General features: G+C 45.3%; 18 protein-coding genes, 5 long non-coding RNA genes, 1 other non-coding gene and 1 pseudogene across 92 annotated transcripts; 11 read left to right on the forward strand and 14 right to left on the reverse strand.

The window, feature by feature from the left end:
* Nucleotides 1-43,520: 43,520 nt before the first annotated feature.
* LOC137233179 (small nucleolar RNA SNORA70) lies at nt 43,521-43,633 on the reverse strand (annotated as a pseudogene).
* Nucleotides 43,634-61,255: 17,622 nt separating this feature from the next.
* ABHD5 (abhydrolase domain containing 5, lysophosphatidic acid acyltransferase) lies at nt 61,256-107,180 on the reverse strand. Of its 4 annotated transcripts, XM_067753879.1 has the most exons (7): nt 106,999-107,180; nt 81,219-81,304; nt 77,816-78,188; nt 70,438-70,592; nt 67,600-67,711; nt 63,199-63,385; nt 62,255-62,607 (listed from the first exon to the last, which is right to left on the reverse strand). In XM_067753879.1, exons 1-7 carry the CDS (start codon nt 107,163-107,165, stop codon nt 62,518-62,520), a joined length of 1,170 nt encoding a protein of 389 aa, XP_067609980.1. In that variant the 5' UTR covers nt 107,166-107,180; the 3' UTR covers nt 62,255-62,517. The 4 variants fall into 4 exon arrangements, with proteins under 4 accessions (XP_067609981.1, XP_067609980.1, XP_067609983.1 ...); XM_067753880.1 differs by lacking the exon at nt 63,199-63,385 and having other exon boundaries at nt 61,256-62,607; XM_067753882.1 differs by lacking the exon at nt 81,219-81,304 and having other exon boundaries at nt 106,999-107,142.
* A 38,075-nt stretch (nt 107,181-145,255) lies between these two features.
* Nucleotides 145,256-369,211, forward strand: ANO10 (anoctamin 10). 3 transcript variants are annotated; one of them, XM_067753884.1, is made up of 13 exons: nt 145,256-145,414; nt 154,253-154,405; nt 161,128-161,325; nt 162,468-162,602; nt 173,827-173,946; nt 176,102-176,671; nt 178,070-178,125; nt 180,488-180,562; nt 183,412-183,594; nt 194,550-194,741; nt 202,206-202,334; nt 312,404-312,520; nt 368,852-369,211. In XM_067753884.1, the coding sequence occupies exons 2-13, from the start codon at nt 154,267-154,269 to the stop codon at nt 368,918-368,920; spliced, it is 1,983 nt and encodes a 660-aa protein (XP_067609985.1). In that variant the 5' UTR covers nt 145,256-145,414; nt 154,253-154,266; the 3' UTR covers nt 368,921-369,211. The 3 variants fall into 3 exon arrangements, with proteins under 3 accessions (XP_067609985.1, XP_067609986.1, XP_067609987.1); XM_067753885.1 differs by having other exon boundaries at nt 368,855-369,211; XM_067753886.1 differs by lacking the exon at nt 183,412-183,594.
* SNRK (SNF related kinase) lies at nt 356,547-546,259 on the reverse strand. The gene is made up of 27 exons (XM_067753883.1): nt 545,312-546,259; nt 544,477-545,156; nt 539,425-539,562; nt 532,530-533,123; nt 531,524-531,753; nt 525,292-525,444; nt 524,166-524,256; nt 523,125-523,268; nt 521,558-521,610; nt 515,153-515,272; nt 513,518-513,631; nt 438,481-438,530; nt 437,820-437,911; nt 427,675-427,736; nt 424,164-424,283; nt 423,595-424,068; nt 393,877-394,018; nt 389,793-390,005; nt 387,279-387,413; nt 378,851-382,845; nt 370,924-374,752; nt 368,050-370,648; nt 367,357-367,522; nt 365,892-367,018; nt 365,699-365,797; nt 365,261-365,373; nt 356,547-363,911 (listed from the first exon to the last, which is right to left on the reverse strand). The coding sequence occupies exons 11-20, from the start codon at nt 513,615-513,617 to the stop codon at nt 381,621-381,623; spliced, it is 2,613 nt and encodes an 870-aa protein (XP_067609984.1). The 5' UTR covers nt 513,618-513,631; nt 515,153-515,272; nt 521,558-521,610; nt 523,125-523,268; nt 524,166-524,256; nt 525,292-525,444; nt 531,524-531,753; nt 532,530-533,123; nt 539,425-539,562; nt 544,477-545,156; nt 545,312-546,259; the 3' UTR covers nt 356,547-363,911; nt 365,261-365,373; nt 365,699-365,797; nt 365,892-367,018; nt 367,357-367,522; nt 368,050-370,648; nt 370,924-374,752; nt 378,851-381,620.
* LOC137232272 (uncharacterized) lies at nt 474,007-482,000 on the forward strand. Its single transcript, XR_010946936.1, has 3 exons — nt 474,007-474,282; nt 479,224-479,775; nt 481,772-482,000. It is a non-coding gene; the product is annotated as an uncharacterized lncRNA (long non-coding RNA).
* Nucleotides 542,952-546,047, forward strand: LOC137232277 (uncharacterized). The gene is made up of 2 exons (XR_010946944.1): nt 542,952-543,357; nt 543,509-546,047. It is a non-coding gene; the product is annotated as an uncharacterized lncRNA (long non-coding RNA).
* Nucleotides 546,260-547,083: 824 nt separating the features above from the next.
* Nucleotides 547,084-598,906, reverse strand: POMGNT2 (protein O-linked mannose N-acetylglucosaminyltransferase 2 (beta 1,4-)). Of its 8 annotated transcripts, none has more exons than XR_010946943.1 (6): nt 598,368-598,906; nt 557,731-568,781; nt 556,927-557,014; nt 555,523-555,628; nt 551,841-551,987; nt 548,703-550,430 (listed from the first exon to the last, which is right to left on the reverse strand). XR_010946943.1 is itself a non-coding variant. In XM_067753887.1 (2 exons), the coding sequence occupies exon 2, from the start codon at nt 581,604-581,606 to the stop codon at nt 579,864-579,866; it is 1,743 nt and encodes a 580-aa protein (XP_067609988.1). In that variant the 5' UTR covers nt 581,607-581,711; nt 598,368-598,668; the 3' UTR covers nt 579,411-579,863. The 8 variants fall into 8 exon arrangements, 1 of the variants encoding a protein (XP_067609988.1); XR_010946942.1 differs by having other exon boundaries at nt 555,523-555,918; XR_010946938.1 differs by having other exon boundaries at nt 555,523-557,014.
* A 22,113-nt stretch (nt 598,907-621,019) lies between these two features.
* On the reverse strand, nt 621,020-712,713 carry GASK1A (golgi associated kinase 1A). Of its 8 annotated transcripts, XM_067753895.1 has the most exons (11): nt 698,356-700,428; nt 695,230-695,401; nt 691,782-691,864; nt 690,375-690,529; nt 688,984-689,097; nt 681,255-681,384; nt 642,425-642,611; nt 639,306-640,601; nt 624,282-624,404; nt 622,154-622,257; nt 621,020-621,535 (listed from the first exon to the last, which is right to left on the reverse strand). In XM_067753895.1, the coding sequence occupies exons 8-11, from the start codon at nt 640,536-640,538 to the stop codon at nt 621,325-621,327; spliced, it is 1,671 nt and encodes a 556-aa protein (XP_067609996.1). In that variant the 5' UTR covers nt 640,539-640,601; nt 642,425-642,611; nt 681,255-681,384; nt 688,984-689,097; nt 690,375-690,529; nt 691,782-691,864; nt 695,230-695,401; nt 698,356-700,428; the 3' UTR covers nt 621,020-621,324. The 8 variants fall into 8 exon arrangements, with proteins under 8 accessions (XP_067609996.1, XP_067609992.1, XP_067609991.1 ...); XM_067753891.1 differs by lacking the exon at nt 690,375-690,529 and having other exon boundaries at nt 695,230-695,313; XM_067753890.1 differs by lacking the exon at nt 690,375-690,529.
* ZNF662 (zinc finger protein 662) lies at nt 700,435-718,079 on the reverse strand. Its single transcript, XM_067753898.1, is given in 5 exon segments — nt 700,435-706,361; nt 707,396-707,497; nt 709,942-710,049; nt 710,704-710,830; nt 717,995-718,079. Coding segments are annotated over 4 exon segments (1,272 nt in total). The 5' UTR covers nt 710,738-710,830; nt 717,995-718,079; the 3' UTR covers nt 700,435-705,333.
* Nucleotides 718,080-721,060: 2,981 nt separating this feature from the next.
* On the forward strand, nt 721,061-730,881 carry CYP8B1 (cytochrome P450 family 8 subfamily B member 1). 2 transcript variants are annotated; one of them, XM_067753912.1, is made up of 2 exons: nt 721,061-722,667; nt 730,708-730,881. In XM_067753912.1, exons 1-2 carry the CDS (start codon nt 721,198-721,200, stop codon nt 730,726-730,728), a joined length of 1,491 nt encoding a protein of 496 aa, XP_067610013.1. In that variant the 5' UTR covers nt 721,061-721,197; the 3' UTR covers nt 730,729-730,881. The 2 variants fall into 2 exon arrangements, with proteins under 2 accessions (XP_067610013.1, XP_067610012.1); XM_067753911.1 differs by lacking the exon at nt 730,708-730,881 and having other exon boundaries at nt 721,061-723,670.
* ACKR2 (atypical chemokine receptor 2) lies at nt 727,491-778,955 on the reverse strand. 5 transcript variants are annotated; one of them, XM_067753913.1, is made up of 7 exons: nt 778,850-778,955; nt 774,380-774,509; nt 746,057-746,159; nt 745,680-745,861; nt 744,701-744,983; nt 733,887-734,014; nt 727,491-729,874 (listed from the first exon to the last, which is right to left on the reverse strand). In XM_067753913.1, the coding sequence occupies exon 7, from the start codon at nt 729,858-729,860 to the stop codon at nt 728,685-728,687; it is 1,176 nt and encodes a 391-aa protein (XP_067610014.1). In that variant the 5' UTR covers nt 729,861-729,874; nt 733,887-734,014; nt 744,701-744,983; nt 745,680-745,861; nt 746,057-746,159; nt 774,380-774,509; nt 778,850-778,955; the 3' UTR covers nt 727,491-728,684. The 5 variants fall into 5 exon arrangements, with proteins under 5 accessions (XP_067610014.1, XP_067610015.1, XP_067610017.1 ...); XM_067753914.1 differs by lacking the exons at nt 744,701-744,983; nt 745,680-745,861; nt 746,057-746,159; nt 774,380-774,509; nt 778,850-778,955 and adding an exon at nt 735,783-736,033; XM_067753916.1 differs by lacking the exons at nt 733,887-734,014; nt 744,701-744,983; nt 745,680-745,861; ... (1 more) ...; nt 774,380-774,509; nt 778,850-778,955 and adding an exon at nt 740,130-742,166.
* Nucleotides 778,956-779,048: 93 nt separating this feature from the next.
* Nucleotides 779,049-786,220, forward strand: HIGD1A (HIG1 hypoxia inducible domain family member 1A). The gene is made up of 4 exons (XM_067753919.1): nt 779,049-779,185; nt 783,637-783,751; nt 784,390-784,524; nt 785,209-786,220. The coding sequence occupies exons 2-4, from the start codon at nt 783,655-783,657 to the stop codon at nt 785,256-785,258; spliced, it is 282 nt and encodes a 93-aa protein (XP_067610020.1). The 5' UTR covers nt 779,049-779,185; nt 783,637-783,654; the 3' UTR covers nt 785,259-786,220.
* Nucleotides 786,221-807,297: 21,077 nt separating this feature from the next.
* On the forward strand, nt 807,298-836,277 carry CCDC13 (coiled-coil domain containing 13). The gene is made up of 15 exons (XM_067753907.1): nt 807,298-807,518; nt 809,632-809,780; nt 811,727-811,869; nt 813,456-813,545; nt 817,818-817,934; nt 819,176-819,280; nt 821,398-821,559; nt 822,174-822,350; nt 824,162-824,368; nt 825,923-826,062; nt 826,549-826,632; nt 828,849-828,971; nt 833,045-833,199; nt 835,438-835,552; nt 836,103-836,277. Exons 1-15 carry the CDS (start codon nt 807,298-807,300, stop codon nt 836,260-836,262), a joined length of 2,148 nt encoding a protein of 715 aa, XP_067610008.1. The 3' UTR covers nt 836,263-836,277.
* On the reverse strand, nt 814,292-814,364 carry TRNAE-CUC (transfer RNA glutamic acid (anticodon CUC)). The gene has a single exon. It is a non-coding gene; the product is annotated as a tRNA-Glu (tRNA).
* LOC137232287 (uncharacterized) lies at nt 817,853-833,935 on the reverse strand. Of its 4 annotated transcripts, none has more exons than XR_010946947.1 (5): nt 833,383-833,935; nt 831,117-831,290; nt 829,314-829,400; nt 819,891-821,529; nt 817,853-818,086 (listed from the first exon to the last, which is right to left on the reverse strand). It is a non-coding gene; the product is annotated as an uncharacterized lncRNA (long non-coding RNA). The 4 variants fall into 4 exon arrangements; XR_010946948.1 differs by lacking the exon at nt 817,853-818,086 and having other exon boundaries at nt 819,511-820,218; nt 821,377-821,529; XR_010946946.1 differs by lacking the exon at nt 817,853-818,086 and adding an exon at nt 825,330-828,571 and having other exon boundaries at nt 819,511-821,529.
* Nucleotides 836,278-841,296: 5,019 nt separating the features above from the next.
* HHATL (hedgehog acyltransferase like) lies at nt 841,297-850,607 on the forward strand. Of its 7 annotated transcripts, XM_067753903.1 has the most exons (13): nt 841,639-841,748; nt 842,993-843,102; nt 843,387-843,505; nt 843,892-843,959; nt 844,190-844,621; nt 844,748-844,942; nt 845,310-845,519; nt 845,750-845,921; nt 846,429-846,573; nt 846,690-846,725; nt 849,468-849,669; nt 850,071-850,215; nt 850,402-850,607. In XM_067753903.1, the coding sequence occupies exons 3-13, from the start codon at nt 843,400-843,402 to the stop codon at nt 850,524-850,526; spliced, it is 1,836 nt and encodes a 611-aa protein (XP_067610004.1). In that variant the 5' UTR covers nt 841,639-841,748; nt 842,993-843,102; nt 843,387-843,399; the 3' UTR covers nt 850,527-850,607. The 7 variants fall into 7 exon arrangements, with proteins under 7 accessions (XP_067610006.1, XP_067610000.1, XP_067610001.1 ...); XM_067753899.1 differs by lacking the exon at nt 842,993-843,102 and having other exon boundaries at nt 841,478-841,748; XM_067753900.1 differs by lacking the exon at nt 842,993-843,102 and having other exon boundaries at nt 841,488-841,748; nt 850,074-850,215.
* KLHL40 (kelch like family member 40) lies at nt 848,254-858,338 on the reverse strand. Of its 3 annotated transcripts, none has more exons than XM_067753909.1 (6): nt 856,976-858,304; nt 855,318-855,478; nt 854,948-855,055; nt 854,568-854,749; nt 852,243-852,389; nt 848,254-851,381 (listed from the first exon to the last, which is right to left on the reverse strand). In XM_067753909.1, exons 1-6 carry the CDS (start codon nt 858,131-858,133, stop codon nt 851,281-851,283), a joined length of 1,857 nt encoding a protein of 618 aa, XP_067610010.1. In that variant the 5' UTR covers nt 858,134-858,304; the 3' UTR covers nt 848,254-851,280. The 3 variants fall into 3 exon arrangements, with proteins under 3 accessions (XP_067610010.1, XP_067610009.1, XP_067610011.1); XM_067753908.1 differs by having other exon boundaries at nt 854,564-854,749; nt 856,976-858,290; XM_067753910.1 differs by lacking the exon at nt 852,243-852,389 and having other exon boundaries at nt 856,976-858,338.
* A 4,344-nt stretch (nt 858,339-862,682) lies between these two features.
* Nucleotides 862,683-876,426, reverse strand: ZBTB47 (zinc finger and BTB domain containing 47). 7 transcript variants are annotated; one of them, XM_067753932.1, is made up of 7 exons: nt 875,409-875,618; nt 870,364-871,941; nt 868,589-868,736; nt 867,140-867,184; nt 866,599-866,654; nt 866,345-866,489; nt 862,683-866,095 (listed from the first exon to the last, which is right to left on the reverse strand). In XM_067753932.1, the coding sequence occupies exons 1-7, from the start codon at nt 875,409-875,411 to the stop codon at nt 865,758-865,760; spliced, it is 2,313 nt and encodes a 770-aa protein (XP_067610033.1). In that variant the 5' UTR covers nt 875,412-875,618; the 3' UTR covers nt 862,683-865,757. The 7 variants fall into 7 exon arrangements, 5 of the variants coding, with proteins under 5 accessions (XP_067610033.1, XP_067610034.1, XP_067610035.1 ...); XR_010946953.1 differs by lacking the exon at nt 866,599-866,654 and adding an exon at nt 867,377-867,503 and having other exon boundaries at nt 865,958-866,095; nt 875,409-875,620; XR_010946952.1 differs by having other exon boundaries at nt 865,958-866,095; nt 867,140-867,255; nt 875,409-875,616.
* Nucleotides 875,040-880,746, forward strand: LOC137232291 (uncharacterized). The gene is made up of 2 exons (XR_010946954.1): nt 875,040-875,301; nt 880,454-880,746. It is a non-coding gene; the product is annotated as an uncharacterized lncRNA (long non-coding RNA).
* Nucleotides 880,747-880,759: 13 nt separating this feature from the next.
* Nucleotides 880,760-929,873, reverse strand: NKTR (natural killer cell triggering receptor). 14 transcript variants are annotated; one of them, XM_067753925.1, is made up of 19 exons: nt 929,745-929,873; nt 929,491-929,571; nt 915,139-915,213; nt 914,460-914,567; nt 913,923-913,967; nt 912,077-912,164; nt 903,093-903,122; nt 902,425-902,570; nt 900,980-901,202; nt 900,400-900,555; nt 894,144-894,231; nt 893,516-893,661; nt 890,080-892,124; nt 889,233-889,998; nt 886,753-886,848; nt 885,951-886,007; nt 885,635-885,667; nt 885,357-885,461; nt 880,760-883,840 (listed from the first exon to the last, which is right to left on the reverse strand). In XM_067753925.1, exons 2-19 carry the CDS (start codon nt 929,546-929,548, stop codon nt 883,753-883,755), a joined length of 4,353 nt encoding a protein of 1,450 aa, XP_067610026.1. In that variant the 5' UTR covers nt 929,549-929,571; nt 929,745-929,873; the 3' UTR covers nt 880,760-883,752. The 14 variants fall into 14 exon arrangements, 11 of the variants coding, with proteins under 11 accessions (XP_067610026.1, XP_067610022.1, XP_067610029.1 ...); XM_067753921.1 differs by having other exon boundaries at nt 885,357-885,458; nt 889,233-892,124; XM_067753928.1 differs by having other exon boundaries at nt 889,233-892,124; nt 929,745-929,829.
* Nucleotides 929,874-933,535: 3,662 nt separating this feature from the next.
* SS18L2 (SS18 like 2) lies at nt 933,536-936,504 on the reverse strand. Its single transcript, XM_067753952.1, has 3 exons — nt 936,279-936,504; nt 935,965-936,041; nt 933,536-934,071 (listed from the first exon to the last, which is right to left on the reverse strand). Exons 1-3 carry the CDS (start codon nt 936,345-936,347, stop codon nt 933,984-933,986), a joined length of 234 nt encoding a protein of 77 aa, XP_067610053.1. The 5' UTR covers nt 936,348-936,504; the 3' UTR covers nt 933,536-933,983.
* A 3,805-nt stretch (nt 936,505-940,309) lies between these two features.
* On the forward strand, nt 940,310-961,926 carry SEC22C (SEC22 homolog C, vesicle trafficking protein). 13 transcript variants are annotated; one of them, XM_067753939.1, is made up of 7 exons: nt 940,310-940,568; nt 947,052-947,260; nt 949,091-949,254; nt 951,192-951,371; nt 953,592-953,710; nt 954,945-955,010; nt 957,215-961,926. In XM_067753939.1, exons 2-7 carry the CDS (start codon nt 947,079-947,081, stop codon nt 957,413-957,415), a joined length of 912 nt encoding a protein of 303 aa, XP_067610040.1. In that variant the 5' UTR covers nt 940,310-940,568; nt 947,052-947,078; the 3' UTR covers nt 957,416-961,926. The 13 variants fall into 13 exon arrangements, with proteins under 13 accessions (XP_067610040.1, XP_067610049.1, XP_067610052.1 ...); XM_067753944.1 differs by having other exon boundaries at nt 940,412-940,432; XM_067753943.1 differs by lacking the exon at nt 940,310-940,568 and adding an exon at nt 940,645-940,665.
* A 9,834-nt stretch (nt 961,927-971,760) lies between these two features.
* On the reverse strand, nt 971,761-1,004,807 carry VIPR1 (vasoactive intestinal peptide receptor 1). Of its 3 annotated transcripts, none has more exons than XM_067753954.1 (13): nt 1,004,589-1,004,807; nt 993,347-993,455; nt 989,279-989,386; nt 983,208-983,314; nt 981,720-981,823; nt 981,161-981,293; nt 978,439-978,592; nt 977,845-977,905; nt 977,576-977,642; nt 977,113-977,204; nt 974,114-974,243; nt 973,841-973,882; nt 971,761-973,183 (listed from the first exon to the last, which is right to left on the reverse strand). In XM_067753954.1, exons 1-13 carry the CDS (start codon nt 1,004,664-1,004,666, stop codon nt 972,992-972,994), a joined length of 1,377 nt encoding a protein of 458 aa, XP_067610055.1. In that variant the 5' UTR covers nt 1,004,667-1,004,807; the 3' UTR covers nt 971,761-972,991. The 3 variants fall into 3 exon arrangements, with proteins under 3 accessions (XP_067610055.1, XP_067610054.1, XP_067610057.1); XM_067753953.1 differs by having other exon boundaries at nt 981,720-981,826; XM_067753956.1 differs by lacking the exon at nt 974,114-974,243 and having other exon boundaries at nt 981,720-981,826.
* A 120-nt stretch (nt 1,004,808-1,004,927) lies between these two features.
* LOC137232295 (uncharacterized) lies at nt 1,004,928-1,010,850 on the forward strand. Its single transcript, XR_010946955.1, has 4 exons — nt 1,004,928-1,005,067; nt 1,007,269-1,007,393; nt 1,009,202-1,009,468; nt 1,010,774-1,010,850. It is a non-coding gene; the product is annotated as an uncharacterized lncRNA (long non-coding RNA).
* A 129,546-nt stretch (nt 1,010,851-1,140,396) lies between these two features.
* Nucleotides 1,140,397-1,145,905, forward strand: LYZL4 (lysozyme like 4). Its single transcript, XM_067755761.1, has 4 exons — nt 1,140,397-1,140,725; nt 1,140,830-1,140,979; nt 1,144,227-1,144,305; nt 1,145,836-1,145,905. Exons 1-4 carry the CDS (start codon nt 1,140,587-1,140,589, stop codon nt 1,145,903-1,145,905), a joined length of 438 nt encoding a protein of 145 aa, XP_067611862.1. The 5' UTR covers nt 1,140,397-1,140,586.
* Nucleotides 1,145,906-1,153,433: the final 7,528 nt, after the last annotated feature.

Below are 1,153,433 nucleotides of genomic sequence, written 5' to 3' on the forward strand. Positions count from 1 at the left end.
CCTCTGGTTGAACCAAAGACCCCTGGGCTGTCGGGGAGCTGCCTTTGGGAGTCAGGCGTGAAGTGATGGCGAGAAAGAGGACTTCAGTGCTCTCAGGACTAGGAGAAGGAGGATGGGAAGGAGGCAGAGGACGGCGGAAGATGACACATGCTGCTACCAAGTGGGACAAAGTACCTGGTGAGCAACTGATGGTTAAGGGCAGGACACCTGATACGTGATTTTAGCTTGTGTGAGAGCAGAGTTTGACAAGACTCTTCACAATCCACAAATCGTTAATAAAGATTCTGTTACAAGCGACTGCCTTGTGCTTGCGGTTGCTTAAGGAGCAGAACCAAGAAACAAGTGTGCTCCATAATGGATAAAAATAAAAGTGAAGGTAGTGGAAGAGTTGCAGAGACAGAACAGAGGAGACGGAGAAGAAGAAATCCCAGGAATCTTGAACCAGGCTTCAGGGGGTGGCCTTGCTGTGGGCAGAGCTGGGCGACCTCAGCCGACATCGGGGTTTATCCAAGCACTGGCAGGTAAAGGCAGGCCTGCCTCCCCCTCACGCTCTGAATATCTGTCTAACTCTGTCCCCACCTCCTCGGGGCAGTAGACAGAGCCAGGGCAGAAGCTGTAGAGACAGACCCACTGCCTGCCTCTGTGAGTTATTCCCTCTGAATCAGGCTCCGTCTAAGATGTAGAAAAATGCTTTCTTCCCAGCACTGTCGTGCCCATCAAATGAGATGGTGGATGATTGCTAGTCACTGTGTCAGTTAGCTACTGTTGTGTGACAACCCACCCCAAAACACGGTTGCTTCAACAATCATCTTTTTCTCAGGTTCTGCACTGTGAGTGGGGCTCAGCTGGGCGGTTCACCCGTTGGTCATTCCCACGGTCACTCACGAAGCGTTACCCATCTGAGCCTCAGCTGGGCCTGGGGAGTCCACGGTGCCTTCGCTCACGCACCTCGCACCTGTCAAGCTGCCTGCTAGGGCGCCAGGCTCTCCTCCCCAGGGTCTCCCCAGCTGTGCAGGCCAGTGTTCTCCAGAGGCTGTGGTTCCCAGAGGGGTGGCCTTCACGCCCAAGTGCTTATCAAGGCTCTGCTTGCACCACGTTTGCTGATGTCCATTAGCCAAAGCAAGTTCCACGGCCAAGCCCACGGTGCGTGTGGGAGGCGATTACACAAGGGGGTGGGCGACAGGAGGTGTGCTTCACTGGGGCCATGATTGCAGCCATCCACCACCATCGCTTGGCACTGTGCTTGGTTCACAGAAAACGCTCAAGAAATGTTCATGCTACAGTTATTTCTTTTTGCATGCGGCAGCACCCTCACTCCTGCACAGCTTGGAGGAGGAGTCTGGGAGTAGTGGGAGCTATGTCCATGCATGGCCTCACTCAGCACAGCCCAGTCTGGCCCCAAGGACCCAGCCTGGTAGAGAGCCCAATGGTGATTCACGTCAATGGCCCTCAGGGCTATACACTCAGAGCCCCCAGCCCCCAGCTCCCTTAGAGAAGGACAGAGCCCAGGCTTCAGCGCAGAGCCATCTGTCTGCTCCTCTGGAGGGCAGGGGAATTGACACAGGGACTCCTCATTCCCGTGTACATGATGCCACCCTGGGGCCTGGCCTCCATGCCAGGGGAAGCGTCTCTGCTGGCACCGGTGCCATTGTGTTGGGGCTGGCCTGGGTATAGACCAGGCCCATAAGAGTGGGGCTAGGCTGGGACACTGTCACACCTACCCCTCCCACACCCTCGCACTGCTCCTATCGGTCCCAACTCCACCCGTACCGGTCTCTGGGGCTTTCTCCCACCTCCCAAGCTTGGGGCTTCACCTTGGGGCTTTCACGCCTAATCCTCCCTCTCCCCCAACAGCCTCTGCCTTCCCTCGGCCAACTTCTCTTCCTCTAGGTCTGAGCACAAATGTCCCATCCTCCGAGAGTTCTTCCCTGTCACCCGTCCCTCCGAGCTGAAACTGACCACCTGGCATCCTCTCGTGAAGCACCCTGGGCTTTTCCTCTGTGGCGGGGATCTCAGCCTGCCATCACGTGTGTATGTGTGTGAGTGTTTGCCAAGCCTGTTTCCACATCTCGCTCCCAATTCCCTCGGGGAGAGTGGGTACTGCCTCTGCCTTGTTCCTTGCTCTACCCGAGCATTTAGAGGGTGCGGGGAATCCAGCTGGCGCTTAATAAATGTTTCATGAGTCAACTGATTAACAGATACACACGGAGCTTGATAATGGATCAAACTGCCGTTCATACCCTTGCTGACAGCCTGGGAAGCGGTAAGGAGAGAATGGGATAAGATGAGGGTCAGGGTGGCTGGCGGGTAGGGGTGGGGCAGAGACTGAGACTTGCCCAGTCGCCCTGAGCCCTGCCCAGCACTGGGGTGGGGAGTGAGGGGCGCGGGGGTCCTCAGCTTTCAGTCACCAGCCTCTAGCTGCAGCCCAGCTTCATTTTACCTCGTGTTCTATTCTGGGTGACAGACCAGACACGTGCCCAGGTGCAGAGTGGATCTGATTCTTCAGCAAGACCTGAAATCGACTGTGAAGTCTTACTGGTCTAGAGGACCTGAGTGGCCAAATCACCCCGCAAGCAGTGAGGAAGGGGGGTTATTGCCATCCCTATCTGCTCAGCCTGTAGGCTGAGGGCTCCTGTGGAGAGTTCATGCATAAAGAAAGGCATCATGTTCCATGGTGGTACTTTGTGACGCACACGGTGCCCACCTTTCTGGAGGATCTGCTGGGACCCATCTACCCCAGTGATCTGTGGCTCTTGCTGTTCAACATCGGCTCTAATTTGTTGGGCAACATGAGGTGAGTTGCTTGGCCTCTCTGGGCCACAGTTCCTCATTTGAGTAGCAAGAAGAAAAAAGGTTGTTGTAATATGTTGGCTACATTTGAGCTAAAAGAATATTTCTCTCAGAGGAATTTCTTCTCTTCTGGGACGAAAAACTCATAAAAGGACCCCCTTGTCTGGACAACTATCCAAGCAAAAGAAAACAATTAGAAGTCCATCTCCAACATGAAATTAATCCTCTAGAGCATGAAATTAATCACCCTTCACCACTGTCATTTTGATGCTCAGAAAATTTCTGGGACTTCCAAGAGCTGTTGTATTCATCCCAGATTCCCCACCAGGGGCCCCAGTCACATCTGCCACATCCCCTCTCTCCAAAACCTTGGCCCAGGTCTGATTCTCCTGCCAGTGACCAAGCTTGACTTGCACTTCCGAGTATGTGTTCCTGGGCTCCTAAAATCTCACCTCCTGCCCTGTCTCCTCCTCCAGGAAGTCCCCTAGATCATCACCATCACTTCAACCAGACCAGAGCTCTCTTTCCTCTGATGCCTTTGTCTGCACTCCCATACAGCCTAGGAAGGAAGCTACCCCTCTGTGGGGCTCCCTTCCTCAACACTGCTGCCCCTCCTGCAGAGACCAGCACAGGGCCTCCCCCACCTTCACAGTGTTCCTCACACTTTCTACTAAAATATCTTTAACGGCAGAGGACGATGTTGAAGTCCCCCGAGTCCTCTAGGGAAGCAGCCCCAAGGGGCCTCGACACCCCCTTCTTTGCTTTTAACATTAAAATTCATGAACTTCTGGGCTTCCCTGGTGGTGCAGTGGTTGAGAGTCCGCCTGCCGATGCAGGGGACGCGGGTTCGTGCCCCGGTCTGGGAATGTCCCACATGCCGCGGAGAGGCTGGGCCCGTGAGCCATGGCTGCTGGGCCTGCGCGTCCGGAGCCTTTGCTCTGCAACGGGAGAGGCCGCAACAGTGAGAGGCCCGCGTACCGCAAAAAAAAAAAAAAAAAATTATGAACTTCTGCATTCCACACAATCATCATGTAGAAGTATCTGTTTTAATATAAAAATCACGATTCCCCCCATCCCAATCTTCTAGCCCTCTCGATACTCTGAGAAGGTGTACAACTTCCTGTTACCCCCGCACGAGAAGGCTACGGCTAAGATGCCAGTTGTTGAGGACATGAAAATAGGACTGGACACACAGTGCCCAGAGAAGGCTGCCTCCCTACCCGGACGGCTGAGCTGCGGATGACTGTGAAGAAGGATGTGGGTTTTAAGCGTGTACTTCATTCTTTGGCAAAGCCCTGGACAGCCTGTACTTCATTCTTTGGCAAAGCCCTGGACAACCTCCACGACGGGAATGCCATCACATTTGAGGTCACAACGAGATGGAAGGGCAGGGAGGGCAGGAGTTCGTAGCCCCATTTGACAGAGAGGCTCTGGGCTACCTGAAGCCCAGCAACCAGAAAAGGGTACAGGCAGAGCTAAAACAAAACAAAACAAACCCTTTCTTATTCTTCTAGCATATGGAGCTTCCTGTTATCAGGACAGCTGGTTAACAAGTACTACCTGAAGCAAGAATTCTACACTTCACTGAGGACACATGGAGGTCACTTGGAGCCCTACCGAGGGCGGACTTACCCCTCAACCCAAAACACACACACACATACACGCCACCCCTTAGGCTCGCAAACTTATGCTTCAAGATCAAAGTCTTGGGAATTCCCCGGCCCTCCAGTGGTGAGGACTCCGCGTCTTCACTGCCGAGGGTGCGAGTTCAATCTCTTTCCCCACTTGGAGTTGTTAAAAACAAAGGATCAAAGTCTTCAGGGGCCCCTCTGCGACACCCTTCCAAAGGTGTCATCCGCGCCAACTCAGAGCCTCTGCACACACCCGGAGCTGCAGGGCCTGCCTTCAGGCCGTGGGACCCTAAGGACAGCTCTGAATAGGCTGGAAAGGAAGTTAGAGAAAGAAAGAAGCTTTTTCTAACAGTCCTTCGCGCTCCTCCATCTATTCTCTCTTCCTGGCTCACTTTCCACTTCCTGTCCTCCAGAGGGAGTGGCTCCTGAATGATGGCCTTGAACTGGAAGTGAGGGTGAGTATAACTGACTCTGCCTCCAGCCGAGTCCCCATCCAGTGCTGAGTGCTCTGAACGTGGAAGCCAAGCAGGGCCTGGGCTGACTGGGCCACTGGCCCCCAGGTTGCGGGGCAGCCACGGGCATGTGAACCTTCTGGAAGGGGGCTCTGGGCGCCGGGTGTGCCTGTGCTATGCAGAGGATCAGTGCCCCAGGGTCCATCCCCCTGCCGCTCCACCACCAGAGTTGCTGTGGTCATCCCCGCAGGGGACAGTGCTCCAGAGGGAGGCTATGCCTGAAGGATCTTCCCGTGCTCGTGTGAGCTGTGTCACCCTGGGAAACCGCTCTGAGACCTGGTTTCTTCATCTTCAAAACGAGAGATATCACTGGATCCACTCAGCCTTCCTTGGGTCACGGACGAGGGGAATCACATCTCAGTATTTGTCTCCAAAGGAAATTAAATCCTCTGAGCCCGGGCAAGAGGAAGGACATATAAACGAATGCCCATAAATGGCTGCAATCCTTGTGGCATAAACAGATCATTTCAATACAGGGTGGGAAGGAGAACGCCAGGCTCACCTCTGCAGATGCAACGTGAGAGCTCACTAAGTCAGTGGACCTGGAGAGCCAGGCAAATACATGGGGTTGCAAAAGGGGAGAGGTAGGGACCGTGGCCCCCGGAGATGACACACTCTCTCCATGACCACGCAGGGGCTTAACCCAGCGTCCCCAGAGCTTTCAAGAGAAGCAGGAAGACTGGGCTTATATGTGAAATTTCCGAATTTTTAGAGCTTTGGCAACTAGTTCCATTAAAATAGTGAAATTATCTAGCTAGCGCTTCATGGACCCAACCAAATGCATCTTCCCTAAGTGCGTGTGACTGCAGGTAAGTGGACCCTCTGGGTGTGGACAGAATGCCTGTGCATGTGATGGAGAGGGAAAGTCAGCTGGTGGATCAGACTGTGCTGAAACCTTGCAGGGACTTCTAGGTGAAAACAAAAACATGTGAGCTCCCTTCCCCCACCCCCCTGCAGCCCTGCAGCTCTGCGCAGGATGACTTGCAGGTTTTGCTGGCAAAGCATCCTCCCTCCTGCTTGGGGCAGAGAGCAGCTTCTCCAGCTGCTGCCCACCTTGCCAAGGCTGCCGGACCTAGGGCAGGACTGTGAGGCAGGGGTGGCATCCGCTGCCCCCCTCCCCCGGCCCTCCACGACCCCGTCTGCAAAGCCCAGTGTGGCCCAGCCAGTCCAGATCTCCCAGTCTTTGGATTCATCTTCCCTCCCCTGCCAGATGGATCTCTTTACAGGCTCTGCTTCCCCAGCCATTCCCAGACAGAGACAGGGTCCATCCTAGTCAGTGGATATTGGCTAATTGATTGAGGTTTTGTCGTTTCTGCTCCAAAGGCAGTCGGGAAAGTCCCCAGACATCTCTTTGAAGGGAAAAGATGACTAAGGTGGAATTGTTTCTAATTGTCCTAAATCATGCTCTCGTGGAACCAGAAGGGACTTTCTAATGCATCCCCCAACCCGTTTTCCCATGAAAACAGAGAAGTGGAAATCCACCCAGGTTCCCCTCGGGAGAAAGGCCCCCTCTCTGTTCCCCTCCTCTAAGGCGAGGGCCAGAGCATCCTAAGGGGGTCTCTGCCCTTGCACACAATGAAGACAACTCCCCACTCCCTTCACTTAACTGAACAGAAATGTTTTCCTCTCTCTGAAAAGTGGATTAAAAAAGCTATTTCACAGCTAAAAAAACAGACTTGCAAACAGAGGATCAGTCTGCTCTTAAGAAGGCTTTGTTGATTCTCCAAAATATTCCAAAGTGTTGATGTAAATAACGACTGCTAAATTACATGTTGCAAAAATAAACGATTCAAGTACACGTTCCTTCCTGGAGCCTTTCTGAATTTGCAAACTTTAGACTTCACCGTGAAGTTTACCCTGTAAGTTTTTAACAAATTCTCCTTAAGATACTTCAACAGAACTCTCATCCCCCAAATAAAGAGTTTTATACCAGAAGAGTGCATGGCTTACAGCGCCCAATTTCCTTCTCATATAACTACTTGTTGTAATAAAGTTAATAAGATAAAAGCATTGCTGTTTTCCATTAAGTTGTATTGCTCTCAAAAGAAATCAAAATCAAAACTTTAATTATAAAAATCCATTCCAAAACATGGACGTTAAGAGACCTAGGCTGGAATACTGCTCCCAGGGCTCAATACATAAGGAGACCTAACCTCTCTAAGCTCCGCTCCAGTTTTCTTTAGGCAAAATGTGGTTAAAATAATAGTCCTTATGACGATTCAGAGGGCTGTGCACTTACAAGATGCACAGTTTTCTGTTTGTATGTTATACTTGAAAAAAGCATTTCATATGTATATGTAAACCAGTCCTTGTTCATACCTATCTCTCAGGAATAGTGGGAGAATCAAAGAGGGTGATGTACATGGCAATGACCAGGGACCTCCAGACCACCAAGGAGGACAACCGTTATCACAGAGCAGGTGGCCTTGCACATGGGACCGTGGGCAGAGAGAGACTTGGAGGAAGACAGGTTCCACTCGCACCAGCTGTGCGGCTTCAGCAACTATAGAACTTCTTCATCCCAAGTTTATCTGGCTGTAAAATGGACACAGTGACCCTTGTTTCACAGGATAAATGCCAACAGCGGGTGCTAACTTTGCAAATACCATGGCCCACACTTCTCCTCGCCCCCACCGGCCCCGTTGCCTGTCCACGTAACTGGAGCCCCGCCCCTTTGCCTGTCCACGTAACCGGAGCCCCGCCCCCCACCCCAGTGATTTCCTTCCTTGTACTCTCAGGGGCCGCTACAGTCAGTCCAGCCCCCCGACACACCTCCTGCTTGCTTATCCCGCATGGGGGCGCGTTGGAATCCAGATGCCTGAGCAGGATGACACGGACCAGGCACAGCAGAGCCAGCCCTAAGGGGCCACCCTGGTGTCTCGATTCCAGGCCTTCTCAGGCTTCCATCTCCCCTTCTCTGTTCACCAGTCACCCTCTTGCCCTCTTCGTGAAGGGGCTTCACCTCCCCTAAGCCTCGGTATCCTTGTGTGGAAAACACAAATAAAAGAAATAGAAGATTTAAGACAACAGATTCTGATTCAATTAACAGATTCAGGCAGCCAGGCCAGAGGCGAGAACCTTCACTGTTTGGAGGATTTTTTTTTTTTTTTTTTTTTTTGCGGTACGCGGGCCTCTTACTGTTGTGGCCTCTCCGGTTGCGGAGCACAGGCTCCGGACACACAGGCTCAGTGGCCATGGCTCACAGGCCCAGCCGCTCCACGGCATGTGGGACCTTCCCGGACCGGGGCACGAAACGGTGTCCCCTGCATCGGCAGGCGGACTCTCAACCACTGCGCCACCAGGGAAGCCCTGGAGCATTTTTTTCTGGCTCCCAGTGGTGAGGCGATGCACCCAGGGTCACAAAGACAGAAAGTGGCAGCCAAGATTTGAGCAGGATGGGGGCAGCCTGCTGCCCAGCTCTTATCCCACTCACGGAGCAGCTGAAGGTGGCCTGTGTTGCAGGGCCTCGACCCCCATCATCCCTATCTTCCCCCAACATCCAATCTAAGGACAAGCAGAGGGCTTGCTATGACCCAGCTGAGGCCACCAAACCTGCTTCCTTCCCGCCGCTCGGACGCGGAGACAGGAGCTGCCCTGCCAGGGAGGGTGTGGAGGGCGGAGCTGACGCCCGTCTCTCGGGACCTGCTTCCCCGGGTCCCAGTATACGCAGCTCACCCTTCACATCCCTGGAGTGATGACTCACCGCTCTCCTCTGCCACAGTCCGATAAAGAACTCAAGCCATTAAGAAATGGAACAAAGTACGAAATGGGAGGCACAGGAGAAGCCGGGATTCAATCAGCTCATTATTCGTAAATCAGAAACGACTCTCCCTCTCACCGGTTCTGGTGTCTGTCTGTCTGTTGGACTTGAAACTGCAAGAGCTTCTGACAGGCAGGAGGGCTGGGGCTCAGGAAACCCCGGTCCTCCTGAGTAGGGACCCCACCCAGGGGAGGCAGCCACCTTCCAGCTGGGGCACCAGAGCTGGGCTGGCCCAGGCCGCTGTTATTGGCTGGCTGTCGGCTGCTGTCTGGGCTGCAATCTCGCAACCGAGGAGCCGGGCTTATAGGGTGGGCACTGTGGGGCCTGCTGTGCCATTGGCGTGTTTCTGATGCCGAAGTGTCTGGGTAGGGCTGAGCTCAAATGGGTATGTCACCTCTGTGGGGTGAGAGGTGTGTCACCTCTTCAGAGCGTATTACGTCTTCAGGGTGTGTGTCATCCCTGGTCCGTGACACACCTTCTGACTGCTGTCTCATCTCTGATGGGGATGTCTCATGACTGAGAGTCCCTTGATGCCTTCCTGTCCCAGCTGGAGACAGGACCAGCCTGGGTCTCTCCCGGGGACTGTCCTGCTTGGAATGGAGCCAGGAAAGAGAGAGACCAGCCAATCCAGTGCCAAGGATGCCACGGCATCTGTTCCCCAGCCTGGGAGGAGCTCCCCGCCCTGCAGTCTACCAACCACAGAAGGAAGCAGCCAGGGCCCTGTCTCAGGAGGGCTGGGAGGCGGGAGGCAGAGACTGGGAGGAGTGTGGAAATGGACACGAGAGAGGTGCCGCCCCCTGCTGGCCACAACTGGGAAAGGCATGGCAATACACAGGGCCAAGGACAAGGTGTCAGGGAGGAGAAACTTGCCAGTGTTTTTTTTTTTTTTTTTTTTTTTTTGCGGTATGCAGGCCTCTCACTGTTGTGGCCTCTCCCGTTGCGGAGCTCAGGCTCCGGACGCACAGACTCAGCGGCCATGGCTCACGGGCCCAGCCGCTCTGCGGCACGTGGGATCTTCCCGGACCGGGGCACGAACCCGTGTCCCCTGCATCGGCAGGTGGACTCTCAACCACTGCGCCACCAGGGAAGCCCTTGCCAGTGGTTTGTGCAGACATCTGCTTGTTGCTTTCAGTATCACCCCACCTGGAACACTATTTTGATAATGCCTGACTCCTAGGCTACGGGTCAGGGGTTCCCAAATAAACAGCAGTATTCTGGAACTATTCGTGTGAGGGTGTCTTCCCCTCACCAGAGCTTACTGGGATTGCGCAAACGGTTAGAACTACTCCCCACATCATCCTGACATCTTTTCTGCCTCTAAAGGGCCGGCTGTGTTTTAATGGTGAGTGGAGGGGCAGGGAGGTGAAAGGGCGGGGGGAGGGGGGGGATCAAACACTCAGCAGTGCACTGGGTCCCTGCCAACAAGAAGTGAGTACGAGTTCTTACCTAACAGCAGTGAGGGTCATTTGCTGCAGGCTGGCCAGGTGCCAGCTGCACCTGTGCTCCCTGGATCCAGCAGTGACCCCGTGCTCATTTCACAGATGGAGATACTGAGGACCAGTTAGTGACTTGTCTAAGCAAGGGGCTGAGCCAGGATTTTAACCCAGGTCTGAAGAGCTTCCAAGCGCCTGCTTTTCTCACGTTACCACGCGACCTCTGAATCTGGGCCCATTAGGGAGACCAACGTGCTCTTATTCTACGGCAGCCAAAGCAGGCACTGGCACAGCCCCGTTGGTCTTGCCACACTGTCCTGGCTGTGCTGACATTCTAATTGGGTGGAAGGTGAGATTTTTCCATTTTCTCAGTATCCCAATTCATCTCGTCCACTGTGATTCTCGGATTTGCTCACTTCCCACCCTGCGTCCCTCTTGCTTAACTGTTCCCGGGGTGAAATTCCTGTCTTAGCCAAAAGGGCACTGTTCCTACCGAAGCCAGAAGTCGGGACCTCCTCCCTGCGGCCTCCCTCAGCTCCTTTGCAGCCGACATCTCAGAATCCACCTGCCTCTGACATGCGGAGACAGGGCCCTGGCCTGTCACTGAACCTCACTGGGACCCCGCAAGCCATCTGACTTGACACTGATTTTTTTACAGCTTTGCAAATAGTTGCCTTAGTTCCCGTTCTCTGAATGCATTAGAAAGTTAGAGAAAAAGAAGTCTTTTAAAAATTCCCCAGCTATCTTAATTAACATGCAGAATGCTTTTCTGGCAGTGCACAGGCTGTGTTAAAACGGGAAGCTTCTTCACACAACATATATTTAATCTGTGGCATTCGCGTCCACATGAAATTCAATCAGACATTTTAAGGGAGTTAACGAGGGCTCTCATCGAACTGTGAATAAACGCAGGTGTGATAAGCACACTCCAGCTCCTGGGATGTTTGATCAAGTGATAAAGGTGTGGAGTAGAGTGGGGTTGAAGGACAAACCTTAATTCTAATTCTGTACATTGTCAAAGGGGGTAAGAGAATTTATTGGACAACGCTGGCGCAATCTAATGACCCATTGCCTCTGAAAAATCAATTGCACTTGCTCATTTGTTCTGTTGCTGAGAACTCTAATTCGGGCCTGTTATGTGTCAGGCACGGGGGAGGCAGTGACTGGTGAATGATGTGGTTCCTGTCTCCGCCTGCCTGGAACTCACATTGTAAGAGGGCGAGACAGACAGTAAGTACGTAAGCAAGTGCAAGCAGTAATTTCCAGTTGGGTTAAATAGCAGAGCAGATGAGATGGTATTCAGGTAAGGCATCTGCGAGGCATATTTGAGGTAAGGCCTAAAGCATGAGGAAGGGCCCTTCATGCAAAGAGGGAACAGCTCATGCCAAGAAGGACCAGCATTTGGTTGGAGAGGTAAGCCTTTCAGCTTCTCCTGTCTTCTTTCCAAGTAAAGGTTACATCTGCTACAGATCAGTGGGGAAAGGATGGATGATTTGGTTGCTGGTGTGAGGTCAGTAGCTCACCCACAGGGAGAAAGATAAAGCTGCATCCCACATCACACACAAAAGGAAACACCTGACAGGTCCAAGGCTTCACTCGGTGTGAAAGCTTACAGAAATAAGGAGTTATTAGGAAAGAAAGGAGCAGAATATCTTTGTGTTGTTGGAATGAGGAGGACAGATCTCCTAACATAATCTAAAAAGCACAACCTTCAGATGAAAATTGGATGCATCTGACTACATCAAAAGTAAGGATTTTGTTCAAAAAAAAAAAGAAACTTTAGACAGAGCTAACAGCTGGGTGAAGACTTGGAGAAGATTTTGCTTTGTCTAAAATGAAGGGATTAATCAGGGAAATGCAAATCAGAACCACAATGAGATATTCCCTTACACCTGTTACAATGGATATTCTCAAAAAGACACTAACAAGTGTTGGTGAGGGTGTGGAGAAAACGGGATCCTTGTGCACTGTTGGTAGGAATGTAAGTTGGTGCAGCCAGTGTGGAAAACAGTATGGAGGTTCCTAAAAAAAAATTAAAGCAGAACTACCATATAATCCAGCAATTCCACTTCTGGGTATTTATCCAAAGAAAATGAAAACGCTAATTCAAAAACATATATGCACCCCTATGCTCACTGCAGTATTATTTGCAGTAGCCAAGACATGGAAGCAACCTAAGTGTCCCTCGATAGATGAATGGATAAAGAAGATGTAGTATATATATACAACGGAATATTACTCGACTATAAAAAAGAATGAAATCTTGCCATTTGCAAAACTCAGATAGACCTAGAAGGTATTATGCTAAGCAAATACGTCAGACAGAAAAAGACAAATACTGCATGTTTTATATGCGGAATCTTGAAAACAAAACAAGTGAACAAACGAAACAAAACAGAAGCGGACTCACAGATACAGAGAACAAACTGCTGGTTGCCAGAGGGGATGGATGTGGGAGTTGGGTGAAACAGGTGAAGGAGATGAAGAAGTACAAACATCCAAAATGGCTTAAAGACTTAAATATAAGACATGACACCATAAAACTCCTAGAAGAGAACAGAGGCGAAACATTCTCGGACATAAATGATACCAGTGTTTTCTTAGGTCAGTCTCCCAAGGCAATAGACATAAAAGCAAAAAGAAACAAATGGGATCTAGTCAAACTTACAAGGTTTTGCACAGCAAAGGAGACCATAAACAAAATGAAAACACAACCTATGGACTGGGAGAAAATATTTGCAAATGATGTGACTGTCAAGGGATTAGTCTCCAAAATTTACAAACAGCTCATGTGGCTTAATATCATCAAAGCAAACAACCCAATCAAAAAATGGGCAGAAGACCTAAATAGACATTTCTCCAAAGAAAACACACAGATGGCAAATAGGAACATGAAAAGATGCTCAACACTGCTAATTATTAGAGAAATGCCAATCAAAACTACAATGAGTTACCAATTCACACCAGTCAGAATGGCCATCATCAAAAAGTCTACAAATAACAAATGCTGGAGAGGGTGCGGAGAAAAGGGAACCCTCCTACACTGTTAGTGGGAATGTAAATTGGTACAGCCACTATGGAGAACGGCATGGAGGTTCCTTAAAAAACTAAAAATAGAGCTACCATATGATCCTGCAATCCCACTGCTGGGCATATACCCTGAGAAAACCATAATTTGAAAAGATACATGCACCCCAATTTTCATTGCAGCACTATTTACAATAGCCAGGACATGGAAGCAACTGAAATGTCCATCAACAGATGAATGGCTAAAGAAGATATGGTATATATACACTATGGAGTACTATTCAGCCATAAAAAAGAATGAAATAATGCCATTTGCAGCAACATGGATGTACCTAGAGATTATCATACCAAGTGAAGTTAAGTCAGAGAAAGACAAATATCATATGATATCACTTATATGTGGAATCTAAAATATGACACAAATGAACTTATTTATGAAACAGAAACAGACTCACAGACATAGAAAACAAACTCATGGTTACCAAAGGGGAAAGGGAGTGTGGAAGGGATAAATTAGGAGTTTGGGATTAATGGATACAAACTACTATATATAAAATAGATAAACAACAAGGTCCTGCTGTAGAGCACAGGGAACTATAGTCAATATCCTGTAATAAGCCATAATGGAAAAGAATATGAAAAAGAATATGTATAACCAAAATCACTTTGCTGTACAGAAACTAACACAAAGTTGTAAAGACCACTATACTTAAATAAAAAATAAAGAGGTACAAACGTCCAGTTATAAAATAAATAAGATGGGGATGTAACATAGTTACATGAATATAGTTGATAATATCGTAGTAACTTCGTATGGTGGCGGATGGTTACTAGACTTATTGTGGCAATCAATTCATAGTGTATATAAATGTCAAACCACTATTCTGTACACATAAAACTAACAATGTTGTAGGTCAAGTATACTTCAATTTTAAAAAGTAAAATAAAATGAAGGGATTCATATTTATGTAGAATAAGAGTTGGCAAATTACAACCCACAGGGCCAAGTCCAGCAGGTTGCCTGTTTTTGTAAATAAGGTGTTACTGAAACACAGCTATGCCTGTCCAGTTATGAATTGTCTGTAGCTGCTCTGTGCTATATCAGCAGAGTTGAGAAGTTGTGACAGACCGTGCAGCCTACAAAGCCTGACATATTTAATATCTAGCCCCTTACAGAAAAAGTCTGTTGACCCTGATCTAGAATATGGAGGGAATGGGCAAAACATACACCAGGAAAATTTGCAAAGTCTATAAATAGGTAATTCATTGGAGAAGAAATGAACTGGCTGACTATCGATGATAAAATGAGCATTCTGTCTGGAATTCAAAACAGTGCAGATTAAAGCAATAATGAGATTAGAAAGGGAGGTAACACCAGGTGCTGGTGAAGATGTCAAAAAGTAAGAACCCTTGAGCCATCTGGTTAGAACGTAAAGTCGTGTGACCTTTCACAGAGCATCTGTGTTTGGTTGAGCAACATAAAGTTGCTGATACTGAACTTGAGGAGTTCCTAGGAAAGCCTCCTGAGCCCTGTGCCCACCCCAGCCAACTGGACAACAATGTCGTGTGTGAACATTATTGTCTGTCCACCCTGCATGAAGCTTCCCCGAGCCCACTTCTAGAAGCACCCTGATGTGCTCTTCGTGTATTCTCCCTAGGGAGGCAGACCCCATCCCCAGCTCCAGGGTTGGGCTAGATGGGTTCAGAAATGGGCACATGGCCAAATTCAGGCCACTGAGATTCAAAGCAAGGTTTGTCAGCAGATTTGGGGGAAGTTTTCCTTACTCTGCTGAAAAGGTTTCCTGAATCAGTTCTGTATTACTCTCTTCCCTCGAATGTGAGCTGTAGATGGGCTGCCTGGAGCATTCTGGGCATTACCTCTTCTTAAACAGAAGATGATGCCAATACCTGGAAGAGGCTGAAGCAGAAAGAACCCCAGGAATCAGAGCTGGGACTCAGACTAAGTTAACCTCTAAAGCCCACCCATCCCCTGGGTTTCTAGATGTGTGATCCCGAAATTATTTAAGCTGGTTTGTGTTAGGTTTTCTTACTTGTAGCTCAAGACATCCTAACTAATAGAAATTATTTGGGAGCTGTAGGGATTTGAGAGGCAAGGGAGTGGTTAGAGCTTCTTGGGGATGCTAATGAATAACTGGTGACTAGGGGACCCTAGAGAGCTCCAGGATGGGGGTTGGTGGCCAGAAAGACCAGCCGTGATTAGAGGGCTGGAGCTTTCAGCCCCACCCCCTAACCTCCAGGAAGGAGAAAAGAGCTGGAGATTAAGTTCAATCACCAGGGAATTCCACGCTTTCACTGCGAGGGCCCGGATTCGATCCCTGATTGGAAAACTAAGATCCTGCAAGGTGCGCGACGCAGCCAAAAAAAAAAAAAGTTCAATCGCCAATGACCAATGATTGAATCCCTCGTGCCCATGTAATGAGACTTCCACAAAAACCCCTAAAGGATGTGGTGGAGAGCTTCCAGGGGGGCGAACACGGTGAGGTCCTGAGAGCGTGCTGGCCCAGAGAGGGTCTGGAGCCCCTGAACCTCCTTCTCCCCCATTCCTTGCCCTGCTCATCTTTTCCATTTGGCTATTCCTGAGTTGCAGCCTTTATAATAAACCAGTAAGAGTAAGTAGAGCACTCTCCTGTGCCTCATTCTAGCGAACTGTCAACCTGAGGGGGGTCATGGCATCCTCTACATTTGTAGTAGGCCAGGCAGAAGTGTGAGTGGCCTGGACACCCCATTTGAAGTGGGCGTCTGAAGTAAGGGCAGTCTTGTGGAACTGAACCCTTAAGCCTGGAGTCTGGCTCTGGGGAGTCAGCATCAGAATTGAATGAATTGTTGGACACCCAGCTGGTGTTGGAGAATTGTAGAATCGGTGTTGGAAAAAATACAGTGCATTTGGTTTCAGGAAAAAGGCCATCACACCACCTTCAAGCAAGGGGAAGGGTTGGTACACTCATCCATCAGTCATGGCTGTGGGCTGCCCTGAGGAGGAAGACCTAACTGTCCCCTCCCCAGGTGAGGTGTTTCCCATCAGCCGGGGACAATTCTGGAGGAGGGCAGCTGTGAATTCTTAGCTTCCAGTGCTCAAGCACCTGGGGGATGAATGCACTGGCCCAGAGAAAGTGTTCTGGATGGGACACTGAAACCGAGCAGGGTACTGTGGGGCTCCTGGGCATGGAAGTCTTTCTGTGTCCCCTGTTTCTTGTTTGTAGGGAACAGCCTCCAGCCTCCATGACCTTCCCTGAGTTCCAAAGGGCAGATTTGAACAGTTGCTAATCAGGGAAGGGCGGGGGATGCAGAGACAAAGACGGAGCAGCTAAGAAACAATAGTGCCGGCTTGGGGTAGGGTCTTGGTTCCACCTCGAGGGATACACATAACAATATCTTTGAGCTCTTTACAGAACTAAAACCCCCACAAATGGAAGATGTCAGCATTCTTCATTCCAGAGAAGACCACCTGATGCCAGATGAAAGGAACCAGAGAAGCTCGTAAAGAGGCTACCTGAAGCCAGATTAAAGGAGTACAGGCCCTGCACACACCCTGATCCTTATCAGCAACCCCACCCTCGAACCATTGTTATAAAACTCTTCACCAAATCCTCCCGGGTTGGGACACACCGTTTTTGAGGCAGAAGCCCTCTGTGCGCCCCTTTGCCTGGCAAAGCAACAAAGCCACTCTTTTCTACTTCACCCAAAACTCCGTCTTTGAGGTTTGATTTGGCACCAGCGCACAGAGGCCAAGTTTTCAGCATCTGCGCCAACAGCATCCACTATAGTCAGTATAGCCAATTATCCCTCTGAGAAGCTACTGAAGGAAGTGACAAGAGGAACCAGTGGCAAAGCCTGTGGCCAAAACAAGGAGAACACAGCAGTAGATCAGGAGACAGGACTGCTGGCCGTGGAGGGACAAGGATGCCATGGCAGCTGTCAGTGTGGCAGAATGTCAACATGCATTGTCACATCTGGAGCTTGTCATCCAGGGATGCCGGAGTGGACACATGACAATCAGAACCAGATGCCACCCTTACCGCCATCAAGGCCTGGACACCGTCACCCCAGCACTCTCCCTGGGGGCAAGGGGGAAGAGAAAAAGCCCTGAATTGACTAAAATTTTTTCACCACCTGGATGGGACTCCAGGGTAGAAACCAGAAATAATTAAAGAAAGTTACATTGGTTTGCCCACTGGCTGATCTGCAGTCACCACATGTGCTCCTAGCTAAAACATGAAAGAATGTCATTAACAGGACAACACTATTAGCTAGTTCATTAATCATGGTCATTTTCACACTTCCATTGTCAACTACAATCCTGGTCGTTTGAACTGAAGCCTCTCTACTTAATTACAGTGTTTATCAATTAGCAGTTCATCCCCCATCCTGGGCCTACCCTGGCTTTCAGTAAAAGATAAAGTGCTTGGATTTCACAACTGTTCTTTGTAGGGGTCCCCCTCCTTTTGGGCAAACAGCCATGTCTAGTGTTACCAGGGCAATCATGTGTTGCTGAGTGAACAGGACCATTTTCAATGATGTTGCTAATGGCTTGGCCTTGTCTATGAACCCAAGGTGATTTCGAGCATCGGGGATTTCCAGGTGCCTCACAGGGCAGCTGGGAGGCGGTTAACCTCAGTTTTCTTATCTGTACAATGGGCATAATAATAGAAACTTCCTCAAAAACTGAAATGACAAAATGCACGTAAAGTGGCTAGGAAAGGGCTTGGCATGGAGCTAGCACTCAATTAATGCTAGGTATTAATATATTGTATGTTAAATATTTTTTCTTTTAGAGATATAGTTGATGTACAATATTATATAAGTTACAGGCATACAACATAGTGATTCACAATTTTTAAAGGTTATACTCCATTTATAGTTATTATAAAATATTGGCTATATTGCCTGTGTTGTACAATATATTCTTGTAGCTTATTTATTTTATACATAATAGTTTGTACCTCTTAATCCCCTACACCCCTCTTCCCTCTCTCCATAGGTAACTACTAGTTTGTTCTCTATATCTGTGAGTCTGTTTCCTTTTTGTTATATTCACTCGTTTGTTGTATTTTTTAGATTCCACATGTAATTGGTATCATACAGTATTTCTTTCTCTGTCTGACTTAGTTCACTTAGCATAATGCCCTCCCAAGTCCATATGTTAAATATTTTAAAAACTTTTATTGATGCGCCCTTACAGAAAAGCACACATATCATAAATGTATGACTTGATGAATTTCCCCAAACAGGAAACACCAGACAACTGAGGAAACATTGCCAGGGCCCCAGAAGCCCCTTCCCACATCACTCATGTTAGTACACCACCAGGATGGTAACACTGTCCTGACTTCTCGTAACGTAGACTGGGTTTTGCCAGGTTTTGTATTTATATAAACAGACTCACATTGGGTGTGCTGTCTTCTTTCACTCCACACCACGTGCCATTCATTCACGTTGTGTATAATTGTACTTCGTTCATTTTCATTGTATTATACTGTGCCACTGTGTCAATATACCACAATCTGGTTACACTTTCTTTGGTGTTATGGGCTTTGAGGTTGAAGGTGACTATGAATAAAGCTGCTACGGATATTCTTGCCAGAGTCTTGTTTTTTTGTTAACTTTTTGAGATCATTGTACATCCACATGCAGTTGTAAGAAATTATACAGAGAGACCTGGTGTGCCTTTTACCCAGGTTCCCTTGGTGAGAACATCTTGCAAAACTACAGTACAATATCATAACCAAGATATTGGCATTGATATAATCCACTGTGCACCTGGTTCAGGCTTCTCCAGTTTTATTTGTACTCATTTGTAAGTTGAGTTCTACACACTTTTTGTAATTTTTATTTTATTTTATTTTTATAAATTTATTTATTTTTGGCTGCATTGGGTCTTCGTTGCTGTGCGCAGGCTTTCTCTAGTTGTGGCGAGCAGGGGCTTCTCTTGTTGCAGTGCATGGGCTCTAGGCGCAGGGGCTTCAGTAGTTGTGGCACACAGGCTCAGTCGTTGTGGCTCGCGGGCTCTACAGCACAGGCTCAGTAGTTGTGGCGCACAGGCTTAGTTGCTCCACGGCATGTGGAATCTTCCCAGACCAGGGCTCGAACCTGTGTCCCCTGCATTGGCACGCGGATTCTTAACCACCATGCCACCAGGGAAGTCCCAACACTTTTTAAATTTTTGTCCACACCGTGTGACTTGCAGGATCTTAGTTCCCCAACCAGGGACTGAACCTGGGGCCATGGCAGTGAAAGCACTGAATTCTAACCACTGGACCACCAGGGAATTCTGGTGTTCTACACACTTTTTATCACTCATGTAGGTGTACTTGCCACCAGTCAAGACACTGAACATTTCTGTCACCAACAGCCCATGAGGAACACATGAGCAAACTTGACAGTGAATCACATGTTGACAGCAATTTTTTTTTAATTTTTTTATTTTTTATTTTTTTTGGTGGTAAGCGGGCCTCTCACTGCTGTGGCCTCTCCCATTGCGGAGCACAGACTCCGGACGCGCAGGCTCAGCGGCCATGGCTCACGGGCCCAGCCGCTCCGCGGCATGTGGGATCTTCCCGGACCGGGGCACGAACCCGTGTCCCCTGCAGACAGCAATTTTTTTGAGAGACCCAGAGCCACCCCGCCAGGCCACCCTGGATTCCTAATTCTCAGAAACTGTGGGAGATAATGTTTTGTGGTTTTAAGCTAAGTATTGAGGTAATTTGTTTTACAGAAATAGATAACGAATACAAACACCTACATCAGACCCTCGTTAAAAATGTAGATCTCTGAGCCTCACCTCAGGCGTAGAACCTGCCTTGTATAAACTCCTCCAGGCAATTCAATCACTATTCTGCCACTAACTTCACTCCATTTATTTCACCCTTTGTCCCAGCCTAAAAAGTGGGTACAATCATGCCTACCTATGAGTGTTTCTGTTTTTGCTTTGTTTGATGTTTGGGTTAGGGATGATGTACATACAGCAGGGTAGCAGGCCCCCGCTGGTGCCCTGTCCATATCTCCTCACCATTTCAGAGCACACCTGGCGGGTGGTGGGAGACTGCAAGTCCCTGCACTGCTTTGTGGGAAACCTTCCTCTTGCCTAGAGCTCATTTTGCTGCCTCAGGAGCAAGCTTGAAGTGCTGGGGATTTGACATCCTCCCTGCCCCCCCAGCCAACGACTGACGGCAACTGGTGTATAAACATCCCGGCTCCCTTACCTCTCTGGTAGGATGGCTCTGAGTCCCACAAGTCTCCAGCAGAATTAAGTCACCCTCACGTAGAGTGGTAACTTGCTGGATAATACACCGTTTATTGGCTGCCTCCCCTTACCCGGATCACACCCTATAAGCATTGTCTTCATGGCCCAAATAAACTACTCCCCCCCATGTCTTTGTCTCAGGGTCCGCTCCAGGGAGAGAGAAACTAAGACAAGTACCTCACAGAGCGTCGCCACATTGTATGTGCTCAGTTAATGCTTTTGACTATATTTAAACAACTGCATGTCTGGTTGGTTAAAAGGACCTGGGAGAAAATTTCCACACTAATGACAAACTGAGGTATTTGCAGTGTCGAAAATCCAAAGATATCTATCCAGACTCTCAAATATACAGTCGGTTACAAATCAACAACTATAACACCACCACCAATTTTAAGAGGAAACAAAGTGGTAATCAAGCAATACACAGGAGGGGAGACCAAAAAGCCAACAAGTATGTGAAGAGCGGTTCCAGGTCAGCAGTGATCAGAGGAATTCAAATTGAAACAAGAGGTCCTCTCACACCCAGCAGACAGGCTAAGTTAGAAATGTGAGGAGGTGGGAACCCTGCACTGCTGAGAGGGGAAAGCCGCAATCACCTCTCTGGACAGCTTGCAGGCAGCATTTAGCAAAATGCAGAATCCATTGTCTGCAACACCCAGCAATCCCACTCCTGGGCATGTAAGTCCCAGGGAAATTCTCACATAGTACCAGGTGGTCTATCACGGTGTTTGATGTTGGGGATTTGGAGGCAGGCTGGTAAACTGTGACCTGGGGAAATGGATAAGTAACTAGGTCCCCACCGCTAATGGGACACGGACCCCAGAGCTCCCAGGGGAACAGAGCCAACTGGGAGCCTTCCCTCCGTGGGATGTTGTTTGATGCCGCACATTGCACCCCTGCCCAGCTCCTTCCCTGCCGGGTCCCACTTCCCTGGCCTCTCCTGGGTTTTCCTGGGAGCATTTCCCAGTGACACACTGCATGCAAAGGCTCTGCTTTTGAAGAACCAGACCTGGGACATCCCTTGGCTGTAAGTGCCAGAGCCTGAGTTCAAATTCAGGTTCAACTATTCACTGCATAAACTGCCTCAAACAGAGCACCACCCCAGCAGAAACAATGACAACAATATAACAGCAAACCCCCATACAGACGGAAGACCTAAACTACAACCCTTGCCAATGCCTAGAACTCTCGCCAATGCTGGCTGTGAGAGTCCCCATCCACAGGCCACCTGGAGCTTTAACACCGTTCCGGGAGTCCTGCAGACAGACAGATGCTGGTGTGTCCTCCTCTGACAACATGCCCGGCAAAATTATGGTAGAGAAAGTTGCTAGAGTTTTGGAAGCTAGGGAGGCTTTCCTTAGCCTAGTGATTATTTTTTTCTTTCAAACCTCTCTTGCGAAGAGGGTAAGTTAATTCATCAGCCTAAAGTTCTGTGCTAGATTCCGTTGCTCCCTCTCCTGCAGCCAAAGGAAAGTGTGCATCGTTTTTAAAACTTATTTACTTATTTTTAACATCTTTATGGGAGTAGAGTGTGCGTCTGTGATGTGCGTGAGTTAACATCTTCTACAGTTCCTCCCACTCACCAACAGAAGGAAAATGATACCCACGAGGGACTTGCTGTTCATACCTTCTTGCACCAAAGCGGTGCTGAAGCAAAGGCCAGAGCAGACAGAGCTTTTTCACCATTTTGGGGCAATTATCCCAGAATAGGGAAAACAAAATAGCACCCTTATTAGAACCTTACGTGGAAAAGAAAGGAATGTGTCCGGTGACTGTCACCATGGACCTGAAAATCCACCTACCCAGTCTTCCTTAGAAATGCTGGATCCACGAATTTGAGGAACAGCGCTCACTTAACCCTGCCCCTGCCCTCCAACTCTCCCCCAGCCACACCCCTCCCCCACCGCGCTCTCCACGCACAGCCAGAGAACTTTCGTGGAAAGGCTTTGAAGGTGGCTCCTGAGGAAGATGATGTAGGGATTATGTGAGGGAAGGGGACCTCAGAGATTGGCTGAAGTAAAGAGAAGAGTTTAGAACATTCTTTATTTTACTTGGGGGGAAATTCTACTGTGCAAAGCTAAAGCCATATTCTAGGTTCCTCCTTCCTCCGGCTGACTCAGAAGCAAGCACCTTTCAGAGGGACGGGGCCTTCTTCAAGAGCAGTTACCATCACAGATTTGCTTCACTGGTGGAGGTTTGCATCAAGAACAAACTTTAACCAGACAGACCCCTGATCTGGCCTTGCTTACACACGTTGAGTACTTTGTTTGCTTCCCAAATACTTCTTGTTCTCATCCCTCCGTGAACATGATGGGACTGCACTCCTGGGCCCCTCTGGTTGTTTGAGGACACGTGACCAATTCTAGCCAATAAGTTGCAAGGGAAAGTGACATTTAATTGCCAGTGCAAGGTCCTCCAGAGCCCTCTTTTCCCCCTGGTGTGATGACTAGTGATGTTCAAGATGGCGGTGCTTCCTTTAGACTTTGATTCCTGAATGACCACTATGAGCAGAGTCTTCCCATATCTGTAATGACCCACAGTGGACATGTGAGTAAGAAATTAATCTTTTTTTTTAACATCTTTATTGGAGTGTAATTGCTTTACAATGGTGTGTTAGTTTCTGCTTTATAACAAAGTGAATCAGCTATACATATACATATATCCCCATATCCCCTCCCTCTTGCATCTCCTCCCCCCCCGCCCTCCCTATCCCACCCCTCTAGGTGGTCACAAAGCACCGAGCTGATCTCCCTGTGCTATGCGGCTGCTTCCCACTAACTATCTACCTTACATTTGGTAGTGTATATATGTCAATGCTACTCTCTCACTTGGTCCCAGCTTACCCTTCCCCCTCCCCATGTCCTCAAGCCCATTCTCTACCTCTGCATCTTTATTCCTGTTCTGCCCCTAGGTTCATCAGAACCTTTTTTTTTTTTTAGATTCCATATATATGTGTTAGCATATGGTATTTGTTTTTCTGACTTACTTCATTCTGTATGACAGACTCTAGGTCCATCCACCTCACTACAAATAACTCAATTTTGTTTCTTTTTATGGCTGAGTAATACTCCATTTTAAGTCACTGGGTTTTTGGGGTTCTTTGTTACTGTGGCTTAACCAAGCCTGTCCTGACTGATACACCCTGTAATCTGTAGTTTAGATAACTAAATTCAATGCTAGTTGATGTTGTATTTCCTAAAGAATGTAGATAAATTATAACTAAATATGTAATAATAGGGAGATATCCTTAGGAAAAATGTCTATCAACAAATGGGAGGGCATTCCCTGGAGATCCAATGGTTAGGACTCTGTGCCCTCACTGCCAAGGATCCAGGTTCGATCCCTGGTCAGGGAAATAAGATCCCACATGACATATGGCATGGCCAAAAAATTTTTTTTTTAATTTTAAGAATGAGAAAAAAAAAAAAAGAAGGGTAAAAACTGATGTCAGATTATATTAAAAGATAAAAGCAGGCAACTTGAAGGGACAGAATTTGCCATGTGGATGAATTTTACCAGGGATCTGGCTGGCTCCAGAGGTGTCTCTATTGGGAGGAGGATTTGGGCAATAAAAACACCAACACAGGTTATATTGCCCAAATGTTGAAGACCCAGAGAAGGAAGGAACAGTGTAAAATTGCTACCAACAGAGCTACGGCACCTCCTTTGCTGTTACCAGCAGGAGTCAACCAGTCAACGTCACTCAGAAAATTAGCACAGTGAGAAAGACACAATTATATGATACTCATTTTCCCTTTGTTAGTTATTAATGAAATCCTAGTTTTGTCCTGATTAGCAATGGTTTCTATTTAAAAACATTCCTTTTTCCAGACTCCCTTGCAGCTAGGGATGGTCAGGAGACCAATTCTAGCCAATAGGATGTAAGGTAAAGTGTACCAGGTGGAATTTCCAGGAAAGCTATCATTTCCCTAAGGGGACAGACCCAGGTAGCTCATGCTTTCTCATTTTGCCCTTCCTCCTAGCAGAAACAAGAAGTGATGCCCGGAAATGCTGCATCCTGTAAACATAAGGATAAAAGTCACAGACGCAAAAGAGTGGGGCAGAAAGATGAAGCAAGCCTGGGTCTCTGGCAGCAGCACTGTGGAGCTGCCACATCATCCCAGTACTTCCTCCTGAGGAGGAAGGAACAGTGTAGAGAGAAAGTCGATTCCTGCATGCTTATGCTACCCAGGCAGGTATCTGTTACACACAGCTGAACTCACTCCTGACCAGTATGCCTGGGAACCCCCAATTCACAGCTAGGAGCTGACCCACAAATGTGTCTTGTTTGACCAGCACAGTGTTTGAAGCAATGGTATTTAAAAAGTGGAACCTAGGGGCAGGACAGGAATAAAGATGCAGACGTAGAGAATGGACTTGAGGACTCAGGGAGGGGGAAGGGTAAGCTGGGATGAAGTGAGAGCGTGGCATGGACACATATACACTACCAAATATAAAATAGATAGCTAGTGGGAAGCAGCCACATAGCACAGGGAGATCAGCTCGGTGCTTTGTGACCACCTAGAGGGGTGGGAGGGAAGACACAAGAAGGAGGGGATATGGGGATATATGTATGCATATAGCTGACTCACTTTGTTGTACAGCAGAAATTAACACAACATTGTAAAGCAATTATACTCCAATAAAGATTTTTTTTTAAAAAAATAATAATAAAAATTAAAAGTGGAGACCTGCATTCAAAATCCAGATTTCTGGGGCTTCCCTGGTGGCGCAGTGGTTGAGAGTCCGCCTGCCGATGCAGGGGACACGGGTTCGTGCCCCAGTCTGGGACGATCCCACATGCCGCGGAGCGGCTGGGCCCGTGAGCCATGGCCGCTGAGCCTGCGCGTCCGGAGCCTGTGCTCTGCAACGGGAGAGGCCACAACAGTGAGAGGCCCGCGTACCGCGTACTGAAAACCTGAAGAGTATGGAAATTTGGGGCTTATATTCCTCCACAGCTGAGCAGTCCTCCTGCCCCTATGACCCCTTCTAATTTAGGGGAGGCACCATATCGTCACCCCTGAGCTGATTTTCTCACAAATCCCCCAGACCTGCTTCCTCTACTGTGTTATGTGTGTGCTCCCAGCAGCCACAGGAGCTGGTGAGCCTTGGGTAGCAAAGAACCCGGGTTAGCTGTCCATCTTGGTTTGGACCCCTGATCTCCGGCAGTTATTCAACATCTGAGCCTCTGTTTCCTAACAGATATAACAATACCTACCAGAAGGGATGGTGTGGGGTTAAAGGAGAAAATGTGAAAGCATTTCGCATGTTATCTGCTATTTTAAATAAATCACATCACAGCTCCTCAATAATATGAGTTCCTGTCCCCTCCTCTGCAGGTTTTAGACACCAATCTTCCCACGAGGGAGTAACTCAAGGATGTGACTGCTCAGGGATTAAACACACCAGATGTCCCTTTTGGGGGTGACACGCCTAATTTGGTGACTACAGTCAGCCTCAAATTTCTGACTTACAGGAGGGCTCCCTGGCAGAAGCTGCCTCAAAAACATCAGAGTTGGAGTCTGAAAACTTCAGTTCAGTGAACATGGGCCTAATGTGACCCAAGGGTCCTCCTTCTGGCCCCCCCCTTCCACCCTGGGACATTTGTCTGTGTCCCTTGTCCATCATGGTCTCCTAGGGTTGAACGGTTTTTGCTAATCCAGGGCTGCACCCCTTTCTCTGCCCTTCCTAAGCCAGATGAGGCTGGGGGTTGGAGTTAAGTTGAGGTGGGAGAGAAGGGGGAGAGGAGATGGGGTACAAACAGACAATGGCTGACCGAGGGGCACAGTCACGGCATCAGGCGGGAGGTTCCGAGGGGCCCTAACTCTCGTCCCCACCTCCCCGACTCCCACCGCTGCATCTGTGACACACCGTGTCCTCACAGCCTCCAGTCCAGTTCCCGGTGTAAAGCCACCCCTATCCTCCCCGCCTCTCCTGACTCAGAGAACCCCGGTATGGCTCCCGGGCCAGGCGCCTTCAGGAGTTCACTATCCTCCATCCTGACTAGATCCTACTTCTCCCTTGTTGGGTGGGTTACCCTCAAGCTACCAGTGCCCAGGCCCACACGTGTGCCTCCTAAATCATATTTTTCTCCACAGAAACCTCCCTACAGCCGCAGAGACATATTCGCACTTGAATAGCACCATGTGGGAAAGCTTTCACACCAGCAGGACCAGACAGTGACGTTTATGGTTGGACTCGGGAACCACACGACTCCACTGAGGGCCCCCTGACCCCCTAGCGGTGACTGCCCAGAGGGGTGAGGGGGCCTCAGAGGCTGCCTCTGACCCTGGTACCAATGTGACCAAAAAATCAGGATCTCAGGCCTGTCCACCAGTCCCGCTCCTGGAAGTGGAGGGGCAGGTGGCATTGGGAAGTGGGGAGAAACGATTCCCCCCACACACACACATCCAGCTGGCAGAACGGGGGCTCATTCCTCTGAATCCCAGGGTGGAGGCAGTCAGCAGCTGTGATTTCTCACAAGCACCAGAGCTGCAGGCACAGCCTTCCTTACCCGGGCTCCAGCCCTGTGGAGAACTGGGAAATCTATAGCCCTCACTGAAGGTTTTTGGTAAGAGATTTAGGCCAGTTACTAATTAGCCATAAATCCTAAGAAATCCCATGATCTGTAATATCGAAGTTTCCCTGGAGACCCTCTGTATTGCCTTTTGCCACAGCCAGGAATGATGAGGTTTCTTTGTGAAACCCCACCTATGTAAGATAGACAGATAAAATTGAAAATAAACATGCTGACCGCCATTTACTGAATTTTTCTGTGTGTGTTAAATATTTACACGATTTCCTCACACATAACTTGAAACTTCTTCACACTTCTCATAACTTCTCCCAGCAGGAAGGGCTGGCCGCTCCCATCCACACCCCAACGCCAGTGCCCAGGGTGACCCCTGCTACCTCTATGTGTGCGAGGCAGCCACGTGCACCCATTCACTCTTTCACTTGTTCACTGCACACTTCTTACTCTGTGCTACTTTCCAGATGTTGGAGGAAAACGCTATGAACAAGACCAACAGAAAAACTAGCCCCAGGGATCTTCTACTCCATGGGTAGAGAGAAAAAATGACGACCTTCGAAGAGTGATGAGGGCTATAAGGGAAACAAGCAGGTACAGGAGGAACTGTGGGCAGAGTGGGGAGGGAGAGTCTCTCTGACCTTGAAGCATGTCTCTTCAAGGTGACCTTTCCTTCCTTCACTCCTTGAAGCAAGAAAGATTTACTGAGCATGTACTCTCTGCTGGGCATTTGGCCCTGGGGATACAGGATGAAGAAAAGAGGCCAGAACACCTGCCCTTGTGGTGCTTGCATTCTGGTAGGAGAGACAGAAAAATGAGTAAGATAGAAACTTGGTCAGATCGGATGAGTGTGGTGAAGGACCACAGAGGAAGGAACAGGAGGGGATGCGCTGGACATGGCCAGAGAGACTCACCAGGTAGCAAAATGTCCATCGATGGATGAATGGATAAAGAAAATGCAGTGCATATATACAATGGAATATTCTATTATTCAGTATTATTAAAAAGAAGGAAATCCTGCCAGTTGCAACAACACGATGCATTTAGCAGATATTATGCTAAGTCAATTAAGCCAGACAGAGAAAGGCAAATACTGCCTGCTACTACTTACATGAGGAATGTAAAAAAAAAGAAAGGCGAACTCATAGAAACTGAGAGTAGAAAGGTGGTTGCCAGTGGCTGGCGGTGGGGGAAATAGGGAGAGGTTGGTGAAAGTAAAAGGGTATAAATTTTCAGCTATGAGATGAGTAAGGTCTGAGGATCTGATGTAAAACGTGGTGACTCTAGTTAATAGCACTGTATAGTATAATTGAAATCTACTAAGAGTAGAGCTTAAATGTTCTCCCACACACAGAAAAGGTAAATATGTGAGGTGATGGATATGGTAATTAACTCACTGGGGGAATCATTCCACAATGTATACGTATATCAGATCAGCATGTATGCTTTAAATATCTTACGATTTTATTTGTCAAGTAGACCTCCGTAAGGCTGAAGTGGAAAAAAAGAACAGACAAACGGGAGGGAGCCACAGGTGAGTGGGGGCGCAGCCTTCCAGGCAGAGTCCAAAGGTGCTCTACGTAGAGGCGTAGAGGGTTTTGAGATAAGACCTAAGAGAGAACGCGTCAGCCATGCAAAGAGCCAGAGCAGAGAGCCCTGGGCAGAGGGAACAGCGTGAGGTGTGTTCAAGGAACAGAGAGGGTCCAACCAGGAAAGCAGAGTTGGCAGCTCTTAGTGGAGATCTTCCTCTGCCCTCTCCCCTTGGGCGGAAAGACTCACTCCCTCTTCAGAGTGTACTCACTGACGGAGCTCCAGCCACATTAAGTAACAGTTAGTCTAGTAAGAAAGCCAGTATTTTAATATCCTCAGCAACCGCTCAGTGCCTGGAGCTTAGTAGGTGTTTGTAAGATGAATGTTTGTTGACTGACTGACGGACTGACTGGGAGACGACAGGCTACTTCTATCTGACTTTACTCTTTGCTCTTGATATTTTCCCTTGTGAGACCCTATTCCCCTGAGGCAGAAAGCAGCCAAGACACCAGCATATTCCTCCCTTTGAGCGTCCTGCCCGTGGCCGGGGAAAGGCAGCAGGTGTACGCACTGCTGTGTGTAGTTTCTCTCCTGCCCAAAGCGCCAGTCACGACCCCACCTCAGTCCTGACTTTGTTCCAGGGTTTTCTGCCTTTTCTGGTCCTACCATCCCTCAAACCGCCAGCTCCTGGCCCTTCCCTGCCTCCTACTGCCTTTTACTGCACAGAGGAGGCAGAAGCCATTGGAGGGAAGCCCACAGCCCCTCTCCCGCCCCATCCTCTGCGCTCTGCCTCAGTCCCCTCTCCCTCTGGTACTGGAGAGGGACCTTCGGCCCGAGTCCCCATCTCCTCTCAGCGCTTCACACACCAGTAACTCTCCCCTCTCCACTGCAACCTTTCACCGCCACACAAACATGGTCTTATTTCTTCTCTTTAAAAAACAACGACCCTCTCCTAGCCCCACTTCCCTCCCAGGTGTTACTCCATTTCTCCTCCCCTTCGCAGCCCAGTCCTTGAAAAGCTGCGTGTAATTCTGTGAGGGAACGAAACCGCCCACCCGCCTCGGCCCCGCACGAGGATAACCACTTGCCTGAGGTGTCTCACAACAGGAGGTCCCGACAAGGAACACGGCGCTGCAGCGGAAAACTAACCAGCAAGAGTTGGGAGGGGCCAGAAGAGGGCGGAGACGACCAACCTCCCAGAGTCCTTTGCACCGGAATCCATCTTGGCTGAGAGACGCGCGCGCCACCTGGAAGGACCCTGTGTCAGACTACAGGGTCAAGCAAGAGGATGGGCCGGAAACCAAGCCCATTACCGTGAAGCCCGAGACTGCGAGGCACATGGCAGAGCATTTCTCCTGCATTCCCTAACCCAGCTGCTCTCCGCCCAGGCGCTCCTTCCCAATAAAGTCTCTTGCTGTGTCAGCACGTGTGTCTCCTCGGACAGTTAATTTCCGAGCTTTAGATAAGAGCCCCGGAAGGGGTCCGCCTTCCTGCAACAATTCCTTTCTCCAGCTCGCCTCCTGCGCATCTGCTGTGAGCTAGTGCCAATCAGCCTCTCACCCCACCCATCACAGGTCACCAGAACACCCGCGCCCTTGCTGGTGCCAGGACAACTCTGGGTCAAGCCTGACAGATTGGCCCCTCTTTCTTGCCCGATACACTTGCCTTCCAGGATCCCACATTCTCTTGGCTTCCCCTGCCTCCCCAGGTACCCCTCATCCCTCTAACATCTACACACTGAGGAAGCCCCAGGGCTCAGTCTTTGGACTTCTTTTCTTTTCTATTTATACTCACTGCCTTGGTGACCTCATCTAATCCCAGAGATTTCAGTGCCACCTACATGGAGCCCAGTACTCTTTTTTTATATTATGCAGCTACCTACCCAGCCTCTTCACTTGGAGGTTTATCAGTCAGGATAAACTAGATTACAATGCAGATGAAACAACTCCAACGTCTCGGCGGCTTAAAACCACAGAGGGTTATTTCTTGCTTGTGCTTCCTGTCCACCACATGTCAGCTGGGACTTCTATTCTTATCCGTCAGGGACCCCGGGGCTGATGGAGGCTCTACTCTCATGAACGGCCATCATAACACAAAGCCTCCGAGCGTGGCCCAGCAGGGAAGAGAGCATGAAGAATCGTGCATTTTCTTAGCCCCCAACTTCTGGCATGTCTAGCTAGTGTCCTCTCTGCTGTTACCTTAAGCAAGGGTTATAGGTACTTACATGCACAAATAAATGTCTGCTTCGTAATCTTTATACACAACAATCCACGCTCTCCAGCAATGGAGTTAACATTACCACAACCTGCTACACCTAAGAGGGGGTTATAATAAAGTCTTGTAGGCAGTAAAGGATTGTACCTCCAGCAAGGGATGGCTTTCACCAGTGAGGTGCTACTCGTTCAACAGCCAGCTCTCCAAGAAACCGAAAAGCCCTGATTTGTACTGTTTGCCAATTACCATAGTGTAAATACCCGCACCATGGCTGATTTGAGGTCACCAAGATTCTAACAGCCAGCTCACAAATTCACTGAATACTTAATCAGTGGCTTGTGTGAGATGAAGCAGTGGCTCTTGTGAGCCAGCTCTCTCACACCACTGGTTTTACCCCAAACTGCTTCATCACACCCCTTGACCTACTCTCTCGAAAAAGAATGAGTAGTGGGGGGACACGCATACCGTCACTGGGACGACATTTTGTATGCAGTATTTAATTTCAGACTGGTATTAGTTGGTATATTGGTTCTACTTCTTTCACAAAAAGACCTCAAATAACTTGTACACCAATGTTCACAGCAGCATTATTCACTATAGCTAAAAGGTGGAAACATCTAAATGTCTATCAACAGATGAATGGATAAATGAAATATAGTATATATCTACAATGAAATACTGCTCAGCCTTAAAAAGGAACAAAATTCTGATACATGCTACAACATGGATGGACCTTGAGAACATTATGCTAAGTGAAATAAATCAGACAGAAAAGGCCAGCTGTTGTCTGATTCTACTTATATGAGGCAAGTAGATGAGAGGTTACCTGGGGGTGAAGGGAGAGAGAAATGGGGAGTTATTGTTTAAGAGGTCAGAGTTTCTGTTTGGGATGATGAAAAAGTTATGGAAACGACAGTCATGATGGTTGCACAACACTGTGAATGTCCTTAATGCCATTGAGTCATACACTTAAAATGATAAATTTTATGTTATTTATATTTTATGGCAATAAAAAAAGTTTTAAAGAGAACTCAAAATAATAGAGGCTTAAATACCATTCCTGTCACTCATAAAAGGCTAAACAGGTGGCCCAGGGCTGGTAAGGTGACCCCACAATTGCCAGGTGACCCAAGGCTCCTTCTATCTGAGTACTCTGCCACTCTTGACATGTGGCCTCCCCCTATGGTCTGGATGGCTGCTTCTGCCCCCACCATCACATCAGCATTCCAGCCAGCAAGAAGCCAGAACATGGGAAAGGGAGGTATGCTCCTTCCCTTTAGGAGTATGGCCTGGATATTGCACACACCACTTCCACCTTTATCCCATCAATCAGAACGTATTTATCTAGCAGCAATAGAGGCTGGGAAATGTAATCTTTCATCCAGACAGGTATGTGTCTGGCTAAAAATTCTAAATCTATGTTAAATGGGAGAATGGGGTATAGTTAGTAATCCCTGTCAAAAACCATAATAACCCTATGAGGTACTCACTATTACCCCCATTTTAGAGAAAAAAAGACTGAGGCTCAGAGTGTTAACTACCTCACCCAAAGTCACTCCACAGTGAGTGGCAGAACTGAAAAATCCTGCTGTTTCTGACTCCAAAGCCTGTGCTCTTTCCACTACATTATGCTCTTTCCCTCCAAGAAGTGAAGTTCATCCGATGTTACCTCCAGATACTGCAAAGGAGAGCACAGGCTGAGTGTGGGGGGAAAAGGGGCCACACAGATCATCTGTTATTGTATCTGAACCCACAGACTCAACCCTAGTGGCATTTGGGATGGTGGCTATGAAGTGACATGGAGTTGCTAAATGGCCATACATGTGGCACCGTGCTGGAGCCGGCTCTTCCCTGCCCCATGAGAACTGCTTATTAAATGTTCAGGAATTTCATGAGCCGGTTGTTAAACACATCCATTATAAAATTAGATTATATACATTTACAATTAAATGATATTAAAAACAAAGGTAATAAATTCATCACTCCCTAATTATTTCACTACGTTTTTCTGTTCTCTGTGCTTTGAGGTTATTTATGTTTATTGTATCGGAGTGGTGGATATATTATAAAACAGTGAGCTGCTGCCCATCTCTTGTGTTCAGTAATGTCACCTTAGGAGCTTGATATCAGCCATGGGGGGAATGTTTATAACACGGAAATCGGCAAAGGCTACAAATCAGAGCTTTCAACCACTTACTAGCACACCAGTACACGCATGTGCAAAGGTGATACTACTGGGGTAACGGGAAACTGCTTGGATTGCATTAGAGAAGACACACACTGCTTTCTGTCTCTCCTCTGGTATTCTGACCTCTCGTTAAAAAGACATGCATAAGAAAGTTTCCTGATGGTATTTTTATTATTAACACTTTAAGTTTTAGGCTCACTTGCAGTTCTATTAGTTTTTTTTAATTTAATTTATTTTTTTATACAGCAGGTTCTTATTAGTTATCCATTTTATACATATTAGTGTATATATGTCATTCGCAATCTCCCAATTCATCACACAGTTCTATTAGTTTTTTTTTGTGTGTGTGGTACGCGGGCCTCTCACTATTGTGGCCTCTCCCGTTGCGGAGCACAGGCTCCGGATCCGCGGCATGTGGGATCTTCCCGGACCGGGGCACGAACCCGTGTCCCCTGCATCAGCAGGCGGACTCTCAACCACTGCGCCACCAGGGAAGCCCTCTATTAGTTTTTGATGCTCTGTTATTAGGTACATACACATTAAGGATTGTTACTCTTCCTGGATAATTGACCCCTTTGTCATTATGAAACGCCCTTCTTTATTCCTGATAACTTCCCTTGCTTTGAATTCTGTCTGCTCTGTCTGAAATTAATGCAACTACTCCTGCTCTCTCTTGATTCGTGTTAGCATGGTAAATTTTTCTTCATCCATTTACTCTTAATCTATATGTATCTCTAAAATGGGCTTCTTGGGACTTCACTGGCGGTCCTCTGAGCGACCACTGCAGGGCGCACGGGTTCCATCCCCAGTCAGGGAACTAAGATCCCACATGCTGCGCAGCAGGGCCAACAAAATAATAAAATAAAGTGGGTTTCTTGTAGACAACAATATAGCTGGGTCTTGTTTTTTGATCCATTCTGATATTCTCTGTCTTTTAATCGTTACACTTAGACCATCAATCTTCAAAGTGATTTTTTATCTGGTTGGGTTAATATCTGCCATGTTCTTCACTGTTTTCTAATTGTCGCCCTTGTTCTTTATTCTTGTCTTCCACTTTTTCTGCCTTTCGCAGTTTTAATTGAGCATTTTACATGATTCCATTTTCTCTCCTTTCTTAGAATACCAGTTATATACTTCCTTTCTTACTTTTAGTTGTTGTCTTAGAGTTTACAATACATGTTTACAGCTAATCCAAGTCCACTTTCAAATATTATTAGTATACCACTTCATGGGAAGTATGAGTACCTTATAAAAACAATCATCCTCTCACCAAAATAGGTATACAAGGAACGTATCTCAACATGATAAAAGCCATTTACAACAAATCCACAGCCAACATAGTACTCAACAGTGAAAAGCTAAAAGCCTTCTCACTAAATTCAGGAACAAGACAAGAATGCCCACTCTCACCACTTCTATTCAACATAGAATTGCAAGTCCTAACCACAACAATCAGACAAGAAAAAGAAATAAAAGGGATCCAAATTGGAAGGAAAGAGGTAAAACTGTCACTACTTGCAGATGACATGATACTCTATGACATAGAACTTTATAAAGTCTCCACACCAAAACTATTAGAACTAATAAATGAATTCAGCAAGGTAGCAGGATACAAGATTAATATACAAAAATCTGTAGCATTTCTTTACACTAATAAAATCATTCTATTTCCTCCCTCCCATTCCTTGTTTCATTGCTGTCACTCATTGCATTTATATATTGATATAAGCATATATATGTACATAAGACAATTATACATCAGCAAATACATTTTTGCTATTATTTAAATTTATCTGTTAGATCAATTAAGAATAAGAAAAATAAAAGTTTTTATTTTACCTTTATTCTTTCTTTGATGCTCTTCCTTACTTTAGGTAGATCTGAGTTTCTGACCTATATTATTTTCCTTCTTAGAGAGGAAAAATGTCTTTTAGCATTTTCTTGCAAGGCAGATCTACTGGCAACAAATACCCTCAATTTTTGTCTATCTGAGAAAGTCTTTATTCATTCATGTTCAAAAAATAACTTCACAACGTACAGAATTCCAGGTTGGTGGTTTCTTTCTCTCAACACTTTAAATATTTCACTTCACTCTCTCCTTGTTGCATGGTTTCCGAGAAGTTGGGTGTAATTCTAACTTTTGTTCTTCCATAGGTAAAGTGCTTTTTTTCCCTTGTCTTCTTTCACGATTTTTTTCTTTATCTTTGATTTTCTGTACTTTGAAAATGATATGCCTAGGTATAGTTTGGTGGTGTTTTTTTGGGGGGGGGTGGAATTTATCCTTGTTATTCTCTAAGCTTCTTGGATCTGTGGTTTGATGTCTGAGATTATTTTGGAAAATTCCCAGCCATCATTTCTTCAAATATTTTTTTCTGTTCTTTGCTCTTCTCCCCCTGGTATTCCCATTACACGTTATACTTTTGTAGATGTTTCACAGTCCTTGGATACTCTGTTCTGTTTTTGTTCTTTTCGCTTTTTGGTTATTGAGACATCCTCAAGTTCAGAGATTCTTACCTCAGTCATGTCCGCTCTACAAAAAGCCCATCAAAGACATTCTTTATTTCTGTTAGTATTTTTTAGTCTAGTGCTTCTTTTACGGTTCTTTCTTAGGATTTCTCTCTCTGCTTCCATTGCTCATCTGCTCTTGTGTGCTATTTTACCTGTTAGAGCCCTTACTATATTAATCCTAGTTGTTTTAAACTTTAACATCACTGCCATGTCTGATTCTGATGCTTATTCTTTCTTTGCAAACTGTTGTCTTTTGGTATGCCTTGTAGTTTTACTTCATAACCAGACATGATGTACTGGGTAAAAGGAACTGCTATATTCAGTTAAAAAAAAAAAAAAAGGAACTGCTATAAATAGGCCTTTAGCAATATAGTGGGGAGGGGCAGTGTTCTATAGTCCTGTGATTAGGTCTCAGTCTTCAGTGAGCCTGTGCTCCTGGTCTGTGAACTTCACAAGAGTTTTTTTCTTTTCCTCTTAGGTGGGACAGGATGGCTTGAGTGGGCTGGAGTTGGGTATTTCTCTTTCCCCGGGTTACTCAGGCTCTGATAACACCCCAGCAGGCAGGTTAGGCTCTGGTTAACTAGTTTCTCCTGGGGGCAGCCTTGTTAAGGCATATTGCAGAGTGGTATTTTCCCCTCCACCTGCCAGCCTCCTGAGTAGGTTTTTCTCAGATATTTATTGTGGGAATACTGGTAGAACTCCTAGAGGTAAATCTCACAGTGTCATGGAGTCTTTTACCCCTAGACTTTTGGGGTTCCCCTGGAGTTTTTTAACTGAGTTGTCCACAATGAGCTCCAATGATTCATCAATTACCTTGAGATTTTCCTACCCAGGCACTGGTTCCCACACTGGTTTCCACTCATGAGTCTCTGCTCAGCTAAGCCAGCACTCCCTGTATTCACCTGTCTGCCGCTGCCATCTTGGGGGGCAGTGGCTTGACGGTGTCCTGCTCTCTTATGGATCCAGGAGGAGTTATTAAGTCTATTCAGCTTTTTATGTATTGTTAGAACAGAACGGTGACTTCCAAGCTCCTTACATGTGAAGCTGAAACACTAAAATCTCTGCATACATAGAGAGAGAATTTCTGAAAAACAAAGTGTTCAGGGATTGACATAGAAAAGTGATTTGGGCTGGTATCCACATCCCTATTGTTACGTGGTCCTTGTAGCTTTCTGAGGCTTCACTCATGGCTGCTTGAGCCCTGTTCCACCCCTTCCATTGTCACCAGAAGCTACTGTGCTGATGTGGATAAAGTGTCCTGTTTTTTCCCAGACGTCGGAGGCAGGAGCCAGGAGGAAGTTGTGATGAGTGGGGACAAATGGCTCCCCCTGCCCTTTGAATGGGTAAGGTCAGCTTCCCTCTCAGACTGTGAATCAGGTGATAATATGGTGCCCCTGCCCAGCGCTGAATTCATTCTGTTGCCTGCAAGCAGCTGGGGGCAGGAAGATGAGATGTATAGCCAGGCAGAGGCATGAGTATGACTTGGCCAGGGCAGGAGGATGCTAGTTCCCCAGGAATCCACCGTCCAAGAGCTCTGCTTCTCCCTTATCAAGACACATGTGCAAGCACCCACTCCTCACCTTCAAAAGAAAGAACAAAAACCAAAACAAGCATTAAAGATGGGGAGGCCCCTGACTCATTTTTCTGTGCTGAAAACAAAAGCAGCCTGGAGTAAAATGCTACCTAGAATGCAAAGCTGGGCTCCCTCAGCCCCTAGTTGCAGCATTTCTGTCTCCAAGGTCTGTCTTTGCCGTCCAAAGACTTGTTCTGGTCTTGCAAAGGGCTCTGCAGCAAGGATCGCCTGGCAGCATCCATATTTGACCCACATGGCCAGGCTTTTATGCCCCTGGCTGGCTCAGGTGCCACATGTGCTGGCGTCCCACCTTGGGTGAAGCAGATGTGAAGATGCTCACGGCTTGCGTCCTGCAGCTGGACAAGTTCTTCCCCAACGGGACTCTGGACCGCTCAGTTCCACGGGTGCTGCACAAACCTGTAACATGCTGACGCCATGTGTGGGGCTGCAGCTCTCAGCAGGGCTTTACCTTCCCAAACTGACAAGGGTTTGGTTATTCCCTTCACCACTTCCAGCTGTGCGGCCTGAGCACAATTACCCATGAGCGAATACATTGTCGGTATTATGTTGAGCAAATGTTATCTTTTTGATCCATTTATAAGAAAACTAAAAGTTTTTTACTTTACCTTTACTTATTCCTTCTTTGATGCTCTTCCTTACTCTATGTTGACCTGAGTTTCTGACCTATATTATTTTCCTTCTTAGAGAAAAATGTCTTTTAGCATTTTCTTGCAAGGCAGATCTACTGGCAACAAATACCCTCCACTTTCGTTTGTCTGAGAAAGCCTTGATTTCTCTTTCACTTTTGAAAAATAGTTTCACAAAGCACAGAATTCTAGATTGGTGGTTTCTTTCAACACTTTAAATACTTCACTCCACGCTCTTCTTGCTTGCATGGTTTCTGAGAAGTTGGATGTAATTCTTAACTTTGTTCATTCCTAGGTAAAGTGCTTTATCCCTCACTCTAAGCCTCTGATTCCTTTTTCATAAAATGAAGTGTCCAGCTCCCCAGATCCCAGGATCAAGGCCTTTTAAGAGAAAAATCCATCAAGTCCCCTCCCTCGGCGATTCCCTGTTCCCCGACTTAGGCCTCAATGGTGTCCCGGAACCTCCAGGGGTGTTAGCTTCCTATTGCTGCTGTGCAGATGACTACAACGTTAGTGGCTTCAAACAACACACAAATTCACTGTCTTCTAGTTTTGGAGTTCAGAAGTCCAAAATGGATCTCTCTGGACCAAGATCAAGATGTCCATAAGGTTATGCTCCTTCCCAGAGGCTCAAGGGGAGGATTCATTTCCTCGCCTTTCCAGCTTCTGGAGGCTGCTGTTTTCCTTGGCTGGAAGCCCTGTCCTCTGCCTTCAAAGCCAGCGGTAGCTAGTTGAGTCTTCTTTACATCACTGTGATGCTGACTCACCTGCCTCCCTCTTCCACAATTTAAAGACCTCAGTGATTACATAGGGCCCACCTGGGTCATGCAGGCCACTCTCCCTATTCTAAGGTCAGCTGATTAGCAACTTAATTCCATCTGCCACTCAATTCCCCCTGACCATGTAACAGTACATCCACAGGTTTCAGGGATTAAGACATTTTTTTAATGATTTTTTAAAATTTATTTTATTGAAGTATAATTGATTTACAATGTTGTGTTAATTTCTGCTGTATAGCAAAGTGATTCAGTTATACATATACATACATTCTTTTTTTTAAACTTTTTATTTTATATTGGAGTATAGTTGATTAAAAATGTGTTAGTTTCAGGTGTACAGCAAAGTGATTCAGTTATACATATGTAAGTGTCTATTCTTTTTCAAATTCTTTTCCCATTTAGGTTGTTACATAACATTGAGTAGAGTTTCCTGTGCTATACAGTAGGTCCTTGTTGGTTATCCATTTTAAATATAGTAGTGTGTACATGTCAATCCCAAACTCCCTATCCCTCCCCCCGACCCTTCCCCCAGTAAACCGTAAGTTCGTTCTCTAAGTCCGGAAGTCTGTTTCTGTTTTGTAAATAAGTTCATTTGTGTCCGTTTTTTAGATTCTGCATATAAACGATACCATGTGATATTTGTCTTTCTCTAAGACATGACTATCTTTGGGGGAGCCCTTATTCTCCATCACACAGGGTAAGGTCAGAATACCCTCCCCAGGGTCATCTCCATACAATACAGCCAGAGGGGACTTAGTCAAAAATAAGTCAGTCAGTCATCCCCTGTTTACACATCTCCACTGATAGTAAGAAAAATATCTTTTAACCAAATCCCTAGGCCTGGACTGTCTGGCCCCGGCCTCCCCCTTTGACCTCATCTCAGGCCACTCTCTCCTCCTCTCTATCCTCCTGACCTATCAGGCTTCAGACAGTTCATCACCCCCGCAGCCCCCGCCCCAGCCTCATCCTCCTGCCTGGCCTCTGCAGGGGCTGTTCCCTCTGCAAATGTTCAATATAGCTCAGCCTCCCAGTCTTGGCGTAAGTGTCGCTTCCTTGGGGAGGGCTCTGACCTCCCTGCTGAGGCTCTCCACCTCTCCTCCCTCTGCATTTGCTATGACTTAACAACTAATCACAAGTGAAAACTGCCACGGGGACACTGTCGTAGGTAGATTGATCCCCCCACTTCAAGCTGTCCACATCTAAATTCCAGGACCTGTGAATATGTTACCTTAGTGGCAAAGGGGCTTTGCATGTGTGATCAAGTTAAGGCTCTTGAGATGGGGCGATTAGCCCGGATTATCGGTGGCAGGGTGGGGGGCAATGTAATCCCAAGGCTCCTCATAAAAGAGAGGCAGGAGAGTCCGAGATCAGAAAAAGGAGATGGGAAGACAGATCAGAGGTTGGAGTAACGGGTTACACTTTGAAGATGGAGGATGGGGCCACAAGCCAAGGAACGCGGGTGGCCTCTAGAAGATGGAAAAGGCTAATAACAGATTCTCCCCTGAGGCCTTGAGAAGGAACCAGCCCTGCCCACACCTTGATTTTAGACTTCTCACCTTCAGAATCATAAGGCAGTACGTTTGTGTTGTTTTAAACCACAAGTTTGCAGTAATTTATTACAGCAGGAAGAGGCAGCTCATCAAGACAGAAGCTGAGTCTGTGTCTGCCCAAGCCTGGGACAGTGCTTCCTATAGAGCAGGGGCTCAATAAATCTTTGATGAGTGAACCCGGCAGCTGCTAGTGAATAAAGCACCCTGCGGACAGACGATAACAGCCCCCAGCTCTTCACTGCCCTCCACGTGTCCGCTTCCTCCACCATCGCAGTTCCCAAAGGATGAAATGTGGGTAACACTTCTCAGAGTCAGCATAGGAAAGACAAAAAAGGAAGGCTAGAAAAACAGGCTGCGATGTGGGGAGGGACCCAGAGATGCTGCCTAGCTTCCTACTCTCGAGCCTGAAGGGACCACAAATCACAGCCCGGATGCCTCTGGTACCAAGGAAGAGGCTGTCTTACAGTGAAGACTTTCTCAGGTCACACAGCCCATGGGGCTGAGCAGGGAGAGTGTCCAGGGCCTCTGACTGGGAGGGGGGTGCCCTTTGAGGGACATGGTCACAGGCTCACAGCAGGGAGTCACCTGGCCAGGTTATGGTGGGGGAAACCTCTGCTGTACTGGATGCACAAATAAATGAAGTTCACGGCTACAATTTTGACAACTGCTTCTCTCATAGGATAGGAAAGCAGCAAATCAACAGCTGTGAGTGTGACAAGAGGTGGGTGGGATGGAGAGAATGAACTGGAGGGGGCAGGGTTTTCAGGAGGGAATTCAAATGTATCCACAACGTTTATTTCCTTAAAAATAAAAGAATCTGGGGACTTCCCTGGTGGCGCAGTGGTTAAGAATCCACCTGCCAATGCAGGGGACACGGGTGCGAGTCCTGGTCCAGGAAGATCCCACATGCCGCAGAGCAACTAAGCCTGTGAGCCACAACTACTGAGCCCGTGCTCTAGAGCCCACGAGCCACAATTACTGAAGCCCGTGCGCCTAGAACCCGTGCTCTGCAACAAGACAAGCCACCGGAACGAGAAGTCCGTGCACCGCAACGAAGAGTAGCCCCCGTTTGCCGCAACTAGAGAAAGCCTGTGCACAGCAACGAAGACCCAACGCAGCCATAAATAAATATATTAAAAATAAATTAAAAAAATAAAAGAATCTGAACGTAGCAAAATGCTAACGTGTTGAATCTAGGAGTGGGTTATATTATTCTGTCCTTTCTGTGTTTAAAATATTTTTAAAGGGATAGAAAAATGGAGAAAGAACTGCTCTCCGATGTGATTTCATAAATGAATCACACAAACCCTCCATCACACACACACTGGTTTTGACAGAGGCTCATGGTCCATCCCCCTCTTCCTTTCCTCCTATCACTAAAATAATTTTCTCTGTTATGTACAATTTATATAATCACAGTAGTCAGGGCTTTTAGAAAATTCCATGAGTTTTCTTATCAATTTAATTATTTCAGCACATTGTTCGTTAATTAACTTTCATTGAGTTGATGTACTTTTATAGTCCAAAAAAGGTTTTTAAGCTCAACAAAAAAGATTTGTAGAAGTCTTGAACATAAAATTGCTTGTTTATATTGAAATTCTAGTTTTAAGAATATTTATCTCTATTTTCCAATCTCCCTGCCAGCTCTCACCCAGACATAAACTCTTTTAATATTTTGTATGTTTCCTTTCGACTGCTTTTTTTTAAGTGCAGGTGAAAATATGTGATTTATACAAATTTGTATTCTTCGTTCCCCTTTAGACAGCACCATAAGCATTTTATCCTATCATCAGGAACGTTTTCTAAGTGTAATTTTAGTGGATTCTCCACATTCATTTTAATAGATACCATGGTTTACACACCCGCTCCTTGCCAGCATTTTGCATATTCCGGCATTTCCTTATCACTGTAGTGTGAGGCAAACATGTCTGGGTGTCAGCCTTTGACCCCAACTGTTTTTCTCATGGCAGTTTCCTAGAATTGGAGTTCCTAGGCAAAAGGGTACATAGTGTTTTAAGGTTCTTGACATCAGCTGCTAAACTGCCTTCCAGAAAGGATGTAACAGTGTGATATGGCCACCAGAGAGAGTCTTTGCTCCAGCCAGCTTGGAGAGAATTTAGGAAACCTATCTCAGGGGTTTAATTTGCTTTTCTTTCATCGTTAGTGAACTTGAACTTATTCCCACAACTGTTTTGAGCACTTTTATTCTCCTCTTGCCTATCCATAGTCTTTGCTCACTTTCTCTCTGGGGTCTGCATGTTCTCCCCATCACGGGTGTCAGCCCTTTATCTGCTGAAGACAGTATCCTTTTGTCTATTCTATCTTTGAAGACCATTTGCCCCAGTTCACCATTTGCTTCTGCCCCAGGTAAACAGATCTTGGCTGTGATTCTCTGGATTTGCCTGTCTCTCCAGGTTCTGAAGTGGCTGTTTGCCCTGTGACCTCAGTTCTGTGATGGGTCCAAGAAAAGTCACTGACTTTCAGTTTTTTAAAGCTTTTTCTTCAGGATGGGAGTAATGACTTCCAGATTCTTTACATGTCAGAGCTGAAACCAGAAGAGATTTATTTTTTCAGGAAATTTTAAACTCTGAATTCAATTTCTCTAATGGTTAGAGGACCATTCAACCATTAAAGAAGTTGAATTTGTAACCACAAAGCTCCCCACAAAGATCTCCAGGCCTCTGCATTTCACTGGAGGAGTCTACCAAACACTGAAGAGTCTGATAACCTTGATTTGCTTAAAAAAAATGCTGTCTGGATGATTTTCTAGATCTTAATCCTCTTTCCATTAGCACAAATTTTCATTTTAACGTAAAATGTGTTTCTAGTTTGTGTGTCTCGTTATGTATTTGCATCTTCAGTACTGACCACTAGAATATGGGCACAGTTATTCTGACTTTGCGTCCTTAATCACCATATTCATTCTGCGTATTTTAGCGTATTTTCTTATTCTTCTGTTAGAAGCTTTAATTCCCTTTCCTTTCTCTTTTCTATATGCTTTACGACTTTGCTGATGGAATTTTAAACATGTGCAGATAGAAGTGAATGATCCCTTGTACCAACTGCCTTTGAGAGTGGCCTGACATGGCTCCTTTGGATTTTCACCAACATGAACGAAAAACGAAACAAACACCACCACCACCAAAACAGCAAGACGACTCTTCTTTTTAATGTTTTGACAGGAAAGTAGGATTTATTGGTGGGCACGAGTAAGGAGGGGACAGCACCAAGGCTCTCGCGAGCGCAGGGCCCGCCATCTGTCCAGAGGGCCACGATTAGGGATGTATATGACCCCACAGCCATCCGGGATGAGCCGCTTTTCTGCCACCATGTTTTCAAATTCACCTGCATTAAACTTAGTAAATCCCCACTTCTTGGAGATCTTCTGGCCACCAGGGAACTTGACCTTGGCCCTGTGGAGGGCCTCAATCACATGCTCCTTGTTCTGCAGCTTGGTGAGGATGGACTTTATGACTTGGCCAATGTGGACTCTGGCCACTGTGCCCTGGGGCTTTCCAAAGGCACCTCGCATACCCGTCTGGAGCCTAGATTGGGGACAGCGTGCCAGTCATGACGTCCACTGGAAAGGGCTGTCTCCAAGGCCCCTTAGGGCAACAGGCTGAATACACTATTGAGGAGGCTGCTGTTTGCAGCCATTGCACACTGGGAAGACAACTCTTAATCACTTTCCTGCTTTGCCGTAGTTACTCCATTCAAGGGCTGGATTCCCTAACTTTGTATCTGCCTGGGGAGGGGCACGTAGCTGGTGCCATGATTTAAACATTGCACTGGGGGCTTCTGGAGGCAGGTCCTAACCAAGCGCTCCTGGTTTCCCTCTTCTGGACTGTAGCACAGTCAGGCACACGGGACAGGAGCAGCGGGGCAGCGTAGGCAGCTTGGGGCAGTCATTGCAGCTCTGCTCTGGGGACAGCAATGATCTCTGGAGGTCCCCTATGCTTGGATTTCCAAACCAGCCTGTATGTTTAAAGCACCCAGGAAACTTGTCGGATCCAGATTTTTGGCCTCCCTGCCAAGAGAATCCGATTCCGTAGTCTGGGCCTCAGAACTTTTAACAAGACCCTGAGGTCGTTCTGCTACATTACCAGTTTCAAGAACCCTCAATCCAGTGCATTCATTGATCGCCAGGAAGCAACCCACCTATACAGGTCTCAGAACCTGTTAGTGGTCTTCTTTCTCTGGAGATCTATTTTTAGAAAGCTACTTCTGGTTACTCATCCTGGTGTTATTCAATCCATAAACTTTCCTGAGCAACTCATTCAACCCCTGAGTACACAGCCAGCTCCGGAGCAGGACACCCATGGGGACTTGAGTCAAAGCAAGAGCTGAGAAGTTTGAGTTGATTTTCTGGATGAGCCGTGTGAATGCTATTGTCGCATAATGGATCCTCAGCTCCACAGCCAAGATCAGGATTTTAAAAGCAGCTGGTGGAGATGCTGCTGTTTTCACCAGAGCCAGGCCTGTGTTTTTCCTTTGTTAGGTGATGCCCATGGTCCTGCCAAGCAGGCCAGACCCTGGCAAAGCAGTGGCCTTCCCCATCTCCCACCAGGACCTCCCTTGCTCTAACACCTCCTTTTCTGGCTCCAAGTCCATTTCTCCAGCCTTGCCTCATTTATCCCCTGACTCCTGAGCACAGCTCCCCCGTCCCAGCATTTGCTGGGCAAACTCCCCTGTCCAGAGCAGAACTTCTCATGATGGTCTTTGCCAACAGCCTGGAACTTGTCAGACGAATGAGTTTTCCATCTTTCTTACCCAGTCTTAGTCAAACCCGCTGAAAGCAGCAACCACTTTAATCTCTCTCCTGTACTTTGTCCTGCTCCTGACCTGCTGGAGCAGATGCTATCAGGAGTGGCCAAAGTTTACCTTGGCTTTACTGCACAACTGTGTGTCCAACTGGCCCAGGAGCCCAGGAACGGAGTTCCAGGAAAGTGAGAATGATGACCTTCTTAGTCCTTTCTGAGATGCATGATTCTGCCTCACGAGGGTTTTCCTTCTGTACTGCTGACCCTGCTTCCATGGTGGAGCAGAGCTGGACAGGCCCTACAAAGCAGGGAGGCCAAATTCCATGAGACCAGGTCACCGGGTGGGTCTGCCTTCGTCATCCTCTGGGAAGTAATACATTGCATGATCCTGACAACTGCTGAGAACCTGATATTCTTGGAAGTGCATTACCTTTCAGCAAGTGAGTGGCCCCACCCCACCCCTACTTTCCTTTTCCAAGGCCCTTTCACAATCTGTCATTCCCACCCCACCAAGGAACAGGGTGCTGTCTAGGGCCTTAGCACTTAGCCATTCCTAGGGTAGGACAGTCTAGATTGGAAGGTTTGTTTTCTTTTAATCTTACCCTCAGGACTATCATGTACGGTTGTAGAGTCTGTGCACTGCACAACTCCGTGGGATGCCATTTACACAGTCTGAGGTGAATGAGGCAATGCCCTGCTAACCCTAATCCTTCACACTTCCTGTCTCACCCTGACCCCTCCTGATTCACCTATGTCATATGACTCTAAATCAGGGGTTGGCAAACTATGGCCCACAGAGGACTTAGAAGTTTTACTGGGAGGATATTTTGGTGTTTTGTCCTGTTTATTTCCTTTTTTTTCTTGGCTACGCCACGTGGCTTACAGGATCTTGGCTCCCCAACCAGGGACTGAATCCGGGGCCATGGCAGTTGAAAGCACCAAGTTCTAACCACTGGACCGCCAGGGGATTCCCCCCTCACCTTTTTTTTTTTAAATTAATTTTTCTTTTTTCCAGAAAGAGCTCGCAGGTGGTAAGCTTTCTAGGTCCAGGGGATTGTCATGGTCACATGAACCTGGGTAGTTGCCTGGGGCCCTGCATTCAGAAGAGCCTCACACTTGGTTTAATGTTCTGATATTGTCATCTTAAAATTCTTAACATTTTTAAACAAGGGGACCCAAATTTTCATTTTGCACTGTGTCCCACAAACAGTCCAGTCTGGCATTTTGCACGTTCAAGGACATTGTTATTTTGTTCTCACACTTAATGATAGTAAACTGGGCACAGAATTCTAGGCTCAGAATCATTTTCCTTCCGAATTTTGTAGATAGCTCCCACTTTGAGGATGGGCAATCAGATGCCAGTCTATTTGCTGAAACTTCACGTGTATGTCTCCCTCTGGAAACTTGTAGGATTTTCTCTTTATCCTTAGCCAAGGATCTTTGGCGTCTTTAAGAGGTTGAAACTTCACTGGGTGATGTCTGTGTGTGACTTTTTCCCCCGTTATTGCTTCTCACAACCTGGGGGCACCTCAAAGCAATTCCCTTAAACAAAACAAAACAAAACAAACAAAAAACCCCACTATTTTCTATTCCTTATTAAAATAAAAAAATTTTAAAGTCTCTCTTTCTGGAATGTTTATTAGATGGAAGATAGATCCGGGAACTCCAATATTCATACCTCTCATCAGCTTGTTTTTTTCCTATTTCTTATCTCTGTCAGATTCCCTTGACTTTGCCTTCCAGATTACATCTCCAGGCAAGGCTTCTTCTGTCAGCCACCAGCAGTCCTTAATAGTAAGGTCAGGGTGAACCAGCTGACAGCCATGCCAGTAGAAGCTGACTCACCAAAAGCCACATGGGCACTGGCATCGGTAGCATCTGCTCTAACAAGGTACATCTGTGAAATAACAGTACATTTCCCCAGAGTTAAATAAAACAATGTTATCAGGCTTAAATAAAACAATGCTGCAAAGCTTCGAGCACACTATTAGTGTTCCATAAACGTTAGCTCTTATGAAAGATGAATAGTATTTAAACACTGGCTTCTTAACACCAGCTTCTTATGCCACCTCCCTTTTCCAGTTTTCTGATCCCCCCAGGCCAGATGCAATCCCTCTCCCTTTGCAACAATGCAATGTGTTTATCTTACAGTAAGTTAACAAAAGTACACAGAAGAATGATAAGCAGAAATAGAAGGAGCTTATGACCCAGTAGGAGAGGGTGTACACCTTACTCATTGTCCTGAATGTGGCCTGTACTGTTATAACGTTTGTTTGGGCACCTTCTATCATAGAGAAGTGTGTAATCATTCTGAAAATACCTACGTGCTTCTGCGTCACTCGGGTGCTGGCAGTTTTGTGAGATCTAGATCAAAACACAGCTCATCAAATGACCTTTGTCCTGTCTTTAGTTTTCTGTAAAGGTCTTGCCCACTCGAACACAGGGCAGGGCAAACCTGCACATTATTGATCATATTTGGCAACATTATGCAGAAGGAAGTCCAAATGAAAAAACTCTAAAGGGAATGAGACTATTTTGGTTCCAACGTCCTGGCTGACCACTCTTTAGCTGTATGACTTTGGGCAAGTCATTTAACCTCTCTGAGTTTCATTTTCCTCCTTGTAAAAATGGAAATACCTTTCAAATGTACCCGGTTCCATCCTCCACCTTCCCCATATACTTCCACATCTATATATTGTCCTTAGAATGAAATCCAAAATCTTAGGCGGTACCCAGAACAGATAGTTAGGATGAGGTAAGGTACTTGTGGCACCTTTATAAAAGTGCTGTGCTTTCCCCATTCTCATCCACAGGACCCCATATTCCTCCACTCCTCTGAGATGACCATCTTTCCATTCCTCAAAATCACCAGGTTCCCAATTGTATATTCTCTGCCAAGCTCATCATGATGTCACCACCACTGAACATTCTTTTAACTCCTCATTTACAGGGAGGGGACCTACTGCTTTTCCAAGAGAGTGGATCTCTTGGGAGCTCCATCCAAGGCCATGATGGTTAGAGCTGCCATGAAAACATAAAAAGCCTGTATTTTAAAATGAACCAACTTATTCTTTGCTGTTCAGACCCTCTCCCAGAAAACAGGCTAGGAAACAGGAAATCCTTGCTTTTATGTGGATTAAAGCCACACATCAGATTAAAAAAGAGCCATTTGGAAGTGTGGTGAGAATGCCAGCTGCTTGAATGCTGAGGGAGGGTCTCTGCATCTTCGGACATCCAGGGCTTTATGTGCAAGTCTTGGTGGTGTCCATTTTGAGCCCTCAGGCCTGATTCCTCTTCCTTGGCTCTCAGCTGTGTCTCTGATAGTGGAGGCTGCTCAATAGGTATGTGTGTGACAGCTGCCTTAATGGCTGGCTGGCTCCTGTCCCCACAAGCCAAAGATGAATGAAGGATGAGCTGGATGTCAGAGCTCCAATTCACAGGTCACAGGACTGTGATTCACAGAACTCCATATTATATTAGTACATAAATTCCATTATTTTAGTAAACAAACCCCTTAGTAGAGCCAGCTTATTATTTCCAGATTCCTCCTTTACCAGGATCAAGAAGTGGAGATATGGAGGGAATGTGTCAGGAGCATTACTTCTTAGGGTTGTTACGGGTTAGTTTAGGGAATTATGAATCGTTTCCATCAGCAATGCGTAAGTTTAAAAGCATTCATCCCTCAAGATTTTTGCTGACTTCCAGACTAAAAAGATTTCACTAATCTCATTCTACAGCTGATGCCATGGGGTTCTGGGCAATGCAGAATACTGGGGTACTTTACTATCTGAAGTTGTCGGAACCTTCCTGATTTATGAGAATTTGGCATTTCTTACGAATTTAAGCACTTTGGTTTGGTTGGCTTAGTAGAAACGTACAGCACTATGGCTATTAGACGACAGTGAACCAGCATGGCTCCAACCACACGTATGAGAAATATAATTCTAGAGAGGGCAAAGGACTCAGAAATAATGCGCCAACAAAACACTGCAAGCTCTGGAGCCACTGGTGGGCATGGTAAGCAAGGCCTATGAGGCCAGCAAAAGCTAAAGATAGAAAGGTTTAAAACGAAGCTGCTTTAGGGAGATGAGGGAGAAATGGCAGTTTCCAGACGGGATACTGACTGCAAACTATATTTGGTTTTCATCTCAGCTAGTTTTGGGCCAAACTCTCTAAAAGCAGTACAAATACCACACCACATTTCCTGCTTTGGCTAATCCTTGTTGACATTTCTACAGTAAAGTGAACTCTCCACATATTGCTAAGTACAGAAATAAGATGCAATTTTGTCTTTCAGTGATACAAGCCTCTTCCTAGCCAGGTCTCAAGCCTGTACAAGAGAAACACTAGACAACGGTGATCTCAACGTCTGATCCAAGAGTTCCACTTCCAGAAGAGCTGGGGAAGATCCTACTGGGGACCAATAAACCCACCTATAACAACTATAAACTGGACAAGACCAAGAAATAATACTCTGAAAGCACTCGAGAATGATCAAAGGCAAGCAGAGTAAGGAAGGAACTTGATACTTTGAATAGAGAACGGCATTTTCACAGCTCTTAGCCTGAGGGAATGTCACAACCCAGGACCCAGAACTCTGGGAGACAACCAGCAGTCTTTCTGGCTTCAAGAACCAGAGAGTTCAGGGCAAGCAAGGTCACTGCAAAATGACGGGGAGTCCTGGAAGGGGGAGAAGGGAACCTCAGAGAAGGGAACCTCAAAGTCTGGATATAATCTCCGCCCAAAGTCTGGATATAATCTCTGCCCAAATTTCCAGCTGGCTGTAAGGGCCAGACTGCAGCTAAGGATACAGTGACTGAACTGAGATTTCAGCTGCCACCAAGAGACAGCGTTTGTAGCAGTTTGAGTCCAATCAAATGAACTGCCTGATAAACCAAACAAAAACCCAACACTACTCTGTCAGATGTATTGGGGGTGGGGGTGAGGATGTCAAAGTGTAAATTCCCAGGCCACACCCACAGATCTGCTGCATCAGCATCCCCTGGGGGTAAGGCCTCAACTCTGCACTGTCAAAAGTGACAAAGTAAGAGAGCCGCACGGACATATATACACTACCAAACGTAAAATAGATAGCTAGTCGGAAGCAGCCGCATAGCACAGGGAGATCAGCTCGGTGCTTTGTGACCACCTAGAGGGGTGGGATAGGGAGGGTGGGAGGGACGGAGATGCAAGAGGGAAGAGATATGGGAACATATGTATATGTATAACTGAGTCACTTCGTTATAAAGCAGAAACTAACACACCATTGTAAAGCAATTATACTCCAATAAAGATGTAAAAAAGAAAAAAAAAAAAAAACAGGAGCTTCAATGACTCGAGCAGAGTTGGAGCCTCGCTGCTGAGAGCTGATGTAGTCCACACCGCATGCTCAGATGTCAGCTGAAACAGGCTGCACTTGAAGAGACGGTGTCTGTCTGCCAAGGAAGATGTGTCAGCTGCCCACATCTTTGATGCTGGCCACGGGAAGCTGAGAAGTCACTTGGAGACACAGAGGAGATACTTCCCTTCTTAAGATCATCACTGAAAACTTTTAGAATATGTCCCGTCACACAGAGACAGGACACCGGTCCCTCGGTAGTCTCCTGCACGTCAGCACAAGGCCTCCCTCTGCCATCTTTTCCTCTCCATATCTCCCGAAGCCCGCCGCCCCACCCCATGGAAAGCAGCATTTTCAAGACTTGAATAGATGTAGGTTAAAGATCTGTTGGAGTTTTTGCAAAGCTGCAGAAATATGGCAAGCTGGTTGGCACAGGAAGGTGAAATACCAATCATTCGTGTCTGGCATCTTAGTCTCAACATTGTTTCCATTGCTGTAACTTCCAATTATAAAAACACTCACAGGTAAAAACTAGGAAATAGCTCATACTGAACACAACAAACATAGCAGTAATGTCTGTAATGCACTTAATCCCCCCACCCTGGTCACTGTGACCAATACGTCTAATTTTACCAAGGAGGACATGGGCCCAGTCATTTAGCTTTTCATACCTGTCTTCGTAACAAGTGTCCCAAGTCATACAGTGTGACAAACCCGATTTATAACTCTCAGCCCTCACATCTGTTGGCTAAGTCACCCTTCTCCCAAAATGGATTCAATGTTTAATGAGGAAAAAGGCTTGGGTTATTCTAAATTTTCAAACAATTAATAATGGCCACTTCATGGAAACACTCTAAGCCTTAAGTGAGTATACAGAAATTTTTTTAAGGATTAAACTATATGGTTGAATAAAATTCCTACCCATTTATTTAGTAAACTACTTGATAAGAGTGTTTTTCAATTTTAAATCTGGGAGCTAATCTAATTAAGTAATCCTAAAAGCCAGACTACAGAAAAAAAAGATATTCTAGTTCTAATTTAGTATAATGTTACAAAATTTTTTCTAAAGATTGGTTTTAGAGGAAATAGCAAGAGAAATACAGGAGTGCATATGAGATGGGGAGAGACAGAAATAGAGGTAGAGCTTCATAGATACGGAGATATTCTTTTTTTTTTTTTTAAATCTCATATTGGTATCTTTTAATAAAAAAAAATTAAAAATCAAAGAAAAATATCTGGCCAGGGCTGGGATGAGACAAACAGGAACACTTCAGAATCCAAGGCAAAGGGAAGGTTGTTTGCCCCTTTAGAGAACTGTAGGGGTGTGAAAAGGGAGAGACAGCTCATGCACAAAAGTACTTATAAATTACACACCCAACTCCCACCCCCTCAATACAAAAGAGAAGAAAAAGCCCCATCACTTAACACCAAATAGCAACATTATCAATAAACCCTTTCTCTGCTGCCCATCAGGACTTATTTGAAAGAGGAGGCCTGTGAGGAAAGGTGAAAAGAGTAAGGGTTAGAGGGAAGACCTGCACTTAAGTCTGGTTTCCAGCTGGGAGATAGATATTCTAATTCAGGTCACCCTCTCAACAAGTTTAAGCAAAAGAGAGCAAATGAAGAGGGCAGTTTCAAGTTGGGACTGTGTTTCTATTTTAGGTCAAACAAAGACCAGTTATAGCTTTATAGCTCGATTTTCAACAATATAAATTACTGAGACTTACAGCCTTCCATACACTGAACACCTGTCCCTCTCCCCCCAGTCTGGGTCTACACATCCACACAGAACACTGAGCCAGTAAGCCCCTTCAGTTATTTTCTTACCTATTTCATAGGTAAACAAGATTTTTTCTATATTTTATAGGGATTTTATTAAAATATAAAGAATGTGCAAGGATCCAAACTTTATAAAAGCATATACAACAGAACTCTCCTCTTCAAAGCTAATCACTATTAACAAACTCATGTACATGTTTACCCTCCTCAAAATGTCTATATATATGAGTACACGGTAAGTGTATTCTGTATACATATATTTATATGTCTGTGTATGTATACATATATATATATATGAAATACTATTCTGAATTTTGGGGGGGTTTCCCCTTTGTTTTTTTCCATTAAAGATATTCTGGAAAATTTCCATATTGTCACTTATAGATAGACCTATCTCATACATTCCATTTATTGCAATCTTATTGACATATAACATGAGTAAGTTTAAAGTGTACAACATGATGATTTGATACATGTATATATTGAGATCCACCTCATTTTTAAGGCTGCATAATATTCCAGTGTGGAATTTAATCAGTCATATATCAGGTTCCAGATTTTTAATCTTACAGTGCTGCAGTGAACAGCTTGTAGCTGTCTTGGCACACTGGTGCTGGGGTATTTGTGGGACTGAATACTGGAAATGAAAGTGCCGTGTCAAGTAGTATGGGGCACATATAGCTTTACAACATATTGTAAATTATTTTTCAAAGTGGTGATTACCTATTTACAGTCCCACCAGCAGCGTGTGGGAGTTCCTAGTTGCCCTTAGCCTTGCTAATACATCACCGCAACCATTCTCTCCTGCACGATCATTTTCCCCCTCTCTGCCAAGTTAATCATAAGGTTCCCCTTCTAGCTATTACATACTTTTCTGCTCTTTCTTTACTCCTAAAAAAAAAAAAAGAAAGTTGTCTATACTGGCAACTTCCAATCTCCCCCATTCTCCCATTCTCTTTTATTCTTTAAATTTCTATCATGGAAATTGTCAAGCATGCATAAAAGTAAAGGAAATAGAATAATAAACTCCTGTGTATCTGTCACTCAGCTTCAACATAACATTCTGCTCATTTTCTCTATTTCCTGTCCTCTGCCTTTTTCTTCTTGGAATATTTTCAAGTAAATCCCAGTCATAATTTTAACCACAAATACTTAGTATGTAACTCTAACAAATGAGAGCTTTAAAAAAAACAACACATAGTCACTATACCATTATTTCACCTAGTGAAATTAATAATTCCTTAATATCATCTGATACCCAATCCATCTTAAATTCTCCTCTAATTGTTCCCCAAAATGTCTTTTTAGGTTGGTTTTGTTCAAATCGCGATCCAAACAAGTCCTTTAAGTTTCTCCAATCTTTATTTAAGTCCCACCACCACCTTTGTTTTACACATTCAATTTGTTGAATAAAGTGGATTACTTGTCCTGTGGACTTTCCCACATTCTGGATTAAGCCTGTTGTTTAACGTGTTCCTCAGTATCCCGTGCTTTCACAAATTGATCGTTGGATGTAAAAGGCTTGCTTAGATTCCGGTTCTATTTTGTTTGTTTTGGGTAACAATTCATCATGGCTGGTGTTGGGTTCCTGCTATTGCAAAACGTCAGAGGCATGTAACTTCTGGTTGTTCCTTTTTTAGTAATGCTAAGGTTGATCACTGGGTTCAGATGTTATCAACCTGAGTCATCCAATAAAACATTTCCCATACATTTTTAAAAATTTTATTTATTTTATTTATTTTAGGCTGCGTTGGGTCTTTGTTGCTGCGCACGGGCTTTCTCTAGTTTTCTCTAGTTGCGGCGAGTGGGGGCCGCTCTTCGTTGCGGTGCATGAGCTTCTCACTGCGGTGGCTTCTCTTGCTGTGCAGCACGGGCTCTAGGTCGCAGGCTCAGCAGTTGTGGCGCATGGGCTTAATTGCTCCGCAGCATGTGGGATCTTCCCGGACCAGGGCTCAATCCGGTGTCCCCTGCATTGGCAGGCAGATTCCCAACCACTGTGCCACCAGAGAAGCCCCTCCCATAAATTTTTTACCTAATACTTTCAGCAGCCTAGACCCATTATTTCACTACAGGTGACAAAAGGGTGATTTCCTAATCCTATCAATTCTCTGGCATTTAGTTATGATTCTTTTTTTAAAATTATTTAGTTTTTTGAATTTTATTTTACTTATTACACAGCAGGTTTTTATTAGTTATCCATTTTATATATCTTAGTGTATATGTGTCAATCCCCATCTCCCAATTCATCCCACCGCCGCCACCCCCTCCCCACATTTTTCCCCCTTGGTGTCCATACGTTTGTTCTCTACATCTGTGTCTCTATTTCTGCCTTGCAAACAGTTCATCTGTACCATTTTTCTAGATTCCACATATATGCGTTAATATACAGTATTTGTTTTTCTCTTTCTGACTTACTTCACTCTGTATGACAGTCTCTAGGTCCAACCACGTCTCCACAAATGACCCAATTTCGTTCCTTTTTATGGCTATTTACCATTGTATATATGTGCCACATCTTCTCTATCCATTCGTCTGTTGATGAGCATTTAGGTTGCTTCCATGACCTGGCTATTGTAAATAGTGCTGCAATGAACATTGGGGTGCACGTGTCTTTTTGAATTATGGTTTTCTCTGAGTATATGCCCAGTAGTGGGATTGCTGGATCATATGGTAATTCTATTTTTAGTTTTTTAAGGAACCTCCATACTGTTCTCCATAGTGGCTGTATCAATTTACATTCCCACCAACAGTGCAAGAGGGTTCCCTTTTCTCCACACCCTCTCCAGCATTTGTTGTTTGTAGATTTTCTGATGATGCCCATTCTAACTGGTGTGAGGTGACACCTCATTGTAGTGTTGATTTGCATTTCTCTAATAATTGGTGATGTTGAGCAGATTTTCATATGCCTGTTGGCCATCTGTATGTCTTCTTTGGAAAAATGTCTATTAAATGGTCTTCTGCCCATTTTTTGATTGGGTTGTTTTTTCAATATTGAGCTGCATGAATTGTTTATATATTTTGGAGATTAATCCTTTGTCTGTTGATTCGTTTGCAAATATTTTCTCCCACTCTGAGGGTTGTCTTTTCGTCTTGTTTATAGTTTCCTTTGCTGTGCAAAAGCTTTTAAGTTTCATTAGGTCCCATTTGTTTATTTTTGTTTTTATTTCCATTACTCTAGGCGGTGGGTCAAAAAAGATCTTACTCCTATGTTTTCCTCTAAGAGTTTTATAGTGTCCAGTCTTACATTTAGGTCTTTAATCCATTTTGAGTGTATCTTTGTGTATGGTGTTAGGGAGTGTTTGAATTTCATTCTTTTACATATAGTTGTACAGTTTTCCCAGCACCCCTTTTTTTTTAAATCTTTATTGGAGTATAATTGCTTTACAATGTTGTGTTAGTTTCTGCAGTATAACAAAGTGAATCAGCTATATGTATACATGTATCCCCATATCCCCTCCCTCTTGCGTCTCCCTCCCACCCTCCCTATCCCAACCCGTAGATGGACACAAAGCACCGAGCTGATGTCCCTGTGCTATGCGGCTGCTTCTCACTAGCTATCTATTTTACATTTGGTAGTGTATATATGTCCATGCCACTCTCTCACTTTGTCCCAGCTTACCCTTCCCCCTCCCCGTGTCCTCAAGCCCATTCTCTACGTCTGCGTCTTTATTCCTGTCCTGCCCCTAGGTTCTTCAGAACTTTTTTTTTTTTTTAGATTCCATATATATGTTACGGTATTTGATTTTCCCTTTCTGACTTACTTCACTCTGTATGACAGACTCTAGGTCCATCCACCTCACTACCAATAACTCAATTTCATTTCTTCTTATGGCTGAGTAATATTCCATTGTATATATTAGCACCACTTATTGAAGAGACTGTCTTTTCTCCATTGTATAGCCTTCCCTCCTTTGTCACAGATTAGTTGACCATAGGTGCGTCAGTTTATCTCTGGGCTTTCTATCCTGTTCCATTGATCTATGTTTCTGTTTTTGTGCCAGTACCATGTTGTCTTGATTACTGTAGCTTTGTAGTATAGTCTGAAGTCAGGGAGTCTGATTCCTCCAGCTCTGTTTTTTTTTCCCTCAACATTGCTTTGGCTATTCGGGGTCTTTTGTGTCTCCAAATAAGTTTTAAGATTTTTTTGTTCTAGTTCTGTACAAAATGCCATTGCTGATTTGATAGGGATTGCACTGAATCTGTAGATTATTTTGGGTAGTATAGTCATTTTCACAATGTTGATTCCTTCAATCCAAGAACATGGTATATCTCTCCATCTGTTTGTGTCATCCTTGATTTCTTTCATCAGTGTCTTATAGTTTTCTAAGTACAGGTCTTTTACCCCCTTAGGTAGGTTTATTCTTAGGTACTTTATTTTTTTTGTTACAGTGGTGAATGGGATTGTTTCCTTAATTTCTCTTCCTGATCTTTTGTTGTTAGTGTATAGGAATGCCAGAGATTTCTGTGCATTAAGTTTGTATCCTGCAACTTTACCAAATTCATTGATTAGCTCTAGTAGTTTTCTGGTGGCATTTTTAGGATTCTCTATGTATAGTATCATGTCATCTGCAAACAGTGACAGTTTTACTTCTTTTCCAATTTGTATTCCTTTTATTTCTTTTTCTTCTCTGATTGCCATGGCTAGGACTTCCAAAACGATGTTGAATAATACTGGTGAGAGTGGACATCCTTGCCTTGTTCCTGATCTTAGAGGAAATGGTTTCAGTTTTTCACCATTGAGAATGATGTTTGCTGAGGTCTGTTGTATATGGCCTTTATTATGCTGAGGTAGGTTCCTCTATGCCCACTTTCTGGAGAGTTTTTATCATAAATGGGTGTTGAATTTTGTCAAAAGCTTTTTCTGCATCTATTGAGATGATCATATGGTTTTTATTCTTCAATTTGTTAATATGGTGTATCGCATTGATTGATTTGCATATATTGAAGAATCCTTGCGTCCCTGGGATAAATCCCACTTGATCATGGTGCATGATCCTTTTAATGTGTTGTTGGAGTTGTTGGATTCTGTTTGCTAGCATTTTATTGAGGATTTTTGCATCTATGTTCATCAGTGTTATTGGCCTGTTGTTTTCTTTTTTTGTGACATCTTTGTCTGGATTTGGTATCACGGTGATGATGGCCTCCGTAGAATGAGTTTGGGAGTGTTCCTTCCTCTGCAATGTTTTGGAAGAGTTTGAGAAGGATGGGTGTTAGCTCTTCTCTAAATGTTTGACAGAGTTCATCTGTGAAGCCATCTGGTCCTGTACTTTTGTTTGTTAGAAGATTTTTAATCACAGTTTCGATTTCATTACTTGTAACTGGTCTGTTCATATTTTCTATTTCTTCCTGGTTCAGTCTTGGAAGGTTATACCTTTCTAAGAACTTGTCTGCTTCTTCCAGGTTGTTCATTTTATTGGCATAGGGTTGCTTGTAGTAGTCCCTCATGATGCTTCGTGTATCTGCGGTGTCTGTTGTAACTTCTCCTTTTTCATTTCTAATTTTATTGAGTCCTCTCCCTCTTTTTCTTGATGAGTTTGGCTAAAGGTTTATCAATTTTGTTTATCTTCTCAAAGAACCATCTTCTAGTTTTATTGATTTTTGCTATTGTTTTGTTTCTATTTCATTTATTTCTGCTCTGATCTTTATGATTTTTTCTACGTACTTCGGGATTTGTTTGTTCTTTCGCTAGTTCCTTTAGGTGTAAGGTTAGATCGCTTGAGATTTTTCTTGTTTCTTGAGGTAGGACTATACTGCTACAAACTTCCCTTTAGAACTGCTTTTGCTGCATCCCACAGGTTTTGGATCATCGTATTTTTGTTGTAATTTGTCTCTAGGTATTTTTTGATTTCCTCTTTGATTTCTTCAGTGATCTCTTGGTTATTTAGTAATGTATTGTTACTAAATAGGGTGGTTTCCTAATCCTATCAATTCTCTGGCATTTAGTTATGATTCTTAAGTGAAAAACGTTCTCTTATCAGGTTAACCTGGTACACAAAGGAATCAGGATAAATACTTCATTTTTCCAGTTAATTTTCAAAATAGTAAGTTGGTGCCTAATAATCTCCAAAGATGACTAATAGATTTTTTTTAAACTATCATTATGACCTCATAGATTTTTATATATTTCATGTCAATTGTTATTCTTTTTGATGTTCAAATTGTTCCATCTTTGGCCAATGGAAGCCCCCTCTAGTTGACTCCTGGGTCCTTTTGACATGACCTTACTCTGATTGCTTTCTTGCTTTCAGACACAAGATGGTCTAGCCTCATCTTGTCCCTTCCCTGCCCCCTCTAATGGGACAGTCTTGGTGCTAGGGTATGCCTTGCCACTGACTTCTGATTGCTTCTAGGCCTTTTCAGTGGATAAAGCTATGCAACATGTATTTTTTAGGAAAAATAAATCACTGTATTTTGCTGGTACTTCCAACTGAAATATACAATTACAGGGTTTTTACTTAATTTTATTCTTGTATCTCTTCTTTCTTGTACTAAAAATCTTGGCTCTTACTTCCTTTGACAATATTTGCTTTATCATATGTAAATACATAGAGTTTCAAAAGGATAACACCAATATCATTGTTAAAAATAAAAATACTAAATGCAGTTTAAGTTTTCATTGTAGTTCACAGGATATATTCCATTAGGAAAGTGCAGACAAATGCTGGGCTTTAAAGTCGCTTGAAGTAATTGTTCTGTGAGTGGTTACACCACCAATTTGATGGATAGTTAAGTTTTAAGAGTTGATTTTTTAATTATAGAAAACACTGACAGGGTCCCAAAGTAAAAAGTATAAAAGAAGATACAGATCTAGGTGCCATCTCTGGCCAGCTCCCTACCACCACCCCTAAGGGAACTGATTTATTAGTTATTGATGTAATTAAACCTTCCATTTTTCTTTTTTTTTTTTAACATAAGTAAATGCATGCTTGTTTTTTCATTTGTCCCCTCCTTTCTTACACAATCAGGTAGCACAACAAACCTGCTCTTCACTTTCACTTCCTATACTCTGAAGAGGACTCCAGGACAGCATTTTTTTTGGGGGGTGCGGGGGGGAAGGGGCAGGAGTTCAAGATTGTTTTTATTTTCAGAGCCTGCAACAGTTGGTTAGCAATGCCAGCTAAGCTGGTACAATCCGAAGGCCATCCCACCTCCCTTTTCAGGCATTCAACTGGCAGAATCCTCACAAATAAGATTAGAGACCAACTGAGATGTGTCTCCATGTGTGTGTGGTTCTGCAGCCTTCATCCTCTTCCCTCCTGGAGATGCTCCCTCATTTTTTTTTTTAACAGCTGTGCAGTATTCCACTATATGTATGTGCCAGGTTTCTTCCATCAATCCCCTCTAGATGGAGATTTGGGTGGCTTCCACTCTTTGGCTGCTATAAATAGCACTGTAATGAAGATCTTTGTGCATACACCATCACATATTTTTACCAGTACACCTCAGATAGATTTTTAGAAGGGAGCCTGTTGGTTGAGGGATAAACTCATATTTAATTTTGATAGTTATTAACAAATTCCATCCACAGGAATCTGTACTTTCTGGACAGCTTGTTTCCCCACTGTCTCACTAACAGAGTGCACTGTGTAACTTGGACTTTTCACAATCCAACAGGCAAGAAATGGTATCTCAGTAGTTTTAATTTGCATTTCTCTTTATTATGTGTATCCTCATATGTTTAAGAGCTATTTATTTGCAATTTATTTTCTATGAACTGTCTATATCTTATTTATTTGGTTGTACTGGGTCTTAGTTGCAACAGGCGGGCTCCCTTGTTGCGGCTTGCTGGCTACTTAATTGTGGCATGCGAACTCTCAGCTGTGGCACGCATATGGGATCTAGTTCCCTGACCAGGGATTGAACCCGGGCCCCCCGCATTGGGAGCGCGGAGTCTTACCCACTGCGTCAGCAGGGAAGTCCCTGTTTGTATCTTTTTGCCCGTTCTTTCTGGTTCTTTTCAAAGTTTAGAAATTCTTCACATATTAGGGCTATATTATATTAGCCCTTTGTGATAAATGTTGCAAATATTTTTGCCAGTTTATTATTTACTTTTTAACTTTGCTTTTTTTGACCATCCAAATCTCTTTCTTTCAGTTAGATATAAACTCCTCCTTTTATTGCTTCTGGATATTCGGTCATAGGAATGTTTTCCCCACTCTCAGATCATAAAGGAATTCACCTATGTTTTCTTCCAGTTATTTAGAAGGTTTCATTTTTACAGTTGGGTCTCTAATCCATTTGGATTTTATCCTTCTGTACAGTGTGAGAAATGGATTCAATTTTACTGTCTTCCAGGTGTTTAACCACATTTGTCTCCACACCGTTTTTTAAGTCTTTTTCTCCACCAGTAAGATGATTCCTTTATCATATACTAAATTCCTGGACTTTTTCTCAATTTTTTATAGTATGTTATAGTATCTAGTAGTGTTATCCCTCCTTCCTTTATTTTCTGTAAAATAAAGTACATTGTACATAATGTACTGTTGTGGCCTCTCCCACTGCGGAGCACAGGCTCCGGACGCGCAGGCTCAGCAGCCATGGCTCACGGGCCTAGCCACTCCGCGGCATGTGGGATCTTCCTGGACCGGGGCATGAACCCGTGTCCCCTGCATCGGCAGGCAGACTCTCAACCACTGCGCCACCAGGGAAGCCCAGATTTTTTTTTTTAAAGAAAACATTTAGGACCCACTCTATTTTCAGGAATTCAAGGATTGGAACTTTCTGTGTTAGCTCAGTCTTCACAAAATTACATATACAATAGCCCAAGGTAAAATTCACTTTTTAAAAAGAATTATGGCAATATTTTTCAAAGAAACCAAAATTAGTTGTTAGGAAAATAAGTTCCACTTGACACCTGGGTACATCTTTTCCCTGAATCACTTGGCACATCTATGGCTAGAAGCCCCATCTAAGTGAAACTAGTAACCATCTAAGTGAAACTAGTAACTTCCCCCATCTAAGTGAAACTAGTAACTTCCCTCTAAGTTCTGAGACCACGTTTCCTGTGCAGAAACCCTCCTGTACGACTAAAAACTGTCATTCACCCAGCAAAGGAAAATTAAGAGAGACTGGAGAGTGTGTCAAATAAAAACACCAAAAATGACCCAAATTATCTGCACCACTTATAGGTTTGAATCTGGCCATCCAAGATACAAACTAAAAAAGTAAAGCCTACTTTTATTCTCAAGGTAGAGAAATCTGACTTGGCTCTCCTGTTACCTTCTGCACTAACCTAGTCCATCCCACAACTGAGACAAATTGCTCACTGGGAAGCTACTTGTCATGCTTCAGTGAAATGTGCCTATTTTTGGGGCAGGGGAGATATTGTTGAAAACAGAACATTCGTCTTCCTCACAGTTAATCAACAGTGATACAACCTTACATTTCCTAACAACTAAAGATTTCCTAATCATTTTTTAAATGCAACAATCAAAACTATGAAGTCATTATTTGCTCTAGTTCACTGTTTTTATTTACATAACCACCTTTCTCCTAGACAAGCAACATTAAGCAAAACATAAGGCAAAGATGACTTGCTGGTGACCATCCTATTCAACTTTCTTTTGTGGAGGGTCTTCTCAGTAGTAGCCAGTTACCACATGGAGCTTTTTCTCAGTTTCAGAGAAATTTTCCTTGTATTAAAAACAGCAAGAAAGTGCTACACTTGATGGTAGTTACTGTCAAATAGTTCAATCAACCTTACAGAATTTTTGTAATAAAGTATGTAAGTTATTTAATCAACACAAAACTCTTAAAAAAACAAAACAAAAAAACCCCCAAGTACTAGCTAACTTCTGGTGCCATGAGATATAACAGCACCACTGATTTTTATATTTTAGTGGTAAAAATGTAATCCAGTTTTAGCACCCATCTACAAGAATTAGATGAAAATATATGATTTGGCTTACTGGAAGGTAACAGTCTTAATGACCCCTCAGTGAGGAAATCTGTTCCTTCTGCTGCATGCAGGCTCAAAGAAAAGAATAACAGTATTAATGGGGGAAAATAGGATAGACTTTTAGTTAAGGCTTTTCCGTACTTGAAATACTTAAGGATGGATCACATTTAAAACGGTGAACATGGCTTTGCAGCCTTAAATAGAAAACAAAGGAAAATCAGAAAAATCAATGCTAGAAGTCAACTCCCATCTTTTTAACCAAAACCCTGTCTCAACACTCCATTTCAAAAATGAAGTGAAGCATTCTAAGAAAGTGACAAATTTTTACATAAAAACACACCAAATTTTGTTTAACTCTATCAGTTATTAGACATGGTATATATAAGCAAGGAAAATAAGGTGCACCTTTACATTATATAAAATAATGAAGCCAGAAATCACTTTTTAAAATTGGCAGTACAGACTGCAATATAAAAAATACTTGATATAGCAAAGTTAGATAGAAATAAAAATTTCAGTTGAAAAATTACAATATTTCAGTACAGCAGAGGGACAAATAACCTTTTATTAAAGCTACCAGATTTGGAGACTCTTGTACATGTTGATTTTGGAGAAAGGAAAGTCATTCTTCTAGAAGGCACTACCTGGTTTAAATGTGCTAGCAGCTTCATAAAGAAAACATGGGGAAAGTACAGTCAAGAAGACTGCCTGGTTCTCATGTGAGATTCCTTACTCTCTGCATCGCAGACTGCAAATTATTGCTGAGGAACTGTATTACCCATGTGCATTTCCACGTCATCTGCAGTGTGCTCAGTCCACAGTGTCACAGATCTCCTTCACTTTCTGGTTAAAGTCTTCTGGTTGATCTGCATACACATAATGCCCTGCTCCGAGAATGGCCTAGGAAAGGAAAAGCAGTCAGATGGTCAGTGAGTAAAAGCATTTAATAAAACACAATGACACATACAAAGACACTTAGCAATGAAAGTGAGAACAGCTATATATAAAACATAAAAGAAAAAGCAATACTGATCTGCAGTAACTATTATATACTTCATTAAATAAAGGATCTGAGAATAAAGAAAAAATCCAGTGAACCTTACTAAAATTTTCATATGCAAAAATAACATTCTAAATTGACCTCTAACAATAGGGCCAACAGAAACACTGAACAAAGTAAGCATGTGCTGCCTTGGGAGGTGGTCGCAGTGCTATTGGACCTGTCTGTCCCTCTTTCAGTCTCTCCCACTGCGGAGATGCTGTGACTCTAGGACAGACAAGGGCCTAAGAATGGGGATTCGCTGTCTGGACATGAAGATTTGTATGGGTCAAACCCCTGCCCCCGTCACAAGTGACAGCAGGTCTCTGACCAAAGCTGCAGGTATAGCTTAGATGTGAAAGCACAGGGATGACCTGAAATCTCACTGAAAGCAAAGATAATAGAACAGACTTCACCTACAACTATAAGCCAAAAATAAACCACACACTTACTATAGTCTTCACATACGAATGTGGTCGTAATGACTGGATGCTGGTGCCAGAATTGCCATCTATGCAGGATCGGGCGCCATAGATGACCGAGACTGGAATGTCAGGGTGCATTTTACCAATTCGCTGCAGCATTGGTCTCTTTGCCCATCCATAAGGGACAGTCATATTTCTGAACGCAGTCTCACCACTGCGTTCAGAGGGAGAAAGGGAGAAAATCATATGTATGATTCTGGGGGATAAGTATGTATCACACTCCCACCTCTACCGAAACAGACTCATATTTAGCTTCTCCTCCTTTTAAGAAAAACCGCAGCTTACATAGAAAATAATTTACTAGGAAATGTAAGGAAGAAACCCCACAGAAGTTATATGCTTTTGTTAGATAAACAAGGATGCTTTAAACTCTAAAAAAACTCTTAAAAAAAATGATCATCTTCCGAATCAAAACATGCAACCCTAAGTCCCTATCATAAAATCATCAAATTTCCTGTGGGGATAGCTGAAATACGTTTTTTCACTCTAACTTATTTACAAGGGAGCTTTTCCACATGTTCATCGCACCAGCATTTTACCTACAATGGCAAAACCAATACCAAGATAAGAACACATTCAGCTTAAGTATTCTTTGTGTATTGTTTATATTTAAAATTTTCTGCCTGTTATGATGTTTGCCATCTTTAAAAACCTTTCCGGCTGGGGAGAGACAGCCTCCTGGAGCTAGCCAATTCGTAGAGACAGCAAAGGACTCAACTGGGACTGCCTTTATATGCAACTAACCAATCCAGAGCTGCACCTCTTCTGTCTGGCTTGCACATCCCCGGAGGCAATGTTCCTCTGCCTTAATCAGCCCAGGGCCAGGTGCCAGACAACTAGAAACCACCCCTATATCTTAGTGCCCACTGAAATTATTCAACTAGCGAATCCTACACTGCCTACCCTGCGCTGCCTTGCCTCTCCTGCAGAACCCAGTAAAGGCTCCTGCCTGGACTTTCCCTCACTCCTGTCTTCTGCCACCTGACCAAAATCTGGTGCATCCCCCCGACCCTTCAAAGCATTCAGTGACCCCCTCTCTAGGACCTGTGAGTATACTAAACTTTGTTTTCTTGAGCCTGTCCTATGTCTTCTCTCATGGCCACAGCTGACTGACCGTCACATAAAATACAGAACATTTGGCAAACTCCTAGGACAGATCCATTCTGCCGTCATTTCTCTTCTTTCCTTGTACTAGGTGTGCTTCTGAACGGCCGTTTATGAATTCAAGTTCCACCACAAGAAAGGCAACAAACTAGGATTACACAGGCACACGTAATCATGGAATGTGAGTAGGTGAAGAACAAACCACTAAGACCATGCAGGAAAACAGATGATGTCCCTGGAACAGGCCACTAAAAATTGCTGAAACAAGTCAATGAAGTGTGTAGACCTAAACCATCAGACCCAACTGCCTGGTGAGTCACAAAACATCAAACCCTTGGGGGACCCCCAAACCTCTCCAGCCTCCCTCACCTTTGGCAGAGAACCTCTAACCTACTTTATTAAAAAGACTGAGGCTACAGCTATACCTCAAGTGCTCTCAAGGCCTCAATTTTTTTAATAAAGTAGGTGTACATATTCTCTGACAGAAGTGAGACAGGAACAACAACAAAAAAAAAGTGAAGGAGGCTGTCTCTGCATCTCACCTCTCAGCCTTTCACCCAAGTTTCAGTCTTAGCAAGGATGAGGTACCACTTTTATATTTTAAAGTATGGTCTATGGCTAGAATCATCTGAAGCATTTGTTAAAGATGCAGCCCAGAACTGCTGAATTAGTCTTAGAGACAGAGTTCAGGTACCACTTTCTTTTTTTTTTTTAATATTCAATGGTCTTCACTACAATTATTATTTTTTTTACATCTTTATTGGAGTATAATTGCTTTACAATGTTGTGTTAATTTCTGCTGTACAACAAAGTGAATCAGCTATACGCATACATATATCCCCATATCCCCTCCTTCTTGTGTCTCCCTCCCACCCTCCCTATCCCACCCCTCTAGGTGGTCACAAAGCACGAGCTGATCTCCCTGTGCTATGTGGCTGCTTCCCACTAGCTATCTATTTTACATTGGGTAGTGTATATAAGTCAATGCTACTCTCTCACTTCGTCCCAGCTTACCCCTCCCCCTCCCCGTGTCCTCAAGTCCATTCTCTATGTCTGTGTCTTTATTCCTGTCCTGCTCCTAGGTTCATCAGAACCATTTTTTTTAGATTCCATATATATGTGTTAGCATACGGTATTTGTTTTCCTCTTTCTGACTTACTTCACTCTGTATGACAGACTCTAGGTCCATCCACCTCACTACAAATAACTCAATTTCATTTCTTTTTAAGGCTGAGTAATATTCCATTGTATATATGTGCCACATCTTCTTTATCCATTCATCTGTCGATGGATACTTAGGTTGCTTCCATGTCTTGGCTATTATAAATAGTGCTGCAGTGAACATTGTGGTACATGACTCTTTTTGAATTATGGTTTTCTCAGGGTTATATGTCCAGTAGTGAGATTGCTGGGTCATATGGTAGTTCTATTTTTGGTTTTTTAAGGAACCTCCATACTGTTCTCCAAAGTGGCTGTACCAATTCACATTCCCACCAACAGTGCGAGAGGGTTCCCTTTTCTCCACACCCTCTCCAGCATTTATTGTTTGTAGATTTTTTGATGATGGCCATTCTGACTGGTGTGAGGTGATACCCTCAGTGTAGTTTTGATTTGCATTTCTCTAATGATTAGTGATGTTGAGCATCCTTTCATGTGTTTGTGGGCAACCTGTGTATCTTCTTTGGAGAAATGTCTATTTAGGTCTTCCGCCCAGTTTTGGATTGGGTTGTTTTTTTGATATTGAGCTGCATGAGCTTCTTGTATATTTTGGAGATTAATCCTGTGTCCATTGATTCGTTTGCAAATATTTTCTCCCATTCCGAGGGTTGCCTTTTCATCTTGTTTATGGTTTCCTTTGCTGAGGCACCACATTTTTGACAAACGCCTCCAATAATTCTGGTACAGAACCCAGCACAAGAACTGGAGCTCTCATCGTTATACTCCATTCTTGATCCTCTCCCTAATGACTGTAGGCTCTGTCTTCCAGGATCCTCCCAGCTCGTCAAGACTTTCAGGCTCTGTTTTCTCTACCAGTGCCTTGTACACAACATCCACAAGTAATTTAAAAAAAAAAGAAAAAGAAATACCTTTGCTTGGCCCTCTTGCTCCCTCTACTATGCTCTCTCTCATAATCACTGTCAAAATTCACGCAGACTCCCCTTCCCCTCGACCCTCACTTACTCCTCACCGCTGCAGCAGTGTTTCTCATGCTGACACACAGACTTGAAGAAGTGCTGAGTAAAAGAAGGGTGCAATCAGCAAATGAACTTGAAAATGCTGCCTAGTATCTCCCACGCACCTGGGAGATTCAAAACCCTTCGGCTTGGGCTTTCCTGGTAGCACAGTGGTTAAGAATCCGCCTGCCAATGCAGGGGACACAGGTTCTAGCCCTGGTCTGGGAAGATCCCACATGCCGCGGAGCAACTAAGCCTGTGTGCCACAACTACTGAGCCTGCACTCTAGAGCCCACAAGCTACAACTACTGAAGCCCGCGAGCCTAGAGCCCGTGCTCCACAACAAGAGAGGCTGCCGCAATGAGAGGCCCATGCACCACAACGAGGAGTAGCCCCCGCTCGCAACTAGAGAAAGCCCGCATGCAGCAATGAAGACCCAACACAACTGAAAATAAAAAACAAACCAACAACAACAAAAAACCTTTGGCTTAAAAAAGGGTTCTAAGAAGATCCATGGTACAGAAAACCATTCTTGTTTAACCCAGAACTCCTTTTTTGTAGAACATTCATACTCATTTGGGAATGCTGCTTTATTTGAAATTCTTCTTTCTCTCTCAACTCTGACCACCTTAACAAGATGCCCAAGGCCAAGACTTCCCTCAACTATCCACAGGCACCTTAGGGGAAGAAAGTTTGTCTGGCTTTTGTTTTTGTTTTTGTTTTGCGGTACACGGGCCTCTCACTGTTGTGGCCTCTCCCGTTGCGGAGCACAGGCTCCGGACACGCAGGCTCCGTGGCATGTGGGATCTTCCCCAACCGGGGCACGAACCCGTGTTCCCTGCATCGGCAGGCAGATTCTCAACCACTGTGCCCTGTCTGGCTTCTTAATCTCTCATCAGAATCCAGTACAATGTTTTACATAGTAGGTGCTCCATGAATAGATGAGTAAATTAAGAAGTGTTAGTCATTTAACTACTTGTCCTTTTAAATTTAGTCATTTACATACTGATAAAAATCTCCTGGACTCTTCATATATTTTCAAAAAATAAAAGTCTAAAACACAAACACAGTAAATTTAGATAAACCTTACCTCGGAGTCTGGACATTACAGTGGTAAATGTATTCTGTCACAGTATCATCTGCAAACATTGAAGAATACTTCCGTTTGAAATCAGGCCTTAAACGCTGTACTAGACTTAAACCTATTTAATAGAAAACAAACATTTTAAATTATATGTATGTTTTAAATTATAATTTAATTTATATACAAATATAGAAGAGTTTAGTGTTTGCTTCTATAATGAGCACTACATGCTACATTACACATGTATTCAAATATGTATTTTAAGTGGAAAAAAGCACATATCCTAGAAACTGCTCTCCTCAAGTTCCCTAAGGAAAGATTAAAATAAGAATAAAAGTCTGTCATATGCTGACTTACTAATATGCTTTAGGAGCTCAAAAACAGTTGCCTAAGACTTGTTTTTGTAGGAAAATAAATTGTATTAAACAAGGGAGGTGAATAGGACAGCTCATACATAAAATTAACTTAATAATTTGTATTTCTTCCACAATTACAACACATTAGCATCTATATGAAGTGAATTGGTATATAAATATTTCTTGGGAAAATTAATTCAGAGTTTCTGCTTGGGACACTAGCAGAAGTCCCCGCTAAGTCCATCCACAGTGGCTCTCACGGTCCCACCCCTGAGGTGAGAGGCAGGGGCAAGGCCCCCAAAGCAAAGAGGATGAAGAGCAGGAACTTTTGTCTGGTTACTGTTTTCCCTCGGGGACCCAGGGACTGGCCGGTTTCCCTCTCTGCTATCACTGCCCAATACTCTAGCAAGATCTTACTTCTTCACTGGCCCTGCCTTCCCATCTCTGAAGGAATTACTCAGCTCCACCAAGAATTCTCATGATGCAGTGGACATTCTGCATCACCCTCACCACCATGTGCAGACAACAATGGGAGGCAGAGGACATGGCTTTAAAGGGCCCCTCCTAGGCTTCCTCCCTCCCCCATCATTATCTCCTAACTTCTTTTTATGCTTTACTTTTCCCATAATTGCTACCTGTGTAACTGTGATCAAGCAAAATCCACTTACATGTCAGGACTATAAAGCTCTTAAGCAGCTCATCAAAGGAGGACCAGGCACCTAAGAAGGCGTGGCTCTATGGGGGCGGCGGTGAAAAGAGGCTACCTACAGGAGTACTGAGGGCATGTAGTGTGGTCACCAATTCAGCCCCTGTGCCCTCTTCTCATTGCTGCAGTCCCGCTGCTCTCCCAAAGGGATGGCACTCAGGCAAGGGCAGGGCAGGCCTGGACAGGGGGCAGCAGAATCTAGTCACCTATGCAGCAGGTATTGCCTCACCCTCACCCACCCGCCACACCGCTATTCTTTTCTTGCTAAGAGAACCTGACTTTTGTGTATCATTTAGGCAGCAACGTTCCCAGGAAAGCAGGCCCCTCGCTCCAGCCCCTGGGAACAAATGATGATTGATCAGTCATAGAAATTTCTTCTTCTTTGCTAATGGAAGAACTAGGGGTGGGCAGAGACATAAGGGGAAGTCTGCTGGGGCTCCCAGGGAAGACGTCCTTCCCTGACAAAGAGCATCATGCTTTCCTTTCTTCTTGTTCGGAGAGCCTGTGAGATCATGCTTCCTGTCCTAGCAACCACTGAGGTAAAAGGTCAAGAGAATCACATACACAGACCCAAACCCTAACATCGAGGAGCTAGCTTTGGGAACAAATGCTAAAACCACCTGCTTCCAGACTGCTTGTTAAGGAAATAATAAAAGGCCTTCTGGTTTAAACCGCTGAGGTCTTCAGTCCCTTTCAGCCAAAAGCCCTCTTAACTGACACAAGCTGTAAGAGGGAAAGGCAGAGGTCCAGACCATCACCATCTGTGACAACGAGGGAAGGAAATTCCCTTGGCTGTGAGGCTGAGACAGAAGAGCTGAGGGTCAAATAACTTAAATCAGAGACTAAACTCAAAATATGACCAGAAACACAGATCAGGAGTCCCCCAAATCTCTGTGAGAAAGGATGACTTTTATCTTCTTAACACTCTGACATTACAGGGCAAGAAAGGAATCTGAGTAATGATACCTGTTATCCCACGTTTATCGGTCAGGTCAGGCTTTGCGACCTGTCAGCTGGACATCACTAACTGGCCAAAGGCTCCTCAACAGGTCACTGGGGCTAGCAGATAAACTCCCATGCCTGGGGCTAGCAGGTAAACTTCCCCAAGACACTACTTGCTTGGCTTTTTTCAGAATGTTCAAGGTCACCTAACCTCATCCTTAGCATTTCCCACCTCTTCTGCTTGCTAATTATCTGTAATGTTTACAATATAAAGACCCTTTTAAAAAAAATAAATTTATTTATTTTATTTTTGGCTGCGTTGGGTCTTCATTGCTGCGCACGGGCTTTTCTCTAGTTGCGGTGAGTGGGGGTTACTCTTCGTTGCCGTGTGCGGGCTTCTCACTGTGGCGGCTTCTCTTGTTGCGGAGCACGGGCTCTAGGCGCACAGGCTTCAGTAGTTGTGGCACGCAGGTTCAGCAGTTGTGGCTCATGGGCTCTGGAGCGCAGCCTCCATAGTTGTGGAGCACAGGCTCAGTTGCTGTGGCATGTGGGATCTTTCTGGACCAGGGCTTGAACCTGTGTGCCCTGCATTGGCAGGCATATTCTTAACCACTGTGCCACCAGGGAAGCCCTGAAGACTCCTTTTTAAGGAGAGGAGCCTGGTTTCATTCACCTTTATGCATGGACTGGTACTTTTTAGAGGAGGAGGAGAAAAAGTAAGGTTCAGTTTTTTTGTTTGTTTTTAAGATTTTAACTAACAATGGTGATCAGCAAATACTCCTCTATTGCTATGTATAAACATTTTGCTTTCCTAGGATACAGATACAAGCAAGCACTCACCAAAGGGTCCTGCAATCCTGAGGCTGGCTAAAGGGTTAAAGGGAGTCAATGCTGCTCCCAAGGCTCTGATCCAAATTGGAATTGGTCTCTCTTCATCAGCAAGGTGTGGTCGCTCAGGAAAACCCCAAGGCTCCACTAAAATGAGATGACTAACCCTGCATGGGAAAGAACAGACTTCAGATCATTTGGCAAATTCACCCTAGGACTATAAAGAAATTACACGATTTATAAAGTAAAAATAGAATGAACTTCCTTCGAAAACCTTGCGTTAAAGAAAAAACTAATGACTGAACAGGTTACATCATGCTCTTATTATGCATAAATCGATGAGATTTGGTAGGATTTGAGAGTTGTTATGGTAGAAAGAGGGCTTCATTTTTAATCTTTCTAAATGTGGAAAGTAACGGATGTGTGAAAGGGTATATGATAACTGTGGTTATTCTTGAGAAACAAGAAAAGACAGCATTTGTTGTTGTTTAAGCTACACTCTGGCAGGTGATATAGATCACTGACCATTCAGAAAAATCCAATGGTTCCACGTATCTCATGGCTGACACTGCAGAAATGACTGGAGATTAATATTACACTCATAAAATGGCTTCGGACACCAACAATAGTTATCTCCTATGAACCAAATCTTTCTAAAAATTTATGAGGCATTAGCACTTTAGGTGGATTCAAAAGGACTTCGAATGAACGTTTGACAAACATGAAGATAATGTAACAATATGGGCTGAAATTATACCCTTAGTTTGGGATTTCAGTTTGGTGAACAGGAACACATTTACCCTATGCATAACATCATGATATACTGGCATTAGATTCTGTTCCTAATCCTTTCCTAATTTTCTTCTTTACTTCAAAGAGACAGAAAAGCTTCATTCCAAACTCATATAAAAATTGTTTCATGTCACTAACAGTTTTAATTTTTCCATCTTAGGAAGCATCTTTCTGATGAGGGAAAACCAGAACCATGTCCTTGTGATTGTATCACGGTATAACACATCATAAAGATCTTCAACAAAACATAAATGTCCTGACACAAAACGATATTCAACTGTAGCCAAAACAGTCAACAAATGGCAGCAAAAATCTCCCAAGGGTGAACCGACACTGATTCCGTGTCGGTCATAATCGAAATAGAAAGGTAAAAAAAACAGAACATGGGAACAGACAGCTATTATTTTCCCAATATAAGAAGTTTTCTTATTTTTGTCAGTACAGATAAGGATGAGTTAGTAATGAATCCTTTGCTCTGACTGCATTTTCTCAAACAGAAAGCTTCAGAGCACAGACCCAGAGCACAGAGCTCCAAGGACCCTTGGAGAATACTCAGCCCAATCTTTCATCTCATCAGATGAGAAGAAAGCTGAGATGTACTATGTGACTCACTCCAGAACCTAAAGCTAGTCAATGCAGAACTAGGGCTATGACCCTTATTTCCCAACCCCAGTGTACTAACAGATGCCAACAAGCCATCGGGCAGAAGGCTCTCTTTCCTAAGAATAGGCCAAGCAACATAAGCTAAACAGATTAGTAAAGGTAGGGCTTAACTCTTATCAACTCTAGGCCAGTCCTAACACTATACTCTAAATCTCATAGCATCCAGAAGATCTGTAGAATGTAACTATGAATCTGTGTGAAGGTATGTCAAATGTGAGATTTCCATATACTTAGAGTGACATCACTGCTTAAAAGTTTTATGAGACTATTTTCTAATAGTGTATGGAAATGGAGGTGAAAGTGAATTTTTTTAAAAAAAGTTATCTCTCATATTCTGACTGCCTCCTAAATTCCTATGACAGCCCACAGTGAGATTTGAGGGTTGGGGAGGGGGACACATGCCAGAGGTCTGAGTGGAATTAATGAAACAGCCACCTAGTTGAAAGCAGCAAAGATTCATTTCGGGGAAATAGCTGGTATTATTCACTACTGACTTACCTAAAGAGAAAAACGAACTCTTTATTAAAACATACTCTACAGGAAAAGATGATTAAATTTTCTTACAAACTTGTTATGGGATTTTGCCCAGTCTGCTCTGAGCTCTTACTGACCTGCTAACCCAAGAAGGGGCAGGACAAAGGAAACTTGAGGGAGGAAAGTCTCACCTATCTCTAGTTAACTGATGGTATTGTTTTTGCCTTAGTTTTGGCTTGCCTTGTTTAGTATGGATCTATGAGATTTTAACAGGTTACACAGAGTATATATACAGGAGCAGATAACATTTTTTTTCTTTTTGAAATGGAGTAAATTGCCCCAACTCTTGTTTGATCCTATGCCTTCAGCCTAGCACATGGTAGATGCTCAGTAAACATTTGGAATATTGTGCTTTTCCAGTTTCCTTTTGATCCTTATCTATAATGATGTACAAATTTTATAAAGTATAACCAGAGTAAGCATAGGAGTTAGTCCAGTCTGAATTTTTCTGGTCCCCTGGATGACATTAGAACACCACTCTTATTTCTCATATTAATCTTGCAGGTCATTACTCATTAGTGGGTAGTAAAATCCACTTACAGAGTCAGAGCCAGTCTGTTTTTTAATAAAATTGTATAATTTGGAATAGAAAAATGTATCATATAACAAAACTTTTGTTTCAGACACACATATAATCATTACTGAGGGTTGTAGTCAAAAAAGTTGGAAAACAATTTTTTAAAAGCTCTGCAACAACGTCTAAACTGTAGTTATATATCATCTGCCTCCACTTGCAAAAAACCTCAGAAATTAACTGTTGCTTATTTTTGGTTGTAAGGATTTTAAATGCAAGACCATGCAAAGCACTTAGGCTGGCGGCTCTCAAATAACAAATACCCAGTAAATGCTAGCTAGTTATAGTAGCAAATACAGGAAGATTACTAGAGAATAATTCATTCTAGAAGCATGGGAAGACAGTGGCTGGGACCATGTAAGGAATGAGTAATTTAACTTTTTTTATTCTTCAGAAAAGCTTTATCACAGGCTTTGGCTCACACTCCTTATAATCCTGCACCAGACCAAGTTCCCAGGCTATCTTCTCACCTGCTTCTCTAGTAAGAAGATTATCTCCTCATTTGCTAGGCGCTATTTAGTTTTAATGTATATCCAAACTCATATACTAATCCAGACTCGACCCTCTAATATCCCATAGAGGATAGCCTGATGGGATTGTTAGTTCACATCTAGGCTTAAGGAACGGGTCTAGCCAGACAGCATGTGAGTCATCCTATCAGACATCTTTATCAAGAATCAGAGGCTAGGGACCTCCCTGGTGATGCAGTGGTTAAGAATCCACCTGCCAATGCAGGGGACACAGGTTCAAGCCCTGGAAGCCCGGGAAGATTCCACATGCCACGGAGCAACTGAGCCTGTGCACCACAACTACTGAGTCTGCACTCTAGAGCCCGCGAGCCCCAACTACTGAGACCTCATGCCACAACTACTGAAGCCCAAGTGCCTAGAGCCCGTGCTCCACAACAAGAGAAGCCACTGCAATGAGAAGCCCACGCACCACAATGAAGAGTAGCCCCCACTCTCCACAACTAGAGAAAGCCTGCGCACAGCAATGAAGACCCCCTCCCCTAAAAAAAAGAAAGAGAAAAAAATAAAGAATCAGAGGCTAATGCAAACTACAGGAAAAACAAAGAACCAGCAAAGCAGGAACACAAGAAGAGCTCATCAGTATAGAAACATAATGAAGCATTCTTCTCCAGGTTAGTCATTACAGTAGGTCTTGAGTTTGAAGATGGTGAGCAGATTACAGCCTACAGGGCAAAGAGGTAGGTTAACACCTGCTCCAACATTCTGGGACAGCTGAGTCTAAATGCTAACAAGTCTATGGAAACCTGACTTTCACAAGACTTAAAGTCAGCTACCAGCCAGAAATAATACAACAGGAATGACCAGACCCAGAACCAAAATGTACAAAGGAGTTTACAGGACCTACTAAGGAACAAGGAAAAGGACCAGAAAGAACTCGAGTCAGTGCACAAATGAGGCATTCTCAAAAAGAAGTTAGCCCCAGATAGTTCCCATTGGTTCCAAGCCACTGAGGGGAGGATGGGGCACAGAACAATAAACTTAAATACCTCTAACTTCGAGTCAAGTAGAACAGTCTTTCTTCTCAAGACAGGCTGATAAGAAATACTCAGCCCAGCTCCACATAGTCTGGAGACAGGAGACAGAGCCAGGCAAGGTCAAAAGCAAGATGATTTGAAAACCTTTTAGTGGAGAAGACCAGTTGTAACCTATACTCTTGTGACTTGGAATGGATCTCTTTGCTAAACACTTTCTAAGTTAATAAAAGTTTTCATAGTGTCCTTTTCCTTAGTTTATAACAAATACCTATAAAATACAGATAGTCTCTGTATGGGATCCTGAACAGCAGGGGCCAGAATGAAAAGGAAAATGAAAAGGAAACACTGAGTACACAGATGAAAGAAAGGAGACGGTATCTTTGGCTATTGTTGCTGGTTTCCTCTATTCCCTTTGTTCCCCCCTTAAGGTGATCAGACACTGCTTGATGAAGAAGATTTTACAGAGTGGCAGCCCAAGACACCTCACACAGTGGTCCTGTTTAATTAATGCAGCACATTAATCTACAAGTAAAATTACAGAAAACATCTCTAATTATCACACATCACGGTAAGAGAACGGGGATGAACTAAGGTCATTTTAGCGGAAGGAACGTGAGGTTTGTGCCTCCATTTGGAGTTATCCATTCATCAGTTCATAACTTCTCTGCCCACCAACCACACAGCCTTTCCAGAATGGCCCAGATGTCCCCCTAGAACAGGGCCTTTGCAATTTTTGTCCCTACTACCTAGAATGCTCTCCTGCTACATCCCTTTGAGACCTCCGCCTCAGCTCGAATTACACTTCTTTAGGATACCATAATGGACCTGAGACTGGGTCAGATATTCATCAAGATTTCTCACAGCTGTCATGCTACTCATGTGGTTATTTGTGTCTTTTCCCCCAATGCACTGTAAGCCTTACAAGCACACAAAGTCACTCAACATTATTTTAACAGAACCAACCTGTTTATTTCAATGAAGGACTCATCCAGGTACTTTTACATAAAGAATCACAATTGCTGAATACTCAGTTTTTAATCAATATCAAGAATCTGGGGAAAATATGGGATCACTGCCACAAGTTAGGCTATAGAACAACTTTTATGGACAGAGGCACTCTGCTGCTCATAGAGATGAAGCACACAGGTTGACCTAATGTACCAAAAATTGGAAAAAATTAGTTTTTATTTATTTTCTATTATTAGAATCATTCCTAAACAAGTACATTAAACTAGGCATTTTCACACTTCTCCTCAAACTGTCCTATAAAAATAAACAAAGAATGAAAGAATGGGGCTGCCCATAAAAGATTAAGGGCAGAAATAGGTATGGATTGGGACATAAGTCCCAACAAGTAAAAAAAAGTGTTGTCTTTGTGGTTTTTTCCTCCATGCATAGGAACAATAGAAATTAAAGAGCTGTGGTTTTACTTAGGAGAAAAAAAAAGTACAGATTATATCTATCATACCTGAGGAGGCAAAGAAAAAAGTCATATTCTCAAAGTCCACTTGAGAAAAAAGAGAGAAAGAGAGATAAGAAAAGAAGCATAGTGAGTGAAGGAAATTAACTGAACCTCATCTGGTCTCTATTAGACCATTTTTTCCCCTCCTCTCACCCCACCCCACCAAAATCTTTCTGAAACTCAAAGATTTAATCTCATGACAGCATAATAAAAATGGTCCTTGTAGGGGAGGCTATGCATGTGTAGGAACAAGGATTACATGGGAAATCTCTGTACCTCCCTCTCAAACAGCTCTAAAAAAAGTTTTTTAAAAAGGTACCTGGATCAAGTTAAAGTTGGATAAGTGACATTTAGAGTAGGTAGTTACTTACAGTATACAACAGACCACTCCGCTGCACCAGAGAAAATATGTGTATGCCACCAAGCAGCTTTTCTGGCTCAGGTAAAACCTCTCAGATCACACAGATGGCGACCCTGACAACCACCCAACTGCTTAGTAGGAGTGCAACTTGAAGAAACAGCTAATGCTAAATCTCACTCACTATGAGGCTTGCTATAATTATGAACACTTACACTGGTAACAGTCAATTGTGTTTAACTACATTTGGATCTGTGAGTCTGCTGAACTGTTCTATTAACCATAACATCTGATCTTCTATGGAAATCTAGATGAATTTGCTTAGTCAGGATCAAGCAGAAAAAGTTTCTGTAAGGTAAGAAATTAACACAAATGGGGACCATTACGGAGCAGTGAGGACGTCTGCAGCAAAGGAAATGATGTCTCTATAAGAACAGAGACATTCTTATTTATTGATCTCTTTCTTCTCCGGTAAAAGAGAAGTGCTCCAAGGAAAGCCATCCCGAAAAGCAACATAGGAAAAAAGCTAGGGGGAAGGAGAACCCTAGAGGTTAACTGCCACCTTCCTATACTGTGTGCTACACTGTGGTATCATCTGGTCTATACTTACTAATCATACAAAATATGATTTTGTGACCTCCCCCCAGATTAGCAACATAAATAATAGGAAATAGCATAAGAAAATAAGGTAAAGAAAGGAAGAGAGGGCTTCCCTGGTGGCGCAGTGGTTGAGAGTCCGCCTGCCGAAGCAGAGGACACGGGTTCGTGCCCCGGTCTGGGAAGATCCCACATGCCGCGGAGCGGCTGGGCCCGTGAGCCATGGCCGCTGAGCCTGCGCGTCCGGAGCCTGTGCCACAGCAGTGAGAGGCCCGCATACCGCAAAAAAAAAAAAAAAAGAAAGAAAGGAAGGAAGAGATGTTACAAAGATTCTGAAGTAAACACTCATTAATTCAATGACTCAGAAAAAAATTCTATGGCAATAAAGGTTAGGGCACAGTATAATAATAAAAAAAAGCCAGAAGATATTCTATGCAGGTGTATTTTCTGTAGCTTAGAGATGTGGAAACTAAAATTTAGAGATTAAGTGATTTGCTCTAAGCCATAAAGATAGCACTAGCACCTACGTCTTCTAATTTCTAACCTCTGGTTTTCTATTGCAGCTTACTAAAACCTGGAAAAGGTTAGGAAAAGCCTGCTGGATCCATAGGCCTAATGATAATAATAACTGTAAACAATAACAACAGTTTTTACTCGTGGCTTAAATTGTGTACATTCTAACAAATAGAAAGTCCTTTCACAAGCCTCCTACCAATGTGTAGCATATGTAACAGGAAAACCTGGCAACACTATTTCTGCTACTAAATTGGCCATCAGTTGTGGCTATTTAGTCTACAGGGTCCTTTAAGACAATGTCTGTCTTATAAGGTTCAGACACCAACAACCACCAAAGAGGGGAACTGGAAACCAGTGCTTGGGTGCCTCTCTTTTGTCACCATCACTTACCTTGATGGGTACTTCAGTGAGTAGGCAGCACCCAGGAACCCACCCAGGTTGTGTCCAAGCAAAATCATTTTGTCCAATCCTAATGCACATCTCCACTCTTCAATGGATTCCACAAACTGATTCTCTACTTCTTCTGCATCACTGTCAAATCTGGGTCTGCTACTTCGTCCAAAGCCCAGCAGGTCAAAAGCATAGACAGGTCTATTGGTGCAAAGATCTCCAAAATTCAGTGCCCAGAGTCCAAGACCTCCTCCAAAACCATGGAGGAGGACAAGTGGAGTCTTATTTGAAATATTATGAGAAAGCTTCAGTGTCCATATTTTATTTCCATTAGATATACGAACAGGTCCTTTTTTGTATGTGCAGGGGACACCTAATGGAAACATAAAAGAGAAATTCTGCTTAGTGTCACTACTTCTGAGAAGGGGAGTATTCTCAGAGCAATCAGAAATTAATAATCTAGAAACCATCTGGTATTCATTTATATAAGTTTAGCCTTTATTATATCAGCCCTAAAAAAAAAAGTGCACATTTTATTGAAGCAATTCTTTTTTTCATTTTATTTATTTGTTTGTTTGTTTACTTCTTCATTGTGGTGCACAGGCTTCTGATTGCAGTGGCTTCTCTTGCTGCAGAGCACGGGCTCTAGGTGAGCGGGCTTCAGTAGTTGTGGCATGCAGGCTCAGTAGTTGCGGCTCGCAGGCTCTAGGGTGCAGGCTCAGTAGTTGTGGTGCACACACTGAGTTGCTCCACAGCACGTGGGAGCTTCCCGGACCAGGACTCAAACCCATGTCCCCTGCACTGGCAGGCGGATTCTTAACCACTGCACCACCAGGGAAGTCCCAAAGCAAGTATTTCTTAATTACCATATTTTACATCTTGGTGGTAAGATCTATCTCAGACAAGTCTCAAGCAACTGTGGCCTAGGTTTTCTGGCAAGTCATGTCAGCTCTTTGGACTTCTTTCCATATCTATCAGTTGAGGGTACTGGAGTGGAACTTAGTGGCTGCTGAATCCATTATTTTAAAGTCTCTAGCTTTACAGACAATAGAATACTACCTTGTATGTGTAGAACACTTGAAGATTAAGCATTGAACATTGAACTCAGACTCAAAAGAAACATTTTTCCCTAAAACATCATCATGAATTTAGGGAAGAATTAACATGTATTAAACACATAACTGAAATCTTAAGTCATCATAATGTTTAGTAGAAAAAGATGGCAGGAACTCCTCAGCATGAGGTGCCAGGTAGTCTGAGTTCGTATCCAACAATCTCTCTAGAGAAAGCAAATAATCACAGTTTTGTAGATAAAAAATCTTTCTTGCCCTCAATGCTACAGGACTAAATACTTTAAATCTCCCCCAAAACTGACTAAAGATGAAACTTATTTGAAATTCTTTTACATTAAATTATCAACTGAATAGCTACACTTAAGATATATCTTAATTATTTGTGCATAAACATCTGCAGTGGACAAACACGGAGAACCGGGAGTTTCTGCCCTTTAACCAAATAATCTCCAGTTTTGTACCCACATAGTGGTAGAGGGAAAACCCAGCATTTGCTCAGAATATTAACAGAGCCCAGAGTGAGTGGAAATGACACCAGTTTAGAAAAGGAGGTGATCCGGTACTAGTGCCAAGCCAAACCACATTCTGAACATAGATGTCTGCACATTCCCATAAAAACGATCTGTGACCTCTATGAGAGAGCTCACCCCACTGTATTAGCTGCTTGCTTCTATGTCTGATATTAAAGCAGGGGCCAATTCTCACTCCTATTTGCATCCCTAGAACCCAGCAGTAGGAAATCAGTATGTCTGTTAAACACATGAATTGAGTATCTAGCACCCTTTTTTTTTATCTCTTGACAAGAATTTTTTCTTTTAGTAAATCACAATGACAACTTTGCCAGCTTTGTAGAGAACAAGATTACCCAACCATACAGAGCAGAAATCCATTTGCATGTTAAAAATCCATATAAGATGGCTAATTGTCCCCTTCTTTGGATATATCCAGTTATGGTCACTTACTCCTGAATCATTCAAATGCACAAACAAAATTCATTTGTGGCAGAGAGTATGAAAAACAGGTGTGGACAAGTATATGCACAAATATACATAATAATCATGTATGTGCACTGCACCACTTAAGCTCTTCCTCTAAACAAAATTTCACAGTAAACACCTTTACTTGAAAGTATACCCACAGATATCTGGGAACACTCTGACAGTGCAAGTGTGGGTAAATTTCAATGCTCACAAGAAACAAAAAAGATAAAGGTTTCCACACTACTATAAATGTAGACATAAAGAATCCTAGAATACTAGACTAAGGATCACCCCGCCCACTCCTCTTATGGGCAAAAACTAGGAAGGTGAGAGAAGGAACTTGCCCAAGACGCTGTAACCCCTGGACTGCAGCCCTGGCCCTAGAACAGGTTACCTGGATGTAGTCGTATGTGTTCTACTAGACAAGGCTACTTGCTCTGCGATACCTACAGCCTGCTCTCAGAGCAGTCTGCGGACCTCTGGTGAGCCACAGATCCTTTCAGGAGGTCTCACGAGGTCAAAACTATTTTCATAACAATCTAAGACTTTATTTGCCTTTTTCACTCTCATTCTCTGATGGGTATACAGTGGAGTTTTCCAGAGGTCACACGATAAGTGACTACCAACAGTCTGAATGCAGAAGCAGATATGAGAATCCAGCTGCCTTACATTAAGCCAGATATTAAAGAGGTGTAAACTTGTAAACAATGTTACTCTTTTCACTACATTTGTTTAGAAAGCAGTTATTTTTAGAAAACATGTTATTTATTTTAACCTGCAATGGGTTTATTACTATTGTTTTAAAATAAATTAATAAGTTGACATATTTTGAATTATTCAGCTTTAATTTTTTTTTTTTTTTTTTTTTGGCAGTATGCGGGCCTCTCACTGCTGCGGCCGCTCCTGTTGCGGAGCACAGGCTCCGGACGCGCAGGCCCAGCAGCCATGGCTCACAGGCCCAGCCGCTCCGCGGCATATGGGATCCTCCCTGACCGGGGCACAAACCTGTGTCCCCTGCATCAGTAGGCGGACTCCCAACCACTGCGCCACCAGGGAAGCCCTCAGTTTTAATTTTTAATACAGTAAATATTGATAGCTATAACCTCTAAACAAAGTTCCTTGGGGTACTTCCTAATTTAAGAGTATAAAAGGGACTCAAGACCAAAAAGTTTGAGAACCCTTGACTTCTTCACACATTTACGTACTTACTGATGACATGAAAAAGGAAAAAAAAGTTCTTTTGCCAACAACTAACACACAACAGAATCTGATCTTCAGTTTCAAGGCAACGCTTTATATTGGACCTATTTTAGTAAATGGCTCAGTTAACTTATAAGAAGAAAACCTTACATTTTAAAATTTTCTCTTCAGCTTCTTTAAGGTGTGATGTTGACGAAGGACACCATGTGGGAAGCCAACCAGTTAGCCATCCTGACCTGGAGCATCAAAAACAAAATACAAATAAGTGAGTTAATGCTCTTCTCAACTCCCAACTGTTACATAGGGAGAAGAAAAGCAGAATAGAAAGTATACTGTCCGTGTGATGAGGAAGCTATCTGTATGTGACAAATTCACCTAATAGGTACAAAGCATTGTGATAAAGTACTGGGATACAGATACCTTCAACCTGAGAACCTACAAGTAGATCTCCAAGTCCATCTTACCTTCATGGATAGTCAGATTCCACATAATCAAGCAGAGACTAAAAATGGGCAGAACAAGAAAAGACAAAAAAGGCATTCCACCACCCCACTGCAAGACAGTTTCTTATCAGGGTGGAAGTACAAAAAAGTTAAAGACCATGAGTACGATCATTTCAATGGCAGGTTCACAGCAAGTACAAAATATACCTACTGTGAGGGCTGAGAGAAGAGACATCTTATTAAAATATGAGATTTTTTTTTAAGTTTCAAATCTCATGGTTAAGTGTAGAACACACCCCTAATACAAATGCAGAGGATGGGCCCATGTCCAATCTACCTAGCATGAACGGTTAACTTTTAAAAGCTTTGGATTCCAGCAAACAGTAGATGATAAGAAGGCCCCAGGCATCTGGCAGAAGACAGCGGAAACAAAGAGAACAAGGAAGCAGGCCTTGCGCAAGAGGAGACAAAAGGCATGGGGAGGCTGGAACTGACACACTTTCCTCTTAGCCAACCAAGGAGAGGGTGAGCCTTCAACTCCTGGTCTAGCAGCAGACCCCAGGCATATCCTAACAATCTGAGATAATGCAGGGCATTAGCAGTCATCTGACAGTTAGCAAGCGCTCAGCATATGGCCAGTATCACTTAAAGTGAGAACTTTCTCATCAAAGAGAAAATGAATTAAAGAAGAGAAGCCAACTACTGCAGAGTCCAGATGAGAGGTAAGAGCCAGAACGAAGGCTTTGGCAACAGGAATGGAGACAAGAAGATGAGGAATATTTAAAATTAAACAGGGGGCTTCCCTGGTGGCATAGTGGTTGAGAGTCCGCCTGCCGATGCAGGGGACACAGGTTCGTGCCCCAGTCCGGGAAGATCCCACATGCCGCGGAGTGGCTGGGCCCGTGAGCCATGGCCGCTGAGCCTGCGCGTCCAGAGCCTGTGCTCCGCAACGGGAGAGGCCACAGCAGTGAGAGGCCCGCGTACCACAAAAAAAAAAAAGAATAGCTGTGAAAAGAGAAATGTGCTAAGTTCTAAATGCGCTGATACAGCATCTACCTTTTCTAAGCTTTGTAGGCTCATCCTACTGCATTTCCCTTCCCTGTAAAATTCCTCTGGGCGTTATGTATAACAGGCGCTCAATAAATAATGTTTGCTGAATGATTAAGTCACTCACAAACCAAGGTACTCTCCGTCCAAGCTACACCCATTTCACAGATGTGAACACTGAGGCTCAGAAATGCAGGCCCAAGAGTATTCAGCTAGTAAGTGACATAAGCAGAGATGTGACCTGAATTCTGAGTGACTTCAAAACACTTTTTATCTCAGGTGACTACCTTCCTTAAAATGTCTGAGGAGTTGTCAGAATAAAATCACATTCCTTAAATCTGCACAGAAGATGCTTTACAATCCATCCACAGGTTACTTCGCCCCATCTTGTCTTTTCACATTGTACTTTTTTTTTTTTGCGGTATGCGGGCCTCTCACTGTTGTGGCCTCTCCCGTTGCGGAGCACAGGCTCTGGACGCGCAGGCTCAGCGGCCATGGCTCACGGGCCCAGCCACTCCGCGGCATGTGGGATCTTCCCGGACCGGGGCATGAACCCGCGTCCCCTGCATCGGCAGGCGGACTCCCAACCACTGCGCCACCAGGAAAGCCCCACATTGTACTTTTTCAATACCTCATAACTCCCAAAATTTCATGTTATTTTATGCCTCTATGGCTTTTCCCTCTGCCCAGAATACCTTGCCTTTTCTGAGATACTGTCCCTGATCCTGATGCCAAGAGCACAGGTGATTAGTCAGTCCTCTGGCCCTTGTTACAGGTATAGTTACTATTGCTGTGGTTACTTGTCTATTTATCTGCCCTACTGCACTCTGAGCACAATGAATACTAAACCCACGTTAAAAGTCATTCGTATATTGCCAGTGCCAAACACACTAACCAGCTTGTGGCCACGTGAGTGCCTGGTAACTGTGTGTGTGAAATGAAGGCCTTGGTCAAATGAAATACAAGAAGCGGATGGAGGAAGGCAAATGAGGTTCATTTCTATAGGCAGAGAGCACTTACAGTTCCACTAGTTCTTTATCAGGTGACAGGATATGGGCAAGATGTGGGCCTGAAACCCCCCCAAAACAAAACAAACAAATGTCAACGCAAAAAGATCAGTCAAGAAAAGGGTAATCAATAGAATGAACAATTTAGGAAGGTGATGAAAAGCACTGTAACTCACATTTTTTCTCATATATATATATTTTTCCTTTTTATCTGCTAGTCAACTTTCTTCTTGTCTCTTTAACTTCAGATGTAAAAACTTCCTAGTAAGGTCCGTAAGTAAGCATGTATATATGTATGTATGTATGCATGTACACACAAACACAGGATTAAAGGACAGGACTATAAGCAGATGTATTTGGTCAGGTTTTCATGGCATGTGGGTTATACTATGGAGATATTATGTGAATAAAAGAATGTCAGGGTTCCAGTTCAAGATGGAAGATCCTGATCTCACCTCCTCCACACGCACACTGAAATCTACAGCTACACATTCAACAACTTCCTCTGACAATAACCTAAAAACTGGCAGAGCAAGGCCCTCCACATCACCCAAACCAGAGAGAAACCACATCGAAGCAGGTGGGAAAGGCTGAGACACAATCTCACAATAAACCCCACCCTGGTGCAGCGACCCACAGTCGGGAGGGAACTCAAAACCCAGAGCTTCTCCCTGAGGAGCAAAGGGCTCATAACCCACATTGGGCACCCCAATTTTTAAGACTGGCAGCTGAAAGATGAGCCCCCAAAATGTCTGGCTTTGAAGACCAATGGGGCTCAAGCCCATGAAACACATGGGGTGTGGCAAATCGAGGAATGGCTCTGAAAGTGCTTGTGTGCAGACTCACCTGCACCAGGGCCCAGCACAGAAGCAGCCTTTTGAAATCACCCAGGCTTTACGTGAAAGAGACTAATTTCCTAATTTTAAAGCAATGGCCGAAGCAGCAGGGGCCTGCTGGGATGCTCTCCAGGGATGGAGACTGGTGGACACCATCTTCCTGCTCCCCCTCTGCCATTTTATGTTTGGTGACCCAGTTTTTATGTTTGCTACCCAGAGGACACCCCTTGATCACCTGGCTCTGGCAGTCAGAGGGGCTTGTGTTCCTGGGTCCCATGGGACTGTAACAATCAGAGAGACAGTTCTTGGCAGACTGCCACTCTCAGGACACCACACAGACAGTTGACAGAAACACTTCCCTAGTCTCTCTGAGAAAGTGGCCTATTTGTTTGTCCAGGAGTTTTGGCCTTAGAAGCAGGTTTCTGGTTTGGCACACATTAACGACTACAGAGGTGCTTTCATGGAACAGAGGCTGGGAGATGCCATTTTGCACTCACCCTCTGCCTTGCTATAGCTCACCAATATCTCCCAGAAAGGAGCTTGTGTACTCCTCTGGAGCCCTGATTTGTGCGACTGCTACCCAAGTGACGCATCCAAACCTGGAGGCCAGCAAGGCTTACGGTTGTGGTCCCACAGCAATATATATATATACATATTTGCATTATTTAAAAACTGATACCTAAGGTTTTGGCTTCCATTCAGCCTGAATCTAGGTGCTGACTGAGATACTCCCCTTTGGGACACTGGCTTTGGCACATCCTCAACTACTGGGAACCAGTAAAAATAAAATAAGCTTCTTGGACAATCACAAAGGTTTGAAAGACACGAAGAGCTAGGGCAGGGTTAAACAATAAGGTTTGTCTCCTATGGTCAACCCTTTAAGACTGGGAAAAGTGGTTGTTTTTCATCTATTGCACAGAAACCAACAGAGAATCAAGCAAAATGAAGAAACAGAGGAATGTGTTCCAAACAAAAGAACATGATAAAACCCCAGGAAAAAAGAAAAAAAATGCTAATGAAACAAAGATAAGTAATTTACCTGATAAAGAGTTCAAAGTAATGGTCGTAAAGATGCTCACTGAACTTGGGAGAATAAACATGGTGAGAATTTTGACACAGAGACAGAAAATACAAGAGAGTTCCACACAGAAATCACAGAACTGAAAAATATGAACTAAAAAATACACTAGATGTGGGAATTCCCTGGCAGTTCAGTGGTTAGGACTTGGCACTCTCACTGCAGGAGCCCGGGTTCAATCCCTGTGCAGGGAACTAAGATCCCAAAAGCCACACAGTGTAGCCAAACAAACAAACAAAACAAAACACTAGGTGAGTTCAACATCAGACTAGATAAAGCAGAAAAAAAAGGATCAATGAACCCAAGACAGGGCAGAAGAAATCACCCAAACAGAGCAGGAAAAAGAAAAAAGAATGATAAAAAAAAAAATAAAGATACCATAAGGGACTTGTAAGAAAACATCAAGCTGAGTAATATTCACACTTTAGGGGTCCCAGAAAAAGAAGAGAGAGAGAAAAGGGCAGAAAACTTATTTTAAGAAGTAAGGGCTGAAAACTTGCCTAACCTGGGAAAAGAAAAAGACATCCAGATCCAGGAAGCCCAGAGAGTTCCAAATAAGATGAACCTAAAGAGACCCACACAAAGCACATTATAATTAAAATGCCAGAAGTTAAAAACAAGGAGAGAATCTTAAAAGCAGAAAAAGAAAAATAATTTTTTATACATAAGGTACCTCATAAGTCTCTCGGTTGATTTTTCAGCAGAAACTGCAGGACAGAAGGGAGTGGCATGATATATTCAAAGTCATGAAAGAAAAAAAATTTCGAACCAATAACACTTTAACCAGCAAAGTTATTCAGAACTAAATAAGAGGTAGAGTTTTCCATACAAGCAAAAGCTAAAGGAGTTATCACTACTAAACCAGCCTTACAAGAAATGTTAAAGGGATTTCTTTAAGCTGAAAAAAAACAGCACTAATTACTAAGCAGAAAACATATCAAAGTATAAATCTCACTGGTAAAGGTAAATATACACAAAGGTAGTGCACTAACCACTACTGAAACTAGTATGAAGATTAAAACACAAGGGACTTCCCTGGTGGGACAGTGGTTAAGAATCCACCTGCCAATGCAGGGAACACGGGTTCGAGCCCTGATCCAGGAAGATCCCAAATGCCGCAGAGCAAATAAGCCCGTGCGCCACATCTACTGAGCGTGCACTCTATAACCCGCAAGCCACAACTACTGAGACCATGTGCCACAGCTACTGTAGCCCGCACACCTACAGCCCCATGCTCCACAAGAGAAGCCACCGCAATGAGACGCCCATGCACCGCAATGAAAAGCCCACGCACCGCAACGAAGAGTATCCCCCACTCACCGCAACTAGAGGAAGCCCGCATGCAGCAACGAAGGCTCAACAGAGCCAAAAATAAGTTTTAAAAAAAAACAACAAATAAATTTATTTTAAAAAAAAAGATTAAAAGGCAAAAGTAGCTAAATCAAGTAAACAACCTAACTTTATACCTCAAGAAAAATCTCGAGTAAACAACATAACTGTATACCTCAAGGAACTAGAAAAGGAAGAAACAAGGCCCAAAGTTAGCAGAAGGAAGGAAATAACAAAGAGAAAAAATAAGTGAAACAGAGACTAAAACGACAATAGAAAAGATGAGTGAAACCAAGATTTGGTTCTTTGAAAAGATAAAACTGACAAACCTTTAGCTAGACTCACTCAAAATCAAAAATGAAAAAGGAAGCATTAAAACTGACAGTACAGAAATACAAAGAATAATAAGCTACTATGAAAAATTATATGCCAACAAATTGGACAACTGAGAAGAAATGGATAAATTCCTAGAAACATACAACCTTCCAAGACTGAATCATGAAGAAACAGAAAATTTAAACAGAATGATGACTAGTAAAGAGATTGAACCAGTAGTTTTAAAACTCCCTACAAAGAAAAGTAAGAGACCAGACAACTTCACTGGTGAATTCTACCAAACATTCAAAGAAGAATTAATACCAATCCCTCTCAAACTATGCCAAATAACAGAAAAGGAGCAACACTTCCAAACTCATTTTACAAGGCCAGCATTTCTCAATACCAAAATAGACAAGGACACCACACAAAAAAGAAAATTACAGATCAATATCACTGATGAACATAGATGTAAAAATCCTCAACAAAATGTAAGCCAACTGGATTCAACAATACGTATATTAAAAGGATCACATACCACGATCAAGTGGAGTTTATTCCAAAGATACAAGAATGGTTCAACAATCGCAAATCAATGTGATATACCACATGAATAAAATGAAGGATAAAAATCATATGATCAAGAGAGACCTTCAAGAAGGTGGAGGAGGAAGACATGGAGATCACCTTCCTCCCCACAAATACATCAAAGATACACCTACATGTGGAACAACTCCTACAGAACACCTACTGAGCGCTGGCAGAAGACTTCAGACTTCCCAAAAGGCAAGAAAATCCCCATTTACATGAGTAGTGCAAAAGAAAAAAGAAAAAACAGAGACAAAAGAATAGGGACGGACCTGCACCTCTGGGAAGGAGCTGTGAAGGAGGAAAAGTTTCCACACACTAGGAAGCCCCTTCACTGGCAGAGATGGGGGGTGGGTGGGGGGGAAGCTTCGGAGTCACAGAGGAGAGTGCAGCAACAGGGGTGCAGAGGGCAAAGCGGAAAGATTCCCACAGAGAGGATCAGTGCCAACCAGCACTCGCCAACCTGAGACGCTTGTCTGCTTACCCTCCAGGGCAAGTGGGGGCTGGGAGCTGAGGCTTGGGCTTTGGAGGTCAGATCCCAGGGAGAGGACTGGTGTTGGCTGCGTGAACACAGCCTGAAGGGGGCTAGGGTGCCACAGCTAGACAGGAGAGAGTCTGGGGAAAAGTCTGGACCTGCCAAGGAGGGAAGAGACCACTGTTTTGGGGGTGTGCGAGGAGAGGGGATTCCTTCCCCGTGTGCCCACAGAAGGCAGAGTACCGCCTAAATGAGCTCCTGAGATGGGCGCCAGCCACAGCTATCTGCTTATATCCCAGATACAGGCATGAAACGCTAATGCTACTGCTGCCACCAAAAATCCTGTGTGCCAGTGCAGGTCACTACTCACACACCCCCGGGAGCCTGTGCAGCACATCACTGCCAGGGTCCCGTGATCCAGGGACAACTTCCCCAGGAGAACACACGGTGCACCTCAGGCTGTTGCAATGTCATGCTAGCCTCTGCCGCCACAGGCTCGCCCCACATTCCAATTATGACTACCGTACCCCTCCCTCTCCCTGATCTGAGTGAGCAAGAGAGCCCTAATCAGCCGCTACTTTAACCCCCTCCAGTCTGGGCAGGGAACAGATGCCTGAGGGCGACCTACACACAGAGGCAGGGTGAAAACCAAAGCCGACCCCAGAAGCTGAGCAAAAAAGAAGAGAAAGGGTAACTTCTCCGTGCAGCCTCAGGGTTAGCAGATAAAACCCCACAATCAACTTGATGAACCCTGCAGCTGTGGAATACCTGAATGGACAACGAATATTCCTAAAACAGAGGTGGTGGACTTTGGGAGCAACTGTAGACTTGGGGTTTGCTTTCTGCAACTGATTTGTTTCTGATTTTTATGTTTATCTTGGTTTAAGTTTTAGTGCTTGTTATCATTGGTGGATTTGTTTATTGGTTTGGTTGCTGTCTCTTATTTTTTTATTTTACTGTTTATTTTCTTTCTTTTTTCTTTTTTTTCTTCCTTTCCTTCTGAGCTGTGTGGCTGGCAGGGTCTTGGTGCTTCACCCGGATGTCAGGCATGAGCCTCCAAGGTGGGAGAGCTGAGTCCAGAAGACCACCAGAGATCTCCCGGCCCCACATAATATCAATCGGCGAGAGCTCTCCCAGAGACTCTGTCTCAACGCTAAGACCCAGCTCCACCCAACGGCCGGCAATCTCCAGTGCTGGACACCCCATGCCAAACAACTAGCAAAACAGGAACACAACACCACACATCAGCAGAGAGACTGCCTAAAGTCATACTAAGTTTGCAGACACCCCAAAACACACCACCAGACATGGCCTCGCCCACCAGAAAGACAAGATCCAGCCCCAATCACCAAAACACAGGCACCAGTCCCCTCCCCCAGGAAGCCTACACAAGCCACTGAACCAACCTCACCCACTGTGGACACACACCAAAAACAATGGGAACTACGAACCTGTAGGCCGTGAAAAGGAGACCCCAAACACAGTAAGTTAAACAAAATGAGAAGAAAGAGAAATATGCAGCAGATGAAGGAGCAAGGCAAAAACTCACCAGACCAAACAAATGAAGAGGAAATAGGCAGTCTACCTGAAAAAGAATTCAGAGTAAGGACAGTAAAGATGATCCAACATCTTGGAAAGAAAATGGAGCAAATACAAGAAACGTTTAACAAGCACCTAGGAGAACTAAACAGCAAACAAACAATGATGAACAACACAATAAATGAAATTAAAAATTCTCTAGAAGGAATTAATAGCAGAATAACTGAGGCAGAAAACAGAGAAGTGACCTGGAAGATAAAACAGTGGAAATAACTGCTGCAGAGCAGAATAAAGGAAAAAGAATGAAAAGAATTGAGGACAGTCATAGAGATCTCTAGGACAACATTAAACACACCAACATTCAAATTAGAGGGGTTGCAGAAGAAGAAGAGAAAAAGAAAGGGCTTGAGAAAATATTTGATGAGATTACAGTTGAAAACTTCCCTAACATGGGAAAGGAAATGGTCAATCAAGTCCAGGAAGCATAGAGAGTCCCATACAGGATAAATCCAAGGAGAAACACACCAAGACACATATTAACCAAACTATCAAAAATTAAACACAAAGAAAAAATATTAAAAGCAGTAAGGGAAAAGCAACAAATAACATACAAGGGAATCCCCATAAGGTTAACAGCTGATCTTTCAGCAGAAACTCTGCAAGCCAGAAGGGACTGGCAGGACATATTTAAAGTGATGAAAGGGAAAAACCTACAACCCAGATTACTCTACCCAGCACAGATCTCATTCAGATTCGATGGAGAAATCAAAACCTTTACAGACAAGCAAAAGTTAAGGTAATTCAGCACCACCAAACCAGCTTTACAACAAATGCTAAAGGAACTTCTCTAGGCAGGAAACACAAGAAGGAAAAGACCTACAAAAACAAGCCCAAAACAATTAAGAAAATGGTAACAGGAACATACATATTGATAATGACCTTAAATGTAAATGGACTAAGTGCTCCAACCAAAAGACACAGACTGGCTGAATGGATGCAAAAACAAGACCCATATATATGCTGTCTAAGAGAGACCCACTTCAGACCTAGGGACACATACAGACTGAAAGTGAGGGGATGGAGAAAGATACTCCATGCAAATGGAAACCAAAAGAAAGCTGGAGTAGCAATTCTCATATCAGACAAAATAGACTTTAAAATAAAGACTATTACAAGAGACAAAGAAGAACACTATGTAATGATCAAGGGGTCAATCCAAGAAGAAGATATAACAATTGTAAATATTTATGCACCCAAGATACGAGCACCTCAAGACGTATGGCAAATGCTAACAGCCATAAAAGGGGAAATCAACAGTAACACAACCACAGTAACACAATAACAGCCATAAAAGGGGATATCGACTTTAACACCCCCACTTCCACCAATGGACAAATCATCCAAAATGAAAATAGACAAACACAAGCATCAAATGACACATTAGACCAGATGGACTTAATTGGTATTTATAGGACATTCCACCCCAAAACAATAAAATACACTTTCTACTCAAGTGCTCATGGAACATTCTCCAGGATAGATCATATGTTGGGTCACAAATCAAGTAATTTTAAGAAAACTTGGTAAATTTAAGAAAACTGAAATCATATCAAGTATATTTTCTGACCACAATGCTATGAGACTAGATATTATGAGAAAAAAACTGTAAAAAGTAAAAACACATGGAGGTTAAACAATATGCCACTAAATAACCAAGAGGTCACAGAAGAAATCAGAGGAAATCAAAAAATACCTGGAAACAAATGACAACAAAAACATGACGACCCAAAACCTATGGGATGTAGCAAAAGCAGTTCTACGAGGAAAGATTATGCAATACAATCCTACCTCAAGAAACAAGAAAAATCTCAAATAAACAACCTAACCTTAAACCTAAAGCAATCAGAGAAGGAAGAACAAAAAAACCCCAAAGTTAACAGAAGGAAGGAAATCATAAAGATCAGATCAGAAATAAATGAAAAAGACATGAAGAAAACAATAGCAAAGATCAATAAAACTAAAAGCTGGTTCTTTGAGAAGATAAACAAAATTGATAAACCATTAGCCAGACTCATCGAGAAAAAAACGGAAAGACTCAAATCAGCAGAATTAGTAATGAAAAAGGAGAAGTAACAATTGACACCGCAGAAATAAAGGAACATGAGAGATTACTACAAGCAACTATATGCCAATAAAATGGACAACCTAGAAAAAATGGACACATTCTTAAAAAAGCACAAACTTCCGAGACTAAACCAGGAAGAAATAGAAAATATGAACAGACCAATCACAAGCACTGAAATTGAAACTGTGATTAAAAACCTTCCAACAAACCAAAGCCCAGGAGCAGATGGCTTCACAGGTGAATTCTACCAAACATTTAGAGAAGAGCTAACACCCATCCTTCTCAAACTCTTCCAAAATATAGCAGAGGGAGGAACACTCCCAAACTCATTCTACGAGGCCACCATCACCCTGATACCAAAACCAGACAAGGATGTCACAAAAAAAGAAAACTACAGGCCAATAAGACTGATGAAATTAGATGCAAAAATCCTCAACAAAATACTAGCAAACAGAATCCAAGAGCACATTAAAAGGATGATACACCATGATCAAGTGGCATTTATCCCAGGAATGCAAGGACTCTTCAATATATGCAAATCAATCAATGAAATACACCATATTAACAAACTGAAGGATAAAAACCATATGATCATCTCAATAGATGCAGAAAAAGCTTTCAACAAAATCCAACACCCATGTATGATAAAAACTCTCCAGAAAGTAGGCACAGACGGAACTTACCTCAACATAATAAAGCCCATATATGACAACCAACATCATTCTCAATGGTGAAAAACTGAAACCATTTCCTCTAAGATCAGGAATAAGACAAGGTTGCCCACTCTCACCACTATTATTCAACATAGTTTTCAAAGTTTTAACCACAGCAATCAGAGAAGAAAAAGAAATAAAAGAAATCCAAATTGGAAAAGAAGAAGCAAAACTGTCACTGTTTGCAGATGACATGATACTATACATAGTAAATCCTAAAGATGCCACTAGAAAACTACTAGAGCTAATCAATGAATTTGGTAAAGCTTCAGGATACAAAGTTAATGCACAGAAATCCCTGGCATTCCTATACACTAACAACGAAAGATCAGAAAGAGAAATTAAGGAAACTATCCCATTCACCAATGTAACAAAAAGAACAAAACACCCAGGAATAAACCTACCTAAGGAGGTAAAAGGCCTGTATGCAGAAAACTATAAAACACTGATGAAAGAAATTAAACATGATACAAACAGATAGAGAGATATACCGTGGCCTTGGACTGGAAGAATCAACATCGTGAAAATGACTCTACTACCCAAAGCAATCTACAGATTCAATGCAATCTCTATCAAACTACCAATGGCATTTTTCACAGAACTAGAACAAAAAATTTTACAATTTGTATGGAAATACAAAAGACCCTGAATAGCCAAAGCAATATTGAGAAAGAAAAACGGAGCTGGAGGAATCAGACTCCCTGACTTCAGACTATACTACTAAGCTACAGTAATCAAGACAGTATAGTACTGGCACAAAAACAAAAATACAGATCAATGGAACAGGATAGAAAGCCCAGAGATAAACCCACACACATACGGTCACCTTATCTTTGATAAAGGTGGCAAGAATATACAATGGAGAAAAGACAGCCTCTTCAATAAGTGGTGCTGGGAAAACTGGACAGCTACATGTAAAAGAATGAAATTAGACACTTCCTAACACCATACACAAAAATAAACTCAAAATGGATTAAAGACCTAAATGTAAGGCCAGATACTATAAAACTCTTAGAGGAAAACATAGGAAGAACACTTTATGACATATATCACAGCACGATCCTTTTTGACCCACCTCCTAGAGAAATGGAAATAAAAACAAAAATAAATAAATGGGACCTAATGAAACTTAAAAGCTTCTACACAGCAAGGGAAACCATAAACAAGACAAAAAGTCAACCCTCAGAATGGGAGAAAATATTCGCAAACGAAGCAACTGACAAAGGATTAATCCAAAATATACAAGCAGCTCATGCACCTCAATATTAAAAAAACAAACAACCCAATCCAAAAATGGGCAGAAGACCTAAACAGACATTTCCCCAAAAAAGATATACAGATTGCCAACAAACACATGAAAGGATGCTCAACATCACTAATCATTAGAGAAATGCAAATCAAAACCTTAGTGAGGTATCACCTCACCCTAGTCAGAATAGCTATCATCAAAAAATCTACAAACAATAAATGCTGGAGAGGGTGTGGAGAAAAGGGAACCCTCTTGCACTGTTGGTGCACATGTAAATTGATACAGCCACTATGGAGAACAGTATGGAGGTTCCTTAAAAAACTAAAACTAGAACTACCATATGACCCAGCAATCTCACTATTGGGCATATACCCTGAGAAAACCATAATTCAAAAAGAGACATATACCACAGTGTTCACTGCAGCACTATTTACAATAGCCAGGACATGGAAGCAACCTAAGTATCCACTGGCAGATGAATGGATAAAGAAGATGTGTCACATATATACAGTGGAATATTACTCAGCCATAAGAAGAAACGAAATTGAGTTATTTGTAGTGAGGTGGATGGACCTAGAGTCTGTCATACAGAATGAAGTAAGTCAGAAAGAGAAAAACAAATACCGTATGCTAACACATATATATGGAATCTAAAAAAAAGGTTCTGAAGAACCTAGGGGCAGGACAGGAATAAAGACACAGACGTAGACAATGGACTTGAGGACACGGGGAGGGGGAAGGGTAAGCTGGCACAAAGTGAGAGAGTGGTATGGACATATACAGACTACCAAATGTAAAATAGATAGCTAAGTGGGAAGCAGTTGCATAGTACAGGGAGATCAGCTCGGTGCTTTGTGACCACCTAGAGGGGTGGGATGGGGAGGGTGGGAGGGAGACGCAAGAGGGAGGGCATACATGTATATATGTATACATATAGCTGATTCACTTTGTTATACAACAGAAACTAACACAACATTTTAAAGTAATTATACTCCAATAAAGATGTTTTAAAAAATCATAGGATCACCTCAATAGATACAGAAAAGGCATCTGACAAAATTCATCATCCATTTATGATTAAAAAAAAAGTCTCAACTAAGTTGGTACAGAGGGAACATACCTCAACATAACAAAGACCATATATGACAAGCCCACAGCCAACATCACAGTTAATGGAGAAAACCTGAAAGCATTTCCTCTAAGATTAGGAGGAAGGCAAGGATGCCCACTATTGCCACTTCTATTCAACATAGTATTAGAAGTCCTAGCCAGGACAATTAGGCAAAAAAAGAAATAAAAGGCATCCAAATTGGAAAAGAAGAACTGCCACTATTTGCAGATGACATGGTGTAATATATAGGAAACAATAAAGACTTCACCAAAAAACAAAAAACTGTTAGAACTAATAAACAAATTCAGCAAAGTTGCAGGATACAAAAATCAATATACAGAAATCTGTTACATTTCTATACACTAATAATGTAGTATCAGAAAGAGAAATTAAGAAAACAATCCCATTTACAAGTGCATCAATAAGAATAAAATAACTAGGAATAAAGTTAACTAAGGAGGTTAAAAGTCCTGTACACTGAAAACTGTAAGACACTGATGAAAGAAATGGAAGAAGGCACAAAGAAATGGTAAGATATTTCATGCTCATGGATTGTTAGAATATTGTGAAAATGTCCATATTAACCAAAGCAATCTACAGATTCAATGCAATCCCTATCAAAATTCCAATGCCATTTTTTCACAGGAATAGAACAAACAATTCTAAAATTTGTATGGTACCACAGAAGACTCCAAATAGCCAAAGCAGTCTTAAGGAAGAAGAACAAACCTGGAGGATTAACACTCCCTGATTTCAAACTATATTGCAAAGCTATAGCAATTGAAATAGTAATGGTGCTGGCATAAAAACACAAACACAGATCAATGCAACAGAACAAAGAGCTCAGAAATAAACTCACACATATATAAATTAACTTATAACAAAGGAGCCAGGACTATTCAATGGGGGAAAGGATGGTCTCTTTCATCAATGGTGTTGGGAAAAGTGGAGAGCAACATGAAAAAGAATGAAACTCAACCACTATTTTATATCATACACTCAAGATGGATTATAGACTTGAATCTAAGACCTGAAAGCATAAAACTCCTAGAAGAAAACAGTAAGCTACTTGACAATGGTCTTGAGGATATTTTGAATCTGACACCAAATGCAAAGACAACAAAAGCAAAAATAAATAAGTGGGACTACATCAAATTAAAAAGCTTCTAGGGCTTCCCTGGTGGCGCGGTGGTTGGGAGTCCACCTGGCGATGCAGGGGACGCGGGTTCGTGCCCTGGTCCGGGAAGATCCCACATGCCGCGGAGTGGCTGGGCCCGTGAGCCATGGCCGCTGAGCCTGCGCGTCCGGAGCCCGTGCTCCGCAGCGGGAGAGGCCACGGCAGTGAGAGGCCCGCGTACCGCAAAAAAAAAAAGCTTCTACACAGCAAAGGAAACCATCAACAAAATGAAAAGGCAACCTACTGAATGGGAGGAAATATTTGCAAATCATAAATTTGATGAGAGGTTAATATCCAAAATATATGGGCTTCCCTGGTGGCGCAATGGTTAAGAATCTGCCTGCCAATGCAGGGGACATGGGTTCGAGCCCTGCTGTGAGAAGATCCCACATGCTGCACAGCAACTAAGCCCGTGTGCCACAACTACTGAGCCTGCGCTCTAGAGCCCGTGGGCCACAACTACTGAAGCCCGCGCACCTAGACCCTGTGATCTGCAACAAGAGAAGCCACAGCAATGAGAAGCCCGCACACCGCAACAAAGAGTAGTCCCCGCTCGCCACAACTAGAGAAAGCCAGCGTGCAGCAACGAAGACCCAACGCAACCAAAAATAAATTAATTAAAAAAATATATATATATATGTAAAGAATTCATACAACTCAATAGCAAAAAACAGTCCAATTAAAAAATGGGCAGAGGATTTGAATAGACTTTTTGCCAAAGACGACATACAGATGGCCAACAGACATGAAAAGATGCTCAACATCGGTAACATCAGGGAAATGTAAATTAAAACCACAATGAGATATTCCCTTACACTGGTTAGAATGGCTATTACCAAAAAGATAAGAAATAACAAGCGATAGAGAGGATATGGAGAAAAGGGAACCCTTGCACACTGTTGCTGCTGGAAATGTATAATGGTGCAGTCATTATAGAAAACGGTATGAAGGTGCCTCAAAAAATAAAACTACCATAGGATCCAGCGATTCCACTTCTGGGTATTTAACTGAAGAAAACAAAAAAAGTAACTTGAAAAGATATATGCACCCCCCATGTTCACTGAAGCATTATTTACAATGGCCAAGATATGGGGAAAAAAACCTAAGTGTCCATCAACAAATAAATGGATAAAGAAAATGTGTATAATACACAAAATATATACATAATGGAACAGTATTCAACCATAAAAAAAGAATGAAATATTACCATTTGCACAGCATGGATGAACCTAGAGGGTATTATGCTAAGTGAAATAAGCAGAGAAAGACAAATTCGTATGATCTCACTTATATGTGGAATCTTTCAACAACAATAAACTCAGAGATAAAACAAACTGGTGGTTGCCAGAGGTGGAAAATGGGTAAAATGGGTGAAGGGGGTCAAAAAGTAAGAGCTTCCAGTTACAAATAAAGTAAGTTATGGGGATGTAATGTACAGCATGGTGACTATAGTTGATACTGTACTGCATATCTGAAAGTTGCTAAGAGAATAAATCTGAAAAGTTCTCATCACAAGAAAAAAATTCTGTAACTATGCATGGTTAACTAGACTTACTGGGATGATCATTTTGCAATATATAAAAATATCAAATCATTATATTATACCCCTGAAACAAATATATGGTATATGTCAATTATGTCTCAATAATAAAAAAAAGAATGATAGAACAGAAGATCCATAATAGCCTACATTATAACAAGGCTCTAGTCTAATGTTCTCTGCTGCCAGTTTCAAATCTTCTGAATTAACAGGAGATAAGACCTCTAGGCATCTCTGACAAATGCTACCTGTAACTTATTATCAAGGTATCAAGATAATAGAAAACATTACTACTATTAGTTTATTGTAAATATATAAACTATTTACAAATTATCAAGGAAAAACAACTCAAGCCTTCAGCAACGAAATTTTCAATTTATTCAACAATCTTTTCAATTGTTGAAAACAGCAGTTTAACAGGCAACTAAAAGGAAAGAATCTCATGATCTTTGGAGCTTAAAATAAAAAAAGTCCTTGACAACATGGTCATCAATGTCTATGTTCGGCCACAAATATATGAACTAGTACCTACAGGAAGTTACTTACAACTCAATCTCATCAATTTTTTTCAACAAATATCCCTCAAATAATAGCACAGTTCTTGGCCAAAGAGAATCAGAGATCAGTACAACAACAAATAAAAGTGAAATGAACTATAACCTACTACTGTTCCCACTTACATCATAGACATGTTGGGGCAGAGAAAACACAAATGCAATCTTTGTTTCAGTCTTCAAAAAAAATAATATTAAAAAAAAACTCAGTCTCTGAATACCTACTATGCACAAGGCACTAGAGTTTAAAATGTGATATATCAGCCGGTAATACAAGACTCATGCCTACCTCTACCTATTTACCACTCATCACAAAACCAACTTTCAAAGGATAGGATTGTCTTGTCTAAGCATTTTTCCTCTTAGTGACTGGCTTAACTCAAAGAGAAGGGGCAGAACAATGCTTTTATGTTTGCAAGGCTACTGTATTACATTAAAAATTAGGGCTCTTCAACCACAAGAGGCACCAATACTCTCCAAGTTTTTACAGCAGCTTTTTCATCAAAGTAGATAATTTTTTTTTAAGTGGAGCTTTTCTAAAGTATATTTAAACTGAAAAATCTATATTTAACAAAACATAGTAAAATATTTTATTTTCACTGTTAACGGAACTGTAAAGATACCTCTCCCCTAAGCCACGATAATGTTTCTATCTAATCGGTTTTTGCCTTAACCAGATGACAATGTTTTATATAAACTGCCTTTACTTCTTTCTTAGAGTTATTATTCTACAGGACTGAGTGTTAGCACATAGTAGGTTCAAAGGAACATTTTTAAAGAGTGAAAAGCAAGGGTCTATCTTTTCCACCCTTTAGGTTATCACCCTTTGTTCACTGAGTTCCCACACCTTAGCTTGCAACCTCTATTGCTTCAACCCTCTGAAACAGCAGTCCCCAACCTTTTTGGCACCAGGGACCAGTTTCGTGGAAGACAATTTTTCCATGGACCGGGTGGTGGGGGGGCTGTTCAGGCGGTAATGTGAGCAATGAGGAGCGGCAGATGAAACTTCGCTCACTGGTCCACCGCTCACCTCCTGCTGTGCGGTACCGGTCCACAGCCTGGGTGTTGGGGACCCCTGCTCTAAAACACCCATCCAACCTCACTTCCTGCCTTTGGGGTAAATTGACCTCATCTTCAAAGAAACCCTCTGCCTCTTCCACAAAATCTCCTATGCCATTCAGTGTTGTTCTGCATTTCTAGGCTTAGTGTGTGGAAGACTGGAACTAAGGACATGAGATTGGAAATAAGGACACAGACTGAAGTTTGTCAGATATCCAGCCATACTTCTGAGGTCACAAAAACCAAAGTAAAAATTAAATTTACCAAGGCCATAATACAGTGAACAAGATACAGGGCTGCCTCCTTAGAACTTTGGAAAATACACAGAAAAGCAAAAATTAACTTCTCTAATTTATTTAAGCAGATCAATAAACACCATCATACATTGCTGAGGCCCTAACTTCAGAAGAGAAGAAAAGTGTCAATCGCAATGTAAAGATAAGCCATTCACTGAAGGAACTATATCTATCTATGGCATCAGGAAGGCTTACCAATGTGCACCAAAAGGTTTTCTACACTGTCCATTTGTTGAGAACTGACCTCATTAGGAAGGCTGACGATCTAAGCCCTAAAGCATCTTATCAAAAAACTAAATAATCTTGCTTTATAACCTATAACAGATAGAAGGAATCTTTTTAGTGAGCAGACTTCTGAGTAAGAAAAGCTTTAAAACACTACACTAACGGTGGCAACTGTAAGGAAGCCAAACAGGATGTGCTTAGCATACTAACAGAGTTTATTAACTTAAGAATGTGATTTTAAGTATCCCGAGTTTGAGAGATAAAACTGAATATTTTTTCCCTTAACTTTTTTTTAAAATTAATTTATTTTTGGCTGTGCTGGGTCTTTGTTGCTGCACGCAGGCTTTCTCTAGTTGCAGCGAGCAGGGGCTACTCTTTGTTGCGATGCACTGGCTTCCCATTGCGGTGGCTTCTCTTGTTGCGGAGCACGGGCTGTAGGCGCACGGGCTTCAGCAGTTATGGCTCTAGGCGCACGGGCTTCAGCAGTTGTGGCTCGCGGGCTCTAGAGCGCGGGCTCAGTAGTTGTGGTGCACGGGCTTAGCTGCTCCATGGCATGTGGGATCTTCCCGGACCAGGGATCGAACCCATGTCCCCTGCATTGGCAGGCGGATTCTTAAACACTATGCCACCAGGGAAGTCCTCTCTTAACTCTCTATGTAATCTTTTGTTAAAAAAAAATATCTTTAACATTGCACTTGTATCCTAGGACATCAACATGTAAATTGGCTAGTAATTCCTGTTTTGTTCTCTAAGGCATCTGACTATCTATAGTATTACTAAATCTGATTTGCACAATCTGTAAATATTGTGAAACAGTGAAAGAGGTTTCAAAGTATTCTGAAGAAAATATACAGAAGTCTGGTCAATTTCCACACACTCTTGGCCACTTAAATAACATTTCTAATTAGGTTATAAGTAAAGAGGATTTCATTATATTACAATTTTGTTTTAAATGGCCTCCCTCCCTATACTGGTACTGTCAAGAGAGAAAAACTATGTTTATTACTGCTCTCTATATAAGCTATTCTAAGCACTCTATGCACAGTAGTCTATCTCATTTAGAGAAACTATGAGGTTTTGATTTTATTATAAATATCCAAATTTATTAGACATATGAATATACACATTCCTCTGAAATAATTCCTCAACCAATGAATGACTGAAAACTTCCAAGCTGAAAATGATAACACACTTGGGCAAATAAAGACCTTCTTTCCTGGGAAATGACTTCTTAAATCCTATCCTGGAAAAGAGGAAGAAAAAAAAAATAGAGTATGTCTCACACAATCATAATTTAAGTGACTAATATGCCATTTTATTTTAAATAAATAATGCTAGTGATTCAAATTATCACAACCATTAGACCAATGACAACACAGGCCCTCTAGTATATTTTAACACGTTAATTAGCATTCTTTTAACTATTTTTCATTTCTAACCTGTAACTTTTACTTTTTTTACTATTATTTTTTTCTATTTTTTAAGAAACTTTTATACAATTTTTAAACATTACTGTCCTAACCTGTGACTTTTAAAGACCTAGAGTTGGAGAATTGGTGTTTTAGACATAGTCATGTGCTGGTAATATTTTCCCCCATTTGTTTCCTACCTTCTCACACACAGTAAACAAGCCATTCTAGAATCAGACACATCATCATCCAACATACATAATTAAAGAAACTACATGTGTACTTTTAGATTTACATTGTTTAATAAATCCAAGTGACATTTTGTGTTAATTCCAAAATAAGTTCATCCACTAGATAAAGAAAATAAAAACTAAAAATCCTAAGTCTCAAACTGAATAATAAGTTTTAATAAAATCATCTTTCTATACAATTTTTTTTTATGATTCACGATCAGGAGTGAGAGATTATAGAACTGTGGAATCAGACTAAATATCTAACTATACAATGTTTCTGAATGGCTATTATAAACAATACAGACTTTAAGGACTCATTCAGAGACACATTTGATTCTGAAATGTATTATTCAGTGTTGTTTTTATTAAGTGTACCATCCATGGGACTTTTTTTTTTGCGGTACACGGGCCCCTCACTGTTGTGGCTTCTCCTGTTGGGGAGCACAGGCTCTAGACGCGCAGGCTCAGCGGCCATGGCTCACGGGCCCTGCTGCTCCGCGGCATGTGGGATCTTCCCGGACCAGGGCACGAACCCGTGTCACCTGCATCGGCAGGCAGACTCTCAACCACTGCGCCACCAGGGAAGCCCCTACAATCTTTTGTTAAGTTCTTTGTCATAGGATGAAATCTGCATTTGCTGGTCTGTAATTGGCATTTTGGAGAACAGGCAAAACAGTGAAGCATGGTTCCCTGTTGGTTCATCCAAGGTCAAGGAAAAGAATCATATTCCCAACCCCTCCAATATAATTTAAGTTCATGATCCTAATGGCTCAAACTCATCCTAGTCAAGTTCAAACTTTGAATTTCTTATGAATACATCTATTGATGTCCTTTGGATATTTTAGGATTAAAAAATTTAAATCACAAACTGCAAAATGAATAATCAAGTACTAGGTTTTTGATCTTAATATTTGTTTCAGCCTAAGTTTACAACAGTTGAAGTGTTTGATTCTTAAAAATGTATTGAAGCTTTCTATTTGTAAAGCCTCTTTAGGTTCTATCAGACATTTGAATAAGACAAAAGCTTTGTCCTCAATGAGCTGACAAAACAAATATAGAAAACTCTACTACAAGACATGGTGGAGATGCCATGAAGAACGTTTTGGAAAATACCATGGACCTTTAGAGAAGGAAGATCACAATCTGTTTTGGGTCAGAGAAAACAACTTGAACCAAGTCATGTGGAAAAGGGAAGTGAGCAAGAAACATGTTCAGGAAACAATGAAAGACACAGCTTGGCCAGAGCCCAGTGCACAGGGAGGAAATAAGATTCCAAAGACAAGAGCCATGCTGCCTGTAAAGGGCTCTGAAGTCAGGCTGAGGACATATAATAAAGTCACTGTGTGTGGCTGTGCTACAAGCAAGACTGTGCCTCTTGGGGGTGTGAAAGTAACGAATAAATTACACTGAAAGCATAGGGACAGAACATATTACTAAAGCCTGCAATAAATCAGAAAAGGGAGTAACGGGGATCTGAACCAGGTGGCCCCCAGATGACAGTGGGAATGGAAAGGTGATGTTGCACTTAAAATCTACTGCACGTGGTAAAGGAGTTGGTATTTGGAGCAATGAAGGCAGGGGAGGGCGAGTGGGAAGCCGGTGCCACAGTTCTTAATCTGGATGACCAGAAGAAACTAAATACCTAAGTGCCCTAACAAAAATAGGAAGTCAAGGGGAAGAACTGAGATTTTTGTATTGTTAGTTCAGGGGAAGGCGGTGCAAATGAGATTCTGGTCTGGACTTGTTACATTTGAGGAATCAGTTGCAAACATTTGGCACACAGAAACATCACTGAGTACTGAAGAAGGCTCCATCCTGAGGAGATTTCAGCCCTCTCCACAAACAGGATAGTTAAAAGAAGTGTGAGTAAACAAGGCAAAAATGAAAACATAGATGGAGGCAGATTGGAGAATGACTCCATTTAGAGAATGGGGGGGGCAAATAAAACTAACTACTGATCTCAGGTAAGACAAGAAGCAAAATGTCGGAAGATGGCTCTTATCAGACATTCGCTAGAATGTCTGGTAAGAGTCTCAAAAGGGAGTAGCTATCTTTAGTGTCAAACACTAAAAAGGACCCAAGAAATATAAGTATTGAGAAAAATAAAAGTCCACTGGGATGTGGCACTGAGAAGTTCTGTGATGTTTAATAAGTCAGGAGGTAACGACTTGGAAAGGGGAGATGGTAACAGAGAGGAGTCACTTATCTTAGAAGTCTTTTAAAAGATAGGAGAGTGGACTTCTGTCTCTTATTTCCAAGGCAAAGAAATACAGTAAAACTCTAATGAAATCCTGTAGTGCAAACCCACTGGAGGGGAAAAAAAATCCCTTATTTATTACTATTTGATGATTTCCATGGTGTAAGTACTACCACCATGGCTGATTTCAAGATGCCAATGGTTGGCAAAATTCCTGAAAATTTAGTAATAACTCTGGACCACCACTGCAAACTGCTACTCTGTGGTCTACTCTGCAACTCAGCAATTCCGTGACAGCCTTCCTCTAAACTCACCTGATACTTAATTATTCTCTGGGACAACCTTGCAGCAATTCACAGAAATCTACCCAGCTCTTGTTACATATTGCTTTCTCAACTGTATTACAACTGAAAAGGGTTAGATGTTGAAAGCCAAATGGCTCCCAGGCATGCCTGTCTTCACTAAGAAGGAAACAACAAGAATTACATACTCCAAAAAGCCTTCAGGTGACCTTTTTTATAATTGTTTCCTTTGTTAATGTCATTGTCCCTTATAAATCTGAGATGTCTTGAGAATAGGGAACTTGATTCAAAGACTTCAGTTTTCCCACAATCCACTTGGCTCTTGGGATAGTTCTATTGTTGATCAACCAATTAAAAAAAGTTTTAAAGTAAGCTCTGTATCAATGAAGGAATAAGTAACGAAGTATCAGTGGAATAAGCAAAAGAAACATGAACCAAACATCCTAGTAGGCCCAATCGTGGTGAGAGGCAGCAGAGATATGTGACAGCTCCTTAGACTAAATCCAGATACCTAGGGGGCTCCAATCCATCCCTGCTACTTGCTGGTGGGATGCTAGCAGCAGTCCCAGTTGCAGTTCCACCTGAAAAATGGGAACAGTAGTACCTAGCACACAGGGTCGACCTTAAGGTTTAATATGAACACATTAGGGAACACCCAGCAGGAACAGGTACTTACTTGTTACAGTTCACAATGCCATACCAGTTTGTACACTGGACACTGATCAAGTGTATCACCAAGAGCACCAAGGAGGCCCACCTCTAACAAGGAACTGCGGCTGGTTAGCTGCTAAGGATAGTTTATAGTCTGTCCCCAGTGACCTCCTGCTATCACCCAAAACCACAAATTCCTTTCATGGCTGTGCCCTGGACTCCCAAGTCCCACAACAACATGGAGGCCAAAGAGTCCTCCTAAAAGCAATCTGAGAGCCAAAAATGTTGTGACAAAGAAGAGGGTAACAAGCTAACAGGTTCTGACTTGTATTCACACAGCCTGCAGCATCTCACCTCAACAAGGAAGTTCATCAACAAACCAAAATAATGGACCTATTCATCATATAAACAAAACTCAAGAGAAGAACCTAGTTTCTAATATTTCACAACTCTTCCCCTCTGTCATCTTTCCAAATACCTCTGTCTGTCATGATACTTTATATTCCCTTCTGTCATTTAGTTTTTCATATGCTAATTTCTCCCGACATCTGAAATAGAATTGTTGTCAAAATATTAAACATATATGGGGGGTAGCACAGAAGTTTATTTACTTTCCAATCTGAATGACTGGCCTTGAGAAATAGGGCAATAATGTTCATAGCAATTTAATTTTTCCACTAATTAACTGCTATTCATCTACTGCCAAGTGCATGAAGTTACAGGTAGAAAAGAATAATACAAACAGTATATTCGTATATCAAAAAGTTTCCCATTAGAACCCTCCTAAACTGTTGACGGGAACGTAAATTGGTGCAGCCACTATGGAAAATAGTACGGAGATTCCTTAAAAAGCTAAAAATAGAGCTACCATATGACCCAGCAATCCCACTCCTGGGCATATGTCCAGAAAAGATGAAAACTCGAATTTGAAATGATACATGCACCCCGATGTTCACAGCAGCACTATTTACAAGTGCTGGAAGACATGGAAGCAACCTAAGCGTCCATCAACAGATGAATGGATAAAGAAAATGTGGTATATATATACATTGTGTGTGTGTGTATATATACACACACACACAATGGAATATTAGCCATAAAAACTAATGAAATACGACCGTTTGCAGCAACATGGATGGACCTAGAGATTATCATACTAAGTGAACTAAATCAGAGGAAAACAACTATCACATGATACCACTTACACGTGGAATCTAAAAGAAAATGATACAGATGAACTTATTTACAAAACAGAAGCAGATTCAGACATAGAAGACAAACTTATTACCAAAAGGGAAGGGGGGAGGGATAAATTAGGAGTTTAGGATTACCAGCTACACACCACTATATATAAAATAGATAAACAGGACCTACTGTATGGCACAAGGAACTGTATTCAATATCTTGTAATAACCTATAATGGAAAAAAACCTGAAAAGAATATGTGAATATATATATATAGATATACATATATACACACTGAATCACTTTGCTATACACCTGAAACTAACACTACATAGTAAATCAACTGCACTTCAATAAAATAAAAATTTTTTAAAAAGCTTCCCGTTAGACATCTGTCCCACCACTTCCATAAAGTTTCCTACACATAGTGTGTCTTCTGAGAAGCAAACGCACACATCTCTCCAGTAACGCCAGAACACTTGGAAGCAAAGGAAGATCTCCATTTGAGAGATTACTGACTCTGAATTTGCTACCCATATCGTGTTAATTTTCTTTCTATACAGCATCTGTAAATTAAACGTCCTCTGAAAGCTCAAGCCACAGACTCACTCCCCCAGCCCCTTTCCCCCATTCTGGGCTCCTCCTTCCCCCGACACTCCCTTCCCTCCCGCGGCTTCTGGGGTGAACGTGGGCTCGCCATCCAACACTGTCCCGAAGAAGCGCCGCCCCTTCCTCAGGCTCCCGAGACGCTCGGCCGGGTGGCACTTTCGTTCTCGCCCCGGGATGGACCGAGCACAGCGCGAACCTGAGGTCCGAAGCCGCGCTCGGAAGTGGACAGAGTGACTCAGCCGTTTCCCATAACTCGAGTCAGGTGCAGGGACGCCGGTCAGCACTCGCGGGCCGCGCTGGGGGCAGGGCTGGGTCCGCAGCCGTCTCTGCCCGGAAGGAGACCTCAGCGGACGACCAGCCCGGACTGAGTGCCGGGTCACCCCCGCCGCCCGCCCCGCCGAGCCGCTGACACGACCCCGCGGCGGCCCCTCCGCGCGGGGGTCAAGCGGCCTCCCGGCGCCGCCTGGGTCACACTCAGACCCGAAGGGCGCCCGCCGGGGGCAGAGCGAGGCCAGGGCTTCTCCTCCCGGCGCCGCGCGGATTCGCGCCGGGGCCGGACGACAGAGCCGCCGGGCGAGTTAAAGAGTCCTCGGCGCTGCCCGCGTGCCCGAACCTGACGTAGCCCTCGCCACACTTACTTCTCATTAGCGTCCACAGAGTCCACCTCCACCTCCTCAGCCGCCATGGCCGCCGTCGCCGCGCGAGCTTCCGGCTGTACTTCCACGCCGGCTGACAGGCCGACTGGGAGGCCGGTACCCGCCGCCGCCCTTAAGGCCGCCGCCAGCGTAGGAGTCGGCCGCCCCATCGCGTGACCGGGCGGTGCGGCCGCGCGCCTGCGCGTGCCTGCGCGTTCCGGGCCATCCTGACCCCCCCTTCGTCCACCAGTCACGCATGCGTCCTCCCGTCCGACGCGCTCGGGTGTGGGCGCTAGGCGGGGCAGTCAACTTGGGGGAAACGAGAGTGGCCCGGCAGAGTTAGGTGGTAACTAACTTCAATCATAACCGTATTAATGCATCATCCGCTGATATTGATTGTCAGGTGCTGGGCACTGGACAGACACCTAGCAGTTCCCTGGGGAATGAGGCGCGACCTTGCCCTGAAAGAGCCCATCTAGTATTCGATAGATGCTGCAATAGCGAATGGAAATGCTGTAATGGAGGAGCTGTGTGGCCTGCCGCCGGCCCTTCCTCGCAGGTGGGTGGCCTAGGGGAGAGGGCGACCTTGAGTCAGTTGATATTCACTGATGTGCGGGACACTACTCCAGACCCTGGAGTTACTGTAGTGACCAAAACCAGCAACTCCTGTCCACCCCGCGCTGTGTACACACGGGAGGAATGTAAAGAGTCGGCGTTTAGGTACTTATGAGTTCTTGAGAGTACACCACTAATGTAAATATCAACACTTCTTGACCTGTTTTCAAGGCTTTTAACCGTCAGATACTACCTGCTTTTGTATTTATATCACTTCCTGCCATTCATTCATTTGTATTTACCGTTTGCCTACTATATCCCCACTCTGTTCTAGGCGCTTAGAAACAATGGATTGAAGTAGGGCTCACTTCTTTACGGAGCCTACGCTAATATATTACCCTTTATTTTATTTTATTTTTTTTGCGGTACGCGGGCCTCTCACTGTTGCGGCCTCTCCCGTTGCGGAGCACAGGCTCCGGACGCGCAGGCTCAGCGGCCATGGCTCACGGGCCCAGCCGCTCCGCGGCATGTGGGATCTTCCCAGACCGGGGCACGAACCCGTGTCCCCTGCATCGGCAGGCGGACTCCCAACCACTGCGCCACCAGGAAAGCCCTACCCTTTATTTTAGACGCAGTTCATCCCTCTCCTTCCCTAACTCTCCTCCCTGTCTGCAGCCTCTTTTTCTCTCCTCTGAGTCCCCCTAAACCAGACAGTTTCTATCACTCATCTGACACTCAGATTCTCAGCCTTGACTACTTGTTGTGGCTTTTTAATGGACATTAATCAGTATTCTTCCAACTACACTGGAAGTTCCTTGAGGGTAGGGATGGTGTCTTCCGTGATTCAGGGGGGAAAAAAGCAACTCATAATCCCTTGGGCATAGCAATAACTAATAAATATTCTTATTGTATTTGATCCAATTCGTAAGTATGTTAGGGAAGACTAGGACATATGAAAACACCGTTCCAGGAATTCATGGTGTTGCCAGAGACTTGCAGTGTGTCTGCAGAAACTGACTCTCGACTATCTCCACCTATCAGACCATATCCATACTGGGGACACCTCTTTCTATATGGGCCAGACAGGTAATTGAGGACTCTGCTGCATGGAGTACAGTCCCAGCCCTGTGGTACTGAGTCCAGTATCAAAACCTAAGAATATGGCAGCAACTCCTGCAGCACCTTCAGAAACTTGGACTGGCAAGTATGCGCCCTCAAGACTTTGTGGACCTGGAGCCCACTCTCATAGATGCCTATGGCTGCTGCACAGTTTAAAAAAAAAAAATCATTGATCCAATGCTGGAGTTTATCCAGAAACTGACAGAGCAGTGCATAGGGCTATGGGATTTCATGATCTTCCCCAACTCTGGGGATGTCTCTGCCCAGGCTTCACTTTGCTGCTGGTGGAGGAGCTGTCCTTGACTATGACGAGAAGAAGTCCAAGCTGGTATCACCCAGCCCCTGGGTGCTGCCAGCAGTGGAGGAACCCCTGCTGCTCCATTGTGACTGCCACACCACCCTGGAGTTCCTGGACTGTGTCTTCTTGGGAGACAGTGAGACCAACATCTTTTGATGCAACCTGTACCTGGACAGCTCCTCCTATACCACCCTCAGTCACTGCTTGGCCAGACCTCCATCACTGCCTCCCTGTACTTTGGTGGTGCCCTGAGAGCACACCTCCCAGAGTTCCAGGCCAACCTGGTGCCCTCTTTCCAAATCCACTTCTTTTTGAGGACATACTAACCAGTTACTTTGATTCAGCAGTACTTATGTTGGGGGATCACTTGCGCCTACTTTGAACTCTCTCTCTCATCAGATGGTCAGATGTGACACTCATCAAGGCAAATTCATAGCCTGCTCTGCCTGCGCTACCCCAGGGCTGTGGCGTCCAAAGAACTAATGCTGCAGTTATACCACCAAGACCATTATACCACCATTATACCAGCGTACCATAGAAGGTGATGACTGGTGCCCCACTGGTGTCAAGATTGGCTTTAATTTCTAGCCCCTCAACAGTGATTCTCCAGGAGAAATGCTGAACACCACCACGGCCGTCAGAGAGGGCTGGGCCTTTATCACAAGTCTGCCAGGCTAGCACTTGCAAACCAGAATGAGGATAAGGGCATGAAGGGTTTTCTGAGGACTTCGATGGCCTTGCTGCCCTGTAAATGTTGATAAAGTGCTGTGATTAAACGGAGTAAGAAAGCAAGTGTGGCAGGGAAATTAATAAGGACGTGGGATAGTAAGGGAAAATGATAGCTGGATCCAGGGAAGGGCTGGATACCAGTCAGCTGTATGACCTGGGGAGGTTTGGAATCACATGATTAGGGCTTCTCAGACGCTAACCTGCATCCACACTTCCTGTGGATCTTGTTAAATGGCAAATTCAGCCTCTGTAGGTCTGGGGTGGCGCCTGAGATTCTGTGTTTCTAACCGGCTCCCAGTGATGCCTGTGTTCCGGCTGCTAGTCAGCAGACCACCCTTTAAATAACAAAGCTCTTGAGCAGCCCTGTCCACTAGAACTTTCTGCAATCATGGGAATGTTCTAAATCCCCACTTTCCAGTATAGTAGCCATGAGTCACATGGATCTACAGAGTATTTGAAATGTGGCTAGTGTGACCAAATTTTTCTTTTTAATTAATTTAACTTTCAAGCCACATGTGGCTAATGCTACCATGTTGGACAGCAAGATGTAGATTTTTGAAAATGAGAGTTTGAGACCAGACAGTTCCCACGGTCCCATCTGATGTCCTGTGGTTCCAAGATGTTGTTTTCAAAGTGTGTGTGGAGGGTGAGGATAGGAGTTTGATGAGGGGACGGATGTTAAAGTCTGGAGTAAAGCATGAAGGGTTGGCAGTTCCACCAAATGGAAAATAGTCTGAGAGTTACCTGTTTAAAATGTAGAATATTTTGTCTTTTTGTACCTAAGTTGTCAAATGTATTGGCATAGGCTCTTTGTAATGTTGCCTAATTATCTTCCTAATGTTGTTAGGCTCTGTAGTGATAGCCTCTCTTCAAACCTGATATTGTTCACTTGCACTTTCTTTTTTACTCCTGGTCAGTTAGCTAAGAATTTATCAATTTTATTAGTCTCAAAGAACCAACTTTTGGTAATTTCATGGATTTTGCTTTTTCTACATATGCTCAGGAGAGCTTTCCATATTAGTGCATATAGATTTACCTCATTTTTCTTAATTTCTACCACGGTATTTCATATTATGGGGATTTATTTAATCATAGGCATTCTCATTCATTTTTCTTTTCTTTTTTTTCTATTAGAATACTGAAGGGAACCTCCTTTTACACGCCTCTATATGCACGTGAGAAAGGCCAGGAGCTTCCCCTCCCCCGCAGTTATATAAATGGAATCATACAATGTATAACCTTTTGAGATTGACTCTTTTCCTCTCAGCATAATTCCCTGGAGATTCATTAAAGTTGTCAAGTGAACGAATAGAATAGTTCATTCCTTTTTAGAGCTGAGTAGTTTTCCACAGTTAGTTTAATCAGTCACCTGTTGAAGGCCATCTGGGTTGTTTCCAATATTTTTGGATATTACAAATAAAACTGGCATAGACGTTTGTGCACAGGTTTTTGTGTAAACCTAAGTTTTTCATTTCTCTGGGATAACTGCCCAGGACTGTAATTGCCGGTCACATGATAGTTACATATTTAGATTTTTTAAAGAAACCACCAAATTATCTTCCAGAATGGCTGTACCATTTTCTGTTCCCAACAGCAAAATATAATTGATCTAATTTCTCTATATCCTCACCAACATTTGGTGTTGTCTCTATTTTTTATTTTAGCCATCTTGATAGACCAGTAGTAATGTCCCATTGTGGTTTTAATTTGCATTTCCCTGATGACTAGTGATGCTGAGCGTTATTTTACATGCTTATTTGCCGTATGTATGTTTTTTTCAATGAAATGTCTGTTCATGTATGTCTTTTGCCCATTTTCTAACTATTAAGTTTTGAGAATTTTTAATATTCTCCAGTGACTAATCCTTTGTCAGAAACGTGGTTTGCAAATATTTTCTCGCATATGCAGCTTGTCTTCTTATCCTCTTCACATGGGCTTTTGCAGAGAAAACATATTTTAATTGAATGAAATCCAATGTATTGATTTGTTTTATGGCCTATGCTTTTGATGTTGTCTAAGAATTATTTGCCTAACCTGAGGTCTTGAAGATTTCCTCCTTTGTCTTTTTCCAAAAGTTGTATGGTTTAACATGTTACATTTAAACATTTAAGTCCATGATCCATTTTGAGTTAATATTTGTATAAGGTGAGAGGTTTAGGTCAAGGGTTTTTGTTATTTGCCTATGGATATCCAATTGTTCCAACACCATTTGTTGAAATCACCAATGGTTTTTTTTAGTTTTTAAAAAATATTTATCTATTTTATTTTTGGCTGTGCCGGGTCTTAGTTGCGGCATGCAGGATTTTCATTGCTGCGCACGGGCTCTTTGTTGCGGCGCATGGGTTTAGTTGCCCTGCGGCATGTGGGATCTTAGTTCCCCGACCAGGGATCAAAACCTTGTGCCCTGCATTGGAAAGCAGATTCTTAACCACTGGACTACCAGGGAAGTCCTGAAATCACCAATGGTTTTCAATGTATTACTAGGTAGCCTCTTTTTTCTTTCTCCTATTTTTTTCTTTTTTTAAAAATTGAAGTATAATTGATTTACAGTGTTATATTAATTTCTGGTGAACAGAATATATATTCTTTTTCATATGGTTTATTCTAAGATATTGAATATAGTTCCCTGTGCTCTACAGTAGGACTTTTTTGTTTATCTATTTTGTATAGAGTAGTTTGTATCTGCTAATCCCAATCTCCTCATTTATCTGCCCCCCCTTTTCCCTTGGTAACCATAAATTTGTTTTCTGTCTGTGAGTCTGTTTCTGTTTCGTAAGTAAATTCATTTGTATCATTTATATTCCACATATAAGTGAACTACTTATACTAGGTAACCTCTTATGCTCTTATAAAGGATGTCTGAATGATGATAGGTGTTTTTCTGGGTTAGGAGATTTGTAGTGGTGCACATGGAGGTGGGGTGCTCAAACCCCTCTTCAAGGAAGGACTTATTACCCCAGCTGCTGTGAGAGTTTCAGTAGAAAAGCTCCCAGCTTACAGTCCTTTCAGGGAGCACATCACCTACAGAGAGCCACCTCACCAAGGTCATGCCCTCTGAGGAAGGCTCACAACTAATGAAGGATGGAGGTAGAGATACTAAAGGACCAACCACTTCCACCCAAAGTGAGATGATTCTGATGAGCCATTTCTGCTCCAGAACCCCCTGTGGCTGAGGCTGTCTAGCCTACATCACGGCTCAAACTTCTCCCTCTGTCGGATCCCACTTTTCCCCCTCCTTTCCACAGGTGTGATCTTGAGGGCACTCCCTGAACATTATCTCAGAGACTGCTTCCTCCAGATTCCAAACTGTGATACTCGTTTTCATTTTTCTTTAATGATAAGCATGACATTTGGCTTAGGTACTGAGAATGGTGAAAAGGTTATAACTTGATGGTCTTTACACCAGTATTATAGGAATCAGTAACAACAGGAAAACTTTCATCAGAAACTCTACTCTCAAAACACACCACTGCAAAAAAGAAGTGAGCTGAATGGTAGGGAAAGGATAGGTGTGAGAGGTAAGATTAGCACAGGCACGCATGTGAGACAGATCACAAGCGAGATAGAGTAAGAGTTGCATGATGCTGTCCCCTCCTCTGTCACCATGGTTTATAGAGGTTCCAACACTAGAAAGGTAGATGTGTGGGTGAGTATCCAGACGTACAGCAGACCAAATCTCCCCAGCAACGTGATCAAAAATCAGGTGGGCATAACCCTTGAAATAATTTCCATGCTTATACCGGTTCCCATTCTAATGTGTTTCTGATACTTTTCATAACTTCTTAGGAAACCCAAATGTGGATAGAGAGGGAAGTCATAGACGTGATTGTCCAATTTCAATGTCAAATGCCATTGGAGTTGGAGGCAGGAAAGAGAGAGAGGAAAAGAAGCCAGAGGGGCTAGCATTCAATTTGCAGTCATGTCCCCTGGCCCCAGGAAATTTGAAGTCATGATGATCTGGGGAGAGAATTTTAATGGTGTCCCTTTTCTCCACTTTCCACTTCATTTGATTACAATTGAAGAGTCCTAGATTTTTATTTTCAGTAGAATCAGTGTTTTTAAAAAGGATTTTTCTCACACTATTTCACATCTTTTAACTTTTATTCTAGTTGTTTTTTTCTGATCAGTCCATGCTGAACTAATAGGCATTATCATAAACCAGGAAAAATGTTGCCCTCCAAACTGTTGACACTGCAAATGTCAGTGGCCTTTCTGTGTTTCAACTTCCAAGAGCAAAACTCATCTATGTAGTTATTATGCCGCTGAACATTTTTAGCAGGGGCCGGTTTATACAGTAGTAGAAAGAAGGTGTTCATACCCATAATTCCCTCTGACATTTATGTTGCCTGTTTATTTATCCCCTCCCCATTTTGAAAATGCATCCTTCAGTGTAAAACAGTTTACTGAATATCCATTCCGTTTAGTCTGCACTTAGGGCAGAAAACAAACAGCAATGGGTGTCTTGGCTCTATTACATTTTCTGACAAGTGGGAAATATCTGTTTGTAATGCAATAAATTCTTGGTTCTAAGTAATTCAGCAAACTGGCTTATTTAGCTTTAACTCTGAAGGGATGCACAGAGGGAACAATTTTCACCCATCATTGATTCCACACTGAAATATGATTGTATGTCCGCAGCTGGGGGGAGCTTTGTGGTGGTATGAGTGAATAAGCAGTTAATGAAAACGCTGTTCGGAGTCAGTGCAAAACTAGCAAAGACCTTACTGCTTACCTGGATGGCTGGAGCTGGCTCTTGTCAGTTCATGAGCGTCTACTGTTAAATATTCAAGAGTTCTGTGGACTTCCCTGGTGGCGCAGTGGTTGGGAATCTGACTGCCAGTGCACGGGACATGGGTTTGAGCCCTGGTCCGGGAGGATCCCACATGCTGTGGAGCAGCTGGGCCCGCGAGCCACAACTACTGATCCTGTGCTCTAGAGCCCACAGGCCACAACTACTGAGCCCGCATGCCACGGATGCTGAGGGCTGCGCGCCTAGAGCCCGTGCTCCGCAACGGGAGAGGCCACCGCAGTGAGAAGCCTGTGCGTCACGGCGAGGAGTGGCCCCCGCTTGCTGCTGCTAGAGAGGGCCTGCACACAGCAATGGGGACCCAAATCAGCCAAAACTAAATAAATAAATAAAAATTTTTAAAAAGTAAATAATTGTTATGGATACTGTTTCTAAAAAAAAAAAGTTCTGTGAGCTGGATGTTAAACCTTGCGGGACTTTGATATTGGGAGTATTTACACCCCAGAAATTGGCAATCACTTCAAATCAGGGCTCTTTTTTTTGCTTTTGAGAGCTGGTTTACCAACACACCATTGCGTACTCTATCTCAGTGTAGGAGAATTATCAATACAAAGCAGATGGCAGGCCAAGAAATTAAGTTTTCACAGGGAAGGGGGAATAAACACAAGTCAACTAAAAATACACAAAGCAATGGATGACAAAGGTATAACAACCTTCTGTAAAGGTACACGGGTATAGATTAGCACATTTAAGCACTGGAAAGACAGAGACCTGGTTATTAGATCAAGCAAGTGTGGTAATGATTTATAAAAGTGAGTCTCATAAGGCTTGTTTTGTTTTAGGTTGAAATATACAGCACAGATCATAATGCTTATCACAAAGTGATAACACGCCCACATAAACACAATCCAGATTATTAAGCAAATTTTCTAGGAGAAAAGGGGACTCTCCGATACAGATTAATGGAGTGGGCAATCCAGGAAGGCTTGCACCAGAAGAGATGGCTTGCAGCTTCACAACACATATCGAGCTTCAAGAATGTCACCTAGGCAATATAACCTACTCTGGATTTTTATTTTATTTTAATAGATGCTGCAAATCAGTTTATGAAGATTTTTTTTTGCTGTGCTGATGAATATACGTTTAATAGCTAAATGTAGGGCTTTTCTCCTTTGAAATTTGAATGTGTTGCTTAGCTACCCTCCTCTGTTTTTTGTGTAGTCTCTGATTTACTATAATTTCTTCAGCTGCAGGTGAGGAAAATGGGCTGTTATTAAATATCTTCCGAGTTCAGTAGCACATGCAATGTGTATATTGCTCTCTGATACTTTCGTGTTATTAATGAATTAGTCTCCCAAAACTAGACATTTAAACTATCATTTATGTACATATGTGCATTATTTTCTTGGGGAGAAGTTGTATGTAAACAAAAGGGATAAGTTTAGTGATGACACATATCTATATGAGAGTTAATCTATCATTTATTGTAATAAAAATTTGTTTTTTCAGTACAAACCTTTCAAACAAAAATTACACAGTAACATGAGATTATGCTAAAATGATTTACCAAAATAATTAAACTCTCAAAAGTGAACCCATCTTACATGCCCAGTTTTCCTTCCTTGAGTCCAGTAGACCTTCCTGTTCATCACATCTGAATCTGGTCACAGAGCATTGGAGGAACATCAGAGTCCTAGTCAGTGGCTGCAATTGGTTATATTTTCATTAGTTTGCTTACCAGCTTACACTGGGGTTGGTCCTATCTCACCTGAAGTATAATAATTCCTTGAGAATAGAAATGTGTCTTATACTTCCTTTACAAGTCCCAGAAGTACTTAGAACTTTATTGTAATCTATATACTGTGGTGACCAAATAAACCCTTTTAGTTGACTGAGTTACAAGCAGATTTAAATAACACATGCAAGGAATTAAAAATGCTACCTGATTAAGCCAACTGATCTTTCCATCGCTCTCAACAGCTCATACAATTTCCATCATACAAAAGAGAAATCAGGGATTAGAGAGGTTCCATTGCTTACCAACAATTATACAGAGAGAACGAAGAGGACTTTTCTCTGTCTGTTTGTGTCATGTGTCCTAGCATGATGGTGGCTGTCCCGTGAAGTGACTGAGTTGATAAAAGGCTATCCCACCACACCCCCACTGCTAAGGCACTCTCCTGGAATTGTGTTTCTAACAGTGGTAGCAGATTTGCATCTATTGCAGTGCAGTTGAAAGGAGCTAGCAATTACGGCTTTATCTATGAACCTGACAAGACTAGTTTTGTTGGCCTTCTTAGTGGGAAGCAATAACCACTGGTCTACCAGCTAAAGATACACTTTAGAGCCATAATGCAACTGTCACCAGCCAGAGACTCTGTTCCCATTGCCAGTCAGCCTATGCAAGTAATGCTGTAACTAGTAAATTAGAAAAACTGAGACCTCAGGTATCCATTACATTTGTAAATCAGTTATACACTTGGGCCATTTAATTATAAGAATGCTGAATCCTCTGTTTTTGCCCAGTTTCACTTCTGAGGATTGGAGCAGATGGATTATTTTTCACCCTAATTGGAAACTTGGAAATCAAGTTGGTGGAGTCATATAAACATTATGTAAAAATATCACCAAAATCTGCTAAATAAAAATGTAGGCTCTTAACCATAAATCTCCCAACCTGTTAGAAAATTAGGAATGATCTCCAGATTTAGGCCATAGAATTTCATTTAAAAATAAACTAAAAATTTGCTTTGATTATGATAGATGATAGATTAATATCTACAATAAAGATGTATGTAGATATAGCCACTGTTTTTTTCTCCTCATGAGTATCTTGTCAGCATAACATTATCTTTTTTTTGGTTGAAAATGAAAGAAAGGAAAAGAAAGCAATTATCTCTAGACAAAATATATAGAATCCTGGTTGAATTCCAAAGCAAGAGAGAATTTAGGTCTCTCATATTAATTTTTAACCATTTTAACAACTTACAGAAAAAGTAATTGCCAAGCTAACAATTCAATCCCCCAAATCCAGGATGAGATGTTTCATTCTCCTTTTAACTGTGATTCTTAGTCTTTTCTTAATTTTTGAATTATCACTGCAGTTTAGCCTTTATTCAAGTGGAAGACTTTTTTTTCTCTTGCGAGAAAGAAAACAAAGAGACGTTAAGTACTTTTGTTTTTTTGGCTGTGTTGCATCTTCATTGCTGTGCACGGGCTTTCTCTAGTTGTGGGGAGAGGGGGCTACGCTTCTTTGAGGTGCGCGGGCTTCTCATTGCAATGGCTTCTCGTTGCAGAGCACAGGCTCTAGGCGCTTGGGCTTCAGTAGTTGTGACACATGGTCTCAGTAGTTGTGGTGCACGGGCTTGGTTGCTCCGCGGCATGTGGGATCTTCCTGGCCCAGGACTTGAACCTGTGACCCCTGCATTGGCAGGCAGATTCTTAACAACTGCGCCACCAGGGAAGCCCAAGTACTTCTTTTTGAAGTACTCAAAATACAGGTTTAATTCCCAGACCAATGTTTGCACTTTGAAGAGCGTACAAATCAGGATTTGAATTTAAAAACCCTGAACCTATGACAGAAAGATAGTATTGTTCTTTAACATGTAAATAAACTACATTAATTTTTTTTTGTCATCTATGCATGCTCTTGCTTCTTTGGAGTTATTAGATTAAAAATGTACTCAAAACAAAAAACCCGGTAAGTAACACTGAAAGCACATGCTAGAAACTCTTTATCATTATATCATTAAACATCCCCAGGTTGGGAAATATAAAAGTAAGCTTTCAGAGAGCAGTCATCTCCCCATGTTGGTTACAGTGAGTGCATTACCCAACTTTACTCACAATGATTTGAAAATATAATCACCCTTAAACTAGTTGGTTGAATTCTCAGTTGGAGCTATGGCCAAACAGTAAATCCTGAGAATTTTGCTGGTGCCTCATACTCTATCCTTGAGCAGAAGCAATATGTTTTTAGAGAGGTGTTGATAAAGAGATTGGAAAGTAAATGAAAAGGGTGACAGAACAGTTAATAAAGAGAAATTTATTGAGTTTTTGGTAATAAGCTGCCTTAAGAATCACAGTACTAGAAAGCCAAGATTTTTTCTTTAAAACCAAAAAATATATATTATTTTAAAAGATACTACCGGGCTTCCCTGTTGGCACAGTGGTTGAGAGTCCGCCTGCCGATGTAGGGGACACGGGTTTGTGCCCTGGTCCGGGAAGATCCCACATGCCGCGGAGCGGCTGGGCCCGTGAGCCATGGCCACTGAGCCTGCGTGTCTGGAGCCTGTGCTCCGCAACGGGAGAGGCCACAACAGTGAGAGGCCCGCGTACCGAAAAAAAAAAAAAAAGTAAAAGATACTACCTTTTTTCCCTCATTTAAAATTTTTTCTGCTGAAATACATATGCAGAAAAGTGCACAAAACAATTATCCAGACCAATGCTTTATCATAAAGCAAACTCTCATGAAACCACCACCCAGGTCAAGAAATGGAACATGCCAAACATCCCTAATACCTCCCCCATAGGCCACTCAGTCATTACCCCTCTTCTCTAAAGGTAACTCCTCTCTTAACTTATAATACCACAGTTTAGTTTTGCCTGGTCTTGATCTTTACATCAGAATACGAGCTTTGGTGTCTGACTCTTTTCACACAGCATTCCTTCATGTGACTACAGTTCCTATAGATGTTCCTATCCATGGTACAAAGACACCACAATGTATTGATCCAAGCAACTGCTCTTTCTTCAATGACTTGCTTTGTGACTTTAGATCTAATAGGTTCTTTTTAATATTAGCTTAGGATCCTTCCTGTGCCTTGATGAACTGTCCATTCCCATGGAGTTTAAAAAATACACCTTAAGATATATTCATCTTGATTTTTCAAATTCTCTAGAGGCAATTTTAAAGCTAGCTATTTCCAATATAACTTGTACTATTATGATAGTTCATATTGTTTCCAAGGACTATTTAAATAGCAGCGGTTGTGTGCTCTTATGGTGGGTTTTACCTAGGTGGAAGTGGGACCAGCAGGCAAAAGAGAAAGAAGAAAAATCAAAATATGAATATAAATACAAAATACTTATGTTTAACCCTGGGAAGAAACAGCAAAATGTCCAGATTGAATACACATCTTATAGGAAAGAATTAAGGGCTGTGTAATTTGTTTAGATCTTCAAATTTTCCCACACAATAAATAAAAACATAGCTCTTTCAAAGTTGAAATTTGTGAGGCACTGACACTCTCTGTACCAGTTCAGTTCTTTGGCTTCAATCATAGCAACTCCCTCGGGCCATCGTAAGCAAGAAGAAAGGTACCTGAAGGATACCAGGGGCTATAGAATAGATGGGAGGCTGGATAATGGGGTTAGAATAAAGGCTGTCCTAGATTCCAGAAAGATCCGCAGTAGCCATTTGATAGCAAGAAGAATATGGGCAAGTGCTACGAGTCAGATGGAATTAAATTAGTTTTCAGTCTCTATTCCTCAGCTCAAGATTCACATTCCAAGGCGGGAACAATGAATTGCTTTGACTTGGGTCAAATACCTTCCCTTTAGCTGGGCAGAGGGGGTAGTGGGAGGAGGAGAACTTCAGTGACAGCCCCACAAAACCCTATGCACTAAATATATACCTAAGAGAAATGAAAAGTTATGTCTGAAAACAAAAAAAAACCCCTATGCAGTAATTGAAGGCTAATCCTAATAAAGGAAACTGAGGGGCAGATAGGAAAGGGAAATGGATGCAAGGAAGCCCCAACTCCGTTTTCTTCTGGTAACTCATTTAAATTCTTTTAAACTAGTTTTATTGAGATTTAATTCACAAACCATATAATTCACCCGTTTAAAGTGTGATGTCCAGTGGTTTTTAATATATTCATGGGATTGTAAAACATCACCATTATCTACGTTTAGAATATTTTCATAGCCCCCCAAATGATTTGAATATGTGATTCATTTGGAGTTAATTTTTTACATGGTGTTAGGTAAGGGTCCAACTTCATTCTTTTGCTTGTGAATATCCAGTTGTCTGAGCACCAATTTTTGAAACAACTATTCCTTCCCCATTGAATTTTCTTGGCATTCCTGTTGAAAATCAACTCACTGTAAGAGTAATGGTTTATACGTGCACTCTCAATTCTATTCCATTGATCTATATGTCTATCTTTATGTCCGTACCACCCTCTCTTGATTACTGCAGGAAGTTTGGAAATCAGGAAGTGTGAACCCTCCAACTTTATTCTTCTTTTTCAAGATAGTTGGCTATTCTGAATCCCTTGCCTTTCCATATGAATATTAGGACCAGCTTATCAGTTTGTGCCAAAAAAAAAAAAAAACAAAAACAAAGGGCAGCTGAGATTCTCATAGAGATTACATTGACTGTATAGATCAATGTGGGGATATTGCCATCTTAAGAATTTTAAATCTTCTGACCTAAGAATGTGAGATGTTTTTCCATTAATTTAAATCTTCTTTAAAAAAGAAGGCTGGGGCTTCCCTGGTGGCACAGTGGTTGAGAGTCTGCCTGCCGATGCAGGGTACACGGGTTCGTGCCCCAGTCCGGGAAGATCCCACATGCTGCGGAGCAGCTGGGCCCGTGAGCCATGGCCGCTGAGCCTGCGTGTCTGGAGCCTGTGCTCCGCAACGGGAGAGGCCACAACAGTGAGAGGCCCGTGTACCGGAAAAAAAAAAAAAAAAAAAAAAAAGAAGGCTGTTTTGTAAGAAACACTGCCTTATTTATAGTCCTGGCCCCCTTTCAACTCTGGAGGAGTAGAACTAAAGAGAGATAGAAGCAGTCCTGCAACAGCCAGCTCTAGGCTGTGCTGTAGGAAGGAGGGAGATAGAATCTGCTTCTGATGGGTCAGGCCAGGAAGATTCAACCATAGAAAGGTTGAAGCCTGATTGGAAAAAATAAAAATATTCTTCACATTTATAACTCAATGGGTTAAGGCTTCAGTAAACCTGTTCGCACAAAGCTGAATAGGAGAAAAGCTCTGCTCTCAAGAAATTCATCGGGCTTCCCTGGTGGCGCAGTGGTTGAGAGTCTACCTGTCGATGCAGGGGACGTGGGTTCGTGCCCCGGTCTGGGAGGATCCCGCATGCCGCGGAGCAGCTAGGCCCGTGACCCATGGCCGCTGAGCCTGCGCATCCGGAGCCTGTGCTCCGCAACGGGAGGGGCCGCAGCAGTGAGAGATCCGCGTACCGCAAAAAAAAAAAAAAAAAAAAAAAAAAAGAAATTCATCATCTTGCCTGCTCCAAGTGACTTTGCTAAGGCTGCCTCTAGCCCCTGTGACATCTCTGTGCTAGTTTAGAAGAAAAGCCCCATAGTTTCTCAAGACACTTTGCTTCCATCTTCAAAAAAATGTTGTAATAAATTACAAACCTACAACATCTACCATATGAACGGTGCCCCTTCCACTGTGATATAGAACGTGCAATGCACAATTGAACACGTGGCTGTTCTTAGAGGAGGAATTTCATAAAGTTTTACAGCATGTCTTTATGACATAAGCTTGTTACCGTTTTAGCTGGCTTTTTAAGTCATCTTGTGTAGGTTTTTCTTCTGTGCAAGATTATAAATTCTGTGAAAGTGAGGACAGTGTAGGACACATAGTAGATATTTATTATTTGTAGACTTGGGTTGGATAGAACTGAATAAAGTCTTTTGAAAGACGTTATGACTTTTATCCTAAACTTCGTCCAAATTTCACATCCATTATTTCACCTAATTTTATTGACTTTCAAAAATATCACATTTAGTGCCAAACACCTTTTGTGCAAGAAGCAGAATATTAATTGAACACAGACTTGCTGACATATCAGAGGGACAAGGAATAAGTGATGGGATGAGCACTTATTATTCATTTTATCAAAACGTGCTGCCTGAAGGAGAACGCTGTTGTGTTTCTTGTCAAGGAAATTAACACAGGGGTTTGTTATTATAAATACAACTTCCACGAGTGATTTGGAGGCTGTTGACTTCTTTCAGAGATAGGAAATTGCTCATTTATTACATTTTAATGTATACAACTTAATGCACACTATTTATCAGACAGGAAATAAAAGAAGCTGAATTAACACAAAGTCAGAACACAGCTGCCTTAAGATTATTTAGGGCTATGGGGAAATGCTCAAAACAGCCTAAAACCTAGAAAATAATGATCCAGTACTTTAATTCTTGCATGTGTACTTTCCTTAAGCCCTACTCTAATCCCTACCCAGAAACCCTTTGATGACAGCCTTGCCTTTTACTGAAGCTATTTTTTTAACTTCCACAAAAGAATTTCTGATTGCATTTTTCCTGTAATTCTTTATGATTTACCCCCCAAAAGTTCAAGTTACTGCAGCTTGTCTCTTTTAAGTTTGATTTCCTGTTGCTTCTTTTTCTAATCACCCAAAAAGGCCACCAGACGATATCCTTGATGATTTTGCTCTGTAAATCAATGGTTTTCCTCAATTTTCAAAACAGTTTCCTTTCCATTACTTGTTATTTTTCTTATCTTGCACCCACCATGTCATTTTACTTACGTAGGACGTTCCAAACACCTCTGTCTCCAACCCAGACAGTACAACCCTGTTGTACTTGGTGAATTCTGCGTTCTCACTGCTCAGCTCCACTACTTGTGAAATCCTCTCTCCTCATGTGGCGGTGTGTGTGTCAGTCACAGGATGATATGTATGTATATGGGTAAGAAGGACTTTGTCAGGTTATGTATGTGTACAGCCATAACAGGAGTCATGACTAACTCAAAGTGGAGTGGACAAGGGACTAGTCTTATAGGCAGACATCAGTACTGGATACTTTAACATAGGGTATGCATTCTTCTTTTTCTTCCCTAACAGATTTATTGACATATAATCTACATGCCATAAAGTTCACCCTTTGCAAGTGTCCAGTTCAGTGGTGTCGGGGATATTCACTGTGTTACAGGCCTATCACTAGTATTTAATTTCAAAACATTTTCATCTGAACATTTGCATGTTCAAAAGAAAACATTAGCATCTCTCCTTCCCACAGCCGTAGATGACCACTGATTTATTTTCTGTCTCTACAGATGTGTCTATTCTGGATATTTCATACAAATGTTACCGCACAACATTTGGCCTTTTGTAAATGACTTCCTTAACTTGGCATTTGCCCATGTTATATAACGCATCAATACTTAATTCCTTTTTATGGCCAAATAATATTCCATTGTATGAACATATCACATAGTATTTACCAGTTGATGGACATTTGATTTGTTTCTGTTTTTTAGTTACTATAAATAATGCTAATAAGAACCTGCTGTATAAAAGAATAAATAAAATTAAATTAAAAATTAAAAATAAATAAATAAATAATGCTGCTATGAACATTCACGTACACATTTTTATGTAGACACACGGTTTCAGTTCTCTTGGGTATATACCTAGGAGTAGAATTTCTGGGTTGTATAGTAACTCTATGTTGAGCACTTTGAAGAATAGCAAAAATATCTTCCAAAGCAAGCACAGCATTTTACATTCCCACCAGCAATGCAGGAGGGTTCCAGTTTCTCCACATCCTCAGAAACACTTGTTATTGTCCTTCTTTTTGATTAAAACCACCCTACTAGATGTGAAATAATATCTCATCATGGTATTGATTAGCTTTTCCCTAAGTGCTAATGATTTTGAGCATCTTTTCTTGTGCTTGTTAGCTCTTTCTATATCTTCTGTGAAGAAATATCTGTGCAAATCCTTTCTCTTTTTTTTTTTTTTGCGGTACGCGGGCCTCTCACTGTTGTGTCCTTTCCCGTTGCGGAGCACAGGCTCCGGACGCGCAGGCCCAGCGGCCATGGCTCACGGGCCCAGCCGCTCCGCGGCATGTGGGATCTTCCCGGACTGGGGCACAAGCCCGTGTCCCCTGCATCGGTAGGCGGACTCTCAACCACTGTGCCACCAGGGAAGCCCTGTTTTTAAATTATTTGTCTTTTTTATGTTGAGTTGCAAGAGTTCTTTATAAATTCTGGATATGTCTCTTATCAGATAAATATCCTGCAAATACTTTCTCCCATTCTGAGTGAGAGCTTTATTGATGGTATCATTTGTCACAAAAAAGTTTTAAATTCTTATGAATACCAGTTTATTTATTTTTTTCTTTGATTGCTTGTGCTTTTGTTGTCATATCTAAGAAACCATTACCTAACCCAAGGTCATGAAGTTTTAATCCTATGTTTCTTCCTAAGAGTTTTATCGTTTTAGCCCTTACGTTCATGTCTTTGATCCATTTTTAGTTCATTTTTTTATATATGGCATGAGCTAGGGGTCCAGCTTCATTCTTTTGTATGTAGGTATCCAGTGGTCTTTGCATCATTTGTTGAAAAAGCTATTTTTCTCCATTAGCTCCCTTGCCAAAAATCAATTGACCATAAATGTAGGGGTATATTCCTAGACTCTCAATCCTATTCCATAGATTTGTCTATCCTTATGCCCATACCACAATGTCTTGATTACTGTAGCTTTTTATAAATTTGAAATCTAGATGTATAAATAAAAGAACTTTGTTCTTTTTCAAGTTAGTTTTGACTCTTCAGGGTTCATTGCATTTCCATATGAATTTTGGGATCACTTGTCGAATATTGTGAAAAAAGGCAGCTAGAATTTTGATAGGAATTGTTTGAATCTATAATCATTTTAGGGAGTAAAATGTGAAATGAGATGTACTTCCATTTATTTAGGACTTCTTTAATTTCTTTCAATGATATTTTTTAATTTTTAGCATCCAAGTATTCAACTTCTTTTGTTAAATTAATTCCTAAGTATTTTATTTTTTTGAAAAAGTTGCATATGAAATTGTTTTTTAATTTCCTTTTCAGATTGTTCGTTGCTAGCATACAGATATACAATTGATTTTTGTATATTGATCTTGTATCCTGCAACCTTGTGTCCTCCTAACTAGTATAAGTCTTGTATTAATTCTAATGGTTTTATTGTGAATTCTTTAAGATTTTCAATATACAAGGCCATGTCATCCTGTGAATACTTCTTCCATTTCAAAGTTGTTGTCTTTTATTTCTTTTTCTTGCTTAATATCCCTGGTTAGAAATTCTAATACAGTAAACCTGTTAATAATGAGCCCATCACTAATATCCAGTGTAAACTTTAATACGGTTTGACAGTAAATAAATGTGAATTTTTTCAAGTTAAAAAAAAAAAGAAGAAATTCTAATCCAATATTGAGTAGAAGTGGGAAGGTGGACTTCCGTGTCTTGTTCCTGATCTATGGATGAAATCATCCAGTGTTTCACCATCAGTGTGATATTCGCTGTGAATGTTTCTTAGCTGTCCTTTATCAGGTTAAGGAAATCCCTTTGTATGTCTAGTTTGGGGAGTGTTTTTATTTGTAAAGGCTTTTGCCAAATGCTTTTTCTGCTTCCCCTGAGATTATCATGTGGGTTTTCCTTTTAATCTATTAATAATGGGTGTGTGTGTGTGTGTGTGTGTGTGTGTGTGTGTGTGTATTGGGTGGGCCAAAAGGTTCGTTCGTTTTTTGCATAAGATGGCTCTGGTAGCACTTAGTTGTCCTTTTTTAAATTATTAGTTATTTATTAATTTTTGGCTGCATTGGGTCTTTGTTGCTGCATGCGGGCTTTCTCTAGTTGTGATGAACAGGGGGTTTCTCTTCGTCGTGGTGCGCGGGCGTGTCATTGCCGTGGCTTCTCTTGTTGCCGCACAGGCTCTGGCACACGGGCTCAGTAGTTGTGGCTTGCAGGTTCTAGAGCACAGGCTCAGTAGCTGTGGCGCATGCGTTTAGTTGCTCTGCAGCATGTGGGATCTTCCCAGACCAGGGCTAGAACCCGTGTCCCTTGCATTGGCAGGCGGATTCTTAACCACTGCACCACCAGGGAAGCCCTGAAAAATGTGTCTTCTATTTTTACTTAAAAAACCAAAGGCACTTTTGGGCCCACCCAATATATATATATTATATATTATGTAATACATAATATATACATTATATATTATATAATGTATATACACACTTTATGTATGTATGTATATTTTACAGATTAAACTACCTTTACATCCCTGGGGTAGATCACAATTCCTCATAGTGCATATTCCTTTTATATGTTGCTGCATTTGGCTTATACTATTTTGTAGAGGATTTTTATCCATCTACATTCATAAGGGATGTAGGTCCAGTTTTCTTTGTTTTGTGATGTCTTTGTCTGGTTCTCTTATCATGGTAATATTGGTCTCATATATTTAGTTGAGAATTGTTCTTCCTCATATTTTTGAAGGAATGTGTAAAGGCGTGGTGCCAAAACTTCTTTAAAGGTTTGGTAGAATTCACCAGGGAAGCTATCTGGACATGGGAAATTTTTTAAATTACTAATTCAATCTCTTTACTTCTTATTGATACAGATGTTAAATATTTTCTTGAGTTAGTTTTTGTCTTTCTAGTAATTTGTACATTTCATCTAGGTTATCTAATTTGTTGTCATACAATTGTTCATAGTATTCCAATATTCTTTTTTATTTCTTTTCTTTTTGTAAATTAATTGTTTTTTTGGGGGGGCTGCGTTGGGTCTTCGTTGCTGTGCGCGGGCTTTCTCTAGTTGTGTGAGCAGGGGCTACTCTTCGTTGCGCAGCGCGGGCTTCTCATTGCCGTGGCTTCTCTTGCTGAAGAGCACGGGCTCTAGGCACGCGGGCTTCAGTAGTTGTAGCACACGGACTTAGTTGCTCTGCGGCATGTGGGATCTTCCCGGACCAGGGCTCAAACCTGTGTCCCCTCCGTTGGCAGGTGGATTCTTAACCACTGCACCACCAGGGAATTCCCAATATTCTTTTTTATTTCCGAAAGGCTAGTAGTGATGACCCCTCTTTCATTCTTGATATTAATAATTTGCATCTTCTCTCTTTTTTTCTTGTAAAGTCTAGGTAATGGTTTGTCAATTTAGCTGATCTTTTCAAAGAGCCGATTTTTGGTTTCTTTGATATTCTCTGTTGTTTTTCATTTATCTATTCATTTATTTCCACTTTAATATTTATTACTTTTTTCCTTCCAGTTGATTTTTGTTTAGTTTGCTCTTACTTTTTTTTAAATTTCTTAATGTGGAAAGTTAGGTTATTGATAGGAAATCTTTCTTCTTTTTTAATACAGTTAGTTACGACTATAAATTTCAGTCAAAGCATTAGCTTTATTCCATAAGTTGTGCTATTTCATGTTTTCATTTGCATTCACGTCAAGTTATTTTCTAATTTCCCTTGTGAGTTTTTCTTTTACGTATAGTTATTTAAGAGTGTATTGCTTAATTTCCACATATTTGAGAATTTACCAAATTTTCTTTTTTATTGTTGATTTCTATTTTTATTACGTTGTTGTCAGAGAATATTCTTTGTATGTTTTACATTATTTAAAATGTATTGAGTCTCGTTTTATGACCTAGCATACAGTAAATCTTGGAGAATGTTATACGTGCCCTTGAGAATAATGTGTGTTCTGTTATTGCTGGGTGGAGTATTCTGTAGTTTCTGTTAGGTCTCATTGGTTTGTAGTGCTATTCAAGTCTTCTATTTCCCTGTTTATCTTCTCTCTAGTTATTCTATCCATTATTGAAAGTGGGATATTGAAGTCTCTAACTATTATTGTTGATTTTCTCCCTTTGATTCTGCGTTTTGTGGCTCTCTTGTTAACTACATGTATGTTTGTATGTGTTAAGTCTTCCAAAGGGATTGAACCCTTTATCATTGTCAAATGTCCTTCTTTTGCACTAGTAACAACTTTGGGCTTAACAATCTGTTTTTTTCTGATATTAGTATAGCTATTTCAGCTCTCTTTTTGGTATTGTTGACCTGCTATGTGTTTTTCCATCCTTTTACCTTCCATTTATTTATGTCTTTCAATCTAGTTGAATCCTGTTTTTGTACCACTTTTTGCCTTTTGATTGGGATATGTATTTCATTTGCATCCCATACTATAACTGATAAGGTAGGATTTGCATCCGCCACTTTTTCTTCTGCACGTCTGATGTCTTTTTTGTTCCTGTGTTCCTCTATTACTGCCTTCTTTTCTGTTAAATATTTTATAATGTATCGTTTTAATTCCCTTATTTCTTTTACTGTATTTTGGGGCTATTTTTCTCAGAGTTTGCCTTGGAATTACAATTAACATCGTAACTTAAAACTATCTAGTTTGGGGCTTCCCTGGTGGCGCAGTGGTTGAGAGTCCGCCTGCCGATGCAGGGGACACGGGTTCGTGCCCCAGTCCGGGAAGATCCCACATGCCGCGGAGCGGCTGGGCCCGTGAGCCATGGCCACTGAGCCTGCGCGTCCGGAGCCTGTGCTCCGCAACGGGAGAGGCCACAACAGTGAGAGGCCCGCGTACCGCAAAAAAAAAAAACAAACAAAAAAAAACTATCTAGTTTGGATTAATACCAACTTGATTTTAATAGTATACAAAATTCCAACATGGCTCCAATTAAATGTTGAACAAAACTCCAGCATAGCTCCATTCTCTCCCCCTTCCTTTGTCTATTATTGTTAGGCAAATTACATCTTTACACATTATAAACACATCGACACAGTCTTATAATTATTGCTTCACGAGTTGTCTTTTCAATCTGAAGAAAAGTACATTTATACTGTCTTTTATGTTTACATATGTATTTACCTTTACTGGTGATCTTTATTGCTTCATGGGAATCTGAGTTCCTGTCTAGTGTCCTTTCATTTCAGCCTGAGGACTCCCTTTAGCATTCTTCTATGGTAGGTCTGCTAGTGATTAATTCTCTCAGTTTTTGTTTATCTGGGAGAGTCTCAATTTCTGCTTCCTTATTACAGGTTAGTTTTGCTGTATATAGAATTAGTTGACAGTCCTTTTTTTTTAACATCTTTATTGGAGTATAATTGCTTTACAATGGTGTGTTAGTTTCTGCTGTATAACAAAGTGAATCAGGTATACATATACATATATCCCCATATATCCTCCCTCTTGTGTCTCCCTCTCACTCTTCCTATCCTACCCCTCTAGGTGGTCACAAAACACCGAGCTGATCTCCCTGTGCTATGTGGTTTCTTCCCACTAGTTATTTGGTAGTGTATATATGTCCATGCCACTCTCTCACTTTGTCCCATCTTACCCTTCCCCATCCCCGTGTCCTCAAGTTCATTCTCTATGTCTGCTTTTTTATTCCTGTCCTGCCCCTAGGTTCTTCAGAACTACTTTTTTTCTTTTTCTAGATTCCATATATATGTGTTAGCATATGGTATTTGTTTTTCTCTTTCTGACTTAACTTCACTCTGTATGACAGACTCTAGGTCCATCCACCTCACTATAAACAACTCAATTTTGTTTCTTTTATGGCTGAGTAATATTCCACTGTATATATGTGCCACATCTTCTTTATCCATTCATCTGTCAATGGACAGTTAGGTTGCTTCCATGTCCTGGCTATTGTAAATAGAGCTGCAATGAACATTGTGGTACATGACTCTTTGAATTATGGTTTTCTCGGGGTATATGCCCAGTAGTGGGATTGCTGGGTCATATGGTAGTTCTATTTGTAGTTTTTTAAGGAACCTCCATACTGTTCTCCATAATGGCTGTATCAATTTACATTCCCACCAACAGTGCAAGAGGGTTCCCTTTTCTCCACACCCTCTCCAGCATTCATTGTTTGTAGATTTTTTGATGATGGCCATTCTGACTGGTGTGAGATGATATCTCATTGTACTTTTGATTTGCATTTCTCTAATTAGTTAGTCTGTTTTTCAGTACTTTGACTCTATCATTACACTGCCTTTTGATTTCCATGGTTTCTGATGAGAAGTCAGCTGCTAATCTTGTTGAGGGTCTTTTGCACATGAGTTTCTTCTCTCTTGCTGCTTTCAAGATTTTCTCTTCCGCTTTTGATAGTTTAACTCTAATGTGTCTAGTTGTAAACCTCTTTGAGTTTGTTATAACTGGAACTGGTTGAGTTGCTTTGATGTGCAGATTAATGTTTTCATCAAATTTGTGACATTTGGACCATATTTTCAAAAAATATTCTTTCTTTCCTCCTTTTTTCTCTATGCTCACCTTCTGGGACTTCAATTATGTGTATTTTGTCCCTTTTATAATCATGGGAAATAGAACTCCTGGAACCTTCTGTTTTTACATTATATAATAGTGAGACTCTTATGATTTATTCCCAAGGTCAGTAGTCACTGAAACAAACGTAAGTCATAACTTTGAACATGACTCAGCAGTAGAATAATAAACCTCCCGTGCAAGTTTCCCACTGGTCAACTAAGCAACTTATAACTGGCAGAGCTATTTGAAAACCTTTGCTAGAGCCTTTTAAAAGCTAAGTACAGAAATATCAGGGTAAAGAACTATACTCAGGAAATAGCATTTGGGGCTTGGCTGTAAGTGATGGGACTAGGGGTTTTGTTTTTTAAGCAAAGATACCAGAGCCTGTACTTGCTCCTGTCTGACTTCAAAGCAATCGCCCCAGAGAAAATACCAGCACAGAGCATTTTAGGAATGCTTTTTAGTGGAACTGTCTTCAGAGTCAGAGAACACTATCTTTAGTGTCCTAGGAGGAGTTCAACCTTAAGCCTTTGAAGATGGACTTGATTTGTGAAACCAATCACTAATTAGACCAGAGCCTTGTATAGCAAATTAAGAAGATAATCAAGACAAATAATACCACAGTGGATTTCTAAATGAGGTGTGACCTAATTGAGTGTTTTTCAGCTTTACTCTGTAACATTTCTAATTTGGGGATGGTGGAATGGAACCATACTGCCTACCTTTTTGCTGATAGGTCGGTGTGTATTTGTGATGCCGTTGGTATATCAGGCTCTGACAGGACACAGACTGCATGCTCAAAAGGCAGAGAGGCATAAGTGAAAATGGTTTAGGAGGACCTTTTTACAGTGGTGTGGGCGGGACTGAGACAGCAACTGGGCAGGACAGAGCATGGATCTGGAACGGCTAGTGGAGGACCACGCATGTCTACCCTTGTAAGCATTGTTCCTCTCCATTCCAAATAGCGAAGGAGCGGTTCTATTCCACACTAGAGTTAAAATGTCTATTTGTGGATCTCATTTCTCCCCAATGTTTGTTCCTTAGTCTCTGTGTGCTGCATTATATCAAGTTAATGTCCAAAAATAAGGCAAGTTATTCTATCTGAGGAAAATATGGGCTTTTTAATAAATGATGTTGGGACAGAGAGAAAGCCATCTGGAAAAGGATGAAAGTGAATCTAAATCTCACACTGAAATAAACTCCAAATGAATCAGAGACCCAAATGTAAAACATGAAACCAGAGACCTATGAATTACAGGTGAATTATTTTATAACCTGGAAGTGAGGAAAGCGTCTCAAAATCTAACAGTAATACAGGGAAAAGACTGATAAACTTTACTACCTAAAAACAAACAAGCAAAATGAAACACCATAAGCAAAATCAAAAGACAAATGATAAACTGGGAGAGAATATTTGCAAGTTATTTCACAAATGAAGGCAAGTACACAAAGAGCTCTTAAAAATGGAGAAGTCCCATATATCTGGAAAAGACAAAAGCTCTTAATTCAAAAAGATACATGCTGTATAGCACAAGGAACTGTGCTCAATTTTTTGTAATAAGCTGTAAGGTAAAAAATTCTGAATCTAAAACTGAATCACTTTGCTGTATACCTGAAACTAACAAAACACTGTAAATCAACTATACTTCAATAAGAAAAAAAAAGATACATGTACCCCAATATTCATAGCAGCACTATTTACAATAGCCAAGACATGGAAACAGCCCAAGTGCCCATCAACAGATGAATGGATAAAGAAGATGTGTTATCTATCTATCTATCTATACACACAATGTAATATTATTCAGCCATAAAAAAGCATGAAATAATGCCATTTGCAGCAACATGATGGACCTAGAGATGATCATACTAAGTGATGTAAGTCAGATAGAGAAAGACAAATATTATGTGATATCACTTATGGGTGGAATCTAAAAAAATGGTACAAATGAACTTATTTACAAAACAGACTCACAGACATAGAAAACAAATATATGGTTAGTAAAGGGAAAAGAGGGGGAGGGATAAATTAGGAGCTCGGGATTAACAGATACACACTACTATATATAAAATAGGTAAACAACAAGGACCTACTGTATAGCACAGGGAACTATGTTTAAAATCTTGTAATAACCTATAATGGAAAAGAATCTGAAAAAGAATATAAATTTAAAAATATATATATATATATATAAACTGAATCACTCTGTTGTACACCTGAAACTAACACAACATTGAAATCAACTATACTTCAATTTTAAAAAATAGAGAAGCCCCAAAATTGTATAGAAATATGGACAAGAGTCATGAACAGAGAGGAATGTGGTAACAGAGAAAAATAAATGTGAACAGCGAGGAATATGGTAACAGAGAAAAATAAATGTAAGTCACTCCTTACACATATGAAATGATGCTCACTTTCCCTTATAATAAAAGAAACACAAATTTGAATTCTCCTGAATCTAAAAGTTTGATAACATACTCTGTTGAGAGTGGAAGTGCAAAATGGAACAAACCCTACAGAAGGGGATTTGGCAAATTTTAACAAAATTACATATGATTAACCTTTGACACAGCAATCCCACTTTTAGGCCCCTACCCTGAAATTTCCATAAATTTGCACAAGGTTATGCAACATTGTTTGTAGTACCAAAAGATTAGAAGCAACCTAAATGTTCACCAGCAGGAGAGTGGGCAAATAAACTATAGTTCATAAATGAGTTGGAGACCAGGCAGTCATAAAAAGACAGGGAAATGTGAACTGAAATAATCTCCAGAACATACTTTTAGATGAAAAAAGTTAGCAAACCTCAGTCTATAGATAATGCTATATTTTGTGTTTAGGAAAAAAAGGAGGACAAGAATATATTTAGATATTTGCTTATATTTTCAAAAAGAAGCAATAAAAATGGTTACCTAGAGGAGATGGGAGGAATGGAGTGAAGAGAGAGTTGGAATTGATACTTCTGTGAGTTTGGTTACCTTCTCACACAGTTTTTCTCCTTTTTATTGATATACTTTTTATTATATAAGTTTCAAGTATACAGAATTATAATTTGACATCTGTATATACTACAAAGTGATTACCACCACAAGTCTAGTTACAATCCATCATCATATAGCTGACCCCCTCTTCCCGTTTCCCCCAATCCCCTTTCCCTCTGATAATCACTGATCTCTGTATATATGAGTTTGGTTTTGTTTTATTTCGCTTGTTTTGTGTTTGTCAGATTCCACATATGAGTGAAATCATTTGGTGTCTTTCTCTGGGTGACTTATCTCACTTAGCATAATACATTCAAGGTCCATCTATGTTTTCACCAATGGCAGGATTTGATTATTTTTTATGGCTAATATTCCACTATATATATATAAAGAATATAAATAGAATGTAATATATAATATAATATAGAATATTCCTTATCCATTCATCCTTATCCGCATCTTTGTCATCCGTTCATCCATTGATGGACACTTAGGTTGTTTCCATATCTTGGCTATTGTAAATAATGCTGCAATGAACGTAGGGGTGCATATATCTTTTCAAATTAGTGTTTTCATGTTCTTTGGATAAATACTCAGAAGTGTAATATCTGGGTCATATGGTAGTTCTATTCTTAATTTTTTGAAGAATCTCCATACTGTCTTCGATATTGGCTGCATCAATTTACAGTCCCACAAACAGTGTGCAAGGGTTCCCTTTTCTCCACATCTTCTCCAACATTTGTTATTTCTTGCCTTTTCAATTGTCATTCTAACAGGTGTCAGCTGACATCTCATTGTGCTTTTTTGTTTTGTTTTGTTTTGTTTTTTTGCAGTACGCGGGCCTCTCACTGTTGTGGCCTCTCCCGTTGTGGAGCACAGGCTCCGGACACGCAGGCTCAGCGACCATGGCTCACGGGCCCAGCTGCTCCACGGCATGTGGGATCTTCCCGGACCGGGGCACGAACCCGTGTCCCTGCATCGGCAGGCGGACGCTCAACCACTGCGCCACCAGGGAAGCCCCTCATTGTGCTTTTGATTGCGTTTCCCTAATAATTAGCAATGTCAAACATCTTTTCATGTGCCTGTTGGCCATCTGTATGGCTTCTTTGGAAAAATTACTATTCAGGTCCTCTGCCCATTTTTTTTTTTTTTTTGTGGTACGCGGGCCTCTCACTGTTGTGGCCTCTCCCGTTGCGGAGTACAGGCTCCGGACGTGCAGGCTCAGTGGCCATGGCTCACGGGCCTAGCCGCTCCGCGACATGGGAGATCCTCCCAGACCAGGGCACGAACCTATGTCCCCTGCATCGGCAGGCGGACTCTCAACCACTGCGCCACCAGGGAAGCCTCTCTGCCCATTTTTAGATCAGGTTGTTTGGTTTTATTTGTTATTGAGTTGTATGAGTTGTTTATATATTTTGCATGTTAACCCCTTACTAGATATATGACTTGCAGATATCTTCTCCCATTCAGTAGGCTGCTTTTTCGTTTTGATGTTGATTTCCTTTGCTATTCAGCTTTTTAGTTTGATGTAGTTCCATTTCTTTATTTCTCCTTTTGTTTCCCTTGCCTTTAGAGTCAGATCCACAAAGATATTGCTAAGACCAGTGTCAGTGAGGTTACTGCCAATTTTTTTTTCTAGGCATTTTATGGTTGCAGTTCTTACATTCAAGTCTTTAATCCATTTTGAGTTAAATTTTTGTGTATAGTGTGAGATAACGGTCTAATTTCATTCTTTTGCATGTCATTGTCCAGTTTTACCAATGCCATTTATTGAAATGACTTTCCTCTCTCCATTGTATGTTCTTTGCTCCTCTGTCATAAATTAATTGTCTATATATGTGCGGGTTTATTTCTGTCCTTTCAGTTCTGGTCCATTGATCTGTATGTCTATTTTTTGTGCTAGTACCATACAGTTTTGATTACTATAGCTTTGTGATATAGTGTGAAATTGAGGAGCATGAAACCTTAAACTTTGTTCTTCTTTCTCAAGATTGTTTTGGCTATCTGGGATCTTTTGTGGTTCCATAAAATTTTAGAATTGTTTCTTCTAGTTCTATGAAATATGCCATTGGAACTTTGATAGGGATTGCAATGAATATATAGATTGTTTTGGGTAGTATAGACATTTTAACTATATTAATTCTTCTAATTCATGAGCACAGAATATCTTTCTATTTATTTGTGTCTTCTTCAATTTCTTTTATTAGTGTAATAGTTTTCAGTGTACAAGTCTTTCATCTCCTTGGTTAAATTATTTATAGGTATTTTATTCTTTCTGATGCAATTGTAAATGGAATTGTTTTCTTAATTTCTCTTTTTGATAGTTTGTTATTAGTATATAGAAAGGCCACAGATTTCTGTATATTGATTTTCTATTCTGTGACTTTACTGAATTAATTTATTAGTTCTAACAGTGTTCTTTTTTTACATCAATCCTGTGTCAAGTTCTTTAAACATGTTAGTATGGATAAGGGCAACAAATGGTTCCCTTCACTCAGTATGACAATCACTATGTCCATCCATGTCACTGCAAATGACATTATTTCATTCTTTTTTATGGCTGAGTTAATATTTCATTGTATATATGTACCACATCTTCTTTATCCAGTTCTCCATTGGTGGACATTTAGGTTGCTTCTGTGTCCTGGCTATTGTAAATAGTGCTGCAATGATCCTAGTTCAGAATTATAACACTGTAATAAGCCCCCTACATATGAATGAGTTCCATTCTGAGAGTGTGTTCGTAAGTCCAATTTGTTTGTAAGTCCAACAAAGTTAGTCTAGGTACCCAACTAACACAATCAGCCATATAAATAGTACTATACTGTAATAGGTTCACAATACTTTTCCCACCAATAATACATAAAATACAAACAGGGGCTTCCCTGGTGGCGCAGTGGTTGAGAGTCCGCCTGCCGATGCAGGGGACACGGGTTCGTGCCCTGGTCCGGGAAGATCCCACATGCCACGGAGTGGCTGGGCCCGTGAGCCATGACCGCAGAGCCTGCGCATAAGGAACCTGTGCTCCACAATGGGAGAGGCCACAACAGTGAGAGGCCCGCGTACCGCAAAAAAAAAAAAAAAAAACCACAAGAAATAATGAAAACATTTTTAATCTTACAGTACAGTACCTCGAAAAGTACAGTAGTACAGTACAACAGCTGGCATACAGGAGCTGGCATCGAGTGAGCAGGCAAGAAGAGTTACTGACTGGAGGAGGGAGAGGAGGTAGGAGATGGTAGAGCTGAAGGACCGTCAGCAATAGGAGACGGAGGGCAGGTTGCAATTTCACTCATGCCTTACATGATTGGACATGCGACACACGTTTGCATCTTTGAAAGTTTGTAACTTGAAGGTTCACATGTAGGAGACTTACTGTATTAACAATACATTTCTGAGTGAAGTTTGAGATTTCATTCTATTCATTTATCCATAGATCATATCCCACAAAGGGTGGATAATCAGAGTACTGAAATAATTCTGTTCTCTGTGTAGCTATGTTGCCACATTTCAAATAAAGTTAGGCTCATTTGTCGCAAATTGTTTTCCACTTTAGGGGTTTATTTTTATCTTTTTAAAAAATCTTTTGAATATGTAAGATATTTACATGATTCCAAAGTAAAATCTGTGTGAAAAGATGTCCTAGCTACAGTAATGAAGCAAGAAAAACAACAAAAAAAAATGTTATCCAAATAAGAAAGGAAGGAGAAAAACTGTCACTATTTACAGATGATAAATAATATATACAGAGAACCCTGAAGACTCCTAACTTCTCCGTGATTCTCTTGTTTTTAATTGACACCTTTCCAATGGAGAAAGAGGCTCAGGTTTTGTTTTTTTGTTTTTGTTTTTTTGGTGTGTTCGTTTCTGCTTTATAACAAAATGAATCAGCTTTACATATACATATATCTCCATATCTGCTCAGGTTTTTAAAAAGTTTTTGAGGCTCCCATTATATTAAACAATAAACAAAAAGTCAAAGCAGGATTATAAAATGTTTAAATTGTTAATTAAATACTTTAAATATCCACATTTAATGCAGTGCATCCTTTAACACAAAAGTACAAGACAATATAATTATACTAATTACAAGATAATGAAAAATATTAAATTCATCGTATATAACCATTACTATTGTGGTCTGTTAAAGGGACACAAACTAAAAGTTACTTGATAGGCGTGTTCTTTCAATCCTGTGTGTACATCTCTATAACTACTTCTGTACCCTTAGAGATGATGTTTTGCTTAAATCTGGAGACTTTTGTGAATGTAGATTATGCACCAAAGGACTCCCTAGGCCCTGTTAATGACACCTGTAGCAGGTGCAGGCATAACCCACCTATGTTCCCTCAGGGCTGTCCAATGACCAGCACTGCATCTGGTAGCCTGAGGGTGCCTCTGGTGCTCCCAACAGAAACTTTAGCCAAAATACCAGAGAAGAAACCTCTTCTAGCCAGCAGTCCTCAGCCAGTTCCCTCATCCATCAGGCAGGAAACTGCGGTGTGTTCTCCACTGGCTCCCAGAATTGCCCGGGAGTTTCAGCCCCTTCTACCCACAGAGCCACCTGCTTGACCACACCCCCTGCATTCCCCATCTCTCTCCTTCACTCCCCCACCTGTACTCCCTGGCTTTCCTCCCAAATAAACTGCTTGCTGTGAATCCTTGTCTCAGGCTCTGCTTCTGGGGAAATCCACACGAAAACAACACTGATTTGGGTTTATGTTTTTTGCTTATTTGTTTGTTAAGCATTCACCACATGAAAATATTTACCTGTCACACACTGGGCTCCTCAAAAAGAAGGTGTCAGAGCTTCCAAATTATAGGAACAAAATAAACCCAAACTATAAGTCACGTCAAGTCAAAGACCTTCCAAACATTCCCTTTTTCTATTTCATCTATTTCATATCCCGTTCTATTTCTATAGGTTAAAGGACTATATTTACTTTATAAAAGTCAGAATTCATTTTCGTCTATGGACTTAGGTGTACTGGACAATACTTAAATAGAGAGTAATATCTGTAGCATATATTGGAAGACGTCAGATGAAAGGATTTTAAATTACGTCCGGTATACATGAAAGAAGACAGAGAGATGGGTAGGGCTTTCCAGGCTTCAGCGCACCAACGTTTGACGTGAGTGATGAGCAACAGTGGGGGCTCAAGTTAGCCTTAGGCTCAGAAACTTTTGCTTGCCATGAAGGAAGTAGATGTCAGCGACAAGGTGTCCTAAATGATGCGTGAGTTGTTACACGTGGGTTCAGGACCCTTGTCTTGTGGTGGGACCAAAGTGATAATTTTTGCCGTACTCATGCCCAGGAAGACCATGATTGGCAGCAGCATCATGTCTGAGCCCTCACCATGAATGACTCCTCCTTCCATCCCTTAATTCCTCACTTACCTTCTGCCCAGCTCCATGGACTGCTCCTTGTTTCCCTATTGCATGATTTGCTTTCCTGCCTCGGTACCTTTGCTCATGTCTTCCTTCCTCCTAAATGCCTGTCTACTCCTCCACTCCCCACCCCCTGCCCAACTCACGCATGTCGCCATCTCCTTTCATTGAAGCCGCCTTGGGTGTCACACCTGCCATCAATCCTCCCAGCAGTCCTTCCAACTCTGAGTAATTCATCCCTCCTCTGATCTCCTATAGTACATTTCTTTTTCCTGCTCTACCTGCAGTTGACACTTGAACAATACAGGTTTGAACTTCACAGGTCCACTTACACGCAATTTTTTCCCAATAAATATGTACTACAATACTACACTATCTGGTTGGTTGAATCTGAAGATACCAAACCACGGATACAGAGGGCCCACTGTAAAGCTGTTCACAGATTTTTGACTGCTGGTGGCCGTTGACCCCTAACCCCAGCGTCGTTCAAGGGTCAACTGCATTCTTTATATTATAATTGTGTGTGTAGGTGCCTTGCTCCCCTACACGTGTAAGCTCAGTGAGTGGTCACCAGTGGGGAATGCATGAGTAAGGGAATGCAGGAATTTTGAAAGTCACTGGATGGAACTGGAGTGTTTGGGGTTTTAGATTTTTTGGTCTGTCTTAATTTTTACTGTTTTTGGTGAGTGGGGATGTGTGAAGAAGGAAACAAGATTCTAGGTAAAGGAAACTTTTTTTTTTTAACTAAAAGACATGTAAAGAAGAAATCCAGTAATCTTTTGTCCTCTTATAAAGTGTGTGTAACTCTGAGGTTTGGCTATATGTGCAGGATGTAGGATATACTTCCATTGGGAAAACTCATGAGTTGGGCTGGTAGCAAGGCTACTCCTAATTGTTGGGAGATAATTCTACAGGGGTGTGTGTCTGCCTATCTTCTGAGTAAAGGCGCTGACATGTTTGTTCCAAACTATCTTTTTGAAGGATGTTTGCATAGCAAACGGCCTTGAGATTGAGCTGGTTTCTCCCTGTGGAGCAGAGGGAAGACCTGTTTTCTGTCTAGGATAATAAATATAATGTCTCCCTCAGGGGTCAAGGTTGAGCAGGCTTGCTACCAGCCCCTTAGAAGTCCACGATTACCTAAACTCAGAGTTTCTTAGCTATGATGCAAACCTGATGAGTGTGTAGAATCCTCTTGGGCTGCTCCGTATTGCTCCCATGGGACTTGGGGACAAGGGGAGCTGACACAAACGTGGAGCTCAGACACATGTGCAATGAGTAACAAAGTCCTCTGTCTCTGACCCAGGAGTCTCCTGTCTTCTGTTGGCATCTATGAAACTGATGAGTTAACTTACTAGCTCACAAGTATGGTAAGATGTCATAGCATTTGTAGTTCTTGACACTAATGATATAGATTTTGATAGTTGAAGATACTCATCGTCATCAAAATCTAATATTTAGGATGATCAGTTCTCCTCAGGTGAGCAATTTCATAGAGGAATTCTGTTACTTCAATGGCTTTATTCCAGGAGTGTGTTAGATACACAGAAGACACAGAAAAGACCCATGAGCCATTTAGCCTGCTCTCTGCTAAGACAAGAAATTGAAATAATTGTGTCCTTGGTTACTAGGCAGATGTCAAATGGTGATTTCTCTATGTTATAGGTTTCCAGTAAAAATAGAGTGGAAATAAAACAACACTTTCCCCAGAATATTCAAAATACTTATATGATCCTTCATCTACTCTAGAAAATAGGTGCTTGTATTCAACACTTACAGGAAGGATGGAAACAGTTTATATATTTCTTTCTAGGAGGAGGAGATAAGTCTTTCAATATGTGAAAGTAAATTTCTGTTTTTCATTTTTAGATATCAAAATGGAAAACATCAAAAAAATGTTTTGTTTAAGTCACCAGTCTGTGATTTTTTGTTTGTTTGTTTTATAGCAGCCAGAACTGACTAAAACACTCATCTTTGACAAAACAAGGAGACACTGAAGCTCCAAACCATACAAAAATGATGGCAGTGGTCCCCAGGGCAGTGAGGATAAGTAGGGACACTGGCAGAAGTGGAGAGAGCACACCCATGTCATGAGAGCAGATCTCAGATGGGGCTGGTGGATACTCCAAGATAAAGGGCTCAGGGTAGACGGTGCACAAAGCCAAATCCCAGCTAGAGGAGTGGCATGCAGAGAATAAAGGTCGAAGCAAAGAGGGCAGGGCTCAGTGAGGACACAGGCAGAAAAAACATATATTTGCAGGAAGCAGCCTGCCAACGAAGAGGGAGAGGGGAGGACCGCACTCTGAGCAGCCCTCCAAGCCCTCCAGCTGTCTATTTTTTCACTGACGAGAAGTAAAGGCTGAATCAATTCACTCACCTAATACTAAGCTATAAGAAAAACTCCTTCCAGCCAGGAACCTGGCCCCTACCAATATCTACATCCTGCAAGTAGCTCACGTGAGAGAAGGTGAGACAGAAAATAAAACATGAACAGGTAGCACTTCAAAAAGAAGTGAAAGGAAAAAAAAAAGGCATCAAAGAATTGAAGGAAAACTGGAAGAAGTCCATGAAAGAACAGACACTAAAGAAAACCCAGCAAGGGCCATGGAGAGCAGGAATGAAAATAGCAAAATAGAGTTTAAAAGGATTAGAGAGAGTAGGTTACACTTAAATAGGGAGATCAGAGTAGGACTCATTGAGGAAATGACATTTTGAACAAAGTCTTAGAGGAGTGAAGGAGTGAGCTGTTCCCTAGGAAAGAGTGAGCACCTTAATGTGAGATATAAGACAAGAAGGAAGGAAGGAAAATTATAATGGTTTTCAGATTATGGGACTGTAAAATTGGAGATCCTAATGGAATAAACCACTTATAAACTGCAAAAGATTTTATTCAGGGTATAAAATTAATATGCATAAATTAATATTCATATAACAGGCAACAACCAAATAGAAGCTATAATGGAAGAAAAAATCTCATTTACACTAGCAATGAGAAAGGTAAATTACCTAGGAATAAACTTCATAAGAAATGGGCAAGATTTATATGAAGAGGTGCTGGGTATAGGTGTTGGAAGCCTAAAAATAGCGGCAGTTTCCCTTGTTAGATGCACTCACTTGAGATCAGGTAGGTGGGAGTTAGGAAACCATCCTGCTGTGGCTCTTGGCCTTGCTACTGGAGAAGTAGGGTGTGGTTTCTTTGCAGCTAGTTCCCGTCTTTATTCTCAAGCTTCCTGGGTGTCAAGAAGCAGCAGTGATTGTGGCAGCTTCCTGATCTAACTCTGAGATCGTAGGATCACAGGATAAGGTGTCCATTCTCCACATTCAGCTAGTGGCTGTGGCTCCAGCCCTGGCATGGACCAAGTAGCCTCAAAAGTTGCAGCTCCCAGTTCAGCAATGTTGCTCCCTCCAAGATATACGTCTACAGGTGCTTTTCCAGCACTTCCTGATGATTCGATAAGGACTTAATTCTCTTTATTAAATCTCTTCCTGTGTAAAATACATAGAGTGATTTCTGTTTTCTGTACTGAAATTGGTCTGACATATTTGATATTGGAAGTGGTTGCAGAAATCAGGCCCTCAAGATGGGAATCTGGGATTGGATCTGACCCGGCTAGGTTTGAAGATAATGGTGAACTTGCCACCAGGGGAAAATGGGATACTGCAAATCTAGGGCATGCAGTGGAAAAAGTTCTGTAATCACCTGTGGTTGCCTGGAATGAACAGTTTACTGAAGGCAAGGAGGCTTCAGTGGCTGCCCTACCAGATAGCTATGATGGGAATGAGGGATTCAAGAACTTTTGGGATGGGTTGGTCTTTTCTGACTGTATTGGAGAGTTTAAAGAAAGAAAATGATATATTGTGAAAGTCCAAAAATACAGAAGTAAATTTAATTATGATAACAGTGGTATTTAAAATCAGTTGGGGAAAGACGGATTATTTAGTAATTGAGGTTGGGCAGATGTGTAGATATCAAAGTTGGATCCACTGTACTTAACTCACATCAAAACAAATTCCTGAAGGGTCAGATTTCTAAAGGAAAAAAGCAAAATCATGAAACATTAAGAAGAAACCATGGAAGGATTTTCAAAGTAATCTAAGAGAGGTGAAGTCCTTTCTAAGTCTAATATACCCAAAAGTAGTAAATAGTAAAACAAAAGCTTGATAAAAGTTGACCAACTAGAAATGAAAAAGGTCTGCATGGCCAAAAAAGCAAAACAAACAACACAACCAACCCAACAAACAAAAAATAAGCAAGTAAAACAGTGTAAGAAAAGTCAAAAGACATGACAAACTGAGAAAAAGTTTTGACATTCATTTCTAAGGAAAGGACCATTCTTACTATTATATAAAGTGTTTCTATAAAGTGGACAAAATACATAAATAGATAATTCATGGCAAATGAAATACAAATGTGCTTTATCACTCATAATAAGAGAAATACAAATAAAAACATTTTTTCATTTATTAAATTGATCAGTTCCAGTTCTGGCTGAAATGGACTATGTCCACTGCAGCCTATGTCCACCACAGATGACTATTAAAACCTCTGGACAAAATATGAAAAAAAGGCTACCACAAGCTGGAGAGAGGGGTGAAAACTCCTGATTGCTTTTTCTTCTCCCCACTCTGTCCTGAGGCCACTCCCAGTCACAGAGCTTCCCTGCTATAGTATAGTGATGTGGATAACTAGACCCTGATAGAAAACCTGTCCCTCTGGTCAGAGGAAATGGGAAAAAGGACACATTGTGCAGAGTATGGGGAGAATCCCTGTCGTTTTTTCTCTCTTTCCCCTCAACATTGTCCTGAGGGCAGCCGCAGTTGCACAGAGCAGCACAACAGATATAAAGTATGGCAGACTCCAGGAGAACCCTATCTCTCTGGCCAGCAGAACTGGAAAAAGGGGGTTCTGGGTGTCACAGATTATAAAGGAAATGCCCAAACGGAGAGTGATGCAAAAGGGAATCCTTAATTCTGTGTAGTGGTTTGTTACACAGCAATAGCTAACTGATACAGGAATCCATGTCATTAACTGAAGTCTGCCCTTTGTGTTGTCCAACAGCTAATTTGTCATACTTAACACAAAGTTTTAATGTGCTAATTGTGGAGATGAAAGGAGACCATCTGTGTGAAACGCATTTTTAACATTTCCATTCAATCTTTTTTCCAATCCTTCCAGTCATATAAATATCAGAAGATGACATTATATGGAGGGATGGCCATAAATTCAAGGAATGAGAAGTTAGGAAGAGTGCAATTAAAAAACAAAAATGTACTGAGTAATCAATGTCTAAACCTGTTGAAGCGCATAAACAATTTGTCCAGATCTTCAAAAGAGAAAGAACTTCTGGCCACACCCATGATGGCCACAGGGGAACTGGCCAATAACGTTGTGAGCTGCTATGACAGGCATCTAGAAAGATCAACAAAGGGCCCCTCGCAAGTAATTAGGCTTCTGTGCCTTGCCCCTGGTCTCCCTGTCTCCTGTCTTGAGTCTGGAAGACACAGAGAAGGGGCAGAGGATGGAAAAGCAGACACGGCTTTTCTGGCGTTGAAGGACCTCGAGGCATCTGTCTAGACTGAACAGCGTGTACGGAAGGAGAAAGGGTTCATACATTGTTTTCTTTCATTCCTTTGAGTTACTGCATGCCTACTGTGACTCTAACGCTGTTCTAGGCACTGGGGATGTATCAGTGGATAAAACAGACAAAAATCCCTGCCCTTGTGAAGCTTACATTCTAGGGAAAGACTGACAATAAATATAATAATATAAAACGTTAGAAGGTGATGAGTGCTGTGGAAAAAAGAAATATGCTAAGGTAAGATAGTGGGGTAGGGAGGAGAGCAGGTATTAAATAGGATGGTCAGAAAGGGCCTCAGTGAGAAGGTGAGATTCGGTTCCCGCTTCCCGTGAGGGAAGGAAGGAAATAAATCATCTCCTTAATTAACGAAGAGCTTGCAAGGCACTGGGAACACATTCCCAGGGCACAGATCCCGAGGTGGGCGGGGGGATAATATATTGGAACTGGGTTTTTCACTGCCTGAAAGTGAATTACAACTAAAATGAGGCTTGTTCTTATATTTGAAAGTGACAAGGAAGTTGGACTCTGGACCTTAAGAGACGGAAAAGAGGAAAATGTGAATGGACATATTTCTTTGCAGGTCGCCCCTCCATACTCTCGGAGTGACAGCCCAGCCCCGCGAGGCCCCGCCTCTCCACCGTGGTGCCGCCCCCACGCGGAGTGACAGCCCATAAGGCACGCCTCTTCCTTAGCAGTCTCAGCTCTCACTCCCGGCGACAGCCAGACTAGGCCAGTCTAGTGTTTCTCTGGAGCAGCCTGGTCTCTGCCGGGAGTGACTCAGCCCTAAGCCCCGCCTCCCCCACCTCGGCCCCGCCCCCGCCTGCGTGCGAGCGCGTCTCGGCCCCGCCCTGCACGCCCGGCGCTAGGTGGTACCCGCCCGGCAGGCCGCGGTTCGCCTCCCGCGGCGAGAGTCGGTTTCCCGGCCTGGGGGACTAGCAGGCTCTCGGGCCCGCCCCCGAAGACGTGGAGTGCTGTGGCGGCCGGTGAGTGGGGGAGGGGACCTCGGACCCCCTCGCTTTCGGCAGCGCAGAGCCTGGGTCAGTGCAGGTGATTGAGTCCGGGCTGTCGGGCAGCGGCGCGACGCTTCCAGTGACTCCTCCCGGCCGCCGCCCTTCCTTTCCGGGGTAGCTCCCGGGGTTGGCAATCCCGGGAATGGGAAAGTAGGACGGGGAGGGACGCCGAGGTTGGGTGACGTTCGGGTGGGAGTGGCAGTCGCAGGTGGAAGCTGCAGAGGGCCGAGGTTGGTCTGAGGGTGGAGGGTTGATAGAAGAAAAGTGGTGAAGCTGAAATCTGGTGGCTGGTGGAGTCAGGATGCGAGGGCTTGGGGGGCTCCAGAGCAACGGGGAATGAGATGAGTGGGGGTGGAGGAGTCGACGAAGCCTAGTGAAGGGCGTTTGAGAGAAGGACCAGCTCACGGGGGCCCATGATTCACGCTTCCCCGACTGTCCGGAGAGCCTGGAGCTTCGGGTATCTCGGCACGGGCGTGACGCTAGTGAGCTTGCGGGGTTGTGCTCTCACATCGGGGTGATCGGGTTTCCAGGCTTTCGACTGGGACACACAGTACAGCTGAAGTATTAGATGAAAGTCAGGGGCAATGCCTGGGACACCTGAGAAACGTGGCTGGAAGGGGTGCTTCTCCTATGGAATGCTTCTAATTTCCCTGGAGCCTTGGCGGCGCCAGCGTTGGTGCGGCGCTGTCTTCTGTGAAACCCTATTCTGGCAGCCCAGACGGTGTATGGAGGTCCCGCACAAAGTTCAGAGTTGAGGTTTTTATTCAGACTCAAAAGCAGTCGTATCACGTTCCCTTAAATCCTGCGGAGTTTTAATTTTAAAAATATCTAATCCTGTGGGGTTTTTAAAAAAAAATTTAAATCTTTCTTATCTGGCTACTTTGAATTTTAAAGTCACACCGAGCTAGAGAACTAGATGTTTTCTAAGAGCCCATTCTGTGAGTATGATAAACAATTTAAAATTAGCTGTGGAAAGTAGATCGTATCTGTTCTGACCAGTTATTGCTGAAAGAATTGTAGAATTGCAGATGAAGAATGAAATTGAAAAGATTTAAACTAATGGAAAGGGATAGAAAAGTCCTGGTAAATTGGAGACTGTGTGTGCTTAAAAAACAAACTCAGTGAAACTTTTTTTCACTGTAAGAGAACTTGGAAGATAGAGAAAAGTATAAGAATGAAAATGAAAACTCCATGTAATTTCACCAACCCTAACATTTTTGTGCAATTCTTCTTAATTCTTTTTGTATTTTTTTGTGTCTCTAAATGTACGTATTACATAGTTGGGGTCATATTGTTGTATTACTTTGTATTTTGCTTTTTTTCCCTTTGTATTTTTAGCATTTTCCTGGATCATTAAAAATTCTCCCTAAACATCTTTTTAAATGGTGGTATGTTCATCCCGTGAATTCATTCTTTTATCACATGTTAGCATTTCAGCTGTGTGCCAGGTCCTGTGCTTGGGGAGGAGATTCATTGTTGCTCTAGGTTTTCAGACATTATTCCAGCTCAAATAAGCAAAATCTTGGCAGTGTCTGGGGTACCAAGTGTAGAAAGAGAGTATGAGTGCAGCATCTAATTAGGCCTGGACCTGGGCTGTTGTGGCGAGGCTGTCTTCATTGTGTCGTGTCTCATCTCTCCTACACCTTCCTGTGGAGGCCTGAGGCCACGAGAGGTTCCTAGGTATGTTCCTCAGGGAATGGGCCTCACCAACTCCCCTACATTGTGGGTGTCACTGAGAAACTCTTTAGTGAGGGTGCATGTGTGCAGGGCTGATGTTTCATTCTCAAATCTGCCCTCATCTTAGGTGACTCTGAGAGACGGCTGCCCTAGGTCTCAAGGAGGACGGTCCCACAATTGCTCTCATAATTAACTGCCTCTAAGTTGTCTTACACCTTAGAGGGGGCCTCCGGAGGGGTCCTGTCCCTTCTAGCACTTGCCATTAAAATTGCAAGTTTTCTCCTAGGAAATCCCGCTCATCTTCCTCCTTGATCAGTGTGGCCCTTCATTTTGCTCTCACTGTTGTGTTCCTATTCTGCCTTACGACTGAGAGTAATTTTGTCATTTTGGATTGTGTTTCTCCTTGAGCCTGAAATAAGGTGATTCCTAAACACAGCCTTATGCACTTACTTATTAGTCTTTGAATTTATGATAATTCCATTGATGTTTTTTCTTTACCCAAACTCAGGAAGAGAATAAAGGGTCCCTTATTCTTTTTTTGAACCGTGATAAAATAATGTGAACCACCCCCCTCCATGCTTGAACTCCCAGTGAGTTTCTTTTCATATGTGCATTTCAACCACCAAGGTCAGGATTTAACCCTTACTATAGGCAGGTGATTCCAATAGCTAATGTAAGAGCCACAGGGATCCAGTTCCTTTGTAGGTCTCCTTTAGCCCTGGGTGCAGTTCAATGCGTGATTAAGAAGAGCAGAGTTTGAGATGGCTATCTACTGGTCCTGTGCGCGGAGCATATGGAACGTAGCTGCTCTGTGCTTTACAGTTATTGCTGGCTGCTGGCCTGGCTGACAGTCTGGATAAAAGGGGGAAATTGGCTGTGGAAGCAGAAATCATTCTACCCTCCAGTGCCCAGGAAGTCTGTGTGTTGAATCATTGCTTGTTTTCAGATCAGCCCCAACAGGAACCGTGAGGCCCTCTGCTGTGTCCACGCTTCAAGTCCTCATGCCCCCCCAGGTGGTATTTTGGTCCCATGTACTAGTCTAGTGTGCATGGTAATGGTGCAGCCAGCCTCTGTTAAGACCCTCCAGTGAAAGTGGATTGCAGAACTCAGGTTAGCCCACGCTGCCACGAGGCTTCTTATTTTCCCCGCCTTACACTTGGTATTCACGCTGTTGGGCTAGCCAACGTGAAGAGGTGGGATTGGAGCAGGCCTGGATCGCGCTGGTCGGTGAACTGCAAGAGTGATGTTGCGTGCAGAACACAGAGGGGGCAGGAATCCCCCAAGGAGAGGGCGTCCCCAGAGGTGTTACTGTATAGTGATGGAAATTCCCTGAGCAGAGGACACAAGAAGGAGGAGGGCACAGAGTTTCAGGGACGGGAACACGGGCAGTGTAAGAGAGGTTCCTGCCACTTAGGTCACCCAGCCTGTAAGTACCCTGTGGCCCAGTGGATGGCACAAGTGTGAAGCAGCTGAAAACAAGCAGTGTTGAAACTTCCAAGAGCATCTTATATACTGGAGCCTTGAAGGGGTTGAGGCTTACCAGGCTCCACTGAACTGCTCAGTGCTGGCACTGGGGTTAGTCTGTGAGACTCTAACAAGTGAAAGCACACAGCTCCACAGCTGTGGCGAGGCCAGCGTTACTTTTGATGGTGAGACTTTAAATTGGCTAAGTTCAAAAAAACGGGGAAAAAAGGTCTTTTGCATACGGTATGGTGTCATTCAAAGAGCATTGGATTTCAGTCTTATCTCTGTCACACTGGTTGTGTGACTTTGGTTTTATTAACATGAAATAGTGTGGTCTTGGGACTAATGGACCCCTAAGGCTCCTTCTGCCCTAAAATTCTCTCCTAGTCCAACTTCTGCGCTGCTTTTGCCAGTCTCATGGATAGGACGTGCCTAGGTCCCGAGTCCTTTCATTCTATATGCCGTTAACTTTTACCCCAAACTAAACAATCTTTGAAGCTAGGCGACTTCTTGTATACAAAGTTAGTATGTTTTTAATCTGAAGAATAAAGCAAAATATTATCTTGTATTAGGTAATTTTAAAAGTATCATTTGGTCTCTACTACAGTGTATATTTTACACTTATGTTGAAAATGTGAGCCTTCTATTTTACGAACATAGAAGCCATTTTTTTCCACTCATAAGAAATACCTGCTCACTAAAATTCAAATCAAAAAGAAAAATGTAAAGAAGAAAATAAAACTCATCGTAAATCCTACTACCTAGAAATGGGGATGGAGAAATATATCTGACTAATCACTGATGGAATTTTTATTAGACACACATACCTACACCGTGACTAACACAAGTGTGTGTAATACACTCATACCACATGTGATGAATACATATGTATACACAAATGTGGTTAAGGATGTGAGCTCTGGCATCAGGCTGCCTGGTTTTGAAGCCCAGCTTCCCTGCTTGAGACTGCATGATGTGGACAGGCTACTTTTTACTTCTTTCACCTCAGTTTTCTCATCTGTAAGATGGAAACGTTAAAGTTCCTTCTTCATGGCGTTGCTGTGAGAAATGACTGAGGTAATTCACACAAAAATGTGTAGCCGTGCTTTGATGCAGTAAATCCTCAGCAAATGTTAGCTAGTGTTGTCATTTTGATATTACTGTGGATGATATATATTCAGAAATGGGGTCATACTTTGCATTTTTACCTTATAATGTGTTATGAAACATTCTCCATGTTAATTTAGTTGGATCTGTATCCTAGTATTAACGGTTCTGTTGTATAGTTATACTTTATTTAGCCAGTATCCTGTTGTTTGACTTTATAGGAAAGAGAGGAAAGACAGAAAAAAAGAAAGCTGTAATGAACATTTATGTACATTTTTGACTTTATTATATGTTTGGTATAAATTCCTAGAACTAGCATTGTTCTGTTGAATGGTATGAGTATTTAATGTTGTTTTTCAGATTGCTACTCTGCTTTCTGGGAAGGTGGTATCAAATCACAACATCTGGCAGCAATGTGTGAAAATGCCCAGTTTTCTACTCCCATGCCAGACCTGGGTTCTGTCCATCTTTCAACAAATCTGAAAAGGGAAAAATAACTCATTGTTACTTTGCGTTTCTTTCTTAGTAACTTTAAACATCTTTTCAAGTGTATATTTCTTCTTTGTGACTTTAGTTTTTTGTATTTTTTGTTATTGATTTATAAGAACTCCTCGTATATCAGAGATTGTGACATTTTTGTCTGTAATATATTGGAAGTCTTGGTAAGGTCGTGCTTTGAGTAATGAAAGGCATACAGTATCTCAAATAAGAATAAATCAATGAGCAAGTATTTACTGTGAGCTTCTACATAATGCTCGTATACGTGTTGAGAACTGAAACCTACCTTACTTTCTCAGAAAGATTGTTTCATGACCTGGTAATTGTGAATAATCGTCACTCACATTAGGCAATGCATAAAGGCTAAAAAACTTTGACCTTTGATGCCTGTGCACATATGCCCTGCTGAGCCCTGTATTGTCCCCTTAACCTCACCATTCCTTCCATCTTTGCTATTTGCTAACTCACAGCCATTCTTCCCATGTCCCAGGTTAGAAACCTTGGAATCATCTGGGTATCTTTTCTAAATTGCAGCCTGTCCCATTCTCAGCCTCCCTTCTCAGGCTGCCCCAAGCCCTCGGGTTACTGCAGTTGTACTGTTATACTTAGCCCTGTGTTAGAATGATTTGATGCACGCCTGCTTCTCAAAAGTAAGATGTAGACCTTATTTACTTTTGTATCTTCAGACTCCGTCATGGCCTGGCTCATAATAAGCACATGATTAATGTTTGTTGTATTTGGTATTTCCATGCGAAAGATGATGATGGTAAGCCTCTGTAGTCTACTGGTAGATTAACATTTTTCCCCAACTTTTTTTTAAAAATTAATTTATTAAATTAATTTATTTTTGGCTGCGTTGGGTCTTTGCTGCTGCGCGCGGGCTTTCTCTAGATGCAGCGAGCGGGGGCTACTCTTCGTTGCGTTGTGCAGGCTTCTCATTGCGGTGGCTTCTCTTGTCGCGGAGCACGGGCTTTAGGTATGCGGGCTTCAGTAGTTGTAGTGTGCAGGCTCAGTAGTTGTGGCACACGGGCTCAGTTTCTTCACGGCATGTGAGATCGTCCCAGACCAGGGCTCGAACCCGTGTCCCCTGCATTGGCAGGCGGATCCTTAACCACTGCACCACCAGGGAAGCCTCCCCCCAACTTTTTGTTATGAAAAATTTCAGAAGTTCAGGGGAGTTGAAAGAATACCATGAAGAACACCCCCTAAACGTACCTGTTGAGATTTCTGTCACTCTGACACATAGCCAATCCTCTGCTCAGAAACCCCCAGTGACTCCTTACTGGCTGTCAGGTTAGATGTAAACAGCAGCATACTTTCTCAAATGGTGGTAGCTTACAAACATGTTACCACTCTGCTCTGGTCGGGCCTTTACTCTCAAGCTTCATTGATAACTTTTGCACATGAAGTGTTCTGAGTTCCCATAGCTTTAATGGCTATCTGTTACCATTCTTTCCTTCTTTATAATTCCTGATTATATCATTAGCTATTTGGAGTTGAGAACTCAGTCCTATTTTTTTTTAACATCTTTATTGGAGTATAATTGCTTTACAATGTTGTTAGTTTCTGCTGCATAACAAAGTGAATCAGCCATATACATACATATATCCCCATATCCCCTCCCTCTTGCACCTCTCTCGCACCCTCCCCATCCCACCCCTCTACGCAGTCACAAAGCACCAAGCTGATCTCCCTGTGCCATGCAGCTGCTTCCCACTAGCTATCTATTTTACATTTGATAGTGTATATATGTCCATGCCACTCTCTCACTTTGTCCCAGCTTCCCCTCCCCCCTCCCCGTGTCCTCAAGTCCATTCTCTAAGTCTGCGTCTTTATTCCTGCCCTACCCCTAGGTTCATCAGAACCTTTTTTTTTTTTTTAGATTCCATATATATGTGTTAGCGTACGGTATTTGTTTTTCTCTTTCTGACTTACTTCACTCTGTATGACAGACTCTAGGTCCATCCACCTCACTACAAATAACTCAATTTCTTTTTTTTATGGCTGAGTAATATTCCATTGTATATATGTGTCACATCTTCTTTATCCATTCATCTGTCGATGGACACTTAGGTTGCTTCCACGTCCTGACTATTGTACATAGTGCGGCAATGAACATTGTGGTACATGGCTCTTTTTTTTTTTAATTCTTTATTGGAGTATAATTGCTTTACAATGGTGTGTTAGTTTCTGCTTTATAACAAAGTGAATCAGTTATACATATACAAATGTTCCCGTATCTCTTTCCTCTTGTGTCTCCCTCCCTCCCACCCTCCCTATCCCACCCCTCTAGGTGGTCACAAAGCACCGAGCTGATCTCCCTGTGCTATGCGGCTGCTTCCCACTAGCTATCTGTTTTACGTTTGGTAGTGTATATATGTCCATTACACGTGACTCTTTTTGATTTATGGTTTTCTCAGGTGTATGCACGGTAGTGGGATTGCTGGGTCATATGGTAGTTCTATTTTTAGTTTTTTAAGGAACCTCCCTACTGTTCTCCACAGTGGCTGTATCAATTTACATTCCCACCAGCAGTGCAAGAGGGTTCCCTTTTCTCCACATCCTCTCCAGCATTTATTGTTTGTAGATTTTTTGATGATGGCCATTTTGACCAGTGTGAGGTGATACCTCATTGTAGTTGGTCCTGTTTTGACCTGGCTTCCCTCGTAGATCCTAGCCTGGGGAGTTTGATTGGGCTGATACCTTGAAATAGCATTCCTGATGTATTTGTAGTTATTATTTGAATCCAGCATTGATTTATAACACCAGTATTGCCCCAAACAAAACTTGTACTCTGTTAGAGAAAAACAAGGCTCATCAGTCCAGGCCAGACAAGCTGGATCTGTTTGATCAGCTTGCTGAAAGACTGTGATTTCCCCCAGAGAAAGGAAAGATGTTCTGTGTTGTTGGTCATTCCTTTTGTGATTGTTCCCAAGAATTGCTTTGCACTTCGACTTTGGAGTCATTAAAACTTACATTAAGCACAAAGTTAGAGTAAATGAGTCTAAAGTCTGAAAATTGCCCCTGTTGAGAATCATGGAGTTAGAGAGGTCCACATGAGAAACATTTTTGAGGGAGGCCATCAGGCCTTAGTGACCGATGCCATTTGTGGGTTTCCAGGTTGACTCCATTATCTTCCCAGCTTGGTGACAGAGATAAAGATGACATCCCTGAGAAAGTTAGGGACACTGGGAAGGGAAGCTGATGCTGGGGACATCAACTCCATACAAAAACATGAAATTGGGCTGTGTCAATTCCCTGCCCATAATGAATTGGTGATTCCCATTGTTTGCTGGACAAGGCCCAGTTAATTTGTAATAATCTGGGGCCTTCATTAGATACCAGCTCCCATCCTCCCTTCCTCTAACTCATAGTTAACACTCCAGCTGTACCTACTCACTTGTATTTCTCTGAGTCTCTCGGCTATTTTTTTTTTTTTTTTTTTTGGTATGCGGGCCTCTCACTGTTGCGGCCTCTCCCATTGCGGAGCACAGGCTCCAGACAGCAGGCTCAGCGACCATGGCTCACGGGCCCAGCTGCTCCGCGGCATGTGGGATCTTCCCAGACCGGGGCACGAACCCGTGTCCCCTACATCAGCAGGCGGACTCTCAACCACTGTGCCACCTGGGAAGCCCCATCTTGGCTATTTTTCATCATTGTTTTGTAGGGGAACACTATTTCCTCTGCCTAGAATGCCATCCATTGTCGATCTGGCAAACTCCTATTCATTCTTCTAAATCCTGTTCAGGTCACATCCTTTGTAAATACTTTCTTAGTCCTCTTGTGTGAACACATTTTACACTGTTATCCTTCACTTACCTGAATGTACCCTCTGCCTTATTCTGAGCTGCTTACGGATACGAGTAGTGTTTCCCTCGTTTTTGTATAGGGCCTGGCTCGCACAGGTGCTGTGAGCCATTTGGTGAGCCTGTCATGTAACCCATCTGGCTCGTGAGAAATTTTCTTCTGTCCAGGAAGCCAGAATTAGGTTTAATTAAGAGAAAATACAAATACAGTCTATATTTATTTTTCCCATTATAGCCCATCTTTGCTTTTTATTTTCAGCAAGTTTGTCAAAGATGAAAGTGACCTTGTCAGCTCTGGATACTCATGAGAGCTCTTTCACGCCTCTGGTTGTCATAGAACTTGCTCAGGATGTCAAGGAAGAAACCAAAGAATGGCTGAAGAACAGAATTATCAGTAGAAAGAAAGATGGAGGTGAGTAAAATAAATATCACTCAGATTTAGTCATGCCAGTGAGTAAAACTGTATTTTCAAATGTGTTTCACAGTTTTTTAATTGATATATTTTTAAAATTAATGTTCATTTCTTTGCTCTTTATTATTTATCTAGGACTTGAAAGGAGGTCTTAAATCAACATTAGATTGTAAGTCTCTCTTAGACCGTAAGCAACGTGAGTGGTTTTGTTCACAGCTATAAACTCTGTGCCTATGTACAGTGCCTGGTGCATAGTAGGTGCTTAATAAATATTTGTCAAATGAATGAATATCTTTGAGTATTATTTCTGTGTTGGTTATGGTGCTAAGGGAGAGAGAAACACTTCTGCCGGCAAGGATGTTACTGTCAGGGTAAAGAGACTGAACGCTAGTTCCAGGAAATTGAGGGAACAGGAAGAAAGGCTAAGGAAAAAGCTCTTACAAAATACTGCATGATACTTAAAAAAAATCATTATGTATACTTGCTGTGAAAGTAAAGGGGGTCTTCCCTGGTGGTCCAGTGTTTGAGAATCCACCTTCCAATGCAGGGGACGCGGGTTCGATCTCTGGTCGGGGAACTAAGATCCCACGTGCTGCAGGGCAGCTAAGCCTGTGCGCTGCAACTACTGAGCCCACATGCCACAACAAGTGAGCCCGCATGCTGCAACTAGAGAGCCCACATACTCTGGAGGCCATGCGCAACAACTACAGAGCCCACGTGCTCTGGAGCCCGTGCGCTACAACTTGAGAGCCCATGCGCTCTGGAGCCTGTGTGCCACAACTAGAGAGCCTGTGTGCTGCAACTACCAAGCCTGCATGCCACAGCTAGAGAGAAGCCCGCGTGCTGCAACAAAAGATCCCATGTGCTGCAGCTAAGACCCAACACAGCCAAAAATAAATAAATATTTTTTTTAAAAAAAGAGAGAAGATGATAATTACCAATAGGAAGAATGAGGTATGTAACATTACTACAGTTTCTACAGATATTAAGAGGAAAATAAGGGTGTATAATTTTAAAAAAAAGAAAGTAAAGGGAAGGAAGAAGTGACACTTGGTGATGCTTTTCGGGGTGGTAAGGGATGACTTTATAGAAGAAGCCGAAGGTTAGCCCTCTCCTGTAGGGCACAGAAAGGGGGCTAGATCTGGGTAAGAGGGTGGAGGGAGTTTTACATGAGCAGACACTTCGTAAAACTACACAAAACAACCCCTAAAACTTCACTAAGTCTCGAAACACTGGACAAAATGTAAATAAGACTCTTAAAAAACGATTTTGACTGTAAATGGAAATGCCTTCTTAAAAATAAAACTTTGTGTCAAAGTGGAATTTTTAATTTTTTTCAAACAATTGAACCAAAAAAAAAAAAACCTTTAAAAAGAAGAATACTTGCTGAAGTCTGAGGTATTTCACTGGACTGGAGTCTCTTCTTTAAAATCCCTGTGGTTGGACTTCCCTGGTGGCGCAGTGGTTAAGAATCTGCCTGCCAATGCAGGGGACATGGGTTCAAGCCCTGGTCTGGGAAGATGCCACATGCCTTGGAGCAACTAAGCCTGTGTGCCACAACTACTAAGCCTGCACTCTAGAGCCCTCAAGCCACAACTACTGAGCCCGCGCACCTAGAGCCCATGCTCCGCGACAAGAGAAGCCATCACAATGAGAAGCCCACGCACCACAACGAAGAGTAGCCCCGACTCGCTGCAACTAGAGAAAGCCCGCACGCAGCAACGAAGACCCAACGCAGCCAAAAATAAATAAATTTAAAAAATAAATAAAAAATAAAATCCCTGTGGTGTAAGAACATTTGTAGTGTCTTAGAGTGAGAGAGCCCAGTGTATTCCTAGTCGTCTTCTCTGCTCTTTGTGTGGCTTTAGCAAGGACACATGAGGATGGGGACGGGATGGCATCCTCCTACAATGCTGGGGCAGTCATAAAAGAACATTCCAAAAAAGTACTCTGGATCTTTCAGGTAAAGGTATTGGATTTAACACTCATATTTACTTTTATTCTCTTACAAACTCCTATTAAAATGACAATAAAAGGATCTTTTAAAAAAGACCTAAGTCCACATTGACAAGAAAGGAGAAGATATAACAGCAGCACCATTCTAGAAGCTAGTAAACAGGTGATGAGTAGTGAGTAACTTCTCAGAGTTGAGAAATCCAGAGCTCGAGCTGGCAGGGGAGAAAACTGAGATGCAGTTTGGTTTACACTGCAAAATATTCCTAAAGACTCAGGAATTAGAGACATTAGGGGCCTATAGAGGTAGAAATAAAAATGGTACCAAGAAAAAAAAAAAAAGAATTGTTTGAGATCTGTTTAAGAAATAATCTGATCCCTAGGTCCCTTCTGTATTCTAGCACCCCAGCAGAAGTCTCTGTTATTCTCTGGAGAGGGTCAGATGCATGGATTTTGGCATGGGGCCTTTATGTACAGTTGGTAACAGATTCTGTACTGAAAAAGGGATAATTAATTGAATCTCGTTACCCCTGTCCTCCATCCCACCAGTCTCATACCTAATTAAGTTTCCACAATGTAATCATCTCGGAAGGAGATTTGAATAATGTTTCCTTGAGGAATCTGAGCAACTCAAGACGAAGGTGCAGAAATCAAGAGTTGCCCATGGAAAGTAACCCGGCCAGACTACCTTGCATTAAGGGCCATTTTTAAAAATAAATTTATTTATTTTATTTTTTTATTTTTGGCTGCGTTGGGTCTTCATTGCTGGGCGTGCGGGCTTTCTCTAGTTGCGGAGAGCGGGGGCCACCCCTCGTTGAGGTGCACACGGGCTTCAGTAGATGTGCCCGCGGGCTCTAGAGCGCAGGCGCACGGGCTTAGTTGCTCCGCGGCATGTGGGATTCTCCCGGACCAGGGCTATGACCCCGTGTGCCCTGCATTGGCAGGCGGATTCCCAACCACTGCGCCACCAGGGAAGCCCCAGAGGCCATCTTTGATGAGTTCCATCTAAACCTTCAGAACTTCTGTTCCACTTCTTAGAACTGCTTTCTTAAACATGAGCTTATAACAAAAGATCACCAAACATCTGAGGAAAATCCCTAACGTGAAAGAGAAAGCTAAAAAAATAAAAGAAAACCATGTAGGAGAAAACGAAAAGAGAATTAAAAACTCAATTCTCAGCGTTATGAGAAGACAAACCACCTACACATCAAGAGTAGGATATTGTAAAATAATCATTTAGGAAAAAAAGCAGCTCATAAAATGAAAGTATGAGAGCAAAATTTAAAAACTCAGTAAAAGGGTTAGAAGACAATTTTGACAGAACCTCCCAGAAAGTAGAGCAAAAAGGTAAAGAATTGGAAAATCTAAGAGAAAAAAAACAGGGAAATTAGAGGACTAGTCCAGAAGGTATACCTCTGAATAAAAGTTCTAAAAAGGGAAGAGAGAAAAAGGAGAGGAATAAATCATCAAAGAGAAACTCAGGGCTGATGTGTGCTTTTTCAGACTGAAAGGGCCCATGCAATGCCCAGCACTGTGGCTGAAAATGGCATATCACTGGAAGGTTTCAGAACCCTGAGGACAGGGAAGATACTACATACTTCCAGAAAAAATAAAGTAGGTTAGAAACACTGGAAGCTAGAAGGCAGTGGTATAATATCTTCATTTCTGAAGGAAAATGATTTCAGTCCAGAATTCTGAACCCACCCAGCTGTCAACAAGGTGTGAAGGCGGAGTGAAGAGAGATTTCTCTAAGAAGATAATGTTAACAGCCTATCTCTCTTGGCAGTGTATTGAGGGAAGACTTAATTGGCAGAGCTTGGGGGATTGAATTAGCAGTAAGTGCATAATAAACCAAGCATATGATAAGATACCAATTTTGGGGAAAACGGTAAGTTGTAGGGAAGGAAAATCATAGCGTGTTGTAAGGCGCAACTGTAACGTATGTAGTCATAATAATGAAAATACTGTTGATGGGATGAGAAGGATGATATGACGATATTGTGAGAATGGGGTGATGGAAAGGGTGGGTGGAAATGGTGAAGGTGGGTTGGAAAGAGAGCTAAATCTCTTTAGCTAAAGTATGTTGTTTGGCGACAAAAGAAATCACAAAGGAATCACCTGAACAAGTTGAAAGTCATTGCCTTGGTGGGCGGGGTGCCGGTGGGGGGGATGGGGACTATTCTTCAGAACAAGGTGTTGACAAATGTTTCTCTGTGAAGGTTATACCCTTTGATACTCCCCTAGTGATGTCTCAGAGTGCCTTTCCCCTCTCCGTGTCAGTTTGCGTCGTCCAAGCAAGAGATGCCAAACGGGATTATTTTATTAAAAAAATTTTTAAAAATTTTATTTATTTATTTTTGGCTGTGTTGGGTCTTCGTTGCTGCACGCAGGCTTTCTCTAGTTGCGGCGAGCGTGGGCTACTCTTCGTTGCGGTGCGCGGGCTTCTCATTGCGGTGGCTTCTCTTGTTGCGGAGCACAGCCTCCAGGCGCTGGGGCATCAGTAGTTGTGGCTCGAGGGCTCTAGAGCACAGGCTCAGTAGTTGTGGCGCACAGGCTTAGTTGCTCCGCGGCATGTGGGATCTTCCCAGACCAGGGATTGAACCTGTGTTCCCTGCATTGGCAGGCGGATTCTTATCCACTGCACCACGAGGGAAGCCCACCAAATGGGATTTAATGCACAGGAGGTTTGTTGAGGGGAACATCTGTAGAAAGATAAAGGGAGAAGCAACAGGCTTAGACATTGAGAGCCTTCAGACTTTCTTGTAGGTCTAACACTTCAGAAAGGAGAGAGGGAAGAAGGAGGCTTGGATAGGAAGAGCCTCCGACTACAGCACGGTTCTGGGAACGTATGCGCCAGGCCCAACATTGCCCTTTAAAGGAAACGCATGTTGAGCAGAAATGGCCTCATTCCAGTGTCCCCTGCGTGTTCAACCTGTGGCTGGGAGCAGCTAGGGGAGCATGGTCTAGGTGTGAGGGTGCTGTGGCCAAAGGGGGGCAGCAGGAGGCTGCAGTCAACTCTGCTTCTCACAGCAGATTCTTTTGATGGGAGATCTGGGTGGAGCAGGGCACTTCCATGGCTACCATACCCACCACCCTAGTTTTTAACCCTACTTTTGATTTTTGCAGTGTGAGAAGTGAAAAGTAGCATATTGGTGTTGGGGTTTTTTTTTGTTTTTTAATTAAACAGAGCACCCAAATGGATTTATTCAGCTGACTTTTGTTTTCTAGCAACATTTTCTGAAGAGGTGACTCATGGACAGTGACACTTAAAGAAATTCTGTTACGGGAACAAAGGACAGATTTCTTAGGTCAAAAAGACTGCACATAATGCCCTACTCTTGGAGACTTAAAATGCAAATAAACATAAAATATGTTTTGAGTAATTTCACAGTAAAGAAATCTGTTCAACTTTGTTTAACCCAATTTTTTGATGGTATTTAATCACAGATCCCCTTTTCCCATGCAGCATCTAGCATGGGTCATCGAATATGCTTTGGGCAACACTACTGAGGTAGCATTTAAGAAGAGTGGAACTTTAGAAGGGAAAGTAGAAAACATACATACAAATCAATGTGATAACTTACAGATAGGTTTGCAATTCGTATATAAAATGCAACCAAAGTCCAAAGCACTAGCCCTTAATAGCAGCCAAATTAGCAGGACTCACTTTCAGAGAACATGGAGTTAAAATTCTTAACCGTGTGCATTTCCAAAATGCTGCTTCTCAAGAACACTAGGCTAATGCCCTATCCATGGAAGAGAAGAATCATACAAGTGTTTTTCCCTCTCCTTAAACACACACATTGCATTTATCTTAATATGAATGACATTAAGGATTTTATATTTAAGAGACATTTGTGTCTTCTTTAAATTGAATATATCATATATATATATCTTTTATTGTATTTTATTTATATCTTTTATTGATTTTTTTATTAAAGTCTTTAGTTCCTCTGTTGTAAATTACCTAAATAATAGTGCCATAGTACGTTAATCTGTTAATCCTTTGGGTAAGTGAAATATAAATTCTGCTATTATCCTGTTACCATCTGAGTAGTAGTTTATAATTCCTGTCAATCCTCTAGAGAGGACAAATAGTAAAGAAATAAATGTACCTTACAAAGTTTGATGTAGGTAGAAATTAAAAATAAGGAAAAAAATTCCTTTTTCTCCATAATATTTTAAGTGAAATAATTCCATATACAGTATCAAATCACAATATCTACTCTTAACATTTTGTGAATCTGTTTAAGAAAAATACCTTGAAACGTAATTGCATGTACTTATGGGAAAAATCATTGAGAAATTATTTTGCTCTTTATTATTTAGTATTTAACGTTCACAAAATCTGTTGTAGTCCGATGTAATTGTGTTACGTTTGCACCATTTTTATTAGAATATTTTATTTCAAATTAATTTTCTTAAATTTTGGTATTTTATTTTTATACTAAACTGTATCCTTTTGCTCCATATTTTTACTGAGAGCTAATAAATATTCGATTCTTGTCTCATATTCTAATTTGAGTAACTGGCAAGCCACTTATTATTCCATTTTCCAATTTTTGGCGTTTATTTCCAAAAGCTATAAAGAACTACCATCCCCAGCTTACTTACATTTCTTATTTATTTGGAAGATGGATTTAAATTGTTAACATAATTTATTTGCCTTCTACCAAACTAGGAACATAATATTTATTTAGAAGGCTTTCATTTTTGAAACTTTCATGTTTATCTCTGTCTAAGATTGTGCTTATTTTTTGTTTCTGAAGGTGCTCAGCTGTTGTTTAGACCGTTGTTAAATAAATATGAGAAAGAAACACTAGAAAATCAGAACTTATATCTTGTCGGTGCCTCCAGGATTAGATTGTTACTGGGGGCAGAAGCAGTGGGATTGGTGAAAGAGTGCAGTGATAACACCATGAGAGCCTTCATGTATGGAACCCGACACAACTTCAAAGGTTTTGATGGTGAGTTCCAAGATTGCTTCTACCAGAATCAATTTATCAAAAAGAAGTTTTTGATGAATAGGTCAGGGGTCAGCAAACTTTTTCAGTAAACGGCCTGATAGTAAATATTTTAGGCTGTGTGTACGATACGATCTGTCGCAGTTATTCAGCACTGCCATTGCAGAGCAAAAGCAGCCTTCAACCATAAGAAGTGAATGGGTAAGGCTGTGTTCCAGTAGAATTTTATTTATCAAAGCAGTTGGGGTAAGATTTGGGGTTTCAGATTTACTTTGTAACCCCTAGAATAGTTGAACATAAACTAGGATGACACATGTACCTTATATTATTCTACTTCATAGAAGGTGAATGTTCACTGGATTGATACAAATAAGAAACAGAGTAGTATTCCAGTGTCCTATGATCCCCTATTCTGATTCTGTTCTGGCTTCAAAGGAGGTTCCAGAATAGAATGGTTTCTGGAAAGAACTGAGAAGGCCAGGGTGGCTATGTTATCAGAGTGGGAGTGTGCTTTCAGAACCAAACCGGTCCCTTTCAGGGCTTTCAGAGTTAGAAGATGTGATTTCGACTTCTTCAGACTCACTCACTCTGGATTTTTATATATTAGTAAATAAATGATCAAGGTGAAATTCGCCTCATTTGAGAGGATTCAACTGTCAAGAAACAACACTATTTTCTTATCAGACTTTCTTCTCCCTCATTTATGGGAGGGATGTTAAACTGCAGAAGGGAATGGCCTGGGCTTGAGAGTTTGAAGGAGGAGAATTTGCCATGTAGGCAAACTTCAGTTGCATCTCTAGTTAAAAATACTGTTAGAATTAAAGAATGTATTGCCTTCAGCTCATTGGTATTAAATGAGATCAAGCAAGTGTCTGCCATTTGGATGTTTGTACCACATTATAGAATGATTAGTATAATAATTAAAGAATTATATATTATATGAAGGCATTACAGAATATTTTTATTCTTATAAAATATCTAAGGGGCTTTATGTTCTATTTAATTTGTCAGTTTTATACTTTGCTTACTTATGTTTATTATTCATTGTCTATATCATTATTTCATAATCCCAGGTTATTTGAATATTATTAATTTTATTTTGGCTATTACTGAGAAAATAACTGTTAATCTTTATTTTATTTTAGATGATAATGATGATTTCCTCACCATGGCAGAACGTCAATTCATTATCAAACATGAACTTGAAAGTCTTAGAGCCAGAGATGAAAAAATGATCCCTGGTTACCCCCAGGCAAAGTTGTACCCAGGAAAATCATTATGTAAGTCATTGTATCAACCGGCTTCATGAATATACATTCTAATGCAATTATTTTTGCTTAGTAGACATAAATAACAAATTACAGAGGCTTTTTTCCCTTCTTACTGAAGAGCTTACGCAACTTTACAGTAACTTATTTTTCATAGTCGTATCTTTTGCCTTTAGACCTTAATTGTATTGCATCTTTAGATCAATTTATTTGTTCTTTATGGTTCTCTGCTTCTTATTTACAAGGTCTCACAGCATTCAGTAAGCTTAAAATTCAGCGTGAACATATTTGCATATTACTCAGTTAAAATTAGCAAAGCTTACCTTATACCCAAACCTTGTAGTATAATGAAAATCTGTGGAGGAATAAAAAACAGAGACACGGTCTTTTCCTGAAGCTCTCTTCCCATCTCCTCTCATCCCACTGGGTATGAACACGTACAAACATAGAAAGGCTTAAGAAGATTCGCAGTGTGACATAATAGCTGAATGCAAATTAGCAGTTTGTAACTTTCTGATTTTGTGTAATTCCATTTGAATTTGCAGACTGAAAGTATTTACTACAATGTGTAATTCCAAATTTGCCTCAAACCCGGATAATGGCAAGGCCCAGAGCATTTTTGCTGCCTAAAATATTCTTTAAACATAGAGGTTTCTGTGTCCCCTAGTCTGGTTTCCTTCCAATAGTCAGTGTCATCCAGGAGGACGGATGTCCAAGAGTCAGCCCATATTCAAAATTTCTCACTTGTCACCAAATATATTTTAGATCTGGTTTGTTGAAACCAAGATCCAATCATACATCACCCATTTGGTTTGGTTATTATATCTCTTAAGTCTCTCTTTTTTTCTATTGTGATGAAATACATATAACATGTTATATATGATTTTTTAAAATAAATTTATTTATTTATTTTTGGCTGTGTTGGGTCTTCGTTGCTGCACGCGGGCTTTCTCTAGTTGTGGTGAGCGGGGGCTACTCTTCATTGCGGTGGCTTCTCTTGTTGCAGAGCACGGGCTCTAGGCACGTGGGCTTCAGTAGTTGTGGCACACGGGCTCAGTAGTTGTGGCTCATGGGCTTTAGAGTGCAGGCTCAGTAGTTGTGGTGCACAGGCTTAGCTGCTCCGTGGCATGTGGGATCTTCCCGGACCAGGGCTCAAACCCGTGTCCCCTGCATTGGCAGGCAGATTCTTAACCACTGCGCCACCAGGGAAGTCCCTATATATGATTTTTAAGTGTACAGTTCAGTGGTATTAAATACATTCATAAAGTTTTACAACCATCATCACCATCCATCTCCATAGCTCTTTCCATCTTGTAAAACTGAAACTCTGTACCCATTAAACAATCACTGTCCCTTCTCGCCTAAGTTTTGATATCAGGAAGTTTTGTGTTTCTTTTTCGAGATTGTTTTGGCTATTTGAGGTTCCATGAAATTCCATATGAATTTTAGGATGGGTTTTTCTATTTTTGCAGAAGACATCATTGGGATTTTAATAGGGATTGCATTGAATCTGTAGATTGCTTTGGATAGTATTGACATCTTAACAAGATTAAGTCCTGAGTATGTGGGATGTGTTTCAATTACTTTATGTTTTCTTTAGTTTCTTTTAGCATTGTTTTATAGTTTTTATTGTACAAGTCTTTTACCTCCATAGTTAATTCCTAAGTATTTTATTCTTTATGATGCTATTAGAAATGGAATTTTTTTCATAATTACCTTTCCAGATAGTTCATTGTTAGTGTATAGAGATGCAACTGATTTTTCTGTGTTGACTTTGTATCCTGCTACTTTGCTGACTTCATTTATTAGCTTTGACAGTATTTCTGTGGAAATTTTAGCATTTTCTACCTATAAGATGATATCATCTGTGAACAGGGATAATTTTACTTCTTCCTTTCCAGTTTGGATGCTTTTTGTTTCTTTTTCTTGCCTAATTGCTCAGGCTAGAACTTCCAATAGTATGTTAAATAGAAGAGATGACAGTGGGCGTCTCTGTCTTATTTCTGATCTTAGAGAAAAAGCTTTCATTCTTCCACCATTCAATATGATGTTTGCTGTGGGCTTTTCATAGATGGATTTTATTATGTTGAGGTAGTTACACTCTATACCTCATTTATTGAGTGTTTTTTTTTTTTTATCATGAAAGAGTGTTGGATTTTGTTAGATGCTTTTTCTGCCTCTTGAAATGATCATGTGGGTTTTCCCCCCCTTCATTCTGTTAATGTAGTATATTACACAGATTGTTTTTAGTATGTTGAACCATCCTTGCATTCTAGAAATAAATTGCACTTGTCATGGTGTATAATTCTTTTAACATGCTGCTGAATTGAACTTGCTAGCGTTGAGTATTTTTCCATCAGTGTTCATGAGGGATATTGGTCTGTAGTTTTCCCTTCTTGTAGTGTTTTTGTCTGACTTTGTATCAGGGTAATGCTGGCCTCATAGAGTGAGTTAATAGTTTTCCTTCCTCTTAAATTTTTGGGGAAAGTTTGAGAAGAATTGGTATTAGTTTTCCTTTAAATATTGGTAAAATTCACCAGCGAGGGTATCAGGTTCAGGGTTTCTCTTTGTCAGGAGATTTTTAGTTACTGATTCAGTCTCCTTAATACTTATAGGTCTGTTCTATTCACATTTTCTCTCCCTTCCTGTTTTAGTCTTGGTAGGTTTTGTGTTTCTAGGAATTTGTCCATTTCATCTAGGCTATCCAGTTTGTTGGTAAACAAGTGTTCATAGTACACACTTACAATCCTTTTTATTTCTTTAGAATCAGTAGTAATGTCCCCATTTTCATTTCTGATCATAGTAATTTATGTCTTCTATCTTTTTTTCTCAGTTCATCTAGTTAAAGATTTGTCAATTTTTTTTTTTTGGCTGTGTTGGGTCTTTGTTGCTGTGTGTGGGCTTTCTCTAGTTGCCGTGAGCGTGGGCTACTCCCCGCTGTGGTGTGCGGAACTATCATTGTCACGGCCTCTCCTGCTGCAGAGCTCGGGCTCCAGGCACATGGGCTTTAGCAGTTGTGCGCGGGCTCAGCAGCTGTGGTTCGCGGGCTCCAGAGCGCAGGCTCAGTAGTTGTGGCGCACGGACCCAGCTACTCCACAGCATGTGGGACCTTCCCGGGCCAGGGATTGAACCCGTGTCCTCTGCATTGGCAGGTGGATTCTTAACCACTGTGCCACCAAGGAAGCCCCCAGATTTGTCAATTTTGTTGATCTTTTCAAAGAACCAACTTTAGTTTTCTTTAATTTTCTCTATTATCTTTATATTCTCTATTTTGTTTATATCTGCTCCAATCTTTTTTATTTTCTTCCTTCTGCTAGTTTTGGGTTTAGATTGTTATTCTTTTTCGAGTTCCTTAATAGTAAAGTTAGGTTGTTCTTTGAGGTCTTTCTCGTTTTTAAATATAAGCATGTATAGCTATCAATTCCCCCCTTAACCTTGCTTTCTCTGTGTCCCATAAGTTCTGGTATGCTGTGTTTTGTTTTCATTCATTTCTAAGTATTTTCTAACTTCCCCTGTGGTTTCTTCCTTGACCCACTGGTTGTTTAAGAATGTGTTGTTTAATTTCCACACATCTGTGAATTCCCCAGTTTTCCTTCTGTTACTGATTTCTAACTTCATCCCGTTGTGGTCAGAGGATACTTTTTATGATTTATATCTTTTTAAACCTGTGAGGCTTAATTTATGACCTAACATACGGTCTGTCTTGGAAAATGTCCCACATACACTCGGGAACTAAGAGTGTGTTGGTTCTTTACTGCCTGACTTACATGTAGACTGCATTTTGTAGTCTGCCCTGTCTCTGAGTTCTACTGTAGACATGTATTAAGGATGCTTTTGCTTGCTTTCCTTGTTGACCTGTATGGCTTTTAGGAGGTGTCTGGAAATCTGAGTGCAGGTACTCATCATTCCTGTTTGTCTGCATTTCCAGTTATCTGCATATGTCTTGATATTAATTATTCTGTAGCAGGTTGTTTTTGGACATACGTTCTTTCAATTTGTGGATTAAAGATTACCATGATTTCAGAAACATTTTCTTCAGTTACCTTTGAAGATTCCTTTGGCTGTATTTTCTCTCTTCTTGTCTTTAGGTATGCCAATTATATATATGTGAATCTTACATATTCTCTGAAATATTTTAAAGTTTTTATGTAATTTTCTTAGTCTTCTTCACCATTTTCTGGCTTTATTTGTTCAGTTTTTCCTTTTTCAGTAGCTTTTATAGACTTTGTATCTGTAGTAGTTTTATTTTTCTCTTACTTCACTTTTCTAAGCTCCCACCTTCAGCTCTGGTAGGTCTTCCTCTAGTTTTAATTTCAGAGATGTGACTTGCTTTAATTTATTTAATTCCTTGAAGCATTCCATAATTTTTCATCGCTTTATGCTTTAAATTTTTGCTATGTTTCTTCTCTGCCTTTTTTTTTAATGGTCTTCCTTTTTTCCCTTGTATTCTTGCATAGTTCTATGCCAGTTTCTTTGTGGTGTTTACTTATTTTTTAATGAGTCCCTATTTTTTTCAGACCAGCTATTTTGGGAGGAATTGTGTGTGTTGGGGAGAGGGGATGTTGGGGGCCTCCATTCGGGAACTGTGGTGGTCAGGAGGTTGGCTTTTGCCTGGCAGTGTGCTCTCCTTGAGTCATCTTAGAGCCTCCGTGGAGCCCTGTTTCTTATCAGGAGTTTTTGCTGGGTTTGGCCTTTAGGTCTGTCTTTGGCCAACAAAGACCCACAGCTCCTGAGCTGCTCACCTCCATCCCTGGGTTCCAGCGGGCAGCTCTTTCCCAAGACGGCAGACCCACGCTTTCCTTCCTCCAGCCTCGTGTCTCTTGTCTGGCTGTGGTGCCCGGCAGGGAGCAGACACACGTCAGGGGTCTGCCAGGCGTCCCCTTTGCCTTCATTCTGGGCAAGGGGACAGTGGTTTCCTACCCCTCAGTGTCCAGGAGAACCCTGCCCTCTGCCTGCTGGCCCTGGTTTGCAGGGGCGTGGGTGCTCTTAGCTTACCCTGGGCTGACTTTTAAGGCCACTTTTCAAAGTTTGTGATTTCAGTTTATAGTTTGTTTTGTTTTCTTTTGTTCTACTTTCATCAAAGGTAGGGTTTCCTTTTATGTTTCTTGTTTACTTTGTTGTTTTGAATTTGGCGTCATGAACAAGAACAGGGTAGGGGTGGCTTTCTGCCACCATTTGTTACCAGGAGTTACACATTCTGTTTTTAGGCCATTGTTTGGTGCCATTCCCAAATTTCAAATCTTTTTTTAATCTCTTAGTGGGAGGGCATGTTTTCAGACACAGCTGTGCCCTGTATCAGTTAAAAGGCTAAGCCAACTAAGGCACTGTCCTAATTGTTAATGTGAGCATCTCGTTTCTTCTTGTTCATCAGGTTAATCAGACCATCACGTGGAAATCACTGCTTCCACCTGTTAAAGAGTGAGTGTATGCTTTCATCAGATGCGACTCAGGAGCAGCAGTTTCCCAAATGCTCCCAGTTGCTTCAAAGACATTTTCACTGAACGAAAACCTTGCCGAAAATATGTAAATGGATTTCTCTTGGGTGTGTAGGTAGCCAGTCTGGCGTCCTGAAGCCGTAATAGAAATAACTTTCTTGTGGGCAGGATGAGGCTTTTGTAATCAAGGATCCCTCCTCCCTCCCTTCCTTCTTCTCTCTTTCTTTTTTGCAGTAAGTATGAAAACAATAAAATCATCTCCATCGGGATCGTTTGAAATTTTGTATGCCATCTAAGAATCAAATTAAAGTTGTAGAAGTCTGGATTTTGAAATTCTGCATTATTCTCTTCCTCTGTGTCTTTGAAAGTGTGATCATAATATTTGGTTGAAGAAGGAATGGTATATGCATGAAGTGTGAACTATTTTCAGAGTGCAAATTTTCGAATGAATGAAACTTAGAGTAATTTAAAATCCTAGATTTTCATGAAGTTAATCCATAGAAATGGAGCTGGCCAGGGCTTTCATGAGAGACACTCTCCTTTATCTTAGGTTTAAGTTAATTTTACACGCAATGATTATTATTTTATTTGTCATAATGTTGTGTTTTGATGGAAAGCTTTCATTAAGCAGAGAGCAGCTTGCATGGTTGTAAACACCAGCTAGAAGCAGTTGACGGTGCTGTGAGCGCTGCGTTTCAGGGCTCCCCTCTTCCATCAAACAGCAAACACGTGGAGAACTAGGAATTGGTAATACGTGTGTCTTAGTCATCAGCGGTCATCTTGAGGGGCATCTTCTTTCCAGTTTTCTGTGTGAGCTGTGATCTCTTCATAACCTCAGACTGCCTTTGCCTGTTGATTCCTAATAGTTAATAGTCACACAAATACCCTAACGAAAGATTTTCTTTAGAAAGAGGAGTTGAGGGAGCAGAGAATTTCTTATGTATTAAATTTATCCTAAGGGATATTATTTAGCTTAGGTAAAAGCTCTGTCTCAAAGTGTCTATCAGATGATTCTGGTGTTTTGATTGATGGGATATGGCAATCTCATGGTAGGTCTTTAATATTATATTGTTACTCTTTTAGAACATTACAGTAACTACTTCTGAATATCTTCTATATACAAATGGTTAGATTTTTAGAGTGATCAGATATAATCTGTCTTCTAAAATTTTATTGACCATATGAGAATAATAGAGTGGATGTCAAGTAAATATCATGTAGCAGCCTTGTGTATAAGACAGTGAAACCATCGATGTATGTGTGTGTGTATGTGTCTAGTGCCGGGTACAGCACCATATATCTATATATCTATATCTGTGTATCTCCACACACACTGTGTTTTGCCACGTACATACTTGCGGTTTTTATGTTAAGCAGGGATGAAAACAATGCAGGAATATGAAAATGTATTTTGAAAACACAGGTATCCCTGCGTAGCAGTTTTTTCCTCTTTAAGACAAGATTGGTCTGTTCACAGCTGAGAGCTAGATGCAGGCGGGCTCTGGGGCGGGGTGCTGGGCACGGCAGCGGCTGCAGGGGCAGAGGGACTCTGTCTTCACTGTGTGGCCTCCACTCCCAGTCGGAGCTGATCACCCCTCTGCTGGATTGGAGGCAGCATGACCCGCCCCTCCCTGCTGCACAGAAACGCCGGAAGGAGTTGTGGGAGGGATTTATGCTTTTACTTTTTTTTTTTTTTTTTGTGGTACGCGGGCCTCTCACTGTTGTAGCGTCTCCCGTTGCGGAGCACAGGCTCCGGAAGCGCAGGCTCAGCGGCCATGACTCACGGACCCAGCCGCTGTGCGGCATGTGGGATCCTCCCGGACCGGGGCACGAACCCGTGTCCCCTGCATCGGCAGGCGGACTCTCAACCACTGCGCCACAAGGGAAGCCCTGTGCTTTTACTTCTACGTCATGTTAAACAGACTGTGTTAGTATTGTTATTGCATTATTTAATTTAGAAGGTCCTACACACAGCCAGGCAACTCTCCCTTAAATTAGATTTTGGTTAGTTTTGCTAAGTATTAAATGGCTGTAATAGTTATAACCCTAGTCCTTGACAGCAGACCATTCAGCATTCTTAAAGGAAGGAATCTTGGTTTGAATTGTTCCTTTCTTTAAATAGGCCTGCACAGCATCATATTTTCCTTTGAAGGTAAGGCTCAGTTTAATTACATGCTTCACTGACATGAGAAAGTCGAGGGATTGGAAAAAAAAAAAACCCCTCTATTTTTAGAAGCTGAAACCAGAACCATGCTTTTGGCATTGATGGTGAAGAGAAGCCCAGTAGTTTAGGACTTGTGTTTTATATTCGTTCTGAGTCCCTCAGTTTGCAGCCTTATTTTTAGAGGTATACAGGTGGCTTTTTATGCTTGTCTGGAAAGTTTTCTATAGCAGAATGGAGTCATTTCTTTAAAAAGAGCTTAGAAATAGTAAAATAATAATTTAGATGTTATCAGTCAGTTCAAAGTTCAGAAACTTGATACAGTAGTTGAAAAGGATAGTAATAGAAGGAAGAATAAGGTACAGCTCTGCATCCCTAAATAAGAGCTAAGAATCAGAACCGGTGTGGGTGATTGACTTTCACTCATGTTAGCTGCAAAAAAACCCACTGAAACACTTTAGAATAAGTCACGTACCACAGTGTTCATTGCAGCACTATTTACAATAGCCAGGACACGGAAGCAACCTAAGTGTCCATTGACAGATGAATGGATAAAGAAGATGTGGCACATATATACAATGGAATATTACTCAGCCATAAAAAGAAAAGAAACTGAGTTATTTGTAGTGAGGTGGATGGACCTAGAGTCTGTCATACAGAGTGAAGTAAGTCAGAAAGAGAAAAACAAATACTGTATGCTAACACATATATGGAATCTAAAAAAAAAATGGTTTTGATGAACCTAGGGGCAGGACAGGAATAAAGACACAGACACACACAATGGACTTGAGGACACAGGGAGGGGGAAGGGTAAGCTGGGATGAAGTGAGAGAGTGGCATGGACATATATATACTACCAAGTGTAAAATAGCACAGGGATGTCAGCTCGGTGCTTTGTGACCACCTTAGAGGGGTGGGATAGGGAGGGTGGGAGGGAGATGCAAGAGGGAGGGGATATGGGGATATATGTATGCGTATAGCTGATTCACTTTGTTATACAGCAGAAACTAACACAACATTGTAAAGCAATTATACTCCAATAAAGATGTTAAAAAATATATTAAAAATGGACTTGACAGCACCAGAGGCTGATATAACTTAAACCATACACCTTTTTACCCTAGTTGTTGATATTTTGAGTATATACCTTTTTCAGTTATTGAGAAGGGGGATTTTATCACAACCCTAGATTTTTTTTTTTTTCTTATTTTTTGCGGTAAGCGGGCCTCTCACTGTTGTCGCCTCTCCCATTGCGGAGCACAGGCTCCGGATGTGCAGGCTCAGTGGCCACGGCTCACAGGACCAGCCGCTCCGCGGCATGCGGGATCCTCCCGGACCGGGGCACAAACCCGTGTCCCCTGCATCGGCAGGCGGACTCTCAACCACTGCGCCACCAGGGAAGCCCAACCCTAGCTTTTTAAGACTTTTTTCCTCTGTATAACTTATGCATGAGATATAGTTGTAAGAAGATCCATCTATTAAGAATCCTTTTTTTTTTGAGATCCATACTTTTTCCCGAGTATTTTCAAAATCAATTTTATCTTTTCTAATCTGATAAGGACTACATTCACAAACAGCAGATATCAAAATCAGAAAAAAAAACTTCCTGCTTTCAGCAATCGTTTGGTATGATTTTAACACTTGTGCACATATCTGAGAGAGACGAACACATTTAACAAAAGACAATATCCCCTAGTGATAACATTGATAATTTTTCCTACTGTTAGTATCAGATATCTCCTCTTTATTATCCTTTTTTTCATTTCTAAGAAGTTAGGTTTTCTTTTAAATTACTCTGAAGATTTTATAATAGGGCATCTGTCCTGAGAATACCATCTCTCTTTGTTATATGCAGTATTTGTACATCAGATACTTAAATCATGTTTCTCTTCCACGCTGCGGATATTTATTTGCCATCCTCATTGAAGGGCCTACTGCCTGATATGCTCATCACTTGTCTTTGGGAACAGGTAGATAGGAGATAAGGAAGGCAGCCCTCAGAAGAGATGAGCTGATTAAAACAGCTGCTAGGAACTTGCGTGGAAAGTGCTCCGTCTCCCGCAATGTGGCACAGGGCATGCATTTGAGTTCTCCATGAACTGAACACATTTCCTCTTAAAGACCTGAAGACCTGTCTACCCAGTGAGTCATTCTGAATAATTATGGATGAGAGAATGCCCAGTTTTCATTTATTATCATTAGGGGACATTGTCTTTGGTTAAGTTTGTTTGTCTCTCTGTAACCAACCTGGGTTCTTGGACCCTTCAGTCAATAGAAATTGTGAAGAGGCCAGATGAAATTCAGGGAAGGCTTTATTGGGACTCATGCTGCAGCTCAAGGGAACGAAAACAAGTAACAGGTGCCCTTGCTTGTTCCTGGGGGGTGGGGGTGGGGGGAGGTACAAGGTGGTCCCTTAAATAGGGTGAGGCTGGGGGTGGATTGGTGGGTCAGGCTGGAGGCGTGGCTTAGGTTGTCTGCCCAGCCGCTTCGTGGTGCTGTGTGCAGGGGGCATGTGCAGTACTCTGCTTTTGCTCCCGGCTCCTCAGAAGTGGCAGTTGGTTTGTGGCCTTTTTGAATCTTATTTTTCATAATTTGCCCCAACTGCTCTTGACCTGCATAAGGTAGTTTTTAGTCCCTTATAATTTCTTCCTATTCTGTTGCTGGAGGAGACATTTGTCCAGGTGCAAACACTCCTGTAAAGGGTCCCAGGTCCCAGCTTGTCTCATCTCCCAGGTATGTGCACAAGTGTTAAAATCATACCAAACGATTGCTGAAAGCTGGAAGTCTTTTTAAATTTTGATATTTGCTGTTTGTGAATGTAAGCCTTTGTTAGCAGATTAGAAAAGGTAAAAATGATTTTGAAAGTACTCAGGATCAGTAACAATGAAAGGAACTGAACATTCTCTTACCTTCACTGTAGTGAGAGGACAGATTGGTAAAATTTTTTCTAGAGGCTGTTTTGTAATATGTGTCCAAGTTTAAGATACATATGCTCTGCTCTTGGAGCTAGCAATTCTACTTCTAAGTGTATGTACCAAGGAAATAGTTGACAGGTGGGGAAAGTTATATGTATAAGAATTTTAACATTATTTATAATAGTGAAAAAAGGAAACAAGTATTTTTCAATAGAGGATTAGTTAAATTATAGCACTTCGTACAAGGGAATATTATGATGCCGTGGAAAAGGTCATTCATGTTCTATTTATATTGTCATTGAAAAATATTCATCATATACTACTACTACATGAGAAGATTACAGAATGATGTGTAGAGAATGATCCCTTTTGTTTCTAAAATAAATATTTATGGATGTATATTTTGAAGTCTGCTTACACACTAAATTGCTATTTACAGTGGTTATGTTTTTGTGGAAGGGAGAGAATAAACAAGGGCCTCTCTAAATTCTATCCTGTGCCTTTCTGTAAGGTTTCAAATTTTACATCGACTTGTATTGCTTTCGTAGCCAAAGGAAATAGTAAAGATATTTACATTCTGAAGAACAGAAGAATACACACCTTGGGAGCAGGCAGGATAGCGTTGATCTCTGTGTAGACCTCCTCTCTTCCTGGAGAGTTTGGGTAGCATTTGATGAAGCGTATCCTGAGCAATCTCAAACCCGTCTTGCCTGTTCCTTCCACAGTGAGGAGGCTGCTCACATCTGGCATCGTGATTCAGGTGTTTCCACTGCATGACAACGAAGCCCTGAAGAAGCTGGAGGACACCTGGTATACTCGATTTACCTTAAAGTATCAGCCCATAGGTATGTGTCAGCGCCTGCTCTCTTAGAGAAGAGGAAGATGCAGCAGTGGTGGTATCCCTCTTGGGTAGATACTTAACGCTGTGCTGGGCAGGGCTCACCAGCTGCATGTCGGCAAAAAATTGGTGAGGGGGATAGAGGGGTTACATGACCTATTTGTTTATTTTATTTCTGATACCATTTTAGATGAACTGAATTACAGGCTGTTATTAAATTTCACCAACGATACAGGCAATCCAGAGTGGCCTTCATGACTACGTGTCAGATTTGTTGTAGAACATACTTTATAAGAATCTAGTTTGACCGTGATTATTTTGTGTTTGAAAATTTCTGTTTCTTTAGCACTAATCAGTGGGCCAAGCTGCGTTCATTCTTAGTGGCAGACTAGCAGGCCTAAATGTCTTTTGAGGTAGTTTATAAGGATCTTGGTGTGCATTACTGGAACTGTGCATTTTCTCTGAAGACACTTAGAAGAATAACCGTTAATTTATTCGGTGTGTGTTGAACATTACTCTGTGTAAACTTCTGTCAATATGGATGTTCGAGTTTTTTTGGTTCAGTTACGTCTTTTAAGCAAAAGGATTATATTTAAGATGGTAGTTTTCACCGTAAGCATTACTATCAGTTTTTCTTTAAAGGACATTGCCTTTTTCACTTTGTTTAAAGGAATTCCTCTCAAATTTTCTTTCTAATTGCCATTTCTGAAAACAATTATTATAATATTGTAACAGTGAACATAAATCATTTTTAAGGTCAAATTTCGAAATTGCATTTTGAATTTTTTCTTGTATTCTTTGAAAGGAAAAATGTTTGTTTTTGGTAGTTCCAGGTGACGTAATAGTCATTTTATGTTACACTTAGGACATTTTTTCACCTTGTTTAGCATTTAGGTGGCAGTAAATTTAAATATTGCCTCTAGGTCTTGTGAGTGGCTGTATCCAGGAGCTACTACTTAGAAAGTGAGGGGGAAAAAGTGAGTTGGTGGTGAAGGCTGAGCATGGGTGTGGTAGTGGTTTACAGGCCTCTGGGAGTGCTGGGACTGAAGATAGTAGCTGGGGCTCAGGAAAATTTTGAACTTCCCCCTGAGATCAAAAGAGAGAGATGGTCTGATATGGCGCCCAGGACCATGAGTGGCTTTTTTTGTTTTGTTTTGTTTATCTTTTAACCTGATTCTGATTTGAAGTTACCTCATCATACCCACTGTTTGCACATGCTCCTGAGTTAGTAGAAGAATTAAGGATAGGGGAAAATAGGATCCCTGTAAACCATCCACATAGACTGATCTGACACATTATCTTAAAAAAAAAAGAAAAAAACACAATGTTGTAACTTCATGTAATTAACCAAGAAATACTAACTCTAACTCTTATGCCTCCCTCACCCCCTGCATCCCACCTTGGTCCCAGTGCAAGATGCTTTTATAGTCTAGGCAGTCACCCATGTAGGTGTGGCCGGCAAAGGACACGGTGTTCATGACCTCTTTTGGGTTAGCTAGCTGATGTCGCTTGGCCCTTCTTCTGCCCAGTGCATTTATCTGTAGGAAAGTATAGATAAATGTATTCCATGTATTCTAAAAGTTAACGTGTAGAATATTGTTTCGTGCTTTTGAATAATTTTTCTTCAGTGTATTGAAAAGTTTGCCGTGACATATTGATGAAAGTTTACAGCTTTGAGTAGTGGGGGCAGGTTACTATGGGTGAGGGGTCTTCTTTGAAAATAAGCTCTATAACTCTAGTATTAAAGTGAGAGAAAAGTGAGGAGCATAAAGTAAACCCCCAAATGAAGCTGGTTCATTGGCCACGGCTGAATTTAAACTAGGACCTTGGAGATTGAGGATGAGCCTGAGGTGAGTTTTTCATTGTGAAGAAGGCATCCACCAGATGAGAAGGTGAAGAGAAGCAGCCCCAAAGCAGCCCCAGCAGCTGTGGCCTGAGCCCTGAGCTGGGGAAGTGTCAGGCTTATTGCTATAGAGACAAGCGAGGTCTTTGTACTTCATGGAGGATGGACTTACCATCACACACCGATTGGGAAATAAGGGTTTTAAATGATCCCCACTTAAGTAAAAAAGTGAATAAGCTTACTTGAAGTGATTTTTTTTAAAACAAATCAAGTCTTTGCCAGTTGGGACTTAAGGTCCTTTTTTTTCCTTTCGTTGCAGATAGTATTCGTGGCTACTTTGGAGAAACGATCGCTCTTTACTTTGGATTTTTGGAATATTTCACTTTTGCCTTAGTCCCTGTGGCAGTCCTTGGGCTACCTTACTACCTGTTTGTGTGGGAAAACTATGACAAGTATGTGGTCTTCGCCTCCTTCAACCTGATCTGGTCCACAGTGATCCTGGAAGTGTGGAAGCGCGGCTGTGCCAGTATGACCTACAGGTGGGGGACCCTGGTCATGAAGAGACAGTTCGAGGAGCCCCGGCCAGGATATCACGGGGTCCTGGGCATCAATGCCGTCACCGGCAGGGAGGAACCGCTGTACCCCAGCTACAAGAGACAGCTGCGCATTTACCTGGTCTCCCTGCCGTTCGTGTGCCTCTGTCTCTATTTCTCTCTGTTTGTCATGATGATTTACTTCGACATGGAGACCTGGGCCTTGGATCTACACGAAAACAGCGGGTCCGAGTGGACCAGTATCTTGTTGTATGTGCCCAGCATCATCTACGCCATCGTGATTGAGGTCATGAACCGCCTCTATCGATGTGCTGCCGAGTTTTTAACTTCATGGGGTAAGACTCAGTGCTTTGAATTTATGTCTCATTTGCCTATAAGAAATATTGCTTCGATCATACGATTCATGTAACCGCTACCTTGCAAAGAAGATAGATGTTGCTCTGGGCTCATTCTAGAGACATAAGGAAAAGTCATCGGCTCTGGGAGCTCTGATGATCTCTAGGTCGTGGTTCTCACAGCTCTCATTTATTGTTAGTTACTATGTTCTAGGTGCCCTGCTAAGCACTTTATCCATAGTTCCTCATTTTCACCTGCTCAGGACACCATGAAATAGAAGTTATTTCACAGTTTTATGGCTAAAGATACTGAGAATTAACAAAGTTTAGACAACAAATGGTAGAGCCAGGCTAGTCCAACCTGTGCCCCTAATACTATATCGTGTTTTATGCTAAGGATAAAATCAGTTGAATTATCTCCACAATACTCTGGCTGAAAGAACTATGTCTGGGATCTGAAAACCAGTTGTGTAGTTGTGTGGGGCCTGCCACTGAACTCAGTGAAGGCAGGTGTTCTTGTCTGTCTCTGTAGTAAAAGAGGAACCTGGTTATAGTTTTAAAAAGGTCTTGATGGGCCATTCACTCATTAATTTATTTATTCAAGCAAATAAATAGGCTATATTAGGCCCTAGGAAGAAGTCTAGGCCTTAACTTCATGGACCAGAAAGGTATTTTAAATTCTTTTTATTAGTCATATAACAACAGCTACCATTTATTTAGTGCTTTCCTTGAGCTGATGCTGGGGTTTGGTAGTATTTGTAATCCTGACGGTGACCCTGGGAGGAGGGTGGTGGCAGCCCTGTTTTGTAGGCAAGGAGGCTGAGTGTCAGGAGGTTAAGTGACTTGCCCAAGGTCAGATAGTGGCTGAGTTGAGGTTCAAATCCAGGTCAGCCTAACATTGCCTCTCTGTGCAAGGTGATACTTCTGTTCAGAATCTTCCTTTTTTGTCCTTTTGCCCTGCTGTCTTGGGACCTGCACAGTGTCTCCTTTTCTTAGGGTGGAAATTTGAGTTTCCTTTGAAGTTAATCCTTATAAACTTTATTTATTGCCCTACTCTTTAGAGATGGTTCTCAGTTTTACTATTACCGCGGATACAGGGTCTTTTTCTGGTATCTGTGGGATCATTTGCCAACACTTACTGCATTTCTTTATTGCAGTAATATTTAAAAAATAATTTCGGACCACGGTGCCATGGCAGTATCTTGAAAAATGTGTCTTAAATTTAGTTTCTTTTTTGTTTGATGTTCTTGGCGGTAAGCAGTAGCCTGGCACGTTTACTGACTGAGGCTCTGTTTTTGAACATCTCTGCCCTCAGCACAGTCTCACTTTACTTCATGACAATGCTCCCGTTCTGCTTTCTTACCTGAGAGACATTACCTCTCCTTTTTCATGTTTTAGAGAATCACAGATTGGAATCTGCCTACCAGAATCACCTAATTCTGAAAGTGTTAGTGGTAAGTAGATCTTTTATATACAAGTCCATTGTACTTTTGAAACTAACACATAGTACTTAATATTTAGGAGTGTAAATACGAAGACTTGATTCTGATTTAAGGTATCAGGTAGTTAATATACTTTGTCCAAGTAGGCAAGGATTGACTAATGTGTGTTTACATGAACGTTCAGCAGCCTTATTACAAATGTGCACATGGTATAAGACTTTAAATGTAGAAATTAGTATTATAGCCAATTTCCAATTATTTAAAAAAACTACTTTATAGACATGTTTCTGTTATTTTCCTTTTGGTGACTTGGGTTTGAATGTTTCATTATTCAACAATCCTTCCAGTTACCCACCTTCTGTTTAGTGATGGAGCATTAAATTACTATTTTTTTAAAATTTTGTCTGAGAAATTTCCAGAGTCCAAGAGGTTCCCAGCATGTTTTGAAGAGTAGGAGGAAAGGGATGGAGGAAAGGCGCTGTGTAACCTGCTTGCTGTTTGTTTAAAGCGCACACGTTATGCCTCTTCCCACCATTATGAGAAATAACAAAGAGGTACCAGCCTGAAATCACCTTGTTTATCTGGAGATTACCTGAGTCGTCTGTAACATAGCTGAGAATCAAGAAAGAGTGCATAAGGAGTCCTCTGACCTATCCACTGGAATTGATTTAACCCAGTCCATGTACTTTTCTCCCAGGCCCTCGCTTAGAAAGAGCCTTTGTTCCAGCTGTAGGAGTCATTCTGAGAAGCTTGTTTATCTCGTTTTTCCATCCTTAAAGGATGAAAAACCACCATTAGGAAGGTGATTAGGTTTCTGGAAGTAGGTAAATTTATAGAGGCAAGAGCCCGGAAGGAAATGGAAAACTCTCATAAATAGGTAATGAGAATTCAACAATTTCAGCAATTTGGACATGAGAAAAGGGGCAAGCGGCCATCCATATCTAAAAAGGCTCCGAAGGCCTCACTCTAGCCGTGTAAAATAATTTATATTCAAAATGTTGGTGCTGAGTCAGCAGGGATGCTCCGTTCCGGGTTCTCTGTGTGAGAAAACAAGCAGGGGAATGTGTAATGCGTTAAAAGCTTCATTCAGAAAGATCCCAATGTGGAGCTTTTGCCCTTAGAGGTAAAACACTCCATTTGTCTTAAAGAATTTAGTTATTTGTTAGACTTGATTATTCTCTGATGGTGCCAGATACAATGTCAGGTGACTGTCTTGTAAAGAGTCTGTTCATCCTCCACTGTGTGTGCTAGGTCTCTCCCTTCCTTTTCAATCTTGTGCGGAGAGCGTTTCTCAGCCTTCCGAGCTTTTGCTTTTCAACTTCTACTCTAACTCAGCACCCCCATCCCTACGCCTACCTCCCCCTACCCTGTGGCCACATTGTGTTACTGCTCATTCTCTCCAGTGACTCCCCCTTCCCTCACTAATGAAGTGCTCATACTGTGCACAGAGCAGTCTTTTGTCTCGGAAAGTGATGCTGCACAGGAGGGGGTAGCCAGCGTGCGGCTGGGGGACAGGAAGGAAACCCATCAGTCCTGGGGGCGATTGCAGGCTCTTGAGCAGGGAAACTACTTGGAGAAATGGCACCTGTTGTGGTGGGATCTCCACCCCACTCCCTGCACCCCTACCCCTGAACCATGTGTCTGGGCAGGGCAGTCTCAGGCCCATGGTGGCAAAGATGCTGCCCGGGCCAGGCTGGTTGTTCTGGCTGATCTCTCTTGCTAGTGCCCCTCGGCTAGCTAGGTGTCTCTCTAGGGGGCGGGGGGATCTCAGGTCCCTTGGCACAGAGAGACTTCCGGGGCTGGACTGCTTGTTGGGGCAGGGCCCTCCTTTCTGGTGCTGCCTGGCCACCCCACCCGGCATCTCTCCGTGGGGCAGGGGAGTGGCAGGGCGGAAGGGAAGGAGAGCACATCCCCTCACAGCTTATTGTTAGTGGGGGTCCTCGTCAGTCTCCCTGTTAGTGCTGCTGGGCTTGCCTGTTGTCAGGACTCCTATTCTGAGCGGGGTGGGCAGGAATGTGTCTCCCTGCTGCCTGGGTTACTAGGTTGGGGGTGGGAGATGCTGGGCCTTGGACACTCTCTTTTGTAAGAAAGTAGTAGGGATGTAAGATGCGCTGGTGCTGTGTTGTTCCTTCAGCCCTGGGGTCCCAAACCTGATCTTTTTCCTCTTAGCACCTTTCAGAGCTCTCCTTTGGTTGCCTCTCGCGATATTTCAAGTTCATAGATGTGCTTAGCGAGGGGGAGTAGGAGAAACACGTCCAAGCCACCTTCTCTGGACCGGAAGTCCCTCATTACGTTTCTTAAATGCGATTTTTATAGTTGTAATGAAGTACTGTGATGCAGTATTAAATATTGCTATCTTTTTTTGTTTTTGCAGTTCAACTTTTTAAATTGCTTTGCCTCACTCTTCTACATTGCCTTTGTCCTGAGGGATATGAAGCTTTTGCGTCAGGTGAGTGTGAAAAACAGAAAGGTATCCATTTTTTAGGTTTTAGAGGTGGTTTCCTATATTCAGGTAATGTAATTGTCTTCCCATTGCTATCTTTATAAATAAAATTATTAAATTTTGTGTACTTCTAAGCCCAGTTCTAAATAAACAACCATTAGCAATTGCACCGTGTATTATACTCAACTGGAAAGAAATTTGTTGAAGCTAACCAGCTTACAAAATAAATCACGTAGAGCACAAAATCAAATATAGAGCTCATATCAAAACTTGTAAAAGCAATTTTAACAGCAAAATGGATTCATTAATTGAACTTCTGTGTGTGTCTCAGGTAATGGTATAACCTTAAATAGTTCTTTCACATTTCTTTTTTTTTTAAATTTAATTTAATTTTATTATTTTTGGCTGCATTGGGTCTTCATTGCTACGTGCGGGCTTTCTCTCGTTGTGGTGAGTGGGGGCTACCCTTCGTTGCAGCACGCGGGCTTCTCATCGCGGTGGCCTCTCGTCGCAGAGCACAGGCTCTAGGTGTGTGGGCTTCAGTAGTTGTAGCACGTGGGCTCAGTAGTTGCGACACTTGGACCCTAGAGTGTGTGGGTTTCAGTAGTTGTGGTGCACGGGCTCAGTAGTTGTGTCTCTCTGGCTCTAGAGCGCAAGCTCAGTAGTTGTGGCGCACGGGCTTAGTTGCTCTGCGGCATGTGGGATCTTCCCAGCCCAGGGATCAAACCTATGCCCCCTGCATTGGCAGGTGGATTCTTTTTTTTGTTTTTTAATAGACTTATTTATTTTATTTATTTATTTTTAGCTGTGTTGGGTCTTCGTTGCCACGCACGGGCTTTCTCTAGTTGCGGCGAGCGGGGGCTACTCTTCGTTGCATTGCATGGGCTTCTCATTGCAGTGGCTTCTCTTGTTGTGGAGCATGGGCTCTAGGCGTGTGGGCTTCAGTAGTTGTGGCACATGGGCTTAGTTGCTCTGTGGCATGTGGGATCTTCCTGGACCAGGGGAGATGGGGTCAAATGGGATCCGTGTCCCCTGCATTGGTAGGCGGATTCTTAACCACTGTGCCACCAGGGAACTCCCACACATTTCATTTTTAAATTAATAAGTTGTTAAACTTTAGAGACCAGCAGATCCTATGCACTGCTGTATTGTTTCTGAAATGTTTAAGAAAGATGACATATTTTGCTGTGTTACCATTTCTGGATCACATGATATTAGTGAATAATAAATTAAATTATTGCCTTCTAATTTCTCTTTTTTATACTTGAGCCAACTACCAGTAAGGGCTCTTCTTTCCTGGTTTTAATATACTGTGATTGTTAGTGAGCAGAATCTCAAAGCCTAGGCTTCTTAATCTTTATATGAGAGCTTGGGATCATTTTTCAAGGAATTTAAAAATTTGTATAACAGAGAAAGTTAAAAGATTTTGTAGTTACGGTTCTAAGAGCTTGCATAAAAGTAAAATTAAATATTGTGTTCTTAGTATTTAAAAAATTCTTTTTGAAAATACTACATTTGAAATCGATAGGTTAGATGTACATACCTTTTCCAATCCCACCATTATTGTATTAGTGGGGTATGACTCCTCATTTCTTATACTTTAGAGAGTCTCCTTTATTTAACAGGGGACAGGGGGTTGGGGGAAGTCCCTTTAAAACATAGAATTTTTTTTTTTTTTTTTAAAACATAGAATTTTAATATCAGCTAAGGTGGTTTGTGATGAAAACACTGATGCCTATCTGGGGAAAGTGGAAATTGACACAGTACCTCTGGAAACTACTTGGGCAACTTTGCCAAGAACGTTAATCCGTCCCTAGTAAATCATCAGAGGTGGGGCGAAGATTCATGTACGTAGGTAAGGGGCAGCATTTATGATAGTCAGGGTTGGGAATAATACTTACATTCAACAACAGTGCATGAGCTAAGTAAAAAAGAATTATTCATGACATGGGAAAGTGCTCACAGTATAGTAAGTGAGAAAAGAAATCTACAAAGCTGTTTATATATAGGATGATTCTACTTTTATTTTTACATATGATTATAAAGAAATATTTAGGGGACTTCCCTGGTGGTGCAGTGGTCAGGAATCCGCCTGCCAATGCAGGGGACACGGGTTCGATCCCCAGTCCGGGAGGATCCCACATGCCACGGAGCAGCTAAGCCCGTGCACCACAACAACTGAGCCTGCGCTCCAGAGCCCGCGAGCCACAACTACTGAAGCCCGCGCGCCTAGAGCCCGTGCTCCGCAGCAAGAGAAGCCACTGCAGCCAGAAGCCCGTGTACTGCAACGAAAAGTAGCCCCCCACTCGCCTGAACTAGAGAGAGCCTGCGCACAGCAACAAAGACCCAGTGCAGACAAAAAATAAATAAATTAATTAAAAAAATATATTTAGAATGTTAGTAGTGGTTCTGACATGGTTGTGGAATTAAGGGTGACTGTTTTTCTATCTTTTAAGTTTTTCTACAGTGAGGGAGGATATATTAATTTTATAATAATAAGTTGTGGCTAAACTTTATTCAAAGTTGGTGACATCATTTAGACTCACATGTTGCAGCCAGGATGAGATAATAAAAAACACAATTTCAAGTTAATTTGTTCTCCTACCGACTCATAACCAGTTTTTTATTATAATCTTATTTGTATTATAATATTTTTGTATTTTAGTCTGTCTTTCCTGTGAAAGAAAACAATAAATTAGAAACATCATTCTAACACCTAGCTTTTCCAATACTAGTTTTTATAACATAATAGTATACTATTTGTTGAAGATTCTTTTTTTTAACTGCATAATTATACACATGCTTTGGTTTTGTTAAGCCACGTCTCCAAGTATCACTTATGTGCTTCTCTTTAGAGCTTGGCTACTCTCCTGATTACCTCCCAGATCTTTAACCAAATTGTAGAATCTCTTCTTCCTTACTGGCTCCAAAAGAAGCAGCATGTGAAGGTAAAGAAGAAGGTGCAGGCTTTAAAGGCAGACATCGATGCTACGTTATATGAACAGGTGGTTCTGGAAAAGGAAATGGGAACTTACTTGGTAAGTTTGAATATTGCGGAGTTAAACATTGATTGAAAGTGAGTAACAGTCATGTCCAGACTGTATACAACAGATAAGTAACCACTCATTGTCTCAGGTGTGACTATTTTGTAAGTGCTTTCCAGCCAGTTTCCTTACCATGAACTACTTTAAAGTTAAAAAGATGGAACTGTGTATCAAAATGCTGCTATCTTGAACCGGAAGTTATGCCTAACATCCAAAGGGTGAGTCCAGTGAATTTCGAGACTACTCTGCTGAGGGTGGTGGGAATGTTTCATAGACGGCAGAGCAAGGGAGAGGTGAGGTGGCTGTGGAGCCATTGTTTGCTCTGGACACTTTAAACTCAAAGAAAAAAATTGAAGCCCATCGTTAAAAATGGAATGCCAATCTGAAGATTAATTTATAATATAGTTTAAATTACTTAGTGCTGTAGTAAATATAAAATAGTTCTTTTAAGACAGAGAATTTCCGAATTATTTTTAGGAACTCCAAGTAGGTCATTGGAGGTTCTTAAACCTAAACATGTATTCAGCAAATGTTTACTGAGCTCTGCCTACATTCAGTATATCTCTTTTGAGGGGGTCAGGTGTTGGGGTCATGTTTGCTTTAGGTCATTGTTTCTTATATCCTGTCCCTTCCTTCTGGGTGTGCTATTCTTCTTAGTGAAATAGATCCTTTAGTGAGGGTCCATTATTGTTAAACTTTACTAGTCTTGGTTTTCATCACAAATGAATGAGTCTCCTGATGACTGAATTTCTTGGCTGACTTTCATAGTTTTTCTTGTATGCCTAAGAATTTTAGTTTGTATGTTTATCTTGAGCAGTTTATTCTCTCTCTCTCTCTCCCTGCTTGCTTCTCTGTCTTATTTTTGCAGTCCCCCCTGCCCCACCCCCTAGTTCAGAACCAGGAGTTTGTAGCCCAGAGCTGGCATCCCATCTTGTGGTGATGGTGGAGATTCTGCAGAGCCAGCAGGTAGCATGCTGTTGACCCAAGCTGTAGTTCCAGGGCAGCAGCTGTGGCTTTTTTCAGGCCCCTTCAAGGGTAGGGGCCACTGTTCTCACCCGTGGTTTTGCTCAAACAACCTGCTTCCAGATACACGCTAGAGGAGTGGTGTGCCTTTGGTTCCCCTGCCTGAAGGATTCAGATCCTGGCCACCGTGCCCAGCCTGTGGACGGAAGCCTGGCCAGGCTTCTGATTACTGTCTTGCACTTTGTTCCGTTTCTCGCTTGGGCGGCTGATTTTTTTGTTTTTGAGTGATGATATTCTTTTGATTAAAATAAACATATATGCACTAGCATTTTCTATTATTGCTGTGTTTGGGGGAGAAGATGATTCAGGGTATAAACTTACAGCATATCTCGACCAGCAGCACTGTTTATACATGAAGTATCAGAGAAACACACACGCAGGCAGTTAAGAGTTAAAGAAAACAGCACTTGGGCGCAACGTGCAGCCGCCTTGCCTGCGTTGGTCGAGTGCTGGCCTACTGTGGGTTACAAGTCAGTCTAATTCACATAGTGTCAGAAGCCTTTCCTCCCAAAATAAGTATTTTGGGCCATATTTATTTTTTCCCTTCATTTTCTCACAGAAACTAAACCACCATTCTTTCCCCCGAGTTCTTTATTCCATCCCCTCTCTCATTGCCCCAGGCCCACCTGGAGCTCCCGGGTTTCCTGATTCCCCCTTCTCCCCTTCCTGTTTCAAAGCAAGCAAACCTCTCACGTCCTCTGCTATTTTTGTCCTGTCTCTTTCCTGCCCCTGCCAATTTCTTGAAATAATTCTTCTCCATATTGTCATCTCTACATCCCTCTTCTCTACCCGCTCTCAACTCTTCTTTATCTCTGAATCGTTTGGGCAGACAGCATCGTCCCCTAAAGTGACCAGAGCCAAGCTCGCAGTCTTCTCCAGACCAGTTCCTCCCCCTTTCCTCAGGCTCAGCGAATGGTACACAGTAATACAGACAATATGCCCTTCACAAAGCTGTTTTAATTCATCTAAGAACTGTATGCTGACAAAATCTTACATCTTACCTTTTTGATATTTCATGATATCCGATAATACGTTTATAAAGGAAGGTAAGGCAGGCACTGCTTTTCTCACGTTAATAATAGGCAGTTGAAGCTCTGTGTTATTTTCTTTAATTTATTAATTTTATTTATTTATATTTTGCTGTGTTGGGTCTTCATTGCTGTGCACGGGCTTTCTCTAGTTGCGGTGAGCAGGGCCTACTGTTCGTTGTGGTACGCGGGCTTCTCATTGCGGTGGCTTCTCTTGTTGTGGAGCACGGGCTCTAGGTGTGCGGGCTCAGCAGTTGTGGCTCGCGGGCTCTAGAGCACAGGCTCAGTAGTTGTGGCTCACAGGCTTAGTCGCTCCATGGCATGTGGGATCTTCCCGGACCAGGGCTCGAACCCGTGTCCCCTGCGTTGGCAGGCGTGTTCTTAACTACTACGCCACCAGGGAAGTCCAAAGCTCTGTGTTATTAATCACCTGGTGACTAAATCAGAAACAAGATTCAAGACTTTGCTTTTCTCTTCAGTCTATTATTCAGCATGGGCTCTCTGATATGAAGTTAAGGAAATAGTATATTAATTTCTCTCACAGGCCCTGGGTCTGTGTGTGAATGCTGGGGTTAACAGTGAGTGTCTCTCCTTAGTAACTTAACTTGCTTGCGGGGCCCCGCGTTATCTGACTGTTTTTCCCTCCTCATCTCCTACAAGTTCCTCCTTTACTCTCTTCGTGGAAATGACATCAGGTATGTTCTATTTCAACTCTCCCCATATATTTGGAAAGGGGGAGATGCTTTGGGGGCACATTTGTTCTAGATCATTGTTTGCTATGCACTCATCCTTCCCTCCGGGTATATTTTTCTCCTCACTGAAGCTAATGAGCTTAAAATTGTATTTTCTGTAATCTCATCCTGAGTGCTATATATGAATCTAAAACAATGTTGCCAAGCTTTGGGGAAAAGCAGTTTGAGACTTAAAAACCTTGATTCTAAAAAGTCATACTTGCTTACTTACTGTAGAAAACTTGGAAAACGTAGAACAGAGTATAAAGAAAAAGACATTCTCCATAATGTCTCCACCAGGGGTGATCCACTGGGGTCTCCCGACCCTGTTTCTCCAGCCACAGGGCCAGGGCTGTATAGCCCCTCTGATCTCACTGTGCGCTGCTGTTCCGTTCCTGGGAACAGTTCATGTGCAACTGCATAGCTGTGTGAGGCTGAATTTTCATGATCAGTATTCCAACTAGAGCAGCATGTTGCCACACAGCAAATGAGCTGACCTCTAGTGAGCTAGACATTGACGAGGTTTGCCAAAAACGTAATTGAGCGCCACTCACCGCACTAGACGTTTTTTGTTTTGGAAAACATAATGATTTTTCAAACAATATTTTATTAATGTTAATATGCTTTTTATTATTGAAATGAATCAATGAGACATATTTTTTAAGTTCTGAGTTTTAATTTCTAACACAGTAAATAACACTAGGTATAATAACTCCCATGAACAAAAAGTCTTCGGTGCCCTCAGTGATTTTAAAGAGTTCAGGGCTTTGGAGACCTGAAAGTTTGCAGATCTAGAATAATTCCCACTCGTTTTTGTTTTTCAGAGCATTAGCTTCCGTGAAGTGGATTTGTCCCATTTGTTACTCCCTGAGATTCAAGTTCAGCAGTTTTGGAGGTATACCTCCATTGTACCCCATCAGGACGCATTGATGGCAGGTTGACCCTTGTGTGGGGCTGCCTTGTTAGATCAAGTGATTGACTGGGTGGCAGTTTGCAAAGGTTCTTTTTCACTTTGTGTTGAATAGGTTATCTGTGGTAGATTCTTTGAGACTATCCTATTCCGTATAAATGGTAGCTCTTTATAAATAGTTTCTAATCGTTTGTTGCTGGCATATAGGAATGTTGTTGGTTTTTGTATTTTTTATCCAGAAACTGCTGAATTCTCCTATTTTTTTGGATTTTATTAGGTTTTCTATGTAGACAGTTATTTCACCTACAAATGAATAATGGCTAGGGATTTCCCTGGTGGTCCAGTGGTTAAGACTCTGTGCTTCCACTGCACGGATTCAATCCCTGGTCGGAGAACTAAGATCTTGCATGCTGCGTGATGTGGCCAAAAAAGGCTATTTTTTTTTTTTTTTTGCAGTATGCGGGCCTCTCACTGTTGTGGCCTCTCCCGTTGTGGAGCACAGCCTCCGGACGCACAGGCTCAGCGGCCATGGCTCACGGGCCCAGCCACTCTGCGGCATGTGGGATCCTCCCGGACCGGGGCACAAACCCGTGTCCCCTGCAACGGCAGGCGGACTCTCAACCACTGAGCCACCAGGGAAGCCCCAAAAAAGGCTATTTTTTAATTTTTATTTTATTGAAGTATAGTTGATCTATAATGTTGTGTTAATTTCTGCTGTATAGCAAAGTGATTCAGTTATATATATATATTTTTTCATATTCTTTTCCATTATGGTTTATCACAGGGTATTGAATATAGTTCCCTATGCCACACAGTAAGACCTTCTTTATCCATCCTATATGTAATAGTTTGCGTCTGCTAATCCCAAACTCTCAGTCCTTCCCTTCCCCACCCACCTCACTAATGGCCATTTTGTTCCTTCCTGCAGTCCTTATACTTTTTATTATTTATTTATTTGGCTCACTAATATGTTCAGTACAATTTGGACAGAAGTAGTTATAACAGGAATCTTTATCTTGTTCCTGATTTTTTTTTTTCTAACCGTTGAGTATTATGTTTGTTCCGTGTTTTTGGTAGGTGACTTTTTATCAGTTTAAGAATGTTTTTTTTCCTCTTCCTTATTTGGGAAGAGTTTTTATTGTGGATGACGTTGAATTTTATCAAAAATTATTGTTTTTTGCTTCTGTTGCGATCATCATTTTATCTCCTTTAATATTTTCATTTATATTTGTAAGTTTCCTAATGGAACACCATGTTTGCATTTAAATGATTAACTTCACTTGTTCAGTATTTTTTATCTACATTGTTATGTTGAATATGCTAATATTTTGTTTAGGGTTTGTGCCATTTGCTAGTAATTTTCCTTTCTCAGTCACTGGGATAGGGTCCCTGTGTTATTTATCGTGCAAAACTCTGTTGCTAATGCAGAGCCTGGCATTCAGCGGGTGCTCAGTGTAATGCTGCATAAAGAACAGTTTTAGGAAAAGAGCAGCCCAGCCCCTGCTGTCTGTGTGCTGCATGTTGCCCTCTTCCTGTACTTTATCCTCCTCACATACTCATCATGCGGAACTCTGAGACGTGATGTTTCTCCAGGGATGGTGCGAGGGGCCAGTGGGATGGATCCCCTGGAGCCTGAAACTTTGTGTTCGTACATTCTTAGAATCATCTTAGTAAGTTGGTGTTTTCTAACTTGCAGCTATTGGGGTAGATTGTCTTGTTTAATGTGTTTTTTAGTATGTGATTGTTTACTTTGTTAAAATTGCATTTTTTTTTCCTTCTTGCTGTTGGATTACGTCCCTGGTTTGCTGAATTGACTGACCCCAAAGTGCTCAGAAGTGTGAAAGTACTGATAGAATTACCATGTAAATTCTACACTCTGAACCCGCTTGTGAGATGGGAACACAGAATGGGGGGGAGGGGCTCCCTGGGTGCTGGATGCTAAAAAGGCCAGGAAGACCTTTGCGTGGCTTCTGGAGGCTGCACCTGCTACATCTGAGAGAAACTGTCTACACATCTCTGCAGAGGCTCACCCTTTTATTTCATGAGCTGAAACAACACAATTTTGAAAGCTGAGCATAGGCTATCAGGATTTCTTAAGATCGAATTGGGGTAAAAATGGCTTGATTGCTAAGAGTTTCACTGTTGATTTCTTCACTCTTCAGAGAAGTAAATCGATGCCATATTGCTGGGCATATTTAAAAATCACATCCGTATGCTGCAGCACACATAAGGACATTCTTTCTGGAGCCAAATGCAACCAAAGAGTTGTTTAGAAACTGCTCACCACTGAACCCCCAGCTGAGCGTCAACCTGCCAGCTCCCAAAGCACATGTGTTTGGCATTGCTCTTTGGCAGGCCTTGCAAACAGCCAGTGAAGCTCACTCAAAACCCCTGGGTTCACACTTCATCCAAATACCCAGAGCATCTGGAAGAAGCACTTCCTGCCATCCCCAGTACTCTGTAATTATGTTTGAGTGTTTTCTATTTTAGTAAAATATAAAATAAAAAAGGAAACCAACTAGAAGTAGAATCTGACTTAAACTAAAGCTCTCAGCTACTGAGCCTAATATGCCTATCTCGGTGCAAGACTGACTCTGAGATGCAGTAATGCTAATTATAATTATTAATTTAAAATATTCATGTTGCTTTAAAATATGATGATGAATAGTCTTCTTAAACTGAAACTGTTGTTGCATGTGCACTGGCTGATCATGAGAGCGCCTGAGGATGCTGGAAGTGGGTGCCTGTGGCTCCCTCACCCAATCACTGCACCACATAGAGTGCTGCCCAGCCCCTCTTGGATCAGGATGTGAGCAGCAGGCCGTTGGGTCCAGTCAAGGAGTTACTCAGGTGACAAGTCACAGTCACCAATGACCAGGCATCCCATTTCAATGCAGGCGCCTTTTTCCAGTTATTAAAGATCACGAAGGAACTCACCTCTTACCGTTTATATCTCTTACCTACAAATCAAGGGTATGTAATGACTTTTGCTCCTTTCTTCCTTTGGACTAAACCTTTTAAAGCACATCAGAAAGGTTTTTAAATATAGTTTCAGAGGGATTTCGTCATGCTTTCCTGGTTTCCCCCTTTTCTTCCGTGGACTCCTTTTTCTTTTTTGCCTCTTTGATGTGTCTGCTACTTCCACTAGGGCTATTCTGGGGAGCTTCCTTGTTACTAACAGCTTTTTTTTTTTAACTTCTTTAAAAAGTTGAGGTAATAATTCACATACCATAAAATTAACCATTTAAAAATGTACAATTTAGAGGTTTTTAGTAAATTCACAAGGTGGTACAATCATCACCACTATCTAATTCCAGAACATTTTCATCATCGACCCCCAAACTCCCCATACCCATTAGCAGTAACATCTTCCCCTAGTCTGGCAATCACTAATCTACATTCTGTGGATTTACCTGTTCTCTGCATTTCATATAAATGAAATCATATAATAGGTGGCCTTTTGTGTCCGGCTTCTTTCTCTAAGCATAATGCTTTTAACGTTCATTCACGCTGTACCATGTGCCAGTACCCCATTCCTTTTTTTGTGGTTGAATAATATTCCATTGTATGGATACACTACGTATTGTGTATCCATTAATCAGCTGGTAGACATTTGGATTGTTTCCACTTTTTGGCTATTATGAATAATGCTATTGTGAACATTTTTGTACAAATTTTTGTATGAACACATGTTGCCATATGCTAGGTCGTATGTTAACTCAACGTTTAACTTTAAGGAACTGCCAGACTATTTTCAAAAGTGGTGGTGATTCTATATTCCAACTAGCCACGAGTGGGGTCCCATTTTTTCCCACAGCCTCACTTTTTTTTTTTTTTAAATGATAGCTATCCTAGTAGGTGTAAAGTAGTATTTCATTGTGGGTTTACTTTGGATTTTCCTAATGCCTAAATATATTGTTCATCTTTTCATGTGACTTTTGGCCATTTGTATCTCTTCTTTGGGGAAATATATATTCACATTCTTTGCCCATTTTTAAATTGGGTCATCTGCCCTTTTGTTATTGAGTTGCAAGAGTTCTTCATGTGTTCTGAATATAAATTTCTTATCAGATGTATGATTTGCAAATATTTCTTCCCATTCTGTTGTTTATCTTTTTACTTTCTTAATGGTGTCCTTTGATCCACAAAAGTTTTAAATTTTGGTGACGTCCAATTTCTCTCTTTTTTGTAACTTGTGCCTTTGGTGTCGTGTCTGAGAAACCATTGCTTAATCCAAGGTCAGGAAGATTTACTACTCTATGATTTGTTGAGTGCTTTTATCATGAAAGGGTGTTGTACTTTGTTTTTCCTGTGTCTATTGAGATGATTAAATATATTTATACATGCATACAAGTATACCAATAAAACTGTTAATGTGGTGTATCACATTGACTAATATTTATATGTTGAACCAATCTTACAATCCTGGGGTAAATCCCACTTGATCACAGTGTAAAATCCTTTTACTCTGCTGCTGGGTCCACCTTGCTAGTATTTTGTTGAGGATTTTTATATCTTTATTCAGGGATGTTGGTCTGTATTTTTCTTGTGAAGTCTTTGGTTTTGCTATTGAGGTTGTACTGGCTACACAGAATGAGTTGGGAAGTGTTTCTTCCTCTTGTTCTTTTTGGAAGACTTTGAAGAATTAGTATTAATTCTTCTTCTAGTGTTTGAGAGAATTCACAGGTGGACTGTCTGGGCCTGGGTTTTTCTTTGTGCAAAGTTTTTGATTGCTAACTCAATCTTTTTACTTGTTTTAGGTCTGTTTAGATGTTCTGTTTCTTCTCGAGTCACTTTTGATAGTTTGTGTCATTCTAAGAATTTACCCATTTCATCAAGGTTATTTAATGTTATTTTTGGCATATAATTGTTGTCATGTCCCAGGTCTCGAGTGAGTCCCTGGGGCAGGCTGCCAAGTAAGGGTCCTTGGCTTCACACAGGAAAGAATTCAAGAGGGAGCCATAGTAAACTGAAAGCAGGTTTATTTAGAGAGATATACACGCCATAGACAGGAGTGTAGGCTGTCTCAGAAGGCAAGAGCAGCCCTGAGTTGTGGTGATGGTTAGTTTTCATGGGCTGGGAAGTTTCATGGGCTAATGAGTGGGAGGAATGTTGTAGCTATCTTGGAGAAGCAGCAGGGATTTCCAGGAGTTGGGGCACTGCCCACTTTTTGGCCTTTTATGGGCGGCCTTGGAACTGTCATGGCACCTGTGGGCGTGTTGTTTAGCATATGCTAATGCATTACAGTGAGTGTATAATGAGGCTCAAGGTCTACGGAAGTTGACTTTTCCACCATCTTGGGCCTAGTAGGTTCTAACCAGTTTTTGTCGTATCCTGCTCTTAATGGTTGTATCAGTCTTTTAATGGTTTCACCCTGCCCCTTCCTTTCTGTCTCAAATTGTTCATAATTCTTCTTACTTATAATTCTTCCCCTTCCCCTTACTGACTTAAAGGTCAATAGTAATGTCCCTTCTTTCATTCCTGATTTTAGTAATTTGAGTCTTTCTTTGTTTCTTGCACAGTTTAGGTAACGGTTTGTCATTTTTCGTTGATCTCAATCATTTCAAAAAACCGAATTCTGGTTTTATTGCTCTTCTTTGTTTTTCTATTCTCTATTTTATTTATTTCACTCTAATCTTTATTATTTATTTCCTTCTGCTTGCTTTAGGTTTAGATTACTCTTCTTTTTCCGGTTTCTTAAGATGAAAATTTCAGTTTTTTTAAGATCTTTCTTCTTTTTTAACAAAGGCATTTACAGCCATAAATTTCCCTGTGAGCACTGCTTTCACTGTATCTTATTAAGTTTTGGTATGTTTCATTCACCTCAAAGTATTTACTAATTTTTCTTGTGATTTCTTCTTTAACTCATTGTTTTTTTTAGGAGTGTGTTGCTCAATTTTCACATAGTATGTGAATTTCTGAAATTTCCTTCGTTAATTGATTTCCAGTTTTATTCCATTGTGGTCAGAGAAGATACTTTGTATGATTTTTAAGCCTTTTAAATTTGTTGAGAAGTGTTTTATGGCCTAACATGTTATCTATCCTGGAAAATGTTCCATGTACACTTGAGAAGAATGAGTGTTCTGCTCTTGGATTGAGTGTTTTATACATGTCTTTTAGGTCTTTGTTATTGTGTTAGGGCATGCCTTCAATACTAAGCCAGGAAGTTTAAAATTCTGCCCTAGCGTTCACTTTCTGCTTTTGCAGAGCTTCAGGGTTAGTCAGAGGTGAGATCTTAGACCTTTCTCAGATCTTTCCTAAGCTTATGTGTGATCTTCTGCATGTGCCTCATCTTCTCAATTCCCAGTAAAATGTGGGAGCTTTGCAAACCCCCTGTGGATATCTCATTCTTCAGCCTTTTCTTTTGGGCTCCCTGGCTAGTCTGTTGTTTGCCCCAGCTGCTACCCTTTACCTCAAGCAGACTGATGTTAAAGCATTCAATTAACATCCCTGGGGGAGGAGCCTTTAGCGCTGGGAAGACTCTGTGCAGTTAAATAGAGACAAGCCTTTTGAGTGGGGTCTTCTAGAGCCAGGTCAGATAATGATGTCCCTTTGGGAATGAGGCTTTCAAAGATCTGTGTCCCCACTCTCCTCGCTCTGGCACAGGAACGCATGCTATTATTTTTCGAGGCTGCTGCAGAACTCGGGAGCAGGATATGAAACTAGAGTAAGTTAAAATGCCACAAGGTTGAGCTGTTATTCTTGACTAAATTCTGCCCCGAATGCTGCAAGCCTTTAGTTAATTTCCAGAGTACTGAAAAAGTTGCTTTTGACAAATTTTGTCATTTGTTGTTTGCTTTTATGGAGATGTAAACTTCTGGAGGTTCTTACTCTGCCAGTTTCGCTGGCATCACCACCATCAGTTTTTTAATGGAGGGTCAGGGGCTGAGATGCTGGGGTACCCATGATGTGAAGGGACCATCATGTAAGATTTCTAATGATCCTGGATCATTTTACTTGGTCAAGAGCAAACTTCTTTAGCTTTGCTGTTATTTACCTTAGGGGGAGAAAGGTAATAATCCAGTGATTCGACATGATATGAGCAGCTAAATCATTTTTTTATTCTGCATTTCAGAGACTTTAATATAAAATTGTCTTTGAATTTAAGTAAATTCTGTTGTTGAGAAGAAGGAATTGGGAGAAACTCTGAGTTTTTTTTTTTGGTTAGATGCTCATGCCTTGCATAGTATTGCAAAAGACTGTTCTTATTAAGTGATATTAAAACAATGCCTGTTTTCTTCTTTTTTACATTTTCAGGGCACCTTTGATGATTACTTGGAGTTATTCCTGCAGTTTGGTTATGTGAGCCTTTTCTCCTGTGTTTACCCACTGGCAGCTGCCTTCGCCGTGCTAAATAATCTCACTGAAGTTAATTCAGACGCCTTAAAAATGTGCAGGGTCTTCAAACGCCCATTCTCAGAACCTTCAGCCAGTATTGGTGTATGGCAGGTAATTATCTGATAAAAAATTATTTCTTTAAAAACAAAATGAGGTATTGTGATTAAAAGAAAAAAGCTCTATGGAGAGATTTGGGAAAACTGGATTTTATCCTTGCCATGCCACAAACTAGCTGTGTAACTTCAGGTGGTCATTAACTTTCTCCGGGCCATGCTTTTCTTGTTTTTAAAGTTGGGGGCGGGGCTGAGCTACAATCTCCATGACTCCTTTCAGCTGTGAAACTTTGACAGTTTTCTTGGAGAGTAGTCAGCTGGGCCTCAGCCACTGGTACTAATGAGGCCCTCCCCACTGCAGTGTCAGTAGAAATCACTGACACTGGACTTCTACTGGGGAGCCTGGACTTCCACTCCTACCTGGCAGTAATGAGATTCCCTTTCAGATCCCTGCTAGGGTGGTCTCAGAGGAAGCCCAGTGGAGAGTCAAGACTTTTAATACCATCCAAGAGGCCACATGAGTGCACAAAGGAGGGACTTGTACCCCTCCATCAAAGGAGGTATTAGTGGTAGTCTAGTGGGAAGCCAGAACTCTTGCCCCTCTCCAGCAATAATGACCCCACTCCCCACCTTGGGTGTCAGTGGTGTCCAGGTGGAGAACCTGGACTTCTGCCTCTACCTGCTAGTGACAAGATATTGTCCCCTGCTGGAGTGGTATCAGAGGAACCAACTAAAACAAAAGGTTATACAAAATCTGGAGTCTTATAACACCTAAAGTATCAAGGTTTTTATTAAAAAATCACTCATTATACCAAGAACCAGGATGATACCAAACTGAATGAAAAAAATGGCAATCAGCAGATGCCACCACCAGGATGACACACACGTGTTGGAAATACTGGACAAAGATCTTAAAGCAGTCACGATAAGAATGCTTCAACAAGCAATTACAAACACACCTACGACAGATGAAAAAATAGAATTAGAACGTCTCAGCAAAGAAATAGACACAAAGGAGAATCAAATGGACATTTTAGAAGTTGAAAATATAATAAACAAAAAGCTCAGTGAATGGGTGCAATAGCAGAATGGAAGGGATAGAGGAAAGAAGCAGGAGCTGGAAAATAGAAAAATAGAAATTACCTGATCTGAACGACAGAGAGAAAATAGACTGAAGAAGTAAATATAGCCTCAGAGACCTGTGTGACTATAACAACAACAACAAAATCTAACATTCCTGTTATTGGAGTCCAAGAAGGAAAGGAGAAAGAAGGAAGGGCTGAAAAGGCACTTGAAGTAATAATGGCCAAAACTTTTCAAACTTGGCAAGAGACCTAAAACTATAGGTTCAAGAAGCCAAGTGAACCCCAAACAAAGAAGTTCATGCCGAAACACATCATAATTAAACATCTGAAAACTAAAGACAAGGAAAAATATTCTTGAAAGCACTGAGAGAAATGACCTCTTACCTATAGGGGAAAAACAATTAGAATGACAGCCAGTTTCTCATCAGAAAGCATGAAGGCCAGAAGAAAGTGGCACAGTATTTTCCAAGGCTAAAAAATACTGTCAATACAGAATCCTATATTCAGAGAAAATATCCTTTGGGAAGGAAGGGGAAATCAAGACACTCTCAAATGAAGGAAAAGTAAGAGAATTTTTTGCTAGCAGACCTATCCTAAAAGAATGACTAAAAGTTCTGTAAACTGAGGAAATGATAAAGGGACAATGTCAGGAAGCAAAAACATGGTAAACAAAAACACAAGTAAAAACAATATATTTTCCTTTTACTCCTGAGTCTTTAGAGTTATGTTTGACAGTTGAAACCAAAAAATACAGCACTATTTAATGGTTCTAAGTATATGTAGGAAAAATATTATGACAATTATATTATAAATGGGGAGTGGTAAAGGAAGGTAAGATTTCTGTATTTTACTCAAACTAAATGATACAAGTAGACTGAATGTATACATATATATACACACACATATAAAATATAGTATATATATTTGTGTGTGTATGTCTATATATAGAACAACCTCTAAAAAGCTATATTGTTTAAAAGATACACTCAAAAACATAGTTAAATCAAAATGTAGTAAAAAAAAATTGAGGTAACCTACAGTAAGACAAGGAGAAGAAAACAGAGAAATGAAAACACAGAAAATGAAGAAATGGCAGACTTAAGTCGATATTTTGATTAACTGTAGAGGGTCTAAAGACATGAGTTAAAGACAAAGATTGACATAATGGATTAAAATGCATAACTCAACTATATGCCATCTACAAGAAACCCAATTTAAACATGATTAAGCAGGTTGAAAGTAAAAGGATAGAAAAAATATATGTGGAAAAATTAATTGTAAGGAAGCAGGAGTGGCTATATTAATATCATATAGAGTAGACTTCTGAGCAAAGAAACTTACCAGAAAGGAACATTCTTTGATGATAAAAGGGTCAAATTATCAAGACGATGTAGAAATCTTATATATTCAGCAAACAACAAGGTTGTAAAATATGTGAACTAAAAACATAGAACTAAAAGGAGAAATAGATAAATCCACAATTACAGTTAGAGACTTCAACATCCGTTTCTCAACAATTGACAGAATGCTGGATAAAAAATCATCAAGGTTATTGATGAACTCAACAACACCATCAAATTATGAATCTAATCCATATTATAGAACATTCTACTCAACAGTAGAATATACTGTCACCTTCAACTTGATAAGGAGCATCTATTTAAAAAAACTTAAAGCTAACGCCATACTTATTAGTGAAAGATTGAATGCTTTCTTTCTAAGATTAAGAACAATGCAAGAATGTCCACCGGCACTACTTTTACTGAATATAGTACTAGAAATTCTAACTAGCATAGTAAGGCCAATGATATCTCCAATTTACCCACTAGCTGACCACAGGTACATGAGCAAGCCCAGTCAAGGTCAGCTAGACCAGAAAAATTGCATAGGTGAGCACAGCCTAAATTGTCTACCTGCAGAATCATGAGCTAAGTAAATGGTTGTTGTTTTAAGCCAGAGAGTTTGGGATGGTTTGTTACACAGCAATAGCTAACTAATGTAGGAAGACTCAGTATTCTAAATATATCAGTTCTCCATTAATTTACAAATTAATTAATCTACAAATGAGCTTATAAATGTAGCACTATCCTAATGGAAGTTTTTCTTTTAACTAGGGAAACTTATTGTCAAGTTCACAGGGAAAAATAAATGAAATAGAATAGCAAGAAAACTCTAAAGAATAAGGGCAGGGACACTCCTTCCTACATATTAAAGCTTGTTATATAACCTCAGTTGTTAAAGTAGTGTAGTGCTGGTGCATCATTAGACAATCAAACCAATGGAGCAGGATTAAAAGTTCAGAAATTCAGTATATGATATAGGTGAAATGTCAGTTCAGTGGAGAAAATTATTGACCGTCCACCAATAGTTTTGGGATAATTAAGTCTCCAAAGTGTGTGTGTCAAGCGGTAGTTTGCTCTTCAGAAGTTAAGAGGAAAAACGGCAAGACACAGAATGGGAGAAAATGTTGACAATACATTTGTCTGCCAAAGAATTTGTATTCAGATTATATGAAGGACTCACCAACTCAATAATAATGCAATTAAATGAAAACATGGACAAAATATTTGAAGAAATGCTTCACTAAAGAATATATACAAATGGCCAATGAGCTCATGAAAATATTTAGAATTAGCTACCAGGGAAATGCACATGAAAACCACAATGCAATAGCACTGTATACCTGTTTTAAAATTAAGAAGAGATGATGCCAAGTGTTGGCAGTGAGGTATATAATAACTGGAACTCTCATACATTGCTGATAAGGATGTACTATAATGGTCACAAAACTAGAATGCAGTTTGTAAAAAAAGTTCAACATATAGCTACCATGCCACCCAGCACTTCTGCTCTTAGAAATCCAGGGGAAATGAAAGAATATGTCCATACAAAGACTGCACAGGAGTGTCCATAGTAACTTTATTCACAGTAGTCCAAAACTGGAAACAACCCAGCTTGCTGTCAATAGGTAAATGGGTAAAAAAAATAATTATGGTATATTCATAAAATGGAGCACTACTCGGCAGTAAAAAAGGAATAAATTACTGATAACATACAACGTTAAAATCTGTATGCTGCTAAACCAAGATGGTGGAGGAGTAGGAGAACTTGGAGTTCATCTCTTTTCACAAATGCATCACAAATACATCTACAGATGGAAGGATTCTCACAGAACACTGGCTGAACACTAGCAGAAGACCTTGGACACTAGAAAGGACAAGAAAGATCCCCACATAACTGGGTAGGACAAAAGAAAGAAGGGAAAAAGAAGAGGAGAGGAAGCAGGATGGGATCTGCGCACTTGGGGAGGAGCTGAAGCAGAGGAGAGGTTCCTGTATCTGGAGAAGCCCCCTCACCGACGAGGAAATTAGTTGGGACAGAAGGGGATCATCTGAGGCTCTCAGAGGAGCATGAAACGGCTGGTCTGTGGCAGGCAGAACAGAGTAAGATCTACACAGATTGTCCGTGCCACAGCCCTGTGCATCCCAGACTGGGACGTGAGTCCACCAGTGCACACGGGGGCTGAGAGCTGGAACGTGGGGATTGGAGAACAAACCCAGGGGGAGGACTGCTGTTGGCTGCGAGGAGACAGCCAGAGGGGATGGGAGAGAGGTAATCCACAACTGGGAATGCTTGTGGAGGAAACCCAGACTGCCATAGAAGCAAGGCGCCACTGTTAAGTGACGCGCAGGGGGTGGAACCACCATTGAAGCCTCTCTCTCCCCATGCGCTGGCCCCCTGCCCCGCCAAGTGCTAGGAAAAGCCCCCACCAGAGCGGACCTTCTCATGCCTGCTGCCAGGTGCTAGGAAAAGACCCCACCAGGGCTGACCTTCTTGAACCAGCTGCCAGGTGCTAGGAAAGGCTCCCACTAGGGCCAGATCTCTCACACCCATGGCTGCCAGCTTTCCCATACACTTGTCGCCGGCAGGGCCCCTGCAAACCAGGCAGCTGTGCCACCTCCACGTCCTGTCCTCACCGGGGCAGACATGAGTGCTCCAGGGCGGTCTCAGGAGCAGACCCCTGTGGATGGCCCATGTGCAGAGGTGGGGCTAAAACCACAGATGAGCCCCAGGGGCGGGGCGACTAAGGAAGAGGAACAAAAACCTTTCCATGCAGCTGCACAAACCGCAGATTAAATCCCTGCAATTGGCTTGGTAAACCCTGTGTCTGGAATATCTGAATGGACGAGTGTTCCCATAACTGAAATCAGTCTAGCTCTAGTTGCTGTGGACTTTGGGGACTAGTACGCATGGGAGTTGGGCCAGGTCAGAGTCTGAGCTGCCCCCACAGTGCCCACAGAGGGACCAGAGACTGACTTAGGGGTTTTGGAGGGCCTCCTGGGGAGGTGAAGGTTGGCTGTGACTCACGGTGGGGAGAAGGACACTGACAGCTGAGACCCCAGGAAAATATAATTATTACTCTTTTTTTATGTTTTGTTCCTTTCTTCTGTTTTTTAAATTTGTTTTTACTTTTTATTTAGTGTAAAAATTTTTAAATATATTTTTAATTCTTTTATATTTCTATTTCTGTGTTACTTTTTTGCTGTTCTGTTTTTTCCTTGTTTTTTTTCTTTCCTTTGTTCTATTTGTTCTTATCTTTTTTATAATTTTTTTTCTCATTTTTGTGTCCTGTTTTCTTTGCTTTTTCCTTCAGTTTGCATTCTGCTTTTTGTCACTAATATATAGTGACAAAAAAACAGATCAGTGTTTGCTTGGGGCCAGGTATAAAGTGAGGGGTGGTTTGCTTGGGGCCAGGAATCTTCTGGCGAAAATGGAAATATCCTATTTGTGATGGTGGTTTCACTGGTAAATACACTTATCAAAAGTTAATGAAGTGTATACCATAAATGAGTACAATTTATTTTATGTAAATCGTAACTCAGTATAGGTGATATTTAAAAACCCAAAAGCTTAGTTAGAAATGTATTAAAAATGCAGGAAGCCAGACACTGTCATGTGCTGCCAATGGGAAAGTGAACTGGTCAACCCTGGGGAGTTCAGCTTGGTCTTATCTATCAAAATTATGAACACAGTGGCACCTTTGACTCAACTAGTCCACTTTCAGGAACTTATCCCGCTTCCACACTTCTTAAATGACATGTTTGCAAGTTTACTAGTTGTAGCATTATTTGTAATAGCAAGCAATAAGGAAATGGTTAAATTAACCTTGGTACATTGATGCAATGAAATACTTAAGCAGTTGTGACTTCAGTCTTTCGTTGCGACTTAAGAATGAGGGAGATCTTTGAGTACTGACACGGAATATCCTCCAAGACATTTTAAGTGACAAAAGCAAGGGGCTTGACAATGTGTATTATGCTGAGAAAAGAGTAAGAAAGTATATGTTCAGGTTTGCTTATGTTTACTTGCATACAGTGTCTGGAAAGATACATAAGAAATTAATAATAGTGATTATCTTATGGGGAGAACAGGAGGTGACGAGGGGGAGAAAGGGGACAAGGAGACTCTTCCCTATACACTGATAACATTTTATTTTTGAACTAATTTATAATAAATCAATAAATAGAAATTTAAAGCTATTTTAAGGTAAAGTCCTGAGTAGATTTTTTGTAAAGAAAACTGGAAAAATAAGATTACACAAAGGATTTCTAAAATATTATAAGATGGTAGATATTCTTCCTGGGACAAGATTTTATTAAGTTTGGATCCAATCGTGTTTTGTTTTGCTTCTATATTTCTAATAGTTAATTGTATTTCTTAGAATTAGACATTGTTATTAAGTAGTGATCACCAAGTGCTGTACATAAAAAGAAAGAAAGAAAGAGACAAAGAGGGAAAGAAAAGAAAGAACGATGGTCACAATGTTTCCATAGTCCATACTCAGTAATACACACCAGTTTCCTTCATGGGACCCTGGTTCAATCTACTTAGTAGGTCTCAGTGGGGCCTGGCATCTGTATTTTTCTGAAGTCCTACAGGTGATTCGGTAAATGCCGCTAGGAAGGGATCATTATCGCTGGTGCCTTGGGTATGGCTGAACCAGATGTGGTATGTGGTCTGTCAAAGTAGAAGGACAGTTTCACGAAATGAATTCTATTTGAAATCATACCTAACTGTTTTTGAATGTGAAACATTCTCTCTGGCGGCCCTAGTTTAGATTCCCTTTAGCTATGCATAGAGTCAAGTAACTTTAATAGTGTATTTTTCTTGGATGTGTTCCCAATTCAGGTCCCTGGCCACCTCCATTTGGGAAGATAGAACATACTGTTTGGGATATTCAACCCAAAAGTAACTGAAATACCTCTAACAGTATGGCTTTTTTGAGCTAACGAAAATCATGGCATTATAGAGAAAAAGTTGTACATGTCCTTGGAATGTTTAGAACTAAGGAAAGACTTTAGATAATACGAAAAAGGATGAGGAAATATGGAAGCAGTCCTTATGGTCTTTAATTTCACATTTTCTTTTTCTTTCAGTTGGCTTTTGAAACAATGAGTGTTATATCTGTGGTCACTAACTGTGCTCTGATTGGAATGTCACCACAAGTGAATGCACTCTTTCCAGAGTCAAAAGCCGACCTCATTTTGATCGTAGTAGCAGTGGAGGTAAGTGAACATTTAGACCTGTTTTAAATAGTCTCTACATCAGATGCCTGTGTTATTCTAAGGCAGTGATGTCCCTGGCTGTCAGTGATGGGCAGTTTAGCGACATGCATTTACTGGTAAGAAAGCAAAGTGGCTCAGGTAATAGGAACACATGAGGATCCAGGCTGTCCATTCCTGGTTATTGACTACTACAAAAAAGTCACCGTGGTGCTAACAGGACTGATTTTTCCAGCCTTTGTGCTGTCCTGTCTAGCGTTGGGGACATAAATCCTATTTGAAATAGAATTCTATAGATTTAATGGGGTTTTTTTCAGTCTGTTTGAGGGTGAGGGAATCTGTCACTTCCACTTTCTAAAGCAGATAAATCCTAAGAAATGCTTTTTGATCATGACTTAAGTCTTATTTGCAATAGGTGTGGGATTCATTGCAAAACACTCTGAAACTCCAAAATGTAACGTGTAGGAAGACTCATAATTTCACGTACCAAGTACAAGTAGGCTGTCTGTGTACTTTTTAGATATTTGTCTTGTTTATCATGTTTCTGAATACAGATTACCGTAACATCTTGAAAATTAAGCACTAACCAGTTTGCAAATGGAAGAATTTGCAGGAATTTTTTGTTGCTAGTGATTATAGTTGTCAGGAATATTGTGATCTTTCATTTTTAGATACTAAAAAAATAGAGCAGTAGTGGAGATTTATCAAAGTAGAATTTAGTAGGATCATAGAGCAGTGATTCTGGACTTAGGGCTGACCGTAAGAAATGGAATTGTGAACTTGTACATTTCTAATGGTGGCTAAAGAAATATATTCTCCTTTGCTCTGTTTGCTCTTTTAGTGTATTTGATAGGAATCTGTGTTCATGATAGAAGCTGTACGTAGAGTATGCAGTTTGGAGAATGATTTTAGACAGCAGCAACTAGGAAGGGAAAGAATGGCTTTGCAGATAAAAGTAGGTCTGTTTTGAATTTTGTGAGTTGAACAGGATTTTGGAGAGCGATTTGCAAGCCAATTTATTACCTGTGGCAGTAAGAGAACAAAACAGAGGTACCTTAGACAGGGGATGGCCAGCTGGCCAGGCTCACAGTGCATCTTCTTGATTTATTAAGATATGGCCCTTAACTTCGCAGATCTTGGAAGTTGTCTTTGCCAGCACATCCAGAGCTAATAAGGCTTTGTGGCTGACTTACACTTAATCATGAGACTCACAGGGGACTGACCAGAATACCAGGTAGTTAATCTACCATAAGGAGACTTTTCCAGTGCTTATAACCGTAGGTGTTAAAGTAGAAGTGGAGGGTTTCCTTGGTGGTGCAGTGGTTAAGAATCCGCCTGCCAGTGCAGGGGACACCGGTTTGAGCCCTGGTCCGGGAAGATCCCACATGCCGTGGAGCAGCTAAGCCTGTGCGCCACAACTACTGAGCCTGTGCTTTAGAGCCCGCAAGCCACAATTACTGAGCCTGTGCTTTAGAGCCTGCACGCCACAGCTACTGAAGCCCATGCGCCTAGAGCCTGTGCTCCGCAACAAGAGAAGCCATCGCAATGAGAAGCCCACACACTGCAACGAAGAGTAGCCCCCGCTCACTGCAACTGGAGAAAGCCTGGGCTCAGCAGCGAAGACGCAATGCAGCCAAAAATAAATAAATTAAATAAATAAATTTAAAAAAATAAAAAAGTAGAAGTGGAATTGGTTGTTAGAAGATTTCTTGGTAAATTTAGAAGCAGAGCAGGAGGAGTGTAATAGTCTTGAGGAGACGCAGGATACCTGAAAACCATTCCTTCCTTCAAACAGAGCAGAGCGCTTTCATGAGCCGGATCTTGGTGTCCATCGCCAACTTCTGAGCAATGCTGGATGATTTCAGTACTGCCCACTTCTTGATTTTGTCTTCACTTTCTCTAGACTTTTGGCTGGCCCAGTCTTCCTGAATATTCCCATTAATTAGACCACTGTCTTCTTTTGTATTGGTGATCTCTTAATCAGATAGCCACACCCTGCTTCTTAATTAATGTGGGAGATTTCCTGGCCCATAAGACTGTCCTGTAAATGGCTAACCTCAAGTGTTGCAGACTGATTTTGCTGGTCTAATCCTCATGTATTCACTTAGTCTGCAAGTTTTAACGTGTACTTTGTTGTTCCCCTGAGCTAACCCTTATGCCTCCTCTTACATTTTTAGTCTCTTCATGTAGTATTAAAGTAACTGTTTTACTGTCATTATCTAAACTGGTTCCTTAGAGTACAACAGAAATAAGCCTCTATTTAAAAATCTTGTGAGGAGAAACCTTAGGGTTTTTTTTTTTTAATTTTATTTATTTTTTTGGTTGCCTTGGGTCTTCGTTGCTGCGTGCAGGCTTTCTCTAGCTGCGATGAGTGGGGTCTACTCTTTGTTGCAGAGCGCAGGCTTCTCATTGTGGTGGCTTCTCTTGTTGTGGAGCACAGGCTCTAGGCGTGTGGGTTTCAGTAGTTGTGGCACGTGGGTTCAGTAGTTGTGGCACGCGGGCTCAGTAGTTGTGGCTCACGGGCTCTAGAGCGCAGGCTTAGTAGTTGTGGCACACGGGCTTAGTTGCTCCACGGCATGTGGGATCTTCCCTGACCAGGGCTCAAACCCCTGTCCCCTGCATTGGCAGGCAGATTCTTAACCACTGTGCCACCAGGGAAGTCCCAGGATTTTTTTTAATTAAAAAGAAAATTTTAGATTTTTTTTAAAAGCTTGATTGAGTATGCAATGTAAAATTGAATAAAAGACAAAACGATCATTATTTTATGTTGGTAACTCAGTGTCATGTTACAACTTTTGTGTATTTACTGCCATCTAGTGTTTCCTTTAAAAACTCATGAGACTTAAACACTACTTTTATTTGTATAATAGTTGCAGAAATTTATTACAGACTGACCAAGAGAATAGCCTACCAGTATGTGAAACCATATGATAGAATCATATGAAATGCCATTTTCTGGGTTAAAAATAGTCAAATATTGGGAATTTCATAAAATTCAGCCCACAACATTAAGTCAGTATCTAAATAATTTCTCTTAAATAATCATCATTATCTTCACTTCTGAGACAAATTTAGCTCACTTCTTTGATGTAATTTCAAGGAAAGGATCACTATGTTAAATGCAGAATTACACAAAGATCTCCATTTCCTAAAAGATAGAAATGGCCTAAGATCCTCTAAATATCAAATGTTTGATAATCTTTCATTTTAGCGTTAAATGCATTCACAGTTTTCTTCTAATTTTACACTTGGCAAGATGCAGCAAACATATTGAATGCTAACAATTCACCTACTAAATGCTGTTCTTTTTCTAGGGTGAAAATGAATTAACTCACCTAGCAGTTGCACTGCATTTCTGATGGTTAGGTTCTGGTGACCAGCAAGCCAGTCTGCACCATGCATGTTTAATTGGTAGTTTTAAAAATATCACTGAATTGCAGTTTATTTTACAAAAGAACGTAAGTTAGGTAATTTTCTGTCTAGTGCTGCTCAGAAACAGTTGATTCTCATCTCTTAGTAATGACTAAAGGTGTCTTCTGAGAGTGGACTGAACCTTTAGGGTTCTTTTGTGCCCCGACTCACAGGCTTTATTTTCCTATTTAAAAAAAATTTGTTTCATACTTAAAGAAAAGTTGCAAGCATAATACAGATAATCCCTATATATCCCTTTATTAGGAGTCACTAATTTTGAACATTCTGCCGTATATGTGCTTGCTCTCTGTCTCTTGATTGATTTACCTCTGTATTTGTATGTACATATAGATATTTCAAACTATCGAGATTCTATTTCTGTACTGCCTCTTAATGCACTGTGGCCCTGGGCCAGTCACCTTGTCTTGTAAGCTCGTCTCCTTGACTGCGTATTGAGCCCAGTGCAGCATCCTTTCCAGGGATGCTCTGAGGAGTGTAGTAGAAATGACACACGTGTAACCCTAATCACAAGTGTCTGGCATGGAGCAGGTGCTGAACAAATTGCAGGTCTTGTTATCACTCTTACAAGGCAAGATACTGTACATGTAAAATGCCAAACACAGAGCTGGGCACTTGGTCAAGGTGCAGTGGATGTGAGCAGCAGTTCTAACCATCTCTGCAATGGCAGAATGAAGCTTTTGTTATCTTTATTATCATTCTATCATCATTTGTTAAGCAGGCAGTATAGCAGCATGGTAGTAGCTTGGGGTGTCAGAGTCAGGAGGTAGATGAATTAGAATTTCAGCTCTTCCCCTTAATCTCTGCACACCCTGGTTTCCTTAGATGTAAAATGAGAGCATTGGTATTGTACACAAGAAGTGATGTAACCAGGTCTGACACAGAGGAGGTGAAAAAGTGATGACTTCACAGTACCACCACCATTGTTAATGAGTTAATCCTTTAGCAGTTGGTTCATGTCTCCATCAGCTCATTCATGCATTTCCATGGGCTTGGTTCTTCATAATAACACTGAATTGGTTTTGTTTGTGCTGAAGTTTCTTACTTAAGTATTAATTGCCTTCTCTTAGGTGCCTGTTTCCATCCCGTGATATGATTCCATTTTTCTTCTCTCTTCCTGGTCTTGTTCCCACATCTGAATTCAGCCCTCCCTCCCACCCATCCATCACGCATCAAGTCTTGCTGATTCTGACTTCTGAATATCTGTTGAGTTTCTCTTCCCTGTTACCATTGGCATGGTTTGAGTTTAGGCTCTCACCATTTCTCATCTAGACTTATTTTTTAACAGCTTTTGGAGCTATAAGTCACATAACCATACAGTTCACTCATTTCAGATATGCATTCCACGCCTCTTACCTGGACTTTTACAGCAGATCCTCACCAGCCATCTGGTTTTCACGCTTTCCCTCCCCTGCCTCGTGCTCTCTACTTCTGGAGTGGTTATTCTAAAATGAAATTCTGATCACATTTCTCCTCTGCTCACAGAAGAAATGCCCAAGTTAAATATCAGGTTCTTTATAACCTCCTTTTCCCCTTCACCTCCCCTGCTGCCCCATCTCACCCTTGGACATGCCGGAGCCCTTCCTACAAGTTGCTATTAGCATTTACTAAAACTGTACGGCAATCATGTATGTCTTCCACCAGACTGAGCTTCCTGAGAGCAGGGGCAAGGACAAGCACGTAATAATACTCAATAACTGAGAAGTGGCCATTGAATTACTTTAACTCTTTGTTTTCAAGTGATTAAGCAATCGCTTGTTAAATGTTAATGAATGAATGAGTCACATATAGTTGTTTTTTTTCTTCAGTGAACATACAGTTAGTGTTAGCTATTTGAGAATTAACTTCAACTTTTTAAATAAAGATTCTGCTCTACCTTTGGGAAGTACGCTAACAAAACCCCTATGGCAAAATATGAAAATTATGTTATTTATAAGAAAAGGTGAACTGAATTAGGCAGTATGGTAACGTGATTAAGAACATGGGCACTGGATTCAAATCCTGATTCCAGTTTGACAGGCTATGTGTCTTTGAACGATGTTGAACAATTCAGTACAATTGGTATGCAGATACTGAATAAGTGCACGTGGTATGCTTACCACAGTGCTTGGCAACATGAAGTATTCAGTATTTGTTAGTAATTGTTGTTGTCTCAGAAAAAAAGATCTGTTCTCATAAAAGTCTCTTCACCTGGTTGAAAGGTCTGATTAAATTCAGAGATTTCAATTTAAAAACTTGCCTAGGAAGGAACCCACAACCAACTCTTCACCTTCTCCACTTCCCAGTGTGGGACCATGTGTTGGGTTCCTAAGAAGGTAAATAAGGTTTTTGACCTTTGGATTAGGGTACTTGGGATGGAATTATTGAACTGGGTATTTTCCTTCTTCCTTTTGCTTCATCAGTTCCTGTGATAATCTTGGTAATTTTCTCATAATTAAAGACAGTCAAGGTAAATTCTTTCATTGGATATGTATTCATTGGGTGCTTACAATATGCCGGGCATTACCAAGAGACAGCCCTGGCTTTAGAAGTGCTCACAGAGAGAATCCTCTGAGAGATAAATCACAGTGCAGTAGAAGGCCTCTTTCCTAACCTTCCCCAGCTCTCTCCATCCCCTCCTGACAGAGTTCTGACTGGCATAGACTCTCCCAGCTTGCTGGGTGGGAGCCATGGGCAAGATGTCCACTCGCTGAGTTAAGTGCTTACCAAGAAGCACTTTGTTCCCAAATCTGTTTATGTGTGGTATTCTCGTTACTGTGATTGGCATAATTTAATTAAATGGAATGAAAACTGATGAAATGTGTGTGCTAAAATAGAGAAAGCCGTCATTTCCGTGAAAACCTTTGGAAAGACTCCATAAAGACAAATTACTATCAGATGGATACAGATGAGTCAATTATAAAAGATTAGGGAAAATCATAAAAAATATGGGCAGCTTCCAGATTCTGTTTTTATATTGCTTCACAAGTGTCTTTAAATTTTCACTCTTTGTTAAAGAAAACAAACCTGGGAATCTTTGACATTGTATCATGGGTGTTATTTATGCCTAGAAGACAGTGAGAAGCTCCATCACTGGATCCTACTCAAAGGAAAGGCCTTGGCTCCACATTAAAAGATTTGCAAATAAATGTATACATTTAAATGTTTGTTAAAATAAAATATTAAAGATAGGCATTTTTTTTTTTTAAATTTGACCTTGGTGTGAAATACACTTTTTTCTTTTTTTTTTTAAATTAAGGGTACTTTAATTTATTTATTTATTTATTTATTTTTGGCTGTGTTGGGTCTTCGTTTCTGTGCGAGGGCTTTCTCTAGTTGTGGCAAGCGGGGGCCACTCTTCATCGCGGTGCGCGGGTCTCTCACTATCGCGGCCTCTCGTTGCGGAGCACAGGCTCCAGATGCGCAGGCTCAGTAGTCGTGGCTCACGGGCCTAGTCGCTCCGCGGCATGTGGGATCTTCCCAGACCAGGTCTCGAACCCATGTCCCCTGCATTAGTAGGCAGATTCTCACCCACTGCGCCACCAGGGAAGCCCTAGGCATTTTTTTTTAATGGGTCCTCATTTTAGCTAACTTTTTTGGTTAACTGAGGAATTACTGACCCAGGTGAGCTGCCTAAAGGAGCTTCTGTCCTCGGGGAATAGGGGATTAGGGGCCTGGCTTTTTTTATTTTTATTTTTTTTTTGCGGTACGCAGGCCTCTCACTGTTGGGGCCCCTCCCGTTGCGGAGCACAGGCTCCGGACGCGCAGGCTCAGCGGCCATGGCTCACGGGCCCAGCCGCTCCGCGGCACGTGAGATCTTCCCGGACCAGGGCATAAATCCGTGTCCCCTGCATCGGCAGGCGGACTCTCAACCACTGCGCCACCAGGGAAGCCCAGGGGCCTGGCTTTTAAGTTTGTCAATTAACGGGAAATATTGGTTTGTTGAAGGACCCAGTGCCCTTCAAAGTGATGATTAGTATATAATCTGTTTAAATGTGACTTTGTTGATATCTGAGTTTTGCAAATTACTCTACATTCTTTTTTTTTTTTTTTTCTTACTCTGCATTCTTTTAAGGTGATAACAGTGGTTATAACCTGTTTCTTATCCTGGAAAGTTTAGGAAAAGGCAGGTCTCTGAAAGAGATCAGTTTATACTCGGAATGAAGTTGTTTTCAGATAAGAATTTTGGAAGCATTAAGAATTAGAAAGCTTGACAGTTTCTCTACACTCTTAAGTTATAATTTCTACCTTATTTAAAGTAAAATTGCAGAACATCCTGTATATCCATATTCAAACGTAAATACACCAGATATCCACAAAGAAAATGACTTGGGTTATTCGTCTTTGAGGACTGTCACTCAGGTCTCCTCCCAGTTGGCGCTTTCAAAGCCTCCTGTCAAGTACCTGCTCCCTCTGATATCTCCTATTACATCCTAGCCTGGGCCCCGCCTTCAGCCACAGACCTGCTAAGTGCACTGGCTTCCACTCGAACTTACCTGCTGACTGCCTCTTTGCATGACATTGAACTTCCCTTTCTGATACATAAACCAGTTCACAGTCAAACTTGCCTCCTTTCTCTGCTTTTCTCTTTTATTCCTTTGGAGAATGGGAGATAAGAAAGCATTTTGGTTTCATTTTTTTTTCCTAAGATGGAAAGCAAGTTGTGCTTCAGAAAATTGAGAGTAGACTTTAAGAACATAAGAAATCTCCACTCTTTATAGTATTGGATGGGATGTTGAGAAGTACCAATCCAAGGGGAATACATTTGGGGAGGCCTTGTATGGCAGGGGACCTCTTTTGAAGGAAGAGTGGGACATTGGGGCAGCTCCAGAGGGAGGAGTGACTTGGGAATGGTGTGGTCACAGGCCATGTGGGTTTGCTTAGGGAGAGTGAAGAGCATGAATTGGGGTATAGGGGTAATGGGTGGAGGGCTCAGAGCTCATGAGGAAAACTTTACATTGCATGTACATTTCATTGTAAAGTGGTCCCTTTCAACATGCTCAGAGGCAGGACTGCAATACTCATTTCCCCTCATTAATGTCAACTCTACTTGGCTATTCCCAGTGATACATGAAAATGAATAGCTTGAAGATTGAATCTACCGTATCTCCCCTCCTTTCCTTACTAGGGAGTAGGTGCCGCATGTGGGTATGAGGAGGTTGAAGTGGGTTTATGCCTGAGGAGGCTGACCCTGCGGGTGTAGACAGCATTGGCTGTCCTCTGCCCTGGGCCACACCTGCGCCCTCCTGTGTCTCAGTGGTCCCAGTAGCCGCCAGGTTTCTCTGCTCTTTCCACAAGGGTCCAAAAGCTGGAGTCTGCCACGACCTCTTTTCCATTGTCCTCCAATCCACCTTGTCTTTTTGGTTCCTGCAGTCCTGTTGGTTAGGTCCCAGTTCTTTATGCCTGCCAATCCTTATAGTTTATTTCTTCTGCCAGAAATACAAAACTGTCAGAATAGTTGTTCTTAAGGACCTGTTCTTTCAGCTTTCCATCTGTGCTTTCATATAACTTGTTTTATTTCCGTTTAACATGCTGTTTCTGGGTTGCTGGTCTACACTGGAAAGACAAAGAAGAAAAATTACACTCTTGCCCTCTAAGGAGACCTCAACTCACAGGCAGAGCATTTCAGTAGTCATTTTTGATGCCTATCTTCTTGCTTTTCCCCTCAATTAAAACAGTGCCTTTAAATCCATGTTTCTCAGCATCTGGACCCTGCTTAATCACCCCTCTCCTTTAGGAAAGTTCTCCCGCATTAGCAGTACCCAAATCCAAAATGTTGTGTTTGTCCTCTAGGTTGAATCTCACTTCAAGAAACCCTTCACTGTTTTTTTTACACTGTAATTCTGTATCAAAGATTGAACCAGGTTTGAATATCATTTTTTAGTGCCATAGATTTTGATGTATTAATTGGATTTGGTGAAATGGTATCAATTTGACCAGTTAACGATTTTTCTAGTTATTTTTATATGTCATAATTACTCTTTTATTTTGTCGTTATTTCTGTTTTCCTTCTTCCACGCCCCTCCCACTTTAGTCTGTAGCCTAAAAGGTTCAAAGGGGCTTTAGTGTCTTTTGTAGTCCCCCAAGGGGCTGTGTTCTAAAGACCGTTAAACTAGAAATCGCGTGAGAGTGTTTTTGCAGACTCCAAGGTGCTTATAAATGTAAGATGTTAATATTACTACTGTAATTTCTTCCTAGGTCATAAAATGTGTTCCCAATCCCATTATGTTATAAATGTTACTAAAAGTGGACTATTTTCAAAGATGTTAAGAATCATGAAAGAAAGGGAGAGAAAGATTTTAAATGTTGATTACTTTGTAAGAAAACGTCTTTTTATCGTACATATTTTAGTTGAAAGCCCTTCTCTTCCAATTGAAAGAATGTAAATGCCATGTTTTACACACACATTCATACATACATATATATAGATATATACATATATGTGTGTGTGTGTATTTTTTTAATAAGATATGCCTGTTCTGAGCCTGAAGATCAAGTTTCTCCTCTGGCAGCTTGAGCACAAGGTGGAGGATGAGCTGCAGAAAACGTAAAGACATGATTATCCCCATGCTTCTGTCAGTGGGCCCCAGCTGGGACCATTTCTGCATGTGCACTAAGATTGTAGTGCTTCCATTATCCTTTCTAGTTCAGCACTTCACGGGAAAACTAATTGGCACCATCTGTGCTAATAATTAAATCTGTGATGTGGTCACTGGTGCACAAGGAATTCAGGTTGAGGGAGTGTTTCACAGCAGAAAGGTGGTGGGATTGGAGCAGAAAAAGAATATAATTTATTAATAGTCTTTCATGATGAGTTGTAGAAAAGGAACCACAAGGAAAAAGAGCAGCTGTCTTTTGGGTCAGTGATACCCTTCCACTGAGGTTTTAGGAAGGATGGAGGAGCAGGACTATGGAGAGAGCTCATTGCAGTGTCTTCTCTTTGCTCTTACATCTGTCCTGTAGATTTTTGTCATCTGCATCCAGTCTAAATTCAAGCACTGCAGTTTACTGAGGGTGGTTGTCAGGGAGTTAGCAGTAAGGTGAATGACTACGAAGGTACAGCACAAGGGCATTTTTTGGAGTGACAGAATTGTTCTTTATCCTGATTACGGTGATAGTTCCACAGCTAAGTGCATTTGGTAAAACTTAAAGAGCTGTACACCAAAAGGAGTGATTTTTACTCCATGTAAATGAAAAAGTAAAATTTTAAAAGTATAAAAATTTATTGAAAAACATGCTTTGGAAAATCTTTTGTCTCTGCCTCAGAATATGTTCACGATGAAAGAAGTATTTTTTCCCCAAAAGTAATAAAGAAACAACCTAATACCAATTAATCTAAAATTTGATTTTACATAGCAAGTGGCTGTTTTCAAACTCCAAATAAGATTTCATAATTGAATTTTTAGAGATAGTGCTAAAAGGATTAAGAGAAGTAGGCTTCTTTGGCTTTTCCTTTTTGAGCCCTCATAACTTTGTCTCAACATAAAAGGAGCTGCTCATCTTGAGTATATTTTTTGCTGATGAGAGGAAATTAATGAGGTGAGCCACAGTTCTCAGACATTGGAGAATTCACTGGTCATGCTAAGAACAAAAAGCATCAGCTGTTTTTATATTTTATTGTATTCAGACTGTTTTCTGAATGTGGGTCATGCAAAAAAAATGCAAACAATTATGTGGAAAGTAATATGCACTGCTCTTAAGCCTTTTAAAGGCACAAGGTATTCTTCCTGTGCTTCTAGAATCAGCAGGATTGGAGGACAAATAGGAAGCAGCACAGTAGGAACAAGTAAATGAGGGATGAAGATTGATGTCAGTTAGTGGAATCATTAAAAACCATAAAGTTTGTACTTGGTAATTTTTTTTCTCTGCCATCTATTTTATTTTCTTTTCTATTCTATACATAGTATCAGTAGTGTATATATGTCAATCCTACCTCCCAGGTCATCGCACACCCCCTTTCCCCCTCTGTTTCCATACGTTTGTTCTCCACATCTGTGACTATTTCTGCTTTGTAAGTAAGATCGTCTACAACAATTTTTTCAGATTCCACATATATGTATTAATATATGATATTTATTTTTCTGACTTACTTCACTCTGTATGACAGTCTCTAGGTCTGTCCACGTCTCTACAAATGACCCAATTTCGTTCCTTTGTATGGCTGAGTAATATTCCATTGTATATATGTACCACATGTTCTTTATCCATTCCTCTGTTGATGGACATTTAGGTTGTTTCCATGTCCTGGCTATTGTAAACAGTGCTGCAGTGAACATTGGGGTGCATGTGTCTTTTTCAGTTATGGTTTTCTTTGGATATATGCCCAGTAGTGGGATTGCTGGGTCACATGTAAGTTCTATTTTTAGTTTTTAAGGAACCACCATACTATTCATAGTGGCAGTATCAATTTACATTCCCACCAAAAGTACAAGAGGTTTCACTTTTCTCCACACCAGCATTTATTGTTTGTAGATTTTGTGATGCTGGCCATTCTGACTGGTGTGAGGTGATACGTCATTGTAGTTTTGATGTGCATTCCTCTCATAATTAGTGATGTTGAGCATCTTTTCATGTGTTTGTTGGCCATCTGCATGCCTTCTTTAGAGAAATGTCTGTTTAGGTCTTCCACCCATTTTTTGATTGGGTTGTTTGTTTTTTTGATATTAAGCTGCATGAGCTGTATATTTTGCAGATTAATCTTCTGTCACTTGCTTCGTTTGCAAATATTTTCTCCCATTCTCAGTTTTATAGTGTCTGGCCTTAGGTCTTGAATCCATTTTGAGTTTATTTTTGTGTACGGTGTTAGGCAGTATTCTAATTTCATTCTTTTGCATGTAGCTGTCCAGTTTTCCCAGCACCATTTATTGAAGAGGCTGTCTTTGCTCCATTGTATATTCTGGAGTCCTTTGTCATAGATAAGGTGACCGTAGTGTGCGTGGGTTTATCTATGGGCTTTCTATCCTGTTCCATTCATCTATATTCCTGTTTTTGTGCCAATACCATACTCTCTTGATTACTGTAGCCCTGTAGTAGAGTCTGAAGTCAGGGAGCCTGATTCCTCCAGCTCTGTTTTTTTTTTTCCTCAAGATTGCTTTTACTATTTGAGGTCTTTTGTGTTTCCATACAAATTGTAAAATTTTTTGTTCTAGTTCTGTGAATAATGCCATTGGTAATTTGATAGGGATTGCATTGAATCTGTAGATTGCTTTGGGTAGTATAATCATTTTCACAATATTGATTCTTCCAATCCAAGAACACGGTATATCTGTCCATCTGTTTGTGTCCTCTTTGATTTCTTTCATCAGTATCTTATAGCTTTCTGCGTACAGGTCTTTTGCCTCCTTAGGTAGGTTTATTCCTAGGTATTTTATTCTTTTTCTTGCAATGGTAAATGGGATTGTTTCCTTAATTTCTCTTTCTGATCTTTCATCGTTAGTGTATAGGAATGCAAGAGATTTCTGTGTATTAATTTTGTACCCTGCTACTTTACCAAATTCATTGATTTGCTCTAGTAGTTTTCTGGTGGCATCTTTAGGACTTTCTATGTACAGTATCACATCATCTGCAAACAGTGACAGTTTTACTTCTTCTTTGCCATTTTGGACTCCTTTTATTTCTTTTTCTTTGATTGCCAGAGCTAGGACTTCCAAAACTATGTTGAATAATAGTGGTGAGAGTAGGCACTCTCGTCTTGTTCCTGACTTTAGAGGAAATGCTTTCACTTTTTCACCATTGAGAATAATGTTTCCTGTGGGTTTGTCATATATGGCCTTTATTATGTTGAGGTAGGTTGCCTCTGTGCCCACTTTCTGGAGAGTTTTTATCATAAATGGGTGTTGAATTTTGTCAAAAGCTTTTTCTGCATCTATTGAGATGATCATATGGTTTTGTTTTTTTTTTTTTTTGTGGTATGTGGGCCTCTCACTGTTGTGGCCTCTCCCATTGTGGAGCACAGGCTCCGGACGCGCAGGCTCAGCGGCCATCGTTCACGGGCCCAGTCACTCCGCGGCATGTGGGATCTTCCCGGACCGGGGCACGAACCCGTGTCCTCTGCATCGGCAGGCGGACTCTCAACCTCTGCGCCACCAGGGAAGCCCGATCATATGGTTTTTATTCTTCAGTTTGTTAATATGGTATATCACATTGATTGATTTGCATATATTGAAGAATCCTTGCATCCCTGGGGTAAATCCCACTTGATCGTGGTGTATGATCCTTTTAGTGTGTTGTTGGATTCGGTTTACTGGTATTTTGTTGAGGATTTTTGTGTCTATGTTCATCAGTGATATTGGCCTGTTATTTTCTTTTTTTGTGATATCTTTGTCTGGTTTTGGTATCAGGGTGATGGTGGCCTCATAGAGTGATTTTGGGAGTGTTCCTCCCTCTGCTGTGTTTTGGAAGAGTTTGAGAAGGATAGGTGTTAGCTCTTTTCTGTTTGATAGAATATGCCTGTGAAGCTATCTGGTCCTGGAGTTCTGTTTGTTGGAAGATTTTTAATCTTCCAGTTTCAATTTCATTACTTGTCATTGGTGTGTTCATATTTTCTAGTTCTTCCTGGTTCAGTCATGGAAGGTTTACACCTTTCTAAGAATTTGTTCATTTCTTCCAGGCTGTCCATTTTATTGGCATATAGTTGCTTGTAGTAGTCTCTTATGATCCTTTGTATTCCTGCAGTGTGAGTTGTAATTTCTCCTTTTTCATTTCTAATTTTATTGATTTGAGTCCTCTCCCTTTTTCTCTTGATTGAATCCGGCTAAATGTTTATCAATTTTGTTTATCTTCTCAAAGAACCAGACTTTAGCTTTATTGATCTTTGCTATTGTTTTTTTTCATTTCTATTTCATTTCTTTCTGTTCTAATCTTTATGATTTCTTTCTTTCTACTAACTTTGGATTTTGTTTGTTCTTCTTTCTCTAGTTCCTTTAGGTGTAAGATTAGATTGTTTATTTGAGATTTTTCTTGTTTCTTAAGGTAGGATTGTATAGCTATAAACTGCCCTCTTAGAACTACTTTTGCTGCATCCCATAGGTTTTGGGTCATCATGTTTTCGTTGTCATTTGTTTCTAGGTATTTTTTCATTTTCTCTTTGATTTCTTCAGTGATCTCTTGCTTATTTAGTAGTGTATTGTTTAGCCTCCATGTGTTTGTGTTTTTTACATTTTTTTCTTCCCCTGTAATTGCTTTCTAATCTCATAGTGTTGTGGTTGGAAAAGATGCTTGATACGATTTCAGTTTTCTTAACTTTACCGAGGCTTGATTTGTGACCCTAGATGTGATCTATCCTGGAGAATGCTCCGTGTGCACTTGAGAAGAAAGTGTATTCTGCTTTCGGATGGAATGTCCTATAAATATCAACTGAATCTATCTGGTCTAATGTGTCATTTAAGCCTTGTGTTTCCTTATTAATTTTCTGTCTGGATGATCTGTCCATTGGTGTAAGTGGAGTGTTAAAGTCCCCCAGTATTATTGTGTTACTTTCGGTTTCCCCTTTTATGGCTGTTAGCATTTGCCTTATGTATTGAGGTGCTCCTATGTTGGGTGTATAAATATTTACAATTGTTATGTCTTCTTATTGGATTGATCCCTTGATCATTACGTAGTGTCCTTCCTTGTCTCTTGTGACGGTCTTTATTTTGAAGTTTATTTTGTCTGATATGAGTATTACTACTCCAGCTTTCTTTTGTTTTCCATTTGCATGGAGTATCTTTTTCCATTTCCTCACTTTCAGTCTGTATATGTCCCTAGGTCTAAAGTGGGTCTCTTGTAGACAACATATATACGGGTCTTGTTTTTGTATCCATTTAGCCAGTCTGTGTCTTCTCATTGGAGCATTTAATCCATTTACATTTAAGGTAATTATCAGTATGTATGTTCCTATTACCATTTTCTTAACGTTTGTGGGTTTGTTTTTGTAAGTCGTTTTCTTCTCTTGTGTTTCCTGCCTAGAGAAGTTCTTTTAGCATTTGTTGCAAAGCTGGTCTGGTGGTGCTGAATTCTCTTAGCTTTTGCTTGTCTGCAAAGTTTTTGATTTCTCTGTCAAATCTGAATGAGAGCCTTGCTGGGTAGAGTAATCTTGATTGTAGGTTTTCCCCTTTCATCACTTTAAATATATGCTGCCACTCCCTTCTGGCCTACCGTGTTTCTGTTAAAGATCAGCTGATAACCTTTTGGGAATTCCCTTGTATGTTATTTGTTGCTTTTCCCTTGCTGCTTTTAATATTTTTTTCTTTGTATTTTATTTTTGTTAGTTTGATTAATATGTGTCTTGGTGTGTTTCTCCTAAGGTTTATCCTGTATGGGACTCTCTGTGCTTCCTGGACTTCAGTGGCTATTTCCTTTCCCATGTTAGGGATTTTTTCGACTTTAATCTCTTCAAATATTTTCTCAGACTTTCTCTTTCTCTTCTTCTTCTGGGGCCCCTATAATTCAAATGTTGGTGTGTTTAATGTTGTCCCAGAGTCTCTGAGACTGTCCTCAGTTCTTTTCATTCTCTTTTCTTTATTCTGCTCTGTGGCAGTTACTTCCACCATTCTATCTTCCAGCTCACTTATCCGTTCTTCTGCCTCAGTTATTCTGCTGTTGATTCCCTCTAGTTTTAATTTCAGTTATTGTGTTGTTCATCACTCTTTGCTCTTTAGTTTTCCTAGGTCCTTGTTAAACGTTTCTTGTATTTTCTCCATTCTATTTCTGAGATTCTGGATCATCTTTACTATCATCACTCTGAATTCTTTTTCAGGTAGACGGCCTATTTCCTCTTTATTCATTTGGTCTTGTGGGTTTTTACCTTGCTCCTTCATCTGCAGCATATTTCTCTGTCTTCTCATTTTGACTAACTTACTGTGTTTGAGATCTTCTTTCTGCAGGCTGCTGGTTCGTAGTTCCTCTTGCTTCTGGTGTCTCCCCTCGGTGAGTGAGGTTGGTCCAGTGGCTTGTGTAGGCTTCCTGCTGGGAGGGACCAGTGCTTGCATTTTGGTGGGTGGAGCTGGATCTTTTCCCTCTGACCGGAAGTGTCACGTCTGGTGGTGTGTTTTGGGGTGTCTGTAGGCTTAGTACGACTTTAGGCTGTCTGTCTGCTGATGGGTGGGTTTGTGTTCCTGTCTTGCTTGTTGTTTGGTGTGGGGAGTTCAGCACTGGAGCCTGCAGGTAGTTGGGTGGAGCCAGGTCCTGGAGTTGAGATGGAGACCTCCAGGAGAACTCTCGCTGATTAATATTGCCTGGGGCTGGGAATTCTCTGGTGTTCCAGCATCCTGGACTTGGCACTCCCATCCCAGAGGCTCAGGCCCAGCCCCCAGCCTGGGAACCAAGACTCCACAAGCTACACAGCTTGGCAAAAAAGGGGAAAAATAAGAAAGGAAAAAGGGTGGGAAGAAAACAAATGAAGACAAACAGGCAAACAAAACCTAAGACAAATTGTAAAAGCTAAACCAAACAAAGAAGCCAAGAAAATAACCAAATACATAGACGCACAAAATAAGAAAGAAAAACAGGGAAAGCAAAAAACAAAAGAACACCCAGACAAACAAAAGAATCCCCAAACAAAATCAAACAATTATAAACAGAACTAACAAACACAAAAAATAAAAAACAAAAGAAAAGCAGAATGCAAACTGAAGGAAAAAACAAAGAGAACAAAAGAAACACACAAAAACAATAAAGATAAGAGCAAATAGAACAAAGGAAAAAAAAGATAAAAACAAAGCAGAACAAAGGAAAGAAGAAAAAAACACACAGAATGACCAAGGAGTAATGTAGAAAAAATATATATATTAAAAAATTTTTAAACTAAATAAAAATAAAAACAAATAATAATTTAAAAAACAACAAAACAAAACATAAAAAAAACAGTGGTAATTATTTTTTCCTGGGGTCCCAGCTGTCAGTGTCCTTGCCCGCACCATGAGTCACAGCCAACCTTCACCTCCCCAGGAGGCCCTCCACAACCTCTAGGTAAGTCTCTGGTCCCTCTGTGGGCACTGTGGGGGCAGCTCAGACTCTGACCTGGCACCACTCCTTTGTGTACTAGTCCCCAAAGCCCACAGCTGCTAGAGCTAGACTGGTTTCAGTTGTGGGAACACTCGTCCATTCAGATATTCCATAGATGCAGGGTTTACCAAGCCGATCGCGGGGATTTAATCTGTAGAGTGTGTGGCTGCAAAGAAAGATATTTTCTCCTCTTCCTTAGTCGCCCTGCTCCTGGGGCTCATCTCTGGTTTTAGCCCCACCTCTTCGTGTGGGCCACCCACAGGAGTCTGCTCCTGAGGTTGCCCTGGAACACTCGGGTGTGCCCCAGTGAAGACAGGGCATGGAGGTGACACAACTGCCTGGGTCACAGTGGCTCCAGCAGCAACAGGTGCATGGGAAAGCTGGCGGCCACGGGCACAAGAGATCCGGCCCTAGTGGGAGCCTTTCCTAGTGCCTCGCAGCTAGCATGAGAAGGCCAGCCATGATGGGCTTTTATAGCGCCTGGCGGGGCAGGGGGCCGGTGCGTGGGGGGAGAGAGGCTTCAATGGAGGCTCCACCCCCTGTGCATCTCTCAACAGTGGCGCCTTGCTTCTATGGCAGTCTGGGTTTCCTCCACAAGCATTTTCAGTTGCAGATTTCCTCCCTCCCGTCCCCTCAGGCTGTCTTCTTACAGCAAACAGTAGTCTTCTCCCTGGGTTTGCTCCAATCCCCACGTTCCAATTCTCAGCCCTTGTGTGCACTGGCAGACTCATGTCCCAGTCTGGGGCACTCAGGGCTGGGGCACGGACCATCTGTGTAGGTCTCACTCTGTCCTATTTGCCACAGACCAGCCGTTTCACCCTCCTCTGACAGCCTCAGATGCTCTCCTTCTTTCCCAGCTGATTTGTGTGTTGGTGAGGGGGCTTCCCCAGATGTGGAACCGCTACTCTGCTTCAGCTCCTCCTCCAGATCCTGTCCCGCTTCCTCTCCTCCTCTTTTTCCCTTCATTCTTTCGTCCTGCCTGGTTATGCAGGGATCTTTCTTGTCCCTTCTGGTGTCCATTGTCTTCTGTTAGCGTTCAGCTGGTGTTCTGTGAGAATTGTTCCATCTGTAGATGTATTCGTGATGCATTTGTGGAGAGATGAACTCCATGTCCTCCTACTCCTCCAACCTGTTGGTTCCGTATTTGGTAATTTTTAAACAAGTAATTTCAAATTAAAAACATTTTAAACAACTTGGAATATTAAACTTACTCCTGAGTTTAAATTCTATGAGGACTGTTTAAATAGTCTATAAAATATCCTAAGCCAAGAAGCTATTTAAAGGGTTAACCTGAAGAATAGTTTTTAAAATATAAAAGACTGGGGACTTCCCTGGTGGTCTAGTGGTAAAGAATCCACCTTCCAATGCAGGGGACACGGGTTCAATCCCTGCTTCGGGAACTAAGATCCCACATGCCGTGTGGCAACAAAGCCCACGTGCCACTACTACTGAGCTTGCGCGCCTCAACTAGAGAACCCACGTGCCACAACCTCTGGAGCGTACACGCTCTTGAGCACATGCCACAACTACAGAAGAGAAAACCCACACGCCTCAACAAAGACCCGATGCGGCCAAATAAATAAATGAATATTAAAAAAAAAAAGACTAAATAATATGTGATTGGGATCCAGTTGAAAGCTTATTTAGGGACTTCCCTGGTGGTGCAGTGGTTAAGAATCCACCTGCCAGTGCAGGGGACACGGGTTCAATCCCTGGTCTGGGAAGATCCCACATGCCCCTGAGCCTGCGCTCTAGAGCCTGCAAACCACAACTACAGAAGCCCATGCGTCTAGAGCCCATGCTCCTCAACAAGAGAAGCCACTGCAATGGGAAGCTCGCGCACCGCAACAAAGAGTAGCCCCCACTCACCGCAACTAGAGAAAGCCTGTGTGCAGCAATGAAGACCCAATGCAGCCAAAAATAAATAAATTTATTTTTAAAAAGCAAGCTGATTTATCAGTTGGGTATCATATATTTTCTGAGTACTTATCTTGTAGCTTTTATGCTTTAAAATAAGGGTCAGTGACTTTTTACAACTAGGGTGCCAAGCCCTACTTATTTATTCTTTTGGGAGAAAGAAGGTTTATAATCTGAAGTCTTTGGGAAGGGGTTTATCTCAAGCCCTTATCAACTGATATCATAGCTATTAATTCACACATTAGCTGAGATTACTGGTATTTGGATTTTCTGGATTTTCCTCCCTGTTCTTTTGGTCCACATATCACTAAAACTTACTGTCATTTGTACTCATCATAATTTACAGTGATACTCCAAGTGGTCCACACACTGGGCTGGGCTGGGAACTGTTGGTTAGTAGTTTGCAGAAAGATAAGGAGCTCATACCAAAATGTAAATGAACAGGCTGCTTCCTTCCTTGAAAATGTCTAGGTATGGAAAAAACTGTCAGTTGAGCTGTAAGTGTGCTTATTGACAGTTGATTTGCCTTCTGGCGCAAGTCCTTCTTTCCTTGTGGACTGGAAGCAGTGCGCTGACCTGCTCTGGTTTGTATCATGGCAGATGAATACTTCTTTCTCTCCTTTCTAAGCGTGTCATTGGGTTTGGATAACATTCATGCTTCTGAGCAGGAACAGTGCCTGTTTTGTTGCTCCCATCTTGACTCTGAAACTATGGTGTTCCATTGTCCTACTCTGTGGCTGTCCATTTCCAGGTGGACCATGAGACAGTGCGTAGGGGTGGAGGACTGTCCTGCAGAGAGGTCACCTCTACCGTTTGGCTCTGCAGGTTGGAATTGTCCGGAGAGTTGTCTGGGTCAAGGAAATGTACTCTTTAGAGACTGTGCTGCTTATGACCTCAGCTGTTACCTCAGCTGCATTGTTCTCTTGCGCACACACACACACACACACACACACACGAGTGAACAGAATTTTGAAAACAGCAGCAGATATTCAGTTGGGCATTGCAACCATTGAGAGAAAGAACCAGCTCCAAGCATTCCTTCTAGGCGCTTTTTGTTTTATTTGTATAACTTTTATTCAAGATTTTGGAGAAGCTGTTCTCTCCCATATACATCTTTTGTTTGGATGGTGGTACTTGGCCTCATCTTCCATGTGGCTTGATATATAACAGTATCTTTTTTTTTTTTTTTTTTTTGCGGTACGCGGGCCTCTCTCTCACTGTTGTGGCCTCTGCCGTTGCGGAGCACAGACTCCAGACGTGCAGGCTCAGCGGCCATGGCTCACGGGCCCAGCCACTCCGCAGCATGTGGGATCTTCCCGGATTGGGGCACGAACCCGTGTCCCCTGCATCGGCAGGCGGACTCTCAACCACTGCGCCACCAGGGAAGCCCTATAACAGTATCTTTTGATATGGTTTCACTTCTGTTGTTAGCTGGCATCATGGAAACTACAAAGCTGTTTTCTTACAGAAGTAATGATCTTCTTTATTTAAATTTTTTGGTGTTTATTCTTTGAATAGTAATGCATTTATATGATTTAGAACTTGAAAGGTCAAAAACACAGTGAAAAAAATCCCTCTACCTTTTGCTCCCAGTCAAACAAATTCTCTATCACGCAGCCAATGTGATAAGTTTCTTATATATGCTTCCAGGAATATTTAATGTGCTGATAAATACATATGTAAGAATAAGGATTCATGAGCAGAAATTAGTGAATTTGTTTTACACCTGGCTGTTTAGTACAAATAAGAGTGCTATTGGTAATTCAAAAAATATTTATGTAAAGGAATGCATATGTGAGGACATCCGACGTTACTGAACTTTACAGTTTATGACTTGAATGGTGTTTTTGACCTTTTCAGGACAGTAGAAGTCCTTGCATCATGAGGAAATGACAGGTTGAAGGATAATGACTGGTGTGCTTGTTATTTCAGGTTTGGGTCAGTTTCACCTACAGTTTAGGAAGAGCAAAAGCTGCTTATTAATAACAAATATTTTGTCCTGCTTTTTGCCAAGGATAGTACCAGGATTGGATTGGGGCCAAAGCAAAGGAGCAGTCTATGTAGTTTGTGCGTTTTTAATAATTTTTTTAATAAGAATGAATTTCAAATAGATCACCGTGCAACTATGGGAAAAGAATCAGTTGCAGCAGTCTAATTCAACAAAAATGAATTGGATTAGGGAGTTTTCAAGGGTTTTTCCTTTATTAAATAAGCTTCATAAATTTTAAACAAATGTGAAATAGGTATAGTCTTTTTTTTTTTTACTTCTTTATTGGAGTATAATTACTTTACAATGGTGTGTTAGTTTCTGCTTTATAACAAAGTGAATCAGTTATACATATACATATGTTCCCATATCTCTTCCCTCTTGCGTCTCCCTCCCTCCCACCCTCCCTATCCCAACCCTCCAGGTGGTCACAAAGCACCGAGCTGATCTCCCTGTGCTATGTGGCTGCTTCCCACTAATAATCTACCTTACATTTGATAGTGTATATATGTCCATGCCTCTCTCTTGCTTTGTCACAGCTTACCCTTCCCGCTCCCCATATCCTCAAGTCCATTCTCTAGTAGGTCTGTGTCTTTATTCCTGTCTTACCCCTAGGTTCTTCATGACACTTTTTTTTCCCTTAAATTCCATATATATGTGTTAGCATACGGTATTTGTCTTTCTTTTTCTGACTTACTTCACTCTGTATGACAGACTCTAGGTCTATCCACCTCATTACAAATAGCTCAGTTTCGTTTCTTTTTATGGCTGAGTAATATTCCATTGTATATATGTGCCACATCTTCTTTATCCATTCATCCGATGATGGGCACTTAGGTTGTTTCCATCTCCGGGCTATTGTAAATAGAGCTGCAATGAACATTGTGGTACATGACTCTTTTTGAATTATGGTTTTCTCAGCATATATGCCCAGTAGTGGGATTGCTGGGTCATATGGTAGTTCTATTTGTAGTTTTTAAAGGAACCTCCATACTGTTCTCCATAGCGGCTGTACCAATTCACATTCCCACCAGCAGTGCAAGAGTGTTCCCTTTTCTCCACACCCTCTCCAGCATTTATTGTTTCTAGATTTTTTGATGATGGCCATTTTTTGATGATGGCCATTTCTAGATTTTTTGATGATGGCCATTCTGACTGGTGTGAGATAATATCTCATTGTAGTTTTGATTTGCATTTCTCTAATGATTAATGATGTTGAGTATTCTTTCATGTGTTTGTTGGCAGTCTGTATATCGTTTTTGGAGAAATGTCTGTTTAGGTCTTCTGCCCATTTTTGGATTGGGTTGTTGGTTTTTTTTGTTATTGAGCTGCATGAGATGCGTATAAATTTTGGAGATTAATCCTTTGTCAGTTACTTCATTTGCAAATACTTTCTCCCATTCTGAGGGTTGTCTTTTGGTCTTGTTTATGGTTTCCTTTGCTGTGCAAAAGCTTTGAAGTTTCATTAGGTCCCATTTGTTTTTTTTTAGTTTTTATTTCCATTTCTCTAGGAAGTGGATCAAAAAGGATCTTGCTGTGATTTGTGTCATAGAGTGTTCTGCCTATGTTTTCCTCTAAGAGTTTGATAGTTTCTGGCCTTACATTTAGGTCTTTAATCCATTTTGAGCTTATTTTTGTGTATGGTGTTAGGGAGTGATCTAATCTTATACTATTACATGTACCTGTCCAGTTTTCCCAGCACCACTTATTGAAGAGGCTGTCCTTTCTCCACTATGCATTCTTCCTCCTTTATCAAAGATAAGGTGACCATATGTGTGGGGTTTATCTCAGGGCTTTCTATCCTGTTCCATTGAGCTATCTTTCTGTTTTTGTGCCAGTACCATACTGTCTTGATTACTGTAGCTTTGTAGTATAGTCTGAAGTCAGGGAGCCTGATTCCTCCAGCTCCGTTTTTCATTCTCAAGATTGCTTTGGCTATTCAGGGTCTTTTGTGTTTCCATACAGATTGTGAAATTTTTTGTTCTAGTTCTGTGAAAAATGCCAGTGTTAGTTTGATAGGGATTGCTTTGAATCTGTAGATTGCTTTGGGTAGGTGAAATAGGTATAGTCTTTGACCTAGAAATTCTACTTTAAATAATTTATCCTCAGGAGAGAGAGCTTGAGGGTGGGGTCGCTTAGCTTCAGTGATACAGTTCTTTGGATGAACTTGCTTTAACTGTCCAGTTTTTCAACCCCCTTTTCACTCTCATTTTCTACTGTCATCCCTCTTTCTCCCTTACCTCTACTATCCCTCGTTTCTTCTACCTTTCACTTCTTATTTCCATCCTCTGAAATGTATTGCCACCTCTTTTCTGCTGACAACCCCCTATTTTAGGCCTCCTTGTTCAGCTCTTCTCCAGCTGTTTCACTGAGGTCTTAAGCCATGTCTTGGGCTGGGAGCAAGCAGAGGTATATTAAGTCCTTCCTGGATTGGGGCTCTGGGTTTGGCCAGAGGCCATAAACACAGAACAGAGAACATCTGGCTGTTGTGGAACAGGAACCACTAGATTCCTAATCAGAGAGCAGTGCCTTTAGAGCAGGGCACATACTTTGTGTGAATTCTTCTTTTCCTGAGGACTGACAAAAGGAACTGAGCACAAAAAACTGTGTTTTTTGAATCCCTGGGTCAGTGATTCCCAGATGTTTGGAGGGATTGTTTTGGTTTACTCTTTGTTTTACTCTTTTGTGGGAAAAAGCATTAAAATAATGTAAATTAAATTAATTTTGCTTTGAATGACTATAAAGATGTAACGAGGGATTTTTGAAGGTGATGGAACTGATCTGTACCCTGATTATGGTGATGGCTACATGAATCTATGCAAGTTAAAATTCATGAAACCCTATCCTAAAAAGGTCAATTTTCTTATATAATATAAAAATAAAATTTAAAAACAAAATAACTTTGTTTAAATAATTTTATGTATTCCTGCAAATAGCGATATAACTTGTGTGTCATTAATTAAGGAATCACTATTATACTGGATGAACTGTCGCATGGCCCTGTCATAAATATTGGGATTACCCCTCCTTCCACAGACACACCAGCATGTATTTTCGTATTTAGTATAAAATCAGTTCCAAATTGAATGAAAATAGCAAGTCAGTGATGATGGCCCTTGGAATTTTTCCCCTAAATGCTTAGGAAGAATTTTGAGCCATTTTTAACTTAGCATAAATTTTGAGAATTTATATGCAAAGTTTAAGTGAAGGAAAAGCATTTGCAGTCATCGAAGCGTCAGTTACTATCGCCTGTTTATTTAGAGAGACTGAGTCCTTGTCCCTTTGACTATTAGATCTTTACTCTCCTCTTTGCATTATTAGTATCTCTGGGAGTATTTGAGACTTTAATCATGGCTGTTTGTGATTCTGCTCTTCTTCTTGTTGGCAAGATACAGTTGATGTCACACATGGGGTTGCCAAATGAATCAGTAAGTTACTAGTTGGGGACATCTTCATGGTGTCTGTCAGTAACGAGGATTTCTGTTTATTGGGCAAAACATCACTGGACTTGTGACAGTGCTGTCAGCTGTTTAATTAATATGTTTTTAATTACCTACAGTAAACGATAGAATTGTGAGACCACACATTTTATTTTTATTTTTGAGACCTGCTATATGTATTTTTATAGTAGTTACAAAGCAGAAATATAAAATGTTAACTTTTCATATTTTAAAATGTTAATGCAAGAAAAAACTCTGCCGTAGACATCAAAAGATAGAGATTTTTTATCTGAGTCATGAGAGGCCCTTATTTTACTTTCCTTCTCATAAAACAATTTGGAAAATCTGGAATAATTTACAAATCTAAGATTAAAATGAAGTAGACCTTGGTGAATTTTTTGGATAAGGATTAAGCCAGGATTTGTAACTTTAAAGAATGTTAAAATTTTTTTCCAAAGTAAAATGGAGTTTGCTTTAAAAATACATGTTGGTTCTTGGGAGTCTGTCATTTTGTTTTGTCTTCAGAATAGTTGAATATTAGTTAAACAGCATGTGGCTGAAGTCAAAAGTTAGAACGCCCATACTTGTGACTATAGACTTATTTTTTAAATTTTTTGCCCAGAGTTTATTAATAATGTGGCACATTTAGGTTTTAGTTAAAATTATATTCAGATTTTGTCTTTTAGATACATACATGCCACTTGAGTTTGAGACTTTTTTGTGACCTAACATAGGACCATGATTTTGAATGTTTCATGTGTGCTTGAGAAGATATATTCCCTGTTAATTAGCATGTAATGTTATCAATATCTATATCTATTTCTCCATAAGCTCCACCCTATTAAACATATTGTTTAGGTCTCCTAAATTATTACTTACTCTTTGTCCACTTGTCTTGGTTTAAGAGTGGTGTTAAAGTCTCCTGTTAAATAGTATGTTCCTGTTACAAAGCATCTACTGTTGTTTCTGGTTTATGAATGTGGTGCTGTGTTATTTGGTGCATAGAGATTCATAACTGCTGTGTTTTCATTTTGAATTGTGACTTTTAACATTATAAATATATTTCTTTGTCATTTTTGGTGCTTTTTGACCTAGATTTTACTTTGTGTGATATTTAAATTGTATTCCCTGCTTTCTTAATATTTCCTTTTTTTTCTAGAGTACCTTTATTTTTAGCCTTCCTGAATCCCTTTGATTTAGGTGTGTCTCTTATATACAGCCTAGAATTGGGTTTTCTTTTGTAAGAAAATTTGAACTATTTTGCTTTTAATTGGTGTGTTCAGTCCATTTGCATTAATTGAGATTCATGATGTGTTGGTCTCAACATTGTCATGTTATTTTACTTATATATACTATGGTATTATGTTATATTTACTGTGTTTCTTTCTCTATATGATCTGTTTCTTTACTCTCATTTTTCATGGGAAGTATTTAGGAAGGTTTCTCTTATACCTTTATAGTTTTACCTTCTATAATGTCCTTAATTCCCTTTGCCTTTACTTAGATTTCTACTATTTAGTTTGTCAATTTTAAATAACATCCTTTGATTATGTATTATCTTTTTGACAATTAATGTGTTCTCCTTTATCCTCTCATTATTTCAGTTATATTGTTCCTACTTTGTCAGAATATTCAGCATTTACATATATCTTTTTTCAGTCCATGGTAAGCAGTTAAACCCCTTCAGTGCTTCCCATCAGTTAACTATCTTGCCAAAGTTTCCCTATTCACCTCTTTTTCTATGAAACTTGTTCTCTAGTAAAGTGCTTCTCAAACAATAATGGGCATGTTAATCATTTGGACCTCTTGGGAGGGGCCTAGATTCTTATTCTTTACAAAGTCCCAGATAATGTCAATGCTATGGGCCATGAATCCTACTTTGAGTAGCCAAAGATTCCTCAAGAAGAGTATTTAAGTTCTGAAATGTTTAAGACTGGTCTGTTATAGCATTTATGTTTGAAAGACAACTGGCTGGATTAAAAAAATTTTTGGTTAAGTTTTCTTAAAGTTTCTTGAAAATGCTACTGCATTATTGCTTTGGTTTATTGTTGTTTATAAACCTTATGTCAGTCTGATTTTTCTCCTTTTGTGTGTGACTTAGTCATTTTGCTTTGAGGCCCGGGGGTTTAGTATTACTTTTTAAATTTATCTTTAAAATCTAATCATTTTATAGGTATATTTCTCAGAGTTGATGGGTCCAGATCACAGGTACATGGTGGTCCTTTCAATGCAGTTTCAGGTTTCCTTTTATTTCAGGAACATTTTCTTTCTTTATAGTTTTCACTATTAATTGTGTTCTGTTGTTTCCTTTGTCTTCAGGGTCTCCGGTTATATTTATGTTAGATCTTCTATGCCTGTCTTTTATATCAATCACTTTCTTTCATCCTGACATCTCTTTATTTTATTTTTGTCCTCTAGGCTTTTTAAGCCTTTCTTCAATGTTCCTTACTATATCTTCATTTCCATCCATTCTCCCTTGGCCGCTTTGTAATTGAGTTATCATTTCTAAGATGAGTTTGTCTTTTTATTTAATTCTTCACTGGGTTTTCACTCTCACTTTATAAATTCCTGTTTGTTCATTTGATATTTCTGTTCTGAATTTTAAAATTTCTTACTTAAAGGTTTTCTTTCACATTTATATGTGCTTATTTAAGATTATTTCATTTAGATTCAGATATTGAGTTGTAATTTTCATCTAGTTCATGTTTTGTTTATTTGATTGACTTTGGTTTATTTTTTATTTTGGGGGGAACAAAATGAAAAATGGAAATATCTTGACTCTGAGTGTTTTATTCTTGTAGTAATTTTGTATAGGTTTTATCTGCTGTTTATTTGTTCATTTTAAAATGAATAATTTTCCTGGACTAGCAATAGTACTAGTTGGCAAGGTTAAGAGGTTTGAGTGGTTAGTCAGTTCCTTAGTTCGAGAGTGCTTCCTTTTCTTGGTAGGGTAAAATGCCATTTTTAAAATGAGTACCTTCTTTGTGGTGAAAAGTGTGAGTATTGCTCTGGAGTATTTCTGCAGGACCATAATTTCTACCTTTTACTTTCTCCTTTCCCATAATTACCAGCTTCCCTGGGTGCCTGATCCTTCATGTAATCTTTCTCCCAGAAATAGTGCCTGGTTCTGGTTCTGTTCATTTTCAAGCCCCATCCTTTTGATTCTTCAGAAAACCTCTGATCAGATCTGTTCTCAGTGGTTCCTCACTCACAGTAGAAATTTCTCTTTCTGGGGGTGATTTTATATGTGATCCAACACCATTAGAACTCTATTTCTCTCTACCTTTTTTTTTTCGAAGTCCCTGACTTGACTTCCCACATAGCTGTGAGCTCTGGAGCTGGTCTTAACTAGATTTGGGTTTTTCCCTATTTCCATGTATCATGAAGTTCATAGCATTCCCCATCTTCTAGTTATGTTGCAGGCGTGAATAATGGATGGTTTCATTTGTTCTCTCCTCACTGATCTGTTTTATTTTTTTGAGGATGTATGGAGAGATTTGGAGTTAGGTGGCCCCATTATCCTGTGAGAACCCAGAATTCTGTAATAATACTTTATATCTGAAAAAACTCATATTTATTTTGGTAATTTTGGACAGTTTTAATATATGATAATTCATTTATGAACTAAAGAGTATTTCATTTCCTGTTTAGTTTACAGCATATTTTATATTATTTGGATTATCACTATACTTATCACTCTACTCATTTATACCTAGTTTGCTACAAAGTCTATTCTTGTTAATATAACATATCTAATATAGCATAATATGATGTATCTAATATGTCATCTATAAGAAGCATGCTAGGCATGTTGTAATGGTTTAATTGGATAAGGGGCATTTTTAAATTGAATTTTATAAATATATAGCCATTGAACAAGATGTGAAAAAAATTTCCAGAAATTCATTACACTTATGAGTCTGTGAATTTGTGAATTAAATCCTTTGTATCTTTGCCCCAAGCCATTAAAGAACAGCAGTGTGTGTGTGTGTGTGTGTGTGTGTGTGTGTGTATGTATTATGTCCATTGTATGTATGTATTTTATAAACATACACTGTTTTTCCACACTTGTTGGAATCAAAAAGCAAGTTAGAAATTATTTTAAACCCTAAGAGAATTTAAGGGACCTCTACTAAAAACACACTGATAGAAGACTGTAGATGCTACACTCTATAATATTTGTAGGATATTTTTAAAATATAAATTTATTTATTTATTTACGGCTTTGTTGCTGCACGCGGGCTTTCTCTAGTTGTGGCGAGCGGGGGCTATTCTTTGTGGCGGTACATGGGCTTCTCATTGCGGTGGCTTCTCTTGTTGTGGAGAACTGACTCTAGGCATGCGAGCTTCAGTAGTTGTAACACGCAGGCTCAGTAGTTGTGGCACATGGGCTTAGTTCCTCCGTGGCATGTGAGATATTCCCGGACCAGGGATGGAGCCCGTGTCCCCTGCATTGGCAGGTGGATTCTTAACCACTGCACCACCAGGGAAGTCCCAATATTTGTAGGATATTTTAAGTCAATGTTCATAATATTTTAGAGAGCTTTTTATTAAAATGTAACATACATATAGTTACTGGTTATGAGTGTCGAGCTCCATGGAGTTTCCAGAAGTGAACATACTCCTAAGACATAGAAGATTTTCCCAGAAGCCCCTTCGTGCCCTTTCTATTACTCACCACCACCCAAAAGCACCCACTTCCCTGACTTCTGCTGTCATTTAGTTTTGTCTCTTTTAAAATTTTATGTGAATTACATCATACAGTATGTTCTATCAGTATGGTTTTCCAGTTGTCTCAGTCTGTTGAAATTGTTTCCCAACGATGCTGCTTTTTAGCAGTTTTTCCCTCCAACTTGTTAATTAATCATCTAGAATCACCGTGTTGGTGTGCACTGTGACACTCTACATGGCTGGCAGTGAGCTGCAGTGCCCCACAGATGCACCATTTCTAGCATTATAAAAATAATCATAAACATTGCATCTGTAAATCCGGGGAAGAAATTGTCAAAATGATGGCTAATTAGAGAGATTAATAAAATATGAAGATATTTAAAGATTCAGTGACAGAACAAGGCAATTAGTACGTTGCTAATTCTGAAAGTGAGTCTAAAATGGAAGAGATAATGTTCCATTCCATATGTTAGTCATCTCCCTGACTGAAGAGATGTTGGCAGTCTTTTTAAAGCTTCATCGTTTTCATCATTCGATTGGTTTTATTTCCCTAAGTGTGCTGATTTCAGTGACTTTTTTAACTTAATGCTTTCTAAGTATTTTATGCAACTATGCTAGAGTATATTGAATGTTGTCATTTGAAGATAGAAGTGATAGCTCTGTTGCAAAACAAACAAAATAAATAAATCCAAAGTGCAGAGATGATGTTGGCACATTATAGTGGCAGCAGATCCTTGGATTTGAAAGGAATGGTTTCCAGACAGCCTGAGGTTTATATTGACCAGTCTCCATTCAGTTCCTCATAAATTGCTGGCATTTTGATGTTGAAGCAGAAGAAGAAAAGTTTGTAATGGTGAGGAGCAAATTTGAAAACTGGGCCCCTGTTCTTCCTAAATGCATCAGCTCCTGTCCTCTGCCATTTACAGTTTTATTTTAGGAACTTGGAAAGAGGAGAGGAGACAAAACATCTTTTCCTACTTAATAACTCTACTCCCTTTGCATTGCTACCTCCTCACCAGATGTGGTTAAAGTGCTTTGTGGTATCGGAGAGGGCAAGGTCATTGGCCTCTGACCGTGGGGTTGACAGTGTCCCGCGAAGGATGTTTACCCAGCGGATCTGGGGGATTGCACACCTTGTGCCAGGCCCTGAGCAGAGGCAGGCTTGGTCCTTGGCCTCTTGGATCCCTAACTAGTGTGGATACAAAGCACCAGATGGTCACACAGATAGATGCAAAATGGCTGAGGTGCAGAGTGGAGGATGGTTCTCACTCATGCTCAGATGGAGGATGTTTCTGGGGGTCAAGAGTGAAAATGAATTATGCAGTAACTGCAGGGTGCGGGGGACAGATCCTGGTAGCTTGGACCAGGGCGGGCAGTGGCTTTTCTGGAGCGACACATGTGGGAAGCAGTATTCAGAGGCCTCGGTGACGTGTTGGGTGTGGAGTGTGTTAGGGGAGAGGGGATGTCACAAGTGACCACAGGTGTCCAGCTTGGGTATCAGATGGAGAGCCAGTCACTGAGACAGAGGATGCTAAAAGAGGACTGTGTTTTGGCAGAAGATCCTGAATTTGCTTCTGGTCTCACAGTCTCAAGTATTTGTGAGACAGGCAGGAGGAGGCCAGTGGGCAGTCTGATGAGCCAGAAACCCATGTCTGTGAATTGCCTGCATGGGGAATCCATGCTCCCTTTTCCCTCCTCCTTGCTCTCCTGGCCCAACTGATGCACATGGGCCATGCACAGAGCACTTGGAGAAGAAAAGATGTATCTTGGGGAGACCTTCCTGGTCTCTGGGGCTCCAGGAAAACTGCAGCCAGAGTAGATAAGTGGTGTGTGGTGGACTACAGGTGCTAGAATTACCACTTTGAAGTCATGTCTCAGACCCTACGTGGAAAAGGGTCGGGTTAAGGGAGTTGGAGCACTGACTTAGAAACTTGACAAAACTGCTTCCTGAAATTTGCTTTGGATTTTTCCCCCGCCAAGAACCCAGGTCTTCAAAACTAGGTAGAAAATATACTCTTAATTAGAAACGTACTCACACAGCCATTACAGAAACTTGAAGTTTTATCATTATCTGTGTGGAGAACTGCTTAAAGCCTGGGAGGATGACTAAACATGATCCATGCACAGCGCTTGTTTGAGGTGAATGACTCAATTCATCCTTTGCTCTGAGAGATTGGTCTCCTGGTTTTCTTCCCCCCTCTCTGACCTGTGCCTTCTCCACCTTCTTCCAGGATTTCTCCTCCTGAGGACTCATCCCATTCCTCCTCTCCTGTCCCTCCTCACTCCCTGAGTGTCCCCTGCCCTGGTTTGCAGTCTTCCCTGTGACTTCCGCTTTGCTGCAGTACCCCCTGTTGATCACCCATCTGGGCATCTGCACCCAGACTGCCTCTACCTGAGTGTTACCCGGTGCTCTCAGTCAGCCAGTCCAAAACCGCGTTCATCTGTCACATCCACCTGGTCTCAACCAGAAGTTGGAGGTGAATCACCCTCACTCCCCAGTCCAGCAGTCGTTTCATCTGGACTAAAGTCTTCTCCACTCACTGCCCCGTGTGTAGCCTTAGAGCAGGCCCTTGCCGTTTCTTGCCTGAGTTACAGCAAGTTCTTAACTGGCATCCTGGCCGGGGGCTCTCCTATCCATTCTGCTGCTAAATGGTTGTTCTAAAACACAAATCTGATCTCATTCTCTCGTTAAAAGCCTTCACTGGCTCTCCAGCATCTTCAGGATTCAAGTTCAGATTGAGTTTTGCAGGCCCCGGATGGAAGCTTGCAGCCCTCCCCAGCTGCTCTCCTCCCCATGCTTTATCATATTCAGCTCCTTCTGGCTCCTCCAAAGGATTGAGCTGAGCTCTTGCTTGCTTGGTGCTCTAGGTGGTGCTTCTTCCTCTAATGAGAACTCATTTCAGGCATATTTTGCTTGAAATGTTAATTTTGCACATTGGTTGGCCTGAAGACATGGTGCAGTGAACATGTCATTTTCTTTGGTCATTGAGTCTCTAAGCCCCCTTCCTGTGTCCAGAGAACCTCTGACCTTATGAGGCAGAGGCCCCTTCCCATTCTAGAAGCAGACGGTGCCAGATGCTCCCTTCGCGGCCTCCTCTGCTTCCAGGGCATGGACATGGCACATGATACGTATTCAGCTGGTTTTAACCTTGCCACTCCAGACTTTGCACTGGAAGCCAGTGACCCCAGGAAGCAGGTACCATGCAGGATCCACTATGGGGAGGAAGGCTGCGGTGGTGTCTGTTGTTGGGGGTGTTCCGTCTATGCCCAGCAGCTGGGGCCCTGGCATCCTTACTGGATAAGCTCTGGGCGTGATTGTGGACATTGCTTCTGGCTGTGTGACAGCCACACCTGGAGTTGTAGACCTTTTGGAGGGTATGTGAGCGCCTGGTACCCTTTTTTTTTTTTTTTTTTTTTTGCGGTACGCGGGCCTTTCACCGTTGTGGCCTCTCCCGTTGTGGAGCACAGGCTCTGGACGCGCAGGCTCAGGGCCATGGCTCACGGGCCCAGCCGCTCCACGGCATGTGGGATCTTCCCGGACCGGGGCATGAACCCGTGACTCCTGCATCGGCAGGCGGACTATCAGCCACTGTGCCACCAGGGAAGCCCTGCCTGATACCCTTTTAACACATACTTTCTTTGCTCAAGTAAAGCAGAATTGGTGCTTGTGGCTTGCAGATAAGAACCCTGCTTGACTCAGGTAGATCTCCAGCATCAGTACCTGCAAGGACAGAGGGCAGAATGCCATTATCTGTATAACTGCAGTGACACATCCCCACATTGCTACGGTACTAGAGATGGTTGACGCGTGTGTGTACTAATAGCTGTGGACCTAGTTTTAAAATATATATGTGTATATATTTTATTGTGGTGAAGCATATATACCAAAATTTGCCATTTTAAGTGTACAACTTCGTGACATTAATTACATTCACAGTGTTATGCAACCATCACCACTATAAATTTCCAAAAATTTTTTAGTCACCCCAAGCAGAAACTCTGTATCCATTAAGCAATAACCCCCCAGTCCCCTGTCGCCCAGTCCCTTCTAACCCCACCTTTACTTTCTATCTCTATGAGGGTGTCTATTCTAGACATTTCATAAAAGTGAATTTGTATAATTATTTGTCCCTTTTTGTCTGGCTTATTTTATTTAGCATAATTGTAATAATGCTTCAGTGGACATCCGCATACAAGTATCTGGGTCCCTGCTTTCAGTTCTTCTTTTGAGTATACGTCTAGGAATGGAATTGCTGGATCATATGGTAACTCTATGTTTAATGTTTTGAGGGAACTACCAAACTGTTTTCCACAGCTGCTGTACGATTTTACATTCCTACCAGGAGTGCACAGGGATTCCGGTTTCTCCATATCCTCATCAACACTTATTTTCTGTTTTTTGAAATTACAGCCATCCTAGCGGTGTGAAGTGGCATCTCATTGTGCTTTGGATTTTTACTTCCGTGATGACTAATGATGTTCAGCATTTTTTCATGGGTGTGGAGTGTCTTGACTGTCTCAGTTGTGTCAGGATCATCTTGCTCAGCTAATCCATTTCTGTAACTGGCATTCTTCCTAGAAGTAAGCATATGGGTTCTCTACCATATATCATTTTATGGCCAGGCCCAGCTCTCAAACATAAAGGTCCCCTATAAATACTAGTAAAGGCTCGACAGTGAGTAGCATTTACAAAATTATCCCTTTTCTTCAAGCTGAAAAAGGGCTGCTATGCAAAACTTACAGCTAACATCCTACCTAATGGTGAAAGACTGTCTGCAGTTGACATAATCTAGTAAATAGAAATTCCTAAGGAATCTACTTAAAAAACTATTAGAACTACTAAATGAATTCAACAAGATTACAGAATACAAAAACAGTATAATTGTATTTCTATACAGTAGCAATGAACAAACCAAAAATGAATTAAGAACACAATGCCATTTACAATAGTATAAAAAAGAATAAAATAGAGGACTTAATACTGTTAAGATGGCACTATTCCCCAAACTGATCTACAGATTCAACACAATCCATAATAATATCCCAGCAAATTTATTTGCAGAAATTGATCCTAAAATTCATATGAAAATGCAAGGGACCCAAAACAATCTTGAAAAAGAAGAACAAAGCAGGAGGACTCAAACTTCCCAATTTCAAAACTTACTATAAAGCTACAGTAATCAAGGCTGTGTGCTGACGTAAGAAAGGACATATAGACGAATGGAATAGAATTGAGAGTCAAGAAATAGCCCTCACATTTATGGTCTGTTGGTTTTGTTTTTTTTTTTTTACAAAAGTGCCAAGATAATTCAATGGGGGAAAGAACAGTCTTTTCAAAGAATAGTGCTGGGACAACTGGATATCCACATACAAAAGACTGACTCCCACCTAACACCATGTACAAAAATCATCCCAAAATGGATCAATGACCTAAATGTAAGAGCTGGGGAAGAGGGACCTGCAGGATGGCAAGAGAGAGGATTCTTCCAGGCAAGAGAGGCCTGGAAGGAGCACGTTATCACTTCTACTCACAGTTTACCGGCTGTGAAAAATAGCCACGGCTGTTAGGAAACAATGTGGTCACTGGGAGGCTGGGAAATGTGGTCCAGCTGTGTGCCCAGAAGAAAGAGGAGATGGTTTAGGTGCACGGCTAGCCTTCTCTGTTACAAGGAGGTTGCCATTGATTAATCTCTGGGGTGTTTACAGTTTTGAATTTCTGTTCTGTATTGGCTCTCCCTCTTTGAGTCCTACACTTATAAGAACTGAAAAGAAGTAAGAACAGTTAACACTCAATTCCCTTTCCCTTGGATATGAAAAAAAGACTCAAGTTCAGCCAGCAAAGTTTTACACAGCAGTCCTGTTTGCAAAAAATAAATTCTGTGATCTTGTGCATCTGCGGCATGGTGCAAGCTTGAGACCATGATCATCTCTCTTGATCTCTGGCCTGTTTCCATGTGAACGGAAAGGATGAATGTGGTGCTCATTTATGGTATAGAAGCTATCTGAAGCTTTGGAAGATGAGCAAACAATACCTTATAGGAAAAGCAAACACACTAATAATGATTCATAATGAAAACCAAGTGTATGAATTAGATTTCATTGAAGATCCTCTGGAATGGCCATCAGAAAGTTAGACATGTCTGCATTGGGACCAGAGGGTCCTCACCTCATCGTCAGGATCATGGGAGTTAATTTTCTCATCTGTCTAAGTCAGAGTCTCTTGAGGGCAACTGTTTTGTGAGTTTGTGTATATATATATATATATATATATATATATATATATATATATATAGTCAGTTGAAGAAGAAGTAATCCTCCAGCTATGAGTTTGTAACCAAGTTGTAATGTGCTTTGTAGATATGATTACAGAGACTGATGGAAGAGCTAAAGAGAAACAGAATTCCAGGGGCATCATAAACAAGGCCCAGTGTTGTTCATTTTTAGGAACCTGCACTCTGCAGTGTCTTGAGGAATCTTGCCTGCATATGATGTGATGGAATCCTGAGCTTCTCTGTTACTCCCCTCACCCCAAGCATACATCTGGTTTCTAACGTGTTTAAAATGTATGCCTTTATTTCTAGTTCTATGTTTAAGCCAAGTGTTGCATTTTAAAAAAATCGTAGAAAGACTATAAACCAGTGCTGGCTGAATGAAGCATGGTCTGCAGACTGGTGTTACTCCACAGAATGTTCATTGCTGGTCCGCAGTGAGATAAGCACAGAAACAGAGGGTAAGCATTTAGAAACTTCTAAGGCAGTTTGACATTGCGGCTGCATTTAAGTGTACGATCAGTGGCCTCATCTTGCTGAATGAGGTATAAACCAGTTAGAGAAGTGTTCAACTCGCGTGGAACTCGCGTGGTGAGCTGTGTGCTGTGCAAGCTCATTTGGTCATAGGCAGTGTGGATTCGTCTCCTCTGGCTGCATAGCCCAGTGCCACAGACTGGGCGGCCTAAACAACAGAAATTTATTTCTCACCATTCTTGAGGCCGGGAAGTCCAAGCTCAAGGTGTCAGCAAGGTAGAATTTAATCTGAGACCACTTCTTTTGGGCTTGTGGGTGACTGCCATCTGGCTGTGTGCTCACATGCCCTCTTCTTTGAGTGCATTCAGAGGAAGGGAGAGAGAGAGAGAGAGGACCTCCCCCGCTTCCCAGCCACCTCCCGCACTCTTTGGTGTCAAGAGGCTAGTTCTGTTTATCAGGGCCCTACCCTTCTGGCCTCATTTAACCCAGATCACCTCCTTGTAAGCCCTGTCTATCTCCAAATATAGTCACACTGAGTGGGGGAGGGGGTTTGGGGGCTAGTTAGGGACTCACCATATGAATTTGGGTGGGACACGGTTCAGTCCAAGCGCATAGGACTGTAGTAGATAGGTCCATAATGGACTGGGAATTTTAAAAATTAGTCCTTCATCAGGTGTTTGTGAAGCTCTGCAAGAGACATACATGGGGCTAATTAACCTAACCGCAAGCAAATATTGCTAATATAGAGTCAGGAAACAATTTGCTTTAGCTTAAAAATGTTCGAATATCTATGAAATTTATGTATCTTGACGTTCAGTAAAATCGTTTTGTGTGAAATGTCGAATCTTTAGAAGAGATTAGATTAAAAACTGGGAAAGATGTATTGCGTCGTTAATTCCTGCAGAGGCCTGGGCTTGATGTCATTATAGCGCGGTAGCTGCTCTTGTAGCATAGCCGTCCTGTCTGTGAAGCCGACTCATAAATCTGTGCCCCCGTTTGTGGGCTCTGGCCTCTGGCTGTCTGAGGACACTTCCTCAGGGCCGGTCTGCCCACACCGCCATCTCAGCCGTTCAGAAGGGAGCACAGCATCCTCCCTGGGAGCCCCTGTCCCTCGTGCTTGTGCTTTCTTCTTTCTTGGGGTTTTAGATCTCAACAAACAGCATCGTATCTTCATGATGACTCACTTTGAAACCAGGGGACATTTTTTACTTTTCCTCTTTCCCTTTGGAGATTTCTTTTGTCTACTACCTGCAGATTCTGCTTCCGGAATGACCCCTCCATTGGTCTCCTCCTTTCTAAGGTGCTGGCCACCTCGCACCAGGCCACTGTTGTCATGCCTTGGTGGGGTCGTTCAGTGAACCCCTAACTGCTGTCCTTGACTTCAGTTTCTTCCTCTGCAGTCTCACGTTTGTAAAGCACAGTCCTGACTCTATCGCTTAGAATCTGAAAAGATTTTGCTTGTTTCCCTTTCTTAAAAAATAAAGTCCAGGGGCTTCCCTGGGGCCTCAGTGGTTAAGAATCCGCCTGCCAATGCAGGGGACATGGGTTCGAGCCCTGGTCCGGGAAGATCCTACATGCTGCAGAGCAACTAAGCCCGTGCGCCACAACTACTGAGCCTGCGCTCTAGAGTCCGCGAGCCACAACTACTGAGGCCCACGTGCCACAAATACCGAAGCCTGCGCCCCTAGGGCCCGTGCTCTGCAGCAAGAGAAGCCACCCAATGGGAAGCCCGCGCCCCGCAACAAAGAGTAGCCCCCGCTCGCCGCAACTAGAGAAAGCCCACGTGCAACAACGAAGACCCAACCCAGCCATAAATAAATAATTAATTAAAATAAAATAAAAGTCCAGCCTCATTAGCAAGGGGTTTCAGGTCCTCTGTAATCTGCCTCTTAGGTACTGTCCTTCCTCCCCGCTGTGCCATCACCCCAGCCTTTCAACATGCACACCACATGCATAGTTTGGTATTTTCCTGCCTCTGTGTGTTTCCCTGAATTTCCTTTGTCCTGGATTTTTCTCCCACCCAGCTTCTGCTTGTCACAGGACCCCTGGTCCTTCAAGGACCAGTTCAGAAATGACCTTTCCCACAGTTTCCCATGGTCTCCCCATTTAGGATTAAGGATTAATTGATGTGCTCCCATAACATGTTGTGGTCTCATGCAGTGTTCCACTGATTCCAGGATGGGACTACAGCTTCAGCTGCAGCCCTTCAGCTATGTGCTTCAACTTTTCCCCATCTCCAGGATGTGCCTTTCTTATTTCTGAGATTGGTGATTTGTATCTTCTCTTTTTCCTCATCAGTCTGGCTAGAAATGTATCAATTTTATTGATCTTCTAAAAGATCAAAAAACTTTAGTTTTCATTGATTTTCTGTATGTTTTACTGTTTTCTGTTTCTTTGATTTCTGCTCTGTTCTTTATTTTTTCTTCTATTTACATTGGGTTTAATTTGTTCTCTTTTTTTCCCCAGCCTTTTAAAAAAATTTTATTTTATTTATTTACTTTTTATACAGCAGGTTCTTATTAGTTACCTATTTTTACATATTAGTGTATATATGTCAATCCCAGTCTCCCAATTCATCCCACCACCTCCCCCCTCCCCCCTTTCCCCCCAAAGGTGTCCATACCTTTGTTCTCTATATCTGTGTCTCTGCTTCTGCCTTGCAAACTAGTTCATCTGTACCGTTTTTCTAGATTCCACATATATGCGGTAATATACGATATTTGTTTTTCTCTTTCTGACTTACTTCACTCTGTATGACAGTCTCTAGGTGCAGCCATATCTCTACAAATGACCCAGTTTCATTCCTTTTCATGGCTGAGTAATATTCCACTGTGTATATGTACCACATCTTCTTTATCCATTTGTCTGTCGATGGGCATTTAGGTTGCTTCCATGACCTGGCTATTGTAAATAGTGCTGCAGTGAACATTGGGGTGCATGTGTCTTTCTGAATTCTGGTTTTCTCTGGGTATATGCCCAGTAGTGGGATTGCTGGGTCGTATGATAGTTCTATTTTTAGTTTTTTAAGGAACCTCCATACTGTTCTCCATAGTGGCTGTATCAATTTACATTGCCACCAACAGTGCAAGAGGGTTCCCTTTTCTCCACACCCTCTCCAGCATTTGTTGTTTGTAGATTTTCTGATGATGTCCATTCTAACGAGTGTGAGGTAATGCCTCATTGTAGTTTTCCTTTTTTTTTTTTTTTGTGGTACGCGGGCCTCTCACTGCCGTGGCCCCTCCCGCCGCGAAGCACAGGCTCTGGATACACAGGCCCAGCGGCCATGGCTCACGGGCCCAGCCGCTCCACGGCACGCGGGATCCTCCCGGACCGGGGCACGAACCTACGCCCCCTGCATCGGCAGGCGGACTCTCAACCACTGCGCCACCAGGGAAGCCCCCTCATTGTAGTTTTGATTTGCATTTCTCTAATAATTAGTGATGTTGAGCAATTTTTCATGTGCTTCTTGGCCATCTGTATGTCTTCTTTGGAGAAATGTCTATTTAGATCTTCTGCCCATTTTTGGATTGGGTTGTTTGTTTTTTTAATATTGAGATACATGAGTTGTTTGTGTATTTTGGAGATTAATCCTTTGTCCATTGCTTCATTTGCAAATAATTTCTCCCACTCTGAGGGTTGTCTTTTTGGCTTGTTTATAGTTTCCTTTGTTGTGCAAAAGCTCTTAAGTTTCATTAGGTCCCATTTGTTTATTTTTGTTTTTATTTCCATTACTCTAGGAGGTGGGTCAAAAAGGATCTTGCTGTGATTTATGTCAAAGAGTGTTCCTCCTATGTTTTCCTCTGAGAGTTTTATAGTGTCCGGTCTTCCATTTAGGTCTCAAATCCATTTTGAGTTTATTTTTGTGTATGATGTTAGGGAGTGTTCTAATTTCATTCTTTTACATGTAGCTGTCCAGTTTTCCCAGCACCACTAATTGAAGAGACTGTCTTTTCTCCATTGTATATCCTTGCCTCCGTTGTCATAGATTAGTACCATAGATGTGTGGGTTTATCTCTGGGCTTTCTATCCTGTTCCATTGATCTATATTTCTGTTTTTGTGCCAGTACCATATTGTCTTGATTACTGTAGCTTAGTAGTATAGTCTGAAGTCAGGGAGTCTGGTTCCTCCAGCTTGGTTTTTTTCCCTCAAGATTGCTTTGGCTATTTGGGGTCTTTTGTGTCTCCATACAAATTTTTGGTTCTAGTTCTGTAAAAAATACCATTGGTAATTTGATAGGGATTGCATTGAATCTGTAGATTGCTTTGGGTAGTATCGTCATTTTCACAATATGGATTCTTCCAATCCAATACCATGGTATATCTGTCCATCTGTTGGTGTTATCCTTGATTTCTTTCATCAGTGTCTTACAGTTTTCTGCATACAGGTCTTTTACCTCCTTGGGTAGGTTAATTCCTAGGTATTTTACTCTTTTTGATACAGTGGTGAATGGGATTGTTTCCTTAATTTCTCTTTCTGATCTTTCATTGTTAGTGTATAGGAATGCAGGAGATTTCTGTGCATTAATTATGTATCCTGCAACTTTACCAAATTCACTGATTAGCTCTAGTAGTTTTCTGGAGGCATCTTTAGGATTCTCTATGTATAGTATCATGTCATCTGCAAACAGTGACAGTTTTACTTCTTTTCCAATTTGTATTCCTTTTATTTCTTTTTCTTCTTTGATTGCCGTGGCTAGGACTTCCAAAACTATGTTGAATAATAGTGGCTAGAGTGGACATCCTTGTCTTGTTCCTGATCTTAGAGGAAATGCTTTCAGTTTTTCACCATTGAGAATGATGTTTGCTGTGGGTTTATCATATATGGCCTTTATTATGTTGAGGTAGGTTCCCTCTGTGCCCACTTTCTGGAGAGTTTTTATCATAACTGGGTGTTAAATTTTGTCAAAAGCCTTTTCTGCATCTATTGAGATGATCATATGATTTTTATTCTTCAGTTTGTTAATATGGTGTATCACATTGATTGATTTGCATATATTGAAGAATCATTGCATCCCTGGGATAAATCGCACTTGATCATGTTGTATGATCCTTTCAATGTGTTGTTGGATTCTGTTTGCTAGTATTTTGTTGAGGACTTTTGCATCCATATTCATCAGTGATATTGGTCTGTAATTTTCTTTTTTTCTAGTATCTTTGTCTGGTTTTGATATCAAGGTGATGATGGCCTCGTAGAATGAGTTTGGGAGTGTTCCTTCCTCTGCAAGTTTTTGGAAGAGTTTGAGAAGGATGGGTGTTAGCCCTTCTCTAATGTTTTCTAGAATTCAGCTGTGAAGCCATCGAGTTCTGGACTTTTGTTTGTTAGAAGATTTTTAATCACAGTTTCAATTCATTACTTGTGGTTAGTCTGTTCATATTTTCTTTTATTTTTGTGCGGTACGTGGGCCTCTCACTGTTGTGGCCTCTCCCGTTGCGGAACACAGGCTCCGGACGTGCAGGCTCAGCTGCCATGGCTCACGGGCCCAGCCGCTCCACGGCATGTGGGATCTTCCCAGACCAGGGCACGAACCCATGTCCCCTGCATCGGCAGGTGGACTCTCAACCACTGTACCACCAGGGAAGCCCGGTCTGTTCATATTTTCTATTTCTTCCTGGTTCAGTCTTGGAAGGTTATACTGTTCTACAAATTTGTCCATTTCTTCCAGGTTGTCCATTTTATTGGCATAGAGTTGCTTGTAGTAATCTCTTAGGATCCTTTGTATTCCTGTGTTGTCAGTTGTAACTTCTCCTTTTTCATTTCTAATTTTATTGGTTTGAGTCCTCTCCCTCTTTTTCTTGATGAGTCTGGCTAATGGTTTATCAATTTTGTTTATCTTCTCAAAGAACCAGCTTTTAGTTTTATTGATCTTTGCTAGTGTTTTCTTTGTTTCTGTTTCATTTATTTCTGCTCTGATCTTTATGATTTCTTTCCTTCTACTAACTTTGGGTTTTGTTTGTTTTTCTCTCTCTAGTTCCTATAGGTGTAAGGTTAGACTGTTTATTTGAGATTTTTCTTGTTTCTGGAGGTAGGCTTGTATTGCTATAAACTTCCGTCTTAGAACTGCTTTTGCTGCATCCCATAGGTTTTGGATTGTCGTGTTTTTGTTGTCATTTGTCTCTAGGTGTTTTTTGATTTCCTCTTTGATTTCTTCAGTGATCTGTTGCTTATTTAGTAACGTATTGTTTAGCCTCCATGTGTTTGTGTTTTTTACATTTTTTCCTCTGTAATTGATTTCTAATCTCATAGCATTGTGGTTGGAAAAGATACTTGATATGATTTCAGTTTTCTTAAATTTACCATGGGTTGATTTGTGACCCAAGGGTGATCTATCCTGGAGAATGTTCCATGAGCACTTGAGAAGAAAGTGTAATCTGTTTGCAGATGGAATGTCCTATAAATATCAATTAAATCTATCTGGTTTATTGTATCATTTAAAGATTTTGTTTCTTTTTTAGTTTTCTGTCTGGATCACCTGTCCATTGGTGTAAGTGAGGTATTAAAGTCCCCCAGTATTATTGTGTTACTGTTGATTTCCTCTTTTATAGCTGTTGGCATTTGCCTTATGTATTGAGGTGCTCCTTTGTTGGGTGCGTATATATTCATAATTGTTATATCTTCTTCTTGGTCATTATGTAGTGTCCTTCCTTGTCTCTTGTGAAGGTCTTTATTTTGAAGTCTGTTATATCTGATATGAGTATTGCTACTCCAGCTTTCTTTTGATTTCCATTTGCATGGAATATCTTTTTCCATCCTCTCATTTTCAGTCTGTATGTGTCCCTGGATCTGAAGTGGGTCTCTGGTAGACAGCATATATACGAGTCTTGTTTTTGTATCCATTCAGTGAGCCTGTGTCTTTCGGTTGGAGCATTTAATCCATTCACATTGAAGGTAATTATCAATATGTATGTTCCTATTACCATTTCCTTAATTGTCTTGGGTTTGTTTTTGTAGGTCCTTTTCTTCTGTTGTGTTTCCCACTTAGAGAAATTCCTTTAGCATTTGTTGTAGAGCTGGTTTGGTGGTGCTGAATTCTCTTAGCTTTCGCTTGTCTGTAAAGCTTTGGATTTCTCTGTCGAATCTGAATGAGGTCCTTGCTGGGTAGAGTAATCTTTGTTGTAGGTTCTTGCCTTTCATCACTTTAAATATATCGTGCCACTCCCTTCTGGCTTGTAGAGTTTTTGCTGAGAAATCAGCTGTTAACCTTATGGGAGTTCCCTTGTATGTTATTTGTCTTATTTTTTGATTACACATAGTTTGATTACTATGTGTCTTGGGGTGTTTCTCCTTGGGTTTATTCTGCCTGGCAGTCTCTGCACTTCCTGGACTTGGGTGGCTATTTCCTTTCCATGTTTGGGAAGTTTTCGACTATAATCTCTTCAGATATTTTCTTGGGTCCTTTCTCTCTCTCTTCTCCTTCTAGGACCCCTGTAATGTGAATGTTGTTGCGTTTAATGTTGTCCCAGAGGTCTGTTAGGCTGTCTTCATTTCTTTTCATTCTTTATTCTGTTCCATGGCAGTGATTTCCACCATTCTGTCTTCTGGGTCACTTATCCATTCTTCTGCCTCAGTTATTCTGCTATTGATTCCTTCTAGTGTATTTTTCATTTCAGTTTTTGTATTGTTCATCTGTTTGTTTGTTCTTTAATTCTTGCAGGTCTTTGTTAAACATTTCTTGAATCTTCTTGATCTTTGCCTCCATTCTTTTTCCGATGTCCTAGATTATCTTCACTATCATTATCCTGAATACTTTTTCTGGAAGGATGCCTATCTCTACTTCATTTAGTGGCTTTTCTGGGGTTTTATTTAGTTCCTTCATCTGGTATGTAGTCCTCTGCCTTTTAATTTTGTCTTTCTTTGAATGTGGTTTTCATTCCACAGGCTGCAGGATTGTAGTTCTTCTTGCTTCTTGCTGTCTGTGCTCTGGTGGATGAGGCCATCTAAGAGGCTTGTGCAAGCTTTCTGATGGGAGGGACTGGTGGTGGGTAGAGCTGGGTGTTGCTGTGGAGGGCAGAGCTCCGTAAAACTTTAATCCGCTTGTCTGCTGATAAGTGGGGCTGGGTTCCCTCCCTGTTGGTTGTTTGGCCTGAGGTGACCCAGCACTGGAGCCTACAGGTTCTTTGGTGAGGCTAATGGCGGACTCTGGGAGGGCTCACACCAAGGAATATGTCCCAGAGCTTCTGCTGCCAGTGTCCTTGTCCCCACACTGAGCCACAGCTGCCCCCCCCTCTGCAGGAGACCCTCCAACGCTAGCAGGTAGGTCTGGTTCAGTCTCCTATGGGGTCACTGCTCCTTCCCCCGGATCCTGATGCACACACTACTTTGTGTGTGCCCTCCAAGAGTGGAGTCTCTGTTTCCCCCAGTCCTGTTGAAGTCCTGCAGTCAAATCCTGCTAGCCTTCAAAGTCTGATTTTCTGGGAATTCCCCCTCCCGTTGCCGGACCGCCAGGTTGGGAAGCCTGATGTTGGGCTCGGAACCTTCACTCCAGTGGGTGGACTTCTGTGGTATAATTGTCCTCCAGTTTGTGAGTCACCCACCCAGCAGTTAGGGGATTTGACTTTATTGTGATTGCACGCCTCCTATGATCTCACTGCGGCTTCCCCTTTGTCTTTGCATGTGGGGTATCTTTTTTGGTGAGTTCCAGTGTCTTCCTGTCAATGATTGTTCAGCAGTTAGTTGTGATTCTGGTGCTCTTGCAAGAGGGAGTGAGCACACGTCCTTCTACGCCGCCATCTTTAACCAGTCTCTCGGGTTTAATTTGTTCTTGTCTTTCTAGTTTCTTAAGGTGGAAGCTGAGGTGTTTCCTCCCAAGTTGTGCTTTAGCAGCAACCCACAAATTCTGGCAAATGTTGTTTTCATTTTTACTCAGTTCAGAACATTTTCTAATTTTCCTTTTGATTTCTTCTTTTTCTTTTAAATTTTATTTATTTTTATACAGGCGGCTCTTATTAGTTATCTGTTTTATACATATTAGTATATATATATATCTCAATCTCCCAGTTCATCCCACCACCACCACCACCACCACTCCACCCCCGCTTTCCCCGCTTGGTGTCCATACATTTGTTCTCTATTTCTGCCTTGCAAACTAGTTCATCTGTACCATTTTTCTAGATTCCACATATATGCGGTAATATACGATATTTGTTTTTCTCTTTCTGACTTACTTCACTCTGTATGACAGTCTCTAGATCCATCCATGTCTCTACAAATGACCCAATTCCGTTCCTTTTTATGATGAGTAATATTCCATTGTGTGTGTGTATATACATATATATATAGCACATCTTCTTTATCCATTCGTCTGTCAATGGGCATTTAGGTTGCTTCCATGACCTGGCTATTGTAAATAGTACTGCAATGAACAATTGGAGTGCATCTGTCTTTTTGAATTATGGTTTTCTCTGGATATATGCCCAGTTGTGTGATTACTGGGTCATATGGTAATTCTATTTTTTGTTTTTTAAGGAACCTCCATACTGTTCTCCATAGTGGCTGTATCAGTTTACATTCCCACCAACAGTGCAAGAGGGTGCCCTTGATTTCTTCTTTGATCCATAGGTTATTTAGAAGTGTGTTATTTTTTTTCCAGATGTTCGTGGGATTTTCCGGAAATGTTTTGCTGCTGATTTCTAGTTTAATTCTATTGTAGTCAGAGAATACACTTTGTCTGATTTGAATCTTTTTAAATTTATTGAGACTTATTTAATGTCCCATAATATGGTCTTGCTTGGTAAATGTCCCACGTGCACCTGAAAAGAATGTGTATTCTGCTGTTGGTGGCAGAACGTAGGTGAGTGGTCAAGTAGGTGGTCAAGGTGGTCAAGTAGGTGGTCAAGTAGGTGAGTTGGCTAATGGTATTAAGTCTGTATCCTTGCTCATTTTCTGTCTACCTGTTGTACCAGTTGATGAGAACAGTTTTGAAATTTCCTATTATAATTGTGTGTCTATTTTTCCTTGTAACTCTATCACTTTTTGCTTCCTTTAATTTGAAGCTCAGTTATTAGGCCGTTAATTCTTTTGTCCTCTTCATGAATTGATGCCTTTATTTTTATATGACCTCTTTATCCCATGTTCTTTGTTTTGAAATCTGCTTTGTCTAATGTTAATATAGTAACTGCAGCTTTGTTTTGACTAGTGTTACATGGTATCCTTTTTAAAACATCCTTTTACTTTTAATTTATTTGTGTCTGTGTATTTTAAGTGTGTTTCTTTTAGGCAGCATATGATTAAGTCTTACTGTTTGAAATAATCTGACAGTTTCTGCCTTTTAATTGGGATATTATAGCATTTATATTTAACCTGGTTATTGACATGGTTAGATTTAAGCCTGCCATCTTGCTATGTATTTACTGTTTGCCCCATCTGCTGTTTGTTCCCTTTTCGGCCTTCTTATGAATTCATAGAGGTTTATGTGTATGTGTATGATTCTGTATTTTTCTCCTTTGTTGGAATTAATAGCTATAACTCTTTGTTTTATTGCAGTGGTTAGTTAGGGCTTATAGTATACATCTTTATTTTATCACAGTCTACAGTATATCAAGAGATATAGCACCTCATGTACAGTATGAGACCCATTTCCCTTCTCCTCCTTAATTATTTTCTGGTACTGAATCAGGACTCTCTGAGTGTTCTATCTGATCACCCCTGAGTTAGATTTTCTTATCTGGCTGGTGGAGAACAGACAGTATTCCAAGTCCTTTGTAAGCAACAGGCACTCTTCCCTCCAACCCATTCAGATGTTGCTTTCCTGGACTGCAGGTGGTTTCCTCACACACGTGGGCTGGTCATTTGCCCACTGAATACTTGAGGGGCGCTGGCTGCGGGCCTCACGAGATGTCTCTTTCTGTGCAGTGCTCTCCTCTTTTGTAGTCACCCTTCAGACAGTTGGTACCATTTTCTCCCTGGACTCTTGCCCTAACTCAGCGGGTCTGCTGGGCTCAACCTGGCCTCCTCTCCCCATGCTGAGGCCTGGAGACTCTAGGCCATAAGCTGAAGTGACTGCACACTCACCTTGTTTCCCATCTCTCAAGGACCACGGTCCTTCATTGCCTGATGTCCAGGGTCTTGAAGAGTGTTGTATCATAAAATTTTGGTTGTTGTTGTTTCATGTGGGAGGGTTATTTCATCTTGGTGGAAGTTGAAGTCACCCATCAGGGTATTTTTAATAAGTAAGAGTGTAATGTTTTCAATAAAGATAAGTGTGTAAAAGAATGAAAATAAAATCTTTTCCATTTCCGTAAATGGCAACTCCATCTTCCTAATTGCTAAGGCCCAAGACCTTGGAGTTGTCCTTGACTCATCTAACTCCAACCCCAAATCCCAAAACTTGTTTACTCTGCTTCAGAATATATCCCGAGGGACTTCCCTGGTGGCGCAGTGGTTAAGAATCCGCCTGCCAGTGCAGGCGACACGGGTTCAAGCCCTGTTGCGGGAAGATCCCACATGCCACAGAGCAACTAAACCCGTGCACCACAACTACTGAGCCTGCGCTCTAGAGCCCACGAGCCACAACTACTGAGCCCACGTGCAACAACTACTGAAGCCCACGCACCTAGAGCCCGTGCTGTGCCACAGGAGAAGCCACCGCAATAAGAAGGCTGCGCACCACAACAAAGAGTAGCCCCTGCTCGCCACAACTAGAGAGAGCCCATGGGCAGCAACGAAGACCCAACACAGCCATACATACATACATACATTAAAAAAAAAAAATCCAGAATTACCACCTCCACTGCTAGCACTGTGGTCCAGTCACACTCTGTAAATGTGGACAGATTACTGAACTTCTTTGTACCTCTGTTCCTGATCTATAAAATAATGCATGATAATAGTTCCACCCTTATAACATTGTTATGGAGAAAAAAATAAGTCTGTATTTTTAAAGGGCTTTGAACAGTGCCTGGCATTATATTATATTATGTTTATTAAATGAAAAGGGGCAGGTCTGGGATTCTTTCTTGTGTCTGGGCTGGCTCCTGACCTGTTGATCTTCCATCTTACCTCTGCTTTTCTCCTGTGCCCAGAGCTATGGTCAGTGCTGGAAAATACAAAACAGTGAGAGGGTGGCCCCCTTCCCAGAAGACACTTGCCAGTTAGTTGGGTGACAGAGCCCAGAGGCATGAAGCCAACAGTAAAGCTGATAGAATCACGTGCTGACGTGAGTGAGACGTCGTGGGCTGTAGCCATTTGTCGTGGCAAGCATGTTCTCCCATGGGGGGCTCTCACCCTTCTCCCCACTCCCACTCCAGCCTACAGACTGGGCAGTCCTCTAAGGAAAGCACAGTCGGAGCTCGTGACCCCCTGCGTTTATGTGACGAGACTGTGCTTCTTTGCAGTTTAGTTTAGCTCTTGCCCCATGGACCTCATTGTCCTGTGCCTGTACCCAGGAACACACCTTACGGGGGGCGGTGCCCCAGCGGCCATGAGGAGCTAGTGCCCTGACCCCCAAGGGCACAGTGAAGAGCCCCCCACACTTTGTGAGAGGTTTCTGGTTCAAGAAGGCATTTCCTCCCTCCAGAGAAGCCTGCAGGTCTCGTTCTTGTCAGACTACAGACATGAGCTTCTCCGATCCTCTCAGGTATCAGGGCTGGTTCAGGCTGCACATCTGAGAACTGAAAGTGGGAGCTGTGGTGGCAGCCCAGACAGGAAGGCCAGTGACACTAAAAGACGAGCAAAATCCTGACTCTGTGTGTCCGCAATCGTGATTTACAGGCGAAGAGAGAAGCTTAGGGTTATTTTATAAAAGATAATTTTCAGGCAGAGATAGGGATTAGACCTTAGACGTTAATTTAATATGGAAGAGTTTACGCAGACTCCACTCTTGGACTAAATAGAATTGGGAATGTCAGTCTAGAACTAGGACCTTGTTAAAACGTTTTTCTGAGATTTTGCAGACACTGTCAAATCAATAGCGTGACATGTGGGCTGTATTTTGTGAATTAAAAAAAATCGAATTTGTGTTACTAGAGCAGCAGTAAAAAAGCTAAAGAACCATAATGTATAAGTAAATAATGTTGGAAATATAATAATACTTTTTATTTTGTGCATGTTGCACTCCGTTATTTTATTACCATTAACTCTTTTTGTACTATCTTCATATCACTTAAAAGCTCTAGTCTTTAAAAATGAAATCATTAAAGTGATCATGAAATTTTGAATGTTGCATATAAGAATTCACTAATTGGTCACAACCAAAGTATACCATTCTTGCTTATTAACAATTTTAATTAAACCACAAAATGGGATAAACATTATGTAGTTAATTTTTATCATCTTGAAAACAGTATGATTGTACTGAAACAAAATACGATTGTGTCCAACTATTTAAAAAAGATAACTTTTTTCCAATCTAGCTGGAGATATGAATAGCACAATGTAATCTCTGGCTGACTTAGTAGGATTATTGGAGAGTTTTAATGTAGATCTAGTGGGTTTAATTAACTTTCAGTTGAATCAAATACATTTTCCAACTCTGTAAGCTTGCTGTCTTGCACATAGTGGAAAATTTAGTTAGGTCCAAGGCATTTGGAAGAAGGCGCCTAATCAGACCATCAAGCTAATGACTTCATGATTTTTCACACTGAAATTTTTGAGATAATTGTAGGTTCGCCTGCAGTCACAAGAAATAATATGCAGAGACCTGTGTACCCTTCCCCCAGTTTCCTCCAGTGGTAACATTTTGTGGAACTACAGAGCCATTTCACAAGCCAGGATATTGACATCGAGACAACCCACTGATCAACCCGTTTTACTTGTACTCACCTGTGTGTGTGTGTGTGTGTGTGTGTGTGTGTGTGTGTGTGTTTAGGTCTATACAGTTTTATCACCTGTGGAGGTTTGTGTATGCACCATCACCGTCAAGTTACAGAACAGTTCCATCACCATTAGAATCTTGTCCTTTTAAAACCACCGCCCACCCCCCTGCCACCTCTTACCCCTGGGAACCACCAGTCTGTTCTCTATTTCCAAAATTTTGTCTTTTGAAAAAGTGTTATGTAAGTTAAATCATATAGTACATACCCTTTTGAGACTGGCTGTTTTCACTCAGCACAGGTCCCTGGAGATTCATCCAAGATATTCTGTGTATCAATAGCTGTTCCTTTTTATTACTGAGTAGTTTTCCATGGTGTGGATGTGCCACAGCTTGTTCAGCCATTTACCCACTGAAGGACATCTGGGCTGACTTCAGTTTGGAGATACTACAAATAAAGTTACTATGAACATTTTTGTACAGGTTTTATGTGAACATGCTTTTATTTCTCTGGGTAGATGTCCAAGAGTAACATTGCTGGGCTGTATGGTCATTGCATGTTTAGTTTTATGAGAAACTGCCCACCTGGTTTTCAGAGTGGCTGTAGCATTTTACATCCCCACCAGCAATGTATGAGTGATCCAGTTTCTCCACATCCTTGCCAGGATGGTGCCATGACTGATTTTTATTTTAGCCATCCGCATAGATTTGTATTGATACCTCATTTTGGTTTTAATTTGCATTTTTCTGATGGCTAATGATGTTGAACATCTTTTCAGGTGTTTATTTGCCATCTCTGTGTCCTCTTTAGTGAATCGTCTGTTCATGTCTTTTGCCCATTTTTAAACTAGGTTTCTTTTTTTAAACACTGTATCTTAAATATATTTTATTCATCATAAAAATGGAAGGAATGGTTTTTTCTTGAATTATTTACATGTTAAATTCTTTACCTTTTCTAGCTCTTCTGAGAAACAAGGTACATCTGTCTCTGCTACAAATTGAAACATAAACTTCATTTCTTCTACAAGTGTGCTTTATTCCTATTATGCATACTTGTAATATCCTGGCCCTGTGGGAGGAATAAAAAAGGTATAACCTCTGCCCCAAGGGACCGTATTATTTTGTTAAACATAAATACAAGATGGGGAAACTGCAGAATAATGACCAGATAGAAACAAACCCCACTGGCTGACGGTTTTGGTGCCTTGACTCTGTGTGTATGTATGTCACCTGCTCTTCTGGAATATTTGTCACAAAATGACAATGTTTTGGTTCTATGACCTGAAAGATGACTGACTGAAAAGAGCATGTGAAGAAAATGTCTTAGCTCGCTCCTGGTGAGTAAGAAGGCCAGGTGGGGTTTTGCAGCACACCTCTGGTAAAGGGCTTTGATGCGGCATAATTTGGGGTGTCGCTGTACGTGAGTAAACCCTTGGCGATGTTGGTACCTCGTGAAAACACATGCTCCTCAGTCAATCCACGAGTGACGTAACGTCCAGGGAATCCAGCCTGTAGGCAGTCTTCGAGCTAAGCTGGAAAAATTCTCTGGTAATTAAAGCAATTTTAATTTGATTCTGATCTTCCCGTTGCAAAAATATGTGAGAGAGAATTTTATTCTGACCAGGGATCCGGTATTCAACATCTTATAGAAATTACCAGACACATTGGATTTAACTATATTTATTTTCAACTATAAGTGGCACTTTTTAGCGTAAACCTTATACAGTATTAAGAAACCCAGTTACCAGTCCCGGAATTTTACTAATGCTGACACCGTCTCATCTCATACTGTGCCAGAAAGCTGCTTTTGTGTTCACGTAGTCTATCTTAGTTTCACTAAAACAAATCAGAGAAACTGTCATTGTACTTAGAGAATTCAGAAGAACTTCATTCAGATTTTTACTGTTATCTTTGAAACAGACTTTGGACTGTTTGAGAAACTGATTCAAGAATTATTTTCTGAAAAGACTTTCTCCTCTAAACTAGGTGAAATAACCTGATTAAAACAACGACAGCAGCAGCAAAAAGAACACCTCTCTTAGCGGTGGCAGAAAATAGACACCATCACAGCCATAGCTGTAATCAGTTAGGTACCAATTACATTGCCCACCTGTTTCATAATTGTTATTTACATTTCTTAGTGGAGGGATTTCATGCTTTTTCCCTTGGTTCCTCTATGTTTTTTGTTTGTGTTGATTTTGTTTGCACCTGTAGATCCCCAACACTTTGTTGTATCGTTATGTAACAAGACTCAAAGCTTCAGTGCAAATGGCAGCCATACTCAGTTTTGCTAAAAAAAAAATCCCTTTACCTCAGCCGTAACACCGCCTCACCGGAGTGCAGTCTTTAATAGGATGCATGACTGGTCAGTGATGAGAACTTTCTGTACCTGACAGCACTGAAAATATCAAGCGGGCTTAACTCTCAGAGCAGCCGCAGCAGCCTGCAGACTGAGGCCGGATTACCCTAAAGCCTGTTAGCAATGAATCCTTTTTAGTTTCTTCAGAGATGATTTCATAGCCACGTGAGAAAATTAATTTTTTACGTCATGGTACAGCTCACTTCCCTTTGCCTAATGCAGGTCTCTTTCTCCGGTCCCTTCGCATCACGTGGCTTAGCTGTGTCTGTCCCCAAGCTCTTCATTCACTGCTGCTTAAGCTTCTGATTGGTCTTGAAGGGAGCAGATAAGCTTGCTCTGTGACTTGGGAGCCATCACATTTGGTCTCTGGGCCTACTCCCCTCTCCTCATCTACTGGGATGACTGTTTGCAGTGAACGATTTGTTAGATTTGGATTTCCCAAGAGGAAAGGAACTAGGCGATACAAAAAATAAAAATAAAAGTAAATGACCAAAATACAGCAGAAACATCCTTTTAAGGATCTGAGGGTATGTAAAGGTGTTTTAAACCACTAGAGGGAGCCCATACTGTTCTGATTCCTGAATCCTATACCGTTTATCTGTTTGATTTTTTTGGCTGTAGAAAAGGATACCTCCAGCCAGTGGTTGACACATGTGTGATTTCAATGGTCTTCTTCAGTTTGCTTTTAAGAGGAAAAGGGAGATCACCAGATCAGAACCACTGTCTACACTGATGTTCTTGTCCCCCTGTGCTCCATGTCACAGAACGTGATGCGGGTGAAGTAATTTGAGCGAGGACCCTGCACTGGCTCTTTGACGGGGGTCCCTGGCTCTCCTCCGTCTTCCCCATAACACTCACTGGCATCTTCCACGCCCCCCTCCCCAACCCAGGCAGATGTAGTCATTCAGCAGACTGTCAGTCATGTGTAGACATTACACCGGGCTCTGGCCAATTGGAAGGTGAATAATACAACCGTCTCTCTCATCAGGGTAGGAATCTTAGTCTTAGGTGTTGTGTTATGGCCTCTTTCAACCTTTCCTCCCTTTGCTCTCCTCTGAGGAGCTTTGTCCTCGTGATTTCTCAGATATCCTTTACCTCTTCAAATTCTTTAGGTTCTCTATCTTTCCATCAATGGAGTTGTGTTAGTGTTTCATTGTCTGAGTGCGTGGAAAGGATTACTCAAAATACTTGTGTCTTAACATTCAAGTTACTAAAACCCTTGAATGTAAAAAAAACAGTGTTTCTTACACTCAACTTATAAAGCTTACTTTGTTTGTAAACCTAGTAAATTTTACATGAAATCACCCTCACTTTTATTTATATTTTGATTAATATTCAATAAACTTATAAATAAACACATTAGGACTCCCTAAACTATTAACCCCAACACAAAATTAGTTAACATTTAAACTTAATTTGCAGACTTCATGTGTCTGACTCAAACCTGTCAAAGCTTGACAAAGCATCCTTGGAATCTAACAAGCGGAATCTTCTGAGCGTCAGGCAACTCAGATAAAATACAGCTAACCCATAAAAGTAGTAGATTAGATTCTGTTAAGCATTTCAAACATGTTAAAAGAAGGAAGCACAAAATTGCCCAGTAATTTTTAAAAATGTTGTCGCACCCTTATGATAGGACTTACCCAAAGTTGTTCTATCTATTTCATCCCAGGTTCCTCACTCACCTGCCGGGAACAGAATTACTCTTTCTGCTGTAACCCATACAGCAGCTGGGGTTATAGCTTTGGTGAGGCTGTACCAGGTCACAGGGCTGGGGATGCTTCCAGTTTTTCTACCAAAGCCACAGTTTATTGAACCCATCTCACAGGAATGGTCTTACAGTAGTAAGACTTTGTTCACCTTTTTTAAAAAAATGTTTGGAATTTATAAAATTTTCTACTTCCTACCCCAGCGTATGAGTAGTTCTTCACTGAGAAATTTGAGTTGATTCAGTTTGTTGTTCCCTTCCCCCCATAAGCCTTTTACCCACGCTTCACCTGTTACTTGTTTCTTTGGCCACCTATAGGAAGTCATATAGAGTCAAGTCAAATTGAGTATTGACCTATAGGAAGTCATATAGAGCTGGAAGCTTATCTAAACCTTCATAGCTTATGCCAGTTCAGAATACATACACTGAAAAAGCTAAGATATTTATTGGGATAATTTCTGTAACGGGGGTGTGGGTATGTGTGCATGTGTACCTGTGTGCATGCCCATGTCTGTTCAGGGTTTAAAAGACAAATTCCATCTTCAGGTTAGTTACATCCAAGGGGGGTTTTGGTACCAGTATCTGTAAAGTTACAGCTTAGGATAAAAGCTCAACAGATTATGCCACCTCATTTCATTGATTCTAAGGGCACATTTTTTCGCATTTTAATGTCTCTGAAATTGGCGGCCTTTTACAGTGGCTGTCAGCAGGTGGATGCCATGAGATAGCTGCCATTGTCAGTACATGGGCACATTGAATCTTACTGCCGGTAGTGTGATTCGGCAACTGTAACTTCTCATGGTTTCAGCCAAAAAGCCGTTAAGAACTCTTTGAAAAAGGGGCAGTGAGTCCTGGGTGGTGCTGAATACCTTACTAGTATAAAGAAAAACTTTAAAAATATATTTGTATCCAACAACTACTTTGCTGTCTTATTAGTGATGATTGGTTGTTCGTTGTAACTTGAGTTTATACTCAGATGATGTTTTCTCTTCTCTGCCAATACTTAACACTATTTATTTTATATCTTGTTGCATTAGCTAGGGCCTCCAAAACAATATTGAATAGTAAACATCTCTGTCTTAGTCTTGACTTAAATGGTAGTAGCCTAAGTATTTCACTGTTTAATAAGATGTTATAGGTTTGTAGTAATGACCTTGATCTTATTTAAGTATCTTTTTCTACTTCTGTTTTAGGTAGTTGTTAGTTTACATGCTTGTTTTAATTAGGAATGACTATTGAATTTTCCCAAATGATTTTTTAGCCCCGTGCTTTATTGATATAGTTTTAATTTTTTTTACTTTAAGAAAACGTAAATGTAATAAATTATGTTGACAGCTTTCCTAATGGTGAGTGATTTCTGCATTCTTGAAATAAACCCTGCTTGGTCATTTTATATTATTCAGTTAATTCACTGCTGGATTCCATTTACCAGTAATGTGTGTGTGTGTGTGTGTGTGTGTGTGTGTGTGTGTGTGTGTGTGTGTGTGTGTGTGTGTGTGTGTGTGTGTATATATATAGGACTTTGGCATCTATATTTATAAGTGAATTTGGTCTTTTTTTAAAATCAGGTTTTAGTATTAAGTAGATTCTAGCTTCTTCGAATGAATTGGGGTAGCTTTTCGTCCTTCTCCATGGTCTAGACTGGTTTGGGTACATAGCAAGTACCTGTTCTCTTATGATATCTACTGCCCAGTGTTAATAAAGTGTGGGGTTTTACCAAGCTTTTAATCTTTACCATTGTGATTTTAAAATATAACCTCATTGCCTTAAAGGATGATCTCTAAAATTCTTTTTTCCCTGTCTCTTTCAAACTGCCAGGATATGGGTTCTTTTAATGTTTTGCTTCTCATTTTGTTTGTGTTTACGGGAAAGTTTTAGAGTTTCAATAACTCTAAATAATTTCAGGCTGAATGCTTATTGCAAGAGGAGGGAACAAATGAAGGGAAGAGCTATATATATATACCATCTAAAGCTTTTGCTGTTAGAGATGTGAGTAGATTTAGTAAGAAAAGGAGAACAGGGCTGGAAGTCAAAAGCCTGCTTCCAGCCCCAACTCCCTGAAAACTGGGCGACGTTAAGCAAGCCTTCTCTGAGCTTCAAGTTGTTTTTTCCTCATCTATGTGTCATGTTGATAACTGCTTAATACAGTTGCCTTGAAGATCAGAAGAAGTAGTATTCAAGGGCTTCCAAATCCTTAAAGCACCGTATTGTTGCAGAAGGTACTTTATGGGATTATTCATTTTTATGTGGGATTATGATTAGTTATAATAGAAGCCCTCTTCAGCAAAAGGAGATTTTTGTTTGTAAATGTTTAGGTAGTTGTTTATTTGTTGTAAGACAGTCTTTTTTGATGAGGACCACTAATGACCACGAGACAATAAAAACAGGTTTTAAATTTTATTAAGTAATCTCAATTTTTAAAGATGTTACATTACGCCAATGAGCCAGGCCCAGTAACACTTTAATTTCCTGGCGCCATTAGCAACATTAAGAGAGTGAAAAAAACACTAGCTCATTAATTTTGGGGGTGTCACTATACTTTTCTTGTCCTCATAGAGAGAGAAAGACTTTTTCGCTGACCTTTATTTAGTCACTTGGAAGTAGACACCCCCTTTTTTTTTTTGGTAGCAAAATGCTTCTTTAGCACACACACACAAATAATTTTCTCTAGCATGTACTTAGAATATTAGCTAATTGACCCACCACATGTTTTGAGCGCCTGAAATGAAAATTATTGAAGAATTCGTCCTGTCAGCCTGTGTGCTCTCCACAGCATTACTGTGAAAGCCTGCTGCTTCCTCTTTCACCCTTGGTGTCTTTAGTGGTCCTCACACCAGGTCCCTACTCAGCAGTGCGATACGCTGCAGACACGGAAAGTCCAAATACGTGGCCAGCTGGTCATGCCGTTGGGGGAGAGTGCAGTCCTTTGTCTGTAATCAAGCATGGATGACATTGGCTTATGAGTCCGCCGAGTGGTGCGAGGTGCCAGGGCATTGATGTTAGTCGTTCGTGTCTGTTGCATGGTTGGCAACCAGGCCAAGTGTTGAGTGTCGCCCCAGGGTGCATCCACAGGGGCTGTTAACGCGAGTCTAGTGTGGCTGCTTCTTCAGTGAAGTGCGAATGAAAAGAACAAAACCTGTCACCTGAAGGAAAAGTTGTAAGATCCCCCAAACACTGTAAAAATATATGGTTACTAAGCTCACTGAGAAAAAGGCCTAGGGCCTGGAAGCAGACCTTTTTCACTCTGGCTCGAGTCACTTAGGAGAACGTTCTTTCCACTACCAGTGAACAAACAAAGACAAAGAAGAGAATGAATTTTTTTTCTACAGAATGATCGTCTTGCTGGATTTCTGCTTTATGGCATTTGGTGCTGATCGCTCATCCGCGTGCAGAGCACAGGAAGCTCAGAGCATACAATCACTTGTTCCTAAGAGAAGATATAATTCAATAATTCTTGAACATGGCCCCAAATTGAATCTCTTAAGGCATAAATTCAATAAACAGTCCCTTTCCCTAACGTCGGTGTCCTATTTATTGGATTGCCTGTCCATTACCCATTTCTTCTGGAAGCTGGCCTCCCTGGTCCCTAACTCAGTGGGTGTAGCCAGGGCTCCCGGTGGGAGCTGGACCCCCGCCCCCACCCTGTTCCCTGCCCAGTGGTGAGCTTGTGAACACCCAGCCCAGGCTCCTCTGGACGACCTTCCTTGGAGGGCTTGGAATGGCCAGCGGGGGGCGCCCGGCTTCGTCTGGCTGCTCTCCTGGCTAGGGGAGTTAACTCAGGAACTATTGTTCCTGACCGTTTGGGTTGCACATTTGGGGAAGCAGAGAGGGCCCCTCAGGAGGCAGAGAGCGGCCAGAAGTAGGAACTCAGAAAAGCAGAGACTCAGGGCCCAGGCCTGGTTGTTAGCATGTTCATCTGAGTGTGTTGTCCACTGAGATGCCCATTCCAGAGGGCGGGGCCGTCCTGGGAGCAGTTCCTGGAGCAGAGTTGTTCCTGAAGTAGCTGGTTTCACGCTGGGGGCAGGTGGCATACGTCGGATGACTGTTCTCGTGCTTCTAGCCCTGAGTTACTGTGGTTCTCTACAGGCACAAATTGTGTCTGCCTTAGTACTTGCTATAACTTAAAAACTAGATTTTACACATTTTTCTGCTTATAATCGACCACACGCTCAGTTTCCTTTTCTAATTGTACTTTATTTTTGAAAGTAGCACATACTCATAATTTAAAAACCTGAATATTCTCTTGAGAAGTAACAACAAAATAACAGGTCACTTCCCCTTTCTGATTTCCTAGAGTCAGTGACTTAGCATTTTCACCCTTTCTTCTGCTGGTTACCTGTACATTTCCAAATAGCCTGTTTCTAGTGTTACTGACTCCCTGCTGTGTAACATAAATGCTTTTACACCCACCACATACTTCTTTTTTTTTTAAATTTAATTTTATTTATTTTTTTATACAGCAGGTCCTTATTAGTCATCAGTTTTATACACATCAGCGTATACATGTCAATCCCAATCGCCCAATTCATCACACCCCCACCCCCACCACCCCGGAGCTTTCCCCACTTGCTGTCCATACGTTTGTTCTCTACATCTGTGTCTCAACTTCTATCCTGCAAACTGGTTCATCTGTACCATTTTTCTAGGTTCCACATATATGCGTTAATAATACGATGTTTGTTTTTCTCTTTCTGACTTATTTCTGCTATCAGATGTTTAGCATCCAAGAGCTCTTCTTTGTTCTCTGAGTGTTTCCGCCCCCTTTTAAAACTAATATCCTGTATTTCTTTTCATGAATGCAGTGTCATCTCTCTGAAGTTTTTTTCTGTTCCCTGCCTGGTCTCTGTCTCCTGCTCCCCCCTTTCAGTGTAGTGGCATTTTCCCTGGTATGGTCTCTGGAGACGAAGTCTCTTGTCTTTCACTGGGCTGGAGGCCTGGCTCTCAAGGCTGGGAGAGAGGGGCCAGCGGGGAGGCTCCTGTCCTCCTCCTGTCCTCCTTCAGCTGGCCCTTCAGAGGTCGCAGAGCCCTGTCTCCCATACTTCACTGGGGTGTGGGCACTGTGGATGGTCATTTTAGTGAGAGTTTTGAAGGAGAGGAGAGTAGAAATAAAAGTTCATCTGTTTATTCCAGAAGGCTCTCAAATCCCAGTATTAGATTTTGATTTTAACCATTTGGTAATTAGCTTTTCTCGTACATAGTCTATTTAATACTGTTACTTAGAAATGCCTGCAGCCGTTGACTCCCCACCCGCCAAGCTCTCTTCGGGTCAGACGAACCAACCCCATTTTACTAAAGGTCATTACTTCCGTGGTTCTTTCCTTACCATTGAGCCCTAGGAATTTGTTAATTTTGGCAACATTCTTGAGTTTTAGATGGGTCAACTTCTGAATTAATTAGCATCAACATTTAATATTTATTTTTTATTTCTACCTGTACCTACTTGAAGAAGAAAGTAACAACAAAGTTAAAAATATGAGTAGGATAATGAGGTTAAGAAACTTTGATAGACTATCTGGGATGAAAGGGACAGTATGTTCTTACTTATCCACAGAAGACAAAATATTTAATACAGTTGGGCTTTAAATCTTGCCCTTAATTTCTCCTGTCAACTGAATTAAAAAAGGAAAGGTAGTACATCTTTTTTTGTTATTAAGCAAAAGAAAGCATAGAAATTCTTGAGACAATTTTTAAAAAAATTAAACTCAAAGATGGTAATGCATGGTAAGCACTGTTTTGAAGCGTTAACTTAAAAAGCAGTTACTGCTTCCCCAGAGACTAGCTGTGGTGAAGTAGCTTCAGGACGTTCCCACCCTCACCCACCTGTGCCTGTGCTGTGCAGGTTGGCTGTCACCTGCCAAAGTCAAAGGCTTCTGTGCAAGTGGAAGTGCTTCTCCTTTTCGTGCTCGTAAACAGCAGCAGGCACCCTCTGTGTTGAGATTATACTTTGTCCAAACACCGAGGCCACGTCAACCCATCTTCCTGGGTGCTTTGCACATGATCACACCCCAAGTTCGTCTGACAGTCAGGGAGCTGTAAGGACATTACCGATAAGGGGTACTTTGCCGTCAGACCACGCCGGCCTGCTCTGAGCTTACCACAAATACAGTGTTGTGGTCCAGCATCTGGAGGAAGCATTTGAGCCTTGGATCTGTGTTGAGATTGTTTCATTTGATTCATGAGTAACTTGTATGTGATAATATGGTGATCTAACACAAAAAATAACCATCAGCTGGTCTTAACTATGTTCTTAGTAAGATGAACTGGAGGGTCATAGTGGGTGGATCATGTCCTGTTTCATTTTCTATCCCTACCTCCTAGGAAAGTGCCTGATATATGGTAGATGCTTAATAAATGTTTGTTGAATAAATAATTTATAAGTTATTTCCATATTGATAAATAAAAAGGAAAACATACTATATCTTTTCTGCATATCTGGATAAATCTCAGCCAGTGCAGTGCTTTTGGTGTGCCAGCTTTCTTAACAGTTTGTAATACTCTCTCTTTTCAATGGCATGTAATAGGTTGAGTCACCAGTTTTAATCTGAGGGATAATGAAGGATTTCTCTATTTCCAGAACAGATGAATACAGGACTTGTCTCTAGGGAGAGCAGTGTAGGATGGGGGTAGGAGACAGGTCAGGAATGGACGGAAGATCTCCTTCTCAGTGTACCCTTTGTGTATTTTTAAAATCATGTGTACACATTACTTTCTCAAATGAAAAAATATCTGATCCATGCTAAAAGAAAAAGAGTGCTATTATTTGTGCCTAAGCTGAGGAGAATGTACTTACCCTGCTAATTACATAAATAGTTGGGCAACAGCTGTGTAGCTCGCCTTTCAGAGCATACCCAGTTGTTCTGGGGACTGAAAGGTTTATCAAGGAGACTTTTTTTTATAGATTGTTCAGTCAGTTGGTTATTACAACATAGTGAAACTCTTGGCTTTTCTCTGGGAAAGACCCCAAGATCTGCCCACTCAGGAGATCTGCCTCTGTTGAGTAGGCCAGGGAAGCTACTTACCAATCAGAAAGCGGGTTGCCATCTTTTATTTCTTCTTCCAAAACCCCATAGTGTCGTCATCCATGTATTCAGAGCTAGACTTTTTTTTAACAGTTAATCTTAGGTTATCTTATCATTTTAGTGTTTATTAGTGGTACAGTTTGCTTATACACATTTCCACAAAGTGATCTAACTCAGGATTTCCTGATAAGATGGTGAGGTAAGGGGAGAAGATTACAAAGAAAAAGAAAAGTTAGGGCAAAACTCCACTGGTACAGAAACAGTGAGCTAGTAGGGAAGTGTTGCCCACTGCATCCCACGAGCAGTGATGAGTTTTCACCCGCCACAACACATGAAGGAAGGAAGGACAGATCAACTACAGGAAGACACCAAGAACCAATCTGTGACTTCCCTTCCTGAGAAAGTTGGTGCAGTGTCATGAGAATTAACTTTCGCAGATTCTAGCAGACCACTACAAACCCTACTATCTGGAGAGACAAGAGCTGGCCTAGGAGAAGCAGGGGCCATTTCTACCCCAGGATTCAATTAACATTCAGAGACTTGGCACAAGGATACTGCCATGATAAACCAAAGCTTAGGGACAGCCATCGGGTCTACCAACAGTTATTTAGTTATTTTATGAAGCTTTCTTTTGTCCCCACCCCCTTTTTTTTTCATCCGTGCTGCGCAGCATTCAGGTTCTTAGTTCCCCGACCAGGGATCGAACCTGTGTCCCCCTGCAATGGAAGTGCGAATCCTAACCACTGAACCGCCAGGGAATTCCCTCCTTTTGGTTCTTAATTAAATGTGATTAAGTACATGACAATTTCAGGGAAAAAGTAGATAAGCTAAAAGAAAAATACATCACTCAAATCTAATACCAGAGAAGACCAGTTAACAAAATAAAATAACAGTGAATAAGCAGTGTATCAAAACATCTGATTTTAAGGTAAGTCAGGTAGAATAAATGGTAAAATAATGGTCATGAACATTTTTGGAGAAAATAATGCAGTGGAAGGGGTTTTTCCTATCATATGTTATGAAGCTACAGTCACTAAAAAATCATGGTACTGACACCAGAGTAAATAGACAAATAAATGGGACAGAATAGAAAGTCCAGGAGCTGTCAAAGTGTAGATATACACAAATTTGGCATATGTTACGGTAGGTATTTCTTGTCAGAAGAAAAAGATGAACTGGTTATTGAATGGTGGTGGGACAACTAGCTAGTCATTTAGGGGGGATAGTTAAAGTTAAATCCCCTCTTTTAATTATATATTAGATGTAAATTCAGTAAAATTAAGGATATAAATATAAAAGTGAAACCAATTAAAGTACGAGAAAGAATTATATGAATATTTAGCTGATCTTTGAATGGGGAACCCTTTTACTATAAGAATGACACCAAAGGAAGAAACTATAAAAGACTCACAAGTCCTTCACAATGTTGAATGTAAGGTTCAAGACCGAAAAGGAGCTATTTGTCCAACATTAGACAGTTGATTAAATGTTGGCCTCTCCTATGGTATACCTTGCCTCTATGAAAATAAAACTGTATATAAAGCTTTATTATTGGGAAGAGGGCCATGATATAATGCTAAGTGAAAAACTTATACATGTGTATATTTACATGTATGCATTTCTATAGGAAAAGCCCTGATGGTTCTAATCCAGATGTTAATAGCAATATTTTTTCTTTGGCTATGAAGATCTGGGTATTTCTTTCCCTTTGAATTTTCTGTGTCTTCTTTCCTTTTTTTAAAGTTGTGATTATATGTTTAATTAATTTAGTTTAAAACCAGAGGACAAAAAAGTTTTACAAAATAATTGGTGATAATAAAATTGGAGAGAAAAATGGAGGCTTAAACTACCCTCTTGACTAGACTAGATAGATTTCTTAGAAGGATTTTGGGTATCGTCTGTTTTATTGCATAATAACTGCATTGCATTATATGGCAACTTGAATCTATAAATAAATAAATAAATGCAAATTTGTTTAAGCATAAAAGCCAAATGTATATATTGCTTCTAAAATAACTCTAAAAGATTGTATTTTTAAATGGTGATTTCTCTTATGGTTGATACTGATTTATATATACGTTCATTCCCTTTAACCAGTCTTTGTTTTGTTTAGTTTCTCTGAATTAAGAAGCAAAGAGCTGTATTAACATACAGAGGTATTATAGTGCACCAAAATTAGTGAATGTGCCTCTGAATGAAAGCTTTGGTGTAGGCAACTTAAAATGTTTTTAAGTCAAAACGGTAATCAAGGAGAGATTGTTTTAGCTCATAATCTACCAAGAAGCTTTCTGCTGCCAACAAGAAAACCCCTCATTTCTGGAGAAATGTTGCCCCTTCTGCTTTGAGTCCTCCAATAGTTTATTGACTTGGAGGAAGAGCATTGTTTTTGGATAATTGAGTCTGGTAGATTCTTTTGAGCCCACCAGCTTTCTCTCTTGAGCCATTGTGTTGACAATCTTCCATTAAGAAAAAGGAAGAGATTAGAAAAAATAGAGTGCAAATTTTTTCTGTACTGAAAGCTCCCCCTACCCTTTAATCCCTGGTAACCACTGATCTGTTCTTCCCTACAGTTTTGCCTTTTCCAGAATACCTTATGAATGGAGTCATATAGTATATAGCCTTTTGAGTCTGTTTTCTTTCTCTTAGCATAATGCATTTGAGATTCATCTGTGTTATTGCACTTATTAATAGTTCCTTCGTGTTGCTGAACAGTATACCATTGTGTAGGTGTACCACAGTTGGTTTGTTTCTTCGGTAGAAGAGGGAGATTTTGATTGTTTTCCGTCTTTGCTGTTTTGGATAGAGCTACTATAAGCATTTGCCCAGAGTGTTTTGTATGAAATAGGTTTTCATTTGACTTCAGAGTGGGAATGCTGTGTGATATGTTAAGGGAATGTTTGAATTTGTTGAAATGTTGAAATGTTTGAAATTGTTGTCAAATTGTCAGTTGCTTTCCACAATGGCTGTAACATTTTGCATTCTTACCAGGATTGTGTGAGTTCCAGTTGTTCCACATCCTTGTCAGCACTTGGTATTGCCAGTTTTTTTTCTCTTATCCATTCTAATAAGTGTGTTGTGGTGTCTGCCCTTGTGTTTCTCTAGTGACTAATGATGTGAAACATGTTTTCAGGTGTTTGTGATCACATATTTTCTTTGATGAAGTGACCATGACATTGACTTATGAAGCATCTAGGTCAGTTTTCCTATAGACCGTTCCACAATGTGGATCTGTTCCTTAAGGTACATATTTTTCTCTTTCTTCTTTCCTCCTTCCCTCCCTCTCTCCTTCCTTTCCTAAAAACTGGTTCCTCTGTTCTTATATTGGAAATTAGATCTAGAGACTTGATTAGATTAAGTTTAAGCAATTTTGCTGAGAATATTTCATGAATGATGTATATGTGAAGGATTTTAAAAAAATGAATTGGAGCAGATTCAACGCCACACCTTGATGCTGTCACTCACTGCATTGCAGCAGCTTCCCTAAGGGTGAGAAGAGCTAGAATGATGTCCTTGACTATGTAAGAGGCACAAAGGAGATCAAACACAAGTGGAAAGTTTGGATGTCAATCCAGAGGGAGCAGTGGAGGGTATGGGTCCAGGCAGGTAGTGGGAAGAAGTGGTGATGGGAGCTCACACATGTTCTCTTCTGAAAGCTTCTGTTCTCTCCATGAAATTGCAAGGTCAGTGCTGAAAATGAGGAAGTAGAGAGAGGTGTTAGATGTTTGAAGAGAGAGGAGAAAGTGTAGAATCGAAGAGAGAGGAGAAAGTGTAGAATCGAATAGGAGAGTGGGAGATTGAATGGACCAGGGGAAAAATACAAACTCCAGGCCCTAAGAGCCCTCTTGAGAGCATGAGTTTGAAGCGGGGTCAGTTGAAGTTGTGAAGTTGTGTTTCTTCCTCCAGCCATTGTTGTAAGCATGTTAATAACTAGAGCCGTTCCAGTTAATCGTGGGCTTTCACTTTTGGCGATTTTATCAAAATGTGGGAGTACCCATGGAGTGTATCAGTAAAACTGGTTACAGTGTAGAATTTTGACATCCTTGATGTTCAGGCAGGTGGCCTGAACACCCATCCTCTGCAGGAGACGGGCATTAAGAGGTTTCAGATCAAGAGCAGAAAATCTAGAAATCTAGACTTGCAAGGAATATTCCATTTCCTAAGCGTAGAATTTTGAAATTTTGAAACTTAGTACTCCCAAAATAGACATTTTATGGTAAGTAAAGAAAAAAATAAGGGTTTTATTTATACTTGATTTTTTCCCTTAATATTGCTTTTTAAATTGGATATGCTTTTTCTGTTAGTTAAACCTGAGATTGAATGTTTTATGGTACTTTAAATAGGTTTCCAACTGTGGGAAAGTGTTTTCTGAACATTTTCTGGGCCATTACAGCAGTGTTATGTAAGAGTGGAAATCATTATAACAAGTTGCATGGTGAACCATGTGCAGACATGCCAGGTGCTCTGGGGCTGATCTCTCCCCGGTCTTTGCTGCTCCCTGTGCTCAGTCACTCTGGGTCCTGCAGAAGAACCTGCCATTCCTCCAGGGCATTTCCTGTCAGAGGAAAGTCTTTGGGTTAGAAACGGTTCCTTCATCCATCCTTTCAGCGTTTCCCAGGGGCCCGTGTGCCCACGCTGTGCTGCACACTGGGCATACAGCGGTGACTGAAACAGTTGTGGGAATTATGAAATTAACTTGTACAATAGAATAGACCAGTGTGGAATCCTTTAGAATTATCTGCCCATCCAGCATAGTGCCCACAGCTAATTTTTTAAGCAGTGATATTACAAAATGTATATGAGAAGGTGCTGCTAAAAATTACAAGACATCATAGCCAAGGCAGGAAAGTAATTAATTTTGCTCTGAAGTAAACAGCTTGTGGATTGAAAAGATTTACAATTAAAAGTTAAAATATGACCCAAAATACTTACATTACACTTCCTCAGGCAACTCAAAAGAATACCTGTGTTTAATGCTAAGAAGTCCATCACTATGATGAAAGTTAATTAAAGTGTCAGTGTTTTCCCATGTAGTTTCATAGCTGTGTATTGATGGAAGACTCTAAATTCCTCTGTACCTTTAGTTTTGTTTGTGCATATCTCAATCTGACGTTAATTATTAATTACTAATATTGCAGATAAAATTAGAAGAGTTAAGGATTCTCTGCATCATTGCGTTATGTAGTATTTTAAATTAATGTTATTGAGGTACAATTTGCATACAATAAAATGCACCCATTTTAAATGTTCAGTTGGATTGGGTCTTGACAATTGTATACACCCGTGTAAGTACCACCACAAAAAGATTTAGACTATTTCCATCACTCCAGAAAGTTCCTTCCTTTCCCTCTGCATTTAGTCCCTCGTACTCCCTATCAAAGATTATCATTGAAGTGCTTTCTATCACTATAAATTGAATTGTCTTTTCTATTCATATAAATGGAATAACACAGTGAATACTCTTTGTGTCTGGCTTTTTAAATTCAGCATAATGCTTTTGAGATTCTTCCATGTCGTTGTGTAGTGTCTTTCTTTCTATGCTGAATAGTGTTTCATGGTATGAATATACCACAATTTTCTTATCCACTCATCAGTTGATGAACATTTTGGTCATTTCCATATTTTTACTATTATGAATGAAACTGCAATGAACATTTTTTTAACATCTTTATTGGAGTATAATTGCGTTACAATGGTGTGTTAGTTTCTGCTTTATAACAAAGTGATTCAGTTATACATATACATATGTTCCCAATCTCTTCCCTCTTGCATCTCCCTCCCTCCCACTCTCCCTATCCCACCCCTCTATGTGGTCACAAAGCACCAAGCTGATCTCCCTGTGCTATGCGGCTGCTTCTCACTAGCTGTCTATTTTACGTTTGGTAGTGTATATATGTCCGTGCCACTCTCTTTGTCACAGCTTACCCTTCCCCCTCCCCATGTCCTCAAGTCCATTCTCTACATCTGCGTCTTTATTCCTGTCCTGGCCCTAGGTTCTTCAGAACCATTTTTTTCTTTTTAGATTCCATATATATGTGTTAGCATATGGTATTCGTTTTTCTCCTTCTGACTTACTTTACTCTGTATGACAGTCTCTAGGTCCATCCACCTCACTACAAATATCTCAATTTTGTTTCTTTTTATGGCTGAGTAATATTCCATTGTATATATGTGCTACATCTTCTTTATCCATTCATCTGATGATGGACACTTAGGTTGCTTCCATGTCCTGGCTATTGTAAATAGAGCTGCAATGAACATTTTGGTACATGACTCTTTTTGAATTATGTTTTTCTCAGGGTATATGCCCAGTAGTAGGATTGCTGGGTCATATGATAGTTCTATTTGTAGTTTTTTAAGGAACCTCCATACTGTTCTCCATAGTGGCTGCATCAATTTACATTCCCACCAACAGTGCAAGAGGGTTCCCTTGTCTCCACACCCTTTCCAGCATTTATTGTTTCTAGATTTTTTGATGATGGCCATTCTGGCCGGTGTGAGATGATATCTCATTGTAGTTTTGATTTGCATTTCTCTAATGATTAATGACGTTGAGCATCCTTTCATGTGTTTGTTGGCAGTCTGTATGTCTTCTTTGGAGAAATGTCTATTTAGGTCTTCTGCCCATTTTTGGATTGGGTTGTTTTTCTGTTATTGAGCTGCATGAGCTGCTTGTAAATCTTGGAGATTAATCCTTTGTCAGTTGCTTCATTTGCAAATATTTTCTCCCATTCTGAGGGTTGTCTTCCCATATTAGGGAAGTTTTCAACTATAATCTCTTCACATATTTTCTCAGTCCCTTTCTTTTTCTCTTCTTCTTCTGGGACCCCTATAATTCGAATGTTGGTGCGTTTAATGTTGTCCCAAAGGTCTCTGAGACTGTCCTTAGTTCTTTTCATTCTTTTTTCTTTATTCTGCTCTGCAGTAGTTATTTCCCCTATTTTATCTTCCAGGTCACTTATCCATTCTTCTGCCTCAGTTATTCTGCTATTGATCTCATCTAGAGTATTTTTAATTTCATTTATTGTGTTGTTGTCGTTGCTTGTTTCCCCTTTAGTTCTTCTAGGTCCTTGTTAAATGTTTCTTGCATTTTCTCTATTTCCAAGATTTTGGATCATCTTTACTATCATTATTCTGAATTCTTTTTCAGGTAGACTGCCTATTTCCTCTTCATTTGTTAGGTCTGGTGGGTTTTTATCTTGGTCCTTCATCTGCTGTGTGTTTTTCTGTCTTCTCATGTTGCTTATCTTACTGTTTTTGGGGTCTCCATTTTGTAGGCTGCAGGTTCATAGTTCCTGTTGTTTTTGCTGTCTATCCCCAGTGGCTACAGTTGGTTCAGTGGGTTGTGTAGGATTACTGGTCGAGGGGAGTAGTGCCTGTGGAAGAGGCTGAATCTTGTCTTTCTGGTGGACAGGTCCACGTCTGGTGGTGTGTTTTGGGGTGTCTGTGGCCTTTTTACGATTTTAGGCAGCCTCTGTGCTAATGGGTGGGGTTGTGTTCCTGTCTTGCTAGTTGTTTGGCATAGGGTGTCCAGCACTGTAGCTTGCTGGTCGTTGAGTGAAGCTGGGTCTTGGTGTTGAGATGGAGATCTCTGGGAGATTTTCGCCGTTTGATATTACATGGAGCTGGGAGGTCTCTTGTGGACCGGTGTCCTGAAGTTGTCCCTCCCACCTCAGAGGCACAGCACTGACTCCTGGCTGGAGCACCAAGAGCCTTTCACCCACACAGCCACTCAGAAAACGAGGAAAAGGGGGAAAAATACTGTATCTTGCGCCCAAAGTCCGCCTCCTCAATTTGGGATGACTCGTTGTCTATTCAGGTATTCCACAGATGCAGGGTACATCAAGTTGATTGTGGAGATTTAATCCGCTGCTCCTGAGGCTGCTAGGAGAAATTTCCCTTTCCCTTCTTTGTTCGCACAGCTCCGGGGGTTCAGTTTTGGATTTGGCCCCGCCTCTGCGTGTAGGTCGCCGGAGGGCGTCTGTTCTTCGCTCAGACAGGATGGGGTTAAAGGAGCAGCTGATTAGGGGCTCTGGCTCACTCAGGCGGAGGGGTGGGGGGAGGGAGGGGCATGGAGTGCGGGGCGAGCCTGCGGCGGCAGAGGCCTGCGTGACGTTGCACCAGCCTGAGGCGCGCCGTGCATTCTCCCGGAGAAGTTGTCCCTGGATCACGGGACCCTGGCAGTGGCGGGCTGCACAGGCTCCCCGGAAGGGAGGTGTGGATAGTGACCTGTGGTCGCACACAGGCTTCTTGGTGGCGGCAGCAGCAGCCTTAGCGTCTCATGCCCCTCTCTGGGGTCCGCGCTGATAGCTGCGGCTCTAGCCCGTCTCTGGAGCTCCTTTAAGCAGCGCTCTTAATCCCTTCTCCTCGCGCACCAGGAAACAAAGAGGGAAGAAAAAGTCTCTTGCCTCTTCGGCAGGTCCAGACTTTTCCCCGGACTCCCTCCCGGCTAGCCGTGGCGCACTATCCCCTTTCAGGCTGTGTTCACGCCGCCAACCCTAGTCCTCTCTCTGCGATCCGACCGAATCTAGAGCCTCAGCTCCCGGCCCCCCACCCGCCCCAGCGGGTGAGCAGACAAGCCTCTCGGGCTGGTGAGTGCCGCTCTGCACCTGTGCGGGAATCTCTCCGCTTTGCCCTCCGCACCCCTGTTGCTGTGCTCTCCGCCGAGGCTCCAAAGCTTCCCCCCCTCCGCCACCCGCAGTCTCCACCACGAAGGGGCTTCCTAGTGTGTGGAAAGCTTTCCTCCTTCACAGCTCCCTCCCACTGGTGCAGGTCCCGTCCCTATCCTTTTGTCTCTGTTTATTCTTTTTTCTTTTGCCCTACAAAGGTGCATGGGGAGTTTATTGCCTTTTGGGAGGTCTGAGGTCTTCTGCCAGCGTTCAGTGGGTGTTCTGTAGGAGCAGTTCCATGTATAGATGTATTTCTGATGTATCTGTGGGGAGGAAGGTGATCTCCGCGTCTTACTCTTCCGCCATCTTCTGCGACTGCGCTTGCGTCTTCATGAACATTCTTGTACACACTTTTTCATGTACATATGTCTTCGTTCTCGTGGGTGAAAACCTCAGAATGGAATTGCCGAGTCGTATTGTTAAGTATATGTATCACTGTATAAGAAATTGTCAAACTGTTTAACAAAGTGATTTTAACATTTCACACTTCCACCAGCAATGGTTGACAGTTCCAGTTGCCCCAAATCCTTGCCAGTATTTGCATTTGTCAGGTTTTTTCTTTCTTTGTTTTAGCCATTCTAGTGGATAGTGGTATCACATTGTGGCTTTAACTTGCATTTTCCTGCTGACTAATGATGTTAAGCACTTACAACTCAATATGAAAAGAAATGCACTAAAAAAATGAGCATGATAATTGGATAGAACATTGATAAAAGATATATATAAAGTGCTAATAATCACATGAAAAGATGCTCAACATTATTAGGCACCAGTCTAGCAATCTATAATAAAATATGGCCAAGTAGGGTATATTGCAGTAAGGCAAGGTTGGTTTTACATTAGAAAATTAATTAATTTGTATTTATAGATTTGATTTCCTAATATTATGCTAGGGATTTTTATTTTTATGCTAGTGGAGGATATTGGTCTATAATTTTCTTTTCTTGCGATATCTTTGTCAAGTTTTGGTATCAGAGTAACACTGTCCTCCTAAGTGTATTGTTCCCCTCTTTTTTTCTGAGAGAGGTTGTATAGGGTTGGTATTATTTATTCCTTAAATGTTTGATATAATTTCCCAATAAAACCATCTGGGCCTGAGAAGTTCTTAAATTATAAATTCAATGTCTTTAATAGATGTAGAAAGCTGTTCAGAGTTTCTGTTTCTTCCTGATATTGTAATTTGTGTCTTCTTTTTTATTGTTAATCTGTTTAGCTAGAGTTTTTATCAATTTCATTGATCTTTCAAAGAACCAACTTTTGGTTTTATTGATTTTTCTCTATTGCTTGTTTTCTATTTTACTGATTCCTGCATTTTCTGTTAATATTTTCTTCATTCTGCTTAATTTGGTTTAGTTCTTTCTCTAGCTGCTCTTCATTCTGTTTTAAGAATTTCTTACCCTAGATTCCCTAGCTTTTCTACTGAAGTTTCCATTTTGACAAACATTTGGTAATTTCCAAGAATTCTTTCTGGTTTTCCAGTTTTTCCTTTTTCATGAGAGGCTGTTCTCACTGTATGAATGCAAAATTTTCTTAGTTCTCCTTGAGGCTGTTATCTTTTTTTTAAACTGTATCTTCTGTCCCCTGAATTACCTGAATTATGTTTTCTCTGAGGTTCATTTTCTTTCTTTCTTTCACCCTGGGGTATGTGTCTGTCTGTTTCTCTGTTTTTATGAAGGCTTTTCTCAAGTGTCTGGTGATTCTTGGCTATCTGTTTATAGTATATACAGTCATAACTAAATAAATTAAACAAATTAAATTTGTAATGGGAGTTCCCTGGTGGTCCAGTGGTTAGGACTCGGTGCTTTCACTGCTGTGGGCCTGAGTTCAATCCCTGGTTGGGGAACTAAGGTCCTGCAAGCCACGCAACGCAGCCAAAAAACATTGTATTTAGAATTCCTAATAGTCTCGAGGTGTGGAGCAAGGGTTCACATAGAGTGTGCTCATGTAGCAAACCGTGATGGTGGCAGAGTCAGAACTAGTCCACCAGCCTGGAATTCAGTCCCTCCTGTCCTGGCTAAGCCCCCAGCAACACCCACCATCCAGGGCTGAGCTTTTCCAAGGCCCAGAAGGTAGCCTTTCACTTACAACGGTTGGAAGGCTGAGTGGAAGCTTCTGACAGGCACGGACGGGAGGCACTCACCAGCCTCTGGTGCCAGCTCAGAAACACCTTTCTCAGGAGGGTCCCAGGCGGAAGCCAGCGGTTCCGGCACACTTCTCAGCCAGGTCACCTCTTTGCCCACACTCACCACTCTCTGCTGCGAGCTTTGCCCACAAGGGCTTCTTCCATTTCAGCCCCCACACGGGTGTTTCCACAGGCCCTCTGGGACTATATTCCATCACCAACACACCTCTTCATGGACGACTCTGTGTGAACCTTGCCCCTCCCTGGTAACGCCACCTTGTCTGTCACCCACCGAACGGGTGGTGCTCAGGTTTGTTGCCCTCCCTTTCCTGGGAAGTGCATGGGGTAGAGCTGGGATCTGAGTGCACGCCCGTTGCTTTTCGCTCAACCACACTGACTCCTGAAGGGGTGGGAGTCGTGGCTTGCAGCAGGATAGAACAAAGATGAAGCGACACGGCAACAGGAGTGGGCCAGGGAAAGAAAAAGAGAAGCACCACACTAGGTGGAGAATGACAGGGCCAGACAGCCATCGCTCTTGGAGCTGCCAGAGGGCCTTCAGGTGGGGTTCGCCCACCTTGCACTGAATGGTGCCGCCACTCTGCTCGCTCGTGTGTTCTTCGGTTCTGCCTCGTTCCATGCAACTCGGATGCTCAGAGACTTTGTCTCATGCCTGTGGAAACATGGATTCAGAAGCTCACGGCATCCAAGAGATTGGTTCAAGACTGATGGGAGATTTCATGCTCTGTGTTTCCTGTCTACTCTTTCATTTGTTGTTAATGAGAATTCATAATTCATGAGAGAATTCATGTAGAACTATTTTCCATGTAGAAATATTTTCAGAATATTTCCTTGTTACAGTAAGTGAAAGGAGGGTGTGGAGGAATTTTGTGGAGCATATCAACTTATTTCAACTTAAATTCAAAAACTTTTCAGGGCTTCATTGTTCCTTCTAAGAACAGGAAAGCACGTTTAGTGGAATCTTTGTTAAACTTCTTCTTAGAACAGATTTTTTTCTAAAGTGTGTCTGTCTTAGCCCTTAAAGGAGATTTGGCTGCGGTACAGATCTTGTTGAACAATAGTCACCATTGTAAGGGCTTTCTTGACAAGGACTCCAGGACCAGCATTTATAACAGGTCTCCAGGGTTTTCATATTTCTATTTTCCAAGTAACAGAGGTCATATGTAGCCCAGTGTGGATTCGTTGTAATCGCCCCTTTTATAGGTAATAAGCTGGGAATGAAATGAGAGCTCCTGACCCTTCTTCCAGCACTCATTCATCCACTGTCTTTGTTGCCAGGAACTCAGTGTCACTCAGAGAAAAGGAGGCAGAGAAACTTGAGCGATTGTTCCAAGATCACACAAAACTCCCACAGGAGTAGGAATGATTGATCAGATCGAGAGCCGCTCTGGCCCCAGGTCTCCCATCGCATAGTCTCCCCGGAGCACCAAGCCCCGTGAGTGGCAGCTTCTCACAACACACAAGTTCATTTGATTGCCACCTGTGCTGATCTCCTCCTCGCAGCAGGTTTTTATTTTAGGATGTAATTTGTAGTTTAGAGATGGAGAGCAAAAAGCGTGTTAGGAACTAGGAGCCTGTAGGAAACATTTATTCTACAGCGAAACACGAGCACATTTTTGCAGTCAGCTCTGCCTGTCAGGGTGAGCGCGGACACATGTGGATAGCAGTGTCGGCTGTGTGGTATTTCGTGTGCTAAGCTACTCACCACAGTGGCAAGTTCAATTCTATAGGAGTCTTTTATTCTACTTTTCTCTCTGAATTTATTTCAAAGCTTTACTGTCTGTTAGATTGAGCATGAGCTAATTTAGCTTTCTAGTTCCTGTTAGATACCGTCCCTACATTGAGATAACGATTGTACCAAAACATGGCAAGTTTACAGAATGGTGATAGACTGTTGGGTACATTGTCACGGTGCATTATAGATGTCTGTGGAGCATGATTTTATAAGTACTGGAAATACTGGAAAGCTTCAAGTACAAAAAATCCATACTTACTAACTGCTGTTCCCTTCCCCTATGACCACCACCACCTCAGACACACAAAATCAAGTGGATGCTACTCTTTAATTCACGGCACAGGCATCTTTGCTTTTATTTTATTTACTCCCACTTCTGTGGCCCTTCCCTGGGATAGGCACCCGTACTGGCATGTTTAGTGTATGTCCCTCCCCGCCACTTGTTTAATTAAATTGTGTTGTCTGTGTGTGTTTGTTAGTTTATGTGTATGGATCTGGGCTCTGAATCTCTACGTAATTATTTTTTGCTCAGTGTTATGTTTATGATACTCACCTATGTTGTCATATATAAATCTGGTTCATTGCATTCTACTGCTGCATAAATGTCCATCGTTTGAATGTACCAGAATTTATTTATCCATTCTCCTAGTGATGGACACCTGCCTCCGGCCCTTTGCTCCTAAAGCCATTGCTACATGAGACTGCACAGCCTGGTCTGTGCTCCCTCGTGGATGTGTACACGAGCTTGCACTGAAGCACAGGTGGAGAGAATGTCCAGGTCTAGGAGATGTTTAGCATTCTGAAAGTAAAACTGAGTGCCACCAGTGTAATACAGAACTTTTGGAGCTTTCAAATATATACATTTTGTATAAAAGATGACATTCAGAAGTTCAGTTGAGATTCCTGTTCATTATAAACTGCACTGTCTGAAGATTCTATTTTCGTAGCGGCCTTTTTCTTTTCTCCTAATGGCTCTGCAGGTGTTGGTGACGGTCGCTCCTTGCTGGGCACCTGCTTCCCAGGGAGGGAGCCAACCTGAGTTATCTGAGGAGTGGGTAAAGTAGGACCTTGAATTCTATTTAAAGAAATTAATTATTTCATTATGTAGCAGGGACTTGAGTGTTTTATTTTTAATGTTAAAAACTCTCTTTGCTTTTCTTCATCTCCATGCAACAGAAATTATAATGAACACAATTCTTTGTTCCTGTTGCACTTGGACCTTGCTGTGGAATGGCTGTGCTGGAGCACATTGCTCTACAGAGTAAATGCTGCCTCATGGACCACAGGACATTATCATTTGCTTTATATGTGTTTTTTTCATCTTTGTGCCCTAAGACCTAGAGTCAGAGTCTGGTGCCAAAAATGGAAAAAACGTTTGGAACCAATGTTTGATTGATTATGATGTTACGCTTGGAAATTTTGCACACACAGCTTACTCAGAGAAGATCAAACAGGCAGTGCCCATGCAGTTCTGGGAGGGGCCCTCAGATGGTAAAAGGGGAAAAAGAATAACCAGGCAGTCAGATCAGTTAAATTCAGCTGACCCTAAGAGGGATCAGTGGGACGGAAGATGCCCAGGGAGATGGCCCTGTTATTCCGCCAACCAGCCGATTTCCAGTATGCATCCTTTCTCCCTCAGGTCACTCCCCCCCTTCTTTGGGCACTTAAGGGCCTGGCTGCAGACCCCTCTCTCTAATATATATTCCTCTCCATCCTGCACTACCATAGCAGCCAACTTCTTTAACCCCTTTCCTGACCTGTCTACCCCCTGACCTCAGCCCCTCACCTCCAGTCACCCTTGACCTTGTTCCCTCCATACAGCCACGTGACTAGCTTCAGTTTAAATTCCCAGTCGCTGACCTCAATGGCCCTCCGTGCTGCCTGGCAGTTGTGCATATTTTCCTGGTGCATAATCTTTCCTGCTCACCGAGACGACAGTTTCATGTCTTCTCCTCTCTCAGACCTCCAGCACCTCCTCCCCCTTCCTCACGCTTGGCTGATGACCATGCTTCTCACCTTACTGAGAAAACAGAAGCATCAGATGAAAACTCCCACCACCTGTATTACTGGCATTTGTCCCCATGTGTTTGGCCACCTCTCCGGTAATTGCGAGGGAACCAAGTCTAAGGACACCTCCCTGCTCGTGAACTGGGTCCCATTCTCACGTCCCTCCAGCAGTGCCCCAGCAGTCACCCCACTCTCGCGTACATCATCTCGTTCCCCCTCTGTGGGGTCATTCCCATCGGTGCACGCACATGCCAGTGTTTCTCCCATTTTGACCTCACATCTCCCTCCAATTTTTGCCCCATTTTTCTTTAAACAAAACTCCTTTTAAAAAGTTGTCCATGGGCTTCCCTAGTGGCGCAGTGGTTGGGAGTCCGCCTGCCGATGCAGGGGACACGGGTTCGTGCCCCAGTCCGGGAGGATCCCACATGCCGCGGAGCGGCTGGGCCCGTGAGCCACGGCTGCTGAGCCTGCGCGTCTGGAGCCTGTGCTCCGCAACGGGAGAGGCCACAACAATGAGAGGCCCGCGTACTGCAGAAAAAAAAAAAAAAGTTGTCCATGATCACTGTCTCCAATTATTATTCTTCATTTTCTCTTGAATCATCACTCCACCTAAATGCCACTTCCCAAGGTCACTAGAGACCAGCAGGCTGTTATACACAGTCATCTCTCTATTTTTTTTTTTTTTTTTTTTGCGGTACGCAGGTCTCTCACTGCTGTGGCCTCTCCCGCTGCGGAGCACAGGCTCCAGACGCACAGGCCCAGCGGCCATGGCTCATGGGCCCAGCCGCTCCGCGGCATGTGGGATCCCCCGATACCGGGGCACGAACCCCCGTCCCCTGCATCGGCAGGCGGACTCTCAACCACTGCGCCACCAGGGAAGGCCCTCTATTTTTTTTTAACCATTTGTTTCTCATCTGACTTGACTCCCCTCTCCTGGAAACACTTTTTTCATTTGGCTTCCAGGACCCTATGATCACCTGCTTTTCTTCCTGCCACTCTTCTTTAGCTTGGCAGTTCCACTCCTAGGTGTATGCGCAATAGAAATGTAGTCGTTTTTATAATAGCGCCAAAATGGAAACAACCCAAATGTCCATCAGCTGATGAATGGATAAGTAAATGTGGTTAATCCATATAACTGAGCATTATTAGAAGAAATGAACTGCTAACACATGCTGTACAATATGGTTGAAACTTGAAAACATGACGCTAAGTGAAAAGCCAGTCACAAAGGACCGCATATTGTATGATTCCATTTCTATAAAATGTCCAGAATAGGCAAATCTATAGATACAGAAAGCAGACTAGTGATTGCTTAGGGCTCAAAGGGATAGGGGATATTTAAGGGATGGTGGCTGAAGAGAATGGGTGTTTATGGAGGTGTAAGGAAAATGTTCTAAAATTGACTATACTAAAGGCCATTGAATTGTACACTTTAAATGGGATAATGATGTATCACTAAAGCGGTTTTTTAACAAAGGAGAACCAATTTACAAGCCTAGAGTGTTAGGTAAGTTTGTTTTAGAATTGCGCTTCAGCCTGTTTTATTAGTAATGAATTTTTAGCCTTTGAGGGTGGATTTTATTTTTTAATTTTTAAATTTAAAAATTTTTATTTTTTAGCATCTTTATTGGAGTATAATTGCTTTACAGTGGTGTGTTAGTTTCTGCTGTATAACAAAGTGAATCAGCTATACATATACATATATCTCCATATTTCTTCCCTCTTGTGTCACCCTCCCACCCTGCTTATCACACCCCTGTAGGTGGACACAAAGCACCGAGCTGATCTCCCTGTGCTATGCAGCTGCTTCCCACTAGCTATCTATTTTACATTGGGTAGTGTATATATGTCCATGCCACTCTCTCACTTCGTCCCAACTTACCCTTCCCCCTCCCCATGTCCTCAAGTCCATTCTCTACATCTGCGTCTTTATTCCTGTCCTGCCCCTAGGTTCTTCAGAACCATTTTTTTCTTTTTAGATTCCATATATATGTGTTAGCATACGGTATTCGTTTTTCTCCTTCTGACTTACTTTACTCTGTATGACAGTCTCTAGGTCCATCCACCTCACTACAAATAACTCAATTTTGTTTCTTTTTGTGGCTGAGTAATATTCCATTGTATATATGTGCCACATCTTCTTTATGCATTCATCTGTCGATGGACACTTGGGTTGCTTCCATGTCCTGGTTATTGTAAATAGAGCTGCAATGAACACTGTGGTACATGACTCTTTTTGAATTATGGTTTTCTCAGGGTATATGCCCAGTAGTAGGACTGCTGGGTCGTATGGTAGTTTTATTTTTAGTTTTTTAAGGAACCTCCATACTGTTCTCCATAGTGGCTGTATCACTTTACATTCTCACCAACAGTGCAAGAGGGTTCCCTTTTCTCCACACTTGAGGGTGGATTTTTAAATAGGAAAAATAATTTAGTATCAAACCTTAGGGGTTTACCACGTCGCCAAACTGCCTTACACCATTGGGAGTAGAAAACCACTGACAACAGAAAGCCACTTTCATTCACTTGCTCTGGCTGTACATCTAAGAGTTCCAAAACCCTTTCGTGATTTTGCAATTCCAGCTCCCTGGAGTAAGGATGGAGCCTCCCAGATGCCTTGCTACCAGTTTCCTTGGGAAGCAAACTCTGAGAGGAGCCTAGTATGCAGGACATTCATTAGGGAAAGCTCTTGAGAATCAACACATGAAAAGAGGAGAAAGAAGCAGGAATGAGCAGAGGGAGAAGGTGGGCAGCAGTGCAGTCTCAACAAAGACCTCTGCTGATCCCACAGGGAGCTCTGAAGCTGGGCTGGCCGTACACAGTCGTCCCAAGTTGGGACGAGGTGGCCAAGCTTTTGGTCACCACTCCTCATGAACTAGTCATTGGGTGCAGGCTGCCTCAGGTGCAGGGGGTGACCATCAGCAAGGTGGGTCTCTTCAGTTGAGGTGTGCTTCCAGCAGCTGGGGGAATAAGTCCTGATGGGGCATGTGGGTGGAGTGTCCCAGCATCCTGTTCAATTCCCTTACATTCTGAGTGTTGCTCCTCTCAGAAGTCAACTCCTTAAGCACCTATTTCTGTGAGAATGGACTTAGGGGACGTAACCCAGAGTAATGTTGACATTGCAGACTTCAAATTTGTGCTGTGATATACTTTGAAAATAAGGAAAGTTTCTTCTTATTATATTGGTCTTAATTTTAAGACTACATAGTATACTACTATTAGTACTGTGTATTATAAAGCCTAAGCAATAGAAAAGAATACTGGACTTGTCAAACATATAATCCATTCACAGAAGTTTTTCAGAACTATTCCACAGTTTAATAGAAGTGCTTTTTAACCTGTTGCTCTGTTGCATAACAAGAGACTACATAAATGTTCTCATTCACATTTTCTAATGCACAGTATTATGACTTTAGCTCATGTGGCTTGAGTATTTTGTTCAGGAATCTTATTTCAAGTTTGTCACTTGATTTTTAAAAACAGATCAAAAATGGCAAAGTTATTAATATAAAATTTCTTTATCATAACCAGGGAACTCTCTAAGATGTCTGCATCTGGTATGGGTAAAAAGCCAGATATGTAATTTTTCACCAACTCAGGGATCAGATTTTCTATATTTTTATTTTACATTCACAGACATATAGACAACTGTTTTTCTATTTGACTCAGAAAACAGTGGTAAAAACTAGCAGATTAAAAGTCAATTGCTTACCTATATACCAGAAATAAAAATTGGAATTTGAAATAAAAAACACAACACCACTTACACTAGTACCCCCCCAAAGTTGAATTACTTAAGTATAAATTTAACAAAATATGTACAAGATCTTGATAAGGAAAACTATAAAACTCTGATGAAAGAAATCTAAGAAAATCTACCTGTCTGGATAGTCCATGTTCATGGATGAAAAGACTCAATATTGTTAACGTGTCAGTTTTTCCCCAACTTGATCTATATATTCAGTGCAATCCCAATCAAAATCCCAGCAAGTTATGTTCTGGATTTCGACAAAGATTCTAAAGATTTTGTGGAATGGCAAAAGACCCAGAATAGTCAACACAATAATGAAGAAGGAAGAACAAAGTCAGAAGACTGACACTTCCTGATTTCAAGACTTACCATGAAGCTACAGAAATCAGGGCAGTGTGGTATTGGTGAAAGAAGAGAGAAATATATCAGTTGAACAGAATAGGGAGACCAAAAATAGACTCACATAAATATAGTGAACTGATCTTTGATAAAGGAGCAAAGGCAATTCGATGCGGAAAGGATAGTCTTTTCAACAGAGGGTGCAAGGGTGCTGAAACAACTGAACATTTACATGCCAAAAGAAAAGCATGTATAAACAGACCTTACACCTTTCACAAAAATTAACTGAAAATGGATCAGAGACCTAAATGTAAAACACAAAACTAAAACTTCTAGAAGATAATATAGAAAATTTAGGTGACCTAGGATTTGGCAAAGACTTTTTAGATACAGTTCCAAAAGTATGAAACAAATAATTGATAAGATGAACTTTTTAAAAATTACAGAATTTCTCTGCAAAGTATAATTTTGAGAGACTGAAAAGACAAGCCACAGACTAGGAGAAAATATTTGCAAAAGACATACCTCCTAAAGGACTTGTATATAAAACATACAAAGAATTCCTAAAACGTAACATAACAGCCCATAAATAAACAACCCAACAGTGTTTTCATGGCTGGTGGGATTGCAAAGTGGTACAGCCGCTTGGAAAAGAGTTTGGCCGTTTCTTACAGAGCTAAATATAGGTTTACCATACATTCCAGCAATTGCCCTCCTAGATATTTACCCAAGTAAGTTGAAAACTTACGTCTACACAGAAAGCTACACATGAATGTTTATGTCAGCTTTATTCATAATTGTCAAAAATTTGAAGCAACCAAGACATCCTTCAGTAAATGACTGGATAAACAAACTATGGTACATGTATACAATGGAGTGCTTTCACTGTTAAGAAATGAGCTATCAAGCCATGAAAAGATATAGAGGAACCCTAAATGCTTATTACTAAGTGAAAGACACCAGTCTGGAAAGGCTTCATGCTCTACGAGTCCAACTATATGACATTCTAGAAAAGGCGAAACTATAGAGACAGTAAAAAGATCAGTGGTTGCCAGGAGTTTGTTAGGGAGAGAAGAAGGATGGGATGAAGAGGTGGCCCACAGATGTTTAGGGTGGTAAAACTATTCTGTATAATACTGCAGTGGTGGATACGTGACATTATGCATTTGTAAAAACCCATGCAATGAACCTGAATGTGAACTATAGACCTTAGTTAATAATAGTGTATCAATATTGGTTCTTCAGTTGTAACACATGTACCACACTAACACAAGATGTTAATAATAGAGGAAACTGGAGGAGTGAAGGGTATATGGGAACTCTCTGTACTTTCTATGCAGTTACTTTGCAAAACTAAAATATCTCTAAAAATAAAATCTCTTAATAAAAAGTAATAGTAAAAAATCATTATAGTTTAACATGTTCTAGTATAAATTACATTAAATTTAAGCCAGAAGTCAAGTTCTTTGTACTTGTACAGAACTTGGCGTACTTTCTTCTTCCTCTCCTTCCTTTTCCTCCAATCCCTCAGTCTTCTCCGATGCTTTTCATTATGAACAGAAAGTTCACAAATAAATAAAAGGCAAGTGCCTGTTAAGCATAGAAATAGATACTTAACACCACTGAGTAAGAAATGCAAAGTAAACTGAAATATTAGTTGTCACCTATCACTGTTGCAAATCCACAAGAGGGATATTACCCTGAGTCAACAGGCTGCGGGGAAGCAGGCACCCTCATACGCAGCGACTAGAAGTGCACACTGGCTCAGCACCACATATGAGATAGTTTGGCAAAATCTACTTAAATTACAACAGCATATATCCTTTGACCCAACAATTCTACATTTGGGAATTTATCCCACAAATATAATTGCATGTGTGCAAAATGATAAATGTGTGGGGATAGTCATTGCAGCGTCCTTAATAATAACAAAATATTGGAAATAACATAAATGTCCATCACTGGTTAAGTAAATTATGGATGCTTTCTATGTACAAATATGAAAGCACTCTAATATTAATAAGTACAAAAATCAAAATGCAGAACACTTTTGCTGTATGTTCCTTTCGTGTAAAAATGGAGAATAACAATAATATAGTCCTGTTGACTTGAAAAAAACCACACACAGCATAAGAGCTGTAAATTGAGATTATCCAGTGTTTTACTGAGGATTATGGCCCAGGGATAGCCTCTCAGATAGCTCTGAGAAACTGTTGTGAAGAGGTAATGGGGGAGGTCATGCACAATACCGACCAGAGTTCTTGGCCTTCCCCAATCAATAGAAATTGATAAAGGGCCAGACAAGAAATTCAGGCAAGGCTTTACTGGGGCTCCTGCAGGGAGAAAAACAAGTAACAGGCTCCCTTGCTCACTCCCTGAGGGGGGGCGAGCTGGTTCCTTCCATGGGGTGAGGGTAGGGGTGTGTCCAAAGGTCGGGCCAGAGGGTTGGCTTAGGTGTTTTGCCCACCCTTTTGGTGCTGTTGTGTGCAAGGGGCTTGCACAGTACCCTGCTTTTGCTCTCCATACCCTGTTTTTGCTCAGGGCTCTTCAGGAGTGTCAGATGGGTTTTTTTGGGTCTTTTTGTATCTTGTTGTCCACAATTTGCCCCAACTGCACATGCATGCAGTTATTTTTAGTCCCTTATAGTTTCTTTGTATTTTGTTACTTGGAGACATTTGTCCAGGTGCAAGCACTGCAGCAAAGGATCTCAGGTCCCAGGTCCCAGGTCCCAGGTCCCAGCCTGTCTCGATTATATAGGTGATCTTGGCTAAGGATATGTGTAATCAAGCACACATCTCATTACAAGGTTGCTGCTAGTCACAGGGAACAGGTGTCTTAGTGGTTTTAATGCTGGTCTAAGTGTGGGAAGATGTGAGAATCGAGGTTCATAAAAGACTTCTCCTGAAAATGTCCATTTGCAGGCCTGTTCTGCCAGTTTTCCCAGAGCACTAAGCGCCTCATTCCTGATCTGTGCCATTCCTTTCAGGGTGTGTTGAAGGTCAGTGACTGCGGTAGCAAATGACTTATCAATAATTCTCATAGAACAGGATGGTGAGTCACCTTCTTTAGTTGGCGCTTGTACATGTCGGCACTGGGCACAGCAGGGCACTGGGCAGATAGATGCAAGGGCAAGAAGGAAATTTTTCACTATATGCCTTTTTCCCCCTAACCATGTGACTATACTGCCTTCAAACATGCATTTCAAAAAACAAAGAATTATAAAATGTGAATATTTACTATAAACCTAGAATACCTAGGAAAAATTGCTTTTTGCTATTGTCAAACCTTAGAAATTATTTTTATCTGTATGAAAATCCTTCCCTTGGGTGTTTGCAATATGGTGAGTTGTTAAAGTTATTTTTTAACTGTGAGGGTCGTTTAATGTTCCCAGTGAAAACCTGACTTTGCCACAAAAGTAGTTCAGATTTTTTTTTTTTTTACTTTTCTAACAGTAATGTTCATTAAGCATATCTAGTCGATTTAAGAAGAGAAAAAGTAGCAAGATAGTATTTCCTTTCAGAAAGTATGTCAGTGGAAAATGTAAAATTTTATCTTCGATCTTTTTTGAATGTGTAGCTGTAAAAGGTTCTAGCCCTTTTCTTCTTTGACACCAACTCCCTATTCAGTTGTATTAAGTTATTCTCTTTTAGAGCAGACTTTCCAGTTGGCTTTTTTTTCCCTCCTCTTTCTTCTACATCCACTGCCTCTATGCAACTGCTTTTCTATTTCCCTTGCTCTGGCAAAGATGTAAAGTGTGACACTAAGGCAATACCTGTCAAACAGGATATTGCTGCTGAGTTCTCCAAGGAGTAGGTATGGATACGGTATCTTAATGAGCCCCGGAAAACGAAAGGTAGGAAGCATTCCTTGCTGAACTACATGGGCTCTTGAGCCCTAGTGTGTAATGATCTTGAGGGCTATCTATATAAATTATTTGGAATTCTTCCACAAGGGAGGTTAGTCTCTTCTCCCCATTTATTTATTCGATCATTTGTTTGTATCAGTATAGGCTCATGGGTGTTTATTTTATATTTTGGGATATCATGCAATACTACTTTATTTTGTTGCTCAAATTATTCCAGCTTTGGCCATTGGGGGCTCTTTTGGTTGGCTTTTGAGTCTCTTTGACATACCCCCATTGTGTGTGTGTGTGTGTGTGTATTTGCTTTTTGAGCACTCCCTTATTTTCTGTCACTATAAGATGTTCCAGACTCATTTTATATATTTCCTGCCCCAGTCCTAGAATCACCCAGTTCTCCAAGGAGCTCGGGTTCTTTTTCAATTGGAGAATGGTATTAGAAACCAAGAACTGCATGCATCTCTTTATTTTTAACCTATCTTGAGTCCCTATATTTAAGATGTGTTTCTTGCAGACAGCATATGGTTGAGCCTTGCTTTTTATCCTCTCTGATATTCTCTGTCTTTTAATTGGTGTATTTAGACCGTGCATTTTTTAAATGATTATTGATGTAGTTGGATTAATGTCTACCATGTTTTTCAGTTTTCTGTTTGCTACATTTGTTCTTTATTTCTTTTCTCCCTTTTTTTTTCCTGCTTTCTCTGGTTTTACTTAAGCATTTTGTATGATTCCTTTTCATCTCCTCTCTTAGCCTATCAACTATACTTCTTTTTTTTTTTGCGGTTTGCAGGCCTCTCACTGTTGTGGCCTCTCCCGTTGCGGAGCACAGGCTCCGGACACGCAGGCCCAGCAGCCATGGCTCACGGGCCCAGCTGCTCCGCGGCATGTGGGATCTTTCTGGACCAGGGCACGAACCCGTGTCCCCTGCAACAGCAGGCAGACTCTGAACCACTGCGCCACCAGGGAAGCCCAACTATACTTCTTTTTGAAAACATTGTACTGGTTGCCATAAAGTTTAACATATACATTTTAAGCGAATCTAATCCACCTTCAAATAGTACTATACTACCTCATATGTAGTGTGGTACATGTATACCTTATAATAAAGTATTCCCAATTCCTCCCTCTTGTCCCTTAAAACATAGCTATCATTCATTTCACTTTTCCATATGCTATAATCACCTAGTAACAGTTATTGCTTTAAACAAGCAGTTATCTTTTAGATCAATTAAGAATAAGAAAAATAAAATGTTTTATTTTACCTTCATTTGTTCCTTCTCTGACACTCTTTATTTCTGTAGATCCAGGTTTCTGACCTACGTCATTTTCCTTCTGCCTGAAGAACTTCCTTTAACATTTCCTGCAGGGCACATCTGGTAGCAGTGGGTTGTCATTCATATTCATTCTCGCTCTCTCTTTCTCTCAGACTTCTGGAATAATAACTTATGAAATAATAGAAAGTTTTTACTTCTCTTTCACCTTTGAAAGATAATTTCAGCTAGAGTTTATATCTCTAGTTCACTGGCGATTTCTTTCCACACTTTGAATATTTCATTTTATTCTCTTCTTGCTTGCATGGTTTCTGATGAGAAGTCTGCTCTATTTTATTCTTGTTCCTTTGTAGGAAAGGTGTTTTTCTCCCGTCTTCTCAAGATTTTCTCTTTGTCTTTGGTCTTCTGCAGTTTGAATATAATGACTAGGTATAGATATTTTAGTATTTACCAGCTTCATGTTTTATGAGCTTCCTGGATCTTTGATTTGGTGTCTGTCGTTAATTTTGGAAAGTTCTCAGCCGTTATTTCTTCTGCTCCATTCTCTCTTTATTCTCTTTCTAGTGTCACAGTTATGCACGTGATACACCTTTTTAATATTGTCCCACAGTTAATGGCTAATTTCTTTTTTGTCCATTCTTTTTCTCTTAGCATTTCATTGTGCGAAGTTTCATTTGACCTATCTTCGAGAGTGCTGGGTTTTCCTCCGCTGTCTCCTGTCATCTGATGAGCCTATCAAAGGCATTCTTCATTTCTGTTAGTCTTTTTGATTTTTAGCATTTCAGTTTGATTGTTTTGTAGATTTTCCATTTCTTTGCTTACATTATTCATCTGTTCTTGCATTTTGCCTACTTTTACCATTAAAGCCCTTAACATATTCATCATAGTTATTTTAAATTCTCTTCCTGATAATTTCCAAATCTGTTATATCCAAGTCTGGTTCTGATGGTTTCTTCAGAGTGTTTTCCTTGCCTTTTGGCATGCCTTGCAATTTGGTGTTGAAAGTCAGACATGCTCCATGGGGCAGCAGATGAGGTAAATAGACCTTTAGTTTGAGAACTTACATTAATCTGTCTGGGAGTTGGGCTGTATTCAGTGTTTATTCTGCCTCTAGGTACCAGAGGCTTTAAGTTCCTCTAATATCCTTGTTTTCGTTTCTCCTCTTTACTATGGGCTTCCCTATGTTTTCCTCCTTAGGGAGAGTCTGTGTCTTACAGCCCATGTAACTATAACCCACTGTTGTTATACTTGAGCCCTGTTGGTGTGTGAGAACATGTTGGGGAGGGGACACATTCTGTAATCTTCCAATTAAATCTCAGTCTTTTAGGGGGGGCACTGTTTCAGGACAAGTGTTCATCCCTGGTATAGCTTTTCCACCCATCCCCATCCCCTTCCCCTTCTCTGTCTGCAGAGTTCCCGGTCTATTTCCTTGAAACCCTGACCTCTGTTGACTTGTTATGTTTTTGTCTTTATTTCTCCCTAAGTGAGACAGGATGGCTGGAGGGGGCTGGAGCAGGGAAGAATTTCCCTATCCCAGTTGAAATCAAGTTTCAGAATTTTCCCTGGCTAAGTCCTTACCCCTGGAGGGTAAGCCATTGTTATGGAGAAGGTTCTGAATAGTATTTCCTCATGCCTGTTCTTCTTTTCCTGCAAGACCCACGAGGGGATCCTTCTTGTATCCTCACCATGGGAACCTGATAGAGTTCCTGGAGGGAAAGCCTGTGGAAGTATGGGGACTCCCCTAAGACAGCAACCCATAGGGGTTTCTCACTCACGCTAGTCTCACTCAATCACTAGCAATTCATCAAAATTACCAGTTAAGTGTTCCTGCTAGTTTATGGCTCCAGCAGCTTCTGTTCCAGCTTCTGTTGCTTTATCTCTCTGGATACACCTGTCTCTCCAGACTTTTTGGGGTGGTGGTTTGTCCTCACTTCTCAGACAGGTCAAAGAAGTCATTAATTTTCAGTTTGTCCAGCTTTTTCTTGTTATATTGACAGGAATGATGTCTTCCAAACTCTTTACATGTTGGAGCTGAAACCAGAAGTGCTTATAAGTCTTTTTTGAGGAGTTTTATTAGGTTTTGTATAAATTTGTCAGTTACAGAAATAGTAAGTTGAAGCATATGTTCAGTAGTAAATATGACAAATCTTGCTTCAGGGAAACATATAAAGCAGAATGTTTCAATAATTAAGCAAACCAATTATTTGCTCAGTGACAGTGGCAGTGAAAAGTCCACAGTGGGATAGGCAGAAATCTAACCCCCCACCCTCTCCTGCCCAGTCTTTTAGGCTTTTCTTCTTTGCAGATTCTGAGATGCAGTTTAGGACCTTTCTGTCATCCATCACCCAGTTAATTCGCTGATGCCACTGGGATGGTTTGGTGCTTGAAGTGTAAAGCCCATTATATTCTGGCACAAGTTCTCAATTTAGAAGTATATTTTTGTTCGAAACATTTGTTCAGAGTGAAAACTGCAGACAGTGTGACATTGTGGCCTTCCACAGAACATTAGTATATGCATATAAGCAGTATTAACTGAATTGGAATGAAGATTTATGAAGAGCAGAATTAAGAGTTACCATCTTTTCATTTATAAACAGATACGATCTGATTTTTATTTTTTTTATTTTTATTTTATTTTATTGTTTGCGGTATGCGGGCCTCTCACTGTTGTGGCCTCTCCTGTTGTGGAGCACAGGCTCCGGACGCGCAGGCTCAGTGACCATGGCTCACGGGCCTAGCCGCTCCGTGGCATGTGGGATCTTCCCGGACCAGGGCACGAACCCATGTCCCCTGCGTCAGCAGGTGGACTCTCAACCACTGCACCACATTCTTTGCAGTAATTTCTTTCTTCAAAAATATAGCTGATTGGTTAAATTGCTGCCACTAAAGTCTAGAGTCCTAAACTAAGTTGAAGAAGGTCAGAGAGTCCAATCTGACAAAGTAGTAACATACTAACTTTAGGAATTAGCATTTCTAGAGGGTGGTTCAAGAGGGCAAGTAGGAAAATCCTGAACTCACCTCCTCTCATGGACACACCAAATCTACAGCTGCATATGGAACAACTCCCTCTGGAATAGACCTGAAAAACAGCTGAGTATCTCCTTCACATCAAACAAGAAAAGGACCACATTGAGGTGGGTAGGAAAGGCTGAGACACAGTCTCGCCAAAAACCCCACCCCCAGCACTGTGACCCACAATCAAGATGGATCTCACACACTTCAGATGCCAGTCACAGGCCCAGTTTATCACCTTTGCTTTTGACTGTTGAGCTATAGATTAGAGGTTCCAACAACCCCCTCCTTAAGTTGTTATCAACATAAGATAGATTATTCTAAGTACAGGTTGTTCTAGGAAGCCTCATGGTAACCATGAAGCAAAAACTTACAGTAGATACACAAAAGATAATGAGAAAGGAATCTAAGCATAACACTACCAGCAAACCTCAAAGGAGGAGAGCAAGAGAAGAAGGAAGGAACAGAGAGGAAAACAAATAACAGTCTAGCAATAAGTACATACTTATCAGTAATTACTTTCAATGTAAATGGACTAAATTATCCAGTCAAAAGACAAAGAATGGGGCTTCCCTGGTGGCGCAGTGGTTGGGAGGCCGCCTGCCGATGCAGGGTGCACGCGTTCGTGCCCCGGTCTGGGAGGGTCCCGCGTGCCGCGGAGCGGCTGGGCCCGTGGGCCGTGGCCGCTGGGCCTGCGCATCCGGAGCCTGTGCTCCGCGGCGGGAGAGGACACGGCGGTGAGAGGCCCGCGTACAGCAAAAAAAAAAAAAAAAAAAAAGACAAAGAATGGCTGAATGGATGAAAATTAAGACCCATCTTTATGCTGCCTACAAGGTACTTCAGGTGTAAGGTCACATAAATGGAAAGTGAAGGGATGGAAAAAGATATTCCATACAAATGGAAACCAAAAGGAAACTGGAGTAGCTATACTTATATCAGACAAAATAGAGTTTAAAACAAAGACTGCAATAAAAGACAAAGAAGGGTATTACATAATGATAAAGGGGCCAATCCAACTAGAGGATATAACGTTTATAAAAATGTATGCACCTAACAAAGGAGTACCTAAATATATAAAGCAAATATTAACAGACATAAAGAGAGAAATTGACAGTAACACAATAATAGTAGGGGACTTTAATACATCAATGGATAGATCAAACAGACGGAAAATCAATAAGGAAACTTCAGTCTTAAATGACACATTAGATCAGATTGACTTAATAGATATATAAAGAACATTGCATCCAAATGCAGGGGGATAGACATTCTTCTCAAGTGTACATGGAACATTCTCTTGGATAGATCATATATTAGGCCACAAAACAACTCTTAATAAATTTAGGAAGTTTGAAATCATATGAGGCATCATTTCTGATCACAGTGGTATGAAACTAGAAATCAATTACAAAAAGAAAACTGGAAAAATCACAAATATATGGAGATTAAACAACATGCTACGGAACAACCAATGGGTCAACAGAGAAATCAAAGGAGAAATCAAATAACACCTTGAGACAAATGAAAGTGGAAATGCAACATACCCAAATTTATGGGATACATCAACAGCAGTTTTAAGAGGGAAGTTCATTGTAATACAGGCCAACCTCAAGAAACAAGAAAGATCTCAAATAAACAATTTAACCTTACACCTAAAGGAACTAGGAAGAGAAGAAAAATTGAAGCCCGAAATTAGTAGAAGGAAGGAAATAACAAAGATCAGAGGAGAAATAAATGAAATGGAGACTAAAAGACATTAGAAAAGATTAGTGAAACTAAGAGCTGGTTTTTTGATCTTAGCTTAACTCATGAAGCGAAAAAGAGTGCTCAAATAAATAAAATCAGAAATGAAAGAGAAGACTGATACCATAGAAATACAAAGGATCATAAGAGACTGCTATGAACAATTATGTGCCAACAAATCAGACAACCTTGAAGAGGTGGATAAATTCCTAGAAACATACAACCTTCCAAGACTGAATCAGGAGGAAATAGAAAATCTGAAGAGACCAGTTACTAGTAAGGATATTGAATCAGTAATGAAATACCTCCCAACAAACAAAAGTCCAGGGCCAGACAGCTTCACTGGTGAATTCTACCAAGTATTCAAAGAAGAATTAATACCAATCCTCAAACTCTTCCAAAAAATTGAAGAGGAGGGAATGCTTCAAATTCATTTTACAAGACCAGCTTTACCCTGATACCGAAACCAGACAAGGACACCACAAGAAAAGAAAATTGCAGGCCATTTTCCCCAATGAACATAGATGCAGAAATCCTTGTAGCAAACCAAATTCAACAATACATTAAAAAGATCATGCACCATGCTGAAGTGGGATTTATTTCAGGATACAAGGTTGGTTCAGATCAGTCAACACATTAACAAAATGAAGGATAAAAACCACGTGATCATCTCAGTGGATGCAGAAAAAGCATTGGACAGAATTCAGCATCCATCTGTGATAGAAACTCTCAACAAAGTAGATAAAAGGAACATGCCTCGACATAATAAAGGGCATATATGACAAGCCTGCAGCCAACATCATATTGAATGGTGAAAAGCTGAAAGCTTTTCCTCTAAGATGAAGAACAGTCAAGGAAACCCACTGTCACCACTTTTATTCAATTTAGTATTGAAAGTCGTAGCTGGAACAATTAGGCAAGAAAAAGAAATAAAAGGCATCCAAATTGGAAAGGAGGAAGTAAAACTGTCACTGTTTGCAGATGACATGACTTTATATATAGAAAATCTTAAAGACTCCAGCAAAAAACTATTAGAACTGATCAATGAATTCAGTTGCAAAATACAAAATCAATATACAAAAATCTGTTGCATTTCTACACGCTAATGATGAACTATGAGAAAGAGAAATTAAGAAAACAATCCCATGTACAATCACATCAAGAAAAACAAAATGCCTAGGAATAAATTTAACCAAAGAGGTGAAAGACCTGTATGCTGAAAACTATAAGACATTGATGAAAGAAATTGAAGAAGACACACATAAATGGAAAGATATTCCATGCTTCTGGATTGGAAGAGTTAATATTGTTAAAATGTCTGTACTGATGCAGACCAGGGTTCTTGGCCTTCCCCAATCAAATAGAAATGGACTAGAGGCCAGACAAGAAATTCAGGCAAGGCTTTATTGGGGCTCCTGCAACCGCAGGAGGAAGCAAAAACAAGTAACAGGTTCCCTTGCTCTCTCCCTGAGTGGGGGTGAGCTGGTTCCTTACATGGGGTGAGAGTGGGGCTGTGTTCAGGGGGTCGGGCCAGAGGGTGGGCTTAGGTGTTTTGCCCACCCTTCGGTGGTGTTGTGTACAAGGGGTGTGCACAGTACCCTGCCTTTGTTCCTGACACCCTGTTTTTGCTCAGTGCTCTTCAGAAGTGGCAGTTGGGTTTTTTGGTCTTTTTTTCTAATCTTTTTGTCCATAATTTGCCCCAACTGCGCATGTATGCAGTTGTTTTTAGTCCCTTATACTCTTTATTTTGTTGCTCGAGAAGATGTTTGTCCAGGTGCAAGCACTGCAGCATTGCAGCAAAGGGTCCCTGGTCCCAGCCTGTCTCAGTACTACCCAAAGCAATTTACAGATTCAGTGCAACCCCTATCAAAATACCAATGACATTTTCACAGAAATAGAACAAAATCTTAAAATTCATATGGAACCACAAAAGACCCTGTAATGGAAAACCCTCAGTCTTTGACTTTATGTATAGGGAAAAAGCCAGCTCTTCCCTACTTTCTTTCTTGTGTGTCTCCTTTACCTTCACAGAAAACACTTCACTTCAGACACTTTTGGACACCAAATACGTGGAGGTTTTTCCACTCACCAAGCAATTCTCTGCAGCACCAGCTGCATGTCCTGCAATTTTACTCAGTTATGACACTGTCTACCCAGAGGTAGTATCAGATCCCATAGGTTAAGACTCAGTCACACAGGATGTCCCACCATACACACTTCAGACACCAGTCGCAAGCCCAGGTTGGACTTCAGATGCCAGTCTCGAGTCCAGCTTGTTACCTGTACCTCTGAATTACTTGCTATAAATCAGAGGTGCCCACGACCCCGTCTACAGGTTTGATTAATTTGCTAGAGTGGTTCACAGAACTCAGGAAAAGTTTACTTACATTTACTGGTTTCTTATGAAAGGCTATAGTAAAGGATATAGATGACCATCCAGGTGGAAAGGATGCATAGGGCAAGGTATGTGGGAAGCGGTGTGGAGCTTCCATGCCCTCCCTGGGTACCCGCTCTCACAGCATCTCCATGTGTTCACCAACCTGGAAGCTGTCCAAACACTGTATTTCTAGGAAGGCTTTATCATGTCAGCATGTTAGATCATTAACTCCATTTTCAGCCCTTCTCTCTTCTCAAGAGCATGGGAGGTGGGGTTGAAAATTCCAATCTTATAAGATTAGCTTGGCCTTTCTGGTGACCAGCCCGCATCCAGGAGCCCACCCAGAGTTACCTCAATAGAGGAAAAGACACTCCTATCACCTAGGAAACTACAAGGGCTTTAGGAACTCTGTGTCAAGAACAGAGGTCAAAGACCAATATTTGAAAAAGAGATGTTCCTAGTGTTCTTATCACTTAGGAAATTATAAGGGTTTATAAGTAGCTCTGTGCCAGGAACCAGAGACAGACCAAATATATATTTTCTATTATCTCACAGACTCTAAATAGCCAAAGTGATCTTGAGAAAAAGAAGAGCAAAGCTGGAGGCATTACAGTCCCTGCTTATAAACTATATTACAAGGCTCTAGTAATCAAATAATATGGTATTGGCATAAAAACAGACACATCAGTGGAACAGAACAGATAGCCCAGAAATAAACCCATTCACATGTGGTTAATTAACTTATGACAAAGAGGCAAGGATATACAGTGGAGAAAAGGCAGTCTCTTCAATAGATGGTTTTGGAAAAGTTAGACAGCCACATTCAAAAGAATAAAACCAGACTATCTTATACCATACAAAAAAGTTAACTCAAAATGGATTAAAGACTTGAATCTAGGACCTGAAACTGTAAAAGAGAGTGGCATCCTCCTAGAAGAAACCACAGGCGGTAAGCTTCTTGACATCAGTCTTGGTAATGATTATTTGGATTCAACACCAAAAGCAATGGCAACAAAAGCAAAAATTAACAGATTGGACTATTTCAAACTAAAAAGTTTCTGCGCAGCAAAGGAAACCGTCAGCAAAATGAAAGGGCAACTTACTGAATAGGAGAAAATATTTGCAAATCATATATCGGGTAAGAGGTTAATATCCAAAATATAAAGACCTCATACAACTCAATAGCAAAAAACAATCCAGTTAAAAAATGGGCAGAAGCTCTAAATAGACATTTTTTCCAGAGAAGACATATAGACGGCCAACAGGCACATTAAAGGTTCTCAACATTACTAATCATCAGAAAAATGCAAATCAAAATCACAGTGAGATATCACCTCACACTGGTCAGAATGGCCATCATCAAAAAGTCTACAAATAATAAATGCTGGAGAGGACATGGAGAAAAGGGAACCCTCCTACACTGTTGGTGGGAATGTAAATTGGTGCAGCTACTATGGAAAATAATATGGAGTTTCCTCAAAAACTTTTAAATAGAACTATCATGTGATCCAGCCATTCCACTTCTGTGTACTTATCCAAAGAAAACGGAAACACTAATTCGAAAAGACACATGCATTCCTGTGTTCATTGTAGCGTTATTTACAATTGCCAAGATATGGAAACAACCTGTGTCCATCGACAGGTGCATGGATAAAGAAGATGTGGTGTATACACACACACAAATGGAATACTCTTAGCCATAAAAAAGAATGGAATCTTGCCATTTGTGACAACATGGATGGACCTGACGGCGTTATGCTAAGTGAAATAAGTCAGAGAAAGAGAAATACCATATGATTTCACTTATATGTGGAATCAAACAAAACCAAGCTCATAGGTACAGAGAACAGATTGGTAGTTGCCAGAGAGGCAGGTTAAAGGGGGTCAAAAGGCACAAACTTCCAGGTATAAAATAAGTAAGTCATGGGGATGTGATTGAAGTACAGCATGGTGACAGTAGTTAATAATACTTTACTGCATAGAGAGTAAATCTTGAAAGTTCTCAGCATAAGAAAAATACTTCATTACTATGTATGATGACGATGGTAACTAGACTTACTATGGTGATCATTTTGCAGTGTGTACAAATATCGAATCATTTGTTGTACACCTGAAAGTAATATAATGTTATATGTCAATTATACCTCAGTGAAAGAATTAGCATTTCTATATGTTGACTACTCACCACATATTGGGTGTGGCAGTGCTGTGTCACACGAGGAAAGTGAGGCTCCCATGGCTCACTGACGTGCACAGCATCCTGCAGGAGGTGTCTGCACATAGGTCCGCCTGACCTCCGAGCGTGTGCTTTCCCATGGCCACCGTGTGTGTTCACAGAGCACCACCAGCAGGGTCACGTGGGGAGAGCATCGTGTAAAATGAAGAATCTAGAACTTGGCTCTCAGCCCTGACGTGTAGTCCCTGAAGGTCAGTTTCTTGCCCTTGAAGTGATTGACTTTAATTTAAAGACTCTCTCAGATTGTTTCAGCTCTAAAATCTCTGCATAGCAGATACGGCAACAGGCATCACTGTCCACCAGGGAGTCCTTACATGGAAGCTGTAGCCCCTGTGTCCTCCTGTACATACCCAGTTGAGCTTCATAAGGACTGGAGCATGGTAGGAATAAAGGAAGACGATGTTCTGGGGGACATGGAAGAGGCATGAACCTTCCAGGGACCCCGGCGGAGAGGGGATAGAAGCAGCAGCCCCTGAAGGGGACACATTTCAGAGGCCAAGTCCAGACAGGGCATTGGCAAATTCAGGCTGATTCAAAGCAAAACGAGATGGGATAGAACTTAAGCCCAGTAGTGTCAAAGAAATGCCTGTCTTTTTTTTTTTTTTTTTTTCTCTGTATGAGGGCCTCTCACTGTTGTGGCCTCTCCCATTGCGGAGCACAGGCTCCGGACGCGCAGGCTCAGCGGCCGTGGCTCACGGGCCTAGCCGCTCCGCGAAACATGGGATCCTCCCGGACCGGGGCACGAACTCGTGTCCCCTGCATCGGCAGGCCGACTCCCAACCACTGCGCCACCAGGGAAGCCCAGAAATGCCTATCTTTACTTTACAGTTGGGACTCAAGGAAGTGTGATTAAATATAACTAGTTATTAACTCATTTAGTTCTGTACTGGACAAATTGTTCCCATGGCCACAGCATCTACATTAGAAGGGGGGAAAAAAACTATAAAGAAAACAAAGACTTGGAAGGAAGCAGACAGTCTGTGAATGAAGAACCATCTCAGGGGTCACAGGCTCATGTCACATATGTACTGTAGCCATGAACACATCCTACCACCACCAGGGTGAAGGGGAAGAACTCTCCTCCCCTCTTGTACCTGTAGCTTGAGATCCCCATTGCCGTTGAGCCTTGAAGACTTTTTTTTTTTTCAATTTCGGAGATTCTTCCAGTGTCCACTGTACCTATATATGTCTGAATATAAACAATGTTTGGGGAGGCCAGGGAGGAAGGGACAGCTCAGTTGGCCCCAGACTGCACTCGTTTCCTGAGCCTGCTGCACTCCTTGCCTGGTGGGGTCAGGTGAGGAGGCAGGGCTCCTGGATCAGCTATGTCACTGACCAGCCAAGCATTAGGCAGGTGACCCCAGGAGGCTGATTTTGTGTCCTTGAGCTGAGGGAGAGCCACCACCCTTATTATGATCCCTGGCATGCACCATGGCTGGCCTCTGTGGCTAATGATTTGGAGGTTACAAATGTGTGTTTCTCCAGCGTGATTTAAATTCTCACTTGATGGTCCGCTTAATGTAAATGAAGTAAGTGTACAGTGAAATGAAACCACAATCTCAGGGTATCACTTTGCTTCACAGGCCTCCGTTAGGGAACATTTCCAGGCACACAGTTGTTAAGTGTAGCTTGATTTTTTGCTTGTCAAGTGATCAAAATAATTGTTGAAAAACACAAAACAAACTCCAAGTAAAACATAACCCTCCTACAGGTTGCAGTTCCGTTCACAATCATCAAATCTATCCTAGAAATGCCTTGAAATGTGCCTCCGATCGGGAGGAGAACAAGCCTTACAAGCTTTATGGTGGGTAGTGATGCCTGCTACCATATCAGGAATGCACAGATTTTAGAGATGAGAGAAGCTGAAAGAACCTTTAAATTCAGTTAATCACTTCAAGGGCAACAAGCTTTAAGGCTGGATAAGATGTTTTCTTTGGTGACACAGAGGTTGCCAAAGCCTTGAAAGCTAGCTTTCTCATCATCCCAGTGACAAATGACAGTCTCATCACTCAGTGTCCTTCACCAGTGAGGGGCCTCTTCTGTTAGCAAATGCCTACAATGGAGATTATATATATATTTTTTAAATAAATTTATTTATTTATTTTTGGCTGCGTTGGGTCTTCGTTGCTGTGCACGGGCTTTTCTCTAGTTGCAGTGAGAGGGGGCTACTCTTCGTTGTGGTGCGTGGGCTTGTCATTGCTGTGGCTCCACTCGTTGCGGAGCACGGGCTTTAGGGGCGCGGCTTCAGTAGTTGTGGCATGTGGGCTCAGTAGTTGTGGCTCGCGGGCTCTAGAGCACAGGCTCAGTAGTTGTGGTGCAAGGGCTTAGTTGCTCCGTGGCATGTGGGATCTTCCTGGACCAGGGCTCGAACCCGTGTCCCCTGCATTGGCAGGTGGATTCTTAACCACTGTGCCACCAGAGAAGTCCTGGAGATTATATTTTTAAAGGAAAGAGCTGATGAGGCATTCAGCTTAATTTATTTGTAACGTTTAAAATTATTTCCTTGTATTCTTCTAGTTTAATTGACATTTTTTTCAAACCACTGTTTCATTATGTGGTGAGATAGAAGAAGAGGAGGTAAAAAATTTTTCATGTTTTTATGGTAATCAATTACTCTTAGCTCTTTGTTTTAATTGGCTCTCCTAACATTTTCCTATTGCTTTTTTACCCTGTACACTTCCTTTAGATTCAACTTTCCATTAACCTTTTAAGCCCAACTCCTTATTCACTTGACTGATCTTGGGAAGTAGCCATGTGGATAGAGCAGAGGCCCAGGCTGTCTGTGATGACGGTGTCTCCCAGTCCTGCTGTGTGTGTGCATCCTCCACACACCTGGCGCAGATCCTGATTAGGAGCACAGTGTGCTGGTGTCACAGGTGCTGCCTCTCTCAGGGTCTGGCAGTGACTTGTCAGGGTTAGGGCCTGAAGATGCTGTGAGAAGCCTTCTTTGAAACTCCAGAGAAGGTTCCTATTCATTTGTGTTATTGAGACAAAGGCAGATTTTGTGAGGCTTTCTCATCTTTTGACAAATATTCATATGAATTAATTGGTTAAATAACTAGAGTTTTCAGTCTTTCTACGCACTCTATACCAAAGGACAGCAAACTCTGGCCAAAGGACCAAAACCTCTTGCTGCTTCTTAATAACGTGATGTTGGCGCACAGCCACATCCATTTCTTTATGTATCAACTGTGGCTGCTTTTCACACTGTATGGAACGGCAGGGCTGAATAGTTGTGACAGAGACATACGGCAAGAAAACCTAAAATATTGACTTTGTGGGCTTCTAAGAAGTTTGCTGACCCTGCACCAGACTAAAAGAATCTATCATTTTGTTTTCTTTAGAGAAGTAATGGATACATATGGGGATGGAGGGCAATATCACAAAGTCCAAATAGTATAATAAAATAAAAAGTCTCCCCTGCACCATTTTTTAAAGTTGAAGTATAGTTGATTTACAATGTAGTGTTAGTTTCAGGTGTACAGCAAAGTGATTTGGTGCTCTGTGTGTGTGTATGTGTGTGTGTGTGTGTATATGTGTATACACACACACACACATATACTTTTTCAGTTTCTTTTTCATTATAGTTTATTACAAGATATTAAATATAATTCCCTGTTGTTTATCTATTTTATATATAGCAGTTTGTTTCTGCTAATCCAAAACTCCTAATTTATCCCTTCCCCCCACTTCCCCCTTTGGTAACCACAGTTTGTTTTCTATGTCTGTGAGTCTGTTTCTGTTTTATAAATAAGTTCATTTGTATCATTTTTTTTTTAGATTCCACATATAAGTGATGTCATATGGTATTTGTCTTTCTCTGTCTGACTTACTTCACTTAGTATGATCATCTCTAGGTCCATCTGTGTTGCTGCAAGTGGCATTGTAGCTTTAAAAACTTCACTTAAAACATGTGTCTCTTGATTTGTCAACTTTAGGTAATATTGTGTCCTCTCATTGAAGATGAGGCTGTTAACATAGTTAATCTTCCTTTGGTTTCCACTGCCCTCTCCTCTCCCCATTTTTGCTGGCTCTTTTATTACGTTTACACTGCAAATTATAATGGGCTATGATTTGTCTCCCAGTTGGTGATAAAAACAGAAGAATGAACATTTATAATATTATGAATATTAGATACTATTTAACCATTAGCATGAACCTGAAGAGAAGGAAATATAATCCTAGGATTAACACTTTGCTTCTTAAAGGAGAACCTTGTAAGCATTCAAATCCAAAGGGTTTGTTTTCTTTTAGCCTCTTATAAGTCATGGTCCGCTGCTTCTGCTTCTTATTTTCCCTGTCATTGTCTTAGATTCCATTTACATTTTCCTGGAGTAACTCCTCGAGTAATTTTCTTTTTCATATAGCACATGTGGGCAGTAAACTTTGAGTTCTTATGTGCTCTCCAAATGTCTGCTTTTGTCCTCGAGGGTTAGCTCTGTTTGTTCATCTTGGTCATGGCATTTGTAGTCCTCAGCTTTGTGACACTGTCTGGTGGTTGGGATGGTGAGATGAAGAGCTGCTGCGGCTTCCTTCTGCCAGCGTGGGTGTGCTGATCTGTTCCTCGGAAGGGCTCCCTGTGCTAGGAGATTCTATCAATACATGAGGAGAGTCCCTGGGAGGTTCATGAGCTGGGAACAGACTGGCCACCCAGGGATTTGACTGACCTCACTCTGAGTCTGAAGAACTTGAGTGTCTGCCATCCTGGGCAGCAGTACCCCTCCTTGTTTGGCTTTCTTTTTTGGTAGGGGGGATTGTTGGGATTTTTGACCTGTGAGTCTATTAATTGTGGAAAAAGCACATAACATACAATTTACCATCTTAACCATTTTTAAGTGTACAGTACAGTAGTGTTAACAATATGCACATTGTTGTTCAGCAGATCTCTAGAGCTTTCTTATCTTGCAAAACTGAAACTCTCTACCTTCTTTTTAAATGGCTGAATAATATTCCCCCATATGTATATGCCACAATTTCTTTATCCATTCATCCACTCATGGACTAGGTTGCTTCTACTTCTTGGCTATTGTGAGTAAGTGCTGCAGTGAACATGGGTATGCAAATATCTCTTAAACATCCTATTTTCTTTTCTTTCTTTCCTTTTTTTTTTTGGAATATATACCCAGAAGTGGGATTGCTGTATCATATTGTAATTCTATTTTTAGCTTCCATACTGTTTTCTGTAGCAGCTGCCTAATTACTTTGGCTAGAATTTCCAGTAAGAGAGGTCATCCTTGCCTGTTCATGATCTTAGAGGAAAAGCTTTGAGCTCTTCACCATTGAGTGTGTTGTTAGCTATGGGCTTTTCATATATGGGCTTTATTATGTTGAGGTACTTTCCTTATTTTCTTCTTGTTGATTGTATTTATCATGAAAGGAAGTTGAATTTTGTCAAATGCTTTTTCTTCGTTGATTGAAATGATCATGTTTTTTTCTTCATTCTGTTAATGTGTTATATAACATTGATTCCTTTTCATATGTTGTACCATCCTTGCATTCCAGAAATAAAAACTACTTGGCTATGGTGTATAATCCTTTCAGTGTGCTGCTGAATTCACTTTGCTAGCATTTTGTTGAGGATTTTGGCATCAATATTCATCAGGGATATTGGTCTGTAGTTTTCTTTTCTTGTAGTAAGTTTGTCTGGTTTGGGTATTAAAGTAATGCTGACTTCAGAGAATGAAATGAATTTGGAAGTGCTCCCTTATCTTCAATATTTTGTGGGGAGAGTTTGAGAAGGATTGGTGTTAATTTCTCTTTATATATTTGGTAGAATTCTCAAGTGAGGACATCTGGTTCTGGGCTTTCTGCTAGGAGATTTTTTATTACTGATTAATCTTCTTACTAGTTCTGTATCTATTCAGACTTTTTATTTGTTCATGATTCAGTCTTTGTAGTTCGTATGTTTTTAGAAGTTTATCCGTTTTTTTTCTAGGTTATCCAATTTGTTGGCATATGATTGTTCATAGTAGTCTCTTACAATCCTTATTATTTCTGGCATCAGTTATAATGTCTACCCTTTCATTTCTGATTTTTGTTATTTGAGCCTTTTTTTTCTTTTTTAGTCAAGCTAAGAGTTTGTTGATTTGTTGGTCTTCAAAAAAACCAACTCTTAGTTTCATTGATTTTATTTCTATTGCTTTTTGTTTTCTAATTCATTTATTTCCGCTCTAATCTTTTTTTTAATCAATTTATTTATTTTATTTATTTATTTTTGGCTGTGTTGAGTCTTCATTGCTGCATGCAGCCTTTCTCTAGTTGCGGCGAGTGGGGACTGCTCTTTGTTGTAGTGCGCGGGCTTCTCATTGCAGTGGCTTCTCTTGTTGCAGAGCACGGTCTCTAGGCACACAGGCTTCAGTAGTTGTGGCATGCGGCTCAGAAATTGTGGCTTGCGGGCTCTAGAGTGTGGGCTCAGTAGTTGTGGCACACAGGCTTAGTTGCTCTGCAGCATGTGGGATCTTCCCAGACCAGGGATGTCCCCTGCATTGACAGGTGGATCCTTAACCACTGCACCACCAGGGAAGTCCCTCTACTCTTTATTATTTCCTTCCTTCTGATAACTTTGGGTTTAGTTTGTTCTTCTTTTTCTAGTCCCTTGAGATATAAAGTGGGTTGCTGATTTGAGATATGTCTTCCTTTTTAATGAAGGCGTTTAAGACAATAACTTTCCCTCTTAGTTCTGCTTTTGCTGAATCCCGTAAGTGTCGGTATATTGTTTTCATTTTCATTTATGTCAAAAATTTTCTAATTTCCCTTTTGATTTCTTCTTTGGTCCATTGGTTGTTGAAGAGTTTGTTGTTTAATTTTCACTTATTTAATTTTTCAGTTTTCATTTTGCTGTTGATTTCTAGTCTCATTCCATTGTTGTCTAAAAAGATAATTGATATGATTGCAATGTTCTTAAATTTGTTAAGATGTGTTTTGTAGCCTAATAGGTGATCTATCCTAGAGAATATTTCATGTGTGCTTTAGAAGAATGTGCATTCTGCTCTTGTTGAGTGGAGAATTCTGTCCATGTCTGTTATGTACAGTTGATCTATAGTGTTCTTCAAGTCCTCTATTTCCTTATTGATCTTCTGTGTGGCTGCTCTATCCATTATTGAGAGTGGGGTATTTAACTCTCCTACTATTATTGCATTATTGTCTACTTTTTCCTTCAGTTCCGTCAATTTTTGCTTCATATATGTGGGTACTCCAATGTTAACAATATATAATTATTGGTGGTGAATTGACCCTTTGTCATTGTATAATGCGCTTGTCTCTTATCTCAGTCTTTTAAAGTCTATTTTGTCTGATACAAGATCGCCACTTCTGCTTCCTTTCTTTTTATTTTTTCGTTACCATTTGCATGTAATATCTTTTTCTGTCCTTTCACTTTTATCCTGCATGTGTTCTTACATCTAAAGTGAGTCTCTTATAGATAGCATTTAGTTGGATCTTGTTTTTTGGGGGTTGTTTTTTTTTTTTTTTTTGCGGTATGCGGGCCTCTCACTGTTGTGGCCTCTCCCGTTGCGGAGCACAGGCTCCAGACGCGGAGGCTCAGCGACCATGGCTCACGGGCCCAGCCGCTCCGCGGCATGTGGGATCTTCCCGGGCCGGGTCACGAACCCGTGTCCCCTGCGTTGGCAGGCAGACTCTCAACCACTGTGCCAGGGAAGTCCTGGATCTTATTTTTTTAATCCACTCAGCTTCTCATGTCTTTTGATCAGGGAATATAATCTATTTACATTTAAAGTAACTACTGGTAGTAACAAAATTATTATTGCAATTTTATTCATTTTTTCTGTATATCTTATAGTTATTTTGTCCTTTGCCTCTCTTGATGTACTCCTTTGTGTTTTTTTTCGTAGTGACTTGTTTTTGATTTCTTTCTCATTTTTCTTTTATGTGTTTTCTGTAGGTATTTCTTTGTGGTTATCATGGAGAGTACATAAAACATCTTATAGTATATATAGTAATCTATTTTAAAATAATAGAAACTTCAGTCATGTACAAAATGTCTACTCTTTTACATCTCCCCTCCAATTTGTTATTGATGTCACAAATTACACAATTTTATAGTTATAGTTATTTTTATGAATTTATCCTTTAAATTCTATACCAGAATGAAAAGTGATATACGCACCACCATTACTGTGTACTGTATTTGTCTATTTATTTACCTTCACCAGAAAGCTTTATAATTTTATATGCTTTTGTGTTGTTGTCTGGCATTCTTTCCTTTCAGCTTAATGGACTCCCTTTAATATTTCTTGTAAGGCAGATGTGGTGGTCATGAATTCCCTTAGCTTTTGTTTATCTGGAAAGGTCTTTATTTCTCTTTCATTTTTGAAGGACAGTTTTGCTGGATATAGTATTCTTGGTTGGCAGGGTTTTTCTTTTAGCCCTTTGAATGTATCATCTTACTCCCTTCTGGCCTATATTTTTTTCTGCTAAGAACTCTTCTCATAATCTTACGGTAGCTCCCTTGTACATGATGTGACACAGTCTTGCTACTTTCAAGATTCTCTCTTTGTCCTTTGATGGTTTGATTACAGTGTATCTCAGTATGGGGTTCTTTGGGTTCATCTGAGTTGGAGTCTTTTGAGTTTCTTGAATTTGGATGTCCAATTCATTCCTCACATTTGGGAAGGTTTGGACCGTTATTTCTTCAAATAAGCTCTCTCCCTCTTTCTCTCTCTTCTCTTTCTGAGATTCCCATAACGCATATATTGGTAATACTTGCTGATGTCATTAAGTATCTTGAGCTTTCTTCGTCTTTCTTGATTCGTTTTTCTTTTTGCTCTTCTGACTCAGTAATTTCAGGTGACCTGTCTTAGAGTTCAAGGATTCTTTCTTTTGCTTGAACAAGTTTGATGCTGAACCCATATAGTGAACTTCTCAATTCAGTTATTGCATTCTTCAGTTCCAGAATTTGTTTAGTTCTTTTTTTTTTTTTATAGTTTCTATCTTTTTGTTGGTATTTTCATTTTGTTCACACATCATTTTCCTGATTTCGGTTACTTGTCTGTGTTCTCTTATAATTCACTGAGCTTCTTTAAGATGATTGTTTTGCATTCTTTGTCATGTACTTCGTAGATTTCTGTTTCTTTAGGGTCTTTTTTTGAGATTTATTACTTTCCTTTATTGTGTCATATTTCTGTTTGTTAGTGTTCCTTGTTATTTTTTTGCTGAGATTTGGGCATTTGAAAAAACAGCCATCTCTCCCAGTCTTCACAAACTAGCTTCATACAGGCAAAGACCTCCATCAGTCAGCCCAGCTAGAGATTCTGGGAATGTCTCAAACATTCTGGAGATGTGTCTTTTCTAGGCTTGTGCATGTATTTTCCCAAGTAGGGAAGTCTGCTGGCTTCTTTTTTGGGAGTTTGTGATCTCTTCCTCCCTCTGGTCTCTGTCTTCAGTACTGCAGGTTCTCTGGTATTTCAGCAATCTCTCCTTTGTTTTTATTGGCCCCCCAGGCATCCACAGTATGCAGGATCCTCTCCAGTGCCCTGAGTCTAATGAGACAGAAACCAGTTCCTAGGGAAGTCCCTTGAAAAGATGGAACGTACATTGAAAGTATGTTACACGTCTCTATTCACAAGTTGGGTGTTTTCTCCCAGTTGTGCTGAGCTGTGCCAGCTTGGAGGAAAGGTTATCATAGGTGAAATCCAACAGCTTTTCTTACTCACTCATTCTAAAGCAGCTGTTTTTAGCTTTGTGCTTCCCTAGAGTACTGTAGCTTCTTAGCTGTTTTCTGAAGTTCTCATGAAGGCTTTTTGGACTGTATGTTGTTCTTAAGTCAGTGTCTCTGTGGGGGAAAAAGGTTTGGGACTTCCTATCCTGTCATACAGTTGACATCACTCTGGTCTCCAAGTCTTTAAATAAGAGTCTGGTACGACCTTAGGCTCAGCTTCTCTCTTGGGCCTGGCAACCCCACACAAGGAACTCTCCCAGAAGATCACATGCTTTCTTTAAAGGGCAGTTTTTCGGCTTTAGTGCAAGAGTAGAACTTGCAGTCAGTCTGTTATAAGGTGGCATGAGAAAGGGCTTCCTGTGGCCCCAGCTTTTCTGAAGGTAGTTCTTTAAAGTGTTCACTTTGGTGCTGACTCCCTGCCCCAATCCTTTCCTTTTGTGGGGTTGAATCTGACATCTTCTTCTGAGGCTCCTTTGGGAGGACCTGCCTTTGTCTCAGGAGACTTGAGCAGCACTTTCTACTCCATAAGTTCTATATTCAGAAGTTCTGGAAAATTCTCTTGTTTTCCAGTCTTGTTCTTTTTAGACTATATTTCTGTCATTTCAGGGGACCCTGGGGAGGTAGAAGAAGTACATGTGCATGCTTGATCTACCATCTTAAAATGAAAATCCCTGATTTTTTTTTTCCTTAAGAGCCTAATTCCATAATTTTTTTCAATCTCAGCTTCATTAATCATTTCTTATTAATTGGTACTTCACATTTCGTTTGTCCGATAATCAGCAGAGGATGCTTTTGTGAAGGACTTTTCTTTTATTCAGTGAGCTCTGAATGGAAAGAGGTAATGTGGCAGACCTACCACTGTAGAAATCAAATTAACTTTTCAGAATTCCATGAATTCAACTCTAATTTGCATATTCTATTTCAGAAGAGACAGGGTTGGGGACACACTGCTACAAACACAGCTGTTACTGTTGATCGTATCATGAATTTTCTAGTTTTTTAAAATAAAAGGGTTCCTCTCACTCTCTGTGCACCTGGCACGAGACTCCCAAGAGTCTGACAGCCGTGCAGTGACCACAGGTGAGCGACTCAGTGATGGTGGAGTGGGCAGTACTTTACCGCTGGCACCAGAAAACACGTAGCTTCTGAGTGTCAGTTTTCTCTGGTCCCGTTCTTTTTCCCTTTCCCAACCAAGACACCCTATAATCATTACCTGAACTATATTGTCATGGGTAGCCAACTTCTTCGTATTTATTAGTTTAAAAATTCTGCCCATCTCCCCACCCCACCCCTCACTGTTTCTCTTCTCCTTTACTTTGTTTAGGATAAATTTTGTGAGTTTCACTCTAAAGGAAGATCGTTGGTGAAGAATCACAATCATGGCCCATAAAATGTCTTCTCTTTTCATAAAGAGGCTATGAAAAGCCAACCCAGCTATTCATTTTGAGTGTGTTTTTCTTCAAATCTGAGCACATTTGTATTTTATCTTAGGCTTTCTCTTATTTATGAAAACAAGTAAAAATAGCTAAAATTCTTTTCACAATTTTTTTCCTCTGTTCAGTTAGTGTAAAGTAGTTCCCAGCCTTGAAACAGATTTTCTGTATGAAAAATATAAGCGAGATTTTAAAAATTAATCTTTTGAAGCACGGTGCTATAAATGTTATTTAGGTTTCTAGGCTAGACTACAAAAGCTTATTTAAATCCATCATGATGCTCAACTTGAATTCTGGATCCTGGGTACAAGAACCCACTAAGAAGAAAGAGGGGGGTAATGTATCCCTTCCTGATCATTCAGACAATGTTGGTTCCTCTGCTTCTCTTTACCCCTCTTCCTTGAAGCTGCTACCCTGTGTTGCCTTCCCCGCCCCACTCCCAAGGTCTCAAGGTTACTGGGGAGGGGGAATACAGAGAGAGAGTGTTTGCTAACGCCAGCTAATTAATTAACAGGTATCTGTGAATAGTGATGCTTCTTAACCCTGCCAGAATATTTTCCCTTTTTAAAGATGGTGTGTGTTACGCCACATAAACCTAAAATTGGTGAAACTTCTGAGAGTGTAGCAAAGTGGGGGGAAAAAATCAGTGTGACGAGGTTTTGATAGGTAAGGTGGGAGAAGGCCACCACTGAAGCTGTCTGGCCCTGCATCCTTGTGCTCAGTCATTTGCAGAATGTGTGATTGCTTTTGCCAGCTTCTTGGACTCCCGATTAAAAGCCAGACTCTCTGAGCTGCAGTTTGTTTGGTCTGGGTCTGTTTACTGGGCATGTGGGCAGTGGTGGCCAGGTGGGTTAGGAGCCTGGCAGGGCACGTGTAGTTCGTTTTTTAAATGAGTGGAATCCCTGCGTTCTTTTTCACATAAGTGTTTTTTACCCCATACAAACTAATGCGTGTCTGTTAACGACTAAAGATAAAGAGGTTGCCCAAAGTGCTACCATCCAAACAAAATTTCATTGTGAAGATGTTGATATTTCTTCCAATCTAGTTAAGAAAGTTGGCATTTTTATTTTGTTCTCTGAGACACTTTTTTCTTTCTGCTGAAGATTACGATTATCTGTTTTGAGGAAAGGATATTTAATGATGATTTGCGATTAACTCTGTGAAAGAAAAGTGAGAACGCGATGTGTAATTCCCACCTCTCCTTCCTCATTTTTAAGTATTGAATTGCATATTCTAAGCAATAAATGTGTTTTAAAATTCTTAAGTCTCAAATTAGTGCCCTTAAATGCTTCTGTCCCTCGTGGTCAGCTCTCTCTCCTCGACAGGGACCACCTCAGACCCCCTGTTTCTGGCTAAGCCCCTCCCTGGCCCAGCAGCCTGGCTCTGTGCCTTGGAACTTCTTCCAGGAGCTTCACCTTTGGCCATTCTCTTGGTTCCATCCCCAAAGCATCTCAACATGTTTAGGACTTATACCTTTAAAGAACAAACACCTGGCCAGCACAGGTCTCTGTCCAGGTGCCCCCTCGTCCCTCACCCCTCCTTTGCAGGAAGACTCTCTGAACCCTGTGGTCGGCACCTCCCTCCTCCAGCCTTGCCTGCCAGTCCCTTCCCAGCCCACTGAGTCCTGCTTCTGCGACCACTCAGCCGAAGCCACTCCCACCAGGGTCACCAGAGGCCTCCGGGTGGATAAACCTATATGTTCTCCCTCAGGCTTCATGTACTTGACCCTCCGACACCCTCCTTGACTGGCTTCTTTCTCTCCCCTTTGCTTCTGAAACTCCAGAACCTCCTAGATTTCTGCCAGTTGCCACCTGCTGCTTATCAGGCTTCTTGCTGGCCCCTCTCCCTCGCTCATCATGCATGTTTCGGTTCCCCCACTTCCATCCTCTGCCATCGTCTTGCCATCTCGTCTTTCCTCTCTCTCACCACACAGCCTTGCAAATCTCGTCCACTCCCATGGCTTTATCTGCCACTTACACACATGCAGCAGTGACCCAAATCTGCCTCCTTGACTCCGCTACCGTACTGCGTGCTGGACGTGTCCACTTAGACACTCCACAGACATCTGAAAATCCACAGCCCGCGCAGACCCCTTCTCCCCTCTGGCCTGCCCCCCGTCCTGTGCTTCTCAGTTCAGTGCATGAGTCATGGCGGTCTGGCGAGTCTGCTGCTAACGAGCCCTCCAGTCACTCCTGGAGCTTCAGCCCCACTGCTCTAACGCACACTCAGGCCACCCTGCTCACTTGCCTGCACTTCCACACTCGTCTACGCCCCTTGCCACAGACAGAGAAATCTGATTGAGTCATTCCTGTGTACATGCTTTCAGCGCCTCCTCTGCTGCCTGTGTGCCCGGGCTCCTGGTTGCCTCTGCAGCCCCTCTCTTTTCAGCCCCCATCCCTTTGTCCGTTTGCCCTGTCTCTGGAAGCACTTCAACCCCCTCTCCTTGCCTGGCTAACTCCTTCTCATCCATCATGTCTCTGTTCAAACTTATTTCTTCAGCAAGCCCTCTCTGACCTGCTGGTCCAAGCGCTCGTGGTCTCATGTGTGTACCCTGCCAGTAACACTCCCGCGTGGCGTTGTGATGGCCTGTCCTTACCCATCTCCCCACCTAGACTGTGCACCAGGACATCAGCGCTTTCGCTGCAGTGGCAAGCACAGCAGTCATGAATGGAGCAATGGACACAGGGCTACTGCCCTGCTGGCTTCTGGTGGCGTGGGAACCAGTGAAGAGTGCCGGCTCTGCAGCTTGCGGGGCTCTTCAAGGAGCGTGACCCTGGGGTTGTTACGTGGGACGTGAAAAGCTTGAAATAAGCAGGTCTACTAGGAACTTTTTTGCAAGTGTAGTTCCAAAGAAAATGATTTCTCTCCATATGGGCTTTTAAAAGCATTTATTATAGAATATTTGGGGGGAAGTAAAGCATAGAGAACCACTCATAAAAGCTCGTTGCTGCATAAGTGTTTTAACCATGTTAAAATGACTTCCTGTTTTAACTAAAACTGTCTAATGAATACCAACGTTTTTTCAATTCAAGAGAGCTTTATGAACATTTCCTATGGAAACTATGAGCACCGAGGTCTGTGGCAGCCTTGCCCAGTCACCCAGCAGCCAGTCCTGGTTCCCAAAGAAGAGTTGACACATCTTACAGGTCCCCTGTCAGGGCAGTGCTTGACAGGGTCTCCTTTCTCAATAATTCCTCCCGAGACTCCAGAGAAGAGAAAATGGGGACAGATTTGCTAAGAGAGATGGGATGGGGCCAGTGACCAGGTCACGGTGGGGCTCTGGCAACTTGAGGACACACAGTTTCTGAAAAATACGGATTTCTTTCCATTCACTAATTTGTTTATTTCTTGTCTAACAATTCTACTGAAGAGGTTAAGTCTTATATAAAGTGATATCTCAGTGCTCCAGTGGAATGAAATAATGACAGTATAGCTCTTTCTAAATTATTCATTTGTTCTTTGTTGATTATCTCCAGGTTCCTGTTAATTCAGTTCACTTAGTTCAGAATTATAACACATGATGTCATCTGTTTTCTCTTCTTGTTTTCACACTGTAGACACCTAATCAGTATCTTCCAGTGCCTGACTGCCCATCCCTGGTCCGCTCCAGATCTCCTGCTAATACCAGGCAGTGCCTGGCCTTCCCTGGGGTTCTGCCGGTTTTCAAGTTTTTGTATTGAATTATTGCTTGTTCCGGCACGATGCTGATTTCCTTCATTATCTCATGCTTCTCCCAGGAGATGTCCACATGTTATTTATCCTTTATCCCCCTTTTGAAAATATCACAGTAAGGAATTCACTTATTTTTTTTCAGCTGTCTTCCTTTTCTGTCAATAATTCAATGCAACGTTTCTTACAGCCTGTTCCATCTCCTTCACTGGTTTTCTTAATGCCTTTTAATTATTTCCTACCTTTAAAATGTATTATCCAGCCTTTAATATTTAGTAATTCGTGCTGTCATCAAAGAGGCAACTTTAAGGATCATTCAGCTTCCTGTGGGTCTTGATCCTGGGTCACAGGATGGAGGCAGAATTAGAGAAACATTGAGTCGAGGCTGTGCATCTGAGGAGCAGGCTTACCAGGGGAAGCAGTCCTGTTGGCTTATTTCTGCAGAGAAAGAAGCATAATTATAAACCTCATATTATTATGTTAGAAAACCTCTGTATGGTGTTGGTGTAGAAGGGAAATAAAATAGCCAGGTTCTAAGTTTCCCATGTTATAAAGGGTACGTTTTACATAATATAAAGGATACACTCTACATTTCTGTATGCATTTCTGCCTCACAATATGTGGAGTCCGCAACACAAGGTAGCACCTTACAGTCGATCAACTCATCAATATTTATTGATTGTCATTTCATGAAAGAAACTGCACCAGACACTACTGGGGATGCAGAGGATACAAGGCACCAAAAGGCACATGCACGTTCCACGTAACTCAGCCTGAACTACAGCACAGGGGAGGATGTTGTTACACAAAGAGCAGCGTTTGGCTCTGCACACGTTGCACACTGAATACATTGGGGATTAAGACATGCATTAAAAAAAGCATTTGGTGGGAGACTTCTCAGAATAAACTTTATTTTTCACTGAGAGTAGCATATGGTATCATTTTAAGGGAATAACTGATTTTAAAAGAATAAAGCAAAGTAAGTCCATAATTCTTGAATGGGCCACAGTGGGATGGATTAAATATAACTCATGGACCTGTTTGATCTGTGATACATCACAGGCCAGTAATTAGAAGTGACCCAAGATTAACGAGAAGGATCACGGTGTTGAGGTGCTAATTTGTCTCCTCGCCCACATGGTCTAATGTGTCCCTGTAACGTGTGCTCTTGTTTTCAGCACGCACTCCTGGCTTTGAAGTTCATCCTTGCATTTGCCATACCTGATAAGCCACGGCATATCCAGATGAAACTGGCCAGATTGGAATTTGAATCTTTGGAGGCACTCAAGCAGCAGGTAAGGGCAACTGTCCTGAAAATAAAAATGTATTTCTTTAGCAAATGCCAGGAAACATAAGTCAGAGAACTCACTCTCAGCTTTTACTTCAGCCTTGAAGTTACCAGTTTAAATAAGTATAGAAGATTCCAGTTTTTTAATTTTTACTTATTTATCTTATTTTTGGCTGCGTTGGGTCTTCGTTGCTGTACGTGGGCTTTCTCGAATTGCGGCGAGCGGGGCCTACTCTTCGTTGCGGTGCGCGGGCTTCTCATTGCGGTGGCTTCTCTTGTTGTGGAGCACAGGTTCTAGGCGCGCATGCTTCAGTAGTTGTGGCACATGGGCTCAGTAGTTGTGGCTCATGGGCTCTAGAGCACAGGCTTAGTAGTTGTGGCTCACAGGCTTAGTTGCTCCGCAGCATGTGGGATCTTCCCACACCAGGGCTCGGACCTGTGTCCCCTGCATTGGCAGGCGGATTCTTAACCACTGTGCCACCAGGGAAGTCCCTCAGTTGTGTTTATTTTTTTTAATTTTTATTTCATATTGGAGTATAGTTGATTTACAATGTTGTTTGTTTTAGGTGTACAGCAACCTGATTCAGTTACACATATCCATATAGCTATTCTTTTTCAGATTCTTTTCCCATTTAGGTTATTACAGAATATTGAGCAGAGTTCTCTGTGCTATACAGTAGGTCCTTGTTGGTTATGTATTTTAAATATAGTAGTGTGTATATGTCAATCCCCAAACTCCCAATTTATCCCTCCACCTACCTTTCCCCTTTCGTAACCATAAATTTGTTTTCTAAATCTGTGAGTCTGTTTCTGTTTTGTAAATAAGTTCATTTGTATCATTTTTTTTTTTGGATTCTGCATATAAGTGAGATCATATCTTTGTCTTTCTCTGACTTACTTGACTTAGTATGATAATCTCCAGGTCCATGCATGTTGCTGCAAATGGCATTATTTAATTCTTTTAATTGCTGAGTGATATTCCATTGTATATATGGACCACATCTTCTTTATCCATTCATCTTTCAGTGGACATTTTGGCTGTTTCCATGTTTTGGCTATTGTAAATAGTGCTGCTATGAACACAGGAGTGTGTGTGTATCTTTTTTAAAAATTAATTAATTTTTGGCTGCATTAGGTCTTTGTTGCTGCGCGTGGGCTTTCTTTAGTTGTGGCGAGCGGGTGCTACTCTTCGTTGTGGTGCACAGGCTTCTCATTGCGGTGGCTGCTCTTGTTGCGGAGCACGGGCTCTAGGCGCGCGGGCTCAGTAGTTGTGGCACACAGGCTTAGTTGCTCTGCAGCATGTGGGATCTTCCCACACCAGGGCTTGAACCCGTGCCCCCTGCATTGGCAGGCAGATTCTTAACCACTGCGCCACCAGGGAAGCCCCTGTTTATAGGCTTTTTGCTGATGGCCATTCTGACCGGTATGAGGTGATATCTCGTTGTAGTTTTGATTTGCATTTCTCTAATAATTAGCGATGTTGAGCATCTTTTCATGTGTCTCTTGGCCATCTGTATGTCTTCTTTGGAGAAATGTCTATTTAGGTCTTCTGCCCATTTTTTGATTGGGTTGTTTGTCTTTTTAGAGAAGATTCCAGTTTAGGATGGCATAACAAAACCAAATTCCTAATAATATGAGCAACAAATAGGTTTAAAGAACTAACCTAAGCAAAACAAAAATATTCAAGCAATGTTAAACGAAGACTAGAGCTGGCATTCAGCAAAAGAACCAGACAGAGATTTCCAAGAATCTCCCTGGGGCAGGTCCACAGTTCCCAAGTCTACCTTCTACAGAAACATTAGGGGAGGAGAAGTGAGGAGTTGGAATCCTGAATAATATCTCACAGAGCACGAGAGAGAACGGGAGAGTGTGGGCAGAAGCAGCAAAAAATGCCGTGGAGGTAGAATCCTCTTCCTGATGATTTACACATTCTACCAAAGGGTCCCCCCACCCCTGCCCCCAAAAGAAAGAGAGGATTTAAAAAGCCATGCTGGAGTTCACCATTTTGGTGATTTTCTACCTGTAACAGAACGAGAGTCGGGAGACAAAAGATCCCTAGATGCCCAGAGCTGGTCATCTGCTGTCATACATAGGAAGTTAACGAATGAGAAAATCAGTAAGGCAGAGTCATCTGAGGGGACAAGCTCTGGGTCCAGGACCTCTCTGACCCACGCAGTCCTGTATGCTTCCAAACCACCTTTTACAGGAATTTTTCCTTTTATATTCGGGGAATTGGGAGAAAAAAAAACCTTGAAGAGGACCCACCCAAGCCAACCTTCTGATAGAAGCCCGGGCTCCAAGGGTGGTGCTCCAGATAGGGGAACCCCACATCGGGGCAGAACCTGACCCTGATTAGGTGGGGTGAGCCCAGCAGAATAAGACTTGTGATCAGAGTACAGAGAAGAGGGAGAACCCCGGGTCCACCGCATTGGCTGTTCTGATGTTTGTCACAGTGGGTGAGAAGACTGAATTAGCTGTTTCCTAACTGTAGGGCCTGTGGGCTCTGGGCCTGTGGGCTCACCAGTGTGTTTGTCTCTTAGATGGAAACGCAGCATCATGGTCAGTAGTGAAACACCAGCAACATTCACAACAGTGTCAGGAGACCCATTATCACTACTGACTGTTTAGCATGGTTCTGGAGGCGTAATCAATGTAGTTACACAAGAGGAAGAGATAAGTTCAAGGAACCCGGAAGAGGCAACGTTATCATTACTTGAAGATTATAAGATTATGTGTCTAAAAGTCACAAGATAAATTCTTACAACAACAGGAAAATTTGAAAAGAAGCAGGTTGTAAAGTTTGTCTAAAATCATCTGTTTCCTTTCAAAAAAATAGTAACCAGTTTGAGAATATTATTGAGAGAAAAGTCCCATTTACAGAAGAAACCAAAATAAAATCTGTAGGTGGTAATTTATGAAAACTATGTGGATAATCAATGTGAAGAATACTTTTTAAACTCTACTGGGATCAAAAGATTCAATCTTGTGAAAATGTAATGCCAAGTCAAATATATAGAAATAAACATTTGAGAATAGCAAGGAGACTTCTGAAAAAGAAGGAAAACGAGGCCTCTAGCTCTGCCGTATTAAAGTGTATTTTGAATAATTCAATCGTCATGGTAATTAAGTCCATTTTGAATGAGGGGAGAAATGGACAGGTCAGTGGAATAGATCAGAGATTCCATAAATGGACCCAAATAAAAATAGGACTTTATGGGAAAAGTGATGTTTTATGTCAGTAGGAAAAAAGAAAGATTGTTTGTTACATGGTTTGATGATGACAAACAGTTGTTTGGGAAAATTATTACACTTGATTCGACCTCATTTCTTATGTACCTCTCTCCCCTCCACCCAACAAAGTTCAGATGGTTGAGAAATTGAAACGTAAAAAACTTAAACCATAAAAGGTCTATTAAAAAGCATGGGTACTTCTTCCAGTGGGAAATGCCTTTCTAATCAGGACACAAATCCCCGAATTTATAAAGGAAAATATTGATACAGTAAGATACAAGAAAATTTTAAACTTCTGTACCACAGAAAAAAAAAGAAAATTGAAAAGATAAATTGGACAAACTGGGGAAATAATGTGCTCAGCTCTCACTTGGAGGAGAGGGCAGAGAGGTAGGATGGATGGGGAGGTTCCAAACAGTCTAACGTTCCTTAGACTCTGCGAGGAACACAGACTGTTATGAGGGCCTCAATGTTGAGATTCTCAGCTTAGATGAGTCCTCTTTCCTGAACATAACCTCCTGAGCGCGCTCGGGCGTCCTGCTGGTCCCTCCTGGCTGTCCGTGGCCACACCTCCTCACCTCTCACAAGGATCCTTCTTCCACATTGCAGAAGGAAACCACACCTCTCACCGTTTGGAACCCTACCATGTGCCTTGTCCCCAGAGTTAGCCCCCCAACCAAGTAACAGAACCTTTCAAAATGGAGGTGTCGGGCTAAGCTGCATTCGATAAAGGCACCCCAATCTCCTGCCCTCCATCCCCTTAAGAAATGCATTTCCAAAACATAGCTAGAAATTTATGTTCAATGTTTATCAAAATGTGTACTCTGTTTATATAATTATTATCATTTATGCACCAGTAATAATTGTAATGATCAGTCAGTCCAGAAGAAGATTTTAAATACCTATCGTGACACTTCTGGTCATAGGGAATTTTAAAGGCTTCTTAAGTTTCAATTTTGAGCATCTGATGATTGCAGCAAAGTATTAGAAAGAGATTGATGAAGACTTTCAAGCAAAACAAAAATTTATTAAGTTAAGATTCTTTGGGAGAAGTGGAAAGAAAATATTACTTCAAAGAAGAAAAAGAAGGAAAACCAAAATTTTTACTATTAATTCAGAGCGTGTTCATGTATCTTTTGAATGGGTGATGGTGGATATCGCGTCACTATAATGTTCAGCACTTCTTGGGTATCTTTAAAAGAGTGACCTCATAGTTTATTTTTAAGTGTCAATATTCACAGCATGCTAGAAAATATATTTTTGCAACTATTTAATTTATGATGAAAATTTTAGATGTCAACTTAAAATCGTGTGGGAGGGCATTTGGCATCCAGAAACTTTAAGGGTTATGTAAGCAAAAAAAAGATTTTTTAATTGAACAGCATTGTCTCTGGAAGAGTTTTGGTAAATCAGGTTTCTCCACTGATTACATTTCTAGTGAGGTTTTAGAGATTGGGGCAGGCTGGCCATGTACACACCTTCGCTCCAGGTCAAGGCAAGATCTTGCTTCCTGTTAGGAAAGCTGTCCTCTCCTCTCACTCAGGATTTCACCCTGCCATGTATTTGTCTAAAAAGCAAAGGGTCTTTCTCGATGTTGGATATGACTAACGTGTCTCTTGTTACTAAACACGTTTACCTGAAAGTCCTACTTCAGAGCTGTCATGTTTGCTTTGGAGGGACTGGTGGATATTAGTGTTTACTATGGATGTGACTAAATAACCTCCCAAGTCATCTCAGCTCCTAGATTCCCGTATCTTCAGATACACCCCACCTGACAGTAAAGCAAAGTCCAAGGTCGACGACAAGTTTTGTTTATGGTCATCTTCACTGGGAAATGAAACATTAACCAAAATTCTATCTTATCTTATATAAAAAAATCTAAGTGATCGTAAGTCTCTTTGGGGTGTTTTCTCCTGAGGACACAGATGTGATTCTCTGATTGACATCCCCTTCTAAGAAAACGTGATTTTGGTGCCCATTTTGCTGTTAAGGTTCTGGTGGGACAGAGATGTCCAATACGTGTCCACTCAGTATATTTATCAAATGCCTCCATAGAAGGGTGTTCCTGGCTTGCGCTAATAGGTGACTTAAATTTGTGCACATGCAGCTCCAGTGTCTCGGATCCATCAAGTAGGCAGGAGGCCATGATGAGTACTTGTGGTTTCCTAGGGCCTTGACTGCAAACCCAGGAAAAGCTTTCCTCTTCCCACTTACCGCCACTGCTTGTTTTTGTTAAAATTACAATCTGAGAATAAAAGGTCCAGAGTAAAACCTGGACAGAAGGTCTTCTTTTGCTCACTCTCTCTCTCCTGCGGGCCCAGGGCTTTGCTGCATGGTTGACACTGCTGCCCGGGCCACCCAAGTTCATGCTGCTGCCAGTCGGAGACAAAGATTTGCTTCACATTTCCTCTTTAGTCTCACTGTTCAGAGGTCCTGAAAAGTCTGAAAGGTCCTAGGTATGGAAGGTCACCCACTTTGTGCTTTTCAAAAACGCAAATTCACTGGCGTGTCTTCAGTTTACTTGCTCAACTAGTGGCATTTCTAGGATATAGAATTTTTTCTTTGCTTTTTTTTTTTTTTTTTTTTTTAACTCTGACATTTAACTATTCTGCTTTGTAAACCAGTGGAGCCTCACCTCCCTGGGCTATTCCCATGGACCAAAGGCAGAGAGAGCTTCTGCCACGTCTTCTGGTCAGTTGTGGACCGTGATCAAAAATGGAGTCACGGAAAACATATTTAAGAATAAATCCCATTAGTGCCTAGCCTGTCCCCAGACTCTTTCACTGTTAGGTGACTAGAAATTGACGACAAGCTTGTCAATAGAAATGATTACTCATGAATAATTACTGTATTATGTTTAATTTGTATTGTTACCTTTCAACTCAGTTCCCATTTTATGGACAAAATGTGATTGGGAAATGTAAGTCATTGGACAGTTCTTAAATCAGGCTGTGCATCTTGAAAGTAGAACTTGCAAAAAATGCATGAGGCTGGGCCACACACCATGAAGACTGGTCCCCTGAAACGAAGGTGGAGCCCAGATACCTACATTTTCAAAACTCCTCCTATTGCTCCACACCCCTTCCCTCAACCCCTACCTCCCAGCAGAGATGGATCCCAAGCGCCGTCAGGTGAGCAAGTTCTGGGCCAAGTCCAGCCACAGGGAGTGAATTGGGTAGTGTCTTTGCACCTCAGCTTTTTTGTTTTATAAAATGAAGGTCAGTGGGAAGGGCCAGAAATGCACGTGTTTGACCCAGCACCCAAGTGATTCCAATGCAGGAGCCGTGGAGCCCACTGGGGGAAGTGCTCTGTGGTCCTGGCTATTCCTCCAGCTCATGGCAGTGTGGGAACGAACATGGAGAGGAAGGGTACCCAGGGCAGTTATTTTTTTCAGTGTCAGATGGGAAACTGTGGCATTTCTAAATGTATAAGCAAATGAGATATACTTGAAGGTGAGAGGCGAACTGGGGAAAATAAAATTGTTTGCTTTGCAAAGGGCATTTTCAAATGATTAGACTTCAGTTAGTGAGACCTTTACAGAGAATTCTAGACAGTAAATATCATCCTAGTGATGCCCTTTTATTTCTTTTCAAATTGATGTATTCAGCTCTCAGTAGTTTTAAGATCCAGTTAAAAATAGAAAGGAGTCTTATCCAGGTACCATTTGCTCCCTGGATGGCCTGGAGCACAAGGACACAACATCCTCAGTACAGCCATACCTCTGGGCAGCCAGCCCTCTCGGGAGCCAAGCACCCACAGAGGCCAGGGAGCTGGTCCAGATGGAGCCTTTGAGAAAGAGAACAGCCTCAGAAGTCAGTTGAAAGAACAGATAAGGACTCTAAGAAGACACCACATCGCGAATTATGGCCCTCAAGGGCTTCCAATCAAACGTGAGACCCTTGACCAGCAAGCCCGTTGGGCCAGCCTACATTATGTAATGTCTTTGTTTTCTAGGGTTAAGTATATTTAAACTATTTCCAACATTTCCCAAGAGCTTCTGAAGCTTTCTTTCCTTGCCTATTTGTGCTCTCAAGTTATGGTAGCTAGATACGCATGTTTAATGGAAAGTTAGGAGTTTCACAACATAGAATGAGGATGCTAAAGTATTTGACCTTTCAATATGTAATCACATGTTGATCTGCCAACTTGTGGTTCGGAATGAAATCTTGAATCCAGATAAAGAATTGGCTTCTGAGAAAGCCAGTGGCAGCCAGTGCCGGAGCCTCGGTCCTTGGAGAGGGAATGGTTCATTTCCCAGGGCCTCCAGTCAGCCCCCGCCTAGTAAGCTCAAAGTAAAGGTAAACTGAAGTCCACAGTGTTGCCAGAGTTCAAGTGGCCCTTCTAAGCTGGCGTCTCCCTCTCTCCTGTGGCGGGAGTTTGTCTCACAGCCCTATGCAGCTTCAGAGCAAGTGGCTTGACCCTCCTGTTTCATAATCTCCCCAAACAGTCCTAGCACACATGGGCAAAGTGAGGCTGCAGTGACACAGCATAAGACACACAGTGTGAAACAGGGCAGCGACGGGGAGATGAGTTTGGTGCTGGAGGAGGAGGACCACCTCAGGCTTGAGTGCCCTGCATCACTGGGCAAACCAGGAGGGAATTCTGGGATAAAATGGTACCATAAAACCAGATGGGATAGCAAATCAGAATTGCACCTTTGCAGCAGTCCTACCTGTTTTCATGACCCGAACACAGCCAGGCAGTAATGATGACAGGGGCGGTAACAGATGGCACGCAGTGGGAGGGCACGTGAGCCAGGCACCATTCTAAGCCTTCCGCGTGGGCTGTGACTCCTAACAGCAGTTCTCAGAGGTGGGGTCTATTAGCCATTTATTTGCACTTGATTTTTCACACAGTAGATTTCTCTCTAATTCATAAATGATAACTGTCTTCAAAGTGATTAATGCACCAACAAATACTGGCTCCTGTGCACCTCCTGAGTCCCTTCTGCTGTCACTTCTTTTTTTTTTTTAACATCTTTATTGGAGTATAATTGCTTTACAGCGTTGTGTTAGTTTCTGCTGTATGAAAGAGTGAATCAGCCGTATGTGTACATATATCCCTGTATCCCCTCCCTCTTGCGTCTCCCTCCCTATCCCACCCCTCTAGGTGGACACAAAGCACCGAGCTGATCTCCCTGTGCTATGCGGCTGCTTCCCACTAGCTATCTATTTTACATCTGGTAGTGTAGATATGTCCATGCCACTCTCTTACGTCGTCCCAGCTTACCCTTCCCCCTCCCCGTCTGCTGTCACTTCTCCCTTACTTTTGGGTCTAGCAGGATGGCACTGCTCATGGATCCCCCAAGCACCCCTGCTGTAGCGTAACCCTGTCCACCCAGACACCTCTTCTCCACCGTCAGTGGCATAGACCCTCCCTCCTCGGGAGAGCGGCCCTCTGCTGTGTGACAGAGGGTCCTGGTGCCCATTTCTGTGTATCCGCCCCTCTGCCCTTGGCCAGGTGATGCCTTCCTCACCCCTGCATCTCCTCACCCAGCACAGGGCCTGATGCCCAGTCGACTCTGACTAAATCTCCACTTAATCAAACTGAGTTTGTTGACTCATACATAGTTCAGAAGCTAATATATTAAGTAAATGACAAATGATGTCCTTGGACAAAAAAAGAGGAATCTTAAAATAGGTACTCGGGCAAAAATGGAAACAGTTAGGTCATATTCCTTTCTGGGATCACTAGGGAAGAGAATGCATTCTGAGGAATTACATATGAGCCCTTTAGAAGGGCTCTATACGTAGCCTTGATGAAGCACGAATCCTATTTTTTTTTTTTAAAGACTGTGATTGATATCAGTAAAGAAGGGTGGCTCCCAAAAGACCATAAAATAACCCCAAATCAAGCCAGATAGAATTCTAAAGTAGTTTGTACTTTGCACAGATTCAGACTCTGGAACAATCCTGTCCTGACCACTGTTGGTTAGGGTTTTCTTTTCTCTGCGTCTTTTGTTTTCACTAGAGAAAAAATGATTTAAGGTTCACGGAGGCATCCAGACGTTAAAGTAAGATGCTTCACTAAAAGCTCTAGAAAGCCTCTGATCATTTTTGTCTCCCTAGTAAACAATCTGTATAAATTGCTACTTATCTCATCCCCCTGGCCTTCTAGGCAAGATTTAAAATTTGTATAAGACATGGCGAAATTAGAACCAGATTCATTTTCACTTGTGGAAATTCCTGAAAAGGACATGAAACAGAATAAAGTGTAGCATTTTCCTAGTCGCCATAGGAGTAGATGAGAAACAGTGTGCGCAGAAGGGGCCTGGGAGCAGAGATCTATTCCACAGAGAAGGGACTCAGGTTCACTGTATGGTGGAAGGGATGCCCTGTGCTTTGGACCATGTATACATATGTCATTAAAATATGTCTGTATTTGTAAAGAAAGAAATTCACCCTATAAAAAATTATTCTAGAGATTCAGAATGCTTAAGGCTATATGTTTAAGAAGAAAAGAAAGATAACATTCTGGTAAGTTATTCAAAGTTCTAAGAGTTCCAATCTCAGATTCTGTACTAGATTAGTAATTACATTGCCTTGAGGGCTGATGTGTGTGAGAGCAGGTCTTCCTTCTCCAGGTAAGTGTGTGAGCTGTTAGTTATGCATCTATTTAACTTTTTTTAAATATACATACCAAATGTTCTGAGATATTAAAAGACTATATTTTTGGCTTCATCAAGATCAAAGATATTTGTCTGTGACTACAGACTAGAAGCATCTTAGAGACAGGATTACTCCAGACACAGAATTCATACTTGTTGAATGAATGAACTTGTCAAATGAATGAGTCAGTAATTAGATGATGGGTCACAGCCCCATCCCTTTGTGCCTTTTTCTGTTATTAAATTCTAGTCCTTTGGCTTTGAAGTTGTCCTCTGTGTGTTAGATTTGAGATTGAGGAAACCATCATTGAGTACTTATAGTGTGGCTTTTTTAAAAATTACTTTCATTTTTAATTACTAGTAAATTGTTAAAATGGAAAACCTCTTTTTAAGTATAATAAATAATATTCATTTCCGTGGATTTCCAATGCTACAGAATCTCAAGGATATGATTAAATATTACTGTATCATGTAATGAATGTAAACCTAAGAGATTGGGCTGAAAAGATAGTGATTGATAGACTAGGAAATTTAGCCTTTAAAGTAAATCCCTAAGAACAGCACATATAGTGATTTGCTTCTTTCTCCTAAGAACAGAATGCAGAAAGCAAGAAATGTTTAGATTTAAGAACTTTTTGAAATACTGTTTTCCATTGATAATGGCTCTAAGAACATAAGTAGTAAATTCTACTGAATTCATAATAAGTCAAAATTAAAATACAGGTATTAAAATTCAGCAACAGATACTGAGTACATGCTATGATCAAAGCACAAAAATCGGAAGTATCAGAAATTCCTGTCATTCCTATAATTGTCAAATGGTAGAGTTGAAAAGCTTTACAGAAAAGATCCTGTCCCAAACGCTGATTGTACAGACTAAGGAAAGGGTCATTAACTGTGGGTGTTGGCTTCCAACATGGTCCCCAATGATCCCTGCCTCCTAGTGTTTACACCCTGTGGAGTCCCATCCCATCCTCTATCTTGGTTGGTCTGTGTAATCAATAGAGAACTGTAGAAGTGTTGGCATGTCTCTTCTGAGGCTAGGTCATAAGAAAAACACTGTGGCTTCTGCCTTCTTCTCCCTCTTGGATCACTTGTCCTTGGGAAGTTAGCTGTCATGTCGTGAGGACACTCAGTGTTAGAGGAGGTCATCCAGAGGTCATGACTGCTGGTCGGCCCCAGAGATGGACATAGGCAAGCAAGGCTCCTTACCCCCTCCCCTGTCCTTGGGGTGTACGTTCTGCCCACCATTCCCACACTAGGAGCTCTTTCAAGGACGTAGCCCTGAAGGAGTGATTTCTTGTTGAGACCATCTTGTGCATGGGACTGAACCCAGTTAAGGCCACTATATAAACTTTTAAGGTTCTGGTGGGCTGGTGCAGAGATCTACTTGTGTTACGGTCGCCCGAGACAAGTCTTTTATATAAGTCCCTTTGTTTATTAAAACTGCCCCCTACCAGCCTGGAGTCTCTTTCTTCAGTCTCTCCTTGCCCTCCACTTGAGGGTGCGTTTCGAATTTCACCTGAGGGACTCCTGAGATTGCAAACCAACACTCAAGCCACCAGTGGAGAGGCCCACATGACTGGGAACATGAGCAACCACCAACAACCACGTGAATGAACCATCTTGGAAGCAGATTCTCTAATCGAGGGGTTGGCAGACTTTTTCTGTAAAGAGTCAGATAGTAAATATTTTAGGCATGTAGGCCATAGAGTCTGTTTTGCAACTGCTCAGGCCTGCTATTGTAGTGCAAAAGCAGCCGTGGGCAATATGTAAATGAAAGGGAGCGGCTGTGTTCCAATAAAACTTTATTTACAAAAACAGGCAGTGGGCCAGATTTGGCCTATGGACTGTATCTTGTCATCCCCTCCTCTAGCCTCAGTCAAGCCTTCAGATGACTGCAGTCCCTCTGCCTGTGTTCTGACTACAGCTTCATGAGAGGTCTTGAGCCAGAGCCCCCCAGCTGCTTCCAAATTCCTGAGAATAAATACTGTTTTAAGCCACTAAATTTTTGAGTAATTTGTTACACAATAGTAGATAACTAATGCAATAATAGGTAACTAACCCAGTAAAGAAGGTTGACTGACAGATGAGCCAACTCTGTGAGTTGATAATTGTTGAAGCTAGGTGGTGGGTAGATCCATGGAGTTTCATTATATTATTCTCTCTACTTTTGTGTAGTAAAAGGTTAAAGGGGTAAAAAAAAAAAAAAAAAAAAAAAAACAGAAAAAGAAAAGCTGTTAGGTAATTGTCTAAAATCAGAGCAGCAATAAATCCTGAAGCCTGTGCTACACACCCAGGTCTCTGGCTCTGAACCCTGTGTTCTCTTGGCCCCCTCTTCCTGCGTAAAGAGCAACCAGCAACGCTTTAGCTGTTTGCCTGTATTTTTCCATCAGTTGTTTACTGCCCTAGTACCTCCAACTTAATATCCAAGATAGTTCTTTGGATTTTTGCCATTGCTGTTGTTGAGCCATCTTTGAGACTTCTACACTTCTTTATCCCTCTTTCCACTGTAGACTTTAAAATCAGTCATTACTTAGAGAGGGAGCCTTGTTCAAAGATCTACAGAGTCCAGCCTCGGTGTGGCCTGGGCTGTAATAATACTTACATGTTACCTTCTTATTGAGCTTGGCTGTCAGCGGAGCACTAGCAAATCCGTTCTCTTAATGAATCCTAACACAGCCTGGGAGGGTAGGCCTGGCAGGTTTCACTCTAGCATTTTATAGATGAGGAATCGGAGAGGCAGCAAGTTTAAGTGATCAGACAAAATTCAGCTGGGTGCACAATCTGGCTCCTAGTCCAGTGTTCTTTCTTCCTGCCTCTCCCGTGCGTAAGGAGAAACAGGGAGAATTTGACTTCAGATAAAATCAAGTCACTGTGTGAAAGTGCGCCACACAGGGCTTGGCACATAGTAGGTTCTCAGTGAGTTTACCTTCCCTTTAAAATCCCTTTGAGGGCTTCCCTGGTGGCGCAGTGGTTGAGAGTCCGCCTGCCGATGCAGGGGACGCGGGTTCGTGCCCCGGTCCGGGAAGATCCCACATGCCGTGGAGCGGCTGGGCCCGTGAGCCATGGCCGCTGAGCCTGCGCGTCCCGCAGTGGGAGAGGCCACAACAGTGAGAGGCCCGCGTACCGCAAAAATAAATAAATAAATAAAAATCCCTTTGAAATTGGAAATCACCCTGCTGGGGTTTTAATTGGCAGTATAAATAACTCAATGTGTTAGCTACATGAAATAGATACTTGAAATAACTTGTCTTTTGATTTGCTGCATTGATCCCCAAAACGGTTCATGTGTTGGATTAAGAGAATGGGTCTAGATTATTCTGTTCCTGCAGTTCCCTAGGATAACCATGAAATAAGATTTAGTGTTGGATTTCGAACATCTTATGCTTTCTGTACATTTAACCAGATGTCCTTGGTGATGACATTTGCAAATGAGATAAAATTTTGTGAACAGGCGAAGAAAGTGGTAGGAGAGCAAAGAGCAGAATACCAGACCTGATAAAATGCAACTGAATGACGAAATTCAGTTCAACAGGACATCATCTTCTCTTTCCTGTTTCTTTTCAAAAATCTTTTTAATGTTGTGTTTTCCTATCCTAAACACGTGGTTGGGAGGAAATGAATTTTCCCCCCATAAATGTTTGAGTTTTAATTTCCTTCCTTCCCCCTTCTCCCTCCTTCCTCCCTCTTCCTTCCTTCCTTCCTTCCTCCCTTCCTCCCTTCCTTTCTTTTCTTTCTTTCTTTCTTTCATTCTTTCTTTTTCATTCATTCTTTCTTTCTTTTTCTTTTCTTTCTTCCTTCCTTCCTTTCTTTCTTTCATTCTTTCTTTCTTTTTCTTTTCTTTCTTCCTTTCTCCCCCCCTTCCTTCCTTCCTTCCTTTCTTTCTTTCTCTTTCTTTCTTTCTTTCTTTCTTTTTCTTTCTCTCTCTCTTTCTTTTTTCTTTCTTTCCTTCCTCCCTCCCTCCCTCCCTCCCTTCCTTCCTTCCTTCCTTCCTTTTCTTTCTTTCAACAGTCCTTTCAGATAGAGTCTACAAGCACTTGCTATCTGCCAGGTAACTTTGTTATCAGACCTATAACTTTTAATTCTTCATCCCCCCCCCGCCCCCCACTCCAATTTGGAGAAAAAGATCTTTTATTCGTTATTTGGAAAATGAATGAATCTTAAGTTTCTCTCCAGGTCTTCGTTCAAGTTGCTTAAAGCAATGTCCACGTGGATAGATTTGCAGGCTCTTTTGTTTGAATTGTCTTGGAAAAAAAATGATAGGCATATTTTTAATTTGCAAGTCTGGTTTTAGTCACAGGCACTAGAGAAAATGAGCTGCCAGATGTCTGGGAAGCACAACTCCAACCCTGTCTACTTTCACGTGTGATAAATATTGTTTTGGTTAGAGACAGAATAAATCCAGGTTGCTTTTTTTGACTTCTTGGACTAATGGGTTCACCTTTTTTTAAGGTATGTTGTAGAAAACCATTTGCAGAAACATCAATCTAGGTTATTTAAACTTTATTCAGGATAGCTGTGAACAAATCAGTTCTGAGAAAATGATGTATGATTAAACAAGTACAATCAGAACAATTCACTAAGGAATTGTCATTTTTACTCACAGTGTGTACCAAAACATTGACCTTAAATGAAGCATTTAGGACCTCTGAGGACATAAAATGTGCCAGGAGCAGGACGGGTGGTTTGCATGCCTTGGGTGTTAAGAGAACAGCTTTTGGAGTCAGGTATACATGTCTCAGGAATCCCAGCTTTACCATTACTGAGTAACCCTGGGCAAGTTACCAAACCTCCCTGGGCCTCAGTTTGATCCTCTGTAAAATGGGCATAATGACAGGAACAAGCACATGGGGTGAGCAAGTAGAGGGAGGCCCAGGCCAGCACCTCTAAGTCTGTGACTTTTCTACCATTTTCCACCATAGAGCAAATAGGTATAAATAACAGAATTCTTAATTGAGTGCAACGCAGAAGTTCTTGACCATTAGGAAATAAAATCCTCCTTTTTAAAATTCTATCTGTGGAGATCTTGCATAAGAGAAGTAACTACCTTCTTTGGAGATTTCCCTGCTTTCTGGCAATGAGCAGTCTCAGATCCCTCCCAGCCTTCTGATTCCTTAAAAATAGTTGCTATCCAGCTATATTTTAACCCCAAGCAGGTCATACTGAAATGCTAATCAACCAAAACTAATTTGGATTTTGAGTGAATTCTGGAAATGAAGAGTGCTGGCAGGTTACTGGACGGTGGCCTTCCTTCAGAAATTACAGTGGGGCTCTCCTTGAATGGTTCTTCTTGGGCTCACGCTTGAAAGGATAAGTCTTTGCTCTTTCCGTGGCAGAATTCACTGAGTAGTAGATGTGAAATAAATTAGAGCCTAGAGTTTGTAACAAGAATAATGATATTAGTTCAACGTGACAGAAGTTGATAGAGCTCCAGGTATAGCATTCTGTAGAATCTTTGCGTGCATGTCAGTCGCTATTTGCCTTTCTTTTGCCTCCTCCTCTCCCACTCCCCACCTTCATCTCTTCTTTTTTCTTTTTTCTTTCTGTTTTCCAAGAAAGGAAAAGGGCGCAGTGCACAGAGTAGCCATTCTTTGAATTTGATGTTGTCCAAATACCCTCCTTTCAACCTTCGTTCTTCGTCCTTGTGTTACTGTTTGCATCCTCATTTTTTGGCTTCGTTTCCTTTTAGCAAATTATCCTGCTTTTCCTTCCATTTATCTTCTCATGTGCTCATGCATCCCTTTTTATTCTGCTGGCTCTATCTTCCAACCTTCAAAGCACTTGGTCTCACACCCTTTCCCGGGATGGCCACAGGCCCGGAGGTCTGTGCTGTCAGCTGGCCTTCCCGCTGGGGAAGCTCTCTGTTGAGCATCACGTCCCTCACAAAGCCTGGCCTCTCTGAATGGTGCGGGGGCGTGGGGTTGGGGGGCTTCAGAGCCCTTCCATCTCAGCTGCCAGCGGCCCACGCTGGCCAGGTGTGCTCGGTGAAGCCCTCCCAGTGCCTCCGATCCCCACGGGGGCCAGGGGGACACACAGGCTACTTTCCTGGTAAGAGCAGGTGGGTTGAAAATGGATCTGATTCAGACCCTGCGGTCAGGGATGCAGCCCTACAGCCAGTTTAACTCACTGTTCTCTGAAGAAAATGGTCTGCCTCTGTCAATGATCATAAACGAATTCACTTTTAAATGCTGCCACATTAGATGGCAAACAAGGAGCTTGTCTTTAATTGAACTGGAACCTAAAAGTACATGCATTCTACGGGGGAGAAAACTCCCTGCGCATCCTACCCTGTGGCCTCTTTTATAGACAGAGATAGGCACAGAAAAGTAGAAAGCAGGATGAACGAGAAACAAAAAGTGCGGCATTTGAGAGCTCTACCAGAAGTTGCCTCCTGCCGTGTCTAGACTGTTGTAATCCCAAGTACAGGCCTTTTTTATGACTCTAGCATAGTAAAGATTTTGTTTGAGATCACAGTGCACATAATTTTCATTGTTCAAACAAGGCAGGGAATAAAGACAATTGTTTGCCTTGTGTATGGCTTCTTTCATTTGATCAGAAGAGAGGACTCTCACTGTGACTGAGAAGTGATGCCAGAAGGCCTCACCACAGACACAAGCGGTCGATTGAGAAGGGCTGAGTGCCCTCCAGAGCTGGAACTGTGGGCTCCGTAGGGCTGGCTGGGAAGTGGGCTGGCGCCCGGGCCACTGTCTGTTCTCAGCCGCTATCAGCAGTCACGCCTGAAGCGGCAGAAACCACCAGGAGTCTGGGCTGCCATCTCTCGTGGCCTCCTTTCCACGTTCTCTTAAAACTCCCTGCTGCAGCATGTCTGATGTGCCACGTTACCCGCCACTCCTTAGGCTCCCTCAGATTCCTGTTCAAGCCATGTGTTCTTGGTTGGAGGGTGGATACGCGGTAATGAATTAGTATTGCTGTGTGAGGGCAGAGTGGGTTTGATTTTCATTCACGTTTGCTTGTGTGACCTGGTTGCTTTTCCATCCCTGGATTCAGGAATCTTCCTTAAGCCGTCAGTCATCAGCTTGTGACAGCCCAGGTGGCCCTGTTATTTGGACTTGTCAGTTTAAAATACACGCACATGGGAATTCCCTGGCGGTCCAGTGGTTAGGACTCTGCGCTCTCACTGCCAAGGGCACGGGTTCAGTCCCTGGTCAGGGAACTGAGACCCCACAGGCTGCTCAGTGCGGCCAAAGAAAAGAGCTCCACTCTTGCCAACGCCCTGGGCTTCTCACTTAATCTGCCTTCGCCTTGTCGGGCACCTATTTGCATTCGGAGACTCAAAGTAATTAGTCCTCAGCTGGAAGACTGTTGCCAGAATCAGTGTGATCTGCTTTTGAAGGGCTGGACATAAAATGGGGAGGCAAGTTTCTCATACAGGAAAATTACCGGACAAGAAGGTAGTATGGCCCCAGAGTGGCCTGTGCGACCCTTTGATTCTTAATGTAGCATCCAGTAAATCCTGGATTGACGTCTTAGTCACACTGCATTTATGCCTTTCTGGCTTTCCGGAGCCAGCTCCCTTCCAGCATGACTACATGCAAGTGTAATAGCAAATCAAAGCACTTATTGCTTAAGGCTGTAGACGTGATGGTTGAGGTAATAATTGGTTTTCAGTGCACACACCAAAAAAGTGTACACATACCGGCAATCTGCTGAAGAACCTTGTCATGCTGATGTTACAGAACGTTTTTTTACAGGGAAACCAGTAAGGAAGGTGTTAGCTTCTGTTTATCATATCAGAGAAGAGTTATTCTTCAGACCCCTTGGAATCATATTCTCCACCTGGAAACAGTCACAGAAAACATCTTTTTCACAAATATAGCCCTGTTGTACTCAACGTACATTTTCTCATGCAAATAAACGCAGTGGGCTGGTGTAGATTTTTCTGCATGTTCAGTATCGGATGAAGCTAATAGGATGTAGTGGGCTTGGTAACGTTCCCATCTTGGTAGTTATATAAACGGGACCCTCATTGAAAAGGCACAGTGTGTTTTCTTATGGTTTTGAAGAGCACATCAAAAATAGTTTACTATGCTGCAGGCTTGGAATGTCTATTTTTTTTAAGAGAATATAAATGCAGAAGGACTCAGAATATTGCAGTCACTGAAGGTTCCATTATAATCTAGGTAATGAAATTCAAGTAGTATTGCCCTGCAGAATCAGATGTGGGGCCAGCAAGAAAATGTTAATGTTTTAAAATACATTTTAAAATGACAGTAATAGGTTATATTTAAAATTACTTAGGGGAAAAATCTTTTTGCAATAACTTTTAGTAAAATACAGTTGAAAATCAAAACTTGAACAACATTCTTTTTGTTTTACCTTTTTCTCAGCGTATGTTAAATATGGAAGATTTTGTGAGGCGGAGAAAGGTTAGATAATCTCACAGAATGTAATACGTTTGATTGTTCATTTTCCAAAGCAAATAGTATGGTAGTATCCCAACTTCTCATCTAACACAAATGAAGGACTCAAATCACTCTCTTTCTCCTTCCAGTTTTCTTCTTAAAGGATGGGTCTTCATGAGTAATAATGCTGTAATGCTCAAAAAAGAAAGAATAATATTCAAATGTAATGTAAAAAGTTGTAAAAAGTCAACCCCCCCTTAAAGACACTTAGCTTTGATAGTGCTTTTTCAGTCCAGTATTTTGTTAACATGACATTTACCCCGAGTGTGAGATGTGAATTAGGTGGGTTAGTTGGTTTTTATCTGACTCATGGTTTAGTAATGTCACATGTGTATGTTTTTTGTTTTTTTTTCCGGTACGCGGGCCTCTCACTGTTGTGGCCTCTCCCGTCGCGGAGCACAGGCTCCGGACACGCAGGCTCAGCGGCCACGGCTCACGGACCCAGCCGCTCCGCGGCATGTGGGATCTTCCCGGACCGGGGCACGAACCCACGTCCCCTGCATCGGCAGGTGGACTCTCAACCACTGCGCCACCAGGGAAGCCCGTGTATGGTTTTTTGTTTGTAATTGTTTTTTTATTGTATATTAAAATTAACTAGTAAAATCCATTCCAGCTCCCTGCAGTAATTAATTAAAAGTAACATGAAGGGCTCCCCTGGTGGCGCAGTGGTTGAGAGTCCACCTACCGATGCAGGGGACACGGGTTCATGCCCCGGTCCGGGAAGATCCCACATGCCGCAGAGCGGCTGGGCCCGTGAGCCACGGCCGCTGAGCCTGCGCGTCCGGAGCCTGTGCTCCGCAGTGGGAGAGGCCACAACAGTGAGAGGCCCGCGTGTCGCAAGTAACATGAACTACATTTTATATCTGGGGAAACAGGATTCTGAAAGATAGATGCTCAGGTACAGAGGAAGTAAGAATAGCCCTTCCTTTCTTCCTGATGGCCACGGCCCCAGAGTCCTTCATGTCCAGCCCTCTTCCATGGATGCTGGATATTTGGGCAGTAGTGGTGGTGATGTGTGTGTTTAAATCAACGTCACCAGATACTGTTGAATACTTCATAGTTAAGGTAACTTGAAAGCAAGAAAAGGCTGGTGTTGGACAGATACTGTAACCAGTCAGGAAATATCTTGAGCTACAGAGCTCTTACCCCGTGATCTTGTATCTAGAATCCGCAGCCAGAAAGTAAAAGTGAAGAGCCGGCAGGAAGGAGACCTAGTCCTCCTCCCAGGGAAGGGTGCCCAAGTGGGTCTGTTCAGGGAGTGAGCAGGGAGCACTGTGGTTTGCCTCACTCACCCAGCAGGTACTTTGTGCATCTTTGCGCCTTAAGCAGGGCTGTGAGTCAAACACGGGGCAGTGTGAGAGGAGCAGATTTGGACCTCATACATAGTTGCTGAAATTGGGAGAGCTGGTTATAATTCTTCACTTGCCAGACCCTTAAATTATACCTTGGAAATCCTCAAAGGAGCAAGCACTTAGGTTGAAAATCAAACCGTTTTCAAAATCACAATGTACATTTCTGGTTTCCCTTTTGTCTCTCTTTTCTTTTAGTGCTTTAAAAAGTACAGAAATGATCATTCTAAGGATTATAATAACATAAGCCAAACCGCCAAGATATACTTAATAAATAAACTATGTTTATAAGTCAGTTTTTAGAAGAACTGAGATGATTCTTTTCCATCCATAGGGAACTCTCTCTGACCAAGAACTGCTCATTACGGTAACAAGCAGTGTTTGGGGGTTTCCTCTGCTAGCGTTAGGAACTCAAATCCCTAACTTGTGATTTTAAACGGTATCTGGACTTTGCCAGTATTTTTTTAGTGAGACTTTCTTTTTAACAGGACTGTTGATGGGCTCCCCCCTCACCCCGGGGTGCTCCCCTGCCCTCTGACTGGTCTCTACCTCCCTCTCTCCTCTCTGCAATCCAGTTCCCCCTTTGCTGCCACAGCTCCTGTCCCAAATGTAAGTGTGACTCTGCGTCATGCTCTGCTCAGAATCTTTCAGCATCTCCACATTCCTCAAGAGAATCCTGGCCCCTCGCCATGGCTGCGTGTCAGCCCGATCTCCCTGCTCAAGCCCCTCTGTCGGGCCTCACAGAACTGCACTCTGATCCCAGCACACCCCTGTCCTGTTGCCTTCGCACGTTCTCTTTACTCCACTGCTTCCCTGCGTCCCCTCGTCTTCCTGGCAACACCTCCTCCTCTTTGAAGACTCATGGGTCGCCACCACGGGAAGGCTGTCCTTCGTGGGCACGGGTCCCGCCCCCGTGTGCTCTCTGGTTTACATACCTGTGTCCTGAATTGGCCACAACCAGAGTGTGGCTCATCTATGTTTGCTTAGCACCCAGCTTGTCGTGGGTGTGCCTTAGAGAGCGACCTGGTGATCCCATGTTTGCGTTATCTATTCCCAAAGAAGGTGATGCCGTTATCTTAGTGAAAGCTCCTGAGGGACAGGCCCTGTCCCTGGGAGTCAGAGAAGAGTGGGGTTGGGAGAGGAACGTTTTATTTGGAGTTAGAACCCCTGCAGTCAGCTTGGCATGCTCCTTGGGTCAAGTGACCTTAACCAGCCTTCTAGGAGTTTATGAGACTGAGGCCTGCATTCTGGTCTGAGCGCTGGGTGGAGAAGCCGTGCAAGCTTCGGTGAGTCTCCCAACTGTGGCTTCTGTGTCCCCGTCACTAAACTGATGGCTGGACCAGGCGATCCCTCAGGTGCCCCCGTTGCTGCCGAGCACATCCTCTCATGGAGACTCGGCTTGCACACTGTGGGGTGGGGCGACCCACCAGGCTTCGCCCTTAGGTGTTCAAACGATAGTCACATGGTCAACTGCACTGTTGTCCAAAAATGCCTGTGTTCCCATAGATGCGGAGGGAATTGGGATGTCGTACATGGAATTTAGTGTTCACTTCGTCTTTTTTGCTCCGTGGGTAACGAGGGATATAAAGCAGCAGTTTGCTTTTGGGAGAGACGTCCAGGACCCCTGTCTTTTTAGAGTGCATTCTGCATACTTTAACTGTCATGAATTGGGTGTCACGTGATTTGTCACGTAAGCCCTTCAGTGTCGTTAATAACTGGTGTTCCCTACCAAACGTGAGATAGCTAGCTAGTGGGCAGCAGCCGCATAGCACAGGGAGATCAGCTCGGTGCTTTGTGACCACCTAGAGGGGTGGGATAGGGAGGGTGGGAGGGAGACGCAAGAGGGAGGAGATATGGGGATATATGTATACATGTAGCTGATTCACTTTGTTATGAAGCAGAAACTAGCACACCTTGTAAAGCAATTATACTCCAATAAGGATGTAAAAAAATAAATAACTGCTGTTCCTATCAGCCATGATATGTGTGTGAGACACAGTTCTGCAAGTACTACTGCCTTTTCAGCATAACAGTATGATGACTGTTTCAAACTTCGCAGTAAACAGGTAATGATGGCTGCTTTTTTATCTTAAAGATTTCAGTATTGCGGCATTTAAAAACTGGCCTCTAAAAATGCGGTCACGATAGTGGTAACTAAATATCCCACTGATTTGTAAATGAGTTGAATGTGGTACGTGGATGCATTTGCATGTCGTGTGCCTTTGCTGTTTCCGTCTTGTTTCGGGGGGTGCGAGCTCTCCCTCAGCGAGGACCAAGTGCAGCCTGCCCTCCACATGGCAGACGTGTCCCCACGGGATCAGGAGCCCTACGTCATCCTGCTCCCAGCCCACCTCCGTCTAGAGGCCCATTCAGAAGGTGCCGGAAGGCGGCACTGAGTGGCTGCCATGGCAGGCGGGGTTGCTCCTGCTTCCCGAGGGCTGCGTTTCTCCAGCTGTGACTGGTGCAGCGTCATCACAGTCACGGTGTGCGGTTAGCCTGCTCCATTGTCATGATTTCTTTTCTTTCTCCTTTTCCACAGTACACTTTCAAGAATGGTTCAAATTATTTCATCTTAGCTACCGTGCCACTTGAACTAAATTAGAGGAAAATTGTTTTTCTCTTCAGACCCAAAGAAGTAGGTAATTACCTTTGACAAAATAGCTGACGAAAGTATAGCAATATCAGGTAAATTAGCTATGATAAGTATACGTTTTAGGTTCTTTGGGGAAAACCTACAGGTAAAAAAGTGTTAAGGAGTAGTTTGTCAGTCTCTGATAAATTAACAGAAAGCTTTGAATCTTGATAAAGTCATACCACAGCGGGGTCACAGAAGGGCAGTGGGACTTCCTGGGTGAAGGTGGCCAGTATCACATCATATATACGTGCCTCCTCCCTGTAAACTGCTTCAGGAACCCACGGGCCCTTCTAATTAAGCTACAGGACCCTGTTTACCCCCAGGATTCCTCCAGGTGGGATTGCTTGGAACTCTAGTGTTTAGAGGTCACCAAAGGGGAGAGGTTCTTAAAAGTTAAAGCCACCAGAATCCTGCGAAACCAAGAAGTTTGCCAGAAGAGCCCGGCAACACACAGGAGTTTTAATTTTCCTGAGATCGAAAGCACGTCAGGTCAATCTGCAGATGAAAATTATGGCCCACATTTGAGACATTTTCTAAATCTTCCTTTATTTAAAACCATAAAAAGTTTGGAGACAATTTCGGCTTGACTGTTTCATCAAGAAACGGTCATCGAGAATGTAGTGTAAATAGCTTCTCCCTTGGGTGCTATGTTTTCTATTGTTCTGTAGCCACGAACACAAGCTTAGTGGCTTAAAACAATACACTTTTGTCATCTTACAGCTTCTCTGGGTCAGGTCAGGACACAGCTCCACTGGGTCCCCTACTCAGGGTCTCACCAGCCTGCAGTCAAGATGGCGGCCAGGGCTTTGGGCTCATCAGAGGCTCGAGTGGAGAGAGATCTGGTTCAAGCTTTCTAAGGTTCACAGAACTTATCTTCTGTGGCAGCAGGACTATGAGGTCCCTGTCTCGCTGGCTGTCTGCTGGGAGCTGCTCTTGGCTCCTGGAGGCCACCTCCCTTCATTGCCCTCCCCACAGGCCTCTCACAACCTGGCAGTTACTTCTTCAAAGCTGGCAAAGAAGACTCTCTGTGCTTGGAGCCTCTGACCTCACGGGCAGCCTAAGCCCTCTTTTCTCAGGTAGACTGCCTGTCTCCACGTCACTTAGTTGTTCTTTTGGGGTTTTATCTTGTTCCTTCGTCTGGAACATATTCCTCTGCCCTCTCACGTTGTCTGTCTTTCTGTGTTTGTGGTCTCCGTTCTGCAGGATTGTAGCTCCTCTTGCTTCTGGTGTCTGACCCCATCTCGTTCTGGCTTCTTCTTTGTTTTTGGATATAGAACATCTTTTTGGTAGGTTTCAGTCTTTTTTGTCAATTGTTGTTCAGCAGTTAGTTGTGATTTTGGTGTTTTCATGAGAGGAAGTGAGCTCAGGTCCTTCTACTTCGCCATCTTGTCACCAGCCTGGCTCCCCGGCCTGGTCTCCCTCACTGGGGGAGGCATCAGCCCATCAGCCATGGGTCTCCACAAGGTGCACTCAAGATGGTCTGCAGGGCCTGCTCCCAGTGCCAAGGTCACGGTCTCACAGAGGCACCCATCCTTGGATCCCTAAGCTGTCTTTTAAAGGGGTCTCAGCTTGTTAAGTCCAGCCCACTCAGGATAATCTCTTCTTTGGTTAACTTGAAATCAGCTGATGAGGAATGTTGTTCACATCTACACAATCCCTTCACCTTTGTCATGTGATGTAACTATCATGGGAGTGACATCACATCACCTTTGTCATAGTGTGTTGATTAAAAGCAAGTCCCAGCTTCCACTCACTCTCAGGGGAGGGGATTGTCGAAGGCGTGGACACCAGGAGATGGGAGTCACTGTGTGGTGGGGGACCTAGTATACACCCCAGGGTTTGCACACCAGAGACACTCAGTGAATGTTTATTAAATTGAAAGATTCTATTATAAGCCATTTATTTGGGATGCAGAACACATGTTCTAATAAGAAGAAAGTGATCTTTTGTAGTTAAGTTTATAGGTGAGCTGACCAAGCCTATTTAAAACAAAATATGGCTAGCCTAAAATATTACAACGCGATTTACCTTGTGTTTGGAATAAGACCACGGGATGTGCAGTATGGGAGAGGTGCTTCTGAGGCTCAGGGACCTCCTGCCCGTCAGCGCCTCGCCACACCCACTGCAGTCCTGTTGGGTGATAGGTCACATCTGCTTCCCCTTTGCCACAAACCTGGAGCAGCCCAGCCTCTCGTGCTGCCGTAAGCATCTTCCTGTTGGACCCACGCACCCCCGGCCCAGCCCAAGTCCCCTCTGTGCCCAGGTGACCTTTCTCCTGCTCCCCCAGTCAAAGCCATTCCCCTCAGTAAGGCTCACCTCACCAGGTATTAGACTGAGTGGGATTAACCTGAAAGCATCAGGTGTGGAGGAAGACCAACCTCCATGGCTCCTCTCTGATAGCTGATGCTGGGTGTTGCTGTTTCCCTCGAAAATTTAAAGTGTCAGTGGTGCTGCTGTGAGTTGCGTGCAGTGCTCTGGGTGCCCCGTGCACAGCTGAGAGCTGTGGCTCCACCCTGGCGGGACCCGCCACCCCCCCACTGCCCACTGCTGAGCACTCGCTGTTTGCAAGGGTGAATGTTTGGGCTGGGACGGCGAGTGGAGGAAGAAATATGCCAAGCAAGGACTTGAACACTGAGTAGAATGGATTAGAGGTTTCGCACTCTCCCTCCGGAGAGGACAGAGGAGGCATGTTTAATCCTGGGTTGGTGTGGAAAGTGGCCGTTTGCCTTAAGACAAAACAAGCGTCAGCCCTGGCAGGATGCTTCCTGAAAAAACGTCCTTCTGATTTGCCTGGAGCAGAGCTGAAATCCTCAGGAGATGGCGGATGAGGTCTTGGTGATCTGCTGATTTGTTGTCGAGCATTTCTTCCCACTAGAGACGTCAGCTGTCTGACTGTCCTCAGTGAGGACACCGAGGTGTTTTTAGATTGGCTTGAAGAGAAACATGAACGCTAGTCACGTGTCCCGCCGCAGCACTCCCCCTCCGGCTGGCCAAGGGTCCCCAGGGCTGCTGGCTGCCGGGTGCGGTGCTAACAGGGCCAGGATGTGGGACAGTTGTGGGATGGGGGGCTTTGGAAAGGACCAGGACTCCCTCAGCCTCCAGCAAGGTGATGGTGTCTCTACAGCACACATAGGGAGGGCTGCTGGGGGTGGAGGAACTGGCACGCTGGTAACCGGTTCACCCTGGAGCCCCATGTGGGCGATTCTACCACTGACATAAAGTTTTAAAATGTACAGAGTAATTCTGTGCACCACTTAGGCGTAATACATCAGGGGGAAGACAACTACATGGGAATGATAAACACCACATCCAGGAGAGTGGTCCCTTCTGGGGGTCGAGGGTGGAGGATGAGACCCAGAGGGGGCTCCGGGGTGGGATGAGTTGTATTAGCAATGTTCATTTCTTAAAGAAATGGGGACGGGGTGGGACATGGGGGTCATATAGCATTTTTTCCAATGCAGTGTCGTTGTGAAATATTTTGTAATTTTTAATAGAAAGAGTAATACTTCATAGATTTATGAAAATTAGGTTGTTTTGCTTGTGTTCGTTTGCTTTAAGGGAAACTAGCCAGGGAGCAGGTACATCAGGCACCCATCTACCGTTACGGAGTTGTATAGCTGCCGAGGTGAGGGGAAGGCTGGGTCTGGGGGTGCTGGAGGCTCTGTGCCCCCAGTGCCGCTCTCACCCTGGGCACAGTGACACCCCCCTCAGAGCTGGACTTCCTCTTTAGGAAGAAGGGGTGGTGATGCCAACTTCTCAGAGCCACGGTGCAGATTGGGAAGAAACAGCAGTGCCCACGCTTGGCGCTTACCACAGAGTAAGCGTCAGTTAAACCTGCCTCTCAAAACGTGATGGCTTTTGGACGCTGCTAAGGATGCTAGGGAGGGACTTCCCTGGCGGTCCAGTGGTTAGCACTCTGCACTTCCACTGCAGGGGGCGCGGGTTTGACCCCTGGTCGGGGAACTAAGATCCTGCATGCCCCGTGGCATGGCCCCCCCAAAAATAAATGCAGGGGGAAGGTTAGGAAATATAGAAGGATATTTGTATCGATCTTATTTCTTATATGTATTATAGAAGTACCGAACATTTTTACTTTTATGGAAAGGACTCCACTCTGTAATTAGAACAAAAAAGCAATCATGTAGAATAGTGCCAATTTCAATTCATTTATTTTTCCAACCTGAAAATAGTCTGGGATCTTTTGTAACAGTCCACTTTGCCCGAAACAAATTGCAACTGCTGGTCTGTGAAATCATTGAACGAATTAAAAATGTGTGTAAACAGCCCGATCAAAACCAACAAGAGAATCTAACGGCAGAAGCAGGAGCCCATTAACAAAAGGAGTGAGTCATGAAGGCTATTTGTGGTATATTTTTGTGTTTACTTTTTCCCCCTTTTAAAAACTTTAATGTTTTTTTGTTTTTTTTGCGGTACGTGGGCCTCTCACCGTTGTGGCCTCTCCTGTTGCGGAGCACAGGCTCCGGACGCACAGGCTCAGCGGCCATGGCTCACGGGCCCAGCCGCTCCGCGGCATGTGGGATCCTCCCGGACCGGGGCACGAACCCGTGTCCCCTGCATCGGCAGGCGGACTCCCAACCACTGCGCCACCAGGGAAGCCCCCAAAAATTTAATGTATTTTTATGCAGAGTGATTTAATGACAGAACTTCAGTCTAAATAGGAACCTGAAATTTTAGAGTTTTTTATTTTGTTTTTTGAAATGAAACCGTGTACGCCTTTGGATCATGAATATGATGGAAACTGCATGTTTGATGATGCTGGTCCCTGCTACTTCACCCCAGCAGTTCCTTGATAAATGCTGTGGCTAGCCCATCTTAGTGCAGAAAAAAATACTATACAAACTTAAAAAAAAAAAGTCTGTGGGACCAAGATTATTGATACATTAAAGGACAAAACAAAATCTTTCAATGTAGTTTTTTAAAACCTAGTACTACTAAGTACTGGGTCGATATTACAAATATATACACATGGGTACTTTTCTTCCAGAAAATAGATAGAGGCAGACTCAAGTCCATCGTGAAAGATGGTTGAGGAAAAGAAAAAAAAGCTCTTGACATGACAGACTATGGGCTTGACTCTTGCAAAGTCAGTCACGCGTGGCTTGTGGTTTCCAGCATCCCAACTGTGCCCATGCTCGCTGGCTCCCCTTCCACAGAGCTGTAGAGCCAGAAGACCTCTTTTAAAGACGCAGTGTTCTCCAGATGGAGAATGAGACCGCACAAGCTCAGGACTTTCCCAGGCTTCCCGGCCAGCCAGCTTTCTATATGCAGTGTGACTGGTCGGCCTGGTGACCTGGCCAGCTCTGCCGTCTGTCTCCGGGGATGACTTAGTGGACGTTCCATGGGAAAGTGAGTTCGCACGTCCCTGACACTTACGACCATCAAGTAGGACTGCCGAGCTCAAAACACCCCATGTACTTCTGCCTCATCCAAAGACCATTTCAAACAAAAGGAAAAATAAGAAAAGCATAATGCATTAAAAATCTCGGAAGACAAGAGAGAGTACCATCAGCTCACCAAAACAGGCTGAGAAGTTTCTGTAAAAGAGAAAGCAGACTAGGAAAGGGTGACAGAGAACTAGAGCAGAGACGCTGCAGGTGACTGATGGGGGCTGAGCGCGGCCCCACGGTGGATGGGGACACGGGGAGCAGGCCGGCATTGGGCAGCTTATCACAGGAACTCCACTTCCCCAAAGAGAGAAAATTAGGGCGGCTTAGGTAGGCAAGGAGCTTTGGAACTGTGAGGGATCTCCAAGTTACTCTGGACTTCCGTGACCCACAGGGAGGGGGCGCCGGCAAGGCCATGGTACCCGGGGCTGGAAGATGCTAAACCTGCGCACCCGGGGCTCTCGTTGTGGCTCCTCGCGGGCTGCAGGTCACCTCCTGCCGCCTGCACACACACCCTAAAGAGAGAGAGGCTGGGGGGTAATGCGGTCTGCTTCCACAGAGCCCACACCCCTCCCCCCACTCAGAGGGGAGGGCCAGGTGGAGACAGGTGGGACCAGGAGAGAGGACACCCCCGGAGGCTTTCCATTCTTGTCACCTAGTCCCTTTCCCAAATGTAAGCAGCCCACCAAGGATCACCTAGTCCCTTCTTTCAAAAATGTGAAGAAGCCACCAGGGAGCATCAGAAATTTGAGGAAAACCAATAGTATGAGAGAGAGGCAGACAGCCTGTACTAATTTTTGACAAAGGTACAAAGGCAGTGCAGGAGAAAAAGCTCAGTCTTTTCAACAAATGGTGCTGGAGCAATTGGACATCCATGTGCAACAAAATGAACACGGACCACATCTCACTTCAACATGGCCCATAGACTTAAGTGTAAAGCCCAAAACTATAAATCTGGGGGAAGACATAGGACAGAATCTTTGTGACCTGGCATTAGGCAGTAAGATTTCTTAGGCTCCTGAAGCATGATCCATAAAAGAACAAATGGATAAATGACACTTCATCAAAATTAAAAACGTGCTTTTCCAAATCTCATCTATACAATGAGAGAGCTAGAAGAAAAGCAGACGAATCTGCTGGAAAACGGTCCTAGGAGGGACCTCTGGAACACTGATGGTTACTCTCTCTGGGCTGGAGACGTGCTGTGTCAGAGTTGAGCTGCCTGGCCCCCTGCTCCACCGGGTGGGAACAGAAGCAGGGTGGCAAACAAGTCCAGAAAATCGTAGTTTCCTGAAATCAACTGTTTTTAGGAAAAGTCACTTTGAATGCCAGAAAATATGGAAATGGAGGGGATTAGGAGAGCAGTGGTTTGGTGCCAAGCAGCCCTGGATTTATAGCCCACTAAGCTCATTAGCCGCAGGCGTGGGACGTCAGCACAGTTACCACATCTGTGGGAAGCATGGTGAGAATTAGAGGCGGGGAGACCACGTGACCCCGATGCCAGCACAGGTGGCCCGCAGCGAGCCCCTCTTCACTCAGGTGTGCTGAGCGACGGGGACGCCTCTTGGTGTTCCAGGCCAGCGTGAGAGCCAGTTCTGTCAAATGTGGAAAGTGCATGCAAGTGTAAGATGGTTTGTTTTGTTTCCTATAAATTCTCACTGATCTCCTTGCTAGAAGAGAAGGTCTAGGCTTTAACATTTCAGAAGGGATTAAACATTCCTCTGCAGGATGGAAAAAATTCAAGAAGGAAGCCAGGAAAACAAACATCCCGAGGAGGCTTAGAGTCAAGAGGTGAGGGTGGAAGAATTTGACATGAGGGAAAGGGAAAAATGCAGAGCTACTGTTGGAGTATTTACGACAGATGCTTTCCCCGTAGCGGGTGACTCTGGCCTGCTTGAGAGACAGCTGCACACCAGGCCTGAGAACAAGAAGCAGCATCATAGCCAGTCGGAGGACACCTGCTACTGACCACATGGGCTACTCGCCCAGGTGGAACCAGAGGACGCGAGTACAAGGCTCGTACTGCCGAGTGGAAAGGATGTTGTCTCTTCAGCACGTGTTTCCGAGATGGGAAAGCAAATCTGCCAACACCTGTAACCCTGCCAGTTACCCTAAACTCCCCCTGATTCTCTTGAAAATGAAGTGTGATCGGAAAAAACAGTTATCGTAACCTGTACATCCGCACCTTCCCCTGCCAGCTCAGCCCCTAGGCTTGTGTGCAGAGCAGAACTCTGGGGTGGACAGAGTACTGAGGTGACAGGCCAGCTTGCTTTGCAGATGCGGGCAGATGAGGGAGGAAGAGATCTGGAAATGGAGGAGGGAGCAGAGACCAGAGCCTGGGGACGCTGGACTGAGGGGCACTTGGGGAGAGACGGGTCGCCTGAGGCGGGCCGTACTGTGGGGCTGAGTGAGACAGGCCACAGGGGGCCAGCTCGCGGGAGGTGCCTCAAGGTGCTTCTGGACTGTGTTGGAGCCGTGTGTGTATCAGAGAGAGGCCCGGAGCTGCTTCCCTGTGTGCAAGAGAGGTCAAGCCTGTGTAATGAAAAAGAGAAATAAGTAGCTGCTGGGAATGTCAAAGAACATGATTTGGGTTTCTGAACAAGGCTTAAAATGTCATAGTATAACTAGCAATCCATAGAAAGTACCTCAGAGTACACCAAAAGAATGAGCTTGTCAGAAAACTGGCTGGTGGAATCAAGAGAACTTTATAATTTAAGGGAGAAAAACATGCCCAGACAAAGCCTTCAGACTAGGTGGAATTATAAACAATAGATATGACACATTTAGTTGAGAAGGTACCCAGTAATTTACAGGAGAATGTAAGAATGATGAGATTTGGGAACTTTCATAGCCTGGGATAGTTCTGCTTTGTTCCCATATAAAGAATAAGTTATTAAATGAACTCGAAGTGTAATACAACAGTTAATCCCTATGTGGGCCTGGCCCAAGGTTAGGGGAACAGCCGGTGATGTCATTAAGAAACTAGGGAGACCTTCTCTGTCTTCCCACCCAGCCACCCTCAGTGTGTTGGCTTTCGTCATGGTCACAGGGTGGATGCCAGAGCTCCAGGCATCACATCTTCACACACATGTCCAAAGGCAAGGGGATAAAAACAGTGCTGCTCTTCAGAGTCTCTTTATATTAAGGAAGAAAACGTTATCCAAAGTCCACCAACAAGACTTACCCTGAAGCCCCACTGGCCAGGATTTAGTTACTGGTTCATGCCCTGACTACTGAGGAGACTGAAGGCACCTGGCATTTTCAGCTTCTAGAGTGAAAGATGGGCTCTTGAAGGAAGGAGCAGAGACGGGCTGGGAAGGGAAGGCACTGAGTAGCAATAGAAGGGAATACAGCTTGTTCTGATACAGTTTTTTTAAACATTTTATTTGCTATTAGAATATAGTTGATTTACAGTGTTGTGTTAGTTTCAGGTGTCCAGCAGAGTGATTCATTTATACATATAAATATATCCATTCTTTTCCAGATTCCTTTCCCATATAGGTCATTACAGAATATTGAGTAGAGTTCCCTTGTTGGTATCCTTGTTGCTTATCTATTTTATATATAGTAGTGTGTATTTGTTAATTCCAAACTCCTAATTTATCCCTCCCTCCGACATTTCCCCTTTGGTAACAGTGACAATTTTACTTCTTTTCCAATTTGGATTCCTTGTATTTCTTTTTCTTCTCTGATTGCCATGGCTAGGACTTCCAAAACTATGTTGAAAAAAGTGGCGAGAGTGGACATCCTTGTCTTGTTCCTGATCTTAGAGGAAATGCTTTCAATTTATCACCATTGAGAATGATGTTTGCTGTGGGTTTGTCATATATGGCCTTTATTATGTTGAGGTAGGTTCCCTCTGTGCCCACTTTCTGGAGAGTCTTTATCATAAATGGGTGTTGAATTTTGTCAAAAGCCTTTTCTGCATCTATTGAGATGATCATATGGTTTTTATTCTTCAGTTTGTTAATATGGTGAATCACATTGATTGATGTGCGTATATTGAAGAATCCTTGCATCCCTGGGATAAAGCCCACTTGATCATGGTGTATGATCCTTTTAATGTGTTGTTGCATTCGGTTTGCTAGTGTTTTGTTGAGGATTTTTGTGTCTGTGTTCATCAGTGATATTGACCTGTAATTTTCTCTGGTAGATTAAAGTTTTCAGGAACCTCTGAGTGTCAGGAAAATGCACAGCTAAGGGGAGCTGCATGAAATGAAGATGTAAAGGAAAGATGAGGGGAAGTTGGGGGGATGTACTGGATGAAGGGGCCCAAAAAGATCACAGTAGGCTTCAGTGATGACGGTCCAAAAGGACAAGTTAAAATTTAATCAGGATCAACTGAAGGTCTTGCTTATCTTTTTAGAAAAATCAATCACAAAAGTACAGGCAAAAAACATCTGACCAGACCAAGTACATGTGAAAAAAGCAGGCCTGTCTCCTTAGCTGCAAGTTCAAATGAGCTAGAGGAAAGGCTGCCAGAGAAGCTTATAGCTAGAGGCAAAGCTGCCAGAGAAGCTTATAACCAGAGGCTGCAGGAAGAGAATAATTTCCAGAAGAGGTACAACCCCAAGGCCTCCTGGGCCCAGTCCTGTCTCCTGCCCAGTCTCTTTCCCTGGATTTCTCTGCCACCTTCATTCTTTGGTGTCACCCTCTCACTGCTCAGAAAGCTCCTCTCAGTGACAGCTCAGCACGTGCCTTCCCTCATTTAAAACTTGGTCAGGTGCTGGCTTCTCCAGTCCTCCCTGACCCGTGGCCCCCAGGCCCTAAGTAGAGTCGACCACTGACACCATGTTTCCCCACCACACTCCTGCCTGTAACACTTACCAGCCCCTCAGCCCTGCCCATCTCGCGGCTGGGCACAAGCTCAGCTGTGAGGGACTCAGGATACCTGGTGCCTGTGTAGTGCCGAGCACGAATAGTAGGTGTTCATGACTGGTCACTGGTCTAGCGAATTAATAAGTGAACGTTCCAGTGTGTTCTGAGCACACCAAGACTAGTGTCTCTCAAACTCTCAAGTGCCCGTGGGCTCTTGTTAAAATGCAGATTCTGATTGAGCTGGCCTGGGACAGAGCCCCAGATGCTGCATCAGGACGGGGTCCCAGGTGAAGCAGCTGTCGCTGCTCCTTGGACCACACTTGGTGTGGCAAGGACCAGAGTGTCGTTAAATTCCAGGCATTGCATTTCAGTAAAGACATTGAAGAATTCAGGAGTGATCAGAATGCTCTGATACTGGGGGAGGATTGTTTTCTGTCTCTATGTTTTAGGTTCTTGTGTTACCAACTAGTGATAATAATAGCAGCCGCCTCGTGGAGTTACCGCGAGGCCAGTTGGCACGAGGCTGGTTGGCACGAGGCTGGCAGAGTGACAGGCGCACAGTAAACAGTAGCTGCTCTCACTGTTGTCATTTTTGTTACGACTCCAAAAGTGGGACCTGGGACCTGGCCAGAAGGAACATTGGGATAGATGTGGCAAACTATAAAGAAGACCTTCCTGATCATCACAGTGAACCAGAATGGGGAGGGGAAGGGTCTGCTTTGTGAGGGGTGCCCTCCCTCTGACTGGGGATGTTCAAGCAGACTTTGCTGCCCAGCTTGGCAGGAGGGCCGGCGAAGGGCCGATCAGCACAGTCCCTTCCAGTTCTGCTTTGGTATGGAAGGGACCTGGGTTTTTAGAGACACGTAAGGGAAGAAGCAAACGAGCAGCGCTTTTCTCCCGTGGTGTCCGTCACTCAGGAGCCAGCTCTTCCAGAACCTTCATGTTGTGACTAACAGGAGGGTTTTGTTTGTTTGCTTCCCACAGTTAGAGAAGGTGATGTTGAAAACTAGGAAAGGAGTCAGAAAGAAATGGTAACGTCCCCACATGGTAACTGCAGGAGACAGAAGACCAGGGTGACTGCAGGGAAGGGGGGTGGCCGCGGAGAGTTGGCCAGTGGTTGGCAAAATCAGTCCTTGCACAATGGACTGTGCCTCTATCCCTGAAACACAGGAAGCCACTGAAGGGGCTCGAGCATCTTCACATTTACGTTAGGTTACAGCGTAGAGGACAGATTGGGAGGTGTAGCCAGAGAGGATACAAGTGGACCAGTAAGGAGGTTGTGCCACCGGTTTCCATGATGGGTTCACGTGGAGGTAGTCAAATGTGGAGAAGTGGACAAAGCTGAGAAATGATTAGGAGATGGAGTCAACCACACTTGGTTTTCGGAGGCTCTTAGCTGTGCATTTCACTAATTGGGAAGATAACCTAGCTTCAGAAGATGATCTTAAATTTAATTTTGTCAGTTTAGAAACATCCAAGGGAAGATGGCAAGCAGGCATTGGTTATGTGAGTGTTCAGTGAGTTTAGAGGAAAATCCGGGCTGGCAATAGAGATGTGTGTGTGCTCTGCCCGTAGGCGGTGGCCGAGGCCATGGTGTGTGTGATCTCTCTTAGGGAGAGCGTGTCGAGCTGCCCTGTCTATGGTTGCCATTAGCCACCTGCGGCTACTGAAATTTAAATTGGTTCAAATTAAATCAGATGAAAAATTCAGCTCCTCAGTTGCACTGACCACATTTTGAGTGCTTAATAAATCATTCCCAGCATCACTGAAAGTTCTGTTGGACAGGGCTAATCTAAAATGAAGCGAGGGCCTAGAATTGATCTTGGAGGAATGCCAGCTGTTGAGGGCCTGCCAGAAGAAGACCAGATAGAGAGGTGTGGGAGGGCAGGAAGGCCAGGTGGGCCATCACGTCACAGAGTCAAGGGCAGAAGTGTCAGGAAGGAGATAGTTGCAAATGTCAGCTGCAGCTATGAAAGCATCAGATGAAGACCGGGGCATGCCCCTTGGGTTGAACCACACGGCACTCAGGGTGATCTTGGGTTAATAGGACCGGGAGCCGATTTGGAGTGGTTGGGAAGCGAGAGGTGAGAGAACAATCAGGATAGACAACTCTATCAACAAGTTTGTCTGGGAAGGGAGGCGAAAACTACAGTGTCAGCTGGAGGGGAGCACGTGGGTAAGAGGTGGAGGGGAGGGTTTTGTTTATTTGTTTAATGAGAGAAACCAGGATGTTTAATAGCCTATGAAGAATTCTAGGAATTTATCCCTGAGATACACTCACATGTTCATAAGGACGCACACACACCCGTAACCTAAACAGCCTGGCTTGCAGGGGGGCTAGTTAAATGAACTGTCCTGTCCATACTGTAGAATTCTTGCAGATATTCAAAAGGAAAAGAACTTTCTACAATTCCCGATATAGGGCCGTCTCCAAGATTTATTTTGCAAGATGCAGAATAGGACATATTATGCGGCCCTCTGTATTAAAAACAAGAAAGTTGATACTTCAGAAATACCCTACGCCGATATTTGGGGAAAAAAAGACTTCTGAAAGAATGATCACGAAATTGGTAATGTAATAAGAGGAGGGACTGGGGCACAAAGATGGGGGTGAATTTTTTTCACAATATATTTTTTTAGTGCTTGATTCTTTTCAACTAGGTACGTGCATTTTAAAAATAGAAGTATCTTTTAAAGTCATTCGGAAGGATTCATTTGAGAGAGAGGTTGAGTAATCAGGAGAGGAGAGAGAGAAGTGACCCCCTCCCGCCTCTCTGGCCAGCATCCCTTGACCCTTGATTATGCCATTGACCAGAGCTTTATGAAATCAAGCATATTTTTACATCAAATGAAATTTGGTGACGTTCCATCTTAACCATCCCCTGTATCTATTGCTGGAGAACAAACGACCCCAGAACAAACATTCACCCCCTCACAGCATCTATATCTGCACGTGGCTCCTGGGTGCCTCTCGAGGCTGTAATCAAGGAGTCGGCCAGGGCTGCAGGCGTCAGGGCTGACTGGGGGGGCACCCTTCCCCAGCTCACAGCCTCTGGGCAGGGAGATCAGTTCCTCAGCACGTGGGCTGCTCACACCGGGCAGCCGACTCCCGTCAAGAGCCAGCAAGCGAGAGAGGGAGCCCCCAGGACGGAAGCCGCAGCCTCTTTGTAACCTCATCTCGGAAGCTACGTCCCCTCACTGTGCCGTGCTCTGTTGTCTAGAAGTGAGTCACTGGGTCCAGGAGAGGGGCTTCCGCAGGGAGAAGGAGGGCATTACTGGGGGCCCTCTTAGAGGCTGCCCACCACCTGTCCCCCAGTTCAGCTCAGTGGAACACTTGTTGATATGCTCCCGTTCTATCGCAGTTCATCAAAATCATGTCTGCCGTGAACACAAGGGAAGCCGTGCGTTCATCACTATCTGCTTTTCCTCAGAATAACCAGTTGTTCTTTTATCATTCTGCAGTAATGCTTTAGGGACTCCCAGCTGTTTTATACTTTGTGGATTCCATCAACTTGATAAAATTTGGGAAGTTTGATAAAATAGGAAATGACCATCACTTCACCCTTCAAAATCATTAGGGAACATTTTCCTATACTACGTAAGAAAAAGGCCTTGTTTTTAGGAAGTATATACTGATGTAACTAGGGGCAAAGGGGTGTGTTGTCTGCCACTTACTCTCAAATGAGTAAGAAAAAAATAATATAAAGAGAATGATAAACAGGGAAAAATGGAAGCAGTTGGTACATCTGAGTAAGCGTATTTAAGATCCTTACACTATGCTTGCAATTTTTGTCAGTTTGAAATAATAGCAAATTTTAAAGTTTGGAAAAAAAATTCTCAGGCCCCTCCCCAGACCTGCTAAATGAAAAGTGGGAACTCATCTTATGAAAGATCCTCAGATACATTCTGATTACTGATCATCAAGGTTTGGGTCTCACTGCCTGAGAGCCCATCTCACTCTGCTCTTAAAGCTGCTGCGTAGGGAATTCCCCGGTGGCGCAGTGGTTAAGCATCGCCTGCCAATGCAGGGGACACAGGTTCGATCCCTGGTCTGGGAAGATCCCACATGCCACAGAACAACTAAGCCCATGCGCCACAACTACTGAGGCTGTGCTCTAGCCCGCGAACCGCAACTACTGAGCCCGTGTGCCACGACTACTAAAGCCTGTGCGCTCTAGGACCCATGTGCTGCAACTACTGAGCCCACGTGCTGCAACTACTGAATCCCGTGTGCCTAGAGCCCGTGCTCCGCAACAAGAGAAGCCACTGCAATGAGAAGCCTGTGCACTGCAAGGAAGAGTAGCCCCCGCTCACCGCAACTAAAGAAAGCCTGCGCGCAGCAATGAAGACCCAACGCAGCCAAAAACAGCTGCTGCGTAGAGCATCTGAAATCGCCAAGTAGACTTTTGCTTCTTTGGTAGAGGAGGTCGTCCACGGGCTGGTGTTCATCCCCTCACCAGCACCCTTGGCTCTCCTTCAGCGGTAGAATTGGCTCTCTGAGGGACGGGGATTTCGATGGCACAGGGGACTCTAATTTTGAAGCCTAGGGAAGAAAGGAGCCCCCTGGGATGTGTTCGTGGTCGCTGTGAAGGGTAGATGCAGTTGGTCTCAGCACAGAGCTGTGCATCCGCCCCAGCCTGCCTCTTGGGCTCCCCCACAATTCTGGGCCACATCTTGATCAGCCCCGTACAGGGGCCCTGGCTGAGCTTATCTAGTGAGTGACCCTGTCCTGGGGAGCCCACCGTCCGGTAGGGAAGCCACAGGCAGCCCAGGGGGAGCACAGGGTGGGGCCTGGCAGCCTTCCTGTGGCAGGCCAGGGAGGCTTAGTGGGAGGTGTGACACATGAGTGGCTTTGAAGAGCAGCAGGAATTCACAGGTGCATGTAAAGCCGTGGGACCCTGAGACTAGTCACCTGCTGCCAGGTCCCTGTGCTGGTCCCGGAGGTCGGGAGTGAGTGCCAAGCGCCGCCTGCTGCCCTGCCCTCGGGGCTGAGGGCGGTAGGGAGGGGACTAGAGAACCAGGAGAAGAGGCCTGCGAGGTGGGTTCAAGGGCCAGTCCGGTGTGCCAACCTGGCGGGAAGCCCAGGGGTCTCCCACTCTCTCCTGGGGGCTGCAGGCTCTTCACAGCATGAAGCATGCTTAGCTCAGTAGTAGATGCCACCAGAGGGGTCAGTGGGGCTCTGCTTCCCGGGGGACGGACAGCAGTCCCTGGAGGGCGGGAGCTCCAGCGCCGTGGGGTGAGCTTGAGTTTGCACCTGAGGAGGGCCTTGCTTGGAAAGAGCCGTCCTCTCATTGCGTTGAGGCCTTTGGGCCCTGACTCACCCTGCTGGTTTGTGTTGTTCCATTGCCCTCGGGCACGTTTTCCTCTGTGGCCCCGGTTACTCCCTCCCAGCCCAGGACACGTGGCTGCTGGGCTGCGTGCGCCTGGGGAGTGGCTGGCTTTTCTGGCCCGCCCGAGGGAGCCTCGATACCGGTGCCAGTTCCTTTTGGAAAATAGGAGCGGTGGGGCTTTGTCCCTGAGCTTATGTTATTAATCATTATGGATGCTATTCTCGTCCCTTCCAGTGGTTGTCATGCCCTCTTAATTAAGCCTATATGAGTAAGAGCATTTATCTGTGTGGCTTGCCACGTACTTACCTGGAATGCTTGGTTCAAAGGGTAAAAGAATATACATACCCACAACCTGGAACAACTGCATAACTATCTGTTTGGTGCAAGCTTGTTTGTTTGACTTGTCCAAAACAACTTACGGAAATACTGGTTTGCTTCCCCCTCCTAGAGCTGTGTCACCTAACTGTGAATCAGCTGTGGGCTTTGCTAGGTGACTCAGAATCACTTCACCCAAACCTGGCCGCGTGCCCCTGAAACATCTATCCCATCTCCTCTTAACAAAATGACGTGCAGGTCGTTCAGGGTAACAGGCAAAAATCGTCTGTAGTTTATGACTTTTACCAAGGGATTCCCTGTTAGCAAACAGCTTCTCTCTTAACGCTCTCTGCTCTTCTTGGCTTCACGCAGCGAAACAGCATTCATGGTAGAGGAAGAACTGAACAGTTGAAGACATGTTTAATTCAACACCTACTGGAAGGATCAGCTTGTGTTTCTAAATAACAGAGCAAGGAGGCTGAGTTCTGACCAACTCGAAACAGTGTGACTTTTGGTTAGAGCCTTTGTCAGAGCCCAGGTATGAGGCTCAAGCAGGGTTGTGCTGGCTGACAGCTTAACCTAAACGGTGACTGGGATCCGTTTTTCCAAAGGTTGGACTAAAGAGAACACTGATCACGTGGGCTAGATGCTGTCTTTCTAGAACTTTCCAGTCTCTGAAAAGTGTGTCATGGAGTCAGAGAAGGAAGCCATTGCTGCTCCCAAAGCATAAACTACAGGCACGTTTTAGACTTAGAAGCGGCGAGTAGAAGCAGGTGGAATTGGAACGAAGCTTCTTTTCTGAGGTGATTTTAGGAGCCTCACGACGTGCGTTTTACTGCTGCTTCCCATTAAGTACACTCTTCTGAATGTGCCTTGTAGATAGAGCTACAATATTTTAGCCCTAGCTTTTACTGTCTTTCTGAATTCACAATTTTCTTTTCAGTAACACACCTGAATTTTGGTAATACTGGCCTCACCTAGAGAACCAAGAACATCTTCTAAATTCACCCATGTGTTCTGGGCCTAAGAAAAATCAGAACTTTTCTGTTTCCATTGGGTGAACAAAGTATGACCCTGTGATATTACATCCAGAATAATACATTTGCTTTTACTATGTTTCCATTATTTTGGAAAGAACCGCAGAGATCCTTGGGACTGTGGTCAGAAACAGAGACGAGCTCATGCACCTGCACTGTGGTCTCGCAGCGCCTCGCTCTGACCCACTTCCCTCCCATCTGGGCATCCTGGGAGCATTGCCCTTCAAGGCCAAGAGGGGCACGTGTGTAATGCACTAGGCAGTCAACCCATGATTGATTCCATAATTAGTTTCAGCGAAATTCTGTAATCACTGCAATTCTGAAGATCCCGTCTCAGCCCATCTAACACCGCACACGCCACAGGCCAAGTCTCGCCAAAGCACTCGCACACCCAGGAGAAGCCCACTGTGGTTTGGGTAGGCTGTACTTGGGGTGGGGGGTGTCAGCCACAAATGCTCCGATTTCTTCATGCAGGCTCTGGGCTCTGATCACACTGGGATCTTGGATTCTTTGCTCTCGAAGACCTAGAGAGTACACGTCTGCAAAGAATTCATTTCTACTTCACAGACGAAGCTGTGCTGCTGTCCTCACGCAGGTGTTTCTGTTGTGCACACACATCGTTATGGCCTGTTCCTCTAAGAAACGTTAGCATCCAGTGTCAGATGTCAGTATAAAAGGGGAAGTGGGAAACCCACAGACATTTCCCCTGCGGTTCGGTGCTGTGGGGACTCCGGACAGATTTCAATGGCCTGTTGTCACCAACTGGGACAGCATTGTGTCACTTCAGTTCTAGATGTCAGAAACAATTGACTGGCTGCCCGGGTGTGTGCAGGGCCCTGTGATGGAGCAGCGAGGAGTGGGCCGGGCCAGTGCCATCAGCCTGTGTGGCTGTCAGCACGGGGCACAGGGCCTGCCACTCACCCAGGAGGGATGCAGGTGATGGGGAATTCAAGTGGAATGAAAGACGTAGGGGTGAAGCAGGAACTCATCCTACTTCATGAGGCTTAGAGGTGGGAATCACTGGGAATTATCTGTTCTGAGCAAAAGGAAATCAAGAGGATGAAGGTTCGAGTCCCTGCCTAGCACTTAGGGTGTTTTTCTTGGAGAAAAAGATCATGCATGACCATCAGCTGTTCCTGGCTCCAACTTGACCCAGGCAGTGCCACTCGGCAGCCACGGGCACCCAGGTGGCCATTCCTACCCACCACGGGACAGGACCCGCCGCCCCAGGGGTGGAGGGTACATGTTCATCTCTTGGGCATGGAGGCAGTAAAGTCACAGTCAACATTATGTTTATTGGCTTGGTTTTGTCATGATGTTGACTTTGAGATATTAGGTGACACGAATGGAGGACATAGATGTTTGTGTTTATCAAAGGGCCACACCCTGTTTAGGTGGGGAGAAAACCCAGCACTGCTGGGGACGATCCCAAGGGTGATGGGGAACTCCAGTGCTTTCTCTGCGGCCCAAAGTCGTGCCTGCGTTTTACAAGGGGTGACGGGTGAGGCGTTTCTGCAGGCGGGAGCCCCCTCTGCAGGGAGCAAGGGCCCAAGTGCCTGCACAGGCAGGTGCCCAGAAAGGGGTGCAGACACCGTGGGCACAGATGCAGCCACTCACACTCTCCTGCTGTCTTTTTCCTGGTGGTGACCATCAGTGTTTTCTTAGATTAGACGCTATTCCCCCTTGATATTAAGAAAAATGTTTATTTTAAATTAAAAAAATTGTTTTGGTTGAAACCCTGGTGTGGGCAGTGGACTATTTCCTCCATTTCGTTTAGTGAACTGTTTACCTCAGCCTTTTATTTTTCTAAACTCTGGGTTTCTCTTTCATGCCACAGTGAAATTGCATCCCCTCATACTCTGAGACTCGGGACTCACTGAAGGAGCCTTGGGGGGGGTTGTGGCGGGGGCGTTCTTTGGAGCCTCCCCTTGTGGGTTGGTGCCTGTTCACATCCCGTCCCCCAGCCTGAGCCCTGAGCCCTGGAGTGTTCTTGCCCATCAACTTAGGACACATTAAAGATGAGGCCTGACCAAGATCATTGTCGCAGATTTGGCTGTTACAGACCCCTCTGGGTCTCATCTCCCAAGTAACCCGGGTGACCTGTGTGCTACGCATGGGGCTTCCTGACCTCGACAAGCTCGTGCTGCAGGAGAACACTGCCCCCGTCCTTGGCTCCCAGGCTTCCAGACAGGAAGGGAGAGGTGTCTTGCAGGCCCAGCACACCCTTGCTCCCAGGCCTCTGCCTGCATTCAGATCAAGAGGAGGCTGGTTCCTGAGCATGTGAGGCTGTGAAAGTCTTGTCCAGGAAGCACTTCCTGCAGAACAGATGCCGCTGGTCATCTGGATGATCTGAACAACTGGGTTAGTGTCCTGGTAGCATCAGTGAATGTGTCAGTGTCACGGGCTGATGGTAACATATCAGATTGTCAACCTCTCTCTTCCGATAGACCGTCGCCCGGGACCATATTGTAGCAGAGCCTGGACAGAGGGTTTCCTCCTGCATTTCAGTTTGCAAAATAACATCACACCTAGAGGTCTAGTTACTATACTGAGTGATGCCTTTGAAAAAGTAACTCAATTTTTAAAAGAAACTTAGTCATCAGTCCTCTGATGTGGGGGTAAACTGATCACTATATTATTTTTACATGAATACTTGATAAAATACGAAATGCTCTTTTCCCTTTCTTCCACAGAATTGGTGTTGCCTTTGTCTGTCTTTTCTGTCCTGCCATCTCGGCTCATCCCTGTCACGTCGCTCTTGCCTTTGTCACCTTTTGTGGTCACAATGCACATTACATGATGTGATGTTCCTGAAGTATCCATTGTGGTTTATATATATATATTTATATTTATATTATTTTTATTTCCTTATGATTAGTCATAGCTTGTTTTTGATCTTAGGGACACTGATTCTTTTTATTTCCAGTTACACTTCTCTTATACAAATTCCGTCTGCCTTCTGACCAACTGCTCTGGGCCCCGGAGTGGCCAGTGTTAAGGCACCGTCAGCCGAAGCCTGGCCTCGAGCCACTGCTCTATTGTCCCCCTTTGTGGATGTCCTCCAGAGCCCACAACTCTTCTTCTCCACTCTCATATCTGGATGTTTCCAGATTACATCCGTTCAACTCAGCTGCCTCTTAAGCAGCATCCGTTACCACTTTTCTCTCCTCCTCTAGTAAAGGAGATGTCGCTGATCGTCACCTTCCTTGTTCTTGGATCATTCATGAACATTTCTACTCCCTCTTTACGTGTTTAGTAAATTGCACTGTGTTGCCAGGTTTAGGTTTGCTCATTCTCTACATTTCCCTCTGTTGGAGTTGCTCTCTTAAGCTCTTCACCCATCACTAGCTTTCTTTTCCATGTTTTAGCTGTTCAAGTGCTTGTGATTTTGCCACCTAACTTTCCCACTACATTTTCCACACTTTCTTGTTCTTTGCCTTTCTTTAGAAGCCTTTCTTTAAAACATACTCACACGGATTTCTGTTCTTTTTTTTAAATTAACTCTTAAACTTCCTTTCCAGAATTTTAGGCAACTTTTAAAATCTTGCTTAAATTTGTGCTTAAAGGTCAGAATAGGGTAAACATGGTGTGTTCTAGAGCCAGATTCCCTCGGTTTAGAGATTTAGCTGAAGCAGAAAAAAGTCTGAGCCAGGTGGGACAGGACAAGATTTCAGCCTCACCAAGAATTTCCAAAATACAGGCAGACCGTCACAGGATGGAAGTGTGGTCCATCCAAATCCGAATCTCACAGCACAGGTGAACCCAGTGGATAATGGGGTGATGTTATAATAGTCAAAACCAGCACAGAGTCCGGACGCACCATCAGGCAAGAGCCAGGCAGCCGCAGGTTAGTAGCCTGGGCTCTGGAGCCATGGCCTGGGCTCAAACCTCCTCTGAGCTGTGTGACCTCGGGCAGGTTTCTCAACCTCCCTGTGCCTCAGTTTCATCTTTAAGTTGTTGATAATGGTGTGCCTCTCATCGGGCGGTTACAAGGAGCAAATGAGTTAGTATATGTATAGTTTAGAACAGCGCCTAGTAGGTAATGTAAGTGGTGGTCACTGTAAATTAAGTTACATGCAGGTAATAGAATGTAACAGACATTAAAAGTTATATCAACAAAGCAAGAGGAAAAAGGTTTTGACATACAAGCTTGGTTAGAAGTGCAGGAGATGGGGAGGGGGGAGGGGGGAGGTCAGTAACCAAGACTCCCATGCAGCTGGCACAGAGGAACGTGTATGGAGCACAGGGACTCGGGGACGCTGCCTGAGCCCCACAGCCTGCAGGAAGCAATCTGTAGGGAGTGTGTCCACCCCACGCTAAGGCCCGGGAGCCCAAGGAGGGGAGGGGGTTGTTAGACTTACCACTTAGTGATTTCATGTGGATTTTGGATAAATGGGAAGGATCACATGTTAGGGTGCCCATAACTTGGTGAAAATATTAGCACCCACTGGTAGAGTATGAAAGGACAGCGGTGATGAGCAGCTCTGACGAGGGCTTTTTGCTCCTAATAATGTTTCCCAAACCCAGGGAGGTGGGTCAGCCTCTCCTCAGTTTTGCTTTGTCATCTTTTGTTAGTGCCTTGCAGCCACCTGTGCACCTTTGGGCCTGTAGCACTGGCAGATCTGTAATGATCTTAACAGCCCTGACTGGCTGTAGCTAAATCAGATGCGCAAGCCTCTCTGCTCCAGCAGCGTCAGCACAAGTGCACACCTGAGGGTGGTTGAGAAGCAAGCCTCTGGCTTCTGCAGGGCCCCTCACTCTCAACTGAAAGTAATTTGCATTCTCAAAATATCTGCGAAGTTTTCTTTTAAAGTGCCTTTAACTTTCGGGAATTTCAATCTGAAGCCCAAATAATATGCGGAGAACACAGGCTCAAAAGGTGATGTTTCAAAAAATTTCTTTATTAAACTACAGTTGATTTACAATATTGTGTTAGTTTCAGGTGTACAGCTTCAGATTCTTTTTTCAGTATAGGTTATTACAAGGTATTGAATATAGTTCCCTGTGCTATACAGTAGACCTTGTTGTTTACCCATCCTACATATAACAGTTTACACCTGCTAATCCCACACTCCCAGTCCTTCCCTCTCCCTTGGCAACCACCAGTCTGTTCTCTATGTCTGTGAGTCTGTTTCTGTTTCACAGATAAGTTCATTTGTGTCATATTTTAGATTCTACATGTAAGTGGTATCACATGGTATATGTCTATTCTGATTTACTTAGTATGATAATCTCCAGGTCCATCCATGTTGCTGCAGATGGCATTATTTCATTCTTTTTATGGCTGAGTAGTATTCCATTATATATATGTACCACATCTTTATCCATTCATCTGTTGATGGACATTTAGGTTGCCTCCATGTCTTGGCTATTGTGAATAGTGCTGCTGTGAACATTGGGGTGCATGTATCTTTTCCAGCTATGGTTTCCTCCAGATATATGCCCAGGAGTGGGATTGCTGGATCATATGGCATTTCTATTTTTAGTTTTTTAAGGAACCTCCATATTGTTTTCCCTAGTGGCTGTACCAATTTACATTCCCACCAGCAGCATAGGACGGTTCCCTTTTCTATAAAGAGCATCCTTTCACCTGCATACAATGACAATTTTACCTCTTCCCATTTTATTTCTTTTTCTTATCTGATTACTGTATTAAGACTTCCAATACTATGTCAAATAGAAGTGATGAGAGTGGACGTCCTTGTCTCATTCCAGAATTTAGCAGGAAGCCTTTCAGCTTTTCACCATTGAGTATTATATTGGCTATGGATTTGTTGTAAATGGCTTTTATTATGTTGAGATATGTTCCCTCTGTACCCATTTTGGTGAGTTTTTTATCATGAATGGATGTTGAATTTTATCAAATGCTTTTTCTGCATCTATTGATGATCATGTGGTTTTTTACTTTTCTTTTGTTGATGTGGTGTATCACATTGATCCATTTGTGTTTCGAACCATCTTTGTGACCCTGGAATGAATCCAACTTGATCATGGCATATGATCCTTCTTATGTGTCATCGGATTCTGTTTGCTAATATTTTGCTGAGGATTTTTGCATCTATATTCATCAGAGATATTGGCCTGTAATATTCTTTTTTGGTAGTATCTTTGGTTTTGACATCAGGGTGATGGTGGCTTCATAGAATGACTTTGGGAGTGTTCCCACCTCTTCAGTCTTTTGGAAGAGTTTGAGAAGAATAGGTATGAGTTCTTTGTATGTTTGGTAGAATTCCCCAGTGAAGCCATCCAGTTCTGGACTTCTGTTTGCAGGGTGTTTTTTAAATTACAAATTCTATTTCATTTCTAGCGATCAGTCTGTTCAAATTATCTGTTTCTTGATTCAGTTCTGGCCGACTGCATGTTTCAAGAAACTTGTCCACTTCTTCTAGGTTGTCTGTTTTGTTGGCATATGATTTCTTATGGTTTTTTGAATTTCTGTGGTATCAGTTCTTATTTCTCCTCTTTCATTTATTTCTTGTTTTATTTGGTTCCTCTCTTTTCTTTGTGGTGAGCCTTTCGTCTTCTCTTTTCTTCTTGATGATCCCTGGTGGCCAGAGTTTGTTGATTTTGTTTATCCTTTCAAAAAAACAGCTCTTGGTTTTTTATTGATTTTTTTCTATTTTTTTTTATCTCTTTTATTTCCTCTCTGATCTTTATTATTTCCTTCCTTCTGCTGACTTTAGGTTTTGTTTCTTCTTTTTCTAATTCTTTTAGGTTGTCTATTTGAGATTTTTCTTGTTTTTTTGAAGAAGGCCTGTATCACTATGAACTTCCCCTCTTAGGATTGTTTTTGCTGCATCCCATAGATTTTGTATGGTTGTGTTTTCACTGTCATTTGTCTCAAGGTATTTTTTAATTTTCTCTTTGATTTCATCACTGACCCATTGGTTTTTTAGTAGCTTGTTGGTTAGTCTCCATGTAGTCATTTTTTTCTCATTTCTCTTTCTCTGGTTGATTTCTAGTTTCATGCCATTGTAGTCAGAGAAGATGCTTGAAATAATTTCTGTCCTTTTAAATTTGTTGAGGCTCGTTTTGTGCCCTAGTATGTAGTCCATCCTAGAGAATGTTCCAGGTGCACTTGAAAACAATGTGTATTCTGGTTTTTTTAGACTGAGGTCCTGTAGATATTAATTAAGTCTAACTGTTCTATTGTGTCATTTAGAGTCTTTGTTTCCTTTTTGAGCCTGGAAGATCTGTCCACTGATGTCAGTGGAGTGTTAAAATCTCCTACTATTATTGTGTTCCCATCAATTTCTCCTTTTAACGTTTGTTAGTATTTGTTTTAATGTATTTATGTGCTCCTATATTGGATGCATTATATAATATTAATAATAAGAATATTACAACAAGTATAATATTCTCTTCTTGTATTGATCCTTTCATCATTTTATAGTGTCCTTCTTTGTCTTTCTTTATGGCCTTTGTTTCAAAGTTTATTTTGTCTGATATAGGTATTGCAACCCTCGCTGTCTTGTTGTTTCCATTTGCACAAAATACCTTTTTCCATCCCTTCAATCTATGTGGATCTCTTGTAGGCAGCATGTTGTAGGTTCTTGTTTTATTATCCAATCTGTCACTCTGTGTCTTTTGATTGGAGTGTTTAGTTTATAGACATTTAAGATAATTTATTGATAGGTATGTATTTATTGCCATTTTAAACCTTGTTTTCCAGTTGATTTTGTATTTCTTCTTTGTTCCTTCTTTTTGTTTTTCCTTTTGTGGTTTGATAATTTTCTTTTGTATTACACTTGAGTTCTTTTCTTATTGGTTTTTGTGAATCTATTGTATTTTTTTTTATTTTTTAATTTAATTTTTTTATACAGCAGGTTCTTATTAGTCATCAATTTTATATACATCAGTGTATACATGTCAATCCCAATCGCCCAATTCAACACACCCCCACATCCACCCCCCCGCCACTTTCCCCGCTTGGTGTCCATATGTTTGTTCTCTACATCTGTGTCTCAATTTCTGCCCTGCAAACCGGTTCATCTGTACCATTTTTCTAGGTTCCACATATATGCGTTAATATACGATATTTGTTTTTCTCTTTCTGACTTACTTCACTCTGTATGACAGTCTCTGGATCCATCCACGTCTCAACAAATGACCCAATTTCGTTCCTTTTATGGCTGAGTAATATTCCATTGTATATATGCACCACATCTTCTTTATCCATTTGTCTGTCGATGGGCATTTAGGTTGCTTCCATGACCTGGCTATTGTACTGGCTATTGTAAATAGTGCTGCATTGAACATTGGGATGCATGTGTCTTTTTGAATTATGGTTTTCTCTGGGTATATGCCCAGTAGTGGGATGGCTGGATCATATGGTAATTCATTTTTAGTTTTTTAAGGAACCTCCATACTGTTCTCCATAGTGGCTGTATCAATTTACATTCCTACCAACAGTGCAAGAGGGTTCCCTTTTCTCCACACTCTCTCCAGCATTTGTTGTTTGTAGATTTTCTGATGATGCCCATTCTCACTGGTGTGCGGTGATACCTCATTGTAGTTCTGATTTGCATTTCTCTAATAATTAGTGATGCTGAGCAGCTTTTTATGTGCTTCTTGGCCATCTGTATGTCTTCTATGGAGAAATGTCTATTTAGGTCTTCTGCCCATTTTTGGATTGGGTTGTTTTTAATACTGAGCTGCATGAGCTGTTTATATATTTTGGAGATTAATCCTTTGTCCATTGATTCATTTGCAAATATTTTCTCCCATTCTGAGGGCTGTCTTTTTGTCTTGTTTATGGTTTCCTTTGCTGTGCAAAATTCATTAGGTCCCATTTGTTTATTTTTGTTTTTATTTCCATTACTCTAGAAGGTGGATCAAAAAAGATCTTGCTGTGATTTATGTCAAAGAGTGTTCTTCCTATGTTTTCCTCTAAGGGTTTTATAGTGTCTGGCTTTACATTTAGGTCTCTAATCCATTTTGAGTTTATTTTTGTGTGTATGGTGTTAGGGAGTGTTCTAATTTCATTCTTTTACATGTATCTGTCCAGTTTTCCCAGCACCACTTATTGAAGAGACTGTCTTTTCTCCATTGTATATCCTTGCCTCCTTTCTCATAGATTAGTTGACCATAGGTGCTGGGTTTATCTCTGGGCTTTCTATCTTGTTCCATTGATCTATGTTTCTGTTACTGTATGTTTTTAATTTGTGGTTACCCTGGTTTTCAAATATGGTAACCCATAGCTATAACTACTTGCTTTAGACTGATAGTCATGAAAGCTCTACACTCTAAAAGATGTACATTATCCTACTACCCTTCTCCACATTTTGATGTCCATTTTACATCTTCATGTTTATCCATTTGCTGTTCCTTGTAGTTGTAATCACATTCAGAAAATTTAAAAAAAAAAATTTTAATCTATATACTGGCTTATTTAACTGACCTTCAATCCTTTTATATATCTGCCTTTCCTATTGTGATTTTCCCCTTTCTTATAGGTTCTTGCTTCATTTCTATTTAAAGAAGACCTTTCAATATTTCTTTTAGGATAGGGTTAGTATTGCTGTATTCTTTTAGTTTTTGATTGAGAAATTCTTTATCTCTTCTTTTAATCTAAATGATAATCTTGCTGGGTAGAGTATCCTAGGTTGCAGAGTTTTCCCTTTCAGGACTTTGAATAGAGCTTGCCACTCCCTTCTGGCCTGCAATGTTTCTGTAGAGAAATCAGTTGATAGCCTTATGGGGGTTCCCTTGTAACTGGCTCTTTTTCTCTTGCTGCCTTTAGAATCCTCTCTAACTTTTGCCATTTTAATTATATGTCTTGGTGTGGGACTCTCTGTGCTTCTTGTCCCTGGATATCTGTTTCCTTCTTTAGGTTTGGAAAGTTTTCAGCCATAATTTCTTCAAATACATCTTGATCCACTTTTCCCTTTCTTCGCCTTCTGGAATTCCTATTATGTGTAGATTGGCACACTTTATATTATCCTATATGTCTCGTATGTTGCTTTCATTTTTTTCATTTGTCTTTCTGTCTGCTGTTCTGATTGGGTGACTTCTGTTATTCTTACAGATCACTTCGTTCTTCTGCATTATTTCGTTTGCTGTTTATTGCCTTCAGCTCGGTTTTTATCTTGGCAATTGAGTTGTCTGATTCTGATTGTCTCTTTATGGTTTCTAGTTCCTTGTTACAGTGACCTCCGTTTCTACTGACAGCCTTTCTTAATTCCTTTAGCATTTTTATTACCTCCTTTTTGAACTCAGCGGTCTGGTAGACTGGAGAGGTCTGTTTCATTGTTTTTTCTTTTGGGGACTTCTTTTTTTCTTTTAATTGGGAGTACTTCCTCTGCTTTGTCATTTTACTTTCATTTCTCTTATGCTAAGAATTTAGGAGAAACAGTTACGTACTGTGGTCTTGAAAGGCTGCTTTTATGTGGGAGCATCCTTTGTAAGGATGTAAGTCCAATATTTTTGATGCGAGGGCTACATTTGGTGTGGATGCCTGCCATGACTTTGCTCAGAGCGTGCCGGCCACTGTCCCCTTGATAAGGGGTGTGTTTGGTGCTGTGGTGACCAGAGCCTGCACTGGATATTGGGCGGGGCTTCCTCTTTGGTTGTCACAGCCCTGTCGGGGGTAGGGTTTGCTCCCCAGTTGTTGGAGTAAAAGCCCCCAGGTCCGGTTCTAAGCTGCAGTGTGAGGTAGGTGAGACTGGAGCACTCCCCCTGGAAAGGAGTTGCTGGGTGTTCCTCTGCAGGACCTGTTTGCTGGGACAGGCAACTCTGTGACGCCACCCATCACCTGGTGTGCACACCCACAAAATCAGCCTACCCTCTACCACCAGAGCGCGTGCGTCAGCTCTGCCTGCCTTCGTCACGTGCACACTCACAAAGTGGGAGCTCCGGAAGCTGTGCCCGCTGTGAGCATGGTGTGAATGAGGCTTCCATGACGGACCCACGCTCTGTCCCACACACACCCCCATTTGCGGCCTGGACCACATCTTAGGCCCTTCGGGCTATGTCCAAATAGCCAAACCAAGTCCTCTCCTCGAGTCTGTCCGCTGAAGCCCGAGTTTCAGCACCCAGGCACTGCGCACACCAGTAAGTGCGTGTCTTGGGCTGGGAAGTGTGGTGACGTGGCAGCAGTCAGTGTCGGTTCCTCTCTATCCTGCTTGTAAGCAAGCCAGTCTGGGCACACTCCTCTTGGGCAAATCCCAGGCTCCTGCAGCTACCTATCTGTCCTGGCTGAGCTCCCAGCCGGCGAGGGAGGTTCCCAGGGTAAGGAAACCATTCCTCTTTCATGGCTCCCTCCCAGGAGCACAGGTCCCACCTTGATTCCCCTCCTTTTTTCCCTTTAGTCTTACCAGGTTACATGGGGATCTTTCTTACAGCTTCAGTTGTATGAGATCTTCTGCCCGCTTTCAGTTGGTATTCACTGTCTGTTCTTTCAGGCGACTTCTCTTTTTCTTTTAATGGGGACTGCTTCCTCCACTTTTTCATTTAGCACTTTCAGTTGGTGTTCTGTGAGAACTGTTCCAGTTGTAGATGTATCTTTGACGTATTTGTGGGGGGAGGTGAGCTCCACGTCCTCTGCCCTGCCACCTTGATCTCCTCCTCCCAAAAGATGATTTAAGAAGTAGATATTTTCTTTAAGTTGAACTGACATTTGTCTTCCCCGGGATCAGCTCATGCAGTTAATGAACTCGTGGACACTGGCATCTCACTGGTTGGGTGAGCTGGGCCTGGCCACCAGGTCTGGGAGCTGGGTTTGGACCTTCTTGGAGGAGTCTTGGTTTCCAGCTGGGACCAAGATGATGATCTGGCAACTCTCCTGGTGGCCCTTGACTTTCCCCTGTCATCTTCTCTCCACCCAGCTCTACCTGCATACCACCTTCCCTTCGCCAGAACCACCCCTGAGGGCTTGGGGGACTGAGATTCCTGTCTCCACTGGGTGACATCCTGAGGGGCTGGACCCAGGTCAGGGCAGGGAACCATCTGGAACTCCAAAATCCTGAAACTTCTGACATACAGCCCATGTTACGGTGTGTTTCCTATGACCCTATACACGTGACGGGCACATTTATGGTCCAGAAAGTGACGCTGACTTCAAGAACATGAACGTGTCTCGTTTATGCACCCACGAGAAGGGAGGCTTTACCTGTCTGTGCTGTTCTCGATGAGGTTATCGGCTGAGCTGTCAGCTCTGGCTGCTGCTGTAGGCTTGGAGCTGGGCTTGGTTGCTCCTCCACAGGCATCTGTGGAGCACCAACTTGGTGCCGGAGCTTTTGCAGGCCCTGGGTGCAGAGTCAGGAGACCAGTTATTAGATGGGATAGAATGTTTAAAGCAGAAAAAAAAACAAAGTTCACATAGACAATTAAAAACCAGATGGTCTGAGTGGAGTGCAGGAATTAAAATAAAGGGATGTGACGGTGACGGGAGACTCCTCTGGGGTAAGTGATTTGGGACGGCTTATCTGGGGGAAGACAGGCTGAGGAGCAAAGCGCAGTGGCAGGGCAGGCGAAGCAGATGGTGATGAGCCTGCGGGAAGGAGGAGCTAGACTGGAGGCAGCGGGGCTGTGAGAGAAAAGTGGAGGCTTGAGTTTTCATCTCGAGTCTTTGGGAAACCCCTGTAGTGGCATGTTCTGGTCCCGTTTTAACACATGGCTTGGGCTGCGTTTGCACAAGCGTGGGAAAGTTTGGGAGGTGGTTTCGGTGCAGCAGGGGCGACAGCCCTAAGGTAGGAGTTGGGAGGAATGGGGTGTGCTTGGCAGGTGGAGTCGACAGGACCCGATGGGGAGGGGCAGAGAGTCATCCAGGGTGACGTCTGCAGTTTGGGTCCGAGTAGCCGGCTGGTAGTGGTCCCTGAGATGGGGGCGACTGGGAGAAAAGTTGGCCGGGGTGGGAGGTGAGGGATTCAGAGTGCTGGCCTGTTTGGGTGTCAGCAAATCTCACACTTCTACATTTTGTCAAATGGTAAAATGAACCAACCCCTCCAGAGGGAGAGGAGGTGGATGTAACTCCCTGCTGGTGCTGTCCCTGCACCTTGCTGCCCCTCCACCCACTGCTTGGGGTTGTCAGAGCCTGATGGCATCGCCAGGCCCAGGACAGATCTGGAGTTTTTAACTGTTACTTCCGAATGTGTTCAGCCTGCTGCTTGTTTGAGGAACTTTCCTCTAGATCTAACAGACAAAAATTGTTTTTGTGAAAATGCGGTACTTCAAAAGGCCTGTTCTCTACTTCCCTTTTCACCTGAATTGCCAGGCCCTTGCTTAATTCTGCCCTGACTCTAAGTACATGACCTCAAACAAGTGACAGGATAGAGGAGACATGCTTGTGGTTGCCGGGGTGGATGGGGAGGGAGGGCACAGCTGTGCACGAGGGAAGCGCCCTCTCCTGCTGGCCCCGCCCACAGTGGGCGGGGCTTCCTTCCAGGCAGTGGTGCTCTACCCCAGCTGTGCAATAGAATCATCCAGGGGAGCTTTGCTAACCCCCAGGCCACACCCCAGCCCATTAAATCAGGACGGAGTGGGGTAGGGGAAGTAGGGATGGGTGATGGCAGTGCTGTCACCAGGACTGTGCACCTGAGGCTGGCGGGACTCAGGGACCCTGGTCCCCCAGGTGCTGTTGCTGAGCTGAACTGACCTGAGAACCCAGTTCATGTTTGAGCTGCTGTCGTGGGATGAGACAGCCTGGCCGCAGAGGCCCTGAGCCTGGCTCCAGCCACTCAGCTCCACACTCACAGAGACTGGAGGCCTCTAGCAAACAAACAGGCAGAGATGAATGCACAGGTTTGGCCTGTCCCCAGCCAAGACCTGCCCAGATAGAGTCCTTCTGGGCAGGTGGTTGTTGCTTTGGGGGAAGGAGTAATGGAATAGCTGCTAACAGATTGAAAATTGCGCAATACTGTAATCAACTGATTTCCTGAGCGATGTGAGTAGAAGGATCCCAAAACTGGTTATGGGCTCAGCGAGGCAGAGTCTCTGCTGCGAGCCCGGGAGGATGAAGCCCCGTCTGAGGACTGCAGGTCTCAGAACACACTTCTGTACTTCTCCACAGGGAAGAAGGGATCTGGTTACTCACCGTTTCTCAGGTTAAGCTGCATGTCTGGCCAGCACGCGTAGTGATTCGGTTCCTGTTGCAGGCAGACCTCCGAGATACCCTGGGCTTGGTTCCAGGCCACTGCAATAAAGCGAGTCACGTGAATTTTTGGTTTTCCAACTTATATGAAAGTTATGCTTACACAGCATTATGTCTATAAAAACAGTGTACATACCTTAGTTAGAAACTAATGCTGTTTGAAAAATGGCACCAACAGAATTGCTCAACACAGGATTGCCACAAACCTTCAATTTGTAAAAAACTCAATTTCTGTGAAGCACAGTGAACGAGGTCCACCTGTATAATCATTGCTAATAATGATGCCAGAAATCAGTCTGTGCTTTTTACAGAGTAATTTGGAGCGTGAGTGTTTTAATGAAGCATGAGTTGAGGAAAATTTCGTTCTCTCTTCATTCTGGTGCTTTTTATGGGGAAGAAGTCAGGACTTTTATCCTGCTTGTATTTTTAATGAGGTTTTGATTGAAGAATCCCCAAAGAAGCCAGTTTTTTCACCCCACCCTCCAGGCGGGGCAGCTAAAGAGAAGACGCCAAAGAGCTGAGCTGCAGGAGGCAGCGTGAGGCCCTGAGGGGACGGCGCCTCCCCGCCAGAGCACACACGGTGGCCTGGATCTGCCCAGCATGGCCCGCGACGCCGGCTTGCGTGCTGGTGAAGGATGGCAGACAGCAAACCAGTGACTCCCCGCCCTGGGTTTGTCCACGGAGAAACTTCGAGGGCTTGCTGAAAGTTCAGAGAGTCGTGGGTCCCTCTACAAGCCAGCATGACGGCATCTTAGCATCTCGGGGAGGTACAAAGAGTCTGCATTTAACAAGGTCTCAGGACCCTTAAGTGACCACAGGACCAAATGATCACCAGGGTTCCTTCAGAGCAGCAATTTCGTGCTTCTGGAGTTAGTTCTGCCAATGCCCACCATTTCACCAGTAGGCGAGGATGTGGAAAGCTTCGCTGGGGCAGGGGGCAGTTGCATTACAAGTTACATGACCACACACTGAGGGGATCCAGACCAAGAGCAGTGGGCAGCGGCCGGTTGACCCAGGAGAAGCTGTCTCGAGGCCAGATGGCATCTGACCCCATCTTTCAGGCAGGAGCCGAGCAGGCCTGCCCCATTTGTGCAGGAAAGGTTGCCGCGCCGCTCACTGGCCTCAAATCCAGTTGAACTCTTCACCTCAGGCAGGCGGGCCGTTGCAGTGTGTTTCCTCTCGGCTGCTGGGTTTCTTCTTGGGGCTTTAGCTACAGGTCTTAAGTTCTGGTCCTGCTCCCTGCCACTTCCCAGGGCCTCGGCACTGCTGAGGAAGGCCAGGTAGAGGTCATGGGGGCATAATAAGCCTTCCCGCCCCCCACGGGCCATGTTGCCTTTGGGGATCACAGAGCTCTGTGAGGCAGATCGAGCCCTGAGGGACCCAGCCATGGGACGGCGGGGGGGTGGGTGGTGGGTGGAGTGGGGTTGGCTCGACCCAGAGGCCTGGGGGCCTGTCACTCTTCAGCTTCAGAAGTAGCCTTGCTCCAGGACAGGCGAGGAAAGGGCACGAGTGGAGACAGGAGCTCCTGTGTAGACTGCCTGAGGCATGAGGAGCAGGGGGCGAGGGCGGGGGGGGGGGGTGGTCCCTGCCCCGGTTCCTACCTTTGCTTCCAGCGGCACAGTTAAGTGTAGACGAGCCCGTGACATCCAGGAACCGCTACCCTTAGGAGCTGCCCTCAACAGGGCAGGCACTGCAGGTGGGCAGTCGTCCAAGCCCAGTGGGTTCTGAGTCTCTTCCCCGGCCTGGGCCAAGCCCCCAGCCTGGGACCTGAAAGAAGAGGCATCTTCGAGAAGCTAGGTTACTGGGTCATTCAGGGCAGAGGGCTCGTCAGATGGCTGCCCTCGGCCTCGCAAGGTCTGCGGGATGCTCTGGCCTGACGCCAAGGGGCTCCCCCCTCCGCAGCCACGCACGCGGAGGGGGGGGCTGTTTGCAGCTCACAGGGAGCCTCGAAGGCTTGTGGAGGGCAAGTGTGGCTGGTAGATTCTGTGACAAACTAGGGAATGTCGTATCCTCATTTTGATGCTAGTTTAGTTAAATTCATGTCACTTTTAGTTTCTTACGGTTACTTGTCAAATCAGGAAATAGATTCATCTTCTGTGCCTCACCCCCTTTCTGTCTCTCATAAATAGACATGTTTAAAGGTCTCATAAGTATTAAATGACACCAGCTGCAAGAGTCTGAAGTGCATCTGGGGGGAAATACTACATTTTACATCAGTAGTTGACAGTCGAAGTGGGCTCGTGAGAGGACGGGAGACATGAGTAACAGAAAAGGTAGCAGAGGCAAAAACTAACCTCTGGGGGCATTCGGGTGGCATGGCCGTTCTGCTTCTCCAGGTTTGTGAACTAAATCACACCGTCTTCGCCGTCCTGTCAGGCTGAAGGTCGCATAAACCCCGCAGCTGAGGGGTGCCTGCTCTAGGCCTGCTCAGAAGCTGCGGGAAGAGCCCGTCCCCACTCGGCACCTCCCGCATCAGGAGCCGTCCCCCAGACCTAGGCAGGCCCCTCCCCAGCCCAGATGGACAGGGGCCAGCTGCTGGGAGCCCATCTCGGCACGGCCCTGCGGAAGGCAGAACAGGCTAGAAAAGAGGAGGACTGACCGGAGTAACGGGGGCCTCCTGAGATGCTACAGGCCTACAGGAGCCTTCGGGGAGGGAAGCAGGTTGCAGCAGGAGGCAGAGGCGTTCGACTTGCAGTCTGTGAACCGGCCTCCTCTCCCCGAAAGCCGGCGGGAGTGTGCGCCGTGTCCAGCCCGTGTGGTGTTTGGGGCTCCCAAGAGGGGCAGCCAGGTACCCGGGCACCAGCAGCGTTTGTGCTCAGAGTCTTGTTTTCTCCATAAGTAAACAGCTGTTATCAGAAATCTCCGTGTGTATTTTAAGCCAAATCCCAAAGGAGTTATTCATTGGTTCAGTACCCAGGGCAGAGCTCTATGCACACTGTCCAGCACCCAGGGCACAGAGGCGGCCGGGGCCCCGGGACTGGAGCAGCAGGACTCCCACCGCCCCGGGGCCGTGATGCCGGAGCGGGGCCTGGGCCGCCCCTGAGGCGCCACCGCCCAGCCTCACGTGACTCAGCGTGTCCTGTGTTCTCTCAACAGCAGATGAAGCACGTGGCCGAGAACCTGAAAGAGGACTGGAGGGAAGGCGGGAAGGAGGAGGCACCCTGAGGGCCGGTGGAGCCAGCGGGCGCCCTCCCCGCGCGGAGCCCCGCACGCACGCACGCCGCCCGACCTTGCTCTGGAGCCGTCGCTGCCCAGCCTGGCACGTGGGCGAACCGCCAGCTCCCCGGGTTGCCCTCACAGTGACCGTCGGGTCGGCAGGCGGGGCGTCCAGCGAGGTGCTGTTGCCGACGCTCGACGACGCGAGGTGCCTCTCTCTGGCTCTGTCCTGCTCTATGTTCACAGACCCTTTATTCACGGAACAGAGGTCACCAAGCTATTAAAGGCCTCATGCCCGCCTGATGCCTCCTTCCGTGTGTGGATGGAACAGCCCATCTGCTCCGGGCTGGGTCGTGGAAGGGGGAGCCGCCAGGGCAGCCGAGGGCCGGGCCCGCCTCGAGGCTGGGCCGCTTCCAAGGCGTGCGGAAGCCCCAGGGGTCCTTGGGAGGTTCTGCTGCTGCTGGGCCTTCCCTGGGGGTGCGCGGCAGGGGCCGCTGGGCTACCTTCAGCACAGCTGGCCGGCTGGGCCACAACTGGGGGGGCTGTTCCGGCTGTGCCCGCAGGGGTGCCAGCACAGCAGCCCCCGTCCCCCCGGAAACCGCCCTCCGGGCTCCTGGCTCTGGTCCAGCCCCGGGGACCACCCCGCTCGGGCCAGGCCTGGCTTCCTTTCCCACCAGCTGCTCAAAGTGCCCCAGACAACAGCCAGCCCTGCCCCACTGGGGCCCTCATAGCCAGGACACCGGGCCCATCTCGGGAAGGCTGGGAAGGGTGGGCAGGTCTAGACCCGTGTCCCTCGCTCCGAGCCCGGCCCCTCGGTTCCCTCCTTCACATCACGACTGGGGTGGCCACGGCAGGCCCGCTCCACGCATGCTTTTGGAAGCCCAGCTCTCCCGTCTGCCCCGCGTGGTTCAGCGGGTGCTGCCAGACTGTCGTCTTTGCCAGCATGGACACCTGTGGTCAGTCTTGCCCTGCCCCCTTGGTCTGAGGCCTTGCATGGCACAAGTACTCACTGGTGGTTCCGTGCTCGATGGACACTTTCTAGAGCATTCTTGTGTCTTAAAACACCAGGGAACGGTAGCCGCCACTCCAGTCCTGAGCCGCCAAGAGCTTCCCTGCAATTCCAGCCTGGGCGCCTGTGTTTGCTGGGAAAGGAGAAAGTTCAGGTGGGTCCTTGGACCCAGCTGTCTCCCCCAGAGCGGGTTTTGGGGACCAGTCACATGAGTGCAGTTGGGTGTGAGGCAGTGGGTTCCGAGTGGACCCCATCAGCTCACCTCCCCACCCACGGGCTCACAGCTGCTCTCCAGGCTGGCCCTCCTCGCCCTGCGACAGTGCGGACCCCGGGCTCCCTGCACTCACGACTGTCTTTCCCAGAAGCCTTCCCCTGCCCTTCCTCAGTCTGACGCAGCAGAACCACGTCACTTACCCAGGACTAAGCCAGTCATGCTCGGGGGAAACGGGACCGGGTCAGCCTGGACGCGGGGACCCACCTCACTGGGGCGGGCTCCTGGGCCTCGGGGAGGAGGAGGATGGACGTGGGAGCCGGTCAGGTGGAGACAAGAGGGAGGCTGGCAGGAAGGAGATGCCACGTAGGCCCGCTAGGCCCCCGGAACTCCTCTTTGTGTCCCAGCGCTCGGAGTCGGTGGCGTCTGGCTCGTGGCAGGTGCCCAGGAGCAGGGGTGGAAGAAACCAAGGTGTCCTTCACTGCACGTCTCATAGTCCCTCGTCACCCTAACCGGCCTGAGGGAGACACCCAGGATGACACTGTCCACCGCCGCTCACCGGCCCCCATGCGTGAGGAGGATGCCCGGCAGCGCTCCCCCGGCCTGCTCCCGCCCCCGCCGCCCCGCTGCCCTGCTAGCCCTGGGGTCCTCGTGCCCCACCCCCAACTCAGCTGCACTGCTCCCCACTTCTCCCAGACACCCCGAGGATTCCGGCCGCGGGAGAGCCCTCCTCTCGTCGTTCCTAGCCCGCCTTCCCCCGTGGAGTGGACAAGAGCTGCAGGCACTGCCTACCTGGAGCAGGTGAGGCAGGAGCCCAAGCCCGGGTAAGAAAAGGAGCATAAAGCGATGGCGCCAGCAGGAGGCTGAGGCAGCAGTGTCTCCAGACCGAGCAGGGCGCGGGCGGCCGGGAACCCGGTCTCCTGTGCACACAGCCCGCCCCGGTTCTCAGGGCGCATGAGGCCTTGCCCACACCGCAGTGACCCCAGGTCTTTGGACCCAAGCCCGGTCACCAGACGGCTCTCGAGGAGCCGCTGCGTGGGCAGGTCCCCAGAAGAGAGCCTCAGCACCTGGGGAGAGCTGGAGACAGGTGATGCCCCCATTCCCGCACGAGCCCCATCCCGCTGGCCCTGCTGGGAGGGTCCCAGCGAGACGAGGCGTGTGCAGCCGCAGAGGTGGCCCTCACTGGGCGTGACGCTCTCTGGGGCAGAGCCAGGCCGCAGCGCCGCTCCTTGCCTGCCGTGGCCTCTCCCCTGACTACCACCCTCCCTCAAGCCATGAAATACAGACTGTCACTGAGTCCACAGATTGCCAGTGCACGCTGGCCCAATTCACATCTCAGCCCGACTATCCCCTCTCACGCCACCAGCATGACATTCAGTTCTGGGCCACTGACAGTCACTGGGCCTCCGGGGGCAGAGGCTGGGCCCGTGCCCCCCACACAGGCGCCCCCTTGCTCTCTATGGTCAGCCTGGTGGGCCTGCTGCAGGCGGGGGGGGGGGGCAGGCAGTGGACCCTTCTCTCCCCCCTGGCGGCCACAATGACTCACTCCCCACCAGCGGCTCCAGAGCTCAGACGTGAGAACAAATCTTTATGCTGCTGACTTCTGGGAGGAAACTAGAAGCAAATGGTTAGGGATACCCAGCCCTACAGTGAAGCCGGAGGCCACTTCCCTCCTTGATACGCCCTCTGGGCCTCAGTTTCCTCCTATTGTCCCTATTTTATAGATGAGAAAACTGAGGCACAGGGGGCTTCTGGGAATTCACAGCAGCGTGGCCCACATCTGCCAGGACGGTGCTTGCAGCCTGTACCAGGCCCTCGGCCCCAGCGCTCTCTCAGCCCTGACCCTGGAGCTCCTGCCCTCCTTCCAGCAGGAAACTAGCAACAAGAAGATGGAAGACCAAAGGCCACAGAACAAGAACCCTGGGATCCAGACTCTCCCTGACCCAGTTTAACCCACGGCCCTGCAAGGACAGCCCCCGGCACCGGGCAAGCAGCAGGTAACGGCGAGCTTCTTGCGGGTCAGCCGAGTCCGAGGACTGCCCTCCGTGCCCCGCCCTAGGTGGCCTGAAGAGAGGGGACCTGACAGAAGTGGAGTGACCAGCAGCTTCCAGGGCCACCAGGGACTGGAGGAAAGACATGACCCCTCTGCCGGGGCAGCTGTGTCCTCAGGACTGCCCAGCCTGGGAGCACCCTTGCGTCACCACCACGAGGGGCCACAGCCTCTGCAGAGGAAGGAAGGCGCTTCCCCGCGTCCTGACAAGAGGCCCGTCTGTGGTCTCTGGTGTCTGTACAAGCAGGCACCCGGGAAGGCTATGGGACGCTCCTCCTCCCAGCCTCCTAAGAGTCAAAGTTAGGAGGTCTTGCGAGCTAGCTGGGGCCCCAGCCAAGCCCTGCACTGGGTGGGCAGTGAGGCTGGCATCAGCAAGTGGGCCTCAGAGAGTGGCCGCAGACCCCAAGAGAGAACCACCTGCACCCTGTTCACTGAGGATGCTCGGGTGCCGCCACCCAGGCCTGAGGAACGGGGTTCTGGCAGCTTGGCCTGGGGCTCCACGTCTTTGAGGATGCCTGCAATGGACGCTGCCACACGCTGCATGCTCTGGAGTGTGAGAACTGAGGGGAGCAGAGGCCCTGCCGGTTTCTCCCCAGGAGGGGCCAATGCTAACAGCCCCGCAGAGCCTGCCTCCTCCCCTGCTGCCTCGTCACCACATGCCAGGTCGGGGCCCCCACGGTCTGGCAGGGATCTGGAGCAACAAGCACCTCCCTTGCACTGGATAGGCACCCCTGGGCCTGAACAGGACCTGGGCAGAGGAGCAACGGGGCGCAGGACCAAACAGACCTTCCAGTTCCAACACCCGGCGCTGGCATGCCCCACGACCCTTTGAAAGCCCCTGGGATACCTGGGCAGGTCAGAGGCAGAGCCGCCACCACTCAGGAGGGAGGGGACGCCAGGCTTCTTGCTAACTGGTCTATGAGCCTCACGTGATCAACTAACGTAAAAGAGATACGATGGCATTTTCCCTTGAGCTTGTGGCACAGATCACGCAGATGACACGTGGCCTCCTCTCTGGACCTTTCTGGCTGCTGGTGAACTCCCTCAGGGGACGGGGAGAACGCGGCACAAAGCATCGGGGTCACGTGGCTCCTTCCGCTACCCACTGTCTTCTCCTGTGCACAGCCGAGAGCACCGCGGCCCAGGCAGGAGGACACGGGAAGGGCACAGCCGGGTGAGCCCAGGTCTGCTGACCCCCGCCCCGGCAGGTGTCCAACAGGCCCAAGGTGTGAAGGCAGTCATCTGCTCGGGACCAGGAAAATCATCAAAGTGCCGAACAAAGGACCAGAGGGCAACTCAGTAGTGCAGACACAGATCCACGCTGCCCTTTACACAGCTGTCTGGCTCAAAAACAGGAAACAAATGTTTCCACGCTAAGGGAGGCTAAGAGCCACTACAGTGACCTCTGCCCCTCCCATCCCAGAACACAAGGCCGAACACTGGCACCGCAGATGGAGTCAGCTAAATAAACGGGGAGACCAAGCGTGGTACCAACAACTGCCTTCCAGGACCCGCCCGACTGCCCACCAGCCGGGGCGCCCTGCCTGTGCCCTGGACGAGCAGCCCCTGGCATTTGGGCCACAACTGAGGGAAGGATACAGGTAGGGATCTGCGTTAATAACCTGAACCGACCCAGTGATGTGCTGACTCCCACCTGAACCGTGTGCCCACTGGTCCAGGTATTTGCTGTGCTTCCTACACAAACACGCTGAAGGTACCGACTCCTTAACACACCACAAGCATCCCGGGGCCGAGAGACGCTTCTTCCTCGGTCCTAATCTGCTCCCAGACAGTGGGTCCCAGGGACGCTTCGGCACGCTGGAACCCCTTGGGACATGTTGTGAGACCAGGTCTCAGCCCCTGACTCCAAATGCCTTCCCATCACGAGGTGTAATGAGCTGCCCGACATGGTCTCATCTGTGTGTCCGCATCCCTCAGGACCAGGGGTCTCACAGAATTTGGAATTCTTTCAGGTATTAGAAAGGTAACAAGATGCAGAGACATCTGTTATGTAAGAGCTCCAGTGTGGTTTAAAGTGAACCCACAGCCTAGTGCTTTAATACTGCTTTGCCCAGCCCTCTGGAAGGTCAGAGGTCATCCACTGTCTCCCCTCGCCGCATGCAGCCGGGCAACCTGAGGGGTGGGCTCTGGGGTCGGGTCAGCGCCGTGCCTGTGGACAGGCCCTGTACCCTTCTGAGCCCCACAGCCCGCCTACCGGTCCCTTCCCACGGGGCGCTCTCAGAGTACCGCCCGCACACTCACCATCACCGCAGCCACCTCACTGCCGACACTTCTCAGAGAGGCCTCCTCAGGACCTGCTTCCACCTCTCGTTCTCCTCTGCCTCAGAGCTGTCTCTGCTGCTCAGAGACCACAGCCTCAGTGAGCAGTTCTTGGGCTCACCTGTCGCTCTCCCGCTCGGTGGCCTCCACTCCTTGTTTCCCTGATGCCTCCTCTCAGCCCCACACTTGAGGCGGCCCCTGGGCTTCTGTCTCTGGCCTCGGCTGCTCTCTCTGGGCCTCTGCTCTCGCCAAAGCCTCCCATCCTCGTGGCTGAGATCACCTCCTTCACACCTGCAGAATACAGAGCTAACCCCTCGGCCAGGTGCATAACCTGCAGCGCCCAGTGCATCCCCCTTTTCCAAAGTTTCAGGAATTTCAAGACAACAAACTAAGAGCAGTGTTAGGCAAGAGAGGGCCCTTCTAAGCGGGGGCCCTGAGTGACAGTGGGATGTTGAGTCTGTCTCCTTTCCACCCTAACACTGATGTTCCACCTGGCAACAATCTTTCTAGCCATGCCCCGCAGTCCTCCAGTTCTTCCAGTCTTCCAGTCCAGAAACCCTGGAGTCCCTGTGACCCTTCTCTCCCAGCACAGTCCACGCCTGTCTCCTGTGGCTCACAGGGACCGATGACCCTATCCTACCCAGCTCAATTCTCTGCCTCCTGCACTCTCCCTCCCTCCCCTGGCTCACCTGTCTTGGAACTCTCCTGGCCCTCACAGCAGTGCCCTGTGACCCGTCACCACCTCTGATGGTCATCTGGTGCTAATTTAAATCCCTGTTTCTTCCCCAAGGGCATTATGAACTCACAAGGACCAAGGTTCTGTGTTTTCCCTCTTCTTGACTTTCCAACACGTAACGCTTTGCTGGGAGAGAGCTGTTCGGGAGTCGGGGATCCTCAAAATTACAAACGACTCTAGCAGTCACAATGTGCTTGGCTTCCATCAGCTCAAGAAAGGCTAGATCCCATTTCCCCTTCTCAACTATCCCTTGCCAGATCCAGAAGCCTGAGGAACCCAATCCCTGCTGGACTTTGGGGCAAAGGGGTAGCCTGGCATATCCTGCTGCACAAGGAGTGAGCAAGAACTGGAATCTGCCGTCTTTGACTGAGAGCGATCGCTACATGTGCGTGAGAAAACTACCTGGAGCTGGAGAAAGAAGCCCCCCGGAAAGCAGTAGACAGACCAACGCTTAGAACTTACACAAAGCTGAGAACAGTTCATGCTCCCACCAGCCAGAGTGGAAAGAGTTCAGTAGAGTGCTTAGAAGGGTACCGCTTCAGTGGTGGGCCAAATTAGCCCTGAAGACTGCTCTGGATCTGTCCTAACACACTTTAAAAGCAAGACCCAAAAGGATCCAACTGATTCCAAGTAACCCTATGCCAAAACGAAACCCAGCACTTTTTACATGAATACAAAATCCAGCACTCAACAATGTGAAATTCACGGTGTCCAGCACTGCAATAAAAAAACTGTCAAGCTAGAATTCTATACCCAATAAAAACAGCCTTCACAAATGAAGTAAAAATACCTTTTCAGACAAGCAAAAGCTGTCAGAATATAGTCAGCAGACCTGCACTATAAAAAATTTTAAGTTCTACAGGCAGAAGGAAAATACCAAAATGTGGATCTATACAAGGAAATGAAGAGTGACAGAAATGATAAAGATGTTGGTAATATAAGACTATTTCCATGTTTCCTCTCTTAAAAAGAAAACTACCTAAAACAAAACTGTGTATGCATATGTAAAAATAAAATGATTGACAACAGTACAAAGAAGAGAAGAAAATGGAAGTATGTAGTTGTAAGGTTACGTTCTATAAAAAAATAAGAGAGGCACACAGCCAATAAAAAGTGCTTAGTTAAACCAAGAGAAGTTACTAAAAGAGGGAAAAAGAAACAACAGATGAAACAAGTAGAAACAATTAGAAAGAAGGTAGATTTAAACTCAACCATGTTGATAATTACACTAAATGTAATTGGTCTAAGTACTCCAAATAAAAGGTAAGGATTTGCAGACTGGACAAAAAAGCAAGACCCAACTACATGCTGCCTACAAAAAAACAAACAAAAAAACCAAACTCCTATTTTAAATATAAAGATACAGATAGGTTAGAAGTAAAATACACTCCCACAAGTCAAAAAGAGTTAGAATGGCTATATCAGTATCACACAAAGTAGACTTCAGGACAAAAAATAATTTACTAGGTATAAAGAGCAACATTTCATAATGATGAAAGGGATCAATTCATCACGAAGACTTAACAATCTAACAACAGAACTTCAAATTTCATAAAGTGAAACTGATAGAACTAAAAGGAGAAATAGGCAAATCCATAACTACAGCTGGATTTCAACACTTCCCTCTCAGTATTTATATAATGAGACAGAAAATCAGTAAGGATACAGAAGACTTGAATACCATTATCAATCAACTTGAGTTAATTATTGACATGTATAAAGCATACAGAACACTTTACCAGCAAGAGCACTTCTCAAGCACTCACATAAACATTCACCAAGATAGGCCATTAGCTGGGCCATAAAACAAATTTCAGTAAGCTTAAAAAGATTTAAATTACACAAAGCAGGGGCTTCCCTGGTGGCACAGTGGTTAAGAATCCGTCTGCCAATGCAGGGGACACGGGTTTAAGCCCTGGCCCAGGAAGATCCCACCTGCCGCGGAGCAACTAAGCCCAGGTGCCACAACTACTGAGCCTGCACTCTAGAACCCATGTGCCACAACTACCGAAGCCTGTGCGCCTAGAGCCCGTGCTCCACAATAAAAGAAGCCACTGCAATGAGAAGCCCGCACACTGCAACCAAGAGTAGACCCCCCTCACCGCAACCAGAGAAAGCCCACACACAGCAATGAAGACCCAATGCAGCCAAAAATAAAAATAAATAAAATATACTAAAAAAATAAAAATTACACAAAGCATGATTTCTGAACAAAACAAACTAGAAATTAGTAACAGAAACTTATGTGGAAAATCTTCAAATGCTTGGAAATTCATCACCTTTCAAAACATAGCATGATTTAGCTTTTAGAAGGATCACTCACAATGCTGAATGGAAAACAGATGAGAGAGACAAGAGGCAAAAGTGATGAAACCCTTTAAGAGGCATTTTATAGTTGACCAGATAAGTGATGATGATGTTCATGGACCAGAATGTCAGGAGTGGAGGCAATGAGGTGTCAATATTTGAATGGTGAATAAGATGCACTCACGGATTGGATGCTGGGATCAAAGAGTGAGGGTTGACACCAAGATTTTTGACTTGTGCAAAACAAATGAAGTTTTAGAGTTGTCAGTTATGAGATGGGGAACATTAGTAGGGTAAGGATTTGAGGGGGATTATGAGTTTGGGACTTGTACAAATTGAGGTGCTTATCAGACACATCCGAATAGAGAAATCAAATAGGTAGTTGGAATCTGGTGTTCCTGGGAGACATGGGCTAAGTATATTTCGGGCTTCTATCAGCACATGGATGTTAAGGATCAAGAGACTGTGTGTAGATACAGAAAGGATCTAGAATCGAATCCTGCAGTATTCCAAGTTCAGTGGTTGGGAGAACGTGGAGCTAGTGGACTGAAGAGCAGCAAGGTAGAAGTAGAGTCCTGAACAACGTGAAGTTTGCAAGGAAGAGTGATCAACTCAACAAATGCTAACGTGGGACTGGAAGTGACCACGGATTAGTGTTTGTCTGGCTTAGGCTGGGCTGGGAGTTGAGGGGAAAGGGAGAATGTGCTAACAGGTACAAGGTTTCTTTTGGGGTTTATGGTAATGGTTGCACAACTCTGTCAATATACTAAAACCCATTGAATTGTACGATATAAGTCAGTGAATTATGCAGTATGTGGATTATACCTGAAAGCTGTTTCTAAAAATTGACCACTGGATTTAGCACATGGAGATCACTGCTGACCTTGAGCAAAGCAGTTCTGGTGGGGTGACAGCAGCAGTGCCTGATTGGAAGGGTTCAGAGAGAGGTGAGGAGAGGAATAGAAAAATGTGGCAACAGCTAGAGAGAAAACAAAATATTTGAGGGAATAAAATCATGTCTGTTTTGTTTGCTGTTAGGAGTAATCTAGTAGAGAGGCAAAGATTGACAGTGCAAAGGGAAGAAGAGAATGACAAAGTCCTCAGGTCTGTCTCACTTAACACCTGTAAAGTCTTCAGGGGCAAGTGAAGGGACTTACCTGGAGTCACACGACCGGGAGGAAAAGCAGGGCATGTGGATACATACGAAGGTGGGAAAGAAGAAGTGGGAGCTTGGGGGCAGTTCTAACTGCTTCGGTTTACTCACTGAGAGCGTGGTGACTGGCTGAGTGAGGAAAGCAGATAATTGGGGAAATAAAGTTTAATTAATGGGCAGTCCTGGGACCCACCTGAGACTTATGGTCACGAGTTTAAAGTGAGAACAGTCACAACTGCGTTTTTTCAGTCACATCTGGTGGTGCAGGTGCGCACACAGCACGTAGAACTTCGGTCTAACCCAGGCCGGGACTATACAGAGCTGCGTTCATAAGAAGAAACAAGATATGCGACACAGTTTATATTGCTGAACACCGATATGCCACTTTATTATCTGGACTTTTTTTTCCCATTTGTCACATACCTGTCAATGTTTACACAATGAGGAGTATCAACCAGCAGTGGAAGCAACCGACCAAATCAGCTGATAATTCTGTACCCTCTTAACACACATCAATTCTTACTTGGAAGGGACATCTTTGAGTCAGTCTCACGGCTATCCTTAAAATCAGTGTCAAGATTGTCACAACTTTAAATACAGATAGAACTGCCAGAAGTACATCATTTTATATATATATATATATGTATATATATGTATATATATATACACACATACAGAAAAATACAAGACTAATTGTTTTTCCACAATATTTAATTTACACACTACTGTAACTCTATGCAACTTCTGAAGACAGGTTAAGGGGTACAAGAAACTGTTTAGAGCAAGTAAGTCATTTGGTCCAATATTATCTTAATGTAATGGTTATTTGCTCCCTCCCTTTTATGTGATGACATACTATGACATACAACACATGCACAATCATTCACTTATGAACAAATGAGTAAGACGCCACTCAGACTAACATTTGTATACCCAGAGGGTCAACCAACCACACACAACTAGTAAGGCTATGATACAGCTATGCAGCATAAATGGTCAACACTGCTGATCCTAAAAGTGAGCACCATATATACATTTGAATATAAAAAACCACTGAAAACCAAACACATATGGGTTAGTTAAAAGGTGCCATTCCAAGGCTATACATAATCACAGGAAAAAGTATTTACATTACTTGGAAAACAGCTGCAACAAAGAGTTTATTGCCAATGCCCTTTATAAACTTCTCTCCTACGTTTAATACAGATGTTACGCTCACTATCTATGTGAACCACACATCTTATTTCTGGCCCTTTATAAGATCCCTGCTCAAGAATTTCAAGCAAATATGTTCTATGGCTTCACCCACACACCTATCCTCATAGCTCTCAATTATAAATATCACAATGAACTAGAGCTGTAGCTTAAAACGTATCTAGCCTAGGTCTAGAAAGTAAAATAAGTATTTTGACTATCATCTTTACTTAGTTTAGTAAGTATACTGTGAAATTCAGAGTTCTGAGTAAAACATATGAATCCTAAAGGAGCAGAGTCAGTGTGTACTTGGAGAAACCGTGACCAATGGAATGCTGTCCTTTGGTGCTCTGCCCACTCTATGGACCAGGCAACTGTCACCGCAGAGACACGACAGGAGGCTGATGAGTGTGGGAAGGCCCTGGGGCCCAGCCACATCCTATCACCAATGTCCCTAAGTGTTGCTTTTAAGACCCCCTGGGCACAGCATGAAAAAGTAGCATCTGGTCCCCTTCCAAAATGATACTGTGTCCTACAAGATAAAAGCCACGAAAGATGATTATCTGGTCAAAAGTAGTCTTTGTACAGGAATAGTTTAAAGCAAAAGTTCTTTGATTATTGTTTTTGCAGGAAGGCAAACTGAAAAACACTTCCAGCAAAAAAAAAAAAACAAAAAACAAAGCAGGCTTTGTGCATTTTTGCTTGCTTTATGTGTGAATTCTTACCCTTTTATGTATATTTTTTAATCAGCCAATTTTCATAGGTAGCTGAGCTAAAAGACGTAAAAGAATGGAAGTTAACAAAAGAGACAACCTAATTATCAAACTCCTAAAAATCAAATGCCAATAATCTTTTTTTTTTTTTTAATTTATGGGGTTTTGACTTTGCCAACATCTGGGTACACCTTTGCTTCTATATTAGGCCCTATAGTTTCTTCTATCTATGTGGTTATAAAGGAACTCTGGGGTGTGCCCTCCAGGAAGGAATTAACACCAAGCATCGTTTTGTTCCGTTAGACAGACACACACTCTGTAAGTAGAGTTAAGACATCATCAGTTCACTTTATCACATTACAAAATGAGATTGTCTGCTTGTGATTTACCTCTACGGGGAAGCTGCCTTAAATCTAAGTACTTGATCTCACCTATTACAAAACAAGAGAATCTTTTTCAGTTAAATTTTAAGAGCCCAAACTGTTTCACACTATAGCTTAAGACAAACAGGTGTGGGTATGTTGAAATCATGGTTTTAAGGTTGTCAGTGCAGACGCTCACTGTACTCTGCACAGGCCCTGGCATCTGGGGGCGCGCAGCACGCTCGCGGGCTCTAGGCCTGATGGCATCACAACGTTATTGCTTTGGTTCTGCCTCAGACACCAGAGTGTGCCTCAGATCACGGAGGTTCCATGTCACAGAAGGTCGGAGCAGGAATTTAGGTTTTTCACAAGGAAAATCATTTTTTCTCTCTCTAGGTTAAGTGCAGAACATCAAATTTCTAAGTGCTCCATTTATATTAGGTTCCAAATATACATTTTAATTTAATCCTGATCATCCACATTAAAATTATAAATGTAAAAATTACACAAGACTTTTCAGCTGGAAAAAAAAAAGGAGTGTCTAGCAGCATGCACAAAGACCATGCATTTGTCAAGTCGTCAGGCGAACAAATGAAAAAGTAATAAATAATTGCCCGCTTTAAAAGAGGAAAACCGAAAAGGGACCAGTGAAGTGAGCCGGTCTTCGCCGCTCTGAGCAGGAAGCGCACCGAGGTCAGATGACGTGGCAGCAGCTGGCCTGGCTGGAGGCGCACAACAGCCCCTCCTTGGGGTTCCGCTGGATGTTCACAGAGATGGTCTTTTCGCACAGAGGTAGCTGGAGCACGTTGTTTTTCAGATTCTTGCTCTTTATCCGGTCCAACTCCACGGTGGTGTTCGCCACGTGGTCGGAGAAGAACTTCATGCCGCCCACGGCTGGGGCGGGCGCCGCACCGCCTGCGGAGCCGATGCACATCTTCCAGGCGGACTTCTCCTGGACCTTCACGCTGGAGAACGACAGGCTGCCCTGCGGGTCGATAATGTACTTGGCGCTCCCGTGCAGCTGGGAGCCGAGGCAGAGGCCCATGAGTTTGAGGCTCTCCACCAGCTCCCCGGCGCCGCGCGCCGCCAGCTGCGTGGACGTGGAGGAGCCGGGGCCGGCGCAGCGGCGGGCACTGCCTGACGTGCCGCCCGGGGCGCCGCCCGACCCCCCCGCGGGGCCGCCCCCGCCAGCGCTGTGCTCGCTGGGGCTGGCCTTGTCCGCGCCCCCGCCGCCGCGGCTCGGCTTGCTCTGGCCGCCGCCGTCCCCCTCGCTGCCCGGGGGCCCCTCGCTGCTGTCCCGGCGGTGCCAGGAGTAGGTGAAGCCACTGTCTTTATCCAGCCGCCGGCGGCTCTCCGAGTCGTCGTCGCTGGTCTCCGAGCTGCTGCAGCTGGAGCCGCGGCCCTGACTTTTCCTGCGGTGGTAGCGTTTGTGGACCGTCCCCGGGGAAGCAATGTTCATCTTCAAGCGGCTCAGCTTGGGAGGCAGGTTCTCATCCATGTCGAACTCGTCGTCCGACTCCCCCTCCTCGAATATCTGGTTGAGGACCGGGGCGCTCTTCCTGGACGTCAGGCGGTTGGTCACGGACGGCTTGCGGCGCAGAACCACCTGTGTTGAGAGGGACATGGGCTTCTTGTCCTCCTCGTCTTCCTCTTCGTCTTCCTCCACCCGAAACAGACACTTCCGCCCACTGGCTGCGGGTTTCAGGCTGGCGGGTGGCCCCGCGGACAGCGCGGGCCCGGCCAACTCGGGGAGGTCGTCTTTCTTAGCCGAGTCACACAGGCCTTTGCTCCTGTGGCCGTTGAGAACACTGTCGGCAGCCCGAGCAGGAGACTGAGGGACAGTCGCGTGGGACAAAGGAGTGGCCGTGAGGTCATCCTCAAGGTCCTGGGGCACGTCAATTTTGGTTGGCCATGACTGCCTATGTAACAGATTGGAAAAAAAAGAAAAGAAAAGCTATGTAATGGTACACAGACTTTACCCAAGTACCTTAAATAAAACTTACTGGGACAAAATACACAGGCTTTACAAAAAAAAAAAAAGAAAACAAAAGAGAAGAAAAGACAGCAGCCTTGCAAACCCATTCAACATCCTGTAAACATCACAAGGACACTAGAAGGGCAAATGTTACTTTGAAATGTGGTTCAGTTTACGGCTTATTGGCCAAATGAAAACTTCATCACGGTTGTCAGAAAAGGGGGCAAACGTCTTTTCTATAGAAACGTTTTATACCACAAGAAAAACCTTTTTAGAAAGTACAAGGGAGTTATCACCAAAGCAAAACCTGAACACAGGTTTTGCTCCTTCCGGTCTTAAGATCACAACCTTTGAAGGTATATTACACTGCTAATAAATTCACCTGAAATTTCCAGTCCTCCAGATTTTACTGGATGGTGTTAATAGTTGGTGTTTACAAAAACAAATGGAAATAGTTTACTGCATTTAAATATGATCCTGGAGAGGAAAGTCAGTGAATACTGGTATACATAAATCGCTTCTTCACCAAGTAAAATATGCACCCTCTAAACTAAATACTTTTTTTTTTTTTTGCGGTACGCAGGCCTCTCACTGTTGTGGCCTCTCCCGTTGTGGAGCACAGGCTCCGGACGCGCAGGCTCAGCGGCCATGGCTCACGGGCCCAGCCCCTCCGCGGCATGTGGGATCTTCCCAGACCGGGGCACGAACCTGTGTCCCCTGCATCGGCAGGCGTCCTCAACCACTGCGCCACCAGGGAAGCCCAATACATACATTTTTAAATGACGACACAGGAGTCCTGCATAGCAAAATCCACTGTTATTTAAACTTTGATTCTATCCCTTAATCCAGAGTCACCCAAGTAGTAAGAACACTGCTTGGTAGCCCAAGGAAGACTTCTGAAAGTGAGGTCTCCAGCCTGTTTTGAACAAACATCTTGAATTCTCAACTGCCCTCTCTGCTCAGGGGAACAGTAGACGCCAGTGACACTGAAAACAGCCACTGGTACGCTGACACTTCCATGTCACACCACTTACGTTATCCTGGACATAAAACCCAATTTAAATCTATAGCCTTAAAAAACCCATAGGAGTTTACAGCAGACCTCCTTCCCCAATTCGGAGCCTCCTCCTCTCTCTCAAGGATGGAGTGGGTCCGTTTGCTGGTCACTGCTTGGTAGTTTACAGAAGCTGGGTGTGCAATGATTCTGAGGTCAAGCAGCGTCTCTGGACAAGTCCTCTGTCCTCACAACACAACTGTACCAACTCCAGATGAGCCTCGGGGCCCTAGGAAACGGCACACAACATTCCTTTCAGGCTGCTCCTCAGAGAGCAGCCACCCAAAAGGTCACCCTGGCAAACGCTGGGGTCCCTGTAGTGGGAGGCAGGTGCGGACAGTGCGTCTGACCCACCAGGGCGGCAGCCAGTCCACCCGAGGGAGGCAGGGCACAGATGTGCCGGAGGCGCTTCTCTCCCCACCAACCCCAAGAGAAAGCCAAAACCACCCTCAGAACCCACCCCCAGAAACCAGATGGTTACTAAGCGCTGCAGCTGTACCACACACGCTATCTCCACTTCTGAACCAATGGCTCTTATTTATATGAGTAAATCAGATTGTTAAGCAGCTCACATTTATTAAGAACATATCTGGCCCCAACGCTGTACTAGACTTAATGAGCACAACACCGTAAGAAGATCACGGCTTATCTTAACGAAAGGTAAGAAAGACTGCTAACAAGAACTATAAACGAGTCACACTGACAGCACAGTTCACACTGAGAACTTACTAGAGCCAGCACTGTGGAGAGAGCCTGACAGCAATTCATTCATTTAATCCCACCACAATCCCATCCTCCCTCGACAGTGAAGAAATCAAAACACAGAGAGTGTAAGCAACCTGCCCAAGGCCACAGGGGCTTGAAGCCAGTGACATCTAGGCTGAGTTCAGTGGTTACCAAACCCCCAGAGCAGTGGATTCACTCTGCAACCCAGGAAGCCCTCTGAATGACTGCCTATCGAATGGACGGCACCTTTGCAGTCAGGCCTCTGTGGTTTTCCTTACTTCCTAGTTTCTCTCTGGAAGGATGCGGGCACTGGTCCCACCCGTGTGGAGTTCAGCTCCCAGGACTTCACAAAGCTCTTCTAACAGAATACACGTGTTTCCATCCCATGCTGGCAGGACCCAAAGAGCGTATCCGCTCTCTGGGGCTCGCTCTCCCTGACTTGACCTACCCATGCCCCACAAATGACTCTGCTGGTTAGACGCCAACCACATTTCTGCACCCCAAGTCACTTTGACCCCAAGGCACACCCAGCAATGGAACCAAGTTAGGGTGCAGGGTTTTGACAACAAAGAGAAGGCAAGTAAGCAGACATCCACCACCTGCCAGTGGGCCCTGGGCCCCAGGAGGACAGGCCCTGACAGCATCTCCACTCTGTAATCCCCAGGTGGGTAAAAGGAAAGTGCATGGAAGGCTCTGATATTTCTTTATAACTACTGTTGGCTTTGTAATTTCTATGATACAGTAAAACCAATTTAGTTCATTTACATATCTGCTCAACTTCAGATTGAGTTCCGATCTGTTCCCCTAAAAATAAAACAGTTCAATTCCAAATATTCCCTTCTCCAAAACACTGCAGTGGCTCCAGGCCTGGCGCAGCATGTGGCGATGGCTCTGGAGCCACTCTTGCCCGCCAGAGGGCTCGGGCCACGACTAGGTTGACCCTAACCCCTCACTGTCACTCTCCTGGTTTGTCCCATGTGCAAGGGTCCCCATGCTCCCTGGGGCCCAGTCTTCTTCCAAGCTGACACCAGACAGAGTGTCTAGTTTTCATTATGCAAGAGTATGTCCAGGATATAGATGCAGTTACCAAATTCATCTTCCCATTAAACTAGACTTCTAAATATTTAGTCTTTGGTCACCCGGGAATGTTTTCTTGTCTCTTCTCTGTTGCTCCATCCCAAGTAACAACCTACACATGGCAAGGTGACTGCAAGTAATTTAAAATCCAATGGTATTCTTCCTCTTTTAAGTAGTAATTACTGTTACATATTCACACGTATATGTTTATATAGCTATGTACAAGTAGAGAATTATTTAGAACCAAGAGCATCCTTCTAGTTTTTTTAAATTTTTTTTAACTACTTATTTTATATTTATTTATTTAGGCTGCGTCGGGACTTAGTTGCAGCACAAGGGATCTTCATTGCAGCATGTGGGATCTTTCGTTGCGGCACGCAGGCTTCTCTCTAGTTGCAGCACACAGGCTCTGTAGTTATGGCATGCAGGTTCCAGAGCGTGTGGGCTCTGTAGTGTGCAGAACGCAGGCTCTCTAGTTGAGGAACGCGAGCTCAGTAGTTGTGGCGCACAGGTTTAGTTGCCCCACGGCACGTGGGACCTTAGATCCCCGACCAGGGATTGACCCTCATCCCCTGCATTGGAAGGCGGATTCTTTACCACTGGACCACCAGGGAAGTCCCTCCTTCTGTTTTTGAATCACTATAATTCCATGGATTACTTCATCTGAATAAAGATAAAGTCTAAATAAATTTTCATAATGGTGACAAAAAAAGTAACCCTTCCCAAGCTTTGATATTAAATGGAAAGCTAATATGGCAGAAGAAAAAGAGGAGAAGGAAGGTAGGGGGAGAAGAGGAGGGGGGTGGGGGGAAGGGGGAGAGTTGGGAAAGGAAGGGAAGGAAAACACAGGGGAGACGAGCACACAGTCACTGCTTTACCAAAGGTGATGTGGTGGGGAAACATTCTCAACAATGACAGCAAACACGTGAAGCCCAGTTCAAAGCACTTCACATATATTAATTCGTTTATCCATCACCACAACCCCAAGAGGTAAACAGGATTACTACTCCCACTTCACAGGAAGCTGAGTCAGAGAGAGGTTAAGTGACCTCCCAAGATCAAGCAGCTGACCAGTCAACTGAATCCCTGAAACCCTAAGACGGCATCGTGCCACAGACATGCTCTGTATGGCTTTTAAAATTATGTCCAATACTGAGGGAAAACCTGGCCTCGTTCCTAGAACGAAAAATTAAAGAAAATAACACATTTACACATGTCCAATCTGGAAGAGCTTAGTGAAAATAGCTGGCACGCTAGCCTGAGGCTGCGGCTTCTCCGCAGGTGTCTTTGTGGCCAAGCCAGCAACTGCAGCCCCTCGCTCCGCTAAGCCCGAGAGGGGAAGGCATCCCTGGTGACCAGGGAACCAGGACCCCCACTCACGTGGAGGGCCCACAGGTGGCCCCTCCAGCGAGGCTGTCACCACTCTTTACACTCCCACCCCACAGACTTAGGAAACATCAAAAAAAGTTCACTATTTCAAAACGTTAACTTACTAAAATCAGTGAAGATTTTTTTCTCACCTAAACTGGGCCTTGATGTTGCTAGGGCTTGCAGACCTGGTCTGTATTTCTTTCTCTTGCTTTTCCCTCAGGATCCTTTCGGCAAGCAAGAAGTAAGTGGCTGTGATGTGGTTGTACCTGTTGGTTTCCAGGGCTCTGAGGAAGTAAGAGAGAGGGAATATAAGCCACATTCGCAGGTTTGTTTTTGCACAAGCAGAACTGGATTTTTTTTTTTTTTTAAGTACAAGCAAATAAAATCTAATGACCTGGAATCTTTAAAATTACGGGGAAAAAACAACCCAACACATACACACAAATGAGAAAAAAACCTAGTAGATCATTCTTAAAATTCTAAGTCACAACTTCATAAAAACGTTCAATTAGTAAGAAAAACCCAAAATGCTGATGGCAGCTAAGCTGGATGTTGGTTTTAGATGCACAAAATAATGAAGTTTCCAAGAATGTACACATTATTCAAAAATTTAATGTGTGTCAGTGTTTATTTCCATTACACTGGTTTACTTGCTTCCAGCAGAACTATGAAATGAGTTATATGAATGTACACTGAAGCACTAGTATCAATCAGAAAAATTAGAAAAAGCTTTTATTTTTATACTCTTTGTATTTATTGGCATTTTCCGACATGAATGAATTATTAATACATTGAAAGCATGTCATTAGCCTCTTCTTTGAATAAAATCTACGTATTCATTCATCCACCTCAAAAGTAATGCTCTCTGAGTCCGTCGTCTGGCCGGCGCTGTGCTGGAGCACACAGCCTGCCTGCCCTCCTGCAGCTGGCCAGTAGTGGGACACAGGAGGAATGCCACAGAGGATCCACACGGCCCAGAAATATGTAATTATGCTTTTCAGGACCTTTCTGTAGTTAGCGAACATATGCAATGAACACTTCGGGAGGAAACGATACAGGAGTCTCTCCTCACAAAACAGACGGTGGGGCCTCAGCTAATGGGGGCAAGTGGGGCTGAATGAGAGGTCCTAAAGGAAGAGCCCGAGGTGAAATTCGGGGCCACAATGACTTCTCAGAGTGATTTCCTCAGCTGAGCACAGGGTAGAGCTGCGGGCTTGTGTTAAGGGGACCAATAAATGTGTCTATGAACTCAGGAATCACCCTGCAGTGAGGAGCTTCTCGTATTGTGGGCAGCAAGAAAGACTTGCCCGAGACCAGCCGGGAGGACTCGGGCTCAGGGCATCACCTGAGGCATCACCTCTCCTTCTGGATTGATAATTGAATTCACATGAATTAAATAGTTCTATACTACACCACTGCATGCATTTATTCATTTAAAAATATTAAGCCAATTCAGGGCGATAAAAATAGCCTTTTTTATTCACTCAAAAGTGAAAAATCATTTTCCACATATTCCTAAAGTGAGTGTTGTCCTTGCCAGAAAGAACAAGTGTCCTGCACTTCTCTGTTTCTCTAGGTCAATCTGTGAAAACTGAGAATGCACTCAGAAACCTGAAGAAATTTGTACATAAACCAAAACGATGATTAGTTTTATAAACCCTTCTTTCCAGTGTACCCTAAAGATGCATGTCCTTTATACAGACACCACCCTTCTCAGGGACCAGACCCTCAGGTGCCACGTGTGACAGTCTGCCACGCTGTAGAGGTAAGTCCAGCCTGCAGCCTCCTCTCCCCCGAGGACAGGTACCTGGGTCAGATCACTCAGCCAGGCCAGAGTGGCCCGCCCGATGGGAACCTCTTTTTTGCCCCCCAGAGTACATCCTCTTTCCATCATATCCAACTATTTCATTCAATGGGTTAAATAACTTTTGACTCTTCATTTGTGGAAACGCTTCGTATTTTTACAGACAGGACCTCTTACAGAAATGAATATCATTGTTAAAGCCAACTGCATCTTTATATTATCCTTGATTCCCAACTTCTTAGGTTATAAAAAACTGTCTTTGGTTTTAAAAAGTGTAACCAACAACTTGTGCATCTCGTGGGTTCCAGGTTACTGTAGCAAGGGCTCTAAAGAGCCAGACAGTAAATATTTTGAGTTTTGTAGGTAACATGGTCCATCTCGCAATGAGGCTGATACTGCAGCACAATGCTGCCATGGACAACACGTAAACAAACGGGCTCAGCTGTGGGCCACTACAACTTTATTTACAAAAATGTGTGACTGGACGCATATAGCAGCCCTGATTTTGAGGAATTGTGGTGTCGCCCCCTTGAGTGTCCCTGCTTCCTTATGGGGACCAGAGGGAGACCCAAGAATTACGAGGATACAGCAATGGACAAGGCATGTACTGGGATATAAAACAGTCTATTCCAATCCACTTCTGTAAGAGGGGAGAAAGGCCACAGGACTCACTGTTCACTAGTACAAAAATAAAAACAAAAGAGCACTGGGCCAGAAACTCTAGAGATAAATGACATAACCCCTGCCCACTGGCAACCCTATCCATTACACAGTGTCCACAAGCCCTGACACGTTAAGAAAAGAGCCCATCCCAAGAACCCTATGCCCACGGCCCCTGTACTGATGAGCGCCGACATACTCGACAATGGCATCCCGATCCGCTATGTCCCCGAGCACCATGCGCTGAATGATGCTGTTGTGCTCCTCTTCCGAGAGGTTTTTATATGACACGAGGGGGATGTTATACTTCGTGGCTGGGGAAGGGTCCACTCCCTGAAGCCAAGGATGGTTTTCAATCTCTTCTAAAGAGGCCCTTCTCTTGGGATCTCTCTGTAGCATCCTTGTGATCAGGCTGGAAAGGAAGGTAAGTCCATTGTTAAAGCAAACTGCTGTGAGGGATTAGTAATGGTGGGTTACTGTATTTATCAGAATTGTTTCCTAAACTTACACCATCAATTTCATTACGTCCACTAGAGGTGATGGTGGGGCAGATGGGAATAAAGAAAGTGCCATCAGATTCATAAAATAAAAAATCACAACCACCAGATATACTGACAAGCCAAACACACAAATGCAGTTTCCTACCACCTACAAGTAACTCTAGGTACCAACATCTGTCCTTGAATTAACTGTGGCATGGTGGCGTACCCGAATCAGATACAACGATCAGCGACGACATACAGAATAGGGTGCATGAGCCAACTTCTGTTTCCGGAAGAATGAATGACCATCCTGATGAAAGCAACCAAAATGACATATATTTTTAGACAAATATTTTGTTTACAGGCATTGTGTTGGCAGGAAGGAAGGGAGGGAGGGCAGACAGAAACATGGACGGATGAACTACTCAGCAGGTAAAAACAGAGTAAAAGCAAGACTCTTAGGAGCAAATGACAAAGTTGGCCTTGGCCTGATTGTTTCTGCTTTTTTCTGTTTCCACACTGAGTACACGAAACAGAATATCACCAGAATATAACATGTACGGCCTATTGAAAGTGGGGGATGCAACTAGAACCCTTGCAAAGAACTGGGACCCCAGCTTCAGTGTGAAGATGAACGAGAAGAAACAAACCTACTGCTAAGATGTCAAGAGGGAAATCTGCTGCCTCAACAGTGCTGTGGAGGTGAGATGGGGGAATTTCTTCTAAGAACTTCTAACTACAAGCTGGTCCTCTCACAAGTTTGGGGTCCAAATTAATGATAGTATATCTGTATGGTACACATAGTGAAAAAGTTAATTTTAAGAGGTTTCAGGCTGGACGTGCCCATGGGCAACTAGTAGAAAAGCAAATGCAAACTGTTTCTCCAGGAAATGTAACTTAAAAGAACTGCCACATAATTTTATAAGAAATCTGACCTTGCAGTCGAAAACTACAAAGGAAACAAGGTACCACTGCAAGAACTAAAAGACACGATGGCAAAATCAGAATGCAAAGACATCAAATACATCTATTTCTACCAGTGAACACAATAAAAATAAATGGAATAAACTCTCCAGTTAAAAGACAATCCTCAGATGGGAGCATTGGTCAGATGGGATTAATCAAAAATCCAGCTCCCAACTGTTAAAAAAAGATGTACCTAAAAACAAGCCAATAAAAGATTTAAAGTAAAAGAATGGAAACCTATATAGCACATAAATGCTAACCAAAAGACAACTGGAATGGTGAGCTAAAACTAGACAACATAGACTGACTTTAAAGCCCAAAGCATTATTAGAGATAAATAGTGATACAAAGGTTCAATTCACCAGCAAGACACAACAGTTTTCAACTTGTTTGGCCCTAATAACATTCCCCCGAAACACCCAAAGCAAACACTGAGAGACTTTCAAGAATAAAAAAAATACATTTACAATGTTGTATTAATGGGGGTAATCACTTTTTTTTTTGCCTATAATATACTTCCATGTAGTGGAAGAATATCTCAGTAAGTGATAGATCAAGCAGTCAAAAGACTCAGAAGTAATTTTAAACATCATAATAAACAAGCTTAGTCTTAAGGACTTATACAGAACTCTGACCCCAACAATTAGAAAACATACATTCTTTTCCAGAACAAAAGGATTATTTACAAAAACTGACTCCATGCTAAGCCGTAGGAAGCCTTACCAATTTTAAAAAAACTAGTAACATACAGACTATATTCTTGGATCACAATGCAATTAAGTTAGAAATGAATAGAAGTTAATTAGTAAAGCTACACATTTGGAAATTTAAAATACCCCTCTGAAAGTAATAGGTTAAATAAACCCATGGAACCTATAAAATAATCAGAACTGAATAACAAAAGGACTATTAATCAAAACTAATGGGACGCAGCTGAAATGGTACTAAGAGGCCATTTATAGCCTTAACTACTACCTTAGAAAAGGAAAATTTATTATCTGAAACCCCGCTTAAGAAAAAGAACAATTAGCCCATTAAGTAGGCAGAAGGAAATAATACAGACAAAAGAATATCAATAGCATAAAACAAAAAATATAATAGTAAATTAATAAAGACAAAAGATAGTTCTTTGAAAAAGGTTAAAATGAACAAACCTCATGTAAGACTGATCAAGACAAAAATAGAGAATGCAAAAATAGAGAAGGCAAAAAAATCAGTGAGATTGAAAAAGGGCAACAACTCCACTAATTCATAGGCTTTAAAAATATAATTAGAGGGTTTCCCTGGTGGCACAGTGGTTGAAAGTCCGCCTGCCGATGCAGGGGACACGGGTTCGTGCCCCGGTCCGGGAAGATCCCACATGCCGCGGAGCGGCTGGGCCCGTGAGCCATGGCCGCTGAGCCTGCGCATCCGGAGCCTGTGCTCCGTGACGGGAGAGGCCACAACAGTAAGAGGCCTGCGTACCGCAAAATAAAATTAAAAAAAATAAAAAATAAAAATATAATTAGAGGATATTATAAATACTTGAGGCCACTAAATTTGAAAATTTAGGTAAAATGGACAAGCTCCTTAAGAAACAAAACTTACCAAAACTGACAGGAAAAAGGAAAAAGTAGGAAAAAGTAGAAACTGAATGGTCCTATGATTATCAAAGATAATCCTTCTAGGAGGGAGACACCAAGAAGAGGCTTCTAAAATATTAGAACCGTTCTTTATCTTAAGCTGGATAATGGGTTCATTTTATTACATACATATTTTATCCATTCTTTTGAATGATAAATGTCAATATAAAAAGAAGTTACTCTGTTTTAGTTTTTTTCAGAAGGGGCTATGGAGATACTCCTTGAATTACAAACATCTAACATGCACACAACATACACCCCCAGAGAGCAGCCTGCTTCCTGGGGTAGAGAATAATAATAGTAAGGGTATAAGGGGGAGGAGGAGGAGGAGAGTCATCAATATTCATCTTGTGCTACTTATGTGCTAAAGACTGAGCTACAAGCTTTATATACATTAATTCATTTGATTTTCACAATAACCCTGTAAGGTATGTTCCACCATTCTCCTATCATTAGTAAACTGAGAAACCAGTAGCTGAATCCAGAGTTGGAATTCCTAAATTCTTAACTATGGCCTAAGATGGGGATCCACTTGGAGAAAAGGTTCCTCAAGCTCAGATTTCCTTCTTATCAGCTGATGGGAGAAACTAGAAACTTTATTACTCTAGCAAAATCCTTTAAGTAGCTATCATCTCAGGTGACCTTATTTTAAAATATCACCATAATATCAAAGAAATACTGAACTTCCAACAGTTCTTTTACTCCATTATGAATTTATCACTACACATATCACAGTACTATATATATAGTACTTTAAATTCCCAGTAATCAGCTTGCATATACTTCTTCCCACAGTCACATGAACCAAAACAGAGCTCTTCAGTCAACTGGGGAGAGAAGTACATGAATAAAATTATGAGGCATGCTATGTAAATCCTAAAATGGTGTGTTGATGGTCTATTTCAGGAAAGAAAATTCCCTAACTCTTCTCTGGAATGTCAAATAATTCCAGGTGCAAAAAGAGAAAGTAGTTCTTATGGTAATTCTTCAAGTGAAAGTAACCCACTTCTCCTGGAGGCTGGAGAGGCATAAAATGGGTTTCTTGAAAACTGGCATATGTGAAAAATAGACTAATACATTCCATACTCCAATATTAAATTTCAATCATATTCTATGGTTAACTCCCCAAAACATACTTAACAAGAGCAGAAATATTGGGTTCAAAAATTAAAATGAACAAAGATACCCACATACTTTTTTTTCTTTTACTTACTCTTTACACCCTTTAGATACGTGGGATGGTACTGTATATTTGCAATCCATGATCATTGTCAATGTTTCACTGTCATTGGCCTCTTGAAATGGTGGCTGCCCACACACCAACATGAAAAGGATCACTCCCAGACTCCATATATCTACAAATCAAAGACATACTGTTAAATACTGAATTAGTTAGAAAACAAAAAACACTCAGAGGAGTAAAAGTAGACTAACAAGATTGTATTCTGAGGAGTCAAAAAACCTTCTACAAACAAATGAAAACAAAACATGATGATCCAAAACCTATGTGATGCAGCCAAAGCAGTTCTAAGAGGGAAGTTTATAGCAATACAATCTTACCTCAGGAAACAAAAAAAAGCCCAAATAAACAACCTAATCTTACACCTAAAGCAACTAAAGCAACAAAACCCAAAGTTAGTAGAAGGAAAGAAAGCATAAAGATCAGAGCAGAAATAAAAGAAACAGGGATGACGAAACCAATAGTAAAGATCAATGAAATTAAAAGCTGTTTCTTTGAAAAGATAAACAAAACTGATAAACCTTTAGCCAGACTCATCAAGAAAAAAAGGGAGAGGGCTCAAATCAGTTAGAAATGAAAAAGGAAAAGTTACAACAGACACCACAAAAACACAAAGGATCATAAGAAACTATTAAAATCAACTGTATGCCAATAAAATGGACAACCTAGAAGAAATGGACAAATTCTTAGAAAGGTACAATCTTCCAAGATTGAACAAGGAAAAAACAGAAAATATGTATAGACCAATCACAAGTACTGAAATTGAAACTGTGATTAAAACCTCCCAACAAACAATAGTCCAGGACCAGATGGCTTCACAGGCAAATCCTATCAAGCATTTAGAGAAGTGTTAACACCTATCCTTCAGAAACTATTTCAAAATATTGCAGAGGAAGGAACAGTCCCAAACTCATTCTAAGCAACTACCATCACCCTGATACCAAAACCAGAAAAAGATACAACAAAAAAAGAAAATTACAGGCCAATATCACTGATGAACACAGACACAAAAAATCCTCAACAAAATACTAGTAAACTGAATCCAACAATACATTAAAAGGATACCCACACCATGATCAAGTGGGATTTATCCCAGAGGTGCAAGGATTTTTCAATATCCACAAGTCAGTGTGATACACCACATTAACAAACTGAAGAATAAAAACTAGATGATCATCTCAATAGCTGCAGAAGAAGCTTTTCACAAAATTCAACACCCATTTATCATAAAAACTCTCCAGAAAGTGGGCATAGAGGGAACCTACCTCAACATAATAAAGGCTATATATGACAAACCCACAGCAAACATCATTCTCAACAGTGAAAAACTGAAAGCATTTCCTCTAAGATCAGCAACAAGACAAGGATGTCCACCCTCACCACTTTTATTCAACATAGTTTTGGAAGTCCTAGCCATGGCAATCAGAGAAGAAAAAGAAATAAAGGGAATAAAATTTGGAAAAGAAGAAGTAAAACTGTCACTGTTTGCAGATGACATGATACTATACATAGAAAATCCTAAAGATGCTACCAGAAAACTACTAGAGCTAATCAATGAATCTGGTAAAGTTGCAAGATACTAAATTAACACAGAAATCTGCTGCATTTCTATACACTAACAACAAAAGAGCAGAAAGAGAAATTAAGGAAACAATCCCATGTACCATCACATCAAAAAGAATAAAATACCTAGGAATAAAGCTACCTAAGGAGGCAAAAGACCTGTGCTCCAAAAACTGTAAGACACTGATGAAAGAGATCAAAGGTGACACAAACAGATGGGAAGATACACCATGTTCTTGGATTAGAAGAACAATATTGTCAAAATGACCATACGGGGCTTCTCTGGTGGCGCAGTGGTTGAGAGTCCGCCTGCCGATGCAGGGGACACAGGTTCGTGCCCCGGTCCAGGAAGATCCTACATGCTGCAGAGCGGCTAGGCCCGTGAGCCATGGCCGCTAAGCCTGCGCGTCCGGAGCCTGTGCTCCACAACAGGAGAGGCCACAACAGTGAGAGGCCCGCGTACCGCAAAAAAAAAAAAAAAAAATGACTATACGATCCAAGGTAATCTACAGATTCAATGCAACTCCTATGAAATAAATTACCAGTGGCATTTTTTTCAGATCTAGAACAAAAAAATCTTAAAATTTATATGGAAACACACAAGATCCCGAATAGCCAAAGCAATCTTGAGAAAGAAAAACAGAGCTGGAGGAATCAGGCTCCCCGACTTCAGACTATACTATAAAGTTACAATAATCAAAACAGTATGACACTGGCACAGAGACAGACTTACAGATCAGTGGAACAGGATATAGAAAGCCCAGAAATAAACCCATGTACCAATGGTCAATTACTCTATGATGAAGGAGGCAAGAATATACAATGGAGAAAAGACAGCCTCTTCAATAAGTGGTGCTGGGAAAACTGGACAGCTACATGTAAAAGAATGAAATTAGAAGATTCTCTAACACGATACACAAAAATAAACTCAAAATGGATTAAAGACCCAAATGTAAGGCCAGATACTATCCAACTCTTAGAAGAAAACATAGGCAGAACACTCTTTGACATAAATTTCAGGAATATCTTTTTGGATCAACTTCCTAGAGTAATGAAAATAAAAATAAACAAATGGGACCTAACTGAACTCAAAAGCTTTTGCACAGCAAAGGAAACCATAAACAAAACGCAATGCAACCCACAGAGTGGGAGAAAATATTTGCAAACGATGTGACCAACAAGGGATTAATCTCCAAAATATACTATCAGCTCATGCAGCTCAGTATCAAAAAAACAAACAACCCAATCAAAATATGCACAGAAGATCTAAAGAGACATTTCTCCAAAGAAGACATACAGATGGCCAAGAGACACATGAAAAGATGCTCAACATCACTAATTATTAGAGAAATGCAAATCAAAACTCCAATGAGGTATCACCTCACACGGGTCAGAATGGCCATCATCAAAAAGCCCACAAATGATAGGGGACTTCCCTGGTGCTCCAGTGGCTAAGACTCTGTTCTCCCAACATAGGGAGCCTGGGTTCAATCCCTGCTCAGGGAACTAGATCCCACATGCCACAACTAAAGATCCCGCATGCCACAACTAAAGATCCCACGTGCCACAGCTAAAAGATCCCTCATGCTGAAACGAAGATCCTGTGTGTGGCAATGAAAATCCCGCATGCCACAACTAACACCCGGTGCAGCCAAATAAATAAATAAATAAATTTTTTTAAGTCTACAAACAATAAATGCTGGAGAGGGTGTGGAAAGAGGGGAACCCTCCTACACTGTTGGTGGGAATGTAAATTGGTACAGCCACTATGGAGAACAGTATGGAGGTTCTTTAAAAAACTAAAAATAGAGATACCATATGATCCAGCAACCCCACTCCTGGGCATATATCTGGAGAAAACCATACTTTGAAAAGATACATGCAACCCCATGTTCTTTGCAGCACCATATACAATAGCCAAGACATGGAAACAGCCTAAATGGCCATCAACAGATGAATGAAGAAGATGTGGTGCATATATACAATGGAAAATTACTCAGCCATAAAAAAAGAATGAAATAATGCCATTTGCAGCAACACAGATGGAGCTAGAGATGATCATACTAAGTGAAGTCAGACAAAGACAAATATCATATGATATCACTTTTATGTGGAATCTAAAAAATGATACACATGAACTTATTTACAAAACAGAAACAGACTCACAGACTTAGCAAACAAACCTATGGTTACCAAAGGGGAAAGGTCGGGGAAGGGATAAATTAGGAAGTTAGGATTAACATATACACACTACTATATATAAAAGAGATAATCACAAAGACCTACTGTATAGCACAGGGAACTCTACTCAATACTCTGTAATAACCTATGTGGGAAAAGAATCTGAAAAAAGAACTGATATAGGTATAACTAAATCACTTTGCTGCATACCTCAAACTAACACATTGTAAATCAACTTCACTCCAACATAAAATAAAAATTTTTTAGAAACATAAAACCAAATTTTAGAAAAGCATTTATACCTCAAAGTAAAAAGATCTAGGGGAGAGAACTTAAGCCTCAGTCAGGCAGGGAAGGTATCTGTCGTACTCCCTGTTTTCATATTCACTTAAGACCCAAGCAAGTGCCAGGCACATAGGGAATGGTCAGTAAATGTTCAACGAAGAAATGAATTAATTCATTTATTAATGGCAAGAACATCAACTGGAAAGTACCTATCAAGGTTCCCAAACCAATGGACATACACTACCATTTTTCCCATTATATTATACACCAGAGATAAAACTAAGATACTAATACTCTGAGACATGAAAAGGGTTTTGCCTAAGGTCACGATTGTCCAGGTTGTTCTTAAACCTCAATCCTGGTCAGGTAACCAAATCATGTTACAGACAGGAAAATTAAAGCTCAGAGAGGAGAAAAATATTCTTGGGCTGGGATGTCAATGAGGAAAAAGACTGATTATGTATTACTTCAGAGGAAAGAACTAGGACTGAAGGTATAGTAACCAGAAGGCACACTTTGACTTAAACGGCAGATGCTACTTAATAAAACCATGATAACACTGGAAAAGGTAGTAAGTTTCCCATCACTTTAAGTATTCCAGCAAAGGCTGGGTAACCATCAGTTTAATCTCCTGCATAAGGCACTCCTGTACTGGCTGGAAAGCTGGACTAGCTGACATCTGAGGACCCTCTCAACACTAACCCCTATAATAACAAGTAACCCCCTACTTCTTGCCACTAAATAAAAAACAAAGCCATCACTCAGATGGAAAAATAATGACTCAATTTAGGAAGGCCATCACAAGTCATTCATTCATTCATTCCAGAAACTAAAGTATAGACATGATTACATGAACATGCATGTAACACGACATCAATTCAAGAAGCTTTCTAGACCATGAAAGGCTTAGAAGAGAGTAAGGGGCAGGCCACAAGGCCTTTGTCACCACATCTGTTAACACTCAACCTCTCTTTTCTTTTAAGCTTAAACACCCAAAATTATGTAGGTTCCATGAGAATTAAAACTTGTTAATAAAATGTCTTTTCCTTGGTCCAGATTAAACAGAGGGCAATAAAGAAAGAAACCCAAAAGTTACACACACTGTGATTTTTTTATATATACAATAAATTTTACTAAGGATGCTCCAATAGAAATTAGTGAAGGAGATGCGGAAATCTACTAAAATTAAAACATTTATATAAATGAGAACGAAAGGGACCTGAGGACCACTCAGTTCACACCCTTGGCTCTGCAGTGTCCCCAAGAGGCTGGCTGGCATTACTTGTTGGATGCATGAATTATCTTACTGCCCCAGGACAGCAAGGTGTCTCAGGGCTCCACTCCACTCATTGACCCACATTTCTTCATCTTCATTTTGGAATCCAGAGGGCCATCCCCATTCAAAGTCAAACAATCTCAGTAATGGTGGTTAGTTGCACCTGTTTTTTTAAATATTCAGTGAGAAGAATTTATAACCTCAATTCTAGGAATACCTTATTAAGATTTTTAAAAGGAAACTTATAGAGTTGATGTTTAACTTAAACTCTCTTTGTACAACGTGAACCTGCTATTTCTGGTCACCTGCTCCAACTCCCAAGCCACCACTGTGAACAACTGGCAATTACAATTATTCTCCCTTTAATGCGTGTGTCCTTCATTCTACAAAACAGTCATAACCTAGAAATTAACTGTAAAGTAAACCCACCTTTTCAATGATGTTCATCACACAAGGAGGGAAGCTTGTTTATAATATAAACATTTATATATATATATGTATATAACATATAATTATATACATATATACAATAATCCCAAAGAAAGAGGGGATTTTAAATGGCTTACAATACAAATGCATAATCATAAAAGTCAGGATAGTTAAAATAAAAACTTTCTTCTGTTGTTACAATATTGACAATGCCTAATGCTACTACTGTAACCAAACCTAACCATTAACACATATACATTTGAGATATAATAAATTCATATATTTCCATATAAATCCTAAAAACACAATAATTTTTATGAGTTTGGCTACATTATTTCTTCTACCATCTCATACTCTGAGGATAAACTAGTTTGGTTTTTTAACTTTCTCTACGCTAAACTGGAGATGATACCTGACAGTACAATTATACAAAACCGATGATTTAAAAATACAACAAATAAAATAAATATCAACTAATAATTACCCCAAATTCTAATCTGGTTAAAGAAACTTTCTTTTCCTGTTAAATATTAACCTCAACAGCAACGAGGAAGTCCAATTATTTGGAAATGTTCTCTTCTGGATCATTTGCCCAAGCAAGCTAACACACTCTGTTAGGAACTGCTGCATGGTTAGAAGAGTAGAAAAGAAAAACAACATAAATATATACACTGTTTCCACTGTTTTCAGTTAGGGTTCAAATAATTTCTGAACATGGAAATGCTTACAATTTGAGAAACTCAGAAATACAATTCTATGGCAAGTAGTTTCCAAAGCTAAACGACATGATTTGAAGCATGTAAACTGTTGAAGAACGGCAGTGTAACTGAGGGGGTAAAGTTTTGGAAAGGGCAAATAACCCTCTCACGGACACGACATTATTCAAGGGACCATTTATTCCATTTACTTATTTTCCAGGCTTTTTCTCTTCTTACTCTACTTTTTGTCTTTGAATCATTAACTTTTCCATCCTAGGGGCCAAAGGAAAGAGATAAAAACAGTCACTAAACAAACACGAAGTATGACTTTAACCAAGTTATTGAAAAATATGTTTCCCATCTTGAAAATGAGAATAGTTACTTCCTCTTAAAGCTGCTGTAGGCATTAAACGGATAAGAATCGAATCCATGGTTAAGTATTCAGGACAGAGACCGGCACACAGAAAGCACTCCCAAGGAAGCTGCTGCCGCCCCGCTCTCATTCACCTGTGCCAGGCTCTGTCTAGGCACAGTGAACACAAAAATAAACAAGACACCCTTGCCTTTTTGGGGCTCCTAATTCACTGTGAGAAACAGACAGCAGGTAACAGAAACAGAAAGCAGGTAAGCTCAAGAAGGCACAAAGCCAACACAGCGAAGAAAAACTAAGAGACTGGGGGGAGGCAGGAGACACAAGGAAGGCCTTTTAGTAATTCAGGTTAAAAAAAAAAAAAAAAGGTGATAACTCAGGAGTTTGGTTCCCAGGACTACACATCTGGTGTTACAGGACTAAGAATGGAGTCAAGAAAGATCATCTATGATATTTCACCCAAAATAGGGGAGGGAGGGGGTACTTGTCTTAATAAAAATTCATTTTAGTGGATATTTTAAATTACCTTTTCCATAAAAAAAAATAACTTGCTAATAAAACTACAAACTCCCAAGGCGTAGATCATAGCCTAAGCTTGAGATCCTAGGACCACAAGGGATCCACCAAGTCTGTAATTGGGGGCGGGGGGGAGGGATGAGTAGGGAAAGTTAGATAAAGAGCATGGAACGGGGACTTTACATTATTTTCATTTAAAAAAATGTCAGTGGAATTGTCTATTCATACTAAAGGTCCACAGGTTAACAAACATCAACCATCTGAAAAATCAAACTTAATGTTGATACTACTACCTGAAGCACATGTTTTTATTTCAGACCCAGCTATAGACCCTTGGTTAATAACAGAAAAAGAAAACATCACTTCATAAATACAGTTCCTTTGGTTAAAAAAAAAAATCTTCCAACTCATGGAAGGGGAAGGAGTAGAAAGATAATGAAGTTAGTATAAAGGGTGGGAATTACCGGTCCCCTTACTGGCTCTCAAGGTAGCCAGAAGTAAGATCACAAGAATGAGCACTGAAGTCTCATCTACTAACATTCAGTAGGTCAATTCATCATAATACAATTGAATTATGCTATCTCTAGGGTTGGAGGTGGAGTTTATGTTACTAAGTTCATTTAGGCAGGCTAACAAAAGATCAAAATGAAAACAAAACAGAATAAGAGTGATTACTTTGAGGAAAAGTAATTGCCAAAGGGCGTGGAAGGGAAAATGTCACAACTACTGAAAGGTTTTCTGAAAAATAATTTCTGAAGTGAATTATCTAGACAGCAAAAGAACAAACAGGGATTAGAAAGTAATAAAAATGGGAAGACCAGAAGAAAGATTTTAAGTAGAACCCTCTATTTTTTCCCTCCGGCTTTCTTTTATCAGTGTAGCCATGAGTCACGAAACAAGCAACAGGAATAGAATGTTCTAAAACCACTACAGATGAGCTAGGGACCAGCACCTTTTATAACACCACTCACAACTGGCAGGATTTATGCAATCACTTTGCAGTTCCAACTACGGTCACTAGCAACTGACATATGACCCAATACTAATGTTAAAGGGAATGTTTTCTTAGAATAGCAAGTACTGTTGCAGAAGTGTGTAGGTCCCAGGAGTTCTATAACAAAACCTAGAGCCTTTGTTTCTTGTATGATATTCAGAAACCTAATCTCTACAGTCCACTGATGTGAATTCCTATCTACATAGTAAGAACTGCTCACCTGCATTCAAAATCACCTAGAGCTCTGGTTTTCAAGGATTCTTTCTTGCTCTGAACAAGATCAGTGGCTGCTTCTACGGGACATAACTAGAGACCGTTCTGAAAGTAGAAAACTGTCAGGTCATTTGAACTAATAGTGTAAGACTGAAGCAGAAGAGGAATGAAGAATGTGGACATGTCTTAGGATAGCTCTATTATTTCTGGTTTTATCAACACTCTAGTTGGAAGCAAAGTTGTATTATTTAACAAGGAATCACTTCTTCTCTTTAAAGAAAAGAGTGAGAATGAATGTCAACATCTCATACCTACTTGAAAAAACTTCTTTCCCAGACCTGAATCCACCTAAATGTGCCTTGGGGACTTCAAAAATCAGTGCTGCCCAAACAAAGCTTATCATCTTTTACCCAAACCTATTTGTCCTCATTTGTATTCTAACTTGGTCAATGACACCTTCACCCACCCAATCAAAGCTCGGGAGACCTCCCAGACTCTACACTCCGTAGGTCCTCTGACTTCCACGTCAGGGAGATCGTGCCAACTCCAGTATGTGCTTAGACACAGCGGTTTCCACCACTGACCCTGACGTTCCCTGAGGTCTCCCCACACTGCCCTCCAACCTGGGGAGCTGGGCCAGCTGGTGACTTCAGCATGACCACAGCAAGCTGTAACTACAGATGTTCTCCTGTCCTCCTCCACTGCTCAGAGCTCCGTGAGTGCAGAGTATGTCTCCTGTACCCAGGCAGTCCTGCTCGACACAGGTCTGCTGAACGGAGTGAGCCTGAAACTATAAAACAAAGTAGTACTTCTGCAAATGCCGTTTGGGTAGAGCCCCCAGGAGGCAGATGAAGCGGAAGTTTGAGGTACAGAGGCAGTGAGCAGCTAGTGAGAGGGAAAGGAGACTAAGAAGGGCTCGGGGTACAGTGCGGGGGTGTGAAGGTCAATGAGGACAAGCTGCAGTGTCAGCTGTTTAAGGCCTTATGCAAACTTGTTTTTTTAAGTCGCACGAAAACAGAGAAAAGTTCAAGAAGTCAAAGGTTATCAGTCACACACTGTGGGACTATACACGTTCGCACAAATCCACACCAGACAAGCAGCAGACACTCTTCCTACTCGGCATTCTTTCCTAAGTCACTTTACGAGCCTGATTTTGACACCAGTTAGGAAGTGAACTTCACAGATGAAGAAGGAAAGATAAGACAAGCTAAAACACAATAGTTGTGTGATTTCTTTCAGTATAGCCTAAGGAAAAGAGCATGCCTGGGCTAAAGCGTCCGAGACCTAGGTTGGCCATTGAATTAGCTATGTATTCTTGGCCAAGTCACCCAACTTCTTCACATCTTAGATTTCTCTTCTTTAAAATGTGGACACCACTACTTCTGGTACTTTCTGAGACGTTCACAGGGTGTCTGGGCAAACAGTGCTACATGTATCACTGCAGAGTCTGCAAGGATCATAAATGGTCACACACCTTTAGATATAGGAGAGGGACTGGCGAGAGAAAGCAAAAGGGATTTTATACTTTTTATTAAATATATTTCTGTATTATTTGGATTACCTTACAAGAACATTCATTTATTACTTGTAAAAAAAAAAGTAATTAGAAATTAGCTGTGCTTAATATTCTGATGTGTACATACTTTAACTGAATAAGCAGAAACCTCTTTATAGGAATGTAAAAGATATTAAAAACAAAAGTCTAGACACGTTCTCTAGTCACTGAGCCTGTGACTCTTAGCCTGTGGTCTGGGGGCATTCGGTTCCACAGGGTTCCCTTAATGGCTTCATAGACCAATCTGCCCATAGCATGAATACCTACAGTAGGAAATAAATTACTTTTCATTTTTAGCACAAATAATTTCCTTCAAGGATTAAGAAAACTCAAATACGAACTCACTGATGTTTCATAAGTACCCCTGAGAGTCTTACAGAATGTGATGAAAGAAAAAAGGGCAGAGTTATATGGGTCCAGACTCTCTGGATAACCTGTTTTCCTGGTGGTATCTCAGTACCACGGTGTCTAGGGAGAGGATCTGGGTCTCATGAAGCCTGGGAAGGGGTCAGGGTAGTGCTGCTGGCTGGGTCACCCTCTAGTTCTACTCCCCTGCTTCAGGACAAGCCTGAGGGTTCTCAAGGGGAGGTGACCCTGACGCCAGAGGCACCACAGTCACCCACCTTGGGCACATTCCCCAAGTCAGCCTGGATGCTCTGGCTTCCTAGAAATTTCCACCCTCAGAACAATCCTTCAAAGTACTGATTTCTACACACCCTGGTGAAGCAAGAATCAGTTACAAATTCACACCTTCCCAAAATCAGATCTTTTATTAAAAAGAAACCTTATGAAACCTAAATACTTCCTTTTACAAGCTTATGAGAAAAGTCTCTAACTTTTGTCCAATTTTATTATACTAGTCACAAAGCCTAAAATGTTCATACATGAGAAATATTTTTTTAAATGTGGAAACAAGCGCCATCAGGATGGCAACATGCATGAGTTCATTCTTCGACTACAAATTTCAACGTGGACACTTTTCAAAGACGGGCTGTACGGGAGCACTGCCTCATCGTGGACACTCAGGGACTTGGATCTCGTTTTAAGAAGTGATTTTACATGATTATGACACAAATATGACAAATGCAAAGTGAGTTCACAATCTGGCTCGGATCTAGAAAGTAAAAATGTTCAGGTTCAGTACCAAACCTAAAAATGTCGAAGTCAATTGTCTAATCAAACAATACCAACTCTGCAGACTAAAGAATAAATCTGAAGCCTGCACGAACTTGATCTTTAGTTTAATAGCTAGTGGAATATTCTGATGTTTTCTTATATTGATTTTAAAAACACTGAGCCTTTTGCGTAAGATTGAGGTGTGCCAACATAAGACAAATATACAAGCCATTACAATATCAGTTAATAAAAATCACCTGCATATGCTGACTCTTGAGGGTTCTCTTTCAAAACGCAACAAACACAGCTTTCTGGGCACAGAGATACAAAGTCAAATGAGGTGTGACCTTTAACCTATCACATCATTACCCTAGACTCCCTAAAATGTTAAACTTGTCGAGAGACTTTAACGTTATCATTTGAGGATAAAAAGAAATAAACTTTAAAATTGTGTATTTGCTATAAAAAGATTCAAAATTCAAAATAACAGTTCTTGAAATGTTTGTTCTGGTTAGTTCTCCCTGCATAATGCCTAGTCATGTGGTTTAAAAATGTATACAAGCTATTCTCCTACATTAAAAAAATCAACACATCTTTCTAGGGAGTACAATAAACACAACCTGGTTGGTTCCACATAGGATCATAACTTTTAGATTCCTTCATATTAAAACTTTAGCTAGAGAGTTCGCTCAAATATAACCACACATTTCCTGTATTTAAAAGTTAATGTTTACTTTCTTCAGATTATGAAATGCATGTTTAATGACAGTAAGTTTCTATTAGCAGCCCCATTCCCAACACCACAATCTTTCATATTAGCCTATTAGATAGGTAAAGATTATTAACAGATTTGTTTTAATCTGCACTGTCCTGATTATTTTCTCCCAATTTCTCCAAGGTATAATTTACATACACTAGAATTCACCACTGTCAGTGCGCATCTCTGCAAGTTCTAACAAATGTAGTCACGGAACTACTATCACAACTGAGACAGAGATACAGAGCATCACTCCAGAAAGTTCCCTGTGCCTCTGTGCAGTCAACAACTCCTCCTCCCAGCCCAGCCCCTGGCAACCACAGGTCTGTTTTATGTCCCAAAAGTCTTGCCTGTAAATGGACTCATACAGTGTGTAGTCTCTGAAGTCTGGCTTTCTTCACTGATGCCTCTGAGATCTGTCCATGTTGCTGCACGTGCCAATAATTCATCATTTTTTATTGCTGAGTGGTGTCCCTTTACACAGGTGTTCCACAGTTTATTTAAGATTGAGACCATCATGAATAAAGTCACTAAAAACATCTGTGTACAGGTGCTCACGCAAATTTAAATTTTCATTAGCCTTGGGTAAATACCTAGGAGTGGGTTTGCTAGGTCATATGTTAGCTTTATTAGAAACTACCCAATAATATGTGTGGGTTTACTTATGGATTCTTTATTCTATTCCACTGATCATACCCTTTTGCTAATACCATACAGTCTTGATTACTGTAGCTTTATACTAAGTCCCAAATATTCTAATTACTCTTAAGGTTAACCTCTTCCTTCTTTATCGGCTATTTATATGACTTGTAAATCGACTCCTCACTTGTCTTTAGGAGAGTTTTCTCATTGATTTGTAAGAGCTCTTTCTACAGTAAGAATAGTTATCAACTATATTACAAATTATTTCCCCAGTTTGTTTCCATCATAATTTTGTTTCAAACATATATGCACTGTACCCATAAACTGTAATCAAGTCGATCACCATTTCTTTATAATTCCTGTTTAGAAAAGCCAAGATCTTATGAATATTCAACTTTTTTTTTGCGGGGGGGGGGAGGCTTAATTCTTCATATACAAATCCTGAATTCACCTGGAATTTACTGTGACATATGACATAGGTAGGGATCCCTTCTTCTTGAAATATTTAATTATTCCAGTATAACTTATTAAATAATTCTTCCCCGATGCCTTCTGATAATGGAGGAATTTTAAATTATTAGGGCCTCTTCTTTTTTCTACCTCACTTAAAATCACCAGCTAAAGAATCATGGTAAGATACAGAGGTGCCCTTGGGCATCAGTCCTTACACTAAAGGGCCACAAAGCAGAAACTGATGTGTCTGTTCAGCAGGTACATGGCACCACTATTCACCAGGCACTGTGCTAGGTGCTGAAATGTAATCCTCGTAAGACCTCAGAGGTTGGCAATGAAGGGAGGATTTCCAGGAGAGCGGGCACGGCTGCCCTTGGTGTCCTGGGCCCTGCCACAGTTCATTTCTGTTCATTCATTTTCAGAGATGAATGAATGTTACAACCACCTGGCTTATAAAAGATAGCTCCACCTTATCTTCCATCTAAGATTCCCCTTTCAGAGCTGCTTCCATGGCAAGCATGCATCTCCCTCTACCTCCAAAAGTACCCAGAAGCCCAGATAAAAGCCTGGACTCCAGGTAACAAAGGGGCAGATCATGTTTTTAAGAGTTTTCAATTACGATTTCTTGATTCTTCCTCATCTCTTGTTGCTATCAGTGTGCCGGCCTCTAAGAGGTCCCTTTGCTACCTATTAGCTGAAGGCTACAAAAATAAACTTATTCAACTTGCTAGAGTTTTATGTAAAATTAATAAATAAGGATATGAGTGACACCCTGAATGACAACTGTAAACAAAATACACGAGCTTTGTACATGGGCTGAGGGCAGTCCATTTCAGCATCCCAGCAGCCTTTGATCGCTTGCTTTCTGGTGCTCTACTGTGTTCAGGACAACTCAGGAACTAATCTAAAGAAAGGGCTCAATAAGTACTTTCCCTAATTGGTAGGAGACACTGATAGCTAAGGATGCTGAAGCTCATTTCTCCTACATAAAGTAACACAAGAACAATTTTAGAAAGCTTCCTTACCATGTGAAAAGCTACTCCCTTCACTCCCTTGATAGCAGCCGGAAGAGTCAAAGGTTAGCAAGTCAGGGAACACAAATTCTCTATCTATTCTTGCCTCCGCTGATTGATGAGTTCATTTTAATACTGAAGCTAGATGGTAAGTCCAAGAAATTTTTATCAAGCTGTTTACTGACAACTTGATAATACAACTATCCTTGAGACAGACAGCACTGTACGCCACCCATAAACTGATGACTGAGAAAAAGAATTAGGACTAACTTAAAACCACTAGGAATCTTCTGCTTCCAGGTAGAATATAATGGGTTGTAGCAGACTGAAGGTCCTGCTCTAATAACTAGAAACAAAAGGATAACTTGCAGAAATCATGATTTTAAAGCCTTGGGAGCAACAGGAATAGATGAACTAAAATTCCAGATTGGAAAGAGCCCTTTCTAGAGCTAAGGCAGAAATTCAAACAAGAATCATGTGACCTCCAGAGTTTCAATGGATCACAAATGTTCCTGAAAAAGGTTAAGCCCAATCAACTTATATTACACTATAACTAAAAGAGTATCTTAGGTATAACATCATTTTTAAAACCCTGAAAACCAGGTAAGGTTAGGAAAATATAGCTACTCTGATGCAAGAATATAAGCTTACAGTGAACTGATATCTAATGTCTCATATATCAGTCAACTGCTATCTGTATATATTAGTCTCTTAAGAATTTGTTAAACCAGTTTCAGCCCTCTAGAAACAAATTACCACTGCATACAAAACTGGGAATCACACTCTGGAACATGGGGTTCACACCATCTGAGGGGCTTCCCTGCATCTACTGGAGCTCCCAATCCATGTTAAGTCTCTTTTAAACGGTAACAAGAACCTCCAAAGGTCAGTGAAGAGTTCATACATACAAACTCTGTTAACACAAAATGGGTTTAAAAAAAAAAATCTTACCTAACACACCAAATACCTACAGATTAAGTCTATGTTAGTTTTAAAAAATAAAAAGAACACTGTACCTGCAATGACTTGATGTTCCTTTTGGAAGTAGCCCTATCTAAAACCTTACCTCCAATTTTCCATTACAATCTTCCCAAGTCATAGCTAGGAAACTAAAAACATAAGGAAAATGAGAGCTCTAATATATAAAACGAATTAGATACGCACAGAAAACAAGGCCACTCACTATTCCACACCTATATTTTATGCCCCAAAGCTTATTTCGAAAGTGCTTGAGCTTATTCCTTCTGTCAGAAAGTTGTGGGCCCACTTTTTACTCAGCCCCAAGGTCAAATCTAAAAAGGGGCTTCACAGTGGTCCATAAAACACCTCAGAAACTGCACCTCTGCATCTCTCCAAACAGAGGCACCACAGCTTTCATCAGACTCATGGTGAGTCTAGGACTCATTAAATACATATATAGAAGGGCAAGAAAGGGGGCTTCCCTGGTGGCACAGTGGTTGAGAGTCCGCCTGCTGATGCAGGGAACACGGGTTCGTGCCCCGGTCCGGGAAGATCCCACATGCCACGGAGCGGCTGGGCCTGTGAGCCACGGCCGCTGAGCCTGCGCGTCCGGAGCCTGTGCTCCGCAACGGGAGAGGCCACAACAATGAGAGGCCCGCGTACCGCAAAAAAAAAAAAAAAAAAAAAAAGGGGCAAGAAAAAGGAGCACTGAAGTGACCAAAGTCATCAGGAGGAGCCATGGAGGGCCCACGATTAACCTTCGCAAAGAAGTTCAGAAGAACGTACATTTTCATTTCTTATTCTCTGTAATGTTTATTCATTTGAACAAACATTAAGAGCTTGCTGTGTTTACCAGGAGATGAGGATGGGACACAGATACAAACACAGTTCCCTCTCTCCAGGATCTTACTACTGAACAAGGGGGACAAGTGAGCCATCTGGAGTGACTAGGCTTGGCATCGCCCCATCCAATTCCAAAGGGAAAAAGCACTCAGGGCATATGTCCTCTGCAACTCATCACCCTCTTTTTTTAGCCATTCACAAGCCTTCTATTATTTTTTATCCAACAAACTAGAGTGCCTACTCTGTGCCTGGCTGCATCCCAGGCACCAGAATTTAGGTGTATCTATGAAGAGGGTCTCACTTCAGTCTTATTTTCCTACTCACCAGACACTGCCACAAATGCTGAGGGCCCACAATTTTTTCCTTAGGTTCCAGGGTTTAAAACAATTCTGAATTAAAGTTTTAAAATATTAAATTAGGCACTGTCTTATACTATACTGGATGTAACTTTAAACACATCACCATCAGGCTAACAAATCAATAAAAATTAGCTAAGATACACCAATGTTTTCCAAAGACAGTGTAGATTATACAGAAAATGTGCTATACAGAATGATGGGACTAAGACATGTAAAAGGGTGAAGGGCACGAATTGGCATCGTAGCCGTAAGGAAGCATCAGCTCCACACAGGAGTCTCTGCTGGTGAACTTGGCCTAGCTCCGGGTGTCCTGTGCCATGTCTGCTCTCCACCTTTGTCTACTGAAGCCCACATTAACCTGTGAGGATCTGACTGACAGAAGCCATAGTCCTTGAAAGAAGTAAACCACACTCTGTGTGTTAAGGTGATTGTGAAAGCGCTGCCCAAGCAGCCACCCTGGGAGTCATGACAGGACCTGCTGGGCAGGGTTTCCCCAGAAAGCGGGACCTGTGGTTGACTAGCCCCGCCAGGCCCACCTCAGGGAGCGCACGGGAGAGAGAGGAAGCCGGCACCCTGACGTAAGCAGACACACATCCTTCAGCAGTTCTCAAACACACGACAGTCACTCCACAGGCCATTCAGGGCTCTGAGTCTCTTCAGCAATGTGCACTCTGACTGAAAGGATTCCAAATTTCCTGTGTCGCTGAGTTTGTTCTACTATATTTTGTTTTGTGAACTAGCCTTTTCTTTAACAGGTTTATGCTTCTCCCCACAAATAAAACGCTTAAAAAACACCCAAGCAGATTATGTTGTTTTCAACTCCCCAAAGGTTTCCCAGGCTACAACCTGAAGTGCAGATAAGTGGTTTCGGTTTCCATATGTATTTCTGTATTAAAATAGTTACTGTTTTGGATGTTTTGAACAACTCTTCTGAAGTTCCAAGAAACTAACCAGTTATCAAATAAACATCAGGACTTTCATTTGTTTTTTTTAAATCTAACATGAACACACACACACACACACACACACACACACACACACACACACACACACACACACACACACACACCCCTTCTTTAGAAGTCAACCTACTCCCTGAACACAAAAAACCTAACATTCTAGGGCTTCCCTGGTGGCGCAGTGGTTGAGAGTCCGCCTGCCGATGCAGGGGACACGGATTTGTGCCCCGGTCCGGGAAGATCCCACATGCCGCGGAGCGGCTGGGCCCGTGAGCCATGGCCACTGAGCCTGCGCATCTGGAGCCTGTGCTCCGCAACGGGAGAGGCCACAACAGTGAGAGGCCCGCAAACCGCAAAAACAAAACAAAACAAAAAAAAACTAACATTCTACAAGTTAAACACAACTAAAAACACAAGCGGGAAAGCACAGGCCTGCCCTTCCCCCAGTTTTCCCATGCATCCAGCATTTCAGAAGTTCCCCCAGGACAAATTTCCAGAGGAGCGAGCACCTCAGGAAGGAAAATGAGGCCAATGCAGCCCCACAGAAACATGAAGGCGTCGTGTTTCTCCTCCAAAGGAGGACATGCTGAGACAGTTCGAGCTGCTGGCTGAAGGGGGTCTTCATTCACCTAAACCCTACAACAGTCCTAAGGCGGGAACGGTTCCTAACCCCACTGCACAGAGAGATGAGTCAAGTGGGGAAGGACATCGGCTGGGTGGGGAGAAGGTGAGGCCTGAGGGCAGGGGGCTGGGAGACAGGAGGACCCTGAGGCTGGGCTGGGGGGAGGAAGGTGACTGACGGGTCGTGTGGCTGGAGCTGGGCAGCGACAGGGAAAAGTGGGAGGGAAAGTCAGGGAAGAAATGGGGGGGAGCCGACCTTGAGGGTCATGCGGCCACAGTTGAGGACTCCAGTTTTGACTCGGTGAAATGGGAAGTCTTTAAGGTGTTCTGAGCAGAAGAGTGACCTAACAGACTCCAGTTTTCAAAGGAACTGAGAAGCACTGTTTTCCTCCTCGGCGGGGTTACCTGAGACTGCCGCCTCGGGCTGCAGACCCGAGAAAGCCCCTCCTTACAGCTCTCCTTAAAGCTGCTCCCCTGGGCAACTCCGACTCGCCCTCGCCCCAAGCCCCAGAAGCTGCCTCTCCCGGAACTGTCAGTATCTGAGAAGGGCAGCAGCACGGAACAGAGAAGAGGAAAGCTGCTTCCAAAATCCCTTCTCTTACCTGCTTCCTAAGATACACGCACTCACGCCTATCAGCCCGACTCTTACCTCCTCAGACGGAATACCCAAAGACTCAGATCAGAGCTGGGCTCTAGTTTGAAAAGTAGGTGAATAGTAACTTCCGGTTTTTATTCTAATAGGACCTGCAGTTACCAGCCCTGCAAACCTGTGTCTTTTCACAGGATTTTAGGGGGAGTAAGTGGTGCACTACGGTCCACCTAAAACAAAACAAAACCCCTGTCTAGTTAATAGTAGTCAGAGCCCTTAGAAAACTGCAAAGGTGCTATAAATCTTCTGGATGAAGAAAACGATTTTAAATGAGGCAATGAGGCAACCTTCCGACCACAGTGGAAAGAAAGCAGGCAGGACAGTCTCTGGGCTCCTCAGGACAAGGGACCCTGACGGCTGTTTAGCTTCAAGTTCCAGGCACTGAAGAGGCATCAGAAAACATTTCCAAGGGACCTGAAATTTGGTTTTCACTTACTTATCCCTAAATGAACACAGAATGTGACTAAAAATGGGGGGACAGGAGGTGGAGAGAGGTGGAGGGGAGAAATTTAAACTCAATTCTCAACATCAAAAAGAATATACATTCTCACTCTTTTGAGCCCGAAGGTTAAAAAAATTTTTTTCCCTAATGCTTATTATCTAAAGAACATTAGAATTAAAATACTGGGAATCGTTTTTCCACTAATGGCTAAAAACATCTGATTCTATGCGTCTGAATCAGCGGTAGGGAAGGCTAGATGCATATGAGAATCTCATGAAAGCTTCTGCTTGTGGGACTATCAGAATCAATCTCTAGCAGGGTTGCCCAGGCAAGGGTTTTTTTTTTTCTTTTTAAATCTCCCCCAGGTAAAACTGATGGGTCATCAACTGAGAACCACCAAGTTAAATCTTACCATACCACTAGTACAGTAAGTTATACTTTTCAAAACAGAGTCACCACATACTTCATTTGATCTCAGCCTTATCACACAGTGAGAACAATAAGTACCGTGGCTAAAAATGCAACAGGGAAAACATCAAAAACACGCAAATCGTTTCTATCATATTTTTCAGACGTCTCACTGAGAAATCAATGGCTGTGTCAGCCTGAAAAACCCATCTGTAGGGTACCTATAGATTATACCACCTCTAACACTTCATGCTCAAATATTAAATTCAGTAACAGCTTATTTATAAAACCCAAAAGATTTTACTCGAGGCACTGCTACCTGCTTCTCAAATACTTGATGATGCAACGTTCACATTGTAAAGCCAGTACATTGTGAAGACAGAACTAATACCAGGTCAAGTGCTTTTATTTAGTGTTCATGCCAGATCAATTTTTAATTGTGATTTCTGAAATAATTTTCATTTCTCATAGGCATGTGAATCTTCAGGAAGTTTAAGGAAGGATTTTCATTTTTTCTTTTGGTTTTACGACGAGTGATGGCACTATGCTTTGTAAAAGGTACCTGTCGGAGCATGCGAGCCTGCATTTGGCAGCTGGGTTGTGGAAGGTGTGTGCCACACTTCTAGGGATATGTTTTTCAGTTCTCAGCAACCAAATGCTACCCGTGCGACTAGGCCTAAGCCCCAGGCTGCAATGCAGCTCATACTGGGCACACTTACACAAGCAGGTTCTGTGTTTCCTTTTTTAGTTTTCCAAGGTTTCTGCCCTGGGCCTGGGCCTGGGCCTGGTTTAACAAGCATGAGTGTATAAAGCCTAAAGTTCCTCTTTAGCCCTTGGCACGACAGTGATCAATTAATTAGGAGATAACAGGTAACAGCATCCCTCCGCTGAAGTGTAGAGACCAGATCCGCCTTGCTCAGTGCTGTATCCTGGGCCCCTGGCATGGACTAAGCATGCCATAAACACGTGCTCAGGAGAGGGAGAGAAGGCAGGGGAGGGACTGGATGGAAGGAAGCAAGCCTGGTTTTCACCTTGGTCAGAACAGCAAACAGCTGATGATTGCAAAGCTGAGAAGGACAGAGAAAACCTCGATGAACAGCACTCGGTCTGTTACTCACATGGCAGCGTCACCTACAGCAGGATGTGCTCAGGCCAGAGAAGTGTTCCAAGGCCATGCCCACTCCCATATGCAAATAAAACAAACAAGGTGCTACTTTAAAGCAGACCAAACTTCCTTACCTACGCATAGAAGAGGCTCAGATCATCCCTTAAAAATATATAATCCCAAACTCCACACTTGGGCCTAATACTTTGACACAAGCCTAAGGTCTTCTAATCTAGGACTCATCAGGACCATATGTCTAAATGACAAATAGTAGAAGAATAAGTAATATAAAATTTAGCCAGATTCTGACTCTGGGAAGAAAAGGTCCAAGTCGGAAAATACTGAAACATTACAAAGACATCTGAATCTAATAAACAACTGAGAAAAATGAAACTGTACACACCGAGAGTTGGTGTAGCTTGGGAAGGACTGTAAAAGCAAGTACACAAGCAGCTTATCGGAAATAAAAGCAAGGAATTATCAGTTCATAGTCTGGGCTATAATGGCAGATCTACATTAATCAAAGAGAAAATTTCCGATTTGCTTACATCTTTTTGGATTATTTCAAAGCTCTATCACAAAGTTTAGGTTAGGTTGCACTATCTGTATAGGGAGGAGGAATCCTTTTAAATCACAGGACTAGAGCAGAGCGACGAATGGCTGCCATAAGCGCATTAAATGTGGCCTCCAGTTTAACTTCAGCTCTTGGCTTAAATACACCAAGATTTCCCAAATATTATACAAAATATAATTAGCATATATATTTTTTAACATCTTTATTGGAGTATAACTGCTTTACAATGGTGTGTTAGTTTCTGCTGTATAACAAAATGAATCAGCTATGCACATACATATATCCCCATATCTCCTCCCTCTTGCGTTTCCCTCCCACCCTCCCTATCTCACCCCTCTAGGTGGTCACAAAGCACCGAGCTGATCTCCCTGTGCTATGCAGCTGTTCCCCACTAGCTATCTATTTTACATTTGGTAGTGTATATATGTCCATGCCACTCTCTCACTTCATCCCAGCTTCCCCTTCCCCCGGCCCGTGTCCTCAAGTCCATTCTCTACATCTGCGTCTTTATTCCTGTCCTGCCCCTAGGTTCATCAGAACCATTTTTTTTTTTAAGATTCCATATATATGTGTTAGCATATGGTATTTGTTTTTTTCTCCTGACTTACTTCACTCTGTATGACAAGACTCTAGGTCCATCCACCTCACTACAAATAACTCAATTTCGTTTCTTTTTATGGCTGAGTAATATTCCACTGTATATATGTGCCACATCTCCTTTATCAGTGGTTAGGAATCTGCCTGCCAATGCAGGGACACGGACGGGTTCAAGCCCGGGTCCGGGAAGATCCCACATGCTGCGGAGCAACTAAGCCCATGCGCCACAACTACTGAGCCTGCGCTCTAAAGCCCGCAAGCCACAACTACTGAGCCCACATGCCACAACTACTGAAGCCCACGCGCCTAGAGCCTGTGCTCCACAAGAAAAGCCACCGCAATAAGAAGCCCACGCACCACAATGAAGAGCAGCCCCCGCTCACTGCAACTAGAGAAAGCCCGTGGGCAGCAACGAAGACCCAACGCAGCCAAAAATAAATAAATAAATTTATTTTTTTAAAAAATGAACACAATTCTAAGATGTGTCTATAGACTTCATCAGATCTTAAGGCATTACTGAACCAGAAAAAGCTAAGAATCACTGCTCTAAAATAAATGCAAGTACATATTTTTAACATGGTGAAGGTTAAATGCTCTCACCTCAGTGGACATAGGATAATTTCTGGCTGATTATCTAGTTTTACAATTGTTTTTATTTTAAAAATACAATATAAAAATACATTTGTTAGCATGCACCTGAACACTGAAAAAATGCAGTGTGTTTCTATCATGGCGAGCTTCATTCCCAGACCATAATCAGGCATTACTGTTAAAAATAAAGTAAAAACAACCCCTACACAACATCTCAGGAACATGTACATTGGAATACTTTTTTGTTTTTTTAATTTATTTTATTTTTGGCTGTGTTGGGTCATCATTGCTGCCCACGGGCTTTCTCTAGTTGCGGCAAGCGGGGGCTACTCTTCGTTGCAGTGCGCGGGCTTCTCATTGCGGTGGCTTCTCTTGTTGTGGAGCACGGGCTCTAGGCGCACAGGCTTCAGTAGTTGTGGCATGCGGGCTCAGGAGCTGTGGCTCACAGGCTCTAGAGCACAGGTTCAGTAGTTGTAGTGCACGGTCTTAGCTGCTCCACGGCATGCGGGATCTTCCCGGACCAGGGATCGAACCTGTGTTCCCTGCATTGGCAGGCGGATTCCTAACCACTGTGCCACCAGGGAAGCCCTACATTGGAATACTTGTCTTCTAGGCAATGAATAATATGTATTTTTTAACTTTTTATCTTGAAATAATTATAGATTCACAAGAGTCGCCAAAAAAAAAAAGTACAGGGAAGTCCCATGTACTCTTCACCCAGTTTCCCTGGCGGCAACACCTTACTTAACTATAGCACAGTATCATATAGGAAACTGACGTTGGTTCAGTCCACAAAGCTTATTCGGATTTCATTGTTTTACATGCCCTCATGGGTGTGTAGATTCATGTAACGACAACAGATACAGAAGTGCTCCATCACAAGGTTCCTTCATGCTACCCCTTTATAACTACACCACTCACTACCATCTCTAGCCCGAGGCAACCACCAATCTGTTCTCCACCTTTACAAGTTTGTTATTTCAAGAGAGTTATAAATGGAATTATGCAGTACATAAGCTTTTGAGATTGGCTTTTTTCACTCAGCATAATTCAGATCCACCCAAGTTGTTGTATCAATAGTTTGTTCCTTTTATTCCTGCATAGTATTCCAGGGCAATCTGGCTTGTTTCCAGTTTGGGGCTATTACAAATAAAGCTGCTATGAACATCCACATACAGGTTTTCATGTGAAAATAAACACGCAGGAGGTCAACTGCAGGGTCGTACGGGAAGTACGTATTTAGTTTTATAAGAAACTGCGAAACTATTTTCCAGAGTAGTACAGTAGTGACTCCTCTCTTGTTATTCTTTTTCATAATTGTTTTAGCTCTTCTAGGTCCTTGGCCTTTCCATGCAAATTTTAAAATAATGTTGTCTATGTCTTCAAAAACTTTGCAGGGCTTTTGACAGGAACTGCATTAAATCTATGGATCAACTTGAGAAGAAGTGACATGTGTACTATGTTCCAATTCATGAATATGATTTGTCTCTCCATTCATTTAAGTCTCCTCTAATTTCCTTCATTAGCATTTTGCATTTTTCAGCATAAATTATTTTGTTATGTTTTGTTAGATGTATACATTTTCTTTCGCATGACTGTAAATATTATTGTGTTTTTAATTTCAGTCTCCAGATGTCTGTTAATATATACAGATGCAATTGATTTTTATGTGTTGATCTTATATCCTGTGATCCTGCTGAATTCACTTACTGTTTCTAGGAATTTTTCTGTAGATAGATACCTTGAGATTTTCAACGTAGGCAATCATGTCATCTGCAGATTGAGATAGTTTTATTTCCTCCTTTACAATCTGTATGCCTTTCAGTACTATGCCAAATAAGAGTGGTGAGTGTACATCCTTGCCTTGTTTCCAAACTTAGGATGAAAGCATTCAGTCTTTCACCATTAAGTATGATGTTAGCCGTAGGTTTTTGTAGATGCTCTTTATGAAGTTGAGAATGTTCCCCTCTATTCCTAATTTACTGAGAGCCAGCAAAGAGTAATATTTTAATGTAGGAAAAATAACAGATTTATAAAAAGAACTCTAGCTTGCTGCATACTCATATGCATGAGGACACTTCTCATAACTCCACAAATGAATAATATCCATTAAATGCTGAACTGTAAATTGTAAAGTGTATACAGATTTTCTGTTTACATCCCAAAAAGCTTATACACACTGAGTCTAAATCCAGATCTTTGCACTGTATTAATATAGAGCCATGTTTTATATAATTTAGCTTTCAATGATATCTCCTGCATATTAATTTAGCAAATAATAAACTAATGAAGAGACTGAATATTTCATCTTTGAAACAGTTTGTCTATAAACTAGGAAGCATCTAATACAGGGGTTTTCAGTTCCAGAGCTGTAACATCCCAGGAAGCCTCTGAATCTCAAGTGAGGTGACAAAGTTTTCAATACCAAATTTAGTTCATTTTAACTTGAAAATAAACTTTAAAAATTTAGTGAAGTAGAAAGACATAAACAATTGCAGGGTTTTACAACAACTGAAAAGTTCTGTCCACAATCTAAGAAACGGTTTTCCCATTTTAGAGTTTCTATAATGAAGAAACCTTTAAAGCATACTTTAGTTTTGTTTTTTAAAGCAGAGTAAGGTCTTTTCCAATACTTCTTTGAAAAAAAGAAACCCTCATCTGCCCAGAAATTCACCTGGAGGCTTACGACAAGGGCCCCCTACAGGGCTAGCAGCAAGGTCCCCAACAGTTTCAGCAGAGCCTGAGCTCTCCAGAGCAACAGCATGACGTGTGCATGACTCCAGCAGGGACAGGTCCATCCCCTGCCTGACCTTCCATCATCTAAACTGATGTAATTAGCAGTGACAATGGGTTTTCCACCCTGTACACTGCTGCACTGCAATCTCTACCACAGGAATTCCAAAGACTGTGATGAGATTCCAGGATTTTTCAGAGAGATCATTTTCTATCTTTCCTTTCTAACTAGGTGAAGTCAACTTAATATACATTCTTGAAAGCCAACACAGGCAACTGGAATCAACAGCTCACTGAGCAAGATCTAGCTCTCCTTCTCCCCCCAAATCCCTAGATCTGATCGCAAAGGTAGATGGCACATGGGATCAGACTGAAAGATGAAACCGGCTGGTAGGAGCGTCTGTGGTGCTCCTTTCTAGAAGACACAGTCTGGAAACAGGAAGAAATTGCACCAAGACAACCATGAGAAGGATGAATCAATATCTCTCACCCCGTAACTCACCAAGCATGAACAAGCAGGTATTTGTTCTCGGTGGGAGGAGTGAATGTGGGCACCAGGGGCAGAGGTGTACTGACAGTCTGTCAAATAGTAAGACCAGACACCAGGCCACACTCTGCTCCTCTCCCACATACACTGGAGGCTACTCAGACATTATATTCACAGACAGACTATTAGGGAATCTCAAAAAGAGAGATAAACACACAACTAACAATCCCCAAGCACCTACGAAACATGGGCAGCATGAGAGAGGAACCAAGTGCATCAAACAGAAGAATTAATACCCAAGAAAAATCATTTAATGGAGCATTTCCAGAAGTGTGAAGCTATGCTTCACAGGATAAATGAAATGTATAGCCCAACAAAGAAAATAAAATTAAATTCACATCAGACTTCACCCTGGCAACTTTAGAAACAAAAGGTGACAGGAAAATATCTTCAAAGTTGGGAAGAAAATGATTCTCAATATGTATTTCTATACGCAGCCGAAGTACAATTCAAATGTGATGACATTTTTAAACAAAGACTTGACAAACTTCTCACAAATCATCTCTAAAAAATTACAAACAAAACAAAAATAATCTAAGTGAAAGACAGAAAGGTGAAGACTCAGGGGTAAACCAAGAAATCAGTAAAATTAAGTCCAAAATTAAATATTTTTATAAATAAATAAAAGCAAATAAAAAACCTTTTACTCAAAGGAAAGTGAAAGCAAACTATAGTTGTTTGTATGGTAGAGGGAATGATACAAATATCAATTAACTCCAGACATTAAGAGTAGACACTAATACAAAGAAACGGATTGCACATCTTGCAAACCACTGAAGGAGGAGCAAAGAAAACTTGAATAACCCAACAAAATATGGAAAAAGGTAATAATAAGGCAAATGAAAAACACAAAATAAGACAGCACAAATAAGTCCAAACATTCCAGTCAAAACAAATATGAATGGATTAAATTCACCTATTAAAAGTCTGACTCACAGATTACAGACACAAAATCCAGCTACACATTATTTAAGAAAGATAAATCTAAAACAAAATGACGAGTAGGATCGAAGGCAATAAGCAAATAAGTGCAGTTTCACATTGCTAAAAGCTATAGCCCACCATGTAAAATAAATTATATAAACGTTTATATACCTAACACAGCTTGAAAATAACATGTACTAAGCAAAAACTGACTAAAATACAAACTTCACAGATAAAAGTAGGAGACTAGCATAATTCTCTCGAAAATAACAGATTAGAAAACATAATGACACAAAGGAACAAATTACATAATTAACAATCTTAATTATTTATAAAAATTCTGTACATACCAAAAATTTTAATCATACAGGGAATAATAACCAAAAATTACTATGTATTAAACCACATAGAAAATCTAAAAATATTCCCAAAGTAGAAACCAATGAGGCATATCTATTGACTGTAATGTACTAAAATTAGAAGTTAAAACCAAATGGTTAAAAGGAAAAATAAATGTATCCACTCTGAATTTTTAAAAAACAAAAAAACTAAACAAGAAACAAAGCAGAGGGCTTCCCTGGTGGCACAGTGGTTGCGAGTCCGCCTGCCGATGCAGGGGACACGGGTTTGTGCCCGGTCTGGGAAGATCCCACATGCCGCGGAGTGGCTGGGCCCGTGAGCCATGGCCGCTGAGCCTGCGCGTCCGAAGCCTGTGCTCCACAATGGGAGAGGCCACACAGTGAGAGGCCCGCGTACCGCAAAAAAAAAAAAAGCAGAGAAGATAAAGTTTAGCAATGAACAACAATGACTGCAGAGTGAAACCCCTGGGATGTTACCAGAGATGGAGGGAGAAGGCAACATACAGCCTTAGATGTAAATATTTTGTTAGAAATCAGCTTTCAATTCAAGATGCTAAAAAAGAAAACAAAAAGAAAACTCAAAGGTCCTAGAAAGAATTAATAAAAATGAAAGAAAAAGTAATGATATAGAAAACAAACAGTATAGTTAAATAAAATCAAAATCTGATTCTTTGAAAATAATAATAAAATACACAATTTCTGAACTAAGTTTCAATGTTGAGGACCAGTGTACTCAAAAAAATACTTACCTATAAAATTGAACCGAAGTTGTTTTATTTAGTAACATCTGATAATTTAATTAAATGACAGATTCTAATATTTATTCCCAACTAATTTTGCTAAATATCTGTGAAAAATCACTGATTTTGGCATAAAAAACTAATACTACATTAACAGAGAGATAACTTTCCATTTGTTTTTTAAAGCAATTCTGTAGTAAATTCAATCACACAATTACACAGAATGTATGGAAATAAATACAAATAAAGAAAATGAACTCCACCCAATTCTACTGCACCAACATAAGTTAACCATTTATCAGACTGGTGATTATCCTTCTAAACGATTTTCTTTTCCTTTTTAAAAACTTGTTTAAAGTTCTATTATGCAATATTTATGATATAAGGGGAGAAAAAAAGAATATTACAATGCACACCTGCATATTCACTACTCAACTTAGGAAATAAACATCGCCAATACAGAAACCCTCTAGATATGCCTGCCCCTTAGAAGTAACTATTTTGATCTCATTGTGTTCTTCATACTTTACTGCATGTGCATGGACCCCTAAACAATATATCATACTGCTCTGTATGTTTTAAACTTTCATATAAATGTTATAATACTGTATGTATTCTGCACTCATTTTTTCACTTAAACAAGTTTGTGAACTCCAGCCATGCTGACATAGTTTATTAATTTTCACCAAGCTGTAGTTTCACCATATGAATAATGAACAATTTATTCTCCTGCTGATGAACAGTCAATGCTGCTAAAAACATTCTTTGACGATCTCTTGCGTACACAGGAAGCAGAACTGCTGGGTCTCAGGATGTGTACATCTTTAACTTTACCAGGTATTGACAAACTGCCATCTACAAAGTACAAGAGGTCCTGATGTTCTATAGTCTTATCTACACTTGGTTTTGTCGGACTTTAGTTTTTCTCAATGTGAAAAGTAAGAAAATATCTTATTGTGGTTTTAATTTGCCTTTCCCTGATTATTACTGAGGTTGAACATCCTTTTCATGTTGAGACATTTATGTTTCCTCTTCTGCATATTCTGGGCCTCATTTTCAGATTAGAGCCTCTCCACTAATCAAAAACCTCTGCCTCAAATATTCTAATGAAAGACTTTAGTGAAGCCTGGTTATCTGTAGTGTGCAGAAACCATTTTTAACCCTTTCTTTTCCAGAACACATAGTCTAACATGAAAAACAATGTCTTGGTGTACAGAGTATTCAGTGTAAGAGCAGCACTCTTCAATGTGTGTCTTTAATCTTCTATAACCTGCATTTTAAATGATCAGAATGCAAATGGAAGGCTCATATCTATGAAGTCTGATATCATGTGCATGTAATATTAGGGTACATTTTTCCAAGACTAAACCTAAAATTTTAAAAGCTGACCACACCTTCAGATTAACAAATCCTTAAAAATTGAAAGTAAATTCCTAAATGACCTTCAAAACAGATATGAACCCAAGAGGACAAAGTTGACACAAACTGAAAACCAATAAACCCTTCTACCACAACTAAATAACTCATGACAAGTGAGCGAGAGTGTGAAAATGTGCTGGAGTGAAGGGAGAGGGTCAGTGGGAATGCCGAATGCTACCACTATTCTGGAATCCACCACACAGCAGGCACTCTGTATATCAATTTCCTATTCTGTACAACGAGAGGGACAATAACCACCACACAGTCACTGTGAAAAGTAAACAAGATAACATATGATACCTGTATCTGATCTAATTCTATTTTATGGATGAGGAAATGAAGCAGAGAGAGGTCAAGTACACTGTTCAAGGTCACAATAAATGATTCCAATGCCCCAGTTCTTCACACTGCACTGTCATATTCACAGTACCTGTCTAATATGGGTCTCATGACTGTTAAAAAGTATTCACAGGAAGGAGATGACTAGAAGTATCTCAGAAGACAGCAAAAGTATTCAGACGTTAAAAAAAATTAAAACGGGCAGATGAGAGGTTACCTTAGCAACTTACTCATTTTCCTTTGTGCTGACAAATACACTTTAGACATTAGCCATCTAAAAGGTAAAATAAACTCATTGCCAGCTTTAGAGAAACATGGCATTCGTGAAACCCAATCCGTTAACTAAGACCCATTTAACAGAAATTCTCTTAGAAATTATTTTGATACCAACAACAACAGATCTGACCAACTACACTCTAGCCAGGAGAATTCAAGAGGGCAGATACTGGAAGGTTACCTACCTACCGCAGGTGCATCATACTCATCACCAAGCAGAATTTCTGGCGCAGAATATGCAAGAGATCCACAGCTTGTAGTGAGCTTCTTCCCTGGTTGAAACTTGTTGCTGAAACCAAAGTCTGTCAACTTTACAAGACCCTGTTTTTCAAAGAAGACCACGTTCTCGGGTTTTAAGTCTCTGTGAACCACATGGAGTTTATGGCAATAAGATATGGCATGAACTATCTGAGCAAAGTACTTCTTGGCCAAGTCTTCATTAAGTCCCTCCTCGTGCTTCATTATGTAATCGAACATGTCTCCTCCATCCCCAAGTTCTAGAATAAGATATAGTTTGGTCTGGGTGTCAATAACTTCGTAAAGGCGTACAATGTTGGGATGCTGCACTAGTTTCATGCATCTCACTTCTTGGAAAAGATGACCAGTGGCTAGACTGTCCAATTTTGTCTTGTCAATAACTTTTACTGCCACTTTTTCACCTGTAAAGACATGCCTGGCAAGTTTAACCACTGCAAAATGACCTCGACCCAAGGTTTTATCCAGATCATACAATCCAGCAATCTTCCCATCATACCCTCGCTTGAATCCTGCCATGCTGGTCCAACGGAAGAAAAAATATTTAGACTGTTTAAAATGGATCTTCTCATATATCTGGTGAAAATAAGGAATTCATTTTCAATGTCGCCATGGACATCTACAAAAATAAGAGAAATAAAATTAAGTTTTCTGTGACTTTTCCTTTTATAGCTTCATTTTTCTTTAAATTTTAAGAGAAGCTTGAAATAAATATACTGAGACATAAAATGAGTCAGGGGCATTTATAACAACCTATTTACACATTTAGGATTTACTTTATAAAGGTTGATAATTTAAATACCATTTCATTTTGCAAACTGATAAAAAGTTAGTTTGTTGAAACAATTTTTTGGTGATGTCAGAAATAAGAAAACTGGCAAGTTTGATAAGATGTGTTTGAAAAGAATATTTTCCAAAAGTAATTTCTATTACTATCTTAAAAAAGAAGTCAGGGATTGACAAGAAAGGGAAAACACAAAGAATATACACTTGGACAGAAACCAACAACTTTTTCCTATTATTCCAAATTAGCACTATTTCCTTTAAAATCTCTTCAATAAAGGCTTCTCTAACTCTCCCAGGTGGTATTACCTTGCCTTCTCTTCTCTGCATCTCCAAAGCACCATGGGACACCTCCATCCCAGGCGGTCTTATTCTATAGGTTTTTGTATACACCACCTTTATCCTGAGACTGCAAGGTTCCTGAGGGGTCTATGGTTCTATCAATATTTTTTACTTCTACCCTCCCCTAATGCCTAGAACAGTCATACAGCAAGTAATTAAAATTTTGTTAAATTTTGAAATGCAACTTTTTTTCAAAATGTTTACAAGGCAATGGTTTGCTCTTGCATCACTAGTGCTTAGAACAGTAAGTGGCACACAGTAGGTGCTTATTATTTGCTGACTGACTGATACTCTTTGTGCTTATCAGTTATGCTTATCTTTATTACGGTTTTCCAACTCTCAAACAAAACCTACTATGATCTGCTTATATTTCAAGAACAGACAAGCATGCATTTAAACCATTTAACTGTTAAAGACCATTTGGCTTTAAAGACTTCATTTCATATGGAATTTAAAATTTTCATCCTTTATAGTGTAAACCTTAAAATATAGAAATAGGTTCTTATAAGTGACCCTGACTCAGAAAAATTTTTAAATGTATATAATTATACAAGTTAAGACATCACTTTAAATCTCACAGACTGAACTCCCACTATTATTTTTTCTGACCAAAACTTAATAGAATTAAATAACAAAATCCAATGAAAAATACAGCCATCTCCCAAGACTAGATCTTTCCTATTAGTGCACATTCATCCCTTCAGTGAAGCCTTTTCTAATGCTCCTGGTATACAGTTTCACATTTTCAGTTGCTTTTTGTTAAGAACAGTACTTACAGCATTTACTCCACTTTGGTGAAAATATCCCAAAAAACTAAACTGTACATAAAATAAGGTAGTTTTTCTTTTTAAGCACTAGCATTAAATATCTTTAAATCTCATTTTCGCTTAAAAGAACAGAAGAAAAGCTAACATTTACTGAAGACCTACTATATGTATTTGTACAAAATGAATCAAATTGGATTGTGTCATTGGATCTTAACAATCCTAAGAGGTCAGTATTATTTCCATTTTATAGCCAAAAAACACTTGTGTTCCAGGTACATGCTAAAGCTAAGGTTCAAACTGAATTCTTATTTCAAAGCATACACCTCTTAGAAACATTTGGCCACTCTTAACAATATTATATTTAGGATAATAATATCTTAAGACTTAAAATACTATAAAAGAGGCATAGTCATTCTCCCATGCAAACTGAAATGATCTGAATCACGTATCTGGGGCCCCCTCAAGCTTTTCTGTAATTGTAAATTAACCTCAGAGTAATTCTGAGTGATTTGTTTTTTTAATTGTAAATTGCCCTCAGAGATAGGATTATTAGTCTCATTTTGAGGCACAAAAATAACGAGTAACTTGGCCTAGGCTATAGGGCCAGTGTGTAAAAGAGGTGGGATTTGAACCCAAGGCTATCCTGACACCAAAATCTGTGCTTTTAACCACTATGCTACACTGTTTCTGCATTAATTTCAGAAACAAAATCCTATTAAGATTTTTTAAAATAAGAAACCCATACTATCTATGTACAGGTGCTGGAGAAAAAGCAAATTTCTTCTATACTATGTATTCTATACTATGTATTATCCTTGTCATCTGAGCTAATAATCTTTATAAGATTAACAGGAAAATCCAAGTAGTTCCCCAAAAGAAAGTTTAATTCAGGCATGTCTAATTTTCAAATATAGAAACTCTAAGCTAACTCCAGGGGGCAGAAAACTATCTTTAAATCTTTAACTTCAATTAATTATAATGGCGGTAATTACTCTTAAAATTCTACCCAAGTCTATGTTTCTATTGTATGAGTTTGCAAATGCAACTTTCGCTTTCAAAGCAAACTTCTTCAGGCTGCCCCCAAGTTACCTAATATTTTTTTTTCATCTATCACTTTAGTTTAGATGTATTCTACAGTGGCATATAAATCAGACTTTACAAGTAAATCTGAGATTGTCTGAATTTTAACTTAATTCATTTTTTTTACAGATTTTTTTTTATTACAAAAGTAATAAATGAATATACAGATGAGGGGAAAAGTCTTTTTTCAGGGTCTTAAACACCCAGAGATAATCACTATTCACACCCTGTCATTTCTCCTCCTAGTACTGTGTTAGCAAAAGGGCACAATGAAATAATTTTTAATCTACTAGCAAGTTCAAAGGGAAGAATCTTATAGGGTCCTTTTTTAAAAATTTATTTATTTATTGGCTGAGTTGGGTCTTTGTTGCTGTGCACAGGCTTTCTCTAGTTGTGGCGAGTGGGGGCTACTCTTCGTTGCGGTGTGCAGGCTTCTCATTGCAGTGGCTGCAAAGCACAGGCTCTAGGCGTGTGGGCTTCAGTAGTTGCAGCACGTGGGCTCAGTAGTTGTGGCTCACGGGCTCTAGAGCACAGGCTCAGTAGTTGTGGCACACGGGCTTAGTTGCTCCGCGGCATGTGGGATCTTCCCGGACCAGGGCTCGAACGCGTGTTCCCTGCATTGGCAGGCGGATTCTTAACCACTGCACCACCAGGGAAGCCCTAGGGTCTCTTCTTAATGACAAGACTACCCTGTAATGAAATGATACTCTATCAAAGAATTTACTTTTTTTGGTACTTTTCTGGGTACACATATCCCTTGCTCACTGCCTATGAAACTACAATTGTATACCTCAAAACAGGAAGTTATGTATAACTGAAAGTTGGGAGGAAAAATATCCTTGTTATTGAACATCTTTTTGAATACACTGTTTAACCCTCCTATCGAGTATATTTTGAGTTAGCACAGGAAATAATTAAATCATTTTTTGATCTTGGAGGATCTTGCAGTGCCTGAAAATCATTTTGAACACCAATGGAAAATGTTAAGATGTGGGTTATATAAAGCAAAGGTGACTCTGCACCAGCTCCAAGACATACCCTGCCAACTGCATACTGAATAATCCTTGTTATTACTGTGTTTCGTTAGGTGCTTCTTTCTCCTAAAAGAAAACACAAAAAAGATTTTAGTTTAGTTCTACTTAACTTTGCTTAAAGTTAAAATATAAACCCTCAGGCTGGATCCAGACGAACATATAAAAATGGTAAATTTGTCTTCCATGACCCAGTCTCCCATTTTCTCTCCTCTATGAATTGCAACCCGTTCAAGGAATCTTTAATCAACAGGAATGTCACAGTGAACAGATACATGGAGACTCGTCCAGGTAGGCAGGTCAGAAGGATTACTGCACTGGAAGAAGGAGGAAATTATAATAACGAACAACAGTAAAGTCACCATTTTTAAATGCCTCTTGGGTAACGAGCACGAATCCGCATTGCACCGAATCCTCACTGCACCGAATCCTCACTAGGAGCCTGCAAGGTAGGTACAAGGAGGCTCAACCTGCCCTGTAAGCAGCAGTCTGCGGCTCCAAGCCTGCTCAGCCTGGCTTGGGAGCCCCACTTGCCTGCAGGATGCCCTCTGGCCTCATGAAACCCCCACTCCAACAGCCAAGGAGGGCAACCTTCCCAACACACCATCCTCTAGCAGGGCAGCAGAAATCAACACAAGCACCAGAGAACACACAACACAAAACACCTTTGCATGGAGGCTTTCCATCTGATAGTAAAAAAGAAACTTTATGAACAAAGAGAACGTGAGAGGATCACTGATATCTAAGTTCACGGCACAGTGAGGGAATACTGACTGACTGAGGCAGCCTTGCAGGCCTTTCCTCAACGCTGAAATATCAAACAAAGTTCCAAACATTCAAACTACGCCAAGGCACTTTACACAATACACCACACAGGTGAGTTCGTCCAGGTAAGCATTAAACTCAAGCTCACAGGAGCTTGGGGGAAAGGGAGTACAAAGAGGTGGGGGAAAGCAGGAAAGGGAAAAGAAAGAAGGAAAGGTGGATGTGAAACCAAGTTTATTTCTGGGAATGAGGGGATGAAAAGAGATGGAGACACTGCTACCACACAGACGAGGCCAGCAAAGCCGTGGGCACAGGCCCACTTCTAGTGAGAAGTGAACCCTGGGATGCCTACCTGGTCCTTCAGCTCCAAGTGGGATACAGTAGCTCCTCCCATTACCCATGCCTGCTTCTCTCTTTCCAACAGCCAGTTTCACCCACAGTCTCTCTGGCCAAGCAGTGCGATGGTCCCTCATGGCTGAGGACTGGTTCTGAAGGCCAATGACTGGATCTGAATCCCAGCTCACCAGCCACAAGTCACTGGGCCTGAGCAAAACCTGATCTCTCTGTACCATCAGTTTCCTCATTAGAAAATGTCAGTAGCAAGAGCACCTCATAGATTGTGGTGAGGATTAATAAAGGTAGTGATTAAAATAAAGCCTGGCACAGAGTAAGCATTCAGTAAATACTAGCTACCACCACCACTATCATTGTTATACTGATAGTAATCTCCCCTACCCAAGCAGAAATTCTTTTAGTCTTCCACTCTACTTCAAGAGACTGAATTTACTGAGCTATCGTCTCTCTTCTGTTTTCAGAAATCTTCCACTGCTTAGTTTCCTAAAATGTATTAACTTGGAAATGAGTGTTGATAAACTAATCTCTAGTTGGGTATCAAAGTCTGATGATTTTTCAATAAAGCATCCCACAAAAATCTAAGTATTTGCTTTTCAAATGATACTACGATGACATTCTATCAAGTCTATCCTTTTTAAAAGGACTAAATATTCCTTTATATTTTTCCTATCAAAGTAACCTATTCTAATAGAAAATATGGAAAATACAAAATAGGAAGTAGAGAGAATAAAGAGGCATCCACAGTCCTATCACACAAGATCAGCACTATTAATGTTTTGGTGGTTTTTCTGCAAATGTTTATATACAGCTTCTTTATTTTGTTTTATAAAGCTGTGATCATTCTATATATAACTTTATATCTTGTATTCTGCTTTTTTCACTTGACCTATTATTTTCCTTTTAGTATTTCTGCTTCAATTATGAAAGAAACATCTATGCAGTGTAAGAAAAAAATACAATCAGAACATATATATTGGCAAAAAGAGAGGAAAGTTTTTTAAAATTATCCATCAGTCTATCCTCTGTGATTATCTCTGTTAACATTTCGGACACAGCCTTCCAAATTATTTTCTATGTATAATACATGCCAGACACAAAGGTTTTAATAAAATGGGATCACACACACATAAATTGGAGGGGTAGGGGGAGCAGTGTAACCATTTTCTAAGTACTTCTCTCCACAAAACAAGTAAAGCACCACAGATTAAAAACAGACAAACAAAAAACACCTATAATTTCATCTAGGATGACCTCTCTTCGGGTTTGAGTATATATTTTTTACACCTATGCTTCTTTACAAAGCTAAGATATTGTATATGAAGTCTTATGACTACTTTTTCCTCTACTATAGGATGAATATTTTTGCATGCACTAAGTTCTTCTAAATCACTATTTTTAATGACTGCATAGCTAAGATGACATCTTTTAAACCAGCAAAAGCACTAAATTAGGCCATTCTAAAGCAGTCTTCTTATTCAGCATGTGCTCACACATGCATATAGCTAGGCAGGACCTAAATGAAACAGGCCATCCAGGAGAGGGTGTTTATAATATGGAAATCCATGTTTGAGAAACAAGTACTAGTATGTGTTGCAAGAACACACCGATGTTCTCCCAGTTTACTAAAGAGAACAGAAGCAACTGAGGCGTGCGGGTGTGGCTGGAGAAGAGGAAGGAAGTGTGGGCGGCCCTACACACATTTTGCAAGCTGCTGAAAACAGTTGTAAAACCAGCCTCTGTTAAACCTACTGTCAAGTCGGAATTCACCCTGTTATTCTTGTCAAAATTCACTTCTGGCTTTTCACTGACATCTTCACCACTGCAGTGTGGTCTGTATATCAAACAAAGGTCTCCAACTCACACCTCTCCCTAGGAGAGGTGAGGAAGAGCACACGGAGCAAAGGTGGCTCCGTGGGGATACTCATTATCAACCAGTCCATGGCATGAGAAAGCCGGTCACACAAAGAGCCATGTGCAAAAGTGAGGCTACTTCTATAGCCTCTCTACACTTCGGGATATTACAAATGCCCCCCCAAACCAGACCACGAATATTCAAATACACAAAAACCTCCCAAACAAATTACATGCTTGAAAAAGAGTATCTGTGCCAATACCCTCCCTCCAGTACATACAGCTAAAAGATGAGTTTTTATAAAGCCACGCTAAAACTGCATTTAAGCTTCTTATACATGGAAATTATCTGGTATCTTTTACAAACACCAAAAAAATGAACACTGTTACTCTTACGTAGGGGAAAAAAATGAACACTGTTACTCTTACTTAGGGGAAATATCGGACTAAACGTATGTTTAGAGAAAAGCCAACTTAAGTGAAGGAACTAACACGCTCTCCATGAAAATTACTGCCCTGATCTAACTGCTAAAATTTCAAAGATACCTACAACAAAAATGGTACAGGCTGGAAAGAAGACAGTAGACTCAATCCTCCAGGAACATCAACAACCTCCAGATCAAGCTTATTTTTAAACACAACCCCAGTGGCAGTCACCACTGCTGCTCCTTTCATCCAAAGTAAACAACATTCCACATTTCTAGAACAGCACTCCTCCTCCTGGGTGTTAACAATATAAGCTATAAATCAAAGATGAAGAAACCAGGGAATTCCCTGGCGGTCCAGTGGTTAGGACTCTGCGCTTCCACTGCAGGGGGCGCGGGTTCGATCCCTGGTCAGGGAACTAAGAACCCACATGCAGCGGGGCACAGCCAAAAAAGAAATTAAAAAAAAAAAAAAGAAGAAACCACAAACAGGTCAACACCTCCCAAGTTACGGAAGAATCCACAGTTCTTCACTGGATTGGCTGAATATTACTATGTGGGTATCAGGTAGTATCAGTCTGTAGCCACTGAATGGAATCAAGATGGAAACTACAAATTAGAAGATTTCAGTCAACCATTTATTGAGAAATGTCCCAATAGACAAAAATGTACCTCCAAATGTCTAATAAAGTATTTTTCAAGGGAAGGTAACTGCCTATTGAAGTATGTTCTGCAAGTTTTCTTTGAAGTAGTCAATTTTAATGGACTCAGGGCCACTGAAGTAACCAGGAATGCCAGGCTGAAAAGCCTGCTCCAGTCTCTTGAGGCAGTGACTGGGTTGCCAACACAGATCTATCACTTAAAGTGCTGGTTTAAGTCATCTTTATTTCCTCTAAGTAAACAAGCTATATTCCAGGACACATCAAGGAATTTTTGAATGAATTCAGGAGTCAGGCAATCCATTAACTGATGGAAAGCAGCAGTTAGTATTTGTAGAAAAAAAAATCCAAGCCACAAAACCTGGAGCAGCAGCACAGATAATAAGTTCAAATTCCTAAACAGAATTGCCTCTCATTAAAGTGATGAAAAATGTTAATAAGCAGGCTTCCCTGCTGGCGCAGTGGTTGAGAGTCCGCCTGCCGATGCAGAGGAGTGGGTTCGTGCCCCGGTCCGGGAAGATCCCACGTGCCGCGGAGCGGCTGGGCCCGTGAGCCATGGCCGCTGAGCCTGCACATCCGGAGCCTGTGCTCCGCAACGGGAGAGGCCACAACAGTGAGAGGCCCGCGTACCGCCAAAAAAACCCAAAAAAGTTAATAAGCATGTCACCACTTCTACCTGATGGTAAAGTGAGATTTAAAAAATTAGTATGGTGACAGCCCTGGTATAAAGTGCTCACATAATAAATAATGACCTAAGCACAAGCTGGTATGTAGAAATTACTCCAAAATAAATAAAGCCAACCCACAATTACTCCTTTGCCAGGAAAACAGAATATAAATTGGAAGTTATGGAGAATTTAAAAACTTAATAATCTAAATCTCTCTTCCAAAGCTTTTATTAATACTGTCAAAACTCACTTTAACTCCCTATCGTCTTTTCATCCCCCGCACTGATATTGTGACAAAGATGGTCATGAAAAAGTGGTCAAAAAAGAATGCTGGAAAAGAAGAAAAATAAATTGATCCATTAACAAAAATACTGGCACCTAACGTTTCATTGACTTTGACTTAAAAGGCAGAATCATTTGGGGATTCTCTAACACTATTGGGACTGCAAATTACCTTTCTGAAAAGCAATTTGGCAATACCTGTATCAAGAGCCTTAAAATAATTAATATCCTCGATTTAATAATCTTACTACTAGATTTATGTCTTAAAGAAATAAAGACATGAACAAATATTTATATTCAACAATGTTCAGTGATATTCATATATGAGAGAAAAAAAAATCAGGGACTTTCCTGGCTGTCCAGTGGTTAAGACTCCACGCCCTACTGCAGGGGGTATGGGTTCGAATCCTGGTCAGGGAACTAAAACCCCACATGCCGCATGGTGTGGCCAAAAAAAAAAAAAAAGTATATCTATCTATCTATCTCAGAAATAATCAAAGGTCTACAATAAGGAAATGGTATACCCAACATTAACACTATGCTGCTATATTTTTAAGCTATTTAATCTCATGGAAATTGTCACAATAAAATATTAAGTAAAAAAATTCACATACCAAATTTCATGGCCATAGGATCCCAATTTCTTTAAAAGCATATAATTTGTCTGCATATATACTAAAAATACCAAAATGTTAATTGGTAAAATTGTAGTTTTCTGGGGCTTCCCTGGTGGCGCAGTGGTTGAGAGTCTGCCTGCTGATGCAGGGGACACGGGTTTGTGCCCCGGTCCGGGAAGATCCCACATGCTGCGGAGCGGCTGGGCCCGTGAGCCATGGCCGCTGAGCCTGCGCATCCGGAGCCTGTGCTCCGCAACGGGAGAGGCCACAACAGTGAGAGGCCCGTGTACCGCAAAAAAAAAAAAAAAAAAAAATTGTAGTTTTCTTTCTCTTTATGCTTTTCTGTTCTTTTCAAATTTTTCACAGCAGATGTGTGCTACTTTTTAATCTAGGAAAGGCAGACGTTATTAAAATTTTGAATTTCTGTACATAATTATTCATTCAATTCACTTTTCCATTGAGATTTATAAAGTAAACCAATTTCCCTGAAAATATACATACATATTTATGTAATCTTAACAAACAAGACATATTCAATGAAATATTCTACCACCCTTGAGGGACAAAGTATGCAATTTCTTCAGGCTGAGGAAGGAACAGGAACACTGAGTCTGTTTTTATTAGCAAACATTTGAGCCCTAATTGTGTAGAACACAACACAGTCCCTGTCCTTTAGAATCTTACAAATAAGTTATCTACATATAAAAAGACAATCAATTATACAAGTTAACGTCAGTGAGTTCCGTCAAAGGAAGAGCAGAGGATACCAAAGGCAGGATACCCAAGGACGGGGCAACCCACAGATCAGGCCTTACCCTTCACCAGGAGCAGTGAGACACCACTCCTGACAGTGGGGGAACAGGTAGCAGAGAAGTGCATATGGCTTCCGAAAGGAGAACACCAACGTGCGTGAAGTTAGGCCGTGGGGTAGATAGAAGTAAGTTTAATAGGGTTAGGAAGGCTGATCTTGAAAACTACCTAGTGGCTCACCATTTAGGGAACTGTGATGAACTCTTAGCTTCTCAAAATCAATGGAAAACTTGCTAGACTAAATAATTCACCACATATCTATCTCTGAATGATACTTAAGGTTAATCCAGGTGCCATTAAAGAGTTAAAAATGCACAGAAGGAGCTTCACATCACAGAGCTGATATGAGGCCTCAAAAGAAGAGAAAAACTCTAGGTTTTAAGATGCGAGCGACGTAAGAATAAGGTCATTAGAAAATTTAAACCAATTTAAAAACACTTCACTTCAAAGTTCCATAAACACCAATTTTTGTCTTGACTTACTAGATCTCTTCTCATTATTACCCATAGTACTTTCCTAAAAATCTATTACTAACCTAAATAGGTTTATATAGAAATGAGTCTTATAGCAAAACTACAGTTGGCCTTTCTTTTCATTGTCTCTTTTCAAGTTTTAAAAATGTCTTCTACTGCCACAACTGCCCACTGTTTTGTTTTAATGCAGGTTTCAAAAAGAGTAAACAATTCAACTACTGGGAATCTATGTATGCACTGGATTCTTTACATATGTTATATAATTTATTCCTCACAACCAAGAATACAATGGAAGTATAATACCCATTTAACAGATGAGAAAGCAGGGTCAAATAGGATAAGGACTTCCTATGCCCCAGTCCTATGCCCAAGTAAGAGCTGCCTAAATTGACTCGTGGGCCCTGCATTTTTTCCTGAAATAATACAATGCCTCCCCCTTTGACGTAGGCCTTTCTAATTTCCTGGGAAGCAACAGCACTAAAATAAATCTATTTTGACATTTCTGTTTTTCCTCCAATTCTGACATGCCATGTGAGTTACCTGACCCAGCAATCAACTAAAAAGAGGAAATGCCCTAATGCCACCAAAGTGCCAAAGACTTACCTAATAAACATTATTAATTAATAATTCCAGGGACTTCCCTGGTGGTCCAGTGGCAAAGACTCCACACTCCCAATGCAGGGGGCCCGGGTTCAATCCCTGGTCAGGGAACTAGATCCCATATGCTGCAACTAAAGATCCCGCATGCCGCAACTGAGACCCAGCGCAGCCAAATAAATAAATAAATATTAAAAAAGATTCACATAACTTGTAACAGAAAGTTTTGCACAGTAAAACTTTTTTTAAAGTTAAATAAATAATTCCATTAAAAACTTTTTGAAATGTTTAGAAACTGCTCTTTGAGAAAGGAAACTGCAGGCAAATAACCATTCAAAAGACAGACAGGTAATTACTGGTCATCTAAAAACTGAATGGCACCTTGAAAATAACTTCCCCTTCAGAGTTTGCATACAATTTTGTTATGGCAAGAGTCCTCCCCAGTGGCACAGAATAGCCAACACCAAGCAAGTAATTTAAGTACAATTTAGGAAGATTCTATTTTCTGCTTTAAAAAATTTGGGACTGGGCTTCCCTGGTGGCACAGTGGTTGAGACTCCGCCTGCCGATGCAGGGGACTCGGGTTCGTGCCCCGGTCCGGGAAGATCCCACATGCCGCAGAGCGCCTAGGCCCGTGAGCCATGGCCGCTGAGTCTGCACGTCCAGAGCCTGTGCTCCGCAACGGGAGAGGGCACAGCAGTGAGAGGCCCACGTACTGAAAAAAAAAAAAAAAAAAAAGAAAAAAAAAAAATTTGGGACTTCCCTGGTGGCGCGGTGGTTAACAATCCACCTGCCAATGCAGGGGACACGGGTTCGCGACCTGGCCCGGGAAGATCCCCCATGCCGCGGAGCAACTAAGCCTGTGCACCACAACTACTGAGCCTGTGCTCTAGAGCCCGCAAGCCACAACTACTGAGCCCGCGTGCCGCAACTACTGAAGCCTGTGTACCTAGAGCCCGTGCTCCGCAACAAGAGAAGCCACCGCAGTGAGAAGCACGTACACTGCAATGAAGAGTAGCCCCTGCTCGCCGCAACTAGAGAAAGCCCGCGCACAGCAACGAAGACCCAAAGCAGCCAAAAATAAATTTATTTTTTAAAAAAATTTATCCTTACCAAAGCTGCAATTTTAATGTACTTTTGCATATTACATTCTCTCCATTTGTTTCTGAAAAAGCATTTTTCTTCACAAGAGGATTAGCAAATGCTCACAGAATAGGGGAACAAAGGATAAAATCAAGCCTTGAAACTGTAGATCGAATATTCTCATTCTAAATGTCTTCTGTAGTACTCATAATGCTTTATACCAATAAAGAGAGAACTGTTTAACCTGTAGTTAAACAGTGAGAGGCCCGCGTACCACAAAAAAAAAAGAAAGAAAGAAAGAGTACCACAGGACATGGAGCCCAACAAATTACTCAACTTCTGCCAACAGGCATGTCTTTTTCTATAAAACAAAGATAATCACCACCTTGGACAGTTATTATGAAGTCAAAAGGCGATAATACATATTAGCAAGTTGTGAGTGGGATCAAAATCACCCCAGCATTTTTTCCCCCAACTTTTCACAAATGGCTTCCGTCTCAGGAGAGTCTTATATTTTAGAGGGGTTGTACACTTACCTCCTCATCTTAGTTTGATATCGGCACCCTCACCCCTTACTGGCCCAAGAAACGGCCCCTAATGCCTGTACTGGATGTAATAGGAAGGCCGCTGCCCCACATTATTTACACCTCTCAAAGGGACAAGGAGGCTGGAAGAGGTGTTCTTTCCCCTAAATCTGCCTTCAGGAGTTCACAGGAGGCATCTCAGAGAAATTAATTTTTTTGTTTGAGCTAAGACCTGAAATTGGCCACGGTGGGAAAGAGGCCTTAGTGTGATTGGGACAGCAATCCATGCAGAGCAGAGCGTAAGAGACAAGGTTAGACAGGTAGGTAAGGGCCAGATACCCAAAGGTCCTTGTATCCTATGCACATCAGTTGACATTCCTCACATCTGGCTAGCCCTTAACGATGCTTCAGGGCCCAGCGTAAAGGTCACCTTCCTGACCATAGCCTCTCCCTCCCCTCCCACACTCCTGTACACCAGCTCCCCACGCCCTCTTTCAGCACCAGGCCCTTTTCCATTATGGCCCTTATCACAATTGTGGTTATATAATTATTTGTGTGATTATGTGATTAATAATCTGTGTCCCCCACTAGACTACATGATAAATTCAGCCCGCGTAAGACGCACGTCTGTTTTATTCAGCTCTCCATCCCAGGGCCGCCAAGTCTAGCATCTGCCCAAAATATACAGGTATACTTTATTAAATGAACAAATGAAAGCTGGCACTAAGGAGCCAAGGAAGAATCCTGAGCAGGGGAACGGCAATCAGAGATGACAGTTAAACCACTCTGGCAGCAAAGTGAACATCAGATTGGAAGGGCAAGACTAGAGCTTGGACACAGGTAAGGAGACTAGTGAAAATGTCTCCAGATAAATGATTAAAGACTTAAAAATGAGGGCAGCCTGTACCTGGGCAGTGATGGCGAGGATGTAATGGAGGAGATACGTTTAGCAAGTAGAATCCAGGAACTCAGTGCACAGGGGGCAAAGCAAAGAGGGCAATCTAGAATGACTAGTGCAGAGTGGTAGCAGGTGGGGTCACTTACTGAGACAGGGAATTCAGGACAGGAACAAACACTTCTTGAGCATCTACTGCATGGCAGTGTAGAGTGGAAGATTCGCTTCTAGCTCTGGAATTCTATGAATGAAGAGCAATTTCAATCCAACTCATTTGGATAAAATGGGTATGGTTTCCACTAATGGGCAACAAACTAAAGTTCAGATTTTTAAAGTTACTTCGCCAGGACACTTCTTGGGTACACCGACTATGTGTGAAGCATTACACTGGTCTGGGGATACAGAAATCAAAGAAGGGGTCTCTGGCCCCAAGGAGCTGACAGTCTTCTGGATTTGAGAAAGGTAATTGCACGTCAACAACTGAGAAACCGAGGCCCACTGAGGCTACGATTTGACCAGTTACATGTCCTGTAACCTACATTTCTGGAGCACTGATTTCATAATCAACATCACATTTCAGGCCAACATGTAGCTGAGGGGTTATGTGTTTAGATAGTCAAACAGACACCCCTCCCCCCAATCTTGCTGTGAGCCTGGAGACACTCCAGAACTTAAAACATCATGGTTCATGGGCAGCCAATGCCCTCCAACTCTGAAGTAACTGCTGTCGTCACACGGCAGCAGTCTGGGCAATAGGACACAACAAGGAAGGAGAGAGAAAAAGGCCTTCTTTGTCAGGAAAGAGCCTACCTGAGCAGAGGCCAAACGCTGGAGGTGCCAAAGCAGAATCTCAGGAGGCTCTGGAAGTAACAGCAGAGAAATAAACGTTCAGGAAAGATAGAGCAGGAATCCTCTTTAGTCAGGTTCCTCCCCTACCACCAGCAAGAAATGGTTTCCCACAGGATCTAAGGCCTCAACCCAAAGCAGATACACGGGAAAACAAGATAAGGAAATAATCCGCGGTGTGAATAATGCAGCTGCAGATCATCCGGAACAGACAACACACTTCCAGTGCTCGCCTGTGAGGCCATCAAGTCTGAGAGGCTGTACACCGGCTCTTCCCAAACGAAAACAAAATAAAACACGACCCCCTCCATCCCCAAAGGTACTGCCCCATTCCTCCCCCCTCCTTTCCATAGTCTTAAAAAAATCAAAAACAGCTGCACCCTGTCTCTACCTCCTCAACTCCCTTTCACCCACTTGGATCTAAGTTCTTCCTCCACCACCTGACCTTGTCTTTTCACCCTCCCTGAACCCTTGGAGCCCTTTCCCCTTTTCTCTGCCTGGGAACTCTACCCATCCTTCAAGACTGGTTCAACCATCATCTTCTCTGTGAAGCATTCCCAAGTCAGACTGTTCCTTGCCCAGGGGTCTTGCCTATGTCTCACCACAGCATTTGATCCTACTGTTATTGTTTACCTTGGTGTAAATATAATTTATAATACCTTGGGACTTCCCTGGTGGTGCGGTGGTTAAGATTCCGCCTGCCAATGCAGGGGACACGGGTTCGAGCCCTGATCCGGGAAGATCCCACATGCCGCGGAGCAACTAAGCCCGTGCACCACAACTACTGAGTCTGCACTCTAGAGCCTGTGAGTCACAACTACTGAGCCCACGTGCCACAACTACTGAGCCCGCGTGCCACAACTACTGAAGCCTGCACGCCTAGAGCCCGTGCTCCGCAACAAGAGAAGCCACTGCAGTGAGAAGTCTGCGCACCGCAACAAAGAGTCTCCAATCACTGCAACGAAGACCCAACGCAGCCAAAAATAAATAAATAAGTAAATAAATAAAACAAAAAATACAATAGCCTGTAAAGGCAGGAACTAGTTTTTATTCACTTTTCTACTGCTATCCTCTAACCCAGGGCCCCAAAAGTAGACAAAGGCTCCATGAATAAATGATCATAGGTTAGTTTACCTTCAAAACTGCTACAAAGCACTCAACTTTTCCACCTAACTTGCTCTAAGAGCTGACCAGCACATACATGCACACTGGGAAGTATCCATATTCTAAATAATTAGTTTTCTTATAAAAGCATCTTAGCTAAAAATTCTACCTCTTGCTTGTTAGGCAAACAGCTGGCATGCCGTAAAATCAAGTCTTCAGAGCTCCTCACATCTATGTTTTTAATTCCTAAAATTCTGACCATGTGGAAAGCGTACTTGTACCCTTTTCTTCCTGGGCTGTGTAATGAGTTCTTAGGCTCAGACAAGCTGCTACAGGGGAGAAATCAAGCCTTATTTATACCAGTGCTTAGAACCTGGGCTGCTCAATATCTCCAAAATAAAGTTTTTTTTCTATTTGGTTTCACTTTCTATATGAAACATCCATAGTAAAGTTTAGACCAACAGTATTTCCTGCGCCCAGTAAAAATATCTGAAAGCCCTTCACTTTTAATAAGGACATTTGAAAGCCTTCATTTTAGGATTATGGGATTACATTTGACCCATAAAGTCTCAATCTATACTTCTGTTCTAGAATAATAAAAATTACATAACTTCTGAGTCCTTGTATGTTTTATACAAATGGATCTTACTGCAATAATACAGAAAAACTTACTAAAAATAGTAAAAAAATTAATACGGTGAGAGTAACTTTTCTGCACAAAAGAAAATAAAAACTGTGCAAACTTAAAAATAAAACGGTGTCAAAGTTCCCTACATGGAAAGCCTTAAAGATGGAGTATTAAGAAAAGTTAACACAGTGCACCTGACTTTCAATTACTATACTGCTTCAATAAGTGACCTTGGGAATGTCATTTCTCTCATTTCTAGTTCTGTAAAATGGGAATGTCACCTGTTTTCCTAATAGAGACAATTAGATAGTCAAAAGAATCAACATGATTTTTTTTAAAACTTGTCTAATTAGTATGCGTTAATCACCACTAGTACAGAACATTTCTCTCCAGGAATCCAATTCCAAGAGAAATATTTAAGCAGACGGTGAAGACAGATTTCCTTAAGGGAATGATTTTATAAATCTGGAGAGCCATATAACAAGATTATAAATTAACAAATTGATTACATAAGCCTTGACAACCCCAGACGTTTAAGTACACCGATATACATTCTGATAAATTAGGTTGATTTGGGACCAGCACCCCAACCCCATACAAGGAACCCAAACTGAGGCAACTGATGCTTGATAGGAATCAGGTGGAATCTGATCAGTATGCAGAACATTTGCAGTTCCATCACCTGCTAGCCATGCTTCACCTTTCACCATAAAACGTGAAACGCATTAAGTCAGCTTTACCACCTGCTCCTAAAACTGTGGAAATGTACTCAATTAAATGGGAGGGGAAAAAAGTAACTTGACAGTGTGAAAAATCCGATATCCTCAGACGTCTATAGGTTGAAGAACCCTACTGCTAAATCCCTCCTCTCCCCTCCAAATACTGGACTTGAACCGAATTCCCTATGAAGCGATTGAATTTTATCTGATGCAACTGTTGGAACAGCACAGCTCCAGGAACCACCCCCTGCCCGCCCCCCAGGATAAAAGGCTGTCACTTTCCTGGATCCCAAGTCCAAGTAAAAGGCAGGAAGGTTTCTGTAAAACGGTCCAGAAAGATATCAACAGGCGATGACTATGGAAAAGAACGAAGGTTTTCCAATCTGAAAAATTCTAGCTGTCCCTCGGGAACGGCACTGCTCCTCCTTCCTTACCCCGATGCCCTTTCTCTACAGACAACAATATCCCCATTCTATTTTACGGCTGCAGTTTTAGCAAGGAACCCCCCTGCTACGCCAGATTTCCAGATTCTTTTGAAAAAGGAAAACACCTTTGGTGAAGAATACACACCGCACAAGAAAACCTGGGAGCGGAGCCCAGCGGGCGCCGCACTCGGCCCGCTCCGGGGCGGGGCGCGGGGATGCGGGCGCCTCCCGAGGTGCCGCAATCCCGCCGCGGCCGCAAGGGCAGGGCCTCCGGGCGCCCGCGGCCAGTCGCCGCAGTACCGGCTCCCATCCGGGCCCCGCCGCCGCCAGGCCGCGCCGCCGCCGCGCGGGGTCGGGGCCGCAGCAGCCGGGTCCCCGCGTCCTCCCGGGCGCGCGACGCGGCCGGCGCGGGGAGCGCGGAGCGCGCAACTTACTTTCCGCCTGCGGCGGGAGCCCGGCTCCGGCGCCCGGCAACGGCGGAGGCGACGGCGGCGGAGGCCGGCCCCACCCCCGCCCACGGCCGCCGCGCCCGGCCGCGCTCCGCGCTCGCCCCTACCTCAGCCAGCAGGCGGGCGTCCGTCCGCAGCGGCCGCGGCGCCGACAACTCCCTCCCGGCCGCCGAATCCCCGCACCCAGCGCTAATCATAATACCGAACAGGCGGCCGTCCGCGGGGAGGGGGTGGGGACCGACTTGCGCCTGCGCGGGGCGCGCGTCACTGTGACGTGACGCCGGGGCGGGGGTGCGGGGAGGGAGGGACGGGGCGGGGCCGCGGGGAGGGAGGGACGGGGCGGGGCCGCGGGTAGGGAGGAACTGGGCGGGGCCGCGGGCAGGGAGGGACGGGGCGCACCTGCGGGCTCCGGCGCGCGGGCTGCTGGAGGGCATCCTGGCATCATCCCTACCCCAGCGAGTCTGGGCTGCGGCTGGCGGTAGGAAGCGGGCGAGGTGCCCGAACAGAAGGGATGATGAAGGAGGAAGCACTAGGGACATGGGACAATGGCCCAGAAAAGTAGCGCGAGCCGTCGGGGAAATCGGAGGGAAGGGATCGCGTGCTCACCAGACCCCGGGTCCTGGGACGCGGGGCCGAGGGCGCCAGGCGCTTTAACCTTTTAAAGTTTCCCCCCATCTCCCGCCCAGGTTTAAGCAAGGAAAGGGAAAAAATTCAATATACATTCATGTATACACATACATATTCTTTACAGTTTCTTCTCTTTGGGAACCCAATTTGAAGGAATTTTGTTGCTTCTGTTGCCATTTTTAAAAAAGAGAAAAAGCCCAGCATCCGAATGCAGCGCTGGCTTTAAAGGTCAGCCGGAGACCCTTGCCTGGCCAGGCTGCCTCCTCTGGAAAAGCGTGGAAAGGCGAAAGGTCGTGGGAAGTATTAAAGCATGTGAAGTCAGGGATTCAGAACACTCCAGGCATTAACTGTGCACTGGATGGTTCAGCGGCATGGTCACCAGGTCGGTGGCTCCCGAAGGGAACTTAGCGCTCGCCGGAGAGGAGGGTTTGGGAGGGTGGGAGACAGGGGCAGGGGCTCACGTCTCCCACCCTTGGAAGCTTGGCGCGCAATGGAGATCAGCTCTCCGGGTTTTCTGGAAGGGAGTGACAAGCCAGATGCCAGATTTCTCCAACCTGCTTTCTCCCTTAATGATTCTCCCTGCTCCCCACCCCTCCCCCAAGGAAGGACCCCTAGCAAAGAAGGACACAATGTGGGGGGAGGCGGGAGCTGCTTAGATGCTCCAAGTTTGATTAAATTGACTGGACGGAGAAGAAAAATCTAGATGGCTTTAGCAAATGTCTCTGCTGACCTGCAAATGTGAGAAGACTTTTCTTTTCAGACTGTCTCCTTGGCATCTACTTTGCACGTCCGAAGACGACTGGGAAGCAAGAGTGGATTGTTGGGAGGTACAAACCCTCAGGGTAATAACAGAAGGTTAAAGGGGGATTCCTAGTTACCCTAAGGCTCTGGCATGGGGTCATGGATCATTGGCTGGGGAAAGCCTGGGGCTGTAGGCCTCAGGTGGACCTCTGACCCTCAGGGCTGAGTCAAGGCCCCAACTCTGGGATAACACTGGCTTAGAAAGGTCATAAAAGAATAATCTCACTTTGACACTGACATTCTAACTCTAGCAGTATGTTAAGCAAGAGCTTCTAACTTGGTTTGTGGAATTCATTCCTTTGTTACTGGCAAACGGGAAGGCCTTGCACTTTTCTCCTTAGGGAGATATCACTATTCAGGGAACCCTGTAAACCAAGTAAAGGGAAAAAAATACCACGCTAATGGTCTCCCAAGGGAATTCCAGTGGTTGAGGACCTCCAAGCCAGGTCTGTAGCCCCTGAGATAGAACAGTAACCACAAAACAATGGCCTTAGTAGATAAGCCCTTGGAACATAGAGTATTTATATTGCTGCTGTGTAACTCAGGTTTTGAATAAATTCTGTAAGGGCAACAGGGCATAAGAATAGCAAAACAATAAATGAAAAGGAATAGAATAATACCTTGGTTTAAATCAAGTTGGCTCAAATTCTCTTCCAGAGAGAGGGCTGCAGTCCTGGCCACGTGGTAAATCATTTATTCATCCCCAGTGTTTCCTGGGAAGCTGGAGTGTTGCTGGCAAGAACGTGACCTGTTTTCAGTCCCGCACCATCAATGTGGTAACATGATCTGATCATGCTTAGGCAACATTTAAAAATATTCAAGTACAAATTAATATATGATTGCTTAACTTTGAATTCAAGAAAATGTGTTTATTGTTAATGAAGAAGCCCCTCCTTCATTCTGCCCTGGGGCTTTCTCCAAACCAGACTGCTTTTTTAATGTTAGGTCTTTTTATGGACCTGTAAGAAGCTTTAATTAGATATACAGCACTCTACACAAACGACAAGATGGAGTATGCAGGCTTGGACTACAGTCTCTGTGATTCAGATCTCAGAAATAACATAATGCCACCAATTTAGGGAAGAAGTTGTTTATTGGAAGGCAACCAGGGAGATGCTACAAATTAGATCAAGATGTGAAAAGCAAGCCGATTCACGAAAGAATTGCCGTTTTCTTCTTGGGACTAACCCCCCCCCCCCAACCAAAGCAGCACGTATAACAAGGTTATCTTCTCTAGATATTGTTAATTTTCATAATTTATAAAACATTTAAAATAAATATATTGAAAACAACAGAGATTGAGGACTTGTACCTTTCAGTTTTGAGTTGTGACATTTAATGATTTCCTTTTACGTATTTAATTAGTCATTTTGTACATTGATACTTGAGCATATCTGAATCCTGGCTTCATCCAGTAGGACGAAAATAATACTTCATTGGAATGGACTCAAGGGTTTCTCAAAGACTTTCCCTCACTACCCCCTTGGCATCAGTTAGCATCCCTAGTTCTTTTATCTCAGATGTCAGTTAAGGCCTGTGCGTGAGTGTCTGTGTGTCATGTATTTTTGATAGTTGCAATGAAGGATTGAAAATGCCAGCCCTTAACTCTGTTTGTTTGCAACCTGTGAACTGGGAAGCACGGCAGACATTGCCTAGCATTGACGGCCAGCCCCACCACCAAGAGTTATATGGCCTTGGGGGCAGACTGCTTAACCTTCCATCTGTTTCCTCCTCTGTAAAATGGGAATGATGGTGATGATAATGATATCATTCTTATAAGATGGGTATAAGGCCGTTGTTCTCCCAGTGTGCTCCCCAGAAACTAGCAGCAGCAGCTGGGAACTGGACTGAAATGCAAATTCTCGGGCTCCACTCCAGACCTACTAAATTAGAAACTCTCTGCTTTAAGAAGACTTCCAGGTGAATCTGATGCAGGTTAGAATTTGAGAATCACTGTTGATAGGATTAAGGTGGTTTATATAAAGTATTAAAACAGTGCCTGGCACATGATAAGCAGTATATTAATGGATATTTTTAAAATTAGTGCAATATGATGTTTCCAAGATATACAAAGTTTAATTCAGGCCACAAGAAGGATGCCCATATTCCTCCAACAAATAAATTCTGCTTAATCTTTTGTCCAAAGACTTTAACACTGCCTGCCAAGCCCTTCACAATCTGGCCCCTGCCTTGCTTTCCTGTTCTTTATCTCCAGGTGAACCACATCTCCAACTTTCTCAGTTCTCAGAAAGGGAATTGCTTTTTCATACCTCCGAGCCTTTGCCCATTCTGTTCCCTCTGCCTGGAAATGTCACCCACCCCTTTGCTCCACTTTCTACACCTGCAATCTCCTGAACCCTTCAAAACCTCACTTGAGTGTCCAGCCTCATCTGTGGCACCCCCAGCCCTGCTCAGTCAGAGCCAGGTATTCTCTGGACCCAAACCTCCCTGCACATCCTGCTTGTAATATTTATCATAGGGTTTTGTAACTGTTTACTGTTCCATTTTCTCCCTTTGTATCTTAAACTCCCGGAGGACAAGGATTTTATTTTATTCAAATTTCTATTCATGCAGCTTAGCACTGGGGTTGCAAGTAGGCAGCCCAAGGGCTTGCGCCATAAACTTGGGGTATTTTTTTTTTCCACAAAGGTCCTTTAAGAATTTGAATTAGTTGAGAACATTTTGGGGGGGGGGCATGCCCTGCGGCTTGTGGGATCTTAGTTCCCCAAACAGGGATTGAACTCAGGCCCTCAGCCGTGAAAGCTCAGAGTCCTAAACCACTGGACGGCCAGGGAATTCCCAAGAACATTTTAAAATTGGAAGAGTTAATGGTTTTGTTTAATAGCTTTATTGAGGTATGATCTGCATACCGTAAAGTTCACCGTTAATACGTGGTAATTCAATGACTTCTAGTATATTTATAAAGTTATGCAACCATCACCCCGGTCCACCCCAATATTTCCATCACTCCCCAAAAGTTTTCTCCTGTGCATTTGCAGTCAATCACACTCCAATTTCCATCTCTTGGCAACCAATGATTTGTTTTCCATCTCTACAGATTTGCCTTTTCTAGAAAGTCACTTAAATGGAATCATACAATGTGTGGTCTTTTGTGCCTGGCTTCTTTCGCTTGGCATAATGTTTATCCATGTTGTAGCATGTATAAGTAGTTCATCCCTTTTTACTGCTGAATAGTATTCATCAGATAGATACACTAGATTCTCTTTATCCATGTACCAGGTAATGAACATTTCATTTATTTCCAGATTTTTGCTATTATGGATAATGTTGCTGTGAATATTTACATAAACTCTTAATGGGGACATGCTGTCAGTTTTCTAGGGTATTGCAGGATGGGATTGTTGGGTCATGTTGTAACTCTATGTTTAACATTATAAGGAACTGACAAATTGTTTTCTGAAGTGACTGTACCACATTTTACGTTCCCACCAGCAATGCATGAGGGGGTTTTTTTATTGTATTTTTTTTTTTGCGGTACGCGGGCCTCTCACTGCTGTGGCCTCTCCCGTTGCGGAGCACAGGCTCCGGACGCGCAGGCCCAGCGGTCATGGCTCATGGGCCCAGCCGCTCCGCGGCACGTGCGATCCTCCGGGACCAGAGTACGAACCCGCATCCCCTGCATCGGCAGGCGGACTCCCAACCACTGCACCACCAGGGAAGCCCTGTATGAGGGTTCTTATTTCTCCTCATCCTTGCCAACACTTGGTATTATTAGACTTTAAATTATCTCTATTCTAATAAATGTATGGTGGTATCTCACTGTAATTTTAATTTGCATTTCCCTAATGACTAGTGATGTTGATCATCTTTTAATGTTATTTTTAGCCACACAAATATCTTCTTTGGTGAAAGGTCTATTCAAATCTTTTGCCCATTTTTAACTGGGTTGTCTTATTGAGTTATAAGAATTTTTGATATATTTCAGATACACGTCCTTAATAAGATACATAATTTGCAAATATTTTCTCCCAGGCTGTGGCTTGTCTTTTCATACTTTAAATGATATCTTTGGAAGTGCCAAAGTTTTGAGTTTCAATGAATTACAATTTAGCAAATTTTTCTTTTATGAATTGTGTTTTTGGTATCATATCTAAGAAATTTTTGCCTAAGCCAAAGTCACAAAGATTTTGTTCCTGTGGTTTGTTTTTTCAGGTTTTATAGTTTTCAATTTAACATTTAAGTCTGTAATTGATTTTGAGTTAATTTTTATACATGATGTAAATTTTTTAATTTATTTATCTTTTGCATATGGATACCCAATTGTCCCAGAACCATTTGTTAAAAAGAATATCTTTTCACAATTGAATTCCCTTGGCACCTTTGTTGAGAATCAATTTACCAAAAACATAAGGATTTTCTGGACTTTCTATTCATCTCCATTGATATATGTGTCTGTCATTACACCACTGTGACACAGTCTCAACAACTATTATTTTATAATAAGTTTTGAAAATGAGTAAAATATTCCTCCAACTATGTTGTTGGTTTCCAAATTGTTTTGCTATTCTAGGTAATTTGCATTTCCATGTAAACCTTAGGATCGGCTTGTCAATTTCTACGCCCCCAAACGTGATTTTGATTGGAATTGTATACATAAATCAGTTTGGGCAGAACTGCCATCTTAACAGTAGTGAGACTTTCAATTCATGAAAATGGTATATATCCCCATTTATTTAGATCTTTTAAATTTTAGTGAGCAGTGTTTTATAATTTTTACCTCTTATACATCTTTTGTTACATTTATTTCTAAGTATTTTATTTTTAGTGCTATTGCAAATTACATTGTTTTCATTTCATTCTTAGAGTGTTCATTATCAGTAGAAATATTATTGGTTTTGGTATCCTCTGACATTCTCATTTATTAGTTCTAGTTGGTTTTTTAAGATTCACTAGTAGTTTGCAGATACAGGGTCAAATAATTTGCAAATAAAGACAGTTTTATTTCTTCATTTCCAAACTGGATACCTTTAATTTCTTTTTCTTGTCTTCTTGACTGGCTAGAACTTCCAGCGTGATATTAAATAGAAGTGTTGAGAGTGGACATCCTTGCTTTGTTCTCAAACTTATGGAAAACACCTTTAGTCTTGTTGCTAGTAAGTAGGATGTTTGCTGTAGGTTTTTTCTTAGATTCTTTTTTATCTCTCTGAAGAAATTCCCTTTTATTTGGAGTTTGTTGAGAGTTTTATCATGAATGAGTGTTGAATTTTGATAAATGCTTTTTCTGTATATATTAACATGGCCAAGTATATTTTGGCCTTTATTATATTAATATGATGTATTGCATTTATTTTGAGATGCTAAATCAACCTGGCATTCCCAAGATAAATCCCACTGGGTCATTTTTATATGTTACTGGATTTGATTTTTGTGTTTATGCTCATGTGGTATATTGTCATATCTTTGGCCTCAATGAATGTGGAAGTGGATCCATTTCCAGAGCCTCTAGATAAGAGCCTAGTCCAGCTAACACCTTAATTTGAGCCTTGTGAGACACTAGGCAGAGAACCCAGTCGAGTGTGCCTGGACTTCTCACCTATAGAACTCTGAGTTCTAAGCTGCAAAGTTTGTGCTAATTTGTTACATAGCAACAGAAAACGAATACACCAACTTCCTCCAGTTTTCTTCTGCCATAGCTAGAAGTCCTGCCTCATGGCAGAGTTAATTTCGAAAAAAAATCAAGATTTCTGGTTTCAAAAAAAAAAAAAAAGATTTCTGGTTTCTCTTGAAAAATGGGAAGACCTTGCAACTTGAGATTTGAATTTCTTACATGTCAAACCATCAGCAAGAGCTGGGTAGTGACTCTCCCCATCCTCCTTGTTAGCCAGGGTCTAGGTCCTCTAATTTATCTGCTCTCGCCCTTCACCCTAGACCTACATCTCCAATTACAGGCCTGGCCCGGGGACATCTGAATCTGTAACACCCCTGATCAGCACATGCCCAACTTATAGTAAGTGTTCAGTAATTATTTGTTGAAGGAGTGAATCAAACCACAAAACAGGTGACATGTGGGGGAATTTTACATAAGAGCACATGAATGGATATTTGGGATGGCCAAGGCTGAGGACACCATACCCTCAGTGCACTTTGGAGGGGTCAAGGGCATGGCCCACAGAGCCTGTCCACCTGAAGATTTCCTGGAAGTCCCATCAGCTTTCACTTACATCTCATTGGCCAAAAGTGTGTCATGTTACCACCCCTAGTTCCAAAGTAGGCTAGGAAATGTGGTTTTCAGCTTGTCACATGTCACCCCAGCCTCAACAAGGATGTCAGGGCTCCGACAGGAGAAAAGAAGAGGATGGATATTGGGTTAGTGACCAGGCAGTTTCAACACCCAGATCATAGAAAAGAACAAGACCAGCACCCCAGAAGCTTTCTGATGCCCCTTCCCTGTCAGCATTCCCCCCAAGGGTGTTTCCCCTTTTTCAACTTCATATAAATGGAATCATACAGGGAATTCCCTGGCGGGTGGTCCAGCGGTTAGGACTCCACGCTTTCACTGCCGAGGACACGGGTTCAATCCCTGTTGGGAAACTGAGATCCCACAAGCCGCGCGGTACAGCCAAGAAACAAAATAAAATAAAATAAAACAAAATAAAAAACAAATGGAATCATACAGAGTGTGTTCTTTTGTGTCAAGCTTCTTTCACTTGCAGCGTAAACACTAAAAAAAAAAAAAAAAAACAAACCCCATATCAAAGTAGCTTGAGTTTTCTATCAAATGACTTATTAATTAGCCTTGAGGAAACCAAGACTATCAGTGATGGAATTAATCCACCTCTTTTCCTTGAGTTGGTTATCATTAACTATGCATTTGCCCTTCAACCATGGACACTCAAGAGAAATGACCAGTGGGAATAATAACAAGTATTCTTTCCCATGGGAGAGATTCAAAATATTTAAAAATCAGAGCCACGTGACCACTAAATGTTTGGACACAGAATGGATGGCCCTAATGTTGTCCAGAGAAGGGTCTTCAGGCCCCCACAAGGCCGGGCCTTAGCCCTCAGTTGCTGGAATGTGAGAAGGTCTTGGGCAGGGCCGGTGAGTTCCTCAGGGAGGAGCCGGGATGACCAAGGCTGCAGGACTCCGAGGCTCCAGGCAGCAGCTACGTATCAGTCAGTGCAGAGTAAGCTCAGCGTTTCCACGTCAGCACAGAGTGCTGGCTGAAGGTTAACACCGGTCTTTGCCAAAACAGTGTGAAGGTTGGGCATCCTCTGGTGAAACTGGGGCCACAAGGTATTCAGGCATCAGAGGGAATCACTGCAGCTCAAAAGCAGTGTCTGTCTTCACGAAGGTGAGACTGGTCTGTCCCCACACACGCGCGAGGAGACAGGACACTTGGCAGTGCGGACCCTGGCCCCGGAGCTGGCATCTGATAACTGAACGGAACCATGCTGAACCATCATGGATGTCAAAATGGCAGGCGCTTATTTCCTTAGGGCAGCCTTGCAAATAATGCTTTCCTCATTTCCAACTCACAATTCTTTTTAGCTGTCCCACCCCGCTTCCAAATTTAGGAGTGTTACACTTCATATGAAAATAAAAAATAAAAGCAAATAGGGAAAGTTGGTTCAGGACTCAAGATCACTCTCCCAGAAATAGTAGCCCTAGATTCACTTCAACCCCCGCTCCCTTGCCTGCCTTGACTATAAAGACCAGCAAAATGAATTGCTCACTTCCCAGCCTCCCTTGCTTTTGCTTTTCTGATACAAAGGGACAGCTGCAGCTGGCTCTGGCCTTCTCCTTTCTTCCTGCCCCAACTGTGGGCGTGATGCCCGGAACAAGAGCTGCCATCTTGCAACCATGAAGGAGAGGCCAAGAGAATCACAGTGATGCTGGCTCTGGACCTCATGAGCTGCTGAACAAATGCTAACAGCTGCCTGCTCCAGACTTTTTGTGCTGTGCAAAAATTGAAAACTCTGTTTGTTCTTTATGCTTACTTATAGCAGAAAGCATTCCTAACTGATACAACTAGTATAAACCATTACTTGTCATGTATAGGCCAAAAAAAGGACGGAGGGCCACTGAGGATTTTCCAAGTTTAGTTACTACATCGGAAAGTAGCCGTAGACACTTATTCTCAAAAGCAAGGAGGTATCAAATCCCACTAGGGTCAGGTCAAAACACATAAAGGTCAACTTGAAGGGACTTTCACTAGCCAAGGAGGGGACAATGTGAGCATCAAAAAACACTGACTACAATGCATTAAAATGAGTTAAAAATAGATAAAGGGAAATAACCAAGCATTTATTCTGCCTTCCTTGTTTGAACTGTATTTCAAAGAAACCAAAGAAATGATCAGGAGTTCTTAATAGAAGAATTATGACTGATAAAGACAGAAAGAATAGTAGAATCAGAAAACCACCACTTGGGAACACCTGATGAAATAAAGAATCTAGCCAATGATCATTAATAACTATTAGGTAAAAGGTTGACAGGGAACTTTGGGTGGACCATGCTGATAACACCTGAGCCCACACTGATCAATTTTCACATCTCTAAAAATGGAACAATCAGCCTCAGGATGTAATACAGCAGATAGTACACAGCATCTCCTATGAAGTTTTCAAGCCAAGAAAAAAAAAAATCTAATCCAGTTTACAGGAAATAGAAGAACAAGTTAAATGACACCAGGAGGAAACTACCAGCCAAATCCATATGTAGGATATTCTACTGGATGAATGACTCATTTCTCCCCCTCCTCAGGGAATGGCGTAAAAAAAACGGGGAAGGGGGAAAAACCATTACTGAATAAAAGAGACCTAAGGGTCCTTTCAATCATATACTATGTGTAGTTCTTGTTTGGATCCTGATTTGAATGAAACAACTGAAAAAGTATTGAGTTAATTAAGAAAATATGGTATGTTCTAGGTATTATATCACATGATAATGGCATTGTGGTTATGAATTTTGAAAAAGTTCTTCCCTGATAGAATACCTACTGAAATATTTATGGATGAAATGAAATGATGCCTGGAGTTTGCTTTAAAATATTCCAGCAAAAGCCAAACAAATATTGTGTGTGGCGAGGTGGGGAGAGGGTACAGAGGAAACAGAATCAGGTGAGCCATGAAGGGGTTCCCTGTATTTTTTCCTCCACTTTTACCTATAACATTTTGTATAAACTGTTTTTTGAAATTATTACTTTAATTGGATTTTCCTGCATTCTAGATGCTAATAGCAACAAAAATGAGAAAGCAATTTTAAAAAGAAAATCCTGTCAAAGTCCCTGAATTCTGTTTCCTTCCTTCACGGTGTTATTTTCATAAAAGTGAAAACAAACGATACAATCACAAAACGAGAATATAAAGCAATGTCATGTGTCTGTACTTTTTTTTTTTTGCGGTACGCGGGCCTCTCACTGTTGTGGCCTCTCCCATCGCGGAGCACAGGCTCCAGAAGCGCAGGCTCAGCGGCCATGGCTCACGGGCCCAGCCGCTCCGCGGCATGTGGGATCTTCCCGGACCGGGGCACGAACCCATGTCCCCTGCATCGGCAGGCGGACTCTCAACCACTGCGCCACCAGGGAAGCCCCCATGTGTCTGTACTTTAAAGCACAGTGTTTCAGGGGAACTTTAGAGATGCTAGTCCTACCCAACACCTGTGTTCTTGTCCACCTGTGGGCCCCCCCCAGGATGGTTCCCATATGTTCTTGGATGTTCCCAAGAGAACTTTGCTTTTGTCATAGTCATCTAATAACTTGTCTGTTCTCTTCCACCAGACTGTGAGCCATCCTCCTGCCCTCCCACTCTCAGTCAAGGACCAAAAATCACTTCCTATTATTCTCTCTAATAGGCTAATATTAACATGTAGTAGATGCTCAATAAATATTTGGGGACTATATGAACAGAATCCAATCCTCTATGTTTTACACCTGTGGAGTCTGACACCCCAAGGGTTGAAGTTTCTAGGCTGAGACTGCAATGTTTCAGAATCAGAACCATTCCTGAGAACTTATACCTTCTGGTTCCAACCCAGGGCTACTTCTGAATCTCATTTCTGATTCCAGAAGTCTTCCTCTTTATGGGAGGAGCCTTCCTCTAGCAGGGTCCAATGTGCCATTTCCAGTGCTCCCCCAACCCAATTCTCATAATAAATTCATAGTGTTCTACGCCACGACACTTTTGTATCTTTCCAGAAGACATTACCCACATTTGTTTTAGGCAGGAGAGATTATAAGTAATTATATAACACAGATAACAAGGTTTTGCTTGTTATCTATCTATATTATTATCTAATAATAATACGTGAAATCCTTAGCACTCATGTTTCCAGAACTTTGAACTCTTCCTTTATTTCTCCTCCAGCTGAGTCAAGAAAAGGAAACCAGGAAATAGCTTTAATGTGTCTTAAGTCTGGGCCCCAAAGTCATGGGCATACATTGTGGCATGCAGGGCAATCCACTCCTAACTGAAACTGACCTTGGTTTTCTCTGAGCCTTGCTGACCCCTCTGAGCCAGCCTTTGGCCAGAGGTTCCTACTCAAGGAGTCCATGCAGCCTACCTTCAGGAAAGACCTTTCTTTTTTCTGATACTCCCCAGAGTTACAAACCACAGTGATGGAAAGCCAACTAGACATTCATTTCCCAGGTTCATTGCTTATTCAATGTCCCTCAGGTCTTAGCTTCAATGTCACAACCTCTGACCTCTCCACCCCCAAACTGGATTGTGTGGCCTTCTTTGTGTTTCCATAGCAAGTCACAGGTCCTGTGACATGGCTCTTCCAACACACTTTCATAGTTTTCTCTTACCTTCACTGTAGCTAACAAGCTCCGCCAAGGGAGAGACTGTCTTTCATCACTGTTTCCCCAGTGCCTTGCACATGGTAACTCCTCCCTAAACACTTGCTTTGTGAATAGACAAGTAATCGAATGAATGGCTTTCAAGAGTCAAATGTCCAGTAACTGAGACTCTAAATTTAAGCCATCTTGCTTGTTAAGGCGTTCAAGAAACACCTTTTGTCCTCAAAGTTTGACTTAAAAGAATAATGCTGAAATGGGAGGAACCACCTAGTCCTCAGAAAATGACTGAAAGATTGGATAGGAGAAGTGGGATGAGTTTTGCAGGAACCCACCATGTCTCCCTATTTTCCTTCTCTCTCTTTCTCTCGAGCCACCACCTCTGGAATGACCAGCTGAGGTTTTACTTGTCCTCCTCTTCTAGTCCTTTGTTCTGGCCCTCTGAATAGAGAAAAGTTGGGGATGTGGATAGTGCTGAAAGGGACAAAGACAGCTGGCCAGAGCTGAGTCCTCCTTTCTGACACTTGCACACTCACTTACGGCGCACGGGGACTTGACTCAGCCAGAAGATGACTAAACCCTGGGCCCCAGTCGGTACTCAGGGCCCCTCCCAACAGAGGCCCCTGTGCCTGGACCTGGTTAATTAGTAGATCTCAATCTGTAATAAGGAGGATGGGTGTGGGTTATTCATGATACTCCCCATGCTTCCTAAATAGTAAACTCAGCTATTCGAGGTAAATGGAGTATGTATGTGAACTGAGAGCCGAGAGAAGGGCCAGAAAGTACCCAGATGCAAACTGAAAGTGAAAACAGCCTTGTTTCTTTTACCATCAGTGAGCAATATCTAACTCTACATTCAATCAACCAAAAGGGCCTAATTCAGATTTCAGGGGCCAATCATGGTTGTAAACTAGGTAGAAAAAGTCACGAGCTTAAACCAACTGAGGTTTAATGAACGTGGAACGTTACTGTCCCCAAATGTCTATAAACAGTTTAAATAATTTATATTAAAAAAGGAATATAACAAATATTTATATTAAAAGAAGGATTCACTCATTGTTAGTTCTGGGAGGAAAAAAACAGATTCATTATCACTGTCATCCAATATTCGACGCCCACAATAGCCTGCCCCAGCTGAAAGGCCATTTAGAAAAGGAGAAAGAGTAGAGACTCTTGGGCCTAAGACCGTGTTCAGGGCTCAGAGCCGGCTACCCAATCATCCTAAACACTGCAAACATGAAAACTCCAAGCCATGTCTCGCCCTCAAGGAGGTTACTGATCCTTTGCAGTCAAGGTGTCATAGAATAAATGCCAATACACAGTGTAAACTGCAAGAGCATTGCTTTCATATCCACCAGTATTTCAATTCCATGAGGGCAAGGACCTCATGTATTTTGTTCACCACTGTAGCTCCAGCATCTTGTACTGGTACACAGCACAGAGTAAGAGCTCAGTAAATATTTGCCAAACAAATGAACCAATGGGGATCCTGTGTCACATGTATTTGGGGAAAGAAAACTGAGAAACAGAGAAGTGAACTGATTTACTTGAGTTGGTCCATAAGACTCATTACAGTTAGCTGCTTATAAGACATAGGCAAACGTCTGTCCTGGTGTTCCTCTAATATTTTCTGGAAGGTTGGAAAATATAGAAACATAATTAAATGACTTACACATGTAGAACTAAAAACTTGACTTGTGTCTAAAAAGCAGTATCTACTATTCACAAAATTATAAACATGAAGAACCTTTCTGAGGAGGAGTAGAAGCATGGGTAGAGCATGGATTTTGTTGTCTTCAACAGTGAAATGACAGCTTCCAAGTCCTTTTTTTGTTATACTATGCTGTCTTTTTGCTCTGAAAGCCATAGGGTAGATCAGTAAATTTTCTTATATTAGTAGAGGACATAACAAGGAATTTATATAGGTCAGAGAATATTTGAAAATCCCAAACAGAAGAGCTGCTAATGAACTTAGTTTAGGGTGTCTTGCCACCAGAAAAAATGATAGACCTTTCCTAAACACCTCTGGCTGTTTGCTCATCAGGAAAAATCACACATTTTCTCTCTGTAAAAAGTGTCAAAGGAGAAAAAAAAAGACTGTAGTTTCACTCCCCATGGGCTGAAGACTGGGACTGTTTTTAAATTCAATATATATTACAATAACCCCAGAGAACCATGGGAAAGCTTCACTCGGAGAAGGTGCTGAGGTCAATGTCTTTGTGTTGCACGTCAGGGAAACGTCACAGGATGCAGGTTGAAATGCTGAGGCCTGGGCACAGCATTCTCACCCATGAGACCAAAAAAAAAAAAAGTTTGCCTGTGTTTTTTTCCTTTTTTTTTAAAATACTTTATTTACAATGTTGTCCTAGTTTCAGTTGTACAGCAAAGTGATTCAGATTCTTTCCCATTATAGGTTATTATAAGATATTGAATATAGTTTCCCTATGCTATACAGTAGGTCCTTGCTGTTTATCCATTTTATATATAGTAGTGTCTGTTAATCCCAAACTCCATTTCTTTTGTTTTTAATGTTACTTATGATGATGACTTCACCCCCAATTACTGTCTCTGCTGCAGCAACTCCTATTAGGCCTTTTACCAGCCTCCAGGTGAAACTCCTGATCTGTATTTTTATCATATTGTAGGACGGCCTGCATTGCAAATCCCACTGGCTTTTCTATGTGGGTGAATTCCTGAGTTAAGTCAGTTATGAACGTATGGGTTTGAAGAAGCCTTTAAAGAAGCCTCAGTCTGATTATGTGACTTGAGATCCTGTCAGTCCCTTGCTCACCCAGAACTCTGAACAGCAAACAAGGGAAGCTGCAGACACCGACTTTGAATCTTGGATGGGCTACTTTATTGCCATCCAAGCATGGTCAAGGCCTCAAATAACAACACCTGCCTCAAAGGGTAGTTGATGTTAAGGATTAAACGAGTGAACTCATGAAGAATGCTTAGAAGGTGCTGCCAATGTGAGCTGTACTTGCACTAGGAAGTGAGTTCTAACACCTCTGGAGCAGCAGTTCTGATGCCAAAACGTAGTGTCCAATTCCAGACTTTGTGTGAAATCTACCCCAACACAAAGAGATTAAACTCAAAGGTGCAATGGATCATGGGGCTGCAGCTATTTTGGCAGTAGCCCTTAACATTTAAAATGCTTATCTCTCCATAACCAAGATCAGGATGACAGCGTGGTCAGATAAGGCCCTCTTCTGAGTCACAGACTTGTCACTGTATTATCACATGGAGGAAGGAGCTACTGGAGCTCCCTGAGCCTCTTTTATAAGGGCACTAATCCCACTCATGAGGGCTCCACCCTCACGATCTAACCACCTCCCCAAGGTCCCACCTACTAATACCATCACATTGGGCATTATGAGTTCAACATGGGAATTTTGAGGGGACATGAACATTCAGACATAGCAGCAGGGACTTTGTTTTGAGTTGTCTTTGGCCAGAACCCTGGGGAGTTCACCCTACAAAGGATCAGGTATGAGGTTATAGAGGACACAGTCTTTACCCTGGTTGGCCCCAAGTGCATGGCCTGGAGAGGCTACTTATTATTTCCTTTTTTAAGGGCACAGAGCATAATTAGGGACAGATATCATACTGTGGGCACCCAGAGGGCCAGGGGGAATACTGTAACCTTGCCTTTCTTCCTTTCCTTCCTCCCCTACTTCCTTCCTCTTCACCTCCCCTCCTTTGGTCGTTCATTCAACAAATATTCCTTGGCTGTTAGACACTGCACCAGGTAGTGCTGAGGTCCATCTATGAACAGGACAGACCCTGTCCTGCCCTCCGGAGCCTGTCACTTAGCAAGAAGAGAAGCTTTCTTCAAATGGCCCCACCAATACCTACACAATGATAGCTCTGATAAGTGCTATAACATGAGGTACCAGGGTCCAGGAGACCTAATCTGGGTGTCAAGGAGGGTTTCCATAGGAAGTGACATTTAAACTAAGTGTGAATGATGGGTAGGAGCTGTTCAGACAAGGCAAAAGAGAAATCCAGGCAGGAGACACAGCTTGGGGAAAGGCCCTGTGCTGGCATGGTCCCTTGTGCAGAGGAAGAGGCCCTTCATAAACGTTGTTGAACGGATGAATAAAGTTCTCGGTTCACAGTGTATTTGAAGGGATGTTTACTTAAGAGAATAGAAACCCAACCAATAACACTTACCAATAACACCCAAAGAGCCCTCCATGGCCCTCAGTTTACCAATCCCTATCAACAGAATCCTTCAGCACCACTTGGAGTCTCCTCTACCTCACTCCATGGGATGGCCCAGCCTGTAGTCACCCAGACATCCCAGTCACTCTGACTGGAGTGGACAGTGCTCTGCCTTCCTGGCACAGGCCAAGCTCCTGGCATGGTCAGCTTCATCTCCCTGCAATGCTAGGTAGGTCCTCCTCAGCTGCCTGGGAGGGTCTTCTGCTCTGGCTTCAACCTCAGCTTTGTGCATTGTGACAGCTCAGCCCTGTCACCCCCTGAGTCTCATCACAAAAGGACACGCCCTCTCCTCCTGCAGGGCTCTGTGGACCTGGAAGCTTCTCTGTATGATTGTTGCTAAGGGTCCCTTGGTAGCCAATGACCAAGAGCCAGCCAACTCTCCCAGCGAATTTTTGGAAGGCCATCAGGGACGCACATTTTGGCAGGAGGCTGGAGAATCAATCTCAGAGCTCTGGCGGGCTGGGCAACAGAAGTGGTATGGCCTGTGTGCTGCTGCTATGATGAGTGTGACCTCTATCTGCCCTGGCCTCACTGCATTCCTCACGCCCTCATTAGTCTCTGGAAAGACTGGCCTGGGCAGTGAAAAGATCTTCCCGTTTGAAATGTAAATGGGTGCAGCCACTCTGGAAAACAGTATGGAGCTTCCTTAAAAAACTAAAAATAGACTTTCCATATGATTCAGCAATTCCACTCCTGGGCATATACCCAGAAAAGATGAAAACTCTAATTGGAAAAGACACATACACCCCAATGTTCATTGCAGCACTATTTACAATATCCAAGACATGGAAGCAACCCAAGTGTCCATCGACAGATAAATGGATAAAGAAGATGTGGTCCATGTATACAATGGAATATTACTCAGCCATAAGAAAGAACAAAATTTTGCCATTTGCAGCAACACGGGTGGACCTAGAGATGATCATATTAGTGAAGTAAGTCAGACAGAGAAAGACGAATATCATATGATATCACTTACACGTGGAATCTAAAAAATAATACAAATGAACCCATTTACAAAACAGAAACAGACTCACAGACATAGAAAACAAACTTATGGTTACCAAAGGGGAAAGGGGATGGCGAAGGAATAAATTAGGACTTTGGGATTAACAGATACACATTACTATATATAAAATAGATAAGCAACAAGGATTTACTGTATAACACAGAGAACAATATTCAAGATCTTATAATAACCTATAATGGAAAATAATCTGAAAAATATATATAGATATAACTGAATCACTTTGCTGTACACCAGAAACTAACACAATATTGTAAATCACCTATACTTCTATTAAAAAAAAAACTTCTCCTTTAATTTCCAACTCCCAAGGCCACACAGAAAGATAAGGCCCCAGAAGTGACTGGGGTAAATTAAGACAGGAAGTTGGATGCGAGACAGCCTGAACTATGACCTATGTCTTATTTCTTCAGCCACCATCTAATGACTGCTTGATCTGAGCCAAACCCTGCAGCAGGCATTGGAGACGCAGAGGCGAATACGACACAGAACCTTTTCTCCTGGAGGCTGCCTTTACTCGGAGATGGGAAACACATCAGCAGTATAAGTGCTGGAAGGGCCTCAGAGCGTGCCTCTGCCAGTTGCATAAAGGGAGGGGTGGTTAGCTCTGCATGGGGAGGGCAGGGGGTGGTTGATAAAGCTTGATGGTAGAAGTAATACGGGAGCTATGGCTTGAAGGAGGGTTGCTGGGCTGGCAGGCAGCTTGAAGGCATGTTTGGGCAGGAGATGAGAACATTCCAGGCAGGGAGGATAGCAGATGCCCGTGCTTGGAGGTGTGAAGTGGGCACAAAGTTTAGGGAGTTGTAAGTCATTAGCTTTGGTTGGAATCCCCAGTTTGAATGAATTTTGGCAAAAAAAATGAAAGTTGCTCAGATAGGGCTGGGACATGGCTGAGACTTTGGTTTCATTCTCTAGACCGATGCTGTCTACTATGCAGCCACTAACCATATGTGGCAACTTCAGTTTCAGTTGGTTGAAATAAAATACAAGTAAAAATTCAATTCCTCAGACACACTCCCCACATTTCACTCACCTGCGCAGTCGCCACATGTGGTTAGGGGTTACCATACTGGACAATGCAGATACAGAACATCTCCTTCATCACAGAAAGTTCTATTGAACCGTGCTGTTCTAGGCTGCGGGAAGCACAGGAGGATATTAAGCAAGGAAATGACATCATCGTATTTCACGGAGCCCTCCCTGTGGCCACTTGGGGATGGATAAGAAGGAAGCATAACATGGGACTTCCCTGGCGGTCCAGTGGTTAGGACTCCACGCTTCCACTGCAGGAGGCACAGGTTCAATCCCTGGCTGGGGAACTAGGATCCTGCGTGCCGCGTGGGGCGCCCCTACCCAATAAAAGGGAGCATAACAGAAGGCTCGAGGTGACTTAGAAGACTACTGCCACAGTCTAGTCAAGAGGCTGCTGTCGCACCAGAGGAACTGTCCCTTTTGCCCGGAACTTGCTATTATCCAAAGCTGAGCAGGGAATTATTCAGACTGACTCATGTTTCACCTCAGCCCTCACACCCCAGCTTCAGAGACGGGAGTCCCAGACAATCATAAACTAGCCAATCTGGGTAGCTGACCCAGTGGAAGTGGATCTCATTTTATCTCCAGTAGGTCCTGGGGCTTGTTATGTAAACCTAGGGTGTATCCACAAGACACAAGGAGCCTCAATTTAGGAGTCGCACGCCCACAACGCTTCTCACTCACTCACACCAAGTGGATGGAGAAGACTTGAGTTTTGCCACCATGAAAGAAGTCAGGTCAGCTGTTCAACCGAATCCCTTTAACACCAAAGCAGACAGAATTTGAGAGGTTAAGAAGTTAGGAATAGGAAATTCCCTGGCGGTTAGGACACTGGGCTTCCACTGCCGAGGGCACGGGTTCAATCCCTGGTCAGGGAATTAAGATCCTACAAGCCACGCGGTGCAGCCAAAGGAAAAAAAAAAAAAAAAAAGAAGGCGGCAAAAATAGCCTATGAACCCTGATAAACACACAAGGAGCTCTGTTCGGTCTCCCTAAGCTGTTTGCAGTTGCCAAGGTGGGTGTGGGAATGCGGACCCAGCCTTGCTCTCAGTATAATTAATGACGATGTGCCCCCTGTACCACTGACTCAGATGGAGCACCTGACGAGAGCTTCGGCTGGAGGCTTCTGTGTTCTGAGGGCGTGGATGCGCCCGCATGAGCTGCGCTGGAGCGTGTGAACATCACCCTCCTGTTCCTGGCTGAGTCAGAGGCAGATCTGGAGTCAGAAGCCCTGGTCCAGGGCCTACCCTTGCCAATCAGCTCAAAACAGGCTTGTTAAAAATGCTCCTCCCCTGGGCTTCCCTGGTGGCGCAGTCGTTGAGAGTCCACCTGCCGATGCAGGGGACTCGGGTTCGCACCCTGGTCCGGGAAGATCCCACATGCCGCGAAGCGGCTGGGCGCGTGAGCCATGGCCGCTGAGCCTGCGCATCCGGAGCCTGTGCTCTGCGGCGGGAGAGGCCACAACAGTGAGAGGCCCGCGTACCGCAAAAAAAAAAAAAATGCTCCTCCCACCGACCCACAGCCCTCACTAGAAGCCAGGTCCTGTCCTAAAGCCCCAGAGGTATGAATTCATTTAATCCTCAAACCAACTCATGAAGCTGGTGCTATTATTATCCGTTCTTGACAGATCGGGAAACCAAGGCACAGAAGTTAAGCCGCTTGCCCCAGCTCACAGAACGACGGGTATTCAACCCAGCCCCTGGCTCCTACGCCTGCGCACTAGGCACTACTGAGACAAAGAGTATGGACCAAAGCGACACGGAACCCGCCAACACCAGTTGAGGGCCAGGTGCTTGTCATTAGAGCTCAGATTGCCATGCTGATGGTGATCCTGCAGGGGTCCATGAGCTCCTTCGAGGAGGGGCTGGCACAAGTACCCCAAGCCCACCCCAAGTCCACATGCCTTATTACTACTCCAACAAGGAGATCTTGCTGCGCCCCTGCCTGGACGCCTCCACGGTGAGACGCCCATCCTGGCGCCTCCCATTTCCTCCCAGGCAGTGTCACAAGCATCCACGGCACCTCCTGGCGAGAAACACCTCTTTGAGGAGCAGTCGTAGTGCGTGGGATGCTGGTACGGAGACGGCAATGCACACCTGCGGGCCTTCCCGCCCAGCCCAGCGCCGCCTGTCCTTGCCCCTCCCACGCAGCCCCCACTGCAGCCAGCTAGGCCCGCCCCTGTTTCCTCACCACAGCAGTGGTGGGCCAGTATGGGCGTGTCTGAGAACGGCTTCGATTACCGAACACACCCAGGGGGCAACTGCTTCAGAGGACCAAGTTCACCTGAAAGACATCACCAACCAAACTCTAGCCCTGGGGTCAAGGTAGTGATTTGAGAGTGCAGCATCTGCAGACCTTATCTGTTTCTGTTTTCCTGTTGGGTGAAACCAGCAACATGAGTAGGAATTTACATGTAATAAATATCCTGGAGTATCTTTGGCTTCAGGTCAAGCTTGATCCAGGGGCTAAAAGAGGGTCATTAGAATTTGTTTTCTCTTGGTCTCTCATCTCTGCCATGCATTTGTGGCTCCATTCTTGACCTCCGTGTTGTGGCTCTCTCTGTATTGAAGCCTAGATGTCTGCAGAATGACTGACTTCAGGGTTTCACTCAGTGGAAAAGACTTAACACTCTTCCAGTGGCTTCTACAAAAATTCCCAAGGTTCGCTCTGATTCGACTGGCCTAGGATGTGTGCCTGTCCTCAAACCAATCATCGTTGCCAGGTGGGAGTGCAGATGAGCTCTACTCCTGGAGAATGAAGACAGGACAGATCTTCAAACAAATATCAGAGGTCCTACTAGACAAAGGGGAACAGATGCTGAGTATTCAAACCACAGATGGATGTCCAGCACAGGTAGATGAAGAAATTATCCTCAATGAAATCTGGAGCAGTGAAGTGAGGCCTGAAGGGCCACACAGCAAGAAAGCAGCAGAGTGGGAGGTTTTTAAACCCAGTCCTTCCATCTTTAAAATCCACTCCGTACAAGTGACATCACCAACCCTGGGTGTCTCAATTGTGGCTAAAATGTCAATGGGAGATTCAGAGTTTTTGCCATGTTGTGTACATTTAGAGACTGTCCTTGGGGATCCTTTTGAATTTATGGCAAAGCCTTTCTTTCCTATGCATTTTCCCACCCCTTTAGCCCTGGTCTTGCCTCTGCTGGGTTACAGCAGCAGCCTTCTGGCTCTCACCTTGCCTCTAGCTCTAAGATCCTTCCTACCTGCTGCAGGGAACAATCTTTCCCCACCCAGAGCTCTTCAACACAGCGCACCCCTCGGGAGCAGCCCTGCTAGCCTCGACAGGCCTTTCCCCTGCCACATCCTCCTCACCCTCTGCTTCCAGCCCAGGAAGATGCTGACTTCCCCCATTCCACGGCATCTTTACCCGAGGCTGCACCTCAACTGAATTACCCCTTTAAGAATAAGGAACCAGGGCTTCCCTGGTGGCACAGTGATTGAGTGTCCGCCTGCCGATGCAGGGGGCGCGGGTTCGTGCCCCGGTCCGGGAAGATCCCACATGCCGCAGAGCGGCTGGGCCCGTGAGCCATGGCCGCTGAGCCTGCGCATCCGGAGCCTGTGCTCCGCAACGGGAGAGGCCACAACAGTGAGAGGCCCGCGTACCGCAAAAAAAAAAAAACAAAAGAGTAAGGAACCATGTAAAGTGGGGGAGATAGGATTCTTACCATTTCCAAAACTGCTCCAGGCTGTACAGCCTCCAGCCTTCGGCAGTGTCATCTGCCCACAGCCTTCCTCCACCGCCCGCTCCCTGGGCTGACTTGGACTGACCCTTCACATCACAGCTTGGATCTCACCTCCCCCTCTTAGGAGCATCTCAGTTTCCTTGTGGGGAATCCACCATAGTATGTGGTCTTTGTAGGACAGTAACTCCAGTGGAGCCCCACCTCCCACAAATGTGAGAGGCTGATTCCCTCCTGTGATCATCCCCATGTGGCCAGGGACAGATGTGTGACCTAGGCTTGGCTACTGCCACGTTTTCTTCTGGAACACAGCAGATGGAAGACATGGCTGGAGGGTTTTTATCCTATCAGCACTGACCACAGTCTTCTGCTCTTAGACCCTTCCTATATAGTTCCTTCTTCTTAGCCCCTCCAGCTGGAGCTGCCGTCTTTCCTACCTGTTTCCAAGCTGGTTCTATAAACTTCTTGTAATTCTGTGCCTCATTCTCCTTTCAATAAATGCAGCTTTGCCGCTGTGAGACAAAATCTGTTTCTGTTGCATCAAACGTCCTTGACTGACACACTTTCTTTCTTTCCATCTCTCTTCACTGTGTCCCCCATGCCCCTTCCAGCCCCTGGCACAGAGGAGGCACCAAAGAGCTGTTGCATGAACAGCTTACGAACGGGTCCCTGTGGACCACATCCCTTTCTCCAGGCCTCCAACAGCTGCCATCCCTATCTCACACCACAGCAAGGCCAACTTGGTCACATGGCAGCACCTGGGTCCCCTACCTCTCTGTCCCATGCCTGCTGCACAGTGAGGACCTTGCCCTCCTCCCAAACAGCACTTCATCCCATTCAGAGGTAGAAGCTGCCTTCCTTTTAGATCAGTCCCCATAGGGCCAGTGCCTTTCTGCTCGGCTGACTATCCTGTTTCTCAAATTCTCCTTCCTCGTCATTTATCAATAATTTAAAAGCATGTTGGGTGCCGTCCACGTTGGATGGCTCTACAGTCATCTCAGTGTCCTGTAGTTCAGTAACAAGTGGTCGAGGCCCCATGTTTTTTCACTCTATTCTGATTTGGGATTTAGTTACTTTTAGTGAACAGCCACATTCCAGCAGAAAATATGAAATTTTATCTAGCTACAGATAGAAATTCACCTGGCATATGGATTTCATTCTAGGACCGACAAAACTTCTGAATTTTCGGAGCCAATCTTCCAAAATGAGATCCAGAGGGGCGGAGTCAAGATGGCAGTGTAGGAAGACACAGAGTTCACATCTCCCCACAACTAGGGCACCTGACTGAAGCTGGTGGGGGACCTTGACACCCAAGGAGATGGAGGGAACCCCCAAGCGACCGGGTAGGATGTTGCGGGGACTGAGGGGGGAGAAGTGGAGGCCGGACAGGACCAGTGCCCCTGCGGGGTGGCTGTGAGGGGGGGAGGGGTTCCCACACCTGGGGGAACCCTTGGGGGCTCGTATCAGGGGGAAGCACGCCTAGCGTTTACCCTGCCCATTTGGCCCAGGAAGGCTGCCCGGCTCTCCAGCAGAGTCCTACACCCTCAGAGGCCCCCTCTGGGCCGCGGGGGTCCTAGGGGTGTAGGAAGGAGGCCAGGGGAGAACAGGAGAGACAGGCGGGAGGAGCAGCAGAGGCGCAGAGGGTGTTTGCCCCACCCACTTGGGCCCAGGAAGCCTGCTGGGCTCCCACGCTGGGTCCCCCACCCTCCGGCATGCCTGGGCCCCTTCTGTTGAGCCTAAGTCCCACCTCCCACGCCCCCCAGGGCCTTTTCCAGCCCGGTGGGTCCTAAGCATAGGCCCTGCCCACTGCCCAAACCCCGCCCCTGCCTAGGCCCTGCCCCCCACAGCCAAGGCCTTTTCCGCCATTTTTTTTTCCTCCTCTTTTTTACTATTGGGATTCTGGTTTACCTTCCGGTTGTTATTTCATCTGTATTTTTATTTTTATATTCTTTCTAACATATCTGTTAGTTTCCTAGTCTAATTTTATTTTTTACTCTTTGTTATTGTTCTGCTCTTTTTCTTCTTTTTTTTTGGCCACCCCGTGGAGCTTTCATGAGCTTGATTCACGAGCCGGGGATCGGGCCAAAGCTCCTGCAGTGGGAGCTCAAAGTCTGAGCCACCGGACTAACAGAGAACCTCAGACCCCAGGGCATATTCATCAGAGTGAGGTCCCCCGGAGGTCCTCACCTCAGCACCAAAACCCAGCTCTACCCAACAGGCTACAAACTCCACTGCTGGAAGCCTCAGGCCAAACAACCAGTAAGACAATCCAACCCATCAAAAAAAAAAAAATTGAGACAGCAAAACAATATGTCACAGATGAAGGAGCAAGGTAAAAGCCTACAAGGCCAAAGAAATGAATAGGAAGGAGGCAATCTACATCAAAAGGAATTTAGAGTAATAATAGTAAAGATGATCCAGAACCTTGGCAATAGAATGGAGGCACAGACTGAGAAAATACAAGAAATGTTTAACAAAGATCTAGAATAACTAAAGAACAAACAAACAGAGATAAACAACACAATAACTGAAATGCAAAATACACAAGAAGGAATCAGTGACAGAATAACTGAGGCAGAAGAACGAATAAGTGAGCTGGAAGACAGAATGGTGGAAATAACTGATGAGGAGCAGAATAAGGAAAAAAGAATGAAAAGAATTGAAGACAATCTCAGAGACCTCTGGGACAATACTAAACACACCAACATTTAAATTATAGGGGTCCCAGAAGAAGAGAAAAAGAAAGGGTCTGAGAAAATATTTGAAGAGAGTATAGTGGAAAACTTCCCTAACATGGGAAAGGAAATAGTTACCCAAGTCCAGGAAATGCAAAGAGTCCCATACAGGATAAACCGTAGGGGAAACACACCATGACACATATTAATCAAACTAACAAAAATTAAATTCAAAGAAAAAATATTAAAAGCAGCAAGCGAAAAGCAACAAATAACATACAAAGGAATCTCCATAAGGTTATCAGCTGATTTTTCAGCAGAAACTCTGCAGGCCAGAAAGGCGTGGCAGGATATACTTAAAGCGATGAAAGAGAAGAACCTACAACCAAGATTACTCTACCCAGCAAGGATCTCATTCAGATTTGATGGAGAAATCAAAAGCTTTTCAGACAAGTAAAAGCTAAGAGAATTCAGCACCACCAAACCAGCCTTACAACAAATGCTAAAGGAACTTTTCTAGGCAGGAAACACAAGAGAAGAAACAGACCCACAAAAACAAACCCAAGGGCTTCCCTGGTGGCGCAGTGGTTGAGAGTCCGCCTGCCGATACAGGGGACACGGGTTTGTGCCCCGGTCCGGGAAGATCCCACGTGCCGCAGAGCAGCTGGGCCCGTGAGCCATGGCCGCTGAGCCTGCGCGTCCGGAGCCTGTGCTCCACAACAGGAGAGGCCACAACAGTGAGAGGCCCGCGTACCGCAAAATAAAACAAACAAACAAACAAAAAACAAAAACAAACAAAAACAAACCCAAAACAATTATGAAAATGGTAATAGGAACATACATATCAATAATAACCTTGAATGTAAATGGATTAAATGCCCCAACCAAAAGACACAGACTGGCTGAATGGATACAAAAACAAGACCCATATACACGCTGTCTACAAGAGACCCACTTCAGACCTAGGGACACATACAGACTGAAAGTGAAGGGATGGAAAAACATTCCATGCATATGGAAATCAAAAGAAAGCTGGAGTAGCAATACTCATATCAGATAAAATAGACTTTAAAATAAAGACTGTTACAAGAGACAAGGAAGGACACTACATAATGATCACGGGATCAATCCACGAAGATATAACAATTATAAATGTTTATGCATCCAACATAGGAGCACCTCAATACATAAGGCAAATGCTAATGACCGTGAAAGGGGAAATCGACAGTAACACAATAATAGTAGGGGATTTTAACACTCCACTTACACCAATGGACAGATCACCCAAACAGAAAATAAATAAGGAAACACAAGCTTTAAATGACACAACAGACCAGACAGATTTAATTGATATTTATAGAACATTCCACCCAAAAGTGGCAGATACACTTTCTTCTCTAATGCATATGGAACGTTCTCGAGGATAGAGCACATCTTGGGTCACAAATCAAGCCTTGGAAAATTTAAGAAAATTGAAATCGTATCAAGCATCTTTTCTCACCACAACGCTATGAGATTGGAAATCAATTACAGGGAAAAAAATGTAAAAAAACCCAAATACATGGAAGCTAAACAGTGCGCTACTAAAACACCAAGAGATCACTGAAGAAATTTTTGAAAATACATAGTAACAAATGACAACGACAACACGATGACTCAAAACCTATGGGACGCAGCAAAAGCAGTTCTAAGAGCGAAGTTTATAGCAATTCAATCTCACCTCAAAAAATAAGAAAAATCTCAAATAAACAATCTAACCCTATACCTAAAGCAATTAGAGAAAGAAGAATGAAGAAAACCCAAAGTCAGGAGAAGGAAAGAAATCATAAAGATCAGAGCAGAAATAAATGAAATAGAAACAAAGAAAACAATAGCAAAGATCAATAAAACGAAAAGTTGGTTCTTTGAGAAGATAAACATAATTGATAAACCCTTAGGCAAACTCATCAAGGAAAAAAGGGAGAGGACGCAAATCAATAAAATTAGAAATGAAAAAGGAGAAATCACAACTGACACCGCAGAAATACAAAGGATTATAAGAGACTACTACAAACAACTATATGCCAATAAAATGGACAACCACGAAGAAATGGACAAATTCTTGGAAAGGTACAATTTTCCAAGACTGAACCAGGAAGAAATAGAAAATATAAACAGACATATCACAAGTAATGAAATTGAGATCGTAATTAAAAATCGTCCAACAAACAAAAGTCCAGGACCAGATGGCTTCAAAGTCGAATTCTACCAAACATTTAGAGAAGAGCTAACACTGACCCTTCTCAAACTCTTCCAAAAAATTGCAGAGGGAGGAACACTTCTAAATTCGTTCTGTGAAGCCACCATCACCCTGATAACAAAACCAGAAAAAGATATCACAAAAAAAGAGAATTATAGATCAATATCACTGATGAACATAGATGCAAAAATCCTGAACAAAATACTAGCAAACAGAATCCAACAACATATTAAAAGGATCATACACCATGATCAAGTGGGATTTATCCCAGGGATGCAAGGATTCTTCAATATATGCAAATCAATCAATGTGATACACCATATTAACAAAATAAGGAATAAAAACCATATGATCATCTCAATAGATGCAGAAAAAGCTTTTGACAAAATTCAACACCCATTTATGATAAAAACTCTCCAGAAAATGGGCATAGAGGGGACCTACCTCAACATAATAAAGGCCATTTATGACAAACCCACAGCAAACATCATACTTAATGGTGAAAAACTGAAAGCATTTCCACTAAGATCAGGAACAACAGAAGGATGTCCACTCTCGCCACTCTTATTCAACATAGTTTTGGAAGTCCTAGCCACGGCAATCAGAGAAGAAAAAGAAATAAAAGGAATACAAATTGGAAAAGGAGAAGTAAAATTGTCACTGTTTGCAGATGGCATGATACTATATATAGAAAATCCTAAAGATGTCACCAGAAAACTACTAGAACTAATCAATGAATGTGGTAAGGTTGCAGGATACAAAATTAATACACAGAAATCTCTGGCATTCCTAACACTAACAACGAAAAATCAGATGGAAATATTAAGGAAACAATTCCATTTACCATCGCAACAAAAAGAATAAAATACCTAGGAATAAACCTACCTAAGGAGGCAAAAGACTTGTACTCAGAAAATTATAAAACACTGATGAAAGAAATCACAGATGACACAAACAGACGGAGAAATATACCATGTTTTTGGATTGGAAGAATCAATATTGTGAAAATGACTATACCACCCAAAGCAATCTACAGATTCAATGCAATCCCTATCAAACTACTAATGGTATTCTTCACAGAATTAGAACAAAAATTTTACAGTTTTATAGAAACGCAAAGACCTCGAATAGCCAAAGCAATCCTGAGAAATAAAAATGAAGCTGGAGGAATCAGGCTTCCCAACTTCAAACTACACTACAAAGCTACAGTAATCAAGACAGTATGGTACTGGCACAAAAACAGAAATATAGAGCAATGGTACAGGATAGAAAGCCCAGAGATAAACCCACGCACATACGGTCACCTAATTTATGACAAAGGAGGCAAGAACATACAATGGAGAAAAGACAGCCTCTTCAATAAGTGGTGCTGGGAAAACTGGACAGCTACATGTAAAAGAATGAAATTAGAACACTACCTAACACCATACACAAAAATAAACTCAAAATGGATTAAACACCTAAATGTAAGACCAGACACTATAAGACTCTTAGAGGAAAATATAGGAAAAACACTCTGACATAAACCACAGCAAGATCTTTTTTGACCCACCTCCTAGAGTAATGAAAATAAAAATAAACAAATGGGACCTAATGAAACTTAAAAGCTTTTGCACAGCAAAGGAAACCAAAAACAAGATGAAAAGACAACCCTCAGAACAGGAGAAAATATTTGCAAATGAAACAACGGACAAAGGATTAATATCCAAAATATGTAAACAGCTCATGCAGCTCAATATCAAAAAAACAACCCAATTAAAAAATGGGCGGAAGACCTAAATAGACATTTCTCCAAAGAAGACATACAGGTGGCCAAGAAGCACATGAAAAGCTGCTCAACATCACTAATTATTAGAGAAATGCAAATCAAAACTACAATGAGGTATCACCTCACACCGGTTAGAATGGGCATCATCAGAAAATCTACAAATAACAAATGCTGGAGAGGGTGTGGAGAAAAGGGAACCCTCTTGCACTGTTGGCGGAAATGTAAATTGATACAGCCAATATGGAGAACAGTATGGAACTTCGTTAAAAAACTAAAAATAGAATTACCATATGACCTAGCAATCCCACTACTGGGCATATACCCAGAGAAAACCATAATTCAAAAAGACACATGCACCCCAATGTTCACTGCAGCACTATTTACAATAGCCAGGTCATGGAAGCAACCTAAATGTCCATCAACAGATGAATGGAAGACATGGCCACATATATATAATGGAATAGTACTCAGCCACAAAAAGAAACGAAATTGAGTTATTTGTAGTGAGGTGGGTGGACCTAGAGTCTGTCATACAGAGTGAAGTAAGTCAGAAAGAGAAAAACAAATACTGTGTGCTAACACATATATATGGAATCTAAAAAAATGGTTCTGATGAACCTTGTGGCATGGCAGGAATAAAGATGCAGACATAGAGACTGGACTTAAAGACACGGGGAGGGGGAAGGGTAAGCTGGGACGAAGTGAGAGTGGCATGGACATATATACACTACCAAATGTAAAACAGATAGCTAGTGAGAAGCAGCCACATAGCACAGGGAGATCAGCTCAGTGCTTTACCATGACCTAGAGGGGTGGGATAGGGAGGCTCAAGAGGGAGGAGATATGGGGCGATAGGTATGCATATGGCTGATTCACTTTGTTGTACAACAGAAGGTAACACAGCATTGTGAAGCAATTATACTCCAATAAAGATGTATAAAAAAATGAGATCCAGATGATCAAATGCAGGACCATGGCTTCATTTGGAGGTCAAATGGATGTTTATTTTGTTTTAAATTTAAAATATTTTAATCTCAGTAATGCAAGCACATGATAATGAACTAAAGAGAACAAAAAAGCTCATGGCCTATTCCAGTGCCACCCCCTCAAGGTGGTCTCTCTGACCAGCATCTGCCTAGTTTATCTCTGATGATCTCTATAACTCTGTAATGAATCTTTTCCATGAGCAAAACTTCTCCCTGTGTCTCAGATCAGGTTCCCCCAAAGCAGAGCCTGAGATGGGATTCTGGGGCCTGTGATTTCTTGAGGGCGGATCTGAGCACAGGAGCGAGAGGTGCAGGATGAGTTGCTGAGGGGGAAGGGGCTGAGCAAAGATGGGGTCTCTGCTGGACTTGGCTTCCCCCCGATCCCACGGGGAGCTCTAGAACATGAGCTGCATCACAGAGTTGATCCCCCATCAAGGCAAAAGAACTCCAGTCAGTCATGGGCTGTGGGCTGCCCTGGGTGGTGGAGGAGGGTGCATAACCTCCCCTGCAAGTTGGCTCTGGGGAAGGGGTCAGAGGTCAGAAACTCCCAGCAGGCGTGGGGATGGGGCTCTGGCACTGTGGAGGGGTCTGGGCGAGGAACCAGCAGTATCCACTCCACCCTCTTTGGGTGACTGCTTTGGAATATATTCCAAGTAGTGGGACCATTAGAAAAAATGGTGGAACAGGTATGTAACTCTTAAAACCTGTTTCATGGTGCAGGAAATATAGGCATTAGCCCAGTCATTGCTACTTTCTCATGAAGTCATCTATCAAACATGACAGCCAACTGAGGCAGGCTACTCAGCTGATGGAGTGGAATACTGTGTGGGTGGGTTTTGGTAGGATAAGAGAGACGTCTCGCAGGCCTGGCAAGCCAAGAGTTTCTTGCAGAGGACTGCAGAGATGGGAGGGGACGGGAGAACAGGCAGCAAGGGGGGAAGCCACTGGTGGAGTGAACAGGGCAGTGGGAGAGCCTGGGGGTGTCTTCACGCTCGCTAAGAAACCAATGTTATACCTGTACATTGTTCCTGGGTTTCCTTTATCAAATACCTTCACTGCTATTAAAAAACTTCAAGCAATTCAGAAAGATGCAATACAGAAAGACACCCTCTTCAGTTCCCCACCATAAGCCCATCTGCCGCCAGTAACCACTGTTAATAGTTTGGTCATAATAACTGTTCTTTTTTTGTCTCAGCTTTTTAAAAAAAATTTTTATTGAAATATAGTTGATTTACAGTGTTGTGTTAGTTTCAGGTGTACAGCAAAGTGATTCAGTTAAATATATATATATATTTCAGTTAAATATATTTGTTTAGATTATTTTCCATTAGAGGTTACTACAAGATATTGAATATAGTTTCCCTGAGCTATACAGTAGGCCCTTGTCGGTTATCTATTTTATATATAGTAATGTGTATATTTTAATCCCAAACTCCTAATTTATCCCCCCGTCCCCCTTTCCCCTTTGGTAACCAGAAGTTTGTTTTCTATGTTTGTGAGTCTATATCCGCTTTGTAAATAAGTTCATTTGTATCTTTTTTTAAGATTCTACACATAAGCCACATCATATGATATTAGTCTTTCTCTGTCTGACTTACTTCACTTAGTGTGATCATCTCTAGGTCCATCCATGTTGCTGCAAAGTGCTCAGCTTTCTGACGGAGATAAGTTGTTCCTCCTTCCCCACCTAGTTTACAGGTGTTTTTCCAGCTTCCAGACTCCGTGGAGGGCAAATAAGAACAGAGATAAAGGACGCAAGTCCCAAGCAGAGCATCGCTACTAGGCAACGGGGCCTCTGGAGGACTCTGCTCCAGCCTCATGAGACAGACCCGGTCCTCATGGCCACTGTCAGGGGACCAAACAGGGGTTTGGGCTTCTGTTCAGCTTCTACGCCTCTCACTGTCCACCTCCACACCCATTTTCAGAGCAGAGAAGCAGGTTTTCTAAAGCTTCTCACCCACTCCTTTCTCTGCCGTGGGTCATCAAAGATGCACTGAGACCATTTCCCCCGTTTCCACTTCTCAAAATGCAGGGTCAGAGATGTTGCTCTGTCTTCCTTCAAACTGAACTAATTTACCAACTTGTTTAATCCCAGAGAGCCAGAAAGGAAACCACTGTTTACCCTGAGTCCAAATAACAAGGAAGCTCAAATAGCCAGATGATGTTCTCACGTCACTTCTCTAGAGACAGATACAATGGAAACAGTTTAAGGGGGGATTGAGTCCCCAAAGCAACTCCCAGAACAAACCGCAGCCTCGTGTCTAGTTCCTGAAGCTCGTTTATCTACAGGACCATTCGAGACAATCACATAATAAGAACAGCTTCCAGGCACTGCCAGGCTCTGGCCCAATGAGTCCATGACACTTCTGTTCTACACAGGCAGAGTCTGTTTAGTAGATCCATCCAGTTATTGAATTCGCTGGACATCTTCCGTATGTCTGGCTGAGTGCTACGCACTCTGTGGCATTCCACGAAAGGAAAAGAGTCCAGCTGTTGGTTTTGGGGACACACTCTACAGCAGGTTGAAACAGCAGCACAAGAAACTGCGGTGCAGGGCAATGTAGGTGCAAGAGCTGGAACAGAAGGTCAAAGTGTTGGAGGAGGTACAGGCAGGCGTGACAGCTTCTCTGTGGGGTTATATGGGGGGCGGGCTTCTTGGAGGAGGAACTCTAAGAATGATATATTGAACTCTAAGAATATATATATATATATAGAACTCTAAGAATGGATAATAGTTTGGCAGGTGGATACGGAGAGTGAGTGGGACAGTGGGGGATAGATATTCTAGGTGGGAGGAATCAGCAGGAAAGAGGCATGGGCCTAAATTGTGGCAAATAGGCAGCATGGTGGAATCTCACCCACACAATGCTGAATGAGGGAAGCCAGCTGCTGAAGACGATCCACTGGAGGATTTCATTTTATAAAGTTTTAAAAAAGGCAAACTGAACTGTGGTGATTGGAGACTCAAATTTAGTGGTAAAAGGATAAAGAAAAGCAAGGACGTTTGTACCATAATGACCAGCAGTTAACTCTTCTTAGGAGGGGAGGGGGCATTGTGACCTGCCTGTTGAACTAGTTGGTGATTATACAGGTGTCTATCCTACAATGATTCACTAAGCTCTGCAGGTCTGTTCCACGCACGTTTACAGTTTTGTGCTGTAGTTTATAGAGGCCCACAGCAACCTCTTCCATCCAGGCTCCGCCGAAGGCGAACCGGTTCACGTGTCCTCCATCTCTTTGAAGGGCTTTGTCAGTGTTGGAATTTAGTTTACTGGGTTTGCTTGTGACCTTAGCTCTCTGATGGGCTCAAGAAAATGTGATTTTCTAGATTATCTGTCTTTTCACATTGCTAGGGTAGGAGCGATGTTCTTTTGTTGCTTTCCACATCCCAAGTGGGATTTTTATGCTCTATCTCATAATAAAAAATGGTTTGGAAAAAAGGCAGTAAGGCCGGACAAGAGAGTGTCTGAAGGACTGTCAGGGAAGTGAGGTTGAGGGCTGGGCTGGAAGGAGGAGGGCTTGGGATGCCAGGCTGCAGAATGTGGTTGAGTCTGGAAGGCAGTGGGGAGCAGATTGTCAACAGCAGAGGAGAGAGGCCGCGGCACAGAGCCACCCACAGGGGACAAGGCGAGAGTCCAGCTAAGCTACACAAAGGCCTGGCTAGTAGAGGACAAGGGAAATGGGAAGGAAAGGGAGAGATGTGAGCGGCATTTGTGGCTGATGGACAGGAAGGGGTAAGGGCCTCAATGATAAGAGTCTAAGAGCTTCCTGAGCAAGGGTGGTGTGGGGAGCTGGCCAAGATATTGTCCATCAAGAGGTGATGGTTGGGGTGACACTGATACCACATTTGGTGCCAGAATAAGGACATCTGCAGACAGTTGGGTTTTTTTGTTTTTTTGTTTTACATTACGCGGGCCTCTCACTGTTGCGGCCTCTCCCGTTGCGGAGCACAGGCTCCGGCCGCGCAGGCCCAGCGGCCATGGCTCACGGGCCCAGCTGCTCCGCAGCATGTGGGATCTTCCCGGACCGGGGCACGAACCTGTGTCCCCTGCATCGGCAGGCGGACCCTCAACCACTGCGCCACCGGGGAAGCCCCTGCAGACAGTTTTAAATGTGAGAAGTATTAGAACTTCTCAGAGCTGCCGGGGATTAATTAAGGAAGCATGGGAGAGGACTTCTCTGGTGGTTCAGTAGTTAAGAATCTGCCTTCCAATGCAGGGGGTGCAAGTCCCATCCCTGATCGGGGAACTAAGATCCCACGTGCCGCGGGGCAACTAAGCCCGCAAGCCACAACTACTGAGCTCTCACGCCCCAACGAGAGAGCCCGCGAGCCGCAGACTACAGAACCCACACGCTCTGGAGCCTTCACGCCACAACTAGAGAGAAGCCCTCACGCCACAACAAAGAGCCCATGCGCTGCAGCAACAGATCTTGCATGCCTCAACAAAGATCCCGGGGACTGAAACTAAGACCCGACACAGCCAAAAAATAAAGATAAATAAATAAATATTGAAAAAAGGGAAGCACAGAAGGGCTCGGTGACACCTAGTAGGTAGTGTTCTTTCTGGAAGGTGAGAAGCTTGCCCTGCACTCAGGACTTTTGTATAATTAGTTTGTTCCCGGCATTCATATTTAATGTCCTTTCTTCTACTTTGCAATCGATTAACGTCATCGAGTTGCCTCTCGTACCCACCATCTGTTAGTAGCTATCGTTCCCTTCATCCGTCATCTCTTTATGGCCCTGGTGATGCCCGTGAGTTTCGGTGCCTGGAGTCCCAAGGATGCTTAGGTTGGTGTCAAGTCATCGATACACGTTATATTCTGCCAGACCTCACTGCTGGTGGAGTACAGACTGAAGGGATTAGCATTTACATTTGAAATTCAACTTTGGAACCTGGAAGAACAGCCCTGAGTTACTGTCGCAAACCACTGTAGATTCTGCGACTTTGAGCGGCGCCTTGACCCTAATCCTAAACATAAACCTCACTGTAATTGTTTTAAATTAATTAATTTAGTTTTGGCTGGGGTGGGTCTTCATTGCTGCGTGCAGGCTTTCTCTAGTTGCGGTGAGCGGGGGTTACTCTTCGTTGTGGAGTGTGGGCTTCTCATTGCGGTGGCTTCTCTTGTTGTGGAGCACGGGCTCTAGGCGCACGGGCTTCAGTAGTTGTGGCTCACGGGCTTAGTTGCTCCACGGCATGTGGATTCTTCCCAGACCAGGGCTGGAACCTGTGTCTCCTGCATTGGCAGGTGGATTCTTAACCACTGTGCCACCAGGGAAGTCCTCACTGTAATTTTTTATATTTGATTTCTTTGAACATTTATTGCCCTAAAACTTATACCCAAAACTCAGCCAAGGGCTTCCCTGGTGGCGCAGTGGTTAAGAATCCACCTGCCAATGTAGGGGACACGGGTTCAAGCCCTGGTCCGGGAAGATCCCACATGCCACGGAGCAACTAAGCCCGTGAGCCACAACTACTGAGCCTGCGCTCTAGAGCCCACGAGCCACAACTACTGAAGCCTACGTGCCTAGAGCCCGTGCTCCGCAACAAGAGAAGCCACCACAACGAGAAGCCTGTGCACCACAACGAGGAGTAGCCCCCGCTCGCCGCAACTAGAGAAAGCCTGCGTGCAGCAACAAAGACCCAATGCAGCCAAAAATAAGTAAATAAGTTTCTTTAAGAAAAACCAACTCAGCCAAAATGCCGAGGGAAGTTCCATTTTGTTCCTAGAACTACACTAAATTAAATTCTTCAAAAAAAAAAATCTGTTTAGGGTGGGGTGGGGGGTGTTCTTTGTTCTCTAATTGTCTGGGTTTCATCTGCATAGCTTGCTCCACTGCCTCTTGAGAGAGAACTGAAGGACATAACTTGTGCTGCTCTGAGAAGCTCCTTGAGACCGGGATGGAAGATGATTCCACCTCCTTTAGTGGATCTCAGGGAGGTCAAAGCAACATACATATTAAGATGAAACAGATCACTTCAGAGATATGTGTCACTAGGGTAGAGGCATGAAAGAAAAAAAACATGATGTGCGTACGGATTTGTTAGTAAAGTTTTAATACTTAGGGCCAGCAATACCTTGGTCTTTTCCTCAACTCCCAGGCGGATACTAGGGAACGGGACAGGGTCCCAGAAGCTCTGGACATACAACTTCTCTGTATGTTTTCTTTCCATCTTCCTTTTCAGCACAGTGATTATGGCCTTTTCATGAAACAAAGGAGCTATTCTCAAGTCTCCAGTGGCATTTCAAATGAACTGAAAATGAGGAGTTCTCGTTCCGTGTGTTTCCCATTGAAACGGGCAGTGCTTACTTTACCACGTTCTTTGCTTTTCCCTCACTTGTCTTACTTACTATTGTTCATTCTTTCTCTATTCAGAAGGCTGAGCAAAGCAAAGGTTTTCACATTTTTGATGGGTAAGATACATACAGTAAACAGTAGAAAGAGCACCGATCTTAAATGTTCAGCTCAGTGAGTTATTGCAAGTGTGAAAATAAATGAAGACTGGCCAAACAAGAAAACCAAAGGCTATTTATCCCGAGCTTGCTATATAGCAAGAGAGTCGCACCATCGCTTCACTTTGGCAGAGACTCGAAGGCAGGCAGAGGAGTGGGGAAGCTTTACAGTGGAAAAAGGGAAGGCTTCAGGTGTGCCCTGGTTGGAGGTTATTGGCACGGGGGAGCTGGACTTGGGTAACTAGAAGTGGAGCATCTTACGTGGTTGGGTAGGGGAGCATATTGGATATTTGGCTTTCCCTGGTTGGTACTGAATTAGACGCACATGTGAGGGCAGTGGGAGGGGGCGTGGCAAAAAATAGGGAAGTTGCCAGATATCGACCAAGTCCTGACTCTGTTCTGGGCCACTTGCTTTGGAGGCTGTGGTTTGGTTCCCGGAGCTTCTTCTGTGGCTCAGAGTCCTGCTGTCACGTATGGTCTGGTCATTGTCACTGGCATATCTAGTCTCTCACAGGTATATACATTCACGTCACCACCCTCCAGAACAAAGTGAATCTTTTTTTTTCTTTTCTTTTTTTAATAAATTTATTTTTTTATTTATGGTTGCATTAGGTCTTTGTTGCTGCACGCGGGCTTTCTCTAGTTGTGGTGTGTGGGCTTCTCGTTGTGGTGGCTTCTCTTGTTTCGGAGCACAGCCTCTAGGCGCGCTGGCTTCAGTAGCTGTGGCTCCCAGGCTCTAGAGCGCAGGCTCAGTAGTTGTGGCGCACGGGCTTAGTTGCTCCGTGGCACGTGGGATCTTCCCGGACCAGGGCTCGAACCCACGTCCCCTGCATTGGCAGGTGGACTCTTAACCACTGCGCCACCAAGGAAGCCCCAAAGTGAATCTTGATGGTGTGTTTGAGATGACTTATTGTTTTTGAGCGCCTATAGAACCAAACATATTAGAGGCACTTCCTATTAACAGGAGGCCCCCACTGTATCAGGGAGGTGATGGTGGAAAGTGGTCCACATAATACAAGGACTTACAGTCAGGGAAAAAAATGTTTGCAGATGTTCATGCAAGATTCAACTTTTCTTTCCTTGTGTTTAAGTTTCTCTAAACTGAGGGAAGACGAGAACATGAAAAGAGACCAAGAAGAGAGTTCTGAGTGTGGCCCTGGAATCCGGTGAAAGCAGCTGTGATAAAGTCTGGAAGTGCTGTGTGGGACACAGGAGAGGAAGAGGAGAGCAGCTGATGAAGAAGGGTGGGGTGGGAGACTTCTAAGACAGAGCCATCACAGCCACCCAACTCCTTCAGACTGCCTCTCTCTGCTTCCACAGAAATACAATTCCTAGTGGCTGCACGGCTACCCAGGGAAGAAAAATAATTTCCCAGTCTCCCTTGCAGCTAGGTGTGGTCACATGCTATCTCCTGACCAATGATATGTGAGCCGAAGGGATGTGTGGGGCATCCAGATTGCTCCATTATCAGGTAGAGACGTGCCCTCCTGTCCTTTGCTGCTGGAATGGACACATGGCGGTGATCAGTCATCTTGGACCATTAAGATGAGAGCAACACCCTAGGGATAGTAGAGAACAAGATTGCAAGAGACAGGGTCCCTCAATCATAAACCATCCTACCGGCCCTGACAGCTTATGTCCAGGTTGTTATGAGAGAGAGAAGTAACTTCCATCTTGTTTCAGCCACTGTTATTTGGGTCTCTCTTCCATGACGTCACCTCTGTCTATGAGGCTTCCCTTTTCCATCCACCCACTATGTGCTCTGCCATCTATAACAGAATTTGGTACTTTGCCTCCCAGTACTCCCCTTGGAATGTGTCTGGAGAGAAGCCTGCCAGTCTTAACCTCAGGGCATCTACCAGGAGTAGCCTAAGGGGGAAGCAAAGCCAAGATGTTACCATACCTGAACCCCAGACTTCCACACACTGGGAGCCGGGCACACTGGAGGCTTATGGTCTAAGAATGCCACGAGGTTTGGTGGTCTGCCACAGCTCAGCAGCTTTAAGGCTCAAAACAATTTGCGGGGGGGGGGGGGGTCCTGAATGGAAGCATCTGTGCTAAGCATCATGGTTCTGTTCCAAATCTAGTTTCTGTTCATCAGCTATGTCGACAATAATGTCGGTTTACTTCTTTTCTTTCCTCTTCTTTGCTTTTTTTTTTCTTTCTCTTTTTTAATCTCACCGCATCAGGATCTAGAGTCAGCTCACCCCAGGACACTGGGGGACTCCAGAAGGCCCAGCTCCCAGCATGCCTCGTGTTTACCGAACAGATTCAATTCAATTAACACACAATTCAATTAACATTCATAAAACTTCCTGAGATGTTCCAGGCACAAGCCATTACCCACAACAGTTTGCTGTGTTCCAGTGGGGCCCTGACACTGCTCATCGATGGTGTTCCATAATGCCTTGCCCTGGTTTGTGGAGAGGGTGGCCAAACAGTGGCCTCTCTACCGTTTCCTCTTGCCTGGTTAATCGTTGCCAGACTCGCTGTTCTCAAGACTAGAGATCATGCCAGCTGAATCGGCTTTGTGTTTGGGGCATTTGCCTTAAATGATGCCAGATCTATTCCTGACCCTAAGTATATGAAATATGCTTCAATAATTTTCCACTCGGTGAATTAAAATCATGCCAGCCTGCTGCTTGAACTTCTCCTCCTCACCGTAACCTGGTTAAGATACATTCAAGGATCTTGAAACACATGCTATATTTCTTCCCATGCTATTAGATTCAGGGTCCCTCAAGGAGCTGCCACAACCTGAGTCTAGTGCCAGGACTCCACTGAAAGGGACCGAGATGGGCTGTGGACTGAATTTTAAACTCAGAGCATTTCCGACAACAGAATCTGGGCTCCTCTTCTCTCCCCTCTCTGCTTCTGCCTGACGGACAAGCACACACCATTTGGCCACTAAGGATTCTCATTCCCAACTTTTCCCCATTGAACTCATTCCCACACCGCTACCCTTTTATACTGTTATCCAGCGAAGTTTGGCTGAGGGCTTGCTCCATTTCCAGAGCCTCGGTTCTCCAGCATTTCGGCAGGCAGTTGTGTTTTTTGACTGCATTCCAGATGGATGCTTCCGGCTCCATTGTTTACCGTGGGACACACACGCAGGCTCTTATTTCCCCTCATTCTTTTTTTGGGCACCGAGTTTCTCTGTGTTTCAGTGGCTACGGAAATCTCTCCTCTAAACACATCCTGTTAAACACAAAGACCAAAAACATCCCATACTGGCGGCTCTGACTTGGGGGTTTTATGCTTGTTTCTTACTGCCCAAGGTGATCAAATTTTACGTACGCTAAAAGCATGTGTCCTGTAATATTCTGTTAGGATAAAAATGTCCTGATTTTCCTCCATACCTCTGAATGGATGCCAAACTGCGATACATGTCTAGTTCTTTAAGATGCCCAAATGAGTGTGTTGAAAGCTGGTCCAGTTGCCATGAGGACAACTGGCTTGACAGTGATACTCCTTGATCTCCACATGTGTTGCAGTTCCTTTGCCAAAGCCTCCTATTCATTTTTCTTCTCTGTATAAGGTTGGGAAGCTCAACATTCCCCTTTGTCTCACTCCGTAATGAGCCTTGGGACGGCAGATGAAGGGAATCTCCTCAAGAAGGTTTCATTTCTTTGCTTCTAGGAAAGTCCTGGAGGGTCCATTCATCCAGAGAAGACCCAGAACCCCCCAAGTGGACACTACATTCCAAGTCCAGAAGAGGGGCAGGACATTTCTCTCTCTTTCAACACTTTTCTCTCCACAGACTTCTTCAGGGATCTGCCCTTTCCAGGTGAACTGGGTTGGTCCTGGGTTCCAGGCTATCCACCCATCACGAAACTTTCCTGGCCTGCTTCCCAACCTCTGCATGTGTTCTCTGAGTCACCATGGCAGGGCCCTCAGCTGCTGCAGCAGGGAGGTCATTCCCCACAGGGTGCTTTTCTAGATAAACAGAGTGTTACCCCTCTGAGACCCACCTCCCCAAGCCCCACGTATCCTCGATTCAATTCAGCACACAAATGTTGAACACTTGCTCTCTGCCACATAAAATATGCAGCATGTTCTTAACTTTTGAGTCTCGCATCTTTTGAAAACCCCACGGCAGCTGTGGACCCTCTTTCTAGAAAAACGCATGTACATATAAATTTTTCTAGGCAATCTCCTGAAGCCAGACAAAAGACACTAGGTTAAGAACCTGCCGAATGAACAGAAAGTGCATGAGACTTAGACACATGAGGGCTGAGACCCAGTTGTCATTCACCAACTGCAGGACCTTGGGGGAACCCTTTCAAACTCTCCAAACCTCAGTTTGTTCCATTCTAAAATGGGACTATACAAATAACAAATGCTGGAGAGGGTGTGGAGAAAAGGGAACCCTCTTACACTGTTGGTAGGAATGCAAATTGGTGCAGCCACTATGGAAAACAGTACGGTATATCTAAAAAAAACTAAAAATAGAGTTGCCATAAGAACCAGCAATCTCACTCCTGGGCATACACCCAGAAAAAACCATAATTTGAAAAGATACATGCACCCCTATGTTCATAGCAGCACTGTTTACAATAGCCAAGACATGGAAACAACCTAAATGTCCGTCGACAGATGAATGGATAAAGAAGATGTGGTGTGTATATATAGATGTATACACACACACACAAATGGAATATTACTCAGCCATCAAAAAGAATGAAATGATGCCATTTACAGCAACATGGATGCAACTAGAGACTTATCATACTAAGTGAAGTAAGTCAGAAAGAGAAAGGCAAATGCTATATGGTATCACTTATATGTGGAATCTAAAATATGACACAAATGAACTTATCTACGAAACAGAGACAGACTCACAGGCATAGAGAACAGACTTGTGGTTGCCAAGGGGGAGGGAGGGGGGGGATGGATGGATTGGGAGTTTAGGCTTAGCAGATGCAAACTATTACATATAGGATGGATAAACAACAAGGTCCTACTGCTGGGAACTATATTCTATATTGTGATAAACCATAATGGAAAAGAATATGAAAAGTAAATTTTAAAATTTTCTACATAGATTTTTAAAAAATAACATTTGATTGTGTTTACTTCTAAAAGTAGAACACAATAGCTTGCTGTACAAAAGGTATGTCAGCAGCCCTGCGTGCCAAAGGTTTGAATAGGACAAAAGCTTGGGGAGCCAGGGAGGGATGGAAGGAGGAAGAAATGAAGGCCAACGGAAAATCGAAGCCAGTAAAAATTCAACGTCAGCAGTTCCCAAACGAATAGGAGCTGGATCTGTAGCTAATGACTAGAGCAGGAACATGTTCTAGAAGGCACATGCCCGTGTAGGCCTGAGCTTCCTCTTTACGGGGGCATTTCATAGGCTGTTTCTCAGGACACTGACCCCCCTCCTTCCTTATTTAAAACTTTTCCAGGTAGAAAATATTGCATTAAGCCTGTTTTTTCCCCAGATGGGTAAACAAATAACAACTCTGGCTATTTGGAGAGTTACTGAAGATATTGTGTAACATTAAAAATTAAATTATATAGAGATAGATAATAACAAGGCACATTTGTATTGGGCTTTACAGCAAAGCTTAGACTTGGGTAGACTTTCCTTCTTTTGATCCTCACAAGTCGTGCAAGACAGATAAAAGATGGCTTTTATTAATCTCATTATGAAATGAAACCAAGGGTCCATGGGGTGTCCAAGACCACAGACTGTCCTGTCTCAGCTCTGTGGTTTTCTTCAAATCATCAGGCCAGAAGCTTCTTCAGGCAGAAGCTCTGCATCAATAGCTGGCCAAGGGGAAGAGGATGAGGGTTGGGATGTGGGTTCCTAGGAGGTTCCACGCCAAGGGCTAGAAACACCAGGTGCAATCCACGGCTGCTGGGGTCTTATGGTGCAAGGGGTAAGTACAAACTGAAGCTGGGCAAGGAGGGCTGAGACAGCAAGGACGCCATGGGTGTGATCTGCAGAAACTCCTGAGGAATTCAAGAAGTCCCAGTCCCATTGTGGGAGGTTTTTGGTGAAGGGACCAAGGCTCTGCTTCCATTTGCCTTTGACGATTTTGTTGACCCTTGAACTGGGACTGGTAGCCACTAGTGGCTGGGGAGAGCTTCAGACCCAGCCTCTTCGAGATTCCTTGGTCCGGTGCTCTTTCCAATTCAATAAATGGTTTGTCTAGGAAAACCAAAAATGTGTGTGTGCATTTTAACCACTTGTCTCTGGGAGCAAGATGAAAACCATGCACACAGAGAACAGACTTGTAGTTGTCAAAGGGGGAGGGGTTGGGGGAGGGGTGGAGTGGGAGGTTGGGGTCAGCAGGTGTAAGCTTTACATATAGGATGGATAAACAACAAGGTCCTACTGTAAAGCACAGAGAACTCTATTCAGTATCCTATGATAAACCATAATGGAAAAGAATATTAGGAAAAAAATGTATATACATATATACGTATGAATAACTGAATCACTTCGCTGTACAGCAGAAATTAACACACTGTAAATCAACTATACTTCGATTAAAAAAATTAAGTAAAAAAGATAAAAACTATGAATCAGCTAGAGTCAATCCTGTGTGCAGGGTGTACCTGACCCTAATCCCACAAATGTGCCTGTCAGCAAGGGGCCTGAAGTGCTGGAAAGTGTCTGCCTCACGTGCCCGAGACACCTAGAAGCTGAGAACAACTGCTTCATCTGTCCTGCAAGGAGGCAAGTGGAAGTAGCCTCCCTTACCTGTTGGAACCAAGACAGAGCTTCCATAGGTGAGCCCAGCACCTTTCTCTACCGTTGAACAAGGTCCCCAAGCAGTTCATGGGGACATGAGCACTTGGGGACATTCACAGAGATTATCCAAAGAAAGGCTTGGGGCCAAACATGGTGCTGAGATAAACAAAGATTCAACAGGCTTCTCACTGCAGACCATTCAGAACCGTTAATAGGCCAGGGTGCACCTTGCATTCCAGAAGGGGCGTTCAGGATACAGGGACTCCCAGAGCTGGTCGTGGGACTCTTGCCACACGAGCATCTTGGGAGCAGGGTGTGCTGAAGAACAAACTTTGGCTGTAGCGTGATTAGGATCTTCTCATATTGTGTTCAGATGAGCACAGAAAATGTAGTTCCTTCATTATTCTGAAACTGGCCTAATCTTCTTGATGAGAGCCCACCGTTTTGGGTAAGAGGCAGGAGCAACCGTATTTACTTGGGTCCAACACACTTGGTTAGATGCGATCATTTTAACAATCTTTCTAGGTCTTTTGGAGAAAGCGCTGCATTTCCAGTTCTGCTCCTCCACAGTGTAGGGGAGAGGGCCGCTGTTTACATGACCCTGTGATCTCGGAGGGAGGGGGTGTGGCTGGATAGAGGTGAGGCCCGTTGGTTCCTTGCCAGTCTCTGCTGTAGTGGGATTGCTGTATGAATGGCGACCCCCGGGTCTGGGTGCCCTCCTGGTGTCTCTGCTGTCCCCGGCCGCTGCTGTAACTCACAGCCTGGTCTCTCTCAGGCCAGCTTGGCCCAGCACTGCTCCTGCTGGCAGAAGCAGACCCTTCTGAGTTTCTGTCCCACTCTCCTCTGCCCTGGAGCCATCTCACCTCTCACAGGGCTCCTGACAGACCCAATGCCTCTCAGTGCAGCTTTGTCATCCCCTGAGAGCGTACGTGGGGACTGTGGGGTGTCTTTCACATCATGTAGAAGCCAAACTCCCTCTGCTAGATTATGCCGCGCATCTGAGTTTTCTCTGATGTGGCTGCACGTGGAAGGTGGTGTGGGGAGCTTACAGGGCAGCCTCGTCCCAGGGATCCAAATGAGATGTGGGCAAAAATGCTGTCCTGAGGCCCTCTCCGTGCACCTGACACACCACCTTAGCCCAGAGCCAGAGGTCAGGACACATGCCCAACAGCCAGCTTCTTCTTCCCCTTCCGGACTGAATGGGACTCTGTGACCTCCAAGGCTGGGATCATCCTCAGGTCCACCGGGACTGCCATTCTTCCGGAAGGGTAGGGATACAGGGGCTTACACAACCCTTTCCCTAAAGACAAAGCTTTTGCTGTTTCAAAATCCTAGTTTAAACGCTAGATGCTAAATGTTAACTTTCCATTGCTTTGCATTTATAACATCCCTAGAATCAAGATGGCAGAGTAGTAGGACGTGGAATTCACCCCTTCCCACAAATACATCAAGAATATATCTACAGGGCTTCCCTGGTGGCGCAGTGGTTGAGAGTCCGCCTGCCGTTGCAGGGGACACGGGTTCGTGCCCCGGTCCGGGAAGATCCCACATGCCACAGAGCGGCTGGGCCCGTGAGCCATGGCCGCTGAGCCTGCGCGTCCGGAGCCTGTGCTCCGCAACGGGAGAGGCCACAACAGTGAGAGGCCTGCGTACCACAAAAAAATTTTAAAAATTAAAAAAATAAAAAAGAATACATCTACAAATGGAACAATTCTCACAGAACACCTTCTGAACACTAGCAGAGGACCTCAAACACCTGAAACGACAAGAAAGAGCTCCACAGAACCGGGCAGGACGAAAGGAAAGCTCCCTAACATTCCCCAAAGCAAAAGGATTCCCCTTGAAGAAAAAGAGGGAGGTGTCACTACAAGAAAATATATGTTAGTGTATTTTAAAATATTATTTTGATAACATGGGATTTGCTGCTCAGAGAACAGTATAATCACACCAAATGCAGTTAGTAGGACCTAAAACATTTAAGTGAACAGAATTGGGGGGGTGTCATTCTTAGGAGGGTTAGTGAAAAACAATTACTTTCAGTTGGTCTGTACAGCTAAAAAAGCACACAAGAAAGATAATGAAATGTGTACTGCACTCAACTCCCTCCAGCTGAACCAGGAAAAGCTGAAATGCCTGCTGGTCAGCCACTCCTCACCCCGCCCACTGCAGATGCAAGAGCCTCAGCTGAGCCCCAACCCGTGTGAACACAGGGCCCACTGCCAAATCTATAATAGGGACGGTCACAGGTTTTTACTGTGACTGCAAAAACTCAATAGGCTGACCACCTTTAGAGTCATACAGGCCCAGACTTCAGGGGACTAAGATGGACAGTTCTACTCAAGATGGACCGAATTTATAGCTTCCAGGACTGGAAGTTCTTTTAAAATGATTATGATGAAAAATTTCAAATCGGAGCAGGGACTTCCATATATCCATCCTTCAGATTTAACAGTTGTTAAGTTTCCCACGTTTGCTTCATTTTTCTTCTGAAGTATTTTTAAAGAAAATTACAGACATTATGGCATTTCATCCCTAAATACTTCTTCAAACTACAGAAACGGTTTCCTACATAACATAATCCAATTTTTTAAGATGACGGTATTTTAGAGCAGTTTTAGATTCACAGCAAAATTGAGTGGAATGTACAAAGATTTCCCATACGCTGCCTACCCCGCACATGCATGGCCTCCCATTATCAACAGCCGCCACTAGGGTGGTACATTGGTTAGTTGATGAACCTAAATTGACACATCATCGTTATCCAAAGTCCATAGTTTATATTAGAGTTTGCTCTTGGTGTTGTACATTCTACGGGTTTTGACAAATGGATAATGACATGTATCCACCATTATAGTATCATGCAGAATAGTTTCACTGCCCTAAAAATCCTCTGTGTTCCACCTATTCACGTAACCCCCTGACGCTTGGCAACCACTGATCTTTTCACTGTCTCCATAGTTTTGCCTTTTCCAGGATGACACAGAGTTGCAATCATATAGCATAAAATCTTTTTTTTTTTTTTTTCGGTACGCGGGCCTCTCACTGTTGTGGCCTCTCCCGCCGCAGAGCAAGGCTCCGGACGCGCAGGCTCAGCGGCCATGGCTCACGGGCCCAGCCGCTCCGCGGCATGTGGGATCTTCCCAGACCGGGGCACGAACCCGTGTCCCGTGCATCGGCAGGCGGACTCTCAACCACTGCACCACCAGGGAAGCCCCAGCATAAAACCTTTTAGATTGACTTCTATCATCTAGTGATATGCATTTAATCTTCTTCCATCTCTTTTCATAGCTTGATAGCTCATTTTTTTTTAGCTGCGAATGATATTCCACTGTCTGGAGGTGCCACAGTTTATTTATCCATTCTCCTACTAAAAAAGTCTTGGTTGAAAGTCAGCCCTCGACACAAGGGTTTGTAAAAAGAAAAGAAAAAAGAGAAAAGAAACAACAAAAACATCTTGCTTGCTTCCAAATTCAGGCAATTATGAATAAAGCTACTATAAACATCCATGTGCAGGTTTTTGTATGCACCTAAGTTTTTAGCTGAATTGAGTAAATGACTGCTGAGCATGACTGCTGGATTGTATGGTAAGAAGATGTTTAGTTTTGGAAGAAACTGCTGAACTGTCGTCCAAAGTGCCTGTATCATTTTGTATCCCCACCAACAATAAATGAGAGTTCCTGTGGCTCTGCCTCCTTGATAACATTTGGTGTTTGGGGTTTGGGCCATTCTAATAGTGTGTAATGGTATCTCACTACGGTTTTAATTTACAATTACCTAATGGCGTGGAATGTTGAGCATCTTTTCATATGCTTACTTGCCATCTTCTTTGATGAAGTGTTCATACAGGTCATTTGTTCATTTTAAAAAGCACTTTTTAAATGTTTGTTTTCTTATTGTTTAGTTTAAGGATGCTTTGTTTATATTGGATAGCAGTCCCTCATCAGATATGTCTTTTTCAAATATTTTTTCTCAGCCTGTGGTTTGCTCTCATTCTCCTGACAGTGTCTTTCGCAAAGCAGAATTTTTCAATTTTAATGAAGTCCAGCTTATTAATTATTTCATAGATCATGTCTTTGGCGTTGTAGCGAAAAAGTCATTGCCATATCCATGGTAATTTGATTTTCTCCTATGTTATTTTCTAGGGGTTTTATAGTTTTGCCTTTTACATTTAAGTTTGTGATCCATTTTGAGCTAATTTTTGTGAAGGGTGTAAGATCAGTGTCTATATTTTTTGCATGTGGATGTCCAGTTTTTCCAGCACCATTTGTTGAAAAGACTACCATTCCTCCATTGTATTATCTTTGCTCCTTTGTCAAAGATCACTTGACTATATTTACGGGGGTCTATTTCTGGGCTCTTTATTATTATTTTTTTTATATAAATTTATTTATTTATGGCTGCATTGGGTCTTCGTTTCTGTGCGAGGGCTTTCTCCAGTTGCGGCGAGCGGGGGCCACTCTTCATCGCGGTGCGCGGGCCTCTCACTATCGCAGCCTCTCTTGTTGTGGAGCACAGGCTCCAGACGCGCAAGCTCAGTAGCTGCGGCTCACGGGCCTAGTTGCTCCGCGGCATGTGGGATCCTCCCAGACCAGGGCTCGAACCCGTGTCCCCTGCATTGGCAGGCGGATTCTTAACCACTGCGCCACTAGGGAAGCCCCCTGGGCTCTTTATTCTGTTCTATTGATCTATTCGTCTATTCTTTTGCCAATACTACACAATCTTGATTACCGTGCCTTTACAGTAAGGCTTAGAGTCAGTCCTCTGATTTGTTCTTCTTCAGTATTGTGTTGGCTATTGTGGATCTTTTTCTTCTCCATATAAACTTTAAAATTATAGTTTGTTGACATCCACAAAATAACTTGCTGAAATTTTGATTGGGATTGCTGTGAATCTATAGATCAAGGTGAGAAAAACTGAGGTCTTGGCCATATTGAGTCTTCCTATCCACAGATAGGTAATATCTCTCCATTTGTTTAGTTCTTTGATTTCTTTCATCAGAGTTTTGTAGTTTTCCTCATATAGAGATCTTGTATATATTTTTAAGTTTATATCTAAATACAGTTGACCCTTGAATAACACGGTATGAACTGCATGTGCTCATATGCAGGTTGTTTTCAATAGATAAGTACTACAGTACTACACAAGTCCATAGTCGTTTTTTTCTGTGGATACAAAACTGTGGATTTTTTAAAAAAATAACAGCTTTAACTATTTACAATAGCCAAGACATGGAAGCAACATGGATGGACCTAGAGATTATCATACTAAGTGAAGTAAGTCAGACAGAGAAAGACAAATATCATACGACATCACTCCTATGAATCATATGTGGAATCTAATTTTAAAAAATTATACAAACGAACCGACTTACAAGACAGAAACAGAATTACAGATATCGAAAACAAACTTATGGCTGCCAAAGGGGAAATGTGATGGGGGGGACAAATCAGGAGCTTGGGATGAACATAACTACTATATATAAGACAGACAACCAACAAGGACCTACTGAAGAGCTCAGGGAACTCTACTCAATATTCTGTGATAACATATATGAAAAAAGAATATGAAAAAGAATGAACATATGTATATGTATAACTGAATCACTTTGCTGCACACCTGAAACTAACACAACATTGTAAATCGACCATACTCCAATAAAATTAAAATTAAAAAAATAGAATTACAAAAAAATAAGAAGAACAGCTTTATTGATACATAATTCACATGCCATAGAATTCACCCTTGAAAAGTGTACAATTCAGTGTTTTTTCCTATATTCATAGAGATGTGTAACCCTCACCACTATCTAATGTAAGAACATCTTTATCAACCCCCAAAGAAACTCCATACCCATTAGCAGTCACTTGCTACTCCCCCTCCACCTTAGTCCCTGGAAACCACTAATCAACTTTCTGTCTTTATTACTTTCCGTCTGGATTTGCCTATTCTGAGCATTTCATATAAATGGAATCTTATAGTGTGTGGTCTTTTGTGTCTGGTTTCTTTCACCTTACATGTTTTCAAGGTTTACCTATTTTGTAGCGTGTATTAGTACTTCATTTCTTTTTATGTCTTAATATTCCATTGTATGGTAGACCATATTTTTTTTAATTTATTTATTTTATTTATTTTTGGCTGCATTGGGTCTTCATTGCTGCACGCGAGCTTCCTCTAGCTGCGGTGAGTGGGGGCTTCTCTTGTTGCGGAGCACGGGCTCTAGGCGCGTAGGCTTCAGTAGTTGCAGCACATGGGCTCAGTAGTTGTGGCTCGCGGGCTCTAGAGCACAGGCTCAGTAGAGCCTGGCTTAGTTGCTCCGCAGCATGTGAGATCTTCCCGGACGAGGGATTGAACCTGTGTCCACTGCATTGGCAGGCGGATTCTTAACCACTGAGCCACCAGGGAAGTCCCAACCATATTTTATTTATCCATTTATTAGTTGATGGACATTTGAATGATTTCCACTGTTTAGCCATTATGAATAGTACCGCCATGAACATTCACATACAAGTTTTTGTGTAGATGTACATTTTCAATTTTCTTAGCTATATACCTAGGGTGGAATACCTTGTAAGTCATAAGGTTTTTTGGTTTTGTTTTTTTTTGCAGTACGCGGGCCCCTCACTGTCGTGGCCTCTCCCGTTGCGGAGCACAGGCTCCGGACGCACAGGCTCAGCGGCCATGGCTCACGGGCCCAGCCGCTCCGCGGCATGCGGGATCTTCCCGGACCAGGGCACGAACCCGTGTCCCCTTGCACTGTCAGGCAGACTCTCAACCACTGCACCACCAGGGAAGCCCCAGTCATAAGGTTTTAATGTTTGACATTTGAAATGCCAAATTATTTTCTAAAGTGACTATCATCTTGTAATTCTTTATTGAAATAAGTATGTAAGGTCTATTTAGGAGAGTAATTGGTTTCACTGCTCTCTAAATATTTGCTAGCCTTGGCAAGGTGACTGAAATTCCCCTGATTCTTGGAGCTAAGACATTGAAAGCCCTGTGTTAAAAATATATTCATCTAAGAGAAATAAAATATGGGGCAATACCCAGTTAGAATGCGTTTACCAATTTGCCATAGGTAAATGGAACACTGGTCAGGCAAGTTTTGATAGGGGAACCAGGGGGAAAGGGGTGGGAGAGGGATAAACTGGGAGACGGGGACTGACATATATACACTACTATATATAAAATAGATAACTAATAAGGAGGACCTACTGTATAGCACAGGGAACTCTACTCAGCACTCTGTAATGACCTATATGGGAAAAGAATCTAAAAAAGAGTAGATGTATATGTATAACTGAATCACTTTGCTGTACACCTGAAACTAACGCAACATTGTAAATCAACTATACTCCAATAAAAATTTTTCTTTAAAGTTTTGACAGGGGAGAATGGTCATGAAAGCTCCAGGTGCTCCAGCCTTGCTGAGGCTGGCTTGCAGGTAGATCAGAGTCGTGAAGGAGGGGAGGGGGACCCATTTGGAGGAGCCTGTTCTGAAGAAAACTGTGCAGTGCTACATAGGGTATGTATAACCATTTTGCCCAGGATTGATACTCTTTTTTGTTATTCTAGGGCTGAGGATACAGCTAAACATTTGTCAAAATAAAATCGATCCTTATTTGATTTAACTTTTGAAAAGGAGTAAATTCAGTTGGATGGTAGTAAATGTTTAACAACTGGCTCTCTGGAGGGGGGAGAAGCCCTATCTGTAGGATTTGCTGATTTCTGTGATGCAATTACCCTTACCATGCCCAATTGCAAGCCACCAATGTCATATTTTTGAACATGACATTGGGAAGAACAATGCACCATCGCTTTCTTGAGCCAGTAGGAGCCGACTTCTACCAGCACCACTGGTTGAAGTGGGGGATGAAAACATCAGATAGAATCAGGGTGTGGCAGCTCATGGAACAGGCTAGACTAAGGAGTATGGGAGAAGAAGGCAGAATGAAAGTAAGTAGGCCAGTCGCAGATGAGAAGAGTAACTTGGCATAGAAAAGTGGGTGTACGCAGGGCTGGTCACCCGCACGTTTTGCAGGTTGAATCTTGGTGCAGCTCTGAGTTTCTCTTTTGCGATGCGGTCTTCAGAGACACAGCACCCTGCTTAAAAGGCTACTGCCAAGGTTCTGTTGCACTGTGATAATCATACAGTCAGCCAGGCCAAACTCTTTTCTGTGTCGTGAAGCACCGGATGAGGCTTGCCTGGGCTGACTACACCTTCAGGAAGCAGAAATGAAATCAAAGCGACAGGATAAATGGAAGCTCTCCCTTGTCTTTGGTGTGAGTCTAAGTGCTGTAAGCATATTTTCCATCAGGAATTAGTTGCTTAGAGAAGAAAGAGCCAAGCAAATCTGGACCAGGTGTTCACTCCATTTAGTCCCAGAGCCAAGAAAAACCATCTTCTGGGCACTGGGAAGAAGAAAATGGAAAATGCCAATTAATGACCAGCTTTCAAATTGTTTCTACTCGTCCAAGGGACTGGGTTTCATCTGACCCTCCAAGCTCCACTGGGCAACTGAACTTCATTTCTGCAGAGAATTTTCTAACAATCATAAGCAAAATCCTAGTGACTTTTAAAAACAAGGATTTTAAAGATAGGGACTTACCTGGTGGCGCAGTGGTTAAGACTCCGCACTCCCAATGCAGGGGGCCTAGGTTTGATCCCTGGTCAGGGAACTATATCCCACATGCATGCTGCAACTAAGAGTTCACATGCCACAATGAAGAGCCCGTGTGCCACAACTAAGATCTGGTGCAGCCAAATAAATAAATAAATTTTTTTTTTTAAAAAAGAGTTTTAAAGATAGATGACTTCCTCTAAGAAATCAAAGCTCTACCTGCAGCAGTGTCTTTAGGAAGCAATACAGGCAGTAGAAAATGAGAAATTGAGTTACTCAAGCCAGGAAGGGCAAAAGAAGGCTGTGAGATGCCTCACAACCAGGCTGATGGACTTTTCACAGAATCGACGGGTGTTTTGGCAGAATTGTCCTGAGTAACTGGTTGCTTAGGTGACGTGCAGACACAACTTTCTTCTAACTCAGTGGGATGCCAATTATCTTTTTCTTTACCTGCTAGGTGCTAGGGGAAATAAATCTGTATATTTTAAGAAGGGGCATATATTTCCTTTGTGAATGAAATGAAACCAAGGGGATAAGTATAATAAATTATGAGTGCTCACTTATCCTGATGGGGAGAAAAGAAAGGTTGATTTTCCTTCCAGAGCAGCCCCTTGATCTAGCCAATCTATTAAAGAATAATTGAACCAGCAACAATCACTTCCATGCAGTATCTACTAATTACGCTACGCTATAAACAGTCTCTGCATTCAGACATGCTAACTGCTAAAACGGGAACATTACATCTCCAAGGGTGTCGTTAGAGTTTTAGCTACTCCCTGATTCAGAAGATCTAACCCTGAAATATGAAGGCTGTGTTTTTTTCCCCCTTTTTGGACTGTGCTCTGACTTTCATCTCTTACTCTGAAACCTTTGCTTCCTCCAAATTCAAGTCTTTTGTCTTCTTTTGTGTTATCAACCTCATAAGCTATCCCAAAATATACCATTTCTCTTAAATGATTCACACATTTAAAAAATCTCATTTAGTAAACTCCCAGACAGCTGAAAGAAAAGGCACCATGAACTGAGCCTGATATAATCCATTCAGGCCTCCATTTGTATCTTTCAAGTGAGAGACTTGGATTATGTGTCATTTAGGATTAGGTTCAACTGTAACAGAGACCAAGACAACAGTGGCTTAAATCAAACATGAGGTTATTCTCTTCCAGTAGTGAAGCCTGGTGCTAAGAGCACGGGGCTACAACATTAACTCTGTATTCATCAAGGACCCAGGCTCCTTCTGTATCATTGCTCTGCCATCCTCTGAACTTGACTTCCACCTCTGGTCCAGGACAGCTGCTCTAGATCAAGCTAGCATGTCTACATTTCTGCCGTCAGTGAAAAAGGGCACGCTGCCTTTCTAAATGGTACCACCCAAAGTCACATTCAACATTTCTACTTTTAAGCCATTGAGTAGCTGCAAGAGAGTCTGAGAAATGAGGTGTCTATTCTGAAAAGCCATTGACCAACTGAAAGTTGGGGATTCTATTAGCAATGGAAGAAAGGGAGAACAGATATTGGGAAGAGCTAGCTGGCTCTACCACACACTAGATTGATGATTTTGAAATTGTATCCTCAAAGTCCTAGGGTTTTGGTATATTACACAGAGGCTACTGTGGGTCTTGAATGGGGCGATGTGTGGGTAAATTTGCATAGGATCCCAGAATACTTATCAAAATCAGAGTATATATCCCCCCTTTTGAAGTTTAATTGTACTAGAACATTTCTGATGGGTGGCAGTGGTCTAGACTGAACCACTGGCAGGTAACTGGTAAGAATTCTCAGGGCCCCAGGGGAAGGGGTGCTTTGAGTGGTGCCCTGAGTTGGTCAAGGGGAAATCTGATTCTGGAGCAGGCTGCCAGTCCTGGACAAGGACACGGTGAACTAGCGTTAGACCAGTTTTCAACGTTGACATCATATGGCACTAAGAGAAGCAACAGCAGCTGACAACTGGGCCCTGAAACTGGACTGATAAGATTCTGTATTTTTCTCTCTGAAAGGGTTGTGATCCAAGTGATGGCTACAGTAGAGTTTCTCCACCTTGGCACCCTGGACATTGTGGGCTAGATAATTCTTCATCGCACGTGACTGTAATGTGTACTGTAGTATGCTCAGCAGCAACCCTGGCCTCTATTGGTTTCCCATTGTGAAAACCAAACATGCCTCCAGACATTGACAAATGTCCCCTGGGTGCCAAATTACTTACAGCTGTGAACCAATAGGTCAGAATCTAGGTAATGATGCACACTTTTGTACTTTGCTAATGGTTGTACAATTTGGTACCAATCCTTTCATAAATGAGATACATAGCAAAGGCCTTAAATATGTCCATGACTTTAACTTAATCCCATTTCTTGGACTCTGGCCCAAGGAAACAATTTGCAAGAGACTTTCTGTCTTAAGGTACTTGTTGTAGTACTATTTTCAATAGATGAAAAAATTAGAGGGCTTCCCTGGTGGCGCAGTGGTTGAGAATCCGCCTGCTAATGCAGGGGACAAGGGTTCGAGCCCTCGTCTGGGAAGATCCCACATGCCACGGAGCAACTGGGCCCGTGAGCCACAACTACTGAGCCTGTGCATCTGGAGCCTGTGCTCCACAACGAGAGGTCGTGACAGTGAGAGGCCCGCGCACTGCGATGAAGAGTGGCCCACGCACTGCAAGGAAGAGTGGCCCCCGATCGCCGCACTAGAGAAAGCCCTCGCACAGAAACGAAGACCCAACACAGCCAAAAATAAATTAATTAATTAATTAATTTTAAAAAATTAGAAACAACAAAAAATATTAAACAGTAGGAAAAGAATTAAATAAACCATGGTAGATCCATGTACCCACTAAAATGTGTTTTCGAGTTTATAATAACATGGGGAAATACTTAGAATGATAAATAAGCAAATAAAAAAACTATGCAAAAAAAATGACAAGGAGGAAACTCACTAAAAATGGTAGACTCTGGGGGGGGGGATCGGGAGTGATTTTTTTTTCCTCCTTCCTTCTATCTTCCTGTAGTTTCTAAACTTTCTAAGCTCCCTGTGAATGAGTTTATTCCAAACTACAAAACAAAACTACAAAGAAAATCCTAATTAAAAAAAAATTCTGCTGCCTGTCCTGGAGGATCCACAGACCCTTGTGAGCATTCCTGTAAGTGCACGCTGTTGGGAGAGAGGCCAAACAGATATTCCCTCCTGCGCCGAGGGGCCAGGCTTTGTGCCAAGTGACCCCGCCACCCTGGCCACAACCCACTGAACCAGGAATCCCTACTGAAGGCTCCAGTAGACTGGGCAGAAGGAAGCCCAACCACCTATGGAGGCTTGACTCCAGGCACTGGAGGTACGGTCAAAGAGGAGCCTTTGACACTGGATAGCGAAAAATAGGGCCAATCAGATCCTGTCTCTGGAAATGTGCATGGAAAAACTCTCAAGGAGGCTCCTCTGCCCCTCCTGAGAGATGAACAAGGACAACCAGACCCTCAAGCAGCTGGGGATCCTGAGCAATGAGGGCTGTTCTTCTGGTTCCTCGGGAGGCTGCAGAGATGGCTTTCCTTACTCCCTACTTTCGTACAAGAAGCACCTACCATACAAAGAGATGTAGGCAGAGCGGGCCCCGGTGTCTGACAAAGCTCAGCTCCCTTTGGGTGTGTGTAGTGGACGTTATATGGGCAGCTGGAACCCTCCTCCCAACTCTGCTGGTCCCAAAGGCCACTCCACAGATGAGTGTCACAGGAAACTTGTTAAATTCCAGATTCCAGGCTCCCCCCCTAGATAATTTCACTTGGAGAGTGGGGAACTCAAGAATTTGTATTTAAGAGTTCCCAGGTAATTCTGATGCATAGACCAGTTTCGGAACCAGTGTTTTGCCCACTACTAAAAAAACTACACCGTCCTGCTCTAACTCTGAAGTAAGCCCTAACAGTAGGATGGCTCCTCAAAAAAATTAAACATAGAACTACCATAAGATCCAGCCAATCTCACTCCTGGGTATATAGCCCAAAGAACTGAAAACATGGTCTCAAACAGATATCTGTACACCCATGTCCATAGCAGCATTACTCACAATAGCCGAAAAGGTGGAAGCAACCCAAGTGGTCATCACAGATGAATGGATAAAAGAAATGTGGTACATACATAAAATAAGTCTTATTCAACGTGATATATACATAAAATAAGTCTTATTCAACCTTAAAAAGGAAGGAGATTCTGACACATGCTACATTGTGGATGAACCCTGAAGACACACTGCGAAGTGAAATGGCAGACGCAAAAGGACAAATACTGTACGATTCCACTTCACTGAGGTTCCCGTAGTAGGCAAATCCACAGAGACAGACAGTAACAGGGGTTGCCAGCAGCTGTGGGAAGCTATTATTTCACGGACAGTGTTTCAGTTTCGGAAAATGAAAAAATTCTGAAGATGGATGGTGGCGATGGTTGTACAACAACGTGAATACACTTAATGCCAGTGAACTGTACACTTAAAGATGGTTAAAATGGTATATTTTATGGACATCTTACCACACACACACATACACAAACCCAAAAACCAGCAATGACTAAACGAAACAAAAAAACCTATACAATTCTTTCTAGCAAGGAAAATAAGCCACCTCAAAGAAATCATAGCCAAGAAAATAACTTTTTTTTTGCTTTTTACAAAACACTGTCAGAGATAAAAATCTTTAGAAAAGAAAATTAGTTCAGAACAAGCTTCTTTCATCGTATCAGCGTCCCTTATCATAAAATAAACAGAGAGAAACAGGAAATGGGAGACTAAAATAAATCTTCTGTTTCAAGAAAAAATAAATCATGCCTAAAAGTTTACACGCAGATCTTTCTGGGTCTTTCAAAATGTCTCTGAAATGTTGCAGTTCAAAGCTTTTCAAATACTATAGCCTCCACCCACTCCCCGGATATGCATTCACTTCCTCTCTTATAAACATAACTTCCTTTGTTGTTTGAACAGATTCAGTGACTCTGGGGTCTCCTTGTGGTTGGTGCCCACCGACAAGCCCTGTTCCTCGAATCAGCTGGGAAACCCTTCAGGGTGGGCAGTGACTTGCCATAGACAAAAAGGAGACAGGTCAGTGGGGGGACAGTGTGACAGAAGGTGCTGTGAGTGGGGGGAGGCTTCTATTAGGAGATCTCACAAATGTGAATGGCTGCTATCAGGGTGGTAAGCTGCTAACCAGTGTTTTCACAGATGAGACAAAAAAAAAAAAAAGCCAACTTTAAATACAGCTTGAGTGATGATTAAGTTACCATTAGGCCTGTCTGCAAATGAGTGAAAATCCAAAAGAATAGTGATTTAAATAGCACAGAAGTTTCTTTCCCTCCTTGTAAATGAATCCAGCAGGAGGGAGCTGGGCTGCCGTGATGGTTCTGTGAGGTTGTCAGGGACCCAGGCTCCTTCTGTCTTATCACTCTGCCACCCTCAGCTCATGGGCCAATGTGATGATTTGACTATTGAAGCTTCAGCCTTAATCAAGTCTAGAGTCTGGCCCAGGAGATAGAGGAAGGCATGAAAGGGTCCCTTCCTTCTAATAAGGTAAGTTGCATGTAACCCTCCCATGTATATTCCACTGGTCGGAACATGTTCTCATGTTCTCGCTACAGGAGAGGATGGGAAATGGATTTTATTCTGGGGAGCTGTTGCACAGCTAAGAAAGGGAAGGCTGATATTGGGGTCAATGGTTAGCAATCGTTGCCCCCAGGAAGTTACATCAGAAGGGAGAACTCGGGACTTCTTTTTCACAAGTACCACAGACCTTCCACACGAGACTCTTCTAGGGCAATCGTCTCATTTAATCAATACAACTTCCCTGGGTTTGTGTTATTTCCACTTTCCAAAGGTAGAAGGATTCCAAGAGTTTGTGTCACTTATCCAAAGCAGCTCCACAAGCTATGCCATTGGCCTTCTAATTCTTCAGAATCAGCCCTGAGTGGTCACAAAGCCCCTTCCTCTGTAGCACCGAGAGGGGCAGGTGGATGGGCCTGGGGATGGCAGTGTGGGTCTCTCAGGGTCTCTCAGCTCCAGGCACGGTCACCTCTACACATTTATGTCTTCCTAACTCCGAACCCTGCCATGCAGGACTCCAGGAGCCCATCACATGGCAAACTGTACACATCACCCCAGCCCTGCTCTTACCCTGGAGGCTGGAAACCCTAGGCTGGGCCACCGGCTGGCTTGCTATTCAAGTTGATGTTAGCATTCTGGGGCAGATTCACTCATCCCCGATTTGCAGCTGTACCCACTTTTGTTGAGGACATGCTTGTGCTGGAAGGGTTGGAGGGCGCTTACCGCAGACCCCAGAGAGCCAAAGGGAAAAAGGAGCATCAGTCCCGAGCTGGGCTCCCCCGGGGCTGAGACATCTGTTGTTAGGAAGGAACACGTAAAACTAAAAAGAAACCGCCTTTGGCTGGCTCTGTCTTCTCTTGATGGTTATTTGGGTTCCTTTCATATTTTCAATGAACTCTCTTGAGGGATTAGGAAATTTAATGTTTAAATCATTGAGGATGAGGAATGAGCCAAAGAGGAGTAACTTTAAAGAAAGAGACTAGTTCTGTTCTGCCTACGAACTGCCCGTTCCGACCCCCTGGCCGGTGTGTGCAGCCTGACTGTTCGAAAGCACACAGTGTCTGCATTGCTGGGGGAGGACCACAGAGGCTTCTGGACTCCACACAAGGTCATTCCACATGAGCTTGGGGCTGACTCCCTAAAAGCACGTCTCCCGTGAAGAGGACAGAGTCTGGGTTACCCATTCCTTCGGTGGACCTCCAACTCCACAGATCACACCCCTCCACTACTGTCCTTCTGACCGCTACAGAGAATCCTTCTGAAAGGCTCTTAATTTCTGTTTTAAAATACCTTTCAATAAAAGACGTAAAAGTAAATGCTTGTTTATTATAAATTCAGAAGAGAAACTGAAAAGAAGGGAAGAAAAACTGCCTGTTATTCTATCACCCAGAGATAACCGTGACTAACCTTCGTATATTTTTCTAAGCACATATACGTGTATGTTCGTATGTACATGCATGTGTGTGTAAAAAGCTTTTGAAAAGCAAATATGGCCTCAGACTATTTTATAACCAGCTTTTTACCACTTAGCAATAGGCCACAGACATCTTTCTATGTCAATAAATATATACCTACAATATTTTTCTTAGTGACTGAAGATATTACATTGTACCATCATTTTTTAAAAATCCCCTATTGTTGGACAGTAAGATTAGTTCATTGCTCTATTTTTGGAAAAAATTATTACTATTATTATTACTAAAGATCTTAGGGTACATGCTTGATTATATGCTTAGAATAAACTCCTAGAAGTAGAATGCTGGGCAAATGCTTTGCAAACTGTTAGGAGTTTTTGATATACGTGGTCAAATTTATCTGTAGAAAAGTTGTCATAATTTACATTCATCTCCCATGTATGAGGAGATTCCCGATGTTCTAGTTTACACTAGACACTATGTTTTTCTTTCTGAAAAGAAAAGGTTACAGATCATGACATTCTGTAACCTTTTGGGAAAGAACCACAGTTGTATATCCATCCTATACACAAAGCTTTCCTTCCACGACAGCTCCATCTGAGAAATCAGGCCCCCAAAGGAGCCAAATTAGACCCAAATTCAAATATATCTGGGTCTCAGAACATCCTCTCATTTCCATCAGCCTCTGAACACACATCTGGCCAAACAACTCTCTGTGATTTGTGACCTGGACTGGATTCAACGCTGACCTAGATAGAGAGTACTTTGGATCTCATTACCCGCCCTTCAAACCATCTGGTGCTGGCTAAACAGGTTATCCACGCAGTAGGAACCTCCATCCCTCAACTGGCTTTCTTCTTGCCAGGTTTCTTCCAAAATAAATATTTTCTACCTAGCTCCTTACACACAAAAAAGAGGATGTGGATTATCTTCTGCATATCTTAACCTGATAGACGAGAAGCTTATTTTTTAGAACTTAGCAGTTCTACAGATTCAATCACAGTTCCCTGGATGGACCAGGAGACAGTGAAAAGGCAGAGAAGGGGAGAAGGAATGAATTCCCATGGTCACAGAACTGGGGCCTGAGGCGTTGCCTCTGCATGTTATCTCACTTATGTTAATATTTAAAATATTTGTGGTTGGGGGGGAAATGCCAATTATCTTCAAAACAGAGAATCTGTTCTTGGCTACAAGTGTTTTTTTCAAATTCCTAGAATTAAAGCAGCTTGTTCTTCCAGGCTCATGAGCTATTTTTATCTGCAAAAATATGGAGCACACACACGTGTTCCCACGTTCATCTATGTGCACGGACGCTGGGCTTCGTTACTGTCCCTTAGCTCTGTTGAAGGCAGAGCTAAGGGACAGTAAGCTTGGGGCTTTACCACCTTTGCAGAAGTGTATTGCTGTGGGGTGAAGGACTGTCTTCCTTTATAATTACTCATTTTCTCAAATGACATTTTGGGATTTTTAAAAGCAGTCATGGAAAACAACACAGTTACATAGAAAACAAACTTATGGTTACCAAAGGGGAAAGGGGCAGAGAGATAAATGAGGAGTATGGGATTAACAGATAACACTACTATACATAAAACAGATAAACAACAAGAATCTACTGTAGAGCACAGGGAATTATATTCAATATCTTGTCATAACCTATAATGGAAAAGAATCTGAAAAAATATATCTATTATATAACATATATATATCTGAATCAGTGCTGTACACCTGAAAGTTACACAATATTGTAAATCAACTATATTGCGACTTTAAAACATTAAAATCAGTCATATAAAGCAAAATAGACCTATTTTTTTGAACCTCTATTGTTCATTGTGTTGTGTTGTTATGGTCTCTCTTCTTTTGACCCTGGCATTTCTTTACTCATGCACAACATCCTTATCGAGGGCCTCCTGTGGGCAGAGCCCTCCGCTGGGTACCGTGGAAGGCCTCAAGACAGAATCCCTCGTCCAGCTCTGTCCCCAACCAGCTGTCAGGAAGGGGTCCCTGCACTTCACACAGCCACAGTTTATGCACCTTTAAAACAAGGCACCTGGCCTTATTGCCTACAGGCACTGACTCCCCTGCACTTGTGGGCTCCTCACGGTCCGGGGGGTGGGGGGGGGATGTCCTGAGCAGGCTCTGGCTGGCATCCCAGGCCACACGTCAGAGGGACACATGGCTTGCTCTGGAAGTGAAGCGAGTCAAAGCTGGATGGAACCCCGCCCCGAGCCATGCCCACAATCACGTGTAAGCCCAACGGATGCTGAGGTCCTAACAAAGGGGTCTGATCCAAACTCACGCCATTGTAGACATATATCTGTGGCTCTATTAAAACGTTTTGTGATGAACATTTTCAAAAATACGCAATATAGACAGAAGAAGAAAATGAAAACTCAGGCACTCATCACTGAGCTCCAACAATTTTAACTCTGCCCCTGACCCTCCGAATCCCAGACATCCTGTCATTTTACCCGTAAGCGCTTCAGTGCGTGTCTGTAGCTAGAAAGGGTGTTTTAGAAATATAACCGCCATGCCGTTATCCACAAAATTAACAGTTATTCCTTAATATCAGGTTAGTTCTCTTAAAGATGTCTCTTAGGGCTTTTTTGCAAATCAGGATCCAAACAAGGCTCACACTTTTGTTTTGATGGTCCCTTCTGTTCTGGAACAGTTTCCACTCCTTTGTAAATTTTCACTTCCTTGCAGTTGGTTCGTTGAAGACACCAGGTCATTTATTTTGTAGGATGTCCCACGTTCCGGACTGGGTTCCTTGCTTCCTTGTAGTGCTGCTTAATTTGTTCTTCAGTCCCCTTTACTCCCTGTAAACTGGTAAGACATCTAGAGGCTTGATTAATTTCCGGATCAATTTTTTTTTAAGGCAAGAATGTGTCCGAGTTGATGCTGTGTATTTGACATTGATTGCATCCCCTTAGGGAGCACATCCGGTCTGGTCATCCCACTTATAGTGACAGATCAGAGGGCTCAGGTAGCTAAGTAAGGGGGTGACCTTGACGGGAAGCAGAAGAGATGGGATTTGGACCTTCTCAGTCTGATTCCAGAATCGACAATTTTAGCCACTCCCCCATCTTTCAGAAAAAACAAGTGCTCCACTTTTATAACTTTCTCTCTGTTTCTGGACTCCTGTACCCACCACCCATCTTTCCCCTGTACCAAGGACAAACACCACTAGTTGTAGGTCAGATCCCGTAGTTTAAATTGGGGAGGAACACAAGATCAGTGCGTTCAAGCACCAGGAGGTCCAGGTGTGGCTTGGGTGCTCCTTCTTTCCGCTGGGTCATGGTCAGAGGTGTAAGAGGTGGGGAGGGTCCGGGAAGGGGGTGGCATGTGACAAGAGTTTTCCTTGGCCACTGCATTTCTCTCCAGCCCTAAACCCTCCAGGCACTGGATGCAAGAGCCTGGGACCCCACGGTGCCAAATGTCAAAGGGATTGAGAATGACTATGAAAGTGTGATCACATTTCCAGTCTTTATCATGAATTTCCCATTTCCTTTTGCCTTCTTTTCATGCCCTCTGCTGCCATGATTTTTCTCTCGGTTTATCTCAGTTTTCACTGGCCTCATCTGTCTTGTCCCTCCCTCATGGGACAGGGGCCCTTTAGAACAATCACACACTGAAATTACACGCCAACGGCAGTCAAGGTAGCAAGGGAAAGGTGGGCATCACAGGTGCTGACCTCTGACGTCTCTGCAAGTCTAAACCTGAGGGTCTACCTCCACCTTGCACGTAGGGAGAGACTCTCGCGAGAGAGTCCTAGCCAGGTCCTGGACACAGGGACCCCAGGGAGCTGAGGGGTGGAGAAGGCAGAGAAACCGGAGAAGACTGGGGAGAGAAATACCGTCTGATGGGAAATAGAGAAATCCCTCCCAGCGGGCTCTGGTGCTGTGCTTCTCTTTAATTCACCAAGGTTGTGTTCTTCCTGTCCACGCGTGAGCTGGGCTACAGGCCTCAGGCCTCCTAGAGGCCGCAGATGTACTTGTTCTTGCCTTTTGTGGTGGTGACTGCCTTTGTGCATTGCTCTCCTTCATTTACAAGGAATATTTGCAGAGATTCGTACCATCTACAAGGTCGTGAACCCTCACAATGACTCTTCGAGTGAAGGATCATCATCACACTCACGGTCACTTGAATACAAGACTCAGAGCCTGTAAATGCTTGAGGTTCCCCCATGATGAAGCTGCTGGGCCAGGACTTGAACCCATGTGCCTGGAAAGCTGAGCATCTTCCCCTATGACCACCCCCTACCCCCAACCCGCCCACACAAGGTTTGCTTCAGAGAAACAAGAAGGGCTTGGGTGTCACTTTCTTCAGGACCCAGTGACTCTTCTTCCCAAGAACTCGGTTGAGAGCGCCGGTTCCACGCGCTTTGTTTGTGGTCAGCGTCCCGTGGGAAAGGGTCAGCTGGCTGTTCAGAGCAGGACAGAATTTTTGGTGAGGCCTCCCTTCCCCGCTCTAAGTAATGAGAGCATTGGTACTCCCAAGGGGGTCTCCTTGGGACACATTCCTTGTTGTTATTGCTATTGATGTGGTTTGTGGTTTTGCCTTTTTAAATTAAAAATCATCGTTTCTCTAATCGGGAGTCATATGTGTTCATTTTGAGACTCTTAGAAAAATGGAGAAAAGCATAAAGAAAATCAGTCTTGTCCGGTCTCCTGCCACCTCAAGCCACAGCGAGGACTTGGTGGGTTCCCTTCTTGCCTCCTGTGCCCCTGCAGATGCCCGCCCCACGTTCCTCTGTGCCTGGAGCCTCACAACAGGCCTCACGTCCTCTCCTATGGCAGGGTTCGGCTACGAGGGAGGCCTGGCAGGGGGAAGGACAGTGTGGTTGGGAATTTATTCCCCTCGCTCCCTCTCTGCAAGGTCACCTCTGCCGAAGGTCACTGCTCCTTTCAAGACCCAGGAGTCAAACAAGCCACTTGCCCCCCCACAGGCTCTGGTAACCGTTCCTAATCTCCTTCCTTTGGGCCCCGGGTGGTAGGGCTCTGGGTGGTAAAGCCCCAGCTACTGCAGCACTGGTTGTTCCCCCCCACCCCACGCTGCCCACACTTTCATAAATAATCCCTCCCCAGGTTATCCTGTTTTGAACGTGCCATCTGTTTTCTGTTGGGAACTGGACTGCCTCACCTTCTGACTCATTGGTATGTCAAGACCTTTCCCTTGAAGCTCCCATGGCCATGCTGTTTTCTGAGGTTTCCAAAGCAATGTATGAAGTAGAGCCTGGAATAAACTTGGGGGTCCTGGGGCAAGAAGGCATCTAATTTCTTGACTCCCAGTAGCACCCCTCACCTGACCTGGCTCCGAACTGCCCAGGCCTGTGTCCACACGTTGTGATGTGTCACACACCTCCACCCACTCCCAAGCACCTCCTACTGCCCCTATATCTCCATTAAAGCCACTCCTTTTGTCACCAGAATTATCTCCACGAGGTCCCGCTTGGAAAGGAAGTTGTAGCAGAGGAGGAAGGAATCCTGACTTTTTCACCCCAGAGGCCTCTGCACATGACGCTGCCTCAGACCCCTGCCCACTGCCTGGCTGAGTCTACCTGCCCCTCTTATCTCGGCTTTGAAGCCTTCTCTGAGCTCTGCACCCTCGTGCTCTTCCGTGTTGTAACTCTCCTCATGAGGTCCACGAGGGCAGGCACCATGTCCTACTCACCCTTCTACCTGACACCCGCCCATAGCACCTGGCAGATAATAAACACTCCATCAGTAAGTTGAATATTGTACATTTGGGACATCCTCCAGTATCAAGTTTTCCCATTAGCCCCACGTTGAAGGACTATTTCCATTTGGAAGAACCCTTGAATTGAAGGAGCCAGCCATTGCTTCCTGGAATACTGTATATACGTTAGAAGCCATTTACCCATCCCCACAGGCACTAAGGTGACGGGACCCTACAAAGGTGTGTTTGTGGGAGGTGGGCGTGGGGAAGAGAACAAAAGGTGCACCTTTGTCAGAAACTTTTGTGGGGCTGTTGACGCGGGAGGAGGCAAGAGTGTGAAAGCAGAGCCGGGGAGTCGGAAGAAAATTCTGGTCCATCATTTTCCCAAGAGCCAGGTGTATAAAAAAACACCGGTGCTGCAGACGGTCCTACGAAGATAGACTTCAGATGCAATTTCAGTCCTCTGGAGTCACTTCTGAATTTATTTACCATATTGAACTTTACCTCCTAGTGCGGGGTCAGGGGAGCTTTGAGTATTAGTGAAATATTTCAAACCTCCCTTTAAGAGGAAAATATGAATACCTCTATCTGCACAAAGAAACAGTGGAAAGATATACAAGGAACTAGTGAAGTGATGACTTCCGGGGGTGGAGTGGAGGACCCAAACAGACTGGGTAGCAGAGAGAGGGAAACTTCTCAATTATAACTTTTGATATTGACTTTTTTTTTTTTTTTTTTTTTTTGCGCAGTACGCGGGCCTCTCACTGTTGTGGCCTCTCCCGTTGGGGAGCACAGGCTCTGGATGCGCAGGCTCAGTGGCCATGGCTCACGGGCCCAGCCGCTCCGCGGCATGTGGGATCCTCCCGGACCGGGGCACAAACCTGTGTCCCCTGCATCGGCAGGCGGACTCTCAACCACTGCGTCACCAGGGAAACCCTGATATTGACTTTTGAATCACAGGAATTTATAACCTATTTAAAAAAGAAAACCACGTTTGAAAAACCTTCCCTGAGAAGAGCAATAACTTTCCATCTTTTTTTTCACTTCAACCCACTCAGGTGGGGCAAGAGACCTCGTTGTCCATTTATTCTGTCCTTTTACACTTTCCAATGGAAGAAACAATGGGACTTGTTTATAATAACAAAGTGTCAACGCATAAGCAGTTTGCTTTTGGGGAGAGGGGGTAGCATTACGTAAACATTTGCTTTGGCAACTGGGGTATGATGATTCCTATTTGAACCACAACGTATCTTCCAATTTAGTTAACTAGAAAATTACTGGCCCCAAATACTGATGTGGCAAATACAGAAACCTAAACATCTTAGAGAAGATCAGAAAATCTAAAACCAACCACGTGGGTAACACAGTAGCAGCAACTGCTCAGACAGAAAACAAAACTTGCTTCCTCCTCAGTGTGGGCATTTGGCTGTTGACAGTTTTGCAGGCACAGCAGGAGCTCTGCAAGCTGCCACATGTTGCATAGATGATAGAATTTTGGATAAATGCTGAATAGAAGTATTCTGGTGACACGCTCATTTTGGTGCATGAATTCCAAATTCAGTCACCCTTAATGATTCACGTAATAAGTTAATAGTAGAAAGTGATTAGTTCTCCCTAAATGCCAGCTGGAGGATTGCGTGGCATTCACCCAGAAGAGCAGAAAGGACTCATATGTTTGGAAAGCAATTTGCGTCCATCAGGAGAATTCTTGCATCTCCAGTGGCCTTTGAGACCACTTCCAAAATGGCTCTATTAGAATTATTGTACCGGTAAAAATTTATAAAGCTACCCTGCTCCGAGGTGGCCAGAGTCCTAGAGAATTTGGACTCTGTGATGGAAAAGACCACCCATCTAAATCATGCTTTTTCCCAGTGGGAAGCAGCCCTTCAAACAATGAAGGTCCTTCTTAAGTATCAGCTTTGGCCTCTGGGATAACTTTTCTGAAAGAGCTTGCTGGGTGAGTTGCAAACCCTTGGGGAAATGTTTTCACAAGGAAGTTCTAAGAACTGTCGAGGACTGAGTAGCTCTACCCTTCCGTACGTTTTTAACCACAGTTAAGCTTCCCTGGTAAGGAGTGATGGAGCTTTCGAGGCAGTGATTTTAGACCCTCTGACCCCCTCGACCCTCTTGTCCTAGATCTTCCCAGCATCTGTCCTGTTCTATCCTGTCTCTCACATCGAATTCTACACCGACATTTGGACTTAGGGGCCCTCTTGGGCTTCCCTAACTCTGATCATCTCATGCTATCACTTGTGACTTGCACCCACTCTTCTTACACCTGATCCAGCTCCAGCTCCAGGGGACCAAAGAGGAGGTAAGATGCACTAAAATGAAATCCCCACGGCTCTTGAATCCAAACACCTCTACGCCTTAGCCTGCCATGGTTAACCATCACGGACGCTTAGGAGAACGCTGAGCCATGTGGCATGGATCTGTACTTCCCAGGAACTGAGAATACGGGTACGTACAGGGTTGACGGTCAGCTGGTTAAATACTGAATTACTTCCCCGTCACTTTGGTACAGCTATTGTCCCGCTACCTTGAGCACCTAGGCTCCTTCCCTGGAACTCCCTAGACCTTCCCCTAAACCTGCAGCTTTAGGGACAATATCTGGCCAATCAGGGGCAGGAGTGGGGGTAGGGCCTTGGTTGGGTACCCTTGGCCAAAATCCATCCCGATTGGCCGATACCTGAGCCAGACTAGTTGTTATCTATCTCAAATATCAACCTTTACAAGTGAGCCATGGTCTTAGAGATTTCCAGATAAATAAATGAAAAAGAAAAAAGTCAGACAAGGGACGGCTGTGCCGATACTCCCAGCTGGCAGCCTCTTCTCTTCAAAGGCTGCCCCAGAGGTGTAAGCAGATGATTTACTAAAACAGATGATTTACTAAATACTGCCTTTTGCCAAATCCCCAGAGACCCTTGAAGGTTGGGTGCTAAGAAAGTTCAAGTTATTATTAGGCACGTGGTCTATGTAGGTCACTGCCAAGTGCTGGCAAAGAAAAGCCAAGCAAGCAGGCTAACCCTGGCTGGAATGTGGATGAGGAACTGCAAGCCCTTCTCTAAACAGGAAACATGCCTGAAATCTCTTTTGTCTCCAGAAGGACTTGGCTTCTTCACCTGTAAAATGAGGGTCCTATTAATGACCCCCTTCACCAGTGTCTCAGGATTTTGGACAAGAAATAAGCCTCTTTAGGAAAAAGTGGGGGAACCCACCAGGGAAGAGTATTGGGAGATCCAGCTTCATCCTGTAGACGCCTGGATCCTTTGGATTTTCTGTCGCTGCCACACGGCAGTGTTTGGCTTGCATGTTACCTGGCAGCCCCTGAGAGGGACCGTGGCCATGAGTGGGGCAGGAAACAGCTCCAGCAATTCAAGGTCTTGACTAAAGGAAAGAGCAGATCTGTGCTTCCAGTTCTGCTTGGACACAGGCGTTTTTCAGATGCTCACAGGAAGATGACTCGTGTCAAGCTTTCAACCATTTGGACAAAGTTCAGGATTGTTCTTTAGCAAGATCTCTTCCTGGGCAAAAAGGAACACACGCATTTCCTAGGCATCCTGTTGGGCGGTGATGTCCCCTCTTTACCAAAGCTCTCCGAGCTGGAAGGGCATCCGCACAGGCAGGAGAGACAGAGGGATTGGGGCCACGTGTCTGGGGGAGGGTGGTGGGCTTGGAGGTGTCTGGGGGTATTGCTGGAACGCAGGTGCAGTAGGACCCTCCCGGGCAGGAAGGAAGAGCTAGGACAGGCGAGAAAGCAGTGGATCTGCCCGTGCTGATGTGCCTCCTGGCGGGAGGTTTCCAGGCTGAGTCACCCCGTGTGAACCTGGCAAAGAATGGGAAACCATTGGGAGAGAGAACAGGAAGAACCAAATTCAGGCCAAGCGAGAGGGAAGGGGTGGGGTCACGGGATTTCTGGGACAGTGGAGCCCAAACTGAGCCCTAAGCATGCTCCTTTTTTTTTTTTTAAGAAAAATTAAAACTCAGCTAAGGTACACTTCCTCCTGTTTTACAGAACATGTGAGGTGAACATCTTCAGTTTTATTTATGTCCTAAATAAGCATATGTAGCACTTATTTGGTGCCAAGCACTCTTCCAGAGTTTGACAAGTTTTAACCTATTTAGTCCCCAGGACAATCAGAGGTCTTATGATTATTCCCATTTTACGGCGAGGAAACTTGAGGCATGGCAGAAAGGGTTACGTGGCTTTACCCAAGGGGAGGAGAAGCCGAGGCTGGACCCCAGGCAGCCTGGTTTCCATGTCTGTGCTTTCGACTCTTGAATTGATTTTTTAATAGACTTTATTTTTTTAGAACAGTTTTAGATTTATAGAAAAATTAAGAAGACAGCACAGAGGGTTCCAATACATCCTGTATCCAGTTTCCCCTGTTATAAACATCTTACATTAAGGTGGTGTATTTGTTACACGTAATGAGCTAGTACTGATCATTATTATTAATGGAAGTCCACAGTTTATTTGGATTTCCTTAATTTTTACCTAATGTCTTGTTCTGTTCCAAGATCCCATCCAGGTTACTGCATTCCTCATGTCTGCTTAGGTTCCTCCCGGCTGTGGCAGTTTCTCTGACTTTCCTTGTTTCCCATGACATTGATAGTTTTGAGCAGTGCTGGTCAGGTGTTTTGGGATGTGTCTGATGATTTTTCTCCTAATTAGACTGGGGCCCAACCCTTGTCTTTTTTTAAAAAAAAAACATCTTTATTGGAGTATAATTGCTTTACAATGTTGTGTTAGTTTCTGCCGTATAACAAAGTGAATCAGCTATATGTATACATATATCCCCATATCCCCTCCCTCTTGGGCCTCCCTCCCACCCTCCCTATCCCACCCCTCTAGGTGGTCACAAAGCAGCGAGCTGATCTCCCCCAACCCTTGCCTTTTGATCGTTACAGTGAGCTCGTGCAAGGCAGGTGCCAACCTAACAGGGACATCTGCCATTACTTGACAGAATTCCACACTAGGTATTCTTTTTCTTATGTATTTGGTTCTTTTCAGAAGGAAAAGGAGACTTCTCTTTTGTCGTTGTGCTAACTCATCTGGTTCCGAGTAAAGAAAGTCATGTTACCCTGGACTCTCCCGCTGAGGTAAAGCCCTTGGTTTACGCTAGTTTCCATCTTCCAGGGTTGCAGGGTGCATTTCATTCCTCCAGCTGGGCCCTGTTCATCCCTGTTAAGACTCAGACCCCGGCACAGCTAAGTGTAAAGGGAAAGTCGGGGACTTGGTCCTGTAGGGCTGTGTGGGGTTCTATTTGCTTCCTTCAGCCAACATTTCCTCAAGCCTTGTCACTCCCACTGAAGCCAGAGCATGCGCGGCCAGCTGCCTCCCAGCTGCCAGGTCGTGGCTCTGTCTCGGCAGCTCTCCATCCCTGCTGTCTCCGGGGAGGCATCTCCTCAGCTAGCTCTGTGTGAGCACATCTGCAGAAGCTACCCCACTCCCCACCTTCGTCAGGTGCTGTCCTGGCAGGCGGACCCTCCTTCCTAGATGATAGACCACACCGTCAGATGGATCCTGACAGTCCAGACTGGGAACACACGCATTTGATTTTCCCAGGGAGAACTCCGATCATAAAGATGTTTACGCATGAGGGAAGTGCTTGATATACGGCCTTGAGGTGATAAAAATACACGCCACCTTCTCAGAAAACTAAAAATAGAATTACCATATGGTCCGGCAATCCCACTCCTGGGCATATACCCAGACAAAACTATAATTCGAAAAGATACATGCACCCCTATGTTCACAGCAGCACTATTCACAATAGCCAAGACATGGAAACAACCTAAATGTCCATCAACAGATGAATCAATAAAGATGTGGTCCACACAGACAATGGAATATTACTCAGCCATAAAAAAGAACGAAATAATGCCATCTGCAGCAACATGGATGCAACTAGAGATTATCATATTAAGTGAAGTAAGTCAGAAAGAGAAAGACATACCATATGATATCACTTAAATGTGGAATCTAAAATATGACACAAATGAACGTATCTATGAAACAGAAACAGAATCACGGACATGGAGAACAGACTGGTGGTTGCCAAGGGGGTGGAGGGTGGGAGACGGATTGGGATTTTGGGATTAGCAGATGCAAACTGGTATATAAAGAATGGATAAACAACAAGGTCCTACTGTATAGCACAGGGAACTGTATTCAATATCCTGTGATAAACCATAATGGGAAAGAATATGAAAAAGAATATATATATATATATATATACGTATAACTGAGTCACTTTATTGTACAGCAGTAACTAACCCAACATTGTAAATCACCTATACTTCAATAAAAAAGCTTTTTTTTAAATACACGCCACCTTTTAAAACCATGGCAACACAAGAGGCAGGACAGTTGCAAATGAAAGGCCGTTTAAAATATGGCAATGGGCTGCAGGTGTGTAAAGAAAGTTGATTAGGAAAACAGCTAGACGGAAGAGAGTCCTGCCTTCATTCTCATCTCCACTGCGTCCCAGCTCAGAGCCTCACCAAGTTCCAAGGCCAACCCCCAATAACTGCTGGCTATATGAACAAGGGACGCAGAGTAGGCATCTCCTGGCTGCCTCCAACAAGTCGCAGCCCGGGCTTCCCATCTCTTTCCCTCCTTGCCTTCAGTCCGAACAGAGCTAACAACTTCGTGGCTCATTTTACCTTCCCAACCCTCCTCCTGCTAGGTTGAATCATTAGCCTCGGTTCCTCACCTTCTGCAGCGACCACATCCTCTGCTGTGTAACTCTGCAAACCCTCCCACAACCTTGGGAGGGAAACACTTCCCTGCCCCATGATTTTGGACTCGGCTGGAGGGTATCAGCAGACGTGACGCATACAGTGGTTCGAAATGTGCTTGTGTGGTTGGGCGTGTCCTCTTACGCCTCTCCGCGTCATCAGGAGAACAACATGCCCCAGCTAGCTTGCTGGTCCCGGGAGGATGAGAGGCATGTGGGACAGACCTGGACCCAAACAGCAGCGTGGAACCCAACCCAGCTGATCCCAGCCAGGATCAGCCAAACCCCAGCTCAAATGTATGAGTGAGAAACAAACGCTCCGTGGAACGCCATCAAGCTTTCAAACCCTTTGGTACCAGCAACAGTACCTGCAGAGTAATACGCAGGACGAAGGTTTCTGGGAAGAGGAGACTTCATGTCCCAGGAGACCATTCCTTTCTTACATGATTTACATGAGCCTTCCTGATGATGTCACCGTCACCGGGACTCACCTCTCCCAGAAAGCATTGGTCTGTTAGTAATAACAGTAATTAGCATTCACCTGGGGTTTTATGGGCAGGAGGCAGCAGCAACATACAACTATCTTATGAGGTGGAGAGGCCGGGATTATCACGTTCATTTTGCAAAGAGAAAATTAAATACTCAGACGAGTTGGGTGACTCACCAAGACTGGACCAGGAGGCAGCCGTCTGAAGGAACAACGCGATAAGGAGTTCCTCATACCCGGGAGAAGTCACGTGTGTGCTCGCGCAGGCGCCTTTCATTTTTGTAACATTTCCTGTTATTAAAGGGATACAGGCCAATTGCAGAAAACTAGGAAAACGCGGGAAGCATTAGTAAGTTTCCATCCTACCTAGTAGTATTTTGATCTATTTCTCTGTGTTATTTTTGTTGTTATTATTTTTTTGGCCGTGTCACGTGGCTTGCGGGATCTTAGTTCCCCGACCAGTTGCTCCCTGGAGTGGAAGTTCGGAAGTCCTAACCACTGGTCCACCAGGGAAGTCCCTCTCTGTGTTATTTTTAATGCATGTATATTTATTATATATTTTTATAAGTTAGAAGCATACTGTATATATAAGAACATTTCCTATGGCATTTAAAATTCTTTAAAGACAGTTTTTAATGCATACTGTGTTCTATGACTTAGTCTAATTTGTTTAAACATTCTCTATTACTGTAAATGTAGCCTGTTTGTAATTTTTTTGCCACGAAAAACAATGTTTTGGTGAAATCTTTGTTGGCACAGGAGGTAATTTATGTATTTAGTGCATGGCTGGTATAAATGGTAGCTGGTATAAATCTTTGTCTAAATCCCTGATAATTTCCTTATAATAAACTTCCAGATGAACTTCTGGGTTAATGAGTTTTAACATTGAAATAGTTTTTGTCAAACTGCTTTCCAGAAAGGATGTCCCATTTCTATTGCTAATTATGATGTTGCAGTTGCCCATCTCACAGCCTCCTCACTAGCACTGAGTATTTTCTTTAAAACAAAGTATTGCTAATTTGATGGGTAAAAAATGGTAGTTTCTTGTCGCATTTTTCATTCCTAGTGAGACTAAAAATTACCGCATAATTATTAACCATCAGTAACAGGATGACTGGGTAGAGGGGGCATTTAGATCAGGGCCTGGCATAATAGTTTTGAATGAATGAATTACCAAAGGAGGACCACGCTGTGCATGTGAGTAGAACCGCTAAGACTATGTGCTAAGGACTGAGGTTCTTGATTGTGTGGACAGGGATTTATTCCCAGTCCTTTCTTGATCAAAAGGACAAAATGCTGGGATAGAAGTGAGGTTTTCGAGTGTCTACAGGGGTGACAGGACTGAGACCGAGTTGCTGGGCTTTGGAACTGGTGGACCGGCCAATGAGAACGCTCTTCGGGAAAAGGAGCTGGGAATGCAGCCCCTGGTAATTTGCAGCCCCTGGCCAGTAATCTGGGGGCTAGAGCTGCCAGTGGTGCCCTCACTCCTCCAGTCAACCCCTGACGCCCCAAGCACACACTTGTGGTCACGGGGTGTACTTGGACTCTGCAGACGATTCTGTTCTCAAGGGGAAGTTAGGACTGCGAACTGGAGCTGTGCCATCGGACTGCGTCATGATGTGACTCAGCCACTAGGCTGGCTGAACTGGATTAACCCCTGCTGTTTCTGTTCCTCCAAGCCTGGCCGAGACCTCCTCCCTCCTGCCCTAGGTGAGGAGCCCCACCCCAGCCCAGAGCACTCTTGTAGTAATTATTACCCTGCCCTGTAATTTTTCATTCACAAACTATATGCCTCTCCTTGAAGCAAACTACCTGAGGGTGGACGTAGGGTTTCATTATCTTGTATCTTCGGCAGCCAGGAGTGTGAGAATGAATGAATGAATGCTCCAGGAGTATCCAGAGTGCACCAAGAATAAACCAGGGCCTTGGAAACTGGGTGGGAGAAACAGCCAGAGATCAGTCTTTATTAATATGTTTCATGATGGAGTTTTGCTCAACTGAGAAGTTATAACGTGGATATTAGTCTCTGTGGTTGGTTGAGTTTGAGGCAAAGACTACATCCCACATCCCCGTGCCTTGAAGTTTTCTGGTTTTGCTCTGATTTGAGCCATGTCTCAGCAAAAGCGGGAATTTTTTTTTTAACTACCTGCCCCGCTTTCTTCTAAAGGAGCGGTTCTCGAACTTAATATTGAGTACTAGAATCATCTGGAGTGCTTGTTAAAATACAGAAAGCTGACTTTCTGATTTAGCATTTCCAACAAGTTCCCACTTGATGCTGATGCAGGGGCCACACTCTAAGAACCACTGGTCGAAATGTTTTAATCTGGCCCCTGGATAAGGTGTCCGATTGACCTTCTCCCAAGTCCGCCTCTGGGCCAGGCCTCAGCTCTGTTCATCCCCACGAGTTTGGAATGTCTTTTCTTGGCAGTCTGCATAGGCAGACGGGACCATCCTAACCTGTGTTAGGCCACCAGGGTCTAAAAGGTGCTGCTACAGGGTCTGAAACCTCATCAGGACACCTACTAGCTTTCTGGAGAAGTACATGAAGCTTCAGGAAATGGAATTTTACACCCTGGGAAAACCCCAAGCTCCAGGAGCCAACCTTCGGACAGCAGGCAGCAGCCAGGGGCCTCACCCGCCCTCTTCCAGAGGCAAATCTCCTCAACAGGGGGACACCTGGCCATCACCTGTGAGGGTCTCCGTGCACTTTCCACTCCGCCCCATCTGTGCCTGAGCCCACATCCTCTTTCTCTGTTGATCTTTACAGGAGAAGGTGAGAACCTGGGCTAAGATTTGCTTTCCAGCAGCTTCCCCATCACCATTCAAATAAAATCCAAGCTCCTGACCATGGGCTGAGCCTGCCTGGTGCTCGGACAGCATCTCCCTTCTCTCCAACTTGTTGGGTCCACTCTGACCTGCTGTCCTCCCTGGCTGGCCCTCAGACAGCAAGCCTGTTCCCATCTTGCAGCTCAGCAGTTGCCCTGCCTGCAGAGCTGGGGCCCCACATGGACAGGAGGCTGGCTGGTCAGGCATCCCCTCTCCAGAAAGAACTTCCTATTCACCCTCCATAAAGCAGCCCTGCCTCCCACCTGGTCCTTCTGCCCCTATCTTCAGAGCACTTGTCGCCATCTGATGCCACCTCCAGAATGGAAGCCCCATGGAGGCCTGAACCTTGTCTGCCTTTCCTAGCTGCATCCCCGGCACCTGGAGTGTGCCCGGCACACCGTCCTTGTTCAATAAGGATTTAAGGAATGAATCTGTGGCCTCCACCAGGTAGACGATGGAAGGCAGGAACTGGCATCCTTCAACAGCATATCCCAGACCTGGGCTCTAAAATCCAGAATCTGGCTCCAGGTTCACTGCTCAACAGCTGCTTCAAATGGGAAGAACCGGGGCCACAAATGACATTTCTCTCACCACCCCTGTCGCGTCGGACAGGCCCTGCCAAAGGGTTTGGATGACATTTGCGGTGCCCTCCCTCAAAACGGTGTCGAGGCTCAAATGAGGTGACTGCTGAGAAAGGGCTGGCTATGCCAGGAAAAACGTGCCTGCAACTTTGAGGTTTGGGGCTGATGATACTTCTCTATGGCTTGAAAATCTGCCTGTGAGATTCCTGTGCCGGTCTGCCTGCACCTGTCCCTTGCTGAACTGCTGCAACTGAACAAAGAAGGGAAATTTACATAATCAACACCAACTTGAAAGTAAATAAATGCGGTTTGCACATAAAATGTAATGTCAAAAAAGTCTGCAGTTCTCCCCAAGGAATGGCCTAACAGCAGGTGGTGACAGTAGATGATGGTTGATGGAAAATGGGCAGAAGAGAGCCATTTTTTTTAGGAAGTTCTTCTTTTGAACCAGTTTCTTTACCAAGTTTTCAGTCATCTTGGGACTCATGATTACCTCTCACTCAAATTGCAATTCAAATAAAGATATAACACGCGAAAAATTCCTTAGGGGCAAAATAAAGACAAAACACGACAGAACTTTGAAATAGAGAAAAATGATACGGTTGCACTGAGGAGTTATAGCAGATGCTCCCTCTGCATCCCTCTTGAATGGCTTGGTGGCCTGAGGTTCAAATTTGTTTCGTATGATATTCTCTGGCTAGAAATTTGTGTGGAGAAAATTGTCTTTGCTTAAAATGGTAACGTCAAAATGTCACTTTTTATATCAATTGTACTTAGTGCATTTTGGGTTGAAAAAGTATTACCCTAATAAATACATGGAGTCATCAAAAAAAAATAAAAAACAGAATAACATTTGCATGTGGCATTTAGCTTTAGATGAGCTTTTCATCCTTGTAGATAAGAAAAATTAAAGCATTATTGAATTCCTTCATAAGCGTAAGGCAAGCCCATCGCAGGTTAAAAATCTAAGGAATCACATGTGAATAAGAAGTTCTGGAATCGGAGGCCCTGCTAAGGGATCCTCACCTCGGTCATTTCTCTGCCTCCGTTTTCCTGCCCGCGAACACCTCTCCAGGTGGGCCTTTCTGCTGGGCATTAGGGAATTGAAGTGCGAGTTCAAGATCAGTTTGGGGTCCACGTTTCCAGCCCGAGGAACAGTTGAGGGAGGATCTTAAAAAGCGATTTTAAGTTGACTTCAGATAAATGGCTCAGCTGGAGAGAGCTGAACCTCCCAGAGGCCTGAAATGGAGGCCTCCAGTCATATCTGGCTTTCCATTTCCCACCTGGATAAGGAATTAAAGGAGTAAATTCCTTCTGGTGAAGCCCTTGCAGGTAGGGTTGCCAGATAACACTGGAGAAGAAAAATACAGGATGCCCAGTTTCATCTGAATTTCACATAAGTAACAAGGAATGTTTTAATATAAGTGTATAAGTGTATCCCAGGAGATATTTGGGACATACTTACACTTTAAAAAGTATTCATCATTTATTTATGTGCCCTATAATTTACCTGGCAGGGTCTGTTTTGATCATCGAGTCTTTGGTCCTAGGAATGGAGGGACAGGATTGCTTTACACTTTTCCTAACCTGTTTTACCCTACAAATGAGAAAAGTTTTGCTGTTACTCTCCAGTCACTCCCATGCCTTGTCCCTCCCTCCTGGTCCTAGCCAGTAGGTCATGGGCAATAGATGGACATGACCTTAAGTAACCCTGCCTGAGCTGCAGCTGAAATGCCGCCTACGCAGCCACATTGCTTGGAAGCAGCAGGGCACTTACCAAAGCAAGGATGCCAGAAAAACGCTCAAGTCCTAAAACAAACCAGGGCAGGAATGTTTTATGGCTGTTGGAAGCGTTTGATTCTAAGACATAGGGCCTCGGAGACCCAGAACATTTCCCTAAATGCAGAGCAAAACTCCTGTGTCAGCTTATTTATTTCAGTATTGCTAAATGCCACTTTTATTTTATTTTATTGTTATTATTTTATTTATTTTTGGCTGCGTTAGGTCTTTGCTGCTGCACGCAGGCCTTCTCCAGCTGTGGCGAGCGGGGGCCACTCTTCGTTGCTGTGTGAGGGCCTCTCATCGCAGCGGCTTCTCTTGTTGCAGAGCACGGGCTCTAGGTACACGGGCTTTGGTAGTTGTGGCGCGGGCTCAGTAGTTGTGGCCTGTGGGCTCCAGACCCCAGGCTCAGCAGCCGTGGTGCCACGGGCTTAGTTGCTCTATGGCATGTGGGATCTTCCCGGACGAGGGCTCGAACCCGTGTCCCCTGCATTGGCAGGCGGATTCTTAACCACTGCGCCACCAGGGAAGCCCACTAAATGCCACTTTTATTACTAATAATACCTCACACTCATGTTGTGCTTTTCATCCAGGTATTGCCGGGTGCTATAGTCACATGAAGCAGCGTAGCCCTGTAGCCCCTGGATTATGCCATTATACAAAGAGCTTCTCTTTTTTTTTTTGCGGTATGCGGGCCTTTCACTGCTGTGGCCTCTCCCGTTGTGGAGCACAGGCTCTGGACGCACAGGCTCGGCGGCCATGGCTCACGGGCCCAGCCACTCCACGGCATGTGGGATCTTTCCGGACCGGGGCACGAACCCATGTCCCCTGCATCGGCAGACGGACTCTTCCCACCAGGGAAGCCCACAGAGAACTTCTTTGAGGTGGGACAGACCCAGACAAAAGTTAGGACTAGTTGGGTCCCAACCTGAGCGGGTGATGGACATTAGGTACATATTCCCCACCCCATCCTATTACACTCTTAGCCTCTCAGGTACAAGATCAGTGCTACCTCCTCCTCCTTTTTTTTTTTTTTTTTAAAGCCCCAGCATTTAGCACAATGACGAATATAGCAGGTGCTCAATAATGTTTGCTGAATGACTGAATAAGTGACAAGTCAATGAACCTGGAAGTAAACTTTGAGTTCCCTTCTCTGTTTTATTTTCCTGTATGTGGGGTGTGTGGCAGTGACTGTCGGTCCTATGTCAACATCTCAGATTGTTTAGCATTTCTGAGCATGAGGTCTCTCCTGAGGCTTCCACTCCCAGCAGCACCTGCATCTGTGTCAGAGGATGGACCACGGGCACCTGGAACTGCCTTGGCTGCGTTCCCTGTATGTCCTGCCCCTGCAGCCCTTAACCGATGAGAGGGCTATAAACTCTCCAACTCCCTCATCCCCAATGGGGACGCTTAGGTGTCACCTACACCATGCCTCTGAGGGACTGTGCCAGCATTACCCTCCCAGGGATGTGGCTTGACATCACGTCCTCCTTCCCTTCCCAGTCCTGTTTCCCCACCCTACGGAACACTTCCTAATGAGTCACTTTCTCTAGAATCTTCCCTCAGGGTCTGCTTCTGGGGAACCCAGCTTGACACTGGAGCATTTTGACTCATCTTCTCAATGATGCTGACTCTTTTGCTTAAACCAGGAAGGACCTCCTAGGAGAAAACAACCATAGCAACAACCACCAATCTGACGATTGGCTGAAGAACAGGAGAAGATGAGGAACAGTTAGGACTTTATATCCACAGGGGCTGGAATACAGAATTTCAGCTTAGAATTTTCCTGAGCAAAGACAGCACAACTATGGGTCCCTGCAAAGTAAGCTTCAAATTATGCACACAAGCACGCAGTTCTTCTTCCAGGCTCCCCACCTGGGGACTATCTTCAGACAAGCCGCCGCGGGAGCCAGGAGTCAAGACCAGTGCTTGCTGTATGATCAAGGCAGCAGCCCGCAATGGGAGGTCAGGCAGGACCTAGCTCAGAGAGTGTTTCTTCGCTTCCTTCCATTTAAATCAACGGAGCCCGTTAGCAAAATGGTGGGGGCAGGGAGGCTGAGTCAGTGTGATGGGTCAGTGGCCATGTTTCCTCAAAACGATCTTTAAAGAGGCATTTCTGCATTCCCTGGGGCTTTCTGGTCTCAAGATTTCTCAGTTGCAGAGATCAAGCTCAGATGTTTGGAGGGACTGTTCCTCTTTCCATCCAAGGGTTTCAGGCAGACGCAGACCAGATGGGATGGCCCTTCATAACTTTCCTGACTGTACTACAGGGACAATGGCAGGGTTAGGTGTCCCTCAGCTCCCTGAGATTTTATTGGTTCGTTACATTTTAAAGGGCTCTGGTGATACTGCCGTAACTTACTTCGGAAGAAAACATTTATTATTAACATTGGTTTAACACTCACCTTCCTAGGGTATTTGTGGATGACACAGTCATACATCTGCCTTTTTATAGTGCTTCGCAGAGCACAAGATCTTCTGGCTGACACCTCATACATCATCAGAATTAAGACCTCTAGGCAAGCAGAAGAAAGTGGGACGGGGGTGCGCGGCGGGGCCGGTGACTGGGCATGACTCGAATGGTTCCCAAGTTAACTTTCCTTTAGTGAGAGACCGTCTCCATTAAGGACCAAATTACTTTTAACATTAAGACCTCTTTGTTTCCACGGCAACCCACAACAACTTGAAAGGAATGGTCCGCGGTGGCCATACTGCCAAGTGATGCTTCCAACCTGACTGGTGGCTGGTGGAGATGAACTCAGGGATGGGGGTCAGCCAGCCAGGGGTCAACCTCCAACTGCTGGGCATTCAACACCCCAGCTCTTCTGTGTGAAAGCCAGAAGAAACCTGGAAATCAGCAAGCCAGGACGAGAGCAGGTCCCCCGTATTTTATAAACATAACTGTATCATCATAGTGTCAGAATCTTTGCTGGAGACTTAAAATAACATTAACAGATAACTATGAAGAAACAGTTAACACAAGATAACAGCAAACAAAAGGAGAAAACAGCTTATTGTTTTTTTTACTGACCTTCCCTTCAAGATCCAGCAGTGTCTGACATTTTGGGGGTCTCTTTTGCCTGCCTATAAAAAGAAAAGTGAGAGACCATAACTGTGTGGTTTCATATGCTCTTACACGCACAAGCCCCCTTTTCTCACTCAAATTGGCCACGCGTGACAACCGGGGAGCGAATTATTTTCCGCTGCTCTTTAGCAGAGATCATGTCTGCCCAGCTTTATCTGGGCCACAAAACCTGCTTTGTAACAAAGGATCCTGACCTTTATGTTGAAAAGGAGCAACAATTATTGTCCCTAAGCCCTGGGACCATCAGCATTTTTGAGGAGAAAAAAAGAGAACCAAGAAAAAGCAAATTTCCTGAGAAGTGAGTAAGGACATATGGGGACTTCTCACTTGAGACAAGAGAAAAACTTGCATCTTTTCCACTGACAAAGTGACTGCTGTTTGCTTTGGGCCGTCAGGAATGGACCGTGTGTAGTACGAAATGTAATACCGATCCATCTGCTGGGATCCTTTTCCTCGTCTTCTTTTGTCAACTGTGTGACGTTAACAACACCACATGACATTGGCGTCATGCATCAAACACATGCCTGATGGTCTCCAAACAATATATCCAGAGAGAAATAGAGCATTACAACCCAAAAAAGGAAACAGGAGAGGAAAGAGAGCTCTGCCCACCGGCCTCCCCCGCCCCAAACTGTCGCTGATCAGTAAGATTCCCCTAAAGGCACTGGACAGCACAGAGCAAAGATGGAGAAAAGCAGACAAAGCCTTCTGCATTCTGGGAAAAGGAAACACCAACAGTGGAAAGAAACTGCTAGCAGAATTGTGAAAGCATCGCTTTAAGCCATAGCTTCCCTTCACTGATGTCCTTTCTCCAGGTCCAGGCATCCAGTCTGTAGGAGTCAATAGCCTGCTATGTTGCACAGTCGGTCCTCTGTAATGCGGCCTCCCCGTCCTCAATCCCACATTCAGGGGGTGAGGAACCTGCGGATATGGAGGGCCCCAGTCCTACATCATTTTACAGAAGGGACTTGAGCATCTATAGAGTGTGATGTCCGCAGGGTCCTGGAACCAATCCCCCATGGATACTGAGGGATGACTGTACTTTTTGTTTTTAATTCCTAAATGATGGGACGTTTAAGTTCGTGTCTGCAGGAATGTTTAGGGAACAAACCTCCAACTGTGTATCAATGCACCAGATACAGAAGTCTTTAAGGTAGGCGGGACTGGGGGTTTCTGCCCCATAACCTGCGTGCTAAGAGAGGGGAAACATGACTCCCATCTGACATAACCCCGTTTGGATGGCTAACCAGAGAGCACACGCTACTTGGGGCAAAGGTAACTAGCTTTGCTATAAAGATGTCATAAAGATGACTGAACAGGACTGGATGGCTGGGTGATGATGAACCATTTAGGGCCACTGTAAAACCACTGGGCATCGCAGGGCTCCTTCCATCTTCCAGGGACCATGGGCAAAGTGCCCATCCGATGCTGCACCTCCCTCCTCTGTGCGCTCCCCGACCCTTCATTCTGCTCCATGACCCCGGCCCTCCCCGCCCTCCCTGCCCTTTCCTACCGACGCAAGCGCCACGCCCGACAGGGAGTTGTCACTTCCCTCCTCCTGGCCGTCCTTGCTTCCTGCTGACGTCTGCAGGCTGGTGTTCCGTGTTCCGGATGCCAAGGGCTTTTCCTCTGACCCGGTGAACCTGCCGGGCAATGCCTTTCCAGGCAGCGGGTGGGGAACACCTTTGAGTCACTTCGAGAAAGAGGAGACTGGGGGTGAAAGGACACGGTTTCTAAGCATGTGGCTGGAGGCAGAGCTGGGGCGTGTGTGCACACTCGCGCCTTTCACTGAGGCATGAGGGAAACCAAGCCAGGGCTTCGCTGGCTGGTTCCCGTGCCAACTCCCCCACTCCCGAGTCCAACAACAGCTGGGAGGAAGGGGCTTCCTCAGACCCCCAGCTGCCCTCTCCCAACTTATCTGGACCCAGCAGACTCCAAGGCGTCCCACTGTGAACTTCACCCACCTCGTCATCTTTAAAATGTCAGTAAGCCCCTTGATCTGGGCTTGAGCAAAGGTAACTTTTTTTTTTTTTTCGGTATGCGGGCCTCTCGCTGTTGTGGCCTCTCCCATTGTGGAGCACAGGCTCCGGACGCGCAGGCTCAGCGGCCATGGCTCACGGGCCCAGCCGCTCCGCGGCGTGTGGGATCTTCCCGGACCGGGGCACGAACCCGTGTCCCCTGCATTGGCGGGCAGACTCCCAACCACTGCACCGCCAGGGAAACCCAAAGGTAACATTTTAAAGAAGTGACACACCTGAAAGAAGTGACTCACACTCGAAGGGAAAGACGCTCCCTGTCCCTCCCACCCCCAATCCCCAGCCCTGGTACATAGACCTGACAGACACAGGGGTAAAGAGAAGGGTGGGACTCCCCCCAGATCTTTCCTTGATCTGTCCTAAGCAGCAGGAGACCCTAGTGGGCAGGGCTGGGACTCCAGGGCCAGACCCCTCCTGCCTGCATCTCGGCTCTGCCAGTGGCATGTTCCGGGACCCTGGGCAAGTCATTTAACCTCCCAGTGCCTCCAATTATTTTCTGAAAAATATAAGTAACTTACCTGCCATGTGGGGTTGTCAAGAAGATCCAATGAGTTCAAGCATACAGAGCATTTGGACACGCCTGGCCACTGTAGGCACTCCACAACTTGCCTTAAACACAGAAAGAAGACGATCGTGTTCTAAGAAAGGTCAAGGAACTCTACCACGTTCTTAACGTTACTTCTCTGTATTGACTATTTACTCTGAAAATGATGACATGGAAGGAAAGAAAGGGCAACTCGGTTTCTTTTCCCTTCAGTCCTCCCTTACTCATCCGTAAGATGAAGGCGGAGGATGTTGGTCAAAAGTCTGTATATCGAGAAGTGAAATAAGAACAGTTCTATGCAGCATTTCCACTGTTCTGGTAGCGATGAACTAGAGATGAACATACGAGTTAGGAAATACGATTTGTGTCACTTTGGTGATTCCACATCTGAGTTAAAAGCTCTTCTATGTGCATTTAAAACTGTCCTTGTATAATCTAGAGATGAAGGGTAAAGATCGTGCTAGTAAATAATATTTATTTATCTATTTATACTTGGAACAGTACTACATAGCAAATAAAAAATACTATGACAAATCAGAGAGAGGCCACCAAAGAAAAGGAGAAGGCCTTATATTTTAGTACCTTTAACGACACTTTTCCTGCTTTTTTGAACAAGGAGCCCCCCATTTTCATTTTGTAAATTACGTAGCGGGCCGTGCCCACAGGCCGACTGCTTGGTGCTCTTCTCACCTCTCATTCAGCCTCATTTCTTTTACAGCCGGGAGAGTTTAAAGGGAGGGGCTGGGGAGGCAGAGGAGAGCTGCTGAGGTATTTTCAGCTGGGGCCTGACTTCCCAGGGGCACTTAAATCCCCCGGAGGCTCCTTTAAGGACCCTTGGCAACCTGTGGTCAGTGCTGTCACCAGCTGAGAGGATGGCATGGCCTCCCCCCTCCCCAACCATCCAGTGTTTGCCAGATGTCAGATCTGAAAGGCAGTTCCAGCCAGAGGAAGATGATACCCGCATCATGAAGGTGGGAGTTGCCAGCCAGGACTCAGGCCCGAGGACCGGCCTGGTGCTTTGCTTTAAATGGCTGAAGCAGAGCAGGGTTGTTATTTCTCTTCCTGGGATCAAAATCAGACAGATCTCCTATTTGGCTTACCAGGCAATAAGTGGATAACGCCAGTGAATGTCAGTGCAAATTACAGCTCCAGACTCCTGTCGGCAGCCTTGTGCTGCTTCTTGTCACTTTAATGCAAAGAGACAGCATGGAGCTGATAAGAAGCCAGAGGGTGGGGGACTGGAGAGGCCGGCTCTGTCGGGGACAGGAAAAATGCATGGTGGAGAGACTCAGACAGTAAAAACCCACAGCCATGATCTCCTTGACTGCCTGCTGGAAAGGGGGCATTGAGGGTGTGAGGTGCCTGGACAGCGCCTCTTAGGTTTTTACAAACTGAGCACCTACCTCATCTATTCATTTACCCACCCACCCACCCACCCATCCATCCACCCATCCTCCTCTGTTAATGAGAGCCCGACTGGGCCTCTTGACACACTGGGATTCTGAGGGACTCATGGGGTCTCCATCTTGATCAGCGTGCGGCCAGTTTCCTGGGGTTGATTCTAAGAAGAAGTTTGAAGAACTGCTGGGAGGAAACACCTCTCTTTCTAGCAAAAAAAAAAAAAAAAAAAAAAAAAAAGGGTGCTTTAGGGCCTTTAAATTTGTCTAAAACAGCCCAGGGACTGCTCAAAAACTCCAGTTTTCCTCAATTAAATTGCATTTTCTAAGGTGGTGGGTGTTACTGTTCCAGAGACCCCCTCAGCTGAGAGACAAGCTCTTCCTTCCAGCCGGCTGCAGAAAGAAGTCTCACATTTTAGGGTGCCAGGATTTGAGTGTGTCCATCTGTCTTGAAGCCTGCAAGGGTCAGCTCCCATTAATATGCAGCTACACTGTATCTCTGCCCACATCACACATTTGAGGAACTGATGCAGTCCAAACGAGAAGCCAGGTCTTCCTACAGCTGTGCTGGCAAGCTAGTATCTAAGGAATTAGAAAAGGGGCCAAGAAAGTAACTATAGGAGATACCCATCTTGCATAGCTTCATAAGTTCCTCGATGACTGTTCTCTCTCTCAGCTGCTGTCCCACCTGCCCCTGGAAGCCCTTCACCTTGAACGCAGATGAAATCCCTCACCATAGGGCACGGAATCTGGCTTCATGGGCCATCATCAGGGGCTGGATAATGCAAGGGAGCTCACTCCCCTTGGGGTGAATGTTAACCTAGGAGGTAGAAGGTAGGAGCAGGGCAGATAAATTCCTCCGCCTTCCGTTCTCCTGTGAATGACACTGGATCGTGAGTCCTTCTTGCAGCCTTTCTAGAGAAGCTCCGTACTGAGTAAACCTGGTGTCCCCTCACTGCTCAGGGGAGTTCACGGTGAAACAAGGCCACCACGGTGACATGGTACATGGCATCACGTGACTCCTTGTCTCACTTCCTTGTTTCCACCTCCATCGCCCTGGGTTTGCACCTTCTAACCAAGTCATTAGAACCTTAATCCTTGCTCAGGGTCAGCTTTCTGGACCACGGCAGTAAATAATAATACTTGTTCAACACCTGCTATGTGCCCACAGGTACTGTGAGGACATTCAAAACTGATTACGGAACTTAGGAAAGTCATTCAGGATAGCAGGACCTGTATCCCATGGTCACCCAGAAAATCATATGCAGAGTGGGAGTGAAATTGTTGAAACTGAGTAAAAAATGGCTGGTGAAAAAAAGAAGGAAAAGAGTAGGGGGGGTGAGTTTAGTGAAGACAGGGTGGCATCAGATCTGCGGGGGACAAATGAAGAAAAGAGGGGCTTCTGTATTCCTTGAGACTTTTGATCAAGATTCCAGGCCCCCAACTTGGTCTCCAAACTGGGAAAGATGTCCGTTTTGGAGATTTCACTTATGCAATGAGTTAGGGTTTTCTTCACAGCAGAAGTAATGAGAGAGTGAAGGAGGGACAGCTTTCAGTACCAGTGTACTAGTTATCTATTGCTGCGTAACAAATTACCGCAAAACTGAGAGGTCTGAAACAACAGTATGCATTGTCAGGGTTTTGATTTTAGCCATTGTTGTGTGTGTGTGGCGGCATCTCATTGTGGTTTTGCCTTGCCTTTTCCTCACGGGTGGCAATGTGAAGCACCTTTTCATATACTTATTCCCATTTGGATATCTTTTTTGTGAAATGCGTGGTCGAATCTTCTGCCCATTTTTTCCTGCTGGATTGCTGGTATTTTTATCAATTTAAGGCCATGAGTTACATATCCTAGATAAGAGCCTTTTGTCAGATAAATAAATGGCAAATGTTTATCCCCTCGAAAAAAAAAAAAACCAAACCCAACAGTAAACAATTAGTATCTGTCACAGCCTCTGTGGGTCAGGAACTCGGGAGCAGCCTGGCTGTGTGGATGGGGCTCCAATCTCTCATGAAGTTAAGGTCAGATGTTGGCTGGGCTGCAGTCAGATGAAGGTCTGACTGGAGCTGGGGGATCTGACTCCAAGATGGTTTGTTCACACGGTTGCTGGCAGGAGGCCTTAGTTCCTCTCCATGAGGACCTCTCCTGAGGCGCTGCTCGAGTGTTCTCATGACATGGCGGCTGGGGATCCAAGAGACCAAAGCAGAAGCCACAATGCCCTTTATGACTTTGCTTCAGAAGTCACACACTGTTCTCTGCCACCTACGCTACTGATCACACAGGGAGTCCTGATTCAAGGCAGGGAGAGCATATTCAAGGGCACGGGGACTCGTAGGTGAGGACCCTGTAGGGAGGAAGAGCGTTTTTGGAGACTGGACCGTAACAGCATCCTGGAACATCAGAGCTGAGAGAGTTCTTAGAGATCATCTGTTTCAACATGCTCATTCAATAGCTGAGGAAAACAAAGGTCAGCAACATTAAGTAACTCACCCCAGGTCACTCAGTGAATCATCTGTTCACACTAAACAGTGCCTGCAGGAAGCCCATTTTACGAAGCCGTGTGAGAATCGCAGCCCGTGGTCAACCTGGGTCACTACACTGATCAAGACAGTCAGAGGTGATGCTTTAAATAAGAGCTGCTGAATGAATCCAGTGCAAAGCTGATGACAGCAGTTCATTCATTCATTCATAATATATTTATTGAGTGCTTTCTTGAAGCCTGGCACTGTTCTGGGCACTGGTGAACAGGTAAGCAAAGACATGCTTCTGCTCTCATGAACCTTACAGCGTAGGGAAGACAAACATTGGGTAGCCTCACAAATAATGGAAATATTACAACCATGGCAAGTACTTTGAAGAGGAGGTTGAAGCACTGTGTGAACACAGAATACTGAGTTTGTTTCAACCAGGGAGGCATCTCCAAAGAAGTGATGATTCAGTTATCACTTGACAGCCTGAAAGTGAGTTCCACTAACAATGAGATGATGATTTTTGTTCACAATTTATTTGTTTTTCAGCTATTGTATTTTCCACCTCCAGATGTTCCATTTGGGGTTTTTTTATGTCTTCTATTTCTCTCATAATTGAGTTTGTGTTTTCCTTTAACATCCTTGAATATATTTATAAGATTTATCACAGCAATTTTAATATCCTTGCCTGCTAGTTCCATCATCTCTGCCATTTCTGGGCATATTTCTGTTTTATTTTACTCCCAGTTATAAGTCATATTTTCCTGCTGTTTTGCACGCCTGGTAATTTTCTATTCGATGCTAGGTAACAGTATTAGGTATCAGATTTTGTTTTATTCCTTGAGAGAGTGTTGGACTTTGCCCTGGCACACAGTTACTTGGAAACAGTTTAATCTTTTCAGGGCTTGCTTTTAAACTTTGTTATGCTATGCTATGCTTTCTTATGCTTTAGTCTAGGACTAATTTAGCCCTATGATTAAGGCAATACCCTTCTGGAACACAACCCATGCGTTACAGGGTCTGCACTTCGGCTGATGAAAATACCAACGTTTTCTAGCCCTGTAAGAACTCCAGGAATTGTTCCAGCTGCTCCTTTTATGGGGCTCTTTTTTCTGCCTCAAGAAACTTTTTCACATGCAGGTGATGATCAGATATCAAAGACAAGGTTTCTAACCTGACAATGTCTGGAGTTTTTCTCTGTGTGTAGAACTCCCTTCACTCTGGCATTCTGCCCTGAAAACGTGAACTTCCTTGGTCTCCCACAACTCTGAACTCTGTCTCCTCAAGTCCACAAGCCCACCATCTGGGTTCTCTCCAGACAGTGAGCTGGTGCCACTGCAAGACCCATCTTGCTTATTTTCTTTCACCTTGACTGTTGTCCAATGTTGAAATTGTTGTCTCATATATTTTTTCTGGTTTTCTAGTTGTTTAAGGAGGGGTATATATCTAGTCCCTGTTACTGCATCATGGCATGTGTTTTCTTTGACTTTTTAAACAGCTTTATTGAAGCATTATATATATATATACATTTAAAGTATAAAATGGACAAGTCTTGATGTATACACATGAAACTATCACCACATTCAAGACAATAGACATATCCATCACTCCAAAAGTTTCTTCTTGCCCCTTTTGCAATCTGTCCTTCTGGTTCCCTGGACCCTTCCTCCCAGACAACCACTGACCTGCTTTTAGTCATGACAGATTAGTTTGCATGTTCTAAAGTTTTATATAAATTCCTTTTTGTCTGGCTCCTTTCAATCAGCATAATTATTTTGATTCATGCACCTTGTTGGTTGTATCACTAGTTTCTCCCTTTTTCATTGCTGAGTAGTATTCCATTGTATGGATATACCACAATCTGTTTGGTTATTTTGTTTATACCATATTTACTTATTCATTATTGATGGACATTTTGATTGTTTCAATTTTAGCTATTACAAACAAAGCTCTTATGAACATTTATGTAAAAGTCTTTATATAGACACGTGCCTTCTTTTTTCTTGGATAAGTAATTAGGGATAGAACGTATAATAGGCGTATGTATAACTCTTAAAGAAACTGTTTTCTAATGGCATTTGTTTTAAAGCCAGTTTTTGTTTTGTTTTGTTTGTTTGTGGATCCATGTGGTGGTGTGGTAAATCTGAGGTGTTTGGATGTAAATGTTCGACTTTTCTTATGCTGAAGCATTGAGCAACTGTCATATTGATTAACCTCAGCTCTCACCAGTTTGGAAAGTAGACCTTCACCACAAGGTGGAAAAATAAGAGAAAAGAATATGAGGGGCTCCCAGCCTGGCTGACAGCAGTGCAAAAAGAGACAGAACTCTTGGATTTTTTTTGCTTTGAGGCATTTAAATGGAAATTGAAGTGAAATTTGCTCTTTTTGGATAGCTCATCTGTTTCTTGTGATTTTTGAAAATATAAAATGTTGGAGAACTTAGGTCAGAGCTGTTTTTTTTGAAGTTTTGAGCTATTTCCTTGATGTTGGGGCTTTGAAGCTCCTGTCTGTGAATAAATTCAGCCGTTGTTTCACCTTTCCCTGCTGAACAATGCCAGTGAGTTAGAAGGAGATATCCAGTAGGGATAAGTAGCTTTTCTTTGATCCACATACAAATCGAGCTCCATTTAGCCAACAGAGGAATGGGATTCACAAATGCCTGTGTGGCTCTGAATCAGGCGTCATATTTAATAGAATGGGCAGCGGCAGTGCGATCTATCTCCACTGCCTCCTTCCCCCTTCCCCAATGCCCAGCACAGATGGAGTCTCTTAAAGGAGCTTCCTTATGGCAGTCAATATTTTTTATACTTCTGCTAACATCTCACACAATTTGAGATGCCTGGCACTTGGCAATATTATGTTAGCACAGAGACCCTTGAAAGCCGCATGATGCCTGGGGAGGTGGGGAGGAATACGGTGTGGGGAGAATGCCCAGTCACCCTTCAGCCTCCTCTGTCATCCTAACAGTGCAGAAGCAATTAGAGATCAGATATCCAGGGCCCTCATGTACTGCTGGACCTGCTGACAGTCTCAGAGCAGGTGACAGCTTCTCTGGAGAGGGCGTCACCACTCCCTCAGGAACAGCCTGCCTCTGACTCTGTGGCCGGCTTGGCTCACAACGCAGCTGGAGGACATTCGTGTCCATATTCATAAATGACCTGGGACAGAAATGCTCAATGATCCCCTCATGGCCTTTTCTTAACTGGCCCTTTAAATCTTCAGCTGTGTGATGTGGGCTGCAGCCGGGAAAGGGGCTCTATTGATTATTCTGTTTCCCATTGTTGAGTTTAGGCTTTATTCTTAATAATGATGCTGCTTCCTGTTTTGTTATGTGGGGCTCCACCTCCCACCTTCCCGTCCGCAAACATAATCTGGGTAACTTTTTGGCACTGAGCCCTCTGGCCTGTGGCCACCCCATCGATGCTGGCTGTGGCTCTGTCTGTGCCTCGAGACAGGGGCTACTCACACTAGCCTGGGGCCGAGCCTCTCCACCTGGGCACCCAGCGGACTCTCAATGCTGATCGATACAGATGAAAAGTTAGACACCGGGCACAGCTGACAGTGATGTCACAACTGATGGCAGTTTGGAGAAAGGAAGGCCAGCCCCACCAAGCATCCTGGTTCTCTGGCAGGTGACAGGCAGAGGACTAAGGCATCTCCTTCTTGGCTTCCTCTTCCTTAGGGATACTGGTCATGCTGGGGAAATAAACATGCAATTGATTTTGTTGCCTCCAAACCCTTGGTACCGTGGCTGAATGGCTGCGGTTGTCATGGCAGCGAGCAACATTTTTATTATGATCTATGGCCTTCTCCTCTCCCCTGGGAAATGTCTGACATGATTCTGGTTCTCCACGCTGGTTCTGTTCCTTGCCTTTTTGGGATGGATGCTTCCTCCTTGCCTCTGATTGGGGAGAATTTCTATTGGTTTGGAGGGACTGGCTGATGTGTGGGAAAGATGGGGGCAGGCTGAGAAAAGAGAATCAGAGGAGGGACAACATTTTTTGTGTGAAGTGGGGAGATTGGAGCAAGGGGACAAATGGTCACTGGGTGACAGAGGAGGAAGGGAAAAGGGAACAAGAAGGGAGATGGGCACAGAGAGAAGCAGAGAGGGACAGAGGGAGGAGGGGCACACAGCAGGGAGGACACCCTGCCCTCCGGAAGCCCCTCGCTCACACATGCAGACCCGCTCCTACAGCTGTCAGAGCTCCTCCCGTGTCCCCGCCCCCACAGGCTTGTTCAATGTCCTCCACCCTCTACAAGCCCCTAAGCCTCTGGTGGGCAGCACAGCCTTCTCCTCAGTCCCCAGCCCACCAGCTCCACCACGTGCCTCATAATATCAGGCAATTCAATGCCGAATGAATTAATGCATGGATGGACATTCAAATGGTTTTTAAGATTGAAATAATTGAATGAGGCTTTGGGGGACTGATGAATGGGAATCTAGATCCCTAGAGACAGATGGTCAAACTCACCTGCCAGTTTGTGGGTTTGTGCTGAGAAATGCAGTTTCGAAGAAGAGTGGAGATAGATAGATATTATATTGGTTGGTCAGAGGGTGATCCTCTTTGAGAGAAATTCCCCCAATTTTGGGCACCTGCCTGAGGCTGCTCTTCTGATGCGCCGATTATGGTGCAAGTAAAGCAGGTGTCATTGGCCAACGTGGCAGGTCGGCTTCCCCAGTGTCTTCACCTCCAAGCATCCCCACCCTGAGATGCCTCAGGATCCTGCCCTACAGGATGGGGAACGAGACTCGGAGAAAGTGGTTTCTTATCCCAGTTGTAGGGTGGCGTCAGATGATGGCTGTGACCGCATTTGGAAAGGTGTAAAGCCATGTCCCTACTATGGTCCCAGGGCACATCTTGAAGTAGAAATCCTGACTGTTCTGGGCACAGGCCCTTCTTGCAGGCTCCTTGGAGAGGAGTGACAACAAGGACGGGTGAAATGAGAAAGGAGAGGGGAGAATGCCTCTTGGTTTGCCTCCTGGGAATGCTCCATATAAAAGGCTGGACCTTGTGTTCCTTCTGATATGGTCAGAGCTGTGCATAGTCTCATGCCTGAGCCCAATCCTAGGAGGAAGAAAAGGTTTACAGTGGAAAATACCAGCTTATGTCCAGTGCTGGCAGTGGCCAATCTATGGGAACAAACGGGCAAACAGGGAGACTGACCCATGGTGACCAAACTCACAGGGGAGTGATGGATAAACCCTAATGCTACTTATTTGTGCAGCATTTTTCAAGTTCTTTGGAATCTGAAAATCTGCCCTGGTAAATAAACCTTCTGTATGACTAATCACGTGACATTGTCTAGTAAAAGAAAAATGGTCCATTAAGCCTTGTTCCCAAGAAAGGCAGGAAATGGGGCAGGAAAAGCTTGTTGTCCTTTCCACTTATTTATTCTTGCTTTTTGACTCAAGCAAGGGAAACTGATTAGAGGAAAAAATAAATTTCCACTAAATGTAACCCTAATATTTTCCTTTTGAATGTAACCCAGATTATTAGCTACCTCCCCCCACCTGGTGGAGATCCAGGTAAAGCTGGCTTGAGCCATCAGATTCATGACCTTTAGAAACCTAGAGCCACCCCCCAAGATTTCTGCACATCCTTAGGGGGCTCACGTGCTCATGGCTTCTTCTGTCTTCCCATGCCCTGCCCTGACGTTTGCTTCTATGTGTGTGGTCCTTATTTTGTGCTGTTACATGCCGCAACTCTTGTCAAATATATCAAGATTCTCTCTCACACAAAATATCTGTGAGCTGAGCAGAATTTGCCAACTATTTCAGTAGTGAATGGACTAGAAGGGGAGAATGAGAACAGATTTCTGTCACAGAAACACAAGTTCAAAATCCAACAAGAGAGCATCTCTGATCCCCAAGTGGCCTCTGGCCACCACACACTGACACTTCCCTGCTCTCTCCCACCTCTCTCCATCTTGCCCTTTCCCCTGCTCCTTCTTCTTTCCTTTATTCTCTCCCAGACTCTCCTAGTAGTTAAAGAAATGCCTCCCACATTTTTTTTTTTTTTTTTTTTTTTTTGGTATGGCAGAGTGGCTTCAACTTCAAGACCTCACATTCTACCCCAAGTATTTATTAAGGTCTTTTTTCCAAACAAAGGTAGTTCCCCTGCCCAAGAGGCACTCCCATACTGCTAGGATAACAGGGTTGTTGCCTCTCCTTTCCTAGACATATCCTACTGTGCTTCTCCATCTCAGTTTCCTCTAAGAAATCCAGGGGTTTAGCTATAATTGGCTCATCCCAAACGCTACTCCTTTTAGGAAAGTCCACAGACCATACTCCTGTTTGTTACTTCCTGGCTGTTTGTGGGAGAAACCAGCTGTGGTATCTTGGACAAAATACTTAAACTCTCTAAGCCTCCTTGGGGAAGGAAATGACAGGTAACATACAAAGCTACTGGAAAGATCCAAGTAACATGATGTATATGAAAATGCTTTGTCAGCCACAGAGCCCAGTGAAATTTATGCTTGTTTACTCATGAATGCCAAGCGAGGCATCCATTGGCTGTCCGAGTGTTTATGTATCTTCCTTTCTTGGTGACAGCAGCTTGACTACTGCACTAGTCCAAACACCCTGGGGCCTCTTTCTCATGTACAGCCAGAGGCTATGTAGTTGGTGCACATAAAGAACACCTGATGAGGGACTTCCTGGTGGTGCAGTGGTTAAGAATCCGCCTGCCAATGCAGGGGACACGGGTTCGATCTCTGATCCGGGAAGATCCCACATGCTGCGGAGCAACTAAGCCCATGCGCCACAACTACTGAGCCTGTGCTCTAGAGCCCATGAGACACAACTGAGCTCACGCACCGCAATTACTGAAGCCCGCATGCCTAGAGCCTGTGCTCCGCAGCAGGAGAGGCCACCGCAATGAGAAGCCCACACACCATAACAAAGAGTAGCCCCCGCTTGCCACAACTAGAGAGAAAGCCCGTATGCAGCAACGAAGACCCAATGCAGCCAAAAAATTTTTTTTTAAAAAAATTAAAAATAAATAAATAAATAATAAGTGGGGGGGAGAAAAAGAGCACCTGATGAGTAGAGAACTAGCCATCCTGCAAGAGGTGGAGCATCTAAGGCTATGGAAAGTCTCTATTTGAGGGACAAAGAAATGCCCACATGTCTACACACAATCTTTGCCTCTGAGCCCCTTATCATTTACAGCAAGCACTACTTAAAAACAACAACAACTAATCCTCTACTTCTACTTCATTCCACAAACAATATATTTACTGTAGATTATTAGAAGTAGTGGTTGGAGAGAGAGAGACTTACCTGCAGCCCCCCACCCAGAGAAAACCACTATAATGTTTTAATGTTGAGGAAGCCTCATTTTGTGTCTGTGTGTACTTGCTGTGAATTTCTCCATGACATTTTGGTGCACAGTAGATCAGACTTCTTTTATTTTTCCCATAAATTAAAACTATGTCAGTCACCCACCTTTTAGATCCATTCACTCATTCAACAGATATTAACTGAATGCTTACGATGTGCCAGACACTCTTCCAGGTGCGGGGGAAATAGCAGTGAGAGAACAAACGTCTCTGCCCTTGTCCAGCTGACATTCTAATCGGGGGAGACAGACGATAAACAAACAAGAAAAATAGTACGACAGCTGGGGATAAACGCCATGAAAATATCACAGCAGGGAAAGGGCTTTGGGAGTGTTAGGCAGGCTGAAATTTTAAATGGGGTGATCAGGGAAAGTCTGAAAGCAACAGCCTGAAGGAGACAAAGAACTGAGCCATCTGGAGACCATAGGGAAGTGTGTTCCAGCAGAGGGAACAGCACGTGCAAAAGCCCTGGGGCAGGAGTGTGCCAGGTATATGCTGGGAACAACAGGGAGGTCAGTGTGACTGGAAGAGAGTGTCAGCATAGATGGGGTGTAGAAGATGAGATAGGGAGGTCACGGAGCCTGAACGTGCAGGGCCTTGAGGGCCAGCGAAAGGATCGGGCTGTCCTCTGATTAGTGATGGGACACTACTAGGAGATTCGAGCAGAGCAGTTAGTTACACAGTCTGACTGAACATTGAGGATAAACTACAGGCGGGCAAAGGTAGGAGCAAGGGACCTGTGATGAGGCTATTGCAATAATCCAAGAGAGAGATGCTAGTTATCTGGACCAGCAGGATAAGGGAGGTGGTGAGGTGAGAGGGCGTCTTGATGTATTTGAAGATGGAACTGAAATGTGAGATGGGGGAGTTGCTTTCACTCCCTTTCTTACAGTATAGTATTGCTTGTTTTGAAAAAGGGGCCCAGAATGTTGAGGTGTTTGAGGGGGGCCCAGAGAATAGCACTCCCTTTCTTACTTCCTCACTTGAGTCCTGATCCAATTGAGAAATAAACAAAAGTATAGTAAGGCAGATGGAGACGAGAAGGTCACTGATACAGAGAAGACTGATGTTGGAGAGGTGTGTACTGGCTACACGTCCTTCCAAATACTGAATCCCAGAATAAGGCATCTCACTCACCGCATCATAACCAAGAGGTCTGTCCTGTGAGATTTACCACATGGGAGAGCAGACCCAAGAGGGTTTGGGCGATTCCCACCCAGCTTCTCCTCCCAAACTCACAATCTGATTAAGCCCCTCCCTCCAGGGAGGGTGACAAGGATGGGGTAGCTGGAGGGATGGAGAGAGTGCAGGGGTGTCATACCAGGGGCGCTGCCTCCACTTGGATGGAAGCGTCTTGGGGAAATAAGCTATCCCCACCCCCAGTCCCCCACCAGCACACCTTCTGAAAGACAAAAGGCCCCTTTAGACCCCTTGGAAGTGGGGATTCACTCTTCCAGTGGTGAGCGAGGGGGCCCTGCACAGTTCTCGTCAGGATGATGAAACACCAAACATCATGGCATGTGTAGACACTGCTGTGCAGAGAGAGGAGTGTGCGTGCGCGCGCACGCACACACACACACACACACACACACACACACAGGATCATGCCATGCGATCACAGCATATTTTACAACTGCTCCTTTCACTTGATAATATATCTGGACTCTGCTTTCAGTAAATATACTTTTTTTTTTTTTTTTTTTGCGGTATGCGGGCCTGTCACTGCTGTGGACTCTCCCGTTGCGGAGCACAGGCTCTGGACACGCAGGCTCAGCGGCCATGGCTCACCCGGACCGGGGCACGAACCCATGTCCCCTGCATCGGCAGGCGGACTCCCAACCACTGCGCCACCAGGGAAGCCCTCAGTAAACATACTTTTACAAAATCATTTTAACGGCCAAATATCACTCCACTGTGTGGTATACCCATCTTTTGGTAACCAACCTCCTATTGTCGGTCATCTGGCTTGTTTCCAATCCTTGGCTACTATTAAAAACAAATAAATAATTAAAATAAAAATGGTCTAAACCTTCTTGTAGCTAAATTGGTTCACGTGCTTGATTCCTAAAGCTAAATTCCTGACATTGGAATCGCTGGGTTAAAAGGCAGGCAATGTTTTTAACACTGTGGTTACAGTTTGCAAAATTCTGCAAGTCCAGGATGCAAAGGACAAAAAGAATGGACAAAAGAACCAGTTTCCCTTGTAGGCTGTGGGCTCCCACACTGGACCTCCTGTGTCCCCCACAGGCCCTTGCACTGTGCAGGGCATGCTAGAACTTCAGATCATTGTGTGTGGGCCGGTGGGCTGAAGAGAAGCAATGGGAAGGGATGGTAGGTCTGGGCCTTCTGTACGTGACGAAGGCAAGTGCATTTTCAAGGGTGAGCAGGGGCCTCTCCTGGTTGGTAGAGCTGACATGGTGGGTCCCACGCCAGCCGCCCATGCTCTCCCTCTGTGCCCGAGCGGATCTAAAATCAGAAAAGGAACATCTTCTGGCTTCGTTTGTCATGAGATTCTCCCAGATGACCCGCTCCCAGAACAGCTATCTGTGGGCTCAAGGACACACATGGCCTTTGCTTTGTCCCCAAGTCTGTGCCTGGAACCTGGACCCTTGTGTGCCATTTTCACACTCAACAATTCCTGGAATGCTTATGCCTCTTTGAATGGCATCTCTGAACAGTTGTTTAGTTCACGGGCTAATATTTTCCACGCAGCACCTCCAAAGAAAATCTGAGTGCACACAGCCCCACGGAAAGAGCTGACTGCCGATACTCCCAGTTGCAGGAAGTTTTTCTGGTGGCTGAGACTAAAAGCTGCAGAAGGATTTTCAGTTTCTCGGGGAAAGAACTGAGGGAGGGTCTCACCGTGCCCAGGGAAGGCGGCCCCCCAGAACAGGGAGGTGGGCTCCACAAAGCAAAGCCTCCCAGAGCATGGTGGAGAGCTTAGGGTAAAAACAGGCCTCTGTTCAAAGCCCAGTGCCGCTGCCCTCACTGTGGGAGTGTGGGCAGGTTACCTGACCTCCCTGTGCCTCAATGTCCTTAGCTGAAAATGAAGGGAGCAGAGTTCAGCGTCCAGGGTTGTGTAAGGATCTAACTGAGGAAATGTGCATATAAATTACAGGGTAAGTGCCCCCAAAGCAGTAGATGGTACTCTAGCATCAATACCACCAAGTGGAGACAATAGGATCCCAAAGAAATGGATTAAAGAAACCACTGGACAGGGGAGGGGATGGGGAAAGTTAGGGGTATGGGATTAACAGATACAAACTACTATGTATAAATGATAAGCATCAAGGATATATTGATGGGAATTATAGCCATTATCTTGTCATAACTTTTAATGGAGTATAATCTGTAAAACTACGGAGTCACTATATACCTGAAACCAATGCAACATTGTAAATCAACTATACTTCAATAAAAAAGGACCACTGGACATCTCTAACATCGTTATGTCCCAAGGGTGCAGCACACAGTCAGCACTCGGTAAATATTTGAGGAATTTGATGAATGAATACGTGCTAGACCACGTCAGCCATGTAGGCAGCAACAACGGTGAGAAGCTGGTCCCTGGAGAAGCTAAGAAAACTTCCATGACGATAACACTATTATTAATAAAAGTAGCAGAGGATTATATAACACTCAGGTGCCTGACACTATACCTTAGATCACCCTTGCAAGGTGGTGCTTCACCTCCATTTACAGAGGAGGACACTGAGACACAGGTCACATAACTAACTGAGTCACAGGTCACAGTCAGAGGGCAGAGCAGCGTCCACGTCTGGATCCTGGGGCAGGGGGACAGCAGGCTGGGGACTCTCCTGGCTTGGCGAAGGTGGCTGGGGGCAAGGAGAGTGAACTCAGCTCAGGGTGGAAGGCAAGGAGGACCAGGGCTCAGAGACATGGCCCCTGCCCACCCAGGAAGGGCAGGATAGGCTGTGACCACAGAGACAGGTGATGGAAGAGAAGAAAACCAGGAGGAGCCTGTTTCATCTCCGAGCTGTACACTGAGAGGGTATGTTTACTCACAGTGGGCCAGGGCCAGTTCTCGGGGTTTCACATGTACTAACTCAGTCCTCCCAGCCTGATGGATCGTGAGCTCCCAGGTTTGCTCGGCGGGCTGCTGTTCGTCCGCATCACTTTTGTCACCCAGGTGATTAATTTTAGCTAGAATAACAACACACAGCTATTCAGAAGAGCTCTGTTATTGACATTCCTATTGCAAACAGATGGCATGCCTGTTACAAAGCTCCAGCCCTTTTTCTTTTTCCTGTATCTCTCTTTCTTTCCTCTTTACCCCTTTTCTTTCTTCCCAAAGCCTTAGAATATAACTTTGTTCACAGGAAGTTTCTTAGGGGCATTTTTATCACCTCTACCTGAGGACAAACAGGAAAAATACCAGGACCAACACAGTCCTCCCAACATGGCCAAAGATGCTTGGATGGGGGACCCGCAGGGAGGGTGGGGTTGCTGAGCCCCACGTTGGGGGAGTGAAGCCACTTGCTCCCCAATTTGCTGAGACTACGGCCGTGAGGGCCCCGTCCGAGCCTTGGCCAGCTCCTAGGATGTGGCCAGACTTGTCAGCTGGGGTGTCTGCCAACCATCCTCAGCATATGCCCCAGGCACCCAGGAGAGAGAGACTGGCCAATTGGGAGCAGTAGGATGGGCAGGGCCCCAGAGCTGCCAGCGTTTGAGGCTCCCTGGAGAATTGGCCTGTTCTAGAGTCATGACCTTTGACAGTGACTGACTCTGTATCCGGGTCTTCAACCTTATTTCACAGGGAGGACTCGCCACACTTAGGCTCCACAGTGTCCCTTCCCAGAGCATTCTGGGCTGAAGGCCCTGCCTCCCTCCCTCCCCTGCTCTATCCCTGGTCCTGGTTGAAGCAGATGGGAGGGGTCCACAAGGGAACAACTTGGGTGTTTGAATCTCATCCCCTCTGTCTCTGCGTGAGTGTCCAAAGGACTTTTCTGAGCCATAAAGGGACCACTTGTGGCTCAGCATTCCCAAAGAAGTTCTTCCTTCATCTCAATACTCTGCTCGGAAACCTGGAGCCTTTCAGCAGCAAAAAATAAGCTACTGTGTGTGAGGTCCGGCTGTGCTGCCCTTCCCCGTCAAGAAGCTGGTGGCTGGCCCTTTCCTGAGTTACGTGGCCTCTCCCAGCCTCTGTGTCCACCTCTGGTGTTGGGGCTCCTTGGGTTTTGTCCCAGGTGTCTAGCTTACAGTCGAGCTTCTCAGAGTGGTCCCCACACCAGCAGCAGCAGCAACATCATCACCTTGGAGCTTGGTGGAAATGCAGATTCCCAGGTCTTCACCCACATCTGCTAAGTCAGGATCTGCACTTTGATGAGACCTTGGTTGATCAGTATGCAATGGAAGTTTCAGGAGCCTTGGCCTGCACCTGACCATTTTCAATTCTGGCTTCATGTTAGGATCGCCTGGGGAGACTATGCAGCGTACCAGTGCCAAATCCGGGGTGGCAGAGGGCAGAGCCTGGGAATCTGTAGTTTTCCAAAGCTGCCCCGTGATTCTGATATGCAGCCACCGGTACAGATGAAGGGGCAGTGATGGGATCTATCTGCAGCTTCCTTAAACACCCCCTCCTGCCTCCCCCTGGGGCAACAGAACCAGAACTTCCTTCCCATCCCTTTGTACCACTCACTCTTGCCTTCCTTTAGTCCTCCATCTCTTGAGTTGTTTTTCCTTCTGTTCCGGGCAGACTTAGGAGAATCTCCTTGGATTTGGGGCTTGCTCTGCCCATCAGCTCTGGCCAGACTCGGGCCACCCTCCCCGGAAGCTCCACCTTGGTCTGACCTAAGTGCTCCCAGCTGTGGAACATCTTGACAAGCCTGACTCCCGCCCAGCAAAAAGCAAATCTGCCCGAAGTTCAGCCTGTGGGCGTGACCAGTGACCAGCAATGCCGCCACCCACACAGCCCCACACTGACCTCGCTCTCAGGCTGACTCTTTCTGGTCTCCATCTGGGACAAAGAGGTGGCAGTGAGGTCCTTCCAGGGCCTGACCCACCCTCGAAAGAACCCCTTGAGGCTTTCAAACCCTTCGGGGAAATAAGGTCACACAGAAACAAAAAGCAAGCTTGCTGAGGACCAAGAAAAGGCCCTTTCCTACCTTCTTTCTCTGTCTGAAAACAATGCGGGAGCTGGACAAGCCAATCCCAGAGCCTTTCATTGTTCGAATCAAGGTCAAAGCCAGCACGTGAGCCAGAGGCAAGTATGGGAGCCCTGAGGGGGTGCATGACAGGGTCCAGCCTTGGGTTACGAAGAGGAGGGCCCAGGATGAGGCCTGGGGAGGATGAACCCAAGCCCTGTGGCCTGTCTGTATGTGTCACGGCCTCATCACATCAGCCAACATTTGCAGGTTCCCCCTGGATCTGATCAAATCAGACCTATCTCTGCACGGGGTGCCTCCTCTGCCCCAGCCCAAGTCTCCCCACCATCTGGGAAACTCTTCCACAGCTTGTGTTTCTCTCCTGAGCTTTCCCATCCCTGAGCCCCCGGAGGCAGGAGAAAGGCAGTCATTTCTTCGGCTGCTAAATACGTCTGTTTTGTTGTTTTGCAAGTAGACAGCGAGTTAAGACGTCATTTGCTGTAGCTTCTAGCTACCTTGCACTCCCACAGTTGGCTCCAGAAGGAGGGTTTTGAAGTCCTTGTTTCCCTAAGTTCTTTCTGTTCTCTCCTCTTCCTTTTCTGTCGCCCTCTTTCCTTCCACTCCAATCCCTTTCCTCCTGGAAGCCCAGCTCTGCCTCTTTCCTTACGCCACTGGATCGAAATGTTGGACTCTAGCCGCGGTGAGGAGCCCAGGTCTGGCAGGTGCAGGTCACACATCATCTGTGATCCAAGCGGCATCACTGGTATCCTGAGGGTGGTGGTCACCCAGAGACTCACTCAGGGCACCTGGAGACTCTGGACCAGGCAGACCAGGGCTAAATCTTCCTCAGCTGTTCCACGTTGAGCACCTAGTTTAACTTTAATGGGCTTCAGCTGCCTGGCCTGTAAAATGCACACTGACCATCAGCTCCTATGGTTGGTGCGGAGATTACGTGAGGTCACAGCCGTGAGGACCGGCCAGGCTAGGCGCTCCGTCACCCACGTGCTGTCCCCACACGCCTGCCTCCCCTATCGCTGTGCCTGGGACCTGTTCCCCCAGGAGGCGATTCAAAGATCAGGCAGGAAACAGAGAAGTGTTTCTGCTGGAATGCGTCCCTTCACGACTGGGCCCGCGGATACCAGCTCCTCTTCTAGCTTTGTACTCACGTTTCCGTTTCCTTGGTGTAACTTCTCTGGCCACACGCCCCACTGGGCCACCAACTGTCTGTGAGCGACAGAAAAGGCCCACCCACGGGGGCTTGGGGAGTACGAGTGAAGTGCGGCCAGGCTCCCCGCTCTTACTGCCAGGGCTGTGGTCGCATCAGGCAACCTAAGCAGGTGTCACGGATATAAATTCAGGCCTGGCGGGGGCTTCTGGGAGGAGGCGTGGCCTGATTCACATAACAGTGCTTGAAGCCAGGCCCAGGTGTGTTCAAGCCCTGGCCGCTAAACTCCATGACCTTGGGCAGAGTTATTTGTCCTCTCTGAGTCCTTATCTGTCAACTCTGCCAATAACCTCTTTCCTAAGGGATCACTGAAGGCATTGAAGGAGGTCACCTAAGACCTCTGACATAAAGCACGGTGCGATAAATCCCCCCCCCCCCCACAACACGATCTCCACAGCCTCACCAGGACACGTAATACAGCGCACTTGCAAAGCGCCCTGTGCCCCTTGTATACTTTCTCACATTGTATTCCCATCATGACCCTAGGAGGTAGGTTATGTTAGTGTCACACTCATCTTCCAGATAAGAAAACAGAAGCACGGGGAAGTTATGTAACTGGCTCAAGGTCAGCCAGCAAGGCAGAACTGGAAGCGACTGTCACAGTGACTGGTGGGCAACTTGATTTGCACGGTAAGTTTTCCCATGGAACTTTGGAGGGGGGATGTGAGTCCTACACCCCAAAGCGGACATGGCTCCAGAACCTTCCATGACCCCCTTGCCGAGGGAGCCCACAGGGAACACAGAAGAGTCAAATGAGGCCGACTACTCAGGGACTTTGCAGGTGCTGCCAGGTTCGTGGCCATCAGCTTCTGCTGGGTCTGCCTTCCTCCTCCTCGTTTCCTGGGCCAAACTTTATCAGGACGTCCCCTCTTCTCTGGAGCTCCTTCCAGCAAATCCATTAAAGGCAGGGACCAGGTGAGCAGAAACAGCCTGGATCTCAGAGATCTGGAGACTTCTAGCTACAAAGCATGAAGCATATTTACTTTGTCACCTGAAATTATTTTTGTTTCAAAGGCTTGATTTAGGAAGATCCAGATGTTCACCTGGTCTCCAATTGCTGAAGGAACATGTGTTTTAAAGGCCAGCTGTCGAAGTACATGCATTCTGCCCTTGCCATTCTGTGGAGGCCGCCTCTGGCCTTGACGTTAAACCAGTTACAGTTCTGTGCTGACGGCATACGTGGCCACGGCCAGGATTTCCCGTGCCTCCACCTCACCGTTTCCTCTCTGCCTCTGAGCTGGTCCCCTTCATTTCTCCCTTCCTCCCTCCCCACAACTTGCTCAGATCTGTGGGTAAATGTGCAGAAATGTTCTGGAAAGTGGGGACATTTAGGCTCCAGGCAGACAGGGGTTCATAGGCCAGCCCAACCATTTCTGGGCTCTACACACACAGGCAGTTTACCCGAGTGTCAGATGTCCACCTGGGAACTGTGAGATCACGTGAAGATAGTTTCGTTCGCAGCCTGGCGCAAGATAAAGGAGCAGTACATGGAATAAGGGGATAAGCCTTTTGCCCAAAGCTCAGTGTAGTGTGAGGTAAGGTGTGTCCTTAGCACTTGTGAAGGGCCTGCTTCCCCCTTGTCTCTCTCCACAGCCTCGGCCTCAGCCGTGGATTCCTCCTGCCCTCAGATCTCCCTCCGATATGGACAGGCCCCGCCACTCCACGGACGCTTCTGTGACTCCCTCCTACCCAAGTAAAACCCACCCGTGCCGGTCTCTGCACAGGGTTCAGCCGGACTGACGAACTAACCTTGGCTGACACTTTAACAGAGTGAGGTGACATCTGATCGAGGCCCGGCGACAATGCTTCAGGGATGCACAGGCTGCCACTCGCCCAGTATTTCCCAAACATCTGGACCAGGTGCTCGCTTCTGCCAGAGCTGCCAAGAACGATGCCCAACTCCCCAAAGGGGGACAGATGGTAACCTGTCTCGGCCCATGGCGGAAGGAAGATCTTTGAATTGGAGGTCACACCGCTTAGGTACCTGCTAGGCCAATCTGTGTGTCCATTATGCCTGCCTTCCCACAGCAAGCCGAGAGCCACGTGAAGGGACAGAAGGGCATCCCCTACAGCTGGTGCCCAGCTGAGGGTGAGGAGAGACGCTGCACCAGGGTCCAGAGATCAGGGCTTAGAGCTCACTCTGCTCATGACTCATGCACGACACAGGCAGCTCATTACCCGCTGTTGTGGCTAAAAGGCTGTAACAGCACCGGCCCCTCCCTGCCTCATAACGGTGACTCGGAGGATTAAGGAGGAAACGAGCGCTAAGCTTGGTGAATGCAGCTTTGTCCCCCCGCTGGTCCCTCTGATTAGTCCACAAAACCGATGGGAAATAGCAAAGGTCAACGTTCTCTTTATGGGAGGTTGAGGTCCTCACTGAGTGTGGTTCTGAGCTCCGTGTCTGTGTCACCCTCATCTGGGGTGAGGCCCTGGGGTCAGACAGAAAAGGGGGGTTAGAGGGAACATCGTCCAAGCTCTGGCCACGTGCCTGGGGCATTTCACATGGCAAGTCAGCTACCAAGGAATGCATCTTGCTGGGCCTTTTGGAAACTTCTAGTAGCAAAAACCACAGACTGAACAGTACCTGTCAAGGCTGGAGTGAGCAGGATGAAAGCTGTCTCTCCACGATGCTGGCTTTCAGCGCTGGCCCCCCTTGCTCTCCACTTATGTGATTTGGTTTTGTGGTCTCTCTCGGTGGAAAGCCTCTAGTACGCTAGTGGCTGAAGCCAGAGCCCTAGAAGGACAGGAGGAGGGAGAGAGGCAGATGGGGCGGCTGTGGCCCAGCTGCACGGAGCCAGCTAGGAGAGGCCACTTCCCTCCGTGCTGTGGCTTTTCCCACTCAAGATCTGGAGGTGCCTCGGTGAAAGGTCTAGATGGGATTAAACCAATTCTGCCAGCCCAAGAATATCGCTCGCCATCCAGCTGTACCAGGATTGAGTCATCCACCACTGCCGTCACTGATCTTCAACACACTCTGAAAGGAGTTCAGGGTGGAGATCAGGAATGAGGTGCTCTGGGCTCTGGGAAAACTGGCAGAACAGCCTTCGGTTAGATATTTTCAGGAGAAAATTTTATGAACACAAGCTCTTGCGTCTTCTCATACTTGGAAAAGCGCTAAAATCTTTAAGTAAGATGTCTATTCCCCGTGGCTAGCGGTAACCTTCTAGCGAGACGTGTGCTTGGTTGCAGGTACCCTTCTCCAAAATCACATATATGCTGACCACCCCTTCCCCCCTTCCGAACAGTTTCTCAGAGCCATCCGAGAGGCTGTGTCCTGGGCTACAGTCCTCGGTAAATCCCCAAATAAAACTGAAAGTCACGGCTCTCACGTGGTGTGTTTTTATTTCAGTCTACAATTCTCCCAAATAATCCAATGGGGGGTAGAGAAGATTCTTTCCAGTTTAATTTTGTGTGATAGATCAGCGGACCAGTACCAGTCTGCTGCCCGTTAGGAACCGGGCCACACAGGAGGTGAGCGAGCGAAGCTTCATCTGCCGCTCCCGGTCGCTCGCACTACCCCCTGAACCATCCTCCCCTGCCCTCCCACCCCATCTGTGGAAAAACTGTCTTCCAAGAAACCGGTCCCTGGTGCCAAAAAGGCTGGGGACCGCTGTGACAGATAATAATTCACACGGTTCAAAATCAAAATAATATAAATTAGATACAATGGGAAATCTCGCTCTACCTCTGCCCCAGTTCACTGATTCCTCCCACTATACCTGCTACTGTTATTAGTTTCTCATGTACCTTTCCCATATTCCTTTCTGTAAATTCAAACGTGTATTTTCACTCTGTCTTCTCCCTTAAGTGCACAAAAGTTTTAGCGTATGGTACATCCTGGTATCGGTCAGGGTCTCTGTAGGAAGCGAATGGCAGAGTCGAGCTGGATAAGTGAAGAAGAGTTAGTGAAAGGCTGCTGACAAAGGTGTGGTCGGCTGAGCGGGAAGGAATAGGAATGTGAAATTCGCCAGGGCTGGGGACCATGGAGAGCCTGCAGGGATGAGAGATAGGAGATGCTGGAAACCAGAGACTGAGAGACAGAGAGAGACAGCACTTTGTGGAGAGGCCTCAAGGTAGAGGGACAAGGTACCGCAATGCAGGGAAGGAGCCCGGGACTCAACACCTGCCCTCAGACGCCACTCATGCCCTGGATCTTCAGCAGGGCCCCCATCGGCCAACCCCCCTCAGGAGTCTGGGGCAAAGAGGCCTGTGTGTGTAGACGTTACAAGCCAGCCTCCCGAGACCCAGAGCAGGCTGAGAGGGGTGTGCGTGTCTCGCAGGGGGGCCCCCGCAGAACACGCAGGACACCCTGCCCCACCCCCGCCCCGGGACCTTGCTCCCCACATCACCGGACAGCTGATCCCAGAGAGCTTTCCACGTTATTTGCTGAGGTGGCTACTAGCATTGCTTGGTTCCACTTCCCCGCCAGCACTGCCACCAAACTTCTCAGCCGCTGCTGCCCAGCACCCCAGAGGGTATTACAACGCCCTGCGTAATGTGGCGAAGGGTCCCAGTGTCGGCCAGCCAGCTGGGGAGATCCTTCCCTTCAAAACCAAGTGAAAATCTTCAGCTGCCTTGCACCTCCCTGCCAGCAGCAGCTCAGGGCTCTTGGGGATCCTTCCAAGCATTTCTGGGTACCTGTCACGTCGTCCTTGCCTGACCCCTCGTCCGGCACCCTTGTTCCTCACTTTCCCTCCTCCCCTTGGGCTCTCAGGCCACTGCCTGGCACATCACCATCCCCACCCAGCCCTGCTGTCCAAGCAGGGACACGGCGTCCCCAGCCCCACACGGTCTGTCCTTGGGGTGCAGGGACAGCAGAGGAGTATCATGGCATAGATCAGTAACCCATTTAAAATTTATCAGCTGACCTCACTGCTGGCAAAACTCACTGCTGGCCCTGCCCCAGGGGCTTGGGGAGTCCTTCCTCAGCCACCTGTTCCCTGGTCTCTGGCTACTGTCGTGTTCCTGGGCTTCCCTCCCATCCTCTCTTCGTTTTCTCTGTCCCCTGAAACCCAGCCCCGGGCCACACTTGCCTGTCCTCTTCCTAGTCTGTTACTTTCTCTTCTCCTTTCTCACATGAAGCAGTTGAGCTCCCAGCTCCCGTTTGCCTCAAAGTCTCCTCCAGGTCTGGGTCCAATTACTCGCTCTCTCCAACCAAAGGGCTGTTCTCTCTCCAGCGGATTGCCACTGACTCAGTGCATCCGGTAGAAAGAGAATATGAACTCATACAATATGTGAAATTTTCCAGTGGCTACATTTAAGAAAAATTAAAAGAAACAGGTGAGATTAATTTTAATATGCTCTACTTAACCCAATATATCCAAAATATTATCAGTTCAACATTTACTCAGCATAAAATTATGTGTTATTTTAATTCCGGTAAATGACAAGCTATTTCAAATCCGGTGTGTATTTGGCACTTAACGGCACATCTCAATTCAGACTAACCACCTTTTGCACGCTCGGTAACCACACGGTTGGTGGTGACCATGCTGGGCAGACGAGCCCCAGAATACAGAAAGACCTGCGACCACCTTTTAAACAATAAGCAGATTCCACCACTTAGTGGGTACAATGGATTCCTAGAAATATAAGCACTGAATTACGTCTGAGATTTTCATAGCTGGTGCCAAGATGCCCTCTGGAAGCTGTCACAAATGACGTTCTTGAAATTGCTGACTTATCATGTCATCACCAACACTGGATATTAGGGTGGATGGATGTAAAGTATAATTTGCATTTCCCTGGTGATGTGTAAGACTAAGCTCTTTTCATCTGTTTACTAGCCATATTCATATTCTCTTCTGTGAATTAATTATCTGTGCCCTTTACCCATTTTTCTATTAGATTTATTGCCTTTTTTTTGAAACTTGAGTTTAAGAGACTTGCTTTGTTCTCAGTGGGCCCTCTTCCATCTGAAGTGTTTCTTTGGCACTAGGATATTTTCTTCTAATATATCTTTTTATTTCCTCCTCTCCATTCTCTGTGTTCTCTCCTCTGGAGCTTCCATAAGAAAGGTATCTGTGCTTGACTTTACACCTCATGTCACATAACTTAAAAAACAATGGCATCTTTCTTTTTTCCTAACACATTTTTAGGGAATCCCTTAGCTTGATCTTCCAGCTTACTAATTAGGTTTTCAGTTATCTATTTAGCACATCTATTGAGTTTTTAAAACTTTGTCAGTTATGGTTTTAATTCCCAAGAACTCTTATTATACCTTTTTCATACAGGCTTTATTTTTTAGGTGGATGTGATATTCTCTTCACTCTCTCTGGGATATTCATTTTAATTCCTTACAGTTTTCTTCTGTTTTGGGTAGTCTGTTTTCTTGGAGTCCATTCTATTTTTGTGCCTCTCTCAGGCTCTGGCTTTTCTGAAATATCTAGCAATTCTAACGTAGCTGTTAACATTGCAGATGACCATCTGGGCTGAACAGTATTGGCGGCTGGGGGACACTTCCTTACCCCCGTGAGAATCCCATTCCTCTGGCAGGGAATGCAGCTGTCGATACAGGAGCCAGCCTCAGGTGACTGCGTGTGCAGAGAGTGGTCAGTGGACAGTGGAAAGGAACCATTCACCGCCCTACAGTCCATCTCTAGCTCACTCTTTCACCCAGGTCACATTGCCTCTGTTCTGGAACTCTGCTGGGAAAATTCACTCTGTGATGATTGTGCATTTAGCCCTGTGGCATTACAGCTTCGTTTTAATTTCTTCACCAACTTGTTCTTATATTTGTCTTATGTTTCCCGGAAATTTCTTAATCTTCTGGACATTGATCCCATTCCTCCTGACTGCCCACAACCACGAGCACTCTTTTTATTTCTGAATTTCTTGTCATTTCAGTGGAATTTAGGGAAGAAGGGGGGTACACACCACTGTGTGCTTAGCCATGTTGAACTGTAAGACACTTATTCTGCACTTAGCATCATTTCATGAGAATGGTTGTCAGAAGGGAGTTAGTTGGATCAAAGAGCAGGAACATTTTTTGAGGTTGTCGATACATAGTTTAAACTGCTTGCTAGACTGAGGAGTACAACAGAGGGAAAGGACCCAGCTTGGGCAGAGAGAGAGCTGGGTTACAATCACAGTTCCTCCCCTTGCCAGATGTGTAAACTGAGTTAGGGAACCTCTCTGAACTTCAGTTTCCTCATCAGTAAAATGGGCATGATAATGGTACCAGCATTTAGGAATACTGTGAGAGGGCTTCCCTGGTGGCGCAGTGGTTGAGAGTCCTGTGCTCCGCAACGGGAGAGGCCACAACAGTGAGAGGCCCGCGTACTGCAAAAAAAAAAGAATACTGTGAGGATGACCTGTACGAAGCATCTTCCCCAGAGCCCAGCCTATAAAAGGTGCTCAATAAATGCTCTTAGTCAGCATTGTTTCAAATAAGTGGTTTGTCAGCATCAAAGAATTGTGGATTCAACTGGGTGTTTGGAAAAGCGTTCCCTTCTTGGTCATTGGCATTTCACGCTCTCAGCTTGGTACCTCCATCTCCAAAGAGAGAAGTCTCCTTCCTGCCTGCCTTTCTGTGAAGGCTTCTGTGAAGATTCACTGCTGTTTCGAAAGCCCTTACAGATGCTCCAGTGAAAATCCCTGTGCGTCCTTGGAGTCATCTTCATTGGAAGGATGGGTCCTGAGCCCCTGCCACCAGCTCCAGAATGAATCTCCGTGAGATTCTAAGCTTGGTCAAGTGTAAACTCCTGTGGAAGAAAATATCCGGTCCTTATCCTGGGCCAACTTCCAGAAAGGTAATTTCTTCCTCAGCTGGGACGTTGGGTCTTATGACTCCTTTTCCTATTTGACAACTTATTAATCAGAAATCTCCAGCAAACCTGCTCCAGGGTGGCGGGCTGAGCCCTCACCACGGCCACATGCCAGTCGAGGCTCAGGATGCCAGGAACCCAGTGTTTCTGCCCAGCCCAGACGAAGGGCGGCTCCTGTGAGAAACTCCAAAGTCACTGGCTCAGGGGTGCAATGGCCGGGGTCGGGGATGCAGGATGGCAAAGAGAGAAAGAAGTTTGTACCTGTAGAACCGAGGCAGTCCCAGTCCGGAGGTGAGCCAGGGCCAGCACTGTGAGAGGTCACTGAGGCGGGACTCTGGCAGACTGGGACTGAGGCCAAGGTGGGACGGGTGGGAACGGACGGGCAGGGGAGGGGAGAGCTCATTTGAAGAATAACAGGAAAGTTGTAGGGCGACCATGAGGCCTGCCAGGTTTTGTTTTTGTCTTGATTCAGTAAGCAGTCAACAAACAAACAAGGTGCAGGGCATGGACTGGACTGGGAACTGGCCTTTCTCAGTAAGAGTCACCACTATAAGAATCTCTTCCTTTCTCCCTCTCTCCTGGTCCCACTCACAGCAGGGTTGGTGGCCACCAAGCTGGAAAGGGGCAGGACGGAGGCAGGTAGGGCCAGCAGGAAATGCCTTCCGGAGGTCGAACAAATAGAGGGCATGGGGTGTGGGCGAGTCCCTCAAGGAGAAGGGAGCGTTCACTCACCAAAGGGCTCCTCCCCCATCCCTTTAGCTCCTCTCCCACACAACCGGCCCTTCCCTCTGCTCCCCAAAGGCTGTGTGCAGCCAACACAGGAGTCCCATCTGTGAGCCCTACTTTAGTAATAGGGTGACAATGACGATGGCTAGATACACCCCTTGACTTCTTGCTGGTGAGACAGAAAAGCGAGGCACAGAGAGACTGGAGAATGTGTTCAAGGGCACACAGCAAGGAGCGGGGAAGCAGAAGTCAAACCCAGGCGGTTTCTAGAACCTCTGCACAGTATAGGTGAAATGACCCCAGAAGCTCTAGAAGGAGTAAACGCCAAGGTTCCCAGAAGGCTCTCAGAGCACCCAGCACTGTGGGGAGGCAGCAAGTCCTATCGAGGGCTGGACTGGAAAGATGGTGAGCAGGTGTGAAGTCAGGAGCAGCCCTTGGGAGGTGAATTCTGGCTCCACTTCCCCGGTAAATCTCAAATGCTCCTCATGTTTGGGGAGATTAAGAGTAGAAAAAAGGAGAAGGAATGATTCTTAAATGCTGTCTGGACTCCCTTCTAGGTTCCAGCATCTCTCCCGGGTCCCTGCCCGATGGTGGAGGGCACCCCCCTCCTCCGTCGCTGACCTGCTTTCACGTCTGGGGTTTCCGGGTCTCCGCGTGCAACCTGCCCACCCTCCTGGGGGCTCCCTCTTCTTAGATCTGAATCCTCAATACAGGGACTTCTTTTGGAGAAACAGCTAGATTTCTTTCTGATTACAAGTAAAATGCATGCTAAAGGCAAAAAAAAAAAAAAAGAAATTAGGAAATGCATGAACATAAAGAATCTTTCAAACAGTACATTACAGGATAAAGAGCTATTCAGCCATAAAAAAGACTGAGGACTTTTGTGATATCTCAGTATGGACAAGATTCATAATTACATGAGAAAACTAAGGTGCTGGACAGAGTGAGAGCATTGTCGACTTGCGTCAAATTCTCCCAAAGGGAGCTCGGCCAACGGGTGACACGAGTTGCTCTCTAGAAGGAGAACCGGGTGGCTTGGAGGAGATTTGTCACTAGATAGCCTTCTAGAGCTTCTGATTTTTATGCCATGTGACTGTATTACTTTTTCAAAGATTAAATAAAGATCTGAAAAAGAACAGTTTATTATGTAGGACTCAGTGAAAATCACTCCCTCGATATATATCCTTCCAAATTTTATTTTCTGTACACACACACACGCACATTTTGTTTATTTCTATCATATTGAGATCATGCTACAATGAATTATAATCCGCTTTATGCCTCATTTACTATAGTGTGGATAACTTTCCATATTAGTATATATCAATCACATGGTTAATTTAAGCCGCTGCAGAGTGATTCATGATATACTTTTACAATATTTTTTATCTCATTCCCTATAATCTTTAACCGTTTTATTGACATGCACGTACCATAAAATTCATCCACTTTAAGTGTACAGTTCAGTGGGGTTTAGTATATATTCACAGAACTGCGCAAGCATCACTACAATCTCATTTCATAACATTTTCATCACCCCAGAAAGAAAATACACGCCCATCCTTCCCCTTCTCCCAACCCTAGGCAACCACACTAGTCTACTTTCTGGCTCTAGGGATTTGCCTATTCTAGACATTTCTTATAAATGGAACCATTTGTGTCTGGCTTCTTTTACTTACTACACTGTTTTCTAGGTGCACCCATGTGGTAATACGAATCCGTACTTTGTTCTTTTTGTTGATGAATAATATTCCGTTGTATGGATAGTTCACGTTTTGTTTGTCCATTCGTCAGTTGATGGACATTAGGGTTTTTTCTCCTTTTTGGCTCTTATAAATAATGCTGCTATGAACATTCACGGGCAAGTTTTTTTTAATAAATTTATTTATTTAATTTTATTTTTGGCTGCATTGGGTCTTCGTTGCTGCATGAGGGCTTTCTCTAGCTGTGGCGAGCAGGGGCTACTCTTCATCGCGATGCGCGGGGCTTCTCACTGCGGTGGCTTCTCTTGCTGCGGAGCACGGGCTCTAGGTGTGCGGGCTTCAGTAGTTGTGGCACACGGGCTCAGGAGTTGTGTCTCGCGGGCTCTAGAGCACAGGCTCAGTAGTTGTGGCTCATGGGCTTAGTTGCTCCGCAGCATGTGGGATCTTCCTGGACCAGGGCTTGAACCCATGTCTCCTGCATTGGCAGGCGGATTCTTAACCACTGCACCACCAGGGAAGCCCTCACGTGCAAGTTTCTTTTAACACGTTTTCAATTCTCCTAGAAGCGGAATGACTGGCCATATGATACAGCACATTTACCTTTTTGAGGAACCGCCAAGCTGCTGTCCAAAAGGGCCCCTCCATTGTACACCCTCACCTGCAAGGTACGAGGGTTTCAATTTCTCCATGTGTCCCCCAACTCTTGCTATTTTCTGCGGCTTTGGTTATAGCCAACCTAGTGGATGTGAAGTGGTATGTTGCTATGATTGACATTTCTCTAATGCCTCATGACGAGTAAGACACCGAGCGTCTTTTCATGTGCTTGATGGCCACTTGTATATCTTCTTTGGAGAAATGTCTATTCAGACGTTTTAAAATTGGGTTGTCTTTTTATGGCCGAGTTGTAAGAGTTCTTATATACTCAGGATACAAGTCCCTTATCAGATATATGATTGGAAAATATTTTCTCCCATTCTGTGGGTTGTCTTTTCATTTCTTAGTGGTGTCATTTGTAACAACAACAATAAAATGCTTTTATTTTAACGAGTCTAATGAATTGTGCTTTTTGTGTCATGTCTAAGAGACCACTGTTTGGTTAAATGTTTGGTATAATTCACCAGTGAATCCATATGGGCCTGGGTTTTTCTTTGAGGGAAGTTTTAACATTACTAATTCAATCGCTCTACTTACTGTAAGTCTGTTCACAATGTCTATTTCTCCTTGAGTTCGTCTTTCTAGTTTGTGTCTTTCTAAGAATTTATTCATTTCATCTTCGTTATCCAATTTGATAGCATACAGTTATTCACAGCAGTCCCTTAAAAACCCTTTTGTTTTTGTAAGGTCCATAGTGAAGCCCCACTTTCATTCCTGATTTCTGCTCTTCCTTTGTTCATGCTATAGCCCCTGTCCATTCCTCTCTCCTCTCCCCCCATCCCCAGTGTAGGGCCTGGACTCTGGAAGGTTCCACCCATTAATTGCCTTGTAATCCAATATGGTTAAGTGCCAATGGAAAACTGTTTTAGACCAACTCAGAAATGCAAAACCAAAACATCTTGGTGCGACCAAAATACTGCAGCTTTACCATCAGGGGTATCTCTGCTTGGTATCGTTGCTTGCACAGACCCAGTTTCCTGGGGTGGCATGGGTGACACTCTCATCCCAACAGGAATCAGTTTTTCTGTTTCCAAATGCACTTGAGAACCACTAATTCGGGACTTCCTTGGTGGTCCAGCGGGTAAGACTCCACGCTCCCAATGCAGGGGGCCCAGGTTCAATCCCTGGTTGGGGAACTAGATTCCATATGCATGCTGCAACTGAGTTCACAAGCCACAATTAAGAAGCCCACATGCAGCAACTAAAAAAGATCCCACGTGCCACGACGAAGATCCCACGTGCTGCAACTAAGACCCGGTGCAGCCAAAATACATAAATAAATATTTTTTTAAAAAAGAAAGAAAGAAAAGATTCTCAACATCTCTAATCATGAGGAAAATACAAATCAAAACCACAATGAGATATCACCTCACACCCATTAGGATGGCCACTATCAAAAAAACAGAAAATAGGAATTCCAAAGCAGCCGCACTAATAGAAAAAAAGAAAAGAAAAGAACCACTAATTAGGGACTTCCCTGGTGGCACAGTGGCTAAGAATCTGCCTGCCAATGCAGGGGACACGGGTTCGATCCCTGGTCCAGGAAGATCCCACATGCTGTGGAGCAACTAAGCCCGTGCGCCACAACTACCGAAGCCCGCACACCTAGAGCCCATGCTCCGCAACAAGAGAAGCCACCCCAATGAGAAGCCCGCGCACCACAATGAAGAGTAGCCCCTGCTGGCTGCAACTAGAGAAAGCCCGCGCGCAGCAACGAAGACCCAACGCAGCCAAAAATAAACACATAAAATAAATTTATGAAAGAAAAGAACCACTAATTATGTCCATCCTGCCCAAAGCTATTTGTTAGCTTTTTCCTTCTCCAGACTGAGAGATGGGCGGGAGGCGGGGATAACTTGGATTGCCTAAGGGGCATAGGACAGCCTGCCACAGCCCTGCCCAGACCCTGGATGCAACCCTCCACAGCTTCCCGGGGGCTGTCTCACCTTGAGTCATTGCGGAGACGAAGTGCAGGAGGACACCGCCTTACCTGCTCAGTGTGGGCTCCATCACAAGGTCCCGTCACTCAGGCTGTCATCCTGGCTCCGCCCCCTGGAGGAAGGGAGGACACCCTACAGCAGCCACCTGCCTCCTGCAGAATCAGCTTGGTCAACAGGAAGATGAGGGGTAGGACCAGATGGCCTGAAGACCAGCCCAGCCCCTTATGATCAGATTACCAGTGAACAATCTGAGCCTGGGGAAACTCCCCCTCCCCCAGGCAGCATTCCCTGGTTTGGTCTTGAGAGTCAAGCTGCCTGGGCTGGAATCCCACCTTCATCTCCTACGGGCTTGCATGTGGCCTTGGGCGAATTATTCAATCTCTGTTTTCTCATTTTCTTCATCTGTAGAATGGAGGCAATACTGGTATGTAGCCCAGGCAGTTGCTGGAGTGGTTGTGAAGGAGATGAAATATATAACATATATACAGCTTTCCAACTGTGCCTGGTAGACAGCAAGCCCTCAAAAAATGTTAGCATTAAAAACAAGTCTGCCCTAAACAGAGACACAGATGTAGAGAACAAACGTATGGACACCAACGGGGGAAAGTGGCAGGGGTGGGGTGAGGGGGTGGTGGGATGAACTGGGAGATTGGGACTAACATGTATAAAATGGATAATTAATAAGAACCTGCTGTATAAAAAAATAAAATTTAAAAATTTAAAAAAACAGGGCTTCCCTGGTGGCACAGTGGTTGAGAGTCTGCCTGCCGATGCAGGGGACATGGGTTCGTGCGCCGGTCCAGGAAGATCCCACATGCCACGGAGCAGCTAGGCCCGAGAGCCATGGCCGCTGAGCCTGCGCGTCCAGAGCCTGGGCTCCGCAACGGGAGAGGCCACAACAGTGAGAGGCCCGCGTACCGCCAAAAAAAAAAAAATTAAAAAAAACAAAACAAAAATACAAGTCTGCCCTTTTCGAGTTTAGCCAGTGCTCCTAGGCCTGCCCTCTGCAGCCATCAGCTGTCCCAGCAGCAGGAAATCTGCTGGGCTGCCATACATGCCAAGCACTGTGCCAGGCTGCCCATGACCCAGGGTAGGATGACGAGATGGACTGGGGGAATCCGAAAGCGCTGCCCCTGAACGGTGTCAAGGTAGGGGAATTCTGACCTGATCGGAGTCAGGAAGACTGGCCTCGAGGCCCCACCCTGCCACCTGCTCTCCTTGAGACCTCCGTGAAGGCAAGTTCCCCAACCTCCGAATGTCGATCTGTTCATCTTTCAAATGGGAGTAACAGTACCTACCACTGTGTTGGGGGAAGAGTCAACTGCTGATCCCTAAGACCTGACGAACACACCGACTGGCACTTACTAAGGACTCATTTCAGGTCATAAAAAGTTACCCTCCTGCTCTTACCTTTTCTCTTGTATTGTAAACAGCTCCGCTCCGCCCGCACCGGCCTGTTTCAAATAAAGAGCAGGCCAAAGTTTCTGTAAATTCGGTCCTGTTTGAAACCAAGGAGAGGTGACTTTGAGGTGATGCGACAAAGGTTCAGACTGGGTTCTGTTTTACCCAAACTGCCTCCTCTCTGGCTGATATCGTGATCTTTATTCCCCTCACACCCCGGAGCTCAGGCTGCGAGCTAAAATCAGAACGAGTCTAAGGTTTCTGGTCAACTCAGCCTGCGATTCTTCCACTTGTGATGCTGTCAGGGGTCTGTGCGTCATGAGCTGGGGGACCAAGCCTCCTGTGTGGTTGTGGTTGTGCTGACGCCCCTCTCTCCCCTCGGTGGCCCTGGGACCGCGGATGAGGGAGACGGAGGAAGTGAGCCAGTGCTCAGAGGAGGGTCACCTACAGCCACACAGACAGGACCCCACAAGGACCACCACTTTTCCTCCACAAAGAACCAGGCACCTTCCTCAGTGTAACCGTTTCCGGAATGCAAAGCAGCCCCTGGAGAAGGCCAGGGGCTGTGCCTCTGCCACTTCTCCAAGCTGGTGCCTTGCATCTGGCAGGAGAGGCAGCGAGCACAGCTGGCAGCCCCAAGGGGCACCGGGGCGTTCTGTGCCATTTGTACAGAGTGACGTTTCCAACTTGACTGCAAGCAGAATCTTTAATAACATATACATTTTCAGTGACTGAAGCCTTGCTCTTGCCAAATCCTAGCATAAAGCATGTTTTTACAGCTGGGATGATAAATCCCTGAAAGACGGCACTTACCATGGAAACGCTGACACAGCCTTTCATTCCCTTCACAGTGATTAAAATCCTCATTTCAATTTGTTTTTCTTTATTTTGAGCTGGAGTCATTTGCAACCCGCAGAAACATAGCTCCCTGCGGTAGAAAACTAAATGCTGCCCTCTGTCAGAAATAAGACGGAACTGTTCTTCATTCGCTGGAGTGCAGCAAATCTTGGCTTGGAGAATTAGGGCAACCCGGAAAAGCAGGCCTTCTTACTAATAATCTTACCAGCAAAGACATTCCTGCAGGACTTAACCTTGTTTCCTGGGGAAAGTGAGGCAGGGAAGGAAAGGCAGCTGAGAAAGCGTTTGTTATCAAACCAGAGGCCACTATGGGCAACTGGAGATTCAGCCCACTGGGGAATTCTGGGAGCCAGTGTGGACTTTGCACCTCAGTCATCCTGCCGGAGATACAGACGAGCTTCTCATTGGTTGCAGGCTGCTGTCCGTCAACTCTTAGGCACTTCTGGCCTCTCCAGGCAGAGATACAGATCTTGGTAGTTGGAGGGCCAGCCCTTGCCATGGTGAGGCCCCACTGGATACGGGCAGCCACTCTCCTTCCTGCTGCACCCACTCCCCATTGCTCCCTTTATTCTCCTTTGGACTGTTTCGTTTGCAGGGATATTTTATGCCCTTGGTACTCAGGGGCGTTTGTCTTCTGTTTATTCATGGCCTACAGTCTCTGCTGAAACAAACGGCTCAGTGATCCTACCAACCAGATGCCTCCGAAAGTCTTTCTCCTCTCCAGATCTCCTAATTGATAATAAAATCCATAATGGAGTTGGCCACCCTTCTTAATCCGCCGGTGAGACTGCAGCAGCGTCGCTGCTCTGAGAGCTGACACGGCCTCAAATTTCCCGAAATTCAGCCGTGCAGATGTCGCGAGAACGTGGCCTAACGGGACTGGGGCGTTAGTCCGATTCTGCGCGCAGCCCGGGCTTCGGAAAAGGGTTTTCCAAAACGCGTCCCAAAGACAATCAGTGGGCACAGATAGTCCTCACAAGAGGAGTTCGGAGGTCGGATACTGTCCGTAATATTGCTGGGTACAGCCCCCTGTTAAGGGTCAGACTACCCTCCAGTGTCTTAAAGGTTCTGAGAAGTACTGCAGGGAAGAAATCCAGTTAGCTTTAACTCAGTGTTTCCCAACTTATTTCATCACTAGACCTCTTCGTGATGAAGCATCCATTACCATCCTCTAGCACACTAGGTGTGCTACACGTAAAATGCCTTTATTTGTCCTTTCCCCCCCTTATCTTAATGAATTTTAAAGATATTTTTATTATACAAGCATTACATGTTCATTGCAGAAAAACAAAAAGTACAAATAAGCAAAAAGGAGCGAAGGAGGCACTGAGGCGTGATTACTGTGGTGGACATTTGGGTTCTCATCCAGCAGCGTTCCTTTGTGGGAAAGGGGTTTTGTAGCAAGAGTCAATCTGTGTTTCCCGGACTATGTTCAGTTTTATGACCCCTGATTCTAAGTAGCAGGTTTTATTTTTTTTAAAAACCGCATATTTCAGCCAACAATGGCCAAAGAATCTTTTTGAACTAGCTCCAAAACCACCCGTGGAGGAAAATTCCTTTACCATATGTTGCACCTTTCATGGGGAATGGCAGGCCAAGAAAATCGACAAATTGGCAGAAAGACGAAAAAAAAGTATAGTGATTTCTCAGCTATGTAAAAATATTTATGATAATAAACACCGGAATAAAATACACCCCAGAATTAGGAAGTTTATTTCTAGAATGTGGGCTCCACGGTGACTTTTACTTTCTTTGCTGTTGTAAAAGCAAAACCTAAAGGTAAGTATTTTTCAAAGTACCCCCCTGCACACACAAGGCCACTTTCAGGGAGGATTGAAGCAGAGCAGGGGAGGCTGAGTCTGGTGGGGGGCCCTCACCTGGGACAGGCAAGTTCTTGGGGTAGGGGCCCCTAACGTCTCTCCCACCTGAGAATCAGCAGGCTTGCTCCGGGTGGCATCATGTCCTTTTTGAGTCATGTTTGGGGGATAAAGCCAGAGGTCTAGCTGGTTGCACTGACCCTCAGAGCAGCCCTAGATGAGAAGTGCCTTTATTACCCCTTTTCACAAATGCTCCCTGAACATGTGAGCTCATGTCTACCCTAGAACTTTGCACTGGCTGTTCCCTCAGCCTGGGATACTCATCTTTCAGGTCTGAGCTCAAAAAGGGTCTATAAGGAACCCAAAAGCACACAGTACAGGGCTTGAGCCAACGTCTGCCTGACTCCCAATCTCACAGGCCTAAGTTGAGCTCCAGAAGCGTTTTCAGATGGTTACAGTTCAGAAGAGAAAATCCCTGCCCTAAGTTTGACATAGGAGGCCAGGTGCTACCCGAAGCCATGGGAGGACATCTAGTATCTAACTCCAGATCTCCTTTTTAAAAGAATGGCTTGTCTGAAAGGCTGAGGACAAATCTGATTCCATCTCTTGGTGGTTGGAAGGCCATTCTGGGGGTACGAGCTCCGTGTGCACAGTCAGGGGCCACAGCCCCCTGGCTTACTGCCCATCTCCTTTGCCCTCTCAGAGCAAGAGCCAGACGGTCCTCTGGGCTCTGTAGCCACACTGCATATGCTGCCAGCCCAGAGGAAGCCCGTCAAGCAGAGCCGGCCATCCATCGGCGACAGCTACCTACCACCCAACGCTCGCTGAGTGCCAACCAGGTGCCACGCTGGGTCCACAGCTGATGCGGAAGCACAGTATCCTCCTGCCTCGGGAGACGGGACTAGAGAACACGTGCTCGGGGAGGAAGTGCTTTCATCTGTGTCATGGTCTTTTGTCACCCCCCTCACGAGGCCCTCCCTGACCGCTGCCACTCTCAAAGCCCTGGTCCCTGTTTCTTTTTCTTCCTAGCATTTATCACGCCCTAGTGTTTGTTCTCTCTCTCCTTCAGAAGAGGCAGACATGTGAATCGTCTTGTTCCTCGTGATTCCCCAGCAAACAGAACACCGCCTGACACAGATCAATGCTCTAGAAAGACCCGTTGGTCGAATTTCTACCTGCCATTTCAGTAGGATGGGTGCGTATTGGAGCATTAAGAGTCCAGGTAGGTGCTCTGTAGGCACCATCACTCTGCCCTCCTCCGACATCACCCACGTTCTGCTTATGGACCAGTTCCTGGATTCCTGCTTTGTCTCAGCCTGGGAGACACACCTGACTATAGTAAGTCCTTTATGGGGTCAACAATGTATAATATATTCACAGTTTTAAAGCTCCTCCTGTAGGCCTTTACTACCCATCTTGGGTAGGTAATACCCAAGGCCCCCAAATCAGCCTTTGAACACAGAAAGCTCTTCTTTTTCTCCCCTTTTACTCCTGCCACCTTGGGGCTGCTGTTGCCCACAATTTATAACCGTTTCAGGAGGAAGGCGTAGTCTTACCTGGCCTGGCAGCTCCAGCACTTTGGCACTTCTGAGGAAAGATGGCCAGAAATAGAGTTGCATTTCACCCTCAGCATCCCATAGACTATGAAGATTTCAGTTTACCTCCAAGACAAACCAGGCACTGCCTGAGGGTCAGAGACTTGCCTGTGTGGCTGGATTTCAAAGGAGAAAGGCTGTGTCCGTGACTGAGAGTGGAGGAGACCTGTGGCCACTCAGATGAGAAGGACTTTCCGATCTCACCCTTCAGGATGCTGGCTTGGCTTCCTAAAAGGTGTGGAACTGAGCAGTGACACATCCTTCAGGAGCTTCTGTCCCATTCCTTCTCCCTGCATCTCTTGACGCTAGAAGTATCTGAAGTTGGAGTCTTGCCCTGAGGGGTAAGGAACCAGGTCTCTATTTGTCCTTTCAATCTTCTTCTGGGGCTCAGATTCCTTACAATGCAATGAGTTTGGGGTGATAAACTAGCCAAAATCACAAGGCTAATCGTGAACAAGTTTCCATAATATCTGTAGTTAAACTCTAAGGGCGTCTTGTCAGGGGCAGCCCGTTCCCCAGGTTTGCAGGTGATGATGGGCCATGGAGATCATCTGTGACTGTAGATGAAGAAGCTCAAGTCCACTAATGTGGCCTAAGACCCAGGATATGTCATATGCCCCCGGTGGGCCTCAGTTTCTTTATCTGTGAAATGTGGTGGCTGAACAAAATTACCCCTTCGGGCTCTGACACCCTCCCATTGGATGCCTGCCTCAGCCAACAGCTTATTCATCCTCTGAAGAATAAGCCTAGGGTTGCAGTGGTTGTAGTTCCACGGGCCGCCAGGAGATGGCAGCAGGCAGTAAACGGCAGGTGTTGGCAGAATTTGGGTAATGAGCACCCCAGACACAGAGAAGGATTTCCAGAGGAAAAAGAAGGAGGGCTGTGAACACCACAACTCTGATTGCTTCTTGTCAGAATGTGAGCTGGTGCATCTCCCACTGCTGTGTCCTCTGATACCTGATGGTCCCCTATCCTTGGAGATTCCAAGGTCCTTGCCTCCTGTAGAGGCACCTGGACCCCACGCCTCTTGCCTGTGCAGCCACTGGAGGCCGTGTGCCCCCTGTCATCCCGCCTGCTCTGGCGCCTGCACTGGTGTTTATCCTCACACCCACGTCCTCCAACCCATCACCTCATACTCCGTTTCAGCTTTGCCTCCCCCACCCCAGGGGAACAGGAACACGACTGAATACACCCCCCTGAGAGTGACCAGGTGCAGTCACAGCTTCCAAGTGAGGGCAGCTCAGGACTGGTGCTCAACTGTTGACTGAGGGTCTCATTTCTGGAAGCTGGAAGGGACTTCATAGATAAACCCACAGAGCTCTGTGCTCCTCCCACACCTTGTGCTCTGGGGTTGCAGCAAACAGACCCCTGGGGGTCCGTTTTATAAACATTAAAATCTTTTCTCACAACCTCTGCTTGCACTTCCTAACTGAGCCAGGCTTTCTCTCACCTCCAGGTCTCCGCACATGCGGCCCCTTCTCCCCGGAGGCCCCCTGACCTTCTGTCCCCTTGCCAGCTCCTTCTCGGGCTTTGGGGCTCGGCTTCCTAGGCCTACCCTCTTTGGGTGTTCTCCCATTCCTTCCCTGTTCGCCCAAGCCTGTGTTCAGATCCCGATTCAGTTAAAATAGCAGACACCCACGCTGACTGGCAGAAACAAACGGAAAATTGTTGCAGGGACGTAAGAGGTCTCTGAGTGCAGACAGGACGCTGGAGAATCAGCTGTGGGAAAAGGACCGCGGAAACAACCCAGGCATCCAGGCGAGATGCTGTCCCCAGAACAGGTGGGCTCCATCCATTGTCCCATGTCACCCCTCCAAGCTGCAGAGGCCTGGGAAAAGTACAACTGGTTTGGGCCACGTGACTGGCCCCGGGATAAGAGTGAACTGGGCCCCTGGGTTACAGCCCCTCGAAGACTGTACACCCCCAATGCCGTCATGACAAAGGGAGGCAACTCCAGGGTGCTGACTGGAAGGAGGAATGCGGAGGCAGGAAGGCACAGAATCTGCCACAGTGTCCTGCCTGTGTGTTCCCGTGGATCTGTGCCCACCCTGGGTGCAGCACTCACCGCACTGTGCTGTGGCGCACTGGGTACTGGCTCGCTCCTCCACTGGACCGTGAGCGCCCTAAGGGCAGGGAGGCTGTCCTGCCCAACTTTTCAGCTTCAGCGCCTGTGACTGTGCCTGGCACATGGTTCATGCTCAGTAGGTCCTGCATGAGTGGATGAGCGGGCAGGCGTGGTCTTTAGAACGCGTGGTCTGCAGAATCCCACCACCTCCTTGCCACTCTCCGAGGGTTACAGGCCCCTTCTCAGACTCGGCACGGCTCCTGGGATTCTCCTGTACTTCTGGGCCCAGTGACACATCCTGCTTTTTCAATCTTTGGTAGCAGCCATCATTCCATTCCTTGGGGATGTATGAAGTCTCCTTCTGCATCAACGATCAGCTCAGCCTCTTCTCATCACTTCTACAGCCAAGTTGACATGAGAAGTAGAACAACAAACCGGGGGCTGTTACCGAGCTTAGGCAGGCATGCTTACTGAACCATCTATCTTTTATCCCTGTTTCCCAGGGCTGCCATACAAAAGTACCCCAAACTGTGTGGCTTAAAACAACAGAAATTTATTCTTTCCAAGTTCTGGAAGCTAGAATTCCAAAATCAAGGTATCAGTAGGGTTCATTCCTTCTGAAGGGTCTGAGAGCCAGTCCATGCCTCCCTCCCGGTTTCTGGTGGTTACTGGCAATCCTTGGCATTCCTTGGCTTGTAGACGCATCACTCCAGTCTCTGCCTCCATTTTCACTTGGACTTCTCCCCTCCGTGTCTGTGTCTCTATATCCAAATCCCTCTTTCTGCTCTCTTATAATGACACTAGTCTTTGGCCTAATTTTGTGGGCTGTGGTTCCAATGACCATTTAATATTTAGACACTTTGTGGTACAATTTGGCCAGCTTGGTATACCCAAGTGCCACTGGGGGATTCCACTGATACCGTCTGAGGGGTCAGAGGAGTTTTCCCAGCCTCAGCCACCTGCTGCCTCTAGTTAGGGGAAAGGTGTCTCTGGCCTGCAGGGACAAAGATTGCTTTCTGGCACGTATGTCTGGTTGTTCCACCTTTAGTAATGCTAAGATCAGTGGATTCAGGTGTTATCAACCAATCTACATCTTATAAAGTTCCTTGCCAACATTTCACCCAATGGTTTCAGCAACCATTAATGATTGGTACCTAAGTACATCACTTTAAAAGGTTTACTAAATGTATCCTTCCATCTGCATCCATTAGCTGGAATTCTCTACAAAGAACTTTCATCATCTATTCGGTTACCCTGAACAACAGTTCATTCAGGAGAGACAGGACAAATGCTTTGATTCCTTCCCTTTCTTTGTTGGGAACCCTAGCAACATTCAAAGATTGATGAGTAAAGGTTTCTTCTTGTAAGTATCATGATAAATTGATGGATTTTAATTCAGTCAACTGTAATTTCAGTCTATTGCATTAATTTCTTATGTAAAATTGTTCCATTTTTAGCCAGTGGGAGACCCTCAAGTTGACCCCTGGGTGCCTTTGTTATGGTTCCATTAATATTTGACAGCTTCTTCCTTTTCCAGCATAACCACGTGCCCCGGCATCATCTGGCGCATTTTCTGCCTCTCGTGTGGAAGCAACCATTTCTCGAGGAAATGGTTTGAGTGGGAAATGGTATTTGGAGACTACAATTCAGGCATGAAGGCCATTTGCTGCTACTAGACCTTGGCAGCAAATAAAGCTAGGAAACGCATACTTCTTTTTAGAAAGAAACAAAAGAAATGCTGTAATGAGTTACTGATATTTCCTATTTAAATTTAATATCACAGTGTCTTCCCATTACTTCTTCGATTGTATCTCTTTCTACTTACGTCCCACCCCCAGCTTTTTATGCCTCCTGATTTTGGTTGTATAGACCCAAGTCCTAAACTCAAGTGGGTTCAGATCTATCCTGTACTCCCCTCATCTTACTTTCCCGTCTGGGCACCTTCCAGTTCTGAAACGTAATGAGAAGTCTGATATTTCCCCCATTAAAGCTTAGGTAGAGGAAATAAGGTGGACTTGAGGGGATGTGGTGAAAATCTTCCTAGCAGGGACCAGCTCAAGGTCACTGAACCACTGGATTCCCTAACACCAACCCTTCCCTGCAAACACTCCCAGCCTTCCCAGGAAATAGCTCCTGGCAGAAATGCTTCCCCAGGGAAATCACAAGCAAAAGTAATTAAATGAGAATGGTAGTTAAGCGCATATCATGAGAGATGCCATTTCCGATAGTCCCCTGAGACAAAGCTGAGTGTTCCTCCATTCTTTCTTTTAAAAAAATCTGATCCAGGTTAAATTATGTTCCATGGCAACTTATGTCAATGGTGTTGTCATGGTTACAGGTGAACCTGCAAGTGAGCTGTGACAGCCTGGGCTCTGAGCTCTTAGAGCTGCATGTCTTAAAGAGACATCCATCTGTTTTCTTGTCCAGGCTAGAAAGGTAATGAGAATAAGTACCATTTCTCAGCAAGGCGTAGCCTGTGGACCAATGCAGGCCAGGGAAAGGTGGAGCCAAGGGCTCTTCATAATAAACATTCTCCTCCAGCAGCCAGGGTGGTGTCCCAGGACACATCATACGAGTTCCCCACACCTTCGTGTGCCCACATGTGGGGAATGGGAGAATTCACTGTGTGAGCAACTCTCCAGCGGAAAAACCACGAGCCCCTCCCAGGAATTCTCCTTAGATGCAAGCTAAGCAACAATAGCTCCCTTCATCTTTGACAGCGCTGTCCAATAGAAATAGAATGCAAGCCACCAATGCGGGCTACACACTTCATTTTACATTTCTAGCGGCCACATTTTTAAAAAGTTAAAAGAAACAGGTAAACTTAATAATTTATCTTTAACCCAAGTATCCAAAATACCATTTCAACACGTAACTAATACAGAAATTAATGAGACATTTTATATTCTTTTTTTCATACTAAATCCTTGAATTCTGGTGTGTACTTTACCCTTAAAGTACTTCTCAATTCAGATGCTAAATTCTCATTGGAAATACTTGATCTAGATGGTGATTTCGTAAAATTTACAGTTGAAATGGTCAAGTCACATACTCAAGTTAATCCAAGCATACTTTTAAAGTTTTTAAATAACAAATTGAGTATGTTTTACTACAATGAGGCACCACCTCACCGAGGTACCACGGTGAGAATGGCCATCATTCAAAAATCTACAAATAACAAATGTTGGAGAGGGTGTGGAGAAAAGGGAACCCTCTTGCACTGTTGGTGGGAATGTAAATTGGTGCAGCTACTATGGAGGTTCCTCAAAAAATTAGAAATAGAGTTGCCATATGATCCAGCAATCCCACTCCTGGGCATGTATCCAGATAAAACTATAATTCAAAAGGATATATGCACCCTTATGTTCACAGCAGCACTATTCACAATAGCCAAGACATGGAAACAACCTAAATGTCCATCAACAGATGAATGGATAAAGAAGATGTGGTACATATACACAATGGAATATTACTCAGCCATAAAGAAGAACGAAATAATGCCATTTGCAGCAACATGGATGCAACTAGAGATAATCATACTAAGTGAAGTAAGTCAGAAAGAGAAAGACAAACACCATATGATATCACTTATATGTGGAAATCTAAAATATGACACAAATGAACTTATGTACAAAACAGAAAGAGACTCACGGACATAGACAATAGACTTGTGGTTGCCAAGGGGGAAGCGGGGTGGGGAAGGGATGGATTGGGAGTTTGGGATTAGCAGAGGCAAACTATTACATATAGAAGGGATAAACAACAAGGTCCTACTGTATAGCACTGGGAATTATATTCAATATCCTGGGATAAACCATAATGGAAAAGAATGTTAAGTAGAATATATATATAGATATATGTAGAACTGAATCACTCTGCAGTACGGCAGAAATTAACACAACATTGTAAACCAACTATACTTCAATAAAATAAATTTTTAAAAAACAACTTGAGTATGCTTTAAATCTTAAGTTTAAATGAACTAAAATTAAAGAAAATTTAAAATCTCGCTCCTCGGTCTCACCAGCCACATTGCAAGTGGTCAGCAGCCACATGTGGCTGGTCATCACCACATGGGACAGCAGGGATCTACGACTGCTACTCAGTATGGTCCTCAGCAGCATCAGTATCATGTGGGAGGTTATTAGAAATCTAGGCGTTTGGGACCTGCCACAGAGGCACTGATTCAGAATCTGCACTTTCACAAAATCCCCAGATGATTCTCAAGCACATTAGTTTGAGAAGCTCTGCTAAAGGGATACAATCAAAACTCTTAATTTGGTTTTCAAGACCTTTGGTTTTCAAGACCCCTGCCTCCTTTTCCACTCTCATCTCCCCATCCCTCAAACCCTACCCCCATCAAGCCTTCAGGTGAAACAGCAGGCCCTGGTCCAACACCTTGATGTCTTACGAGACACCCTGAGTCAGAAGCACCCAGCTAAACTGTATCCAGATTCCTGACCCATAGAAGCAGTGAGATAATGAATGTTTGGTGTTTTAGGCTGCTAACTTTGGGGGTAATTTGATATGCAGATATCAAATACAACTGGCGATATGAGGACCCCTGCCTACTTCTCCGGACTCATTACTCCCCACTTTTATCCTGTGCTCCAGCCTTAACAACTTCTCCCATTTCCTAACAACCTCTTTGCTCTGACTCATTGGCAGGTTTTGGCATTCTCTGTTCCTTCTTCCCGATACACTCTTCTTCACCACCATCCCCCAACTCTCTTCATCTGTCCAATTCCTACTCATTATTCAACTCTCAGCTTAAACATCACTTCCTATAGGAGTCCCTCTGGGAGCACATCCCTGAGCTCCGGGTCTGGGTTAGTGCCATCATGATGCCCATCACATCCTGTGTTGTATTTGCTTATTAGCATCTGTCAACAGACCCCAGTAGACAGTGATCTCCACCACGGCAGGGACCACGTCTGTCTTGCTCACCATTGTACTGTGTGCCCTGAAGCAGGGACAGGGTCTGGCAAGTAGTAAACAGCCAATAAATATTTGTTGAGCATTGTTGAGAACTAGGAAAAGAGACTGTAAAAAAACTAAGAAGGACTGGATGACAGAGGACGGGCTGGAGTCACTGGCCCCAGAATAGTAATAAACCAACGACCAAGGAGACAGAAGCTCAAAATATTTCTGAGGGTAGAGCTCATGAGATAGGAGTTCATGGGGTGTAGTTGTTAGTAAGGCAGTTGAAACTGTCCTCTGAGGTTCAGATGGAAAAGGGGGGTTCTTTCCGTGGATCCCCAGAAGTGAGAGAGGATTTAGCTTAGGCCTGGTGTGGAAGCAAAATGCACTAGGAAGAGAAGGCAGAGAAGCAAGGCCTGGGTGTTTAGTGTGGTCAGAACGGGGGAGGAAGGTTGTAGGGCAGAACCTGCGGGCTGCTGTCCTTTGTTCTGAACACTTGCTTTCTGAGGTATGATTGCTTCTCCTAAGCCCGGAAGACTGGAGCCTCCTCCTGAATCTCTCCAGGGATTCTGAGCCAGGTGGAATGAAGACAGGGAGAGTGGAAGATATCTGGGGAGATCAAAAAGTAGAAAGAGAAAATGAGAGAGATCGGTACAGTTGCTGCTGAAGAAGAGGGTCCACTGAGATTGCTGGGAGCGGGGGAGGCGGGGATGTACTTGTGTTTTCACAGAATTTTCAAATAATTAAGAAAAACAAACTACAACCAATCACTACTGAACATGAAAATGCTGGAGGAGAGCAAGATATTTGTGTACCCTGATTTGTAAATTCTGTGTGCACGCTGATGAGCACAAACAACCCTGTACAGGCAGTGAGCACCAGCTGGCTGGAGCTGGCATAACTCATTGTCCTTGACACTGAGCCATAACGAAATGTGTCCAGATCTTCTTCAATTTATATTTTCTACCTTGATGAAAATGGTGTGATTTGTATATTGTTGCAGACCAAATCACAGAGTAACTTACCACTCATTATTGGCATGGTTGATTTCATACCACTTTTACCCCACCTTCATGCAATTAGAGCAATTAGAGTGGTGTTTGTCTTCTAGGAAGTTGTCCCCACCCTGGATACCTCCTTCCTTCTCCCCTGATACTACATATAGCCCCACATATTTAAGTCAAAGGAAAATCTATCTGCCTGGAAGGAAGTGGAAGAGAAGGAGCCAGGAGTAAATTGACGAAGAGACAGGAGGACAAGAAGCCACTTTGTAATTGCTGCATTATTCTCTTGGTTGTAAAGAGAAATCATCCCCTTTAAAATTGCCTGTGCTGCTCTGCGGAGGACGGGTTAAAGGAAAGTAGTCACAGGAAAGGGCAAGAACCTCAGGGAAAAGCTTCTAGACAAGCCATCCCTCTCCCCGTCACCCATCTGTCCCTGGGGGTACCAGCTGAAAGTTACCACAGAGAAACCAGAGTGGAAACCCCAGCAGGGGCCAGTCCAACTCTCTTTGTTTGCCCACATCAGTGGGTCTCATCCCCCGCAGCACGTTAGAAACACCTGGAAACCTTGGGGGACAGAAATGATCCCAGACCAGAACAGTCAAATCAGAATGTTTGAGGGAGGGTAGGGCCCAGATATGGGTATTTTAAAATGTGCAACCGCTGTGCTGGACCAGTGGTTCTCAAACTTAAATGTGCATCAGAATCACCCAACAGGCTTGTTAAAAAAAAAAAAAAATAGAATGCTGTTTACCAGAGTTTCTGATTCAGTAGCTCTGGGATGGGGCCCAAGTGGTGGTGCTGCTGCTGCTGTTTGAGGACAATTCATTGAAAACCATTCTCAGAAAGATTCTTCCAGCATCCAAGACCTTTTCCCTCTGACCTCGCCTTGCCCCTCACCTCCCACTCTGTTTCTGTGGTTACAAGCTCCTGATCACTGGCTTCTCCATGGATCTGACTGTAATTTGACTTCCCCAGTTTCATCCTCAGCACACCCTCCTTCTTTCCTTTCCATTAGCCTTAACCTCACTGGACCCCAGACCAGCCCAGGGATACTATTCCGTCATCAGCCCACATGACTGGAGTTTCTACTGTGGTTGCACGGATTCCTGCAATGGAAAGGAGGTTTCAGATGGGAGTGGCCTTTAATTGGGTGTTCACATCCCTATCTTGTCACAATGTTACAACATTCTCATATATTTCTGGTTACACTATTCCCAGAAGGCAAAAGCATTTGGAAAATGTGCAAACCATTTCTGCGTTCTTAACATGTGTCATTTGCCCAAGCTTTATGACCCAAGTCCAGTTCTGTCTATCACAGACCTCAATTTTCTGATCCATAAAATAGGGGCTTGGACTAAAAGCACTACTAAATTCTCTTTAAGCTCCATAAAATAATTTCCCTATGATCTAAAAGAGTGAGCAATTAGCTCACATTACTAGTATAATTAGACTCACCCTAATGTAATAAAATATATTAATCTTGAACAAGATTTCTTTGTTGCACCCATGGCAACAAAGAAAATCATGGGCTTATTAAAACTAGAAAACTATAATTTAAAAGTGTCTGCATTCATCTTGAAGGCACTTAAAGGAAAGTGGTTTTGGCCAAGGCAGATGAGTCAGCAACCTCATTGCAATCTACTTGTGATTCCCGTGAGAATTGCTGTCATTTCCCAAATACTCTTCTTACCAAGACACTCATGACCTATTGGCAAGTGAAAAAAAGCAGGTTCCAAAACAATACGCACAGTGTGACCTCACTTTGCATACTGATGTACCCATGCGGGGAAAACAGTCTGGAAGGTGATACAGCAAAAGGCTAACTGTGGTGCTCTCCGGATGATGAAATTAAGGGTAATTTTAAATTGTTTTAGCTTATACTGGCTTTTACTTTTGCCCACAATGAACATATTATTACTGCCTCAATAAAGGAAACACAAAAGGTTTTTCAAAAAACCTATTATTTCCAAACTTGTACATCCTGAGTAGTATAAGCCTTGTGGAAAGGAGACTGTGTCCCAGGGGTCATTTTATCAGCAGAGCTCCAGGGGTCCTCAGCAAGAGCAGGTTCTGTTCCAGGATGGTGGGGAGGGCTGTGTGCGAGCCAGTATTGCCTGCCCAACCCGCACCCACAGCGTCTGTCTACAATGCCTGCCCCACGCACCCCAGAAAAACAAGGGATGATTCCCCCATGTTTTTAGGCTTCTGTATATGTAGAAACTTTGATTAGATGAGGGAGCTTTTCCTGCCTTTAATTATTATGGCATCCATAAATCTTTTAAAACACTGTTTTCCATAACTAAAACAAGATGCACTGAGTTAAGTGTAGAGACTTTGAAGAATATAAAAAAGAAAGTGGTATAACTTTTTGCAGTGGTATATCTTTTTCACTCTTTGTACTTTCTTGTAAGCAGCATGTAATTAAATTTTATTTTCCTTAATCCAGTCTGATCATCTTTGTCTTTTAATGAAGACATTCATACATATATATATATATACACACACACATATGTAATTTTAAATTAACATTTAACTCAAACTTTTAATTAAATTTTTTTAAATGTTTAAAGATGTCTTTTGACTTCCACTATTTATTTTGAGAAGTCAGCTGTCATTCTTTTTTTTTTTTTTTTTTCCTTTTCCTTGCGGTACGCGGGCCTCTCACTGTCGTGGCCTCTCCCGTTGCGGAGTACAGGCTCCGGACGCGCAGGCTCAGAGGCCATGGCTCACAGGCCCAGACGCTCCGCGGCATGTGGGATCCTCCCGGACAGGGGCACGAACCCATATCCCCTGCATCGGCAGGCGAACTCCCAACCACTGCGCCACCAGGGAAGCCCTGTCATTCTTAACATTACTTTTTTCAAGGGAATGTGTTTTTTTTCCTTTGTCAGCTTTTAAGGTTTTCTCTTTATTTTTTTATTTTTTTAAAGGAGTTGATTTATTTATTTATTTTTGGCTGCACTGGGTCTTAGTTGCTGTACGCGGGCTTTCTCTAGTTTTGGCGAGCGGGGGCTACTCTTTGTTGCAGCGCACAGGCTTCTCATTGCGGTGGCTTCTCTTGTTGTGGAGCACGAGCTCTAGGTGCGCGGGCTTCAGTAGTTGTGGCGCACGGGCTTAGTTGCTCCACAGCATGTGGGATCTTCCCGGACCAGGGCTTGAACCCACGTCCCCTGCATTGGCAGGCGGATTCTTAACCACTGCACCACCAGGGAAGCCCTCTCTTTATTTTTGCTTTACAGCAGTTTTACTATGATTTACCTATGCATGGTTTTCTTTGTAGTTACCCTACTTGGATTTCATAGAGCTTCTTGATGCTTCTCATCTAGTTTGATGTCTTTTATCAGTATTTTTGGTTAAATACTTGGTTATTTTCTCTTCAAATATTGTTTCGGTGCCATTCTGTCTCTCCCTTCCAGAGTTCCAATTACATATATGTTAAACCTTTTGCTATATCCCATATGTCTCTTAAATTTCTTCTGCATTTTTTTTTCCTTTTTTCATGTTTCATCTGGGTATTCTCTACTGGCTTACTATTTACTATTTCTCTCTTCAGATATCTCTAATCTGCTATTAAACCTACCCTTTAATTTTCCTTTATTATGTTTTTTTAATCCTAGAATCTCCATCTGACTCTTTAAAAAAAAATACATTTCCTTGATAAAACTTCACTTTGTCATCTATTTTCTTAAACATAGTATTCACAGGAATTTTAAAGACCATGTTTGATAACACTAATATCTGAATCACCTCTGGACCTATTTTTTTTTAATTTATTTTATTGAAGTAGAGTTGATTTACAATGTTGTGTTAATTCCTGCTGTACAACAAAGTGATTCAGTTATACATATATATATTTTTTTCATATTCTTTTCCATTATGGTTTATTACAGTATATTGAATATAGTCCCCAATGCTATACAGTAGGACCTTGTTGTTTATCCATTCTATATATAATAGTTTGCATCTGCTAATCCCAAACTCCTAATCCATCCCTTCCCCACTCCTCCTCCCCCTTGGCAACCACAAGTCTGTTCTCTATGTCTGTGAGTCTCTTTCTGTTTTGTACATAAGTTCATTTGTGTCATATTTTAGATTCCACATATAAGTGATATCATATGGTATTAGTCTTTCTCTTTCTGACTTACTTCACTTAGTACGATAATCTCTAGTTGCAACCATATTGCTGCAAATGGCATTATTTCGTTCTTTTTAATGGCTGAGTTGTATTCCATTGTATATATGTACCACATCTTCTTTATCCATTCATCTGTTGATGGACCTATAGGTTGTTTCCATGTCTTGGCTATTGTGAATAGTGCTGCTATGAACATAAGGGTGCATGTATCTTTTTGAATTATAGTTTTGTCCATATATATGACCAGGAGTGGGATTTCTGGATATGGCAATCCCATATCCAGGGGATTTCTGGATATTTCTGGATAAGTCTCTATTTTTAGTTTTTTGAGGAATCTCCATGCCATTTTCCACATGGCTGCACCAATTTACATTCCCACCAACAGTGCAGGAAGGTTTAGGGAAACCTATTTTTTAAACTGCATCTCACTTAATCACTAATGAAGTTATGTTTCCAATTATTTACTAGTCATTTGTATTCTACTTTCTGTGAGTGGTCTTTTTCTTTTGAGATGTTTGTTCTTTCCTTGTTAATTTGTTAGAGATCTTTGAATCTAATTAGTGTAATCAGTCTTTTCGTTGTTAGCTATGTTGTAAATGTTTTCTTCCAGCCTGTCATTTGTCTCTTGACTTTGGTTACGGAGTTTTTTGCCAAGTGGAGAATTTTAATTTCCACGCAGTCAAATCTGTTTATCTTTCCCTTTAACTCTTCTGAGTTTCATGCCTTCTTAGAAAGGCTGTCACTATTTCAAGATTATTGAAATAATCTCCTATGTTTTTTTCTAGTATTTACACAGCATTTCTTTTACATTTACTCTAAATCTATATAAAATTTATATTTGAGAATTTGGTGAGGTTAGGGATCTAACTTAAGTTTTATTCTTCCCCCTCAAAAATAATCAGTTGTTCCAACACCATTAGTCAACAGTCTATTCTTTCTCAACTGATCTGAAAGTATACTCTTGCAATACACTAAATTTCCACATGTACTGAGGTCCATCTGTAAACTCTCTTCTGTTCTACTGATTTTTTCTTTCAGTTCTGGCATAAATATAACACTGTTTTAATTAAAGTTACGTTATTATTTTGCTATTTGGTAGGGCAAATTCTCATCTTTTTATTCTACTTTAATTCTCTTCTTTGCTATTTTTGTGCCTTTTTCTTTCACATGATAGTGTCAATCTATGAAGCATGCCACCCCCCTCCCATTGTCCTCAAAATCCCATTGGTGTTTTGACTGGGATTGTAATGACTTTATAGATTAATTAGTAGGATTTTGACTCATTTGCAATATTGAGTGCTCTCATTCAGGGATATGGTTTATCAATCCATTTGTTTTTTCAGAACTTCTAGTAAAATATGAAAGTTTTACTCAACAAACTCATTTTATAAGATACTTTACAATTTTTACTGCTATTGAGAATGAGTTATTTTTCTTGATTAGATTTTTTTCTAGATAGATTTCTAGATGCATATCAGAGTTTTTAAGTAAAAATAGTTTCAAATAATGATAATTTTACATTTTTGTTGCACCATGTGCATATGTATGTGTGCATGTTATATTATCTTCGATTATTTTTGTCATCTTACTACTTTGGTTGGGATCTCTGGAGGAAAGATGAATAATAGCAACAACAGCAAGCATCCTCATCTTATTCCTGACTGTAATTAGAGAACACCTCTGGAGTTTCACCACTGACTATTATTAGGGTTAAAGAAATAGTTTCTGATAAATGTCTTTCATTAACTCAAGTTAATTTCTTTTTATTCTTAGCTTACTGAAAGAATTTTTCAAAAATCAAAAGTAGGGATTGAATTTTATTTAATGTCTATAGAACATACAGTTTTTCTCATTTATTTTCTAATGCTGAATCATCTTTACATTTCGAGAATAAAACTATCTGGCTGAGGTATATTAGGAATGATAGGGTTTAATTTGCTAATATTTTATTTAGAATCTTTGCATATATATTGATATATGGTCTAAGGTCTTCCTTTTTTGTGTGCTCCATGGCTGCCTTACTATTAAAGTTAAGCAGGCCTCAGGAAATATATTTTTTTCATCTTTTTAATGCTCTGGAACAACTGACATAGGTTTGATAGCAAACCTTCTCAAAGGTTTGATAGCACTCTCCCATAAAGCCATCTGGGCCCTGTGCCTTTCTCTAGATCTTTTACGACCTTTCTAAGGTGCTTCCAACCTAGTGTGGGAGAGAGACAGTTGGGGGCCTATAATCAACTTTCATGCCTGGCATATTCAGCAGGCATGGGAATGCAGATGTGTCCTGGGCAAGATTCAGGCCTTTGGAAGAGGGAGTATGGCTTCAGATGATTCAGGTATTTCTCTTAAGATCACCAACACATTCGTCTTCCTTTGACTTCTTGAATTTTCTCCTCTTTTTCTCGGTTCTTCCCAAGGATACTCTTATCAAGTGATGCTGCCCCTCCTGGACTCAACCATTTTTCACTTTAACAGCCCTTGCTCTGCCTTCTGGCTAAAGTGTCCCTTCCCTCCCTCCCGCCTGATGGACCTACACTCAGCCAGAGGTGGGACTGAGACAGGTGTCACCCTGGAAAATGTTGAGAGAGGAATGTGGAGAAACACATTTCACTGCCAAAGCAGAGTTAGGGCTCCCATGTCAGGATGAGACTCATTCTACCTTTGTGACTCAACCTGCCCCTTTCAAGAAACAGAGCTACTACTGTCTCACTGCTAAGAGACTGAATACACAAACAGACAATGGCCAGACATCTATGACAACAGAACTCTGACCCACAACCTCTGCAGCCATCAGCTCAGGAAGTCAAACCACAATGTCTGTAGCAATCGGCCCAGAATGGTCAGGACGTGACCATAACTGCCAGCTTCACTATTTTTTGTCCCCGCTTTCAACTCAAGACCAACCAGAGAAAGTCAAATATGCTCCCCTAACCAAGCACATAGGATGTCCCTCTTCAAGTTAGCCAACCTGCAGCTCCCCCTGCCCACGGCCTCCAATCAGGGCACCCCTGAAGCCCTCCCTTTTTTCCACTAGAAAGTTTTCCCACTCCTCAGTCTGCCTTGGAGTCTCTGCTGAAAGCAAGTGATGGTACTAACTCCCTTGCTAGAGCAGGCTCTGAATAAATAGCCTCTATTTGGGTGATCTCATCTGGGTGGTCTTTATTTTCATACTGCTTGCATGTGAGGCTTAAACAAAGTTCGAGGGTAATCGAGGTGAAGGCAGCTGGCCAGCGACCTACAGAGAGGCCACTGAGCCACAGCTCAGAGCAGCTTCCCTTTACATTGAAATAGGTCTGGGTGGCTGCCTGGGAAAGGAGGGGAAATCTGCCCAGCGTGTGGGTGGGTGGGTTGGCTGGTGTGTGTGGGTGTGTGTGTGTGTGTGTGTGTGTGTGTGTGTGTGTGTGTGAAAAGTTTCTCTGGACACCAAGCCAGAATCTTTCTCTCCGTGAGCAAGGCCCCAAGTTTCCAGCAAACACTTTTGCATCCTGATGTGGACAGGTCTGTTCAGCACAGGAAGGGAGGGACACACGGCAGGCACTGTGTGGCCCCTCCCAGCCTTCCCAGCGCACATCCACCACCCATGGCACCGTGGGACAGGGTCCAGCTCTCCCTCTTAGCCCACCCAGTGGAGACACCACCTCGGGCACTCCCTTCAACACTGGCCCTTTTCCCTGGGGTCTCCAAGCCCAGCTCTGCCCAAGTCCACAGATCTCCAGGGTCAAACGCCAGCCCCCACCTCGGCTACTCTCAGATGAGAATGGCTCCAGTTTGGGGGTAGAGGCCTCTGAAAGTCTTTTTTTTCTTACGTATCCTCAAAATTTTTTTTAATATTTTTGATTTTCAGAGGCTTGGACTTGAATGCAGGAGTTTTGGGTTCAGATCTGGGCTTGGTCACAAATGCTTTCGAGCACTGGCTATAATAACCACAGACATTTACTGAGCGATGACTACATGCCAGGTACTGTGATTCTGTTTACATGGATCAAGGCATTTGACCTCACCACCATCCATGGGTAGGTGTGATGATTGCTATCCCTATTTCTCAGACGAGGCACAGAGGGGTTAAGTGACTTGCCCAAGGTCACCCAGCTGGTAGGTGCAAGGGCCGGAATTCAAGCCCAGGCAGGAACTGTGCTAGCAAGCCTTAAACCCAGGACCACCACTCAAAGGCGCTCCCACTGCCCTCCCCGCCACTCTGACAGCTCCTCTTCCTCTAATCCCCTTGGGTTCAGAGCTGATGGCAAGGCAGGGCCAGTTCCCTGGAGTAGGAGCAGCAAACCGTGACTTTGGCCGAGCACATTCACATGTGTTTGACTCCCTCCCCATCGCGCTTTGCTTTGTAAAATCTGCTCAGTCTGTGAACTGTGTCCCTTCTGCCAACTTGAAACTTCACGCACTTTTTACCCTTTTCAAAAAACACTCTCAGCCTCAGCGCGTGCCGGGGCTGCTTGCCCCGTGCCTCCCCAGCCATCACCTCCGGAATGAGAATGACGTGCCAACGGAAGCAAACAGCAGGGGCTGGTGAATCAGAATGTCCCCATCCACCTTAGAGAGGCTGCCCGGCCAGGAGCCACAATGCATCTGCAGTGTGGGAGCCGTGGGGGTCTGCTCAGCTGCAGGTGAATCAGCCTTAAGAAAGGCAGGCTGAGGGGCTCTGTCGAGGCCATCACGGGCCAAACCGCGGGCCCGACCCTGTTCCTCGGCACTTCACCCGCAAAGGGTTGGTCCAAGGAAAATGATGGCGTTTCCAAGCAGGAGAGGAGGAGGATTCACAACCCTCTAGATGCAATTCCAACAACCCCCAAAGCTCTGAAAATCAAAAGCTTTTTCATATGTTTGGTGCCAAAACTCACGTCCCACTCAGCGTGAATATGCATACAGTTCACTGTGGCCATCCCAGTGTGCTTGGTTATTGGCTGTAATCTCAGACCCTGTTGAGAATATTGCATAATACACGGTATAGGCACCAGATTACTTTCTGAAAATTTCAGAATTTGGAATCACATCTGCCCTCCAGGGTTTGGGTATGGATTCCGGACCCGTAACGTCTAATATATCACACATCCGGCATGGTGCTAACGGTTTACACAGATGATTTCTTGAATGCCTTACAACAATCCCAGCTGTATCATCCTCACCCTACAGATGAATAACTCTCAGCCAGTGACCAGGATATTCATCTAACGCACAGCTTTGCCTCAGGGACTCCCGATCAGCCTGGCACAGCTCATATAAACAAACTACGGCCCGAGCTCCCACCTCCCCAAGGCCCCCTTTTCTTCTCTCCGCAGGAGTCAGACCAGCATCACCATCTGCCTGTGAAGAAGAAAAGGCTAAAACTCTTTCTTTCTCCTTCTCTGAGGATGAATTTGATCGTGAGTTAATTTTCTAGCTCTGTTGCCATGGAAGCCGGATAAAGGTTCAATGTCGGGTGGACCTCTGACCTGGACTGGAAGGAGCCTGAATTACTAAACTATCTGGTAGGACACCGGAGCCGAGGCTTCCCTGAGTGCGAGAACTCCTATAACCAGGCAGGTTCCTCGCGGGACCCTAGGAACTTACTTGACCATGGGCTGTTTAGAAGATAATGGTTCCTATGGGGCTTCTAAGCCAAAGTGGCCCCCACAACTACCAATGCGGGTGCCATCTCCTTACCCTTGAGCAACCACTTGGGGAAGAGGGTAACAGAATGGCCCCTGGACTGGTGTGAGGACTCCTCCTGTGGAAGAAGTCACTCGATGCAGCCGTGCTGGCTTTCTGAGCATCTTGTGTTACGTCCTTCTAAATGAATCCGACGCCGGGCGTGTGTACCACAGTCTTATGTGTCTGAACGTGTAGTGAAGCCTAAGCAGACGCTGGCAGACACCGATCTTCCTCCCCGCAGCCCTCTCCCACCTACTTCCAGGCTTTCATCCCACACAGATGGAAATGGGATACTCATCCCTCATCGGGATGAAATCCAGCCAGCCTGCCTTGCCTCCCAGGCCTCGATGCCTTCCCCTTTGCCACATCCGCTCGGCTGACAACCCGGATGAAAGGGCATCTAGGTATCGACTACGAGCCCCCCTTCCCACTGTCCAATAAAAGACTTGGCCGAGATGTTTATAATCATTTAATCAATGTTCCAAACACACACTTCATGGGGCTACAGGTGAATTTCATGATGACGGAAGCTGATGTACCACCCACCCAAATGACCACAATTACTAGCAGTTTCCAGAAACCCGACACCAACCAGAAAGATGCCGTAGGAAACAGCATGATCACTTAGCCAAAGAGGTTCTCTGGGATTCTTACTCTCCTCTTCCTCCTCCCCTCAAGGACCTTCTCCAGGGCATGGGTGCTCAGGATGAGAGAAACGGGTGGGGAGGTACCATCACACCTGTGCAAAGAGGCGCGCTGAGAACCCCACACCTCCGAGGCAACAAGATGACCCGAGGCACAGGCCTGCTCAGTAAATAAATAATTCCCAGAAGCCACCCCTGGGAGCTGGCGGGCCCAGGGACACCAAGCCTGAGTCGCCCCCCTCCCGAGGCCTGGCCGGACCGCTCGCTACGTGTTGCACACCAGCACGTCTGCAAAGGGTCCCTGGAGGGTCTTGTTGAAGATGCAGCGGACCCACACCAGGTAGGTAGTGAAGGGCTTGATGTTCTCGGTGAAGGTGTGGTTCTGCAGGGCCAGGATGTAAGGCACGTAGGTGTTCTCCCCCTGCTCCTGGAGCCACACCTCGTACTTCACCTCCCTCACCTTCAGGTACTTGAGGTTCCACGGGATCTCCCAGGAGACGGTGAGGCGGGCCTCGGAGGCGCCCTGCACCGACGCCTGGCACCGCGCCTCCCGCACCTTGCCGGGGTACAAACTGACCGTCCACTTCTGCTTCCTCGGCCCCGGCCGGCCCTTCACCACGCGCCGTATGGTTTGGATGAGCGACGGGATGTCCACCTTGGTGTCCTGGTAGATTCGGAAGAGCCACTCAGGGTTCCGGCAACAGAGGTGCCGCGGGACCTCCCGGCTTTGCAGGATCCGGGCCTGCTCGGCCCGGTCTAGGTGGCTGATGCCCCCCTGGTCCCAGGGCCGCTCTGGGTGCGTGACCGTGTTCTCTGGCAACGTGTTCCGCCAGGCTACGTACTGGAGGTCCATGCCGGGCAGCGTGGCCAGTGTCTTATAAGGGGTGTAGTGGTCAGGGTTGACGGCGTAGGGAAAGAGCTCCACCACGGCTGCCCCACGGGGCAGGAAGAGGGCAGTGACCAGCTGGGCCCCGTGCATGCTGACCAGCATGGAGGCGTTGCTGACCAGCCGCACCACGTCTGCGAAGGCGTGGTTCTCCAGGGACACCGTCACGGTCTTCATCTGAAACTCCTGGGCCAGTGCCAGCAGCAGCTCCGCCTCATTCAGGATGAGTCTGTTGTGGGTACGGGTGAAGACCAGGAGGTACTCCTCGCCCAGGGGGCTGCCTGCGTGGCTCACGTTCAGCTTTTCCGTTAGGAACCTGGCAAACTGCCGGATCTCGTTGCCCGAGACGAGGATGTTGGCCTTCGGGCCCTGGGGCTGGACGAAGCCGTACTGGTACCAGGTGGTGATCTTGGAGAGGCCCACGAAGGCATGGGAGAAGCAGAGCAGCCGGCCCAGGGCCTTCAGCTGTGCCCGCAGGAGGGGCTGCTTGGGGCTGAGCAGCTTGTAGAGGTCAAAGTGGGCGCCCTCGCCCCAGCCCTCCATGAAGAAGAGCCGGGCCTCGCGGGCCAGGCCGGGGAACTGCCGCAGGGTGTAGAAGAGGGGCAGCAGGTCGTCGTGGAAGACGTGCATGAGGTTGTCGGGGTTGAAGCGGTTGGCGATGAGGGCCACGTCAGGCACGAACGCCGGCTTGGGCATGAAGCGCAGGGCGGCGGCCGGCAGCTCCACGAAGTTGAAGTACTGGGTGTTGTGGTCCTCCACGGTGGACAGGTCGAGCAGGGCCGGCTGGAAGCGCCGGGAGCCCAGGCTGGGCAGCATCACGGAGGCGTTGCCGTGGAAGAAGATGAACTCCTCGGCCTCGCTGGAGTAGCAGAGCCACTTGAAGCGGCAGAGGCGGTCGGTGTGCGTGCGGCCGGTGCACACCATGTGCGTGCCACCCTCCGTCAGGATCTGCAGGGCCTTCGCGTAGTCGATCCGCATGGCGGGGGCGGGCTCCGGGGCTCGGCTGCCGAGGGCCAGCTCCTCCTCCAGGGAGGCCGCGTGCTCGCGCAGCCTCACGTGCTTCCACAGCACGGCTGCCAGCACCGACACCAGGAGGGCGTTGAGCACCGCCGAGAGGTGCATCCTAGCGCCGCAGCGAGGCCCTAGTGAGACGACGGCCCCTGGAAAGCACCTCGGGCCTGGCGGGCTTTACCCATCCCTGCAGGCACCCGGAGGACCAGCAGAGGCCTGCGGGAGGAGAGAAGGAAAAGGAAAAGGTGTCTGCACTGTGTGTCTGGAGTCACCCCGAGCGCCCGCTCTGCGCCTGGCATTGCGCTGGGCTCTGCTACGGCACTGGATCCTTGCGTCGCTCTGCACATCTGAAGACACGGTAGGCTACACCGTTGTTCAAAAATATTCACTCCCCTCCCTCCCCTGCTGCTTCCGTGGGGGAATATACATCCCTGCACCTGGACTTCGGGCTTGGCCACATAACTTGCTTTGGCCAATGAGATGTTAGCAGACAGAACATATCAGAGGCTTGATAAGCGCTTGTGTGACTGTCTTTGCCCTCTTCATACTTAGGATGTTGCCATGAGAAGAATGTGTGCAGCCTAACTTCCTGGTCCCAGGAGAAGAGATCTGTGTGTGGAGCACGGCTGCTCCAGCCACGCTCAGTCTGGCTCAGCTGACCCCCAGATTTGTAATTGAGTCCAGCCAAGATCATCAGAACCACCGGTCAAACCCAGCCAAGACCAGGCAACACAGAGACACGTGAGCTGAATAAGTGCTTCTTGTTGTAGGTCACTGAAATTCTGGGGCTGTTTGTTATGAAGCGCTGCTGCAGCAAAAGATAACCAGCAAAGGTGTCTGTGACAAGAGGCTTCAGGGAAAATCCCCATTAAGGGCCCGACATTCCCGGTACTGCAAGGTAAGGACTTCACCTTACCATGGGCACATGTGGGACAGAAGGCTTGTGAGCGCAGTTCCCAGGCTGCACACCAGGACCCCGCATGCCCCTTCTCAGGACACGTGGCACACACGCATGGGGGAGACAGGGAACATCTGCTCTTGCTTAATGCTCCTGTTTGGAAACCATGCCTACTGGTTTTTAGATCTCCATGAAAAGATGGGTAGAAACTTGTCCCCTCAGTGCTCCACTAAGAGAACTGTGTCTGAATATCACCGCTGACAATGGTTTTGTATATTGAGGCAAAACCTCCAAAGGGTTAAACTTCCTGTCCCACATACACACACCTACGGGGAGGCCTGGCTGAGCTGTGGGCATTTGCTCCCATTTTTTCCGTACCACCAGGAAGGGTATCATACCTGCTCTGAGGCCCAGGACTGTTCAAACGATCGAAGAATCTCGCCCTCAGCCCTCACAGGAACAGCACGGGTAACACCTGACACCAGCCATGGGGTGAGAGAACAGGGCAGGGGCAGCTGCCTTCTTAGCTGGCTTTTCACTGCACCTTCAGTCAGCCCTGTTCATCTCTAGGGCAGGGTCTCTATAAGCCCAGAAACCCTGTAGCTGAGAAATCTGTTTAAGCATCAGTCAGCGTTTCTCAGGTTTTTCAAACCCATGCACCCACTAATAATACAGAGAAACTCTTTCATGCCTCAAACTGACCTGTAAAGTCCAGCATCCCCTTCCCCCAAGAATCTCTCACACACAAGACTCTCTTCTGTAATATCTGCTCCCCAAAACAACAGGATTTCATCAACTGTTACTTTCTGAAGTTCGTATTTTATATCTATATCTGTAATATGTAAAATAATATTGCTGCATATACTTTCCCAAATATGTGTCCCCATCTAGAAATTCTCCACCCAGCCTCACCAGCTAAGAACTACTTTGCTATAAGGTTGAACCATGTTAAATTGCTGAGAGTTGACAATTTCCGACCAGTGTCCTATGGTCCTGCCACGGGAACCAACTATCCTTACCACCACCGTGGTACAGACAGTACCAAGGCAGCTCGAGAGAGAAAACCTCGCGTACCCAAGTAGGGGAGAAGAGACAGATCTCCCTTACAGAAATCCAGTTGATAAATGCAGAAGCAATGATGGAAAAAGAAAATCACCATTTGGCAAACATCACAGCAATAACTGTTTCAGGCAAGATCTACTGAGGGATGTTAAAATTAGTGGGTGAAAGTATGATGAGAAACAGGAAATCTGCATAGTCTCCAAGTATCTCCCTATGAGATACATATTAATGACAAAGGTAAAAATAGACATTTTACAGCAGAGAAGCTTGGCAGGCATCCCCTGAACCAAATAATCAACATTAACATCACCAGTAATAATATACTGACATCGTGTACCCCTTGATAGGATGTGCTAAGAAGTTACATCATTTCTGGAGCCTTCTTGCCCAAACTACATAACTGCGATCTATATTTCTAAATGGGGAAAACTTGGTTCTAGTTCCAGTTCTAGCTCTGAATATGGTCTATAGATTAATTAATAAAGAAAACATTAAACCCAAATTGAAGGATATTCTACAAAATACCTGACCAGGACTCTTCCAGAGTTAAAGTCATAAAAGACAAGGGAAGACTGAGGAGGTCCCAGATTGGACGAGAGTAAGAAGACAAGACAACTAAATGCAACGTGGACTCCTGGGCCAGAAAAAGGACATTAGTAGGACAATGGCAGAATCTGAATAAGGTTCATGGTACGGTATCAAGCCTGTGTTAATTTCCTGGTTTTGATACTTATACTGTGGCCGTGTAAGATGTTAACATTAGGGGAAGCTGAGTGAAGCGTCTTTTGTAACTCTGATGTAAGTCTCAAATTATTTCAAACTAAAAAGTTATTAAAAAATTAGATAACTTAAGAAACAAGAGGACATAAGTATTTATAGGTAAAATAACATGTATGTGGTTCGTTCTAAAATACTCCAGCAAAAAACGCATGGAGAGAGATGGAATAAGACAGCAGGATATTGGTAGTTGAAGATGATGATGGGGTCTTTTTTTGATCCCTTTTGAGTTTGACATTTTGCATATGAAAAAGTTAAAAAGGAAACAAAGAATCAAATAGATCACTATTACAAAATGAAAGAATACTGGATAGTGGATGAGTAATAAATTAATGCTCAGAAAAAAATAATAAGATAAAATAAAGCTTTCCCTGGAGAGATGGGAGGCAGATGGGTGCGGCATGAGCCGACGCATGCTTTGCTCTGACCGTAGACAAGAACGGCTTCCAACAGCAGCTAAAGCTAAAACACACACCCAGGAAACATCAGAAAGCAAGACCCCCAGGAAATGAGGAGAGACCCACCTCCAACCTGAGCAGGCATCTGGGCCCCCAGGTACTCACCGCCTCTCTAGTCAGCATTCTGCTACCTGCCCCTCGCCCAGGTGTCCTTGTGGTGAAAGGCAGGCTTGGCAGCAGGTGGAGAGGTGGAGCAGGGGCCGCAGGCGGGCAGGAGGACCCGGGGGATGTGTGTGCAGCAGCCAATCCCAGTTGTCACTGGGCTTGCAGGCCTTGGGGCAAAGCTTACGGGAACCAGGGAACATGGGGGTATGGACCTCGCGGGGCCAACAGGCAACTAGGCAGAGACCAGCCTTAGGGCCTGGGGAATGGGAAGGACGGCTTCTAATCAGATGGTAAGTCCTCCACCCACCCCAGGCCCTGCCGGAATGGTGCTGACAGAAGGCAGGACAAATACAGACTCGCCCACGTGGACCTCTCATGGACGCTTCAGGCTTTCCAGTTACCCTTCCAAGAGGGAAAATGGAAGAAAAGGATTGCTGGGGATGGACAGAACATTTCCCTAGAAATAAAGCATGGTGGTTAAAGCATGGGGCCCTGAGGTCAGATTGCCTGGGTTTCTAACTTTACCACTTACGGGCCAAGCGGGCTGCGCCAACATCTGATGGGAATGGTCACGTAAATCCCCCAATCCCATCCTCCCCACATGAGATGGCCCAAGGCGTGTCCTACACTGGCTCCCAGAGCTCCTAACGGATTAAGTGGATTACACAGTTGCCCGCAGTGGGAACTGGCCTTCTCCCCCACCCTGTCTCATTTCCCCACTGCCCTGTTCATGTGTATTGTGATCAAGTGCAAGCAATCCACTTGCACTTGAATCCTTGTCTCCGAATCTGCTTCTGGGGGAATGTTAATTAACGCAGATATTATTGTATTTTGCCCCTGTGGAGACAGATGGAAAGCTGCCCTTGTACTCTCCCCTGCTGTGAAATAGCCAAAGTGTGGTAGTGAGAAAGCCAACAAGAACTCAGGCAGTCACTGCTTATTATAAAGTCCTCCCAGCCTGTTCCCCATGGTCCCGCCTCTGTGTCTGTCCACACCCCCCCCACCCCCAATTGCACCGCAGCAGCCTGCAGATGCCAGAAGAAGGATCAGGCAAAATCCTCAGAAATGTTTTCAAAAGACAACAGATGGAGACAAAGAGTACATTAATCACACCCTGGCTCTAAAGAAGCCAAGATTCTCCTAAATCCTGTCTGCTGGCTGAGGAGATACAACTTCTCTGGACCAGGTACCAGGCTGCTGGAAGAGGAGGGCAGTGTCCCTGCTGCCTTCCCCAGTGGAGTCTCATTACAGAGGCAGATTAAGGGCACCACTGGCCAGGGGCAAGGAGGCAAATGAAAGGGGCCAACTCAATGGCCTGGGAGACACCTTCTCTGCTTGTGGTGCCGAGGGCTGACTACAGAACTGTGTTCTTTGGACATAAACTTGTTACATGGAAAAGACAGTCCCTCTTGGACTTCTAAGGTGCGGCATCAATAGCTTGGATGGCGTTGTCTTCAGCACACCTACTCCCTGGCCTGGGGGTCCCAGGAGGGGAGGAGCCTGTCACTTATTATGGGCAGACCACTCTTGTCTCAAGTTACCTGTCAAGCCACTCTGTCCCAAAGCCTGGTCTGGAGCAGTGGACCCTCTCCCAGGAGAGGTAAGCGGCAGGGAGACCAGGGGAGGACGGCCATGCTAAGACAGAACAAGGCCTCAAGGCTTACAAAGGGCACATGCCCAGAGCACCTGTCTTCCAGCAAGGAGGCAAGCTCTGAACAGATCCCCAACCCCTCCTGAGGCCTGGTTCTGTGGCACATGGTGGAAAGCTGTGCCCTTGAGTCGTCCATGACGTAGGTCCTGAGATTCCCTCCTTCAGTCTCTTGACAACAGGCTCTGTTAGAGGTGGGCAGGCAGGGCACTGACCTTACGTAACTCCCACTACGGCACAGCCAGCAGCCAAGCAGGATGGACGCCAGCCACGGCGCTCCTCCCCCCAGGGGACAGCACTGGCAGGGTGCGGGGCAGGGCAGCCTGAACTTCCTGTTGACTCACCCAAAGGAAGATATGTCCATATCTCCATCCATTTCTATCTATATCTGTTCATGAACCTGAGTCCAAAGACTTAGGAGAACATGCAGAAAACGGGAGTGAGGCTCTGCATCAGCCTAAGTTAGAGCAGGGTATGAGCAAGAGATACAAACACTAAAAAAAAAAAGAAAGACACCCCTGTCCTCAAGGTTCTCCCTGTGGCAGAGCAGACAAGAGGCTGCTGTGAACACCTGACGTGGTGCAGCTGTCACAGACGCAGGGAACACATTCTCGGGAGCGCTAACGCAGGAAGCATCTTCACTGCTGGGGGTGAGGCCGGGCCCCCCGCTAGACGCACTCCTCCTGCCCCACATATGTCAGAGAGGCCCTCAGTACAGGCGACAAGCTTTCCTTGTCCAGTGAGACCAGCCCGACCCCCCTTCTGATCACTTCCTGGGTCATCCTGATGAGACACTCATTTGGCCTTTGCTTAAAAATCTGTTTCCCACTGGTCTCACCCAAAAGGCTCCCTAGAGGAAGAGCATCGTCAGGTGGATGAGAGAAGAGTCTGCTTAGGAAGCTGGGAACCCTGGCAGCTCTCCCACACCACGGAAGTGCATTCAGTCTGGGCGAGTGCAGGTGTCAGGACACACACAAGACGGCAGAGGAGATTTCAAGCCTCCTTCCTAATGCTGGTGGTCAAGAATTCTTCCCAGGCTCTTGTTCACGCTCACCTTCCTTCAGACCACATGTGAGCTGGCTTTATGATCTTGGCACGTCCGTCCCTCTACCACCTTAAGTCTCAATGGCCTCATCTGTACAATGGGCAGAATAACCTCCTCGGGGTGTTGTAAGAATAAGTGAGCTAAAGCATGTAGAGTATCTAAACGGGCCTCAAAGCACATCAGCTGTCATAATTATATTTCCATTAGGGCTCCTAAAATTAACAGTGAACGAAAACAGGTACCAAACGGTATAGCCTCAGACCAGTTCCCAAAAGGGCTGAACCCTCGACTGCTCTGGGGAGCACCCTCACATCTCCCAGCTTTGCTCCCTCTTCCTAATGACGTGTTTCCTTTCTCTGTGAAGATGGCCCCATAAATTTAGAAGACGCTTCTGCCTGGTCTGAGCAGCCAGTTTTCAGTACAAAATTAACATGCAGAACCCCTGCCACCCTCAACATTTTATGCTGGCAGGGTACTTAAAAACTATTTATGCATTTCCTCATTTAATCGGAAAACCAACATCTAAGCAGCTAGCAAAGCACCAGTGACATTTTCCCCATCGCACAGATCAGGACACAGAGGTGAGAAGCTAAGTAACGTGTCCCAAGGCCCTCGGCTTGCACAGAACGGCGTCAGGATTTGAACACAGAGCGCGTAAGCACTGTCTACGCTAACAGCCCAGGCACCCCTGGGACCTCATCTTCTCTGCATTCAGGGCAAAGAGGTCCCGGGGACTCAAATGTCACCACGTTTGTCATTGTCTGCTTCCTCTACCTCGGGCTCCACATTTAGGACCCAATGGATATGGGGCACAAAGAGCTTACTGGCTTAGCCAGGGCAAAGAATGATAGAGCAGGAATGTTTTTCAATGGTATATTTTTAGTGTTAAAATATTTTCATCAGAAATGTGCTCTACTTAAGTTTGGGAGATATAAGATGTTTATTTAGCTATTGTTTTTTTAATTTTGCTGACAAGTCAATAAATAGAAGAATGGGTTCAAGCTAAAAACAAACAAAAAAAAAAAACAAGAATATTTTTCAAAAGAAAGGGGAAAAACGAAATAAGGGATTAAAAACATGCTTAAAACAGCCCTCTAGAAACTGAGGCAGATAGAGGATACTGCCAATTCACCCCCCAAAACCTGCTTTACTCAGCTCCTAGACCAGATACCTACTATCAGATTCCCACAGATGGGAAACCCTCCTTTCCAGGATCCCATGTATTCCAGGAAGCACTGGAGGAAGGTGCTGATGATGTTGCCACACCTGCAGACACAGTAAGAGCCGGGAAGCAGGAGGAGCCACCAGTGTGGAGGCTCCCATCCAAGGCTGCTCAACCAGCACTGGGTGCAGGCTCCCCTCCTGGGGCGCCCTGCCCGGCTCCAGACACAGGCACAGAAAAGGCATCTGATAAGGAGTAAAAGCCCCAGGAATTCCAGGCCTAGAGCGGGGGGTACAGACTCACATGCTTGCTAAGGCCAAGAGCCAATGGGGAAAGTGAAGCCAGGAGCGAGCAGTGTGACCCGGAGACCAAACGCCAAGGTTAAAGTTCAAGCTGATGAGGGCCTGGCAGGAAAGTGGCCCGGTGGTACCTACTAGTATTAGTCTGCTCCGGCTGCCATAACCAGGTACTACAGACTGGGTGACGTAAGCAAGAGAAATTTATTTTCTCACAGTAGTGGAGGCTAGAAGTCCCAGATCAAGGTGTCGACAGGTTTGGTTTCTCCTGAGGCCTCTCTCCGTGGCTTGCAGAAGGCCACCTGCTCACTGTGTGCTCACATGACCTCTTTGTGTGTGCTGGAGGGAAAGAGATCTCTAGTCTCTCTGCTTCTTGTTATTAGGACACCAGTCCTATTGGACTAGGGCCCCACCCTTATGACCTCACTTAACTTTAATTACCTCCTTAAAGGTCCTCTCTCTAAATATAGTCACATTGGGGTTTAGGACTTCATGAATTCGCAAGGACACAGTTCAGTCTGTAACACTACCCTTCTGGTTTTTCCAGAGAAGCCAGAAATCCATTTAAAATGTGAAATGTCCTAATCTGTAATTTCTGGTAACTATTCAACTTGAGTGAAGATGACAGGCAGGCCCAAGGGCTGGGGCTGCGGGCCTTATTGTTGCTGGTACAACGGGACCAAGGATGTAAGCTCTGGTCTAAAGTGAAGCCCTCTCCTGCTGGTCTCGCCAGCTGCACTGGGTTCCCAACTACCAGGACCAGCCGCTGTTCACCGGCCACTCCCCCAGGAGCAGGGCTGTGGGGATGGGGGGAGCTGGGACTGCCAGCACCTGCCAGACCCAGGCCCAGAAGACCAGCAGTGCCCACGGCAAGATGTGGGGTGGCAACAGCGCCTGCAGAAGGTTTCATATTAATAGTATAACAATCTTACTTTTAAGGGTTGTTCATACTCCCGACTGAAAATCATAGAATTCTTATTTTGTCATTTATTGAAAAAAAATGCTTTTATCCCAAATGCAGCCTGAATTACTAGTGCTGAATTATGGAAGTTTTCTGTCCTGCACTGATGTGTCTCACACGTTGTGAGTTAGGAAAAGCAAACAAGTTCTAATAACTCAAACACCCTCATAATGATCTCTCCCCCTGCGCCCTCCCCTTCCTATTTATTGTTACCAGAAGCAGTGTGTAGAACTGGTACTCCTAACGTCCTGCTTCTATGGGCTCCAAAGTTAGATCTCCATCCAATGCTATTGACAAACCTGAAGAAACACTGACGAGACATCAGGTTTTCTGCCAAAAGCATTACCCTCCGGCAAAATGTCGGCAGCCTCTGAGTACTCCTTGTCAAACCTAACATTTAATTGACCGGGCATATTTAACATTCAGTTAAGAGTTCCCATGCTCCGACTAAAAAGTTAGTTTAACATGGATAATAACTCCTTGCTTTAGTACAACAGGCGAACCAAGGCAAAGCTGCGGACATTAATCATGGGTCAAGCTAAGATAGTGACTCTACTTCCTTATCAATTAAAGGGGATGGAACTCCTTGGGGGCGGGCGGGGCGGGCAGAGGAGCAAGCGAGTTCCAGTCTGGGTGACTCTGGTATGATACGCGGTGGCAGGCTTTGCTGAGGACAGCCTGGGCTCCACGGCGCTCAGCACAGGCGGGACAGCTGAAGAGACGGAAGTGAGCCCAGCCTACCACCGACGCGGAAACCCTCGCTCGCACAGCCTGCTGTGTCACCACCTGGCTTTTGCTTGGCACCCATGGGTCACTTGCAAGTTAGAGCTGTCCGTGTTGGCCCTTTCTGGCAAAACAGATAAGCACTACTACACACCAATGTGGTCACAAACAGGGATGCAACAGAGAACAGAATCGTGTGAGTCTCTGCTGTGATGCTCACCCAGGTGACACAGAACACGCCTGCATCAGGTTTTCTACTGAAACTGCAAATTCAAATAAAAACAATTCTTACAGGAAATGCACAGTCCCCAGTGTGTACACAGATCCATTTGGGCCCTCAGGTCCAACGTAAGAAGACTGAATTCATCAAGAGGGCCAGAAGGCCACTCACTACAAGAGGCACAAAACATTCACCAAGAACGAAGAAGTGTGCCTGACAGGAAATGGTGCTGGTGGGGCCTGAGGCCACCCACGGAAGCTGCCTGAAGGGTGAGGGAGTTCTGAGCAAGGTGTTGGAGGTGTTTTGGTGGTCTGGGGGCTAAGATGAGTATCCCTGTTAGGTGTCCACACATCCCTGCTGACAGTGACTGCTACAAACCTCCAGCCACAGCAGACATCACTGTGCCCAGTTCTCACATCTGCCCACCAAGAAAGTCATGAGGCCACCAAGGCAGAGACTCCTCTCCCATCCCAGGGCAGTGACAGCCAGGCCCGAAGTCATGCACAGCTGAAAGGGCACTGTCTTTATAAGACAGTGGGGCGCTCAGGCTGCGGGGCAACTGTGGCCAGTGCCAGGAGAAGGCAGGGCGTGAAGCTGCCAGGAGACCCGTGTTTCACCCAGTCGAGCCCCCTGGGCTCAGGTGACCACTGGCGAAGCCCTCTGCAGGGGAAAGCCGTGCGGTGTCCAGGTCACAGCAGTCCCTGCCAAAAACCCAGGGAGCCTGGAGCCCAGCATTAGTGAGTGGAGGGAGGTGACAGGCCTCGGCTTGGGTTTTCCTTTGGCCTCATCACCAAGGTGTCACCCTCAACTCCTCCCTTTCATCACCACCATCACCACCACCACCTCCACCACCTCCTTCATCATCATATCAGAGCCAACATCCACTGGCCAGTCACTAGGTGCCAGGTTCTCCAATCTACATGATGATGGTCATGTTATAGATGGTAGAACCAAAGGGCAAAGAGGTTAGAAACCTGCCCAAGGTCACCCAGGAAGCAGCACTGAGACTCTAAAGCAGTCAGGGTGGCTACAGGGTCTGTCATCTCTGTTATCTGTTTTCCTTTTATCTGGAAATAATCCCAGACTTACAAAAAGTTGTAGGTATAATACAAAGAGCTCTCCTACATCCTTACCCAGATCCAACAACTGCTAATTTGACACATTCGTTTTTACCATTCTTTCTCTTTTTCTGAACTGTTTAAAAATAAGCCGGAGGGACTTCCCTGGTGGCGCAGTGGTTGAGAATCCGCCTGCCAATGCAGGGGACACGGGTTCGTGACCCGGTCCGAGAAGATCCCACATGCCGCGGAGCAACTAAGCCCGTCCGTCACAACTACTGAGCCTGTGCTCTAGAGCCTGTGCTCTAGAGCCCGTGAGCCACAACTACTGAAGCCTGCGCGCCTAGAGCCCGTGCTCCCAGCAAGAGGAGCCACCGCAATGAGAAGCCCACACACCGCAACGAAGAGTAGCCCCCGCTCGCCACAACTAGAGAAAAACCCGCGCGCAGCAACAAAGACCCAACGCAGCCAAAAAATTTAAAACATGAGCTGAAGATGTCTTGCCCCTTTAACCCCTCACACTTCAGCATCTATTTCCTAAGAATGAGAACATTCTCTCATATCACGCAAAATCAGGAAATTAATATTGATATGGTGCTGTTATGAATCCCTGGTCTCTATCCTGTGGTGCAGAATCCAAACCGGGGTGAAGCCCGGCGGCCAGGTGGCATCTCTCTCTAGCCTCCCCTATTTTGGGCAGCTTCTGAGTCTTTCCTTCCCTTTTATGACCTTGACAATTTTTAATAGAGTCAGATATTTTCTAGTATGTCCCTCAGTTTGGGCTTGTCTGGTGTTTCCTCATGATTAGACTGAGGATACAACCTCTGTCAGGAATCAGAGTCTACGTGCTTAATTGTTAATATGAGACTATTCCATGTGAGTCCTTCTGAGAAGCGTCCAGTGGGGCAGCCAGGATCAGGGAGGATCCAGAAACCCCATCCTGTGTAGGATGCTCAAAGGAGTAGGGCCCCTTCCTTGCAGAAGAGAAGCCCCTGGACCCTGGGCATTCTTCAAACACCTGAGGGGCTGTGCAGCAAGGGTGAGGCTGCCCCAGAGCGGGGGCCGCACCCCTCTCTAACAGAGTGGACACATGTGCACGACGGTGACATGTGCAACCCAGGCCCCAGGCTGAAGGGCGGACTTCAGGTACCTGTAATTCCCAGCAGCTGGCTGCCACTCTGCACCTAGCACGTTGGTGTGGGCCGCTCCAGGGCACTAAAGTGAGGCCTGCAGGGGCAGTCACAGGGAGGGGACTCCAGCGTGGGAGGCAGGAAGAGGCTTCTCTAAGCATTGAGGGATTGGCTACTTTGTACCCTCCCCTGCTGGGCAGTGGTCCAGTAAACCGAGGTCAACCTGTGAGGCTGGCGGGGGCTGGACATGGGGTCCCCCAAAGCAGTATCAGCATCACCTGGGATATGAGAAATGCAGAATCTGGGGCCCCCTCCAGACCTGCGGAACCAGAATCTCTGAAGGGTGATTCAGGAACCTGTGTTTTTTAAAAAAAGCTTCCAGGTGATCCTAGTGTGCGCTCAATTTGAAGAAGAACTCCTCTGAGGTTTTTCTAACGCTCCACAATTCTGCAATTCCCTGCTTCTAAATACGCAGCAGGGCATTTCTGTCCAACCCAGAGTAAACAACCAAGGACAACCCTCCCCTTCAATAAAGGCTAGTAAATCCTGTTCCCAGCCTCTGCTAAGACAGTGCATAAGCCTACGCTCTGGGGCACACTAAGAAGGCTGCCATACTCTAAGCCCCTTTTGAGAAAAGGTTCCCCAACAGACACCTTCCCGCACAAGCTGCATCACTTATAATGCTGAAGTGGCAAAAAACCAGCCCAGGTCTCTAGGCCACAGCTAAACGGATGCGAGTGGAGCCTGGGTGTAAAGCAGCCACTGGTGGGAGACCCTGAAGAGGTCAGATCCAGCGGTGGCGCTTGTATCAGATGTGCACACCCGCAGGCCCGCAGACAGAAGGCAGGTCTCCTGAGAAATGAACTCCTGAGCAGAGAAAGGCTGGACTGCTTCTCTGGCTCCTCACAGTGGCCACTGTACATCCCTCTTGGAAGCTCTGGGACCCAGCATAACGGTGGCAACCCCTGAAGCCCCCCAGGATGTGCCATGATTCCTGTCACAAACCCCCCACTACTGAAGGAGCCTGTGATGTGTCTCGTCACTGGGTGTGTCTAAAACAACCAGACCCAAGGGTCTGTACTGGGGACAACAGTAATAGTGACAGTACAGCAGACCAGGTCCCCAACCGCTCCCTGAAGCCTGGCCCAGGGCTGAGTACCCACTGCCCAGCCAGGAAGGGGCCCTCTGTTAAGCTTTTAAAAGTGGAGAAAGGAGGGCTTCCCTGGTGGCGCAGTGGTTGGGAGTCCGCCTGCCGATGCAGGGGACACAGGTTCGTGCCCTGGTCCGGGAAGATCCCACATGGCGCAGAGCAGCTGGGCCCGTGAGCCATGGCCGCTGAGCCTGTGCGTCCGGACCCTGTGCTCCGCAACGGGAGAGGCCACAACAGTGAGAGGCCCGCGTACTGCAAAAAAAAAAATAATAATAAAAGTGGAGAAAGGAGACAACTCTTAGCATTAAGACCGTACCGATGGTCATCACCACTGGCAGAGTGAAAGGTGTGACTCCCTGATAGAGCCTGGGCCCTGAGCATGTACCCAGGGGAGCCAGACAACATGGAAGGATCGATAGCTCTTCTGAACACGTCAGGAGAAGAGGATGCTGGCCTCCGGGCAGGGGGTGGACATTAATGCTACCACCATCTTACTTTACCGAGCACCTACTACGTGCCACGCACTGTTCTAAGCCCTTTCTCTGACCTTTTTCACTTAAGTCTCACAAAAGCCGTGTATCAGATGAGCCAGAGAAGCAGTCCAGCCTTTCTCTGCTCAGGAGTTCATTTCTCAGGAGACCTACCTTCTGTCTGCGGGCCTGCGGGTGTGCACATCTGATACCAAATGCAGGTACTCGTATTATCTCCATTTTCTTTTACTATGAAAAACTAAAGCTTCGTGGGGTTAAGTACTTTGCTCTAGGTCCTGCAGCTCAAGCAGGAGCACCAGAATTCAAAGCTGTGTCTGACTCCAGGGTCCACAGGGCTTCAGACTCAGAGGTACAATGGGTGATGGAGAAGCAGGGTAGGCCTCAGAGCAACAAGCTTTTATCCCTCAATGGCAGAGCAGGTGTGGATGCAGACCCACAGGCCCTCAACTGTAACTTAGCAACCAAGGCTTCTCTTGTGTAACTACTCCCCACGCAGCCAGGCAGAGAGACTCCCGGCGGTGGCAGGTGGCTCAGGGAGCTGTGGCCATTCTCTCACCCCAAGGAAGGTCTGGAGAGCACAGTGGGGTGACAATTATCCCACCTGCCCCGGTGCTGTGCTGACAGGGTTAATCCACCTATATAGAATTACCACCACCACTTTTCATAGCTAAAAGAGCCCTTAGAAATTATTTGCTCCAACTCTTTATTTTATAAAAGGTCTTGAGAGGCAGTGGGAACTCTCACAGGCAGCCGAAAAGAAAAGAGGAGGGTGCTGGCTCTCCTCACACCCACAGCTCGCAGGCGAACCCCCTCCCCAAAGCAGACATCAGGCCCAGAAGAAGTACGTGACTCCAGGACTCTTCCCAGCCCCCAGACAAGATCATTTCTTCTCAAAACCAGGCTTCTGGGTCTCACCCAGATTACGCCCTTCCCCAGCCCTGCGGTCCAGGGATGAGAGCCTCTGGGGGCCACAGGGCTCGTTTTGGTTGCCTCTTCCTAAGGCTTCACCCTCCAGCCTCGGCTAACCTTAGACCTGGAGACGAGGCACACTCAGCCAGGGTGCAGGATCCTGCCTCTTCTCCAGGCGGTCCAAGACCCCCTGCTGTAACACTGGAGGCTGCCCCCGGTCACGGGTGGACTTTGAGAACTGTGAAGACCCCGGGCAGCAGTTCTGCAGCTGAGACTCCAGGATATGAGCTCTGGTCCTGACACTTAGCAGCTGCATAACTGTAGACCAGTTCTTTTTATTTTTTTGACACATAAAAAGGTGTACGTGATTAATGTATACGACATGATAAGTGTGGAGATAAGTATATACCCATGAAACCACCACCATAATTTATGCCATAACCTATCCATCACCTCAGAAACTTTCCTCTGCCCTCTTATTTATTATTTCTTTGTGATAAGAACACTTAACATAAGCTCTACCCTCACAGCAAAATTTGAAGTGTATAATACAGTATTGTTAACATAGGCTCTATGCTGTACAGTAGATCTCTAGGGCTTGGTCACCTTGCCTATCTGAAACTTTACACCCTTTGACTAATACCTTCCCATTCCCCCCACCCCGCCGCCCCCAATCTGTGGCAACCACCATTCCACACTCTGCTTCCATGAGTCTGACTATTTTAAATTTATCCTTTAAGTGATATCATGTAGTATTTGTCCTGTGTCTGCCTGGGCCAATTCTTAACCCCTGCAAGCCTCCATTTCCTGGTCTGAAAAAAGGCACAATTATACCTACTTCAGGGGGTGGTTTTGTGAATTCAAACATACAACTCAGGCAAAGCACAGTGCCTGACAATTATTTTATAGAATTATTATTAATCATAATAATGCTATAACTCCCATTCACTGGCCCTTACTCTAGGCCAGGAACAACGCTAAGTACTTGACATGAATTATCTCATTTGTTCCCTCTTACAAATCTAAAACAGGTGTTACCAATTTCATTCCATGTTTGAGGAAGTATGCTCAGAATCCTTAAGTGAATTGTCCAATGACGCACAGCTATTAAGTGGTGAGGCTGGGATTCCAACCCAAGTTTGACTTCAAAGCCTACGATGACATTTGTGGTCTCTGCCTTTCGTGTTCATGCTCTTACCCAATTAAAAAACCTATCAGGTGATAAGCAGGTCCTGGGGGAGAGTATCCACTGACAACCACTGACAACTGAGAGTAACGAGGACCCTTGGGGATTGGAGCATTTGGTAATTTCATTTTCTGGTTAGCTCAATATTCACTAGAAGCCTGTGTTTATTGCTAAATATTTTCTAAAGCAAGGCTCAGAGGCAAGAACTTGCCAACCAGAAGGTCAGTCTGAAAGACACTCTGACACCTGCCACTTCAAGGCCACCAGAATGCTCACATGCCACAGTGTGGGGGGCCACACTCACCGTCACCAGCACCCCATCCTCCCCTTTGCTGAGGATCTCCACTCTGCTGCTCACCACCAACCCCACCCCGCCCAGGGGCCCAAGACTCAGGGACTGATGTGCTGTCCGTCCCCAGGGAAGAGGGGACCTGTGCTCTTTCCTGGCTCTGCCACCCAGTGGGACTCAGATCTCTCATTTGTAATGTGAAAGGATGAGCTGAAGATCTCCAAGATCCACGAGCGTCAGAGGGAGCAGCTAGTTCCAGTGAGACGGACCTGGGTTCCAATCTCACCTCTAACATCTTCTGTTGTTAGCAACCGTAAGTGCTAACATTTGCTGCACGTTCACTGTACACCAGACACTGGGCTTCGGATTTGTGCAGCATGATTTCATTTAATCCTCACAGCAACCCTGTGATGAAGGTACTTTTATCTCCATAAAAGAAACAGAGGCTCAGAGAGGATAAGTGACTTGCTCAGGGGCACACAGTTAGTAAATGAGGGCCAGGATTTGAATGCCCAGCACATGTAACAGTAAACATTTGGTGAATGAACCCTGTTCTGCCTGTGCTCTTAGCCACCAAGTCCTGTCAAGTTCACCCCATAACCAATTCCATTCCCTTCTCCCTTCCCCCAAAAGTATGTTCTGAGGCTTGATTGACATAAAGTAAGCCAACCCTAGCCGCCCACCACCAGGTGCAGGACACTGGCCTGAGGACCCTAGACCTTAGCAGAGGATTCCCATCAGTGACCGGGAGACGGGTTCCTACACACGATAGGGCCGGGAGTCCATAGGGTTCCTCCTTCAGAGGCTACCCCAGCACTGTCAAGCAGGCTGCGGCAGGCTCTCATTACTAGACACACAGTAGGCACCCTATGGAACCCCAAGGAGCCCAGGAATCAGTTGTGGTTTGCCCAGGTACTGCCTTCAAAGGGAGCTCAGCAGGCCCCGGCCCCCTCCGTGCACCTTGCCTGGCTCCCCGCCACCCGCGCCTCACGCGCACCATCTCCCCAGCAAAAGGGCATGGGCACCCGCTGCCAGTGCCAGCCCCGAGCTAAGGGCTTCAGCTGACACGCCAGGGCCCGCGGCACCTGGACCCCGAGGGTCCACCTCCCCTCACCCTCGCCTACCTACCGCACCTCCTTCAGCCCCATCACACGTCACTCCTCCGATCTGCAAATTCCCCTGGGCTCCTCTCCACCCCAGCGCTCCTGTCGTTCCCACCCGAGGAAGGTCAGGGGGCCGCTCCCTCAATTCCAAACCCAGCCGGGTGGCGGAACCCTCGCCCGCCGCGAGGGCGCGCATCTCACCTGCACCCCGCAGCCGGGCTCCGCGAGGCTGAAGCTTCCAGGCCGGCCCTCTGAGGAGCTGGCTTTGGCCGAACCCGCCACCGCCGCCCGCTCTGAGCCGTGGAGGTCCACGCAGGGAGTGCAGGCTCCGCCGCGCCGTCTGGTCAGCCGCCGCGGGGCTCGCAGGTGGCCTCCGTGCGCCTGCCCAGCTGGCGAGCCCGCGCGTCACCTGTGCACGTGCGCAGGCTCTTGAGTTCAGCTTCCTGAGCCCGAGGCCAGACCCACCTCCTTGGCTCGCGGAATTCTGGGAATTGCAGTTTGCGTCCGGTGACAGCCCGCTCCTTCAACCCGCGGAATCCTGGGAGTTGTAGTTTGCCCGACGAGAGGCGGTTTTGCTTGGTGTAAAGTTTCTACAATTATGGGAGGCCTGATAATAAACTTAAATGCAAGTTAAACCAACAAGAAGATGTCATTTATCAAATCAAAGTAATTAATATTTTCACATGCTTTTAAAGAACATATAATACTACGGGGGACTTACGTACAAAAGTACCATTCCTCTGCTCCAATCCCTCAGCCCCACTCTATCCCACCAGGACCGACCTGCTCCTAAAGGGCAATATTCCCAAGTCTTATGGCTGCTGCATTTGGCATTTACTGCCGACTGTCGATATATATATCTCGACATATATATCAATATATATATCTCCCTACTTCTTCATTTATGAATTTTAGACCTCTTGACTTTTTGCTAGTATAGATGAAAATTTTATTCATTTAGATGTGTACCAACTATGACTACCTGCACCTCCACTGATCTATGAGATAACACTTCTGTCTTTCGAATTGGGAAAACCCTGTATTTCTTTTATAATTATTTTAAATGATAATGCCCAAGTGGTGAGGCAGTAAAAGTTCATAAATTTATGCAGGGCAATTTGACAATACAGTCAAAAGCCTTTAAAAACATACAGACCTCTAACCAAGAAATTCTAATAAATGTGGATGAGTGCAAAGGCTGAACAGTGTTGTTTATAATGATAATAAGCTATAAGGCTGGAGTGGCTATATTAATTTCAAAGTAGAATCAAGAGCAAGGAAAATCATCAGGGATAAGAAGGGATATTATGTAATGACAAAAGGGTCAATTCACCAACGAGACATAATAATCCTAAATGTGAATGTACCTGACTATAGAGCCTCAAAATAAATGAATCAAATACTGATGGAACTAAAAGTAGAAATAGACAAACCTGTAATTACAGTTGGAGACTTCAACATCCTTCTCTCAACAACTGATAGAACAACTAAGCAAATAGTCAGCAAGGATACAGAAAAGCTCAACAACACCAAAACCCAACAGGATCTAATTGATATAACATAACACTCCATTAAACAACAAAAGAATACACATTTTTTTCAAACACCCACAGTATATATATTAAAATAAACTCTATCCTGGACCATAAATATAAAAATTAGCAAAAGACATTAATAGACATTTTACTGAATATATATATATATATATATATGGCAAATAAATACATAAAAAATGAAAAGATGCTCAACATCACTAGCCCTTAGGGAAATGCAAATTAATACCATGATGAGAACTAAATTAAAAAATAATGTCAATATCAAATGCTGGTGAGTATGCAGAGAACTCTATCTCTCATACATGGCTGGTGGAAATAGTTTGGTAGTTTCTTAAAAAAAATAATTTCTTAAAAAAAAAAAACATGCACTTACCATATGACTCATCAATCACACTCCTGGGCATTTATCCCGGAGAAATGAAAACTCACACAAAAACTTGTACCAGTTGTTCACAGCTGCTTTATTTGTAATACCCCAAAACTGGAAACAAACAAAATGTCCCTCAACAGATGAATGGTTAAACAAACCGTAGTGGATCTATATCATAGAATACTATTCAGTACTACAAAGGAATGGACAATTGATACAGGCAACAACTTGGATGGATATCAAAGGCATTATGTTGAGTGAAAAGATGTCAATCGCAAAAGGTTACATATATATGATTCCATTTATATGACATTCTTGAAATGATAAAACTGTAGAGATGGAGAACAGATTAGTGGCTGTCAGGAGTTAGGGATGGGGTAGAGGGGGAAGTGGTGAGTGTGACTATATGAGGGTAGCAGGAGGGAGATCTTTCAGGTACTTGATTGTGGTGGTGGTTACACAAATCTACACATGTGATAAAATGACACAGAACCATACACAACTTTATACCAATGTCAAACACCTGGTTTGGATACTGTACTATAATTATGTAAAATGTAACCATTGGGGGAAACTGGATGAAAGGTTCCAAGGAAACTCTCTCTACTATCTTTGCAACTTCTTATGAATCTATAATTATTTCAAAATTAAAAGTTTTTAAAAAGAAACAAACAAACAAATAAAAAAAAACAAACCATGGACATTACTTAGGTCCTTAGCCATACAGGATTGATTAAATAACATCATGGACCATCTGGGAAATTATTAAAAGAATGTTGCAAAATAATATTCACTTAACTTGGAAGATATTTCATATTATATCATATTTAATTTTTAAAAAGCACCAAAACATTCAAAGTGACCCCTTTTTAAAAAGAGTATATTTGTGCAAAAGAGTCCAGAAGAATGTCAGCACATGCCCTGTGTAGTGAGATTATAGGTGATTTTTATTTTCATCTTGTTAATTACCTATATATATATATTTCTCCCCCACCCCCGCAATGAACATGTATTTTAAATTTAGGGTTTAAATTTAAGTCGTATTTAGTTTTAAAAAAAGCTCCTAGGTTGAGTTCACGGTTCTCTACAACAGGGGTCCCCAACCTTTTTGGCAACAGGGACCGGTTTCGGGGAAGACACTTTTTCCACGGACGGGGCCGGGGGGCGGAGGTGGGGATGGTTCACACGGTACAGCGAGTGATGCTTTGCTCCCTTGCCCGCTGGTCACCTCCTGCTGTGCAGCCCAGGTCTTGACAGGCTGCGGACCCGTCCTGGTCCGAGGCCAAGGCTTGGGGAACCCTGCTCTACAAGAAAGCCAGCAGTGGTCAGCCGATGGAAAGAGGTACCGAGCAGCCCAAGAAAGCAGCCCATTACTAAAGGTGGGAAGGGATTGAGTTCTGGACAAAGCAGTCTTCTGGTTAAGATCCCAAAGGACGTAGCCTGTGGGTCCCCTAGGACCCAGTTTGCAGACAAGGATGATGTTTCATTTTATGAGCCAATCATGTTTTAAAAACTATTCTGGTTGTGGAGCATTAGGCAGTGCTTTAGTTGCTGGTAGGAAGCTTTGACAGACTGGGAGAAAACAAGTACTTTCCTTTGTAGTAAGTACCCAAGGTGGGCTGAGTAGCTGTCTTTTTGAAGCCTTAACCAATACTTTCAATAAATCAAGTATTTATGCAGCACCAAGCTGGGTTTGGCATTCCTCATGACTGAGTCCTCTCCCTTCCTCTGGGGTCACATTCCCTTTCTATTTCTATATGTGGATGACTCCCAAATCCACATCTCTAGTCCTGAGTTCCAGATCCACACTTCCGATCAAGTTGCTTGGGGCCTATTTCTACCTGGCTTACCTGACAGCATCTTAAAGTCTATGTGATGAACATGACGATGATGGTAATGATTTTAAATAGATCTGCAAATTATTTTACTCTCCTTCTTTCAAAAGATGAAGTTGAATTATTTTTCCCTTGAATAACTTAGTGATTCACTTAGTGGCATAATATAATGACTCACTGCTAATGAATAAAATATGTCAGAAGCAATACGATGTGATTTCTGAAACTAGGTCTTAAAAAAGACAGCATCTACACCTCTGTCTCTGTCTCTCTGGTAGCCTTTGGAACATAGCTGCCATGTCATGAGGAAGTTCAGGCCACATGGAAAGGACATGCATGGGCACATTCGTTTGCTAGGGCTGCCACCGACTGGGTGGCTTAAACAAAAGAAATTTATTTTCTCACATTCCTGGAGGATAGAAGTCCAACACCAAGGTGGTGGCAGGTTTGGTTTCTCTCCTGAGGCCTCTCTCCTTGGCTTGCCGATGGCCACCCTCTCTGTGTGTGATCCCATGGCCTTTACTCTGTGCACAAGCGTCCTTGGTGTCTCTTCCTCTCTTGTTAGGACACAAGTCCATCAGATTGGATTAGGGCCCACTCTAAATGGTCTCGTTTGAGCTTAATTACCTCTTAAAGTCCCTATCTCTAAATACAGTCACATTCTGAGGTACTGGAGGTTAGTTAGGACTACAACATATGAATTTTGGGGGGAGACACAATTCATTCCATAACAATGGGTGTACCAGGCAACGGCCCCAGGCAGGCCTTCAGCTGACAACCAGTAGCAATTGTCAGATATGTGAGTGAATGAGCCCTAAGGCGATTCCACCCTCCAGCCTTCAAGCTACCTCAGCTGATACCCCAGACATCACAGAACAGAGATAAGCTGTTCCTGTCGCCTTGTTTAAATTTTTGACCCACGGAAATTACAATAAGTAATACATGATTTTTGTGATTTTCAAGCCGCTATGTTTTGGAATACGGTTATGTAACATTAGATAAATAATATCCTTGTATTACACTTGTCTAACACTGCATAACAAATCCCCAAACATACTGGCTTAAAGCAACAATAATCATTTATTATATCTCACAGTTTCTTTGGGGCCAGAATCTGGAAATGACTTGGCTCATTGGTTCTGGTTCAGGGTCTCTCATAAAGTTGCAATCAGATGTTGGCTGAGACTGCAGTCAACTGAAAGCTGACAGAGACGGGAGGATCTTCTTCCAAGAGGGCTGGTTCACGTGGCTGGAAAGTTCGTTCTTCTCCATGTGGACCTGTCTATACGGCCTCTTGAGTGTCCCCGCGGCCAGGCAGTTTGCTTCCCCAGAGCAAGTGATTTAAGAGACCAAGGCAGAAGCTGAGAAGAGACCAAGGCAGAAGAATACCCTTTGTGACCTAGCCTCAGAGGCCTCATACCATGTCCCGTCTGTGTATTCTATTGGTCACATAGGTTGACACTGATTCATGTGGAAAGGGACTGTGCAAGGGTACAAATACCAAGCGACAAGGATCTTTGAAGACCCTCTTGGAGGCTGGCTACCATAATGATAATCAGAGATACCATCTGTTCAGTACCTATTATGTGCTTGGCTTTAGATGGAAATGATCTCATTTAATCCTCACAACAACCTCATGCAGTAGATTATTTTTTTCACATCTTTATTGGATTATAATTGCTTTACAATGTTGTGTTAGTCACCTATATGTATACATATATCCCCATATCCCCTCCCTCTTGTGTCTCCCTCCCACCCTCCCTATCCCACCCCTCTAGGTCATCACAAAGCATTGAGCTGATCTCCCTGTGCTATGCAGCTGCTTCCCACTAGCTAGCTATTTTACATTTGGTAGTGTATATATGTCCATGCCACTCTCTCATTTCGTCCCAGCTTCCCCTCCCCCTGTGTCCTCAAGTCCATTCTCTACGTCTGCGTCCTTATTCCTGCCCTACCACTATGTTCATCAGTACCGTTATTTTTTTAAATAAATTTATTTATTTATTTATTTTTGGGGGGTGGCTGCATTGGGTCTTCGTTGCTACGCACAGGCGTTCTCTAGTTGCAGCAAGTGGGGCTACTCTGTTGCAGTGCACAGTCTTCTCACTGTGGTGGCTTCTCTTGTTGCTGAGCACGGGCTCTAGGTGCACGGGCTTCAGTAGTTGTGGCACGCAGTCTCAGTAGTTGTGGCTCGCAGGCTCTAGAGCACAGGCTCAGTAGTTGTGGTGCATGGGCTTAGTTGCTCTGCGACATGTGGGATCTTCCCAGACGGGGGATCGAACCCGTGTCCCCTGCATTGGCAGGCAGATTCCCAACCGCTCTGCCACCAGGGAAATCCCAGTACCGTTTTTTTAGATTCCATATATATGAGTTAGCATTTGTTGTTCTCTTTCTGACTTACTTCACTCTGTATGACAGACTCTAGGTCTGTCATTACAAATAACTCAATTTCATTCTTTTTTATGGCTGAGTAATATTCCATTGTATATATATGTACCACATCTTCTTTATCCATTCATCTGTTGATGGACACTTAGGTTGCTTCCATGTCCTGGCTATTGTAAATAGTGCTGCAATGAACATTGGGGTGCATGTGTCTTTTTGAATTATGGTTTTCTCTGGGTATATGCCCAGTAGTGGGATTGCTGGATCATATGGTAATTCTATTTTTAGTTTTTTAAGGAACCTCCATACTGTTCTCCATAGTGGCTATATCAATTTACATTCCCACTAACAGTGCAGGAGGGTTCCCTTTTCTCCACACCCTCTCCAGCATTTATTGTTTCTAGATTTTTTGATGATGGCCATTCTGACTGCTGTGAGGTGATACGTCATTGTGGTTTTGATTTGCTTTTCTCTAATGATTAGTGATGCTGAGCATACTTTCATGTGTTTGTTGGCAATCTGTATATCTTCTTTGGAGAAATGTCTATTTAGGTCTTCTGCTCATTTTTGGATTGGGTTGTTTGTTTTTTTGATATTGAGCTGCATGTGCTGCTTGTATATTTTGGAGATTAATCCTTTGTCAGTTGTTTCATTTGCAAATATTTTCTCCCTTTCTGAGGGTTGTCTTTTTGTCTTGTTTATGGTTTCCTAGTAGATTATATTTGTCCCCAGTTTATAGATGAGAAAGGCTAAGAATCAGTAAACATTTTGCCCAGGGGCAAGTAGCTAGCAAATGGAGGGAGATGGAACCCAGCTTGGTGTGACTCCATCCCAGCCTCTCCAAACTCTCCAGGGCCCTGAAACCTCCAAGTCACTTTCACCTTCTCTCTCCTCACCACCAAGTTGTGTAAATTCCTGCCATTTTTATCCTCCCCCTCATCCTCTTCCAACCTTGCCTCTACTGTCCTGATTCAAGGTGGTGCCCAAAAATATGACTAAAAAAAATACACATTGGTTAAATTAAGGGAGAAATTCTAGCAGCCTGTTATAGCTCTACTGTACTCAGTTTGAAACCCATGCATCTACCGTATTAGGATCTTTAAAAGGAATCTGCACGCTCAAAGCAAATGGCTAAACAGGAAGCCAAATAATCTCAGTGGAATCTGTGCCCAGATCAGAAAACAAGGCCAGGGCAAGGCCCCAGAGAGCTGGATTAAGAGAAGAGGCAGAGAACAAGAGCCCTTCTACCCAGCCGTTAATCCCGGGCTGGTTTCTCTGGCTATGGAAGCGGAATGAGGTTTTCAATGGCTGTAAAAATATGCTTTTAGGACTTCCCTGGTGGCGCAGGGGTTAAGAATCCACCTGCCAATGCAGGGAGACACATGTTCGCGCCTTGGTCCGGGAGGATTCCACATGCCGCAAAGCAACTGGGCCTGTGCACCACAACTGCTGAGCCTGTACTCTGGGGCCTGCGAGCCACAACTACTGAACCTGCGCAGCTAGAGCCTGTGCTCACAAGAGAGGCCACCGCAATGAGAGGCCCGTGCACCACAATGAAGAGTGACCCCTGCTCTCCGCAACTAGAGAAAAATCCCATGCACAGCAAGGAAGACCCAATGCAGCCAAAAATAAATAAATAAATAAACATATATGTTAAAAAAAAAAAAATTTAACCATTCATTAAAAAAATGTTTTTAAAATTTTAATAATTACTTTTGAGGAAATACAATTTTTGTAAACCTCCCCTAGTGTATGTTTTTAGGTTATATTTGCCCAGCTCACTGATGGCATGTTAAGACATTTTGCTAGTATTTGGGCTCTCCAAGCCTGTTTGCCATGGGGACATTCCACTTCTCCTCCCACAGAGGGCGCTCCCCGCAGATAAGCAGGAGGTATAATCACAGCTTTGGGGAGTCTCCCCCACGACACCCTGACTTCTATAGATAATTAAGTGCTACCTTGGAAGAGGGATAATTATAAAAGACACATTAATTTCCTGAAACTGAAGCTCAAACGATTGCCTTAAATAAACTTTAAGTTTTGGAGGAAGATGTAAAATTTGTATAATTCAAAATCATCCCATTCTTTCATCTCCTCTCCCCCAACACTGCCTTTTTCCTTTTGCTCCTGCCAATGACTGTTATTTTAATTGTCCTGCTCATGCTTCCAGAAGAAGATTTCACTCTGAATGTGAGAGAGAAGACACATCCTTTAGTGGCAAATGCTCACAGTTACAAAGAAAAAACAGTGCCTTTGGTAGACATACGTGGGGAATACCCAACTGAGAATCTGGCAAACTGGCTGCCCCACCTGCTACAGGACGGTCCTGGGTCATTTGCTTGTCTTCCTCTGTTGGCTCATTTATGCAAATAGCTGCAGTTACCCCCTGAACATGGCTGCTTCTGAAATCTCCAACTCAGTGGTTTACTTCACGTTCTCCCACCCGATGTCCTGAATTTCTTGGAGGATAATTTTGCTGGAAACTTAGAGGTTAAAAACAGGGAACATTGGCTAAGTGAAGTTAGCGAGACAGAGAAAGACAAATACTGTATGACCTAATTTATATGTGGAATCTAGGACGCCCCCCCCCCAAAAAAAACCAAGTTCATAGACACAGAGAACAGATTGGTGGTTGCCAGAGGCTAGGGCATGGGAGGTGGGCAAAAGGGGTGTATAGAGTCAAAAGGTACAAACTTTCAGTTATAAAATAAATAAGTCATGAGGCTGTAATGTACAGCATGGTGATTAGCTAATAATACTGTATTGCATATTTGAAAGTTGCTAAGATGGGTCTTAAAAATTCTCACCATAAGAAAAAAAATTCTGTAACTATGTATAGGCATATTAACTAGACTTATTGTAGTGGTCATTTCACAATATATACAAACATTGAATCATTATGTTGTACACATGAAACTAATACAATGTTGTATGTCAGTTATACCTCAATAAAAAATTAATTAAATGCTAAAACAATAGGGTATGTTGTAATACCTAGTAGATGGCGAGGGTATGAGGGAAAAGGTGCTGTCACACACTACAGATGAGAATATAAATCAGTGTGAATAAGTCAGGGACTGCTTTGGGCCGTTAGCAACAGAGGGCTGCCTGCAGTAGCTTAGAACAATTAAGACTTTGTTTGCTCAGGTCTGAGAAACAGCCCAGAGCTGTTTGAAAGCTCTAACAGGGCTTTCAAGGACCCAGACTCATTTGGCCTCCCTGCTCCCCCCTTAGTGCATGGTGTCCATCCTCAAGGTTACAAGAAGGCTGCTGCAGCTCCTGCCATCACAACAGAGACCATTTGGAAGAGGAAAAAGGACTGGAAGCAAAAAGGACTTTCCTGGAAGTCTCACTCAAAACTTCTGCTTCCATCTCACTGGCCACCCCATCTACAAGGGAGGCCCCCAAATGTAGCTTTTTGATTATTAAGGGAGTAAGGGAGAATGGATATTGGGTAGGCTGCCATGAGGTGCAGACTTTTTGGAGGACAATTCAGAAATAGCTATCAAAATTTAAAAATTTAAATACACTTACCTCTTGACTCAGAAATCCCCTGCTAGGAATTTATACTGGAGATGTGTTCTCATATATGTGCATATGCTTACACACCACAGCTGTTTCTTACAGCAGGAAAGGATTCATGGACATGCATTTTCACTACATGCAATGTCTCAGTGAATGTCAGGCTCTGACCCATCCGATTAGCAACTTCTCTTCCCCTGGAGGAGGTGGGTAGAGACAGGGAACAGGAATGTGGCTGGGGGTTCCGTCTCAGCCAAAGTAGTGAAGTAGGGAGGGGAGCATAAATGTTTCTCTGCAGCCCTTAGGAGGACACAGAATGGGATTTATTAAGGAATATTAGGTGACTCAGAGGTTCACTGGAATGGATGAGGAACAGACTCTAGACTGGTTTTCTAGGAACAATTCCCGCAATGTCTGAGAACCGAACTGCCGAGGGAGCAGCTGCCTCCCCACCTCTGGGATCATGCTGCTGTGCCATGGGATGGAAAATACCACTGACTCTGCCAGCTATAGAGAAACCACCGTCCTCTGCCACCATTTCCCCCGGCAGGGGTACCACCTCATGGCGTTCTCTTTCTTCTTCCACGTTTTATAGGGTGCATCTGTTTGGTGGAGACTTGGTCCCAGGGATCCCTTGTTGCAAAGAGTCTGGGAGACAGAGTTTGTATTTCTCCATCTCCAGTGTGGGCAGCCTGGTGGAAGGGGGTTGGAGTGAGGGCAGAGTGAGATCCTGATGAGTGCAGACTTCTGTATCTGCTACCCTCACCAAGCACCTCATGTAGTTGCTTTTCAAAAGACAGTCCCTCTCATAAGAGGAATTCTCTTGCCAGTTTTTAAGACATTTTTCTTTATCTTTTTACCTGGCTGCATGAAAATCAGATAGAATAAGGCTGTGAAGCTATTGGCCAATGTCTGTCATACGGTTAAGTGTTCAGTACATGTTAACTATTAACCAGTAAGGAGGTACCTTTCCAGCTGGCCCTTCAAGGTTGGGGGCTGGGAGTTCCAACCCAAGGTGCTTAAGGAGAACAGGCAAAGAGAGCGGGGGGATGATCCATTAATGAAAGTGTTCATCTTTAATTTTTTTCTTCCTGTGGTCCATCTCACTTCTCCCCGAGTGTCTTTTCATTCTGCAAGAATGACCAACTTCACCTACCATCGACTCTACCTATTGAAACCTCTGAATGAGCCAGCCCTTCACAAGACTCCAGAGTTGTCGGTAGTCCCTGACTTAGTTTCTTCTGTGTATCTCCATCAGCCTTCACCATTGTTTGGTTGACTGTCCAGAGGCAGCATGACTAGAGAATGCACTATATCCAGGTGAAACCTCAGAGAGACAGCAAGATGGATAACGTCTCTGCCTGGGATGGTGCCCCAGATGAGCTCAGTTGCTTAGTCGCCCAAGGAGATTCTATTTTTTTTTTCAAACTACCTAAACAATCCACTGTGCACCACACACAAATTCTAGCAAGAGAATGTCTGCTGATGAGGGCGGCAGTTGGTTTGTGGAGGCCCAGCTATAGGCAAGTTGACTTTCACGCAGACGCGACGTGCAACACCACTGCTCGCTGCTGGGAGTCTCCCACTGAAGTTAAGAGGAGCTCTGGGTCTCTAATTCTACATGGGGAACACCATCCTTCAACAATTTCCTTCATTCAGCAAACACTCTGGGCAATATATCATTTGGGGGTATTTATCAGTGTTTGGGGGGGGATCTTCAATGTGTATTTTCAGACTGCATAACCTCAGAGGAGACATTTGAGCCAAATGTCTTAGAGTTGTCTTACATTCATCAAAGACAAGGTTGAAGGCTTGCTGGCTTTGCTTCCTTTAATTTTGGAAAAACTCTTCTAGTCTGATTGAATCTACCTGATTCATAGCCAGGCTAGAAGGGGGCAATCATCTGAAAGACATTCTAAATCATTCTGGAGGAAAAAGAAACCCTCTGTTTGTCCTGCTCTCGTTAGATTGCCGTCACAGGAGAAATCGCCAGCCCTTGGCCTGAGTTTCGGGGGATGAAGACCAGGCTCTTGAACGCGCTCTGTCCCATATTTCGTTCCTCTGTCAAGAACTTAATCCCGGCTTGTGAAACAGACATTTTGTAAAAGCAGTAGTAATAAGGCTGGCGTCAGCAGTGTGGCCTAAAGAGCAAATGATCTCACTGGCATATGAAGATTCATCAGTTCAGAAGAGAAAGGAGAGAGGAGATGAAGATGAGATTCCTGAAGATGAGAGAGGAGAACTCTTAAAACAAAACAAAGATAGCTTGTTGGAACAGAAAAGTCATTCCATTCCTGGGGCAGAGAAGGAAATCCGATACAGGCTGCTCACTTCCCACACCTGCCCTTGGAGTTTGCACATAGAGCTCGCCCCTTGTTCCTCCTCCAATGCCAGACTTCCAAAACCCAGCGAACACACCAGATGCTGCATATACCATCTGGATCATCCGCACCTACAGGAATCTCTCACTCCTCTATGACTTTCATTTGTTGTGTCATTCTCTTAAGTTGGGTTCCCCCAAAACAAGAATTTGAGAGAAAGTAGTTTGAGAGGCGGTACCAGGAAGCTCCAGCCAAGGGCTGGAGAAGTGATACAGGAAGGGAAGGAAGCTAATATAGGGGGAATTAATACCACCACTGTGGGAATCAGTGTCTCAGTCCCACTGGGGAGCTCTGGAGACTGCACAGACCCCACCTCACTGTCATCTTCCCTGAGTGGGGTAGGAATGGAGGCTTTTATCCTTCACCTCCTATCCATTTTGCACAAGCTGTTTCTAGGAGTCTCAGAACTTCCTTCCCTGCACTCATGGAGAAAGCCCTCAGATGGAGAATCCCAGGGGTGTTCCTCAAGAAGCCATCATTATACAAGGGAGTGGGGAAGGTTGAGGGGATGTGGGTTGGCAATGACAGCATCTGCTGTACTTTCCCTCCTTTATTCACTAACTCATCACTCTGTGTGAAGCCCTGTGCCAGATCCTGTAGCTGCAATGAAGAACAACACAGACACTATCTGCAATGTCCTGGAGCTTAAAATCTAGCAAAGAAGTCTCATGTTGATTAAATAAGCATGCAAGTATATAATAAAATCAGTGAAAACGTGAGGCAGAATAAAAGAACTGTGAGTTCAGGGAAAGGATGGCAGGAAAACATACTCTGGCTTGAGAAATCATGGAGGGCTTCTTTGAGGAAGATGTGAGAGTTATCTAACTAGAGGTGAGAGAGAGATGGGAAGAGCATTTCAGGCAGAAGAAATAGCATGTGCAAAGACCCTGAGGCACCAGGGACCACAGTAGTGAGGCTAGAGGTCAAAGAGCAAGAGGATGATGTGGGGCTAAATAAGGCTAAAAAGGTGAGCATGAAACGTACTGTGCAGTGCTGTGTGAGCTGTGCTCGAGGTTTTGGTCTCTGTTCTAGAGCAGTGGAAGCCATTGAAGATTGTTAAGCTAGAAAGCGATGTAATTAGATTTTTAAATTTAATAGATTTTTAAAAGAGAAAAGATAGTTGCTGGGCAGAGAATGGGTCAGAGTAGGAAAGAGTGGAAGAAGTCATGAAGTCAAGAGTTGATGGCAGGATTTCTGCTCCAGCCCAAATAGAGTAACAGGGACCAGATTTATCCTCTAGCCTGAAATAGTTATAAAATTGAACAAAGCATATGAAATGATGGTTTTTAAGACATCGAGCATGCTTGATGATGCACAGTGATCCCTGAGAGAGAATAAACAAATGAGGTAGAGTTTATAATTTCCCCAGCTTACTGCATGGAGAGTTTCTAGGCCAAAAGAAAAGGAAACCAGGCAGAGTCCTGAGTTGAGAAAAAGAGCTGGAAGTCTTGGGGAGCCAGAGCAGCCAGAGTTCAAAGGGCGGAGTACTGGAGAGAACTCAAACAGAAAGAGAGAGTTCTAGCCATAAAAAAGAATGAGATGATGCCATTTGCAATAACACAGATGGACCTAGAGATGATCATACTACGTGAAGTAAGTCAGACAGAGAAAGACAAATATTATATGCTAATACTTATATGTGGAATCTTAAAAAAATGATACAAATGAACTTATTTATAAAACAGAGGGCTTCCCTGGTGACGCAGTGGTTGAGAGTCCGCCTGCCGATGCAGGGGACATGGGTTCGTGCCCCGGTCCAGGAAGATCCCACATGCCGCGGAGTGGCTGGGCCCGTGAAGCCATGGCCGCTTAGCCTGCGCGTCCGGAGCCTGTGCTCCGCAACGGGAGAGGCCACAACAGTGAGAGGCCCACGTACCGCAGAAAAAAAAAAAAGAAAAAGAAATAAAACAGAAATAGACTCACAGACATACAGAACAAACTTATGGTTACCAAAGGGGAAGTCGGGGGAAGGGATAAATTGGGAATTTGGGATTAACAGATACACTCTACTATATATAAAATAGATAAACAACAAGGACCTACTGTATAGCACAGGGAACTATATTCAATATCTTGTAATAACCTATAATGGAAAAAATCTAAAAAAGAAATATATATATATATATGTGTCACTATGCTATATGCCTGAATCACTGTAAATCAACTATACTTCAATTTGAAAAATAATAAAATAAAAGAGAGAGTTCTAGAGCTCTGGATAGGGTCCCCCTCAAATTTTTGGTTGAATATCGATCAGTGTATGTGTATGAGGAAACTCCCAGAGGCCAAAGAAAGAGTCACCTAAAAGGATTAGAGGGAATAGTTCCCAGAGCTCACACGGGGCTGGGAGATTGCAAACCTCCCTCTGAATAATTAATAAGACAAGCAGAGAGAAAATCACTGAAAATGTAGAAGACTTGAATATGTAAGTAAAAATATAGAAGACAACCAACTTGACCTAACTGACATTTAAAGAATACCCCAAATAGTAGAATATTCATTTTTTTCAAATGAACATAGACCATTTACCAAGACAGACAATATTTTGGTGCATAAAATAAGTCTTAATAAACTTAAAATGATTCAAGTTAAAAGTAGGTTCTTTCACCAAAGTGGAATTAAATCTGAAATCAATGATGAAAACATACCTGGAAACCCCCCCAATTTTTGAAAACTAAATGACACATTTATAAATAACTCATGGATCAAAAAGGAAATTAGAAAATATGAATGAATGAAAACAAAAACCCAACAATCTAAACTTGTAAGATGTCACTAACAGTACTTAAAGAGAAATTTATAGCACTAAAGGCCTAGGTTTAAAAAAAAAAAGTTTTCAAATTGATGACTTCAGCTTCTACCTTGAGAAACTTAAAAGAAAAAAAATTAAACCAAGAGTAAGCAGATGAAAAGGAAACCACAGATCAGAACATCAGTAGAAATAGGAACAGAAAACAGAAAAATAGAGAAAAATCAATGAAACCCAAAGCTGACTCTTCAAGAATTTGTAAGCCTTTAGCAAGACTGAGCAGAATAAAAAGAAACATTAAAAGATTACCAATACTATGAATGAGAGAGGCGACATCATACAGATTTCACTGATATTAAAAGGTTGATAAGGAAAAGTTATGAACAATTTAATGACAATAAGAGTTAAAAACCATCGAAACTTGAAAGATACAAAGTATCAAAATTCTAGAAAAAATAGATAACTTGATAACCCTATAAAATATCCCTTAAAAGAAAAATATTAATAAATTGGACCTAATCAAAACAAAAAACTTAAAAAAAAACACAAAACAAAACAAAAAACTTTTGCTCTTCAAAAGATACTGGTAAGAAAATGAAAAAGGCAAGTCACAGACTGGTAGAAAATATTTGTAAACATATATTTGACAGAGGACTTGTATTTAGAATATATAAAGAACTCTTAAAACTCAACAATAGAAAGACAAACTTTTTTTATGAATTTATTTATTTATTTTTGGCTGCATTGGGTCTTCATTGCTGCATGCAGGCTTTCTCTAGTTGCAGTGAGCGGGGGCTACTCTTCGTTGTGGTACGCGGGCTTCTCACTGTAGTGGCTTCTCTTGCTGCGGAGCACGGGCTCTAGGTGCCCGGGCTTTAGTAGTTGTGGCATGTGGGCTTCTGTATTTGTGGCTCACAGGCTCTAGAGCACAGGCTCAGTAGTTGTGGCACACGGGCTTAGTTGATCCGTGGCATGTGGGATCTTCCCGGACCAGGGCTTGAACCCGTGTCCCCTGCATTGGCAGGCGGATTCTTAACCACCGCGCCACCAGGGAAGTCCCAAGACAAACATTTTTAAATGGGCAAAGATTTGAGCGGACACTTAACCAAAAAAGCTATGTCACTGGCAAATAAGCACATGAAAAGATGCTTGGCATCATTAGTTATTGGGGAAATGCAAATTAAGAACAGAATGAATACTATTACTCACATATTAGAATGACTAAAATTAAAAATTAAATTATACTAAAAGCTGGTGAGTATGTGGGGCTATTGGAACTAGCATACGCTACTTAAGGGGAATAAAATGGTACAACCACTTTGGAAAACAGTTTGGTAAATGCTTAAAAAAAGTATTTTTACTTTTAAAAGTAAAAATACTCCTAGGTATTTAATTAAGATAAAAGAAAGCAAACACCCATACAAAGACGTGTACACAAATGTTCACAGCAACTCTACTCATACAGCTAAAGTAGAACAACCCAAATATCCGTCAAAAAGTAAATAGAGGGGCTCCCCTGGTGGCGCAGTGGTTGAGAGTCCGCCTGCCGATGCAGGGGACACGGCTTCGTGCCCTGGTCTGGGAAGATCCCACATGCCGCGGAGCGGCTGGTCCCGTGAGCCATGGCCGCTGAGCCTGCGCGCCCGGAGCCTGTGCTCCGCAACGGGAGAGGCCACAACAGTGAGAGGGCCGCGTACCACAAAAAAAAAAAAAAAAAAAAAAAAAGTAAATAGATAACCTGTGGGGTCTATCTATGCAATGAAATACTACTCAACAACAAAAAGGAATGGACTAGTGATATCAATAACAACATAAATATGCCGAGTGAAAGAAGTCAGACATCCTGTATGATTCCACTCAGATAAAATTCTAGAAAATGCAAATCTATAGGGACAGAAAGAAGATCAGTGGTTCCCTAGGCAGGAAGGGCTGGAAGGGCAGGAAGAAATGATTACAAAGGGACATGAGGAAACTTTTGGGGGAGTGAATGTGTTGATTGTTTTGACTGTGGTGATCGTTTCATGAGTGGATACATATGCCATAACTCATCGACTTGTATACTTTATATATGTGCCACTCATTCTACTTCAATTATATCTCAAAAAGCCTATTTAAAAAATAAGGGTCGGGCTTCCCTGGTGGCGCAGTGGTTGAGAGTCCGCCTGCCGATGCAGGGGACACGGGTTCGTGCCCCGGTCCAGGAAGATCCCACCTGCTGCCGAGCGGCTGGGCCCGTGAGCCATGGCCGCTGAGCCTGCGCGTCCGGAGCCTGTGCTCCGCAACGGGAGAGGCCACAACAATGAGAGGCCCGCATACCGCAAAAAAATAAAAAATAAAAAAAAAAATAAGGGTCGATGTGGCTCCAAGTTGATGGAGACGGTGGAGATGGAGAAAAGTAAACAGATTTAACAGATATTTAGCAGGTAACTGGCAATAGTTGTGATGGATTGCATACAGGGAGGAAAGGAGAGGGAGGTACCAAGGTTGTCATCTGTATTAATGGCTTGAGCAATTGCTTGGATGTGTGGACAGTCACTGAGATGGGGAAGGCTGGCAGAGGACTATGTAGGGAAAGATGATGAGGTCAGTTCTGGACATATTGAGTCTGAGGAACGATTGAGACATCTAAGAGATGTCAAGCAGGTAGTTGTAGATCACTGTTGGAAGCTGAGAGGAAGTGGTTTGAGACACGGCCTTGAAAGTCTTCGGCACTGATATAAAATTACCGTATACTTTAATGTTTTGTGTCTGTACACTTCGTCTTCTCGTTTGGGTTGTAAGCTCTGCGGGTGCAAGATTTTTAACTTATGCCTCTACCTATGTCACACCACCCTTTTATACCCACTTTAGTAGAAGGAGCACGATGAGGTGGGTGATGCTTGGAATTTAGAATGAGAGAGGCCTGGCTTCAACATCTGACTCACCACTTACTAACTATGTGACCTTGGGCAAATTGCTTGCTCTCCATAAATGGTAATAATATTAATAGGATGTATTTCATAGGTTGCTGAGACATCTTAATATGATAATATAAGCTAGAAACGTGTTGAACCTACCTAAGCCCCAGTTTTTTCCTCTGTAAAATGCATGCAATGCTACCTTCTTATCAGTTGGTTATTGCTGCACCACAAGCCACCCCAAAATTCAGAGGCTCACAGTAACAGTCATTTTTTATTACAACTCCCATGTGTGTATGTCAGGCAGGGGACTGCCCTGGTTGATCTCCGTCAGTTTGCTTATGCGTCTGTGAGTTGACTGCGGCGGCTTAGCTGGGGCAGTTCTCTTACATATGTCTCATCCTCCTCCTGGATGCAACGGACTTGGGCAGGCGTGTACCTTCTCAAGAATGTGGCAAAACAGCAAGAGCACAGGCCCCACTGTATATAAGTGCTTTTTCACACCTCTGCTTGTACCGTGTCTGCTAACAATTCTTTTGGGCGAAGAAAGTCACATTGCTGAACTCAGAATCAGCAACGTACACCACACTGCTTTGAAGTGAAAAGGCACATAGCAAAGAAGACAGATAGCGATAGGTCAAGAATTGGGGCAGCAATCTAATCTACTGCCTCTACAAAACAAAATATTTTCTTGTAACATATATAACATGCCTGTCTCATTACATGTTTCAATAACTACATCTGCTCCCATCTTCAACAAATGTTGGATTATCGACTCTGATTTTAAGGGTAAAAATCAATTGGTTCCAGGCATTTGAAGCTATCCTTGCTTACTATGAAGCTTGGCATATTATATAAGAGAGTAATAATTAACCGTTTGGGTTAAGCACCTTCACACACAGACAGTGGCAATGTAAATAGATACAATCTTTTTGGAAAGTAACTTGACAATATATATCAAAAGCCTTAAAAAGGTGTACCCTTTGACTCAGAAATTTTCATTACGGCAAGTCTACCCTAAGAAAATAGGAGATATATAGACAAATGTTTATGTGTAAGGATGTTCACTGAAGCAATATTTACAGTAACAAAAAAAAAGGAGGATAACGCCAGATTAATTTGTTGCAGGGAAAAAAAAACCCTCTCATTGAAAACAGCTAAAAAGGCTGGACTAAAACAAATCTGTTTGGGGACTGGAGGGTTACCAAGACAGTCACAGTCTGAGGATCTGAGATTAGAGATATATGGAAAAGTAATTAAGGTGAGTCTGACATTCTATGCTGTTTTCCCCTCAAAGCCTATGAGGGTTCTTGGATGGTACAGCCAAAGAGACTAAGCAACAAAGAAACGCTTTTAAGTGACACAGAATCTGAGCAAAGATGTCAGCAGTCTGAGGAGGGTCTGAGGAGGCAAAAATTAGAGTTCCAAGCTTTTAAGACAGCTATGGCTTGAGAGGCTAAGATCCTGTCAGTGGTACAGAAAAATGACGTGTTTATTATCTCAAGGCATTCACCAGTTCACAAACAGTGCAGGCTGAGAGAAACAAAGCAGAAAGTGGCAGCCAACAGAAGTTTTGTGGCCTCAGAAGGATGGGAGATAAAAATCGATTTTGAAGTCCTGACAAGAAAGACTCCTGGGACTTCCCTGGCGGTCCAGTAGTTAGAACTCCACGCTTCCACTGCGGGGGGCGCAGGTTCAATCCCTGATTGGGGAATTAAGATCCCGCAAGCCGCGTGGCCAAAAAAAAAAAAGGAGAGAGAGAGAGACAGACTCTGGTAAGCACCTCATGCTTTCAAATGGAACTCCTAAAGGCCTGCAACCCTAGGAATAAAAGTGAACTAAAAGTAAACCAGGGCTTCCCTGGTGGCTCAGTGGTTAAGAATCCACCTGCCAATGCAGGGGACACATGTTCGATCCCTGGTCTGGGAAGAACCCACATGCCGTGGAGCAGCTAAGCCTGTGCGCCACAACTACTGAGCCTGAGCTCTAGACCTCACGAGCCACAGTTACTGAGCCCGCATGACACAACTACTGAAGCCCGCGTGCCTAGAGCCCGTGCTCCACAACAAGAGAAGCCAACACAATGAAGAGTAGCCCCTGCTCGTAGCAACTAGAGAAAGCCCGCATGCAGCAACAAAGACCCAACACAGCCATAAATAAATAAATAAATAAATAATTTTTAAAGTTATTAAAAAAAAAAGTAAACCAAATCTTATAAAGACTGATAGCCAATCCATTCTGTGATTGGATTAAAACGATCTATCCTAATTCTACCTGCCTGCCATAAGCTAAAGGCTCATTTAGAGCTTCTGCAATATTTTATACACAGTGTCTGACATTCAACTAAAATACCCAGGATATCAAGAGACAGTGGAAGGAAAAAAAATCAGACAATATAAATAGATCCAGAGGTAGGCAAGAATATACAATGGAAAAAAGGGAAAAAGAAAAAAACCGTCTCTTCAGCAAGTAGTGTTGGGAAAGTTGGACAGCTGCATGTAAATCAACGAAGTTGGAACACACCCTCACACCATACACAAAAATAAACTCAAAATGCCTTAAATATAAGACATGACACCATAAAACTCCTAGAAGAGAACATAGGCAAAATATTCTCTAACATAAATCGTACCAATATTTTCTTAGGTCAGTCTCCCAAGCCAAAAGAAATAAAAGCAAAACTAAACAAATGGAAACTAATCAAACTTACAAGCTTTTGTACAGCAAAGGAAATCATAAACAAAATGAAAAGACAACCTGTAGACTGGGAGAAAATATTTGCAAATGATGCGACCAACAAGGGCTTAATTTCCAAAATACACAAATAGCTCATACAACTCAACAACAACAGCAACAAAAACAACCCAATCAAAAAATGGGCAGAAGACCTAGAAAGACACTTCTCCAAAGAAGACATACAGATGGCCAACAGGCACATGGAAAGATGCTCAACATCACTAATTATTAGAGAAATGCAAATAAAAACTACAGTGTGGTACCACCTCACACTGGTCAGAATGGCCAGCCTTAAAAAGTCTACAATAACAAATGCTGGAGAGGGTGTGGAGAAAAGGGAACCCTCCTACACTGTTGGTGGGAATGTAAATTGGTGCAGCCACTATGGAGAATGGTACAGAGTTTCCTCAAAAAACTAAAAATAGAGTTGCCATATGATCCGGCAATCCTAATCCTGGGCATATATCCAGACAAAACTATACTTAAAAAAATACATGCACTGCTATGTTCATAGCAGCATGATTTACAATAGCCAAGACATGGAAACAACCCAAGTGCCCATCAACAGGCGATTTGGTTTAAGAAGATGTGGTTGGGCTTCCCTGGTGGCGCAGTGGTTGAGAGTCCGCCTGCCAATGCAGGGGACGCGGGTTTGTGCCCCGGTCCGGGAAGATCCCACATGCCGCGGAGTAGCTGGGCCCGTGAGCCATGGCCGCTGAGCCTGCGCGTCCGGAGCCTGTGCTCCGCAAGGGGAGAGGCCACAACAGTGAGAGGTCCGCGTACCGTAAAAAAAAAAAAAAAAAAAAAAAAGAAGATGTGGTATACATGTGCAATGGAATATTACTCAGCCATAAAAAAGAATGAAATATTGGGACTTCCCTGGTGGTCCAGTGGGTAAGACTCCATGCTCCCAATGCAGGGGGCCTGGGTTCAATCCCTGGTTGAGGAACTAGATCCCACATTCATGCCACAGCTAAGAGTTTGCATGCTGCAACTAAGAAGTCCACATGCCATAACTAAGACCTGGTGCAGCCTAAATAAATATTTTTTTAAAAGAATGAAATATTGCCATTTGCAGCAACATGGATGGACTTAGAGAATATTATACTTAGTGAAGTAAGCCAGAGAAAGAAAGACAAATATTATATATCACTTATATGTGGGATCTAAGAAATAATACAAATGAATCTATATACAAAACAGAAACAGACTTGCAGACATAGTAAACAAACTTACGGTTACCAAAGAGGAACAGGGATGGGGAGGGATAAATTAGGAGTTTGGGATTAACAGATACAAACTATTATACATAAAACTCATAAGCAACAAGGATTTACTGTATAACAAAGGGAACAATATTCAATATCCTGTATAACTTATAATGGAAAATAATTTGAAATTACAGATATATAACCGAATCACTTTCCTGTATTCCTGAAATTAACATGATATTGTAAATCAACTATACTTCAATAAAAAATGAAAATTAGAAATAGGTTTCCCTATCAGATGAATTAAAAACAAAAAGTTTGAGAATAGCAAGTGTTGACGAGGTGTAGGGAAAATAGTAAGTCCCCTACCCTCTGTGTATGAGGGCAAATTGACACCACCATTTTGGAGGGGATTCGGCAGTCTCTGAACATAAAGAATGCCCATATACTTTGATGCAGAAACCCACCCATAGAAACCTAGCTAGCAGAAATACTTGCACACCATGCAAAGATGTTCATGGCAGCACTGTCCAGAATTGGTGAAAAGTCTGAACGATCTAAATGTTCATCATAATGAGAACAGCTAAATGAAATGTGACACGTCCCTGCCTGGGAGTTCCATGCAGTCATGAATAAGAATTGGGTCAACCCAGATGGCGGATAGAGAACATAGTAAACATAGTAAAGTACAAATAGTGAGTTGACAAACAAAGATATCCTACTTTATTATATTTTCATTTGCATGCAGTGTGAGTGTGACTAAAATACGTATCACATCTCTAGGGGGTTTCTGGAACTCTCACTTTTTATCTTACATGCTTCTGTTATTTATGAATCTGTTTTTAGTGAGCATGTATTACTTTCATAATTCTTAAACCAAAAACATAAGTGAATAAGGATTGACCATCTAAAGCCTATAAAGACGAAATGCTTAGTGTTTCATTTCTTGGACCTGAGTTCACTTTCAGCCAGAGCAGTTCTGGGCCACAAGTACAACTCTGTGAAGATCCCTTATCAGGCTCATCTCATGTATGCATGCGGGCATACACACATACCACACGTGCACAACTACCTACACACCTCTACACATGCACACACACACACACACACACACACACACACACACACACACACACACACACACACACAGAGTTGTCCAGCTCCGCATGTGCATGTGGAACGCACGACTTTACAGTACCTGGGGCAGTTCATAGAACATTCTTGTGTATTTATTGGTGCAAGGGAGTAAATAGCCAGGGCTGAGCAGGCAGAAAGAACGTGATGAGACTGAAAACCCAACACCTACCACCTCCTCCACCATCCCAACCAGATGACACGTCCTGTGGAATCCATGGTGCCCTCCTGATTTCTGGCTTTTCCCTTTTGTCTTCAAGGCGGGTAAACCCAAGAAAATGTGGCCGTGAGGATGGGCACTTATCCACTCAGGTCATGTCGTGAGATGCCCCCGCTTCTTCCCCCTGCAGTGAGGTGAGAGTCCTGCCCAGACCGTGGGGGCTTACGGGCCCTCGTCCCTGAAGAGTGTCAGGTTGTGCGTCTGGATGTGGCTCAGCAGGACCTGTCCTCGCCGCTCCAGGGTCTGGAGGACCCGCCGTAGGCCCTGCTGCCCGCCTTGGCTTTCCCAGAACACCGGATCTGTCTGCAGTGACTTGAGCAGCATATTCTGTAGGCACCCTGATGCGAGAACCTTCACGACAGACTCAGGAAACCTGGAGGAAGGTCCCCCGGTCCCATAACAGAAAGGAAGAGCAAAAGCCATCTCAGAGAGTTGCCGTGAAAGGCCAGGCCAGTCGGCCAGAACCTGCACAGCTGGGGGCCCGCAAAGCCAGCCCGCAAAATCTCCGGGGCCACCTGCTGACTAGTTATCCAGGAACCCTTCCACCCGCTCTGCTGTGACAGCAGGCAGGGGATAGAGCTTTCGATGGGTCCCACCTCCCTGGGTGGGTGAATCCACTCTGCTGGCCCGGGTGAAGTGAGAAGGAGCCCTAGGAAGGCCCAGCCGCTGCAGGTGTGAGCAGGGAAGGTGTCTCCCAGGCTAGCTCCCTGCCAGGGAAGGGCCAGCCTGCCCACTCCCCAGCAGGGCATCCCATGTTGTGCAGGGCCAGGAGGCCCTCTGGATACTGGGGAGGGGGCAGCCCATCATGGACTTGAAGGGCCTGCTGGCTGTATCCCCTCAGCTTTTCCAGGACTCCTCACCCCCTTCTGAGGCTCATCCAGCAGCTTTTGTCTGAGGGACTGTGGGCTTCTCTGGAGCCACAGTTCAAGGTCTACAGCAGGACCATCAAGCCTCAGCCCCTGAACCTCCACCCAACCGCTCTGACCCTCACCCGTCGATGCCCTCCAGCAGCCGGAAATTCAGCTTGTGCTCCGGGTGCTGAAGGTTGCCGGCGTTATCGATGTAGACCAGATGAGAGAGATCACTGCTCCGGACCTCAGGCAAGAAATGGACAGAGACAGAGGAGAGTCAGGGAGCAGCCTAGCCGGTGCCCCTGGACTCTGTCGGGGCTCAGCAGCTTGGGGAGCCCTGAGCTGTCAGTCCCACCACCCAGCCTGCTACTCGCCCAGATGGTCCCCTCGCACTGAGCAGTGAGCTCACTCCATGCCGCTGCCGTGCTTAGGACATCCAGGCACCCTCTCAGTGAACCCTCCCAGCAACCTTGGGAGGTGGCCACTGATATTAGCCTCATTTTACAGAAACAGAGGCACAAAGAAGTAATTTGCATTAAGGTCACACAGCTAATCAGTAGCTGGCTGGTTCAAACCTGGACCTGTAGCCAAAAGCCACAGCACCTTCTGCAAAATTGCAAGGCAGAGGGACTGATTCCTGTTCTGGTGGCCGAAGGGCTGAGGAGCACGGGTGGAAATGGGAAGGGGCAGAGGTAGCCCACCCAGGGGCTGAGGCTGCGGGATGTATCGTACATGTACACCCTCATACACGTATGCCCGCCCACGTGCGCCCTGTGCCCCTGTCCCAGGTGTTCCCCTGAGCATCACCGAGGACACAAGACACCCTCCATCCTCAGATAGCACTGCCCATCCTCTGTCCCTACAGTTTTAGGGCCTCTGAAAACTCTTCAAAACTGAAATCAGGGCTTCCCTAGTGGCGCAGTGGTTGGGAGTCTGCCTGCCGATGCAGGGGACATGGGTTCGTGTCCCGGTCCGGGAAGATCCCACATGCCACGGAGCGGCTGGGCCCGTGAGCCATGGCCGCTGAGCCTGCGCGTCCAGAGCCTGTGCTCCGCAACGGGAGAGGCCACAGCAGTGAGAGGCCCGCGTACCGCAAAAACAAAAAACAAACACTGAAATCAGCAGCAGGGAATTCTTTAGCACCTTAAAACTCTGGTATGGTGGGAACAGGAGGCCATCTCTTCCGGCTCCCACCCCCATGCACACACTCCATTCCTACACATTTGCCAAGATTCCCTGGTAGTTTCCCATAATTCTCTTCAGCAACCTGGGCTTAAAGTATGAACTTTTGTCTTCAGGACCTCAGCTTCCCCTCTCTCTGCTTCTTCTACCTCTCACCCCCCTGCACACACCAGGGATCATCTATTTCTCGAAACCCGATGACTCCTCCCTCCAAAAACTGATATCGGGAAGGATGTGTGAGACAGCTGCCCACCAGGGGGAAAGGATGGATATAAAAGCCCTCCCTCTCCCAGGAATATCTGCCTTTTACTGGGGAAGGAGAGAGGTGGCTCTGGGGCAGGGGAGGGAGAGTTCCCACTACCCAGCAGCACCATGAGACAGCCCTGGCCTGCGGGCTGGTGGGGCTGCCTGACGCTCGGCCCAGGGCAGCATCTGACGGCTACCGTCCAAAGCAGCTGGCCAAGGTGAGGCGGTGAGGACACCAGCCTCACTGGGGGAAGACAGAGCAGCCCCTCCCTAGGGTGGCACTTTGCTCCTCATGCAGGAGAGGCGGCTGTTCTGCCCCACCAGCCTCTCACCGATGGCCACGGCACACGGCTTCCCACCCTGGGCTGTAGTTTTCACAGGAGGCAGCACAGTGTTCCTCCAACAGCCCCAGCCTGTGAGCCATCAGGGGCCAGGAGAGTGCCCTGTCACTGCCACCAACCAGACATGCAGCTTGGGAAACCCCCTTCCCCGCTCCAGGCCCCAATTTCCATATTTACTGGCACATTGAGGGCATCCTACTAGACACACGGTTATTACACTCTGCTTCCTGGAGGCTTAGGGCGTCCCCGGAGTCTTCAGGGCTCAGAGGAGTTAGTGACAACAGCTCCAGCCCACACCCCATACCTACCTAAACCACATCCTCAAAGTTCCACCTGTGTCAGTTCTATATATTAAGGCTTCCTGAAAACATTTAAAGGGTTCTGCTGCTGAAAAGAACAGGATTGGGACACCCCAAGGTCACGTGATCTCTGACACTTGCCAACAGCATCTGCTGATGGAGACAGGAAGACCTGAGTCTGGGGCGACCCGGGGACATACCAAGATGTGGACCAGCCGCAGCTCCCCCGGGTTCCGGCATTTCTCTCGGAGCCTCTCTTCCACACAGGGGTCCGAGGGCTCGGGCTCGAAGCCGCAGCAATAGCGATCCAGGCGGTCATGGACCTGCGGGGACACCGTCCTCTGAGGGCCCAGCACTCGGGCCGCCGGAGCCCTGGGGCCACACGCTGGGGGCCATCCTCAGGGATCTTGGCGCTGGTCAGCTCTGCTGCTGGCCTCCGGCTGTGACAGGGCTTCTGCTTGCTCCTCAGCCAGCCTGCCCTGCACCAGGACTGCTTGCTCACACTGCGTGGATTTCCACCCAACATTCACTGCTTAATCTCTGCCACTGGCCCTGAGCTCCAGCCTGGGGCTGACTGTCTCGTCTGCCTGGGGAGACCCACACATGACCACTTTCTCTTTAATCAGCAAATGCTACATCAGGGGTTCCTCCCTTTACAGAGATAAAAATCTTTTAATGACCATCCAGGCAGCTCCTGCCTTAGGACAGTGCTTTCACCCTGCAGGAGGCCTGAATCAAAGTCAGGAAGGAGAGCATTCCTGTTCCTGGCTCCTCTTACACTGGATGCCTAAAATGGGAGCAATGACGCTCCCTCAGGGATGATCACGATGTGCTTTAATAAGAAATATGGTCTCTTCCCTGGTTCCTGGCACAGCGCTCCTAAAACCCCTGCAATTTGCTCAGTGATATGAGTGTCTTTTGTTATTCATAATAAACCCTCTGACCATATCAGAGTTTAATAAGGTGACTCAGCGGGGCCCTTAGATCACTTCAGGCTGATTGCCAGATAGACAAGGAGAGAGCAGAACTTTCAACCCTACCCTCCAACTTCTGGGAAGAGTAGGAGAGCTGGAAACTGGGTTATAAAAAGTCTTCAACAGTGAGATTTGGGGAGCTTCCAGGTTGGAGAACACACCCACATGCCAGGAGGGTGATGCACTCCGACTCCATGAGGACATACAGGCTTGTATACTTGGGACCCTTCCAGACCTCTCACCCCATGTACCTCTTCAACTGACTGCTCACTTACATCCTTTGTAATAAACCAGTACACAAAAGTAAAGCGTTTTCCTGAGTTCTATGAGCCACTCTAGCAAATTATTAAGCATGAGGAGGGGGTCACGAGAACCCCCAACTTATAGCCAGTTGGTCAGAAGTCCGGGTGGCCCAGGATTTGTGACTGGTATCTGAATCAGCAGTCTTGTGGGAATGAGCCCTTCACTTGTGGGATCCGACATTGAGTCCAGCTGGATAGTGTCAGAATCAAATTGTACACCCAGCTGGAGTTGGAGAATTGGTGGGGTCAGAAGACATCACTCAGATGACTGGCACCACTGCTGCATCTCTATCTCACCCACTCCTCACTGCAGCCTTGCAATAGAAATATTATTGTCCCCATTTACACAGGGGGACACTGACCCCAGACTTGCCCAAGGTCCTACATGTGAAAGCAGTACAGCTGGGATTTGAACCGAGGTCTGCCTGGCTTGAGCCCAGTGCTCTCTGTTATCCTGCCCTGCTTCCCTGAAGGTCGGGAAGGGTGAGCCAGTTAGAGGTCAAGTGAGGTCCCCATCATTACACTAGTTAAGGCTGGAGAAGAGCTTTCAAAACTGTGAAGGAGGCTGTTCTGCCAACCCAAGCCGCAGATCTGATCCAGCTTTAGCCAGCACCACCATCGTGCCTCCCTCTGCCACATGCAGCCAACCCCCTCCACAAATGGCAGAGGGGACGGGGGCGGGGTTGGGGGGACAACACAACCTATAAGCCCCAGGATGCGGCGCTCATCAAAGCCGGGCCAGCCCCCTCGCAGTCCACTCGGGCCCAGCTCAGCGCTGGCCGGAAAAGGTCTCCCTCCATTTCCATCTCCCTTTGTAGGAAACTCTCACATGTTCTGAAGAAATACAAAATTGATTTCCTTCTACACAAGCCAGAAAATAACTATAGTTCTATTCACCAATCAACCTCACAAAACCGGAGTCCAGAAATGAGACAGTGTTAAACAGTCCCAGCTACTGTCCCAAACCTGGAGGACAGGTCCAGCTCGGCCGGGGGCAAACGGCCAGAGCCCTGTCCAGGCAGCGAGCCCACGAATGAGCCCCCGGCGCAGAGAGTCACTGCTTTGGTCTCCCAGACTTTGGAGAACAACAATTACCAGTAACAGAAAAGCCTGGCTCAAAATGGCTTTAACTGCAGGGGAAATTAAGATCATCTACCGCAGGAAGTCTCGTGGTGGGGCAGCGGGGGGATTTAGCAGCTCCTACTGTCACGGTAAGGACTCGGGTTTCTTTCTGCTTCTCACTGTACCCGCACAATGTTAAGGACATCCCTTTGTTGTCTCAGGAAGCCTGCAGGTGGCTGTTGTGGGTATGTTTTTCCTTGTTATGTCTAGAGAGAAGGAGATAGAGACACAGGAAGGGAGGGAGGGAGGGAGGGGCGGGGAGGCGAGGAGAGAAAAGGAAGCTGTCCCCCAACAGTCACGGAATAGAAGTCCTTCCTTTCAGCCTGACTGGACCATATTTGGACACAGGATCATCCCTGGTCCAGTGGCAGCCAGGGATGCACAGACCTCTGAGCCCAGGCACGGGGGGAAGGTGAATCACACCAGGGCTCTGTGCAGCAGGAACGAGAGCAATCAGCTGGGTGCACCGGAGCCCCAGTATCCTCGCTCAGGCTCGTAACACAAGTGTTGACCGGGACAGGGCTGAGGACGGAGCCCTGCGGCCTATGCCCCAGAGACCTCTATTTGCCCTAACTATTTTTGAATCCACCTGAGGCTAGTATCACGCCCCCATATTTCTCCATATGGTCCTAGAACTTAGCGGGTGAGGGTGGTCCTCCTCCATGCATTCACACACATGCCTTCCTCAGCAGGAGCCTTCGAGGCTGCCCACACAGAGGTTTAGAACAGAGGTCGGCAAGCTTTCTCTATAAAGGGCCAGACAGTAAATACTTTAGGCTTTGGAGGCCATACGGTCTCTGTCACGACTACCCACCTCTGCCTCTGTAGAGCATATTGTACGTATTCTACCTAATATGCAAACAAATGGTCATAGCTATGCTCCAAAAAACCTTTATTTACATACACTGACATTTTAATTTCATATAATTTTTATATGTCACAAAATATTCTTCTTTTGAGCTTTTCAACCACTTAAAAATGCTAAAACCATTCTTAGCTCATGGGCCATACAGAAACGCAGAGAGGGGAATTTGGCCTACAATCTGGGCCATGCCTGTGACCCTGGTTTGGAGCCCAGTAGATCTGGGGGTGAGTCGTGGCTCCACTGTGTCCTAACTCCATGACCTAAGGAAGTTAGCTAACCCCACTACGCCTCAGTTTTCTCATCCACAAAGTGGAGCAGTGATGCTCCCTCAGGACCTCACTGAGGACCACACAAGGTGATGATGTAAACAAAGCAAGGGTGGCTGTCCTGGAGGGCCCTGGAAGGGACAGGCCCAGAGGCCTGGAGGAATCTCAGGGTTCCTCCCTCCAGAAGCCCCGGCCCCACCCCACCTATAGGCCTGAGAACCAGAGTCTGAAATAAAGCAACGCCATGACAATCTAGCCACTCTCTTCTACGTGCAGGCCTGGTTTCTGGAGTGCAGACAAATCTGTGAGATGGACACCACCTACCAAGTCCTCTTTGGCTGGGAGAATAAATGCCAGGACAGTTCTAGCAAGACTGAAATACAGTAACTGCTCTGGATTTCACGTGATGCCTGATGCACAGCCAGCCAAACCCCCTTTCTCCTGCCAAACGCTCCCTGACCCTGTGCAGATTTCAACTCGCTGCAGCGTTGCAAGCTGAAATGCTGGAAGCTACGAGGAATAACAGCCCACGTGATACAGGCGGCGCTGGCGTCCCCAAATCTACACCCATTTGAATGCTGAACAGGAAGGGGCTGGCCAGGTGCAGTTGCCAGTGTGATTAATCTGCCACGCTGTCTGGGAACTTTTTTCCACTTAAGAGAAATTCAGTTTAAACTGCAGTAGCCAAGCAGGACCAAGCTTAAGCTTCATTCCCAAATCGCTTCAGGATTTGATTTTTCTTCCCCCTTTTTGAAAAAATGAGGAGTTACCAAGAAAAAATGATAATCCTTTGCAGTTTTGGTTTTCTGATGAACCTAGCAGAGTTGGATGATCGTGAAGTTTTTGTTTAATTCTAGTTAAACAGTTGTGAAGCCCTTACTCTGTGCTGGGTACCGCTCTGAGTGCTTTACCCATCACCACTCATTTAACCCCTCCCAGCAGCCAGGAGCCAGATACGGTTATTATCCCCATTTCAAAGATGAGGGAACTGAGTCACAGAGGCTAGTAACGTGCCTAGGGTCCCACAGAGCGAAAGTGGTGGCACCTAGGGACTTCCCTGGCAGTCCAGTGGTTAAGACTCCACGCTTCCAACGCAGAGGGCGCGGGATTGATCCCTGGTCAGGGAACTAAGATCCCACACGCCACGCTAAGACCCCACATGCCCGCATGGACAAAAAAAAAGAAAGAAAGCGGTGGTGCCTAGACTCAGACCCAGGCAAGTCTGGCTCTGACCACTGAGTCAGACTGGGTGGCAGGTACACGTTTTTTGGCACCAGAGAGTACAAGCTCCCCAATGCAAAAAAGAAGATATGGTTCAACCTGAGCCCCAGCACTTGTTCTGCACAACGAGACTCAGCTGAGGTTTTCTGAGTGAAAGGCTGAATGAATGAAGCGCACGGCTGGCTGACAGCAGGAAGGATCGGGGGGTGCTTCACGTGAGGACCGATCACTGAAAGCCTGCCTGTCAGGTGAGCCCCACATCCCTGCCCAGGATACCAACACCAGAAGGCTTCAGGGGGAGGCCTGGCTCTGGGGTCCCCAAACAGGACATCTGGTGGGACAAGACACTGCAGTCTGCCAAGAGGGACACCAGGCCCAGCTGGGGGGAGGGGAGGTCTGGGAGGAGCCCAGCACAGGGCACGAGGGGTGGCCCGAGTCCTCTAACCCATCCACCAGGCTCCTGGGCCAAGACGCGTTCCTCAGCCAGTGCCTGATCTGAGTCTGGTGGATTGCAGAAGAACTGCCTGCTGTCCCTGGTGGCCCTGCCCCCTATGCAGGACCTTCCCCTCACCTGGGGACAGTCACAGGCCCAGGTTCTTCTGGATGGGAAGGGTGGCTCTTGGCCGGGCCAGCTCACTGCCAGATTGCCCCAGAGTGGCAGCATCTCTGTCCAAGGAGAGCAGCAGGCTGGTCTGTTAAAGAATTCGTGAGGCTTTGGGGAGATCGGGGCGGGGGAGGTGTGGGTTACTCTGTACTGACTCTTACTCTCCTCTGATGACTCCCTCTGCAGTTCTCCCCTGGTGTCCTGACAGAGGGCAACCTTCCCGGAGGCCCTGGGGAGGAATATCTGGATGCCTCATCTGCCCCAAGCCTGAGGCCAGAGGTCTCAGCACCGGCTCTGGATGTGGGTGAATAGACTGGCTGGTGGGCTTTGAGGAGATGGTCTGAGAAGAACTAGACCTTATCTGAAAAGACATCTGTAGATCACCCTACATTTTAAACATCAACACAAAACCCAGCAGCCGTGAAAAGATGAATCCACCACAGCAAAATAGGTTCCAATCAAGAAGACTGGGATGAGTCACCATGGGAACACCTTTCACAAAACGTCCCCACATCAATACACTAGAGGGGGGAGTATTGTGAGCGCCTCCCTGGATACTCAAAAGGCATTCGATATAATTTTCACATCCATTCCTGACAAGAAAAACTCTAATAAAGCAAGAATAGCGAATAGTTCTTCAGTCAAAAGCCAGCAGGATATTTAATGGCAAAACACTAGAAATTGTCCCAAAAGGAAACAAGTCAAGTCCATCATCCCATTACTATTTACCATTAATCTAGAGGCACCACAACTGTAGTGAGGAAAGAAGAAAGAAAGAAGAGGCAATGAGGAGACAAAGTGCATTCATTACAGAAGAAATGATCGTATACTTGGAAAACCCAGGGGATGAACCAAGCAACTGTTAGAAGCAGTACGAAGTAAGCAAGAGGCCAGTAACCAAACTATGACACAAAAACAATATCCTTCACACAGACCAAGAGCTACGGGCCAGAACATATTGAGATAGGCTGGGACCTGGGACCCTTTACCAGAGTGCTTGCAATACAAAGAAACTATAAGGGACTAAAAATAACTGCACACAGGCTCAGTGGGGCAAATTATGAACAATAAGATACAAAAAGGTCACAAACCGTCACTTCTGAGGTGCCGGGAGCAAAAGCAGGGCCCCGCGCGCATGATCCCTGCACACAGCACCACCAAGGGGGTGTGCAGACCACCTAAGCTACGCCTCCTGTCCAACCCACCCATCCGCCCCCAGCCTCACCCCATTTAAGGGACCAGCTCGCCCTCGCCTTGGGAAGTGAGCAAGGGCACCTGTTTCTTGTTTTCACTCCCGTGTGCTGCAGCACGAGCTCCAATAGAGCCTTGCCTGAATTTCTCATCTGACTTCTTATCAATTTCTATTAATTTAGGTCTCCTGGCGATTTTTGGATTGCGTTGTTTGTTTTTTTGATATTGAGCTGCATGAGCTGTTTGTATATTTTGGAGATTAATCCTTTGTCAGTTGTTTCATTTGCAAATATTTTCTCCCTTTCTGAAGGTTGTCTTTTCGTTGTATATGTATAGCTGGTTCACTTTATTATAAAGCAGAAACTAACACACCATTGTAAAGCAATTATACTCCAATAAAGATGTTAAAAAAAACTTCTATTGATTAAAGAGTCCAAGAACCCAGGTCAGTAACAATATAATGGAAGGAAAGAGGCCATTTTCAGTGGTCACAAGAAGATGAAATAACAGTATCATCCCAACGTGGAAGTGAAGATCTAGCTCAAGAAAACATCAAGATGCGTCTGAGGAACAGGAATAAATGGAAAGACATAGCCTGTCCTTGGCTAGAATGACCCTGTATTTTAGGATGTAAATGCTCTCTCTGTTAGTCCATGCAAATTTAATTTGATTCCAGTGAAGTCCCAAAAGGACTTGGGAAGGCAAAGGAAGTAACAAGCTGACTCTAAATTTCACAGAAGAATAGTATGCAAGAATATCAGAAAAATCTTAAAAAAGAGCAATGAGAAAGACCGAGCACTCCCAGTTATTAACTTAAAATATAAAGCATGATAATTAAAACAGTGTGATTCTGACACATAAATAGACCCTTTACTGGAACAGAAGAGTCCAGAAATAGACTTTTTAGTACATATGGAAATTGGCTATATGATAAAGACAGCATTTCAAACTGGGGGAAAGAACGATTTTTCAACAAATGGTGCTGGGACATTTGGGTTGCCATCTGAAAAAAAAATCATTGTTTTGCACCTGATCTCTTATTCCAAAATAACTTCCAGATGGATCAAAAATATATGTAAACACATGGGAGAATTTTTTAAATAACCCTGAAATGAGGATGGCCCTTTAAAACATAGTACACTAACCTAGAAATCATAAAAGAAAAACCTGATAATGTTAACAACATTAAAAAATTTTTTGAATTTCTGCACAGCAGAAAGACTAGAAACAAAGTTTAATTGACAATGGAACCTGAGAGAAATATTACAATGCAATGAAAACAAAAGACTAATTTCCTTAATCTATATAAAGCTCTTAAAGTCATTAAGAAAAAGATCAACAATCCAACAGAAAATGGGGCAAAGGATATGAACGATTAAAAAAAATCTAAAAAGAGGCAGGACGAGGGTGAGGCAGAAGAAAATGCTTCTCGCTGCCAGGGACATGCACAGCAGACAGGCACTCCTAAAATGTTTGCACCTGGGGCCCCTCCCTTGCCTCACGAACTCACTTTCTATTGCTGCATAACAAATGACCATGAGCTTAGTCACTTAAAAATGACTCATTAACTCGGTTTCCGTGGGTCGGAATTCTGTCCCGTTTCTGCCGGTTTCTCTGCCCAGGGTCTCAGGCTGAACTCAAGGCGGGGCTGCATCTCTTTTGTAACTCAGGCTCCTCTCCTGGGCTCAGTCAGGTTGTTGGCAGAAACCATTCCTCGTGGTTTTAAGACTATGTTCCCCGAGATCTCAGGGTCCTTCCAGAGGCCGCCCCTCCCCATAGGCAGTTCATAGCGCGGCTGTTTACTTTCTTCCTCGAGGCCCTCAGGAAAATCTCTCTGATGCTTCATCTTTGAAAGACTCTCCTGATTGGCTCAGGCCCACCCAGGAGAATCTCCCTTTTGATTAACTGAAAGTTAACTGATTGGTAACCTCAACAATATCGCAATAACTTTGTATGGTAACAGATGGAAACTAGACTTATCGTGGTGATCATTTTGTAATGTACAGAAATATGAAATCACTATGTTGTACACCTGGAACTAACATAGTGTTGTAGGTCAATTATACTTCAATTAAAAAAGAAACACCCAAAGTTAACTGATTGATAACCTAATCACTGAAATGATATTCCATCTATTCGCAGGTCTCATTCCTACTCAAGGACAGGAGTTAACGCTAAGGGGGGTGGTTATCTTGGAGACCATCTTAGAATTCTGCCCATCACACCTCACCCTAATCGAGGTCCTGCTTTTAAATATATGTAAAGATGCTTGATGTCACCCTTTAAACACCCTTGTCCGGGCGGGCTGTTTCGCCCCTCCACCGTTGGCTGCACCACCTGTGCAGGAGGGAGGAGTGCAGCACCCATCTCTTGGGTCTGTTGTAGGACTTGAAGGAGCTCATGTGTGGGCACTCCATAAACAGTAGCTACTATTATATTTCACGTCACCGGCTGGAAGCCTGAGAGGTCGGCAGTGGTCACAGATCTGGGATCCTCTCTAACTGCCACAACACCTGATGTTCCAGGGAGCCCAAGCCAGAGGAGATGCCATGAACCATAGACTTGAACACAAAATAAAGAACACACACAGGATCACAAATGACTGAACCCAGCTCCCCGGGAAGGAAATGGGCCAACCTTAACCCAGAAGAGACCTAGAAGAAATGACTTTTCCAGAGTCAGTTAAGTCAGCAAAGAGGGCAAGGGTATGCCCTCTACGACCAAGCCGCACTAGATTCGATCCCAGCTCCAACACTTAAGGCCTCATGACTGTGGGCAAGCTCCTTAGCCCTTCTAAGCCTGTTTCCTCACCTGTGGAAAGGAGCTAAAAATACTGTGCCCCCCTAGGGCTGTTACGCATCAACACATGCTAAGTGCTGGCACGGGACCTGATGTGGAGGCCGTCAGGCAGCATTTTATGCTGCCATCTGTTCTGGATGCATAAGTTAATTACGTGCCAGAGGCAAGGGCTGGGCAAATGACTGTCACATTGTTTTCTGCCTCTAAGATTCTCTACCAGACCCGAAAAGAAATGGAGAAGGCCTTGGGATTCTTCTCAGTCTAGAGGAAGGAGTGACATTTGAGGAAACAGAACACAGCAGCACCTAGATAGGAAGTCATACAGAGACCCTGGATCCATTCGTTGACTTGTTCATCCATTCATCCACTCGTTCACTCATTCAACAAGTACTTATCTAGGACCAAACCAAGAGCTTGGCCCTGTGCTAGGTGCTGGGGATGTGGTAGTGAACAAAACACAGAGACAGAAATGAACAAATAAATAAAATAAAACTTACATACTGTGCTGGGAGTCAGAAAGGAAATAGATAGGATAGCACAAAGGAGAAAGAGGATAACAACGGGGAAGTAGAGTCAGGAGAGCTGAGGCCCCAGGGAGGAGAAGTCGGAGGCATGTCAGGCTCTTGCACCTGAAGAAACTGACCGAGGCCACGTGCCAAGAGGCGGGGCTAGAGACAGCAGACAGGGATGGATCACGTGGGTCCTTGCAGAACCTGATACCGAGGGCATTGAGATGCTTTGCCTTATGGTAAGGAGGAAGTAACACAATCTGATTTACAATCGTAAAAGAGGTATGTTCTCTACCTGACCGGTTGTCTGTGAACTTCAGAGGTCTCCCTCCAACTTCCAGCTGCTGTAAGCTTTGCCCAGGGGCTTTCTCCAAATGCCAGGGAATTAACACCTCCAGGAACAGCCCTCAACCAAAGACCAAGGGAAGATTTCGCTATAAATACCTCGCATCCCTCACCTCTTCGTGGGCTAACTCTGAACGTGTATTTTATACCATTTCTCAGAATTTTCCTGTGGAACTAAGCCCCAGTCGCCCACAGTGGTGACCTGCTTGTTGACGCCCTTTGTTGGCTGCCTTCCCTCCATCTCACTTTCCTCTTCACTACAGGTGTTTCCTGGGGTCCCCTTGCAGATGAACCATCACAGTGGAATCCTGGTCTCGGGGTCTGCCTGGGGGAAACGAAACCAAGACATCACTCCGGCTTCTGTAAGGAGACTGGATTGGAGGGGGACATAAGCGGAGGTGGGGAGACAAGTCCAGGTAAGAAAAGATGGCGGCCTGGACCAGGTTGGTGGGAGCCGAGGCTTTCTGGGGTCTGGACTTTCCAGAACATGAAGGCCCTTCATAAGCAGAAGCTGCAGAATGACTTCCGTGAGCGAACATTGCTCTCTCACAGGCTGTCCGAGTTCTCCATAGCTTCTCACCCAGCCGAGCCAAGCACATGCCCCCTAAGAGGACGCAGGGCGTGAGAAAAGAAGCCTGTCTAAAAGGGGAAAATGCAAATGTGCCCAAGCCCCCAGCACTTCCTTCTCTCCCTCTGGCCTCTGGGTAGAAGGCCCTCTTGGGTCCAGGCACAACAGCCCTTGGGCTGGATTTGGCTTACGGCGGATGTGATGGTCATAGCTCCTCCCAAACACGGTTGGCTGTGCCACCTTCACTGTCCCAAGAGGAGGAGGACTTTGTGTCTCTCACCAGAGTGAATGCAACTCTGGCAGCAAGTAGCCCTGGCAGGAAGGCGAGTAGAGCTCTTTGAGCCCCTTCCCCCCAGCAACACACATACACACTCTCCCACCCACTGTGTCCAGCGAGTACAACCAGCTTCTCACTGACTTTCTCTCTTGGTCTTACTTCTCCTGATGACACAGCCCAGGGTGGGGTGGGAGGGCACCCACTCACTATCAGTCCTTTATCTTTCTTAGAGAAACCAGTTTATTAATCAAGAACACCATCCTGGTCACGCCGGCCTGCTGAAACTTGGTTTTGACTGATCATTCACTGGGAGCAGCAGATGCTATTGGGACCCACCTCCGCTCTTTGGCACTCACTACTCCTGTGCATACTGATGGCTTTCTACCCCAAGTGCCTGCAGCTCTCTGCCTTTGCCCCTTTCTGGCTGCAGGAGCATGGACCAGTCTAGAGGTTCCCGGAAGTCAATGCCCTCAGGAGCAGTCTCAACCAGCGATGGCTGGGAGTTAGTGGCCCAGCTTCTTTGGCCCTTGGGCGGGACGACTTGAGGCGTTTTCTACATATTCCCCCAAAGGTCTCCGGGATTGAGCCCCAGTTGCCCACAGCAGTGTACAGACACCACATGGAGAGTCTGTGGGTTGATGTGAATGGTGTGCACATATGTGGCTATAGCATGTATGTGGCTATGTTCATGTGTGAGTTTATGTACAGTGTGTGTTTTGGGGGCGTGTTGACTGATCTGACTATTGTCTAACAAGTGTTTGCTCCCCCTTCTACTCTGAACAGAGTGTACTTCCCTTCCCTGACATTGGGCTTGGCCACTGACTTAACTCTAGCCAAGGGAATATTAGCAGAAGTGACATCAGCAGAGGCCTTAAATGTGCTTCTGCAGTTTGGCTGAGCCCTTGGGCTTCTTCCCCATTAGAAGGATTGCCCCAGGTGGTGCTTCCTCTTCAGCCTGGGCTCCAGAATGAGAAACGACGAGCAGACCTGAACCCACAGCTTTGGGCCAAGCTCAGCTGAGCCCAGCTGACCCACAGACCCTGGAGCAAGAAATCAAGAGCTGGTGTCTCAAGCCATTGAGTTTCGGAGAGGTTTGTTACATGGCATTACTTCAGCAATCACTAATACAGAGTGTTATGGGGGATTTGCAAAGCACGGGGTATGGTTTGTGCGATACGAGGAATGTGTTTGTGTATTTTGTGTCTGGGCAAATGTTATGTTGTGATACATAAACACAGAATAACAAGGGTTTATATTGGATGAGACAAAACAGACGAGCAAGCATACTGCAGAGTGCGCTGCATGTGGAGTTTGTACCTGGCTTCTGGTCAGAAGGGACCTCAGGTTCCTGGGCTGGGAAACCCACAGCCCCGCCTCTCTCCAACTTGCCTGTGGTTTCTAGGAAGGCGGCATCCTCCAGACAGGGGTGTTTGACTTGCCTGGTGTTCAGCAAACCCAGGAAGAGGTGGCACGAGGCCAGCCGAGTTGCGTCTGACCACACACACCCAACCTGCGTGTGCTTTGGCTGTTGAACCTTCCACCCCCATGGCAGGGCTTGGCAGCTGGGGAAAGGCTCCACACCACAGCCTCCACAGATGGACAGAGGGGCTCTGTGTGGGCCGAAAGCTGCTGCCTGCACATCAGCTGGACTGGGGCTTTGCAAGGAGGGGCCTCCGAGCTCAAAGCCCCAGGGCATCCCTGTAAGCACCCCCTCTTCCTGCCCTCATTCATGGCTAGGTGAAGAGGACTCTGTGAGTAAGTGGGTAAGCTCTGGAGTCAGACCGTCCAGGCTGTATCTCAGCTCCACTAGCCATGGCCTTGGGCAAGTAACTTAACCTCTCTCGGCCTCAACTGTTCAACTTTAAAACAGGGAGAAACGTAGTATCTCTCTAGTAAGGGTGCCATGAGGATTGGATGAGTTAATTCCTGTAAAGTACTGGAGACAGTGCCTGTTTATTATTGAGCTTGGGCCACCCGCCAGGCGCTGTATGAAGTACATTACGTGAATGACCTTGCATGCACAAAGCACACAAGGTCAGTGTTATCTGATGGAAGCTGGGCTCCCCCCAGAGACAGACCTTGAGACAAGAATTCAAAGCAAAACCAGTTTATCTGTGAGCTAATTCAAAAACACAAGCAAGGAGAAGGGAAGGGAGACAGGGAGGGCCAGCAATGACCACTGTGGGTAACTAGGGCTCGGTCCTGGTAGGGAACTGAGAGACACATGGAATCGCACCACAGAGCTACCCCAGGGGCTTTTACACACCAGCTCCCATCAGTCACAGGAGGGCAGCTCCTGGAGGGAGCATGACCAGCTCTCCCACTTTAACCAGGACTGTAAGTCTGGTCCGGGAAACCCCTGCATCCCAGGCTAGATGGCAGGCCACACTGTCTGGAGGGCATTAATTCCCAGCCCTCAGCTGGTCACACCCTGCGCAGAGCAGGCTCAGGGCGCAGAGCCCGAAGATGCAGATGCTGGCAATTCAGAGCTACCATGTGCCCAAGGGCATAAGGTTGGGACACCCGGTCCCCTTTAGAGGTGAGAGAAGTGAAGCTCAGAGAGGCAAACTAATCTGCTCAGCGTCACACAGTGGCAAGGGGCCTGTGGGCAGGGGGTTCAAACCCAGGTCTGTCTGATGCCAAAGCCCATGCCAACCACCAGGGCCCACACTCCTCCCTCCACAAGGGCAGCCACGAGACAAGGGTTAGAGGAGCTGCGAGTATCGTGGGAGCCCAGCTAGTCCAGTGACTGGAGACAAACATCCACAGGCAGACAGATAACATCCAAGCGTTCGGGGGTGGGTGTTAGACAATTAAGAGGTATGGTCTTCGGCCAAAAGGAGAGTATGGCAGCCTTTAAAGGGGGCAGCAGCTACTCAGCTCAGGAGGATTCCTGCCACGTGGGAATGAAGGCCCCATGTTACTAAACCATCCAATGTTTCAAAGGAAGTGGGATTTTCATGAGAAATCTCCAGAGTATTAAATGTGGTCTGAGAATTTTCTAAAACACATTTTGAACCAACCTTATATGGACCAAAGAGGGGGCATCAGTCCCTGGCTACCCGGTTACGGCACTGAACTCGTTCTGTGGTGCGTCCACTCACCCCAGTAGGTAAATTTAGGGCTAGTATTGATCTCTTTCCTCAACAGGGGTCCCTACAGAAATGGGGGCTGCCTTGGTGTGCCTTTAGCACACATATCCACCTGCTTTGCGCTCTAATCGTTTTTTGTCTTTCTTTCTGGCCACATTTTCCCACTCGTGTCTCCACGGCTGACATCCAGCTCACAGGTCCCAGAACAGCCACACTGGCTGTTCACAGGTCACTTAGTAAATAGCTGATGGCTGCAGTCCCCCTGTTAACCTCTGGGCCCTGATCGCCAACCCCTTCTCCAGGACCCCCGAAAACTCCAGGGTTAACTCCTGGCCCAGCAGAGGCCTCAGCTGGCCCTGTGGCTTCCTTCTCATTCTTCAGGGCCCAAGCTGGACCATTATCATCCCTTTATCTCTCCCCTCTCCCATTCTATCTCTCCTCCACCTCGACTTTCTTTTCCGAATTATGCAACCATCTTGAATCCTACTTGATTCAAGGATAAAACATTACCAACAGTAGCGTGCTGATAAATGTTTAACAACCAGCTCTCAGGGAATAGGGAGGAGTCCTGATGTGTAGCATTTGCTGATTCCCTTGATGTAAATACTCCTACGCTGGCCAATTTCAAGCTACCAACATGGATGAATGTGGAGCTAGCAAGAGATATGCAGCAACTCATCATTATGTAGTATTTACTAGGTAGATGCAAAAAACCTCAAGAGCTCAGATAATAGTACAATGTAAAATAATTATGAAGCGATGAGTTCAGAGTATTATTACCTTTGTTTCTAATATAACTTATTATATTGTGAGTTTATATAATTTAAATTTTAATAACGCCTGTGTTTCACAGCCAGGTCATAAAATTCCTGAAATTCTTGTGAGCCTATATGAGCTCGTTCCAGCACACCAATGGATGAATGAACTCAGAGGCAGAAAAATAACAAAAACGGGTGCTTGGTGATCAAAAGACAAGGACTAGGGGGAAAGTCACCGTCCATCCTCAGGTGGACAGTTCCGGCGTCTCAATTCACCTCAAATCCCCTACCTCCACTGCTCCCCACCCCCTCCCCGCCTGGACCCACTTACCTGCAGCAGGAAGTCGAAGAGTGCCAGGCGTGCCCACTCAGTGCGGTGGATGCCCAGGCATGCGGCCTGGCCCGGCTGGCTGCAGTCACGTGCCAGCAGGGCCTGGTACTGCAGCCAGCCCAAGGCCAGCGAGTTCTGGTCGTCATCTGGATCACCCAGGTGCTGCACGTCGGGTGCCCACCAGATGACGGGCCTTGCGCCACCGTCCGTGTAGCGGTAGGGCAGCAGGGGGCTGTGGAAGCGCCTGGCCACGGCAGGTAGGCTCCGGCGCAGCCCCAGCACGCGGTCCACGTGGAAGGACAGGACCTCAGACAGGTCCCCAGGCCTCTTGATCAGGCCACAGAGCCCCTGGGAGCAGAGGTGGCTGAGCCCCGGAGACAGGTCCTGAAGGGCACCCTTGGCGGAGAAGCCAACCTGCAGCACCTGCCCGTGGCCAGGGACCCTGGCTTTGCCCACCACCTGCCCCTGCGCCAGCAGCTGGAGGGTCTGTACATCCTGCTCTGTGAGCCACGGGGGCACCTGTTCGCTGGTCCTCAAGCCACTCGACAGCCTGGGGATCTCAGCGTCACACCACACAGATCCTTGCAGCTCCCCAACAGAGCCAGGCCACTGACGAGCCCCCGTGGCCGGGGAGGGACCCCCTGCTTGTCGTCCACCAGTCAAGGCTCTGTTCCTCAGTCCTGGCAGATCCCCGCCTTCTGCTGGATGAGGCCGGAGGGTCGGTCCAGCAGTAGCTCTCCAAGTCTGTAATGCTGCCATGTTGTGCCCTGCGAGGGGGCCATCTGGGGTGCCCGTCTCGCTCTGTGCCTCCCAGAGGGGACCACTGTGCCAGGGGAGGTCCAGGTCTTTGGTTCCTGGACCCCTGACCTCATCTGCCCTCAGGAGCACCAGATGCCGGGTACTGAGTCTCAGATCTCCTGGAGGTGCCAAAGTAATGCCCCTCTTGACCCTCCCTGGACGCCTGCTGTCCATGCCTGGGGACTGCCTGCTGCTGTCCACGCTCCCTCCGTGGCCTTGCTCCTCAGCACACACCAGGATGGAGCTCCCAGGCAAGGCCCAGCCTCTCCGGAACCTCAGGTTTCTTGCCCGCCGCCTCCAGCCGGAGCTCAGAGCCTGCCTGCTCTGGGGGACAGGGGCACCAGTTACCTGCTGGGGCTCCACGGGACCAGGGTCTGGGCTGGCGGCTGGGTGCTGTGGAGGGAAGCGGGTGACAGCCACCACAGACAGAGCCATTAAGAGGCAGAATGCCGTCACCAACCGCCTCTTGCCACGCAGCTTTCTCCAGAGCCAAGATGCCTGGGGGATGGGGTAGAAAAAAAAGCTTGAGACCTGCGAAAACATCAGCCTTAACCCACAAGACAACAGGACGGTGGATGAAGGAACATCGTGGGTGAACGAAGAGGGGAAAGAGCAGAGCCAGGTGGAGTAACGCCTAGCTGTCCTCGAGAGGCCCGGGAGCCAGCTGCGCTCCTGCCTCAAAGCTCAGCCTGCTCTGTCCCCAGGACAGCCCTGGCCGATGCCTGCAGGCAGACTAGGCTTCTCCTCTCTGAGTAAACTGCCATGATGACTCTAGTCAGCAAACGCACTGAGAGCCTTTCCCCATCTTCCCCCACCACCAAGTGTGGGCCCCTGTCGTTTCGTCTCCACGTGATCCCACTCTGCGGAGCTGCAGTCGTCTCCCACAAACACGCTCTTCCCTTTTCTGCGGCACACGGCCGCCCAGCTACAGATGACCTTGTCCGGCCTCCCTAGCAGCCAAGTGTGACCCTGGGACTAAGTCCTTGCCTATGGCCCAAAGCAGCCAAAAGGAGGCTGGCTGCCCCGGCTTTCCCCTCTCTGGGCACACAGGTGTGGCAGTGGCAGCTCCACACGTCTTGGCAAGGACACACCCTGGGGCAGTGAGTTTTCAGCACGTGATCTCTGCACCAGCAGCATAAGCATCACCCGGAAACTTGTGGGAAATGCAAATTCGCAGGTCCTACCCCGGAACCGCTAGATCAGAAACAGGGGCGCAGCAACCTGTGTTTTAACAAGTTCTCCGGGTGATTCTGCTGCTTGGGCACCGTGGAGCCACCAGAAGGAAGGAACTTGGGAACTCGCGTGACCCCATGGGAGCAGAACTGGCAAGAGCTGTTTAAGCCACTGTATTTTGGAGCCCCCCTAACTGTGAGCCTGAGGCGCCATCTCCATCCCCTCCAACACCCCAGCAGCTACATCCGTCCAGGCACCCTGACCCCTGACCAAAGCTGATGGGGCCATCCTGGACCCTGATCTACACTGGGCCAAATCGCTCCTCAGCCCCAACCTTGCCCCGGGAACAAAGGCTTGTGACGAGTCAGCAAGGTTGGCTTGCTCTGCTCGTGCACTTGACATCAGGGGCACGTGGCTGCCCAGCTAACGATGACAGCAGCGGCCGTATGCTATTGAGAGCCAGTCTGCAGGGAGAGAGAAGAAACAGCTGCAAACCAGAAACCCAAACAGGAGGGAGCACCTGCCCAGCTTCCTGAAGCTTCTGGTTCCAGTCCTGAGCTGGCCCAGCTCTCTGTTCTTCTTTCACTGGGTGGATTTAGCCCATTTCCATCACTTGAGATTCCATACACGTTTAGTCTTTGTTCTGTCATAATATCTTATGGTATATTTTTTGTATTTATAATTTTTGAAGCCTTCCACTATGTTTGCAGTTATGTTTACTTTGGCTTTGGGGTGTATATTTCTTATAACATTTAGGAAATTTTGATCTGGGTCCTAATGATTACCTTTATGATTATATGCCCTTAAATGTCTAGTTCTTTAAACAGTAGCTCTTAAACCCGAGTAAGAATAATCATACGATTATTTCCTTTCCCCCCATTCCCTACCATTCTTTTGCTATTCAATTTTAATCACTAGTATTATCTTTCTTAATGTTTGCCATTGTACAATTTAAAATGCTTACGTTTCTACTGTATTTTGTCAACTTTAAATGATATTCTTTGGTCCCCAGCTATTATTCACAAACAGCATGTTTGTTCTTTCTCCCACTTTTCCCTCATTCACCTTCCAAAGTTTTCTATTTGTGTCATTTCTATATTGTTAGGATATAAAACATGTCCCTTCTACTCTATTACTCCAATACTCACATTTGTTCGGTCTTAGTTCTTCAGTTAAACATATTCTTTGCATACGCCTGTCCCCTTTTGCCCTAGTTTTCCATTATTTCTTGGTTGACTGAAGTTAAAACTCCATAATTTTCTCAAGAAGTACTCATGGGTATAATAGTCTCTGGGTTCTTGCATGTTCAAAACTATTTTTCTATAGCATTCATACCTGAAAGAAAGTTTGGCAAGATATAAAATACTGCTCACAGTTTCTTTCTTGGAATAGCTTGTAGGTTCTGCTCCACAGTTTTCTAACATCAAATGATGCTGTGGAGAAATCTAAGATTAGACTGGCTTTTTACCCTGCCTAGGAGCCCTAAGAATTCTTTCCTTTCCTTCCCTTTTTTTTTTTTTTCATTTTTTCCCCAGCTTTACTGCGGTATAATTGACAAATAAAATTGTGTATATTTAAATTATTAAACATGATGATTTATGTATAGATTGTGAAATGATTACCACAATCAAGTTAGTTAACTCATTCATCACCTCACATAGAACTTTTTGTGTGTGTAGTGAGAATGTTTAAGATATACTCTCTTTGCAAATTTCAAGTATACAATACTAGCTAGTCACCATGCTGTACATTAGATCCTCAGATCTTATTCGTTTTATAGCTGAAAGTTTTTTGTTGTTTTTTTTAGATTCTACATACAAGTGATACTATACAGTATTTGTCTTTCTCTGTCTGGATTATTTCAGTTAGTATAATGTCCTCCAGGTTTATCCATGTTGTTGCAAATGGCAGATTTTCTTCTTTTTTATGGCTGAGTAATACTGCATTGTATACATGTATGCATTTTCTGTATCCATTCATCCATTGAAGGACATGTAGGTTATTTCCATGTCTTGGCTATTGGGCATAATGCTGCAATGAACATGGGAGTGCAGATATCTCTTCAAGATTTCTTTTCCTTCAGATAAATCCTCAGAAGGGCTCCTCCAATTTCTGTTTGGGGTTCCAGGGGCCCCCTCTCTATAGAGTATGCTTTTTGTACCCTCTGTTATGTTCCCCTGGGCCCCCGACTGATTCCAGCTGTCCCTACAGTGGACAATCCCTCTGTACACTGCCAGCTTCCCACCTCAAGCCCCGGAACCATTCCCTGCTTTCTTGCCCACTCTCAGGGAGGCACAGAGGAAATTAACACCTTTGGGGACAACCCTCAACACATAGGTGACAAAAGTCAGTGGGTAAATGCCCAGCCTCCGTCCTTCAAAGGGACCACTCTGAGAAGTATCCTATATGATGCCACAGGATATGCCCAGTGGGACTGAGCCTCTTTTCTATAAAACAGATGATCTTTGTCTCCCCCTAAGACACCTTTAGCTGATGATCCTTTTGAGGTGAGAGTCTAAATTTTTGTCTTTATTAGATATATTTTAATATGATCTTTATTACTATTTCACACACACACATACGTGTAATACATGCATAGATAAGCACTGTGAAAAACCCAGATAACACAGTTGGTCCTCCATAATCATGGGTTCTACATCCCCAGATTCAACCAACTGCAGACCCCATTATTGATGTTAACTTTTCAATTGTATATGAGTTATTATCTCCTTTAATCCTCACAACAACGTAGGGAAATGGGAATTATTCAATTTCCTATTTTACAGATGAGAAAACTGAAAGGTCCAGAGTGCTAATTTGCCCAGAGTCACACAGCTGGCAAGAATACCAGTATTTTTAATTAAAACTAAAAGTAGAAATGGCCATGGACAAAGAATCTGTTTGGTTTTGTTTTTGCCTTCTACAATAAAAAGAAAACTATGTTTTCAAGTTGGATTCACAATCTGGACTCTCAAAGTTCTGGATACCACTAGGGAAAAATAAATCATCTTTTAAAAATGTTTCAAGAAGACAGACTGTTTTGATCCTTCTCTAGGCCTCACTTGGCTTCAGACAACCTGGGGAAAGTTGGCAATTGTGCAGTTGCGCAGAGAAAAAGGTTCGAAACGGCCATGAGCAGATGTCCCTGTAGGGCCACACAAGCAAAGCTTTTGGGAAAAGAAAAGCTGCTTTGATTGAACTGTAAAAACATCCTCTGAAGAGAAATATTCAGCTGAATAATAAAGAGCACTTTAGAGAAAGTAGTAAAGGGAATGATGCATGATGTACTAGAAAGTTTGCTGGTGGAGCCCAACTGACCCCACTGCTACACACTGGCCAGTGGAACCCGCCCCCAATTCTGCCATCCAAAACACACGCACGGTCTCTTGCGACGCTGGTGGCAGTAGGGAAAGGAGAATGGTGTCTGGTTCTACAGTTTGCTCTGTTTCTCCTCCCTCCTCAAATCTCACCTTCCACCCTTTCACCAAGACTCCCCCCCTTAACTTCTCAGAAAAGATGCCCACTGGACCAGTAGTCACATCCACTCACAGCTGCAGAGGAAGCGGGGTGAAAAAAGCGAGTAGCCAGAAAAACTTTGGGGAAGACACATTTGAGTTCTAGATTAGCTTGTGCCCTTCTGGGTTGAGTTACAATGGGTGAGATACACAACCACTCTGCCCCATTTCCTCAGTTATAAAATGGGCGAGAATGAGATAATTCCTCCCTCCAGAGACTGACATGAGAAAAAAATGAGTCAAAATATAGAAAGGACCCACTACATAGTTTGGTACATTTACATGGTGGGATCAGGGTTTCTGTCCCCACTTTCCGAACCCCCTCTGTTTTTCTGGGATCTGAAAATTTTCCACCACCACCCCTTCCTGGGTTTTGGCATATTGCAATGGGGACGTTTGGGAGTACAGCTCAAGGCAGAGCCAGAAAGAGAAACTCTTTCATCATAAAACCACAAGCATAAATTAGGAGGAGGCCACCTGGGCAGTGAGAAGGGTCTTGCCCTGCAGAGGCTCCATCCAAAGATAATCCAGGATGGAACAGGAAGGAATCACTTGGCTTAAAAGTATATGGGAGGGCTTCCCTGGTGGCGCAGTGGTTAAGAATCTGCCTGCCAGTGCAGGGGACACGGGTTCAAGCCCTGGTCCGGGAAGATCCCACATGCCGCGGAGCAACTAAGCCCACGTGCCACAACTACTGAGCCTGCGCTCTAGAGCCCTTGAGCCACAACTACTGAGCCCACATGCCACAAGTACTGAAGCCTGCACACTTAGAACCCATGCTCCGCAACAAGAGAAGCCACTGCAATGAGAAGCCCGCGCACCGCAACAAAGAGTAGCCCCCACTCGCTGCAACTAGAGAAAGCCCGTTCGCAGCAACAAGATCCAATGCAGCCAAAAATAAATAAATTAAAAATTTTTTAAAAAGTATATGGGAAGTTGAGGAGAGAAAGGGTGGGAACCAAGAAGGACGTATGCACAAGGCCTAAAAGGAAAAGACTGAGATTTTGGCTTCCCTAATAACTGTAGGAAGGGGACCCAGGAGAGTAGTAAAGAGCCCGGTCCACTGAGAAGCTGTGGGCTGTGCTGGGCTGGACACAGGAGCCGCCACCAAACTCCCCATCATCGCCTCCCTCCATACAGGGTGCAGGCAGCTCTTAAACATGAAGTGAAAGACAGTGTCACTTTTGGAATCATGTGGACCATTTCTTTAAAGTCTCTATTGAATTTGTTACAATACTGCTTCTGGGTTTTGTTTTGGTCACGAGGCATGTGGGATCTTAGCTCCCTGACCAGGGTTCGAACCTGCACCCCTTGCATTGGAAGGAGAAGTCTTAACCACTGGACCGCCAGGGAAGTCCCCACTGATGGAATCATTTGTTCACTATTCCTTCCTCCTCACCCTGCCATGGCTTCACTGAAGATGGAATACACTTCCTCACCCACTGTCTTTGACGTCGGTCATGTGACTTGCTTTTGCCAATGGAATATAAGTGGACAAAACACAGGCCACGTCCTACTGGAGGCTTTAACTGTGCTTGTGTGGTGTTTGCCACCTTGCAAACTTGTCTTCCAACAAGACAGGAGCATGTCCCAGGCAAGGCACCTGGAGCAGACCTGAACCCAGTCCCCAGCCTGGACCTAACCCAGCCACCCACTACTGGGCCCAGCATACCCACAGCCCTGGAACCCAGATCAGGGTGTATATTGTTGTAAACCATTGTGATTGTGGGGCTGTTTGCTATGCAGCATGATCACAGCAAACCCTAACTAATACAGATCCTTTGGTGATTTCTTTTGGGCTCAATGTGTGCCCTTTGTCAGAAAACAGGAAGGCAGTTTAGTAATGTAGTGCCCTTCCCTTGACTAATAAGGGCATAGTGGTGTCACTACAGATGCATGACAGACTCTGACGACGATGATGGTGCAACCTGGTCACGGACACATCCCGTGAACCAGTTTCCCCCATGAGATGGGCAGATGGCATGGAGGATGCCTTCTGTCAAATGAAAACCAGAGCGGTCTTTTGAGAAGAACTTTTTGGAAAAATTCCAACATACACTGGTGGCCTTTGTACAGACACAGTTTGAGAAACTAGAACATTTAGAGAAAAGGGCTCGATTACAGTTAGTACTGTAACCACCAGCAGGAGACTTTTTCTTATTTCTAAAGGGCCACAGGAAAAGGAAAGCTCTTCTTCTTTGGGAAAATTAGTCAGGACTTGGCCTCACTTTGGGGCACCAGCTCTCCCTTTCCCAGACTACCTCCCAGAATGCCCTGCTGTAAACTCTGACATCCCAGGCTCATCAAATATGACTTTCACCAGCTGCTGCACAGGAACGAGCTGGCAGGGACAGAGGCAAAGCCATCTTTTCTCAACTCCCAGATATCAAAAAAAGACAACGAAAACCTGGTCCTCCACTGAACTGCCTTGGCAGGTGGGGTAACATGCAGGGCAGGGAAGGTGGGGAGAATACAGAGATCGCATGTTCCTCTCCCCATCACAACAGACAGAATCACAAAGCACTTGTACAGTGTTTCTTGGTGGGAGTTTCCTGGGTGGGAGAAGGGGCAGAGGAAAGCCACATGGGGGGCTGTGTGTGTGTGTGTGCGTGTGTGTGTGTGCATGTGTGTGCGTAATAAGAATCAAGTTTGGCTCTAGTTCTGGAGTCATCACGAAGGTGTGACAGCCCCTTCTGTTCCATCCCCCGACCTCTGCCCTCTACTTAGCAGCCCCCACTGGCTGATCACTGATTTATCACTACTCAGACTCTGGGTGAGACTGGCAGAGATTTTGCAATTTGGAATTTCTGTTCCATTTTTTAAAGACCAGTTAAATAATTTTCATAACAAAACCATGGCTCGGGTGAGAGGGAATACGTAAGCATATTTTCAGAGGGCTGGATTAAAACCACATGTTGGTCCTGTGAGTAACACTGCAGGCTAGACCTGCTCAAAGTCTGCTTCTCTTGGGTGAACCCAGAATCAGGCCCTAGGCAGGGGGAGCTGGGCTGGCCCAAGACTCTGGGGGCAAAGGCGACAGGCACAGCCAGTCGGACCCTCCAGGCACAAGGCGTCCCTCTCTCAGTCAGATCTCTGGGTCCTGGGAGGCCAGAATTGTTCGTGCTACTGTGGGCAGAACCCCAGGCTGCCTGTCTCCTAGGCCACCACCCAGCCAGGCCCCTTGCTCAGCTCCACTGGAGAGCTGTGATTTTCCTTCCACATCAGCAACTTCAAGACAAGAAAGGAAATTTTGCCCCTGTAATTTCTGGTCCAGCCAATCTCTAGGCAGGGGAAACCCAAAGGAATGATAATTAACATTTATTCAGTGTTCACTATGAGCCCGAGACTATTTGAAGAACTTTACTTCTATTAATTCATTTAATCTGTATGCCAGTCTTACAAGGTAGATATGAGGATTACTAACCCATTTTACAGGTAAGGAATACAAAGCATAGAGAAATGAGGCGACCCAAACTTCACAGAGGACAGCGTCATGACATGAACCCAGGCCATCTGGCTCCAGAGCCAGTGACCTAATAACTGGGTCACTCTAGAAAGGGGCTGCTACCCACAGCCCCTGCTCCAGCCCTGATTCCAGAGGACTGCACTGGGTCTCAGGGGTGGGCCCTGCTCTCAAAGGTTTAGCTCTTTGGGATTGGTCAGTTCATCTGTAAAATGAAGCTTGAGTGAGATCAGTGGTAGGTGACAGCCTTTTTGCACTGGGACAAGTTGAGGGAAAATAAAACGTTTTCAGGCTACATTTATTCTTCTTTAAAAATGAAAATAATTTATTGTGTTTCATGCTCTACTTTATTACATAGAAGAATATCAGTGAGAAAATGCCACCATTTGACCCACTCAACTCTGGGCGTACTTGAGAGGTAACATTAGAAGCGGGTTTCTAATAATCTGTTACCCTCAAATTAAACCTAGGGCTTGACTCAAAACCACGCAGGTTCTATGTCTCCTGCTCCGTCCAAAAGAAGATGGCGCCCAAGTTCCTTCCAGCTCAAGCACTCTCAAGACTGTAGCCAGGAAACTGAACATATCTGACATATACAGACATTTCTCCAAAGAAGACATACAGATGGCTAAAAAGCACATGAAAAGATGCTCAACATCACTAATCAGTATTAGAAAAATGCAGATCAAAACTCACACCTATCAGAATGGCCATCATCAAAAAGTCTACAAACGATGCTAGGGAGGGTGTGGTGAAAAGGAAACCCTCTTACACTGTTGGTGGGAATGTAAATTGGTACAGCCACTATGGAGAACAATATGGAGGTTCCTTAAAAGACTAAACACAAAGCTACCATATGATCCTGCAATCCCACTCCTGGGCATATATCCGCAGAAAAGTGTAACTCAGAAAGATACATGCACCCCAATGTTCATTGCAGCACTATTTACAATAGTCAAGACACGGAAGCAACCTAAATGTCCATTGACAGAGGAATGGATAAAGAAGATGTGGTACTTATATACAGTGGAATACTACTCAGCCATAGAAAAGAATGAAATAATGCCATTTGCAGCAACACAGATGGACCTAGAGATGATCATACTAAGCGAAGTAAGTCAGACAGAGAAAGACAAATATCATATGATATCACTTATATGTGGAATCTAAAGAAATTATACAAATGAACTTATTTACAAAACAGAAATAGACTCATAGACATAGAAAACAAACTTACAGTTACCAAAGGGGGAAGGGGTGGGAGGAGGAATAAATTAGGAGTTTGGGATTAACAGATAACACTACTACATTTAAAATAGATAAACAATGAGAAACTATATTCAATATCTTGTAATAACCTATAACAGAAAAGAATCTGAAAAAGTACATACAGATACACATATATATATATATATAAAACTGAATCACTTTGCTGTACACCTGAAACTAACACAACAGTGTAAGCAACTATACCTCAATTTTTTAAAAAAAATGAAAATCTCTTTTCATTACCTCTTCACCTTTCCTTAATCTGCCCAAGTAAATGCTCTCCTTGGCACACCTGAAATAAAGCATTTTGAACACATAAAGGCACTACAGGTATTCGGCCTTGGGGGATTTATGGCAGAGACGGGGTCTAAAGGTTCATGATGGGGGATAAATTGAAGCTCTCCTAAGGCTCAGATCTGAATCTCATTCACCCCAAGCAAATGAGTCCATGGCTCTCTGCCCAGGTTCTGCCGCTTAGCTTCCACAGCATAACTTCAGGCACATAGTAACCTTGTGATGTGATGGAAACTTCCTGGTTGAACAATGGCAATAGCTAGTGCTAGAGATAGAAAGGAAGACCAAATGAGGTCTCAGAAAGTGATGGTTCTCATTCCGGGGAAAGAAAAGAAACAGTGGGGAGAGCCCCAGAAAATACAAGCTCTAAAAACAATATAGAGAAGAATGTTACATTTCAAGATAGCAGACATCTATGAGCCAAATGAATTCGCCACACCCTCATGAAAATACGAAAAGCAATTCAAGAAATTGTTTCAGCAAAGGGTTCAGCCAAAATAAAACTTATTTTTCAAGAACTTTAACAGAAATTGAAATTTCAACTCTTTCCACCCACTTGGCTGCATTTTATTTAGGACATAAGGGGCTGTAAGGTGTTTTCAGATTTGGGGATTTAAGAAAGCCTAGGGGACTTCCCCGGTGGTGCAGTGGTTAAGAATCCGCCTGCCAGGGCTTCCCTGGTGGTGCAGTGGTTGAGAGTCCTCCTGCTGATGCAGGGGACACAGGTTTGTGCCCTGGTCCGGGAAGATCCCACCTGCCGTGGAGCGGCTAGGCCCGTGAGCCATGGCCGCTGAGCCTGCGCGTCCGGAGCCTGTGCTCCGCAACGGGAGAGGCCACAACAGTGAGAGGCCCACGAACCCCAAAAAACAAAAAAAGAATCCGCCTGCCAATGCAGGGGACACGGGTTTGAGCCCTGGTCCGGGAAGATCCCACATGCCGCGGAGCAACTAAGCCCATGCGCCACAACTACTGAACCTGCGCTCTAGAGCCCGTGAACCACAACTATTGAGCCCGTGTGCCACAACTACTGAAGCCCGCACACCTAGAGTCCGTGCTCTGCATGAGAACCCACTGCAATGAGAAGCTCCCGCACTGCAATGAAGAGTAGCCCCCACTTGCTGCAACTAGAGAAAGCCTGTGAGCAGCAATGAAGACCCAATGCAGCCAAAAATAAATAAATAAATTTATAAAAACTTAAAAAAAGAAAGCCTAGGAAGTGGCCCTTGCAAGCATTAGAGCTCTACTGGAGGACACCGCCCGTCAGGAGGGAGGCTCTGGCTGGGTAACACCTGAGCATGGGTTTGCCTTTTCAGTCTCCATCGTTCACTGTAGTGATTTCTGTCAGTGGCAATTGATCTGTTATCTACAACTGCCTGGAAACCAACACGTGACTAGAGCACCATGAAGTGGACGACACTGGGAGAGCCATGTGATGTCAGACACTTCTGAGACCCTCACGGCACAAGTGTGGGGATTCAAGGTACCTAGGGCAGGAGGCAGGCAACTTCCTCCAAAGGGACAGTGTAGGGCTGAGGCAAGGAAAAGTGTTGCTCCCCAAATTCTGCTACATCACAATCTTACCCTTTTATACTGCGTACCCCAATAGGGCAGGCACTGGATCAGGAAACAGGGACATGAGCATGAGGAAGGTTTGGCTCCGCCCTTAAGCAACTCACTGTCTCATCGTAAAAATGTGAATGATACAATCATTTGCCCCAAACCTGTTTTGGCCACCCCAAAGCCCCCCACAAAACTGGCCTTGCCTACATCCAGGGCATCTATCTTCCTAAAGTTGAAGGGGTGCAGATGGCAGAGTATGGAAAGCCAGGGAGCAGAACTGGGTGCCACTCCCCAAGGACTCCACCACAGTCAGATAACATCTCACATTTGTTTAGTGTTTTTCACTATATGGCTAGAAGGATGTTGTTTCCAGACATTCTCACAACAACCCTGGAAGGGAAGAAGGAATTCTCACCATGCCCATTTTACAGATGAAGGAATTGAGGCTCAGAGAGACCTAGCCATTTGCGCAAGGTGGCACACCAACTAAATAGAAGAGCTGGGATTCCAACTCAGGTCTTCAGCCTCCAGAGACCAACTGCTTTCCTGCACACAGGAGCCAGGCCTGGGGATTTGGGAACACACGCGGGAAGCATTAGCTAAGGCCCTTGGGTGCTCATCCAGAAGCATTTTCTTTTTTTTTTTTTTAACATCTTTATTGGAGTATAATTGCTTTACAATGTTGTGTTAGTTGCTGCTGTATAACAAAGTGAATCAGCTATACATATACATATATCCCCATATCCCCTCCCTCTTGCGTCTCCCTCCCACCCTCCCTATCCCACCCCTCTAGGTGGTCACAAAGCACCAAGCTGATCTCCCTGTGCTATGCAGCTGCTTCCCACTAGCAATTTTACATTTGGTAGTGTATGTATGTCCATGCCACTCTCTCACTTCGTCCCAGCTTACCCTTCCCCCTCCCCATGTCCTCAAGTCCATTCTCAACATCTGCATCTTTATTCCTGTCCTGTCCCTAGGTTCATCAGAACCATTTTTGTTTTTAGATTCCATATATATGTGTTAGCATACGGTATTTGTTTTTCTCTCAGAAGCATTTCTGATGCTCCCAGCTGACATGGGGGAGCCAGTGCCAGCAAAAGGCTTTAGAAGACCTGAGAAATTCCTACGTCTGTCTCTTCATTACATGAGCTGGGAACCTGATACCAGCCGAGACACGGGAGATGATGGGCTTCATTATCCTTCAGTAAATACTTAACCAAACATCCACTTCAGAAAGGCAGAATCCTAAAGGACACCCTGGAGGACACACATGAGCTAGACTCTCTAGGTCCAAACCCCAGCTCCACCACTACTGAGTGTGTCATATAACATCAGTTTTCTCACCTGGAAAATGGGTATGATAATGGTACCGACCTCAAAGAATTGTGGGGAGGATTCAATTAATTTTAATAAAGTGCTAAGAACAGGGCACTGCATGTATTTTTATCGTGATTACTCAGCACTATTATTTAATCCCAGGATTATTAAATCCCTGCAGAGCTTTGCGACTCCAGTACCTTCTTTAGGTTACTATCCTGTGCCTCACTCTCTCCAACTGTGAACAGCTGGTAACGGTTAAATCACAGCGCTCTGAGGACTGGTGAGTCATGGTTGAGAGGAAGGCGCATTGGGAAGTCTCAGGAACTGATGCTAAGATATATCCTCAGAGCCACCATTTGCTCAAGTGACCAAAAGAGCAGCCACTGACTCCAGCTTGGCCAGCCCAGTGCCCCAAACTTCTCTGGACATCGGCTGTGGAGCCCCAGAGAGGGTTAAATACTCTTGGAGAGAAGCTTGCCAGCAGGAGAGCAGGGCTCAGCCATGAAATGCCTTGAAGATTAGCCCTTGGGAGGGTTAAAACAAAGCTACCCTTGGAACCTGAGCAAGTTTATCAGATGGGCAGTATGTGGGCTGAAGGGGAAATAAAGGGACCCTCCTGTGGGAGGGCTCATGGGGCATTTCCTGACAACCATGGGGCATAGAACTCCTTCCAGCAGGAGGCCTGGGGCTCAAAAGGACTAGGGAGGAACTGGGCAGCCATGTCTAGGGGCACAGATGGAACCGTCTTGGAGGCACGGAGGTCCTCCCTCCAGGAAACTCCATGACGTCGGCTGTAGCCAGCATTGTGGAACACCTCCTGTGCCAGGCTCCATGCCAGGTACTTGACTCACAACAGCTCATTTACTGCCTGCAACCTCCCTCTAGGGAAGGCATCACTGTTCACAACAGGCATTGAGGAAACTGAGGCACAGGGAGCTCGCGTCTCGTCCTCACAGCCTCATAGCTAAGTGGCAGAGGTGGGATTCAAACCTGGGTCTGGCTGACTCCATCAGTGTATTAACTAGAATTCTGTCCCTGCTATTACAGAAGCCTCAAAGAACAAGAGTTGTTTCCCTCCCTGCCACCCTTCTGCAAGCAAGCAAGCAAACCTGGAAAGCTGGCCTCATCCTGCCCCAAGAGAGAATAAAAAGCCTTTGTTTTCAAAAGCCAAGGCTTCTAGAGGTGAATTAAGCTAGGCTTTCTGTCTGATATTGGGTTACCTAGGTGAGGGCTCGACTGGAGCCAAACAATTCAATTTAGAAAAAGCAATGCTGGTGTTCATCTAAAACTGGTGGATGAAATACATGCCATTCCTCTCTGCCCTCCTGAAACCTCATAAAAATGACAGTAAAGGGCTCTTATTTTTAAGGGACAAACCCACAAGGATAAAGAGAACTGGGCAGGAGGCAATGGAAGCAAAATTCAGGACGCTAGAAAATAGGTGAGTGAATGGCAATGGACTTAGCAGACCACGAAGGCTGGATTCTAAACAGGAAAGCGGAAGGGTAAGACTCACCACGATTTACCCTGCAGAAGCCACCCCAACATGTCCAGAGGTGCCACCAAGTACCTCCAGAGGAGGGGGTGAAGGTGAGTCAAAAACAAGAGGGCTGCTTGCAAGTCTACTTAAGAAGAAGCTAGCATGCTGCTTGGCCAGATAACGCACCCCTGCACCTGGCCAAGGACCTGGAGAGAGAAAGCCAGGGAATCTGTATACTGGGGAGCATCTGGCACAACTGAGGGCAGGGAACTACACTGCCCTAGAGTAGAGAAGAGAAGCTTTAAGAAAGCATTTACACACTGAACATTGAAATATTGCAGGGCCCCCCCCACCCCAAGTAGCCAAGAAAATGGCTGAAAAGAAGACCCAAGTAGTAGTGAACACAATTATTTGCATCCCACCACCACACACACACATTCACACATTTGCATGTTGATGGGTCAGCCCTAGCGATGGCCTGGCTTGTCCCCATAGTCATGGAGTCAGTTTGTTGCTGCAGCCATCCAACGCCAAAGCTTCCACAGCAGTGGCTACTTGAGGCTCTTTAAGCCACCACTAGGCACATCCTGACAGCCTAACCACAGTTGCTATGCCTCTCACCTGCCCCTCCCCTGGCCCCCATGACTAGCAGGTGGGTGGTACCCACGACTACACAACCTGGAAGCACAGCGAAATTCAGGTCGAGTGGAGCAAACCTTTGATCACTGGGAGAATGAACCCAGTGGATAAATTCAAGTGGTCCTGAATTCAATTTGTGCAGCATCTCGGTAGGGCCGTAAGATCCTGCAGTCCATTACACTTAGCGGCAGCCAGCTTAAAAACGGATCCTCTTAACTTCTCTCCCTGCGTCTCTGTGTGTTCCTTGAGCTGGCACTCACTCTCCAACAAAACAATAGCACACAAACTTTCTGCCTCAGGCTCAGCTACTGGAAACCCAGGTGAAGACAAACCAAGACACATCATCATTGTGAAAGTTCAGAACACTGGGGGAAATACCCTACAAGTTTCCAGAGAGAAAGAAAACAACTGAAACAGGTTTTATACAAAGTAATCAAGAATAAGAAAGGCTTTGGCCTCATTACTGCGACATGGAAGGCTAGAGCGCAACTGAGCAAATCCTTCAAAATCTGACAGAAAATGATTTCTGGCTTAGAGTTTTATATTCTGCCTTAGAATTTTATACTCAGCCAAACTATCAATCCCACTGTGAGGGTAAAATAAGAGCAGTTTCAGACATACAATGTTTCCTAATGGTTTACTCCTCAGCACCAGATCACTTGGACCAATGCAGCTGTCAACACAAACACAAAGGCAAGCATAAAATTTGCAGTGCGATGGGGTTCCAGCTGATGGGAGAGTTAGATTCTAATAGAGCAAATTAGGCAAAACTGAAGTCTAAATCAAAACTACCCTTGAAAATCCCTTAAGAAAGAAAGAAATTTATACACATCTAGTTTTCCTCCAACCTTAGAACAGAGGCTGAGTCTTTTGTCTCAAACAAATAAAACCACAGAGTTGGGAAATTCCAGTAGCACACTCAGCCTCTGAGACCATGTGTCTTGAGAAACACTTGGACCATCTACCAAGAGATTCTGGGGGAGGGAGGTCTGAATGCAGACCCACTTAGCTCCATTCACATTTGGAAGAAGACTAGCAATAATTAACACCAGATTTCTAATCAGCAGAGTTTCCATGTTGTGCAGTTTCTGGTAATAAGAAGAATCCAAAAAGGAGAGGGGGGGGTGTGTGACCTTGAAAAAGGTCAGGGAGCTGCCTCAAGGGCAGCTGGGGGCCTTGAGGAAACACAACCTCAGGTGGGAAAAAGGGTGCCTGAGGAGAGGGGCAGCAGCCTGCAGGATAAGAGAAAGAAGTGAGCCTAGGTTCCAGTTGGCAGGAAGCCTCTCTAGCCTGCAGAAATTCTTTCTCCAAAGCAAGCCTGACTGCCCTCTCACTGGTCGTGTAAATTTTTAAAAGTAATGTTGCCCCAGACACCCCCCAATGCCAGCTCTCTGATGACAACCCAAGGGGCCCACCTTCACCCTTACCTACGTTGTTTCCCTAATTTCTCACTGAAGCTCCTGGCAAAATCAGGTGTTTCTGGAAGTCAGGAGCTGTCGCCCCCGCCCCACCTTGAATCTCAGCTCTCCTCTTTGAAAGGGATAAAGTCAGTCGATGTTTCCCCCATCTGCAGCTTTGTATTCATGAATAAACAAGCAAACATGCCAGAGCCCTGGTCAGACAGAGTTCTGCCAAGGTGAAGATCTGGTGCTAGGTGTTCCCAACACTGGAGCATCTGGGATGTGTGTCCGGTGGACACACCGGGGGAGGGGCAGAGGTGGAAAAAGGGAAGAGGAACCAAGGAGAGAGCTCTCCTAGGCAGGAAAATGTGGCTGAACTCCATCTCCCTCCTGGGACAGGCATCCGCTGGGTACCTCATCAGTGTATGACAAAAGAATGAGATTTTTCCCCATCTGCAAGAAAATGTAAAATGTAGTTAGGGAGGTGTGTCCAGGGCAAGACTCTAAAAGGCAAAACTAGCAAGGAGGAGAAATTAGTCTTCAGTGTCCTCTATGCCCCCATTCTATCCCCAAATACATCGAAAATGAAATTGTCCATAACCTCAGCCACTTGTTAGATGATTATACAGTTCATCTCTTGGGAGTAGCACTCTAAAACAAGTGTAAGAAGGATAGTGTTTATAAAGTATTAATTCCTGTTTGCATTCCTGAGACCCTGAGGTGCATCTTATCCATCTATCTGGGAATGATATAGAAGAATGTTACAAAAAGGTACAAGGAGTTAGACCTTCTAACTTCTGACATGCAGAACAGAATTATGTGGAAATACACAGACTTGTAGATGAGGCTGTTGTCTTGAAAGACAATTTCCCAGATTCCTTCACCTCTCCTTAGCATCAAGTACCAAGCCTGGAGAATCTGGTTAATTTGGCCCAGGGGCCACCAGTTTGAGACCCCTGGTTTATACGCTCTCTAAGTTCCTTCTACTTCCGAGATTCTGCAGCTCCCTGTGTTTCCACAGACTCAAAAAAGAACTCGATTGAAGAGCTGTAAACCTAACTCTGGAAGTTATTTGTTAAATACCTAATTACTACTGATTTGGGAATTTGAAGTCACATTGGTCCCACAGGACCCCTAGGAGAGCACAGCCCAAGCCTGACCTCGCAGGGCCAGCTGATGAGGGGGGAGTAACTCATGATCCTCAAAGCAGAGGCTGGATGACTCCTATGGTAAACTGAATAAGGGCTCCCAAAGACATCCAGGACCTAATGCCTGGGACGCGTGAAAGTTACTTTATGTGCAAAGAGGGACGATGTGATTAAATTAAGGATCTTGAGACGGGGAAATTATCCTGGATTACTTGGGTGAGCCCTAAATGTAATGACAAGTGTCTTTATAAGAGGGAGGCGAAAGAAGACTTGACTACAGAAGAGGTAAAGGCAGTATGATGATGGAAGCAGAGATTGGAGTGGTTCCATTTGAAGATAGAAGATGGGGCCACAAGCCAAGGAATACAGGTGGCTACTAGAAGCTGGAAAAGACAAGGAAAAGGATTCTACCCTAGAGCCTCTAGAAGGAAGCATCCCTGCTAACACTTTAACCTCAGCCCAGTGAAACTGATTTCGGACTTCTGACCAGAACTGTAAGAGAACAAATTTGTGTTGTTTTAGCCCACGAAGTCTATGGTAATTTATGACAGCATCAAGGGGAAACTAATACAGTCCCTACCCTGGCTGCTGCAGGGATGGGCCACACAGTCTTTAAGATGTCTTCCCACCGCAGGGGCACAGCTGCCAGGTCTCTGCTCCAGGACAGAGTGACCTACTTGTCATCAGAAAGACAAACAGCCTCTTGGGGGGTTGTGCACACTCTCCAGGGAGCCCCCTGCCCTCAGGCTTAGTGAGGACGGCCCACAGCCCACTGAGCAAGGGGGTATAGGCTGAGCAAGGGACTGAACACCCACATCCAAATGTCCCCGGGGGCCCCACTCAGTCCCTGACCTCAGGACCAACCCCCAGGGCAAATCTGCTCACCACGACCTTCCCCCAGTCCCCAAGCTGTTTGGCAAGCTTCATCTCTGGTCCCAGAGGGATGCAGCAGCTCCCCAGGCTCACCTACCACCACCAGCCCCTTAATGACACATAGGTTCAGAGGCAGGCTGCCTGAATGTTGATTCCAGCTCCACTGCATCCTGGCTGTGTGAACTTGGGCCTCCATTTCCTCACCTGTACTGTGGCGATAAGAATGGCACCCCCCTCATAGAGTGGACCATTCACTAGCTCATTGAGCAGATATTCCTGAGCCAAGCACTGCTCCAGGCAGAAGTGAAACATCATGAAAACAGACAAAAGTCACTCCCCTTATGATGGTGACATTCTGGTGGGGAAAAAAATGTGACTTGTCACTCATAAAAATAAGATCACTCCACCAAGTACTGTGAAAGTTATATGAGCTGTTGTAGGTAAAACATGCAAAACAGAACCTGAAATATAGTTATGTTTACTCATAACTGATCATAATTTTCTAGCAGGACCCATGGGGTTACCTCCATGGCAGGGTTCCTGGCACCTGCGCTCACAACACATGCCCATCACGTGGGCCTGCGAAACCCCAACTCCCGAGATGGGAGGGGGCTAAACGACATGTCCTTTCTCTCCCCCTCCCTGCCAACTGGTTGCTCTGCTCCAATCTCTACGCTGATTATATGCTAGGGCTTTTCCAGCCCCGCTGGCTGCCCCAAGAGCCCTCTCCATACCCATAACTGAATTACCATTTTGTTCCAGCTCACAAGAGCACTAGTGTGGGAACACCGCAGGCCTGATGGAATATTTGAGACCCTGCCATTTGTTGGAAATTTTCTCTGGCTGCCTTGGTATTAACAGCCATACATTTTGGTCTCAGGCCTGGGAGTGGGGATTGAGGCTGAAAAACTAAAGTTTATCTCTGGGCCATTCTGTGCCAGCCTTCCAGAGATTTCTACTCTCTGGCTGCTCAGAGGCCAGGACACAGCCCCAGAGAAGAGTTGGTGGGTGGGGGGAGCAGGTCTGTTTCCTACATACACACTTCCCCCCAATTCCAACCAAACCCGTGACAACACGCGGCTGAGCCAATGAGGGACACTAAGGGGAAAATCCACCTCACTCTTTGCCTTAAATCCATCCCAGTCACAGCAGGTCATATGGACTTCTCCAGAATAAGGCCTAGAGGAGGGTTTGTAAACTGGGATCCTTGGGCCAAGTCTGGCCTGCAGATATGTTTTGTTTGGCTTGAAATGTTTTGAATAAATTCGAGCCAAAGTTGAAAAACCAGGATATTTCCCACAAAAATCCAGATTTCCGGCTTCCTCTGAAAAGGGGGAAGTTCTAGCCACAACTTGGGCCCACCTTCTCATATGGCCGGAGTCAAGTATGGCTCCCTCTCTCAATGATATGCTCTTCTGCCATTCACCACAGGCTCCACCACTCCCTATTGTCTGTCTCCCAAGAGAAGGAAGGACAGTTGCCTTTGGAATCTCACTTGCTTTATTGTTTTTCATAGGAGATAAACACTTCTCTGACCACAGCTCAAGACAATTTGAGAAAACAAAACATAGATTGTTTTTTTCTTCATTATACCCAGCCCACTTCTTTCACTTATGCCAGCAGCCCAGGCTCCATAAGCACTTCAGTTTATACTTCTTGGTCCAGAGCTGCACTGTCCAATATGAGAGCCATGAGCCACGTGTAACTATTTACATTAAATTAATTAAAATTAAAAATTTCCATTCCTGGTTGTTCTAACCACATTTCAAGTACTCAACAGTCACCTGGGAGTAGTGGCCACCGTGGTGGACAGCGCAGAGGAGAACATTTCCATTATCTCAGAAAGTCGTACTAGGCTGGACTCTGGGGAGATTTAAATATAAGATGTGGAGGCTACCATCCAGTGAAGATACCTGTTGAGTTCTACGTCTGTGCCACATTGGGAGCTCTGGGGAGAGCTGCTGCCTTCCAGCGGTTCACTATCTAACTAGGGAGAAAGCCATAGCCAGCGACAAGAGATGACAGGAAGTACCCCTTGGTGTCACAGTGACCCTCTCAGAGCCAGAGAAGGGGAGCAGGTCTCTGTTTTCATGATACAAAGAAAATGCTCTGCTTGCCCATTGCATGCCCTCTCGGCCCAGTCCAGGCAGTCTCCTCAGAGGCTTCCAGAGACTGGGACTCTCTCAGCCCCGTCATGGTGATGCTGCTTTGATGTCTGGCGTAAGTGTTAGAGGCTCCCCAAGCAAAACACACAAGGAGAGTCAAACTCCAACACAGCCCACTGCCTGTGTCTCCTGCCCTCATGCCCCTCGAGGCTGTCCTCTGTCCTCTCCATGAATCCAGATCTCGCCCACTCCCAGGGCTCCAACTCCAGCCACTGCCCTTCCCTCCCCTATGTCTAAACAAGACACTCCTGGGACCCAGACCCTCAGGGTAACGCTCTACATAAGAAACTAATTTCCAAGAATATTTACTTTCAACAGAAAATTTCCATAGATGCTACCAAAAGAAAACAGCTGCATCTAAGTGTGAGAATTTTCAGGTTGATCAAGTGGAAAGAGACTCAGATTTCTGGTTGTAGGGCCCACCTTAAAGTCCTTCATACTTATGAACTGCATGACTCAGCAATTACAGCATCATTGATCTCTAAGTTACTTTATTTATTGCTCTCTAAAATGGATCTAATGATACCAGCCTTAACACTTGAAGGATTAAAGACTCAATGAGATAATGGATAAGAAAGCTACAAAGCCCAACACAAGTATTTGTTGTTATTAGCTCTAAGGGGGAATGATCTTCCCTCAGCCAGCACAGAGGCCAGCACTCACTAGAAGTTTGTTGAAGATTATTTTTTAATGATCCCGGAGTAGAAGGTGAGGAAAGACATTTTTAGACAAAGGGGACTCTTGGCATATTCCAAGATCAGGTCACCCAGACAAACATCTACACAGAAGCAGGACTTCTGAATCTTTTTAGTACCAAAGACTACTTCAGCCGCCTGGTAAAGACATGGCTCTTTCTCAGGATGCTTTTTTTTTTTTTTTTTTTAATGTATAAATAAAAGGCATAGGGTTACAAAGGCAATCAATTATACTGAAACACAGTCATCAAAATATTCCAAAAAACAAATTTGTGATATAATAATGCATGTGCTTCTTTATTAACCCATTAAATAATGAGATCTGTCAGCACATCTAATAACCAATGCACTTTCAAAGTAGTGAGGAGTAAAGACTATATTTCAAAGGATCTGGTTCTACTCTCACGTTGTAAACTCTCTGATTCCTCTTGGTGACAAAGTCACAGGTCTTGCTAAGGCTACTGTGGTCAGTGCCTACATTCATTATTAAAGAAATGCTGAATTTCTGTTAGAGATCAGAGAAAATAAAGATGGAACTTTTCTTCATCCAAGTTTAGGGCTCCTCTGAATTCTAGGCATGGATCCCGGTCAAGAATCCTTGAACTGGTACCCTTGACCTGGTACCATCTGATTCTGCCTTTCTCTAGTTCACCGTTATAGGCATAGATCCATATGGCTTATATAAAGGCAGGCCCTTTATAGCACATATTTCCCTAATTCCCCCACTCCAGAATCTCTTCTACATGGGAGCTAGGGTCCAAGGATACCCCCCAACTCCTGCTCCCCTGATGCACTGAAGGATCCTACTAACAGTCCTAGTGGCCCAGGCCTTGCTGCATCTTCTATCTGTTGTCTAGGGACAAGGTAACCACAGCTCCCATTAATTGAGCACTTACTATGTGCTGATGACTACTGTATGAGGTGCTTTATGCTCATTACAGGTAGAACACACAACCCCACAAGGAGGCAGTGTTATCTTAGAGGAAACAGAGGCCGAGAGGTTAAAGGTTCACTGACTTGCCCCAGGTGATAAGCAGGGTTTGAATTCAATTCTGATTACATCTCACCTCTGAATCCTTCATGCTTTAAAACCATACCAAGTAAGGTATTGTGACAATTACAGTTTAAGCCCAGTCACCCTGGGCCACTGCCCAGGAGATGGGTGAATGTGAACAAGGACCAGGAGGCTTTCCTGACACCCAGAGAAGTGGCTGAACAGGGTGGCATTGCCCAGCCCTCCCTACGCCCTTCCCAAAGGGAAATGAGGAGATTTAAACTAGAGTTTCAAGAGAGAATGTTCTGATCTGAGGAAGGAATACAATAGCATCTTTGTATTTGCAACAGGATCTCTAGGGCATCAGGAGAAGTGGGGAGAGCAGGGGGGAGGAGGGGGAGACAGAACTGAAGGAGCTGACTCGGACTGGGGCCTGCAGACAGTGGCTGGGTGTGAGGGGAGGCCGGGAGGGAGTACTGTCCAGGAGGCCACCGCTGCCGGTGGCCAGTTCCCCAGCCGGGAACCAGGTCCCCCAACAGGTACACACTGAGCTTCTGTGTGAACAGACAACAGAGCCACTTTGTCCTGGAGAAAGAGGCCCGTGTGCCCTGCCCCCACTCTCCTCCCAGCACAGGGATGGGCATCCAAATGGCCTATTCACTGGCCATCCCAGCCTCAAACTGGCTGCAGCCTCCACCTCCACTGGGCCCAGGCATCCCAGGCAGCACAACTCAAAGCCCTCATCCCAGCCTGGGCACAGCGTGAGTCCGTTACTCCCCCTGCCTCTTCCATCCACCTGGCTGGAAACCAGTTATCACATTATCACTGGGGCTGGAGTTCCTTCATTTCCTTTGGAGAAAAGGATGAAGGGGGTTACGGATCCTGTACTTTCTGAAATTATGACCTTCTAAGGTTACAAGTTTAACTGTATGTGGGTCTTCCCTTCCCACCTCAAATAAGACCCCAAGCATTTAAAAGTACTAAAGCCAAGTTTTAAATCATGGCCAGAATGAAGAAGAAAGGCACGGCCTCTGCCTTTAGTTTACAGTCCAGATGAGAACATGACCATACACAACACTGCTGCGCTAATTACTTAGGCTGTAGAAATTACTGAGGGAGGTGTAAGTTGCCTGTGTGTGTATATGAAGGAAACTTGGAATGGAGGATTGGACTTTCATGGATAAACTCCTTTCAGGAAACGTGGAGACTGAGATATAAGAGACAGAATGTCTTGAGAATTCCCTGGTACCTAGTGCACTGGAAGGCAACTCATAGCATGGGTGCGAAACCAGTCTGGACAGAGGCAAGGCCAGCCGCTGGACGACCAAGTCTGTTCTGCTGATAAAGCTCCCGGGCAGGAGCACAGGGCAGACACGGGGACACAGGAAGCGCAGAGAGGCAGTGGCCGTCAGCCCTAGGCAGCCAGGCCAGCAGAGAGCATCACTGCTCTGCCAGAGGGCAGCGCGCTGCTGAAATCCAGCCCGGAGCACTGTGCCCAGCGCAGCCCCGATCCTGTGTCCCCCGACTGGCATGCTCAGACTTCGAGGGGCACCTGTGGGCTCCACACGCCTGCCGAGGGGTGAAAGGGCTCCCCGGGGCCGTCCTTTCTGTCTCTGAGCCTCAGTCTACTCGTCTCACATCCATACACCTCCAGCTGTTACTCTTCTCTTTTTTCTCTCCCTTTCTCTCTTCTAGCCCTAACCCCTCTGCTGTCTTTGACCAGCTCTTTGGCTGAGGGCATTTTTGTAAAAACCCCTACCCGACTTGGCTTCTGAACGTGGAACCACAACCATGCTGCCCAAGCCAAGATGGAAGGATCTGAAGTCTCCAGATGGTTCTGGAAGAAGCTGTTTGCTCACTGCAAGCAAATACCCTTGAAAGCCAAACAAAAACTGGCCGCAAGTAAACAGCATATGACATAGCCCTTCCTGCGGCCACTTAGCAGAAACCCAAGCCCAAGCCCATGGCAGGCAGGGAAGCTGGCCAGGAGAGATGGAGCAGCCGCAGCCCTGCCCACCCTCCAGCAGGGCCTGGAGGCCAGGAGGAAGGGGACCTCTGTGGCTGCGCTGCCTGGCAGAGGGCCTCAGGGGCTGCAGGCAAGGTGGCTGGAGCGGCATAAATAACACCGTACTCACTTACCATTGCCACTACCTCTAGCCTATTTTTATGATTATAATGGCAAAACCAATCCAGAGGATGAAGGGAGAAATGTCAGACACTTCACCGTGGCTCTTAAGAATATACCATAGTGATCCATTTTATACAGCTGAAATGGTTAGTATCATTTTTAAATAAGTACCTTCTATATCATGGTTACTTCTAAATGTGACTAGTTAAAGGACCCCATAAGATAAATAAAATAGAGATGAGGAGAGAGGAGAAAGGCACAGAAACCTCTGCACCCAGATGCCTGAGCAAGAAACAGAAGTTGCTCTTGACTTGCCCTCAGGTTGCCAAGGGTTGGAGGTTCTCCTGCCCAAATATCTCCCACCCCTGCTCCCTCTGGCCAGCCACAGGGCCATTCCTCCCTCTGGTCCACTGGGATCATAATCGTTCCCCAGACGCTCCCCCTCCACCCCACACCCCGGAGTCTCCCCTCCCTTGGAAACTGCTCTCTAAAATGCAAACACACGGGCTTCCCTGGTGGCGCAGTGGTTGAGAGTCCGCCTGCCGATGCAGGGGACGCGGGTTCGTGCCCCGGTCCGGGAAGATCCCACGTGCCGCGGAGCGGCTGGGCCCGTGAGCCATGGCCATTGAGCCTGCGCGTCCGGAGCCTGTGCTCCGCAACGGGAGAGGCCACAACAGTGAGAGGCTCACATACTGCAAAAAAATAAAATAAAATAAAATAAAATAAATAAAATAAAATGCAAACACAGTCCCACCTCTCCAAGCTCCAAAGTCCTTCCATTGCCCGCTCTGTCCTCAGAATAATAACACAAATTCCCTCCTGGCTACACCACTTGTGCCCCATTTCCAGGCTCTGCCTCCCCCATTTCCAGAAGGTTTCCCCCAACTCCCTCTCAGGCAACTTTGATAGCTCACCTTTGCCTTTAGGGCTTTGCTCACATCGTTCCTTCTGCTAGACTGCTTTTCCCTCTTCTTCTTCTTATTTTTTAACTATTTCTTCTATTATTTTTTCAGTAAAACTAAAATTTTTGTATACAGTTCTATAAGTCTGAACATGTGCATAGAACCACCGCCACAATCAGGACACAACAGTTCCATCACTCCAAAAACCTCCCTCAAGAATTCCAAAGCCGGGCTTCCCTGGTGGCACAGTGGTTAAGAATCTGCCTGCCAATTCAGGGGACACGGGTTCGAGCCCTGGTCCGGGAAGATCCCACATGCCGCGAGCAACTAAGCCCGTGCGCCACAACTACTGAGCCCACGTGCCACAGCTACTGAAGCCCGTGTGCCTAGGGCCCATGCTCCGCAAGAAGAGAAGCCACCGCAATGAGAAGCCCGTGCACCGCAACAAAGAGTAGCCCCCGCTCGCCGCAACTAGAGAAAGCCCGTGTGCAGCAACAAAGACACAATGCAGTCAAAAATAAATAAATTAAATAAATTAATTAAAAAAAAATTCCAAAGCCACAGGGAATACGACTCAGGCCCTAGCCAAAGGAGACCCATGTTGGTTCAGAACTAGTCAAGGCCTGGAGACCAGCGGAGGCCCTCTCCCCACCTTTCACTCCTACCCCCCTTCACCTCTGAGTTCACCGGCTGCTACCTTAAAGCACCTTCTGGCTCCCTCTCATAAGCAGTTCTGGAGCCCCAAGGCCACTTCCAAGAATATGTGCACATGGTGCGGGGGGGCAGGGGGGGACACACAGAGAAGGGCAGCCTGGGGGTCACCCACAAACCCCTGCTCCATCCTCACTCTCAGGCCAGGTGGCCCATCAGACGCAGGCCTATGTAGACACGTTCAGACAATACAGGGATTGCACCCCGAAGGCCCCAGATGGAAACACTTTAGCAGTCACATCAAAAAAACAATCCAAGCAAAGAAAGCCCAGGTGGCTCAGGCACCCAGGCCTCAAAGAAACCGGAAGCACCCTGCTTCTACGTCAGCACCCTGGTAGGGAGGGAGGGCTCGCCTCCCAGACCTCTTCTGAGGGGACTGTCAGCATCTTTGCGGCCCATCTGAAGCACATTTCTCTCCCTGGCCCCTGAAACTGCTAAGGCCTTTGCTCACTTCTTTGTGAGGCCTATCAGTTCCCGCACCCCCCTCCTACCCCTTCTAACCCCCTGTTTTTGGACCAACTCCTGCTTGGTCAGATTGGGATCAGTAGATTACTTAAACCCCTCTGCTCCCCCCCAGCCAGCCCTACAGAACCTGGCTTGTGTATGTATTAGGAGCTGCTCCATGAGGGAGGTGCCCACAAGAGAGGGTATCAAATTCCCTGCAGGCTCCAAGGGCTGGAAGTCCCGATTCCCAGTTCTGATTCCAAAACTGGGTTAACCTCTTCTCTTCTCCGGCTGAGCCCGAGAACCTGAGGGCTTCACCCAGACCTTCGGCAGGGTGATTTCCCAGGGCACCCCATCATTAGACCTCAGAGGCTGCGGCTGAGTGGGGCTGCCTTCTCACCCAGCCAGCATTCAGCAAGGAGGCCCAGGGCACACAGGGGGCAAACATCTCCTACGGGCTGGGTATTTCCTGCCTGGTGAGAAGAGAGATCTAAAGGAGCAAGAAAACTTCTTTAGGTTAGAATCTGTCTACACTTGGTCCACACTTAGAGTCCCAGAAGCACCCCCTAGTCAGGTACTGAATGAAATACATCGATGACTTCCTTACTGTTTGTTTTAGGTCCCGACAAAAAGAAAACTTATTTTTGTGGGTTCTTTGTCAAACCCCCATTCTTATACCACCTTTGGGGTACCAAGTGGTTTCACCTCCAAGATTCCTTTTGCTCCTCAGAGCAACCCCTTAGTATAAGCCCATTTTACACACGAGGGGCCTGGGCTTCAGAGCACTAGAGTGCTTACTCAAAGCTGCACGGTAGCTCGTCTGGCACAAACCTCGCTCTGATTTCAAACCCTGTGCCTTTGCTCCACCACTCCAAGCTGCACCAAAGGCCTCAAGAATATGAAGAAGCCACAGTGTCTGATGGAACCTGTAGGGTTGGGGTGGAGGAGTGAAGAACTAGGAGACCTGGGCTCTAGCCCGGCTCTGAGTGACCTTGAGAAGGTCACACCGCTTCTCTGGCCTTAGCCCCTTCACCTAGAGATTCCCCTCTGAGTCTTAACCTCCAGGGACTTGAGGTCTTGGTTCTTCCGAGGAGAACTGACCTACGTGTGGGCTCTCCTGGAACCCCCTTCTCTCCACGGCCTGCGTGATGACATGCTCATAGTAGAGTGAAGAGAGACAAGAGGAAACTCCTCCTACACCCACACTCTGGGCCCTCAAGCATGGCTGCAGTAAAATTTTTGACGAAGAGGCTGAAGGAATCTGTGCTTGTGCCACTTCACCAGGCACTCAGATCCCCATTTCCATTTCCATGGATGATCAGAAGCTGGCCCCATGCCACTGAAAACAGCCCCGAAGTGGAAATGACCTGAAGTCCACACGCAGGGAGATGATTATCAAAATCATGGTACTGAGCATTGAAAGTACAGCGATGAAGATCTTTTTAGAGATGCACACATGGAAACTTGCTTTGACAAAAAGTGAAGTAAAACACATCAGACTGCAAAACTGCATGTTTGGTATACAACTCTTTAAAATAATAATCAAAGAGAGTAGAAGATACACCAAAATGATAACCAAGGTTACCTGTAGAAGTTGGCAGTATGGCTGTTATATAAAATATATTATATTTCATATATTTTTTAATCATATATATTTTTTATCCCCCAAGGACCAGAAAGAAAACTTTTTTTAAGTTGGCAGTAATAGTCTTAACTTCTTCTATCAATATTTTTCATCCAAGTTCAAAGTGTTCAGCATACATCAAGTCTCCCACCATTATTGTAAGGAAAGGGACAAGTGTCCCACTCTTAGCTTTAGAAATACACACACCAAGCCCTGGCAGAGACTCACAGCCCCTTCATGATGATCAAAAATGCCCTTACAGGTCCCGCAGCTCAATGTTCACTTTTGCAAAAAAGACATTTAAGGATTCCAGACTTTTTATATTTCTAACTCAGGCTTTCCCATTTTAGGTACCTTGGATTGGTAATAAGATGGTGTTAAGGAATTACTGAATATTCAAACAAGCTGGGGAAGTTCACGTCTCAGTTTCAATGAATTAAAAGAAGTTTCTCTGTGGAAAGATCCTCCAAGAGGGGCATATAACATATATCATTTCCCAGCTGACGTTCACCAAAGCCTTCTATTTTAGGACTATCTCAAAGAGTAGCAGTTCCATAGATGCAGGGACATCTGGGTAGGCGCAGTTTCTGTTCCCTCAGCCCTCTAGCCCTGGTGGTTCTCAGTCCTGGCTGCATACTGCGATCATCTAGAGAGACTTCGTTTTTAAAAACTTCTTGGTCTGGGTCCCACCTTGGATTTGGTCTAGGGAGCACTGAGAGTCAGTGCTGAGAACCACTTCGCCCTCACACCCTCTTAGCTACCCATGAGAAGAAGAGGTCAACACCAGGGCTGGGGTCCAACCTCAGAATTATTCAGGCATCATCCATTTTTGGAGCTAAATGCCACCTCAAAGGACATCTAGTTTAATGTCTCATTTTACAGAGGAAGAAACTGAGGACTCCTGGTCCCCTGTCTCCTCCTATACTGGTTCCTGCCAATGCTGGGCCCCCAGGCCTCTGGACCACAACACCCTTCATTCAGAGGGTAAAGCAAAGGAAACCTTCAGATCTCCAAGGCCATTTTGCTGCCAGAGGTTGCCCATCAGGCCCCTCTCTCTGGCAAGTGGACCCAGACACAGTGAAATCCTGACTCAAGTCCTCTTCCTAACACACCCCAGAACTGAGGATGAGAAGCCAGGAGGCTGCTGGCTCACGGAAACAGGAAGCCCACTCTGGCAGTGGAGCAATCACTCCACTGGCGCCCAGAGGCTGCCCGAGCAGAAGGCAGGTATCTTCTCCCTCCTGCACCGGCCTCCACCGCAGGAGGCCTGAGAGGCTCTGCCATGGACAGAATACTCCTGTAGACAGCAGTAACAGCCCTGAGTGGGTGGCCTTAGCCCGTGCTCTCTTCTGCAAACACTCTGGCCACCAAATAGGGAATTTTGTGGTAAAAAAAATCTCCACACTTTTCACTTCCTGTACCTCTGATCACTCCCCTTTTCCAACCTTAAGATTCCATTATTAACTCCTCTTTAGCAGCCTTGAGGGGAAAAAACAAAAAACTCTGAGGATTGCGGAGAAGGTGTTATGCAGGGGTAAAGTGAAATACACACACACACCCAGCCTCATAGGCCCCGCTCCTGGTGACCAGGCTCCTGCCTTTGGTTCTGACACTGCCAGGACACCCTGGAACACAGGGAACTATTCTCCCAGAGACCATCCATCCTACAGGGGAATCTCTGGGCACCTTCTCAACTCCAGCCCCACAGCTAAGCTTCTTGAGGAGAATCTCCCCTGAGCTCCAATCTGCCCTCTATGAGCTTGGGGTGGGGAGGGGGAGGGCTGTCCATAGAAGCAGACAGGAGAGCCCCTCTGGGTTCCTTCAGAGTTCAAAGTCATCCTAGTAGCTGACACCAGCCCCTGCCCCCGGGGAAGGACGGTGAACTGCAGGAGGGGTGGGGGGCTGGCAGCTCCATGTAGCTTCTACCTGGAAGCAGAGCTGATCAGCAGCCAGTGCTGAGGGAAGCCCTTTTCCTGAGGCTGCACCTGTGCTTTAAGCTGCCCGGATCACATTCTCAAAGGGTCTATTTTTCCTGCTTGTTGGTGTTTGTGAGTTTTATCGATGGAAGGGCCACTGTTCACAAGGTCCCTGGCTTCATGAATGATGCCCCAGGCCATCCAGTGCTCCCATACCTGCCCTGTGGTCCCAGGAGGTGGTGGGAAATGGGGCACTGGGAGACAGGCATTTGAACTTTACCAGGGCCAAATTAATTCTATGGTAATAAGTGTAAGGCATTACTTCTCTTTTTTTTTTGTATGTGTTGGGTCTTTGTTGCTGTGCACGGGCTTTCTCTAGTTGCGGTGAACAGGGGCTACTCTTGGTTGCGGTGCGCGGGCTTCTCATTGTGGTGGCTTTTCTTGTTGCAGAGCACAGGCTCTAGGCGTGCTGGCTTCAGTAGTTGTGGCTCGCGGGCTCTAGAGCACAGGCTCAGTAGTTATGGTGCACGGGCTTAGTCGCTCTGCGGCATGTGGATTTTCCCGGACCAGGGATCGAACCCCCATCCCCTGCATTGGCAGGCAGATTCCTAACCACTGTGCCACCAGGAAAGTCCCAAGGCATTACTTCTTAATATTAAAACATGGCTAAGATACAAGCTAATACAGAATTCACACGCATTTTTCTGAGGAATAAAGTGACTCCAAAGGCTGTCTTGGGTGTCCCATGGAATCCTTTCCTCTCCCTGCGCTGTGGATTGGATGGAGTTTGTGCAGCGCTGCCAGAGGGCTACAGTGCAGGCAGGGTGTGCAGGTCCAGAAGGAAAGCCGCCTTATTACGGTCCTCCCCCCCACCCAAGGCAAGCAGAAAAGCCGATTGCCAGCGACCTAAGTACCCGCCCTCCTGCAACTTTCGGGGAACAATTCTGGCCCCAGGAGGCTGCGCAGGCTCAGCGCGCCCGGAGCGGGGGCGCTTCCCACGGTCACCTGTCTGGGTGCCCACCCCACACGCGCGTCCCCTCCCGTGGTTCCTACCATGTCCCCCTCGGTGGCTGGACCGGCTCCTCGGCGCGCTCAGCCTGCTCGCCAGCTCATCCCGCCGCCCCGGCCCGCCCGCGGCACCGTGGCTCTCCGGGCTTCCCGGGACGCGGGATCCGGACCGAGGGGCCACAGCTTTCTAGCGGCCAATTCCGGGGCAGGCGATGCGCGGCGGGATGCTCTGAGGTTAGGCTTCGTTAGAGGAGGTCTAGGAGAATGCACACGCGGGATCTGTCGTTCTGCGGTAGCCTTCCCGCAGCCTCGAGCCTCCTCAATCAGCTAGGGACGTTTGCAGAGTTTGCAAAGTCCTGGCGTCGAGTCCCGGCCCAGCCTCCCCACTTCCCCGAAAGCGCGGGAGGGGGGAGCTCCTTTCACAATAAAAGCCCTGCCCCGGGCTCGAGCAGCCGCAGCCGCCTGAAGCAGGGGCCCAGGTGCTAGGAAGGAATGGGCCCCGCCCGCCAGTCCGCTGGGTGATGAGCCGAGGCTGGGGGGCGAGGGGCGCTGCGCAAGGCCTGGGGACGTCGCCTCGATCTCTCCTCCAAGGGGTGCGGTGCACTGCGAGCCCCTGGCAACCCGGGGGTTCCTGCGGAGGGTCTCCCAAACTATCGCTTTCCCCTGCAAAGCCTCAGAAAGACAACTTTTCTGGCACCTCATAGCCTTGCTTGGGCCCAGTCCCCAAGGGCGATTTGGAAGGAAACACGGGAGGAGAATCCGTTGACCACTTAAGATCATTAACGATGAACAGGTTTTCTCCTTGAGAACTAATCAGTGTTTAAGTTGCTGCAGTAAGCCACTGATACCAACCTCTCTGCTAAGGATGCAAACGCAGGGCCCTGTGTCCCCGGGGTCTTCATGCTCCTTGTTGGAGAGAAGACTGGGCTTGGAGCCCATAGCCCTGGAATTGGGGGCTGGCCCCTCTGTAAACAGCTCAGTGACCTTCTACCAGTGCCTGGACCTCTTTGAGACCAGTGTCCCTAAGCAGCCCAACGTTGTATCTCAGGATTCTTAACAGCCTGCAGGCAAGAAGGTGGAGGTGGGGATAGTGTCAGCAGTAGGACTCAGAGAATCTGAAAACCAGGCTAAAATATTACCCTCCAAGATTGAAACTAGTACAAACCACATTAGATGGACAAAAACTGGTATGTTCCCAGAAGTTCCCTGCTACAGAATGCTTTGAGGTTGTCACTGATGACAGTGCTTCTTAAGAGGGTCTCCTTAAATTTGTGTGTGTGTGTGTGTGTGTGTGTGTGTGTGTGTGTGTGTGTGCTGGGGCTACAACAGATGGAAAGGAAAGTATTTTTTTCAGTCCTTATCTTGTTCCAGATGCTTTCCAGAGGTTATTTCATTTCATCATCACAAGCAATCCTAAGAGAGAAATTTTATTACCACCATTTTTCAAATAAGGAAACTGAGGATTAGGCAGTTGAAGTGACTTTCCTGAGGCCAGATAGTCAGTTAGTAGTTTAGTAAACCAAAGTCTATTTGCTAGAGCACGTGAGAAAGAGGAAGAAATCGATAAGCCAGGAACAGGAGGCAGGATGCGGTGCTGAAAACCAGAGCTTATTTGTGCATAGGGAGGACGGCGAGAACTGAGAATCTGAGTGCTGGCTGAGGAATGTAGAGGAAGGGGGAGAGGGACAGACAGTACAAACTTTTTTGTGTTCTCTCCAGATGTTTGGGGAGACGATGTGGTCTTTTGAGCCTCCTTTTCTGACTGCAACCCACATAAGATGTACATTCTTTGTCATGACCTTTTACACAAACATACACGTACAAACGTAACTAAAACAAAGTTTTATAAATCACTGTTACACGTAGTGCACTCCAATATGTTCTATTCTATTCCATCTTAATTATTATTATTTTTTTTTGTGTGTGTGTGTGGTACGCAGGCCTCTCACTGATGTGGCCTCTCCCGTTGTGGAGCACAGGCTCTGGACGCGCAGGCTCAGCGGCCATGGCTCACGGGCCCAGCCGCTCCGCGGCATATGAGATCCTCCCCGACCGGGGCACAAACCCGTGTCCCCTGCATCAGCAGGCAGACTCTCAACCACTGCACCACCAGGGAAGCCCCATCTTAATTATTTTTAACGGTGGTCTCTAATCACTCTATTTCCCTAACATCCACTACTGAGTATAGTTTGAAAAACACTGTACTTGAGAGTAGAACAGAGACATTTCTTTAATGTTTTCAAAGAGCTTTGTGGTCTTCTACAGAATGTATCTGTTATATAGAAAAGGAATTTTAAAGGCAGGGATTTTGTTGGTCAAGTTTGAGAACACTGAGCACAGTTTCTTTGCTTTTTGTTTTTGTTTTTGGCAATAGGACTTGCCAGAGCCTTTGATGCTAATATATGTTGAGGTTTTCTGAGACAGGAGGATAGTGCCCAGTTTTTCCCAGGTTTACTGGATGTAGAACTCTTTTTCAGAGGAGTCACCTCTCAGGACTCATGGGACACCCTTGGGAAAAGCTGTTCCAGGACCTGGTCCAGACAAGTGAAGGGTCGCATACGAACAGGGAGTGAAAACCCTACATTCTGAAGCCCGACTCCCAAGCTCAGCACCATTCTGTTCACCTGATACTCTGCTCAGAGAAGGATCAACTACCCAGATGGTGAATGTAGGAACTCCATTCGTAAATGAACAACTGCCACTTTTACAACCCAGAATGACCGTGAGCAGTGTCCAGGAATGACCACAGCTGAGGAAGCAGATAAGCTATCCAGCTGAGGACGCACGTGGGCTCTGCAATCATCCACCTGCCTTGCACAAGATCCTGCCTAGACTCCTGCCTTCCCTTTCTTCACTAACTCCTAATTGACACTGATTCCTTCCAGCTCTGAAATCCTATGAAGTTATATTAAATTTAGACAACCAATAAATCCCTCCTTTCTAGGAAACAGCACTCCAGGCAGTATTTACTTTCAGAACTTGGGCTGCTTGAGAGTTGGCTGCTCCCAGGATACTGGTAGGGCCTCTGGTTACACAGTGGAGCTTGCAAGTGAGAAACATTCAACTGAGACAGGTTGGTGCTAGTGAGGAATATTTTACTATTTCCACCAGAGAGAGCTTCCTACTTCATCGCGGAGTGAATCTATCTTCACCTTAACCGTTCCCGAGGAGTCAGACTTACAATTTGCTCTAATGACTTTTAGAGCTCCTTATAAATTGGTACTGCAGACAGCTGCCCAACTGGCTACTATTTTTTTTTTTGCTGTGCCCTGCGCTTGCGGGATCTCAGTTCCCTGACCAGGTATGGAACCCGTGCCCGCTGCAGCGGAAGCGAGGAGTCCTAATCACTGGACCACCAGGGAATTCCCACAACTGGCCCACTCCTTGGTATGGTTCCATGTCTCATTCCAACTCAGACTTACTAAATCAAAATTTCCAAGGCTTGAGAATCTATCCATTTTTTTAAGCACCATAATTAATGCTAAAGCACAGCCAGGCTGAGAACTGCTGAGCTAAGCAACTCCTCTTTCTTGGCTCCCACGTCTAAATGGCCATTCTAAATGATTCTGGAATCTCTCTCCTATCCATTCTCACTGCCACTTCTTTGACCCAAACTCTTGTCTCACTCACAGAACTCTTGGAGGGACTCCCAGGCCCTGCTTTTGCTCCTTCCAATCCATCCTGCACATCACTACAAAAATGTAAATGTGGACCTGCCACTGGCCTGCTCCCCATAACTCTTGGGATTAAATGCAAATTCCTCAGCATAGCTTTCAAGGTCCTTCAGCGTTTGACTTCTGATGACCTCTCAGGCCTCTTACACATTTCTAAACCTTCTTAAGTGCAGTTCCCTGCATCTCAAAGCCTTTTTTTTTTTTTAATTAATTTATTTTTGGCTGCGTTGGGTCTTCGATGCTGTGCATGGGCTTTCTCTAGTTGTGGCGAGCAGGGGCGGCTCTTCATTGTGGTGCGCGGGCTTCTCATTGTGGTGGCTTCTCTTGTTGCAGAGCACAGGCTCTAGGCGCGCAGGCTTCAGTAGTTGTGGCACGTGGGCTCAGTAGTTGTGGCACGTGGGCTCTAGAGTGCAGGCTCATTAGTTGTGGCACGTGGGCTCTAGAGTGCAGGCTCAGTAGTTGTGGCACACAGGCTTAGCTGCTCCGCAGCATGTGGGATCTTCCCGGACCAGGGCTCAAACCTGTGTCCCCTGCATTGGCAGGCGGATTCTTAACCACTGCGCCACCAGGGAAGTCCCTCAAAGCCTTTTCTTGATACACTCATTTCTAACCGGACACACCTCCACCGCCATTCACCCCCACCCCCAAATCCTCTCTATTCTGAAGACCCAGCACAGCATGTTCCCTGAAGTTATTACCTTGTTGGTCTCTCTCATGGACCTTGGACTCCCTAGAGGAAGGGACCATTCTGGGCCTTCTGTGTCCACTTGCCTAGCACCAAGTAACTGCTCAGTAAATGCTTTTGAATAAAGGAATAAGAGAGAAGACTGGGGTTCAATAATGAATCTGCCGCTCACCAATTATGGGTACTCAGTAAAGCAACTCTGCTCCAATGGCTTCACGTTCCTCGCCTGACAAATAAGAACCATCATCCCTGCCCAGCCCACCTCCCTGGATTCCTACAACCACATAATGGGTTCATATAAATTACATCATCCAGAACAAAGCCTGTGTCATGACAAACTTTCAAAAACATTTGTTGAATCCATGAATGAAGGAATGAATGAATAAGAAAGAAGCTTCCTTTGTGGCTAACATCCAGTTTACATTTTCTCTTTTTATCTTCACTCACTGAACCCCTGTATTTTAGAGGGCAGCAGTGTATTCAGCCAAAAGAATTACGTATTTCACAGCCCCACTTGCAAAAAGGGACAGTCGATGGGCAGTAAATAGAAGTCATTGAGTGGGGCCCACAGGAAGCTCTTCCCAGGGGGCTGGCATTGCTTTGATTATCGCTCAGCAAATATTCACTCCCCTTCGCCCTGCTGTGAGCAGAGCATGTGTCTGTGCCACTGTCGTTTGGCTTGGCCATGGACTCACCATAACCGTTAGAATGTGAGCAAGTAGAGGCATTATATCTGCTTGTGCAGCATCACTTGGCTTTCATTCTGGGGGTTCACCATGTAAAGAACAAGCCCTGGGTAGCCACTACCCTCTAGTCTGAGCCCTAGAATGAGACACGTGGGACAGACTTGAGCCCAACTCACTGCTTGGAGTCACACCCAGCCGCCCCAGAGGCATGAGGATAAACGCTGCGATTGGAAATCACTGAGTCTTAGAGAAGTTTGTTCCATGACATTATTATAGTAAAAGTTGAGGCATACAGGTAGGAGGGCCAAGCGCTTAGAGAGTCGATCTAGGACAAAAGGGCTCCCAGGTCAAAAAAAGAGGCCTATCAGGGCTTCCCTGGTGGCACAGTGGTTGAGAGTCCACCTACCAATGCAAGGGACACGAGTTCGTGCCCCGGTCCAGGAAGATCCCACATGCCGCGGAGCGGCTGAGCCCGTGAGCCATGGCCGCTGAGCCTGCACATCCGGAGCCTGTGCTCCACAACTGGAGAGGCCACAGCAGTGGGAGGCCCGCATAGCAAAAAAAAAAAAACAAAACAAAAAAGAGCTCTATCATACCAAAAAGTCTCATAATAACATAATATATAACAAATTATTATACATATATGTGCTATTACTTCAACATAAAAATATATAAACAGATGTCATATTAAATTATCTATTATTCTATATTATTTATTTTTGTTTCATAAAGTCTATTATTTAAACAAAACAAAAATAGGACTACTTAGCAATAGTAATTAGTAGCAATGAAAAATATGTGAGAAAAATATAACAAAATTTTGGTTTCTTTCTCTCCTCTCATATAGTAATTTATTTAAACTCTTTATTGGATATTTATATAAACTATATCATTGCATATTCTTAAGCTATATAAATGTAAGATTGCTTAAAAAGATAACAGAAGTGTAATAGGACTACTTAAACAGATATTACCTAGATTTAATTTAAAAATAATAATATGGGGCTTCCCTGGTGGCGCAGTGGTTGAGAGTCCGCCTGCCGATGCAGGGGACACGGGTTCGTGCCCCGGTCTGGGAAGATCCCACATGCCGTGGAGCGGCTGGGCCCGTGAGCCATGGCCGCTGAGCCCGTGCGTCCAGAGCCTGTGCTCCGCAATGGGAGAGGCCACAACAGTGAGAGGCCCGCGTACCGCAAAAAAAAAAATGGGACCTAATCAAACTTACAAGCTTTTGCACAACAAAGGAAACCAATGAAAAGACAACATATGGAATAGGAGAAAATATTTGCAACTGATGCAACTGACAAGAGCTTAATCTCCAAAATATACAAACAGCTCATACAACTCAAAAAAAAAGCCGAAAAAACCAACCCAACCGAAAAATGGGCAGAAGCCATTAATAGACATTTCTCCAAAGAAGACATACAGATGGCCAGCGGACACATGAAAAGATGCTCCACATCACTAATTATTCAAAAGTCTACAAATAACAAATGCTGGAGAGGGTGTGGAGAAAAGGGAACCCTCCTACACTGTTGGTGGGAATGTAAGTTGGTGCAGTCACTATGAAAAACAGTATGGAGGTTCCTCGGAAAACTCAAAATGGAATTACCATATGATCCAGCAATCCCACTCCTGGGCATATACCTGGACAAAACTATAATTCGAAAAGATACATGCCTCCCTATGTTCATAGCAGCACTATTCATAATAGCCCAGACATGGAACCAACCTAAATGTCCATCAACAGATGAATGGATAAAGAAGATGTGGTACATATATACAATGGAATACTACTCAGCCATAAAAAAGGAAGAAATAATGCCATTTGCAGCAAAATGGATACAACTAGATATTATCAAATACCATATGATATCACTTATATGTGGAATCTAAAATATGCCACAAATGAACCTATCTACAAAATAGAAATAGACTCACAGACATAGAGAACAGACTTGTAGTTGCCAAGGGGGAAGAGGAGAGGGAGAGGGATGGACTGGGAGTTTGTGGTTAGTAGATGCAAACTATTACATTTAGAATGGAAAAACAACAAGGTCCTACCGTATAGCATAGGGAACTATATCCAATCTACTGGGATAAACCATAATGGGAAAGAATATAAAAAAAAGAATGTATGTATGTGTATAACTGAGTCACTTTGCTGTACAGCAGAGACTGGCACAACATCGTAAATCAACTATATTTCAATAAAAAAATAAGTCATTTAGCCTTCTTTTTCAGTGATGTCTGTGTCATACTGGCATGGGTAGGATAATCACTCTTGCTTTCATTATCTGAACTCTTAGAAAACATGGTCATGATATTCAGTGCCAAAAATTAAACTAGCACTATCTCAATACAAAGTCCAATAGTTAATTCACAAGCAAAATGTAAAATAGACTGTTAGTGCTCCTGATTACAACACACTTAAGGTGGACGTTTAAGTCACATCATTTGGAGTGATGTTACAATGAATGCTCCATTTTTGTGAACCATAAATCATGGTTGCCTGCATCAATGGTAAGGGGAAAAAATAAGCAACAGTAACTACAGAAGGCAGATAATCTACGCCGTATCCAACTGACACTAAAAATAGCATTGCTTTCAGCCCCTATTTTTCATGTAGCCCTGTGGGGTTCTATATTCTCCCCCAGACATCTACATCCATCACCAAAAACTGGGACTTTTTGTGTCCTGAGGAGGGGTTTCCTGGGATGCTAAACTTTCAGTGCTAAAGCTGGGACAGTACGGAGCAAGCCAGGGGGTTAGTCACCCTTGCCTAAAGGAAGCTCGGAGTCTATATCAGTTATATCAACTTCCAGAATGGATGAATTCAATGAGTAATTAGCTATACTTACCGAGCACCCACAATGATCAGGTGTATAGTGCAAGGTTTTCTCATGTGCATTTAATTTTTTAAAAAATATTTATAATAGCCCCACAAGTAGCTGTTATAGTCTCCATTTTATAGATGGAAAAAGTAAGCCTCAAAATCTAGGCTCTACCACTCATGGAATTGGGGAAAAGTGTAAAATGGATTTTCGTCCTTGCCTTGGCTAGAGAGGAACCATATCTGAGTAAACTAGGGGTCAGACACACTGTCAAAGAGGAGAAAATTCAGTAACTCTCAGGGAAAGACAACAAATTATAGAGGGGCGAGTTAGGGTCTGCCAGTCCCACTGCCCTTTGCGCCCTCCAGGTGGCTCCTTTTGTTTCTGGAACATTAGGACCTTGTTTTATTAAGAGTTGCATCCCTTATGCAGTAATTCTTAAACTTTGTCTCTAATGGCAGGTCAGAGAAAATTTAGACTCAAGGCACATGACCAGGGATGAGGCTGTAAACCACCTTATGGTCAGCATGTACTTTAATGTTAAAATGATGAAATCATTATTAAAACGTTTAAATACACTTTGACCTCGTATTTCAAAATCCTTGTCTGAAATTACTGCTCCAGAAAGCAGTAACTACGGGCGAGCTAATTCACATTTATATTCCTTATAAAAGCAAATATAAAATGATGCCTTCCCTCCCTATTCCACAGTCTCTGTGAGAATTGAGAAGAAATAACTTACATAAGACATATTCTTTAAGCTTAGTACTATCTGAGGAGTCAAGGATCCATGCTTATGTCACGACTGTATGTTTTTTCCTGAAATTCTACCACTAGTTCTCACCTGTAAAACAGTCACAGCTCAGCCAAGGAGGACACACCACATTTAAAGGCTAGTTCCCTGGCCCAGACCAAAGGGTTAAGATAACCAGTATCTCATTTTCATACTTATTTGTCTTGTGTTCCAAATGTAGGCAACGAGGTGAGTATTGGCTATTTCAGATTTATTATCTTATCACCACAGATCTGAGCAACATTGTAATAAAGAGTTTAACTTCATTATTGATATTTGATCACTAACAGCTTTCAAGCCTCTTTCCTCCCTCTTCTCCTATTGCTCCACACCTCGATGGGCCTGTAAGAAACCCTGGGGGCTCCCTCTCCTGGTGCCAGTGGAAGTTCAAACCATGCCAGCCCCTGCAGGCACAGTTAGAACCCTCACCCCAATGCTACTACCTACACAAAAAGAATAGCCAAATGGCCAAAAAGGATATGAAAAAGGTACTCAACATAATTAGTCATTAGGGAAATATAATTAAAACCACAATATGTTACATCTATACTAACAGCAGAATGGCTAATATTAAAAAGACTACCCAGGGGCTTCCCTGGTGGTCCAGTGATGAAGACCTCGTGCTTCCAATGCAGAGGGCATGGGTTCGATCCGTGTTCGGGGAACTAGAAAAGACTATGAAGAGGAGGCTGCAGAGCATCTAAGACTCTCATACACTGCTGGAAGCAGGATACATTATTACAACTATTTTGTAAAACTTTTGGCAGTATCTGTCAAAGCCAAGCATATGCCTAATCTGTATGATGCAACAATCCCACTCATATAATAATTAATATAAAATTATATAAATGTATCTATCTACCTATAGATATTCAAGAGATATTCATGAATAGGTCAGTTAAAAGGCATGTAAAAGAACGTTCATAGTGTCTACAAAAGCCCCAAATCTGAAGCCACCCAAATATCCATCAACCAGTGGTATATTCAGGCAACGGACTAGTACTCAGCAATTTTAAAAAGCCTCTGCTACACGTAACAACATGGATAAACCTCACAGACAAAAGGTGGTAAAAGCATCTAAACATAAAAGAGCAGATACTGAATTATTTTGTTTGTCATCTACACTAACCTATAGTAAGAGAAATCATTACAGTGGTTGACCCTTGGGAAGAGGCTGACAGGCAGAAGACGTGAGGAAGCCATCTGGGCTATCTTGATCCGGGTAGGGGGCACGATACACCTCACTGTTTGCCTCCACTGGAGCCTACCTTGCTATTCTCAAGCTTGCTTTTTCTTACTTAGCAATATATTGTGACCGTTCCCATGTCAATAAAAGTAGCTCTCTTTCATCAAGTTTAAGTTGCTGTCACCTTTTTTTGTTAAACATACTTTCAGGAATCTTGTCTCCCTAAGCAAGTTACAAATGCTACAAGGGCAGGGGCTCTATCTTGCAAATCACATGAAGAAAGAGAATTTGGAGCTGTGGAGATAGTCACACCTGGTTTTAAAACTGAATTTCACCACTTTGGGCTGTATAACCTTGGACAAATAATGTACCCATCCAGCCTCAGTTTCCTCATCTATAAAATGGGGATATAATGCCTACCTCGTGAAGTTTATTAGAAAGTTTTAAATAGACAATGAACGCAAGGAACGTAATACCTAATGGGTGCTCATCAAATGACAGCTGTCTTCTCTTCCAGCCTCATCAAGGCCTTGCTCACAGAGCCCTCAGAAAAGCTATGATGATTCTCTTACCTTGTTCCTGGAGCCAAGCAGCAGTCTAGAGAATAAGTGAAGGGCAGCATCAGCTCATCGTGCTTCCTAATGCCAATCGCTCCTTCTCAAGGTCAGGAGACACTGTCTAGCTGATCACACCATTTAAGACCTGAGGATGAATTCCGAGAACGCATAGTAATGGGTATCTTGAATTGCTCTCCCCAGTCACAAACAGCAATCCCCTCAGAAGGCATAAAAATGAGGAAGTGCACTGAACTTCAAGGCTGGCAGGTGCGGTTCGACAGAGACCACCTAGGCTAGTCCCAGAATCAGGAGCATAAGAGAAATGTTTTAAATAATGAGGATTTCAAGAAGTAAATAGCACCCCTGCGTGGCCAACATTCCATATGGAAGCTGTTCTGTGCTTTGATTCAGCCTGGGGTTTTGCCTAACTGCTGTATCATGTCCTGGCTTCACAAGGGTGGAGAGAGAACTAAGACACACTCAGGAAAATGAGTACAGTTGTTCCCATAATCTGTTCCTCACCAAGAAGATCTGTGGCTCTGAGCCCACTGTGCCTCTAGGGCCTCCTAGCTTCATAACAGGCATTAATTCAACAACCTCTTGCCATAGGCATGGGACAGACCTTAACCTGAGCAAGCCCCACCTCACTTCTTTTTGTTGTTGTTGTTGTTGTTGTTTTGTGGTACGCGGGCCTCTCACTGTTGTGGCCTCTCCCGTTGCGGAGCACAGGCTCCGGACGCGCAGGCTCAGCAGCCATGGCTCACGGGCCCAGCCGCTCCACGGCATGTGGGATCTTCCCAGACCAGGACACTAACCCATGTCCCCTGCATCGGCAGGCAGACTCTCAACCACTGCACCACCAGGGAAGTCTCTTTTTTTAAAAAAATAAATAAATTTATTTATTTATTTTTGGCTGCGTTGGGTCTTTGCTGCTGCACACGGGCTTTCTCTAGTTGCGGCGAGCGGGGGCTACTCTTCGTTGTGGTGCGCGGGCTTCTCACTACAGTGGCCTCTCTTGTTGTGGATCACAGGCTCTAGGCGCGCAGGCTTCAGTAGTTGTGGCACACAGGCTCAGTAGTTGTGGCTGCGGGCTCTAGAGCACAGGCTCAGTAGTTGTGGCGCACGGACTTAGTTGCTCCGTGGCATGTGGGATCTTCCTGGACCAGGGCTCGAACCCATGTCCCCTGCAATGGCAGGCGGATTCTGAACCACTGCACCACCAGGGAAGTACTCCACCCCAATTCTATATTCTGCCCTCTGATCTTTCAATGTGGGTGGGATTCATGAAAGTGTATTTCTTGCCAGACTCCTGCCTTCCACTGCATATGGCTGTCTATCTTCTTGTAGGTTTCCTAAGCACTATGAGGACAGATGCCATGACTAACTTATTCACAAATGTAATCTTGGCACCTATCACGATGGTTGGCACAAAGAATGAGCTTAATAAATGCCTGCCAAATAAATGAATGTTGACGCGCTTGAACTGTCCAATATTTGCTGTAACTACTGATTGCAGAAATCATTTCACTCACTTCTTGATCCAAGATTTATTAAGTATCTCCTACGTGCCATGAACTATGTAAGGGGCCAGGGTGACAAAGATGACTAGAACCTTATCCTCTGCCCACAAGGATCTCCAGGTGGGAGAGAGAAGGTGTGGAAATGAATAATATGACTAGAGCTATCATAAAGGAATGAGCAGGCTGCTTCGACACCTGCCTGAAGAGGTGGGCTAAGGCTTCTGAGCCAGCTGACTGTTTGGGATGAGTAGCAGCTCTCTAAGTAGGCAACTCGGGAAGGGGAGGCATTCTACTCAAAGGGAACGGGATGCTGTGCATGAGGCTGGGTCAGGGTCACTTTGCACTGGACAAAACAAGTCTCATGGCCAAGCCTGGCTTCAACAGAGTGTGAAGAATAACCCTCCTGCAGAGAGAATAAGTGACTCTTTGGTGAATGGCAATATGAGCTCATTGCCCGTGTGAGCGGTCCTCCCCGCAGACAGTAAGCTCCAGGACTGTTTGATACGAGTCAACGTTCCCATTCGAAGATCGACCAGAATTCAGGAATTGAGGGGAACCTACAGAGTGTCTCTCACATTTGATGATGCCAATCCACCAGGTACTGGCTTTATCAGTTTTATCTTTGACCGAGAAGCCCTGTGATCCGGCCATGTTGTGTGTACCTTCCTTCTTTGTCCTATTCTTCAGAATAGGATAGTTAGAGAGAAGACCCATCCATCTTTGGCTTTGTTTAATGTTTAATAGAGTTTCTATTACTACTGAGCTATTGCAACAAATACTGACATTCTCATCTGGTCCCTCAACAGTCACTCAGCATGCCCTCCTAGCTCCTCCAAACTCAGGGACATTAATAAAACCTTGCTCAAATCTCCTCTACTTGCTGCCTAAGAAACAGAAACTTTCTCAGAAAAGGCTTTGAGTCATCCCTCAGGATCAATTCAGATCCATCTACACAAGTCCTTAAGAATGAAGAAAAGTCCTTAAGAACTGAGGCAAAAGGTAGTATATTGCTATTTGTTCTCTTCTCTTTTGTATTCTTTTCAGGACAAGATCAGTCACAAGGATGGGGAATTAGAGAGTTGGATGTCTGTGCTCAAATCATCATATGAAGTTAAACATTTCTGAGTGGTATTTTAAAATATAAAATTTAAATTGGTTGTACCATATCCCTATCGCCTACAAGTTGGTAGATGCAGTGAAATTTAGAAGGACATAACCCACTTTCCAGCAATGTTAACAAATTTTGCTGTGTCGGTTCCCACTGTACTACAACACTCAATAAAGAAAAAATAAACTTCTAATTTTGTTATAATTACACACGCTTTTCTGAGGTATCAATATGCCTGGAGCAAAAACTTTATTAAAGTCAAATCCAGCAACATGGTGCTCTCAGGACATTGTTTCAGGTATTATCTCAATAACCCTCCACCTTATAGTGTCCATTTGAGGGCTTCTCCTCCATTCCAGTTGCTGGACTGGTGGTTGGTTCTCCTGGCACGGATGGCATGCAGTGCAGATTCTATCACAGGGTGGCACAAGACTCAGGTGCCTACTTAGGTACCAGCATATTCTTGGCATTGGAAATATACTGAGGCACAGCCACTTCTCACTAAACACTGTATTGCTTAAAATTAATTCAATTTTTAGCAAGTCCAAGCAGCTATCAGCTTCTTGTCATACATGCCTATCTCAACAGTTGGCTCTGCTACATAAACGATCAGATCTTCACATACATATTCATTTATGTAACATCGACTGCCAGCCAACATGGTTCTCTAGCCTCCTTCCCCATCGCCAGGCTGTGATAAACTCTATAGTTGCTTTCCCCAACTTTTCTGTCTTTTGTTCCTATTATTTTCTGTGAGCGTCTGACTCCTCACCAGTAAGGCCTCTGAGTAAGATCTTCAGTTCTGAGTATGGAAGGGAAGACAGAGGCTGCGACTGGCCCTTCCACAGGCTCCGTGTACGGGAGCCAGGTCACGGGAGGTCTTTCAGCAGCAGGGCCAGGAGTAGTGAAGAGAGAGAAGCCTGGGATACCTACCTCAAGAACCTAGAGTGGGGCACAAAGCAGCAATAGGGGTAGATGAAAAACGAAAGTGGTGCAACCACGGTCACACGTGGAGACATACTCACTGAATATGAATTCAAACCTCTCAGTAAACCCCCATGTATTCATTCGTAAAATTCTGACAATAGGACTTCCCTGGTGGTGCAGTGGTTAAGAATCCGCCTGCCAATGCAGGGGACACGGCAAGATCCCACATGCTCCAGAGCAACTAAGCCTGTGTGCCACGACTACTGAGTCTGAGCTCTAGAGCCCGTGAGCCACAACTACTGAGCCCTCGGGCCACAACTACTGAAGCCTGTGCACCTAGAGCCTGTGCTCCGCAGCAAGAGAAGCCACCACAGTGAGAAGCCTGTGCACCGCAACGAGGAGTAGGCCCCGCTCGCTGCAACTAGAGAAAGCGCACGTGCAGGAACGAAGACCCAACACAGGCTAAATAAATAAATAAATTTATTTATGGGAAAAAAAATTGTGACAATAATAACCCCTAACTGCACAGAGCTATTATACCATTGAGATAAAGAATATAAACTCCACACAATAATACTTGGCTCACGTTAGGTGCTCAATAAAGAAGATGTGGTATACATATATATGAAATATGATGCAGCCATTAAAAAAATGAAATAATGCCATCTGCAACAAAATGGATGGACGTAGAGGTGATCAAACTAAGTGAACACAGTCAGACAAAGACAAATATCATAGGATAACACTTATAGGTGGAATGTAAAAATTGATACAAATGACAACTTGACAAAACAGAAACAGACTCGCAGACTTCAAAAAGACATTTATGGTTACCAAAGGGGAAAGGTGGGCAGGGAGGATAAATTAGGAGGTTGGCATTAACATACATACACACACACACACACACACACATATATAAAATAGATCATCAACAGGGACCTACTATACAGAACAGGGAACTCTACTCAGCACTCTGTAATAACCTAAATGGGGAAAGAATTCGAAAAACAATAGACATATGGATATATATAACGAATCAATTCACTGTACACCTAAAACAAAAACAACATTGTAAATCAACTCAACTCCAATTTAAAGTAAAAGTTAAATGAAAAACAAAACAAAAAAAATAAGGAAAGAAATGCCTACTCTATTCCCCTCAGGCCTAGTGACCTGGGCTGGTGTCACATCCCTGGAGCCTGAGCAGCCTTGGGTCCCCTGGCTGGAGTACGCTGGTGCGGAGGGAGCCGGGGAGAGGATGTGCCAGCAAATGAGCCCCGCCCGGACTCAGAGTGCCCCGTCCCCTCGAGGTGGGACTACAATCACCAGATCCAGGCAGGCCCTCCTACACCTAAGCGAAGCCTACTGCACCCAAAAGATGGTGGACCCTCTGGGCTCAAAGAGCGTTGACAAGGGACCTGGTCACCAGGTCCCCTAGTGGTAAGGTCCCCACCTCCAGCCTCCTTCCTTAGAGTAGCCCCATGTACGGACGACAGCACCCTCTGCAGAGTGGTTATGCAGGGGTTGCCATCTGCCAGGGTAAGGGGGAAGAAGGAATGAGGCACAAGCCCTTGAGTCTTTGTGCTGGCACACTCCCCTCTCATTTACAAGCCAGGAACACAACCTTCCCTAAGGCTCTGGCTGCCTGAGTCACCGCACTGGAGCATGAAGAAATCCTGCCGCCTTGTGGCCGCTTCCTGTAACAACAGCTATAAACCCGGTGCTGCTGGGCACTTAATGTTCACAAGGCCTGAGGGGCGTTAAGTGATACCTGCCCTCAAGTAATGTCCTGGGGTAGGTCATCGAAGAAGAATTCAAAAACGGGAAGACTTTCCAGAAGCCCATTTCAAGAGATAACTTTTACTCACACTGTTTAAGGGAAAAAGAAAATAAAAGCACATGTAAAGATGCTCAACGTGTCTAATTATCAGAGAAATGAAAATGAAAATGACAACGAGCTATCACATCGCACCAGTCAGAATGGCCATCATCAAAATGTCTACAAACAATAAATGCTGGAGAGGGTGTGGAGAAAAGGGAACCGTCCTCCCTGTTGGTGAGAATGGAAATTGGTTAAGAGCCACTGTGAAGAACAGTATGGAGGTTCCTTAAAAAACTAAAACTAGAGCTACCAAATGATCCGGCAGTCCCATTCCTGGGAGTATATCCGCAGAAAATCCTATTTCAAAAAGACACTTGGGGCTTCTCTGGTGGCGCAGTGGTTGAGAGTCCGCCTGCCGATGCAGGGGACACGGGTTCGTGCCCCGGTCTAGGAAGATCCTACATGCCGCGGAGAGGCTGGGCCCATGAGCCATGGCCGCTGAGCCTGTGCATCCGGAGCCTGTGCTCCGCAACGGGAGAGGCCACGGCAGTGAGAGGCCCGCGTACTGCAAAAAAAAAAAAAAAAAAAAAAAAAAAAAAGACACATGCACGCCAACATTCATTGCCCTATTGAAAATGGCCAAGACATGAAAGCAACCAAAATGTCCATCAACATATGAATGGATAAAGCAGATGTGGTTGATATACACAATGGAGTATCCATCAGACATTAAAAAAAAAAAAAGAATGAAATAATGCCATCTGCAGCAATATGGATGGACATAGAAGTGATCATTCTAAGTGAACTCAGTCAGACAGAGAATGACAAATATCATAGGATATCACTTACATGTGGAATTTAAAAATTGATACAAATGAACTACTTCACAAGCCTGAAACAGACTCGCAGACTTCAAAAAGAAATTTATGGTTACCAAAGGGGAAGGGTGAGCAGGAGGGATAAATTAGGAAGTTGGCATTAACATACACACACTCATATATATAGAAAATATATCATCAACAAGGACCCACACTATAGCACAGGAAAGTCTACTCAGCACTCTGTAATAACATAAATGGGGAAAGAATTCGAAAAAGAATTTATATATTGATATGTATAACTGAATCAAGTTGCTCTACACCTAAAATAAACACAACATTGTAAATCAGCTCTACTCCAATATAACCTAAAAGTTAAATTAGAAACAAACAAACAAAAAGAAGAAGGAAAGAAATGCCTACTATATTCCCCTCAGGCCTGGTAACCTGAGCTAATGTCACATCCCTGGAGCCTGCGCAGGCTTGGGTCCCAAGGATGGAGGGTCCTGGGGCTGAGGGAGCTGGGGAGGATGTACCAGCAAATGCGCTCCCGCTGGCCCTGTAGTGCCTGGTCCCCTCTGCTTGGGACCACCATCACCAGATCCAGGCGGGCCCCCCTACAGCTTAACCAAGCCTAGTGCACCCAAAGGATGGTGGACCCGCTGGCCTCGAAGAGCTTTGACAAGTCACCTAGTCTCCAAGTCTCCTAGCAGTAAGGTCCCCACCTCCAGCCTCCTTCCTTAGAGTCTCCCCACGTACGGATGACGAACCCTCAGCAGAGCGGTTTTGCAGGAGTTGCCATCTGCCTGGGTAGGTGAAGCGTAAGGGGGAATCTAATAATTGGTACAAATGAACTACCTGACAAGCCCCAAACAGACTACAGATTTAAAAAAGAAACGTGTGGTTACCAAAGCAGAAAGGTGGGCAGGTGGGATATATTAGGAGGTTTGGATTAACATATACACATTAATATACATATAAAATAGATCATTAACAAGGACCCACTGTACATCACAGGGAACTCTACTCAATATTCTGTAATAACCTATATGGAAAAGAACCTGAAAAAGAATCGGTATATGGATACGTATAACTAAATCACTTAGTTGTACCCCTGAAAGTAACACAGCATTGTAAATTAACTGTACTCCAAAATAAAATAAGAATCAAATTTTTAAAAATGTTTAACTTATTAATAACCATGAAAAGCAAAAATAATTTTTTCTATTTGTTTTGTTGATTAGTTGACAAGATAATACTTGCACTGAGTTTATCATTTTTGTAAAACTGGGAGAAACTGGTAAATGGTTATCACACATAACCAGTAAAGTACTTCGAAAAATCATTCCACATATCCCCAGGGATAAAATCATCCTAGTATGTAAGACACTGAAGCACGGTGTTGCATATTCCATTTAAATAGATGAAAAACAGACCAATCAGAAACAGTGTGATTAAGGATCCCAAACACTCCATGATGCTGGGCAGAGAGAACACACTTAATCATTTTAATCAAATAAAAACAAAGGGCATTCCGTGTTTAACTCACCCGTAGAACCTGCTCTCCTCTTCCTCCCGCTTAGGGGTCCCTGGGGCTGGGTGAAACGTGACACTTTCCCTTGCTCAAGATGAGAGATCAGAGCTAGTTTGGAAGTGGACGATGCTGCTTGAAGGGAAGAAGAAACAACACAATGAAGAGCAGAGTCACACGGGTCAGTCTCGGTGGGGAGAGTAACCCTGGGGGAACTGAGCAAGAGGTACCCTAAACAGGTACAGGACAGGTTCTGGGAGGAGATCTTGGACAGTGCTTCCAAGGAAGCCTGAGACACTCTGGGAGGCGAATTTCTATTTAAAGGAAAACAAAATGTTTTACCTTCCTTGTTAAAGAACGGAAAATTCTCTAACTGTGGAAAACGGATGTATGGCTCCTAGGAGCAACTCCGACATGGAGACAAAGGGGCTGGGTTCTCTCAAGATAATCTGGAGGTTCAATACTAGTGTGAGGGTACCAAGAGATTGCTCGAGCCCTGGTGTACCCAGAGAATCACCTCTAAGGCAGGTACAGAGGGGGGACAGCTTTTATGATGGAAAAAGAAGGAAAGCCTTCTTGGAAGTCAAATAGACTCCAGGGCTCTGTGTACCTGGAAACTCTTAACATCGCCATTTGGGGTCAGTTAATAGTTGTAAGAGAAGCTTTAGCTTCTTAGGGCCCAGAGAGAACAGCAGCAGAGAGGCCATACATAGGAAGGCCTTACATAGAGTTCTCCAGCATCACACTCCTGTACAAGGCCCTCTGAGCAGGTATCAAGCTGGCCCATTCCTTTTCAGTGAAGTACACAGCCACATCCTCAAAAGCCACTGATTCCTGAAACGACAAGTTCCTCCTATCCCAGGCCTCAGGACTTTGGTGATGGTCAAAACTGTCAATGAGAGGCTGAGAACAGCATCTACAAGGACGTATATTTAGTACTGGGTCCCTCACGTGCCTGAGAAGTTTTTCTGTAAAAGTTGGAAGGTGTAGAGGAAGAGGACAAAAATTAAAGGTAGACAGCCAGCCAGAGTTCCACATACTTTCCCAGTTAGAACAAAATACACCTTCACTATGAGCTTCCAAACATATACGACCTCCAAATAGACTATAATATAGAAGCTAGGCTTGGGCCTGAGCATGAATGTATATATATATATAAAAGAAAAACTAACATATAATGGGATATGGCTGCTGCCTTAGCTCTGAGCCCCTTCCCACTTTGTATATTTGGCTGATTTTTTGGGCTGCTCACATTCCTGTCATTTCTCAATTGTGCTTTCATCCAAGTTCTTCCTCCTTCTTGTCTCCTTTCTCACGACCCCAGGCACAATGCTCTCACATTTGTCCATGACTCCCCATCCCCATGTAGAGGGAGTGAGGTTAGAGAAGCATAGGAAAGTACCGCTTACTTGAGATGGGCTAGAGAAGAGTCTGTTTATCAAACGACAACATGAAGAGAGTGAAAAAGTGGGAATTCCCTTGCTTTCCAGTGGTTAGGACTCTGCGCTTCCACTGCAGGGGGCCCGGGTTCCATCCCTGATTGGGGAACTAAGATCCTGCAAGCCTCGAGGCAGGGCCAAAAAAATAAATTAATAAGAGAGTGAAAAAGCAAGCCACAGACTGGGAAAAGGAATTTCATAATACATACATCTGACATAGGACTCATATCCATAATTACTACAACTTGGAGGAAAAAAATGACACACAATGTAAGAAACAATGGGAACGTATCTCAACAGCGACTTCACATAAGTGGACATCCACGTATGCAATAAACATAGGAAGTGGTGCTCTGTATCACTCCTTAGTGGAGAAAAGGCAATTAAAAAAACCTAACATGATATCAAGAATGAATGAGAAGTATTTGCAAGGATGTGGAGCAACTGGAACTCTCTTGTACTGCTGGTAAAAGTATAAATTGGAACAACCATTTCAGAAGATTGTTGGGCAGCATCTACTAAAACCAACCAAATGTATAGCCTATGACCTAGCAATTTGACTCCTAAAGATACACCCCAGAGAAAAGAGTGCATGTGTTCATCAAAAGGCATAAGCAAGAATGTTCGCTGCCTTCTTATTCATAGTAGTCGAAAACTGGAAACAATCAAAATGTCCATCCACGGTAGAATGAATAAATAAAATGTGGTATAATCATATAATGGAAAACTATTCAGCAATGAAAAAGTACAAACTACTGCTATGTGCAACCACACGGGTGAAGTTCACAGACATAAAACTGAGCAAAAGAAGGCAGATACAAAAAAGTAAATTTTGAATGATTCCATTTACATGAAATTTAAGAACAAATAAAACTAATATATTGTCATAGCAGTCAAAATAATGGTCATCTTTTTTTGTTTTGTTTTGTTTTGGCCACGCGGCTTGTGGGATCTTAGTCCCCTGACCAGGGACTGAACCCAGGCCCTTGGCAGTGAGGGCAGTCCTAACCACTGGACCGCCAGGGAAGTCCCATAAAGGTCAACTTTGGGGTGGACTGATTGGGATGGTGCATGAGGGAGTCTGTTGAGGTACTGATAATGCTCTATGTCTCAATATGAATGATGGTCTTACAGGTGTGTATATTTTTAAAAAGTGAGCTATACAGTGAGTTATATTTATTATAAGTTATACCTCAATGAGAAAGCAAATTTACATATTTATATATATAAAAGTATGTTACATATATTTTATATATGCATATGTAACATATATAAACTTATATTTATATACACTTGTATACTTTAATATGTGCATATATAAATATTTCTGTACATATGCACATGCATACATGCAGGGGCAGAGGGAACCCAGCTCACCTGGGGCCAGGTTGTTAAGGACACTGTTGTCGTCATCTGACCGCTTTTATTCCTGTCTCAGGGAAAGGTAACACTCTCAGGAACTGAAAGTAAAGAAAGAAGCATTAGTGACAATAATTCTACTGACCCTAATTCTTACATATAGCATCTGACCCATTCTTTTTAGGGGCTACATGAACTATCAATACTATTCATTAGTTATTGCCTTGTATCAGTGGCAATTCTCAAGTCACAGAGGTGAGACAGCAGGCATAAGAGGGAACACAGAAACAGAAATCGTGTGGAGAATATAATTAGTATACAATTTCCCAGGTACATATTCAGCTGACTGGTTCAGCGAACAGATGCGAAGGTGGACTGACAAAACTAATTTTCAGTACTCCAAAGAAGACATCTTAGGAAAGAGGACAGAAAAGGAAACTAGCGCATACAGTGGTACAGTGGAGAGAATGTTATGGGTTGAAAAGAAAACTGGAGTTCCAATTAAGATCCCTAGAGTCAGGACTTCCCTGCTGGTCCAGTGGTTAAGACTCTATGCTTCCACTGCATGAGGGTGTGAGTTTGATCCCTGGTCTGGGAACGAAGATCCTGCCTGCCACACGATGCAGCCAAAAAAAATAAAATCCCAAGAATCCACACAGTCAGACAGTAGTAAAAGTCAAAATGGAATTTGAAAATAGTTTATTAGGAACATCTTTTTTTTTTAAAGATTTGATGTGGGACCTCTTTTTTTTTTTGGCTGTGTTGGGTCTTCGTTGCTGTGTGCAGGCTTTTCTCTAGTTGCGGTGAGCGGGGGCTACTCTTCGATGCGGTGTGCAGGCTTCTCATTGCAGTGGCTTCTCTTGTTGCAGAGCAAGGGCTCTAGGCACGCGGACTTCAGTAGTTGTGGCTTGCAGGCTCTAGAGTGCCGGCTCAGTAGTTGCGGTTCACAGGGCTTAGTTGCTCCACAGCATGGGGAATCTTCCCGAACCAGGGCTCGAACCTGTGTCCCCTACACTGGCAGGCAGATTCTTAACCACTGTGCCACCAGGGAAGCCCTGATATGGGACCATTTTTAAAGTCTCTATTGAATTTGTTACAATATTGCTTTTGTTTTATGTTTTGGTTTTTTGGCCACAGGCATGTGGGATCTTAGCTCCCGGACCAGGGACCAAACCTTCACTCCCTGCACTGGGAGGCGAAGTCTTAACCACTGGACCACCAGGGAAGTCTTAACCACTGGACTGCCAGGGAAATCCCATATTAGGAACACCTTGATGTCTCTCTACTACTATTTTTTCCTCTAAATACAGATTGATTATAAGATGATCATTCAATTTTATAAGAGTGTTGGGGATAGGTGGTGAGAAGAAAAACACTACCATATTAAATGATCCATCAACTTCATGACATGTCTCAAATACTCCAAGTTCTAAATATTGTTGCATCAGGGAAGCCAAGCAATTTTATTTGTAAACTAATAGTTCTAACTCCCTTTCTAGGTCAGTTAACCAGTTCATCATTAGGAAATAAGCCTTCTGCCATCCTACAGAATGAATCAGGAAGGTTTACACATTAAAGGCGACACCTGAAATACAAATAGCCACCATTAGTTAGATTGGAAATCGTTAATAAGCATAAAAGTGCATGCACTCGTAGACTTAAAAACAACTTCCATTTCAACTCCTTATCTGCAGTTTGCTATTAAGTCTCAGGGTCCATCAGACAAAAGACTTTATACAGTCAGCACATAGCCCTTTCCTCCACTGACCCTACTTAGTGAATCCAGAAAGTTATCCAGGAAGGTAGAGGAAGCTGAGGCTGTCAGGGAAAGAGCTGTCAGGGGAGGCTAAAAACCACATCTTGATAGTTGCAGGGATTCCAGGGGCGGGGTTGGGGGGGCGGGGAATGGATGGGGAAGAGTAGCTATAAGTGTAAACAAAAGAACTTTAAAAGAAAACACAATGTGGTAATTCCCTGGTGGTCCAGTGGTTAGGACTCTAAGCTGCCAATGCTGGGGGCCTGGGTTCGATCCCTGGTCTGGGAACGAAGATCCCACAAGCCCTGTGGCACTGTCAAAAACAAAAACAAATAAAACAACACAATGCAAACCTACACAGGTAATGCTGCTAAACTCATGGATGGTTTTGTCCAAAGGTAACAAAAGCAGGGATTCATACTGAGTAACTGGGTACCCCTTGTAGTTGTGTATTTTAATTCTCTTAAATCATGATACTGTCATCGTATCTTTGTAATAAACATCCCTTACAGTGGATACTTAATATTATTGACATATTAAACAAATGGCCTTAAGCAAAAAGATGTGATCTGTACAGTTGACACTATGAAAAGCAAAGCATCTGGAAGTAGAACAGCAGCAGAGGCCACCCTTACAAAGTACAAAACACTCCTGTGTTTTTCCTGTGGGGAAAACCATAGCTGTGGAATTGAAGCATAAACAACAAGTCCAGGTGGGAAACAAATCACAACACACTTCACTATTGGCAGGGACCATATGTTTTATCTGATTGATTGTGAACCTTAACAATTATGTTATGACAATTACGTTAAGAGAATGTAATGAGGAGTGAAATAAAGGATGGGAAGAGAACTAAATCAAGAAATGCTGGGCTTCCCTGTTGGCGCAGTGGTTAAGAATTCACCTGCCAATACAGGGGATACGGGTTCGAGCCCTGGTTCGGGAAGATCCCACATGCCACGGAGCAACTAAGCCCGTGTGCCACAACTACTGAGCCTGTGCTCTAGAGCCCACAAGCCACAACTACTGAGCCCGCGTGCTGCAACTACTGAAGCCCACATGCCTAGAGCCCGTGCTCCGCAACAAGAGAAGCCACCGCAATGAGAAGCCTGCGCAGTGAAACGAAGAGTAGCCCCCACTCACCGCAACTAGAGAAAGCCCACGTGCAGCAATGAAGACCCACCGCAGCCAAAAATAAAATTAAATAAAATTTAAAAATAATAATAAATAAATAATGTTTCCATAGCCCCAATACTGTGCATAGGATATTATATGCTAAACATTAGACACATATTAGGTGCTTGATAGATATAACCCCTCAAGAGAGTTTTATTTATTTATTTATGTTGCACTGCACAGCACGAGGCATTTTAGTTCCCCAACCAGGGATGGAACCCTGTGCCCCCTGCAGTGGAAGCCCCAAGTCTTAACCACTGGATCGCCAGGGAACTTCCAAGATTTTAGATTAAACATTCATATGAGCCAAACCAAATCCAGGGCTCCACATTCTCCAATTCTGTGAAGGAAGTATCCTCCATGGGGGTGGGGGGAGAAAACCATTTCAGTCCTCTCAAAACTTTGGGTACTCTACGAATCGCTTCCAGATTGGGTTTAAACCTGGCCAGGCGAGTAAGGCGAATAAAGTGATCACAGACTGATTTCCTGAGACCACCTGAAAAGGGAAAGAGCGTTAAGTAATTGTGCACAGACCTAGGGGTAGGGCTGGGGTCTCCGCAGCTTGGACAAGATGGGGCTGGAGCGACCGAGGGGAGTGTTCTCTGCTGACAGCGCGTCCTGGAGCGCAGACAAAAAAATTTGAGAACCTCGGTGTCAATACTTGAATTTGTGTCAGTATCCAAGTCTGAATAGGCCACGGGCTGTCCTGGGGACGAGAAACTAGGCGTCAGGAGCCTGCGGCCGGCGTCCCCGGCCCGCCAGCGCCTCCTCTCCATGCGAACGAGTCGAGCATGGGCGTTGGGGTGAGGACCACGGGAGCAGCAGTAGCCGCGCCGGTCTCCCCCAGGGTCCTTCCCGTCGTGCTCAGACCAAGCCAGACCCGCTCACTGTGGGCTCTGAGGGCCTCTGCCCCTTTCCAGTGAACAGAGCTTTGAGGAACCACTCGCGGGTCTTCAAAAACCGAACCCTCACGCGCTAACAGCAATGGCTGAGCCGGAAGTACGTCATCACAGTGACCTGTCAACCTATAATTTACCTTAAATTCTCTCTAGTGATTTTAGAGGACCCCACATCTCGGTGGTTCCTCCTTCTAGTTCCCACCAGACGAGCCTGAGGAAAAAAAGGCGAGGTAGTGTCTTCCTCTCAGGCTCCGTGTTCTTTTTTATTTTTTTGGCCGCGCCACACGGCTTGCGGGATTTCATTTCCCTGACCAGGGATCAAACCCTGGCCCTCGGCAGTCAAAGTGCAGAGTCCTAACCACTGGACCACTAGGGAATCCATGAGACTCCGCGTTCTGAGTCAAGGCAGAGGACTTGGCTTGTCCTAACCTTAAGACCGGAGAAGGAAGCAGGGCCTTCATTCCATTGGATATTGGGTGAAGGGGCGGGGCCCAGCTGAGCCAATGAGCAGTGGAGCCTGTGAGGTCATCCTTCCTCTTGGAGGCAGGAGCCTCTTCCCCGCCGGGACAGGCCCGGCCCCTGCCTGGCAGATTTTCCACCTACTGGTGAGTCCCTCCCTTCAGGGCCTAGAGGAGAAATCAGGGACCTGGAGAGACAGCTGAACTGGGCTGAGGGCCTGACCTGGACGGGGTGGAGACCTCAAGACAGAGGAGGCACCGAAACGTTTGCTGAATGAATGAAAGTCGAGGAACAGAGTAGCGATCTTAATATATACCCAGAAGACCCTTAGAAGTCAAAAAGGAGGTGCTTTTCTGTCCTGCATAGGGAGAGCCACCATGAATGAGTGAGGGAGGGTGAGAAGTGAATCCGGGCCCCAGTTAGAAGCCTACACACAGTCCTGCAACCTTTCTTAGCCTTGTCCGCCACTTCATTTGTCCACCACTGCCAAATGTCCTCATGTGTCTAGTTCCTACCCCGGCCACTGTGATGCCCCACATGGGGCTCACAGTTTACAAGTCTTTTCATCTCACGCTGCCAAGAAGGCTGTGTCCAGAGAAGCATCCAGCCCTCAGCCATATCCTACTGAGGCCGACACTTCCCCGGGATCGGATCCACGAGGCCCTTGTGTGGAATCCAGGTCACATCTTTTCAAGATAACCTCAAGTCCTCAATCGTCTGCATAACCTGAGAGCTTTATAGGAGTGTCTGTGGTCACCTCCAAAAGACCTTTAAATATGCGAGAGCAGGGGTTAGGATCTCCCTGCTCAAAAGAACCTGGAATTTAAAGCATTACTGATAACATTATTACCAAAGAGTGTCAGCTTACTTCAGGGCACTTCGGTATTCCTGAGGAGTAAACATGATTTCTCTTTCCCTCCCACTGGGGTGTTCTCAGATGTAAGTCACTGCTCCTACTCTTTGACATATTTTCCATGTAGAAGATATGGAGCCTGGAAATCATGCTGACAGTTGGAGTAGGCCATTCCCAATTCCCATCAACCAAAGATACTTGGTTAGGTAGGTTTGCCAAGGCAAAATCAAAACAACCTATGCCAGGGAATTCCCTGGTGGTCCAGTGGTTAGGACTGTGAGCTTTCACTGCTGAGGGCCTGGGTCTGATCCCTGGTTGGGGAACTAAGAGCCCACTAGCTGTGCAGTGAGGCCAAACAAACAAAAAACCCTATAGCATAATACTCAGAACAGCAATCTAGTTTTAGCAAAACATCACTGTTCCTAATATTAAATTAATGCAATTTGAATATTATCGAATTTGAATGTTCAGTTGTAATTGTGTAATAACCTATAAACATAGGAAATTTATATCAAGCTTGAAGGGTACAATATTTACAAGCTTTAAGGGTACAATATTTTTTTACACATTTTACAAATTCTTACTCATCCAATTGCTTTAAACATAACCCACATTAGCATAATTTTAGCCATTTAGAGCCTGCCTGCTTTGCATAATTCGTGAAACTGCACCTAACATCGGCCAGCCATGGATAAGACAAACTCTGTGGCCGTAAAAGACCCCAAACTGCTGCTGCCCTTCAACGCTCTCTGAACGGCAGAGACTCCCACCTTGCTGTTGAGCAACACTGCCTAGACAAGTAAGCCTCCTTTCCAATTCGCCTCTCCACCCCACCCCCTCCCCAGGATTCCCTCACCTTCTTCCCCTGCTGGGTTATCCCTTCAGTAAGGGACTTCCCCTGTCCTGCGATCTGTACAGAGGCCGCTCAATGTAGTTTGTTGTACAACAGTGCCATCTAGTGGTCTTATCTTTTTCTTTTTCTTTAAAAAATTTTTTTGGATTGAGGTATAGTTGATGTACAATATTATATGTTTCAGGTCTTGTCTTTTCTTGATCATCCCTCAAATCCTTGAACGCACCACAGAATTGAAACAATATAGATATTCTTGCCTCTTCAGTTCTTTAATACCATTTATTGAATGCTGGTTAGATCATTACTAACGGCATTGAATCATCATGCCACCCATGAATATTGGCTTCCAATGACATCCTCAAAGGTTATTACAATAAGTGCAAATACAAGTCTTATGCAGAATATTCAGGAAAATATTAACTGTAATAGGTTTCCTGGTCATGTTAAATTTACCATTTGGAATGTTATAGTCTAATCACTGAATCACATATTTTACAACCACAACTGCTCTTAAACTGCTGTCTTAGTCCATTCAGGCTGCTAGACAAAACACTATAGCCTGGGTAGCTTATAAAGAACAGAAGTTTATTTCTTACAGTTCTGGGTGCTGGGAGGTTCAACATCAAGGCACCAGCATGTTCGACTTCTGGTGAGGGCCCTCTTCCTGGTTCATAGACAGGGCCTTCTTGCGGTGCCCTCACATGGAAGGGAGCTAAGGAGCTCTGTGCGATCTCTTTTGTAAGAACGCTAATCCCATTCATGAGAGCACCTACCAAAAGCCCTGCCTCCTAATACCATCACATCAGGATTAGGATTTCAACGTATGAATTTTGAAGGGGACACAAACATTGAGACCATAGCAACTGCTATAATCTTTGCGTTCCTGGAATGTGATGTCTTTCAATGTCGGTTATCCTTCTCCCTTCCATACCACCACCACCAACGGGGAGGATAAGCAATGGGCCAATGCGAAGAGTAAGAAGAGCAGTTCAATTCACCCAAGAAATAAATGTCCCCTTCCAGCGCAGCTTAAGACTGACCCAGGACAGCATGCCGTCACTGCAACAGTGGGGGGTAAGAGAGGACATCTATCAGAAAGCCCTCAGAGGAGAGAGGTGTGGCCACCCCCAGAGAACTGCCTGACATGTTGTGCGGGGAAGAGTGACCACCCTCATGGCCAAGAGTGGGGAATGCACAAGATAAAGGATATTTGCTGCCACCTCTCTTGTCGTCGGGTATTGTAGCCCATAAGCAGCACTGCAGTAGGAACACAGAAGAGCAAGAGCTGACACAGGGGCCCACACATGCAGCCCACCCCAAGGGTTGACAGCAGACCCACAGTAGCCCAGAGCCTTGCATTCAAACCTGTGCCTAAGATGAATGAGCTACCCTGAATCAGTCAGCATCATTCTGATGGCCCAGTGTCATGTGATCCTGTGGGAAAAACCCACGCTGGCCGCCCTCCTAGAAATGAGGTCCAGCCATAGGGCCCTGGCACAACCCTACAGGTGTGCATTCTGGAGCTCTTTAGGACACCTGGTCAGCCCACACACGGAGTAAATGCTCAGAGAGCACCCCAAATGGGACAAACAGAGCACAGGGCCCATAGAGATCACAATCTACTCTCGGAGCACCCCATCTGACAGTCCTATTTGACCTAGCCACACCCAGGCAACAGTAGATGACTTTAAAAATGTAGAGGAAGGGGGGACTTCCCTGATGGTCCAGTGGGTAAGACTCCACGCTCCCAATGGAGGGGCCCAGGTTCGATCCCTGGTCAGGGAACTAGATCCCACATGCATGTCGCAACTAAGAGTTTGCATGCCGCAACTAAGAGTTCACATGTCGCAACTAGGAGTTCACATGCCTCAACTAAGAAGTCCACATGCCGCAACTAAGACCCGGTGCAGCCAAAATAAATAAATAAATAAAAGGATAAAAATAAACCAATAAAAAAAAATGTAGAGGAAGGACCTCCTAAGTGCAGGACCCCCTGAACACCCTGGGCACATGCCCTGGGGTGGGACCCTGTTTTCCTTGGTCTAATGGTGGTGCTGGGCATGGATTTAAGTGCATGGCCAGAGAGTTGCACGTACCATTTCACAATGGCCAGAGGTTGGTCACATGGCCAAATACACCTGCTGAAAAAACTGGAAATTTTAGCAATTTCTATGGAAGCAGGAGAGAATGGAGACTAGGTGACGAGTAACAGTCATTACCATGTCCACTGCACAATAGAATGCAAGATAGACTGGAAATGTGAATATCTAGCTTTCCTATACTCTAGACAGCAACAGAGAAAAATGCTGGGAAAGGCCAGAATAGCCCATAAGGCACATCAGTACCTATTAGGAAACAGTAGGAAACAGTAGCCCCTAAAAAGATACAATCCCATAGGTGCGTGACATGGCAAATGGAACAAGGGCAGGATTTCAACTCCCATCTGTCCCTTAGGCCAGTTCCTCTTTGCACGATGATCACAACCACAAAGGATAGACCTGGAAATGGCTCTAGATTCAGCCACTGGTAATGTCACACACTCCTCCCCTTTGTCAACTACTTGGTGCTTTTTCAACACATTTCTCCATATTTATACAATACGTTAAAATAAGAAAAACATATAGCAGGTCTGATCTCTATCTCCTCCACACACTGAGAAAGGCTGCCACCCGCAAGGCAGAAATAGTAAGGGAGCTTAGCCCCATTGGCCTGAATACCCTTTGAGCCTCCTAGGAAAATAATAAAATAAATTTGGGGCCTGGTAGTTAGATCCCTTGCACTCAGAGTTAATATTTTCTCAAAGAGAAGGGGTCAGAGTGAAAAGCCTACGTCGAGTTTTCTACCGGGTGCTCTTGTGGGAACAGAAATCTGTAGTGTGAGACACAACCCAAGACACCAGCTGATTGTCTGCCAGACAAATGTACTGTTTGGCTTCTTCTTTCACATCAGTTCTTTCCCATTTCTCTTGATATTATCAACAGAATAAAGTTTATGTTATATACTTGACAATGAATAAGTTTTTATCGACTTTAGGGGGTAAAATACAGTGGAAATCAGAAGACATCGGGTTTCCAGCTGCATTCATGCTAAGCACACTTTAGCCTGGACTACGTATGCTGGAAATGGGGGTAGAGGCTGAACAATTCAGTTGCTTAACTCCAATATCTATATCACTTCCACCAGACAAATATAGTCCTTCTTTCGGAGAAAAAAAATGGTTAAAGGCCAGTTCTTTTTGTTTTCTCTTTCTGCTAAAGTAAGGAAGCAATTTTCCATTCTATAAAGTAATTTACATCTCAGTCACTGGGCAGAGGAATTGTCTTTCAACATCAAAGAATCTTCTCTAGGTCTGAACTCTGCCCCTCTCAATAGGTATTGGAACATTGTCCTACCTCTGAACTTTTCAGTTATGTGAGCCTATAAACAACTTTTATTAGTTAGATTTGGGTTTTCTGTCATTTGCAAATTAATTATACTGATCCTGGCTTATATTTGAAAGCACTGTTTCCTTGTATAGCACCTTAATATCATATTTTCTCTTAGTGGTCACACAAGCTCCTCATTTGTATTTCATCTCAGTTGCTTGGAGGTTAAGTGTCTAAATAGGTACCTTTCATGCCCTAACCTTAACTTCGTGATCCCACCGGACTAATGTTTGTCATACCGCAACATACCTTCCAAATTTGATGAAAATATACTCTCAGTTCCAGATTCTCCAGTGGATAATTTCCAATCTCTTTGAGGTATCTTCCAGATTCCCCTACCCTACCTATGTGAATTTTGGGTTTGCCACATCACCAGTGTTTTAAGTCAGATCATGTGGAATGTCCAGGATATTTTCATATCTGCTAGAGACCCTTACTGGACATCCATTTCCACGTGCTATTTCTTAATCTTCCTAGACCACCTATCTTTTGCCATGTTTTGCTAATTCTCTCATTGTGATACTTCTAAAATTTGTCTTGCCATTCCACCACTCTGCCTACAAACATTTCCATCTTTGAAAGAGAATTCCTAGGGTTGATCAACTCCCATGATCCTCTTCTGTAAGTCTAAACTGTTTCTTCTCTTTCATAGTTCCATTTCCATGGGTTCTTATTCTTATTCATTCTCTCTCTCTCTCCCATTTTAAAATACTGAACTCATCTAACGTATATGTCACCTTCACTCTGGAAGCTTTTGAATATTTAGGATTTTAATGATCACCTCCTTACATTCCCAATTGGAAAGTCAACCCTATTTCAACTGCTGCCTGCATAACGTTGCCACTGGTAGTGTAGTGTTGCCAATCTCTCACTGATGCTCTTTCTTAGCATTTCTTCTTGGTGTGTCCCCCTGTCCAATTCCCTAAGTAGAGTTGGTATTCCAGAAGACTTCACCCTGGGCCCTCGTATTTGCCTGTACTGTCTCTGGGAGCAGTACTGTCCAATAGACCCTTCTGCATCAATGAAAATGTTCTACGCCTACACCATCCAATAAGGTAGTCAACTACCACATATAGTTACTGTGTGCTTGGAATCTGGCCAGTGTGGCTAAGGACATACACTTTAAATTTAATTTTAATACCCACACGTGGCTAGTGGCTACTGTATTGGATAGTGCAGCTCTAGATTACATTCATTTCTTCCCATGGCTTTAAATACCTTCTGTTCGTTTGACCACTCTCAAATGTACAGCTCCAGGTATCACTAACCCAGAGGTCCAGCCCATATATAAAACCACCTACTTGAAATTTCTAATTGTACATCTCACACTTATTGCAAATGTTAATCCAAAGTAGAGTTCTAGACTTTTCCATCTCCAAACCTATTCCCATTCCAGTCTTATTCATTCCAGTAAATGGCACCACTGTCTAACTCAGCTGCTCAAGTCAGAAGCCAGAAAGCTATCCCTGATTCCTCCCTGTCCATTATCCTTGCATCTAATCCACTGGCAGCAGCTCACTGATTTTATTTCCAAAATATATCTTAAATCCACCTTCTCTTCATTTCCATTACCACCACCCTCTCCAGGCCACCGTCATCCCCAACTTGGACGGCTAGCAGTCTCCAACATGATCTCTACTTTCACTTTTGTCCCCTTACAACCCATTTTCTATTAGCAGCCAGAGTGCTCATCATCATCTTATAATCAGAATCAAACACGTCATTCCTCCACTGAATACTCTTCAATGACTTCTTTTCACTTAGTGTGGAATTGAATGATCTGGCCCATGGAGCTGTATAATCCCAGCTGGTGCCACACATGCCCTGTTCGTCTTGCTAAAACCTGTTTTCTTGAACGCGCCAAACTCTTCACACATCAGGGAGTCTGCACAGCTGTTCCCTCTGCCTGCGGTTCTTCCTGTTCTTGGTACAAGAGGCTCTTTCTCATCCTCTGAGTCATACCTTTAATGTTACCTCTTAGGATAGGCCTCCTGTGAGCATCTACAGAAAGAGGGTCCCACTTTCTGTACCTTGTTCATTCCCTTCAGAGCACTTAGCAATCTTTAATAATCTTGTTCACTTGATTTTTTTTGGTTGGTCTCTTTAATCTTCACTAGATTAATGTTCCAGGAAGGCAGGGAGCAGGTCTGACTTATCATTTCTTTACAGCACCTGGCACAGTGCTTTGCATACAAGCAGGTGCTCGGTAATATTTGCGTAATAAACAACTTCCTCAAAACACGTGTTCACATCACTCATTTCCATTTCCTGGGTCTGTGTAGTAACAAAATAAAATTTTTCCTGCTTATTAGAGGTACTCTAGCTGGACTACACCAGACCAAGTTCTCCTTACTACATGGCCTTTGGCTTCAGCAGTCAGAAACTCCAGAGTTATCAGTATGTTTGTACTTTTCAGGAAGCAGAAGTTTGGTCCAAGCAGGCCTCTGGCTTCTCCTCCTTGCTCCTTTATCAACCATTATACTCACTGGCTGGGAGCTTATAAAGTGGGATGCCTAAATAGCAATGGAGCAAACTGCAGTCTGGAAAATGGCTCTAAAGGTGGAGAGTCTGGAATGGATGTTTCATCTGTTTTGGCCAGCGTTCTTCTCTGAATAGGGCCTTTGGTTCTCTGACTCTTTAAGATGGTTCATACCATTCATTAATATCCTGTATTTCTTCATAATTAATATTTTAACAGCCTGTATCCCCTTTTAAAAAATATTTTATTTTACAGACTTGATTTCAAGTCTGTAATCAAGTTAATTTTGGAATTCTTCACCTTCCCCTTACTTGCTGCGTAGAATCTATGAGTGCCTAGCATTTATGTTTGATCATGGACCTATGCAGGGCATTTGTGACCCTGACACCAAGACACTGGATTATATTGCCACTGCTGATTGAGGATACCCAAAGGAGCATGAAGTGACCACTTCTCCCTCCTTTGGTGATAGCCCCACAGCTTACTTTGGGACGTAGGTATTATGGTGATGAGAAGGGGACAGACTAGGAGAGAATTTAGGATAGTGGTGCTATGAGAGGGGTTGTAGCTCTACAAATTTTTATGAAAAAAATTCCGTTGGTTTACATTTTCCCAGTCCCAGAGTACTCTCTTATAACACAAGGGCAATCAGGTCTCCCAAGACTGCACAACCCAGACTGTCTCCATTGCTTTCCTTAAGTTACCTTAGTGACCTAAAGGAGGCCAACAACTTCTGAGGAAGAGAAGGTCCTGGAGTTGGCAAAGTAATAGCAATATCACTATATCAAATATGGTTTTAAGTGGGGTAGACTTATGGAAAGTAGTATTAATAAATACTTGTGCGGGCATGTACCCAGAAAGACACAGAAACAATGCATTGTCTCTGAGAAGGACTGGAAGACAGGAGTGACAAGGAAATTTACTTTTCACTGAACACATTTTTGAACTATTTCAATTTTTTTTTATCATGAGTATGTTATAGCTAGTCAAAAATAAATACGTTTCAAAATTTGAAAAACATAAAGAAATGCAGTGTTGGTCCTCAAAGGGTCATTTAGCGGGACTAACAGGCATGAGACTGTTAGAAAAAATAGAAGATAGCACATAATTAAATACCAACTTGGGTGGTACTGACTACAATTAGAAAACGAAGAGAGGTCTGTTCACCTGAAGGAGCTGAGTCTTAGATGAGGAAAGGAGACTTTTAGCCCAGGGAAATTTGAGCAAATAAAAACAGGCAGAAGCAGAAATGTGCACAGATAAAGAACAATAGATTCGGGAGTCAGATAGGCCTGGTTCCAATCTTAACTCTAAACTTTACTACCTAAGTGAACTTGAATGAGTTTATAACCTCTTTCAACCTCAGATTTCTCATTTGTAAAATGAGGATAAGAGTACCTACCTTATAGGATTAAGAAAAGTTAAGGAATGTATGTAAAATGGTTAGCACAGTACCTGAAATAGAGTAGGTGCTCAACTAAATGTTGCCTAGTATGAGTATGGCTGAACAGAGAGACCAGTCTTGCTAGAGGACAGGGTATCCACTCAGGAGAAGGGGCAAGACAATACTGGCTATTACAGTTACAGCAAACTGTGGGCAGTCATCTCATCTTGTGGCTGGGGTTCCTGTAGCATAAGAATTATAAACAAGTATCACCATTATGCATTCTCTAATGTTCAAGAAAGTGAGAAGTCTGACAGTTATAGGGTTTCTCTCTAGCATGGCGCCTCTGGTGCATAATCAAAACAGAATTCTGACTGAAGGCCTTCCCACAGTCATTACATTTATAGGGTCTTTCCCCAGTATGGATTCTCTGATGACGAGTAAGGTGTGCCTTGCAAATGAAGCTTTTCCCACAGTCAATACATTCATGAGGCTTCTCTCCAGTGTGGACCCATTGGTGCTGAGCAAGATCCAACTTCCACATGAAGCCTTTCCCACAGTCCTTACATTCATAAGCTTTCTCCCCGGTGTGGATTCTCTGATGTCGAAGAAGGACTGGGTTCTGAGTAAAACTTTTCCCACATTCCTTACATGTATATGGTTTCTCCCCGGTGTGGATTCGCTGATGTTGTGTACGGCTTGTGTTCTGACTAAAGCCCTTCCCACATTCCTTACATTCAAAGGGTTTCTCTCCAGTGTGAATTCTCTGGTGCCCAATCATGTTTGACTTCTAAATGAAGGCTTTAGCACATTCTTGACAAACGTAGGGTTTCACCCCAGTGTGAGTCCTCTGATGTACAATGCAGTGTTATCTGAAACTGAGAGTCTTCCCGCATTCCTTACATCCACAGACTTTCTTCCCAATATGAATTCTCTGATGTTGATCAAAGTCTTCATTTTGAACAAAACACTTGCCACATTCTTCACATATATAGAATACCTGCTCATGTAGACTTTTCTGAGGTACAAGGTGGGTATAAACATCAGCATCTTTCAAATGCTCTTCTACTGAGGTCATCTCATCCTTGACAATCACTTCTATAATGTCACATGTAGTGTTCTCCACACTTTCCCTATTGGGGTAGGCAGGCCATCTCATTAACCTGCTTTTCTCCTCTTCGCAGGTTTTTCCAAACCAGAATTCCTGGGAACCACAGCACTGGGGTCCACCTGATAGCACCATGTGGTCCTGTGCCTCTTCAAAAGTATCCTCCTTCAGAATAAAACCTTCTTTCTCACTCTTGGACACAGACACTGAAAGAAGAAACCAGAGCTGCAAATGTCATCATTACCCATGACAGAGTGACTGAGGTCACCAAGTGGTATTAATATGTCCATTTTTCTCCAAGTGCCACCCCTGTGTCTAAGTGGCCCTGACCTAGCTGAAAATGGTGAAACAGAGCTAACACACAGAAAGCAACCAAAATCAAAAGGCAGAAATTAGGCAGACAGTCCCTGAGGGCTGAGGGCTCTGATTTCCAGCACCAGAGCAAGCATGGGGCCGGCAGGTGGGGAGTTGGGGGCGGGGGATGCTCTTGGGAAATAGTTGAATTGAATTCTAAGGGAGATAAGTCAAAATTCCTTCTAGGTAGTTCAGTTTATAACATGAGAAGAACTAGCCAGGATTCAGACCAGAGGACCTGTTCAGAAATAAAGAATATCTGTGGTATACCTGGGGACCCTGAGCTTATCACACACGGTGGGGAGCACAAAGAAGACTCTCTCATACTTTTCAACACTGAATGGAAATAAAGTCTTCTCATTCAATCCAAACACCAGGTCCACCATGAAAAGTGCTTCCCTGAATTACTTTAGGCAGTGTTGGCCAAAGTGTCTCTTTGTTCCATAGTGTCTTATTCAAATTTCTGTTACAGCATCACATTTTGTTATAATTATACATTTTTGTATAATGTCTCATCAGACTGTGAGCCTTTCCGGGATAGGAGCCATATATTACTTGATTTCTGATCCCTAGCAATGAACACAATGAGAAAAATACAGCATTTACCTTTTAACATATTGATTGACCACTGCAGCCAGATAGGTAAGCCCTCTGTTCAGTTTGAGCCTAAGATGAAAGATCCATCCAAATTTAATTATCTGCACTTGTCCAAATAAAAGTTGGAAGTTTAGAGTTTACATTTCCTCTGATTAATTAGTTGATCTGGGGATTTTTAGAGGGTCTTTTATTTAGAACATAAATGGAATGGAATTTTAACACTTTACAAAGGAAAGACAGGAGAAAAATGTGTGACTGGGAGAAAAGTGCTCATTTCCCTCTCACTTACCGGTACAAATTAGGCTTGGACCCTCTCATTGCAGTTTCGGTTTCAATGGCTCTTCTACCTGCTCAAGATGGGAGATCCCAGCAGGCTTTAGAAATGGATATTCTGCCAGGATCAAGATATAAATAAGGCTGACTCAGCTGGAGGAGTGGGGCCCATTAGGAAAGGAGCTGAGACAGAAGTAGTAGGGGAGAATGAAGGTTGGGGGAAAGACTGGTAAAACAGTGACCTGAAACTTGAGAGTAATAAGAATATAAAGGACAGGAAATAGAGGTTCAGGGAAGTTGTGATTCTATCAGTTCACCAATATACAAAAAGTTATCACTCATTTTAAAATGTCAAGAAGAAACAGGAAAGACTAAGGTCTCTTCTACACCTGCCCCTAGGAGCTGAAAGCCAATTCACATAGCAAAGTATCTGGATAGGAAAGAACTGCAAGGAGCTGTTCCTGAGGCTATGTTGGGAAAGCATCACCTCTTACTTTCCTTCCTTCCTATCTATTTATCTACTGCCTTCTCTTTTCACAAAGGATCAGCAATGGGTCTCTCATTTCTTATGGCATCCATAAGAAATGGCCTCATAGCCTCATTCAGCCATTCCCAGAAGTCACTTCTTGCTCTAATAATAAACACCCCTATTTACAAAGGTCCACTCTAATAAATTCTTCAGACTTAGCTAAGATTGGTCTCTTTGTAACTCCCAACCAAATCCTCCTAAGAAACAGATCAATTCTGCAATTTCCAAATGATGACCTTTCAGTGTGATGAATTGGGAGATTGGGACTGACATATATACACTAATATGTATAAAATGGATAACTAATAAGAACCTGCTGTATAAAAAAATTAAATAAATAAATATATATATATATGGAGAGGACTTAAAAAAAAAATGATGACCTTTCATGCTGCTGAGGCAAAGGACTATATGCCTCGTGAGTACTCTCTTCTTTAAGACTTTGAGTAGGGACATGAGCTCCAAGGAGGGCTGCTGCAAGTCAGGGAGTTAGGGTTTTGCTCAAGGAATAACTTAGCTGTTAGCTTTCTGCCTAAAGCAGAGATGAGAATGCCCTTGAGTGGCAGGGACAGTAGGTACTGAGATCCTGAGAGAATGTAGAGGACACTGTAGGTGCCTCCCTACATCCATTCTACCCCTCCCCCACTAGGGAGTAGCCAGGCCCTTTGGGTGGGAGTGATCCCAAGTCCAGCTCCTGGTACAGGCCCTCACTGAGCTAAGCCAAACAGGTTATCCCATCCCACTCACTACATGAGAGATCCTTTCAGGGACCAGCAATCCAGGCCAAGTCAATCAGTGCAGAGCTTTTCCCTGGCTGTAGAGACCAATTTAGAGCCAGCATAAGACTTAAGATGGTGCAGCAGAGCAATACTTGGGACTGTGATTCACAATGGTTAAAGCCTAAGGAAGGCCTGCTCTGTTCCTCTCCATCGGTGTGAAGAAGCACAGTCCTGGTTACAACTACCAATCACCTTACAACCACGAGAGGAGCCAGACTGTAGACAAAACCAACATACGAGGAGACAGAGAAGAGCAGAGACTGAAATTCTGATCCAAATATACCTGCAGCCCATTCTACCTATGGACTTGCCAATTACACAAAACAATAAATTCCTCTTTTTTATTTAAGCCAGTTTGAATTGGGTTGTTACTTGCAATCAACGGTATCCTAACATGGAAAGACTTCCAGACACAGCAAGGAACTGTGTGAATGGGGAAGTTGAGGGCACAGCTCAAGTCACCTGTGCCCACAGAAGAGCCTCTGTGGGAAGAAGATGAAATGGGGCCAGGGGGCAATAAGAGGACACAGTTCTCAGTAGGAAATTAGGAGCAGGGAAGCCCTGTGTTGGGCCTAAACAAATGCCAGGGCTTTCCCACCAGAAATCCCTGAGGAACAGGAAGTATTTGGCTCAGGGTTATTTAGACTTCTTGATTTCTAATGATAAAAATGGCCATGATAAGGGCTTCCCTGTGGCGCAGTGGTTGAGAGTCCGCCTGCCGATGCAGGGGACACGGGTTCGTGCCCCAGTCTGGGAAGATCCCACATGCTGCAGAGCGGCTGGGCCTGTGAGCCATAGACGCTGAGCCTGCGCGTCTGGAGCCTGTGCTCCGCAGTGGGAGAGGCCACAACAGTGAGAGGCCCGCGTACCGCAAAAAAAAAAAAAAAAATTGGCCATGATACCCCAAAGGGCAGTCCGAATCTTCTGCTGGAAGATTATAAGCAGGCCAGGAAAGTAGAAAGGCCACCTCAGATCAGAAAGGAAACAGAAAAGTCAGGGAGTAAAGATACATAACGGCTCTGAAAAGAACAGTGGAGATGGGGAAGAGGAAAAACAGGTACATGAAGATGGCAGATAGAAGAGCCCAGATGAATACAGCAAGGACTCAAGAAGATGGAAAACCATGGGAACACAGAGGAAAACAAGGAATCCCACTGGTGTCTACAGCACTAGGTTAAGAGAACACACCCATGACAATTTAAAGATTAAGACAAGGGAACTGGTCAGATGACTGGCACATGTATCCTCACTCACCTGAGGAGAGGCCCCTCAGGCCCTCTCCATCCAGAGCTCCCTGAGGAGCCAAGCTCCATGTGCTTCGTTCCAGCTGGAAAATCAGAGCCGGCTTGGGAAATGGAAATGCTGCTTGACAGGAAGGAAATGGGACAGGTGGGTGAGTAGGGTGACACAGAGCAACCCCAGGGCTCCTCCCAGGCCTGTGTCTTCAGGGGTGGGAGGGGAAAGAAGGGAAATTACTAGGGAGAACAAGAAAAAGAAGTCCGGGGAAAGGGACAGGAGACCCAGGGGAGAGGGGCCTGGAGGCTCACAAAGGTCAGGAAACAGAGAGGAAGGGGCGCTCAATAACAGCGTGAGTGAGCAAACAGATGACTTCACTCTTTGAGGAACTGAGCTTTCTTGTGCTCTCCCTCTCCGAGAGCTCTCAAGCTCAGACGTCTGCATGAGGATGGTTGGTATTGGGCTGGGTCTCCCAAACTGAGGTGGTGGGAACTGAGGGCTCAGAGGGGCACCAGGAATCTTCTCTCCTCCCACTGTATCCACAGCACATGAGTCAGGAGAACACCAGCTCTCAGCCGGGGGTAAGGAAGTCCTATGTGAGGCCTGAATTGATACCAGGACTTCCTACTTCCCAGCAACCACTAAGGTTGGGTCATTAAGAATACAAGAGCCTGAAGCTGCCACTCAACTGAGGTTATCAAAGACTCCTGAGCCTTTGAGGAAGAAGGAGCCAAGAAATTCCAAAGGGTAGAGGCAGAGTCCAGAGGGAAAGACCCTTACCCAAGGAAGCCACGGCCCCATAATCCTCCGGCATCACATCCCTGTACAGGGCCCTCTGAGCAGGGGTCAGGCCGGTCCATTCATTCTCAGAGAAGTAGATGGCTACATCCTCGAAGGTCACTGACTCCTGAAACAACATGTGTTTAAATGCCCTAGGACAATCCCAGGACCCAGGCCTGGAGTCTGGGTAGACCCAGGCACTAAGAGGTACTGGAGGGGATGCCCACTGAGGTTCTGGATTCTGAATGTCTAAGGGAACTCGCAACAGATTTTTGCCCCCTACTTACAAAGATATAAGGGATCAGCTACCAATCTTCTCATGTCTCTTCATTTTTACTTCAGCAAACATCCTCTCATCTTTTTCATGAGTCTCTGCAAGTTTTCCCTTTTCGTTCCCATATGTGCTCTAAGTGCCAACCTTTCTCCACAGTGTATCCTCCTTCAGAGGTCACCAACCCTTGATAACAAGAGCAACTGACATTTATTGAGCCTGTGCCAAGCACTTTACATATATTACTCTGGGCACGCCTCACAGAATGTGAGAAGGACATTAGACCCATTTTACAGAAGGGAAACTGAGGCTCAGAGATTAACATCCCCCGAGTTAAAGAGCTGAGACAGAACTCAGGCCTGTGGGACTCTCTGGCTCTTACCTACTATGGCACACTGTCTTCTATCCTCACTCCTGCCACCCCTGCTGCCCCTATCTAGGACTCTTGCTCTTCTCTCCCTCCCAGTCACTGCCACCAGCCAAAGAGGCAGCTAAGGGCCCCTCAGAACACTCAGGCTGCTCGAGAGGCTGTACTCAACAGGGCAGAGCCCAACTCTGACTACTCCCTAACGCACCTACCCTACTCTCTTCCCCACATCCCAGTCTCAGTGTTCCTTTTTCTGTATTTCTCGGAGCCCTAGCTCCTGCACCTTTTCTTTTCTTTCCTTTCTCTCTCACTCTCTTCCTTGAGAAACACAAACAGTGCTAACTTGGAGCCATCAAGACTTCTTATAATTCCCAGCCACTGCCTCATTCAGGGTCTCAATCTCAATACTATGGAGGGGCCAGTTCTGGTCCATTCCCATCAGTCCTTGCCCGGCAATGTTCTCACAGCAACTTCCCCAGCATTCCAAGGCTCAAAGACTTTGGCTGGCTCACTTTTGCCTGCCTAAAAAAGTCCAACTCTCTGAACTGCAGACAACTCCAGTCACATTCAGGGACCCAGCTTACTTCCCAAGGATCATCCCCTGCAAGACCACCCTCATGCCCTATACTGTCACGGTTCCGTTATGAACCCAAACCCTTTCCTTGCCCAGATCTGTATCCTTGGACCTACAGCCCCCTCCGTCCCCACCCCTCCTCCACCCCCGGCCTGAAGATCCAGATCCTTCCTCCTACTCCTGCAAGCTCATGTTCTTCTCAAGACCCACCTCAAACAAAACCAGCTCTGTAAAACCAGTCGTGGAAATTCTGGCCATTCGTCGCCGCACACAGCGCTCTGTGCTGGGACACCTCTGCCCCAGAATTGGCTCATGCCTGTGCATCTGCACGTGTGCTTCCCCTGCCGCCGCAAGCCTGGGGGATGTCGAAGCCACTCTGCCCCTACCTGTTCCTCTGGGCCCTCCACTCTGGGCTGTACCCCGGTTTATCGGTAGCCGCACTGCCTCCTCTCCGCCCCTCATGTGGGCCTAGAGCCCCGGGCAGAGCCGAGCCAGCTTCGTGGCGCCGGCTCAGCGCTCACCGGGCCCGACCAGGGACTACCCGGGGTCAGGGAGGGACGCTCCAGACCCGGGCGGGCCTGACATAGCGGCCCCCGCCCCCCCGCGCCCGGGAGCCGCCCGAACAAGAGCCAGGCTCCAAGCCCCTACCAGCCCCATGCCCAGCTCCCCACTTTCTGCGTGGGCCAGGTCTCTGCATGCGAAAGGCGGAGGCTGCAGCACTTTTGCCGTTCCGGCTTCTCTAGGACGGTGGAGGGCTCCGCGTCTCCATGGTACTCCCTTCTCGCCACGCAAAGTCGGGACGGGAGAGTGGTCCAGCTCTCCCAGAGACACAGAGCGCTCCGGGCCCTGCAGAAATCAAGGAGAACGGTAGCGGGGTGGGGGTGGGGGGAGGCTGGGGAGGAGGCTTCCTCTGGGAATCCTTTCCCGGCCCTTTTCTTCCCACTGACCACTCTTCTCCACCTCATTGAACCTTTGTAGGATGGATGCCGGTATAAGCATCCATAGCATTCACTTGACTGTGCCTGTTCACATATGTGCCTCCTTCTACTAAGTTCTACATTCCCAGAGAGCAGACTATGTCCTTGATATGTTCATCTTTGTGCCTCTAACATCCGCCCAACGTCTCGCACCTCTTAGGGCCCAATTTCTTTAAGTGGCATAGAATGTTTGTTGAATCAAAGCATGATTAAATGTTGAACCAGTTTTTCAGTTGAACAGTGAGGCCCAAAGAGAGGAAACGACTTACCTAACATCACACAGCATGTCAGGAAGCTATGCTTTTAAAGAAAGTTGTGGAAATAAAGGAAGACCTCCCAACTGAGAACAAGCAACGGCTATTTATTCAGAGCTTATTATAGCAAGGAAGTCAGCCACCATACTTGCATTTGGCAGAGAAGTGGGAAAGCTCTGTAGTAGGAAAAAAGGAAGGCTTCAGGTATGCTCTGATTAAAGATTGTAGGCATGAGGGCTTACTAGATGCAAAGCATCTGATGTGATTGGTTGGGAAGCATTATTCAAATTCTGGCTGTTTGAGGCTGGTTACTACAGGAGTTATTTTGGCTTCCGGGACTGGTTGCTACAGATAGTAGTTTGAACTCTTGGACTGGTTATTGCAGATAGTGGGTTGGTTTCCTGGACGGGCTGCTGCAGATTGTGGGTCAGAGTTCTATTTTTCTATATGGTTTGGCCATTGTTCATTTGTATATTCAGTCTCCTGGGTGAACAAGGAAGGAAGATGATGTCTGCTTCACAGGAATTCAAGTCTACAGGTTCAGATGCGTTATAGCTACCCAGGTACTGAGAGTTTACAGATACCATACCTATGAAAAGTCACAGAGCAAAGGAGACCTCAGATGAACTCCCAGGCTTGTTGGTTGGTTGGTTGGTTTCTAAGAGGATACTGGAATAACTCATAAAGGGACACTAGCTGATAGTCTGTGAGTGCTGAGAAGGAAGCAGAGACTCAACTTGGGAAAGATCACTAGGAAGGTTGAGCATACAAAAAAATGTTCCCATGATTTTCTTTGGGACCAGATGGAGAAAACTGAACTGGTGACAAAACAATTATGGGAGTTTTAGCTCAGAACAAGGAGCCCTCAGATAACTGATGACTAAGTCATCATCCACCTGAAAAAAGGTCTCTTATGACTATGATCAGCGTTTGGTTCAAAATTTTTTAGAAAACGAAAGAGGAGAGGAATAGTCTGTCATAATTAACCATATATTTTTACTCTCTCTATTGTTCTTCTGTCAAACATACAGCAGCAGGCAAGGCCAAGGCCAAGGCTAACTCCCAACTGATTTGACCAGTAAAGATACAATATGCCATTTTTAGATTCATATAATGTATTACTTACATAAACAGCAAAAGGAAGAGTAGCCAAATATCCCAATTCCCCAAGTCCTTGTCCCACACACCAAAAACAATGATACGGAAACGAAAGGGGGCTGGATGACTGCAACGTGGGTTGTGGCATACGCCTTGCTGAGGAGACAATTTTAGACTGCAGCTAAACAGTGTTATAGTCTGCAGTTATAACCTGAGGAGAGTGGGGCAGAAAGCCTCATGCCTCATCAGAATCTGGGAGGCAATGACAAATTGTCTCATGGCAGCCTCCCATGGGGATAGGGACAGAAGTGAAAGATGGCCTCAAAATCTTGTAAAGTTCCTCTCATCCTCTCATGTTCTGGAATGCTCACAGGATGATCTGCCAAGACTCAAATTAGCTATAGTTCAAGCCTTTGCCTGCACGGCCTATAGAGATATGCGTGAAATTGCCAGGGCACCATGGTAGACACACTCCCCTACAACTTTACCTCCTAACTTCTAACACGGGAAGAATTCTCGGGAGCATAAATCACCACATAGGTCATCAGATACTCTAATTAATTGTACAGATAGAGGATTGGGCCAAATGTGTTCATTTGTCTTAGGTAGCATTGGACAAGAGTGACCATGATTACGACTCACAGTGGTATAACCAGGCTCACTGGAGGAAAGACCATGTCAGGCTCCACATCCAGAGCGAAGCCAGCTAAATGTGTCATTAATCCAGGTGAGACAAGAAAAACTAGCAATGGCACATATCCCAGCTAAACTGGCTAGCAAAAAATCCAGGGCAATACAATTGTCCATTACCATTCATGCTAGAGAATTTAGAAAAGTCACTGATCTGTGAAAAATGTACAAGAGAGTCCAGCATAACAGTATGAGGCTAAAGGGAATCACATCAATGTCCATAAAGTTAATACTGTTCTATTGTTTCTTTTTTTTTTTTTTTTTTTTTTGCGGTACGCAGGCCTCTCACTGTTGTGGCCTCTCCCGTCGTGGAGCACAGGCTCCGACGCACAGGCTCAGCGGCCATGGCTCACGGGCTTAGCCGCTGCGCGGCATGTGGGATCTTCCCGGGCCGGGGCACGAACCCGTGTCCCCTGCATCGGCAGGCGGACTCTCAGCCACTGCACCACCAGGGAAGCCCTCTATTGTTTCTTGACGAGGCTGTTCCTTTCTGGAGTCAATGGCTGTTGGGAGGATTCTGAGGGTTTTTAAACTAAGATCATTTGCTGGCCAGTAGTCAAACTGAAGTTAGTGGCAAAAGCCTGGGTTAAATCTGCCAGATATCCCACAGACAAAACCTAAGATAGGTTAACGATCCCTCCCTCTGCCCCTGACTTCAGAGTCTAAGGTGTTTTCTTCTTCCCAACCAAGGTTGTTCCTCTCCTTCCACAGCCACGTGATCATTACGACCAGACTCTGCAACAATTACTTCACCTTTTCCTCAATCCTCCCCATGTCTTCCCACACTATACGCATCATCTCATCCCTAGTTAGCTCAGAAGTTCCTATTTATAAAACGTGTAACACCCTAGACCATCTCCCACCCTCTGACATGTAAGTCATGCCAATATCACCTTAGGAGTTATCACCTCATAATTCATGATCATTATAATCATTTTCTATAATTGCCTAAATCCAGTTACAACTATAATTTCCCATCTGAGTACTGATTTCACTATATGCCGTAAGTTTTGGTTTTCATTTTCGTTCACGTCAAGGTATTTTCTAATATCTCTCGTAAATGCTTCAAGAAATCATTAGGAAGCTTGTACAGGGATTCTTGCAGACTCCATGTGTGTCTTTTTGCCTTACGATTTGGTTATGTATCCTTAGTACACCACTGTAATAAATCTTAGTCGTGAGTAAAACTATATGCTGAGTCCTGTGAGTTCTTCTAGGGAATCTCTGAATGTGAAGGTGGTCCTGGAGATCCCTGATATGGGTTATGAGAACTAGATTGCATGAAACATGTAAAGCATTTGGCGTAATTCTTGGCTCATGGTAAATTCTCAAAATAAGAATGGTAAAATTCTTAAATGGTAAAAAATAAGTGGTCACAGTGGCAATGGGGATGACCAGCACAGGGCCATGAACAGAATAGGCACCCAATGTCAATTATTCCAATCCCCATCCTATTCCTTCATTCACTTCCACCATATGCCCTCATATCTCTTAGCCTCTTAGTGAATGAACAGCCCAGTACCTTTATAATGGCATCTCACTGCCGGCAAGTACCTCAAGTTCAGCCTCCTGTTTGATATAGCAGAACAGCAGGGCCCAGAAAGGTGAAATGAAATGTCCCATATCATGTCGTGAGTTGGTGACAGAGTTGAGACAAGAATCCAATTTGCCCTTTAAGTCCTACACTGGCTTCAATGTCACCTGGTACATGAGATGCAGACTAGGAGTAAGGTAATTAACCTGGGGCCAGGCTGTCAAGAACCCAGGTGCTGTGGATGGGTTTCCTTCTCTTCCTGGAAAAAAGAAAACTTGAAAGCTAGGGAGGAAGAGGAGCCATAAATAAGCCCAGCTCTAAGTTAAATGAGACTATTTCTGATCTAAAGGTAGAGTGAAATAATTTTTTTCCCTGCAACTCCATTTCAAAGGTACTGCTGTTGACTCCTAGGGGTTAGGCAGTGGGCAGGAAGTGGCTAGCACTGGGGGAGAAGTCAATATCACTCAGAATTGGAACAAAGGGCAAACAAGACTCAAGGGATAGCCAGTGTAGCCGGTCTAGAGCATGCCCAGAGGAACCACAGCAGGTAAACAAATTCTTTCGCCGGTGCACAGTTGCTTAAAGTTCTGGGCCATGTATGGAATGAAAAGACATGAGATCTGACGGCACCTGAAACCCACCTGAGCCCTGTGGGTCAACCCAGCGACTTCTCTGGTGGTCCAGTGCTTAAGACTCCGCGCATCCCTGGTGGGGGAACTAAGGCCCCACATCCCACATACTGTGCAGAGCGGCCAAAAAAACAAAAAAGAACTCATCCCACCCTCCAGCCCACCACGTAATGTGCAAATGAGGTGAGCCTTAAGTGGTGGCTTCTCTCAGCGCGCACGCATTGGAAACAGCAGCGGTCTAAGCAGATAGGTTAGGGGGTCCCCCGAGAAAGAGAACAAAGAATGACTTTCTTGAGAACCCATTCTGGCCTAACCCATTTTGTGATCTAAGCCCGGCTGCAACGCTTGCCCTTGAACAGGTCTCAGTAATTAATGATCTTAAAGGAGGGAATGCAGAAACACCGGAGGACCAGTCAAGAAACCATAGGGCAGCCTTGGGGCAGCCTCCTGGTTCCTCAAGGGATATACGTAATAACATATCTTTGAGTTCTGCAGGAACTAAGCCCCCCCCCCCCCCAGGTGGAGGATGGAATTAAGATGTCAACCCTCCTGAATTCCATCAACTAAAGCTTGGACTCTGTCAACCTTTGCCCGGATTCTATGCTAAATTCTGCTCCCCTCAAGCCCCCTCATGAATATGCATGATATGCATGTATCATTAGCTTAAACCTTCCCCAACTTTGCTGTTCAGGGTGACACTGCTTTGGGTAAGAGCTCTGGTGTTCTCCTTACTTGCTGCAAGCAATAATAAAGCCTTCCTTCTCCCGATCACAGTGGGCGGGAAGGAGTCAGCCCTCTCCGACACGTCTTCCCCCCCTCAGCCCCACTCCCTTACTGATTGCTCCGCAGACGAAATGAGAGACACACAACCGTCTGCGCAAAGCTCCGCCGACTTACGGAGAGAGGGCGCCTCAGGACTGAGAACTGCCTGCGGCGCCTACCTAAAGACGCCTTTACGGAGGCGGCGGGGAGCGGAAGTACGTCACCGCCTTTCCGGCCCTCAGGCCCCAAGGCCTCTCTAGCAGGCCCGGAGGTCGCCCTTGCTGATTGTTGATCCTCCTCGACTGCCCCGCCCACCATCCCACCATGGTGACTCCACCCCCACCCTCACCCGGAGGTGCGGCTGGAGTGGGGAAGGCTGAGACTTGACGCAGGCCTGTGGTCCTCACTCTGCCCTGCTGGGCCCCGGCCATTCCGGAGGACTGGGAGGGCAGCCTCGTGGGCCGATTTCCCAGGGGCAGGCCAGCCTCCACCTGCTGGTATATCTGGCCACCCTTCAGTGGCCCGGACCCAGACGAACGGGTGGCTGGACCTGCTGTCATGGGAAGGGCTCAGTGCCGCGTGATGGGTCAAAGACGGAAACCGCACTGAGCTGGAGACTCTTCCCCCTCCTCTGAGCACTCCGGCCACATAGGCTCCCTTGGGACGACCCTGCCACATGCCTTAGAAGCATGTCCCCTACACCCTTACACACAGCACACATTGGCCTGGCCTTGTCCTCCAGGTCTCCACTTAATTACCACCTGATCAGTGTGGCCTCCCTGACTCCCCACCCTCCTTCCCGCTCTGCCCCCCCCCCACTTTTTTAAAATTTATTTAATTAATTAATTTAGTTTTGGCTGCGTTGGGTCTTGTTGCTGTGCGCAGGCTTATTCTAGTTGCGACGAGCGAGCGGGTGCTACTCTTCATTGCAGTGCGCGGGCTTCTCATTGCAGTGGCTTCTCTTGTTGCGGAGCACGGGCTCTAGGCGTGCAGGCTTCAGTCGTTGGGGCACGTGGGCTCAGTAGTTGTGGCTCGCGGGCTCTGGAGTGCAGGCTCAGTAGTTGTCGCACACGGGCTTTGTTGCTCCGCGGCACGTGGGGTCTTCCCGGGCCAGGGCTGAAACCTGTGTGCCCTGCATTGGCAGGCGGATTCTTAACCACTGCGCCACCAGGGAAGCCTTCCACTCTGCCCTTCTTTGCAGCACTTAACACAATTGTGATGATATGCTTCTTTGGTCAAGGCCATAAACTCCAACAAGGCAGGGACAAGGTCTATCTCATTTAGGGTTGTAGCAAAATTTCTGGCAATTGAGTGCACAGTAAACATCTGTTGAATGGATAGAAGGTGCTGTTCCAAGAAAGGGGGAAATGAATGGATGAGTGGGTGTGAGTGAATGAATAAATGAAGGTGAGAATGAATGTAAGATGGTGCTGCCATCCATTAAAAACTGAGGGACAAAGTTCAGCTTTTTGGATTTGACCCACAGTTTCTGATTTTATATATATATATATATATATATATATATTTTTTTTTTTTTTCGCCACACATCTTGCAGAATCTTAGTTCCCTGACCAGGGATTGAACCTGGGACAACGCAGTGAAAGCACCAAGTCCTAACAACTGTATCACCAGAGAATTCCCCTTTTTTATTTTTTTAAAATTTTATTTATTTATTTATATTTTTGGCTCCGTTGGGTCTTCGTTGCTGCGCGCGGGCTTTCTCTAGTTGGGGCTACTCTTTGTTGCGGTGCACGGGCTTCTCATTGCAGTGGCTTCTCTTGTTGTGAAGCACAGGCTGTAGTCTAGGCGCGCCGGCTTCAGTAGTTGTGGCTCGCAGGCTCTAGAGCGCAGGCTCAGTAGTTGTGGCGCATGGGCTTAGTTGCTCCACGGCATGTGGGAATCTTCCCAGACCAGGGATAGAACCCGTGTGCCCTGCATTGGCAGGTGGATTCTTAAGCACTGCACCACCAGGGAAGTCCTGGGAATTCCCTTTCTGAACATATTCTAAGGCTAAGGAGAGTTGGTGGAGCTGAGTACTTGCTGTGGTTGCCATGAGCAATCAGAGAGGACTTCATGGAGGCAGAGTGTGGATGTTTTCAGCTCCCTGCTGGGAGGAGCTGCACAAGGCAAAGGGAGCTCCCTCAAGAGGGGATGTAGGAATCTTATGGTCATCTGAGGAGACAAAGTCCCTGTTTGCAGGTCATTTAGGAAGTTAAAGAGTAACTTGGGGGTTATCAGAACTGGTTGAATCGAGTCTGAACCTCATCACCTATTGCAACAATGAGCTAGGTTGCTTGACTAAACCCTTAGAGTCAACGGTACAGCTTTCCCCTTCTTGGGCCTACTGGCAGGGACCTGGCCTGACATCTCACAGAAGGTCCCCAGTAAACTGTCAACTCACCTCACCCAAGCTAGAGCAGGTATCAGAAAAAGTCCCCACTACACTCTGAACCTAGATCCTTATTGTAAAATAGAACAGTTTGTTTGAAGTCCCTATCATCTCTGACATTTCATAATTCCAAGATTCCCAGTCTGTATTTCTTTTTTTTTTTTTGCGGTACGCGGGCCTCTCACCATTGTGGCCTCTCCCGTCGCGGAGCACAGGCTCCGGGCGCGCAGGCTCAGCGGCCACGGCTCACGGACCCAGCCGCTCCGTGGCATGTGGGATCCTCCTGGACCGGGGCACGAACCCGTGTCCCCTGCATCGGCAGGCGGACTCCCAACCACTGTGCCACCAGGGAAGCCCCCCACTCTGTATTTCTTGCTAGAGAAGTATGCAAGCCAGTTGGCGAGAGGCTTGGAGACTGAAGTCTGAGCCTGTGCTTGAAGGGTCCTCTGTCTGGGAGGTTCTGTGGGTCTTTTAAAGATAAGGAAGGGGTGGATGTGAAACTTAGTAAGTGCTCGGTGCATTTCTGCTGAATGAACTAGCAAATTAATGAATACATGAATTCATGAGTAAATAAAGGAGTGAATAATCAGTAAGTCACGGGGGTGAGGATGGAGTCAAGGAAGGCTTGGCAGAGAAGCTGCTGGAGCTGGGTCTGAAAAGGTCAGAACAAAGCCTGAAGCTGGTGAGGGGGCTGTGACCATAGCTAGAGGTTTCCTTCTGGGCTTTTTCCTAGTCCCGCCTCCTCCTCCCACATGACAAGGTCCTAACAAAATCCAGGGGAACGTTTTGCTCCCAGGTACTGTCTCGCCGGGGTTATTTACTGTAACTTGCCGTCACCAGGCAAGGTCCAAGTGGACAGATTTTTCTACCCTCAACTTGTCAAGACCTCCCAAACTCTCTGGCACCCAGAGAACAACGTGTCCAGAGCTCAACCTGGAAGAGCACAGCCATGGTGCTCTGGGGTCTGGTGCTGGGAGCTCTGATTGTGGCCACTGTGGGGTACCTGTGCCTGCAGGAGCTGCTCCGGCAACAGAGCCCCAAGGAGCCCCCTCTGGATAAGGGCTCCGTGCCCTGGCTGGGCCATGCTTTAGCTTTCCGGAAGAATATGTTTGAATTTCTGAAGCACATGCGGGCTAAACACGGGGACATATTCACGGTGCAGCTAGGGGGCCAGTACTTCACCTTTGTCATGGACCCTCTCTCCTTTGGCCCCATCCTCAAGGATACGCAGAGAAGACTGGACTTCGTGGAGTATGCGGAAAGCCTGGTGCTAAAGGTATTTGGATACCGCTCCTTGCAGGGAGACTACCAGATGATACGCTCAGCCAGCACCAAGCACCTCATGGGGAATGGCTTGGAGGAGCTCAACAAAGCCATGCTGGACAGCCTGTCCTTGGTTATGCTGGGGCCCACGGGCCCCAGTCTGGATGCCAGTAGCTGGCGTGAGGATGGCCTCTTTCACTTCTGCTACAACATCTTGTTCAAGGCCGGCTACCTGGGCTTGTTTGGCTACACAAAGGACAAGGAACAGGACCTGCTACAGGCAGAGGAATTATTCGTGCAGTTCCGCAAGTTCGACCGCCTGTTCCCCAGGTTTGTCTACTCCCTACTGGGACCCCGGGAGTGGCTGGAAGTGGGCCGGCTCCAGCGTCTCTTCCATAAGACGCTCTCTGTGGAACACAACATGGAGAAGTACGGCATAAGCAACTGGATCACCTATATGCTTCAGTTTCTGAGGGAGCAGGGAGTCGCCCCAGCCATGCAGGACAAGTTCAACTTCATGATGCTCTGGGCCTCCCAGGGTAACACAGGGCCTACCTCTTTCTGGGTCCTCCTGTTCCTCCTGAAGCATCCAGAAGCCATGCGGGCTGTGAGGGAGGAGGCCACCCAGGTCCTGGGAGAGGCCAGGCTGGAGGCCAAGCAGTCCTTCAACTTTAATGTCGGTGCCCTGCACCGCATGCCGGTGCTGGACAGCGTGATGGAGGAGACACTGCGGCTGAGGGCCGCGCCGACCCTCCTCAGGGTGGTGCACAGTGACCACAGCCTGAAGATGGCCAATGGGCAGGAGTACCTGCTCCGCAATGGAGACATCCTGGCCCTCTTCCCTTATCTCTCAGTGCACATGGACCCCGACATCCACTCGGAGCCCACCACCTTCAAGTACGATCGCTTCCTCACCCCCAGCGGCAGCCGAAAAGTAGACTTCTACAAGGCAGGCAAGAAGATCCACCACTACACCATGCCATGGGGCTCGGGTGTCTCCATCTGCCCTGGGAGGTTCTTGGCCCTCAGCGAGATGAAGCTCTTTGTCCTGCTCGTGGTCACACACTTTGACCTGGAGCTGGTGGACCCTGACACACCTGTGCCACCCGTGGACCCCCAGCGCTGGGGCTTTGGCACCACACAGCCCAGCCACGAGGTGCGATTCCGCTACCGCCTGCGCCTGTGGAGTGAGCTCTGCCCAGGTGGCCGCAAGCCTGGCTAGGGGCTTCCCTTGGGGTCTCCAGCTCCGCTCAGCCCTCTGAAGCCCCAGACCAGCCCTTCCTCTGACCTGCTTGCCCTCTCTGCTCTTTGGCCTCCTTCTAGGCGCCTCACAGGCTTCTTCTTCTCTCTTTAAAACACTGTCTCTCACAGTGGATTCTGCAGAAACTGCCTCTCACAGGAAGTCCAGGGAAGGGGAAATATCTGTGGGCAACTCAGTTTGGGGGCTAATACATGCCTTGACAAGTCCTGCAGTATAGACACTGGTTACGGTGGGCAATGCAGCATCTTGCAAACGTTAGTCTCCACCCTCCCACTCTGCTTTTGTTGTTTTTCCTCAACACTTATTCCACATCCTGTGGAATTCAGGGTTTAGAACAGTGTCATCCTATAGCAGTATGAGGCAAGCCACGCGCATAATTCTTAATTTCCTAGTTGACACATTTTTTTTAAAGTAAAAAGAAAGAGGTGAAATTCATTTTTATACTATATTTTACTCGACCTGATATATCTAAAATATTAGCATTTCAACAGGGAGTCAATATAAAGGTATTAATGAAATATTTTTACATCTCTTTTTCCCTTCAAAATCTGGTATGTACTTTTTAACCCTTGATACTGAGCACATCTCAGTTCAGACTAGCCCCATCCTAAGTGCTCAATAGCTACGTGGGGCTAGTGGCTTCTGTATTGGATAGAGCAGCTCTAGAGAAGGGCTGCCTTTCACATAGGAGTTGTTCAGGGTCCCTCCTCCGTGCCCCCCTCTCCCCTCTGCACCCCTACCTTGGGGTGATCTCAACCCCTCACTTGGTTTCCACAACCATCGCTGGGCTCAGAGCTCTCTGCTACCTCCAGACCCCCAATCTCCCCACAGGGGTCTCACAGCACCTCTGACTCAGTTCGGCCCACGCAGAACTCAGCATCTGTCCCCCCAGCCTCTGCCCTGAACCACCTGCTTCTCCCGATTTCCCTGCCTCTCTTTGCGCGGGACACCACCATCCACCTCTTCCCCCGAGGCAGATACAGAGGAGACACACTGGCTCCTCCCTTTCTCTCCCCCATAGGGAGAGAGTTCTGTCAGCCTGACCCCTGTGGTGCCACTGAACCTTGTCCCCCCGCTTCCCCCCGCATCCCCCGCTGCCCTTCTCAGAGCTCAGAACTCGACATTTCTCTCCACGTGGGGCCTGTGGGCCCTCCATTTACCCTGCTGCCAGAGACTTTCTTTTCCAAAAGCACCTCTGGGTGTCCCCCTTTTACTTTTCTGGCTCCCCATCACCTCCACACACCTGACATTTAAGTTTTGCCACAGTTGGTCCCCAAATTTTCAATCCAGTGCAATTCAACTCTGGCAACTTTCTCCAATGGAACTGTCCGTAAAGTACAGGGCTCGCTTTCACTGTTAACCCTGGTGCGAGCTACTCCCGGAAGCCTTCTTGAACCTCGCCCATCCCATCCTCTGACCAGAAATGGTCTCCACCCCCTGGATCTCCCCTGCCACCGAGTGTATCACAGCACATCTGTTATGTCATTGCTTTCCGTGTCCTGGTTTCTGCCTCCTGCCCCCTGCTCCAGACTGGAACCCATAGGGCTTGGTATCTTATTCCTTCATCTCTGACCCCAATTCCCTAAATGTAGATTAAATTACAGAAACATGACTTCCAGACTCGGCTAATTTACTTCATGTCCTCAAATAATTTCCTTCCCCTCCCACCTTCACTCAGCTTTTCGGCCTGTGAAATGGAGACAATCCCTGTTGCCAGGCGTGCTTACCAGGGCTGGGAGAGAGTGAGAGGGTGCTACTGCCAGAGCTGCAGCGGGCTGACGGCAGGGCCCTGGCTGGGGCTGGGACAGGAAGGGTAGTGACTGTGGGAGCTGATAGAGGGTCCTGGAGAAGGGAGGCCCAGGCAGCATGGACCCCCTGCAGGGACCACCCAGGGGGCTTCTCTCTGCTACCCCAACCCTACACCTCTGACTGGCCTCTTCCTTTGTCTTAAGGTTGCCTGTTTTGCCCCGAGTTTGGCCAGGATAACAGGCTGTTAAGAGTGGGCAGGGGCCGGGCCGGGGACAGGAGTCTGTCCTCACTAGCTGGGTGACTCTGGGCTGGGGCCTGCCTTCTTCTGGGTCTAGCTGCCCCCAAATGGTGACATCTGCCTGGAGCCTGATAGAGCTCTGACTGGCTAGGAGAAGCCAGGCATCTGACCCCCTTCCACAAGGGCCAGGGGCGCAAGGAGAAGAGCCCCATGGGGCACACAGGAGAGGGAGAAGGGGCCTTGGAGGCCAGGAGGTGTCTCTGGGTAGCTTACCAGCAACCTCCTCCACGCAGCCAGGCCCTATGCCAGAGCAGGTGAGGGAACAGGGATAAAGACACAGGGCTTCCCTACACCTCCTTGGCCCTGCCCGGACCTGGGTGCTGCATCCCTTCATTTTCCACACACCCAGAGGACTGTGGACCAGGAGCCAGGCCTGTGGACAGGTTGGGATGGGGCTGTGGGCCCAAGCCCACTAAGTCAGGACAAAGAGGGCTCAGCTGAGAGTGACCACGTGCAGATGTCCCAGGAACTTCATGGATCCTGTGATCGGTTTGAGGGTCTGCCTGGGACCGAGGGAAGCCTCAGGGGGGGTCAGATGTGAGGTGAAGACGAGTGTACCATCCCACAGTCAGGGATGCCCACCATAACAACAGCCCCTCCCCCCAGGAAGTGGCGAGCAGCCAGGATTAGCCTGTGCACGTGGAGGCCCATGCCCACCTGCTGGCAGGGGAGGGGCCCGTGGCACCTGTAGTTGTATTCCCCCTGGCCTGGGGACTGCTGGACACACGCTCCACAAGGGCACCCTTCCTGCCCCGGCAGAGGGGGCAGTGAAAAGACTGAGGCCCACAAGGACGCATCTAGTCGCTGCCTGTCCTCACCCAGCAGTTCTGTCTGCGAAGCCCTCATTTCTGCACCAAATTTTCTCTCCCTCTGTGTATCCTCTCTGAGGACAGCTTATAACAAAGCAAGATCAGGAATGACGTGCCGGTGGTGGAATTGCAGGCCCCTAGGAAAATAAAGGGATATTTTTCTATAGGCAGTAACTGCTGTGAACGCTCACACCACACTTCACAAGGTGGAGGGTGGGCAGTCCTGTTCCCAAGCAGAGCCATGCCCACCCTTCTCCCTGGCTCAGCCAGGCGGGAGAGTCTCCCTTGCCTCAGAGCCTGAGAGCCAAGAGAATCCTGGGGGCTTTCCTCAGACCTCAGGTAGGAAATACAGGTATGTTGGGCAGTGCAGACGGGAAGCCAAGCCTCGGGGTGGACAGAGAGTGGCAGGAGGAACCAAGGTCCAGGCTGGGAAGGCAGGTCAGGATGGAGAGGGCACTGTCCCGGCCCTCTCCATCCTGACCTGTGTATGAGAGCCAACCTCCAATTCACTCCCTGACCAGTGCCAGCGAGCCTTCTCGCAAACTGCACTCAGAGCCCTCACCGTGGTCAGCTGCGGTGTATGGCAACTGGACAGTGGGAGGGACCAATGGGCCACCTATAGCCAGGCCTTCTCCTCCCCTTTAGGCACAGGCTTCAGGGCACTACATCTTATACACCTGTTATTTACAGAGAGCACACACCCACATTTACGCAGCCGGAGAAAGGCACATAGGAACACACGGAAAACCCACGGGCACATACTCAGACGCACGTGGACACAGCGACACATTCACGCTAGATCCATATACACAGCCATATGTGCTCCACACGGCCCCAACAGCAACACAGACACACGCACACAGACCACCCACGTGCACACACGCAAATCCACCAATGCTGGTGACAAGCCCTGCTGGGTGTCCCTTGCCTGGCATACCTTGTCCCATCCCATCTGTGTGTCACGGGCACCCAAGTCAGAGACTCTGGGAACTTAGATCCTACCAGTACGGCTCAGGCTGTATCTCACCAGTCAGGCTGCCGTGTGGGCAGGACTGAGGTCCCCTGTCGGGCAAGATTTCAAGAGCTCTAAAATAGAACATCACCACCACATCCTCAAACAAACCACCACCTTCATATCCAGAGGATCTTCATTTCCCAGGGGACTGAGTGGGCTCACAGTCCTTCCTGACAGTGGGGAATCTGGGGCGTTGGGGAGAGAGAACCAGAGGCACCAGAGCTGAGACACAGTGGGAAAAATCAGCCAGGTCAACTCAGGCAACATCCAGGGACAGCCCTGCTCATGACACATGTGCTGTGACCAGACCATCCAAGCTCAGGGGAAGAGAAGAAAGAGTGGGCAGGATACTGACCACCTGCTCAATTCTCTATCCATCCAGCTATTCATTCAAAAAAAAAAAAAAAAAAAAAAGGTAGTGAGCACCTGCTACATTCCCAGCACTGACTGAAGCACGGGGGACGCAGATTTTACACCAGGCAGAGTCCCTGTTCCCCGGAGCTTACGTTCACCCAGCCGTATGTCCTCCTGGTCTCCATCTATCCATCTAAAGGTTTCCCTCTGAGCACTACTGTCTGCCAGGCTCTGTGCTGGGTTTTGCAGGACAGACACAGCAGGACATGGCAGGTTGTGCCACGTGGCTCTGGGAGGTAGGAGAAAGCAGTGATGCTTCAGAAGCTCAGGAAAGAGAGATGGCACTGTAGGCCAGGGGCTCCCTGGTGAAAGGCTTCTCAGTGGACGTGTCAGCGGGCAGGAAGGATGCTGACCGTGGGAGACATGAAGCACCCAGGCAGGGCATATCCGTCGGGAATCCTTAGATCGCAAGTAACAAAACACCACCACCCCAAACTGGAAAAGAATTTATTGGTTCGTGTCACTGTCAAGTCCAGGCTTGGGATGAGCTTCAGCCGTGCCTTGATTCTAGGGCTCGAGCGCTGCCCCCAGGATCTGCTCACTCACTGCTGTCACCTCACCTTCTGAAGTTCGAGCCAATGAAGGAGCAGCTCCAGACCTCACATCCCCTTGGCTTCAGTTTCATGCCTCTGTTCTAGCATGCTCTAGTCACGTAACATTTCACAAGCTCTGCCTGGGTCATGTGTCCATCCATAAATGAATCACTGTGCCAGGGAAACATAAGGTCATCACTGATCAAAGACCCATGCTCTACCCAACCTCCACCCTAAGCACAGGGCAGAGTGACCCCGGAGTGGTTTCCCAGAGCAAGTAGGATTCAGTTACACGACAAGGGTGAGGGGATACCTGGCTGGAAAATGATCCCTGTTCCATAAGGGAGCCAGAAAGCGCAAAAGCAAAGACTGGAACCTGCAGGAAAGAACAATGGGCGTGGCAACCAGGAAATGAAAAGGGAGGTGAAGGAGTACAAGCGTGAAACGGTGTATGGGATTCTAATTGTGAAAGCTCCAGGCTTAAATTGGACAAACGTTCTGGACTTGATAGTGCAGGGTCTAGGGAGCCCTGAGGCCTCCTGAGAGGGGGCGTGGGAGGCAGAGGGAGGCAGATGCTCCTGGACCACCAGGAACACGTGTTCACTCTGCCTCCCACCCGCAGACTCCCATGTGTGGAGCACCTCCAGCCCCTCCTGACTGCCAGACCCTGGATCCACCTTCAAGGCTGTGATAGCAAACAGTCTTGCAGTAATATTCCCCCAGCTGAGCCACAGAGAAGGCGGAAGTCTGGTGGGTGGCAGGCCTCGGGCTACTCTGAGGGGGATGGGAGAGATGGCTGAGGGTGTTGTGGTTACTCTGGTTGCTGGGTGTAGATTGGATGAGAGCACGAGGATAGGAAGCACAGAGGTCAGCTGGAAAACTACGGCAGCCATTCAGGCCAGCGAGTATGGAGTCCTGGAAGGCAGTGGAGAAAGAGGAGGGAGAAGACAGGAGACAGTGAACGCTGCTGATGGCTGAGGACCAAGAACTGACTGGTTTAGCAACATGGTCACTGAGACCTCTGAAGGGAGGACTTTGGTGGACGCACAGCTGAGCTGGGTCCCATTTGCTCTCATGGACTGTGGTGTGGCCACTCAGGCTGAATTTTTCCTTGTGTCCCCCTTGTTGGGGGAGTCCTCAGCCTGCCTCTCCCCGAGGTCATTCATGCCAGTTATATCTTCTTGGCCACTGAGCCTACTACTCTCAGAATAGCTGGATGGTGGGGTCTGGGCAAGGTAAGGAGCCTGGTGTCGTCTGAGCACAGTGGCCAGGAAAGCCTTGAGGTACTGGCGGAAGCGGCGGCTGGAAAACGCATAGAGGACGGGGGTGAAGCAGCAGTGGAGGAAGGCGATGCTCTCTGTCACCTGCAGCGCATAGTCCAGGTACTGGCTGACCTTGCAGTCCCCAAAGACTTGCAGGTCCAGCAGCGAGTGCAGAAACAAGGTGACGTTGTACGGGAACCACAGCACAAAGAAGGCCACCACCAGGCCTATGGCCATCCTCAGAGCCCGGCTCTGGCCTGGGGGCCTCAGCCTGGCCAAGACGGAGCCAATGCGGGAATAGAAGAAGATCATGGCAAGCAGGGGGAGGAGAAACCCCAGGAGGTTCTGCTGGAAGCGGAGGAAGAGCTTCCAGATGGTCCCGTGCCCCCCAAAATCCGCAAAGCAGTCCCACACGCCTGGGGCGTTTTCCTGCGTCCTCACAAAGACCATGTCGGGGATGGAGACAGCCAGGGCCACAGCCCACACGACAGCTGCGAGGAGCAGGCTCTTGGCCCGGGTCCTCAGCCGGTGGTGGGGCTGAGCGTGAACAATCTCCAGGTACTTGTCGAGGCTCATGCAGCTAATGAAGAAGATGCCGCTGTAGAAGTTAATGGTGTAGAGGGTGCTCACCACCTTGCATAAGAAACTCCCAAAGACCCAATGCCAGGCCACAGAGATGCCCCAAAAGGGCAGCGTCACCAGAAACAGGAGGTTGGAGATGGCCAGGTTCAGCAGATAGATCTCGGTCATCCGCCTTCGAGGCACATACCGGAGCAAGACCACTAGGAGAAGGAGGTTCCCGCTCAGGCCCAGCACAAAGATCAGGCCATAGAAGAGTGGCAGAAAGACTCTGCCAAACGACAGCACCTCGTCCTTCCTGCAGAGCATGAAGGCCACGTCGCCCAGGAAGTACTCATAGTCATAGAAGGAGCTGCTGTTCTCAGAACTGGCCACCTTGGTGCTGGGTGGCAGAGGAGAGGCGGTGGCGGCCATGGCGGGAGGACACATCCAGTGCTGGAGCTCTGTGGGCCAGAGAGCAGTGTGAGCAACAGGAGACAAATCCACCCTCTCTCCAAACCCACTTTAGCCAGTGCTCTGGGGTGTCCAATAGACTCTTCGCATTCACGCCAGTAACCCATAGACTAGCAAGTACGGGAACAAGGATGAGGAGCCCAAGGCTACCACTGAATAGTTATGTCACCTTGGGTAGCTGACTTAACCTCAGATGTTCTCACAGTACTCACTTCTTTTTTTTTATTTTTATTTTTTGGTACGCGGGCCTCTCACTGTTGCGGCCTCTCCCGTTGTGGAGCACAGGCTCCGGACGCGCAGGCTCAGCGGCCATGGCTCACGGGCCCAGCCGCTCCACGGCATGTGGGATCCTCCCGGACCAGGGCACAAACCCGTGTCCCCTGCATCGGCAGGCGGACTCTCAACCACTGCACCACCAGGGAAACCCAGTACTCACTTCTTTCATGATGGTTTCTCTTATTTTCCCCCTCATCATTTATAAAGACTGATAATGTCTTTCATGTTTTTCTTTATTATTTAGGGAGACCAATTCACTTATTTATTGTGTACATACTCTTCCTCACGTGTGGCTTGAAATTATTCTTCTTTGTGTGGCTTATAATTTTTTCTTTTTAATGAGAGCTTCTCTTCAGTGGGGCTTGCTTTTTCTATAAATACCTAGTGTGCCTACTCTGGCTTTGAACTCTCTTTACTTCTCTCACTTGAGGATTTCCCTTCCTTTGGTTATTTTAAAAATATTTTATTTATACATATTTAGTTTTATGTCAATATCTTCATTTATAAATATTTAATATTTTAAAAATATTTTATCCACTATTTCTAGGTTTGCAGCAGAAAGGTGTGAACCAGCATGTCGACAGACTCAGAACTAAACCTACTAATCCCTCAGTTTCCCCATCTTTAACATGATATTAATTATAGTGCCTTTCCGTGGGGTTCTTGTGAGGCTTAAATGTTATAATTCAGGCAGAGCATTTCGAGCTCTATGAAGAATGCCCAGAACATAGGAGGCACTCAATAAACATTTGCTTAAATTATTGCTTTGCCCAGAGCTGAGTTCATCATCTTCCAAACCAGCCTCTTCTCCTCTCCCTTGTCTATCTAACTGAAGAGCTCCACCAGCTATTCGGTCACCTAAGACTGAAACGTGGGAGACATCACAGACCCCTTCCCCCCAACCCTCATCATCACCCTGTGTGTCTCTACCTCTTTACTGCTATCTCCAGGTTCCATAAAAATACATACATGATAAAAATATTTACATGATACTCTTTTTAATAAAATTAAGACAAATGAAACATATATATATATATATATATATATATATATATAAAACAACCACCACCTCAGGAAGTATATGAATATATGCTGTGAAGGAGCTCAAAGAGATAAAAGACAGGGGAAAGATAGGCACAAGACTGAAGATGGTGGCTGCCTGGGCAGGAGAAGCCAGAGACATGGGATGGGGCAGGTCACTGTCCATGGTCAAGTTCTCTCTGGGCAGCAGTTTCCCAGGTTTTAATTGTATTATTAAACATAATTTTAAAAAGAGAGCCTCACATGAACCAGTGAGAAACGTGTCATGAACCAAGGATTATGCTCAATCCTGTTCTGTGTTCTAAAAGGAGAGAGATTTCATGTTCAGCCCACTAGATTGTTCACCAATGGGGAAGAGGGTTTGGGGAGGAGAGAGGAAAGAGATAAAAAAAAGAATTTGTGGCCCGAGCAGGCAATCATGCACAGCCACCAGAATAAGACCTGTTGGCTGGTGATGATAATGGGCCACAAACCCAGAAATACAAACCAACTCCACCTTGTGCCTCTGTATTTTAGTTTTTACTCCTTGATTCAAATGAGGTTGAACTCTTAATACAGTGAATGTATTATTTTGTATGTGTGTCTTCTGTGCATGATTTACTGTTTTAATGGGTGGGATTCTCATTTTATAAGAGGTTTTATATAGTAAGGATTTTAGCTTTTTACATATATATTGCAAACATTTTCCCCAGTCCTTTCCCTCTCAGTAGAAGTTTAGTCTGTTTTTTTTTTCCAGGTAGAATTTTGAAAGAAATGTTGACTCAGGTCCTCAGCTGATCCTTCTAGTATCCATGACACCGTGACCCTGTGATGGAAATATGCAATTCTGCTGAGGCAGAACCTCTCTCAGGAGAGCCCTGGAGTCCTCCTACTCCTTGAGCCTCTGCCCCACCCTTGGGCTCCTGTCAACTGGCTTCTGGGCCAGATGTTGGGGAAACACAGATGTCCTAACCCCACCCCAAGACCTCAGCCTGGGAGGTTTTAACTAGGGCTGGGCTCTGCTCCTGACTGGCCTTGAGAACTTGGCCCTGTGCCTTCCTTTCTCCGTCCTTCACTCCCCTCCTGTGCATCTGGGCTCTCCTGTCCCTGAGCCCCTCTTTCCTGGGCACCAGTATAGGCACCCACCCCCACCCCCAGCACATGGCTGGTTTGGGAGTCCATGAGCTGCTGGCATTGGGAGGAGGGAGTGCCCTTCTGCACTTGGGCCTGATTAGGGCTTATTAGTCAGGAGTTACCACTAATTAAATACCAGCTCTTCTAGTCTGTTAGCACTGACCTTTATCCTGACCTGGCTTCTGAAAGTCTCTGGCTTTTGCTTTAGCAAACAACCAAGTCTGATAATTGCTTTGGTCAAAGCCAGAAGTCAGGGTCAGCAGGCCCCGGGCTGGACCAGGTCACCTTTACAAGGCTCCCTTCACCTGGAACACTCCGTTCTTTTCCCTCTCGGGGCCTTGGCCTCCTGATCGTTCACCTTGGGAATCTTTCCACATTCTCTGGACCTCTGGGGCCACCAGCCCCTCCCATCACTTTCATCAATAATACCAACAACGATGACAACAGCAACCAACATGTCATATGCACGTGACAATTGGCCAGGCACTTTCATGTCAACTCTGGCAGTCCTGGAAGGCAAACCAGGAAGGAACGGTCAGCCCCACTTAACCCAGGAGCAAAGTAACTTCTCCACAATCACGCAGGAAGTCACTGGCTGAGCGCATCTGAGCCCCAGGTCTTCAGACTCAGAAACAGTGCCTTGTCCCTGGTCTCATCTCATTCTCGGCCTCTGTTCTGCCCTGTCTAGCAGTTTTCAAAAGGGGCCACCTGAGAGAAGTGTGATTTGAGCTCAGGAGGTCTTGCTTGCCCAGGTTTTGCCCTCATTGGCTGGTCCAGCCTTGGTAGATTCCACCATTAATGCCCCCAAGGCTTTATGGAGCCTCCTTGGGAAACGTAGTCTCCCTACAGGTCAACAGAGTAGCCTCCCCAAAATATCCAGATCCTAATCCCTGAAGCCTGTGGATATGTTACCTTACATATCAAAAGGGACTTGACAGAAGTAATTAAGGATCCTGAGCTAGGGAGGGTACCCTGGATGATCCCGGTGGGGCCACTGTACTCACAAGGTCCTTTATAAGGGAGGCAGGAGTATCTGAATCAGAGAAGGAAATGTGACGGTGGAGACAGAGGTCAGAGGGATGTGGTTGCAGGACAATGGATGCAGGCAGCCTCTAAAAGCTAGAAGAGGCAGGGAACTAATCCTCCCCTGAGCCTCCGGAAGGAATGCAGCTGGGCTGACCCATTTTAGACTTTTGATCTCTAGAATTTTAAGCTAATAAATTTGTGTTGCCTTAAGCCACTGAATTTGTGGTAATTTGACACAGTGGCAATAGGGTCACTCCCTGTGACCCTTTGTGCCCTCCGCATCTCACACTGAGGGAGTGAGAGTGCATGGTGTCCACCTCCTCCAACTTACAGGTGGGGAAACAGAGACTCAAAGAAAGAGAACTACTTGCGCAAAGCATACAGTGAGTCATCTCTGTACGGCTGCACTGAGCCACAAACCCCATGTTTGACTGCCCTTCCGGTCTCTGTTACCCCACCCCTAATAGTCCATCTAGCCCTGTTCTGTTTTCCCTTTTTTTGTTTTTTCACTTTTCCTTAATACCGGAATTCATTTATTTGGCTTACCCAGAAACACCTTGAGAGGAATGGATTGCAGTGTCAGTTATTCACATCTTCACAGATAGTAAGGCAATCCCGAATGAAGCTCTGGAGTAGAACCCCTGGGGAATCCGGACAACTAGATAGAGAGGAGGCTGAAAGGAGCAGGGACAGCAAGGGCAAGGTCAGCTGAGCTTCCCGTACAATGAAGCCAAGGGCACAAGGGCAAACTACAGCTTGTCTCTGGGGCAGTAACATCATCCTGAGGCTGCTGGCCTGGGCTGGCTCCAGCTTTAACTTAGCAAGAATCTGGCTGGAGATTAATGTCTTCTCCTGAGGATCCAGGCCTCCCCTCCCCAGGCCTCTCAGAGAAGTCAAAGTTAAGGCAATAAGAGAGAGGATACTGCTATGTCCATCTAGATAGGAAGGTAGCTATGTTAGTTGAGCTCCTTCTCATTTAATCTTCACCATAGTTCTGATAAGCAGTACCATTATGATCCCCATTTTCCAGATAAGGAAACTGAGGCTTGGAGAGGTGAAGCCCAATTGCCCACAGCTTAAGATCAGCAAATGATGGGCCCAGGATTGGATGGCCCTAACAATACAAGGTAGAACTGCAACAGAGAAGAACAAACCTGACTCCACATTGGCTCTGTTGCCTGGGCTTAGCCATGCAGGCTCTGTACCTTTGTCTCATCCAACAGTAAAAGAATGATGCTTACAGCCTGAAATATACATAATAACCCTTTCTCAAGACTCTGCCTCCCAAGCTTGACCATTAAAGGTGTAACACTTTTCATTCACATAGAGATAAAAATTTGCAGAACAAAAAATAACATTTGTCTGTTGAAGGTTTATAGGAACATCTGATCAGTCCCACGTGGTCAGCTGCAGGAACAAAGGATCATCACATCCCCACCGAGGTCTGGCTGGTACCAAGAGGTCTGCAACAACCAGCCACACCCCGCTTCCCTTTTAGTAGAAAAGAAGCCTGAATTCTAATAACTCAGGTAAGATGATTCTTTGGGACACGGGTCCCCCATCTTCTCGGCCTGCTGGCTTTCTGAATAAAGTCGCTATTCCTTGCCCAACGCCTCGTCCCCTGTCGTGCAGGGGAGCGGTACAAGCTTGGACTCAGTAACAGAACTGGCCCTTTTCCCCCAGCTCCCCTTTTCAACATGAACCAAACTTGAATTTGAAGGATGAGCCTCTGATAGTGGGACTTCTGGCCTCATCAATGGGTGGCAGAGAAGACTCAAAGTCAGCCATATGCTGAGGCTGTCTCGTACCGGCTGGCGAGAGCCAGTAATGCAACATCCGGGAGGCATTCAACAAGCCATCATGGGATTAACCAATTCCACATTCAGTGATAAATCAGTAGCCTGAAACTGATCACGGTGGGAATATTTACACCAAGGCAAATGCTATAAACGGGAGCTTCCCTTCCCTCACCCACCGTTGCTGAGAATCGGCTGTTAAACCTTTAGCAGCATACCTCCGATCAGGATCCCATGGAGCATGACCAAACCTGCCTGTCTTGCTGTCACCCACCACCTTCCCTTTTACACCTTTCACATCAACCCCACAGCTGCCCTCCTCCCCAGCCAAGAGGCCTTGAGGACAGGGTCACGTGTAGGTCCCCTCCCAGTTGACCACAGCACCCCCATGTTGAGTGTGCTGCCCACAGTGCAGCTGAGACCAGTGAATAAACAAGATCAAACATGACCCTAAGAGGCCACACCGGCTTTTGTAATATAAAACAAAGAATAACATTTGAGATCACTTTCAGTGGACGATAATTTTGCTGGCTTCCTTGGAAAAAGATTTATATCCTTTAAAATGCAATCTCAATCCTTCCCTCCCAGGAAGCTACCTGGGCCACTGGCCTGGTGAACCCCCTGCCCCAGCCCCCCAAGCACTCACGGAAGGTCACTCCTGGGCTTCCCTGGGCTTCCCTGGTGGCGCAGTGGTTGAGAGTCCGCCTGCCGATGCAGGGGACACGGGTTCGTGCCCCAGTCTGGGAAGATCCCACATGCCGCGGAGCGGCTAGGCCTGCGAGCCGTGGCCGCTGGGCCTGCACGTCCGGAGTCTGTGCTCCGCAGCGGGAGAGGCCACAACAGTGAGAGGCCCGCGTACCGCAAAAAAAAAAAAAAGGTCACTCCTCAGCCTCAAATCCACCTCCCAGAAACAGAGTCACCTTTTGAGGATCACTTGCCTCCTCTGCTAGACTGGGGATTCCCAGGCGTTGGAACTCCCCGGCACAGGGCTGACATCTGAGAGGCATTCAACAAATGACCATGCAATTAATCAGCACAATCACCCTCTCCCTCCCTTCTTCTCTCGCCTCCTTTTTCCCTGGCCTGATTTTCTCCCTCCCACACTGGTGCCCTGCACACAGCTGAGCCAAGACCCTCCTTCTGTGAGTTATTTCCTCAGCTTGGGCAAGCTCTGCCTCAGCAGTCTTGGGAGCCCATGACCATGGAGTGTGACCGGCCCAGAGCCCCCACTGTTTCCACTTGAGCCAAGTTCAAGGCCACTTCCAGCTGGCGCAAGCCTCCCTGTGGCCACCCCCTGCTCCTTCCCTCAGAAGGCTCCCCTGACTGCTTTGGGAGGATTAGGGTGGAGACAGAGTCCCAAGGCCTGGACTCCAACCTGGCTCAGCTAGTGATGGGCCCCCCTCTCTGCCTATAATTCTAGCATTCCCATCCTGTATTCCTGGCCCAGCTGTGGCTGGAAAAGTTGAGGCAGGAGTTGTGAAGTGACTGACACTCCGACCACAGTGTCGGGCTGTGGAAAGTGCTCTGTTGGGGCACAGGTGGGGGACCTGGTAACAGCATTGGGATCTCTCTTTTCTTCCTGCTGGGTTTGGGAAAACACAAGATATTAAACTCTACTGTATGTATAACAATAACAACAACAATACCCACCACTTACATAGCACTTCCTATGGGCCAGGCTCTGTTCTCAGAACCTTACATGCATTAATTCATTTCATCTTTGCAATAACACTCTGAGGCGGATAGTTATTACCTCTATTTTACCTGTGAGGAAACTGAGTCATAGAGGGGCTAGGGAACATGCCCAAGGGCACATAGCTAGTAAGTAGCAGAGCTGGGATTTGAACCTAGGCCCAGAGTCTAGGCTAGCTCATTAAAAGATAGGGGTGAAGGGCTTCCCAGGTGGCGCAGTGGTTGAGAGTCCACCTGCCAATTCAGGGGACAGGGGTTCGTGCCCCGGTCCGGGAAGATCCCACATGCCGCGGAGCGGCTGGGCCTGTGAGCCATGGCCGCTGAGCCTGCGTGTCCGGAGCCTGTGCTCCACAATGGGAGAGGCCACAACAGTGAGAGGCCCGCGTACAGCAAAAAAAAAAAAAAAAAAGATAGGGGTGAAGGTTGGGGACTAGAGATGGAGAGTGACAGGAGACCAGGCTGCCATTGCTCAGGATGCTTGAATGGAAGGCTGGTTGTGGGACTGACGGTATGTGAATAGAAAACAGGAAAAGGAACGGGAGCCACACAAGGACAGGAGGAAAGAGGTCCAGGGCCATGGGAATGGCATGCAGGGAGAGAATTCAGGAATGACCAACTCAGGGGGCAGAGGTGGGTCTCTGCTCCACTGCTCAGTTTGGGATGCTCTTGGGCTTAAACCTTCATGCAGCCCCAAGACAAAGTCAGGGCTTCCATCCTAAACCCTTGAATTCCACGAGGCTGTTTTCTCATCATAAAATAAATAATACTACAGCAAAGGATTTCGTGGGATTAAATGTGGTGCAGTTATTATAATGGCTAACACCATGGAGCCCTGACAGTGTGCTGGGTGCAGGGACAAGGAGCTTCACATATATTATTTAATCCTCATATTTACCTTATAGAAATTAAACATATCATTAGTCCCATTTTCTAGCTGAGAACACTGAGGCACAGAGATTAGGGAACTGGCCCAAGAGCAAGTGAGTAGTAGACCAGGAACTATAACCCAGAGTCCATTTCCTTTTTTCCACCATGCAGCATGGCTTAGTTCCCTAACCAGGAGTTAAAACCATGCCCTCAGCAGTGAAAGCACAGAGTCTTAACCACTGGACCGCCAGAGAATTCCCCCGAGTCCATGCTTTTAAACACTAAATTACATTGCCTCTCAAAGAAAATAACAAGTGAGTTGTGGTCCCTCCCCCCACCGCTCCCCCACTTGCCCGCCAAGCTTTATATGTGTTAAGGTACTTACTGCTCTCACAATGACCTTTTGAGACAAGCACTACTGTTATTCCCATTTTACAAGTGAGGAACTGAGGCTAACAGAGGGGGAGTAACATGCCCAAGGACACACAGCAAGTGTACTGCAGGATTAGAAATCAAGTCCCACCAGTCGGCTCTAGATCTGGAGCCTTGAACCACACACTGCGAGCTGCTGTGAGCCCTCGCAGACTCACAGGACTGACATCTGCCCCCTGCACCGTCCCCCTTGGGAAGCATGGCATTTGGATTCCTTGTGATGATAAAACACAATGCAAACAATACAAACCAGTCCTGACATTTACATGAGGCTCTTTTATACCCTGGTCCTTGCAAGTCTTCCTGGCTTCCCTGTGAGGAGAGTAGCAGGTGTCCCCTCCCCGGTTTCACAGGAAGCTCAGGGCCTCACCACAAACCAGGCAGAGCTGACCCTAGAGCCCTGATCACTGAGTCCTGGACCACTGCACACACTCTCCCTTTTTACTTTTTTTTTTTTTTTGCGGTACACGGGCCTCTCACTGCTGTGTCCTCTCCCGTTGCGGAGCACAGGCTCAGCGGCCATGGCTCACAGGCCCAGCCGCTCCGCGGCATGTGGGATCTTCCCAGACCGGGGCACGAACCCGTATCCCCTGCACTGGCAGGCGGACTCTCAACCACTGCGCCACCAGGGAAGCCCCCTTTTTACTTTTTTAACATGTATTTTTCCTGATTACAAAAGTAATATATGCTCAATGTAAAATGTGAAAATACAAGAAAAAAAATAGAAAAGAGGCTAAAAATCTCCCCATAATCTTACCTCCCTCCAAAATAACCCTTGGGAACATATTGGTGTATCTTGCCTTTTTCATGCCCAGAGCCCCCATCTCCTGCACTAACCTTCCCTAGGTTTGTGGAGTCACAGAGCCTGGCTGGAAGAAAGTGGCCTTGTCCGGTCCCCACCAGGCAGGGGGCCCCTTGCAGCCTCCTGATGGACATGCTGCCTCCTACTCCCTGGGATCCGTAAGGCCCACCCACTCCCCGGGACCCCACACTACTCTATGTTTCCTGGCTCTTACCAGGAAACAGAGATGCTTGTGACATTGATGAAATCATAAGAGCAACCCCTCCTCCCAAAGTTTGTTTCAATTAATAAAAACTAAGCAATTTTAGAGCCCGACTCTTCAAGGAGCTGCTGCTGAAGATTTTCACATCTTTCCTGAACTATTTTTGCCTTTTTTGGGGCCTCTCTCGTTGTTGCCCAAAATTTCGCTACTCAAGCTCCTCGCGTTTGCATTTCAGCATTATGCTGGGGTCAAAATGAAATACCCGCTCCACCGCCACCACCCCCAGGGAGGGTGGTACACTCAGCATGGCGCAGCATGGAAGAATAGACTATAGATTGGTCCAATTCTTAATGGCTGAGTAACCCTGGGCAAATTACTTAACCTCTCTGAGCCTTAGTTTTCTCACCTATAAAATGCTTCCTGGTGGCATTTTTATAATAATGAAATAAGTGCCTAGCACATAACTATTGGTTCCCCTCCAGACCCTAAAATGACACTTGGCTCAAGCTGGGATGAATAAGAGGGGATCCTGGGACTGTTTGGGGCAGATGGAGGGACTGAGAACTTGGCAGGAGTTGGGGGTAAAAAGAGAGGATGGGGGTGCATAAAGAGTGAGTGTGGATGGGTGCTGGGAACCTCAGCCCTGGGAGGGGGACCCTTAAAGGCCATCTCATCTGTCCCCATCACAGTACAGCTCAGAGAGGAAAGGGAATGCCTGAGGTCACCCAGCCATGTCGGTAGCAACTCTCAGGGATTTCCAGAATCCACGAAGCAGATTCTGAGCTGGAATCAAGGGGGCAAGGGGCCAGCAGACCACCTTACTCCCCAGCTGCTGGGGCAACTGCTCCAACAGCTGCCCTAGAGACAGAGCTCCACACTCACCCCGCTTAGCACCTGCCTCTCCCCACACAGTCCACACTCTCCGGGCCACTAGATCCTGTCTCAACCTGTGGCCCCTGTGTAGGGCCCACCCCATTCTGAGAGTTTCAGAAACCTACCAGAGCCAGCTCCACTTGCCTAGGGATGTCCACCTCGCACCCAGGAGGAGAGCAGTAGCGCCTGGGTCCTTCTTCCTCAGTGAAGTGCAGAGGGAGTGATCCTTCATAAGCTCTTCCCCTCCCTGGACAGCTTCCTGCACACATCCTGCCTTCCGGCTGGAACAAAGTACCTCTTTGCGCCTGCCCCAGACCCACCTCAGCTGCACAGCCACAAGCTGTTTCCCTCACTGAAGATGAGTCAAGCTCAAATGACTGCCCCCATGAAAGAACATCTCCCCCAAAGAGAGGTTCTAATTACTTTGGAAAACATGTGTCCCCAACCATACTTCTCTGGAACGATTCCCCTGCAGCTGGGCCAAGAACATGAACTGTCTCAGTCCAGACTTCCAGGCTTTCGCTTACCCTGTCCCCTATCTAGGTGGCCTTCCCAGCCTCCAGCTTCATTGGTCCTGGATACCTCCCCAGCAGGATTCTACCCACTCCCTCATTCACCCCCAACCCTCCTTCTCTGACCCTAACTCCCTCCAAGCAGTGCTGTGTCTGTTCCACCCACAGTGTCAGGGATATTCTCATCTCCTAGACTTTCTAGACCATATTCCCTCTTTCCCTTTCCCTACTCCCCCTGCCATTCCCATCATGGCATGAATCTCCGCATAGCTAGCTGTCTGTTCACTTGTCTGCTCCGCTACTGGGTCATGAGCTCCCAGGGCAAGGACCATATTTGACCCACCAGCCTGAGTCCAGGGCCAGGCAAGAGCAGACTGAATGAACGAATATGTGTGTGCGACACACTGCCTGCCATATGCTTGGCAGTATGAGGGTTCCTCTCCGCCAGGATGGCACCTGTGGTCCAGGGTCAATGTCTCAGCCACCTTCACCTCCAGCCCCACTGCCAGCCTGACACACAGTAGTTGCTTGGTGAATGCTCGTTGCCCCTACCTGAACTGAGCAGTAATAGAATAATGTCAGGTGGTTACAGACACTGGCAATTGGGTTACACAGAGCTGGGCTTGAATCTGGCTATGTACCTGCTGTGTGACCTAGAGATGGTGGCTTCACCTCTCTGAGCCGTGGTTTTCAGATCTTTTGGGGGTGTGGGGATGGTGCCTCCCTCAGACAGGCATGAGAACTGAAGGTCCCCAGAGAGGTGGACAAAGGCAGACATTTGCCTTTCTCTGGCATCGACAGGCCACAGGAGGCCAAGCCTGTGATGGGTTCTCACTCTCACAGAGGGAAGCAGGGGACCTTCCTAGTGGGTGGGTCTCCAAGTCTCTCCAGGCCAAATGCTGGTTACCAATAGGGAGAATAAGGCAAAGAGTCCTGCTTCCATCTTGGGGAACAACTAAGTTCTAGAACCTGGGCTCCTTCCTCACTCCCTTTTTAAAATTTTTTAATTTAAAAATAATTTTTAGACTTGAAAAAAATTGTGCACAGAATTCCCGTTAACATCTTACAAAACCACAATACAACGATCTGAACCATGACACAACACAGTTAACTAATCTGCAGACCTTATTCGAATGTCACCAATTGTCCCACTAATGTCCCTTCTCTGGTCCAGGATCTGAAGCAGAACCCCACCCTGCATTTTGTTGTTGTGTCTCCTTGGTCTCTCCATTCTGAGACAGTTCCTCAGTCTTGCTTTATCTTTCATGACCTGACAGTTCTGAAGAGAACTGTAGAATGCCCCTAAATTTTGGTCTGATGCTTCTTCATGATTAGATTGAGGCTATGCATTTTGGGCAGGAACACCAGAGAAGTGATGTGTCCCTCTCAGCGCATGATACCAGATGTACCTCATTTTAATATGGCTCATTACTGGCAATGTTAACTTTGATCACTTGGTAAGGTAGTGTCTGCCAGGTTTTTCCACCATGAAATTACTATTTATTCCTTTGTAATAAGCATCTTGTGGGGAGGTACTTTGAAACTATGCAAATATCCTGCTTCTTATCATACTTTTACCACTAATTTTAGCATCTACCGATGATGCTTTCTGACAACGACTATTACTGTGGTGTTTGCCAAATGGTCACTTTCTATTTCCATCATTCTTTCTATATATATATATATATATATATATATATATTTTTTTTTTTTTTTTTTTTGCGGTACGCGGGCCTCTCACTGCTGTGGCCTCTCCCGTTGCAGAGCAACAGGCTCCAGACGCGCAGGCTCAGCGGCCATGGCTCACGGGCCCAGCCGCTCCGAGGCATGTGGGATCTTCCCGGACCGGGGCACAAACCCGTGTCCCCTGCATCAGCAGGCGGACTCTCAACCACTGCGCCACCAGGGAAGCCCCTTTCTATATTTTTTAATTGGAATTTTACTGTAAGAAAGTTAGCCTTTCTTCCTATTTATTTATTTATATCAGTATAGACTCATGAGTATTAATTTTATTTCATTATTATCATTATTTCTTTTGCTGTTCAAATTGTCTCATCCTCTTTTGAAATATCTCAAACCATCTGCTTCCTGCTGACTTGACTTCCCAGCCACAGCACATCAAACACTCCCTGGTGGGCAGGGCAGGTTATGGGGGCAGCTCAGAGTCTTTGCATGAGTGGTCATGTTTCCCTGGAACCCACTGAGGCATCTTTCCAGCAAGAGCTGGGCCTTTTCCTGGAACAGGCATGTTCCAGTCAGGGGAAGTCAGTCATGGCTCCAGTGCCAGGGAGTTCCAGGAAGGGCTGGCCAGGTAGGCCCAGGTCTTTCCATTCCTCTCCAGTCTGTCATCCTGCTCTCCACCCCAATCCTGACCCGGCCCATAGCTGCACCGGCCAACCTCATGCCCTGAGCTTTTCGTTCTTGACTTCCCCTTCTCTGCTCTGCTGCAGTGACAGTTGCTGAGAAGCCCGGGTGGCAGACAGTTGGGCAACACTTACTCAAATTCATACAGAGGAACTGCTCTCCACCCAAGAGAGAGCTACCAGCTGTCTTCCACTGGCTCCAAGGGCAGCCAAAACAGTGACTGCAGTGCACTGCAGCAAGAGAAACTAGTCAGGGGGCAGCAGGACTTTCCCATGTGGGCTGCAGGGAGAGGGCTCTGAACTCATCTTCTCTGCTCTCTTTAAGATGTGCAAAGATTATCTTCCCTGGGAAGGGAGTAGACGCAGCCTCTGACGCCACTCAGCCAGGATACACAGGCCTCTCCCACAGGACACAATGCCCTTAAACTATAGGGTAGGGACCTTAAAATCTTTACTATACTGGCATACTCCTAACTCACAGGGCACATTTACTAATTACAGTGAAAAGTGGCATCACGTTTTCAAAACACCTGCTTCTCTCTTCAGTCAAGGACTGTGAATCTGTCAAGCTTTTGCCTGTAGTCTGTCCTCCATGAGCCAGCTCCAGGCCTGTCTCCCCACAGAAGCCTCCCCAAGTCTCTCCAGGCCTCCCTGATGCCCTGCTCTGAGCTTCCCGAGTGTGTAGGGGAATTATTATTCAGGGGCACATCTGTCTCTCCATCATTCTGCAAATTCTCCAAGGTCAAGGGCCTTGTTCCTCTGCACACAGAGTATCCAGTGCTACCCACACAGAACAGGAGCTTGAGAGGCGGCCAGTTGATTTGCTGATGGAGCCCAGCCAGCACTTGACAAAGTGGCTTTTAGATGAAAGAGCCCCGGGTTGGCCCTGCCTCAGCCTCTGTCTCACTTGCTGTCTCTTTCTTTCTATTTCTCTGTATTCCTTGAGCAAAGTTCACCCGATTCTGGGCTGAGCCCACAAGAGGGTCAGTCTGGTCCATCTCCAGGGTCTTAAGTTGGAATTCCTAAATCACAAACTTGTCCCACAGTTTAGAAGTTCTGTTAGCACCTGTGTCTAGTCACTTTGATTAGATGTTGTGTCAAAATCTCAGACCAGTTTCTTCCTATTATTCTCCATTGACAGCACAGCAGGAAGGAAATGTTCATCTCACCTCTTCCATTACCTCTTTCTGCGCCGCCTCCGCCAGCTGGCCCCCTCCAGCTACCCCAGACGTGTTGCCTCCCCTTTTGTACATCTGCCCAGGGTCTTGAGCTCAGGGCCTTGGGAGGGGGCTGCTTTCAGCTAAGGTAGGAGGCAGTATGTAATCTTTTCGCCACTTACCAGTCCCTTGCTGTGGTAAAAACGTATCTGTTTGAAATCAACATATTTATTCATTTATCAAAATACCTTCAACCATATATTACATGAGCTAATGTAGTGGTTCTCCAGATGCCTTCTCTGTGGGTTAGGCCAAGCTGAGGTTATCACACCCATTTTGTAGACAGGATTGCCATGGGTCAGAGAGGGAAAGTCACTTGCCCAGAAACCCACAGTTGATAGTAGCCCCTGGACTTTCTGATTCCCATGCCAGTGCTCTCTTGCCCATAACGTATGTGAATATTCTGTTTAATTCTCTGCTCCTTCCTTCTCCCTTCCCTCCAACTCAGATCTAGTTAGCTATTCTAGGACAGAAATTATTTCTTACTCATCTGCGAATCCCTCACGGAAAAGCCCAGCCAGGGCTTGACATGCAGCAGACACGCAATACAAGTGTACTGGGTGAACGTATGCTTCAACATTGAAAACTCCGCAGAATTACTTACTTTTACCTAAGACTGCTCCCAGTGCTGCTGGACACAAAGACTTTACTCCCTGGGGCTTCTCTGGAGAGCAGTTGTAGAGGATCGGACCCGATGACGTCCGTACTCCATCAGCTGGAACACTGTTATTGGCTCTGGGACTTTGCCCATGAGGACATGACTGAAGCCAGGATGCCTGGCCAGCCCGAGGTCAGGGACGGCAAACAGCAGCAGCTTGCACGCACCCTCAGGCTCCAAGCAAAGACGACATCGTGTAGGGCTTGGAAACCGGTGCTCACAACAGAGCCTGGAAGTAGGTGGGAGGCATGGATGAGCTGAGCAGCCAGCTTTCTGTGGCCAATTTTGTTTCTGTGGAATTATTTTCTTTTAAACACTTTTAAGGTCTTGGAAACTGAGGACGCTGACTGTTAATCAACAGTTGAGAACTGCAAGGCTTGCCGACCACTCCTTCACCTTTTCACCCCATCTGCCCATCCAGGAGGTCCTCCCCACATGTGTGTCCCAGGCCCAGGCAGCCTGACTCCTGCACTCCCACTCACGGCCCCCAGCCAGCTGGCTGATTGCACCTTCCTTCCAAATCCAGATGTTTTCTCCTCACCACATATGTTTTATAGTTTTATTAAGTATTTTTATTATGGCAATTTTCAAACATACACTTCGAGAAAGTGCCAGAATAGTATAAAATAATTCCCATGTATCCAGCATCCAGCTTCAACGATTATCAACTAGTGCTCAATCTTTTTACTTACACTCCCATCCACTTACCCCTTCCTGTGTTATTTTGAAGCAAATACCAGACATCATATCATGTAAGCTGTAAATATTTCAGTATGTGTCCTTAAAAGATAAGGGCTTTGACCACTGTCACACCTTAAAAAGTTAACACTAATTCCTTAATATCAAATATCCAGTCACTGGTCTCACAAATTTTTCCCATCACCGTTTGTTTCTTTGATTCAGGATCCAAATAAGGTCCACGCACCGTTAGTGGTTGATATATATATTTAAGTATTTTTAGATCTGTAGGTTCCCTCTCCACCTCTATCGTTTTGCTTTTCCTTGCAACTTGGTTGTTTATCCTGTACGTAAATTTCCCGGCATCTGGACTGTGCTGGTTGCATCCTCACGGTGCTGTTTAACACGTTTCTCTGCTCTCTGTATTTCCTGTGAATTGGAAGTGGGAGGTTTGATCAGATTCAGGTTTGCAACTTCACAGGCGGTTCTGTTCTTCCCTCAGGAGGCACGCACTGTGTGGTCCTCTGCCCTTCTTGCGAGGTGAGCGGCACTAATGCTCAGTGCCCAGCCCCATTCATTCTTTAGCACTTGTATAATGGTGCTGGCGCACCTTCGACGACTTACAGTCTCCTCCTGCACTCCTGCGCAGCCCTGACCTTGCTCAAGCGTCTTCCTCCTGAATGGCTTCTTAGCTCCTGGCATTCCTTGGCCCTTGGCCACCAGACTCCTGTCAAGGACACACAGTATCACACGGAGCTGGGCATAATAAGCAGGGGACAGCACAAATTCCACCTGAAACATCCCAGGTAGGGGGATGTTCTTGGGGGACGGGAGGCCGAGCTATCATCACAATGTGAACCCTGACTCCTCCAACTAAAATAAGAAAATTCTCAGAGGGCGGACAGCAGAAGCAAGAAGAATCACAATCCTGCAGCCTGTGGAACAAAAACCACATTCACAGAAAGACAGATAAGATGAAAAGGCAGAGGGCTATGTACCAGATGAAGGAACAAGATAAAACCCCAGAAAAACAACTAAATGAAGTGGAGACAGGCAAGCTTCCAGAAAAAGAATTCAGAATGATAGCGAAGATGATCCAGGACTTTGGAAAAAGAATGGAGGCAAAGACTGAGAAGATGCAAGAAAGGTTTAACAAAGACCTAGAAGAATTAAAGAACAAACAAACAGAGATGAACAATACAATAACTGAAATGAAAACTACACTAGAAGGAATCAATAGCAGAATAACTGAGGCAGAAGAACGGATAAGTGACCTGGAAGGCAGAATGGTGGAATTCACTGCTGCAGAACAGAATAAAGAAAAAAGAATGAAAAGAAATGAAGACAGCCTAATGTTGTCCCTCTGGGACAACATTAAACGCAACAACATTCGCATTATAGGGGTCCCAGAAGGAGAAGAGAGAGAGAAAGGACCAGAGAAAACATTTGAAGAGATTAGAGTCGAAAACTTCCCTAACACGGGAAAGGAAGTAGCCACCCAAGTCCAGGAAGCGCAGAGAGTCCCATACGTGATAAACCCAAGGAGAAACACGCCAAGAAACATAATAATCAAATTGGCAAAAATTAAAGACAAAGAAAAATTATTGAAAGCTGCAAGGGAAAAACGACAAATAACATACAAGGGAACTCCCATAAGGTTAACAGCTGATTTCTCAGCAGAAACTCTACAAGCCAGAAGGGAGTGGCATGGTATACTTAAAGAGATGAAAGGGAAGAACCTACAACCAAGATTACTCTACCCGGCAAGGATTTCATTCAGATTCGATGGAGAAAACAAAAGCTTTACAGACAAGCAAAAGCTAAGAGAATTCAGCACCACCACAACAGCTCTACAACAAATGCTAAAGGAACTTCTCTAAGCGGGAAACAGAAGAGAAGAAAAGAACCTACAAAAACAAACCCAAAACAATTAAGAAAATGGTCATAGGAACATACATATCGATAATTACCTTAAACGTGAAAGGATTAAATGCTCCAACCAAAAGACACAGGCTTGCTGAATGGGTACAAAAACAAGACCCATATATATGCTGTCTACAAGAGACCCACTTCAGACCTAGGGACACATACAGACTGAAAGTGAGGGGATGGAAAAAGATATTCTATGCAAATGGAAATCAAAAGAAAGCTGGAGTAGCAACACTCATATCAGATAAAATAGACTTTAAAATAAAGAATGTTACAAGAGACAAGGAAGGACACTACACAATGCCCAAGGGATCAATCCCAGAAGAAGATATAACAATTATAAATATATATGCACCCAACATAGGAGCACCTCAATACATAAGGCAACTGCTAACAGCTATAAAAGAGGAAATCGACAGTAACACAATAATAGTGGGGGACTTCAACACCTCACTTACACCAATGGACAGATCATCCAAACAGAAAATTAATAAGGAAACACAAGCTTTAAATGGCACAATAGACCAGATAGATTTAATTGATATTTATAGGATATTCCATCCAAAACCAGTAGATTACATTTTCTTCTCAAGTGCACACAGAACATTTTCCAGGATAGATCACATCTTGGGTCACAAATTAAGCCTCAGTAAATTTAAGAAAATTGAAATCATATCAAGCATGTTTTCTGACCACAATGCTATGAGATTAGAAATCAATTACAGGGGAAAAAAACGTAAAAAACACAAACATATGGAGGCTAAACAATACGTTACTAAATAACCAAGAGATACTGAAGAAATCAAAGAGGAAATCAAAAAATACCTAGAGACAAATAACAATGAAAACACGATGATCCAAAACCTATGGGATGGGGCTTCCCTGGTGGCGCAGTGGTTGAGAGTCCACCTGCCGATGCAGGGGACACGGGTTCATGCCCCGGTCCGGGAAGATCCCACATGCCGCGGAGTGGCTGGGCCCGTGAGCCATGGCCGCTGAGCCTGCGCATCCGGAGCCTGTGCTCCGCAACAGGAGAGGCCACAACAGTGAGAGGCCCATGTACCACAAAAACAAACAAACAAACAAACAAAAAAAACAAAACCTATGGGATGCAGCAAAAGCAGTTCTAACAGGGAAGTTTATAGCTATACAAGCGTACCTCAAAAAACAAGAAAAATCTCAAATAAACAATCTAACCTTACACCTAAAGGAACTAGAGAAAGAAGAACAAACAAGACCCAAAGTTAGCAGAAAAAAAGAAATCATAAAGATTAGATCAGAAATAAATGAAACAGAAACAAAGAAAACAATAGCAAAGATGAATAAAACTAAAAGCTGGTTGTTTGAGAAGATAAACAAAATTGATAAACCATTAGCCAGACTCATCAAGAAAAAGAGGGAGAAGACTCAAATCAATAAAATTAGGAATGAAAACCTAGAAGTTACAACAGACACCACAGAAATACAAAGCATCCTGAGAGACTACTACAAGCAACTCTATGCCAATAAAATGGACAACCTGGAAGAAATGGACAAATTCTTAGAAAGATATAACCTTCCCAAGACTGAACCAGGAAGAAATAGAAAATATGAACAGACTGATCACAAGCAATGAAATTGAAACTGTGATTAAAAATCTTCCAATAAACAAAAAGTCCAGGACAGATGGCTTCACAGGTGAATTGTATCAAACAATTAGAGAAAAGCTAACACCCATCCTTCTCAAACTCTTCCCAAAAATTGCAGAGGAAGGAACACTCCCAAACTCATTCTATGAGGCCAAAATCACCCTGATACCAAAACTAGACAAAGACTATGAAGAAAAGAAAATTACAGACCAATATCACTGATGAATATAGATGCAAAAATCCTCAACAAAATACTAGCAAACAAAATCCAACAACACATTAAAAGGATCATACACCATGATCAAGTGGGATTTATCCCAGGGATGCAAGCATTCTTCAATATACGCAACTCAATCAATGTGATTCACCATATTAACAAATTGAAGAATAAAAACCATATGATCATCTCAATAGATGCAGAAAAAGCTTTTGACAAAATTCAACACCCATTTATGATAAAAACCCTCCAGAAAGTAGGCACAGAGGGAACTTACCTCAACATGATAAAGGCCATATATGACAAACCCACAGCCAATGTCATTCTCAATGGTGAAAACTAAAACCTTTTCCGCTAAGATCAGGAACAAGACAAGGATGTCCACTCTCACCACTATTATTGAACATAATTTTGGAAGTCCTAGCCATGGCAATCAGAGAAGAAAAAGAAATAAAAGGAATACAAATTGGAAAAGAAGAAGTAAAACTGTCACTGTTTGCAGATGACATGATACTATATAGAGAGAATCCTAAAGATGCCACCGGAAAACTACTAGAGCTAATCAATGAATTTGGTAAAGTTGCAGGATACAAAATTAATGTACAGAAACCTCTTGCATTCCTATACACTAATGATGAAAAATCTGAACAAGAAATTAAGGAAACACTCCCATTTCCCATTGCAACAAAAAGAATAAAATATCTAGGAAGAAACCTACCTAAGGAGACAAAAGACCTGTATGCAGAAAACTATAAGATACTGATGAAAGAAATTAAAGATGATATCAACAGATGGAGAGATATACCATGTTCTTGGATTGGAAGAATCAATATTGTGAAAATGACTATACTACCCAAAGCAATCTACAAATTCAATGCAATCCCTATCAAATTACCAATGGCATTTTTTATGGAACTAGAACAAAAAATCTGAAAATCTGTATGGAGACACAAAAGACCCCAAATAGCCAAAGCAGTCTTGAGGGAAAAAAACGGAGCTGGAGGAATCAGACTCCCTGACTTCAGACTATACTACAAAGCTACAGTAATCAAGACAATATGGTACTGGCACAAAAACAGAAATATAGATCAATGGAACAACATAGAAAGCCCAGAAATAAACCCACACACCTATGGTCAACTAATCTATGAGAAAGGAGGCAAGGATATAGAATGGAGAAAAGACAGTCTCTTCAATAAGTGGTGCTGGGAAAGCTGGACAGCTACATGTAAAAGAATGAAATTAGAACACTCCCTAACACCATACACAAAAATAAACTCAAAATGGATTAGAGACCTAAATGTAAGACCGGACACTATAAAACTCTTAGAGGAAAACACAGGAAGAACACTCTTTGACATAAATCACAGCAAGATCTTTTTTGACCCACCTCCTAGAGAAATGGAAATAAAAACAAAAATAAACAAATGGGACCTAATGAAACTTCAAAGCTTGTGCACAGCAAAGGAAACCATAAACAAGACGAAAAGAGAACCCTCAGAATTGGAGAAAATATTTGCAAACGAAACAACGGACAAAGGATTAATCTCCAAAATATATAAACAGCTCATGCAGCTCAATATTAAAAAAAAAAAAACCCAATCCAAAAATGGGCAGAAGACCTAAATAGACATTTCTCCAAAGAAGACATACAGATGGCCAAGAAGCACATGAAAAGCTGCTCAACATCACTAATTATTAGAGAAATGCAAATCAAAACTACAATGAGGTATCATCTCACACCAGTTAGAATGGGCATCATCAGAAAATCTACAAACAACAAATGCTGGAGAGGGTGTGGAGAAAAGAGAACCCTCTTGCACTGTTGGTGGGAATGTACATTGATACAGCCACTATGGAAAACACTATGGGGGTTCCTTAAAAAACTAAAAATAGAACTACCATATGACCCAGCAATCTCACTATTGGGAATATATCCAGAGAAAGCCATAATTCAAAAAGACCCATGCACCCCAATGTTCACTGCAGCACTATTTACAATAGCCAGGTCATGGAAGCAACCGAAATGCCCATCGACAGACGAATGGATAAAGAAGATGTGGTACATATATACAATGGAATATTACTCAGCCATAAAAAGGAACGAAATTGGGTCATTTATAGAGACATGGATGGATCTAGAGGTTGTCATACAGAATGAAGTAAGTCAGAAAGAGAAAAACAAATATCGTATATTAAAGCATGTATGTGGAACCCAGAAAAATGGTACCGATGAACCAGTTTGCAGGGCAGAAATTGAGACACAGATGTAGAGAACAAACGTATGGACATCAAGGGGGGAAAGCGGTGGGGGGGTGGGGGGTGTGTGTTGAACTGGGCGATTGGGATTGACATGTATACACTGATGTGTATAAAATGGATGACTATGAAGAACCTGCTGTATAAAAATAATTAAATTGAATTAAAAAAAATTTTTTTAAGAGATTTGAAAAGCAGAGGAAAAAATAAATAAAAAATAAAAGAAGAAAATTCTCAACCAGTGAGGTCAAGTGTAACTCAGAGTCAGCTGAGATCACACTGTCCTTTGAAATGGAATGAAATGGGCTTGCCTCCAGCAGGGAACTGCCCCTGCTAAAATTCCTGGGAGCTTATGTTGTCATGGTCACTTCGAGCTCTGAGTCTTTGTATCCTTGAACTCCCCAGCCCACTCACAGGTCACCTCCCACAGCTATTCCCTGCCCCAGCAGATCCAGGAGTGGGACTCACCCCCGTCACTCGACTTTGTCTCCTCAAAATCACTCACATGACTCATTTGTGAGCATGACAGATATTCCCTAGGTTTGGGGCAATGGTTGGGTTTCAAGTTGCCGTGTGCCTGGGCCACTCTTCATCCTCTGACTCCCCTCCCCACAGACACACTCCCCTCATTAGTGAAGATCAGCCTCTGTAGTGCCTCAGTTCTCACACAACAGCACAGAAGACCTGGCAGAGGCTCTGAGATGCCACCCTACTCTGTCCCCATTCTCATCCAGTCCCTAGGGGTAGAAGGGAATAATGTGGCGATACATATTCCTCCCCCTTAGAACTTCATTTTTTGTGACGACAGATTTGTGGGCAATGTGGCAAAGCCTTGGACTCCCTCTCAGAATAATGTTTTTAAAAACACAAAACAAAATATGTTAAAAATGAATTGTAGCCCAGAACTGGAAACAATCCTAATTGCCCTTCAGCAGGCAAATGGTTCAACTAATTGCTAATGTGTCTACCATGGAATACTTCTCAAGGACAAAAAGGAACAAACTATTATCTACACAATTTGGATACATCTCAAGGGAATTATACATAATTAAAACAAGGCAATCTCAAAAGGTTACACACTTCTACAAACGTGAAAATATGTAAACCTCAGAAGGGTAGAGACTTCATTATATAACATTCTTGAAATGACAAAATTGTAGAGATGGGGAACAGAATAGTGGATGCCAGGGCTTGGGAAGGGAGAGGGAGGCAAGAGTCTGCCTATGAAAGAACAGCATGAGGGGTCTTTGTGGTGATGGAGTTGTCTGAGGGCACACATATCTACACATGTGATAAACTGCATATAAAACTGGTGAAATCTGAATAAGCTATGTGGGTGGATATAGCAATGTCAATTTGCTGGTTGTGACAATGTACTATAATTTTGCAACAGGTTATACTGGGAGAAACTAGGTGAAAGGTATACAGGATCTTTCTGCATTATTTTTTGTAAATGCAAGTCTACAATTATGCTAAGATAATTTTTTTTAAATGTAAAAAATTATTCTGAAATGCAGTTCTTAAAGTATTTTTAAAACACATTTATGATACAGTAATATATGCATTTCATTATTGACACATTTAAAAAGATCTAGCAACAAATCTTACAACTACCATGACAGTGATGAATACAAATGATATTTTAAGATACCTGTGACAAGGTCCTGCTAATACTACTGTTTTGTTGCTTACATTCACAATCAAAGATGTTAATTTTGCCAGAGGTTAATGAAAATAAAAATGTAAATTTTCTTCCTATCCAAATTCAGGTTTCCCTGAGTCATATCATGGGCCCCCAAGTTAAGAACTCCTGCCTTGTTTAAAATGGCAACTTGCCTCCTCTGTTTTACAAGCTATAATGAACACAGAGGGGAAAGAGTAGTAGAGGGAGCATCTCTGGAAGAGGCGGTGGTCACAGTGCATTGGTCACGGCAGGGTGGGGCATTTTTGAAATGTTAATTGATGTTTCCCCCTATTGACTTTCCCTCCACTCAAATAGCCAGAACTTAGGAAAGATCTTTCAATTTTCCTTGTCCTTAGGGTACAGGAGTTTGAGGAAATTAAGGTTCTCTTTCTATCCTACATCAAACTAAAATATTATTCCCCAGGCGGGGGAGAAGATGAGAGGCCTGAGGGAAGCACGTCAATCTAGACGCTAGACTGACCCTGTGCCCTGCCTCCCGGTCAGAGACCTGGGGTTTGTGCAACCCAGGGGAAGAGAGACGTGGTACACGGTGAGTCCAAGGTGAGTACAGCCATAGGCAGCCCCAATCCATTCCCTAGCTTGGCACAGAAGCAACAAAATGAACTGCCAGGCCTGAAGGTGCTGGTGGACCATACTGAGTGTGGATGTATAGGGCTGGTGACCAACAAGGAGGCAGGAAATGATGTCTAAGTGGAGGCCCATGTGGACAGCTTCCACCAAGAACCATGTGGCACAGTGCTTGCCTGGGCCTTGGCACTGACTGAATCTCTTAGACCTGATGCAGTTCTGGGCAAAGGGTGACCCTCACACTGACTGCTATTTATTTTCCATTATCCTGTGGATCGGAGTCTCAAAACAGAAAATAAGTTGTTCTAGAAAATATAATCCTATTTTCTTATATACTTGAGTTTGTGGTCAAGAGCTAGTGGCATAGCTTCTGCAGCAGGTGCTGTTGCTGGTGCTCCTATACTCCACCCTCACTTATACCTACTTAGTATACACTGGCTGACTCCCTACTGGAAACACCCACGCTGCTTTGTCTGAGGGCTTGCTCTGTCTAACAAAGCCTGTTTCACCCCTGTCCACCAGTGCTGCACACCAGAAGTTTCAGGGAAGTAATGCCTCTTGCTGCCTCAAGAGCCCTCAACCAATGGCTGTGGTGAGTTGTTACAAATATAGCCCACATCCCTTGCCCTTTGGGTGAAATAACTCTCAGGTGTATGGTCCATACTGTTTCTTGAATTCCTCCAATGGGATTACACTCCAGCTACCCACAGATGTAACTGGGTTGGTAACACATCCTTTAGGTGACCTTCCCTCCCCTGCCTCACTTCCCCACTATCCTGTCTGTGTCTCCATCTCCCAAATAAACTACTACTTGAACCACATGACATTGCCAATGGCTGACCTTCTTTGCCTTATTAAAAAGAAAAAGGCAACTTTATATAGTTCAAACTAAAATTTAGCTCAAATCTCTGTCTCTGGGTCTGCTACGACATTTATCTACACACTCCATCCAAGAATTGTCCCCTTGAGTTGCCACCCAGCCACCTCTGTGGTGGATCAGTGGGAGGAAACTGCTGAACCAAATCCAGATCTAGATCCTAAGATCTAGAGAGGACCAGTCTGCCTCCTCAGGTTCCACAGGACAGTGGGTCTCAGGAGAGGTGAGGCAAAACAACACAGAGGCTGCTTCAGGTTGAGGATATGCTCCATCCAGATATTACATACCACAGTGGGAAGTGTAGCCATAAAATGAGGAAACCATGAGATAATAAAATGCTGTAATTGGAAATGTGATGAAGTGTTTGGAAGCAGAAGCCCTGGGTGTGGGCTGAAAATCTGCAAAAAGGAACATTTGTATGATCCCAGGAAGGCAACTGTGAAAAGTACCAGGACCCTATTTGGCCTGATTCCAGGCCTCCCTCCTAGAGAACTCAGTCCCTTGGAGGTGGAGGGCTCTGGGCATATAAATGGTCTGGAGAACACTTTGGCTAAATCAGAACCCCGAACATAGGGACTTCCCTGGTGGCACAATGGTTAAGAAACTAAGCCCGTGCACCACAACTGCTGAGCCTGAGAGCCACAACTACTGAAGTCTGCGTGCCTAGAGCCCATGTTCCACAACAGGAGAAGCCACCGCAATGAGAAGCCCGCGCACCACAACGAAGAGTAGCCCCAACTAGAGAAAGCCCGTGTGTAGCAATGAAGACCCAACGCAGACAAAAATTAATAAACAAACAAACAAACAAATAAATAAGAGCCCCGAACAAAACAGCACGTTAACCACCCAGCAAAATTAATCTGCCTCCATGGCTCAGAGGGTGTGGAGACCACACCACTAGGCAGCAGGACAGGAGCAGAACTTGGACCAGAAGCCAGGCCTGTTTCCACCTGAGCAGATGCTTTTGCCTTAACCCACAGGAGGAAAAGCATTTTACCTAGCAGTCCACTGCACAACTTACACAAAACAATAATTACCCCGACTACCCATAATGTGCTTGGATAGTTTCAATTTTATTGTTTCACATTTCTTAAATGCTGGACATGACACATTAACTGATTTCACAACTCACTTCTGGGTGGTGACCCACAGTTTGAAATACTGCCCTTGAATGTATCCAGAAATGAAAGGATGTGGACAGTAATGCTAGACTTCTCCTAAATACTGTGTATTTACCATCAGCCTCCATGTCCCATTCAAGGCTGCAGGGAATGCTGGGCTGGGCCACGAGAGCCTCTAAAATTCTATAAAGTGGACATAGAGAACAGACTTGTGGTTGCCAAGAGGGAAGGGGGGGTTGGATTGGGAGTTTGGGATTAGCAGATGCAAACTATTATAGATAAACAACGAGAACCTACTGTATAGCACAGGGAACTATATTCAATATCCTGTGATAAACCATAAAAGGAAAAGAATAGGAAAAAGAATTGTATATATATGTATATATACATACATATATGTGTATATATATGTATGTATATACAGCTAATCACTTTGCTGTACGGCAGAAATTAACACATTGTAAATCAACTATACTTCGATAAATTACAAAAAATAAAATCCCGTAAAGTGAAGGTGGTTCCTATTTCCTAATCCAGTGATTCAAACCAGGCATTGCCACTACTTCCACATTCTTTGCCACATCCCATACCACCTGCACTATGTATTATTGTGTGAATATTCTAAATCAGCTCATCACTTTTTAAAACTTAAATACTCACACTAGCCTTGTCTTATGGAGTACTACTGGTGAAATCAAAGGTTTGAAGTTATTCCCTGATGCAAAGTAAAACAAAAACACAGTGATGAAAATAAAACATGCCTTCTGTGTTCCACGTTACATCATAGAGCTAGAGGCCCTCCCTCCCCTGCTCTTTTCACAAGAAAATAATCCAGCCTCTGTATAGTTCAAGCTGTCCTTAACCCCTAGAAAGGCTTTGTCCTTCTGTCTGTCCACCTCTCCAATGATAATCAGCGCTATTATCATGGCTAATGACATTTAAACTCATTTAATCTTCACACCAGCCCTATGAATTTCTCGGGTCACTCCACTTTACAGATGAGGAAGCAGGTATGGAGAGATCAGGCAGACTTGCCCATAGCTAGGAAGTGATGGAGCCAGGTTTTGAACACAGGTCGTCTGACAGCAGAGCCTATGTGCCTAACTACTACACTGTACTGCCCCCCTCTGAAGATGCCCATCCCTAATGTCAGCCCTAGTGTTGCCTCTTACAGGAGAGCTTCCTGGACTACCCGTCCCATAATATTGCTCTTCCTCTATTCCCAAAGCACTCACTTCTTGCCTGTTTAATTCATTTGAAGGTTAATCATAAACTACTTGGAGACACTGCCTCTACCAGGCTGAGAGCCTTGAAAGGATGGCTACATGTTATTCTTCTGTGTATCTCTGCGTCCAACAGCCTGTCTGAGGCATTGGAGGCCTTCAGTGTCTCTTGGGCCCTGTGATCTCTCCTTGTTATTTAACAAATGCCCAGCACTCTTTGCAAGTCTCCAGCTCACAGGCTGGTTTCCAGTAAACCCTGGGAACAGTCAAAGGGTAGAGAAGATGAGTCAGAGACAATAGAATCAAGGGGTCTTAACCCGGTCCACAGATTCCCAATGGACCCACGCCTAGTATGCAGGAGGTCTCTGAACTTAAATGGGAACAAGATTACATCCTTATTTTCACTGGCCTCTGATGGAAATTCAGCATTTCCTTCAAATGGAATTCGACCTGTGACTTTGTCACCAGTAAAGTCACTGATAGTTTCATTTCACGTCACTATTATAGCAGACAATCTCAAAATATTTATACTCATCATTTCCTGGAAATTCTGATCGTTTTCAGACTCACTGCTATATCTTGTATTTAAGATATCAGTAAAGAAACACATATATACCATGCCACAGTAGGAAAAAATAGCTTAGATCTGTATTTTAATAGGATTGGCATTTCTTGGCAATTTCAATAGGATCAGTAATCTTACGTGTTTTATTTTAGACTTTTAAAAACATTATTTTGAGATGGGCCCATAGGCTTCACCACACTGCCAGCGGAAGCCACGGTACAAGAAAAAGGTTAAGAGCTGGGTTTGGAGCAAGACAGATCTGAGTTCAAACCTTAATTCTGCCATTTACAAACCAAGTTACCTGGGTCTCAGTTCCCTCATCTGTATAATGGCGATCGCTACCTACCTTACTGAGCTAGCATCTAGCATCTGAATAAAGGTGATATCCAAACCCAGCCTAGACTGCCTCGTGAGGCAGACAAAGCCCGGGGATAGTGGAGCCCTCAGCTTCCCACCTCTCCTGTCAGAGAAGTCATTTGTCCCCCTCAGTGTGGCTGAGACCAGCTCCCTGTGGCAGGACAGAAAGGCTAACTTCAGCCCCTTCTTAGATACTCTATCCCATTTCTGAGCCCAGAATCTGCACCCCACTCCCCAAACTGGCTGACTTTATGAGTCTCACAGGAGGGGCCAGTCAGCCTCCTTTAAGCACTGACATGCATTTCCACACTTTTCCACTGGGTGGAGCTGGTTCACACTCTTAATCTGTCAGCAGGACCAGGAGCAGAGCCAGAACATTTCAGAGTTGGGACCATCCCCCAACCCAGCCCCTGCTTCCTGACGCTCCCCCCTCCCCCACCCCCAACCACCCTAATTGAGCCTGACGTGCAGAAAAGTGCCCCCTCTGTGCTCCTTTCCAGTAACCCACCACTCTTGGAATGGTGGTGACTATCCTGACTTTTAATATCATAGATTAGTTTTGCCTGTTTTTAAACTTTATTTAAACATACTCATATCGCACATATTCTTTTGTGTTTGATTTCTTTTGCTCAACATTATGTTTGTGAGAGTACATGCCACTGTAGCTCATTTATTCTCATTGCCCTATAGGTTCCATTGGGTGAATATTCAGTAATTTATTTGTCTGTTTATTGTTGAGTCAGCATCTGAAGAGAGTCCAGTTTAGGGTTCGCTTTGTGGTTGCTCCCTGGAGGATGGTATCCATGCCTCCACCCAGCCAAAACTGGTTTGGACCTGGAGACTAATGATACAATACACTCACAAGAGGATTTGAAAGATTGGTCACATAGCAAAGCTTTCTGGGGAGAGCAAGGCCCACATTCAAACCAGCCTGCTTGGCTTAAGCAGAAGGGGCAGTGGCTCTAGTTTTTACAGTGGTTGGGGAGAAGACTCCCTCTCCCACTGGCTGAAGTTTGAGTGGTCTTAATATCCTACTCATGTCAAGGAAGCAAGTACCCGGGTTTTCTTATTGGCATGTCCAGGAGTGGGACAAAAAAAGGAAAAGGGGAGTGATGGGGCTTGCAGGCTATCATGATCAAACATCAAAAATAGAATCAGAGGGCTTCCCTGGTGGTGCAGTGGTTAAGAATCCGCCTGCCAATACAGGGGATACGGGTTCGAGCCCTGGTCTAGGAAGATCCCACATGCCGTGGAGCAACTAAGCCCGTGTGCCACAACTAACTGAGCCTGCGCTCTAGAGCCCGTGATTCACAACTACTGAAGTCCGTGAGCCACAACTACTGAAGCCCGCTCGCCTAGAGCCCGTGCTCTGCAACAAGAGAAGCCACCACAATGAGAAGCCCATGCACCGCAACAAAGAGTAGCCCCCGCTCGCCGCAACTAGAGAAAGCCCGCGCACAGCAACGAAGACCCAACACAGCCATAAAAAAATAAATAAATAATAAAGTAAAATAAGGTACTAAAAAAAAAATAGAATCAGATTCTTTATTACACCATTACTACAAGTAGTACTGCTATGAACATCCTTGTATAAGCCTTTTGGCAAATATTACTCATTTCTTATGTGTGTCTCTAGGAGTGCAATTGCTGGGGAATGTGTTTGTCTTGGCCAAATAGTTTTTCAAAGTGATTGTACCAAATTCCATTCCATTCAACATGCCAGTTTGTCTATCCACTCTGCAGCTGAGGGACATTTGGTTTGTTCCCAGTTTTCTGTGATTACAAATAAAGCTGCTTTAAACATTCATATGCAGGTTTTGGGGGTGAATATAAGTTTTCAATTCTCTTGGGTAAAAACTAGGAAAGAAACAGCCAGGTTGTATGGTAAGTATATGTTTAGCGGTGTAAGGAACCAGGCAAATCGTCTTCCAAGGTGGCTGCACCATTTTGCATCTCCACCAGCAAAATATGTGAGTTCTAATTGCTCCACAATCCCCTAAGTACTTGGATTGGTCAGTCTTTACTTTTAGTCATTCTACGAAGTGTGAAGTAGTATTTCATTGTGGTATTTATTTGCATTTCCTTAAGAACTAATGACATTGAATATATACGGATGCCAACTTACTATCCATATATCTTCTTTGGTGAAGTGTCTTTTCAAATCTTTTGTCCATTAAAAAAAAAAAGGCTGTTTTCTTACTACTGAGTATAGAGGGCTCTCTGTTTATCTTGGATATAAGTTCTTTATCAGGTATATGGTTTGCAAATATTTTCTCCTAGTTTGTGACTTGTGTTTTCATTATTGTAACAGTGTCTTTTGAAGAGCAGTTCTTAATTTCAGTGGAGTACAAACAATTTTTTTCTTTTACGGGTTGTGCTTTTCGTGTCTTATCTAAGAAATCTTTGCTTACCCTCAGGTCACAAAGATTTCCTCCTATGCTTTCTTCTAGAAATTTTATAATTTCAGGTTTTACATTTAGGCCTGTGATTAATGAACCTATATTACCAAAACTTCAGAAGGTATTATTTGAAAGGGGGTTCTGATAATGGACATATTGAAAGAGGTCAGAGTTTATATCCAGCAAAACATTGAAGATATATAAGGAGGGCCATAGTTTCTGTGCAGAGAGTCAAAAGTTAAGGATTTCTGCTAATCTAGAGTTTAGCTTTCAGAAGAAATGGCATGAAGTTCTAGGGATGATGGGGGCTGCTTTCCTCCCTGTATCCTCCCTTTGACAGATGTAGCATCTACATATAGTACATATTTGGTAGCCTACAAATATGCCCTTTCAGGCTATAAATAATTTCACAGTCTTGGCTTTGTTTCTTTGCTCCTCAGAGAACCATCTGTTTGGCCTTTCAAAAAGTTAAGAGTTGGGAGGGAGACTTGTTTAATGTAACATGACAAGCAAACCCTAAGTAGCATAACAAATACATAGAAAGTTCATCTTGCAATCAGGATAATTCCTTTTTTTTTTTCAGTTTTTGGCTGCATTGGGTCTTCGTTGCTGTGTGTGGACTTTCTCTAGTTGCGGCAAGTGGGGGCTACTCTTCGCTGCGGTGCACGGGCTTCTCATTGTGGTGGCTTCTCATTGCAGAGCACAGGCTCTAGGCACGCGGGCTTCAGTAGTTGCAGCACACGGGCTCCATAGTTGCCTCATGCAGGCTCAGTAGTTGTGGCGCACGGGCTTAGTTGCTCTGGGGCATGTGGGATCTTCCCAGACCAGGAATCCAACCCATGTCCCCTGCATTGGCAGGCGGATTCTTAACCACTGCGCCACCAGGGAAGTCCCAGGATAATTTGTAATGAATAACTTTTAACAATTGTCCACCAATGTCCACGATCTACCTGAACCAATAGAAGTATTATTCCTCTTATGGAGTGAAGAACCTGGGATACTTCTTTAATTTTAGAGGTTATTTTTTTCTATCTACCTTGAGCCACAGTTAAAGTTCATGAGCTATTTTATTCTTCCTTTACAGAGGCAAAAGACAACTTGGTTTGTGAAGCCCCAATGGCATTAGTTGCATTAGGCCTTGTTCTAGAATTCCCACAGGTTTTACAATGGGCCTTGCAAGTTAAAAAAAAAAAAAAAACCAGTTCCAAGGATTAGCACTAGAAAAAGGACATAAAACCAAATGTTCCTATAGGTGAGTAGTTCTCTATATTACAAAGTAGCTAACCAGCAAACATGCTATGTCAGGGAGGATCCATGCCTTTAGGTGAGGAAGATTTTTATAGCATTTAGCACACTGTGTCCCAAAGGTGGAATAAGCAGCAATCAGAGAACTTTAGAGACAGTGCTAAAGTCTGTTGTGCACCAACTACCGGGTGGTCATGGGTCACCACTGAAAAAGACATTTGAAGGACAAGCTATGATGGAAAGGGGCAGGGAAGAGGGACCCTCCTGATATGCAGCAGTAAACTATGGTGGCAAGCAAGGTGAGGACTTAAGAATCCTACAGTACTAGCCCGGCAGTCTTCTCTTTCACACACTGGACCTGAGGGTATTTATCTGGCATCTCCACACAGTCCCACACTTTGTGGTCTTCACTCAGTGCATCTTGAATGCCACAAAGTAACCGCCTTTTCTTTCTAGGCTAAAGCTTCCCAGGGCCTTGGTGGTCTCTATGAATTGTATCCAGATTTACCTTGTTTGCTATCAGTTTTGATGTAGTTGTGGCTGGTCACCCTTGCACCCTTGATGGTCTACAGCCTCACAGAGCCATAGGGATGGCCAAGAGAACATCATAGGGCTCTTTCCATCTAGGTTCTTTATTGAAATTCCTTTTCACAGACCCTGTATCCTGCTGGAACATGCGTGCTATATGGATTCTAGGGTGGCCTGGGCTGCAAAGGAACCCACGACATAACTGAGTACTTGACAAAAAGAATGCAAAAGACAAGTAAGAAAGCTCTCAGGGTTGGAGTGATACTACTGGAAAACCAGCTAGATAACAATGTTGATATGGCTTGAGTCCCGAGATCTGGTAGATTGAAAACTGCAGCGTCAGAGTTCATCTTGATCTTGGAAGGGTTTCAGGCCATGTAAAGCCCCCTTGTTGCTGTTTTATTTAGTTTTGCTTAGTGCCATAATTTTGCTTCTAGCTCACCAGAGCTTTGGAAGTTGGAAGGGATGTGTGGTTTGTAATGTATACACGTTTGAAAAGTTGTCCCATAAAATGAGAACATTAGTCTGAGTTTAAATACAAGTCTATCTTTTCCCAGACAGGAATGCATTTTTCGAGTTCTTCTGACTGTGGTAACGTCTGCCTTCCACTAGGGGTCGCCTCACACTACCCAGATAATAAGCCTAACAACTCAGATCCAGTGGACAACTCCTAACGATTGGATCATCTTTTTTGGGTGCTTTCCCCCAATACCAGTGACAGATGAAAGGCAGTGTACATAAGAAAAAAACCAGTAAATTGGAAAACCCAAGTCAAACCTAGCATTTTTTATTCTATCATGCTCTTCATTTGATAGGCAGGGAGGAGAAGGACGGACTTGCGGCCACAGGTTGCCCATCTTGGTGGAGGCTATAAATAGGTAGCACAGGATAGGAACCTGCTAGTGTGTGGTCAGCCTTTTCTGTATCAGGGCCCCATGTAGAGGCTCTTCGGTGGTTCTTACATTGGAAAGTGACAAGGGGCTAGAGATCAGAACAGGGAGCTTATAAATGTATTCACACAATGGCCTGCTTCATCTCAAGCATTTCCCTTTATGTACTTCAACTGCTTTAAATAATAAACAAAGCTTTCCTGGGGAGAAATTCATACTTATAAATCCAATACACTAAACTTTAAATGTTAGGAATCTAAAGGTCTCTTAAATGTCTCAATATTAAGAATAATTTAGTAAGATTTCACCTTAGAAAAATGTGTATTGCTCAAACATTTCAAACCAGTTACAAAGCTGTCATTCTACCAGACCAAACCCACCCTTACTGTGACAATATATAAAGCATCAAATATGTAAAGCCACTTACTTACTTCACACACAAAAAATATTAATGCTAATGGGTCTCTTCCCTTAAATATTTCGATGTTTTATTCTGAAGCTTCCCAGGTTAAAAGATGTTTACCCACCTAACGAAGGAAGTTACTATACCAGTGTCTGCTAGCAGACTGTTGGGCTGGGAGGCTGAGAATCTTATTGAGAACCCATGGGCAACACTAAACTCTATATATGATTATGTTAATGACTCCAAAATGTCAAAGTGGTAATAATTGGGTGAAATAATATAATATAATATAATATAAATATAATATACAATATCTTGGATTTTCTTTAAAATACCCTAGGAAAAAAAAGAAAACGTTGGGACTTCCCTGGTGGCGCAGTTGTTAAGAATCTGCCTGCCAACGCAGGGGACACAGGTTTGAGCCCTGGTTCGGGAAGATCCCACATGCCGTGGAGCAACTAAGCCCCTGCGCCACAACTACTGAGCCTGCGCTCTAGAGCCTACAAGCCACAACTACTGAGCCCACGCACCACAATGAAGAGTAGCTCCTGTGTGCCGCAACTAGAGAAAGCCCGTGCACAGCAACAAAGACCCAATGCAGCCTAAAATTAATTAATAAATAAATAAAAGAAAAAGTTAATACATAAATATATACCTAAATACATAAATAGGGGATTGATCATCTAGTCCACTTCCCTGGGTTCAAGTTTTATGTTACACATTTTTCTCCCTAAAAGTCCACAGCTCTTAGCCATGTTGATTTTTTGACTCAGTTTCAAAACCTTAAGATACATAAATGTATATATGTTAAGATATGTAAATACCTTTACATAAATATCTCTAGAGACCCTTGAACTTGAAGACCTGATGAAACTGTGCATTCTTTCATATTCATAGGACTATGTAACTCTTGAGGATCTTTAAAATTAGATCCAATTGGATTTTGGATATTTTATATATATACATATATATATGTGGTTTTTTTTGGCCGCGCCACGCGGCATGCAGGATCTTAGTTCCTCAACCAGGGATCAAACCTGTGGCCCCTGTAGTTAGAGCGTGGAGTCCTAACCACTGGACTGCCAGGGAAGTCCTGGATTTTGGGTATTTCACATGGTTTTCTTCTGACTCAAGGGCAGAACGTATAGGTTCATGCTACTAATATTCCCATATTCAGAAAATGTCTCCTGCTATTTTTAACAGTTTCTGTATTCTTCATGACACCAATAAATGAGTTAATAACATGATTGAGTAGCAAACTCAACAGTAATGCTCAACAGTGTTTCTACTTAAATTCTTGATTCTGTGATTGTACTTCCTTTTCTTTTATACTGAAAATCTTGATTCCTAAAATAATACACACAGTCACTAGTATGTTCATTCTAATACAAGAAAATGGTTTTAAAATACCATATTAATATGATCAATAAAGCTACGGAATAAAGTCTAAGATTTTTTATGCAGTTTCTTTTTTAAACGGTCTCCGAAAGTGTCACTCCCATTAAGTATGTGTGGGTACACCATGTTCTAGAGGTGTGCTGTCCAATACAGTAGCCACTGGCCACATGTGGCTATTGAGCACATGAATGTCCAAATTGAGAAGTGGTGCAAGTATAAAGCACACGCTAGATTTCAAAGACTTAGCACAATGAAAGAATGTAAATATCTCATTAATAATTTAATATTGATTACATCTTGACAATATTTTCAATATTTGGGCCTTGACTGGCAAGCAGGACTGCCCCACAACTGGAGTGTGGCAGAAGATAAAGAAACCACCCACTCATGCAGATGAAATTTGCCCTCCAGCACCCCCTACTGACAGACTTTACCCTGAGCCTGCTGACAGGAAGAAATGTTCTAATGTCACAGGCAAAGCAATGAAGGGTGGATTTGGAATAAGGAGGCATTAAGTGACAACTGGGACACCTCTAAAGGTAGGAGGGCTTGATCTTTTGCTATCAAGGGCTTTTTACAGGTACATAAAAGACTTCCCAGAAAAGAATTTCACCAATAGCCTTAATGAGGTTTTGCCACTTCTACTGCATGGAAATTTCCTTGTTTTCTCACAGATCTCTGACTCGGTCTGGCAATGATGAGCGTTTGTTTGTTTTGCCTTAAACATTTGGGGAAATTATGGTCCCAGGATCCGTCTTGGAACTTCTGGGCCATGTCTGGTATAACCAATTCCAAATTATACAAAAAAGGGACCAAAATGTTTCAAAGTAACTGACTGGAGGGATGCTGGAGTTTCCTTCCTGACCCAGACAGCAGCATCCATAGAACACTTATCTAACCTAAGGGGAAAGAGAGTACACCTGATTTTGAGGGGTCTGAGAGGAGAGGGTTACAACACAGGTCAAACAGATAGACCAACAGGTTTCACTTATGATGCTTGCCGGAAGCTACAAAACCTTTCTGAAAAGTAAACCAGCCCAGGGACAGACCTTAGGTACAGCATCACCAGGAGTGGAAGGCAAGGGAGGAGAACATAAAAGTAAGACATTCAGGGATCTCATGAGCTGGGCACCTGCTGCTTCATCCTACATCATACCTCTGCTCTTCTGCTGTGTTGCTCTATATCCTGTTGACTATGCCAAATCGTCAGGGGTGGCCGAGTCACAGACAAAATTTCAAAGCAAGATGTTGTCACTTGTAGGGACTACATTGCAGAAGAAACGAAGGGAGAATAGGGTCATGGTAGATGGGCCTCTGCCCCAGACTCCTCCTGCCTCTCCTTATGTTCCCTGGGGCACCTTATGGTTGAGGGACACCACTTCAAGTTTCTGCCATGTCCTGTTCTGTATCCCTTTTGCCTCTCAGTTGACACAATGGGGAGATGACTCAAAGAGGAAAGCCACGTGGTGAAAGGACAAAGTGCAGAGGGGCTGGTAGTCAAGAGGTCTTTCTAGTTCCAACTCTGAAATTGGCGTTTTGTAGGAATAAGCCCTCTCTGGGCTTCAGGGCCTTTATCTGTAAAGTTAGAGCTGTTTCAACTCCAGGGCCCTATCAGAAAAGTCAAAGGATGAAAGAGCTGACAGAGCTAGGATTTGGGGAAAAGGTGAAGAGAATAAACAGCAGAGACAAAAGCCCTTGGCCTGATCTTCTGGTGTTAGCATTGGGGAAGGTGACTCACTCTGGCCCACCCAGAATTGCCCATTACTCCTGGCTCACCACTCCCGTTTTCTCCCCTGACCTCCTTGGGAAGAGAATTTCTGGTAAGTCATAGACAGAACGCCTTAGTCATCAACTCAATAGGTGCTATTGCCTAGAGCACAGTCACATGGATGACTTATGTGCACGTAGTAAGCTAATCTAGTTCAAAAGCTGTAAGACTCTTGACACACCTATGTGGACACGAAGATAGCAATTTTGCTGTGCCTTGCCTCTACCAAAGCCCAGGTTTACAACCTCCTAGGTACTCTGCACTGGTCAAATAACATGTCTTATACATCCAACCTCTGTGGCCCTCTCACCAACCCTCATCTCTTCTCTCGTTCTGTCCACCCAAAGCTTGCCCATTCTTCCACCCTGCTCAAGTCTGTTATTCCCCAGACCGGCTCTGTCCCTTCTGTAATTCTCCAATATCAGGTGGCTTGATGTTCCCCTCCCCCAGGAGTGTTCTGCCCAGCAGTGTTCTGACTAGCTGTCATAAATGGGACCATGAAGACTGTAACAAAGATATTACTCATTTGGTCAACTATTACACACAACTATGGGCCAGCCCTTATATCATCCTCCTGTTTTATTTAGTGTGCACCACCAAAATTGTAGGTACTTCATAATATAATTTTATTTTCTAATATAATTCTATTTTCAGAGGTTTCTAGAGAAAACAGTTTATATTCTGGCTTGAAAACCTTCCTTACTACACTGTATTCCTGACAAGAAGACTCCAGAAATACCCTAATTAGCCCCTGAAATCATTGGTCTTTAATCCTAAATTAGACAGAATAAAATATCTAACTGGTCTGTGGGATGAATTCACCTCTCCAAATCTCGTAGCCTCAGACCTTCCCAGAACATTCATATATAGGTGGGCTCTGGGAAAATAATAGGCCTCAGAAAATAATTTATTTTGGTTCCATCAGAAGTGACCCTTCTCAGGATGAACTTGATCTGATTTTCTTTCCCTGACGTCAAAATGTAATTTAAGTATCCTGTGACCTACCCCACTGAGATTAAAGCTTCTGACTAGAGCTCTTTCCCTTCCTTATTGACTTTACACATATTTTTTCAGGCTTATAGTTTCTTTTATGGGGACGATTGAAGGCTGTTTGGTAGCTAAAAAGCAATTCAATTCCCCCTTGCCACCCAAAATTGGCAAACAACCATCATCAAGTCCTTAGTGGGCCTTCTCCCCGTGGGTGAGGCTGTCCAAGCGGAAGCTGGGTGATCAGCTGCCAGAGGATTCCACACTGATCGACAACTGGGAATCAGGAGTCCTGAGGGTTGTTCCAACCTCACAGCTCTGTAAGTCTCTTTCCCATGCAGAGAGAGAGACAGAGACAAAGTGGACAAGCCCAACTCCTAGAGCCCTTGTATTGGCACTTGGTCAGATCCTGTGTTAAAGGTTTCTCATGCAGATATACTGTCTTCTTAACTAAGCTGTAGGTTCCCCAGAGGCAGAGTGCTCTGCCTTTCTTTTCCTGTTCTACTCTCTACAGTACACAGCCTAGGGTTCAATATTTAAAAGGTATTCAATAACCCCCAAATTCTCTCATCCTTTTAATGGCATGCTTTAAAGTCACTAATGAATACTCCATATTCAGGGATATGGAGATACAGTTAAGACTTGGTCCCTGCACAAAAGAAACCCATAACATCAGCGTGTAGAAAGACTGACTTGTAATAAAGGCTATATCACAGTTATGGGTGTTGGCATATCTATATATCATAGTTATGGGTGACAGAAGTTCAAATGAGGAAATTGTACATTTTTGCTGGTGAGATGGATGAAGAAAGACTTGACAGATGAAATCCTTTGGACCTGGGACTCAAAGGATGAACAGTGTTTTACCAGGTGAAAGTGAATACCTAAAAACTTGGATAGAACACTCCACTCAATGATAGCAGGATACACATTCTTCTCAAGTGCACATGGAGCATTCTTCAGGATAGACCATATGTTAGGCCGTAAAACAAGTCTCAATAAATTTAAAAGAACTGAAATCATACAAAGTATGTTCTCTGACCACAATGGAATTAAATTAAATCAACAACAGAAGGAAATTTAGGGGATTCACAACTATGTGGAAATTAAACAACATACTCCTAAGTAACCAATGAGTCAAAGAAGAAATCACAAGGGAAACTAAAAAATACTTTGAGATGAAAGAAACCAAAAACAAAATACAAAAAACTTATAGGATACAGTGAAAGCAATGCTTAGAAGGAAATGTATAGCTGTAAATGCCTATGTTAAAAAAGAAAAAAGACCTCAAATAAAGGAATTAACCTGCCACCTTAAGACCCTAGAAAAAGTAGAGCAAACTAAACTCAAAGCAAGCGTAATGAAAGACAAAACAAATACTAGAGCAGAAATAAATGAAAGAGAACAAAAATACAACAGAGAAAAAAAAAATTTTAAGTTGTTCTTTGAAAAGATCAATAAAATTGAAAAAACTGAAAAAAAATAGGAAGAAGGAATAAAAGGGAGAAGACTCAAATCACTAAAATAAGGAATAAAAGAGGGATTAAGAAAGGAATAAAAAGGATTGTAAGGGAATACTATGAACAACTGTATGCCAACAAATTAGATAATTTAGAAGAAATGGACAAATTTCTAGAAAAATACAAAACTACCAAAACTGTCTTAGAAGGAAACAAAAAATCTGAATAGACCTATAATAAAGGATTGAATTAGTAATCAAAAAACTTCCCACAAAGAAAAGCCCATGATCCGATGGTTTCACTGGAGACTTCTAACAAACATTTAAAGAACTACCACCAATCCTTTCAAAATCTATCAAAAAACAGAAGAAGGAACACTTCCCAACTCATTCTATGAACCATTATTACTCTGATACCAAAATCCAACAGACATTACAAGAAGAGAAAACTGCAGACCAATATCCCTTGTGGATATAGTCACACACACACACACACACACACACGCACACAAACAATTCAACAAAATACCAGCAAACCAAATCTAACAACATACACTACACACCATGATAAGTTGGAATTTTTTCCACAAATGCAAGGTTGGCCCAACATATTAAAATCAACCAATGTAATATACCATATTACTAGAATAAAAGACAAAAACCACATGATCATCTCAGTAGATGCAGAAAAAAGCATTTGACAATCTTCAACACCCTATGATATGATAAAAGCATGCAATAAACTGGATAGACACTTTTCCAAAGAAACATCAAATGGCCAATGAGCACATAAAAACATACTAAACATTATTAGCATCAGGGAAATGAAAATCAAAACCACAATGAAATACCTCTTTACACCCACTGGGATAGCTATAATCAAAAAAGATGAACAATAATATGTGTGGATGAGGATGTGGAGAAATTGAAAACCTCATTAATTGCTGCTGGGAATGTAAAACGGTACTGCTCCTCTGGAAAACAATTTGCCAGTTCCTTAGAAAGTTAAACATGGGGGAATTCCCTGGCTGTCCAATGGTTAGAACTCTGTGCTTTCAGTGCCTAGGGCGTGGGTTCAATCCCTTGTCAGGGAACTAAGATCCCACAGCCAAGTGCCATGGCCAAAAAAAAAAAAGTTAAACATAAAAGTTACCATATGATCCACCTAGGTATAGGTATACACCCATGAAAATTGAAATTATATATATGTCCACAGAAAAAACATGTACATGACTGTTCCCAATAATTTTATTCATAATAGCCAAAAAGTAGAAACAATCCAAATGTCCATCAATTGATGAATGGATAAACAAAATGTGGTGTGTGTGTGTGTACATATATATGTGTGTACACACACACACACACACACACACACACACACACACACACACACACACACACACATATATATCCGTGCCTTGGAATATTATTTAGCCATCAAAAAGGAACGAAACACCTATACATGCTAAAACATGGATGAACCTTGAAAGCACTGTGCTAAGTGAAAGAAACCAGATACAAAAGTCCACATATGATTCCATTTTTATGACATATCCAGAATAGGGAAATCCATAGACAAAGAAAATAGATTAGTGATTGCTTGCCTGGGCGGGGTCGGGGGGAGGTTGCGGGGAGACAGAGGGCGACTGGGCGTGATAGTTAATGGGCATCACCCAGATTTGGCATGATAAAAATGCTGGTCTGGAATTAAAGCTGACAGTTATACAACTTTGTGAATATATTAAAAACCACTGAATTGTACACCCTAAAGGGGTGAATTTTATGGTATGTGAATTACATCTCAATGTTTTAAAACTCAGATAAGTGATGGAATCGGAATCAGTGTGATATACTTAGCATAGAACAAAGTGGAACTAAACTTTGACTTTTATTTGATCATTTGTTGCAATAATGTTAAGGAAGAAAAGCAGAGCACAAGATTCAATGGATTGTAGTAATTCATTCTGCAAAAGTTTAATGGAGTTCTTGCCATCCTATGTAACTATGCTAGTTGCTTCAGAGTGTACAAACGTGAATGGTGCTCAGCTCCTCTCCATGTGTCTTAGAAGTTAATGGAAAGGCTAGAAGAGGATACAATGGACTGATAGCCCAAAGAGGGCTGGTTCTGCTTGTCTACTCACGCATTGCGTATGTCAGAGCAGTCCACCAGGCTTCCATTTCTGGGAGCCCCAGAATAGGCCTCCCTGGAAAGACAATGACTGGTGAGATGAAGGCTAACAGGCTGCCCCAGAGACACTTGATTAAGTTACAGAATGAAATCACACCTTGATCTCTCAGATGAGAGAGAGAGAGAGAGAGAGAGACAGAGACAGAGAGAGAGACAGAGACAGAGAGAGAGAGAGAGAGACAGAGACAGAGACAGAGAGAGAGAGAGAGAGAGAGAGAGAGAGAACGGGAGGAGGGAGCACAAAAGCACAGCTGTGGGCCCTTCTGTCCGGGGCCCTTGACTGAGAACAGGGAAGGATTGGGTCAGATTACTCTGACCCCTGACTTAGCTTAGTACAAGTTCCTCTAGACAAGAGGGGAGGGGAGGGGTGCTGTAAGACAGAAAAACTCAAACATAAGAGTTGTCACACAACAGGTTTTATCAGAGATTAAGAAAACAAGGGGAATGGGTAACTTGTATGGGTTGTACTTGAAAAAGTACAACCTGGGTGGGAAGAGATGTCCTTCCTCAACTTCAACAAAGTGAAAAAGAACAGAGGCACAGCCTGAACTGTATGGGGCCTGATAGAATAATGGGGCGTAGCTTAGCACCAAGTGATAGGAGACGGGACAGCATCGTGCATAAACACCAGAGTGAGCATGACAGTTGACTCATGTCATGGGAACAGCAATGTGGAGACACAGCTAAGATCATAGGGATGAAAAGAGATGTAAGACTGGCATATAGTGGATATAGCAGGAAGATCCTAGCTTTCTTGATGGGAGCAGATTGGGGTAATAACTCTTCTGTTACCATTTCTATTATTAGGTGTGCTTCCCTGACTCTTCATATCTGAGTGGGGCCCCGAGAAACTTAGGTTACACAGAATACAAAGCAAAATGCTAAAAATGACTCAACAAAATATAAAGTGCTAGGGAAAGGGAGTGTGTTTCAAAAGAAAAATGGGTAGCATCAGGGAATTCCCTGGTGGTCCAGTGATTAGGACTTGGCACTTTCACTGCTGTGGCCCAGGCTCAATCCTTGGTTGGGGAACTAAGATCTTGCAAGCTGCACGGCCCGGGCAAAAAAAAAAAAAGAAAGAAATAGAAAAAGGGGCAGCATCAGCTTGAAGATCAGGAAAGATTTTATTTACAAAGGTAGTAGCATATGAAGTTGAAAGGATATAAAAGATTTTAAAAAGTGTTTTCTGATCACAATAAATTTGGTTTGATAAATACAGAAAAGAAAAACACAGAGAAAAAAATGAAAATCCCAAATTATTATTCTATACTCAGATAAAACCAGCATTAACATTTGAGGGGGGACTTCACTGGTGGTGCAGTAGTTAAGAATCCACCTGCCAATGCAGGGGACACAAGTTCGATCCCTGGTCTGGGAAAATCCCACATGCCACAGAGCAACTAAGCCCTTGCGCCACAACCACTGAGCCTGCGCTCCAGAGCCCATGAGCCACAAATACTGAGCCCATGTGCCACAACTACTGAAGCCCGCGCGCCTAGAGCCCATGCTCCGCAACAAGAAGCCACCGCAATGAGAAGGCCGCGCACCGCAACAAAGAGTAGCCCCTGCTCACCGCAACTAGAGGAAGCCCGAGCGCAGCAACGAAGACCCAACACAGCCAAAAATAAATAAATAAAATAAATAAATTTATTTTAAAAATAAATAAATTACATTCCCCTTTAAAAAAAAACACATTTGAGGGGTACACCTTTCCTCATTTTATTTATTTATACCTCTATTTATAAATATCTGTAATATCTATAAATATAGATATACAGATATGAAAGTGCATGTGTTTGTGAATATATACATACATATATAGATATACCTACATACACACACACACACACACACACATATTTCAAAACAAAAGTTGTGATTGATAAGGATTCTAACAGGAGAAATGGAAGGTAAGAGAAAGACCAGGCACAGGCAAGGAAAAGAAAGCACAGAGGCAATGGAACCTTCCAGAAAGAGTATGAGCTAAACGGGACTGGATTCAAATCCTGCCTCTGCTTCCATGGAAACATAAGCAAGTTACTTAACCATGCTGAACCTCAGTTTCCTCATGTGTAAAATGGGGATAATAATATTTACTCGATGGAGCTGTTTTAATGATCACTTGAGTACATTAAGTACGTAGCAGTGTGCCCAGAGAATGGGAGGCGCTGAGCGTGTGCTGGTGTTGTACAGCAGGCTGTTTGGGTAGCTGCATGTGGTGCTGCTTGTTTCTGATGTAAGATACTTGCAGGTAAGAGGGAGGCCAGGGACACTCTCACTATAGCTCAGGGATCACAAGGATTCCAGACCCCAGCTAAAGGAAAGAGCGAACTGCCCTTAAGCAACAACTCTCCCAATTTCAGGAGAAATCATGATCTGTGCGGGGCACTTAATGCTTAGCCATCTCATGGCCTGTCATTTCCCTCTAATCAGACATACTGTACTAGGCGACAGGCCAAGGTTATGAGGTCACTTTTTCTACAGTTATTTTAATACTCATCATTCTAGAAACTCTTCTGACTCTCATAAAACAAAGTAGCAGAAGGACTTTGATGGCTAGCACTTGTCTGCTGATTCACTGAGTGAACTTGGGTCAGGCACATAATCTTCCTTTTCCGGGTTTTCCAGAAACAGGATAGGCGGGTTCCTGTCCCCGAGCAAAAGCATCAGCACAGGGACGGTAATTCAGGGCCACCAATTTGGGTGAAGTGTCTGTCTGCATAATCCATTTTTCTCTCAGAGTTATAGAAGTAATTGTCCATCCATCTCTGGCAAAGGAGACCATTATCCTGTCCTTACTGAGATATGGATCTCATTTAGATGTCAGCTACGTTTATGAGCCCTCAATTCATTAAGCCATCAAGACAAACAGATGGTGCCTCACAATCAGTGTCACGGCAAAATGACGTGGAGGGCTTGGAGATGTCAACAGAAACCTATTTGCAGTGCCATTGAGTATGGCAGTGCCTTCCATAAGAGGCACCTCATTCTCAGAGAATTAGCAGGCTGTAAAAATAGCCCTAAATCATTGTTGGGAGAGACAGAGTGGGGGGAAGCAGAGAGGCCATCAGTATCCAAGGCAGTGGGGGAGAGGAGAGGAGGATTCTGAAAGGGAGACTGTCAATGGTGGGTGATCACGAGAATTAAGAAGCCACAGGAGCCCACAGTCCCTGCCCAGCTACTGCAGCCCCAGTAGCTGAAATGCAGCTAAAGTCCCTGAACTCAGGTACTCACCTCTGCAGGTGGAGCCCAGGTGGAAAATCGTGTTTATCCTGTCTGGTGGAAAGAGCTGTTCACCTGTGGTGAACAGAAAGCTTTTGCTTCCAGTGATCAATTCTTTCTTTGCGTAATCTAGTCAAATTACCTGTACAAATACAGATTATAAAAATAAGTCAATCTTTTCAGTTATATAGCTTATATAAGATTACAAATTTTCTAATTTTTAAAATCAGTATATAAAGTACATAAAACTAAAAGACCAAGACCATCAAGGATTTACCCAATTCTGCTTACTCATTCTCTACTAAAAGGCACATTTAATAAATTATATAGGATATAAAATTATATAAATTTTTTGGTCATTGTATGATTTGCATTACCTTTTTCTTTTTTTAATTTTTACTGGAGTATAGTTGATTTACAATGTTGTGTTAGTTTCAGGTATACATAAAATTATATAAATTTTTAAGACGAGATGGTTGTGTTGTTAATTCCAAATCCAATTATCTCCAAAGCAAGGGAATGAGGCAGGAGGGCTTCAGCTCAGTTAGAGAAGTTCCGTGCCCACCCCCCGCAACCAAATAACTAACAGGAAGAAGAAAAAGGAATTCTGAGGAGCTTCAGTGAATCCAAGATCCATTTTTTAGTGACAACCGCACAGTTTTTTGTTGGAAAATATTATCAGTGAAAACAGTCTTGCATCAAGGGTAAAATGATGCAAATGTATTTCCTTATTTAATCTGTTTAAGTGCTTTCCTGTATAAATGATCCTCTCAACATCACTGGGCCAGTTTGGTCAGAGCACAGTACTATGAGAGGGAAGGCACAGTCTCACCTCTGCCACCGATCTTCAGAAGGCTTGCCCCTTGTCATTCAGTTATCTGCCCACATGTCACTGGCTACATGTGCACAAAAGTAGGAGTAGCATCAAGGATTTACCCAGGTTTCATGTTCAGTTAGTGGGATGGAAAGCAGTTCTACCAACCAAGTCAGGGAATTTAAAGAGAAAGTACAGGATTATGAGGAAGGGGTGTCCAGAGCAGGGGGAAGGAGAAGAGAGAGATAATTATGTTCAGTTACGGACGTGCTATGGAGTCTGAAATTTTATGATAGCCCGGACCCTAGTCAATTCTCCCTGGAGACTCGACTGTATGGACTATTGCTACTTTAAAGCAGCAGGCCTTGTCAAGGTGGTAGAGGGGTGACACTACAGCATGTAGCAGCCTTCCCTATCCTTAAGACCCAGGATATGGCTTCAATATAAAGAATATAAGCTACATACTGAATAGTCTTGTTTTCTGGCAGAGAAATGCTAATAGTCCTTTTCTAATGCATTCAACTTCACTACCAAGTACCTCAAATTCACTCAGCTCTTGAAACATCCTGCTCCAAAACCTTCAAGGGCCACCTAATATAATATTGTCCAAGTTCTTTGATTAGCGTTTAAGGTCCTCCCCAGTAAGCTTAGGCCTACTTTCCATTATTCTCTGACTCTGCTTTAGTCACAGATTTTTGCCTTTTCCCCACTCACTGTCCTCCGTGCCAGAGCTACAATCCCATAGTCTACCTCTATTCCTCTGCCCACTGTTTCCTTTTTCTGGAATATTCTTTCAACTTATTTACATGCTAGTCATCCTTCAAAGCCCACTCATTCAAGCCCCTGTCCCAAGAAGCCTTCTTTGAAACTGCTCGCTCCCTATGATATCTGCCTGGATTTCCATTCAAAGCACTTATCACAGACTGTTTTTGATACTTTTCTATACCTGTTCCTTTGACCTAATCAGATGATAAATTATTTCAGGGAAGGAACTGAGTCTAATTTCTGAGTCCTGTACAGGGCACAATATACATGTCCAGTATTTGCTGACTGTGACTCTCAACTGTAGTTTGAAAATAGTCATAGATATTACCAATTTTCTCAAAAGTTTTAATATTTGTTTTAGACAAAATTCCACAAAGATCACACAGTATTTTTTTAAGGATGTCAAAAAACAGATAGTGTAGCTTTAAGCTGAGCCTTAGCCCAAATCTGAGTTTAGAAGCCCATTTCTCTTATAGTGCATATGATCATGTGCGGACAGCTACTTGGAGCATGAGAAGTTACAGAGGCTCCCTAAAGAGGGGAAATTAGCAAAGCTGTCAGAGACTTCTTGTGCTGCCTTCCTATAAATTACAGGTGGATTAATTTAATACATGAGAACCCAAATAATTTTTTAAAGTTTTTTGCATCAATATTATACTTTGAAATAACACAAAGTAAGAAGAATGGAATAATATATGTTGTACATTTGTCACCAATGTCTTATGAAAAATTATTATGAAAATTTTAATAGTTTCATCAGCTGTCACTGTTGTTTTCTTTTAACATGACACTGAATAAAGTAGCGAACAATCTTTAAAAAAAACTTCTGCATCATCTGATACAGATAGGCATCATCACCATTTACCAAGATTTTTGTTTCTACATATGATGAGATCATTTCTTAAACAAATAGGGCAGGGTCTGCATCTTTCTGGACAATGCATGGCATAGGAATTTTTAAACTAATAGCTAACACTCTACATTTATTTCCCCATTAACCACCACTACTTTTATTCCCCACTTTACAAAGGAAGGAAGTGAAGCCCAAGGTCATGGCTAGTATGTGGCTAAATTGGGACCAGCACTGGTCTGCCTGACCCCAAATCTCATTCTCTGGAAATTAGCAAATTAGCGAACATTATTTTGATTCATATAAATCCTCTTCAGGAATGAACATGCTGTGGTCACTGCTGCAGTTAGCCTTTGTTTTTCCAGAATCAAAGGACTTGACTTCTACTTTACTTTTTTAAAAATTTAATTAATTAATTTATTTATTTTTGGCTGCGTTGGATCTTCGTTGCTGTGCTCGGGCTTTCTCTAGCTTTGGGGAGCGGGGGCTACTCTTCCTTGTGGTGCCTGGGCTTCTCATTGAGATGGCTTCTCTTTGTTTTGGACCACAGGCTCTAGGTGCGCGGGCTTCAACAGCTGTGGCACGCGGGCTCAGTAGGTGTGGCGCACGGGCTTAGTTGCTCTGTGGCATGTGGGATCTTCCCAGACCAGGGCTCAAACCCATATCCCCTGCATTGGCAGGAGGATTCTTAACCACTGCGCCACCAGGGAAGCCCTTGCTTTACTTATGCATGACTTTCATATTCAAATCTGTCAAGCTCTTTTATCACTTTAATTACCCTAAATGAGTTCCTTATCTTCCTACTTCCTTTTTTTTTTCCAAAAATTTTTTTGGCTGCACTGCCCGGCATGCAGGCATGCAGGATCTTAGCTCCCCGACCAGGGATCGACCCGTGCCCCCTGAAATGGAAGCGTGGAGTCCTAACCACTGAACCGCCAAGGAATTGCCCCCTACTTATCTTTTAAGCCATCCAGCTACTGCATTAGTTGTCACTTCTTTTTTTTTTAATAAATTCATTTATTTTGTTTATTTATTTTATTTTTGGCTGCGTTGGGTCTTCGTTGCGGTGCGCGGGCTTCTCATTGCGGTGGCTTCTCTTGTGGAGCACGGACTCTAGGAGCACGGGCTCAGTAGTTGTGGCTCGCGGGCTCTAGAGCACAGGCTCAGCAGTTATGGCGCACGGGCTTAGTTGCTCTGCGGCATGTGGGATCTTCCCGGACCAGGGCTCAAACCCGTGTCCCCTGCACTGGCAAGCGGATTCTTAACCGCTGTGCCACCAGGGAAGCCCCTGTCACTTCTTCTTTTAACACTATTGAGGCCCTACTGAGCTCAAAGACAGTGTTCAAGGAGATGCCTGCATGAACCAGACAAAATATGTGCCCTCAAGCAGCTGAAAGTACTCCACATGACTAAAGTAAAGGGTTTTTAATTTATCGTACTCAGCATGAATGTTTCCTACCAGTGTTTTAACTCAATTATGAGACAAAAGATTTTCAAAATCCTGAGCCTAAAACACTGAGCTTCTACCTGTGGGATAAAGCACTTGGCAGTCTGCCTCGTTTCGCGGTTACATCCAGAGATTCTAGTTTAGTTAGAGTCCCCACGGTAGCGCTTGATGCCCTGCACTAATTCGCCAGGTAGCTATCGATTGCTCTACGAACAAATTTGGGGCTCTGTCCCGGGAAGTTCACTGCCACAAGGGGCCTCTGACACTTCTTTCCTCAGGTAAACCACCCCGATCTAGGTGGAGTCACCCGTACTTGCAATGAGTGGCTTCCTCCCACTACCGTGTAAGCGCCAAGCCGGAGGCCGACAGCGCACGTTCGTGGCGGATAACCGCCAGGGCTTGGGAGCGGCTCCAGCGCCCCACCGCCGCCGGCGCCCCCGAAGGCAGGAACATGCTCCCTCCTCACCCGCAGCACCCCAAGGACCTGCCGCGGTTGAACTCCCTGATCCGCGGCCCCGCCCAGCCGGCGCTCGGGACACCGCCTTCGCGGTGCTCGCTGCCGCCGCCGCGACCCGAGAGAAAGAGGGCGAGAGTAATCTCAAGTACCGCCGGGCCAAGGGCCAAGAGTCCTCCAGCGTCCTCAGCGGAATCCCGGTCGCCGACCTCTCACCTCTGACGCGATCGCTACGTGACAGCCGGGGATGCGGAGTCACCGCCCGCGCACGTCGCCCCAGCCAATCCGGAGCTCGCTCCGGGCCGCCCCACCCACTGCGTACAGGCCCGCACTCACCCGCCGGCACCGACACTGGCGTACCAGCCACTGGCTTCTGATTGGCTGAGGCCAGCTGTGGGCGGAACTGGGAAAAGCCGGGCAGACTGCTGGTGCGCGAGGTGGGTCAGCAGCTGGTAGGAGCCGGTAGGAACCTGCGACGTCGTGCAGTTGTAAGTGATGCATGCCGGGGTTTTGGGAGCGGGGGACGCCGGGCAGTGGGATGGGAAGAAGTGAGGCCGCGCTGGGCCAGGCTGAGAGCACCTTGGGAGGGTTGGGGATCGCAGGACTGGGAGTGGGGGCGATGCCTGGGCTGAAGGAGGCGAAGTCTGGTTGGCGGGGCTCAGGTCCCACCTCGCGGTGCAGGGGAGGCTGGTGAGGGCGTACGGAGCCTATGAGGGGATGCAGCAAAGGCTTGAGGAGCGAAGCCTCGCGGATGGAGCTGGGGAGGGACGGGGCTGGGGCCGACTTCGGGGAACTCGTAGAGCGGGGTGGGTGAGGAGGGATTGAGAGGGCGGGCGCTCAGGCTATGGAGTCCTGACAAGGTCACAAGAAGAGAGAGGGGAGGAAAGTTGAAGGATTGAGAGGAGGGCGTAAAACCAAACGACCTTCCTGCCATCGGCTTCATCTTCTCCCCGGGCCGCTATTCCGTTCGACGTTTGGCGACCCTCTTCGGCCCTAGGAAGGTTAACAAGGACCCGGGCATGTATCAAGCATCTCTGCCGTAATTTACATTTCTCCTGGAAAAGTAAACCTGCCAGATTAGAAATTACAAAACATAGCAGGGGATTAGTATTGGAAGCAGCCGAAATGATTCGGCAGGTTTATTCGCCTCTTTTGTTTTACCTGTGCGGGAAGCAGTTATTTCCTTCTTCGGGGTAATCCCTATGGAAGGAATCTCTGCTTTCGGAAGTACCCAGACCAGTTTGGATGAAAAGTTATGATGGATTGAAGCGGTACCACGCCCCAGCATGATAATCGTATTTGAGTTCTGTATACCAGGGGTTCTCTTGCTTCCCTGTGCACCAGAATCTCTTGAAGGGGTCTTCTTAAGATACAGATTCCTTGGGCCCTGCCCCAGACCATCTGAATCAGAATCTTCCGGGGTGGCGCCTTGCAGCCATTTTAAACAGGCTGACAGGTAACGGATGCAAAATCAAAATTTGAAACCATGGTTGTTAGATAGTAGTTCCAGTGACCAAAATGACAGGCTGTGAAGATCCTTAAGTCTTTACATCACGTGATGCTGGGCAGCTCCAGTTCCCTTATGCCTCTTCTAGGTTCCCATGCATTTGGAAAGGTCTTCAGTAGTATCTTACCAAGTTTACAGACTACTTCGTGTTTTCCAAACTGGCTTTGAGTATCTGGTTATAGGTTCCTCTTTTTGTACCTGTTCAACTTTCCGACAGAGATCTGGGTCAGCTGCTGCAGGTGGATGAGAAAATTATAATAAAGGAAAATTCAGAAGTGGCGCTAGGGAAAAAAAAAAATCTTCAAATCACACTTGAAATCGTTAGATGAATTAAGTCACTGGGAAAGAAGGTTCCATTTAATTTTAGGCATGACTGACATTTTTTACAATTCAAAGAAAGAGATGTGGGCTCCTGTTAAGGAGTGGATTTTAAATGTTTTTCAGATTAAATACATACCAGCATTATAAGACAGATGATTTGGCAATATATTGTCAATCAAAAGAACCCACAACTGTGTATCAGGAGAGCTGGGTTCTAATCCTACTGCCAGAGATGTATTCCTGTTGTTGAGCAGTTCATTTTACCCTTCATAACCTTTTTTTTTTTTTTTGCTTCTGTAAAATAAGCCTATTGGCATGGATTAATAATCTGGGTTTTTTTTTTTTTTCTTTTTTTGGCGGTACGCGGGCCTCTCACTGCTGTGGCCTCTCCCGTTGCGGAGCACGGGCTCCAGACGCGCAGGCTCAGCGGCCATGGCTCACGGGCCCAGCCGCTCCGCGGCACGTGGGATCTTCCCAGACCGGGGCACGAACCCGTGTCCCCTGCATCGGCAGGCGGACTCTCAACCACTGCGCCACCACGGAAGCCCAATAATCTGGGTTTTTACTCTCAAGTTATATGATCTGTACTTACCCTGATATTTTAAAAGTGAACCATTTTGTATTTAGGTGGCTATAAATCATGAATACTTGGGAAACTTCTAGGTGGTCATTAGGAAGAGAATTATCAAAATCTTTTACTCAGGGAGTGTTACAGATATATATTATGCTAGATATATAATTTGAACCACAGAGTAACAAATAACTTTGTGATATATTGGACTTCTAATATTCCCCTTTATTTTATCCTGAAATGTGCACACAAGGTGTTCTGGATCAGAGACAGATTATCATTAGTCACTTGAGACATAATGACCACATGGTTCCCTCACACCCTGATTCTTTCCCCAGGGACTACTTTCTGAAAGCCAGATCTAATGTCCTGTTCGTACAAACTGCTGAAAGGTGATCCGCCTCCCTCCTGAAAGGAAGGAGAAGGGAACTTTTGCACCATTGACCTGTTGGACAGTTAAAGTTATCCAGATGTGAGAGATTAAAGGAAAAACTACCAACTTTCTTGCTTTTAAAGACAATTCCCAAATGACTTCTTAGTTTAGGAATAATTAAGGCAGAGGAAGAAAACATGCTTTTATATATGTAAAAGAAGGTGCTAGTTTTTAAAAGTGGATTGTGGTATATAATGGTTTTGTCTCTTGTGGTTGCAAGGCTCCAAGACCTACTCAGGTTATCATGTGTTCTTTCATAGATACAATATAAGAATTAAAAGAAAAATAAGCACTTATGTACATACAGCTTGACATTTTTATTACTGACTCTACAAATGTGTATAATTGTTAGTTTTCACTAAATTTTCCTAATTACCTGAGAATAATTTTAATTGTTGAAAATATTACTTTACAATTTATTCAACAAACATTTTGTGGTCTACTTTATGTAATAAGCATCATGCCAGGCTATGGTATAGACACAAGCAGGACAGGTGTAACCTCCTGACTTCAAGGATTCTAGTGAGAAAAACAGTTAAACTTCCATTTATAAGAAAGAGTTATTATAGAGAAAGCATCGGGTCCTATGGGACTGCGTAACCAAAGCACTTATCATAAACTGGGAGAGTCAGAGAAGACTTTCCAGAGCAGGTCAGTTAAGGCAAGAAACCGAAAAATGGGAGGTCTTAGCCCAGAAAGAGTACCTGAAGGAAATGAAAAGGGAAGAAACGTTTTAGGCAGAGGAAGTAGCTTGTGCAAAGGCTCAGAGGTTTAGAGAGCATCTATAAGAAGTTTAATGTGATTAGAATGTGGGGTTGGTGAGGGAGGTTGAAGGAGGATTTGTGATAAAAACAGAAAAGTTTTTGAAACTATTGCCTTTGGGAAGTTTAGATTGGTTATGAAGGAAACTAATAAACATACTGGCCTAAAATAAATACAGTATTTAATCTTACCATCTAGTACATTTATATAGTATCTCGTTGATGGTTTGTTTTGTTTTGTTTTGTTTACCGCACAGCGTAGAGGATCTTAGTTCCCTGGCGGGGGATTGAACTCATGCCCCCTGCAGTGGAAGTGTAGAGACTTAACCACTGGACCGCCAGGGAAGTCACCATTTATGTAGTATCTTGAAAGCCAATCTCAAATATTTCTCTGAAACTTCCCAAACTTTTTTATCCAAAAGACATCACACTCTAAATTCTCATTGTCTCTGTTGGCAAAGTGATCACACTCTGGCATGTCTATTTTAAAGAAACTAATTTGTGAAACATTATTTCAGTGTTTACATTCTATCTCTTCAAATATAGTGAGCATCCTGAACCTTGAGCTTGTTGAACCTTGTATATAATAAAAGCTCAGAGAAAGTAAGGGTTTATTCAACTAGCAGGTAATGAAGCACAAAAAAGAAGAGAAAGTCTAGTCCTAATTTCTTCTATCTAGCTGTGTGATACTGTACAACTCATTGGGATTAAGGTTTTCTTCTCTGTCAGATGACAGAATTGGACTCTTCCCAATGAGGATGGGGGCTTGGAGGGACAATCTCACTTTTCAAACTAAGCACTAAGCCTCCCCTCTAGAGTTGGATTTTCTTTGAGGACCTTGACTACTACTAAACCCCTTGAATAGCAGAGTGTTGAATGAGAGCTGTTATTACTGAAGGGAGTGTTATGCACATGAAAAACCCAGAAGCTAAGGTAAGACTATATGGGTAATGGCAGTTCACTTTTGAGTTTATTGTAATTGACGTCAATCAGAGTCTTGTGCAGTTATATACTATGTTTGACTCCCTTTTTTATCTATGGGTAAAGTTTATAGTCTGTTCAGCTCAGTCAGAAGGAAGTATGTACATAGTTACTGTGACTAAGGTGAAATTGAATTTGTTATTACTTTATTGTGATGAAATGCCTACTAGCGTCCTGTGTAAAAAAACTGACCAAAAAAGGAGAATGGAGCCTTGGTCCCTTTGTGATAGAAATGAATCTTTTTTTCTGCCCTCTAGTTCATATAATCAGGCCAGTATCTTGCCTTTTTTGGTACCACTTAAAGGAATAGTCTTATAAAAGAAGTATGCTTTTAACTGCAGAACCTCATGGAAATTCTATTTCAGGAAGATTCTTCAATCACCATGTCAAGTGACACAGATGTTTCTCTTTCTTCATATGATGAAGGTCAGGGATCTAAACTTATCCGAAAAGCTAGAGAGGCACCATTTGTCCCCATTGGTAAGTTTGAGTTTGATGGTCTAATAAGCTATTGTAAGCTTTAACACAGTAGAAGTGTGGTAAACTTGTTTGGTTCATCAAGAATTTCCTGAAAGCATTTATTTTTGAATATTTTTTCATATCTTGAAATATGCTTAGATTGGTATGATGTAGCTCTTATTATAAAAATTCTTCTCTGTGTAGTCAGACTTCTTGTTTTAGTGACTTATTTCAGTGAATGTGTTGGGACCTCAAGACTACCATCAGTCTCAATGATTTGCTGGAAGGACTCACAAGACTAAGAGTTGTTATACTCACAGTTGTGGTTCATTACAGTCTCTACTATATTAACTGATTGCCTTTGGGGATGGAAGTAAGACAGAGAAGAGTTCCCCTGGCACTCTTAAAGGAATTTATTTACTGGCTTCACAAGCCCACATTTTAAAGATGATCTTAACTTTCTGGATCTGCTACTGTTTGCTTCCAATTGTGGATTTTTAGTTCTGAGGGGGGAAAATTAAAAATTCAATTTGTATGTTAGCTGGTTAATGGTCTCCTAAAGCATCCTTATAAAAAAAATAGAACGTTGATTGATGATAAAATCATCTTGATTCCCTGCCCGCATGCATCTGACATACTTGTGACTGTCTGTTTTACAGGAATGGCAGGTTTTGCAGCAATCGTTGCATATGGATTATATAAATTGAAGAGCAGGGGCAATACTAAAATGTCTGTTCACCTGATCCACATGCGCGTGGCAGCCCAAGGCTTTGTTGTGGGAGCAATGACTCTTGGTAGGTTCCTACAGGACATTTCAAATTTGTGGCTCCCCATTAATGGATTTCTTTGTAAATAAAACAAGGTAGATACTTTTAGCTGACTTTGAAGCAGTTTGCAAATATCACTTATATTCATTTTGACATAAAAACTGAATTAATAGAAATAGTTCAAGTAGTGACATAGTTTTACTGTCTATGATATAATCTTACTAAGGTTTTAAAGAAAGAAAGAAAAGATAGTACTGCCCATCACTGAGTTTATAATTTCTTTGAAGAGTCTAGATATGCAAATAGGGTTGGTAATAAGATCCATCATCTGGGAGAGACATGATTGCTGTTTTATTGAGTTTTTGAAGGTGGAAAAGATATTACATGCTTTTATAGGCTTTATAATTAATTGACTTTATCTGGTATTATATAGCAAGAGTAACTCCTTTTAAGGTTGCCAGATAAATATTGATATTTTAACAGTCTGAGCTAGTCACACTGGCCTTGAGATACTTGGGAACTTGTGTAAAAAGAATTTTAGAAATTTGAATTGTTTAAGAAAGCAAGAATGTAAGCAGCCTGGTGCCTGGTTCCCCTTGTAAATATTGTATGCTAGCAAGGGTGCTACTTTTAGCTATTTTATGAACTGTTTTTAACTTTTTAACACTGAAGAAAATATTTAAATGCTTAACTAGCATTCTTTTTCTTTAGGTATGGGCTATTCCATGTATCAAGAATTCTGGGCAAAACCTAAACCTTAGAAGAGGAGATGCTGTCTTGGTCTCGGTGGTGCTTGCTTTAGTTAGACATCTCATATTGAGGTTATATGTTTATGTTGAAAATAAATTCTGTGGGTCAGACAATAACTTTGTAATTTGAATATTGGCTTCCTTTCTTGCAGGCTTGATTTGCCTGGTGACTAGTTCACTAGCTAAGTCATTCAGGGGAGTCAGATGAGCACAAAAACATGTCACTTTTAAATGCACTCGATATTGGTACAGTGTCCACCTTCTTAAACCCTTCTGATAAAATTAGTTGTAAAGAGGACAACATGCCAAACCTGAAAATGCTCCCAGTTGCTGCAGAATATCATACGCTTTTGATGTAATGTAGGAATCCTATTTACCCCAGTTAATTTAACTCTTTCTGACTGCCTTGTGGACTGAGTACTGTTTTTAAGGTCTGGCTGGCTCTTGAAGAACCCTTTCAGAACAGTGCACGGAATACAACATTATAAACCTCCCAGCAACTATGTGTGTGTTTTTAAACCAAACCTAAAGAGCTGGTAACAGCTGCTTTGAAGTAGTATCTGTTTCAGAATCATAGTTGTAAACATGAGAATAACTTAACTGTAGATCCCCGTTTAGCTGTTTTGTAATTGCAGAACTATAGTTTGCTGCTGTTATATTAGAATAATTTTTAAATGGCATTTTGAAATAGAAGTGTGTATTTTAAGTGCTAATGCAAAGGTAAATGAAAAATACTTTTTAAATGTGTGCAGTCTGTTTATTTCCTCTGAAAGAATCATAAATGTTAAACTAAATAAATCGCCTGTAATGGAAGAGATTTGTGAGCAAGCTGGTTTGGTCAGACATTATACAAACTTTGGTATACTACAGAATGCTTTGTTGTACTTGTGAAATTCTCTTGTCTAACCTGAATTTACCTTCCATGGTGATAACATGGTAAATGTAATGTTATTAAAGTAAGTGAACACATCAAATGTCTTGTATTTATTTCAATTTGGAAAAAACTATCATTCTTCAAAGTAGCACAAGTAGTTCCAAGAAAAGAGGGAGAACATTTTATGCCTTTTGTAGGAGCCATAGTTAAAGACTATTTAACGAACAGGAATAATAGCTAACGTTTATTGAGCATTTACTGCGTGCCACACACTGCTCTAAGCACTTTTCATGTAAAATGTCATTTAAGTTTCCTAACAACCCTAAGAAGTAGGAGCTATAATCCTCATTTCATGGAGGAGGAGACTGAGGTATGAATAGTTTTAAGTAATTAACCCAAGGTCACATAAGCTAGAGAAGGTTGTAGGTTTGGGACTGGAACCTGGGCAGTCAAGCAGTAGATGCCAACAGAGACTTGAAATGTTGGCCTTTGTGAAGTTAATGCTGCGTGGCAGTGGTTACCATAAATTAGTACTGTTAGACAAGAGGGTACGGCATGGTCTTGGCTCACTGCTCCACTGACTATATAACCTGGACCAACCAAGGTTTTCTCAGTTTTCTGCTAGTTAGAAATGAGAGACTGGACTATGTAATTTCTATAGTCCTATCTAGTTTATAGATCATTACATGGGTCTATGGGAAATGTGCTTTAAAAATATAAGCTATTACAAGGAACTCTTCTCAGCCTCCAGTAGACATTATAGGAGTTGCTTGTAGCCAGTCCTAACAATTATTTCATGAAGGATAAGCCTATAGAAGAACAAATTTGTGAACAAGTTTCAGAAACTTTCTAATGGATGAGTACATTATTGATTTTGTTAAATAAATACTAATTGAGAGAAGCTGATCTAGACAAATGCCAGAGGATAGAAGAACAGGAGCAAAATGTTGAGACTGTAGTGAGCATATTAAGTGATCAGGAGACAATAAGTAAGGGTGCTTGCCTGAAGAAGACAGTGGTAAATTAGGGTGGATGAATAGGCTGGCATCAGATTATGGAAGTTCTTAAAAGTGGCTCAAGTGGATGTAACACTACTTTTTACTGAGTCAGACCTGGGTTCATGGTTTTGCCACTTAGGAGCCGAGCAGCCATGGTTTCCTCATCTGTAAAGTGGGGACAATGTCAGTGGCCTAGGGTTGCTGGGAAGATAAAATGCAATGGTGAACATAACAGGGCTTAGCATAGCACCTGATGCATTAGTAATCTCTGAATGGCTGCTGTTACCATTGTTACTGTTAGGCTTGGGAATGTGGCAGCACAGAAGGTGTGTGGGCCCTCCACTCACAACTTACAGTCTAGCACAGAAGGCTGGCATTAGATCAGTGATTTCAAAAACCATGATAAATACTAGGTACAGGATGCAGCAGACTGGGGGACCTAACCCAGGGCTGGAGTCAGAGAAGGTATCCCCAAGGAAGTGGTGTTCTAACTTAAGATGATTTTTCGTCTTAAGTTAGAACATCACCTTAAGACACTGATGAAAGAAATTAAAGATGATACAAACATGGAGAGATATACCATGTTCTTGGATTGGAATAATCAACATTGTGAAAATGACTATACCACCCATAGCAATCTACAGATTCAATGCAATCCCTATCAAATTACCAATGGCAGTTTTTACAGAACTAGAACAAAAAATCTTAAAATTTGTATGGAGACACAAAAGACCCCGAATAGCCAAAGCAGTCTCGAGGGAAAAAAATGGAGCTGGAAGAATCAGACTCCCTGACTTCAGACTATACTACAAAGCTACAGTAATCAAGACAATATGGTACTGGCACAAAAACAGAAATACAGATCAGTGGAACAGGATAGAAAGCCCAGAGACAAACCCAGGCACCTATGGTCAACTAATCTATGAAAAAGGAGGCAAGGATATACAATGGAGAAGACAGTCTCTTTAATAAGTGGTGCTGGGAAGGCTGGACAGCTACATGTAAAAGAATGAAATTAGAACACTCCCTAACACCATACACAAAAATAAACTCAAAATGGATTAGAAACCTAAATGTAAGACCGGACACTATAAAACTCTTAGAGGAAAACATAGGAAGAACACTCTTTGCCATAAATCACAGCAAGATCTTTTATGATCCACCTCCTAGAGTAATGGAAATAACAAAAATAAACAAATGGGACCTAATGAAACTTCAAAGCTTTTGCACAGCAAAGGAAACTACAACCAAAACGAAAAGAGAACCCTCAGAATGGGAGAAAATGTTTGCAAATGAATCAATGGACAGAGGATTAATCTCCAAAATATATAAACAGCTCATGCAGCTCAATATTAAAAAAAGAAACAACCCAATCTAAAACTGGGCAGAAGACCTAAATAGACATTTCTCCAAAGAAGACAAACAGATGGTGAAGAAGCACATGAAAAGCTGCTCAACATCACTAATTATTAAAGAAATGCAAATCAAAACTACAATGAGGTATCACCTCACACCAGTTAGAATGGGCATCAGAAAATCTACAAACAACAAATGCTGGAGAGGGTGTGGAGAAAAGGGAACCCTCTTGCACTGTTGGTGGGAATGTAAATTGATACAGCCACTATGGAGAACAGTATGGAGGTTCCTTAAAAAACTAAGAATTACCATATGATCCAGCAGTCCCACTACTGGGCATATACCCAGAGAAAACCATAATTCAAAAAAACACATGCATCCCAATGTTCATTGCAGCACTATTTACAATAGCCAGGACATGGAAGCAACCTAAATGCCCATCGACAGACGAATGGATAAAGAAGATGTGGTACATATACACAATGGAATATTAGCCATAAAAAGGAACGAAATTAGGTCATTTGTAGAGACATGGATGGATCTAGAGGCTGTCATACAGAGTGAATTAAGTCAGAAAGAGAAAAACAAATATCGTATATTAAGGCATATATGTGGAACCTAGAAAAATGGTACAGATGAACCGGTTTGCAGAGCAGAAACTAAGACACAGATGTAGAGAACAAACGTATGGACACCAAGGGGGGAAAGCGGCTGGGGGTGATGGGATGAATTGGGAGATTGGGATTGACATGTATACACTAACATGTATAAAATGGATAACTAATAAGAACCTGATGTATAAAAAATAAATAAAATTCAAAACTTCAAAATAAAAAAAGTAAGTAGGTTTTTGTATTTTTATATTCAGGATCCTGCTATTCCGGGCAAAAAGTTATCAGCCTATTTCTAGTTAACGAGCAATAGTGACATCTGGTGGTGACAGCTGGAATTTGACTCCACACAGAAATCCCCAATGTAGCCTCTGCTTCTGTACCACGGAGTCAGAACTTTGGAGTAGAGGACTGGTCATGCAGACCACACCTCTTGCCTCACCGATGAGGAAACACTGCTCAGAGTTTCAGGAACTTGAAATTTAGGCTCTACCCCCATTAAATTTACAGCCCATCAAAACAAAGGCCAGAACAAAGCTGAATGAACAAAGTATTTTAAAGTTCTCATGTGTCAAATAGTGGAACTGCCAATTATTTATATACCTAATCCTGTTTGAAAGCTCTTCAAATTGAACGGGAAGTTGGAGAAAGGAAACCAAACATGCACCAACCATGACTTGATTGCCACTTTCTTAGTGAGTGATTTACCTGCTGTAAGTTCATGTAAGAGCCACTACTACTCATGTGTCCTGGCTTTATTCTTAGATAAAGAGAGCTTACTTTCCCCTTAGTCACTGAAATGGGGCAAAATAATTTGTTTTTAGCAAGACAAAAGTTAGGAAATTTTCTCCTAAATTCAGCAGTGATAAATAGTTCCAGAGTGGAGGCCAGCATCCAGTTGGTCCCCGCACAGGAACCCAGGAACAGGTCCCCTCTGTAGTATCCTGAGCTGCTTATAACATTGGTGTTAGGTCTTTTTCCTGTCCCCAGTGTAACTCTGAAGTGTCACACAGAGTAACTAAAAGTTTACAACGTGAGGTAGAAATGCCATCATCGTACCTTTCAGCTAGAGCCCTATGACCTAAACTCAGCTTATCTGCAGCTATACTTACTGCCTTCCCTACTGGTGCTCCTGAGATCACCCGTTCCTGTCAGGGATCTCCATCTCACACTGTCACACCCTGGGCTCAAACTCAGAAGTGTCTTTCCTTCCTCCTGTTCATTTATCACTATAAAGCCAGTCACCAAGTTCTGCCATTTTTCATAAGCAGAGTCCTTCATCACTCGGATTTGTTCTTTTCTTTTCCTTGTTGCCTAGGCCCTTCATCTCCTGTCCTGCCACCTAGCTCCAGCAGAGCCACTGATGCAAAAGCCCTGTGCTCACCACTGCCCCTGACACCTCTGCTTGGACTCTAGTCCTTTCCTGAATGTTCCCCCTTCCTGACAATTCAGTGCACTCCTTAAAGACCCAACCCAATTCTACTTTTGGTAAACTCTGAACCCTCCCAGGCCATGGTGAACTTTACCTTTTTACAAATCTTGCTATATTTGAGTTTAAAACACAATGCGTGTTCCACTATGGTAACACTTTGTATAGTGCTTTGCTGTACATAAAGTGCTTTACTACTCGTTAAAGTCCCTCACAAAAAATGAAGTATGTATTATCCTGACTTTTTCCATGTGGAAAGCTGTAATTTACTCAAGTCCACACAACTGAAAAGTGAGAGAGCTGGGACCCAAATCCAGAACTTGAGACCCCTGGTCTCATGGAAAGACTGCATGATGGAACAGAAGGCAGGTACATAAAATAATGCCTGTCCAAGAAATACTTGTTCTTCCCTTCCCTTCATTTCCACCTTCCACTGCACACACATGCACACTTACTCCCCACTGAGGTCCCAAACCCAATACTTTTTTCCAATATACCGTAGCTGCTTTATCCTCAGGTGTTTTCATATATAAAAATCCTCAGTCAGTATTTGTTTTGGTCTTTATATAAGAAGGAAGCTGAGTGGAAGCAACTAGAGATTATCATACTAAGTAAAGTCAGAAAGAGAAAGACAAATACCATATGATATCACTTATATGTGGAATCTAAGATATGACACAAATGAACCTATGAAACAGAAACAGACTCACAGAGAGAACAGACTGGTGGTTGCCAAGGAGAAGGGGTTTGAGGGAGGGATAGAGTGGGAGGTTGGGGTCAGCAGATGTAAACCTTTGTATATAGAATGGATAAACAACAAGGTCATATTGTATAGCACAGAGAACTATATGCAATATCCTATGATAAACCATTAATGGAAAAGAATATTTAAAAAAATGTATATATAAATGAATCACTTTTCTGTACAGCAGTAATTAACAGAACATTGTAAATCAACTATACTTCAACTAAAAAAAAAAAAAGGAAGCTGCGGAGATTCCCACATAAGATTCCACTTACTGTGGAATAAGATAAGATTCCACTTACTGTGGAGGCAGTAAATTAAAAACTAGTAAGTACACAAGGCATTGGAGACCTAATCACCAGGGGAGAAACCAGGTATCACTGAGACAAGATGACTTTCATCCAAGTGTTTTGAAAGACGATGATGTGAACCAAGAGTGAAACTGAGAAATCTGGGGGGGAAATAGAAAATATATTACAAATCCATTATGCTTGGAGGAGAGCCACGGTAGATCTCAGCCATCAGAGAGGTCCCTTGGAACTAAGGACTAATGAATCTTGGCAGAACATTGAGTCTTCTAATAAAGTCAACATATGATGAATGACATCACCATATATACAAACACATCTTAGACAAAATTGCTCCATGGATAAAATAGGACTTGACTATAGCCAAAATGGTATTAAGTTAAAAGGCAGAGTGTGCGGGGAGCAGGGGACTCTGAGAGGCTGGCAGCCAAAAAAGAAACCCCAAATTCATGGGGAGATGAAGAGGCAGAACTGGCAGTGTGTATCCAGCACCTTTTAGCGAGAAGGAACTTGAACCTGGAGACCATGGACAATTTTTATCTATGGGTGCTTCTGACGGTGAAGTAAAATGTTTAATAAGGCTTAACCCTGGGTCAGAAATATTTCAACGCAGTTGGCTTCTGTTTGCTCTGAATCGCTCACAGTATCTTTCTGATGACTCTTGGCTTCATGGGTGTCTGATTCTGGGAAAGGAGCAGCTCTGGATATGGGTGACAAATCCTCTAGTGTAAACTAGTGCCTCAGTGTTCTTGTTTACACGTTAATCACTTAATACCATGGCTGGCATAAGTCTGGTCCCAAGAGACACTCCTGGTTTAATGACCAAATTAGATGTTGGACCTGCAAAGCTGAGGTCCATTAAGAGGAGAGCCCTGAAATGGGGAGAGCCAAATGGAGCCTTGGTTTTAAGCTGCAGCAAAGCTTACTTCCATTCTGAGGCAAAACAGCTAAGTCTGTATAACGCATGACAGCTGAAGAGCATTTCAGTTTACAAAGCACTTTCGTGACCTATTTGTTATCACAGGAATAAATTTACTATTGCTATTTTAAGAAGAAAGTTGGGACTTGGGACTTGACTAATGTCAGAGAGCTAAAGCCTAGGTATTCTTACTTCTGACAGACTTTAGTCAATTCAATTTTGCTTCTCATAGTAAGAGGAGAATCACTAACTGCTTATGTTATATTTACTTATCTGTGGGAGAGAAAATATTATTTCAGTGAAGGGAAATCTATTTGGTGATCTTATCATCTAAAAAAAGATAAAGATCCCAGTTTAAAGTTGGAGCTACATTGAACTGTGGGAAGGACGTAATTTAGCGATTAGGAAAAAGAGCACTTAGACCCAAACAAATATGCTCAACTGATTTAAAAAAAATTTTTACTATAAAACATACATAGCAATTTACTATTTTAAGCATTTTTAAGTGTACAGTTCAGTGGCACTAAGTATATTTAAAATGCTATGCAGAGTCCACCCTCGGGGCCCCGCGCTTGTCTGAGCCGTGTGGATGACAGGCTCTTGGTGCTCCAGCCAGGAGTCAGTGCTGTGCCTCTGAGGTGGGAGAGCGAATTTCAGGACATTGGTCCACCAGAGACCTCCCAGCTCCACGTAATATCAAACGGCAAAAATCTCCCACAGATCTCCATCTGAATGCCAAGACCCAGCTCCACTCAACGACCAGCAAGCTACAGTGCTGGACACCCCATGCCAAACAACTAGCAAGACAGGAACACAACCCCACCCATTAACAGAGAGGCTGCCTAAAATCTTAATAAGGTCACAGACACCCCAAAACACACCAGCAGACGCGGTCCTGCCCACCAGAAAGACAAGATCCAGCCTCATCCACCAGAACACAGACACTAGTCCCCTCCACCAGGAAGCCTACACAACCCAATGAACCAACTGTAGCCACTGGGGGAGACACCAAAAACAATGGGAACTACGAACCTGCTGCCTGCGAAAAGGAGACCCCAAACACAGTAAGATAAGCAAAATGAGAGGACAGAAAAACACACAGCAGATGAAGGAGCAAGGTAAAAACCCACCAGACCTAACAAATGAAGAGGAAATAGGCAGTCTACCTGAAAAAGAATTCAGAATAATGATAATAAAGATGATCCAAAATCTTGGAAATAGAATGGAGAAAATAAACGAAACGTTTAACAAGGACCTAGAAGAACCAGACAGCAAACAAACAATCATGAACAACACAATAAATGAAATTAAAAATTCTCTAGAAGGGATGAATAGCAGAATAACTGAGGCAGAAGAACAGATAAGTGACCTAGAAGATAAAATAGTGCAAATAACTACTGCAGAGCAGAATAAAGGAAAAAGAATGAAAAGAATTGAGGACAGAATCAGAGACCTCTGGGACAATATTAAACGCACCAACATTCGAATTATAGGGGTCCCAAAAGAAGAGAAAAAGAAAGGGACTGAGAAAATATTTGAAGACATTATAGTTGAAAACTTCCCTAATATGGGTAAGGAAATAGTTAATCAAGTCCAGGAAGCACAGAGACTCCCGTACAGGATAAATCCAAGGAGAAACACACCAAGACACATTTAATCAAACTATCAAAAATTAAATACAAAGAAAACATATTAAAAGCAGCAAGGGAGGGCTTCCCTGGTGGCGCAGTGGCTGAGAGTCCGCCTGCCAATGCAGGGGACACGGGTTTGTGCCCCAGTCCGGGAAGATCCCACATGCCGCAGAGCGGCGGGGCCCGTGAGCCATGGCCACTGAGCCTGGGCGTCCGGAGCCTGTGCTCCACAAGGGGAAAGGCCACAACAGTGAGAGGCCCGCGTACCACACACACACAAAAAAGCAGCAAGGGAAAAACAACAAATAACATACAAGGGAATCCCCATAAGGTTAACAGCTGATCTTTCAGCAGAAACTCTGCAAGCCATAAGGGAGAGGCAGTACATATTTAAAGTGATGAAGGAGAAAAACCTACAACCAAGATTACTCTACCCAGCAAGGATCTCATTCAGATTTGATGGAGAAATTAAAACCTTTACAGACAAGCAAAAGCTAAGAGAATTCAGCACAACCAAACCAGCTTTACAACAAATGCTAAAGGAACTTCTCTAGGCAGGAAACACAAAGAAGGGAAAGACAATAACAAGCCCAAAACAATTAAGAAAATGGTAATAGGAACATACATATCGATAATTACCTTGAATGTAAATGGATTAAATTCTCCAACCAAAAGACATAGACTGGCTGAATGGATACAAAAACAAAACCCGTATATATGCTGTCTACAAGAGACCCAGTTCAGACCTAGGGACACATACAGACTGAAAGTGAGGGGATGGAAAAGATATTCCATGCAAATGGAAATCAAAAGGAAGCTGGAGTAGCAATTGTCGTATCAGACAAAATTAGACTTTAAAATAAAGACTAATACAAGAGACAAAGAAGGACACTACATAATGATCAAGGGATCAATCCAAGAAGAAGATATAACAATTGTAAATATTTATGCACCCAACATAGGAGCACATCAATATATAAGGCAAATACTAACAGCCATAAAAGGGGAAATCGACAGTAACAATCATAGTAGGGGACTTTAACACCCCACTTTCACCAATGGACAGATCATCCAAAAAGAAAATAAATAAGGAAACACAAGCTTTAAATGACACATTAAACAAGAGGGACTTAATTGATATTTATAGGACATTCCATCCAAAACCAACAGAATACACTTTCTTATCAAGTGCTCATAGAACATTCTCCAGGATAGATCATATCTCGGGTCACAAGTCAAACCTTGGTAAATTTAAGAAAATTGAAATCGTATCAAGTATCTTTTCTGACCACAATGCTATGAGACTAGATATCAGTTACAGAAAAAAATCTGTAAAAAATACAAACACATGGAGGCTAAACAATACACTACTTAATAACCAAGAGATCACTGAAGAAATCAAAGAGGAAATCAAAAAATACCTAGAAACAAATGACAATGGAGACAGGATGACCCAAAACCTATGGGATGTAGCAAAAGCAGTTCTAAGAGGGAAGTTTATAGCAATACAATCCTACCTTAAGAAACTGGAAACATCTCGAATAAACAACCTAACCTTGCACCTAAAGCAATTAGAGAAAGAAGAACAAAAAAACCCCAAAGTTAGCAGAAGGAAAGAAATCATAAAGATCAGATCAGAAATAAATGAAAAAGAAATGAAGGAAACGATAGCAAAGATCAGTAAAACTAAAAGCTGGTTCTTTGAAAAGATAAACAAAGCAGGAACCACCTTACAGCAAAAAAACACATTACAAAGGGATGAACAACCCAGCAGGAACAAACTCACACCAAGGGCCCACATCACAAAGGGGATGAGGAACCCATCAGGAACCACCTCACACCAAAAGCCCACATCAGAAAGGGGATAAGGAACCCAGCAGGAACCACCTCGCATCAACGGGCCCACATCACAAATGGGACGAGGAACCAAGCAGGAACCACATCACACCAAAATCCCATATTACAAAGGGGATGAGGAACCCAGCAGTGACCACCTCACACCAAAGGGTCCACATCACAAAGGGGATGAAGAACCCAGCAGGAACCACATCACACCAAAGGCCCACATCACAACGGGATGCGGAACCCAGCAGGAACCACATCACACCAAAAGCTCACATCACAAAGGGGATGAACAACCCAGCAGGAACAAACTCACACCAAAGGGCCCATATCACAAAGGAAATGAGGAACCCAGCAGGAACCACCTCACACCAAGGGTCCCACAACACAAAGGGGATGAGGAACCAAGCAGGAACCACCTCAAACCAAAATCCCATATCACAAAGGTCATGAGGAAACCAGGACAAACCACCTCACACAAAAGGGCCCACATCACAAGGGGATGACGAACCCAGCAGGAACCACCTCAAACCAGAAGCCCACATCAAAAAAGGGATGAGGGGCTTCCCCGGCGGCGCAGTGGTTGAGAGTCCGCCTGCCGATGCAGGGGACGTGGGTTCGTGCCCAGTTCCAGGAAGATCCCACGTGCTGCGGAGCGGCTGGCCCGTGAGCCGTGGCCACTGAGTCTGCGGGTCCGGAGCCTGAGCTCCGCAAACGGAGAGGCCACAACAGTGGGAGGCCTGCGTACCACAAAAAAAAAAAAAATGGATGAGGAACCAAGCAGGAACCATCTCACACCAAAGGTCCCACATCACAAAGGGGATGAGGAACCCAGCAGGAACAACCTCACAACGAAGGGCCAACATAACAAAGGGGGTGAAGAACCCAGCAGGAACCACCTCACACCAAAGGGCCCACATCACAAAGGGGATGCGGAACCCAGCAGGAACCACTTCAAACCAAAGGGCCAACAGAAAGAGGATGAGGAACCAAACAAGAACAACCTCACACCAAAGGGCCCACATCACAAATGGGATGATTAACCAAGCAGGAACCAGCTCACACATAAGGCCCCACATAGAGGAGTTGAGGAAAATGGCAGAAGCGTAAGGCGTGGAGATCACCTTCCTCCCCACAGATACATCCGAAATACATCTACTTGTGGAACTGCTCCTACAGAACACCCACTGAACGCTGGCAGAAGACCTCAGACCTCCCAATAGGCAAGAAATTCCCCACGTACCTGGGTAGGGGAAAAGTAAAAAGGATAAACAGAGACAAAAGAATAGGGCCAGGACCTGCACCAGTGGGAGGGAGCTGTGAAGGAGGAAAGCTTTCCACACACTAGGAAGCCCCTTCGTGGGCGGAGACTGCGGGTGGCAGAGGAGAGCACAGCAACAGGGATGCGGAGGGCAAAGCGGGGAGATTCCCGCACAGAGAATCGGTGCCGACCGGCACTCACCGGCCCGAGAGGCTTGTCTGCTCACCCACCGGGGCGGCGGGGGCTGGGAGCTGAGGCTCGGGCTTCGGTCAGATCCCAGGGAGAGGACTGGCGGCGTGAACACAGCCTGAAGGGGTTAGTGCACCATGGCTACCCTGGAGGGCGTCCGGGGAAACGTCTGGAGCTGGCAAAGAGACAAGAGACGTTTTCTTACCTCTTTGTTTCCTGGTGCGCGAGGAGAGGGGATTAAGAGCGCTGCTTAAAGAAGCTCCAGAGACGGGCGCGAGCTGCGACTAAGAGCGCGGACCCCAGAGACGGGCATGAGATGCTAAGGCTGCTGCTGCTGCCGCCAACAAGAAGCCTGTGTGCGAGCCTAGGTCACTGTCCACATCGCCCCTCCTGGGAGCCTGTGCAGCCCGCCACTGCCAGGGTCCCGTGATCCAGGGACAACTTCCCCGGGAGAACGCACGGCGTGCCTCAGGCTGGTGCAACGTCACGCAGGCCTCTGCCGCCGAAGGCTCGCCCCGCACTCCGTGCCCATCCCTCACCCGGCCTGAGTGAGCCAGAGTCCCCGAAGCAGCTGCTCCGTTAACCCCATCCTGTCTGAGCGAAGAACAGACGCCCTCAGGCGACCTACACGCAGAGGCGGAACCAAACCCAAAGCTGAACCCCAGGAGCTGTGCGAACAAAGAAGAGAAACGGAAATTTCTCCCAACAGCCTCAGATGAAGCGGATTAAATCTCCACAATCAACTTGATATACCCTGCATCTGTGGAATAACTGAATAGACAATGAATCATTCCAAATTGAGGAGGTGGACTTTGAGAGCAAGATATATTATTTTTTCCCCTTTTCCTCTTTTTGTGAGTGTGTATGTGTATGCTTCTGTGAGAGATTTTGTCTGTATAGCTTTTCTTCCACCATGTGTCCTAGGGTTCTGTCCGTCCGTTTTTAAATTATTTTTGTTTTTTAAATCTTTTTCTTAATAACTATTTTTTATTTTAATAACTTTATTTTATTTTATCTTACTTTATTTTATTTTATCTTTTATCTTTCTTTCTTTCTACTTTTTCTCCCTTTTATTCTGAGCCATGTTGATGAAAGGCTCTTGGTGCTCCAGCCAGGAGTCAGTGCTGTGCCTCTGAGGTGGGAGAGACAACTTCAGGACACTGGTCCACAAGAGACCTCCCAGCTCTACGTAATATCAAACGGCAAAAATCTCCCAGAGGTCTCCATCTCAACACCAAGACCCAGCTTCACTCAACGACCAGTAAGCTACAGTGCTGGACACCCTATGCCAAACAACTAGCAAGACAGGAACACAGCCCCACCCATTAGCACAGAGGCTGCCTAAAATCGTAAAAAGGCCACAGAAACCCCAAAACACACCACCAGATGTGGACCTGCCCACCAGAAACACAAGATCCAGCCTCATCCACCAAAACACAGACACTACTCCCCTCCACCAGGAAGCCTACACAACCCACTGAACCAACTGTAGCCACAGGGGACAGACACCAAAAACAACGGGAACTATGAACCTGCAGCCTGCAAAAAGGAGACGCCAAACACAGTAAGATAAGCAAAATGAGAAGACAGAAAAACACACAGCAGATGAAGGAGCAAGGTAAAAACCCACCAGACCTAACAAATGAAGAGGAAATAGGCAGTCTACCTGAAAAAGAATTCAGAATAATGATAGTAAAGATGATCCAAAATCTTGGAAATAGAATAGAGAAAATGCAGGAAACATTTAACAAGGACCTACAAGAACTAAAGAGGAAACAAGCAATGATGAAAAACACAATAAATGAAATTTAAAATACTCTAGAAGGGATTAATAGCAGAATAACTGAGGCAGAAGAACGGATAAGTGACCTGGAAGATAAAATAGTGGAAATAACTACTGCAGAGCAGAATAAAGAAAAAAGAATGAAAAGAACTGAGGAGAGTCTCAGAGACCTCTGGGACAATATTAAACTCACCAACATTTGAATTAAATTGTTCCCAGAAGAAGAAGAGTAAAAGAAAGGGACTGAGAAAATATTTGAAGAGATTATAGTTGAAAACTTCCCTTATATGGGAAAGGAAATAGTTAATCAAGTCCAGGAAGCACAGAGACTCCCATACAGGATAAATCCAAGAAGAAACACGCCAAGACACATATTAATCAAACTATCAAAAATTAAATACAAAGAAAACATATTAAAAGCAGCAAGGGAAAAATAACACACAAGGGAATCCCCATAAGGTGATCTTTCAGCAGAAACTGCAAGCCAGAAGGGAGTGGCAGCACATATTTAAAGTGATGAAGGAGAAAAACCTACAACCAAGATTACCCAGCAAGGATCTCATTCAGATTTGTTGGAGAATTAAAAATCTTTACAGAGAAGCAAAAGCTGCGAGAGTTCAGCACCACCAAACCAGCTTTACAACAAATGCTAAAGGAACTTCTCTAGGCAAGAAACACAAGAGAAGGAAAAGACCTACAATAACAAGCCCAAAACAATTAAGAAAATGGGAATGGGAAGATACATATCGATAATTACCTTAAATGTAAATGGATTAAATGCTCCCACTAAAAGATACAGACTGGCTGAATGGATACAAAAACAAGACCCATATATGTGCTGTCTACAAGAGACACACTTCAGACCTAGGGACACATACAGACTGAAAGTGAGGGGATGGAAAAAGATATTCCATGCAAGTGGAAATCAAAAGAAAGCTGGAGTAACAATTCTCATATCAGACAAAATAGACTTTAAAATAAAGATTATTACAAGAGACAAAGAAGGACACTATATAATGATCAAGGGATCAATCCAAGAAGATATAACAACTGTAAATATTTATGCACCCAACATAGGAGCACCTCAATACATAAGGCAAATACTAACAGCCATAAAAGGAGAAATTGGCAGTAACACATTCATAGTAGGGGACTTTAACACCCCACTTTCACCAATGGACACATCATCCAAAATGAAATTAAATAAGGAAACACAAGCTTTAAATGATACATTAAACAAGATGGACTTAATTGATATTTATAGGATATGCCATCCAAAAACAACAGAATACAAATTTTTCTCAAGTGCTCATGGAACGTTCTCCAGGATAGATCCTATCTTGGGTCACAAATCAAGCCTTTGTAAATTTAAGAAAATTGAAATTGTATCAAGTATCTTTTCTGACCACAAGGCTATGAGACTAGATATCAATTACAGGAAAAGATCAGTAAAAAAATACAAACACATGGAGGCTAAACAATACACTACTTAATAACAAAGTGATCACTGAAGAAATCAAAGAGGAAATCAAAAAATACCTAGGAACAAATGACAATGAAAACACGACAACCTAAAACCTATGTGATGCAGCAAAAGCAGTTCTAAGAAGGAAGTTTATAGCAATACAATCCTACCTTAAGAAACAATAAACATCTCAAATAAACAACCTAACCTTACACCTAAAGCAATTAGAGAAAGAAGAACAAAAAAACCCCAAAGTTAGCAGAAGGAAAGAAATCATAAAGATCAGATCAGAAATAAATGAAAAAGAAATGAAGGAAACGATAGCAAAGATCAGTAAAACTAAAAGCTGGTTCTTTGAAAAGATAAACCATTAGACAGACTCATCAAGAAAAAAAGGGAGAAGACTCAAATCAATAGAATTAGAAATGAAAAAGGGGAAGTAACAACTGACACTGCAGAAATACAAAAGTTCATCGACATTACTACAAGCAGCTCTATGCCAATAAAATGGACAACCTGGAAGAAATGGACAAATTCTTAGAAATGTACAACCTGCCAAGACTGAATCAGGAAGAAATAGAAAATATGAACAGACCAATCACAAGCACTGAAATTGGAACTGTGATTAAAAATCTTCCAACAAACCAAAGCCCAGGACCAGATGGCTTCACAGGCGAATTCTATCAACATTTAGAGAAGAGATAACACCTATCCTTCTCAAACTCTTCCAAAATACAGCAGAGGGAGGAACACTTCCAAATTCATTCTACGAGGCCACCATCACCCTAATACCAAAACCAGACAAAGATGTCACAAAAAAAGAAAACTATAGACCAATATCACTGATGAACATAGATGCAAAAATCCTCAACAAAATACTAGCAAACGGAATCCAACAGCACATTAAAAGGATCATACACCATGATCAAGTGGGGTTTATCCCAGGAATGCAAGGATTCTTCAATATACGCAAGTCAATCAATGTGATACACCATATTAACAAATTGAAGGAGAAAAACCATATGATCATCTCAACAGATGCGGAGAAAGCTTTTGACAAAATTCAGCACCCATTTATGATAAAAACCCTCCAGTAAGTAGGCATAGAGGGAACTTACCTCAACATAATAAAGGCCATATATGACAAACCCACAGCCAACATCGTCCTCAATGGTGAAAAACTGAAACCATTTCCACTAAGATCAGGAACAAGACAAGGTTGTGCACTCTCACCACTCTTATTCAACATCGTTTTGGAAGTTTTAGCCACAGAAATCAGAGAAGAAAAAGAAATAAAAGGAATCCAAACCGGAAAAGAAGTAAAGCTGTCACTGTTTGCAGATGACATGATACTATACATAAAGAATCCTAAAGATGCTACCAGAAAACGACTAGAGCTAATCAATGAATTTGGTAAAGTAGCAGGATACAAAATTAATGCACAGAAGTCTCTTGCATTCCTATACACTAATGATGAAAAATCTGAAAGTGAAATTAAGAAAACACTCCCATTTACCATTGCAACAAAAAGAATAAAATACCTAGGAATAAACCTACCTAAGGAGACAAAAGACCTGTATGCAGAGAATTATAAGACACTAATGAAAGAAATTAAAGATGAGACAAATAGATGGAGAGATATACCATGTTCTTGGATTGGAAGAATAAACATTGTGAAAATGACTATACTAACCAAAGCAATCTACAGATTCAATGCAATCCCTATCAAACTACCACTGGGATTTTTCACAGAACTAGAACAAAAAATTTCACAATTTGTGTGCAAACACAAAAACCCTGAATAGCCAAAGCAATCTTGAGAAAGAAAAACGGAGCTGGGGGAATCAGGCTCCTGGACTTCAGACTATACTACAAAGCTACAGTAATCAAGACAATATGGTACTGGCACAAAAACGGAAACATAGATCAATGGAACAGGATAGAAAGCCCAGAGATAAATGCACGCCCATATCGTCACCTTATCTTTGATAAAGGAGGCAAGAATATACAATGGAGAAAAGAGAGACTCTTCAATAAGTAGTGCTGGGAAAACTGGACAGCTACATGTAAAAGAATGAAATTAGAACACTCCATAACACCATACACAAAAATAAACTCAAAATGGATTAAAGACCTAAATGTAAGGCCAGACACTATAAAACTCTCAGAGGAAAACATAGGCAGAACTCTCTATGACATAAATCACAGCAAGATCCTTTTTGACCCACCTCCTAGAGAAATGGAAATAAAAACAAAAATAAACAAATGGGACCTAATGAAACTTAAAAGCTTTTGCACAGCAATGGAAACCATAAACAAGATGAAAAGACAACCGTCAGAATGGGAGAAAATATTTGCAAATGAAGCAACTGACAAAGGATTAATCTCCAAAATTTACCAGCAGCTCATGCAGCTCAATATCAAAAAAACAAACAACCCAATCCAAAAATGGGCAGAAAACTTAGCCATTTCTCCGAAGAAGATATACAGATTGCCACAAACACATGAAAGGTTGGTCAACATCATTAATCATTAGAGAAATGCAAATCAAACTACAGTGCGATATCATCTCACACCGGTCAGAATGGCCATCATCAAAAAATCTTCAAACAATAAATGCTGGAGAGGGTGTGGAGAAAAGGGAACCCTCATACACTGTTGGCAGGAATGTAAATTGATACAGTCACTATGGAGAACAGTATGGAGGTTCCTTAAAAATCTAAAAATAGGGCTTCCGTGTTGGCGCAGTGGTTGAGAGTCAGCCTGACGACGCAGGGGACACGGGCTCGTGCCCCGGTCCAGGAAGATCCCACATGCCATGGAGCGGCTGGGCCCGTGAGCCATGGCTGCTGAGCCTGCGCGTCTGGAGCCTGTGCTCCACAACGGGAGAGGCCACAACAGTGAGAGGCCCACGTACCGCAAAAAAAAACCCCAAAAAACAACAAAAAAACCCAAAAATGCTATGCAACCATTACCATCATCTGCCTCTAGAACCTTTTCATCATTCCAAACAGAAACTTCATAGTCTTTAATAATAACTACCCATTTCCCTCTTCTCCTGCTCCCTGGCAATCTCTATTCTAGGAACCTAATATAAGTGGAATCATACAATAGTTGTCCTTTTGTGTCTGGCTTATTTCACTTGGCATAATGTTTTCAAGGTTCATCCATGTTGTAGCATGTATCGGTACTTCATTCCTTTTTATGGCTGAATAATATTCCATTTAATGGATAATACCACATTTTGTTTATCCATTCATCTACAGATGGACATTTGGATTGTTTCCACCTTTTGGCTATTGTAAATAGTGCTACTATGGACATTGGTGTACAAGTATCTGTTTGCTTCCATATTTTGGGAATATACTCAGAAGTGAATTTCTGGATCGTACTCTATGTTTAAATTTTTGAGGAACTGCCAAACTTTTCTACAGCAGCTGCACCATTTTACACTCTCACCAGCAATGCATAAGGGTTCCAATTTTTCTACATCTTGGACAACACTTTTTATTTTCCATTTTTTTAATAACAGCCATCCTAATGGGTATGGAGTGTTATCCCACTGTGGCTTTGATTTGCATTTCCTTAATGGCTAGTAATGTTGAGCCTCTTTACATGTGCTTATTAGCTATATGTATATCTTCTTTGGAGGAATCTCTTCAAGTCCTTTGCCCATTTTTGAATTGGGTTGTTTTTTGTTGCTGTTTCTGAATTTACACAACTGATTTTTGACAAACGTTCAAAAGCAATTCAGTTGAGGAAGGATACCTTTCAATAACTACTGCTGAAGCAATTGGACAGCCATAGGTCAAAAAAAAAAAGAATCTCAATCTAAACCTCACATCTTACATAAAAATTATGCCAAAATAAATCATGAACATAAAACTCTAATGCTTTTAGAATATCACAGGGGGAAATCTTTGGGATCGAGGGCTAGGCAAGGAGTTCTTATACTTGACACCGAAAGAAAGGAATTGGTAAATTGGACCTAGTCAAAATTTAAAATTTTTGTTCGGTGAAAACCCATGTGAAGAGAAAAGGCAAGCTACAGAATGGGAGAAAATATTTGCAAACTACAGTCCAACAAACGATTAATATCTAGAATGTATAAAGAATTCTCAAAAGTCAACAGGTAGAAATTGGGCAAAAGACATAAACAGACACTGCACCAAAGAGGATACACAGATTGCAAATAAGCACCTGAAAAAAATGTTCAATATCATTATCCATCACGCACATTATAACCACAATTAGAAGTCACTACACACCTATTAGAATGGCTAAAATAAAAAATAGTGACATCAAACACTGGCAAAGATATGGAGAAAGTAGATAACTCATACACTGCTGGTAGAAATGTAAAATCGTACAGCCACTCTACAAAATAGGTTGACGGTTTCTTACAAAGCTAAGCATGTTATTATCATACAACTGGACTCTTGGGCATCTATCCCAGAAAAATGAAAAGTTAAGTTCCCACAAAAACCTGTACATGAATGTTTATATCAGCTTTATCTGTAATAACCCCAAACTAGAAACAGCCCTGATGTCCTTTGACCGGCAAATGGTTAAACAATTTGTGGTACATCCATACCATAGAAAACTACTCAGCAATAAAAAGGAACAAACTGACACATACAACAACTTGGATGAAGCTCTGGAAAATTATTCTGAGTAAAAAAGTCAGTCCCCAAAGGTTATATATTATATGATTCCATTTATATAACATTTCTGACATGACAAAATTTTAGAAATGGAGAACAGATTGGTGGTCACAGGGATTAGGGCCTTTGGGGGTGGGGAGGGAGGGAAGTGGGTGTGGCTACAAAAGCCCAAGAAGAAGAATCCTTGTGGCGATTTAAGTGTTCAATATCTGAGGATGGTGGTGAATATGCAAGCCTAAGCATGATAAAACTGTATAGAACTAAACACACACACAAATGAATACAAGTAAAATTACCAACGTCAATATTCTGGTTGTGATATTGCATTAGAGTTCTGCAAAATGTGAACTGGTGCCCCACCTTCATGCACGTCTGTGGGTGGATGCCTTATGAGGAAAAAAAGAAAGAAAAACAACCGTGATATATCTGAAGACTTTCTAATTATAAAGACCTGGATATAGCAGTGACTTAAATTGGTAAGTGTCTTTTTAAAAAACCCAAACATACAAGTGTTTTCCACTTTGAAAATAAACCATGTTCACTATATTTTAAATCCTCTAAAATGCAAAAATAAAAACACAGCACTGCAATTCCAGCATACGAATACAACCATTTTTAACTTTAACATTTCTATGCATTCCTCCGCAGTCTTGTTTCTGTTTCTAGAGGTTTTTAATTTTGTTTTTTGTTTGTTTTGGTCGCACCATGCAGGGCATGCGGGATCTTAGTTCCCCGACTGGGGATCGAACTCGTGCCCTGCAGTGGAAGCGCGGAGCCTTAACCATTGGACCGCCAGGGAATTCCCTCCGTTCTTAGTTTTTAAAAACACAACTTCATTTACTTAGCAATTACTATTTCGTGTCCTGCCTTTTTCACTCACCGTCACAAAATAACCTTTCCCCCCACACTTCCACATTTTCCAAAGACATTCTGAATGGCTACGTTAAATTTCTTGGTAGGATCATTCACCTTAATTTCTCCCAGCAGGACTGCGGGATGCGTATCTCTGCGCAGAACGTTTGGCCCACAAAACTTTTAAAATATGTTCCAGAAGCGGACCACTGGGCCAACTTTCAAGTTTCATACACAAGACGCCCTCATCCGTCAGCCCACCTCGCCTATTTACTTACCGCCTCAACCCGGACCATCTGCGCCTCTGTCCCTTTCCGAACTCCCGGCGACCTCTTGGTTGCCGTAGACTCGTGAGGACGTCACGCAGCGGCGTGGCTGGTTTCCCTGGTGACGGTTGCCGGGGCAGCGCAAGAAGGCGTCTGATAGAGGTGCCCGAGCTGCTGCAGCCCAAGAAAGCAGCAGCGGAGTGACCACTGTAAGTGCGGGGGTGGGGGGTGGGGAAGTACAGAAGGGCCCGGGCTGGAGCTGGGGGAGCCGGCAGCCACCGGGACCCTGGCCGGAGCCAGGGCTGCATACCTGTGTAAAGATTTATTGAGCTGTACACTCAGGACTTACGCACTTTACTATGTGTAAATTATAATTCAACCTAAAATTATACCTTAGTTAAAAACAGTAATGATGTCTGAGCCCCATTCCTAGGAATTAAGATTTTAAATGGTCCAGGGATGTGCCCCAGCATTGCTATATTTTAGGAACTCCTAGAAGATTCTAATGGTCAGCCAGAGTTGAGAGCCACTGTTTTTAGGGACAGGAAGGAGTCAACTGTTGAATCTGAGTGATGGGGGTGGGGGGAGTATTCTGATGCCATTCGAGGTCTGGTGGCACATTCAGGCATGGGAGGGTGTGTAGAGAGCTGACGCTTAGCTCGGCTCAGCTTTGGCTTTCAGGGGACCTGAAGTGAGGGTGGGTCTTCCAAGCTTCCTCATGGACACATGCAAAGATAAGGAGCCAACTCCAGGCTTGGGGGTTGTAGACAGGGCTGATATGTGCTGAGCACTCTTGGGAAAGGAGCAGTTTGTGGAGTTTGCTTAGGCTCGGGCTTCTTTTCCTACTCCAAGGGCAAGATGGCAGAGGATGAAGGCTCACAGGACACCTTGAGGCTCCAGTTCAGGGCCATGCAGGAGATGCAGCACAGAAGGTTACAGAAGCAGATGGAGAAACGGAAGGAAAAAGAACTTAGCTTCCAAAGCAGAGCTGATGACCAAAAAGAGCCCGTGGAGATCTCTGATGGCCTCAGCGTCCTCCAAGCCGGGGAGCAGAACTCAAAAACCAGCTTTGAGCAGAGGTAAATGCAAGTTTGGACCCTCCCAGGAGCACTACAGGGAGGTAGGGAAGGTGGGGGAGAATGATTGCAGACAGTTCGACAGGCAGGTTGACCAGATGTGTGTTTATCAGCTGAGACCCAGAAGTTTTGACACAGAGATTGTTATTGAAGACTCCTGCATCGGATAAAGGGACATAATTTGACATGAAGTGTATTCAAAAACCACTTAAAGTCAAATGGAAATTTTGAAACTCATCAAGGTGTAGTTTATTCACTTGAATTTTCTTACGTAGTCTCTCTTTCATGAAAAATGTGTTTTGGTTTTTGAGGAGCTGGTTGGCTGGTTCTGATGATTCACAGCTGATCGCTACTCCAAACCTCATCGGTGACTGTTCTGTGTCAATTTCCCTTCCCTGACACATAAAGACACATAAACATACCCGTCCTAAAGAAGCAGTTTATGGATTCCTTGCTTTTATATGGTTGGTGAAACAGTTGAAAGGAGTCCAGAATCTTCTCATTTTGCTTTAAATTTGCCAATGTCACACAGATGCATTGATTTATATTGGTTGTTAGAAGCAGGAGTCTGGATTGGAACAAAATTGTTTTCTAGTCATTTTGCAAAAAAAAAAAAAAAAAAATCACAGCAGTTGTTGAGCTATCTCTTTGCTTCTGGTTTCACCCAGAATCTATCTTCTCCATCTGCAAATTCTACTTTTCATAGTTTCTCGATTTTCACAATGTTCTACTGAAAAATGCTAATTAGGAAAAGATAAAGATTTCTCAATAAAAATTGAAAAAATTCATACGGCTCCTAAATATTAGCTCTAAGTTAACCCCAGACCTATTCCCAAATGATCTTTCCCCAAGTCAGAGAAACTGGAATTTGTGGAGACTTGAGCTGTTGGTAGAATAACACCAACAATAATAATAGCTAATAATAATTACTGTTATCTATAATTTCCGTAACTTATTTACTACCTGAGCAACTGCCTCTATGGAGCTGGCTCCATGCCTAATGGTAGAAGTGATCACAGACCCACCAGTCACATGTTCCTCATGTTTTAAAGTTCTAAAAAAATGACTTGCAAGACAATTGTAATATACAAAACTAGCCACCTATTCTGATCTCCTATTGGGTTTACCTGAGAGACCCAGAGACCTGGTCTCAACTTAAGGCTTAGACAATTCCTCTTTCGTCTTCTAATATACATATGCAATTAAGGCTATAAATTTCCTTCTAAGTATCACTTTAGCTGCTGTTCCCAAGTTTTCATACATATTGCTTCTACAGTCAATCCGTTCTAAATGCTTCATAATACACATTATGATTTCTTCTTAACCCATAAATAATTTAGGAGTGTGTGTATGTGTGTGGTTTTTTTTTTTTCAGTTCCAAGCATATGATGGGTTTGGAGTTCTGTGTTTTATTTTATTTTTGTTCTCTGTTTAGTATCGATTTCTAATTTTAGTCAATTGCCATTAAGAAAATGGTCTGTATAATGTCCATTATTTGGAATTTGCTAAGGTTGCCTTTGAAGCCTAAATTATAATACATCTTTATGCATGTTCCATGGATGCTGGAAAGGAGTATGAATTCTCTGGGTGGGGTTTTATATAGCTCTGTTGAATCCGTAGTAAACCATGTTATTGAAAACTTCTTTCTTGGGCTTCCCTGGTGGCGCAGTGGTTGGGAGTCCGCCTGCCGATGCAGGGGACACGGGTTCGTGCCCCGGTCCGGGAAGATCCCACATGCCGCGGAGCGGCTGGGCCCGTAAGCCATGGCCGCTGAGCCTGCGCATCCAGAGCCTGTGCTCCGCACAGGAGAGGCCACAACAGTGAGAGGCCCGCGTACCGCAAAAAATAAATAAATAAATAAAAAATAAAATAAAATAAAAATTGGCACATTAAAAAAAAAAAACTTTTCTCCTTTCACTTGTGTGTGTCCTTAATCGTTCAGTTTTGAGAACAGTGTGTTAAAAATCTGCTCACTGAGATTCCCTTAATTTCTCATTCCTATTTTGTACAGACCAGTTCTTATCTCCACCCAGTGCCCAACCAGGTACGATAAACCTGGGCTGTGGAGGCCTGACCCCCGCCCATCGGTTCCTGTGATTCTGCCTTTGCCTTGCAGGATGCTTGAAGACGAGATCGAACGGCTTCGGGATCAACTCAGGGAAACAGTGGATGAGAACGGGCGATTGTATAAGTTGCTGAAGGAGAGGGACTTTGAAATCAAACACCTCAAAAAGAAAATAGAAGAGGACAGATTTGCCTTCACAGGTAGCTCCACCGCTGTTGCGACAGTTTCTGCTCTGAAGTCCAGGTGGGCTGGCCCAGCTGCCATGGAGGCCACGTGGGTGACCCCGCTGGGACTCATGACAAGAGTTCTCCGTGATGCTCGCTACACGTTCGGTGAGCCAACGGCACCCATTGTACCTGGATGCTCTGGCTCAAACACTGTATCATGGACGCGAAAAAGCCCCAGTGGAAGTAGGCATTTACTCTACACCACTCGCTGTTGCTGCTCGAGAAGGGTGGACAAGACAGGGGAGTTCGCTGTTCGGGGAGGATTTCCTGGGATCCAGCAGCATGTACAGTGGATCTTGGCCCTTCAGGTCGGAGTCGGACCTTGGTTCTGTTGCTGGAGACCTTGACCCTGTGGGTCTGTTAGGGACCTTGGCTTTGTGGGCCTAGAGATGACCTTAGCCCTGTGGGTGTGGGCTGGACATTGACCACTGACCCTGTGGTTATGAGCTAGACCTTGTTCTTACAGATCTGGTGGGGACCTTGGCCCTGACTGTCCTCTGCTCGATGTATGCCCGTTGAGCAATTCCCAGGTGGCTGACTGAGAAAGCACAAAGTCAGTGTCAGCAATCACAGAGGGCACGATGCCTCACCTGGCCTCTGCCAGAGCGTCTCTCTCTGCCTTTGCTAGGAAATGACTTTAAGAGTAGGTGCACCCAGAGGACCAGTGCTGAATTGAAAAGCAAGGGGAATCTGGCATCTTAAAGGCCCTTGATAGCCTGTTGTGCTTCCCTCCATTCTTTGGCCTCTTCTGTCTAAAACAAAACCACACTGAACAGATGATAACACCTAACCTGGCTCGGGGTTCAGATGCGAAGGGGCAGCTTTTGCAAGGGTGTTGAGAAGTTGATGGGCTCCGGGGAGAGCAGGAGATGCCTCCTCACCCCAGGAGACCTGGGAGACAGGGCCTGCTCCCTCTTCTCCAGCCTGCCCCACATCCTGTCTTCTGCCGCTTCTGCTGGTGTGCTCATGGCCTCATCCGATTGCCGGCCCCAGCCTCCCTCAAGACCTCTTAAATCCAGTCCTCACTCAGAAGTCCGCATTTCTGATTTCCAACTTCACATTTTGAAGAGAAAAGTCTGACAGTCTCAGTTCATGTTTTTAAACCAGGCCACAGTGACAGGCTGCTGACAGCTGAAGAACTGGTTTTCCTTTGGGTGGACTTTTAGTGTTTGCTTTAGTTTAGTTTTTCTATTTCTTTGTACAATTTTTTTAGTGATTGCGCTAGTGCTTACAACACACATAACTTTTCACGGTCTACTTAGAATTAACATTTCACCACTTCAAGTGGAATGAAGAAACTTGACCACCATATAAGTCCCTGTACCCTCCCCCCTTATATTACAGCTTTTATATGTATTATGTCTGTATATGTTGAACATCCCGTCAGACTATGCTATCATATTTGCTTTCAACCATTATACCTTTTAAAAAACTGAAGGTTGCAAGATAGTCTATTATATTTACCCAGATATTTGAGCATTTCTGTGCTTGCCCATTCGCTGATGCCCCCATTATCATGGGGTTGCAGCTTCAAGAGTGAGGCCTGTCTGGAGACAGAGTTGGGAGAGAGCCCTGGCTTGCTCTCAGCCCCACTTCCTGCCCTTCGGACTAGAGAGGGCTTCTCGTAGACTTCTTTCTGATGTCTAGTTCCAGGATTTGTAATGCTTTGGGGTCCTGGGAGGAAAACATAACCAGAAAACTCACCACTGGACCATTTGTATTTCTAGGTTTGGTTTCCTTCCCCAGGTTCTTCCTCCTTTTCTCCTGATGTGTCCTAATCCTCTTCAACAGACACGAGGTGGCCGAGGGCAGCTACTCATTGTTGCCCAAGTCGCTGCTGGCCCAGGCCAGCAGCAGCAAGGCTGTTCGATGTGTGGGCCTGTGTTTTTAATTGACCTTACCGTTTCCCTTCATTTTAGGGACGGCTGGTGTGGTTGGGGATGTGACTGCCACCAAGATCGTTGAGCTGTCCAAAAAGAACCGGGTGCTGATGGCAGAGTCCGAGGGTGCGAAGACCAGAGCAAGGCAGCTGAGCAACCGCATCCGGGAGCTGGAGCAAGAGGTGAGGGGCCTCAGGCGCCCCTGCCCCGGGTTCCCTGTACCCTGCGCCACTCCTCCAGAGAGGGAGCACACTTAGATGCTGTAGGTCCTTCCCAAGGACTGGTGAGTCAGTGTTTGCAATGAGTCCCTCAGTCTCTGTCATATCCTGAGAGGGGAGAGTGTCGGGAAGCAAGGAGGACGCAGGCGGTGGAGAGATAGCCCGACATAGCAAGGAGGACGCAAGCTTGGAGCCTGACCACCTGGGTGTGAATCTCAGCTCCACTACTGACTTGTGTTGTGACTTGGAGCCAGGTATAAGCTCTCCGTGCCTCAGTTTCTTCCACCTGTCACGTGGCAGTTATAACGGCACTCACCCCAAGGTTTTCTGAGGCTTAAATGACTTAACACTGTAAAATGCTTAGAACAGTGCCTAGCAGGTAGTTAGCACCAGAAAGGCATTGTTGAATAAATTAACAGGGATCCTTGCTAATCTGAAGCTAGAGCAAGGAGCGTTCCACCAGTTCGTCTCACTTTTGTCCACCTTCCTCTTTCTGCTGCCCCTACCTTCCCACAGCTGATGACAAACCCCTCCAGTCAAGAGAGGGCACAAGACCCAGCGGTTCAGGGTCCCTCAGGAGCTAGAGTGAACCTACGCAGCTTCTCCTTATGTGGCTGGAGGAGCAGAGGCTGGCAGATGTTAAGAGGTTTTCTCAAGTCACACAGCACGTGGTGGTGCCGGATTTCAAATCCAGTTCTGTTGCTCTCCAAAGTCCTCCACAGTCACTACACTTGGCATTGAATTAGACCTTCTTTATTCTATAACGTATTTTTTGAGAACCATCGCAGGCTCTGGGCCAGGCCCTGGGGAGACTGTGGGGAGCAAAATAGGCCTGGTCCTTGCCCTCCTGGAGACAGACCAGCATCGAGGGCCCCTTAGAGGGGGGAGTATGCACAGTGGGTCCCTGGAGGATGAGAAGGGGCCAGACTCGGAGGGGTGGGGGAGAGGCCTTCATGCAGAGGACCCAGCAGGTACAAAGGCCCTGAATAGGAATAAAGGCCTGAAAGGGGACCAATGTGGCCAAGCTTGGAACAGGATGAGGTCAGAGAGGTGGGAGGGTGGGTGGTGCCCAGCCTTGTCGGACAGGGATGGTCTTTGTGTGAAGGACAATTGGGAAACCCTTAAAGGGTTGGTTGGCTGTCTGTATACGGCAGTGGTCTTGGCCACCAGGCCATGAGCCTGAGTGGCGGGTTTCTCAGTGTCTCTGACCTTGTCTCCTCAACTGTGATGTGAAGTCCGTAGTTCCTTTTCTCTCCGCCTCCCAAGGCTGTTGTTAGATGCAGACCATGGTTGCAGAATCATTATTTACTAAGCTGTTCGTGAATCCTAGGCTGCGACTGGGGAGTGGGGCAGACGATCAGTTAAACCCTCTCCCATCGCAGAGTGCCTTGTGAAGGAGAGTTCTTCCATTCATGGGCCTTAAAATGAGCTGAAGGGACGGACTGCTGAGATCCGTGAGCACACATCCGACGGCAGCACCGGAGCCCTTCACTCAGGCGCCGCAACTGCTGAGCAGAATTAAATATTAAGTGCCAGGTTTGCTTTTTCAGCTGCAGATGGCCCTGGCCAGGCTGCCAGCCAAGGGGGCCACCGACGCAGGAGCCAAGCTGCTGAAGGCCCAGATGGGAGACAGAGCCTTGGTATGAATTCTCTTCTGTGCTGGGGGGTGTGTGAAGCAGTCATGGGCTTGGGCCTCCCCTCTTCCATGGGGGCGTAGGTGCGTCTGTCCGGCATCCACCCCATTGCTGAGCCAGTGCCACCATTGCAGCATCCTCAGAATAGCCATCAGGGGACAGTGACCAAGTCTACTGTCTGAGGCCAAGAATGCCCCAGTGAAGGCTGGCGAGGGGTTAACTCTGATTTAGTCCCCAGAGAGGGAGGTCAGGAGGGGCCTGAGGACACAGAATCCTAGAATTTCATGACCAGGAGGGAAGGAAGACCTGATCCAATTAGCCTCCTGCTCTCAGCCCAGCTGTAAAGGATGTCCGTTACAGCATCCTTACTGGAGAGACATCCAGCCTCTCTACCTTAACCCGGGGACGGGGAGCTCACTCCTCAACGGAACCCTGGCTTTTGCTGGGGCAATCCATATTGTAAGAAGTCTCCCCTTTGTGGAACTCCAAATCTACAGCGTAAAAGTGACTCTTGGGAATGGGGCTGTTCCCAAGATTCCAGTTTTTCTGAGCCAATGAGCCTCCATGAAACTCAGGGCGTGGGAATTGCAGCTCCGTGAAAGGTGGCACCAGTGGGCCACCGGGGAGGAGCACGAAGCCCAAGCCAGACAATAAATAGCTCAGAGTCTCAAGAACATCCCAGGAGGCCTCCCCTTGGTCTTCTTTTCTTTTCTTTTTTTTTTGGCCACACCTCACAGCTTATGGGATTTTAGTTCCCCGACCAGGGATTGAACCTGGGGCCTCGGCAGTGAGAGCACCAAGTCCTAACCACTGGACCACCAAGGAATTCCCCCCATGGTTTTCTTAAGAAGCCAAATGAGTGGGTGGAACGGAATCCAAGCCTCAGGACTCCTAGTTCAGTGCCCCTTTTCCACCCAATCTTCGCTGTTGTCTATGACTCAAGATCAAGCCGCCTCATGCCTGTCTTGAGGAGAATACTGCCCTCGAGGGATGGGCCCCTCAGCTTCCAGGTCAGGGGTGAACATGTCTCCTGAAGGCTAGTCTTGTGTAGATCTGTCTCATTGCTGGGGAGGCAATGGAGGGGCTCCGCCCTCAGCAGACGCTAGACTGAGTGTCATTCAGTGCCTTTCCCAGCTCTGAGGGACGCTTCTAAGCTGCCCCTTGTTTATCCATACCTCTGACTGGGGCTGTCCTAAATGGGAAACTACTTGTTCAGTCACTTGTTGAGCCTGACAGAATGTTCTGAGCCCTGGAACACAGAGAATCAAAGACAGGCCCACTGTCTACAGGGGGTTCAAGAGGGGAGATGAGTAGGCATATTAAAGGAAGGAGGGGGACAGGGCCTTCAGAGAAAGCCCCTAGGCCCTGAGTTCACAGAGGGAGCACACGCTCCACCTGAGGCAGCCAGGAGGTGGGATGGATGAGGGCTTCCTCAGGTGGCCTTGCTGGAGCAGGAAGATGGGGGTGGCCCTTCCAGCAGAAGCAGTACAAGCTCAGAGCAGGAAAGCATCAATATTCCTATTCTGTTTGTTAGCTGGGCATCAGCTGGATAACGTCTGGCTGCAGCCCAGGGGCCCTGACGAGGAAAAGGGGAACATATCAAAACAAAACAAAGTCACCTGTGGATGGAGGCCTTGACGGTAGCTGGAGTAGGAATTCCAACTTCATTCTGTGGCTGCAGGGAGCCTGGGAGGTTTCTGACGGAAGAGTGCATGGTGGGTTGCAGTCTCCATTCCTCAGGACACGTGTTTTCCCGGGCATCTTCTGATCAGAGAGGGGACAATAGCCATGTCCCCCTCGTTAGACTGTTCAGGGCGACCCAAGCCTGGGCCATACTCCGGAGCCTGCAGGCTCACCCCAACATCCCAGTCCAGAGCTCCGAGCACATTCCAGAGTGGAGCTGAACGCCCTCACTCTGCGTGGGGCCTCGCGAAGCTGTGGTGTGAGTGGCCTTGGCGCTATCTGCTCCCATGGACACCATTTCCGGTATCGCCTGAGAGGAAACAGCCCGGGGTGGGGGAGGGGCGTGCCCAGGCCCAAGACACCCACAAAGCCTGTGAAATCTCACTCTGGGCAGAAACAGCTCTGAAATGTCAGGAAGGTAGGGTTGGCTCAGTTTCCTGGGAGGGGAGGTCTGGGGCCTGGCAGAGCAGAAGGGGTGATGCCTTCACCAGAACACCATATGGCCCTCAGCCGCCTTTGCCGGCTGCCCACCCAAGCCAGGCTATGACCCCCAGCATCGACCCCCGTCAGAATCTGCCCCAGAGGGCACCCTTTACGTGCGTTATCCCATCAACACTCACATGTACCCCGGAGGCTGGCACGACGTGCCTCCATTTCACACAAGAGGAAACGAGGCTCGGAGACAGTCGTTGCCGCCCGGGTCTCAGATCCGGATCCAGCCGGTGTGCGCTTCCGTGCCCTCATGCTCCCAAATGCTCTCACGGCTCCTGCACCGCCAACCACCAGAGCCAGCAGGGGGCTCATGGCACGGAAGATCTGACAGGCAGGGAATGTTGCTTCCCAACCCAGGGCAGATTCAAAGCAGCACCTTAGCAGGGGAGCAGACAGGTTCCCAACAGCAGTGGAGAGGAATGGCATACAGCCAGGCGGCGGAAGGATATGCAAAAATATAGATGAGAGATGCGGCTTCCCTGATGGTGCAGTGGTTGAGAGTCCGCCTGCCGATGCAGGGGATACGGGTTCGTGCCCCGGGCGGGGAAGATCCCATCATGGCGGGGAAGATCCCATCATGCCGCGGAGCGGCTGGGCCCGTGAGCCATGGCCGCTGAGCCTGCGCGTCCGGAGCCTGTGCTCCGCTGAGCCTGCTCTCCGCAATGGGAGAGGCCACAACAGTGAGAGGCCCGTACCGCAAAAAAAAATAGAAAGAAAGATGCGTGTATGTTTTATGTAAATTCCCAATTTGCAAATTCTGCTCACACTGGTTACTCTGTTTAGCCTCCTGGGGGTGCTGTGAAGAAGTAGCCATTTCCTAGATGAGAAAACCGGATGAGTCCAGGTCTTCTGGGGCCTGTGTGCAGGTCTAGTTTCCTCGACCAGTGGTTTTCAGTGGGGCTGCCCAGAGCCTCTGGGGTCCATGGAACTCCCCAGACCCAGTCTTCTGGGATCTTTCACACTAGCGTTCACAGGAGGTTTTGTCTTTGGCTACTAAGGAAAGTTCAGAAAGCCATGCAGTACCCATCCTGTTTCCCAGAAGTCTAGTCCACCTGATCTGTTGGGACAGGAGCAGATGGTCTTAGTGTCATTGCCTGATGGGACACACAACCCACCAACCAATGTTTCTGTCACCACGATGCCCTGGCATCAGCAAAAGCTTATATTGGGAGAATCAGCCAGTGCAAAGGAAGGACCAGGCCTCTAATCCCACTTCTGTCACCCCAACCAGCTGTGTGCCTGTGAGGCCATGTTATTTCCCTTCTCTGGACCTTATCTGCGTCACCTATGGAAAGGGTTTGAATGGGCTGAACTTGGAGTCCCTTTAATGCCAAAGTTCTGAGGGTTTCAGGAACTTCTATTTAAGTCATAAATGGGGAACACATTTGAGAAAAGTTTCATCCAAATAGTTTAAATGAAATATGGTTTTAAAAAAAGACTTTGCTAAGAGTTCCAGCAGGCAGAGTTTTCATGGTTCCTGCAGTTCTTCAAGCCACAGAAATGGAGCATTTGGGGATTAAACTGGGTCCGTATTTCTATTCAGTGAGCTCATTGCCAGGAAAGGGAGCCCAAGGCCCAGTCTGACAATTCTAGGAGAGGAAGGCCCCAAGTTGGGATGGTCATGGCCCTCCTGCCAAGCTGGGGCCGCCTTCGCTAAAGGAGCCAGCGCCCCTCTTCATCCTGAGTGAGGATGGATTTGCTATGATGCCAGTCTCTGAGCACAGCAGGGCCCACAGCCTGGGAGTGTCTGGGAGTTGGGAAGCAGCTTCATCCAGATGCTCCCTGTCTGCGGTCACCACCCACGTCCACCCGTGTGCGCCACCCTCGGGGCACAGGGCTCAGCCCCCAAAGCTGGGCTGCCGGGATCCACATCCACGCTCCCCCTTACCTACCAGGTCCCCCAAGCCGAGGGGTCACCCCCCTCCAGCCTCTGCTCTGCATCGGTAACGGAACCTGCCTCAAAGGGGTCATGAGGATGAAATGAGTTCCTTCTTGTCAAGCACTTCGTGTGGTACCTGCACATACCTGGATAAACGGGGGCTGTGATTATTGTTACTATCTAGGCCTCAAATGACTGCTCTCCCTCCTGTCTTTCCCAACTAGCAGGACAGCCCAGAGGTGAAGTTCTTGCAGGACAGGCTGGCGGCCACAAACCTGAAGATGAGTGACCTCCGCAACCAGATCCGGGCTGTGAAGCAGGAGCTCCGGGTGGCCCAGAAGGTATTTCCCGGCCAGGGTTCGGGTCCTCGTGGGTGGGCCTGGGACTGGGAAGGTCATGGCTGGGACAATGGCTTCCATTCAGGAGCTGGGCCCCGTGAACATCACGCTGCTTATTCTGGGTCAGGCTCAGATCCAGTAACTTCCTTCCAGCCCTTGAAACAGACCCATCAGGTGAGGGTGGTTGCCGGCTGCCTGCATGACCCTGCATAGAGGCCCTTGTGGTGCCCGCCCAGCCCTGGATGGAGGAGGACAGTGCTGTCCACCCTGGAGAGGCCCTTCCACCTTCCCTGTGCTACGTGCACCCCAATAGATCCTGGGCATCTCCTTAATAAGCCACCTTGGACTTGGAAGCCTACCGAGACCCGTCTCCTGCCCTCTGCTGTCTATAATATGAGAAAATGTTAAGGTTGTTTGTGTGTTAAAGGCCCCTTTCAAAGGAAAACGCTCGGACTTGGGAGGCAGGCCCAGCTGGTTCATTATTTATTTTTATTTACATAGTGAATTCTCTGGCATTTGTACCACCAGCAGCGGTTCCTGCTGGAACCACTCAGACCAGCCAAGATTTCCAAAACAGAGTTCTATTGTGGAAACAAGCACCAGAGACTTGGTACGCTAGATGGGTTTCCGTGACAGGCTGCAGAGGGGCCCAGGGCACAAGCTGGGGTATACTGTTTCCACCTCAAAGCCTCGAAGTTGGGTCTGAACACCTCTCTGCAACAGCCACAAAGCTGGGCCCTTCTGGAACCAAACATCCCCAAGTGACATTCGGTAGCCCCCCACTCCTTGCTGCACTCAGACATGGCCCCTTGTCAATGGCTTTGCACGGAGGGCGAGGCCCTGTGGCCGTGTCCTCCCTGGAGCCATCCAGAATGATGTCCGTTCTGGGTGACAGGTGAACAAATTTGGAGCAGGTCTTGGTCAACTTTGTGGTCCACTCATCCCAGAATGTGTCAAGGGCAAGGGGCCCCACCTGGGCATGGACAGCAGTTCCTTGTCTGCCCTAAGCATCACCAAGAAGTGCTGGGAATGATGGGTTCAATGCTTTCCCAGGGAGAGCTGCTCGTGGAGCGTGGTCAATTGGCCTTTGAGGCGGGGAGCGGGGGAAGGGGGAAGGTTGTGCAGGTGGAGGCCGGGCCTTCGGGGAGCCCCACGCACCCAGCACTGTTTCTGCACGTGCAGCAGCTTTAGGGCTGTGGCAGAGCCCTCTCTCCCGGCCATACCGAAGGCCTCACCTTTCTCAGGTTTTAACCAATGAGATTGGGGAAGATGTGAACATCCAGCAGCTCCTGTCCTCACCTGGGACGTGGAGGGGTCGAGCTCAACAAATTCTCGTCTTGCAGAGCAAGGTGAGTGAGTCATCAGACTTCTCCTGGCCCTGACCGTAAGGCTTGAAATGCCCCAGAAAGACCCACGCTGACCCACATTAAAGACACAGAACCCGAAAATGGCCTTTAGGTTCTGCAGAGCGCACTTGCAGGGCTGTTGTTCTACGTTCTCCCCAGCCAGCCTGATTTTCATTTGTCATTAAGTGAACAAGCATTTATATAACACTACATACCAGGCACTGGCGCTCAACAAATACCAGAGCCTCTGATTTATTTTACTCCAGGCAGATTTTTTTCCCCGGTTCATGTAAATTTGCGTGACTGTTGTAGGCTTTTTCCAGTTTTGTCCAGATGCCTGTAGGCTTTTGAAGGTTTTAATTACCATCCCCCCCCCAAAAAAAACTTAGCCTGTCTCCCTCTTTACGCTCCTAGAGGCTAGGAACAGGGGCTCCGCAGCTGGACTGCTTGGCTTCAAATCTCAGCCCACCACCCACCAACTGTGTGGCCTTGGGCAAGTTGCTTCGCCTCTCTGTGCCTCAGTTTCCTCCTGTGTGTACTGTGGATAATGACAGTGCCTACCCCGCATCGTTGTTGGGAGGACTGAATGAGTACAGATGTGTAAATTGCTTACCACAGGGCCTGGCATGGAGGAAACACCGTCCGAAGGTTCGCTGTCCCAAGAAACCAAGAGTCACACAAATAACTGTGTCGTTTCCACTATTTGCCAAGTGCATTGCCTTCATTCCCAGGTTCCCAGGTGGCTTTTCCCCTCAGGGTCTCCTGTGGGATCCCTGAAGCCAACATGAAGGGGGAGAGGTCTCTGAAAAACTGTGGTTAACGACCAGTGTGTGGCCTTGTGGTTCAAGAGACCTGAGTCTGAGTCTGGCCTCAGTCACTTGTCTCTAAGTTTGGTGTCTTTGGGCAAATCTCTTCATCTCTCTGTGTCGCAGTCTCCTCGCCTGTAAAATGGAAATAATAATGCCTTCCTTGTAGGGTTGTTGTGGGTTAAATGAAATATCGTTTGGGAAGTGCCCAGCACAGTGCCTGGCCATAGTAAACACTCAACACATTAGTTATCATTGTGAGTGTTGTTAAGCTGTGAACAAACGGTTCAAAGTAATAGTACTGTGTTCTTTAACGTTTAAATGGAATTACCACACAGTGCCACACGGGGGCACTGAAATGTGCCTTCAAAGCCATACTGAGGCCCTTGACCAGGGATCCTAGTGAATTTTGCCCCTGGCTCAGGTTTACCCAACTTTGTTCCATCATTTATGTTGCGTTGACATGGAAATCAGGGTTAGAAGGACCCTAGGAGTTATCCACTTTAAACCCAGTGTGATCAAGCCGTGGTTCTGTCGGATGACATCCACCTCCCCTGTGCCGAGGGCTTCACCCAGGCCATTTTGGGGTTTCTCGAAGTTGCCTAATCCTAGAAATCACCCGTAGCCCTTGTTTAAAATGCAGATCCCCGCGTTCTTCCCCTGGAGCTCTGACTTGTTGGTGTGGAGTGGGCCCCAAGATCTGTCATCCCAAGAAGCATCTTGGGGACTCCCAGGCTCAGACAACTTCAGGGTACGGAATTCTCATAACAACATGATGCAGCGTGTTACTCACAGGCCTCTCCACAGATGAGGGACCTGAGATTCAGAGACGTTAAGTAATCTGTGCACAGTCACACAGCCGGCGAGGCTTTGAGCTGGTCTCCCCGCTTCCAAACCCTGCCCGCCCTCTGCAGCACCTCCTCCAAGTGGCCAGGAGCCCGTAGCCTCCCGAGGAGCCCGCCCGGGCTTGGGTGGCCTGTCAGTTCTTCCTGGTACTAAGACCTGCTATCCTTTCCCTCCCAAGTTCCTGGGGCTACACATCTGCTTCTTGGCCTCAGAGATAGGGTGATTTTTCTCATTTACTTTGAAGTCTCTCTTTTCCAAGCGAAACCTCCCCAGTGTCTCCCCTTGTTTTGCTCAGGATGCCACCGCAGGTCCCTCCCATCCGTCCCCCACCCCAGTCCCTCTCCTAGGGACCTCCACGTCCATCTGGAACCGTGTTGTCCTCTGTCTGGTGGGGTCTCCTGTCACATCACAGGGCGGCCCCTCTGAGGGTCGAGTCTGACTGCAGACCTGTTGTGGAACCACCCTCAGGTTCGAGAGCTTGAGAAACAGCTGGGACAGACTCGGAGCCGGTCGGTAGAAACGGCCAGTGATGAGCTGTCTATCTATCCCGATCCAAGGAAGCTGTCGGCACAGGAGAAAAATCTGCGGAGGATCCACAACCTGGAGAGGGAAAAACAGGAAAGCTGGGAGGTAACGTGTGCCTGGCAGGGGGTCAGGGGCGCCTGGGGCCAGGAGACCACGACCACCCCTGTGAGGACTTGGAGGCTCTGAGGTTCGGGGTCACCTCTGTGCATGTTCCTCACGTCCTGTCCCTCCACCTTGAGCTGCCTGACGGGTTCCTCACCCAGAGCCCATTTCATGGACGTCGGGTGGCCGCATTCTGGCTGTTTTGGAGATGCTGGACCTGAAACCAGCTCTTGGTGGAATGAGGCACTTCGGTTTGAACCCTAGGCTTGGCGCTGTCCACCAAAGCATGGCTTTTCTCTTTTTGCCTCTCAGGCAGGGATTGAGGGTCCTCGGGAGGACACACCCAGCGTTGGCCAGTGGGTTTCCTCTCGTGTCCGAGTCTGGCCCCTGTGTTCTCGGGCTGTCATCCATCTGGGTCACGTCCATCATGTGCTTGGGCTGCCTGACACCCCGGGAGGCCGAGGCTGGGAGTCAGGGCTCAGGCCCCACTGACTTGCCCTGTGACCTCAACAAGTCCCCTCCCAGCTCTGGCCTCACCAGCGAGTGAGAGCGAGGGCTCAGCCGTGGCCCGAGTCCCACTCAGCCCTGCAGCCCGTGACCGTGCCCTCTGGTTACAGAAACTTGCAGCGGAGCGGGATGCCCTCCAGAGAGAGCTCGAGGAGCTGAAAAAGAAGTTTGAGGGCGTGAGGTCCCGGAACAAGGTGCTGTCGAGCGAACTGAAGACCCTCAGGAGTCAGATGGGGACCCTCGTGGAGAAGGGCCGGCATGACGACGAGCTCATCGACGCCCTCATGGTACAGCCACCTCTGGGACCCCTGCCCCACCCAGAGGCCTGTGACCCAGCCCCAGCTCCCCCGGAGCCCTCCCTCACCCCAAAATGCCACCTGCATAACCCGGGAGCTCATTGCCTCCACTGGGCCCAGCCCCGAAGCTTGGCTGCAAGTACGGGAGCAACTCAGAGGCTGCCCGAGGGCCAGTACAGGTCGCGTTATGTGAGGTTGATGCCGGGCACAAGGCACTGCACCTGTGGACCCCAAAGGAGAAAGAAGAGGATGAGGGGGCAGCAGATGGGATTACACCCTGGGATATTTCTCATGGAGGAACGGAAGGGACGACGGAGCGGGGCGCTGGTGCATATCCTTGTCTGTGTGACAGCATACAGCACCCCCGCTTCTGGGCACGTGGGGTGTGGTTTATAATGGTTAGTCACCAAGATAACCCTTAGGGACACATAATCCCATTGCACGGATGGGGAAACCAAGGCTCTAATTGGCTAGATAAGTCATCCAAGGCCACACAACTGAATTCAAACCTCCTTTGATTAACAAAGCCGCACTGCTTTCCTGACCCTAGCCTGGCCTTTTCCCTCTGGGGCCTGAGCCACCCCAGGGTTTTGGTCTCTGAATTCCTAGCTGTGCCCACAGGCCCCTAGGGTGGTCATGACTGGCTTGACGGTGGTGCAAGGGGGAACTGATGCTGGCTTAGGCATGCCTTGGTCCATAATAATTCACCAGGCAGTGTGGTGGGCAGGGCACAAAAGACCTGAAATCTGGGCCCCCTCTGTTCATACCTCACTGTGTGATTCTAGGCTAATTGCATCTCCTCTCTGAGCCTCAGGTCTCAGTTTTTATTTTATTTTTATAAATTTATTTATTTCATTTGTTTATTTTTGGCTGTGTTGGCTCTTCGTTGCTGTGCGCGGGCTTCTCATTGTGGTGGCTTCTCTTGTTGCGGAGCACGGGCTCTAGGCTCACGGGCTTCAGTAGTTGTGGCACTCAGGTTCAGTAGTTGTGGCTCGCAGGCTCAGTAGTTGTGGCGCACGGGCTTAGTTGCTCCGCAGCATGTGGGATCTTCCCGGACCAAGGCTCAAATCCATGTCCCCTGCATTGGCAGGCGGATTCTCAACCACTGCGCCACCAGGGAAGCCTCAGCTCCCAGTTTTTAAATAAGGTGTGGCCTGGATGTCCATTGAGGTCCCTAGGGCCACTATTCTTTGTCACTGAAGGTGCATGGTGAGAGCTGCAAACAAGCCCTAGCCCTGCCATTCACCAGCAGTGTGTCCTGGGCTCTCTGGGCCTCCATTTCCTCCACAAAGAGGTGAAGACAACGCCCTCACCTGTTCCAGGTCGCCAATATGGTCCTTCCCAGCCCCCAGGCAGAAAGCCTCCACCCCAGAGGTCTCCTTGGGAGCATCTCCAGGGAGGGGGCCTCCATCAGGTGCTGAAGGATCCGTGGTGAGGGGTCCAGGTACTGCCTTCAAAGGTGGTCTTCCAGCACAGTGGGATAGGGCTTCTTTTTACCCACTGGCTGAGGGGCCACCATCTGAGCTGTTTTCTGTTGTCCCGAGAGCCGCTTAGATGTCCTTCTTAGCCTCGATCTCAGGGAGAAAGAAGTTGAGGACAGGAAAACCTGGTTGAACCCCGCCCTGAGGACAGGCAAGGTGTTCCTCCTGCTTCTCAGGGAAACACTAGCGTCCCACTGTTAGGTTCCCGAGGGAGCAGGGAAGGGGTGGGAGCTGCGGGTGGGAGGAGGCGGTCTTCTCTCGTGTCCTTCTTTACTCAGGGCCGTGGCTGACCCTCACCCACCCACCCACTTGGCCCCGCAGGACCAGTTGAAGCAGCTACAGGAGATTCTGGGCAGCCTGAGTCTGCAGGAGGAGAAGACGCGAGCGTCCAAGCACCACTTGCACCAGCAGCTCAACAATGAGGCTCAGCAGAGCAGCAGCCTCGTGGCCCAGCTGCGGGCCACGGTGGCTGAGCGGGAGGCCAAGGTGCGGCAGCTGGAGGTGGAGATCGGGCAACTCAGTATGCAGGTGAGTAGGGCGCTGGCTCAGCCCAGCATCCATTCCCAGTCCTGGCAAGTCCATCCAGTATCCAGAGAAACCTCAACCACCTCCCCTTCTCCCCACCTGCCTTCACTTGGGCTGCGCCACGTCCTACCTGGTCCCACTTTGGCCCCCTGCTTCCATCTGGCTCCCCGGCCCATTGTGCACACACCTTTCCTCTCGAAGGGACACACCAGATTGTCTCCCTGCTCCACATAAAACCTGTCTGTGGCTCCCCATCACTCTCCGCCTCACCCAGTCCTCAAGGGTTCGGGCTCCTGCCAGCTCACCCTCTCCCTCCCCAGCTGTGGCCTTCATCCTCATGGTCCAAGATGGTGGCCACAGTGCCAGCCTTTACGTCCACATTCCAGGCAGTGGGATGGCAGAAGGGAAGCCACGCTCCTTCGTCCAGTTTGCAGGGCGCCATGTGACTAGCTCCTGCTGCCCCCCCAACCCTGAATCTTCTCTTCACTCCCCACTTTCCACAACTCTGGCCATGTGAATGCCATTTAGCTCCTCCATGGCCTTACTTTCTCCCTACCCTGGGCCTGTGAACATACCTGAAGCACACACCTGAAGCACACACCTTCCCTTTCCTCCCCCTCAGCCTTTAGATCTTATTAGTCAAGAGCTCCTCCAGGAAGTTCCAGGGCTCCCATTCTGGGTTACGTGCCCCTCCTGGGCACTCTCCTAACTCCCTGTACATTCCCAAGCCAAAATTTGGTCGTGCTGTGTGATCAATTTCCTATTTTCTCCCACAACCTCTCCTTGAGGGGGAAAAGACCATGGTGCCTGGCCCAAGACTGAGCCCACAGTAGTTGCTCAGTCAATGCTCGTCTAAGGAGTGAGCTCCCGAAGATGTTTTCCCTCGGCCGAGGCCTGGAAGGGACAGCATCTTCACCTCACCGCTGTCCTGGCTCCAGGCACACAAAAGAAGACTGATTCTCACCTCAGAGGCCCCCGGACAGCTGGGGCCAAGCGCTACCCACCAGACAAGCTGGCACACACTGAGAGTTTTCTCAGGATGGGCAGGGCTTGGGGGACAGGCCAGGTTGTTTGGGGCTCACGCCAACTGGTCCACCGTTGATGGCAGCCTGACCTCCTGCTGGGGGTCCTGCAGTGCTCCTCCTTCAGCCGGCCCCACCAGCCATCCGGAAGAGGGAGGGATGGGGGAAGGTCTGAGTGTCTCCAGCTGACAAAGGCCAGGGGCCTCAAGTCACACCTGGCATTCATCCATGTGGGTGGGGCTACCTAGAGAGGTGGGCCTGTCCCCATACTTCCCCCTGGGACCTGAATGTGGAACAACTTCCTGGCCCGGTCACCCTCCTTTGGCCATGAAGCTCCCTTTCTGAAGAGAGGCATTATTAGCTGTCATTATAATGCAAGGAGCGTCTTCACCAAACAGGCCTCGCTTTGCACTCCTGCAAAGAAGCCTCTTTCATATCTCCCGAAAGCCCCAAAATCCAGCCAAGGCCCCCTCCTGCCTTCTCCAGGCCTCTGAGCCAAAGCCCTGAGAAGGGAACCCACATCTGTTCCCTGCAGTATCTTCGGAATAAAGGAGTAGGCGAGGGGTCCAGTGGGCCCGAGGTCAGCCCGGCCTCCGCCAAGTTCCCCGAGGACCCGGGCCTGACCAATTCCCCGGCCTCAGCAGGCGATCACGCTGGCAGGCTTGGATCTTCTCGGTAAGAAAAAGTGGGAGGGGTTGGAAAGTGAATAGTAATTATTCAGAAGAAAGGATGGGAAGCCACGGGTGCAATTTTACGATGCCTGTGGTGTTGTCCTCCCAAAGTGGGGCGGGGTTGCGGGGGGCTTCCGTCAGCCCTGCCTCTGCATGAAGGAGCCAGTTAGGTCCAGATAGTATCACTTCAAGAGCGTTTGGTTGTAGCTCCCTGTAAATTCCTCTCCCAGCTGGCCTCGAATCTCACCTGCTTCTAGGATTCTCAAACACACCTGTGTTGGGTTGTTCGCGGCTCTGATGTCCCCTGCTCCTGTCTTGTTTTAAGCAAGCAAGGGTCCTGGAAAGGAGGGCAGCAGATCCACAGGGCTGCTGCAAGGGCCAGTGCTGGCCCCCTCCTCTGGCTCCCCAGTGCCCTGCTGGCCCCTGCTCCCCTCCCAGCTGGGCCCAGCCTGCCTGCCCGTGGTGATGTGCCCGTTCCGCCTTCGCACAGCTCCGTGACCAGCCTGGGCCACACACTGGTGGAATCTGCTCTCACATGGCCTTCCCTGCACAGTCCTCACGGGCCCTCACCCAGGTAGGAACCCAGGCCCCCCACCCCGGGCCCTCACAGGCCTTCCCATCCTTGACTGCTCAGTCAGTATTGCCATCCCATGACAAGGATGGGAAACCGAGGCCAGGCCAAGTCCAGGGACTCTTCCAAGGTTCCATAAGGACATAGAGGGTCAGGGAGGTCCAGTGCCTTATCCAACGTGATAGGGCAAGCGGCTTCAGAACTAGAGTCTCGGTCTAGTGTTCCTTCCTGCTACCACAGAGTTAACACGAGGAATCTTCCAGGGCCTGGAGCCCAGCACCTTCCCTTGCCTCCCCTTGCGCGTTGAGAGTCCATCTCTAGGGGAAGAATTTCACGTCATATGGGTTCCCACTTTAAGCCACTGATATCCCCTCAGCTCTCTGGCCCCCTCTTTGTTGACAGAATCAAGCCTTAGGGCTTAAATGGGCCCTTGTTCTTCCTGCCAGCTCACAGACAAAGGGTGGCTTTGTCCTGCCTCGGAGCCCTGTCCCGAGCCCCACCCACTGTCCACTGGAGCTGCGCTCCGGCTGTCAGCTGCTTCTCCCACCCCTCGGGCAGGTCAGTTCAGGTTCCGGTCGAGCCTCTGAAGGGCCTTCATCTCATGTTTGACTTGCTGTGTGGCTCCGGCAGATGGGTCCTCCTTGGGCTGCTATTCCCCAGGAAGTGCTTGGGATACTTCTGGCCTGACACTTGGTAGCACAGGTACCCGTGGGCCAAGGCCACCCCTGCAGATGCCCCAGCCAGCAGCCTGGGGTCACAAGGGCACTGGGAGAGAGGGGCCCAACTCTGAGCCTCAAGGGCCCATGCCACACTCTTCCAACACCACAAGGAAAACAGACAGGCTCTGTCACTCTGAGGTGGTTGTCACAGTAGTAGAGGCAAGAAGATGGACAAGATGCCCCCAAGGTCCCTTCCAGGCTTATGTGGCCATGACCTTTGCACTCCACAGGGATACAGGAGCCGATGTGCCCTGGGCTGCCCAGACTGCTGGTTCTTAAGCTTGTTTCTTCCACCACACACAAATATTTACTGAACCCAACCGTGTGCGGGCCCCTGCCCTCACGGAGCCTACAGTGCTCTCCCGTCAGCGACAGGACAGACGTTCACGGGGTGGGAGTGACCCCAGAGAGTGTGTCTGTCAGGGCTGGCGTGGCGGCTCTGATGGGGTGCCTGGGAGGCAGGCGGGGCAAGGGGATCAGCTCCTCCCCCAACACGTGAGGTCACAGGGGTGACTGGCGTAGGGATGCCCACTGCGCTGTGCACGCGAATCAGCTGAGGATCTGCCGGGTTAGATGCAGGTTCTGATTCCGCAGGTCAGATCCTGCAGGAAGTGGGATCCTGCAGTTCCAACAAGCTCCCAGGTGATGCCACAGTCGCTGGCTCAAAGACCACACTGAGCGGCAGGGCCTTAGAGTGTATTTAGGAGCCGGAAAATGGAGGAGCCTGTAGTCCTCAGAGCCCATCTCAACCAATCCCTGTTTAGAGGGAGGACTGCGGCCCCGCCCTCCCCATGTCCTGTGATTCTGGAAGAGCGAGTCAGCATCACCAGGGTCTCCCTGGGAAGGGCGAGGGCAGAGCAGAAAGCAGCTTGGCACTCGCACATGGGCTCTGGGGGCTTGGGGTGGGGGGCAGAGCTCACCTTGGGTCCCAACCCCAGCCAGCAGGTAAGGCCCAGTGGTGAGGAGGGAACCGGTGATGGGCTGGATCAGGGCTGGAGAAAACTGACCAAATTACAAAGCAAGTGTCCAGGGTCCAGGAAAGTGGACTGGGCTTGGAGCCATGCCAGGAGATACAGGAGAGCCAGGACAGGCTGACAGGGAGACAGAGGCTGGGCCTACCTGACACTGAGAAGGGTGGTCAGGTCCCAGGCCACACAGGTTCCCAGGGCACCCCCAGGTCCCCAAGAGCCAACTTCCATAGCCACCAGACTAACTCCAGGCCCCTACAGGGATTGGATGGACAAAGGTGCTGATGAAACTACAGCCCTGCTGGGGTCTGGCTCTGGAGCCAGCTAAGTGAGGTCTAGAGACTTCAGCAGGCCCAGGAACAGTAAACTGAGAAGAAGCCAATGGAAGAGGCCGGGAGGGGCTGGATTGGCTTCTTCTCTCTGGCACCCTCTGAGGACCCCTGAATGTCCTTCCAGCCCCTCCCACCACCATAGGGATAAGCATCTCTTCAGGTAACCCTTAAATGACCTCTGCCCGCACCTTGGTCCCCAGGTTCTCGGACTCCCCAGAACAAAAAGCCTGGCAGACACAGGTGACAGAGTTCAAAGCCCTGTGGCAGGCCGCTGAGGTGGAGCGTGACCGGCTCACCGAGTTCGTCACCGTTCTGCAGAAACGGTAACACCTGGCGCCAGGGATGCACTCTCACGGGCCTAGGTGGGCTAAGGGTGGGCAGCCTGGCCCAAGGGCATCCCTCTTGGACAGAGGCCAGGCCGTGTCCATGACTGGGTCCACCTCACTGGTGAGTCTGGCTCCCACAGTGTTGGCCCCGGGCATTCCCAGCCACATCTCACGTGACCCTCAAGTGCCCCTCTGTCTCGGGGACCCGTTGTCACACTTGTGGTTTGCCCTGTCCTACGTGCCCCCGTAGGACAGTTGCATGCAGGTGGCTGTGAGGTGGGCATCTCAAGGGAGGGACTCTCTGCAGTGGTAAATCTCTCTGCAGTCGGCTCAACTCACCAGTAATGAAGATCTTGCACGAGCATGGCACGGCACTCGGTGTCACTGGCGGCTTTGGTGGGAAGAAGTCCCAGGCTAGACTGAGGTCTGGAATTACAAAGAGGAAGAGAGCCACTGATAGATGGGGAGCTGAGACTTCCCTGGTTGGGGGAGGAAAGTATGTGGCCCAAGGCAGTGGACCAGGGGGTTTGGTTTCCTCCAAGGGGTTGCTGACAGATTTCTATTCAGATAAATCAGTGTTCCTTGCTCAAGTGACCCTTTTGGCAAGAACTGTAGGTGCCCAGGCCAACACATGGCCCGACCATGTGACCTCCGCACTGAAAAATATAAAGGACCACACTGAATGTCTGACTGAACAGGCCGTGTCACATGTCAGTCAGGGCTCTTTGGTGACAGACGATAGAAACCAATTCTGGCTAAATTAAGGGAAAGGAGAGTGTGGGAAGGTGCTGGCCGACTCCAAAGTACTGCCCTCCTTTGCAGGGCGGAAGAGGAGCCCAAGAAGATCCAGGGACCTTGGTAGCAGGAACCCTTGAGTGGTCTCTCCTGGACCACTGGAACGATGTAGGCCCAGTGGCTTTCAGTTCTTGTGCCAGTGGTTTCTAGGAGAGAAGGTCTAGCTGGCCTGGGGTGGCTCACACGTCCAACCCTGGACACAGGCCAGGCACCCTGACTGGAAGGACCTCCAGGTGCTGACATAATGGAAGAGGGGTGGGAATTCCCTGGCTGTCCAGTGGTTAAGGCTCCGCACTTCCACTGCAGTGGGTGTGGGTTCGATCCCTGGTCAGGGAACTAAGATCCTGCATGCCGTGCAGCGCGGCCAAAAAAAAAAAATGAAATGGAGGAGGGGCAGCTTGCCAAAGGGAACGATGGAGTACAGCCACCAAAGGAGCTGGGGTGTGCTGGGATGGCCACTCCCTAAGCAGTGAGGAGTGGTCAGCTTTGTTTTCTTTTCAGTAGAAAAGAGAGGATATGAATTGCAGACACGCTAAAGCAAATGAGAAAAAGTAACATTAATTCTTTTTCTGTCATTGAAATATAATGGAGGGCTTCCCTCCATTATATTATATGGTGCAGTGGTTAAGAATCTGCCTGCTAATGCAGGGGACACGGGTTCGAGCCCTGGTCTGGGAAGATCCCACATGCCGCAGAGCAACTAAGCCTGTGCACAACTACTGAGCCCGCATGCCACAACTACTGAACCCCGTGTGCCTAGAGCCCATGCTCCGCAACAAGAGAAGCCACCGCAATGAGAAGCCCGTGCACCGCAACGAAGAGTGGGCCCCGCTCGCTGCAGCTAGAGAAAGCCTGTGCGCAGCAATGAAGACCCAATGCAGCTAAAAATAAATAAATAAATTTATTTAAAAAAAATAAATTAAATAAATAAAATTTTAAAAAATATATATAGTGGATAATACAAGCCTCTAACCTATCCAATGGAAGAAATATACCCAATTATGACTTTCTCTCTCAATTCCTTTGAGTTTCTTTTTTTTTTTAATTTAACTTATTTAATTATTTATTTTGGCTGTGCTGGGTCTTCGTTGCGGTGCGGGGCTTCTCCAGTTGCGGTGCAGGCTTAGTTGCGGTATGTAGGATCTTAGTTCCCTGACCAGGTATCGAACCCCGGCCCCCTGCCTTGGGAGTGCGGAGTCTTAACCACTGGATCACCAGGGAAGTCCCTCCTTTGAGTTACACCTGAGTTTTGGGGCGGTGGATTTGTGCATCCAGGTGACTTGGTTATCTACTGCTGCACCATCCCAAACCCAGTGGCCTCAAACACGATGGTTTATTCTTTCTTACCATTCTGTGGGTGGCCTAGGTAATTCTGTTTCACGTCATGCCACCTGGATCACTCACATGCCCCGTTCAGCCAGCTCAGCGGGGGCACCTCCATTCTCCTGTACGTGGCCTCTCTCTCCGTGTGGTGCCTCATCTTCCAGGGCCTCTGGGATGAGGGTGGGGCAAGCAAGGCGCCTAGAACACAAAATTAAAGAGACACTCACTCTCAGAGTCATGCGTGTGTGATTCTCTCTCAGCTGATACCTAGAGCTTTGGGGGAACTGAATTTTATTTAATTTTCATTAGTTTTTAGTTTTTTTCATTAGTTTTTGATGGACCGTTAGGTTATTTTAGTCTTTTGCTTTTGCAAATAAGTTTCAAGGAACACGCTTGAACAGGTTGTGTTAGTGGCTGTATACTATGCTGGCATACAGTTTTGTGTTGGTAGTTGTATTCTTTTCAAAATTGTTACCATTCTGTTCCTTCTTGACTCTTCACCAAGGTGGGAAGAACACTTCCTCCAACACTGCACGTACGTATCCAGGCTTCCGCTCTGATTTGCATGTGTGTATGTACGTATGTAATCCTTTGCTTGGGTGAGATCTCTTGGGACAGTCCTGGCCTTCTAGCTGAGCCTTCAGTATCACAGAAGTCTGAAATGCCATACCTAACCACAAGAAGGACCTTAGCCCCAGCCTCAGTGAAAGTAATCAGACCCTTTAGTAAAATAACCAAATAACAAGTTCTTCAAGGCCCATGAATTCATGACAGGCATATAGAGAATAATAATAATAATAACAAACAGAAAGCAATCACTAAATCCAGGAAAAGCAAGCAAATAAGAAACTGTAATCATGAGTATACTGCCTGTCTGAATAATCTTCCTAACGTAACCCCTTGTGGTAGACAGGATTTTGTCCTCAGTGCCCTTCACCCCACTCTTGTGCCTGTGAATACTTTATGTTATATGGTAAAAGAGACTCTGCAGATGTGATGATCGTTATGGACCCTGAAATAGGAAGATTATCCTGGATTACCAGGTGGGCCCAATCTAATCACTTGAGCCCTTAAAAGCAGAGAAATTTCTCCAGCCCGGGCCAGAGAGATGCTTCAGAAGAAGTTAGAGTCAAAGCATGAAAAGGGTATCTGGCTGGCTTTGAAGATGGAGGGGGCCAAGTAGCCTCTAAAAGATGAAAGTCACCCAGCTAACAACCAGCGGGAAACAGGGATTTCAGTCCTTCAGTTGGAACTGAATCCTTCCAACAACTTGGACGAGCCTAGAAGCAGATGCTCCCCTGGAAACTCCAGGTAAGAGCCCAGGTCAGCCAACACCTTGATTTTGGCTTGTGAAACCTGGAGCAGAGAAACCAACAGAACCTGCTGAACTTCTGACTTACAGAACCACGGAGCGATAAATCTGTGTTGTTTTAAGCTAAGTTTGTGGTAATTTGTTACAGCAGCAATAGAAAACGAATACACCACCTAACACTAATTGAGCCAAAAAATGGTAATATAACTACATCGGGAGGTGAAGAGGCGATTCTGTTTGGCAAGGAGAGAGTACTAAAATAAAACTAAGTTCTCATGTTGCCTGACAGGAAGTCAAAAGATTATATTTAAGACTTAAAAAATTAGCAGCATAAGCATCTGTAGAAATATGGCAGTAGTGGAAGAAACAGCTCAAAGCGGTAGAAGTGGTTGCTTCTGGAGAGCAGAAATTGGGAGTGAGGAGGGGTGGGGAGAGGCTGTGTGTTGTTTTGTTTTTGTTTTTTTTCATTTTAAGCCTTGGAGAGAACGATATGATTTTAAATGCACATTCCTATATTACTGCAATAAAAATCAGGAAGAACGAGTCCCATGCCCACTGGTGTAAGCTGTGCCCACCTCTCTGACAGCCTGAGCAGGTGGGGTGCCAGGGCTTATGGCAGACCCTGCTCTCTCATCACCAGGGTGGAGGAGAGCAACAGCAAGCTTCTGGAGTCAGAGAGGAAGCTGCAGGAGGAGCGGCACCGCACCGCGGTGCTGGAGCAGCACCTGGAGAAGATGCGCCTGGAGCCTGGGAGGACGTCAGCTTCTCAGAGAGCAGCCCCCAGGAGCAAAACAGGTGGGGCTGAGGTGGGGCCGGCCCGGGGTCACATTGGGCCCACGGTGCTCTGGGGCTCCTGGTTCTGACTCGGGGGCCAGGGGGGAGAGGACACACAGCAGCAGGGGCAGGCAAAGCTCCACCCTGACGGAGGGGCTGACCGGTGCTGCTGACTGGCTCCTCCCTCTTTCCTGAGCTCCTTACCTTTCAAGGGCAGGACCCTAAGGTTGCTTGTGTCACTTATGCTTTCATCCCATTGGCCAGATCCTAATCACATGACCACACCAGCTCCAGAGGACGGTTTAGTTGTCCTAAATCAAAAGGTTAGTTCTAGGGCTTCCCTGGTGGCGCAGTGGTTGAGAGTCCGCCTGCCGATGCAGGGGACGGGGGTTCGTGCCCTGGTCCGGGAAGATCCCCTATGCAGCGGAGCGGCTGGGCCCGTGAGCCATGGCCACTGAGCCTGCATGTCCGGAACCTGTGCTCCACAACAGGAGAGGCCACAACAGTGAGAGGCCCATGTACCTCAAAAAAAAAAAAAAATAGGTTAGTTCTACTGCTCTAACACAGTGGTTCTTAAGGTACAGTCTCCAGACCAGAAGTGGCAGCGTCTTGTGGGGCTGGGGAAGTGAGGGTGTGGGATGCCAGAATCAGAAGCCATTCCTGGGGAGGAAGAACCTTCGGTGTGAAGAGGATGAGCCTGCCTCTCTCCAACATCCCCATCCCAACCCCTCCAGGCTCAGGAGTAGAGGTGTTGCCCCCCAACTTCCCTGCCTCTCAACACCCCAGTACTCCCCCGCCCCCAGCCAAGGACACTCAGATTTTTTCCCAGCGCAGAGATCAGAACGTTTCAGGAGGACATTCCAGAAGTAGGACACAGAGTGGGAGTGGTGTCATTCTCCCACCAGCAGGGCCAGGGCTCCAGGGGCCTTCCAGGAGCTGCTGAGAGTCCAGGCTGGGGAAGGTCCTGGGGACTTAGCCCTGCTGGGCTTGCAGAAACAGGTCCCTTAGGAATGTAGTGTCTCCAGGCCATGGACTCACCTCCTGCCACGTGGCGGGGCTCCCAACTAGGGACGGCTAAGCCACAGCAGGGAAAACCACTTTGGTCCTGCCTGGACAGGGACGGGCAACTGCCTGGGGAGAAAGTGACCATGTGGCTTCTGTCCATGCTGGCCTGTGACATGGGAAGAGCACCGCCCCTCTTGGGGGCATAGCACACCCCTCCGCCTGTACAATAGGGAGCCTGACTGTGCAATGTGGTCCCCCGTGGCAGTTCCATGCCAGTGGGGAAGAGAACAATAAACCAGTAAAAGATGGTAGGTCAGATGGAGGTGAGCGCTGTGGCTTACAGCTGAGTATAAGGGGACAGGAGGTACAGAGAGCAGCTGTCTTCTACGGGGCGGCCACCCTAACTGATGAGCTGATGTCTGAGCAGAGGTGGTGGAAGGGGGTGAGGATGTGGCATAGATAACAGAGGGAAGAAGAAGTGCAAGGGCCCTGAGGTGGGCGCACGGCTGGAGGCTTGGAGGTAGTGAGACTGGGTCATGGGGAGGGGAATATGTGGTGAGGTAGGGAAGTCACGAGGTGCTGAGGAGGTGGTCCCATCACACAGGCCTTGAGGGCCAAATGTGTATTCACTGTGGCCTCACAGAGCTCTAGAGGCAAGAACTATTATCCTCACGTTACAGGTGAGGAAACCAGCTCAGAGAGGTTGATGATTTACCCGGGGCCACACAACAGGAAGTAAAAGCCAGGTCTGCTGGTGCCAAGTGATTTCCCCTGCGCCATGCCACCACTGAGGGCCTGTTCAGCACAGACGTTTTCTGATGCTGTGACAGTGCTTGAGTTCCCCACCAGGTGGGCTTTGGTTTCTTTTTCTGAGCACTCTTTGTCCCCTGGCCCCAGCCACCGTGGATTCCCTGTACGTATGGATGGAGACTGGAGGTGGGGGACCCAGTGGTAAGAGGTCATCAGATGTGGTGACAGCCTAGACTCAGACTCGACCTGCAGGCCAGGCCTCAGGCCCAGCTGCCTTCCAGAAACTTATAGAGTGCAAATATGGAGAGAGTAGTGAGAGGAACCTCCTTGGTACAAAGCGGGCAGTCAGGGCCTGGAGGAAGGCAGCCCTTGTCCTGCACCTTGAAGGAGGTCTAATGTTTCAACAAGTGGAGAAGCAGGAAGTGGACAGTTGCGGGTGGGAGAAGGAAGTGTTAACACAGGGCCATGGCCTCACCACAGAAAGTGGCTGCTGCTGCCCCACAGGTGTGCCCACCTCTAACACCAGGCACAACCCAAAGGAGAGTGAGAGGAAGGACCCGTCTTCTGCACAGATCTCCAATGTGCCCGTGGAATCCCAGATGGAGGAGCTGATCACCAGGTGCTCCCTGCCCTGTCTTCCTGAAAGGGTGGTGGTGTCTGGGTGGAGGTGTTTTGATAGGCAGAGGGATCACGTCCCTCCCCCTTTGACTTCTATTTGCCCAGAAGGCTGGTCCTGCTGGGTCCTGGGTTCTAGGCCTGTAATTCAGTAACTGGCCATCAGAGGGCAGAGAAACCCAGCCATAACCCTAAAGAGCCCATGCTTCCCAAGAGAAGTTTTATCAAGTGTGGGTCACTGAACCCACTTTTCTTATTCAATTAAACCTTTTAAGGTCAAATGCAGTGGTGGGAAAGGGGGAACCTCTATAAATTAGTACTCATGCCTGAGGCAGCCAACATTTGGGGGAACGACTGGGTACCAGGCCCAGTAGCTGTGGCTGGGCCCAGACAGGAATCCCACATGGTATTCTCCCAAGGGTCCCTGAGAGGAGTTCAGAGAGTACCCTGAGTCTGAAGAGCTGGCAGCGTTTCCCAGGGCCCTCTACACGCATGCACACACACTCACGTGTGCCAGCTCAGCCGCGCTGAGCCCTCTTCTCTGTGTGGTCTAGGCTGGCCATCCAGGTGGAGGAGAACGAAATGCTGAAGGCTGCCCTAAGCAGTGCCCTCCGGGGAAAGGAGGAGGACTTCCGAATGTACCATGAGACCCTGGGCCAGGTGAAAGGGGTCTTCCTGCAGGCCCTGCGGCAGCAGAAGGCAGACAAGCGCTAGGATGGCGGCCCAGTGTCAGCCTGGCTGGACGGGGCAGCCTTAGGCCTTGAGAGGACGAGGCTCTATCTGAGGACTCCATCTGCTCCTGGAAGCCAACCTGGGGCAGCCAGCTGGGCCCCTTCTCCTAGAAGAGGCTCTCCAAGGGCAACAAGAGCCAACATCCCATGGCAGGAGGGCAAAGGAGAAGCCCTGGGCACGCTTAGCGATGGCAAGCGAGGAGGCCAGTAGCCTGTCGGCATCAGCAAGAGCTCTGGGATGAGAAGCCGGCTGTGAACGGACAGATGCAGTCCCTTGGGCAGGTGCTCACTGCCCTTGTCCTAGAGCCTAGCGGGGGACCCTGCATGCCCACAGGGCTCCACATGTGCAGGAGAGCCCAGAGGGCTCCAGGCTGGGAGCATCCCCTAGGCCGCCCAGCCCCGCCCCACCTCCCTCACCAGAGCATCCTCACACCCCACTCCTACCTCCATTGCTCTATCTGTGGGCATCCCCACCCTCTACAGACTTGGGGGCACCGTGCTCCTAGCCACCTTGTCGGCCCACCCCTTAGGGTCCTTCCTTAGGTGCAGACCCTCAGGCTTGTAATAATAATGATGATTTTCATGATCACCACAGCTCCCAGTGAGTGGGCACCTACTGTGGAAACCCGATCCCATCTAGACCTCTAGTAACCCAGGGGGTTGTCACCCTGTTTTACAGATGGAGAAACTGAGGCTCACAGAAAGACACGGAGCTAATATTTAACCCTGGCCTGCATGCCTGCAAAAGCCAGGGTCCTCCGGCAGATCCGAATACCCAGGGTGGGCGTGCCTAGCCAGTGCTGGGCAGCTCTGTCCCCCTGCCAGCTGCTCCAAGAGGCACCTCTTTTTGCTTCCAAAAGGCTGCAGCTGGTGGGTGCTGGTGGCAGAGGGCAGAGGTGGGGCCGGCTTGGAGCTCTGGGCAGGGGCATTTTGAGGCAGTGGGTCCAGGCGAAGGCATAGTGTACCTGCCTCACCACAGCACAGGGGTGAACTGGGAGGGCTGCTGCAGGAGAGCCCCCAGGCCCCTCTGTGACTGCCGCAGTGTCACCCCTCTCAACTGCAGTTACTGCCATGGGGAGGGGTGGCTCCACGGAGGGTAGCCACACACCCCGACCCCAGACACCCTGGTCATACCTGGGCACACAGGGGCCCACACAAAGACACAGGTGCACACAAATACCTAGACTCAGAAGCATGAGTCATATGTGGACACACATGTTCCAGCAGACAGTGCTGACTCCACACTCACGGGCCCTGCCTAGCCATTTCCCTTCACGTGGGATCAGAGAAAACTTCCTTCACAGGGAAACTGAGCACCCTTTCATCCTCATGGCCTTCACTACACTTGCTGGGGGTCTCTAGACCTGTCACCCCATGCAGGGTTGGGGCTCCGAGTAGCGGGGCCAGCATGGAGTCACTCCTCAGCCCCATCCCCGAGGAAGGGCTCGAGCAGACAGGGTCCCAGAAGCCCCAGGTAGCTTCCCCCATGGAGGGGGTTCGCGGTACGTATGCCGCATATGTGAGTCACTGCACAAGTGACACAAGTGACCGGTCTTCACGAGCGGGAATGTGCGTCTAACACACACACACACACACACACACACACACACACACACACGTGTGTGCTTAGAGCAGGTCTGCTCCATTCCCCCAGCAGAATCCCTCTTCAGGACTCACTGAGTTAAAAGGTGCCAAGTGCTAGTGCAGCGGCTGGCACATAGTAGGCGCTCAATAAACGCCAGCCCACAGTATTACGTCTATTAGTTCCACAAATACTTGTTGAGCAATTACTCTGCCCTAGGCAAGGGGGTGCCAGGTGAGGCAGACTCAGTCCCCAAGCTCCTGGAAGCCCCAGATCAGCTGGGGAGACAGATTCCCAGGCCACCATCTACCGAGCCAGCTGGCCATCAAGCAGTCATCGAGTGCCAACTGCATACCAGCCTCTCCAGGCCTGTGAGGGACCCGGAGGCGAATCTGACTTGCTGCTGCGGCCTTCAGGGAGCTGCCTGTCCAGTCAGAGAGGCGTGGGAAATAGAGCGCCGCGACGGGGCGGGATGGGTTGGGGGTATGCAGAGACAAAGCCGCATCTCAGAGCCTCCCACCTTTCCTGTTGGCTTCCGGGCTCAATGCCCAAGTCTGGGTGGGGTGAGGCTGTCCTTCCAATCTCCCTGGGGTGTGGGTGGGTAAGGGGGTGGGGAGGGGAAGGCCCAGGAGAAGAAAGGGTTGTCAGAAGGACCAAGGGCTGGGGCCCTGAAGGTGGGCCAGGCACGGAGCGCGGCAACCTGGTCTGTCCAGGTTAGTGCCTGTGGTCCCTCCTGAGCAGCACCGCCTGTCCCTGCGGCCCCGAGGAGGACCTCCCAGCCCTCAGGCAGGTGGGCAGCAGGTGGGCTGGACCTGCCTTTCACAGATGGGAACGCTGAGGTCCCTACCCGGAGCCACAAGGTGGTGGGAACGGGAGACGGGTGCCTGGAGGGTGGACGAACAGCAAGCAGTGAGGCCGGGGGTGGAGACGCCTCACGTGAGGACTCTCCCTGGCCACACGCCAGGCTGTGGGCCTGGGCGCTCAGGTTCCGACACTGACAGCTGAGACCCGGCTGAGCCATGGGTGTGGCTTGGCCACTGTCCCCTTGGGGGCCTTTGGGGCACCACAGCCCAATTGGACAAGGCTGCAGTCTGGCTCAGGCTGATTCAAGCCCCAAACACGTCCCCATGTCCCTGGGCCCTCCCCTGCTCTCAGGAGGCCAGGTCAGGGGGGCCTGCAGCAAGAGGACTCCTCTGGGCCCTCGCATCCGGTGGCCAGAACTAGCCTCCCCATCCCCTCCTCCAGCGAGCTCACGGCCACCCCACAAGGAAGTCTCTGCCCACGCACCCCCTCTCCTGCACACACACCGTATCTCCTATAGTCCCTGAGCCTTACACACACACACACACACACACACACACACACACACACACACACACACACGCCATAAACAACATACCACACACACACACTTTCCCCGACTTTTTACTTTGAGCGACAACAAGAAACAAATGAAAAGGACTTTGAGACTTGAGAGAACTGGCCCCCTGCCCATCTTTCCCAGTAGCCCTTGCTGGTCTTAGCCCAGTCACTTCCTGCCCCTCGTTTTGTGGGCACCAGGTGCCCTCCCCTCACCACCCCTCACTCGGGGGAAGCTGGCCTCAGGCTGTCCAGCCCCAGGTCCAAAGGGCCTCCCTAGCCCTCTACCCGCCTGCCATCCCCACAAGCCAAGCTCCCTACAGACCCCACCGCACGCGGTGGCCCGGTGGACCCCTCCTCCTGCTGTGTGTGAGCGCTGCCCGTCTTGGCCTCTGGAGCGAGGGGTCTCAGCCTCTCTAACAGCCTCTCTTTATGAGCAGTTCAGTGAGCCAGGCCCTGGCCACGGAGTGAGCCATCGAATCCCCCCAGGAGCCCAGTGAGGTCAGGGCCGGCAGTGTGCCCATTTCCAGATGAGTATCTGAGGCGCAGAGAAGTGGGTTGCCAGCAAGGCGGAGCTCAGGCTCGAGTCAGCTGGCTGTACCTGCGCTCCTAACGGTGAAGCCAGACCACCCGGTCTGCCTCCCAGAGCCATTCTCCTGGAGCCTCACGAGGGCACCAGCTGCACGGCCGGCTCAGGCTGCTCTCAGCCAGCACCAGGTGTGGGTGAGCTGGGTTCTTGCCCCCGCAGGGCAATCAACTCCAGAAGCTCCTGCGGCTGAGCCAGTGACTTAATCTAACCTCCTGTTCGTCAGTTTCCCCTTCTATCAACTGGGGAAAATGGTAACAACCACTTCCCTAGAGGTTGTGGTGACATTAAAAAGAGTTAATCCAGGTACAGCCTCAGAACTGTGATTAACTTGTTTCTCCTCTAACAACCACTGACTCTACCTCAGGACTCTACTCGGGTGCCCCACCTCCTCCAGGAAGCCCTCCTTAACGCCCACAGTCTGGCTCAGGCACACCCCCTCCCCGACGCTGGCCTCCTCTAGCACCCACGATCCATGACTGCAGCCCACACGCAGCCCCTCCAGTGCAGTAATCACCGTTCATGCTTCTCAGGGTCAGGGACCCGCCGTGCAGGCCTCCGTGTCACTCTGTGGGGAGTGTGTGCTGAGAGGAAGCTTGGCGCCTCCGGGTATTGTGGGAAGGGAGGGCACTCTCCCTCCCAGGCCTTGCTCAGGCCCTGGAAGTGCCCCTGCTGAGGGTCGGGGTAGGAGAACACTCCTTCCTCCTCCAGTCTCCGCTGAGCCTGTGACTGGGCTCAGAGGGTCAGCACGGGCTCCAGGACCTGTCTTGTGACTCATGATAGTCCCACAGCTCCTTCCACCCTCCAGACCCTGTCCCCCACGCACATGCATAAACAGGCCCTCACAGGCTCTGAGATCCTCATCCCAAAGGACCCCAGAGTAGCTGGATCCCTGGGTGGCACTGGCCTTGGGGAGGTCGTGAGGGACCCTGGCACACTGCCCACCATGGAGCTCCAAGGTCCTGCGTCCAACCATGCATCCGTCCAACCAGCTGGGCTCTGAGGCCACGGTGGGGTGGCCTTCAGGATACCCCCTCTGCGTCAGGTAGGCTGCGCTGACGCCTCAGCTGCCCCTTCCCCCCACTCCCCTCCCCCAGAGGAGTCCTGCTTGCTTAGGAACAGTGCTGTCCGCCTCCACCCTGCCGTGGAGAGGATGTCAGCCACTCCAAGGACCCACTCAAGTGACCCTGCTAGCTCCCCTCCACCTGGTCAGCTCCCTATGGGACAGGGCTGGGGTATGGGGCCCACATGTCTCTTGCCAGTTACAATTCCACTAGGCAAGTCAGTCCACCCCCAGGCACTGATGCCTGGCCAGCCAGGATTCTCTGCATGATGAAATGGACCAGGGCAGGGGGCTAGGTGGGTGTGCCATGGGACAGCCGTTGGGAATTCACATGTAAAGGTGTGCGCTGGAATTCATGGAGCTGCACGTGAAAGTGTGTGCATGGTATGAGCATGTGTCTGCATGGTGGGGGCGTAGCTCACAAGCCTAGAGAGGCCAGCGGGGGCCACCTGGAAGGCTTCCTGGAAGAGGAGAGTCCTGGCCAGCAGTGAGAAGGAGACACAGGCTGTACGGACCAGGGGAGGGAGGTCGAAGTGAGGTCCAGGTGTCCCTGTCTGAGCCTGTGCCAATGGCCACCCCTTCTGCCCCTCCCCAATCCTCCCTGCAGCTCCCTGTGGCCAGCAGCTCTGCAGCACTCAGCTCTGCTCCACTTCGCGCAGCTCCGCTCCAGAAAGGCCACCTCCTCCCTGCCCTCCTCCTCCCCCACCCCTCCTGCTGTCACCACTCACCGTTCACAGCCTCGAGGGCGTGGGGACCCCAGAGCTGGACAACCGCACCGGGGCCCCAGAGCCCAGCTGGTCGGACGGTCGCACGGTCGGACGCAGGACCCCAGAGCCCCGAGGTGGGCAGTGTGCCAGGGTCCCTCACAGCTTCCTCAAGGTCAGTGCCAGCCAGGGATGTAGCCACTACGGGGTCCTTGAGACCTGTAGAGCCCACCCCAGGCCCCTCATCGCAAACCTCAGGCCCCAAAGTGGGCTTTACTCCAGGTATACCTCAGGCGGGCAGGTCAGTGGGCAGGGGGCACTCCTCTGTCCACAGGCTGGCCCAGGTCTGGGGTCTATCAGGAGAGGTCCCAGGCTGGGGGCCAGCCCTGGCCTTGCTCACAGAGGCCTCACAGGGGACACCCGGCACCGGCCACGGAGAGCTAAAATTGGAAAGTGGAGAGTGGGAGGCAGCTGACAAAGCTATTTCGCAGGCTCTTCACCGTGCTCCAGTTTCAAGCTTCTGCTCCCTTAACCCGATCCTCAGGGCCTCCCTACCCCCACCCGGCCCGTGGGGAGGTGCGTCAGCCCTCAGGCCGGCGGTGTAGAAGTCAGGTCCGGCAGGCCGCCGGTAGGGGCAGGAGCAGCGGACGGTCTTCTCCGATCAGAGACTGCAGGGGGGCTCACTGAGAACACTCAATCCTGTCCCTGGTCCGCTGTGTGACCTTGACAGGTCCCTGCCCCTCTCTGGTCCATGAGCCCTCCATCTGTGTAATGGGGAGAATGCCGACTGTGGCGGCCCAGGAGAGCCGGTTTCGGAATTGGTGAGGGAGATATAGAGGATGTGGGGCGGGAGAGAGGGCCATGCCAGCCACCTCGCTCGGCCCAGCCTGAAAGGATGGCCACGGGTCAGGCCGGAGCAGCATAGAGAGGGCACAGGTGCTAGCTTGGGTCCCAGGGATGACCCAGGAGGACTCCTGGGGATGAGCTAGGCCCTGGCAGGAGGGAGTGGCCAGGCTCACCCCAAGCCCAATGCTGGTCAGCACCTTGGGCAGCGGCCAGCACACTCCCGGGTGTCTGCCTGGCCCAGCCTAGCCCCACACCCACTACCCCAGGGCTCTTCCTCAAATAGCACAGCCTCCAGCCGGCATCCCGGGCCTGGATACACAGAGCACTGAGAGAGTGGGCAGGTGTGGCCACAGACACAGGCAGGAACCAGGGATGTGGCAGGCTGGGGCTCAGGGGCTGGTTGGCGTAATGGGGGTCAATGAGAAGCTATAGGCTAGACCTCCCTCCTCCCGTGGGGAGGTCACAGGAAGTAAAGGCAGCTCAGGAGGGTATGGAATCAGAGAAAGGGGCCCGGAGGAGGGGTGGATTTGTCAGGAGTTGAGAGAGACTTCCTGAGGGGAGTGGGAACCCTAGGGGCCAGAAATATGACTGCGGTGATGCAGAGGGAGTTTCTCCACAAGAAAGTCATCTGAGACCTTGGAGGAGCAGTTTGAGCAGAGGGTGGGGACCAGTCCACCTGAAAGGTATGGAGGAGTGGATGAAGGTGTGGAAGGCCGCCTGAGCGAAGACAATGCTTTCGAGAGCCTTCAGTGGGAAGGGGGAGGGGCCGAGAGTAGCGGCTAGGAGGGGGCACCAAATGGCAGGGGGCCTGGGAGGAGTGGGAGATGCGCGGGGAGAATGGTGGCATGAGATGCCCAAGGGGCTGTCTCTCTTCAGAATGGGGACCGCTTCACCTCAGTGGGGACCATGAACTGGGCTAGGCAGGGCCGGGGGGCAGCGGTGCCCTCACCCAATCTGTCTCCCTCAGCCCCACCCAGGCTATGGGCGTCAAGACAGCCTTGCCCGCGGCAGAGCTGGGCCTGTACTCCCTGGTGCTGAGCGGGGCCCTAGGCTATGCTGGCCGGGGCCTCTTTGAGGCTTCACAAGGTAACAGCTGGGCCCCGGGACAGAGGGGTGGGACCGTTCTTCTGCTGGGGGTCTCAGGGCTCCACCCAGCAAGGCCAGAAACTTAGAGCTCCAGACTCAAGGGCAGTCCCTAGGCCTTGGGGCCAGGGGGTCGAGTCAGATGCAGCCACAGGGAGACTCAAATGCAGAAGCACTGACAGAGACCTGGGCAGAGCCAGAGGAAGAGAGAGAGTGTGTCTCAGACACTCAGGGATACAGAGACCTGGCCCCACACACACAGTGAGACCCAGAGAGAAGCAGAGGCGGAGAGAGACCCAGACCCTCTCCCGTCCCCCGAGGGTGGCATCAGCCTTGCTGTAGAGGCAGGTGTGGGCGTGAAGCGCCCTGAGACGAGACTCTGTTCTCAGGTGGGGCCCACAGGAAAGCCTTCCGGGAGTCTGTGCGACCTGGCTGGGAGTACATTGGCCGGAAGATGGTAGGTCCCCCACAGCGCAGGGTCCCTGACCGGGGTCTCTGATCTCTGGCCCATCTCTCCTGTCCCAAACCCTTCCCCGCGCTCCCCTGTTCCCAATGGTCCCACATAACAGAGGGCTGGCAATGGGGAAGGTCTCTGGCTTGAATTTTCAGCATCTTCAGTTTCTCCACTGGCCCCTCCTCTGTCCTCCTGGGGCCAGATCAAGCCTGCCTCAGACCCTGCTCATTTAGGAAACAAACCGAGACGGGCTTCCGCAGGGCCTCCAGCACCATCCTCCCCAGGAACAACGCAGTAATGGTGGAATGTCAGGCAATGTGCTGGACAGAGGGGGAGCCCGGAGCAGCAGGGCAGCCCACGTGGTGCCCCTCATTCCTCTCTACCTACCTTCCTGGTACTTCCCTCAGAGGGGAAGGCAGGGACCTCAGCCGTTGCTCTCCTCTAATGCACAAGAAGACTCTGGGGGCAGGGAAGGGGTTGAGACTCTGAGCAGCCCAAGCGCCAGCCCACTCTGCCCCCGCCCCACCTTAACCTGCCTGGGCCCGCCCCAGGACGTGGCTGACTTCGAGTGGGTGATGTGGTTCACCTCCTTCCGCAACGCCATCTTCCTCGCTCTCTCCGGACACGTGCTGTTTGCGAAACTCTGCACTATGGTTGCCCCCCAGGTGAGCTGGACCTGAGCCCCCCCCGCCTCCCCCTCCCCCTCAGCCACAAGGGTTGCGGGGAAGCCGTCCTGGGCTCCCACCTCTGTCCACATGGAGAGATAGACGAAGCCTCCTCCCTGTCCACAGCTCCGCTCCTGGATGTATGCTGTGTACGGGGCCCTGGCGGTGGTGGGCACGATGGGCCCTTGGTACCTGCTGCTGCTGCTTGGCCACTGCGTGGGCCTCTATGTTGTCTCACTCTTGCACCAGCCCTGGCTCTGTCTCGGCCTCGGCCTGGCCAGCCTCGCCTCTTTCAAGCTGGACCCCCTCATCTCCTGGCAGGTGTGTGCTGGGGCGGGGCAGGGGTGGAGGGTGCAGGGTTAGGACCCCAAACCTCTCACCCCATCCAAAACGTTTGCCTCCCAAGTCTCCCCAAGCATTTCCTTCACTTTCCCACCCGTCTTCAAGCCTCTGACCATGGAGCAAGCCCTGCCCACAAGGCGGTCGCCTCCACCGCAGCAGAGACACGTCCAGCTCCTTCCCTGCTCTGCCCCAGCACTTATGAAATTGGCCCTCGGTGGCCAGTGTTGACGGGCGCTGGCAGAGAGAGTGACGGCAGGACCAGGCTGGGCCCCTGCAGGAGGCTGGGTGGGCTTCCCGGAGGCAAGGGGCCCCCTGGTGAGCTGGCGGCCTGTTCTCTCCCATCCAGAGCGGGTTTGTAACAGGGACTTTTGATCTTCAAGAGGTGCTGTTTCACGGGGGCAGTGGTTTCACGGTGCTGCGTTGTACCAGCTTTGCGCTGGAGAGCTGTGCCCACCCTGACCGCCGCTACTCCCTAGCTGACCTGCTCAAGTACAATTTCTACCTGCCCTTCTTCTTCTTCGGGCCCATTATGACCTTTGATCGCTTCCACGCTCAGGTGAGGGGACACCCTGTGGGCTCCCAAGACAGGACTGCGCCCCCCCCGGGCGGAAGTGAACGCCCCTCAGACCCCAGAGGGGCTCGTGTCTCCACTCTCAGCGTTGCCAGGATGAAGCCACGTCTCCCCTCACCCTTGCATCCCCAGACAGCTAGCTCGTGACTCACCGCTCAGACAGGGCTCCTCGCGCAGGGCTTACCTCCCCCACTCAGACCCTAGCCGTCCCTCAGGTGAGCCAGGTGGAGCCGTTGCGGCGAGAGGGCGAGCTGTGGCGCATCCGGGCCCAGGCGGGCCTCAGCGTGGTAGCCATCGTGGCCGTGGACATCTTCTTCCACTTCTTCTACATCCTCACCATCCCCAATGACCTCAAGTTCGCCAGCCGCCTCCCAGACAGCGCCCTCGGTGGGTGCGCGCCGGGCCCAGAACAGGGATGGGGTCGGGGCCGCCACTTCAGAAGGACGGACCCTCTGCGCCCCAATGGCGGCGGAGTCACAGCTGGGGAAGCTGGCGCCCCGGGGGACAGCACCTATCGCAGGGTGGGGGAGCGGGGATTTAGCCTTTGAAACGCGTGGGACTTGGAGGTAGGTTTGCCCCGTGACGCCGGGCAGCGGTACCAGACAGAGGCCGCCCACCTCGCCGGGGCCTGGGGCTGATTTCCCCAGCCGGATAGGGTCTCCCTGGGGCCAGCTCCTCCCCCCAGGACGTGGGGGCGGGGCCTCCGTGGGGGCGGCCGGGCCGCAAGGACACCCCCACCCCCACCCCGAGCTGGGGAGAGAGTGTCCGTAGGGGAGGGCAGGGCTCCGCGCCTCCCCTGGATTTGGGAAGACCCGGGGTGGGATGGGGGACGGGGGGGGGGGGGGGGAAGGTCGGTGTGATGCCCCCCGGGCCGTGACGACCCCTTGTCCCCAGCTGGCCTAGCCTACTCAAACCTGGTGTACGACTGGGTGAAGGCGGCCGTCCTCTTCGGCGTCGTCAACACCGTGGCGCGCCTCGACCACTTGGACCCGCCCCGGCCTCCCAAGTGCATCACAGCGCTCTACGTCTTCTCCGAGACGTGAGTGCGAGGTCCAGGGACTCGCCTCCGGGATCCCCACCTCCCCTTCGCCTTTTGCCCCAAGCCCCGGAGCTCATCTCCTGGCTGATTCCCACCCGTATGCTCTCCTCCCACAGGCACTTTGACCGTGGCATCAACGACTGGCTTTGCAGGTGAGTTGGGGTGGGGTGGGATGTCACAGCCATCCCCCAGGTGGCTGAGCAGGGCCGTGGCCAGGTGGGTCCACGTCTTCAAAGATCACCTCTGGGCCAGAGGAAGCAGGGACGGAGGGAGGAGGTCATGGCAGAGGTCGAAGTGAAAGACAGAGGTTTGGACTTGGGTGGGGCCCCTGGAGGTGAGAGAAATGGAGTGGAGACACACAGCAGGCAGCCTGGACAGCACCTGGCCGTGGATTGAGGGCATCAGGAAGGAGAGGGCGATGACTCCCAGGAAGTCGTGTGCCCGGAAGGACTCTGGTTGAAGGAGCCGGCAGAAGGGCCTGAAAGGAGCGGTCAGAGGAGCAGGAGAAAAGGCAGGACCGTGGGACACCCTGGAAGCTAAGGGAAGACCATCCTGGCATGGTAGGGGCAACTGGGTCAGATGCTGCTGGTGTCAAGGAAGCCAGAGACTGAGCGTGAGCGTGGGTGGCATGGAGGTTCTCAGCCTTTCCCCGGAGAGGCAGGGGCGGGGAGGAGTCGGGGCTGGGGACGTGGAGGACAGAGGAACCGCAGGGTAGTTCCCGTGTGGACAGCTCCTGGAAGAAGCCTGGTACTGAAGGGGGACACACAGAAGTGGCCGAAGGGAGAAGTGGGTGTTTTAAAGACGGGAAATAATGGGACATGCTTGGGTGCCGAGGGGAATTATTCAATAGAAAGGAGGAAGTTGGCAGCGCAGGATAGAGGGGTGATTGATGGAGTGAGCTCCCTGAGAAGGGGAGGAGGCGATGAAACCAGGCAGAGCTCTGGCTTCGGCCACCGAGGAGGAAGAAAGGCCAGTGTGGATGCAGAAGAATGGCAGGTGAGTGTGGAAAGGTGAGGGATTCCTCCTGAAAGCTTCGGTTTTCTCCATGAAGTAGGAGGCAGGGTCATCAGCTGAGAGATGCAGGGTTGGGGATGGAGGGAGGCACACAGATGCTGCCTCTCTCCTCCTGCCTAGATCACCACACCCATTCACGCGTGCAGGAGAGATGAGGTGGAGTAGCCACGGCAGAGCCTGAGAGAAGATGCTGGCCAGAGAAACCGTGGCACTGACAGCTCAAGTGGGGTTGGCGGTAGTGGGTTTACAGATTCTAATATGTGAAGGTGTGGGGTTTTTCCCATCAGGGCTTCGCTTCCTGGGTGCAGGTGAGGAGAAAGTGGGTGATTGGGCTTTCCCAGATGGGTGAGAAGGAAGAAGTGAGGGAGAAGGGTTTTTAGGTTATTTGTAATGATGACTCATTGAATACAGTTAAGAAGGGTGGTAAAAATAGGAGGGGGTCACAAGATGAGGAAGGTGGGGGGGAGGTCAATGAGATTGAAGAAGTGGAGCTAGGGACTCAGGTCAGGTGGGGGGGGCAGGGTGAAGGATGGGAATTAGGAAGGAATCAAACAAGTGGTGCAAAAGTTGGGGTGTGGCCATGGGAGTGGGTGACTGAGGTGGAGTGGAAAAGAAACCATTGGTGAAACGAGGAGGTCAAGGAACAGAGAGGCTGGTTATGCAATAGGTCTTCTATTGAATTTATTTAACAGATATTTATTGAGTATCTACTACGTGCCAGGCACTGTTCTAGGCACTGGGGATACAGCAGTGAACATGACAAAGGCTGTGAACTCATGGAACTTACAGCCTAGTGGAGAGAAACAGACCATAAACAGGTTAAAAAAAAAAGATAATTTTAGAGAGTGGTAAGCGTTATGAAGAAAATAAAAGAGTGTAATGGGGTAGAAGCTTCTTTAGTTGGGGTTTGGGTAGGCCTCTGTGAGATAAGCTGAGACTTGAGTGATAACGAAATTTGGAGAAGAGAATTCCAGGCAGAGGGAACAACAGGTGCAAAGGTCTTGAGACAGGAGCCAGCTGTGTGTGTCTGAGTATCAGAAAGACCAGTAAGGGGACAGCATAGTGAATGAAGGGGAGAGTGGTGGGTGATAGGTCAGGGTGGGAGGCAGAAACCAGATGACATGGGATCTTCTAGCCACAGGAAGGTGGTTGAGTTTATTCTAACTGTAATGAGGAGCTGTCGCGGGAGGGTGCGATTGTGGAAGTGAGGCGAGCTGGGTTACACTGTTAAAAGATGCCTCTAGCTGCTGTGTGGACAACGGACAGTAGGGGGCAGAGGCAGAAGCAGGGAGATGACTTAAGAGGCTCTTGCAGTGATCTGTGTGACAGGAGATGATCCCCTGGACTAGGGTGGTGTTAGTGGAGGTGATAAGCAGTGCTCAGGACCGAGTGGAGCCCGTATAGCATTTGCTGGTCTGGATGTGAGTGGAGAGGGGAATTGAGAATCCAAGATGGTACCAAGGCTTCTGGCCAGCAACTGAATGGATGGTGGTATCATTAGCTGAGATGGGAATGAAGTAGGTTTGGGCAGGGATGGGGGAGTTGGTCCTTCATGTGTGATGTCTGGTAACAGTTGGATATATGAGTCAGGAGAGAGACTAGAGAGACAGATTTGGGGCCTGTCAGCATAGAGACAGTATTCAGAGTCTGAATGAGATCGCTTGGAGAAATGAAGGCAGCTAGAGAAGACAGGAAGTTCAAGGCTGAGCCCTCCACATTTTGAAGTTGGGTAGAGGAGAGGCAGCCACCTGAGGCCCAGGGTGTTGAATGTGCCCAGGATGATAGCGTTGAGGAAGCTGCCCCCGTGGTGTATCCTTTGCCCGTCTCCCACCTGCCTTTCCCCACACTCCCAGCGGCCCCTTTTCCCGCCTTGCCTGCAGGTACGTGTATGACCACATCGGTGGGGAGCACTCTGAGGTGATCCCAGAGCTGGTGGCCACTGTGGCCACGTTTGCCGTCACCACTCTGTGGCTCGGACCTTGTGATACTGTCTACTTGTGGTCATGCCTAAACTGCTTTGGCCTCAACTTTGAGCTCTGGGTACAGAAGCTGGCAGAGTGGGGGCCCCTGGCACGAATTGAGGTGAGCAAGGAAGGTCTGGGGCTGGGTTGTCTGGGGCACTGGAGGGGGTGGCACTACTGCTCTCTGGAGTCTTCCAGCCACACTTGGCTGCCAGGCCAGGACTTTCTCACTACCACCCCCCTCCGGGTCGTCGGGGCAATGGCCCCCTCTGTGGGTACCTGGCCCTCCCTTCCCTCCTGCAGGGTCGGGGTCACCCAGGCCTGGCTGCGTTGTTCAGGCCCTGCCCTCTCTCCAGAGTTCAGTTTCCCATCTTTTAACAATGAGGGAGAGCTGACCGGGGACTCTCAGGGACACAGGCATATCCCCAGGACCCAGGTGGCCACCTAGGCAAGGCCTCTGACCCGCCACGTCCTCTTTCCCCTGGGCCTCTTACCTCACTGCCTATGTTGTCCTGGACCCAGCAGGCCTCTCTGTCAGAGCAGATGTCCCGCAGGGTCCGAGCCATCTTTGGGGCCATGAACTTCTGGGCCATCATCATGTACAACCTCGTAAGCCTGAACAGCTTTGAGTTCACAGAGCTGGTCGCCAAGCGCCTGCTACTCACAGGTGAGGGACGGGGGATACGGAATATGCCAGGTATCGACCTCAAGGACTGTGACCTCCTGAAATGTCCCCACCCCACCGCAATTCCCCAGGGACTCAGCAGGGAGGCACAGTCAAGCGGGGAGAGAGAAGAGTCACTGGGGGAAAGGGGAGCTGCTTCCAGGCGCGCATGACCTCTTCCCCACACAGGGTTCCCCCAGACCACGCTGGCCGTCCTGTTTGTCACCTACTGTGGTGTCCAGCTGGTGAAGGAGCGAGAGCGAACCCTGATGCTGGAGGAGGAGCAGAAGCAGGACAAAGAGAAGTCGGAGTAGGGGAGAGGGGGAGACGGATGGGCTCTGCTCAGCTGTTCCTGGGAGGGGCCCGACTGATACAATAAAAGACTTTTTACCGCGCTTTGGCTCTCCCCTGCCCCTTCCTCCAGCAGTCTCCTGGCTCCCCGTCCAGGCTGGATGAGGAGCTGGAGGTTCAGGGAGGGGGCTCAAGCTCTTGGCGCAAACAGAACGTGTAGGAGACACACGTGGAGGGCAGAGACCACCGACCTTGGCAGCCCAGCCGCTGAACACGGAAGCCCCAGGTCTTCAAACCACCTGGTCGCTGACGCTTGGAGCACCTGACCCCAGACCCCGAGCTGCTGGCTCGGAAGGCACTTTATTCTTCTTACAGGAGACTTACCCAGGCTGCAAGGTGCACTCGATGGGGAACCACCCCCCCATCTGACGGGCGAGGAGACTGAGTTCTGTGGGGAGTTTACGGGCACACACAGCCAGGCTGGGGCTGGGCCAGGATGCAGCCTGACCACCCCCCCGAGGTTCTGCCTCATGGACCAGGAACACGCGGGATATGGAGACACCGGAGTTTCTCGTCCCTGCCCGAAAGGCTAGCTCCAGGCAGCGAATTCCCTTTCCTGGCTGAAGCGGCCCCTCGGGCACTGTGACGGGATGGGATACAGGTGGGCTTTGCCTCTCCCAGACTCCTCCCTGGAGCCCGCATCCCAGAAGGCCGGGCCTGTGTGGGCTGCAGCATGGGGGGCGCGCAGTCAGGTCCTCTGGGCGGGTCACAGCTTGGTCAGGCGCAGCACGTTGAGCCGTACAGGTAGGAAGGTCGCGCCAGCGGCATAGGCGATCTCCCGCAGGACCCCCTCCCACTTCTTCTCATCCTCATTGTACCTGGGGTGGGAGGAGTGCAGACACGGACGAGGAGCTCAGTCAGCCAAGTCCTGGGTGGGACCCAGCAGGGAGGGGTGGCTGGGTGCAGTAGGCCACCCCTGGGGAGTGCCGCCCCCCAGCCTCAGGCCCATCTCCAGGAAGGCCAGCTCTTGGAGAGCGCCCACGCTCTGGGAAAAGGGTCCCACCCCCAAAGAACACCTGCCCTACCTTCCAGGAAGAGCCCCCTCTCAGGAAGCCCACACTCCTTGAAGTCCACCTCCCTCCAGGAAGGTCTGCACCTCCCCAAACCCCTCCTCTTGAGAATTTCTGTACTCAACTCTCCGAGAAGTGCCCCCGGGGTCCTGCCCTCCCAGCAGCACTGCCCTCTAGAGGCTGCCTGCAGCACTGAGCATCACTGAAGGTTCAGAAGCTGCCCCAGGCTGCCGAAACCTCTCCCCTCCACCCCCAGCTAGGAACAGCCATAGAAGCAATGGCTCTGAGAAGCTGGGATCCAGCTACTTCTCAATCCCGACCCAGCTCTCCCCGTCAGGAGGGAGGGGAGAGGGAAGAACTGGCTGCCTCTCAGGGCCTGCTCTGCTCCCTGGGGCCCGGTTCTGTGGGTCTGGGCCCTAACCTTGGCACCAGGTCCTGACTGACACTGTCGATGCCCCACAGGGGGGTGTGGTACCATGTGTGCAAACCCAGACTTTCCCAACAAACTGGAGAGACCCTGGGCTGAGCGAGGCATGTCTGCTGCCCTGTGCCCACAGGATTTCCTGGAAGAGGGATCAGCTCTGCCCACAGATGAGCCTGCTGGGCGCTGCCTCGGTGCCCAGCTGGCCTTGCTCACGATTCCCCTCACCTCCCTAGGGCCAGGCTCACCTCCAGATGTCGTTGAGCTCTGTGGGAACCAGCTCCCCGGACTCAGTCTCCAGTGTGGCAAAGCCGCCGATGGCATAGAGCGTGCCCGCCAGGCTGACCAGGCTGAGCGAGCTGCGCTCTTGTGGGAAGGCCTCAAAGGGCGCCCACCTGGCAGGAAGGAGGGGGCGTGAGGAGGTGCCTCACCCGCCCCCGGGGGGCCGCAGCGAGCCCAGTGACTGTCGCCCGCCAGCACTCACGGCTTCAGCTGCACCCTGCAAAATCCGACTCCCAGGCACCCGTGCTCCCAGCCCAACCTGCTTCCTGACCTCTCGGGAATGCCCTCTGGTCTTCACTTCTTCCCCATTCTCTTGCCCCTCCCGTTTCCCTCCACTGTCCCCTTGTCATTCCATCTAACCTGCCCCATGAAACCCACCAGGGCTCTCCCCAGTGTCCCGCCTTTGCTCCTGAACCAACTCCAGCTTGCTACCTCAGTGACCATTGAGACCGTCCCTTGCACTCCTGCCCCGTCCCTTTTCTCCCCTTCACGGCCCAGTGACTCTCAAGGTGCCTTCACTCCCCTCCCCTGGCTCCCGAAGTTGGGTCTTCATCCCTCCAAAACTGCTCTCGGGTCCCCAGCCACCACAGGGCTCTGGAATCCAGGGTCCACATATGCACTTCTGCTGATGTGACTTTCTTCATTTCCCACCTCCCAGCCTCACCTCTTGGGATTCCTTGCTGAATAATGCATCTGCCCCTGCTGCCCCCAGGGCTTGGGCCTCGGCTTCTCCCACTAACATCCTCTCCCTGAGGGAGCTTGTCCCCTCCGAGTACTGTCCCCCCTCCCCAGATCTCACCCTCGAGCTCTCTCTTTGCCCTAGTGGGCTCCTCCTGGACACCCAGGCACCTCAAATCCACATGTTTTAACTCGACCCTCACTTTTCCTACCTAACTTCAACAGTTCTTCGATAAATGACCTCCTTGGGACGTCCCTGGTGGCACAGTGGTTAAGAATCCGTCTGCCAATGCAGGGGACACGGGTTTGAGCCCTGTTCTGGGAAGATACCACATGCTGCAGAGCAGCTAAGCCCGTGCGCCACAACTACTGAGCCCGCGTGCCACAACTACTGAAGCCTGCACGCCTAGAGCCCGTGCTCCTCAACAAGAGAAGCCACCACGATGAGAAGCCTGCGCACCACAACGAATAGTAGCCCCCGTTCGCCGCAGCTAGAGAAAGCCTGCGCGCAGCAACGAAGACCTAACACAGCCAAAAATAAATGAATAAATTAATTAATTTAAAAAAAATGACCTCTCACCCTCACTCAAAAGCATCCACCTCTCCCTCTCACCCCCACCATCCAATCAATTGCTACATCCTGTTTCTTCTGTCTACTAAGCTCTTGCTACTGAGTATGGTCCATGGACTGGCAGCGTCAGCATCACCAGGGAGTTTATTAGAAATATACTCTGAGGTCCCTCCCCATACCTGAGAATCAGAATCTGCATTCAGAGCGTGATCCCCAGGGATTCATGGGCACATGAAAAGCGCTGGCCTAAGTCTTTCTCCAGTGCATCCTCTCTGCCCCATCCCTGCTGTACCCCCAGCTCCAGACCACCATCACTTCTTGCTATACAGCTGTACCCCTGCCTCCTAGGAAATCCCTAATCTCTACATGAGCTGCCATGAGGCATCTTAGGAAAACACAGAAGGGAGCTTAAAACCCATCAGAGGCATTTCATTACTCTCAGGATAAAGTCCCTCAGCCCGACTGCCCCCTCTCCAGCCCCAGTACCCACAATCCCCACCTCCCTTCACCCACCACACTCCATCCAACCTGACCAATGCCCTCTCCTCCAGTGAGCCTGCCTTTTTTCTCCTAAATGCCTTGGCACCAGCCTTCCTTTGCCTTTGGGCATCCTTCTCCCACCACCTCTTTAGCTAGCTGAGTCCAACTGGTCTGCCAGCTCAGTTTTCTTCCCAATCTCCCAGGGCAGGGCAGCTTCTGTCTCAGTCACTGCTGTATCCCTAGCACCAGGCCAGTGCCTGGTACGAGTCTCTGAATGAGGAAACTGGCATCTCCGGGGAGCTCTCTCCTGCAGACCAGGCTGGCCACAACCCTTGTGGGGGAAGCCCACCTCACTGCTGATCAGAGTAGAGGGGCTAGTTCTGTGCTGATGTCCAAGCTGCACGGTGGAGACTCAAGACAGAGGCTATGTTTCCTGCCAGGGCAGACACAGAGAGGTCTGACATAGGCCCAAAGCCACACAGCCGGGCTGGTACAGTGGGGCCCTTCGTCCCTGGCTGTCCAGTGGAATGGGGGCAGGGAGGGGGGAAGCAGCCATACTTGCCGTCCACGATGTTGTACACCTCAGCTGAACTGGTCAGCCCTGTGTCTGTGACCCCAGCAGCCACAAAAATGCGGCCGTCATGGATGGTGGCCCCGAAGAGTGAGCGGGCAGTCTTCATGGGGGCCAGCTCCCTCCACTCGAACTTCTTAGGGTCATAGACGCACATCTTGTTCAGGCACTTCCTGTGGCGGGGCGGGGCGGGGTGGGCGCGCAGTGAGTGAGAAGCAGGAGGCGGGAGCAGAGCCGCCTCTTCCCTTGGCCCAGTCCCTCCAGTTGCCTCGCAAGGCAGTCAGGACAGACCCCTGACAGCCTCGGGGAGACTCTGCTTCCGTTCTACCCGCCGACCCGGCTGCTGCACTCCTTCCTGGCCCGCGCCTCACCTGTCGCTACCTTTGCCGCCAATGACGTAGACAAGGTCCATATACGAGAGCACCGAGTGGCCGTACACGGCATAAGGCAGCGGGTCCGATTCGCCCCATTTGAACGACCTAGAGGGGAGGGGAGTAGGGCGCTCTCAGCCCCCGTCTCTGCATCCACCCACCACCCAACACATATTGGGACGCCCCCGATTCGTTACCGGAACTCCCAGACCTCTTAGCTCCTCGCTCCCACCCCACCTGCCAACCGCGCCCAGCCCCTACCCAAGCCCGCCTCCGCCCCTAGCCCTGGGCTCTCGCTCCCCCGCCACGCCCCGCCGCCGTCCCGGACCAGCCCCCAGGCTCCTCGGCCCCGCCCCCAGGCCGCGCTCACAGCCTATCGTAGCACATGACCGAGTCCAGGCTGCGCTCGTCGTCCTTGAGCTCTCGGCCGCCGACCACGTAGATGGAGTTAAGAGCCTCTCCCAGGCCGAAGAGGCAGCGCGGCGAGGGCAGCGGCGGCATCCCCAGCCACTCTGAGTCCAGGTGGTCAAACTGCGGGCCAGGTGGCCAGTCAGCGACCGCCCCCCACGTCCCCCACCAACCCACCGCCCCAGTCCCAGCCCGGCCCCACCGCGGCCCCGTCTGGCCACCCCCAGGTCACAGAGGAGTCCGGGTCTCCAGGTAGGGCCAGCGCAGACTGGAGGCGGTGCCTGGAGACAGTGCCTCTCCTCCTATCTGGCTGAGAACAGCCGACCGTCCCACCCCGCGTAGGTGCCGGGAGACCACCGTTATAGCACCGTGATGGGGCATCCCATACAGAGCTGAGAAGGGGCCTCTGAGAGGGAGGCCCAGCTGCCGTCCTGGCCTTCCCCAGTACAACTCTTGAACTGAGGTCTGCCTGCTCCCTGTTTTCCACTCCATCCCACTGTACAGGAAACATCCAAATACAGCCACTCACCCCTTAAAATCTACAGTGTAAGTCTGCGACCCTGTGTACCCCAACAGGTTTTTTTTTTTCCTTTACTGGCGCACCCCTGCGGCTTGTGGGATCTCAGTTTCCCCACCAGGGGTTGAACCTGGGCCCCCGGCAGTGAGTGGAGTCCTAACGACTGGACCGCCAGGAAATTTCCCCCAACAGTCTTTTAATAACCATACTAGGGGCTCATCTTTTGGGAGAGTTTTCTGAGGGCTGAGCACTGTGCTGTTGAACACTTTATAACCTTCAAACAACCTTATCAAGCAAGGAAGAGTAATATCCCCATTTACGAACAGAGGCCCAGAGAGAATAAACAATGTGCCCATGATGTGCCTCGGCTGGTAGAGACGCCCCCCCTCCCACCCGCCCCAGCTTAACCCTGGCACCACAGGGCCCCTCACCCTTCTCAAACCTGGTCAGGCCTCACTCAGCACACCACTCACTGCAGGCTCCTTCCCATCTCCGTCCCCTGCTCACTGGTTCCCAGCCTGAAGCACTGCACCCTCCCCTCCATGTCTCCAAATTCACCCAACTAGCAAGGCTCACACCTGCATGGCCAGTCACCAGAAAACCATTCCTGCCCTCTGAGATCCCACTGTCACATTATAACTTGGACTGGGCACCCCACTCTCCTGGTCCTTCCTAGGCCTCAGTTTCCCCATCTGTGCAATGGGAAAGCAAGGGAGGATGGTCCCTTTGTTTGAGACACTCCGTTCCACATTCCAGTCCCAGCCTCATGCATAGTTGTTGGCCAGGACCCCTACACTGACCTTGTTCTTCCTTCTCACTGTCCCTGACCCCACCTGCTGTGCAGAGCTAGGGCCTCCAACATATCAGACCATCCTGAGGCTGACATCTCCCTGAAACTGAGACACCAAAGTTGTGCATCTTATTGTCAACTGCCTGTAACTATCTTCAGCCTTCAGGCAAGCGGCTGTCAGTCATCCTCCCCGGTCTACATCTCAGCCTAGACCCAATGACATTCCCCAACAAGTAGACACGGGCCTCTCCTGGGCCCCAGGGCTGCCCAGAAATCAGAACTGGCCACGACCCTCCCAAGGCTGGCCAGGCACCTGCAAGAAGTAAGCACTCATGGGGTCCTCTTTGTTATCCTCATTGTAGAAAAGGCCCCCAGCCACGAAGACCTGGTTCTCCTTGGTCACTAGACTGACGTGGTTCTTGGGGATCTGGGTGGAGAGGGAGGCACAGTAGCACTCGTTGGCTGCCGGGTCATAGGCCACGGCGCCCTCCTCACTGATCATGAAGATGAGGTCCTGTAGGAACATGCCAAAGCGCAGGGTGTCATTGAGGATCCCGGGTAGGACGCGCTCGGCCTCCTCTTCATCCTCCTCCGCCTTGGCTTCGGCTGTGCCCTTGTCAGTGGCCTTGGCCCCCGCTGCCTCTTTCCCCTTCTGCTTCTTCTTGCGCAGCACGGTGATGCGGCCCTCGTGTGCATCCTTCACCATCTGCACCTTGCGCAGCAGCTCAGGCTGGGCACGCACGAGAGGGTGGCGCTCCACGCGGCTCTCTAGGAAGGCGCGCGGCAGCAGGCGGCAGCGCACGCTCTCGAAGACGGTGGGCAGCGAGCGCTGGCGCTCGGCCTGCCCCTTGGCGTCGCCGCTGCTCGCCCATCTCATCACCGCCTCAAACACGGCCTCCTCCTTCTCCACGTTGAGGCCATCGCTGGAGATGATGGCGATGAGCTCGTCAGCCGAGAGCCCGAGGAAGTCGGCGTCGCGGGCCACCAGCGAGAAGCGCGCGCAGATGAAGTCGCGGGCGGCCACGGCAAGGCGCGCGCAGTCGAGCAGGAGGCCTAGGCGGAAGACCGCCAGGCAGTTGGCGAGGCACAGGCGCTTCTGGAGGAAGGACACGCAGATGGTGAAGATGGATGGGATCTGGAAGCGGTGCGCCGTGGCGAACAGGTCCTGCACGCTTGCCTCGTCCAGCGCGATCTCTGACGTGTACAGGTAGTGTAGCACCTGGGCCACCACGTCAGGGGACACCTCCTCCAGGCGCAGCTCGCCCGCGCGCTCGGGCTCGGCCAGGAAGCGCGCCCGGAAGTAGGGGCTGCAGGCAGCCAGCACCAGGCGGTGGCATGGGAACTCGCGCTCACCCACCCGCACCACGCAGTCGAGGAACTTGCCGTGGTCCAGCATGTCCTTGAGCCCGTCCTGCAGGAGCGTCTGCTGGTACAGCCGCTGCTCCTCCGCCTGCTCCAAGCCCGACGCCATGGTGGGTGGCCTTCTCTCCGCACTCCCTGCCTTCTTGCTGGGTCGCGCACAGTCTACGCAGCTGTCGGAGCCGGACTATATATAGAGGTGGACTGGGCCCTGTAAGGCGAGCTGCCTGGCCTCCTGCACATGACGCAGAGGGGACAGCTGGGCTGAGGCCCCCTCCCAGAGCAGTCTTGACTCAGCCCAGGGGCTCATGGGATAGGGGTGGGGTGTCTCTGTCCTCCCTGAAAGATGAGGGCCTCGCTGTCTCATTTCTAAACAGAGCACAGAGAGGCTTTGACGGCTTTCCTTGGTTGGGTGATACCCCTCAGGGGAGGGGATGACCCAAGCTCCGCCCCTCACTCCAAGGAGAGGGAAGCCTTTGAGCCCCTCTTCCAGGGTCTCCCTTCCTCCATGCCTTCTCCGCCTTTCTACCCAGGTGCCTCTAGCCTCCTCCTTGGAGTGTATCTTGCTCCAGCCACCCCTGGACGCAGTGTGCTTGGGTTTCCTGCTCAATGAACTTGGGCATGGGGACCCTGTTGCCTCAACTTTAAAGTGGGAAGACTTTTCCCCTTTCTGCCCCAGCTCTGAGAGCCTCCTTGGACTGTGCAAGAAAGCAAGAAGGTACTTAAATAAACAAGGTCACCACTTTCCTGTGGGTCCTGGGAAAGCCAGATCCTCTGTTGAGCCTCAGTTTCCCTTCCTACATGGCGAAGAGATGGGCAAGTTCAATTTTAAGGGCCTCAGTTCTTCTGAGATTCCCAAGCACTGAGGTTCTGTGTCCCTGCGAGTACACTGGCACAGGGTTTAACCCTGTAAGTCGTCAGACATGCCAGAAGATTTAATTTCATAGGGTTCAACTATTCTAGGTGTTTAAACCCCCAGGGCTCAAAAAACAAACATAACACTCAGTTTAATATTCCAGGAAATCTGTCTATGCTCGGTTCTTGGTCCATACTAAGCTTGGCCTGAGCCTGCGCAGCCTTGGGGCCCCTGCACCCTGGCTAGCATGTATGGACTCGGGGTAGAGGTCTGGGACAGCCGGTCCCGATGCCCACCCTGCTGTGGACCTCTGACCACCCTCCCCCTCCCCCACACATGCACACACACATCAGCCTCAGCTGCCGCCTCAGCCGCCAAGACTAACTTGTTCCCAAAGTGCCAGAGGGTGCAGCTGTGGGTTAAATTTAGCCCCTGAGACACTGGTGTGAACCGCTATGGGGCATTCTCCCACCATTCTTCTGAGTCACTTGTTTATAACCTCAGGCTTGCGGGGGGCAGGGGGGATTGGGAGGGGGCCTCAGCCTGGGCCAGGACTGAGTCACCTCCCCGTTCTGTGATCTCAGTGATGTCACTGCCTGTCCCTCTGATCAGTGCTTTCAACCTGCTTGCTCACCCCACCAGCAGCTCCCAGAGGGGCACAGCACCCAGGCAGTTCCTGGAGGTGGTCCTGTCTGTCTTTCAGAAAGGGCAAAGGCTCACCCAGGGGCCTCCAGCCCGGCCCTGGACTGCAGGGCACTTCCAGTAAGAAGCATCAGTGAGGAGACCAGGCTCCGAGAGGCTCAGCAGCTTGGCCAAGTCACACAGCTGGCAGGTGGCTGAGCCAGGATTCGAAGCAGATCTGCCTACCTCCAAAGACCGTGGGAATCCCTTTCTACCTTGCTGCTTCCTGCAAATAACAAAAAATGTCTGTTAGGGCTTCCCTGGTGGCGCGGTGGTTGGGAGTCCGCCTGCCGATGCAGGGGACGCGGGTTCGTGCCCCGGTCCGGGAGGATCCCGCATGCCGCAGAGCGGCTGGGCCCGTGAGCCATGGCCGCTGAGCCTGCGCGTCCGGAGCCTGCGTGTCCGGAGCCTGTGCTCCACAACAGGAGAGGCCACAGCAGTGAGAGGCCTGCGTACCGCCAAAAAAAAAAAAAAAAAAAAAAAAAAATGTCTGTTAGTCAGAGTCTCATTTACCAAAGACCAGGACAGAAGGTACTGACTGAACAATTAACTTATATTTATCAGATGACTCAATGACATATTTTTAGATTATGATGAATTCCATGGTGCTCATTTCCTACCAGGCATTCTACTAGAATGTTTACAAGTGGCACATCCATTCATTGAGAACCTACTGTGCACTCTTCTAAATGTTGAGGATTCAGCAGTGAACACATCAGGCAAGAATTCCTGTCTTTATGGAGCCTACCGTCAGTTGAGGGAGGGGGCAACAAATAAATACATAAATACATACAGGGTGTCAGATGAGAACTGCTACGGTGACAGGTAGCTGGGAAGGGGGCATGGGAAATGACAGGTGGAGGTGGTCACAATTTTAAGTGGAACAGTCAGGATGGACTCACTGAGAGGCCTACACCTGAGCAGGTTCAAGCCAATGCAGAGGAGCTTTCCAAGCAGGGGAACAGCTTGAGCAAAGGCCCTGAGGCAGGAGTGCACCCCTCATGTTCCAGGAACAGCAAGGAGGCCAGTGAACAATGAACGAGGAGGTGAGTAGGAGATAAGGGCAGAGAGGTTGTGGTGGGGTATCATGTCTGGCCAGTGTACAGACTTCAGTTTTTCCCCTCGGTGAAATGGGGAATCAGTTTATTTTTAAATTATAATTATGGGAAATGCATGTATTTCCAGAGAGAGAATGATATACTGATCTCCCATGTACCCAGCATCCCATTTCAACAACTATCAAGTCATTAAGTCATGGCCAATCCTGTGTCATCTCTGCCCCACCCACTCTGTTCTCACCCAAGGACAGGCCCAGGGATCGGATGTGGGAGGGAGGAAGCAGGACTCCAGGGCTTGTAGTTGAATCAAAGGAAACTGTCATCTCACTTCATCCTTTTAAACGTTACGGCGCTGGGCTTCTCAACAGAAACACGCCAGCATCTAAAATTCTGAGGGCGATGATTTCCAGCCTGAATTCTAGACCCAGGCAAACTCATTCCTGTGTCAGGGTGAAAGAAAGAGTCAAGCTCTTTGGAATTTAATCCCCTGAAGTGGTCCTGAGGAGAAGGTAAATTTCAGGGTTAGGAAAAAGGAGCCCACCAAGACATAAACCTTCTAGAAGTTAAAGATCTCTGCAATGAGCTGAAAGGGATACAGTCTCGGCAAAGTGGGACAGGGAACCACTGGCTGGGGGATGTTGTTAGGCATTCTCAAGTCTTCTCACGGGAGCTGGTTGCAGTGTGTGCACCCCAGGGTTATCTTGCTGCACGGCTCCCTGGTTACAAGAGTGATGAAATCGATGGAACACCCGCCGTGTTTGCACATATTGGAAGGAAAACTGAATTTATAGCAAAGGGTTTGGGAACACAGCAGTGATAAGCACATAGAAACCGAAGCAAATCACGCTTAAGAGAGACAAAAGTAAAACGTTGTGCAAGAAAGGAAATGGAATCATATTCTATTATATGGCTTGGTTGAGATCAGTGTTTACACACTCATAATAATGCACACACTAAATATTACTCTAACCCCAAATAATAATATAACCATGCTGGGAGGAAGGAGGAAGGGAAAGTGTGTGCGTAGCGTTTGTGCGTGTCATGGGAGTGATGAAGAAATACATCAATAGCTAATGCCTAAAACTGAAAAAAATCAGGAAAGTAGCATTGGAGGTGTGCTTTCTGTGGGCACGAGAACACCAAAAATACCAACTGAATTGGAGCCGCTCGCCTACCGGGAGTTGGAGAGGAGCAGGTGCAGGGGACTGCAGGTTTTTGTTAAAAAACGAATGTTCTAGAAGTATCAATATTTGGCTTCTTCAACTATGCCCAGGTAAAACGTTAATTTTAAAAAAATAGATATTTTCCCAGGGATTCTATAGAAAATAATGCTTGTGGCATCAGGCCGTTGCTCACAGCACGGTGGGGTTGAAGGGAGGAGGCCATGGGGAGAGGCAGCAGACAGACCACCGATGGACGGGTAGAAGAGGGGAAACAGAGAGGAGCTGAATCCCCACAAGACACTGCAGGAGCAGCCAGGCCCGCAGGCCTGACAGCAAGCTTCAGTTTTAGGGTGACTTGAGGGAGCCCCTGTTCCCTTCAGAGAAGTGGGACTGTGTGGAAGGCAATGTCCCCATCCTGGGGATGGGTACCCCCTCTCTGGCTGGTTAGTGAACCCACCCACCAGCCTCCTCTCCTAGCCCTTCCCGGTTATCCCCCTCTCCAGGTATCTGGGACCAAGTGCCACATACATGGTGGCCTCAGTCACCACGTGTCACCACAGCCTAGAGTCCTATCCCGCACAGAGCCAGCGCTCCAGTGCAATAATTCTTGGAGGTCCGCAGGGAGAGCTGCCTGCTCCCTCCTCGGAGTCCGCTACCTGTCTTCCACCTGCGATGTCCTCCCAGGTGCTGACATCTGGCTCCTTCAGACCTCAGCTCCTGACTCTGGATGTTCCCCAGGAGCCCAGCCCACCCTCAAGGGAGGGAGACGGGGTGTGCAGATGCTCGGGGCACGGGTGTCCACGTGGTCTTCGGCCAAGCTGTCAGGTTCCGCGCTACCCTTGCTCTGGTCCAAGTCTCTTCAGCCAGTAGTCAGGGCGGAAACGTGTAAAGAAGAGGCTGGGCCAAGGGACAGTTGTACTGCCTTTATTCCCCTTCACTCTTCTCCTCACCCTCCTGCTGTCGCCCGCACACTCTGGGGCTGTGGGGTGGCCACATAGGGCCAGACATCAAGGGTCCACATGCCTGGGCACAGCTGTTCTGCCACCGAGCCCCCCGAGGGGTGCTGTGTTGGCCGTGGTGGAACGCATCAGGATCGGAGGCTCAGGTTCTGCTCCCGGCCTGGGTTCCTAGGGCTTGAGGCCCACCTCATCTCTCTGGCCACTCACCTCCAGCTGGCCCAAGACCGGGGAGTACAAGGGGAGCCGGGGAGAGGGCAGGCCCAGGTTCTGGGCTTGAGGTCTTGGCCAAATGGGCTGAGAAGTCCAACTGGACAGAGGGACGCCCTGGCAGATCTCCAGTGGGAGGTGATGATCCCAAGCCCCCTCCCCCCCACCAGCCCTGGGAAGCGGGTATGATGCCCAGTCCCCTCACTCCAATACCCAGGTGCTTGTTAATTTGTTTTAACAATTAAAAAGGAAATGTAAAAGCTGGTAAAACGAGAACCCCTATCCATACTGGCACTGCTGAGGTACCATTATTGCTTCAGACCCTTGTGGTCTGGCCAGAAAGGAGCTCCCACCAACACTGGCCCAAGGGGAAGAGAGCATTAGCACCAGGGACACAGGGTTCCTGTCCCCGCTGGGGTAGGGGTCTCCCAGGAGAGGGGTTGGCCGTGCCCACCTACAGCTACAATGACCATCTGACCAGTGCCCAGCCTGCTGTCTGGACCCCTCTTGTGTCCTGAGAGGGGAAGTGTATAAGAACAGGAGACCCAAGTCCTGGGACAGGGTCTTGCTACCAGCTCCCCACACCCATCTCCAGCCTCTGCTTGTCAAAGTCTGGCCTCATGGACCAGAGGCCCAGCCTGACCAGGGCCCCCTAGGCTCACTAAGGCTGCAGGGAGGGTAGCAGGTGACAGGGCCACCAGCCCCTATGGGAGAGCCCAGCGTCAGCAACAGGGGGTGGAAAACTCATTGGAGTCCCAGCCTACAGCCCATTCGGGGAGATCAGACTTTTCTTAGGAAAATGTGGGCCAGCTCTGAAGCTGTCAGGCACTGGGACCAGAGGTTAGAAATAGCAAAGGGAAGGGGGAAGCAGGGAGGGGAGGACCCTGAGGACGTCATGGAAGCCCAGAGATCACAGGGTGCAGGAGAGGAAAAGAGCTACAGTAAAGCAGGAGCCTGAGAGACATGGCGCTGACCCCATAAGAGGCTGGAATTCCCAGCCTTGGCGTGGGAGGAGCCTCAGTACTGGGAGCCAGACAGGGAGCTTTCCCCTCTTGCGGAGGGGACCACTTTTTCTCCCCAGAGGACAGCAGGGGCGTCAGAGGGTGCGTACATAGACTCTGGCTGGCACTGTTCCTGCTACAGCCCGAAACTCAACCGGGCCAGGGCACTGCCCCCTCTAAGCCCGGAGAACCATCTGGGCTGTGTGGCTTGGATTCTAAATCCTCAAATCACTCGGGCTCCTTGGGCTTGCCCACATCTGTACATAATAAAGTGCTTCGTTTATTGATGATTAAAATGTCCCCAGCCCCCTGCCCCAGTGCCATGGGCCTTACAAGGAAGTCAGAGGGGTCCTGACCCCCTCAGCCCTTGGGCTGATGGGGCCAGTCCCCCCACAACCCGCCCCCTGGGCTCAGGCCTCGTCCCACTCCAGCCATGCTGGGAAGGTGGTGATGCGGGGGCAGTCGAGGGGTTTAAGGTGCAAAGAGTATAACAGACAAAACTGTATAAACACAATAGGAAAGAGCTTAACTAGGAAACAGGTAGCTTATGGAACCTTCCTCCCCATTTCAAAGGCAGGAATGGAGACGTTAAATGACAACAAAAAAGGATGTCCTATTAGTGCTGGCCTCGTGAGGGCAAGCGTTGGGCACAGGCTGGGTGGGGCTCTCCCGGTACCCCCGACCCCGACCCCCAGGGCCTGATCGTGCAGGCTCCTCGCTCCACCCGTGAGCACAGAGGCGCAGGAGGGACGAGGCCGCTGGACACCAGCCAGGGGCAGGCTGTGGCCAGGCCCAGGGAGTGGCTGAGGCCTGTGCTGCCTTCCAGGAGCAGAGACAGACACAGACACAGACGTCTGTAGCGTGGGAGATTCGGCTGGGGCAGCTGCTGAGGGATGGGCTGCTCCGTGAACAGCTGCCCTGCCCCCTGCCCCACTGATAGCACCTTGAAACCTCAGAACATCTGCCCGGGCCTGCTCCTTAGGGCCCTGGTCCCTGGGGTCCACCCATGTGCAGGGGCTCCTGGGCTGCAGTGCCTGTGGGAGCCAGCCCGTCTGCCCACCCAGGGCCTGGCCCACCACACCCTGAGGCCCGGCAGCTCTTGGGGACACCTTCCCCAGGGCCCTCGGTGCAGCCGGGGGCAGGTCGGGGATGCCGTGGGGAAAGCAAATGCCTGGGGTCCAGCCCCCGCCCGCCCCCCCTCCCCACGGTGCACAGCTGTGGTCGTCGCACCTCGCCACGCACGCCCACCCCACACAACCCCCGGCGTCCGGGCCCAAGTCCCCGCCTCAGCATCCGCAGCCCTCACAGTGGGCCCACAAGTCCTCCAAAGGGGGACGGCACCCCAACTTTTCCCCAAACCCTCCGGGATGAGGGGCGAGCGAGGGGGCCCAGGACGGGCGGGGATGAGCAGCTGAAGGTGACCTGGGCTGGGCCTGGTCGCCCCCCTCTGGCTGAGGCCTCAGCGGAGCAACCAGTCACACCTGCTCCCCAGGTCCCTCTACACCCGTACCTGCTGCCTCCAGCGCCCCCCTCACCTGGAGGGGGGTGCCGTCAAGAGTTTCCTCTCTTTTCGTTTTCCTTCACTTCCAAAAAACAAACAGACAAAAAGTAAAGGCTTCAAGGAGCCGCTGAAAGGGGGCACTTGGGAGTGAGGTGTCCTCCGCCAGCTCTGGGGGCTGCCAGCCTGCACAGCCCCCAGGGTCAGAGGCCCCGGGCAGAGCGTGTCCAGCCAACTCTGGAGGTGTTGCTCCCCCCCGCCCCGCCCCACGAGGACGAGTGGAGGGTCCTGGGCCCGTGCAGCAGGCAGGCGGTTAGTTGTTGGTGTTCAGCCTCCCGCCGGGGCTGGCAGCGGTGGGGAAGAGCGGCGGCGGGGGAGGCAGGGTCTGGGGCAGCCCGGGCAGCAGGGGGAGGGCCTGGGGCGGGGCGGGGGGCAGGCCCGGGGCTGCGGGGGCGCTGTCGCCGGCCAGGGGGTGGCTAATGCGGAAGCACTTCTCCTTGTGCGCCTTGAGCATGTTGGAGAAGCGGAAGCGCTGGCCGCACACGTCACAGGGGTAGGGCTTCTCGCCGGTGTGCGTGCGCCGGTGCCGCTTCATGTTGGGCCGGCTGGTGAAGCTCTTGCCGCAGATCTCGCAGATGTACGGCTTCTCCCCTGCGGGGTGGGTGGTGATGGGCCGTGGGGAGTCGCTGGCGGGCCGCTACGCCCCCACCCCCACCCCCGCCCTGGGCCAGCCTCCGGGCGTCCACGGAACCATCCCGGCCCGGCCCTGGCACTCTCGGATCCTTGCCAGCCTGTACCAGCCTCGCCCGACCTGGGGAGGCAAGGAGGCCGGCGCTGGGCCTCCTAGCGGAGAAGGGGGCCCGGCCCGGTGCGGAGCCCCTCCCCGTGGGGCGGCCGTACCTGTGTGGGTCTTCATGTGCTCATCGAAGTACTGCTTCATGTTGAAGTCCTTGCCGCACCACTGGCACATGAATTGCTTGTGGCCGATGTGGATGCTCATGTGCGACCGCAGCTGGTACTTGTACTGGAAACGCTCGTTGCAGTTCTGAGGGCGGGGTGGAGGGTGAGGGGGTGAGACCCGGCGCAGAGCAGGGGAACAGCCTTCAGGGAGGGAAGTGCTGGCCCGAGACCACAGGGCTGTGGGAAGGACTCACATGGGGAGGGGCTCCTGGGCAAGGAGGTGTGGATGCAAAGGCCAGCCGAGGTGCTCCTGGGGTGGGGCAGTGCACGGGCACAGGTGGAGAGGCCGTGGGCATGCAGGGCCCAGGCAGGAATGGGGGTCAGGAAGTGGGAAGAGGCCACAGAGTGGAGGGAGCCCTCATGCTTAAGGCCCTCCATCCTTCCTCCTGGTCCAAAGGCGCCCCACCTCATCCCCACCTGCAGCTCCATCTCTGATCTCTCTGCCTAAGATGCTCCGTTCTCCACCTCTCCAGAAAGCCTGCCCCATGGTTCCAGCCCATGCAGACTTCCCACCCTGGACCTTCGGGGGTTGGGTTAGGGTGGGGTGGCAGGGGTGTGGGGGGAGGTGCAGGTGGGCAACCAGGTAAGGATGGAGTGGGAGGCAGACATCAAGGAGGGGCCCCTTTCTTTCTGCATCCTATTCTCCAGTACCCCAACCCCTGGTTTTCAAGCAGCTGCTCTGATCCCCGCCCCCGTCCAGGATGGCTCCTGGGGCAGGAGGAGAAGGGAGCTCACCTCGCATCTGAACGGCTTCTCCCCGGAGTGCTGCAGTGAGTGCACCTTGAGAGACATGCTGCGTTTGAAGGACTTCCCACAGGTCTCGCAGGTGAAGGGCATGTCCTTGGTGTGGGCTACAGGGCAGGCACCATGGCCATGACATCTCGGGGGGACCCATCTGGCTCCTCCCAGGGGACCCCTGCCTGACCACCCCCGAGATCCGGCCCAGATCCCGCCTCCCAGGACACCACCTACCCTGGGGCCTGCCCCACAGCCTCTGTCCCCCAGGCAAGGCCCCTTCCCTCCCGGCTAGGTCTCTCTGTTTGGTCAGACAGGCATGGAGGCCCTCTTGGTTCTTTCGCGTCTGGCCTCACTCCCAAAGCTTCGGGGAAAGATAGAAGGATTTCAAGTGGGACTGGCCTCGGCTCAAATCCTGGCTCAGCCACCGGCTCCCTGCATGGCCAATGTGTGCCTCAGCGAGCCTCAGCACCCTCTTCTATAAAAAGAGGGTAGAGTGGTCTTGGGCCTCCAGGGTGGCTGGGTTTTACAGACGGTGGCACCTGTAAAGGCCTCAGCCTTGGGTCCCATGCCATCCAGAGGGAGTTAGTTACCTGCGCCCCTCCCAGAACAAACTCCAAGGAAGATCTGGGAGGAAGCAACTGGAGACACGGAGGGCCCCCCTCAGAGTTCAGAGCTGGGGAATCCAAGCCCAGGAAGGACCACCAATCCTGGGTTAGCCAGCATGCTTCTGGCCGATACCTAGACCCCGGGGTCCCAGCTCCCAGTCAGTTCATGCTGGAGGCCTCTAGCACTGTCTGGTAGACAACGGGGGTAAGGCCTGGCCAGGGCACACTGCTCCTCCTTGGCTACCCCTCTCTAGAGCACCAGGCCCCAAGCGGGCAAAGAAGGGAGGGCCACCTGGACACCAGACTCCCAGGCAAGCCCACCTAGAGCGGAGGGAGAGCCATGCCCAAGGCAATGAAGTGGCCCAAAACACACTTCGGGGCCTCCTTACCGTGTCCAGGTATGACCCCTGGGGGAGGGTTGCATTCAGAGAAGCCTGAAGCCCTATCAGAGGCACAGCTGTCCTCAAACTGAGACTGGGCCTGTGTCAGCCCCTATGGCACTTCATGTAATTTAGAAAAAGGTGCTCTGGTGGACACAGCCCCATGTCAGGATGCACAGCCTGGTTGGCAGTGTGCTAGCTGGATTCTGGTCCCCACCTGCCATCTTGTCCAGGAGTCCTTGTGCCATGTGCAACCTGCCCAACTCTGCATGGCAGCCCTGGCCCCAGAGGCTGTCCAGGACACACCTGCCACTGCAAGCAGCCCCCCACCCCCTACCTCCCAGCTACGAGGGGCCTTCTCACCCCTTCATATTGCCCTTGGATTGTGAAGTGTTTCCCAGAACACCCAGCAGCTGGCCCGCATGGACCTCAGGCTCCATCCCTCACCAGCCTGGACTTACCGACCATGTGCTTGCGCACGTGAGCCATGGTGTAGAACTTCTTCTCGCAAATCTCACAGGAGAACTTCTTTTCTGCGTAGCCGTGCACAATCTTATTGTGCTCGTGGAGGGACCAGAGCTTCTTAAAAGCTTTGCCACACGTCACACACTGTGGGGTGAGAAGACTTTAGGCTCTGGGTCAGGACCATGTGACCTAGGACTAGTCACTGCCCCTCTCTGGGCCTCAGTTTCCCCACCTGAACTGTGCTGGAGAGAGAGGCCTTGATGTCCAAGGACCAGCCAGATGTGATGTGCTGAGAGTTGGGGGTGGTAACTCCCTAAATACTTACCCACCTACCCACCCACCCAGGGTGGGTCCCTCATCCTGAACTCACTAGGGTCAGGGGCCACCTCTTCCAGGAAGTCCCTCCTCTGTGCTCATTTCAACAAGGCATCTTTCTACAAAGAAGAGACACATAACTGGCTGAAGGACCACAGTGGGTGAGGAGGCTACTCAGTTCATGGAGAAGTCCCTCAGATAACAGGTCCTGGCAGAGCTGGGCCATTTTCTCTGCTGCCTCCCCCTGCTGGGACCCATGCCCTGACACCATGGAGATCCCCAAGGAGACAGATTCCAAAGGACTGGGGACTGTAGGAGGTACAAGGGCCTATCAGGCAATAGACGGTGGCGGGAAACTTGAGGGCCACACTCCCCTCCTCCTCTTCTCCTGGGCCCTTGTCCTACCCATCCCTGCAGCAGGCCAGGGCTCGGGCAGAAACTGGGTCAGGGTGCCCAGGACAGAAGAGGTACAAGCGTCTTTCCCCTTCAGGAGGGAAGCTCAGGTGTGTGCACACGGAGAGTCAAAGGGCAGCCCAGCAGGCCGGCAAGTGGGAACGTGGGCACGAGGGTGGGGCAGGCATCCAGGTAACCCCAGATAACACTTTCTCCACAGGGCACTGCAATTAGCAATTAGTTCAGGCAATTAGCACCCGCCTACCTACTGCCCCCCAACCTCACTGCCAGTCAGAAAAGGCAAAAACCAGCCTGGCTGGCCCTGTGCTGCCTGCACCCTGAAAGGCCGGGCTGGCCCAGACTCAGGCTGGCTCAAGGCTTGGCAGCCAGCCCAACTCCCCTGTTTGGCCCCGGCAGCCCCTGTGCTTCCCAAACTGCTCATCTGGTCCCTTTTCCCAGGCCCAGGCCAGCTGGTACCTCCAAAGAGCTGAATGCAGGGGTTTCTTCCTGCTCTGCTGCCCCTTGCTCCTTTCGGCCTTTGCAGGAAGTGGGAAATGGCGCCCCCTTCTGGGCAAACCCTTCCTCCCCTCACCTGTGCTTTCGTGTAGTGCACAGTCTGAGAAACTATACATGGTGGCCCTGTTGGCCTTGCGGCAGCCCAGAGATTTACCAAAACACTGACTCATCCCTCCTCAGAGCTGGCTGTCCCCCAGCCTCACGTGCTCAGACAACTCTCATCCTCCCGAGTCCGGGCTCCCCTCTGCCCCTCTGGCCAAGGGTACTGTTTGTTCTACCCCTATCTGCACGTCTCTGCACGTGCTGAAGCTCAGCTCTATCCACCTCCTCCAGGAAGCTCTCCCTGACGTTATCCCTTGAGCTCTCGCCACCCTGGGCTCACCCTTGGGCCTGGGCTGGTCCCACTGTCCAGGGGGCCAAGCCTGGTCTCTGCAGACTGTGTGGGCAACGCAGGTAGCAGGACACTGGGTGCCCGGGGCCCAGTTCCAGCCTGGCCCAGCCTGGATGGCTGCCGCTGTGGGCCCCGTGAACCCACCCCGAGGCCCACCTGGATGTTGCGCTCGCAGTCTGTCTGCCGGTGTAGCAGCAGTTCACTCTCTAGCAGGAAGCGCTTGCCGCACTGGTCGCAGATCTGCATGCGGCTGTGGGTCACGTTCATGTGCTTCTCCAGGTACCAGCGGTTGTTGAAAACACGCGGGCACTTCTGGCACGGATGGTGCTGCTTCTCCTCCAGCTTCACCTTGGCCCCCAGACCGTCAGCGGCCTGTGGCCCTCGGGCTGGGGCAGGAGACCCTCCTGCAGGTGGCTTTGGCCGCTTCCCACCTTGCCGTCCAGCCTCCTCAGGCTCAGGGAGGCCCCGGCGCCGGGCAGACCGCGTTGCCATGCGACTGTGGGGAGGGGCGTCTGCCCCGCTACCGCGGCACCCCGGCCCCTGCCTGCCCCCCGCCTCCCCATCCTCCTCCCCCTCCTCCCCCTCCTCCTCCTCCTCCGAACTCTCCTGACCCTGCTCGCTGTGCCCCTCCCCCTCCTCCTCCTCCTCCTGCTCGCTGTGCTCCTCCCCCTCCTCCTCCTCGTCCTCCTCCCCCTGACTGCCGCCCTCCTCCTCCTCCTCCTCCTCCTCCTCCTCCTCCTCCTCCTCCCCCCCTCCACTGCCACCGCCCTCCTCTTCCTCCTCCTCCTCTTCCTCCTCCTCCTCCTCGTCGGCCTCCTCATCCTCCGAGTGTCTCTGCAGCCCGTCCTCCCCGCGCAGCACCATGGTGGCCGGGCCTGTGGCGGCGCCCGGCTTCCCCTCGGGCCCTGTGGACACGTGCAGCGTCTGGTTGTTGAGGTTCACCTCCACGATGATCTGGGACTGCTCCCGGTGACTGTAGGTGCCAGAACCCCCAAGCTCCTCCTCCAGCTCCTCCCCGCCCTCCAGCTTGCACAAGCTCGCGGGGGGCCGGCCGGCCTCCTCGACGCCACCCTCCTTCTCCTCCTTGAAGAAGGGCTGAGCCGGCCCGATGGTGGCAGGCACCGTGCCACCTGTGGCCCCAGCCCCGTCCTCAACGCGCACCGAGTAGGGGTCAGGGCCCTCACGGGCGTAGATCTTGGGCAGGCCCGGGGCGTCGGCCTCCTGCTTGATGTCACAGTAGTAGGGCGGTGCGGCCGGGGTGCAGCTGGCGGCCGGCTGGGCGAGGGCCACGGCGCCGGGGCCCGGGGTACCGAGGGAGCGGGCGTCCAGCAGCTCCTGGCAGGATGCGGCGATGTCGGCCATCTGCAGCAGCGAGGCGGCGCTGAGCACCTCGTGGACGTTGGCTGCGTTGACCAGCAGCTTGGACGTGTAGATGAAGTTGAGGATCTGCTGCAGGCCGCCGGGTGCCAGCGCCTCCAGGGACAGCTCCACGCGCTGCAGCTGCTTGTTCTGGGTGAAGAGTGAGTGGAAGAACTGGCTGTAGGCGGCCAGCACGCCCTTGTGGGCCGGGAAGACGCTGCGCTGGGGCACCAGCACCAGGTCCACGTCGCACAGGTCAGGCTGGAAGAGGCGCTGCTCGTTCAGGCGGCCCATCAAGCAGGCGAAGTGCAGCGCCACGTCCTCCACCAGCGAGAACTCGGCCGCCGGTGAGTCCGTCGTCTTCTCAACCAGCAACTGGGGGGCAGAGGGCACAGGTCAGGTCAAGGCCATCTGGGAGGTGGCCACCCACCCATCACTCCTGGTTCCATGTTACAGGGAAGGTGCCAAAGCCCGAGCAAGGACGAGGGGGAACCAGGATTCAAGCCCGAGTCTGCTGTTCCTCAGAGCTCAAACTCGGGTCATGACCTTCTGAGGCTGCATGTCAGCCCCTGGGTCAGTGGTTAACTTTTCCTGGCCTCCAGCTCTTCCGCTGTGAAATGGGAGAAGTCATCCCAGAAAGGGGAGGGGAAGAGGAAGAAAGGGGAAGGAAAAGGTTCAAGGGTGGGCCAGGAACCTAGGGGTTTCCTGGGATGCGGGACTTTTGATGCTAAAGCCAGGGCTGACCCCAGCAAACCAGGACTGGGTTGTCTCCCCAGAGGCATCCCTTCACCATTTCTGGGCCCCATGGATCCTCTCTTCCACACTCACTCACATACGAATAAAGCCAAGCCTGCCTAAGCCCAGACGGCTCAAGAACACGTCGGGCTCACTGCTCTGCCTCTGGCCACTGCACCCCTGGGGCAGCACCCGAGGGAACCCCTCAGCTCACCCGCAGCAGCCCTCAAGGTCTAGGCCTGAGGCCTTGCAGAGGCAGAGACTTTTGTGAAGAAATCCAGGCCCACGGCCCCACTGCCCTGTCGGAGGAGGCTGGTGAGGTCCAGCCGTCCCCTCCTTCCTCGGCCGGAGCTCGGGCCAGGCTGCTGCCTGTGGCCTCAGGCCTGGCGGCAGCAGCTCCCCACCACACCACAAAGGACACAGCTGTGTTACCTGTCCACCGTGCTTGAGGCAGGAGGCCCCTAAGGCTTGTCCCAAACCCTTTTCTCTCTAGGTCCCCAGACCCCAGGGTCAGGTGTGACCCAGGCCCAGAGGTTCCGAGATGGCCTCCTCATGGAGGTCACACCACTGGGGGCTTCTGGAGCCTGAGGGAGGCCCTTGGATCTGGTGGGTCAGATTCCTAGACCCTTGGGCCGCATCCAGTACCTGTGAATTGCCCAAAGTAATTATTCCTGTTTGCACCACAGTGGCTTCCCCAAAAGGTGGGCAGCACAGACAGGCAGGCTGCCCAGTCCCTTGCACGGGTCCAGCGCACAGCAGATGTTCAATTAACATCTGTCGACTACCTGCCTGGCTGGACCAGCCCCACAGGTTCCAGGTTCTGGCCCTCCTCAGGCCCTGTCCAGCTAAGTCAGAGCCTCCTACATTTGAGGGTACCTTGCTGCACTGCAAAGACATCAGCTCCCCGACGCCGTGCACCTCTCTGGAAGCCTTCGGATGAAACCCCAGTCCTGTGCATCCACAGCCCACCCCTCCCCTTCATGCCAGTCCTTCCGGTCACCTGAATGAGAGGATCTACCCTGGGCCTTGGGATGAGCCTCAGGGAGCCTCCAGGGGCAACCTGCTGACAGATATGCCCTGGGTTTCACCCTTCACATCCAGCAGCCCAGGACAGCACCCATGCTCCCCCCACCGCCTCTTTCACCACCGCCTCTCTTGAGTTCTCCCCAACACCTCCTTCCCCCCAGCCAAGCAGCCACCCATCTGCTCGTCTGTCTCGGGGCTGCTGGCCCGTCCAGGCCTGATCAATCTAATGGGGATAAGATGCCAACCCCCTCCCATCTCCATCCACTGACTCATTGTGATTCATCTTCTGGGACCAACCCCTATTACATAGATGGGGAAACTGAGGCTCAGAATGGGAGGGTCCCACAGCAAGCAAGAGCAGAGCCCCTAGACTCTTAGCTCTGCTAAAGCCACCCAATCTGTGCTGGACTAGACACTATTCCACGTGGAACTATTTCTTGGCCTTTAATGACTTAAAAAGCAGGATGAGGCATGTGGGGACCCTCCCACCCAGGGGACCAGCTGTGCTTCCCCAGACCCCATCACCACCTCTGGCGACCTGCACCCTCCTTCCCAGAGCTGCTGCCACCTGCGAGTCGGTGAGGGGTCAGGGTGCAATTGGCTGTAACGGGTTCCTCAGGGCCTCCAGGGGCCAGGCAGTGGTGGGGAAGTGGCTTGGATAAGGACCTGGCAATGTCGGACCTGTTGTGGGGTACCCACCCTAGGGCACAGGGTTCTGGTCCACTGTTCCCCCTTCACAGAATGCCCTCCAGTGCCTGCCTGCCATGGGGCAAGGGCAATGGCTGACACTTCCCTTGTGCAGATCTGGTCCCAGGATCCAGTGAGGACCCCTCTGGCCTCAGCAGGGGAAGAAGGGTTAACCTAGGGGGTAGTGCTGCCCCAAAGACTCCATTTCCAAGGCAATACTCCCAGCCCAGCCAGCACCATCCTTGGCCCTTGAGGGGCCCAAGAACCTTACAACCAGGCAGCCTGACTGGACTTCCTTGACCGGGCACATAGATGCTGCCTAAGTCCATAACTGGCAGCCCCTCAGCAGGGCGCAGCTACCCCCTAGCCTAGTACCTCCCACACAGGGCCACCAGCTGTGTCTGCCTCTCCAGCCAGATGTGCTGGCTCCCTGAAGCTGCAGATGCCCCTCCCCATCTGGTTGTGCCAGCTGCAGCCACACACCCCACCCCCAAGTCCAGGCCAGCCCAGCTAAGATACAAGACCAGGGGAGTGGTCAGGCACTTGCGTTGCCAGGGCGTTTCATGCCCTCAATCCTCCCCCCAAGCCAGGCTGGGGGAAGACCAGGTGCCAGGGACACCTGCCGAGGCTGCCTTACCATGGTCAGACCCTTCCACTCCTAAGGGGCACTCTGCCTCACTGTCACGAAACCACCAGATTCCTACCCTGCCCTGCCATCTCCCTGGAGGCCCTAGGATGAAACCTGGACGTCCATCTGCACACCCTACTCCTATGTCAATCCTTCCATCGCTGGGCAGCAGTGGGTGGGCCCAGACTGAGCAAGGGGGCACAGGCTCATGACTTCCAGCCTCCTCCTTTTAGGGAGGAGGTGTCTATGCCAGCCTTCTCTCAACTCAGGCCATCCGTCCTTCCGGAGAAACAGGCCCAGAGAGGGCGGGAGACCGGCCCAAGGTCACACAGGAGTTTGGACCGGAGCTGCAGGCGTCCCCCACATTCCGCTCGGCCCAGGAGCCCCGAATCCCCAGGCAGGGCGTCTCCAGCGCCCACGTGGCCCAAGGCCCAGGCGGGAATCCGACCTCCTCCCTCCCCCCATCACCCAGTCCGAGGGCGGTGCCGTCCGGGCTCAGAGAAGCGCCCCCCTCCGCCAGTGCCTAGCAGGACCTCAGCCTCTCGTGCCCGGGCCCCAACCCCAGGAATTTAACCCCTTCCCCGCCGACGGCCGCGTCAGAGCGCCGCATTCCCAGACCGCAAGGACCCAGAGAAGGGGTCGGGGAGACCCGGAGAGGGGTAAGATCCCTCACATCCCTCCACCCCGAGCCGGCCGGCCGTGCGCTCCAGAGGGCAGAGCGCGCAGGTGGGCGGATAAGCGGGGGGACAGGCAGGGCCTTGCGTACCATGGTGCCGTGGCGCTGGGGGCTCACAGGGCCCCGCGGGATCGCGCTGCCCCCGGCGGCCAGGCCGGGGCCGCTCCATGAAGAGCCGCGCTGGGGGCCGCCCCCGCGCAGGGCCCCGCGACCATGGCCCCCGGGGGCGCGGCCGGGCGGGCTGAGGCGCAGGGCCGCGGCGAGTCCAGCCGCCGAGCAGCTGCGGCCCCAGAGCCTCGGGCGCGGCGGGCGGGGGGCGCGGGGCGCCGATTGGAGCCCGCGCGTCAGCTGGGGCCGCCGTCTGGACGCTTAAAGGGCCAGGCCGCCCTGCGCGCCGGCGGGGGCCGCGGACACGCGTGGTGCGCGCCGTCCCGGTGCAGCCCGCCCCTCCTCGGGCCTCCGGGGCCCCTGGCCAGGACCCGCCGCTCCTATCCTAGCGGACGGACCCTGGCCTCACCTCTCCCGCGCCGAGCCCCCTTTCCTCCGGGAAGTTCGTCCCGGAGTCTAACCTCGGTGTCCTCCAGCTGCGCCACAGAGGCGGGGTCGGAGTAGGAGGCGGCCCTGAAATCGGTAGGCTGGGCTCCCCCCCGGCCCCCACAATCAGCTGCGGGAAAGGCTTACCCCTGCTCCCCTGAGCGACCTCACACTGAGGGACCGAGTCCCCGTATTCTAGCCGCGTCACCATCCCCACCCTCCGGCCTGGGCTGCTCAGACTTTAGGGTGAGCCTAAGATCGACAATTAGCCTGGCCGCCCCCCGGCCCCCCCCCCCCCCAGGACAGCTCAGGGTTTGTTTTGGTCTGTGCCTCCAGGACTTGGTTCTGGTCGACCCCTATGACCCCTACCTGGTGGCTGCCTCTGGCTGCCCAGGGCCGCCCAGGGCAGGAGATGCAAGAACCCGTACCGCAGCTGCATTGATGAAATCCTTTAATGTGACAGGCCCAGAGGCCTAGGTCCCACTGTGTCCCCCAGCCATGTGGCCTGATGGCTGCTGAGAGGCCGCCCTGCTCCGTCTTTGCTGGGGAGATGCAGCCAGGCTTGCAGAATGCTGCTCTGGCATGGACACCAGTGGGGGCTGGGGGCTGGCTGTGCTGGCAGGAGGCTGCAAAGGAACACTGGCAGGCTGAGCAGGCAGAAGGGTGGGGACCACAGGGTGCTGGGCCGGTCAAGGTCTAGGTGGTGTCTGGGCCGCCATTGTGGCGAGGGGGCCTCTCGTACGGCCCATGTCATCATTCAGATGCCTTTCTGTGCCCCCAACTCCAAGCTGATGGCTGCCCCATCTTTGGTCACTCTCACATTGCCCCCATCCTGCAGTACCACAGAGTATCCCCCTACCCCTCCGCTCACATGTGCACTTGTGCTTACACACCCACCCATGCCTGGCTGTAGCAGTGTCCCCTGAGTATGCCACCTTACTCATGAGGAGGCAGGAACTCTGGGGCCTGTTCAGAGTGACTTGGTTCTGGGTGCCAGGGGAAGGAAATGGAGCAGAGGCCAAGATCCCCGGCAGGCGCCATCCTGTAGTTTGATGTCTGTCCTGTGAAACTGCAAGGGCCTCCCCTGAGGCCAGGATGGGTAGGCCCTTACGACAGGGCCATCCCAGCGTCAGGGAGAACACATCTCACGGGCCCAGATGGGGGTGACCAGAGAGCGCCAAGAGAAAGAGGAGGAAAACACATAGCCACATGGAGGGTGAGGAGAGACCCTGGTGGGAAAAGAGATGGGAAGAGAGGAAGGGGCACAGATGGGGACATGCCCCCAGAGAAGGCCACTGCAGACATCCCGCACTTCTGTGGCCGCGGTGGGTGCAGAGACAGCTGGCTCAGCTGCCGAAGACCTCAAGCTGAGGCCAGGCCAGAGCAGCCTGCATGCCTGACCAGCCCATCGCCTCAGGGCTGCCTTCCACTTCTTCCTCCATCCCAACCCACTTCCTCTTCTGACTCAGTGGATCCTTGCACAGGCCTGGGAGGTGGTAAGAGAGGAACTGTGTACCCACTGGTGGGATAAGGACAGTGAAGGTACAGCAGGACAGATCACACAGCAAGACACCAGCGTCAGAAGCCAAGAAAAGGGAGGCTGGAGCAGTCTCCCCCGCAGGGTGGGAGGAGCCTGGCCGAGAGGGCTGCACAGGACACTCCTGGGCCCACTTCCCAGCCAAGGTTTGGCAGGGGGTGTGGCTAGTGTGACCAAGGACTGAAAGCTGAGTAACACTAGGGCAAAAGGAGAGGAAGGGTACTCCAGGCAGAGAGAATAGCACCTGCACAGGCCGGAAGGGAGGATATAGTTAAACATCTGCAGGGAACTAGAGGATTTGATGTAGCAGAATCCAGATTCTCGTCTGGTGGGAGTGGCCGGAGGGCGATAGGCAGAATTGTTCTCTTGGCCTTTGAAAGAGTCATGCCACAGGATCTTCCCCCTCAGGGTTGGTCAAGGCAGGCTTTCTGGAGGGCGTAGGGTGGGACCAGCTATCGGGGAGGGGGATCCCAGGCCAGAATCGCGTGCCACAGCGGCAAGCCAGGAGTCTGTGGAGACAAGGGCAGGGCTGGGTGACCCTCAGACACTTGGGACTGGGTGCTGGCAAGGTCAGCAGAGCCACACCCCTGCCTCCAGAGGCCAGCTCATGGGTTTTCTCACAACTTCCCTAAGCTTCTAGACCAAACTCCTCTCCCATGTCGGAGAGGAGGAAGAGATTCAAACCATGCTGGGGGGCAGCACATGTGTGCGTGTGCGCAGAGCAGGGCTCAGCCTCCCTAGGTGGGGCATGGAGCTGGGTAACTGTGATGGGGGAGGGAGCGCAGAGTGGGCAGGGCCAGAAAACAGAAAGGGACACCGCAGCATGGGGTTGGCGGGGTGGCAGGGAAGTTCCACCTTCCTACTAGGTGCTGACCCAGGGCTCTGCCGGTCTCTGGGCGTGGGGTTGGAGGGGGTGCGGATTGCTCCTGTCCTGAGCTCAGCACTAACAGGCTACAGCTGTAGGGGGGTGGGGGCCTAATTCAAACCAGCAGGTTGCCCAGTTCCCTCCCAGAGCGTAAACGTCATGGCCTAGGCATTCAGGGCCTCCCTAGCATCTACCAGGATCCTCTCCCACCCTGCTGCTTCAAGGGGCCCTGGGCCTCTCACTAGTGATTAAGCCTGGCCCTCCCTGTCCCTGTAAAACTTGTGGGACAAGCACTCCGCTCTTGGAGGCAAGCCCAGGGGCTAGTGTCCCTGAACAATGTGTGTTTAGTTCCAAGCATTTAATACTCACCACTCCTAAGATAGAGGAGTCCTTAGTACTGAGGAGTTGTATTATAAAGTCAAGCAATTTACCTAGCTATCCACCTAGAAGTGTCAGAGTGGAACTTGAACCCAGGCAGTCTGACTCAGGCCCCAAACCCTTAAGGGCTGTGCCACAGAACAGTTGCTCATCGAGATCTTTTATTTCTTCAAAATAAAATCAAATTGGGCCACTGGGATCCTTCTCGGTCTTTCTCTGGGAATCTGGCCTGGTGGTAGAGGTTTTAGTTGCAGGAGACCCTGGGTGACCTGAGACTGGGAAGTTCCAGCCCAGAGCCCTATCCCATGGGCTCTCTGGGAGGCTGATTCATCTCCAGACCGGCCCAGGAAAGGACGAGCACCCCGGTTCCCATGTCTGGTTGCACCCTCTTTCGGGGTTTATGAGCCGAGAGACTGGCAGTCTAAGGACCATTAGCCTCATGTTACAGAGGAGTCAGGCCTCCAGATGCAGAACGCAGACGTCTGTCCTGAGAGCTTGGGTCACATTTTCTACCCCGATGTCCTCAAGACTCTAGGCTGGCGGAAGAGACGCAACTGTCCCCAGGCTAGTCTGGGTCCTGCCGACCATGAAACTCGGCTCATGAAACCCAGTCTCTGGAGCTGGAGTTCGATAGCTGTAGGTGGTGAACGGTGGGTCTGGGGTCTCCAAGAGGCAGAAGTGCTTGGCCCAAGCTCCGTGTAGCCCCACTGGAGGCCTTCTGATTCACGGGGAGCAGAGCAGGCAGGGGCGATGGAGCACTGCCCCTACCTTCTACTGAAATCTTTAAAGAAAACCGTCCATGAGAGCCTCTTGGTCCTGTGTGTGTGTTGCCCAGGTGGGATTTCCTTGCCTCACGCTCGTCAGGCGCTGACTAGAGCTGCCGAGGGTCTGTCTGCAAGAGGTGCAGTCTTCTTCCAGGGTGCCAGCTCTTCTTCCTGACCTTTACAGCATCAAAGAACTTCTCCCTGCTGAGCAGGAGTCCTCTTGGCACTCTGCCCAGTTCATTCTATCACCAGTGCCTCATGGGATTCACCTCTCGCTCTGGGCAGTGACAGAGTGCATTCCCTCTCCCAAAGACCAGCCGTCTGAGCCCAGGCTCTTCCCACGTGAGCCGTGGCTTCCAGCCCCTCACCTGGCCAGTTTGTGTCACTCACTCTGCACTGGCAGAGCCTCCTTTCGCTTCCCAACACTGATGCCTAGCCAGTCAGTGTTCATGGTCACTCGTGAGAGGGGCATTTCCCTTGAATTCTCTTGCCAGCTAATTCAGAATAGAAAAAACCAAAGTCTTTGACACATTTCCTCCCAATACTGCCCAGCTGATCAAGAAGATCACTATCAGAATTTGATTAAAGAGCCTTGTGTTCTCTAAAAAATAAGACCTTAATGGAACCTCACTTGGGGATTTCCCTACAGCAAACAGACTCTACACTTTTATTTAAATTTTAAGGCAACATATCCAGATTTGCCTGTTTTCAGGAACTGCCTGACTTGGGGGTTTACTGTTAACTTTGAAAACTGAACCTCTGCCAATCTTACTGTGTGAGGTTATGTTGTATTCACTAAGAAAGTACAAATCCCTTTGAGTTCTGAGGAGAATAAAGTTAATTGTACTTATCCTGCAAATTCTCATGTGGATGCTAAAAATATCACCATGAATGTTTTCTCCAGGAGAAAGTGCTATGTGCCTGCCTGGTGAACCACTGTTAGGGAGGGAAGGTGGAGGCTGCAGGTGGCGTAGCAGGGAAACATGCTGTCCCTAGGCAGCATCTCACAGATGGGGGGACGTAGTCCCTCCTCAGCAAAGGCATCTGTTATATGCAGGTCACCTCAGCTGGATGACAACAGAGCCTGGAAGAAACGTGGAGTTGGCAGGGGAAGCAAGACCAAGCACCATCACTGGTTCTCTGCGTAGGTGAACATTTCTGCCTGACGTTCTCTCTAGCTCCACCTCGTGCCCTACCTACCACTAATACTCGGCCAGAAGACGAAAACAAGCCACAGACGGATGAGATGAGGTCTCTTCACTGGCTGGGTCAGCAAGGAGACTCAGTGTCTCCTTTTCCATTTCAGAAAGACTATTTGAAGTCTGCATGAATAAAGAAGGATGAAACATGCACAGACTCAAACTTAGACTAAGTATATATTTTAATGTCTACAAGGCCCCCCTTTCCAGTTTTAGGGAAATTTAAATGAAGTGTATACAAATCAGACATTACCAATATGTACAAAAGTATTTTCTACAGTTTTTGAACAATACCAGCTATATCATGTTTCATTTGCAGTAAACAGGACATTACAAAACCAGTCCAATAATGCCTTGTCTATTAAGAAGCACAATACACATAATTCAATTTTATTTAAAAAGTAACTTAAAATACAGAACAATCCCCTTTATGAAGAAAAGCTATTTCTGTAGTCCATTCAGTAAACACACAAGTTGAATGCTGCAGCTGAGGGCTGTCCTTTTCCATGGAGAAAACAAACGAGGCTTCTAGGGCCCACCTTTTCAGGGTAAAATTCTACCCACAGCACAACAGGCGAAGTTATTGCCTGTGGGAGGCAGAATTCTAAAATGCCCCTCCTCCTATTTCATGCCCCAATCCCAGGAACCTGTAAATGTGATACCACTTCTGTGATTATGTTCTGTGGCACAGCTGACCTTAACACAGGGAGACTATCTCAGTGGGCTTGATCTAATCACACAAACCTTAAAACAGAGGAGGAAGGCAGAGAGACCTGAAGCATGAGAAGAAGCCCTCGATGGGCCATTGCTGGTTTGAAGATGGAGGGAAGCACACAAGAAGGAATGTGAGCAGCCTTAAGGAGCCGAGAAAGAGGACCCCGGCTGACAGCCAGCAAGGAACTGAATACTGCTAACAATCTGAATGAACTTGGAAGCAGATTCTTCCCCAGAGCCTCCATAAAGGAATGCTGCCCTGCTGACCCTTGATTTCAGCCTTGTGAGACCCTGAGCAGAGAATCCAGCCATACTGTGCTGGACTCATGAGCTACAGAACTGTAAGCTAAGAAATGAGTGCTGCTTTAAGCTGCAAAGTTTGGGGTCATTTGTTACACAGCAATAGAAAACTAATACACTGCCCAAAGGTAACTCTTCTTAACGTAATTAGATTTGGCAGTTTTTGTTTGGGTTCTAAATGCAGTTTCTTTCCACTGCATATTATTAAAGCAATATTCTCCTCTGTAGGCAACTTCTGAAAACCCTTCATATGATCGCACATTGTTTTGTATTCACTATCAAGTATGTTTGTTTGACTTAGGTCCTATTTTCTAATGTATTCTCATCTATCAACTTGGCAAACAACTGGCCACAACCCTGTTTATGAACCTTTTATGGGTGATGGTTTTAATATATCCAAGGTCACCCCTCCATCCATCAGGGGTGGTCAGATCCCTCCAACTGAGGGCTCTTTCCCACTTCCCAAGTACACCAGGCAAGCCCTGGGGTAGGATGGCACAGAGTTCTGCATCAAACATCCAATATGAATTTCTTCTGCATAACTGGATTAAACTGGCACTAAGGTGATTAAGTACACTTGGGGAAAAAACTCAAACTAAAGGTTAAAAAAAATCTCACCAGGGCTTCCCTGGTGGCACAGTGGTTGAGAGTCCGCCTGCCGATGCAGGGGACGCGGGTTTGTGCCTCGGTCTGGGAAGATCCCACATGCCGCAGAGCGGCTGGGCCCGTGAGCCATGGCCGCTGAGCCTGCCTGCGTGTCCAGAGCCTGTGCTCCACAATGGGAGAGGCCACAACAGTGAGAGGCCCGCGTACCGCAAAAAAAAAAAATCTCACCAGTTTTTACAGGTCAAATCATTTTTGCAGGAACCACCCAAGACTGTGAAAGTGTGTAATCTATGCAGTACTGCACACCCCGATTCCCTGTCTGTTGTCGTAGGTTTACCATCTCACACAAGGCTTCACTGAGTCAGTGCAGGCCACTGAAACAGGGAAACATGCTGGCGGGTGCTGAGAACAGTTCAACTGCTCTTGCATCTGCCTCTTACTTGAAAGACTTAAAAGTAAAGCCCTGCAAAATGTGCCCAGGATGGTGGCAGGGAGATGTTGGTGTTACTTTTGAAGTCCACTCTCCAATCAACTCCTCCAGGGACACACGCATCAGTTCTGTGCAGCAGACCCCAGTGGCCACACAACCCCATGCCAATCCTGCCTGCTCCACGGCCTCCAGCCCACACCTGTGCTTGAGAGAGGCCCTCCAAATATTTAAAGTGAATAGAGCTTAGAAGGACCCATGTTTGGTGCCAATGAATTTTTAAAAATTCATTTCTCTCTCTGACGGAATTCTAATGTATAGTATGTAAGAATAATGCACCAAAAGGTACCAAGCACCAAAGCATGAACTGGAATAGAATTGTCTTTTTACAAACCGAACTTCATAGTATTTATTAGAAAGCACATAAAACATTAGGGCTTTAGAGACAGTGCAGGTATTTATAGTTAAGGCTGATTTACTCTTCTTAACCTCACCCGCCAGCCTGAAATAATACACTGGGCTGTATGGTGACTACTTTTCTGATCCTCTGAGACAACAAAGAAGTAAGGAATGAATTAAGAACCCCAGAGCCACTGCCTTATACTCCTGGCTACCATCAGTATCAGTTCTGGGCAGTTTGTTTTTAAGAGCACACATGTATAAGGTTCTGTGTAATTGGTATACAAGTATTTGGTCACCTTTCACAGTTCTCCTTCACAGTTCTATGCTTGGCAGCATACATGCTAAAACCTTAAAAACGGGCAAAAAGAATCTGTATTCTAAGAAATACATGAGATGGAGAGAAATAATCTAGCTAAAATAATATTGCAAATTATATTTAAATTTCATGATTTCTTGATTCAAGAAAATGAAATTCATTTCCATAGTTGGCTACTGTAAAATGTGGCATACAACTATTTTTAGGAGACATATCTGTATTTTAAATTCTACGCACATGTAAATGAACAAATAACAATTATAAGTGTCTATTTTTCAACTTCATCTCTAATATTGAAACAGAACAACAGACTGCCATTAAGTTTCTTAAACTTTTAAGTTACCAGATATTTACAAATAAGATCCAATTTGTATCAAAAAAAGGGGACACTTTCAACTATATCTGCTGCTTTCACTGGGACTCCGATGATGAGAGTAACTTCGGTCACTTTCACTGTCAGAGCCATAAGATCTACAACTCCTGTATAACAAAACAAAAACAGAAATACCTTTTAATTGTCAGCCCTTTGAATTCCTCTTGTAGCTTCTTTTTTGATATGAGTGGCCTGAAAGCAAGTGGCTTGAAGAGGCACAGCATAGTGGGTTGGCGAGTGGGGTACTGACTGTGGCAATACTGCAGACTTTTCAAAGATGTCAATGACAGATGGTGGTAATATCAGGTTAAGATAAAATAAAGAAACTTCTTGGGGAATTACTTGAAATCCACTCATATGTGTGAGAATAATTTTCCATGTTACCCAAAATGAACATCAATATTTAATTAGACTGAGGAAGTAAGGGAAAAAAGGCCCACAAAGAGAGTTTCATTAAAAGGCAAGGAAATCAAAATCAAATCAAAATGGGAGGCCAATGAGGGGTGAGGGTGAGGTGGGACAGGGACAGGACCACTGGGAGAGTGAGTCAAGAAGACTTGGTTATGGTCACCATTCAGTTATTTCGAAAAATATTCACAGAGAGCCAGTCACTTTACTAGATGCAAAGGGCACACACAGAGTAGACTATGTAGAGTTTCCTGGGGCTCAAGGATAGTATAGAATAGGGGGCAAGATAAATAAAGCACATGCGGCGAGAGGGCAACAGATCTCAGAGTGAGCAGCAGGAAGGGCTTCCCTGGGGCAGTGAGTGGGCTGCAGTGGAGACCTGCAGAGTAGTTGAGAATTGGCTATTTCAATTGGCTATTTCATGTCAAGGGGACATGGTGAAGTGGGCATGTGACTCTCTAGGCAGAAAAAGAAAAAGGTTCCAGGATGTTAGTGCAGGGAAGACAGAAAAGCCCAAGCTGGAGTTGGTAGGCGGAGAGGCCTCCATGCAATGCTGAGGAGCATGGACCTGCCCCTGAAGGCAGTAGGGCATCCTTGAAGAGTTTCAAACAAGGGAGTGTCCAGATCACACTGATACCCTACAAGCACGACTGACTGTAGTTGTAAGGTATGGGGGAAGGGTAAGACCAGAAGCCACCAGGAAAGGGACATTACAAAAAGCAACCCACAGTATGAGCCATATGTTACATAAAACATACCTATAAATACATATAATATATAAACATTTTTAACCGTACAAACTGCAATCCTAAGTATTATATTTTATTATGTTACAGTTTTTAAAATATTACCTTTTTAAAATTCAAAACACTGACAAATCGGCTGTTAGTTCTAGCAAGCAACCCTATTTAAAGAATGGGCCATGGTTTGAGTTGCCTTCTCTCCTTATTCCTTCCAAAAGAAATGTTTGTCCAAGGATATGTGAATATTTAAAAATCCATTTTAGATTCAAACATTAACAACCACCAGTAAATACTACCCAGCAACTCTTAATACAAAGGCCACTTTCAGTAACTGCCTTTGGGTTGATGAAGTTCAGGCAGAGAAAGAAGTATTTCTGTCCTCAGAAGATGGTGCTTTCTCTTCTACAGCAGTCTCTCACCCCACACCCTAAGTGCCCACAGTAACTTACAGTGCTTGAAAGAACAGACCCACCTGGACCGCCTATTGTAGCTTCTGCCTCGGTGATAACTGTCGCTCCTCTGGCTTCTACTTCGACTCCGACTCCTGCTATAGTAGCTATCGTAGGTGTAGGACCTGCTTTAAACAGCAATAACAAACACTAAATCTTCCCGTTCAAATACTCATATATTCCCATTTCTTTTTAGCTTCTTAAGTGTCCTCTTAGAACATGGGCACTATATGACAGTATGAAGACACATCTGCAGAACAAGTACTGGAAACATTTAACAACTGCCCCAAATCAGACTTACCGTATTAAACAGAAAAATGTTATAGTTTCTTTTCTGCATTGAAAAATATCACAAAATTAACACTGAGTTAGTTCAATTGAATCTCATGGATCTTATTAGACAATTATAGTCAATAAATCCCTGCCATTACAATTCGACATCAATTATCACTTTTGACATTAGAGCACAATGGGCCAACAGATTAAAAACTGTTCAAAAAGACAAACATATGTTTTTCAATAACATACAACACCTTTTAAAAGGGAATTAAGGGCTTTATAAAACAAGGCCCTTTTAATTCTGCCCCCACAGGTGGTTTCCCAACCCCTGTCCATACCTGGACCGACTGTGGGGATCGTACGAGCTGCTCCTGGATCTGCTCCTGCTGGACGTCCTAATAGGAATCACATGAGGGGCTATCAACTTGTGGATCAGGACAGGCTACATCAAAAATCTAGACATTTATTTGCCCATCAAGGAGAAAACACACAATGAAATCCAGCAGCTATATTTATTTCATTTTCATATCAAAAGTATATTGGAATTTTTTTAAAAAGCATGTTGGATTTTGCAAGAAACGTTAGAAGTTTTACACAATTCTTCTATGAGGTGCACATCAAGAAAGTCGCTGGGGAGGAACTGGGTGGGGAAGGGGAAGACACAGGTGGAACACTTGAAAGTAAAATGAAGCTGCAGCAGTGGTAAATACCTGAGAGGCAAAAAGGGGCTGGAAGAAGCTGGGAAAACCAGAAACTTGGGGTCACCCACCACACACACACTTCTTCCTTTGTCCTCGTGTAATAGTCCTCCTCTCCCAATATCTAACCCGAGTCAAGAGATGACTGCAGATGGAAACTTAGGTTAACGAGGATGTACTGGGGGTTCAGGTGGTAGTCAGGGCCTCTTTTAAATATTTCTACTGCTTCTCTTTCCTCACTCTGATAAGATCCCATCTTGAGATCAGCCAGTAAGAATCCAATAGCTCTTTGAAAGAAAGAACTAGGTGAGTAAGTAGGCCTGTCTGATAGTCAGCAATGACAAGACCCTTTTCAACAGCTACCCCACTCTGCCTGTGCAGGGCAGGCCTTCAAAAGAAGACAGATGGAGACCCCACAGTAGGACAGGATTCACAAGCTCACCTATGGCTTTTGTAACTGCGGTAGGAACTGCTCCGGCTTCTTGTGCGGCCTCTGCTGTACCACCCTCTGCTCCGACTTCTGGAGTAGCTTCTTGATCTACAAGTGAGAGTGGAAAATATATAAATCATATTAACTCATTATGCTGTTAAAACTAATTACAAGTAGGGCAGGAGGGGGAAAACCCAACAAGAGGAAAGGTCTCTGGAAAGGTCTCTCACGAACTCCTCACAGCGGGTATCACAGAGACGGCTAATGAGGGTTTAAACTGAACAGAATAAAATAAAGAGAAAACAGAAAAGGCTGATACAGGTATGTTCATAGGAGCCCTACCTGTAATACCAGAAGAGGAAACAATCCAAATCTCCATTAACAGTAGAATGGGTTAAAAAAAAATTAACACAGATATATACTGAAATATTCTAAAGTAGGAAAATGAACTACAGCTGCCATGTATCAACAGAGGTAACTCTTGGGAACATAATGTTGAGTGAAAAAGGCAAACGTAGAATATCTATACATATAAAAAAGGATTTTGTTTGAAAACAAGCAAAAGCAACATTATATATAGATAGAAACATTTATAGTAAAACTACAAAGAGAAACAACAAAATTATAATAGAAGTTTAGAATAACATTTAACTCTAGGAGAGAAGAGAGAAAGTAGGGTAGCATCGGGTAGGACTACATTAGGTATATCAAAGCTCTATTTTTAAAGCTAGATACCATTTAAAATTATTTTTTATACCTTAATCATTAAAAAAATTTATACCTATTTAATATTTAATAAAACAAACAAGAAACTTAATGCAATTTTGCCCCACCCTGCTTCCCCTAGTTTATGCTTGCCATTCAGGAACTGAACAATACCCCTGTGTATGTGCTACTCAGGTAATATCTTCATAGGTTTTATTCAGTATGTACTTATGTTTTGGAAGACAGATGCAGTTTATTGGCAAAGACACATTCTGTTCTCATAAGATCCTAGTCATTTACTCAACGAACAATTATAGAGCGACTCTGTTAGGTGAATGAAAGATGAGTAGCAAACAGCCCCTGACTTTACTGAGTTTGCAGGCCAGAAGGGAAGTCAGGCCCACGTAAGTAACCGAAACAGGGAGGGCAAAGTTTAGCTATCTCAGTCTACTACCTGTGAGCTGCCCAACTTAAGAGCAAATTTCTTAGCGTTTCCATGCCTCACTGTCTTCATGTATGAAATGAGACACCACCCACTCCAAAGGCAGGGGCAGGAAGGTAGATGAGAATGGCCAGCGTCACCAACAGCTCAGAGCTGTCTGAGTGTAAACGGTAAGTACACACCGAGCGGACAGGAGGCTGGAGTAGCTCAACAGGCACCTTCATCTAGAATATGAACCCGGAGACAAAAGGCCAGGATTCACCAGCTCTCTGGGCCTTGTTGGGAGTCAGAGCAGGAGGAGGTAGAGACGCCAACAACTCAAGCATGGAATGGTCTGAGAGGGAATGAGGAGAGCTAGCAGAGGGCTTCTAGAAGGACTGAAGGGACTGAAAACATGCCCTGGCACTGGCCATGCGGAAGTACCTGAAAATCTTAGTCAGCTGAGTGAGATGGGGGAGGGAAGGCACAGAATACAAACTGCAAGCAACTGAAGAGTAAATGGGAGATGCTTATTGTAGATGGTAAATGTCGGCTCCTATTTTTAAAGAAATCTGGGTAAGGGAAGAAAATGACTGATAGAAAACTAGGAAGAAAAAAAGTTAAAGATTCTTACTGCATTTTAAGTTCAAGTGATGAAAATCAAGCACAGCGTAATAAAGGATATGAGTCAGAGGCAGTGAGGCAAAACCATGAAACATTTACAAGGAAAAGAAAAGAATACAAATTACTTGTTAACTTCATACCACCATCACCAATTTTTTTAGTTTTAAAAATGCTCATTCTCTGCATTAGCCAGTCTATGCTGATGACAATAGTTAGACGTAACTTGAACCAAAAATCAACCAATCAATCTTAAGATGATCATTTTTACCATTTCCTGCCCCTTGAATAAAGATCAACTAGATGCAAGTCCTTGGCAGGTAACTTTGCCTCTCTGGCCCTCACCCTCCACTTGTATAAAATGGAGGGTTAGATTACTGATCTCGAAATCCTACATATTCTGTAAATGCAAGATTCCCTTCTAAGGCATCACTAACAGTAGAGAGAGCGGCCTCACTCCTTTAAAAATGGAGAACTTGCCACCTATCACGGCAACTCACTGCAGTTGCCATGGAGCTTTAATTGACAGCAATAGTTTTTTTACCCTGAGCCCAAATCTCTTCCCCTGAAATCTCTGCTCCCTGTGTCTTCAGTCTGCTCTGTGAGTCACACAGCACAAGCTTTCTCCTTATTCCCTCCCAGATATTGGGAAACAGTGATCTTGTCCCTAACTCTGATGTTCTTCCAAGCAAAACAGTAACAGACTCTCCTTGGGAGAAAAAAAGGAAAAGAGAGTAATGCTCACCGATAAGATGATGTGGAACTTCTCGATCGACTCCTTGAGTGACTGTAGGAGACAGACCTTGTTCTGTGCCTTGACTTGGTCTCAGATTTACTTCGAGATCTGCTTGGACTCCTGGACTGGCTATCGCCATCCCGACTAGGCGTCTGCTCATCACTCGAACTCTCCTGATTTCTTGGCCTCCGGTTTAAGCGTGCTGTCTTTCTTACTTCATCAAAGAGAGACCCAGGCCGAACTTTATTTTTGCTTTTAATTTCTATTCTCAAGCCTTGTGGTTTCATTTCAGGCACAGTAGTCAGTGCCTTAACTTCCACAGCACTTGATGTAGTAGCAGACGGTGCTGCCAGGTTCCCCACACCTTGCAGGGGCTTCCATTTATTATCCATGAGGCTGGTCTGGCTTTTCTCAGCCACCTCTCTCTTCACAGTGCTTTCTACAGCAGTGGCCAAGCTGGCGGAGCTGCTGTCCTGCTTTCCCACCTCACCCACCATTTTGCTTTCTGACATGCTGCTTTCCTGTTTTCCCAACTCTGCCTCAGGATGCTCTGTTGGCATATCCTGCTTTAGAACAATGCTTATATCCGGGGTGTCAAGCCTTGAATTTCCTAGAGGGGAAGCCCCCTCGGCCTTTGCTGGGGAACTCCTATCAGGAGTGCAAATCTCCATGTTGTCATCTGTTTGAAGCAGATCCTCCACTCCGCTTGGGATGCTCTCTTCAATATGCTGAATGTTCGGGGGAGAACTGACCACGTTTTCCTCAGCGTTTAAAGCTGCGGGAGACACACTGAGTTTACTATCATCTTTAGTAGGCTGATCAGTATCTGATGAAACCGTTATTGGATTATGTTTACCTGAAAGACTGCCATCTTCACAGGGCTTCTCAGTTTGGGGAATATTTTCTTTTACGGCTTCCCTGTTTTCAGAAAGTTGTTTTTTCTCTTTTGCTTCCTGAGTAACTTGCTTTTCGTTAATCTCCTCCTCCTCCTCTTCACCAAATTCTAGTGGAGGCTGCCAGTGGAACGCTTGTTTTCGTTTTGGAGCCTTGTGTTTTTTCTCTTTTTTCCCTTTCAATTTCTCTTTTGCTTTTTTGGTATGTTCCCTTTTAAGATGCTCCTTAGAGCTGTGTTTATGCTTGTGGGGTTTTCCTCTACTGTTTTCTGAATTGGAATAGAACCCCTCAGAATCAGAGGTTGATGACCGCTGTTTGCTTGATTTCCAGGCACTATTACCATCAGGCAGTAAAGTACCTGCTGAAGACTTAGTTGCTGGTTTGGTTTTGATGTGAATTTCACCCAACTCTGACTCAGAATCTGAAGTGGCTTCACCTTCCTCCTTATCAGAAGATGGCCGGGAATTATTTTTACTGTTTTTAGTTACATCTTGTTCAGAATTTGACTCAGAGTCCCATTTACTCCCAGCATAATTCTTCCTTTTGGGCTTACTGCCACTTCTAAAGTGATCAGAAGGACTTTCTTTCAAAGTTCTTTTTTTTGAATGAGGGCATTCCCGTTCAGGCTTAGATTTCTCTTCACCTCTGTTTTTCTCCTGTTTATTATTCATGTCCATTTGGACTTGCTTCTCTTTTTCCTGGGCTGACTGTGTAACCCGAACACTTGACTGTTCACTGTCTGAAGAATAATCTAAAGATGACCTGCTTTCACTGTACTTTCTATGACATGAAGACTTGTCTCTGCCTCTGACATATTTATTACGAAGTGTCTTTTCAGAGCTGCTGCTGTGCCTTTTATTGGAGGTGTTATTTTTTTTCCCATTGGATCTAAATTTTCTCTTGGCTCGTCTTCCATCATCACTGCTAACAGAAGAGTATGAAAATGATCTACTACACCGTGAGTGGTCACTGTATTTATTTCGTGAATGAGATCTAGATGAGGGAGACCTAGACCTTGAATGTGAACTAGCTAAACTTCGAGATCTTGTGTATGACCTGGAATAAGATCTACTCCTAGAAGATCTACTCCTTGACCTCGGTGAACTTTCTGAACTTCTATCACTGTATTTTGAATAAGCGCTCCGATCACTTTCTGAATTTTTTTCTCTTTTATGGTAGGATGATGAACTACCAGTCTCTTTAACATTTGCTAAACCATAAGTGCTTTGGATGGGCAGCAAATGGGTTGTTTTAACTTTCATTTCCTGGATTCGTTCATAAGAGGGCTTCCAGGGCTTCTGTCCAGGCTTCCACCTTGAAGGAGGGGGGCTGTCACTCAGTGGTATTACAGGAATATTTTCCGCCACCACTGGTTGTACTAAAACATTTTCATTTTGTGTCACTGTTGCTCTTAAAGGTTCTGTTTTAACAGGTTTATTTTCACTTAACTGAGAGGCTGTTCCTCTTGGTGATTTTGATGCTGTTCTTTGGTGCCCTGACTTAGAACTAGATCTGGACTTTGATCTACTTCGAGAATGTGATGAGGATTTTGACGGAGTCCTTGATCTTGAGCTTCCTCTAGAATAAGACTGTGAGTGAGATTTTGATCTGTATGAGTCTCTGCTGGAATGGGTTGAAGAGCTGTGGTCATCCTTATCAGATTTAGACCAGTCCCTCTTGGATGAGTGATGAGATGACAACGAGGAAGAACGAGATCTCCTTTCTCTATCACATGAGGATTTCACTCTTCGGGTGGAAGATTTTAAGGATTCTATGTCAGATGGTACAATAATCCTTCTCTTCTTAGTCTGTTTGTGCCTTCTGCAATGTTTCTGCTTTTTAGCTTTCTTTTTATGCTTAACCTTTTTCTCTTTTCTGCGTTTTTTATGGTGACCATCAGAGTGTCTTGCTGTGCTTAGATCTGAATAATATCCATTATAGGACCACGATCGGGATCTCTGGGACAAGCTTCTTTCATCCCATCGGCTTGAACAGGGGTCACTTAACCTATAGAAAAGGACATAATATGCATGCAATTATTTACAAGCATGTTTTCTATGCTTTAAAATTAAAACACATTTGTTGTCAATACAAATGCATCAGCAAAAGCTTAGTTAACAACCAAGTACTGACTCTGTCAACACTTTAAGCACACATAGGAAGGATAAACCAACAGCTGATAGGCCTGGTCCCGACCTTGTAATTTCAAAGAGATCATTACTATCAGATCACTACTATCAGACTTACAAAAGGATTTTTTTCAGAGCCAAGCCAAGAATTTTCAACTTCGATAGGAAAATAGTTTTGAAAAGCAAAGCAACTACAGCAATCACAAAAGCACTGCTGCCCTACTGAGTTCCTGGCTATCATCCACTCAATAACACTCTGCCTCCAGGAATAATTTCTGAGGGAGAATCAAATCAAGTTCCCAAACAATTCTGTTAATTCTCTGCAGATACAGGATAACTGCCTGAACTTTAGGCGAAGCCTCTTTTTCTTTTTTGGCTGCACGGCTTGTGGGATCTTAGTTCCCTGACCAGGGATCGAACCCGAGCACCAGCAGGGAAAACTCCCGAGTCCTAACCACTGGACCACCAGGGAATTCCTTAAAAACATGACTACTGTTTTTATCTCAGCCTCATACAGGTAATCAACAACTTTCCCCTACGGTTTTAGTTAAACTACTTAGTACAGAAATTAGGGGAAAAGTACATTAAATAGATGCAGACTTTACAATATCTCAGTGGCAATATCAGGGCTCAAAACTCAGAGTTCTCAGTGCCACTGTGTCTACACCACTTCCACACAGCAGACGCACACCTTTTCCTCCCTCTTCTAACTTCGAACCATTCTGCTGGATGCCCATAGAGAAAAACAGAATTCTACCATGAACAATTACACAGGGTCCCATTGGTATATTTTGCACTAGCTATTCTGGGGCCAGCCCCATTTCTAAAATAGATACTGCACTGTGGAGTGTCAATGAAGACAGGACATGGATACACTTCTGAAGAAACAAAAGTCCCTGGGGTCAGAAGTTAACACACACACTGGGTACAGATTTCCCTATCTACCCATTTATTCATTAGTGACTATGAGAACAGGCTAGGAAAGAATCTGCTATATAATTTTTTTTAAGTCCTGATTATTTCTAAAATTGAACAAGAAATCTTTAAGAAATTCAGGAGGGTTATAGTCTTGCGAGGGAAAACAGAATTTTGATTTAAAAGCACCCAAAGTCAAGCAGCCCTCCTCCCATTTCACCAAGCATTCCCAAATATATTCTCTTTGGTCATAGTCTAATTTTAAAGGTAAATATTTAGTGAAAAGTCCAGAAATATGTCTCTATCCCCTTAAGACTTAAAATATAGAGGACACAGGATTGTACTTATACTTACTTATCTCCTTTACTCCACTTTTCTCCACTAGGTGGTCTATATGCTCTTAATCTCTGCATTTCTTCTTTCCAGTGAGGAGGAGTTTCACTGCTATCATCATCATCTGATTCGGAACAGGATCTTGATCTTGGAGGTGTGTGATAGCGCTTTAAAAACAAAGTTAGGAATAACTACCTTCAAAATATCTCTTAATTGTAATCTGCTATAGGACAGAGGTAGGTATAAGACCCAATCTCTGACGCCATTCAAAGGCAATAACGACTAAGTACCAAGAAGATGGTATGAAGTTGTGTCAAACTAAAAAAAATGGGAAAGCTGGAGATTCACCTGTAATCACACACAACAATTTCCTCTTTGAAGTCCTAATGGTTATATTCATTAGCCTAGATTATTCAATATACTAACATTTCTCAGCATACTGATTATTTCACATTCATTTCATATTCAAACACAGCAGTAAACACTAATCTAACAGCAGTGCCTTCCCATAACTATACAGAATACAACTAGCTCCTTGGACAGATTTTGGACTATACCTAAGATTAAAGCTAGGATTTTGCCTAGAGGTAAAAACATTTTACCGCTTAAGATAAGTAATTTGAAAAAAGTCCAGTTTTAACACACATACAATTGTGCCCCTTCCTTTAATCTTCCGTCCAGACTTTGATACAGATGGTTTCTGATCATTTACGGTGGGTGTAATATCAGGAATCTTCCTGGAAAAGAAGATTGAAAATTTATAAAAAGCAAATGCTAGGCAGTTTTCTCAGTGTTTAAATGCAGAATTTATGTTCCTATCATACAAAAACACTTCATTTAGATTCAACACTTTTGTAGAATGAGGCACTCCACATAACCCAATTTTCTAAGCAAATCCTTTAAATACAAAAACTAAAAAAAAAAAAGTAACCAGGGGTTCCCTGGTGGCGCAGTGGTTGAGAGTCCGCCTGCCAATGTGGGCAACGTGGGTTTGTGCCCCGGTCCGGGAGGATCCCACATGCCGCGGAGTGGCTGGGCCCATGAGCCATGGCCGCTGGGCCTGCGCGTCCGGAGCCTGTACTCCACAACGGGAGAGGCCATAGCAGTGAGAGGCCCGCGTACCGCAAAAAAAAAAAAAAAAAAAAAAAGTAACCCAACTGAGTAGAAATACACGATACTAGTATCAATCTTTTAAAGTACAGAACTACTTTCAAAAAAATCCTTTTTTAGATGTCTCTTGTCAAAACAGTAATGTTCTTAGGGAATCCTGAGGTATTGTTGACTCTAATGCTCAAGTGTTTTTAACAGTTTTAAATTTTATTTTATATATGTATTTTTAAATATTTATTTATTTATTTTATTTATCTCGGCTGTGCTGGGTCTCAGTTGTGGCACGCGGATCTTTACTTGCAGCATGGGGGATCTTTTAGTTGTGGCATGCGGGCTCTTTACTTGCCGCATGCGGGCTCCCAGTTGCGGCATGCATGTGGGATCTAGCTCCCTGACCAGGAATTGAACCCGGGCCCCCTGCACTGGGAGCACAGAGTCCTACCCACTGGACCACATTTATTTTATATTTTTAATAGTCTGTTTGTCTACCCCACTTTACTATAAGCTGCCCCTCCTTCAATGCTCTGAATCTGCTACTTTATCTTATGGGTGATTATGGCAGCTACAGTCCTCCATGCCTGAGAAGTCTTTTCATACTTGAGTTTGTTTTGTACCTGTTATGATTAACATAATGGCTAGCTTTTATTGAGGACTTACTATGTGTCAGGCGTTATATTAATAAACATTTTAAACATACTTATTTATTGGGTAAAAATACATAACATAAAATTGGCCATTTTAACCATTTTTAAATGTACAATTCAGTGGCATTAATTATACTCAAAACGTTGTGCAACCATCACTACTATCTTTCCAAAACTTCTTCATCACTTCATCCTGAAACTCTACCTATTAAGCAATACCTCTCCACTTCCCTCATTCCCTTAGCCTCTGGTAACCTCTAATTTAGCTGAATAACATTCCATTGTATATATATATACACCACATTTTGTTTATCCATTCATCTGTTGGTGGACGCGTGAGTTGTCTCCATGTTTTTGCTACTGTGAATAATGCTGCAATGAACCCTGGAGTACATGTATCTGTTTGAATCTATTTTCAATACTTTTGGATATGTACCTAGGAGTAGACATGCTGAGTTACATGGTAAATCCATATTTAACTTTTTGAGGAACCACCAAACTGTTTTCCACAGCAGCTGCATCATTTTAGACTCCTCCTAGCAATGTATGAGGATTCCAATTTTCTCCACATCCTCACCGACACTAGTTTTTTGGGGTTTTGTTTTAAATTACAGCCGTCCTAGTAGGTGAGACACGGTATCTCACTGTGGGTCTGATTTGCATTTTCCTAACGACTAATGATATTAAATATCTTTTCACATGTTTGTTCCCCATTTGTACATCTTCTTCGGAGAAGTGTCTACTCAAGTGCTTTGCCCATTTTTAAAATGAGTTGTCTTTTTGTTGCTATTGCTCATGCTTTTGGTGTCAACTATAAGAATCCACTGCTGAACCTAAGGTCATGAAGGTTTACCCCTATGTTTCCTTCTAAGAGTTTTATGGTTTTAGTTCTTATATTTAGGTCATTGACCCATTTTGAGTTAATGTTTGCATATGATGTGAGGTAGGGTCCAACCTCATTCTTTTGCATGTGGAAATCCAGGTGTCTCAGCACCATTTATTGAAGAGACTATTCTTTCTCCATGGAATGGACTTTGCACCCTTATCTAAAATATAATGGCCATGCAAAGTTTGAATCTCAGCATCAAAAATCAGAATTTTTATCATCTTGGGCCAGTTATTTAGCTCTTTGAGCTTCAGCTTTCACACTTGTAAAACAGAGATAACACTTCAACTTATTTATACGAATTAAAGAGATAATGTATGAAAAACTGTTAGTTCAGTGCTTTGCATATAGTAAGGGCTTCCCCCCAGAGCAGGGTTCTCAAACTCAAATGCTGACAGGCAGGTAATGTAAATCTGTGAAGTGGACACAATAGAATAGTTCACTTTCCACTTGATTATTCTTCCACTTGAAGAATAACAGTTCAAGCCCAGTGATATACTTCAACTTCTCTTGGTCAGGAGACAGCAGAGATTGGTATGAATAGGGACAGCACTCTGAGTAGCCACTAATTTTTGCCTTGCAGTGTAACAGAACCAATGTTTTGGAGGATTCTTCAATTTCTCAAGAGAAGAAAAAATCTGAATTTTTGTATGAGTCAACAATGTTTGAGCCAGTGTATGAGCCAATGGTGACACTGTCATGAGAGGTGTCATGAACCTAAGGAATATAATGAATCCAATTCTGGACACCTGGGAGCCAATTTTTTAAAATAAAACAATAATATGAAGGACAAATAACATAGGTCTATCCTCCAATGTTTTCATGATCCACCAGTTTTCTCTTCTGCTACAGAGGCTCTCAGACCATGAGTAGGTCCCATATTTCAGGGTCTGAACCTCAATCATGGGGGACCAGATATTGGATGTTCTCAGGGTCCACTATGCCCATCCTCTCGGAGACTCACACTGCTCACCTAATCCACACGCCACTGAGGTACTAACCAGAGGTCAATATAATAAATGACACTGGGGAAAAAAAAATCTAATGGCCATAGATGTATGGGTTTATTTCTGGACTCTCAATTCTATTCCATTGGTCTCTATGTCTATCCTTATGCCAGTACCACACTATTTTTTTTTGAATTTTATTTTATTTTTTTACACAGCAGGTTCTTATTAGATACCACACTATTTTGATGACTGCAGCTTTGTAGTAAATTTTGAAATCAGGACATATGAGTCCTCCAACTTTGTCTTTCTCCCTCAAGATTGTTTCGGCTATTTGGGACACCTTGCAATTCTATACAAACTTGGACATTGACTTTTCCATTTCTGCAAAGTCTACTGGAATTTGACTGAACCCATAGCTCATTCTGAGTAGTACTGACATCTTAATATTAAGCCTTCCAATCCATGAACATAGAATGTCTTTCCACTTATTTAGGTTTTAATTTCTTTCAGCAGTATTTTAGATATATACCTATAGTTTTGATCGTACAAGTCTTTCACCTCCTTGATTTAATTTATTCCTAGGTATTTTATTCTTTTAGATGTTATTTCATGGAATTACTTTCTCAATTTCCTTTTCAGATTGTTCATTGCTGGTTGTTAATAAGTGTTTTAGAGGCATTAGTTCATTTAATTCTCATAACAACACTATGAGGTAGGTACTATTATCATCTCCATTTTAAAGACAAAGAATTTTAAGATTAAGAGGTTAAAAATGTTGCCCAAGGTCACGGAAAGAAATTAAACTTGACTCTTATAACCATTTTATAGGGTTTTCCCAACCAGGAATCTGGCTCCAGATAAACACACAATATTACTATAAGAAAACCTTGACTAAAAAGTATATTATAGTCTTTTCAGTCATTTCATATTCATGACATCATTTGATTCTCACAATGAGAGATGTAACAGGGACTCTTGGCAGGCAATTGTTAACCTCGTTTTCCTCATGAAGAACAAAGCACTGAACCAAATGACTTGCCTATTAAGTGTTCGGCACAAATTAATGTTCACCTGGGAACCTTTTAGATGCTGATCCAATGCTGCCACCCTCTACCTCCTCCCCACAACATTCTGATTTAATCTGCTGTATGGCCCAGAAACTGGTATTTTTAAAAGCTTGCCAAATTACTCTGAAGTGCAGCTGAAGATGAGAACAAATGAATTAGAGCAAGTGTGGAACCCAGCTTTCGCTAAGTGAATTATAAGTGATAATGAGCTTAACTGCTGGTAAATTCAGTAAGGTGGCAAGCTCACTAAGGCTGACAGCCCGTTTCTTATCCTTGCATACCTTGCATTCTTAGCACACAATTCTAGCTCCCAAACAACTGATCAAATCTCAAACATTCTAATGAAATAGATCTACTTGCTATCTTTGTATGACACAACTACCTGCCAATTATGATTTAAAATAATTCTGCAGAATATAACTTCCAAAGATGTTACGTAACCAAAGAAGAGTGATGACCAAATAAACTTACTAGCAATATTCAACCATAAATACAAGACAGTGGTATAAACTACTTTAAAAATACCAGATAACAGGGGTTGGCAAACTTTTTCTTAAGAAAAGAGTCCAAGAGTAAATATTTTAGGATTTTTAGGCCAAGAAGAAAATTAAGATAACTATGTAACAAAAAGAAAACAAGTCTTCACAAATGTTTTATCAATGAAATTAGAAAGTATCATTTTTTGTGACACAGATCTACTAAGGAGAGTGGAATTCTTTTTCAGGGAGAATAACATTTCACTTCATTTAACTAGGGTTCAGTATCCCCTATCAAAGCAGATAGTGTTAATACTGTTCTTCTGGTAATGCGGATCTGTAATGAGAGTTTTACATACTCCATCTCTGAAAATATCTTTCCACACAGATGGATTTTATGTGTAGCACCTGAAATACTGGAGAGTTATAACTGCATCACCGTGAGGTGTAGTGCACTGAATAGCATATAAAGCGATGAGAGCACCACATACAAACTCTCTGCAACTCTTTGATTCTGCTGCTGTATCACAAAAACAGCCCAAGAAAAACAGTGAACAAACGGATGTGGCTGTGTTCCAGTAAAACTTTATTTATGGACACTGAAATTTGAATTTCATGTAATTTTCACATGTCACAAAATATTATTCTTCTTTTGATTTTTTCCACAAACATTTAAAAACATAAAAACCACATTTAGCTCATGGGCTGTACAAAACCAGGCAATAGGCCGAATTTAGCCCATGGACGACTATAGTTTGCCAACCCCCACTAGATGACACTAAAACTGACCTTTCAAGTTTCCTACTTTCTGAAAACCAAATGGATTGGATCAATGAATGGTGTCTTATATTTTCAGAAAGAAGGATCCCACTAAAATTTGTTCACAATATATTATGTTATATTATATATAATAATATAATTAACAGCAAAACTACTGATACCTTACAAAGCTCACTAAAAAGGTTTACAGAACTGTCATAAAGAGAATATTCAATTTTTAAAAATGAAAACATCAGTATGTTAAGCTATTAGTTCAAAGATACATCCCATTTCATAATAGCTTTTTAAAATGAGAAAATACAGAATTTTAAAATTTCTAATGAACTAAATAACCACAATCAAGAGACTTGATTGTGAACAGGGACATGTGCATAACTTCTCAGGCTTCAATATTAACTCTTCATAGGAAACGTGTCAATTACACCAAGCACTTTATGGTATTTCTATTCATATATTTCCCTTAACAATTCTAAACTTGAGTCTAACACACAAAATACACTAATTACTATTTTTTGAGACCAAATCTAAAGCTACATGTTAGCTTTTCCAGGATAGAGGATTTATCACTGAGCAAGTTAACAACAGTAACATATGGGACTAAATTTTATCCCCAGTCATCACGCAATAATTTTGCACTATAAACTGGAGTATGTTTTATCACTCGATTGGATCCAAAGAGTTCAACTAACCCTGTTTTGACAACCAAAATCTCACCCCTAATGAAAGGCCAAGTAAATGAGATTGGTAATGAAATCTTTCCAGATCTCCACTAAGAACTTCTCCCCGATCAACTTGCCAAACCCCCTCTCTCTACTAGCAGAATATGAATTTTGAAAGGTAGGGTACATGTCATTTACGAATTCAATATCTCCCCCAGTATAATTCAAAGTGCTCTGACTATGGGTCATGCTCAATAAATGAGTGTGGACCTGCAATGAGCTAACAGAATCACCAGTCAGAGAAACGAAAACATGTAGGTTAATCATCCTTACGGTTCAGGCTCCACTGTGACAAGAGGCATATCTCTTCTTAGTAAAAATCGGTTCTCGGGCACCGGAGGAATCTCTTCTGGGCGCACCACAGGCTTTTCCCTTTTAGCATTTGAATCGATACACCTTTTTTCATTGGTATCACTCCTCTCAGAGTGACTTAGAGAGAACAAACCGAATCACCAATTAAGATGTGTAATGTCTGCATTTTATAATAATATTAAATAATATAATAATATAATTAGCAGCAAAACTACTGATACCTTACAAAGCTCACTAAAAAGGTTTACACAACTGTCATAAAGAGAAAATATAAAACACAATGCAGTGAAAAAGCCACAGCACTAAAATTCTGATAAGAATTGCCAAATGATCCTTTTTTCTTTTCTCACCTGCAAACGCGTAAATCTTTGATATGAAACATCTGTGCTACCCTTGATTTGTTAGATTTCAATTTGAAGTCCACAGAATGCTATCCTTTTCAACAATAGGTAACAAAGCTAAGTTTACAGAATCACACATACTTTCCCCATTCCAGGGTGCTTGTTTCTTAGGTAAGACTACCTTGGTGTTTCGCACTTACCCTTTTGGGCTTATTATATGTTTATTCCTTGGCTCTTCTGAACTGCTTGCTTCCTTTCGTCTCTTTTTAGAATGTTTAACTTTTGGCCTCCTCTTATGTTTCCTTCTTCTGCTTCTCTCATGTTCAATTTCACTTTCTGAGGATGATTCTGAAGAGGAAGAGGAATTGGAAGAGGAATCCGAGACTTCTGAATGAGTTGGTTTCTTCCTTTTTTTCTCAAAAACTTTTAAGAAATATTAACAAAAATATTAGTACTGGATTTCAGTGCCTATGTTTCAGAGTAAAAAACATGATTACCAGGTATTGTAAAACATGTTTTGTATAAAGAAAACTAAAAACAAAATTTATTTATTCTTTTTTTAATTTTAATATTTTTTAACATCTTTATTAGAGTATAATTGCTTTACAATGAATGGTGTGTCAGTTTCTGCTTTATAACAAAGTGAATCAGTTATACATATACATATGTCCCCATATCTCTTCCCTCTTGCATCTCCCTCCCTCCCACCCTCCCTATCCCAACCCTCTACGTGGTCACAAAGCACCAAGCTGATGTCCCTGTGCTATGCGGCTGCTTCCCACTAGCTATCTATTTTACGTAAAAACAAAATTTAAATAAACTTTTTTTTTCAAGTTGATAATACAATTTGCTGGTGAGATTGTAAGGTAACAAAGCCCTCATGAAGTCTATATTCTAGTTGGGTCAGAGAAGAAAATAAGCAACTACATAATATGACAAATGATAAATGCTAAAAGAAGGGGGAAGTAAAGGCAAGGTAAAGGGAACAGGGAAAGTTGAGGTAATTTAAGATAACATTTGAGCACAGGCCTGAAGGAAGTGAGGGAGGGGGTCATGCAGGTATCTGAACGAAGAGTATTCCAGAGAGAAGGAACAGCCAGCACAAAGTCCCTGAGTGCTTGACATGTCCGAATAAAGGTCAACGTGCTGGCAAGACCATGAATGAGGGGAAAGAGAGATTAGAGAAACAGCAGAAGGCCAGAATTCCTTACAGACCGTTGTAAAGACTTTAGCTTTGGCCGATGGAGAGGGAGCCCTTGGAGAAGATGGCTCTGGGTGCTGCTGAGGACTGTAGAGGGTCAAGAGTGTAAGCAAGGAGACCAGTCAGGAAGCTATCGTTGCTGAGAAAAGATTACAGAGGAGCAAGGACAGAGGCAAAGTGAACAGTAATGAGGCTATTGCTATCTTGTAAAAGATACCTGGGTTTGGACCACGCTGATAGCAGGGGAAGTAAAAAGAAGAGGTCAGATTTGAAAAGATTCCCTGATGGGTTGGATACAGGGTATGATATAGAGGCATCAGGGCTATTGCTATACTACTCGTAGGAGTTTCTTCCACTACTGAAATCTAGGAGGTATCTTTAAGTTACAGTCTTCAACATGTGTTACCTGCATCCTAGCTCCCTCTACCCCCAAAACACTCTTACCGTCTTTTGTTGACTTCGTGGCAAGCACCCCACAGTCAATAACTCGCACATCGGCATAAGGTCTACTTGCAGCATCAGTTTTCAGATTTTCAATTTGTTCGATTACTTCAAAACCGGAAATAACTAGTCCAAAGACAACATGCACCCTGTTGCAATACAAATTCAAGAAAAAATTGTTTTGAGGGTAATTAAGCCATGAGCAGTAATCAAGACAACTGTTATCAATGACATATCCACAGACCTGAAAATAAGAGCGAAGTGTTTGATGTATGAAGCAACTAGAAGGAAATTAGAACTACTGCTTCATAAAAGGAAAAAAAAAAAATCTCAAACTGGGCCTTAGTTTTCTGCCTTAAAAACAATGGTTCTTAACTATTTTATAGTAAAGAGTCTGATAACAATCAGATTGGACTTGATACTCAGACACCATCCTTACAGGGTCACTCAAGAGCACATGCCTGAGAAGTTCACCCATGAGCCCACGCAAAGACCCCTTCAGTGACATGAGAGGTCTCAAGACTACTGCACCCTGTGATCCTTAGGAAGAGCTCAGCTATGAGATTAACCCAGAGATCAAGAGCGCCCCCTTGAGGGTTCACCCATGGTCTAATGTGTCTTGAACTGGCCACCCAAACACCTCTCCAAGATAAAAAGAACATAACTCTTACCCATCCAGGTGTGGAGCAGGTTTTGTGGTACTGTGTAACAAACATCAACATAAAGAAGATGGCAAAAACCAGGTGTTCAGGTGAACAGAGCAGAAGGGTTTAAATCACAGCATGTAGAGGACAAAGAGGTAAAGATAAAAAGATAGGGGAAAAAGTTAAACATGATACACACCTGAACTTAATAAGCTTAAAAACAGCAACAGTAGTCATTTTACTGATTTAAAAAAACCCTCAAGATTATAATGAATTACAAACTCATATCTCTCTCCAACATGAAGACTATATATGTATACATATATGTGATATAGGTTTGAAATACACAGCATAAATATACATTAAAATTAAAGTTATTCTCAAATCCAAAACAATGACAACAACAAACTCAAAATTTATCAAGATAATTAAACAAGAATAAAAAACACTTAGCCATTTGCTTATGGAAAGAAGTGTGATCAACACTTAACACTTGCCCCACATACTTAAATGAATTTTTCTATCCATTATTTTTCATACTGAGTCAGTCTGCATCTTTTAAGCAGGCAGATGGAGGTAGGCCTCAGGAGTCCTGTTTTCAGAACTTCCTGCCCCTCTTCCTTCACCTAAGGTGACCCTCTGCCACTCACAGCAACTCTGAAAATGCAGTAGGGAGCAAACCTTCAATCTGCTAACACTCTGACAGGAAACTAAGTAATCATGACATTATAGACACTTTAAATTTCCATGGCCCAGAAAACACCCAACCGCTGCTTCTATAGTCACAAACTGGCAGTCACTCTTGGGAAGTCTTATGGGGTATATTTGGTTAAGATGTTTTGAACCCAAGCTAGTTTTCCCATAACACTTTCACAGATCTTCAGACTATGTGAATTTCAGTGGGAAAAAATTCAAAAGCAGATAACTAGACTCAGAAGTATCTATCACAAACATCTTAGTTTATAAGAAAGAGAAATAATATTTGAGAGAAAGGTCACTGGATTATCAGGCCATGTTAAGGCAGTCAATTGTACTAGAAGCTCCCTTACCAATTTTTATACTCATTTTAAGGCAATTCTATGAAACGTTAAGTCAGTAAAACACAATTTTAACCTTCACAACGTTAAAAATCATTCTACCAGGAAATGTAACACTTATACTTACATTAAGAATATTCAGTTCTGTAAAAGCACTACAGAATTTAGTTTTAAAAAATTAAAGTATCAACTCAAGAGGTGCCAGAATTTTAAAGGGAATCTTGAGTTTTAAAACCACTGTCTCAAATTTTCCTTAGAAGATTGAGAAGTGGTAGTTTAAGCCAATGTAACAATAAAAATGAATAAAAACAGGCAGAAGAAAGAAAGAAGAAGAAAATCTCGCGAACTGGTGAGTCACTGATGCTTAAATCATGAAACTAGCAACCCGAAATTACCCTGGACAAGAACTTTAAGATAGAGTTGTGCTTCCCATAATTAAAAAACTTTACCAAGCACAGTAAACATAGTAAGAAGTTAGTACATACGCTAGACAGTGATTCCACTGTATGAAAGATGGAAAGAGGTAAAAATTTTAAAGGTAAACATGTTCTACAATATAAGGGATCAGTCTCAAACATGCAGTAGTGAAAACAATGATTTATTGATTAGATATATTCCTCTCCCTTGGACCTTTCTCTCACAATTCTCAGATATTCTGGTAATGGGGAAAAGCCTACAGATAGTCTTAAAACACAAACAACCCAATTCAATTTGCATCCTGGCTAACAGGAGTGCTATGAAAACCACCTTAGAGCAAACCTTTGGAGCAAATAGTGAGATTAAAACATCTGAGCTAACTGCAGTGATGCAGCAACATAATACTTGAAACTCAATTTGAGGATAGAACCTTTATGGACAGACCCAAGTTTTGTTTTTAATTCAAATGAAAACTGAAGACAAACTTGGTCCTTTAGCGCAGTAGTGAAGAAAACAAATGAAGACAAGAGCAATTATTTCAAGGACAAATTTCAACTGGCCGACTGTGCCTAAACTGGTGGGAATAATTAAGTCCATTACTTGCATCTGCAATTCAGGATGCAGAAGTACAAATTTATGCTTTAGTTGGGTTAGACTACATAATAAGAATACTGAAAGTATCTTAACAAAAGCCCCCTGGGGTTCTCAGCCCACACTCTAAGAGTAGAAATTCCAATGTAAAGCAAGCTTGCTGGCACTGGGCTGATGGGCCGGGGGGAATGATATGCTCGGTCCAAGCCATTCAATTCTACTAAAATGGGCAAAGAGATCTCACCCCACCAACTCTTAATTGTATTGATGTTTCAAAACTATACAGCTGTAAAGACCCAGGCAGTGGTAACATATGCTCAGTAAGTTAAGACCTTAAGGCCAGAGACTATCATAAATATGTAATTTATACATGCTTATGAAAACATACCTAAAGGAGAAACAACCACAAGAACATTTCAAATTAGAAAAGCTTTCAATATTTTCACATTTCCATTTTCTCCTGTCACTCAAACACTGATTTTCTAGTTTCCCTCACCTATGAATCTGCTTTAAAAATATATGCACATTTAAACCTTGTAAATCTTAGAAACTGAAAAGTATCACTGTTACTCCAAAAAACAATCTATATATATATTTTTACCATTATCAAAGCAGCTTTTGGCCTTATACAGAAATTAACAGTTCTGTACTGAAATGAGATCTAAACCATTATATACAATATAACCCACCCCCCAAGATGTGTGGGAACTAGGTGGTAACAAGCCACTGAAATTAAAATTATACTTCCCAGGATTAACCATGAACAATAAAACACACTTGTTTTACATGTACTGCTGCCACAGATCAAGCAGAAAGTTTTTTTTCTTAAAATGGTTCAATGCACATAACAACAGGATTAAAGAGATAAAGGCAAAGAAAGAAAAAGAGAGAGCCTTAGAGTAATGAGACATTACCTTTGGAGCGCACGGTGTAACACTCTTTCTGTAAATTTTACACAAAAATGGCAAGAAATAAATTGTAATACACTTTTAAGACAAGACTGAATCTATGTTTTAATATCAATATAACTTTGAAATTAAATACTTTCAAGTTTTATGCAAAGCAAGAAAGCTTTTTAAAAAGGAGGGCTCTAAATTTTCTTTCACATAGGATATGTATGTAGAGATGAATTATGTTTAAGAAAAGCATTGTAGTTGAAGTGGGAATCTGCTCAGGTCCCTAATATTGTAACACCAGAGTGTGAATAATAGCTAGAAACAAAACATTATATATTGCTTTACAAATCACAGAAACTGGCTAAGTCATCAACTAACATCCTTCTCAGAAAGAGAATAATGTATCCTGAATACATACATTAGTAAAAAATCTGAATGCCCAGGAGCAGTTACTAGCAGTAGAAATCAAAAATTTCAATGGAAAGAACTGAGTTAAGAGACTTAAAACAAAATTTCAGGGAACTTTTTTTACTAATTCACTTCAAACAATTAAAGTACCTTTCATGTTTCTACATTTGAAAGCTTTTTTGGTCACACATCAAAACAGATTACCATCAGGAGTTAATGACCAAATGTTTGGACTGTAGCTTCTGTTCACTGCACTGCCATTGCATACACTCTTATAGTTGTTAAGGAACTGAAAATAATAATAATAATAAAATAATAAGGCAGCATACCTAGAGTTTTAAGGATCTTCTCAAAGGATAAAAAGGCAAGAGAGATATAAGAAAAAGTATGCTGTCAAATCTTGGCCACAGTACTTTCTTTTCCTGTCTAATCTGATTTTCTCCATTATGAAAATTTTTTGTTCAATGAATATACACTGTCTGACCAATTTTAATTCGATTAAACTTTAACCATATCTGTTACTATTCAGACCAAAACCTGTATTACATACAGTGGACAAAATTCTTTATAGAGGTTTTGGATATATTAAATCTTGAAATATTTAAAAATAGCTTTAATTTCTTATAAAGGCATTGATACATGAATTACTGTCAAAAAAAAGTTTTAAATAATGTGGTGTTTCCAATGAATGTTGAAAAAAAAAGTGACTCTAGTTGTAAAGTAGTATGAGAGAAGGAAACAAAGACAACCTATTTCTGTCTTAAGCAGGCTTTAACATGCAATTTTTCCCTTCAACTCCTGAAACTATCACACCTGTAAGAGGCACCAAATTGTACAGAGTGACAAAGCTCATGTAAGGGCAATGGAAACTAACCAAGCCACATTACAGTGCTCTACCTATTGTTCCATAAGTCACCAAAATAAAACAGCTTTAAAAAATTCAGCACTAACATTAACATAACACACACCAAACACCATGAGATACAAAATTCCTTCCAGGTTGCTAACACAAATGTCACACAAACACTAAGTAATATTAAGACTGGATGTTAGGGATGACACTTAATATCCAGAGACGATGGATTATGGTTAAGTGTCGTGAAATCTGTTCATGAAAAAATCTTGAAATTAACATATGAAGGTATTACCCCCAAAAAAGTAGGGAAAAAAGCCAGAACTTCTCAGGTTATTAACACTTACTAGCATTTCTTCTCACACAAATTCATGAATATGTGAAGGGAAAAAGATTCCTACCCCAAATCTACTTTTGCTACCCCAAAAATATCAATATAGCTTTATAAAGCCCTTAAAACCAAACCACCCCTCAACTTCCCTTGCTCTGCTACTCTGAAACAATCAGCACTTCTCTCCCATTCAGGTAAGTAGCCATTCTTAAATGACATAGAATATATCCTAGAACTTATGTTTTCCTCCCACAGTCCTATTTATGACTGTTAAAATTCAACACACACTTTTTGTTTAAAGTTCAAAGTTTGACTTTTCGACATTATCTTATTTTCTTGTATTTTTATAATTATCATGACCACTGACAGTGGCCAACGACAGAGCCTGTTCTCCAAGGCTCTATGGGTCTTCTCATTCCCTGGTTGTGATATGAGGCCTGCACAGACTAAGCCAAGGGAGACGACAGCAACCGCCACTCAAACATGTTCTAACAGCAGCCGATGAAGAGACTGCAGCCAATTTAGGCAAGATGAGCCAGAGTTTCTTTGCAGCACCTTTCAGACTGATGAAAATTAAGCAAGTACAACTATTTCCTTTAGGAGAGACAATATTTGCATATAAATCATTCCACATATTCAGAAACTTAGGATCAACCTACAAAACACTTTCTTCCTTTTATGTCTGCATTTTCACACCAAAATGTTTACTTTATATTTGAAAGTGGGGTAGATACTTTACAAACAGAAAAGGAAAAACAAAACTAACTCAAGGTATATAGCTAAGTAAGACTAGATACAAGGCTTCCTGATAGCTAGGTTAGTGCTCTAACCCAGGAGAATATTTAATACAAAGCTATAAATCACCTAACTAATCTTTTTAATGATTACTTTATGCAGTATCTTCTTTATCCTTTTGATGAATGAAAATAAAGACAATGAAAATCAGAGTCAGAATTAACAGACTGTCATGACTGACAGCCAAAGGAAAAGAAAAATCCTTTCCTATGTGTCATATTATTCTCCAGCAATGCTTGTGGTGTCTAAAACTTACTAAAATTAAAATAAATTCAGGGGAATTCCCCAATGGTCCAGTGGTTAGGACTCTGCGCTCTCACTGCCGAGCACGCGGGTTCAATCCCTGGTCAGGGAGCTAACTAAGATCCTACAAGCCGCGCAGCGAGGTAAATAAAATAAAATAAAATAAAATAAAATAAAATAAAAATAAAGTAGAGTAGAATGAAGTAAAATAAAATAAAATAAATAAATAAATTCAGAGCAGGCCGGTCAATAAACCTACATAGCTTACAGTGTGCAGCATTCTCTTTCTAGCTATCGATTTCTTTAGGATTATGAGTAAAACTCCTATAACCTGGGCTGCATATGTCTTTTCTTCCTTACTCACCATTATCTATAGAACAAAGGATCTCTAAATTCTTTTCTAGTCTAAAACTTTGTAATCCTATAGCTTCTGCTGTGACTTCTTCCTAGTCTTTGGCCTAAAAAATAAGTAACAAGGATCCAGTTAACCTGGTTACTACTCTAGTCCCAGTTCTTTGAATTCCTTCAAAAATAGCTCAGCATGAACAAACCATTACTTCCTCAGTGATTCATGGGGATAGTGCCATATTTCACTTCTTCACGTTTCTTGAGAAGTACTATTCCAAAAACAATTAGTTTTCTTCTATTTAGGCCCCTAAAAGCAAAATCACTATGACTAATATAGTAGTAGATAAAAGTAGTTACTGCAAAAATTACAAATAGCTTTATAGAAGATAATCTGTTTTTTATCACACACATAATTTTTCCACCCAAAGAAAGCAATAGATACAAAAATATGTTTAATAAGATGATGTATATGCCTTAGGAAGGGGAGGTTTTAAATGTTTTAAGTAATGAAGACAATAGTTATTGCACAAAGCACAATAGTTATTCTTGAGCACAACAGTTATTGCTCAAGAATTCTTGAGGAACATTTTGCTCAAGTACCCACACTAACTGCATCAAATTTACTCCTTAGAATTACAAGGTAACAGATGTATAGCATAAACTACAAATACAATTGTGCAAGGATATGTTAAAAGTCCTTATTAAGCCTATAAAACTGGAACTATAAAGGCAGTTCTTGGCATTTTATGATCCATTCTCACACTACCCTTTCTTTTTCAGACTGCAGAACTGCTGCTCAAGGTGCCACAGGAAGAGCTGTGGGAGGAGGATGAAACGCAGAAGCCACCCCTGGGAAGCCTTGAGACAGCTCAGTGACCATCAACCCTCAGAACCTCAACTTTTAGAGCGATTATCTGTGGTCATCTATACAATTTGAAGATAGTACATTATACTTTTTTACTACTTCCAATTCCAAAAGAATTTGGGCTTGTAAGACATAGACTTTCAAAGATATTTCTTTCATGGGCTACCATCTCCATTTTACCTATCCCTTCTATAAAAGCAAAGAAACATTTTGTTTAGCAAAGCGAACATTAGTTTTATTTTATCCTGCAACCCCTGAGGAATTGGTACTTTTAGCTCACATAAAAAAAAGCACACGCATAAAAACTTCTTAAAAAAAAAAAAGAGAGAGAGAAGGATTTTTTGTGAATGCAAAAATGTTTACTTCCAAGATTGCTTTTAACTGAAAACGCATTTCCAGAAGTAAATGTCAAACTAAAAGTAGAAAATTTTCTTTCAATCACAAGTTCACAGTGATTTTAGTGCCATCTACAATCAGTTAATTATGAAAACAAGGTTAAAAAATTTAATACTAATTTACAGATGTGAAAATTTTAATTTGGTATTCCTTGTCAAAAAATAGTCTAATGTAAAATTAAGCTATGTAGAAAACAGACACGGCTTTAATTTTATTTGATACTAAACATTTCTAGAAAAGGCTTAAGCAAGTACTAAATAACATAAAAACAAGATACTCTAAATTTTTTGAAGAGAGAATCTCATATACTGGATTTTAACTAATGTATGTAGGTGCACGGGTTTTAACTCTAACATTTTCTAAATAAGCTAATTAGTATATAACAATGGGAAGAAGCTGCTGCTACCTGATAAATAAAAATTTAAATGTACTGATATAAAAAAGGAAATCTAAAAGAAACTTTAGAGCCCTCAGATGGTAGCTTTTTGACCAATGAATCATTAGTTTATCATGTTCACAGTTCAGATAAGCTTAAAAATGGAAATGGGAAACCTCAATCAAAGAGTAAACAGCTTCTACATCAAGTTTTTCAAAATATTTCCCCCTACTTTTTTTTTGGCCCTCAAGGAGGTTAAGAATTGAAAAATACTCTAGTAAAGTAGGGTAATAACTAATACTCTATGGGATCAAAACAAGATACAGGAATAACTGTTTTAGGCCTTCCTTTTTTCCTGCACAACTCCAAGCATTACCATCTTCTATCAGCTTTCCATTTTTAGGACATTCTTAGGAACAGAATGCCCCTTATCTGAACTTTATCAGATCATGTTGGAATCTATTTTTCACACAAACTTAAAGTGTGAGATTTATTTTATATGAATAATTTACTCCTTTAAAGACAGGGAAGCGCCATTCATACTCATCCATTCAGAAAGATGACAAAAATTTTTTTCTGGCAAACCATGGAAAAATATTTCTCCAATATACATAGCATAACTGCAGAGATTTACTTCCAATCAAAAGCATTAAACTCCATGCTAGCCAATTATCTTTCATATCTTATATCATGGGATTATAATAAAAATAGGTTTTGGAGTAGCTTTAGATAAGAATATAACTAAAAGTATGCCAAAAGTCTTTCAGATGAGAAATAAGTAAGGTTTTGGTTGTGTATACACGTACACGTAAAGGTGTTTGTTTTTTAAATATCAAATTCAGCATTCTGAAGTTTTCTAAGTGATAATATCATAAACTTTGGTGGAAATGATAGCAACATTGGGTTAATTCAATTACGCATAGAGATCTCACAAAGTTTAAGATTGTTAACAATGCTGGCTGAACACCAAATCATTTATCTCTATACAATGTCAGAAAACAATGGCACCTCTCTCAAACTGGTTCAAAGAACAACAGTTAGAGAAAAAGCAACCACACTATGGTTTACTCAAACCAAATGCTTTCCATGCCAAGGGCACATCCAGTCCTAGTCATGGACAAGTTCTAAATGTTCATCAAGGGTTTATGTTCCAATCCAGATTTGGTAATCTGAGCCCCCAAATTTGTTAAAAGTCAAAGCCAATTTCTTTTCTTAAGATGACAACATATTTTGAAAATAGTTTACATCTTTAAGTTACGCCTTTTAAGTACCATTCTTCAAATCCAGGATATATGCTTACCGCTGAGGTGGCTGTTAGAGCTTACCAATTACTATAACATAATAAAACCCAAGTTGACAGAATCTAGCATTAAACTTGGTTTAACGATACCATCTTTCTCATGAACAGCGCTTCTCTGTTTAGAAAAAGCTCATCTCTGAATTATGCCTACTCACATGAAAAACTGGGAACCATTGGTATGTTTCCCTCGATTTGCCATTGACAAAAGGAACGCTCTGTCATGTTTGAGAATAAAGTTTTCATCTGTTTGAAGAAAACACAAATTTGTCAGTCTACAATTATAAGTCACTTTTAAAGTGCAATGTTCAAAGTAATAAATAGAAAGCAAAGGATGAAATTCCTCTTCTGGTCAGTACAGATACTTGATTGAATACTTTGAAAAAAATTCTTTTAACTAATCAAATAACAAAAGCATAAAACAAAAACAAAAACTGCTACTTATTTACTACTTAGCCTTGAGAAAAAAGAACATATATTTAACACTTTTATACAAACAGCCTTAGAACAGTCACTTTTAGTAGTAACATACTTTGGTTAAATGATGTTTAAACTATTAACTTTCAGGGAAAACCAGCAAGAAAATTTTAGAAAAATCTTTACAGTAAAGCTCATTTCCTCCAAATTTCCAATTAACCTGCATAATGCACTATACATGGGAGTTTAAAAATCCTCTTATGTGCTTAATTTCTATATGGTAAATTTATTACTCAATTCAATTGATGCTAGACTATGAAACCAAAAACCAAAATATTACAGTAAGTTAAGTTGTAGGGACATGCCTAAATTAAATTATGTAGATTCTTTCTAATCAATAGGATCAAAAACTAAGGAAGCAAGTCCTGTAAGTACAAAAATTTAAATGGCAAAATACAATTTTTTGATATACAAATATCTGCCACAGGGAACAACCACATTACAGTGGCCTACAGCATTAGTTTCAAATTGTTACATGCTAATAGAACCAGCTAAAGAGCTGTTTCCTACTAGCTCCAAGGGAAGACTCTGTCATAAAGATCACTTAGAGATGGATTTAATTCCAGCAGAAATACCCTGAAAACTAATTTAAATTTCCTGTTAACACTCATACAAACAAATCTTTCTTTAAAACAAACAGAAACATAGAAAACTTTAAAAAAAAAGATTACCTTGGGAACAGGCTTCTGAAAAAGTAGTAATCCATTTTCCCCCAAAAGAAATATAAAAGACTATTATAACACTGAAGCTATCATGGCATTAAAACCTGGTAATATTGGATCCCATTATAAATTTCCACAACTGACTTTTCTAAGGCTTTTTGGGGCAAGTGCAATAGTTAGATTTATGCAAATACTACTGTAGGAAAAAAACACAATCATACAGCTCTAGTATACAAAAGAAAACATACAAACCTTTGAGAAAGGAAGAAATACCAAATTTTATTCAAAGAAATTGCTTGGTTTAGAGAAAATAAACATTAACTAGATTCTTTTCCCTGACGTGGAAATAATAACCCATTGGGTAAAGAAAAGAAGATACAGATGCATGTATGAAACAGTATACAGAATTTTCCAAGTCTTCAAGCAATATAAGAAATCCAGCCACAACCTGACCCAGACTGTCCATAAATTTATTAGGAAGGGTGCAAGGGAACAGAGTTGGAGTTTGTGTTACTGAGCTTCGTTCTCTTACCTTTTCATTTTGCAAAAGACCACATTCTCTATAAACAAAAGAATATGTTGACAGTTTTAGGCAGGAAGATAGGAGTTTTCATGTATATAGTTGCCTAACCTCCATGCTGAAAGTCATGTTTAACCATAAAGTTAGCCTTAATTAATCTTGTCAATTAAGTTATATATTACAATGTAATTTATCCCCAAGTTCATGCAAATAAAGTATTTTCATGCAGCATTAGTTTCATGCAAAAAGTGAACTATAAGTAAACCTCTTCTCATTAAAAGTACATGATCAAACTTGCTTTAATATCAGAACTGAAACAAAAGACCATAAAATATTAAGCCTTACCTTTAAAATATCCACCATAAATTGATTCTCCACCTTTTCCATTACCTGAAAATAATGAGCTACATTAAACAATAATGAAAACTAAAAATATACTAATACACATAAATTACTTTTTATGGTTTCACTTTGCTGAAGGAGTAATTACTGCAGATGATAAAAATTCTAAGACTCCTCAATTAACCTCAGTTTTAAACTATAAATCCAATCCCATTATAATAAAAACTATTTTAAAAATTCTCTCCATGACCCACTTATTTCAAACAGCAATCACACCAACAAAATTCTAAAAGAATAAAAACAATTGAACAGTACTTTGGCACCAAGTAACTGTATTAAAACTGCGTAAAAACAAACAAAAAGAAGTCTTAGTATTTTGCTTTTTATACATTCTTGGCCTATAACAGTCATTCATCCAACAACTATTCACTGACCACCTAATATTTACATCATACTGTGACACTATATTTACAATTAAAAGTAATAATGAGATGCTTTAGAAACTGACAGAGTTATTAAGAGCATAACTTTTAGCTCTACCTTCACTGAAGTCCCCACCCTGAATCATAAAGTTTTTAACCACACGATGGAATGTAGAACCTTTATAACATAACTTCTTCCCAGTTGTTTTCCCAAGGCCTTTCTCCCCTGGAAAAAAAAAAGAAATGAAGTTTAGCTACAAACATATCCTTCCATGGAAAGCACCATCCAATTAATCCTTTGTCAAATCCCTCCCTTGTGTTGGGCACTGTAAGAGATAAGTAACATCATAAATGTTTTTCCTCCCTATTTTTTCTACTTTTTAAAAATATAAATCCAATTGCATGTAACAAAGAACAATCTCATTATGTTCTGCTTCTCTATCTTCTAATCCTAAATTTCTTGTGAAATCTGGAATGCTAAATTTGTTCAAAGTACTAAAATCTGTAAAATTCTACCAAAATAAGTCAGTTTTGAATATACTATTATTTTATAAACTACAATGGATAAAAATTTCATTACATATGGTGGTACTTCCTTTTTCATTTGAGACCCTTTCTTTCTCCTCTCTTCCCTTTAAGAAATGCTTCCCTAACATCATATCAGTGAAAATAATATTTTTTATTTGCTAAACTCATTTCACAGATCATTACTTTTTAAGGAAAATATCTACTCTGTTAAGCAAGGTAAAACTGTAAGCCAGAACTTCTCATTGGAAATAATTTAATAATTCATTTACCTGAGCATAGGCAAAGGAAGTTTTTGCAAGTTTTTGGACATATATCTGAAAAGAGCTGAAACATAATGCGACCAACTGAAATAAAAACACATGAAAAAAGGGTAAGCAAGTTGATTAAATATATCATATTTTATATGGGAGAAATAAACAGAATTAACGAATCAAAGGGTCCATTTTTGTAATTCATTTTAATTTTTTAAGAGATTCAACAGGAAAGAATTTACCTAGGCAATACCAACTAACAAGAACCCCATTCTATTAGCATTAGGATTCATATGCAACCAAACTGATTTCAGCCCTAAAACTGTAGGATTTTAAGTGTCTTTTAAAGGGACCTTATATTATTAGATTCCTTATAGTACATCTCCTACCTGAACTATTAATCTTCTTTAAAAATACTCTCGAAGGACTTCCCTGGTGGTCCAGCGGTAAAGAATCCGCCTTCCAATGCAGGGGACGCGGGTTCGATCCCTGGGAACTAAGATCCCACATGCCGTGGGGCAACTAAGCCCGCATGCTACAACTACTGAGCTCGCGCACCTCAACCAGAGAGCCCGCGTGCCGCAAACTACAGAGCCCATGAACTCTGGAGCCCGCACGTCACTAGAGAGAAAAAACCCGCACACCATAACTAGAGAGAAGCTCGAGAGCTGCAATGAAGACACTGTGCGCCGCAATGAAAGATCCCACGTGCCTCAACGAAGATCCCGAGGGCCACAACTAAGACCCGACGCAGCCAAGGAAAAGAAAATACTCTCGATAATAATTGTCTGATTTATGCTTGAACCCCTCCAGTGATGAGAACATCATATCATAAGATAGTCATTCTGGGCAGTACTGTTAGAAGAAAGTTCTGTCCTCTACATCAGCTTTTTACCTTTATGAAAAAACTGTTTACAGACAACTTCCTGAACTGCCACTCACAACTAAAACTCACGTTCTATTCCTGAGAGAGTATAAAGAGAATAGGTATGGCTCCTAAAAACTAACCAACAAACAAACAACCCTACAATAAACAGGAAATGAGAAGGAGCAAGTCTGAAAATTCAATTTAACTATGCCAATAGAGAAGTGTTTCACAAACCTTTTGGTCTCAAGACTCCTTTATACTATTTTTTCTTTCTGTTTTAAAACTTTTAATTTTTTTAGTTTATTTAGTTTTATTTTTCTTATTTTTATTTTTTTGGCTGCATTGGGTCTTCGTTGCTGCGCATGGGCTTTCGCTAGTTGCGGAGGGAGGGGGCTACGCTTTGTTGCAGCGCATGGACTTCTCACTGTGGTGGCTTCGCTTGTTGTGGAGCACGGGCTTTAGGCATGTGGGTTTCAGTTATTGTAGCACGCAGGCTCAGTAGTTGTGGCACATGGGCTTAGTTGCTCCACGGCATGTGGGAATTTCCTGGACCAGGGATCGAACCTCTGTTCCCTGCATTGACAGGCAGATTCTTAACCACTGCACCACCAGGGAAGTCCCTCCTTTAAACTCTTAAAAATGATTAAGCTTTTAAAATGTGGTTATATTTATTGCTATTTACTGTATTATAAATTAAAACTCAGAAACTTTCAAAAAACAAGAATACACAAGCACACATTCCATCAGCAGACATCATCACATATTGTGTAATCTCTGGAAAACTCGACTTGTGAATGACAGTGCAAGAGGCAAATTACATTATTCTAAAAACGGTTTTGACTTTGCATACCTCCTGAAAGTGTCTCAATAAAATAAGAAATGGAATTTTGATTTATAATCAGTTTCTTGAGTTCCCATTCCCTTTATTCTACAAAATATTTTCCATTATGAACATCTGTATATACTCAAGGAGACTTGTGGAATAAATCAAAATTAACTGTGGACCAAGCATAAGTCATTTTCAGTACAAACACAGAATGATCTACTGTGTATCACTATGATTTTAATTTATTCCTGGCCATGACAGTCAGTTCCTCTGAGGACAAAACAAAGCTACTGCGTAAGAGACAATCTTAAAGGATAAAAAGTGGGAGATGGAATCATATAAGGAGACTTTCCCAAGTCAACAGTGCCAAATGGAGTGCTGGAACCAAATTTTAAAGCAATTTCAAAACCTTCTAGCTGATCTTGATATCTAAAGGAATGAAGAAAAAGGTAAGAAAAGAAAGCAAAAAGGAGGACAGCAATGTATCTAAAATCATTTCAGAATTTTAAAAACTGCATGTAATATCAGTAATATTAAATACTACTCTTTCTATTTACATGGAAATATTTTACCAGTGTGATAAAAGTATTTCTATCACTCTTCATAAATCCCTAAGAAATGGCTGGCTAGGTGGGTGTCAAGTTCAAAATCATCTAGCTTTGAAAACTAGAACATACTTAGATCTTTGGAATTCCGTTAAGATAGTTAATTTTCAGAATAAAAGATGTAATCAAAACAACTAAAACTTCGCCTTTTCTTTTAGGACTATAGTAATAGTAACTTCAATATCAAGGTTTTTTTTTTAATTAATTAATTTATTATTTGGTTGCACCGGGTCTTAGTTGCAGCAGGCGGGCTCCTTAGTTGCAGCACGTGGGCTGCTTAGTTGTGGCATGTGAACTCTTAGTTGCATGTGGGATCTAGTTCCCTGACCAGGGATTGATCCCGGGCCCCCCGCATTGGGAGCACAGAGTCCTATCCACTGCGCCACCAGGGAAGTCCCTCAAGGGTTTTTAAAAAAAATCTTTAATGCCTCCAAGTGAAAACTGATGAAAGTTTCAAATATTTTTAGTTTCTCCTTTACAGATGATTAGTAGTTGAGAACACTCTAGTGGTACCATACATATGAAAACAGTTAAATGTGATTATATTTCCAGGTCTAATATTCAGAGAGGGATATCTAACTACAATGATTTTTAAAAAAAATGCTCACCTCTAATATCTTACCCTCTAACCTGATGAAGAAAAGAAATTTCTATTGACCTCTCATTCTCATGGGGCAGGGGTTAGAGCAGAGGTTTTGTCTTTTCCATCGCATTGTGTTTTTAAGAGCAAAAGAAAAAAACTGAACAAAACCAAATTGTTTTGGGCTCAATACCATGGTGCAAGGTTAAAAACACTGCTAAAGGCTCTAAAGTGAATGATGTACATATCAGAACTGTAAAATATCATACTGGACAGCTAGTTCATCCACCAACATCAGAATTTCCTTTGCAACAACACTGACAGATGAATACCAACAAAGGCAGAAAAATAACAGAAAAGCACTGGGACTCAAACAGGGGTAGGAGGTAAGAATTAGAAAAGGAACAGCCATCTTATGTTAAAGGTAGAAAAGGAAAAAAATCTTTGTATATTTCACTTGGCGTTTTGAGGCAAAGAAAGAAAAGGAAAAAGACGGTGCTAAGAAGTGAACTTTCTTCTCTCAAAGTCCCCATAAAAATCCACATGAATTTTCTTTCATGACCTTTCAACCAGGCCTGGTGTTATTACTGGGATTCTCTGGGCCCTACTTCTAATAAAATAAGGAGAAAAAGGGGTGGGGGAGAACACTCTTGCTTACAGAAATGGAAACAAGCCTTTTCCCTAAAATTGAACATGAGCTCAGTGCTCGAGCTCATGCTCATGCATGTGCACTAATTAAAGCAACTTAAAAAAAAGTGTGTCACATACTGTGCTAGGTTCTTTACAAATACAGGCAGCTCTGCAATAACGACAGAACTGAAATAAACATTGCATTATCCAAAAAATCACATATAAACACAACTGTTTCCATGGGACAACAGGGGTTGGGGACAAGGGAATTTCAGGTCATAGTAAAAATGATTTTTTTCCTTAAGAGTATCAATAATAAAGGCATGTTTTTAGTTATAAGAATATGTTATAAAACTTAAACATCATTGAGGAAATCCTACAATTGATCACACCTCACTCTGGCCTTTCTCAGCACTTTGATTAGCATAATCCTTCTTGTGGTCTTTCAAATTACTATTAGGACAACAAGAATAACTCAGAATAGCAGTGCTGTTTACAGTTCTTCTCTTCCACGTCACTAGTTCCCCACCTTGTTATCTAATTGTGTCACAACACAAACTGTATTGCTCCTTAATTAATCTAACCATTAGAATAAATTCATTTTACAAAAATACGATCTGTAAGACAAGTGGTTGTATTATTTAATTACTTTCCAAGAACCTTATTATGCAGGCACTATTGCACTGAAGTCCTATTAATTTATGAGTGTATAAAAAGGGGAGAAATCATTTAAATAGTGCAGACCACCGCATCCAGTCACTGTATTCATGAGCTTATGACCCAGGGTGTGCTTGAGATGGGAGATTCATTTCTCCTGTTCCCTCAGTACAAATCAGATCTCATATGCTCGTTCTATCTGAAAGTATAAGCTATCTTGAGTGTGAGTCTAAAGTTTAAAGGGTAATTTTGAATACAAGCAAATTTCACTGTACTGCTATCTTTAGAACCACAATAACAAAACTCTATAGTATTTCCATTTACAAAGAGGTCAAGTGGCTTGCCCAAGGTCATAAGCAGTACTCAAACATTTGTCTTCCTCTTTACTTAAAACTTATTTCTCGGTTTCAGTTCCAAATACTTTACAATGTTTACTAAGAATACTTTTTAAAAAAAATAAATTTATTTATTTAGTTTTGGCTGCGTTGGGTCTTTGTTGCTGCGTGCGGGCTTTCTCTAGTTGCAGCCAGCAGTGGTTACTCTTTGTTGCAGTGCGCAGGCTTCTCATTGCAGTGGCTTCTCTTGTTGCAGAGCACGAGAGCACGGGCTCTAGGTGCGTGGACTTCAGTAGTTGTGGCTCGCAGGCTCAGCAGTTGTGTCTCACAGGCTTCAGTAGTTGAGGCACGCAGGCTGCAGTTGTGGCACACGGGCTTAGTTGCTCTGCAGCATGTGGGATCTTCCCGGACCAGGGCTTGAACCCATGTCCCCTGCATTGGCAGGTGGATTCTTAACCACTGCGCCACCAGGGAAGCCCTACTAAGAATACATTTTTTATTCAGTTTCTTCAATTCACGTGAACCTTGAGCAGTAAAGTTAAAACACCCATTTCAATGATATCCCCATTTTATCTATTTTGATAACTTGCCAGGGTTTTATAATATTGCTCTGAGGCCCACATAAAGCAAAATTCTATAGTCAAGCATTCCTTTAAAGAAACATTTTGGTTATCACTTTGGAAAACCAACTTTAAGCCTCTGACAAATACGAAATAAGTAATGTTGTATTTAAAAAGGGAAGGCGGGGGACTTCCCTGTTGGCACAGTGGTTAAGAATCCACCTGCCAATGCAGGGAACACGGGTTCAATCCCTGGTCCGGGAAGATCCCACCTGTCGCGGAGCAACTAAGCCCGTGCGCCACAACTACTGAGCCTGTGCTCTAGAGCCCATGAGCCACAACTACTGAAGCCCGTGCGCCTCAAGCCGGTGCTCCGCAACAAAAGAAGCCACCACAATAAGAAGCCCGTACACTGCAACGAAGAGTAGCCCCCGTTCGATGCAACTGGAGAAAGCCCGCCTGCAGCAACAAAGATCCAATGCAGTCAAAAGTAAATAAATAAATAAATTTTAAAAAATAAAAGGGGAAGGGGCTGTATTCCTCTAAAATGTCAATGTCATAGAGACCAAAAAAAAAAAAAAAAGGGGGGCTATGAAAAAGAAGGATAAAGAGACATGACAGCTGAATGTAATATCTGATGCCAGACTGGATTTTGTACTGGAGGGGAAAAATGTTATAATTGACTTTTTAGGCTAAAAATGGAATACAGAGACAGCAGATTAAAGTATTGTATCAATGTAAATTTATGAAGTTGGTAACTGCATTGTAGTTATGTAGGAGAATATCCCTATTCTTAAAAAATTTTTTAATGTTTCTTAAGACTCTTTTAATGAATATCCCTATTCTTAACAAATATACACAAGTATTTAGGAGTAAAGAGCCATGATGTGGGTGAACTGCAAATGGTTCAGAAAAAATTGTGTGTGTAGAGAGAGAGAAAGAAAGATTAATAAAGCAAATGGTATAAAATGTAAATAGGTGAATCTGGGTAAAGAATAGATGGGTATTCTTTTTCTTATTTTTATTTTTCAACTTCTTATAAATGTGAAATTATATCTAAACAAAAAGTTTAAAACATCTGCAGATAAAGCCCAATGCTTGAGTTCTATGAATGCATGTGTCTATAAGAGCAGTTCTCAAACTTTTTGGTCTCAGAATCTCTCTATACTCTAAACAATTCCTGAGAAACTTAAAGACTTTTTAATATGGATTATTTTAAATAATTTACATTTTCAAATATGAACAAAAAATTTAATGAGTGTCATTGTTTTACATTTTTGCAAATCTCATTAATGTCTAGTGTAATAGAAGATAGTTAGATTTTCCTATCTGCTTCTGCATTCAATCTGTTGTGTCATCATACGCCATGCAGCCTTTGGAAAACCCTACTGGATACAAACGGAATGGGAGTGAAAAAAATGGGGGTTTGACTCCTCCTGGCCTCATGACACCACCTCGCAGTTTGAAAACAAAAGGTCTACACCATTATACTACTATAATGTAGTATATTACAGCTATAATTTATTTTAAAATACCTTACATAGACATCCTCATGTAAAGTAATCAGATGAGTTTTAAAACTATACCTTAGGCCTCTAAGAAAGAAACACCCTTCAGGGATGATAAATCAAAGGCCGTACTCCAGAGTTGGCTTCTAATACTGCTTTTGCTATCTTTATTTCTAATCAAACAGAGGCCTTGTAATTAGCAAGATGAATGTTAGAAATGGGTTCTTATTGGTAAATTAGTGATGTTTGGAACATACAGACTGAATAAAAACATTTGGAGATAATCCATACCCTTCCATTAACAGGACATATAAATCTGGAGTCACCCTTTGGAGTGGAACCTAAGGCTGGGTCCACCAAAAAGGTCCTGGGTCTAGTCAAGATTTTGGAGGATTCCGGTGCAGAACACTAAAAGATTCGCATGACAATTTTCAAGACCAGAAATCTTTCACATAAAGAGTGCCTGGAGCACTGAAAAGGACAGAACTGGGACTTCATCAAACTTACAGAACTGGTTATATGACTTACTTGTGTGCATACTTGCTTGCCAACGTCTACATGCAGCAAATGAGACTTGCTTTCACTGTTCCCTGGTAGCAAGGTTGTGACAAAGGCAATCTATAGCCATCATCTAACTTATCGGTGACTCCCCGATATACTCTAAAAAGAACTTAATAGCCATTCTTAACTGAACTGGCTTAAATCAGTTTGCAATAGGTATCTAAAACCTGGTCCCCTGGGCTCCAGTACTCCATTTCTTGATACAAGATCTGAATAAGGCAAGTAAAAGGCAAGTTTCTGAGGCACCAAAGAAGGAAAAACAAGATTCCTATTTCATGTCTGCCCTGGAAGGTACTCAGTTTAACCAACCACTAACAACCACTGAGAGAAGTAACATTTAACCAAAGAAGGGTGGGCCTACCTGTCAGAAAAATAAAGTTGTCAATGAAAATTTCATATCTATACTTCCAAACTGGGTACCATATTTCACACAAAAAGCTACTACTTTCAGAAAATATGAATTTATTTGTAAAGATGATGAAAAAGGATTGGCTAATTTCTACCAGTTAGGACCTTTAAAAAATTTATAAGGAATTCTAGGTTCAGTCAAGATGGAGTAAATATACCCCACCCTATCTTTCTTATTGAATGCACCTAAACAACCTTGGACAGAAAGCATGGAACAATTACCTAAGGACTGAAAAATAATGGTAGTAGGCATTGGGGAAGGACATCAGAACACAAAACCCACCAAATTGGTAATGAATTTTGTTTTTGTTTTTCCTCCCATATCTCTTGGCCTGGAATCAAAAGCAATCTGAAACCTGGAACTGCCTCCTGGGTACAGAGAGAAAGAGCTCTAAGAAAAGCCCTCTATTTCTAGAAAGGGGGCCCCAACAGATCAGAGTGAATAGGGGATATCTCATTTTTTGGTGTATTTTTTCCACACTCTCTTGTCCCAGCTCCTAAGGAATTCTGCAGTGGCAGCAGCAGTGACAGCAGTGGTGACTGGGCAAGCATATAAAACTCCAAGGGAGGGGAACCCTTCTCTCTGACTAGAGGAACTGAGGTCCCAAGAGCTTAGGAAGAATTCCTGTTGCATTTTACTCTCTATCCTGTTGCCAATTACCCTCAGAGACAGACACAGTCATGGGAAGCACACGGCAGAACACGGAAACTAAAACTCTTGCTTTCTAGCCAGATGATCAAAAAAGGGAGTCCCTAAGGGCCAGAATGTGTTGGGGAGATCTCTTTAAAAAAGAGGGAGCTCAAAAAACAATCCCATTAAGTTGTACATGAATTTGTGGGCTTATCCATGAACTATGCCTGGATCCGACACTAAACAGCAGAAGGTGGGTGGGAACTTCCAGGCTGAACCTAACTGGGTTGACTGTTTGCTATAACATCATCATCATCAACAACACAAGTCCATATTCTCCCCAGGATTTAAACTAGATCCAGGGTCATATAACATAACATACAAAACGTCCAGGATACAATCCAGCATTTATCGACATTTAAAGAACCAAGAAAATCTCATATCTCATATGGGAAAAGAAGACAATCAAAGACAGCCACTCCGTGATGATACAGATGTTTAAATTATTAGACAAAGACTTTAAAGCAGCCATTACAACCATACTCCACTAAGTAAGGACAAACACTCTTAAAATGACTGGAAAAATAGAAAGCCACAAGCAAAACCAAAAGGAAATTTTAAAATGAAAAAGTATAATAACCAAAATTAAAGATTCACTGGGTGGGCTCAACAGGAGGACAGAGATGATAAAGGAAAAAGTGAACTCGGAAAAAAAAAAGTGAACTCGAAGACCAATTAACAGAAATTATCCAATCTGAAAAACAGAAAAAAGATGGAAAAAATAAATAAACAGAGTCTCAGGGACCTGTGGGGTAGTATCAAACCTCTGATATTTGTGTCATCAAAGTCGCAGAAAGAGAGGAAATAGTGTTGGACAGAAAACATATTTGAAGAAACAACAGCTGAAAATTCCCTAAATTTGGCAAAAGACAGACACAGATTCAAGAAGATAGGCAAACCCCAAAGAAAATAAACACAAAGAAATTCACACTACAATAAAACTGCTGAAATCTAAAGACAAGACAAATGTTGAAAGTAGCCAGACAAGAACAATACATTTACATTTGGGGGAGCAACAGTCCGAATCACTATAGATTTCTCATCAGAAACCATATAGACCAGAGGGGAGTGGAACATTTTTCAAGTGTTCAAAGAAAATAACTATTAATCCAAAATTCTATATATAGTGAAAATATTTTTTAAGAATAAAAGCAAAATAAAATTTGCAGTTGAAGGAAAACAGAGAATTTGCTGCCAGAAGTTCTGCTCTAAAGAAATACTTAAAGCAAATTCTTCATGTGGAAGGGAAATGTTACCAGAGGAACTTCAGACTTCAAAAAGGAACAAACAGTAACAGAAAGGGTAATGATAAGAGTATTTTTTTTTCTCCTCTTAAGTTCTTTAAAATATGTGTGACATTTGAAAGGAAGTTTTCAGTGTTTGTAGATGTAATACATAGGACAAGTACAACATAAGGTGAGAGGTAAAGGATGCTATATGTGGGATGGTTTTAACAGTTCTCTTGAAGTGGTAAAATATTATTTCTGAGTACACTGTAAAGAGCCAAGCATATATACTGTAATCTCTAGAGTAACCATTAAAAAAACTATACAGAGATATCTCTAAAAATTCAATAGAAAATTTAAAAAATACGAATTCAAATAATCTAAAAGGCAAAAAAGAGAACAGAATAAAAACAGAGGAAGTAAAAACAATTATTAAAGTGACAAATCCAAACATAACAATTATATTAAGTGTAAATAGTCTAAATATACTGATTAAAAGACAGAGAATGTGAAAATGGATTAAAACCCAAGACCCATCGATTTGCTATCTCCAAGAAACCCACTTTAAATATAACGATATAAGTAGGTTAAAAGTAGAAAATGGGGGCTTCCCTGGTGGTGCAGTGGTTGGGAGTCCGCCTGCCGATGCAGGGGACACGGGTTCGTTCCCCGGTCCGGGAGGATCCCACATGCCGCGGAGTGGCTGGGCCCGTGAGCCATGGCCGCTGAGCCTGCGTGTCCGGAGCCTGTGCTCCGCAACGGCAGAGGCCACAACAGTGAGAGGCCCGCGTACCACAAAAAAAAAAAAGTAGAAAATGATGGCTTCCCTGGTAGTGCAGCGGTTAAGAATCTGCCTACCAATGCAGCGGACACGGGTTCAAGCTCTGGTCCGGGAAGACCCCACATGCCACGGAGCAACTAAGCCTGTGCGCCACAACTACTAAGCCCGTGTGCCACAACCACTGAAGCCTATGCGCCTAGAGCCCATGCTCCACAACAAGAGAAGCCACCACAATGAGAAGCCTGCGCACTGCAACGAAGAGTAGCCCCAACTCGCTGCAACCAGAGAAAGCCCACGCCCAGCAACAAAGACCCAACTCAGCCATAAATAAATAAATAAATAAAGAGTAGAAAATGACATACCATGTAAACACTAATAAAAAGCTGCAGTAGTTGTATTCACATTGGACAAAGTAGACTGTGGAGCAAGGAAAATTACCAGGAATAAAAAGGGTCATTACATAATGATAAGTGAGTTAATTCATTAAGAAGACATAACAATCCTGGGACTTCCCTGGTGGCCCAGTGGGTAAGACTCTGTGCTCCCAATGCAGGGGACCCGGGTTCGATCCCTAATCAGGGAACTAGATCCCGCAGGCATGCTGCAACTAAGAGTTTGCCTGCTGCAACGAGGATCTCATGTGCCGCAAGTAAGACCCGGCACAGCCAAAATAAATGAATAAATAAATATTAAATTAAAAAAAAAAAGACATAATCCCAAATGTGTAAGCATCCACCTAATAAAAGAGCCTCAAAGTAAATGGAGCAAAACCTAACAGAACTGAAAGGAGAAATAAACTCACCATTACAACTAGAAATTTCAACACTCCTCTCTTGGTAATCAATAAAAGAAGACAGGAAATCAGCCAGGATATAGACGAACTGAACAACACTATTAGCCAACGTTATCTAAATGACATTTACAGAACACTCTACACAAAACCAGCACAATATATATTCTTTTCAAGTGTACCTGGGAAATTCACCAAAATAGAACATATCAAACCTTAATAAATTTTAAAAAGCTGAGATCATACGAAGTATGTTCCCTGACCATAATGCAATTAAACTAGAAATCATTATTAGAAAGACAACTGCAAAATATCCAAGTATTTAGAAAGTAAAACTTCTAAATAATTCATGAGTCAAAGACTAAGCTGCAAGGGAAATTAGAAAATATTTTGAACTGAAAGAGAATGAGCAATATATCAAAATTTGTGCGGTACACAAAATTAGTGGGGTCCTTCACAGAGGTAAATTTATAGCATTAAATACTAATACTTGACAAGAAAGGTCACAAGTCAACAATCCAAGTTTCTGCTTTAAGAAACTAGAAAAAGAGCAAAATAAAGCCAAAGCAAGCATCAGAAAAAAAGAGCAGAAATCAATGAAATTGAAAACAGAAAACAAAACAAAAAAATCAATGAAACGAAAATCTGGTTCTTTGAAATGACAGTAAAATTAATAAACATCTAGCCAAACTGGCCAAAGAAAAACAGACAACAGGCACAAATTATCAATATGAGGAATAAAGGCAATACCACTATAGATCCCACAGACACAAAATTAAGGAAGGATGTTGTTTGACAACTTAGATTAAATGGACCAATTGCTTAAAAGCTACCAACTACCAAAACTCACTCAAGGAGAAATAACAACATGAAGAGTTCTATAACTATACGCAAATAATTTAAAGACACTTCCTCTTTTAATATATATTTGCATTCATTTGGTGGCTTTACAATTCAAAAGTCTAATTCACATGTTTGCTAAAAAATATACAAATTTCCACTGATAGTAACGCAAAAGAACATACACTGTGTTGTATTCAACTCAATTTTTATCAGTACTTCTTGATATCTCATTAATGTGGATAGTATGTCCACTCTTCAAGGATCTCTGCTCATCAAAGTAAATCAAACATATTACTTTATATTGATATTTATATCAAGTGAATTATTAACTATAGCAGAAGAGTATTACTTGAATAAGTACTCAATGACATACATACTAATGTTTAAATCCTGCAAAGCAGGACAACTCATTTCAAACAACTGAGGTGATCCTTAAAAGTTGTGTAAAAATCAAGTATCTATTACTTACATAATATACTGAAAAGTACTGAAAAGTGCTAGAGAAGTATTATATATGAGACTGAACCAAATGAAATTGCCAATTATCAACTGGTTCAACCTAGAACAATGTAAGTAAGCATTCCTTGTTTTCTATATGATTCAGTGTTCTCAAGAGTTCTAGTCACTTCTACCAGAAAGGTTATTATAGCGTTGGGGACCGAAGTTCATTTTACATTTACCAAACGTATCCTGGAGATGTTTCATGACGAAAGTCATTTGCAAAACTAGGATATGAACATATATACGAGGAAAGGAGTACTGTACTTTACGTAGCTAGAGAACCTTTGTTTGACCTCCACTTTCCAGGAGTCTGCTATTATTAACTCTTAAAAAAAAAAAAAGCTCTGTTATTCAAAACGTGGAATCAGGGCTTCCCCGGTGGCGCAGTGGTTGAGAGTCCGCCCGCCGATGCGGGGAGACGCGGGTTCGTGCCCCGGTCCGGGGGGATCCCACATGCCGCCGAGCGGCTGGGCCCGTGCGCCATGGCCGCTGAGCCTGCGCGTCCGGAGCCTGTGCTCCGCAACGGGAGAGGCCACAACAGTGAGAGGCCCGCGTACCGCAAAAAAAACACGTGGATTCACTATAGAGTAAGGATTAAGATCCACAAGGCTCAAGTATGAAAAAGAGAGAATGCAACAAAATTACTAAGATCACATCATTCCTCTGCTCAAAACCCTTCAATATCTTATCTCACTGAATCTCACTATGGCCTTTACCCATTTCCTGCTACTCACCTGCCTCCTTTACTCCAGCCCCTGTCGGCTTTTCTTGCTGTTCCTAAAACTTGCAGGTACACTCTTCTCCTCAGGGCCTTTGTACTAACTACTCCCTCTACCAGGAATGCTCTTCTCAAAGATATCCACACAACTCACCTCCTCATCTCCTTCGGGTCTGCTTAAATGTCATCTTCTCAAAATCGCCTTTTCTGACCGACCTATTAAAACAGTATCCCTAGGGACTTCTCTGGTGGCGCTCCCAATGCAGGGGGCCGGGGTTCAATCCCTGGTCCGGGAACTAGATCCCCCATGCATGCCACAACTAAGAAGCCCACCTGCTGCAACTAAGATCTGATACAACCAAATAAATAAGTAAATAAAATAAATAAAACAGTATCCCTACTACAAGACAAAAAAAATTTTTTTTGGTTTATTGTCTGCCTTTCTCCGATAGAATATAAACTACAAGGAAGAGAGGCCTTTGTTTAATGCATTGCTATATCCTCAGAGTCTAGAACAGCAGCACCTAGAATCTGCTGAACAAGATTGGCACAAAGACTGTATATATGCCTCCAATTAAAACTTCCCTCACAGATACTAAAAAAGAGGTAAGAAAACAGTTTGGAACCCCGCGCGCTCTGTAACTTAGAACGAAACAACTACCCTCTAGAAGAAAATATTTTATTTTCAACAAAATATACTAACGAATGGCTGGATTCCCTAAAAACAAAACATTAATGCTAAGCGCACACATGCTGCAAGTCTGTTGGTACTGAATGCTTTGGTTTATCACCCAAGACTTGTGCTAAGTCATTTTCCTACGAACCAAGAAATTCTGGCTAAAGATACTTAAGGAAAAATAAAAGCGGAGTTAACCTATTAATGCTGTACAAGGATTAGGAAATACAGGATATACGAGTCCAAAGCTCACAGTACAGAGTGAGAGACCAGAAATCGAAATTGGGAGTGTTTGCCCCCTAGAGACACTGAGAGAGACAAAGTCCACAAAGGACTGCACCCCTTTTCTTGGCGCTAGGCATGGCATGAACACTCATTCCGGGGGTGCAGGGGGGCATGGAGTTTGGGACTGTGAGGCCTGTTTAGGATTGGAGTGGTGTATCCGGGCCACTCTCCTCTGCACAGACTTTCGCTCAGGAGAAAAGAGAGTGCCGACTGCGCCTACCGGCTCCCAAAAAGGCTTGGGGGAGGGGTGATGAAGGTAGACCCCTCCCCTTCCCCAAGGCAAGCCCAGGGCCCGCAGGGCTACCCAGTGTCCCGGCTCACCCGGCTCCCGGTTGATCTCGATGTCGAAGTGACACTGCGGCCGGTCCTGCGCCCCCATCGCGACCGAGGCGGCGGCAAGAGCTGGGAGAGACGGGGAGGAAAGCGGTCAGGGCGCGGGGCTAGGGCGGAGCCCGCGCCTCAGTTACCTCCCGCTGGCCTGGTGCGACAGCGCCCGAGGCCGAGACCAGCTCCCTCTCACCCCAGGCCTCCCGGCCCCCATGGAGCGCACACACACATGCAGACTAGCTCTTCACCTGGCTGGCCTCCAGCCTGAGCTGCTCCCCGTGAGCAGAGAAGAAACCGCTGCCACCACGGCCGAAGCCCAACGCCACTAACAGACCACCACCCCCGCCCCCTGGCCCGGCCTCCCAGTGCCACGCTAAACCCCGCGAGAGTCGGGACAAATACCGCGAGAGTACGGTCTCGAAGGCGGTGGGTAACCGAAGGGGGTGAGCTTACGTGGGCGTGCCTTGGAGCTCGAAGAGCCTCCAGCCTCGGCGCTCCTATTCCTGAGCTGGCCCTGTTTTGCCCCGCCCCTTTCCCCCCGTGTACGTTGGAATCGGTCGCCCAATCTGGGAGACCCGGACGCGGCTGTGCTCTCTACGTTCTGTGGTCCTTTCTCAAGGGCTGTGTCTATGTATTTGCAGATAGCGCGAGGCTTCCCTGTTTCCGAATCTGTGAAACAGTTGGGAGATTGAGGTTGTTGAGGTTTAGTAGAGCGACAGAGCTTTGGTTTTCTTTTTCTCAAGGAGTAGTTATGGCACTATCCCGTTAGACCATTTGTCTCACTTCAAAGGCCTATTGTGCGTTCGTCCGCGCTTTGGGGCCAGCGTCACTGGTACAGTTGTGTTCAAGGCCACTCTCCCTCTTTTGTGAAGTGTTAGTTCAAGACCTTTGCCCTTATTTTAATCGCGTTCTTCGTCTTATAGAATGCAAGGGTTCTGGATACTAACATGTTGTTAGATGATATATGTATGTTCTGAATACAACTCTCTTGTTAGGTTTATGTAAGTGCGAATATTTTCTCCCAATCTGCATCTTGTCTTTTGTTTTGAAAGTGGCTTGTGCAAAGCAGTTTTTAGTTTTTGATTAAATCACTTGATCAATTTTTTCTTTTATGGCTTGTGCTTCTTTGTGTAGGAAATCTCTGCCTACCCCAAGCTCGAGAAGGTTTTCTCCTATGTTTTCTTTTAGAAGTTTTGTAGCCCAACCTTACACCATAGGTGTAAGTCTATGATCTATTAGAATTTGTGGATGTGGGGTCAGGTAGAAGTTGTGGTTCATTTCTTTTCCCCGTAGGTCTATACAGTAGTTCCACCACTATTTGTTGAAAAGACTTTTATCCATTGAATTACCTTGGCTTTGTGACCACGTATGTGCGATTCTATTTCTGGACTCTATTTGTTACACTGATGTATCTTTAGGCTGGGGACACACTGTTGGGTTGTAGTTGTTGTTTTCCATTATTTTCTTAAAATTGTAAAATATACATAAAATTATCTTTTAACTGTTTTTAAGCTTACAGTTCAGAGGCTGTTAACTACATTCACATTGTTGTGCAACCATCACCACCATCTATCCATAAGACAATTTTCATCTTGTAAAACTAAAACTTTGGGGACTTCCCTGGTGGCGTGGTGGTTAAGAATCCGCCTGCCAATGCAGGGGACACAGGCTCGATCCCTGGTCCGGGAAGATCCCACGTGCCGCGGAGCAACTAAGCCCGTGCACCACACCTACTGAGCCTACGCTCTAGAGCCTGCGAGCCACAACTACTGAGCCTGCATGCCGCAACTCCTGAAGCCCGTGTGCCACAATTACTGGAGCTTGAGCACCTAGAGTCCGTGCTCCACAAGAGCAGCCACCGCAATGAGAAGCTGGCACACCGCAACGAAGAGTAGCCCCCGCTTGCGGCAACTAGAGAAAGCCCACGTGCAGCAACGAAGACCCAAAGCAGCCAAAAATAAATAAATAAATAAAAATTAAAAAAAAAACGAAACTAAAACTTGGTACCAATTAAACAATAACTCCTCATTTTCCCCTCTACCCAGGATCTTGTAGCCACTCTCTACTTTGTTTGTTTTTGTTTTACTTTATTGTGGTAAGAACACAACATGAGATCCACCCTCTTTTTTAAAAATTTTTTGGCCATGTCATGCAGCATGTGGGATCTTAGTTCCCCAACCAGGGATCGAACCCACACCCTGTGCAGTGGACGTGCAGAGTCTTAACCACTAGACGGCCAGGTAAGTCCCAAGATCCACCCTCTTTAACAGATTTTTAAGTGTTCAAGCTGTCTAATAAAGGGGGCAGCTGCCATCCCACTCCAGCTGATGGTTGCCACATGGATCTGTAACCCAGCATTGCTAGAAAGCCAGGCTTTTATAGGAAATCCTCTTGTTTTTTAAATATTAGCAACTAATTCAAAACTAAATACATTGCACAGCACCCACCATATCTGCTGATCAGATTAGGCCCATGAACAGCCTACTTGGCATGGAGTATGAGCACAAACCACATGAACAGTAGAGGAGGGAGGAGACCAATGATGAGTTAGAACCCTACAGATGGCAGAACGGGTGGGGGAGCAGGCTCCCTTCCAGACTTGAGAAGGCCTAGAAAGGGCCAGAGCCTTCAGCTAACACACAAAGCTAACACACTTGGTTGTTTACCATGTGCCCAGCTCTCAACTGCATTATCTCCATCTCACAACATCAGGAGGCGGATACTACTTCCATTATCCCCATTTTAGAGCTGAGGAAACAGAGCTTTCAGAGGTTGTGTTAGATCTGAGACTCAAAATGAGGTCTCTCTTCACTGTTTACATGTTACAGCCTCCCTGGGTTGCAACCCTTGACTCCAACAAAAGGTTTTAATTTGGGGTTCACAAGAATCTCTTTGCCTCATTTAACAGATAAGTCTCAAAGAGGGAAAGTTCTTTATAGAACAAAGCTAATAGAGGCAAAAAGAACAATAAAATAGAAAATCACCATTATGTAATCCCTGAGGAAGTAACAGATCAAAGCTGGGTAGATCATAATTTAAGTGAAGGGCTATCAGGAACTTGATAATAAATCAGATTAGGTTATTTCCTGATGTGATGTGAAAGCAAGCACTTCCTATGATGTATTCTTGCCAAAAATATTAGAACCTGAGTCTGAATGAGCCTCTACCAGTTTATAGGAAAAGTGGGCGATTAGTGGGACAGATATAATGACACCACAGGGATACAACAGAAATGTGAAAAATTTTAGAGCAAATGAGCTAGTTTTTCCAACAAATGGCAAAGAAAAGAAAAGGGAACTGTTAAGTATTTTTAGAGACTTAAGGGACATCAACAAAATGCAGGGTGTAAATCTTGTTTGGATCCTGATTCAGACACATCAACAAAAACACATTTTGTGGGAACAAAAGAAAATTGAACATCGTGGAATTCAGGGCATGCTACTCCAAAATATGGTACCTTGGCATATTGAATATTTCAAGCTGAAGGAATCTGAGAAATGGCAGATGCTGGAAGGACTCTCAGACCTTCTCCCATGAAAGAGGTCATGAGACCCTCATATTAGAAGTGTCCTCCCTACATCCAGAGGGACACAGATTTTGAAAAGGCCTTACTAAGTTCCCTCCAGTTTACTACACCTAGCTCATAACCTTATGTCCTATCACATTTTTCCATGACTTTCTACTTTTCATCAAACTTACTATAAAAATGCTCGGGTTTAACTGCTTCTTTGGGTCTTCATTTCCTTATGAAGGCTCCCATGTCATATAAAACTTATATTAAATAAATTTGTATGCTTTTATTAATCTGTCTTTTGTTATAGAGACCTAGCCAAGAACCTTAAAAGGATAGAAAGAAAAAGATACTCTTCCTCCCCTATCACATCTTCTATTAGATGATGTTAGATAATAATTAAGAATAACTATTAATTGTGTTAGCAATGATAATGGTGTTGTTACATATATTTTTAAGTCTTTACACTTTTTCTCAAAAACCAAATGGAAGACTTATTACATGAAAATTTCTATACCTCAATATCAGTCTTTTGTGGAAAGGCAAGCTTTATTTCAAAGCAACCTGAAAAGAGCAGTCAGGGGGTCCACAACCACAAACTGGTAGGAGGGCACACACAGTTACATGTCCATTGGCAGGGTCTCAGTCGGGAGTCTCGCCCAATACCTGCTCAGTTTCCTCTTCACGTTGAAACTGAAAAGGTAGACTCGAAGATGCCCCTGATGTCCGAACACACTTATTTCAGGAAGGAGGACACCTAGAGTCAACTTAATTGAGCGAATCCGCTTAATTATTAAAATAAATATTCTCTCTGAGAATACGGTTAATTTAGTAGCTTTCTTTGCATTTTCACATTTTTAAAAGAGCTACAGAGGTTCCATTCACCTTCAAAGCAGGTGAGTTGGTAAGAATCCTACCTCTATTTCCTAGGAAATAGATTACATTTGATTACTCCTCACAACAGCCAACTGGAAGATTATTCCATTGCTTTTGAAGCACTGGTTGGGTTGGCGTCTGCGATGGTGGCCAAATAAATGAGATTTCTGTGTAACACATGCTGGTACCTATGGGTAAAAAACAGGTAAAAATTAGACGTTTGCTTTTACTGAACATGAACAAAAAACTGGAAAAGAATTTATCCACCCTAGTGAATGGCTCATCCACTGACTGGATCACTCAGTGTTGTCAACCTTCTTATTTAACATATTGAAGGAAAATACATCCAGAATCTTACCTGTTCTCACTTCTCACTTCCATAGCTACCTCTCTAGGCCAAGCCACTATCACTTCTTGCTTGGACTGCTGGAGCAGTCTCCTAACCTGTCTCCCTGCTCTACCTTTGCACCCCGACTCTAATTATCCGCATAGCAGCCTGAGTGATCACTGTACAATTTAGGTCAAGACCATGTCATACCTCTGTTCAAAACCCTCCAAAGGCTCCCATCTCATTACGAGTAAAGCTGAGCCCTCATGGCCTATAAGGCCCTATATGATCAGGGCCTCTAGTTACCCTCTCTGATCTCATCTCCTACCACTTTCCCTTTACTCACCGAGTTCTAGCCAGAGTGGCCTCCTTGCTATGACTTGGAGATATCCAGCACGCTCTAGCCTGGGGGCTTTTCCACCTGATACTCTCTCTGATTCACGTATCTGCATAGCTGCTCCCCCACCTAAGGCATCTACTCAAATGTCACATCAAAGATACCTGGTATAAAGTAGTGCTCTTCCCCCCACTTACCCTGCTTTATTCTTATTCGAAGTGCTTATTAGTATGTGCCTAATTATATGACTCTACAGTCTAGAAGGTAAGTTCCATGAAAGCAGAGCTGGTATCTGTTTTGGTACTGATTCCCCAATGGCTGAAACAGTGCCTGGTACTCAGTATTACTTATAAAATATCTTGAACAGGGAATTCCCTGGCAGTCCGGTGGTTAGGACTTGACGCTTCCGATGCAGGGGGCACGGTTTTGATCCCTGGTCGGGGAACTGAGATCCCGCATGCCACACAGCACCCCCCCAAAAAAAAAATTTTTTTTGAACAAACTTAAAGAAGGGACAAGACACTTCCATGATCAATGCACACTTACTGTAATAGCGATTCTCAATCAGGGGGTAGAGCTCTCCACCTAGGAAGACAAATCAGGCTAGGGGGCAGGAAGCGTGGACGGTGCAGTGTGAAACGGTCCATTAGGAGATTTTGATAACTTTCTTACCCCATAGTTCGAGAATCACTGCACCAAATGGAGTGTTTTGCAACTATTTTCCATATAGAAAAATGAGAGTATTTACTATAAACTGTACAAAAGCAAAGTACCAAATGCCAGTGTCCAATGTAAAGACTTACTCAAAGATGGATATCTCTACTATTCCACTGAGCTGTTCAGTGAGGGATTGTAGGTTACTTTTTTAGGGGGTGGGAAAAGCATGGCTTCGGTAACAATGAAATAAATTTTTTTGTTTCTGTAATAAATGGGGCATAATTCCTGGAACGACATTTAGAAGAGGTTGTTTTCTCTCATTTTGGCATACAGCTAGAGGGCACGTTAAATTACTGTGCCAAATTTACCTCTGTCTTAACCTGGAAATCTTTTATTGGTCTTTGCATGTGTTACAAGAAAAGTATGAGCCAGGGTTCCACGACCAGAAAGCAGCCACTGCTCTCATCATCTCCGGACACTAGTTTTCCGAGCGCTTTCCTCCCCATCCCTGCTGTCATCGGCTGACATGGCTTCACGTGAAGCAGTCTTTGTAATGAGCATAATTCAAGTTTTGAAGAGGGAGCCACGTCTGACTCCAAGCTTCACAGTGCACTGTCCGTATGGTCTTGGGCAGGTAACCTCTCTGAGCCTCATCTGCGATCAATCACTCAAGACTCCTAGTTCAGGTCAGCTGCTGTATTCCTATAGTTTGGCTTCCCCGCCAAACTCATTAGTCAGGGGAATAGGGAGGGGACTTACTGGACGCATTCATTCGCCCGGCCTTTGTTCTGATATTCCACAATACAGCGGATCAACTGATCATTCTCCTCGAGGAGCTGAAAGATCAAAGGGTCAGTGCAGCACGACATCAGGCCGGCGGGGACAACTGCCTCCTTCCCCGCCCCCGCCCCAATGCCGGGATTTCCAGCCCCTGCGCCTCTGTTGACTTCATTCCCATCTGACGGCAAGTCACCCTACGCACACCAGTCTCAGCTGCTCACTCCAGGAAGCTTCCAGCACCCGTAGCACTTCGGGATCTCTGCTAAGATCGCTCTGCCCGCATTAGCGCTCACCCGCTGGATCGTCTCCTGATTGACTTCCGCCTTGCCTCTCAGCCAGTCCGGCACGAATGCCACCGACATCCCGGGAAGCCAGGTTGGAAGGCTGCCTCACGCTTGCAGACCCCTGCGCGTCTAGACCAGAGCTGACCAGCAGCCCTAGACGCCCTACAGCCGCAGCAAGGACCCAAGATAAGTGAGCATACGCTCTCGACGTTGATTGGGTCCTCCCACCTAGCGGGCGGGGAACAGGCGGAACGTCATTTGTGATTGGGCGCGCAAGAGCGATTCTCAGCGTCCTCCTCCGACTCTGCCCCTGGGGCTTCGGTGCTGTTTGTGGATCTTTTGAGTTTGCGCAAGCTAGCCACCAGGGGCGGGGCCCGGCGTCAGCTCCTTGCCTTTTAGGCTTTGGGCCCTGCTTGTCTGCGGCAGCGCCTTATCAAGGCTGGAATATGGATATCTGGCTCCAAATCCACACCTCTTTCAACACCACTCTGGTGCCTCCAGGCCTGCGTCTGGAGCCTGAACCCTGGGCATTGCCTTCTGCCAAGCCAAACCCTGCAGGGCCAAAGAAAACACCAGTGTCAGATTTACCCTTTGCTGAAGGAGAAACTCGCCTATAGGCCTCTTTTTCCTTTGGGCCCTTCTTTTTTTTTTTAAATCAGATTTACAACCCTAAAAAGCACTATTATTTTCCCCAATTTACAGATGAGAAAACAGAGGTTAAGTTACTTGCCCAAGATCTCATAGCTACTAAGGGCAAAGTCAGTATCTGAACAGAAGCAGTCTGGCTTTAGAATTTTTGATCTCAACCACTGCCCTGCACAGCCTATGCACCATACTGCGGAGGTGGTTTGCTGCAAGATAAAGGGAGGAAGCTGGGCCAACCTCTTGGGCCACCCTGTTACTGCTGGCAACCACTAAAACTCTGAATTGGTTGTCTTCTCTTTTGTCTAGTCCATCCATGGTAAACATGGGAGCAAGGTTGGTTTTCTCTGTAGCAGAGAGTGAGAAGCAGCCACTTAATTTAGGAGGCAGATCTTGGAAGACTTTACTCCTCAAAAAGGGTATCAGGGCATTTCTGACTTCTAGAGCTTCATTTTCCTGAGTGGTGGCCCTGATCCAGAGCAGGCTCATCTGCTTTGCTGCGCTCTCCCTCCACAATTCCCTTATTCATCCCTCGGAGGAGGTTTCATCCCATGTAACAGAGGGCTAAGTGTGAGTGATAAATTAGCTGTGGATGTGTACAGTTTGAGGTGATGTCTAATGGAGATGTTGAAGTTTGTGGCTGGCTGTTTGGCTGGAACTCAGGGCCAAGGACTGGGCTGGTGATGTAAACTTTGAGAAGGATCACTTGTGGAAACTGGCATCATCCTTGAAGCTACTTTGTCACCCTTTCACATCCAATTCATTACCAAGTCCTGTTGATCTTGCTCCTATATTTCTCTGCAGCCTGCCCAGTTCTCTTCCTTTTTACCACTGTTCCTGCCTAAGCTCCAGCTTCATCCTCTCTTGCCCAGTCAACTGCACTGGCATCCCAGCTGGTCCTACCACAGTTTCCATGAGCCTTCTCCACTTTGATCTTAACATCAGCAGCCAAAGTGATTTTTACAAAATGCAAATCCAATCAGTTTTCCCCTGTCCCAAACTCTACCATGGCCTCCAAGAGCCTATATGGTCTTACCTCTTCTTCTCTCTCTAGTGGCTCTCACTCTACTCCTTTACTCTCTAAACTCTGAGTTTCAGCCAAAGCAGTCTTGAGGAAAAAAGCAGAGCTGGAGGAATCAGACTCCCTGACTTCAGACTATACTACAAAGCTACAGTAATCAAGACAATATGGTACTGGCACAAAAACAGAAATATAGATCAATGGAACAGGATAGAAAGCCCAGAGATAAACCCACACACCTATGGTCAACTAATCTATGACAAAGGAGGCAAGGATATACAATGGAGAAAAGACAGCCTCTTCAATAAGTGGTGCTGGGAAAACTGGACAGCTACATGTAGAAGAATGAAGGTCTCTTCTTCCTGACACCATACACAGAAGTAAACTCAAAATGGATTAGAGACCTAAATGTAAGACCGGACACTATAAAACTCTTAGAGGAAAACATAGAGGAAAACATAGGAAGAACACTCTTTGACATAAATCACAGAAAGACCTTTTTGATCCACCTGCTAGAGTAATAGAAATAAAAACAAAAATAAACAAATGGGACCTAATGAAACTGCAAAGCTTTTGCAAAGCAAAGGAAACTACAAACAAAACGAAAAGACAACCCTCAGAATGGGAGAAAATATTTGCAAACGAATCAACGGACAAAGGATTAATCTCCAAAATATATAAACAGCTCATGCAGCTCAATATTAAAAAAACAAACAACCCAATCCAAAAGTGGGCAGAAGACCTAAATAGACATTTCTCCAAAGAAGACATACAGATGGCCAAGAAGCACATGAAAAGCTGCTCAACATCACTAATTATTAAAGAAATGCAAATCAAAACTACAATGAGGTATCACCTCACACCAGTTAGAATGGGCATCATCAGAAAATCTACAAACAACAAATGCTGGAGAGGGTGTGGAGAAAAGGGAACACTCTTGCGCTGTTGGTGGGAATGTCAATTGATACAGCCACTATGGAGAACAGTATGGAGGTTCCTTAAAAAACTAAAAATAGAATTACCATATGACCCAGCAATTCCACTACTGGGCATCTACCCAGAGAAAACCATAATTCAAAAAGACCCATGCACCCCAATGTTCACTGCAGCACTATTTACAATAGCCAGGTCATGGAAGCAACCTAAATGTCCATCGACAGACGAATGGATAAAGAAGATGTGGTACATATATACAATGGAATATTACTCAGCCATAAAAAGGAACGAAATTGGCTCATTTGTAGAGACACAAATGTGGATGGATCTAGAGACTGTCATACAGAGTGAAGTAAGTCAGAAAGAGAAAAACAAATATCGTATATTAACGCATATATGTGGAACCTAGAAAAATGGTACAGATGAACCGGTTTGCAGGGCAGAAATAGAGACACAGATGTAGAGAACAAACGTATGGACACCAAGGGGGGAAAGCAGTGGGGGAGGGGAGGGGTGGTGGTGTGATGAATTGGGCGATTGGGATTGACATGTATACACTGATGTGTATAAAACTGATGACTAATAAGAACCTGCTGTATAAAAAATAAATAAAATTTAAATGATAAAAAAATAAAAATAAACTCTGAGTTACTTCTCTTTCTTTCCTTTTTTTTTTGGTGGGAAAATATACATAACACAAAACTTACCGTTTTAACCATTTGTAAATGTACAGTTTTGTGACATTTAGTACATTACATTGTTGTGCAACCACCATCTATTTCCAGAACTTTTTCATCTTTCCCAACTGAAATTATGTGCCTATTAAATAACTCCCCATCCATCTCCCCTCCCCACACCCCCATCCAGTGTTGGTTTTCATCCTTCAAGGAGCCCTGCTGCAGTCCGCACGGAGCTCTTTATACATCTCTCTGTCTGAAACACTCTTCTTCCCTTTGCCTAGTTAGCTACTACTCGTCTAATGTCACGTTCTCAGAGAAGCCTCCTTGAACCCCCAAGTCCAGACCAGAAGCTCCTGTAAATTCTTTCAAAACCCGTGCTCCTCTCGGAAGAGCACATAGCTCGGTTTGTATTTAAACACGTGCTGTGTATTGTGGGATGGGTGCTCTCACTCTGCTCTGCTAGCATAGTTTTTACTGTCAGGAGTTACTCGCTGTGTCCACAGTGCCCGGCATAGTGTCTGGTTCGCAGCAGGTGCTCAAAAATTGTTGAATGAATAAATGGATGAACACTCCTTCCCAATCTCCCTTCAGCCGGTCATCTGTCTGTGAGTACGTCCACCCCCAGACTGGGGTGTGTTCCTGGGGGTCGGACTTTGGCATCTCAGCCAGGCTGGCAGGTGGCTGTGCTCTTTGGTTTGCCTATCTCGGGCCTCCCGCCAAGCAGACAACTGAACCCACGCCCCGGGCGTGTCGCGGCGTCACGCGGAACTTCCCTGCCTCCACGTCAGTCCGTTCGCTAACCCGGCAGGAACTGAGCTTAAACTGCAAAACTTCTCTCACCTCCGGACGTGGGAATTACAGGCTTGGAACTCAAATCCCCGCGGGTGAGAGCCAACAGATGTGAGGAAAGTTGGGAGGCGCGCCCCACACACGCCCCATCTAAATTTGGGTCGCAGTCCTTTAAGAACCGCTTCATTCAAGACTCCGCCGGGACCAGGCAGTGTGGGCGCACCAGGATTGGTAGGTTCGGGTGTGGGTGTTGCTCAGCAGCAGCGAATGAGGGCGTGGAGTGGTGTTTCAAGACTCGCGCATGCGCGCCGCCGGTGACCTGGGCCAGGTTCGCCGGGTGGGCTAAGGTTGCGGAGAAGGCTGAGGGTGGCGCGGCGGCGCGGCGGGAGGGCGCCGACTCCCGGAGGCCGCTGGCGGGGCGAGGTGAGGGCTGGCGGGCGGAGGCGGGCGCTGCGGTCTGTTAGTCAAGAGCTGGCGGCGTCGGGTGTGGCGCAGGGCGGGCCTGGAGGTGGAGGGCCGTCCCTCCCCCCCGGGCCCGCCCAGCCATCAGGCCCGGCTTAGCTCTCCAGGGCTTCGTCTGGCGTCCCGAAGTCTTCTGCCCCCCCTTTTCTGCCGCCGGCTGCTCTCCTGACAACAGGACGATCCGAGGTGCGCGCCTGCCAGGAACCCTCAGCGGCCGACGCGGGTAGAGCGTTGCCCCCAGTGGGAGGAGACGGGGTGTGTCCAAATGATAGAGGGGATGATTGTTTCCTTAATTATCCACGAAACTCAGGTAGCGTGTTTTAATAGCAAACTTCCCTTCGCGTGCCAATATTATAAGACTTGGTTTACCAAATACTGGGTGCACTAGACCAGCTTTTCTGAATATCAGATGTTCAGAGGTACTGTATATTTGTGTCTGTTACAGTATTACATCTAGACTTCCAGAGCCAGAAGGATTAAGCACCCCGGTGCTTAATTAGGTTTGTAGACATCAAAGCCACAAAAGAATATTCCCAGTGGTTAAAAGTAACTGGCACGGTCAGAAAAGTAATAAAGCTCAGACGGTGGATAGGGTAAATCTTCATTAAATTTTACAAAGAAGGGAATTAATTCTGATAGAGATAATTTTAGTAAAATAAAAATGTAAATAATTGAAAGTGCATTAATATTGCTAAACAGAATTAAATTGACATCACAGTTTGCTCTGGAAAATACATTTTAGACAATGTTGTTATAGCTCTAAGAGTTTGTGTTTACAACACAGAGGACATCTTGGGGTCCCAAAGCTTTTTATTCTTAAAAGGAGCCTCAGAGATCCACCGCATCCAAAGATGACCAATGCTCAGAGAGGAAAACCAACTTATCCAAAGTAATACAATGAGTAAGGAGAAGTTGTAACTAGTGTAATCCTAGGCCTTGGCTGCTTTTATTAACAGGTCTCTGATTAGTTCTAAGTATCAGTGCTCCAGGGGAAGGAATTGTTTTCGGGAAATAGAGTAGCTGTAATCCCAAAGATTGGATTTAGAGAAGCAGAGTGTAGTGGAAAGATCAGAGGCTTTCCAGTATTTTGTGTAAGGAGGTTTTGGATGGAATACTGGCTCTACCACTTAAGCCTTGGAGCTACAGTTTTCCCTTCTGTCCAGTGTAGATTATGCCTACCCCATAGATGGTTATGAGCATTAAATAACATTATCAGTGTAAAAGTTCCTAGCACAGTGCCTGGCATATAATATTAGTTGCTATCAAATTCAGCCCCCCACTCTTCTTAGCTCCTAACAAGTGACAGACTTGACCTCTACCCTCTCCCTACCCCATCCCCAAGCAATGCGGAACCAAGGCACTTTCTTGAACTACAAATGAGGTAACCAGTTCTCAAGTCCTGTGGCTGAAGGTGAATTCAGTAAGGGTGACATAACTCTATTTTGTCTTCTGTATTTTTTTTAAAATTTATTTTATTTTTGGCTGCATTGGGTTTTCATTGCTGCGTGCGCGGGCTTTCTCTAGTTGCGGCGAGAGGGGGCTACTCTTTGTTGCGGTGCGCAGGCTTCTCATTGCGGGGGCTTCTCTTGTTGCGGAGCACGGGCTCTAGGCACACAGGCTCGGTAGTTGTGGCTCACAGGCTCTAGAGCGCAGGCTCAGTAGTTGCGGCGCACGGGCTTAGTTGCTCCGCGACGTGTGGGATCTTCCCGGACCAGGGCTCGAACCCGTGTCCCCTGCATTGGCAGGTGGATTCTTAACTACTGCACCACTAGGGAAGCCCCTGTCTTCTGTATTTTGGATTTGAGGAGTGGGTAATGCCTTATGGTGAACGCTTGTGTTTGAATATTTGTGTGCCGAGTGAAACTTGTTTTGCTTCTTTAAATTACTATTTTGCAAGGCCTGGTCATTTAATGCTGTTTGTCTCTCCCCCTTTCTTTCTGTCTCTCTTTTGGAGGGAGGAGAAGTGTATGTGGCAGGGGTTTGAGAGAGGGTTAAGGATACAGGGACGAAAAGAAACCAGTTGGAACAAGGGGGCCCTCCAGCTAAGCACAGTCTTTTGCTGGTAGAATATGGATAATCTCTGACATGAGCAGTTTATAAATAGATGCTGAGAAAAGGATTTAGGAAATGGCAGAGACAGACTAAAATATAATTTTGATAAAACCTAATAGTAACTAGAGTGCTATATTTGATTACTATTTCAGTTTCTATTTTTTAAAACTTCATTTATGTAAACCTCTTTTTTCCTCTGCAAGTAGAGATTTATCGTGGAAAAATTTTTATTAGTTTTAAAACTTAACTTTTTTTTTTATAAGTTTTATTAGTTTAAAAGTTTTTATATTGGGCTTCCCTGGCGGCGCAGTGGTTGAAAGTCCGCCTGCCGATGCGGAGGGCGCGGGTTCGTGCCCCGGTCCGGGAGGATCCCACGTGCCGCGGAGCGGCTGGGCCCGTGAGCCATGGCCTCTGAGCCTGCGCGTCCGGAGCCTGTGCTCCGCAACGGGAGAGGCCACGGCGGTGAGAGGCCCGCGTACCGCAATAACAACAACAGCAACAAAAAAGTTTTTATTGAGGGCTTCCTAATATGTGCCAGACGTAGTGCCAGGTTACAGGGTCTGCTGGCCTGTAGAAGGAGCTAGTAAAGACAGATTTGTATGTCGGGGTGAGCACTCTTAGGCTGCCTTTGTCCTTGTGTAATTGATAATATTTTTTCTGTAACTGTGACATGATTTTCCAGATTCATGCCACTGCTTTCCTGTTTTAAACTGAATACTGGTTATCTGCAAGTGGCTTTTATTTTAATGAATTCAGAGATTATAATACCTACCAGTTTAGAAATGTCATGTAGGAATGGAGCTGCTCCCTATAAAACATGCCCTTCAACATGCATGCATAAATCATCAGAATTACAGTTAATTAGCATAAAAGATTATTGTTCTACTAGTAGAGATTTTTTAAAATGACATTTAAATGTAAAAAGCAAGTGTGAGCATACTTTAAGTGATATAAAAACCTTAAGGTAATATTTTTTTTTCTGTTTTTACTTTAAAGTAATTATACTGACAGGAAATTGCAGAGATAGTACAGAGTATGATTGATAGACTGTATGATAATTGCAAGCTTAGTTTTAAAATAAAGTATTTTCCAGAGTGACTGTACCATTTTACAGTCCTACCAGTAACGTGTGAGAGATCCAGTTCTCACACATTATGTGCACATCAAATGCTGTGCATGCTTGCCAGCATTTGATATTATCACTTAAAAAATTTTTACCTGTGCCAATAAGTATGTAGTATTATCTCATTGTGATCTTAAGTTGCATTTCCCTTAATAGCTAGTGATGCTAAACATCTTTTCATGTTCTTATTTGCCATTTCTGTATCCTCTGGTGAAATGTCTGTTCATGTACTTTGTCCCTTTTCTAACTGAATTATTTGTTTTATAACTGTTGAGTTTTGAGAGTTCTTTAAAAATTCTAGATATCTAGAGTCCTTTATTAGGTATGTGGTTTAAAAATATTTTTTTCCCAGTCTCTGGCTTTTCTTTTCATCCTCTTCACATGGACTTTTGCAGTGCAAAAGTTTTTAATTTTGATTAAATCCAATTTACTGTTTTTCTTTTATGGGTTATGCTTTTGGTGTCGTACATAAGAACTCTTCCCCTAAGTCCTGAAGATTTTCTCCTATGTTTTCTTCCACTTTTATAGTTTTACTTTTTACATTTAAATTTATGATATATTTTGATTATCATCAAAATAATGAGAGGTGTGAGATTAGGTCAAGATTCTCTTTTTTTCTTTCCTTCCTTCCTCCCTCCCTCCTTCCCTCCCTCCCTTCCTATAGATATATTCATTGCTCCAGCACCATTTGTTGAAAAGACTATCCTTCCTCCATTTAATTGCTTTTGCACCATTGTCAGAAATCATTTGGCTGTTCTTGTGTAGGTCTGTTTCTGGGTTCTGTATTCTGTTTCATTGATCTGTGTGTCTGTCCCCCTGCCAGTACTGCACAATCTTGATTACTGTAGCTATACAGTAAATCGTGAAATAGGATAGTGAGGTACAGTCCACTTTATTCTTTTTCAGAATTGTTTTAGCTATTTTAGCTTGTTTGCCCTTCCATATAAATTTTAGAATAATCTTATCTGTATCTACAAGCTATCTTGCTGATATTTTTACAGGAATTATATTGAACCTGTATATCACTTTGGGGGGAGAATTGATATCTTTACTATGTTGAGTCTTCCAATTAATAACATGATATATTTCCTTATTTATTTAGGACTTCTTTGATTTCTTTCAGCAATGTTTTGTAGTTTTCAGCATACAAGTCCTATACATGTTTTGTTAGATTAACACCTAAGTATTGCATTAAAGAAAGTATAGCTTTGGGCTTCCCTGGTGGCGCAGTGGTTGGGAGTCCGCCTGCCGATGCAGGGGACGCGGGTTCGTGCCCCGGTCCGGGAGGATCCCACATGCCGCGGAGCGGCTGGGCCGGTGAGCCATGGCCGCTGGGCCTGCGCGTCCGGAAGCCTGTGCTCCACAACGGGAAAGGCCACAGTAGTGGCCTCCGCAAAAAAAAAAAAAAGAAAGTATAGCTTTATTGAGATCATTTTTTTGGATGATTGTCAGTGGTATTTTATTTTTAATTTTGGTTTCTATGTGTTTATTGCTGGTACGTAGAAAAAGAATTGATTTTGTATATCGGTCTTATATTCTGCAACCTTGCTGAGCTCATTCATTTTAGGAGTTCTTTTTTAGTAGGCTCTTTGGCATTTTCCATGTAGACAATTGTGCCATCTGCAGATAGGAGTAGTTTTATTTCTTCCTTTTCTATCTCCTGAGACTTTTCACATTTTTACCCTTCAATGGAAAGTGTGGGGAGATGGGACAAATGGGCTGAGTATGGTCTGTTGCTTGGTAGACTGATTTTTCTTTTTGCCATCTCTTATTTTTATACACTGCCGTTTCTTCATGTATAAAATGGGAATAATTATCCATTCATCCATTACAGATGGAAAAGCTATAAAATATAGCTTTATTGAGATCATTTTTTGGATTTTAAATGGTATTTTACTTTTAATTTTGTATTGGAGACAGTCCTTGGTGTGGATTTGAATCTGGGGAGATCAGAGGAGTGTAGATATAGGCGAAGAGTGCACAGAGGCACAAAGGTGAAGAGAGTAGTGTACATCCTGGGGCTCCTGTTTCCTATAGCTCGTGGTAATTGAGATGCCAAATTACATCCCTAGCGTTCTTTGGGAGAAAAGTCCACCAGTGCCCATACCTGTTAATATCCTGTCCAGGTAGAGGATCTGACAACAGGATCTGTGAAACAGGATGTGTAGGTCCATAGGAAGATGCATCAAAGCTGTACTAGCCTCCTCACTAATCCCTGCTTGCAGGGCTGCCACATGCAGAGGTGCAATTTATGCCCTGTATGAGCACCTGCAGAGTTAATAGATGGGGGCTGACACCCACCTGCCAGCAGAGCTGGTCCAGGGTTGTTTCTACCTCGAGAAGCACCTTGTTCTAATTTGCCACAGGTGCCATGAGGCCTCAGAATCTGTCTCCTTTTGTTGCTTAATGGTGGTCACATATCATGGCTCAAAATTTAGTATCTTATTTGCTAAGTGACTTCCTTTAGCCATCTGTAGGAACTCTCATCATTTTGAACACTGGCTCTGTGTCAGATGTGCAGAAATTCAGTAGGTCATACTATCCTCTCTGTTTTATTTTTGCCTTCTGCTTTCCTTGCTGCCAGCTTTAGGTTAAATGCTCAGAAGCCCTCCACTTCAGGTGAGGATATGGCAAGTAAACTGCTCAGCACCTACGTCGCTGGATGACCTGAAATGCCCAGGTCCCTGGACCCCACCCCTGCTGCATCAGTGTCAGGCTCTTCCTGGCCCTTTGGGACCATCTTGCTGCCTTTGTCCTGCTCCCCACTGTCGCTGCTGTTGCTCCTGAGCCGTTCTGGTCTCTGTTCCCTCATCCCAGTTGGTTTAATTCTGCAAATGGAGAGATTCATTAGAGAGAAGGAAAAGGAGGATTACAAGTGAAGAAGAGACAGGGAGGCTAATGGAGGGAGGACAATTGGGAGTGACATAGCAGTAGAGGGCAGGGAAATAAAAATAAAAGCCACATTCATATTTGTGGTGGGGGTGAGGGTGAAACAACCCAGAGTGAACATTTCAAGGGCGGTGGTGTCCCTGGCTCATCACCCGGCCCTCAGTAACAAGGTGACCTTCCTTCCTCAGGTGTCCTCATGACTTCTCTTGTGGACCATGTCCATGATCCTTTTTGCCTGTGTGGTTAGGGTGAGGGATGGACTGCCCCTCTCGGCCTCCACTGACTTTTACCACAGCCAAGATTTTCTGGAATGCAGGAGACGGCTCAAGACTTTAGCCTTGCGACTGGCCCAGTATCCAGGTCGAGGTTCTGCAGAAGGACTTGACTTCAGTATCCAGTAAGCAAGCATGTTCACTGCTCAAGAACATCTTAACCACGTGCAGAGGTGACATTATGCTGATGACGCTGTGTGTTAAAAGCAGGTCTCACATCAGACAGCAGTCCAAGGTTGTGTGTATTTACAATAGAATCAAAGGGACTCAAGCACTGTTGCCCCAACTCCCACCTTTCTTTCTTTCTTTTTTTTCTTTTGTAATTAGTTTTTATTGGAGTATAGTTGCTTTACAATGTTCTGTTAGTTTCTGCCGTATGGCAAAGTGAATCAGCTGGCAGAGCGGCCGTGAGCATTGGCAGGCCCTGGTTACCCAGTCTTCATGCCTTTAGTTTGGTAGTTTTTTCTGCATTAGGTGCAGGGGTGGAAAAAAGGTGAGTCGAAAGGAGATACTAGATTAAAATGTCAGGAAAGGAAAAGGACGAGAGTGAGGAAGCCAAGAAAATCAGAGAAAAGACTTAGAGTTCCTGCCTTCAGTTTTTGCTTTTTTAATTTTTTCACTTTTTAAACATTTTAAAGTAAAAAATGTTTATATGACAGGAGCAGGGGAGTAAAAATGAGCGTAAGTAGGTCCCTCTTCTCAAGGAACTCCAGGTCTAATAAGGGGACAAGAGAAATATATAACTGAATATTACACAGTGGGGCAAATGCTCCAGTGGGAGTAGGAATCAAGTGGTTACAATAATCATGGTAATAAGAGCTAATATGATTGTTTTCCATGGGCCAGGTACTACTCTAAGTGCTGTATGGGCTTATGAGGTAGATAATGGTATTATACCTGTTTTACAGAGGAGGAAACTAAGGTTAAACAGCTTCTCTAAGGTTAGACTGGTAGTAAATGGTAGAGCCAGGATTTGAATGGAGGCAACCAGGCACCAAGGTCTGCTCCTCATGTGTTATGTCATTTCTTATTCTAGGGGTTAGAGTAAAAAGCCGTTCTACGGAGGGATGGGGCAAGGCAGGTTTCGAAATCTCAAAATGGCTTGTTATAGATTTTACACCATTGTTTTCCAGAATTTAGACCTTCACTTACCAAGTTCTTTTTGTTCCCCTTGAATAGTAAATTTTTGATTGACCTGAGAAGGTGGCATCGTTTCAGGGGAACTCAGTCTCAGAATTAGGAAAACAAAAGGAAAAGTCCAGGCCTAATTCCAGGCTTGGTGGTACTGTCAGGCGAGAAGGGTCGTGGCCCGAGGAGGGATCCAGATAGTAGGCATATGAAGCTGTCACCCTGTGGTATGGGCTCTGGGTGCAGAGGGGCAAAAGCTGAGCTGCATCTGCCCACATCTACAGCTCCTCTCTCTGGGTTCCTGAAACCACCTTCCTCGGTGGTCCCTTCCTCATTATGCTGTGATTATCTAACAGTCTATGCGAACTTTGTGCTGTACCTCAAATAGGAAACCTTTTCTCTGTTCAAACAAACAAACAAACAAAAAACCTATCACTTCAAATGAAGTTCTGGGTACTTCAGTCATTTTTTGAAAAGTAGAATGTAAAATGTTCTACTCATTTGTATTTTGACTTAAATATTCACCATTATTTTCGCAGAGGAAACTAAGGCTTTTGTTCCTTACAGGTGAGCGGTCCCATAGCTTAGTTAATAATAAATAAGTTAGAGGGATCACACATTGTCAGTGGCAAATGCCACTATACATTTTAGATGAAGTATAAGAAAGTCACGGTCCCCGGCAGGTCTAGCTGAAGAGATGCAACAGACAGCTCCAGGACTATTCAAGGCCCAGCAGATCCAGAGTTGAGGCAACGTGGCGTCTGGGTGCGGGATGCGAGTACATGGGTCTGTTCCCTGGTAACGCAGATGACGCTCTTTTGTTCCAGCTTTTCTTCTTCGAGGGATGTAGCCTGCATGGCTATCTGCTCCTGCCATTGTCCAGCAGCCATGGCCTTCTGCTTCCTGGAGACCCTGTGGTGGGAATTCACAGCTTCCTATGACACCACTTGCATTGGCCTAGCCTCCAGGCCATACGCCTTTCTCGAATTTGGTTCGTAACCCTCGTTCGTATTGATTGTTCTCTCTCGCGGCATTGTATGTGTAGAATTTCCAGTTTGGATTTGGCTTTGACCGTCAGGGAAAACCACTGGAGGTGCTGTAACGTGTCACTGGAGAGCAGCCTTATACCATGAGATTTCACAGCAGTGGAAGGGGCCTGCAAGCTTGGAGGTTGAACCCTCTGGCTTTTCATCTCTCCAGAGCCTGGGGCAGGGTGGAAGAATGGCGAAACCTGTATCTTATTCTGGAGCAGGTGTCGGCAAACTGTGGGCCAAGGGTCTGTTTTTTGTAAATAAAGTGGAACATAGCCATGCTTATTCTATTACTAACCGGTTGTCTGTGGCTGCTTTTGCCCTTCCCTAGCAGAGGTGAGCTGTTGTGATGGACCATCTAGGGCCCATAAGCCTAAAACATTGACTCTCTGGCACTCTGAGAACACTGCCAACCCCTGCTCTAGAGCAGCGCTGCTCAAGGGTGGTACCCGTTCTTCCAGCATGAGGGACGTACAGAGAGTGAGAATAAGAGTTTAGAAATTCTTACAGTAATTTGGCACTCCTGCGATATTTTCAGTTGTATTTTATCAAAGTATCTGTCTGCAACCATTTGGAAATAAGAAAAAACTGGTCCTTCATGCGGAGGTTTGAGGAGCACAGCTCTGCAAGAGGATACTCCTTTTCTAGGCCCTGCCAGAGAGGCCATGTGGAGGCTCAGGGCTTTGGAACACAGCAGGGTAATTATAGCGTATGCTATCAGTGTCTGTCAGCCGTGATTCAAGTCATTTTGAGATCCTGGAGAGGAGGAGTAGAGGTGGGAGTTGGGGGACATTCTCTGGTCTCAGTGTAAATCGCCATGGTCCCTGTGATGCTCTTGAACGAGGGGCTGGCAGCATTTGGTACTCAGGGTCAGGTGCAGGGCTGGCACCTGGAAGGGTTGCCACTTATGCTTCTGGCAGCTACTGCTCACATCCCCTCATGTGGTCTCTGGCTGGCCCATCAGTGATGGGGCCAGCACCCCCTTTTGGTGCTGGGGAGCTCCCTGATACTCGGGCCCCAGTCTGGTAGCCCTGTGACATAGACCATGAGTTCTGCCTGAGTCTCCCTGTGAGGATTGGTCCAGCTGCCGCTCTCAGCCCCACTTCTTCTTCTGAAGGGCGTGCTGTCCCCAGTCGGACCACAGCTGCAGCATCCCTTGGCTCTTATTTGATGGGCAGCTGGTAGACCTGTGTTCTTCTCTCCCCTCATCTCTGCATGCGCCTTCCTTCCAAAGCGGTGGGCTTGGTCTCACAGGAGACCCTTCCCTGCATCACGTTTATTCATTACTGAGTGCGAGTAGAATATAAGTAAAAGTATGTGGATATTAGAATTATACATGATTTTTTAGAATTATACATGATTTTGCTTTGCCAATATGTATGAAACTTCACTTCAAATACTTATTAAAACTTGGTAATGGTTAACACTAATGTAAATAAAGGAATTAAAACCAGTACCTTTCAGATATATAATCCTAGTTTGCACAACATACTCACAATGATTTGTAATTTTTTTTCACACGCCTTTTCTTGGGATAATCAGGTCAAAAATGACTGTCCCAGTTTTTCTATCTTAGAAATATTCTATGAATGGCCCAGGATTGTACGAGGAGTCGCGGCTGAGCTAAGACTCAAGCCTCTGTCCCCTGACTCCCTTGCCACTGAGGTTCCGATGGACAGACTGTCACGTTTTAATTATCCTGCTTTGAAGAGATTGATGAGACCAGTCCTGATACGTACTAATCATTTGACCTTCATGTAGAAGAGTGTAGTTGACACTCTTCAGAGTCTGGCTGACTTACTAGCTTGCTTAGAAGTGTAAACTTCATTGTGTACGTATTGTCTTATAACATCCATTGTAATGAAGACACTCAGCTTGGGTCGCTCTCTTTTCGCAGACAGCGTCATTCAGAAAGTGAAGTGGCATTTTAACTATGTAAGTTCCACCCAGATGGAGAGCAGCTTAGAAAAAATTCAGGAGGAACTCAAGTTCCAGCCTCCAGTGGTTCTCACTCTGGAGGACACAGATGTGGCTAACGGGGTGATGAACGGTCACCCACAGATGCACTTGGAGCCTGGTAAGTGGCCTGCTGCTCCCTGACGTTGATAAAGGTGAGGTGAGATTGTGTATTTCAAATGCACAATGACTGTTTTAGTAGGAAGTAGGAAGGTGTTTGGGTGGGGGGCAGTGTATAAAATACCTGGGGAGAAACATGGGCTGATCTTGTTCCAGGTGGCTGTTATAAAAAACTCAACTGTTGTGACCAGTGAGTCGATCTGAAGAGAGGCAACTCTTTTGACGAAATTCAGGAGAAGAGTGACTTGGCAGGTTGTTTTCTTAACCAGGGTGAAATCTGCACATTTAAATGGTGTAAAGGAGATTTTCACTCTCTTTTGCTGGAAGTCACGTATTGAACTGTACAGATTTGTACATTCTCTCTCTCTCTCTCTCTCTCTCTCTCTCTCCCCCTCTCCTTTTTTCCTTTGACAGTGAGTCCTTATCTCATCATTTAGTGAAACATTGGGAATCTCCACTGAGAAACCCCCGCTCCTTGATGGAGGGAGTGGAGGGCTGTGGGGTTGAGAGTGGGCAGGGGCCAGAGCCAGGGCTTCTAGACCTCTCACTCTCTGCTTCTCTGGGGGACCCGGGAACATCCCTCTATCCCTTTGGATTTCCGAGTCCTTATCTGAGGAATGAGGTGTTAATGAACGTGCTCACAGTGCCCTGGCGTCCGAGACTTAGTCTGGCATTAACACCAGTAGCCACTCAATGCCTAGCACATAGCAAAGCATGCTTTTTTGCATTCCTTGTTTACAGTTACACACAATTAAACCAATCTTTAATTAAAGTGGATATTTACATTCTAAGAATTCTGTAACGGTATAAAAGCTGAATCCTTCCCTGGAAGACAGAACCATCTACATTATAACAGTCTAATTACTTTGTTTTAACAGTTTTATACTAAATTCATTGCTTGAATTTTGAAAGTGGTGTATTAAAAATGTTCACAGTTTTGGCTTAACTTTGTGTTTCGATTTGATCTGTTTCAACCAGTAAATTCCTGGATTGGCTCTTATGCCATTCGATAAGTTGTTGTAATTTATATTGGGATTGAACTTAACTTTTGTGGAAGGAAGACTGGGTAATCAGACCCCAAGCTTCTCCTTTGCCGTGTCTGTAGACAGGGTAACTTTGTGATGTATGTTTTGTCTTATAAACACTTAGACAAGAGGAGAAAATCCAGAAAGTGTCAACTTGCCTGTCTTTCTAGGATGTTTTACTCTGGTTTGACTCCCCCTATTGTTCCAAGGCTAGAACCTTTACAGGTAGCATGCTCTGTTCTAACAGAAACTTTGAATTGCTCAGTGGAAACTCTAACACACTAACAGTAGGCGTCAGTTGGGTTGTGGCTAGATATCTGTGTGTGTGTATGCGTATGTGGGAAATGTAAGGACAAGAAAGGATGATTTAAAAGGAGCATAGCAAGGGAATGGGTGGGACACTATTTAATTGGGTGAACCAGAATCCGTTTCAGCAGTTACCTTTAAAGAGAGAATGATCATTTGTCCTAATTAGAGTTCCAGAAACAGCTTGTAGCTGAAATAATCAATGTTTCCCTCCTCTTCCCAATAATTTTGGAATTAAAAAAATTGCATTTGCTGTGAATTGCTCCAGAAGCACCCATGACACTGAATGTTGTCCTTGTGAGAAAAAGAATGGAACATTTTACAAGCTGAGGGTTGAGCTGTGTAATAGAAATGCTTCAGGATTTGACAACCAATTTACAGCTAAAGCCATAAACTGCTTTAAATCAGGATTTCTCAACCTTAGCCCTATTGACATTTTGTACTGGAAGTTCTTTGTTGTGAGGGCTGTCTTGTGCATTGTAGGATGTGTAGAAACATTCATGGCCTCCACACATGACAGATGCCAGTAGCAACCTGTCCCCAGTGGGGACAACCCAAAATGTCTCTAGACACTGATTGAGGGGCCATATCGTCTCTGGTTGGGAACCACTGTTTTAAATAGAAAGGAAATGAAGCACTTGAAAAATCTGTGCTTGCTCAGAGAAGTGGCCTCTTTCTGGAAGAAATTCACCTTGGATTCCCAGATCCATTCTGTCCTTCATTTCTTGCCTTTTCCCCCTCTAACTACAGCTGCTTTTTAAATTAATATGTTTGCAGTTGTGTGTTTAACATAATAAACCTTTTCATTAGCAGAAGTCTAGTTAATGTCTTTATTTTTCCTTCATACGGAAATTATTTTCACTAGACACTTCTCGTTTTTCATTGTGAAGCTCCTAATTTCCGAATGGAACCTGTGACAGCCCTGGGCATCCTCTCTCTTATTCTCAACATCATGTGCGCTGCTCTGAACCTCATTCGTGGAATTCACCTCGCAGAACATTCTTTACAGGTAACCTTTTATATACATTTTAAATCAAAAGACACATGATGGAAGAAACGGATGGGGATACATATTATTTATAAGGCTATTATGTACTACATTTTAAAATTTGAAGTAAAATTTTTACTTCTCGTTTCATTCTTTGTCGTAAGTTGAACAAATATGAAACTTGCTCTTTTGTATCTGTTTTCCTAAGACGCCAAAGGGCCCTGCTGGGATACTGGTGAGAATTGGAAAACTTGCTTCAAGGACATCAGGCCACCCCATGGCCCTGGGGACTCCAGGAGTCACTGCGGGGGCTGGATTGTTCATCCAGGGCAGAAGTTTGATGCTCAGACTTTAACGTTCAGGCCCTCTTTTCCCCTGGGGAGAGTGGCCTCTTAGTCTGATTGATATCATTCAGATACCAGCTTCCTGGTGTCTTTGTCAAAAGAACTGTGTCACCGCGAAGTTGATTCGCCAGCCTGCTCATCTCAAAGCACGTTTCTACTTCAGTGCTTTTTAAATATTATTTTTAAATTTGGAAGTATTTCCAACACTTTAAGAAAAAGTATGGAACCACTATGAACATGAACAGATAGATGTTACTATTAAAAACAGAGCCGTAACGCTCGCACCGAGGCACGTGGTGGCTAAAGTCTGAAGCGCAGCTTAGACTGAATCTCAGGTGGCTTATGGGGACCGAAGTGTTTGGGGAACAGCAGCAGGCCTGGGCTGTGAGTGGTGGCTGGCTGTTTCCACACCCCGTCTTTGGCCAATGTGTGGTGTGGTTCCCACTCCTATTGCTTATGACGACTCATAAGCAGATGCTTACCGAGTGTCTGTATGCACTAGAACAGGTGTTCGTTGGTCAAGACATAGTCCCTGAGTTGGGGCACATAGCAGAGTGCAACAACATCGCTAAGGAGGTGGCAGTACCGGGGGGTGGGAGGAGTTGGGGAAAGCTTAGCACTTACAGATGAGTTGGATTTTGAGAGGTGGCAGGGCTGGGGGTGGGGGCATTCCAGGTTGAGGGCTCAGCACACATGCATGGGGACTGGAGGGCGCTTGGTGTGTCCAGGCCATTCAGAAGGATTTCATGTCACCCCCCGGTGCGATGCGTGAACGGGGGCTTATTTCTCACCCAGCCGGGGATTTTGTACTGTCAACCATACCAGACCCAATGCGGAGTAAAGCACTTCACGTCATAATGTTTCGTGTCCTCTAAATATTCCTTTCCTTGTGTTCCTCTTATTTATCTTAGGTTGCACATGAAGAAATTGGAAATATTCTGGCTTTTCTTATTCCTTTTGTAGCCTGCATTTTCCAGGTGGGTGAAACGTTGATGTTTTAGTGAGTGGGTTAAACCCATGGCCTTATTTTGTTCTGTTGGAACCATCAGCAAGTTTCTAGATCCTGCTTTTGTTCCACCAAGGCCTTGGTTCAAATGATGGATATAGTACCAGCCCTTAGTGGAAGGACCCTCCACCCATCCTGCCCAATCTCATTTTACAGAGAAAAGACCTTTGGGCTCAGAAAGGGAAAGCCACTTGCCCTAGGCCTCAGGGCCTTTGACAGTGCAGGACAGAAACCAGGAATTTGAACTGGGCTCCCAAGAAGCAAGGGGTGAGACTGCAGTGGGGATTGGGTTGGGCCTGACCAGTATGAGGCAGGGTCCTGCCTCGTGCTTATTGTTGGGGCGTCCAAGTACAGAAATGTCCTTCTGCAGAAGTGACACCTATGTATCTGTGTTTCTTTTTTTTCTTTTTTGTAAGCAGATATTCATTTTTAGTTATTATTCATTTATTTATTTATTTTTGGCTGTGTTGGGTCTTCGTTTCTGTGCGAGGGCTTTCTCCAGTTGCGGCAAGCAGGGGCCACTCTTTATCACGGTGCGTGGGCCTCTCACTATCGTGGCCTCTCTTGTTGCGGAGCACAGGCTCCAGACGTGCAGGCTCAGTAGTTGTGGCTCACAGGCCTAGTTGCTCCGCGGCATGTGGGATCTTCCCAGACCAGGGCTCGAACCCGTGTCCCTTGCATCGGCAGGCAGATTCTCAACCACTGCGCCACCAGGGAAGCCCCCGTATATGTGTTTCTCTTCAAACACAGGACTAGGTTAAAAAATTTGTTGTTTTTAATAGTAATACCATCTGAGTCAAATCTGTCCTTAGGAAATGAAACAAAAATTATAACACTAACTAGAGCCCTTTGATTATTAGTTATTTTCAAATAAGCTGTGTACTTAAGGAGTCGGGTGAAAAGGAGCTTTTGAATCCCCTATAGGCAGAGTTAATTCTAGTAAAAACCTGACTCTCTTTCCTCATCCTCCACACGGACTAGGGTTTTAGTACCTTTTCTGCATGTTTAAGCTTCTTCTTCTTCTTCTTTTTTTTTAAAAAATGAAAAGTTCTGTTCTCAGGGCACTTCCTCTCTCTCCTGCATACATCCTAGATGGCCTGTTTTTAAGAATTACCTGATTGTGCAAAAAGAAATTTTCATCCCAAGATTGAAAATGCACTCATTTTTTTAGGAAACAAGTCTCTAAGACCTTGGGTGTTGCCAGGAGAAGTTTCCTGGAGCCTGCATTTCAGGGCTGCAGGTATCTTACAGTTCCACCTTCATCCCCTCAACTGCAGTCTTACTTGGATAGCTCTTTCGATGGGGAGCTCTCTCCCTCCCCGCCTGAGCTTTTGTCAGATTGTTCTGTGTTTTGAGAATGTGTCTTTTTAAAAAAACAAAAAACCCAACATTGAACCAAAACATGATTTCCACCTTTTGCAGAACAAGAATGGCCTCTTTCTGTGTGATAGCCCTACAGGAAGTATCAGTCACTCTCCCTGCTATAAGACCTTTCCCTGAGTCGGATATGCTTTTTTTTTTTTTTTTTTCCTCTCTTTTTTTTTTTTTAGGCTGTGCCACTTGGGCTGTGGGATCTTAGTTCCCCGACCAGGGATCAAACCCGTGCACCCTGCAGTGGAAGCATGGAGTCTTAACCACTGGACCGCCAGGGAAGTCCTCAGAGATGCTTTTGAAGACATAACAAGGAGGCTGTCTAGGGAACAGTGGTCCCCTATGCAGTTGTAACTCAGGAAACGCTAAAATAGTAAAAGCACAGCTTCTCTCAGCAGCTTTCTCACCTGTTATGACCCCCCTGAAGGAAAATTCATTTGGAGGCCTGTCGATCTTGTTAGGGTGTTCTGGCCTGGCTGTCTACCCCTGACTTGCATCTCTTCTTTCTCTGCAGCACAGCCTGGGCATTTCTGTCTGTCTTTCTTGAATTCTTTCAAAAGTGCTATGTTCTAGTTCCTCCTGTGATGTCTTTTTCACTTTTCTTACCTCTTCCAAATCCCCACTTTCATCCAGTGATTAACAGCAGCTGATCCAGTGAGTCCAAGCTCCATTGTAATGAATTCAGTTTAATAAGCTAATGTGTATGAAGTGACACTGCGTGGCAGGTACGATAAGTGAATCTTGCGTCTGACCTTGGCCATTTCATTATCTCTGATGGGACTTCCTCTTCTGGTGTCATTTCAGTGTTACTTGTACCTGTTCTACAGTCCAGCCAGGACCATGAAGGTGGTGCTGATGCTGCTCTTTATTTGCCTGGGCAACATGTACCTGCATGGGCTGAGGAACCTCTGGCAAATCCTCTTCCACATAGGAGTGGCTTTCCTGTCTTCATATCAGATACTGACGAGGCAGCTTCAGGAGAAGCAGTCTGACTGTGGAGTGTGAGGATGACATCACGGGATGAACGGATCCTTTGATTTTCTTGTGAGGGTCATCGGTGTTCCCCTGTTTGCTTCTCGACTTCACCTTAAGTTTCCACCCTTGAAGTTCCTTTCAACCAAAGCGGATTGATCCCGGGAGCTGAGATTTTTCATAGGTGCAGTTGAAAGCATAAGATTGCTTGACATCCAGTCCCAGGTTTGTGCCAAGGGTTACTGCAGCATCTCCAGTTCAGCACGATTACTTCGGACGGCAGAATCTGGGGGCTTATTCAGAAAGAGCATTATTGGAAGACCAAAATGGACTCATTTTGGTCTTTTAAATTGAGTGATGCAATAAACCACTAGATTCAATAACAGTAGTTTAAAGTAATTGGCAGTTGTCTCTGAGGAACCACTTAAAAATCTGTATCAGCTTTTCAGTCTAAATGTGACTTGGTTAGGTTTTTTTTTGAGGGCCAGTAGAGGGTGAATTAAAAACTTTAAAAAGTGGTTTATAACTATAAGATGGATAAATTTTGTTTACATTTTTTGATAACTTAGGTCTGATATGATACCTCTAGAATATTTAAATATAAGATGTAAGTTGAACATGGCTTCCCTTAGAGTAAGGACAAACTTAAGCTGAGAAAGTGGTTAAGAAAGCTGAATTCATTAAATTTATGTATAACCTTTTATGGTAGTGGGATTGTAGGGATACAGAAATGTTTTGTATTTATTTGCAGGGTATATCTGAATATTTTTAAAATTGAGTAACCAGTGCTACCGGATCATTAACTTATAAGCATGAGCAGAAATGAGAATATCAGGATTCCTTGCAGTTGGCCACAAACTAGAGTAGGCGAGGCACATATTCATACGGTGGCACTTTGCAGTCCCAGGTGGGAGAGGCTGCTGTCATCAGCCTTTTAGGTGGCAGCCGAACACCTGTCACTTGAATCATGTCATTTGATACTTGACCCTGTGTACTTGTTCTCAGAAGATCTCCCAAATCAATTACTCCTCCGCACCTTTCCCAATCATCTTAATTAGATTAAGGGCCTCATTTTTTTATGAACAAGAGTTAAGTGTGTGTTAACTTTTTTAGAGCTTTATAGCTTATAAAGCTTTATAATTAACCCAGTGCTCTGAAAAGTTACTTTTCTTTCTCTCATTGTCAAAATATTGACTGATTATAGTTTTCCAAAATTTAGATCTGAATATGATCCCTGAGGTCTCTAGAAATTTCAGACTGGGTTGCCCAGTACCATTCAGGAGGCCGTTTTGGAAGTTTGCCCTTTAGATTGTTCTTCATAGAAGTCCGGAATCTGAATAGCTCCACCACAATTGCATAGAATACTTTGGGTTGAATTATGTGATCTTGATAAATTAAAAAATCCTATTTTGGTGGTTTTTAATAGTCAAAAACTGTTGCAAGAGTTATTGAGCAGATGGGGAAAGCAAGGATGTCATTTTAGGGAATTCAGTCGTACTTGGTCATTACTGGTAGTGAATTGTTATTGAGCTACCTTAGTGTCACTTAAAAGTCCATGTGACTACGAACTGTGTTGGGAAAATGTTGCCATGGTAATTTTATTTTCTTATAATAGAATTTCCTATTCTTAATCAAACAAAGTATCTGGATATGAAAGTTATGCTGGCAACATCCTCAGATGCAAACTTCAGAGTTGTCTCCACTGATTTTGCATCTGCAAAATTTTCTGGATAGCCAGCAGGTGAATTTTCAGGCTTTCCGGGACATAATTTTGAACAGATGGTGAAATAGGATGGGAAGCTAAGGAGGGGAGACAAATCTTTTTATATTAGAAGCACACACACAAAGCTTTAAACGTTGATTAGAACAACTTACCCAATGTATTGTTTTCTTTTTGAGCCCGTGTGCTATTGGTGTTGCCATGTAGCCCTGTACCCCAGATGGTCTGGGGTCTGAGCCTGTGATCCACATTCAGCAAGTAGTGAAGAACATTCCTTGCAGAGGAGACCCTCCTGGTGAATGCCTCCTGCCCTAGTGGAGAGGTTATTCACACCTGGTTGAATGTGGTCTGAATCCGTTAACATCTATATGGGGTTTGAGATTTACTTTTGCAAACAAAAGGGAAAAGATGCAGTCGACAAACGCTGCAAAATAATGACCACATAAACATTCTTTAACTGAAATCCAGCTAAGAGCAGTCTCAGTTCACTGGTGGTTGAAGCTAATGATAGGAAAGGCGTTCTGGAGGTTTTAGCCAGGGGGGATCCCAGGCTCAGGGGTTGACTTGGTTCAGGCCTGGAGTTTTGTAGCCCTGTGTCATCCTTGATGCTAGAAAGTTGACCCCCACGTTACCCTCACTCCGCCACACACCTTTGTTTTAGCTGTTCTAGCACCTTGATTTTCTCAGACGTTAACCGATCTCACAGGGCTGGATCCTGGGATAGATGAAATAATGTTGGAAAAACCTTAAAAGTGCCTTCGGGTGTCAGACGTGGCAAGATCTTGAGCATCAGTGTGTGAGGTGTCCCATGTGCTGTATCTGGGCGGGGATGTGGCTCAATGCTCTCTGGCAGGGGCCAAGTCCAAGGGTTCCCATTCCGCAAGTGTGCTAGTGTGGGAACCACGTAGACACTGCTTTTCTTTCCCCAGGCTAGCCTGACTGTGATGAGGACCATGCCTGGGTTTCCTGTCCTGCGGGGGGACAGTCAGGGGTATATTTGGGTGGGATTTCCTCTCGGTACTAGAGGCCTCACTGCCCTCAGCGGGAGGAAGGTGACCATAGGCTCCTGGTTTTGCTTCTCCAGCTGACACCCCTTTTATCTGTGAATCAAGGCCCAATGTTTTAAAGCTCTTCAAGGGGTAGGAAAAAAGGGTATTGGAAGGAGAGCTGAAATTAGAACGTTTAGCATCATTGCTACCAACCCCCCCTTGAGCTCCCTGTTCTTCTCCTAGGTGCCCCTGTTCAGGTCTCCCCTGCCTCTTTCCACTTCTGCCCCCCACATTCCAGTCCTGGGGACCGAGGCTGAAACTGGAATCTCTGGAGGGACGGGGACGCCACCTTTCATCGTAACGGATAGGGCGGGTTCAGGAGCTTCAGAGAGGGCACGGATGGCCCCAAAGCCCAGCCCTCTTCCCTGTGCACCCGCAGGCACACAGCAAGGCTGGCTGTTTGGGGCTCAGGAAGCAGGGCTAGACGAGAAGCGGAGCTGGGGGCTGGCTGGCTGCTGGAAGACAGCAGCTGCCCTTGGCACATGGGGGCTGCACGCCACACCTTCATCCAGGGCTGCCGTCTGTTGTTCCTTGAAGGAGTTGGCTGCTCATAACATGAAGGACAGGTGGCCCTCAGAAAACAGTGCAGTGCAGGTGAGGACCGGCGGGGAGGGAGGGTTTACGGTGACCAGATGAGCGCACAGACCCCTGCCCCGACGTCGCTCACATTCCAAGTGATTCTACATAGAATCCTGCCCAGGCACAGGGAAACCCTATCTGTGCACTGTGAGCGTTAATAATGGTGGAAGAAGAGAGAGTAGATGTGCCCCGGAGAGCTGAGGTGGGAAGGAGCGCCCTGTCAGCTGGCCCGAGGCCTGGAGGTCGGCGTGGCTCTCGCACTTGGTCTGGCCCTGCAGTGGTCGAGTCACAGCCCGCTGGCCGGGTATTCTCTGGAAAACGGTGGTAACGTCGGCCGGCTCCCCTGGCGAGCTGTCAGGAGGGTAGAAGCAGTAGTGGAGGGGACGCTGGGTGAATCCATTGTTCATGTGCAGGAGGAGAAAGGCTTTGAGTTGGTTCACCCAGCATGCGGAGGTTCTGCAGGCTTCAGGCAGTGCAGCTCAGCACAGCTGTGTCTTCTGGCCTTTACAAAAAAAGACCTCCTGCTTTCATTCCAGACAGGTAGCAGCCTCTCTTCCTCCCCCTGGACCTGCCTCCTGCCTTCCAGGCACGGAGCCTTTGGTTCCAGTGGCATTGGGTCCTCCAGGATCCAGGGAGGTTGGTTCTGTTGGTTGGACCAAACCTCATGGCCTGTCTGACCCAAACGAGGAGAGCTGATTCTCCCTTCTGGGAGCAGTGATGTCAAACTTCTGTTGCTGGGGAAACGTCATTGGCAGAGAACCTGTGGAAAAAGACTTGTCAGTAAAATCTGGGAATGGCCGGATATGGAAACATCTGCCCATGTGTACCGATGGCAGAGCTGTTGCCCACAAGCGCCTTTCATTTAGGGTAAAATTATCAAATCCAGTCTATTCCTCTGCCCTGTGCTTGGTACATATGACCTTCTTTAACCCTTATACTTACATGATTCTGGGTTGTTCCAGAAGTGTTATTTAATGAATGATTCATGTAATGTGGCCCCCAGGATTCCATTTTGTTTAGTGGACTTTTTTACTAAGAGCATTAAAGATTGAGGCTGATATAGCCAGAGAAAACCATTTCCTTCATGCGTTCATTTTGAATGCTTGCTGCCCGTGTTATACAAGCTTCTTACTGTTTTCATGTAATAACAAAGATCTATTTTGAGTAAACGATGAGTGCGTTTTAAGAAACTTTCACAGAGTAGTAAAGCCTAAACTTGTGTTAATGTTGGTAACAAATGTCGTATAGCCGTTTATATACTATGTATATATAAATTAAACGAGGTGGCTTCAGAAGTGGGAGGAGAGTAAATCTAAGGTGCTTATCAACTTGTGTGTTTGTATTTGTGTGAAAAATCCTGAGTTATGGGTCCATTTTCCTAGATGAGGTGACGTGGGCCTGGCATAATGGAGGGGGATGTGTTGAGAGAAGTGAAATTCAGGTCCTCGTGTCCAGTGAGGTCTAGACAGGTGCAAGGGCTCAAATAGTCTTCAGCACTAATCCCCAGACTCTGGAATGCAATCATGGGTCCAGGAAAGACCTTGGAAAAACCAAAATAGCAATTGCCGCACTGCCCTGGGGGCTGGAGGGGGCTGCCTTCCATGCAGGCTCTGCTTCTGCCCAGCCCTTTCCCTGCTCTGGGCTCTGAGCTCCAGTCTGTATGTACTCTGAGGGTGAAGTCGTTTTCATTTCCCAGGACGAGCTCTGTCAGGAAATGGCCACCAGGGGGCACATCATCAGGTTCCCAGCTCAGGGGACTGCGCTGTTTTGCAGGATCGTTCCTTTAGCAGCTGATGAAATTCCCAGAAGGGAAACAAATGCACCAGCCTCTCCTGACGGCACTGAGTTCTGGGATTCGGGCGTTGGCAGACCCTTTAGATACCACTGGGTTCACCCCCCTTGTTGCTCAGGTGAGGAAGTTGAGGTCTGTCCTAGGTAGCCAATGACAGTGTAGCCCAGAGCTCTGTCCTCTGAGCTGAGACCAAGGTGCCATCAGCGCACTTGGCAGCACCCACAAAGAATACAAAGGGATCTTGGCCCATGAAGGATGCCCTTTCTGTGCCAGGAAGGCTGGGTGCCGGGAAGGCTGATGAATTGCCTTCCTTTTTCTTGGACTCTAACCCCCTGTGGGGTCAGGTAGCAGAAGTGATGCCTGACAGCTGCCCGGCATCCTTGGGCAGTGCCAGCGGAGGAGTGAAGGGGCTCAGAGAGAAGGGGCCCACCTGAGTGCGCCTGGCTCTGCTGAGTCAGCTCTAAGACATCCCCGGATCGAATGTGCAGGGCAAAAACTATTAAGTTCACTGAAGAGCACGACGGAGAGTATCTGTGACCTGGGGTGAAAAAGTACTTCTTAAACAAAACGTCATAGGCACGACCCTTAAGCAAAATGATTGATGAATCTGATGACATACAAATAAGGATTTCATGGGCAAAGTGAAAAGAATGAGAGAAGATATTTACAATGTCTGAAACCAGTAAGGGATTAATATACAAGCAATTCCTTAAATCAGCAAGAAAGACGAGCCACTTCAATAGAAAAACGAGCAATTTGCAGAAGAGAAAACCCAGAAAGCTCGTAAGCCTATGAAGATGTTTAAAATCATTAGAAATACAGAGAAATACACATTAAAATAACCATAAGACATCACCTTACGCCTGTGAGTTTGGCAAATTTAGAAACCTGGATGGGACCAAGTATTGGAGCAAGTATGGGGATCTAGGACTTCGTGTGCAGCAAATCTGAAGAGCAGTGCTACTGTTATGAGCTGAACTGTGTTCTCCCCAAATTCATATGTCCAAGTCCTAATCCCCGGTACCTCAAAACGTGACTGTATTTGGAGATAGGGTCTTTAAAGAGGTAATTAAGGTTAAAAAAACAAGAGGTCATGTGGGTGGGCCCAAATCCAGTATGACTGCTGTCTTATAAGAAGAGATTAGGACACAGACCCATACAGAGGGGAGACCATAGGAAAGTACAGGGAGAAGGTGGCCGTCTGCAAGCCAAGAAGAAACCAGCCCCACTGACACCTTGATCTCCAACTGCTAGCCTTCAGAAATGTGAGAAAATAAATTTCTGTTCTTTCATCCACCCAGCCTGTGGTACTTTGTTCTGGTGGCCCTAGCAAACTAATACAGCTGCCTACTGAAATTTAGTGTACACACACCTTATGATGTGGAAACTTCACTTCTGGTTCTATGTCCCTGGGAACTTCTTACACAGATCTTTAAGGGGTCACGTATGAAGAGAAATGTTTACTGAAGCATCATGTGTGTTGGCAGAAAGCAATCTGTGTGTCTACCGTGGACAGATGAAGCGTGTAGGCTCACCATGGAGCAGCAGGCAGGAGGCAGAAGTACCAGATTTAGATGTAGTCACGTGGATGCATCTTCAAAACATAGAACTAAAAAAATAATAATAATAGAACTGAGTGAAAAATAATATTTATACGATTAGAAACATGTGTACAAAATGATCTAATATTTCCTAAGAATGTACTCCAAAGGATACATGTCAAATTCATTTGCATGGCTGCCTACGAGGGGCCAGGAGTTTGCGAGTTACATATAGAGATAATAAGGAATTTTTTTTTAAAAAAGGAGGGCTGGCTAAAGTCATCAGTCAGGTCTGAGAGCCCTGGGAGAACCAGGGGGCCCGCGTTGCCCCTGGAGAGCTTTCCCAGGGTGTCCAGCCCTGACTGGACTTGACGAGGCCGACAGGGCCTGCCCCTGGGGGCCCCCAAAGCCCCACGAGCTGCCAGAGTGTTTCGGCCTCCAGAGCTTCTTCAGTGGGCGACCAGGGTGGGGGGAGCTCGAGCCGAGTGCAGGGGCTGTAATGGGCAGAGAGGGTTTCTGGGACCCATGGGGGCAGGGGCGGAGGGGAGAAAGCAGGGAGGAGGGGGCTCCAGAGAGGGAATGCAGGCGGGTGGGAGCTGACTCTGGCCACCGGGACTCTCCTTCTCAGATTCAGGCCGTCTGACCAGTAGTTTCCTGACGGAAACTTTCTCCCACATGAGGCACTCAGCTGAAAGGCTCTCATGTGGACAAAAAGCACACAGCTGCTGGGCGACAGAGGTGCACCCGAGGCAAGATTTTCCTTCCACCCCAGGAATAGCCTGTTCTGGCCACGGAGCCAGCAGTGTGAGCCCGCGGAAGTGAAGCAGGAGGGGCCCGGGGCTGGGAGGCGTGAAGGTGACCAGGACCGTGACTGCCCTAAGGGGTGGTTCCAGACACATTGTCTGAGGCCGCAGGGATGAGAGCAAGGGCCATAAACAAGGAACACAGGGCCAGAGTGAGGATGCACTTTCTCACAGAGCTGTCCAACAGCGCTTGGAGAGGTCGTGAGCACTCCGCCATGAAGGTGTGCAAGCAGATGTGAGATGAATCAGATGGGACCTTGGAACATGCTGTCCCCATCTCAAAGACATCGTCTTGTCCGGGATGCTGGTGTCCGCGGGGACATCTGCCTATCTCCCGGAGTGCCTCCTGTTGTGTCCATCCCACGGGGTGAGCCAGACGCCAGTTGCAGGAAACAGCCTGTGCCAGCTCCCATTTGAAGAGCAAATATTAGTCTTTTCAAGAGCTGCCTGTTCTCTGTCACTTGGCACGGAGGACACTGAACCGGGGGTGGGAGGGTGCCACTTGGCCCCCCTGCCCAGATGGAGTCTCTGGACCCGGGTCACTGCCACAATGTAGCTCCAAGGAACAACCCTCCCCATGTCCAGGCAGGTATCGCCTCCTGGTGAGTGTGTGAGCAGTGGGCACTGGAGCCCCTACACAGGGGAGGCTTGGATGGCACTGAGGCCCCAAGTCCCAGTACATGGCTCTCACATACTGTCCGGGCTGCTGCTGCAGAGGCAGGGGAGTGGACCTTTTGACCTAGACCTCAAGGTCTCTGGGCCCCAGTTCTGACATATATATATATATATATATATATATATATATATATATATATATATATATATATGGTTTAAAAACCCTCTGATTACCAGGAAAGGGGAATGACCTATTGCTGCTCCACTATCTCCCTTTGGGGAGACCTCTTCCAACTACTCCAACCAACAGAGCACCCCTTAGCCAAGCCCCGCTTCTTGCCTTGTTTCTTCTGTAATTTTCCTCATTTATTATCGACTCCTCCACTGGAGGCTTAGCTCAGTGAGCACAGGGCCTCTGCCTTGGTCGCTGCTTGGAACTGTGCACACAGGACGTGCTCAGTAACTGTTTGCTGAGTGAATATGATGACGTTAATACTTTGAAAAATATTAAACCGATAGCATTCTCATCCGCTAAGCCCTGAAATCGTATTCCTCTGAAGCCCCTCCACCAGGATGACCGGGGCAGGGTGGGGTGGGTGAAGCCATCTCAAGGAGAAGGGAGGATGGAGGGGGAGGGAGGAAAGCCCAGCCTCAGCTGGTGAGTGGTGGAAACAGGAGGGGGTGCATCTCTCAGACGCGTGTCCTGGTATCATCCTCTGGGATGAAATCTTGAAGGGAAAGAAACTGAAAGCTGAAGATAGAGGGGGCGTGTGTCCCCCTCTGCATTGGAAGACGGCCCCCCAGGCAGCCTGTGGCCCTCAGGTGGCCCTGCTGGGTAAAAATGGTGGAGCTGCAGATCTGATGGCAAGAAGGTCAAAGCGGGTGTCTTCTCTCAAGCCTCCCTCCACTCCCAGAGGCCTGGAAGAGTGCAGAAGTTCCTGTGTGCTCCACAGGGCATGGGGAAGGTGGCTGAGCTGGGACTGGTGGGCCTGTCTCAGCACTGCCAGGGCCAGTGCTGAGGTGAGAGCAACTCATCCCCAGGGCTGGAGGCACGGCTGAGCCTGGAGGGGTCTGAGGAGCCAGAGTGAGCTGAGGTGGACCCCAGCCAAGAGAACAGACTGTGAGCTCACGAGCTATGAGCACCCGGCCCCCGTGAGTGTCCATCGAGACCCTAGCCCTAGCTTTGTGCCAGGCTCCGTTCTCCCCTGCCAGGAGGCCACCTGTATTGGACCCTGCCTTGTATCCTCTTCACCTACCTTTGCCAGCTCCTGCAGGAATAATGGGACCATCCCCCATCTCAGCTGTCCCACACAGCTCTCGCTTTCTGCCCCAGTCCCTCTGGAGTCACAGCGTAGGATGCCTGCAGGGACCCACTTACACTCAGGCCTGCCCAGCCTGGCAGTGTGAGGGCATTGCCGTGGGCAGACCTTGAGGTGTGTTCTGCCCACTCCTCCGAGGGTCCCAGTGGGACACGAGTTCCTGTTGGCAAAGCAGTGACCAGTTCAATAAACCACCTTGACTTTGGCTTTCTCTGTTTCCCTGCCTCACACTTCTCTGTTCCTTGTTCCTGTTTCCTGGTCACAGGTTCTGCTTTCTCGGGACTCAGGCTACAAGGCCACCTGAGCCTCTGTGCTAGAAATTGCCTATTGGCACTCGGCTTCCCTCTCTGGCCCCTTCCATATTTCCCTGTGTTGCAGGGGCTAGAAGACTAAAGACTACATTTCCCAGGCCGCCACGCTGCTGGAGATCTAGATGCAACTTGGAGGCAAGCGCTGTGGGAGAGAGTTGGAAGGCAGAAGGGAGATGGAGGCCTTTCTACCTGCAGTGCGGTGGCTGCCGGGTGGGATCTGGCAGACGTGAATTTTTGCAGCAGCAGGACACTTTGTTCCTTCTACTTCCTTGTCACCAGTTTAATGGATGTGCAAGTAGGACACTGACAATAATTTCCTACAAGGTGGCAGCTGGGGTGGTGTGACCATGAAGCTAGGTGTGCCCTATTTTCCATTTCTCCAAATCTTTAGACATTTAATTTCCTGCTTTTTTTTTTTTTGACATCTGTATTGGAGTGTAATTGCTTTACAGTGTTGTGTTAGTTTCTGCTGTGTAACAAAGTGAATCAGCTATATGTATACATATATCCCCATATCTCCTCCCTCTTGCGTCTCCTTCCCACCCTCCCTATCCCGCCCCTCTAGGTGGTCACAAAGCACTGAGCTGATCTCCCTGTGCTATTTTACATTTGGTAGTGTATATATGTCCATGTCACTCTCTCACTTCGTCCCAGCTTAACCTTCCCCCTCCCCATGTCCTCAAGTCCATTCTCTTCGTCTGTGTCTTTATTCCTGTCCTGCCCCTAGGTTCTTCAGAACCACTTTTTTTTTTTTTTAGATTCCATACATATGCATTAGCATACGGTATTTGTTTTTCCCTTTCTGACTTACTTCACTCTGTATGACAGACTCTAGGTCCATCCACCTCACTACAAACTACTCAATTTCGTTTCTTTTTATAGCTGAGTAATATTCCATTGTATATATGTGCCACATCTTCTTTGTCCATTCGTCTGTCGATGGACACTTAGGTTGCTTCCATGTCCTGGCTATTGTAAACAGAGCTGCAATGAACATTGTGGTTAACTTCCTACTTTAAATCTCTTTCTGCACGAAAGACCTAGAGTGTTTTCTCTTTCCTGCACTGACCCATGACTGGTTTGGCTTCCTCTCCTCCACCATCTACCACACCACCAGGCTCAGATGGAGGGACTCTGAAAGGCCACACACTTACCCAAAGAGACGTCCAAAAGGAGATTGAGAGTCAGACTCTTTTGGTTGCCTACTCAACAACCATCTTCCCTTATCAGATCAATCCTTCTTCCTTATCAGATCAACTTCCCTCTGGAAGCCTGGTCTCTCTTGCAGCCAGGGCTTGGGCGTGTGACCTAGTCCTGGCCAAGGAGCCTGAAGAGAGTATGTAGAAGGTGGGTTCTGGGATAGCTTATCTTCCTGACAAAAGGAGACACACAGGAAGCACTCTCCCTGCCAGTGGATGGAGTTCTGTGAGAACATGATGCTTGGGGCAGAAACCGTTGTCTTGGAATCAAGAGGGGATAAGTCTGCGGATGAAAGTCAACACATTGAGGATGGCAGAGTGGACAGGTAGAAAACATCTAGGTCTACGCTGACATTATTGAACCTCTGAATTAACCCTGGAGCCCTCTACTTCTCGTGGGCATCACCCTGGCAGGACCCCTTCCCTCTGGGCCACATAGAGGCTTGTTCAGAGCTCTTCAAAGTTTTTTCCATGCCAGTATGCTAGGCTCAGAGATGCTGGGATCTCTGGGAGCTGGGCTGGGACTAGGGTGAGGCAAGTGAGGCACTGTCCTTGGATGCAAAATTTAAGGAGGGTCACAAAAAAACTCAGTAGGTGATCAGGATAAATGATATTTTACAGGACCTTAACTCCCTGACCAGGGATCGAACCTGTGCCCCCTGCAGTGGAAGCACAGAGTGACTCCTAACCACTGGACCACCAGGGAATTCCCTTTAATGTAATTTTTTTTTATTTTTTGCGGTACGCGGGCCTCTCACTGTTGTGGCCTCTCCCGTTGCGGAGCACAGGCTCCAGACGCGCAGGCTCAGCAGCCATGGCTCACGGGGCCAGCCGCTCCGCGGCACGTGGGATCTTCCCGGACCAGGGCACGAACCCGTGTCCCCTGCATCGGCAGGCGGACTCAACCACTGCGCCACCAGGGAAGCCCTAATGAAATATTAAAAAAAAAATCAAAACTAATGTAAAAATACAAAGCGAACAAAAAAGGTCAAGATTTTTAAATAAAGACGATGAAGATTCAGGGTCACCAACCAGGTCTGCTTGTATGTTTCTACACAGGGCAATCCCAGTGAATGTCACCTATGACAATTCATACAATGAGGCAGGGTTCTGGGACTGTGAGAACTGGGTTCAAGGCCGGGCTGGACCAGTGACTTGCTGGTGATCCCAAGCAAGTCCCTTCCCTCCTCTCTGGACATAATCTGCCCTGCATGGGGGCTGGGGCGTTGCCAGGATGGCCTCCGGACACATCCTCCTCATCCCCATGACCTGCAGAGGTTCCTGTCCCTCTTTCTGGGAGGCTGTGTCCTGGCTATTAATATCTCGGCCATCCCTGGCCTGATCAGGGTGTTTAATGACTGCCAGCTGTGGCTCCGGCCGCTCCCCCGGGAGAAACAAGAGCAGTTGCTGTTCCCACATGGGAGTGGGGGGTGGGCCTTGCTCATTAAAACAGGCCCTGGGCAAGTGATGGGAACTGAGGCGCTGAGACCAACTCTTCACCCCACCTGGCCTTGCCCACCAGACAGAGGTGCCTGGGGATACAGACTCCCTGCACCCCAGCCCCCCGGGGGCTTCCCTGGTCTCCCTAAGTCCTGCCTGGGCCCTGTTGCCTTAGGTCAGTTTCCAACAGCCTTGGGACTTCTCCCCAGATGCCCCACAGACATTAGCTTCAGCCTGTCCCAAACCAGGTCCTCCCTCCCTCACCTGGATGAAGGACTGGCAGCTTTTCCTCGGCCTGTCCCTGGGGCCCTTCTCAGCAGCCCGAGTGGCCTGCCCCAAACCCACCCTCATCCCCTTGGCCTCATTTAAGAAGTCCCCCCCTGAATTCCTACTGCAAAGGGCTCCCCGCACCTGCTCACCTCGATTCAGGTGTCCCTGGCATCTCTCATGCTCCCTTGGGATCTGGAGACTACTGCCTAGTCCACAGGGACTACCCCTCACCTGGGAAGATGGTCCCTATCCATTCTACTGGCAGACTGGTCACCCTCCTTGGGCAGCCTGTCCCCTGGAGTGGCAGGAGTCATCCACATGGTGGCCGTCTGTGCCAGGATGGTGAGGGGCTACTTGTCTTTGTCTTCCCAGAGGGAGCCCACCTGAGCTAACTGGGCTTTGCCCTCAGGGTCTGGGGTCAGCCTTGGTCAAGGATCAGGGCCTAGCCTGTGGGGAACCAGAGGTCTGGTTCCACCTAGGGTCACAGCTGGGTCTGGGATGGGAATCACTGCCACAAGGTCAGGGGCCTTGATCTGAGGGCCAGGTCCTGGGTCTCCTTAATCCCAAACTGTCCCTGGGGTCATCAATCCTGTGTCCTCACCACTTCCTCTCTCTTGTATCTCGTTCTGAAATGGAGCTGAGGAGAGAGGCCTGCCCTCTGTGTCAACTGGCTTCCTGGGGAGGGGCCTGCACTCAGGTATTTGGGTCCTTGAGGCCAACTTTGGTGATGTCCTTGAGGCACCACCAGGTGGCAATAGAGATGAGCTTGTTGGTCTGTGCCGGGAAAGGCAGGAGAGGGACCGGGGAGCCGGAGGAAAGAGGGGCTGCAGGAGAAATTCTGCTCGTGGTCACCCCTATTCCACTCCCACTCCATAGGCAGCCTGGGATGTCTGCTCATGACCTCTGCTGGCCAGGGACAGTGTCTCACCTTCTCCCCATTCCTGAATGCTCCACTACCAGGGGGTGGGGGGTAGGGAGCTTTTCACCTCCTGCTACCTCCGAGGTGGGGCCCCACTTCTGTCCTCCCTTTTTTGTCCCTGTCTTGGGTCTCTCTCTGTTTTATTCACTTTTTACCCTCCTGGCTGATAACTCTGCTTCTCCCCAGACATGACTCACTAATGGTGGGATTTCAGGCACGGTGGTGGATGGGCCAGGTCCGGTCAGGACGTTTGCAGGAAGTGGAAGCCAGGGAGGTCAGCTGGAGCAGTGGCTTTGAATCCATTCCTTGCTGACCAGCGTCATCTTCTTCGCCCTGCAGCCTCTGTGTCTAAACCTTTCTATTCGCTGTATTGTCTCTGTTTTGGTGACATCTGCTCTGTCCTCTATCTGCCACTTCTTGGCAACATGGTCATCTCACACCCCATGTGCTCCTTGGGTGCAGGTACCCCCATGTAACCACTTTTGGGACCGAGGGCAGCTCTGTCAGCTGTTCTGTATAGATCCAAGAATAGAACTATCTCTTCTTGGTTGGATTCAGGGGGTGGAAGGACACTACGAGGACGGGGTATAACTTCACCACACTCAGAGGAGAGAGGGTACCACGCAACAAGATGTGAGTTGAAAGCCCTTAGAACTGTGTGTTCCTCACATGGAAGCCAGAGGGGTGGTGGCATCTGGCTTCAGTGATGTCTTGGACCAGCCCTCCTTCGAAGGGGGGTGGGGGGCATGGCCGCAAGTTGGAAGCTGGTCTCCATTTTAGCCCACATGGGAACACCAACCACCAGGAAAACCAAGCGAATCCAACCCAGTGTTTATTGTTGCACAAGCCTGTTTGCAGTCCCAAGGGGATCTTCTGGCTGGGGCGTGAGTAGGAAGCCGTGTGGCCACAGGGGTGCAGGGCGGACACAGGACATGACAGCCACCAGGCTCTTGTCCAGATGATACATGGGCTGGGGGACTCCTCAGCCACACTCCAGGGAGGGTGGGGTGGGAATGGGGTTTGCGGGATGGTGGTAATAACAATATCAGTGGTGATACAAATAAGCAAGAGGATCCAGCTTGCTACAATATATAAAAGGCAGCAGTTAAGAGTCTGTGCTTTCACTTTCCCATCAGCAAGATCTGAGTTCAAATGCTGTCTGTGTGACAAGATGAGGTACCTGCTCTCTGTGAGGCTCAGTGTGAAATAGGGACAGTAGTGCCCGCCTTGCTGGGTTGCTCTGAGGATTAAGGGGCCCAAGAGTGTACATCTCTGAGCCCGGTCCTAATAGTTGGCACATAGGTAGGAAGCCAGGGGCAGCTCCCACAGCCCATAAGGATTGGTAGGGCTGGTGGCAAGCTCCTGGAATTGTTCCAGCCATCCCGGGATGACTCCACTTTAGCGGGGACTATGAAGATAGCTGCCCTCCCCAAACCAAAACCCCTCGTTTACAACCGCATCTGCCGGAGGCAGAAAAACTCATTCACCTTGAAGAGCTGGCAGCTATGAGGAGGCACTGAGGGAGGGGACCGCGTCTTTGGAGAGATGCCTGAATGGTGATGCTTAACCCAAAGGAAACTGACAGCAATGGTGGAACTTCAGGCACTGTCGAGGTGGCGGTGGCAGGTGACCTTTTGGGGCAAGACCTTTGTCCCCTCAGATCACACCACGTTCCCACATGCATTGTCAGGGGATAGGCGGTGGCCCTCCTCGGATGGGTAGCGAGATCTACCAGGCCGTGGAATCAGGTGAGAGTATGCAGATTTCTTGCCCTTAACGGGCGGAGGGGGCCTTTGGGGGCGGAGTCTGAAGACTGAGCTCCACCCCTCATCTTCTAGGTAGGAGCTCCCAGCTCTCCCCCATCGTCTCCCCAGGCAGGCGCAAGGGCAGCGTTCTCCAGGGGCTTCCGGACAGTGAGCTGGGGGTGCCCGGGCAGCCTCCGAGCTCAGGGCTGGGGCTGACCTCGCCTGGCAGGCCTTTGCCCCCGCTGCCGCGCGGGGTGGGGGGCGGTGCCGACGGGAGGGGCCGCCCACCCGCCTGGGCACCTGGAGGTCAGACCAGGGAGACTTCGGCCTGGAAGCTGGAGGAGCGGCGCGCGCCGGGGCTGACGCGGGTCAGCATGGAGACCTGAGTGCTGCACGTGGCCCCGCTGCTGCCTGCTGACGGGTGCTGGTATTTGGGTTTCCAACCCAAGACGCCCTGCAGATGCCAGCGCCGCCACTTCCGCCGCAGCTCTGCCTGCACCTGGGAGAAAGGAGCGTGGTCAGGCGCGCCCCTATGAAGCCTCCTGCACTGCTGATTGGGCTGCACTCTGTCTAGGGTGCGTGAGCCAGACAGTCAGAGCCTCTTGCGGAATCTAACTTGAAAGGTCAGATGCTACCTTGGGCAGTGCAGAGATGGGACCTCCTAGGGGCCAGGTCAAATCAAGGGATTGGAGTGGGGGGAGGTGGGAGCCAGAGAGGATCAGAGAATTCAGACCAGGGAGGGAGAGGTATGCGGCCCAATCTCCTGATCCCTGCCCTCCAGCTCACCTTGAGCTCATCCCAATAGACCTCTGTGCTTTGGAACCAGGGCTCCACAGTGACTCAGGCTGCACTTCACCCATCCCCACCCACTCTGCACACAGCCACCTAACACAGCACTTCTAAAACTCTGATGTGCACATGAATCCCCTGAGGTTTTCTTAAAAGCAGATTCAGAGTCAGCAGGCCTGGGGTGGGCCCAGGAATCAGCATTTTAAACAAGGTCCTAGGTGCCGTCACTGATTTTCTAGTCTGAGGACCACACTTGGAGTAGCAAGGTTTGACTCTTCTTTGCTCTGCACATATCCCGTCAGGGGTTTTGGACCTTGGGGCTACCAGAGTTCTGTTCCTTGACCCCCAAGGTCTGAGAGGGGCTTACCTCGCCATTGAGGAAGCAGTAGAGGACGGCCACCACAAAACCCTGGGGAAGAAGGGAGCGGGAGAGGTGAGGTAGACAGACCCTGGGAGCCCCAAACCCTGCCCCACCCCTGTGTTCCCCTGGTGAAACAAAGGGCCAAACATACAGTTGGTGCTTAATAAATACTTATTGCAATGAAACGATTGGAATCTAGCGGCAAGAGGCCAAGGCCCCAGGTGAATTTCCTCCCTTAAAGCCCAGAGAAGAACGCAGCCTTAAGTCCACAGTTCATACCTGGAAAGACCCCACGACGAGCTCAAAGACCATTTTCACTTCAGCCTTAAAGTTGTCGGGGAAGAAGGCAAACATGATGTAGTGCACTCCAAACAGGGGGATCAGCAGAAGGGTGGACTTGGCCAGCCTCCTGGGGGCAGGGGAGGGGCAGGCAGTGGGTATGGGTGTCCACATGTGTACGCACATGGGGCACAGAAGACAGGGACAACGACCAGGATGTGTGAGGATAGACTGTTGGTTCCCATCAGTCCTACGTCCACAACTGTTTCTGTTCCATATCTGCAGTGCCTATGACCTCATGCCCCCTGGGCCTCCTCCCTCGGACTTCCAGCTCCAGTGAAGGAGGGACAAAGGGAAGAGGTGGCTTTACCAGAACCCAAGGACAGGGCTACCTGGAAAGGGTTGGGATCCTATGGTAGAGGCCTTACTAAGTAAGTGCTAAAATCAACATGGGAGGAGTCCCTTGAATGAGATGGAAACATGTTGAGAAGGGCTTCTTGAATGAGCTTGAGCCACAAAGTGGTATAGTCAATGCCAGAGACCATGCCAGAGTCAATGCTGGAGCCGTGAAAGAAAGTCTGTAGCTTCCCTCCCCTTTGTCCTATCTAATACCCTTCCAGAGCCTCCCACTGGTCAAATTTAACTACAAGTAAGTGGATAAAGAATCCTAGCAAATGTAGCTTGCGAGGAGAGAGAAACCCCTCTATTTCCACTTTCTGGAGGAGAGAGTATAAAGGAGGGCCAGGGCTCAATCCCAAGGATTACATGTAATAGTGGTATTTCAGGCTCTATGGCCGCTAATGGGGATAGTTTCTTGAGCAACAGGAGATCCTGGTTTCCCTTCCCCTGGTCTCAGTTTCTCCAATCTGTACAATGGGGCGAGTGTATGCTCAACATGGTCAAGGAATAGAAGTGGGGCCCACTGTAAACTCGGAAGCGCTTTGGGTACTATGAAATACAGTGCATTTATGAGAGACCAATACTCTACTGGAAATGAGGGCATTTGGGAAGGAAGTTTTTGTAATTGGGTTGCTGACCACAGATGCCCAAGGCCACTTGGGAGGATGATGGGTGCTCAAGTTTGTGCCTGTCACCAAGGATGACTCAGGGTCAACTAGTAAAGCCCTGTCTTTGGCTTCTCTGCTGTATCTACTTCCCCAGGAGTTGCCAACTTTTCTGGGATTACACCCCTTTCTGCCCCAGCCCCGCTCCCCACACCAATACACGCACCCCCAGAATTCTCTGGAGGACCAGCTCCTCCTTCACTGGCCATGTGTGTTCAGCAAGGTCCACAGTCACTCTAAATGACTTGCCCCTTTCCCATGGAGCAGAGCTTATCCTGTTTCAGGCCTCCCAGCCACTTGACCTCATAGCTGGTCCAGGCAGTGTAAACCCACAGTTCCCTGGCTGGGAGAGGTCTGAGGGGTGAGTGTGTCTCTGCCTCTGTGTCTCCTGCCTTGGCAGTCAGTCCAGGTAGGCCTAGCCCTGGGCCCGAGGACCCACAGCAAACTGGGGGCAGAGGAGCTGGCCTTGCCCCTCCACTCCTTCCTGGACCTGGTCCCCAGACACGCCAGTGTCCCGAGCACTGCCCACCGCTCCTTGACTGCAAACCTATCCCACGCGCCTGAGGCTGACAGATGGAGGCTTTCTTTAAATTGGAGGCTTGTGGGGAGGTGGAGAGTGGGAGCTGACAGTCCCTCCGCGGGGAGCTCCATCTCCTACTCCCCCCACCCCTTCTGCCTGCCAACAGCTGTTCAGTTTCCACCTCACCCACGTGGACCTGGTGATGACCGGTTCTCTTTGCCTCAGATTCAAGCCCTTTCGAGCAGTTGTATGTTGGGGAAAACAAGGCCCCACAGGGAAAGTAGAGGAGGAGGGGGCACAGGCCTGATGTGCTACCCCCTGGCAGACTGTAGACCCCTACAGGGCCTTCCTTTCTCAGACTGGAAGGGAAGCTCCACCTCCACACCCCGAGGGAGGAAGTGCTGTCACACCAGGAACGGGAGTCTTAGTCTCATCAGAGAGAATCACAGGATTCCAGAATAGAATCCTAAATCCAGCAGCTCGTGACATTCTAGCCAGGAATCTTAGAACCACAGCACAGATTCCCCAGAGAGAAGCCAGGCCCAAGAGAACATTCTGGATCACAGGACTGGAAGGCCGCTGTAGGACACCCCAGGTTTGTCTTGTCTGTGCAGTGCTGATAATCTCCTGTTCCCATCTGTGGGCACACAGACCGACTCACCCTCCCACAGCCACCCCATTCATGTTTCTGTAGCTCTGTCTTCCAGCCTTGTTGTCCTCATGAAAGCCTGCCTGTTCTCCAGGCCCCCCAGGCACAGGAAGAGCCCTCACACCTTTTCAAGCAAGGATATGACCCCTGTCCCACAGACACCGTGCCCTCCCCCTGCCAAGACGATGTGCTCCCAAACTCTAGAGGAGGAGGGAGTATGTGTCAGTTTCCTCATCTGTGAAATGGGGACAGTCTGGAGGAGACTGTACAGACGAAATGAGATGATGCTTGGAAACCCCGTTGCACACACCTGGCATGTAACCTGTGGATGCCGTTACTACTCTCAGGGAGGACTGAGTCCCGAATATGGCCATTTCCTTGGTAGACTGGGGGCTCCCCTGGGGCATGCATCTACTGTGCCCCTTTTCTGTGCCAGGCCCATGCCAGGGACTGGGCACACGGTGTGAACAGGACACAGGTTATCTACTGTGTTCTCGAGCTCCCTGGCTTGACAGTAAATACACAGCGGGGCCGATCACCTGTTAGGTAAGTCATGCAGGAGAAGCAGGCCTGGGACTCACGGGCCTGGTGAGGGTGGGACTGGGCAGGGGACACTCGTGCACTGAGCCAGGCCATGGGGGCAGAGGTGGGCAAGAGCAAGGTGGGTTTTTGATGATTCTGGAGGGGGGCTTCCAGGGGACGTAGGATGATTTGTGGACTGGGGCTGGGGATACCGGGAGAGCCGGGGCCCTGGGCCCATACTCACGAGTATGGGCTGCTGTCACTCTTCCCGACATCTGGGGCCCGCAGTTTGTGAACCAGGATTCTGATGATGCGAATAAAGAGGATGAAGTTCACCTGGTGGGTGGGGGCCAAGGTCGGGTGGTCAGAGAGGGGAGGCAGGGTGTCCAGCCCCCTGGGCTGATGGCCTGTCTTCTTCCCCAGGGCCCAGCTATCCATCCATCTTACCTCTCCCCTACCTCTTCCCACTTTGGGAAAGTCATCGGAACTCTCCCTCACATCCCTAAGGGCTGGGCCTCCCAATCTGCTTTCTCTACTCTAGAGGAAAAACTGGTGGGGAAAGGGCTGGGGACAGTCCTGCATTAGGCATTGGGAAGCCTAGGGTTCAGTTCTGACCTAGACACGAATTTCCTGTGGGACCTTGGTCAGTTGTCTACCCACTCCGGGCCTCAGTCTCCCCATCCCTAAGTGGTGGGAGGAGGCCTTACCAAGATGGAGGCGAGGATGGGAGCCTTTATGATCCACCACAGTGAGGAGATGATGGTGTCCCAGCATCTGGGCAGGGTACGGTGGGGGAGAATGAGAGATTGTCCTCGGCCAGAGAGAGTCAGCAGTCCTCCTGTTGTCCCCGGCTCTGCCCCAAACCCTTTAGAGACCACTGGTCCAGAGTCTGTTACTCCCCGGTCCCCCTCATCCCACCCGGGGGATCTGCCCCGAGTGACAGCAGCCAGGAGGAGGGAGTGGGGTGACAGCTCACCCGTAATCCTCAAAATGGATTCTGATGATGGTCCACACCATGGTGAATGTGCTGGGCACCCCTGTCAGGGCCAAAGGAGAGAGAAAGAGGAGAGAGTGTGGCAGGAAGAGGGGGAGATCGAGGAGGAAGAGCCAGGAAGAGGCAGGGAGAGAAAAGGGTGGGTTTCCAACGTGGCCACGGATGGTGGCATATATAGGTAGCTCAGTGCGCAAAGATGCCTCATTGAGGGGGTGAAGCTCTATGTCTGAGGGACTGTGTTTGCCTAAAGGGGACTTGTTTTCTCATTTGGGCAGAGGCACTGTATAGATTAGCAGCAGCCCTGTGTGTTTCAAGGACTGGAGGGGAAATGGAAGGATGCTCAGAGAACCTGTGTGTTCCACGGGTCAGCTCGAGGTGCAGCCGCAGCCAGAAGGCCCTTGCCCAGGGGTCAGACGACGGGAGGACTTTTATCAACCCACGGCCAAGTGCCTTGCAGGCAGGATCTGCAGCCCAGCAAGACCTAAGGCAGCAGGCTGGGTTGGTACCCACCCCCTAATGAGCTCCCCAGGCTTTGCCCCCTTGTTCCCAGCCTGGCAGCCCTCCCTGGTACCATACCCCAGCCGATGAATATGTACCCCCAGAAGTACTTCCTCTCGGAGAAGAAGGAGACGGCGAGCAGGGTGTGCAGGTAGAGGCCCTCCACCAGCAGCCAGAAGAAGTTGGCCATGACACAGTACTGGAATAACACCACGGCCGCCTTACAGCCCACCTGCAGGGGGAGGAGAAGAGGGGGGCCCAGTGGAGTTAGCAGGGGTCCCTGCCTGCCCACATCTCTGTCTGGGGTGACAAACAGGATTGCAGTACAGCCAACTTACTCTCTTACTTATTTCTGTATTATTCCCTTAGAAATATACTCAGTGGTTTTCCCATTATCCCTAATTTTACATCATCTGATGCTTTGGAATAAGCTTGCAATTTTAATTATCCACCCATCAATTTATCATCTATTCATCTTCCTATCTATATATCTATCCACCCACCTACCCATCCAACCATCCACCTACCCACCTATCTATTTATCCATTTATTTACCCATCCACCCACCAGACATCCACTGCCAACTCACCCATCTATCCATCTACCATCCATGCATCCAACCATTAACTATCTATCTGCATCCATCATCTTCCATCTATCAGTCCATCCACAGACTCACCTGTCTCTCTCTCCATTCATCTACTATCCACATACTAGACATCCACTACCAACCCACACACCTAGACATCTATCCATCCATTCATTTATCCACTTGTCCATCAATCTGCTCATCCATCCAACCACCAATATACCCCCACCCATGATCTATCCAATTTTTCTTACTTTATCCATCTATCCTTCCACTTAGTCATCCACACACTATTTACCCCATCATCCAGCTACCAACCCATCCACTTACCATCTCCGCTACTCATTTATCTTATTCCTATTACGATTGAAGGTAGCTGGAAGACGTATGAGGGAGAATTCTTGCTTGCATTAGCAACAATCCCTTGAAAGTGTAGGGATATGGGCTGTGGACTGTGGAGTGGGGTTTAGATGGAATTGTTGGGGGAAAGATGGGGATGGAGAAGAGGGAAGAGGAGAGTGAAGTAGAAGTTAGGAAAAAGAGGAGAGTGGAGGGATGATCCTTCCTCCTGGGGGCCAGAGGAGCTAGAGGAAGAAGGGGTTCCCCAGGCAGGTGAGGACAATGGAGGAGTTAGGGAGACCCCTGGGCAGGGAAATCAGGGGCTCTGGGCGGCCCAGCTCGCATGATTAGAAGGTCTTCTGGGCCATCTGTCCTCTCCCAGAAACTATCTGCCGTTTCAGATTGAGCCCAGATACCTGTAAGCCAGAGCTTAAAGCCACCCTCTTCCAGGAAGCCCCTCTGCTTTCATTCCTCCTTGTACCCAGAACACAGGTTCCCACCCTTTCCTCCTGTGCCGTCGGCTTTGAGGCACCCTCAGAGAGCAGCCTACCCTCCTCTCCCAATGGTTGGAAAGTCCTTCCTCAGGTCTTACTTCAGTCCCTCCTGTTACAGGCAGTCTGTTTCCCCCACCTTCCCTCATCTGCTTTACAGCAAGAATAACTCAGCTCTTTAACAGGACTATTAGCTGTGCTTCTCCTTGCCTTGGAAAAGCTTCACAGAGCTGCTAATGAATCGGGAAGCTCATTTCCACAATTATCCTCAACAAGTGCGCCGGCGGCTTCAGGCTGCTCCCCAGGCTCCGGGGCTCACACCGCACAGGTCTGAGCCCTACTCCCAGGCTGGATCATCTGAGGCGCCCTGGGAATGCCCAGGGTGGCTCCCCTCCCCCTTGTCGAGATGCCTGAGATACCACCATCACTCTCTGGAGAATTTTTTTTTTTTTTGGCCACACCTCGCGGCTTGTGGGATCTCAGTTCCCAGGTCAGGGATCAAACCTGGGGCCTTGGCAGTGAGAACGTGGATTCCTAACCACTGGACAGCCAGGGAACTCCCTGGGGAGATTCACTTTCAATTTCACTCTCTGGGGAGAAGGTACTTCTGACCCCTGAAATAATGCACTGTCTCTGAGGTCACTCATGAGGCAAAAAGTCACTGACCACAAGGGACGAATGGGAGCCAGGGCTGGTCTTGAGCTCCCTGTCTCAGCTCAGGGGGCACTCAGGGAGGAGGCCCTGAGCACAGAATCACCTGCAGATGGACCCCTTAGTGACGGGCCATGAATTCCTTAAATGCTCTCTTAACCTCCCTTGCCTAGGATGGTCCAGAGTGACTAAGGGCAGGGGAAGAATAGAAGAAGAGGAGGGCTGTGTGGGTTTGGACTGGCTCCAGAAGGCAACGGGGGGAGTAGGAAGGGGGGCACGGTGAGCAGAGCCATGGGTATGCAGATGGCAGAGAGGAGGGATGGAAGGAAGCTTGAATGTCCTTGCACGACGGGGAAACTGAGGAAGGGATTTCCCTAAGGTCACATAGGAAGTTAGCAGCAGAGGCGGGAAGGGGGCTGTGGGCTCTGGCACGAAGTGTACCACTTTGCACCCAGGAGAGGTGTTTTTCATTGGCAGGAGTAGGTGTGTGAACTCCCAGATGGCCAAGCAGCATCTCCTGCTGCTGGGAGGGAAGTGGGATCCAAGGAGCTGGCAGGCAGGGTCGGAGGGGGGCCATCTTTGGAGAGACAGAGAGAAAGAGAGAGGGAGAGAGAGAAAGGGAGAGAGAGAGAAAAAAAAGGGGAGACAGGAGGGAGGAGAGGGAGAAGAGGAGATTCAGGTGACAGATGGCAGAGGTGGGCCAGGGAGGTGGGCCTGGGCAGGTCCTCACCGAGCCCTTGGAGCAGTGGTCCGACTCCCCGCTGTCGAAGAGGGCCAAGTCTTTGATGAAGACAGCGGTGGCCCTCAGGATGAAGGATACGAAGAGATGGATGTGGATGTAGTTCCGCGTGCAGTGGAGCTTCCTGTGGGAGGTGGCCAGATCCAGGAGGCCGAAGGGGCCTCAGACCCCCACCCCAACCAACAAGTCCAGTGCTCTGAGGAAGGGTAGGGCTTGTAGCCTCTGGATGCAGACCCCACCCCGAAGGGGGGCCCTGTCCCCAGGTATCCTACCCATGTGTGCAGCCTGGCTTGCAGGTGCCTCCTTCCAGGGCACAGGCCCCGCCCTCTGGTGCCCTATCCCCAGGTACAGGGCATCCTGTGAGGGATGAGGCCGACACAGGTGAACACTTCGAGCACCCTGCTGTCTCTAGGGGAGGCTGGCCTGGCGGGGGCGCTGGGGAAGGACTGTGTGATGCCTGGGAGCTGACAGTGGAGGGGGCAGAGCATGCCTGGGTGAGGAGTGACCTGGCTGGTCTGCTTTGAGACCTGTTGCAGGAGCTGGTCCTCACCTGAACAGGCTCAGGATGGCAGTGGCGACAAGGAGGGTGGCGAGGGACAGGCTGTAGCCGACGGTGTAGCCAGTCTTCACAGAACTGTAGAACATTGTCTGCTGCTGCTAGAGGGAGGTGGGTGAGGATCTTGGGCGGGGGTGGGGGGACTCACCTAGGGGGTGTTGGCAGAGGCGGGGTGCCCTATACATCTTGCCTCCCATCCCTGCCTTGACAGATGAGGAGGCTGAGGCCCAGGGCTCCCAGGAGCAGCTGAGTGGCCCCTTCCAGTTCCCAGAGCCCCTTTCTCCCTGGTTTCCACGAATGAGACAGCACTGCTTCCCAGGGTCGGGTGGGGGTTGAATGCCCTTTCTCTGCTCCTTCACAGGGGAAATGTCAGTGGGGGAAGGGGCGAAGACCTCACACGATCCACTGGTCCATCCATTCATTCTTCAGTCACGTGTCCAACAGCCCTTCTGGGCCAGCTCTGGGCTTGGCATCCTCAAGCACAAGACTGCTTGCCCTTCAGACCCCCCACATGAGGCCCTCTCACCAAGTGGCGAGGAATGGACAATGGTAAAGAAGACGCTAGGGGGAGGGTAATTTCCCATTTGGGACTCTCAGAGGCTGGATTTAGCAGGAGGAGGGCAATCTGGCCTTTATGGGGAGGAGGGACAAAGCTGGACACCAAGGGCTTCCTGCTGGCCCCTCCCCATGGACACACATGCAGAGCCATGGTCACTGGGCCGCCCCTCCTTCCTCCCCACCTTCCACACCCTGCTGGAACAGAGGCCAGTGGTCAAGAAGGATCCTGCCCGAGGATCTGGTGGGCTTTTAAGGCCTCTGAGGAAATTGCTGCCCTTTTGGGAGGAGTGAAAGCCTTGTCTGTGAAGGGCTTTGGGGGTGGGACAGAGGTCATCACAGACAGACTACATTCACCCACCAAAGCAGCGAGGGGCTCCTAGCTCGGGACTTCAGTTATACACTAGCCTCCCCATCAATATCCTTCCCTGGCTCCTGGCCCCACATCCTTACAGAGACCACCTATGCTCCACCTGCTCCAGGGCAGATCCCCATCCTGGGACTGAGGACAATGGTCCTGTCCCTGTCCCTGCCCCTGATTGGCTCCTGGGTATCTGAGGCTGGTTCATTCCAGGATCCGCACCTCAGTTTCTCTTCTGCGTGTGACAGGTGGGATGGGCTCTGTCTGCCCTGCCAGGGCTGGATCAAGGCTCCCACAAGGGAGTGGAGTGGCCTAGCCTGGGAGTGCTGCTTCTGCTTTGATGCTGTGAGTCATCCTCCTGGAAGCCCCCTCCTGGACCCTGTCAGGGGAGCCAGGGGATGCGCCCCTGGGAATGCGGGCCTGGAGAGGGAGGAGGCTTGAGGAGGGCAGACCCTGGGAGTCCTGGCTCCGACATGGAAGGCAACTGTGCCCCTTGGTGGGAGAGAGTGGAAGGGGCTAGCAGGCCCAGGTACTCTAGCGTGTGTGTGTGGTGCACTGAGGCCCACCTCGTCCAAACTCGATGCGTTGTCATCCAAGCCACAGGCAATGGGGTAGGGACCAGGCTCCAGGGGCGTCCAGCCCTCGTCAGTGCAGCTGCGGCTCACGTTGCGGCCTGGGTGGAGGGCAGGGGCAGAGAGGAGAGAGGTTGAGGCAGGGAGTGGGTAGGTCGGAGGAGTAGGCATGGGGCCTGGCTGTCTCTCTGCTCAGCCCTACTCTCACCACCCCCTGCGGCATCAGGCTCCAGCTGTTCTGACCTGGACACCCAGGGCATCACGGGGCAGCCTGGGGCAGGGAGAAGCACCTCCAGGGTGGCCAGGGGACGCACCAACACAGATGACAGCCAAAGCAGACATTCCTGCCCCTTGTCGTGTCTGAACCTGACCCCAGGCGCAATTTAAACTCTGATCCTTGTCACGAGCAGCCTGGATCCTTGGCGTGGAACGATCCCTGACCCTTGTCATGAGCTGAATGCTGACCCCCGCCACAGGGCCATGGATGCTGGTGTGGCAGATGCTTCCCTTGTCTGTCCTGTAGGTACAGACAGCAGCCTTCTGGCTGCGGCAAGGGGCCCAGGCCTGCCCAGCCCTCCTGGGTCAGCCTGCCTGGGCCTACGGGCCTGGGTTTCCTCCCACGCCTGGGGGCTGGGGGTTCAGATGTGCTGCTGGAGAGGGACCAAAGGTGAGGCAGGAGGTGGGTGGGCGTCGGAGGACCTCTGATAAGGGCACAGGTGTGAAGTCCTCACACACGGAGAAGGGGCACACGCCCAGGCAAAGGCAAGTATGAGAATAATTGAGCTGCACACCATTGCAGAATCTCGGGGCTGAACCACTAAGGCTGGGGTTCCAGGACAGTGGCACTGTCCGCTGTCCCTGGAGGACCAGGGCTACAGCAAAGGGGCAGGACCACTGAGCGGCCATGTGAGGTGAGGGGTGACCCCAAGGCTCCCCACTCGCCAGGGAGGGGAGAGGCTGAAGAGAAAATGGGTGAGCCAGAGAGCTCTCTGCCCCCATCCCAGGACTCATTACAGAGGCCGGGACACAGCCTTCCTGCCAGACTTGTTGTGGGAGAGGAAAGGAGAAGGAGGAAGGGGGAGGGGAAGGAGGAAGAAGGAAAGGAGAGGGAGGGAGGGAGGATGAGGGGAGAGAGAACAGGTAGGAGGAGAAGGGGGTAAGAGGATGAGGAAGAAGGGGGAGGGGAGAGAAAAGCAGGGAAAGAGATAAGGTGAGGCGATGAAGAAGAGCTGAGAGAGAAGATGGGTCCTGACATCCTTGCCGTCTAGCTCCTTTCTCACCTGCACCACCACCATCAGCACCTCCATCAGCACCAGCATCACCATGACCATGACCGTCACCATCACCACGATGCACGTTTTGAGAACTTTTCCCAGGTACACGGTACAGAGCACTTCAGGCATATTGTCTTTTTGAAGCCCCTCAACCACCCAGTGGGAAAGTAATCCCATTTCACAGTTGAGAAGTAGGGCTCCAAGAGGCTGGTCACTTGCTCAAGGCCACGTACATAGGACAGGGTAGAGCAGGTGTGGTCCCATAGTCTTCCCAGGTAACCTTGGCCCTCATCTGCACTGAGGTGACTGAGAACTTGTTTCGGGTGTCCAGGTGCAGAGCTGTAGGAGGCGTCAAGCCATCCCGAGCTCAGGGAGGGTCACTGTGCATATGTTTAAAATTTCCAAACCTTGCCGTGTGCTCAGAACATCCCAGGTGATTCCCTATTCCCTATTTCTATAAATCCTCCTGGCCACCATTTGAAAGAGGTTCTTGTCACCCTACTTTATGGACGAGGAACTGAGGGACAACTAGGGGTAGGGGGATAACCAGGAAGGAGCAGCCCGTTGGGTCTCTTTCCACTGTGAGGTCCCAGGGGTGGCAGGAAGGACTTTGCTGAGGAAGGGACCCTAGGTTGGGCCCGTTTCTTGCCCTGGTGGCCCATTTCTGCACAGACCTCCCAACCGCACTGCCACAGGAGGCTCCCAGGGCATGAGAAAACTCTTCACACTGCCCCTCTGCACACCGCCCCTCCTCACCCCCTCAGCTTTCTCCCGTTGCAGCAGAGGGTGGGCCGGCCTGGAGGCTTCAAGCAGCCACTCATCAAACTGCAGGCCCCCATCAGCCCCAGATCTCAGGAGCTCACTGGGGCCCCGGAGGCCATGCCCCTCCCCAGGAGCTGATTCTTGGGGGACTGACCCTGCCAGACTGGGGCAAGTAGGAAAAAGGGGACAAGGCCAAACCAGCCAGCCTTAAAGCAGGGACACCAAAGCTCGGGCTTTGGGCTCCCCACTGGCCGGAGGGTCCAGGGCTCGACGAGGCCAGGCCCATGACATAGTGGACACCTGGGATTATCACGAATGAAGCTAGCGAGCCTGGGTGACCCAACAATGTCTACACAGCAGCATCACATGCCTTCTGTGGGAGCAGTGGGGAGCAAACATTAATGTGTTAAGGCTCGTGATCAGGAGTTACCAATAGTCCCATTAAAAAGGGGGACGCCAAGAGTGAGAGAGGTTGGGTGACTTGCCCATGGTCACACAGCAAAGAAGCAGCAGGCCTGGGATGCAGACCGAGGTCAGCCTGACTCCACATCTTTTTGGGCTCCCAGCAGCAGCTGAAGGGGGACTTTGTCCCTTGGAGCCCCGATTGCCCAGAGAGCAAGGGAGGGCAGGGGATAGCGGGGCATCTTCAGGGCTGGGTGGCCACTTTGAAGAGCCTGGGACTGAAGTCCAGGACTCCAAGGGAACTGCTCTTGAGATGATCTCAGTAGAAGTCACCATGGGACCCTGAGGATCAGTCAACAGTGTCTTCCCCAGTCTGGGCTGGGGAGCCGACAGACCCTGTGTGTGTAGAGGGGGCTACGGAGGGTACGAGAAAGGGCGAGGGACTTTAACCCTGTGCTGGGAGGGCCACTCCACATCCTCCCAGTCTCCTCCCGTTTGTCATGTCTCAAAAAAGAAGTCACGGCTGCCCTGCCCCCTTTCCTCCCTCAGTTCTCCACGTGAAAAGCCCTACTCGGTGTCTGGGGCTAGAAATCGGGGGTCATTTTCTCCCCACTCACCTCTCTCCTCCCCCATCAGTCACCAGTCCTGCCCCAGCTTCCCTTTCCTCGACACCAGCACTGACCGTCTCATCTCCCCTGGATTAGGTAGGAGCCTCCTGATGGTTCTCCCTGTTTTCCTGCCCCTCCAACCCACTCCGCACCCTGAATCCTGGAGGGTTGTTCTAAAATCTAGACCTGATCGTGGCACTCTCTTGCTGAAATCCTGTCAGTGGCGGCCCACCCCAGCCAACCAGGGCAGACGTCTTAGGTTGACAAGACCTCCTTATCTACGGTTTCATGTGATGCTGCGGGGAGGAGGTGTCCCACAGACCCCATAGACACAGGTAATATAGACTGTGGTGTCTTCTTATCAAAATAGCCCTCCTACTTTTTACTCTTAAAAAAAGTCTCTTCAAATATTTAATGGCAAAAACACCACAGGTGAAAGACGTGCAGACCACAAATAAAAGGACTAGACCTCCACAGTTGGGAGACTGGGATTGACATATATACACTACTATGTATAAAATAGATAACTAATGAGAACCGACTGTATAGCATGGGGAACTCTACTCAGTGCTCTGTGGTGACCTTAATGGGAAGGAAATCCAAAAAAGAGGGGATATGTGTACACATATAGCTGATTCACTGTGCTGTACAGCAGAAACTAACAACATTGTAAAGCAACAATACTCCAACAAAAAATAAATAAATTGAAAAAAAAAGGACTAGACCTCCACAAACATTTTGGTGCCTTGGTGAGCAATCTTTGCCTGGCCACCCCTCCTTCCCACGTTCTTTACCCAGCCTGGCCAAATGACGTCTTTTAACTCTCTTCAGCTTTCCCTGTAGAACCAGGTCCCTTCCAACCCTTCCAGAGAAGACACTCCTTCCCCAGTCCTGTTACCCAGAGGGGCAGGAGTTTGGGTTGCCATCCCTGCTATCCCACACTTCCCTTACATGCAAACTTTCCTCTTTGGAATTGAGGCTCACACCTTCTTCATCTAGTTGCCCAGGAAAACACAGTCTCTTTCCTTTACATATTCAGCCCCTAGCCCAGTTTCCTATTTCTTGCCATCATTTTCAGAGGCTAAGGCTGCCAAGTATAGCTCGACAGGTTGTTCACTGCACAACAAGGGCATCTGGCTGATGAACACTGGGGGCTAAAGCGTACTTCATATTCAGCTTGTCACTAGGTAGGTTCTGGTGAGATGTTGAATCCACCTGAGGAAGGCTGCCTTTCTCTCATCTGCCGAAAGGCTTGGTGTGGGCCCCCCTGAGGCTGGCAGCCTGGGGGTTAGCCAGATGGTGGGCTGGACTCCAGGTTCTCAAGTGAAGGATCTGCCTTTACAATTCCAGCAGGGACAGAAGGAAGAGCCTCAGGAGGAATGCAATTAGCAGGCGCTTCCAGGGATCCCAGGAAAGGCTGGTTGCCAGGCTCTGCAGAAGGAAGCATCATGAGAGCTGCCAGAGGAGCTCATCTCCTGTCTGCCCAGGTGCTGGGTCCCGCTGGAAGAGGGCTGGGCTAGGTGGGCGCTGGCCTGGAATACGGCACACCTGTGGCTGACCCTCAGGGAGGGCATCCGGATCTCTCCCTCACTGCTGAGGTCACAACACTGGGCACTGGCAAGCGAAACTGGCCTGCTCCAAAGAGACCATTTGGTCCATCTCCCATTCCCACTTTACAAATAGGGAAACAGGTCCAGAGGGGCAAAGGCCACCTGGAGTGAGAGACTTTCTGCTCATCCTCTGAGCCCTTATCTAGGTCCCATTCATCACCAACCCTTCCCACCCCAGCCCTGCTCCTCCCTCTGTCCTCCCCCAGCTCATCAAACCCATACCTGAGCGGGGCACACTCGAGTCCTATCCCCCCTCCACCGCACCTTCCTGCTTCCCTCCTCTGCCCTGCTCTCCACCCAAGTCCACACCATCATCATCTCTCGTCTGCCTTGGGGTTGGGTCTTCCCATTCGTACTCCTAGAATCCTGTCTTTGCACAGAAACCAGTTATCAGTTAAAAACCCGAACTGCACTGTTTCCGTCGCCTGCTTAACCCCTGCAGTGGCTTCTCAGTGAACTTAGGAAAAGCCCAAGTCCTGTCAGTCCTCAAGGCCTGCGTGGTCTGCCCTCTGCCCGCCTATCTCTTTCCTCTCCTCCCTCCCCTGGGCTCACTGCTCTAGCCACACTGGCCTCCACTGAGTTTCCTCAGGGCTCATCCCGTGGGCTGTTGATCCTCTGAGTGATTCCCCCCGCCAGGACCTTTGCGGCTCTTTCCCAGCCCAGGTCTTCAGACCGCAGCTGCAGTATCACCTCCTCGGAGAGGCCGCCATGACGCCCGCCTTAGGTGGTTTCCCTCTCTTCTCTCTCCCAGCACCGCTTATCATTTATAATACATGCATTTGTTTTCTTGCTACACGCCTCTCCAACTAGAACGTGAGCTCCCCGAGGACAGAGCATTTTACCCCTCTGCCCCTCACTGTGCTTGTCTAGCTCAGTGCCAGTCAACACAGTAGGTGTTTAATGAACATTCACTGAATGAAAGGATGACTTACTGTGTCATCTTTAATTACTGGTAGCAAGACAGCCCACTTCCTAAAGAGGTTCCTGCTTTTCCTTTCTGCCTTATATGTGAACATTCACTTAAGCAGAACTTGACAAGGTGTGTAAGAAAGGTCAGTTTCGTAAAGTCAGAAAGGTCATTGCCTCGGAGAAGTGAAAGACTCATTCGTGGCCAGCCCAAAACAATGGGAACATGGCAGCCATAACTATCAGTCAATCAGTTATCAATTGCTGAGCAAATATTTAGTGAGACCTTCCCACATGCTTATCTTTCTGTGAAGAGCTAATCAAATCCTATGAGTCCTTCAGAGAACTAATGTCAGTGCAACCTGTTCCAGGAAGCCACCCCTGATTGCTCCAGCCTCTTTGAGCACCTCCTTTGCCTTCTCACTTCCTTGAGAGGTGAGTCCCTACTCCAGCCGGCTCTACTCCTGCCACCAAGACCCTGCCCTTCAACCCAGGGTTCTTACCTTGAATGGGGGAGAAGAGTTTAAAGATGAGAGGGCAGGCCAAGACGACCACCTGGCCCCGAGGGGTGGCTGGCCAGCAGGTGAGGTTGTCCCACATCTTGCTGCAGCCTGTGGGGTGAAGGCAGAGGACACGTGGGTCAGCGTGGCCACCAGGTGCCTCCAGCCTTGGGGCCTGAGCCCACAGGCACCCACTCTTTTCCTCCTCCTCCAGGCTCCCACCTTGAGGAGCCTCCAGTCCGAGAGGGGAGGCACAGCCCTGCTCAGGCTGTACAGGGAAGGGGGAGAAGGAGGCATAAGTACAGCCCCATGGTCCTTGGTGAGAGACAGAGCGCCCCCCTGTGTGTTTCAAACAGTGGTGGGGTTTTGTTTGTTGCAGAGACTAGGGGGGCCTTCCCCGGCATTCAATGGGCAGGCGACAGGGTTGCCAGGCAGGTATCCTGCATGGTTGTGCACAGCGATGAATTGTGTAGTGTTTGGGACTTTCAAATGAGTTGCTGGGCGTTTGCATAGATGAAAACCTTTTGTAATGACCAGAGGCTATACTCTCACTCCATTTTACATATAAACACAAGGTACTTATTGTACGGGTCTGACAATACGAGTTTTCCAGGAATGCAACCGCCAAGTAAAGGAAGAGAAGACTGGGCTTCGTTGTGCTCTAAGAGTTGTTCTCACTAAGAGCTGTTCAATGTTTTGGAAAATCACCTACGACAATGCTGCCGTGAACCTGGGTCGGTGATGCAACCGGCATATATATCAATCTATGTTTAAAGCTTTCACATTCCCAGAATTTATATTTATAGGTACAACCTTTAGACTATGTCTTCTTATCTTTCGGTGTGATTGTGCTGGAATGTACACACAGTATTCCAGCACACATAGTATTTTATTATATGTGTCTTTATTTTTGTTTTACGTTATAACTAGAACATGATTAAAAAAAACCGTGTGTCCTAAATTTCATTTTATAATAGTAAGGGAGGCATTAGAAAATATTTCTTGTAAAAAGGAGCTGTTGGGTATGATAGGGTGATGGGTATATTGGGATTTAGCTAGTTCTTGAAGAGTCTTCATAAAACTCACATACAACACAGATGCCTCCAACCCTGTGAACTGTGACAGGGGCGGTGATTAGGGAGTGAGTTTGGAGAAAGCCCTGCATCGCAGGCTGAGCTCTCCGCTGTGTACCTATTAGCCTTGAAGGCCTGGCTGGTGACGGATGCACAGACCCCCTAGGGATCTCTAGGGGTCCACTTTAATAGGCAGATGCAAATGCCACGGTTTTGCCTGTTCAGGGTCTGGGTGGCCCTGAGGAACAAGGACTCCTCTGGATGCCGTCCCCGGAGGGAGGTTTAATTGTCTCTTTGCAACCCTGCCAGTCCCATAGATTTACTCAGGAAACCCAACCCCTGAGCTAAAGTCAACTCCAGCTGGGCCAAACCCAGCCCAGCCCAGGTCCGAAGGTTCACAAGTTCCCAAGAAGGGGGCCTGGGAAGAGGAGGTGGAGGGACATCCCCACCTGGGGAAGAGCCTCGGGCCTCTGAATGCTAAAGTGGGCCAACAGCGGGGAGGGGATGCCATCTGGGGCTGCGGTAGCCAGGTGGCACCTGCAGCTGAAGGCTGAGAATGCCTGGATCTCCGTGGCCTGGTCAGAGTGCACAGCCTCCCTGCCTTGGGGACCTCATCCGCTACCACTCATCCTATCCTGAGTCTTCTGTGGCCTCACTCTGGCTCCCAGTCTCTCCTCCATTCCTGTGCCAGCAGCTCTGGAGGCCATGTAGCTGCTCTTCAGGCCAGTCAAATCCTGCTAGTGATTTAAGACCCTGTTCATAATATCATCAGCAAACATTTATGTAGCCTTTATATATGGGAGACACTGTTCTACCCTCTTTACATAAATAACTTATTTAACCCCCTCCCATTTTACAGATGAGCAACTGAGGCACAGAGCAGTTATGTAACTAGCCCCACGTCACGTCGCTGGCGAGGGGGACAGCCTGTTCACACGCTCCATCTCCAGCAAACCTCTTGCACTCTGCCTGGTCTGAAGGGCTCAGTGCCATTTCCAGGAATCTTGCATGGCTGCAGTGTGTATAGCCCTGACAATGCTGGGCACACCCTGTCTTGCAGGCCAGCTATTGTGTTTGGGTACTTGCCAGGCTTCAGGCTTTCTGGATCTCCAGCGGCGGTCCAGATCAGGAGTGGATTCAGAGCTGGGTCTCTGGCCCTGAGTTCAGCTTCACCAGAAGAGGCACAGAGGGGAGGGAGGCTGGGCTCTGCCCTCAGGGCGGCCATGCTTGGCCTTAAGGAATCTCAGCACCACCAGGCCTGGGTTGTGAACTGTGCTGGGGTGCAGGCCAGCAGGCAGCGGGGGAGCCAGGGAAGAGGGGCTGGTAGGGGACACGTGGTCAGGGAGGCGTCCTGCTGGAGACAGCAGGGTCGGGAAGCTGAGATGGGGTGACAGGCAAGAAAATGCTGGGCTCCTGGAGGGCCTGTGGTTGTGAGCTGGGCCTGAGAGTATCCCCTGTGTGTCTGCCCCCGGGAGGCCACTCAGGTCCCACCGCACACGTCATCAGGCCCACAGAGGCCCAGGGCCCAGGCTGGCTGAACATGCCCACTGGGTGCTGCCACCTCAACAGGAAAGAAAGCCCAGCCTGGGGTGGGGGATGGCGAGGCAGGAGTGGGGGGCCTCTGCTTGTCGTTTTATAGACGTGTGTGCACAGAGAGACACGCACACTGACAAGCACTCCCAGGCACACAGACTCACAAACACACACGCACATATACATACATGTACACTTACTTGGACATGGAGAAACCAGACACAAGCAAACACAGGCACAGAGAGACACACACAACTCACAGACACACACGTACAGACATGACTGAGCGTGCCACAGACACACACACACACACACACACAGCACACCAGGCAGACACATCCAGGCAGGTCCAGGCTTACACAAACACATGCCTCCAACACACAAAGACACTCAGAGTGAGGCACGGAGCTATACACCCCAGAGGCACAGCCATAGCCCTAGACAGACAGGGGCCAGGAGCACACAGCTGGATGTGCGTGAACATGCGCAGAGCCTCACAGGGTCACGGGCAGACTCACCGCCCACAGACCCATACATGCCCTCCTCTGGATCTCGGGCCAGCTGCCTGGTGACAGGGTGTTGGCACCTGCCATGCACCCTGTGCCAGCAATGACCTCATTGGGATCACGAGGGTGGCCTGCCCTTGGGGCCTATAGTCTGGGGTCTGGGCCTCTCTGGGCTGCACATGCTCCCGGATCCCACTGTGGCGCCTTTCCGAGGCCTGTCTGCAGCCTGGTCCTGCCTCCCTGCCCTGGCAGGGGGGTGGGGCATAGGCAGCAGGCAGGTCCGGCCACCCCTCTACCCAGGCCGCAGTCTCAGGGCCCTGGGAGACAAAGGGCCGGCCCTCCTTGCGAGCTGGGAGAGGCAGAGGCCCTCCGTGATGCTATACACACGCTCACTGCCTCTACGGGAGGCAGAGAGCCTGGGCGGCAGGGCCCAAGAGGAGGGGCCCAGGACGGGGTGCATAACTGCCAGCCTCAGGGAGATGGGGGCACTGGGGAGCCAAGAAGAAAGATGCTCCCTGCTCCTGAGCCAGGCTGCTACGTAACTGTAAGCTCGGCCTCGGGGAGGTGACCTCTGGGAGGGAGGCCCAGAGCTGGTCTGGGCTCCCTACTGCTCCAGCCCTCCCCCTCCCTCACAGGGAGCCTTGAACGCCATAGCCGCTCCCCACCTGCCACGGGCAGTAGGCCTGGGCGCGTCCCAATTTCCCAGCCTCTCTGCTTCTCCCAATCCTGCCCACCCTTCTGAGTCTGGCTCGGGCTGCAACTTTTGAAGGAAGCCATCTACTTCCTTCCGTTCTCACCCCAGGGCTGCTGAGCCAAAGGCGGGGAGCACAGGATCGGGGAGTGAAGACCAGAAGGTGCTGCCATTTGATCTGATGGCCTCGACCTGAGAGTGGATCTGGGCTCACGGTGTGAGGGAGGGGGGCTCCTTGGGGGCTCCTTCTTGCCACTGGGGGCCTCACCTGTTGTTTCATTCTCCAGCTGGGCCTCCTTCAGGCACTGGTTGTGCTGTACCTTGATCATCTGCATATAGTCACACTCCTCCTGCTGCAGCCCGACTTCCCAGCCGCCCTGGGGAACAGAGACAGGGAGGGGGACCCGTCACCCTTATCCACAGCCTACTTGTCATCCGCGGACTCCAGGAGCACAGCGCCAAGCAAGGCCCAGTCACCAGACTGATCCAAGTTCCAGACTAAACCCCAATCCCAGCCCCAGAGTGAATTCGACCTTAAACGGAAGCCTGACCCTGACCTAGATCTGACCCCAAACTCTTGTCCATTGTCCCCAAAGCGGGGTCTGCCTTGAGGGCCCTGTCATGGTTTCCTGGTGGCCCTAGCAGTACCATGGCTGTAACAACACTGTCTCTTTGTGGGTGGTACGGCTATGGACAGAGGTTAGAGGGCCTCTCCTTAGAGCCCAGAGCTGGCCCACTGGACTTTCCAGTTTGGGTTGGGAGCCCTCAGTCACTGCTTCCGACTCCATGGATGAGTGGGGCCCAGGAGGTGTCACCTTGTTATGAGCTGGACCCTGGCTTCCTGTTCTTGGAGCCAGGCCTGGGAGGAATCCAGGAGTCTGGCTGCATCTTCCAGCCTCTGTCCCCATTCTAGGAGCCTGTGCTCAGTCCCCCTGGGTCACCAGGCTGGGAAGGGAATTCTGGGCCTCCTTGGCCAGACCCCCCCCCCCCCCACCTCCTTAGCTTCTGAATAATTCAAGCTCTGTCAGATCTAATGAGCGTGAGGGAGGTCTCAGGAAGTACAAGAGGCCCCTTTAGGATGGCTGGAGGTAAGGAAAAGGGATGGGAAAGCCCAAGCTTCTCCCCTCCCCTCCCCTGTGCCCTGGCCAGGGATTAGGGGTGAGATCTGACCTGTGTGCCAGGGAGACATTGGCATTGGGTCTGACATGTGAGTAGGGGTGATAGCTGCCCAGGAACAGCCAGAAAAAGCAGGTCTTGGGAGCCACTGGGTGAGGAAGGGGGGTAAAGCCCTCCGTGAAGGAACCACTGGGCTGGTGGCAGCTTCTGCCTGTCTCTTTGGCTTTAGGGAAGTGGCTGCCACCTCGCATCAGCTTCCTCATCTCTGCCCGGGGAGAAGAATGTCACAGTCCCAACAGGGCTGTGGGGAGAGGCCAGCAAGATTGCTCCAGAATCAGAGTTTATCAGCGTCTCTTCCACTTGTCCCCCCCCCCCCACCCCGGGACATGGTCTTCACCTCCCTGGACCTCAGTTTCCTGGTGGGCTAAATAGGCCTCAACCACCTCCCTTGCTGACCCAAAGTGGGGTTTCCCTTATTTCCTTCTTTTAAGGGGTCCCCATCTGGCGTTGTTCTAAACAAGTCAATCCCATTGTAAGCATGTGACCCCAAAGAGGGACCACCCTCTTAAATCTCATATCTTTTCTTTTTTTTTTTTTTTTTTTGCGGTATGCGGGCCTCTCATTGTTGTGGCCTCTCCCGTCGCGGAGCAGAGGCTCCGGACGCGCAGGCTCAGCGGCCATGGCTCACGGGCCCAGCCGCTCCGTGGCATGTGGGATCTTCCCGGACCGGGGCACAAACCCGCGTCCCCTGCATCGGCAGGCGGACTCTCAACCACTGTGCCACCAGGGAAGCCCCCTCATATCTTTTCTTTTAAACAGTTATATGAACAAGCGTATCCTGCTCCGTAATAGATCTGTGTTACTTTCCATATGCCACGTTTGAAATGACTTTCCAGCTAATATCTTTACCTTAATTGGCTGGTAGCGTTAATGGTCCAAGATGGAACCCACGTTCACTATGTGGCTTCCAGGCTCATGGCACACGGGCGAGTGAGGTCTGGGTGCTGGGGTCACATGCTTCCCCTCCTGCCCAGAAGGGACGGAAATACTCATGGTGCTTTGTCTTAAGGGATCTGTGTCTGGCTCATCCTGCTGGGGCATGGGAAGAGGGGTGGCCAGAGGGATCCCAGAGGTGGCCTCTGGGAGAGGAGCCCAGGGATTGGCCACCCCAGTTTGTGTCCCACCATTGGTCTCTCTTGCTTGCTTGGAGCATGTTTCTCCCCAAGGTAACTTCCCAGCTTGTTGTCCTCCAGCAACAGGGTTTGTTCCGCCTTCTGGTTCTCCCCTGGCCTGGCCTGCTTCTCCTGCCCATCACCCCACAACATGAAAGCAGAATGGGTAGTAGTAGACATCTGTGTTGCTGCCTTCTACCATCCTTCACCTTCCTCTGACGCCATGTCCTCACCTCTACCTGGAAAACCACGTCCTTCCTCACTCTTAGTCTATGGGGTTCTGATGAACCCTCTTCCAGGGGATCAATATACGAGCAGATTTAAGCCAGTCAAAGTGTTCCTGGCCATAGTCCCTGGCACATGGCCTAATTCAGGCTCCTCAGAGCCAGGAAGCTCATTCCTGGGACCTTGGATTAAGCAATTAGGCAAGTGGATTTGTTCTTTCCCACTGGACTGGAAACCTCAAAGGACGCAGGGGCTAGAACTACTGCCACCACCTTGTTGCCAAGTATAGCACAATGATGAAGCCACACAGTTAAAGGAAGGATAAAGAGGTAGAGAAAAACTGGATCCCCTTGACATTGTCTGAGCCCCTGAATGCAGCCATGCCTGAAATCAGCCCTGCTTCCAGGAACATGACTCAATAACTTTCTGTACGGCTTAAGCCCGTTGAGTTTTCTGTCCTTGTAACCAGGAGTCCAGACGTGTGCTCTGAAGACAGGACAATGGATGCCCTCATTTGCTGAGCCCTCTTAAGCCTGGGCTATGGCCATGCTGTTTGCCGGGACACAGTTACTTTCCAGTCACTGAGGGCATCATAGGGCTCCTGGAGGCTTCTGCCTGCTATTTTCTGAGGGTGAAGGGGTGTGGGGTCACCTTCTCTAGGCAACTCTGCTCCCCCAGCAGCACAGCCACAGTGTCTCTCCTGAGAGGCAGTGTGTAGAGGAAGGGCAGGAGCCCTTGGGATAACCTGGGAGCCTGGGGGTATCTCTGAATAAAGTGAGGGTGGTCTAGAGCACAGGTCCCCAACCCCCTGGGCTGCAGGATTAAGAACCGGGCCACACAGCAGGAGGTGAGCGGCGGGCAAGCGAGTGAAGCTTCGTCTGAGCCCCGTTGCTCACATTACCGCCTAAACCATCCCCCCCATCCCTCACATTACTGCCTGAATCATCTCCCCCACCCCCACCTCACCCTGTCCGTGGAAAAATTGTCTTCCACGAAACCGGTCCCTGGTGCCAAAAATGTTGGGGACCACTGGTCTAGAGGATGAGTTCTGCTTTCACCACAGTTGGGTGCTGGGCCCCATCTGGAGAAGGGTAAAGGAAATAGAGACCCAAAGAGGGACTGGAGGTCACTCAGCAATGCACACTTCCAGAAGGACCTAAGTCTCTGGCCACTGGTCTGGACTGCATCAATCCCTCTCCATGGCCTTGTCTTGGGCCATCTGGTCAGCCATTGCCCTTTGGAGGACAGGGCCGGGACAGCTGTCTCTAGCCCTTATCACTGAGGAATTTGGGCAGACTATGGACTTCCTCTTCTACATACTTCCCTATTCTAAACATCCTCATTATCCATCTGGACTCCAGACACACAAAATTAGAAAATTCCCAGCCAGATGTAGCCAAGTCTAATGGTCCCAGGGAAGGGTTCCAGGGGAGGATAGAGCTGGTGTGTGGGCTTCACAGAGAATGAGCAGTAGTGGTGGGCCTCTGATGTTGCGTAAGAGTTTGACAATTAGAGGTAGAGTAAGAACATTCCAGAAAGTAGGAGCAGTGTGTGCAGAAGCGTGAAGGCATGAAAATGCCTAATACATTCAAGGTTGCAAGAAGCCCGATGTAGCTGCGGCAAGGGGCGCTGGAGGCATCAGGAGACAAGTTGGGAGACGCAGGCAGGGGCCAGGCCTCATCAGCTCTGCCTGGACTAGTGTAGTAGCTTTCATTCCCACCACCTGCAACCTGAGGGATCTTTGTAAATTGTGTATCCCCATCCTCGTTCTCCTGCATCAAATCTCTGATGGTCCTAGGAGTCAAAGCCCAGACATCAAAACTGGCATTCAAGACCCTTCCTAATCCCACCACTGCCTAGGTCTCCCAACTTGCCTCCTGCCACCTCACGTGGAGAGGAGGAAGCAGGCCTCAAAGTCAATCTCACCTTGCAGTTGGTTTAAGATGAGAGTTTCAGGCTAGACTGGACCCCCAAAACCTTCTCTGTGACAGCAGTTCCTGAGCCCAAAAGAAGGGACTCAGGCAAGAGTGAAGAAGTCCATAGCATTCCTTCAATCCTGATCCTGTGTCTCCTGCCATTTTGTTGGCCGGATGTGGGAGGTGACTGACTGGGGGTTTGTAGGAGAGTCCTGAGTATCAGGCTGGGGGCGTGGATTCGCCAAGTCTTGTTAATTCCACTTGCTCAGTAGGCCTCTTCCTTTTTATTCCCACCGTGAGGGGCTTGGGAGAGGCCCTGCTTCCTCTTCCTGACGTGAGGCTGCCTGAGATATAGGGCAAAGGCTGCGGTTCTGGGGGAAAGGGTGAAGATGCTGAGAGTTGTAGCTCTTAGATGCTAGGGGCTCAGAGAGACGGGGTGAGGCCAGCTCAGGTGTTGTGGGCCATACGCAACCCCCTCAAGGGAAGCTTGAGACCACAGCTACCGGTCTTGAATCAGAACCTCCAGCTTCATCCCAGGGCCAGAGAACTATGGCTGCAGAAGCCACGGGAGACGGAAGCAGGGCGGTGGGTGCGCGTGAGTCCCTCTGAGGAGCAGCTAGTCTGTGAGAGGGGTCTAGAATGCAGCAGGCTGGAATAGGTGAGACAGCAGAAAGAACTTCCTGCCTGTAAATTACCAAGCACTGTGGGCCACCATGGATGATTTGCGCTTCCGAGGTTTGTCAAAGGAGGGCTCTTTTTTTTTTTTTCCTGCTAGGGATGGTTGGAACAAGCTGGGGAATGGGGAGTAGAGAGCGGGGGCTCGGGAGGGTCACATTTACCATCCTCCCATTACCATCCCGTATCCCACGATTTATTTAAGCTCCTCCCTGCCCCCCACTGAAATAAGGGGGCAACAAAGAGTCATGAGGGGAAACTGAGGACCCAGAGAGAAAGCAGTGTGATCAAAGGCACACAGGACTGCAACCCAGCTTCCCCTGCTGCCCCCTTCATTTTGGCTTTTGTGTTTGAATCGGTAAGGAGATGGAGATCTTGTAGCCGAGGAGGAGGTGAAGGGGAGAGGAGAGAAGGAGTAAAAGGAGGAAAGAATGGGGGCAGGCATAGGAAGGTAAGGTAAATCATGGGATCCAGCAGTCACGGAAAACAGGAGAAACATGCTCCTGGCTTTGCAGAGGGCACTAAAAGAAGTTGAAATTATCATCTTAGTGGGAAGAGACACAAGGGAGTCTGTTGGGCTGATGGGAATGTATAATAGCTTGATCTGGGTGGTGGCTACACAGGTGCACACGTGTGAGACAATTCCTTGAGCCATCACTTCAGATTTGTACATTTCACTAGTTAAAAACTGCCTCTAAAGTCCCAGGGCGTCACGTGACATGCCATAGCCACTTTGGAAGAAGTAGCTCCTCTTCTAAGACAGCAGAGCCTAGTTAAGTCCACAAGTTCTGGAATCATACTGTCTGCCACTTTCGGGCTGGGCGACCTTGGGCAAGTCACCTCACCTCACCTGTAAAATGAGGACAATGACAGCACCACCTACATCCAGGGTTGTGTTGGGTCACATGTAAGGGACACGAGGGGATTGCCAAGGGTTAGCAGTTGTTGCCAAAGCCCCAGCCCAGCCCAGCCCCTCATGCCTGGCTGCCTTGCTGTCTACGCCCGGACCCAGCCTAGCGCCAGCCTGAATGCCCTGCGGAACCCCAGGCAGTCTGAATGTCCTGCCCACTGACAAGTGGCAGCAGTGCCCTCCAGAGGAAAGGTCTCAAGCCTGGTTTTCCCCTACCCCATACTGCAGTCTGATTTCTCTCCCCCTCCCTGTATTTTGACATCCTTTTGCCAATAGTCCAAAGCCTCCTGTCTCTGCAAGTCCTGGGGAAGGCTGAGCTCTGGTGGTGGGGTGGGGTAGGAGGATGGAGTGAGAATTGGTGTTGGTGGATGGGGGGTAAGAAAAAGAGTGGAGACATAGGGCTTGGGATGCAGGCTTGGGTTTGGGGCAAGAAAGAACTTTCCTCAGCTTAGGGTGGTACCAGGGCAAGGGCTCTCATTATTAGGAGAATGCAAGCAAAGGCATTCAGCCTGGGGTTAAGCCTGGTCCCTCAAGAGGCCCTTCTTGCAAGGTTTACTGAGGGGCATGAAGCCTTACAGGCTTTCTTTGCAGAGGATCGCCACAAGAATGGCCAGCAAAGCTGGGGCGGCAGAGACTCAGGTTTAAATTCTCTGTCCTTTGAAAGTCATCCTGGGCACCACTGGGGAAAGACACTCAGTTTCAAACACGGTGTCTGTGGGTGATGTTGATGTCGGGTCACCGGCAGAGAGCAGGGCACCGACACAGGGAGCCATGACTCCTCGATACGTCGGCTAGTGACCTCTTCTCCTCGTCTGATGACCCCCTGGGCAGGAAAAACTTGTTTTTAAGATGGTGGGAGGCACTTCCTGGGAGATATGGACCTTCACATCATGAACCACATGAGAGGAGGTGCATATAAGATTGGGCCCTGTCCAGTGAAGCCCAGCTTCCTGCCCACCCACCCTGCTCCAGACCTCCTGCTCATCCCCTCGCCCACCTGCCAGCTTGCTGTACAGTCCCATCATGGCACAGGCAGGAAAGGTCCTCGTAGTAGGTGCAACCCTCCCACCTTGATAATATCACCACTCATCTTGTGATGCTGGATTAAATGCTGCTGGGGGATATCTGAATATCGACTATTAAGGAATCCCTGTTAATTTTGTTAGGTGCGATAATGGTATCATAGTTACATAGGAAAATATCCTTTGATTTTAGAGATGCATCTTAAAATAATTTGTTCTATGATGTCTATAATGTATTTTAAAATAGTTTGGTCAAAAAAAGCAAATGATGCAAATATTAATGGTTAAAGGTTAATAATTTTCAAATCTAGACATTGGGAGTGGACAATCACAGGACATTCCTATACTGCCTGCCATTTTGCTGACATCACTCCAAGAAATGGGTATTTCCATGTTCATTATACTATTCACTCCACTTAAAAAAAATATGTTTGAAAATGTTCACAATAAAAGTTAAAAAAAACCCATAATGTGATGGAAAGATTAAATTGTATTTCTTTTTCTTCTGAAATACATCGAAGGTATGTGGGAGAGTTTGCATGTATTGTACATTTTCCTGGGTGCAATGAGAACAGCTTTGTGTTGGGAAAGTCAGAGAGGGGAGGGCTGAGTCTGGGAGGATGATGACAAAGAGCAGGGAGAAAGGGACAGGGCTCTGTCTAGTCCCCTGGCCCCATTCCTGCATCCACGTCCAGGGGTGCCACAGCGAAGGGCCCCTGCGAGTGGCAGGCTCCACCCAGGCTGGGTTGCCATGAGGCTGCCTGCGTGCAGGGAGGCCCATCATCCGTTGCCTACCTGGGCCTGGAGTCTCACCCCCCAAACTGTCTGGCCGCCCATGAGGAAGCACTACTCCCTGTCCCCAGTACTCCCGCCTGCCCTGGAAGCCCCTGGGCAAGGGGGGCAAGAGAGGGCTGAAGAAGGGTCCCTAGGGCTCCCAAGCTGGGGATCAAGAGGAAAGAAAGACCTGTCACATAGTTCACACAGCACTTTCACCTCCTTCAAGTCTCACTGAAGTCCTGACTGGACGGCCAAGCCCATTTCACAGTCAGTCGTGATGCTGGGGGTGGGTGGGTGGGAAGACTCTGCCCCAGCCAGGGTGGAGCTGGCCTCTCTTCCCATTTCTCTTGAATCTTGGGCCAAGGGTTCTCACCCTCCCTTTTGTGATGGGGAAACAGAGGCCCTTCCAAAGAAAGGAAACATGCTCTCCAGGTCAACTGGCCATTGCCATGGAGTGAGGGGAGGACCCAGCTCAGGCTCCTTATCATGGAAGCTCTAGAAACGTCAGGAAAGATGGAGACTCAGGGGAGCATGGGAGGGTGGAAACCTCTGAAGGGAGCTCGCTCTTCCAGCGCAGTCCCTGGGGAGCCCTGGGCAGGCCTAACTGACGTTGTCCCTTGACTTAAGGAGGAGACCTGACCCCTCTGTAGCTGTGTTTCTTAAAGCCCATAGGGTGGCTTGCTGGGGGCCGGGAGGGCTGGGTAGCCATGGACAGCTTCTGGAGCAGCTGGAAGCAGAGGGCTGGGGCAGCATGCCTACGGCAAGGTGAAGCCTTCAGGAGCAGATGGCCAGCAACCCGCTTCAGAGAAGAATCAGAGGAACCAAGTGTCCCCCAAGCCCAGGGCCACCCCAGTCTCTGGGGGGAGCTGAGGGCTTCCTCCACTTTCTGGGGTCAGGCTCATTGGTCCTGCCAACAGAGGTTGTTTTATGGTCTCAGGTGGAAGGTTGGACCATTTGGCTGAACTCTTCAGGGACTGCTCTTCCTCCTCCAGGGAGCCTTCCCTGACTGCTCCTCTCAGCAACCCTTGCCCCATTTCTGGGCAGCTGCACCCCACACCCACCTGGGCTGGTTCTCCTGGGTCACTGGCTCAGCTCTCCCCTACCAACTGGAGAATCTTCCCAGGGCAGGGCGTGGGTCTGCTCCTTCTCTATGACACCTCCTGCCCCTGCTCTGGGCTGGGTACTGGCCTGAGCAGTTCTGCTACCAGTGAGGAGCCCCTGTGCCTGCTGTCCAGGGGGTGGGAGTAGTGGAAGGCCTGGAGGGTGGTCTTGGGGCGGACTTCCTCTTCTGAGACACTGGAGGTTTTCTTTCCTTTTCTTGCTTCCCTGTTCAGAGATTTCCTCTTCACAGACTGAGGTCAGGGCTCCATAAACAGGAGTGATAAGGCCTTGGGCTTTCAAACTGAACTTTGCAGCTACCATTTTATGACTCTGGTAACGTACTCCCACCCTTGCCACCCCCACCCCCCCGCCAAGTCTGGCTGGAGTAGGATTGCCTGGTGTCAATTCCTTATGGGAGCAAGTGCTGGCTGGTGGGGAGGAGGGAGAAATAGAGAGGGAAATGGGGGCCCCTCATTCCAGCCTGCCCTCATCCACTCCTGGGTGAGTCCCTTCTGCTCTCATCCACTCCTGGGTGAGTCCCTTCTCCCTCTGTGGGCCCAGCCCTGCACTGGGCTGTAGGGAACATGGGAGGGTGAGAGACCTTAGCCCTTGATCCCATGGGATGGTCAAAAGAGCCCAGGCTGGGAGGTGAGTAGGGTTGAAGGGTGGGGTCAGAGGGGGAAGGGCTGAGTGGGCTGGAGCAATCAGGGAAGGCTTTCTGGAGGAGCAGCTCAAGTTGGGAACTAACCAAACAAAATGTGGAAAGAACAGGGGAGGGTAGGCATGGGAAGAGCCAGGCTTTGGACTTTCTCAGGAGGTGGGGGGCAGATGTTGCACGACAAGGGGCCCCACTGAAATCACTCTGCCCCTAGGCTGAGAAGCCTCCAGGGATGGGAGAATGGGGTGCCAGTGGCGGTCTCAAGATCCCTGGCTCATCCAGGGAGAATTTTTTTGTTTTTTTTTTGCGGTACGCAGGCCTCTCACTGTTGTGGCCTCTCCCATTGCGGAGCACAGGCTCCGGACACGCAGCCTCAGCGGCCATGGCTCACGGGCCCAGCCTCTCCGTGGCATGTGGGATCTTCCCAGACCGGGGCACAAACCCGCGTCCCCTGCATCGGCAGGCGGGCTCTCAACCACTGTGCCACCAGGGAAGCCCCTCCAGGGAGAATTTGAGTGGTTGGAGCCCAAGGGTGGAAGAGCCCGAGGGTTGCTGGTGAGGCCTGGAGGCTTTGTGACACTGAGAGGCTGTAAGTGGTGCCAGAGCTACGGCCTCAGGGCCAGAACTTGGTCGGGCTTTGAGTGCTCAGGAGGTGGGTCTCACCACGGCCATCAGTGGGAGGAGAGGAATTATGCCAATTGTCTTAAGGCCTGCTCCCAGGACAAACGATGAGCACCCCTTCCCGGAGTGTGCAAGACATTAGCTAGATGGAACAGAGATTCCTGCCCTGGTGGAGGTGATGGTAAGGGAGGTAATCATGGGATAGAAGAAACTAGATGACCAATATACTCCATCCACCCACCAGCCAACTTGGAGCTGGTGCCAGACCTGGAACCCACAGGTTTTAGGCCCTGTCCAAGCAGCAACTGCAGATTCCTCAAGTCCTGGGGTAAGGGTAGAAAGAAATCAACCTCAGCCCAGGTCTGATGGGTGGGGGACAGGTGTGGCTCTGTTATCTTTGGGCCTCACTTTGCCCATCTGTAAAATGGGCTTGGGTAGTCTTCAGGTCTTCCCTGATCTTACAGAGAGATGACTCATGCATCTCCTGCCTCAACCAGAATCTGCCCTGCAGCCCAGGTAAGCCACACCCCCAGGCACACACATGGGAACACCCACACATGGGGCACGAGGGCACACATGCACCAGGGGCACACACACACCCATATGGAGATGAAGCAGAAGTGGGAGGAAGAGGGTGGCCACTGTTTGTTGGTTGTTTGTTCCCTGGTTAGCTTTCCCCATGCACATGTCTGGCCCTCCCTGAGAAACACCACTCCAAATCCTTACTGCCCACCACCTTCCACCTTGAGCTCCATACCTTTCAGCTCTGCTCAGTGGGAGGGCACAGAAGGGTCTGCCTGCCAGCCACCTGATCCCAAAAGCCCCTTCCCGGGTCCCAGGGTCCTCCGTGTTTGGTCTGCTGCTGAATGTCACTTCTACAAGTAGCTTAATGCCCCACAGACACCTCCGGTGGGGCACAGCACACAACGACGACCCTCACAGCCTGCCTCCAACCTCCTGTCTAGCAGACCTTCCATTTCAGTGGACCACAGTCCCCGACCCTGCATCCACTGACTTCCCCAACCCACAGGTACTACACGGAAGGCAAGTTTGGAGTCCGCCCTTAACCGTCTCCCCTCCACCGGTGTCCCAGATCCCGGCGCTGAGCGGGCTCCAAACAGCGCTGGAAGGGACTAGGCTCGACGGAGACCCCACCCCGCCCTCGGGTCTAGATCCGGTCTGGGGCGCAGGGGAGGCGAGACACGGTGCTCCGCGCCCCTTATCCCCTCCACGCAGACTTGAGCACACGGCTGGGTTCCCGTCACCCTCGCTCCACCCCCAGCTGCCGGGACTCTGGGCGGCTCGGCGGACACTCACCGCTGGCCCGAGGGCGCAGGCTAGGGCGCCGACCAGCACGCAGAGCCAGCGGGCGGGCGGAGGTCTAGGAGGGCGCATGGTCCGCCCCGGGTCCGCGGCGGGCGGCCCGGCGCCGGTAAAGGGCGGGCGGATGGGCGGCGTACCGCGCAGCGGACGTTGGGGAGACTGACAGAGTGGCGCTGCTGCGGTGCCCCTGCGTTAAGAGGCCCCGCTCGGAGCGAGGGCGGGCCCCGGGGGCTCGTCTGACGGGCGGCGGGTGCAGCCAATGGCTCCGCAGAGGCGGGGCGGCCGCGCAGGTGTGGGGCGGGGCTGGGGGAAGCCCCGGCGAGTCGGGTGTCCCAGCGCTCCCTCCGCCAGTCTCACACGTCAGTCCTCAGAGGCGAGGTGTGGGCAGGCCTTCGTCCCTTCGGACCGCATCCCCGGAAGACCCAAACCGTCGCATTCTTTTCTGCTTGGCTCACGACGTTTCCAAGCGCCAGGTTACGATCTCCCACTCCCACACGCCCCCTTAGCCCCACCCCAGGGCGCTCTGCTCGTCCAACTTCAGAGCCACCTCCTCTAGGAGGTCCCCCCGCCAGCCTCCCCATTTTCCACTTCTGCGCCTCGGAGGGCTGGTGCAGGCGGGCCGGATTAGGAGACAGCACAAATCACTTCTGATTCTCTAGGCTGAGGGCGCGACCTGCCTAGGGTCCTGGGCTGCAAGTGCCCCAGATAGGTGGGGCTCACTGTTTGATCCATTTTCAGTCACCCCAACTCATCCCTCGCGCCGGAGAGGCCAGGCTAAGGGAAGGTAGGGCGCGAGTGAGTCCCGACGCCGGGTTCCTTGGTGCCTCCCCTGAGCCCCGGCGACCCGGCAGGGCGCGCTCGGCACCGGCTGGGCTCCCGGACCATTCACGACCAGGCGGGGGCGGAGGGTCGTGCTTCAAGAAGGATGACGAGTCCGCTCCCTTGCGCGTCTGGGCCGGGGCACCTCGGGAAGGAGGCAGAGCTGAAGTTCCAGCGCCCCCACGCGGGAAGGGAAGGTCTGTTGCCAGCGCGCGGGCCCGGTCTGCGCTCTTCCGACCTAAAACAACCAGAGCCCTCCTCCTCCAGCCTTCCCTATTTTACGTACTGGGAAACTGAGATACGGAGAAAGGCCCGGAGCCGGCCTCTGATGCCTCACTTCCAAGGTTCGGCGGGGGACATCGGGCCAGCCCTCCTCCACCGTGCATCCTCAGAGCTCGGTTTATTCTTCCTTAGAATAAGGGGCAGGTTCACTGGCTCCGCGCCCTGGAAGGGCGCCTTCTTGTGGACCAAATGCAGGTGGCTGCCTTGCCCTCTTTCCGAGGGTTCGAGACTGGTGCAGTCGAGGCTGGAGGTGGCGGTGGTGGCAGTGGGGTAGGGTGACTGTGATAGAGGGATGAGGGCAGGCGATGTTCAGTGGAGAGGCGGAGAGGGCTGCGCGTCCCTGGGCGCCTGCGGAATGTGCGGCTGCTTGAAGGAGGTCTTACTCCAGGCTCTGGCTGATCAGCAAGTGCGTCAGAGTTCCCTGAGGGCGCACCCTGCTCTCCCTCCCTGCAGCGCGGGGTACTCGGGCCGCTGACCTTCTAAGGGTAGGATGGAATTATGGAGAGACAAGGGAAAGCCAGGAAGGGATGAGCGCCGAGCCGCTCCTCGATTTCGGCTTATTTGGGGTGCTAGCATTTGCTTCCTATTCTCCCTCCCTCCCTCCTTCCCTCCCTTGCACAATCATTAAGAGTTTGCTGTGTGCCAGGCTCTGCGCTTTGCACTGGGGCACAGAGATATATAAGACAGTGGCACCTGTTGCCTGAGGAGGACCTGGGGAGCTATTGTACTCCCTCCAAATTTCTACCTCCTTCCAGATATAATCAGTAAGCCTGGACATAAGCCCTTCCCCAGACAGGAGAACTGTGGAGATGCCCTTGCCCTGGCCATTCTGGGGTTTGAACTCGCTTTCTCAGGGGAGGAAGTGTTTGAAGAATCACAAGCCATCTCCTCATCCATTCTCACTTCTGGAGGCCAGGTTAGGCTCAGGAGTCAGAGGTCCTTGCCTCCCCCTGCGACCCTGCCACTACTCCCTCTCAGGCCTCAGTGCTCTAGCAGGGCAGTGGAATTTTGTCCTCATTCTGGAAAGTCACCTTTGCTTGGCACAGTGACCCAGGAATCCTAGATATGAATGGCAAATCCATGAGCTTTGGCTCTCATAAACCTTTGCCCACTCTACACACACACACACACACACACACACACACACACACACCCATCTGATCAGCTGCAGAAAGCTGATGAAATCCCACCATTAAAGCATGTCCTTTGGCCTGTTAAAGTTCTGCTCTCTCTGAGAACAAGTATCTTGGTTACTTGAGGGTGCATTTGAGGGAGGTGAGGATTGGGGAATAGGAGAGAGCCAGACCCCACTTTGCCAAGTGACCCTTGGCCAGGCCCAGAAGGGGGCAGATGGAGGAGGGGTGGGAATCAGCTGGGAGTGGCTGCCTCTCCCCTTGTTCTGGAGGGTGTCCACACGACACCCCCTCCTTAGCTTGAGGACTACACGTGGGCAGGCTGGAAGCAGCGAGAGTGACTGGCAGGGCCCCTGGATGCCCTTGCACCCAGGGTGACTGAGGAATAGTAGTTTCCATGCAGATTCTTTGCAATGAAAATTACTTCTTTGTTCTTTCAGAATCGTTCTCCTGGGAGACCCACCCTTCCTTACCTATCAAAAGTCACAAAACAACTTCAGAAGTAAAAGAAGCAGGAAAAAGAAAATAGCCAAAACAAACCAATACCTGAACAATTCAACCAAGAGTATGTTTGACCTTGTTTTGACGAATTGTTACCGCATGTCCTGTTCTATGTCCTGAGGCACTGTGGGGATCACCTGGGGGCCTACTCCTGGGGAGTTCTTGGAATCTGATGAGAAAACCATCCTTTCACCTGTCTGATGATCTGGGAAAGCTTCTGGGGTGGGAGTGGGATATCAGAAACAGGAGGTGTGTGTGTGTTGGGGGGGGGGCACAGAGACAGACTATTTGAGGGGGTGGGAAACAGTGACTTGGATCTCCATTCTCCACCCCCCACCCCGAAGCCCGAGTCCCTCTGGAGTTGACCTTTGCCTCATCAGTCCAGGTTTGGGGAGGGGGCCACAGCCACCTCTTGCTCTCTGCTCCCCCATGTCCTCTTGAATGGATTCCTCCAAGGGTATTCTGTTCTGAAGTCTCTCCTCCTGGATCCCTGGAACCAGTCTCCAGTCTCTGGCCCAAGCCCCACCTCCCTTCTGGATGCGGGAAACAGAGGGGTGCAGAAGGTGGGGGGAAAGACAGAGAGGCAGAGTCACTTGCCTTCCCCCGTGATGACAGGCGAGGCAGGAAAGAGTCGGCAGTTACTCATTTGGAGCCTGCGTGGCTTCCTGGCTGCCTGCCTCATTCTTGCTGTGGGTGCCACCTTGCCTCCCCCAGTCCTTCTCCCACCTCTTGAGTCGTGCACTCACTGCTTCAAGGCTCCCAGCTGAGGAACTCAATGATGGTGAGGTCTGCAGTGGAGTGGGAAGGGCAGCTGGGGACCACGGTGTGGTCTTGGCCTCCTTGGCAGGGACCTGGCCTGGAGAGTCACTGCTCAGGATGCCCCTTCCGGAGCCATCCACATTTCTGTGTGGATGCAAGCAAGATTTGCCTTTTCTGGGCTTCTGAGTTGAAGACACCTTAGGTCTTTATTCATCGAGTGGGGCTGGCAGCTCCAAGGATAAGAGGTGCTCATCACCTCCCCAGGCCTCTCCTTCTTTGGGGCCGGTTCTTCCTGTGAGAAGATGTTTCTTAACTCCAAGCCATGGTTTGGTGGAGGGCAGGAGAGGCCTATTGCTTAGAGAAGCAATATTCCTTTCATCCTTTCTGTAACTGCTTGCAGTGAATAGCATTCCTTCATCCCTCTTGTATCACCGCCTCCACTGACCTGGCCCTCTGATGAGCACTGGGGATGTTGCAGTGACTTAGACATTGGCTGCCCCTCTAGGACAGCCTACCACTGCTTCAGAGGGCACTGGAGGGATCTTCTGGTGATGCTGCAGCTGCACTAGCTAAAAAACAAGAGTTCATGGGAGTGCAGGTGATGGAGGGAGAATTGTTCTGACTTGAGAGATGGGGAAATGAAGCCCAGGGACGGGTTTGGAAATGGCCAGCATCACTCCTTGGTCCTGGAGGCTGGGCTTAGAGCTCGGGAGGGGAGGGGGCAGAGGGGAGGTGATGGTGCCAACTCTAGGTGCATCAGTTCAGGCCCTCTAGTGATCAGATGCTAAGACGGAGTTAGTATTATCGGAAGTTTATTGGATGGCAGGGGGGCCCTGTGAAAGACAAAGGAGGAAAAGGCAGGACCCAGCAGGGAGAACCTCAGACTGCGACCCAGCTCTGACAGAGCCTCTGCTAGCCTGACCCGGAGCTGCAGAGCAAAGGTGACACGTGGACGCCTTAGTAACCCTACTCTGCACAGTCAGTGTCTGGGGGCCATCTGGGAAGAGCAGAACCCTCACCTCAAATGCTGTGGTGCATCCTGAAAGCGCTACTCAGAGAGCCTGTCAGCTCACTGCATTCCCCACAGCTGAATGGCACGTTCTTTCTTGACAGGAGATCCAAGTGAGGCATGTCTGCGGCTACCACAGGGGGGAAACTGAGGCGTGGAAAATGAAGGCCGGGGGAGAGCTCCTGCTCCAGGAGACAGAGAAAGAGGAGCCTAAGGTCCTACCCTTGGGGAATGCCTATTCTGGGCACAGACAGGGATGACTTAAGAGGGAGCTCCTTTCCTCAGAATCCCAGGGCTCATTATGAGGGGGTCAGCGGTCTGTCATCAGGCGGCTTGGCATCGTGGTACAGCAAGTCTGGGAGACTCCAGAGGTGAGGACTCCCCGCCTCCCCCATTTACTCTCTAACAGCAGCCACAGTTTCTTGGTCAAATGCCTACTGCCGTATCTGTGTGCGCATGTGCGTGTGTGTGTCCGTGTGTAAGAGCACGTGAGTGTGTGTGCTGTGTATGGGTGTGAGTCAGGACAGACGCATCTGCTCCCAGCCGGGTCTGAGAGCAGGGCGTGGCCAGCGTGTATTGGGAGGAGGCTGAGTTAGGGGCAAGGCTCTGGGTGATTAGTGGCAGAGAGGGAATGAGTCACAGGGAGGGTGCCCAGGACCCCAGCACCAGGCTGTGTCTCAGAGCTCATTCCTGAGGCAATGGACTCTGTGGCCCTTGTAGCACCCCGACCCCAGGAGGAGCTCAGCCTAGGTCCACAGAAGATCTCAGTTCCCACGCTCACCTCTCCACTCCCAGCCCCGGGTTCCTGTGAATTGTTGTGTAGCTGGCCTTGGACAGAGATTCTGGACAAGGAAGATAATGTTAACGGGACAAAACAGACCTGGGGATTAAGTAACATAATTGATGCCATCAGAGACTAGTGTGTGTGTTAAAAATTTAAGGCCATCGACGGAAAAAGATGGAAGTCTCAATGGAACTCCCAAACAACTAGAAGAAGGAAAAATAACACAAAGAAAACTCCGTCAATGTGGGAGATTAGAAACAAGAATACATGATACATAGAAGCATAAAATCAGATATCAGGAATAATCACAAACATTAATCATCACAGTAAATGTGAAAGGAGGAGAATTTAAGATGGGAAATTTAAGAGGAATAGTTCATACTATTAGAACATTCAATCTATCAAAAAGATGAAATAATCATGAACATCTAAGCATCTAATGATATAGCCTCAAGATACATGAAAAAAGGATGAATTGTCAAATCTACAGTCAGAGTGGAAGACCTGAACACCCTTCCCTCAGGAGTTCCATTCAGCTGTCAAAAAAAAAAAAATCAACTAGAACCACATTTCCCAGCAGGGATAGCTATCTCAAAATATGGTATTGAGCAAGAAAAGCAGGTTGCAGAATGAGGTGTACAATACAGTGTTCCTTATATAGAACTTAAAATCTGCAAACAATACTATGTAACTTTTATGGATACAAAAATATATAGAAAAAGTCTAAAAAATGTCCAGGAAAGATAAACGTGTAAGTCCTGTTTTCTCTCTGTAAGGCAAGGGAGGGGAAAGGGATAAGGGAACTGTATTAGTTTTCTGTTGCTGTGTTACAGATTACCACAAACTTAGCATCTTAAAGCAACACCCATTTATTACCTCATATTTTCTGTAGGTCAGAAGTCCAGATATGGTCTACCTAGGTCCTCTGTGGAAATCAAGGTGTTGGCCTCCTACTCTCCAACCTCAGCAGGCAAGTTGAGTATTATTATTGTTTTTTAACTTGTTAAGAAAAGCTTCAAAATATACAAAGTGGATAAAATAGCATAGTGAACTCCCACGTATCCCCCATCACTTTGTTTTCTCTGTGTCCCCACCCCAGCCATGATCATTTTAAATCAAATCACTGATCTATCATTTTATATTTAATATAACTCAGTAGTTACCTCTACAGGATAAGCACTCAAAAAAAAAAAAGAAAGAAAGACCCACAATACTATCATCACATAATACCATTTTTATGCTCACCACACCTCCCCACCTGCCAAAATTCCTTAACAGCGTTAAATAATGTCATTATTTAATTTTCTTTCTTTGCCTTATAAATACTTTTATTTTCTACCAGTTGTTTGTTTAAATAAGGCTCACATATTATAATTCAATATAGAGGCTCCCTCATCTCTCTGCCTCTCCTTTCCTCACAAGTTCTCCTTGGAAGAAATTGGACTGGTCCTGTTCACTGGCTTCCCACAGTCGGAGTTTTGGTGATTGCGTTCTGTGGTGTTATTTAACTATTTCTCTAAGACTGATTATTTTAAAACACATCTTAAAACATACATGAGGTGATTTGCTCCTTAGTTCAAAGTGCTTACAAATCCTGAGTGAGACCCCCATCACCTCCCCTTTACCTCTCCTCTGCTTCTCCCACTCTTGTCTCCAGCCACCCTGGCCTCCCTGCTAGTCCAAGAACTCATTCCTGGCCCACTCTTTTTTAAAAATTGAAATGTAGTTGATTTACAATGTTGTGTTAGTTTCTGGTGTACAGCAAAGTGATTCAGTTATACATATATTCTTTTCCATTATAGGCTATTACAAGATATTGAATGTAGTTCCCTGTACTATACATTAGGTTTTTTTTTTTTTTTTTTTTTTTTTTTCGGTATGCAGGCCTTTCATTGCTGTGGCCTCTCCCGTTGCGAAACACAGGCTCCGGACGCACAGGCTCAGCAGCCATGGCTCACGGGCCCAGCCACTCCACGGTATGTGGGATTCTCCCAGACCGGGGCACGAACCCGCATCCCCTGCATCGGCAGGCAGACTCTCAACCACTGCACCACCAGGGAAGCCCTACAGTAGGTTCTTGTAGTTTATCTATTTTATGTATAGTAGTGTGTATATGTTAATCCCAAACTCTTAACTCATCCTCCCCCACCTTCCCGTTTAGTACCCGTAAGTTTGTTTTCCGATTCCTAGCCCACTCTTGCTCTTGGGTCTTAAGTCCCTCTGCTTGGAATGCTCTTCTTCCAGGTATCACCATAGCTCCTCACCTTTCTCTTTAAGGCTGACTCCCTTACTTCATACTCTAAACTGCTTCCTCCCCTCCGAATCCTGGACTGGGCCCCCTCACCCTGTCTACATCTTTCCCCCATTGTGCTTATCACCTCCTAAGTTACAATGTCCTTTAGTTATTTGTGAACGTACTCTATTACACATATTGGCTGTTTCTCTCTGCTAGAATAGAAGTTCCACGAGGGCAGGGATTTGCAGGTGTTTTGTTCCCCAATGTATCTCAAGTCCCCGGAATGGTGCCTGGCACATGGCCCTCTATTGGTGTTTATTGAATGAACAAATAAGTGAATGAGTCTTCCTAAAACCCATAGCTGACGCCGTCCTCCCTTTGTCCCAGGATTCTAATGCTGCCCTCTCACAAGCTCTGAGGGAAGCTCTCCCCAGCCCCTCCTTAGTCTGGTCTTGGATATGCTTCCCCACTCCTGCCCAAGCCTTGGGCTCTGCCTTGTAGAACATCAAGCTCTTTCATGCCTCCCTGGCATTGCCTGTGCTGTTCCTTCTGTCAGGAATACCCTCCTCCACACGTCTCTCAGGGGAGACTTTGTCATGCTTCAGGGCTTGAGTCCATGTCAGTCACTGCCTCTGGGAGGACCTGGGATGATAGGCCCAGAGTGGTGATGATTGGGTAGCAAGAGAGCTGGAGCTCCTCCTGCAAGCCTATTCTGCTTAGACCTATCTTTGACTCTAGGCCAAATCTGACCCTTGATCACAGGCTGATCCCTAATGACCTAAGGCCTCCACCCAGAGTTACACATGATCTTAGACTGATCCCTGCCTCTAACCTGACCCCTGACCCTTATCATGGGTCTCAATTAAAACTAACCTTTGATCCTGATCATGGGCCTCAATCCAGAGTGACCCATGACCCCAGGATCATACCTCACTTCTGAATATGGGCATCAGCCTAGCCTGGCTTCTGACCCCAATCCACCTTGCCTGTCACAGGGAGTGAGAATGTGTGGCTGGCTCCCGTCAGGCAGTGCCTGAGTCTCCAAGTCCACGGTCCCTAGAGAGAGGCCAGGGCCTCAAGGCTGGGAGTCTCCAGGACACCTGGGGGAAGTTCTCACTTCTGCCTGTCCTCTTCCCATCCCTCCCTCTGGCTCCCAGTCCAGTGGGTGCTGCCCCAGACTGAGGGGAGACACCTCCCTACCTCAGGGAGCCCCACTATGAGGAAACACAGCCCTGCTCTCCAAGAACCACAGTCTGAGGGGGAGATGCAGCCCTCGCTCAGGGAGCTCACTCTGAGGAAACCCAGCCCTGCCCTTGAGAAGCCACAGTGAGGGGGAGATAGAGCACTCCTTCAGGGAACCCGACTCCGAGGGGAGACCCAGGCCTGTCCTCAAGGACCTCCAGTCAGAGGGGAGACACAGCCCTAAATCAGGGAGCATGACTCTGAAAAAAACACAGCCTTTCCCTCGAAGAGCCCCAGTCTAAGGGCGGAGACGCAGCCCTGCCTCACGGAGCCCGGGAGGGGAGACACAGCCCTGAGGGGAGACACAGCCCTGCTCTCAGGTCTCTTGACTTTGTGGCCAGGCACCAGGGGATGGGACTAACTGGCCAGAGCAACCCACACTTCTTTTTGCTCAGATCTGGGTAAAAATAGCCTCAGCTGCCCATGCCTCTCTCTTACTTCCCCTTTATCCTGACCCTGCTCAGGCCCAAGTCACTTGTCAGCTCCCCCTGCCCTCGGCCTCTTCTTGCCTGGGATGGGACAGGGCCCAGAAAGATGGGGCCAGGGGCCCAGACAAGTTAAACAGTTCTGCTGCAGCCCAAGTGAATCCTGACACCCGTTGCTGCTTCTGGGTAGCCACCCTGGATTGGCTGTTGGCTCTCTTGCCTCTTGATATGAGATAATTTGCTCCAGATATGAGATAATTTATCCACCCTTGAGGTGTGTAGACATCTCTGTCCTCTGCCTTGAAAGGGGTGAGGAGGCAAGGAGGAAGTTCAGCCCCTGCCCTTGGAGCCCTCAGAGTGGTTGAGGAGACCAGAATCTTCTGCACGGATGAGTTAGGGTGTGAGTGGAGGCCACAGGCTGGACTTAGGCTCTCTGAGTGATGCAGCCCAGAGGTGGGGCTCAGTGGGAACAGTGCTCTGAAGGGGCCGGAGCACCAGGGAGGGGAGGTCTGGAACTGGTGGTGGAGGCGGGATTGTGTGTGTGTGTGTGTGTGTGTGTGTGTGTGTGTGTGTGTGTGTATAACCTACAGCTGGGGAGCAAGAAGGGAGTAGAGGGTAGAGGCCTTGCAGGCTAGAGCCAAGGCCACATTTGAGGACAACTGGGCACCACCAGAGGACCAGGAGAAAGGCCTTGGCCCAGGAAAGTACACAACTGTGTGCATTAAAGAAATGTCCCATCGCTGGTCTCAGAGAAGCATCAACTCATGGGGAAGCTTGGGCCTGAGGATCCCTTAATCTGCGACCAGAGTAGGGTTGGGGTCGTGGCCTTCCCTCCATGTGGAGGGGCTGGATGTGTTTCATCATGGCCAGGGTGCTCTAGCCTGGCGCATGCTGGCCACTCAGCTGTTGCAGACTCTTCCTTAGTCCTCCTGACGTCACGGTGAAAAATATATCCATGCAGAACACGTGCCCTTCTGGTAGCACCGTCTTGATTACTGGGGTGGAAACTACTGCTCCCCTACTCTTGGCCCACATGGTTCAATGGTGGAGTGGGGGTCAGCCTTACTCTGGCTCCAGTAGCGGGTACATGCCTTAGGCCTGACCAGTGAGAGCCTTGCTGATGGTCACATGCCTCAAGCTGAGCCAGTGAGCACCAGCCCTGGAACTTTTGCCAGAACTCTGGGAAAAAAGTGTGTTTCTCTGCTAGCAAGCCAGGAAAACATAAGCCTGCTGCTGTTGTGGCCACATTGACCTGCCTGAGATTTGAGCCAGGACACAGGATATCAGACCCAAGAGATGAAGAGAGACATATCTGCTGACATTATCTGAGTCCCTGGATCCAGATGCACCTAAGGCAGACATTTTTTTCCTTGAAACCTTTTTTTTTTTTAAAAATTGGGGTATAGCTGTTTTACAATGTTGTGTTATTGTCTACTGTCCAGCAAAGTGGAGTTCCCTGTGCTATACAGCAGGTACCTAAAGCCGATTTGCCTGTGGACTTTTTAGTTTCTGAGCTACAGCTCCCTTCTTTGCCTAAGCCAGTGTCTGCTGGCCTTCTGTCACATGAAATGGAAGCACCCCTTCTCCCCACTAGAGCCCAAGCTGTTCGGGGAGGCCACCTTCGGATCACGCTAAGCACCTCCATTGTGAATATGCAGAAGCCCAAATCTGACCTCTTTAGGTGAGGCTTATGTTTTAAGTCCTTCTGAACGCATCTTCTCCATCAAAATTTACTTGTCCCGTGTCCCATCCCCCTGACTTTTCTCCTGCCCAAGAGCTGGCTAATCTGATTAAACAACTAATCACACATGTAGACCCTGGCAAGCATTTGCTCAAAGAGCCTTTTCAAGAAGGAGAGATTCTAATCTCGAGAATCTTGAGCTCCCTGTGGACAAGGTTTCCAGAGAGACTTTGGGGACCTGTCTCATTTCACTGGTCAAGCTGCCCCTTGGGAGTCCTCGATTCTTCACCTCTGGTTGCCTGCAGCGGGGAGTCCCAGCCTCGGGCCATGTGGCAGCATCACCACCAGGTGGCAGTGGCGCCAAGTTCCTGAGGCCTCAGGACGCCGCTCAGCCCAGTTTACTTGATGTAAATAGAAAGAGGAGGGTGTAAGGAATGGAGCCCCGGCTTTGGAGCCATCCAGATAAAATGGGAATTACTGCTCTGCTACTTAGCGACTCCAGGCCGTGGACAAGGGGCTAGAATTGTTCCTCAGTTTCCTCCCTCAGACTCAAAACTAATTGTGTCACTGCAGCAGCTTTTAAAGTAAGCCCCACTCTCCCAGAATCTTAACTTCTTGAGGGCTTTCATGTCTCAGGCCTGCTCTAAGATCTTTACATATATTATCTCATTTGCTCCTCAGAAAGATTGTGAAGCACGTGCTATTATCGTCCTTATTTTCCAGATGTGGAAACAGAGGCACAGAGAGGGTCAGGAGCTTGTCCAATGTCACCCAGCAGAGCTGGCATTTGAACACAGGCAGGCTGGCTTCAGAGCCTCTCTTACCTAACCATCATGCTATTCCACGTCTAACACCAATGTGTGTTACATTCTACTCCCACATGACTGTCGTTGGCCACAGCCTGTGGCAGAGACTGAGTGTTGGGAAGATAGTAAAATCAGAAGAAATACAAAGAGAGACGCTTCATGATCAGGTCACCCCAAATCCTTGCCAGTTTTCCAGAGTTCATGACCTGGGGACTTAAGACTGTTGGGAGAGTCTTCTACAAGGCACTGATGTCTTTTGTACCTGGAGAGAACAGCTTCCACCACCCCTGCAAATTCCTTCCACTCCAGATCACAGGGTCTCTGTGTCCTGGCTTAGAGTATATGGGGATTTGTGAGGGAGGCATTGCTGGTTCTCTTCTGGGGCCATTACTCCCTTTTGTTCCCATCCTCAGTGTCTAAAGCTCATCTTTTTTTTTTTTTTTTTTTTTGCGGTATGTGGGCCTCTCACTGCTGTGGCCTCTCCCGCCGTGGAGCACAGGCTCCGGATGCGCAGGCTCAGCGGCCATGGCTCACGGGCCCAGCCGCTCCACGGCACGTGGGATCCTCCCGGACCGGGGCATGAACCCGTGTCCCCTGCATCGGCAGGCGGACTCCCAACCACTGCACCACCAGGGAAGCCCTAAAGCTCATCTCTTAATCCTCCTTCCTGTGTCCTGGTGTATCCCTGCATTCCCGGGAGGCCAGGGCTGACAGGAGGGAAGGCTGGAGACCCCGAGCATCTTTCGGTCTGGGCTGGCATTCTCCACAGTCCTGGGAGTGTCGTTGCCCGGGCTGCCCTCAGTCATAGACCTGCAACAGCGTCCTCCTGCTCCGGAATTCCTTAGGCCAAGCCCATGGAGGTTGAGAGTGCGGGTTCCGGAACTAAACAGCCGGCCTCACGCCTCAGTTCTGCCACCTGCCAGCAAGGTGACTCTGGGATACTCACCTAACTTCTTTGTCTATATTGCTTCATCAGGAAAATGGAGATAAAAAACACCTACCTTACGGGGTAGTTGCAAGGGTAGAGAGGCTGACAAAGGAAAGAATAACGCATTTAGAAAGGATTAAGCATAAAAGTGCACCAACTGGCACAGGGCTTGATCCATGGGGGTTTTTGCACAGAGGCACATGTATGGGGTGTGTGTGTGTGTGTGTGTGTGTGTGAAAATCTGGTCTGAGTCCCACCATCAATCTGCTCTGATGCTCTGAAGAAAGGGGTCCCTGCAGGTGGCAGCTGTGTTCTCCTCATCTGATTTCTGAAACCTTACCCAGAGGCTGGCTCTGGGGCTCCCTGGGATGCAGACCAAACATTTTCCTTCCCCTGCTGCTGGTCACGGGGTGGCGATGCACCCCAGGCTGCTGTGTCCTGCGGCCCTTCCTTGCCTGTGTCTCCCTCTTCAAGCTCAGAGTGAGGGGGCCTTTTAGATTCTCCCAGTAGTAGGGCTGCCAGATTTAGCAAGTAAAAATACGGGTCACCCAGTTAAATTTGAATTTCAGGTAAACAATGAGTGATTTTTTAGTCTGTCCCTAGTATTGTGTTTTATCTGCAACCTTAGGCGTGGACCCCATGCCTGTCTGAGGTCCCTATCCTATCCCCCTGGTCCCTAGGTCCCTAGGAAATGCCCCGCAGTTTCCATATAGCGGGTGGTGGAGGAGCAACGCCATTTCCAGGGAAAGCCCCAGTGTCCACCTCCCTTGCTGCCCACATGACCCCCAGAGGCTGTCCCTTCCTTAATCCTGGGACCCTCCTCTCCTTTGGGGCAGGGAAAACTGGCTCTGAGCTATCACAAGTCTTCAAAGTTTCTAGATGATCTGTAAATTTCATGCCAAGTCCTTCAGTTTCTTACAACTCAGAATGACTTTTGACATTTAAAAGCCAAGCCAAAGTTTTGAGTTTCTTGTTCTCTCATCCTGCCCCTGTGGGAGGTCTTAGCTATTGGGCTAAGAAAGAACAAGGACACACGAGGAGATGCAGCTAATATTTCCACGTGTTCCCCAGCAACACACAGAGGGTCTCAGTGAAATCTCCCCAGTCTCAGCCCTATTCCCATCCCAACCCTGTTCTTTGTTTCCATGGCCACTGGGGTGCTGGTCGTTCCAGGTGTCAGGCTATTAAAGGACAGGTGTACCTGGTCCATTCATATCCACCTCCCTTGTCACCTGTCAGAAAATACAGCAGTCAGTTCTCGGAGCTGCTTCCCAGAGGGGACTGTCATTGTGTCTGTTCTATCAGTCAAATGCATCGCATCAGAGAATCGTAGCCCATCTCTCTGCCATGAGCTCGGGAGGGAGAGAAGACAGAGGAGCCTGCAGAGACTTCTGAAAACTGAGAAGTGCTTTATCACAGCCAAGGACACCCTCCCGGTAATGTTGCCTCAACATCCCCTTGTCATTCAAACATCGCTGCCCAGTGAGCTGGGAACCTGCACCGCCAGGCTCAGGAGACTGAGGGGACCTGGGCATGACGTCCCCACAGGGCACAGTGAGCCTGCGAGACAAAGGGAAATGGGAATTTAATTCTGGAAAGAGTTCTTCCTCAGCCATCAGGCTAAAAATGCACTCATTTGTGTAAGACACAGGCCTCAGTCACTGAAGAAAGTGAATGTGTGATGAAGGGAAGCGTCCTACACTTGGCAGACTTGCTGAGAATTCACACTTCCTGAGTCAAAGCCACTGACATTTCAGAAGAGCCAAATTTAATCAAGGCGTTTTGAAAGATCCAGACTGAATCAGAGAGACATGAGGCCCTATTATCAGCAGGAATCTCGATGACTACTTGGAACTGTGTTTGCTGGGAAGTATAGCTTTCTCTTGAAAGTGATGGCAACATCGATTTTGTAAGAGGGCCTGTTTTTTGGGAGGGGTATAATTGTTTTACAATGTTGTGTTAGTTTCTACTGTACAGAGAAGTGGAGTTTCCTGTGCTATAGAGCAGGTTCTTATTAGTTATCTATTTTATACATATTAGTGTATATATGTCAATCCCAATCTCCCAATTCATCCCACCACCACCCCCGCTGCTTTCCCCCCTTGGTGTCCATGCGTTTGTTCTCTACATCTGTGTCTCTATTTCCGGAGGGCCTGTTTTAAGTCAGGTCGTTAGCATCAAATATGGAAAGAATAGTTATGCCTGAGATGCCAGGTTTGCCCCAAGATGCAGCTTGGAGTGTCTTGGGAATACCATGGGCAGAAGTTTTGCAAACTTGAGGATTGTAGCCTTGAGGATTATGGGTTCAAGGGAAACCTCATTAAAAGGCTGAAATGCAAAACCTGAAAACGAGCTGCTCTGAGAAGGCCTGGAGGCCTTCGTCTGTCCCTGTCTGATATTTGCCACGTCTGTCTGTCTGTGTAGTATTTCTCCCCCTTCTAGAATGTAAGCTCCACAAGACCAGGAGTTTTTTAAATATAATTTTTAGAATCAGAAAAAGAATGAATATATGTATATGTATAACTGAATCACTTTACTGTACACCTGAAACTAACACAACATTGTAAACCAACTATATGCCAATAAAATTTTAAAATAATAATAAAATATAACATAATTTTTTTTTAAGTTTGCAGTTATTACAAAATATTGGCTGTATTCCCCATGTTGTATAATGCATCCTTGTAGCCGATCTTACACCCAAATGTTTGTACCTCCCTCTCTTTCACCCCTGTATTGCTCCTCCCCTCTTCTCTCTCCACACTGGTAAACCCTAGTTTATTCTCTATAACAGTGAGTTTGCCTCTTTTTTGTATATGCACTAGCTTGTTGTACTTTTTTTTTTTAATATTTATTTATTTGGTTGCGTTGGGTCTTAGTTGCGGCACACAGGATCATCGTTGTGGCGTGCGAACTCTTAGCTGTGGCATGTGGGATCTAGTTCTCTGACCAGGGATCGAACCCGGGCCCCCTGCATTGGGAGCACGGAGTCTTAGCCACTGGACCACCAGGGAAGTCCCATGTTGTATGTTTTAGATTTTACATATAAGTGATATCATACAGTATTTGTCTTTCTCTGTCTGACTTATTTCACTTAGTATAATGCCCTCCAAGCCCACCCATGTTGCTGCAAATGGCAAAATTTCATTCTTTTGGTTTGGCTGAATAGTATTCCATTGTAGGATTTTTTTTTTCCTGATTTGTTCATTGCCATATCCCCAGTGCTGTGAACATTGTCAGGCACAGGGTAGCCCTTGGTATGTATTCACTCAATGAATGAATGAGTGAATGAATGAATGAAAAGACCTCTGAGGCCAAGCACATCTCATCCTTTAATACTATTACTAATATTACTATTAGCATCCACTTATTATGTGCTCTATCTTGTATTCTTACAGCATATTTAGCAGCTCATACACCTGATCTTATTCAGTCTTACTCAGTCTTCACAATAAGCCTGTATAGTAGGTATTTAAGTTCCTACTTTACAGGTAAGGAAACAGAGGCTTCGAGAGATTTCCACATGGCCAGTAAGTGATGGAGCTGGTATCAGCACAGGCCTGTTTGGCTCAAAGACTGAGGTACCCCACTGCTCTCTCTCTTTCTTTCTCTCTCTTTCTCTTAAAATAACAGCCTTATCGAGATACAATTCAATAAGACTCAATAGGGCCCACATCTGGTCCACAGGACACACACACACACACACACACACACACCCTTGATTTCCCAGGCAGGAGTACTACTCCAGGCCATGTTGTTCCCCAGCTCAGAGAACCCAAAAGCCTTCTGAATATTCCCACTGAAGCCCTCTCTCTAGACCAAAAGCAATGGAGGTAGCATTCCCTCTAAACTCTTGAAGTCCCAACACAGTTTTCTCCAAAGAATTCCTCCTCAAATCATATCTCGTTCCATGCTTTCATCTTGCTTGACATCCTTGATCCAGCTGAGGGTTCCCACTTACTTGGTAAGTTTGTGTATGGGAAGGCTGTGTCTCAGATTGACTTGGCTATCTTGTGGTTAACATAGTGAAGCATCTTCTGAAACTGAGGCCAGAGGAGCCCCGTTTTAACATCCTTCTAAACAGGCACCAAGATCATACAACTACTCAGGGTTTCCTTTCCTTTTGTCCTCCTGCCTGGATATTGGGAGCTTCATGGTTCGTAGAGCCGAGTTCCATTAGAGTAGAGTAGAATCAGAAGTAGCAAAATGCTGTTTGCCGTGAATTTATGGAGAGATGTTACTTTCAGATCCTGTTAACATTTCTGTCTTCCCAGAGCTACCTGGAGAGGGTCCAGAGATGCTCAGATGATGATTACGTCCACCTGACTTCCTTCTTCCTCTTCTTTCAACTTATTTACTAAAAATACTTCACACCTTGGAGGAAAGCCCCAGAGGACTGGAGTTGGTGGCAACGTGGAGGAAGGTAGATGAGTTGGATACGTCTCTGGGATCATGAATCTTGGGTGGAACCGAGGTTTTTACTCAGAGCTTTTATCTGTTTATCCCCAAGAATCACTAACATCCACCAGATTTCTAGGAAGCCTGTATTTAAATTCACAAAAGCAGGTCTTCTGTGTCTTTCTACCCAGGAGCTGTACGGAGGAAAAAATGAGTGGGGATTTGGAATAGATATTTCAAAGACTTGCAGTCCCTGATGAGATATATTTCCAAATAGTTCTCTAGTTCTCCAAAGCGTTTATGACTTCTTTTACACACACACACACACACACACACACACACACACACAAATTCAGGCATTTGATGTTTCTGAAACCCAGCCCGAGGCAGAACCTTAAACATATCTCAAGTTGTGATCACAGAAGCAACAGGCTCCCACTGGGGTTGAGGTTCTGAAGGGCATTGCATGTTAAATTTATCAAAGCCACAGCAACCAGATCTTTATAAATAATTCTGGCATCCTTCATTGCTCCTTTTTTTGCCATCAGCCTGTGGGGGGCAATTAGTTTTCATAGAAAAGAGAAGCTTCTCACTTACACCGTTGCATTCACAGCACTTTTGTTTTTATGAACACTTCATTTCCTCAGTCTCCAGATGAACTTCTGCAATATTGGAAATTTCTTATTTATGAAAACCCTGTAAAACTGTTATGTTTCAGTTGAACTTAAGGTTTTTCTATCCATTTGCGGGGTCATGTTCTGACAAACTGCGGCCCCTCTGTTTGCTGGGCACTAATGGAAGGGGAAGTAAAGCCCACGCAGACATGTCTCTGGAGATGAGCTGGAGAAATTCACAGAATTGAAAACAGACAGAGTTCAGTGAGAAGAATTCTGACACAGAGGCCATGCATGGAAAGCAGGTAGAGGAAAGGGGGAGGATACCAAGAAGGCTGGTTAGGTTTGGAAGGATGTGTGGAAGTCAGACATACCAAGAAAGAAGGAAGGGTTTTCCAGGCACAGGGAACAGCATGTGTGAAGGCACGGAGGTCTGAGACAAAGAGGACCTTGCCCACTTCTGGTGGATTCTGGGGAGGCGGCAAGATCTCAGAAGGAGGAAGGTTATGCAGTGTGTTTGGGCAAAATGGGCTTGATCCCTGGTGTGTTTGAGAGTAGTACTATATGACTCCAGATGAGTCATCTATTTAGAAAATAGATAAAATTAAAAGCTTAAAATATGTTTTTGCCAACAGTAGAATCTTATTAATAAAATCAAAATTTAAAGAGAAGAAAAGGAGACTGATTTTGAGGAAAACAAAACTCAAAACCGCCAGGAGTGAAAGTAGCCAAGGGACTTCCCTGGTGGTCCAGTGGTTTGCCTTCCAGTGCAGGTGGTGTGGGTTCGATCCCTGGATGGGGAACTAGGATCCCACATGCCTCACAGCCAAAAAAGAACAAACCAAAACATAAAACAGAAGCAGTACTGTAACAAATTCAATAAAGACTTAAGAACGGTCCACATCAAAAAAATCTTTAAAAAAAAGTAACCAAAAGAATAATTTCTTGATTAGACTTGGAAATGGTAACATGTATGTAGTATGTAATACATATATTTATAAAATAGCTACATACAGACGTATATATTATATATAAAATGCATACATATATATTATATATGTGTTTATATATAATGTGTATATGGTATGTATATATATTAGTCTGTGTTTTAAAAGATTGGGGTATAAGTTACACACAGTGCAGTTTTAAAATCTTAAGCTTGATGAATTATTTTTTATTGAAGTATGGTTGACTTACAGTGTTGTGTTAGTTTCTGGTGTACAGCAAACTGATTCAGTTACACCTATAAATATATATCTATAATTTTTCAGATTCTTTTCCATTATAGATTAATGGAAGATAGTGAATATAGTTCCCTGGGCTATACAGTAGCTCCTTTTTGTGTATCTATTTTATATATAGCAGTGAACACATCCATTTTTATAGATGGGGAACCGGAGACTCGGATGCAGCCTGAGTTAGTAAATTGGAGGAGCCAAATCTCATCTCAGGTCTGCCTGGCTTTATCGCGTGGCACAGCGTTTTTCACAGGGCTGAAGAGAATTCACCTAAATCTGGGGTCTGGGTGGCTGAAGCCTCTTTCCACTCTGGCTTGCTAGAAATCACCACTCTGTAATCTGCAAAACAATGACATGCGTATCGTCGAGGCCTAAGAATGATCTTGCTTAAAGTTGCGTTTAATGGCAGTCATAGCAGTGAACCTTTTGATTTCAGAATACCTGTGTTGTTAAGTACTGAGGTCCAGAATGTGGACCGCGGGTTAGGCTGCTTTAATCAGACGTACACGATTCACCTATTGTAATATGATATCACAATGTGCAACTCTGTGGTACCTGATAAACATCACTGGTACATGTAAGTGAAGGAGACGTGTATTGGAAAGGGTTTATTTATACAGGAGTCTGGGATAAGCAGAGGATTAACTGTAGGGATGAAGAGATTTCCTGAAACTGAAAGGCCGAAACAAGTCATAAAGAACACTTGCATAGTGACATTATTTGTTTAACTGGTAGCTGCATGAAGGGCCATCAGGCTATCCAATGAGTTAATGAAGATTATTCATCTGAGCACTTTCTGTTGCATGTGACTCAAACTGCTTTAAGCATGAACTTACAGTTTTTTTTGGGTTTTTTTGCGGTACGCGGGCCTCTTACTGTTGTGGCCTCTCCCGTCGCGGAGCACAGGCTCTGGACGCGCAGGCTCAGCACCCATGGCTCACGGGCCCAGCCGCTCCGCGGCATGTGGGATCCTCCCAGACCGGGGCATGAACCCGTGTCCCCTGCATCGGCAGGCGGACTCTCAACCACTGCGCCACCAGGGAAGCCCGAACTTACAGTTTTATTTACTAAACCATCCAAAGATAGATATGACAGGACTTCAAGGCTGAAATGTCGGGTTCAGGATCTGGTTTCTCTCATAATTTCTGGGCTCTGCTTACTTTATGTTGAGTCCATTAGCACAAAGACCCTCCCCTGTGATCCCAAGATGGCAACTGGCAGCTCCTCGCTGCTGTGGCTACAGCATTCCTGTTCCACATCAATAGGAAAGAGTAAATGGCCTTCCTTTAATTTTCACTGAGACTTTTTGGTCCTAAATGGGTTCATGTGTCTATCCCTTGACCAGTCACTGTAGCCAGGAGTATGGGATGCACTGCGTGGTTCAGCCCCATGTCACATGCTCCAACCTTGAGTACAGGGACTGGAAGTAGGTGGACCCCGAAAGAAATAAATGTGGCATTATCAGAAGTGCTAATGAATGCTGGGAAGCAAACCAGCAGAATTCCATTTTGGTCTGCTCCAGGACACTCTAAGGTGGATTCAAGGAAGTGATTCAGGGGTCTGTGGATTCCCTGAAGTTGTCGGTACTTTGTGTAGGTAGTTTGTGTTTATGTCCATTTTTTAAAAATGTATTTATTTTTGTCTGCATTGGGTCTTTGTTGCTGTGCGCAGGCTTTCTCTAATTGTGGCGAACAGGGGCTACTCTTCGTTGCGGTGCGCGGGCTTCTCATTGCGGTGGCTTCTATTGTTTCGGAGCACAGGCTCTAGGCACGTGGGCTTCAGTAGTTCTGGCTCATGGGCTCTAGAGCACAGATTCAGTAGTTATGGCGCATGGGCTTAGTTGCTCCGCAGCATGTGGGATCTTCCCGGACCAGGGCTCGAACGCGTGTCCCCTGCATTGACAGGCGGATTCTTAACCACTGCACCAGCAGGGAAGCCCTATGTCCATTTTTTTAGAGAGAGGATCCATAGCTTTGATTAGATTATCAAAGGCCAACCCAAAGAATTGCCTCTGCTAAGATAATGGTGAATACTGAACCAGACTGAACTGCTTTTTAAAACTGAGTCTTCGTGTTTATACAGTCTTCTTGAATGCTTTCAGTATAAGATGTAGAATCTGCTTTCCAGCTGCCTTTTATCAAATATGTTGAACCCATCGGGATTACCAGAGTTAATAAATACTGATTAAAATTTAGTTTATAGGGCTTCCCTGGTGGCCCAGTGGTTAAGAGTCCGCCTGCCAGTGTGGGGGATGCGGGTTCGAGCCCTGGTCCGGGAAGATCCCACGTGCCGCGGAGCAACTAAGCCCATGAGCCACAACTACTGAATCTGCACTTTAGAGCCTGCAAGCCACAACCACTGAAGCCCCTGTGCCTGGAGCCCATGCTCCGCAACAAGAGAAGCCACCCCAATGAGAAGCCCACGCGCTGCAACGAAGAGTAGCCCCCGCTCGCCGCAACTAGAGAAAGCCACGTGCACAGCAACGAAGACCCAACACAGCCAAAAATAAATAAATAAATTTATTTTAAAAATTTACTTTATATCATTCCTTCAGGTTCCAGATGTTGTAGACCCCTTTTCCCTCCCAAGAAAGTCCTGTTTCTGGGGCCACAACAGAGCCTGCCCTGAGCTCTGTCACAGAGGTTGAGCTCATAGCCCTGCTGGGACCCAGCCGCCACCCACTCTCCTCAGACCCTGCCTCAGCAGCCCCTGTTTGCCCATCGATGAAGAGCTGCTCATTCTGGGTGAGGAAAAGGCCCTTTGGGAATTATTTCCCTATCATGATTCCAAGGCTTCATGCAGGCTGATATTTTCCTGCTAATCCCAGGCTACATGCATTGTTGACACCAGATAATGTTAGTCTTCTGGCTGATACAGTGGTGGATGAGCAAACACTGGGCGGCTGGTAGAATCCCCGACTTCCTGAGTGTCTGCGATCGTGGATTCATTGAAGTTTAAACATATAGAGGCCTACCCTGCCCTTGCCCTTTGCATCTGCCAGGAGATGAGGTTATCCGTGAATGATTGCTCTAAATAGCTGCCCCTCATTTCCCCCCTCACTTGTACTTTGGCTTTTAATGGGGTTCATAGCCTGGCATTTTGCTGATTTCCCCCATCTGTGACCCACAGGCCAGCCAAGGGATGCTTAGAATTTAATGTACACACAAGGGACTTCCCTGGCGGTCCATTGGTTAGGATTCCGCGCTTCCACTGCAGGGGGCACAGGTGCAATCCCTGGTCGGGGAAATAAGATCCCACATGCTGTGTGGTGTGGCCAAATAAATAAATTAATTAATCAAAATAAAAAAAAATAATGTGCACACGAATCACCCAGGGATGTTGCTCAAATGCAGATTCCGATTCAGCAGATCTGAGGTGGGTCTGAGATTCTGCATTTCTGACATGCTCCCAGTGACACCCATGCTTATCGAAGGTCCTCACGTCTAAGAGCAAAGGGCTAGGCCAATGGCTTTCAACTCTGTCTGCACACTGGAGTCACCTGAGGATTTGCAGAAATACCGATGCTTGGGTCCTACTTTCAGATGTTCATAATTACCTGGTTTGAGGTGTGACTCCCCAGATGATTCTGACGTACAGCCAGGGTTGAGATCCAACGGGCTGATGCCCCAGCCTTCAGCCTCTGCCTGTTAGCTCCCCTCACTATCAGTCTGGCTCGCTTATACCACCTCTGAACTGCACTCCTGGATTGCCCTTGGCATCCATGGAGAGCTTATTACGGATTAGAACTTTCCACATAACCTGATGAGGTCAGCACTACTTCTAGCCCCATCTTGCAGGCAGAGAAACTGAGATTTGGAGAGTGAAGTTTCTTGTCCTAGGTCACACAGCTATTAAGCAGCAGTATAAGGACCCCCCCAGGTCTTCTGTCCCTGGAGCACAAAAGCAGCAGGGCGTGGGTTTAAGAGGATGGCCTCTGGAGTCAGACAGACCTGGGGTCCACCACTCACTATTGCTGTGAACGTTGGCAGGTTACTCTGAACCTGAAAGCGTTGGGTCCTCCTCTGTAAAATAGAGCCCCTTCTCAGGGCTGTCAGGAGCATAAAATGAAATGACCAGTGTCAGCCATGCCCCCAGAGCCTGGGCCCCAGGAGAGGTTCTGGCAGTCTCCACACCATAGTCCTTCCCGTGGGCCCGTCTGCTTTGGCACTGGGCACAGACTTCTAGATTGTAACTCACCTTTTCTGTGCTCACAACAACTCTTCAAATGGAAAGCAATTTCCTTCAAGGCAGAAAGGTGCACGTATGAGTAAGGACTGGGTGTGAATGTGAGTTTTCTGGATTCATGGCCTCAAATGGGTCTCCCTTTGCCCCAAAAGGCCTTGCTGGGGGAGGTAGTGGGTTCACCAGTGTTTGTCTTTTCTCTCTGACCTGATGGAGGGACTGAAGACAACTCAGCCTGAATCCCCCAAACCATAGGCCAGGCTGGCTATGCGGCTTGTTCCTCCCCATGGTGGCGGCGGGAGGGATGAGGAAGTCGGGGCTGCATCGCCTGTGTATCTCATGTATGCTGGGAAGTACAATATTAGAAGCTCCTCACCCAGGACTTTTCCAGTTTTTTTTTCTTTTTTACATCTTTATTGGGGTATAATTCCTTTACAATGGTGTGTTAGTTTCTGTTTTATAACAAAGTGAATCAATTATACATACACTTATGTTCCCATATCTCTTCCCTTTTGCGTCTCCCTCCCTCCCACCCTCCCGATCCCACACCTCCAGGCAGTCACAAAGCACCGAGCTGATCTCCCTGTGCTACGTGGCTGCTTCCCACTAGCTTTCTACCTTACCTTTCGTAGTGTATATATGTCCATGCCTCTCTCTCGCTTTGTCACAGCTTACTCTTCCCCCTCCCCATATCCTTAAGTCCATTCTCTAGTAGGTCTGTGTCTTTATTCCTGTCTTACCCCTAGGTTCTTCATGACATTTTTTCCCCTTAAATTCCATATATATGTGTTAGCATACGGTATTTCTCTTTCTCCTTCTGACTTACTTCACTCTGTATTACAGACTGCAGGTCCATCTACCTCATTACAAATAGCTCAATTTCGTTTCTTTTTATGGCTGAGTAATATTCCATTGTATATATGTGCCACATCTTCTCTATCCATTCATCCGATGATAGACACTTAGATTGTTTCCATCTCCGGGCTATTGTAAATAGAGCTGCAATGAACATTTTGGTACATGACTCTTTTTGAATTATGGTTTTCTCAGCGTATATGCCCAGTAGTGGGATTGCTGGGTCATATGGTAGTTCTATTTGTAGTTTTTTAAGAAACCTCCATACTGTTCTCCCTAGTGGCTGTACCAATTCACATTCCCACCAGCAGTGCAAGAGTGTTCTCTTTTCTCCACAGCCTCTCCAGCATTTACTGTTTCTACATTTTTTGATGATGGCCATTCTGACTGGTGTGAGATGATATCTCATTGTAGTTTTAATTCACATTTCTCTAATGATTAATGATGTTGAGCATGCTTTCATGTGTTTGTTGGCAATCTGTATGTGTTCTTTGGAGAAATGTCTATTTAGGTCTTCTGCCCATTTTTGGATTGGGTTGTTTGTTTTTTTGTTATTGAGCTGCATGAGCTACTTGTAAATTTTTGAGATTAATCCTTTGTCAGTTACTTCATTTGCAAATATTTTCTCCCACTCTGAGGGTTGTCTTTTGGTCTTGTTTATGGTTTCCTTTGCTGTGCAAAAGCTTTTAAGTTTCATTAGGTCCCATTTGTTTTTTTTTTTTTTGTTTTTATTTCCATTTCTCTAGGAGGTGGGTCAAAAAGGATCTTGCTGTGATTTATGCCATAGAGTGTTCTGCCTATGTTTTCGTCTAAGAATTTGATAGTTTCTTTCCTTACATTTAGGTCTTTAATCCCTTTTGAGCTTATTTTTGTGTATGGTGTTAGGGAGTGTTCTAATCATATACTTTTACATGTACCTGTCCAGTTTTCCCAGCACCACTTATTGAAGAGGCTGTCTTTTCTCCACTGTATATTCTTGCCTTCTTTATCAAAGATAAGGTGACCATATGTGCGTGCGTTTATCTCTGGGCTTTCTATCTTGTTCCATTGATCTATATTTCTGTTTTTGTGCCAGTACCATACTGTCTTGATTACTGTAGCTTTGTAGTATAGTATGAAGTCAGGGAGCCTGATTCCTCCAGCTCCATTTTTCGTTCTCAAGATTGCTTTCGATATTCGGGGTCTTTTGTGTTTCCATACGAATTGTGAAATTTTTTGTTCTAGTTCTATAAAAAATGCCATTGGTAGTTTCATAGGGATTGCATTGAATCTGTAGATTCCTTTGCGTAGTAGACTCATTTTCACAATGTTGATTCTTCCAATCCAGGAACATGCTATATCTGTCCATCTATTTGTATCATCTTTAATTTCTTTCATCAGTGTCTTATAATTTTCTGCATACAGGTGTTTTGTCTCCTTAGGTAGGTTTATTCCTAGATATTTTATTCTTTTTGTTGCAATGGTAAATGGGAGTGTTTTCTTAATTTCACTTTCAGATTTTTCATCATTAGTGTATAGGAATGCAAGAGATTTCTGTGCATTAATTTTGTATCCTGCTACTTTACCAAATTCATTGATTAGCTCTAGTAGTTTTCTGGTAGCATCTTTAGGATTCTCTATGTATAGTATCATGTCATCTGCAAACAGTGACAGGTTTACTTCTTCTTTTCCAATTTGGATTCCTTTTATTTCCTTTTCTTCTCTGATTGCTGTGGCTAAAACTTCCAAAACTATGTTGAATAAGGGTGGTGAGAGTGCGCAACCTTGTCTTGTTCCTGATCTTAGTGGAAATGGTTTCAGTTTTTTACCATTGAGGATGATGTTGGCTGTCAGTTTGTCATATATAGCCTTTATTATGTTGAGGAAAATTCCCTCTATGCCTCCTTTCTGCAGGGTTTTTATCATAAATTGGTGTTGAATTTTGTCGAAAGCTTTCTCTGCATCTATTGAGATGATCATATGGTTTTTCTCCTTCAATTTGCTAATATGGTGTATCACGTTGATTGATTTGCATATATTGAAGAATCCTTGCAGTGCTGGAATAAACCCCACTTGATCATGTTGTCCGTTCCTTTTAATGTGCTGTTGGATTCTGTTTACTAATAGTTTGTTGAGGATTTTTGCATCTATGTTCATCAGTGATATTGGCCTGTAGTTTTCTTTCTTTATGACATCTTGTCTGGTTTTTGTATCAGGGTGATGGTGGCCTTGTAGAATGAGTTAGGGAGTGTTCCTCCCTCTGCTATATTTTGGAAGAGTTTGAGAAGGATAGGTGTTATCTCTTCTCTAAATGTTTGGTAGAATTCACCTGTGAAGCCATCTGGTCCTGGGCTTTTGTTTTTTGAAAGATTTTTAATCACAGTATGCGGCGAGCCGCCTCCGACCAGCAGAATGACGAGTCGCCACACGCAAGATTCTTCTCGTATCACACTTTATTGGAGCACAGCTTGGTTAAAGAAAAGATGGAAGGAAGACCCCGCAATCCTATAGCAGTCTGCTTATATAGGGATTAAGAACATGTGTCGCTCTGTGATTGGCTTTCGCTGATGGTGCGACTTGTGAGCCAGCATCGGATAGGTCGCTACTTTAAAACCTCATTAGTATACTTAGCGCAAGCGCAGTGGCCACAGGAAGGATGATTCAGCTTGCTTCAGCTTCCTGCTGCGTGGCAGTTAGCTGACCGCGCCCTACATCTCCCCCTTTTTTATTTACTAGGATCACCAAGCAGAATGTAGCCCGTACAAGTGTTCACCTCATGATGTGCTCACTGTTCGAGGGCAGTCTTCCGTTGGCATGTCTGAGACACGTGCGTGCAATGCCAACAAGGGCTGCAGGGTGCAAAGGCTGACTCAGAATAAGTTTTGATTCCCTATAGAGGTGCAATGGCAACAGGGCCTCTCTGTGCAAGGGCAATCAATTCGAACTGTTCAGGACGGAGACCCAGGCTGCGGGAGAATCACCTTCACTAACAGCCAAAAGTGCTTGAGTGAGTAGGACCTTATCTCGATGTGCCCTGACGCGCATGCGACAGACCAACCAGAGACATATTATAATCAGAGCCCAAAGATCCCCACCCCTACCCACTCTTTAAAGAAGGAAAAGGCAGAAGAGAGCCAAGAGGTAAAATCTCCAAAGGTAACGGGTTCCAGCTTGGTAGCATTCAGTTGCATAATCTGAATCTTTTGCTTAAATATCATCCGTTCAGCTTCTTGAGACCAGTTTCCCTTTAGGAATTCTCCAATCTCTGCACTCCTATTCAGGGCATCTGTAAAGTGGCCAAAGCAGAAATATCCATGCCTACTCCTGCCTCATTAACTAATAACCAAGAATAAAATGGCCATCCTTCAAAATACCACTTTGTACTATCATTTCCTTTTGTCTCATTAGTATCATTTCCTTTTTCCTTTCTTCCCATATAGGACTTTAAATCAGGGGAAAATTGAAAGCCTGAACTAAGTTCATACTTAGCATAAGTTCCCCCCTGACAAGGGGTAAAGACTGGGGGTGTTGATGTGACTGGCTCACAATAGGGGGCGACAACAGTCCTGTTGGCACTTGTTTTATCAGAAGCATTATTTCTTAAAGGAACTATCCCTGTATGTTCCAAAACTAAAGTGGTAATATTCATCTCATTTTCACTGGAATTCCCTATACCTGAACCTGAAGTGTGGCCTTGAGTTATCTTGCTCAAAGCTTCATTCAACATATTCAATGGAACCAAATTATTTCTAAGTGGATTGTTCCAAGTGGTCAAGGTTATCCTGGCCAAAAGGATACAATCCTTTGTGGAATTCCAACTAATACAAAGACTTCGATTCAAAATAAAATCACTGGCATTATACGGTGCCCAGTCATAATTCAATGGCTGGGTACAGGCCGTATTCATTTCACAACTAGTGGAATAAAATATTGGAAGAACTCTGCTCTGAGAGTGAACCGGCATGGGAACTGGCCAGGTCCGGCCAATTCCCCAGAACGTCATATTCTCTGCCCTAAGCAAGGGAAGAATCATCAGGAACATCCAGCTCAGCATCTTCTCTGAAGTTTTCTTCAACAATTCTCGTCAGTCTTGATGGCACCCAGATCGGATCTTGATCCTGTGGGGAGACACAAAGAGATCCCCTGGATCGAGTAATAACACGATCCGGGCCCTTCCATTGATTGGACAACACATCTTTCCACATCACTTTGCCATAATTTTTATGGTTTGTTGCCACATGGCGTTCAGCAGAGGTTTCTTTATCATCATTTAAATGTAAAAAATTTATGGTAAATAAGGCAAGTGAAAGTCTCTGTCTAGGGGTACAGTTCTCTGCGATTCCCCCTTTTTGTTTTATTAAGAGTTCTTTAAGCGTGCGATTTGTGCGTTCTATAATTCCTTGTCCTTGTGGATTATAGGGCAAGCCTGTAATATGAATCACCTGCATTTTTTGACAAAAAAGAGCAAAGCTTTTGGAAGTATAGGCTGGGCCATTATCAGTCTTAATCTTAGCGGGTTTGCCCCACGCTGCCCAAGCTTCAAGGCAGTGGGTAATAACATTTTGAACCTTTTCTCCAAAAAGAGGCGTGGCATGTACCACTCCAGAACAGGTATCCACTGAAACATGTACATATTGGAGCGTTCCAAAGGAGGAAACATGGGTAACATCCATTTGCCATAATTCATTTGGAAGAATGCCTCTGGGGTTAACCCCAGTCTTTTGGGTAGGCAAAAATTGGGCGCAAGCAGAACAACTCTTCACAATATTCCTAGCCAAAGCTCTGGTAATGTTAAATTTTTTTCTTAAGACTGTAGATGACACATGATATAGCTTATGAAACTCTTGAGCCTGTGTCGTAGAGTCTAGCGCTGTTAGAGCGCGTGTGGCCAGATCAAATTGTTCATTAGCTTTAGCCATGGGGCCGGGTAACAAAGAATGAGCCCGAATATGGGTAATATAAAAGGGATGTTGACGATGTAATATTTGACATCTTATTCCTGTCAACAAGGAAGCTACAGTGCTAGATGTTTTAACAAAAGAAATAACTTCTAAGCGCTTAACAGCATTCACCACATATAAGGAATCAGAAATTAAATTAAAAGGCTCTTGAAAGCGTCTAAAAACTTCTAAAACTACTTGACATTCAACCACTTGAGGAGCATCAGGTCGACATTCAATGATCACTGGTTGTTTTCCTTGGACCATATAAGCTCCTTTTCCCGTTTTAGACCCGTCTGTATAAATGGTCAAAGCATTAAACAGTGGCTGATCTACAGTAATTCTTGGGAATACAACAGGTTGTTGAGTCACAAACTTCAAAAGTTCACTCTTTGGCAAATGATTATCAATAATACCAGAAAATATACATATAAGTATGGACCACTCGGAAGTAGTTGCTGCTAGCACTTCTACTTGATCTTTCGTATATGGGACTACAAGCCTTTCGGGCGTTCTTGCAAAAGAGGAAACACATTGCTTAATACCCAATAAGGCGACCTCGGCAACCATAGATGGGTAATGTGACAAAGTTCTCATTCCCATAGATTTTGTGTGAATCCACAATAAAGGTCCACTTTGCCAAAGAACACCAGTTGGAAACCCCAAGGTAGGAAGAATACACATCCAAACCGGTTGAGAATCATCACAGCGTTCTAATTGTGCATTTGTAATAGCTTGTTCTACCTTTTGAAGTGCCTGATGGGCTTCTGGGGTCAATTGGCGTGGGGAATTAAGATCAGGATTTCCCTCTAATACACTAAACAAAGGTTTTAGATCCAAGCGGGTTAAACTTAAATATGGCCGAATCCAATTCACATCTCCAAGTAACCTTTGAAAATCATTTAATGTTTTTAAGCAATTAGTCCTAATCTCAATTTTTTGAGGTACTATCTTATTCCTATGTACAGTAGCTCCTAAAAAATTTACAACATCTCCCTTCTGTATTTTTTCGGGAGCAAGAAATAATCCCCTATTCCCTAAATATTTGATCAAAACGCCTAAGGCCTGTTCAAGCAACTCCATACAAGGGGCTGACAATAAAACATCATCCATATAGTGAATAATCCTAACTTTAGGAAATTCATTTCTTACTGGTTGCAAGGCCATGTCAACATAAAGTTGGCACATAGTAGGACTATTGGCCATACCTTGAGGGAGCACAACCCAATGATATCTCTTATCGGGCTGTTCATGATTAACAGAGGGCAGAGTAAAGGCAAATCTTTCTTTATCTCGACTATTCAAAGGAATAGAAAAGAAACAATCTTTAATATCTACTGCTATAACAGGCCAGTTTCACGGAAGAGCTGTCAATACTGGCAAACCGCGCTGTATAGGCCCCATAATTTGCATTTGCTGATTTATAGCTCGCAGATCATGAAGCAAACGCCATTTCCCTAATTTGTAGGGCGCGGTCAGCTAACTGCCACGCAGCAGGAAGCTGAAGCAAGCTGAATCATCCTTCCTGTGGCCACTGCGCTTGCGCTAAGTATACTAATGAGGTTTTAAAGTAGCGACCTATCCGATGCTGGCTCACAAGTCGCACCATCAGCGAAAGCCAATCACAGAGCGACACATGTTCTTAATCCCTATATAAGCAGACTGCTATAGGATTGCGGGGTCTTCCTTCCATCTTTTCTTTAACCAAGCTGTGCTCCAATAAAGTGTGATACGAGAAGAATCTTGCGTGTGGCGACTCGTCATTCTGCTGGTCGGAGGCGGCTCGCCGCATTAGTTTCAATTTCAGTGCTTGTGATTTGTCTGTTCATATTTTCTATTGCTTCCTGATTCAGTCTTGGCAGGTTGTGCATTTCTAAGAATTTGACTATTTCCTCCAGGTTGTCCATTTTATTGGCATAGAGTTGCTTGTAGTAATGTCTCATGATCTTTTGTATTTCTGCAGTGTCAGTTGTTACTTGTCCTTTTTCATTTCTAATTCTATTGTTTTGAGTCTTCTCCCTTTTTATCTTGATGAGTCTGCTAATGGTTTATCAATTTTGTTGATCTTTTCAAAGAACTAATAATTTATCAATGGTTTGTCAATGGTTTATCAATTTTGTTTATCTTCTCAAAGAACAAGATTTTAGTTTTCCTGATCTTTGCTATCGTTTCCTTCATTTCTTTTGCATTTATTTCTGATCTGATCTTTATGATTTGTTTCCTTCTCCTAACTTTGGGGTTGTTTTGCTCTTCTTTCTCTAATTGCTTTAGGTGCAAGGCTAGGTTGTTTATTCGAGATGTTTCCTGTTTCTTAAGGTAGGATTGTATTGCTATAAACTTCCCTCTTACAACTGCTTTTGCTGCATCCCATAGGTTTTGGGTCATCGTGTCATCCATTGTCATTTGTTTCTAGGTAGTTTTTTATTTCCTCTCTGATTTCTAAAGTGATCACTTCGTTATTAAGTAGTGTATTGTTTAGCCTCCATGAGTTTGTATTTTTTTACAGATCTTTTCCTGTAATTGATATCTAGTCTCATAGCGTTGTGGTCAGAAAAGATACTTGATACAATTTCAATTTTCTTAAATTTACCAAGGCTTTATTTGTGACCCAAGATACAATCTATCCTGGAGAATGTTCCATGAGCACTTGAGAAAAATTTGTATTCTGTTGTTTTTGGTGGCATTTCCTATGGATGTCAATTATGTCCATCTTATTTAATGTATCATATAAAGCTTGTGTTTCCTTATTCATTTTGGATGATCTTTCCATTGGTGTAAGTGGGGTGTTAAAGTCCCCTGCTATGAATGTGTTACTGTCGATTTCCCCTTTTATGGCTGTTAGTATTTGCCTTATGTATTGAGGTGCTCCTATGTTGGGTGCATAAATACTTACAATTATTACATCTTCTTCTTGGATCGATCCCGTGATCATTATGTGGTGTCCTTCTTTGACTCTTGTAATAATCTTGATTTTAAAGTCTATTTTGTCTGATATGAGAATTGCTACTCCAGGTTTCTTCTGATTTCCATTTGCATGGAATATGTTTTTCCATCCCCTCACTTTCAGTCTGTATGTGTCCCTAGGTCTGAAGTGGGTCTCTTGTAGACAGCACATATATGGGTCTTGTTTTTGTATCCATTCAGCCAGTCTGTATCTTGTAGTGGGAGCATTTAATCCATTTACATTTAAGGTAATTATTGATATGTATGTTCCTATTCCCATTTTCTTAATTGTTTTGGGCTTGTTATTGTAGGTCTTTTCCTTCTCTTGTGTTTCTTGCCTAGAGAAGTTCCTTTAGCATTTGTTGTAAAGCTGGTTTTGTGGTGCTGAACTCTCTCAGCTTTTGCTTGTCTGTAAAGGTTTTAAAATCTCTTTCAAATCTGAATGAGATCCTTTCTGGGTAGAGTAATCTTGGTTGTAGGTTTTTCTCCTTCATCACTTTAAATATGTCCTGTCACTCCCTTCTGGCTTGCAGAGTTCCTGCTGAAAGATCAGCTGTTAACCTTATGGGGATTCCATTGTGTCTTATTTGTTGTTTTTCCCTTGCTGCTTTTAATATGTTTTCTTTGTATTTAATTTTTGATAGTTTGATTAATATGTGTCTTGGCGTGATTCTTCTTGGATTTATCCTGTATGGGACTCTCTGTGGTTCCTGGACTTGATTAACTATTTCCGTTCCCTTATATGGGAAATATTTTCAAATATTTTCTCAGTCCCTTTCTTTTACTCTTCTTCTTCTGGGAACACTTTAATTCGAATGTTCGTGCATTTAATGTTGTCCCAGAGGTCTCTCAGACTGTCCTCAGTTCTTTTCATTCTTTTTTCTTTATTCTGCTCTTCAGTAGTTATTTCCACTATTTTATCTTCCAGGTCACTTATCCATTCTTCTGCCTCAGTTATTCTGTTCTTAATCCCTTCTAGAGTATTTTAAATTTCATTTATTGTGTTTTTCATCATTGTTTGTTTCCTCTTTAGTTCTTGTAGGTTCTTGTTAAATGTTTCTTGCATTTTCTCTATTCTACTTCCAAGATTTTGGATCATCTTTACTATCATTATTTTGAATTCTTTTTCAGGTAGACTGCCTATTTCCTCTTCATTTGTTAGGTCTGGTGGGTTTTTACCTTGCTCCTTCATCTGCTGTGTGTTTTTTTGTCTTCTCATTTTGCTTATCTTACTGTGTTTGGGGTCTCTTTTTTGGAGGCTGCAGGCTTATAGTTCCCTTTGTTTTTGGTGTCTGTTCCCATGGCTACAGTTGGTTCAGTGGGTTGTGTAGGCTTCCTGGTGGAGGGGAGTAGTGCCTGCGTTCTGGTGGATGAGGCTGGATCTTGCCTTTCTGGTGGGCAGGTCCACGTCTGGTGGTGTGTTTTGCAGTGTCTGTGGCCTTTTTATGATTTTAAGCAGCCTCTCTGTTAATGGGTGGGGTTGTATTCCTGTCTTGCTAGTTGTTTGGCATAGGGTGTCCAGCACTGTAGCTTGCTGGTCATTGAGTGAAGCTGGGTCTTTGTGTTGAGATGGAGATCTCTGGGAGGTTTTCGCCGTTTGATATTCAGTAGAGCTGGGAGGTCTCTTGAGGACCAGTGTCCTGAGGTTGGCTCTCCCACCTCAGAGGCACAGCACTGACTCCTGGCTGGAGCACCAAGAGCCTTTCATCCACACGGCTCAGAATAAAAGGGAGAAAAAGTAGAAAGAAAGAAAGATGATAAAATAAAATAAAGTAAGATAAAATAAAGTTAATAAAATAAAAAATAGTTATTAAGAAAAAATTTTTAAAAACAAAAAAAATTTAAAAACGGACGGACAGAACCCTAGGACAAATGGTGAAAGCAAAGCTATACAGACAAAATCTCACACAGAAGCATACACATACACACTTACATAAAGAGGAAAAGGGGAAAAATAATATATCTTGCTCTCAAAGTCCACTTCCTCAATTTGGGATGATTCATTGTCTCTTCAGGTATTCCACAGATGCAGGGTGTATCAAGTTGATAGTGGAGATTTAATCCGCTGCATCTGAGGCTGCTGGGAGGGATTTCCGTTTCTCTTCCCTGTTCGCACAGCTCCTTTGGTTCAGCCTGGATTTGGCTCCGCCTCTGCGTATAGGTCGCCTGAGGGCGTCCGTTCTTCACTCAGACAGGACGGAGTTAAGGGAGCAGCTGATTCGGGGGCTGTGGCTCACTCAGGCCGGGGGGGGGGGGGAGGGAGGGGCACGGAGTGCGTGGCGAGCCTGCGGCGGCAGAGGCCGGCGTGACGTTGCACCAGCCTGAGGCACGCCGTGCGTTCTCCCGGGGAAGTTGTCCCTGGATCACGGGACCCTGGCAGTGGCGGCAGCAGCAGCCTTTGCGTCTCATGCCTGTCTGTGGGGTCTGCGCTGTTAGCCGCGGCTCGTGCCGGTCTCTGGAGCTCCTTTAAGCAGCGCTCTTAATCCCCTCTCCTCGCGCACCAGGAAACAGGTAAAAGAAAACGTCTCTTGTCTCTTCGCCAGCTCCAGACGGTTCCGCGGACTCCCTCCCGAGAAGCCGTGGTGCACTAACTGCCTGCAGGCTGTGTTCACGCCGCTAGTCCTCGCCCTATGATCCAAGCGAAGCCCGAGCCTCAGCTCCCAGCCCCCGCCGCCCCGGTCGTTGAGCAGACAAGCCTCTCGGGCCAGTGAGTGTCGGTTGGCACCGATTCTCTGTGCGGGAATCTCCCCGCTTTGCCCTCCGCACCGCTTTTGCCGTGCTGTCCTCCGCCACCCGCTGTCTCCGCCCGCCAGCGGGCTTTCTAGTGTTTGGAAACCTTTGCTCCTTCACAGCTCCCTCCCACTGGTGCAGGTCCTGGCCCTATTCTTTTGTCTCTGTTTATTGTTTTTACTTTTGCCCTACCCAGGCGCGTGGGGAATTTCTTGCCTCTTGGGAGGTCTGAGGTCTTCTGCCAGCGTTCAGTGGGTGTTCTGTAGGAGCAGTTCCACAAGTAGATGTATTTCGTATGTATCTGTGGGGAGGAAGTTGATCTCCGCGTCTTACGCTTCTGCCATTTTCCTCAACTCCTCTATGTGGGGCCTCTTCTGTGAGGTGGTTCCTGTTTGGTTAATCATCCCCTTTGTGATGTGGGCACTTTGGTGTGAGGTGGTTCCTGCTGGGTTCCTCATCCCATTTGTGATGTGGGCCCTTTGGTTTGAGGTTGTTCTGGTTAGGTTCCTCATCCCCTTTCTGATGTTGGCCCTTTGGTTTGAAGTGCTTCCTGCTTGGTTCCTCATCCCCTTTGTGTTGGGGGCTTTTGGTGTGAGGTGGTTCCTCATGCGTTCCTCATCCCCTTTTTGTTGTGGACCCTTTGGTGTGCGGTGTTTCCTGCTCAGTGCTTTATTCCCTTCGTAATGTGGGCCTTTGGGGTATGTTGTTTCCTGCTGTGTTCCTCATCCCCTTTGTGATGTGGGCTGTTGTTGTGAGGTGATTCTGGTGTGATTCCTCATCCCCTTTGGGATCTGGGCCCTTTGACTGTGGTGGTTCCTGTTGGGTTCCTTATCCCCTTTGTGATGTGGGCCCCTTGGTGTGGAGTGTTTCCTACTTGGTTTCTCATCCCCTTTGTGATGTGGGCTTTTAGGGTGAGGTGGTTCCTGCTGGGTTTCTGATTCCCTTTGTGATGTGGGCTCTTCGGTGTATCATGGTTCCTTGTTGGTTCCTTATCCCCTTGTGATGTGGACTGTTTGATGTGAGGTGGTTCCTCCTGGGTGCCTCATACCCTTTTTAATGTGAGCTTATGGGGTGATGTGTTTCCTGCTGTGTTCCTCATCCCCATTGTGATGTAAGCTTATGGTGTCAGGTGGCCCCTTCTGGGTTCCTCATCCCCTTTGTGATGTGGGATTTTGGTGTGAGGTGGTTCCTGATGGGTTACTCATCCCCTTTGTTTTGTGGACCCTTTTTTGTGAGGTGGTTCCCAGTGGGTTCCTGATCCCTTTTGTGATGTGGGCTTTTGTTGTGAGGTGGTCCCTGCTGGGTTCCTCATACGCCATGTGATGTCACCTTTTGTTTTGTAGTGGTTCCGGCTTGGTTCCTCTTCCCCTTTGTGATGTGGGCCCTTTGGTGTGAAGTGGTTTCTGCTGGGTTCCTCATCCCCTTTGTGATGTGGGTCCTTTGGTGTGAGGTGTTTCGTACTTGGTTCCTCATCCTGTTTCCGATGTGGGGCTTTGGGTTAAGTGGTTCCTGCTGGTTTCCTCAGTCCGTTTGCGATGTGGGCTTTTGGTGTGAAGTTGTTCCTGCTGGGTTCCCCATCCCCTTAGTGATGGGGACCCTTTGGTGTGAGGTGGTTCTTGCTGGCTTCCTCATCCCCTTTGTTATATGGGCCCATTGGTGTGTGGGCTTGCTGATGGGTTCCTCATCCCCTTTGCGATGTGGGCTTTTGGTGTGAGGTGGTTTCTGATGGGTTCCTTATCCCCTTTCTGATGTGTACCCTTTGGTGTGAGGTGTTTCCTGCTGGGTTCCTCAACCCCTTTGCAATGTGGGCTTTTTTTGTGAGATGGCTCCTGCTGGGTTCCTCATACCCTATGTGATGTCATGTTTTGTTTTACAATGGTTCCAGCTTCATTCCTCATCCCCTTTGTGATGTGGACCATTGTGTGTAAAGTGGAACCAGCTGGGTCCACATCCCATTTGCGATGTGCACTTTTGTTGTGACGCGGTTCCTGATGGGTTCCTCATCCCATTTTTGATGTGGACCTTTGTTGTGAGGTTGTTCCTGCTGTGTTCCTTATTATCTATGTGATGTGGGCTTTTAGTGTGACGTGATTCCTGCTGGGTTCCCCATCCTCTTTGTGATGTGGGCATTTATTGTGAGGTGGTTCCTGCTGGGTTCCTCATCCCCTTTGTAATGTGGGCCCCTTGGTGTGAAGTGGTTTCTGCTTGGTTCCCCATACCCTTTTTGATGTGGGCCCGTTGGTGCAAGGTGGTCCCTGCCGGATTCGTCATCCCCTTTGTGATGTGAGCTTTTGGTGTGAGGTGGTTCCAGATGGGTTCCTCATCCCCTTTGTGTTGTGTACCCTTTGGTGTTAGGTGCGTCCTGCTGCGTTCCTCATTTCTTTTGTGAAGTTGGCTTTTGGTGTGAGGTGTGTCCTCCTGTGTTCCTAATACCCTGTGTGATGTCATCTTTTGTTTTCAAGTGTTTCCAGCTTGGTTCCTCATCCCCTTTGTGATGTGGACCCTTGGGTGTGAAGTGGTTCCTGCTGGGTACCTTATCACATTTGTAATATGGGCTTTTGGTATGAGGTGGTTCCTGCTGGGTTCCTCATCTGCTTTGTGATCTGGGTCCTTTGTTGTGTGATGGTTTATGCTGGGTTCCTCATTCCTTTTGTGATGTAGACCCTTTGGTGTGAGGTGGTTCTTGCTGGCTTCCTCATCCCCTTTGTTATATGGGCCCGTTGGTGTGAGAGCTTGCTGATGGGTTCCTCATCCCCTTTACAATGTGGGCTTTTGGTGTGAGGTGGATCCTAATGGGATCCTCATCCCCTTTGTTATGTGGACCCATTAGTGTGAGCTTGTTCTTGCTGGGTTCCTCATCCCCTTTTTGGTGATGGTTCTTTGGTGTTAGGTGGTTCCTGCTGCTTTCCTGATTCCCTATGTGATGAGGGCTTTTGGTGCGAGAAGGTTCCTGCTGGGATCCTCATCCCCTTCGTGATGTGGGGCCTTGGTGTGAAGTGGTTCCTGCTGAGTTCCTCATTCCCTTTGTGATGTGGGCCCTTTGCTATGAGGTGGTTCCTTCTTGGTTCCTCATCCCCCTTGTTAATGGGGCCCTTTTGTGTGAGGTGGTTCCTGCTGGGGTCCTAATCCACTTAATGTTGTGGTTTTTTTTTAACATCTTTATTGGGGTATTATTGCTTTACAAGGTGTGTTAGTTTCTGCTTTACAACAAAGTGAATCAGTTATACATACATATATGTTCCCATATCTCCTCGCTCTTGCGTCTCCCTCCCTTTCACCCTCCCTATCCCACCCCTCCAGGCGATCACAAAGCACCGAGCTGATCTCCCTATGCTATGCGGCTGCTTCCCACTAGCTATCTACCTTACGTTTGGTAGTTTTATATGTCCATGCCTCTCTCTCGCTTTTTCACAGCTCACCCTTCCCCCTCTGCGTATCCTCAAGTCGGTTGTCTAGTAGGTCTGTGTCTTTATTCCTGTCTTACCCCTAGGTTCTTCATGACATTTTTTTTTCTTAAATTCCATATATATGTGTTAGCATACGGTATTTGTCGTTCTCTTTCTGACTTACTTTGCTCTGTATGACAGACTCTAGGTCTATCCACCTCATTACAAATAGCTCAATTTCATTTCTTTTTATGGCTGAGTAATATTCTATTGTATATATGTGCCACATCTTCTTTATCCATTCATCCGATGATGGGCACTAGATTGTTTCCATCTCTGGGCTATTGTAAATAGAGCTGCAATGAACGTTTTGGTACATGACTCTTTTTGAATTATGGTTTTCTCAGCGTATATGCCCAGTAGTGAGATTGATGGGTCATATGATAGTTCTATTTGTAGTTTTTTAAGAAACCTCCATAGTGTTCTCCATAGTGGCTTTACCAATTCACATTCCCACCAGCAGTGCAAGAGTGTTCCCTCCTCTCCACACGCTCTCCAGCATTTAGTGTTTCTAGATTTTTTGATGATGGCCATTCTGACTGCTATGAGATGACATCTTATTGTAGTTTTGATTTGCATTTCTCTGATTATTAATGATGTTGAGCATTCTTTCATGTGTTTGTTGGCAGTCTGTATATCTTCTTTGGAGAAATGTCTGTTTAGGTCTTCTGCCCATTTTTGGATTGGGTTGTTTGTTTTCTTGTTATTGAGCTGCATGAGCTGATTGTAAATTTTGGAAATTAATCCTTTGTCAGTTGCTTCATTTGCAAATATTCTCTCCCATTCTGAGGGTTGTCTTTTGGTCTTGTTTGTGGTTTCCTTTGCTGTGCAAAAGCTTTTAAGTTTCATTGGGTCCCATTTGTTTATTTTTGTTTTTATTTCCATTTCTCTAGGAGGTGGGTCAAAAAGGATCTTGCTGTGATTTATGTCATAGAGTGTTCTGCCTATGTTTTCCTCTAAGAGTTTGATAGATTCTGTCCTTACATTTAGGTCTTTAATCCATTTTGAGCTTTTTTTGTGTGTATGGTGTTAGGCAGTGTTCTAATTGCATACTTTTACATGTACCTGTCCAGTTTTCCCAGCACCACTTACTGAAGAGGCTGTGTTTTGTCTACTGTATACTCTTGCCTCCTTTATCAAAGATAAGGTGACCATATGTGCGTGCGTTTATCTCTGGGCTTTCTATCCTGTTCCATTGATCTATATTTCTGTTTTTGTGCCAGTACAATACTGTCGAGATTACTGTAGCTTTGTAGTAGTATAGTCTGAAGTCAGGGAGCCTGATAGCTCCTCTAGCTCCATTTTTCGTTCTTAAGATTGCTTTGGATACTCGGGGTCTTTTGTGTTTCCATACAAATTGTGAAACTTTTTGTTCTAGTTCTGTGAAAAAGGCCAGTGGTTGTTTGATAGGGATTGCATTGAATCTGTAGATTGCTTTGCGTAGTAGACTCATTTTCACAATGTTGATTCTTCCAATCCAGGAACATGCTATATGTCTCCATCTATTTGTATCATCTTTAATTTCTTTCATTAGTGTCTTATAATGTTCTGCATACACGTCTTTTTTCTCCTTAGGTAGGTTTCTTCCTAGATATTTTATTCTTTTTGTTGCAATGGTAAATGGGAGTGTTTTCGTAATTTCACTTTGCGATCTTTCACCATTAGTGTATAGGAATGCAAGAGATTACTGTGCATTAATTTTGTATCCTGCTACTTTACCAAATTCATTGATTAGCTCTAGTCGTTTTCTGGTAGCATCTTTAGGATTCTCTATGTATAGTATCATGTCATATTCAAACAGTATCATGTCATATTCAAACAGTGACAGCTTTATTTCTTCCTTTCCAATTTGGATTCCTTTTATTTCCTTTTCTTCTCTGATTGCTGTGGCTAAAACTTCCAAAACTATGTTGAATAAGTGTGGTGAGAGTGGGAAACCTTGTCTTGTTCCTGATCTTAGTGGAAATGGTTTCAGTTTTTCACCATTGAGGACGATGTTGGCTGTCGGTTTGTCATATATGGCCTTTATTATGTAAAGGAAAATTCCCTCTATCTCTACTTTCTGCAGGGTTTGATCATAACTGGGTGTTGAATTTTGTTGAAAGCTTTCTCTGCATCTATTGAGATGATCATATGGTTTTTCTCCTTCAATTTGTTAATATGGTGTATCACGTTGATTGATTTGCGTATATTGAACAATCCTTGCATTGCTGGAATAAACCCCACTTGATCATGGTGTCCGTTCCTTTTAATGTGCTGTTGGATTCTGTTTGCTAGTAGTTTGTTAAGGACATTGCATATATGTTCATCAGTGATATTGGCCTGTAGTTTTCTCTCTTTGTTATATCTTTGTCTGGTTTTTGTATCAGGGTAATGGTGGCCTCGTAGAATGAGTTAGGGAGTGTTCCTCCCTCTGCTATATTTTGGAAGAGTTTGAGAAGGATAGGTGTTATCTCTTCTCTAAATGTTTGGTAGAATTCACCTGTGAAGCCATCTGGTCCTGGGCTTTTGTTTTTTGAAAGATTTTTAATCACAGTTCCAATTTCAGTTCTTGTGATTTGTCTGTTCATATTTTCTATTGCTTCCTGATTCAGTCTTGGCAGGTTGTGCATTTCTAAGAATTTGACTATTTCCTCCAGGTTGTCCATTTTATTGGCATAGAGTTGCTTGTAGTAATGTCTCATGATCTTTTGTATTTCTGCAGTGTCAGTTTTGTTACTTGTCCTTTTTCATTTCTAATTCTGTTGAGTTGAGTCTTCTCTGTTTTTATCTTGATGAATCTGGCTAATGATTTATCAATTTTGTTTATCTTCTCAAAGAACAAGCTTTTAGTTTTATTGATCTTTGCTATCGTTTCATTCATTTCTTTTTCATTTATTTCTGATATGATCTTTATGATTTGTTTCCTTCTCCTAACTTTGGGGTTGTTTTGTTCTTCTTTCAATAATTGCTTTAGGTTCAAGATTAGGTTGTTTATTCGAGATGTTTCCTGTTTCTTAAGGTAGGATTGTATTGCTATAAACTTCCCTCTTAGAACTTCTTTTGCTGTATCCCATAGGTTTTCGGTCGTCGTGTCTCCATTCTCATTTTTCTCTAGGTATTTTTTGATTTCCTTTTTGATTTCTTCAGTGATCACTTCGTTACTAAATAGTGTATTGTTTACCCTCCATGTGTTTGTATTTTTTACAGATATTTTCCTGTAATTGATATCTAGTCTCATAGCATTGTGGTCGTAAAAGATACTTGATAGAATTTCAATTTTCTTAAAATTACCAGGGCTTGATTTGTGATCCAAGATAGGATCTATCCTGGAGATTGTTCCATGAATACTTGAGAAAAATTTGTATTCTGTTGTTTTTGGATGGCATTTCCTATGAATATCAATTAAGTCCATCTTGTTTAATGTATCATTTAAAGCTTGTGTTTCTTTATTTATATTCATTTTGGATGACCTTTCCATTGGTGAAAGTGGGGTGTTAAAGTCCCCTACCAAGAATGTGTTACTGTCACTTTCCCCTTTTATGGCTGTTAGTATTTGCCTTATGTATTGAGTGCTTTTATGTTGGGTGCATAAATATTTACAATTGTTATATCTTCTTCTTGGATCGATCCCTTGATCATTATGTAGTGTCCTTCTTTGTCTCTTGTAATAATCTTTATTTTAAAGTCTATTTTGTGTGATATGAGAATTGCTACTCCAGCTTTCTTTTGATTTCCATTTGCATGGAATATGTTTTTCCATCCCCTCACTTTCAGTCTGTATGTGTCCCTAGGTCTGAAGTGGGTCTCTTGTAGACAGCACATATATGGGTCTTGTTTTTGTATCCATTCAGCCAGTCTGTATCTTGTAGTGGGGGCATTTAATCCATTTACATTTAAGGTAATTATCGATACGTATGTTCCTATTCCCATTTTCTTAATTGTTTTGGGCTTGTTATTGTAGATCTTTTCCTTCTCTTGTGTTTCTTGCCTAGAGAAGTCCTTTAGCATTTGTTGTAAAGCTGGTTTGGTGTTGCTGAACTCTCTCAGCTTTTGCTTGTCTGTAAAGATTTTAAATTCTCCATCAAATCTGAATGAGATCCTTGCTGGGTAATCTTGGTTGTAGGTTTTTCTCCTTCATCACTTTAAATATGTCCTGCCACTCCCTTCTGGCTTGCAGAGTTTCTGCTGAAAGATCAGCAGAAACTGATGGGGATTGGGGATTCCCTTGTGTGTTATTTGTTCTTTTTCCTTGCTGCTTTTAATATGTTTTCTTTGTATTTAATTATTGATAGTTTGATTAACATGTGTCTTGGCGTGTTTCTTCTTGGATTTATCCTGTATGGGACTCTTTGTGCTTTCTGGATTTGATTAACTATTTCCCTTCCCTTATATGGGAAATATTTTCAAATATTTTCTCAGTCCCTTTCTTTTACTCTTCTTCTTCTGGGAACACTTTAATTTGAATGTTCGTGCGCTTAATGTTGTCTCAGAGGTCTCTGAGACTGTCCTCAGTTCTTTTCATTCTTTTTTCTTTATTCTGCTCTGCAGTAGTTATTTCCACTATTTTATCTTCCAGGTCACTTATCCGTTCTTCTGCCTCAGTTATTCTGCTATTAATCCCTTCTAGAGTATTTTAAATTTCATTTATTGTGTTTTTCATCATTGCTTGTTTCCTCTTTAGTTCTTGTAGGTCCTTGTTAAATGTTTCTTGCATTTTCTCTATTTTATTTCCAAGATTTTGGATCATCTTTACTATCATTACTTTGAATTCTTTTTCAGGCAGACTGCCTATTTCCTCTTCATTTGTTAGGTCTGGTGGGTTTTTACCTTGCTCCTTCATCTGCTGTGTGTTTTTCTGTCTTCTCATTTTGCTTATCTTACTGTGTTTGGGGTCTCTTTTTTGGAGGTTGCAGGCTCATAGTTCCTGTTGTTTTTGGTGTCTGTCCCCAGTGGCTACAGTTGGTTCAGTGGGTTGTGTAGGCTTCCTGGTGGAGGGGAGTAGTGCCTGAGCTCTGGTGGATGAGGCTGGATCTTGTGTTTCTGGTGGAGAGGTCCACGTCTGGTGGTGTGTTTTGGGGTTTCTGTGGCCTTTTTATGATTTTAGGCAGCCTCTCTGCTAATGGGTGGGGTTGTGTTCCTGTCTTGCTAGTTGTTTGGCATAGGGTGTCCAGCACTGTAGCTTGCTGGTCGTTGAGTGAAGCTGGGTCTTGGTGTTGAGATGGAGATCTCTGGGAGGTTTTCGGCATTTGATATTATTTAGAGCTGGGAGGTCTCTTGAGGACCAGTGTCCTGAGGTTGGCTCTCCCACCTCAGAGGCACAGCCCTGACTCCTGGCTGGAGCACCAAGAGCCTTTCATCCACACGGCTCAGAATAAAAGGGAGAAAAATTAGAAAGAAAGATAGAGGACAAAATAAAATAAAGTAAGCTCAAATAAAGTTATTAAAATTAAAAATAGTTTTTAAGAAAAACTTTTAAAAACAAAAAAAATTAAAAAACGGACGGACAGAATCCTAGGACAAATGCTGAAAGCAAAGCTATACAGACAAAATCTTACACAGAAGCATACACATACACAGTCACAAAAAGAGGAAAAGGGGAAAAATAATATATCTTGCTCTCAAATTCCACCTCCCCAATTTGGGATGATTCGTAGTCTATTCAGGTATTCCACAGATGCAGGGTATATCAAGTTGATTGTGGAGATTTAATCCGCTGCATCTGAGTCTGCTGGGAGAAATTTCCGTTTCTCTTCTTTGTTCGCACAGCTCCTTGGGTTCAGCTTTGGGTTTGGCTCCGCCTCTGCGTGTAAGTCGCCTGAGGGCGTCTGTTCTTCGCTCAGACAGGATGGGGTTAACGGAGCAGCTGATTCGGGCGCTCTGACGCACTCAGGCCGGAGGGGAAGGAGGGGCATGGAGTGCGGGGCGGGCCTACGGCGGCAGAGGACTGCGTGATATTGCACTAGCCTGAGGCGTGCCGTGCGTTCTCCCGGGGAAGTTGTCCCTGGATCACGGGACCCTGGCAGTGGCGGGCTGCACAGGCTCCCGGGAGGGGTGGTGGTGTACAGTGACCTGTGCTCACCCACAGGCTTCTTGGTGGCAGCAGGAGCAGCCTTAGCGTCTCATGCCCGTCTCTGGAGCCTGCGCTCTTAGCCGCAGCTGGCGCCCGTCTCTAGAGCTACTTTAAGCAGCGCTCTTAATCCCCTCTCCTCGCGCACCAGGAAACAAAGAGGTAAGAAAACGTCTCTTGTCTCTTTGCCAGCTCCAGACATTTCCTCGAACTCCATCCCGGGTAGCCGTGGTGCACTAACCCCTTCAGGCTGTGTTTAATCCGCCAGTCCTCTCCCTGCGATCCGACTGAAGCCCGAGCCTCAGCTCCCAGCCCCCAGCCACCCCGGTGGGTGAGCAGACAAGCCTCTCGGGCCGGTGAGTGCCGGTCGGCACCGATTCTCTGTGCGGGAATCTCCCCACTTTGCCCTCCAGACCCCAGTTGCTGTTATTAAGAAAAAAAATTTTTAGAAAAAAAAAACGGATGGACAGAACCTTAGGATAAATGGTGAAAGGAAAGTTATACAGACAAAAATTTTTTAGAAAAGAAAAAAAGAAAACGGGCGGACAGAAACTTAGGACAAATGGTGAAAGCAAAGTTATACAGACAAAATCTCACACAGAAGCATACACATACACACTTACATAAAGAGGAAAAGGGGAAAAAATAATATATCTTGCTCTCAGAGTCCACCTCCCCAATTTGGGATGATTTGTAGTCTATTCAGGTATTCCACAGATGCAGGGTATATCAAGTTGATTGTGGAGATTTAATCCGCTGCATCTGAGGCTGCTGGGAGAAATTTCCGTTTCTCTTCTTTGTTCTCAGAGCTCCTTGGGTTCAGCTTTGGGTTTGGCTCCGCCTCTGCGTATAAGTCGCCTGAGGGCGTCTGTTCTTCGCTCAGACATGACGGGGTTAAGGGAGCAGCTGATTCGGGCGCTCTGGCGCACTCAGGCCGGGGGGGAGGGAGGGGCACAGAGTGCGGGGCGAGCCTGCGGCGGCAGAGGCCTTCGTGACATTGCACCAGCCTGAGGCGCGCCGTGCGTTCTCCCGGGGAAGTTGTCCCTGGATCACGGGATCCTGGCAGTGGCGGGCTGCACAGGCTTCCGGGAGGGGTGGTGGTGTACAGTGACCTGTGCTCGCACACAGGCTTCTTGGTGGGGGCAGCAGCAGCCTTAGCGTCTTATGCCCGTGTCTGGAGTCCGCGCTGTTAGCCGCAGCTGGCGCCCGTCTCTGGAGCTACTTTAAGCAGCGCTCTTAATCCCCTCTCCTCGCGCACCAGGAAACAAAGAGGTAAGAAAACGTCTGTTTTCTCTTTGCAAGCTCCAGACTTTTCCCCGGACTCCATCCCGGGTAGTCGTGGTGCACTAACCCCTTCAGGCTGTGTTTACGCTGCCAGTCCTCTCCCTGTGATCCGACCGAAGCCCGAGGCTCAGCTCCCAGCCTCCAGCCCCCAGCCCCCGGCCACCCCTGTTGTTGAGCAGACAAGCCTCTCGGGCCGGTGAGTGCCGGTCGGCACCAATTCTCTGTGCGGGATTCTCCCCGCTTTGCCCTCCGCACCGCTGTTGCTGTGCTCTCCTCCGCCACCCGCAGTCTCCGCCCACGAAGGGGCTTCCTAGTGTGTGGAGGAAACCTTTCCTCCTTCACAGCTCCCTCCCACTGGTGCAGGTCCCGTCCCTATTCTTTTGTCTCTGTTTATTCTTTTTACTTTTGCCCTACCCAGGTGCGTTGGGAATTTCTTGCCTATTGGGAGGTCTGAGGTCTTCTGCCAGCGTTCAGTGGGTGTTCTGTAGGAGCAGTTCCACAAGTAGATGTATTTCGGATGTATCTGTGGGGAGGAAGGTGATCTCCGCGTCTTACGCTTCCGCCATTTTCCTCAACTCCTCTATGTGGGGCCTTATGTGTGAGGTGGTTCCTGTTTGGTTAATCATCCCCTTTGTGATGTGGGCCCTTTGGTGTGAGGTGGTTCCTGCTGGGTTCCTCATCCCCTTTCTGATGTGGGCCCTTTGGTTTGAAGTGCTTCCTGCTTGGTTCCTCATCCCCTTTGTGATGGGGGCTTTTGGTGTGAGGTGGTTCCTGATGCGTTCCTCATCCCCTTTTTGTTGTGGACCCTTTGGTGTGCGGTGTTTCCTGCTCGGTGACTTATCCTCTTCGTAATATGGGCCTTTGGGGTGTGTTGTTTCCTGCTGGGTTCCTCATCCCCTTTGTGATGTAGGCTGTTGTTATGAGGTGGTTCCTGCTTGGTTCCTCATCCCCTTTGTGCTGTGGGCCCTTTGGAGTGAGGTGGTTCCTGCTGGATTTCTCATATCCTTTCTGATGTGGGTCTTGGGATAAGTTGAACCTTCTGGATTCCTCATTCCATTTGCGATGTGGGCTTTGGTTGTGAGGTGGTTCCTGCTGTGTTCCTCATCCCCTTTGTGATGTGGACCTTTGGTGTGAGGTTCTTCCTGCAGCATTCCTCATCCCCTCTGTGATGTGGGCTGTTGTTGTGAGGTGATTGTGGCGTGATTTCTCATCCCCTTTGGGATCTGGGCCCTTTGGTTTGAAGTGGTTACTACTTGGTTTCTTATCCCCTTTGTGATGTGGGCTTTCACGGTAATGTGGTTCCTGTTGGGGTCCTCAACCCCTTGTGATGGGGCTTTGGGTTAAATGGTTCCTGCTTGTTTCCTCATTCCATTTGTGATGTCGGCTTTTGGTGAGAAGTTGTTCCTGCTGTGTTTCTCATCCCCTTAGTGATGTGGACCCTTTGGTGTGAGTGGCTCTTGCTGGTTTCCTCATCCACTTTGTGACATGGGTCCGTTTGTGTGAAGGCTTCCTGCTGGGTTCCTCATCCCCTTTGTGATGTGGCCTTTTAGGGTGAGGTGGTTCCTGCAGGGTTTCTGATTCCCTTTGTGATGTGGACTCAGTGGTGTATCATGGCTCTTTGTTGGTTCCTTATCCCCTTGTGATGTGGACCGTTTGATGTGAGGTGGTTCCTCCTGGGTGCCTCATACCCTTTTTAATGTGGGCTTATGTGCCTCATACCCTTGTTAATGTGCCTCATACCCTTTTTAATGTGGGTGATGTGGTTCGTCCTGTGTTCCTCATACCCTTTGTGATGTAAGCTTATGGTGTCAGGTGGCCCCTTCTGGGTTCCTCATCCCCTTTGCCATGTGGGATTTTGGTGTGAGGTGCTTCCTGATGGGTTACTCATCCCCTTTGTTTTGTGGACCCTTTGTTGTGAGGTGGTTCCTAGTGGGCTCCTCATCCCTTTTGTGATGTGGGCTTTCGTTGTGAGGTGGTCCCTGCTGGGTTCCTCATACGCCATGTGTTGTCACCTTTTGTTTTGTAGTGGTTCCTGCTTGGTTCCTCTTCTCCGTTGTGATGTGGGCCCTTTCGTGTGAAGTGGTTTCTGCTGGGTTCCTCATCCCCTTTTTGATGTGGACCTTTGGTTGTGAAATGGTTCATGCTGGGTACCTCATCCCATTTGTAATATGGGGTTTTGGTGTGAGGTGGTTCCTGCTGGGTCCATTATCCTCTTTGTGATGTGGGCTTTAAGTGTGATGTGGTTCCTGTGGGGTTCCACATGCCCTGTGTGATGTGGTCTTTCGGTGTGAGCTGTTTCCTGCTGTGTTCCTCATACACGTTGTGACGTGGGCCCTTCGGTGTGAGGGGTTTCCTACTGGGTTCCTTATCCCCTATATGATGTGGGCTTTTAGTGTCAGGTGGTTCCCGCTTGGTTCCTCATCCCCTTTGTGATGTGGGCCATTGGATGTGAAGTGGATCTTGCTGGGGTCCTCATGCCCTTTGCGATGTGGGCTTTTGTTGTGATTTGGTTTCTGAGGGTTTCCTCATATCCTTGGTCCCTCATTCCCTTTGTGATGTGGGCCATTGGGATTGAAGTGGATCCAGCTGGGTTCTTCATCCCATTTGCGAAGTGCACTTTTGGTGTGAGGTGATTCCTGCTCGTTTTCTGATTCCCTATGTAATGTGGGCTTTTGGTGTGGGGTGGTTTTTGCTTCGTTCCTCATCCCCTTTGCAGTGTGCCCTTTAGTGTGAGGTGGCTTCTATTGGGTTCCTCATCGCCTTTGTGATGTGGGCTTTTGGTGTGAGGTGGTTCCTGCTGTGTTCCTCATCCCGTATGTGATGTGGGCCCTTTAGTGTGAGGTGGTTTCTGCTGGGTACCTCATCCCATTTTTAATGTGGACCATTCGATGTGAAGTGGTTCTTGCTGGGTACCTCATCCCCTTTGTAATGTGGGCGTTTGGTGTTAGGTGGTTCTTCCTGGGTTCCTCATCCCCTTTGTGATATGGGCTCTTAGTGTGAGGTTGTTCCTTGTTTCCCCATCCTCTTTGTGATGTGGGTTCTTTGGTGTAAGGTGGTTCCGGCTGGGTGCCTCATCCCCTTTGTAATGTGGGCTTTTGTGGTGAGGTGGTTCCTGCTGGGTTCGTCATTCCCGAGGTGATGTAGGCTTTTGTTGTGAGGTGGTTCCTACTTGGTTCCTCATCCTGTTTCCGATATGCGGCTTTGGGTTAAGTGGTTCCTGCTGGTTTCCTCATTGTGTTTGCGATGTGGGCTTTTGGTGTGAAGTTGTTCCTGCTGGGAACCTCATCCCCTTAGTGATGTGGACCGTTTGGTGTGAGGTGGTTCTTGCTGGCTTCCTCATCTCCTTTGTTATATGGGCCCGTTGTTGTGAGAGGTTGCTGATGGGTTCCTCATCCCCTTTGCACTCTGGGATTTTGGTGTCAGGTGGTTCCTGATCGGTTCCTCATGCCCTTTGCGATGTGGGATTTTGGTGTGAGGTGGTTCCTGATGGGTTCCTCATCCCCTTTCTGATGTGTACCCTTTGATGTGAGGTGTTTCCTGCTGGGTTCCTCATCCCCTTTGTGATGTGGACCCTTGGGTGTGAAGTGTTTCCTGCTGGGCTCCTCATTACCTTTGCGATGTGCGGTTTTGTTGTGAGGTGGATCCTAATGGGATCCTCATCCCCTTTGTGATGTGGACCCATTCGTGTGAGCTTGTTCTTGCTGGGTTCCTCATCCCTTTTGTGGTGAGGGTCCTTTGGTGTGAGGTGGTTCCTGCTGCTTTCCTCATTCTCTATGTGATGTGGGCTTTTGGTGCGAGAAGGTTCCTGCTGGGTTCCTCATCACCTTTGTGATGTGGGCACTTTGGTGAGAGGTGGTTCCTGCTTGGTTCCTCATCCCCTAAGTGATGTGTGACTTTTGGTGTCAGGTTATTCCTTCTTGGTTCTTCATGCCCTTTGTGATATGGGCCCTTTGTTGTGGAGTGGTTCCTGATGGGTCCCTCATCCCCTTTGTGATGTGCAGCCTTGGTGTGAAGTGGTTCCTGCTGGGTTGCTCATCCTCTTTGCGATGTGGTTTCTTTGGTGTAAGGTGGTTCCTTCTTGGTTACTCATCCCCTGTGTAATGTTGGCTTTTGGTGTGAGGTGGTTCCTTCTTGGTTACTCATCCCCTGTGTAATGTTGGCTTTTGGTGTGAGGTGGTTCCTGCTGGGTTTCTAATCCACTTTATGTTGTGGGCTTTTGTCATGAGGTGGTTCCTGCTTGGTTCCTCATCCTCTTTTTGATGTGGGCCATTGGGTGTGAAGTGGATCTTGCTGGGGTCCTCATGCCCTTTGCGATCTGGGTCCTTTGGTGTGCGGTGGCCCAGGCTGGGTTCCTCATCCCTTTTGTGATGTGGGCTATTGTTGTGATTTGGTTTCTGCTGGTTTCCTCATACCCTATCTGATGTCATCTTTTGTTTTGAAGTGGTTTCACCTTGGCCCCTCATCCCCTTTGTGATGTGGGCCATTGGGTTTGAGGTGGATCCAGCTGGGTTCCTCATCCCCTTTGTGATGTGCACTTTTGGTGTGAGGTGGTTCCTGCAGGTTTCCCTAATCCCTATGTAATGTGGGCTTTTGGTGTGAGGTGTTTTCTGCTTTATTCCTCATCCCCTTTGCGATTTGGGCCCTTTGGTGTGAGTTGGCTCCTGCTGGGTTCCTTATCGCCTTTGTGATGTGGGCTTTTGGTGTGAGGTGGTTTCTGTTTGGATCCTCATCCCCTTTACGATGTGGACCCTTTGGTGTGGGTGGTTCCTGCTGTGTTCCTCATCCCATATATGATGTGGGCCCTTTAGTGTGAGGTGGTTTCTGCTGCGTTCCTCATCCCGTTTTTAATGTGGACCATTCGATGTGAAGTGGTTCTTGCTGGGTACCTCATCCCCTTTGTAATGTGGGCGTTTAGTGTTAGGTGGTTCTTGCTGGGTTCCTCATCCACTTTGTGATATGGGCTCTTAGTGTGAGGTGGTTCCTTGTTTCCTCATCCCCTTTGTGATGTGGGTTCTTTGGTGTAAGGTGGTTCCAGCTGGGTTCCTCATCCCCTTTCTAATGTTGGCCTTTTGGGTGAGGTGGTTCCTGTTGAGTTCCTCATCCCCGTGGTGATGTAGGCTTTTGTTGTGAGGTGGTTTCTGCTTGCTTCCTCATCGCTTTTATGATGTGGGTCCTTCAGTGTGAGGTGGTTCCTACGTGGTTCCTCATCCCGTTTCCGAAGTGGGGCTTTGGGTTAAGTGGTTCCTGCTGGTTTTCTCATTCCGTTTGCGATGTGAGATGTTGGTGTGAAGTTGTTCCTGCTGGGTTCCTCATCCCCTTAGTGATGTGGACCCTTTGGTGTGAGGTGGTTCTTGCTGGCTTCCTCATCCCCTTTGTTATATGGGCCCGTTGGTGTGAGAGCTTGCTGATGGGTTCCTCATCCCCTTTACGATGTGGGCTTTTGGTGTGAGGTGTTTCTTGCTGGGTTCCTCATCCCCTTTGTGATGTGGACCCTTGGGTGTGAAGTGTTTCCAGTTGGGTTCCTCACTCACTTTCACAATGTTGATTCTTCCAATCCAGGAACATGCTGTATCTCTCCGTCTATTTGTATCATCTTTAATTTCTTTCATTAGTGTCTTATAATGTTCTGCATACACGTCTTTTGTCTCCTTAGGTAGATTTATTCCTAGATATTATATTCTTTTTGCTGCAATGGGAGTGTTTTCATACTTTCAGATTTTTCATCCTTAGTGTATAGGAATGCCAGAGATTTCTGTGCATTAATTTTGTATCCTGCTACCTTACCAAATTCATTGATTAGCTCTAGTCATTTTCTGGTAGCATCTTTAGGATTCTCTATGTATAGTATCATGTCATATTCAAACAGTGACAGCTTTATTTCTTCCTTTCCAATTTGGATTCCTTTTATTTCCTTTTCTTCTCTGATTGCTGTGGCTAAAACTTCCAAAATTATGTTGAATAAGAGTGGTGAGAGTGTGCAACCTTGTGTTATTCCTGATGATAGTGGAAATGGTTTCAGTTTTTCACCATTAAGGACGATGTTGGCTGTCGGTTTGTCATATATGGCCGTTATTATGTTGAGGAAAATTCCCTCTATGCCTACTTTCTGCAGGGTTTTTATCATAACTCGGTGTTGAATTTTGTTGAAAGCTTTCTCTGCATCTATTGAGATGATCATATGGTTTTTCTCCTTCAATTTATTAATATGGTGTATCACGTGGATTGATTTGCGTATATTGAAGAATCCTTGCATTGCTGGAATAAACCCCACTTGATCATGTTGTCCGTTCCTTTTAATGTGCTGTTGGATTCTGTTTGCTAGTAGTGTGTTGAGGACATTGGCCTCTATGTTCATCAGTGATATTGGCCTGTAGTTTTCTTTCTTTGGGACATCTTTGTCTGTCTTTTGTATCAGGGTGAAGGTGGCCTCGTAGAATGAGTTTGGAGTGTTCCTCCCTCTGCTGTATTTTGGAAGAGTTTGATAAGGATAGGTGTTATCTCTTCTCTAAATGTTTGGTAGAATTCACCTGTGAAGCCATCTGGTCCTGGGCTTTGGTTTGTTGGAAGATTTTCAATCACAGTTCCAATTTTAGTGCTTGTGATTTGTCTGTTCATATTTTCTATTGCTTCCTGATTCAGTCTTGGCAGGTTGTGCTTTTCTAAGAAGTTGTCTATTTCCTCCAGGTTGTCCATTTTATTGGCATAGAGTTGCTTGTAGTAATGTCTCATGATCTTTTGTATTTCTGCAGTGTCAGTTTGTTACTTCTCCTTTTTCATTTCTAATTCTATTGATTTGAGTCTTCTCTGTTTTTATCTTGATGAGTCTGGCTAATGATTTATCAATTTTGTTTATCTTCTCAAAGAACCAGCTTTTAGTTTTATTGATATTTGCTATCGTTTCGTCATTTCTTTTTCATTTATTTCTGATCTGATATTTATGATTTGTTTCCTTCTCCTAACTTTGGGGTTGTATTTATCTTCTTTCAGTAATTGCTTTAGGTTCAAGGTTAAGTTGTTTATTCGAGATGTTTCCTGTTTCTTAAGGTAAGATTATATTGCTATAAACTTCCCTCTTAGAACTACTTTTGCTGTATCCCATAGGGTTTGGGTCGTCGTGTGTCCATTGTCATTTGTTTCTAGGTATTTTTTGATTTCCTCTTTGATTTCTACAGTGATCACTTCGTTATTAAATAGTGTATTGTTTAGCCTCCATGTGTTTGTATGTTTTACAGATCTTTTCTTGTAATTGATATCTAGTCTCATAGCCTTGTGATCGTAAAAGATACTTGATACAATTTCAACTTTCTTAAATTTACCAAGGCTTGATTTGTGATCCAAGATAGGATCTATCCTGGAGAATGTTCCATGAGTACTTGAGAAAAATTTGTATTCTGTTGTTTTTGGATGGCATTTCCTATGAATATCAATTAAGTCCATCTTGTTTAATGTATCATTTAAAGCTTGTGTTTCCTTATTTATTTTCATTTTGGATGATCTGTCCATTGGTGAAAGTGGGGTGTTAAAGTCCCCTACTATGAATGTGTTGCTGTCACTTTCCCCTTTTATGGCTGTTAGTATTTGCCTTATGTATTGAGGTGCTCCTATGTTGGGTGCATAAGTATTTACAATTGTTTTATCTTCTTCTTGGATCGATCCCTTGATCATTATGTAGTGTCCTTCTTTGTCTCTTGTAATAATCTTGATTTTAAAGTCTATTTTGTCTGATGTGAGAATTGCTAGTCCAGCTTTCTTTTGATTTCCATTTGCATGGAATATCTTTTTCCATCCCCTCACTTTCAGTCTGTATGTGTCCCTAGATCTGAAGTGGGCCTCTTGTAGACAGCACATACATGGGTCTTGTTTTTGTATCCATTCAGCCAGTCTGTATCTTTTGATGGAAGCATTTAATCCATTTACATTTAAGGTAATTATCGATATGTATCTTCCCATTCCCATTTTCTTAATTGTTTTGGGCTTGTTATTGTAGATCTTTTCCTTCTCTTGTGTTTCTTGCCTAGAGAAGTCCTTTAGCATTTGTTGTAAAGCTGGTTTGGTGTTGCTGAACTCTCTCAGCTTTTGCTTGTCTGTAAAGATTTTAAATTCTCCATCAAATCTGAATGAGATCCTTGCTGGGTAATCTTGGTTGTAGGTTTTTCTCCTTCATCACTTTAAATATGTCCTGCCACTCCCTTCTGGCTTGCAGAGTTTCTACTGAAAGATCAGCTGTTAACCTTATGGGGATTCCCTTGTGTGTTATTTGTTGTTTTTCCTTGCTTCTTTTAATATGTTTTCTTTGTATTTAATTTTTGATACTTTGATTAATATGTGTCTTGGCATGTTTCTCCTTTGATTTATCCTGTATGGGACTCTCTGTGCTTCCTGGACTTGATTAATTATTTCCTTTCCCATATTAGGGAAGTTTTCAACTATAATCTCTTCAAATATTTTCTCAGTCCCTTTCTTTTTCTCTTCGGGACCACTTTAATTCGAATGTTGGTGCATTTATTGTTGTCCCAGAGGTCTCTCAGACTGTCCTCAGTTCTTTTCATTCTTTTTTCTTTATTCTGCTCTGCAGTAGTTATTTCCACTATTTTATCTTCCAGGTCACTTATCCGTTCTTCTGCCTCAGTTATTCTGCTATTAATCCCTTCTAGAGTATTTTAAATTTCATTTATTGTGTTTTTCATCATTGCTTGTTTCCTCTTTAGTTCTTGTAGGTCCTTGTTAAATGTTTCTTGCATTTTCTCTATTTTATTTCCAAGATTTTGGATCATCTTTACTATCATTACTTTGAATTCTTTTTCAGGCAGACTGCCTATTTCCTCTTCATTTGTTAGGTCTGGTGGGTTTTTACCTTGCTCCTTCATCTGCTGTGTGTTTTTCTGTCTTCTCATTTTGCTTATCTTACTGTGTTTGGGGTCTCTTTTTTGGAGGTTGCAGGCTCATAGTTCCTGTTGTTTTTGGTGTCTGTCCCCAGTGGCTACAGTTGGTTCAGTGGGTTGTGTAGGCTTCCTGGTGGAGGGGAGTAGTGCCTGAGCTCTGGTGGATGAGGCTGGATCTTGTGTTTCTGGTGGAGAGGTCCACGTCTGGTGGTGTGTTTTGGGGTTTCTGTGGCCTTTTTATGATTTTAGGCAGCCTCTCTGCTAATGGGTGGGGTTGTGTTCCTGTCTTGCTAGTTGTTTGGCATAGGGTGTCCAGCACTGTAGCTTGCTGGTCGTTGAGTGAAGCTGGGTCTTGGTGTTGAGATGGAGATCTCTGGGAGGTTTTCGGCATTTGATATTATTTAGAGCTGGGAGGTCTCTTGAGGACCAGTGTCCTGAGGTTGGCTCTCCCACCTCAGAGGCACAGCCCTGACTCCTGGCTGGAGCACCAAGAGCCTTTCATCCACACGGCTCAGAATAAAAGGGAGAAAAATTAGAAAGAAAGAAAGATAGAGGACAAAATAAAATAAAGTAAGCTCAAATAAAGTTATTAAAATTAAAAATAGTTTTTAAGAAAAACTTTTAAAAACAAAAAAAATTAAAAAACGGACGGACAGAATCCTAGGACAAATGCTGAAAGCAAAGCTATACAGACAAAATCTTACACAGAAGCATACACATACACAGTCACAAAAAGAGGAAAAGGGGAAAAATAATATATCTTGCTCTCAAATTCCACCTCCCCAATTTGGGATGATTCGTAGTCTATTCAGGTATTCCACAGATGCAGGGTATATCAAGTTGATTGTGGAGATTTAATCCGCTGCATCTGAGTCTGCTGGGAGAAATTTCCGTTTCTCTTCTTTGTTCGCACAGCTCCTTGGGTTCAGCTTTGGGTTTGGCTCCGCCTCTGCGTGTAAGTCGCCTGAGGGCGTCTGTTCTTCGCTCAGACAGGATGGGGTTAACGGAGCAGCTGATTCGGGCGCTCTGACGCACTCAGGCCGGAGGGGAAGGAGGGGCATGGAGTGCGGGGCGGGCCTACGGCGGCAGAGGACTGCGTGATATTGCACTAGCCTGAGGCGTGCCGTGCGTTCTCCCGGGGAAGTTGTCCCTGGATCACGGGACCCTGGCAGTGGCGGGCTGCACAGGCTCCCGGGAGGGGTGGTGGTGTACAGTGACCTGTGCTCACCCACAGGCTTCTTGGTGGCAGCAGGAGCAGCCTTAGCGTCTCATGCCCGTCTCTGGAGCCTGCGCTCTTAGCCGCAGCTGGCGCCCGTCTCTAGAGCTACTTTAAGCAGCGCTCTTAATCCCCTCTCCTCGCGCACCAGGAAACAAAGAGGTAAGAAAACGTCTCTTGTCTCTTTGCCAGCTCCAGACATTTCCTCGAACTCCATCCCGGGTAGCCGTGGTGCACTAACCCCTTCAGGCTGTGTTTAATCCGCCAGTCCTCTCCCTGCGATCCGACTGAAGCCCGAGCCTCAGCTCCCAGCCCCCAGCCACCCCGGTGGGTGAGCAGACAAGCCTCTCGGGCCGGTGAGTGCCGGTCGGCACCGATTCTCTGTGCGGGAATCTCCCCACTTTGCCCTCCAGACCCCAGTTGCTGTTATTAAGAAAAAAAATTTTTAGAAAAAAAAAACGGATGGACAGAACCTTAGGATAAATGGTGAAAGGAAAGTTATACAGACAAAAATTTTTTAGAAAAGAAAAAAAGAAAACGGGCGGACAGAAACTTAGGACAAATGGTGAAAGCAAAGTTATACAGACAAAATCTCACACAGAAGCATACACATACACACTTACATAAAGAGGAAAAGGGGAAAAAATAATATATCTTGCTCTCAGAGTCCACCTCCCCAATTTGGGATGATTTGTAGTCTATTCAGGTATTCCACAGATGCAGGGTATATCAAGTTGATTGTGGAGATTTAATCCGCTGCATCTGAGGCTGCTGGGAGAAATTTCCGTTTCTCTTCTTTGTTCTCAGAGCTCCTTGGGTTCAGCTTTGGGTTTGGCTCCGCCTCTGCGTATAAGTCGCCTGAGGGCGTCTGTTCTTCGCTCAGACATGACGGGGTTAAGGGAGCAGCTGATTCGGGCGCTCTGGCTCACTCAGGCCGGGTGAGGGAGGGGCACGGAGTGCGGGGCGAGCCTGCGGCGGCAGAGGCCAGCTTGACGTTGCACCAGCCTGAGGCGCGCCTGTGCGTTCTCCCGGGGAAGTTGTCCCTGGATCACGGGACCCTGGCAGTGGCAGGCTGCACAGGCTCCCGGGAGGGGTGGTGGTGTACAGTGACCTGTGCTCGCCCACAGGCTTCTTGGTTGCGGCAGCAGCAGCCTTAGCGTCTCATGCCCGTCTCTGGTGTCCGTGGTCTTAGCCGCAGCTGGCGCCCGTCTCTGGAGCTCCTTTAAGCAGCGCTCTTAATCCCCTCTCCTCGCGCACCAGGAAACAAAGAGGTAAGAAAACATCTCTTGTCTCTTCGCCAGCTCCAGACTTTTCCCGGACTCCATCCCGGGTAGTCGTGGTGCACTAACCCCTTCAGGCTCTCCCTGTGATCCGACCGAAGCCTGAGGCTCAGCTCCCAGTCCCCGGCCACCCCTGTTGTTGAGCAGACAAGCCTCTCGGGCCGGTGAGTGCCGGTCAGCACCGATTCTGTGTGGGAATCTGCCCGCTTTTCCCTCCGCACCCCTGTTGCTGTGCTCTCCTCAGCCACCTGCAGTCTCCGCCCACGAAGAGGCTTCCTGGTGTGTGGAGGAAACCTTTCCTCCTTCACAGCTCCCTCCCACTGGTGCAGGTCCCGTCCCTATTCTTTTGTCTCTGTTTATTCTTTTTACTTTTGCCCTGCCCAGGTACGTGGGGAATTTCTTGCCTATTGGGAGGTCTGAGGTCTTCTGCCAGCGTTCAGTGGGTGTTCTGTAGGAGCAGTTCCACAAGTAGGTGTATTTCGGATGTATCTGTGGGGAGGAAGTTGATCTCCGCGTCTTACGCTTCCGCCATTTTCCTCAACTCCTCTATGTGGGGCCTTATGTGTGAGGTGGTTCCTGCTGGGTTCCTCATCCCATTTGTGATGTGGGCCCTTTGACGTGTGGTGGTTCCTGTTGGGTTCCTTACCCCTTTGTGATGTGGGCCCTTTGGTGTGGAGTGGTTCGTACTTGGTTTCTCATCCCCTTTGTGCTGTGGGCCCTTTGGAGTGAGGTGGTTCCTGCTGGATTTCTCATATCCTTTCTGATGTGGGTCTTGGGGTAAGTTGCACCTTCTGGGTTCCTCATTCCATTTGCGATGTGGGCTTTGGTTGTGAGGTGGTTCCTGCTGTGTTCCTCATCCCCTTTGTGATGTGGACCTTTGGTGTGAGGTTCTTCCTGCAGCATTCCTCATCCCCTCTGTGATGTGGGCTGTTGTTGTGAGGTGATTGTGGTGTGATTTCTCATCCCCTTTGGGATCTGGGCCCTTTGGTGTGTGGTGATTCCTGCTGGATTCCTCATCCCCGTGGTGATGTAGGCTTTTGTTGTGAGGTGGTTCCTGCTTGGTTCCTCATCCCCTTTGTGATGTGGGTCCTTTGGTGCGAGGTGGTTCCTACTTGGTTCCTTATCCCGTTTCCAATGTGGGGCTTTGGGTTAAGTGGTTCCTGCTGGTTTCCTCAATCCATTTGTGATGTGGGCTTTGGTGTGAAGATGTTCCTGCTGGGTGCTTCATCCCCTTAGTGATGTGGACCCTTTGGTGTGAGGTGGCTCTTGCTGGTTTCCTCGTCCACTTTGTGATATGGGTCCGTTTGTGTGAAGGCTTCCTGCTGGGTTCCTCATCCCCTTTGTGATGTGGCCTTTTAGGGTGAGGTGGTTCCTGCTGGGTTTCTGATTCCCTTTGTGATGTGGGCTCTTTGGTGTATCATGGTTCCTTCTTAGTTCCTTATCCCCTTGTGATGTGGACCCTTTGATGTGAGGTGGTTCCTCCTGGGTGCCTCATACCCTTTTTAATGCGGGCCCATGGGGTGATGTGGTTCCTGCTGTGTTCCTCATCCCCTTTGTGATGTAAGCTTATGGTGTCAGGTGGCCCCTCCTGGGTTCCTCATCCCCTTTGCGATGTGGGATTTTGGTGTGAGGTGGTTCCTGATGGGTTACTCATCCCCTTTGTTTTGTGGACCCTTTGTTGTGAGGTGGTTCCCAGTGGGTTCCTGATCCCTTTTGTGATGTGGGCTTTCGTTGTGAGGTGGTCCCTGCTGGGTTCCTTATACGCCATGTGATGTCACCTTTTGTTTTGAAGTGGTTCCAGCTTGGTTCTTCCCCTTTGTGATGTGGGCCCTGTTGTAGTTTCATAGGACAGGGCCGAAAGTAAGCTCATCACACGAGATGAATTGTGCCGAAGCACAGCAGTAGAGGGCTGCTGCTCGCTCAGGCAAAACAGCGCCGTCTGTCTTGCTGTGGTAGCTTTTATGAAAGCATTATCTAGATTTACACTTTAAGACTTGTTTTCTTAACATTTCAGAAGTGCCAAAGCAGCAACCTATGTTTTTATTGATTATACAAGGAATAATTGGCTTTCGTGAGCACCTGCCGTGCTTTGTCCTTGAGCGCAAGAACAGCACAAAGTTCCCACCATTATTTTGATTATACTGAAGTAGCACAAGGACATTTTTCCTTGCGTTCCCACCACTCTGATTATACTGAGGACATCTCATGGATCAGTGCCCAAAGCACTCAGTGCTGCTTTTGCATGCCCCTGGTTTGCCGGGGGGGCTCAAAGCAATCAGGACTGTTTGCAGTTCTGGCTTATTCGCCAGCCCACAGTTTGCTGGGGAGGGGGCTCATGGGTCACGTCTCCTTTCCATGTCCTCAGTTATCCCACTACAGGGCCCTTTGCTGTGAAGTGGTTTCTGCTGTGTTCCTCATCCACTTTTTGATGTGGACCCTTGGTTGTGAAATGGTTCATGCTGGGTACCTTATCCCATTTGTAATATGGGGTTTTGGTGTGAGGTGGTTCCTGCTGGGTCCATCATCCTCTTTGTGATGTGGGCTTTAAGTGTGATGTGGTTCCTGCAGGGTTCCACATGCCATGTGTGATGTGGTCTTTTGGTGTGAGCTGTTTCCTGCTGTGTTCCTCATACACGTTGTGACGTGGGCCCTTTGGTGTGAGGTGGTTCCTGCTGGGTTCCTCATCCCCTTTGTGATCTGGGCCCTTTGGTGTGAGGTGGTTCCTGTTCGTTTCCTGATTCCCTACGTGATGTGGGCTTTTGGTGTGAGGTGGTTTCTGATTTGTTCCTCATCCCCTTTGCTATGTAGGCTTTTGGTGTGAGGTGGTTCCTGCTGGGTTCCTCATCGCCCTTGTAATGTTGGCTTTTGGTGTGAGGTGGTTCCTGCTGGGTTCCTCATCCCCCTTGTAATGTTGGCTTTTGGTGTGACGTGGTTCCTGCTGGGTTTCTCATCCACTTTTTGATGTGGGCTTTTGTTGTGAGGTGGTTTATGCTGGTTTCCTCACCAACTTTGTGATGTGGGCTTTTAGGGTGAGGTGGTTCCTGCTGGGTTTCTGATTCCCTTTGTGATGTGGGCTCTTTGGTGTAACGTGGTTCCTTGTTGCTTCCTCATCCCTTTTGTGATGTGGGCTTTCGTTGTGAGCTGGTTCTTGCTGGGTTCCTCATTCCTTTTGTGATGTGGATTCTACAGTGTGAGGTGGTTACTGCTTTGTTCCTCATCCCCTTTGCAATGTGGGCTTTTTGTGTGATATGGTTTCAGCTGGGTTTCTCATCTCCTTTGTAATGTGGGCTTTTGGTGCGTGGTGGTTCCTGCTGGGTTCCTCGTCCCGTTTGTGATGTGGACCCTTTGGTGGGAGTTGGTTCCTGCTAGGTACCTCATCACATTTGTAAGTTGGGCTTTGCTGTGAGTTGGTTCCTGCTGGGTTCCTCATCTCCTTTGTGATGTGGCCTTTGGTGTGAGGCACCTCCTGCTGTGTTCCTCATCCCCTTTGCGATGTGGGCCCTTTGGTGTGAGGTGGTTCCGTCTTGGTCCCTCATTCCCCTTGCGATGTACACTTTTGTTGTGAGGTGGTTCCTGATGAGTTCCTCAGCCCCTTTGTGATGAGTGTTATTTGTGTGAGGTGGTTCCTGCTGGTTTCCTCATTCTCTGTGCGATGTGGGCTTTTATTGTGAGGTGGTTCCAGCTTGGTTACTCATCCGTTTTGTGATATGGGTTTTTGTTGTGATTTGGTTCCTGCTGGGTTCCTCATCCCATTTGTAATGTGTGCTTTTGGTGTGAGGTTGTTCCTGCTCGTTTCCTGATTCCCTATGTAATATGGGCTTTTGGTGTGAGGTGGTTTCTGTTTGGTTCCTCATCCCTTTTGTGATGTGGGCCCTTTGGTGTGAGGTGGTTTCTCTGGGTACCTCATCCCGTTTTTAATGTGGACATTTCGATGAGAAGTGCTTCCGGCTGGGTACCTCATCCCCTTTGTAATGTGGGCTTTTGGTGTTAGGTGGTTCCTGCTGGGTTCCTCATCCACTTTGTTATATAGGCTTTTAGTGTGAGGTGGTTATTGATGGGTTCCTCATCCCCTTTGTGATGTGGATCCTTTGGTGTAAGGTGGTTCCGGCTGGGTGCCTCATCCCCTTGTGATGTGGGCTGTCGTTGTGAGGTGGTCCCTGCTGGGTTCCTCATCCCCGTGGTGATGTAGGCTTTTGTTGTGAGGTGGTTACTGTTTGGTTCCTCTTCCCCTTTGTGATGTGGGTCCTTTGGTGTGAGGTGGTTCCTACTTGGTTCCTCATCCCCTTTGTGATGTGGGCCCCTTGGTGTGAAGTGGTTTCTGCTGGTTCCCCATACCCCTTTTGATGTGGGCCCGTTGGTGTAAGGTGGTTCCTGCTGGATTCGTCATCCCCGTTGTGATGTGAGCTTTTGGTGTGAGGTGGTTCCAGATGGGTTCCTCATCCCCTATGTGTTGTGTACCCTTTGATGTTAGGTGGGTCCTGCTGAGTTCTTCATTCCTTTTGTGAAGTTGGCTTTTGGTGTGAGATGTCTCCTCCTGTGTTCCCAATACGCTGTGTGATGTCATCTTTTGTTTTCAAGTGTTTCCAGCTTGGTTCCTCATCCCCTTTGTGATGTGGACCCTTGGGTGTGAAGTGGTTCCTGCTGGGTACCTCATCCCATTTGTAATATGGGCTTTTGGTATGAGGTGGTTCCTGCTGGGTTCCTCATCTGCTTTGTGATCTGGGTTCTTTGGTGTGTGATGGTTTATGCTGGGTTCCTCATTCCTTTTGTGATGTGGACTCTTTGGTGTGAGGTGGTAACTGCTGGGTTCCTCATGCTCTTTGCGATGTGGGCTTTTTGTGTGATATGGTTTCTGCTGGGTTCCACATCTCCTTTGTAATGTGCGCTTTTGGTGCATGGTGGTTCCTGCTGGGTTCCTCATCCCCTTTGCAATGTGGGGCTTTCGTGAGAAGTAGTTCCTGCTGGGTTCCTCATCCCCTTTGCAATGTGGGCCCATTGCTGTGAGGTGGTTCCTTCTTGCTTCCTCATCCCCCTTGTTAATCGGGTCGTTTTGTGTGAGGTGGTTCCTAATGGGTTACTCATTCCCTTTGTAATGTTGGCTTTTGGTGTGAGGTGGTTCCTGCTGGGTTCCTAATCCACTTTATGTTGTGGGATTTTTGTCATGAGGTGGTTCCTCATCCACTTTGTGATCAGTGTTCTTTGGTGTGGGGTGGTCCTGCTAGTTTCCTCATTCTCTATGCGATGTGGGCTTTTGGTGCGAGGTGGTTCCTGATGGGTTCCTCACCGTCTATGTGATGTGGGCTTTTAGTGTCAGGTGGTTCCCACTTGGTTCCTCATCCCCTTTGTGAAGTGGATCTTGCTGGGGTCCTCATGCCCTTTGTGATCTGGGCCCTTTGGTGTGAAGTGGCCCCTGCTGGGTTCCTCATCCCTTTTCTGATGTGGGCTTTTCTTGTGATTTGGTTTCTGCTGGTTTCCTCATACCCTATGTGATGTCATCTTTTGTTTTGAAGTGTTTCCACCTTGGTCTCTCATCCCCTTTGTGATGTGGGCCATTGGGTTTGAAGTGGATCCAGCTGGGTTCCTCATCCCCTTTGCGATGTGTGCTTTTGGAGTGAGTTTGTTTTTGCTTGTTTCCTGATTACCTATGAAATGTGGGCTCCTGGTGTGAGGTGGTTTCTGCTTTGTTCCTCATCGCCTATGTGAAATGGGCTTTTTGTGTGAGATGGTTCGTGCTGTGTTCCTCATCCCATAAGTGATGTGGGCTTTTGGTGCGAGAAGGTTCCTGCCAGCTTCCTCATCCCCTTTGCAATGTGCGGTTTTGTTGTGAGGTGGATCTTAATGGGATCCTCATCCCCTTTGTGATGTGGACCGATTCGTGTGAGCTTGTTCTTGCTGGGTTCCTCATCCCCTTTGTGGTGACGGTCCTTTCGTGTTAGGTGGTTCGTCCTGCTTTCCTCATTCCCTGTGTGATGAAGGCTTTTGGTGTGAGAAGGTTCCTGCTGGGTACCTCATCCCCTTTGTGATGTGGGCCCTTTGGTGTGAGGTGGTTCCTGCTTGGTTCCTCATCCCCTATGTGATGTGGGTCCTTTGTTGTGCAGTGGTTCCTGCCAGGTTCCTAATCTCCTTAATGATGTGGGCCCTTTGTTGTGAGGTGGTTCCCGATGGGTTCCTCATCCCCTTAGTGATGTGTGACTTTTGGTGTCAGGTTATTCCTTCTTGGTTCGTCATCCCCTTTGTGATGTGGGCCCTTTGTTGTGCAGTGGTTTCGGCTGGGTTGCTCATCCCCTTTGTGATGTGGGGCCTTGGTGTAAAGTGATTCCTCTGGGTTCCTCATCCACTTTGCGATGTGGGCGGGCCCTTTGTTTTGCAGTGGTTCCTGCTGGGTTCCTCATCCACTTTGCGATGTGGGGCCTTTGTGTGTAGTGGTTCCCGCTGGGTTCCTCATCCCCTTTGCAATGTGGGCCCTTTGATGTGGGGTGGTTCCTTCTTGGTTCCTCATCCCACTTGTTAATCGGGCCCTTTTGTGTGAGGTGCTTCCTACTGGGTTACTCATCCCCTTTGTAATGTTGGCTTTTGTTGTGAGGTGGTTCCTGCTGGGTTTCTAATCCACTTTATGTTGTGGGCTTTTGTCATGAGGTGGTTCCTGCTTGGTTCCTCATCCCTTTTTTGATGGGGGCCCTTAGGTATGAGGTGGTTTCTGCTTTGTTTCTCATCCCGTCTTTGATGTCGGCCCTTTGGTGTGAGGTGTTTACTGCTTGGTTCCTCATCCCCTTTGCAATGTGGGCCCTTTGGTGTGAGGTGGCTCCTGCTGGGCTCCTCATCACCGTTGTGATGTGGGCTTTTGGTGTGAGGTACTTCCTGCTGTGTTCCTCATCCCATATGTGATGTGGGCCCTTTAGTGTGAAGTGGTTTCTGCTGGGTTCCTCATCCCGTTTTTAATGTGGACCATTTGATGTGAAGTGGTTCTTGCTGGGTATCTCATCCCGTTTGTAATGTGGGCGTTTGGTGTTAGGTGGTTCTTGCTGGGTTCCTCATCCACTTTGTGATATGGGCTCTTAGTGTGAGGTGGTTCCTTGTTTCCTCATCACCTTTGTGATGTGGGTTCTTTGGTGTAAGGTGGTTCCAGCTGTGTGCCTCATCCCCTTTGTAATGTGAGCCTTTGGGGTGAGGTGGTTCCTGCTGGCTTCCTCATCCCCTTTGCTTTATGGGCCCATTGGTGTGAGAGCTTGCTGATGGGTTCCTCATCCCCTTTGTGATGTGGACCCTTGGGTGTGAAGTGTTTCTTGCTGGGTTCCTCATTCCCTTTGCGATGTGCTGTTTTGTTATGAGGTGGATCCTAATGGGATCCTCATCCTCTTTGTGATGTGGACCCATTAGTCTGAGCTTGTTCTTGCTGGATTCCTCATCCCCTCTGTGGTGATGTTTCTTTGGTGTTAGGTGGTTTGTGGTGCTTTCCTCATTCCCTATTTGATGAGGTCGTTTGGTGTGAGAAGGTTCCTGCTGGGTTCCTCATCCCCTTCGTGATGTGGGCCCTTTGTTGTGAGGTGGTTCTTGATGGGTTCCTCATCCCCTAAGTGATGTGTGATTTTTGGTGTCAGGTTATTCCTTCTTGGTTCCTTATCCCCTTTGTGATGTGGGCCCTTTGTTGTGCAGCGGTTCCTGCTGGGTTTCTCATCCCCTTTGTAATGTTGGCTTTTGGTGTGCGGTGGTTCCTGCTGGGTTCCTAATCCACTTTATGTTGTGTGCTTTTTTTTTTTTTTAGCATCTTTATTGGGGTATAATTGCTTTACAATGGTGTGTTAGTTTCTGCTTTACAACAAAGTGAATCAGTTATACATACACATATGTTCCCATATCTCCTCCCTCTGGCGTCTCCCTCCCTCTCACACTCCCTATCCCACCCCTCCAGGCGGTCACAAAGCACGGAGCTGATCTCCCTGTGCTATGCGGCTGCTTCCCACTAGCTATCTACATTACGTTTGGTAGTGTATATATGTCCATGCCTCTCTCTCGCTTTGTCACAGCTCACCCTTCCCCCTCCCCATATACTCAAGTTGGTTCTCTAGTAGGTCTGTGTCTTTATTCTTGTCTTACTCCTAGGTTCTTCATGACATTTTTGCCCCATAATTTCCATTATATGTGTGTTAGCATATGGTATTTGTCTTTCTCTTTCTGACTTACTTTGCTCTGTATGACAGACTCTAGGTCTATCCACCTCATTACAAATAGCTCAATTTCGTTTCCTTTTATGGCTGAGTAATATTCCATTGTATATATGTGCCACACCTTCTTTATCCATTCATCCGATGATGGGCACTTAGATTGTTTCCATCTCCAGGCTATTGTAAATAGAGCTGCAATGAACGTTTTGGTACATGACTCTTTGAGAATTATGGTTTTCTCAGGGTATATGCCCAGTAGTGGGATTGCTGGGTCATATGGTAGTTCTATTTGTAGTTTTTTAAGGAACGTCCATACTGTTCTCCATAGTGGCTGTACCAATTCACATTACACCAGGAGTCCAAGAATGTTCCCTTTTATCCACAGCTTCTCCAGCATTTATTGTTTCTACATTTTTTGATGAGGCCCATTGTGACTGGTGTGAGATGATATCTCATTGTAGTTTTGAGTTGCATTTCTCTGATGATTAATGATGTTGAGCATTCTTTCATAGGTTTGTTGGCAGTCTGTATATATTCTTTGGAGAAATGTCTATTTAGGTCTTCTGCCCATTTTAGATTGCGTTGTTTGTTTTTTTGTTATTGAGCTTCATGAGCTGCTTGTAAATTTTGGAGATTAATCCTTTGTCAGTTGCTTCATTTGCAAATATTTTCTCCCATTCTGAGGGTTGTCTGTTGGTCTGGTTTGTGGTTTCCTTTGCTGTGCAAAAGCTTTTAAGTTTCATTGGGTCCCATTTGTTTATTTTTGTTTTTATTTCCATTTCTCTAGGAGGTGGGTCAAAAAGGATCTTGCTGTGATTGATGTCATAGAGTGTTCTGCCTATGTTTTCCTCTAAGAGTTTGATAGTTTCTGTCCTTACATTTAGGTCTTTAATCCATTTTGATCTTATTTTTGTGTATGGTGTTAGGGAGTGTTCTAATCCCATACTTTTACATGTACCTGTCCAGTTTTCCCAGCACCACTTATTGAAGAGGCTGTCTTTTCTCTACTGTATATTCCTGCCTCCTTTATCAAAGATAAGGTGACCATATGTGCATGCGTTTATCTCTGGGCTTTCTATCCTGTTCCATTGATATATATTTCTGTTTTAATGCCAGTACCATACTGTCTTGATTACTGTAGCTTTGTAGTATAGTCTGAAGTCAGGGAGCCTGATTCCTCCAGCTCCATTTTTCATTCTCAGGATTGCTTTGGATATTCGGGGTCTTTTGTGTTTCCATACAAATGGTGAAATTTTTTGTTCTAGTTCTGTGAAAAATGCCAGTGGTTGTTTGATAGGGATTGCATTGAATCTGTAGATTCCTTTGCATAGTAGAGTCATTTTCACAATGTTGATTCTTCCAATCCAGGAACATGCTATATCTCTACATCTATTTGTATCATCTTTAATTTCTTTCATTAGTGTCTTATAATGTTCTGCATACAGGTCTTTTTTCTCCTTAAGTAGGTTTCTTCCTAGATATTTTATTCTTTTTGTTGCAATGGTAAATGGGAGTGTTAAGATCACTTTCAGATTTTTCGTCATTAGTGTATAGGAATGCCAGAGATTTCTGTGCATTAATTTTGTATCCTGCTACTTTACCAAATTCATTGATTAGCTCCAGTCGTTTTCTGGTAGCATCTTTAGGATTCTCTATGTATAGGTATCATGTCATCTTCAAACAGTGACAGCTTTATTTCTTCCTTTCCAATTTGGATTCCATTTATTTCCTTTTCTTCTCTGATTGCTGTGGCTAAACCTTCCAAAACTATGTTGAATAAGAGTGGTGAGAGTGGGCAACCTTTCTTGTTCCTGATCTTAGTGGAAATGGTTTCAGTTGTTCACCATTGAGGACGATGTTGGCTGTCAGTTTGTCATATATGGTCTTTATTATGTAGAGGAAAATTCCGTGTATGCCTACTTTCTGCAGGGTTTTTATCATAACTGGGTGTTGAATTTTGTTGAAAGCTTTCTCTACATCAACTGAGATTATCAAATGGGTTTTCTCCTTCAATTTGTTAATATGTTGTATCACATTGATTGATTTGTGTATATTGAAGAATCCTTGCATTGTTGAAATAAACCCCACTTGATCATGCTGTATGTTCCTTTTAATGTTCCGTTGCATTCTGTTTGCTAGTAGTTTGTTGAGGACATTTGCATCTATGTTCATCAGTGATATTGACCTGAGGCTTTCTCTCTTTGTGACATCTTTGTTTGGTTTTTGTATCAGGGTGATGGTGGCCTCGTAGAATGAGTTTGGGAGTGTTCCTCTCTCTGCTATATTTTGGAAAAGTTTGAGAAGGATAGGTGTTATGTCTTCTCTAATTGTGTGATAGAATTCGCCTGTGAAGCCATCTGGTCCTGGGCTTTTGTTTGTTGGAAGGATTTAATCACAGTTTCAATTTCAGTGCTTGTGATTTGTCTGTTCATATTTTCTATTGCTTCCTGATTCAGTCTTGGCAGGTTGTGCATTTCTAAGAAGTTGTCTGTTTCCTCCAGGTTGGCCATTTTATAGGCATAGAGTTGCTTGTAGTAATGTATCATGATCTTTTGTATTTCTGCAGTGTCATTTGTTACTTCTCCTTTTTCATTTCTAATTCTATTGTGTTGAGTCTTCTCCCTATTTATTTTGATGAGTCTGGCTAATGGATTATCAATTTTGTTTATCTTCTCAAAGAACAAGCTTTTAGTTTGATTGATCTTTGCTATCGTTTCGTTCATATCTTTTTCATTTATTTCTGATATGATCTTTATGATTTGTTTCCTTCCTCTAAATTTGTGGTTCTTTTTTTCTTCTTTCACTAATTGCTTTAGGTTCAAAGTTACGTTGTTTATTCGAGATTTTTCCTGTTTCTTAAGGTAGGATTATATTGCTGTAAACTTCCCTCTTAGAACTACTTTCGCTGTATCCCACAGGTTTTGGGTCATCGTGTCTCCATTGTCATTTGTTTTTAGGTATTTTTTGATTTCCTCTTTGATTTCTTCAGTGATCACTTCGTTATTAAATAGTGTATTGTTTAGCCTCCGTTTGTTTGTATTTTTTACAGATATTTTCCTGTAATTGATATCTAGTCTCATAGCATTGTGGTAGTAAAAGATACTTGATACAATTTCAATTTTCTTAAATTTACCAAGGCTTGATTTGTGATCCAGGATAGGATCTATCCTGGAGAATGTTCCATGAGCACTTGAGAACAATTTGTATTCTGTTGTTTTTGGATGGCATTTCCTATGAATATCAATTAAGTCCATCTTAATTGTATCATTTAAACCTTGTGTTTAATGTATCACTTAAAGTTTGTGTTTCCTTATTTATTTTCATTTTGGATGATCTGTCCATTGGTGAGAGTGGAGTGTAAAAGTCCCCTACTATGAATGTGTTACTGTCCCTTTCCCCTTTTATGGCTGTTAGTAATTGCCTTATGTATTGAGGTGCTCCTGTGTTGGGTGCATAAGTATTTATAATTGTTATATCTTCTTCTTGGATCGATCCCTTGATCATTATGTAGTGTCCTTCTTTGTCTTTTGTAATAATCTTTATTTTAAAGTCTATTTTGTCTGATGTGAGAATTGCTAGTCCAGCTTTCTTTTGATTTCCATTTGCATGGAATATCTTTTTCCATCCCCTCACTTTCAGTCTGTATGTGTCCCTACGTCTGAAGTGGGTCTCTTGTAGACAGCACATATATAGGTCCTGTTTTTGTATCCATTCAGCCAGTCTGTATCTTTTGATGGAAGCATCTAATCCATTTACATTTAAGGTAATTATCAATATGTTTGTTCCTATTCCCATTTTCTTAATTGTTTTGGGCTTGTTATTGTAGATCTTTTCCTTCTCTTGTGTTTCTTGCCTAGAGAAGTCCTTTAGCATTTGTTGTAAAGCTGGTTTGGTGTTGCTGAACTCTCTCAGCTTTTGCTTGTCTGTAAAGATTTTAAATTCTCCATCAAATCTGAATGAGATCCTTGCTGGGTAATCTTGGTTGTAGGTTTTTCTCCTTCATCACTTTAAATATGTCCTGCCACTCCCTTCTGGCTTGTGGAGTTTCTACTGAAAGGTCAGCTGTTAACCTTATGAGGAATCCCTTGTGTGTTATTTTTTGTTTTTCCCTTGCTGCTTTTAATATGTTTTCTTTGTTTTTAATTTTTGATAGTTTGATTAATATGTGTCTTGGCATGATTCTTCTTGGATTTGTCGTGTATGGGACTCTCTGTACTTCCTGGACTTGTTTAACTATTTCCTTTCCCATATTAGGGAAGTTTTCAACTTTAATCCCTTCAAATATTTTCTCAATCCCTTTCTTTTTCTCTTCTTCTTCTGGAACCACTTTAATTCGAAAGTTGATGTGTTTAATGTTGTCCCAGCGGTCTCTTAGAATGTCCTTAGTTCTTTGCATTCTTTTTTCTTTATTCTACTGTGCAGTAGTTATTTCCACTATTTTATCTTTCAGGTCACTTATCCGTTTTTCTGCCTCAGTTATTCTGCTATTAATCCATTCTACACGATTTTAAATTTCATTTATTGTGTTTTTCATCATTGCTTGTTTCCTCTTTAGTTCTTGTAGGTCCTTGTTAAATGTTTCTTGCATTTTCTCTATTCTATTTCCAAGATTTTGGATCATCTTTACTATCATTACTCTGAATTCTTTTCAGGTAGACTACCTATTTCCTCTTCATTTGTTAGGTCTGGGTTTATTTTTACCTTGCTCCTTCATCTGCTGTGTGTTTTTCTATCTTCTCATTTTGCTTATCTTACTTTGTTTGGGGTCTCCTTTTTGCAGACTGCAGGTTCGTAGTTCCCATTGTTTTTGGTGTCTTTCCCCAGTGGCTACATTGGTTCAGTGGGTTGTGTAGGCTTCCTGGTGGAGGGGAGTAGTGCCTGTGTTCTGGTGGATGAAGCTGGATCTTGTCTTTCTGGTGGACAGGTCCACGTCTGGTGGTGTGTTTTGCGGTGTCTGTGGCCTTTTTACGATTTTAGGCAGCCTCTCTGCTAATGGGTGGGGTTGTGTTCCTGTCTTGCTAGTTGTTTGGCATAGGGTGTCCAGCACTGTAGCTTGCTGGTCGTTGAGTGAAGCTGGGTCTTTGTGTTGAGATGGAGATCTTTGAGAGGTTTTCACTGTTTGATATTCAGTAGAGCTGGGAGGTCTCTTGAGGACCAGTGTCCTGAGGTTGGTTCTCCCACCTCAGAGGCACAGCCCTGACTCCTGGCTGGAGCACCAAGAGCCTTTCATAAACACGGCTCTGAATAAACGGATGAAAATGTAGAAAGAAAGAGGATAAAATAAAATAAAGGAAGATAAAATAAAGTTATTAAAATAAAAAATAGTTATTAAGAAGAAAATTTTTTACAAAAGAATAAAAAACCGGATGGACAGAAACTTAGGACAAATGGTGTAAGCAAAGTTATACAGACGAAATCTCAAAGAAGCATAGACATACACACTTACATAAAGAGGAAAAGGGAAAAAATAATATATCTTGCTCTCAAAGTCCACCTCCCCAATTTGGAATGATTCATTTTCTATTCAGTTATTCCACAGATGCAGGGTATATCAAGTTGATTGTGGAGATTTAATCCCCTTCATCTGAGGCTGCTGGGAGAAATTTCCGTTTCTCTTCTTTGTTCGCACAGCTCCTTGGGTTCAGCTTTGGGTTTGTCTCCGCCTCTGCGTGTAAGTCGCCTGAGGGCGTTTGTTCTTCACTCAGACAGGACGGGGTTAAGGGAGTAGCTGATTCGGGCGCTGTGGCTCACTCAGGCCGGGTGACGAATGGGCACGGAGTGCAGGGCGAACCTGCGGCGGCAGAGGCCGGTGTGACGTTGCACCAGCCTGAGGCACGCCGTGTATTCTCCCAGGGAAGTTGTCCCTGGATCACGGGACCCTGGCAGTGGCGGGCTGCACAGGCTCACGGGAGGGGTTGTGTGGACAATGACCTGTGCTCGCCCACAAGCTTCTTGGTGCTGACAGCAGCAACCTTAGCGTCTCATGCCCGTGTCTGGGGTCTGCGATGTTAGCCACGGCTCGTGCTCGTCTCTGGAGCTCCTTTAAGCTGCGCTCTTAATCCCCTCTCCTCACGCACCAGGAAACAAAGAGGTAAGAAAATGTCTCTTGTCTTTGCCAGCTCCAGACTTTTCCCCCGGACTCCCTCCGGGGTAGCCGTGGTGCACTAACCCCTTCAGGCTGTGTTCACGCCGCCAGTCCTCTCCCTGCGATCCGACGGAAGCCCGAGCCTCAGCTCCCAGCCCCCGCCCACCCCGGTGGGTGAGCAGACAAGCCTCTCAGGCCGGTGAGTGCCGGTCGGCACCCATTCTCTGTGCGGGAATCTGCCCGCTTTTCCCTCCGCACCCCTGTTGCTGTGCTCTCCTCCGCCACCCGCAGTCTCCGCCCACGAAGGGGCTTCCTAGTGTGTGGAAACCTTTCCTCCTTCACAGCTCCCTCCCACTGGTGCAGGTCCTGGCCCTATTCTTTTGTCTCTGTTTATCCTTTTCACTTTTGCGCTACCCAGGTACGTGGGGAATTTCTTGCCTATTGGGAGGTCTGAGGTCTTCTGCCAGCGTTCAGTGGGTGTTCTGTAGGAGCAGTTCCACAAGTAGATGTATGTCATATGTATCTGTGGGGAGGAAGGTGATCTCCGCGTCTTACGCTTCTGCCATTTTCCTCAACTCCTCTATGTGGGCCCTTATGTGTCTGCTGGCTCCTGCTTGGATCCTCATCCCCTTTGTGATGTGGGATATGGTGTGAGGTGGTTCCTGCTTGCGTCCTCATCCCCTTTGTGATGAGGACCTTTTGGGGTGAGGTGGTTCCTGCTGGGTTCCTCACCTTTTTTTTTTTTTTTCATTTCTTAAAGTAAAAATTATTTTAGAATACAGTTGATTTACAATGTTGTATCAGTTTCAGGTATACAGCAATTTGAATCAGTTATACATATTCATATATTCATCCTCTTTTAGATTCTTTTCCGATATAGGCCGTTATAGAGTACTAAGTAGCGTTCCCTGTGCTATACAGTAGGTCCTTATTAGTTATCTGTTTTATATATAGTAGTGTGTATATGTCAATCTCAGTCTCTCAGTTTATCCCTCCCTCCCTCCCCCTTCCTGCCTGGTAACCATAAGTTTTTTTCTACATCTGAGACTTCTCATTACCTTCTATTTTATATATTTATTTTTTTGGTACACGGGCCTCTCCCGTTGCGGAGCAAGTCTACGGACGCACAGGCTTAGCGGCCATAGCTCATGGGCCCAACTGCTCCACGGCATGTGGGATACTCCCAGACCAGGGCAGGAACCCGTGTCCCCTGAATCGGCAGGCGGACTCTCAACCATTGCGCCACCAGGGAAGCCCTCATTACCTTTTATTTTATTTTACATCTTTATTGGAGTATAATTGCTTTACAATGGTGTGTTGCTTTCTGCTTTATAACAGTGTAACTCAGGTATACATATACATATGTTCCCATATGTCTTCCCTCTTGCATCTCTCTCCCTCCCACCCTCCCTATCTCATCCCTCTAGTTGTTCACAAAGCACCAAGCTGATCTCCCTGTGCTATGGGGTGGTTTCCCACTAGGTATCTATTTTACGTTTGGTAGTGTATATATGTCCATGCCACTCTCTCAATTTGTCACAACTTACCATTTCCCCTCCCCATATCCTCAAGTCCATTCTCTAGTAGGTCTGTGTCTTTATTCCCGTCTTACTCCTAGGTTCTTCATGACATGTTTTTCTTTCTTAGATTCCATATATATGTGTTAGCATATGGTATTTGTCTTTCTTTTTCTGACTTACTTCACTCTGTATTACAGACTGCAGGTCCATCCACCTCACTAAAAATAACTCAATTTCGTTTCTTTTTATGGCTGAGTAATATTCCATTGTATATATGGGCCACATCTTCTGTATCCATTCATCCAATGATGTACACTAAGGTTGCTTCCACCTCTTGGCTATTGTAAATAGAGCTGCAGTGAACGTTTTGGTACATGAATCCTTTTGAATTATGGTTTTCTCAGGGTATATGCCCTGTATTGGGATTGCTGGGTCATATGGTAATTCTGTTTGTAGTTTTGTAAGGAACTTCCATACTGTTCTCCATAATGGCTGTACCATTTCACATTCCCACCAGCAGTGCAAGAGTGTTCCGTTTTCTCCACAGCTTCTCCAGCATTTATTGATTCTACATTTTTTGATGATGCACATTCTGACGGGTGTGAGATGATATCTCATTGTAGTTTTGATTTGCATTACTCTAATGATTAATGATCAGTTTTCTTCCATGTGCCTGTTGGCAATCTCTATATTTTCTTTTGAGAAATTCCTATTTAGGTCTTCTGCCCGTTTTTGGATTGGGGTGTTTGTTTTTTAGTTATTGAGCTGCATGAACTGCTTGTAAATTTTGGAGATTAATCCTTTAGTCAGTTACTTCATTTGAAAATATTTTCTCCCATTCTGAGGGTTGTCTTTTGGTCTTGTTTATGGTTTCCTTTGCTGTGTAAAAGCTTTGAAGTTTCATTAGGTCCCATTTGTTTATTTTTATTTCCATTTCTCTAGGAGGTGGGTCAAAAAGGATCTTGCTGTGATTGATGTTATAGAGTGTTCTGCCTATGTTTTCCTCTAAGAGTTTGATAGTTTCTGTCCTTACATTTAGGTCTTTAATCCATTTTGATCTTATTTTTGTGTATGGTGTTAGGGAGTGTTCTAATCGCATACTTTTACATGTAGCTGTCCAGTTTTCCCAGCACCACTTATTGAAGAGGCTGTCTTTTCTCCACTGCATACTCTTGCCTCCTTTATCAAAGATAAGGTGACCATATGTGCTTGTGTTTATCTCTGGGCTTTCTATCCTGTTCCATTGATCTATATTTCTGTTTTTCTGCCAGTACCATACTGTCATGATTACTGTAGCTTTGTAGTGTAGTCTGAATTCAGGGACCCTGATTCCTCCAGTCCCATTTTTCATTCTCAGGATTGCTTTGGATATTCGGGGTCTTTTGTGTTTCCATACAAATTGTGAAATGTTTCGTTCTAGTTCTGTTAAAAATGCCGGTAGTTGTTTGATAGGGATTGCATTGAATCTGTTGATTGCTTTGCGTAGTAGACTGTTTTTCACAATGTTGATTTTTCTAATCCAAGAACATGGTATATCTCTCCATCTATTTGTATCATCTTTAATTTCTTTCATTAGTGTCTTATAATTTTCTGCATACAGGTCTTTTATCTCCTTAGGTAGGTTTATTTCTGGATATTTTATTCTTTTTGTTGCAATGGTAAATGGGAGTGTTTTCTTGATTTCAGTTTCAGATTTTTCGTCATTAGTGTATAGCAATGCCAGAGATTTCTGTGCATTAATTTTGTATCCTGCCACTTTACCAAATTCATTGATTAGCTCTAGTAGTTTTCTGGTAGCATCTTTAGGATTCTCTATGTATAGTATCATGTCATCTGCAAACAGTGACAGGTTTACTTCTTCTTTTCCAATTTGGATTCCTTTTATTTTCTTTTCTTCTCTGATTGCTGTGGCTACAACTTCCAAAACTATGTTGAATAAGAGTGGTGAGAGTGGGCAACCTTGTCTTGTTCCTGATCTCAGTGGAAATGTTTTCAGTTTTTCACCATTGAAGACGAGGTTGGCTGTCGGTTTGTCATATATGGCCTTTATTATGTTGAGGAAAATTCCCGCTATGCCTAGTTTCTGCAGGGATTTTATCATAACTGCGTGTTGAATTTTATTGAAAGCTTTCTCTGCATCTATTGAGATGAGCATATCATTTTTCTCCTTCAATTTGTTCATATGGTGTATCACGTTGATCAATTTGCATATATTGAAGAATCTTTGCATTGCTGGAATAAACCCCACTTGATCATGTTGTACGTTCCTTTTAATATGCTGTTGGATTCCGTTTGATAGTAGTTTGTGGAGGACATTTGCATGTATGTTCGTCAGTGATATTGGCCTGTAGTTTTCTTTCTTTGTGACATCTTTGTCTGGTTTTTATATCACGGTGATGGTGGCCTCATAGAATCAGTTTGGGAGTGTTCCTCCCTCTGCTATATTTTGGAAGAGCTTGAGAATGATAAGTGTTATCTGTTCTCTAAATGTTTTGATAGAATTCACCTGTGAAACCATCTGGTCCTGAGCTTTGGTTTGTTGGAAGATTTTTAATCACAGTTTCAATTTCAGTGCTTGTGATTTGTCTGTTCATATTTTCTATTGCTTCCTGATTCAGTCTTGGTAGGTTGTGCATTTCTAAGAATTTGTCTATTTCCTCCAGGTTGTCCACTTTATTGGCATAGAGTTGCTTGTAGTAATGTCTCATGATCTTTTGTATTTCTGCAGTGTCAGTTTGTTACTTCTCCTTTTTCATTTCTAATTCTATTGTGTTGAGTCTTCTCCCTATTTATTTTGATGAGTCTGGCTAATGGTTTATCAATTTTGTTTATCTTCTCAAAGAACCAGCTTTTAGTTTTATTGACCTTTGCTATCATTTCATTCATTTCTTTTTCATTTATTTCTGATATGATCTTTATGATTTGTTTCCTTCTCCTAACTTTGGGGTTGTTTTGTTCTCCTTTCAGTAATTGCTTTAGTTTCAAGTTTAGGTTGTTTATTCGAGATGTTTTCTGTTCCTTAAGGTAGGACTGTACTGCTATAAACTTCCCTCTTAGAACTACTTTTGCTGCATCCCATAGGTTTTGGTTCATCGTGTCTCCATTGTCATTTGTTTCTAGGTATATTTTGATTTCCTCTTTGATTTCTTCAGTGATCACTTCGTTATTAAATAGTGTATTGTTTAGCCTCCGTTTGTTTGTATTTTTTACAGATATTTTCCTGTAATTGATATCTAGTCTCATAGCATTGTGGTAGTAAAAGATACTTGATACAATTTCAATTTTCTTAAATTTACCAAGGCTTGATTTGTGATCCAGGATAGGATCTATCCTGGAGAATGTTCCATGAGTACTTGAGAACAATTTGTATTGTTGTTTTTGGATGGCATTTCCTATGAATATCAATTAAGTCCATCTTGTTTAATGTATCATTTAAAGCTTGTGTTTCCTTATTTATTTTCATTTTGGATGATCTGTCAATTGGAGAAAGTGGGGTGTTAAAGTCCCCTACTATGAATGTGTTACTGTCACTTTCCCCTTTTATGGCTGTTAGTATTTGCCTTATATATTGAGGTGCTCCTATGTTGGGTGCATAACTATTTACAATTTTTATATCTTCTTCTGGGATCGATTCCTTGATCATTAGGTAGTGTCCTTCTTTGTCTCTTGTAATAATCTTTATTTTAAAGACTATTTTGTCTGCCATGAGAATTGCTAGTCCAGCTGTCTTTTGATTTCCATTTGCATGGAATATCTTTTTCCATCCCCTCACTTTCAGTCTGTATGTGTCCCTAGGTCTGAAGTGGGTCTCTTGTAGACAGCACATATATGGGTCTTGTTTTTGTATCCATTCAGCCAGTCTGTATCTTTTGATGGAAGCATTTAATCCATTTACATTTAAGGTAATTATCGATATGTATGTTCCCATTCCCATTTTCTTAATTGTTTTGGGCTTGTTATTGTAGATCTTTTCCTTCTCTTGTGTTTCTTTCCTAGAGAAGTCCTTTAGCATTTGTTGTAAAGCTGGTTTGGTGGTGCTGAACTCTCTCAGCTTTTGCTTGTGTGTAAAGATTTTAAATTCTCCGTCAAATCTGAATGAGATCCTTGCTGGGTAATCTTGGTTGTAGGTTTTTTTCCTTCATCACTTTAAATTTGTCCTGCCACTCCCTTCTGGCTTGCAGAGTTTCTGCTGAAAGATCAGCTGTTAACCTTATGGGGATTCCCTTGTGTGTTATTTGTTGTTTTTCCCTTGCTTCTTTTAATATGTTTTCTTTGTATTTAATTTTTGATAGTTTGATTAATACGTGTCTTGGCATGTTTCTTGTTGGATTAATCCTGTATGGGACTCTCTGTGCTTCCTGGAATTGATTAACTATTTCCTTTCCCATATTAGGGAAGTTTTCAACTATAATCTTTTTAAATATTTTCTCAGTCCCTTTCTTTTTCTCTTCTTCTTCTGGGACCACTTTAATTCGAATGTTGGTGTGTTTAATGTTGTCGCAAATGTCTCTGAGACTGTCGTCAGTTCTTTTCATTCTTTTTTCTTTATTCTGCTCTGCAGTAGTTATTTCCAGCAGTTTATCTTCCAGGTCACTTATCCATTCTTCTGCCTCAGTTATTCTGCTATTAATCCCTTCTAGACTATTTTAAATTTCATTTATTGTGTTTTTCATTATTGCTTGTTTCCTCTTTACTTCTTGTAGGTCCTTGTTAAATGTTTCTTACATTTTATCTATTGTATTTCCAAGATTTTCGATCACCTTTAGTATCATATTCTGAATTGTTTTTCAGGTGGACTGCCTATTTCCTCTTCATTTGTTAGGTCTGGTGGGTTTTTACCTTGCTCCTTCATCTGCTGTGTTTTTCTGTCTTCTCATTTTGTTTACCTTACTGTGTTTGGGGTCTGCTTTTTGCAGGCTGTGGGTTCATAGTTCTCGTTGTTTTTGGTGTCTTTCCCCAGTGGCTACATTGGTTCAGTGGGTTGTGTAGGCTTCCTGGTGGAGGGGAGTAGTGCCTGTGTTCTGGTGGATGAGGCTGGATCTTGTCTTTCTGGTGGAGAGGTCCACGTCTGGTGGTGTGTTTTGGGTTGTCTGTGGCCTTTTTATGATTTTAGGCAGCCTTTCTGTTAATGGGTGGGGTTGTGTTCCTGTCTTGCCAGTTGTTTGGCATAGGGTGTTCAGCACTGTAGCTTGCTGGTCGTTGAGTGAAGCTGGGTCTTGGTGTTGAGATTGAGATCTCTGGGAGGTTTTCGCCGTTAGATATTACATAGAGCTGGGAGGTCTCTTGAGGACCAGTGTCCTGAAGTTGGCTCTCCCACCTCAGAGGCACAGCACTGACTCCTGGCTGGAGCACCAAGAGCCTTTCATCAACACGGCTCAGAATAAAAGGGAGAAAAAGTAGAAAGAAAGGAAGAAAGAAAGAAAGATAGAGGATAAAATAAAATAACGTAGAATAAAACAAAATAAAGTTATTAAAATAAAAAATAGTTATTAAGAAAAAAATTTTAAAAAAGCAAAGCTATACAGACAAAAATCTCACACAGAAGCATACACATACAGACTCACATAAAGAGGAAAAGCAGAGAAAATAATATATCTTGCCCTCAAAGTCCACCTCCACAGTTTGGGATGATTCCTTGTCTATTCAGGTATTCCACAGATGCAGGGTATATCAAGTTGATTGTGGAGATTTAATCCACTGCATCTGAGGCTGCTGGGAGAAATTTCCGTTTCTCTTCTGTGTTCCCACAGGTCCCTGGGGTTTAGCTTTTCGTTTGGCTCCGCCTCTGCGTGTAAGTCGCCTGAGGGCAGCTGTTCTTTGCTCAGACAGGAAGGGGTTAACAGAGCAGCTGATTTGGGTGCTCTGGCTCACTCAGGCTGGGGGAAGGGAGGGTCACGGAGTGCGGGGCAAGCCTGCAGTGGCAGAGGCCTGCGTTATGTTTTACCAGCCTGAGGCCTGCAGTGCGTTCTCCTGTGGAAGTTGTCCCTGGATCACGGGACCCTGGCCGTGGAGATCTGCACAGGCTCCCGGGAGGGGTGGTGTGGACAGTGACCTGTGGTCGCCCACAGGATTCTTGGTGGCGGCAGCAGCAGCCTTAGCGTCTCATGCCCGTCTCTGTGGTCCACGCTGTTAGCCGTGGCTCACGCCCGTCTCTGGATCTCCTTTAAGCAGCGCTCTTAATGCCCTCTCCTTGCGCACCAGGACACAAAGAGGTAAGAAAACGTCTCTTGTCTCTTTGCCAGCTGTAGAGTTTTCCCGGACTCCGTCCCAGCTAGCTGTGGTGTACTAACCCCTTCAGGCTGTGTTCACGCCGCCAGTCCTCTCCCTGCGATCCGACGGAAGCCCGAGCCTCAACTCCCAGCTGCCACTCGCCCTGGTGAGTCCCGGTCGGCACCGATTCTCTGTGCGGGAATCTCCCCGCTTTTCCCTCCGCACCCCTGTTGCTGTGCTCTCCTCCGCCACCCGCAGTCTCCGCCAATGAAAGGGCTTCCTAGTGTGTGGAAAGCTTTCCTCCTTCACAGCTCCCTCCCACTGGTGCAGGTCCTGTCGCAATTCTTTTGTCTCTGTTTATTCTTTTTTCTTTTGACCTACCCAGATACGTGGGGAATTTCTTGCCTATTGGGAGGTCTGAGGTCTTCTGCCAGTGTTCAGTGGGTGTCCTGTAGGAGGAGTTCCACAGGTAGATGTATTTCGGATGTATCTGTGGGGAGGAAGGTGATCTCCACATTTTACACTTCTGCTCTTTTCCTCAACTCATCTATGTGGGCCCTAATGTGTGACGTGATTCGTGGTTGGATCCTCAACCCCTTTGTAATGTGGGATTTGGTGTGAGGTGGTTCCTGCTTGTTTCCTCATCCCCCTTGAGATGTGAGCCCTTTGGTTTGAGGTGGTTCCTGCTGGATCCTTCATCCCGTTTGTGATTTGGTTCCTTTGCTGTGAGGTGGTTCCTGCTGGATTCCTCCTCCCATGTGTGATATGGGCTTTTGATGTGAGGTGATTCCTGTTTGGTTTCTCATCCCCGTTGTGATGTGGGCCCTTTGGTGTGAGGTGGTTCCTGCTTCTTTCCTCATGCCCTTGTGATGTGGACTTGTGTGAGGTGGTTCCTGCCTGGTTCCTCATGCCCTTTGTGATGTGGACCCTTTGGTGTGAGTTTGTTCCTGCTGGGTTGTTCATCCCCATTGTGATGTGAGCTTTTGGTGTGATGTGGTTCCTGCTGGGTTCCTCATCCCCTTTGTGATGTGGGCCCTTTGGTGTGAGGTGGTTCCTGCAGGGTTACTCATCCCGTTTGTGATGTGGACCCTTTGTTGTGACGTGGTTCCTGCTGGGTTAGTAATTCCCTTTGTAATGTGGGCCCTTTGGTTTGAGGTGGTTCCTGCTGGATTCTTCACCCCCTTTGTTTTGCTTGCACTGTGTTGTGAGGTTGTTCTTGCTGGTTTCCTCATCCCCTTTGTGACGTGGGCTTTTGGTGTGAAGTGGTTTCTGCTGGGTTCCTCATCCCCTTTGTGATGTGGACCCTTTGGTGTGAGGTGGTTCCTGCTGGGTTACTCATTCCCTTTCTAATGTGGGCCCTTTGGTTTGGTGGTTCCTGCTGGGTCTTCACCCCCTTTGTTATGCTGACCCTGTGTTGTGAGGTGATTCCTGCTGGGTTCCTCATCCCCTTTGTGATGTGGTCCCTTTGGTGTGAAGTGGTTCCTGCTGCGTTCCTCATTCCCTTTGTTATGTGGGCTTTTGGTGTGAGGGGGTTACTGCTTGGTTCCTCATCCACTTTGCAATGTGGGCTTTTGGTGTGAGGTGGCTCCTGCTGGGTTCCTCATCCACTTTGTGATCAGTGTTCTTTGGTGTGCAGTCGTTCCTGCTGGGTTTCTCATCCCCTATGTGATGTGGGCTTTTAGTGTCAGGTGGTTCCCGCTTGGTTCCTCATCCCCTTTCTGATGTGGGCCATTGGGTGTGAAGTGGACCTTGCTGGGGTCCTCATGCCCTTTGTGATCTGGGCCGTTTGGTGTGAGGTGGCTCCTGCTGGTTTCTTCATACACTATGTGATGTCATTTTTGTTTTGAAGTGGTCCACCTTGGTCCCTCATCCCCTTTGTGATGTGGGCCATTGGGTTTGAGGTGGATCCAGCTGGGTTCCTCATCCCCTTTGCGATGTGTGCTTTTGGTGTGAAGTGGTTCCGCTCATTTCCTAATTCCTTATGTAATGTGGGCTTTTGGTGTGAGGTGTTTCTGCTTTGTTCCTCATCCCCTTTGCGATGTGGGCCTTTTGGTGTGAGGTGATTTCTGCTGGGTTCCTCATCCCGATTTTAATGTGGACCCTTCAATGTGAAGTGGTTCTTGCTGGGTACCTCATCCCCTTTGTAATGTGGGCGTTTGGTGTTTCTTGCTGGGTTCCTCATCCACCTTGTGATACTGACTTTTAGTGTGAGGTGGTTACTTGTTTTCTCATCCCCGTTGTGATGTGGGTCCTTTGGTGTGAGGTGGTTCCTACTTGTTTTCTCATGCAGTTTCTGATGTGGGGCTTTGGGTTAAGTGGTTCCTGCTGGTTTCCTCATTCCGTTTGCAATGTGGGCTTTTGGTGTGAGGTGTTTCCTGTAGGGTTCCTCATCCCCTTTGTGATGTGGACCCTTGGGTGTGAAGTGGTTTGTGCTGTGTTTCTCATTCCCTTTGCGATGTGCGGTTTTGTTGTGAGGTGCATTCTAATGGGAACCTCATCCCCTTTGTGATGTGGACCCATTCGTGTGAGTTTGTTCTTGCTGGGTTCCTCATCCCCTTTGTGGTGAGGGTCCTTTGGTGTGAGGTGTTTCCTGCTGCTTTCCTCATTCCCTGTGAGATGTGGGCTTTTGGTGCGAGAAGATTCCTGCTGGGTTCTGCTGGGTTCCTCATCCCCTTTGTGATGTGGGTCCTTTGGTGTGAGGTGGTTCCTGCTCGTTTCCTGATTCCCTATGTAATGTGGGCTTTTGGTGTGAGGTAGTTTCTGCTTTGTTCCTCATCCCCTTTGCATTGTGGGCCTTTTGGTGTGAGTTGGCTCCTGCTGGGTTCCTCGTCACCTTTTTGATATGGGCTTTTTGTGTCAGGTGGTTCCTGCTGTGTTCCTCACCCCATATGTGCTGTGGGCCCTTTGGTGTGAGGTGTTTCCTGCTCGGTTCCTCATCCCCTTTGTGAAAGGGATGAGGAACCTAGCAGGAACCACCTCAAAGCAAAAGCCCACGTCGCAAAGGGGATGAGGAGCCTATCAGCAAGCTCTCACACCAACGGGCCCATATAAAAAAGGGGATGAGGAAGCCAGCAAGAACCATCTCACACCAAAGAGTCCACATCACTAAGGGGATGAGGAACCCAGCAGGAACAACTTCACACCAAAGCCCAAATCGCAAACGGAATGAGGAAACAAGAAGGAACCACTTAACCCAAAGCCTCACATTGGAAACGTGATGAGGAACCAAGTACGAGCCACCTCACATCAAAGGACCCACATCACAAAGGGGATGAGCAACTAAGCAGGAACCACCGCACAACAAAAGCCTACATCACCATGGGGATGAGGAACCCAGCAGGAAGCACTTCACCCCAAAGGCCCACATTGCAAAGGGGATGAGGCACCCGGCCGGAACCACCTTACACCAAAGAACCCACATCACAAAGGGGATGAGGAAACAACAAGGAGCCACCTCACACTAAAAGCCCATATCACAAGGTGGATGAGGTACCAGCAAGAACCACTTCACATAGAAGGGTCCACATTAAAAACGGGATGAGGAACCCAGCAGAAACCACCTCACACCAAAAGCGCACATCGCAAATGGGATGAGGAACCCAGCTGGTTCTACTTCAAACCCAATGGCCCACATCACAAAGGGGATGAGGAACCAAGGTGGAAACACTTCAAAACAAAAGATGACATCACATAGGGTTGAGGAAACCAACAGAAACCAAATCACAACTGAAGCCCACATCACAAAAGGGATGAGGAACCCAGCAGGAGCCACCTCACACCAAAGGGCCCAGATCGCAAAGGCCATGAGGACCCCAGCAAGATCCACTTCACACCAAATGGCCCACATCACAAAGGGGATGAAGAACCAAGCAGGAAGCACCTGACACTAAAAGCCCACATGACATAGGGAATGAGGAACCCAGCAGGAACCACCTCGCACCAAAAGCCCACATCGCATAGAGAATGAGGAAACCAGCAGGACCTCCTCACACCAAAGAACACTGATCACAAAGTGGATGAGGAACCCAGCAGTAGCCAGCTCACAGCAAAAGCCCACATCTCAAAGGAGATGAGGAACCAAGCAGTAAACACTTCACACCAAAGGGCTGACATCACAGAGGGGAAGAGAAACAAAGCAGAAACCACCTCACACCAAAGGGTCCCCATCAAAAAAGAGATGAGGAACCAAACAGGAGCCACCTCATGACAAAAGCCCACAACATAAAGTGGATTAGGAACCAGTAGGAACCACCTCACACCAAAAGGACCGATTAACAAGAGGGTTGAGGAAGCAAGAAACCACCTCACACCAAAGGGCCCACATCGTAAAGGGGATGAGGAACCCAGCAGGAGCCACTTCACAACAAAGGTCCCACATCACATAGGGGATGAAGAACCAAGCAGGAACCACCTCACACCAAAGGGCCCACATCACAAATGGGATGAGGAACCCACAAGAACAAGCTCACACGAATGAGTCCACATCACAAAGGGGATGAGGATCCCATTAAGATCCGCCTCACAACAAAACTGCACATTGAAATGGGGATGAGGAACCCAGCAGGAACCTTCTTGCACCAAAAGCCCACATCACATATTGGATGAGGAACACAGCAGGAACCACCTCACACCAAAAGCCTACATCTCATAGGCGATGAGGAACCCAGCAGGAGCCACCTCACACCAAAGGGCCCACATCGCAAAGGGGATGAGGAACCAAGCAGAAACCACCTCACACCAAAAGCCCACATTACATAGGGAATCAGGAAACGAGCAGGAGCCACCTCACACCAAAAGCGCACATCACAAATGGGATAAGGACCCCAGCTGGATCCACTTCTAACCCAATGGCCCACATCACAAAGGGGATGAGGGACCAAGGTGGAAACTCTTGAAAACAAAAGATGACATCACATAGGGTATTAGGAAACCAGCAGACACTAAATCACAACAAAAGCCCACATCACAAATTGGATAAGGAACCCAGCAGGACCCACCTCGCACCAAAAGCCCACATCGCATAGAGAATGAGGAAACCAGCAGTACCACCTCACACCAAAGAATACTGATCACAAAGTGGATGAGGAACCCAGCAGGAACCACCTCATGACAAAGGCCAACATTACAAAGGGGATGAGTAACCCAGTAGGAACCACCCCACACAAAATGGCCCGATTAACAAGGGGGATGAGGAAGCAAGAAGGACCCACCTCACACCAAAGGGCCCACATCGCAAAGGGGATGAGGAACCCAGCAGGAACCAACATGCACCAAAAGCCCACATTACAAAGGAGATGAGGAACCCAGCAGGAACCACCTCACACCAAAGAGTCCACATCACAAAAGGAATGAGGAACCCAGCATAAACCATCACACACCAAAGGACCCAGATCACAAAGGGGATGAGGAACCCAGCAGGAGCCACCTCATACCAAAAGCCCATATTACAAATGGGATGAGGTATCCAGGAGGAACCAATTCACACCCAAGGGTCCACATCACAAAGGGGATGAGGAACCAAGCTGGAAACACTTGAAAACAAAAGATGACATCACATAGGGTATTAGGAACAGAGGAGGAAACACCTCACACCAAAAGCCACTTCACAAAAGGAATGAGGAACTCAGCAGGACCCACCTAACACCAAAGGATACACAACACAAAGGGGATGAGGAACCCATCAGGAACCACCTCACACCAAAAGCTCACATCACAAAGAGGATGACGGATCCAGCAGGAACCACCTTGCACCAATGGGCCCACATCACAAAGGGTATGGGGCACCAAGCAGAAACCACTTCACACCAAGGGGCCCACATCGCAAAGAGGATGGGGAACCCAGCAGGAATCACATCACACTAAAAGCCCACATCACATAGATAATAAGGAGCACAGCAGGAACAACCTTACACCAAAGGTCCACATCAAAAATGGTATGAGGAACCCATCAGGAGCCACCTCACAAAAAAAGTACACACGCAAATGGAATGAGGAACCCAGCAGGAACCACTTCACACTCAATGGCCCACATCAGCAATGGGATAAGGAACCCAGCAGGAACCAGCTCACACCAAAAGCCAATATAACAAAGGGGATGAGTAACGCACTAGGAACCACCTCACACCAAAAGGCCCGATACACAAAGGGGATGAGGAACAAAGAAGGAACGACCTCACACCAAAGGGCCCACATCACAAAAGGGATGAGGAATCAAGCAGGAACCAATTCACAACGTAAGCCCACAACATAAAGTGGATTAGGAACCCAGCAGAAACCACCTCACACAAAAAGCCAACATTACAAAGGGGATGAGTAAGCCGATAGGATCCACCTCACACCATACGGCCTATTTACAAAGGGGATGAGGAACCAAGAACGAACCACCTCACACCAAAGGGCCCACATCACAAAGGTGATGAGGAACCCAGCAGGAACCACATTAGCCCGAAATCCCACATCACAAAGGGGATGAGGAACCAAGTAGGAACCACCTCACACCAAAGGACCCACATCACAAAGGGGAAGAGGAACCAAACAGTAACCACCTCACAACAAAAGCCTACATCACCACGGGGATGAGGAACCCAGCAGGGACCACCTCACAACGACAGCCCACATCACAAGGGGATGAGGCACCCAGCCGGAACCACCTTACACCAAAGGATCCACATCACAAAGGGGATGAGGAACCCATCAATAACCACCTCACACTAAAAGCCTATATAACAAAGTGGATGAGGAACCCAGCAGGAACCACCTAACACCAAAAGCCCACATTACAAAGGGGATGAGGTACCCAGCCGGAAGCACTTCTCATCGAAATGTCCACATTAAAAACGGGATGAGGTACCCAGAGAAACCACCTCACACCAAAGGGCCCACATCGCAAAAGGGATGAGGAACCAAGCAGAAACCACCTCACACCAAAAGCCCACATTACATAGGGAATCAGGAAATGAGCAGGAAACACCTCACACCAAAAGCAAACATTGCAAATGGGATGAGGAACCCAGCTGGATCCACTTCAAACACAATGGCCCACATCACAAAGGTGATGAGGGACCAAGGTAGAACCACTTAAAAACAAAAGATGACATCACATAGGGTATGAGGAACCCAGCAGGAACCAAATCGCAACAAAAACCCATATCACAAAATGGATGAGGAGCCCAGCTGGAGCCACCTCACATAAAAGGCCCCAGACTGCAAAGGGCATGAGGACCCCAGCAGGAACCACCTCACAACAAAAGTGACCATCACAAAAACAATGAGGAACTCAGCAGGATCCACCTAATACCAAAGGGTACACAACACAAAGGGGATGAGGAACCCATCTGGAACCACCTCACTCCAAAACATCACATCACAAAGGGGATGAGGAATCTGGCAGGAACCACCTCACACTAAAAGCCCACATCACAAAGAGGATGGGGAACCCAGCAGGAACCACCTGACAGCAAGAGCCCAAAAAACATAGGGAATGAGGAACCCAGCAGGAACCACTTCACACCCAATGTCCCACATCACCAATGGGATGAGGAACCAAGCAGGAACCACCTTACACCAAAGAACCCACATCACAAAGGGGATGACGAAACAACAAGGAACCACCTCACACTAAAAGCCCATATCACATAGTGGATGAGGAACCCAGCAAGAACCACCTAACAACAAAAGCCCACATTACAAAGGAGATGAGTGACCCAGCAGTAACCACCTCACACAGAAGAGTCCACATCACAAAAGGTATGACGAACCCAGCATGAACCAGCACACACCAAAGGGCCCAGATAACAAAGGGGATGAAGAACCAAGCCGGAAATACCTCACACGAAAAGCCCACATCATATAGGGGATAAGGAACCCTGTAGGAAACCCCTCACACCAAAGGGCCCACATCACAACGTGTATGAGGAACACAGCAGGAAACAGTTCACACCAAAAGACCACATCACACATGGCATGTGGAACCCTGCAGGAACCACATCACACTTAAAGCCCACGTCACAAAGAGGATGAGGAACCCAGCAGGAACCACCTCACACCAAAACCCCATATTACAAATGGGATGAGGTACCCAGTATGAACCATTTCACAACCAAGGGTCCACATCAAAAAGGGGATGAGGAACCCAGCAGAAACCACTTCACAGCAAAGGGCCCACATCACAAAGGGGAAGAGGAACCAAGCTGGAACCACTTGAAACAAAAGGTGACATCACATGGCGTATGAGGAACCCAGCAGGGACCACCTCACAATGAAAGCCCACATCACAAAAGGGATCAGGAACCCACTGAGAACCACCTCACAAAAAAGGGTCCACAAAACAAAGGGGATGAGTAACCCATCAGGAACCACCTCACACCAAAATCCCACATCGCAAAGGGGATGAGGAACCCAGAAGAAGCCACCTGACACCATAAGCTTACATCACAAAGGGGATGAGGAACACAGCAGGACCACGTCATCCCATAAGCCCACATTAAAAAGGGTATGAGGCACCCAGTAGGAACCACCTCACATCAAAGGGTCCACATCACAAGGGGATAAGGAACCAACAAGGAACCATGAAACACCAAAGAGCCCATATCACAAAGGGAATCAGAAACCCAGCAGGAACCACCTCACCCTAAAATCCCACATCACAAAGGCGATGAGGAACCCAGCAGGAAGCCTTCACACAAACGGGCCCATATCACAAAGTGGACGAGGAAACCAGCAAGAGCCACCTCACACCAACGGGTCCACATCACTAAGGGGATGAGGAACCCAGCAAGAACAACTTCTCACCAAAAGCCCACATCGCAAATGGAATGAGGAAACAAGCAGGAACCACTTAACCCAAAGCCCCACATCACAAGGGATTGAGGAACCCAGCAAGAACCATATTACGCTGAAAGCCCACATCACAAAGGGGGTGAGGAATGCTCCAGGAAGAACCTCACACCAAAGGTCCACATCACAAACAGGATGAGGAACACAGCAGGAACCACCTCACAACCAAAGCCCACATTGCAAAAGGAATGAGGAACCCAGCAGGTACCACTTACCCCAAGACCCACATCAGAAAGGATATGAGAAATCCAGCAGGAACCACCTCACTCCAAAGGGCCCACAGCACAAAGGGGATGAGGAAACAAGCAGGAACCACCTCATAACAACATCCTACATCACAAAGAGGATGAGGAATCCAGCAGGAAACAATATACCACAAAGGCCCACATTACAAAGGGGATAAGGCACCGAGCAGGAAACACCGCACACCAAAGGGTCCACAACAAAAAGGGGATGAGGAACGCATCAGGAACCACCTCACACCAAAAGCCCCCATCACAAAGGGGATGAGGAACCAAGCAGGAACCACTTCAAACCAAAGGGCCCACATCAGAAAGGGGATGAGGAACCCAACCAGAACAACCTCACACCAAAGGGCCCACATCACAAAGGGGATGATTAACCAAGCAGGAACCACCTCACACATAAGGCCCCACATAGAGGAGTTGAGGAAAATGGCGGAAGCGTAAGACGTGGAGATCACCTTCGTCCCCACATATACATCAGAAATACATCTACTTGTGGAACTGCTCCTACAGAACACCCACTGAACGCTGGCAGAAGACCTCAGACCTCCCAATAGGCAAGAAATTCCCCACGTACCTGGGTAGGGCAAAAGTGAAAAGGATAAACAGAGACAAAACAATAGGGCCAGGATCTGCACCAGTGGGAGGGAGCTGTGAAGGAGCAAAGGTTTCCACACACTAGGAAGCCTCTTTGTGGGCGGAGACTGTGGGTGGCAGAGGAAAGCACAGCAACAGGGGTGCGGAGAGATTCCCGCAAAGAGAATTGGTGTCAACCGGCACTCACCGGCCCGAGAGGCTTGTCTGCTCACCCAACGGGGTGGGCGAGGGATGGGAGCAGAGGCTCGGGCTTCTGTCGGATCGCAGGGAGAGGACTGGCGGCGTGAACACAGCCTGAAAGGGTTAGTGCACCTTGGCTACTCAGGGGAAAAGTCTGGAGCTGGCAAAGAGACAAGAGACGTTTTCTTACCTCTTTGTTTCCTGGTGCGCGAGGAGAGCGGATTAAGAGAACTGCTTAAAGGAGCTCCAGAGACAGGCACGAGCCGCGGCTAACAGGGCAGACCCCAGAGACGGGCATGAGACGCTAAGGCTGCTGCTGCTGCCACCAAGAAGCCTGTGTGCAAGCACAGGTCACTGTCCACATCGCCCCTCCCGGGAGCCTGTGCAGCCCACCACTTCCAGGGTCCAGGGATCCAGGTACAACGTCCCCGGGAGAATGCACAGCGCACCTCACGCTGGTGCAATGTCACTCTGGCCTGAGTGAGCCAGAGCGCACAAATCAGCTGCTCCCTTAACCCCGTCCTGTCTGAGCAAAGAACAGACGACCTCAGGCGATTTACACGCAGAGGCGGAGCCAAACCCAAAGCTCAACCCCAGGAGCTGTGCGAACAAAGAAGAGAAACGGAAATTTCTCCCATTGGCCTCAGATGCAGCGGATTAAATCTCCACAATCAACTTGATATACCCTGCATCTGTGGAATAACTGAATAGACTACGAATCATCCCAAATTGGGGAGGTGGACTCTGAGAGCAAGATATATTATTTTTTCCCCTTTTCCTCTTTATGTAAGTGTGTATGTGTATGCTTCTGTGTGAGATTGTGTCTGTATAACTTTGATTTCACCATGTGTCCTAAGTTTCTGTCCGCCCATTTTTCTTTTCTAAAAAATTTTTTTCTTAATAACTAATTTTTATTTTAATAACTTTATTTTATTTTATCTAACTTTATTTTATTTTATCCTTTATCTTTCTTTCTTTCTTTCTACTTTTTCTACCTCTTATTTTGAGCCATTTTGATGAAAGGCTCTTGGTGCTCCAGCCAGGATTCAGTGCTGTACCTCTGAGGTGGGAGAGCCAACTTCACTGGTCTTCAAGAGACTGGTCCTCAAGAGACCTCCCAGCTCTACGTAATATCAAACGGTGAAAACCTCTCAGAGATCTCCATCTCAACACCAAGACCCAACATCACTCAACGACCAGCAAGCTACAGTGCTGGACACCCTGTGCCAAACAACTGGCAAGACAGGAACACAACCCCACCCATTAGCAGAGAGGCTGCCTAAAATTGTAAAAAGGCCACAGACACCCCAAAACACACCAACAAACGTGGACCTGTCCACCAGAAAGACAAGCCCAGCCTCATCCACCAGAACACAGACACTACTCCCTTCCACCAGGAAGCCTACACAACCCACTGAACCAACTGTAGCCACTGAGGAAAGACACCAAAAACAACGGGAACTACGAAACTGCCTCCTACAAAAAGGAGACCCCAAAGACAGTAAGATAAGCAAAATGAGAAGACAAAAAAACACACAGCAGATGAAGGAGGAAGGTAAAAACCCACCAGACCTAACAAATGAAGAGGAAATAGGCAGTCTACCTGAAAAAGAATTCAGAATAATGATAGTAAAGATGATCCAAAATCTTGGAAATAGAATAGAGAAAATGCAAGAAACATTTAACAAGGACCTACAAGTACTAAAGAGGAAACAAGCAATGATGAAAAACACAATAAATGAAATTTAAAATACTCTAGAAGGGATTAATAGCAGAATAACTGAGGCAGAAGAACGGATAAGTGACCCGGAAGATAAAATAGTGGAAATAACTACTGCAGAGCGGAATAAAGAAAAAAGAATGAAAAGAACTGAGGACAGACTTAGAGACCTCTGGGACAACACTAAACGCACCAATATTCGAATTAAAGTCGTCCCAGAAGAGAAAAAGAAAGGTACTGAGAAAATATTTGAAAAGATTGTAGTTGAAAACTTCCCTAATATGGGAAAAGAAATAGTTAAGTCCAAGAAGCACAGAGTCCCATACTGGATAAATCCAAAAAGAAACACGCCAAGACACATATGAATCAAACTATCAAAAATTAAATACAAAGAAAACATATTAAAAGCAGCAAGGAGGGCTTCCCTGGTGGCGCAGTGGTTGAGAGTCCGCCTGCCGATGCAGGGGACATGGGTTCATGCCCCGGTCCGGGAAGATCCCACATGCCGCGGAGCGGCTACACCCGTGAGCCATGGCTGCTGAGCCTGTGCGTCCGGAGCCTGTGCTCCCTCAACAGGAAAGGCCACAACAGTGAGAGGCCTGTGTACTGGTTAAAAAAAAAAAAAAAAAAAAGCAGCAAGGAAAAACAACAAATAACACACAAGGGAATCCCCATAAGGTTAACAGCTGATTTTTCAGCAGAAACTGTGCAAGCCAGAAGGGAGTGGCAAGACATATTTAAAGTCATGAAGGAGAAAATCCTACAACCAAGATTACCCAGCAAGGATCTCATTCAGATTTGATGGAGAATTTAAACTCTTTACAGACAGCAAAAGCTGAGAGAGTTCAGCACCACCAAACCAGCATTGCAACAAATGCTAAAGAAACACAAGAGAAGGAAAAGATCTACAATAACAAGCCCAAAACAATTAAGAAAATGGGAATAAGAACATACATTTCGATAATTACCTTAAATATAAATGGATAAAATGTTTCCATCAAAAGATACAGACTGGCAGAATGGATACAAAAACAAGACCCATATATATGCTGTCTACAAGAGACCCACTTCAGACCTAGGGACACATACAGACTGAAAGTGAGGGGATGGAAAAAGATATTCCATGCAAATGGAGATCAAAAGAAAGCTGGACTAGCAATTCTCATATCAGACAAAATAGACTTTAAAATAAAGATTATTACAAGAGACAAAGAAGGACACTACATAATGATGAAAGGATCGATCCAAGAAGAAGATATAACAATTGTAAATGTTTATGCACCCAACATAGGAGCACCTCAATACATAAGGCAAATACTAACAGCCATAAAAGGGGAAAGTAACAGTAACACATACATAGTAGGGGACTTTAACACCCCACTTTCACCAGTGGACAGATCATCCAAAATGAGAATAAATAAAGAAACACAAGCTTTAAATGATACATTAAACAAGATGGACTTAATTGATATTCGTAGGAAATGCCATCCAAAAACAACAGAATACAAATTTTTCTCAAGTACTCATGGAGTATTCTCAAGTACTCATGGAACATCTATTCTCCAGGATAGATCCTATCTTGGATCACAAATCAAGCCTTGGTAAATTAAGGAAAATTGAAATTGTATCAAGTATCTTTTATGACCACAATGCTATGAGACTAGATATCAATTACAGGAAAAGATCTGTAAAACATACAAACACATGGAGGCTAAACAATACACTATTTAATAACGAAGTGATCACTGAAGAAATCAAAGAGGAAATCAAAATATACCTAGAAACAAATGACAATGGAGACACGACGACCCAAACCGTATGGGATGCAGTAAAAGCAGTTCTAAGAGGGAAGTTTATAGCAATACAATCCTACTTTAAGAAACAGGAAACATCTTAAATAAACAACCTAACCTTGAACCTAAAGCAATTACTGAAAGAAGAACAAAACAACCCCAAAGTTAGGAGAAGGAAACAAATCATAAAGATCATTTCACAAATAAATGAAAAAGAAATGAAGGAAACGATAGCAAAGATCAATAAAACTAAGAGGTGGATCTTGAGAAGATGAACAAAATTGATAAACCATTAGCCAGACTCATCAAATAAAAAGGGAGAAGACTCAAATCAATAGAATTAGAAATGAAAAAGGAGAAGTAACAACTGACACTGCAGAAATTCAAAAGATCATGAGACATTACTACAAGCAACTCTATGCCAATAAAATGGACAACCTGGAGGAAATGGACAAATTCTTAGAAATGCACAACTGGCCAAGACTGAATCAGGAAGCAATAGAAAATATGAACAGACAAATCACAAGCACTGAAATTGAAACTGTGATTAAAAGTCTTCCAACAAACAAAAGCCCAGGACCAGATGGCTTCACAGGTGAATTCTATCAAACATTTAGAGAGAGATAACACCTATCCTTTTCAAACTCTTTCAAAATATAGCAGAGGGAGGAACACTCCCAAACTCATTCTACAATGCCACCATCACCCTGATACAAAAACCAGACAAGGATGTCACAAAGAAGGAAATCCACAGGCCAATATCACTGATGAACATAGATACAAATGTTCTCCACAAACTACTAGGAAACAGAATCCAACAGCACCTTAAAGGAACGTACACCATGATCAAGTGGGGTTTATTCCAGCAATGCAAGGATTCTTCAATATACGCAGATCAATCAACGTGATACACCATATTAACAAATTGAAGGAGAGAAACCATATGATCATCTCAATAGATGCAGAGAAAGCTTTCAACAAAATTCAACATCCAGTTATGATAAAATCCCTGCAGAAAGTAGGCATAGAGTAAATTTTCCTCAACATAATAAAGGCCATATATGACAAACCAACAGCCCACGTCGTCCTTAATGGTGAAAAACTGAAACCAATTCTACTAAGATCAGGAACAAGACAAGGTTGCCCACTCTCACCACTCTTATTCAACATAGTCTTGGAAGTTTTAGCCACAGCAATCAGAGAAGAAAAGGAAATAAAAGGAATCCAAATTGGAAAAGAAGAAATAAAGCTGTCACTGTTTGAAGATGACATGATACTATACATAGAGAATCCTAAACATGCTACCATAAAACTACTAGAGCTAATCAGTGAATTTGGTAAAGTAGCAGGATACAAAATTCACAGAAATCTCTGGCATTCCCATACACTAATGATGAAAAATATAAAAGTGAAATTAAGAAAAAACTCCCATTTGCCATTGCAACAAAAAGAACAAAATATCTAGGAATAAACCTACCTAAGGAGACAAAACACCTGTATGCAGAACAGTATAAGACATTAATGAAAGAAATTAAAGATGATACAAATAGATGGAGAGATATAGCGTGTTCCTGGATTGGAAGAATCAACATTGTGAAAATGACTCTACTACGCAAAGGAATCTATAGATTCAATGCAATCCCTATCAAACACCACTGGCATTTTTTACAGAACTTGAACGAAAAATTTCACCATTTGTATGGAAACACAAAAGACCCCGAATATCTAAAGCAACCTTGAGAACGAAAAATGGGGCTGGAGGAATCAGGCTCCCTGACTTCAGACTATACTACAAAGCTACAGTAATCATGACAGTATGGTACTGGCACAAAAACAGAAATATAGATCAATGGAACAGGATAGAAAGCCCAGAGATAAACGCACACACATATGGTCACCTTATCTTTGATAAAGGAGGCAAGCGTATACAGTAGAGAAAAGACAGCCTCTTCAATAAGTGGTGCTGGGAAAACTGGACAGGTACATGTAAAAGTATGCGATTAGAACACTCCCTAACACCATACACAAAAATAAGCTCAAAAGGGATTAAAGACATAAATGTAAGGACAGAAACTATCAAACTCTTAGAGGAAAACGTAGGCAGAACACTCTATGGCATAAATCACAGCAAGATCTTTTTTGACCCACCTCCTAGAGAAATGGAAATAAAAATAAACAAATGGGAACTAATGAAACTTAAAAGCTTTTGCACAGGGCTTCCCTGGTGGTGCAGTGGTTGAGAATCTGCCTGTCAATGCAGGGGTCACGGGTTCGAGCCCTGGTCTGGGAAGATCCCACATGCCGCGGAGCAACTAAGGCCGTGCGCCACAACTACTGAGACTGCGCGTCTGGAGCCTGTGCTCTGCAACAAGAGAGGCCGCGATAATGAGAGACCCGTGCACCGCGATGAAGAGCGGCCCCCGATTGCTGCAACTAAAGAAAGCCTGCACGCAGCAATGAAGACCCAACGCAGCTAGGAATAAATATAATTAATTAATTAATTAAAAAAATAAAGAGGGGTGTTTTAAAGGGTTTATTCTGGATCTCCTGTCCCCCTAAATTATTAAAAAAAAAAAAAAAAAGCTTTTGCACAGCAAAGGAAACCATAAACAAGACCAAAAGACAACCCTCAGAATGGGAGAAAATATTTGCAAATGAAGTAACTAACAGAGGATTAATCTCAGAAATTTACAAGCAGCTCATGCAGCTCAATAACAAAAAAACAAACAACCCAATCCAAAAATGGGCAGAAGACCTAAATAGGCATTTCTCAAAGGAAAATATAGAGATTGTCAACAAGCACATGAAAGAAAACTCATGATTAATCATTAGAGTAATGCAAATCAAAACTACAATGAGATATCATCTCACACCGGTCAGAATGAGCATCATCAAGAAATGTAGAAACAATAAATGCTGGAGAAGCTGTGGAGAAAAGGGAACACTCTTGCACTGCTGGTGGGAATGTGAATTGGTACAGTCACTATGGAGAAAGTATGGAGGTTCCTTAGAAAACTACAAATAGAACTATCTTATGACCCACCAATCCCACTATTGGGCATATACCCTGAGAAAACCATAATTCAAATAGAGTCATGTACCAAAATATTCATTGCAGCTCTATTTACAATTGCCAGGAGATGGAAGCAATCTAAATGTCCATCATCAGATAAATGGATAGAGAAGATGTGGCACATATATACAATGGAATATTACTCAGCCATAAACAGAAATGAAATTGAGCTATTCGTAGTGAGGTGGATGGACCTGCAGTCTGTAATACAGAGTGAAGTAAGTCAGAAAGAGAAAGACAAATACCATATGCTAACACATATATATGGAATCTAAGAAAGAAAAACATGTCATGAAGAACCTAGGGGTAAGACGGGAATAAAAACACAGACCTACTAGAGAATGGACTTGAGGATAAGGGGAGGGGGAAGGGTAAGCTGTGACAAACTGAGAGAGTGGCATGGACATATATACACTACCAAACGTAAAATAGATAGTTAGTGGGAAGCAGCCACATAGCACAGGGAGATCAGCTAGGTGCTTTGTGAACACTTAGAGGGATGAGATAGGGAGGGTGGGAGGGAGAGAGACGCAAGGGGGAAGACATATGGGAACATATGTATAACTGAGTTACATTGTTATAAAGCAGAAAGCAACACACCATTGTAAAGCAATTATACTCCAATAAAGATGTAAAATAAAACATAATGAGAGCTTCCCTGGTGGAGCAGTGGTTGAGAGTCTGCCTGCCGATGCAGGGGACACGGGTTCGTGCCCTGGTCCGGGAAGATCCCACATGCCGCGGAGCGGCTGGGCCCGTGAGCCATGGCCACTGAGCCTGCGCATCTGGAGCCTGTGCTCCGCAACGGGAGAGGCTACAACAGTGAGAGGCCTGCGTACCAAAAAAATAAATATATAAAATAAAAGGTAATGAGAAGTTACAGATATAGAACACAGACTTATGTTTACTAGGCAGGAAGGGGGAGGGTGGGAGGGATAAACTGAGAGATTGGGATTGACATATACACACTACTGTATATAAAATAGATAACTAATAAGAACCTACTGTATAGCACAGGGAACGCTACTTATTACTCTATAATGGCCTATATCAGAAAAGAATCTAAAAGAGGATGAATATATGAATATGTATAGCGGATTCAAATTGCTGTATACCTGAAACTGACACAACATTGTAAATCAACTGTATTGCAATACAATTTTTACTTTAAAAAATGAAAAAAGAAAAAAGGTGGGGAACCCAGCAGGAACCACGTCACACCACAGGGCACACGTAACAAAGGGGATGAGGAACACAGCAGGAACCACCTCACACCAAAAGGTCCTCATCACAAAGGGGATGAGGTACCAAGCAGGAACCACCTCATACCATATCCCACATCACAAAGGGGAAGAGGTTCCAAGCAGGAACCAGCTCACACATAAGGGCCCACATAGAGAAGTTGAGGAAAATGACAGAAGCGTAAGATGCGGAGATCACCTTCCTCCCCATAGATACATCCGAAATACATCTACTTGTGGAACTGCTCCTACAGAACACCCACTGAACGCTGGCAGAAGACCTCAGACCTCCCAACAGGCAAGAAATTCCACACGTAGCTGGGTAGGGCAAAAGTAAAAAGAATAAACAGAGACAAAAGAATAGCGACAGGACCTGCACCAGTGGGAGGGAGCTGTGAAGGAGCAAAGCTTTCCACACACCAGGAAGCCCCTTCGTGGGCGGAGACTGCGGGTGGCAGAGGAGAGCACAGCAACAGCTGTGCGGAGGGAAAAGTGGGCAGATTCCCGCACAGAGAATCGGTGCCGACCGGGACTCACCAGGGCGAGTGGCAGCTGGGAGTTGAGGCTCGGGCTTCGGTCGGATCGCAGGGAGAGGACTGGCGGCGTGAACACAGCCTGAAGGGGTTAGTACACCACAGCTAGCTGGAACGGAGTCCGGGAAAACTCTAAAGCTGGCAAAGAGACAAGAGACGTTTTCTTACCTCTTTGTTTCCTGGTGCGCGAGGAGAGGGGATTAAGAGCGCTGCTTAAAGGAGCTCCAGAGACGGGCGCCAGCTGCAGCTAACAGCGCGGACTCCAGACATGGGCATAAGACGCTAAGGCTGCTGCTGCCGCAACCAAGAAACCTGTGGGCGAGCACAGGTCACTGTCCACACCACCCCTCCCTGGAGCCTGTGCAGCCCGCCACTGCCAGGGTCCCGTGATCCAGGGACAACTTCCCCTGGAGAACGCACAGCGCGCCTCAGGCTGGTGCAATGTCACGCAGGCCTCTGCCGCCGCAGGCCCGCCCCGCACTCCGTGCCCCTCCCTCCCCCTGGCCTGAGTTAGCTAAAATGCCCGAATCAGCTGCTCCCTTAACCCCATTCTGTCTGAGCGAAGAACAGACGCCGTCAGGTGACTTACACGCAGAGGCGGAGCCAAACCCAAAGCTGAACCCAAGGGGCTGTGCGAACAAAGAAGAGAAAAGGAAATTTCTCCCAGCAGCCTCAGATGCAGTGGATTAAATCTCCACAATCAACTTGATATACCCTGCATCTGTTGAGTACCTGAATAGACTACGAATCATTCCAAATTGGGGAGGTGGATTCTGAGAGCAAGATATATTATTTTTCCCCTTTTCTTCTTTATGTAAGTGTGTATGTGTATGCTTCTGTGTGAGATTTTGTCTGTATAACTTTCCTTTCACCATTTATCCTAAGCTTCTGTCCGTCCATTTTTTTTTCTAAAAAATTGTTTTCTTAATAAGTATTTTTTATTTTAATAACTTTATTTTACCTAACTTTATTTTATTTTATCCTGTGTCTTTCTTTCTTTCTTTCTACTTTTTCTCCCTTTTATTCTGAGCCGTGTGGATGAAAGGCTCTTGCTACTCCAGCCAGGAGTCAGGGCTGTGCCTCTGAGGTGGGAGAGCCAACCTCAGGACACTGGTCCTCAAGAGACCTCCCAGCTCTAAATAATATCAAATGCCGAAAACCTCCCAGAGATCTCCATCTCAACACCAAGACCCAGCTTCACTCAACGACCAGCAAGCTACAGTGCTGGACACCCTATGCCAAACAACTAGCAAGACAGGAACACAACCCCACCCATTAGCAGAGAGGCTGCCTAAAATCATAAAAAGGCCACAGAAACCCCAAAACACACCACCAGACGTGGACCTCTCCACCAGAAACACAAGATCCAGCCTCATCCACCAGAGCTCAGGCACTACTCCCCTCCACCAGGAAGCCTACACAACCCACTGAACCAACTGTAGCCACTGGGGACAGACACCAAAAACAACAGGAACTATGAGCCTGCAACCTCCAAAAAAGAGACCCCAAACACAGTAAGATAAGCAAAATGAGAAGACAGAAAAACACACAGCAGATGAAGGAGCAAGGTAAAAACCCACCAGACCTAACAAATGAAGAGGAAATAGGCAGTCTGCCTGAAAAAGAATTCAAAGTAATGATAGTAAAGATGATCCAAAATCTTGGAAATAAAATAGAGAAAATGCAAGAAACATTTAACAAGGACCTACAAGAACTAAAGAGGAAACAAACGATGAAAAACACAATAAATGAAATTTAAAATACTCTAGAAGGGATTAATAGCAGAATAACTGAGGCAGAAGAACGGATAAGTGACCTGGAAGATAAAATAGTGGAAATAATTACTGTAGAGCAGAATGAAGAGAATAGAATGAAAAGAACTGAGGACAGTCTGAGAGACCTCTGGGACAACATTAAACGCACAAATATTCCAATTAAAGTGGTCCCGAAGAGTAAAAGAAAGGGACTGAGAAAATATTTGAAGAGATTATAGTTGAAAACGTCCCTAATATTGGAAAGGCAATCGTTAATCAAGTCCAGGAAGTACAGAGAGTCCCATACAGGATAAATGCAAGGAGAAACACGCCAAGACACATATTAATCAAACTATCAAACATTAAATACAAAGAAAACATATTAAAAGCAGCAAGGGAAAAATAACACACAAGGGAATCCCCTTAAGGTTAACAGCTGATCTTTCAGCAGAAACTCTGCAAGCCAGAAGGGAGTGGCAGGACATATTTAAAGTCATGAAGGAGAAAATCTTACAACCAAGATTACCCAGCAAGGATCTCATTCAGAGATGATGGAGAATTTAAAATCTTTACAGACAAGTAAAAGCTGAGAGAGTTCAGCACCACCAAACCAGCTTTACAACAAATGCTAAAGGACTTCTCTAGGCAAGAAACACAAGAGAAGGAACAGACCTACAATAACAAGCCCAACACATTTAAGAAAATGGGAATAGGAACATACATATCGATAATTACCTTAAATGTAAATGGATTAAATGCTTCCATCAAAGCATATACACTGGCTGAATGGATACAAAAATAAGACCCATATAGGTGCTGTCTACAAGAGACCCATTTCAGACCTAGGGACACATACAGACTGAAAGTGAGGGGATGGAAAAACATATTCCATGCAAATGGAAATCAAAAGAAAGCTGGACTAGCAATTCTCATGTCAGACAAAATAGACTTTAAAGACTATTACAAGAGACAAAGAAGGACACTACATAATGATCAAGGGATCGATCCAAGAAGAAGATATAACAATTGTAAATATTTATGCACCCAAAATAGGAGCACCTCAATATATAAGGCAAATACTAACAGCCATAAAAGGGGACAGTGACAGTAACACATTCATAGTAGGGGACTTTAACACCCCACTTTCTCCAATGGACAGATCATCCAAATGAAAATAAATAAGGAAACACAAGCTTTAAATGATACATTAAACAAGATGGACTTAATTGATATTTATAAGACATTCCGTCCAAAATCAACAGAACACACATTTTTCTGAAGTGCTCATAGAACATTCTCCAGGATAGATCCTATCTTGGGTCACAAACCAAGCCTTGGTAAATTTGAGATAATTGAAATTGTATCAAGTATCTTTTCCGACCACAGTGCTATGAGACTAGATATCAATTACAGGAAACGATCTGTGAAAAATACAAACACATGGAGGCTAAACAATACACTATTTAATAACGAAGTGATCACTGAAGAAATCAAAGAGGAAATCAGAAAGTACCTAGAAACAAATGACAATGGAGACACGACGACCCAAATCCTATGGGATGCAGCAAAAGCAGTTGTAAGAGGGAAGTTTACAGCAATACAATCCTACCTTAAGAAACACGAAACATCTCGAATAAACAACCTAAACTTGAACCTAAAGCAATTACTGAAAGAAGAATAAAACAACCCCAATGTTAGAAGGAAACAAATCATAAAGATCATATCAGAAATAAATGAAAAAGAAATGAATGAAACGATAGCAAAGATCAATAAAACTAAAAGCTGGTTGTTTGAGAAGATAAACAAAATTGATAAACCATTAGCCAGACTCATCAAATAAAAAGGGAGAAGACTCATATCAATAGAATTAGAAATGAAAAAGGAGAAGTAACAACTGACACTGCAGAAATTCAAAAGATCATGAGACATTACTACAAGCAACTCTATGCCAATAAAATGGACAACCTGGAAGAAATGGACAAATTCTTAGAAAAGCACAACCTGCCAAGACTGAATCAGGAAGCAATAGAAAATATGAACAGACAAATCACAAGCACTGAAATTGAAACTGTGATTAAAAATCTTCCAACAAACAAAAGCCCAGGACCAGGTGGCTTCACAGGCGAATTCTATCAAACATTTAGAGAAGAGATAACACCTATCCTTCTCAAACTCTTCCAAAATATAGCAGAGGGAGGAACACTCCCAAACTCATTCTACAAGGCCACCATCACTCTGATACAAAAACCAGACAACGATGTCACAAAGAAAGAAATATACAGGCCAATATCACTGATGAACATAGATACAAATGTTCTACACAAACTACTAGCAAACAGAATCCAACAGCACATTAAAAGGAACATACACCATGATCAACTGGGGTTTATTCCAGCAATGCAAAATTCTTCAGTATACGCAAATCAATCAACGTGATACACCATATTAACATGTTGAAGGAGAAAAACCATATGATCATCTCAATAGATGCAGAGAAAGCTTTCAACAAAATTCAACATCCAGTTATGATAAAATCCCTGCAGAAAGTAGGCATAGAGGAAACTTACCTCAACATAATAAAGGCCATATATGACAAACCAACAGCCAACATCGTCCTTAATGGTGAAAAACTGAAACCATTTCCACTAAGATCAGGAACAAGACAAGGTTGCCCACTCTCACCACTCTTATTCAACATAGTTTTGGAAGTTTTAGCCACAGCAATCAGAGAAGAAAAGGAAATAAAAGGAATCTAAATTGGAAAAAAAGAAATAAAGCTGTCACTGTTTGAAGATGACATGATACTATACATAGAGAATCCTAAAATGTTACCATAAAACTACTAGAGCGAATCAGTGAATTTCGGAAAGTACCAGGATACAAAATTAATGCACAGAAATCTCTGGCATTCCTATACACTAATGATGAAAAATCTGAAAGTGAAATTAAGGAAACACTCCCATTTACCACTGCAACAAAAAGAATAAAATATCTAGGAATAAACCTACCTAAGGAGACAAAACACCTGTATGCAGAACACTATAAGACACTAATGAAAGAAATTAAAGATGATACAAATAGATGGAGAGATATAGCATGTTCCTGGATTGGAAGAATCAACATTGTGAAAATGACTCTACTACGCAAAGGAATCTACAGATTCAATGCAATCCCTATCAAACACCACTGGCATTTTTCACAGAACTAGAACAAAAAATTTCACCATTTGTATAGAAACACAAAAGACCCCAAATATCCAAAGCAACCTTGGGAACGAAAAATGGGGCTGGAGGAATCAGGCTCCCTGACTTCAGACTATACTACAAAGCTACAGTAATCACGACAGTATGGTACTGACACAAAAACAGAAATATAGATCAATGGAACAGGATAGAAAGCCCACAGATAAAGGCACACACATATGGTCACCTTATCTTTGATAAAGAAGGCAAGAGTATACAGTGGAGAAAAGACAGCCTCTTCAATAAGTGGTGCTGGGAAAACTGGACAGGTACATGTAAAAGTATGCGATTAGAACACTCCCTAACACCATACACAAAAATAAGCTCAAAACGGATTAAAGACCTAAATGTAAGGACAGAAACTATCAAACTCTTAGAGGAAAACATAGGCAGAATACTCTATGACATAAACCACAGCAAGATCCTTTTTGACCCACCTCCTAGAGAAATGGAAATAAAAATAAACAAATGGGACCTAATGAAACTTCAAAGCTTTTGCACAGCAAAGGAAACCATAAACAAGACCAAAAGACAACCCTCAGAATGCGATAAAATATTTGCAAATGAAGTAACTGACAAAGGATTAATCTCCAAAATTTATAAGCAGCTCATGCAGCTCAATAACAGTAAAACAAACAACCCAATCCAAAAATGGGCAGAAGACCTAAATAAGCATTTATCAAAAGAAAATATAGAGATTGCCAACAAGCACATGAAAGAAAACTCATCATTAATCATTAGAGTAATGCAAATCAAAACTACCATGTGATATCATTTGACACCAGTCAGACTGGGCATCATCCAAATATGTAGAAACAATAAATGCTGGAGAGGGTGTGGAGAAAAGGGAACACCTTGCACTGCTGGTGGGAATGCGAATTGGTACAGTCACTATGGAGAAGAGTTTGGAGGTTCCTTAGAAAACTACAAATAGAAATACCATATGACCCATCAATCCCACTGCTGGGCATATAAGCTGAGAAAACCATAATTCAAAAAGAGTCATGTACCAAAATGCTCATTGCAGCTCTATTTACAATAGCCAGGAGATGGCAACAACCTAAGTGTCCATCATCGGATGAATGGATACAGAAGACGTGGCACATATATACAATGGAATATTACTCAGCCATAAAAAGAAACGAAATTGAGTTATTTGTAGGGAGGTGGATGGACCTGCAGTCTGTAATGCAGAGTGAAGTAAGTCTGAAAGAGAAAGACAAATACCATATGCTAACACATATATATGGAATCTAAGAAAAAAAACATATCATGAAGAACCTAGGGGTAAGACGGGAATAAAGACACAGACCTACTACAGGATGGACTTGAGCATATGGGGAGGGGGGAGGGTAAGCTGTGACAAATTGAGAGAGTGTCATGGACATATATACACTACCAAACGTAAAATACATAGTTAGTGGGAAGCAGCCACATAGCACAGGGAGATCAGCTCGGTCCTTTGTGAACACCTAGAGGGGTGAGATAAGGAGGGTGGGACGGAGAGAGACGCAAGAGGGAGGAGATATATGAACATCTGTATATGTATAACTGAGTTACATTGTTATAAAGCAGAAAGCAACACACCATTGTAAAGCAATTATACTCCAATGAAGATGTAAAATAAAAGGTAATGAGGGCTTCCCTGGTGGCGCAGTGGTTGAGAGTCCGCCTGCCGTTGCAGGGGATACAGGTTCGTGCCCCTGTCCGGGAGGATCCCACATGCCGCAGAGCGGCTGGGCCCATGAGCCATGGCCTCTGAGCCTGCGCGTCCGGAGTCTGTGCTCCGCAACCGGAAAGGCCACAACACTGAGAGGCCTGCGTACCAAAAAAATAAATAAATAAAATAAAAGGTAATGAGAAGCCACAGATGTAGAAAACAAACTTATGATTAGCAGGCAAGAAGCGGGAGGGAGAGGGGGATAAATTGAGAGATTGTGACTGACACATACACACTACTATATATAAAATAGATAACTAATAACGACCTACTGTATAGCACAGGGAACGCTACTTAGTATTCTATAATGGCCTATATCGTAAAAGAATCTAAAAGAGGATGAATATATGAATATATATAACTGATTCAAATTGCTGTATACGTGAAACTGACAAAACGTTGTAAATCAACTGTATTCCAATATAATTTTTACTTTAAAAAATGAAAAAAAAAAGGTGAGGAATCCAGCAGGAACCACCTCACACCAAAAGGTCCTCATCACAAAGGGGATGAGGATCCAAGCAGAAACCAGCACACACATAAGGGCCCACATAGAGGAGTTGAGGAAAATGGCAGAAGCGAAAGACGCGGAGATCACCTTCCTCCCCACAAATACATACAAAATACATCTACTTGTGGAACTGCTCCTACAGAACACCTACTGAACGCTGGCAGAAGCCCTCAGACCTCCCAATAGGCAAGACATTCCCCATGTATCTGGGTAGGGCAAAAGTAAAAAGAATAAACAGAGACAAAAGAATAGGGCCATGACCTGCACCAGTGGGAGGGAGCTGTGAAGGAGGAAAGCTTTCCACACACCAGGAAGCCCCTTCGTGGGTGGAGACTGCGGGTGGCAGAGGAGAGCACAGCAACAGGGGTGCGGAGGGAAAAGCAGGCATTTTCCCACACAGAGAATCGGTGCCGACCGGCACTCACCGGCCCGAGAGGCTTGTCTGCTCCCCCACCGGGGTGGCCGGGGGCTGGGAGCTGAGGCTCGGGCTTCGGTCGGATCGCAGGGAGAGGACGGGCGGCGTGAACATAGCCTGAAGGGGTTAGTGCACCATGGCTACCAGGGATGGAGTCCGGGGAAACCTCTGGAGCTGGCAAAGAGACAAGAGACGTTTTCTTACCTCTTTGTTTCCTGATGCGCGAGGAGAGGGGATTAAGAGCGCTGCTTAAAGGAGCTCCAGAGACAGGCGCGGGCCGTGGCTAACAGCGCAGACCCCAGAGACGGGCATGAGACGATAAGGCTGCTGCTGCCGCCACGAAGAAGCCTGTGGGCGAGCACAGGTCACTGTCCACACCACCACTCCCAGGAGGCTTTGCAGCCCGCCACTGCCAGGGTCCCGTGATCCAGGGACAACTTCCCCAGGAGAACGCACGGCGCGCCTCAGGCTGGTGCAACGTCACACTGGCCTCTGCCACCGCAGGCTCGCCCCGCACTCTGTGGCCCTCCCTCTCCCCGGCCTGAGTGAGCCAGAGCGCCCGAATCAGCTGCTCCCTTAACCCCATCCTGTCTGGGCGAAGAACAGACGCCCTCAGGCGACTTATACGCAGAGGCGGAGCCAAACCAAAGCTGAACCCAAGGAGCTCTGAGAACAAAGAAGAGAAACGGAAATTTCTCCCAGCAGACTCAGATGCAGCGGATTAAATCTCCACAATCAACTTGATATACCCTGCATCTGTGGAATACCTGAATAGACAATGAATAATTCCAAATTGGGGAGGTGGACTTTGAGACCAAGATATATTATTTTTTCCCCTTTTCCTCTTTATGTAAGTGTGTATGTTTGTGTGAGATTTTGTCTGTATAACTTTGCTTTCACCATTTGTCCTTTCTGTCCCTCCGTTTTTTTTCTTTTCGAAAAATTTTTTTCTTAATAACTATTTTGTATTTTAATAACTTTATTTTATTTTATCTAACTTTATTTTATCCTCTATCATTCTTTCCACTTTTTCTCCCTTTTATTCAGAGCTGTGATAATGAAAGGCCCTTAGTGCTCCAGGCAGGAGTCAGTGCTGTGCCTCTGAGGTGGCAGAGCCAACTTCAGGACACTGGTCCTCAAGAGACCTCCCAGCTCTACATAATATCAAACGGCGAAAACCTCTCAGAGATCTCCATCTAAACACCAAGACCCAGCTTCACTCAACGACCAGCAAGCTACAGTGCTGGACACCCTATGCCAAACAACTACCAAGACAGGAACACAACCCCACCCATTAGAAGAGAGGCTGCCTAAAATCGTAAAAAGGCCACAGACACCCCAAAACACACCACCAGACATGGACCTGCCCACCAGAAAGGCAAGATCCAGCCTCATCCACCAGAACACAGGCACTACTCCCCTCCACCAGAAAGCCTACACAACCCACTGAACCAACTGTAGCCACTGGGGAAAGACATCAATAACAACGGGAACTACGAACCTGCAGCCTGCACAAAGGAGACCCCAAACACAGTAAGATAAGCAAAATGAGAAGACAGACAAACACATAGCAGATGAAGGAGCAAGGTAAAAAAACCCCAGACCTAACAAATAAAGAGAAAATAGGCAGCCTACCTGAAAAAGATTCAGAATAATGATAGTAAAGATGATCCAAAATCTTGGAAAAAGAATAGAGAAAATGCAAGAAACATTTAACAAGGACCTACAAGAACTAAAGAGGAAACAAGCAATGATGAAAAACACAATAAATGAAATTTAAAATACTTTAGAAGGGATTAATAGGAGAATAACTGAGGCAGGAGAATGGATAAGTGACTATAAAGATAAAATAGTGGAAATAACTACTGCAGAGCAGAATAAAGAAAAAAGAATGCAAAGAACTAAGGACATTCTCAGAGACCTCTGGAACAACAATAAACACACCAACATTCGAATTAAAGTGGTTCCAGAAGAAGAAGAGGAAAAGAAAGGGACTGAGAAAATATTTGAAGAGATTATAGTTGAAAACTTACCTAATATGGGAAAGGATCAAGTCCAGGAAGCACACAGAGTCCCATACATGATAAATGCAGGAAGAAACATGCCAAGACATATTTTAATCAAACTATCAAAAATTAAATACAAAGAAAACATATTAAAAGCAGCAAGGGAAAAACAACAAATAACACACAAGGGAATCCCCATAAGGTTAACAGCTGATCTTTCAGCAGAAACTCTGCAAGCCAGAAGGGAGTGGCAGGACATATTTAAAGTCATGAAGGAGAAAATCCTACAACCAAGATTACCCAGCAAGGATCTCATTCAGATTTGATGGAGAATTTAAAATCTTTACAGACAAGCAAAAGCTGAGAGGGTTCAGCACCACCAAACCAGCTTTACAACAAATGCTAAAGAACTACTCTAGGCAAGAAACACAAGAGAAGGAAAAGATCTACAATAACAAGCCCAACACATTTAAGAAAATGGGAATAGGAACATACATATCGATAATTACCTTAAATGTAAATGCATTAAATGCTTCCATCAAAGCATATACACTGGCTGAATGGATACAAAAATAAGACCCATATATGTGCTGTCTACAAGAGACCCACTTCAGACGTAGGGAGACATACAGACTGAAAGTGAGGGGATGGAAAAAGATATTCCATGCAAATGGAAATCAAAAGACAGCTGGACTAGCAATTCTCATGTCAGACAAAATAGACTTTAAAATAAAGATTATTACAAGAGACAAAGAAGGACACTACATAATGATCAAGGGATCGATCCAAGAAGAAGATATAACAATTGTAAATATTTATGCACCCAACATAGGAGCACCTCAATACATAAGGCAAATACTAACAGGCATAAAAGGGGAAAGTGACAGTAACACATTCATAGTAGGGGACTTTAACACCCCACTTTCACCAATGGACAGATCATCCAAAATGAAAATAAATAAGGAAATACAAACTTTAAATGATACATTAAACAGGATGGACTTGATATTTATAAGACATTCCATCCAAAATCAACAGAATACACATTTTTCTCAAGTGCTCACAGAACATTCTCCAGGATAGATCCTGTCTTGGGTCACAAATCAAGCCTTGGTAAATTTGAGATAATTGAAATTGTATCAAGTATCTTTTCTGACCACAATGCTATGACTCTAGATATCAATTACAGGAAAAGATCTTTGAAAAATACAAACATATGGAGGCTAAACAATACACTATTTAATAACGAAGTGATCACTGAAGAAATCAAAGAGGAAATCAAAAAATACCTAGAAACAAATGACAATGGAGACACGACGACCCAAAACCTATGGGATGCAGCAAAAGCAGTTGTAAGAGGGAAGTTTATAGCAATATAATCCTACCTTAAGAAACAGGAAACATCTCGAATAAACAACCTAAACTTGAACCTAAAGCAATTACTGAAAGAAGAACAAAACAACCCCAAAGTTAGGAGAAGGAAACAAATCATAAAGATCATATCAGAAATAAACGAAAAAGAAATGAACGAAATGATAGCAAAGATCAATACAACTACAGGCTGGTTGTTTGAGAAGATAAACAAAATTGATAAACCATTAGCCAGACTCATCAAATACAAAGGGAGAAGACTCAAATCAACAGAATTAGAAATGAAAAAGGAGAAGTAACAACTGACACTGCAGAAATACAAAAGATCATGAGACATTGCTACAAGCAACTCTATGCCAATAAAATGGACAACCTGGAGGAAATAGACAAATTCTTAGAAATGCACAACCGGCCAAGACTGAATCAGGAAGCAATAGAAAATATGAACAGACAAATCACAAGCACTGAAATTGAAACTGTGATTAAAAGTCTTCCAACAAACAAAAGCCCAGGACCAGGTGGCTTCACAGGCGAATTCTATCAAACATTTAGAGAAGAGATAACACCTATCCTTCTCAAACTCTTCCAAAATATAGCAGAGGGAGGAACACTCCCAAACTCATTCTACAAGGCCACCATCACCCTGATACAAAAACCAGACAAGGATGTCACAAAGAAAGAAATATACAGGCCAATATCACTGATGAACATAGATTCAAATGTTCTCCACAAACTACTAGCAAACAGAATCCAACAGCACATTAAAAGGAACATACACCATGATCAAGTGGGTTGTATTCCAGCAATGCAAGGATTCTTCAATATACGCAAATCAATCAACGTGATACACCATATTAACATATTGAAGGAGAGAAACCATATGATCATCTCAATAGATGCAGAGAAAGCTTGCAACAAAATTCAGCACCCAGTTATGATAAAATCCCTGCAGAAAGTAGGCATAGAGGGAATTTTCCTCAACACAATAAACGCCATATATGACAAACCGGCAGCCAACATCGTCCTCAGTGGTGAAAAACTGAAACCATTTCTACTAAGATCAGGAACAAGACAAGGTTGCCCACTCTCACCACTCTTATTCAACATAGTTTTGGAAGGTTTAGCCACAGCAATCAGAGAAGAAAAGGAAATAAAAGGAATCTAAATTGGAAAAGAATAAAGCTGTCACTGTTTGAGGATGACATGATACTATACATAGAGAATCCTAAACATGCTACCATAAAACTACTAGAGCTAATCAGTGAATTTGGTAAAGTAGCAGGATACAAAATTAATTCACAGTAATCTCTGTCATTCCTATATACTAATGATGAAAAATCTGAAAGTGAAATTAAGAAAACACTCCCATTTACCATGGCAACAAAAAGAATAAAATATCTAGGAATAAACCTACCTAAGGAGACAAAACACCTGTATGCAGAACACTATAAGACACTAATGAAAGAAATTAAAGATGATACAAATAGATGTAGAGATGTAGCATGTTCCTATATTGGAAGAATCAACATTGTGAAAATGACTCTACTACGCAAAGGAATCTACAGATTCAATGCAATCCCTATCAAACACCACTGGCATTTTTCACAGAACTAGAACAAAGAATTTCACCATTTGTATGGAAACACAAAAGAACCCGAATATCCAAAGCAACCTTGAGAACGAAAAATGGGGCTGGAGGAATCATGCTCCCTGACTTCAGACTATACTACAAAGCTACAGTAATCACGACAGTATGGTACTGGCACAAAAACAGAAAGACAGATCAATGGAACAGGATAGAAAGCCCAGAGATAAACGCACGCACATATGGTCACCTTATCTTTGATAAAGGAGGCAAGAGTATACAGTGGAGAAAAGACAGCCTCTTCAATAAGTGGTGCTGGGACAACTGGACAGCTACATGTAAAAGTATGCGATTAGAACACTCCCAAACACCATACAGAAAAATAAGCTCAAAACGGATTAATGACCTAAATGTAAGGACAGAAACTATCAAACTCTTAGAGGAAAACACAGGCAGAACACTCTATGACATAAACCACAGAAGATCCTTTTTGACCCACCTCCTAGAGAAATGGAAATAAAAATAAACAAATGGGACCTAATGAAACTTAAAAGCTTTTGCACAGCAACGGAAACCATAAACAAGACCAAAAGACAACCCTCAGAATGGGAGAAAATATTTCCAAATGAAGTAACTGACAGAGGATTAATCTCAGAAATTTACAAGCAGCTCATGCAGCTCAATAACAAAAAAACAAACAACCCAATCCAAAAATGGGCAGAAGACCTAAATAGGAATTTCTCAAAAGAAAGTATAGATTGCCAACAGGCACATGAAAGAAAACTCATCATTAACCATTAGAGTAATGCAAATGAAAACTACAATTAGATATCATTTCACACCGGTCAGAATGGGCATCATCAAAAAATGTAGAAAAAATAAATGCTGGAGAAGCTGTGGAGAAAACGGAACAATCTTGCACTGCTGGTGGGAATGTGAATTGGTACAGCCACTATGGAGAAAGTATGGAGGTTCCTTAGAAAACTACAAATAGAACTACCGTATAACCCATCAATCCCACTACTGGGCATATACGCTGAGAAAACCATAATTCAAAAAGAGTCATGTACCAAAATGTTCATTGCAGCTCTATTTACAATAGCCAGGAAATAGAAGCAACCTAAGTGTCCATCATTGGATGAATGGATACGGAAGATGTGGCACATACATACAATGGAATATTACTCAGCCATAAAAAGAAACGAAATTGAGTTATTTGTAGTGAGGTGGATGGACCTGCAGTCTGTAATACGGAGTGAAGTAAGTCAGAAAGAGAAAGACAAATACCATATGCTAACACATATATACCTAGGGGTAAGACGGGAATAAAGACACAGACCTACTAGAGAATGGACTTGAGGATATGGGGAGGAGGAAGCGTAAGCTGTGACAAACTGAGAGAGTGGCATGGACATGTATACACTACCAAACGTAAAATAGATAGCTAGTGGGAAGCAGCCGCATAGCATAGGGAGATCAGCTCGGTGCTTTTTGAACACTTAGAGGGGTGAGATAGGGAGGGTGGGAGAGAGACGCAAGAGGGAAGACATAAGGGAACATATGTATAACTGAGTTACATTGTTATAAAGCAGAAAGCAACACACCATTGTAAAGCAATTATACTGCAGTAAAGATGTAAAATAAAATAAAAGATAATGAGAGCTTCCCTGGTGGCGCAGTGGTTGAGAGTCCGCCTGCCGATTCAGCGGACACGGGTTCGTGCCCCGATCCGGGAAGATCCCACATGCCGCGGAGCGGCTGGGTCCATGAACCATGGCCGCTGAGCCTGCGCGTCTGGAGCCTGTGCTCCGCAACGGGAGAGGCTACAACAGTGAGAGGCCTGCGTTCCAAAAAAATAAATATATAAAATAAAAGGTAATGAGAAGTTAGAGATATAGAACACAAACTTATGTTTACCAGGCAGGAAGGGGGGGGTGGGGGGGATAAACTGAGAGATTGGGATTGACATATACGCACTACTATATATAAAATAGATAACTAATAACCTACTGTATAGCACAGGGAACGGTACTTATTACTCTCTAATGGCCTATAGCAGAAAAGAATCTAAACGAGGATGAATATATGAATATTTATAACTGATTCAAACTGCTGTATACCTGAAACTGACACAACATTGTAAATCAACTCTATTCCAATAAAATTTTTACTTTAAAAAATAAAAAAATGTAAAAGGTGAGGAACCCAGCAGGAAGCACCTCACACCACAGGGCACACATAACAAAGGGGATGAGGAACCCAGCAGGAACCACCTCACACCACAGGGCACACATAACAAAGGGGATGAGGAGCACAGCAGGAAACACACCTCACACGAAAACGTCCTCATCACAAAGGGGATGAGGATGCAAGCAGGAATCACCTCACACCATATCCCACATCACAAAGGGGATGAAGATCCAAGCAGGAACCAGCTCACACATAAGGGCCCACATAGAGGAGTTGAGGAAAATGGCAGAAGCGTAAGATGCGGAGATCACCTTCCTCCCCACAGATACATCCGAAATACATCTACTTGTGGAACTGCTCCTACAGAACACCCACTGAACGCTGGCAGAAGACCTCAGACCTCCCAATAGGCAAGACATTCCCAACGCACCTGGGTAGGGCAAAAGTAAAAAGAATAAACAGAGACAAAAGAATAGCGACAGGACCTGCACCAGTGGGAGGGAACTGTGAAGGAGGAAAGCTTTCCACACACCAGGAAGCCCCTTCGTGGGCGGAGACTGCGGGTGGCAGAGGAGAGCACAGCAACAGGGGTGCGGAGGGCAAAGCGGGGAGATTCCCGCACAGAGAATCGGTGCCGACCGGCACTCACCGGCCCGAGAGGCTTGTCTGCTCCCCACCGGGGTGGCTGGGGGCTGGGAGCTGAGGCTCGGGCTTCGGTCGGATCGCAGGGAGAGGACGGGCGGCGTGAACACAGCCTGAAGGGGTTAGGGCACCACGGCTATCCGGGATGGAGTTCGAGGAAATGTCTGGAGCTGGCAAAGAGACAAGAGACGTTTTCTTACCTCTTTTGTTTCCTGGTGCGCGAGGAGAGGGGATTAAGAGCGCTGCTTAAAGGAGCTCCAGAGACGGGCGCCAGCTGCGGCTAAGAGCGCAGACTCCAGAGACGGGCATGAGACGCTAAGGCTGCTGCTGCCGCAACCAAGAAACCTGTGGGCGAGCACAGGTCACTCTCCACACCTCCATTCCGGGGAGTCTGTGCAGCCCGCCACTGCCAGGGTCCCGTATTCCAGGGACAACTTCCCCAGGAGAACGCACAGCACGCCTCAGGCTGGTGCAAGGTCACGCAGGCCTCTGCCGCCGTAGGCCCGCCCCGCACTCCGTGCCCCTCCCTGCCCCTCCCTGCCCCTGGCCTGAGTGAGCCAGAGCGCCCGAATCAGCTGCTCCGTTAACCCCATCCTGTCTGAGCAAAGAACAGACGACCTCAGGCGACTTACACGCAGAGGCGGAGCCAAACCAAAGCTGAACCCAAGGAGCTCTGAGAACAAAGAAGAGAAACGGAAATTTCTCCCAGCAGACTCAGATGCAGCGGATTAAATCTCCACAATCAACTTGATATACCCTGCATCTGTGGAGTACCTGAATAGACTACCAATCATCCCAAATTGGGGAGGTGGAATTTGAGAGCAAGATATATTATTTTTCCCCTTTTCTTCTTTATGTAAGTGTGTATGTGTATGCTTCTGTGTGAGATTTTGTCTGTATAACTTTGCTTTCACCATTTATCCTAAGCTTCTGTCCGTCCGTTTTTTTTTCCTAAAAAAATGTTTTCTTAATAACTATTTTTTATTTTAATAACCTTATTTTATTTTATCTAACTTTATTTTATCCTCTATCTTTCTTTCTTTCTTTCCACTTTTTCTCCCTTTTATTATGAGCCGTGAGGATGAAAGGCCCTTGGTGCTCCAGCCAGGAGTCAGTGCTGTGCCTCTGAGGTGGGAGAGGCAACATCAGGACACTGGTCCTCAAGAGACCTCCAAGCTCTACGTAATATCAAACGGCAAAAACCTCCCAGAGATCTCCATCTCAACACCAAGACCCAGCTTCACACAATGACCAGCAAGCTACAGTGCTGGACACCCTATGCCAAACAACTAGCAAGACAGGAACACAACCCCACCCATTAGCAGAGAGGCTGCCTAAAATCGTAAAAAGGCCACAGACACCCCAACACACACCACCAGACGTGGACCTGTCCACCAGAAAGACAAGATCCAGCCTCATCCACAAGAACACAGGCACTACTCCCCTACACCAGGAAGCCTACACAACCCACTGAACCAACTGTAGCCACTGGGGACAGACACCAAAAACAACGGGAACTACGAACCTGCAGCCTGCACAAAGGAGACCCCAAACACAGTAAGATAAGCAAAATGAGAAGACAGAGAAACACACAGCAGATAAAGGAGCAAGGTGAAAACCCAGCAGACCTCACAAATGAAGAGGAAATAGGCAGTCTACCTGAAAAAGAATTCAGAATAATGATAGTAAAGATGATCCAAAATCTTGGAAATAGAATAGAGAAAATGCAAGAAACATTTAACAAGGACCTACAAGAACTAAAGAGGAAACAAGCAATGATGAAAAACACAATAAATGAAATTTACAATACTCTAGAAGGGATTAATAGCAGAATATCTGAGGCAGAAGAAAAATAAGTGACCTGGAAGATAAAATAGTGGAAATAATTACTGTAGAGCAGAATAAAGAAAAAAGAAGGAGAAGAACTGAGGACAGTCTCAGAGACCTCTTAAATGAGGTCTCTGAATGAAAAGAAGAATGAAAAGAACTGAGGACAGTCTCAGAGACCTATTAAACGCACCAATATTCCAATTAAAGTGGTCCCGAAGAGAAAAAGAAAGGGACTGAGAAAATATTTGGAGAGATTATAGTTGAAAACGTCCCTAATATTGGAAAGGAAATAGTTAATCAAGTCCAGGAAGTACAGAGAGTCCCATACAGGATAAATGCAAGGAGAAACACGCCAAGACACATATTAATCAAACTATCAAAAATTAAATACAAAGAAAACATATTAAAAGCAGCAAGGGAAAAATAACACACAAGGGAATCCCCATAAGGTTAACAGCTGATCTTTCAGCAGAAACTCTGCAAGCCAGAAGGGAGTGGCATAACATATATAAAGTGATGAAGGAGAAAACCCTACAACCAAGATTACCCAGCAAGGATCTCATTCAGATTTGATGGAGAATTTACAATCTTTACAGACAAGCAAAAGCTGAGAGAGTTCAGCACCACCAAACCAGCTTTACAACAAATGCTAAAGGACTTCTCTAGGCAAGAAACACAAGAGAAGGAAAAGATCTACAATAACAAACCCAAAACAATTAAGAAAATGGGAATAGGAACATACATATCGATAATTACCTTAAATGTAAATGGATTAAATGCTTCCATCAAAGCATACACACTGGGTGAATGGATACAAAAACAAGACCCATGTATGTGCTGTCTACAAGAGACCCACTTCAGACCTAGGGACACATACAGACTGAGAGTGAGGGGATGGAAAAAGATATTCCATGCAAATGGAATTCAAAAGAAAGCTGGACTAGCAATTCTCATATCAGACAAAATGACTTTAAAATAAAGATTATTACAAGAGACAAAGAAGGACACTACATAATGATCAAGGGTTCGATCCAAGAAGAAGATATAACAATTGTAAATATTTATGCACCCAACATAGGAGCACCTCAATACATAAGGCAAATACTAACAGCCATAAAAGGGGACAGTGACAGTAACACATTCATAGTAGGGGACTTTAACACCCCACTTTCTCCAATGGACAGATCATCCAAAATGAAAATAAATAAGGAAACACAAGCTTTAAATGATACATTAAACAGGATGGACTTAATTGATATTTATAAGACATTCTGTCCAAAATCAACAGAATCCACATTTTTCTCAAGTGCTCACAGAACATTCTCCAGGATAGATCCTGTCTTGGGTCACAAATCAAGGCTTGGTAAATTTGAGATAATTGAAATTGTGTCAAGTATCTTTTCCGACCACAATGCTATGAGACTAGATATCAATTACAGGAAACGATCTGTGAAAAATACAAACACATGGAAGCTAAACAATACACTATTTAATAACGAAGTGATCACTGAAGAAATCAAAGAGGAAATCAAAAAATACCTAGAAACAAATGACAATGGAGACACGACGACCCAAAACCTATGGGATGCAGCAAAAGCAGTTGCAAGAGGGAAGTTTATAGCAATACAATCCTACCTTAAGAAACAGGAAACATCTCAAATAAACAACGTAAACTTGAACCTAAAGCAATTACTGAAAGAACAAAACAACCCCAAAGTTAGGAGAAGGAAACAAATCATAAAGATCATATCAGAAATAAATGAACGAGGGACTTCCGGGAAGATGGCGGAAGAGTAAAACGCGGAGATCACGTTCCTCCCCACAGATACACCAGAAATACATCTACGCGTGGAACAACTCCTACAGAGCATCTACTGAACGCTGGCAGAAGACCTCAGACCTCCCAAAAGGCAAGAAACCCCCCACGTACCTGGGTAGGGCAAAAGAAAAAACTAAACAGAGACAAAAGGATAGGGACGGGTCCTGCACCAGCGGGAGAGAGCTGTGAAGGAGGAAAAGTGTCCACACACTAGGAAGCCCCTTCGCGGGTGGAGACTTCGGGAGGCGGAGTGGGGGAGCTTGGGAGCCGCGGAGGAGAGCACAGCAACAGGGGTGCGGAGGGCAAAGCGGACAGATTCCAGCGCAGAGGATCGGGCCGACCGGAACTTGCCAGCCGAGAGGCTTGTCTGCTCGCCCGCCGGGGCGGGCGGGACTGGGAGCTGAGGCTCCGGCTTTTGTCGGAGCGCCGGGAGAGGACTGAGGTTGGCGGCGTGAACACAGCCTGCGGGGCGTTGGTGCACCGCGGCTGGCCGGGAGAGAGTCCGGGGAGAAGTCTGGAACTGCCGAAGAGGCAAGAGACTTTTACGTCCCTCTTTGTTTCCTGGTGCACGAGGAGAGGGGATTAAGAACGCTGCTTGAGAGAGCTCCAGGGACGGGCGCGAGCCGCGGCTAGGGGTGCGGAGCCCAGAGACGGACGTGGCTAGGGCTGCCCAGAGCGGCTAGGGCCGCTGCTGCCGCCACCGGGAGGCCTGTGTGCGAACACAGGTCACTGGCCACGCGCCCTTCCGGGGAGCCTGTGCAGCCCGCCACTGCTGGGGTCCCGGGATCCAGGGACAACTCCCCCGGGAGAACGCACAGGCGCGCCTCAGGCTGCAACGTCTCGCCGGCCTCTGCAGCCGCAGGCCCACCCCACACTCCGTGCCCCTCCCTACCCCCGGGCCTGAGTGAGCCAGAGCCTCCGAATCAGCGGCTCCTTTAACCCCGTCCTGTCTGAGCAAAGAACAGACGCCCTCCGGCGACCTACACGCACAGGCGGGGCTAAATCCAAAGCTGAGCCCCTGGGAGCTGTGAGAACAAAGAAGAGAAAGGGAAATCTCTCCCAGCAGCCTCAGAAGCAGCGGATTAAAGCTCCACAATCAACTTGATATACCCTGCATCTGTGGAATACCTGATTAGACAACCAATCATCCCAAATTAAGGAGCCCTGTGGATGAAAGGCTCTTGGGGCTGCAGCCAGGAGTCAGTGCTGTGCCTCTGAGGTGAGAGAGCCAACTTCAGGACACTGATCCACAAGAGACCTCCCAGCTGCACATAATATCAAACAGCAAAAATTTCCGAGAGATCTCCATCTCAACGCCAGCACCCAGCTTCACTCAACGACCAGCAAGCTACAGTGCTGGACATCCTATGCCAAACAACTAGCAAGACAGGAACACAACCCCACCCATTAGCAGAGAGGCGGCCCAAAATCATAATAAGTCTACAGACACCCCAAAACACACCACCAGACGTGGACCTGCACACCAGAAAGACAAGATCTAGCCTCATCCACCAGAACACAGGCACTAGTACCCTCCACCAGGAAGCCTACACAACCCACTGAACCAACCTTAGCCACTGGGGACAGACACAAAAAACAACAGGAACTACGAACCTTCAGCCTGCAAAAAAGGAGACCCCAAACACAGTAAGATAAGCAAAATGAAAAGACAGAAAAACACACCGCAGATGAAGGAGCAAGATAAAAACCCATCAGACCTAACAAATGAAGAGGAAATAGGCAGTCTACCTGAAAAAGAATTCAGAATAATGATAGTAAGGTTGATCCGAAATCTTGGAGATAGAATGGACAATAGAATGGACAAAATGCAAGAATCAGTTAACAAGGACCTAGAAGAACTAAAGATGAAACAAGCAACGATGAACAACACAATAAATGAAATTAAAAGTACTCTAGATGGGATCAATAGCAGAATAACTGAGGCAGAAGAACGGATAAGTGACCTGGAAGATAAAATAGTGGAAATAACTACTGCAGAGCAGAATAAAGAAAAAAGAATGAAAAGAACTGAGGACAGTCTCAGAGACCTCTGGGACAACATTAAACGTACCAACATTCGAATTATAGGGGTTCCAGAAGAAGAAGAGAAAAAGAAAGGGACTGAGAAAATATTTGAAGAGATTATAGTTGAAAACTTCCCTAATATGGGAAAGGAAATAGTTAATCAAGTCCAGGAAGCACAGAGAGTCCCATACAGGATAAATCCAAGGAGAAATACGCCAAGACACATATTAATCAAACTGTCAAAAATTAAATACAAAGAAAACATATTAAAAGCAGCAAGGGAAAAACAACAAATAACACACAAGGGAATCCCCATAAGGTTAACAGCTGATCTTTCAGCAGAAACTCTGCAAGCCAGAAGGGAGTGGCAGGACATATTGAAAGTGTTGAAGGAGAAAAACCTGCAACCAAGATTACTCTACCCAGCAAGGATCTCATTCAGATTTGATGGAGAAATTAAAACCTTTAGAGACAAGCAAAAGCTGAGAGAGTTCAGCACCACCAAACCAGCTCTACAACAACTGCTAAAGGAACTTCTCTAGGCAAGAAACACAAAAGAAGGAAAAGACCTACAATAACAAACCCAAAACAATTAAGAAAATGGGAATGGGAACACACATATCGATAATTACCTTAAATGTAAATGGACTAAATGCTCCCACCAAAAGACACAGATTGGCTGAATGGATACAAAATTTACAAGCAGCTCATGCAGTTCAATGTCAGAAAAACAAACAACCCAATCCAATAAATAGACCTAAATAGACCTAAATAGACATTTCTCCAAAGAAGATATACAGATTGCCAACAAATATATGAAAGAATCTGCAACATCATTAATCATTAGAGAAATGCAAATCACCACTACAATTAGATATCATCTCACACTGGTCAGAATGGGCATCATCAAAATATCTAGAAACAAAAAATGCTGGAGAGGGTGTGGAGAAAAGGGAACCCTCTTGCACTGTTGGTGGGAATGTAAATTGATACAGCCACTATGGAGAACAGTATGGAGGTTTCTTAAAAAACTAAATATAGAACTACCATAGGACCCAACAATCCCACTACTGGGCATATACCCTAAGAAAACCATAATTCAGAAAGAGTCATGTACCAAAATGTTCATTGCAGCTCTATTTACAATAGGCCGGAGATGGAAAAAACCTAAGTGTCCATCATCAGATGAATGGGTAAAGAAGATGTGGCACATATATACAATGGAATATTACTCAGCCATAAAAGAAACAAAATTGAGTTATTTGTAGTGAGGTCGATGGACCTAGAGTGTGTCATACAGAGTGAAGTAAATCAGAAAGAGAAAAAGAAACACTGTATGCTAACACATATATGTGGACTCTAAGGGGGAAAAAAAAAAAAAGGTCATGAAGAACCTAGGAGCAAGACAGTAATAAAGACACAGACCTACTAAAGAATGGACTTGAGGATATGGGGAGGGGGAAGGGTAAGCTGGGACGAAATGAGAGAGTGGCATGGACATATATACACTACCAAACGTAAAATAGATAGCTAGTGGGAAGCAGCCGCATAGCACAGGGAGATCAGCTCGTTGGTTTGACTAACTAAAGGGGTGGGATAGGGAGGGTTGGAGGGAGGGAGACGCAAGAGGGAAGAGATATGGGAACATATGTATATGTATAACTGATTCACTTTGTTATAAAGCAGAAACTAACACACCATTGTAAAGCAATTATACTCCAATAAAGATGTTAAAAAATAAAAAAAATTAAAAAAATTAAAAAAAAAGAAATAAATGAACGAAACGATAGCAAATATCAATAAAACTAAAAGTTGGTTGTTTGAGAAGATAAACAAAATTGATAAACCATTAGCCAGACTCATCAAATAAAGAGGGAGAAGACTCATATCAATAGAATTAGAAATGAAAAAGGAGAACAACTGAAACTGCAGAAATTCAAAAGATCATGAGACATTACTACAAGCAACTCTATGCCAATAAAATGGACAACCTGGAGGAAATAGACAAATTCTTAGAAATGCACAACCGGCCAAGACTGAATCAGGAAGCAATAGAAAATATGGACAAATCACAAGCACTGAAATTGAAACTGTGATTAAAAATCTTCCAATAAACAAAAGCCCAGGACCAGATGGCTTCACAGGCGAATTCTATCAAACATTTAGAGAAGAGATAACACCTATCCTTCTCAAACTCTTCCAAAATATAGCAGAGGGAGGAACACTCCCAAACTCATTCTACGAGGCCACCATCACTCTGATACAAAAACCAGACAAGGATGTCACAAAGAAAGAAAACTACAGGCCAATATCACTGATGAACATAGATACAAATGTTCTCCACAAACTACTAGCAAACAGAATCCAACAGCACATTAAAAGGAACGCACACCATGATCAAGTGGGGTTAATTCCAGCAATGCAAGGATTCTTCAATATATGCAAATCAATCAACGTGATACACCATATTAACATGTTGAAAGAGAAAAACCATATGATCATCTCAATAGTTGCAGAGAAAGCTTTCAACAAAATTCAACACCCAGTTATGATAAAATCCCTGCAGAAAGTAGGCATAGAGGGAATTTTCCTCAACATAATAAAGGCCATATATGACAAACCAACAGCCAACATCGTCCTTAGTGGTGAAAAACTGAAACCATTTCTACTAAGATCAGGAACAAGACAAGGTTGCCCACTCTCACCACTCTTATTCAACATAGTTTTGGAAGGTTTAGCCACAGCAATCAGAGAAGAAAAGGAAATAAAAGGAATCTAAATTGGAAAAGAAGAAATAAAGCTGTCACTGTTTGAAGATGACATGATACTATACATAGAGAATCCTAAACATGCTACCATAAAACTACTAGAGCTAATCAGTGAATTTGGTAAAGTAGCAGGATACAAAATTAATTCACATAAATCTCTGGCATTCCTATACACTAATGATGAAAAATCTGAAAGTGAAATTAAGGAAACACTCCCATTTACCACTGCAACAAAAAGAATAAAATATCTAGGAATAAACCTACCAAAGGGGACAAAACACCTGTATGCAGTACACTATAAGACACTAATGAAAGAAATTAAGGATCATACAAATAGATGTAGAGATGTAGCATGTTCCTATATTGGAAGAATCAACATTGTGAAAATGACTCTACTACGCAAAGGAATCTACAGATTCAATGCAATCCCTATCAAACACCACTGGCATTTTTCACAGAACTAGAACAAAAAATTTCACCATTTGTATGGAAACACAAAAGAACCCGAATATCCAAAGCAACCTTGAGAACGACCAATGGGGCTGTAGGAATCAGGCTCCCTGACTTCAGACTATACTACAAAGCTACAGTAATCACGACAATATGGTACTGGCACAAAAACAGAAATATAGATCAATGAACTGGATAGAAAGCCCAGATACAAACGCACACACATATGGTCACCTTATCTTTGATAATGGAGGCAAGAGTATACAGTGGAGAAAAGACAGCCTCTTCAATAAGTGGTGCTGGGAAAACTGGACAGCTACATGTAAAAGTATGCGATTAGAATACTCCCTAACACCATACACAAAAATAAGCTCAAAACGGATTAAAGACCTAAATGTAAGGCCAGAAACTATCAAACTCTTAGAGAAAAACGTAGGCAGAACACTCTATGACATAAACCACAGCAAGATCCTTTTTGACCCACCTCCTAGAGAAATGGAAATAAAAATAAACAAATGGGACCTAATGAAACTTAAAAGCTTTTGCACAGCAACGGAAACCATAAACAAGACCAAAAGACAACCCTCAGAATGGGAGAAAATATTTGCAAATGAAGTAGCTGACAGAGGATTAATCTCAGAAATTTACAAGCAGCTCATGCAGCTCAATAACAAAAAAACAAACAATCCAATCCAAAAATGGGCAGAAGACCGAAATAGGCATTTCTCAAAAGAAAATATGCAGATTGCCAACAGGCAGATGAAAGAAAACTCATCATTAATCATTAGAGTATTGCAAATCAAAACTACAATGAGATATCATCTCACAGCAGTCAGAATGGGCATCATCAAAAAATGTAGAAAAAATAAATGCTGGAGAAGCTGTGGAGAAAACGGAACAATCTTGCACTGCTGGTGGGAATGTGAATTGGTACAGCCACTATGGAGAACAGTATGGAGGTTCCTTAGAAAACTACAAATAGAACTACCGTATAACCCATCAATCCCACTACTGGGCATATACGCTGAGAAAACCATAATTCAAAAAGAGTCATGTACCAAAATGTTCATTGCAGCTCTATTTACAATAGCCAGGAGATGGAAGCAACCTAAGTGTCCATCATTGGATGAATGGATACAGAAGATGTGGCACATATATACAATGGAATATTACTCAGCTAAAAAAGAAACGAAATTGAGTTATTTGTAGTGAGGTGGATGGACCTGCAGTCTGTAATACAGAGTGAAGTAAGTCAGAAAGAGAAAGACAAATACCATATGCTAACACATATATACGGAATCTAAGAAAGAAAAACATGTCATGAAAAACCTAGGGGTAAGACGGGAATAAAGACACAGACCTACTAGAGAATGGACTTGAGGATATGGGGAGGCGGAAGGGTAAGCTGTGACAAACAGAGAGTGGCACGGACATATATACACTACCAAACGTAAAATAGATAGCTAGTGGGAAGCAGCCGCATAGCATAGGGAGATCAGCTCGGTGCTTTGTGAACACCTAGAGCGGTGAGATAGGGCGGGTGGGACAGAGAGAGACGCAAGAGGGAAGAGAGATGGAAACATATGTATAACTGAGTTACATTGTTATAAAGCAGAAAGCAACACACCATTGTAAAGCAATTATACACCAATAAAGATGTAAAACAAAATAAAATGTAATGAGAGCTTCCCTGGTGGCGCAGTGGTTGAGAGTCCGCCTGCCGATTCAGCGGACACGGGTTCGTGCCCCGGTCTGGGAGGATACCACATGCCGCGGAGCGGCTGAGCCCATGAACCATGGCCGCTGAGCCTGCGCGTCTGGAGCCTGTGCTCCGCAACGGGAGAGGCTACAACAGTGAGAGGCCTGCGTACCCAAAAAATAAATATATAAAATAAAAGGTAATGAGAAGTTACAGATATAGAAAACAAACTTATGTTTACCAGGCAGGAAGGGGGAGGGTTGGAGGGATAAACTGAGAGATTGGGATTGACATATACGCACTACTATATATAAAATAGATAACTAATAAGAACCTACTGTATAGCACAGGGAACGCTACTTATTACTCTATAATGGCCTATATCAGAAAAGAATCTAAAATAGAATGAATATATGAATATGTATAACTGATTCAAATTGCTGTATACCTGAAACTGACACAACATTTTAAATCAACTGTATTGCAATAAAATTTTTACTTTAAAAAATGAAAAAAAAAGAAAAAGTTGAGGAACCCAGAAGGAACCACCTCACACCACAGGGCACACATAACAAAGGGGATGAGGAGCACAGCAGGAACCACACCTCACACCAAAAGGTCCTCATCACACAGGGGATGAGGATCCAAGCAGGAACCAGCTCACACATAAGGGCCCACATAGAGTTGAGGAAAATGGCAGAAGCGTAAGATGCGGAGATCACCATCCTCCCCACAGATACATACGAAATACACCTACACGTGGAACTGCTCCTACAGAACACCCACTGAACGCTGGCAGAAGACCTCAGACCTCCCAATAGGCAAGAAATTCCCAACGCGACTGAGTAGGGCAAAAGTAAAAAGAATAAACAGAGACAAAAGAATAGCGACAGGACCTGCACCAGTGGGAGGGAGCTGTGAAGGAGTAAAGCTTTCCACACACCAGGAAGCCCCTTCGTGGGCGGAGACTGCGGGTGGCAGAGGAGAGCACAGCAACAAGGGTGCGGAGGGCAAAGCGGGGAGATTCCCGCACAGAGAATCGGTGCCGACCGGCACTCACCGGCCCGAGAGGCTTGTCTGCTCCCCCACCGGGGTGGCCGGGGGCTGGGAGCTGAGGCTCAGGCTTCGGTCGGATCACAGGGAGAGGACTGTCGGTGTAAACACAGCCTGAAGGGGTTAGTCCACCACGACTACCCGGGATGCAGTCCGGGGAAAAGTCTGGAGCTTGCAAAGAGAAAAGAGACGTTTTCTTACCTCTTTGTTTCCTGATGCGCGAGGGGAGGGGATTAAGAGCGCTGCTTAAAGGAGCTCCAGAGACGGGCGCCAGCTGCGGCTAAGACCACGGACACCAGAGACGGGCATAAGACGCTAAGGCTGCTGCTGCCGCAACCAAGAAGCCTGTGGGCGAGCACAGGTCACCGTCCACACCACCCCTCCCGGGATCCTGTGCAGCCCGCCACTGCCAGGGTCCCGTGATCCCGGGAAAACTTCCCCGGGAGAACGCACGGCGCGCCTCAGGCTGGTGCAACGTCACACCGGCCTCTGCCGCCGCAGGCTCGCCCCGCACTCCGTGCCCATCCCTCCGCCGGCCTGAGTGAGCCAGAGCGCCCGAATCAGCTGCTCCCTTAACCCCGTCATGTCTGAGCGAAGAACAGACGCCCTCAGGCGACTTATACGCAGAGGCGGAGCCAAACCAAAGCTGAACCCAAGGAGCTCTGAGAACAAAGAAGAGAAATGGAAATTTCTCCCAGCTGACTCAGATGCAGGGGATTAAATCTCCACAATCAACTTCATATACCCTGCATCTGTGGAATACCTGAATAGACAACGAATCATCCCAAATTGGGGAGGTGGACTCTGAGAGCAAGATATATTATTTTTCCCGTTTTCCTCTTTATGTAAGTGTGTATGTGTATGCTTCTGTGTGAGATTTTGTCTGTATAACTTTGCTTTCACCATTTGTCCTAAGTTTCTATCGGCCATTTTCTTTCTTTTCTAAAAAATTTTTGTCTGTATAACTTTCCTTTCACCATTTATCCTAAGCTTCTGTCCGTCTGTTTTTTTTTTTCTAAAAAATTTTTTTCTTAATAACAGCAACAGGGGTCCGGAGGGCAAAGCGGGGAGATTCCCGCACAGAGAATCGGTGCCGACCGGCACTCACCGGCCCGAGAGGCTTGTCTGCTCCCCCACCGGGGTGGCCGGGGGCTGGGAGCTGAGGCTCGGGTTTCGGTCGGATCGCAGGGAGAGGACTGGCGGCGTGAACACAGCCTGAAGGGGTTAGTGCACCACGACTACCCGGGATGGAGTTCGAGGAAATGTCTGGAGCTGGGAAAGAGACAAGAGACGTTTTCTTACCTCTTTGTTTCCTGGTGCGCGAGGAGAGGGGATTAAGAGCGCTGCTTAAAGGAGCTCCAGAGACGGGCGCCAGCTGCGGCTAAGAGCGCAGGCTCCAGAGACGGGCATGAGACGCTAAGGCTGCTCCTGCTGCAACCAAGAAGCCTGTGGGTGAGCACAGGTCACTGTACACCACCACCCCTCTCGGGAGCCTGTGCAGCCTGCCACTGCCAGGGTCGCGTGATCCAGGGACAACTTCCCCGGGAGAACGCACAGCACGCCTCTGGCTGGTGCAAGGTCACGCAGGCCTCTGCCGCCGTAGGCCCGCCCCGCACTCCGTGCCCCTCCCTGCCCCTCCCTGCCCCTGGCCTGAGTGAGCCAGAGCGCCCGAATCAGCTGCTCCGTTAACCCCATCCTGTCTGAGCGAAGAACAGACGCCCTCAGGCGACTTACACGCAGAGGCGGAGCCAAACCCAAAGCTGAACCCAAGGAGCTGTGCGAACAAAGAAGAGAAACGGAAATTTCTCCCAGCAGACTCAGATGCAGCGGATTAAATCTCCACAATCAACTTGATATACCCTGCATCTGTGGAATACCTGAATAGACAATGAATCATCCCAAATTGGGGAGGTGGAATTTGAGAGCAAGATATGTTATTTTTCCCCTTTTCCTCTTTATGTAAGTGTGTATGTGTATGCTTCTGTGTGAGATTTTGTCTGTATAACTTTGCTTTCACCATTTTTCCTAAGTTTCTCTCCGTCCGTTTTTTTTTTTCTTTTCTAAAAATGTTTTTCTTAATAACTATTTTTTACTTTAATAACTTTATTTTATTTTATCTTACTTTTTAAATTTTATCCTCTATCTTTCTTTCTACTTTTTCTCCCTTTTATTCTGAGCCGTGTTGATGAAAGGCTTTTGGTGCTCCAGCCAGGAGTCAGTGCTGTGCTTCTGAGGTGGGAGAGCCAACTTCAGGACACTGGTCCTCAAGAGACCTCCAAGCTCTACGTAATATCAAATGGCGGAAACCTCCCAGAGATCTCCATCTCAACACCAAGACCCAGCTTCACTCAACGACCAGCAAGCTACAGTGCTGGACACCCTATGCCAAACAACTAGCAAGACAGGAACACAACCCCACCCATTAGCAGAGAGGCTGCCTAAAATCATAAAAAGGCCACAGACACCCCAAAACACACCACCAGACGTGGACCTGTCCACCAGGAAGACAAGATCCAGCTTCATCCACCAGAACACAGGCACTACTCCCCTACACCAGGAAGCCTACACAACCCACTGAACCAACTGTAGCCACTAGGGACAGACACCAAAAACAAAGGGAAGTACGAACCTGCAGCCTGCAAAAAGGAGTCCCCAAACACAGTAAGATAAGCAAAATGAGAAGACAGAAAAACACACAGCAGATGAAGGAGCAAGGTAAAAACCCACCAGACCTAACAAACGAAGAGGAAATAGACAGCCTACCTGAAAAAGAATTCAGAATAATGATAGTAAAGATGATCAAAATCTTGGAAATAGAATAGAGAAAATGCAAGAAACATTTATCAAGGCCCTACAAGAAGTTAAGAGGAAACAAGGAATGATGAAAAACACAATAAATGAAATTTAAAATACTCTAGAAGGGATTAATAGCAGAATAACTGAGGCAGAAGAATGGATAAGTGACCTGTAAGATAAAATACTGAAAATAACTACTGCAGAGCAGAATAAAGAAAAAAGAATGAAAAGAACTGAGGACAGACTTAGAGACCTCTGGGACAACATTAAACGCACCAACATTCGTATTAATGTGGTCTCAGAAGAAGAAGAGAAAAAGAAAGGGACTGAGAAAATATTTGAAGAGATTATAGTTGAAAACTTCCCTAATATGGGAAAGGAAATAGTTAATCAAGTCGAGGAAGCACAGAGAGTCCCATACAGGATAAATCCAAGAAGAAACATGCCAAGACACATATTAATCAAACTATCAAAAATTAAAAACAAAGAAAACATATTAAAAGCAGCAAGGGAAAACCAACAAATAACACACAAGGGAATCCCCATAAGGTTAACAGCTGATCTTTCAGCAGAAACTCTGCAAGCCAGAGGGAGTGGCAGGACATATTTAAAGTGATGAAGGAGAAAAACCTACAACCAAGATTACCCAGCAAGGATCTCATTCAGATTTGATGGAGAATTTAAAATCTTTACAGACAAGCAAAAGCTGAGAGAGTTCAGCACCACCAAATCAGCTTTACAACAAATGCTAAAGGACTTCTCTAGGCAAGAAACACAAGAGAAGGAAAAGATCTACAATAACAAGCCCAAAACAATTAAGAAAATGGGAATAGGAACATACATATCGATAATTACCTTAAATGTAAATGGATTAAATGCTTCCATCAAAGCATACACACTGGGTGAATGGATACAAAAACAAGACCCATATATGTGCTGTCTACAAGAGACCCACTTCAGACCTAGGGACACATACAGACTGAGAGTGAGGGGATGGAAAAAGATATTCCATGCAAATGGAAATCAATAGAAAGCTGGACTAGCAATTCTCATATCATACAAAATAGACTTTAAAATAAAGATTATTACAAGAGACAAAGAAGGACACTACATAATGATCAAGGGATCGATCCAAGAAGAAGATATAACAATTGTTAATATTTATGCACCCAACATAGGAGCACCTCAATACATAAGGCAAATACTAACAGTCATAAAAGGGGAAATCGACAGCAACACATTCATAGTAGGGGACTTTAACACCCCACTTTCTCCAATGGACAGATCATCCAAAATGAAAATAAATAAGGAAACACAAGCTTTAAATGATACATTAAACAAGATGGACTTAATTGATATTCATAGGAAATGCCATCCAAAACCAACAGAATACAAATTTTTCTCAGTATTCATGGAAAATTCTCCAGGATAGATCCTATCTTGGATCACAAATCAAGCCTTGGTAAATTTAGAAAAATTGAAATTGTATCAAGTATCTTTTCCGACCACAATGCTATGAGACTAGATATCAATTACGGGAAATGATCTGTAAAAAATACAAACACATGGAGGCTAAACAATACACTATTTAATAACGAAGTGATCACTGAAGAAATCAAAGAGGAAATCAAAAAATACCTGGAAACAAATGACAATGGAGACACGATGACCCAAAACCTATTGGATGAAGCAAAAGTATTTCTAAGAGGGAAGTTTATAGCAATACAATCCTACCTTAAGAAACAGGAAACTTCTCGAATAAACAACCTAACCTTGAACCTAAAGCAATTAGAGAAAGAAGATCAAAAAACCCAAAGTTACCAGAAGGAAAGAAATCATAAAAATCATTTCAGAAATAAATGAAAAAGAAATGAAGGAAACGATAGCAAAGATCAGGAAATCTAAAATCTTGTTCTTTGAGAAGATAAACAAAATTGATAAACCATTAGCCAGACTCATCAAGATAAAAGGGGAGAAGACTCAAATCAACAGAATTAGAAATGAAAAAGGAGAAGTATCAACTGACACTGCAGAAATACAAAAGTTCATGAGACATTACTACAAGCAACTCTATGCCAATAAAATGGACAACCTGTAAGAAATGGACAAATTCTTAGAAATGCACAACCTGCCTAAAGTGAATCAGGAAGAAACAGAAAATATGAACAATCCAAACACAAGCACTGAAATTGAAACTGTGATATGGGTTGAAGAGCTAAATAGACGTTTCTCCAAAGAAGATATACAGACTGCCAACAAACACATGAAAGAATGCTCAACATCATTAATCGTTAGAGAAATGCAAATCAAAACTACAATGGGATATCATCTCACACCAGTCAGAATGGCCATCATCAGTCTAGAAACAATAAATGCTGGAGAGGGTGTGGAGATAAGGGAACACTCTTGCACTGCTGGTGGGAATGTGAATTGGTACAGCCGCTATGGAGAACAGTATGGAGGTTCCTTAAAAAACTACAAATAGAACTACCATATGACCCAGCTGAGCAAACCATAATTCAAAAAGAGTCATGTACCAAAATGTTCATTGCAGCTCTATTACAATAGCCAGGACATGGAAGCCACCTAAGTGTCCATCATCGGATGAATGGTTAAAGAAGATGTGGCACATATATACAATGGAATATTACTCAGCCATAAAAAGAAACAAAATTGCGCTATTTGTAATGAGGTGGTTGGAGCTAGAGTCTATCATACAGAATGAAGTAAGTCAGAAAGAGAAAGACAAATACTGTATGCTAACGCATATATATGGAATTTAAGGGAAAAATGTCATGAAGAACCTAGAGGTAAGACAGGAATAAAGACACAGACCTACTAGAGAATGGACTTGAGGATATGGGGAGGGTGAAGGGTAAGCTGTGACAAAGCAAGAGAGAGGCATGGACATATATACACTACCAAATGTAAGGTAGATAGCTAGTGGGAAGCAGCCGCATAGCACAGGGAGATCAGCTTGGTGCTTTGTGACCACCTGGAGGGGTGGGATAGGGAGGGTGGGAGGGAAGGAGACGCAAGGTCGAAGAGATATGGGAACATATGTATATGTATAACTGATTCACTTTGTTATAAAGCAGAAAATAACACACCCTTGTAAAGAAATTATACTGTAATAAAGATATAAAAAAAGACAGGAAAAAAGACACAGACCTATTACAGAATGGACTTGAGGATATGGGGAGGGGGAAGGGTAAGCTGTGACAAAGCGAGAGAGAGGCATGGACATATATACACTACCAAACGTAAAATAGATAGCTAGTGTGAAGCAGCCGCATAGCACAGGGAGATCAGCTTGGTGCTTTTTGACCACCTAGCAGGGTCAGATAGGGAGCGTGGGAGAGAGGGAGACACAAGAGGGAAGATATATGAGAACATAAGTATATGTATAACTGAGTCACTTTGTTATAAAGCAGAAACTAACACACCCTTGTAAAGCAATTATACTCCAATAAAGATGTAAAATAAAATAAAATAAAAATAAAAGGTAATGAGAATACACCAATGTAGACAACAAACTTATGGTTACCAGGCGGGAAGGGGGAGGGAGGAAGGGATAAAGTAAGAGATTGGGATTGACATATACAAACTACCATATATAAAATAGATAAGTAATAAGGACCTACTGTATAACACAGGGAATGCTACTTAGTACTCTATAATGGCCTATATGGGAAAAGAATCTAAAAAAAGGTGAATATATGAATATGTATAACTGCTTCAATTTGCTGTGTATCTGAAACTGACACAACATTGTAAATCAACTATATTCCAATAAAATTTTTTTTTAAGTGAAAAAAAAAAAAAACGGGATAAGGAACCCAGCAGGAACCACCTCACACCAAAGGGCCCACATAACAAAGCGGTTGAGGAACCCAGCAGGAATCACCTCACACCAAACGGGCCACATCACAAAGTGGATGAGGAACCCAGCAGGTACCATCTCACACCAAAGGGTCCACATCACAAACGGGATGAAACCAAGGAGGAACCACCTAATACCAAAGGGCCCACAACACAAAGGGGATGAGGAACCAAGCAGGAACCACCTCACACCAATGGGCCCACATCACAAAGGGGATGAGGTACGAAGCAGGAACCACCTCACACCAAGGGTCCCGCATCACAAAGGGGATGAGGAACCCAGCAGGAACCACCTCACACCAAGGGTCCCCCATCACAAGGGGGATACGGAACCGAAGAGGAACGACCTCACACCAAAAGCCCACATCACAAAGGGGATGAGGAAACAAGCAGTAACCACCTCACAACAAAGGGACCACATCACAAAGGGGAGGAGGAACCAAGCAGCAACCTCCTGACACAAAGGGTCCACATCACAAACGGGATGAGGAACCCAGCAGGAACCACCTCACACTAAAGGGTCCACATCACAAAGGGGATGAGGAACCCAGCAGGAACCATCTGACACCAAAGGGCCCACATCACAGAGGGGAAGACAAACCAGCAGGAACCACCTCTCACCAAGTGGCCCGCATCACAAATGGGATGAGGAACCCAGCAGGAACCACCTCACACCAAAGGGCCCACATCACAACGGGTATGAGGTACCCAGCTGGAACCAGCTCACAACTAAATCCAAATCACAAACAGGATGAGGAACCCAGCAGGAACCACCTCACACCAAAGGGGCCACATTACAAAGCGGATGAGGAACCCAGTGGGAACCACCTCACCACAAAGGGCCCAAATCACAAAAGGAATGTGGAACCGAGCAGGAACCACCTCACACCAAAGGCCCCCTTTTCAAAGGGGATGAGGAACCCAGCAGGAACCACCTCACACCAAAAGGCCCACATCACAAAGGGTCCTTATCCCTTTTGTGATAGGGGCCCTTTGGTGTGAGGTGAGTCCTGCTGGGTTCCTCATACCCTTTGTGATGGGGGAACTTTGGTGTGAGGTGGTTTCTCATCCTCTTTGTGATGAGGGCCCTTTGGTTTGCAGTGGTTCCTGCTGGGTTCCTCATCCCCTTTGCAATGTGGGCCCATAAGCTCCCGGACCATAACGGTGGCTCCCTCCTGCGATGTCGTGATGTGTCCCCTGCTTGCTTCCTGCTCAGAGTCTCTCTCTGTTCAGCCTGAAGTCTTTCTCCTTCCATCTCAGCATCCGAGGGAGGCCTTGTCCTACACGGGCAACAACAAAAATTTTCATAGAAGAAAACACCTCCTCTCCCCTCTCCCTTTCCGCGAACACACTTTGCCTCAGACAACCCCTCAGTGAGTACACAAAAGTGGGGCTGTTTTCTTTCTGATGCCGTTTCAGCTGAAGTGTAAAAATATCTTTTCAAACTAGGGAAGCAACACCACAGCTAGAAATGCTTGGATTTGAAAATAAACGTGTGGCAGATTTACACAAATCCCTTGAATCTGTCAGAGATGCTTTCGGCAGAAGGTACATTGCCTGACAAAAGGGGGCTCATGCCACAGAACTTTGCTTTTCTCGCGTAAGAAGAAGTCTGGAGATGGGCGACTGCTGATAGTGATTCAGGGATCAGGGGTATCAGGCTCTGATTTGGTATCAGTGTCATTTTCTAGGTCCCCTAATGTCAAATAATGGCAGCAGCATCCCTCGTGAGGCTGAGTTCAAAGGGGAAGCAGGGTGGGCTCGAATGGGACTCTCTCCTTCTTTGTGTCTGTTACCAAAAGGAAATCATTCCCAGGAGCCCTCTCCTCAGTGCATTTCCCCTTACATCTTACAGGCCAGAACTAGGTCATACACCCACCCCTAGGCCAGAGACAGGGGTCCTGCCCAATTCAGGGCTCTCTGCCCACCACGGAGGTTCTTTTAGGGAGGAATGGTTTTGGCTGGATGACCAAAAATATATTCTCAGACCTCTTTCTTTGGGCGCAGAAGCCCTGAGTTCCGGACCTGGTCCTGTTTCTGCCTTACTCAGATACGAATAACATGATGAACTGGTTACATCTTCCTCAAGCCCTGATATCATCCCTATGGGCCACTTGCAAAGGCAGCAAAGAAGGTGAGCTGTCATCAAGGGTTTCTGCATGACACTGGCTTCACTGGCAAGAAACAGTTTTGAGAACAGGCAAACTAGATCATTTCAAAGGGAACTTCTACCTTGCATGTTTTTGAGTGTCTGTAGGATTGGCTAGCCAGCCTCTTTTCTTGTCTCCAGCCTTTTTTTTTCCTTTTTTTTTGCAGACGCTGTACAGATATAGATGCAGATATTGACACAGATACAAACGTAATTATAGATTGTGTTATCGGGTGATGTCTGAGGAGCAGATGGAGATCCATCTGTTGGGGAAGGCTCGGGTGAAGTCTGGCTAAAGCCCGGGGCTGGGGCAAACCGAGAGGGCTCAGCCCTGCGAGAGCAGGTGAAACTCAGGGATTCAGGGCTGGCTCCCTGTCCCCGACTTAGAAGTGGCTGATCCCGGCCCCAATTCAGGGATCCTGGCTCCTGTAGTGGACTTGGGACTTGAAGCAGCCAAATTCATCTTACAGTTGGATTATAGTTGACAAATGATCTTTGCAATAACCAAAGCTGTGATGGAACAGTTGGCAGGGGCCCCCTTATGCGCACATCTCTGTATTCTGGGGCTAAAGGTGGCCTTCGTGCATACGCAGGTGTTCTCCACTTGTGGGAGGAGGGATCCTAGCAGCTTTGCTGGAAGACTCAGGACCATGGAGCTTAATGATTGATGCCTTTTCCTGGGTCACCAGGCCTGGGGAACAGAATGTGAGGGGCCAGTGTGATGTTGTGTAGGGCACGAGTGACACGTAATGTCAGGCCATCCCACTACTGTCAGTGCCAAGCCTGACACCTTGGTTAGAGTGGTGCTGTCAAGACTTCTCCACGCAAAGCACATTTCCCCCTTTGTAATTAGTACAGGCCAGGGAGGGAAGGAAACTACATCAGGTTCTAGGGCTGCAGGAGAGGATGGTCCCACAGTGCGCCTTCCTCAGGGCACGCACATCCCTGCCACTCCCGGAACCTAGAGAATGTCCAGATGACAATAAGCACTTATGATATTGACTCCCAAGGCCACAGTTTTCTCCCCTCATGCAAATTCAGTTAGGTCATAGTAAGTGAGGAATGGAGGCTGATACATTATTCCTGAGAGAGTGATTATAGCATCAGAACTTCTGGGGATCCCAAGACCCAGCCAGGGCCGCTCCCCTGGAAAACCTCCCAGAAGCAGCGTGTGCGTGCCCCATAGTAGAAATGAACATACCCTGACTCTGCCAGTCCAGGCCCACTGACAGAAGCTTGTTTGGGGGTAACTCCAAATGACATAAATGGGGAGATTATCCTGGAGAGTCTGGGCGAGCCAGTGTAATCACATGTGTCCTTAAAAGCAGGAGGGGAGGCAGAAGGTGAGTCCATGAGATACAACAGTGGAAGGAGAGGCAGATGAGATTCAGCGTGAAAGAGAGTTTTCACCCACCCTTGCTGTCTTTGAAGTTAGAGGAAGGAGGTAGAGTCCAGAAATGCAGATGGCCCCTGGCAGCTGGGAATGACCCTCAGCTGACAGCTGGCAAGGAAACAGAGATCTCGGTGCTACAGCTACAAGGACTGTATTCTGTCAACAGCCCAAATGAGCAAGGAAGTGGATCCTTCTTTAGGGCCCCCAGAAAGGAGCATGGCCCTTCCAACACCTTGCTTTTAGCCTGGTGAGCCCTGTTAGACTTCTGACCTATAGAACTTTGAGTTCATACATTTGTGTTGTTTCAGCTGCTAAGCTGGAGGTGACTTGTTATAGCAGGAATAGAAAACTAATACAAATGTGCTGGTGACCAACTCCTCCCTGTTTCAGAATACCCTGGTGCATAGCAACTGATGCCATAGAAAAGATTCTAGAAGAGCAGGTCACGAAGAAGGACTTAGGGTTTGCAAGCTCTTGGGTGAAGGCAAACGGGTTATCAAGGAAGGGACATCTGAAAACTCCAGGGAGCCGAGTGTAGATAGAGCGACTTTCCTGCAATAAACGTCGAGCCTGTTGCAGTGGCTGCTCTTCCCTTCCCCTGAGGAGGCACCAAGGGCCCGCAGAAGGATGGTAAGTGGGTGTACGGTGGGCACGAACTGGGACAGACATGACTATTCCCAGCTGCAGGAGATGCTCATCAGCACATTCACTTATTGCTCATCCGATGACAGTCCTGTTGGGAAGAGTAGGTTTTTGTTCAATCATTCATTCATTCATTCATTGATCAAAGATTCACTGAGCACCTACCGTGCCCCAGGTTCTGTTCTAAGTTCTGAGGCTAAAGCAGAGGACAAGACAGGCCAGTTTTCTGCATGTCTGGTGTTTACACTCTGGTATGGGAGGTAGACAAATGAACGAGGAACTTTCTGGAATTTATTGACATTGTGAAGAAAATGAAAACTATTTTCTGGGATGGGCAAGTGGTCAGACAATCCTATTTGAAGTGGTGAGCTTGTTTGAGCTGAGACCATGACAGGAAAGAGCAAGCTCTGTGGTGGTTGGGGGAATCATGTTCCAGGCAGAAGGGATAGCAGGTGCAAAGGACCTGGGTGGGAATGAGATGGGCAGGTAACAAAGAAATGTGCAAGGTGACTGTGACGGTGTGAAGGTGAACAAGAGGAAGAGAGGAGTGAAAGCAGAGGTGCTGTGAGGCTAAGAGACTTCTCTGCTCTTTCCAATGACGACCCAGCTAATCACTGGCAGGTCCGGGCTGGACCAGGTCTCCTTGTGAGGACAATGAGAGAAAAGGTCACTGGAGTTTGGTTTGTAGACCACAGCTCGGAATATATTCCAGGATAAAAGGCAATGGTGGAAATAATTCAACAGGACAGTGGCTGTTGTGCTCATCATGGTGGGACCGTGATGAGTTATTTTTTTCTTTTCTCATTTTCTATTTTCCAAAATGTGTTTCATGAACAAGTTCTGCTTTCACAGTAAAGAGGAAAAAAGCATTTGAGCATCTGTATCTACTGTCAGGAGAAATGATTCGGTTTTGCTGGAGGGAAAGAATGGGGGTGGGGGGTGGGAAGGAGACCTTGGAGAGAGCAGTTTCCTGAGAAAACAGGAGGTGAAGGGGAGGAGGAGAGGCAGGGCCTTGGGTACCATGGGTTTGCAGTGACACGAAACACAGAATTAGGATGGGAAGAGGTATTGTGATTAAGCCAGGAGGGCATCCCTGAATTGCACACCCCCAGTCCCACAGCACCCTTCTCTTCGGCCAGAGTCCCAGTGATCTCGGTGAGAATTACCTGTGACTCCATCCACTCACCTGGCGGCCGTCACCCTGAGCTGGAGAGGATGAAGTCGTCCATGGTGCCCTGCCTTATTGGGTACCTGGTGGTTCCAAGTGGCGCTGCTGTCTTGGGGCGCTGTGTGGTGGCTAAAAAGCTCCACGAAGGAGGCCTGAGTGATTTTGAGGGCTACAGCCTCGAAAACTGTAAGTAGCCCCTCTCAGCCCCACTCCTCACGTCTTTTCCCACTGCCCCCTGCCGAGGATTCCCCAGCTCTCCTCTGAGCCACACCCCTCCCGTTCCATCTTAGGGGTGTGCCTGACTTATTTTGAGAGCAAGTTCAACCCCACTGCTGCCTACGACAGCTTGCGCGGTGACTACACCGGCTACGGCTTCTTTCAGATCCGCAACCGTGACCGGTGTGATCACGGCAAGAACTGCTGCCACGTGTCCTGCTCTGGTAGATTCCTCCCTCCTTCCACCCTGGGGCCCGCGGGGGTGGCCGCATTGAGCTCAGAGGGCTGGCCAGCGCTTACAAGTTTGGAGCTGAGAGAAGGTGGGCCCGGCAAAGACAGGGCTGAACCAAATCCAGGATGGACCCCAGGGGGGCCAAGCAGAGCACTGCACTGCCAAAGGTCCGCGAGGAGAAGGGGCTGCGGTGAGTCAGCCTGGGACGCAGCGATGGAGACCCACGTGCAGGTGGGCAGAGGGGGAGGCAGGGAGGAGCCTGACGGGTGAGGGCAGAGGGCTCTGGCTGGGCCTGATATAGAAGACACTCTTCTTCAAGGGGAGCGGAGGCTGCCACTTTGACAGGCAGAGTGATCACCGGGAGAAGATGGGCTGTAATTTATGTCTCATAAGAAGGTTATATATGTTTATCTCCAGAATCCAATACAATTATCTGTAATAGAGGTGGTATTGAGTGCTGTGATGAAAATACGGTGGACTAGATATCTTGAAAAACCCTCCCACTAGATAAAATGTAAAAAAGTAAAAAAACAAAACCAAAAAACCCCCCATCTTTTAAAGTACCTAGCTGAACTGGCAAGAAAGTAAGAAATCCCTAGAGGCTAAAGAGAGGAGCAAGAATGCAGATAGGTAAGTGAAGACTGAAGCCGATGATGACCCTGGGGGTTTGAGGTCACTGTGTAGACAGGGTCTGAGCAAGTACGCAGGCACACTGGCAACGTCCAAAGAGACCTGAGAGCCCTGAGAGCTACCCTGTCAGCTGAAAGGGATGAGCTAGAAAACCCCAGAGGGAAGACACTCTAACGAAAGGGGTAAGACAGTCTTCCCTGGGAATTTGTAACCACAAGCCAACAGGACTCACAAGGCACCATCTAGAGGGGCTAGACCTTGTGCTAAGTACTGGGGGCAATTCAGAGGAATTGCATAGTTCTCCTGTCAGGCAGGGTGGGGAACAGAAAAAGCACAGGCTTTGAGGTCAGACAGAACCTTGGCTCTACCTCCACATAATCACTAGTTATGTGATTTGAGCCTCAGTTTTCTTATCTAGAAAATGGAGTTATGGGACTTCCCTGGTGGTGCAGTGGTTAAGAATCCGCCTGCCAATGCCGGGGACACGGGTTTGATCCCTGGTCCGGGAAGATCTCACATGCTATGGAGCAACTAAGCCCATGCGCCACAACTACTGAGCCTGTGCTCTGGAGCCCACGTGCCACAACTACTGAAGCCCGCGTGTCTATAGCCCATGCTCCACAACAAGAGAAGCCACCGCAACTAGAGAAAGCCTGCGTGAAAAAACGAAGACCCAACGCAACCAAAAATAAATAAATAAATAATAAAATTTTAAAAAGAAAATGGAGTTAATAATAGTACCTACCTGACAAGGCTTTTATTTTATTTTATTTGATCTTAGCAGCTTTTTTTTTAATAGAACCCCAAAACTGGAGCAAATGTCCATCAACAATTGAATGGATAAATAGATCACGGTATATTCTTATTTAGAGACTCTTTAAAAACCAAAGTGCATGAAGGAATGTTTTCCTAAATATTTTCCTTTTTTTTTCTAATCACACATTAATGGAAATGAATAAGTTACAGCTATAAGCAACAACATGGATAAATTTCACATAATGTTGAATAAAATAAGGTAGTCACACAGAGTACGTACTATATGAACCCACATATAAAGTTTAGACACAGGCAAAACTAATCCATGAGCTACAGGTCAGAATAGGGATGAGGTTTTGGGGGGGGAGGGGAGTGAGGGGTGCTCCCACAAGGCTTTTACAAGTTTTAAGTCCTGAACATGGTGTCTGGTGCTTGATGAACACAATTTTCCTTTATTTAAAGAATTTACAAGATAGTTGGGCATTAGGACTGATACACGTATGTATGCGTGCATACTATGCAGGTCAGTATGTTTGTATGCATGTATATAACAGATAAGTGCCGAATCAGAGTGACGTTTTATTCAGAAAAGGGGAGAGGGCACAGTGGGCTAGGTGGTCAGTGACAGACTTCTAAGGACTATACTTTTGGATGAGCAGATGCAGGTTGGGAGATGAGTGTGAACAAAGTCTGGGAAGAGGATCTGTGCATGACCCCCAAGCTGTGGGTATCGGTACCATCAGGGTTGGCACTGTCTTTGCCTCCTGCCCCTTGACATGTCTTGAATGGTGGGGTCGTGGAGGAAAGCAGTGGAAGTGGAAAGCCACGTTGGGCAAAGTTGGACAAAGCCAAGGATTGAGGTTCTGTTTTCCGGGCAACGAGGGGGCAATGAAATAATGTTTTAAGGAGAAGCAATCAGACTAGGTTATGGAAGGGGGGAGACTGTAGTGCGGGCAAGAAGGAGGGGGTCCCATGTGGGAGGTCTTGGTTCCACGGTCCAAGGAGGGAATGGAAGGATGGATGCATAGACATGTTGGTTCTTCAGGGGCACCTCTGGGCCCTCTCACATGCTGTTCCTTCTGCCTGGAACAGTTTTCCTTCTGTGATGTCCTCAACCCCTTTTCCTTACCTACTCCACTAGATGTCACTTGGCCCAATAACCCTTCCCTGACCCTAATTCAACTCTGAATTAGGTGTCCCCACTCAATGCTGCATTCCTCCATGGTTCCAGGTATCCTTTGTATTATAATTGACTATAATCTTTATCTACCCCCTTCCAGACTGTAGGCGTTATGAAGGCAGGGATGGATTTATTGTGTTTCTCATTCTATCTCCACTGCTTCTTCTATAGCCTAGCACAGGATATTCACTATACATATACATTTTTTTTGGCTGCATCGGGTCTTAGTTGTGGCACATGGGCTCTTTCTTGCAGTGCGCAGTCTTCTCTCTAGTTGTGGCGTGCGGGTTTTCTCTTCTCTAGTTGTGGCACGCGGGCTTAGTTGCCCCACGGCATGTGGGATCTTAGTTCCCCGATCAGGGATCAAACCCATGTCCCCTGCATTGGAAGGCAGATTCTTCACCATTGGACCACCAGGGAAGTCCCCATCATATACATTTTTAATGAAAATATCATTATAAGGATTATAAGAAAAAATCAATAGATTTAGTAAAAGATGACCACATCCTGCTACTTCCCAGTGTTGTCTGAGAAAAATACAGGGATAGATTTATTCTTGGAATCACATGGAAGCCTCTCTAACGTGAGCCCCTGGTAGCTTCCTTGACATCACTCTGACTTAGCTGCCAAGTGGTGACACGGCATCATTCCACTTCATTTTCTTCTTTCACACCTTCACTGAATCCAAATTTAAAGGAGACAATTGAATGTGCCAAGAAAATTGTAAAAGGAAAAAGAGGAATGGGAGCGTGGTAAGTAGCCTGTATTAATGACTTTCACCCACTCATCAAGTCCCACTGGTTTGGGACTGTACGTGTATAGCAACCAAGATTAAGATGAAAGATTCTAAAGAAATCAAGCCACGTTTCCCTCTATATCAGAACAGTCCCTGGCACAAAATACCCTATGTTAAGTTTTTGTTAAATAAATTATAAAATAGAATTGTCATGGCTTTATACTTAAATGTTGGTCCTTCTTGGAAATTATTTTGGTATTAAAAAGTGAGACAGGGCATCCACCTTCATATTTTTCAAACGGCTGGTCGGTGGTCTCAACACCCCTTATTCGTTAACCTATCTTTCTCACTAATTTAATAGATTGCATTTTAAAGTGGGAATCCTCTTGTTAATGTTAACTGTCTTCTGGGTGTTGGAAATATCTTTCATGCATAATCTTGACTTTCCAATTAATCTGGAAGCTTGGCTGACCCCTAGGGCAAGCACTAATGAGCTAAAACCATCTTCATTGTATGGCACTAAGTAGAGATGTGTTGGGCCAGTCTGATCAAGGTCTCTTACATGCTCAGGATTTCCAGTGAAGTGAGCTCTCATTAAGCTAATAAGCCGCCATGGCTTTTCCAAAGCTCAGATCAGGCTGCTCTGTGGAACTTGGGGCGGACAGGAAGGGAGAAGACCCAGGCTCCCCCCACTCGCCTCCCCGCGGAGTCCCTTCTGCAGTGCCTGCCAGGGGCTATGGAGGGCACTGCAATTTCTGAAAATACGTCTGTGTGTGTTTTCCCTGCTGCTCTGTAGCTATGAGGGGCCAGGGGGTCACCGCCCCTTCTCCAACTGTGTGACCCCCTACCCTGGAAGACTCATGAAGCTTCATGCCCGGTCGAGGGATGGGACGAACTGATGTCTAATGGCCTGCAGTGGCCTGGTGACTCCCACCACTTCTAGGATGGGAGAGGAGGACCTGGGGTCTGGATTCTGGCCAAGGGGCTGGGAATAGGAGGGTCATGTTTGGGGGACCAGGAGAAAAGGTTAGAGAAACTCAGTCCAGCTGACCTTGGTTGAGGAGCTGGAAGGAATTTTGGAAGGTGAGGGGTGAAGCAGGTGCATGGAAAGGTAACAAGAGGCCGCGGCTGTGGGACAAGTGTTCCAGTTTCAGGACTAGGATCTGCCCAGTACTCACCATACATGTCACAGAGCTTCTCTGATGCTCACTTCAGAGAAGCTACAAATGCTTTGCAGGGTTGGAGAAGGATTTCGCAGTTCACAGCTCAGCCTCTCCATCTTGCAGTGTGGGGTTTACGGGAAGGGGAGATGTCGTGAGCAGGATGGAGGAAGCACCAGCTCTCATGCCAGCGGGTGGTGGAGCCAGCCAGCGAGAGAGACATACTTGGGATGCAAGAAAGCTTTCAGAACTGGGCCCACTCACATGCTCCAGGGGCCAGGCAGTGGGTTTAAATTGGCCAGCGGGGGCTGAGCTCCCTGGAGATGCCAAGCTGTGAGTATGGGGAGCCCCCTCCGGTTCTCTCTCCCTGGCCTTCCTCCCCGCAGGACCTCCTGGACCCTCAACTGCCAGGACTCTGACACTCTGGAGCGGTGGTTGGACGGATGCAAGCCGTAGCTACTGGGAAGCCCTCGCTGCACTTGCCCCTGGCATCTTCCTACTGAAGATGCTCTCCTGTTCACTGCCTTCACTCATCCCGTTGATTATCTCACCGCTTGATGGCTCCAGGTGGAAAAGGGCAAAATTTGCTTCATCCAGGGACGCAGGATGCAGAATAAACCACTAGTTATTCAACCTGGTTCAAAGGGCTCCACTTGTCCTACTATACTGTTATTGTTACGATGAAAATCATTACTTACCATTATCATGCTTCCTTAGTATTTAATCTCAGGTGGAGGACTCGAAGGAAGGAAAACATCTGGAAAATAAGATGTGCCCATGAATGTCAATATTAATAGAGAAAGGAAGAAAAGATACAGAGGATGGGAAGGGGAGTCAAAGAAGAGAGGAAGAGACGCCAGTGCCAGCAGGACCCCCAGCTCCAGCTACGGTGTCCACACTGGGACACCCAGGTGGCAGGGAGGAGACCACAAAAATCCTCTCTGCACTTTTGTGGAGAGACTCCAGTGACAGTTGATCTTTCTTATGAAACGTTAAGTTTTAAAAACTTGTCAACACATACTTGTATTAGAGAACTTGTGCAAAAGACAGAAACATAAACAAGAAGAGTCCTCCTGTGATCTTAGAAGCCAACGGCAATCAGTCACTGTCATGCTTTGGTTGCATTCCCTTTCGGTCTTTTTTCTGATTGGGGTTTTTCTTCTTTTCCAACAAGGCTGTGATAATGCTCTAGAGAGAGTTTCGTACCTCACTTTTTAGAAAGGAAGAGCATTGGTAATGAACCTTTCCCTACATGTATTTCCATTTTAAGAAGAAAGGGGTTTATTTCCAAAGCTTCGTGGCTCACAGACTCCTCGCACGGAGTGGAGCAGCAGGTGACAGTCTGGGCTTCCAGGGCGCACATGCCTGAGACATGGAAGCAGCAGTAGCAGCAGAGGACCTGTTCCTCGGAAGCCAGTTCATTTGCGGGAACCCAAGCTATGATGGGGGACCCTTGTACAGGAGGGAAAGAATGGAAGTGGCCCTAGAGAGCCTGTCTGAAGGCTAGAGCCTTCAGAATGAAATCTTAAGGCCAGTTAACATGCCATTGGATGAATACACCAGCTTTTACTTAACTTTTCCCCCACTGTCAGATTTTTCGATACAGCCATTTTTTAAACCATTACAAAGAATGCTGTAGTGCCTGTTTGTGGCTTCCCCCTTTTCATTTTCTGCACTTTTAAAACTAAACAACATACATTTCATAAGGAAAACTCAGAGAGTACAGAGAGTCATAAGGAAGGAAATTTAAAATGCTCATCATCCCCCCACCGGAAGCAGAAGTTTTCATTATCGTTAGGTAGACACAGTTGGGGGCACCCTGCCGCGGTGATGGTTAGTGTCAATCTCTTCATGTGTGCTCTTCCCAACTTCACTGGGGGTGTGGGCACATTTTTTCCTTATAAACGTGAACTACTCCTGGGTATACAGTTCTGTATCTTGCTTTCTTCACTTAATATTTCGTGGTCTAAAACTTCCATGCCTAGGACAGGGATCCCAGAACCATTTTTAACAACTGCACCGTATCCACTTAGTGGACACACTATAACGTATATAAGCCCATCTTGTTTCTCCGGTCAATCTAGACAGAAAGTAAACAATATGCGTGAATCATGGCCACCTGAAAGGCAGGCAACACTGAGAGCAAGTCAGCCCTTCCTTTTGTTTGCTTCCTGGTCATTTTCAGAAAGGAGAAGAAAGAGCTGCAAGTTAGAATTTCAGGGGCAGAACTTTTCATCATTCTCAGTACTGACTGATTAGCTTCATCAGTTGGTTTTGGGTGGCTTCCCCTACCTCTAGAGAAAAGGGTACTTGATAGTTCCTGCCCACACAGCATGAATCGTACAGTAAAATTCCTGCTGGTGGCCTCCCTTGCTGTTGAGGTCATTGAGAAGCTTTTGAGACCTTGAGAGCCCCTTTCTTCTTGAGCTGGGAACCCACATTGTTTCCGAGGTTGGGTCTGCGTGCGATAGTACACCTGACCTCAAGCCAACCTTATCCCAGACATTAATGACCACCTACAATTGATTAAAACGCTATCTCCTCAAGTGCCACATCCAGCGTGCTGCCGCCTCCTTCCAGCCCATTACTTCTGCCATGGCTGGTCATCGTCCTCTAATGGCCACTTGTGTCAACATGGGCATGAGCCTTGATGACAAAGCAAATGTTAGTGTATTGATTGGACCGGCCTCTCTAGGGTTTCCCAACACCAGCTCCTGGCGTGTTGCTCTCAAAGCCACTGATAATGGGTGTTACGATAAGCACTCATCCCAGGGCCAGATCTCCCTGTCTGCTTTACAGAATGATCAAAGCTAGGTTTCAAAATATCACTAACAATGATTCCTGTTACTATTCTATCACCAGCAACTACCATATTAACGCCAGTTTTACAAATAGTACACATAGGCCCTTACATGCAGTATTTTCAGAACTTGCAAAATCTTACAGGGTAGGTATGAAGGTATGAATCATAACTATATCATAGGTGGAGAAATTGAGGTTGGAGGAGCTAAATAACTTAGCTTTACTCCAGCCTGGTAAGTGATGGAGATGGAATGGGTATCTCCCCAAAACCTAGAGCTTCCCCACACAGCCCCTCCAAACTCTGGTACAGTACTGGTGTTAATTTTCCATCCCATTCATTAGCTGGAAAATCGGGTCTCCAGCTTTTTAATTAAAGACTTTGCATTGAAGATGTTTTAGGCAACTGGCACATAATAATGGGTCACTATCATAGTGTCCAAGTCAAAGGCTGGAAATTGAGGCCCCAGGAGATGAAGTAACTTTCTCAGCTACGGAAAATCAATAGAGAAGGCAGCGTGGTGACTTGCAATGTTTCCACACTTGTGTCATGATAAAAATCACCTGGAGTGGCTGTTAAAATGGTGATTCCTAGGCTATGCCCTTTATCTACTGAGTCATAACTGCTGCAAAGAACTCTGGCCTGTGGATTCTCAATGTGCGCCAGTTTCTGTGAGATGGAGAATGTCTATTACCACCCTTCTGCCTTCTAAATTTCTGCAAATGTAGCTCAGTGGGGAAACCAAAACTGCATCTGGAACCCTGTTGGTGCAGGTACCTCCCAGGCCCCCAGCTCCTCCAACCCCAGGTAAAACAAAGAAGCAGGAGTATTGCTCACGACACCATCTTTTCCTCGGTGGGAAAGATTCATTTACTTGAAAAGAGACAAAAAGGATTGTACAAATCCTCAGAGAGGTCTGGTTTAATTAGGTTCATTTGTTAAGTACTTATTGCAGCGAAACACTTTAAGTTAGCGCGGTTTGTTTCTTTTAATTATTAATTTTTACATCGCTATATAAGCTCATAATATAAAGAGCAAAATAGGTTTTGTGGTGAAAGGGACGAGCGTTCATTGTAACGCACTCATGGTGATCTGACAGCATCACACCAGGAGCTGGTGTTGGGAAACCTGGGGACCTTGCCACTACGGCATCTCTGAGAACAGCAGCTCACAGATCCAGCATGGATGAGCCCTCACAGGTTGTGTCTACACTGCACGTCCCCACCCTCTTGGCCATCCCTGGCTGATATATGGGAGAACCCAATTTTGGCTATGGCCATCATGTTCTCTGCCCTTGAACTGAGGGGCTGGACCTTGGGTTGCTAAGTCGCGGACAAGTCAGTTCACCAAAGAGGTCATCAGCAAACCTACTGCTGAGTCCACAGACCTGTCCCTGGATCTTGCCCTTCTCCAGCCTTGGGTTGGCTGTTCCTTTTTACTCTGCGGGATCCAGCAGTATTTACACGGTAAGTACTGCTTTTTGTCTCATTTGACACCCTAAGAAACTTAATATGATGGAGATTTAAAAAAAAAAAACAGCAAATGATTTACACAGTGAGGGTTCAAAGAGATGCTATTATACAGTCAAGGTTACCAGCCCTGTGTCTGCGCAAAGTAGGTCATCAGGACACGCAACACGTACCTAGTCTCCCTTCCCCCTTTCCTTCTCTTGGGTACCCTACGCGCGGGAGAGACACACTCATTACCACAAGAATGCCCTGGAGTGTTGTCCTATTGCTTCAGGAGCCCACAGCCCTCTGCCCATCTCATCTACATACTAATGCAACTTCTCAGTATGATATATCTATCGTAAGCGTGGCTAAAAATCCTGGAAGGTTTATTAAGTTCCCTAGTTCTTATAGATCAGGGACAATTTTTTATAAATTCTTGCTTTTGCTAAACACTTTAATATGCCATCATCTAGGCAACAAAATTTTCCTCGATTCGATTTTAAGGCTAATCTGGGGAAGAACTTTCCCCCTTCCTCTCCAATACTATTAGGAAAGGCCATAAGTCCTGATCAAGAACATTTGCTGGTGCCTCACAGGGAACTTCAAACCTGATTCTGTTTTGCAGCAGTACTGGGTCCTACTTTCTGCCCCAGACCTGATGTCTTGCTGAGGTGCTTGAGGCTACTAGGGGAAAGAGCCCTCACTCACATTTGGGGTCTTGGTACTGGCCATACAGAGAGGTCCCCACCAGGGAACACTGACCCTGGAGAATGAGTCACTCATCTGGTTCTTACCTTCAGCCGTGTAAGCTCAGAGATTGAATCTTTTCAGTCCCAGAAGTTATTGATGCTTGAATAAACATAACCCACGCGGGACCTGAGAACAAACCAGAAAGAAAATTACTAATTTCAAGCAGCCTGGAGGTTGGCAGCAGTGGGGTGAGAACATTCTCTCCTGGGAGGCATTGCTCCTCAGGAAGCCAGGTTATCCGATGGTGCCTTGGTGAACATGAACTCAGAAAGCGAAATTTTAATGGCTCCAGCCTCTCTCTTGGGCAGTGGGTGGGCAGACCCCACCAACGTGCAACTTCTGCCTCTCCTTCAGGCTTCCCTGTTTCATCAGCCTTCACCAAGGGACCCATTCTCCCTGCGAAGGAGTGATTCCATTGTGGGCCTGGGGCCTCTGCATTTCTGTTCACTTGATCATGAGCTGATTTTCTGGTGTAAGTCTCAAGACATCCTTAATTCCTTCCTTCCCATGCTCCCTGGGGTCTCTGTCTCTCTCTTTTTTTTTTTTTTTTTTGCTGCACCATGTGGCCCATGGGATCTTAGTTCCCCGACCAGGGATGGGACCTGCACCCCCTGCAGTGGAAGCCTGGAGTCTTAACCACTGGACCACCAGGGAAGTCCCTCGGGGGTCTCTTTTAGTCACCATGCAGATAGAATCTTGGTTTGGACTGGACTTGAAGGTGGGCAGGAGGGAGGAGTTAAGGCTAACTCAGGTCGTAGGTTTGGGTGGCAGGCTGGGCAGTGGCACCATTCTGAGCAGTGTGACAATAGTCCCTGTGTATGGAGTGCTATGCTGTGGACCTCAGAATCATCATCTCGCTTAATCTTCTCAGTGTTCCAATGAGGAAAGTACCAGGATATTTCCCACTAGGCTGAATGGCAACTTTGATAAATTCACTTCTTTTGTTTAATCATTTCATTTTAATTGAAGTTTTCATTATGTCTTTATAGCAGCATTTAAAAGGAACATTCAGAGTGTCCTTGCTCCCATTTCCTGCTGCTGCTGTTGGAGCCTAAGGGTGGAGAGGGGGAGGGGGAGGGAAAGGAGAGTAATATATTCTTTAATAAGGAGAATTCTTATGAGCGTATTCTTCATTCATGCTTTCTTATTCATATGGATAATGTATTCATGAGAGTCTTCATAATAAAGAACACAGTCTCATGAATGTATTCTCTTTATGCATCGCCCCCAGTCCCCGCTCCAGCCTGCCTCCCTTTAATCCCCTTTCTCCCCTGTAATCTTCTCCCCCACTTGGTACTTCAGTCTCCAGCTGCAGCAGTGGAGAGCTGGGGAAGACAAGAGCTAAATATCCCGTAAAATCCTGATATGGGGACAAGACAAGAGCTGATCAACGGAAACAGGATACTTCAAAGAATCAAATGATTTGGTGACTCGCGCATTTGGCAGACTGGCTCTCAGTGTTTTGGGCGAACTGAGCATTTGACTTGCCTTTTGCCTAACTGCCCACGTTAAGTGACCTGGAGTCCTTTTCCAGATGGGGAAGCAGAGGCTGGGGAAGTTAAGGAAGTTGCCTGAGGTCACAGTAACTCACGTGAGATCCACAATTTTAAAAAGGCTCGTTCGTGGGTGTTGGTGTCTTTGTGCCATTCAGCAGGATAAGAGCACAGGAGAGAGGACAGTCAACCTAGGATGGTTTCCTGGTGTCTCTAAAGAACCGAACTGGAGAAGCTGATTTTCTTTTTTAAACAGTTAAAGAGGAATTTGTTTATTAATTTTTAAATGGATAATAGAGAGTATCAAATAACCATTCCATTGAATTCATCTAAAGAAGCTGATTTTTAAGTGTCAAAACCTCAAATGCCTACAGAGGCCAGGAAGGTGAGAAAACAATTGCGGGGGTAAAGGAATTAGAAAAATCTAATGCACTCTAAGAAAAAACAGAGTGCAAAGTGTGATGCTACCTGGCTCCTGTCACTTGGCACCAATGATAGGGAGGCATTAGAGATGGGTGGGGACTGCGGTGAACAGAAGAGGGAGCTGCCATCAGCATTGTAGATCCTCTGATTATTCACAAAGACCTGGAAATCTTGATTTTGATAACAAATCTCTCAAGCTATAAGTGTAACTTCAAATTACTTTTAAATACCGTGTAGGCCAATGTAAGCAAATCTGCAGCTGGATCTGGTCTATAAATTTGCAGCCTTGTCAGTTGGTTGGCATGGGATCATCACCAAGTCTGCAAGTCGAATCAAAACCATGGATTCCATGTGGCTGTGGGAATTCTGCAAATTCTGATTGTGATAAAGAGTAGATAAAACGGTCAAGAAATGACCTCAATACTTCCAAGAATACCATTTTACCACTCAAAGGAAATCAGTTTCAAATATATCACCTTGTACATGGAGTGAAGAACTTAAAGAGCAAGCTTTGGAACTTGAGAAATCTGGTGCTGAATCCCAGCCCTACCACTTAACCACTGTGCAGCCTTGAGCAAATCAACTAACCTCTCGGTGCCTTTGTTTCCTCATATCTGGATTCTTGCGAGCCTTCAATGCAATAAGATACAAAAATCAAGATGGGAGATTCTCGAGAAATGGTGCTTGCTAAAATAGCAATAGTGATTGTTATCATTGATAATAATGATTATCATCAGTACCTGTATTTATAAACTCTGAGGAAAACTCTAATGAAACTTGTGTTCTAAAAGCTCCTTTTTTTGTTTTTCGGCCTCAGCATGCGGCTTGCGGGATCTTATTCCCCTGACGAGGGAACAAACCTGTGTCCCCTGCAGTGGAAGTGCAGAGTCTTAACCACCGGAGGGAAGTCCCCTAAAAGCTCTTTTCCTGGGTGATTTTTCCATGAGAATGGCGAGGCGTTTTGATGTTACTTTCTCATTTCATTATACTTACATTTGGAAGTCACAAAGTCTCTGTAATTCTGTCTGCAAAGCATTCAGGGAACCCAAGTAATCCGTTCAAATCCA

This window comes from Pseudorca crassidens, chromosome 10, assembly GCF_039906515.1.
Source record: "Pseudorca crassidens isolate mPseCra1 chromosome 10, mPseCra1.hap1, whole genome shotgun sequence".
In the NCBI taxonomy this organism is placed as follows: Eukaryota; Metazoa; Chordata; class Mammalia; order Artiodactyla; family Delphinidae; genus Pseudorca; species Pseudorca crassidens.

Coding starts and splice junctions, on each gene's coding strand:
- SS18L2 (XM_067753952.1), bottom strand. CDS start 936,347: ATGTCGGTGGCATTCGTGCCGGACTGGCTGAGAGGCAAGGCGGAAGTC. Junction 936,042..936,278: donor ATCAGGAGACGATCCAGCGG/GTGAGCGCTAAT, acceptor TTGATCTTTCAG/CTCCTCGAGGAGAATGATCA. Junction 934,072..935,964: donor CGGGCGAATGAATGCGTCCA/GTAAGTCCCCTC, acceptor TTTTACCCATAG/GTACCAGCATGTGTTACACA.
- ANO10 (XM_067753884.1), top strand. CDS start 154,267: ATGAAAGTGACCTTGTCAGCTCTGGATACTCATGAGAGCTCTTTCACG. Junction 162,603..173,826: donor GTACCCAGGAAAATCATTAT/GTAAGTCATTGT, acceptor TTCCTTCCACAG/TGAGGAGGCTGCTCACATCT. Junction 312,521..368,851: donor TGGAGGCACTCAAGCAGCAG/GTAAGGGCAACT, acceptor TTCTCTCAACAG/CAGATGAAGCACGTGGCCGA.
- GASK1A (XM_067753889.1), bottom strand. Junction 622,258..624,281: donor TGCGGCTGGTCCACATCTTG/GTATGTCCCCGG, acceptor TTCTTGCCTGAG/GTCCGGAGCAGTGATCTCTC. Junction 621,536..622,153: donor CTGCTGGAGGGCATCGACGG/GTGAGGGTCAGA, acceptor ACCTTCCTCCAG/GTTTCCTGAGTCTGTCGTGA.
- ABHD5 (XM_067753879.1), bottom strand. CDS start 107,165: ATGGGGCGGCCGACTCCTACGCTGGCGGCGGCCTTAAGGGCGGCGGCG. Junction 81,305..106,998: donor TCTGTGGACGCTAATGAGAA/GTAAGTGTGGCG, acceptor TTGATGCTCCAG/GTCAGGATGGCTAACTGGTT. Junction 70,593..77,815: donor TCACTGAAGTACCCATCAAG/GTAAGTGATGGT, acceptor TTTCCCATGCAG/GGTTAGTCATCTCATTTTAG.
- HIGD1A (XM_067753919.1), top strand. CDS start 783,655: ATGTCAAGTGACACAGATGTTTCTCTTTCTTCATATGATGAAGGTCAG. Junction 783,752..784,389: donor GGCACCATTTGTCCCCATTG/GTAAGTTTGAGT, acceptor TCTGTTTTACAG/GAATGGCAGGTTTTGCAGCA. Junction 784,525..785,208: donor TGTGGGAGCAATGACTCTTG/GTAGGTTCCTAC, acceptor CTTTTTCTTTAG/GTATGGGCTATTCCATGTAT.
- HHATL (XM_067753899.1), top strand. CDS start 843,400: ATGGGCGTCAAGACAGCCTTGCCCGCGGCAGAGCTGGGCCTGTACTCC. Junction 843,960..844,189: donor AGTACATTGGCCGGAAGATG/GTAGGTCCCCCA, acceptor CTGCTCATTTAG/GAAACAAACCGAGACGGGCT. Junction 846,726..849,467: donor ATCAACGACTGGCTTTGCAG/GTGAGTTGGGGT, acceptor CCTTGCCTGCAG/GTACGTGTATGACCACATCG.
- POMGNT2 (XM_067753887.1), bottom strand. CDS start 581,606: ATGCACCTCTCGGCGGTGCTCAACGCCCTCCTGGTGTCGGTGCTGGCA.
- CYP8B1 (XM_067753911.1), top strand. CDS start 721,198: ATGGTGCTCTGGGGTCTGGTGCTGGGAGCTCTGATTGTGGCCACTGTG.
- SNRK (XM_067753883.1), bottom strand. CDS start 513,617: ATGAAAGGCGCCTGCGCGAGCACACACGTGACTTCTCCCGGGTATGAG. Junction 438,531..513,517: donor TGCCTCCTGGTCCAGTCTTG/GTGAGTCACCCA, acceptor TGTTACTTCCAG/AGCCTCCTGAGATTCTGCTT. Junction 394,019..423,594: donor GTATGATGCACCTGCGGTAG/GTAGGTAACCTT, acceptor TTTGATTTGTAG/ATATATGGAGTCTGGGAGTG.
- NKTR (XM_067753928.1), bottom strand. CDS start 929,548: ATGGGGGCGCAGGACCGGCCGCAGTGTCACTTCGACATCGAGATCAAC. Junction 913,968..914,459: donor GGGTGGGGACTTCAGTGAAG/GTAGAGCTAAAA, acceptor CATTATTTTCAG/GTAATGGAAAAGGTGGAGAA. Junction 893,662..894,143: donor TTAAAGGAAGGGGCACAATT/GTATGTGTGTTA, acceptor TTGTTTTTAAAG/CGCTATCACACACCTCCAAG.
- CCDC13 (XM_067753907.1), top strand. CDS start 807,298: ATGGCAGAGGATGAAGGCTCACAGGACACCTTGAGGCTCCAGTTCAGG. Junction 824,369..825,922: donor TCGGGCAACTCAGTATGCAG/GTGAGTAGGGCG, acceptor TGTTCCCTGCAG/TATCTTCGGAATAAAGGAGT. Junction 826,633..828,848: donor CCTCACGGGCCCTCACCCAG/GTAGGAACCCAG, acceptor CTTGGTCCCCAG/GTTCTCGGACTCCCCAGAAC.
- ZBTB47 (XM_067753934.1), bottom strand. Junction 867,256..868,588: donor CGTGCGCAAGCACATGGTCG/GTAAGTCCAGGC, acceptor CCTGCCCTGTAG/CCCACACCAAGGACATGCCC. Junction 866,096..866,344: donor GCACATGAAGACCCACACAG/GTACGGCCGCCC, acceptor CCCACCCCGCAG/GGGAGAAGCCGTACATCTGC.
- LYZL4 (XM_067755761.1), top strand. CDS start 1,140,587: ATGAAGTCGTCCATGGTGCCCTGCCTTATTGGGTACCTGGTGGTTCCA. Junction 1,140,726..1,140,829: donor GGGCTACAGCCTCGAAAACT/GTAAGTAGCCCC, acceptor GTTCCATCTTAG/GGGTGTGCCTGACTTATTTT. Junction 1,140,980..1,144,226: donor CTGCCACGTGTCCTGCTCTG/GTAGATTCCTCC, acceptor CTTCTTTCACAC/CTTCACTGAATCCAAATTTA.
- ACKR2 (XM_067753913.1), bottom strand. CDS start 729,860: ATGTGTCCTCCCGCCATGGCCGCCACCGCCTCTCCTCTGCCACCCAGC.
- KLHL40 (XM_067753908.1), bottom strand. CDS start 858,133: ATGGCGTCGGGCTTGGAGCAGGCGGAGGAGCAGCGGCTGTACCAGCAG. Junction 855,056..855,317: donor GTCATGTGCTACGATAGGCT/GTGAGCGCGGCC, acceptor CCTCCCCTCTAG/GTCGTTCAAATGGGGCGAAT. Junction 851,382..852,242: donor GAGCTCAACGACATCTGGAG/GTGAGCCTGGCC, acceptor CTCCCACCCCAG/GTACAATGAGGATGAGAAGA.
- SEC22C (XM_067753939.1), top strand. CDS start 947,079: ATGTCCATGATCCTTTTTGCCTGTGTGGTTAGGGTGAGGGATGGACTG. Junction 947,261..949,090: donor GGACTTGACTTCAGTATCCA/GTAAGCAAGCAT, acceptor CTTTTGTTCCAG/CTTTTCTTCTTCGAGGGATG. Junction 955,011..957,214: donor TTGTAGCCTGCATTTTCCAG/GTGGGTGAAACG, acceptor GTGTCATTTCAG/TGTTACTTGTACCTGTTCTA.
- VIPR1 (XM_067753953.1), bottom strand. CDS start 1,004,666: ATGCGCCCTCCTAGACCTCCGCCCGCCCGCTGGCTCTGCGTGCTGGTC. Junction 989,387..993,346: donor GCTGGAGAATGAAACAACAG/GTGAGGCCCCCA, acceptor TTCACCCCACAG/GCTGCAGCAAGATGTGGGAC. Junction 973,883..974,113: donor TCGTCGTGGGGTCTTTCCAG/GTATGAACTGTG, acceptor CTTCTTCCCCAG/GGTTTTGTGGTGGCCGTCCT.